This window comes from Meriones unguiculatus, chromosome 3, assembly GCF_030254825.1.
Source record: "Meriones unguiculatus strain TT.TT164.6M chromosome 3, Bangor_MerUng_6.1, whole genome shotgun sequence".
Lineage (NCBI taxonomy): Eukaryota > Metazoa > Chordata > Mammalia > Rodentia > Muridae > Meriones > Meriones unguiculatus.
The window spans coordinates 154,514,858-155,668,290 of NC_083351.1; the positions used below are offsets into that span (position 1 = coordinate 154,514,858).

Sequence of the window (1,153,433 nt, forward strand, 5' to 3'; positions counted from 1 at the left end):
GCAGGTATAAAAATGTGCACATGGCCGGGTATCTGCATTCAATAGAATCGCTGAGTTAAGTTAGACACCACTTTTATTTTTGTGTTTTGTGTTTCTTTAAATCAATTTTTTTTTGAGACTAGGTCTTCTATTACAGCATCATCTGGAAGTTACTATGTAGTTAAGGATGACCTGAAAATTCTGATTCTTCTGCCTCCATTTTCTAAGTGCTAGAATTACAGGCATGTGCTACCATGCCCAGTTTCTGCCATGCTGAGGACTGAAATCAAAGCTTTATACATGCTAGAAGGAAAGCAGCCTGCCAATTAAGATATATCAAACCCCTTACTACTTTCACGTTTACCTTAAAAATATTAAATTATACAAATAGAAGGCACTTGAGACTATCTAAAGGCGTTTAAGCATTTCCACAGTTTGATTTGGCATTTGACTTACACAGTTTGATTTCTGGATAATTGTTGAAAATTTCAACAATCTTACTCTCTTCATTTTCTCATTGGCATTCTTTGATGTTACAAACCATGTCAGATTTTGCACTTCGGTCCAGACTACTTCTTGTCACACACAAGTGTTTGAATAAACATTCTTCAAGTAAAAAACTGGGGAAGGAAGAATTCACAGACAAAAATAACTCAGTACCAGAAAGCATCAAACGGCATGTGTTTTCTGTATTACTAGAGAATGACAGACATGGAAAGCATTACAAATATCTATCTTTGTGAGGCAAGGGTTTGCCTTCCTCCAACATGGTAGACTGTAGATAACAGATAACACTGCTTCTGGATTTTGTTTTATTTTAAGGCATCTTTTTGATAGCCAGGAGTGAAGTCAACTGTATTTTCATAATTATGTGTTTCTGTAAGAACTGTCTAAGATGCTCTTTATCTTGCGAGTTGTTGTACTTTACAATAAACGAATTATAATGAAGGAGCTCTGAGCAGCACCCTAGGAAAGTGCATTTGAAAAATCACCAGTGAGTCCCATGATATTCTAAGACCACATTAGATGAAACTTCTAGCTATTGGTCTAGTCCTTTTATTGACATTTCTGTACATTTTAGTGTTGTTCAGTAGCATACTTTTCCATAATTTCTCAAAAATATATTCATTTTATGGCTCGTTTCTGATATATTATTTGTTTAACAGTCCGTAAACATTTATGTTTCCCCTTAGTAAAACAGAAAATCATATTTTAATTGGGCTAAGACCTTGGATGCAAACCTTCTAGAACTCACGGGGAAAAGTGTTTCTCTGTTTTATTTTTCTTTTTATTAGTTTAGAGCCACTGATTCCTAATTTATTTCTACATTTTATAGTTGAACCAATTTGATCATATATTCTCAAGGTATTCATAAAAACAGAAGGATTAAGCAAAGCAAAAGACAAGCAAATGCGCCAATCTGCTAAAATTTAAAGTAACACTGTTCAAGCTCATGGTACACCTCCAATGTTGAAAAAACATATTTTATTGATGAGAACTATACAAATAAAAACATCCTGCTCTCTTGTAGTCACCATTAGCACTTCTAAAGCAATTAAAAAATGGTCCATTAAAGACTCCGGGTGATTTGTAATGTGAGTTGGACATTGTGTCATTGGGGTCAGTCAAGATAGATTTTCATTCAATTACCTACACATCCTTCCTCCCCAAGGATACTTGAAGGAGTTATCAGTACCAAGTTCCTCAGTGATTTTTAACTTGAAGTTCATTAGCTCAATGGCAGATTGATGCATTGCACTTAAAATACACTCAAATGTCATCTTTTTAAAAAATCTACTAGCATAGCTTCACACTATGGAGTTAAATTCAGTCATTCAATTTAGCTTTTGGTTCTTTGGAGAAATTACATTCCTTTATCAAATTCAAGCTGCAAGGCTGCCAGAAAAAGTGTTAATCATGTCATTTTCTACCATTAATGTAAGCTTTGTTTTTATCCAGTTCTCTGCTCAACTTCTCTCTGCATTTATTCTTGTCTAGACAGAATTCCCCCACTGTATAATTATTTCCTAAGAGTAACATATGCATTAGAAGCATATTAAGCCATTGATAAATAAATATTTATTGAATAGTTACCATATGCCTAAAAGACCTATGTTCTTCACTCGAAGGACTTATCTTACTGCCAAAACATGATTTACACACATCAACTAATGCTAGAGAGTCATAGAATAAAATGCTCACTTCTGTGATTCAATTATAGTAGCTATCCCAATTCACAGTTTGACTTTCTTTTTTTTGTTTGTTTGTTTTTCTTTTTTTATTTTATTATTATTTTTTTTATCAGTTACATTTTATTAACTCTGTATCCTAGCCGTGTCCCGATCCCTCAGTCCCTCCCAGTCCCTCCCTCCCTCCCTCATCTCCACCTTTCCAAGTCCACTGATAGGGGGGACCTCCTCCCCATTCATCTGATCCTGTTTTATCAGGTATCTTCAGGACTGGCTGCAAAGCCCTCCTCTGTGGCCTAACAGGACTGCTCCTCCCTTTGGGGGTGGGGGGACCAAAGAGCCAGTCATTGAGTTCCTGTTAGAAATAGTCCTTGTTCCCCTCACTTTGGGAAACCAATTGGTTACTGAGCTACCACAGGCTACATCTGAGCGGAGGTTCTAGGTTATATCCATACATGGTCCTTGGTTGAATGTCAGTCTCAGAAAAGACCCTGTGCCCAGATATATTTGGTCCTTGTGGCAAAGACTCATGACCAAACCTTTGGCAGAGTACAGTTTGACTTTCTAAGGCTTCAGTGATCTGCAGGCAAGCACTACCTTAAGATATTGATGGAAAACTCCCAAGAACAAACTGTTAACAGGTTTGAACTTGTCATTCTGACTAACTTGAAGAAAGGTCATGCCATTTTTTTTTTAAATCCAGATTTGTCCCACCTGAGATGCAAATCATTCTTTGGTTCCATGTTTCTATTTATGTCGTGGCAGTTGAGAGAAAGACCACATTTCATGTAACTTTGTTTACAGTGCATTGTTATAATTGTGGGATTTTTTTCATTATTTAAAATTTCTTGCTGTGCTTAAACTTTCATCATAGTTATACACACACAAGAACATGTGGGCTTTGGGACTCTGCTCTGTTTCAGACATTCATGGGCATCTTTGATAATACTCCCTAACAGGGAGGGAAGGCTACTTTATCTGAGCAATGTTTGAGCAGAAAATAGCAAAAGAGGATCATTACAAAAAGACAAAAAATGCCAGGATATAGAATGGATGCTGAGAATCAAGTCCAGTATAATACAGCAAAGTGAATGGCCAGACTGCCTGGACTGGAAGCTGCATGTCAGGACATACAGTAAAAGGTGACATAGGCTGCATAGGGCAGGAATAGCATTCATGAGACTGCCCTGCCATAAAGCAAACAAAAGATCAAAAGCTGTCTCTGGCTTTTTAAATTTCCATTCCTTAGAAAAAGATAACATTTTAAAAACAGTACCACCTCTTTGTCTCTTAACTTGCTCATGTACAGACATTTTCTATACCTAAACTTGATTCGTTTTCCACTGTTCCTTCCTTTGCGGGTTACAGAGAAGAATTTAAAATCTTCTGTGAATGTTCAAAGCTGACATTCCACTCCGCTTTTTATAGGGCAGCAAGTGATACAAATGGATTCAACTCAGCATAATTAATCACTGACTGGACATGATTATCACATCCACACACAGAAAAGGACTCAGATTCTGTGTTGTGTTTTAATATGGAATACCTCCCTGCAAAAATTTCTAATCAAGAACAGTAACAAGTTTCAATCTTGACTTAACATGAATTTACCATGTAAGTGGAACAATACCTTTTCAGGTTTATATGTGAATATGGTCATTAAATCCTTCTTTCTTAAGCAGAAAAATCTTTCTCTCTAGTCTCTCCAAATACTGCTAAAAAGGGAACTGCTTTACTGTTCTTTGCTTTTGTTCTTCTACTCTCTTCCTTGGCACCATGAAAGAGGTGGAGTTAAAGAGACCTTTGAGAGTGATGCACAGCCTGGTTTATCTAACCTTTGGATTTTTTGGCCTCTCAGTCACCCTTTGTCACTTCATGTCGCACTTTCTCTGTGCCCCTCTTATCATGTCTACCTGCTTGGTGGAAAAAGCATTGCTGCCACTTTAAACTATTTACTGCCTTCATTGCTACAGCTGCTGTTACATTCTGAACTCGGTCTGCCAATAACCTCCCCGCGGCACATGCTCTGTGCATACTCAAGATTCCTCGTGTTACCCCTTAGAGTTCTGCCTGGCATCTGCTGTGACTGCTGGTTTAGGAGTCTGGGGAGGTTCAGCAATTCTCTCAACAAACTCTCTGCCCCGTGGGAAGTGCTGTAATATTAGTTTATTTGGAGAAATTGGCAGTTCCTCAGGAAATCAAAGAAAACCTGTGGGGGGGAGGGGTCTGTGTGTGTGTGTTCATTCTTCCTTGTCTTCTCCCATTGATTACAGTCAAAAGTTACTTCACCTAGCAGCTATGAGAATGTCAAGACTTCTGCTCTTTTTTCTTTAAATTTAAGTCAGTCTTTCTACGAAATGTGAACATAAAATTCAGCCTCACAAGTTTAAAAACTATCTAATTGCTAAAGTTGCTGAAAAGCGCCTATAGACTGATTAATATGCTAAGTATTTTACATGATTTTTTCAATTAATTTTCAAACAAGTAATGATATATATATATTAATAGCTCCTAATTTAATTAATGAAATACAATTCAAAAAAAATTTCCCAGTACAGGAAATTCTGGGGTAAAAGCATTACAGAAACTAGCAGTTGGCAATTTGTTTTTGTTATACTGCTCTTCAGGCCACCAATGAAGAAAATAATCAGTTTAGAGTGAAATCAAAACCCCTGTGCAAGACCATTAGTTTTTAAAGGAATAAAGCATCGTGAGAGCTTAGGATGAGAAGGGGAAAAAAGACTTTACATTATACAGAAGTATCAGTTAAAGAGAGTACGGTCAGTAGCCATTGCTGCACACAGAACCTTCCCTAGCTGGAGTTCCAATGCAGCAAACATCCACTACTCACCTAACAGTTCTTGAGGAAAAGCAGTTGTCCCTTGCAGCTGTTGAACAGCATCCCAAATTAACAGGGACTGGTCATTTATAACATGTGGCTTCTAGTAGCCCTCAAATCACCATTCCACACCAAAAAATCCTGTGCATGTGGAGAGGATCTGGATCCCCTGCTCAGATGTAGCCCATTGGCAGCTCAGTCTCCATGTGGATCTCTGAGTGAGGGGAGCAGAGGCTGCCTCTATCAATGACTCAGTTGACTGCTCTCTGATTACTTGCCCCTGATGATGCAGCCTTGCCAGGCAAAGGAGGAAGCAGATCCAAGCAGTCCTGATGAGACCTTACAAGCTATGGGCAGATGGAAAAAGACTTACACCTTTCATTGGACTATGGGAAGGGGATGAGGGAAGAGGAAGGAAGGGTGGGACTGGGGGAAGGTGAGAGAGGAGGCTTCAACCGAGATATATAATGAATAAATTGTGAAGAAAAAAATAAAAATTTTTCCACATCCCCTCCAGCATGTATTGTCACTTGAGTTTTTGATCTTAGCCATTCTGATGGGTATAAGGTGAAATCCCAGGGTCATTTAATTTTCATTTCCATGATGACTAAGGAAGTTGAGCATTTGAGTGTTTCTCTGCCATTTGATATTCTTCTATTGAGAATTCTCTGTTTAGCTCTGTACCCCATTTTTTAATTCGAGATTGTTGCTTTTTATCTTCTTTATTCTTTATATATTCTGGATATTAGCCTTCTGTCAGATAGAAGGTTGGTAAAGATCCTTTCCCAGTCTGTAGACTGTTGTTTTGGTCTGATGATACTGTCCTTTGCTTTACAGAAGGTTTTCAGTAAACATGAGGTCCCATTTATTGATTGTTGTTATTAGAGCCTATGCTGTTGTCAAAGACTTTGAGAGGACAGGAGCTCCACAGGAGAGCAACAGATCCAAAAAGTCTGCACAGGGATCTGTTCTGAGATATATACTCCAACCAAGGATCACGCATGGACATAACCTAGAACCCCTGCTCATATGTGGCCCGTGGCATCTCAGTATCCAAGTAGGTTCCCTAGTAAGGGGAATAGAACCTGTCTCTGACATGGACTCAGTGGCTGGCTCTTTGATCACCTCCCCTGGAGGGAGGAGCAGCCTTACCAGGCCACAGAGGAAGACAGTGCAGCCAGTGCTGATGAGACCTGATAGGCTAGGGTCAGAGGGAAGGGGAGGAGGACCTCCCTTAGCAGTGGACTTGGGGAGACCATGGGAGGAGATGAGGGAAGGATGAAGGGATTAGGAGGGGATGAGGGAGGGGGCTACAGCTGGGATACAAAGTGAATAAACTGTAATTAATAAAAATGAATAAATTTTACTAGCATTCCAGCATTGGGCAAAAAAGCAAGTATCATTACCACAATTACTTGGCTCTATCTGGCTAATAATGAATAAAAATGGGGGATATAGACAAACAGGTGTGGGCTTATAGGAAATATTATGAGAAGCCTTAACCCCTCGTTGGAACATCCTGCGTCAGTTCTAGAACTAGCAGTGGTGGTGTCCGAGGTCTGAGTAGGTTCAGGAGACCATTGCCCCCAGGGGCGAGACGTGCTCCATGCCAATTGACTAACTCCATGTTTTCCTCCAATTTTGAAAGTCATTTAAGGTTCTTAAATTATTTTTTCCCTTTTTTCTTAAATTTTTCATCAATTACACTTTATTCATTCTGCATCCCCCCATAAGCCCCTCCCTCCTCCCCTCCCAATCCCACCCTCCCTCCTCCCTCTGCTTGCATGCCACTCCCCAAGTCCACTAATAGGGGAGGTTCTCCTCTCCTTTCTGATCTTAGTCTGTCAGTTCACATCAAAAGTGGCTGTATTGTCCTCTACTGTGGCCTGGTAAGGCTGCTCCCCGCCCCCAGAGGGAGGTGATCAAAGAGCAGGCCAATCAGATTATGTCAGAGGCAGTCCCTCTTCACATTACTATGTAACTCAATTGGACTCTGAACTGCCCTGGACTACATCTGTGCAGGGGTTCTAGGTTATCTCCATGAATAGTCCTTGGTTGGAGTATGAGTCTCTGGGAAGTTCCCTATGTTCAAATTTTCTTGTTCTGTTGCTGTTAATGAAAGTATGCTGGACTTTGTGTCACTAGCATACAACATGAGAATTTTTCCTGCGCTGCAAATCTGTCTAAACAATTGTCGAGCTATATTTTAGGTAATTGGACTGGAGAATTCGATACTACGATGGAGCAGCTGAGAGTGACCATTGTCACAGTAAATTCTACCGGAGTGGACGCAGGACTAGCCACAGGATTATCAACATGGATTGCTGCAGCCATGAATCATCTGAAGGAATGGGCGGGCATGGGAGTGTTAGCAGGCCTTCTGGTGTTGGTCTCCTTGGTTTGCCTGTGGTATATATGCAAGATTAGAGTCTCACAACAGTGTGATGCAGCCATGATCATTCAGGCCTTTACAGCCATTGAAGCAGGACATTCTCCCCAAGCATGGTTGGATACCATAAAAAGCTAAAATGATATGCTCAGGATGCGAGGCTAAGCACTGCACTCAGGGTCAGCCGCTTTGGACCCAGAGAAGAGCATGTCTGATTGCATGCGGGTTGATGCCCCAGGTCCCGCCTCTGAGAAAAAGGTATCGGACTGGTCTGATGCTCTTTGGGTGGATGACACCTAAATGAACATCAGTACAAAGTCCCAATTTATTTCTAATATCAGAGATCAGACCTCTACTCTTGCTTGATGCGTCTAAAACAAAAAGGGGGAACTGTAGAGAGCTGCGGAATGCTATGCCTGAAAGATGGAGCTGGTTTCCGCCTTCCACCTTCCCGATGGTGAGTGCTCTCTGTCACGAACAACTCCACATTTGGCTAAGGCCGAGAATCTGGCTTGCTTCCATGTATGTGGACCTATCTGCATTGCCCCCGTGGCACGCCTGGGTTGGCTACCCAGAGGCTATTTAAGCTGTGGGCTGGCTTTCCCCGGGGTCCGAGGATTGTTCAATGTTCCTGAATAAACTGCATTGAAAAAAAAAATGAATAAATTTAAAATAAAAAAGAAAAAATAAATAAATATAAGTTAAAAAGAAAATAATCCAAGCATGAATTTATAAGAACATGGCTTATTCTTATAAATGGCAGGGAGAAATGATCAAAAAACAACAGAGTCCATGTCAGAGACAGCCCCTGCTCCCCTTACTAACAGACCCACATGAAGCCAGATCTGCTCATCTGTTACATATATATATATATACATTTATATATGCATATACATATATACATTTATATATACATATATATGTACATATACATAAGACCTAGGTCCAGTCCATGCATGGTCCTTGGTTGGTGCATCTGACTCCAGAGAATCCTCTGGACCCTAGTCCAGATTAGTTGGCTCTGTTGGTCTTCTTGTGGAGCTCTTGTCACCTGTAAGCCCTTTTTATCCTTCCCCCCACACTTTTCCACTAAACTCCCAATGCTTCAACCAATATTTGGCTGTGAGTCTCAGCATCTGCTCCTAATCATTGCTAGATGGGGCCTCTCAGAGGACAATACTGATAGCATCCTATCTGCAAGTATAGCAGAGTATCTTTAATAATGTCATGGATTGTTTCTCTTCCATGGGTGGGTTTTGGGTTTGGCCAGGCATTGGTTGAACATTCCCTCAATCACTGCTCTATCTGTTTTATCTTTGTCTCAGGAGGTGATCTGGGCAGGGTAAGATTTGAATCGAAGTTTTTGTGGGTAGCTAGTGTTTGCCTCCCTCCACTTGGCATCTTAGTTGGAGGGTGTCCTCTTCAGGGTCCATGGACCCTGCTACAAGAGTATCAGCTAAACACTCATGTCTTCCCAGAGGCCTATTCTGACTTAGGTCTGCAGCTTGTCTCAGAGATGATCTCATCACAGTTTCTCTTTCCTCTGCAAGCCTTCTGTCCTACCACCCCTACTCTCCCCAAGGCTGATCTCCACCCTTATTTCTCTCTGTGTTTCCTCTCCTACCTCTCTTTTCAGCCACCACCACTGTCTATTCTATTTCCCCTTCTGAGGGAGACTTAATCATGCCCCTGCCATTCTGTGCATGCCGCAACATTCTCCATTTTTTATGCGCTAATTTTGTGTTCTGCTACTTTGCTGAATATGTTAATCAGATAGAGGAGTTGCAGTGGAATTTATAGGGTCACTAAACTCTACAATAATGTCATCTTCATATAAACATATGTTGACTTCATCCCTTCCTATTTGTATCTCCATGATCTCCTTCAGTTGTCTTATTGCTCTAAGACTTCAAATACTATATTGACTAGGTATGGAGAGACTGGACAATCGTGTCTTGTCCCTGGTTTTAGTAGAAATGTTTTGAGTTTCTACCCATTTAAGCCGATGTTGGCTATGGGCTTGCTGTAAACTGTCTTTATTATATTTAACTATGTGCCTTATATCCCTAATAATCCCAGGATTTTTATTATTAAGCAGTGTTAGATTTTGTAGAAGGCCTTTTGTCTATCTATTGAGATGGTGATGGTTTTTCTTTTATTTATACAATGGAATACATTTATTGTTTTTTTTTTAATATATTGAACTATCCCTGCTTCTCTGGGGTGAAGCCTACTTGATTTTTTTAAAATTTATTTATATTAATTACAGTTTATTCACTTTGTATCCCCACTGTACTTCCCTTCATCATCCCTTCCCAAACCCGCCCTCTATCCCCCAAATTCTCCCATGACCCTCCACAGGTCCACTGATAGGGGAGGACCTCCTCACCTTCTATCTGACCTTAAGGTATCAGGTTTCATCAGGACTGTCTTCATTGTCTTCCTCTGTGGCCTTGTAAGGCTGATCCCCATTCAAAGAGCAGGCCACTGAACTCATGTCAGAGATAGTCCCTGTACCGCTTATTAGGGAACCCACTTGGACACTGAGTTGCCATGGGCTACATTTGTGCAGGGGTTCTAGGTTATGTTCATGCATGGACCTTGGTTGGAGTATCAGTCTCAGAAAAGACCCATTTGCTCAGATTTTTTGGTTCTGTTGCTCTCCTTGTGGGCCTCCTGTCCCCTCCATTCTTTCTATTTCCCCCTTTTTTCATAAGATTCTCTGCACTCTGCCCAAAGTTTGGCTATGAGTCTCAGCATCTGCTTTGATACTCTGCTGGGTGGAGTCTTTCAGAGGTCCTCTGTGTTAGGCTCCTGTCCTTTTCCCTGTTTTCTCCCTCTTCCAAAGTCAGTCCCTTTTGCTTTTCTGAGGGAGGATTTATTATCTTGCCCAGGGTCTTCCTTCTTGCTAAGCTTCTTTAGGTATGCAGATTTTTGTATGTTTATCCCATTTTATGTATAAAATCCACAAGAGTGAGTATATACCATGTGTGTCTTTCTGCTTTTGGGATAGCTCACTCAGGATGTTCTTTTCTAGATCCTACCATTTGCCTACAAATTTCATGATTTCCTTGTTTTCAATTCCTGAGTAATATTCCATTGTGTAAATGTACCACAATTTCCATATCCATACCTCTGTTGAGAGACATCTATGTTGTTTCCAGCTTCTGGCTATTATGAATAAAGCTACATGGTTAGGCAAATATCCTTGCTGTGTACTTCAGCATACTTTGGTATAGCTGGATCTTGAGGAAGCAGTATTCCTAATAGTCTGAGAAAGCACCAGATTGATTTCCAAACTGGTTGTACAAGTTTACATTCTCACCAGCAATGGAGGAGGGTTCCCCTTTCTCCACATCCTCTCGAGCATGTGTTGTTACTTGAGTTCTTGATTTTAGCCATTCTGATGGGTGTAAGGTGAAATCTCAGAATTGTTTTAATTTATTTTCCTGATGACTAAGAATGTTGTGCATTTCTTTAAGTGTTTCTCTGCCATTAGTTTTTCCTCTATTGATAATTCTGTTTAGCTGTGTACCCCATTTTTTAATTGGATTACTTGATTTCTTGCTTTTTAGCTTCTTGAGTTCTTTATATATTCTGGATATTAGCCCTCTGCCAGATATAGGGTTGGTGAAGATCCTTTCCCTATTTGTAGGCTGTCGTTTTGTTCTGATGACAGTACCCTTTGCTTTAAAGAAGTGTTTCAGTTTCATGAGATCCCATTTATTGATTGTTGCTCTTAGAGCCTGTGCTGTTGGTGTTCTGTTCAGGAAGTTGTCTCCTGTGCCAATAAGTTCCAGGTTCTTCCGCACTTTTTCTTCTAACAGGTTTAGTGTGTCTGGTTTCATGTTGAGGTCCTTGATCCACTTGAACTATAGTTTTGTGCAGGGTGCTAAATATGGATATATTTGCATTTTTCTATATGTATGCATTCAGTTAGAATAGCACCATTTGTTGAAGATGCTCTTTTTTTCCACTGTATGGTTTTGGCTTCTTTAAAATCAATTATTCGTAGATGTGTGTGTTTATTTCTGGCTCTTATATTCTAGTCCATTGATCCACTATTTTAATTCTATGCCAGTGCCATGCAGTTTTTACTACTATTGCTCTTTAGTACAGTTTGGATTCAGTTCACAAGAATTTAGTAGTTTTGCAGGTACATGTATAAAGAAAATTTGTCTATAATTTTCTTTCCTTATTGTGGCTCTAGGTAATCTGGGCATCATGGTAACTGTAGCCTCATAAAATGAATTAGCAATGTTCCTTCTGTCTATTTTGTGGAATTATTGGATGAATGTTGATGTTAAGTCTTCTTTGAAAGTCTGGTTGAATTCTGCCCAAGAACTATCAAGCCATGGGTTTTGTTATTTTGTTTATTTTGCTCTGATTTGTTTTTGTTTTTGTTTGTTTGCTTGCTTGACTATTTTATTTATCCTATACATACTAAAGTTTACAGATCTGCAGAAGCTAAAAGACAAGAAAGATCCTACTGAAGATGCTTAATTCTCATTCAGAAGGAAAAACAAGATAGACACCAGAAGTGGTAGAAGAGAGGAAAGAGGACTGGAGCCTACCATAGATGTCCTCAGAAAGACTCTAACCAGCAGTGGATCAAAGCAGATGCAGAGACCTACAGCCAAACTTTGGACAGACCTCAGGGAGTCTTATGGAAGAAAAGGGATATTAAAGGACCCAGAAGGGATAGGATCCACGTAAGGACACCAACAAAGCCAAAAACAGCAGGGACCAGGGGGGATTGCAAAGATTGATGCATCAACCAAAGACCATACTTAGAGAGGACCTAGAATCCCTGCAGATGTAGCCCATAGACAGCTCAGTCTCCATGCAGATTCCCTAGTAAATAAGTCTCTGACATGAACTAGGTTGGCTGTTCCTTGATCACTTCTCCCTGGTGGGCGAGCCAGCCAGCCTCAGAGGAAGAGGCTCCAGGCAATTCTGATGGGACCTGATAGGGTCAGAGAGTATAGGGAAGGAGAACTTCACCTATCAGTGGAAAAAGGAAGAGGGATGAGGGAGAAAGAGGGAGGAAGGGTGGGACAAGGATGATATGGGGGAGGGAGCTACAACTGGGATACAAAGTGAATAAATTGTAAAAAATAACAAAAGAAAACTAGGTAAGGTGGCACACACACATGCCCAGCCCTGAGGTATCCTGAGTTCAAAGTCAGCCCACACTGTATAGTGGGACAAAGTAAAAACAAAACAAGTAAAACAACAAACAACAACAAGAAGAACCTTTCCAAGTCACATAGAAATGTGGAACTACCATCACATGACATTCCAGGGAAAGGAAAGCTATGGTCAGAGGAGGAGGGAGGTAGGACAGTAGTTGCCAAGGAAGTGAGAGAAAGAGGAAAAGAAGGATACGTTTGAATACAGAGAATTGTTTAGGACAGGGATACACTTCTGTATGATCCTGTCTCTCATAATGGTGACATGCCACTGCTTGTTTCCTAAAAGAAAAAAGAGAGAAAGAAGGTATGGCGTTGGATAGGTGGGAAGGTAGGAAGAATCCGGGAGGGTACGGGGGAAGAGAAACCATAATCAGATTATTTTGTATGAAAAAAAAGTCATTAAAAATTCCGAATGTCTAACATATAAAAATCAAACTTGAATGGATACTATGCAATATTCTCAATAAACAGCATATTACTGAGTTGTCAGTAATACACTAGAGTCATGAAAGATAATATTAACAAGAAAATGTAGTGAGAGACAAGAGGATGATTGAATGTACAGACTTTCTATATTTTCTGTTCACTGTTGCATGAACATTCTGTTCAGAGCCTAAGGTATACAACCTTCAAATGGGAGGGAGTGGCATTTAGAAGCAGGCAACATCCATTGAACTAGGACAGATTAGTCTGCCAGCTGAGTGAGAACCAGGCCTGACAGAGGACAAGATCCCAACATGAAGTGTGACTTCGCTCCCTACCTCCCACTCCCTTGTTTACGATCCTTAGAGGGCCCAGGATCTGTCTTCTGAGAGGCTGTTCTCTGGAATCCTTGCTGCTGCCTTTGCAATGCTGTGAGTATATGCTCTTCATCTGGGCTGGTGGTTTCCACAAACCATTTCTTGTTTGTGGAAGTTGGAGAGTGACAGGAATGTGCCACAGGCCAAAGAAGTACAAAAGGTCGAAGTACAGCTCGTGGTCTCCTTAGCAGCTTGTTTCCCTCAAAGACTAAGTGAGGGCACACAGAACAGCATCTTAGCATCTTGGATAGGGCCTTTTGAGTCTCCTGGTTTTATCTTAACTCCTCTGCACAATGTGTGCATACATGAATTGTACAGGAAGAAAAGAATACAGGGAGCACACCTACATTGAAGCCAGGAAAAACAGCTGATTAGGGAGATCTCACAGGTCATCAGGTTGATCTGAAACATCTCTGGAAAGCCCATGTGCTAAAGAGCTTAGCTGTCAGCGGACTCTGGGGAGGAAGTTAAAAAATGATGGTTTGCAATGCCCACGTTTCCAACACTTACAAGAAAATGCCTGAAAGAGAAACTTCAGTTTTAACTTCCTTGCCTCCTTGGGGCAGCAGCTTTCGTTGTGCCTTTCCTTCATGGTGTTTCTGCCCAGGCACAGAACTAAAAGCAATGAAGCCATCTGGCTTTAGGCTACAAACCCTAAATGGAAAAGCCAATATATACCTTCCTCCTAACTGTTTTTTTTTCCCAAATAGAATTTTATTACTATTTAATTTTTTTCTCACTTTTTTTTTGTTTTGTTTGAAGGATACATGCTTTAGTTCACATGTAAGGTCAGAGAACCACTGCAGGGCTTAATTCCTCCATTCTGCCGTGTAGAATCCTAAGACAAAACTTAGCCCACTGGGTGCATCTCCCTGCTGAGCCACCTCACTGACCATTCCTCGGATATTTTGCTGTAGCAATAACAAGTTAACTAATAAACCCAATTAGTTTAACAGAGAAATGCTATCGTGTCTTTGCCTTTGAAAGCCTTTTAAATCTTTATTTGTTCAAGTTCTAGAAGCAGTTAATGCTTCCTACCCTGTGGGGCCCTTGCTCTCTAAAACCTCTCTCTATCCTTCAATCCTTGTGCCCAGACCTGCCAACTTCTGTAATTCCATACTTGAAGTATGGAATAGCAGCCGACACACACAACCCCTCAGCTTGTTCCAATCGCTGTCACTAAACGGTATGAGCATGTGCTCTGCATGTCAAGTTACAGTTGATTCTTAATAAATGGCAGTGTGTTACTATGATATAACATATTTATCCAGCTTCTCAGCCTGTGACTTCAAGCATCAAATTATGTGCTAGTAGCTAAAGGTAACTTAACTAAGACAAATACCAAAAATGTAATGGTTCAGTGTATGGCTTTCTTACACAAAATGATAGAGAGGGAGCTCTAGAGCAAGTCTAATATTTCTCCCTGTAGCATTCTGAGTGCAATGGATCCTCTGTCATTTTCAAGTCAAGAGATTCACCTACTGTCATGTTAATTAAGTGAAGGAGAACTAGGTAAATCACTCTGGAGGCTGAGTGAAGCTGTCGGTTCCGCTCACACTTCCTCAGTGACCAGGCAGTACTCACCTTCAGAGAATGCTGACAAGCAGAGGCAGAACAACGTGTCATGAGTTAAGATGCCGAGTGGCATGAGTTCAGTCTTGGGACTGTACATGATAGAAGGAAAGAACTAACTCCTGCAGATGTCCGCTGACCCTCCACACGGCAAATGCATGTTAGGATACTAACATCATCAAAATCACACCATCAAAGTAGTCCCAGCCTACATTGCCCAACAGTGACTGACTTCACCCCATGGTCACCCATGGCGATGCCAACCTAACTGTAATACCAGAGTTGTCATTTGATCAGAAACCCTGAAGGACAGCTCCCTCCTTACTTGCCACCTTCTCATTTTCTATGTCAGAATCTTCTCCCGTTCAAGGTAATGAAGTAAGAACATTATTCCCTCCCAGAAACAGCATTCATGCTAAATCATAACAGAGTGCATTACTATAGCAATCTGAGTTAGTCCTGAGGGGACTCAGAGTCTCTTTCATGTCACACTTCTACAAGGATCATACTTGCAGTTCTTCTGCGGGCATTGTCTAAGCAAAGTACCACTCTCAGAAGTACCACTACCAGAAGAGTGAAAGCCAGCTTACAGGTACTGAGCAGTTTCATCCAGATGGAGAACTGGACTGTTTATTTTAGAAAGCAGAAACATCCCTAGAAACAACATTATCACTAATACTAAGCTATGTAATAGAAATGAAGCATTATCTCGGAGTCCTCCCTGTTTAATCTTCACAGGCATTATGAACATTTTACTGAGGAGAAAATTGATGCTAGGAACAATTCACTAGCTCACATAGCCACGTCCCCCATTGGCAAACCACAGACGGAGCTTCCCAGTTCAGAATGCTTCATTCACTTTAATCGTTACATTTTCTTCTCTGGGAACAATGCGTAATTCACAGACAGTTCTTTCATGACTCGTGCACTGCCGATGCTCCATTCAGAAGTTTTTCCTGGAGTAAAGGGACGATTCAGCTCCAAAGAATAGTCAAGTCAAGACAGAAACGGCCTTTGGATTTTATAGACAGTTTTTATGGCTTCTACCTACCGAAATCGCAGATCACAGTAGTAGATATCCTTGCAGGTGTGCAGTTACTCAGAAGCAGTCTTAGCCTTAGACCATTAAATACTTGAGTCATCTGAAGCTCTGTTTCCACATTTACCGTAAAAACTCTGGATCATGACTGACTTCATTCAAACATGTTCATCCAAAAGGCTGGAAGTCTTTATGGCTCTGTAGCACATTTTCTTATAAAAAATCTCACAAGTGGCTTAGATTACAATGTGATTTCTCATCCAAATTTCCAAGAGTAGAGAAGATTGGGCTAACTGCAGCATTCCAGGTGTTCTTGCTGTATATATAATTTTCAGTGATGTTGTGTTCTGAAACCTACCAAGATAGTTCAAAGCAGAAAACCAAAAGCCTTCTTGGTAGGTTTCTTGGTTTAAAGATACTAAGATTGTAATAAAGTATCAAAAGATGGAAAGAAAAAGAGCATTAACTGGGAGTTAAATTGTACAAAATTTAGTGTAAAATTTGATACAAGAACTGATAAGTGAAAATTAGATATTGTAAGGTGAAGATGTGGTGAAACCAAGAGAATCTATTTCATATTTTTGTAATTAAAAATGAAACCACTGGAGAAAAAGACGAACATCGAATAAAAAATATTTGAAATTTATGAAACCCTTTTTAAATTTATTTATTACTTATTACAATTTATTCACATTGAATCCTGGCTCCCTTCCTTGTCTCCTCCCAACCTCACCCACCCTTCCTCCTCTCCTCCCATGCCCTTTTACTGATTGACTGATAGGGAAGACCTTCTCCCCTTCCATCCGACCCTATCCTATCAAGTCTTATCAGGACTGGCTGCATCATCTTCCTCTGTGGCGTGTCAAGGTTGCACCCCCGAGTCAAGGGGGTAATCAAAGAGCCAGCCACTGAGTTTATGTCAGAGATAGCCCCTGCTTCTTTTACCTGGGTACCCCCCTGGAAACTGAGCAGCCTATGGGCTTCCTCTGAACAGGGGTTCTAGGTCCTCTCCATGGATGGTCCTTAGTTGAAGTATCAGTCTCTGTAGGCTCTGATGGTCTCCTGTGGTTTATAAGAAATGGCAAGTCTTCATCAAATCATTCCATTCAAGGCCTGTGATCTATCTACACAGTAGAGGATTCAGATAGATTTAAAAAGCTGTTAGATGGTGCCTCCCAGACACAATAATAATAACTGATGGATTTATGAACTTCAAGAGACAATGTCAGCATTCATATGGACTGCTCACCTTCAAGCCAGACAAATCCTAACACTGATAAGGAGAAGTGTGCAAAGTCCCACCCCTAAACAAGAAGCTGCTTGCATTTGATCCTTATTGGAAAAAAGCAAATGAGTTTTCTCTCTCAGAATGTCACTGGGTATATCAACCACACTCAGGCAGGTCTTAGACCAGGAACATTTGGTCAAAAAAGAATAGATTTTATGGCTTTTTGTTTTGTTGTTTTGGATTGCTTAGTTCTTTTTGTTTGTTTGGTTGTTTTTTTTTTTCTTTTTCTTTTTTTTGTTTTGTTTTGGTATTCCTTGATTTTCTGGGGTTTTGCTTGTTTATTTTAAATTTCTTTGTTTTTCTTTTTTTATGGGTACATGTTTATTTATTATAAACCTTCAAAACCAGTCTCAATCTTTGAGACCCATAGAAGTGGGAGAGAACCAATCTCCACAATGTTGTATCTTTTTTTTTTTTCAATGCAGTTTATTCAGGAACCTTGAACAATCATCTGACCCTGGGGAAAGCCAGCCCACAGCTTAAATAGCCTCTGGGTAGCCAACCCCAAGAGAGAGAATAAAGCTGGGTGAGTAGGGGAGGATCAGAGAGGAGGTGAGTTACAAAACACGATCAAAATATAAGAAAAAATTTTCTCAATTTTTAAAAATTTATCTTCTAAGTAAAATGAACAAATTAAAATAAATGAGCATAGGTTGGAAACACTGAAGAAGCAAAAAAAAAAGGACATAATAGTTCATGCTTGAGAAAAAAATGAAAAAGGGTGTGCCGCCAACACTGATAAAAAAAAATCAAGTGGAAAAAATGCCTTTTGTCTGGGGATAAAAATGTGCCTTCTTGTATTGAGGTATTAAAGTAATTCATGTTGACAGTCTGTTATATACCTCCACGAGCCCAGTGTTATATGAAGAGAAAAAGCAAAAGAGAAATGATTCCAATCTTTATGAAGCTCAAAATAGCATTCAATACTAAAGATGAATACACATAAAATAGCTGTATAACAAAAGATTATCTTTTTTAAAGAGTAAGGTAAAATTGCAAGCTCACTAGAAAAGAGAGATAGTAAGGCAAACCAGAGGTAAGAGAATATTTCCAGCAGGAAAAACATTGGCTATGAATACATCATGAGAGAAATCTGGCGCAAATATAAAAGAACAGAGAGTGATGTCATGTTGTCACTACAAAGAGGCTTTGAAAACATTATAGCCAGCCCACTTCAAACCCAAAATTCTATATTCTCTCCAAACTTACTTTAAATTAAAAAGCATGTTAGGAGTTTGATTTTATGAACATAGTTGAGCAAATGATCTTTCTATATGATTGAGCATCTTTCAGATGTATGTGTCGGAGTGGTATAGAAGGATCTTGAGGTAGCAGTATTTCTAATTTTCTGAAAAAGCACCAAATTAATTTCTAAAGTGGTTGTACAAGTTCCCCAGCAATGCATTCCCCTTTCTCCACAACCTCTCCAGCATTCATGATCCCTTGAGTTTTTTTTATCTCAGTGTTCTGATGGGTGTAAGGTGGAATCTCAGGGTCGTTTTGATTTGCATTTCCCAGATAACTAAGGATGTTGAGCATTTCTTTAAGTGTTTCTCTGCCATTAGATATTCCTCTGTTGAGAATTGTCTGTTTAACTCTGTAACTCATTTTTTAATTGAATTACTTGGTTTGTAGGTGTTTAACTTCTTGACTTCTTTATATATTCTGGATATTAGCCTTCTGTCATACAGGAGGTTGGTGAAGATCTTTTCCCAGTCTGTAGGATGTTGTTTTACTCTGTTGACAGTGTCCTTTGCTTTACAGAAGCTTTTCAGTTTCATGAGATCCCATTTATTGATTGTTGATCTTAGAGCTTGTGCTGTTGGTGTTCTGTTCAAGAAGTTGTCTCCAATGCTCTTCCAGGCTCTTCCCCACTTTTTCTTCTAATAGATTTAGTGTGTCTGGTTTTATGTTGAAGTCTTTGATCCACTTGGACTTTAGTTTTGTGCAGGGAGATAAGTATGGATCTATTTGCATTTTACTACATGTAGACATCCAGTTAGACCAACACCATTAGTTGGAGATGCTATCTTTTTTCCATTGCATGGTTTTGGCTTCTTTGTCAAAAATCAAATATCCATAGGTATGTGGGTTTATTTCTGGGTGTTCTATTTCATTCCATTGATGCACTAGTCTATTTGTATGCCAGTACCATAGCATTTTTTACTGTTTCTCTATAGCTTGAGATCAGGGCAACTATGTTCATAGCAGCTTTATTCATAATAGCCAGAATCTGGAAACAACCTAGATGTCTATCAGCCAAAGAATGGATAAAGAAATTGTTGTCCATTTACACAATGAATACTACTCAGCAATTAAAAACAAGAAAATCATGAAATTTGCAGGTAAATGAATGGAGCTAGAAAACATTATCCTGATTAAGGTAAACCAGAAGCAGAAAGACACATATGGTATATATTCACTTATAAGAGGATATTATCCATAATATAGGATAAACATACTAAAATCAATAGTCCTAAAGGAGTTAAACAACAAAGAGTACCCTAGTGAAGAGACTGAAACCTCACTCAGAAGGGCAAACAGGATAGACCTTGGAAGCATGAGAAAACAGGGAACATGACACGAACCTTCCACAGAGGACCTGGGAAAGACTCTACCCATCAGGGTATCTAAGGAGATGCTGAGACTCATCACCAAACTTTGGGCAGAATGCAGGGAATCTTATAGAAGAAGCGAGAGACAGAAAGACCTGGAGAAACAAGAGCTTCACAAGGAGAGCAACAGAACCAAAAGATCTGGCCCAAAGGGGCTTCAGAGACTGATGAATTAACCAAGGGTCATGCATGGAAGGGACCTAGATGCCCTGCTCAGATGTTGCCCCTGGCAGCTCGGTCTCCATGTAGGTTCCCTGAAGTAAGGGGAACAGGGGCTCTCTATGACATGGACTCAGTGGCAGGCTCTTTAATCACCTCCCTTTAGCAAGCTGGCCTAAATGGGCCACACAGAAAGAAGATGCAGACAGTCCTGATGAGAACTGAAAGGCTATGGTCAGAGAGTAGGAGCGAACACTCCCCCATCAATGGACTAGAGAAGTGACATGGTGGTGGGGGGGGGAAAGACTGGAAGAATATGAGGGAGGGGCCTATAGCCGGGATACAAAGTGAATAAATTGTTATATATAATAAATAATAATAATAATAAAGAAAAAAAATTTAAAAGAATACATCAGCAAAAGAAAGTTTTATTTTAGTCATTAGATGGTCTGCCAGGCTCTGAGTTGCTCTCAGTGGTAAGTTTAGGGATGGCTATTACATTTACTCTCTCACACATTCAGACACACGTACACACATACTGAAGCATACAGTCATATGGTTACTAGACCATTAGAAAACAGGATTTAAAAAAAAAACAACCTATAGAAAGAGAAGAGACACTGGGTTTCTCCTGGTACATTTTTATTGTCTCTCATAATAAGCTGCAGAATCATTAAACATTTATTACCAGATTCCAACATATAGTAATGAAAAATTATCTGTTTAAACTTTATATTCATATGTCACATTTTTATAGAGAATATAACTATCAGAGAGTACCTCATCTGAAATTCCACAGGTAACAAATCTACGTTATCATTCGGTGAATAACACGGCCAGGCATTGTACTAGATATTACAAACATGGAGAAAATGACAGCGAGGTTGAAAGAAGGAGGTAGGAAGGTAAAATGGGAAGATGTAGAGGAAAAATATTCATGCTTTCATGATTCTTTGAAGGGAAACTACCGAAGCAATTTATTCCTTAAAACAGACAGTCTCTGGGACCCAACACTCAGTTTCTGCTTTTGTTGAAGATAGATGCAGACTTGAGAGAAAAGTTGGTAAATTACTTGTACTCATCCCTTCCACACCCCACTTCTATTCAGCCTTTCTTGTTATCTTTAATTCATGTTATGCTGTACACTTATGCACATTTGTTTACACACACACATATGTCATTGGCTAGATTCCATATATGTGTTCTCTCTCATATGTGGAATCTGGCAATAAATGTTTAGTGATTCTGCAGCTCATTTTGAGAGACAATAAAAATGTACCAGAGGACGCCCCGTGTCCCTTCTCTTTCTACAGGTATTTTTAAACTGATTTCTGAGAATATACGTCTTTATAAATAATTCCAAATATTTTTCTAGTTCTAATTCTGCCATAATTTTTTTCTTTATCTTTTTTTTGGTTTTGGTGCTGGATACATGAATACAATATATTTGATACTGGAAGTAGAAAATCAACATTTGAATGCCAAAGTATATGTCCATTAAGTTGTGTAGTCATTAGGTCTGGTTACTCTGAAGTGCAATGCTTTCATTTATTTGTAAGATTTTTTTTATAATAAAGTATTTTTATATAACTAAGTATCCCTAATAAGAAAATACTGAGATCTAATTTTTAGTAATCTGATTCACATTCTCATTAAGTAATGAGAATGTCCAAGTTTACAATTTATGGAATTTGTTGACTACAGTCAAGTTCTAATGCATGACAAAAATCTGGCCAAATTCTGAACCAAACTCAATTAGTTTAATTGATAAGGTTTTATATCCTTCTGAAGAATGCATTTCCTGTTCTGTTGCTCTCCTTGTGGAGACCCTGTCCACTCCAGCTCTTACTATTTCCCAGTTCTTACCTAAAATTCCGTTCACCTGCCCAACAGTTGCCCATCCGGCTCAGCATCTGCTTTGATAGTCTGAAGGGCAGAGGCTTTCAGAGGCCCTCTGTGGTAGGTTCCTAGGTTGTTTCCTGTTTTCTTCTTCTTCTGATGTCCATCCTCTTTGCCTTTCCGGATGGGGATTGGACATTTTAGTTAGGGTCCTCTCTCTTGCTTAGTTTCTTTAGATGCACAGGTTTTAGTGGGTTTGTCCTATGTTGTATGTCTATATGAGTGAGTATATACCATGTGTGTCTTTTTGCTTCTGGGACAACTCACTCAGGATGATCCTTTCCAGAACACAGGGAACTTCCCAGAGACTCATACTCCAACCAAGGACTATTCATGGAGCTAACCCAGAACCCCTGCACAGATGTAGCCCAGGGCAGTTCAGAGTCCAATTGGGTTACATAGTAATGTGAAGAGGGACTGCCTCTGACATAATCTGATTGGCCTGCTCTTTGATCACCTCCCTCTGGGGGTGAGTAGCCTTACCAGGCCATAGTAGAGGACAATACAGCCACTTTTGATGTGAACTGACAGACTAAGATCAGAAAGGAGAGGAGAACCTCCCCTATTAGTGGACTTGGGGAGTGGCATGCAAGCAGAGGGAGGAGGGAGGGTGGAATTGGGAGGGGAGGAGGGAGGGGCTTATGAGGGGATGCAGAATGAATAAAGTGTAATTGATGAAAAATTAAAAAAAAAAAGAATGCATTTCCTACAACTTCCTTTGTTATGTTCATCTGTCTCCAGCATGAAGGCTCAATCTACTTCTCTGAGATACCCTGGAAAAAAATATTATCTCCATATATTTCCACTTATCATCCACTGTTAAGCACAACATACTATCAGCAGGCTCTGCTCAAGATTTGAGAGAGGCGGTGGACAAGGGGTACAGGGCTCTCCAAACCCTGGCAGACAGCACTTTGCCCTACTACCCAGAGCACTACCAAAAAACAATGGCTGAGTGGAAAGCAGACAAAGTCAGCTCTAATCTGAAACAGAATGTTGAGAACCCTTCCATTGTCCGTGTCCTACAATGGAATGTTCAGAAATGTGTTACCATGTCTAGACATCTGGAACTTCAGGACAGTTACAGAACACATGTGCCATTTAGAGCCTTTCCCCTCCTTACCTCTTTACTTTTTCATGGTTCATTAAAATGGCTTCTCTGCAAACACAATCATTCAAGTGTATGTCTCAGGGCCATATGCTTACAGATTTTGTCCTTTTCCCTCTCCAGTTTGCTGCAGTTGTTGAAGAAGCAAAGATACAGCAAAGACTGGAGAGAAACAGAGGCTATATGACTTTGCAGTAACCCACTGAACATCTTTTCTTCTCCCTGTCTCTCCTGTGCCTTCTCCAAAGGCAACAATTAAATGTTTCATTCTTAATTTCAAGAATAATTTTATTTATTCCCTACATACACTATTCCATGTCAACAATAACACTATTTGTATTTTTATAAAAACAAATGCTGTTTTTTTTCCTTAGAGGGCTTTGGATAGCCATTGTTAAATGACCATTTTCTCATGTTACTGCAGAGGGTAATCACATAGAAATAGAAATAAACATGATTTAAGAACTACTGGGGGAGGGGCACGTGAGGAGAAAAGCTAGAAGGGATGAGATTGGGAGGGGACTAGAGAAGGAGCTAAAGCTGAGATACATAGTGAATAAATTGTAATAAATAAAAAATAAAATAAAAAAAGAAGCAGAAAAATTACAGCTTAAAACTCGAACCAAAAACTAAAATTTTACAAGACCAAAGTTTTCTACTTGAAAATATCAACTACTTCGATTTCAAATGCTGTTTCTATTAGAATGGCCTCTAAATGAAAGTGAGGTGGGGTAGAATTAGGACCTGCATTTAGAAAGAAAGAAAGAAAGAAAGAAAGAAAGAAAGAAAGAAAGAAAGAAAGAAAGAAAGAAAGAAAGAAATCCTACTTGAATATTGGCCACAAAGTAGAAAATAAATTAGCTCAGCCTTTTACTAGACAGAAATGAAACAAAAATTATTGCATGGTTCCTATTACTGAATAAACTATCACTTCTGTGGAGAAAAATAAAAGGGGGTTTATAAGAACCTGAAAAACGCTGGCCTGAGCTCACTGAATGAAGTCAGATGGTATAAGCTTAATTCACCCATTCCTCTCTATTCAACAATTGTGACTGGACCTTGAGATTCCTCTTATTGGGGTGAAAATAGCAGTTTTCTCATTTTCAATAGCTTGCTAGAAATGTTAAATTGCAGAGATTACTGAAAGGGAACAAATTCCTGCGAGGAAAAAAAAAAGGTAGAAAGGACCTCTTCATCCTACAACATCCCTGGAATTGCCAGGCCCTACTCTTCCTTTCTGGGGAGGAAGAATAAAAGTGCTTAAACACAGGCTGGCTGAAGGATCTCTGCACTGATGTCTGGAAAGAGACCATGTCTATCACAGCTGAAGGAGGAAGGAGCAGGCTGTATACTAGGCAAATGCAGGGAGCTGCTTTCAAAAATAAGAACAGCACACCAGTGTCAAGATAATTAGAAAAGAAAACGATTTAAAGCAAAATTTGTTTCCTGGCTCTGAAAAGACCTAATAACTATTTGACAAGTAATAATTATCTAACTATATCTGAGAATCTGAAATACATGTTGGGCATTAAGAATTCAATATCAAAGCACATATGTGGTTTATTTGTCATTTCCATAAAGATAACCAAGTCTCAGTGAAGAAAACGTTGAAAAAATTATTCTTGTTGTCTGTGGATGGATATAGTCAACTTAACATAAAGCAGAAACTGCATAAAAATAGCCCATAGATTTTCAGTACATAACTCAATGACTGGCTCTTTGGTCTCCCCACCCCTGAAGGAAGGAGCAGTCCTGTTAGGCCACAGAGGAGGGCTTTGCAGCCAGTCCTGAAGATACCTGATAAAACAGGATCAGATGAATGGGGAGGAGGTCCCCCCATCAGTGGACTTGGAAAGGGGCACGGTGGAGATGAGGGAGGGAGGGAGGGACTGGGAGGGAATGAGGGATCGGGACACGGCTGGGATACAGAGTTAATAAAATGTAACTGATAAATAAAAAATAAAAAAATAAAAAATAAAAAAAAAGATTTTCAGTACATTCGTCTACTAACTCAAGATTGATTCACACTCTCAGACAGACAGCATAAATTTTAATTTATTTTATTTAATATGTATAGATGTTTTGCCTGCGTGTTTGTATGAGCACCCCATGTATACCCGGTACCCACAGAAATCGGAAGAACTTTTAAGGACCTCTGGACTTGGAGTTTCAGATGATTGTGAGCTGCCCTGTGGGTGCTGGGAATCACATTCAGGCTCTTAGAGAGAGGGGTGAGTGTTCATAACCCCAGAAAAAAAGAATTTTTAAAGCTATTTCAACTTTTCTTGGGGAGGGCCTTCCCAAGTCTTTCCAGTGGAAAATAAAGGAATGCCATTGTTTGATGGGGATCTCAAGCTCATACCTTAATCCTATGGCACAGATGTTGTTTCAATATGGCCAATAACCTCTTGTGGAAGGCAAAATGTGTGGAGGCAATATGAACGTCTCTCTCTTTCTCTCTCTTTCTCATATAAAGTCCCTCCCCAAGCATTGTCCATCTTAGATGCTTATGAGCATATTTACCTTTCTCCACATCGACCCACATCACCCGATACACATTTCCTTCCTACCAAAAAGACAATCGTCTTATGTGAATCCTTCATCCACACACATACCCTTGCATTTAAGAGGTTCTTCCACACACCTTCAGAGAAGACCCTGTAAAATATCCACCTGAGTCTGCACAAGATTAACACAGAAGGACTGCTTATTCCTCCACAAGGCTCTGCACCCTGAGGAGCACATTTTGTCTCCAAGTGCACTGAGGGGAACTCTCAAATGAAGAATGCTCCATGTCAACTCTAGGTTAGTTTAAAAGGTGCTCACTATCAAATATGCATTTTAATTATGAATGAATTTCTCATAATTGAGGATGCAGAAAATATTCAAGTTGTAAGAGTTCCATATTGGATGATAATTCTGGAATTAACTGTGTACCAGCTTTTTAACTAAGGTAGATTTAAATAACACTGGGGAAAATACACCTTTTAAAATAAAAAGTAAATTAATAAAAGCTTTAAAGATCATATTCAAACAAAAAGTACACCATTTCAGAATTCTACTCTTCCTGATATGTTAAACCATTACACATGGTGAATAATTCATTATGATAATATGCTACTATTGGTAATCAGGAAAAAATATTGTTATGTAGGACACATTTTTAACATCTTTAAGTAGCCATTTTCTTAATTAAAGAGAAATGCCTCTATGCTTTATTTCTAATAAAAGTATAAATATTATAGATAGATAGATAGATAGATAGATAGATAGATAGATAGATAGATAGATAGAACCAGAGTCCTCTTAGCCATAGTGTCATGGCCTGAAACTGCTAATAGAGTTACTAAAAACAGAGAGAAAAACAGAACCTGAATAATCCTGACAGAAAATAAAATGTCTTTTGGCTTTTAAATTTGTACATTAAGGCATACAATCATATGAAATATTGAAAGAATTAAAGTCATCAGGTGAGAAAAAGACTTTTCCGCTTAGAAATGATACTACCGAATGTAATATAAAATAACAGCTTCAAGGTTGTTAGGTCATTTTTGTGTATCCTCCAAAGAGTTGTTTTATTGTGAATCTCTCACAAAGAAATATAGGTGTTTTATTCCCAATGTATCAATCCTAAAGTAGGAAAAGAACAGAGTGGAAGGAAAAGTCATACAGCTCTGTAGTTTCCCCTCTCAGTAACACACAATTACACCTGAACCGTGCCTTCTCTTAACAACAGAGAAATCCAGCAAAAAGACTTCTGTGCTATTTTAATCTGAAAGCATGATGTATGGTAGATTCTTTCAGCAATATTGAATTAGACGGAGAAGATATTGACTGGAGGATAGAATAATTGGTGTCCTCACAAAACTTCAAGTAATATATATGTCTGTATTTGTTGGTATTCGTTGTCAATGAAAGCAATAATAGCACACATTTCTAAATACTATGGATAAATTTTAAACAAGAAATAAAGGGAAAGATCTATTAAGAAGTAGTACTTAACAATATAAACTCCATACATACGTAATATAAATTTTGTACGTAATGATTCAATTCATTATGACTTTCTCCACTCTTGGTTATCCTAAATACCTGTATATAAGTCAAGGGTTGAATTTGACTACAGGAACGAGAAAAGATATAGTATACCCTAACAAAAGAGATTTGCTCAGGAAGCATTTTTTTTTCTAGTGCTATTATGAAACTGTTAATCACCAAGGTTTGTCCGTTCCGTTCTTGTACACTTGTTTGTGTGTCACATGATACTCAATAAATATATAACAATATATTATTTGTTGGTTAGAAATTAAGTACAAATCTAAAATAAGCATTTATTCTTCTCTGGTAGCCTGCAAGACAGCCGCTTAGCATTTCCAGTTTTCATAGTTTTGTATAGCATGATCCATACTGTACTGTCACTGAGGATAATGAATAGAACCTCCAAGCATATGTGATCAGAGATTGCTGATTGGTTTTTTTGTTGTTGTTGTTCTTTTGTGTCTAAGATTTCTTTAGCATTATACATGGATCAACTGGAGAATCCTGTCAGCATTCCACGAGGATAGCAATCCACCTGAATGAGCATCTTGGAATTGGAATATTGAGCCACATATTATCCTAGCACTCAGGAAGTTGGAGAAGGGGGATCATGAGCTTGAGGACAGCCAGGACACTTTCAAAACTAAAATTATTTTTATACCTTCGGAAACTACAATTCTATTTGACACATAGATTGTAAAGTTTTGAGAGACTTCTTGCCAGGACCTCAAGATTTTTTACCCTAAGAACTCTGTGTTATGATAAATGTACATTATTTAATTACTTAATTGAAATAATTGTTTATACATCAATAGATAACTAGCAAACATAACCAGAAACGTTCATTTTTATTTTTTTAAAGTAACATGCGGCGATCCCCCAACCAAACAAACTTAAGTGAACAATACCCATGCATTTTCACACACAATTATAAGAGTGTACAAGTGAAAAGTGTATTCTCAAAGGTATGTTTCTATCCCAAATGCACCCCTTTAGATAACATATACTGTATGTAAATAAATTTCTCATTAGTGCTGTGAATAGATACAAAGTTACATCTGCCAAGAGGGATGTGTTGGAAGCTTGGTTACCAGTGTAACTATATGTAAGAATGGTAGAAACCTTAAAAGGTTGAGCTGGTCAGAAGTAGTAAGGTCATTAACATCAAGCTTCACAATCACAAGCTCATTGATTTTGTGGGACTCTGAATTCATTCTTTTGGGAAGACTGTCATAAAAATAATGGAGCCCTGGTACTCTCTTACTCTGACCCCTGTCCTTTGTTCTCCCCCTTTTGCAGGTGCCATACTGTGATGTAATCCACAAGGACGCTATTACATAAATCAAATTAATGATGGCATCAGGTCCCGAACCTCCAGAATGTTGATCTAAAACAAACAAACAACGACAACAAAAAACTTTTTTCTATAATGCTCCATCCCAAGGATTTCATTACAAGAAATAAATTAACACAGTTACTTTCAAATTTAAAGACTGCCATAATTTCAATGCATCCTGAAAGTATTCTACCAAAAAAATCAGAAATCAATTTTACTTTAAAAAAATAATTGTATAAACAATTCTATTAAATTCTATTATAATAATATACATTGTATATAATATAATGATAGAATAGAATATACTAACTCTAATAAGATCTAAGCTATTACTTAGGACAGTAAGTTTGAATTCCATTATACGGCATACCATTACAAATAAGCCACTCTCTCAAACATTTGGTGTTTTTATGATGAAAAGTTTATGCTATCAACAGAAACGTTCTCGTTTCAACACATACAAAATTAGTCTTGGGAACTATAAAAAAAGAAAGAAAAAAAGAAAGTGTACCCCAAAACAAATCACAAAGTAAGTTTGCTATCAATGAACAATGACAATTCTGTGGACTGAGGCCTTTGCTGTAACATATAAACAAACCTATAAAGGTTGATTGTTATACCACTTCAGCCGACTTGTCTGCTTCCCACAAAGGCTTTTAATAGTGATGCCTTAAAGTCAGTCATTACACTTACACAACAAGGAGATGCTTTTCCTCTGCTAATTTAGTGTGTGTGTGTTTGCTTTTTTGGTGCATTGTTTTGTTTTTTTTTTTTTTAAGTAGGGGCACTACAGTTTGGAAAGCCATGCAAGGGTTATTTGTTTCACACAGATAAGCCATCTTGCTGTGAGCAAAGGGAAGCTCCCATCTCAAGCTCCTGCAGAAATGCACTGATTGGCACTCTGCTGACTTGTTGAGCTTAAGCACAACCAGCAGAAGCCTGATTGTAATTATTCTTTTTCCTGCTCTTTCTGTATGTATCAGGTGCATCAGGGCTCTCAGGGATGTGCTGTTTAATATCAAGACCCAATAGCAGTGGAGAGTTCTCCTTGCTCACTCTCTAGTAGGCAAAGAAACACACTTAACATGGCTAAGTTGTTTCAAAGCCAACTCAAACATAGCAGGACTCAGGATCGGAGCCCAGCCAAGTATTCTTAGTGGGTGGTCAATGCACATTTGTCTGTTTTAATTGAATGATCACAGAGAGCTCTAAACCCAACCGGAGTTTTAACATTTTTCCATTTTAAGTGCCAGCTTTTTACACCAAGACTGGCTGGTAGATTCAACTCTTAAAAGCTCGCTACCAGAATATTTCTGGAAACTTTCTGTGGTGATATCTAAGATTACTCTATGTGACCAATTGAAGTTCCCTATAACAGTTTTCTACTCCCAACTGGGAGACTTAATGAACTCTCTAGTATCTTTTGGATTAATTTGTTCTCTTCTCATTTATCCGGAGTTACTTTTTTTTTTTTCCACACAGAATCATGTTTGATACAAAGGTCCTTTAAAGAACAGATTCTATTTGACCCTAGCTTATCGGATATCATAAAGGCTGGCTGCATCATCTTACTCTGTAGCCTGTCAAGGCTGCACCGCCGCCCCCCTGGGGGGGGGAAGGTGATCAAAGAGCCAGCCACTACTCCTACCAGAGAGTACCCCTACTCCTTTTACTAGGGAACCCAATTGGAGACTGAGTCTATGGGCTACATCTGAGCAGGGGTTTTAGGTCCTCTCCTATTAGTGGACTAGGGGAGAGGAATAGAGGGAGAAGAGGGAGGAAGGTTGGAATTGGGGGTAGATGAGGGAAGGGGACACAGCAGGGATACAAAGTGAATAAATTATAATAAATAATAATAATAAATAAAAAGAAGGAAAAACAGATTCTAGGGATTGATATTTTTACGTCATTTAACAGAGAAACAAAATGTATTAAACCTGTATAGAGATAATAAACACATCCTAAAATTAAATTGTACCTTGTCAAATGATGTTTATAAATTAGACCACAAGACCAGAAAAATATGAAGAATGGAATTTACAAATGAATAAAAAGTTCTTTTAGATTGACCATGTATAGATACCTGGCAAAACAGCTAAGAAAATTTCACAGTGAAAGCCCTGACACACACAACCATTTTGGAGCCATTGATCTAGAGCAGTTGGCAGAAAGGACCTTCCTAGCCATTCTTCATAAGCTGATACTTTATTTTACTATTTACTATTTTACTAATATTTACAATAATTACTATTGTATTCATCTCCCTTCATTCATACAAAAAATGTTGCAATGAACTCGGTGGCTAGCTCATTGATCATTTCCCCATGAGGGAGGGAGGGGCAGCCCTACCAGACCACAGAGGAAGACAATGCAGACAGTCCTAAGGAGATTTGATAGGCTAGGGTCAGATGGAAGGAGAGGAGGACCTCCCATATCAGTGGACTAGGGGAAGGGCATGGGAGGAGAAGAGGGAGGGAGGGCAGAATTGAGAGGGGATGGGGATGAAAGAAGGGGTTAACAGCCGGGATACAAACTGAATAAATTGTAATAAATAAAAGTATATTAAAAATAAAAATAAATAAATGAAACTAATCCATTAAAAATGCTTCAATGAATTGTAACAATCTGTATATGAGTTGGGATGGCAAGACATGAAAAAGAAAAATATCATGCAATGGAAGATTTGGTTTCTTTGTGTGTTATGTAAATATGTTTTTGTTTTAATCCTAGGTGTGAGATTTTAGTTGGGCTATAATTTGTCCACACCCATTAATTGTCACGTGCAGGGCAAGATCTTTGCCACCTGGTAATGGCCTTCCACGTGCAGCAGAGAGGAGGGCATGGTCTAGAACTCTGAGTATATAAATGCGAGGTTGAGAAAGGAATTCTCTGTGACATTCAGTGTTGGTGTGTGGCATGTAGTAGTTGGGAGAGACCAGAGATAAGACGGCTTGGCAGTTTGGAGCAGACAGACAGAGAGAAAAGCATTGGGATACAGCGGCATGGAACAGATCGCTAACTGTGTTTGTGGTTGACAGATACCAGTGTAGAGCCCTAAAAGAACTCATTAACCATAAATAGCTAAAAAAAGTAAAGGGGTCTACCCCCCCACCCAATAATCTTTTCTCTTTCACACATCAAATAAAGGAGAGTTTTTTTAAAAAGACCACAATAGGTGGCTTTCCACTACAATATTACAAATGGACAAATTAGATTAACAGGATCAATGTCACAAAATTTTTATAAAAGCTGGTCTTAAATTTCATGAGATTTGCTCAAGTACACAACAAGGACATTTGCTCAATCATGTTTTTAGCAGCTTTATTTGTAATATCCAGAACCTGGAAACAACCCAGATGTCCATCAGCGGAGGAATGGATACAGAAATTGTGGTATTTTTACACAATGGAATACTACTCAGTAATCAAAAAGGAGGAAATCATGAAATTTGCAGGCAAATGGTAGGATCTAGAAAAGATCATTCTGAGTGAGGTATCCCAGAAGGAGAAAGACAAACATGGTATATACTTGTTTATATAGACCTACAAGATATAATAAACATAATGAAGTCTATACACCTAAAGGAGATAAACAAGAGAGTGGACATGGGGTAAGATGATCAATCCTCATTTAGAAAGACAGATGGGATGTGCATTGGAAATATGACAGGAGTCTACCGCAGAAGGCATTTGGAAGATCCTACCAAGCAGCGTTTCAAAACAGATACTAAGACTCATAACCAAACCTTCAACAGAAGGGGAGTTAGTATGACAGGGAAAGAATAGGAGCCCCACAAGGACCAAATATATCTGGCACAGGGTTTTTTTCTGAAACTGTTTCTCCAATCAAGGACCATGTATGGATATAACCTAGAACATTTACTCAGACAAAGCTCGTGGGTAGCTCAATAACCAATTGGTTTCCCGTAGTAGGGGGAACAGGGACTATCGCTGACAGGAACTCAATGGCAGGCTCTTTGACTCCCCACCCCTCAAGGGAGGAGCAGTTCTCCTAGGCCACAGAGGATGACTTCGCAGCAAGCCCTGAAGATACCTGATAAAACAGGGCCAGACAAAAGGGGAGGAGGTCCTCCCCAGTCCGTGGACTTGGAAAGGGGCAGGGAGAAGCTGAGGGAGGGAGGGTAGGATTGGGAGGAAATGGGGGAGCAGGATGCAGCTGGGATGCAGAGTTGATAAAATGGAAATAATAATAACAAACAATAAAAAAAAGAAAAAAAAGAGGGGAGATCCTGACATGGTCTCAAAAATACAAAAATACAAAGAACAAGGTTAGAATGTTACAGGCCTGAAACAATACCCAACAGTGATAAACTGCACCCCAAAGCTGTACTCCATTTCCTGTCCCAGAACCTTGCCTGCCTTCTTGGAGGCCTTCTGGCACCAGGGACAAGCAGGTAAGACCCTGCCCCAAGCCCTTACCTGCCATATTCCCATAAAACACCCAACAGTCATAAACTGCATGATGGATTTCTTTGGACTTTTTTTGATTGGACTTCTTTTTCCAGCCCACAACCCTGCCTGTATACCAGTACCAGGCATGCTAGGTGGCCATGGTATTACAGACTCCAGAGGCAGGGTGAGCACCCAAAAGCCAGTGGCCATGCAGGCAACATCAGTTGTCAACCACGGAAGACAAGCTATTGGACCTAAAGACTCAATAGTGACCAGAACTCCAGGCCACTCAGGCCAAGTGACAGAGAGAAAGAAAAAAAGAAAACCAAAGAGAAAACATCAAAACAAACAGACAAACAAACAAACACAAAAAAAACATCCATCCAACAAGGATAAACTCAGAAATCAGCATCTAAACCAATAACCTCAAAACAAGATGGCTAAAAGCCATCATAAAAACACAATCAATGACAAATAGGACAATATGATATCACCAAGGTCCAACTATCCTACTAAAGCAAGCCATGATCTACTAACAGAGCTGAAGAAAATGACTTTAAATCCAATCTTATAAAGATGATAGAGGCCCTTAAAGAAGAAATGAATAAATTTCTTAAAGAAACACAGGAAAATACACTCAAAGAGGTGAAGGAAATGAACAAAACTGTTCAAAATGTGAAGTGTAAATAGATGTAATAAAGAAAAACAAACTGAGGAAATGCTGGAGATGGAAATCCTAGGGAAGAGAACAGGAATTACAAATGCAAGCATCACCAACAGAGTACAAGATATGAAAGAGAGAATCTCAGACATAGAAGATATGATAGAAGAAATTAACACGTTAGTCAAAGAAAATGTTAAATCTAAAAAGTTCACGACACAAAACATCCAGAATACCATGAAAAGAACAAACCTATGAATAATTGGAATAGAAGAATTCCCAGATCAAAGGTCCAGAAAATATTTTCAATAAAATCATAGAGAAAAATATTCCTAATGTAAAGAAAGAGACCCTTATAAACACACAAGAAGCTCACAGAACTCCAGATTGGACCATAAAAGAAAATCCTCCTGCCACATAATAATCAAAACACGAAATGTACAAAACAAAGGTATTTATTAAAAGCTGCAAGGGAAAAATACCAAGTAGCACATAAAGGCAGACCTATCAGAATTAAACTTGACTTCTCAACAGAGACTCTAAAAGCTAGAGGGCCTACATTTCTTGCAGTCTCTAAGAAATCACAGATGCCAGCCAAGACTACTATAGCCAGCAAAAGTTTCAATCACCATAGAGGAAGAAAACAAGATTTTTCCATGACAAATTTAAGCAATATCTATCCACAAATCGATCACTACAAAAGATACTACAAGGAAAACCCTAACAAAAGGACCTTCTTATATATATATATGTATATACAAATAATTATATATTAATTTATTATAGGAGTGATATAGCTAGATCTTGAGGTAGCACTATTCCTAATTGTCTGAGAAAACACCAGATTGATTTCCAAAGTGGTTGTACAAGTATACATTCCCACCATCAATGAAGTAGGGTTCCTCTTTCTCCACAACCTCTCCAACATGTGTTGTCACTTGAATTTTTTATCTTAGCCATTCTGAGGGGTATAAGGTGAAATCTCGGTCATTTTGATTTGCATTTCCCTGATGAGTAAGGATGTTGAGTATTTCTTTAAGTGTTTCTCTGCCATTCAGTATTCCTCAATTGTGAATTCTGTGTTCAGGTCTGTACCCCATTTTTAATTGGATGACTTGATTTGTTGCTTTTTAACTTACTGAGTTCTTTATATATTCTGGATATTAACCCTCTGTCAGATATAAGGTTGGTGAAGATCCTTTCCCATTCTGTAGGCTGTCGTTTTGTTCTGATGAAAGTTTCCTTCACTTTACAGAAGCTTTTCAGTTTCACGAGGTCCCATTTACTGATTGTTGATCTTAGAACCTGTGTTGTTGGTGTTCTGTTCAGGAAGATGTCTCCTGTGCCCATGAGTTCAAGGCTTTTCCCCACTTTTTCTTCTAACAGGTTTATTGTGTCTGGTTTTATATTGAGGTCTTTGGTCTACTTAGACTTTAGTTTTGTGCAGGGAAATAAGTATAGAACAATTTGCATTTTCTGCATGTAGACATCCAGTTAGACCAACACCATTTGCTGAAGATGTTATCTTTTTTCCATTGTATGGTTTTGGCATCTTTGTCAAAAATCAGGTGTTCATAAGTATATGGATTTATTTATGGTTCTTCTATTTGATTCCATTAATCCACCATTCTATTTCTATGCCAGTACCATGCAGTTTTTACTACTGTTGCTCTATAGTACAGCTTGAGATCAGGGATGGAGATATCTCCAGAAGATCTTTTATTGTAGTAGATTGTTTTAGTGACTCTGGGTTTCTTGCTATGAAGTTGAGAATTTTTCTTTCAAGGTCTATAATACTTGAGTTGGTAATTTGTTGGGAATTGCATTGAATCTGTAGATTGCTTTTGGTACAATGGCCAGTTTTACTATGTTAATCCTGCCAAGGCACGAGCATGGGAGATCTTTCCATCTTCTAATATATTCTTCTATTTCTTTCTTCAGAGACTTGAATTTTTTTTCATATAAGTCTTTGACTTGCTTGCTTAGAGTCACACCAAGGTACTTTATGTCCTTTGTGGCTATTGTGAATGGTGTTATTTCCCTAATTTCTTCTCAGTCCATTTGTCTTTTATATACAGGAGGGCTACTGATTTTTTTTTAGTTAATTTTGTATCCAGCCACTTTGCTGAAGGTGTTTATCAGCTGTAGGCATTCTCTGGTAGAATTTTTGGGGTCACTCAGGTATACTATCATATCATCTGCAAATAGTGACACTTTGGGTTCTTCCTTTCCAATTTGTTTCCCCTTGATCTCTTTTACTTGTCTTATTGCTCTAGCAAGGACTTCAACATATGCTGGAGAGGATGTGAAAAAAGGGGAACCATCCTCTATTGATGGTTGGAATGTAAACTTGTACAACCACTTTGGAAATAAATCTGGTGCTTTCTCAGACAATTAGGTATAGTGCTACCTCAAGATCCAGCTATACCACTACTGGGTATATATCCAAAAGATGCTCAAGTATACAAAAACATTTGTTCAACCATGTTTGTAATAGCTTTATTTGTAATAGTCAGAAGCTAGAAACAACCCAAATGTCCCTTAGTTGAGGAATAGATACAGAAATTGTGGTACATTTACACAATGGAATACTACTCAGCAATTGAAAACAAGGAAATCATGAAACTTGTAGGCAAATGGTGGGAACTAGAGAAGATCATCCTAAGTGAAGTATCCCAGAAGGAGAAAGACACACATGATATATACTCACTTAGAAGTGGATGTTAGGATAATCATACTAAAATCTGTACAGAAAAGAAGCTAATCAAGAAGGAGGACCCTGGGTAAGATACTCAATTCTCATTCAGAAAGGCAAATGGGAGAGGCATTGGAAGAGGAAAAAAAAAAAAAAAAAAACAAAACAAAACAAAAAAAAACAAAGTACAGGACAAGAACCTGACAGAGAGGGCTTCTGAAAGATTCTACCAAGCAGGGTATCAAAGCAGATGCTGAGATTTTAGCCAAAAACTTTGAGCAGAGTGCAGGGAATCTTATGAAGGGGGGGGAGGTTAGTTAGAAAGGAGGGGAAAGGAGCTCCACAAGGAGAGCAAAAGAACCAAAAAATCTGGGCACAGGGATCTTTTCTGAGACTGATACTCCAAACAAGGACCATTCATGGAGATAACCTACAGCCCCTGCACAAAAAAAAGAGAGAGAAAGAAAGAAAGAAAGAAAGAAAGAAAGAAAGAAAGAAAGAAAGAAAGAAAGAAAGAAAATGGGCACAGGGGTCTTTTCTGAAACTGATACTCCAAACAAAGACCATTCGTGGAGATAACCTAGAACCCCTGCACAGATATAGCCCATTGCAGCTCAGTTTCTAAGTTTGTTCCCTAGTAATGGAAACAGGGACTGTCTCTAACATGAACTCAAGGTTGGCTTTTTGATCACCTCCCCCCTTAGGGGGGAGCAGCCTTACCAGGCCACAGAGAAAGTCCAGATGTTCCAGTCCTAATGACACCTGATAGACTAGGGTCAGATGGAAGGAGAGGAGGACCTCCTTTATAAGTGGAATAGGGGACGGGCATAAGAGAAGAACAGGGAGGGAGGGTGGGAGAGGATAAGAGAGGGGGCTAGAGCTGAGATACAAAAGGAATAAAGTATAGTTAATAAAAATAAATACATTTTAAAAAAGAATGGGGAAATGTAAGAGCTATAACTATGCCATCTTCATTACCTTTATTTCCTAATATATTTTAAATCAACTACTGTGTCAATTGTCAAAAACAATTATTTTCCCTTCCTTTCTTATCTGTATTTTATGACTCACCCTACAGAGGAACACCGAAAAATTTTAGTTGAGACTTTAGAAGTTATTTTAACATCACAGAAATACCTATTCACTAAGTTTCTTTTCCTTTCTCAACTGAAGATTTGAAAATTAAACAAAAATTCAATAACATTGTGATGATCATTTTGGTTTAATCTCAGTTATTTTACTGGCTCCAAATAAATGCAGGATTTTAACAAATTCATAAAATCAGAAACTTTGAAAGATAGTAGGTTGAAAGATAACTTCACGGCATAAAAACTGCCAGAATCTCACAATCTTTCCTCATGGTTTCTATAAATAAAGACATCAGGCTGTAATATAAGCACTAGGGAGACACGTAATAAAACTTGAGTGAGCAATATATTAAAAAGAAATATGCCCTTTAGAGATAATGGATGTTCTCTCCACTCTACGCATGAATGCAGCACTCATTAACACTAATGGAAGCCACATACAAGCATCAAGAAAATACACGTGGAGGAACAGACTTCCAGAACTGGGAAAGACATCTGATCTGTCACTGAGTACGAAAGAACTCCTGCAATCTGGACGTAGAATTTAAACAAAGCATGTAAAGTACTGAAGTACTCAAAGAACAGGCCAATCCTTTGCCAATTTTCTTTCTTCTTCAGAGATCACTTACAGTCATTTCCACATGGCTGTGTCCCTCAAATGAATGGATTTTAAGACACTTACTTCAAAGTAATGAAGCTAATGAATTAATTAAGCAGCATAAGCCTTATCAACTACCACATCATAAATTGGTGGTTCGGTAAAGTTTAGCTGCTTTTACAATATCACTTAGATTTTCTGCATAGAAATTTCTCTTGATATCGGCTATCAATAAATGCTTCTGATCTCAAGGAATCTTTATTGTTGCTGAATTCAAAGGCTCTTGATCACAGATTTCCTGCTGGTATTTCTGGAGGCTTAGGATAGCTGCCTGAAGCTTTGTGATACTTGAAAGGCTGTATTTCAAGTATTGACAGCATTTAATGAGAATTTAATTAAGCAAAATATAAATATAATTTATTTCAAATATCTGATTGTTATATTAAAATTCATGTTGAAAACCAGGGCAATTTTATTATTTTTTTAACTTAAATATCTTTGGTGACACTTCTTAGGAGATACAAAGACTGTTTTCAGTTCCAGCAATGCAGTTCAGAAATGTTATGAAATAGTCTCTGTCCTGCAGTCTGTGTTCAACCACATGAGAACTCTTCTGAATTCCTCCCAGGTGAGAATGTTTGGATTTCTTTAAGCCATTCTTTACTCTGTTTAAGTGCACCATTATTTTAGAAGTTTTCTAAACTCATTTATCTGCATTTTTCTACTAAAATTAAATCTCAGAAGATTCTAATTCTCTATCTCCCCTCGCTATTTTCCCTTTCCTTCCTTCTTTTTCTTGTTCACTTTCCTCTCCAAATATAGAGCATTATCATTTCTCTTTCCCATGTAATAATATCAAACCAGTAGACTGTATTGAGTTGTCCAGGGTCACTTAAGACACAAACTGAAAAGACTTAGAGATAATTAAATAACATTGTAGTTTCCATAATTATCAAATAAATAAGCATGCTCCTGAAGTATTTAGAGAAAAATAGAATTCATACATTTTAAGATCCAATATTGGATAGGGGAGTGAAAAAGAAAGATTTTGACTGACAGAAAGCCTACAAACAAAATCCAACAAATCCTGGTAGGAGCAGGCAAGAGCAAAACTTATGAAGTAGGAAATCACCTATATCCCTGGCATTATAATTTTAGGTGTTATTATAACACACTGTGCATAACTCAACAAGATTGATATCTTGAAATATTTAGTAATTTTAGTGAGTTGCCACTTCTTGTATCTGGTATATTTCAAAACTACTACACTCCCCAGCAACAGATCTTTTCTGCAGGAAAACCAGGAAAAACCATTACTAAAAACTGTCAGTGAGGCAGCCTTCCTTGGCTATTGAGTTGTCATGAGAATCATCAAATTAAGAAATGTGTTCTCCTATAAATGTCCCAAATGTAAATATTACAAACCATAGGACATATACACTGTAAAATATCTTCCCATTTTTAGAGCCAAATTGTATCAGAGCCAAATTGTTTCACATGTTCAAAGATGTGAGACAATTTCAGAGTGCTATAATAAGACTATGGCATATTGGAACTATAATATCAATAATCTCCAAAATATATCTTAAAGCATATAATTTTCTATTCTTATTCAAAAGAAACCTTTTTCAATTCCAATTTTCAAAGGACCTATGAATTCTCTGTTTGAAATGATGAATGAATGATGAATGAGAATTCTAGAAACCACTACCTATTATTCTAGTACCATTAAAATAATCAATCTTTTGAATTATAAAATCACTATGTTCCCAAGCTGAGTTGGCTCATCCTTTAATCATAGCACTTAGGAGGCAGAGGCAGGTGACTATCGCTGAGTTTGAGACCAGCTTGATCTACAGAGCTTCTTCCAACACAGCCAAGCTACACAGAGAAACCCTGTCTTGAAACACACACAGGCAAACACACACACACACAATTAATCAATTAATCAATCAATTAATTAATTAATTAATACAAGAAACAAACAAAAAAGCAGTATGTGGAGCTAGGGACATGGTTCAGTGCATAAAAGTGTTTGAAGCTCAAGCTGATAGCCATAGTTGGCTTCTTAGAACCCGTGTAAAGGTGGAGGAATAAATATACTCCACCAGTCATTTTCTGACTCCTACAAGGCTACCATCGCACATGTAGACCAACACTTAATAAATAAATAGTTTTAATGAACTGTTATTTTTCAGGCTAGGATATAAGTATATCATTTCCCCTTCCCTTTCCTCAGTCAGTTTTATCTTCTCCCCAAATCAGTTCTTAGATTTGTTAATTCTTTGTATTGTTTTCATTGTTTCTCTCTCAATTTTTTTTTTTAAAATGTTACTCTTAATTTTATTGTTTCTTGATGTAGAATGGGTTAGGATTTGGTTTGTTCCTGTTTTTGAGTTACATCATTAAGCCATTTATGTGTGCTCCTCCTGATTTTTTAATGTAGTCACTTAGAGCTATAAATTTCCCTTGTAGAACTGTTCTAAATTTGTCCCAGATGTTTTGTTGTGTGGGTTTAATTTTTACTTAGTCCCAGGAATATTTTCATTTCTTGATTTCTTCTTTGATCCATTCATCATTCAGTAATGAGTTGTTTAATCTCTGTGGGTTTGTGTATTTACTAGAAACTTGTATATTGTCAGTTTTAAAATTTATTCCATTTTGGTCAGATAGAATACAGAGTTATTCCAGTCCTTTGAAACTGTAAAACTGTGTTTTGTATCCCAGAGTGTCGTCTATCTTAAAGAAGATTCTATGTGCTCCAGAGTGGAATGTGTATCCTTTGATATTTGAATGGAACATTCTGTGTTCATCTGTTAAATTTATGTGTTGTATGATGTTCTTTAATTCTGATTTTTTTTTCATTTTTGTTCATATGACCTGTCTACTAGAGAAAATGAGGTATAGAAATTGCCTACCATTAGTGGGGTGATGTTAACCTGAGTCTTTAAATCTAATAATAGTTTGTTTGTTTTTTCAATGAAATTATTGCTTCATAGGTTTGCTACATATATCATTAAGTTGGTAACATCTACTTACTCAGCTATTCCTTTGGCTGGAATGAAGTATCACTCTTCATATCTTTTGATTAGCATAAACTTGCAGTCATTTTTCTAATATTAATCCCTGCTTATTTCTTTTTCTTATTTGGTTAGGCTACTTATGTCCATCTTTTTGTTCTAAAGCATCATCTATCTTTGATGCTAAGACATGTTTCTTGGAGACAACAGAAGGATTTTGTTTCTTGATTCATTCAACCAATCTGTGTCTTTTTTTTTTCTTGGTATTGTGATTTTTATTTATAGGCTTGTAAACTTTGTTCTCTAACTGTGTTATGCTATAGTAGCAAGAGTGAAGAGACAATTGAGCTGTTTTTGATGACTTGGCACTGAAAGACTATCCTAAGGGAATATCTTGAAAAACACAAAAACATTGTATTCACAAGATTGACCACAGCATTATTTGTAAGACCGAAAATTTGGAAATAACTTAAATTTCCAACAACAGGAAATTTAATTGGGTAAATAAATAATATTTTCATTTTAAAAAATAAGCTTTTCAGGGGTAGAGAGATGGCTCTGGTGTTAAGACCACAAACTGTTCTTACAGAACACCCTAGTTCAATATCCAGCACCCACATCAGACAGCTCACAGCCAAACTTATAACTCGAGCTTGAGAAGATCTGATGCCTCTTGTCTCTGCAGGTAGCAGCATACATGTGCACATATGCACATACATACGCAATAATTAAAGTGTCAAAATGACCCTGTTAAGCCTATGCTTTTCCTAGCCTTTGAACCACTGCCTTTTCCTTTTTCTTTAATTAAAATAGCTACTTTTTCTTTTCTACAGAAGATGACTGAACATGACAAAAAATATCAAAACAAACTGGCCCTATGTAACGCAAATTATTTCTCATTGTATCTACAATCTTCATGAGAGTTTAAATAACATTTCTGTAACATGGACATAATAGGCACATTTTTAATCTTAACTCTTGAACAATTTCAAAGCCAATATTGGGTGAATAATGAGTTCAATGCTAACCCATGCTATATAAGAAGACCAAAAACAAAAACAAAACAAACAAACAACAGATCATTTTGTACTTCACTCTGCAACAGCAAAGAAAAACTGGGCTAAGTTGAAAGGATATTATACCTGCTATATATCGTGAATAAAATGAACTTTCAACATTTCATTGTTTTAACCGTTAACAGTAGTCAAGTCAGTACAATGAGGCTAGCAAGAACTGTTTTATAACCTCACATTTATATGCACAATTTACTGAAATTTTCTTTTTAGGATGAGAACAATACCTGCTAATTGATGGGCATTAAGTTAATTAGGGAACACAAAGCACTAATTGCAGAGAACAGAAGACACACTAACACACATGCCTCACAAAATAGCAAGTGGCCAAGATAACGTCTTTCACAGTATATGACCTCAGTAAGCACAGCTCTCCATGGCTTTCTGCAAAAGCTAATTTTGTATGATGAAAACATGTCCTTGGAAGCTTAGAATGATGACATACAACTTCTCATTATTTCTTCTTCCTTTGTTTTTAAATTATTTTCTTACATACATTTTATTAACATTCGTGTGCATGTGGGTGATAAATGTGTGCATGCCCCACATCTCTCTCTCTCTCTCTCTTTCTCTCTCTCTTTCTCTATGTGTGTGTGTGTATGTGAGTGTGTGTGTGTGTGTGTGTACATGTGTGCAGACAAATTCTCCAGATTACATGTTATGTGTGTGAAGACCACAGACCATTTTTGTAAGTCATTTCTTTTCAACTATCATGTAAATAATAGAGATTGACCTCAGGTCATCAAACATGGTGGCAAGTGACTTTACTCAATGATCCATCTCATTGGCCCACTCTGCTTTTTCCCTTTAAAACACACTCAATAGTCAAAAAGTAAGAAATAAAGCAATTTATTGACTTTTCCCAAACATGATTTTTTGTTGTTGTTGTTTCAGCTTTCACCAATTTAGTTCAGTCCCTCTTCTTTTTTCTGTTCCAAAGCTAATTACTGTAAGAATATGAAGATGTGGAATTGAAATTTAAATTATAAAATGATTTGAGGTAAAAAGGAAAAGTGTTACTTTGCATTTAATTTAAATAATGATGCTAAATCAACTATCCAGTGCTTCCCTTTACAAAACTTGAGACCTCTCTTACAGTCAGCTCTGTGAAAACTGACATCCCTCTTATGTACTTTTAAGAAGACCCTAAACATTCACTCCACAATTATAGGAAAATATTTAACAAATATTTTAAATTATAAATATTTTATAACTTGCAGAATCAAACTAGAAGTTTACTTGCATGAGAAATAAACTTGCAAAGCACATATTTAAAAGCTTATCCCGAATGTCTTATCAAAAGCATTTGATATGAATAACAGAAAAAAACAGTATAAACAGATTCTTAATGAAAGATTTAATGACCCATACTTCTTACATCCACTTTCCAGTGCTTCCTTCTTGTCCATTTATATCTATGTTACTCCCAGTACAAATACTAGACCTATACGATAGTATAAACGCAATAAAATCTGTATACCTAAAGAAGCTAAACAAGAAGGAGGACCCTGGGTAAGATGATTAACCCTCACTTAGAAAGACAAATGGGATGGACATTGGAAGAAGGAGAAAACAAGGAACAGGAGAAGAGCCTACCACAGAGGGCCTCTGAAAGACTCTACCTATCAGTGTATCAACGCAGATACTGAGACTCATAACCAAACCTTGGGCAGAGTGCAGGGAATCATATGAAAGAAGGGGGAGATAATAAGACCTGGAAAGGAAAGGAACGCCACAAGGACCAAATATATCTGGGCACAGGCGTCTTTTCTGAGACTGATTCTCCAACCAAGGACCATGAATGGATATAACCTAGAACCCCTGCTCAGATGTAGCCCATGACAGCTTAGCATCCAAGGGGGTTTCCCTAATAAAGGGAACAGGGACTGTCTCTGACATGCATGAACTCAGTGGCTGGCTGTCTGCCTCCCCACCCCCAAGGGAGGAGCAGCTTTGCTAGGCCACAGAGTAAGACATTGTAGCCAGTCGTGATGAGACCTGATAAACTAGGATTAGATGGAAGGGGAGGAGGGCCTCCCCTATCAGTGGACTTAGAGAGGGGTAGGGAGGAGATGTGGGAAGGAAGGTGGGGTTGAAAAGGAATGAGGGAGGAGACTACAGCTGGGATACAAAGTAAATAAACTGCGATTAATATAAAAAAAACTCTAAAAAATAAAAAATAACACTAGCTCTTGTTCCTGTTTATCAATATACTACATTTTCCTATGTACTTTTCAAACAAGGTTTTCAAGTCCATGCACAGGTTTTTGGCTGTTTAATGGAGGCCCAGATTTGTGTTACAGAATTCTTACCAGGTCTACTCTAAACTCAAAATTTACTATGCCTCTTTTTAGGACTTAATAGCTAATCCAAATTTAATGTGTAAAAGCATTTTTTTATTAAAAAAGTGAGAAAAATAAACTAAAAAAAGAATAAAGATAGACTGTGGTAATTGGAACACAATAAGCTCAAAACACAAAAGGCAATGGAGTTACATTAAAATAAGTATAATTTAAAAGTCAAATTTAAATGCAAGCAAAAAGCACATGAAATCAAGTTTCTTTTAGCCATCAGGAACAGACAATATTATTTGCCACAAAGCTCTTAAGTTTCAGTAATGAAATAATGTAATGTTTAAAATATGGAGAAAGCCACTGTAAAAGCTAAATAGTGTTACTATGGCAACTGAAAACCCTTCAACTAGTCTTAGGCACTAAGAAAAGTGGAAATGAAGTCTTGCTCCATGGGAAATATTACAGAAGGATTTGCAACAGATTTGTAATACTTTGACTTCATAAATAACCCAGTAATATTTAAAAAGCTTATATATCTTACATTAAATTACGTTCTATGTGTTAGAAAATAAACCAAAACATAACTTTGAAAAACATAACTCTAATATATCAAAACTATAAAGAATACATATGATGTCTCAAGATAAAGATGGCACAGTTTTACTTCCTTCCATTGCTTTTTTTTTTCCTGGAATGTGCCAGAACTGCTCATAGATACTGTGGATAAACTAATATAGAAGCACAATTACTCTTATGTGTAGGAAAAAAAGTGAACAGGGAAATAACATGCTAATTGTACATAGAACTGCACACAACATCTTTGCATGCTTTATGGCAACTGTCAGAGGGTAGCTAAAAGGGAGCATAGGAAACAGTTTCTGACATACAAAGAACATTAGATGAATTCTAGAAATTGTAAGAAGGAGAAAATAATAATTATATAATCGAGACCTAAACATATAGTAACTTATACAAAAATTAAGACTTTGGCTTGCAGCCTTTTTATTGAAATACTAATAAAAAATGAAATGTTTTCATTTCAAAGAAAAATTTAATTTGTGATATTATTGCTTAACTATCTTTTGGGAACAAACATCAAAGAATCTTGAAAAAAGTGTTTTTTCTTTTTTAATAATTTTATTTATTTTTTGTAATTTATTCACTTCATATCCTGATTGTAGCCCTCTCCCTTGACTATCATGCTCTCTCCCTATTTTGGTCTATTCCCTTCTGCTAGTCCACATAAAGCCTTCCTCTCCTACTGCATAACCTCAGTGTATCAAGTCTTTTTTATTTTCTTTCTTTTATTATTCCAATTTTTTATTTTTTATATTAATCACAGGTTATTTACTTTGTGTCCCAGCCATAGTCCCCTCCCTCATGCCCTCCCAATCCCATCTTTTCCCAATCCCTTATCTCCTCCCTGCCCTTTCCAAGTCCACTGATAGGAGAGGTTCTCTTCCTCTTCCATCTGACCCTAGTTTATCAGGTATCTTCAGGATTGGCTGTAATGCCCTCTTCTGTGGCCTAACCAGGCTGCTCCTCCATCAGAGGGGGAGGGGAGGTCAAAGAGCCAGCCATTGAGTTCATGTCAGAAATAGTCCCTGTTCCCCTTACTAGGGAACCCACTTGTATAGTGTATCAATTCTTATGATAACTGCCTGTATCCTCTTCCTCTGTGGCCTGTCAAGATCCCACCATCACCACCAGGGGGATCAAACAGCTGGCATCAGAGTCCTCAGAGACAGGCCCTGTTCCCTTTACTAAGAAACCCACATGGACACTGAGATGCCTATTGGCTACATCTGAGCAGGGAGTCTAGGTCCTCTTCATGCATGGTTCTTGGTCGATGCATCAGTCTCACAGCCCCTACCCCCAGGCCCATATTTGTTGGCTTTGTTGGTCTCCTTGTGGAGGTCCTGTCCCCACCATGTCCTTCTATCCTCTCCGCTCTTTCTTAAGACTCTCTGCACTCAGCTGAAAGTTTGACTGTCAGTTTTAGCATCTACTTTGATCCCCAACTGGATGTAGTCTTTCAGAACAAATCTATGGTAGGCTCCCATCCTGTTCTCTCTCTTCAATGGTTTCCAATGTCTATTCTATTTGACCTTCTGAATGAGAATTAAGCATCTTCCTTAGAGTGTTCTTTGTTTCTTTAGGTCTATGGATTTTAGTATGGTTATCCTGTACTATACGCTAATGTCTGCTTATAATTGTGTATATACCAAGCATGTCTTTCTGGTTCTGGATTAACAACAGCTAAGGCTCTAAGATCAACAATTAATTAATGGAACCTCATGAAACTGAAAAGCTTCTGTAAAACAAAGGACACTATCAATAGAAGAAAACAACAGCCCATACACTGGAAAAAGATCTCCACCAGCCCTATATCTGAAGAAGGCTAATATCCAAAATATATAAAGAACTCAAGAAATTAAACACCAACAAACTAAATAATCTAATTAAAAATGAGGGTCACAGCTAAACAGAATTCTCAATGGAGGAACATCAAATGGCAGAAAAACACTTAAAGAAATGCTCAATATTCTTAGTCATCAAGGAAATGCAAATCAAATACAAATGCAAACCCTGATATTCTATCTTAGTCAGAATGGCTAAGATCAGAAACTCAAGTGACAATACATGCTGGAGAGAATGTGGAGAAAGGGGAACCCTCCTCCATTGCTGGTGGTTGTGCAGACTAGTACAGCCACATTGGAAATCAATCTGGTGCTTTCTCAGAAAACTGAGAATAGTCTTACTTCAAGATCCAGCTATCTTCAGGACTAGCTCAGATGAATGAGGAGGAGGTCACCCCCTATCAGTGGACTTGGAAAGGGGCAGGGTGGAGAGGAGGGAGGGAGGTGGGAGTGGGATGGAATGAGGGAGCAGGATACAGCTGGGATACAGAGTTAATAAAATGTAACTGATAAGAAAAAAATAAAAATTTAAAAAAAATGATTAAAAACAAAAAAAAAAAGATCCAGCTATTCCATTCCTGGGTATATACCAGAAACAGTTTCCACCATACAACAAAAAAACATTTGCTCAGTTGTGTTCACGGCAGTTTTATTCATAATAGCCAGAAACTGGAAACAACCTAGATGTCCCTCAACCAAAGAATGGATAAAAAAATTGTGGTACAGTTACACAATGGAATATCACTCAGCTATTAACAACAAGGAAATCGTGAAATTTGTAGGCAAGCAGATGGAACCAGAAAAGAACAAAAGGCTTTTACATAAGTCGGTGCTCATTTCCAGCTATTTCCAGCTCAGTTCTGCCTCCACAACTACATTTCTACTCTTGAAAACTGTCTTGTTCTCTTATGAGGCTGAAGGAACAGTTCAATAATTGAACACTGTCTTCTTACAGTATATTTAAAGAAGCAAAATCATCAGAACCTCAATGTTGAAGACTTCAAGCTTTGAATCAAATTCTTTTGATTCCTCAAAATCACTAGAGTCAGAACATGTGCTCAACTAATGAGGTAAGTTACATTGAAAAGCATAGTAGTGAGTGAGGAGGCACTCAAAGTTTTGGCTAACATGGAAAAGAATCACTCAGAAGGTTGAGACACCTATCACAGAAAATTCTAACTTGCCTGCCTTTAAATTTGTTTTTGTTACTAATAAATATATAACATTGCACACCAAGGTCATATAATTCTTAAGACCGCCTGTTTGTTACTTTGATATGAGAAGACAGGCAATACTCTCATCATGAATAAAACATTTAGAGGAGGTATTCAAGGATGACTACTTCAAGCAATAATTTGAAGGGACATTACAACTTCATAAAATATGCACACTCCAATAAAAATGGAAAGCAAAATTAATAACCATCTCAGCTGATATATTTCAAAGACCCTATTTGGGATTCATGTGTATTTATTGTTTTATTTTACCCTCTGTTATCAAATAATTTAATTTGGAAGTAGTTATAATCAGAATATTAAAGCTTTACACTGGTTATTTGTGTTTATCTACATCGGAAATATATATAGCATTATGTTGTGTAAATAAGTAAAACTTAACCAACCACTTCCCTATAAAATAACTAGTTAGTTCATGGACATAACAAAATATGATGACCAGATATTTAAAATGAGTTCATATTATATTTTATAATTGATTGTTTAACTTCATCAGAGTTATATAACCATGTTCTTCATTTGTAATGTTAACTGATGGGCTAGTTTCTATAACCATGAACAATTATCCCTCACCATTGGAAAAAAAAATCTTTCCTGTGTTTTGATTCCTGGGAATTTCATCATTATATACAAGCAGTATGCACACTGCTTTTCTCACCAGTTTCATCAAGACAGGAATTTTAGTGTTCCTTGGGAAGTGTCTTGACTAGCAAGGCTGAGGAGAACACTTGGTGGGTAAGTGCTTGTCACAGAAGCAACAGATCCTGAGTTCAGACCCTCAGGATCACATAAAGTTCACCTAATGGAAGTATCTGTCATGTCCTCCCTGTGGCAAAGTGGATAAGCAGATTCCTGGGGTCTACTAATTCCTGAATAGCCAGTTCTTTGAAATCAATGAGCTCTGTGTTCATCATGTCTCAAATAAGATAAATGGTGAGTTGCTCTCACAAGTAGATGGCTTCATATGCAACTGGATTGGTTTAAAATCAGTGGGCCACAAAGTCAAACAAAATAAAACCAAAAATGCATGAAAGCAGGATGGGAAGTTGTTGAAAGGAAGAGGAATGGGGATGGAGGAGAATAAACGAGGGTAGAGGGATGAATGTGAGCAAAATGTATATACATGTACGAAGTTGTCAAATACAAAATGCATGTGCATGTATGAAACTTTCAAATACAAGATAATTTTTTAAATTATAGATGCAGAGACCCACAGCCAAATATTAGATTACGCTCAGGAAATCTTGTGGAAAAGGAAGATGAAGGATTGATGAGTCCAGAGAGGTCAAGGACACCACAAGAAAACTTACAGAATCAACTAACCTCGGTTCATAGGGACTCAACAGAAACTATAGCAACTAACCAAAGACTATGAATGGGGCTGAAATAGTTTCCCTACATACATACAATAGATGTGCACCCTGGTTTTCATGTGTGTCATCTAAAAATGGAGCAGGGGCTGTATCTGACACTGTTGCCTGCCTTTGGTTCCCTTCCTTCTAACTGGGCTGCCTTGTCTACCCTCAGTGGAAGAAGTGTTCATTCCTACTGCAATTTGATATGCCAAGGGGAGTTGTTGTCCATGGAAGGCCTCCACTCTTCTGAGAAGAGAGGGAGGGAGGTTGGGAGAAGAAAGAGAGGGACTGGGAAAAGAGGAGAGAGGGGAAGCTGTGATTGGGATGTAAAGTAAATGATAAAATAAGGAAGGAAAATAATTACTCAATTAAAAAATAAGAGGTCTAAGTGGGTTTAAGACTTGGGTCTGCCTTGGGGCTTTCTGTCCTGTGGTTGTTTTGTTTTGTTTGTTTGTTTGTTTTGATGGTACTGTATTGAATAAACAGATCTTGCTCATCCTGGACACACACTGCACTACTAAAAAAATTAAAATTAATTAAAGGTAATTTGAAAAATAAAAAAATAAGATAGAGAGTGATAGAGGAAGATAGTTGATGTCAACCTCTAGCTTCCATGTCTGTACACATGAGCAAATAAACCCACACACAAGGTCCAAACACATACATATACAACACATCCACACAAAGTATTTTGTTTTTATTAATAAATGGCATATTCATAAATATAACCCCATTATCATTTGTTACTATGACGATTGCCACTTTAAAATGAACTTTTTTTTTTCAGCATCTAATCAAATGCCCTACATATCCTATAAACAGTCAAGGACATGGCTATTAGATTCTGATAGACAATGAGAAAATCTCTCTCTTTTCATTAACTCAAGGTCAAGTGATTAGCAATCTACAGAATCTCTTATTTTTAATTTATACTAATGTATTTTATTCTTTTTTAAAAATGTATTCTTCTGTCATATATTACATGCTGACTGCAGTTTTCCCTCCTTCCCTTCCCCAGCCTCTTCCCCCAACCTCTACTCTCCCAACTCCATTGCTGCTCAGAGAGGAGCAGGCCTCCCAGGGTCATCAACCAAACTCGGCATAAGATGTTACAAAAAGAACAGGTATATACCCTCACACCATGGCTGGACAAGACAACCTAGTAGGCAGACACCGGTCCCAAAAGCAGGCAAAAGACTCAGAGACATCTCCCACTCCCACTCAACACCAAACTACACAACCATAACATGTATGCAGAGGACTTGGATCTGACCCAACACAAATCTGATAAACACCATTATCACAAGAAGTATATCCCTTCACAGTCATAGGTCCAAGCACCATTAGGAGGTGAGGAGAACTTTAGTCATCTTAGGGTAAGTCAGCCAGGAGCACCTTCTTTGACTGTTTTGATCACTCTATATCTTTCCAGGTTACTCTAAGCAGTACACTCTGCCTGGAATTGGTGTAGTTCAATACTTGAGATTACACGTTATATCGTGGCCTTGTGATTGGTAGAAATGAAAACTATGAACCTTCAAGTCTATGATTGGTAGAATTACCATCGTTTGAGATTAGTCTAGGTTTGTCGAAATTTACCTTCATACTAGCTTCTCTAGGGTTGAACCACTAATTCCCAGAAAAAGCTTCTGGCAAATGGTCTCATCACATAAACATTATGTGATTGCCTCAGATGTAGAGTAAAAGACAAGGTTCCTGGCGGAGACCATGTAGGAAAGGACACTGCTGAGGAATTCTAGTGAGTCCCTGAGAGCTGAAGGCCTCTACTGCTGAAGCTCTGAAATTTTAATCCTTATAGATGGTTGAAGCATTCTAGAGAACCACCAAGTGCCAGATCTACAATAGGGTATGCATAAGTTAGCAGAGGAGCTTAAACCAGAGGAGGTGGGATGTTATTAAGAACCAACAATAGAGGGGCATGGGAGGAGATGAGGAAGGGAGGGTGGGATTGGGAGAGAATAAGAGAGGTGGTTATAGCTGGGATACAAAGGAAATAATATGTAATTAATGTAAAAAAATTAATTAAAAATGAACCAACAATGGGAGACAAACAACCAAGTAATAGGAGCTCTGAATACCAGAAGGATTCAAAAAACTCAAGAAGAAATAAAGATGGGAACCTGACCCCATGGTGCAAGAGCTATGTATATAGATATTGGGTACTGGCTTCTAAGCCCTTTACAATAATCCTCTCGCTTCATTGTCAAGAGCTGTGAGCCTCTGGTTTTGAAAGTTAGAGTCAAATACTTGTGATTCTCTGGGCTTAATCTAAAAGAAGCTACCATGTTTAAAAACTGGTTTAGAACTCAGAGCAACCAATGCGAAGGAAGCTGTCACTCTATCTATTTGTGATTTCTATGTGAATAGAACAAACCTGCAGAGAGCCATTTGTAACATAAATATAAAATGTAATTACTTGTTTCCTGAAACTGTGCTGACTGAACACACCCAATTTTTATAGGTCCAACCTGTTACACCTAGAAGATGCTTATTAAAAGGGGACATTTGGCAATACCATGTTGGGTAACCTATAGTTGAAAAGTCTGATTATATATATATACATACATACATACATACATACACACACAAACAATGAGCAGACTAGGGCAATCTCAAAAAAACTAAGTTAGATTCTTTAACCTTACTAAGACTCCAGTATACTTCAACGAAAATTTCTTCGTAATTTTTGTCTTTTGTACTCCCTTTGCTTTTGTTGCTTCCATCATGAACTTGGACACAAACAGCATTTACCCATCACCTAAAGAATTGTGGATAAACAAAACCTGTCATATTAGAATATCCTGGGTTGTCCAGTCTTTTCTTTTTTCTTTATTTTGTTCTTTTCTACGTGTGGTGGGCATGACTGTCTACAAACAATCAAAAAAATCACTTTGAGAGAGAAAAAAATCTAAACATTGGCAATCAACCCTTAACTTACTTCAAACAATAAATCTATAGACACTCTAAAATTTGTATTATTAAACTGGATTTTCACCAAACTCCTTTTTAAAAAGTTTTGTAGTCTCACTATATTCAATAGACATCTCTTTGCTTGACCAGGTTTTGCTTTTCATTGTGATTTTGTACTAACCTGAATACTGAGGGTGAAAACTGATAAATGTTAAATGATGGAGGAAATCATTACCTTTTAGTATAAATAGAAAAGTTCTAAGGCTAATAAGGGATAAAAAGAGACACCATTAGTGAGGCAGTTTGTTTCTTAAAATCTCCTCATTTCGGCGTGTTCTAAAATGCAGTATAAATATTTAATTGTTTATCAAAACTATTCAAGGCAAAGATGAGGTTTTAGGTGCTTTCTGAAGGCAGACATTAGAAACCTGCTGACTTACACAATTTAGTTAGAACCCAAAGACTACAGATGTTGAGTTTCCTAGCTAATGTGAATTCATAGATATTTGGTTAATTCATTTCCTGTGATATACTTGATTGTTTGTAAATTTCACTTATAGCCAATTATTTTCCTGCCTCTGCTTCTCTGTGGAAGGGATTATATGTTCATTTTTGCATTGTTTTGATTCTAGGAAATACGTGATTCAGATCTGAAAACATGAAAGTCAAACCAGAGACTATTTTTGTACCACTAAGATGGATTAAAACTTGGAAACTTGAAACAAAGTATTCAAGCATAATGATATTGAGACAGTTCTACATTCTCCCCTCTGAAAAACAGGAAAATTAACAAGGAACTGTACTCGGAATTGTCTTTTGTTAATTACAGTTTATTCACTTTGTGTCCCACCTTAGTCCCCTTCTTCATCCCCTCCCAATCCCACCCTCCATCCATCAACTCCTGCCATGCCCCTCCCGAAGTCCACTGATAGGAAGGTCCTCCTCCTCTTCCCTCTGACCCTAGCCTATCATATCCCATCAGGACTGGCTACATTGTTTTCCTCTGTGGCTTGGTAAGGCTGCTCCCCCATCAGGAGGAGGTGGTCAAAGAGCAAGCCACTGAGTTCATGTCAAAGACAGTCCCTGTTCCCCTTACTAGGGTACCCACTTGGATACTGAGCTGCCATGGACTACATCTGTGCAGGGGTTAAAGGTTATCTCCATGCATGGTCCTTAGTGGGAATAACAGTCTCAGAAAATATTCCTTTGCCCAGATTTTTGTCGTTGTTGTTGTTTTGTTGCTCTCCTTGTGAAGGACCTGTCCCCTCCAGGTCTTTCTATCTCCGCCTCCTTTCATAAGATTCCCTGAACTCTGCCCAAAGCTTGGCTATGATTCTCAGTATCTGCTTGCTGGGTAGAGTCTTTCAGAGGCCCTCTGTAATAGGCTTCTGTCAGAATGGAAGACTCAGAAATAAACCCACATACCTACGGATACTTGATTTTTGACAAAGAACCCAAAACCACACAATGGAAAAAAGACAAGATCTTCAAACAATGGTTGCTGGTCTAACTGGATGTCTACATATAGAAAAATGCAAATAGATCCATATTCATCACCCTGCACAAAACTATAATCCAAGGGGATCAAAGACCTCAATATAAAACCAGATACACGAAACTTCTTAGAAAAAAAAAAAGTGGGGATGAGCCTTGATCTCATTGGCATAGGAAACAACCTCCTAAACACAACACCAACAGCACAGGCTCTAAAATCAACAATTAATAAATGGGACTTCATGAAACTGAAAAACTTCTGTAAAACAAAGGACACTGTCATCAGAACAAAACGACAGCCTACAGATTGGGAAGCGATCTTTACCAATTCTGTATCTGACAGAGGACTAATATCCAAAATATATAAAGAACTAAAATGTTAAACACCAACAAGCCAAGTATTCCAATTAAATAAATAGGGTACAGAACTAAACAGAGAATTCTCAGTAGAGGGATACTGAATGGCAGAGAAACACTTAAAGAAATGTTCAATGTCCTTATCCATCAGGGAAATGTAAATAAAAACAACCCCATGATTTCACCTTACACCCATCAGTATGGTTAAGATAAAAAACTCAAGTGACAACACATGCTGGAGAGGATGTGGAGAAAGGGGAACCATCCTCCATTGATGGCAGGAATGTAAACTTGTACAACCACTTTGGAAATCAATCTGGTGCTTTCTCAGACAATTAGGAATAGTGTTTCCTCAAGATCCAGCTTTAGCACTCCTAGGCATATATCCAAAATATGGTCAAGTATGCAAGAATGACATTTGCTCATCCATGTTTGTAGCAGCTTTATTTTTAATAGCCAGAAGCTGGAAATAACCCAGATGTCCCTCAGTTGAGGAATGGATACAGAAATTGTGGTACTTTTACACAATGGAATATTACTCAGCAATTAAAAACAAGGAAATCATGAAATTTACAGGCAAATGGTGGGATCTAGAAAAGATCATCCTGAGTTAAGTATCCAAGAAGCAGAAAGGCACACATGGTATATACTTACTTAAAGTGGGGATTAGACATATAATATAGGACAAACATACTAAAGTCTGCACACCTAAAGAAGCTAAGCAAGAAGAAGGACCCTGGGTAAGATGATCAATCCTCACTCAGAAAGGCAAATGGGATGCACATTGGAAGAGGGAGAAAACTGGGATTTTTCTGTAACACTTCCTTTAAGTGGGAAGAATCTAAAAACTTACTTTTTGTTTTATTGCAATAGTTTGGAGGGTGAATGTATTGAACGGATTCCAAGTTTGTCTTGATCTCTTGCTCAGAACTTTCCAAGGCTGTATTATAGGAATATTTCACTGGATGCCACTGTCATCAACAAAATGAACACATATTTAATGATACAAGAATTTACAATTAATCACGGAAACTATGCCTACAAACCATTTAACAATGTTCTACCACTAAAGAGCAAAACTCATAGTATTCTTAAAAATCAAATCATTGTTTCTATTTTGTTTAATTATAAGTTTTCTTTTGTAAAGTTGACCTTTCATAAGGATAGTTCTAATAGTTGTCTGTCATACATACATAGAATCATATAATCACCAGAAGAATCTGAGATTTCAAATTAATTCCATCACTTGTAAAGTCTTCCTAAAGTTACCCTTCATCCTCACAGCATGATCTATCCCTGGCAAGCACTGAGTCTCACTGTACCTTTATCTCTTCCAAAATGTCACATAAGTGAAATTATACACAGTAACCTTTCCTCCTTCAATGTTATATGTAAGAACAAACAAGATTCATAAAAAAAAAATTCTTAATACAATCCTGTAGGGCTCATTACAGTAACTTTGTGGGAATAGAGCTTTGACATCTGTCCAGAGGGACTTGAAACAGGAGACAAAACTATTTCTATCATATATGAAGTCAAAATGAAAGGATGGAAATGGTGCCTTCTGTTTCCAGTCAAGGGTAGGAACAGCAAAGAGGTCCCTAAATACACCTTTCAAGCCTGCTTTTCTTGTTCACTCTCAGACACATTCTACAACCTTTGAATTTATTTTAAGCTGGCTATCTATCCTCTTTCTCACTTTGGAACATGGGGCTATACTTCCACAATCCAGCGAGGTCAATTAATTTATGAAATTTATGACTGCCTTGAGCAAACCTATTTTCCATGTACTTAAGCATCAGAGAACCTTTTATGTTAATTGTAAACCCATTTCTCACTTAGAATACTGAGACAACAAAAAGCTTTATGTACCTAGGATATTAAAGTAGTGTTTCTTAACATGGAATTTCCATAACAATGAAGGTATGCTTTTCTCTTAATTCCTCATTTGTGAATTTATTTTCTCTCCTCCAGTTATTGCAGAAAAGAAAATTATATAGGAAAAAGATGTTTTTCAAATAGGTTTTGATTAGTCCTTGGAAATGAATTGAATATCATTTTGGTAAGAACAGCCCCATAAATATTAGTTTATGATGGTGAATGCATAACTTTATATCAATTAAGAAATTGTCTTGATACATAGCTCTTTCAAGTAATAAATGGATGAAGTGGACCCTCAAAAATTATTGCAACTTCCTGAGGCTGTCATTGTCTAGAAAGTGATAAAGGAGCTCTTATATTCTCATTTGAATTTGTGGTATTTTATTGGATGTTGGATGATTTAAATTATCCCTTTTTAGCTCTCACTGCAAGAAAGGTTTAAAAGATTATAGAACTGTTTGTTAGAGAGAAGGATCCTCATTCATCATATATTAGACTTTTTAAAAACTGAGGGGCTAGAGGAGAGTAAATATTTATTCCAATTCCTGTTCTCTGTCATCTATCAGTTTGTCTCTGTAAATATAACAATACAGAACTTTGACATCTACCACTTCATCACTGTGGCACCACAAGCAAGAATATACTGATTTTCTCTAAAACGTCTCAAATACAAACCATGGCCATTGCTTTCATGACTAATAAAATAGCAAATATATGTTCTGAAATACTGTGCTTCTGCCACCACAGATAACAGAGCTTTCCAACAGAAATACACATGGTTAAAGTCTTGCCTGTGATCTACAAGGATTTGGGAAATAGTAGTTTCCCAAATGAACCTTACAGTAATATTTTTTTTATTTTGTCCTCATATATCAGACGCATGCTACAATTCCATCATTTATTTTATAAACTACTTGAGAAGTCATTTGCTATGATGAACAAGAATAAACACCTGCCAATTCTTACTGAGGTTTCAAACATTCCATAGTGGCATTACTCAAATAACAAAGTCACTCCAAAGCAAACCCACCCACTTAGATTCCTCACTTCAAATCTCCAAGGACAACTCAAAGCATAATTTCACAAGAAATAACATGTACCCATGGAGTTAATGACTCTTTGTGAGCCTAGAATTAGGATACAGAAGGAGCTGGGGAGCAGCTGAGGATTAGAGCTTGTCAGGTAAGGGGGTCTCAGCAGATGTCAAGCAGAAAAGCAAACCACAAAAAGATGAGAATGAAAACTCAGCTCAGATCAACTTCATCAACCTTGATCAAAACTACGAAAAAGTATTTTGGTTGTTGGTGTTTAATTTTTGCGTTCTTAATATATTTTAGATATTAGCCCCTCTGTCAGATGTATGTTGGTGAAGATCTTTACCCAGTCTGTAGCCTGTCATTTCATTCTATTAACAGTGTCCTTTGTCTTACAGGAGCTTTTCAGTTTAAAGAGGTCCCATTTATTAATTGTTGATCTTAGAGCCTGAGCCAGCTGTGTTCTGTTCAAGAAGTTGTCTCCTGTGCCAATGAGTTCAAGGCTGACTCTTACTTTCTCTTCTAATAGGTTTAGCATATCTGCTTTTATGTTGAGGACTTTGATCCACTTGGACATGAGTTTTATGCACGCTGATAAATATAGATCTTTTAGATCCATATAGACTAGCATCATTTGTTGAAGATGCTATCTTTTCTCCACTGTATGGTTTTGGCTGATTTGTTAAAAATCCAGTGTCCATGGCTGTGTGGGTTTATTTCTCCATCTTTGATTTGAATCCATTGATCAGGCTTTCTCTGACATAGGTTCTGTTTCCTGTATTTTGATCAGTTTCCTTCCCCCTGGCCTGTCTGCCTCAATAGACCACATTGGAGTCCTAATAGAACTTGTTGTGCTGCAGTGGATTTTGGGGGAGGAGGCTCGTTTTCTAAGGAAAAGGGGAGGAGGGATAAGGGAAAGAAGGAGGGAGAGTGGGACCAGGCAGAGAAAAGGGATAGAGCAATGATTGGGATGTAAAGTTAATAAATTAATAATTAAAAAAATAACTTCTAAAAAGTCTGATATCAAGTAGTTTATTCCCAACAAATTTACACACAGTACAATTTGGGGGGGGGGGGGAAGTTCCCTGGTGTAATACAATCCCCAGTGCACAAGAAAGCATAATTACATAGAAACTGGACTCAGAGTCATTTCCCCCAGGAAGATGGGTTTTGGACATAGGCTCTGGTATTAGCTTAAAGGCCTAAGGGTACTGCCTGGTCTCAGTTTTACAAATAACATAGATGCCATTTTGGCTATTTGCTACCTCTGGTGCTGGTTGTTCAAGCTTGGGGGCCCCTGGCTGTGACTGTCATTCAGATTACTAGCTATATCCCTTCATGGTGGTAAAAGCTTGATATGGCCTGGGCCAACAGATAACGCAGATCACCAGGCTACTAATCTCTTCTAATTCTCAGATTTCTGGATCTAAGAACAGGTTTTTTACATTTTCCTACTGGAAAGACAAGCCTGCCTGATTAACTAAGTTCCTGATTCCTCTGTAGATCTGTGGGCCCAAGGGCAAATATGTAATGCTCCCACTAGTCAGGCAGGTCAGGAAAGGTCAGGATCAGGACTCTGGGGAGGACCTTTTAAACCAAGAAGAAGGCATTAGAGTGAGATGAGGATGTAACAAAGACTATTAGGATCTGATCTGGTAAAGAGAACTACAGACAGATCCTATGCAAAGCATGAAAATGGTGTATGGTCAGTGCCTGCTTCTCTGCTTTGCATCCTTTTTGACTCCATGGAAACAGTGGTGAATTCTTATTTACCTCAGGTAACTAATGTTGCTTTATTGACCAGCAAAGTCCTTCTTGAAAAGAGGAATAATTTTATTAACTCTAAAAAAGCAAAGTATTTATATTCAACTTCTACCTTATTTGTGCAGCACTTGCAAAAAGGCAACGTGTGTGGTAAGGATCAGTATAATAACACTGATCCTGATAACTAACTACACTCTGGCGTTTCTATCCACCTGCTTTGGAGACCAGCCAGACATCCTCAGCTGCATAAATATAATAGATGTCTCAGTCTTATTGCTGAACATTTGCATGGTAGACATGAAAACACTATAACCACACAAAAACCTATACATAGATATCCATTCTAGTATTATATTTAATAGGCAAAGATAGAAGGAAACTGAATACCTACCAAATGAAGAATGGATTGGTAAATAAATACATCATTATCTTATTAGGAATATTATTTAGGCATAAGCAAGAATAGAACACTGGTCACATTGTGACACAGATGAATCTTGAGACACAGTAAGTGAAAAAAAAAGGCAGTTTAGGAGAGAAGATATTGTTACTCATTTCCTTAAAAGGACATGTTCAGCCCAGGCTTCGGATGGGTCAGAGAAAGGGAGCTATTACTTCAAATGGCAATATGATTTATTTTAGGAATGTAGAGAATGTTTCAAGTTATTAATGATGCTTTTTTTATTTTTAACTTTTTCTTCACAATTTATTCATAATATATCCAGATTGGAGCCTCCTCTCTGAACTCCCCCAGTCCCACCCTCCTTCCTTGTTCCCCTCATCCCCTTCCCCTAGTCCACTGAAAGGGGGAGTTTTCCACCTTTGCCATCTGCCCATAGCTTTTTAAGTCTCATCAGACTGCCTGGATCTTCTTCCTCCATGGCCTGCCAAGTCTAGATCATCAGGGGAGAGAGATCAAAGAACAGTCAACTGAGTTCATGACAGAGGCAACACTTGCTCCCCTCACTCAGAGATCCACATGTAGACTGAGCTGCCAATCAGCTACATCTGAACAGGGGTCGAGGTCCTCTCCATTCGTGGTCCTTTGTGGGTGCATCAGTCTCTGCAAGATCCCCGGGGTTCAGATCTTTTAGTTCTGTTGGTATTCTTGTGAAGCCCCTGTCCCCTCCATGTCCCTGTAAGGCTGTTCCCCCTCAGGGTTCAAAAGATAACATTTGGTAATGTATAAATTGCCTACTTTAAATGATCATTTCTATGGAAGTGTTAATGACAAAAGAGTTAGAACAAATGCAGTTAAAGACATAATGAGTGCTGGGTGTAGTAATGACTGCCATTCTCAGGTTTCTGCCAAGTCTCAGGATTTGAGAGACAGAAGCAGGAGATGTCTGTGAGTTTGAAACTAGCTTCCTCTAACCAGTGAGTCCTAGACCAACCAGGCTATGTAGCAATGATATTATACGTCAACCTGTGTGTGTGTGCATATGCACATGTGTGTTTAGAAGTATTTATAAAACCAAATAAGAAATGTAGATGGAAAATAAGTATAAGAAATTATATAAATATCCTGTATCTATTCTTAAACTCACACTGATAAAGAAGATCTGACATACACAAAGTCACCATAGCAATATTTATTAAGCATGTGCACGCAAAGGACCGTGCAATAGAAGTACTGTGATGGAGAGATGACATGTAGGTTAAGAACAGCAAATTCTCTTGCAGAGGACCCAGGTTCAAGTCTTGGCATCCACATGACAGTTAATAAATATTTGTAATTTAATTCCAGCCCTAGAAGATGTGAAGTCTTCTGGCTTCCACTGGCACGAGGGAGACACATTGTGCACAGATATGCATGCAGGCAAAACCCTTTAGATAGATAGATAGATAGATAGATAGATAGATAGATAGATAGGTGGGTAGATAAAAAATTTTAGAAAATAAAAACAAAACATAACATTAGAACTACCCATGTATGATCTAAAATCCTCTGGATGTAAATGAATCTCACTGGGGTCTCATGCTTCTGATACACATATAGGGTTTGCATAACATTTCATTCAGAGTTTATAAGAACTTGAAAAGTAAAGTTAAAGAAATAATGTTAGAATTAAAATATAAGAATAAAGATGTTTTCCTTACAAAAAGAAAGGAAAAGAAAAAAGAAAAGAAAGATGAAAGAAAGAGACAGAAAGAAAGAAAGAAAGAAAGAAAGAAAGAAAGAAAGAAAGAAAGAAAGAAAGGAAGGAAGGAAGGAAGGAAGGAAGGAAGGAAGGAAGGAAAGAAGGAAGGAAAGTTCTAAATGAATAGTTGTTGTTATTCATGTCACATAGATAAGGAATTGGAAAGCTTAAAAAAAAAAAAAAAAAAAAAAAAAAAAGACCTGCAACTGTATCTTGGTAGCTGTGTGTCCTGGTGGTCAAAATGCCCTTTGTGATTAAATATCTTTGAGGCTGCAATTAATTTGCTCTTGTACTATCAGACACTAAGTCATAAGGACATTTCCCACATATGTACACTGATTAAGAGTCTACATCCTCAAAAGGCTGGTGCTATTATACTATCATTTAGAGTGGTTCTAATGCTCCCTGCACTCTTGTGTGATTTTTCTAAATGGTGATTATGGGAAGAAATATCTTAAAATGTAGATCTGGTAAAAGAAATCAGCACTTTTAACCTATGGATATGTCATCTGCATAGTAAAAGTTCATTAAAATAGTGCGGCAAAGAACCCATTTTACTGCTCCTTGATTTGAGAATAGCCCATTCCAGTCTCTGTAGCATTTGCTTTGTTTTGCATTCTAAATAAACTTCTGCTTAAACTACTTGTGTCTTCTGACTGGATACTTCTCTTCGAGAACACAAAAGTCTAGAGACACACATACTATCATAAATGTGTGTGTGCACATCTACCTTTAGCTAAGTCCTAATGCATATATATATATATATTTATCTACAATTTACTAATTGCATACTAGAAAAACAAAGTGCACAATTCATGACACACAGCATAACTGGATCAGTGTTAGAGCTGTGTTTCAAACCCAAGTCGTCTGATGACAAAGTGTGATTTTTCTCCCAAGACAGTGGTTCTCAATCTTCCTAATGCTGTGAGTCTTTAATAAGGTCCCTCAAACATATAATTATTTTCATTACTACTTCATAACTGTAATTTTGCTACTATCTGGGGTCTTCGATAACCCCTGTGAAAGGGTCATTCAACACTCCTAAAGGGGTCACAATGTACAGGTTGGGATACCTTGTTCTGAGATTATTAACTATCTCTTGATTCCAGGAAATCCCATCATGCAAATGTGCCTGAAGCAAAAGCAGAATCATAGACGGACACAGCCAATACACCTTGCCAAACATTTTCTAAAAATTGAAATTCCTTTCCTCTAAGAAAGTGGAACATAAAAATCAAGGTAGTCAAACAAGTAAATGTTAAGGATTTCATCACCATCCCAAAGAAAGAAACTGAGTAATTAAAGGATACTAGAAAGAAAAAATTTAAATTAAGAAGAAAATTGATATAATATTCTACAGGTCTAAATAGAGATAATTATTTGTGTGTTATGTTATGATATGTTATTTACTTGAATTGTATAATGAATTTTGAGGAGAGTTCCCCATTCAGTTTTAATGTTTTTTACTGGATTTGCAACCTTGCATTGTACTTTATATTCACAAGTGAGAAGCAAATTTAAGTATTTATTCTATACAACACTCTGCTTCTCATATTTCCTATATTCCTGATGATGATAGGCTAAATGTCACAACCAGCAGATATCAAAAGTCTGATAGCTTAAAAGAGTGAACAATTATTTCTAATTCAATAATGTCTGAAATGGATTTCTACTATGTGGCTGCCTCTTCTTTAATGGCTGATTCCTGTATATAATGAGTACACACTATAACATTTTCATTTAAGATTCATGAATCATCCGCAACAAAGGGAAAATATCAGAAACACAGCCAGCCCATGAGGCTTTATAGTTATAACCTTAAGTCTATGTAAATTATACTATTTTACTTACATATATTGCACATAATATGCAGTATGGTGTCTGAAATATATGTTGCTCAACAACTTGAGATGCAAGTACAGAATGTGAAATCCATCATGACCTAGATAGTGTCTTAGTCAGACATGCATTTAGTATACATAGCCTACCTAGCAACAAAGCCAGGCGAGACAGTACACTATAGAGTATCCATCATTCATCCTCCTAGTTATGTGGCTGACTGGCAGCTCTGGTGAATATACAGCATGGGATCACGATCACATATTGTAAGTTGTGGAAAAGATTAAAATCCAAACTTTTGTTTCTACTCAAGATATTTCACTAGGGGGAAATTTTAAGTCAAATCATCTACACATTAAAAAAAAAAAAAAAACCTCAGTCATGTTGTCATGTTATGTCCTCTACCTACATGAGAGGATGGCAAGAGGTACTCCATCTCCATGAACAAGGTCTATTAAGAGTTTCCCTATCCATGAACAAGATGAGGAAAGAGATAATGAATACTTCAGTCTAGATTTCTGCATATTTTCATCTCTCTAGGATCCAGCATCAAAATGTCCCTCCCCCTAAAAAAAACTTCCTGGACTCCCTAATGAAATGCAGTTTCTATCATGAGTGAGATATTCAACAGTTGTAGTGATTTCATTTAAATTAGTTTTTACATTGTTATGAAGAAATTTAACATAAGGATAATATAAAGAAAGGGTAGACTTTACCATAAAAGGTAAAAAAGGGTTAATTCAGGAAGCACCATCATCATAACAATGACCATACATCATGCTTTGCCCTCTCTAACATTTAATATCCTTTTCCTATTCCAATACTTAACTCAAAACAGGTAAAAGTTTTAGCATTCATTACATTTATATATATATATATATATATGTGTGTGTGTGTGTGTGTTTTACATATATATATACATATGTATATATATATACACACATATATATAAGTGGTTGAAACAAATGAAACCTCTGTAAATGCTTTCTAATACCTTGCATCTATTACTAGTTATATATTGACTTAGCTGATTCCCTAAGCCATATTTCTGGAAGCCACGATCTTAACTTATTCATTAGGAGGGCATATATTTTCCTTATATGATACTTGGGAATATTAGGTAATCAAATAATTGCTAGGTCAGTACTTTCTCCATTCTTAATACATATGTATATTCATTGTCTTATATAACGACAAAATAATCTATCAAAGCAAATTCATAGTAATACTTCACACCCAGTTGCAAAATGCTAAAACCTTTTCATAATTCTCCCTGTTTTACTTCATACAGTTTAGTACATAAACGTCTACCCAAATGTACAGGGTGGTATTTATGGTTGAGTTTTAACCCTGTGTGCCCTTTATATTAATGTAAACTCTTGAACAGTGACCAAAAAATCATTACACTTTGATTTCTGTTCAGTGGCCAGAATGAAATGAATTGGTCTCTATCCAATTCCTGGTGGACAAGTGTCTAAATCAAAAAAGAAAAAAAAATTAGCATTACTTTAGTTAATAGTTTCAACCACTGGGGTCAAGGATAAAAATGAATAATACAATGTCAACTAACCTTGCAATGAATTCTGTAACTCATTCCAAAATCATGGTGGGATTAAAATGAAAGTAGCATCCTCTGGTGAGTACATTCACAAAACAAAGGAAAGAAATTCTATTGAAGTTGACTGGGAAGTTGTACAATTACATGAAACGACAGTTTTAACAATGGTCATTTCTTTTCACAAACAAATACCTCAAATGTTTCATCATAAGATATGAATTTCTGGTTTTGTTGCTCTCCTTGTAGAGCTCATGTTCCCTCCAGGTCTTTCCATCTCCTCCTTCTTTCATAAGATTCCCTGCACTCTGTCCTAAGTTTGTTTATGAGTATCAGCATCTGCTTTGACTCTGCTGGGTAGAGTCTTTCAGAGGCCCTCTGCGGTAGGCTCCTGTCCTGTTTCCTGTTTTCTCCTTCTTCCAAGGTCCATCTTGTTTGCCTTTCTGAGTGAGGATTGACCATCTTACCCAGGGTCCTCCTTCTAGCTCAGCTTCTTTTGGTGTACATATTTTTGTAGGTTTATCCTATATTGTATGTCTAGTATCCACATATAAGTGAGTATATACTCTGTGTGTCTTTCTGTTTCTGGGATACCTCACTCAGGATGATCTTTTCTAGTTCCCAGTCTGGACACAGGGATCTTTTCTGAGACTGATATTATAACCAAGGACCATGCATGGAGATAACCTAGAACCCCTGCTCAGATGTAGCCCATGGCAGCTCAATATCCAAGTGGGTGTCCTACTAAGGGGAACAGGGACTGTCTCTGACATGAACTCAGTAGCTTGCTCTTTGACCACCTCCCCCCTGATAGGGGAACAGCCTTACCAGGCCTCAGAGAGGAAGACAATGCAGCCAGTTCTGACCCAGACCTGATAGGCTAGGGTCAGATGGAAGGGGAGGAGGACTCCCCTATCAGTGGATTTGGGGAGTAGATGAGGGAGGAAAGGTAGGGTTGAGAGGAGATGAGAGAGGGGACTACAGCTGGAATACAAAGTGAATCAAATGTAACTAATAAAATAAATTAATTATTTTTTTTTTAAAAGAAGAAAACCGAAGTCTGGTTATAGCTCCAGGGAATCTGATGCCTTCTCCACAGGTACTGCACTCATGGGCACATACCTATCTACAGATAGTCACCTGTATACGTAGTTAAAAATAAACTATCTCAAAAATAAAACAAAAGACTAATCTCACTAATTTACTCATTGTACCCTTGAAATCACTCTGTAGCCCTAATAGGCATTGAATTTATTGATCCTCTTGTCATGGCCTTCCAAGCTGTTTGGATTCTAGGCCTGAAGCATCAAGTCTGGTTTTCCAGGAGAACAAAAAACAAAATTCACTAAGAACATAAAATCAAAAAGCTAAATGCTTCTCTAGTAGGAAAAAAAAAGGAAATCTGAACCCCAACATATTCATAAGCATATTTGTTAATTTCTTCTTTTGGGCTAAGCTCTTGATAAGTCAAAACATTCAAACACACAAGCAGAATTTATACAATGTATAGTTTAGAACTTGTTGTTATTTATTTAAAATTCTAATGTGACTTATAAGAGTCCATGCTTATTAAACTGGGTAGCAAAGTGCTTTCCTGAAGGGGAAACAGATGGCTGTGGCTCACGCTCAGCTGGTGGAATACTTGACTACTGTGCATGAAGCTCTCCCTGCATTTGATCCATAGCACCACATAAAACCAGACATAGTGGCACATGCCAGAAATCTCAGCAATCAAGATGGACTATCAGAATACCAAGGTCATCCTTGGCCAGCCTGGGATACTAGAGAAGACACTGTCTCAAAAATGAAAGGGTTGCAAAGACAAGAAGGAAAATACAGAGGAGAAGGAAGGAGAGAGAAGGAGAGGAATAAGACAAAAGAGGAGGTAGAGGGATAAAGACAGGCAGAAAATTAAAAAAAAAAAAGAAACCATAAATTTCTAAAAAAGGAAAATTGGACCTTCTTGCTTAGTCAGGTTTTCACATATTTTGAAAAGAATCTTTTGTAGATTCTGGAATTTTAAATAAATAAATAAATAAATAAATGAACCCAGCCACTTACTGAATTCCCTTGTGGTATTTTCATGCATGAGCTCTTTTTATTTTTATTTTTTCCATGAGTTCTTATATATTGTTCTCATTGTCCTCCACCAGCCCTTCCTTCTCCCTTTTTCCAACCTTTTTCACATCTAGAAGCTACACTTTAGGATGGAGATTCACATCGGATGGCTTTGAATGGTTGTTCTATGACAGGTCGGTGAGGGATAACTTGAAGTGAAGAAGAGACTGTGAAACAAATGTGCTTTGTTTTTCACAAACTGTTCATGAGAGGGAATGTTTTTGGTCTTTGGTGTTCAGTCTTCTGTTTCTTCTGGGTAGATTACCGAACATTCTCGTGATAATGGTTTCATTTTATTTTCCATCTAATTTCATACTCCTACGTCAACACTCATTTTTTTCCAACTATGAGCAATCCACAAACAGCTATACCACTTAGGGCTATTAATTAGAATAATGTTGGCCATTTGACTACAGAGTTCAGTCTCTTCTCTTGTGAGTCTTTAATGCACTGACTGCCTGCAGCCGTTTAAATAATTCCCTTGCCACTTGTCTATGTATTTGAGCAAATAGACTATTACAAGAACAAAGACCTACTTGGTTTTTCTAATTTGACAGAGGATAAAAGAAGGCTTCTGCAGCTTTGTTTTATTTCTAAACTCATTCAGCACTGAGTGCATACCCACACTGACTTTTTTTTTTTTTTTTGGAATAGGTTCATTATGAAAATGGTCTAATAATGAGTATTTGGACCTAGAGTTTAGATCCATCCCCAAATGAGCCCAGGCTCACTTCTCATCATTTCTTTGTTTCATAATTGTGTTCTTTTTCAGGCCATTCTATGTTCCCTTCCTGCACATAATCTCTTTTGTACATAATTTTCCTTGATTATAAATACCTAATTACATCAAGCAATTTAAATAATAAAATTGTATTATACATATGTCAACTGGTTTCTAATTTTCTTAGTAACAAATGCATTTGATGAGACTCTATATACATTTTTATGGGAAATAATATTATGTATGTACATGTATAAACATATAGTTCTGAAACTGTAAGAAAGCCATTAGATTAAAAAATTACTAAAGTTTAAATATTCTTTAACCTTTAATAGAGAGCTACACCTATGCCAAATGGTTACACGTAGGCAAATTTTAGGAATCTGACTCCAGGAGAGATAGGGACAGAAAATCGTGAAGGAATGAAACATGAAGGCTGTCGAATCGTAAGACATAGTCCAACTCAGCAGACTCTTTGAGCTGGAACATTTTTTGTAGGTTCTCACAACCATCGTGTATGTGCCCATCAGTGTGGGTTATTACATCTTCAGAAGTTGACAGGAAGATTTTTAAAGCATGGGTAATTCATAATAGGCCACAATGCTGGTATCCGCGGCTATGGATCTTCACGTCTGATTTTTTGGAAGTAAAAATGCACACACCTGTGTACATACCCATACATGTAAATATATATGTATCTTATTATAAGTGTTTTGACTTGGATCCTTTAAATCATATAAATTACTTGCATTGTACAATGTGAAACTTTTTTTATGAACCAAATAGATTATATTCCAGAACAAAAAAATACTACCCATTAGAACATTTATATTTTTATATTCTGTATCATGATTAATAAGTACGTTATCTGCTATATTATATAGGTCCGCAAACTGCACTTAAAATTTTCTACAAAATGATTTATTAGAACACAATCACAGCAACTTATAGTTTACCTATGCCTAGGGCACAGATGACATATGTCTCTTTTCAAATGCTACAAAACTTACTAAATGGGCCCTTTAGAAGGTCTTTTGTCTATGTTAAATTATTAGTACATTCTCAGCGTTGGTAATGATCCTAATGAAAGATGATTATTTTTGCATAATTACTTATAATCACCAAAGTAAGAAGCCTTCCATCTATTTTCCCTATGTAACAAACAGTCTTATAAATTTCCTAAGCCTTGTGTTAGGCTGCTCCTATGTGGGTATATTAGTTGGATCCTTAAATTGATCCATTAATTTTAGTAAATCTGAACAATAGAAGATTTTACATTCTAGGATATTAAGATCAGAGAAAATATTTAACAAAACCATCCCAGGATTTTTATCTCATTACTAAACTGATTTTTTTTTTTAGCATCATATATAGTTTTTTTTTGGATGGTTGGTGGTTTATTTAACATTTTATTTTGGCCTGGAGTTATACAACTCCCAAAGTCAGTAACTGTTTTGGCAAATCAATTGAAGAAAGATGGCTTTCCCAGAAAATCTAGTGACAAGGTTTCTGTCCACAACACTAACGTTGTCTTTTTGATTTTTGAGTTATTTTCTAGTTCTCATTGAGTTTCAGTTTCCTCTATCAGTTCTCATTTTCACCACCTTACCATTAAATGAAATGAGCTTTTTTGTTATTCTCGTTGTTTGTTTGTTTTGTTTGTTTGTTTGTTTCTCTGTGTATCCTTGGCTATCCTGGGACTTACTCTGTAGACCAGCTTGCACCAGCACAGCTCATGTAGAACTAAAGCAGTGTTAAAATTTCTTGATTCTCAGGATTTCCCTACTTTTCATTATTCCCAACAAAGCTTTTGAAGTGATATTTTACTCAATACTTACATAACTATATTTACTTATAAAGCACAGCTATTCTTTTATATTTGACTCTTTTACTTATTAATTTCTAATTCTAGTGCTAATTATAATGGCTGAGAAGAAGTTAATAAAATCCAAAAATATGGAAAACCCTTACAGAATTAAATGTCAAATATAATACATACTTTGATTAAAATTCACTATATTTTATTCCAATTTAAGTTGACTTTGTCTTGATCAAAATTTAGTCATAGACTAAATTTTTTAATATATTACATTTGTTTTTTTCTAATAATTTAAATATCTATACAATGCTACCCTTTCAAATACTAAGAAAAGAAAAAAAAAGATGTGTTAATTTCATTATTAAAATAAATATTAGGAGTTACATTTGTAAAGAACCTTGCAAGAAATTATAGTTTCAATTAAACTGTAGTTTAAATTATTATGAAAGTAAAATAGGAATGATGGTGAAAGCTAGATGCAGCCTCTCTCTCTCTCTCTCTTTCTGTGTGTGTGTGTGTGTGTCTCTCTCTCTCTCTTGCTCTCTTGATTATTCTCAAAGACAAAAATTGATTGTCTCAGCCAGTGGAAGTGTACTTGTCACTTGTCTTTTTAGGGATCAGAGATGCAATCGGAAATGATTTATTTTCATGGGTCAGGGCAAGGTCACGACCTCATATGAGTTATTTAAGAGAAGAGTAAATATAAACATCAATTAATAATGGATTATTTTAATATGAAAATCACAAACATCAAGAGAAAGGATGCAAGAGTCACTGTGTCTACTAATAACTTCTATTTGGGCTATTAAGAACTGTTTGGCCCTAATATGAAAGTTTTCTCTGCAATGAAGATGTGCAATGACATGAAAAATAACTAAAAAGTATTGCTCTTCTCTAAGAGGGCTTGCTCCATTCAGTAGAAAAATTAAGAAACAAGTTAGTAAATGCAAAATGAGTGTTTAACTATTGAACTTTTTTTGGTGAGGGTGATGACCATGATCAAGAACTTCAAGGTCAAACTGACCATTTGTCAACTCCTGAAAGAGGTGTAATCAATTGGGGGTTGATGTAACCATCTGTCCAGTTCAACTGGAAAAAGGCTCAGAGCCAGAAAAGCCAAAAGAGACAGCTTAGTCCTGGGGAAGGGGCCAACTTTATCTTCACTACCAAGTTCTCTGGAATGTGAACTCAAAGCCTTTTTTCAAACAGCCTTTGAGAAACAAAGTATCATAGGATGGCTTACTCGAGATTTCTGAATCCCTAATGTGATCACATTTTTTTTCCAGCTACCTAAAATGCCAATCCAATCAAACCTTTATTTTCTATATATAAAGTTGAATTTCTGATTAAGTAATTAAAATGCACAGCACATTGGCAATGCTGCTTTGAACAAATGACAAATCATCTCTGTTTGAAATGGTTTCTGCCCTTCTTTCTAATGTATCCACTCTCTCTTTCAGTTCCCTTTCCCATTCCCTCCTGACTGACAGTCTGTTTGGTTACCTCAATGATTGACTTTAACAGTCATGAATTGATAAATATGAATGTGTGTCTAGAGAATATGGGTTTGTTGATAAGTGCATCCCCAGTAATAACTCCAGTGGAAGATAACATTACAGTAAAATAATACTATTTATTTCAAGATTTTAAGTTGAAAATGTCTGCAAGGGATAGTTGGTATGAAATCATCTTTACTTTTGAGAGAATAAGAAGCCATCCTGAGGATTCTGAGAGAGATTTTTTTGACATTTTAAACAGCTCTAGACATTATATGCTGTGACGAATTAAAATTCAAAATGTGAAGATTCTTTTCCTTTGTCTATGAGAAACCATTTTTCTCTGCCTTTAAGACAAAGTGCAGTGGTGTATTCTGCACACAAAATCCAAATATAGGAGTTTACATATTATAGTTGAGCCACACGTTGGTCCTGTGCAAAAGGAAAAGGAATGACATGAGTTGTGGTTGCAGCTACTTTGCTTATAAAATCTGAACTGGGGGACATGTGGGATGGCTCAGTGAGTGAGAGCACTTACTTCCGAGTCTGACAACCTAATTTCAATCCCCTGACTCTTCTAAGCTGTTTTCTGACCTGTACACTCATGTCAGGGTCTTTGGGTGACCAAACACACACACACACACACACACAAACACACACACACACACACACAGATAAGTAAAGAGATGACAGATTGATAAACTAATTAATTAATTAGTAAAATGGAGCAAAAAGGTAAATTAGAACTGAAAACAATTAGTAGGGTTCGGAACTGAGCCAATCACATAAATCAAATGACAAGTGAGCCCAGATGACACCAGGAAATAGGGTTGCAATTGTAGCGAAGTTTTCCATCTCCCTTCCTTCTTTATTTATACGTAGCAGACTTGATCAGACACATCGCTCAGTGTGCTTCTTCGTTGTAAAGATTACCACATATGTAAGCCCTAGCAAGGAGAAAGCATAGGACCAGGGAAAGCAGCGCTCAACGGAAAGTGTATGCTGTGCTGACACTCTGAGAGCTCTCTCTTCTTCCTTCTCAGTTGCCCTCTGTCACTCTCTCATTTCCCTCTGACAACCTGTTGCTTTTATGGAAAGATAGAATATTTTATGTAAATATAGAATAAAATTTAAAGCCATCTTATATTCTAGCTTGCTGAGAGATAAGGGCTAAAGTGCTAAAGAAAAACAAAATATTTGATGAATCCTTCTGTAACCAAAAGGAAGTGTTACTGTTTAAGAATGCACTTGCAATCTTGCATGAAAAGTCCAATGACTCAAGAGAGTGAAAGTGCCCAGCTATGACAAGGAGTAAGAAAATGCATGAATATTGAATTCCACTTCCCCATAAGATATTTGCTGGGAGATAATTGACAACTACCCTGGATTTTGAAAATTAGCCTGGTCTTAAAATATAGAAAAACAGAACCAAAAAATCTGGGCACAGGGCTCATTTCTGAGACTGATACTCTAACCAAGGTCCATGCATAGAGATAACCTAGAACCTCTGCTTGGAAAGGGGCAGGGATGGGGGTAGTGTTGGGAAGGAATAAGGGAGCCAGATACAGCTGGGATACAGAATTAATAAAATGTAACTAATAATAATATTAATAATAAAAAAAGAATCTCTGCACAAATGTAGCCAATGGCAGCTCAGTCTCCAACTGGGTGCCCTAGCAAGGGGAACAGGGACTGTCTTTGACATGAACTCAGTGGCTGGCTCTTTGATCACCTCCCCTGATGGGGGAGCAGCCTTACCAGGCCACAGAGGAAGACAATGCAGCCAGTCCTGTTGAGACCTGATAGGTTAGGGTTAGATGGAAGGGAAAGAAGACCTCTCCTATCAGTGGACTTGGAGAGGGGCATAGGAGGAGATGAGGGAAGGAAGGTAGGATTGGGAGGGAATGAAGAAGGGAGCTACAACTGGGATACAAAGTGAATAAACTGTAATTAATATAAAAAATGAAAATAAAAAATGAAAAAATGCAATAGTAATTAAAGTACAAAAGTAATTGTTATAGTCTCATACCATTGTCTATGTTGAAATGCTAGTTTTTAGGACAAGGACTATAAAAAATACATTACTTTTTGTGATTTAACCATTTTTAATTTAAGATTAAACATAAAAACAAAAATTAAAATTATTGTTTGCTTTAAAATGGTGTGAAATTGTTGTGCATTTACTAGAAACTGTACTTTTAATTTCAAATTTTGATTTTTTTTTTCTTGAACTACTAATAACATAGTACAGTTCTCTTCCATCTTGTCATGTTTTGCAGGACCAGTAAGCTTCCAGGCAGACAGGACATCATGGAGATTAATAGCCAAAAGTCTAAACAGTGCTCTGTGGGCCTGAGCTATGATGTTAAGAAGGAGAGTGCAGTTTCAATTTATGGCATTTCAATATTCCACAGCTCTATCAGAGTGTGAGCTTATCATAATTTCAGGACTAAGTCACTTAATTTTACACTATGCAGTTCTGGAGATGTTGCTGGTTGTAACTCATCGTGTATACGTTGCCTCGTAATCAATCACACTTCCTTAAAATTTGAAACCAAAAGCTAGTTGAGGAAATTAGAATTAAGCATCTGAAGAAATAGGGAGAATTAAGAGTTATAAGGCTGGGGTTGGCAAGTCGGAGAATGTCACAGATTCCTTCCACAGCCCTAAGTGATACAACCTATTTCATTTAATACTCAGTGAAATGGATAGACACTTACAGTGCACAATCTTTTCCATGTTGTTCTTACGTCCTTACCTTTGTTCAACATTTTAAATTCTAAAGAGAAGAAGCATCTAAATAATTAAAATGTTAAATACCGAATCATCTTTTTTTTCTAGATTTACAGGGCCCAAAACATCTAGTGATCTTCAGATAAAATCAGAATGAGCAATGCCTGTCCTTGTTCTCTAGTTCTGTGGATCAAATTCATAAAGCATTCTGAGCCCGATAGGTTTGACTTGTATAAAAGCACTGTTTCTCTTTTAAAAACTAACATAGTTAGTCTTACATGTTGAGGTAATGCTATTCTATACAGAAAAAAAAAATGATGCACACATTTGGTGATGAAGAAAAAGTAGAGAGACATTGCCATCAGTACACAACTTGACACAAGCTAGAATCATTTAGAAAGACAGAACATCAAGTAAAAAAAAAAAATACCCCCAGCAGACTAGCCCATGGGCAAGTGTGTGGTATGTTTTCTTGCTTGATGATAGATGTATGAGAGCCCAGCTCACTGTGGGTCTTGCCGCGTCTGGACTTGTGGTCTTGGGTTCTACATGAAAGCAAGCTAATTAAGCTATGATGAGCAACCCAGTAAGCAATACTTCTCAATGGCTTCTGCATCAATTCCTTCCTGGAAGTTCCTGCCACATTGGAGTTCACCCTCTGACTTGCCTCAGATTATATGGGGAAACTGTAAGTTAAAATAAACTCCCAAAGTTGCTTTTGTACTGATGTGTTATCACAGCAACAGAAATCCAAACTGTAAGACACTTTCACGGCATACTCCTACTTTGCTTACCTTCAAAGGTGCATCCTTATTGCCCAAGGATGGAGCTTTGAGGATGATGCCTGGTCCCCTTTCAGGACTGAAGCCTGAATAAAAGTTATTCCTGTCCTAGCAACTATTGGACCCAAACTACTGACTTTTGAGAGGTAAGCAGTTTAAATCTGGACGAGGCAACATTAATATATTCTTGGATTTGTGTTTTGATAAAAACTATATCAGTTCCCTGAAGCTCTCTAGATATACTTTCCAAGAGTAAAAACATTTATAGTCAAGGTCAGTTGAAAAGTATTAAGTGAAAAATTGTGCTATTCAGAATAATGGAATTAAATCTTATGACACCTTGATCTATACTACCTAGAATGTGAACCACCCAAATGGCATTATATCCACACTGTATACACTATGTACCTTTTAGTTCCTTTGTAATAGTGTAGGTTATCAGGCCAAATTTTGTGCTGTGGCATTGCTTAAGCGTAGGACTTAAAATGCATTGTGATTTCAGGTGCCTGTTTACTGAAGGTCTCCTTCTAGACATAAAGGGGGGAATGCTATAATCAAATGACTTATTTACTTACTAGAGAAGGAAATATATCTGAAATAAGAATTAATTCTTAAAGATATTTCCTAAAACCAAGGACATTTTGAAGAATATGCAGTAAGTGAAATCTTTATTAATAACATTGTTATTAATAATAATAAAAACTTTATTTCTTAGGATTTAACAAAGTCTGTTACTAATAATGTATAAATGCTCAAATCTCATTGCACTTATCAAAGTTTCAGCTCTTATAAATAATACTAGTTTTTTTGTTTTCTTTTGTTTTTTGTTTTTCAGATAAGTCTTTCACTTGTTTGGTTAGAGTTATTTAGAGTTACACCAAGGTACTTTATGTCATTTGTGGCTATTGTAAAGGAGGGCTTCAGAATTCTGTAAGCTAATTTTGTAGCCAACTACTTTGCTAGAGATGTTTATCCACAAAGTGGATGGATACAAAATTAACTCAAAAAAATCAGGAACCCTCCTGTATACAAAAGACAAAAGGACTGAGAAAGAAATTAGGGAAAGAACATCCCTCGCAATAGCCACAAATAGCATAAATTTCCTTGTTGTGACTCTAACCAAGCAAGTGAAATATCTGTATAATAAAAACTTCAAGTCTCTGAAGAAAGAAATTAAAGAAGATATCAGAAGATGGAAAGATCTCCGTGCTCACGGATCGGTAAGATTAACATAGTGAAAATGGCCATCCTAGCAAAAGCAATCTACAGATTCAATCCAATTCCCATCAAAATACCAACACAGTTCTTTACAAACCTTGAAATAACTATTCTCAATGTCATATAGAAAAAGAAAAAAAAAAACAAAATATAGTGTGCACAATAAAAGATCATCCAGAGGTAACTCTATCCCTCATCTCAAGCTGTACTATAGAGCAACAGTAATACAAACTACATGGTATTGGCATAGAAAAAGAATGGTGAATCAATGGAATCAAATAGAAGGCCCAGATATAAACCCGCACACCTATGGACACTTGATTTTTAACAAAGAAGCCAAAACCATTCAATGGGAAAAATCGTCTTCAACAAATGGTGCTGGTCTAACTGGATGTCTACATGTAGAAAAAAATGCATATAGATCCATATTTATCACCCTGCACAAATCTAAAGTCCAAGTGGATCAAAGACCTCAACATAAAACCAGACATACTAAATCTATTAAAAGAAAATGTGGAGAAGAGCCTTGACTTCATTGGCACAGGAGACAACTTTCTAAACAGAACACCAACAACACAGGCTCTAAGATCACCAATTAATAAATGGGACCTCATGAAACTGAAAAGCTTTTGTAAAGCAAAGGACACTGTCATCAGAACAAAATGTTAGCCTACAGACTGGGAAAAGATCTTCACCAACCCTACATCAGACAGAAGGCAATTATCAAGAATATATAAACAACTGAAGAACTTGAACACTAACAAATCAAATGATCCAATTAAAAAATGGGGTACAGAGCTAAACAGAGAATTCATGTAGAGGGATAGAGAATGGCAGAGGAACACTTAAAGAAATGAAGGAGAGAGGAGTTCCACAAGGAGAGCAACAGAACTAAAAAAAAAAAAAACTGGCCACAGGGGTCTTTTCTGAGACTGGTTTAACCAAGGACCATGCATGGAGATAACCTAGAACCCCTGCACAGATATAGCCTATGGCAGCTCAATCTCCAAGTGGAGTCCCTAGTAATAGGAACAGGGGCTGTCTCTGACATGAACTCAGTGGCTGGCTCTTTGACCAGAGGGGGAAGTAGCCTTACCAGGCCACAGAGGAAGACAATGCAGCCAGTCTTAATGCAACTTGATAGGCTAGGGTCAGAGGGAAGGGGAGGAGGACCTCCCTTATTAGCGGACTGTGGGAGCGGCACAAGAGGAGAAGATGGAGGGAGGGCAGGATTGCGAGGGTACAAGGAAGGGGGCTACAGCTGGGATACAAAATGAATAAGTTGTAATAAATAAAAACGAAGAAAGAAAAGGAAAGAAAAAAAGAAGAAATGTTCAACATCCTTAGTTATTTGATAAATGCAAATCAAATTGACCCTGAGATTTCACCTCATACTTGTCAGAATCCCTAAGATCAAAAACTCAAGTAACAGTATATGTTGGAGAGGATGTAGAGAAAGGGGACCCTTCTCCATTGCTGGTGGGAATGTAAACGTGTACAGCCAATTTGGAAATCAATCTGGTGCTTCCTCTGAAAATTAGGAGTAGCGCTTCCTCAAGATCCAGCTATCCCACTCCTAGGCATATACCCAAAAGACCCAAGAGATTGCCACCATTCACTGCATTATTCATTGGGGGGGGGGGGGTGTTGGTCTCCTTGTGGAGCTCCTGTCCTCTTCTTGTCCTTCTAGATCTTCATTCGTTGATAACACTCCCTGCGCTCTGTCCAAAGGTTGGCTGTGAGTCTCTGCATCTGCTCTTATCTCCTGCTGGGTAGAGTGTTTTAAAGAATGTTTGAGGTAGACTCCCATCCTGTTCCCTTTCTTCCACCCAGCAGCAGAAAGACAAGCTTGGTATACACTCACTTATAAGCGGATGTGAACCAAATAATATAGGATAGCCATACTACAACCTACAGACCTAAAGAAGTGAAACAACAAGGAGGTCGCGAAGAGGGATGCTTAAATCTCGTTCAGAATGGCAGACAGGATGGACACCAGAAGCAGTGGCATGAGGGATTCTTACAGAGCTCTTTATCAAAATGGAAGAAGGTTTTGTATTAATCCTATGTCAGCCCAAATAGGATTCAATGTTGCGAATAAATGTAATCAACTTATTTCTACATCTGCAACATTTGTGGCAGATATTTTTTCCATGACTGATTCCAATCTGTCGGCTGCTTTCAGTAAATGACTACCTTCACACTTGCACACACACACACACACACATTGTTTGGGTTAAGGATATGGAAAAGTATGTAATTTAGGAGTATGTAAGCAGGAGCTTAGGTTGTGAAAGCTGATTGCATTGGAAATCCAAGAAAAGTAAGGTTGGTTACATTTTTTTTCTCTCAAAGGTGGTTTAAATGTAAACAGGCTGAGTACACAGTAGGATGGTTTTCTAAGTGCATACATAGCCTTAAATCATCTCAGTGGGTCAGTGGGTATTATTACTTCTCTGTGAGGACTTCCAGAGGTTCATTCTGTTGGGGTGTCAGGGGAGATTTTTATATGCAAACAAAAGTGCCACCGCGAAAGAACGAGAAGGTATTGCTGATATCTGAATAGTGAAAGTAATTTAAATACATCTGGGTATTTTATTAGAGGAGGTTTTAATTACCCAACCCCTGAAATTTCATAGATACACGGATCTAGAAGTTAAAAGATACATTTTGAGGGATCCATCAAGATTTTGAAAACAATACTGTATTTAAAGAGTCAAAACAGAGACTAAGTGAGTAAAAGCACTTGCTGAGAAGACTGATGGCCTGAGTTCTATAGTCTGCATCTACATGATGGAAGGAGAGAACCAATGGAGAGAACCAATTTTGGCAAGTACTTTGACCTCCACAAGTACACTGTGAACACATGCGCACACACAGACATAAGCGAAATTTAATGTAAAAACTGAGAAAGAGTACAAATTTAGAACGATAACACAAGATCTGTAAACTTGAAACGAAGGAACTCTGGTGGATGATAATACAGTAAAGTCAGAAGTGCAAAGCGGAGCAAAATGCTCCACGTATAAGATACGATACGCATGCTATCACAAAACCAAACAAATGCAGCACTTCTCAACCCTACTACATAAAGGAAAGTTAAAGAATTTACTTAACAAGTGTTAAAATAGAAAACAGTCTTCCCCACTAACACATTCTCACATACCCACTCCCGGTTACTTAACAAAATGTAGTTTTGGATCAAGCTAAAGGTCTGAGCCCACTGTCTGTGATCTCTTACGGCTTGTTTCTACCTCTCGGTAGTCAAAACCAAATGCTTGGCATGCCATCCAGGACTTAGAACTGGTCACCTATCTGACTGGTTTTTGGCAAAGAAGTAGAGTTCCTCATGGTGAACAGTATTTAAGAATGTTGTAAAATAAATATACAAAGCTCTTTTCTTGGGCTACTGTACCCAGACTGGTGTAAAGCAATGAAAGTAAAAGGTTATCCCATTCTTACAGCCTCTACTCAGTGAGCCAGAGCTGACATGAATCCCACTCTCAGCAGCTTGGCAGTGCTTCCTGAGCGTCTCCAGATAAATTGCAATATACTTGCCAAGCTTCCTCTCCCCTCTTGCCCCCAGTAAAAGAACACAAATAAAAGGGTCAGAGTCTGATGGATTGTCAATAAAAGGATCACCTGCAAGTCCTATTAAGCATTGGATTTACCTTGGAAGAGATCTATGACAACTAGACAGCATAAATGTTTAAAGTGGTAAATGTTTTAACTCATGATGATTTGAAAAACTCATTCCATGAAATAGAATGTCCTCCTTCCTTATTCAGTTCCTCCCCAACACCCACACTTTCAAGAAAGTCTTTGTTTTAATTTTATGATACACAATTATAGAGCAAGTACACAGAAACAATCAAATGAATGGAAGGGATAGGAATGGGTTTTATATGAGGTGTGCTTAATTTTATTTTAAAAGTTTTCGAATTGGAAAATGAAGAAAAGAGTGACAGAAAGACCCTTATTGACTAGTTTATTTATTTGATACACAGCTATTTTCTCCATGTTGAAACATCCCTCCTGAAAAGATAAGGGATGCATGTTCAAACTCAAGGTAGGACTCAGGAAGCAATCAAAACTTGCCAAATTCAGGAAGCTTCCTTAGCTAACAAGATGCACAAGGCCTCTCCACAGGCTTATATCAATAGCAGACATCTTTGGGGGAGGTAAGACTGACAGGGATGCAGTTTTCATGAGTTATCACCATGGAGTGAGCTTGTTTGAGTCACCCATGTGATTGTATACATCTCCTCACCGGCTCTGTGAGTGTTTGGCCTATATGGAAGTCAGGGTACCGTGCTCAGAAGGTAGCTGCGAAGCTATAAGAAGATGCTGGCACTTCTGTAATGGGAGTTACAGATGGCTGTGAGCTGCTCTGTGGACACTGGGAATCAAGCCTGGGTCTTCTAGAAGAGGAGTCAATGCTCTTAAATTACTGAGCAGTTTTACCACCTCTACCAGGTTAAATTATAATGCATTAATGCAGCAAACTAACAAAAGTCTCTAATTAGACTCTCAGAAGCAAAAATAATAATAATTTACCCCATTGTACGCAGCCCTGACAATCTGTAAAATACTGCATTAACGTTTGTTTATTTATTTATTTTATTTTATTTTTAGAAATATCCTGCTACTGAAATGTAAGCTCGGCATAAGTGTGAAGAAAATAAGGGGGCTTTCATCTTTTCTTACTGTATATTGTTTTAATTTCACTACTGTCTCCTGAAGGCCTACTCTTTTCCACAGAGTAAATGGGTGAGGGTAGATCTAGGGGAAAGGGGAGATGAAAGATGCTGGAAGGAATAAGGCAAGGGGAAACTGTGGTCTAAATGTATTGTATGAGGGAAAATTTATTTTCAATCAAGAAATGGACATAGCAATGAGAAATATCCCTCCATTAAAGTAAGAATTACTCCTCCACTAACGAGATTTTTTTTGTTGTTCCAAAGGATTAGTACATAGTACAACAGGATGCATGCATGGCAATCCAACAATCCTTCACTGAATGTCTTCCATAGGAAGACAGCACACATTGTGTTTGCATGCAAAAATGAGAAAAATCATAAGATAATTTAAAATAAACCTGTCATTTCTCCAAACGGGCTATCCAGCTCTGTAAAGTCTTCAGCTAGAAAGAGAACGAGCTACATTTATGGTGTTTGTGGGATGAATAACACTGCATAAACACATGAACTCAGAGACTCAGAGTAGCGTGTCCAAAACCTGAGCAAGCTCAAGACAGACAAAGTCCTAGAAGGAGGAGGGGAAGAAGAAACCAATTGATTATCCAATGCTAAATGATTGGCCCTGAAAACAGGCATAAAATTAACATTATTCAGACTGGTCAGGTTATATTAGATATATATGTATATATATTCACATATATATTTTCATGTTACAACAATTAATGGAAAAAGAGGCCATGAACTGAACAGAGTGCAAAGTGGGGTTCATTAGAGGTTTTGAAGGGAGGAAAAGGAAGGGGACAGAGTTTATTATATTACAATATAAAAAATAAAAATAATCTCTCCCTTGCAATGGGCAAAAAGACACCTATCTATCTATCTATCTACCTGTCTGTCTATCTATCTATCTGTGTATGTGCTGTTCTTCTAAATCCTCTCTCTTTTCATGAGAGTTGACCATATCCTATTCTATCAAATACTTCCCTGATTCTTTACTTTGTCTGCCTCTCAATTTGAAGTCACTTTGAAACATGGGAACTTCCCTGTACAAACTAATTTTACCTTTAAATTGTCTGGGATTAAAGGTGTGTACTAAGAGTGTGTCTCTACTCCAGCTGGATTACACAGAGACCTAGAAGATCTTTGGATGTAATCAGAGCATCCATGTTGCTGGATTAAAATTTCTCTACATCAGATCCAGGAAGTGCATCACAGGAGGAGGGAGACAGGCAGAGACATGCAGACTGCTGTGCCACACAGAGATCTGTCCTTGGGCCCATGGCACAGGCACCTGCCTACCAGTGGATGTCACACAGAGGCTGCCAACCTCGCAGCCAGCCTAAAGCAGGAGCCACCACAATGTGCATGTACGTGGTTAACAGATGGAAGAGAAAGAGAAGGGAAGCAGCTTGATCATTATGAACAGAGATGGAACAGGACACTCGAGGGTGGAGAGAGGTAGCTTGTTGGGAGTAGCCTGAGGCCATGGTGAGGTCCCAGCCCAAGTTTCCTCTGAGGGCAATGTCTGGATTTGTGGCTGCAGAGTGTCAGGGGTCAGTGTCAATGTGTGTGGCTCATGTTACCATTAGAGAACATGAGGATGTCCCTGGTGGGGGCAGCCCCCAGGGAACACATGGACCTGTAGGGGTGTGCAGAACTGACCTCTGCCCGCACTGGCTGTGGCACTCTGGAGAGGAGAGTGCCCCACTTCTCACATGCGGTGGCAACACTCAAAAGAGTGGACCCTGTACCTCACCCAGCTGGCACAGTGGAGCTGGCCCTGGTAGTGAGGTGTGGGTGAGCCAGACCCTGAGGGTTTGAGTGCGGGAGAGCTGACCTCACCACTCATCTGATGTGGGATGGCATGAGTACAGAGGTGATGAGCCACCCCCAAGTAGGACAGCAGGGAATGCAGCCCACAAGGTCATGAGCAAGCGAGAGCTCTCTCTGTCCCTCACTAGCTGTGGCACTTTGGAAAGCAGGCCCTGCATCTTGCCTGAGCAGCACAGTAGAACCGGCCCTGGTGGAGGGGGTGCACACTGGCCCTGCCACTTATATGACATGAAGTGTGGGTGCCAGGGGTGATGTCCTGGCCTCTGCCTCACCACTCATTATCTGTGGTAGTCCTGAGAGCTGGCCCCAATGACTAAGAGCAGTAGAGTTGTCCCTGCCCCTATCAGGACAGCAGCACTTGGAAGATCAGGCTCTGCACCTCGCCTGAGTTGCACAGTGGACCTGGCCCTGGTGGTAGGGGTGCAGGTCAGCTGGCCTGAGGGCATGTGTGAAAGAGAGCTGCCCCTTGAGCTGGCCTGGGCTGTGAGGGAGATGCTCTACCCCCTCCTTGCCAACTGTAGTATATGGGAGAGCTGGCCCCAAAGGCATAAGAGCAGGAAAGCTAGCCCTGCCCCTTCACTGGTTGTAGCTGGTAAGGGGGTCCTTCACCCACCCTCGGCAGCACAGTCGAAGTGGCCCTGATCAAGGGGGTTCAGGTGAGGCAGCCCATGGAGTACAAGAATGGAAGAGCTAGACCAGCTGCTTGTAGGCTATGAGGGTGGGCTTGTGAGAGTGGGCAGCATGCCTCGACTGGGCAGCAGTAGAATGGGATCTAGAGGTGTGGGTGAGGACTCCTGACCCTGACTGATGGCTGCCTGGGTAGGCTAGCAGGAAGAGTGCTGGAGAGCTTGGCCGGGTGGTTGGTGCAGGCTGGCTGGCTGACCAACTCAGCTACCACCAGGGCCAGATACAGAGCTTTGAGTTGGTCTACCCCAAAATCCATTCCATCTAGAAACTACTGGAGCATGTGAAAAGACCTGTCCTGCAGATGCAAACCTTAAGGATCTCCATATCACAAGGCAATAACCAAGAGTAGACCCAGTCAGGATCCAATATTGATAATGTCACAGAAGCCAGAGTTCGGGAACCAACAAACACTTGCAAGTGAACATGTATAGACAGAGAAATCTACTGTGGGACACACTGACATACTACAGCTTCCATGATGAGGTATTTTCTATGTTTGTGTGTGTGTGTGTGTGTGTGTGTGTGTGTGTGTGTGTGTTTTACTTTTCAAGGGGAGGTTGCAAGGGTGAAGGGAAGATATGAAAAGATGGGGAGATCAGCAAGATTGGGATATATGATGTGAAACCCACAAAGAACCAATAAAAGTTTAATAATAATGATGATGATGATAGTATGAAATTCAGCAAAGTGGCAGGATACAAAATCAACTCAAAAAAATCAGAAGCCCTCCTGTATACCAAAGACAAATGGGCCAAGAAAGAAATTGGGGAAACAACACCCTTCACAATAGCTACTAATAACAAAAAGTACCTTGGGGTGACACTAACCAAGCAAGTGAAAGACCTGTTTGAGAAAAACTTCAAGTCTCTGAAGAAAGAAATTGAAGAAGATCTCAGAAGATGGAAAGATCTCCCCTGCTCATGGATTAGTAGGATTAACATTGTGAAAATGGCCATACTGCCAAAAGCAATCTACAGATTCAATGCAATTCCCATCAAAATACCAACTCAATTCTTTACAGAATCTTTTTCTTGAAAAAAAGATTCTCAGCTTCATATGGAGAAACAAAGAACCCAGAATCTCCAAAACAATCCTGTACAACAACAGATCATCTGGAGGAATCTCCATCCTCGATCTCAAGTTGTACTACAGAGCAATAGTAATAAAAAACTGCATAGTATTGGCATAAAAAACAGAAAGGAGGATCAATGGAACCACATAGAAGACCCAGAAATAAACCCACACACCTATGAATACTCAATTTTTGACAAAGAAGCCAAAACCATTCAATGGAAAAAAGACAGCATCTTCAACAAATGGTGCTGGTCCAACTGGATGTCCACATGCAGAAAAATGAAAATAGATCTATATCTATCACCCTGCACAAAACTAAAGTCCAAGTGGATCAAAGACCTCAACATAAAACCAGATACTCTAAATCTGTTAGAAGAAAAAGTGGGGAACAGCCTAGAACTCATTGGCACAGGAGACAACTTCCTGAACAGAACACCAACTGCACAGGCTCTAAGAGCAACAATCAAAAAATGGGACCTCATGAAACTGAAAAGCTTCTGTAAAGCAAAGGACACTGCCATCAAAACAAAACGACTGCCTACAGATTGGGAAAGAATCTTCACTAACCCTTTATCTGACAGAGGACTAATATTCAGTATATACAAAGAACTAAAAAAGCTGAAAATCAGCAAACCAAGTAATCCAATTAAAAAATGGGGAACAGAGTTAAACAGAGAATTCTCGACAGAGGAATATCGAATGGCAGAGAAACACTTAAAGAAATGCTCAACCTCATTAGCCATCAGGGAAATGCAAATCAAAACAACCCTGAGGTATCACCTTACACCCAGCAGAATGGCCAAGATGAAAAACTCAAGCGATAACACATGCTGGAGAGGTTGTGGAGAAAGGGGAACCCTCCTCCACTGCTGGTGGGAATGTAAACTGGTACAACCACTCTGGAATTCTATCTGGCGCTTTCTAAGACAATTAGGAATAGTGCTTCCTCAAGACCCAGCTATACCACTGCTAGGTATATACCCAAAGTTTGCTCAAGCACACAAAAGGGATACTTGCTCAACCATGTTAATAGCAGCTTTATTCATAATAGCCAGAACCTGGAAACAACCCAGATGTCCATCAACGGAGGAATGGGCACAGAAATTGTGGTATTTTTACACAATGGAATACTACTCAGCAATCAAAAAGGAGGAAATCATGAAATTTGCAGGCAAATGGTGGGATCTAGAAAAGATCATTCTGAGTGAAATATCCCAGAAGGAGAAAGACAAACACGGTATATACTCACTTATATAGACCTATAAGATATTATAAATATAATGAAATTTATACACCTAAAAAAGATAATCGTCCACAAGGACCAAATATATCTGGGCACAGGGTCTTTTCTGAGACTGACATTCAACCAAGGACCATGTATGGATATAACCTAGAACCTCCACTCAGATGTAGCCTGTGGTAGCTCAGTAACCAATTGGTTTCCCAAAGTGAGGGGAACAAGGACTATTTCTAACAGGAACTCGATGACTGGCTCTTTGGTCTCCCCACCCCCGAAGGGAGGAGCAGTCCTGTTAGGCCACAGAGGAGGGCTTTGCAGCCAGTCCTGAAGATACCTGATAAAACAGGATCAGATGAATGGGGAGGAGGTCCCCCCCATCAGTGGACTTGGAAAGGGGCACGGTGGAGATGAGGGAGGGAGGGAGGGAGGGACTGGGAGGGAATGAGGGATCGGGACACGGCTGGGATACAGAGTTAATAAAATGTAACTGATAAAAAAAAATAAAATAAAAAAAATGAAAAAAAAAAAAAGATAATCAAGAGAGTGGACATGGGGTAAGATGATCAATCCTCATTTAGAAAGACAGATGGGATGTGCATTGAACGTATGACAGGAGTCTACTGAGCACATCTGAAAGACTCTAACTAGCAGTGTTTTCAAAGCAAAGACTCATGACCAAACCTTTGGCAGAGTACAGGGAAGTTTAACAAAGGCATAGAAATCAAAGGTAAGGAGAGGGAAAGGCAGAGAAGAAAGAAGGAAGAAATACTGAAGCAGGAAAAGACATTTAAAATGAAAAGCAAAAAAAAAGTTTAAACAACAGCAACAACAACAACAAAAAATGGGTTTGTAGATTCAGAGACTCAGTGGCATTTGAAAATATAGTTACAGAAACAGAAAAGAACAAAAGTTGGAAGGGGAAGAGGCAGTAGAAAGAAAGAACAGAGGGAAGGGGAAGCAAATGGAGGCAAGGGGGATGGATGGGAACAGAGGGGACAGAAGGGGAGGAAAGAAAAAGAAAGGAGAAGGGAAGGGAAGGTAGGGGCAGGGAGGGAAAGGAAAGGAAAAGAAGAAAAGGGAAAGGAAGGGAAGGGAACAAAGCTGATAAACTTTATGGAACACTATCAATAGAAGCAGAGAGTGTATTATGAAAATCCAAAAGACAGAGGAAAACGGAATTGATGTTTATTTACATATACAGTAACAGTCAATTCTGAATCTGGAGGGAAAAGTAAATATTACACTTCCCAATATTTAAATAGCTCCAAATAAGTTGAGCATGGAGATTTCTTCACCGAAAAATGCTATAATCAAACAGTGCTCAGAGGGAAAATGTTGAAAGCATAATGAGAAAAGCAACTCGACTCCTATAAGATTATAAGTTGATTTCCATATTAGTTAGCTTCCTATTATCATAACAAAATACAGGATGCTGGCTACTTATGAAAGCAAGAGACATACATTTTGGCTCATGGCTCCAAAAGCCCACAATCAAATTATCACAGCTCCTTTCTTTTGGGGCTTCTGGAAAGAGCAGCACATCGCAACACATGTATCAAACTACTTTTCATGCCAGCGGGGAGAGAGAGAAAGGACGGGGCTGAGGTCCAACCACCCTTTGGATGTCATGCCGCCAACTCACCATGAGGACAGCACAATTGGTCTCACCTCTTAAAATGGTATAGCAACTCCTAGTAAGCTCATCCTGCGGACTGAAACTACATATGAGTCTTTGGAGGGATCGCATGCAAATATCTGCTGTTGTTACTGAGGAAAATTAAAGGCAGGTAGAACAAAGCTCGTTACACATAAATGGTTATGACAAACATGCCCCAATCAACAGTAACATGCCCCAGGATATTGCCTTTAAAAATAAAAATTTAAAGACCTTCCTAGACAAATGAGCTCATCACCTCACAAAGAGCCTTACAGTAAAAGATGAAGAGAAATCTGCAGGTTGAACTAAAAGGCTATTGATCAACATGAAAACATCTATGGGCATGATAAAACATGATAACTGATAAGGATAAGCATGTAATGAAATACAGAGTGCTCTAATGCTGGAATGATGGTAAATAAGTCACTTTTAACTCCAATATTGAAGCTAAAAATATCAAAGATAACTACAGATGCCGTAACGTGTTAATGAATACACAACATGAAAATGTAAATGATGACAGCAGTAACATCAAATGCTGATAGTGGAGAGCTAAAGATACAGAGTACTGCACAGGATGGAAATTATATATATATTTGTAGCTTAACATTGAAAGTTGTAATGATACATGTGGTTATCACAAAAAAATATAAATTTGCATTAAAAATAAAGGGAAAGGAATTAAATATGCCCCCTTGTAAAAGAAATAAGCAAAAGAGGAAGACAATTAAAAGGAAATGCAATATTGACAATGGAGCTTTCCAGATCATCAGCCTTGTAGGTTGCCTTCAGCCTACATTTAAATTCAATAGTATTCATCTGGAAGCTGAGTCTTAATGGCTACAGGAAATCTGTGACTTTCCACTGAGCTTCTGATGTTTAACCCTGATCAGTCCAAACCTCTTACACCAAGTGATAGGCCGCCTTTGTTCTCTTGCACTATCAAAAATACATATCAACATGTCTATTTCACAAATTATCTGTCATATGAGACTTTGAAGTTGAATATTCAAAGGGTTTTCTTAATGACATTACAAAGTAATGACAACAACAATCAACAAAATTGACCATGAAGTCGGAAAAGTCTTCCCTATTCTTCCATAACATCCTTTTCTTATATCTGAATTCATTACCAGCATCCTGAATAGACATTAATTACCCTAACATCTCATCTTAGCACTCTGTCTTTTCCAAGTTCCTAGACAACATATGAGTTTCCTGAAACCTCAGTAACATTATAATTATCAACATAAACATCTGCCTACCTAGAATGAATAAATTATGAAAATGTTTCAACATTCTTCTTCAAGGTATCTGTTCTTTATTTAATTCCAACTGTGCCCATATAGAAAATAGAATTTTGGTTTTCTTTAATTTGCATGTATCTAAATACAAAGACTCTTTATAGGATCAGTTTCTACATGTAAGAGAGCAAGCCATCAACTTATCTTCTTGAGCTATTCAGAACTCAGAAGCACTATCCAACTTCAAAATAATATACTGGATTAGTAAAATAGTGACAATGAAATTAAATCATGCCATCATGAAACTGAAAAGTTTTTGTAAAGCAAAGAACACTGTCATCAGAACAAAACAACAGCCTACAGACTGGGAAAAGATCTTCACAAACCCTCTATCTGGCAGATGGCTAATATCCAGTATATATAAAGAACTAAAGAAGTTAAAAAGCAACAAATCAAGTAGTCCAATTAGAAAATAGGGTACTGAGCTAAACAGAGAATTCTCTGTATAGGAATATCAAATGGCAGAGAAACACTTAAAGAAATGCTAAACATCCTTATTCATCAAAGAAATGTAAATCAAAATGACCCTGAGATTTCACCTTATCCCATCAGAATGGCTAAGATCAAAAACTCAACTGACAATACATGTTGGAGAGGTTGTGGAGAAAGAGGAACCCTCCTCCATTACTGGTGGGAATGTAAACTTGTACAACCCCTTTGGAAGTCAATCTGGCGCTTTCTCAGACAATTAGAAATAGCACTTCCTCAAGATCCAGCTATACCTGGATATACTCCTGGGCATATATCCAAAAGATGCTCAAGTCACAGCAAGGACATTTGCTCAACAAGTACATTTGTTTTAAACTACGTTTAAAACATTTGTTTTAAACTACTACTATGTTTGTAGTAGTTTTATTTGTAATAGCCAAAAGCTGGAAACAACTCAGATATCCCTCAACAGAGGAACACATGCAGAAATTGTGGTACATTTACACAATGGAATACTACTCAGCAATTGAAAACAAGGACATCATGAAATTTGAGGGCAAATGGTCGAATCTAGAAAAGATCATTCTGAGTGAGATGTCTCAGAAGCAGAAAGACACAGAGTATATACTCACTTATAAGTGGATACTAGACCTAAAAGATTGGATTAACATACTAAAATTTGTACAGCTAAAGAAGCTAAGCAAGAAGGAATACTCTCATTAAAATGATCAATCCTCACTCAGAAAGGCAAATATAATGGACATTGGAAGAAGGAGAAAACAGACAACAGGACAGGAGCCTACCACAGAGAGCCTCTGAAAGACTCTACTTTGCAGTGTATCAAAACAGATGCTAAGATCATAACCAAACTTTGGGCAGAGTGCAGGGAATCTTATGAAAGAAGGGAGAGATAGTAAGACCTGGAGAGGACAAGAGTTCCACAAGGAGAGCAACAGAACCAAAATATATGGGCACAGGGGTCTTTTCTGAGACTGATACTCCAACAAAAGACCGTCCATGCATATAACCTAGAACCCCTGCTCAGATGTAGCCCACAGCAGCTCAGTATCCAAGTGGGTACCCTAGTAAGGGGAATAGGGACTGTCTCTGACATGAACTCAGTAGCTGGTTCTTTGATCACCTCCCCCCCAGGGGGGAGCAACCTTCCCAGGCCACAAAGGATGACAATGCACCCAATTCTGAAGAGACCTGATAAGCTAGGGTCAGATGGAAGGGGAGGAGGACCTCTCCTATTAGTGGACTTGGAGAGGGGCATGAGAGGAGATGAGGGAGGGTGGGATTGCAGAAGAATGAGGAGGGCTACAGCTTGGATACAAAGTGAATAAACTGTAATTTTATTTTATAGTTATGTTTATTTTTGGTTTCTTTCTTAACCCAACTATTGCACAAATAATTGAGTCTCTTTTATATTTAGTAGTAAGCATCACAGCACAAGAACTGTTTTGGCTTCCTTCCAGCATACACCCCAGTGATACTTGTGCTCTCTACACCTTCACACCAACAGTAGACAAACCCTCAGGGTGGAAGGATGAAAAATGTTATCCAAAGAAAATGGAACTAAGAAATAACCTCATTTAGATATTTCAATACCTGACAAAAACCACTTCAAACCAAAACCTAAAGAAGATATAGGGAAGGACAGTACATACCCATCAAAGGAAAAATTCATCAGGAGGATGTCGCAATTCATAACGTGTATGCACCAAATACAACGGCACACAGGAGTTCATAAAGAAACACCGCTACAGCTTAAACCACATGTTGGCCCTCACACACGAATAGTGGGAGATGTCAGTAAACCATTCTTGCCAGGTCACCTAGACAAAAAGTACACTCAGAAATGCTGGAATAAACTGACATAAAAAGCCAAATGGATGAACAGAATGTTTCACCCAAATAAAATAAAATCTACCCTCTTCTTAAAAGCTCATGCAAATTTCTCCAAAACTGACTACATATTTGGACAAAAAATAAATAAGATGCAACAGAATTAAAAGAATACCCTACATCTTACCTAACTACCATTAAAGCTGAATAGCAACAACAAAAACAACATTATTTAAAATAAAATAAAATAAAATAAAGTAAAATAAAATGTCACACTAGCAAGGGGTAATTGCATTCGTAGTTTAAAACAAATTAAAAGAATTCTAGATTCATAGTGTACTTTGTAGAAGTGGCAAAACATTTTAAATTTTTCACGAGATACAGGAATAAAAAGAATTATATTCAGGGCTGGAGAGATGGCTCAGAGGTTGAGAGCCCTGGTTGTTCTTCCAAAGGTCCTGAATTCAGTTCCCAGTGACCACATTGTGGCACACAACTGTCTGTGATGAGATCTGGTGCTCTCTTCTGGCATGCAGGAACACATGCAGGCAGAATGCTGTACATGATAAATACATCTTTAAAAAAAAAGAAATATATAAAAATAACCAAATTTTGTTTTAATTTCCTAAAATAAATTAATTAGTTTATTCACTGTGTTGAGTAAACACATTTCCCTTATGAATTCACACTTTAAAAAAATAATTGTTTGATTTAAAAATACAATTAGTAATATTTGTACATAATAAAAACCTGTATATTAATTTGTTAAAATAGAAAAAAGATATATTATTTCAGTCTCAAAATCATTTACATGTACATATTTTAATTAAGATATTCATTTAAACATATTTCCTTCATATAAAGCAATCAATTAACATCACATACAACTATATCTAATGAAATTAAGATTTAATATAATAAATTACACAAAGCAATTTACCAAGCTAATCAAACAATGTGTTTATAAAATCATTTCTTCATTGATTAAATGAAGAATTAAATAAATTTTAAAACTGTTGCAATTTTTAAAGACATACACCAAAATTAATCCACTTCTTTAAATAATGTTTAAAAGTGAGCAAATATGACTACTTGCAGATGATTGTTCAAGTTGACTGCAATAGACCAGCCTTTATTCTGAAGAATCAATCTGGATAAAAAGAAAAACCTTGTGGACTTGGAAAGGGGCACGGTGGAGATGAGGGAGGGAGGGAGGGACTGGGAGGGAATGAGGGATCGGGACATGGCTGGGATACAGAGTTAATAAAATGTAACTGATAAAAAAAATAAAAAATAAAAAAAAAGAAAAACCTTAGGAAAAGAGTTTAAAAAGGCAAATTGGGAGAGTGAGAATTCAAAAAATGAATGAATAAATGTGTGAATGACTGAGTAAGTGAAAGAATGAATGAACTTACAGCTTGATAATACTGGTTTTGACCTTTAGCAATTTCTACTTATAGCATCTACCAAGAGTAGAATGGAAAATTCTAAGATGATTTTTAGAATTGACTCGTTGGGGTGCAGGGGCTTTGAGTGTGATAAATGATTCTGTGATTATTTTCAGTTATATGGCACAGGTAAGAAAGAAAGAGAAAGAAATAAAGAGAGAGAGAGAAAGAAAGAAAGAAAGAAAGAAAGAAAGAAAGAAAGAAAGAAAGAAAGAAAGAAAGAAAGAAAGAACTGGACAATTCCTGTGTTCCTGGTGAAGATCTCAGGTGAGAAAGGGAATGGGAGAAATTCTTCATTTCTTGCTTTGACAAAAGATGCAGGAGGGGGCACAAGACAAGGGGGAGGGACTGAAGAGATGGCTCAGTGGTTAAGAGCAAGCGTTGCTCTTACAAAGGAGGCAGGTTCAATTCTCAGCACCCACCTGGGCAGCTCACAAACATCTATAACTCAAGTTCCCAGGGAGAGCTTCTAGGAGGTAATTGTGATCCATGGACAACAAATAGCAAAAATATTTGTTCTACAATCCTGAAAAACTATATTGTTCCAATAAACCAAGTAAATCTGAAATCAATTCTTCCTTACAATGACCTATAAATTAACACATAATGATATCTGCCTAAAATTAAGATTTTAGTCTTGTGACGCCATGAGCCAATTCAGCCCACAAAGTTGCAAAAACTTTGTAATTTTAAGTCAATGAGCAAGATAGATCAAAGTCCCAAGAGAATTTAAAATGTTTACCATGGAATGGCCAGACAGATGCCAGTGGACTAACTGTTTAGCTGTATCACCAGAGATGCACTAGCCTCTGATGAATGGAATCCTTGATGTGGTTTCATTCCCTCTGAGACTGGATTGCACACCTTCATGATGACATGGCTGCAAACAACCACTCTCTTTGGGCAGACAGAAAGTGCATTCCCTCTCCAAATGCAGCATTGTATGGAATTCTTAAAAATATTTAATACAGAGTATTCAACATACACAAAACATGACCAGTTATGCCAAAAGTCAGCAAGGTTGGATGGAAAACAGCCGAAGAAAAATGGGCAGTAAGAACACATCTGAAGTGGAAGTTTCTGGTTTCTTTGAATACTCAGTTTTGTCATGTGATGTTTTGCTGGAGGTTGGCTTCTGAGAGGGTACGTGACGTTTTGCTGTGAGCTCTCCCGTACAAAGGCAGTGACTTTGGCCAGCTGAGAACATCCATGGTGGACTCTGAGGAGAGGAGATATACAGAGGCCCACACACAGTAAGATAGCACTTTTTGGATCAACATCACTGCACTGATCTTTGTGCTTCTACACTTGACTTTGCAGAGAGAAATGTTCCAGGGAACTTCTTGGGGCAATTCAACTGAATCAGGTGGCTTTCACTGATTTCATGTTGCTGCTTGGTATTGGCCTTTGGCCTGGACTTCCGGTATCCTGACAACAGAGTTTGGTAATCCCCTAATGACCCATTGACCCAAATGAGCAGGAAGTAGATAAAAAAGATCTACAGCCCTTTTCTCCACTAATCTCCTATCTAAGTTTGGAGGGGTTGGAAGGGAGGTAAAGGTTTTTAAGAACCATAGATAAAATGTGTTTGGTGAAAACTCTTAGCCACACACATCCACAAATAAACAAGTAGACAGAAGCTTTAACATAATTGTAGTTAATATGTTCTATAAAATATATCAAAATAATGAAAGGAAAAGACAAATCAAACCATTTCTGCATAGATAAGAAGAGAATTGTATTATGAAAATATAATACAATTTTATATAATATATAATACTATTTTATATAAAATATAATACTATTTTCAGTTCTGAACTGAAAATAGTTGTTACTCAGCTTAAGGTACAATTTTATTTATTTATTTATTTTTTTTTTTAGTTGCAAACTATACCATAATTTTCAAGATTCAGGTAAAAACAAATACAAAAGCTTTGATGGCAAGAGACTCAGCAGGGTTGTTACATAGATGAATTTATATCTAGCTATGCTCTTGTTTCCAAGAGTTTGCATTTTTATTCTTCAAACCTGGAAAATATAGTATTAGGTGAGCAAAGTAATAACATGTTAAACCTGAGTTATCTGAATATGTACAAATTCACATTTGCTGATGCTCTGAAAATCCCTAAGTCAAAAGGACAATTCTTCAAGAACTTCACTGTTGGAAACAAACACACACACACACAACCCTCAAATGTTATTTGCAAAGACACTCCCAAAATACTGCCTTCCGACTTTATAAAACATTGTCACATGTGTCTGACTACAAAATGTCGTTAATCTATTTTGACTCCCATATAAAAAACGAGAAACCGAAAAGAAATAAGACTAAAGCTCAATCTGTGTCAGAGGTTCTCAACCTGTGGGGAATAATCCCCTTGGGAGTCAACCAACCCATTCACAGGGGCACTCTCAGACCATCAGAAAGCACAGATATTACATTATGATTCAGCAGGAGCAAATATGCAGTTATCAAGAAACAAAAATAGTTTTATGGTTTAGGGTCACCACAACATGAGGGACTGTATTAAAAGACAGAAGCATTAGGAAGTTTGAGAAGCACCGCTCTATATCTTAATTCACTGTTGTGATCTGGTCTTAAAGGAATTTAGAAAGTGTTTAATAATAACTAACCAGCCCCATGCAAACCACTTCACATTGATTTGTTATAGGGTAGATTCCACTCAATTGTTTTTATCTTGTTCTTAAATAGAATAGTGAAAATTTCACATACAACTAGCTGAATGTATGATTTTAAATTAATATAATAACTATTCATTAAGCTACTTTTTGTTATTTAGCCTTTAGAAAACACGACTCTCAGAAAATCTGCTTCTTTGGAAGCATAATTTTTATAACTAAATATGTAATTTTTACTGTAATCTTAGGTAGCAGTTCAATAACAGTAATTAAGTAGCAACATTATTGTAGGTAAAAAAAAAAGTTAGTAATGCTCAATTAAGAAAAATACTAGCCAGAAGTCCATACCTAGCTAAGAGATATTTATTTATTTTAGTGGTCAGATGAACATAATTTTAAGTTGTATAAAAGAAAATGTTTCATGAGTTCACAGTGAACTATATAATAAAGGATTTAAATTTTTATACACAATAATACAATAAGTAAATTTAAAATCAAATATAACAAGAGTTCATAATAGGAAATTTTAGTAATGTGTGGCTCTCTCAGGAATATTTATAAAATATTATGCAAACAGATTTGTTTATATATGTGACTACAAGTCCTCATCCTCTATAGAAATCACTATTCTCACATCTTAATCCTATTATTAAATATTATAGAAAAACTATTGAAGTGCGGTAACATGAATTCTTTCTATTAAACATCCTTTTGAATTAACTATTAAAAATGAAACTGACCTATAAAATATTTGTTATTAATTTTCCTATTTGTAATGTGAGAATTTCTATAATTCAACACTTGTATTTATTTCAAGGCTGGTCACTACAGAATGTCACATTGCTACATAAATTTCTGGGTCAGATCCTGTGCTGTACACTGTAAAAGTCTGCAAAAAATGTCTTACAAATGCATGCACTGTTAAGACTTTTTGCTCCCCTGTTCTGTAACAGAAAAGAATGGCCAATGAACAGCAAATAAATGAGACAATATGTGGGAAATATATTACCCATATTTATCACGATTAAATATGGTTTATAGTGCTCTGAGATGCTTGAGGCTTGCTCTGTTTAATAGTGGTAAAGGTGATAAAAGAAGTGATATTTGGTTCAGCCCATGGTCATTTTCTCTACTTATCTGCAAAGCACTTCCATTGAAAGGGGTATACATTAAGCATTTAACAATTCCCATGCATACAACAGATGCTAACTATTACTGGATCAGCTGTCTCTCCAAAGGCGTGTGATCAGTATAGCGAGTTAGAACAGTTAACAGAAAACATTAGCCAAAGATAAATCTGACTTAGGTATGCAAATGATATCTAAAATTAAGATTCATATCATACTATATGTCTTGGAATAGAATACCACAATAGTTATTTCTCAAAGTGTTGTGATGGATTTCACAGCATTTGCTCTCAGTGAGCTGGGCAAGCTTTTCTTCCAAATACACTAGCTTGGACTCCTGCCTGAGGTGTTTCAATAGAAGGCAGGTAAAGGATCACTCTTCCTACCAATACCTTTATTTCCTCTTCTGTAAGCAGCCTTGATCGTGAAAACTGGAAAATCTTATTGGATGGATAATTTTGCTATCCATATTGCTATCCCCAAATGCCAGTCTTCCCATCCGCTTTAAAGGGAATCGTCACTTTCTTGGAACATTTTGAAGTGTATGTGCTTTTATCTCTTTCTGGGTTTTATCTCCTATTCAGAATTCATTTTTTCACTCAGAAGTTTCCCATAAACACACACACACACACACACACACACACACACACACACACACACACACAAATAAACCATGGAATTTAGTGGGAATATCAAAAGATAATCAGAGTTCCTACTGAACTATGTATTCTTAAATCAGATTCACCCTGTGAGATTCGGCCATTGGGACAACTCCATGATTAATTTTCCTAATAAGCCCAGCCTTTCCATTAGTTTCTATAGTCACTTATAGTTCATTTGGTGTCATTTTACTACTGTGTTAGCCAAACATACACACATATACATTCCTTCCTTTTTCCTCCCTCCCTCTCTCCTTCCTTCCTTCCTTTCCCTTCCTTCCTTCCTTCCTCCCTCCCTCTCCCTCTCCCCTTCCTTCCTTCCTTCCTTCCTCCTTCCTTCCTTCCTTCGTTCCTTCCTTCCTTCCTTCGTTCCTTCCTTCCTTCCTTCCTTCCTTCCTTCCTTCCTTCCTTCCTTCCTTCCATAGTTGGGAGCATCCTGAGGGATGAATGAGCACAGACTTTGGATGCTAAACAATGCCAGACTGAAACTCCAACTTCACGGTTGCTGGCTAGTTGCCTTGAATAGTTGCCTCAAGCACGGCCCAATTGCTGTGAATAATTCTGTCTGTGGTCTCCTCAAACCATGGAGATAAGAGTGGTTTGCTGATATAAAAGTATTGGGATAAATAAGCTATTTCAAGTATTTTAGAAAGGTTTTCATACAGCTCTTGGGACACGGCAGGAATATAAAAATATTTACCTTTACAATAAATACAGTCTTTTAGACAGTCATAGTGGTGAATGCCTTTAATTCCAGCACATGAGAGGTAGAAGCAGACAGATTTCTGTGAATTTAAAACTAGCTTGATCTGCATAGTGAGGTCCAGGGCAGTCAGAGTTAAATAGTGAGAACTTACAAATAAAAGGGGGGGGGGTTAATAAATAAACAATTGAATTATTAAATCATTATTAAACATTAAGGTATTTTACATATTATAACAATACTGAACTTCAACTCTCTGATGTTTACCATTCATCATATATAACCATGCATACTTTTCAAGGATGTTGTATAAGTATGCTATTTTATAAAATTAAGATCTAGAATAATTTTTAACACGTAAATATGTGTTTTCTAGAGACTGGCCTAGATTCTACTCTAAAATACTTTTTTTTTTCCATAGTCAAGCAGGTAATTTATTTATTTCTTCCACAGATTTTATTTTTTTAATTTGTTATTTATTACCATTTATTCACTTTGTATCCCAGCTGTAGCCCCTCCCTCATCCCCTATCAAACCCTCCTCCCTACCTCCTCTACTCCCATGACAAAAGGGATAGACCTCAGAAGATAGAGAAAACAGGGAATAGGACAGGAGCCTACCACAGAGGGCCTCTGAAAGACTCTACCCAGCAGGGTATCAAAGCAGATACTGAGACTCATAGACAAACTTTGGGCAGAATGCAGGTAATCATATGAAAAAAGGGGGAGATAGAATGACCTGGAGGGGTCAGGAGTTCCACAAGGAGAGCAACAGAACCAAAACATCTGGGCCCAGGGGTCTTTTCTGAGACTGATACTGCAACAAGGGACCATACAGAGACATAACCTAGAACCCCTGCACAGAGGTAGCCCATGGCAGCTCAGTGTCCAAGTGGGTACCCTAGTAAAGAGAACAGGGACTATCTCTGACATAAACTCAGTGGCTGGCTCTTTAATTACCTCCCCCTGAGGGAGGAGTATCCTTACCAGGCCACAGAGGAGGACAATGCAGCCAGTCCTGATGAGACCTGATAGGCTAGGGTCAGATGGAAGGGTAGGAGGACCTCCCCTATCAGTGGACTTTGTGAGGTGCATGGGAGGAGAAGAGGGAGGAAAGGTGAAAATGGGAGGGGATGAGAGAGGGAGCTACAGCTGTGATACAAAGCAAATAAATGTAATTAATAAAAAATAAATTAACTAAAATATAATTTTAATATTTTGTTTCATTTGAAACAAATAGAATGCTTTATACATCTTTGAAATTACAACACAATTTTGTAGTTGTGTTTTCCATTTTTCTGTGCACATGTTTATGAAGATTGTGTGTGTGTGTGTGTGTGTGTGTGTGTGTGTGTGGTGAATGTGCAGGTGCACGTATGATGTACATGTCTGTATGCGCACACATGGAAGCTGAAGCAGGACTTTAGGGGTCTTCCTCAATTGCTCTCTGCCCTACTTTTTGAGACAGGCTTTCTTACTTAATCTGAAGCTCGCCAATTTAACTTGGATACATGCCAGCGGGCTCCCATTCCTGAACATCTTAGCTCCCTTATTCTGGTTTCACAGGCAAGTAGAGCTCTACCAGACTTTTAAGTGGGTACTGGGGATTAGAACTCAAATCCTATTATTTTCAAATCAAGGCTTTTGAACAGTGAGCCATCTGCACAGCCCTATATGTTCATGAGAATGTATTGAATTAAACTAAATGCCCACAAACACCAGAAGCAAAGAAGCAGTAAGAACTCTTCCCGAGAACCTGCAAGGCAGGTACGTCCCTTCTGACTTGTTGATCCCAGACTTTGGAAAATCAAATTTTCTTTTTCAAATAAACAATCTATAAGATATATTGCTAGTTTTTTTTTTAGAGATGTAAATGAAATGCCTGATTCTGAGCATTGTATTTGATCGGTATTAATATTCAGGTAATGTGATTACATAAAGAAGTGCAGTGTTATATAATATTGGATCAGCAAAATATTGGTATTATACTACACACCAAATAGTATTCAATAGTGATGAATTCATGTTTCCAAACACAGGTTTGTAATTTGAGAAATCACAAGGACACTGATTTGATAATTTTCGATGAACAGTAAATTTAAAATGTCGTGTTCTTGTTCTACTCTTGTTTAGATGCGTGTACAGGTACGAAACAGTATGCAGAATCTCCCTGGCAACTCCACAGGATAAACAGGGTTAGTATTTCTAAAGTTTCAATTTTAAGAAGGGTTAAAGTAAGGAATTAAATGTATAATGTTAAAATAAGCAGAGCAAGAAACAAACAATTGACAGCACAAAGCCTAAGTCCAAGCCTCAGTTTACATATCTGTTTGCTTTCATTTTGGTGAACTTGGCCTCCTTAACTTCCTGAACCTCTTCAGTATGACAGCATATACTTCTTAATTGATTAACATGGTTACTAACACAGTTTAACCACAAAGGACATGCTACCTGAACCCCAGCTGTATTTACTCTGAAGTTGTAAACTTAAATGTTAAGATTGTTCCTTTGCAAACCCCCTTGCCTTGATCTGTTTTTCTAAATATGTATAATACGTATCATTGAACGAAGCTGCCTCTTTCTATTCCGAGTTCCCACTTATCCTTCTACCGTATATTTGCAGTTTAATTCTGCCTCACAAGGAAAAAGAAATAAATTGAAATACAATCTCATAAATTCTTTTCCTTTCTTCTCCCCAAGCACACCCACCTACAAAACTCTGCTTCCTCTCACTTGTTGGCCTTCTTCTTTAATAAAAAACATTATGTCTAATAAACTTGAATTCGCAGATTCTTCTAAAGTTAAGCTAAATTTGCTCACACAGTTATAATCTTACTACCGTAGCAAGGAGAAGTTTCCAGGATTCTTCCTGCTGTGTTTGTTCATCTGATACCATGGCACAAAGGTAAAGAAGAGACACTGGCTTCTTGAGGTATGAGAACCGGCCCACAAAACCCATCGCTGAGGAACTAAGGAACGGCAGAAACATAGGATGCCATGGGTGCCATCAGCAGCCAGCCTCCAAGCCGCCCGTCCAAGACTTACAGAGCTGATACATGAAATAAGATGACAAAGCCTTCTGCATTTCAAAAGAACTCACAATTTTTCTTGATATATTGCCTAATGAGCTGTTGGTTGGGGAAAAAAATGTTTAACTAATAATAGTAACGATTCAAAATTTAAGCCCAGTTTTAAAGGCACAGTATATTTTTTTCCTTACAGAAAATAATAATGTATAATACTTGCGCTATAAAGAAATAAACAAGGAGTGTGAATGCAAAAGGAAAGAGAAAAGAAATGCAGTCATGTGCACTTGCACATATTTAACACAGGTTCTGTTTTTCTAGCTGTTGTGATAAAGGTAGAATTAGCTATGATTTTTTGCCTCGTTCTAAGTAAATGTTCACTTATATGTTTAATTTTATGTACAGGATTTGTATTTATTTTGTTAATGAGCCAACAAAAATTTTACAATCTTCAGCATCTATAAAACCGGATGCTCTTTCGCCTGGTTCAATTTAAGTATTAAGTGATAGCCCACAAAGCCGTTAAAATATGTACACATTAATACATATTAGCGTATATACATAAATAGATGGAAAAGTTAGATGTCTAAATATAAACCTGGGAGTTTGAGAACTTTACAGCTTACATAAAGACCAGACTCCTCACCATTACCATTCATCGTTTCCATAACAAGCAGATGTGGGCTGAGCTCCTACTCAGTCTTCACTAGACAGCAATCAAACATACAATACGTTAATCTTCAAATAGCCATTGCTATAAGACAAATAAAGGATAATGATATGAAGAAAACTAAATAAGGAAGGGTGATAACATAACAGTTTTTGCTATGGTTAAGACTTTTATTTTGAGAAAGCCTCTGTTGTTTCTGAATTCTTGCTTTCACAACATCCTTGAGGAAAATCAAGATCATAGTCTAGTGTAAGTGAAAGTCTTGTGAGTCAAAAATAACTAGACTGAAAAATACTCCCCCATATTAGCAAGTCAAATCAGAATTTTGATAATAAGATATGGAAGATAAAGAATGATCCAGAAGAAAAAAAAAGTGAAATGAAAAAGTGAACATATGTATTTTTCCTTTCATATAATTGGATTTATCTTGGAAATTCAGCATTAAGATTCATACAACTGCCTGTAAAGATACTCTTCTACATAATGCAAAAAAATTCCTTCCTAAATGAAAATTTACTTTTCTTGTCTTTGTATGTTTGCATATATTTCATGACTTTCAAAGAATCAAATATCTATAGAAAAATATTCAGAGCAGAGTGATGATAAGAATAAGTAAGGTATGTTAAGAGAGATAAGACTTTTTCAAAGAAAACTAATATGCATGAAAGTAGGTTAAGGGCTGATATTCTTTCACTGTTTAAAAAGGGGAAATGATCTAATAATAAGCTAACTTAATGTTTTACATTCTTCACAAAAAATGTTCTCAATAAATATTTTATTGATAAAATAGTGACTTACACAGACCTGAAAACAAAAAATAAACTCGTGAAATAAATTTACAAAAATAAAACAAATCATAAAAATTTTAAATATTATTTGGATTTAGGACAAAATTTCCACCACTTAATTATGAGTGTACAATGGTGCAATGAGTAGCTACCAGCACTGGAATAGAAGAAAAGCAAATACTGAAAGATCTTATAAAAATCCCATGCAGAATTAAAAGTAATATTTTGGAAGTTACAGTGAAATAGTATTTAGCTTCAAATTTTTATGTAAATTTATAAGTGTTTTGCATATTTATTTTCTGAGTTTCAAAAGAACACTCAGTAATCTAATGTATATATATATATATATAGAGAGAGAGAGAGAGAGAGAAGTGTGCATGCATGCACATGAAAAGGTATGTGTGTCACTTATTAGATAATACAGGACTAATAAAAAAGAACATGAAGACGTTTATTTTCTTTTGATCCTAAGTCAAATCTATCAAGAGAAATCAAATATGATGATGGACATGTCTAGGTTTGCAGTTTAAGTAAATGTTGTCAATTTTTATATCATGTGTCAATATGCAGAAAAGACATTGAGAAAAAGTTCATTCAAAAATAGAAATGCCTTATTGCTCTAGGTAGGACTTCAAGTACTATGTTGAAGAGATATGGAGAGAGTGGGCAGCCTTGTCTTGTCCCTGATTTCAGTGGGTTTGATTTAAGTTTCTCTCTGTTTAGTTTAATGTTGGCGATAGGCTTACTGTATATTATCTTTACTATGTGTAGGCATGTCCCTTGTATCCCTGTTCTCTCTAAGACTTTAATGGGTGTTGGATTTTGTCAAATGCTTTTTCGGCATCTAAGGAGCTGATCATGTAGCTTTTCTTTTCTTTTCTTTTTGACTGAAAGTGAATATTTATAAAAACAAAATACAACATGTGGAGTTTTGTACTTTGTCAAATGCCATGAACATCATGAAATCAAGGCAAATAACACACTTATATTAATAACTGTCTAACATACTTCTGGTAGTTTCCCTACATCCTTAGCTGCTTTTTTATTTTTTATTTTATTTTTCTTATTAGTTACATTTTGTTAACTCAGCTGTATGCCACTCCCTCATTCCCTCCCAATCCCACCTTCCCTCCCTCATCTCCTCCCTGCCCCTTTCCAAGTCCACTGAAAGGGGAGGACCTCCTCCCCTTTCATCTGAACCTCTATTATCAGGTATCTTTCATGTAGCTTTTCTACTTCAGTTTGTTTATATGGTGGATGAAGGAGATCAAGGTGATACAAATAGGAAAGGAAGAAGTCAAAGTATCACAATTTACAGATGATATGATAGTATATCTGGGTGACCCCAAAAATTCTACCAGGTAGCTCCTACATCTGATTAACACCTTCAGCAAAGTGGCTGGATACAAAATTAACTCAAAAAAAAAAAAAAATCAGTAGCCTTCCTGTATACAAAGGACAAAAGGACTGAGAAAGAAATTAGGGAAGCAACATCCTTCACAATAGCCATAAAAGACATGAAGTACCGTGGTGTGACTCTAATCAAGCAAGTGAAAGACCTGTTTCAAAGAAACTTCAAGACTCTGAAAAAAGAAATAGAAGAAGATATCAGAAGATGCAAAGATCTACCATTTTCATGGATCGGTAGGATTAACATAGTGAAAATGGCCATCTTTCCAAAAGCAATCTACAGATTCAATGCAATTCCCATAAAACAAAAAACCAATATGATTTTTTAGAGACCTTAAAAGAAAAATTCTCAGCTACATATAGAAAACAAAAAACCCAGAATTGCCAAAATTATCCTGTACAACAACAGATCATCTGGAGGCATCTCCATCCTTGATCTCAAGCTGTACTACAAGGCAATAGTAATAAAAACTGCATGGTATTGGCATGGAAATAGAATGGTGAATCAATGGAATCAAATAGAAGACCCAAAAATAAACCTACACACCTATGGATACTTGATTTTTGACAAAAAAAAGCCAAAACCATGCAATGGAAAAAAGACAGCATCTATAACCAATGGTGCTGGTCTAATTGGATATCTACAAGGAGAAAAATGCAAATAGATCCATATTTTTCACCCTGCACAAAACTAAAGTCTAAGTGGATCAAAGACCTCAACATAAAACCAGACACACTAAATCTGTTAGAAGAAAAAGTGGGGAAGAGGCTTGAACTCATTGGCCCAGGAGACAACTTCCTGAACAGAACACCAACAGCACAGGCTCTAAGCTCAACAATAAATAAATGGGACTCATGAAACAGAAAAGCTTCTGTAAAGCAAAAGACACTCTCATCAGAACAAAACAACAGCCTACAGACTGGGAAAGGATCTTCACCAACCCTATATATGAGAGAGGTCTAATATGCAGAATATATAAAGAACTAAAAAAATTAAAAAGCAACAAATCAAGTTATCCAATTAAAACTGGGGTACAGAACTAAACAGAGAATTCCCTGTAGAGGAATATCAAATGGCAGAGAAACACTTAAAAGAAATGTTCAACATCCTTACTCATTAGGGAACTGCAAATCAAAATGACCATTTTACACCTATCAGAATGGCTAAAATCAAAACCTCAAGTCACAACACATGCTGGTGAGGATATGGAGAAAGGGGGACCCTCCTCCGTTGCTGATGGGAATGTAAACTTGTACAACCACTTTGGAAATCATTCTGTTGCTTCCTCAGACAATTAGGAACAATGCTTTCTCAAGATCTAGCTATACTACTCCTAGGCATATATCCAAAATATGCTCAAGTATACAACAAGGACATTTGCTCAAAAAGCCATGTTCATAGCAGCTTTATTTGTAATAGCCAGAACCTGGAATCAACGCAGATGTCCCTCAGTGGATGAAGGGATACAGAAACTGTGGTACATTTACATAGTGGAATACTACTCAGCAATTAAAAACAAGGAAATCATGAAATTTGTATGCAAATGGTGAGATCTAGACAAGATCATCCTGAGTCAGGTATCCCAGGAACAGAAAGACACACATGGTATATACTCACTTATAAGTGGATATTATAACATAATATAAGATAAACATACTAAACTCTGTACACCTAAAGAAGCTAAGCAAGAAGGAGGACCCTGGGCAAGATGATCAATCCTCACTCAGAAAGGCAAATGGGATGGACATTGGAAGAAGAAGCAAACAGGAAACAGGACAGGAACCTACCAGAGAGGGCCCCTAAAAGACCCTACCCAGCAGTGTATCAAAGCAGATGCTGAGGCTCATCGCCAAACTTTGGGTAGCATGCAGGAAATCATATGAAAAAAGAGGGAGATAGAAAGACCTGGAGGATACAGGAGTTCCACAAAGAGAGTAACAGAACCACAAAAGCTGGGCCTAGGTGTCTTTTCTGAGGCTGATACTCCAACAAAGACCATGCATGGAGATAACCTAGAACACTTGCACAGATGTAGCCCATGGCAGCTCAGGGTCCAAGTGGGTGTCCTCCTGAGAACAGTTACTGTATCTTACATGAACTCAGTGGCTGGCTCTTTGGTGACCTCCCCTTGAGTGGGGAGCATTCTTACCAGGCCACAGAGGAAGACAATGTAGCCAGTCCTGATGAGACCTGATAGGCTAAGGTCAGCTGGAAGGGGAAGAGAAACTCTCCTATCAGTGGACTTGGAGAGGGGCACAGGAGGAGGAGAAGGAGCGAGGGAGGGGTAGGAAGGGAATGAAGGAGGGACGTGCAGTTGGGATACAAAGTGAATAAACTGTAATTAATATAAAAATAGAAGTATAAAAAACAAAAACAGAAAAGCAAAAATGAAACTAGAGATGAATTGACTTAGATTACAACCCATAGACTGTTAATTGGATCATTTTCAACTATGTAACAACTCTGAGTTTCAATGTCAACCATCATAAATAACAATAATAATAAAAATGCATAAAAATAAACACCAAAAATACTTAAACAAGAAGAGATCTAGAATGTCATCATTAAACAACAGTTCATGACTTTGGAACATAGTAAAATGCAGAGACTATAAGGATAAGGTAGGACTCAAGGCCTCTTCACTAATTGCATTGAAGTGACTTTGCAGGTGTGATCACAGCAGGTGACAATGCTCTCAATTTAGAGGTACTGCTCTGATGAGGTAGAGCATAGCAGAGGGAAGCTCAAATGCTGAACTCGGGGTATAAAATAAAATATTCCCTGGATATTTTATTTATATATATATATATATATATATATATATATATATATATCCAAGGAATATTATATATATTATATATATATTTATAAATAAGATATATATATTCATCAGTTTATCAAAGATATGTATGTGTGTGTATATGTGTATATATCAGTAAATTATGAAACTGGTATTAAGAATAGCACAGGAATAAGTTATAATATTTTATAAGTCCTTCATCATTTAATGAGTTAAATAAAATCTTTGACACCTATTCAATATTTATTTCATCACAATTATAAAGCTGCCTTCTTAAAATGATCTTTTAGAAATATTGGCGATGGTCCACCAAGATACCATTTGAATTAAGATGACAATGGACAGGCAAAATATATCGTCATAACATTGTGACTAATATACGGGTGGCGTAAACCCAGAGCATCATTTCCAAGGCTCCTGGAAGTTGGTCACAGTACCAGTGGAACTTTAACCTTTACAACTGCCAGTGTAGCTCATCTTGTGTCTCATTTTTTGTTTTATTTTAGTTTTTATTTTGCACCACAGCATATTAGTCATTGGTATTGGGGCCAACAGTGAATGAGAATTTAGTTTTGTGGTTTAACCTCTTAGTGATTTCTGTAACTAGATTAATAGATTATGAAAGTTATTACTAGGTGAGTGAGAGCTGAGAGATAATATGCTTCACTTGCCTTTTTTAAATTTTGAGTTCAGTGAATAAAGATGAGCATGCCCACAATAAAAGAGTGCTTCTAACATATCTGAACATGCAAGGCCCAGGCATCCTGTGTCTCCTCAGCTGCGCTTACTGCTCTCAGTTGCAGGCTGTAAACTCTATGTGAATATGTATGTCATTTGTCGATGACTCAGAAAGGGCTTTGCTTATTCTGTCCATCTGAGATATTTTACTAATTCCAGGGAACATTAGCAATTAGATTGAAATTCAATTAAGAGAATTATGTTCTAATTGGTGAATAGGAACAAAAGAATGTAAAAATTATTTACTCAATATATATATATATTCTTCAAGTTATCAGAAAGTAATTTCACTTCAAATAGTGTGTTTATGATGGAATATTAAAAATTATTCCAGAAATTTAGATATATTTTTAGAATGGAAACACATTTTAAAGAATTAATCTTTGCTAGATTTACAGTAAATTTCTGGAAAAGATCAGTTTAGTAATTTTGATTTAATAATAATTGTTTCCTGTCACAGAGGTTTTTATACTATTCCTCTTAGTATAACATGAGCACATGTTTTCCATTTGGGTTTCCATTTCCTAATGAAACTTTACTTTTTAATAATCAAATAAGAGACATTTACTACAACACGATAGTTGAGATTGTGGAAATTAAAATTTGTGTTTCAGTAAATTGAGTCATTTTAACAATTTCACTTTAGCTAGTAATTACATTCTGTAAAATATCAGCTTGAAGATAATTTCCAAACTCTTTTTGGGTACCTTGGAGCTAAGAGTGATGTTAACTTTTATTGATGAAAAATCATGGGAATCTGGCAGATTCTAAATGAGATTGAGTCTTTAAACAACCAAACCATTACTTGATGCTCACGACTTAAATTGTGTATTTCCCTTGTTTTTCTATGGCTAGAAAAGCCGTGACTAGATGACATAGATTCATTCTCAATTAATGATACTTTTCCTCAATTAATGATAGATATAGGGTTTAGCCTCTTCCCTAGGGTCCTCCCTGTTGTTTAGCTTCTTAGGACTATAGATTTTAGTATGTTTATCCTATATTATACAGCTAATATCCACTTATAAGTGTATATATGCCACATATGTCTTTCTGCTTCTGGGATACCTCACTCAGGATGATCTTTTCTGGTTCCCACCATTTGGCCTGCAGAGACTGATACTCCAACCAAGGACTATGCATGGAGAAGACCTAGACTCCCCTGCTCAGTTTCCAAATGGGTTGCTTAACAAGAGGGGCTGGAGCTGCCTCTGATATGAACTCAGTGGCTGGATCTTTGATCAACTCCCTGTGGGGGCCGAGCAGCATTGCCAGGCCACAGAGGAAGACAATGCAGCCAGTCCTGATGAGACCTGATAGGTTAGGATCAGATGGAAGGGGAGAAGGTAATCACCTATCAGTAGACTAGGGAAGGAGCATAGGGGGAGAAGAGAGAGGATGGGTTGGAATGGAAGGTGATGGAAAGGCCTACAGCCGGGGTACAAAATTAATAAATTGTAATAAATAATTTCTTTCGAAAGGAAATTACAGTGCAAATAATGTCTTCAACTCTGAAAATGAAAATAAAATAAAATAAAAATTTTGGCACAAAAAAAGAAGAGTTAAAGTATCTTGTTTTCCTTTAAAAAGTTTAATGGCTTATCATCATTTTAATTAATTAATTCAAATATTGTTTTCTTAGTACCCACAATTCTATTTTAATCAGGTATACAAATCTCTCTTATTTCCTTTTTCTTATTTGCTCTCCAAAGTCAAATCCTAAGTATAAAAACATACAACAAATATTTCAGGACTTTCTATACGTAAAAATGAGCTTTAAGAGAACTTCTGGATAATTACACATTTGTTCTTTCAGGTCCTAAGGGAACCTCACTAGTTAGGTTTGTTTGTTGAGTTACAACAATAGAATTGTCAGAAGAATCATTTAGTCTCTCCTGGATTATACTAATATTGAATATTTTTATTAATGTAAATATTTCAGAAATTCCATGGCTTGTAATACTTCTTTGGGAATACATTAATATACTTGCTTTCAGTAATATACTTTAACCATAAGGGAAATATGAATCAAAATTCTTATGAAATAGTTTTGTGAGTTTCCTTCTGTCATAGCCCTGTGAAAGCTTTATTTCATATTAGTCAACACTATATAGTGTTATCAGTAATAGTGTAATGTTACTTCAAAACAATCTCAAGACTTAACCTTCATTCTTTAATTCAACTCAGGCAACTGCCAGGTCAGTGATTGCTGACCTAGGGGAAAATATATCTTATTTACCAGCCAAATTTATAAAAACAAAGTTATGGAGGGCCTATAAGAAACAATACTTGGATATACTCATGACATGTATGTTACATCACAGTACTGTTATTTGTTGTATCTCAAGACATTTTTCCTCCCATAAAAGCTCAAGTCACTTTATAAAAAAGTAGGGTAGACTATTAACCAACCTCTTTCAAAACAAAATCAAACTTTTTTTTTACACATACACACAAATGATAAGAATGGTAGTAGTAATGATAATTTCCTCCATAATATGGAAGGTGCCTATGCTGATATCAAAGTGTTGTTCCTTGAAAGACTAGAAAGTTGGGCATACTTATGACCTGACAGTACGTAGATAACACTAGACTGTACAAGTAAGGTGTGGTGGAGTCCACTGAAAAATCTGAGAGGAAGTGAAGGAATGGAATAGCAATTAATTACATAGAACCAGATGAAATGTTGAGAAATGTATTCAACTATTCTTAACCCTGAACAGTAGACTAAACTCTGCTTTGGTTGTTGAAATGAAGCATTTAAATGGCAGCTCTCACTGCTCAGCCAAGTCAAGAACCTTTACTACATTTTTTTCATGTTTTATGTCAATATAATTTTCAGCAAAATCTCAATAGGACCTTTTGTACTAAAGAATAATAAATAGGTCATAGAACCATTGCTTTATCTTGAGTGTCATACTTGAAAACAATGCTCCTATTGGTAAGTCTTTTCAGAAACAAGGATTTGCTTCAATGTGTACCTGACAGCCAGAAACATGCTAGTGTCTGGACACAGGGTCCTGTCCCACAGGAGGCAAGGAAACCTACAGCCTGCTAACTTTAGGACTTATTTTGTAGCTCTTCAATAAAAGAGAAAAATACAAATTTAATACAAGGTTGAGATATGGCTTCGTTTTCTTCTTTGGAATAGATAATAAAGGATTTCTAGGGCATACCCAAGATATATCATAAAGATTTCTAAGTAACAGCTAACGATGTAGAATATAAAACTGTCCCATTCCATATGACTTTTGATTTGGAAGCTGGGAGAGAGAGCTTATACAGAAATTAATATACTTACTGCTTCTAATACAGCCAAAACCTGGTAAAACCTGAACTAACATGTAATACAAATTTGAGATGAGCTACAAAATGAATAGATCACAAAACTGATTGTGAAGAACTCTGAAATGCACCATGTCATCAGTGGGAAATATGTATACCCCTGGGGTTGTCTAATTTTCTGGGTGTGTGCTTTTCATTTTATTAGCCTATTTCATTACCCTATAAATGGCAGGAAACCAATAATAATGTGAATGATTCTTTACCATAGATGAGCAAATAAATTGTATTCAGTAGAATAAAATGCATGACTGTGATGTGGCCATTGAAAAGTTCCACCGGTTTTGCATCAATTAAAGAAGACATATTCAAACATTTAAGACAGGCCTCTGTAGATCTCCCTGCCTCCTTGGATGTAGCAACTTTTAGGTTCCTTCATTATTTAACATATGACTAAATCTTTTGGTATCTTAGCACTTAAAATATAAGTTTATAAGATTTATACAAAATGACCACTAAATAGTAGCAGAAACTAAAAGAAAAATAAAAACTTCAACAGCTTCTAAATGAATCCTCTTGAAGAAATTGAAAACGTTAGCACATACTTCAACCTGTATTTTTATACCTTGTAAGCTCTGACATGAAATAAAGAACCATTAAAGCAGAAGCCAGCATCAGTACTTTTTATATGACTTTGTTTTCTGTGACACAGGTAGACTTGTTCTGTAGTGCTAGTTTCATTTATTTAAATTGGTCAAAAGGTTCAATGTCTTATCTCTAAGGTAGTATGAAAGATCAGCAACCTGAAAAAAAAAAGAGAAATACCAAACTATATGTAGACTAACATACTCTTTTTTATTATTTTTTAAAATTATTATTATTTATTACAATTTATTCACTTTGAATCCCAGCTGTGGACCCAACCCTCTTCTCTTCCCAATCCCACCCTCCTTCCCTCTTCTTCTTCTATCCCTCTTCCCTAGGCCACTGATAGGGGAGGACCTCTTCCCCTTCTATCTGACGATAGCCTATCAGGTCTCACCAAGGCTGGCTTCATCCTCTTCCTCTGTGGCAAGGCTGCACCCCGAGGAAGGTGATCAGAGAGCCTACCACTGAGTTCATGCCAGAGACAGCCCTTGCTCCTCTTAGTAGGGAACCCACTTAGAATCTGAGTCTATGGGCTATATCTGAGCAGGAGTTTTAGGTCCTCTCCATGCATGGTCCTTGGTTGGGAAATCAGTATCTAAAGGGCCCCCAGGGCCAGTTTTTTGTTTTGTTTTGTTTTGTTTTGTTTTGTTTTGTTTTGTTTTTTTGGCTATGTTGGTCTTCTGTTGGAGCTCCTGTCCCCCCCAGGTCTTTCTATCTCCCCCTTCTTTCATAAAATTCCATGAATTCTGCCAAAATTTTCATTATGAGACTCAGCCTCTGCTTCAACACTTTGATCAGTGCTATTTCAAAGGCCTGTGGTAGGCTCCTGTACTGTTCTGTGTCTTTTCCTGTTTCCAACATCTATCACATTGTTGGCCCTTCTGAATGAGGATTGAGCATCTTCTCTAGGGTCTTCCTTGTTCTTAACTTCTTTAGGACTATAGATTTTAGAATGTTTATCTTATATGTCTAATAACTACTTATGAGAGAGTTTATACCATGTGTGTCTTTCTGCTTCTGGGTTACCTCACTCAAGATATTTTCTAGTTCCCACCATTTGCCTGCAAATTTCATGATTTCCTTGTTTTTTAATAGCTGAGTAGTACTACATTGTGAAAATGGATACAAAATGTATCCTGTTGAGGGACATCTAGGTTGTTTCCAGATTCTGGCTATTATGAATAGAGCTACTAAGAAATGTTGAGCAAATGTCCTTATAGTATAGTTAGTTGAGTATATTTCGGGTATATATGCCTAAGAGTGGTTCCCCTTTTTCCACATTCTCCCCAGCAAGCATCACCCCTTAAGTTTTGTTTTGTTTTTTTTTTTTTTATCTCAGCAAGTCTAATGACTAAGGATGTTGAGCATTTCTTTAAGTGTTTCCCTGACATTTGATATTCCTCTAATGAAAATTTTCTGTTTAGCTCTGTACCCCATTTTTAATTGGATTAATTGGTTTGTTGGTGTTTACTTTCTTAACTTCTTTATATATTCTGAAAATTATCCCTCTGTCACAAATAGGTTTGGTAAAATCCAAAGAAATGCTCAACGTCCTTAGCCATCAGACAGATCAAAACTACCCTGAGATTTCACCTGACACCCACCAGAATGGCTAAGATCAAAAACTCAAGTGACAACACATGTTGGAAAGGTTGTGGAGAAAGGGGAACCCTCCTCCATTGCTGGTGGGAATGAAAACTTGTACAACCACTTTGGAAATCAATCTGGCATTTTCTCAGACAATTAGGAATAGTGCTTCCTTAAGATCCAGCTATACCACTCCTGGGCATATATCCAAAAGAGGCTCAGGTACACAACAAGGACGTTTGCTCAGCCATGATTGTAGCAGGTTTATTCGTAATAGCCAGAACCTGGAAACAACCCAAATATCCCTCAGTTGAGGAATGGATGCAGAAATTGTTGTACTTTTACACAATGAAATACTACTCAGCAATTAAAAATGAGGAAATCATGAAATTTTCAGGCAAATGGCGGGACCTAGAAGCGATCATACTGAGTGAGGTATCATCCCAAAAGCAGAAAGACACACATGGTATATACTCACTTATATAGACCTATACGATAGGGTAAATATACTGAAATCTATCCAAATAAAGAAGATAAACAAGAAAGAGGACCCTGGGTACAATGATCAATCCTCACTTAGAAAAACAAATGGGATGGACATTGGATGTAGGAGCAAACAAGTAACAGGACAGGAGCCTACAGCCGAGGGCCTCTGAAAGACTCTACCTAGCAGGATATCAAAACAGATATTAAGTCTCATAACCAAACCTCCAGCAGAATGCAGTGAATAAAAAAAAAATAATAACGGGGGGGGGTGGTTAATACAACCTGGAGAGGACAGGAATTCTACAAGGACCAAATATATCTGGGCACAGGCATCAAGACTGTTTCTCTAAACAAGGACCATGTCTGGATACAACCTAGAGCCCCTGCTCAGATGTAGCCGTTGGTAGCTTTGTATCCAAGTGGGTACCCTAACAAGGGGAACAGGGACTGTTTCTGACATGAACTCGATGGCGGGCTCTTTGACCTCCTCCCCCTCCCCCCAGGGAGGAGCAGCCTTGCTAGGCCACAGAGGAGGACTTTGCAGCCAGTCCTGAAGACACCTGATAAACCAGTGTCAGATGTAAGGGGAGGAGGTTCTCCCTTATCAGTGGACTTGGAAAGGGGCAGGGAGGAGATGAAGGTGGGAGGGTGGGATTGGGAGGGAAAGAGTGAGTGGGATACAGCAGGGATACAAAGTTAACAAACTGTAACTAATATTAAAAAAAAAATTAAAATAAAAGATCCTTTCCCAAACTGTAGGCTGTTGTTTTTTTCTGATGAAAGTGTCCTTTGCTTTGCTGAAGCTTTTCAGTTTCATGAGGTCCTGTTTTTATTGGACTAACATACTCTTAAACAAGATTTCTAAAATATGGAAATTTTTTTATCAGCTCATAAAAGATGTCTCCTTGCTAATGCTTATCCATGTCACGTCAGGAAAGTAGTCAATGACAATGTGGATCCACAGCTGTGGGGAATCTTTGGCTAACATATGTCTGCTTCTAGGCTTTGAAAATTCTTAATGTCAGCAAATTTCATGATTTCCTTCTTTTTCATAGCTGAGTAGTATTCCATTTTGTAAATGTACCACATTTTCTGTATCCATTCCTCCATTGATGGATATCTAGGTTGTTTCCAGATTCTGGCTATTACAAATAAAGCTGCTATGAACATAGTTGAGCAAGTGTCCTTATTGAATGGTGGGGCATCATTGGCATATGTGCCTAGGATATATCTGGATCTTGAGGTAGCCCTATTCCTAATTTTCTGAGAAAGTGCCAGATTGATTTCCAAAGTGCTTGTAACAGGTTACAGTCCAACCAGCAATGGAGGAGGGGTCCCCCTTTCTTCATCTCTCCAGTATGTGTTGTTACTTGAGGTTTTTTATATTAGCCATTCTGATGGGTGTAAGGTGAAAGCTCAGGGTTGTAATGCTTTGCATCTCCCTGATGACTAAAGACATTAAACATTTAATTAAGGGTTTCTCTGCCATTCAATATTCCTCTACAGAGAATTCTCTGTTTAGCTCCGTACCCCATTTTTAACTGGATTATTTAGTTTGTTGGGGTTTAACTTCTTAAGTTCTTTATATGTTCTGGACATTAGTCCTCTGTCAGATATAGGGTTGGTGAAGATCTTTTCCCAGTCTGTAGGCTGTTGTTTTGTTCTGATGACAGTGCCCTTTGCTTTAAAGAAGTGTTTCAGTTTCATGAGGTCCAATTTATTAATTGTTGATCTTAGAGCCTGTGCTGTTGATGTTCTGTTCAGGAAGTTGTATCCTGTGCCAGTGAGGTCAAGGCTCTTTCCCATTTTCTCTTCTAACTGATTTACTGTGTCTGGTTTTATCTTGAGTTTTTTGATCCCCTTGGACTTTAACTTTGTGCAAGGTGATAAAAATGGGCCTATTTGAATTTTTCTACATGTATACATACAAGCACCATTTTTGGTGGGTTCTAGAAATGATCATCCTGAGTGAGGTAACCCAGAAGCAGAAAGACACTTATGGCATATACTCACTTATAAGTGGATATTAAGCACATAATACAGGATAAATAGACTAAAATCTATAGTCCTAAAGAAGCTAAACAACAAAGAGGACCCTAGGGAAGATACTTAATCGTCATTCAAGAGGTCAAACAGGGTAGATATCAGAAGTAGGAGACGACAAGGAACCAGACAGGAACATTCCACAGAGGACCTCTGAAACACTCTATTCACCAGGGTATCGAAGGAGATACTGAGTTCATAGCAAAACTTTGGGCAGAGAACCTTATGGAAGAGTGGGGAGATAGAAAGACCTGGAGGGGACAGGAACTCTACTAGGAGAACTACAAAGCCAAAATACCTGGGTCCAGGGGCCATTGTAGAGATGTATACTCCAAGGACCATGGAGGTCCTCCCCTATCAGGGGACTAGGGAATGGGCAGAGGGAATGAAGAGAGAAGGTGGTTGAGACAGGGAGAATACCAGGCAGGGGACTGCAGTGGGGATACAAAGTTAATAAATCATAAAAATATATATATAAATAAAATTAAATTTAAAAATAGTACTGTAGATACACAGTGACAATGTTTATGACATGAAGTAGAGTAAAGTTAAGTTGTTTTTAGGAAAATGGATGTAAATGGAAACTGTTGTATTAAAAGTGAGTTAAGCTGATTTCAGAAAGAATAAATAAATAAATAAATAAATAAATAAATAGATAGAAAATGAAAATACTTAACGTCATTCATTGAAGGCTTTCACTGCATTTCGTCCTAGTCAACTAGCCTTATATCCTCAAAAGAGAAGCCAAAAATTCTACAGTATAAAAGACATATGTTGCTTACTTCTCCATTTTTTGGTAATGATGGGGGTCAAACACAGTTCCTCACCACACAAGCACTCCAGCACTAACCCATGATTCTCTCCTCAGGATGGGTTTCCTTACTAACTACTCCCTGTGCTGCCTTCACTGATGTTAAAATGTTGATCCTTCTCCTAAGTGCAAGATCCCATCTCCCCAGGTTTCTGTGAAGGCTTGTAAGACCACTTGCTAAAGGTTTTCTAGTATCTACTGGCATAATTTAAATACAGCTTTACTCACTCCAACTATCCTGCCTCCTCACTCTCTTCTGAATGATTCTGCTTCTATTCGGGTTTTCATTTCCTCATCTCTTCCCACCTGAAAGCTAACCCTCCGCAGCAGTCTCTACCTCTTGAACTACTCCAGTTTCCTACTTTCACTAGCAACTTTAGTGAGAGCATGTCTTCCCCTACCGACTTTCTTTGTTCTCTTGTAATGTTAGATTCTCTTTGAGCTGTTCATTTTTCCTAGGCTGACAAAACACGTGCTACTATTCCTCCTCTGCTTCCAACTCCAGAATCACTCTCAGCCAAGAACCTCTCTCACACACATTTTAACTTGTCTTTTTTGGTAAATCCCACAGTGGGCCCTTTCCTTGCCTGCTCACATATATATATATATATATATATATATATATATATATATATATATTCTTCCCATACCACTTATTTCCCTTCCAAATGTCATACTCAGGGCTTCAAACACATCTCTACGTCATTTTCTGGCTCTAAGTACATGGCAGTTTCTAGGCGCCTGCTTCAGCATCCACCTATGTTATGTCATCCATGGACTTCTTATCTATAAAGCACGGATGAAGATTATATCTCCTTCTCTGCTTGCTGTAAAGCATGAGTGAGACAGTTTAAACATTTTACTGCAGTTGGTAGCAGAAAGCAAGTGCTTAACTGTTATTAGTTCTAATCTACAGTGTATTAAACAGCGGACAAACCCACCAAAGTATGCCAGTTAGAATTTCAGCCGTGTTGCTTAGAGGCCGTTTAAAATACATCACATTCGTTTAATATTGTCCTCCACTTTTCATTGTTTTACTTCAAAATCCTTAATAATTTCACACGAGTGATATATTTACATAGTTCATTATTACACACGCATCTCCTGCAACTCCATCCTCATCCATTCGACCCCCTCTCAAATTCATGACTTCTTCTTAATTATTGCTTTGTGTTTGTGTGTGTGTGTGTGTGTGTTTGTAGGTTGGTCTGATGCTAATTACTGCCCTTCTGTGTAAACCTGCTTAAGTCATCATGTCTGACTGGTTGATTAAATAGCCTATTCCTGGGCAAGGCAGAATAGGGTAGGCGTGGTTAAGGTTCCAGGGCTTTGGATGACAGAGAGGATCACGAAACATGGAAGGTAGGGAAAGAGGAAGGAGGACACCCTGATGGGTTAGTGTGGAGAAAAAGCCGTGTGGGCTGAGTGAATGGACTCCAATGACGGCGTGAAGAGCCCCAGATGAAGAAAACAAGTAAGTACCATGAGATTATAAATGAAAGGTAGTCCTGCTGAGGAGGATTAAAGTGGATGGCACTGGATGGGGGCTGGGAGCTGGGTGTTGAGGATATTGAGACAGTGTGAGTGAAATAACTGCCTGGCCCAAGGTAAATAAGGCAATTATAAAATTTAACAGGTGTTTGTGTCTTATTATTTGTGATAAAAGTTTAAGTAATACTGCTGTGATAAGGCTAATCATCAACACTATACAGCCCAACACTCATTTTTTATTTACAACAATACATAAATATGGACTGATAAACATATTTAACATTTCTCAGGAATGGACCATGTAGATAGAGTAGGGCCTTCATCTCTATAGTGCTATCTCTCTAAAATGATTTCTATCACTGCTGGAAGGAACATTGTATAGTTTCTAATGCCCTTTGTATCTAGGCACATTCCACAATCATAGTTAAGTCCTCCTCATGGCTCAGACCTTTAATCCCAGAACTTGAAGGCAGAGGCAGGCGAATTTCTTAGTTTAAGAGGAGCCTGGTCTACATAGTTTGTTCCAGGACAGACAAAGCTACACAGAGAACTCTGGCTTGACAGCAAACAAACAATTAGAACTGTCCATGGTCAAACACTTCCTGGTTGTGTACATAAATATGTACATAAATATTAACATAAATGTGTATAGAAGAAACCAGACTTTTAAAATGTAACTCTTTGGGGGGTGGCATCAACCTAAATAACAAAATAAAAGACTAAATAACAAAAATATATATATATAACATTTCTAGTATATATATATATATATATATATATATATATATATACATATATTTAGGCTGACCAATTAGCATTGTGTGACCCATCAGTGGTCTTTCTGTAACCACTTTCTTGAGACTGAAACATTTCATCCTACAGGGCAGCTTCTTTTTATATTTTTTTAACTAGTCATTTTTTTATATTAATTACAGTTTATTTACTTTGTATCCCAGCTGTAGCTCCCTCCCTCATCCTCATCTCCTCCCTGACCTTCTGTAAGTCCACTGATAGGGAAGGTCTGCCTCCGCTTCCATCTGACCCTAGCTTTTTTTTTTTAATTTTATTTTTTCTTATCAGTTACATTTTATTAACTCTGTATCCGAGCTGTATCCCAATCCCTCATTCCCTCCCAACCCCACCCTCCCTCCCTCATCTCCACCGTGCCCCTTTCCAAGTCCACTGATAGGGGGAGACCTCCTCCCCATTCATCTGATCCTGTTTTATCAGGTATCTTCAGGACTGGCTGCAAAGCCCTCCTCTGTGGTCTAACAGGACTGCTCCTCCCTTGGGGGGTTGGGAGGTCAAAGAGCCAGTCATTGAGTTCCTGTTAGAAATAGTCCTTGTTCCCCTCACTATGGGAAACCAATTGGTTACTGAGCTACCACAGGCTACATCTGAGCAGAGGTTAATAGCTCAAGAGCCCAGGAAGTCTATGAAACTGACCAGATTCCCTGAACTTTGCCAGAATATGTAACAAAACTGTAAAGAAGACTCCTGAGTCCAGACCAGCTGTCTGGAAGATGCAAAAAACAACCAAGCTGACTGGAAGAAATTTAGAACAACTGAGGCACTTGGAAAGAACAGTCTCCAGTCCGCTGAGCTGCCTGCAGGCTGTTCAGTGTGTTCCAGGTTTCCAAACTGTCACCCATGCTGGAATGGGCTTTAATGATGAAGCTGTCATTGAGTCATTTATGCTCCTATAAGCAACCCCAATAAAACTTATTGGTTTACCAAGTTGGACTTTGCTGGTATTCATACTTTGGTCTGCCACGGGCTCCCTTTCTAGGGTGACTGCATGTGTATGTGCTGCATATGGGCATTTGTGTGTGTATGTTTGTATATGGGGAAAGAGAGAGACAGAGAAAGGGAGATCTCAGCAGAGAAATTTTGTTACACAACAGGGCCTCATCACTTGTCCCTGGAGAAGACTGATTTGCCCTCTCTCAGCAGCCATTAAAAGCCTATAGTTCTTTATTTGGGGGAATGACCTCAATTTCTTAATAACTTGAAAGTTAGGATACCTATATTAGCTCCACTACTGTAATTAGTAACCACTTGTATGACTTCAGGGAAGTCAGTTACTTACTCTTTTCTGTATCAAATTTTGTACTTGCAAAGCACAGGGAAAGGTTGTAAAATAAGTGTTGTATAAAGTTCTTTGAAATGTGTATTCAGTTACCTTCATATTATACTGAGATATCCGTGACTGTCACAGAACCCAACAGGATGTGAAGAATGTGTATGTGTCTAGAAACATCCATGTAAAACATTTGTACAAGCATCTACAAATAAAATAATGATGAGTTAGCTACAATAAAGATACTCTAGCCAACATCCTCAGGACATTTATGGTAGTTAAGTCTTAAAATGACATCAATGATATAACCTGTTGATGCTCAGAAACATTTGTAATCCCTCTGAATTTAAAACCAGATACAGTGACTTCACTTAATAAATTGTGTGACAAATTGAGACATAACACTGCTGACATGGGTTTGTTTTGTATGTCTGTGATCTGTTTCTCCCTAGTTTTCCTTTCTGGCCTCTCCCTACCCTCCTCTTCTCTTTCCTCCCTTCTCCATTCATTTCTCTCCTCTTCTCTTCTCACCCTTCTCCTCACTTCTCTTCTCTCCCCCAGTTTTTCCCCCCTTGCTCCTTTCCCCTCAGCATTCTTTTCTGCCCCTCTTTTTCCTATGTCTTCTCACCCACCCCCTCTTTGTAGGCATAAGTGACAAATAAGTGATTCTCTCGGCCAACAGTCAATAAAGATTTGTGATGTGACAAGCGGTGACTGGTTTGGGAATGAGTCCTGAGTTGACTTCAGTCCTAAATAAATCCTTATAAGGTAGGCTGAATCAGAGAACCCAGGTAAACTGAGACCAAACTTCCAATCCAGTCATTGTAAGATAATAGCTATGTCACCCTAAGACTGTTGTGCAACTAGTTTGTTAAAGAGCAACAGATGAATAAAACAGTACTTGATTGGGAGACATCAAAGATACTATTCTTTCAAAGGCTGGTAGTTTTATATACAGGATGGGAAATGGGGGGGGAGCCATACTTAAATTCTTTCTTGTATCTCCTTTCAGATAGGTTCAACTCTTTCCCACAAGTACTAGACTGCTAAATCAGGAATTTTTCTTTGATAGTCTGTCCTTTTAACTTTTAGAGTAGTTAAATTGTGCCTGGCTGTCCCTTATTCCCTGTCATGATAATACATTTAATGCTTCCTAATGGATTCTCTTTTCCATTAGCTTTTAAAAATACTCCTTACTGATAGACACATTATGTAGGTAAAACTCCCATTGATCAGAGAAAGTTTAGAAAATTTTGATGGATTACAAAGGCACACAAAGCTGCCTGAGATTTTACAACACAAGTATCCATTAGCATGTAGGAGTATGTCTTGGTTTCTTTTTTCTTTTTTTTTTCTGGGGCAACACACCCTAACAAAGGCAACTTATGGTGAAACGGGTTTATTATTGCTCATTGTGGTGGAGAAGCCAAAGTGGCAAGAGATTGGAACACCTGACCCCAAGAAGGGGTCATAGTCCCTGCTCCCCTTACTAGGGAACCCACTTGGATACTGAGCTGCATGGGCTACATCCACGCAGCGGTTTTAGATTATATCCATGCATGGTCCCTGGTTAAAGAATCAGTCTCAGACAAGCCCCTATGTCCAGATATATTTGGTCCTTGTGGAGCTCCTGTTCTCTCCAGATCTTACTAACTCTCTTTTCTTTCATATGATTCTCTGCACTCTGCCCAAAGTTTGGCCATGAGTCTCAGCATCTGCTGTCTCTGGCATGAACTCTGTGGCTAGCTCTTTGACCTCCCTACGCCCTGTGGGAGGAGCAGCATAGCTAGGCCACATTGCAGCCAGTCCTGGTGAAACCTGATAAGCTAGGGTCAGATGGAAGGGGAGGAGGACCTCCCCTATCAGTGGACTTAGATAGGGGCAGGGAGGAGATGAAGGAGGGAGGGTGAGATTGGGAGGGAATGAGAGAGGGGGCTACAGCTCGGCTACAAAGTAAATAAACTGTAATTATAAAAAAGAAGGGATCACAGAGAGGCACATGGCAGCTTATGCTCAGCAATTTTCTACTTCTTGTATACACTTTAACACCCAAACCCAGGAAATGGGGCCATCTGCATTTAGTGTGGGGCTTTTTGGTTTTTTTGGGAGATTTTTATGGTAGTATGGGGCTTTTCACCTCAATTCACCTATTTAACAAATAGGATGTCCCTCAAGGACATCCCAAGAGACATATCTCATGGGTTTTCCACGAGGCATGTCTACTAGGACCTCACTTCCTCTCAAGTTGACCATTAACCTTAACCATCACAGAAAAGTATCCTTCAGGTAGCTATTTTGCAATTATTTAGACACTTTAGTTTTAAGGAAGTTAGCAAGAATCGCACATATGTGTCGTGCCTTCTACATACAAGGCACTTTTCTAACGAATCCCCATAGATTAACCTGACTTTCACCAAGACATTATGTTCATTGCCGGTATGTTCCAGGTAACTGAAATAATGCTGATATATGTCTGCTTATACCCATTGTTTTTCTTACATGATCCTTAGATTGCAATCCCTAAATACGTCATTAAGCATACCTCCCTCGTTCTCGTTTTAATAAGACATCTAGTGAATCACATTTCCTCACACTTTTATTTGTATAAATAATGAAAGAATATTAGAAAAAAGACATATCTTTAATAACTGAAACCCACACACATTCTTTCCTCTATTTTCTGTACATAAGGTCGGTACAGAGGTCAGCATTTATCATAGGTTCCCCCAGGGTTCCACTGTTGGAAACAGCATAGATATGCAAAGGTACCATGTGGTGTGATGAGGATGAAAGAGACATTTCCAGGTGTCTGCTGACTCTTTCCCCTACACCTTAAGTTACCTTTCTTCACTCCTTAGGAGATATGCAAAATACATGATCATAATGTCCTTATTAGGAACAGAAAATAGTAGGGGGCAAAAGGTGATTTAAAACCTGCAACGCAGAATATTTAGAGATTTCGTGTTCATCTCAATTGCTAGACTCAAGAATAACTGAAATGTCAAACCACGGTGAATTTTAAAATAACTGCTATAAATGCATCAAATAAAAGCTGAAAATTCTAGTGAATCTACTGTGTTCCATACCTTCTAATAAAACATTAGATACTTTTGATATACCCAGTAATTTTTAATAATAATATCATAGCTACCTTCTGTTAGGAATACGATGAGAAAAAGCTCTCTAGGTATTATAAATAAATGCATGAAATATTTTAAATATGCTATTCTAGAAGGCATGTACTATCTGCCTTGCAAGTATGAGGATCTGACTTGCCTCCTTAGCACAGTAGGCACGTATGAAGGGCTGAGTTTGCATCCTCAGTACATGAAAGCGAGCTGTTTTGCATATGCTTGTAATACCAACATGGGGGGGGGGTTAGGATGGGGAGATTCTTACAGCTCATTGGCTGGCCACTCTAGCTAAATCAGTTAGCTTCAGGTATAATGACAGACCCTGTCTCAAAACATAAGGTAGAGAACAATAGAGGAAGCCACATGATTCTACTTCTCTCATGCACACACAAACTCACACGTACCACCACAACCACCACCACTACCACCACCACCACCATTATCAACACCACCACCATCATTCCTCCTCCTCTTCCTCATTATCATCCTATGTCCATGCACACACCATGTGAATATATAATATAGCACAGATACAAACAAAATTTTTAATTTTTGTGTGTATTAACCATACTTTGTTTCATATTATTATGTATGAAACTAGATTGTTATAACTTTTGTAAAAATAATTCTGGACTGAACTTTTTTAATTAAATTTTTATTTTTTATATTAATTACAGTTTATTCACTTTTATCCCAGCCTTAGCCCCCTCCCTCATTCCTTCCCAATTCTACTCTCCCTCCCTCATCTCCTCCCATTCCCCTTTCCAAGTCCACTGATAGGGAGGTCCTCCTCCCCTTCCATTTGACCCTGGTCTATTAGGTTCCATCAGGACTGGCTTCATTGTCTTCCTCTGTGGTCTGACAAGGCTGATCCCTCCTCAGGGGCAGGATGGTCAAAGAGCCAGCCACTTAGTTCATGTCAGAGACTGGACTGAACTTATTAATTATTCTACATCAACTATGCAAAGCAGTGTGTTTGTTATGACATTTTATTATATATGATATTTTACATTTCCTTTCATCACTCCTATTCTCCATTCTTACTACTTTAGTATTTATCCTCCTCTTAATTCCTAAGTCCTACTTTATTTTTCCTAATAAGAATACAAAATAATGTTTCAGCATGCCATCAACATACACATATATCATGTACTTTGTTCATATTCAAATTGCTCTTTCTCTTATATTCCCCACCACCCCTGCAGCTTGCTACCTTTCTTCCTCCATCCCCTTACTACTGTCATACCATAAAACTATTCTAACAAGATAAAACTGCAAGCATTTGATATTTTTTGTCAGTCTCTCTCATTTTGCTTAGCATAAAATGTCCAGGCCTATCCATTTTCTTCCAAATGGTGTAATTTCTTATTTACAGATAACTAGAATTCCACTGTATATGTATATGTCACATTTTCTTTATGATTTCACCTGTTTATGGGCAACTGTACTGATTACATAAATTGACAGTTGTGAATCACACTTCCATAAACACAGATTTGCAGCTGTCTTTGTCGTGTGCTGACTTAGATCCCTTTTAATATATGCCAAGGTGTTGTGTAGCCAGATCATATGTCATTTCTATTTTTAATTATATGATAAGGTTCACACTGATTTGGATGGAGACTGAGTTAATTTAAATTCTGGACAGTAGTGTATAAGGTTTATTTTCCTTGTATCCTCACCAGCATTTGTGATCCTTCACTTGCTTGTTGATGGCTGGTTTCACTGGGGTGAGATAGATTTGAAACATAATTTTGCATTTTCCTGAAGTCCAAGGCAGCTAAACATTACTCAGTAAACTTATTGGTCATTTCTACTTTGTCTTTTGAGAACTTTCTGTTTAATTCATTTGATCACTTAGAGATTAGATTATTTGGGGTTTGCATATTAAATTCTGAAGTTATTTTTTATATTCTGTATACTAAATCACTGCCTTTCAATCATATGATATATGTATGTATAGATAGACAGATAGATGATAGATAGATAGATAGATAGATAGATAGATAGACAGACAGATAGATAGATGATAGATAGATGGTAGATAGATAGATAGATAGATAGATGATAGATATCTTACAAAGGTCTTTCTTTTTTCTGTTGATAGATCCCTTTATGATGTGAAAGTTGTTTAACTTCATGCACCCCAATTTGTCAATTCTTGTAGTTACTTTCTGAACTAGTGGTGTCCTTTTCAGCAAGAAATGGCCTATGTATTTAAACTCAGTCATCGTCCATATGTATTCCTTTAACATTTTCAGATATTGTATTAAAATCTTTGATCTTCATTGAATTGAAATTTTCATGGGATAAAAAATGACAGTCTATTTTAATTCTTCAACAAATAGATATCATTTTTTGGAGCACTATTTGTTGGAAAAGCTGTCATTTCTCTAATATTTGTTTGGGGCACCTTGTCAAAAACCAGATGGTAGTAATATGATGGATTTACTTCTCTGTACTCTGTTTTATTACACTGGCTTATGTGCCTGTTTTGTCATAACACCACGCTATTTGTGTGACTATGGCTCTGTAGTATAATTCGAAACCAAGTATAATGATACCTCCAACATTGTCCTATGATACTGGCTCAGCAGTTATTTGAATATTTGCAATGTTTTGTGCATATGAAATTTACAAATTTTATTATTTCTATGAAGAATATAATTTAATTTGATTGAGGTTGTACTGAGTCTGTAGAGTGCATTTGGTAATATTTGCAATAGTAATTCCATCAGTTCATTGAAAGTTAGGTCTGTTTCTCATTGTCCTTGTTTCTTTCAAGTTTTAAAGTTCTCATTTTAGAAGCCTTTCAACTCCAAGCTTTTTAAGATATTTCTGTTAATCTTCCTTACATATTTACTTATTGATATACATATATTAAAGCTCTGGATATTTTGTATTAATTTTTTGTAGCTTACCACTTTTATGAACATGTTTTCAAATCTAAAAGTTTTCTAGTGAACAATTTTGGGCCTTTTAAGTATAGACTCACAACAAAAAGGGAAATTTTGACTTCTTTCTTACTTATTTTAATACCTTTGTTTAGTTGTTTTGCATTAGGACACTGAATAAGAATTCAAGTACTATACTGAATAAGAGTCAAAGACTGTTTCATCCCTTATGGTAGAAGGAATGCTTTCAGCCTCTTTTTTTTATTTTAACTTTTATTAATTACACTTTATTCACTTTGTATCCCCCCCATAAACCCCCACCTCCTACCCTCCTAATCCCACCTTTCCTCTCCCTTCTCCACACATGCCCCTCCCCAAGTCCACTGATAGGGGAGGTCTTCCTCTCCTTCCTTCTGATCCTATTCTATCAGATCTCATCAGGAGTGGCTGCATTGTCATCTTCTGTGGCCTAGTAAGGTTGCTTCCCCCTCAGGGGGAGGTGATCAAAGAACAGGCCAATCAGTTCATGTCAGAGGCATTCCCTGTTCCCATAACTATGAAACTCACTTGGACACTGAACTGCCATGGGCTACATCTGTGCAGGGATTCTAGGTTATCTCCATGCATGGTACTTGGTTGGAGTATGAGTCTCAGGAAAGACCCCTGCGTTCAAATTTTTTGATTCTGTTGCTCTCCTTGTGGACCTCCTGTCCTCTCCAGATCTTACTATTTGCCATTTCTTTCACAAGATTCCATGCACTCTGCCCAACAGTTGGCCATAAGTCTCAGCATCTGCTTTGATTGTCTGCAGGGCAGAGCCTTTCAGAGGCCCTCGGTGGCAGGTTCCTAACTTATTTCCTGTTTTCTTCTTCTTCTGATGTCCCTCTTTCAGCCTCTTTATTCAGTGTAATGTTGGCTAAAGATATATCATATAAGTCCTTGATTATTTTGAGGAAGAAACTTTCAATTCCAAGTTTCTTTAACACTTTTAGAATTAGAGAATCGTGAACACTATCAAAGGCCTTTTCTACATCTATCAATATGATCATATGATTTCTGTTCCTGAGTCTATTTCTGCACTCTGTTCCATCTATTGATTTGCATATGTTGAATCATCCTTGGATCCCTTGATGCAGTTTGTTTATGCTATATGAACTTACTTAATGTGCTGATGAATTCAGTTCTAAAGGGTTTTACTGAGAATTTTGCATATATGCTCATCAGGGTAATTGTTCTATGGTTTTTTTGTGACTCTGTTGAGTCCTTCTTGTGCTTTGCTGTCAGGGTAACAGTTGCTTACAAGATGAGTTTGGTTATATGACTATAATATGTGCAATATGACTATATACTAAATGTTCCATATACTAAGTGTACTTTCAGTTTTAGAATTCATGGTACATAAAATTCTCAAATATCCTAGCACAGTATATTCTACCCACATATATTATAAATTATGTATACATACATATATATGAATGTTCATTACTATATACTATTACCAAGAAAATGAGTTTCAGAGAGAGGCTTATTAACTTACTCTGATTTGTTTTATTAGCATCCAACGGTTTTACTTGAGGAAATAAGTCACCACCTCATCAGCCAGCAGCAAGTAGAAAACAAAAGATCAGGGAGAACATTTTTTATAATTTTTATTTTTTTATATTAATGACAGGTTATTCACTTTGTATCCCAGCCATAGCTCCCTCCTTCATTCCCTCCCAATCCCGCCCTCCCTCCCTCATCTTCTCCCTGCTCCTTTACAAGTCCACTGATAGGAGAGGTCCTCCTTCCCTTCCATCTGATCCTAGCTTATCAAGTTTCTTCGGGACTGGCTTCAATGTCCTCCTCTGTGCCCTAGCAAGGCTGCTTCTCCCTCAGGGGGAAGTCAAAGAGCCAGCCATTGAATTCATCCTCTGTGCCCTAGCAAGGCTGCTTCTCCCTCAGGGGGAGGTCAAAGAGCCAGCCATTGAATTCATGTCAGAAATAGTCCCTCTTCCCCTTACTAAAGAACCCACTTGGATACTGAGCTACCATGGGCTACATCCGTGTTCTAGGTTATATCCATACCTGGTCATTGGCTGGAGAAACAGTCATTGGCTGGAGAAACAATCTCATAGAAGACTCCTGTGTCCTGATATATTTGGTCCTTATGGGGCTCCTGTCCTGTCCTGGTCATACTAACTCCCCCTTCTTTCATATGATTCCCTGCACCCTGCTGAAGGTTTCGTTATGAGTCTCAGCATCTACTTTGATATCAAAGCAGGGAGAATACTTGATCTTTGTAAATACACACACACACAATCACACCAGGAACTTTCCTGGAAACAGGCCATTAGGAAATGTGTTGAGTCATAAACTCTGCCAAATGCTTCTGTGATCAGCACATCTAGCTAGTGGCTTTGTGGGTATGTATATGGAAGTGCATCATCTATGATTCTGTGAAGTATAGACTTCATGTTCTTTTCCCATTCATTGCTTTAGAGGGAGTATGGAGCTGTGAGTATATCAGAAATCCATTAAGCCTCTAAAGAGTTGGATTAGAGAATGCCAATATATGAGTCGTGAAACTAATACAAATGAATATCCTTCTCACTAGGCAAAGCAGAATAAAAATATCTACATATAAATCTCTATACATAGATTGGTACAGATTGATCCTATCTCCCACAACTAGAACATCCAACTCCAAATAAAATAAAATCAAAAGTTAAGAACTTGTAACAAACCGCATTATCTCACAACAACAGTTATATATGAATTACTGGAATTTTAGGAAGTATAAAGTTCAACTACAAAGATAGCTAATACAGGCAAAGTTAGTCAACAAAAATATAAACAAGTCTGGAATCAATTGGATAAGTACTTAGCAGTTACATAATTTCACACTTTGTGATGAAATTTTCTACTTTCTAATATTCTTGCATGTGTATGTGCATGAGTGCATGCATACAAGAGTATTTGCACACATATACATTGTGTATGTGTATGCAAATGGACATAGATGCTTCTGTGTATAACTTAGCATACTAACTGAGCTAATGTTTTCTTTTATGACTGCACTGATAATATTCTTTCATGTGTCTTCGATAAGCACAAGAACAGTTCCAGTCCTGGAAATTTTGCACATGTTTATCAGGGTAATTGTTCTATAGTTTTTGTTGTTGTTGTTGTCTTTTTTGGGTTTTCGTGTCAAGGTAGCAGCAGCTTACAGGATGAGTCTGGTTATACTGCTACAATATGTTCAATGTGACTAAATACTAAATGTTCTTTCAAGTTTAGAATGCATAGACTTTGGCGCTATTAAATAAAATGTTCTAATCTAGAATGATCTGAAATGGCAAGTATGTTAGAGCAAAGCAGACATCCCAGGATCTCCTAATTGGGTGAAGATGAAGCCTGTAGTCAAAGAATTAAGGTAGAACTATGAAACAAGCTGAAAAACATGGGGCAAAACCAGACTTCAGGCAAATAGATGCAATATTTTATCCCCACTCTTCTTCTTCCTACTTTCAGTCTCTTTCTCATAAGTTCCCTCTTTATTTCTAATATCCATAGGAAAGTGAACTATTATTCAAATTATGGTTTAAAATACATGTTGCTACAATGACAATGGACAACAAATGATAGGAACAATCATCATCCCTGAAAATGAAGGCAAAGGAAACTACTTTTTTGTTGTTGTTGTTCTTTTTTTTTTTTTTTTTTTTTTCATGCAAAAGCACATGCTTATCCTTTAGGCATTCAGAGCAAAGAAAAACACAATAGAATGTAACACTCGACATAGCTAATAAGGCAGAAAACCACATCATCAAGAGAGATTTCACCAGGTAAGGAAAATTAAAAGGCAGTATTTCATGACACTACTTTGATGATGCTTCTGATTCCTATACAGTATTGTAACGAGGTATTTAGGAAAGAAAAAGGAAAGCCTAAAGAAAATTTGGAGAAATATGAAACCATAGAAAACAAATGAGCAGTTCAAGTGAAGACAAGATTTTAAAAACTAAGGGAGACAGCCAGAAGTAGATGATTACAAAAGGTAAGGGAGCATGAAGAATAGGAAAGTGCTAGAATCATTTCCAAAATTGACCAGGATGTGACAAAATGCAGTTGTAAGAGTGTTACAAAGTTGCATGGAATTGGCAGCTAAATGTGTTCATTTTCCCTAGGAATGTATATAGATATTTGCATAGTTCTCTCTGACAAGAAAAATTATGACTCAGAGGGGATTTTATTTTTTTTAATTTTATTTTATTATTATTATTTTTTTATCAGTTACATTTTATTAACTCTGTATCCCAGCCGTGTCCCGATCCCTCATTCCCTCCCAGTCCCTCCCTCCCTCCCTCATCTCCACTGTGCCCCTTTCCAAGTCCACAGATAGGGGGGACCTCCTCCCCATTCATCTGATCCTGTTTTATCAGGTATCTTCAGGACTGGCTGCAAAGCCCTCCTCTGTGGCCTAACAGGACTGCTCCTCCCTTTGGGGGTGGGGAGACCAAAGAGCCAGTCATTGAGTTCCTGTTAGAAATAGTCCTTGTTCCCCTCACTTTGGGAAACCAATTGGTTACTGAGCTACCACAGGCTACATCTGAGTGGAGGTTCTAGGTTATAACCATACATGGTCCTTGGTTGAATGTCAGTCTCAGAAAAGACCCTGTGCCCAGATATATTTGGTCCTTGTGGAGCTCCTGTCCTTTCCCCATCAGACTAACTCCCCTTCTTTCTTATGATTCCCTGTACTCTGCCAAAGGTTTGGTCATGAGTCTTTGCTTTGAAAACACTGCTAGTTAGAGTCTTTCAGATGCGCTCAGTAGACTCCTGTCATACGTTCAATGCACATCCCATCTGTCTTTCTAAACGAGGATTGATCATCTTACCCCATGTCCTCTCAATTGATTATCTTTTTTAGGTGTATAGATTTCATTATGTTTATCATATCTTATAGGTCTATAAGTGAGTATATCCCGTGTTTGTCTTTCTCCTTCTGGGATATTTCACTCAGAATGATCTTTTCTAGGTCCCACCATTTGCCTGCAAATTTCATGATTTCCTCCTTTTTGATTGCTGAATAGTATTCCATTGTGTAAAAATACCACAATTTCTGTACCCATTCCACCGTTGATGGACATCTGGGTTGTTTCCAGGTTCTGGCTATTACAAATAAAGCTGCTATAAACATGGTTGAGCAAGTATCCCTTTTGTGTACTTGAACGAACTTTGGGTATATACCTAGCAGTGGTATAGCTGGGTCTTGAGGAAGCACTATTCCTAACTGTCTTAGAAAGCGCCAGATAGCTTTCCAGAGTGGTTGTACCAGTTTACATTCCCACCAGCAATGGAAGAGAGTTCCCCTTTCTCCACAACCTCTCCAGCATGTGTTATCGCTTGAGTTTTTCATCTTGGCCATTCTGATGGGTGTAAGCTGATATCTCAGTGTCATTTTGATTTGCATTTCCCTGATGGCTAATGAGGATGAGCATTTCTTTAAGTGTTTTTCTGCCATTCGATATTCCTCTGTCAAGAATTCTCTGTTTAGCTCTGTTCCCTTTTTTTAATTGGGTTACTTGGTTTGCTGCTTTTTCGCTTCTTTAGTTCTTTGTATATACTGGATATTAGTCCTCTGTCAGATAAAGGGTTAGTGAAGATTCTTTCCCAATCTGTAGGCAGTCATTTTGTTTTGATGACGGTGTCCTTTGCTTTACAGAAGCTTTTCAGTTTCATGAGGTCCCATTTATTGATTGTTGCTCTTAGAGCCTGTGCTGTTGGTGTTCTGTTCAGAGGGGATTTTAAAGAAGGTTTTTTTTTTCCAATAAGAACTGTACATACCCCTCCCTTCTCCCTCAATATTTCTCTTTCTATCCAGTCTCTCTCAAAATTCATAACCTCTTCTATAATTATTATTAACACACATGCATATGTATACACATTGTACATATATACATATACATGTGTATATATAATACACAATTTAGTGAGTTCACTTAGTGTTGCTCCTGTGAATGTGTGCTTAGAGCTGGCCACTAGGGACTGATAAGCTATTATTAGGTAACTTTTTTATTTTTTTAATTTTATTTTTTAAATATTAGTTACAGTTTATTAACTTTATATCCCAGCTATAGCCCCCTTCCTCATTCCCTTCCAATCCAATGCTCCCTCCCTCATCTCCTCCCTGCCCCTCTCCATGTCCACTGATAAGGGAGGTTTCCTTCCCTTCCATCTGACCCCAGTCTTCAGGACTGGCTGCAAAGTCCTCTTTTGTGGCTTAGCAAGGCTGCTCCCCCCTAGGGGGGAAGAGCGAGGTCAAAGAGCCAGCCATTGAGTTCATGTCAGAAATAGTCCCTGTTCCCCTTACTAGAGTACCCACTTGGATACTGAGCTACCATGGGCTCCATCTGAGCAGAGGTTCTAGGTTATATCCATACATGGTCCTTGGTTGGAGTATCAGTCTGTTAGGTGACTTGATGCAGGAGAAAACTGATGCCTCTTCCCTCAGTAGACATTCATTGCTTGTAGCTATTTAGGTGTGGAGCTTTGTAATTTCCACAAGCCTTACTGGCATACTGAATGGTGTTGTCATTATGCAGAGTTTGGCAAGCAGCTATAGCATTGAAATTTTATGGGTGTAGCTTTCCTCTCATGTCTAGAAGATACTTTCTAGTAGTCCATGGCCCCAAGTCTCTTATAATCTCTTTGCCTCTTCAATGTTATTTGAGTCACAGCTGCAAGGTTTGTGTTGGGGGTGGACACTTTATGGTCATTTAGTCTCAGCATTTTGATAAAGTAGGAATCTTCCTTCTACTGCAAAAAGAAGCTTCTTTGATAAGAGATGAGAGACACATTTGTTTGTGGGTGTAAAGTTATGCATTTAGAATGCATTTAGAAACTAAAATTGATTTAGAAAAAACATGGCAATAGTAGGATTTCCTTTAGGTCCATGACCTCTATTGCAGTAAGTTCCTGGGTAGTATGATATACCAGGCATGAATTCCCTCCTATTAAGTGTGTCTTAATGCTAATTACACTGTTACTGGTTACCCCAAATGTAAGTGCGATTATGATTACTACGTCACTAGGGTATCTTGCTAGGCTGGTCATTGTTGTCCTTTACAGGCTTAGCAGCTGAGTGTGACAATTGAATTCTTTTCTCTCTTGTCAGGTTTCAAAGCACCTTTTAAGACAATTAGTGATATCCCTAAACTCGGAGTCTTCTAGGTCAGCCCCAGCTCCAACTCTTTTAAAATCCTTGTGTGATAATTCTCTTGATTTCCTTCGAAAACTCCAAGTTCTGGAAGACAACCAAGGGCAGTAGCAAAAGATTATACTGTTGGGAGTGTCTGTTGGACATTTTGAACCGTAACCAACAACTTAAAGGGAAGTTTTCCTTGAATAGTCCTGGGTTTTTGTTAAACAGTGTATGGGTTATAGGGGGAACATTATTATTCCATTTGTCTTAACTCCATTTAAAATACGTAAATATACATATATACATGTATATGCACACATAAATTATATGCATATTTTATGTAAGCTTTAAAATAGCATGACTCCTTATGGGTCATCAAACAGCTTTAGTGTTGTCTCTGCTTCCTCTCCTTCCCTTTATATTCTCCCATCACAGCACCTGTGTCCTGCTGGCTTGCTTTCTAGAACTCCTTCTATTTTCCTCTACCAGGGTCCCTCTCCAATTTCTTAACATCATTGTTTACTGCAGGTTATATAATCATATCTAAAGATTCAGAGCTAGGATCCACAAATAAGAGAGAGCACCTAGCATTTGTCTTTCTGAACCTGGGTCACTGCACTCAGTAGATTTTCAGCCCTATCTGCTTACCTGAAAGTTCCATATTTTCATGGTGTATATGTACCGCATTTTCATCATCCATTTGCCAGTTGATAGACATTTTCGCATTGTCTCTTTAGAGCCTATTTAAAAGGCTCCCTTCATTTCTAAATGTCATTTTGCTATGCAGACTTGATGTTTGCCTAAGTGAGGATATACTGAAAATAAGGCAAGTTTTGTAATGGTATAGTTTTATGCAGGAATTTACCTTTGCAACGTGCTCACTGTTTAACCTTGCGCAAGTTAGCCAGATGGCACTTAGAATTTTCATTATTTATCATGTGGAGTACAGTTATGAGCCACATGGCAATTTGGTACTGTGAGCATGATAAGATGATATTACCTTTTGGCATGGTAGGCATCCATAACCTCTACACAATGAAAAAACTTACCCAACGCCACACAGCTTACACCCCCTTAAGTGACCGAGGTTAAAATAATTTATATATCTCTGAGTAGTAAGTGACACTTAGGTTAGATTGTGAGTATAATGTGTCCATGTTGCTAAGGCAGTTATTTGCTTAAAAAAGTATCTATCCACGGTTGTCATGGACTTAAGGCACTGTCACTTAAAATGGTAAATGAAACATACCCATGTCGAGTAATGAAAAAGAAAACTTCAAACTAAAGAATTTTCTAAAACTTAAGGAACATAACCCTGTATCAAAACAAGGAAATTGTTTCTGTTTAACCTTTTATTCGCTGAGTCTTTTTAATCTTTGAAATATGAAGAGCATTGAGTCTGAGCAATAAGAAAGAGTGAAAAGTTGCAGATAGAAAAATGAGAATCCCACAGTATTTTTCATAATGCGTGTTTCAGCTGAAATACGGCGTCTTGCCCTGGAAGTGGTACTATCAAGTAGTGTTTGGATCATGGCAGTTGTATTAATCCGTTGATGAAGTCGGAGCTGAAGAGCCGTGGTTAGAAGAGGCAGGTCACTGTGAAGAGAATGTGAGTAAGTAAGTGGCTTCGAAATATACCTCTTGCCCACAGACCATTTTCCTGTTCTGTTTCCCAACTGCCATGAAGTGGACAGTGTGCTTACTATGCCCCCTAAACCGTGACTCTGTGCCTCACCACTGTCCCAGAGACAAGAATAAACCTACAGAGACAACACCTCTGAAACCGTGAGTCAAAATAGATCTTTCCACATTTTCTGTTTTTTTTTTTTTTTTAATCTCAGACATTTTTTTTTTGTCACAGCAACAAAAGGATGACCAACACAAAGGATAAAGTAATGAAGGTTCTTGACCAGTTGCTTACTGAAATGTTGAGAGTATTGCTGAACATAAGCAGTGTAGTGTTAATTCTGTGTAATAATATTTTCTTGCAGAAATATATATTTGGCCATACCACATTCTAAACATTTCGTAAACATGCAGATTGATTTTTCAGGACAAACAAAGTACGAGTTATACTCTTACAAGCTAACTTTGCCTCTCCCAAATCAAATTGAAAGTTTCATCTCTGTTTCTAATAATTAGAAATAGAATTTTGTCACTTTCTGATCCTTGCACTACTACCTAAGACCCACCAGCTTTCAAGTACTTGTTATTGTTGTTTCATTAAAATAAATATATGCAATATGAAAGCCTTAATACTTCAGTTCTTTAAGAATATTTTATGATCTTTCTTACTCGTTTTGTTAAATACATGGCACTTCAATATTACTGTTTAGGTCAAGCTACTAGTGAATTGTTTACTTCTATTTGTTTAAGGAAGTTATTTTTAAAATTCAAAAATTCGTATCTCAACATTCAAATTAGTTTCCTGATAGCTATTTGAAAATATTTAAAATAAAAGCTCTAGCTTAATTGCTATGGGTTTCTCATAGTTCTGGATAGTTATCCATGGCTGGATTTTAGTTGATGGTGCTGAAGTTGTATGGTTTGTTACAGAAGTGTCTATGATGTTAGTGAGTCAAAGGCTGAAGTGTAAATAGCAGTTCATTCTAGGTTTGGTTATGTAACCCAGCTTAACTGGAGAAATTAAGACACACTTCTAATGGAACACAAAGGGTTTTTAGAAGTCCATCACTATACAACACGCCCTATTTTATTTGCTGAGGAAATAGCAATGAGCAAGGTATCCAAGTAATTTATATTCTTGGAAGAAGGATTATTATAGTCCAGAACCAATTTAGGTAGGATGGGTACAGTTTCTAAGACTGATAACACCCCTAATTGTCCCCACAAACTCTCAACTGGTTATCTAGTATCAAGAGGTCAGTCCTGAAATCATACACCTACAAGTAAAATTATACAGATGGAGCAGGTTGTATTTACGCATTTGTGTGTGTGTGGGGGGGGTAAAACTAAATAAAAAGAGTCCATGGACTTGGAAGAGAGCACAGGAAGAAAGAAAAGGGAAGGAGATATTGTAATTATGTTTGATTTCAAAAAGTAAAAATTATTTATTAAAAATTTCAAACATTAAAAAATTATGACTGTACATCTACCTCACTTAAATTTCTGTTTTTACAAATGTATCTATAAAATATAATTTTAAAACATATTTCATAATGGCTCCACGGAAGTCGTATTATGGATCTATACAAAGCACAATGAACAAATGATTTACACACATGTTAGAAAGGGAGTTTTGTAAAGACAAAAAAAAAAGTTGTGTGATAGACTGTTTAGATTGTTTACTTTAACTAGTATATAAGTAAGTATTACTGAAAAAAATTTTTTTAAAAGAAACATCTTTCTGTTGTTGTTGTTGGTGGTGGTGGTTCTCTATCTCTAAAAAAAAATTTTTTAACAAGGTGCAAGAATGGTAGGAAAAGAGCTATGTAGGTTTGGAGAAATGAGCATGCAAGACACAATCAAGTCTAGGAGGAAGCAAATCCTCAGGATAGCAATATACTTGTGCAGCAGTTAATACTGATTACCAGCTTAGCAGGATCTAGAATCACAAAGGACACACATTTAGATTAGCTTGAGTTGGAAAGACCCACTCTAGAGACAGCACCATTCCACGGGTGATGGTCCAGAACCGGTGAAAAGGACAAAGTCTTCTGAGCACCAGCATTCATCTCTTTCTGCTTTCTGACTTCAGACACAGTAGAACCAGCTGCTTTAAGCTCTTGCGACCATAATTTCCCTGCCAGGAAGGACTGAATCCTCTGTGAGCAGAAACAAGCCTTCCCTTCTTGAGGTTGCTTTTGTTTAGTATTCTGTTACTGCAACAAGACATGTGACTAAATATAGAAAGGCCTAGGAAAGGTGGAGTATGTAGGCCATCATGGCTACCTCAGTGAAGGCAGAGGCTGATGTCTGTGTCATAGAGGTGTCTGGGGTCAGATACTATAGTATTTTGTCAGTAGGCCTCTTCAGCTTTGTTCCAGTGAGATAGGAAGGCACTGGTGAATGTGACACATCACTGTTTACATTTGTATTGAGCATCCAAGAAAGTCTTGATTTTATCCCAACTCCTGATACCAAAAAAAAAAAACAAAAAAACAACAACAACAACAACAAAAAAAAGAACAAATAAACCAAAACAGAATAAAACAAAAAACACCTGATTTTTCTGGAAGCGGGTTCTTTACGGATACTTTCAAGTTAAGGAAATGGGATGGGTCCTAATCCAATGTGACTGGTTCTTTGAAGAAAAGGACCAAGTAAACACAGGCACATACAGGAAGAAATCACGTGGGATGAGGACAAAGAATTGTTTGAGAAAGGTACAAACCAAGGGACACCAAAGGGTTATCGCACTCCACTAGACACTGGAGCAGACAAGATTCTCGTAGTGGAATGTTGCAAGAAATATGAGTCTGCTCACGCCTTAGTTTTGGGGCTTCCTGCCTCCATACTTTGAGAAACAAATTTCTGTTGTTTTCAAAACTTGTAACACCAAGTCACAAGGCTAAGGAACCGGACACACTGATTTCATTTTAACGTGGTTTTGTCAGCTGGGTGATGTGGGTAAACTGTGGAAATGGCAGAAAGTAGCAAACTGTCCTTGTTCAAGTGCTGTGGAAAGTAGATTCTCTGAGTTACTAGCAGGAGGTTTTGTAAAGGAATGATGGAGGAATAATGTGTGTGGATGTTCTACTGCAGAGAGAATGAAGTATTTAGTATTGGACAAAGGAAAAGGAGGAGCAGCCAAGTAGTTATTTAAAAAAAAAAAAAAAGAAAGAAAGAAAACCTTTCAGGAAAAGCCCAAAAGAAAGGGACACTGGATACTGGATTCTGGGGGGGTCCCATCAAAGCAACATTGAAATAAAGAAGTCAGCCCATTTTTAGCTTCCTGGTAAAGAGCTGCCTGTGGAGGGACATAACTTTTATAAAGGAAAAAATGTATGCAATTCATCTGTGAGCAGACTATATTCATCAGGTGCAGAACTAAATGCTTTGGTCCTGACGAAAGGGACTATTCCCGGTTTTAATAGCAATGTTGAAAGATGGTATAGCATTTTTGAAGAAGAGAAGCAACGTGAACAATGAGAGGACATGGGATTCTTTCTGTATGAATGGTGTAAATGTATGTACATATGTCCTGGTAAGAATCATCGATCTGTATGACACTCTGAATTTACCACACAACTGTTTGGTGGCCATAATGCCATAGGATATTAGCAAAGACGACAATATTTTAACACATTAATTTTACAAAAGAAGATAATATATCAGAGGTGGAGAGATGAGTCCGTGGTTAAGAGAGGTTACTGAGCTTCCCGGCACCCACCGGGCAGCCCACAACCCTCTGCAACTCTAGTTCCAGGGGTTCCAAAAACCTCTTAAGTCTTTCAGGAGAACCAGACATGTAATTGGTACACATAGATATACACACACGTGGGCAAACTCATACACATCAAATGAAAAGTAAATGAATGTTTTCATAAAAGAAATACCAAGGGGTGGTAAGACAGTCAGTGCCAAAGAGCAGGCAGGAAAAACTCCACATCTTGAACTCTCGACTCCATGTTCTTTGATTAACTATTGTTTGAATTACTCGGCAGTAGCCAGGCTGAACACTTCTTCGTGGTCTCCTACCTTTCACCAAGTCTGTGTGCAGTGAGAAGGGGATCCATGTTTGTCAAACCCACACCTCTTTCTTATAGACTCACTGGCATACCGTATTTTCCAACGTAACTAGCATGTAGGTATAGCGACATGACTATATTTCTGTACTGCCATCTGAGGCCATGTTGATGTCTGTGGGCCATGCGGCCTCTGGAGCACATGTACTGACGCTGAAGGCCAGGTGGATGTCCTCCATCCGGGCTTCTGCTCAGTAGAGGACAAGGAAGCTTCCTGGGCAACAGTATTGATGACGGCAGACTCACAGTGAGAAAGAGAAACGTAGAAGACTTCTGGGACAATGCCCCAAGCCCCTTCTCCAAAAAGGTAACAACCTCAACAAGAAGCCATCTAAGAGGACTCTTAAAAACTGTGATAAAGTAGTGTGAAGTGTAGCTCTCAACAATAGATGGCTCCTGGTGGGGAAGGAGTCACTTTTCTATAAACAGCTGGCCATGGGGAGTTTGCCCATGCCCCAGTGACTATACGGACAACGTAAATTGGGCTTGTGTCATTCTTCACTAGTTGGGAGTCTGGGACATAGGTGTTGGCTGACAGAGAATGGAGCAACCTCGAATACTAGGCTGGAGCATGGAAAGAGTTTTCCATGGAGTGTTACGGTTAGTTAGCTTCTTTAGAACGAGATTGCTGGTGGCAGTGGAAGTCGGGCATTCCAAAGCCTATGGCGATAGCAAAGTGATAACGCCCCTTGGTTAAGCTGCTCTGCAAAACAAGGCAGAGGCCAGAGACCGGCCAGGAGGCAGTTCTGGTGAGTCACAGGTCAGTGGCTGCAGTGCCACATGCCAGTGAAAGGTGAACACTTTGCAGCCAGCAGCACTGGCCAGCTGACCAGCAATCAGGCCCCAGACAGTCCAGAAGCTCTCAGTTGTTGGGCAGGCTCCAGCCAGCCTAGCTAGTGACCAAGCCCTGGAGCTGAGCAGCAAATCTCCAGGGAGGAGGGGAGCCCTTCCTCTCTAGAATAAATGATGAGTCTTGGTGGAAAGCTGATAGCAGCATACAGCACACAGCACACATGTTTATTTTGTGTGAAATCAGGGATTTATAAACCTTGGGCAAGAGTGGATGTGTTTGACTCGCTGGGGCTAGAAGTGCTAGGGATACTTGATCTACACGTATCAAAACAGTCCTATCATAAGAAGGGAAAGGCAGTGCTTTATCCTGTGGATGGGGTGAAGAGCTCCAGGTAAAGTCAAAGGTCATTGGTGGAATTTCAAGACATCTTATTAGCATAGGGTGGGTATCATGCGGTATCCCCAGGTGTTTGCTTATCAGAAAAAGTTCAGGCCTGTGATCTTTCTGTGAGAGCTACATGACACTCTTGACAAGATCTTGAGTACTGAGATCAGGCAAAGAGAGAACCCCACTGAAAAAGGGAATCTGTTGTCATGGACTGAGCTCAGAGACTATCGGGAAAATGCCATACTTCAACCTTAAAAGCAGAGTTTCACAAACTTGTATATTTTGTGTTTTTTTTTTTTTTAATTTTTTTTGAATGGAAGTAATGGAGATGGGGTGCATTATGTGAAATTCCCAAATAATCAATAAACATATTAAATTAAAAATGTATGACATTGTTGGCATGAATATATTTTGACCATGCAGAGGGACAAATATTATTATGCTAATTGCTAAGTTATGATGGTATTGAATTGAATTATATAAATAACTAATCACTTCAAGTTAAAGTAATTCCCACTTCAAACATGTCATGGAAGGAGAGAAGACTCCTTCATATTACCTGTAACCTATTAACAGAAAAAATATTCCAAGGAAGGATTCCAGATGGTCTGGCTTAAGTCAAGTGACCGCTTCGAAACAGCTTACTGTGGTGGAGATGATTTACAGTATTTGATGTGAGCTGAATCTTTTATCCTCCCTATGTGGCTGGTAGCCTGAGGGACATCACAAACACATAAAGCAGAGGACACCCAACAAAGAAGCATACTATCTGAAGAAGTGGAGAAAGAAATATCCAGACAAAATTCATTGATAACTGTAACAAATGTATGCTGGATGCAGTTGTTACAGGATCAAGAGGAAAACATTACAGAGTTTGTTTTCTAGAAAGTGTGTTTGTGGACTTTTCTCTGCAAAGACAGCAAGCATCCAAAGGCCATTCAAATCTCTTTTCAGCAGCATAGGTGTGCACTTTGCCACATGGCTCAATGAAGGTCAGAACATGGCCTTTCAGAGCTGGTTCTCTCCTTCTTCTGTGAGATCTTGGTATCAAACTCAGGCAGTCAGGCTTGGGCAGCCAGCACTTTTCCCTGCTGAGCTATCCTTCCAGCCTCCAAATCTTTCTTCATTTAATCTAGGCTCCTGTCATTACATGGGTTTCATGCTTCCCTCTGCAGATTCGTATCATTTTAAATCTGCTTACTGGTCCAAAGCAGATTCAATTGGTAATATAATAATAGCTCATGCCTCCAATCAAAAGCAAGTCACTTCTGATTCATGAATCAAAATGCCAGGGAACCGTGAGCCACAACTCTGCATTTTGATTGGATGTTGTTTTCTTTAGTGGTCTCTTTCTGTTCGGTTGCCAGGTGTCATTGATAAGAGTGAGGACTATAATTATCTGTGGTTAAAAAAAGCAAATATTTAGAAAGTAGTTAGAGATTATGCTGGTTGAGTAAAGTGATGGTTGCAGGTTATTCTCCATAATCAATGATTTCACTAACCTGAGGAGACGGCTAGATTTCAGTACCAGGCATAATTTTCCTCTTGTTGAGTGGGTCTTAAATCCAATAGGAGAGTTGTTGCAGAGGTATTGATCCCAGTCCCAGTGCCACACCTAAAGCTTTGGGAACATTGCAAAAGAAACAGCAGAAAGATAGCAAGAACCAAAGGATCAGAGAGTTTTCTTAAAATTGTATCTCTTAGTAATGTCAGAAGGTGATACTATATCCATAAAGTATCACCTGGGCAAACATGAGTTAAGGACAACAACAATACATATGCTAATGTGTGCCAGGAAAACACATTAGTATTCAATCCTACACAAAGAACTACACACAACTAAATAATGCTGAGAGCAGGATAATAGACTTCTCCAGGAAGACACACCAATTGGTTATCCAATATCAAATGGTCAGCCCTGAAAATGTACAGACTAGTAACATTGTACAAACTGAGCAAGTTATGTTTAGAAATATATATGTATATGTGTGTTTGTGTGCAATATAGCATAATATACACACAAATATTATGAAATATAAAATATTATGTTAATATAATTTTTATTACATAAGTATAAATATATTATAATGACAATGATAAAAGAGGACATGAATTTGAAGAGGAGAAGGTTAGATGGGAGGGTTTGGAAAGAGAAAAGGGAAGGGAAAAAGAAATAACAAGGAAAAGATGGCCACAAAATGTATTGGCTTATGTAGCATATGTCAGTATATTTAGAAAACAAGGACCATCTCAGACTCAATCCAGTTTGCCTTGGAAGATTTGATCATCTTCCTAATCAAAATGTTTATTTTGTTTCTTCCTGTTTTACCCATGCAACCAGAGAAAAAGGATTATAAACATGCCTGAATCATATAGGTACCTGTGCAAACTAGTTTCTTGGTAGGATAAACTTCCACAATGCATGAGAAAAGTTTGAGGTCATAGAAGGTCATAGTCTCTTATTTAAGCAATGTTAGAGCTGAAATTAAGAAAAAGTAAAATTGGCCACTTTATATTTTCAATGTATTGCCCTTTACTTGATAATGAGAGTGCTTCCAAGTTCTGCTCCTCATTCTTAGTGCTAGGAAAATTTTTCTAATTGATTCCAGATTCAGAACAATACCAACCAAAAGTCAAAAGCACTTAAAAACTATATTTGTTACTTAAAAATGTTCCAATTCATGTCAAAATTCAAAGTGATTTCAAAAGGCTAAATGTGTTTTTAGTAACAGTGACATTATTTAGGCAAAGTGACTAATTTGGATTTGATAGCACTTTTTAACTGCATAAATCCTATTAGCCAACATTGTTTATAGACTGATAGATATATTACTTATAGTTCAATATGTATGTTAATTATAGTTCAATAGATATTCTACTAGCTTAATGTTATAGGTTATGTAACATTTGGCTTTAGTTATTTTACTGGCTAACATTTTGTGACGGTCTACCATGGGCTAGATCACTATAATTTTATGTAGAGAATTAAAAAAAAATATTTTCTTTCTAGTCCTAATTGTGTTAATGAGAAGAAGTGACACATGTAATTGAAGACGAGGAAAGGCAAAGTCATTTGACTGGCGCTGCTGGAGAAATGACGTGACTGACATGCTCTGGAGAGTACTGCTGCACGCATTTTCCAAACTCACATTTAAGGAATTTTCAGTACACAATATGAAAGAAACCTAATTTCCTAGATATCACCGAGACACAGATTGCATGCCAGCAGCATTACTGCACGGCTACACAGAATTTTCCCCTAGTGGGTATCTGATTTGGGAGTTTAAATATAGATGCAAAAAAAGGCAGGCATTTCTGAAGGAGTTTAGCGGTGTTTATTTTATTCAGTTGTATCCTTCAAAAAAAATGTTGCACTAAGTCATGTTTTGATACTCTCCATGTAGCAGACAATGTGGTCATGAGTAATGGTTTAGTTTAGGGTGCTACAATAAAGAATCATAGCTCAAGTGGCTGTTGTACATAACAACCATCATTCTCAATAGAGAAGCTATAACTATCAAGAGACTTTTTAAAAAATAGATTCTTCTCTCATACAATACATCCACACCACAGTTTTCTCTCCCTGCACTCCTCAAGGCTAACCCTCCCTTCCCTCTCCCCTAGATCCACTCCATTTCTATTTTCCTTCAAAGAGGAACAGGCCTCCAAAAGACATCAACCAAACAGGACAAAACAAGCTGCAATAAGACAAGGCAAAAGCCCTCATATTGACGCTGGACAAAGCAACCCAAAAGGAGAAAAAGAGGACCTGGTGCAGAGCTATGAAGGTCCTCTGCTTGCTGCTTCCGTCTTTGTTGCCCCATATGAGCCCTGCTTAGATGATTCAGTGAAATATGTTCTTCTGGTATTCTTTATCCCCCTCTGACTCCAAAATCTACACCCCCTCCTCTTCTGTGGGGTACCCTAATCACAAGATAAGGGACCCAATGGAGACCTCCAAAATTTAGACTCTCTCTGCATAACGTCTGACTGTGAGTATCTCCTCTGGCTCTCATCTGCTGCTGGAAGATAACTCTCTGATGACAACTGGACAAGGCAGTGATGTGGGTGTAGCAGATTATTATTAAAAATCATTTTCATTGATTGGTTTTTTGTTTGTTTGTTTATTTGTTTGTTTGTTTTAGGCCAGTTCCTACCCTAGGTTTCTGGTATATCCAGTCTCTGGTTCTTGGCCATTCAGGCATTACATGGCATGGACTTTCTCTCAAGGCATAGGCCTCAAGTTAAACCAGACATTGTTTGGCCACTCACATAAGTTCTGCAGCATAGTTGGCTTAGAAATCCTGCTGGCAGGACAGATTGTAGGATCAAAGCTTTTGTGGATGGGTTGCTGTCTGGGTTTCTCTTTCAGTAGACAACAGAATACCTGTCCACACCAAAGAGACTAGAATGCAGTGATGGAAGCTCATTCAAGGCACCAGATCAACCTCCCTACATTCAGTGAGCTCTGGGGATGTTCTCTGCTTCTCTTAGGCAGTACGGCCCCGTTGTAGGCTTTCACGGGGACAACTTCCAAGAGCTATGATTCTTTATTGTAGCACCCTAAACTAAACCATTACTTATTAGCATCAATCTGGGTTGTTTGGGGATCTCCATGAAATCTTCTTGGCCAACAACTCAACCCAATGCAACCCTGACCACCACTGGAAGCCTTGTCTGGCTACCAAAGATGGGTAGTTCAGATTCCATATCCTCTTTACCTAAGACTCCTCAGTAGGGTCACCCTCAATGAGTCGAGGAAATGTCCACTGTGCTAGCTTTCAACACTGTCCTCTAAGTGCTCCCCCCCACACACACACACAAATTCCAGCTAGCTCTCCCTGTACTCTCTCCTTCCATTATTTACCCCCTTTGCATACCTGTTCCCATTCCCACCCACCCCCACTCCAGGGAGATTCAGGTGTCCTCTCCCCAAAGCGTGTGACATTCAGTTAGTTACAGGAGAGTGCGGAGGATAGGTGGACCCTTCCTAGACATTCTAGCTACTCCCCTCTGTATTTGTCAACTGGGAGTCTCCCATGCAAATGGCTTCCAGAGGCACTAGAGTCTATAAGCTGTAGAAGGTTAATGGAAGGAGGAGCTCTGCCTACGCAGCTCTTTGGGAAGTCTTCATCCATGCTTCCATGGACTTTTGGGTCATGCTTCTGCTTTGTGGTTATCCAGAATCTGATGCAACCTTCCTTGGTCTGTTATTGACACTTTACCGCAATAGAAGGCATTTTTTTTTCATGTAGCTCAGGAAAATTTTCATGCAACACTGTCTTCTGTATTACAGAAATTTGTTTCTGTACATTTCTACATGTTAGAAGTCTGAAATCACAGTATCAGCATGCTATACTTCTAAAAAAAGGGTATTTTTCTCATTTAAAATACTTATTTTAAGTATATACATACATATATATATATATATATATATATATATATATATATATATATAGAGAGAGAGAGAGAGAGAGAGAGAGAGAGAGAGAGAGGAGAAGGAAGGGGTACATTTGTGCATATTAGTGAAGGTACCTACCCACAGAGGCCATAGGCACTGAATCCCTTGGAGCAAGAGTTACAGGCAGTTGATAATTGCCTGGTATCAGATTCCTAGAACTGAACTTGGGTCATTTGTAAGAGCAGTAAGCACTCTTACCTGTTTAACTATCTCTTCTGCCTAAGGATCCTTCTCTGTCTTGCTCACTATCTTCTTATGTATCCTCTTGAATGAAAGAGAGCTAAGTAACTTCTGGTATCCAGTTTTTAAAAGTAATAATCCCATGTTTGAGCAATCCACTTTCATTATCTAATTATCTCTTAAAGTCTTACAATATTGTCAGATAGGATGTTAGGATGCATTATATGGATTTTTAGGGAACAGCTTTAGTGCACTGGAAATAGCTACTGAGCTTCTTCATATTGGTGTTGTACTGAGACGCTCTTCACTGCATAAGAGGAATTGTGGGATGAGAGTCTGATTAACTAAACATGGTTTAGTTGCCCAGGACTGGAATTAATATCCATGGCCAAAGAAGAGGGCCAAGAGTTTGACAGAATTTATTTCATAAAATTCTTCTAACCATGTATAGGAACCATTCTCAGAGAAGTAGAAGTAATTAGTGTTGTGGTCTAATGTTGGTGTATGTTATAGTTGCAAAGAGGGAGATGGGAAATATGAGGACAGAAGAATGAGTGTTTTATAAAGAAGGAAATAATCTATCTCCTTTCTTTTTAGGCCAGGAATACTTAGTATGCGCTCTTTCCAGTTGGCCAAACATATTTATTAGCAGAAGGCAAGTTAGCTTGTCTTGGCCAGTCTAGGATGTTCTAAGCATGTCAGCTTGAGGAAATGTTTTCATTTTTCTAGACTCTTGACTCTAGACTCTGTGGTATGACATTTGTAAGTGTGAAGGTTACTGTTGTCCACTAAAGGGGATCCAGGGTCATTCAGGAAGCAAGCTTTGGACATGTATGTTAGAAAGGTTCTAGTCTCAATTAGTTGAGCTGGGAAAAACCTACAGGAGGTGTGAGAGTGGCACTGTTTCAGCAACTGACATTAGCATCAATTTCCCCTGAGGAGTTGCTTTTTCTTTCTGCTGTTGTGCCTTTCCAGCCACTATGAACGCCAGCCTCAAACTAAGAACCAAACTGTGTTCATAGCAGCTTTATTCATAATAGCCAGAAACTGGAAACAACCCAGCTGTCCCTCAGTGGAGGAATGGATACAGAAATTGTGGTACATTTACACAATGGAATAGCATTCAGCAATTAAAAACAAGGAAATCATGAAATTTGCAGGCAAACGGTGGGACCTAGAAAAGATCATCCTGAATGAAGCAGAGAGATCACCCAAGAAACAGAGAGACACACATGGTATATACTCACTTATAAGTGGATATTAGACATATAATATAGGATAAACATACTAAAAGCTGTACACTTAAAGAAGATAAGCAAGAAGGAGGACCCTGGGTAAGATGATTAATCCTTACTCAGAAAGGCAAATGGGATGGACATCAGAAGAGGGAGAAAACAGGATAGGAGCCTACCACAGAGGGCCTCTGAAAGACTCTACCCAGCAGGGTATCAAAGCAGATGCTGAGGCTCATAGCTAAACTTTGGGCAGGGAATCTTATGAAAGAAGAGGAAGATAAAAAGACATGGAGGAAACAGGAGCTCCACAAGAAGGCAACAAAACCAAAAAATCTGGGTACAGGGGTCTTTTCTTAGACTTATACTCTAACCAAGGACCATGCATGGAGATAACCTAGAATCCCTGAACAGATGTAGTCCATGGCAACTCAGTGAGTTGCTTCCCTAGTAAGGGGAACAGGGACTGTCTCTGACATGAACTCACCTCCCCTGATGGGGGAGCAGCCTTACCAGGCTACAGAGGAGGACAATGCAGCCACTCCTGATGAGACCTGATAGGCTAGGGTCAGATGGAAGGGGAGGAGGACTTCCTCTATCAGTGGATTTGGAGAAGGGCATGGGAGGAGATGAGGGAGGGAGGGTGGTATTGGGAGGAAATGAGGGAGGGGCTACAGATGTCATACAAAGTGACTAAACTGTAATTAATATAAATTTTTTTTAAATAAAAAAGAAAAGAACCAAACCCTACTTCCCTCCCTTCCTTTCTCAAGTTGCTTTTGTCAGATATTTTATTGTAGCAATGAGAAAGTAACTAATGCCTTAAGGTGTATGTGTGAGCCCCGAATACTACAGAACAATGTTCTGTCTCAAACATGTATACTCAGTGACTGTATGCATGCTGTATTGAATTTAATATAAAGTTATGAAAAGTAATTCAATTGCGGGATCTAAAACAAAGTAGCTGGGAAAGTTATACAGAGAATACAAAGTTTGCTGGTGCTTCCTCAGCCCACTAGGGTTGGCATGAGTGTATGCAAACATTTAAAAAAATCATGGTAAAAAATGTAGAGGGATATATTCATTGGGAAGGAGAAAAGTTTTTATGTGAAAAAAAATTACCACTTAATCAAGAGAGATTAAGTGTCTTAAAATATAGAGATCTGAAAAGCAACCTATAATGTCACATGCCTGTAATCCTAGTACTTGGTACACTGAGGCTGAATTATCATGTGTTCAAGGCCAGTTTTTTAATAACAAGAAACATGTAGAGCTTGATATATAGATAAGTTCCCAGGTTTTTAAAACTTCTGAATACACTGGTCTTCTTTTGAATTGTGAAAGGAGTGACTTAACTTGAGGAAAGGATGGAGTCGAGGATACCATGGGAGCATGGCGATATGGTCTAAGTAAGGTTTTAAAATCTCATCATCTAAAATGATCCTACTTACTTGCTGCTGATCACCTGCCTCCATGCTTGTGCTCCCACTGACTAACAGAAGCGATGTTTTCCCTCCCCACAGTCCTTCACCAGATGAGTCGGCATCCTGATCTCATCTGAATTTTGGCTCATTCTAAATAATGTAAAATTTGGTTCAGATGCCTTCAAGATGTAGGATTGTTAGCTGATATCATGGCTGTTAAGAGAGGTCAAAGAGAAGAACAGTGATTACTGAACAAGAGATGAGGGAGCCCCAAGGCAAGAGAGGATGGGGTGACAGTTGCAAAATTAATTGAGTTAAAGGCCAACTTTTAAAATATTGGAGCTACACTTGTTCAAAATATTGTCAATAACAAAAATACAGAGACACAATGATGCCATGCTAATCCAGAGGAAATCAAGAGAGGTGTGATGGTGGCTTCTGGTAATGAAACTGCAGGATTTAGAAAGCAGTCAAAACTTGTGACAACCCCTGAAGAGACTGCTCAGGTTGCTACAGTTTCTGCCCATGGAAAAAAAAAGACATTGGCAACATCATTTCTGATGCAGTGGAAAAGGCTGGAAAAAAGATCCTCATCATAGGAAGGATGAAATAACAGAGTGATAAATTAGAAATTATTGAAGACATGAAGTTTGATAGTAGATATATCTCCTTATATTTTATTCACACATCCAAAGGTCAAAATTATGAATTCTTAGATGCCTATATTCTTTTGAGTGAAAAAAATTCAAAAGCGTTGCCCCTGCTTTTAAAATTGCCAGTGCTCATTAGAAGCCCTTGGCTGTACTTGCTGAAGAAACTGATGGAGAAGCTCTAAGTACAATGGTTTTCAACACACTGAAGGTGGTCTTCAGGTCGTAGCAGTCAAAGCTCAGAGTGTGGGCAATAGAGAGATTCTGCTTGAAGATATTGTTGTTGCCACCAGTGGTAGGGTATTTGGACTAGGAACCTTGAATCTAAATCTTGAAGATGTTCAGGCTCATGACTTGGGAAAGGTTGGAGAGGCCATTGACTCTAAAGGAAAAAAATGTGACAAAACTCAAATTGGAAAACATATTCAAGAGATCACTGAGCAGTTAGACACCACCATCAGTGAATATGAAAAGGAAAAAGCTGAATCAGTGGTTGGATAAACCATCAGAAGCAGGTGGCTGTGCTGAAGGCTGGAGGAACCAGTGATGATGAAGCCAGTAAGAAGAGTTGGAGATGCCCCCAACACTACAAGAGCAGCGATTTCCTTCTTTTTCTGTGCATCTCAGCCTTGAAATTGTTAGTTCCTCTTTATGAGGATCGGAAAGCTGGCACACAAAATATTCAAGGAGTACTGAAAGTTACTGCGCTGCCCTTTGAAAGGAATGCATGTGTTGAAAGATCTTGATTGCTGAGGAAATTCTACATTTCTCATTGTTGTTTATGATGCTATACTCAGAGATTTTGTGAACACGGTGGAAAAGGGAATCACTGGTCCAACAAAGGTTGTAAAAACTGCTTCACCAGATGCTGATGGGCTGGCTCCTACATTAAGTACAACAGAAGCTGCAGTGACAGAAATTCCTGGAGAAGAGAAGGACACTAGGATGGACACGATGGTGGAATGGGAGGCGGTATGTGATGTGGCATGCTATAACTCCAGGAATAATTCTTAGCCCTTATCAATGCACTGTGACAGGAAGCTCAAGGCAGGTTCATCACCAGTAACTTTAGAGATGTCACTCGAAATAAATGACTAAAGTAAAGGCTGGCTGATCGCTATACACACCAGTTACTGGTATCAATCAGTGTATATATATATATATATATATATATATATATATATACATATATATAATGTATATATGTATATTATATATATAATGGTTTACTGATGCATTTATTTTCCATTTTTGAATAAAGACGTCTGTACGTTCTTGATACTTGGTGCAAGAGTCACATACCAGTGTTCTGCCGTCAACTTAAATCACCGAAGCATTTCTGTTATTCTGCAATAGTCAGGACTGCCATCAGATGAGTTCAAAAGGAGCCAATCTGTGGCAAGTATGAATAATTGCATACAAAGTAAAGATGTCTCCAATTATGTGACAACTTTTATGTAATAACATTTTGTTGAAAGTTTATTTTAAAGGGGGGACTACTGTAAGGAAGCTCTTAGGAAGTGGTCACTGAATAGCTTCTTGGGTTAGTCAATTTGTCCCACCGGACAATAAACTGTGTCATGCTAGGCCCTGTGGTGTGCTCTGTCTCTTATTCTTGCACCCCCTGAAACCTTAGCATTCTCATCGTTCAGCGCAGACTAGCAGTCTGAGTGCTGTGCTTCACTGGCAAGCCCTGCAGATGTGCTCCTACCCTGATTACCTTGATTTCTCAGCGTATTCAGCACTCACGGGTTTAAATGTAGCTGTCTGCAGACACTTGATTGGGCAGTAGAGGACTGTCCCTGATGGGGAAAACTCGGTAATTTGAAATCTAGCAAGCGCTTACATAGTTTTGAAGAAGGTCATTTTATGTGAAGGAGGCATTGTCTCCTCTCTACATTACCTAGTTACTTGGCTACTAAAAGATTAAAATACGTGGAGTCTGGCCAAAGGTGGTGAACAGTGTTAACTCATGGGCTGAAAAAGAACTAAGAAATGAAAGAATCCTGAGTTTTCAGCTGGACACAGGATTGCCTGGAATACTTAACATCGCCCATCTGAGGAGGGGATGAACAGGAAAAGATGTGCACAATTTTAGGGAAGTGTTCTGCAAGCCAGATATGCTCTTTTCCTCTCTTCCTTCTTTCCTTCCTTCCTTCCTTCTCTTTGTGTTTACATTGTAGGCCTAATGGCTGTAACTAGTTGGAAATAAAGGCTACGAAAGCTGTAAGACATTGCTGCTTTTGCAAGGCTTTTATGAGCAAAAGTGAAACATGGGGAACCTTCATAGCTTGGCATTTTCCTCCAAACAGAAACATTTGCTCTAGCCGGAGGCTCTTCAACTGCGGTTGATAACTGAAGGAGTAAACATGAGGTCACATATCTCAGATCAAAAATTTGAAAGATTTTTAGATATTTAGGGGGCCCTACCAATAGTAAAAATAGCTAGGGTGGAGACAGACCAGACACAGTTCAGAAAGCAAAGGAGAATGACAGAAAGAAAGGGTAAAGAAGGAAGGGAGGGGTTCCTGAATAAGGACCCGCTTGGGAGCTGCTTAGAGAGCCCCAGGGTCTAGGTGGGCTTTCCAGTGAGATATTTTCTTTAGACTCATCCATTCTCCTTCTGTAACTAAACCCCTCATTCACGCTCCTATCATAAACCCCAAATCAAAACTCACAGCGTCACCAAATTGGACATTAGTGCAGTTCTTTCTTTGGTCTGTCGGTGGGCTCGTTTTCTGAGCTGAGTGTTGTCTCCCCAGGAAAAGGCCATCACAGAACAATTTCCTCATGGTGTGCACTCTTGTATGCTGCGTTTTCATTGGCAGAAACTACTTCCTAGTGTTTACTGACTATTTGTATCTATTTTGTACACCCGATTTTTTTTATGTTTTTAATAACATTTCGTGATGTTCGAAGACGTTATTGTACTTATAGCTTTGAAAAGGCCTTTGGTCAGGAAAGTTTAATAGTTACTAAGACATTTAAAATTATTCTTTTCCTAATTAATTAGATATTCTGATTTTTAAATTTTTGAGTTTCTCTTCTTTTGGTTAATATTGATTTTCCTCAGATTAAGTAACACTAGAGAACATTCCTTATAGTGTACTAGAGTAAACTACTCAAAAGCACCATCCCAATGTGCCTTGAGCTGCTTTGTATAAAGCGTTTGTCCTACTAAATAATCCACTTTTTGAAAATAATTTTTATTTTTTATATTAATCACAGGTTATTTACTTTGTATCCGAGCTGTAGCCCCCTCATTCAGCCCCTCCCAATCCCACCCTCTCTCCTTCATCTCCTCCCTATCCTTTCTAAGTCTACTGATAGGGGAGGTCCTCCTCTCCTTCCATCTGACCCTAGCTTATCAGGTATCTTCAGAACTGGCTACATTGTTCTCCTCTGTGGCCTGGCAAGGCTACACCTCCCTCTGGGTAAGATGATCAGTTCTCACTTAGAAAGACAAATGGGATGGACATGGGAAGTAGGAGAAAACAGGAAACAGGACAGAAGCCTACCACAGAGGGCCTCTGAAAGCCTCTACCTAGCAGTGGATCAAAGCAGATGCTGAGACTCATAACCAAACCTTGGGCAGAGTACAGGGAATCATGTGAAAGAAGGGGGAGATAGTAAGACCTGAAGAGGACAGGAGCTCTACAAGGACCAAATATATCAGGACACAGGCGTCTTTTCTGAGACTGTTTCTCCAACCAAGGACCATGTATGGATATAACCTAGAACCCCTGCTCGGATGTAGCCTATGGTAGCTCAGTATCCAAGTGGGTACCCTAGTAAGGGGAACAGGGACTATTTTTGACATGAACTCAATGGCTGGCCCCTTTTTTTATCAAACAAAAAGGAGTTCAATGAAGTTGTGTAGGGAAAAAAGGTACAGGGCTTACTTTGCTTTCATAGAAGACTCACCTGAGAAAATATTGTCAAGAACCATGGATTTTGTAACTGGAGTGGGAGGTTTAGGTCCTTCCTGCTGGCTAGGGTGATTAGGTTCCTTGGGGCAAGTCCCATGGGATAAAGCAACATGGAAGAGCAGGGGGGATGAACCAGCCGCCTTGTTCTTTCTTGGAACCCCCTCAACTTCCTCAACCACTCTCTGGGCTCTGGCTCTTCTTCCCTCTCCAGAGTCCTCAGATTTAAACTATCCGAAGCTGGCAAAAAGCCCCTCTCAGAGCTTGCATGATGCAAATAGTTTGCTGCTATGGACTATCTGAATCAGTCCCACATCCCACACCTGGGATTAAAACAAAAACATATTTACATATTATAAACCAAAATGTTCACAACAGGGAGGTTTAATCAAACATGAAAGACTTATGCTCATCATATCAAAAGTGGCTCAGAAAATGAAGTTTGGACTCAAAATATGAATAACTGGTGTGAAACACTGCAAGGTTGACACACAAGTTAAACTACATAAAAAAAAACAGTTCTTGTCTTCTCTGCTTTTTTAAACCATCAATTGTTCTTACTCAACTTTTCCCCTCTCACCGTCATGCTCTTTCAAATTGTTTCTTATATTTGGTCAACGTTCAACTACGTGTTTAAGGGGCTATCCCTAGTTTTCAGCTGAGATTTTCCATACTTCGTAAACACAATACTTACAAACTTCTCAGTTATATCTATGAGTTATTTATATTTATCTTTCTACTGCCCTCACTAACAATATTTAATATCTTTTGATTTATTTTATATCCCATACATTTAAAAATAACCTATTATTTTTCTAACTATGCCCATCAAGCATACTGTAAATAGGAAATCAGTTGTTCCATATTACTTCCTTTACAATTAACAGTCTCTTATCACAATTTGCTAGTCCATTCTTTGTGAAGCTGTTTGTTTAAGTTACAAGTGAGTCCAGATTTCAGTTTATATTCAGATACCCATGTGAGTTCTTAGCTGTCCTGTATTAAGGAAATTCAAGCAGCCACACTTGAGCCAATAAAAAATCTACTTGGTCAGAATTCAGCCATTAAATCTCTTTAACGTTCTGTTCCCCACTCCTAAATGAATTACTAGGTATTCAAAGAACTATGGATATAGTATGATCTTTCCTAATACAGAATGTTAAACCTGGAATTTATCTTTAAAATAGCTCTTATAATCTGAGAAGATATATGGACCAGCAGCTAATTATTTTAAAAAAGAGAGCCAGAAATAAGCAGCAGGGAATGGGTGCTGCGGTGGACGTACTATCAAACTGCTTTGAGGGCTAGTTAGCTGCTTAGTAGTATTTTCGTTCCAGTGACAACATAGCTAGAGGAAGCAGCCTCATGGGAGGGAAGGTTTATTTTGGCTCACAGTTTCAGAGGCCTCAGACCATGCTTAATTTGCTCTGCTGTTTTGGTAGTTATGGTACAGAACAATGCCTGTGATTGTATGGCAAGGCAAAGCTGTTCACCTCGGTGACTGGGCAGCTGAGCGCAAGGAGGGTGTCGCTATATCCTTCACAAAGCTGCATCCTCAAGGTCCTAACATCCTTACAGCAGGCCCAACCTCTTAAAAGTTCTGCTACGCCCCAATATCATCAGGTCTTTAACATAAAGACCTTTGGTGAGCGCTTAGGATCCAAAGTATAACAGAGAAGATAATGGATATGGTGAGGATATCACATATCATATGTTACAAGAACATATTTCCTCACCTTGGGATTGGCAGGAAATGGCTTCTTGGGGAATGTGACCTGTGAGTTGAGCTTTGAAGGATAAATTCAATTCTAATAGTCACTTGTGGTGGGGATGATGGGCTTATTATGACAATGGTTAGGTTTACAGGTCTGCTGGGGTTGAAGTTAGCTCGTTAGAAATTCCCACAGGGCATTGGATCATTATGATGCTCTTCAACGTTATGCAACGTGGGGGACTTGAATAGGAATGTGACATACATGTTTGGTTCATACAATAAATCTTAGTCACTGGAGTATGCTGATATAGGAACTACCTCCTTAGTCATCTGAAGTGATGAAATTTTATAGGAGGAGAAAATAAACAGTTACATGCTTAACAATTTCATTTACAAAAGAATCGCAAGGAGGTGCAATAATTGACAAAGGTCACTTGAGCAAACTTCACAGTGACAGAAGGCATGGAGTTAGAATCAAGACTCTTCTGTATCCTTTATGGTAATTTTTATTGATGTGAAATCAAAGTCATTGAATCTCTATGCCCCATTTTATTCGGAGAAAGACGTACTTTTGCCATGAACTTATACATTGAGGTAAGTTTCAAGGAACATGAAATGGACCAAAAGGCAGGGAATGCTTTAGAAGTCTGCACCCGCAGAAAGAACGCGTGGAGTAATCTGCACCTGCAAAAAAGACACTGGCAGAACTCCCAGCCTGGTACCTCATTCACCTACCTGGGGGGTAGGGAGGGGAGAACAGGAGGGAGGCAGGGAGAGTGAAGAGGTAGCGAGTGGAGAGGGGGTGGTGGTGGAGGAGAGTGGAAAGGGGGAGCGGAGAAAGAGGGGAGGAAAAGAGAAGAGAGAGAGACATAGGCATGCTCCTAGTCAGGAGAGAGGTACCCTTTGTCTGAGGAACCCTGCAAGGGAAGCCTCCCTTAGCAGCCCCGCGGTTCCCACCTCCAAGCTTCCACGGAGCGGCTAGGTGGAGCCCGCGCCCGGGAAGCCCTCGCGGACTCCAGATCCGGGTTTTGGCGGCCGCCCCTTTCCCTGGCTGGAGCCCCCCTCCCCGGGTCCGGGGAGCTCTCTCTCGCCCGTCGCCCCGCCGGTGGCTCACTCCGGCCTCGGCTGCGTTGGCCGCCGCCGCCGCCGCCGCGAGCACGCTGCCTGTCCGCGGGCGCGTCGGTCGCCTCCGCCCGCTCAGCCCGCAGCGCTCGCTCCAGTTCCCAGGAGCGGGGATGCAGATGGCACGGCCGGGCCGGGAGGGAGCCGCCGCCGCCACCGCCGCCGCTGCCGCTGGCATCTCGCGGACCGCGCGCTGCCTCCGCTCCCGCAGCTGCCGCCGCCGCCACCGCCTGTGACTCGCCCCCCTCCCCTTCCTTTCTTCTCTCGCTCGCTCTCTTTTATTTATTTATTTATTTATTCCCTTGGCACCGCTCCTCTTCCTCCGGCTGTGCGAGCGCGGGGGCTGCGCGGTGTGCCGGGGCCGGAGCCCGCCCGTGTGTGTGTGTGTGTGTGTGTGTGTGTGTGTGTGTGTGTGTGTGTGTGCCTGTGCCTGTGTGTGTGTGCGCGCGCGCGGGGAAGAGCGTGTGCGTGTCCGGAGGGCGCCCCGAGCCTCAGTGGCTCCGGGGAGGGAGTCCAGAAGAAGAAGAAGGGACCCCGAGCCGGCGGACGAGGCGCTTGGCGGGGACGGCGGCGGCGGCGGCTCGGAGCCCGGGCTGCGCAATGAAGCTCCCGCATGCCCGCAGCCACCCGGCCCCGCCGGCGAGCTGATCCGGGCAGCACCGGAGCTCGGGGGCCCGCCAACCCCCCGGCCGGCCCGGCGCCCGCTCTGCCCGCGCGCGTCCGCGCCGTGCAACCCCGGGGAAGGAGTTTGCTCGGCTCGCGCCTCCTCGGTCGTCCTCGGAGAGGGTTGCGGGCGGCGGAGCGGACCCTCGACTGCCGGAGCACCTCGGGGGCAGCAGGGGGAGGACGGCGAGGAGGGCTGGGCGGAGAAGCCACCGCTGGCCCTCGCCGCTGCCCCTACCTATCCCCTCCCTCCCGCTCGGAGGCGGAAAGGGGAGGACGAGGAAGAAGAAGAAAAAGAAAGAGAAGGGGGGTGGGGTGGGAGAACTGGATATAAAGATCGGCTGCGGCGGGGGGGATGGTGGAAGATTTTTGGTCTCCTCAGCAGCGGCTTTTCTTGCGGCGGCGGCGGCGGCGGCGGCTGCAAGAGGAAGAGAAGCAGCCCCGGTTATGACTGCCGCATGTTAATAGCTCCCGCTCGGGTCCGCGGGCTGCAGCCGGAGACACAGCCTGACTCCGAAGTTGTGCAACTGTGCCCTGGGAGAGACATTTGAACCCTCCTTCTCTTTGCTCCGCTCCGGCCCCCCCTGGGGCGTGTGAAGCGAGGAAACCTAAAGGAAGACTAGCTTTTGGCTTTTCCCGGCGTCCCCCCTTTCTCCATGGCCGTGTAGAAGAAGAAAGGAAAAGAGACACTTTTTGTTGTTTCTTTGACTGGGGTCTCCGCCCTCCTGCCGTCTCTGCGTTTTGATTACGGTTCTTCGCTCGGTGTGGCTGGCTGGGGTGTCTACACTGGGGCCGGTCCATCTTTTTTTGTTGTTGTTTTGTTTTTGGTTTTTTTTCTTTTTTCTTTTTTTTTTTTTCTCTTTTGCCCCGGGGCTCAATGGATGGATTGTGGAGAACTGTACCGGGTTGCAGGTTGTTGAGCAACTGATGGGACCATCTCAGGGACCGGCGGTTACGGAAGGTAATTTATTCTTTGCGCTCTTCGTAACAGTGCTCGCCCTGGTCGGGCGCAGGCGGTGGCACCCTCTGGGCGGGCAACCCGAGAGGGTGCGCGGTTCACGTACACTCACCCTTCCACTCACACATTCGCCTTCGCACACTCGCCCTCACGCGCACACTCATCTAGTCGTGATGCGGGGCGGGAATGGAGCCTCCTGGCTGGTGGGCGCCGGGGTTTGGCATGGGTTCGAGGTTTTACCAGCTACTGGGCGATGTGGTGACAGAGGGAGGTGTAGGGGAGAGGAGAACCCGCGCACTGTCACTCGCACACGCCGGGTGACAGGAACGAATCCCAACCCGCGCGTTTCCCCTCCCCTGTCACCCCAATGCCGTCCTTTGGTAGGGGCAGAAAGCAGCCGAGGGGGCGCCTTTTCTCCGCTAGGCTGGAGCAACATTGGAAGTGGGAACGGGTTAGAGGACGAACAGGGACCCGGTGAGGAACTCAGCTCTGGGGTGATGGCGAACGTGGGGTGGTGAACCTGGTGTGTCCCTCCCTGGAGCATTTAAGGTGTCTGAGACTGCCCAGGTCGCGCCCCTGAGAAGTGGAACCGCGTTGCCTCCGGGCATCCCTCATGCGTGTCCCCTTCAAGGCAGTTTGGTTTAGACCTGTGTGCCTAGGCTTTGTTGGGCGATTACAGCTGGAGAAGGCTGCCACTTTCATGGGTGGGAAGGGTTGAGCCGTGCTGGGAGCCAGCACCCAGGGTACAGAGGGTGTTCAATGGGTCGGGGCGGCCGCGGCGCCAGGGTGCGGTGGGCAGAGCAGAGGTGGCCGTGGTGGCGGGTTACAGGTAGGAGAGCAGGCACCTAGGTGCTTTTCGTGGGAGAGGGACAGTCTCTCTGAAGGGGCGCTCAGGGACTACCGCTACCCAGCCTCTGGTTCTACCTCGGTGGCGGCAGCTGAGCATGCCAGATGTCCAGCAGTGCAGCCAGTGTTTGTAGGGGTAGTTGGCCAGGGGTAGGCGTGCGTGTTGTATGTGTGTATAGGATCCTGCGCGCTTGGGGTGGCAGGAAGGCTGTGCAGGCAGAGGAGACCTGAAGCTACTTGAGTAGAGCTTGTTTGTTGAAACCGCTTGGGATCTGCTTAGCTGGAAAATCTGGTTTGAGGAGGCCCGGAGGGGTTGCAAGGAAGCCTGGCGGCAGGTTCCCTCTCCCCTGGAGATGCGTGCAGGGCTTGGAGTCGCTGGTGCAGAGCTCCAGGTACCCCAGACTGGCCTTGATGAGGAGCTGCTAGGGCAGACACCCCTCTCACATTTGCAGTAATCAAGTCTAGCCTGCAGAAATCCCTGATCTCTGGAATGATCTGGCCACTTTCCTCGCCCGAATAGAAACGTGTGTTGCTTTTATTGATGGCCAGTGATAGAGCAGCTGGGCGAACTGGAGCCTTGGAAGCCGCCTCCCGAGTGTCTCCTCCCCAAGGCTCCCGTGGTCCCTGACTGCAGTAGTTTAGAGAACATTGGAAACAACAGTGTAAGCATCTTTGCCACTGCCTCCCTCAGAGCCGAACCTGCTCCTGTCTGTTGTGTTTACTTTCCTGGGTGGATTACTCATTAGGAAGTGTAAGGCTGCTTGCACCTCTGATTTTACATCTTTGCAGCCAGCTGCTGGGGAAATGAGGAGACACAGACTCTGGCAGGAAGGGGGAAAAATGCCTTCTGTGTTTTGCTCTGAAGTAAATAGGTCTGTTAATTTTAGTGTCATATGGCTGTCATCGCTAGTTCAAGAATGCCACCGTCGAATCTGAAAAAAAAAAAAAAGACTTTAGTGATTTTGCATTTGGAAAGTCAGCTACATTTGCCTATGAGATAACAGGGGTTAGCCAGCTCCCTAATTCATTTTCCAATCTATAATGGTACTAAGTGGTCAGCAGTTCTTGAGCCCAATTTATCTGTATGCGGATTACAAGTAGAATTGTCGGTCTTTTTCCTGTGTCACCCAAAGAGGATATCAAGTAATTTGTGTAGAAATCAAGGGGATGTTTATGCTGAAATCCCTCTCAGCTTTGTTTTTCTCCTTTAACTAATGAAGGAATGGGTAACAGATGTGCAGGGATAAACACTTCTTAATAAAGTTATGCTTCCAAAGAGAAGTACTTTTAAAATGCAATGAGTAAAATATATTGCATTACTTTGTTGTATATTACTTCTGACTACTTTGATGTTTATTGAAGATGGCTAAGTTGTAGTTTACTTTTAAAAAATACATCTTTATAAATGGGCATTTTATTTTCTAAGTATACTTTTATTAAGTTTCTGACCAGTTCAGTAAAGCATAGGTTACAAAGGACAAGTACAAAATCATCCACTGTTGCCTAATTTGAGTAAGTTATATTTTATAAGGTATTTGTAAGATATATTGTAAGTGACCATGTCCATAATGATAAGAAATCCTTACAGTTATGACTTTTAAACCCCTAGAACCTTGCTTCCTATGCTTTTTTTCTCCCTTTTTAGGGGGTTTGTGTGAAAGTCTCTGTACTTGCAAACATTTCTGAGGACTGAAGAATACTTTCCCTCTCCTTCCCGAGGCTCTCACCACGGTGATTTGCAGTCTTCATGCTGGGAGATCCCGTCAGATCTGCTCTGTTTCCTAGCAGCATGTGCTTCCTAGCAGTCATACATTCCACAGGTCCTTATGTCGTTAGGACTAAGTCTGTCAACCTATTGCGCTGTCTTGAGCCAAAGGTGAATATGTCAAGAGTATTTGATTGCCATTCTTCAGCACTTGCTTCTCACTAAACATTCAGTAATCTGCTCCTCTGGAGTCTGTGGTTGAGTGGACCACCGCCTACCCAGAGAAGGAGGCGTGATGAGTACCAGGGTTTGTGTTAGCTATTTCTTAAGGTGGTGATGTTGGGCTGCATCAGGCATCCCTAGCTGGAAGAGTGGTAAGCCACCCTGCGATTTGCCAGCTGGGGAAATGCTTTCGATGTCTCCGTTGAGGTTGCGTCGTGTGATTATGCTTCAGATGGAGAGCCCTGCTAAAAATTATGAATGGGAGGTCTTTATGACACAATTCTCTTCATAATATTCTCGTTGCAGTTTGCAGGTCATCCCCCCATGCACCCCTAACCCCAGCCCATTAGGCAGGTGTGGGATGTACTGGCTCCAGCTGCTATGCCTGACATTGTTTCTAGTATTCAGCAACAGGCAACATTTTTTTTTATGGACTTGATTTACCTTTGATTCAGAAGAGCTATAGGCAGGAATCGTAAGTAACAGATTAAACATGATTATGAGATCTCTGATACTGAAGTTACTAAAATCATAATGGAAAACTGAAATTGTTTCTCAGATTTGATCTGGGCCACTTTACAGTTTGCTGGAAACTCCTTCGAAAGGGCTGCCAAATGAAAAGGGCATTTTGCTCCATAAACCAGCAAGGAAACCTGAGCGTGATTTTTGCATTTAGGATCCTGCACTGGTTTTGAGAAATGCTTGAGATGCTTAGTTTTGCCTGGTGTGAACTATCCTGAGAGTGGTTGGGAGGAGAGGCAGCTCAGCTTTCCCTAAGTTTCACAAATGGCTCTTTTGCCTGTGACTCCTTAGATTTGCATTACATTCAAACTATGCCTTTGCTCACTTAGGGTGGGTCTAGGCTACATTGTAACTTAACCTTTGTTTCCTTCAGTAGGGCATGTGTATGCTTAGATTATTGTTGCTTTTTAGATTATCCCTGGCTTTTTATTCTGTGCAAATGCTTTTGCTGAAAGAATGCCTTCGTTAATAAGAAAACAAAAGCCGTCAAATGTAAGGGCATTGGGGTACTTTTTCTTTGTTATCTCACTCAAACACACATGAGCACAGTCACTGTGTGTGAGTGCAAGTGGTTATGGAGATTTTTAATTCCTGCAGAGAAAACTCCAGTTGTTCATTCACTGTGAACTTGATACCGATGCTTACATACATTCGAAACCCTAGTAAGAACTTGTCCATAGATAACATTAATGATTTCTATGCTGTGCATTCCCCCTCCCTTTGCAAAATGTGTTTAATGATTTTCCTGGTCTGTGTATTAATGAAATTAATTCTACTTCACAAATAACCAAGTGTAATGTTTCTTTTAGAATTCTGAATTTTATATTCATTCATTGACAAACACAAAATGTAAAAACACGTCACTAGTTGACCGGTTGTCTTACTCCAAAGGAACTGCCTCCATTTATTTTAGGGTTGGTGGAGTTCTGCCTCTATTTCAGCATGGAGGAGTACTTTAAGCCTTTTTTTTTCTTTTTCTCCCTCTGTAGTAGAACTTGAACCTAGTACTTCAAGGGTGTTAGACAGGCAAGTGCTTTACCACTGTGTTATATTTCCAGCCCCCAGATTCAATAAATATTAGTAGATAATGAAATTATTCATGTCCTAGTATGTCCTCCTGACATTATAAAAAGAGACTTAATGTTAATGAATGTCTTTATAAGAGTAAATGCAGACCAATGAAGTTAAAATTTTGGCCTATATTACTCAGAAGTTTAAATGGAATCGTGTTAATGTGCAATCCATTTCATACTGAGAATTGTGTTTGGGATGGAGAAATAAATCACCTGACCGACAGCCATCTGTCTTGTCAAATTTACAGCTCAGTTGTTGTGTCGAACCAAGAATGTTCTTAGACCAGGACTCTCTAAGTATGTTTCTGGGAACTTGAGGGTTGTGAGACCCCATCAAAGATCTGCAAAGAAAAAAAAAAGTTTTCATAATCACCTTTCAATATTGTTTGCCTTTTGCTCTCCCTTTCATTCATGTACAGTTGAGATTTCCAGAAGGTGTGTGGATCATGATGACATCATTGTTCTGCTGGCATATGACATGTGCACTGTGCTTTCCTGCCTTTTATGGAACTTCCGGTTTACTATATATATATATATATATATATATATATATATATATCAGTGACAATTTCCCATAGCACTCTCAAAGGACACTTTATAAATCTTGTCTTAAAGAGTATAAGGGAATCCTGTGACCAAAGCAACTGAGACCCAGTGAAACTTTTCCCCACATCTTCCTCCTCATAATGTCATCACGTGACCATAAAAGGGAACATCTAGGAGGAGTGATCAAGTATAATTCAAGCTTCAAAAGCACGGGCAGGCTGTAGATGTTGTGTTTACTAGTTCCCCGGTAGTACTGTTCCTGTGTTCCTCAACGTTCTGTGGAAAGCTTGATGGTAAGCGTTTTGGCCATCCCACGGGTATCCAGTAAGAGCTGCTGACTGGCACTTGGATGAGTGTAGAGGAGCCAAGAGAAAAGAAATTTAAAGCTATTCATGAGGCATAGCTCATTTATCTAGAAAGGAAGAATGCTGTAGCGGTAAAGAAAAGCACATGGTTGCCTAGGTTTTTGAGAATCTATTTGACTTGGGGCCGGACATTTGATCTCACTGTACCTCAGTTTCCTCCTTTACTCTGATGGGGTTGGCAGTTGTATTACATTCACAGACTGTTGTGAAAATACAATAGGCAAATATACTAAGAGGTTTGGAAACAGTTTCTGGAACACGATAATAATAAATAGTCAGTGACTGCTGCCTTTATTGCTATCATCATGATTATCATTGTCATTAATACTGATCTCTCAAGAGTCCTAGGAAACATTAATCAATTCCCTATGTGATCCAGATATGCTGTTACGTTTCACATCACTACTTCATAGTGTACATTAAAATCTTTCTAAATTTAAAAGTTTCATGTAAAAGATCCTTATTTTATTCTTAGACCTTGCAATTCATGGAGAGTTGATAGCATTTTTTTAAATAGGAGAAATTAATAGAACACCTTTGTCAGTTTGTGCTAAGGTTGAAGTTGGGTAGTGTGAATGCTCAATTAAAACTAGTTTCAAAGACCCTAATTGAATATTTATGCATCTTGGGAATTATTAGGGAGGAAATCACTTTTCTGAAGTGATATCAAGATGACTCACTACACACTTAATCTGTTAATCACTACCTAAGCACCACAACAGGCCATTTCAGTGAAAAGGATCCTTGGGGTAATTATATCCTGTGGTTCAGTCTGTATATGAGTGGTTGAAATGCCTAACTAATGGTGAAGGAAGCTTTGCATACAAATTAGCTTGACTAGGTGCTAAAGTTTAACTAGAGAACTCTAGTCCTTGGGAATCAAGTTTTCGGACAGCTATTGAGAGCCCTGTACAGACTCTACACATTTTTACATATTTTCCATGGATATATGTAAGTTTGGAATCAGGCCTGTCACTGTGATTAACCCCAGCACTTGGATTGATGCTTTCACAGTTTTGGAGAATCTAAATCCTACTGTGTAGATAGGCAGAGTGAAAAACTGTTTAAAGTATGAGTTTTTCAGAAATGGCCCCTGGATTAGAGACATCTGAATATACTCTCCAACATCCACAGGTCTGCATCCAAGGTGTCATCTGAGAAAAAAAGAGAGTAAACCCACATTGCTGCTTAGGGAAGAAGAATAAGATTCAGGGAGCGTTTGACTTATGTTACCTGACATTACCAGTCATAGTGTTATTAGAAATGGCCTTGAGTACAATCATTAAGAAAGCTTAGCTAAATCAAATTTCATCTTCTTAATTGAAGAGTTCTTCATGAGCTACGAAAATCAATAGTGTTTTTACTAAGCTGTTAAGAAATGTTTGGGGTCTGTTGTTTGTTTCTCTTACTGGTCTTTCTTTTATCTCTCCTTTTTAACCATTGAAATCCTCATTTCTGAATGCCTTCTCTTCAACTAAAATAATGTTAAGTTCTGCTACTAATTCCTTGCCAAAAATAATCCTGACAGGAAAAAAAAGGTCTTTTGACATCCACCTCACTATGCCTGAAGATTGACTTTAAGTCATGAAAATAACCATTTAACTTAAGACATTTCAAGTTAAACAGCAGAGCTTCTTTTCGCGGGGTGTCAACAGCTCTTTAAGCATTAACTGCCTCAATGTTGTAACCAAATCAAGTCATCATCCACTTCCAAGATTTACAGATTTCCATGCTTTTGAAAGATTTATAACTTCAAAGTACAAGTACTCATAAGATTGCTATACATGAATTATGCAAAGGAAATCTTACAATTCAGAACCCAAAAAATTGCCTTAAAGACTAGAAGTATTGAAAGGCTCATAAATAAGTTTAAAGTTGAGCATGAACATCTGTATTTCAGTGACTGTTGCCAATAAGAGTACTCTTTGTCTGTCTTTCTTTCTTTCTTTCTTTCTTTCTTTCTTTCTTTCTTTCTTTCTTTCTTTCTTTCTTTTTTCCTTCCTTCCTTCCTTCCTTCCTTCCTTCCTTCCTTCCTTCCTTCCCTCCTTCCTTCCTTTTTGTCTTCCTTTTCTTTTTAATGTGTGACTCTTCTAATTATCTAGTTTTTACATGGAGAAGAAAAATCTATAACATAGCAGTTGAGAAGAATCGAATGGGGGTAAACATCACCAACAACAAAAAAAAGCCTGCCATGTTATACAACTGACTGGCTAAGATGCAGCACACTTAAGAGTTTGAAAGTATGACTCAAGAAAATGAAAGCCAAGTGAAAAAAAATTAACAAAACAACCCCCACCCCCACCAGCTCCCTCTGTTTGATCAGGCTGTGTTGGTGTTTATGCATCCCGCAGAGACAGAGTGTGTTACTATTCAAGACAGCCCCCAGTGGCTCACAGTAGCCTGAGCCTATGAGAATAAGGGTGAGACTCAGCCCGGTTTTTGATGTTCTGCTCCGGTGGGTAACTTGAATACTAAAATGCATTCCATTGACAGCTGACCCTGTGAGAGGGTTTTCAACAGTCTCCTGTTTTGTTTTGGTTTGGTTTCCTTCTCCCTTCCTTTGCTCAAAGCTCTTACAAATAGAGACTTTTGGGTGAGAGGAAATGGGCCTGACTGATGGCCATCTTTCTGCATGAGATTTGATTTCTGGTAGTCAAGGGAGGGCTTAGCTGATTTACATGAGCATTTTCTTTCCTTCAAGTTTTCTGTGTTCTTGATTTGTCAGAAGCTAATGTGTGTTGTTTGAAAATTGACTCAGAATACTGATCATGACTTCAAGGAATGGACAAAGAACCTATTGAGAAATAATTTTGATTAATACAACACATTTGTGTATCCATTTTCTTCTTTGTAGTGGCTTTAGACTTCAGTAGAAGTTTTCCAGGGACATTAAATTTTATTAAATATAGTTGTCTATGGATGGAGAACTGAGGCACCTATTTCCTTTAACAATAATACACGTTTGTTTCAGTTTAGGAAAATTTCAGTTAAATGTCGGTCTCATTTTCAACAACTTTGAAGTTGTTGAAAGTGAGACAGTCAAGCATTCCACAATAATTCTGAAATGATGAACACTTTATAATAATATTGCAGTTGTCATGTTCACTTATATTCAACTTAAAAACTTTAGATGAGATGTTATTTGTATCGCCTTTTATTTTAATTGCAAAGCTAGCTTTAGGTTGAAATGGTTCATTTATTGGGAGTTTACTGTGTTTTTTAGATGAAACATTTGGGGGGAAGGATGGAGGTTTACCTAAATCAGTACAGTTTTTCATGTTCTCTTCCACTGGGCTCCTGTTTCAGTTGTAAGCCCCCACCCATATTACCACTTTGCCTTCTCCAAAATGCTTAGAAGGTATGTTTGGTTTTTTTTGTAGTTAAAATTAGATACTTAGCTTTTACAGCTGTCTGATATAGCTTGAGTATCTCAAAACAGAAATCCCTCATGTCTGAACCACTCTCTTCTTAAAATTCAAAACTTACCTGACCTTAAATGCAAGGTCATGTATTAAAAATGCACATGCAGACAAGGTATACATGCTGCCTAGAAATGATGAGTGAATTTCATGGGTATCATTTCAGGATAGCTCACTATATACATATAGATGTTAAACAAGCAACAAATAAATATTCAAACCGCAGAGCAGTTCTGTCCAAGCAGTTTGGATAAGGAATTCGACCTCTGTATACTGGCAAATCAGAGTCTGTAAGGATGTTGCGCTTCCTCTGTGGATAGAAAGATAATGAACTCAGAGGGAAGGCTCAATGGACACCAGACGATTTTCCACAGAATACAGAAGAGCAGTTTATATCATCTGAATGTCCAATATAGTAAACGTTTGTTAACTGATAACAAACCAGCATTGAAAAACTGGCTCTGAAAACCATTCATTGAAAATAGTCAAGAGTCATCTTGTAGATACATACCATACTCAAAAACCCAACAAAATCATGCAAAATCATGGTTTAAAAATTTTCAGCTTTTGTTCGGAAACACCCACTGTGGCCGAAACGCTGTCACAAGTCACCAGTACTCTGCATAGTGTGGAAACCTACTAAACCCTGGAAGATGCCATTTACAGAATAAATGACGTGTTTTGTTTTTGTTTTTGTTTTTGTCTTTTCCATTCTGTGGTAGAGTTACTGTGGAGTCCAAAGGCCTAACTGAACTCGGGTTTGGCCAGAATGCTGTCTTCTTCTTGTATATGAACACTGCAGAGAACAGTGCCCTTCTTATAGGCTTTAAGTAGATTACACAGGCACCCATGTGAACAGGGCTTCCCCGATGTCTCATCAGACAGCACTCAGGATAGAACTAACTCATGTTTGCGTGTCACCAGCGAAGTCAGAATATCTTTACAGAAAGGAGTCACGCAGTGAACGCTGAGGGAAGGGGGCATAGGAAAAATAGTTATCTTAACAGAAACTGGAAAAACACGATTATGGAATGGGAATAAACACAGCACAAAACAAATGTAAACAGAAGTAAAAGAAGGACCAGTGTGCATTTACGGATATGCATCCATCCATCTGTTTGAGCATTTACACTGGCTAGTGTACTCATTATGTCATGCTTCAGATGGAGATACATGTTTATTCAAGTAAACCTTCTGTTTAGAGACAGACTCTTCAAATGTACAGCACGTGGGATGTTTCCAATAATTGAGGCTGAGTAACTTCATCTGTATGCAATGACTCCAAGGCAACTTTACCTAAGTATATCTAATACTAATGTTTTCAAATGACAGGTATCTAATCTCTTTCCATTATGTCAACATCAAAGCCCCAATGACCCACCAAGGTAAAGTGGTGCTCTAAAGTATTACTTATGTGAGCGCAGGATGGTAAATCTGTTGACATTTTGTATCTGTATGTGAATATGTGTGTGTGTGTGCGTGCCTATGCATGTGTGAATGTAATCTGTGACGATAGGTGAGCTTATGTGCATTACATATATGTAGGATCACACACAGGACATAAGAGAACATCAGATTCCCTGGAACTGAAGTTGTAGGTAGTTGTGAACCACCATGTGGGTCCTGGGACCAAATCCAGATCCTAGGAGAGCAATAATCTTAACTACTTTCTGAACTATTGAGTCGTTTCTCTAGCCTCCAATTTATCATTATCATTATCATTATTATTATTATTTGAGATGCCGTCTCCTTATGAATCTGGAGCTTGCCAATTTGGTTAGACTAGCTGACCAGTGAGCTTTCAGTATCCCCTGTCGCTGCCTTCTCAGTGGTGATACCACAGGCTCATAGCCACCTTAGGGGAAGCACTTTAATGCCTGAGACACCTCTACAGATCTTTGTGCTTTTTTTTTTTTAACTTCAATAGTTCAGGCTGGCATTGAACTCTTCATTCTCCTGCCTCAGCATCACTGTTCTAGGCATTTACTGCCATGCAAAGCTTGTTTTTATTTTTATTTTTATTTTTAATTTCTTTTATTTAAATTGGAAAGTCATGTTATTTTAAAAATTTTAGTACCAGCTCAGTATAAGTAGTAACATATGAAGATAATTTAGGAGAAATCTTACAGGTTAATAGAAGTTTAATTAGAAGAACTGCCTTGAATAGTGATCTTCCTTATTGCAGGTCCCTAAAGAAGAAAGAGCATTAGAAATCACTATGCTATCAACACTGTGTTTTGGTGATTTGATGGTATTAAGCAAACTTTGCAAGCATTTCCCTTTTTTGGTGCGTTTGATTAAATGTGTGATCTTATCTCTGTGAAACAGCCTGCTGGGCTGCAGACAGTAGCGTTCAGAAATGAAATTTGCTCAGAGCCCCTGAGCAGACATTTATTCAATGAGACCTTTCTTGAATAATAGATGGCAGTGAGATAGCAGTAGTGTGCCTGTGTGTCTTGTGTGTGTTTCCTTCCTTGAGTTTAGGGAGTGCCGAGACAGAGCGACAGCAACACAAAAGGTAAACAAAGGAAAGCATCAGGTTTATAAATGAGCGACTAGTCTGCTTTATTGTAAAATGACATCATTCTGTGTGATGTGTAATGAAGTTTTCACTGTTAATTCAGAGGAATTTCATTAATGCTTTCTCAGGGTCTCCTTGAGTCCCAGCAATTTTGAGTCACTCATTTTGAGTGACTCAATTTGACTCAATTTTGAGTCATTCATCCTTCTGTAGCTTATTGCATATTTTGAAGACCATATCTAAATTGTATTTTATGGTTACAGAACGTACTCAACGCTAAGCATTGGTAACAAAAAGTTGAGGCAGAAACCATTTATGTGTTGATACTCCTTATCTTACTTAGGATCGTTATTGTACTGATAAAACAGCAAGACCAAAATAAATCTGGGAGGAAAGGGTTCACACTTTCACAACACTGTTCATCACTGGATGAAGTCAGGACTGTAACTCAAGCAGGGCAGGAACCAAAGGCAGGAGCTAATGCAGGGGCCGTGGAGGTATGCTGATTACTAACTTACTCCACCTGGCTTGTTTATCCAGCTTTCTTATGAAATCAGAGACCACCAGCACAAGGCTGGTCCAACCTAAGATACGCTGAACCCTCTCTCATCATCCACTAATTAAGAAAATGCCCTAGTCTGTTGCCCAGTTGAGGCTCCCTTATCTCAGATGACTCCAGCTGTGTCAAGTTGGCATAAAACTAGCCAGGCAGTACACTCCTTGTTTCACAGTACTCACACAGAGTTATTTTGAACTTGAAAATTCATATCAATTGCCCATTTTGTATTCGTTATGTACTTCAGTGAAACTGAGATTATATACACAATTGTAAAATTTTCTTGAACTCCTCCAAGTGGCATTAATTTTTTGAGAGCATCGTTTTAATACTACACAATATTCTCTAGTTATTATTCTCTATTTATATACTAAGAATATATTTATATATCCATATTGCCTGTCAGTTCTTATGCTAGGATAAATGATGTCACAGTGAATATATTAACTTTTAAACCTGGGTTGATTCTCTAGTTCCACAGCTCAGATTCCTTGCATTAGGTCAGAGGGCACATTACTGTTCTTGACTTCTCCCTTCTGTGAGTGTGCCTTCTGGGTCAGTGGTCCTTTGGAAGTCCTCTCTTTAGAATTTCTTTCTCTTAATTGTATTTAGCAATTATCACTTCTTTGTAATGTAACAGTAATTTTTATTTTTATTTTTGTAATTTTTAGCATTTCCTGAGTTACGTATTTACCAGGATATAAAAGCCAGGGTCAGTTCCTCTTTAATAAAGAAGGGGATTCCCTGTATATTTTAAAATTTGAGTAGGATGGTGGATTATATCTTTAAGTACTGGGACTTTCCTGAATAGGCCCCTTAGTTCTTTGAAGCTGTTATTTTACAAAACTCAAGTTTTATCAAACTCTTAGTGGTACACCAAACTGATCATTGGATGCATCTTTGAAAATTTAAGTATGAAGAATCAGAGTAAATGACCAATAAACACATTCAGAGTAAACGAGATCTGTGTCTGAAGAAGCAGAGTGCAGTGGGGCAGAAGAATATAACATGGCTTACAGAGAGTAAACACAAATATGAGTATCGTTAGGTGTGGTTGGAGGTGTGTTCGTAGAAATGCACTAGGAACGAAATTTGAGGTGTTTCACAGTGATGACGCACATTTCTAAGATTTGTATACCGAATCTGGGACTGCCTAATTTTGATTTTGTTAATTCTGTGTGAGTGTGAGTATGTGTATGTGGGCACAGGAAAAGGAGGGAGAAAGACCACTATTTTATGTATCACTGTTGCGACTTGTGTTTCCTTTTGTAACATTTTAGGTACAGTTGCAGGAGACAGAACAGAATTTGGTTTACTCTCCCTCTCTGTGTTTTTATGTAACTCTGCATCAGAATATATTTATGAGACAGATTACAATGCTTGATAAATAAATGATTGTATAACTGCATGGCTACGCTCTGTGGACCTACATGAATCAAGTGAATATGCAAATGGTTATTAAAGTTTCTGTGGCAAGAGAAATTTAAATGACATTGAAAATTGCTGTTTTGTGCACTTTAGTTTCTTTAAAATACGACTCTGTGAAGAGCTGATGGGACTGTCCCAACATGGCAGGTATGCAGCTTGTCTGCTCTGCAGCAGTATTACTGCTTGAACTTCTCGGATTTAAGGCACTGTATTGGCACCATAGAGTTATGTTCCAGTGGTCATAGAACCCTCTGTCTGTCTTTCTTTAAATAGTGCATGAGATAGCGGTGACTTCCTTTAAAATGTCTGGAATATAAAGGGAAGTGGTGAAGCTATTTTGAACAGAATTCCCCCCGGGTTTGGGTACAGAGCTTGCCTCAGAAGTGGGAGGACTTGGATTCTAATTGTAGCAGGCATACATGCAGGCCCGTGAACACACACACACACACACACACACACAAACACACAATGAAAAAATTAGACTATCCTTGCTTGAAAGTTACATTTAAAAAAAAAAGCAACCAACCGCTTTTACTCAACAGCATTTATTACTGAGTCGATCTTACAAAAAAATTTCATGATATCCTCCTTGAAGAATAATATTTCATGTGTTAATTGGATATTGAAAAACGATGAAATGGGTTACATATTTTATAATAGTTTATATATTAAATGTGATATAATGAAGCTATTATGTAAAAATACTAAGGATTCTAGTAAGTTTCTCTCCTAGTCTTCAGATTTCTTTCTTTGTACTTGTAACTGAATGTTATGAGTCACACATGTAATTCCAGAACTCACAAAGCAGAGGCAGAATCAGGAGTTCAAGGTCAGCCTTGGCTAGTAGAAATACATTATCTCAATATTTCCCTTATGATTTTTTTTCTCAGTAAATCACTTCAGCATTTGGCATTGCTTCTTATGTCAGTTTTCTTTATCTTATGTTAAGTTATTAAATACATTTAATATCCAGCGGTTTGTGTCCACAGACCAGTCTTTCAATTTTAACACTTCTTCTTTTAGAAAAGTGAGTGTGCACGCTGAATACTGAATACTTAATGCTATTCCTTTTTTCACATGACTGAATTTATTTACATAAAATTTTAAGTTATCATAAATTTTCAGTATTAAATTGTATTAAGCTCTAGAGAAGTTGAACAATTATTTTGAAAATGAACATATACATCTAGGAAAATATAAAATACCGTGATTAAAATGTCTTTCTGAATGAATATCGAAAAGAACAGAGCAAGAGTTTTAGAGATTGGAAAAAACACAGTTTAAAACTTTACACTGTGAGAAATTACTGTCAATGGCTTAATTTTCTCAACGGTTAAGACAGGTGTAAAATGTACTTACTTTCATAGGTATACCAAATATTAAGTGAGCTAGTGCACATACTATGAGCGCATGAATAGAAAATTATTTGAATTTTTATTTTATTTTATTTTTTGTTTTTTAGAGTGTCCTCGATTTTATTTTTTAAATTAATTTATTTTTATTAATTACAGTTTATTCACTTTGTATGCCAGCTGTAGCCCCCCTCGTCCCCTCCCAATCTCACCCTCCCTTATCTACTCCCATACCCCTCTGAAAGTCCACTGATAGGGGAGGTTCTCCTCCCCTTCCATTTAACTCTAGCCTATCAGGTATCATCAGGACTGGCTGCATTGTCTTCTTCTGTGGCCTGGTAAGGCTGCTCCCTGCTCAGGGGGAGGTGATCAAAGAACCAGCCATTGAGTTAATTTCAGAGAAAGTTGCTGTTCGCCTTACTAGGAAATCCCACTTGGCTACTGAGCTGCCATGGTTTATATCTGTGCAAGAGTTCTAGGTTATTTCCATGCATGGTCCTTGGTTGGTGTATCAGTCTCAGAAAAGACTCCTGTGCCTTTTGGTGTTTTGGTTCTGTTGCTCTCCTTGTGGAGCTCCTGTCTCCTCTAGGTCTTTCTATCTCCCCCTTCTTTTATAAGATTTCCTGCACTCAACCCAGAGTTTGGCTATGAGTCTCAGCATCTGCTTTGGTACCCTGATGTGTAGAGTCTTTCAGAGGTCCTCTGTGGTAGGCTCCTGTCCTATTGCCTGTTTTCTCCCTCTTCCTATGTCCACCCCTTTTGCCTTTCTGAGTGAGGATTTTTCATCTTACCCAGGGTCCTCCTTCTTGCTTATCTTCTTTAGGTGCACAGATTTTAGTATGTTTATCCTATATTATATATCTAATATCCTCTTATAAGTGAGTATATACCATGTCTGTCTTTCTGATTCTGGGATCTCTAACTCAGGATGATCTTTTCTAGTTCCCAATATTTGCCTGCAAATTTCATGACGTCCTTGTTTTTAATTGTATAAATGTACCACAACTTCTGTATCCATACCTCTGTTGTGGGACATCTGGGTTGTTTCAAGGTTATGGCTATTACAAATAAAGCTGCTACAAAAATGGTTGAACAAATGTCCTTGTTGTATACTTGAACATATTTTGGATATATGCCTAGGAGTGGTATAGCTGGATCTTGAGGTAGAACTATTCCTAATAGTTTGAGAAAGTGCCAGATTGATTTCCAAAGTGGTTGTACCAGTTTACATTCCCATCAGCAATGGAGGAGGGTTCCCCTTTCTCCACATCCTCTCCAGCATATACTGTCATTTGAGCTTTTGATCTTGACCATTCTGATAGGTGTAAGGTGAAATCTCAGGGTCGTTTTGATTTGCATTTCCCTGATGACTAAGGCTGTTGGGCATTTCCTTAGGTGTTTCCTTGCCATTTTATATTCTACAATGAATTCTCTGTTTAGCTCTGTACCACATTTTTTAATTGGATTACTGGATTTGTTGCTGTTTCACTTCTTGAGTTCTTTATATATTCTGGATATCAGCCCTTCTTTCAGATATAGGGTTGGTAAAGATCCTTTCTCAGTCTGTAGGCTGTCATTTTGTTCTAATGACAGTGTCCTTTGATTTAGAGAAGCTTTTCAGTTTCATGAGGTGTCATTTATTGATTGTTATTGTCCTGTTCTGCCGAAGTTGTTACTTTTCTAAGTATACTTCTATGTTTTTCTGTCATTCCCTAATGAAAATCTTTACTTATATCAACTTTGCCATCAATTCCTCTCTATTTAATCCAGATGTATGCAGGGTGCTCAGAATGCGGAACATAATATCCAAAATATCTTCTGATTTTATGAGACTTGCAAACTTATGGAAATGAGACATTAAATAGTGTATCTGATATTTTTGTTTGTTTGTTTCTTGTGTTTTTTGTTTGTTTGTTTGCTGTTAAAGTGGTTGGCACTGGAAGTACAGCATGCCATGAGAATTCAGCTGCAGTGTTAGAGTGTTAGTCCCTGTCTAAAGTCGGGGAGTGGGGGGATTTCTCAAGGCAAGTAGGAAGATCAGCTCAGGGAGCATGTTTTATAAACGATGTTATCAAAAAGACACACCACAAAGCTTGTACCTGGGCAGGAGTGTGGTTAGGCAGAATGAAGGGGAGAAGGCAGTAGCATTTGGATTTGGCTGTATGTACATCACATCTGAAATGTTCATCTGACAAAGTATGCTGGCTAGTTTTTGTCAGACCCTCAATTGAAGAATTGTCTTACTCAGATTGGCTTGTGAGCATGTGTGTGGTAGCATTTTGCTTGATGCTGATTGAGGTGGGAGGGCCCAGCCCAAAGAGGAAAGTACCTCCTCTAAGCCTCTGGTCCTGGATTTCATAATGATCCAGTAAGCAGCCTTGCCTCCTGGTTCTTGCCTATGATGCCGCTTGAATTCCTGTCCAGATTCTCTTTAACATTCTAAGATGAAATTGACCCTTTTACTCCCCAAGTTGATTTTGCTCAGTAGTTCATCACAGCAACAGTAAGCATATTAGAATGCCGAGGAAGCAAGTATAGAGAATGTTTCAGTATGCATTGATGTTGAATTTTAGGATGTCATAAAAAGTACTTGCTCTAACCAGTCGCCAGACACTCTATTTGAGAATAGAGCTTACAAATACTAAAAGCAAGGTGTCATAGTTTAACGTTAGGGATATACACTCAATCATCTCTGTGACTCATGGTTGGAAGAGAGTGCTTTGCTCCAGAAGCTTGCTGAGTATTCACCCTTCCCCTAACTTCCTGTTTTAGTATCATCTACCTTTTAGCTTGGAGGAATCTGTGCACAATGAAGAAGTTGATGTAACAGTAGTGTGCTAAAGTTTAGCCAGAACAGCAGGAAATTAGTAATGTGGAAAGAATTGAGAGATCTGTAATGCTGTCACTCATTTACACAGGACAGACTTCATCTCTCCTTTATCAAGATTAAGGCTGTTATTAAATCTTAGGGCAGGCTTTTGGTGGGCGGTTATATAATTAATTTTAAAATCGTTTTGAGCAAATAACTTAATGCTAATGAGAAGTGATGCATGTTCTTGAAAAATAAAGCTACTGTCGGGGGTCATTGGGCAAAATAAAAATAATTATGGTTTAGGAAAACTATCCATGTGGAGTAAAATTATTACTGGAGGAAGTGTACTGTTATAAATATGGCTCAAGTCTTAATTCATTTTTGAGTATGTATTTACGGAGTGACTTATGTGAGAGATTTGAACTCTACTGTGATAAAGATCAAAAAGGAAAAAGAAAAAGAACGTGCAGCGTTTCTTGAGAACTTTAACCCAGGGAGCTCAGACAGGCTAGATAAGGCAAGGTTTTTCTGAATCACCGCTAAAGACTGCCCAGAAACTGGTGAGGCAGCTGGAAACCACTGACACAAAACACTTTAGCTTAAGGGCAAGGGAAGAAAGGGTTTGTTGAGTATCCCAGGAGAGCAGCTGGAACAGAGGTTTGGGAAAACAGGTATAAAATCTGGCCTAGGAAGTAGGCAGAAGTGCAAAGGGGACAGCAAGGAACACTGTGGAAGGCCAAATGGCAGGAGATTTGAAGCCTCCCCCGCCACTGCTCAGCTGGATCGGCCTTCCTGGGGCCCCTTCATGGACTTCGCTAGTTTTGGCTCATGTACATGTATGTTACAGTGTTCCAATTAGAATGCCTATGCAACTGTTTAATTTGTTGTTGTTGTTGTTGTTGTTGTTGGAAGTTAAATCCCATTGTCTGGAGTTGTGTTATACAGTTATACACACACACACACCCATATACATATTTATATGTCTCTTTTATATGCTGCATAAAAGTTGAAGAGTCAGATGTTGGAACTACATTCAATTTAGAGTGTTTAAAACACAAAGGCCATTTGCTCTAAATGATTTACTTATAAAATATATTATCGAGGACAGTAAAAGGGGTTCTTATTTAAGTGATACCTAAAACAAGAGTACTTCATTTGTCTCTCAGTACCACAGTGGCTGGAAACTGAGTGACAGATGTAAACAGGTTGGCTATATTATTTTAGAAATTCTAAGATAGTTTAAGTTTCCTGCTTGTTATTAATAATTTAAAGTCTTTCTTTTCTCCTTGTATTCGTCCTCAGATTCTTCATTACTTTTCATCTTTTATAATAACTAAATATTCTTTTCTATGTCTTTTGTAGAGAGAATTTTTTTAGTTTTAGATAGGGTCTCACATGTAGTTGAGACTAGATTTGAAATGTCAGTCCTCCTCATTCAGCCTTCTGAATTGAGATAGCAAATGCCTAATAGGAAGCCTAACTCTCATATAGCTTTTAGATTATTTCTTTCATTTTATACCTTTATGAAAATGTAAATTCATTAATGACTGTGACTGGAATTGTTTTTCATAAACTAAATGCTTACGTAAATGTGATTTTGCCTAGTTTTAAAAGATGAAGGTGTGATATGTTATATAAACATCATATAAGATACGGTTTCAATGACTTAAAATTAATAGTAGATATTCCTAAAAGTGGCGATGTCATAATTTTCTATTTGGAAAAAAAAATGAGCTGTAGAATGAAATAACCCCAAACCACAAGACTGCCATGTGACCACTGTGCAGCTTTGGATAAGTCCCCAAGACTCGGTTTATTACTTCATCCTAGGGAAGAGTATGTCTATTTAATAGAAGCTTAAGAGTTAATTTAGTTCATGTAATATAATTTCATCTAAAGTGTTTTATTATTATATTAAAAGTCAGATGAAAAAGTAAGTTTCGCTATGTTTACATTATGCACAAGGGAGCAAAACAGTGGTTCAAGTTTCCTTCCACCCCTTGCCTATTGCTTCAAGTCTGTGCAAAATTGACCTTGCATTTTATAGCTGTTGCTTTCTGTCTCCATGGCCTTTCTTTCATTCTGTCATGTTACTTCATGTACATCATACTATCATTTTTATCTCAGCCCTATTCTGAAAGGAATGATTATCTAGCAATTTGTGAGATACAAATGGAAGCCGAGTCTTTACAGGCACTGTCAAATAGGAATCCTAGAAAGGCTTTTATTACTTATTTTGATTTTGAATACCTACATCCTATAGGCATGCATACGTAATATGTATGAACCATGAAAACAGTTTTGTGATTAGGCTTTCAAATCTTTCAGAGCAGAGACAGTCTTCCTTCAGCCCTAAGACATAGCTGCCTCTAAATTTTATTTTAAGGAGCTAGAAAAAAAAAGCATCATCATAGTAAAGAAATATGAGATGGAAGATGAAGATGAGTTCAGACACCTTCATCCCAATGAATGTCTTTCCTTGAATGAAACAGTTTCACAAATATGTGAAAGACTATAGGAGTTAGTATGTGTGAACTCTCATATGTGTCAACTCGGAGTTAGTACCCTATGCAATAGGTGTGTGAAAACTTGTCTTTGAAAAAGAGAGATATGATATGATGTCAATATTTTTGTTCCCTCAGAGAACTGCTGTTTCTTTTTTTCAATTAATTTATAATTTATTACAACTTCTTCACTTTGTATCTCAGCTGTAGCCATCTCCTTTGTCTCCTTCCAGTCCCATGCACCTTCTCTCTTCTCCTTGTATGCTCTTTCACTAGTGCCCTAATAGGGGAGGACCTTCTCCTCTTCTATCTGTCCCTAGCCTATCAGGTCTCATCAGGACTAGCTGTATTGTCTTCTTCTGTGGCCTGGCAAGGCTGCACTCCCCCAGGAGGAGGTGATCAAAGACCTGGACACTGAGTTCATGTCAGAGACAACCCCTGCTTCCCTTACTAGGGAAAACCACTTGGAAGCCGCTTCTGAGCTACAGTTGAGCAGGGGGTTCTAGGTTATCTCCATGCATGGTCCTTGGTTGGAGTATCAGTCTCTGCAGGGACCCCTGAGCCCAGAATTTTTGGCTCTGTTAGTCTCCTCCATTTCTAGAGGGAATGTAAACTTGTACAACCACTTTAGAAATCAATCTGGTGCTTTCTCAGAAAATTAGAAATAGTGCTACCTCAAGATGCAGCTATACCACTCCTAGGCATATATCCAAAACATGCTCAACTATAGAACAAGGACATCTGCTCAACCATGTTCATAGCAGCTTCATTTGTAATAGCCAGAATCTGGAAACAACCCTGATGTCCCTCAACTGAGGAATGGATACAGAAATTGTGGTAATTGAAAACAAGGAAATGATGAAATTTGAAGGCAAATGGTGGGAACTAGAAAAGATCATCCTGAGTGAGGTATCCCAGAAGCAGAAAGACACACATGGTATATCCTCACTCTGCAGGAGAATACAGAGAGGTCCAACTACAGAGGACCTCTGAAACACTACTGATCAGGGTATTGAAGCAGATGCTGAGACTCATAGCCAAACTTTAGGCAGAGTGCAGGGAATCTTTTTTTTTAATTTTTATTAATTAGACTTTATTCACCTTGTATCCCAACTGTAGCCCTCTCCCTCATTCCCTCCAAACCCCACTCTCCCTCTCTCATCTCCTCCCATGCCCTTCTCCATGTCCACTGATAGGGGAGGTCCTCCTCCCCTTCCATCTGAACCTAGCCTATCAGGTCTCATCAGGACTGGCTGCATGGTCTGCAGACTCTGTGGCCTAGCCAGGCTGCTCCCCCTCAGGAGGAGGAGTTCAGGGAATCTTATGGAAGAAGAGGGGGAGACAGAGAACTGCTGTTTCAATAGGAGACTTTCTCTGTTCTCTACTTGTAACATGTAAAAGAGATACAAATTGTAACCTCTTCTGACAATTGAGAATACTGGTTTATAGAAGAGGAAAAGCTTTCAAGTTCTTGTTCTAGAGGGCTAAGTAACTGATTTTATTTATAATCCCGACTGCGCTAAAAATGAGTTAGTGATTTTTCATTTTAGTCTCCTTTTAGAATTGCTATGTATACAACTAAATTGTTGAATAATTAAATTTATGTTTATATGAATTGTGTATAAAAAGGACTATTATATAGAGTGGCATATTTAAACACACTTTAAATTTTTATTCTGAATATTTTGGGGGAATTGTTATGGCAAACCAGATGTTGCCAAATTCTTATTTAATCAGAGATAAAGAATATCTGTAATATCATTTTGTCTTGCTGTCAGCTAAATAAATGATACCATTTCAATCAGCATGCTCCAGGAGGAAGAAGGAGGGTGAACATTTTTCTACTTGCGTTTGCTGAGAATAAATATTAATCTTTTCTGTGGTAAAGGCCATGCTGTGTCTTCTGAATCAAGACCAGAAACTCAGGATGCCTTTACAGTTATTACCTTTAATGAATTTCACTCATTGTTTGCTTCTGGAGTATTAGAGTTCGCTTTTCATTCACATTATGCACTTCTAATGGCACATACCCATCTTGTCTGGAGGCTTCTTTTTGGGAAACTCTTGTGACGTTTATCTCTAAATGTTATCTTTAGGACCTGGTAAAGGTATGTTCTCAGCCCCAAACATTAACCCTATTCCTGAATTCCTTAAAAACACTGTGGTGCACAGAAAAAGAGCTTAAATGGCCATATAGCATTTTTTTCTGTTTCCCCTGTTTGTTTCTGTAACATTGGTTACATCAAAGTGCTCTTGTGTTTGTGCTGACAATCTCAGAAATCTTGCCTCAAGTAAGACATTAAAGTGATACAAAATCCAGAAGAACTAGACCAAACAATAGAAGACATAGGCCGCAGAAGTTAATTTCAGGCTCTGTTGGCAGTGCCAGTGAGAAGCATGACAGGAACCAGGAAGGGACACAGGGCACATACAGCGATGGACTCAGTGAAGAACAAATACAATGTACCGGTCAGTTTACTGCTCAGGAAAATACAACTCAGACCACAGAATGAATAGTCACAGCCCTGGAGAACAGCAACCATAGTGCATTCTCATATCAGAGTTTGAATTCCAAAGCAAAATGTCTAATGGTCATCCACTGTTCTTGCATTCAGGAGTTGTGATCAGGGGTTCAAGACTTGATTTTTCTACAGCATTTGGGACATATGTGGACAGTATTAAACTATGTTAAACTATAGGGGACCATTCTCAGACATAATAATTACACGATTTGACTAGTCGTTGTATATTATGTGGCTGTTTGCTTAAATCAGTTATCAAATGAATAAGAAAGTGAACCATGGAGGTAGAACTCTGCTTGAACTGGGGTAATTCTTTGGGATGAGGCTTAGGGTTTTAAATGAAGTTATTGTTCTTCCCTCTGTTTTACTCGTATCTGATTTCTAACATGCGATGTGAAAGGGTCATTCTTGAAGAGCAGTTGAAAGCACTTCACAAAACTGTCTTTGGAGTGACAGACATTGGAATGCAAAGGAGGAGGGAGAAAGAAACGTAAGGCTATATTTCACATTCCTTTTATTACAACATTTGGGGGAAGAACAGAAAGTACGTGTCATGTAAGTCGTCCGTTTCGGATGCAGCCTGCAGTATGTGCGGGGTGAGGGGGAGGGAGGGGTGCAGTGGTTGCCCCGTAGGCCTTCTTGCCTCCGTGGCTTGATAAATGAGAAAGAAAAACGTCTGCAGCACAGAGGTTTTGAACGTGGGTGTAGAACCAGATCGGTGAGTGGCAGTGCTGGTCAAATGCCTCCCCTTGTACTTGAGATTTATTTCGTGTGTCAGCATCGTGGGTGTGTGGCCCACGCACTATGGGGTAACAACCTGTATTTGATGTTTCCCCTCTAGTGCCCAGGGTGGTGTCTGAGTGTTTGCCACTTGGTGAATGGGCGTTTTCAATTCCCTTGTCATTCTTACATTGGCGAGTTTCTGTCTGCCTCAGTAGACCTGGGGATCAGAGTGCCTGAGAGTAGAATTCTAATGTATCCCAGGCTTAAAGGGGCAGGGTTGCTTTGTGGAGTTACCAAGTATAAACCTCACAGGTGTGAGTGTACAAAGAACTAGGGTAAGTGTCTTTATGTTTGTTGGTCTCTCATCTGAAGTCTTGGTGCCTTGTCTGAGCTACTATGTTTTGTTCTTAATAATCTCTAAATTGGTATTTTAGAACTTAGTTTGAAATACATTTAAATTTTTGACCTTTGTTATTTTTCCCAAAGTATTTTTATGTGTATATTAGTGGTGACTGAGAATCAGATTTGGAAGTATTTTCTACCTAATGACCAGCTTTCTTACTACTTGTTCATAGTACTCTGGGGCTTTAAGAGCATTTATTTTGCATTTCTATAATTTGTTAAATGTGCTTTATAGCTGTAGTACTTTAAGTACCTTATTTGGGATCTTATCATCTTTTGAAATAAACAATGTGCCATAGGAAATAGGAACAGTCCTTTAAATCTTCCAGACTTATTGCAGTTTTGATATATTAATGACTTTAAAGCATGGAATTATTTTGCTCAAAAACAAAAAACAAACAAAAAAAACAACCAAATTTCAGATTTTAATTTTATTTGAAGGAAAACCAGCATGAATTGGGTATATTAGATTTTTTATGGAAAATATGTTTTGTTATATTTAATTTAAAAATATTGTACAGATTCACTGGGTAAAGTGTAGTAAATAGAGGCACACTATGTGTTGACCAAATCAGAATAAATAACATTTCCATCTCCCTAAACATTCATCATTTCTTGTGCTGGGAACCTTCTAACTTCTGCCTTTGAATGCTTTATATAGCATAAACAACCTCCTGTGAACTCTAGCTACTTTGTAGCACTACAAAACAGAATTTACTCTTTCTACAAAACTTTAATTTGATATTCCTTATCCGAGCTTACTTTATTTTTGACTCCCACCACCATCAAGAATGGTCAGTATTTTCTCATTACTCCTATGAAGTTAACCTTTTTGGCTTCCACAAATGAGTAAGGTTATGCAGTATTTGTCATTTTGTGCTTAGCTTGTTTCACTTGACATACATACTCCACTTTCAAGCACCCTGATGCCAAGAAAAGGTTTCATTCTTAGTTTTTAATGACAATATTCCATTGTATGTTTCAATCACATTTATTCATTGACTTTTCAATAGATAACATGATTGCCTTTGTATCTTGGTTAATATACGCAATATAAAATAAACAGGAAAAGGCAAGTGCCTCTTTTGAATGCTGATTATAGTTTTTGGATTTATATCCTATAGTGGCATAAGTGGACCATTATATCTCTGTTTTAATTTTTGAGAGTCTTCTGCAGTGGCTGTAGTAATTTATATTTTCACCATGTATGAAAGTTGCCTTTTGTATCTTTGCCAGCCTTTGTCATATTTTGTCTTTTGATTATGACTCTCCTAGCTGGAGTGATAGGATATCTCCCTGTGGCTTCGGTTAGCTTTCTTCTTATAAAAAGCAATATTGTGCCTGTTTTCGTTTTTAGTGCTATTTGTGTGGCCTCTTTTGAGAAATGTCAATTTGGATCATTTCATAGGAGTATTTGGTTTGAGTTCCTCAAATACTCTAGGTATTTTTTTTATGTCTTCTCAAATATATTCTCCCCTTTTTCAAATTGCCTTTGCACAGTTGATTGTTTTCCTGGCTGTGAAGAAACTTCTGAGCTTGACATACCCTGTTTTTCTACTTTTGCTTTTACTGGTGGTATTTTGAGGGCCTTATTTAATACACATCTTTGCTTCCGGCAATGTGTTGAGGTTATTTTTCTTATATTTTTCCTAGTATATTTTATAGTTTTGGGTTTTTGATGCATTTTTTAGTTGATTGTGTGTGTGTGTGTGTGTGTGTGTGTGTGTGTGTATCTGCTGTGGGATTCAGAAGTCTGATTTTATTTTTTTCTCCTTAAGTAGATAAAAATTTTCTACTAGTGATCAAAATGACTCTTAAACAGATTTTTTTAACACATTGGACAAAGATCATTTAGAGTTAGATGCATAGACTCATTTCTGTCCCAGGGGTCTGAGTATAGATTTTTATGCTATTGTGTTCTTTGGTCGCTATGGCCTTGTTCTGCTTTAGCATTAGGTGTTGTGATATCTCTAACCTTGTTCATTCTTCTTATGGTTGCTGAGCTGCTTAGAATTTGTTGTGGTTTCAGATGGATTTTTAGCATAACATTTTCTTTGAAGAATGTCATTGGTATTTTGCTGGGAATTGCTTTGTGCACTATAGATATTGTACTTTGGTAATCTTCCCAATATATTGTAATCAAATTTGTTTCTTCCATTGGTATTTGCCAGTGTTGTGTTATTTTCAAAACAGAGATCGTTCATGTCTTTAACATATTCCTAGAGATTTATTTTTACAAATATTCTTGGTAGATAATGTGAATAAAATTGCTGTCTTGATTTCTTTTGAGCATTTGATATTGGTATGTAAAAATGCTGATTTTGCTTCTACATGTGTGTTCTGCCACATCACTGAATCTTTTGATAAGCTCTAATGCTTTTGTTTGCTGATGCTTTTAGGATTTTCTGTGCAAGAAATGCTTTTATCTGCAAAAAGGTAGACCGATTTCTCCCTTTACTATTTGAACACCCCTTTTTTATTCTTCTTATTAATTACTATTATTATTCCTAATGCTATGATGAATAGTAGTGTAAACATTTTGTTTTCGTAAGAGCGGAGAAGTCCACCTATCCGTCAAGGTGTTTAATCTAAAATGCATGTGTAAAGGCAGGCATCAGTAGTCCCATTGAGGTACAGAGAGAATTTCATTGTTACTTGCTTCAATATCTTCTCTTCTCACATCTTCTCTCGACTTGTTCTAGGCCCATATATGTTCTATTCTTCCCTAGGCTCCTGACATCCTGGGATCCTTGGCAGGACCTGTGGGTGGAAAATGGTGGCCTCCAGTGGTGTGCAGTTCCTCTTCCAGTACCTTCTCTGTCTGATTAGTGACACGTTTTACTCTTGTTTCTTTTGCAAGGTTGATGGACACCAGAAACAGCCTGCATGCAAAGAGGGTGGGGGAGCTCCTTGTTTATTAAACTTCTCCTCTGGAAGGTGACTACTGCTTGCAAGAAGTCTCAAATACTGTGGCCAAGAGGAAGGCAAAACCCTGTTCTTCAGCTCTCCTGGAACACTCATCTTCAGAATATGATTTTTAGTTCATCTGTTATAAAAAGGATAGTTAAAAACATCACATCATTTTATGGTAATGTTCTTCATGGAATTGTGGAACTTGCAGTCTGTGTTGTCAGAGTAGGTACCTGTGTAGTGACACAGCAATTTGTGTTGCCAGCACTGGAACAATACGGTCTGTTGGTATTATATTCTTTCTTATGCCCCTTTTTGGATGGCCCAGTGGTATCTTTGATCATCGGCACAATGTTCTTCAAGAATATCTGGCTGCCTATTATCTAAGGGCCACTTAAAATCAAAAATTAAAGAAAAATGTTCGGTTGATGTCATTACAATGTAAATATCTGCTATTCCTATTAGTCTATGTCCTATCTCTGTTCTGATATGGTCACCACCCTTTCTTTCCTTATCTTTGTCTAGCTCAGTGCTGCAGACACAGTATTGTGTATCTATTGATAAATCTGGTTCACTCTGATAGGTAAATACAAATCAACCTAAATCCATAGTATTGATACATGTATCTGTGCAGGTGATTGTATCACCTTGTTGCTCTCTTTAGCAAAAATAGCTCTGTCATTTCCTGAGATGGTACATCTCCTTCTATTTCCTCCTAGTCATTTAGTGATATGAAGTGATCTTCTTAACCATCCTTCCCTTGTGCCTGAATGCTCAGCATCCTCTGCAAACATCTCACCTTCATCATTACACTCCTCAGTAGCACAACCACAATGACCAAGGTCATTGAATTCTGTTCCATGACTGTTTTCTCTCCTGGGTCACAGAAAAGACCACAAATGTTTCCAGAGAAACATTTCCATTACCTCTCTCTGTCTTCCCTCTCAGGCTCTGATTTTCTGTAACAGTTCCCCTTATGTTTTAAACTCTGACTTTTCAAGAATTCCCATCTATAACTTAAGATAAGTTATCTTGAGTTACATGGGAGACCCTGTGTCAACATGAGTTTTGTTCTCCATTGTTCCTTTCCAGCTCAAGTTTTAGCAGTATTAACATACCTGAATTCAGTATTAACATACCTGAATTCAGTCTTGCTTGCTTCCCATTAGACATAGGCTCAATCCTCCCCTCAGAGCTTTATGAAGGGTTCTTAGAATCAGTAATGTAACTGGCAGAAACAATTGGTGATTTCTTAAAAGAAGATATCACAGCTTTGTTTCAGCTTTAAATACCTAATGACTCAGGTTACTAACACATGTGATTATCATGTGTAGAGACTAAAATGTAAATTTTAATTAACATATTTAAATAATATATTTAAAGTAATATTTAAATAACATTTATATTATTTTCTCTCTTTCCCCCATTCTCTCTCCTACCTCCATCTAAACTCATGCCCTTTTTTCTTTAATTGTTGCACACATATTAATGAAACTTGCTGAGACCATTTAGTGTTGCATGTCTGTCTATGTTTTTATGGTTGACTGCTTGGTATTGGACAACGTGGTAACGGCCTTATTCTTTGGGAAGACTAATTCTCCCTTTCTCAGAAGTTGTTTGTTGCCTGCAGTTCTTCATCCAGGACTGGGGCCATGTGAACTCTCCCACAGCCAAATTTTTAATGATTTTTCATTAAAATTCTATGTTGAGATGTCCCTTTACTTTCCATGATGTCATAAATGTCTTGTTTTTTTTTTTCTGTAAGTATGACTCTTTCCTTGATTTCTGGTTGACATGTAAGTACCCAGCACACTATGGGTAGATTGCACCCTGGGGATTTGGGTTTGACATATCAGAAAGATAGCTTAGTGAGCCAGTAAATACTGTTCCTCCATGGCCTCTGCTTTACTTCCTGCATCCAGTTTCCTGCTTGAATTCCTAACTCTGCTTAACTTGAAGGTGGGCTCCATCCAGTTATCTGTAATAAACCCTTTCTTCTCCAAGTTGCTTGCAGTCATGGTTTTATCATAGCAATGGAGAAGCCAACTGTAATAGTCATAAATAAAACCGAGGTTCCAGTGTGAAGTGTCTAGTAAGGTTAGTCCATTTTATGACCTTGTTAAGGGTTTCAGATGAAACTCAAAGAGTATCCACTCAGGTGAATAAGCTCAAAATTGTACAATAAAAATGGTACTTTGTTTATTTGACAGTGTAAAACATGACTTTTCTTTATACTCCAAGTGCCCAGCAATCACTCAAGGGAGATCTGGAGGGAATGTTACATGAAGCTAGAATCTTACTTCCTTTGGAGATGGCTGGATGGTAGTAGGCAGAAAAAAAAAAAACAAACAAATATAAAGTGGCTACTATATAAAGTTTCTTTGCTACTGTCACCTCGAAAATAAACTAAAATTAATGGCAGTTATTATCTTCTCAAGTTAGGATATTTGAGTTTTCATGAAGGAGAAATAGAAAAATGGAAATGTATAACCTTATAGGGTGTCTCAGCTCTCCAGAGTCAAGTGTTTTAATAATTTGTGATTTTTACATGTTATTTGTCTAAAGAATCACAAAATCCTTTTTCTTTAAGACGTATTGCCTGAAGTTACATTAGTATTTAGCACATAACGGGCATTTCATAAGTGCATATTGTTAAGAATAAAGGGACAATGCTTTGTCTTGGCCTTGGTTGCTGGCGACTAGGGAGGCATCCTTTTTATCCCCAGAAATTCCTTTTATCAGAAAGCGTTTCATATCTCTTGGAACTGTAATCATAAAATGGAAAAGAATGATCCTTTTAGAACTTCTTTTCTCAACTGAATTGAGCTCTAGAGTTTTATAACTAATGAAATACAATGTTTTTCTTCCCACATTCCAACGAAGCATTTAGCTATTCATTTCTTGCTCATGGACCCGTCTACACAGATATTTTTTTTTCTTAGCAATTAAAGTTTAGTAACTCTTAGCTGTTAAGCAGTCAGTAGCCTCTGTGAAATGCTGCTATGGAGAAGCTTTGGCTGTTTGATATGTGTGTTATTTGATGTGCTCTTACATCTAGGCTATGCAGCCAGTCACTGTAAAATTTTATGTTTCTATAGCTAGGGACTGTTTTAAAGTTTTTTTTGTTTTTTTTTTTTTGTTTTTTTTTATTTTAAGTCAGCTTTTAGCCTAGAGAAAAGTTGTAAAAACAGTACAAAGAGTTCCCACATACCCTTTAATCTTTTGCTCTGGATGTTACTATTTCAGTAACCATAGTCAGTTATTAAAATCTGAACATTAGCATCAGTACAGTACCATTAGGTGGATTCCAGTTCCTGTTCAATGTCACCAGCTTTCCCCTACTAATGTAGTAGGAATGTTTTTAAGATGTAGAATGGGGTAACTTATACTTAAAGTTATTTAAGACTGATCATTTTGCTGCTATTTACCTTTAAAAGTGTCCGTGATAGAATTTTGACAAGTTCCTTAATATACCTGATGATAGCACAATCCTCTTTCTTTATTTTCCTTCCATTCCCCCCTTTTTTCATGTTCTGAATTTTTTTTAATTGGCAGCATGTGCAAAAAGGAATATCATTAATATTTTAGGAAATCATTAAATGTCACTGATGTTAACATTTTGTATATAGGCTCATTTCAGTGACCTTTTCTGTTTCGTGAAAAGTTCTGCAGTTATAAGAGATTCTGTGGTTGCAGAATCAAGGCGAATATTCTAGTTGATGCTCTGATACTTAATCTTATGGACATGACACAACTCATTCATTAGCATTTATAACTATTATTTACATAGTGAAGGGGAGGAAGGAAGTATGGCAGGCCAGTATTCCAGGTCAAAATAGGACTGAGAGGACCATTAAGAGCCTCACACCCTGCAGGACAGAAATATGCATTATTCACAAAAGACCTCCCTTGCTTTTTAACATGTCCAGCCCATTATATTACAATATTTGCATTTCTGTTTGATCTTGTGCTGTACCATAAATTAAGTCCCTCTTATTGTCTACTTCATGAGGGCAGGTTCATTTCTTATGAATCTCCATAGGCTTCAGTGAAGCATGCTATGTGGCATGGGTAGGAATCCAGTTAATGCCTCTTTAGGAAACAGTGTAACGTGGAGAAAAAGCAAAGGTCAAAGAGGTAAGCCTGCGATCCGATGGCCTGACTGTTAGGCCCTGAACACCTGAAGGAGATCACCAATGTGGTCTCCTTTACTGCCATCCCAGGCACCACCTGTTTGTAAAACTAAAATTAGGATTCCAGGTGTCTTGGTTTACTTATATGCCCACTTAATTCTTGTTTATCTGTTTATGAATAATGAATGTTTATATAAAATGTCCTCTGCCAAATGAGATACATGCAGAGATGATTTCTGAAATAAATCTTTAAAAGAGTTATGTGTTAGTACATGAAAATAATTACTCCAGTAACCTTATCTAGACATTATTAGTTTTATAATATGATTTTGAGAGAACGGTCATTTTGAGTTAGCAAGGATTGTATTAGATTTGAATTTTAATGTTTTCTATTTCTTGATCTTCAGATCAACACTGGAAAACTTGCCTCTTTTATTTAATTCTTTTCAACCTAATGCATGGTCAGTTAAATTCAGCACAAATATCAAAGGAAACCAAGCTAACATTAAGTGATTCTATGGATCAAAAATGTCGACTGTGTTTCATTTTAAAAATGTATTTCATCGTCTGATCCTTTAAGTGTTTCTGCCCAGAAGGGCTTAGAAATAGTTAGAAGTCAGAGTGGGCAGAATTTGGGTTGACTCAACCAATCATTAACCCTGTAAAATCAGCTTGTTCCTGAGCCTCTGAAAAATCGTGAGTTTTGACAAGGCTAAAATAACAAGGCACAGTAAGAATATTTAGTAGTTTTTGAAACAAATACATTTGGCTCATAATAAGGAGTTTGTAGAAACCAGTTATTGTAATTCTTTTCAGATACCATTGTCTTCAGATTATGCATTGCTGTATATTACAACATAATATTTTGAGAACTTATTAAGGATATATTAATTACATATCATTATCGAGAGTTTGAAGTTACATTATTCAAAATGCCATTTAATTTTTATTATTTATGTTGAGATTATAATTTAATTATAACATTTCTTTTTTTTTTCCTTTCCTCCTTCCAAGTACTCTCATATATTCATCCCCACTGTTTTTCAAATTCATGGCCTTTTTTCTTCATCAGTTGTTAGCATAAGGAAATACCTATTTGTATATAAGTATATAGTCCAAAATATAACCATTTCAGTCTGTATAATGTTACTTGTACCTATATTGTCAGGACTGACTGGTTTGCACAAAAAACCAATGGGTGCACTCTTCCCCGAGGAAGGCGGCCTCTCCTGCTCCCAGTTTTACTTAATTGCCTATAATTCTTTATATCCTGTTTGGCAAACTCATTGCTGTCCTTGTTCAACTCACATTGGACAGTCATGTTGGTGAAGGTTTATGGGTATAGCTTTTGATGTTCCTGGGAGGCACAGTCTCCCAGCAAGGTCCCTGACCTTCTGGCTCTTAAAATCCTTCTGCCCCATCTTCATCAGTGTTTTCTGAGCCTTAGTTGAGGGCATATTTTGTGGATGTATCGATTGGGACTGAGTTCCACAATTCCGTAATTTGATTTGTTATTCTTTTCTGTAGTTGTCTCAGTTGCAAAGAGAAATTCTATTGATGGGAGTGTGTGCATGAAAACTACTCTCATCAATTAATTTAGATTTATTTATTGGCTTTGCTTAAAGGCGAGAGATTTTTGTTTATTTGCTTATGGATAAATTTAAAGTCTATCATGCCATATAAATGCTTTATCAAATTATAGACAGTACAAGGCCCTGAATTCAAAGTCTAGCATTGAAAAAGTAGTGTAGGAAATACAAAATTCAGTAGCAGAATTATTTAAGACTTAGCATGAGTGAGGTCTGTATTTGATCCCAGCATCACAAAGCAATAACAACAACAACTTAAGCCAATAGGTAGATAATGAAGTACTCATGCCAATGACGGGAGAATGTGAAGAAATGAGGTTAGGAACAGTAGGAATGAGAAAGCTACCAGTAACATTCATGCTAATAAACACACCTTTTGTTTCCATGGTGGTAAAAATACTGTTATGAGGGCATTTTCATTTTATTAGACTTTAGAATAAAAATACTGTTCAATTCTTCACAGTCAAAATTTAAATGAGATAGTACCTGTCAATATGCCTAAGAAAGTTAACCACTTGGAACTTCAGTTATAAATTTATTTATTTATTTCATGTGAAATGAAATCCAGAAATGAGTAGACCTAACTGGCAGAGTAAAACCACAGGCCACTTGTGCTTTCTGGCCCACTAGTCTTTCTGTGACCCTCTTTTATCACATTTTTTTTCTCCTTGCTGGCATAAAAGGGAGGCTTCGTTTGCAAACTTTCACTTTGCAGGTGTTTAGATCAGCTGCATAAGGCAGGAAGCAGAGTTGTTGGAAGTTGGTGAAATCAGTATTGGGAGAGGAAAGCGATCCCGGAAAACATTCCACTTTATCAGCATTTTTAAACATGGACACTTGTACATAGCACAGTGCCTGGGGAGGAAATAGTTTTTAAGGATGTAAAAGTTTTTGTTTTTGTTTTTTAAAATGAGGCCTACAAGTCATTACTAGAACCAGACCACATGGCCCTTAACCCACCACATGACCTCTGTGCCTAGCAAATATTCTACCATTATCGCTGTTGAGTGTGCTGTATTTGCATTCTTGAGCATCATCAAGGTCACCCTGAGTTTGAATAAAGTGAAACAGTAACGTTTAGAGCTATCAAATATTGCTAATACTATAAATTCTGTAGCAGCCCCCTCTTAGGCAGAGTGGCCATGCTTCTACATAGCCAGTAGGTGCCAGAGACTGTAGATAATACAGATTTCTAGCAATTTTGTATTATCTTTTTAAATTTTTAAAAATTTCTTTATTACTTATTACAATTTATTCACTTTGTATACTGGTTGTAGCCCTTTCCCTCCTCTCTTTCCAGTCCCATCCTACCTCTCTCTTATTCCCTTATGCCCCTTTCCTAGTCCACTGATAGGGAGGTCCTCCTCCCCTACTGTCTGACCCTAGTCTCTCAGGTCACATCAGGACTGGTTGTAGGCTGGCCAGGCTGCATCCCCAGGAGTACCCTAGAGAAGATGCTTAATCCTCATTCAGAAGGGCAAACATGATAGACATCAGAAGTGGGAGCAGAAACAGGACAGAAGCCTACCACAGAAGGTATTGAAGCAGATGCTGAGACTCATAGCCAAATTTTGGTCAGAATGCAGGGAATGTTTTTTTATATTTTATTATTATTATTTTTTTATCAGTTACATTTTATTAACTCTGTATCCCAGCCGTGTCCCGATCCCTCATTCCCTCCCAGTCCCTCCCTCCCTCCCTCCCTCATCTCCACCGTGCCCCTTTCCAAGTCCACTGATAGGGGGGACCTCCTCCCCATTCATCTGATCCTGTTTTATCAGGTATCTTCAGGACTGGCTGCAAAGCCCTCCTCTGTGGCCTAACAGGACTGCTCCTCCCTTTGGGGGTGGGGAGACCAAAGAGCCAGTCATTGAGTTCCTGTTAGAAATAGTCCTTGTTCCCCTCACTTTGGGAAACCAATTGGTTGCTGAGCTACCGCAGGCTACATCTGAATGGAGGTTCTAGGTTATATCCATACATGGTCCTTGGTTGAATGTCAGTCTCAGAAAAGACCCTGTGCCCAGATATATTTGGTCCTTGTGGAGCTCCTATCCTTTCCCCAACTGACTAACTCCCCTTCTTTCTTATGATTCCCTGTACTCTGCCAAAGGTTTGGTCATGAGTCTTTGCTTTGAAAACACTGCTAGTTAGAGTCTTTCAGATGCGCTCAGTAGACTCCTGTCATATGTTCAATGCACATCCCATCTGTCTTTCTAAATGAGGATCTTACCCTATGTCCGCTCAATTGGTTATCTTTTTTAGGTGTATAGATATCATTATGTTTATCATATCTTATAGGTCTATATAAGTGAGTATATCCCGTGTTTGTCTTTCTCCTTCTGGGATATTTCACTCAGAATGATCGTTTCTAGATCCCACCATTTGCCTGCAAATTTCATGATTTCCTCCTTTTTGATTGCTGAGTATTCCATTGTGTAAAAATACCACAATTTCTGTGCCCATTCCTCCGTTGATGGACATCTGGGTTGTTTCCAGGTTCTGGCTATTACAAATAAAGCTGCTATAAACATGGTTGAGCAAGTGTCCTTTTTGTGTATTTGAACAAACTTTGGGTATATACCTAGCAGTGGTATAGCTGGGTCTTGAGGAAGCACTATTCCTAATTGTCTTAGAAAGCGCCAGATAGCTTTCCAGAGTGGTTGTACCAGTTTACATTCCCACCAGCAGTGGAGGAGGGTTCCCCTTTCTCCACAACCTCTCCAGCATGTGTTATCGCTTGAGTTTTTCATCTTAGCCATTCTGATGGGTGTAAGGTGATATCTCACGGTCGTTTTGATTTGCATTTCCCTGATGGCTAATGAGGACGAGCATTTCTTTAAGTGTTTTTCTGCCATTCGATATTCCTCTGTCAAGAATTCTCTGTTTAGCTCCGTTCCCCACTTTTTAACTGGATTACTTGTTTTGCTGCTTTTCAGCTTCTTTAGTTCTTTGTATATACTGGCTATTAGTCCTCTGTCAGATAAAGGGTTAGTGAAGATTCTTTCCCAATCTGTAGGCAGTCGTTTTGTTTTGATGTCGGTATCCTTTGCTTTACAGAAACTTTTCAGTTTCATGAGGTCCCATTTATTGATTGTTGCTCTTAGAGCCTGTGCTGTTGGTGTTCTGTTCAGGAAGTTGTCTCCTGTGCCAATGAGTTCTAGGCTGTTCCCCACTTTTTTTTCCAATTGATTTAGGCTATCTGGTTTTATGTTGAGGTCCTTGATCCACTTTGACTTTAGTTTTGTGCAGGGTGATAAATATGGATCTATTTTCATTTTTCTGCATGTAGACATCCAGTTGGTCCAGCACCATTTGTTGAAGATGCTGTCTTTTTTCCATTGAATGGATTTGGCTTCTTTGTCGAATATCGAGTATTTATAGGTGTGTGGATTTATTTCTGGGTCTTCTATGCGGTTCCATTGATCCTCCTTTCTCTTTCTATGCCAATACCATGCAGTTTTTATTACTGTTGCCCTGTAGTACAGCTTGAGATCAGCGATGGAGATACCTCCAGATGATCTGTTGTTGTACAGGATCGTTTTGGAGATTCTGGTTTTTTTGTTTCTCCATATGAAGCTGAGAATCTTTTTTTCAAGGTCTGTAAAGAATTGAGTTGGTATTTTGATGGGAATTGCATTGAATCTGTAGATTGCTTTTGGCAGGATGGCCATTTTCACAATGTTAATCCTACCAATCCATGAGCACGGGAGATCTTTCCATCTTCTGATATCTTCTTCGATTTCTTTCTTCAGAGACTTGAAGTTTTTCTCAAACAGGTCTTTCACTTGCTTGGTTAGAGTCACACCAAGGTACTTTATGTTATTAGTGGCTATTGTGAAGGGTGTTGTTTCCTTAATTTCTTTCTCAGCCTTTTTGTCTTTGGTATATAGGAGGGCTTCTGATTTTTTTGAGTTGATTTTGTATCCTGCCACTTTGCTGAAGGCGTTTATCAGCTGAAGGAGTTCTCTGGTTGAATTTTTGGGGTCGCTCATGTATACTATCATATCATCTGCAAATAGTGACACTTTGACCTCTTCCTTTCCGATTTGTATCCCCTTGATCTCCTTTAGTTGTCTTATTGCTCTGGCTAGGACTTCAAGTACTAAGTTGAAGAGATATGGGGACAATGGACAGCCTTGACTTGTCCCTGATTTCAGTGGGATTGATTTAAGTTTCTCTCCATTGAGTTTGATGTTAGCTATAGGCTTGCTGTATATTGCCTTTACTATCTTTAGGTATGTGCCTTGTATCCCTGATCTCTCCAAGACTTTAAACATGAATGGGTGTTGGACTTTGTCAAATGCTTTTTTGGCATCTAAGGAGATGATCATGTGGTTTTTCTCCTTCAGTTTGTTTATGTAGTGGATTACATTGATGGATTTCCGTATGTTGAACCACCCTTGCATGAGTGCAGGGAATCTTATGGAGAAAGGCAGAGGTAGAAAGACCTGGAGGGACAGGAGCTCCACAAGGAGACCAACAGAGCCAAAAATCCTGGGTCCAACCAAGTTCCATGCATGGAGACCTATAATCCCTGCCCAGATATAGCCCATAGGTAGCTTAGTCTCCAAGTGGGTTCCCCAATAAGGGGAACAAGGACTGTTTCTGACATGGATTCAGTGGCCAGTAATTTTGTATTTTCTGCTATGTACACTGTCCTAGTATAAACCTGAATATATGTATGTTTAGTAGAATATGAGATTAACAGCTATAACTAATGTTATGATTGAATGGTTATATGAATAGGACCTTTTCTCTCATAAATCTTACTGTGATGGATTCATCTGTTGCATAGATAGTGTGAGATGGTCCTGCAGTAGACTCTGCAAAATAAACCTTTGAAAGTAAACCATAGTTGGATGGGAACAGCTCTGTTTTTGTATCTGTAAGGTGTGATCAATTTCATAAGCAGCTAAGCAAATGTACTTAGAGATCATGTCTAAAGTGTTTCTTCAGTTTTCAACTTGTTTGAAAAAAGTTGGCAAGTTGCTATTTCTTGCAACAACCTATGGCATAGGAGTTTCATAACAGTCTTTGTTTACAGAGCCATTCGGCAAAATTGTTATAGTTCAGTAGTTGCGAGTTTGTTTGCTGATAAGTAGAATAATGCCTTGAAACTTATCAGAGTTGGAGATCATTCCCTGAAGTTTAGAGAAGACAAACTCTCAGGGAGAATGATGATTAAAAATAAGCGATGTGGCCTGGGCCCAGTTAGACAGGTTTGGGTCCAGTGTTGGTACCCAGTCTAAACAGGTGTTTACTGTGTTAGATAAGTAAATGAGGTAAAAAAAAAAAAATCTTGTTTAACCAGTAGTAAAAATTGAGAGAAATAAAATCCCAAAAATATTGCATCAGTATGCAGCCCAGACCAAGGCATGCCCAGTTACCAGTACATGGCAATAAAACTAAATCTATATGACCTTAGTGGGTAGACTTTCATGGCTGCTATTCTTCTAGTCTTGACTGGCAACTGGGTGGGGCAGAACAATGAAAATTGAAAGAGTTGCTCTATCACTGGTGAGAAGGTTTCACGAATGAAGCGGCCAAGAACTGACTAGTGATTCACACAGGGAAATAATTTATGAATGCTGTGGGAGGTGAGGTGGTGGGACACAAGGCAAACAGGCTTCTAGGGCTGGGCTAGCCTGCTGTTGAGTGCTGTGTTTTGCTTCTGCCTTGCTTCCCTTCTCTATTCTCTTGGTTACTTAAAGCTCATCCTTTAAATTTCAGAGTTAAGTTGCATTTTCTTGCAGGTAGTACTTTGGCAGTTCCCTTCGTAACCATGATCCTACTCCATGTCTCACAAAAATATACCCCTCTAAGGGTAGAAAGAGGGTTCTCTATTTCATCCTCTGAATCTAACCTGTTGCTTCACACATGGAAAATGATATATTTAAGTTGATAAGATGTACTCATGGTCTCGGGATACACCAGCATTATAAGTTATAGTATTTTGAGAGAAGTTCATTGACACATAGTGCTGAGAAAGTCATGAATCTGCATTTCTACAATCCCAAAATAAGACCACTGAATGAAGCCCCATTTCGGGGAAGCCTTGTTTTAGGCACATTGGGACCTACATCATTTTCTACAGATGATTTCTATCCCAGAGCTCCAGTTCTTTAACCCAAGTACAGTGGCTATCTCTTTTCTGACACTGGCATCAAGCTCAAATTGCTGTTGGGTATGCAACTTTTGGAATCATATTTATTGCAGGATCAGCGGTGACTTTTTGAATGCTCATATTAGATATATTATATTAAATTATATATCATATCATATCATATGCTTGTCTGGATAATCGCAAACTAGGAACTCTGAAGAGACAGAACACCAGCTCTGGAGTCTGCTTGCTTAGGTATGAATTCGAGCTTAACCAGTTTTTGGCAAACTCATTTTTGAAAAGCAAGCTTATTTTTTTTGGAGTGTGGTAATAATGTTACTGTTTTATTATTATTTATTATTAAGCTGAAAACATGAAAAACTTAGAATGCTTAGAACCAAATTGTCACCTAAACAGTGTATTCTAAAGTAATTATATTGTCGTTAAGAATACTCATAATGTGTGATGGGCAGACAGGACCTAGGCCAATATCCCAGACTATTGTCCAAGAAGAAGACCACTCTACTGTGGAACTGTCTGTAGGTCTGCAGCTTACCCAACTGTATAAGGTTGATTTTTGCGCTTGTCTTCTTGAATGTTTAATAGTAATGACTTGATTTTAATGGTTTTATCATATAACTCAGGAGGATTGTGTCCTTAGGTGTTTATATAGACTTTAAGGGAGGGTTACTCATTCTATAATCAGTACTTAGATTCATCATGAAAAAGGTATTATCTATTTACTTTGGTTACCTCACTACAAATGGGTAACTCCCCCAATACTAATGCAAATATCATGTCCTGTTTAAGCTCTTGAACTCAGGTCTTGTGTAAATGCTTCATCACTCGTTTTTCACTTAAATTCATCCTATGTAAGAACTGGAGTGACCAAAGTTCAGTTAGGTAAATTCTCTGTCTGTCTCTCTGTTTCTCTCTGTGTGTCTCTCTCTGTCTCTCTGTCTCTGTCTCTTTGTCTCTCTGTCTCTGTCTCTCTCTCTCTCTCTCTCTCTCTCTCTCTCTCTCTGTGTTTGCTGGCGGAGCTGATTTTAATCTTACTAGATATGTAGCTGAAATGGGTTTAAAGTTCTGATTGCCGAGCAACAGCAACAGCCTCACTCCTACATGCTCCCTCTTGTAAAATCTCCTTTTTTTTTTGCCTTCTTACAGCTTACATGCCTGTACTGCATTTTCTTTCTTTCTTTCTTTCTTTCTTTCTTTCTTTCTTTCTTTCTTTCTTTCTTTCTTTCTTTCTTTCTTTCTTTCTTTCTTTCTTTCTTCCTTCCTTCCTTCCTTCCTTCCTTCCTTCCTTCCTTCCTTCCTTTCTTTCTTTCTTTCTTTCTTCACCATGGACCATCTGAACTTTCGACAGTTGATTGTGTCTAATATACTTTTCTTCCTTTGCATTAGTAGGTTAATAGAGAAGGTAGTAAGTGCTAAGAAAAAACAATTAGAGCAGGTTGAGAACATTGTAGGGTGATTAGCTGGGGGAGGGGGATGGAAGACAGCTGCCACATTAAATATCTCTGGGTAGGTGTAATGGAGAAGCTGAGGTGTAAGCAAAGGCTTTAGGTGTATCAGGATACATAAAGAAGTTTAATTCAACACATATTAGGCCAATTGTAACCTTTAATTATGCAGAACTAGAGGAATGATTGCACGAAAGAATAGATACATTTTAAAAGGTATGAATAAGGTAGTGTATGTGTGTGTGCATTCTACTTGTTTTTAAAAAGAGTCAGTAAAGTATAGATGAAAATAGTTCAGGCCATTTAACGGACATATAGTAAGAATCTAAGCAAGCCATAGCCCCATTGACAGTCAGGAGTATACTAATAAAGTTACGAGATGGTGCAGTCCGAAATAATTGGTTCCGAAACTAAGATGAACAATAAAAGAGAAATAGACTTGCCTTACTTACCTCTTGTTTATTTGAGGGGTGAGAGTTTGTATGATTTACAGTTTTAAAAGATTGTTAACAAGTGGAAAGGAAGAAGTACTTTCAGTATAGGCCACCTCTATCTTTCCTGCTTATAGACTAGATACTGTGTTCTTGAGCTAAGAGGTGGACTTGAGATATGATTTGGAGTATGTGTTATTGCGGTAAAGGTGAAGGGATCCATATGCATTAAATTTCAAAAGGCAGCGTGATTTGCAGGCATGGAATATGTTCAATGATGATGCCTTTGGGAATATTGAGATTGAGGGGGTAGGGACTAGAAAATGAAGCCAAAAGGAATAATCAAAGACCTGGGGCTGAAGAGAGTACTTCAGAAACTCTTGTACGGTGCAACTAATGGCCTTTTCCAGAGCACTCTAAGTGAAGCTGCTGCTGCCTGGAAGATGATTATGGTGGGAGGAAACTGAGGGGCAGCAGCAGCAGCAGCAGCAACAACAACAACAACAAATATTGGGTGTGAATTCTTTCCACAGTACGAAACTTTTTCATGATGAATTTTTGTAACAACTGTAAGAGGAGTATGTCTTTTAAAAACAAACTCTATTGGGCTGGCAAGATTGGTCAGTGAGTCAAGGAACTTTGCCATAAATCCTGACAACGTGGGTTTTGTCCCTGGAGCATAAAAAATGGTGGAAGGTGTCCTCTGACCTCTACACTGCTGCCTATGATGTATATACCTGCCCTTCCCACAGCTAAACCAATCAGTAAAAAGAAAATATACCTAAGCTGTGTGTAAATACTCAACCCCATGGTTTTTTTTTTTTTTTTTAGTTGTATTGTAGAACCAAGGAGCCTATTATCACTAGCCACATTCAAGCAAGCCACTATTAGTGTCTCAGTGTTTAAAGATGGGTTGCAGATACTTGTGAGTATCAGTTTGCATTTCTACCTCTTTCCCATCTGTTTCAAGACATGAGGAACACAGGCAGGAGGGAAATCCCAAGCAAAGGCCTATAGCTACACCATGGTGAGACAGGAGTCTCAATTTCCCTTTCTATAGGTGTTGACACAAAATAATCTACCATATGGCTATGTGAATGAGAAAATATGGTCTAATTTATGTAGTGGCATGAGTCACTGTAAATTCTTAAGAGAATGTTAGATGCTTTCAGACTCTAGATTTCCACTCCAAACATGGGCCTTGAACACCTCCAGTTGCTGTTCTGGAGATATATACTAAATGAACATTCTACTTTGTACTGTTTACCTGTATTTATGATAAGCACAAAAGAGTTAAATTAGTTGACCTCCAGTTTTTTAAATAATTAATTTATTTACTTTGCATATCGATTGGATCGCAGGTTTTCCTCCATCCTCTCTTCCCTATCTCTCTCTCCCCCCTCCTCTTCTACCCCCCTCCCTTTCTCCTCAGAAAATGGGTGACTTCACATGGATATCAACTCACCTTGGCATATCAAGTTGACCTCTATTTTTTATTTTAGTGTAAACAATGTTTTTGTTTTTGTTTTTAGATAGCACAGTTTTTCTGGTTATGCTACTGATTGTATGAAGCATTGTAGTTTATGATGTATTCTGCTCAGAATGATATTCCTGGACCTTGTACAGTTAAGGGCTTTGAGAGTGAGAGCAAATGAAAATCCTGTCAACCGTGGGTTGTGTACAGAATGGGTGAATGGTAGAAGGCATAGGTGTTTTAAGTTATCCCAAAAAAACCTCATGTGCCCACTCAGAATGAGACCTGCTTAGCTTGGGTAATACAAAACAAATTCTAATCTGTTGTGAGACCAGTTACCTGACTCTAGAAGCTATTAGACATTTGATCCAGTTGATTATTATCTAATCCCTTGTCTGTTTGACTTCCCTGATGTCATCCTTTAGTGATCAGTAGATGAGACTTGGAGACGAGACCTCTGTTATTTTGGTACTGTGGTCATGGCTTCTTTATTTTTTAATTTTTTTTATTAATTACAGTTTATTCACTTTGTATCCCAGCTGTAGCCCCTCCCCCACCCCCTCCCATTCCCACCCTCCCTCCATCTTCTCCTCCTATGCCCCTCCCCAAGTCCACTCATAGGGGAAGTCCTCCTCCCCTTCCCTCTGACCCTAGCCTATCAGGTCTCATGGTTTCTTATTGGGAATTAATAAGTTCACTTTCTATGCAAGTATTCTGTTCTATGTGAGCTTGTGAATAATGAGCTTGTGACTGAGTGATTCTTCTTTCTCTTAATATGATTCTTTGATTAGTATCTCTAAGCATGTGAAAATAAGCCTTTTCCCCCTGGAATGTGAGCATGAGGCACTTTGTGTCTTTTTCTTTGGTGATGCATAAGATGAAAATTTATAACTATCAAGACTTTTCTTGTTTTTTTGGTATTATATGAAAATATTTTTTATACTAATAATTGTTATCCTAATGAAAATTTCCAGTGTTTGACTGAATGGAATAAAATTTTTATGAGTGTGCATCAATGTTATGAAAGCAAACTATCTTTAATGATTTCCAGTCCTCATAAGTAGATGTCATTGTAAGATGTATAGACTCATGTTCTCATCCTTATTAACTTTAAGGAATGCAAGATGAATTTTACTAATAATTTTTAGAAATATAAATTCTGCTCAGAAGTTGTTGTTCATTTCTTAATTCAATAAATTGTATTGAAGTTAGGTTTCTTAACTATCCTATGTATCAGAACTACTTATCTTCATGAAAGCATTATTATAAATCACTGTAGATCTGATTTTTCTATTTCAGATAAAGAAGAACATGAATTTGACTTTATATTTTAAATATTATATTGATGTAACATTTGGTATATGAATTCATATATAATTTTCCCCATTTTAAATGAAATCTTATTTACTTATTTATGGTTGTATTTTAATATCTATTTAGTTTATTATTTTTAATTTTTGTAGACTTATTTGTTTTATTTTGCCTGTATGTCTGATATCCACAGCGGTCAGAAGGAGGCAATCCCTTGGAACTGGAATTGCAAGTTAAGCATGGCTGTGAGCCACACTGTTGGTGTTGGGAACCAAACAGGTTATCTGATGAAGCCACAAGTGCTCTTAATAGCGGAGCCATCTGTGTAACTCTTAATCCTTTATGTATCAATGGCTTTGTATCAAGAATTAAATTTACCTTCCATATAGTGTTTTTTTTGAGTACATAAATCATTAGCAGCTTTCTAAAATGAGAATGATCTTTCTATTTTCTTTATCTCTGTATATGTGTGTGTGATTGCAAGAAAAGTTAGGTATTCATTTCCTTTCAATTTTAAAGTAATTTAAGTAGTAAAATATTCTTATATTTTTATATTTTAATTTTTATATAGTTTTCCTTTTTTGACGTGACTAAACTTTAGAGTAACTGAAGAGAGAAATCCGTATTTCACTACAGAGAGAGGAGGTTGTATTTAGATTTTAGTTCGTACTTTGAATGATCTGCATATTGGTAAAGATCATTAAAAAAGAACTATCAGCTTAAAGAAGCAAAAAAAAAAAAAAAACCCAGATGGAAAATAGTTAATACAACTGAGCTTTTCTGCAGTTATTAGTATTCTAGAAAGCGCTCACCAAGTTACATTATCTGTATGAAAACTCTGCAGTATCTATTTTTAAAATCCGGTCAGTAATCACATCTCTAGTTCATCAAATGTTAAACAAGCCCTCTTCAGGAGCCAGACGGTGTTGTAATTTTTGTATATAAAGCCCAGGTGTCGTCAATGGTCATGGCACCATACTGGATCAAAGAAAAACTGCTTTTCAGAGTGACATTTGGAACAGTGAATGTGGGTGGCTGAGATGAGTAACTTAATGCTTGGTCTTTTGCCGTCCTCGGCTTATGCCATTGCCCATTCATTGGAGGCCTACACTTCTTCCTCACAGCTGATTGATTTTGAATTTTTCAAACTGATTAATGTTTTCATTTGACTGGTAATGCTGACTCCGCAGAAGATGTGATCTCTTAATTAACAGATGCTGAGATTAGCATTGGGGCTGAGCAGTAATTAGCATTTGTTCTTATAGTGAGGAGCGCAAACCTAGTACTGTAGCAAATAGAGCTACTATGCCTCATTTTTTTTTAAAAATTTATTACAACTTATTCACATTGTATCCCAGCTGTAGCACCCTCTGTTGTCTGTCCACTCCCAGTTCTCCCCTCCCCTTTTTCCCTCTATGCCTCTCTCCTAGTCCAATAATAGGGGAGGTCCTCTTCCCCTTCTACTTTACCCTAGCCTATCAAGTCTCATGCGGACCTGCTGCATTGTCTTCCTCTGTGGCCTGGTAAGGCTGCTCCCCCATCAGGGAAAGGTGATCAAAGAGCCAGCCACTGAATCCTCCTCAGAGACAACTCCTGCTCTCCTTACTAGGAAACTCACTTGGAGACTGAGTCTATGGGCTACATCTGATCTGGAGTATTAGATCCTCTCCATGCATGGTCCTTGGTTGGAGCATCAGTCTCGGTAGGCCTCCTGGGCCCAAGGTTTTTGCTTTGTTGGTCTCCTTGTGGAGCTCCTGGCCCCTGCAGGTCTTTCTATCTCTCCCTTCTATAAGAGTCCCTGCACTCTGCCCAAAGTTTGGCTATGGGTTTCAGCATCTGCTTTGATACCCTGCTGGATAGAGTCTTTCAGAGGCCCTCTGTGGTAGGTTCCTGTCCTCTTCGCTATCTTTTCCAGCTTCTGATGTCTATCCTGTTTACCCTTCTGAATGAGGATTCGGCATCTTTCCTAAGATCCTCCTTCTTGTTTAGCTTCTTTAGGAGTACAGATTTTAGTAATGTTTATGCTGTTAGCTACTATGCCTCTTTGACAGTGGCTCTTCAGTATGTCCTCCAGAGACAAGTTAGAAATTACCGGCATGCTAATCACTTTGGGACTCAACATTTTAACAAATGATGGATCCTCACCAAAGAGAAAAGAAATTAAATTTTTCTCATGTTACCTTTATTTATGAGCAGAGTTTCATTTTCAGTATTTATCTAAATATCTCATAACAGAATTAAACAATGTTTTATGAAAGTATGATTTCTAATCTTTATGTGTCTTAATCTATGTCTTATAGAGTAAACATGTGAATGTGTCTTAGGAAAATTCAAAGCCTTGACAGTTTTCTTTTGTTAGCAACACCCATTCCATTTCCATAGTTATTTTGAGGATCAACTTAAAATAGATGGTTCCCAGTTAGAGGTAGTAAGGGAAAGAGTTAAGAGTTGGAGGTTGGTTTCAAGTAAACCTGGATGCCAAATGTCAAATTCTTTCAATGTCACACTCCAGAGAAAATTACCTAACAACTCAGTTTCAATAAACTCATCTTCAGAAGAAAGCTGGAACAGAATTACTGATAAGAATAAAACATATATTTAACTGGAAGCATGCACTCCATATTTACAGTGAGCAATGGTCATTGATAAAAGTACTACATACCATCATCAGTTCTCATTGGCATAAATGGCCTACAAAAGCTACAGAAAGTCATGTCATATGTTCATTTCTCAAACAAAATGATTGTTGAACACCCACCACTTATGGAAGTCCGATGTTTTGAATGGGCCACGTTTTGTACGCTTTTGAATGTATAATGTACACACCAGCTTCCTCCATAGAATGTCGTTGGTTCTACTTACTGATAGAAAGTCCTTCAAGAAGTCCCTTGGAGAGGTTGGGTGTCTGCTCCTGGGGTGTGTCTGCTATTGTTTCAGTTTTGTTTTCAGTGGTTTATGCAACAATTGGTAGGGGAGCAAAGTCAAGGAACGATGAAATATTCATACAGACCCAAGGCATTTTGTCCACACACAGAATGCAGCATGTATTTTTAGGGCCCTTGATGTAGGCAGAGGGGTGCTGCATAGATACTGAACATGTGGTTTACTGCTTAATGTGTATCAAACTACAACCTATGACGCTTTAGTTATTATTATTTAAAGAGTAAATTATTGCTGATCCCAGGAGCCTGGAGAGACTTCGTTTTACACATAACTCCCCTCCCCGTTCCATTGATGGCTATTAAAATAGCCCTAAAGTAAATGCATTTGCGTTTGTTACTATGGATGCTTTCTCTCCCAGGAGACAACAGGCAGAACACTTAAAACTCCTGAGTGAGCAGGATGATTGACTGCCTAAGTCTCCGTCTCCCTAGCTTTCTGCCTGCCCGTTTACATACAAACAGAGAAGGAGAAACTAAACAAGTCAAAGTACACTTCCAGGGAAGAAAAGAAAAAACAGGAAAACCACAAAAAAATACACTTTTTCTTTTCTTTTTTTTTAAGTATAAGTGCTATTTGAATGTAAGGAATTTTTAGCATCAAAAGGAAATATGATCCCCACCACCACCACCACCAGGGGACCACTTAATTCTTAATAGAATAAAGCAAAACTAAACTGAAATGGAAGTTTTGTTAGTCTGGAATTAGGCAACATTTAGGAAATAGAGACAGAGCTGCCTATTTAGTTTACACTCATCAGTCAGAGTATTTGTTTGCTTGAGTACATCCTAGGAGAGCACTTCAGCTTTTAGACCTAGCTAGTTAGGTTTGTTTTAGTCCATTTGTGGTTCCGGAGCCAAAATATTTGCGACTAGCTCATTTATAAGTAATAGAAATTCCCTTTTCACAGTTCTGGAAGCTGGGAAGATTAGGGAGTATGTCTTTAGTGATGGCTCCTCCTAGATTCTATGATGATGAGTTACCACTGGTGTTCTCCTATGGCAGGTTCTGGCTAGAAAGCAGAAAAGTCTTGCTACTTCCTTAGACTCTTTCTAACATGCTTCTTCACACAGTTCCAGAGGGTTCAGCTTTCATATCTTGGCCAACACTAAAGATGGCCCCTCGGTATTACCGCACTGGTCTTAGGCTCTGATGCAGGAATTGAAGATTGTCATATATGTAAATTAAACCATAAAAGGAGTGGTTTTTGTAATTGATCTTGCAAGATTTGTGTTCTCATTTGTGTGTTTGCTTATCCTTTATTTGGTGATGCTATGAACAGAAACCAAAGCCTCATTCATAGCTAGCAAGCACTCTGCCACTGAGTTACACCTGTAACCATCCACAACTCTAGTAGAGAATGTCACCTTGTCAAAGTAAAGTTTTCTGGGACATATGTAAAACGAAAGGACAAATGTTTAACATTTTTCATTTACACTATTAATGTCAAAATAAGCTCTGCTTGCCTAGTTATATTTTTTTGTGTTAATACACTTTATGTTTCAAAGCAGAATTTAAGGAAGTTTAAGTGACATCCAGAGCTAGGCACAAATGTTTCCATAGGACCAGTCTGTGTGTGTGTGTGTATGTATGTATGTATTTATCTCTATATTGCTTTATCTACATATCTGTTTATCATCTAGCTATCTTTCTATCTAGCTATCATTATTTCTATCTTCATTCCTCCATCCATCCAGCCCTCTTTCATGATTTTCCATTGATGTGTCCATTTGTTCTTTTTTTTTCTTTGTGTGTATGTATGGTATATGCGCATGTGTCCATACGTATGCATGTGTGTATGTGTAGGTCAGAGGTCAATATAAGGTGTCTTCTTTTATCACTCTTCAAAACATTATTTGGAACCAGAAGCTCATCAATTTGGCCAGACAAGCTGGAGAGAAAATCTTTGGGATCACTCTATCCTTACTCTAAAACACTGAGGTTCACTAAAGAAGATTGCTTCTGGGAGAAGGGGGGCCATGGCTCCCATATGTCAACCATGTTCCAGTGATTGGATTCACACTTGTAAAAGGACTTAACATAAATTTGACGTGTTCGGTTGACTGAGAAAGAGGAAAAAGAGGCCGTGTAGGTGAGATGGATTGGAGAGATGGGAGTGGATCTGGGAATTGTTGGAGGAGGAGTGGGGGTGAATATGATTACAGTCAATTGTATGAAATTTTCAGTTAATAAAATTTCATAAAGCAAAGACGATTGTTTTAGTTTCTATGAACATCTAGGGTTGATGTTTTTGAGGCAATCAGGTGGTCCATTAGAGATTCTAGAAGATCTTGAGTGATAAGCAAATACTGTTTAAAACTGTATTAGGAAATTGAATACCTTGTAGACTTTTGAATTAGGCTTCAATATATTGAACTACTTTCATCAGTTCTCTGCTTGCACTGATTAAGGTATAATTGGCTTAGAATTGCTTTTTAAATATTTCTTATTTTTATGCCTAATGTTGGAAAGAACATGCTTTTAAACTGTGCTTTCCATATTTAGGTCTTATTGAATTTGTAATTTATTTAGAAACTCAGAATATGAACTTTGAATTGGTGGTGATTTCTCACACATCTTTCCTTTAAATCTGAATCTTCTGATGTTTTAGTAAAATTGCTATCTATTATTTGGAGTGTCTTCTGAAGATTCTAGTGAGTACCAATATATAGGCAGATCGTCTATGAATTCTTGCAGTTTGGTTGTTATATTACATTGCTTTGCTTACTGGTGTATTATTTGGTAAAAATATGCTACACATTGCACAGTATATCTTGGAAATCAATACATTATTTTGGTATTTGGCACGGTTTGTTTGATGCAGTATTATTGGTCATGTCATTCCTTTCATGCTATTGTTCTTTGAGTACAATTCCAAATGGTCCAAGCACTGGCTTCTGTCTCTCTGTTTTTCTGCTTATTTATACATTACTTATTTCATTGCAAACTGTAGTTGAGGCCTCCTGGTGTTCCTTCTCTTGTGATTCATTATACTCAGAATCTACACAGATTCTTGTCTTTACCCAGGACACCCTCTCTCACCCCACCCTGTTTCCCAGGCAGCACTTATTCATCATGTTATTTGCTTCATTATCTGTTTAATATTTGACTCCCCATGCCCATTGTAAGCTCAGTAAGGAGATGATTGTATCTATTATGTGGCACTGTTGTATATCCATTGCCCACAGAGGACTAAGCATGTAGTTGGTGTTCAGTAAGTATGTGTTAAATGAGCTGAACGGATGTCTTTCAGACTGATTAAGTTGTGCTCCAGTGTTTCTTAAACACACAAGTGTTAATTACCATAAAGGAGCCTGTTTGAGAGTTTCTACATTTTTAAAGAATTATTTTATTTTTCTTATATATTGATTTATATTTGAAACAAAAGGACACATATTATATTTTACACAGTGACTATTGACCTTTCTGTATGCTTGGCCTTTAGATTAATGTCAGAAATGCCCCCCCACCTCCCCCCATAAGGTCTGGTTTTGTCACTATGGAGTTTTCCATTGAAGCAATTGTATAAATTTTCATGAACATTAGACTAACAGTGCAGACAGTAAGACAGAAATTCCCAGCATACAAGTTATCATTGCCTGAAGGCTGTTGGCAAACAGTTATCTACTGAACTGCTTAGAAATGTGTTTTTTATTTCTTGGGTGAAAGAAAATAATAAATGGGGGGGTTCATTTTCACAAAATGTCATGCTCCTAATACCTCATTAATACATTCTTAAATTTTAATATTTATTTTAATATTAAGTAGATATCAATTTTCTGATTGAATTTGAAAACAAATTTTTGATTGCGTTATTGAAGAGTTTATGTATGTAATACTCTGTAGGCATATTAGTTAGTGCATTGTTCTGGGTTTAAGGAGTTTGTTGGAAAATGGACAGTGGTCTAAGACATTTGCAAATAGCGTTAGGAACACTGAGGGAAAACAGGTTCAGTATGGTGATCCGTTGAATAGTCATCAAAAGAGGTGAGACTAAATGTGGGATAAGCAAAATGTCAGTAGGTGAATTGGAGAGATGCACAAGTCCCTGCTTTGTATTGGTAGAAAGGCTTGACTTTCAAAACAAACGAGAAATAAATAAAAGTATCAGTTAATGACAGAACTAGTTGATCTGTTACTGGTGTACCTCAGTCACAAATCCAGTCTAAACCTGGAGTCAAGTGGCTTTCTATATGCTCTCCTTCAGGAATTAAATTTATCCAGGCCAAAACAATCACATATCCAAGCATGTATGAACTGACATTTTATCCCATTCTTTTGCTGGCTGAAGAATATTGACATCAGTGACAGTCTTTCAAGGTCTGTCCACAAAGTAATTTCTCCTCTCATGGGCATTACTAACTAATGAATGAAGAGATCATCTACTGTTTTATTTCTCCTGGGAGAAGTTTGTGCATGAGAGAAGAATGTAGTCCTTCTAGCAGGCTCTATGAATACAAGTGGCTTATATTTTAAATGAAACTTAATTTCAATAGTTGAGTTAGAAATTTTTATTTCTAAAACTGACATTTCATTAAAGCCTTTATTTTATTTTGAAGGCAAACTATTTAATAATCCAGTTTTGTTCCTCATCCTTCATAAGCATTTGTGTCCATGGAAACTTTGATGAGTAATATTAAAAGGCTATTGTGCCTAATTTTTGAATGAAACTCAGGTGGATTTTAGCACTGTCGTTATAAAATCAGTTACAGATATTGTTTCCTTATGCAATCTAATAAAACTAACCACATTATTAGGACTGATTTTATTCCGCTTAACTTTACTATTGAAATATCGTGGCGAATTACTGTCCTTGGATTCATTAACTTTTTCTCTATAGTAAGCTAAATTTGTATTGCATTTTAAACAAACCATTAATTGACAGACTGTGAAGGCCAGGATCATTCATTACCATCAGATCTGCTTAACTTTCCCAGCCTGTCATATTTTATAGAATGAAAGTTTGCAGGTTATAGAGTTCAGTTTGAGACCTTTATTTGTGAAAGTTTAATAGCTGACTCCAGTAAACAGTGATTTATATAGTAGTAGGTTTGATTAAAGGGGAGGGAATGTTTTCTATTGATCTAACAGTAGAGTGCTGGGGATTAAGCTTGTATATCAGGTCCTCCTCTACTCTGTGTGCATATTTTACTTCTAAAAATGTTTTGTTGATGTAAATACACATTTGATAGAATCTTAGTAAAAGTCATTTGAACAAAATTGTGTGCAAGATGCAGATTCTTTTTCTACAAGGTCTGTATTGCTCTAAAACAAGCATTAAATAGACATTCTAATTTCTCTTTCTTCACAGATGTATGCATGTGTAAATATGTAGATTTATGCTCTTATGTGAGTTTTAATTTCTGGTAATGAGAAAATTAAACTATCATCTAATAATGTTGTTGTGTAATGAAAAGACAAGTTTATAAAACACAACCAATTCTCACTTTATCAGGATGGCTATGTCCTGAGCTGCGTGACTGGAGACATACAGACGGAGAAAAGACTTTCTTTAGTAAAAGGCGAAAGATATATATGACCTGAAGAGAAACCAGAGTTGGTCTCCTCCCCTTGAGGAGAACTTGGTGGGGCAAGCAGTCTTGCCAGGCCACAGAAGAAGACAATGCAGCCCGTCTTGATGAGACCTGATAGGCTAGGGCCAGATGGAAGAAGAGGAGCATGGGAGGAGATGAGGGAGGAAAGAAGGGTGGGATTGGGAGGGAATGACCAAGTGGACTACAGCTGGGATACAAAGTGAATAAATTGTAATAAATTAAAAAAAATAATAAAGTAGCTCACCTCATGGCAGAGAAGTATCAGAGGGCCAGAGAGAGGAGCAGAGAGAAGTGGTTGGGGATACTTGCAGATCCTAGCATCCATAGCTCATGTTACTGTTGGTTGCAGTAAGACCCTGGCATCTGACCACCTGCATAGGCAGCCGCACCCCACATGTGTTTTTACTGTTCAGCCTATTCAGTTGCTGTTCCCAGTGTAAATGCTGTATTCCAGATTTATTTACTGCTAGATTAATTTATCTTTTACCTCAAAAAAACCATCTACCCCCCCAAAAAAAAGAAGAAAAACTTTCTTCCTCTCTCTGCTTTTTGCTCTTGTGAACTCTAAACTGTTTTATGTAATGTCTCTGTGAAATAATTTGCTTAGATATAAGTAAACAGTTTAATAAAATAGGGCATTCTCCACATAATCCTCTCCTTTTCCTTGCTCTTCCACAGATGCTGATGTGAAGAACTGCTCAGAAAACTGGTGAGTTGGTTGGTGCCTGGTGAAGAGGGGGCATCTTGGGCATTGTATTTCTCCCTCTTTGCTTCTTAGCCTCTTCTCTCTGAAGCACATTCGGTTTTGCTCTTTCCTTTGGCTTTCTTTCACAAATTGTCAAGGGCAGTGGAAGAAAAATCAGGTAGACATTTGGATCAGTGCTATTACACATGTAAGAGTTTTAGCCTTTGCTGAACCTTTGAGTGCTACTCAGCAAAACCTCCCTGTCTCCTTGTCTACTCCCATTCTCATCTATCATGTTCTCTGTGTTTTCATGTGCTGTTCTTTTCCTAAAGTGCTCTTTTCAAAGGTTTCTTTATAGATGAAGCCTCATCTCCCTTAAGTCAGGGCTGGTTGCTACCTCAGTTTACTGAGTTTTGTAGTCTGTCTCTTGACTCCTGCACATGAGTTGCTTTCTCCGAGCTGGCCTGGTGTTGTCATTAGGTTGGGTGTTATATGAAATTACCAAAGCCCATGCCCATGCTTCTCAAATTGTTTCCTTGAACATTGTGTGGCGCATGGTCAACAGTAGTCTGGGTTGTTTAAATCCACCAGTGCCTGTAAAAATGTCACCCACATAATGCTTCCTGCTAGAGAAGCAAGTGCCCTCATGGTAAAGTTTGTCACAATGCCTTTCTATTTACAATTATCATACTTTACTTTGAATACAGCCTCAAAGAGCAATAGCATTAGGTGGCCAACAGATGGGAGAATGAGGAAGTAGTTCAAATGATAATTTTGCTTCCTTTTTTTTTATCTGATAGGGTAGTAAAACGCTTTCTAGAACATATCTTCATTTTTTTAAGAAGAGATTTCAGGTTATAGGATTCCATAATATCTGCAAGTAGTTCTGGCCACAGTTTGTTAGCATCTGTATCTTATCATTCATTAGCTTCCTTTGTGTTTCTTTCCCATTCTTATCACATCTTCTAATGTTACTGTCTTTGCCTCCCGACTGTGGATAGCCTCTACATTAAATCGACAGTTCTTATAATGCCTCATTTTCCTCAGCTACTTGCCACCTGTTAAAAAAAACAGCTGACTTTTTTTTTTCTGTAGGAAAAGGGTGGGGCACTTAAGCTTGGTTCACAGCTGCCAAGAGCTGATTCTGCTCCCTCATTGCCTTGAAAACCCAAGTCCCTTATTTGAAAAGTAGCCAAGATGCTCTCTGTTTTTTACAGGTGATAAGAAAGAAGAGTCCTTGATAGAATAGTGAATACCAGTAAATAATCAGACCGATTATAGGGGATGCTTACAACTTATATCAGATGTCAGCAGTGAGTTTAACCATTGCAATGTTTCCACTTATTAAGGACGATTAATTGGTGTGCTTTATTTAAAATAAAACCCACAAACTCAAAGAGCTGCTTGTTGGTATGTGGCCATGATTGCTTGATTTCATCGTACATTTCTATTTACATACATATTTAATATGGGACTTGACATCATTTACTTTAAGACATCTCAGTCTAATGCAGGTTTTTATTTTGTTTTATACAATGTGAAGGAGACTGCTCCCTAACTAGGAATTTTATAGCTATCATTTAACCCATTTTATAACCCATTTTACAGTGCAGCATTACTTCTTCCTAAATGAGATTTCGGTGTATGATTGTATGACTGCTAATGATTCAAAATAGAAATTAGTTCTTTTTGCTATTAATAAAATTACTAGTTGTGCAGCACCACCATTCATCATATGCTTATGGGAAAAATACATTTCATAGTACATAACCCAAAACAAATTCAAAATGCTTACAACACTAATATATTGCTTTCCAAATAAATAATATATGTGCTAATGTTAACAGTATGAGATTTCCATTATACAGGGAAGACACTTGACTTATTTACCTATGGTTAAGCAAAGTTCTCATGAAAATACATGTTTCCAGTGTGGATGAAACAACCAGCTTTTATAGCCAAATTGTTGTAGCCATCACTTTGGTGCCTGTTTTTGAATTCTGTACATGTCAGGTACTGAGGATGCAATAGTGACCACAGCCCATGAAGAGATATTCTGTGGCAGCCCAGCGATGCTTTCATTGGTAGCCATCTTGAGTGCTCTCTTAAGTGCACACCAAGATGTGTTTGTGTGGCAATATGTGCAGCACAGATTCTATAAATATGTTTCATTCCTTTCTGAAAGTTCAAGTTGCTTTTGAACAAAGCAACTGTGAAGCTTGGGTAAGTAAATGTGTCAGTCTGGAAGGGAGTTAACATTACTCAAATGGTGATTCTCATTGTTATAGTTTGGAGTTATTGACTTTTTTTTTCTCAAAATTATCTTGAATCTGCTCTTAGGACATTTGAATCTGTTGTACAGTCCTCTAAGTATATTAGAGAAGATCGTTTTGTATCATTTTATTTATGTTAGCATTTTATATTTTTGATGTATAAAAATATCTAAATGCATTCTCCTAACACCCACATACTTTGGATTTACCAGTTATCATTGTGTCTTTTCTTAGATAATAAAATGATAGCAAAACTCTGAATAAACAGTAATATTCATCAAGTTAGAAACAGTGGCAGGACGGTGCATTATAGTATCCTTTGAAACTAGGTATTACTTCTTATAGCTGAGGAAATCTAAATTTAATGCATGGTAAAGGGTCCCACAACATCTGACCTTCTCACCACGACATGACTATGCGGCTTTATGTGTGCACCTACATATACCTTGCACAGATAACTAGAAAATAAATATAATTTTAAAATGAAAATAAAACATACAGGAAACACTGGATTCAAACTTGCCATTGGTTCCTTATTCATAGAGTTAATAAGAAAGGACCAATGGCAGCAATCTTTAAATTAACGGCATTTTAAAGGAGTGTGAAACAGTTCTTTACAAAACAGCCTGGACTGTGTTTTGGAGAGGTTTAAACTACAGACAGACTTCAACATGGACACTGTGGCCCCGCGGTCCAGAGCCCTTTGAATGGTTTGGTGCATGGGTTCTGTGTATTCATTGCAGGATGGCTCACCGAGCTGAATCCTTATTTGTGCATCTCTGTGCCTTAGCAGTTTAAGCAAGTGCTGTTACAGAGTACATTTTTTTTGTCACTCTCATAGGTTTTCAGATTACCTTCTGAAGCAGACTCATCCTGAGTTGTTGAAATGCTTCATTTCAGAGAGTGGCATGTGACCAGGCATGCCATAAATTGAAAAGTTAAATTAAATTACTGCTTATGTAACATTTCTTGCCAACTCTGAATGTAATGTCTATTACTTACTAAGCACTCATCAGTGATTTTATTTCCACTCTCTTCCTCCATTTATTGTTTCTTGAAGGTAGTTTAAGAAACAAATTTCACTACTGCTTTGTAATCAGTTAGACTTAACAGAAAATGCTGAGTTAACATTAAACTATCAATTGTCTTTGGGTGTAATTTGATAATGTATCAAAACTTGATATGGCCTGATTTGTTTGTGGGCCCGCCATACAAGGTGTTTATAATGGCTCTTGGCTACAGTATGAAGTCAAAAATCTTAAGTACTCTCTTTATTTGGACTACTTAAATTAGCTATTTTATATTTGTCCAAAAATACTCTTTCTTCTTTGAGACACCAAGCAGTTTTTCATCTGAAAGTACACCTAATCAATTTCAAAGGGAAGAAAAAGAAAGCCGGCACCCGTTTTGAACATTATTCCTCTTCGAAATGTTCTGAGGGCTGGAATTTATTTCACAGTTGCAGCTAAGCGGGCTTCTGGCCTGAAAGGAAGGGGATGAATAGTGTCTAAATCTACTTTGGAAGAGAGCTTGTTTATCGAGCTCCACCTCATTTTCTTTTATCTGTCACTGTGTAAATAATAGGTAGAATTTCTCGGTTCATTGTACTGTACGTGCGCAGCATACAGCTTAGCACCAGCTCACTGTAGCAATTTTCAGTCTTCCTCAGCTTTTCTATTTTTTCTGAATCCCCTTGCCCGCCTCCCCTTGCCTGCAGTATGATCCAAGCAGCACTGTACACTTTTATCAATTAGGTTCCCCATGCCTGTCTTCATATTTACACATTTGTCCTGGAAATGAAGTATGGGTTTCTTTTAGGATTAGATTAGGTGAAGTTTGCTATTAGATAGAAATTGAACTTTTTAGAGCTTTGAAGACTTCGGGCAGCAATTTTTTTTCCCCTACAAAATCCATTCATAGGGCCTATTTGTGTCTCATGACATTTACCAATAATACAAACACATTAAGGGATTAAAGAGCATGGAAATGTATTCCTGTCTTTTTGAAAAGGAAGTTCAGTAGTGGGCAGTTTGTGTCTCTGGACTGTCACCATGATCTTAAGAGACTATAACTCCTGTCCTCTCCTTTTTCTTCATCATGTTTTCTGTGCGTTTACTTGTCAGCATCATATGGCAGCTTCTACAGTAGCTATGTATCCCATATTGCAGGAAGGAAGCTCAACAGAGAAGAAAAAGGGATGTGTTTTCTAGCTGAATCAGCACCGCCCAGGAAATTCTGTGCGATGCTTAAGATGATTAGCTTGAACTTCCTAGCACAGCTTCACCTGCCAAATGGGAGAGTGGAAGCTGTCTAATATAAATATTAGACATATAAAATATATGTCTATTATATAAAATATAAAGACAATATTTTTTTGCCGAGGGTATTGACCATTAAACAGCAGTTGTGGTTCTTGCTTCCGTACGTGGTGAGTTTCTTGGGAAAAGTTCCGGTTCAGCAAGCAGTCATGGCCATCGCTCCTGCCCTTGATGAATACTAATCTGATCTCAGTTTCCTTGTCTTTCAAATGGACAAAACAATGTCATCCTCATGGTTAGTGTATGAGGGTTTAGAAAGACAATAATGGTTGCTTTAAAATATTTTGTTTATTGTTAGCACATGACAACCTCAGAAGTCTCAAGTCTTTGTGTTCTGGTGATGACCCCTATTATCTTATGAACTTCTGCTTTAGGGTCTAAGAGGGGCTTTGTTTTGCAAGTGGTATCTGTGCCTTTCCTCTGTTCTGCAATGCCTTACATTACAGTGTAGACATTTTTTTTTCTACCGGTCATATGTACTGAGAACTGAGAATGGGGTATTCATCACTCTTTGATCTGGAGAAAGATTTGACAAAGGGATGATTAATGTCACTGAAACAATCACTGTAACTAACGGAGCAGAATGCTCTTTCAGGAAGTGTGTCTGGACCTCAGACAGGTGTCACTACTGTGTCATTGTTAAAGAAGCAGTTCTGTTGGCTGATCTGGGCTCATCCTTCTTAAGGTAGCAAGATTATAGTCTGCTTCATTCCAGCACTTTCCCACTCATTGCTTCTTTTATCAACTGATAGGAGGTAACATTGTGGCTTTGAAGGTGCTGTTACAATTTGCACCATCTGTTTCTGCTGCCTGAGATTTTCATTTGTCTTTCTTGAGGTCTACAGATAACAGGTTATTCAGGTGTAACCACTTCCAGTAGATGATCCGGACGCAAGAGAGTTCAGTGACACATTGCACAGTTGAGCATACACATTTATTTGTTTCTTTCACATAGGCAGTGTGTTATTAGTATTGAAGTTCCCCAATGTAATCCCAACATATTCTGATTCTGATATTTGTTAGCTCTATCCCCTAGGATAGTTGCCACATACTCTTACAAGGGCTTAGTGTTCCTATTTATGAGATAGGAACATTAATGCCTGTGTTATACAATATAGAGAGAATATTAAGCATGTGAAGTGTTAGTAGTATGTCTGGCAGATCATTAAGCATGTCATTCTACTACTGCTGCTGTTACTATTACAGAAATGGACTTAGGAAAGATCATGTTTTTACCAGTTGCTTCATAAGAAAAAAAATCCCAATTCTCATGGGTGACACAGAACACATGTTAATATGTTCTTATAGCATGTGTATAAAATTACAACAGGGTGTGACTATGAGAGGCTTGCTGCTCTGCAGTGATGCATTGTACAGTGTTAGATGTCTCGGGTAGAGAGTCATCTGGAGGTTCCTTTATTCACATGCTTCTTTCTGCAACATGTTGATGTAAGGGCTGTGCTCAGGCTGAGCTGAATAGAGTACAGACATGACATTTCTCCATGTGGTTTGGAGTTCTACCAGCTTGACAGCTGTGCTTGGAAGAGGAACCATTTAGAGAGCTTTCATTCCAGGTTAGCACACACATACAAAAGCATGATATATGATGACTTCCCTTCAGAGGACACATAGCATTATTTCTGCCATATTTTCTTTATTGGACCATTCAGGGTCCTACTTATGGAAGCAAAGGAGAATACAAAGTTAGAGTTCATGAGGAGACTCCTGTGTCAGACACCTTTGAGAGTAACCAAGGTCCTCCTTCTGCTCATTGTACAAGAATGAATGGAATAAGCACCACTTAATTTTTCCCATAAATTACTTTGAAAAAAATATCATATCCACTATCCAGTGTTCATCTAACATAGCCAGGAAGTTAAAGTCCTTAGTGAAAAGTATAATATCAATGTAACTTTTAATCACGTTAATCTTGGAACTGTACACACTCAGATCTAGGCTTATTAGCATTATCTTTAACTTTAAAAGTTATTGTAGGTCTCATGGGGGCTGGTTTACTTTTCATGTATGGAAGTTTATTTTCCTAAGGTTTTAATAAAGAATAGATTGCCTGTTTTTAAGTACAGTATTAAGTATTCAAGTTCATTATAAGTGCTCACTAACTTGAAGAAGCTGTGAACATTTCAGTTGTCTCAAAACTTCAAGTTAACTGCCTTCTTGGATGGAATTTTTAATAGTTTTGAGAGGTATTTTTTTAAACAACACTGATCCTAAACAGAAAGGTTTATTTAAAAAAAACTTATTTAAAAAAAAGAAAAAACTTATTTAAAATAAAAGCAAAGGGAAATATGTTCATATTTAGATGATACTCTCTTTTGTTCACTAAGTCTGTTGTCTTCTTTTCTCCTTTTAATCAGTCTTAAAAGACATTTGTTTGAATAACATGCTGAATTCTGTTTCTTATTAACCACCAATGGAATCAAGTGACCTCAGACGTAAGCATCTTGCGTGAATAGGTAGTTAAAAGGATCTGAATAGACAGGGTAATTTGCCTTCTCTCTCTGCACCCCGACTCAGAGGGAGATAAGGACATTGATGCTGAAGCACTTCACACATATTTCTTTTGTTACCCATTTCAGACTAAAATTTCTGTGAACTAGCTTTGTAAATCTTTGGAGAATCTCACTGATTTCTCAAAACCTAGCTGGACCTTTAAACAGGGGGAGGGGGTCTAACAGGTAATTGTTTCTGGATGCTTGCCTAAAGATGACTGGCAAGAATTTTGTTCTTCCTCAGCAATTAAAAGTTAGCCTGTCAGAATTTTGCAGATGTAGAAAAATCATGTTAATGATTGTGACATATGCACAAGATCTTATTTTTCTTGTTTCATGGAGCTGAGTATTCCAAACTGTAGAGATTCGGTGTTTGGTTCTCACTTTTTTATTTGTACTATGAATAGCACATTCATTATGTGGCTCCCTGGCTGTCTCAAACCTCATGGGTCTTTACCCAGTCTACTCATTGGTGGTAAGTAACTGGTGTTGTCTCTCCAGTCCTGAACATGATACTCATTTGCTGGGAGAAAAAGACAGGAAAATCTTTGCACCAAAGACTTAATTCCAAGAGGGACTATTGTCTCATTTCCAAATAGGCCAGGGAATATTTTGTGCTGTAGGTTCCTCTTGGGTATTCATTAAAGCTTCCTGACTGGGTTACAGGGTTGCAAGCCAGCAGAATGAAGAAGAGCCTAGTTTTTGATGGCAGAACGGTGTTTGTATGCTCAGTTCACTCATACGTGTGTGCATTTAGATCGAATATGTGCATCTGGCCTCCCCAACGAATACCGCTTGGCTTACAGAGTGCTCAGTTTATTTCATAATATCACAGAATCATTTTTTAAATCTTAATTAAGGTGAGGTTTGAAATTTTATCTTTAAATTTATAAATTCATATATATCTTAGAGGTGAACCAGTTGGTTTCCAAGGGCTTTTGTAGCTCTAAATCACTACGATTTTGTGACAAAATACTTTTCTAAAGTTAAGGTTCTAAATCTGTTTTTAATCCAGTGTAATTCAAAATCTAATCAGTGTTTGTCAAAGTGAAAAATAAACCATTGCGAGGTAGCATTAATATTACTGGTTCCAAAAAGGGAAGTTTTCCTCCTTGTCAGCCCTTACTGTCGCAGCCACTGCTCAACCCCACGGTACCCTTTCTTCCTAGCTGTAGGAAACCGCTCATGTTCAGAATCTTTGCAGGAAGGCTCAGTGAAGAGTGTTGATGGCAGAGGTTACCTTTCACTCCCATTCCTAGAGGAGGGTCAGTCCGACTGTAGATGTTGGTGAAACCAGAATCTTACATGCTCAAGCCTCAAGTATGTGCCGTTAATGAGTGAGGTAGATACTGTGCTTCTGTCTCCAGATGCACACATCGCATTTTATAAACACAGTTTATAATGCACATTTTATAATGCACAGTTTTTTTTTAAATGAACTATTCCATCTATTTTAGGCTATTTATCAACGTTTTAAAATTTGAATAAGAGAGAAAGGAAAAGGGAGGAAAAAAAAGAAAAGTGAGAAAGGGAGGGAGGAGAGACAGAAAGGGAAAGCACAAACCACATACGCATGCACAGAAAGAGAGAGTATCAGCCGACCTTTTTGCTGGACAGAATAGATATTCAGTTTTGAATCACTGGATTGTTCCCTGATACAGGTCCCACCCCTTAGGGATTTCCACTTACTCTGAACTGCAGAGTTGTACAAGTGTGAACATGCCTGGAAACTATAATTATTCTTGGATTTTGAAAAAAAGGCCCCTTAGTAGTTAAGCAGCCACTGCCATGCTTTTTTTTAAGTTCATGAGCTAATTCTTATCTCCTCGGTCAACATCAGATTGGCAGACATGCAGAATTAATTCGATCTCCTGGACATCTGCCCTTTGAACTCTGCACACCTGCTGTTCACCCACGACGCAGAGTTTTGCTGTGAAGCTCAATGTGTCCTGAAATTCATGATTTTACTCTCTTATTGTCTTGAGTGATGGGATTGTAGCAATGTGCCATCACTATCACATCTAACAAACTTCTGTTTTACCATCCAATCACACTTCATCCATGTAAATCCTTTAATATGTTTTTTCAGTTTGTTTGTTTTTTTGGTTTGTTTGTTTATTTTTAAGCATTGTTCCTGCTTTTGATGGAACCCAAAGTATGCCTGAGCACTGCTGGATTCTGTTAATATCTTTTAATCTCTGGAGCTTCTTACTGCCTCTTAAGAAAGAATGTGATGTATGGAAAGTAGCTTCAATTATACCAAAACTGCAGTGACCCACACATTAAAGGATGAAGCTGTGGGCTGTCAGAATGACAGTCTGCCTTCTAATTCGTTTGCCACTCTTAGAAGACTGGGTTGATATCCAGTTGTTTTTCACTCCAGTAAAATTCTTGAGTTAGAATGTTCTCAAGTTAACAGACTCTATCATGATGGAGCTTTTAGAATTAATATTTACAGCCTAGTACATTAGAGTTTCTGGAATGATTCATCTCCTATTTCTGGAGGGGCATGGTTAGAAACAGGGTTTCCCTGTATAGCCTTGGCTGTCCTGGACTAACTTTATAGACCAGGCTGGCCTTGAACTCACAGAGATCTGCCTACCTCTGCCTTCCTGAGTGCTGGGATTAAAGGCGTGCACCATCATGCCCTGCTGATACAACTCATTCATCCATTAATCTGACGATGAAACATCTGAGATAAAAGAACAAGTGAGAAAAACAAAAGGTTGTTTGTGTGATTGCTCGTTTATTTTGCTTATAATCTGTCATTAGCTTCATTCATTGCCTTTGGTCCTGTTGCAAGGCAGCACATCCTTGTAGCCAGAGCAGGTGTAAAATGCTTACCTTGGTGGGAGGATGCAAGGTAGGAAGAGGAAGGGTCTGGGTTCCATATCCCTTTGAGGCCATACCGAACACCATAAACTCAGTACCTTCCATACCTTTATTCTCCTCAAGAGGCCTAAGATCCAATAAATGGACTTTGGCAAATGCTCCATATAAAACTCTAGCACATCTGTTTGATTTGATTTCTGTGTCTTTTATTTCACAGGCCACGTTGTCATAAATGAGCCTGCCAACTACCCTGTTGAAACTAGGTGGAATTTATCTTCCTCATTTTCCTGTTACATGTGTCTGATAGGTTTGGAAAAGTTGGAATTATAATGGCTGATGGCATTCTTTTAATTCTATATTCTGAGGGAGAGATGAAAATTGTTTTATTGTTTTTTCACCAATGTCTGTTAAGCACGTTCACTTTTACCCCAGCATTACTGTTAGATGGAGGATCAAGGAAGGGGAAGGTGCATGTGTTGAGTCATCTGATCACATGCGTGGTAGACTAGCCTTTCAACTTTAACTCAGGACTGTCACCTATTAACCCAGTGCTATTCATTACCTACTGCTTCATTTGAGTTAACCTGTGATTTATGTAACCAAGATAGCACAGAACAAGTTGAAATTTCTTTCCTTGAACAGTGCAAATCACTGCCTCGTTAGGAAGGTGTTATAGAAGTTTTTAAGAATGGAATTTAAACCCTTCTATTGGTAATTTGAAGACACTGCCACTCTTTCTTTTTGCAAGTTGAGAACGCAGTTGTCTGAGTCACCCTGCATTCATTCATTGTGCTCTTCCTCAATGTTTTAGAACCTTCATGGTTTAACTTTTATTCTTGGGTATATTTTGTAAGTCATTCAATAAAACACGGTCTTTAGAATGTTGTCCAGTGGATAGGAATGATTTTTCCTCTTTACTAACCTTTTTTTTTTTTTTTTTTTCATTTTGTTCCTGTGGTCATTGTCTTCCCATGAGACAGCATAACCATTAATTTTGAATTTGAGCTGCCTTTTTATGCTTTGCATAATCTTAAGCTGTTAAGTCATTACTCATAATGTGTGCATCTTCTTTATTATGGATAAGTTTGACTACTATATTAATCTACAATATTGTTGTTGATTTTTAATTTAGCTGGTAGAGAATTTAGTAGTAAACCCAGAACTAGCTTCATTTTCAGAAAAGTATGAGAGTTTTCCTTTTTTGCACTAGGGCTAAAAATTACGATATTTATTTATTTATTTATTTATTTTTTCATGAGCTAATAAAAATGTTTGGCATTTTATGAGTATTGTTTAAATCTTTCATGACAAATTTTCAAGGAATATCTTTTTCCTTTGTTTATTCATTTTGTGTCAAATATTACGTGTAAATAAATTACAAATTAACATAAAAAGCCCCATTTTACTTTTTATAGCCATAGATTCATTTTGTGCTAATATTTCAAATCCATTATATACAGTCTTGAAATAAATTTATAGTTTATAAAATTCTGAGGAACACGGGATTAAAATTTCACTTTAAACATGCAAAGCCAGTGAAAGTGTAAGTGTATTTGGCTGTCTGTAGTCTCATATTGTCATTTTTGTTTACAGATAAAGAATTTGTCTTTGAAAATTAAAAAAAAAGATTTTTGCCTTTGAAACGTTAAACTCAATATTGCTATTGCAAAGGGTCTAAGATTGTGGTGATTTCTCATTTCTTGTGCTTAAGGTCTCTTCCACATATAATACACACACACACACACACACACACACACACACACACACACACCCCACAACGTTTAGCATCAGTCAACACATGAAAATTTATAGTGCGATACTTTCTAGCTGAGCACAAAAGTGTTCTGAAAAATCTTAATGTGTATGCCATAAAACCAACAACAAATTTTCCTGATGGTTCTTAGAAGCACGTTCATTGTCAAATGCATCCATTGCTTTTCTTTCCTTTTCCAATATCTGGAATTCCTGAGGATTGAGATGTGGTATTTTTATTAAATCCATATTCCATAGTCGATCACAGACACATTTTTCCTCCTGTGACTAATATCCTTGTAGTTCATGATAGATCACAATGTCAAGAAACTGATCTTATTCCAACACTCAACTCTATAGGGCAAACATCCTGTTGCTGTTGACTTTGAAGGAGAAGAAACAAGATGATTTAAAACAGTAACTTGAATGTTTATGTTTCTTAACTAATGCTGTGGTATATTGTGCGTTTCACACCATCATTTGGTAACAAGTGCGTGTTGTATGGACAGAAGAGCCTAGTAAGTTCATGAAACAGGCATCTGTTTTAAAATGATTAGGATTTTCTAGGCAATAGAAATATTAAACAGGGCGGTACCAGAAAATTGTGCTATGGATGGCACTTTTGGAGAAAAAAAAAAAAGACAAGTATTAAAATTTAATATCCTCCAAATTTTACTATGTCTTTTAACCTTGATGTAAAGGCCAACCAAAGCATGGTAATATTATTACATGATCATCACTTTATATGAACTTTAAAATTAATGATTATTTCATCTATTTTTCCAAAAAATTAAAACAGTTTAATTAGCCTTGTTATCTTTTTAATTTTAATTTTTAACATTAATTACAGTTTATTAACTTTTTATCCCAGCTGTTGCCCTCTCCCTCATTTCATCCCCATCCCACCCTCCCTCTCACATCTCCTCCCATTCCCCTCTCCAAGTCCACTGATATTTGAGGTCCACGTCTCCTTCCATCTGACCCTAGCCTATCAGGTCTCATCAGGACTGGCTGCATTGTCTTCCTCTGTGGTCTAGAAAGGCTGATCTCCCCTCTGGGGAAGGTGATCAAAGAGCCAGTCACTGGGGTTCATGTCAGAGGCAGTCCCTGTTCCCATAATTAGGGAACCCACTTAGATACTGAGTTGCCATGGGCTACGTCCAAGCAGGGGTTCTAGGTTATATCCATGTATGGTCCCTGCTTGGAGAATCAGTCACAGAAAAGACCCCTGTGCCCAGATATATTAGGTCCTTGTGGAGTTCCTGTCCTCTCCAGGTCTTACTATCTCTCCCTTCTTTCATAAGATTCCCTGCACTCTGCCCAAAGTTTGGCTATGAGCCTCAGCATCTGCTTTGATACCCTGCTGGGTAGCGTCTTTCAGAGGCCCTCTGTGGTAAGCTCCTGACCTGTTTCCCATTTTCTCCCTCTTCCCACGTCTGTCTGGTTTGCCTTTTGGAGAGAGGATCTTACCCAAGGTCCTCCTTCTTGCTTAGCTTCTTTAGGTGTACAGGTTTTAGTATGTTTATCCTATATTATATGTCTAATAGCCACTAATAAGTGAGCATATACCATGTGTGTCACATCTTATTAATATGGCTAATCACATGTCTCACATCAGTTGAGATTATCTAAAAATGATTCATGCCTCATATATTCCACCACCAGTACCCTGTCACTGTCATAATATCATTTAAGAAGTCAAAATGATAGCACTAAAGAAAATCATTACTACTCAGAATTGATTAGACTTCTTCCTGGTTCCAAGCAAACTAAACACAGCCTGTTTTCCCTCTGGTTAGTTTTGCACTGTCCTCACAGTATTTGTGTACCTTGAAGCCTCATGGACCTGAGAGACAGTTTCACTTTCAACTCTGAAATCCCTACAAAATGCCAGACTGAAATGAGAAAGTCAGGACTGTTTGCCCTGCATCTTTCTCTAAGACCTGTACATTTTTTTCCTTTGAACTTGTTCATATGCTAAAAACTACATTTAGTTGGAAATTCTGTTATCCAGTGATTCAAATCAATGCAGACTCAAGTAGGCTTCCTAGGCACAGCCGTGGGACATATTAGATTTCCTTTTCCTACAGTTTCAAAAATCATTACTTATGACTCAATTTAGAAAACATTTGAATAAATATTTGATATCTAAGACTATACTAGTGGCTTCAGAGACTTGCAGAGAAGTATAAAATGAAATTTCAAATTTTGCTTCTATCTGTGAGACTTTAGGACTGTGTCAAAATATATGATAAACATACCATACACATTACCATGCAGAGAGCAGCATGTTTCAGAGTATCTGAAGGGTTGTGGCTTGGTGATTTTATGAGTGAGAGACAGAAGAGATAAAGGCTAGGATGAACTGTGCATACTTTTCTGTCTTCCTGTATTAAAACATTTAATCGTGACATTTTAAGATGTAGAAAAATGTGTAAATAGCCATTTTCTTTTTCAGCGGGCATTGTTTGAGTCACATGTTCATAAATAATAGTATACACTCAGCCTGAAGAGAGTAGTTTGTGTTAGAAGTGGAGTGTAATAGAGAGGTCAAAGTCTGGCATTACAGTGTGGCCCTGAACATGATTTTGGAAGCTTTGTGTCTTTCTGACCTTGGAAAACATATTTAATGTTTCTTTACTTTCATATCCGTTTATGAGAACATCATAATGATTATACAGAGTTTTTATAAGTTGCAGGAAATGTGCTTTGCAGAAGGACTTGACTAGAATATACTTCAGCACATACACATTTGACTGACTTAAATTCATGAGTCTGTTTAGTAGCTTTCTAATGTTAAACAATTAAACTATATATTTACGCATATTCAAAAATATATAAAGGCATTTTATTATTCGAATAGTTTAAGGACTCAAACTATTGAGAATTTGTATTTGTTTGAGTGCGTATACTGTGGTCCCAAAGGAAATGCAAATAATTAAGGAATTATGATCGAATAGAACACATAACATGGTGTTACAGTATAGTGTTTGCGAAGACATCTAAACCCACCAGAGGGAAACGACAACATATCCGTTCAGCAGAATTAATGCCTTATAATTAGTTCTGAAAGACCGTATGGTTTGCCATACAAAGAATAAAAAGTGTTGGAGGCAGAAGGGAACCCGCGTGAAGACTGAAAGCTTAGGATACTATTCTTTTAAACAGCTAGTTCAGCCAGTCTGGACATCAGACTTCAAGAGATGCTAGAGATGTTAGGCAAAGAAGACGCTAGATTAGTAAAACAGAGATCAGAGAAGGACTGTCTATGACATGTTTGGAAATTTGATTTTCAGCATCATCCTATGTCGGGAGTGGAGCCTGGAATCAAGACTTAACTATGAAGGGCATATTTAATACACAACAGCTAAAGCTCAAGTCATGTTTTAATCAGTGTCACACCATGTGGGATGACTGGTTGTCTTTGACTACAGCATTATATTATTCTTTCTCATACATTATGCATACATAGTACATCTATAATGTAGTTTATGTGCCTTAATGTATTTTGTGTGAAACTCAGTATGCTCAGTGTCTGAAATTCTTTTCTAGAAATCTGTTTCTCGGTAAGTGTTACTTTTATCTCATGTATATTTTAGTTTCATCAGGAACAAGTACTAAATTGGTACCATGTTATTCTCTCGTCCAGTCATTTTTTTTTTGTAATGGGTGACATTTACTTTTACATTCTCTGAAGGATGCCTTAGTCATCACCCTTGTTAGGTCTTATGCTAAACTGAGCTTGTGTAGGATGGCAGCCAGAACTTCTCTGTGTTCTCAGCATCATCTTCCCTATTCTGGGCTCTGACCTGTACATACATTTATTCTATAACGATCAGTGGTAAGAGAATTTACCTTTAATAAAGAAAATAGGGTTGAGGACTTTCATTTCCTCCCTCTACTTTCATTTTAAATTATATAGTTCTACCATTTGACTTTGAATAATCAGTTTTGTGTAGATTTTCTCATTTCTTCCAGGTTAATTAGCTAATTGTGACAGTCTCTAAATAAGTGAAAGTCAGATTTACTAGGTTGTTCACATACATAATTTGTGTGTTGTCTTTTTGCCAGGAAAAAAAAAACCCTAGATTTTTAGGAAATTTTCACAGTATTCACAGACACACTAAATCTGGCCAGAATTAAGAACTAAACGGATCCATAAATAATTGTGGTTGGTTTCACCTTTATTTTATTCAGCCTAATAACAAGTATTGCTCTGTAGATAATTGTTGATGGTTGCAGACTCTGCTTTCATTCAATTAAGCTGGTAACCTTTTCAAGAAACTGCCTGGGAGAAAGCCAAGAATTCCAGTCAACTGATTTTTTTTTTTTTTTCAGGGAGCTGAACTGAGATCATCTTAGCCTAGAAAATGTTCCATGTAGGCCACAGCTGTGTTAATTAACCTTTTATTAAACTACTGTTCCTACAGTCAGAACCACAGATAGGCAAATGTAATAAAGAACCAAAATCTAGATTTATATTTTGTGAGAAGTAATTATAGTGTTGGAAAGATGTAATGAAAAAAGGCCTGTGAGACACATGAATTCTGAAGGATGCTCTGTGTATAACATGAAAATTCAGATTCTGCTCTTCTTGTTTTCCCTCTACAGCTATGCCCATGTATATACAATAAAATTATATCCAGTGTGTTTTAGATAAAGTTTTGCTTTCTGTGTCAAGTTTTTAAATCATGAGGGCAGCTATTATGCGTGGAAAGCACTAGGAAATCTGATCAAGTTCACTTCTCCTAATGAAATGGAGAATTGTCATCTAGAGTTGTGTGTTTGACCTATGACAAACGGCACGAGTATAGAAATTCCGTGTTTACCTTCTGCATTCTCCAGAATGTGGAAGCAGAGAAAGGAGACATTGTGTTGCAAGTATAGGGTAGGACTGGAAACAATAAGTGATTGTGTGTAAAGCCTCTGGAGTAAATACTAGGATAAGCCAGAATGGGCACGGCGGTAGGTTAATCATGCAGTTAGTGAAGATATCTCACCTTTCATGGCTGTAGGCACTCATCTGTACAGCCATACATGTCACTATAGACACATGGCAGAAAAGCATTTGAATAGCAGGATATTCCTATCTAAATGTGGAATGATTGAGAGAAATCTTAAAGGCCCAATACATACTCACTTGGGAGACAGGAACATAGCTCAGTTTTCCCGTTTGTGTGGCACACATGAGGTCCTGCTGTGGATTCATAGCACCAGAGAAAGAACAAACAAGGAAACAAACTCATTCGTTTAGAGGGCTGGTAGCAACTCCATGCTTGCACAAACTACTTGAGCTGGCTTTATTATTTGTGTCAACCTGATTAATATTTCTGGATCTCTGAGAAATTAGAGAAACGAGTACTGAAAATTAGTTGTGAATACTGGGTTTTGATAAATCTGAAAATTAAGAGAAACTTAATTTTCTTAATGATGGCCTGTATCATCTTATGCACAATTCAAATCCTTGCCCACATGTTTTTGATTCACAGACTTTTTTCCCGCATTGTGGCAGTATTTACATCACCTGATGCTTCTGGCTTTGTAATTCTCTCTCTCTCTCTCTCTCTCTCTCTCTATATATATATATATATATATTTAACTCCATGCTGTAATAACAGGAGTTACATTTTATCTCTTTGGTCCAATTAACAGGAGGAGAGTAGTTAGATACATGGGGCTTGGAACTCCAGGAGAAGAATGCAGTGGGTTTATTTTGTGTTGTAAACAATCTCTAATCTCCATGGGCAAAAAGCTGTATATAATAAAAGATTAAAGAGTCTAAAGTCTTAAGTAGTTTTCTTAGGGCATAAAAAAATGAGATAACTGGCTAACATATGCTAGTTTTAAAATTTATGGCCTTGTAAAATGAAGAATAACTGAAAGCCTTGAACTGAGCTGGGGTTTTTGGGACGAAAGCATTACAACATGTTGTGGAGGTCAGTTACTTCCAGAAAGTGGAAGACCCTGGCACAAAGAATAAGATAATGTGCAACATTAGTTTCAATTGATGACTTTCTGACCTTACATCCAATTTTAACATTAAAAATTACAGTCTTTAAAATTTGAATTTTAGAATATGTCTCTCCCTTCAACCTTGCAAAATGCATATGTCAATGTGTATTGATATGTTAGAAAAATTCCCCAAGGTAATATAAATTTAATATGAAATCCTGATATGGTAACTTTTTAAATTTAAGTAAAGCCTTACATGTCTCCTGAATTTTTATTCAGGTAGATACAACTTGATAACAAACCCAGTGGTAACGTTTTCTGCTTTAGATAATACATCTATCATGATTCTAACAGTGATTCCATTCTTGGAGGCTATTTGGCTTTCTTGCCTTCTCTAGCCATCTACACCATTACACAATAAGGTTTTAATCTTAGGGTTTTCCTAAACTTGGATTTGGGTCTTCATTTTGTAGTCTTTTTTTGGCTTTGGGATTCTTTCAGCTCCAGCCTGATCATCCAAGCTTTTCTAAGATTTACCACTTCACTAATTTTTAAAATAATGGGGCTAGAGAGATGGCTCAGAGGTTACAGCACTTGCTCTTGCAGAAGAACTAAGTTCTCTTCCCAGAACCCACATGGTGGCTCACAACCATCCATAACTCTAGTTCCAGGGGAACTGATGTCTTATAACATTAATGTGCGATACATAAGTGCTCACATTGCACGTAAGGACAGTGGTGCTTGTGCTAGGTCTGAGCATCCGAGTTTGTCCCTGGGAGCAATATGGAGGAAGGATAAAACTGGCTCCTGAACGTTGATCTCTGCAGGTAAGATATTCATATGCACAAAATTAAATCTAAAAAATGCATTTAGTTAAACATGTTCACACATGCTCATAAGATAGAGGCAGCATGGCTTATTTAGATGTGGTGAATAGGGAGCAGTTCTTGTCTTTAAAAAACGAGCTATTTGTGAGTCCCTGGGTAAGGGGAGCAGTGGTTGTCTCTGACAAGAACTCATTTGCCTACTCTTTGATCACTTCCTCCTTGTGAACTTTGCTAGCTCACAGAGGAAGAGGATCCAGGCAGTCCTGATAAGACTTGATAGGCTAGGATCAGATGGTAGGGGAGGGGGACTTGCCCTTTCAGTGTACTAGGGGAGGAGGATGGGGAAAAGACACACAGAGAGAGAGAGAGAGAGAGAGAGAGAGAGAGAGAGAGAGAGAGACTAGGAGGAGATGAGGGAGGGGCTGCAATTGGAATATAAAGTGAAACAAATTAAAAAAGAAAAGAAAAGAAAAGAAAAAGGCATTCAACTGAATATCATTTCTGTTGAAGATAGATGTATTGCACTGATTCAGTACACCATTAATTGATGTTTCTGAGCAGCATTTGTGGGTACCCAATAGTCTTCTGTGCTCCTCCCTCCAGGTTTGTGAATTTCCATAGAGATTTCAGACAAACACACATGCACGCACGCACGCACGCGCACACACAGAGTAGGAATTTGGAGTGATTTTCTAAGTTTAATAATTTAGAGTTTAATATTATTTTTCGTTCTTCCAAATGAGTTTTGCACCAGAGACAAACATCTTTTTGATCTAAATTAGAGTAGCTCAATAACTGCAGTAACCCATAGATAAACCTCGCATGTCATTGTTCTATAAGAGTAAAATCGTGGGAAGCTTATTGAAGAGTTAATGTTCATAATTACAATTTTGATAATAAAAATGTGGTGGGATACTAATGAATTCATTTCATTTTAATTTTGAACTAATGTTTTTTGTTTTTTGTTTTTTTTTTTGTTTTTTTTCTAGAGTTTTATAATGTGGTTCACATTGCTCATAAAGACAGTGTTATTTGTGTTAGGTCTGAACATATGAGTTTGTTCCTGGGACCAATAAAGTGAAAGGAGAGAACCAGCTCCTGAAAGTTGGTCTCTGAACTCTGCTTGCACATCATGACGTATGGGTACCTCCCAAACAAACAAACAAACAAACAAATAAAAAGAAGTTTATGATAGGGAGTCTTAAACAAGTTCTGTAAATGAAATAATTTATAGTCCTGGGTGGAAAATTAAACTTTACTGGAATGTATTAGTAATAATCTCTCCCATAAACAGCAAATTTTTAGACAGCGCTACATTACGCCATCACTCAACATTTAGTTTCTTTTTCTAAGGAAGGTGACAGATACAGTTTAGCAGGACTAAAAGCCTCTCTTTCTAACGTGTACCCTTAGAGCAAGTCACAAATGTATCCACTTGCCACGCATACACCTTCACGGACTGAAAGACTCAAATGCTGCCACAGGTAGCTTAAGGTGATGAGTAGATGTTACAAACTGGGTCAGCAAGGGTGCTACAATTTTCATAATGTCAGAATCAGAAAGATGAAAGTAACAGCTTTCTCTAGATTCAAATTTCCATATATATAAAATAGCAGAATACAGCATTTCTAATTAGAAGTGTGCTCTCTTATCTTGCTAATTCATATAGCTAAATAAATGCTTTCCCATGCTCCTTTTTGCCTAGGGCCTTATAAAGTTTAAGAATTTCTGGACCTGAGCTGTTCAACTGACACTTTTTTTTTAAATTATGAATCTAACTTAATTTTTTCTTTTAATACTGTATGTGAAATTTATTCAATACCTCCTTGCTGGCATAACTTCATTGCTTTAAACAATGGAAAATAAATTACCAAATTTTGCAGAAGATAAAACTGCTTTGTTTTTTAGCTAGTAAGTTGTGTTCTGAGAGTGCTTTTGAAAATGTGTAATGTTGTTAATTCATTCATTATTTGCCCTTTAAACTTAGAGCTTTAAGGAGAGAAGGGAAAGGGATAGTGTATCCAGTCTTCTGTGAGCATTCAGACAGTATCTTGTTCAATTAAAAATTCTTGTTAGGTCAGACATAATGGATTCTTGTTGTTACTTTAGTATTTATTCAATGAAAGAGATCGATACTTCTGTCCCCAAGGGAGCTGCAATGATAAGAGACTGCAGTAAGTCTCTCTGTTCATTACAAACTTTAGTCTGGCAGCTGGAGAGTATCTGCTCCATATGTAATTTTAATTAGAGCACCAAGGTGGAATGGAAATTCAGACATTCTTTTGTCATCTGTAATAGCACACATGCTTTGTTAGTAGCATTTTACATTATCTTTCCTTTTTCGCATACACCTTTGTATACCTTTTCTTTCTCTCTCTCTCTCTCTGTCTTTCTCTTCTCTGATCTCTTCCCTCTTTCCCTCCCTTCCTTCTTTCTTTTGTAAGAAATGATGTCTAAAAATGACAGAATAATCTAATTTTGATTTTGCAATGATTGGCCACCATGCACTTGAACCGCCTTTTTTCAGGGTTGAATAAGTTAAATCTTCTTATAGAACATTGCCGACTGCCAGTACCAGATAGGTAGAGAAATGATCATTCTTCATTATCATTTTTGCCAAGTTTTAAATGTGTCTGTGTTTAAATTTAATGAAACTGATTTGTGATTTTTCTGAAGCACAGTATTGAATAAAGCCATTATAAAATTTACTTTGCTTTGCCGCTTCAGATACTTTCCAAATATGGCCTAATGCTTGCTTCAAGTAATACTGTCATTTTCAGAACAAGCTGTCATATTCAACTAACTCTAGATTTAGTTAGAGCTATTTTTTTTTAAATTAAGCCAAGATGCAGGTCCCTGCCTCCCTTCCAGCAGAACCTTACATGAACCATCACATCAAATCTCAAAGATGATTTATGAACTTGCCACTTTAATTCATCTGGATAAAAAATTCAAATCAGATGGTAGACTTGAAAGGTGACATTAACCTTTGTAAATCATTTAATTTTCTTTCTTGTTATACAGATGAAGAATCTGAGACAAAGAAAAATTAAGTGGCATGTCCAAAGTTACACATCAAACTGATGCTAGAAAACCCTGCTCTTCCAAGTTCTAGTTTTTCTTCTAAATACCATGTCAGAGAGACTGTTCTGTGTATAAGAAATAACCACTATTTTAAATTTATTTACATAAGCAGAGTCACTTTCATATCCTAGTTTACTTAGGCATTACCACAAGGCAAATAATTTAGAACTGTGTAATTTGTTTTTTTTTAAAAAAAATCACTTTAAAGGTTATAATATCCAGAAGTAAGAGTTAAAACTCTTAAGACTAAATTTTGGACTGTATACTCATGAGTTCAAGGACACTCTCTACTTCTGTGTTTTATGTGAAAGAAATTACTGGTTCAAATACAGGCTATTATTGCTGGAATAATTACATTCTATTGCGGCTAAGTTTTTTTTTTTTCTTTTGGGGGGTGCGGAGAGTACTGTTGTAAGGAACATAAATATTTTTAACACAATTAATAGTATTTGTACTGCTTTGCAGTTAATACACTGTTTATTTGAAATCAGACATTCCTAAGAAGTGTTCTAGCCATATTAGGAGAGGAGTGATTATGACGTTTCAGACTGCATGAGAGGGAAAAGGTGGAAGATGAGGAAGTAATTGCAGGTGTCATCAGGAAATTAATACTACCGAGAGTGTGCTTACACCACTGCTGCCCTAGGCAGGCCAGATATAAGTGCAATGAGCTAACGGAAAATGTCCCACCACCCACCTTCTGTGGACGCTGATGCAGTAAGTAAGCATCCCCTTAGAAACGGGAGCCCTATGGTTACCTTGCCTCAAGGATCTGATTCTTCATCCTTTCCATCATTGCCTTTTGTCCTGTCAAAGGGTGAGGCCTGAAACTCATTGCTAGAGTTGTTGCCTGGGCTTCTCTGATGCCATTGGATCAAATAGCTGTACTGGAAAGAGAGAGAGAGAAGGAAAGAAAACTATAATCATGTTAATGTTTAGTATTTTTGGAGGACATGTCCAAAACCTAGTTTCCACTTTTCACATCAGACGTTTATAAAATGATATATTTTGTGACACACACATTCTTGTACAAAACAGACCTGATTGTAAACTAAGTGATGATGGTTCCTGCATGATTTTTATACTGTTTAAAAAAATGGGTTTTAGAGTTATATTTTATGTCTTATTAAATCTGCAGTGAAACCTACCTGAAGTGGTGTACATAGAATTCAAATTTAGGTCTTCAGAGTCCTGATCAGACTAGAAACACTAATAAGCTAAAATGAGACTGTGAAATTTACATGAACTCTATAAACACCTCTGCTCTTCACAGTCCTAAGGCATTGCTCTTCCCATTTGGATGGAAATGAATGTTAACAATTTTAAAAAATATATATTGATATTTAAGAATTTTTTAAATTTAAAAATATTGTGTTTTTTGTTTTTTGTTTTGTTTGTTTGTTTTTTTAATGTTATTAGCAGTGTATCTACCCTAGGACTCTTCTAATGAAAATTAACAGTATTGTGATCCCTGAGTACTTAGTTTTTAAAGTAACTGAAAAATAAAACTATAAAATAAAATCTGTCCTATGGCATACCCATGAGAATTAGTCCTTTATAAGACCCAATGTCATACCTTTTAACAACAAACATAAATTTTACTAACACAGGCTGAAATGGATAGGGAACAGTTCTCTTCGGAACTCTGAGGTAGTACCTCAGGCATTCCAGAAATTGTTAGCCTAAGGCAAAATACACACTGCCTTACTGCTCTCTCTGTCTCTGTCTCTGTCTCTGTCTCTGTCTCTGTCTCTCTCTCTCTCTCTCTCTCTCTCTCTCTCTCTCTCTCTGTGTGTGTGTGTGAGTGAGTGTGTGTGTGTGATTATCAGAAGCAGGATTCTTGGCCATCTCAGAGTTAACATTTAAGTGAGTTTCCTCAGAACAGGTATGGAGAGCTATAATTCATCATCGGAAGAGGTAGATTTTTTTTTCCATGTCTTGAAATACCTTAGTGTTCTCTTTAGCTGGAATCGTGAAGGGATTTGTATTTGTGAAGGTCCATGTCGTCAGAGACATGAACCTCCCAGTTCTACAGGCTTGATGTGCACCTGTGTGATGGCTTAGGACAAAGCAGAAGCAACAGAACTTTACAAACACATTAAATTTTAGTTCCAACTGGCAGTGCTCTGTTTGATATGTCTTTGAAACTTCCAGTGATGGGGAAATAATTCCTTGAGTGGAATGAGGCAGTGTACGCCACACACAGACCAGGGCAGGTGCCATGCTCTGCAGTAGTTTGTCAACATGAATCCCATTCCATTTCTTTTAGTGGCCTTTTTTCTTTTCCTTCATTTTGTTTGTCTGAAGAGAGAAAAGGCACGGTATTAGGTGAGTAATGAGGGGAGGATCTAGAAGGAGTTGGGGATGAGAAAGATTATAATAAAAATATACTGTGTGAAAATTTCCAAAGAATAAATTCAACTTGCAAATATAAAGGATATTTGGGGATTATTCAAAATACCTGATTTCTCCTAACTTTTAGGGAAGTTACAGTTACCAACCATGCCAATTAACTCATATTAAAACAGTGCTCCTAAAGAATTGTTTTTTAAGGTAGCGTTTATGATTCTAGGTTTAAAATTTAATGTATCCATATTTGGAATTAAATAGAAATCTGAAATTTTTTAATGAGAAAATCAGAATGTTCAGATGTTGAAAGTTGAAAAGAAAGTGAATCAATATCTCACATTTTTAGAGAAATTAAAGAACTTGTAAATTAAAATTGCATCATTTATAACACAAATCCTTGTATCTTTGTGTGCCCTACAGTCTATGTAAAGAAAATTATATGACCAGCTTTATTTTTTGAGCATCATTTCAAGTGAAAAAAAAAGCAGTTGTGGCTTTTATTAATAAGCAATGCCTTATTCTAACATTTCCATATACAGGATTAGATTTACACTTCTCTGACCTCTACAGAGATTCTGCATTTTGAGACTAACACAAGCCAACAGTAATTTTGCTGTTGCACTGGCAGAAGTTAAATTTAGAATTGAAAGCTAGGTTTTGAATAACTGACTGGATATTGTATTGTGTGTTTTTCTCGCTGCTGCAATAAAATATATGAAAGATGGGTGTTTGTGACAGATTTGATTTAGCTCACAGTTTGAGAAAGTATAGCCCATGTTGTCTCTAAAGTCTTGGCATTGAGAATGGCTGGGGCATCAGGAACCTGAGGTTACTGGTTAAGAGAGAGCTTCAATCAAAAGTGGAGAGCTTCCGTAGCTAGCTGATAGTTTACAGTTCATAAGCACTGCTAGGACCCTTGTCTTAAAGCTCCCTAATCCCCACCCCCAAGCATGGACACCAGGAATGGAAAACATGTAAACCTACGAGGGACATTTCACATTCGAACATTCCGTTCACATTCATGTTGCCTCACCTTCAATTACCTTGATGTTTTCAAGGGGGAAAAAATCTTTATTTAACATAAAGTTAACCGAGATTATGTAGGATCGTGTCCTGTTAAAGTGTTCAGGTTTCTGTGATGCATGATGGTAAATTGGACATACATGAAATGTGCTTCAGTGTTCGGGAAGGTTCTCTGGAATGGCACGGCGTGTGATAATGTGGATTAGAGGTCCAGCTCCTGGATTTCGCAGGGTCTTACCGACTGTGGGTGACTTCGAGTAAGTTATTTACACGGTCTTCTCCTTTGTAAGTGAACGAGGACAAAGCCATCTGAGAAATATTCTAGAGACTGAGTGAAGACATGCAGATAGATGCGCTATATGCTTTCAGCCCACGTATTAGTACATCTCAGTTCCTTAGCTACTGTTGTTTCTGACGGAGTGTGTACACATGTTGATCCATTTGGGACCGGATTTAATTTACTGCTGTGGAATTTAAGTGGTTTTGCCACAGAGAATAAATATTTAAGCAGGACTTTTGGTTTTCCTCCGAGGCCCTTTTTCCCAAGGATTCTGTTTGGAAGAATCCTTTCCCAGATGGCAGGAGCAAGCCACTGCTCTGGCTTTGGAGAAAGTCTGAGTTTGGAGAAAGCAGGTCTCAGAGTGAATGCCAGAGTCAGTGTTGCCCACAGCCTGAATGTGACCTGCCACCCAACCCCTTCTTCAGAATACAGAGATGGCTACTTGCTGGGAAATCCACTTCTGGGGGGAGGGCGGGTGCTGAATTTTGTGGCATTGAATTACTTCCATCTGCTCCTTACTCAATATTAAAAGACAAAGAGAAAAGAGAGGTGGCATTAGAAAACAGAGGTGCAGTTTTATAAAGTCTGTGGTTAAAATTTTGGTTTACACCTCATCCTCTGCCCTCTCACATGTGGCCCAGAAGGAGAGAATGGCTTCAATTACCAGTGCTGCCCAAAATGAAAACATTAAGAATTTCTACCTGGCGCTTCCAGTTAACTGCATTTACCCTCTCTCAGAGGAATTTTCAATGCAAACCTTATTTGTAGTTTATGTTCCTAATTTATATCTTAGTATACATTTTACAGATATTTCTTCCCACAGTATATTTTATTCTGACCTTCTAAGAGAAGGACCTTTCTAAAAGAAAGGAGCACAGTAATTATTGGTGAAAATCCTTTTTCAATAAATAGCCTACTGCTTTCATTATCCCAGATACAATAAAAGAAGCTCAAGTGACCTTCTTGATTAAACAGTGTACATGCAATGTATAAATGAGCAGCGGTTAAGAAGCCTTGGAGCGTGTGGGTACCAACAGTAGGGGATGAAGGTGCAGGACTTGGAGTGGCTTTGGCAATAAAACGTAAGCTCAAGTGTGGAAGCCTGAGAATTATCTGATGACAGAATCCTGGCATGGGGAGCTTTTCCCTACCTTTCATCGTGAAGTACCTCTAAGAGTTTAATGAGCAAATATAAAAGTGATAAATGTTAACATTATGATATAACCAAGGAAGAGACTGCCATCTCCAGCATGCAGTTCAGGAGTTAGTTCCAAATTGTATCCCATTAATGGAAGACAAAAAAGAGAAGGATATGTTATGAGTTTTAAACTATGTTGGCTCCATGTTGAAAACATCAAATTTCTTATAACAGAGAATTTCCAAAAGGGCTGGACGCTGTGCTGTTCTCAGCAATTTTAGTCCCCTCATTACTAGCCAAGATTTCTTCAGAAACTGTGCTGAATAATGCTTGGATGATGATTGGCCAGTGTGTTGGCAAGAAACAAAACATTAGGAAAAAAAAAAAAAAACTTAAGCCACTGAGGATGGGTAGATGGTCTGGCCCATTACTTATTGTCTTGTTAGAGTGAGGGCTTGACTTTGTCCTCAGAACTCACTTTCAAACCTGGGGTGCTGGCAGCACCTTTTAATTCTAACTTGAGGTGGGAGTGGGTTGGTAGGGGCTGTAGTGTAGGGTCCAGAGACCACTTGGTTAGCCAGGCAGGCCTACTTAGGGAGCTAAGTAGCTCCCAGTCCTATCTCAAATGGAAATGTGGATGTTACCTGAGGCTTGCAAATGCGTGCTTAAACATGTAGACCCTCATACATAGGTGCACTTCTCCACATGCATAGCACGTTCGACTTGTTTCTGGCATTACTGCTAAATGCTGTGAGACCTGAAAGAAGGCACTGGTTAACTTTTCTGTACTTTGTATCATTTTGTTAGGTAGCCAACTAATCTGTCCTTCAGCCATCAGACTAGGTTCAGTGGAGAAAGACAGCATGTTGCACTAACCCAGACTGTATACTGTCCCTGCAGCTGGGTGGGTGTTGTGTAACAGTCTCTTCTGAGATTGACACATTCTATCCTGCAGGAGACCCTTAAACAGGAAGGTAAACAACATACAATAGCTCCAGGAAGTCCCTGAAACTGACTATATTCAGTAGGCCCTCTCTGCCAGAGTAAGCAGTAAAAGCTGAAAGCCACTCTAAGGCAAGCCACACAGGTTTAAAAAAAAAATCTGGAAGAAAGCAGAAACTTGAAGACTTGTGTGGAAGAGGTTTTGACCAACTGTGTCACTTAAAAGGGACACGCTCCAGGCTGTTGAATTTTTCTTAGGCTGTGCAGTGTGCTCCAGGTTCCCACCTTTTGTGCATCTCACCCGTAGCAAGGCTAATAAAACTCATGGTTCAGCAAGTTGGACTTAGGTGGTATCAGTATGTTGGTTCATCATTGGTTCCTTTTCTGGGGGAAGTAGACATGAGTTCCATGTCCCCAGGAAGTTTTGACACACAACAATTGGGGTGATTATTCTTTGTCAGAGGCCTTACCCACCATGCTGTTTACACCCTCATTGGATTACCGTTTACTGTCAGAACAACTCTGCTCCTCTTTACACTGTGAGCTTATTTGAAGGTAGGATCCATACCTTTATCAAATTTGAACCAGGAGTGTCATAGTATATATGAATTACCCAATAAAATGCCTTCCTCAGTAACAACAAACAGCTATCTCTCAGTGATAGCGAAGCATGTGACGTGACAGGTGTGGGAGCTGAAGGCTGTCTCTATTCTAGTGGGCTGTATATGGATGCATCAATATTGATTAAGACTAGGCTGTATTGCACATATGATAATGAAGGTAAACCTGCGATCTCACTTACTCGACCTACTGTTTTTCTGTGTTCTTTAAACATCTGAAATCGTCTGCTGGAGAAGGAGCGTGCACATTTTATTTGACTGCAGAGGATACCACTTTCCCATTGCTTCTACTCTACGCACTTGACTTATTTATAAAACTTACCTGGTCCCTGTAGTCCCTTGAGTGGGAACACTGTCTAGACAGTTCAAGACTGGGCACTCAGTTACTTTTTTATCTGAAACAAAAGTGATGTCTGTTGGCCTAAGGGGAGATCTTGTTGAATCTATTTATTGTCTTAAAAAATAAAAAAAAAGAGAAAACCAAATAAGGATTAAAGAAGTAGACATTTCTGACTCAACTTTTATGGTTAGCTGTCTAAGCAGCAGGTCTGAGACTGCCCTAAAAGCTAGAGACAGACATTAACCAAAAGACAAGCGAGTGGTCTCTGGAGTTCATGGTACGGCTTGCAGGTGAAAAGCTGAGGATGAGTGGAATGAGAAGTAGCTCCCTCGGGGCAGAGAGTGTCGGGCAGAAGTAGATTATCCTAGTCTGAAAACCAATCCATTTAAATAGAGGCTGTGCTGCTGTAGAGAAGGGAGTATATTATACTGTGCCTTTCTCAGCATCTGTATTGATGTCCTCAATGAAAAGGGCTCTTTCCCAGCATAGCTAAACTCCAGAGCTTTCTTGACAAACCTCATTAGAGGTACATCATCCATAAGATGAGACATTCTCAAGCTATCTGTACAACTTCTTCCTTTTGCCTGTATAACACTCTCAAAAAAGGTGCTATCTTTTTATTTGGGTCCTGTTTATCACCTTCAAACTTAAATGAATACCATCAGATTCTCTGTATGGATCTAGCAAATTTCTGTTAGTTGTTGCTTTACAGATCTTGATCACATTTATTTTTTGTTCTTTGTCAGGGCTGCAGAGTGCTTTGTTCTTCAGTTAGAATTTCCACAGGTTTATGTAAGGAAGCATTTTTGCATTATGGATTTTAGAATCCAAGCTCTTCATTTGTGATTCATTTCAGTCAACTTAGTTGGGGATACATAACTGGATTTCGTCTTGTGGGGGATTCTTGATTTCTTCACTAATAACGTCTTGCCATTTTAACTAAGAAAAAAAATTTAACTGTTCTAATTTTAACCATATTAGGTCTTTTTGACATCTATAAATGGTCTTCTACAAAATATAAATTGTATCTTAGGAGATTCTGGTGTGATAATCAAACAGTTTATGATTTTGAGAGATAAGAAGTTTAAGTTTTTTGTTTGTTTGTTTGTTTGTTTTATATTTATGTTGTTTTTGTTTTTGTTTTGAGACAGGGTTGTTCTGTGAGGCCTTGGCTGATCTAGACTCGCCTTATAGACCCAACTGGCCTCAAACTCACAGTGATCAGCCTGTTTCTGCCTCCGGAGTGCTGGGATTACAGGCATGTGCTATTGCACATGGCTAAATTTTTATTTATTGATATAGGTATTGGAATATAAATATTCATGTGCTGTTCATTAAGATCTCTGCACAAATTTTAGGGTGTATTTTGTTACTTTCTGGCTACGTCTGGGTGAAGTTTATGATTTATACATATTTACACGAATTGTTTTAGGGCCAGCCACCTGAGTTCATGCTCTGATTCTGCCATAGAGTGTGTGTATGATTTCTTAGACAATGAAGGCATTTGCATTTTTGAGCCCCGGGTGTTACCTTTGTGCTATAACCTCGACAATTGTGGGGGCCAGAGTTAGGTTAGTGAGCAGTGGAACAGTTAAACTGTTGAAGGACACACCGAATTTCTGAGGCCGCCTGGCCTTGCTGCAGGCACATAACTTGCACGGTGCCTAGCACAGTGCACGGTACAATCAGGCGTGAATAACCATTATCTCTGCGCTTTCTTTATCACTACTTTATTTGTTCATTGCGTAAGTATATGCGTAAGTAATTCCACCCTTTTTTTTTTGGGGGGAGGGAGTTTAAATTGTTTGAGTCACTGGAGACAGTATGTTGGCATTGAAGTGACGAGCATCACGGGGATGTAACGATAAGAATGTGAAAATAGGAGTCTAGAGATCCTGTCCTACCCCAGAGTTACACCTTGCCAGCCATGCTAGTCCACAGTCTTCACCTGTAAAACTGGGATGCTCGTATCTCTCCTCTGTATAAAATATACTGCCGTGAGGATCAAACAAATGACCGCATGCCGGAATGTTCAGTGTGATCTATAGCTTTCAATAGATTACCAAAGTTAATGACACTGCTGTTTATATCAGGCTAGACAATGTAAACACTAGGAGTGGTGGCTACTTGAGGAGAATGCACATATTTCCTCAGACCTGTAGAAGCAGCAGAAATATGCTAATCCCCTGAGCGAAATGATCCAAGGATATATAACTTCTGGGAATATTCTCAGTTGTAAGGCTTTGTGACTAAGTGTTAGGGGTTTTTATAGGGCTACTAGGAAATTATGAGGATTGATCAAAGCAAAATCAGGTGATGCTTCCTCTGGGTCTGAACACAGCACTTGAAATCATCTATGACACATCTGATTCTTTCATTTTTAAACTATTATAGCTGTGTTTGGCTGGGTATAGTCATGGCAGGAGTCATGCTAATATTCTGAAAGAAGCAATTTTTCATCTGCCCCTTTTCTTGCTTTCCAACATTCAGCTAAGGTATAAAGTTCTCTCTCCATTCCCCGACCCCAGCCTCTCTCTGTCTTTGTCTCTGTCTGTCCCCACCCCAGAGGAATTTTTTCCTTCAGATCAATACTCTGGAGCCCTGAACAAAGAATATTAATAAGCTAGTAACAAATAGAATTTTAGTTTTCTAAGAGGACTAAGACATTTATTATGATACTTCTGGTAGTCTTCAGTGTTTCAAATAAGAAACATGACACTAAATTACAAAATGTCTTAAGAACGATTGCAACAGTTTTTTTTTTTTCTTTTGGATGGAAAAGAAACACTGCAGTATTAAAAATTGTTGTTTTTTTTTAAAACTTTAGAGTACATATATAAAACAAAGAGAACAGGAGTAGGGTATCGTAAAGACCATACTGCGAGTTTTGTAGGTTTTGCATACAGACGTGACAACGTAGAGTTCACAGAGAATGAAACTCCTTTAGAAATAAAATCCTTGTGTGGATATAATTTAATGCTTTAAGTATGTTGTTGCTCTGTGTCTGTTCATAATCATAAAAGAAAAATATTTCAGACTTCAGCAGATTGGTTCTGTCTAGACTGGTTTTAGGAGGAATATTGCATTATGTGATAATGGAAGCTGGACTTAAGCTTTGGGGCAGATGTATTATAGTTTAGAGCTGTTTCGACTGTTTTGAAGACAAAAGGTATCACCCCCGAAACTTCCCTCCCCTGTGTATAACTCAATTGCTGCATCTATAACTAAGCATTCATTCCATTTCGGAATGCAGTCTGTGTTGTGCCTATTAGATGGAAATTCAGGCCCTTACACGAGGGTTCATCCAGCTGCCTTTCTTTTCATCCGGTTGAAAGTACATTGAGTGAACAACTTATCCATGTGAGAAACAGAGAGGATTTTAGTGCTACCTGCATCCGAAAGGTAAAGTAGGACTTTATGATATCTAAGACTCTTGTCTGTGGTTTTGTCTGTTTTTGAGTAACAGGGTCACCTGTAGCTGGTAGCTGGATTGTCATGCTTGTTCACAGACTTTTCAGTTTGAGAACTTTGAATGTTTGTGCTAATGATTTTTTTCATTATTCTCCCACTACAATTCTTTATTTTAAAATTTTCTAGTTCCTCATCCTCTCATTTCTTACCTATGGAAAATGACAAAATCACTTTGACTTAGGGAATTAATGGGAATTATGTTGTTTGTATACACATCTGCCAATAAATGACTGTGGTTCTGCCATTTTAACACCTTGAGCTACTTTCCTTCTCTGTAGCATAAGAATAGGGCTGTGTTCTGACTACTTCATATATAGAGAAAGTGAGTAATATTTCAGTGATCTATGTACTAATTCACGTGGATAGGTTCTGAGCACAAACTATACCTTGGATATTAGGAGTGTCACATTTAGCCTTTAATCTTGATATAAGTAGCAAAATAATGAATTCAGATAGTTTATGTCTCTCTCAAGTGAACTTAAAGTATTTTAGCTTTTTTTTTTTAGTATAACTTGATGGAAGTAAAAGAGGTTTTTGTACATGTGCTATATTGAGTGTCCTTTATTAGCCTTGTTTTGTAGTTTCTTTGTGTGTGTGTGTGTGTGTGTGTGTGTGTGTGTGTCACTACTTAGACTAGACTGTCATTCAGCTGTGTGGTCTGTTCTGACTTGAGCTCACTCATCTCTTGCCTCAGCCTCCAGAGTGCTAGGGTCAGCCACTTGGCCTTCTTGAGTGCCTTTTAATAACATATGCTATTTAAGCAGTTACTGATATGGATTAAATATTTGATACTGTTCTTTTAAAATTTCCCTTAGAAAGTGTTCGCTTTTTATTATCAGGTACTGATTTTTTTCATGAGAAATTCACTTCAAAGAAGATTCACATTCTAAATTTGAGAACTGTTAATATTTAATGGCTTCGAGTGTATCATGCAGCTTTTTAAAAGGGAACAAAAAATTAGCCACAGAAATTCAAATAAAGATGCATTTTTTTAATGACATTTTAGCATTAACTTCTGTGTCTAACAATAAATACATATGAATTCAGTCTGCTGTAATAGATATATCTACTAGCCTTCTTTGTAGCAGTTAAAGCTGTGGTGCAAAACTTGTGGGTGTCTAGCTGTAAAATAACTATCATCTTATATAGACCAACAAGGTATAGCACCAAAGTTATAACGTACTTTTTAAATGAAACATGTTCATAAGAAATAGAAAACTCTCAAATATTTTATATTAAATATCATTTAGATTTATAGCTTCAAGTAAATGCTGATGTAAATAATCTTATAAATCAATGTGTATAAATATATAAAGTCAGAAATTAGCACACAGTTTATTTTAAGGTAAAATGATACTATTTTATGTTTTTTTCTTAGTTTAATTCTTTGAATTATATTGCCTATGAGTATGCTGTTCTGATACTGAAAAACTATATTTCAAAGGTTTTTAGCTTTGTCCATTGGTACTGTTTTCTTCTTTACTTTTCAATTTACATTTATTGTAAATATGACAGTATTTCTCAGATCTAACCTGATGAGTAAACCTCTCTCACATATAAAATCCTATTCTTTTCTGAGTGATTAAGAATTTATATTCTCTAGGATAGCCCTATTTTCATAGACTAAAAATTGTAAACCATCAAGAATGACATTGAAGAAGGTTCCTGTACTGTCTTCTCCTACTTGCGATGTCTGCCCTATTTACCCTTCTGAATGAGGTTTCAGCCTCTTCCCTTGGATCCTTCTTGTTATTTAGGTTCTTTAGGACTACAGATTTTAGTATGTTTATCCTATATTATTTGGCTAATATCTACTTATATATACCACATGTGTCTTTCTGCTTCTGGGTTATCTCACTCAGGATGAATTTTTTTCTTTCTAGTATTGAAGCAGATACTGACACCCATAGCCAAACTTTGGCAGAGTGTAGGGACTCTTACAGAATAAGGGGGAGACAGAAAGACCTAGAGAAGACAGGCATGCCACAAGAAGACCAAAAGAGCCAAAACAACAACAACAAGAACAATAAAAACGACAACAACAACAAAACCTGGGCCCAAGGGCCCCTGCAGAGACAAGTACTCCAACCAAGGACCATACATGGAGATAACCTAGACCCCCTGCTCAGATGAAGACCATAGGGTGTTTACTCTCCAAGTGGGTTCCCTAGTAAGGAGGGCAGGGACTGTCTCTGACATGGACTCAATGGCTGGCTCTTTGATCACCTCTCACTGGGGTTGCAGACTTACCAGATTACAAAGGAAGATGATACAGCCAGTCTTGATGAGACCTGATAAAGCAGGGTCAGATAGAAGGGTAGGTGTTCCTCCCCTATCAGTAGACTAAGGGAGGGGCATAAAATTAATTAATTAAAAAAAAAAAAAGAGAATGGCCTTAAGGACTTGACTCCTGAATGGCATTTAATGTGTATAAACAGTATAAAACAGGAAAATTTGAAGTTTGAGTCTTTTGGCTTAGATATTTCTTTTCTTTAATTCGTTCTTAATGTCATAAGGCCATGGAAGCAAACTCAAAAGAGAATAAGGCGAAATCAATCGGTAGATCTCTGTTTCTAAATTCTGGTATGTTAGCTGAACTTAACTGTACATTTCTCACTTGCTTCTCTGCACAGGGTGGTGTTATTAGACACAGCCGTGACATTGACTCGAGCAAATAATTTATTTTCATTTGGCTGCATTACATAAGAACAGCAGGTATTGTTAAGGTTTAAAAGGTCTTCTCACTGCATTCAGCCTTGATTACTGCACTCGCCAATGAGTATCTTCCATAGTATACATTGTTTTTCTGATCAGGTCAAGAACTTGTCTCTTAGCCTCTGGATTACTTAGCTCCAAGATTTATATCGAACCCCATTTTCATTTTGTCATTCCAAGTTTAAATGCAATGCTTGTTGCTTTTCTATAAGGAAATATACAATATAATAACAAATAATAAAAATAATTATCACTTCTGATATATCAAGATGCTAGAGAATTCTGTCTTGAAGATCCAAAGCAGTGTTTCTCAACCTTCCTAATGCTGCAAACCTTTAATACAGTTCCCCATGTTGGGGTGATCCCCAACCATAAAATTATTTTGTTACTACTTCGTAACTGTAATTTTGTTACCATTATGAATTATACATCTGATTTTTATGATGTTCTTAGCCAATCCCTGTGAAAGGGTTGTGACCCACAGGTTTAGAACCACTTCTCTGGATAAAATTCTTCATGGATAATATATTAGTTACTTCATAGGTGCTATGACGAAATGTCTGACAGTGGCAACTTAAGCAAGGAGGGCGCTTTGGGGGGGTCAGAGTCTTTGGGGAAGCATGTCTTGGGAAGCTTTGAGCGCGGCTGATTAGGCAGTTTGTCATACTGCACCTGCAGTTAGGAAACAGGGAGATAAATAGAGGTGAGTGTGGACATTCACTTGGTTTCTCCATTTTGTTCAGCCTGGGAACTCAGCCCAGGGCACATTGCTACCACATTCGTGGTGGATCTTAACTGTTCACTTTGGCCCTGGGAACACCCTCATAAACACAAGGGTAAAGCTTCTGGGAGACTCTAAGTCCAATCTAATTGAAAATTATTATTAACCACTTTGTTCCTCTGTAAAGAACACCAGTATGTGAATAGAGATTTCTCCCTAAAGTACTGGAAGTGGATATAGCATTTTCCGTTAAAACATCTTCAAAAATAGTAAGCTTGAAAACTATATTGAATGGATGCTTTCACAAGATCAAATTTAGAACTCCATAGTTAGGTTTTCACAGTATACTTTAAATCCACAATTGAGTATTTTGTAATTATTTTTTAACTATATCTATCTATCTATTTATATATCATCTATTTCTATTTATCTATCATTTTCTATCATCTCTCTCTCTCTCTCTCTCTCTCTCTGTTATAGTTGGAAGTTGGCTTCAAAGGTCTGAAAATTAGATTGGGATTCTGATAACTGTCAATATTTTCTACTTTGAGTTACTTTAATTTATTTTTTGTTTTTGGGTGATTTGTGATTTCATGAAAGAGACCTCAGCAGAATTTATGTTTAATATAGTAAATGTCTCTTATGTACCAATTTTTATACATTCTCATATTATAGGATGCCTATGCCTATGACTGTTTGTTGAAGTCACTAGATTAAAATGATACAAATTCAAATCCCAGATAGAAGTTAAAATAGAAATTCTACAATAACTGAGACTCGGCCTTGGTCCCAGAACCCATAATGTATATTAAATGGGGGAGATCTGTTCCTGGTGAGTGGTCGTTGGCAGTTTGTTGATTCATTGTTGCTTGACAGACTCAGAGTTTTGTTTTTTTAATAAAAAACTTCAAATGTGAAAATGTTCTTCCCCTGTTAAGAAACTTCAAAATCTTAAATTGCCCATGAAATCTTTTTGGTTTAGTCACATCACAGTTCTTTATTTTTGTTGTGTCTCTACAACCCCTCCACTTTTTTGAAAATGTTCTATGGCACATGGACTATTAAGGAACAAACACGGGTACATTTGACACTATAGCAAACCGCACTTTGTAGGTATGACCATGAAACCATGACTATTTATGTCACTCATGGCCTTCTCACATATCTTTGCAAATAAACCAACACGTTTCTGTGTTTTACTTGAATATCACAAAATCCATTAGTTTTCTAGTTCATGGTATCAAAGAATTGATGATTAGAAATGGGTTTCCATTAAAGCTGACCCTAAAGAACTGAACATTTTGCTTATTTTGGTTTGGTTATTATTGTTTTTGTCTTGTTTTGTTTTTTGGTAGAGACTGTCTCACAGAAGACATCCTATCCCTCTGGCTCTCACCGTGTTTCTATTCTCTGTTCTAAGATATTCCCTGAACCTTAAATACAGAGATAAGTTGTCAGTGTTTTTATTGGTACCAGGCAAACTCCCCCTACAGTCAGTTGTTGTCCAAATTCTAACTTGTTGTGGCTTTCTACAGTGATATTTGCTACAAGAAAGGTTCTTTACTAAAGGGTTAGATCTACATTTGCCCAAGGGTTTAAGGATAAGCAATTAGGATGTAGGTAGAAATTTTACTAGTTTAGGAAACAGGAAGTAGTGGGTTCTCCTCAAGGGTGCATGGCCTCACCAGCAATGAGTAGTTGGTTAAGTTTACAGTGCCAGCTCTTACTTCAGAAGGTCATAAATCTAATTAGGTAGCTCTTGGTTGACCTCAGGTTATAGGTGCTACTATTCTGCCTTCCAGAATTTCTTTCTACTGTGGCCATTTTTGTTGTTCATAGGCCTTACACACAAATAGAACTACTGATTACTTTTCTCTCTTGGCAGCTTACATGATGGGTGCTTTTGATTTTATAAGAGACCATTCTCACAGAGCAGCTCCTCTATCTGATCCAGACCAATTTCTATAAGTCCTGTGTCTAACACATGTGATTTCATCAGCCTATATGGGGGGTCTCTTGGAATCCCTTTCTAAGAAATTTCTGAAAAGGAGGTTTTTCATGCCTGACATGGAGGCTTGTATTAAATAGTCTGTGGTTTGGGGGGAGGAGTGTTGTCACATCAAGCAGTGTAACTTCAAGTAAAATGTTTAGAGACTTGGGTGTTTATATGTAACTTTAAGTAAATATAAAATAATTTGATTCCTCCTCATTTTAAGAAAATCCTCAGGAAGGAAGTGGTGGATTTGGGAGTAGCTAGAGGGAGATGTTGGTAGGAAAATGATCAAAATACGTTGCATAAAACTTCCATAGAATTAATAAAAAATGTTATTGATTAAAGAACTGAACTTTTCCAGGGATTTAGCTCAATAATACTCATTTCTGATTCTTTTCTGTTTTCCTTTGCTGCCGGGGTTCCTTACTAAGTAGTCACTCCCCATGTTGGCTGCGTTGGTGAGATCTGCTCTCAGGCCTGATGAGTACAATACCTTAATGTCTTTGCTCTGCATAAAAGAGGGACACTGGCCTGTGTACCTGCAGCTAATTTTTTTTTAATGGCAGAGCATAGAGTTTTTAATTCTCCAAAATACAGTTGAGATTGTTCCTCAGTATTTCAGCCTTGACTGAATATTCAAGGATAAAAGAAAGAAAACCACAATATTTTACAATTTATAGGGTTTTTTTTTTTTATGAGATTAAAGACCTTTCAGAAGCCAAAGCCTTAAGGTGGTTCTCAGGGTTCTTCTAATTTCTTACTGGCCTCCAAAGGTTTGGAGTATTTTACTTGCTACCAAAAGGATTACTATAATTACATCATTGCCTCTTTGGTTTGGTCCAAATTTGGGAGGACTATACCATGTCCTAATCTCTCTTTACCTTGAAATGATCCATTTCAAGGTCTACATAGGTCTACATTCCAGGGCATTTATTTCTCAATCCTGTAGGTATGTAACCTTACCAGTTTGTGTATGCAGTCACAAGGTTGTATCCCTGTCCTGGGACCTCAGAATATAATTGAGCCAGTGTATTCTGAATGTTTATCCTTGCAGAAATAGCCTGTCCAGAACAATTTCTTTCGTATCCTCTTAACTAATGTGAAAGGATACTTTTGGACTTAACTTCAAGAATCATACAAACAGCTGCTCAAATGTGCAATAATTTTCTGTCCTAAGACATCTCCAGAAATTCTCATCACATTACAGTTCAATCAAAGAAGTAGATTTTTAAAGCAAACAGCCAACTTACTTAACCAACAAGACCACTAACTTCCCTTTTGAAATGTTATTATCAGGTTATTCTACGGCTTTAGGTCTATTTCTACGAGAACCAAAAGCTAGTTGCCTGCCTTAGACTTACTTAACCACTGATAAAGGTTTGCACTGCTAGGTACATAACAGTAACCAACCTTAGTAAGAGCTTGGTGCCTAGTCAGTACTGAAATGTGTGGTGACACATTATCACAAGCTTTGTGTGAATGAACAACGAATCCAGAAATATGTCTTTTTCTTTTGTTTCTTTGTCTAAAGGTATGCATTAGTTTTATAATCAGTTTTTTTAACCACTCGAAAAATTTCTGTATTATAACTCAAAAATACATTTTGGTTTAAATTTTTGTCATAGAAAATTTGTTGGACGTTGCTAAGCTATATTTATCTAGCTATTAGTGCATTTTTGTCATATAGTGAAATGGAAGAATTTGCCTCAAGGTATTGCATACTTTCCTTAAGATACCTAAATGTTTGAAAGGTAAAGTTGAATGCTGTTGAAGGATAGAGGATACATTATAAAATTGCCGAAAACGGAAGAAACAAAGAAGTCATGTTATTGTGAGCTGTTAAATACACTGTTTCTATTCTTGACTTCCTTGCTTTCATTTCCCTTCTTCTGTTTTTTTTCTCTTCATCTCATTCAAATTCTTTTGCACTTAAATCCATCTCTATGTATTGTGCTAATGGCATTGATTTATCTTTTTGTAATAGCAATCATTATAAAAATGTGGCTGGCCATAGATTTTTTAGGATGATTTGGGGAAACAAAAAGATGACTTACTCATTACAAAAAAAAAAAAAAAAAAAAAAAGATCATGGACTTATTTAGTTAAGGTTTTATTACAAATTTACCGACTGGTATATATAGACTTATATTTATTTATAGATGTATGAATGAGAGGAAAAAATGATATACATACGTTTTATGATTTGTAGATAAGTAGACATACTTCATGATTTTTCTTATGTTAAACTAGAGAAAATAATGTCTCTCTCAACTGTTTTGTTGTTTGTTTGTTTGTTTTCATTTCTGAGACTTGAAACTTAGGTTAAGGAAGAAATGATAGGATTGCTTTCCATGAGTTTAAACCCTGACAGATCTACTTTGCAATCCCCACTGTCTGTATTGCTCAGAGCTCTTTGTGCCTCCTTCTAAACTCTGTGTCACCTGCTAATTGTCCTGCATAGAGAAATAGCTTTTGAATGCTATTTGTTTTATCCTGTTCTTGGAGGCTAAATGGCCAGGGTTTTCTCCCCAACCCCATAGGCATTATGCTAGAGAGCCTCATTTTTTTTTTCAAGATTTTGTCTTAAGGCATGCTTCTTGTATTTCTGTGACTGTGACTGCATGGTACTAAATAAGAGAGAGGACTAGGCCTCTTAAAATAACAATCTGTAAAAAAAAATCACTTCCCTATACCTGTTACCTGGGATATAGGCTTTTAATTTTCCTCTTCCTCCTCCACCTCCTTCCTCCCTTCACTCACCCCCTCTCTCTCTTCCCCGTCCTTGCTTCCTTTGTCTTCTGTAGCTCATTCAGAAGAGAACAATAGAATAATGCTTACTTTGCTCAGAGTCCCTTAAATCCCAAATCTAGAACGTAAACATATTAAATACTTTGTCTACAGAGTTGATCCCTTTGGTCACTTCTTTATGTTACCTTGGCATTGGAATGTAGTGTAGTTTTTAGATGTGATAATTTGGAACTTGATTTATCTTTTTGGCTCAGTTGTTAGAACCCATAGAATATTGTACATAGTTTACAATGACAAATTTTTGTCAATCTTGTCTTGGGTGGAGAGTTCTTTTCTCATATATGGTAGCAAGTCTTTCTGATATCATGGTCTGAGGTCATGATTGGACATCATTCACTGGAAAGAATATGATAGAGTGTATGATTGTTTTCTAAGTTACCCAGTAAAAGCCCTTCATGAATCATTGGTTAGAGCTAGCTCATATAATAATGCTTCGCCCTGATAGACGGTAATAAACATATCTGGCTTCTTCATTGTTGAGAGTAGGAACTGTGTGCAAGGTATAAAGTGAGAATATCCGTAAGGCCAAATAGTGTCCTGCACACTGCATAAAGTAGGTGAGAATCAGCTCCCGTTGTTTTGTGTAGAGACATGTAAGTAAGAAGGTGCATTTTGAATTTTTTTTTTGTTTTGTTTTCTGAAATATACTTCTTCTGGCTTAGTGTTTTTCCTATTTTTTTAAGATAGTGCCTACTGTAATGAGATTTTTTTTTCATGTATGAGAAGTGGCTACTCAAAATTTATCATTTGGGGATACTTCTTTATCCAAAGCACTGGTGAACAGGAGGGTTGAAAAGTAATGCAATAGTTAAGGAAAATTATGTACATGTACATATACATATATATATATGTATATATACAAAAAACTTTTTGATACCATATATATACATATATACATGTATATATATGCATGTATACATATATGTATACATGTATACATATTTATACATATATATACCATATATATGTATATATATATGCTATTGTTTTATACAGAAGTGTAGACTTCAGCATGTACCATAATAGAGGAATCATACTAATTTAAAACAGCCATATTTTCCATTCAGCTGCTAATTCTTGAGCTTTGTCCTTTCATAGACTCAAATGTATTGTTACTGAACATCTTCAATGAAAATGATGAACTCAGCATAGGCTTTGTAAAACATATATAAATTCTCCCATGAGAAATATTAACATCTCAGAAATGTTTGCTTATTATGTTTCATACATCTTTCTCTTTTTTCCAATTTATGTTTAATAAGATAATTATAATTGTACCAGACTTTTAAAATGACATAAATAATTTTCTTTGATTGGTCATTTGCAAAATTTATACAATTATATTCTACACAGTAGATTATAAGGATATACATTACAGTAAAATTTTTCTTTACAGCATAGTTGTAATTTATTCTGTAGTACTGAAGTCATTTAAAGTTAAACTATGTGACTTTTTCTCATCAGAATGAGAAATTCTGAATCAGTTTTTTAAAAAAAAAAACAAAACTTTTAACTAGGAAAATCTTTGAATGTCGACATACAAGTGATTTTCGACTTGGCTGTTGTCTGTCTAGAGGTTGCGCCAATGCTAAAATTAAAGACAAATTGGCGATTTTATTACTGTGCTGTAGTAGCCATGTTTGGGATAATGCTACTAGAGCCAGTAACACTTAAGAACTGTGTGGACTGTGGGGTCACATTTTTCTTCCAGTTTTGTTTTGTTTTTTTTTTTTTTTTTTTTTTGGATAACTTTCTATAAAGCAACTAAGGAATGTTGCGTGGAATTATACAGGCTTTGAAAGTATGGTAAGATCTCACAATTTTAGCAGTTGTTATGATTTGGTATGTCAGCCATGTGGGGGAAATACTTAACAACACGTTTATTTTTCCTTTCACTGTTTAGTTCCGACTTGTCTTTAGCCTCTGGCTTTAGCCTCTTGGGTTCTGGAGTTACAAGCGTGCACCACCATATCCAGCTAATGATGGGTATTGACTACCTTCACTCTGAAAGAAGTGTGGTGCATCTCCATGTGCCCGTTAATTATCCTATGATATGCATAAGCAGGTTTGAGCGTTCACACATTGTCAGTACATCCAGTTTACTGGTTTAATAAGAATTAAACTGAATATTGTGTGAAATATAGTGGGTTTTCCTTGTAAAACTTAGCATTCAAAATTTTTAATACAGTCAGTAGCCTGAGTTTAAGTATGTGGATTTGTGTTTTGTCTTCTCCCATGACTCTCCATTTGGTCACACATGCATGTCCAGTGATAAAGAATATAATCTTTAGAGCTACATTATTTTAGGTCTCAAATACATATTATTTATAATAGCTTAATTTACCATCATAGTAGCCAATTGACTATGCTTCATTTCTCCAGTAAATCTATAGAACATAAATACTTTAATCTCTTACATTTCTAAATGTAATTAAATATATCAAAAACTAATATGATTTTACATGAATGCGCTCTTGCATTTTCTATTTTAAGTTTAATTAAAACACAGTTATTTCACTTCCACTTGCTTTTCCTCCCTCTGTATGTACCAGTTTCCCTTCCCTCCATCCCTTGTCATCTCCTCTCTTACTCTCAAGTTGATAACCTTTTTTCCTTCAATTGTTATTGTTGTACACACGCATATACATGCGCACACACAGATCCGTTTGCACGAGTATGTAAATACCACCTGGAAGTCTTATTGTGTTGTTTGTTTCTGAATCGTTAGGCCACGAAACAATCAGGGGACTCATCCCTAAGACAGGCTAATTTTATCTCTCTCAGCATTTTCTTAGTTCTTTGCCTACAGGTGGGACCCCATGATATCCCTGACCGCTTTACTGTCATTGATCAGGTCTTATTTTTGTAGCCACTTCTAAGAAAGACTGTCTCTCAGGAGACTGCCTGGTATTCTGGTTCTTAGCATATGTCTGCCCCTATTCTGAGATGTTCCTTGAGCCAGAGGAGCAGGATCTGTGCTGAAGATACATTCATTGGGTCAGGGCTAACCACAATCCATTAATTTATGCAACGTGTTAGTTGTGGCTTTCTATAATGATCTCCATTTGCTTCTTTGATGGTGGATAAGAGCTACACTTTCCTTTAAACATGGCTCAGGAATCTGAACAAAGCTTTAACATGTGCATTTCTTTTATACCCTTCCTATGCTTTTTTAGTTTTAATCTTATTTTATATTTTTAAGCATGTTTTTAACTTATCACTTTCTCTTTTCCCTTTACTCATTCCAGATTCTCCCAGCTACCTTTTTTTTTACTTCCTCCTCTATTTTCCTAATCTCAAATTGATGGCCTCTTTTTATCTATTATTATGGCATATATGTGTATGTATATGTAGTGTGTGTATGTATGTGTGTGCAGGCCTCCAAGAGACAAAACCAAACATGAAAAATCAAGATGCAAAAGGACAAGGCGAAAGTCCTCATATCAAGGCTGGACAAGGCAACCCAATAGGAGGAAAAGAGTTCCAAGAGCAGGCAAAGGAGTCAGAGATGAGCTTGTTCCCACTCCCACGAACACACCAAGCGAACAGTCAGAACATTTATGCAGAGGACCTGGTACAGACACATGTAGGCCCCTACTTGCTGCTTCAGTCTCTGTGGCCTCTATGAGCCTTGTTGGGTTGATTCAGTGGGCCATGATCTCCTAGTGTTTTCCATACTCTCTGTCTCCTACAATCTTTCTTCTCCCTCTTCTGTGGAGTTCCCCAAGCTCCAAGAGGAGGGACCTGATGGAGAACTCCAATTCCAACTCTATCTCTGCTTGATGTGTGGCTGTGAGTCTCTACCCCTGCTCCCATATGCTGCCAGAGAAAGCCTCTCTGATGACTGGGCAAGGCACCAATCTATGGGCATAACAGGATGTTATTAGGAGATATTTTAGTGATTTTTTTTGCCAGTCCTGTTTGGTTCTTTCCTAGGTCTCTGGGTCCTGTGTCAGGCATTGGCTCCCTCTTATGGCATGGGTCACAAGTTGGACCACTCACTGGTTGGCCATTCATACAAGTTCTGTGCCATGATTTCCCAGCACGTCTTGCAGGCAGGACAAATTATATATCAAAGAATTTATGTTGGGTTGGTGTCCCAGTTTATCACGTAAAAAATAACTTGGGATAATTTAAATAATATAGGAATACTGTTTTTCGGGGGTTATTGGTTAGCCAAAAGTTTAATGGGTGTGAAAATATATAGTCTCAAATACTGAATGTACGTGAAGTTCAATAGAGAAAATAGATTTAACTTACAGAGAGCCTAGAATTATTTCACAGTTAAAACCACTTGAAGCTGTAATGAAACATACTCACTTTAAAAATAATGTCTGGAGTATAAAATACACCAGGAAAGCCAGTAAATTAAATCATGTTTGTTTACCTCATTGATAAAGCATTCTAAATTTGACTACAAAAGGAAATATAATAACACTAAACAAACGGGAAGTCTTGAAGCTATACTTTTAAGACTAGTAACATTAATTACAGCTTATGGAGTAGATACTGACAGTGTCTGGAAATCAGAACGTTATTCAAATAGCTAGCTAGCTTGCACATGTATGTAATTATCTTGTTTATATAGAAGCATGTTGATGTGTGCATGTAGTCATAATTTTATCTTTTTTAATTCTCGTTTTAAGACTGTCTACAATACAATCCATTCATGACTGTGCTACATGACCAGCTTATGGTTTTTTTGGAGCGAATAGTATAAATGGTAACGAGAATGCCTGGGGCCTTTTCTTTGTCAATACTAAAGTTACAGACCTAGAATCAAAGGAAGAAAATCTCCAAAGCCATGAGGTAGCTGGAAGGCAGGAACTAATCTAGTTTATGCAAGTAGAGTTCTTAGGTATTTTTTATATTTTCTTTGATGCCTGTTCTCAGAAAGCTCCTGTATCTTCAGATTGCACAGATGAGGTAACAAATAAACCTTCTTGACCAATTAATCAAGAGTCATTTTAACAAAATATATGCTTGAATGACTTCATGTTCAGACCTGTAATTTCTTTCTAAGATTGCAGGTCCTACTTGAAGCCCAAAAAAACCAAAGTAAAGAGAGATTTTAGGTGGTTAACTGTCTCCTTTGCTTTCTCTGTCTCAATCCCACCTACTGCTAGTCATAAAACACAGAACACTTGCCTTAGGTGAACCTAGCTGAGTAGGAGCAGTGCTGGTGAGCTTCTGAGACACGTTACATAGCTGCAAGGGGTCCTATAAAATGGAAGAAATGAAAGGCAAACTCCAGCGATGATGGTAGGAAGAGACTTGAGCTAAACAGCCAAGGGAGGGGTACAGATACCAGAGTGGGCAAGATGGTTGCATTTCCCTTCCTCCTTTCATTTCAAACCAGTCTTCCTTGGAATGTTTACAGGGACTCGCATGAGACATGATTTCTGAATAGTTGTTTTTTAATTAAATGTTATTGTCAGGGCAAGCTTCTTAGAATTTCACCTAAAAAGCTTTATAATTTCAAAGAATTCACATGGATAATTTTGAAGTTTGTTTATTTATCTGTCCACAGAATGGTATTAAAAGCGTTTCCTTTCCTGTAAATGGAAATATACAAACATTGGAGGCATTTCCAGTGCAGATTTATGATTCATTTTAGTTATTATATCTATAATTATTCCAGATATATAATAAGTAAGTGCTTTTCCAACATGCTTCACATCAGAGCTAGATTTGTTGGTGAGAAATTAATGATTTCAGATGCAAATGTTCTGATTTATGATGCATTTGTTGAAAACACAGATGGGAGTGAATAGATTCATATATTCCAACATGTTTATAAGCCCACTTTTTAATAAACTCACCAAATAAGAAATCTGCTGATAAAAGTTCATGTCTTTTAAGAATTAGGCGTTGATGAAGGCACAGTCAACAATGAATTAATTTTATTTTACTTATTTGATGTGTGTGTGTGTGTGTGTGTGTGTGTGTGTGTATTGTATGCATGTACCCATTTCTATGTTTGTATGGGCATGGATGACTTGGATATGAAGGCTTAAGGTTGTTGTCTGGATTCTCCCTTAGTCAACTTTCCCCACTTTATATTAACATAATGTCTGATCCCAGAGCTTATGATTTAGAAGTATAGTTAACCGTTTTTGTTCCTGGGACCAGTGTCTCTGCCTTAGGCTCCTCTCCTCTCCCGACCCACACTGTAATTATAAACAGCCTCTGTGCCTTCCATCTTTAATCTGTGTGCTGCATGTTAATGTTACATCCGTTGAGTCATCACCCCAGCCCCACTATTAATTTAAAACTCTAGCCTTAACTTTCTTAGTTGTACTATTCCGAAGCAGGTATTTGCATCTCTGCCAATTTTCCCACTTTAGAGTTGGAGGAAATGCTTATCCGTTTTTAGATAAGCAGGGAAATAATTTAAGAGCTTCTACACAATGCCTAGAACATACACATTATCCATTTCAAGGTCAACCCTATATTCCTATGTTAGCATATCTGTACTTAGATATAGTATGAGAATCAGTAGCGTATAAATCCAGCCAACATTGTTTCCCTTAACGTTAAGTAAAATAATGTTGCAGTGCCATCAAAAATGGGTTGAGATGTGCTTCATAGACACATGCACAGTTCCTTTTGTTACAGGTTTCTTTATGTTTGCTGAGCAAGAAGGTGGACACAGTTTTGCTTTGTTTCTGTAGAACTATTATTTGGATTTTTCAGTCACTGCTCCATGTTAACAGCTGTCTAGACCTTGCTCTAAGATGCATTGTAGTTTTCAAATCCAATTTTATGCATAATTAATGAAAAACAAATACCAAATATAAAACAAACATGAAAGTACTGAGCTTGCTAACTCGGTTAGTAATTTCTATTTTTTGAAAGACATTAAGACATTTCATACTTTACTATACAAGCATATAGAGCTCCTCTTCCCAGTCTGTATACTACCTAAAGGAGCTTGAGATAAATAAGAACTCTAGTATAGATGTACTGGCATTGCCTTTTGGCATATGTGTATCTTTAAACGTTTGGGTAGATCTTACATTTTTAAGTATAAGTGTCTGTGATTTGATACATCAGCAAAGCTAGCTGAACTTGTTTGTTTGTTTGTTTTGTTTTGTTTTATTTGTTTTTGTCTCTTTTACCCCTGTTGTAGTTAACTGGATGTTGAGAAAGACTCTTGCTGGAGTTCAATGGTGAAACCAGAACCAGAGAATGACAGGTTGAGAGTCACAGGAAGTAAAACAGAAGGCCAAGGCCGGGTAAATTCTTACTCAGAGAAAATCTCTAGACTAGCTGAAAGATTGCAGTTGGGAGCAAAGATAAATTCATTGCATTTTCAAGGGTTGCATGTGTAAGCCAAGGCTTGGGGGGAGGGGGGCTCAGACACCACACTGCGCCTTTCAGCAGGTTTGTGAATTCAATAGATATTTGAAGGACCAACGAATCAGCCTTTGGGTCTTGAGGCCCCTTGTATTTAGATATATAAATTGAATCAGGATTTAAAATATATCTACTGTAAGGATGAGATATAATGGATTAGAATTAAGGGTTTTACATTGCTTCTTTTCCCACAAAACCAACATTACTTCATGTCAAAACACGGTTTGTTTCCAAAGTGTAAATAGCAAAAAGCTTTACTTGAAATTTAATTTGGAAATAAAGACTCATATTTCTAAAATATATTATTATTGTAAGAAACAACTTTGTCAAAAGGTATCGGACGGGTCTGATGCTCTTTGGGTGGATGACACCTAAATGAACATCTGTACAAAGTCCCAATTTATTTCTAATATCAGAGATCAGACCTCTACTCTTGCCTGATGCATCTAAAACAAAAAGGGGGAACTGTAGAGAGCTGCGGAATGCTATGCCTTAAAGATGGAGCTGGTTTCTGCCTTCCACCTTCCCGATGGTGAGTGCTCTCTGTCACGAACAACTCCACATTTGGCTAAGGCCGAGGATCTGGCTTGCTTCCATGTATGTGGACCTATCTGCATTGCCCCCGTGGCACGCCTGGGTTGGCTACCGAGAGGCTATTTAAGCTGTGGGCTGGCTTTCCCCGGGGTCCGAGGATTGTTCAATGTTCCTGAATAAACTGCATTGAAAAAAAAATAATGTAAATATAAATAATGTAAAAAAAAAAAAAAGAAACAACTTTGTGTACATTTACTTTCAGAATTTAGTATTTCTTAGTACTGTGAGAAACGTGTCCAGCCATGTTTTTAAAGTATTTCTCTTCCAAAGTACTCATAATTTATATTTCTGTTTTTGACTCATTCTTTTAAACTTATATCTGTGTGAAAATTTATACTATATAAAATTTATACTGTGATGAGTATAGATATATATCACAATCATGTGATTTGAAATCTGTTGTTATATAATCTAAAAAATGTGAGATCACTTTTATATTACTTGATAATCTCCTGACTTCAAGACAATATAAATAGCATGAAAATTATAGATCAGCATTTAGCACATTAATTTATAAAGACAATTTCTTAATAAACAATGAGAAATTACCATGTTTTATATGATCTATTATCCATTTTGAGAGCACAGTTTATTTTAAAACTGTTCTGTTACTTGGGTTGACTTAGTCTTACTGGATTTACTAACTGAACAGATCTCAAAAATATTTCGAGGTGAAAACTTTCTTATTTTATGTTATCCATAGACTCAGGTTTTATGCCTTCACTTACCTGTAGTCATCATGTTCTGAAAATAAGAATGAAAATTCTAAAGATAAGCCACTTATATATTCAAAAATTTTAATTATTTTAAATTTACAAATCTGCTGAAACAGACACACCAGCTATCCAAGGCTGCCTCAGACTTGGATTTGCAAACATTCTCTATGAAAAGTCAATGGATTTTTTCTTGTTGTTGTTTAATTCATATATTTTAAGTCTTTTTTTCTTTATCTACCTGTAGGTAACCATGTTCTGAAAATGCAAATGAAAATTAATCTATTTTTACATCATTTTATTTTTCAAGATTTATTTTCATTTTCACTTACTAGTAGGTATGTGTGACTGTGTCTTCCACTGTATGCTCATGCCTAAGCTGATCAGAAGAGTACACTGGATCCCCTGAAGCTGGAATTAGAGGCAGTTATAAACCACCCAAAGTGGATGCTGTGGAAAAGCAGTGATCTCTCTTATCCAAGGAACCATCTCTCTTGTTTAACTCATGTTTTAGTTTGTACACCGTTCTGGGTAGCATAGGATAGTTGAATGGTCTGTCTCATCGAACAACTGATTCATCTCTCTGCCCTGCATTTACATACTAAATTTGCTCCCTGCCCGTCAGGGGCAGCCAAGCCTTCTGGGTCATCTAACAGGGGTGGTGATACTGCAGTGCGCATATTCCACTTCATATTATTTAATGATGCCCCAATGATAAACATGTTTATAATTTGGGTACATTAAAGCGAATCCATAAAATGTTTTCTTACAGCAAATTGGTGAATGAGTTATGCTTCATGAGGAAGGAAAAATGTATACTGAGGTTGTTAAAATAGATGGAAAGAATCGTTCCACTGTCCATGAGATTGTGAAGGAGGAAAATTAATTGAAGTGTATGGCACAGTTACGTTGTAGCCCCTAGGAGCAAAAGTTGACTCAGTGCCTCAGTGCCGTGTGGTGATTAATTACCTGAAAGAGGCATTAAAGTTTTGGGTTGAACAGTTGAATAAAACATATGTCTGATCAATGTACTAGAAAACATTGTATCTACATAAAGACTTCATGAAGGATCTCAAATAAGTGATACCAAGTCACTACAGCAAGTAAGGGATCATTTCACAAGTTCAAGAATGGACTTGGATGTAAAATGTAAAATGTACTAAAGAGGCTGAGTCTTTTAATGAAGAACCTAAATTAAAAATAAAATGATATACAGGAAAAATCTGATTGAGGTCACATCAAAGATACATATGGTATATACGCACTTATAAGTAGGTATTAGCCATATGATATTGGGTAAAAAAATCTATAGTTCCAAAGAAGCTAAACAACAAGGAGGATGCTAGGGAAGAGGCTGAAACCTCTTAGAAGGACAAACAGAATGGACATCGGAAGTAGGAGAAGACAAGGAACAGGACAGGAGCCTTCCACAGAGGGCCTTTGAAAGACTATACCCATCAGGGTATCAAAGGAGATACTGAGACTCATAGCCAAATTTTGGGCAGAGTTCAGGAAACTTATGGAAGAAAAGGGAGATATAAAGACCTAGACAGGACAGGAAGTCCACAAGAAGACTAACAGAGCCAAAAAATCTGGGCCCAGGGGCCCTGCAGAGACTGATACTCTAATCAAGAACCATGCATGGAGAGGACCTAGACCCCCGTCAAGAGAAAGCCAATAGGCTGCTGAGATTCCAAGTGGGTTCAGGAGTAAGTAGAACAGGGGCTATCTCTGACATGAACTCAGTGCTTGGCTCTTTGATCACTTTGCCCTGATGGGGGAGCAGCCTTACCAGGCCACAGAGGAAGACAGTGCAGCCAGTTCTGATGAGACCTAATAGGCTAGAGTCGGATGGAAGAGGAGGAGGACCTCCCCTATCAGAGACTGGGGAAGGGTCATAGGGAGAGAAGAGGGAGGGTGGGTTTGGGAGGAGATGAGAGAGGGGTCCACAGGTGGGATACAAATTGAATAGATGATGATAATAATAATAAATAAGAAAAAAAAAAGTATGACCCAGAGGAAACTTTTAACTGCCATGGAACTGAGCCTTTATGGCAGAACGTGCCAAACAGAAATCTAAAATACATCAAGTACAAGGTAGGTAGCAGGACATAACCATGGAAGGCAAGTTTCACCCAGGCAGTGTGTGTGTGTGTGTGTGTGCATTTCAGGACATTTGACAAAGTCAGGCATGTGTTAATATGCAGGCCCACACACTGAAAAGTAAAACAGAACAAATGCAAAATAATTGCTTTCCTGGGCTCAGGCAACATGATGTTTTGGCGTGCTTTCATCCAGTATTCTATCTTACTTTGCACTTCTCTCTTCACTCTTAAAAATAGCCAGTTTACATATAAGGAAACAGCGGTGTCAGAAGTATTGGTCCCTTGGCACTGTGCAACTTGTCTACATTGTAGTCAGAGAATATAATTACTTTTATTTCTTCAATTATTTGGGGCAATTTTGATACAATTTCATTTGAGTAATATTTTAATGAATGAATATTTCAAAATAACGATTAACTTGTCTATGAAAAAATTATTTGAGATTTTTTTTCTTATTTTTGTACACCTGAAAAAATGAAGATATTAGTGCCATGAGAATATAATAGTATTGAAAGAGGTTTTTAAGATCAGATTAATTCCATTTTTTCCATGTTAACTAGTCGGCATTTGTGATCCTTCTAGTTGGGCACACAAGCTGCTTGCTCAACTATGCTTGTAGAGATAACCCTTAATTCATCTGTATCCTGATTTTGAGTCATTTCGTTAAACAAAAGCTTTTGAGTCTTCTTTTGTTGCTGAGAACAAATGGTTAGATTTTAGAAACTGTAGCTACTTTTGTTATTCACAAATTCCAGAGCCTTTCAAAATTTATCATTCACATTCTCTGCTCTGCACACAATCAGTCATTATGTCAGCAGCTGTCCAGGGAGCCTCGCTGCTATCCATTCAGCCAAATAATAACCACCAGGGCAACCATTTCTACATTAAAAATAATAAGAAAATCAAGTCTTTAAATTGCAGTCTTTTATTTCTGTAGTTAAAAATTAATTACCCATATTTAGTAAAAGTCCCATTATGTGCTTTGGCAGGTAGGAAAAGCAATATCTGAGTTGGAAATTAAGTCGATTCAATTGATATGTTTTAATAATAGGGAAGGTTATAAAAGGTCCCATTCTCAAGTAAATGACTACAAGTGATTTATTAGAGGCCACCACAACTTAATCATATGTCACTATTTTTGTAGTTTGGTGACTGATTGCAATCCTTTAAATAACCATAAATATTGGAAGACTATTATTAATGTATAGAGGTAATCAGAACTTTACTTTTGTATATTCAACATAATAAGAAGACTTAGTATTAATTTTTCATTATGATACGTATCTGGGAGGACAATGGGACACAACTGTCTTAGTTTGCATCTTGTCTTGCCCAATTTTCTGGCAGGAGACTGTTCCCTACCTTAACTTTCTCTCTTCTGTGATGTTTTAGTTCTTTCAGTCTAGGGCACACCATCATATATTACAATCAGTACATAAATTTTATTAGTTTTCCCTTGTGTATTTCATTGTGAAGCTGGGTCATGGGTCCACGTTCATGGATGTTCACTGTGGGATGCCAGGGTCTCCCTGTTCCATTTCTCTAAACTTCCTACGCTCTATTAATAGCTCAGGTAAAAGCCCGAGCTTCTGGCAGCACACCCAATGGCCTTATGTCTTACTCTACAAACAGAGTTAATGACCCCAATGGTGAGTTCTCTTGCAGTCTGCTTGTATCTGACCAATGGAATTGGTGGTGTCGAGCTACAAAGAACGTTGCCACCTTCTGCTTAGCACTTGACATTTATTTATTTATTTATTTATCTATTTATTTATTTATTTATTTTTACTGATTTTCCTTTGCAGAATTGGTATCAACTTGAACAAATGAACAATGTACATGAATTTTAATTCAGTTTGGGTTATATGAAAAATACATTTTCTTTTTAGTTTGGAGATTTGACAACTTATTGAACATCAATAAATGCATATCACTGTCTATGCATACTTTATCATTTATCTACCAACTATCTACATATCCATCTGTCATCTATCTTCTATCATTTATCATCATCAATCAGTCTGTCTAACTAGCTATCAGTCTAGTTGCTCTAAGAACCTAAGTAACATCTAAGAAGTAATGTCCTATTTCCTTAATTATTGGTAAAACTCAATTACAATTTCATGGTTTACTAGTAATTTCAAAGCAATGGAAAATATTTCTTAAAACATTACTGTGAAAAGAATTTTTTATGGTGGAATAATGGTAGGCTACCCTTTATTCTTATCTGTCAAGTACTCATTATTGTCTTCTTTATCATCAGATATTAAGATCTGCTTTTTTGATAGATAAGCAATCATAGAATGCGGAAGAGAGGATATTTTATAGGTTCATAAATACTGTCAGATAACATTACTAGTAGATAATTCTTATCATTTTATATTTATTGTACTAAAATAACTTGAAATGTGACTATTATAAATTAATTGTTCACTGCATTGCTCACATACAGACACACACACACACATATATAATATATATTAAACACACATACATGGAGATATATACATAATGCCAGCTTTTATCTTCATGTAACTTCAAGTTGCTAATGCTAACGGCTTTCATCCAATGTTTTAGCACAAATATTTCTGAAGAGCCACTTGGATTTTTTCAAGTACTTCAAAATCTGCCAAACAATTACCTATACCAGAAATGCATAAATCTTCTAAACAAACGTGATACAGGATTACTATGAAACTGGAGCAGGCTTCACTAATGAATGCCAAGCCTGATGTACACTCTATTTTTTTTAATAAATCATACGGGAAAATTGCAGAGTGTGTAAATTACATAGCCATCATCAATCAATATCCTTTAGATTGCTCTGCCTCAGATAAGGGGTAGTACCACAAAGGCCATGACTTCCTTGCAAGTGAATGAGGAGAAGCAGTTAAAGTCAGAGGGGAGCACCCATTAACGGAAGGAAATGCTCAGAAAATTACTATAAAAGTTGAGTATACAAATTACAGGTCCCTGGGTAGTGGTTATTTTATGGTCTTACGCAGAGGTCGTGAGTGAATGAGATGGCTTTGTGCTGGTTTATACCATATGACTGTTGAAGGACTAAGTTAAGAGGCTTGAACTATGCCTGTAAATGTCAGTAATGCTTAAGAATGAGTTCTCAAAAAAAAAATTCCAGCACAGCTAAATTGATTTCTTAATGAAGATTTCAAATCTATCAGTGTAGCGGGGGACCATGGTCTCTGTCATAATTTTTCTGTTAAAAATGCCTCTGAAAATATTTATCATCTCTTTAAAAAAGAAAGTTTAGGAAGAATAATTTCATTAAAAAATACTAATATTGCATGCAATCCAATCTCCATTTATACGATATATCCAGTAATAAGAAGACTGTATAAATCACAAATTTTGAAAATATTATCTATACTGGCAATATAAGTTTTATGAAGAGATGTGAACACATTAAAAGATTTTTTTTTACAGGATCTTATTAACTGCCAGGAAGTTTTGCCAAACAGATTTTAGGGGGGGAAATCAGGCTATCCTAACTGTCCAAATGTTTTCTCACGTTTCCAACAAGCAGCTGCTGGGAGTCCCTGCCAGTAGTAAACCTTTCAGGCAGAATGTGAGCAGCTGCCAATCTTGTGTCAATATTTTAAATACACTTACAGCCATCCTCACTGGTGTCAAAATTTCCAGCTTCACAAAAAAGGGCTAGCAGTTATCTTTTCTTGGTGCTTGCCTCCATTTGTTCTCCTGGTGGGAAAAGAGCCAAGTCAGCAGTTGTGATAAGGATTTCCTTTAATAACGTAAGAACAAATATCAGTTGTTTCAATGAAGACTGTTCTGAAGTAATAATCATAAAATAATTATCAATATTTAGAGCACAGAAATAGTTCAGTAAGTATTTAATGGCAGATATTTTAGACACTTAATAATTGGCTTTAAATGACCATTTAAAGGGGCTGGAGACATGGCTCAGGGTATGTCTCTTCTAAAGGTCCCGAGTATCTGTTACATATACATTAAATTTACCCAGAAAATAATATTTATGTCATTTCCTGATTATAATTTAAAAATTATAGCATCATCTCTGGTCTTAAGGTGAATCCTAGAAGCAGAAAAGACTGATAGGTATGAAGTATTAATGAAAACATGAACCAAAGGTCAGAAACTGATATAAAGTTATGTTTGAAAGCAAGTTCCATGAGATATTTGTTCACATCTTGGCTTTTATTGCCAGTGTGAAGATAAGAAGTAGTAAGGTGAAGGTACAGAGCGAAGAGATTGGAGGGTGAGTGATTGTACGGCCACCGGAGGTCACTGATTTGAGAAGAGAATTTGAGAATTTGCAGAGCCTAAGATGGTGAACTATAGTCTACTAATGGGAGATGGGGGGAGAGGTATAGTCTAATGTATTAACTAAAAACCTGGCATTGGAATTTTTCTCTTTTACAAAAAAAAAAATGATTATATACATGTATGTATATTTACTGTGTAACTGTCTATGTATATATTTATGTGTGTGTGAGAGTGTGTTCTCTCTTTCAACCCTGGGGGTTGAAGTCAGGTCCTGGGGGTTGTTGGCAATTCCCTTTACCCAAAGAGTCATCTCTCTATCCTGCTATTAAGAATTTTGTCACCAAAAGTTGGAGAGTTGGTGAAACCGAGGATTCACTTCTTTAACAGAATTTCATTTTATGTAAAATCCTTTTGAAAATTTGGTTGTTCACATTCAAACAATTCCTGCAAAATGTATCATTATACATATTGCTAATTTAAAAAATACACATACATAACAAAGCTAAGACTCATTCATTAGATCACAAGGCACAACTACAAAAGTTATTTGATTTAAAAAAAATCTCTAGTAGAAATTAAGCAAGTAATAATGTCATATTTACCACAGTCGTCCTAGAAAACTGTACACTCTGGGTGAGTGCATTTTGGATCAATGCCTCACTGCAACCACAGGTAGGATGTCCCTTCATTCATCAAGCTGTCTCAAAACATATTTTTTTTCCAATAACTGAGATCTCAAAGACAACAGTGTATGATTAAACATGATATCTATCTCATTGCTATGCTGGAAGATTAGGGAATCAATGAATGCAAATATCAACACGTGTGACTAGCTCAGTTGATTCCCACTGTTAAGGAATTAACGTATCACCTTTGTTTCTTGCTAGGAAGAGTAGCTTGAGGCCATCTGCTTCTTCAGTAGTTCTGTCTTTAGAGGTGTCAGCCCTTTCTAGCTACATAACCTTCCTGTGCAATCACTGTTCTCTGGTAACAGACCCCCCCTCCATCCTCCCACACTGAAGTAAGCATTACTCAAAGAGTGAATGCTACTTGCTTAGCATATATCTCTGGCCCAGGAAAATCCTACGCAAGTGTTGAACTTTTATGATGTTACTGATGAGCTTTGCTCATCACTCTGTCCCTCAGCCTTTTCTAGCAAATGTAGTGTTAAGGCGTCACATACCATGTGGGGTCTTTTGAAAACTCAGGAATAGATATGGCACAAACACTTTGTGTAAAATACTGTTGTATGACTCAATGTGTAATTTCTTTGATTGTTTGGGGTCATATGTTTTTATTAGAAACACTGGTTATTTATATATTTCATAGTTCAAGTGACATTTAACTTGTGGGAAAGGTGAGTTTTCTTTTTCTCTTAGGTTAACTAAGGTTTCTTTTGAGTTTCTTTTTCTTTTTTTAATTTTATAAGTAAATATTGTGAATTACATAAATCGTTTTAGCATTGTATTTTTTGAGCACTTGTGGTTCCATAAAGCATATATTTGGCCGGGAAATAAATGTGCACTAAACCTTCCCCAGCTACAATGCAAATGTATACACTTAACTAGGACTCGTTCCCCAGGCGTTGTGTTCCCTGTGAGGAGATGCTAGGCACTTGTTTTTCTAAGAGTGAACACGATCATTGCCTGACTTGGGTCGCAGCTGCAACCGCTGTGCACAGATGTGACAGACACTCCAGGTAAACGAATGATACGAGGTTGTTTATGTAGCAGCTGGTGACAACTGTAGAGTATTTGCGCAGTAACCCTTCTAGCCAGCTCTGCTGAAACATTCACAGAGGCAGGGGATTCCTCGTGGGTACTGGTTTTCCCTTCAGGTGACTGAGTCAGTCTCTGTTTCTCCTGTTGTAGTGAAATGGCGTTTGATTTTAATTCAATAGCTGCGCTGTTCTCCAGGGAATAGTACTGTTTTCGATGATTGTCCCTGTGTACGTCAGGCAATGAGGCTTCTGGCTTTTTTGTTTATATTATTGAGTACACCTATTACATGGCCCAGAGCACCCACCCGTTTAGGTTATACTCATGAATAACAAACTCCTGAAGGCCAACAGGGATCCACATTTGTTTAAAAAAAAAAAGAAAGAAAAAGAAAAAAAAAAGTTGTTTTAAGCTTATGCCTGAAGTTGTATTTTGTATCTTGTCACAATTTAATAATAATATGCACATTTTTTTTAAAGTCTGATTTGCTGGTCCTTTTCTGTTCTCATGTTTCTTTTTTTTCTTTTCCTTTCTTTCTTTCTTTCTTTCTTTCTTTCTTTCTTTCTTTCTTTCTTTCTTTCTTTCTTTCTTTCTTTCTCCTTCCTTCCTTCCTTCCTTCCTTCCTTCCTTCCTTCCTTCCTTCCTTCCTTCCTTCCTTTCTTTCTTTCTTTCTTTCTTTCTTTTTTTTGTGATAGCACCTTTTGGTGTTCAGTTTCATACCTTTCAATAAGCCCTTCAGGGCTTTAATGGTAAAATCTCTGTTGCATGTCCACTCATTGGTCGGGGTCTAGGAAATGAGCAAGGCTAATACTGTGGACGCTTACTGACCTCACGGACCACTGGTGGGAAGTTCTTCCCATCTGAAGCAACGCTTGAAGAGCGTCTGAAATTCCTGAAGTGAAGCCGTTTAAAAGCGCAGTCCTGGTGCTGCTTCCCATGCTTTACCTTTGAACTCTGTTCCTCAAGATGTGAGTGAGGATGGCCTCATCCTATATCATACCTAAATTGGCAGCTAAATATCGTTCTATTCAAATTCAGTAACTTACATTTTATTATCCCCCTTTGTGCCTTATGTATTTACTGGAAAATTCGGAGCACTTAATCCTATTGAAAAAACAACAACAACAACAACAAAAAAAAAAAAACAACAAGATTTTACAGAATAATTTTCAATGATTTTATATTAATTTCCTGATGTGTAAGCTGTACTATTGTTACAGCACTTAATCAGTGACTGTCTGTCTTGGAAAAATAATTGTAGATTAGGTTTAGGTTGCAAGATGGCAACCTGGTAGTTAAATTTCTATATTGTAACAGCTCACTGTTGTGAAACCATGTGGCTTCTTCTACCTTCCAAAGGATGTTCAAGCTTAAAGTGTGAAATGGGTTCTGCTGCACAGGTTATTGTAGAGAGGGTGGCAGGGTTGGTGAGGCTTGCATTACAAGTTGGCAGGGTCTATGTCTTTAAAAAGTAAGGGATTTATATTCAGCCTCAGAAATAAATTGTTACCTTGAGGAAATGTGGGTTAACTCTTCCTAGAGATTCTGGATTTTAAAATGAAACACTGTTTCTAGATTTTTTATCCAAGCTTTTCATTTAAAAATATAATAACAAATATATATATATATATAAATATAGTAAAATTATTTTTCTATAAAAATATAGAAATGGTTTTGGTTCAGAGGAGAATGGAGGTGGAAAGGATCTTGGAGAAGTTGGGGGAGGAGAAACCATAATCAGAACACATTACATGAGAAATAAACCTATTTTCAATAAACTAAAAATTAAGAATAATTTTAAAATAAAAATGTATTAGTAACTGTACTTTTCTGCAGTTGTGTTTAAAAAACATCGATAAACAAAACAACTTATATAAGGATGGTATATTTGGGTTTATAGTTCCAGAGCTCTGGAAGTCGGCCATGGCAGGCTGCTGGAGTAGCATACTGAGAGCTCACCATCTTGAACCACAAACAGAGAACACAGAAAATGAACTGGGAGTGGGGTGGGTCTTTGAAACCCCAAAGTCTAGCCTAGTGCCATACTTCCTCCAGTAAGGCCACACCTCTTAACAGTGACACCTGGGGAACAAGTATTTAAACATCGGAGTATATGGGGACCATTCTCATTTAATTCAGAACAGAAACAAAAATTGATTTTTTTTTTCTGTGATTGTTGAATAATACCTGATTCAAATGGAAATTAACTGCATGACTTTACAAAGAGCTTTCTTAGTTTACTGCCTGAAGGATTTCCCCTCACTTTTTTAAGACTATCTCTGTAATTTTATTATTTATTTTTTAAATTTAATTTTATTTATATATTTATTTAGTACAATTTATTCACTTTGTATCTCCTCCCTCATCTCCTTCCAGTCCCACTCACCCTCCCTCTTGCCCCCTATGCCCTTTCACTTCTTAAAAATTGAGACAGTGTTACTGCAAAATAATATACTGCTCTGAAGTGTTCTTGACAGTAACAATCAGCTAAACAACAACCATCCTACTTTAGATTTAGAACTTCCCTATCATCACAGAAAGTTCTCTGCTTCTCCCCTTTCTCAATTGTTCTCCATAGTCTCACTAATATGACAGCTTTCTATAAATTTTATGAATCAAAAGAGTAGGTCGTTGGAATCAGTGGAGCTCAGGACCGCTGGCACAGTTAGAGCTTTCTTGCTAAACAGTCAAATAAAATGTACTCCGTTCTTCAGTTAAAGAACTAAGGAAAGTAATAATACAATTATTCAATGCATGTGGCGTGTGTAATACTTTAGATCCATACTGAATCTTTGTACAAAAGTTGTGTTTTCAATGTAATATCCTCTAGATGCAAGAACACATGCTGACAGTCCATACAGGCCATGTTCAATAGTGGCTAATTACTTGTTAAGGGGAGATTTGCAAACGTGCTCATAGTGTTCACGATGATTTGTCTATACAGTAAGCCTTGAGATTATGTTTCTGAAAATTAATAAAGAATAAAATGTATGGCCACGTGGTTTTAAGAATTTATAAATGGTTCTTGTCATTTTTTAGTTGCCTAACATCATGTAAGATGGTATGTCCAATCTCAATTCAAATTATGAGGTTGCATTTTTTTGCTGATTTACATGTTGGGGAAGTAAGAAATATTGAGTATAAATGCCTTGAACAAATCCACATGTCAAGTGAATCATGTGGATGGAATTTAAATCTGGGATCTTTAACATTGATGACAGTTTTTTCAGGTCTTATTATTACATTTTACTGCTGCAAAATTAGTCATTTTTTTTCTAAGAAAACTATTCTTTATCTGTTATACTTTCCGTGACAAATATGCTCATGAATTGTAACTGTCAATTAAGGAGCAGAAACATGCTTTTAAACTAGAAAAAACTGTGAATTAAGGAGTCTGTGTGTATAAAATGTAATTTAACTTTTTAAGAAGAAAACCAATTTAAGGTATAGTTATAGTACCTAATACATACCTGGAGAGAAGTCTGTGTCTAATCAATGGATAGTTGACAAGAGTTCTTATCAATTTGGTTGAAGGCTGAATAGTGAAAATACTTTTTTCTGTTCTCCTTTTTCCTTTCTGAAACATTTGGGGAATTACAATCAAACTGGTACTTTTTTTTTTTTTTTTTTTTAGAATTGTTAATATTGTTCTAGAAAATGTAGGTTATCTTAAAAAGTGGTTTCTGATTCCACACTCCTAAAATGATCTCACACACTCATCTGGGAAGGAGAAGCCGGGGAATTCAGATGTCTTAGAAAGCAGCAGCAAGGCTTGCTCTGGGCACTTGTTTCTTGGACAGAGAGGTGAGACAGAGCACACAGGACCACAAGAAGCCCAATGGCTCACAGCAGAGTGAAGGCATGAACTCTATCGAAATGAGGATGGCTGAAAGTCATCCTTGTTAACTAACATTCTCCCTCTTCTTCACGGGGAACAAAGCAGCTCAGCGTCTCACCTTGCACTCTGGGAAAGCCTGAGAGGGCTCAGCACACCAGAATGTCCACACTCAGGTGGACCGGAGGAGAGGGCCGCCGAGGCTCTTGTCATGTTAATTGTTGCTCATTCTTTCTTTACACTTGAAAGAACTGTTTGAGTTGAAGCAGCGTGTTTTTTCTTCCTAAGTCAGGGTATGCTTATTATTCTTAACCTGTTTGTTATATCCAGCTTATTACTAATATGTTAATTGAACTTGGCAGCTTAATGGGATCTGAAATTCAGAAAAAAATCAGACCATTAGTGAGGTAACAGTTAGTTACAAAAATAAATCCTGCAAGGCCTGTATATTAATTAATAATGGGAACTATTTATAATGAGAGATTAATGGAAACACAAAATAGGAAATATTAAAATGCACGTTTACAAGCCTTACAAAAGACAGAAGGCTTGAGAGGGCCAGGAGAACACGCACCCAGCTGTTCGAGGCCCTTCACTTACTGTTGTGTTTGAACAGCTTGTCCTAAGAAATGATACAGTGCTACTGTGTCATTCTGTTTTATTGTTCTTTTACTTAAACTGAGGGAAAAACAAATTAGCAAAAATGTTTTCTTACATTTGCTTTAGCATGTTGGTACAAGACTAGTCACTGAAATTAAATGGCTCTCAAGAAATTATAAAAATACTAAAAAAAATATAATAAGGAAAGTATAAAGCTTTAAATATTTCTTATTTTTGATTGATTTTCAAAATGGGTGAGAATGCCAGGAGGGAAGGATATTTCATCTGCCCGTTACCTTGTTTAAATGGATTGGGAAATGCTGTATTAAAAGCTGGCTCTGTCCACTGCATGGTTCAGGATAACTAACCCCTTATCCCAAGGAAGATTTCAGTGATTTTTTTTTTAAGCACCACCCTCCTATGGCGCCTCAATAGATTAAAAAGCAGCCGTTACCACAGTGGTGATGCTAGCGTATCATCATGTCATTCACTCATTGCTTATGTATAATCACTAGCCAAAGTTTTGATACTTCTACCAAAACATTGCCCTATTGATCTTTAGCAGTAATGGTTTTTATCACACTCAGAATTTGTTTACGCAAATGCCTTTCTTGATAAATCATTTATAGTGTAAATAGTGATCTCACATCAGACTAAGAGTGTTAGATCGATTGGCAGAATGGGAAGGAAAGATGCTGGTAATCCATTGGTTCAGTATTGGATTTTAGGTAATTTCACTAGTGCTCCAACAATAGAGTTCATGGACATTCTAAACAATAATTTTTTTTTAAAAAATGGAAGATCGCTTTGGTTGTCCCATAAATCATCTTTCCAAGAAAACGAACTGTTCTTGCAGTAGAATGGCAGATGGAGCAGCTTTGCACCAGTGGGGGTTTGCTCTTTCCTGCCAAGGATATTGAGGAAAGAAGGAATTATGCTAATCCGTCTATTTTTCTCTGTTGCAAGCAGCTATATATATATCCATATATATCCATATATAGATAGATAGATAGATATGGATGCACACACATACACATACAATATGCACTTATAGGGGTATAATTTTATGACTTTTGGCACTTGGCACATGGTTCAATCTGCACAGAATGTGAATGCACTGTTTAACATTTAAATACTATACTTGTAATATATTATTAAAAGGTCTTCTGCTTGTTGAATCTCATAAAAATCAAGGGAAAGTTAAGGTCTAGAAAATATTCCGGGTATACTTTCAGACTGCCCATTTTCTGAGATCATGCATAGATTATGAGGGCACTCACAAAAGTGGGGATGTTTTAAGCCTTTGTAAAGCCAATAGTGAAAGAAAGAAAATGAACCAACTTAATATGATTCACGAAGCAAAGATCATTTATTAAATGATCATATTTGAGGATGAGTAGAGATTAGTCTGTTCCCAGTATTGGCTTCTGACTGCTTTTGTTCTATTTCTTGACACAAACACACACGTGTGTGTATGTGCATATGTGTATGATATGGATGTGGATATGTATATGTTTCTGTATATGTGTATGTAGGGTGCTGCTTAGTTACATCCTTTCATTGTGATAAAACACTGATTAAAAGCAGCTTGTGGAAGTAAAGAGTTTATTTCAGCTTATACATCAAAGTTGTAGTCAGTCATTGAGGGAAGTCAGAGCAGGAAGTCAAGAAGAGGATGTGGGGGGAACTCTGCTTCCTGATTTCTCATTGACTCATGCTTAGTAACTTTCTTATAGATCCCAGCTCCCCCTGTTTGGGAGGATGGTACAGCCACACAGTGGACAGTACTGTGCAGCCATGCCCGCACGCCTGTCTGACCTTGGCAATTGCTTGAGATCCCCCAAATTGGGTTGGAATGCTTAAAGGCAAGTCTGAGATGAGCATCACAGCAGCCACCTGCAAACTCAGCCCTTGAGAGGCAGAAGCAGGAGAATCACCTGAAATTTAAGGCCAGCCTGGTCTATAGCAGCTTCAAGGATAGCCAAGCCACAGAGCGAGACTCTGTAAAACAACACAAACAAGCAAGCAAGCAAAAAACCTACACAACCACAGAAGCAGGACTTATTTTAGTCCTGTCAAGAACAATAAGCAATACGGATCTTCCATCTTTACCTAGGACCTGGCTTTTTCTTGGGTGTGTTCAAGTAATCTCTGGACACACAACTGTAAAAGAGGGTATTTTATGAAAATTATTTGGCTTAAGTAGTCACATGGGTATTGAAAGGGCAAATTCAAGTTAAATCTTAACTCCTTTGTGCTTTTTTTTTTTTCTAAAGAAAGTGTGAAACTATGAGCCAGCTCTTTACAGTTACAGCTTTCTAGGAAACCCGTTATCATGATCTCCAAGCTTATGATTGATATATACAGATAGAAATAAAATTTCATATGTATATGAATAATTTTTCATATATATATGAATAAAAATTCATTTGCTTCCATTGCTTGTCCCACTTCAGGGGACAGTAGTGGAATCTAATCTCCTCATTGCAAATGTTTCTGGACCCTATAAATTTCATGCCTCTAAATATGCTAGGAATAATAAAAAAATAAGCTTGAAAAGAGAAAATGTGTGTCTTCTTGACGAGGCCATTGTTTCAGGTGGATCCTCAGTGTCTGAGCTGTGTTGTGTTACTGCAGTAGAGAGGCAATTAATAGAACATACAGAAATAGGTAGACAGGGTTTCTCTGTGTAGCCTTAGCTGTCTTAGAACTTACTTTGCAGAGCAGGATGGCCTCAAACTCACAGAGATCCTCCTGAGAAGTCTTGATATGTGTAGAAATGGTTTTTGGCAGTCACAACTGGGAGAACATTTTCAAGCTATGTGAGGTCACAGGTAAATGGATTGGCCCTCCTCTCACAGCGAAGCTATGTCCACTTCTGAGTGCCAAAAGCACTGTGGTCAGGCAAAATGCAATTTTTCTCATTCTCCATGCAGTGTTTATTTGTTTGTTTGTTTGTTTTTGTATGGATCTGTGCTCTTTATTAGTTTGCTCACTGGGTACCTTTTACCTAATTACTACAATTTTTAATGTAATTGATATTTTAAAGTGTGGCTATGTGTAAACCACACATGTGTGGATATGTGTACTTGGTGTAACTTGGTCTTCGAAAGAGAGATAAGCAAGGAAAGGGCATATAAGACAAAATCTGAAGAAGAGTTTGGTGACGTTTTAAGAGTAGCATGTGACAGGGTGTGGTAAGGAACATAGCTTTCAGCAAAGGGAACACTTCCAGAGATAGGTCTAGCTCAAATTCTCAGAAACTTTTTAGCTTCTTCCTGATTTTTTTTTAATTTTAAATTGAAAATTTTTTTTTATAAAATATATTCTGATCATGCTTTGCTTTTCTGTTCCTCCTCCCCAATTCTCCCCATGTTCCCAATAATCCAACTCTGGTTTCTCTCTCTCTCCCAGAATCAAACAGGCAAATGAAAACAAACAAACAACAAAAACCTAACGCATGAGAAAGGTACACAGACACACATACAAACAAAACTCCTAAAAAAACACAGTAGCAGAAACTATGATACACAATCAAAAGATCTGTAAGGGAAAAACAAAACAAACATGTGAAACAGAACAACAACAACAACAACAAAAGCCTAATGAGACAAAGCAACATGTGACAAAAAATAAAATAAAAAATCTCCAAGAATAAAACTTGATTTTGTTTTATGACGGCCATGTAAAGCTGGATGAGGTGGCCTGTCCTTAAATTGTTATTTGTAGACTCTGTTGGAGAAAGCTAAGTTCTTTATCCACATATCTTTGTCACTACAACTCCTCATTGCTTCTTGTTGAATACCTCACACCACAGGTGATGCTTGTTTCTCGAAGCATTTCTATGACACAGGATTAATGATCAGCTTATAGCTCCTCAGGAGCTGCATGGGCCAGTCAGCATTCAACTTAAAATGGCTGCAGATTCTGTGGTTCTAGGACCAGGAGGAAACCCTGTCAGTGGCCATGATAAAAAGCGCAGGACCTGTGTTCTCTGTGAAGAAGGACTACAGAGGAGTGACCCACGCTGGCTTGCTTTTAAGTTCTGGAAACAAAGACTTAATCCTACCTTTCATTTTACAATAAAGCCCTTGAAACAACGAGAGAATGTAAGAGATCTAGAGATGGAGCAATTAGCCACACTTAGGTAAGGGCTTTTAAAAGTAGTTTTTCAGCCCCCCAATAATATATAATTTTCTGTTTTGGTAATAATTAGACTTCAAGACGATACTGTTTCTTAGGAATGCATTTAATGGTGAATGAATTCATAGATTGTTTCTGCTTTCTACTTTCTGGATAAACGTTCAGCCGTAATCCCCAGACCGAGCGGAGGATACACGAGATCACTTTGGGAGAGCTTGGAATGATAAAGCAGTGCAGTAGCAGAGTTTCCAGCATTGGAGGTAGCATTCCTCCCCAGAACCAGTCAACTCACCTCACGCACTGTGTGTGCGGAGGGCCTGCCACTGTACTGTACGGTCAGGCATTAGGCGAGGAGTCATCAGAGTTCTTCAACAGGATGAAGGCTCTGCAGTACACAGTTCCCTGCTAGCTGAAGTGCAGGGTGCGGTTTTGTCAAACAGAGGAACTGCTTATGTGAAAATTCTGTAGCATATTTTATTTTAATTGTATGATTTTTCCATTGGGAAATTTAATATTCGAAGGATGTTTAAAATATTTCAAATAGTGTAATTTCATGGTGGTGCTTAGAATAGCAACTACAGTTCATATTTATTTTAGTCCATATTTTCTTTGTAGCAGCCCCAGGTTAATTCTACTAATTTTGTTGAAGCAAACCTGAAACTGAGATGTATTCACCCAAAGTTACAACTGGTAAAAGGTGTCTTTAGGAGCCACTAAATGCAACTTCCTTAGGGTCGATTTTGGTGAAAATAATAACAAAAAAAATGTTAGAAATGTAGTGTCTTACATTCATTACAGGAACAGTAAAATTAAAGAGTCTGTGGGGGAAATGTGGGGAAATTCATAACTGTCTTTACTATTGTGGGAAAAAAAATCCTAATTTTCCCTACAGTCACTGGGAATAAATTGATAAATGAACTTATGTTCTCAGTCTCTATGTGCTATTCTATTGAACATGCAATGGCAACAGAAACATCTCTTTAACAATGTCTTTATGAATTGAGAATTTCATATAATGAATTTTGAATATAGACACCTTCCTAAGCCAACTCCTCCAATTATTACTATCTCCATGTTGCCAATCCTTCCTCCCAACTTTGAGAGCTTTTCTTAACTGTTTTTGTTTGTTCGTTTTTGTTATGTTTAGTTTTTGTCTTGTCTCACCAGGTCATATGTGTTGTCTTAATGCCTTTGGGGGCTGGGGGATTACACAGGAAAGAAAACCGATCTACCCTCTCTCAAGAGGTATCAGAGGCGAATAGCTCCTCACCTAGTCATAGTGTTTCCTGCCTGCCTTTCCCCTCGTGCTGGAATGTTGTCAGTCTGCATCGTGCTCAGATGTTGTGCACGCTGTAACACTCCTCCTGAGTTCACCAGTGCCACCGCTCTGTGATGTCTGATAAATGTAGTTTCTTTCAAGTTATGAACCATTCTGGCTCTTAATACCTACCTACCCTCTCTTTCTCTGTTACCTCTAAGCCCTTAGGGGAGGCTGCGGTCTGTCTGGGTGCGGTCTGTCTGTTCCATTCAGGGCTGAGCATCTCACAGTCACTGTTCTCTGCATGTTGGGCGTCTCAGTTGATGGGCTTCCTGTTAAGGATATGTTATGTCACAGTTTCGATACAGAAAAATATTTATAATTATGACTAGTCACTTAATTCGATCTCTTTCAAACATTATACCCTATAGAAATTAAAATATTTGGTAGCTACCCAATGTTACCTCCCAGAGTAAGTAAAATTACTCATATAATGTGGTTTAATCCACAGTCTCTTTTTATGTAGATTTTATTTATCATGAATTATCTTTTTGATCATCCAGCTTTCAGAGTTAAATGAATAATTTGAAAAAAATGGTTTCAGAATTTTTCAATAATTACCTGTTATGTTTTTATATTGTCAGTAAATTATATCTTTTGCAAATTTTTTATTTCACAGATTAAAATTCAAACATAATTTTACAGTTATGCAAGCCAAAACTTTCAAAGTATATACAAAAAAAATGAATATACAAGATTCAAAATCAATTACTGAATTTTTTAAAAACTAAAGGTTATCTAGTCACCAAAACGCCATATGACATAGTTTGGTAGGACACTGGGTAAAGACTTTGGTAACTATAGGGCTATTAAACAATTCTCCAGAAGAAAATTTTAGTGAAATATTCAATTAAAGTATTTTCTAGACTAGATCTGTCAGGTTAACATTAATGCATTTACTCTAATTAAAACTTACAGCAAAATTATTGATTTTGCTTATAAGATGAAATAAATTATATAGAATAACAATAACACACAGTAATATGAATTTAATATGGATCGGTATTTACACAGAAAAACTGGGGTTTTTTTTCCCAAGTTTTAGGATTCTCCACTGGGGCAGTTCTTTCTCATGTGCTTTTGGGTAGCTGCATCACAGTGTGTGTTAAGACCGAACCATACAGCTCATATTGACGTTAATGGGAATCTCTCAGCTAAATCTCCTCATGCTGTGCTAAAAATGTACCTCCTGATGTTTCAGTAGTTTTTCGACTCTCATTGATGCTAAAATGGAGTTATTATGGTCTACAGTATAAATATATACTTAGATAGTTTAAAATATTTGCTTGATTTAGGGTTCCGTGGATTGTTACGCGGAGCTCAGATCCCGTACTTCGCCTTTCAGTAATGAGAGTCACAGTGTTCAATGGGCAAAGCTGTATATTTTGCTTCAAACAAGACAGAGACGCTGTGTTTCGCTTTGACTTCATTTTCCTCCCTGCTTCGACTCTGAAAGGGAGCCACCAAGGGATACAGTGAGAGCACCCAGAGGAGTACTTCATACAAAGCTGTAAGGTAGACATGTGCTGGGAGCCGACTTTCCCCACTGTCTCTATTTTCATTCTATGCACTACCCAAGGCTTCAGAAGCGTTCTGTGTAGCGTGTAAGGTACACAGTGAGTTTCACTAAGGGCTTTCCCTTCAGGTGTACTGGTTATCTTACATATATGCAATCTGAAAAGTGTACCTTGCCTGCATTTATTCCTTTCCTCTCAGTCACTGATCCTGGAAACTCTTTTGTTTGCATACTGTTCAAAATTTTAGTGTAATGAGCTAAAACATTCTGCAAGTCTACACAATCAGATATTTGCCCTATCAGATGTTGGTTTGGGGTGATATCATTCATTTACGCAACTTGGCAACTTTGTTCTTCCCAAAACCTGGTTGAATTCATCACTGATGAATAATAGTAGAGCATTTCCTATTTAATACTTTCTGGCTAGGGAGACACATTATAGTATCATTATAGTTTTTGTTATGTTTGTTTACCATCGTCATTTCTTTCATATAGCTTTAATGTTGAAAGCTTCTGAAGAACATTAGGAAGGATGGATAAGGCAGTCTTAAAATCTAACCACACTAGCTGAAATAGAACACTGAAGTTTGATAGCATGTCTAAATCATGAGGACCGAAATGGATGTTGTTGACAGTATCTTCTGATCTTGGTAGAAGAATGACAGAATAATTTCAGTACAAGCCTAATAAGGCTTAGACTTGGTACTGATGCTGCTGTTTGGATGTGACTGAAAAGGAGGAAACTAACATAGATAACATCTAAAGGGAGAAGATAGCTGAAGTGGAGCAGAGGAGACGGCTAAGCCAGTGAGGTGCATGCTACAGAAGCAGAAGGATCCATGTGCGATCCCCAGCACCCACAGAGATAGCCAGGGGTGCAGGCACTCTGAGCAGGTAGACAGGAGACCCTGGGCATTGCCTACCAACCAGCATAGCTGAATCATTGAATCTGAGGTTCAGTGAGAGACCCTGACTCATAAAACATGGTGTAGGAAGAGTAGAAGAAACTGGATGTATCTGCTGTCTTCTACATTTACACACACACACACACACACACACACACACACACACACACACACACAGAGAGAGAGAGAGAGAGAGAGAGACAGAGACAGAGACAGAGACAGAGACAGAGACAGAGACAGAGAGACAGAGAGAAAGGGAAAGAAGAATGGCTAATGGCTAAAGTTATTGAAAAAAATCAAGTATTTAAGAATGACTAAATATCTGGGGTCTGCTTGGAGGAGGAGGTCTGAAGATGCGTTAAAGCACATGACTGAATTTGGAGGTGAAGTACAGTATTGTAGCTGCATTGAGAATGCTTTTGTGGGTTAACCTAACTTTGAATATTTCCTGAGATATGAACAGTGAACCTAACAGCTTGTTGAATTTATAAAGTATTAGATTTCAGTATTAAAGTATTAAAGTCTCCTTAAACATGAATGAATAAAAGTCTCCTAAAAATGAATGATTAAAAAACTATTTAAATATCCTTGTTTTTGTATGAGATGGTGGCTTATTCTGTTGTCCCGACTGGCCTTAAACTCATGACCCAATTGATCCACACAAGTGAATCTACAAAGTAGCTTAGATTTCTGGTGCCGTTAGACTGGAGAAGAATTACTGTGTTGAAATGTAGATACCATAAGACCAGCCCATTAATTAGCTTAAAATTAGGGGTCTGCAGATGAGACTCTAGCCAAGTCAAGGTATTCGTACTGGGTTCAAAACCACTGAGGTGACACTTGAAACTCTAGGTTTAGATGAGATGACTAAAGAAATCCAGGTAGAGCAACAGGCAGAGTAAAAGAAAACAAAGGGGTAACAGAGTGGATTTTTTAGTGTAGGAAGAGATTGAAGAAATGATATAAAATAGAGCCAATTTTAAGAAAGATGAATTCATAAATACTATAATGTTTCATCAAATTATACACATATAGGCTGAGCAATGATGTCTTAATTGTTAATCTGTGAGCCTGTCCAATATTTTTGGAGATAATTTGGACAATAAAATATTGAAATGTGAATGAGAAATGAAGAAGTAGAAGTGGCTGCTGTGACTGTCAAAATATATTTTAAGAAATTAGCATGAAGAGAAATCAAATACAATGGCAATGTAAGATGGAATAGTTGGGAACATGTTTTATTATTGATTTGTTTCATTGAATTGTTAAAATTTTGCATACGTTAATCGTTAGGAAATTCATTTAATAGTTAGAGCATACTGGATCACTTCTGATAGTTAAATGGGCTATTAGTATTCAGTGGGGGATAACAGGCACAATTGTGTCTGTTAAATAGGGGCCCATTAAATGTTGAGGAAATCAAGCTTAGTAATATTAAATGTAACCCCTTGGGAAAACAACCTAGGGCAGTATCAAAATCTTTTATGTTATTCATGGTCCACCAGATTGACTATCATATTTATGCCTCATGTAATTGGATCCATATTTTGTAAAGATTTGGTCACATGCACAGGTAAAAGTTGATAGGTCTATGCCAGTGGTTTCATTATATGTAAAGGGACATTTTTACAGCAATGAGGAAAAGACAGAAGGATAACATATGACCTAAATAATTTTTAAATGGAGTATGTCCAGCATATAAAAGAATATAACAGCAAGAACAGTGACAATCAGTAAATATCACAAACTTCAGGATTTTCAAAATTATTTATTTAGTTGTTCAGGATAGCTTTTTATCATTTCAGATATGCCAATCAAGACTGCATAAGACTTTGATGAAACTTCATTTGCGTATTTCAAGCTATTGTATTTCAAAATCTGTTATTTTCCAAACAGTTTGTTAGGAATGTTAGTCAGTATTAATTTTCTCCTTTCATACTAATTATCTCAGTTGTTATGGATCGTTAAACCATTGAATTTCCCCACTACTTCCCCTACCTCATGTAGTATGCTGCATGGTCCCTCAAGTCGAGCAGTGACTCCAGTCAACGCACGAACTGAATAGGCCTGTTCTGGGTCCAGTTGTGCTCTGGGCAAGAACTCCAACTTGGACACTTGATTGTCATCTCTATTAGGACTTGACCTGCTTCCATTGACTGGAATTTGGATGACTTGAATGTTTGCCATAAAGACATTTTTGCTCACCTAAGGAGCTGACTCGTAAGAAATGGATTGATTCTTATTAACGTTCCTCTATTTCTTCTGTACAGCTAGAGAATATGATCCATACTTCAAGCACTTTCCTTAGTGCTGGAGTAAAATACTCTATTCCTGACAGTCTTACTGAAATAGTTTTAAATGCCTTTATAAAGTAAAAGAAGCTTTGCAGCAGGAGGAAAATAGGCAAATTTAGATGGCTAATATAAACTCAGTTACACTGGACACACTTACATATTTTTTAATACTTTTCTCTACATGATAAACAACTTTGGGGAGCAAACCTTTAAACACAGATCTCTTGGTGGTTGTTAAGGTCCACACAGAAGGATAACTTGAGTATATCCCCTTTCCTTCTTTGATTCTATGTGGCATCTTCTTCATTCGTTTCTAAGTGAGAATCAGAATTCTTGGCCTCTTGCAAATTTCGGAAAATAGGTTTTTCATGATATTACAGGTTCTCTCTTATTAAAAGTTTTGTTTTATTTACAAATTTTAAGTAATACTTATTATGTAGTCAGTGTGTCATCTAATATTATTTGGTACCTTGACTGACGTAAGCATATCTACATAGCTGCACAACTTATCAATGGAATTGGTAACATGTGCCTGGGATGAGCACATAAATTGTTACTCCAGTCATATAACAACTGAGCACTGACTAGGGTCAGCATTTACCCTACTGGCTCTCCTGTTTTCAAGTCTTTTATTTGGACTGAAAATAAGCCACTACATTTCCGGCTTTTAAATGACAAATTGTGGGATTCTTAGGCTCTGGAATGATGTGAAGTGTGCATGTATGTATGAGTTTCTGCTCTATTTCTCTGAAGAACCTAGATGCAATTAGCATTGATGAACTCTGCCATTTAAAATCTGCTAGATTAATTGGGCAAAAGTTGTGTTGGCAGTGTCATCAGCAGCAAATGTGGCAATGATAATATGAAGATTCTGAAGAGAACAGATGATGAAAGGCATTTGCATACATGTTTTGTAATACGTGTGTTATAATCTTAGGATAGTTACAAATAAATTTCTCTCTATATACTGTAATCTCATTATTCTCAACATTATATTCCAACATTCCTTAAAATATTCCTTGATGCTTACCACTAATAATGGGTTGTAATCTTTCACTTTGATTTAAATTACAAAATTTATAACTGATGTTAGTGCCTCAAAAAGACGATGCAGCCAGTTCTGATGAGACCTGATAGGCTAGGGTCAAATGGAAGGGGAGGAGGATCTCTCCTATCAGTGGACTAGGGGAGGGGCATAGTGGAAGAAGAGCAAGGGAAGGAAAGATTGGGAGGAGATGAGGGAGGGTGCTACAGCTGGGATACAAAGTAAATAAATTGTAATAAATAATAAACAAATAAATTTGTTTTAAAGTTAATATTAAAATACTTTTTATATTTTTAATAGTATTTCTCCTGTTTCAAATTTTATGACAGAACTGTCCTTTTATATCCTTTATCTCAGTTTGTAGGATGTTTTCTTAATCTCAGGATTATTAATATTTCATTGATTATAAATTATTTTCAAAAGTAGACTTACTTGTGTTGATTTTTGCCATATAAATAGGTAATTTTTTTAACAGAGTGAATTTATGAGCCTAATGGAATGTTCAGTTGGAGAAATACGCATTTTAAATTAGAGTAGCTTTATCTATAAAATAAGACTTTAAATATTTCATTGGCACCTGTAAGATTTTACTGGAAATATAAAGATAAAGTTACCTGTAACATTCAGTCATGTCTCTAGCCCCATTAAATTTCATGTCAGTCTTTTTTATTTCTTGAGTTTGGGCAACAGGAAGGCAATTTCTGAGACATTTTATCAATACTGCTAATTAAGGCACCATGCTGTAGCAGTCCGCCATGGGCTAAGAAGGGTAATGTTTTTTGGCAGAATATTACAGTCAAAATTCTTTGTTTTAAAAACGTTTAAACAATTTCCAAGGTAATCAGTTGATACAAATGCAGAAGGTAAATACACACACTTTTTAGGTTAAGTGAGAACAGGAATTATTATCCATGAATATACAAATATTTGGAGATTGATTATTAACTTGTATATTTCCTTCCCATGGGAAGTTAGTTTAAACATGAACCATTTCTTGGTGAAATGTGAGAAGAAAACTTTAGTGGCCTTTAACTTCCATTAAGAATATAAATATTTGAATTCAACCCAAAAACATCACTGATAACATTGGTGATTTTGAGGGTCAAGCACTGTGATTGGAAGGGCTAAAACTTTTATGAAATGTGAACTCCTTAACTCTACTCATTCATTTTTGTCACCCACTTTGAAAATGTTTCCACGCGTTAATTTGTAAGAAGTGTATAATAAAAGTGAAGTAGTCTGTTTGCAAGATGACTAAGTGAGAAAAGGTACTTGCTACCACACCTGAAGACCTGAGTTTGATTCCCTAAGTCATAAAAAGTTCAAAAGAAAGAACTGATTCCAAAAGTTTTCTTCTGAAGGCATACCTTTGCATACATACAACTACCCAGATACATACCCAAACAGACAAACCACAACACATCACACACACACACAAACACATCATATACACTCTTGGATTTATGAAGCTTCACCTTAAGAATTCTGCTGGCTGTCCCCTGAGGTCCAAGCCTGCTTTGGCGCTCATGTTGAAAGAATACTGACGTATACTATGTTTGTTTGTTCCTTTTTCCTTTGCCTTTTCTTTTTTTCTTGGAAACCTAAGTCAGTGGAGTGAAGAGAGTTAGTTGGAATTCTGTTGATAATTAAGGTTTGATTTGTGTCTGAAATAAAAGTGCAAAGGCTGGTGGCTGCTAATGACTAAAATGAATTATGGGAACATTTGTTCAAATACGTTGTTATAGGTTGACACAAAAAATGAAAAGTATTACTTAAATTAGCAGTGATTTTTGTGATATATTTGGGTTAGCTTTTAGATTGTATCTAAGCATCTTTACTTTGTAAAGTGGAAAGGCAGCCCATTCCACCTATCCCATAATCTCAGTTTCAATAGCACATTTTTTGCTCTTTTTGTATAATTACTATTAATTAGAAAATGCAGATAAACTAAACCATAATAAAAAGAAAGCTGTCACCTCTAGTTTTGCAGAACCAGGCTTACAGAAGCATGCTTGTGAGTGAGATCAAGGTTAAAGAATTTATGGTTGCTGAACGCTCCAATGATTGGGTTGTTGGCAGGGTGAAAGAATCTGTGTTCCATTAATGGGTGAACTTCTCACCCAGATGATAAATAGTATACTTTACAGAGAAGTAAAATGATGAGATTTATTTGCCATCTTCAGAGAAATGAAGCAAGGTGCATTTTGCCATCCTGACTTAAAAGGCTTCCATTTTCCCAATGTACATGCATAGAACCGGCTTATTTTAGTCTAAGTTTGTTGTAGGCACATGAAAAGGCTTACTTTATATTTTCTGTCACCACTTTTGCTAAAAAAAATGAAAAGGAATGCAGAGGATTGTTTTAGCTCTGGCAAATACAGCACTAGTATTGCTGATAGTCCTAGTATTTTCAACATAAAATAGTCCATTACGTAAACCTTGGGGGATAAGGTTTGAGTTCTGATATTTTGAATTCAAACAAAGAAATGCGATTTTGCCTTAATTTTGTGCGCTGCTGCTTAAAACACATATAAGTCATCCCAAGGCATATAGTACAATATAAAAGCCATCTTAGTTGTATTGAGCAAAATCATTTATATTGTGGTGTCTTTTTTTTTTTTAATGGTTTTGCTCTTTTGGTCTTTCTCAACTCTATAATTTCATTGAGTTTCATGATCTTTGTAACACTCAAATATTTTTCAACATATGGTTTTATTTGCAAATATGTTTTTAAAACACTTTCTATAATATATCTTAGTTTTGTATGCAGTAATTTGAATAAATATTATCCAAGGTCATTTCCAGAGATGTGGGTCTGTCCTGGGAATTTGCCATGAATTATTTCTCCATTCTAGAATGAGCAGGACAGAACCTCTGGAAAAGATACTATGTGGAATAGAGCTGCTAATTGGATATATTAATTCCTTACAGCGAAGCTTAAAGGAGTATATTTCACATGAAAGGAAAAATATTAAAGTTTAATTAGGAAGAAAGAGTTAGAATCTTGGCTATGAAAATAGCCCCTTGATGAATGTTGTCAAGGGGAAACTTCCTTTCTGATGCAAGCAGAAGTCCACTTCACAAGTCTAGGGGAAAAAAAATACCTTCAAAATTAAGATTCTCTTTTGTATCTTGGGATACTGAGAATGACCTCAGAGGATGTTTCCAGGTGAATTGCTTTTCCCTTAAAAAAAATGCCCGTGAGCAACCATGAAAAACTATATAATATGTAATTAAACATTCCTAAAGAAGATTATATTTCTAGATCTTGTTAAAAGTGAGGTTAGAATGCTACAACAGGTCTGTTCTAGTCATCATGTTGATCTTAGAAAGATTTTTTTATTTTTTTTTTGTCCTAATGGATTAAAAGGTGATGAAATCTCATTTTGTGTTATATCCTACCTCAGAATTGATTGCAGGTTTTTTTGGGAAGTTTTTTTTTAAGTTCTTGTGTTACATTATTGGCTTTCTCATTTCAGAAGTAAATGACCACAACCCCAAATAAATGTAATTCAAACCTTTCCCTCTTAAAACATATTTAGAAATGACGCGTAAGTTAGAAAGAAAGACTAGTCTCTGCTTTCCTTTGGCAGAGAAGTTTCTTAAGATAGTAGAGCTGGGTTATTAGGAATAAAGCTGTTAATATAATGTTAGATTATTAGGAATAAAGCTGACTTAATAGAATGTTGGGTTAAGAGATATCTGTTTGGTGTTATTTAGCAAAAGAATCTAAGATATCTTTATTAGATAAACCATTTTTACTAAATTTTTTTATTTTTTTATATTAATTACAGTTTATTCACTTTGTATCCCAGCTGTAGGCCCCTCCTTCATTCCCTCCCAATTCTACTCTCCATCCATCATCTCCTCTCATGCCCCTCTCTAAGTCCACTGACATAGGAGGTCCTCTTCCCCTTCCATCTGATCCTAGTCTATCAGGTCTCATCAGGACTGGCTGCATTGTCCTTTTCTGTGGCCTGGCAAGGTTGCTCCCCCCTCGGGAGGAGGTGATCAAAGATCCAGCCACTGAGTTCATGTCAGAGATAGTCCCTGTTCCCCTTAGTATGGAGCCCGTTTGGATACTGAACTGCCATGGGCTACATCTGAGAATCTGGGCACAGGGGTCTTTTCTGAGACTGAGTCTCCAACCAAGAACCATTCATGGATAGAACATAGTCAAGCCATTTTATCTGTGGATAATTTGCAGCTGGGTCATGAAGTTGAGGTTTCATCACTTGGGAGGATATCACCCCAAATAGCTAGATTTAATGCATTGATTTTATTTACTTCTGTTATATACTTTTGATTATTCAGTTTTTTTAAGGAAATTTCATTCAGGATCTAATATTGTCACTTAAAGGAGCAGACTCAGCATGCACCTTGAAATATGGTTCATCTTTCTTCATTCATCACCCGGTATAATTATAAATGCATGAGTATGGCACACAGCTATTCAGGTCAAATTCTCTTAAAGGACGAATATGCCTGTAATACAGTTTATCCATCTATTAACATCCTGAAATGTCAAAAGCTTCATTTTTTAAAAAAAGTAGAATGTCAGTTTCTTTTCTACTTAGAGCAATTTAACCAGCACAAAAAAGGAAGAGCTTTGACAGTTATATCTGTCAGCAAAAGACTGGCTGATTTGAGGAAATCGGAATAAATGCTCAGATACATGCCAAGGAGTCTAGCTTACCTCTCTAGGACAGGTCAAGAGGGTAGATGGCACCAAGTGGTCAGTGCATGCAAGGAAACACAGCTGCATTGTTTCCAGATTGCAGGCTTGGGGAAGTATTTGTTAATTGCTACAAACTCTTCCTATAAGTTCTCACATAGTGACTCTCATCCCTACTGCTCTTTCTCTACCATGTTTTGAGACAGGGTATCACCCGTGTCGTAAACCCAAGGAAGCCATAAACTCATGGTCCATGGGGTGCTGGGATTGGAGGAATGTGATACGCCTAGTTCTTAAGTGTGAATTGCAACCTGGTGTATCATAGTTTTTACTTGGGCAATGAAGTTTTCAGTTAATGTTACACGCACGTACTGGAAATTGTGATCTCATGACTTCCAATTTTATTGATAAGTAAAAGTTTTATCCGTTGTAAAATTTGTTTTAAACTGTGTGTTATGAATACATGTATGTATGTGCATATGTGTAAATTTTGGGTAGAGAACAATAAAACAACACATATATATATTTGTGTGTGTGTGTGTGTGTGTATAATATAGGATGCATATAACAACGTCCTATATGTAGTTAAAATGTAGTGTCAGCAGATCAGATCTCACCCGAAGGAAAAAAGAAACAGTGTATTTTTGAGCTAAATATGACTGACTGTGGCCCTGGAACGTGGATTTCAGGTATCTTTAAATAACATGTTCCGATGAAGAAATTGTTTTTATACAAAGGAAGTCAGGGTTGTATTTCAGATTTCTTAATTTTGTTAAGAATAAGCTCAAATGGACACTTGCGGACAGTTTTATTAGAGTTAAACAAAAAACAAAAACCAACCAAACAAACAAAAACCCACCAACAAGACAGGCAACCTGTAAATCTCAGCTGCTGACCAGGGGAGGAGACTAGAGGAGAAAAGAGATCTCACTCCATTAAACCACATGGAGGTCATACAAAGGACAAGCAGCCACATGACAGCTTGCTTTAGAGAAAGAGTAAGGCAGCCCCGAAAGTTGGAAAAACCCAAAGTTCTTGGGAAAGCGCACATAGAAAAGAGAGGGAAAGAAGAAAAGGAGGATTCATGCTTCACTGAGTAATGTAGAGAACTGCAAACATGACTCTGAATGGCTGCGTTCCTGTAAACCACTGTTCTAAGTGCAGGAATTCTGGGGTGGAAAACTACAGGATCTCATTAAACAACTGATGATTCTGCCCACTTTTTTAGCATGGCTTAGGGTGAACCTGATTCCAAGTGGTGGTCCTTTGGTTTGATGATTGACATGGCACAACCAGAATGTTAGGTCTTCATCAAGGATTAAGACTGTGTGCTCTTGACTAGATTTTTTTCTTAATTTTCATTTAATAACATTGATATTCTAACAGTTTTATGAAATTTTTATAATTAAAGAGGAAAGACATAATCAATACATTCTTTCTTTTTGGAGACATGTGTTGAAAGATAATGTAGATAGGCTACAACAAAGAGAAGGAATCTTAGATATTGTGCTATGACTTATTAGCTTTTATGTTGTTGGAAACTGGTTGTGTGCTAGTTCATGTGTCACAAAGATTTTACTTAAGGCAGGGAATAGATAGCTTTAAGGGAACTAAAGATATGCCAAGATTACTTGGCTGTGAATATGTAACTTTTAAACTGGCCACCTCTCCACAGTTAAGAAGTTCTCCTTTAGGAGATGATGGAGGGAGGATGGGATTGGGAAGGAATGAGGGAGAGAGCTACAGCTGGGAAACAAAGTGAGTAAACTGTAATTAATATAAAATAATTTTTTTAAAAAAGAAGGAAAAAAAAAAGAAGTTCTCCTCTTAGGAGAAATGCAGGAGAGCTGTTCCTGTCCCTCATGGGCGATAGCACTTTGGAGAGTGGGCCCAGCCCCTCACCTGAACAGCAGTTATTTTGTTTTTGTTATTTATTATTTTGTTACTGTTCTTTGCTTCCTTTTTTGACTTGAGTTCTCATTAGTCAGTCAGCCTTGTAGAATCCTCAGCATGGATGTAGCTTTTTATTCCTCTGGGTATTTCATTTCTCAGTGTCAAATATATAAAATACAGAAAGTGCTTCCAAACACCTTACTAATATTCAGATGATTGAGAGGCTACACAGCTGTACATAGCCCAGTTTTCAAGTAGGTACTGGGATGCAAACAACTGTCCATTAAATAAATTCCCCCAAAGTGCTTTGGTTTTATAGGAGAATGAGTTGGAATGGCTGGGTTTCTTTTTCATTTCAAACAAGAGTCGGTTCTGAGCAATGGATTGGGTCTTACTCATACTTTATAGACAGATAGGGATAGAAAATGGCTCCTGTGTGCCCATGTCATGGGGTCCATGCAGTCATGGAAGGCTTATGGAGCTGAACCTCTCTTGGGCTCTCATTCTTCCAGGAGTACTGGCCAGAGAAGTCTGTTCATCCTTTCCCTCCCTTGGGCAGAGGGAAGGGCGCAGGTTATTATGGTAGCTTGTTTGCCTCAGATTCAGGGCTGGGAGGCGGGAGGGAGAAACTAGACTCATTATGTCTTTCAGTTTATTCGTTTGTTGGTCCTCTGTCAAGCTGCCAGCCCTCTCAGTGGGATAACTGCCCTTTGTATAATAATCTACCAACATTCAGGGTGGTTGCATTCACTGTCCCCATTCTGCTGTGGAACTCCATTACGACTGGGTTTTCAATGCAAAGCTTCATGATATCTGGGTATAAACAGTGTGCTGAGCAACAAAGGCATCTTTTGTGTTTCTTAATCTTCTTATAATCCTTGTCTTTTTTCTTTTTTCACGAGCTTTGAAGAGGGGATTTTCTGAAAATAGAAGGGGAAATGCGCAGAGTCACTACTCTGTTTTGTACTTTCATAAGGCGTAGTTCGGGCTGCTTTGGGGGCCTGTGTGGTTCTTCTGATTTAAATACCTGATTTGTTCCTAAGGCGAACTGGGTGAAATTCCTGGCTTCTTTTCCACCTGTGGAGGTGTGAATGAATCAGCCTTTGTTTTCTTGGGTTACGCTGCCTGGCAGGTTGCTTTATTCCTGGCGAGAGCTGTTGAAGTGTCTGATCCTTGCAAGATCCTCCTGTCTTGTTCACCTGAGCTCAGGCCGTCTTATCCCAGCTCTCTCTTCTCCAGGGAAGTTGCCTGTGGCCTATTGGTAACTACCTTCTTTGGCTGCCTTGTGTTTATTCCCTCTTTCTTCAGGGGAGACGAGGTGTCTTTAGAATAAAGTTCACTGACAAAAATCTCCAGGCAGCAGGCAAATGGGAGTTACAAATTAAGCAGGGAAAATTTGTTTGCTTTTTCTCCAAGGCCCTGCCTGGTACTACAGAGAGGAAGCGGGCTGGGTGAGGAAGAAAAGCATGAATATGGGGATGCTGCAACACTGCTAGAGAAGCCTTTGTTTTTGTTCATTTCTGTCATTGCCTACCTTTCTGGATGATGTCTCTCAGGCTTGTGAAGGTCAAGAAACCCCCTCCTTCCTTCCTATTTTGGAAGTGAACTGGGTGTTCACTCTTTTTACAGGGATCAGTGTAAATGGCTATTTAAATGATCTCATGAGAATTCATGGAACACTTGCTGTGTTCTGTCTGTCAGATGCAGCTTCTTGTTTAACAGATGAACAGATGAGCACACACATGACTTTGGAGATTATTTGGCTTTAAGACACTTTAAGAGTCTTTAGTATTACATTTCTTGGCTATTTGGGCAGAACACTGACCTGCATAAATTCTCACATGCAGTCTTATGCTTTTTCATGTGCACATCTACACATGCACACATTCTAAATATAGCAATGTCTAGTAACAACTTAAGTACATAGGAGTATGAGTCTTTTTTTAAGTTTTTTTTTTTTTAAAGTTTTTTTTTTTTTTTTTTTTTTTTTTTTTCGGAGCTTCTCTGTATAACAGTCCTGGCTGTCCTGGAACTTGCTTTGTAGATCAAGCTGGTCTTGAACTCACAGATCTCTGCCTTCCTCTGACTTTCTAAGTGCTGGGACTAAAGGTGTGTGCCACCAGGCCTGGATGAGTATGAAAGAGACTCAAGTCTTTTACACACCTTACTTACAGGGAAAAGTCCTTGTATTTTTCACTCTAATATTTTTAGAATAGTATTTAAGATCTTTCATGCCAATATAGAATTGAGGAAACATCTTGGTTTTAGGTGGTTTTATTTTTTTACAGTATATATATATATATATATATATATATATATATATATACACTCATACACACACACACACACACACACATGAGTAGAAAAAAGGAAAGGAAGAAGAGAGATCAGCCTGGGTAACAAGTTGTATTCACCTAGGGATCTACATATTATAGAAATATACTAAGCCTCTGTTTAAGGATCAAACGCAAAAAAAGGAAATCTGTGTGAGAGTATGCACATCTATTGAAGTGATTTAATTATGAAGTTTTTCTTTCTTTCAACAGAAGGGTTAGAAATCTATTTTGTATATAGATACTTCTGTATTTTATATGTCTGTAAATGATGAGGGCCCTCAACTTGTGATTGACTTTTATGTTGGTAAATTCATCAAAAGTTGTAAGTATAATTCAAAACCATTTAATTCATCAAATATCCTGAATACCAAAGCTTAGACTACCCTGCCTTAAGCATGCTCTGACTGTATTCATTATCTTACAGCTAAGCAGAGTCATATAGTACAAATGCCTCCTTCTATGATTGCACTGAGTATCTTGCATAACTTAGTAAATGGTGTGCTGAAGGTGAAAATAGACAAGAATAATTGTAGGAAAACATTTTTCCACCATCATGAGGTGGGAAGACCATGAATTGAACCATTTTTACATGGAGGGGAGTATGCATATAAATTTTGTACAGATCATGCTATATTGTAATTTTCTACATCAATTCAAAAACAATAAAATATTGAAGAACATTAAACTCATTCAACTCGAAACAAATATATTTATGAATGTGTTACTTAAGCCTTTTGAGAATTTGTACTAAAACAGAAAATAAATCGGAATTATGAATGTATGCCCTAGTATATAGAGCTCAGAAATGACATCTTTGTCTTTTAATTCCACATTTCATACAGAATGGCACATGTAATCAATACCACAGGTATTTGTTTTTGAGTCCTGGTGCTACTTTTGGGAGTTTTATAAAAATTATTATAGACCCAGTAAGTCCTAATCAGATTTATTTAATGGATGAGTGAGTGAGCTTTCACAAGAATACATAGGCTCTCAGTTCTTCCCAATTACAAGAATATTTATAGCACATATTATAACAATAAAATGGATAAGTGATCAGAAAAGCCTACCTTTTCCAAGTAACCAGTCAGTTTATATTAAATTAATAAGAAGGGGCTTATGAGGTTGGCTCATGGGGCTTTTGTTCCTAAAGCTGACAACCTGAGTCCAATCCCTGGAGCCCAGATAGTGGAGATAATCTACTCACACATAGTCCTCTGATCTCTCCATGTGAACTATAGAACACACACACACACACACACACACAAACACAAACTAAGGACAAAAGATCACTGGTAACTCACAGCCTCATTTTTCATGCTCAAAAAAAGCATGAATATGCAAATGTTGAACATACTCCTTCATTCATATACCACATTTCCATATGTTTATTGAGATGATGGGATCCGTAGTCAACCAGTCTGTAGATCAGAGTTACTGAATATATGATAAGCATCTATTTATTTTATTGAGAATTAGTTAACAATTTAATTAGAATGATCTTATACTAGAAGAAATCTTGGAACTTTAAGTCGATAGTATGACTTAGTATTATGCCCACCACTCTTCATTATCAGAAATTGAAACACAGAATAATGAGTATGCTGGTTGGGTTTGGTTTGCTAGGCCACTGAGTAGAATATTTTACAGTCTCATTGTATCTTGACTATTCAAGGATTGTGTATAACTCATGGGAGTTGGATTTATTACTTCCATCAGCCACTCAGTAGGTAATCATTTGAACCATGTTGAATTTTCATGTATATTTACATGCTTGTAACAATGTCAACTTTCTCAAAGCAAATTTTCAAATTTTGTTTCCTTTTGATTTTTGTTCTAGTCAAAACATACAGCTGTAAAGATCCATTTAGAGGCTTATTATAAAATAGTCTGCCTTTTTTACATTGCTCTGATTTGGCAAGGTTGGTTCTGCTGTTTGGCATCAGCGCTGAGTGATAATGGACCCAGGGGACAATCTCAGGTCTTTTGGTCCTTGGGATTTGAAGCTCAGGTGTTTTGAAGCCAGTCTTCTGCCATCTGGCTTAATCTCCAAGGAGGGGTTCTGGCAGGAATTCATCAGGCAGGAAGGAGGAGCCAGTTTGATCAAAATAACTGAAAAACATTATTGGATATCCTGTTTAGGATAAACCCTTCAACTCTTTCTGGCTGCCTTGGGGAGAGGAGAGTGCAGGCAGGTCAGAGTATCTAGCAAGCCATCACCTTTGAGGGGCACTTGTTTCCTTTTGGATGCTTTTCAGCGATGACAATGCTCCCACCTTAGAGAGGAGACGCAGCAAAGCATCTACCCTCAGATTCTAACTGAATGTATCTTCTGTTTGAAGGCATAGTTTAGTATTAACCACACCTGACTGCAGTGCTACCAGAGGGTGGCCACTCTGGTTCCCTGATTTTTCATTTTCTACTTCAGTCTAAATTAATGCCTTTTTTCATGGAATCCTTTTCTGGATCTTCTCTTTGGCACCAAAATTTTATTTTTATTTTCTCTACTAGAGAAATAGGAGAGTTATGATTTGGCTCGCTTTTGGAGAGCAGAAACACTGAAACAAACATTCTGATATACTTGCCTTCTCCAAAGCTCTGTTGTTTTAAGAATAGTATAACCCAGACACCCTGAGCACTTAGTTAAAGGGATGAAGGGAAGTGCTATATCCCCACCTCTTTTTAAGGCAGAATGGAATCTATTGTTACTGCTGTTAACTAACTTCCACAAATAACAGTGCTGTTCTCTGAATAGATTTTATTGTATTGTGGTACACTTGTTCATCTGGGAGATTTGGGTCCAATTTATTCTTTACAAATTCTTTTTTGAAGCTGTTTTTTTTTTTTTTTTCACTATGCTTTAGTAACAATGCTTATATTACTAATAGTGATGCATCAAGAGCCAAAAGATTTTTCTCTGAGTTTTATTCTTTCTATTCTTCTCTTCATTCTTCTTTCTTCCTCTTCATTCCTTATTTTCTATCTCCTTACCCACATCCCCATTAAAATGTGTGATTGGAGGTCCAGGATAAGTCCATGGTTATCCTGTTGTCTTATCTTGATCAATCCTGTAACTGAAGTGAATGGAGACTTTAATAGCAATTATTTTAAATGATTTGATTTAAGGTTAACTTCATAAATGCAAGTGTGGAAAAATAGCACTCAGGTTTCAATATATATGTGTCTTTAATTTGTCCTCTTATTTATTTGCTTCTGACATAATTTGGTTTGTATTTTCATTGAAAAACAATATTATTACATGCATAAACTATCAAATTAATATAATTAATATAATATAAAATTAATATAATTTGCAAAACTAATTTTTGTGAAATTGTTGGGTAATGAAAATATTAGATCATATTTTTCTTTGCAAGGTTTTAATGTATTATTATAATATTAGATCACGACTTCCAAGAATAAGTATCAAAGTAGAAATTATAAATATCCAATCCTATTGTCTATAAGTAAATGCTCACATTATTTCATGTTTATTTTCCTGAGGTTTCTTTTTTTAGTCTCTTCATACCCACTCTAATGTAAATGTATTCATATATTCAATATATATACATACATATGAATAGATTTTCTGTGTGTATGAAATGTACCTAAGCTATCTATTCATTTAAAAATAAGAATCTAGCTTTTTACAAAATGTTCTCTAGTTTGTACATACTTTCAAAATTTAACTTTAAGCTTTTTCCTGTTAGTTAGTATATATGTAATTATTTTATACCATAATAGACATAGGCATATATATGTTCTAATTTGTATACTTTATATAATTTCTATAACTATATATAATATATATGATATAATTTAGTTATTCTCCTTTTTTTGGGCTTTTTGCATTGGTTTCTCATTTAACTTCTTTGAAGACAACTGAAACTATTACCATGACACAGTTATTGGCGCCTCAGTGAAAATAGCTTTGGTGAATATATATTTATAAATACTAAATTACTGGGGTAGTTATGAAATTCATAATGGCTGTTTTGTCAGATGTCACCAAAACACTTATAAAAGAGTATACATGAAGAATAATAATACAGTTGTTTTAAATGAACATCTTGATAGGCTTAGTTCTTTGCCCATATAGTACACAGTAATTCTAGATGTTTGTAAAATTTAAAAATGAAAATAAAATCAATGCTCCATTTGCTATTATCCATTCCACTGCCTGGGGATGACACTGTCACTATTAGTTACTAATGCTCTTATTTAGAGTTCCCAATTTACTGGTCTTAAGTTTTGTAATGTTGGTTCCTCATAGTTGTTATTCTGATTTTGTTATACCCAGTTCGCGAGTCCCTCAAAGACCTACAGGAATCGACTCCATTGCAAAACACACGAGGGTCTTTTTATTACAAGCTCTAGCCAGGTTGATGCCCTTTACTAAGACATACGGGCAAGCAACGCCCGGCTCTGGGAGATCAAGGTTTTTAAAGGAACAAAAACGCCAGTGGGGTAGTGCAAGCCTGGGCATTACAGGATTGGGTAAGAGGAACAAAACGCAAGCGGGGTGGTCACTAGGGAAGCTGACCTTTAAAATGATTGGTCTATTTCAAGAATGGGCAAGCCTAGCTACCTGGGAGACATCTGACCTCTAGTTCTTAGGGGCCATGTGACTCCAGTCATACCCTGAGGTTTATCTGGGTGGGGACAGCTGCTGGACCATTATCTGAAAGGAATGTGGTCTTGTGATTCTGCCCTAGCCTCTGGGCTAGCCCTCTGCTCTGAAAGGAATGTGATCTTGTGATTCTGCCCCAGCCCCAGGAATTAACTCTAACCTTTCAATTTTTAGTTTCTTGTTAGAGCATAGACATTCACACTGCATCATGGGAGATGTTAATACAACAATGTACTAGTCACATGATAGCCATTATAGCTCACCGACATGACATATTTATTATTTTTGGCAAATTGTGTCACTCTGGTTTTGAGTTTCTGAAACCCATGAATGAGAAAGAAGGCATCTTTTAGACATGGTCTTTTTTGTATTTTACAGTGTTCTCTCAGAGCAGGCAGTGCTTTATAAACCATGACTTCCATGTTAGCGGTATTAGTGCCGATTTTTATGCTCTTTTTAAAAAATTGTTCCTGGGGACTTTTGTTATGATCTGGCCAATGGGATGGAAGCAGGTCCATCTCAGCATTCCCTTGAGCTACTTGGGAGTTTTTATGGCTACTGGTATTGCAGAGGACCCAAAGGCAAGTAGAGTTCTTGAATTATGTAGCAGTATTATTAATTTTGCATCTGTTTATAATTTGGGTTTAAATTCGCAACTTATCCTAATCATCTTAAGTCTGAAAGTTGATCAGAATAGCGAGACAATTTACCAGCAGTTAGTTATTACAGTTTCACAAGCTTATGAGGGTAATTAATAGTAGAGTTTTAAAATTTGCAAACATTTAACAATGCCAGTGGTAACTTCAGGACCTTTGTCCATAGAAATTTTATACGTGTTAAGTTTGCTTCATAATCTTCATGTATCTGGATGATGCCCAAGGAGACTTCTTCTAGACTTATTCCTCACAAGTCCTTAATGCCTCCATCTTGTAGTGATAAGGTATATGCTTCGGAGACAAGTGATGCCTGCTGGCTTTTTGCCTCTTTTATTGCTGGTATCATTGATCTCCTTGTGACTTTAATCAGTTGATAATAGCCTACCATGACCTGTTTCAAAACTCTCTTCTCACAGAAATGAACTGTGCTTCAGTAAGTTGAAACATGTGTTTAACCCATCTTAGCTCTTAGCTAGTTAACCATTTCCAGGGAATCATCTAATTGCTGTGATCATTTGGTGCCTCATTATGACTCAAGTATTTTAATTTCAAACAACAAAAATTGTATGTACACTTCTGACTATAGTAACTTTTTGTTACCATTTATTCTTTCAGTAGCCTTCTAAAATATAATTAATAATGTAACTTCCCCCTTTATTTGTATTATGCTACTGAAGTGTGCTCTTCCTTAAATCCTTTCAAGTGCTACAGTCCCTTGTGTTTCCAGAGTTCACAATGAAATACAATCAATGACTAATATCCACTTATAAGTGAGCATATACCATGTGCGTCTTTCTGCTTCTGGGATACCTCACTCAGGATGATCTTTTCTAGTTGCCACCATTTGCCTGCAAATTTCATGATATCCTTGTTTTTCATTGCTGAGTAGTATTCCATTGTGTAAATGTACCACAATTTCTATATCCATTCCTCAGTTGAGGGACATATGGGTTGTTTCCAGATTCTGGCTATTAAGAATAAAGCTGCTATGAAAATGGTTGAACAAATGTCCTTGTTGTATAATTGAGCATATTTTGTATATATGCGTAGGAGTGGTATAGCTGGATCTTGAGGAAGTGCTATTCCTAAATAATATAGGAAAACATACTAAAATCTATACACCTAAAGAAGCTAAGCAAGAAGGAGGACCCTGGGTAAGATGATCAATCCTCACTCATAAAAGCAAATGGATGGATATCAGAAGAGGAAGAAAACAGGGAACAGAACAGGAACTTACCACAGAAGGCCTCTGAAAGACTGTCCAGCAGGGTATCAAAGCAGATGTTGAGACTCATAGGCAAACCTTGGACAGAGTGCAGGGAATCTTATGAAAAAAGAAGGAGATAGAAAGACTTGGAGGTGACAGGAGTTCCACAAAGAGAGCAACAGAGCCAAAATATGTGGGTACAGGGGTCTTTTCTGAAACTGATACTCAAATCAGGAACCATGCATGAATATAACCTAGAACCCCTGCACAGATGTAGCCCATGGCAGCTCAGGCTCTAAGTGGGTTTCCAAGTAAGGGAACAGGGACTGTCTCTGACATGAACTCAGTGGCTGGCTCTTTGATCACCTCCCCTGAGGGGGGAAGAGCCTTACCAGGCCACAGAGGAAGACAATGCAGCCAGTCCTGATGAGACCTGATAGACTAGGGTCAGATGGAAGGGAGGAAGACCTCACCTATCAATTGACTTGGAGAAGGGCATGGGAGGAAATGAGGGAGGGAGGGTGGGATTGGGAGGGAATAAGGGAGGGGCCTGCAGCTGGGATACAAAGTGAATAAACTGTAATTAATAAAAAAAGAAAAGAAAGAAAGAAATACAATCAGTGAGCCAGTCATGATAGCACAAACCTTTAGTCCCAGCACTTAGAAGGCAGAGGCAAGTAAATCTTTGGGTTCAAGGGGAGAACCCAAAGATTCTACAGAATGAGTTCCAGGATGAGTACGGCTCTACAGAAAATCCTTGTTTCACAAAATAAAAGCAAAACCAAATACAATCAGTGAATTATTTACCTATAGTATATATATTATTATTTTCTCCCCCTATGAACATGATAAATCTTAATGTATAAACAACCATAACATAACTTCCTTACTACTAATAAAATAGAACAACTACAAGAAGATTTTGGAACTCAGATGAATATGATCAGGTCCTTTCTGGCTAACCTATGGAATAGTAGTAGTCGCAGCTTTTCATGTGATGATGTAACATTTTCCAATATGTATATGATGAGGTGAAGTGAGGGGAATGATGTAGGCATTGTGATTCAGTTAGCATAGCCTGTGGGGCTTCTTAAAGACACAATCATTGCCATACAGTGACAGTTTACTTCAAAGTGGATATTAAGGGGACAGAAGTATATACCCTAGTATATCAGGTTTCATCAGGACTGGCTGCATTGTCCTCTGTGATATACTAGGGTCAGATGAAAGGGGAGGAGGACCTTCCCTACCAGTGGACTTGGAGAGTGGGAATGGGAAGAGATGGAGGAAGGAGGGTGGGATTGGGAGGGAATCAGGGAGGGAGCTACAACTGGGATACAAAGGGAATAAACATTAATTAATATAAAAAATAAAATTTAATTTAAAAAAAGTATATACCATACAGATATTCTGGAAAAAGAAATGATCTTCATCCCAAGCAAGACACTAAATTGGACACTTGAGATTTCATTCTATTCAGAGCATCACATGTTTTCAAACATACCTATTGTTTAATTCTGGAATTTTTGATTTGCCATTTTCAAATTGTGGTTGACTAATCATAACTGAAACCAGAGAGTGAATATGTGGGTAAGGATGCTACTATATTATCTGAAGGCTTGCTTCCTTTCCTTAAATCATATCAGTCTGGAAGGATGCCTTATCCCAAATCAAAAGTGATGAATTGTAGCTATGGTCTTTGTTTTTATGCTGATGTACATGGTAACTATGGCAATCCACTTCACTTATCTAGTATGTATAATTATGGTATTTGGACTAGGTCATCATTTTCTAAAACTAAACTCAGATGGTACATTTAAACAAAGATTTCTTCAGCCAGGTGAATTTTGCAAGAAAAACTATTTCTTTTTCCTTTCTAAATTCACAGGGTATCATAACACCCTAAAACCTGTAAGAACTCATATTAGAAGAAAATGACTTATTATCATTTAATCCTTCATTTATAACCCATTTAGAGTCCTATATGCTTATTTTTCTTTTCTCCGTAGAACATGGATTTAAATAAAGAGTTTGAGAAAGGCTGGCCCAGATTTTCTTTTGTATTATTTATTTTTGATCCATTATTTTATGACTCTATAACTTTACTTTATGTATTTGTTTAGTTGCTGGGAATATTTAGGACAGGCACATTTCAACATTTCCACAATTCACCAAGATGTATTTGTGCTCTCTATCATCCATAAATAAAATAATCCAACAGTTTGGTGACAGTAGATCTTCTTTAAGAAGTATTGTTTTGAAATCAGCAGTATTTTGTATGTTATATGAGAGATATAGGAATAGAGAAGGCCCTCCCCCTACAGTTGTTATGATTTGTGATCTACATTGTAGTAATTCCTTATTCTGTAGTCATCATTCAGTAAGAATGTAGATTTATTTTAGAACTTCCTTCAAAGTCACTTGAATGAAAGAAGGTACGGTTTTTTCCCCATGTGCATGTATGTGTAAAAATTGCCAACAGTTAATTTGCATAATTTAGTGATTCTGGTGTGTTGCCTGAGCTAGTATGAGTTAAACAGATTCACGAAAGTACAGGATTGTAAAGTTCAAAGAAATGCAAACTTGATTAACAAAAGTCACTGTCAGAGACTAATTGTAATTCTGCAGCTTAAGAATCCTTGAATAATGTCCCCGAAAAGGTCATCCAAAAGTCCCAGTTCTTGCTACTATTCCCTTCAAGAGAATGTTTAAATTTAGGTATTTCCTGGCATCAGGAAAGTCAAGAGAGGCATAAGGATTTTTTTTTCCTTTTTCTTTGGAAGTTTATTACATGAGTTAAAAGATGGGTGAAAACAGTGCTTGAGCTTTTTGTGGTCAATAAGAAAGGAATTTATCTTGAGTTATGCTAATTAAGTTTATCATATATCAATCAGAGCTATGTATATTGTATACTTTTTCAGAGCTATGTAAATTATACACTTCACTTTGGTCCTTTACTGTTTCATTGTGTCATTTATTTTTTTCAGAAACAAATTTCTAAATTTTACCTTTTTCATACACTGTTAGTGTATTAAAGATTCAGGGCAATGTAATTAGTTATGCATCTTAAAATAATTATGTTGGTTTTATTATAAATATGGTATGTAATTTCCCAAGACCATAGCCGAAATAATGAATTAGTATTTAGACATTTTTTTGTAGCTCTAATGATTAAATGATTGCTTCAATAATGTAATTTTTCAACTCTACATAATTAATGACTTTGAATAAGCAATTAAATTATGCTTAATTTTGATAACTGTTATGATTAAATAATTACATATTTTGTTATTTCTAAAAATTAATTGTTTTGTTGGTTGTGATGTTGATTGAATTCCCACACATTTAATTTATTGATTTTTGTTTTATAAAAAAATGTTTTCTAAGGCAAACAGAAAGCTCATGCTGACTTCATGGCAAAAACTCTACATTTATTATTAGACAAGAATAAAGCCAGTGATTCATTGATAAAAAATTATATATATATATATATTATTTAATTTTCTATAAGTATATTATAGAAACTATTAGAAAAAAATTTTCTGGTATACTGCATATTTGGATTATTTTCTGCCTTTTATAAATGTTCATCATTTTATTAATGATTTGAACAAAGACGCTAAAGAGTACGGTTCCACATCTGTAGATTTTGGTTGATAGCAAGGTGTTACATTTCTGAAAGAAATTCCTATATTGGTTTGGGAAGTCTATAAACTTCTTATGAGTTAACAAAGAAACTTAAGTCATCTTACTTTTTTCTATTTAAGAAACCCTGGAATGGATTATGCTGCTGAAGGATAGTGGCTTAGGAACAGCTCATGTGGCTGTAAATGCAGGGTTTTAGCTCATCCATCAAACATGATTGAGAACTCAGGACATTTTAAATGAAGCAGGCCCTGCCTCAGGGAATATGTACTCACCGCAGACATACACAAACAAGCAGAGTTCAGGGGTCCTGAGGCACAGAGAGAGGCAGAGATGTATAGGGATTGAAGTCACTTTAACCACAGGCTTTAGTTTCAGGGTTTGATTATCTGTAGTCCTAATGAATTTTGACAGATGTGATCATGTCATAAAACATATAAGAATAATCTCAATTGTGTTAGTGACAGTATTATTCAGAATGAAAGATTATAGGTAGGGTTGTGCAGAAAAACAAAACAAAAGAAACAAACAAACAAAAAACCCACACAAAATAAAACCCAGGATTTGGACCTCTCTTGGAGGACCTACTTAGGATAATTATGGATTAAAATAGTTCCAAATCATATCACATAAAGGAAAATTTTTCTAATAGCAAATTATTGAGGGGCATGATAGCATTTTGTAGATGTTTTGGGGTACCATGGTTCATATTCTTACTAATCTGTGGTTTGATGTAAGTGACTGACATATTTATGGGTGCTTATTCAACTCTTCTTCTAGCACCTGAATAAAACAAGCATGTTAAAAACATCAGACATCCCCAATGGTATGTGCACTGTCCCTGTGATTGCAAATGAAGGTAGTTATTTAAAGGGTTGTATGTGTCATCATTTTACCCAAGTGAAAATGTCTTGCTTCAGGGAAAAAAAGTAGGTGTAGTTACTTTTTTCCCCTGTTACCAGGTAGGGACATATATTAAATCTGATGATCCTTTCTCAGTGACAGCCTAACTTTGTAGGCCTATGAGGAGCTGCCTTATTGTGTTAGGATAGTAGGTATCATACAATGTATTACTGAAATATCAGAGCAGACTGAGTTATAATTGTGTTATGTTTGTTTTGAGTATCTACCTCACAAGTGCAGTTTTGAACTATAAGCTTGTGATAATATCAAAATCCATACAGTTCTAGACAACAAATACAGCCCTGGAGAAGTAATGAGCCCTTCCAGTGAAAATGCACATCACAGTGCTTCACATTTTGATTAGCTGAGGATTAGAAAACTTCGCACATTCCATGAGCAAAACTGTTAAAATCTTCTGATTTACCGGAATTTGGATTCAAAAGCAAAAGGCTGGCCACTTTGGGTTATGGAATCTTTCCTCCTTGACCTATTATTTATGAGCCTGTGTCTAGAGAATTTGTTTTTATCATAATAAAAAGAGAACTTGCTGTAATTGTTTTAAGAAAAATGGGTAGGTGATATGAATCTTTATTACATTTGTTTCCATGTAAGCAGGCTACATTCAGAGCACCTTCGCTTTTCTCCAGACAGGCTGTTAGAACCCCAATAAGTAATTTCTTTGAATATGAGTGAGGTTGAAGAGAGACTGGGTTTGTCTGTGCATGTGAAAGCCAAGGATTGAGGTCACATATTCTTATTTTATGTGATGGGTCCCTTACTGAATGTGGGATTATAATTTCACTAGGCTTGCTGGCCAGTGAATCCCTCAGACTCCCTATCTCCACCCCTCAAACCACACTCCTCTTTCACCTGGGTGCTAGGGTACTCTCAGCTCCTAATGCCAGAGTCAGCAGCGCTGTATCCACAGGACCTTCTTCCAGACCCCTAAGGATTTCATTTCTTTACCATTTATTAAAAGCGAATATCTTGATGGTGTCTTAGTGTGTCTCTGTTTGTAATTATGGAGAACATCCTTGATTATTTTTTTAAACTTAGAATGGAAGCATAAAAGAAAATGAAAACTAAGAATGCAAATAAAGAAAATAAGAAGCCAATATAGAAGGACCTAAGTGTGGGTCCCTAGAAATCTCTCAGTGCTTGGCAGAGAAATGGCACCTGTGATGCTGATACTCCTAATGCTGAGTCAGATCCAGGAGAATCTCTGGAAACTCCATGGCCACCAAGCTTTCTGTAAACAGCGGGGAAGAATAAGAAAATATTCTCAAATAAGGTAGATGACAATGTCTGACAGCCATGTGCCTCTAACCCAAATACCCATGTGCCGCATATATATAACATTATATGCAGAGACACCAACAGACATACACAGAGAGAAGTAAAATAATAGAGGGAAAGACCTCATCAAATCAAACATAGCCCAGAGGGAAATACAACTTCTTTTTGTATGCACATGTTTCTAATAAAAATAGTTAAACTGTGATTTTTTTCTAAGAGGTAATCAGTTCTATCTTGTAAACTATATTCTTTGTTAGCAGAAAGTAGAGTTGTTGTGGAGGGGGAAAAATGTGACTTATTCAGAAAAGCACCCTGGAAGCACTACAGACAACTGTGTGTTTCTAAACTACATTGGCAGAGCTTGCATTCTTGTGGACATGGAAGTATAATTCTCAAATTTTACAAAGCAGAATTAAGGTTACTTAATGGATAAAAACAAATTGCTGTAATGTACAAGAAAGAATGTGAGAAAGGCCTAGTCACAAGTGTAAAATGTGGAAGATATAATGATTTTTAAATGGTTAAGTAAATTATGACTGTATCATTTTAGTAGATAGTGTTCCATAAACGGCAAGGCCTGATAAGCTGATAAATCTACCTTATAATACTCAGTCATTAATTTTTCAGTATATATTTCTGTGTCTATTACTGTAGCAGTTAGCTAAATCTGTTTTAAGAGAAATATGCCCCGAGTGTCAAAGTAATTATACAAATGAAGTTTAAAAACAACTGGGCTTCCAACTCTCTTCATCCATGTGTTTCATGTTTTTTAAGAATTTTGTATTTGTAAGTAAAGGTGTTAAGAGAATGATTATTGAGACAGAGATCTTTATTTAGCGATGTCAGTTATCCCAGTTCATACACTTAAGGACACATTCTGATTGGTGAAGTAATGGTTTTTTTGACAAGTTGCTGGGTTCTTTTTTCAATGTGTACAGCACTATTCTTAAAAATGTAACAGCACAGACTGAAGGCAAAGAAGTAGCAAAGCTTAATGAGGGACTCCTCAGAAGTGGCAGCCATGAATTCCTGTCCTCCACGGAAATTATGTAAAAATGTTGAGTAGAAAATAGAAATGGCTATTTTAAGTACATCCGTTGGACGACACGACCATGTCATAGCACTTTAAACCGATTAGTTAATTAATTGAGTAATTATTTTGTAGTGCAGATGGTTTAATTGAGGACCTTGTACATGACAGCAAATACTGTACCAAGTTGCATTCCTGTACACTGTCTTTTCCCTTTCAGGAAGATCCTCACTAAATTTCTTAATTCGGGATGGAACTTCCCCTTATTGGTCCAAGCAGGCTTTAACTGATAATCTTCCTGTGAGTTGCTGGGATTATTGTGAGTCTTGGTACTTCAAGACTGGACAATTTTAAATAATTAAGCTTTTACTGATTTTTTTTATTTTATTTTTTTAGATTATTATAGAATACAATTAAAAGACCATGCACATTTAATTTAACTTAATAATTTAACTAAAATTCATGGAACAGCTTCTCAGTAGGTAGTCTAGCTTGCTTGGGCATTCCTGAGTCTCCTGCCCCATCCTCCAGGGCACGGAGATTAAACCTGTGCCACCATGCCCAGCTTATGATCACTGTAACCTACTGTAACCTCTCCATCCAGAAGTGTTAGCCAAGATTCTCTGTGTAAAGGCAACCATCTTACAGTTCCTGTAAAACTTTAAGCAGGTTCACATTTGCGAGGGTTCCATCTTAGGACAGAACTGCTCATTCCTTTGCTCTTGTTAAATGGCATACATTAGTGCCAGCCTTTCAGGTTACAGTGAGGATCAAGCAGAATAATGGCTAAGTTTCATATAAAGTAGAAAAAGCTGAAGCTGTACTTCATTATTGCCATTAAAGTCTGGGATTCACAGGGCTTTGTTCTGTGTAATGTGCCTTTCTGGCTCCTATAATTGTGCATTGTCAATAGCACATATCTGTTTAATGAATCAAAACAGGAGCGAATTACTCCTGTGAATGGTTTTTCACCCCACACCGTGTGCCTCCACAGTCCTGAGTTAGCCAATGAATACTTAAATATGTCTGAGTTTGTTCTCTTATCCTGTGTACACCTACATTTAGGACCTTGACTAAAGTGTCAGTCAGTAATGTTCATTAAATTCACAAATATATATATATATATATATATATAGAGAGAGAGAGAGAGAGAGACAGACAGACAGACAGACAGACTTCTCACACAGGAGTTAAGTGGTACAGACAGAATCTCAGATTGGCAGCACAGAAAAAAAAATTAAACATGATGTTAATATCACAACCAAGGACCATGCATGGATATAACCTAGAACCCCTGCTCAGATGTAGCCTATGGCAGCTCAATTTCCAAGTGGGTTCCCTAGTAAGGGAAATAGGGACTGTCTGTGACATGAACTCAATGGCTGGCTCTTTGACCTCCCCCACCACAAGGGAGGAGCAGCCTTGTTAGGCCACAGAGGAAGACATTACAGCCAGTCCTGATGAGACCTGATAAGCTAGAGTCAGATGGAAGGGGAGGAGGACCTCCCCTATCAGTGGACTTAGAGAGGAGCAGGGAAGAGATGAGGGAGGGAGGGTGGGATTGGGAGGGAATGAGGGAGGGGGCTACAGCTGGGATACAAAGTAAACAAATTGTAACTAATTTTTTATATTTAAAAAATAAAATAAACAAAAATTTAATTAAAAAATAATAATTGACCATTTTAATAAAGTGGGCATAAACCTTACATGTAATGTTTGTAGTTAATTCTGCCATTTTTGTCCATTTTGTGCTTTGAGTGGTATACAGAATAAAAAGTTTAATTTCTGTGAAAAGGTGTATCTTCCCTAATAATATCCTGATGGAATCTTTTTTATGTTAAGGTAACTCTAGACTTTCATAATAATTACGTTGGCAGGAGTCTAACACTGAATACAGTAACGCAGTATCCCTTCTGTTACTGCTAATTACTACCTTGTACATACAGGCTTCTAATGATCTCAGTGAAAAGTTACGTATTGAAAATATTCACAGCCTTTAGGACCCAGCCTTGCAGCGCAACATGACTTAACAGGAACTTATTTTTTCCATGTGTTTGGCCGGAGGTTAAAATTGTGTAGGGATCTTTTATGGTCTGGCTTCTCCAGCTTAGGGAACCAGGCCCTGGCACTCCCCAGAAAGTTGTTTCCTGCTACGTTGGCCAAAGTAACTCAGGTGGTTCACTTTCTCATTTAAATATTGTTTTGAGTGAGACATATATGTACATCTTATATGTTAACATATGATAAATGTCATAAAGCTCTGTATGTGTGTATATCACACACACAAATATATGTGTGTGTGTGTGTGTATATATATATATATATATATTGTTTTGTTTGATTTTTAATTGTAGCAAAAGGGTTCCATATTATAGCCTATATTGTTTTTTTAATTATTTTTTTATTTTTTGTAGTTTAGCCAATGTATGCCCTGATTGTAGCCCACTTCCTGTTCTTCTTCCTGTCTCAGCATCTCTCCCTCTTCCCTCCATTCCCCTCCCATAGAGCACAGAAAGGAGGAGCCTTCTTCCCCTACCATCTAACCCTAGCCTCTCGGGTCTCATCAGTCCTGCCTGCATCCTCTTCCTCTGTGGCCTCCCTAGGCTGCCCTGCTAGAGGTGGGGGGAGGTGTGATCAAAGAGTAGGAAACAGAGTCTATATCAGAGACAGCCTCTGCTCCCCTCAGCTGCCTATTGGCTACATCTGAGCAGGGGGTCTAGGTCCTCTCCATGCATGGTCCTTGATTGGTGCATTCCCAGACTGACTTTGAATTCAGTAGGTAACCAAGGGTAGCCTCAAACTCAAGACAATGCTTCTGTCTCAGCTTTCCCAGTATTGACAGGCTAGGCCCCAATTTTTGCCTTTACAAAAGGCCATGGCATCATTTTTCAAAATCAGTATGTAAAGCAGCCAAGGATATATTAATAAACAGGCCTCGAGTGCCTTCATATTTCTGTAGGCAGTTTCGGATTTGTTATTTGCTATGTAAATCACTTACAACCTTAGAACAAAAGGGAACCAGCTTATACTGATTTCTCCCATCTTTATTTCAACGTTTAAACTGAATTTTCATTTTGAGTTTGTTGAGACTCCATTAAGCAAGGAGGGAATTTGGTATGCTATGTTAATAAATATAAAGATGTTGCAAAAGTTTTTGATAAAATGTTGGATTTTGTGATACTAACTGGGAAAGGCTGTGTTGATTGATTGATTGATTGATTTTAGAAAGGAAAGTGTGTTGGGATTTTTTAAAAAGTATTGTGACTGCAAGAGAAAAACAAATATATTCAGTTCAGAAATGCTGAATTTGCAAGTGGTGTGGAAGGAATAAATGGGAGCAGTTGAAGAAAGGGAAAGAAAGGAGAAAATGGTGTGATTATAAATCAACTTAAAAAGTTAAGATAAAAATAAATAAAAACTTGAAAAGTAATCTCCCATTTTCATGCACATAGGTAAAGTTGATTCTAGATTCTGTCGAGTTTATATTTAAAGTGAGTCATGATAGTATGGTACATGCATTTTTATTTGTATAAGAGCATACATGCAGCTATGGTTCATGTTTCTCATCTTCTCTCTCAAACGAGCATGTCTTCTATACTATACTGCCCTGTTCCGTATTAAACTATTCTAATAGTAGCCCTATGTATTTACTGTGTGTTATGTACCATGTGCATTGTAAGTAAGTAACCTGTATAAGTTCCTTAGTCTTCACAATTTAATTATGAGGCTGTTGAAATAACCACACTTCGTGGAGGTACAAGACAAACTGGAGTACATGAGAATTAATGGCACTCAGTTCACACTCACAGAGTTAGGGAAAACCAAGAAGGGTCCCCTCTTCCCCTTATCTACATTGGTCAGGCTGCTAACTGGTAATTTATGCTGCTTTGGTTTAATGGATTTGTGCTTATTTAGTTGTTTTAAAAACATCTTTAGGGGCTTTTAGGAATAGAGGAAGGGGATGAGTAAGGGGACATTTTGATGGTCAAGGATGGTAGTAAAGGAGCTTGCATTTTATATTTTATGTACACTCTTTTATTCCTACCTCATAAGGTGTGTGTGTGAAAAAGAGAGGTGGAGTGGGAAGGAGTTTGCGGTTTAGGGACCTGAATAGAACGTAACCTTTGAACCCTAGCTCAATAGGCTATTGTAAGAGATGTAAAAATTTTCAAAATTATTAATCAGGTGTGTGAATAATATGCCCATTACCTCTGGGTTCAGAGAGGCCAGGACAGTAGGTTCTGAAGAAATTAGCATGATTTATGACTAGTTCCAAGCCATATTCATTTCAATTTATCAGCATGACCTTGCTGTGACTCCTTTAAAAGCTCTGGAGTTCACCTTGCATCTCTGTCCTGCCTTGGTTTGAAAAGTTGCATAGTTCTTAGGCCTCTTTTCTCTTCTCAGTTTTATGTTTGCTGGAGCAGGTCAATCTCTAGTTTCAACTTCTCCATCACTCACAGTCTGAATTGATCAGAATGTTTAAGGTCAGTAGACCAGAATAATTTGTCCTTGGTTCCTTTATGAAGGTCTTTCAGAGTCAGAGTATAAAGACTAAATTCCTTTTTGTGAAAATAGGAGTATGTGAACCTCTTAATTTATAATGTGACTGCTGTACCGTCTGGGTGATGTTACATGAAGCATTTAACTAATGTTCAAAGTTTTCATCTGAAAACTTGGCCCTGTGAAAACTGATATGTTTGCTGTACATAAATTTTAAGGGTCACATAACGTAAAATCTATTTAAACAGATCTGCCTCTTTGAGCATGGCATTATCATTGAATTTTGATTATCTTATTTCAATTTTGATCTAAGCCTCTTCCAAAGCATCTTTCTCTCCACAACATATATTACATTCCTGGAATATATGAGTATCTTTGTCCATTGCCATTTGGTGATTTCTTCAGTCCTTAATAGTGATGCATTATTTGTTCCCCAAGAGATCGAATCCTTTCTTGTGTAAGCACAGATATGAGAGTTGGTATGAAAGCATTCTCTAACTCCTAAGGTGACGGTAAATATCAAAATATGGAAACCTGCACTTTATCTTTCTGAGAGTGGCAGTTCTAAAATTAAAATGGATGTGGAGGATATGCATTGAGTCCTCAGTGCCTGTTTCCATTTGCACATGCCTAGGGCGCCATAGTACTGGCTGATCACTCTTCCCTTAACATGTGTGGATAGTGCTTACCTGCTGAAGAAGCCACCTCTCTGCACAGCTGTGACAGTCCACAGAAGGAAGTTATGCCTAGCAGAGAATAAAAGAAAGAGTTCTTCAGCCAACATTAGAGAGTTGTTTGAAGGGTATAGTTTAGTCTTAGTCCTTTGACGTAAAAGGTAACATTCAATGCGATGGCACCAAATTTTGAAGTGCCATCCTAATGTTATTAGTCTGTTATTTTGATTCCACTGAATCATTTATTTTGTGTTAAAATTATAATCTAATATTTTTAAGTTGGTTAGCTTTCGCAGATGGCCAGGAGGATGTTACTTCTTCAAATGTGTGGCAGGTATGTTTCTTATGTGTACATTTTTACGTGCATAGCTATGGTGGTCAATGGTAGACATTTTTTTTTTATTCTTAAAAAAAAAACAAACTTTTCTCCTAATTATTAAACACAGTGAAGATGGAACATATTGATTTCTCTGGCTGGCTGGCCTTTCTTGAAGGACTCCTTCTGTTTCTGTCCCTCTTTCCCGAGCACTGTGCTTAGATAGATACGTGTCCTTGGGTTTCATGTGAGGACTGGGAACCCAGATCACCATGCTCATGCAGCAGCAACTGTCTCCCAAGCTCGAAATTATGCTGTTGTGGGAAAACATCGACAGTGGATGCTTAGACAGACACTGCAGAATCTGACTAGGTCAAAGGTTTATAAACATTAAAACAGCTTTGTTAGCTTTGTTTCTCTTATCTGTGATAAATACTATTTTATCCACTCCATTTCTTTGAAAATTGGAAGAAAATAGGAGGCTCGTGATTGTTTACTAATATTACAAACTGCATAGTGTTCTTATTGAGACCAGTGATGGTTAGAGATACCAGCCTCAAAAAAGTGTTTTTTTTTTTAAGTAAAGAATTCCCTTAAACCTCAAAATGTATGCTATACATAGAATTTTATTTGTTCTTTTTTGAAAAACACTTAAGAGTGCATCAAACACATTGATATTATTAGTGAAATGGAATACCATTTCAGCTAATGTGGTAAAAATGACTCCCCACATTAAGAAGAAAAACCCAATATTATTTTTAAACTCAGTTATGTAAGTAATGGCCATATGCACCGCCCCCTTTTCACATCCATTGTACTAATCCGAGTGTTTATTTCCTTTTACAAACTTTGTAGCGTGGTAGTGAAGCATAACTGTTCATTGCAGGGGATATTTGACAAAGTCATTGTCTTAAGCAGTTCTTCAAGCTTCTCCCTCTTCATTTTCTTTGCTTGGTTTCATGTTGAATTAAAGACAAACCAAAACAATTCTTCACAGTTTCTTACTTAAGAAATGCTTACAGAGACACTCTTCATTTCTTTTCTTTGTGGGGGAGGGAGTTAAGTGTAAAAACGTAACTGTGGAAGGTTCTGTGATAGGACATTCACATCAGGAGGCGTCCACTGAGTACCGTCTGGCTGTATCACAACGTGCTAATTAGTGTTTGGCAACTTGACAAGAAATACAAAGCTCTAGATATTTCTTAATGAAACAGTGGTCAGATTTTAAGTGCACAAATCAACTATCTAGTCAATCATAGTAACACTAATTTTGAATCTGACCAACATATACCCATGACCATTTGAAAATTTTAAGGCCATTTTCCATGTTGTCCTCCAGGAAGTAATGACCTTTCTCTTATTTTTTATAAAATAAATTGATAGTATCTTATAGCATCATCATACTAAATCATTAATATATTTTTACCTCACAAAAATATATGCAATTTTAACATAAATGGTAAAACGTTCTTAATGGCTTCATTCCCAAATAATTATTAAGTAATGCAATAGAATTTTTGAGGTATGTTGAATGATAGTATCTCATTCTTCTTTTCGTTTCCCATTGGTTCACATGTACACTAACATGTCTGCTAAGAAACACATGGAGTTAATAAAAAAAAAGCCAGTAATTTTACAAAATCTTTAAAGATTTTAAATACGTTACTTGTCCTATATTTATGTTTTAAAAAGCTTTGCTATTAAACCCATGTATCTTGTTTTCCTACTTCCTTCAGTTCTCTCATTCTTCACTAATACAATTCTTCCTTGTATTAAAAGCATGTTTGGGAACAAGCTATACTTTTTCTATTTCAGGTAGTTTTATTTAAGCTTTATTTATTTATTTATTTTATTTTTTTATTTAAGTTTTATTTTTTTATTTTTATTTTTTATTTAAGAGCCATGGATTTTAGTAACAATTTGTAACTAAGAGGTGGAAAATTTTGTATCATTTATAAAAATTTACTCCCATAACAATGTGTGTGTGTGTGTGTGTAAGAGAGAGACATATAGTGAGAGATAGAGAGGGGGGAGGCTTTCTCCATGTAGCCTTGGTTGTCCTGCACTCGCTGTGTACACCAGCTGGCCTTGAACTCACAGAGATCTGCTTACCTCTGCCTCCCTGAGGCTGGTATTACAGGTGTGCACCATTACTCCCAGCTACATAACAGCATTCTTACATGCATTAAGGATTTCTAAAACAATATACATTTTGATCTGATAGAAAGACAGCAAAGGGTGAGAAGCAAGTGGATAATATTTCAAATGTACAAGACTTCCATTTATATGAAAAAAAAATTACTCTGAACAAAGCAGAAATGGTTACATACGGGACAGAAACTTTAAGACCTAAGGAAATGGTGTGTATTTCAAATGGTAAGGTATAGACCATAGACATATATTTTATAAGTATGGGCAATTTTCTTTTTGTTTCAGCTTTCAGATGCACTTATATTTGTGAGGGTATAAGCTATTGTACTAGTAAGCTTTTTTCATCTCTGGGACAAGTACCTGAAGGAGTACCTTGGATGAAGGAGGTTTTATTTGGTTCACAGTTCCGTTCATGAAGTTCATGGTTGGCAGCTTCCATTGCTTGGTCCTTCATGGGAAGCTGAGTATCATGGCAATGGGAGGATAGTGGAGGAGAGACATTAACCACATGACAGCTAGTAAGTGCCATCACAGGGAGGAGAAGAGGGAGGAAGGGTGGAATTTGGAGGGGGTAAGAGAGGGGGCTACAGCTGGGATACAAAGTGAATAAACTGTAATTAATAAAAATAAATTAATTAATAAAAATAGAAAAAAAGTTGTTACAACCTCAAAAATAGTGCCTCTAGCAGGTATCACACCGTCAGTGTATGGGCCTGTGGAGACATTTCATTTTCAGAGTCTGCAGGTATTTTCCTCTATCCACCTGCTTCCAGAACCTTTGATGATTCCCATTAGACATTTTCTTTCCTGTTGTACACGAACTAATTTCTTCACTGTTTATGTTGTTAAATCCAAAGTTCGGCTGTGAGAACCCACTTTGCTGCAACTTTCAGTAATATGTGGTGGAGTTGGTCTCTGGTCTTGTGAGCAATATTTCTTGCCCCTCTTGCTAAATTCAAAAAAACCTTTCGTTTTGCTGGAATCTTTCTTTTTTTTCTATTTTTTTTATTTACATAAACCACAAGTTTATTTTTACATTTTACTTTAAAGTACATTTTTCTTTTTTTTTTTTTTTGAAGTAGAACTTAGATTTTTATTTATTTATTTTTTTAAATTTTTCATCAATTACACTTTATTCATTCTGCACATCCCCCCATAAGCCCCTCCCTCTTCCCCTCCCAATCCCACCCTCCCTCCTCCCTCTGCTTGCATGCCACTCCCCAAGTCCACTGATAAGGAAGGTTCTCCTCTCCTTTCTGATCTTAGTCTATCAGTTCACATCAAAAGTGGCTGCATTGTCCTCTACTATGGCCTGGTAAGGCTGCTCCCCCCCAGGGGGAGGTGATCAAAGAGCAGGCCAATCAGATTATGTCAGAGGCAGTCCCTCTTCCCATTACTATGTAACCCAATTGGACTCTGAACTGCCCTGGGCTACATCTGTGCAGGGGTTCTGGGTTATCTCCATGAATAGTCCTTGGTTGGAATATGAGTCTCTGGGAAGTTCCCTGTGTTCAAATTTTCTTTAATGTTTAGTAATTTTCAGTTGCCCCAAATTTCAGAGATTCTCAAAGGACAGCCTGTTTGTTTTTTTTTTTTTTTTTTCTCTGATGCCTATGACTGTTCGTCTAATTTAGTACTGTTATATAAATGCTTACCATTATTAATTTTTATCTGTACTGTACAGTAAATATATAACTCTAGTGTCATTTATGTAGCAACTTTCCCAAACAGCCCTGACTTTTTCAGTAGGTGATGGTATGTCCAAAACTAAACTTGTACTCTTTTCACACTGTTAATACTTTTTTCTGAAACATTGACATTTTTAATGAGATTGTTTTTAATTACAAAAATTAAGCACATCAATTTTTCTTTCTTTTACATACACTTACGTGCAGACATGCACATACACACATCTAGCTATCAATCATCTATCTGTCTATTTAACTTCTATCATCTGCCTACCCTTAATCCACTTGTAAGAATAAGTCAGTACTTTTCTACACATGTAATAAAATTAAATTTGAATGATAGTCTGCATACCTCTGCCAAAGTTAGCATCTGGCTATTTGCTAGGTGTCTGCTTCCTTCTGCAATTCTTTGCTCTCTAACCTTGGTGTAGCCCATTAACTTCCTTTTAGGTTTCAGTGTTCTTGTTGCTCTTTCTTTAGGCTGCATTAGTTTCTTTTTTCTGGAGTCGTCATGCTTATCCCCTTCTTTCAGATTTTTACTCATATTTTATTTGGTCCATGAAAGATTCTGTAGACATATTTATTCAAAACTGGTGTCTCTACACTTTATTATCATAATTTACATTTATGAAACATACTATATGTTCTATACTGATTTATCATTTCTAATTTTCTCTCTATTACAAAATTATAGGTATTGCTTTGGTTATTTCTTCATTTCCAGCACCTAGAAATATAATTCAATTGTTAGATGTGGTGACACATTCCCTAATCCTCATGCTTGAAAGGTGAAGGAAGGCTTGCAAGTTGCAGGTCAGCCTAGGCTAGGTCAAAGAACAATAGTGATAATAATAAAAGCCAGTGGAACAAATTGAACAAACAACAAAAAAGAAGCTCAGTCCATTTATCAACTCAATAGTCATTGAATGTCTGAAGTTGCACCACTTGTATTCAGTTGTTGTAAATGGAACATACTCTCTATGGTATTTTTGGTATTTATGGAGTACTAACTAACTTTTCTTTGTAATGTGTGTTTTGTTTTTAATGAGGAGGAGATGATACATCTCAGTCTCATTGCTATAGGGATTACCACCAAAAGCTACAAAATAGCTTCTCTTGCTACAAAATATAGGAGTCAGTACACAGCATTGAATTCTGTACATGACCTTGTAAGAACAGAAGCTATGCTCTGGTAGATCAAGGAGCTAGAGAATTTCACATCGTGAAGTTGAAACTCTTAGAGATAAAAGTAACTGTGACCATAGTTCAGAACACTCAGAGCACTGTGAAAGTGAGCAAGTTGTTATAGGTAACACTGACAGGGGAAATCCTTAATTGAGGCAATACATGCAAAAGATCTGTAGTGAAGTAGGTTATAGCACAGAGAAGGGAAATTACTTGAAGCCTGTGTCAGGGGGTACTATGAATAGTTTCTGTAGTCACTGAAATCATCACAGAAAAATTAAGAAGTGACCTTTGTTCTAATGTGTAAAGGAAAAGAAGGAAGAAAGAGAGAAAGAAATCCTAAGATAGAGTTGATCCATATAAGAATGTATCAATAACCTCTCCAGCGTGTGTCATCCCTTGAGTTTTTTTATCTTAGCCATTCTGATGGGTGTGAGGTGGAATCTCAGGGTTGTTTTGATTTGTATTTCTTTAAGTGTTTCTCTGCCATTCGATACTCCTCTGTTGAAAATTCTCTTTTTAGCTTTAAATTGGATTACTTTCTTTGTTAGAGTTTAACTTCTTGAGTTCTTTATATATTCTGTATATTATTCCTCTCTCAGATGTAGGGTTGGTGAAGATCCCTTCCCAGTCTGTAGGCCGCTGTTTTGTTCTGTTGATAGTGTCCTTTGCGTTACAGAAGCTTTTCAGTGTCATGAGGAGCCATTTATTGATTGTTGATCTTAGAGCTGTAATGTTGGTGTTTTGTTCAGGAAGTTGTCTCCTGTGCAAATGAGGTCAAGGCTCTTCCCCACTTTTTACCAACAGAGCTAAAAAAAAACCTGGGCCCAGGGGACCCTTCAGAGACCCATACTCCAACCAAGGACAATGCACGGAGAGGACCTAGACCCAAGTGGGTTCCTTAGTAAGGGGGGTAGGGGCCATCTGACATGAACTCAGTGACCAGGTCTTTGATCAGCTCCGCCTGGGGGGGTGTATCCTGGTCAGGCTGCAAAGGAAGATGATGCCACCAGCCATGATGAGACTTGATAGGCTAGGGTCAGATAGAAGGGGAGGAGGTCCTCCCCTATCAGTGGACTATGAACTATGGACTATGGACCATAGGAGGAGAAGAAGTAGGGTGGGAGGGACTTGAAGGAGATGCAGGGTGCTACAGTTGAGATATAAATTAAATAAATTATAATAAATAAATAAATATTAAAATAAAAAGAATGTATCAATAAAATGTTTCTCTTTACTTTTAATAAAACAATCTGTTTTGGTTCTTAAACTTTAAGTATAGCTCCTGGTTGGAAGATATTTCAGACAATTTTTTTTTCCTTAAGCAAATAGTGAACAAGTCTTCAGATATTTATTGAGCATCTATTAATCATGCATTTAATACTTGAACATTTTGGGTACTATACCATGCTGCCTGATCAGATTTCTAAAGGATGTCAGTTTTATGTAAACAGTAATACCATAGCATCTGAAGTGAATGTCACACTGAGGCAAGGTAAGCCATGTCAATTCATTTCACTTTCATAGAAATGCCGAATGCCAGCTGCTGCTGATACTTCTCTGATCATTAGCTGACTTCAGGCAGGAGCTAATGCAGCCACTGATGACCATGGATCTAACAGGCGTGGAGACCCACACAGATGTGGTGCAGTTACTTGTGGCTTTAACTCCTGGTAACTGTTCTGTTTGACAGATAAGGGCATTTTTCCTGATGTGCATGTTGTGAGAAGGGAAATCTTGCACTGGCCCTATAATTTTGTTTCCGTTTTTTAATTTTCTTATTTCATTTTTGTGGGTGTGTAAATATATGCGCACTCAAGAATTCTGGAGTAAACTGCAGGTTTAGTTTGAGCCAGTGCCTTTACATGCTGCACCATTTCACCAGCACTGCACTGTAATTGTTTCTCTATGACCCTTGTTTTGAAGTCAAGGTAAGCCTATGATAGCATCTTATGGGCGATGATTCAATGGCATCTTGCATGTGTCTAGTTGTCAACGGATAAGAGGTACCATAAAGGAGGACAGCCTGCTATCAGAGGAGAAGAAAGTTTTGTTGTGCAAATTTCATGATTGTAGAATGCTTATTTTTTAGTTAAATCTTGAAGACTAATAATAGACAAAGCAAAAAAAGGAAGAAAAGAGAAACGAAGCACTGTGAAGAGCTGGGTTAGGGGTTCTGTTTTGTTGATTGCCAGTCTAGAGCCTGCAGCGTCTTAGTTTTCATATCTGTCCCTGAATTTTAAAATCTAGGCCATAGCAGCCCAATCCCCCTGTCCCTTACTGCTCTGTAGAGTAATTTGACTACTTTATGAAAAAGACTTAGAGCATTTTTGAGCAAACAAGTTTGATACTGTGGTAGAAGTAGCTCTAATGGCAGGGAGACAATAGAAAATATTGAAGATGATAGATTGTCATTGAAAATTAGTAAAATCTGCTTAAAAGGATAAAAAGACTACAAACCAGTGTTCTTTTATAAATAAACATGAATTGTGAGACAGGAAATTGAAGAAACGGAAAGGGAGAGTCTATGAAGCTAACCACGAGCAATAATTGTCTGACCCAAGCATGTATTTAAAATCATATACGTATTTATAAGGAAAAACACATATTACCCATTTTACTTTAGCCGCTTCTCTGTGTCTTTTGCTAGTGTTGCTTTCCCAGGCTTTGTTTAGCAGTTTATCAGTGAAAGGCTCAGTTTCCTCTACTTGGGCTCAGGACACAGCCTATTGATACTAGTGTTCCATGAAGGAGTCCTAAGTGCATTTTCCTCCTGCTTCAACTGTTTTCCACACAGATGTATAGCATAAGGAACTGAAGCTAATCCTTGAAGAACAGTACGGCCAGCTTCTCGAAGCTATCCACCCGTGTGTGCAGAATTTGTCCCATCACGTGTTTTCAGCTGTGGTATATTTAAGGCAGGGTTATCTGTCTGCTTAGGAGTGTCCTTCCTTCCTTCCCCTATCTGAGAGGGGATGGTCTTTTCAACAATAACTTTTGTTTTTAAGTTGTACATGGTAGGGTTAAAAAGAATAAAGAAATATTTGGCTATTAAGCAGTTTGTTCTTTGTTTACTCTGATATAGTTCGGTCAGTTGTTGATACTCAACTTGTCTCTTTGGAAATACCTGCAGCTGTCTACACACATAGGTTGGGAGGCCTAGCATAATGAAAACATGCAACCTGTTTCTAGTCCTTCCGAGTAGATTAGCTATTAGTCGACTCGTGACTCCAGTTTTAAATTCCTTGTGCTGCAGATTTATCATGTTTTAAATGGGGATAATTTTATTCATTTTATAAGGTATAATAAAAATAATATGCATAAAAATAAAGTGTACTGCCTAAGGTCTTAATGGCTAAAAATGCTTTGTTCTTACCATGTGCCAAAGATAGTTTTGGATGTTTTACATGGGATTCTTCTTTTAGTCTTCTCAAGAACAGTTAAAAATAGCTACTGGTTTTAATTTTATAGATGAGCACATTGATGCATAACAAGTTAGTGTAATAGCATGCTGCTAGAATAAGAGTCGACTTCGTAAACCAGTCCCATGGCTCCGGAGCCATGTGTTGTTTATTGGTATTATTTAGCATGTTAGATGCTAAATTTACAATCTATGATAAAAAATTTGTCTGTACATGATTGTGCACTTCTGTAATCCCACCACTGGAAAGACTGAGGCAGCAGAAGAATCATAAGCTGGAGGGCAGCCTGGGCTACAGAGCAAAATTCTGTATTCCACCACCTTCAATAGGATAATGATGATGATGATGATGATTAGAGAGCTTGTTCAGTCACCCAGTAAATGATATATTCTGACCTCTTAGGTATTCTTCAATGGTAGAGAGCATATGGAGCATAAAATATTACTATATACATTAACATGTCATGATATGTTTATTGTTTTTAAGAATTTGGATGGTGCTGGGTCAAGTTTTTCTGTCTTCCATGGCCATTTTCTATATCTATCTATCTATCTATCTATCTATCTATCTATCTATCTATCTATTTATCTGTCTTTTGTCCATCTTTTGTATCTATCTACCCATTTACTTATCTGTTTATCTAACTTTATGTGTATCTATCTATCTTTCTAGCTATCTATGTATTATCTATCTATTTATATATATATATATATGTATATATATATATTTTTTTGAGACAGGATTTCTTTATGAGGCATTGGACATCCTGGAACTAGCTCTGTAAAACAAGTTGGCCTTGAAATCACAGAGATGACATCTCCTTCTGCCTCTGTCTCTGCCTCCCAAGTGCTGGAATTAAAGGAATATGCTAATGCCACCAGGCTCTTTTATTATTTTTTAGAGCATTATCTCATAAATTTTGTAGTTTTTCTTTATACATACCAATGGGCTAGCTATACATGGTTTTCATGTATAGCTATTATTTACTTTTCTTTCACAAAACATGATAGAATGTTTACAACACAATAGGTTTAAGGTAGGGATGCAGAATGTGTGAGTGACTAAGTAAATGATGGTGTGAGTGTGAGTGGAGAGTCGGAGGAGACCACTTTCAGTGGGTCACCAGATACACAAACAGATTAGAGAGCAGATCTTGGTATGCAAAAGACAGTTAATACCACAATTTCATAACTGCAGTGGTAGTTATTGACATGTAGCTTGTGTTAATGCTGAACTGTAGTCTCTCCTAAATGTCGGCCTCCAAACTTGGATGGCTGTGTACTATATTATATTATCATAACTATAATAAAGAACCATTCTGTATTCATGAAGTTTATCATATTTCCCTTTGGTTGGATTAATAGATGGGATGTTAAACATTGTGCCACCTTTCTCAGAAAATTTTTGAGTAAAAAAAATAAAGTAAAAAGTGAGATGTGTTATCCCCACACAATGGGCAGAGTATTTATGACAATATGACATTGCCTAGGCTTTCTGTGGTTGATGAGTTAGAAAAAGTGAATTGTTGTTGAGTTTACTTGAATTGGTGATCACAATGGTAAGAAAAATTCAACACTGTCCACCATGTTTGTGGTGATATATAAAATCTTAGTTTTAGTTCTTATGGGGCTTCTGAATGAAACAGTCCAATGGGAAATAGGAAAGGCGCTAAATCCACCCTGGGCAAATAGGCTATGTGGCAGTCTAGAGCAGCTAGGGTAGATCATCTCAACAAAAAGATAACAGCCCTCTACTTGAGGCCATCTGTCCTCCTGAGCACTGTACTAAAGTGATGGTCTTGTAGGCCAGGCTGCCTCAGCAGTAAGAGCGGCAGGGCCTGGTGCAGATGTTCCATGGGAGTTGGTAAGAGATTGCTTCTACTTCAAACCTGAAGCAATTCCTAGGCCTTGTGATTCTTTAAACAATTATTCCCTGTCCGAAGTGTGTAGGAAGATAGACCACCAGGACATTGTCCATACAACCTGCAAACATTAACCCTAAGCTAATCCTTTCAACTTTCTCTTAAATAACTAAAATAAGTATGTCTTTCATAAACCAGCAACATTTTCAACATATGCTTATAAATTAAGAATGATGGTGAAATAGAGGGAGACAATGCAACCAGTCCTGTTGAGACCTGATAGGCTAGAGTCAGAAGGGGAGGAGGACCTCCCCTATCAGTGGACTAGGGGAGGGCCATAGAGGGGAGAAGAGGGAAGGAGGGAGGGATTAGGAGGAGATGAGGGAGGGGGCTACAGCCGGGATACAAATTAAATAAATTGTAAGAAATGATAATTAAAAAAGAATGATGGCGAAAGGATGGCAATATTCATGCAATTTCCAGAACTGTGTCTTACGTGTCTTAATTCTTTTTGGAGACACATTTGCTTTCTCTGAAAGTTGATTCCTTATTCAACAGTTGGACCAAACTAGAGTTTTTAGTTTACCTAAAATTCAGTATTTTAAAGATATTTACATATTTCATAATATGGTAGATATTTTTTCTTGTCAGAATGTATTAATATTTTGAGGAAATATCTATAGTTGCTACAGATGATGACAGCATTCTAGATTTTTATTGTCATGTGTCTATAAAACGTTTAAGTAGTAATCTTCTGGCCAGCCTTACCCTCGGCCACATAAATATAAATTTCTATGGACATGATATAAAGTTCCAGTGGAACCACCTGCCACGTGGATGTCTGCACTGAGGTTTAATAGTACCCTGTATTTTTTTCTCAAAAGGAAATAGCAGGATGTTACCTTGTAATTTTTTTTTTACTACTGTGTAATAAAATGTAGATATAATAAATACCATCTAAGCAAATCAAAAAAATTTGGACAGAATCCATTTTGCCGTCAACACTTAGTATATAGTACAGGCTTTTAAATATTTTTGTCCTAAGTGGACTTAATTACATCAACTTGCATTCTACTCTCTTTGACTACACGGAAGCAGAAACCATTATTTTATTATTTGCCATTCAGCCTTAGATGGTATTTTAATACATTTGTCTTGGTTCTCCACTGGGCTTGTTAACATAGTCTTGAGTGTGATCCGAATTATTCTTTGATTAGGTAAGTTGACCTGCTAGGTTACTGTTTGATGTTGGTTGGTTATTTTTGCCATCATATTCATATTGATATTGCTGACAATAATACTGACACACCGCAACTTGTGCATTGTCAAGAATTCACACCCTTTTTTTTTTTACTATCCTGGCAGCAGCAACAAGATTCAGTGCAATTCAGCTTTGTAGGTCATGATGGCTTCAGAATTGCAGGTGGTCATTCAGTGTTTCTTATATTGACTATTGAATGAAATGGCTGAGAACAGTTTTCTTTTTATTTATATTTTCAAAATGTGTGTGTTTGTATATGTTGCCTGCCTTTATGGCTGTCCACCGTGTGCATGCCTGGTGTTTAGGGAGGCCGTAAAAGGACAAGTGTATCCTTGATGTGGAGTCACAGATAGATAGTGAATTAACATGTATATGCTGGGAATCAATTCTGGGTCTTCTGGCAGGACGAAGAACTACCAGAACTACCTTTCCAGGCCGTGTGAACTTGTGTGTGTGTGTGTGTGTGTGTGTGTGTGTGTGTGTGTGAAGGCTAAAAACACATATAGGACCTCTTAGTATATACTTTAATTTTCCATACACTTTCATAGACTATGAATTCAAGTTGAAGGCTTACTCATACTTTGTGGAATTCCTGCACATAGGGCTTGGGCTTTAGATCTGGTGTTATATAATGAGGCCTGGGCTATATACTGATGTTTTCTCTGAAGAAACTCCAAAATAAAACAAGAAAAAAAAATAAAACCAATACAGTAGTATTGGGAAGCTATTACTAATCATTTTGTTAAACCTTGACACAAAAGCTTTTTCTTGGTACAACTGCTGGTGGCACAGGATTTCAAACTTCTCTCTTTTAGAAACACTTCCTTTATTTTTGAGCTTGGTCTGACTCCAAAAACTATGGTGCACTGCTTTTATGGGTGGAATAAACATACAGCAGCCCTGTAAGAAGGGAAATGCATGCCTTGTGCCTGATTTCTTATAAACCACAACTAATACATTTCAAATACTATTGTTAATATGTGGTACAACAATTTCCACTTACAAATGCAAATACAGGTATTGTTATAGTTTGGATATCTAAATTTATATGAAGTGAATAAAGTGTGGTAAATATAGTAATAATAAATTAAAAATAAATTTTTTCAAACTTGAAACTTTAATTCCTGAGGGCAAAAAGAAAACTAAACAGTATTATAGGTATAAGCACCTTTTCTGTATTTCAATCTCTTTCTAAAACATCATTTATTTACTTATTTTTATGTGCAGTGGTGTTTTGCCTGCCTGTGTATCTATGTGAGAGTGTCGGGTCCCCTGGATCTGGAGTTACAGACAGTTTTGAGCTGCCATGTGGGTGCTGGGAATTGAACCAGGTCTTCTGGAACAGTTGCTAGTGTTCTTAAAGGCTGAGCCATCTTTCCAGTCCTAGCACATCCTCTGGATCTGTGGGAAGTTTTAATTTTTTGTTTGTTTTTGGTGTTTGTTTTGTGAGGTAGGTTTCATTTTGTACCCCAGACGTGCTCATAAGTCACCATAGAGCCCACACTCTCCTAAATTCCTAAATTCTCCTGCTCAGCCTTATCTGTCCTGAGAATGGAAGCATGTGCTACTAAACGAGGCTTAGAGTACATTCTTTGAAGAGGTTTAGTTAGATTTCGTGAAATGAAAACTGAATTCACTACTGGGTGGATTTTGAAATTTAATTCAGATACTTCATTTCCTTGGTTTGCTGTTCTTTGACTTTTATTTTTCTGGAAAGTACATTTCAGTATAATAAGTTTCTTTTCTCTCTCTCTTTCTTTTCTCTTTTTTATTTTTATTTAATTTTTTTTTTTTTTTACTTTGTAAGAGTTGTGTGGTTACCTGATAGGTAACATTAATCATTCTTGAAAAAAATATGTTCCTGTATATCTAAGCTTTCCCACCACAGAGCTAACATATTTTAGCTAAAATTGCTTGGGAATAAGGATATGAGATTTCCTTCATGTATATAGTAACTCAAAAACTTAAATATAGTTTTGTATGCAGTTCTTTTTATATACAAAAAATATGGAAGTAAAGTAGAAATATTTCAGAAATACGGTAGTTTGTTTGCATAATACAGCTCTGTTTACCTGAGGCTAACTGTGACATGAAGATATTAAATAGAAAATTCCGGGAATAAATAATTGATAGGCTTAAAATGTAATGCTCTGTGACTAGTGTGATGAAAGCTTACCTTCTCCTTTTTTTGTCCCAGATGAGATGTCAGTCATTCATACTTCAAATGCTGTTTGCTGGGCAGTCACTTGCTAGCTATGGTGGTTTCAGTTCCACCGGCATGGTGTTTCAATTTGTTCAAGAATGGTGAATTTATTTACTGATGACCACAAAGTGCAAAATTACTGTTGTAGATGCTTCAACCATTCTTAAGAGAAGCTATAAAATGGTTCTTTAATTGAAAGAACAAGTATTTTTATTGATAGGACTAAGCTGTGCTTACGTGTTTGTTGTCAGAGGCTATTTTTGTAGCTGTTTATCTTATGAGTAGTGTTGTTAATCCCTGCATGTGCTGGAATTTTAGGTTAAATTCTATCATATGTATGCATAGGAAAGGGCAGTATATAGAAGAACTGGTGTTCTCCACGGTTCCCGGCATCCATTGGTCTCTACTCATAATGGTGGACCCTTGTAACGTCCACGAAAAGGAAAAGATTAACAAATACAATTGTGTATATTCTTTAAACTTTTAAAAGGTGAGAGGCTTTATTATCCTTAATAGTAACACAATATTCATTATTTTTCTGTAATCATTTTGAGTGTCGTGTGTATGTGTGTGTGTGTTGCTGGTTTGTGTGTTATTGTACATGTGGGGAATTGACTCTCTCCTTCACCTCTGCATGTCCCTGGGATTGAACTCAGATCATTAGGCTTGGCACCAAGTGTCTTTATTTTATGAGCCATCTCACTGCCTCCAATATGGTTTCTTAGTTAATGGTCATTAGGATTCACACACAAGGAAAGCTTCAGTTGTTCATGGCTTTATTGTGTGTACTGGTGACCAAGTAAAGACAGGTTTTGAAAAATATTCACGAACAGTGTAGGCAAATACCCTTGTATGGCAGTTCCCAAATTCCAGTGATTGCTTCATTTGATAATAAAAACATTTGTAGATATTTGCCTGTTTTCCCTTTGAGCTCCAAATGTTTGTTAGTCTGTTAGTTTGTTAGTTTCTGATCTCTGCTTGACAGAAGTCTGTATAGGAAATAAAGCATAATCAGTTCTCTGGTGAAAGTTTCTCCATGGTTGAGCTCATCAAACTTTAGTGTACTGTGACCTTTTTTTTTTTATAAAATACATTCCTCGATTCCAGATTGTGAGCCACACTGGTCCAGATTTCCAGATGTTGGAGTCTCAGATAGGGGACTCATTACTGTGGCACAGAAAGCACACTATTTTAAAGACATCAGTAGAGAAGATTTTCTGCTCGAAATCCTAGACAAAGTGGAAAATAAAGCCTCGTGCAATGGACTGCAGTCAGTGTGGGATTGGGAGAGAAGAAAAAAGAATGCCAGGGAAGGCAGAGGAGCTGGGCTCTGGAAACCTGACCTCTGATGTGTAAGCTAATCACTTTTAGAACTCCAGCCAGGCTTTGTTTTTTTTTTTTTTTTCATCTGTGCAAAAACGTTTCATTATTTTGTACTTTCTGCATTTTGATCCCACCCCCACTACAGAGTTGGCACCTTCCCAAAATACTTTGGCAGAGGTCGCTTCCCAGAAGCCTTTTAAAGTTTAGTTAGAATACATTTATTGATTTTATTGAATGGCCAGAGGAATGAAGAGTTTTGGGAAAAGCGCATATAAGAATCAGTGTCTGGCCTGGCAACCCACGCTACTTTAAATGTCTGAGAACACTTCATTAAATGCAGGTTCTCATCGTCTGCAAAATAGTAAAGGTTTCTGCTGTTTTTTTTTTCTTGGTTGCACATTAACTGACCTAGGTAGCCTCATAGAACTATGGGGTAAAAACCATTCTTTTCTAGAACAGACATTTAGAGAACATAAGAATGCAAAAAAAAAGAAAATCAGAAACTCTCTAAAAATTCAATTGTAAACCTATAGAAAATCTTTGGTAGCATTACATGATAACCTTTTCTTAGTCTGTTTTCCTTTATAGACTTTGTAGTAGATAGAGAATAAACTATGCTGTCTAAATTTACCATAAAGGGGAAAATATACTTTGCAAAAACTTAACAAGTGATTTATTCAAATTAATACCCTTCTACTCCACGTACATGTTTTTTTTTTTTAATTTATAACTTATAATTTGGTTGCTAAGCAGGAAGGAAGTTCCTGTGTCCATAACTATGAGATAGTTCTCAAAGCAACACAAGTACTTCTTTAACAATCTGAAGTTCTAGAATTCTGATGCCAAAAAAAGGAAATATAATGATTATTGAGAATGTATAAAACATATACTCAAAGCCTTCCATTTTATCTTCCTTTTACCTTCCATTTCAAAACTATGTTGGCGATGTAAATGAGCATCTCTAATGTATTCAAGGGGGCTTAATGAATGGGCAACATTTCAAAGTTTATCTCTTATAAAAAAGAGGGTGAATGGTTTATATCTCTACTCTATATGAGTGTTGAAACCCGTTCAACAGAGTAGTAGCAATAAGTATAGTAGATTCTATTTTGCAAATTAATTCTATATACTTGTGGATTGTAGTTTCCTATTTGACAGGAATTCTGATGACAAAATTTCCTTCTTGATGTAAATGTAAAAGTTGAAAATATATTAAACATTAAAAGATCATTCCACTTTGATTCTCAGTATCTAAGTGGTTTCCCTAGTAAGGGGAACAGGGACCATCTATGACATGAACTCAGTGGCTGACTCTTTGATCACCTCCACCTGAGGGGGGCGGGGAGCAGCCTTGTCAGGCCAAAGAGGAAAACAATGCAGGCAAACAATGATAGGCTAGGGTCAGATGGAAGGGGAGGAGGACCTCCCCTAGCAGTGGACATGGAGAGGAGCATGTGAGGAAATGAGAGAGGGAGGGTGGGGTTGAGAGGGAATGAGGGAGGGGTCTACATCTGGGATACAAAGTGAATAAATTGTAATTAATATAGAAAAATAAAAATTTAAAAAAATCATTCCATTTCACTGAAGTTGAGACAAATCATAAGAGGCATGCAAAATCTCTTTTGTACAAAAACTTCTCCAATGCTAAATTATTGTGACTTAGTTGTTTGTGAAACAAAATTCAAAATCATTTTCATCAAGTTTTAAGTATATATATAGTTTTATAGTTATTTCATGATAAAAATAAGAGATTGATTACAGTATTTACTATTAGAAAATGGTCATTTAGAAATATAGAGGATATGCATTGTATTATAATTAAGTTTGATAAATCCCATTATTAGAGAAGTAGGAAACCATGATTAGTAGGCAAATATGTCATGTGTAATTACAGTCATAGCAGAGCCATTTTGAAAAGTAAAACCAGAAGATAAATTATATGATTGTTTTTACATTGATAATTTGAGAACCATTTCTCAAGCACAGAATTGAAACAGACATTGCTGAGTAAATCATCTTCCTGGATCCTTACCAAGTACTCTTTATGTGGTACACAAGGGCTTCTGATCATTGTAATGCCATTGTATTAAGTGGGGTAATGCGGAGGTCTCTTTCGCTGGTAGGGAGCATCCACTGAGAGTTGAGGTCCCTTGCATCATATATACACATGCGTCCCAGTGTACATACCTTGTACACTACACCATCTTCTCTCATCACTGCAAGCTGTCTTTTTTCTTTAAGCGATAATGTGTTAGAATTCCCAAGGGCGGAAGATTTGCACTGGTTTTTCCCTTTTATGAGTTACTAGATCAGTATGTAATTCACCATAGAAGCAATAAGCTCATGAGTATTTTTACCTGTGAGTCCCAAGGCAGCCAAACTCAAAGAATAAAGTGCCCATTGATGGCTTTGTGTACATTTACTTTCTTGATAAAGAATAACTACTTGTTTAGTTTTGTTTTGATACTTTTTTAAGGCTGAAAGAAAGCATATCCAAGAGAGACTCCTGGAGAAATTCCCATTCAAGTACAGTAGTCTAGACCAGGAGCTGCTGGGCTGAAAATGTTGTTCTTTTACAAATAGTCCCCAGTGGCTCAATTTATAAATTTTTGAGTTGTGATAGTACAGAATTGATAAACATTTAGTAAAAAACTGTATTTGAATTTGCGGATTTTGATCTTGTCCAAGACAGGTATATTTCACCATACTTTCTTGAAGTTTTAGGAAGCAATTATAACTTCCTGATCCCACATGAGCATAACATTAAAACACTCTAATAGTTTTTTTTTCTAGATTATATTGTTCAGTATTATTGTGTATATAATGTGTGCTTTTTCATGTAACATATGTTTAACTTATAATGGGAATTTGGGACATATCCCCATTGTAACTTGGAGGGTACCTGCTCACACATGGATTTCTCCTTAATCAAGATCTTGCCATGTCTATTTGGGTAGAAGAATCTCTGTCTTGTTAAGTGAAGCCTGAAGGAAAGAAAAGACCCAATCCTTTGGTTTTGATTATCTGTGAGAAGACAGAACTAACTGTGTGTGTATTTACGCTATCCTGTCTGAACCTCTTACTGCAGTGGCCTGGCATACAACAGGGACACGAGTATGAAAGAGAAGGGAGTTATGTGGTAACTTACCCTGTCTTACGAATGCAGACGGGCAAAGTGCCTGTCACTACAGTAAGTTCAGAGTAGTACAAGTAAGTATGTAGACTAATGAGTTAATTTTTGTTTGGATTTCCTGTAATCCTTTCCTTCCCAGTAAGGCTTGTGTGTTATCTCCTGTATGGGTCTATTAGGTTTTCAAACATTAGTTATATTTTATCAAAGGAGGAGAAATTTATCAGTAAGCATATTGAGTTGTTAACATTAATCATGAGCTTAATGGATAGCATGAATGATTTTTGTAGCATTAAGAAATTAGTGGAATTTTAAAAACTGACTCATAGGGTTTTTTAAAAAATCAGTAATCACTTTAACTAGGTCTGTGATAAACCATATGTATTCTTTTTGTTAGTGTTCCTTTTTTTATAACTCTGTATTAGTTTTTCCTTTTATAGATTAATGCGGAAGCCCTGCTAATTGATTCTATGTCAGCCTCTTTTTCTAATTAGAAATTTTAAGGCATAAGATTGTCTTTCAACACTGCTTTTGCTGCTTTCTATAAATTTTGATGTGCTATGTTTAATTTTCGTTCAACTCACAATATGTCTAGTTATTGTGTGTGGTTGATAAATATTTAGGGATTCCTAATTTTCATCACTAAATTAATTTTGTATCATTTAGATAACATTTTTATGACCAGTCTTTTTACCCTTACTAAGATTTGGTTTGTGGTCTAAATGAAAAGTGTAATGAGGGCTGTTTCAGAGCTTAAACAATTCACATGCAAACTGTTACAGGACACTTGTGCACAGAACTTCCATACTTTATCTTGCGTTGACAGTCTCAAACTTGTTAGATGAATGTTCATTTTCTCTTGACCTGAAACACCTGTAGTGGAAACTTTGTATGTTTTCCTCATTGATATTGGGAGAATATTTGCCACCCTACTCACATAGGCCTTCTCAAGTTCAAACTCCAGTCATTTGCATGACGTAATTTATGGTTCCCTGAATCCTGTAAGCTGGCATACAAAGCATTGCATTCACAGATTGCTCTGCCCAGCAGAATCTTCCGTGAGGAATCGGCCCAAGTAGATACCCAAGGTGACTGATGTAGGAAGTTCTGTGGTCACTTTTTTGTTCTTGTTTTTGCTGTTTTAAAATTATGTTTGTTTGTAATGGGAAAAGAAGAGAACATAATTCATTTAGTGAGTTTTAAAACCTAATTTCTATGTTAAGCATTATGGTACAGTTGTAGACTACTGAGAAGAAGCCCTCATTGGAGAAATGAGGTTTTACACAACTTCGGGTACTGTTTACAAGGCAAATTTGAGGACAAACTTAGAAACAAATCACCTCATGAAAAGTTCTCTTATTTGTACTACTTTTATTTTGGCTATCAATGAACAGTTTAAGGATAAGTGAATGGGCTGAGAGTGTAACTCCGAGGTACAATCCGTGCCCCAGAAACCACAGGCTCAACTCCCAACATCTCCAGCCACAAAGCTTCTCTTAACTGTCTACAGAATGATTAGAGATGCACATTCTTGACACTTCTTCACTGCCTCGTGGACCATTATGGGACACTTCAGCAGGTTGTATTATATAATTTTGGAATGAGTACATATAGGAAAAAATCACACTTTTTTTTTCCATTTTAATCTCACACTAATTTGTACTGGGTTATTTTGGGATACACCATTTAACTATCAAAGTGTGAAGGAATCTCTAACAGCAATCAGTGTCATGAATTTCTGAGATTATCTTCTAAATAATTGATTTATAAATGCTTATTTTATCTTCAATTTAAATATCTCAAAGAATGCTTTTTGAGAAGTTTGAACATGTAGAGTCAGAATTTAGAATTCATGGAATAAAGTTTTTCTGACTTTGTCACTTGGCATTTTCTTTGTAAAGATCTTTGAAAAGTTAAATGACTGTCTGAGATAACTAAAATAGAACTTGGCACACAGAGTTTTATTAAGTATAAAATATGTGTATGTCATACAGAAAAAAGGTACTATGTAGTTTATAAATATATACAAAGTGCAAATATGCATATAGACATGTCTTCTCCTGTGTGTCTTTGTCCCAGTCTGCTTCCTAGCTGGAATGTATATGAATTTTGTGAGTATTCTTTTAAGCTCTTCCATTCCCTCTGACTCTACACTGCCTTGAGCTATGCTTGAGACAGTAAATATATGGTGCACATGGACAAATTTTCTTTTAATTTTGCTCTCTCAGATCTGGAAAAATTAGCCATAGTTTTCATAATTACTGATTTAATAAATTGGCAATTCATTTTTTTTCAGCAGTATCTATTTTTGTTATCCTTTATATGTGATTAATTATAATACTTGGTCAAAAGCATAGGCTATTTTTACTTTTAACTAACATAAATCCAGTTTTTAGAACTGAAGTATTTCCATGTACTTCTCAAGCTTTCTGAAGAATTGAGTGATTTTTAAGGTATTGCTTTTATGCTATTTTTGAACCGTTTAACTCTAAAGTAATGAAAATATGAACAGATACTAAAAGACATTAATTGCACTAAAACATCGTCAACCATTAGATTTTGAGTTTTTTCTTTCTTTCTCAAAGTATTTACCACAGCTGTTTTTGAATATCCATCTTGGAATAAGTTTATCCTATAGAAAATAAGTTTATCCACATTATCTCATAATATAGATAGGTGTTCATTAACAAGATGCCTTTCTCTGCTGTTTTATCTACTCTTTGCTCTTCCCTTTGTTTCCACCTTTTCATGTCTAAGTTTTCTTGTTTATTTGTCCTTTCCATTGTGATGCTAAATGGCTTTCACAAGCTGGTCTTAGTCTGGTGCTCTCTACATGAAGTAAGTGATTCTCTAGAGTACAGCCCCGTGGGAGGCACCACCAATATCCATCCTCAGGAAACTCAGAAGTCCAGGTAACCAGCAAACAGCAAATGCAGGAGCAGGAAAAACCAGCAGCAAATCGTCCCCCTCCTACTCTTCCAGGCCACCACTCTTTTTTCCTCTGGATTGTCTTATTTATACCCCTCAAACTCTCAGAAGCTAATTAATTTTACCTAGCAAAGACCATGCTCTGCACAAGACAGTTTACAAGTGTTAACTATAGACTCTCCCAGTTGGGATTATAACAAAAACGTGTTTACATATCATAAACCAAAATGTACATACCACTTGATCATTTACATTTGGGGGAAATTGAAGTTTGAAGAATTAGCCATCTCTAAATATCAAAATTTCCAAGGTGATGCAAAATATCTGAAGGGAGATAATAATTGTGAGCAGGCCTGTGCTGTGACCCAGGACAGTTACATAAAATATTTTCACGATGATAAATACCCATTTTTAAAAAACAAGGGGACAGTAATCTATCAAGTCGTTAGTTACTGGAAGAATACTAGATTTGTTGAAGGAAGGTTATTCATGATAGTTCAAGCAATCGACTTTTATAAAAGAGTTGCTTGTTTGAGAACTCAAATGATTCACATGTGGAGTTGGCTTAATCTTGACAAAAAAAATATCACTAAGTATTCAAATACTATGGAACATTTATTAAAATAGAGCAAATCCTGCTACCTTTATAATTTAAAATCACCAAGTCAGAAGAAATATTTACATTAGAGGATGGTTTCTATGAATTTATACTCGATTTAATTTCAGTCAATAGTGATTTGTATAAGAGAACTCAGTTTAATTTCATGGTATTCGTTTTTGTTTTCTTTATATCTAATTCCTTTTGGGACAAGATAGTAGAAGATAATGGTTTTTGTTATTATTTTGGATTGTGTATAAAGTTGCTCACTCTTTAGGAGAAACAAAAATATTCCTATTGCAATTGCATACAAATAATAAATTTCAGAATAATTACTAGGTGTGTTAATTATATAAATTCTTAATTATGCTCACTAGAAAGTTTTAAAATTGATGTAGCTAAAGAACTACAAGGATACATTAAATTGCCAAATAAAATATTTTGAAGAAAAACATTCTTTTAATATTTTTTGGCAACGAGTTTGGTATATGGATTCTTGGCTTAGTGATTTAAATATGGACTTGAGATAATTTTTAAGAAAATGAGCACAGTATCCTGAAAATTGTTTAAATAAATTTATTTTAATATAGCTTTTAAATTTTTTTTATAATTTTATTTTTCTCATTAGTTACATTTTTGTTAATTCTGTATCCCAGCTGTATCCCTCATTCCCTCCCCAATCCCACCCTCCCTCCCTCATCTCCTCCCTGCCCCTTTCCAAGTCCACTGATAGGGGAGGATCTCCTCCCCTTTCATATGACTCCTTTTTGTCAGGTATTTTCAGGACTGGCTGCAAAGTCCTCCTCTGTGGCCTAACAGTACTGCTCCTCCCTTGGGAGGTGGGGAGGTCAAAGAGCCAGTCATTGAGTTCCTGTTAGAAATAGTCCTTGTTCCCCTTACTATGGGAAACCAATTGATTGCTGAGCTATCACGGGTCACATCTGAGCATCGGTTCTAGGTTTTATCCTCTCATGGACTTTGGTTGAGTGTCCATCTCAGAAAAGACCCTGTGCCCATATACGTTTGTTCCTTGTAGAGCTCCTATCCTTTCCACATCAAACTCCCCTTCTTTCATATGATTCCCTGCACTCTGCTGAAGGTTTGGTTATGAGTCTTAGTATCTACTTTGGAGCACTGCTAGGTACAGTCTTTCAGATGCTTAATTTTTTTTTTATTATTATCATTTCTTGCAATTTATTCACTTTGTATTCCAGCTATGGCACACTCCCTCATCTCCTCCCATTCCCACCTTCCCTCCCTCTTCATTCCTTATGCCCCTCCCCCAGTGCACTGATAAGGGAGGTCTTTCTCCCCTTCTATCTGACCCTAGCCTAATGGGACTATTCAAAACTGGCTGCATTGTCTTCCTCTGTGGCCTGGCAAGGCTGCACTCCTAGGTGGGGGTGATCAGAGAGCCAACCACTGAGTTCATGTCAGAGACAGCCCCTGTTCCCCTTACTAGGGAACCCACTTGGAGACTGAGTCTATGGGCAACATCTGAGCCAGGGTTTTAGATCCTCTCCATACATTGTCCTTGGTTGGATATCAGTCTCTTCGGGGCTGTTTTTATGGCTCGGTTTGTCTCCTTTCGGAGCTCCTGTCCTTTCCATGTCTTTCTCTGTCATCCTTCTTTCATAAGATTACTTGCATTCTGCCCAAAGTTTGGCTATGAGTCTCATCCTCTGCTTCAATACCTTTATAAGTAGAGACTATATCTTAATTTTTTTTTACATTAGACTTGATTTAGATTTTTATAGCTTGGTCTCTTGCTATCACTCTCTCTACCTCAAACACTATCCATGTATATGTGCAGATAACTATACAGGAAGTGGGCTTACCTGTGTTTGTGTATATATTATAATATAACCAAAATGCAATAAGGTGTGTCTCCAGTATCTCTCTTAAGTGGTTTTCAGTTGGTAAATATCATTGAATTTGAACTTGCTTTAGGTCTTAGAAATATATGTTTGTTGTAAGAAACCATAGTTTCTTGGAAATACCAAAACCTATTTTGAAGTCATATGTGTTCTTTCAAGAAGAAAAAAAATATATATTTACGCTACATACTTCTACTTCACTTGCATTCCCAGTAGCATCTTATTTTAAAGATGCCTCCAGGTTTTACAGTTCTTCTCATTCTGCCATGACACTTTTAAGTGTTGTGGGTAAATAGACTTCTCCAGTAATAATAACATTTTATTAGTTCTATGGTTAAAATCCTAAAAGAAAATATTTTTTGTCATCTAATTGTGTCTTTTCTTTTTTTGCAGAAATGTTTAATTCAGTAAGTCAGAAGAAGAAAACATGGATTTTTAGCAATCAAAGAACAAATTAAGGTAATTCATAGAGTATTATTGTTGAATATGTTTCCTAATAATTTAAAATATATTAACAATATGTGTACTCAAGCTAGTGTATATTTTATGAGACTAAATCACATTGAATATGCAACATGTTTAAATGTTTTTTATATGTTTTGAAATGATATTTTCATTTCTTATATGTTTTTGGAAAATAGGTTCTGATATTTTCTGAACAATAACTAATGTAGTTGAGCATATTTGCTATCTATTGTGAAGAAATACATTCTATATTAAAAATAATTTAGATAAAAGAAGTAGTTTTTGTAGCTGCTGCTCTGGAAAGGCACTGATATTACTTTATCAACTATATGAAACAACTATGCCAAGATTTTGGTTTGCATTGATACATAGATTCCAAGACAATGCATTGATGCCATTCATGTATTGTTTGTTTTGTTTGCTGTCAATTTTATATCCAAACTAATATGAATATTAATAAATAAAATACACTAATTTTATACCCACAAGATGTTCCATATATAAAACAGATTATTTTCAAATCTGACTTATTTGGTACAAATTTATTTAGTTCCCGATGAAAATTTTCCAAGTATAAAATTAGGCGGTTGCATATTTCTCAAGCAAATCAGAAAATATAAAACAGGTCTTTATATTCCCAGCAGTGGTAACAACTGAGCATTAAAAACTTCAGTGATCTTCATTTTCTGATTATTTTTTTTGAATGATTAATATTTTTTACTTTTGATTCACTCAAATAATATCTACTATATATTACCATCAGTGTGTTTTCAAAGGTTTTATAGCTAACCTTAAGCACACTCTGTGACTTAAGATTTTAGAAACATTGCAAATGCCTTTTTGGGTAGAAATGTTTAAATTTATAAGGTGTTTTAAATGTTCTTTTCTTAATTTTTAGTCAATGATTTTTCTCTCCATATCATTTGCATATGCAAAGAACATTATCCCTTTGATAGTAGAAATGATTGAGTCATTCAGGATTGACTAGTTTATTATCTTAATATCTAAACGCTGTAGACATTCATCTACTAATTTAAAATGAGATCGGTTTAGTGATATATTGAAGTAAATTCATTTAACAGAAAGCTGGCTCATTTAAGAATTCCTTTAAAAATGTTTGAACCAAATATTACATACATGTGCCCACCAGAAGCTGTACAGGACTGAGAGTTGGTGGCCTACGCTTTAATCCTAGAATTCAAGGCAGAGGCAGGCAGATCTTTGAGATTGTTCCAGGTCAGCCAGAGTTACTCTGTGAGATATTTCTCTCAAGTATAAGACAAAGATATGAAGAGAGTTGCTTCTGTCAGAAATGAACAAAGTCTGTATTATGAAAAAAAACCTCAGTCTCCATGTGGACAAATGCAGCTGTGTCGTTTTAAATGATTCTGTCACTCTCTATTCGCTTCGTTGTGTTTTTATTTACATACATGTGTAATGTGTGCTATATTTTTAAGGCGGGCAGTCTGCTTTGGCAAGCACTGAAAGCTACCTAGATGCCACCCACATGGAACATATTCACCACACCAGATCCCACAGCTGCCCACCGCTTTGCCCCAGCTTAGTGCAGGGAGCCTCAAGGATCTATTTTAACTCAAGACACACAGTGAAGGCACCTGGGAGAAGCACGGGGAAGTGCTCCTGGTTTAGAGACAGTCTGGACACATGACCTTTCGTGTGTGACTTGCGATATCTATGCTTCTGTTTTGTCTTGAGTAGTAAGAGGTTATTTTTTTTTTTAACCACACCACATTTAGAATAGAGCTCAGCATGTCAGAACTAGTGTAGCAATGCTAGAGACTCAAGAAACATGCTGGAGAAGGCATCTTTGCTTTACTAAATGCCTTCTTTGAAATGTGCTTAACCATCACACCAAAGTTTTCAAAATAATAAAGCCTGTTTAGTAATACCCTTCTGACAAAAGTTTACTTGTTGGTCCCACTCTTTCAGTTTACAGGAACTAGGTATAAATACTTTGAGTAATGTTGAATTAACTTCCCACATGTGGTATAGCCATCAGTAGGTTTTGCCAGACTTCTTATCACTCCCTTGGCTACTGCCTTGGGCAAATCTCACTCATCTGCTCTGTAGAAAAGAAACAGTGTGAGGCCTTTTTCTTTGACCCATGTTTACCACCTTTGCCACAAATCACAGCTCAGTCTCAGCCTCTTGGGCACACCAGCTGTTTTGGCTGCACTGCACACTGAACCCCTCCTCCGCCAAGATCTTCAGCATTTGTTTCCCTTCTACCCACCTTCTCAGATACTCAGGACTCTCTATCTAGAACTCCTTTCTTTACTAGGCTTTTCTATACACTGCTGTTTAAAACGGAAAGTACATTCTTTAGGTCTATAGATTTTAGTATGTTTATTCTATATTATATGGCTAATATCCGCTTATAAGTGAGTATATTGCCTGTGTGTCTTTCTGCTTCTGGGATACCTCACTCAGGATGATCTTTTCTAGTTCCATGTATTTACCTGCAAATTTCATGACTTCCTTGTTTTTAATTGCTGAGTAGCATTCCATTGTGTAAATGTACCTCAATTTCTGTATCCATTCTTTGGTTGAGAGATATCTAAGTTGTTTCCAGATTATGGCTATTACGAATAAAGCTGCAGTGAACATACTTGAGCAAATAGCTAAAGAAGGAGGACTCTAGGGGAGATGCTTAATTCTCATTCAGAAGGAAAAAAAGGATAGACACTGGAAGCTGTAGAAGAGAGAGAACAGGATGGGAGCTTACCTCAGATCTCCATTAAAAGATCCCACCCAGCCAGGGGTCGAAGCAGATGCAGAGACTCACAGCCAAACTTTGGACAGAGCACACTGAGTCTTATGAAAGAAGGGAGAGCTAGAAGGACCTAGAGGGTACAGGGCCCCCACAAGGAGACTGACAAAGCCAAAATGTTGGGCCCAGGGGGTTTACTACAGAGACTGATGCATCAACCAAAGACCATGCATGGAGTGGACAGATCCTCTGCTCGGATGTAGCCCATAGACAGCTCAATATCCATTTGGGATTTCTAGTAAGGGGTGAAGAGACAGTCTGTGACAGGAACTGGGATGTTGCTGCTTGGTCATTTCTCCCTGGTGGGGTGACCTAGCTAACCCACAGAGGAGGTGGATCCAGGCAGTCCTGATGGGAGCTGATAGGCTAGGGTCAGAGAGTAGGGAGGGAGGATTTCCCCTATCAGTGGGCTAGGAGAGAGATAAGATTTTTTCCTTGTTTCTTCTATTTTTTTAACAATCTGTAGCTTTATTTATTTTTTTATTCTTATTAATTACAATTTATTCTCTTTGTATCCCTCCTCATCCCTCTTCCCCTCCCAATCCCACTCTTACTCCCCCTTCTTCACCCCTGCTCCTTCCCAGTCCACTGATAGGGGAGGTCTTCCTCCCCTTCCTTCTGATCCTAGTTCATCAGGTCTCATCAGGAGTGGCTGCATTGTCTTCCTCTGAGGCCTGGTAAGGCTGCTTTCCCCTCAGGGGGAGGTGATCAAAGAGCAGGCCAATCAGTTCATGTCAGAGACAGTCCCTGTTCCCATTACTATGACACTGAGCTGCCATGGGCTACATCTGTGCAGGGGTTCTAGGTTATCTCCATGCATAGTCCTTGCTTCTTTAAGTTGGTTCCCGTAGGCCTGGAGAGAGGTCTCAGTTAATGTAGGTTAAACAGTACATACTTTTGAGCCAGTACCGTGGAAGCAGAGATGGACAGTTTCTGAGAAGCTCCCTGTACAGCAAGCTTATTGAACCAGATACACTTCATGGTCCTGTCTAAAAACCATGACTATAGAAAGAAGTTGGAGAAGATGCCTAAGGCCTAGTTCTCATCTCCACACGGATATAAATATATACCTACACATGCACACGTCCACACGTCCATTAAAAGCCGCATATACTTCACCCACACCAAGCACAAGCATGTATATGCACACACACACACACACACACACACACACACACACAGAGAGAGAGAGAGAGAGAGAGAGAGAGAGAGAGAGAGAGAGAGAGAGAGAGAGTATATGTTTAGGAAACATTTCCTGTGTATGGCATACCTATTTCTGTTTCCATGCATCTTTTATAATGTATCTCTGTCTTCACTCATGAAATTGTACAGTATCTACCCGGAAATATCACAGATCACAATGTGAGTATAAGAAAATAGATTATGAGGGCTATCCTACAATATCGCAGTTGCTGTCAAATGAAAATTTAGTTTGAGACAATAGCTAGGATTGAGTGGTGGTTATACCTTTGAGAATATTTCCAAACAGAAGTTGTGAGATCTTCGTGACTGTATTTGAATGATGAGAGGAAAGGTCAAGTCAGGAATAGGTATCAGATTGGGAACTGCAACATTTGTGGTATATCACAGATGTTAAGGTTTCCTTAAATACAAATATATATGTGTGTGTTCGTGTGATATAAATATTTACATATTTATATAGATACGTATTTTATTCTTTATAATTATATAATTTCTATTTTGTAACAATATAACATTCATAAATATTCACATGTTTTATACATTATGTATATGAATATAAAGAAGTGATGTACTGTTTTATGGAACCAACATCCAGACTGATGCTAATTTTAATTTTTAGGTCAAAATAATTTCTAAAACTATGTAATGCATTATTAGACTTAAGGTCATTAGTACCTTTTACTTTTATTTATATGTTTATGGAAAATTAAAACAAAATATGATTTACTAGGAAATTTTATTTCTAATTACTTTAAAGGCCACATAGAGAGTGCAGGATTCTGAAGCTGTCCAGGGCCAGAGTGAAAGCTCATTGATTATTCATACTATCATTCCTACTTATTCCGTGCTTAGTGGTTGTCACAGGCTGTCAGCCACATAGTTAGAGCCCTTCAGAATCCACATCCATACACGACAGCCTTTGGAAATCTGCGTAATGATAAGTCTGACATTGGATAGATAGCTGCCCATCAGTCTAAGACAGCTGAAATTGTCAGCCAGTTTACACCACAGAGCAGGTCATGAAACAATGATCAGGAAAGGCAATATTGGCAGACAGCAAATCACTTACTAACCTAACCAAAAAAATAAACTGTTTTCACTAGTTTATTTCTATAAGCAAGCAAACGAACAAACAAAAAACAATGAAACCATATGCAATATTCAAGTATCCTGGCATCAGTACCTTCAGTGGCATCAGTGTGTTTGTATCTTTATGTAATTAGAATGAATTGATAATTCACTGAAGTACGAGGTATTGAATTCAGAGATTTGTAGATGATAACCAAGATCTCCATCACTGGAATATAAACCTAACCTTCTTTGAATTAGCTTTTTAATGTATAATTTTGAGAGAAGACTCCCAAGTTTGCCCTACCTTGCTTTGAATGTACTGTGTAACACATGCGTGCCTTAAACTCAGTTTCTTTCTACCATGCTTTTTCTGTCACGTGCCACCAGTCCTGGATTAACGTTTAGGGGAGACTGGGGAGCATGCCTTCGTGATCTCTTTGAGCACATACATTTGACTTTCATGTCCACTGCATGGTTGGAAATACACTTGAGATGTGTGAGAAATTTTAGCAAATGTGTGTTTAGTAAGAACCGTAACTAATGTTTATCTATCTTCACTGTAAACTGTTCGTTAGTGTGTTTACTCTTCTTTATGAAAGGGTGTGAAGTATAAGTAAGACCTGTGGAGAAGTCATGATTGCCAAATCAGGATGACAACCAATGTTATCCCCTAAAATTTTCTTCCTGTTTCTCCCAAGTAAACCTCATCTGTATATTCATTATCCTGACCCTTGTAGAAATCATAGGTTATTCTCTATCCCTATGCTTTTAATTTTTTTTTTTCACAATAATGTACAAACAAGCCATACAGTATTGAGATTCATTCTTCTTGGCTGCATCATTAATTCATTCCATTTTTATTGCTGAGTAATGTGATATCATAGTTCATTTATTCTTCTATTAGAAACATTTGGGCTTTAGGATTAGGAAGTGATGAAAATGAAGTCTTGTAAACCTTCATGTATTGTGTGTGAGTGCATCTCTGCATGTGACTGAGTGCGTAAGTTTTCAAGAGTTCTCTGAGGTAAAAACCCCAGAGGGTTTGTTGGGTAGTATAGTTAGAGGAAGTATTGAATTATTTTTTTGTGTTTTATTTTTATTCCATTTTTTATGGATGTCTATTTAAAGTTTTATCGTTACAAAAATAGATATTGTGAAAGCTATGCACTTAAAATTCTGGGTTTTGGCAACTCTCAACACTGGCTTAAATATTATGAGGCTTGAATGTTTTGTTATTCCCTAAATGAATGTGGAAAAATAAATCATTGTGGAAAATTTTGCATTTTTTTTAAATTTTCCATTCTTTTTGTGAGTGTGTCTTGTTGCTACAGTAAATGATGGCAGGTTAGTCACCCACAATAACAATTTAGTTATTTGATACAATTTGATACATTCACTTGCTTAATTATTTTGATTTCTTAAGTCTAGGGTCTTTTACATAGAAAAGACCTTAGAGAGAATATCTTGCATCATTTATAATGGATTTGACTTTATAAACCCACACAGATTTAAACAAAAATGAACTTTAGAAGAATAAATGTAGAATCTAAGCATGAAACTGGCATTGGATATTCATAGTGGGAATCAAAGTAACAAGGTGAAGCCATTATAAAAGCTTGGTTATATAGCAAGTTTTATCCTTTACCCATCAGGTAAATGTTTCTTTTGGTACCCCAGAGAGTGAGTTTTATTCAACTTACAAGTGTGGTCCTGATGGGAAGAATCCAAGGCTCAAGTTGTCTTCGCCACGATTCTGTCTGGCTGTTACCTTGCAGTGAGACTCAGGGAGTATCACATAATCTCTCTGGATTGTAGTATTCTCATTTGCCCAATTAGTAAGGCCAGCATTAGATTATCCATGAAGGACCTTCTTGCTCTAAAAAAATACATATGATGCTGCAATTCTATGATGACCTTACGTCATTGAATAAAGTTTGTGTTTGTATGGAAGTCGTTCTGTCGGAAGTGCATGGCAAGCACATTTTAAAAGGCTTGAGAAATACAAATAACGAAAAGACAACAGTGGTATTGGAGAGGAGTCTAAATGCCGGAGTCATATAGGATCACCAATTTATATAGTACTTTTCCAAATGTTCAAAACACTGAGCATAAATTATATATTACCTAGACATTTGGAAAATATGTGCTCATAGACCACTGCCATGCTTATGGGATCATACTGAGAAATGTGATTTTTAAATTTAACTGAATTTTCAAATTTATTGTTTTATTAATTACAGTTTATTCATTTTGCAGCCCAGCCATAGCCCCTTCTCTCATCTGCTAACAATCCTACCCGCCCTCCCTCTTCTTCTCCTATCCCTTCCCTCAGTTCTCTGATAGGGGAGGTCCTCCTACCCTTCCCTCTGAACCTAGTCTATCAGGTCTCATCAGAACTGGCAGCATTGTCTTCCTCTGTGACCTGGTAAGGCTGTACACCCTTCAGAGGGAGGTGATCAAAGAGCCAACCCCTGAGTTCATGTCAGAGACAGTCCCTGTTCCCCTTACTAGGAGCCTCCATGGACACTGAGCTGACATAGGCTACAACTGTGCAGGGGTTCTAGGTAATCTCCGTGCATGGTCTTTGTTTGGAGAATCATCTCAGAGAAGACCCCTTTGCCCATATTTTCTGATTCTGTTGTTCTGCTTGCAGAGCTAGTCCCCTCCAGGTCTTTCTATCTTCCCCTTCTTTCATATGATTCCCTGCACTCTGCCCAAAGTTTGGCGATGAGCCTGAGCATCTGCTTTGATACACTGCTGAGTAGTGTCTTTCAGAGTCACTTTGTGTTAGGCTCCTGTCCTGTTCCCTGTTTCTCCCTCTTCTAATGCCCATTCCATTTACCTTTCTGATTGAAGATTGAGCATCTTACCCAGGGTCCTCCTTCTTGATTAGCTTCTTTAGGTGTACAGATTTTAGTAAGATTTATATGTCTAATATCCACTTATAAATGAGCATATACCATGTGTGTCTTTATGCTCCTGGGATACCTCACTCAGGATGATCTTCTCTAGTTCCCACCATTTGCCTGCAAATTTCATGATTTGTTTTGAATTGCTGAGTAGTATTCCATTGTGTAAATGTACCACAATTTCTGTATCCACTCTTCAACTGAGGGGTATCGGGATTGTTTCCAGCTTCTGGCTATTACAAATAAAGCTGCTACAAACATGGTTGATCAAATGTCCTTGTTGTATACTTGAGCATCTTTTCGAGTTGGTAATTTGATCTTTTCGATGCCCAGGAGTGATATACCTGGATCTTGAGGTAGCACTATTCCTAATTTTCTGTGAAAGTACCAGTTTTATTTTCAAAGTGGTTTTAGAGGTTTACATTCCCACCAGCAATAAAGGAGGGTTCCCCTTTATCCAAATCTTCTTCAGCATGTGTTGTCATTGTCACTTGAGTTTCTCATCTTCACCATTCTGATGTGTGTAAGGTGAAATATCAGGGTAATTTTGATTTGTGTTTCCTGGATAGCTAAGGATGTTGAGCATTTCTTTTTTTAATTTTTATTTTTTATATTAATTGCACTTTTTTCACTTTGAATACCAGCTGTAGCCTCCTTCCCCATTCCCTCGTTATCCCTCTCTTCCTCATCTTTTCCCATGCCCTCTTCCCTCAAGTGTTTTTCTGCCATTTGATAGTCCTCTGTTGAGAATTCTCTGTTTAGCTCTGTTCCCCATTTTTTAAGTGGATTACTTGGTTTGCTGCTTTTCAGCTTCTTTTGTTCTTTATATATACTGGATAAAGGGTTGGTGAAGATCCTTTCCCAATCTGTAGGCTATCATTTTGTTCTGACACAATGTCCTTTGCTTTACAGAAGCTTTTCAGTTTCATGAAATACCATTTATTGATTGTTGATCTTAGAGCCTGTGCTGTTGGTGTTCTGTTCAGGAAGTTGTCTTCTGTGCCAATTAGTTGAAGGCTCTTGCCTAGTTTTTCTTCTAATGGGTTTAGTGTAGCTGGTTTTATATTTAGGTCTTTGATCACTTGGACTTTACTTTTGTGCAGAGTGATAGATATAGGTCGATTTGCATTTTTCTATATGTGGATATCCAGTTATACCAGCACCATTTGTTGAAGATGCTATCTTTTTTCCATTGTGGTATTTTTTTTTCCATTTTGGCATCTTTGCCAAAAATCAGGTGTCCATAAGTGCGTGGGTATATTTCTGGGTCTTCTATTCAATTCCATTGATCCACCAGTTGATTTCTATGCCAGTACCATGCAGTTTTTATTACTGTTGCTCTATAGTACAGCTTGAGATCAGGGATGGAGATACCTTTAGAAGATCTATTATTGTAGAGGATTGTTTTAGCGATTCTGGGTTCCTTGTTATTCTTTTGAAGTTGAGAACTTTTCTTTCAGGTTATGAAAATAATTGAGTTGGTAATTTGATGGGAATTGCATTGAATCTGTAGAATGCTTTTGGTAAGATATGTCAGTAATTTGTTTCTTTTAGTAGCATTCCATTAATTTTGAAGGCTAGTTTGGATAAAAGTTCACATTTTTGAAATGACTGTGCATTTTAAAATATTTATGTTTAATCATTTATATATATGGATCACATATATGTATTCACATCCTTGCTACCCATGGAGGTGAGGAGAGAGCATCTTATCCTCTGTAACTAGATTTATGGATAGTTGTTAACTTCCATGTGATTACAAGGACTAGAACACAGGTCCTCTGTAAGAGCAGCCAGTGCTTCTAACATCTGAGCTATAATTCTGGCCAGTGAGTATGCTTTTTCAAAAACACAATTATTTCAAACGTATATACTTTAGAGAGATTGATGAAAAGATTTGTTTTGGTTGTGTGTCATGCACAGTAACCACTGATTCTTTATGTATCATCTAAATTTTGAGGGGTATTATAAATTTTTAAAAATAACTTTGTTATTATTTATTTAGCTCCTCCTACATTATTGTTTATTTAGCTCCTGGCCTGTGTAAGATATCTGCAATATTGTGGAATAGTAATGCTCTGTTGACTTGAGAAAATTAAATGCACACTGGGTAGAAAATGTCTTTAGATAGTGATGTCCTAAGTACTCTGGTAGAAACTTTGACACAAGGAGTCGTTTTCAAAGATGGCCATAAAAACATGTAGTGCGTGCATAGATTTTCTTCCAGAAAACAAAATGCATATTCTAAGAAAATGGATGTGTCAGACCATCTTACTTTTCTAGTAACATTTAATGTCTTTTACAGAGACATTCATTTTCCTTTTGTGTGTGTGTGTGGATAATGATAATGATAAAACATTGATAAATAAGATTAATGTAAATATTATTAACTATATAAAATTACATACTTAAAAAGCTGTCTTCAAAAATAGTTAATTATGCTGGGTTGTGTTGGCACATATCTATAGTCTCAGTACTTGAGGGGCAGAAATAAGCGGATGTCTAAGTTTGAGGCTAGATTGTTCTACAGAGAAAGCTCTAGGACATCCAGCGCTAAACATAGAAAACGTGTTTCAAAAAACAAGCAAGCAAACAAACAAATGAACAAGCACATAAAAGAATAGTTAGAGTGATATTTATTTTTTAAAGGAAGATGTCTTAGAAATGTGAAAAACCCATTGAAAATGGGATTAATTGATCAATAAAAATGTGTCAAAAATACCAATAGTCTGTTTTGGTTTTATGCCTAGGAGTGCTATAGCTGCATCTTGAGTTAACACTATTCCTAATTGTCTGAGAAAGCACCAGATTGATTTCCAAAATGGTTGCACAAGTTTACATTCCTACCAGCAATGGAGGAGGGTTCTCCTTTCTTCACGTCCTCTCCAACATGGGTTGGCACTTGAGATTTTGATCTTAGCCATTCTGATGGGTGTGAGCTGAAATCTCAGAGTCAGTTTGATTTGCATCTTCCTGATGACTAAGGATGTGGAGCATTTATTTATTGTTTCTCTGCCATTCAGTAGTCCTCTACAGATAATTCTCTGTTTAGCTCTGCGTCTCATTTTCAGTTCAATTATTTGGGCATTTATCTAAAAAAAATACTGAAACATTCAACAAGGATATATGCTCAACTATGTTCTTAACAGCTAGAATCTGGAAATAACCTAGGTATCCCTCAATGGAGGAAAGGTTACAGAAATTGCTGTATATTTACACAATAAAATACTACTTAGCAAATAAAAACAAGGAAGTAATGAAATTTTCAGGCAAATGGATGGAAATAGAAAAGATCATTCTGAGTGAGGTAACCCAGAAGCAGAATGACACACATGGAATATACTCAATGGTAAGTTAATATTAGCCATAAAGTATAGGATAAACATATTAAAATGTATAGTCCTAAAAAAGCTAAACAACCAAGAGGACCCTAGGGAGATGTTTAATCCTCATTCAGAGGGGCAAACAGAATGGTCATTGGAAGAAGGAGAAAACAGGGGACAGGGCAGGAGCCTACCACAAAAGATCTCTGAAAGACTGTACCCATCAGGGTATTGAAGCATATGTTGAGACTCATAGCCAAACTTTGGACAGAGTGCAGGCAATTTTATAGAAAGACCTGGAGGGGACGGGAGCTCCACAAGGAGAGCAACAGAACCAAGAAATCTGGAGCTAGAGGATCCTGGAGGGACTGATGCACCATTCAAGGAGTATGCATGAATAGAACATAGACCCCCTGGTCATATGTAGCCCATGACAGCTCAGTCTCCAAGTAGGCACCCTAGTAAGGAGAACAGGGGCTGTCTCTGACATAGACTCTGTTGCCTACTCTTTGATCACCTCCCCCTGAATGGGGTGCAGCCTTGCCAGGCCACAGAGGAAGATAATGCAGCCAGTCCTGATGAGACCTGATAGGCTAGGGTTGGATAGTAGGGCAGGAGGAACTCCCCTGTCAATGGACTAGGTGAGGGCATAGAGATGAGGGAAGGGACTATGGCCAGGATACAACGTGAATACATTTATTATAAATAAATAATGAATTGGTAATAATAATAATTAAAGATGCCAGCAAGCCAGAAAACTTTAGCATTCAAAGAGAAAAAAGAATATACAAGTAGTCTCTGCTCTGATGCAGGTTTTTGGTTAACAACCCTCACCATACTTTCATTGAACACTTTGATGCCTCTGCCATTTATATGGCATATTTTAAGCATTTAAAAGTTTCCTTGAATAATTTTCTATATCTTTTCCACCTAACCAGTGCTCAACTTACATATTTTTACTCAATTCCTAACAACTATTAGGGAAATAGCGTTTACTTGTGTAGAAAGAAAAGGAATTAGTTTTCATGATTTGGCCTACTGCTGTCTTCAGGGTTTAAGAACAATAAGTAATTAGCTAAAATGTTTGTCTACAAAGTTTATTCATGGGAGTATCATCTCAAATTGCCTTTTAAAGTACAATAGAAGCAAGTGGTTATTTGTTGGCATTATTTCCAAAAAAAAAAAAAAAATGTGAATGGCTAGATTTTCCTTCAATTGGTGATGATGTTGCACTGAAATAGCAATACTTTTCTCATCAATATATGACTAATTTAGTGATAAACAGTTGAAAATGAAGGTTTGAGTATTCATCTGGTTATGTAATAAATATCTCGGAAAATTTGTGTCTTTGATAAGCAAAGATTTTCCAAACAAATTCTGTTAACTTTCCTTTTGTGACCTATATTATTTCTGTTTACTTCTCTTTCTGCTGAATTTTCTTCACCTCCATTTAACACACCATCTTATTGTTGATCCTTCACATTAAATATGGTGAAATTATATAAAAGGTTATGAGAGCCACTCACCTAAGTATCTCAACAAATGAAAGCTTCATTTAAAAGATAGATCTTGGAGAGGGACATGGGAGAAGATGAGGGAGGGGGCTGGGATACAAAGTGAATAAACTGTAATTAATATAAAAATAAAAATTTAATAAAATATTTAAAAAGAATAAAGTGTGCATAAAAAAAGATAGATGAGTATAACACACAAATGATAAAATCAGAGGATGATAATTTATTTGCAAATATTTTTTATTGCAATTAGATCCAACAGAACACCAGGGAATGAATTTAATAGAAAGCGGCTTTGAAAACACTACTGTGGGAGAAAAGACCTGACTGTGAGTGGAGAAAAGTTTCTCACAGTTTTTCCTTATCTTGTTCTTGAAGAGCAGGACCTAATGCTAACGCAGACATAAGGAATGATGAACTAATGGTTTGTCTACCCACAGCACCTGGTTCACTTACAAGAACACGTGTTAAACCCACATCCAGATTGAGACTTTTCTAGATTGTATTTATCAGCTATTTTCACATACAAAGGAAGAATTGGTTTGTTTGTGAAAAGTCTACATGCAGCATGCGATTTTCCATTCGAATGCATGACATTTTTCCTATGCACACAGATCATCCACCCACAAAATTCATTTAACTTAGCTGAAGCAGAAAGTGAACTTTGACAACATTCAGAGTACATTTAGGAAAAACTAAAATGTTAAAAATTGTCTTTTTAGCACATTCATGTTCAACAGATAATGATAAAAGTCTTTCAATTGAAGAAAAAGGAAATTGTTTTAAGTTTTTTGATATTTCCCTAAATCAGCCCAAACTAGATATTTATGAAAACTTAATGAGAGTACAAGTATCATGTTACCCAGTAAAATTTTCACATATTAACCTGGAAAGGAAAATATTTTTTGTATGCAAAAAGATATATATTGTACATGTGGGTTTGTTATCTGGCTTCCCAGAAGTTTATTTTCTCTTTCTGCCGTGTACGTTCCAGAAATTGAATTCAGATCTTAATGCTTGGTGGCAATCTTCATTACCACAGAGCTGTTTTTCAAGTCTAGAAAATGTCAGTTCGATTTGCACCACGTGTAATAATGCCCACTTGAATTACCTGAACCAAAGTCACAACAGTTTTGTCTCTTGAACAGTTTTCTCTACAACACATTGTGTAATATGGAAAAAAAAATTTAAGAAATTCAACTTTGCTTTCTAAGCAATGATTATTTATTTGTAGCTACCATACTGTCTTTATTGTATACTGTAGTCACTCAACTCTGAGTACTCTTAAAAGCAATTCCAGTAGAAAGAAAGCACCTTCTAACCTGAAGGATACAGGAGTCTTGTATCACTGACTTAAGCAAACACATCTCTTTTGTTCACTTTTGTTGTGTCTGTTAACACTTAAAACAGGAAACATATCCATGTTTAAACTTTCAGCCAGATTTTCTGGCAAGATGAATTTCTGATGACCCTACACAGGACCAGCCTTGAACAGCACCTGGTGAAGCAAGGCTTTCCTGTTTTCTAGGCTTCCCTAGGGTTTCTGTAGCTTGTCACCCCACCTTCCGGGCTTCCTGTGTTCTTTTATTTTTGTTTAACTTTATTTATGGAACATGTGATATAGAACACCATTTTGAAACTTTTGGTGCATCTGTGAAATAGGGAATCTCATCTTCAAAGGACCTTTTAAAATTAGCATTTATACCTGGGCCTGGAAGACCCTTAGAGACCAATATTCCAACCAAGGACCACGCATGGGGAGGACCTAGAACCCCCTCTTCAAAGGAAGCCCATAGGCTGCTCGGTTTCCAAGTGGGTTCCCTAGTAAGGGGCACAGAGGCTGTCTCTGCTATCCATGAACTCAGTGGCCAGCTCATTGATCTCCTCCCACTAGGAGATGCAGCCTTGCTAGGCCACTGAGGAGGACAATGCAGCCAGTCCTGATAAGACCTAATAAGCTAGGGTCAGAGGGAAGGGGAGGAGGTCCTCCCCTATCAGAGGACTAGGGAAAGGGCATACGGAGAGATGAGGGAGGGTGAGTGGGACAGGGAGGAGATGAGGGAGGGGGCTGCAGAGGTGATACAAAGTGAATAAATTGCAATAAATAGTAAATAAATAATATTTTAAAAATTAGCATTTATGTAAGAAGCCAGAACAGAACTGATATCAAGTATCTGTAAAAGATTTTATTAACTATTATTATTATTTTCTTTCACACTTCTTTTGCACATACTTTTACTATGGCTTTTACTTTTTCTATGGCTGTGCCTAACACGCTCTGTGCCTAATGTTACCTGCCACTTACATTCCCACGTGCCTTTTCCTAATTTCTCCTTTCTGAATGTACAGGAAACAATCCTTTACTCTAGGTTTGCTTGAATTTATTCACATGTTCCAACTAGAAATAAAAGTCCTGAATGGCCATTTGTAGTGCAGGACAATCCTGTGCTTGTAACTGGAGTGTAGTCGGAAGTTGGGATTGTCTGTTGTTCATTATAATATTATGTATTCAAATATCAAAGTAGTATTTGCAGCAAACTTTTTTTTTTCATTTAGCTAATACTCAGATCTTTTCTTAAAGATCTATGAAATTTAAATGAACCGTGTAACTTCCAGGATTAAGCATGATTTTTAAAATATTTCTCAGATAAGAAAATAGTTAACAATGAAGGTCACTGTAGATTAGCTTAATCTGACTGAAATTCTGTGTTATTGCTAAACACAAAGTATTTAGGGTAAAAACTAAAAAATTGAAATGATTAATAATATAAAAAAATTATTTCATAATGTAATGTTTTTTTTTTTCATTTTAGGTGAATTTTCTTAATTTTGTTGATCTGGTTCACAGGTGCTGCTATGTGTGGTTCATATCTACAGTTATTTAGAGTTGTGGATAAAGTGGAAAACGTTTTAACAAATAGTGAGGGAGTCATCATTTATCTGTAGTAAATGCTAGATGATCATGTGAAATGGCTCTGATGCCAGTTGTATCAAGATGCCTTTTAAAATTGGCCCACAGTTTCACCCCAAAATTGATTTCTGGGGTTAGTGTATCTTTTTGGACTGTAAATGTGTAATGTTTAAGACTTTTGTTCTAGAAACTTAAATTATTTTCTCCACGTTTCAGAAAAGAGAAAGAAAGCCATTAATGTGTTCTCTTATATATGGTAAACCAAACAAAAGGTACCAGCGGGCCAAGATAAAATTTCCTAATTTAAAATGTTGAATTGACTAAGGCATTTGTCCTTCGTAATGCAATGAGTACCAAGGCACACCATCTGTGCCAGTTTTTTTTTCCATAATATAATTGTTGGGAAATTAAAATGATGGTTAACAGAGAATATATTTCCTGAAGGTAGTGTCAATAGTTTATCAACTCCTGCTTGAGCACTTGTGAAAAGAAGGAGGGAAAGAGAAAGATGCTGTTAAATTTACAAACTTCGGATAAATATGTTGAACATAGTCATAACTTAAGGATGAAAATAAAAAGAGCAAATCCCATATGAAAAGGACAATGTAGCGACTATAAGGATGAACATAATAAGTATAATACTTGGGGAACTAAAACACATTTTCCTTTACTGCATTCGTAGGTCAGAGCATGGCAGAATTTCACTGTAATTGAACATGCATGTGAAATAGACATCAAACTAAAAACAAAATCTCAAGCTCATAGAGTATATAAAGAGAAGACAACTGTACGCGTTATTTTCACCAGGGGATAAGAGAGTCAACGAGAAGTAACTCCTCTGTTTGAACCAGGCCTTTGTAAGAGGCTCCGCACTGTATATTGTTCTTGCATTCCCTAGGAGGGGTGCAGTGTGAGGCTGGGGTAGCCACAGCTCTTTATTCCTTCCAAACCAGCTACTGTGCTCCTAATTAGAATTGGATATTGGTGGTCCTGGAAATGTGGGAGACCATCAATGTTACTTTGTGTTAAATTTTAATCACACAAGTCAGGACATTCAGAATTATGGTTTCCACGGTAACCACAACACTGAGCCCTGTGTGAAGGCATTACAGTGAGGGTCTTTGATTAAGAGAAAGTAAACCAGAAGTGAAACAAAATGCTCCATATGTGTAGCTAAAGTTACCGAAGGGGGCAGGAGCGGGAGGAAAGAAAAGGAAAAAGTACAGTTCCCTTTTCCTTAATTATATTTGCTTAATGGTTGGTCATGTGATCAAGCAATACACTGAACAGTCTGTTGGAATTCTCATGTGGATGCTCTGTTTTCATAGGATTTTAATGATTATTTTTCTATCACCTTCTGATTTCTTAAAATTCACCCTATTTATATACTCATTTTCATTTTAAAGTAACCGATAATGCTGCCTTTGGGGACCTTCTGACTGTTCCTGTGGAAGGAGGAGAGTTTATTATTATTTTTTTCTCTCTGAGAAATTTTCCTGTGAAATGTGGTGAAGCAGAATTACAGTGCTGGTTACTCTGCCTATGATCTGGAATAGTGACAATATGATCTTTGGCCATCAGGCACCTCCAAGGCCAGTATGGATTCCACTGTGTAGTCCACCAGTTAAATCCCCATAATGGTAGCTCTACGTAGTTTCATTTTATTATTTGTGTGCAGTCATCAACATGAAAGAAGTTTAATTCAAAACAGAAAGTAAGTAATTCAAAATGTACTGAATGTTAAACCTGGACAATACGTTAAGTAAGATCAATGGAGTCACTAGTGACAGAACACAAAACATATATAAAATGTTTCATTTTGAAGCATACATTTTGTCAAGAAGTACAGAATTATATTATAGCTTGTCTAATTTAAATTGAAATGAAGACAATTATGCATTAGCTATGCCAAAGCCATGTTTTTAGCCTAGAAATAGAGTGGTCTTCTTAAGTGGACATTTTCACCTATTGCAGTAACATTTTATTAAGCTACTCTTAGGGTTTAATTTTTCCTGAGATTGCCAGTATCTCACTTTATCTCTCAAGGAACAAATGGTCTAGTGAAACTTTGCTGAAGATAAATAAAAGGACAGGTTTCGCTCCATTCTTAATCTAGAAATACCAAAAATGCTAACCAGACTAATAATTCTTAGGATGCACTCCAACATTACATGAAATATGTTCACATTAGGTAATGCACATTCAGTATTCTTCCATGAGTATTTAGGCGGGGATGACTGCTTTTGTCCTACAGTATAATGGTACTTTACAGACCCTTGACCTATTGAAAGGGTCAGAAAGCTGTTTAGTAAGGACCTTGATAGGAGCCACTTTCTGCCTCACAGGAAGTGAGGACTACCCTAACTGCCCACCTCCACAGCACTAGCTCAGACATAGGGTAAATAAAGAGGAACCTCAATGTTGAGTGTGTGTAGTGTTTATACCACAACACATATATAAGTTACTTGATTTGTTCCAACGATTACAACAAGGGAAAACACATTCTTACTTCACAAGACAAAAGCAAGTGGTGGATATTCTTTTGCCATTCAGTAGCTGAATTTTTTTTTTACATTTTTTTGTGATAGCTTTCATTTTTTTTGTTTACATATAGCTTTTAGAATTTTCTACTTATATGACAAAAGTTTGTTCTTTATATATTTTACACTTTTCCATATGTTTTCCCTAAAGACTATATATTTTATGATCTATTCTCTTTAAAAACAATTATGATACCATCTCCATGGACTCAATATATACTATATTTTTGCCACATTTGAGTTTTAATCAAGATGACAGATAAACAAGAATTTGCATGGATTGAGATCAGAATGTTGATAAGTACTTGCAGAATGTGATTTACTCTGGTAGCTACAACGGGTTCTTTTTTTTTTTTTTTTTTTGCTTTTTGTTTTTTAAGTGATTTGTTTCTTTTTAATTTTTATTTTTTATATTAATTGCAGTTTATTCACTTTGTATCCCAGCTGTAGCCCTCTTTCTCCTTCCCTCCCAATCCCACCCTTCCTCCCTCATCTCCTTCCATGTCCTTACCCTAGTCCACTGATAGGAGAGGACCTCCTCACTTTCCATCTGACCCTAGCCTATCAGGTCTCATCAGGACTGGCTGCATTGTCTTCCTCTGTGGCCTGGCAAGGTTGCTCCCTGATCAGGAGGAGGTTGTCAAACAGTCAGTCACTGAGTTCACATCAGAGACAGCCCCTGATTCCCTTATTAGGGAACCCACTTGGATACTGAGCTGCCATGGTTTACATCTGAGCAAGGGTTCTAGGTTATATCCTTGGATGCAGTGTCAGTTCCAGAAAAGACCCCTAGGCCCAGATTTTTTGGTTCTGTTGTTCTGTGGAGCTCCTGTCTCCTCCAGTTCTTCTTTCCTCAGACTAAGTTACTGACATGGACAACTGATAGGAAGAAAACTGGAGATGATTTCTGTTCATATTCTTTGGCCCTGTTTGTTGATGCAGAATAGGATGGTGCCCCTGTGTGTGGCAAAAGCCACTCATCTCATTAGAAACAGGAAGCAAAAAATCAGGAAGTAATCCAGATTTAAGTGTAACCTTCTTAGTCTGGCAGCTGGTGAACGACTTCCTCTAGCTAGGCCCATCCTAAGCTGGTGAAGGAATGGCCAATAAAAGGGGATAGCTCAAACGAGTCCCATTCAAGGCGTACGCAGTTCAGATCCTACCATGATTATTACATCTCTAAGTAGTGTGATGCTATCATGAAATTTATAATATGGAATAATACACTGAACTTGGGTTTCTGTATTTGTGTGCAGTGATAGAGTGACAAGATAGGAGAAAAATGAAAAAAAAAAAAGATCTGGTCATGTCATTCTCTTAAACTCAATTGTTAGAAAAGTCAGTTCTCTTTACTGTGGCAGAACGAATAAAATTTGGCAAGGAATTCTATTAAAACATAAATTCAGCGGGAAGGTATTCCTGTCAATCATTATATTTTCATTCATTCAACCACATCACGAAGGTTTTAGTCGTCGCTTACATTAATTTATTTTTGGCGATGCCAAAATATCATATGGTGGCTATGTAATCTAAATTATTTTCTTATCTTTGTAGAAGATAGACTTCCCAAGTTTCAACTGATTTATCTCTTGGTGAGAACTCTCTTCTTGATGTGAAAGCAGCTGCAGTGTCTGTCCTCCCATGACCTTTACTCAATGAGTGTGTGCATTTTTAGAAAGTTGCCTTGTGTCTTTTTATATGAAAATGTCCATCCTATAAGCCTTTACTTGTGACAAGATAAACACTGTACATGTTTCTCTTCCAATTTACTGACACATGTTCTCAAAATGCTGGCAATCTTTGAAATGATAAGTATGAAGTTCACCTTTGGTTCTATGCCTGAGATACCTAATGGCATCAGCCCTCTGGAAACCCTCAGCATAGGCCCAGGTTGCCAGGACAACCAAATGTGTGATGGGGAGTCCTGGAGGCATTCTGTCTTACTTCTCAGTGTCCAAAGATGGAGGGTTGGAGGTTGACTTGATCACCCATCACCAATTACTTAATCAACCATTTCAGTAGAGTAAAGGTTCCATAAGAATCCAAAGGACATAGTGGAAAGGGCTTCCTTCTGATTTGTTATTATATGCTGCTGATGAGAGAGTAGCAACTGCAGATAACATAGGCTGCTTATGTCTTCTTTGCTTTGTGGATCTGTGTGTGTGTGTGCCTGCATGCTTGAAAGCATACATGTGTGTGTGTTTGAGCTGTATACTTTTATCATTCAACTGTAACTGTACCACTTTAAATAAAGGAAGTTTCTGACTTGTACCCAGTAAATCAGAAGCAGAGATGGCATCTTAGACCTTTGCCTGGTATCTGAAGTTGTCTGCTTCTAGGAGGGGGGTTATCCTGCAGCACGGAGGCCTTAACTTGTGGAATGTGTTGAAATGGTAGTGGATTTGTCATAATTTCACTGAACTGTAGCATACCCATATTTGTAGAATTGACTGATGTTAGTGTAAACTTTATGTTTTTGGTGATTAGAAGTATCCAAAAGAGAAGAAATAATGGAGAGAATGATTTTATTTGTAAAAACAGTAACATTGGTAAACCTTTGCTCTTCCCACGGAAGCTCTGTCTACACATTCAGCCACAGTGGGGATTGGAAGTTCAACATAGACATTTTGAGGGGAATTGATTGAATCCACACAAGCTACTCTATGCAAGATTTTATGCTCAAAGTGGACATAAAATAACAGTTAGTAGTTTCTGGTGTTAAGGTATTTACAGTCCATTCATGGTATAGACATTACGCAAGTTATAGCATTAATTAATGTGTAATTGTAAGCCAAAATAATGTTTCCAAGGAAAGAAATACTCCTTCTGAGACTACTGTTATATTAAGGAATATATAGTTATGTGCTATATAATTAACTAACTCTGCTGTATTGGTTCAGAAAAGAACTACCTGGATAATATTAAGGTTTATTCTATTGAAAGTAAAAAGTAAAAACAAAAGAACAAGATTTTTTTTGTTTTTTGTTTTTTGTTTTGTTAGTTTGTTTTTGAGAGAGCATGTTTCTGTAATTCTTCCAAGATAATACTTGAAGACGAGTGCCTTGTTTTGTTTTTTTTCTTTTCTCAGTGCCACTTAAATTTTGCCTGAACAAATCCAAAATAAGCCCGTGGTTCATAAACTTTATTCTTTTAGAATCATATCACATTACAGGTTTTTTATGGTTTAATGTTCATTATTACAAAAGATGTCTATGTAAATACGACTGCTGAGAGTGGAAAAGTCTTTTAATATATGAATGTTTTATCAGTGTTCTTAGTGAAAGCCAATCACCTAGATACCATGAGTAGTTTAGTTTAATCAATACTTTGGTCCTTTTGCAAAACATGCCCCATACTATCAGTCAGAAGAGAAAACTCCATTAATTGAAAGATCAAGAACATATTAGAATAATAATTAAATTATGGCCTGAGTTAAAAATGTTTTTCTTTGGGGTTTTTATTGGGTTGAAAGTGTACTTATATTTTTAATCTAATCAACATAAATGTAAGACTGTCATAGAAAATGGTAGAATAGATAACCGTAGTCAACTGTATATAAATAAATTTGGGATGAAGATAATTTTACTGGGCACCACATTCTAGAAATTCATTGGTAAACCTTTTCTAAGACCTGATCTTTAAAAGAATTTATAGTACCTGTTTACAGCCATCAAAAATACATGGAAATATTAATATCTGAAAAAATATTATTATTTGAGAATTTCATACATTGTGGGTCTCCACTGCTCAGCCCACCCAACTTTCATGTTCATTCTTAGTATCTGTCTTAGAAATCTTCACATCCAGACTTTCTGGAGTTTGCACTTCTTGCTCAGTCTGCAGAATAAAAAAAATTAATTAATTAGATAGGGTCATGATTTTTTATAGTGAATAAATGTTTCTGGCAACTAGGATCAATGAGGCCTTGTAGTTTTCCACATTATTTTCTTTTCAGTTTCCTTTGTGTGTCAGGAACTCAACCCTCAGTGTAATTAGTATTGGGGAAATTGTGTGCTTTTCTTCTGAATATCTATAGTGAGCATTATCATGTTAAAACATTTGTAAGTCCTCAAGGCTGTGAACCATGGCATATGAACTAGATGGTTCAGATACATATTTATAGTAATATGCAAATGGATTGTTTAGTCTGAGACTTATGATGACAATAAAAACCTTTCGAAGTCACTTTGCTTTTCTATAGCATGAAAGCTGTCCATTAAGCTACAGGCAATGCTAAATTACATTTCATTTATTTCCACTGATTTTAATCTCTTATGGACCTGAGATTAAAATTTTACAATGAAGATTATATACTAACTATTAAAACTATAGGATGTAGAATTAAAAATAAAAACTAACCAAACAAAAAAATAATAAATTAAAATTTGAAGTCACAGATACTAATCCTATTGTTGTCAGTCTTGTGTTAAAAGCATCTTTGCAGTAAATGCAAAACTTTTTCACATTGGCAATTGCTGATCTGAACAATTAACATTACTCCATGCAGTGGTCACCCACAGCAGAAAAAGCATGCAGTTTGATGTATGTAATTCAACATCTGGTTCCCACTAGAGCCCTAAGCAAACCTGATAGACACTTACCAGATGTGGCTTATGGTTGTTTTATATTTTGTGTTGTTAAGCCAAATGTGTTTGAAAGACGTCAGAAATATTTCCAGGAATAAGCACCCTTCAACAGTTTATGGAGTCATTCAATGAAATCGTAAAAACATTCATAATGAAAATAGTTAGCAACAGTTGAAAAGGCCCCGAACACCTGCTATTTACATATAAAATTACTGTATTTAATTTTCAAATGTATCAACTTTGAGAACATTTTGTGTGTTTCTTCTGAAGTAGGTAAGAAAAAAAAATCTATATTCAATGCAAACTCACACAGATGAAGTGGTAAAAACAATCTCTAACTCTATGCTGAGGTCAGGATGCTGTAGGTATTATGTTCCCTCAAGGAATTATGCTAAAGTTTTTAGTGTGACCTATGATCCCAACTCTGAAATAACCCAAATAGCTACCTTCCCTGGGTCAAACAAATTGATTCTTACTATATTCAGTTTGAAGTACATGCTGTTCTTATATTACTTAGCAATATTTTTAAAGATGAAATGTATTAATAAGGGAGAAAATATAGATGCCATTTCATCTATATATTTTCTTTGGTTTATATACAGATTTTGTTCGTGGTTTAAATTGTTTTTGCTTTGTATCTACTGATAGATGATAATGCACTTTTATTTTTTGAAAGAGAACATTTTTAAGATTGTATTTGTGTAGTTTCAACTATTTTGTTTTACTAGGATACAACACAGTTAATAATGAGATTGGATGCTTGGAAATACATTTATATAAAGAGAAACAAGTGATAGAAATATTATAACAATGTTGTACTTGTATAAAAGAAAATATTCAGCACAGCTTGTTCAACATGCCAGGTTAGCAAAAATATAAAACACTGTTAGTATTGTTCTTTAATAGGTGAACTTATCTGCTGTAATGGCCCAATGATGTCATTGGCATTTCCTTCTGCTAATAGCAGTGTGCCACAAGCCGCAAATCATTCTGTGGTTCCAACTGTCATAAAAGCAAGTGAAAGGTTTTATATTCCAAGTAGGGTTCAAAATATCTTAAAAATTAAATATTGTGATCATAATTACCTTAGCCTGACTCACATAGGCTTTATTGCATTCCTGTGGTAGTCTAAGAAAGATAAATAATTATATATGTAATTGAACAAGATTTCTGTGTTTTAGTTTCAGTGATACTATTTGGAGTCATTGCCTAATTAAGATACAATGAAACTTTCTGGGCTTTTATTATAATTTTGAAATATTGGGACTGCAGAGATGGTTAAGAGCACTAATTGTTCTCATCAAGGTCATAAGTTTAATCCAAAGCACCCACCTGGTGGCTCACAACCATCAATACTGGGATCTTATACTCTTTTCTGGCGTGCAGACGGACATGCAGACAAGGCATTCATATAAACAAACAAACAAATGTTTTTTAATGCCTGAGGAATTAGTAATATAGACCAATTAAGGTACTGTTTCCTAACTGGAAGCAAACATAACGCCACATCAAAAATGATATATTAAAAAATTATACTCAGGAAATAGCCTTCAGAAAATATATATTTTTTTATATTACAGAAGTATATAAGCCCTGAGTATATATAAACTTTTTTTCTTAAATAGCTATGAGAAAATCATCTGTGTTCTTTAAGATTTGAATAAAGTCTGAAATCATAGTAAATCTGTCAATTTCCTTTCCTCAAATCATTGAAGCTTCAAACCACAGAGTTCCCTCATCTTCTTAACTCAAAACATCTTGATGGTGTACACACAAGAAGAGAAAGCGGACCTGTGTGAATCAGGTTTTGGTTTACCTTGAATCTCATTTTTCCTTTCAACACTCCACAAAAATAGTTCTTTGTCATCATTATAGAGTCACTTGAAGAATTTGAAAGCAGCAATAGAAATTCAATCTCTAGAGATGGAAGAGGCTGGATTAGCTTATATGTAATGCACATACTTAACCATTAATTTTACAAATGCACACATTTGAAGCAACAAGCTTAAGCATATGAACTCCGTAAATGACGAAGTCAACTCATTGGAAAATGAATGAATAAATGAGGGAATGAGTAAATGAAAGGATTCTTTGTCTATCTAAAATTCAAAATTATAAATTAATGTTCTGTAGTAAACACTCTGGAGTGTACTTATGAGGTATGTTTGGAAGAATACACATCTGAATGTATGTGGTCATGCTCTTACAGTACTTCTGGGATGAAAAGGTAGCGTGATAGGGACAAGAGGGGAAAGAAAAGAAAATAGAAGAGTGAGTTAAAATGAAATAACTTACTAAAACTTAATTGGATCTCGGGAAATCCACCAAAATTCAACAGAGTAAAAGCTTTGTATGTTTTTTAATGTTTGATTAAATGGAAAAATTTAATATTATACTATTTTTGTAGAAAATTTTTCTTTTTCTCCAGTGTATCCATCCCAAAGTTGGTGAACTTATTAACTGGGACCTTGCCGGACCCCAGTTGGCAGATTAAGTCTATTTTTAACTACTGGCTCTACAGCAGGTATTTGTTGCTCATGAGGACATTAGATGCTCTACCCACGGCCCCTTTCTGATGGCTGCAAAGACTTGACTCAATTATGACTGAGCAAAGATTGATTTGATTGTTTTCTGTGTGAGAATTGGATATAAGAAACCCCACATCTATTTCTCTTCTTTTATTGGAAAATTGTTTGGACTCTGGCCATAAATGCTCTTTAAAGGCTTATGGAAAGGGTCTTTTCTCAACTGGTATTTAAGTTGAAAATGAATGTTTGACCCTAGATTGTTTATATAAGGCAAAATGAGCTAGTAATTGTACATGTAAAAACTTTTAGAGCTATAGGCTTTAGACAGAACCTCAAGTCTAAGTTTAATTTTAATTTTCTCCCTCAGAAATTCAGTGAAAATAAATATATTAAATTGTTTGATGAGAAAATATTTTTATTCCCTCTTGATAAGTCCAACGTGCCTTAAAGCTTCTCTGTAAAAGCCCCTGATTTATTCTTGTACATTAATTTCAAAGAACCTTTAGGAATAGGTAAAGATACTGGTTCTTCAAGCTGAAAGTACTTCTAAAGTCTTAATACCTGAGTTTATGAAATAGTTCCTCATGAACCTTAATCATTTATTTATTTACTTACTTACTTATCTATCTATTTGTTTATTTATTTATTTATTTATTTATTTTTGTCATGTCATTCCACTCTGATGTTTTTTGAATCTCTGTGGAGGGGGCAAGAATACACACACACATATACACAGATACACAGACATACACAGACACACACACACACACACACGGTACCCAGGTGGAAGTCAGTTGATTACATGATAAAACTTGTTTCTTTCCTTCCATTATGTGGTTTCTGGTCACAAAGCTTTATGGAAAACAGCACTTTTACACACTGGGCCATCTTGCAAGCCCTCATCTTGACTTTTAACATATCATTGATAACAATCATTTTGGTTGTGAAATCATATTACTGAAATAATTTGTTGTCACAGTCCCCAAGCAGTGAGTTCTGTGCTGAGGTATCCCAGGAGGAGAAAGACACACACAGTATATACTCACTTGTAAGTGGTCCTAGACCTATAAGATAGGATAAACATACTGAAATCTGCACACCTGAAGAAGATAAACAAGAAAGAGGACCCTGGGTAAGATGATCAACCTTCACTTAGAAAGACAAATTCGATAGACATTGGATGTAGGAGAAAACAAGTAACAGGACAGGAGCCTACCACTGAGGGGCTCTGAAAGTCTCTACCAAGCAGTGTATCAAAGCAGATACTGAAACTCATAACCAAACCTTTGGCAGAGTGCAGGGAATCCTGTGAAAGAAGAGGGAGTTAGTATGACCTGGAGAGGCCAAGAGCTCCACAAGGACCAAATATATCTGGGCACAGGGGTCTTTTGTGAGACTGTATCTCCAACCAAGAACCATGTATGGATATAACCTAAAACCTCTGTTCAGATGTAGCCCATGGTAGCTCAGTATCCAAATGGGAAACCAGGTAAGGGGAATAGGGACTATTTTTGAACATGAACTCAATGGCTGGCTCTTTGACCCCTGCCCCACAACACACACCTGAGGGAGGAACACTCCTGCTAGGCCACAGAGGAGGACTTTGCAGCCAGGCCTGAAGATACCTGATAAGCTAGGATCAGATTAAAGGGGAGGAGGTCCTTCCCTATCAGTGGACTTGGAAAGGGGCAGGGAGAAGAGAGAGAGGGTGGATGGGATTGGGAGGGAATGAGGGAGCAGGATACAGCTGGGATAAAAAGTTAATAAGCTGTAACTAATATTAAAAAAATAAAAATTTAATTAAAAAAGAAATAATTTGCATCAAAACTGGTATCGCTTTACTCATTATTTTGATCTTCTGGTTATAGTTTTAATCAAAATTAAGATATACATCACTTAAAAAACTATTTTGTTGTAAAATTACAAGCTATAGGTTTGTCTATCCTCAGCTTTTCCTTCTAGGAAGATTCATATCATTTAATTTTCAGAATGTAAACACAAAGCATTATTGTAGCCTTAATTAATTAATTAATAATTAATTTGCAGCCTCAAAGTGCTATTAGTGAACCAAATTAAAGAAATGCCTTCAGACACTCTTTATGAAGTAATCTGGTTACAGGCAAAGTCAACATACATTTTACATGCTTGTTTAGCAAAATTTTTAAAAAGGATATATTATGTATATTTTAAGTCTAAATTTGAGGGGACTAGAAAGATAGGTTTGTGCTGCTCTATCAGAGAACTCAGGTTCAATTCCAGCACCCACAGATGGAGTCACAACCATCTGTAACTCCAGTTCGTTGGATACTTGAAGGCAAAAAAATTATCATTCATGTAGAATAAAATATTAAAAATATAAACTTAAGCAAAAAAATCTACTTAAATAAAAAAATTCATTTGCTTCATAAGAAAGACTGAAAAGAGGAATGGGTCTTGGTATGCCTTTCTTACTTTAATGGCATAATATATCTTGACATTTTAAGCATGCTTTGAAATTAAAATCATTCTCACAAGAAAAAAATATTTCTGTACTTTAATTAGGAAATCACAGGGTAAGGACTTTCAGAGAAAAAAAAAATGTGCTACAGTTACATTTTTGTTTATGATGATGAACCTGCTAAGTTTTTATAAAAATTAATTTGAGGCCTTGAATGTGTGTTTTTAATTTCCCTTAAACTATAAAGGAAAATGAAAATCTGTACGGTTATTGGAATTTTTCCCTTATTTGCTTCTTTAAAAGAATTAATGTAACATTTTAATAGCTTGTGTTTTTTAACTTGATAAATCTGTAAACACAACTAGGATGAAAATCAGGATATAACTGTGCTCTATAGTGTTACCTAAACTATAAATAAAAGAGATAGCTTAATTAGCAGGACCCACTGCAAATGGTTACTGCAGGCCCTGGAAGAGCGATTAGTCTTTTAGAGTCTCTAGACCAGTCCACGGCAGAGGGAGCAATCTCCACGAGATCGCAACTCCTAACACTTTATTAGAGATTTTTAAAGTTAAATATTTTTCTGAGAAATTTACATGTGATTAGTGTAGTTACAACATTTCCACTCTTCTCTCTCCCCAGTCTTCCTACCATGGACCTCCCACTCATTCTCAAATTCACATACTCTTATTCTAACTTTTGGTGCTTGTGGATGTACTTTCTGATTGAGCTCTACGATGCTTTCTTCTTAGCCTTAATCCTCCTCGAACCTGCATCCAGGGATCATCTCTAAGCAAACCTGCTGATGCAATTTTGGAAGGAAGTAGGATGCCAGGCAGAAGTATGGATTCCTGGGGTTCTGCAGGAAGCAACTGAGACCTCCTCCATCTTCATGAGATAACAGGCAGTTAGGAGCAAAGGACGTAGGGATCACTAATGCTGCTGCTCTCTCGTCATGTGAGCATTTGCTTGCAACATACTAATGCAATGTTAAGAATTTCAGATGACTATCGAAAGCATTAGACACCGCAGGTCAGTGCCTTTGAGGGGGAGACCTTGTGTGCCAGTACTGGCACAGTGCCCCAGAGACAGCCCTGTGTGTAAACTTTATTCAGATGTCTTCAATTGTCCTAATGATAGTTATGACAGAAGAAATTTCCTGCTCTTGCATTACATTCAGTGACTACAAATATTGACTTTCCTTCCCCTGTGCAGTAGTTTATCTGCCTCTCCTTTTATTTCCTGTCACTGTTGTTGATGGGATGGATACACAGGATAATTGTATAGAATGACGGAATGCTTTTGATTTCTTCCCTTCGCATTATCTATTGAGATTTTAAGTCACACGTAATTAGTGATAGAGATACCACATAATGTGAAATTCTTCAGAGCATCATCGACATCTAGTGATGTCACTAATAGTAATTGTCGTTCCTACTTCCTCCGTAAAGATAATGTGACAGAGTATGCAAATTCTATAATTGGCTTGCCAAAATTTTATTTGCCTAAAATGAAACATATTACTTCCAATGTGCTAATATTTGCGCTTACATGAAAAAATAATTTCACATTTGTAATTTGAATCATTCATTGAACTTTTGTGGCTTAATATGCAATTTGTCCAAAAGCTCTGTATCTCCCTATCACTTGCCAGGAAAAAAAATCTATTTTCTTTACTTTATTAAATCTTTTTTAGCCATATTCACAACCTCTCAGAAATCTCAAGCACATCCTAAGCATAGCTGTAAAAAGAATGCTTATGTTTTATTTACTTAATGGAAGGAAATACTTGCATATTTCAAAGATTTCCCAAATACTTTCAGAAATTATATTACCGAGAAAGTCACTTAGAAAATTCAGGCAGTGGAAGTAGCAAATCTATTTAAAGTAAAGATTTCATTAAGCGTTTAAGACTTGTCTAGATTAAAGTTTTGGGCTATGTTAACCACCAGTCCATCTTGTCAATAAGTAAAATCCAAATTCTGAATACTATGCCACTTCTCACATCTCCACCTGAGTGGACTCACGACTTTCTTATCTCAGGATGTCCTCCATATGGCCAGTGTTCCAAGCTTTTCAGTCCATTCAGAGTGTCCCAAGAAAGTTACCAAGAAAGTTACCTGGGCCACACTCCAGGTGGAGAGTAGTTTCAAATTACAACTTTTGTGTCATTTTTCTCTCAGTTTTCTTCAACCTTTGTGGAGCCTATATTTAAATCAAGCAATTTTGTTGTTCTCTCGTAAATGTAACTGATTCTTCCCTTTGTCTTTTGCTGTTGGCTTTCAAAGCATGATGTAGCCCATAGACTCAGTATCCAAGTGGGGTCCCTAGTAAGGGGAACAGGACTTTCTCTGAAATGCATGAACTCAGTGACAGGCTCTCTGGTCACCTCCCTGGCAAGACAGCCTTGCCAGTCCACAGAGGAAGACAGTGCAACCAGTCCTGATGAGACCTGATAGGCTAGGGTCAGATGGAAGGGGAAGAGGACCTCCCATATCAGTGGACTAGGGGAAGGGGCATTGGGAAAGAAGAGGGAGAGAGGGTTGGTTTGGGAGGAGACAAAGGAGGGGCCACAGTCAGGATACAAATTTAATAAATTGTAATAAATAATAATAGCAAATAAATAATTTTTATTATTATTTGTTTTATTTTTTATTATTATTTGTTTTTATTTGTAAATTTATTTGTACAAATTTATTATTTGTATTATTATTACTTAAAATTTCATGTTTTAAATTTTCTATTAGGTTCTTCCTTGGCTTTCATTCTTTGCTAAGATTTCCTGTTGATTGTTAAGACTGTTTCCTGTTTCTTTTTATGGAGTTTTGTAATTGAGCACTGGAACATTAAAAAGATTACTGTAGAAATCTCTGTGGGATAACAAACTGTAAAAATATTTGAATCTTGACAATGGCAAGTTTGGGGTGTTCCTGCTTCTCCATATGGTTAATGTTCTTTTTCATTATATGTTGTGTGTTGAGCTATGTGTGTATGAATTTGTTTTAAATCTTCTGTTTTAGGTGGATTGCTTTTATTACAAAACAAACTATGGACATAGGTTTCTGTCTCATTACTAGTTTGAGTAAAGACATTTAAGTTTGTCTCTGACCCATCGAAGAGCCTGGAAGCTCCTTATTATCAGTGAATAGACTTGGAGTAAGGCTGAGTTCATGACTACGCTCTACTGTTGTCTTCCTAGCCGATGGGCCTGAGTGCCTTATTGCCATTGTGATTTTCATAGACACCAGGGAGAGTAACTTGGCCTTATTTATGGGCAATGGGAGAATTTCCTCCCTTTTTGATTCTTTTTACATCATCATCTTTGTGATGGGTGAGAGACTGTGTGCTTTGCTGTTGCCGTGTGGGGTGGGAATCCAAATTCTTTAATAATCAGGCTGGAGAGATGGCTCAGTGGTTAAGAGTTCTTATTGCTTTTCCATGGGACCCATGTTAAATTCCCAGCATCCACATGGTGGCCCATTACTCTCTGTAACTCTACTTGCAGGGGATCCAACACCCTTATAAAACTAAATAAATATAAAAAAGAAGATATTTAATTTAGGATATGGGGGGTGTCCTTGTTTTTTGGCTTAGTGATGTCTATACTCTCCTAAACTTCTCTAGTGTTATCCTTTTGAGGAGGGACATTGAGTTGTCATGTCATAAACTAGTGGGTATGTAATGAAAGTTTCCTTGGTCTTTACTGATATGGAAAGAGATGGCACCATCCATCATTCCATCATTTAAAAGCAAGGTGCTCTGTCTATAAAACTTTCCTAAAATATCATATTGCTGTCATCTTGGACCTTGGTCTCAAGAGAATTAACATTAATAGTTGGAGGCATTTTTTTTTTACTAACTTTCAAATTTTCTTTCCCTTTTAAAATAATTATTTTGTACTTACTTTTATTATTTTCTGTGTATGTGTTTTGCCAGCATATCTGTGTTCCACAGCACCACAGGCTTGCCTGATGCATGAAGATGTGGTGGGCCTCCATGTGGGTGCTTAGAGTCGAGCTTGGGTCCTTCGTAAAATCAACAAATGCTCTGAACCACTTGTCGATCCCTTAAGCCAACTCTGCAGCTGGGCTAGAGGCACCCCTGATTTATGTTTTCATCTGCTTGTTCTTCTTTTCTGAAAATATGAAAAAAGAAATCCCTGCAGGCTCAGTACAATATTTTCCCTGAATCAGAATATTCTGTCCATCTCTTAGAGTGTTCTTACACTGTTTGGTGGATAATATAGAAGAATCTAAGTTTTACGTAGCTGGGAGAACAGACAAAAATCTGGTTGTACTTCTCTTCCTGGAGACCAAGACCTCTTTAAGTTGCTTTTATGTAATCATGACAAGTTTTTTTTTTTTTTTATGATGTGGTTTATACTCACAAGCCAACTGTTTAACCAGATATTTCAATAAAATTCAAAATATTTTAACACTATATAAGTCTTTTTGGGTGTGATTTAAAGACGTTGGAAAAATCATTACTTTCATACAGCTTTCACCCCTGTTGTCCCCTGGGACTTACAAGATGTTACTGTCTACTTTTAGAGTGAAGTACTTGACTTAAAAATTCATTTTGTTGTTGTGTTTTATTTTTTTAAGGAAAAGTATTTTACTTTTCTTTTTCTTATTTACTTTACATCCCAAGGGTACCCCTCTCTCCTCTCCTCCCACTTCCTCCTTCCTCCTTTCCTTCTCCCTTTCCCCCTGAAAGGGGAACTCCCCCACCCATATCAACCTTCCCAACACAAGTCACAGCAGGACTAAGAATATCTTCATCCCCTGAGGCCAGGCAATGCAGCCCTGCCAAGGAGAAGTGATCCCAAAGCAGGCAAGAGAGTTGATGCTAGCAAAGCCCCGCTTCCACTCTTCATGCACCCCATATGAAGACTGAGCTACCCATCAGCTACATGTGTGCAGGTCCAGATCATGCCTGCTCCTTGGTTGATGTCTCAGTCTCTGAAAGCCCCCATGGGACAGGATTATTTGTCATTGTTGGTCTTCTTGTGAGGTTCCTGTAAAGAGAAATTCTAGATCATTATGTACCTTTTGGTATTAAAAAATATATCAATTTTGATTCCTTTTCTAATGTATTCTGACCATGGGTTGAGATGAATGAATAGGTTCTGGATGAGGTTCCATTATTAGTGAACAAATATTAAAGTGACATGATCTTCTGAAAAGAAATACCTTTGGGTATAAACCCAAGTTGGTACGAAGCTTACTGTGTAGTAGGTTGCCTGAATGCCAGTCCACAATTTTGTGACAGTATTTCTCATTTTTTTTACCATTTTGCTTCGACTCATGTGTCCCTACTGATACTGAAAGTATTTTGTCTTTAATGATCTAGGCACATTTATTCATTTCTCTTCCATATTATTCCAAGTGGAAAGAAAATATTTTCGGTTGTTATTTCCTCACAGTTTGATCATGATGAACTTACAGAGGAGCAAGAAATTGTTGTAATTTTTCCTCTGGGAGTAAAAGAAAAAGCCTTTCCTTTTCAGGAACATCTTCTTCAGTCCTTCCCAGTAAGTTGCCTGAGGATGAGGATGTTGCTCTTCTCTCAAAGCAACTTACATTCGGTCTGTAGAAATCCAGGCATAAGGCCATGTTCCAGAACACCTTCCTCTGTCAACCTTAAAATAACTTACCTAGAAGAGTTATCAGGTACTAACTAGGTAGTATGCCAAACATGTGACTTGCCTCTCTGGAATGGATTGGTAGAGAAACTTAGTTAAGTCATGAACTTTTCAAGTAGTTTCTGTGTATTTGGTAGTTTCTGTGTATTTGGTATTTTCTGGTAAACATTGCCAAACACCGTCATGTAAATTGTCAAACTAATAATCCACTTTCTGACTGCAATTCCACAAGTATGAAAGAGAATCAAGACAAGTCACACAGTCTGCCAATGAATATCCTAAGAGGCAGAAGGCATCACGTAGATAAAGGGAGATGGGAGCTAACTTACTTTCAGAAATTTGAATTCTTTTAACGTTCTCTTCATATCCAATTAGCATCTGTATGTTTTATAACCTCATTTATAAAAAAAAGTTACAAAATGTACAATATATGCTCCCTTTTGTGATATATTAATAGCAGCAGTAGGCTATATTAGTTAATATGACTAATCTACCTAGATTTTAGCAACTTTTTTTTTAAAAAAAGAATATGTAACTGTTATTCCTAGAGAGAATTTTTATTCTTCTATTTTCTTTTGGTAATGGGATCAAAACTTATTTCAGGTAACATGATCCAAATGACTACTTCCAACAATCAGATAATTATGCTTGCTGGTTTTCTTGACTCTGGTGGGTCATTGGTCAGTGAATGGTGTGGAAATTATATTAAAAACGGGAGACAAGAGGCAGAGACAATGAAAATATGATATTAGATTTATTTTTGCAATAGTAGATTGAATCAAAGCGTTCTGTTTCTAGGTATTTTTCTTCTTCATAATCCATAGCTGTAACAAGGGCTGATATTTTTCAAACATTACAAAAGCTGTTTCAACTAAAATAAAATGAGATTGCATTAGTTTATCACTCTAAAAAAATAGGTCAGTTTTCCAATATTTTCTACAAAATAATGAGAGCAGAGCATTTAATTTCTTATGTCACGGTGCTAAGAGTTCAGTTGAGCCTAATGGTGTTTATTTTGGTATTGTTAATTCACCTAATTTTCCAAACACCCTTGCTGATCTTTAAACAAATAACAACAAAACACTGAAACAATGTAAACAGCCTTTACGACTTTCTTGTGTCTCAATGGGAAGAATGTTATAGTCTTACTTACAGCTGTCCTTATTTTTTACACTAAACTTAGAAAATCATTTTAGGTATCTCTTCGTGATGACAGTCTTGAATAAAAAGACTAGCAACATCAGTAATAGGGGTATTAAAATACTAGTTCAAAAATAGATATATGGGCATATTGTTGTGTTTTGAACTATCTCAAACCTCATTTTAAAACACAAAATTTATTAAAACCAAACATGAATACATTAATACTTTTACAAGTTAAAAATTTGGCAGTTATTGAAATACAGTATTTATAATTATTTTCTTCATACTTCTAGAGAATTGTTTCAGATTTTTTTTTTCATAAAAACATTGAGGTGGTAAGAGAGGAAATTAACTTTAGTCTCACTGAATGTTAAAAAGGAATATAATGAAAATTGCTAATATAAAATTGTTTTACAGAAAGGTAACAACAGTGTTAAAATCGATATAACACATCATTGTTTGCCTAAGGTTGAAATATCGTCTTTAAAAGATAATGAGTTGCCAGGCACTGGTGGTGCACTCCTCTAATGCCAGCACTTCAGAGGCAGAGGCAGGCAGATATCCAAGTTTGAGGCCACTCTGCTCTACAGAGTGAGTTCCAGGACAGCCAGAGCTACATCGTGAATGCATGTCTTGAAAAACAAAACATAACATAACAAAAGATAATGAGTGTAGCTTGGCAGGAGTGTGCCTGCCTGTGATCCCAGCATTTGAGAGGTGGCCGCATGAGATTCAGCCATCCAAGGCCACCCTCAGCACATCATAAATTCTAAGCTAGTCTGGTCTTCGAGAAACATTGTCTTAGAAATAATGAACTTAACTTCTAAGTCATATCCAAACTTTGCTACTTCTTACATTTTTTACCGTTTTCTTTTACATTGTTTTTGTTCTTATTTCCTTTCTCTTCCTTTCCTTTTTTTTTCCTACTCAATTTTATAAATAGATATTTAAGTAATTCTTTTAAAAGATTTATTTAAGTTTAGGTATATGGATGTTTTTGCCTGCATGTGAGTATGTGCATTCAGTGTGCCTAATACACGTGGAGGAAGAGGGTGTTGGATGCCAGGGAACTAGAGTTACACATGGTTTTCACCTCCCATATGCATGCCAGGAATTGAACCCTGGTCCTCTGGAAGAGCAACCTGTGATCTTAAGCATGAAGTCGTCTACCGTTACCTAAAGTAAATTTCCAGTGTAACATATTTCTTCAGACTGTTGTGTCACTCGGTAGACTAGGAACATGGATTTCAATAAGCCAATGTAAGTTTTTCTAAGGCAGGACTCTACATGAGGGCCACCTTCCAAGGGTGATGCTGCTGTGCTCTCTGAACTGCTCTTCACTGGAGCCATGTAGTTTCATGGTCACCTTTCCCATTCATCATTCATCATATGTTTTTCAATCATTTATGGTTAAGGAGTTTAGGCTACTATATAATACTGTCTTCAGAAAACTAAAATATTATAATAATAATTGTTCCCAGTCATTTGCCATATGCTTGCTTCTAGGATGCCATTCCGTAAAAGACCATAACACAATCAATTTAAAGTTATGTTTCTAGTTTATTTTTGTGTGAACAAGGTTTTGAGTAAAATCTAAAAGCTTACTTTTATTATTTTTATACCAACTAAAAACTTTAACTTACAAAATTATTTTAAGAGGTAACTAAAATGATATTTTTAATATTTTTATAATATCAAACATGTATATAAGGTAATCTAGTTATTCCCCTCCCCTATTCTTATGCAAATCTCGCATGCCAACTTCTTCTCCTTACCTCTTCTTTTTCTAGATTTATGACTTTTCGTTTTGTTTTGAGATTCCTTTAGTTTAACCAAAGACATCTCTATAACCATTGATTTGGGACTGTCTATGGGTGTATAGTTGGGTCAACTGTAGGTACACAACCACAGGTAATGGCTCCTCTTTGCTCTGAGCCTACCAGTGGGCAATAGTGAGGAGCAGGGTCCCTTTAGCCTTTTTCCATCCAGGCCTGGATGTTGATGTTCCTATTCCACAGGAGGGGATGATAGCTGGCATCATAACCCTACTACAAAAAACAATGGCAGGAGAGGTCCCAGGCCCTAAGTGTATTCTGTTCCTTAACTAAGTTGGCATACTGTCAAAGCACTTCTAACTGTATGTGTTTGCAGCTGAAGACAACTGACATTCTCATCCTTAATCAAAGAACCCTCTGTCTGATGAAGTGTGTGGAGGACTGAGCTTAGTAACCGAACAAGGTGCTGAGAATAAGTGATTGTTTTGTGCTCACCAGGCCTTGACCTTGACCTCCGTAAGGCTCGGGGACCATTGCTGGAGAGAGAGTGGGGAGTAGGTAAGAATGAGAATATAGGAAGCAGGGCTGTGAAATGTCATCTTCTAAATAATTCAAAGCCATTGCAATTATGGACTCTCCATAACTGTGGATGCCTTCACTGGTACAGAAAAACAATGACTTCTTTCTTTTAAATTAAGATATAGTGATAACAAAACAGTCACAAATTCTATAAGCGATGTTATTTATTTCCATTCAGTATTTGATAAAGGAAGGAAAATGGTATCTGGGCACTTAATTGGATTAGCCCATAAGGAAATAAATTCAGAAAAGTCATTTTGTCTGAATAGTTGATTGGCACTTAAAAGGTAAACCGAGTAGGGACTGATACAGACATGATAATTACTCATTTCTATTTTACAATCAATTACACTGGTTTGGAAAAAAAATTCTTCTGGTAATGGTGTGATTTTGTGTGTGTGCCTACTGTGATGTGTGTGTGGTATTTTTAAGAAAGCTTAAAATTTTGATACTTACTTTTTGTTTATTTTGTGTACATTAGTTTAGATGTATGGGTGTCCATTTGCCAAGCATCATGTGGAGGTCAGGACAACTGTGGAAGTTGATTCTTTCCTTCTGCCATTTTGGGTCCCAGGAATTGAACTCAGGTTATCAGCCTTAGTGGCATTTGCCTTTACCTGCTGAACCATGTCCCTTTTCTAAAAAAAAAATTATAGACACTGAAATTGGTCTACATCTTCTCCTGAGAACAGTGTTTCAACTTTATTTCCCAAGCTCATATAAATCCGTATTTCCTACTTTTGAAGCACATCTGCCTTGACAATTTACAGCCTACTCTACTCTTCTTTCTTGGTGTTATGGTATGAAATGTTTTCCTGTATTTCTAAAGTTTCTGATTCTTTTGAATAGTTGTGACATATCCTATCAGGTACTGCCACCTAAATTTAAATGGCATAATCTCACTCTTCATGTATTTCTCATTATGATAGGTAGTCATAATCAGAACAAGTGACAGCTCTTTGCTACCACTCACTGACATTTCAGATGCGCTCATGGACAGAGGCCAAACCCCATCAGTTAATGAGTCTGGGAGTTTAAGTACATCTCCATCAAAGTGTCTTCTGTTTTACAAGAGGATTAAGTGGACTGCTGTGTGGGCTTGCTGCAGACAGCCCCCTTAAAAAAAATCAAACAGAGCAGAACAAAAAGCCAAACAAAAAAAACTTACTTTTGTTAATATCTACACAGATAAGCACGTGTAGAAAGTCAGCATGTTCCCTAAAGTAATAGCAGCACTGTCTTAATGCCATTTCATTCAACAAGACCAGGGAAATGTCCAGTTCCCCTCAATGTGGGAACACTGGGAGGCATTTTTCCCCTTTCTTCATCGGCTTCTGAGACGGGTAATTGCTGAGAATGGTGCACAAGTTCAAGGTGCTCTCCATCACAGTGGGAAACCACAGCACCAGGAACTTGAAGCAGTTGCTTACATTAGTTCTGAAGTCAGAAAAAAATGAATTAAAAAAAGACAGGCACCTGTTGCTCCTAATGTTAAAGAAAGTGTTAATAGATGTTTTAAACCAGATTAAGCTGAACTCCCAATTTTTACATTAGGTAATTCAAATGTAGGTATGATCACAGGTCTCATCTCGTTCCAAATTGAGCCCACTTTTCAAAGACACCTGGGAAATCATGTTGGAGTGAGAGATATTTTTGAGGGGAACCTCCTGAAAAATAATGGTTCAGGTATCTGATATAGCTCACAGGTGGGACTGTTGCCTAGCATGTTTGAGGCTTTAGATTAAATCTCCAGCCCTCTACACCAACAAATCAATTAAAGAAAAAATACTAAAGAAGCAGTAGGTTAAGTGGGATTGGGTTGTTTTATGTTGGTAATAGCTGGACTTTTTAAGCATCAATGATCAGTTTTAGGCAGATAGTTCATTTGAGGGTTAATGTTTTTCTAACTTGCTTAAAGATGAATTGAAAGTAAAATCCACTCTCATTGGCGAGGAGAGCCTGGTTTTTGTCCACCTGTGAGACCTTTGTTTTCATGCTTAAGATGGTGGCTTCAGTGTTAAGGAGAACAAGAAATGCTTTGGGTCTTTGGCTACTGCTCATCCTATAGATTTTCCAAATCATTGTGCTCATAAACTTCTCTTCTATTTCATTTGACCAAATGTCATATGTTCTCCCTCACTGAAAGAATAGAAATGCAATTTCTCATTGAGGTGAGAACTGAACTGCATCCAAGAGAATTGGAGTTTTGTTAATAAATAGAAAGTAGATTTCGGGCAGTCACCAGTCTGCTGTGTCAATCACCTGGTATTCTGAAATTAAGCATATTTTACTGAAATTGAGCATATTGTAAGCCATGAATGTCTAATGGGTTTTTGTATTCAAAGTGTTACTAAATGCACTGTGGATTTTTCTTAGAAATTTGAGCACGGTCCTCTATTGTGTTGCCTGGTAGCACACACACACACACACACACACATACATACACACACACAAGCTTTTATCTACACATGTGTATGGAGAGACAGATATTTGCTTGCACAACAGGGCCTTTTCTTTGTTAAGATGATGCAAACCAATCAATTCTGCAGAAGAAAATGACACTGTATGAAAGAGCACATGGATAGAAAAACTACATCCTGGCCAAACGATGAGGCTTGTTTTGCTTGTTTCCCTCGGCTGTGTTAACAGGAATAATGTGGGTGAGTTCCTAATGCTGCTTTTTTAGAAGGAGGCTATCGGCACATTTGCATATATAGGTGACACACAGAAGAACTTGTAGGAAAAAAAAATAAGTATTTTTTCAGATGCTTCTACTTCAGACACGATAGATATCGTATGCCACATATTTTAGTAGAACCTGATGTAGAGTGTACTGTGGCTTCAGGGGCATTATGCTATTGTTCTCAGACTCATAGCTGTTAAAGCAATAAGTTACATAATAAACGTAAGAAAATTCTGTGCATCATGTTTTCAGTAGATTTTTTTGCAACATTATGACTCTTTTTGGTTTTTATCCCCAGATTTTAAAATATACATAGATATTTTTAATGGTCTATTTTTAAAATAACGTTAAATGTGATTGTAAACTATTTGTGTATGTGCTTGTGCAGTGTGTGTGTGTGTGTGTGTGTGTGTGTGTAGAATATGTTTTTGGAAATCTGTGTGCAAGCACAGTGGTTACACTTGCAGAGGCAGAGCTTGACAAGACTAGGTCTCTCACTTAAAGAGAAGTCCATTGTTTTGGCTTGACTGTCATACCAGCACGCTTGCAAGATATGCCTGATTCTGCTCCCTGAGCTGCAGCTAAAGGCAGCAAAGTCATGTCCATTTTTTAAATTAAGTTCTGGGGATGCAAACTCACATCCTCATGTTTGCATAGCAGTCACTCTTAGACAATCAACTGTCTTCCCAGTCCCTAAATCTTTCTTCTCTGTGGTCTATCCTGCATATGTTTACATGCCATTTGACTAATCCCTTCCTATTTATCTCAAAGTGATATTGAAAGACCTATATTTAAACTATAGCTCTGTTTTACAATGACTACAGAACCCTTGGTAAAATACTTACTTGTTATCAGTTTTTTTTGAAACTGGCAAATGGCATCTTGCAAGCAAATTCACAAGGTTTCTGCGAGGATCAAATGAGATGCATGTAGATAGCAAAAGGCATCGCGTCGGCAGCAAAAATAAATTGTAACTTACTGTGGTGTTTCCAACATGCTTCTTGTTCCTGACTCATATGAGTTGTTTGTTTTTCTGACATTTATCCATGGAAAATAAATGAAAATATTTCTTAATTCTGCATTTCTAAATACATCATGATTCACATATGAGCAATATATTCAACAACAACAACAAAAATTGCCAATGTTTTCAGATAAGTAATGGCTAGAAGTCAAATGGTGACTAGTCCTATATGCCTAGTTCTTATGAGTTCTTATGAGTCAAAACAGCATAATAATACAGATCTTTTGTAGCTGTTTACTATGGGTATACGAGTTTAGCATTCATAATGTCATTTATATATAGGCATGGCAATTTATCATGGATCATTCATTTATTCTCTCATACTTTTTTGATCTTTAAAATACTCATTCGATCTTTGAGCACCCTACTAATTTAAATCAACTTTATAAATCTTTTTTTTTCTGATGATTTCAATCATATAATTGTTATACACAGGATTTCCTAACACAACTCTGTTCAGTCAAAGGCACCATCAAAACAGTTACTGTTTTGTCTGTCCCTGTTTGTCCAGGTCGACAAGGGGCTGCAACCTGTGCTGTTAGTGCATAGTGCTGACAATTAACTGCAGAGACTAAGAGTTCAAATGAGTACCTAATGTTTTTGATGTAGGAATTAATCTCGGTATATCTAGAAACGTAACCAACTAGAATATCTTTGTGAACACAGTTAGCTATTTGCCTTTTCCTATGAGTTCATGAAAACATTTCTCAGTATGTATGTTTATCCATGATAAATGCCAAACATGCTGACTCTATGTTTGTATGTCTGTGATAGGTAGTGGTATTTTGTTACAAATGTATCATGTTTACACAATCACGTAGATACGGCAAAATGGAAGTATCATGATGTATCTCATTTCGTGCTTTGTTATATTATTTAAGGTTTCCAAGATGTTTTTCTGCATACTTAATAAAAAGTTAAATGGGTCCAAAATACTTTTTCTGTAAACGTGCAGATAGGTCTGTGATGCTAATAGAATTTTTTTTCCAGAAATGTACAAAAATGTAATATATATTTTAAGGCTATACATAACTTGTAATTTGCTGTATTGGTTTGAAAAATAAAGGATTTTAAGCTTATGCAATAAAAAAGCAATTTTCACAGTGAGATTTTGATAGACATATGGGGTGATGAAAATAATTTTTATTCTTAAATTTATTCAGAAGCATAGCTGATACCCATTCTTTGTATTTTGTCAATTTTGACATCAGTTCCCTGGAGAAAAGAAGCATGCTTAAGATTTTCGATTATGAAGTGGGTCTTCTTTTGATATTAAATTCCAAAGACGCAAAATCCACAGTTGTATTTAATTGGTTTATATAATGTTTTTACTGCAGGAAGAGATCATTCCAAGAATATGGGATTGAGATTCAACTCCCCAAATCTAGAAATCAGAAAATATCAACCATTCGAGTAAATTTAAGATATTACTAAGATCCCAGTGGTGGGAAGGAGCCGTTAGAGACTGCACTCGGGGAATCACGTACTAACTAGAAAACATGAGCTTTTATACTTCATTGAAGACTGCATTCGTTAGTGTGAGAGTGACTAGGCAGAGGCCATTTCAAGCTTTGTATTATTGAAATAGGCTGAAATCACAGGAAGAGTAAAAGTTTCAGTCTGTAGGCAAAAGAAATTGCTGTAGAGCTCTCAGTGCTAGGAGACCTCTGAAAGTCGAGGCTGTGTTATACACAAGTAATTGTGCGAATATTTTTGAAGGATTAAAACTTCAGGCTAATTTCTGTCTTGTGAATGTTTTTCTGTTTTGTGAATGTAATTTCTGTCTTGTGAATATGAGAATTTTATTTACTTTCTTGTTCTTAAACAATAAAGTTTATAACATTAAAAGATCAAATGTGCTGAAAAGAGTTGAGTGCCATGCTTATATGGCCAACGTCAGCTATGGAAGGAATACAGAATGAGAACACATTAAAGTACTGGACTTCGGTGAACAGCTCTGCTCAAGAAGCAGAGGATGACGAGCAAGTAAAGGAGGATAAAAACTGGTTAATACTAGTGAGAAAGAAAGAAGCAACCTGGAAGATAAGGAGGATGCCACTGTCGGTAATATAGAAGTAAATTTTAAAAATAAAAACCAATCTCTAGTTTTAGATATTACTTATTTTATATCAGAAAGTCTTAGTGTCAGAAATTTACTTTATATTTAAATATTTACCGTCAGAACATTTTTATACAAGGTGGGAGTAGACTTGGGAGCATGTTAAGTTTTCTCTACCTAACAGCTATGCAAACAGGCAAATTTTGCTATGCCTTATTGCTCCAATTTTTTTTTATCTGCAAAACTGGAATGGTAATAGTGCCTACTTGTATATACCGATAGAATCCAGTGAATTTGTCCTTGTAAAATCTTTACCCAGTACATTTGACATTTGTCTGTGTATCTATTTTATCATTTTCTATCATCTCTCTGTCTCTTGTTTTTGTCTCTCTTTGTCTTTCTGTCTCTCTCTGACCCTCTCTCTCTCTCTCACACACACACATACCGAAAGAGAGAAATGTGTATTATAGTCCAAATTTTTCTCATGTTTCATGTTACATATGTAGATACACACACGTATCTCAAAGTCCACATATCTCTGGTGTAATGAAAGGAAGTATTTTTAGTGAAATAATCTATTTGAATTATAGCTCTTTCTATGTATTGGGAGTTCTAAGTTTAACTTGATCTTTAAGCATGTATTTACTTTTCCCTTCAGAGGATAGTGTCAAGGTTTGCTTAGCATTTTTATTAGTGCGGGTCACAATCATAGTATTGTTAGGTATCATAAACCAATGCAGATTAAGACATTGATATATCTGAGACTTGTAAACCACAACTTTATGAAAGAAACTATTTGGCTTGCTACCTATTAAATTATGAGACAAACATTCATACCTGAATCTAAAAACAAACAAACAAACAAAACTCTGCTTTCTTTCCATCATACCATGTTTTCCTCCTAAAAGTAAGAGTGAGTGGGCAAAAACTGAGGTGAAGAGGTAAAGGGGAAGGAGAATCAACCATATGTGAGGGAAAGGGGCACTTTGATTGTTGTCTAAAACAGCATTGAGATTTATGTGCATATGTATTTCTATAACCATCTATATCCATAGAAACTGCACATATTCATTTAAAGGGGATAGTATTTAATTTTATTTTAGCTTTGTTGCTATAGCTTTGAGTTTGTGAAAGGTCGGTAAATGGTTAATTTCTTTTTCTATCTAGTAGGCAGCATGATTTTCAGATTTAGGACTTCTTGCTTAAGTATTGGATATTCAGAGACTGTGAAGGCATTATAAATTGCACCTCAGAAATATGGATGGAAAATAGTCATTTTAATTAGGAAGATACACTTGAAAATGAAGTAATTTTTTTAAGGTAATATCCTTAGTGAGTGTTTTACAGATAGCCTGAATTTATTTACCACACATGCCATAATAAAATGGGTATTTATGGGGTAGTTTTTAATTAGGAATAATGGCTTGTAGAGTTGAAGGGATGAATCATTTTATCCATATATTGGCCTAAGTGGCCCTAATGAAAGATGGTACCATGGACATCTTTGCACTATCCTAACCAAATATTTTTTTCTTCTGATACACGGCAAGATTTGTCCTGGATTTCAGTTAATATTAAAACCCTCTGCACCAACAATGAGATACATAGATAATCAAAAGTAGTAACCTGTGCCCTGGAAACAAACCAGTCATTTTGCCTTTCATCATACCTAAAGCACTTTATAAATTAATGGGAAAATATCTACTATGGCTACATATTTCTAGATGTAAATGGGCTTGGAAGGGAATCAACCAGCCTTGTCAAATTTATGAGCGTGAGTGCAGCAGCCTAGCTGATGAGATGGCTTTGCAGGTATGACGGATATGTCTTTCAGAAGGACACACTGATTCCAGTTAGCTCTTTTCTGTTTGTTTGCATTTAATTATGTCCTAAAAGGATTGGTGTAGAGAATAAAATATACATGAACTAGCAGTTCTGATTTATAAAAGTATATCAATGACATTTCAATTTAGAGTACAACCTTTGAAGGAAAAATAAGGCTGTGTACATGCAACTTGCTTTAGCAATATTGAATTCAAATGAAAATTTATTTTTATTTCTCATTTGTCTTTAGCCAAGATATTTTATTCCTACTGAAATGTACATTTCATGTTGCTTGTACTTAAAACTGAGAATCAATAAAACTGAGATACAAATTCAAATAAAGTTTGATAAAGTATAATGTGCCTAATTTGTTTCTTACCTCATCTCTTAAAAACAGAATGTTCCCTTTTGCCTCTTAGATAATATGAAGTTAAGTAATTGACTCCCCTACTAACTAGCTGATTTTTTTTCCTTTTTCAATTTAGTGTATAGCTCATCTCCTAATATCAGAATATATTTTGATTTCTTTGGTATGGAATATAGCATAATCTAGTGAAGGCTTTTTATCAGGAATGCCTCAAGGTGACAATTGAAAGGGTAATTATCCCTCAGTAGTAGACACCGAGTCAGTGTCTTTGAGCTCAAATAGGCATTGATTAGTGATTCTCAATGTTCCCATATGTTTGGCCTTTTCCTCAGACTGTGAGCTAGAGTCATGTAAGATGCATCTTTGGTCCCATCGATTCTCAATTAATTATCTTTGTAACTCTTGCTATCATCACTTGAGGCCAACAAAAAAAGGAGAGAAAAAAAATCAGGTTGGAGATTACACTCTCTGAGTACAGATTCTGACATTTGAGTTGAAGCAGCCTGTCCTAGGGAGCAACCCAAGGTAAACTACACTGACGGCGAAACACAATCTTGAAGGTGCGTAAACAATCCCTCTATAAAACAAGACCAGTGGATGCGAGGGCCATCTGGCAGAGGCAGCTGCCATCCTGTGACTGCCCTGGTTGAACAGCAGATGCCTTTCTGTGTCAGGGAAAACTGTTGTCTTCCTCGGGCTGAACCTGCCATGGAAGATGACCGCCAGAGATAGAAGACAGCTTCTCTTTTGAGATACCTCTGTCTCTGGTAACTAAACCTGTTCGCTACCATCTCCAAAGGATGTACTGAGAGGGCCTCTTCTAAAATATACGTTTTTAATAGAATTCAGTCAGTTATGTATAAAAATGGAAAACAGAGAAAAACCTACACAACAGTGGAATGAATTAGAAGCAACTAAATTTCTTTTGTGGCATGACACTATCATAAGTGTTTGGAATAGAATGAAAACAGAGTTTGAAATTTAACATTAGGTCTCAGAAAAGAATCTCACATTGGTAATCACTCACTATATGTTTGCCTCATACAGTCCTTTAATACATTTCCTCAGTAATTTAATCCAATATAAAAGACAGGTGATAGCAGTAATAAAAGTACTGCCGTTGTAGGTGACCTTGGATAAATTTTTTTTAAGATTATAAAAATTGGTTTATTGTAAAAGATATTCAAGAATAACCAGTTAAATTCTTATCTGCATGCTACCTACTACAGCCAGGAAGCATTAAACACGTTGGACAGAACAATAGAGACTACATTGAGGCCGTGATTCAAATTCAGTGAGAGAAAGGGTGCTCAGGTTTCCCACAGTCAGGGAGCACTGACAGGCACCAGGGGCTGATGGACCTTGGATAAATTAATGAATCTCATTGTTTTAGTTTACTCAGGAATGAAAGGGTATAAAGGCAGGAATTTTATAGCTTTGTAGTGATGCTTGGGTGGACATATCTTCTGTTCCCAAGTTTTCTAACAGAGAAAAAAAAAATTCCACTCTGTTCATTAATAGTAAATGGAGGCCAGGAGTGTTTCTGTTAGCTTTTGCAGAATTGCTTGCTTTGTGTATGCAACTGACATTTTCTTAACTTGTGTGAAACCAATTACCGGAAACTGACTTAGTTCTTGATATTATTGTAATTATATTGTCATTTTACGACTCTGTAGATGTCATAAAGTTTTGTTGCTAATAATTATAAGACAAAAGTGTTGGAACTTTTAAGTCAAATTATTATGTTAGAAAGATTACGATTGTTCTCCTGTGAGATGCCTCTTCTACACTCATCAGCCTGAACCTTCTCTATCCACCATGAAACAAAATGCTAATAAAAGGTGGGCTTTTTAGTAACTTCTTTTCCTCCCATCCTTCCTTGCTCCCAGCTTCCTGCCTTCCACCCTCCATGACTTTCTCCTGCCTTCATGCCTTTCATTTTTCCCTCATTGTGCAAAGGGATTGACTCAGAGCCTAACATATGCTAAATGTAAACTCTCCAGCCAAACTGCAGCCCAGCCCAGGCTTGAATGTCTTAAATCAAGAGAGAACCCAACTTGGTAAAAACTGAGTTTTTCTCTTAATCTTAAATCAGTGTGCCAAGGAGCTCATTATAATATTTTTCCTCTTTTAGTCACAGCATGGCAAAGGCTTTTTTCATTTAGCAAGCCAACTCTCAACATTAAGCTTTAATATTTATATTGAAAAATGTGATAGATTTCTGAATCCTTTTAATAAAATACATAGGCTCTGTTTCCCCCAGTTTTATAAATTATTTTTACTTTTCTTTCTTCACTTGACCTCTGAGTGTTGACTTTCTTCAAGGTTTATCCTTCTAGTTTGAGGCTTTTATTATACTTGACCTCTCATCCTGCTGTTTTACAAAATTCAACTCTTTGTTGCAGACCCAGAATTTATATTAATATAGTTATTTCATAGGAGCTCCAGACTAATAAATCTTCCGAATAGCTCAATCTTATATCTTTTTTCTTTATTTTAAATTTGTCAGTATTTAAAAATAATTTTATAAATCTTTCTGCCTGCCTATCCTGCAAGTCTTTACTTTTCCATTATTCTTCACATCTGTAAATACTGCTTTCTTCTTTTCAGGGACTTCAGTAATGTTTTCAGCCATTAGTATCCGTTGCTCTTTAGCAATCCTTCATCAGCTTCTGAATATTGTATCCTCTAACATGTTCCAAATGACCCCACCTTTATTAAATTTCTGCCTTCCACATAATGCCAGGCATTTGATTTTCTGATTCTGTTTCTTTATACCGATTGTGCGCCTGTTCTTGGCAAGAATTTGACCTGTGATATTGTGCTTTTTTTCCCAAGTTCAAGTAACAATGCTTGAATCACTTTAGGTAAAAGATGTTCCTTGAATCAATGGATTGATTAGGCCCCCTGGAAGATATGGTTTCCTCATCATTGGTCTCTTGTGTTCTGATAGGGAAGTTTGCACTCATCTCAGGAGGAAGTCAGCAAGATCTGTGTTCCTTGAGATTTATTTTATTTGATGTGAATTCTTTATTATTATTATCATATATTACAATTTACTCAATTTGTATCCCAGCTGTGGCCCCATCTCGTCTCCTCCCAATCTCACCCTCTCTCCCTCTTCTTCCCCTATGTCCATCCCCTAGTCCACTGATAGGGGAGGACCTCCTCCCCTTCTATCTGACTCTAGCCTATCAGGTCTCATCAGGACTGGCTGCACTGTCTTCCCCTGTGGCTTGGCAAGGCTGCATATCCCCAGGGGCGGTGATCAGAGAGCCTTCCACTGAGTTCATGTCAGAGAAAGCCCCTGCTTTCCTTGCTAGGGGCCCCACTTGAAGATTGAACTTCCATGGTCTACATCTGAGCCGGAGTTTTATGTCCTCTCTATGCATTGTCCTTGATTAATGTGAATTCTAACGAACTTTCCATTAAGTTTCCCTAGAGCTTTGATACTCTAGTGTATTTTGACACACTGGTTCCTTTATAGGTGGTAACAGTAATGCAAATGCCATGTATACTTACAAATTTAAATCAAATTGTATGGCATTTGGCTATGAAATCCTATCTGTGCAAATGATGAATGTGAAATCATTGTTTTAGTTTTTAGTTTAAAGAAGAGGTAAAAAAAAATGCATAGCAAATGGCTTCTATCTTCATTTTTATTTATTAAAATGTTCTTAGTTCTTTGAGGCTTTATCGGTTTTGGTAGTATTTGCTCCAACTCCCAACTCTTCCCAGATCTACTTCCCATGCTGTGCGTTCATGTGTGCAGCTCTCCCCTGTGTCTAGAAGATGCTCTAGAGTCATCCATTGTGCCTAGTTCTTGCATTCTTTCCGCACCTTTATCTACAGTGATCTCTGAACTTTGGGAGAAGAGCTGTGGTGGGGGAGATATCTTCCATTTAAGGATGAATATCCTGCAGTCTTCTGTTCTCTCTACCTTGGCCAATTGTGGATCGTTGTGTTAATCACCATCTTCTGCAAATAGAACCTTCTCAGATGAGGGTTGAAAGATGCATTGATCTATGGGTGTAATGATAAGCCATTAGGAGTTGGTTTAAAACTCTGTCCATTTAACAGCATAATATCAGTGTCTTCCTGTTATTACCAGTGCATGTCTAATGAGTGCCATGAATCATGCTATTTTAAAACTCTTCTCAGCTTTGAGAGTTAATAATTTTGAATCCAGCAGAAGTCTTTTAGCAACTGTATTTAGTAGATCTTTGGTTTTTATCCACTGAAAAGTTCAAAATTAACTCAAGGTCTTCAGAAATTGTGAGTTTTTAATACTTTTTGAGTTTTTAATTAGAGTTGATTTTAAAGCATACTCATCTTGGTTTAACTGGTAAGACATGTAAAAAATAAGGTTTGTGAAATTGAAGAAATGAATGTCATCACTTTTGTTTTGTAACAAAAACGGACTTGCACATGCTTTAACTTACATTTATGAAATTTAACTGATTCATATGACAGCTGGATAACAAAATGTAAAAATATCCCTCAAGTTCTACGAGAGGAGGATTTTAGATGTTGATTTGCAGAATAAGAATTTTATAATTTCATCTTTGGAAGATAATATTGAACTAAAATTAAAGTAATAAACATTTTTGAATCCTGGAATAATCTTGCTCTACTGTGTCTATAGAAACCACCCTATTAATAACATATGCTGTCATATAAAATTATGATATTTTTGTTAGCTTTCATGTGATACAGCCATTCAAATTCAATATATTTTGTGCAAATAGAACTGTTACTTTTGAGAAAAAAAAAGTGGCTTCTAAAATTAACAATGATTCTTTGCCACTACCATTCATTTCACTATTGTACATGATAGAAGAATTTATTATTGCTTTCAAAGGAGTTCATGACTATGACTATAAATAATAATAATACAATAGCACATTTAGCCAGTGGAAAGTAATGATTTCTTTTTAAACCTTTGCTTTAGTTTCACCACCCACCAGGTATTTATGGGTTCATTTTAAATATCTCAAAGTTTCCCCAATAGTGCATTTCCTATAAATGCCCGTGTTCCTACTATCAGTATGGAGATGGAAAATTTGCTGTAGCTTTCTATCTACAGACTGAGCAAGTCAATTTGTCTTCAATATATTTCCCATATTTTATCTCACATTTTAAAAATATTCCGTAAGTGTGATGAGTTTTCATCATCTTTTAAATACATGCTCACAAGTGTTAAACATTACCTGGACCATTGCACTTACTTATTGTCTGTCATTTTCCTCTTTTCACATCCCTTGACAATGCATTCAGTTCTGCACGAAACAGCCAGTGAAATCATCCCAAAGGTGAACTGTGTCTCATTACTTTCCTTCTTAAATTTTCCCAGTTCAGCAGAGTTCTTTAGTTATTCTGCCGCATTCAAACTTACTATTAAAGGGAATTTCAGCTTCATTGGGTAGATTGTATTTTTAGTTAGTATGTCTAATAACCACTAATGAGTGGTTTTTTGATAGCAGTCATCTAATACAATTTTAAAATTTTCACTATGCGTGGAGATGACCTAGAACCCCTGCACAGATGTAGCCCATGGCAGTTCATTGTCCAAATGGGTTCCATAGCAATGGGTACAGGGACTGTCTCTAACATGAACTCAGTGGCTGGCTCTTTGGTCACCTCCCCCTGATGGGGGAGCAGCCTTACCAGGCCACAGAGGAAGACAATGCAGCCACTCCTGATGAGACTTGATAGACTAAGATCAGAAGGAAGGAGAGGGGGACCTCCCCTATCAGTGGATTTGGGGAGGGGCATGAATGAAGAAGGGGGAGAAAAGGTGGAATTAGGAGGCGAGGAGGGAGGGGTTTATGGGGGGATACAAAGTGAATAAAGTGTAATTAATAAAAAAATAAAAATTAAAAAAAATTAACATTAGGCTCAAGTATTACTAGGTACACTTAACAATTAAAAGCTATTTAAATACTCTACTTCTAGATATTCATTTATATATTTGGGCAACCAAACATTTAAATACAAATGCTTGTCCTATGCAGCAAGAACTTCTTAGAGCTGTCTTGTAGTGTTAAAACATCTACGTCATCAGAATGTTAACATTTTACTAATTTATTTCTCACGTGGTCATAAAATGATGCCTATAATGTCTAAAAATGCATTATTGCTACATTAGAATTCATTGTTTAGAAAATTGTGAGAAAAAACTATTTCATATGCCTCTTAAAATTAATACTTGCACATTTAAAAATCTATTTATCAGTTCAGGCATAGCTGTGGGTTTCTATTAAAAGCACTGTCTTCTTCCATGTGAGTTTCTCAGTTTTCACATAAGTACAAGGAAATTACTATATACACCCATTCTTATTATTTCATTATCTTTGGGTAATAATGTATGAAATTGAGGGATCGGGACACGGCTGGGATACAGAGTTAATAAAATGTAACTGATAAAAATAAAATAAAATAAAAAAAATTTAAAAAAAAAATAATGTATGAAATTTTATTCTCAGTTCTTTCTTGTACATTATTTGTTTTATTTTGAAGATACTTTTACTTTCATTTCTATGTATGTGTGGCTCACTGTGAGTGTATGCCATTTGTGTGTGTGTGTGTGTGTGTGTGTGTGTGTGTGTGTGTACCCATGTAGGCCAGAAGAGGGCTTCAGATCTCCAGAAACTACAATTACAAGTGTCAGTGAGCCACCAGACTCAGGTGATGATATCAATACTTGGTAATTTACAATAGCTGGAAACACTCTTAGCCACTGAACCATTTTTTTCTCTACCCTTAAAATATTTTATTTCTCCCACATGATCCTCCTTGCTTGCTTTCTTGGCCTGTTCTTCACTAAGTGTTGTTACCTACATGTATGTATATGTAATGTACATCTATAAGCATATATTTCTAAATACAACCTGCTAATTTTTACGTCATGGGTATGTACCATTTTCTTTCTTTCTTTTTTTAATATTGCTATATGTGAATTTAGAAGAATCCCATTCCTTGTGAACACTACTCAACTTGACTAAAACCAAAAGGGTGCTGTTAGTACTAAATTGAACTTTAATTATTGTTTAAAAGGTGAAACTTAAATGCACGTGAATAAGGCAGGGTGAAGATGGATAGTTCAAGGTGATCTGGCTACCACAACATGTTCATTGCAAGCATGGGTTACTTTCGAGTAACTACTCATGAGTTACTAGTCTTAAACAAAACAAAAGTCTAAAAAATATATTGAAGGTCCTCCCTCAATCGATGAATACTTTGAAAAAACAGTTTTAGGGGATTTACTAAAGTTTGAAAATATTCTGTGCATTTTGTGGTATCTGAGCTCATTCAGTATCAACCTGTCATAGACCTGGACATTGCTGGGAGTAAGACAGAGAGATACTGCATTGGATTGTTGGGATAGATGGTAAATTTGATACCTCAGTTTTCTCTACCTGTTCCATTAATTACCCACAATGTCTTATCTACATGATCCTAACAGTTGTGTGTATATTTTCTTACTGTTACTGCTGTGTGAGTTGTCATGGATGTTGTAACGTTCTAACTGAGGAAATTTTCTTTCATGTTCCATTCTTCTTATATACCTACTGGTCTCAAAATCTTCTTTACAAAATTGTTGCTTTTGCCATGATATTTGTCTAAAAAGATATTGAAGCACTTTCATTTGCATGGAATATACAAATGAAAACTGAGAGGTGAGATTCTAAAGAAAACTCTTTTGTACAAGCCTGTCCTATATACACATCACCTGGAGCAAACAGTGTTTCATGCGAAACTAATGCTCATTTCTCCCTTTCCCCCTCTTATTATGCTGTTTCTCTTCAGTGCAAATCAGAGCTCACTCTTGTCCAGGCATTAAGAGCACAGTTCTCCAAATTCTAAGGACAAACATGTCCACATTTTAAATTCAAATCAAAGGTAATTGTTGGTATTATTAAAAGGATTTTTTTCATAGATGACCCCTTAGGAATATTCACTTTGTTTTTGTTTTTTTATATTTATTTATTGGTTATGTATACAGTGTTCTGCCTGCATGTATGCCTGCACTCCAGAAAAAGGCCCCATATATCATTATAGATGGTTATGAGCCACCGTTTGGTTGTTGGGGATTGAACTCAGGACCTTTGGAAGAGCAGCCAGTGCACTTAACCCCTGAACCATCTCTCCAGCCCCCACTTTGTTTTTCTTAAGTACTCGAAAAAACTCATCAGCATCAGTAGTTTGTTTGCTCTTTAAACCTCTTCAAATTCTTAAATGCAACACTACATTAATTATGTTACAGAGTCTACAGGCCATACCTAACTTTCTTGTCTTAGACTGTGTCCTCATGTGCAAGACTGTGCAAGGCAAAATACCATGTGAATGAATTAATTAATATATTAGGAATTGAAAGAATACATAGATTTGGGAAAGTAATGCTACATATGACATATAATATGAGACATAAAAATTGTATGTTACTCTTACTGATGTGCAGAGCCCAAATCTATGGAAAAAGTTACTGAGCAAAATAAATTATACAACAAAATCATAAGCACTCATGAATATGCCGTTCTGTTTTAGTATTTTCTCAAATTAAAGCTTCCTAATAAAGGCACCATTTCTGTCCATCTGCCTGACATGTATTGAAGCAGAGGTCGTTAGACTTAGATCTTAGTGGCTTGAAGACAGTGTTTCATAAGAGCCAACTTCCAGCTTATTGTTCTTTCCATATCTGCTCTCCGGTGATGCCTGTGAGTGATTGTTTTATAAATAAGAGGTGACATTTTTCCTGCTAAGGAAACAGATATAAATATCAACTTGGCTGAATTTTTAAACAGATTTTTCTCTTTATTTTGAGAAGATGGCCCTTAAACAGAAATTCAGAAAATGTTTCATTTTTTTCCTCACTTTCCACCAAGCCTTTTCTTTCCATCTCAGTGTCTTTTACACGTGCACACATGTGGACACAGCACATGGAGACTCAGGGTGTGCAGCTGAGATGCATTAAAAGCATTACACTTTCAGTCAATGCCGTCATTGATGCACACTCTCTACTTGGTTCACGACTCAGTGTGCCTCTTCATTAAGAACCTTTTGGCTCCACAGTTCGGTTCAGAAATTATGACAGAGTTGAGAAGAATGAAGTAATTGGGCACCTCCAGTCAGATCGCAGGTGACTCAAGGCTGCTATTTTTAAATCACCATCTGTTGCCTGCAGTGACTTCTCAGACATCAGAGCCATAGCATAGATGCCGTTCAGCTTTTGCCTAGGGGAATGATTGAGAGTAATTATACAAGTGATTAGTCGAAGGTGAGTTGTTATTTTTTAAAAAAGTTGAGATCAAAACACCCATAAAGAACCCCAGTATGTGGCCTGATGATGGCGCTCTCATTGCTTTAGAGCGATTTCTGTTGTTTCTCCTTTGTGAATTCTTGTGCATCTGTAACCTCCTCCATTTTCCTGGTAGTATTGGAAAACCAGTGAGTATAGCCATCACCACCACAGCGTTAAAAGCGACAGGGTTACACTGGACTTACTGAGATCCTAACTGTCTTATTCAACATGTTCTACTACTGTGAAGAGACACAATGACCATGGCAACTTATAGAGGAAAGCATTACATTGGGGATTGCTTATTGGTTCAGAGGCTTAGTTCATTATCATCATGGCAGGAAACATGATGGCCTGTGTGAGGCCTGGCATGGTCCTGGTGAGGTAGCTGAGAGTTCTACATCTGGATCTGCAGGCAGCTTGAAGAGAGGAAACATTGGGCCTCGCTTGAGCACTGGAAATCCCAAAGCTCCCTGCCTATCCCCCGCCCCTGGTGAAAACTTTCTCCGACAAGGTCACACCTCCTAAAAATGTCACTCCCTGGTGTCCAAGCATTCAAATATATGAGCCTATGAGGGCCATTCTTATTCAAACCTCTGTCCTATTTCTCTTCATTCTTTCCTTTATCTAAATGATGTATTCTTGCACACATTTTTAAACCTATTTGTAGATAGTTCCTACGAAGGAATCTATAACCTTATCTTTTCTAACCAGTGACTGTAGCAAAAGCTTTCGAAGATATCACCGTCTTCATACAAATATATCTACTTCATATCTTTCTTTGCTGATCATATCATAATCATCTTATTACAATTCAAATTATAGTGTTAGCCTGTTTTAGTTGCTACTGGTTTAGGCATTATACTGTTGCTGTAGTCATGTCTTTTGTTTTTAACCTGAATCTATGTTATCTGTTAAATACTTAGGTTCTTTTATCCATTTAACCATTCAATATATTGCACAGCTTTAAAAACCCCTTTGCAAATTTCTCTTACCTGTTGCTATTGGATAAGCGTCCTAAAAATAATTATGAAGTTCATCTTCATATTCAGATTGTTTTCATTGTCTCCATATTTTACAAGTTCACAGAAGTCATTTCTGTCTGGTTTGGTAGTCACTACCTGCCATAGTGCATGCCAGCTGATGCTAGACCATCCAGAAACCTCATTCATAAATCATGACATTCTGTCAAGAGCGACTGCATCTCATGTCTTAGTGATGTCTTTGTGAATATGGCTTATATAACATCTTTTTAGAACTCTATTCTATACTATAACCTCTAACTGGTTTCCTTCTTAAATTCTACCATTTCTTTGTTCCAGTTAGGTGACTCCATAATAGGAACCAGTCCCTCTACTGATTCTGCTCATATGTTTGAATCCGTAATTCATTTTTCAGTGTAGATGTTTACCCAAATTAATTTTGTCCCCGTTTTAAGCCTCATTATTCTAATGGAGATAATTTAAAGCCTTCCTTGTATGTCGTGTCTTTCCGGTTAGAATCAGGATTTCAAACAGCATTAATTGTTAAGTAGAAACACCCCTTCTAATTAGGTAGTATGACTCAAGATGCAGCTTTTTATATTCTTCTTTAAATTGATATTTTGTATTACCTGGTGAAAATTATGAGTAATTGTATCAATTACAGTAATAATTAGAATTCCAGGATATATTTTTATCAAAATTGTCAAATATTTGTAATACATAATTTCACTCGATTCAGTAAAATTATATTAATTAAGTTAAATTTGAGCAACTGTTTATTTTATGTACTTTTCCTTGCTTTGAGAGGAAAGAAAGTGCTTAGAAAGTCACCTGAAACATAATTCCCTTCACCATCTTGTGCTTCAAATTGAGCTCCAGACTTTAGAAGAAAAACTGTTTCGTTGACAGCTATGTTAGTTTAAACAAAAATATCTTGGAAATGCATAGAGGAGTTAGTTACTTAGTATGTGAGAATTGTATACAAGTTTAAGGCTGTCATTCATGGTTAACTTGAAAAGTGGGTGGGTGCTAACGCCACCAATGCAAACCTCACAGCACAGTCATCGGAGAGAGTAAAGAATTTGTTTTGGGCCTGCAAATTGTTCAGCAGCTCAAAGTACTTACCACCCTGAATGAGGATATGGTAAGAGTTTGACCCCTGGGTTCCACATAATATAAGAAGCTGTAAAGTTCTCTGAGTGTGTCATGGCATGTTCACTTGCGCTTCCAGGTAAATAAAATCCAATAAACATTGTTTAAATAATTTGTGTTAATATTTTGTGAAGCGGACAGATACCTACATTCTCTCACTCATTTATAATTTAAAGGTTTGAAAATACAGTGTGCACATGCATGCACAAACACTTCTGCACACACACATACATGCATGTGTGTGAGTGTGCTCGCTCATGTATTTTGAGTTTTGATTTCCTAAACATGGAGATTTTTGTTATTGGTGTCGTTTTGGCCAGAAGTGAGTAGGGATGAAAAATACCACTTGTGCACGTCAGTCATTGCTGTGCAGAATTTTTCAATTTGAATTCATTCTTGTCCTAAATTATGTTTAATGGATTGTGTCTTGGGACCATGAAGTAAACCCTTCAGCATTTTAAACAGAAGCTAACGGAGTTAGATGCAAACCCATTCTGTCTAATTCTAGTTCACTAGTCTTTCCCTTTCTTGCCAAGTCCAGTCAGCTTCAAATGAATGAAGTCACGTAGTTTTCTCAACTAAAGCCACTTAGTCTTACCTTTGTGCAACATAGTCTGTTTACCAGCCACTGAGGTAATTTTTTCCGAATCTCACTGCATTCTCATTCTTCTGTTCTGTTCAGATACATTGCTCTATTTGTTTTCAAATGTTAGATGTGATTTACAGGAATTCGTGGCCTAGGAATATTTCAGTACTTGGTATTTAATTTTGCTTAAAAATTAAGTCATGATTATCTTTTCCAGCAACTGAACCTAAGAAATTTTATCATAAACAGTTATAATGTTTACTACCACATAATACCACTGTGTGCTAAAGGCTTTATCGGTGTTATCTGATCTAAGGGAAGCCTTTAAGGTATTTAAAAAACTTCACACATCTAACATTTTATTCTTTTTTCCACATATTTCCAAACATGAATATAGTAATATTGATCATGTGTTATATTGTTTTATGTGAATATTTTCACTTTATTCTTATCTCTGGTTTGGGAGCAATACACAGATCTGTAATATTTTATCTCCCCATAAATACTTCCTTCTTCAATGAAAAATTGCATAGCAATTTTTCAAAGACAAAACAGAATAGAGACAAGCCATAACTAACTTCAAGATTCAAAGCTTTGTTGTTATTCAGTGAGAGTTATGGTCCATCTAAGGACAACGTTCTCTATAAATTTTGTGAGATTCATATCAAAAGACATTGATTCACTTAAACTGGATTTAGATGGTTTCATTTTTGAGTAGTTGTCATTTTAAATACCTTGCAAAAATATTTGATTCTGATTTTAAAATCAGATGAAGAAGAATGACAAATGATTATTTAACATTTTATAGTACAGATAAAAAGATTACATTTGCTCAAATTTAAAAATATTTCATATTTACAATATCCAGATCTATCCTGTGCATTTAAAATGATAACATTTAGGAATGCAGTGTCAGTCCGTTCATGAAAGCATGTTGGTGTACCTCTCATTTGTATAGTTCTCACTTTAATATGATTGATTCCTTCAGAATGGGCAGCTTTTAGGAACATTGGAATTTTGCCTCTAGTTTAGATGCTGCTTTCATGGTCTTGAAACCTTAGTCTCATATCCATGTGGAGAGTCCACTGCACCTTCATCATCTGAGAAGCTAAACAGTGTCTCAGTTCATTTTGCCTCAACCAGGATTTTTATTTTTTTCTAGTGTTAATCCCACAGATTCAAAAAGAAAGACTACTGACCCAAATCATGGCCAAATTAATTAAATTCAGCTTTTTATTCATGAACACTTACTGTCTTTCTCAAAGGTGGAGTTCAAGAGAACAGCATTGGACATCGGGAAAATAAGGATTTTTATAGCTCAGGTATAGGGCGTTTCCAAATTGGAGATTTGTTAGGCAAATAGGCAGGGTTACAGCAGAACAGAAGCATTACAGGTTGGCTATAACAACCTCCTGAAACAAAGATACAGTTGCAAAGTAGTCATAACAACTTTTTGCAAAAAAAGGCGTGGTTGCCCTTTCCTTGAATATCCAGTATAAAATCATTTGTAGTTAAGGTAACATGTAGGGCATTGCTCAATCCTTCAGACACAAATTTAATCATAAGCAAGAATGAACATAGTTTATCTTTTCTATAAAATGGCTTTCAAGTGAAAAATTGAGGCAGGCTGGTTTAACATTAGACTTTTAGTTTTCCTGAAATAAGCTATGGCTTGCCTTCATTAGTATCTCTAAGTATTTGAAACCAAAATTCTTCTGGGACAACTGAAGTAGTTTCTCCTACTTTAAAATATCACTTTTCATATTTATTTTCATATCTCTGCAGCCTCAGAATCATTTTATATTTTCCGATTTCATTTTTATTTCTAAGACAAGATTTGTCTCAACATGCAATTCACTCTGAGACTAACTTCATTGTGTATCCTTTTTGTGCTCAAACTCAACATCCCCCTACCTCAGCTTCCCAAAGTTCTAGGATCATAAGTAAACATCACCACTTAGGTCTTTGATTTTATTTTGTCCAGTTGAAGTCTTGATATGATTATTTATTACTGTGAAGTGTTTTAGCATTGCTTGGGGTAGTGTGAAATCTCATTCCTTGCTGTTTGTTGAATCTCTACAGTCTGGAAAGGTTAAGGCAGACACTCTGTGTGTTTATATACATTTTCAGACAGATTTTAGGAGGTGAGTTTTTTCATCTTCATGTGTAGATGAGTAAGTGGATGTTCAGAGGCTGCTTGATCAATGTGCAAAATAAAAATGTGCTATCACAAGTGGAGCTAAGTTTATTCTTATGTTTCCCTCATTCAAATGACGTTCATTGTCATTCTGCTGCATTAACTTAGGGACTGGTTATTTCGATGATATATATTAAACTAAACATTCCATTCATGAGCAGAAGGCCTTGATTCATTCATGGAGTGGCACAAAGTACATAATTTTTCAACATTTATAAGTAAATGTTATCATTGTTTCATTTAGGTGCCAAAGTGCAAAGAAAAGTGGTGCTGACTTAGAGACAATTGCACAATGTTAGTGGCATGATAGAGCAGGCCATATTAAGGAGGCAGTAGCATCAAAGTACATTAACCATGTTTACTATAGTATAGAAGTATGATTGCCATGTTACAACGTAACTCATCATCCCCAATTCAGTGTAGCTTTTTCAGTTTTATGTTTCAGACACATTCCTCAAGCTTTTAGTCTAGGTTGGACTTTTTTGACACAAATGCTTTTATAATAATAATAAGTAATATTTCTGCTACAGATATGTGCCAACCTCACCCATCCAGTTCTCCTCTCTCTGATTATTTACACATGTGAAAAGGAAATCATGTTGAGCAATTATAGAGTATATAAACAGCAGCGCTAATGCATGCTCCCTTTACTCCTATTTCAAACCAGTCTGATCTACTTTTACCTCTGTTCTAGCAAACTTATTTATTTGTTTCCAGGCCAGTTCACCTGATCTTCACATTCATTCATATGTTATGGAAATTGAAGGAGCCTTGGTAGTAGTTAATGCTCTGGCTAGTGACTTTCACAGTTGATCAGATGGCTTTAGGCAAACCAAAGAAAATTGATTGTTGATTGGTCATGTTCTACAGACTAAAGACCCCATAATTTGTGAATAAAGGGTTTTAAGTCTACCTTTGCAGTGTGGGGGCCCTTACTATGAAAAAGAACAGGTTGGTGTGCTAAGTAGAATTAAATGTATATGTCTATTTCAGACCTCATAAAGTTTAAACTTTTTTGGGTTTTGTGCCCATATCTTTTAAAAGTGAGTCCAAAAAGTGTTATCTTACTATGGAACCCACTTGGACACTGAACTGCCATGGGCTACCTCTGTGCAAGGGTTCTAGGTTATCTCCATGCCTGGTACTTAGGTGGAGTATGAGTCTCTGGAAAGACCCTTGTGTTCAAATTTTCTGGTTCTGTTGCTCTGCTTGTGGAGTTCCTGTCCTCTCCAGATCTTACTATTTCCCATTTCTTCCATAAGATAGTAATGGGAACAGGGACTGCCTCTGACATAAATTGATTGGCCTGCTCTTTGATCATCTCCCCCTGAGGGGGGAGAGCAGCCTTACAAGGCTACAGAAGATGACAATGCAGCCACTCCTGATGAGACCTGATAGACTAGGATCAGAAGGAAGGAGAGGGGAACCTCCCCTATCAGTGGACTTGGGGAGGGGCATGCGGAAGGAAGGGGAAGGGAAAGTGGGATTAGGAGGGGATAAGGGAGGAGTTTATGGGGGGATACAAAGTGAATAAAGTGTAATTAATAAAAGTTAAAACAAAATAAAAAAGGAGTTATCTTTCTAATACCTCTGTTCCAACAATTGATGATGGATAATTTTTTATTGCCAGAACAATTGGATTAAGGGATACCTATGAGTTTGGTGAAGCCAACTTTTGAGTATGTAGTGATGACATCCCCAGACAGTGAGATCCTCAGAACTAGAAATGATTAACTGATTAACCCCTTGATGGGTTCATGATTTCATTATTGAGAAATGAAGAAAGATGGCAGGTGGGTCTTCTTGGAAGGATTAGGTTTCTGGGAAGTAGGGGCCACGTCTCTGGGGGCTATATCTTTCCCTGGCCAAGTATTCTGCCCTGAAGTGAAAAACAGATTTTACTTGCATACTCCTTTCACTGCTTCTTGGCCCGGAACATGGAGCCAAGCAACTATCAACCCTCTGAAACCTTCAGCTGAATAAACAATTCCTCTTTTGTTTCTGCCAAGTATTTGGCGACAGTTGAACAAAGTAACTGATACAGGTCCCTGACGCCAATCATCTTTCTGGACCTATGATAATTTCCTGGTTTCCTGACCTTAAAAGAAACAGGGGCCTCACTCAGGACATGGCTCATACCTTTCAGGGATTGGTGCATCCTGAATATCATTAACTTTTGTAATTTTATCCTTCATGTAAATATTCTTTTAAGTCACTGTTCTCAAGTTATCATCCTGCAATTAGTACTTTATACTTCAGTGCTGGCTTTAAATATGCTCATTGTGTCTTGTATTGAAATCAGCCTCTCGATTATCAGCTAACTGCCTTCCAACTTTGCAAATATTTTTCTCCTCTTTAGTAAGCCCTGTATTCTCAGAGCATAGGTTTTGGAATAAGTTTCGTGAGCCTGGGATACCAGACCGATAGCTGAAACATTATTAAATGTGACAATCAAACGAAGTCTGGTGGTGCTGGACTATACCTAGCTCCTCTGGGGCCTGAGACAGGAGGACTATAAAGTCAGGGTATACCTGAGCTACAGTGTGAGGATCAGGCCAGCCTGAGCGTGATTGTGAGACCCTGTCTCAATAGAATGAAAAGTAGAAAGACGGTTTCGGTGATGGGTTAGCAGGTAAGCACTGTGTATTAGTTGCTTTTCTGTGCTGTGATAAAATACCATGACTGAAAGCAATTTATGGAAGAAAGAGTTTAATTTGGCTTATAGTTCCAGAGGGATAAGTTTATCTCAGCATGAAGCATGGCAGCAAACAGCAGGCCTGGCAGCAAGAGAGGAAGCAAAGAGCTCTCATTCTCAACCTTAAGCAGGAAGCAGAGGGAAAAAACTGGAAGTGGCCTGAGAGTTTTACTCTTGAAGACTACCTCCAAGGATTCACTTTACCAAGGAGGTTCCACCACCTAAACCTCTCCACACACCACGTTCACATTTGAAACTATAGAGCGCATTTCCCATTCAAACCAGCACAATTGCCGCATAATGTGAGGACCACAATTTGCATCATATCATCCACATAAAAATCCAGTCGGTGTGACCTTTAATTCCACAGGTAATCTCCAGAAATGGGTTCCGTAATCTGGCAAAACTAGTACAACTGGAAGACCCTATATTCAGCAAGAGACACTCAGTTAGTAAATAAAGTAGACAGCCATTGGGGGAAAAACAAAAAACCTCTCAAGTTTAACGTCAGGCCTTTACTGCACATGCACCTGCATACATGTGTGAGAACACAGGGATATACAGATACATGTATACTACATGCAATATATATGGGCCAAAAATGGATTAATAGTTAATAGAAAGTTGAAAATGTAGTTCAGTGATAAAGCATTCACCTAGCATGGATAATGTTCTGAATTCAATCTTCAAAACACAGGCACACACATACATAAGGTTTCCTTGTATGAATTAGTTTAAGATATGGAAAACAATTTGGCCTCTATCTAGGTCAGTGGTTCTCAATCTTACATTGCCCTTTTAATATAGTTCCATATGTTGTGTTAACTCCAACTATAACATCCATCGCTACTTCCTAACAGTAATTTTGCGACTGTTATGAATTGTAATAGAAATATCTGATATATCATCCCAAAGGGGTTGCGACCCACAGGATGAAAACCACTGATCTAGGCAAATGCTGTCAGGATTGTCCATAAAACAAGATGTAGTCTCTGGGTCTGCCTACTGAACTGGAAGCAAGCACTCATGTTTACTGGAGGTTGTTGAAGGTTTCAATAATGGCATGCATGATTATGTTTTTGTTAGACCTGAGCATTTAGCTAATGGTGTGCACAGAACAGCAATGCAGGTGCTGCTATTACTATAAGTGCACAGATAAAAATCTTTTCTGTTTCACTCTCTCTTATAAGTAGTCAGGTGTGTATTTAGTTCATTTAACTGTCTGAAGGTCTAGGCTCATAAAGAAAATATATTTGGTGAAAAACATAATGGGAAATGAATACAGGGTCCATAATGAGAGATGAAAGACTTGGATAAATAATTCTAAACAGCTCAGTGAGCCTGTCTTGGCTTGAACCACAGCCAATTTACTTAAAGTCACATGACCTCTGAGTTAGGGGCTTTGCCTGTCTTGCTTTCACCTACTTTCTTCTTTGCATTAAGGATAATAAAAGGGTTTATTTCAGAGTTCCTGTGACGTTTCAATGACAAAAGAATATAATGAGTTTAGAATACTTCATACCATAGGCTTTATTTGACCAGTGTTATTTCCTAAAGCCCTGTGGTGTTAAAGTAATTAGATTTTAAGTGGATTCAAATGTATAGCATTAGCATCTTTAAAGGGCAAGAATGGCATGCAGGTTATGTATAAGGAATCTGAAAGTGGAAATAGATTCCTTTCTATCAGGGCAATTGATGTTTGTGAGCTAATTGATCACACAAAAAATTAAAGTGTTCACTTGACCTAAAGTTTGGATTATAACTAGAGCCTTAGCACATTTTTGTAGTTATAAAGTGAAACTCTTGATAAAATCACTTTTAGAAATTGAAGCATTGTTTTTACTTATTCTAGAGAATATATAAGCAGGAAGTGATTCAGTATTTTGGAGTCTTTTCCTGCAAATAATATTTTATCTGTCTCGTGTATAAATACTGAGGAAATGAAGTGAGATTGACAAATTAACTCTACTCTCCTAAAATTTCAACCAGAAGGGATTTGCAAGCATGTAGGATGATATCAATGTTTTGATCCTTCTGCTGATTTTTTTGTTGCTTTTGACCTTTCTCATGGCAGAATATTTGAAAGCACACAAGCAAATATTTAATCACGTGACAATTCTCAACAATTTGTCCATGTGCATTGCTATGCTGTGCTTACAGGTTTTGTGAAAGAGACATGTAGTTTGTTTACCATACAAACCAATGAGATGAATGGCCCCTTTCTACTGGATTTATTTTCACTTTCAACGTTATGTGCTTATAATGTGGTGCTGGATCAACACTAAGAGATCGTCCTTTGTAAGTGGCTTGACAAGAAGATATTCAACAGGCCTAACAGTAGCTCTGAGAATTTGGTTCTATTCTTTATCTTAGATATAGGTGACATTCGATATTAGGTTCTACAATTCACTTTTCTCTCATAGACGTGCTGTTCCCTTGAGCTCCTGGGGATACTTTAGCATTATTTTACAGAGCTACATACAAAAGAATACAGCAAAGCCCTGCACTCCTCATTAAATTCATAATGGAAAAAAATTCTTAAACATTTCATGATTATTCTCCTTTTGTTAGCTCATGCAAATGTAGGTAGGCTGTGCAATTCTTAATCATAAGTAGAATTCACTAATGTAACAGAGACAGAGTTGAAAGTTACAGCCTGCTAACTTATCTTTTTAGCTTTAGACTGCTTAGATATTCAAAGGAGAGTGCTGGTGCAAATCCTGATTACAAGGAGTCTGAGTCTGGAGTGATTGGCAATGCACTTGTGAGGCTGTGTGCCTGTAGTCCTAACACTTAGGAGGCAGGGATAGGAGGATCCGGTACTGAAAGACAGCCTTGGCTAGTTAGTGGGCAGATAAATATATGGACTGCATGAGATTCTATCAGAATAACAACCTCCTTTTAAAGAAGTTGCTTCTGACATGGAATCTGTTGCCTGCTTTTGGATCACTACCCCCTGGTGGGACTCCTTTGCCAGACCATGGAGGAAGAACTGTCTTGACGAGACTTGATGAGCTGGGGGGCGTGAGGAGTGTGGGAAGGTGCCCTTCTCTGAGGAATAGGGGTGGGTGGATAAGGGAAGAGGGAAGGAGGGTAAGACAGGAGAAGGGGAGAGAAGGGGGTATGATTGGGATATAACGTGAATAAATAAATTTAATAATTAGAAAAAATTATCTGTTTGTGAGAAGCCAGAAAAATTTCATGTATGGTTTCTTTATATATCCAGGAAATAATGTAGGTTTACTCATGTATGAAAATACGAAGGAACAAAGTTATGTATAAGCTTTCCAGAGAAACCAGAATCTTACAGCATCTTGAACCTTACTTTTTACCCTCTGAGATTTCTGGTAGTTGTATATACTTACGTGATTCAAAATATGCACCACTAATTGGTGTTTCTGCACTTGTTTTGAACTTGGCATCATGTCCTCTCCATTGTGAACACAGGTGATAACTGTCTGTATCAGAGACATTTTTGTGAGCCTTTACCTATCATAGCATACAAACAAATAACGACAAAACTGCTACAGTGTAAACAATGTGAAATTATAAGCCCTTATGTACTTATATTTTAGACTAACTCTCATAAGCTATTTATTCAGCCTTTTACTTACAAATATAATCTATATGCTCACAAAACATTTTTTTTCTATTTTCTTCTGGCCACCACATGATCTGATTTTCAAAAGATTTTATTTTATGTGTAAGAACAAGCTGTGTTGTTCTTAGCTGCCATGACATCTCTCCACCCTTTAGTAGCTTACTCTTTAAAGAATGGATTTGTTACAATAATAGTCCAAGTGTTTGAAAGAAAAGACTTTTGGAGAAGAGGACATAGCATAAATGAAAGCTGATTAAATGATAAAATCTGTGAATGCAATGTTTAACAGAGAGCTTGGCGTGTTTGAGAACCAGTCTTTAGAGGATTTGAAAGCAGTTTTTATACAAATGTACTGACCTTCATCCACAACACATACTTGATAACATATAGATGGCTTAAATACTTAATCTAAAATATGAAACATTTTAAAGGCAAAAAGGAACAAGTATAGCTTGCATGTGAGTGGTGGCAGACATTTTGTGAGATTATGGGTAATAAAAATTATCACTAAAGCTGTGCAATCACTGTATCGAGAGTTCATAGCCTCAACAATTTTCAGGTATTGAACAGGCTGGCTTAGATATCACTAACAGGGTAAACAATGAGTTTATTTACCTAACAGGTAAAAAGAAAAAAAAAAATCCTACAGTAGTCAGGGTGCATGGGAGAAAGGCAAATGATTTTTTTTAATACAAACAGAAGCTCAAATTTGAGCAAAAGTTATTAATAATCAAAGGATGCAGTGCCCCAAGAAAGGGTATCTGATATATTGGATTTATTTTATGTTTCAACAAGGTCAAAGGTAACCCCACAATCCAGCTTTCTCCCTGTTTGTTTTCAGGTGATCCTGCTAGCATGCCTTAGGGTCCTACAAACATTTTATGTCATCACGTGTAGCAGCCAGCTGTGTGCCAGATAAAAGGACACTCCCACTACCTCACCTCTCTCAAACTCTTCGTTCTCCCTGACCCCATGCTCTCTTTTCTCTAGCTCCCTCTCGTGGGTGCCCCTCTTTTGCTCTCTGCCCACATGGCCTACTCAATCCTTTCTCCAGATGCCCTCCCCCTTTCCCACAGTAGACCTCCTTTATGCCAGATCCGTAGCATGGCATGTAACTCTTCAGGAGGGTTTCCATCACACTCTCCACATCTGCATATATGGAGAATGCCAATAGATCTCCTAGTATGGCCGCCACTGCAGCAGACTGGCAGTCCTTGGTTCTTATTTCTAAGTTTAGTAGAATAAGGACAGAGGTCAGTTTCCCAGAAGTGACCGGAAGCCACTCTCAAAGGCAGACCTCTAGAAGAGGAAACACAGATAATTTTTGCTACAATAGACTGAAGTTAGTGGATCTGAACTGTGGTTTTATGACATTCTATTTTCAAAGCCCTTGTCTTCTGCTGACACACAGCAAAGGGAAAGGTTGTGAAGGATCCTTTTTTTCATTGTTGTTGTCCAGTGCCTCCTCAGGGCTGGCTTTCCCATGTTCCCAGTATTTTGACTTCTTTTTCTACTCAGCTGACATCTGCAAGAGATTTCCTCAGCAAAGAAGGTTGTCTCCATGCTTGAAGGCAGGGCTCTGCTCTAAGGATTTCTTTCTCCAATTAGCATCACTATTAGAAATGCCAAAACCTCCTGAAAGAAGTACCAAAAAGAACAACCCTCCTGAGGAGGCCTCAGCCTGTGTTCAAATCCCTGTTCAGCTTTCCCTTCTTCCCAATTCTCCTCCCCTACTTCTTCCTGGGTCCTTTGTCTTAACAGCCCTGCAAAGTTTATCTTCAATATCTTCAGATTAACCTGTTGCCCAAGAGCCTGACCTGAGCTGTTATATCCATGCTAATGCTAGAGATCTTGCAGATACTGTCTCTGTTTTCGCTGGTTTCTAAAGAGGAAGGCAAACTGTTGTTCTTTGTTGAACTTGTGTTGCTAAAGTGTGAGACTCTTTTAACTGATCCTTGCAGTGTGTTTAAAATCATCCAGAGCATCTGGTCAACGATTAAAAGAGGTTTAAGGCATAAAACACAGAAGTCTGATCATGTGTTTGCTTCATTCCACTAGCATTGTTGGCATAGCTCAGATGAATATGGCATGCCCACAATCTGTTATGAATTCTGAGCCTCTATGACTTGTGAAAGTGCTTTCACTTAAAAATCTAAGCAACCCAATTTGTAGCAGGATTTTTTTTATTTCTATTTTTTAGTTTTGTATATACAGTGCTCTATTTTCTAATTTGAATAGGAATTTAAAGTTATTGATGCTCAGAATTTTAATAAACTATTTTAAGTAACAGTTTTCTGAATCAAAATTAGTAAAGAATTCTTAGAAAAAAATTCAACTACTTAACATTTTTATTAATAGATACATATTTCTATTTGCAGTTTATGCGTCATTTTTAATGATATATATTTTAAACTGTTTTGAGACCCTATGATAGTTAAAAGAATCCATTTTCAATACATTTTTGATTGAAAGATGTGTGGATATCTAACAAGATAAAACCTATGCGTAGCATTAGCGGGCCAAATCTTAATTGGCTTTGAAGATTATTATGATAAAATAACATATTCTTCTAAAGGACACAAACATAAGAGACAATACAGAATTACATGATTGATTTAAAGGACCCTTTATAATGGAGAAATGAAATGTGATGAGAACGGATAAGCTAGGGTCAGATGGAAGGGGAGGAGGACCTCCCCTATCCGTGTACTTGGAGAGGGGCATAGGACGACATGAGGGAATGAGGAAAGAGGCTACAGCTGGGATACAAAGTGAATAAACTGTAATTAATATAAAAAGTAAAAATTTAATTAAAAACAAAAGAAATGTGATTAAAAATAGACTAGAGTAGTTTGTAGTCCTGGCTCTGGAAGCTTCATGGTGAATGGTCTTCAGCTAATGACTCCCAGTCTCTCTTACTCAGTTTTCTTTTCACAGGTTAGGAATAATGAGCATGTCTGTCTAAAGTTGTAAATCTTAAATGAGCTTGTTCTTGCAAAGTGTGAAACCCTATGGAAAACTTCTGCTCTCATTGGATGCCTACCTGGAACTGTGGCTTTCATGTAACTATGAATAGAATCCAATAGAATCACCCCTTACAGCTGAGGTTTCATGCACAGAGTATAAAATGTGAAGGGATCTGCCCCACTCTCTGAATTTGGGCACTGATAATGGAGAAAGACCTTTAAGAGAAAGTGCTCTTGGTCTTTTGTTGTCTTGCTGGAGTTGCTTTCATTTTTACTTCTTTAAAGAAAAAAAAAAAAAAACAATTCAAGTAACTTACAACAGGGCACAGACATTTGTACTTTAAAATTAAAACTAGACTGGCCTTGTTTTTTTTTTCTTTCTTTCTTTCTTTAAAAAAAAGAAACAAACAGTGGAGCTCTATGCAAATATGACTTTTTGGAGGAAACATAATGTATTATTACAGTTAACTGGAGTGTGAAGAACTTGATTTGAAACTTGAAAGTTGATATGAATAAATCAAAAACTGCAAAGCTGGGCTGCTTATGAGTATTAGAACACCTGATTTTGCTCATAGATTTGTGGTTATGTGTGAGTATACATAGAAATATTCTGTTATTTATCCTCTCTCGTTATATTTATCTATATATTTGTATATGTGTATATGCATTTATATCCATGTATAGTGCATTTACACTTTGTCTTTATACATAAACGTGTATAATCTATAACACAAACGAGTATGGTGTTAACATTTGTTTCTGTGAGCATCGTATAAAATACTTTTTCTCCTATGAACTGATACCTGCAAATATGTAATTGGAAGATAGCTTTTATCTTTTTTGGTTCTTTTGTTATAAGCAACAAGAGTGTCTGTCTTTGAAGTTTCTTTAGGTCTAAGTTCACTCCCAGAAACACTAAATATTCTATTTATTTATTTCCAAAATTTTCATCATTGACAATGATTATTACAGATTAAAAATGCAAAATTTCTTTATGAAGCATATGGTATATTTTTTTTTCTTGTCAGTTAAACAATAAACTAAACAGTAACAGCCAGCCCATTTTGCCATCTCAAACTAAACTGAAATTTGATTTTGCTTTTTGTATCTAAATTTATGGACTCTAAAGAAGCTGAAATACTTCAAAGAGGCAACTTCTTAAAACCACTTGACTCCTGAAGCATGAAAGCAGTCGCATGAATGATGAAGTAGTACAGACATTGGTGGGAACACCATCAAAGCATTGTTATTAAAAATGAAAAAGGGGGGGTAAATCACAAATTTGAAATATCTACAAAGTTGAAGATATTCTTGTAAGACCTGAGTCACTGCAACTAAGATAGGTAAATCTAAAATGAAAACCTTGACACTTCTGGAGGGGAGAGTCAAAGTCCACTTACTAAATGATGCACTCACTCAACAAATTTAAGAATTAACATTGTGTCAGACACTGAGACCTTGGGAGAAAACAAATCGGAAACCATGGAATTAATTTTCTCATTGGGAAAATCAGAAAACAGAAAAGTATTTGCACTAATTTTGTGGTGTTACATTCTGCAGCGACTCTTCCATTCTGTGACTCTACCTTATGCTATGCATAGTTAGTCTTTTTCTTAATTTGAAGGCATACTCTGTGCCTTGAAATTTATAATTCAGTCACCTAATCACTACTGGATTTATTATTATTTTTCTAGATTAAGTCGTTAGTACATTTGAAAGTTAATTCACAAGGTTGTGTTGTGGTGGTTAAGGGCCTGCCCTTGGGACTCCCAAGTGCTCAACTTTGAAGTTATGCAGAATTGATTATGAAATGTAAAGTAATCTAATAGAGGCTGGTTTTGTCCTTTCACCTGCCTTTTCGTATGTTAGGAAAAGATAGGTAGAAATTTAAGACTAAGAAAATTCTGTGTGTTGGTTGGTTCCTTGCTTCTTTGGCTACAGTTTTCTTACAAGCCCAACTTTCAGCCTTGATCACAGAACAGTTATGTTCTGCAGTGGTTTAGCCTGCAAAACTCCATCAAAATGCAAATTTCATACTGTTGAATAATGGGAATTTAATTAAATTAATGGGCCTTCAATTTACATTTCTAATCCCTTTTGACTTGTTTCATGTTCTTGGTGACTGTCAAATTCAGTGTGCTTTGCAGAATGAGACCTGGGCTGGCACTTCAGATTTCTTGCTTCCAGTTGGAAAGGCCACCACAGTGTGCTTGAGGTTTGGGAGCCATTTCTTACAGCTCTTCGCTTCCTGACTTCTAAAATGATTAGAACTGACAAGATCTGAGATGCTTAATCAGTTGTTGTGGTGGTGTGCTTCTCTCTATGATTTCTGGTCTCCCTTCCACCCTCCCCTTCTCTTTCTTCCTCTCCCTCCTTACTTTCCTTCTTCTGTTCCTCTCTCCCTCCTTTTTTCCTTCCCTCCTTTCCCTTCCTTCCTCCCTTCTTTCACTCCCTCCTCCCTGTGTATATGTGTGTGTGTGTGTGTGTGAATCTGAGTATGTTGTGGGTGTTTCTATTGCCTTTGGCATATGGTTTCTAATTTCAGAAGTTACATGGCCATTCTTTGAATATCAAAGTCTCTTCCAATTCCTAAACTCATGGTTTAGGAATTATCTGGATAATATGAAGTAACTTTTTTGCCACAGTGTTGTAGATTCTGTGTCATTGAATTAATGAAAGTGTAGGTATAATAGTGAGTATACAAATATAAATGATAAAGTAATTTTTGATCATAATTATTGGGGAATTTTTTGAACTATGGTTTTATATTATTCTTATTTTACTTATTTTTACTTATTTTATTTGTATTTATTTGGAAGTGGCCATTAATAAATTGAGAAAGTGAGTATATTCATGATGTAACTTTTAGTTTTTAATCCGATAAAATAATTGACATTTGGAAAATACATTATTTATTTATAATTTAAACTTTGTGAAACTTAATCAACTATTATTTTGAGCCTGGTTTTTGTGAAAATTTCTAAAAAGCAGTGCAATATTTATAATTGTCCACAAAACTCAAAATAATTTATAACAAGAAACATTTATTTAGTGGTACACCCTGAACATGTAATAATTTGATGCATTATTTAGATTGATTACAAATTTTTTCTTAGTTTCTAAACAGGGAATTACTTTTGAATAAACCAGTTTTAGAAAATAACACTGACAAAATTAGTAAGTTCTCAAAATTTGACTCTCAGATTTCCATTTATTTACACTTAAAAAATTTATTTACTTTTATTTAATGTACATTGGTGTTTTGGCTGTATGTATGTCTGTGTGAGGATGTCAGATCCTATGGAACAGGGGTTATAGACAGTTGTAAGTTCCCATGTGTGTGCTGGGAATTGAACCTGGGTTCTCTGGAAGAGCAGTTAGTGCTCTTAACCACAGAACCATCTCTACCGCCCTTATCTTCACTTTTTAATTAAAAAAAAAAAAAGTCTTTCACTGAATGTGGTCACACACACTGTTAATTTGAACACTCAAGCAGAGGCAGATGGATTTCTTTGAGGCCATCCTGTCTACAAAGCAAGTTCCAGGACAGCCAGAACTGTTTAACAAAGAGAAACCCTGTCTCAAACAAACAAATAAACAAACAAAACTTTTTCTTCCTAATACTCTAAATTTACTTCTTCAAATTAACTCAAATTGTTTCTAATATTTCTAACTAAGATTAATTTTAAATTGTATCAAAAACACATTTATGAAGAGCTTATTTCTTTTCCATTCTTTATCATATTTTTCTCTATATAATATTTAGATGCCTGATTTAAAGAAAACCTGAAATTAATGATTATTTCATACATATATGTATTTGTATATACATACTCACACATACACACATATATGCATATTTTTAAATATAAGCTGTTGAGTCCACATAAAGATTCTTGCCTGTGTTTGCTCCTGAACAAAACTAACTGCCATCCTTTTCCTTGAGGAGAACCACCTCTGCTGGGCCCAGCTTCTCTAAGTTACCTCCCATCCTTTTTGTAGGGTTGAGACCTCTAAGTCTTGACCGTCAAGTTTAGAATGTTCATTGATGTCTTCCTTTTGCAACTAACGTTTAGGCAGTCAGGCTGGTGAGTGTTGTTTCTGGGTGTACTAGGAGACACAATCTCAAAGCAAACTCCCTGATCCTCATGAGCCTAGAATCTTTCCACCCCTTTACCAATGTTTCCTGAACTTTGATAGGAGGAAAGAGAAGGGAAAAAGATTGTAACTAAATTACAATGTGAAAAATAGACAACTCAAAACTCAAACAACAACAAAGAATCTACAAAAAACCGAAAAATATTAAGTAAAAACTGTATTATAGAATTAGAAAAAAATGTAATATTCACATGACCCCAGGATCCCAGAATTTCATTGTCCTTTATGTTTGTATCTCCTGCACATTTAGTTTCTTTAAATAAATTAATGGATTTCAAATATCACCAATAAAATATTTGTTCAGCGAATATCTTGATGCTTTGTGGCATATGGCTGGTAATGTATACTCATTCTTTGTTTAATAATAAGCAAGTAACACCGGGATTTAAAGATCATATTGTTTCTTTTTCACTTTCTATTACATAATTACTAAGGAAAGGAGTACTTAAGTATTCAAAATTTATAGCAGAAGAAAAATTATAGCAGATATAGACAGTCCTTATATTCCTTATGTTATTTCTATATTATATTCTGTAAATGTCCTTACATTTATATTATATAAACATAAATATTACATTTACTGTTTGTTTGCAAATTATTATGTTCTGACAGTTATTTTCATTCTTTTTTAAATTTATTTTTTTATATTTTATGTTCATGGGTGTTTTTCTACATGTACATTTATTAATCATGTGTGCATTGTCCTCAGAGGCAGAAGAGGGTATTGGAACGTTTCAAACTAGAGTTATTGGGTGTTGCTAGCCACCACCTGGGTGCTGGGATCAAACCCAGGTCTTCTATAAAAGCAATAAATACCCGTAACCTCTGAACAATCTCTTGAGACCTTCAATAGTCATTCTTGGTTCTAAGTTTGTATATAATATGAAACAATTATCTCTGCCCTTGTGATATATATATTCTAATGAGGTAAACAGAAAACAAATCAATTAGGAATAAAATATGACATTTTATGAGAATTTATGGTGGAATAAAGTTACACTCTCACCTTTATTTATAGGTTAATAACAAAATATATTATAAGCAAGTGAACAAATTATAACTCAAGAATTGAAGCTTAGTTTATCTTACTGATTCATGTTAAAGGTGAAAGGCTATAGAACATTTTAGGTTATGAAGATAAATTCAGTAGTATATTATTTATTTATAAAGTTAAGCAAAAGTTTAACATTAAAGTTAATAATTAATGATAAATTTAAACTCCATTCCTGCTCATTTGATAGTGTACGTTTAAGTGACATTATTAAGAACCAGAAATGATTTTCCAAATCAATAGAATCTAAGCTGTTCTCTTTTTTTGTAAGCCAGTGCCACAAACCTTAACCATCACCACAATAGATGAAGCCATATAAACATATGCAGTCTTGTAATACATCCAAGTAATCAGTGAGATGGATATTTCAGGTCCAGTTTTACTTTTTAGCTGGGAAACTGAAATGTGTCCCTTGTTTTTCTCATTTACCTGCCCAGGCATAAAGCCTTTTCTTCGTTAAATAAAAGTGAAATTAAAGAATCGAACAGACGGAAGTACAGTCATGCCCGAAGAATTTACTATAAGCTGTATAAGAGATATAATAAAATTTATGTGGTAATTAAGTAACTTCTTCTTATAAAATTTAAACTTGACCTTTCGTTTTAATTGCCCTTTTAGGAGTGTGATTATCTCTGCTGAATGGTTACATGGACATAGGGACCGCCTAGAACCACTAATCTCTTTTCAGTACTGATGTGTGAAATCTGTAGTAGGCTTGAATTAAAATGCACATATGCAGTGGGGCAGGCTGACAGCTTCTGCCCCAGTGAGCTTCATACTTTCGTGGAAGAATTTACCAAAGGGTTCCTTAGGTATGGAAGGTAAGGAGTGAGAGAGTGTGAAAAACGACTTTGAAGAGCTGTGAATATTGGCTAAAAGCAGTAGATATGAATGAGGGGAAACTTCATGGCTATCTCCTTGAGAACGTTTTGTCTCTTTGAGCCTGTCCACGTGAATCACCAGAAAAACATGTTCCGTGCTGAAACATAATAAGCAAAGGATGTGGTGGTGTTTTTGTCCTTTGACACACTATTCTTTGTCCTTAAGAGTCATTTACAGAAGTTGGTATTTCAGGAAATAAGACCAGGAAAGAAGATTCGAAGTTACAATGAATGTTCTGCTTTCGACTTGGCCGAGCGTTTTGGGTCAGTCTGCCTGGACAGGTCTAGCAGTGTTGCGGAGGATAAACAGCTATTGTTCTGAAGATAGAATGGCTGTACAGTGCTTGGTTCTTGGCAAAAGGTGGAGAGACAGTACTAAATAACACAGTCCTGCACCAAAGTGATTGGAGATTAGTCACGTTTGGGTACAGTCAGAACCCTTTCCTCAGCTCACAGCACAAATCACTGCGTTTTCCCCTATTTGATTGTGTCTGCCAGAAAAAGCTGAAGCTCCAAGTAACAGAGGTAATAGTTGACCACAGCTGAAGTAGGATGTTAGCCACATTAGTGCTGAATAAAAGTAGAAAAAAAGAACAGCATAACTTCTTTTTCTTTTTCTTTTCTTTTTTTTTTTTTTAAGGAAGGAAGGAAGGGTTTATTTTGGTTCACACTTCTCTTAATTTTCTGAATTCCTGTGTACAGGTAAAGCTGTGTATACAAAAGTAGAACACCACCTTTCAGTTCTTGGATTACTCTTGCTGAAGTACGTTCTTTGTTGCTGTGTGAACTTCTCTGGTGCGATGTGAACAAAAGTCTGTTCACCCTGGGGCACCAGTAACAAAGTGAGCAATGCTGCCAGTCAAGTCTATCCTACGGAACCAATGTGTCCGTTTTTCTGACTCACAGGGGTAGGTAAGGCGTTACTTTCAGGAACTCAGTGACCACAAGCATACCCACTGTATAAAAGGACCCCTCCCATTTCGGCTCACTGTCCACACTCGGAATTTTCTATCACCTCCCAGGACCCCATTCTCAGATGTAGCTGGAGTAATAACACACAGCCAGGGAGGGAAGTGTGGCAGGGAGTGGCCGGAATCTCAGCCGAGTGTTTGAGGAGAAACAGAGATCACAGTATTAGAATAACAAGAGATAAATGAGGCAACAGATAATATATTAAAAACTGGTCATTGCTGTGTACCACACAAAGCCTCTTCATAATAGCCAGTCCCCTGAGAGGCACAGGTTTTTAGAGTAATGCTCCATGGTTCTTGACTATAGTAGGACAGTCACATTGGCAGATTCAGAAGTAGCATTGTGCTCATGGACTTTCTTAATCTGGAGCGGCAGTGGAACAGATTTTTCTTTCTCAAATCAGGGATTATTTGAGGACTGACTGCACTTTATTCTGCAGCTTGACACAGTATGTTTATAAGGTCATAATAAGGGGAGCAAACTTGAATAAGCTCATCAACTCTTAATCTGATAAATGAAGTCTTCGTAGTGGTTAGCTGGGTCGTGGTAAATTAGATTTACATTTGTGATATATTTGCTTCCTGTATTTCATGTCTTCCATACTACGTCTTAAAATTTGCCTTTTGTGTATGATGTTTTAAAATACTACTTTGCTACGTTGACACTTAATTCATACTTTGAGGGTAAAATTTAGTTATCGTCTCATGATCAGAGAATTTAAGTACATGTGCATTATTTTTAAAGAAGCACAATTAATATTGCTTTGCCTAAATAGTTCAGATTGTGTAACAGACAAGTTGTTATTATGACAAGCGCACATACTGCATTTATCTTAATATGAATATATTCTTTATCACATGATTTTAAGTTGCATTAAATTTTAGATAGACTATCTCAAAATAAAGTATATAATAAAGTGCATTGCTCAGTTTATCATGTTCCATAATTTATGAGCCACTTACATTTATAATATAGTAATTGGTGAATGCTTTGGGCACTGAAGTAGAAATGATGGTCAACAGATTATTGTAATGGTTCTGTGATGTCTGTATGTATGTTTCTGTCTCAAACTGGGTAAAACGATTTTGAGGTCTCCAAGAGTGATCTACTTTAAACAAATTGAAGCTCTTTAATTGACATTCATTACTTGACTCCTGATGATGAAATATATTTGGAAAAGTTAAAGTACATTAAAATACTGTTATGATTTCAAAGGACTCATAACAAAATGAAAAATACATTTCAAATGTTACATTTACTTTTTTAAATGCATGCATGTATCGTGTGTGTGTGTGTGTGTGTGTGTGTGTGTGTGTGTGTGTGTGTGTGTATGCATGTCAGGGGACTCTTGTGTAAGCCAGAGGAAAAGTTGAGAAAATTGGTTTTCTACTTTTTACCACATGCGTCCTGGGGATTGAACTCACGTTGTCTAGCTTGGTGCCACTTGGTGCCTTTCTTTGAACCCAATTTAAAATCTTGTTTTAAAAATTTATTTATTGATTCTCTTCACATTCCTAACCCACCCCCTCCCTTACCTCCTCTTGGTCCCACCCTCCCATCCTCATCCTGCTTGCCAGCCTCTCCACCTCAGAAAAGAGTTCTCCCTATCAACCCACCCAGGAACCATCAAGTCACATCAGGACTAAGCATACCCTCTTCGACTAAGACAAGACAAGGCAGCCTAGCTAGGGGGAAATGATCCAAAGCAGGCAACAGAATTCATGTCAGAGACAGCCCTCATTCCACTTATTAGTAGATCCACATGAAGTCCAAGCCGTCCATTAGCTACATATGTGTATGGGGCCTAGGTCCAGTACATGTATGCTCTTTGGTTGGTACTTTATGTAAGCTCCCACGGGCATAGGTTTGTTGCCTCTGTTGGTCTTCTTGTGGATTCTTGTCCCTCAGGGGCCCTGCATCCTTACCCCCAACTGTTCTACAACACTCACTGTGCTCCATCTAATGTTTGGCCATGGGCCTTGGCATCTATTTTTATTTGCTGCTTGTTGGAGCCTCTAAAATGACAGTTATGCTAGGCTCTTGTCTGCAAGCATAGCAGAGTATCATAAATAGTGTCAGGGGTTGATTTTCTCCCAGGGGGGTTGCTCCCCCTTCAGGGAGAGGTGTGAAATACAATTGTAATGATGTAATTGATTATGAAATTAGCCTAGAATTCTTTATATTATACTTTGTCTCAGATTCTCATACTATCTCTTGGAATGTAGAAGAATGTATCTTTGTTATATAAACACATTACAATGAAAATGAGTAAAATTTGTAAATGTGAAAAATGTCAAAAAGTGCTTTAAAGCTGATAATAACAGTCAAAAGAGTTCCCACTAAATATCCCCAATTTAGTTTTATTTCTGTATTATTTCGTACATTTGATACTATCCAAAAATAAAGCCTTGGGAAAAAGTTATCATTCCTAAACTGACTACAAAGTGTAGTTCAGCATACTATTTGAAAGTATAGTATTTTAATAGTTTTACATATTTGTCTCATTAGTATATTTTGGCTACCAAAAATAAATTCCATTATATCATTCATATTCTAAAGTTATAGTTTTTCTGGTTTAACACAGTAGGGGTAAATAAATCAGAGTGTGCATGAATATAATTTACATTGCCGTATTCATGCTACTTCATAACAAAACAGTGGCTGTAAACTGTAAAATTAAAAATACTTATGAAATTTTAGGTTGCATCAGATCATAGGCATTTCCTGTTTTGTTCCCACTGTGTCCTCAGACTTCATGTCTTGTGCAAAGTAGACACTCAATAAATATTTGTTGAATAAATGAACAGTAACTTCCTCTGTATATTTTAAACAAATGATACTTTGGGAAACATTATTATACACAAGTTAAGAGAATAATTTTTAGATCAAACAGGTCCTGCCTAGCATGTCATTTCTGGTAATTTTCTGTGAGCTCCTTGATAGTTTTTTTTTTTGTGTGTTTTGTTTTGTTTTGTGTTTTCAAAGACCTCACATTTGTTAGATGTGCATGGTTATATACAGATTGTAAAGATTTCATGACAAAGTATGCAACTTTGCTTGCATTTTCTTTTACATAAGCTTTGTTTCAATCTGTTGCCCATTAAGTGTCATTGCTTGATGACCTCTTAATAGATCTTTTAAGCACATGAGAATATTATTAATTTGCCTTCTTCCCTCTATTCTAATCTAACACAGATTTTGTGTTATAGATAATATAAAGAATTCTAATGCTTAGTGTATTTCCTAGTATTCTGTATCAAGTGAATGATGACTGCATTATTAACATATCAAGAATCTTGGCTGTATTTCAAGTGTTCAGACATTCTCTGATACAGGTTTGGGGATTCAATAGTTGAGAGTCTTGATGCACTTTCAAAGGACAAAGTTTTGGTTCCCAGCACCCACATCAAAGAGCTCAAATTGCCAATAGTTCCAGTTTCTTAGGCTCTGTCACCCTCTTCTGGTTACCATATGAAACAAACATACATATAGAGGCATACATGAACATACACAAACAAATAAAAATAAATCTTAAAAACGGAATTACATAGGGAATGGTATATTTTTAAAAGTGTTCTCATTTAATAGAGGGGATCAGCTCTGATTTTCTTGTCAAATTTTGTGATAAATGATTTCAATTTGCTATTTGTCTAAAACCTTTTTATCTTGTTTCTAATTTTTGCAGATTTTTATTTTTAACAATTTCGTTAGCTCATTAAAATTAATTTTGTTCTTATATATACTCTGTTCTTTCTCTTAGATACCTAAAACAATTGGGTTTACAAAAGAATCACTAAAATCTTGAGATGAATATCTTTTATTACAAAAAAAGGAAAGGAAAATATATTAAATTTTAGGCATTTACTTATGTGTTAGATACCACAATTACTAATCTTTTGTTTCTAACCTAATTACAGTGTTAGGAATTTGCTCTCAGGTGGCCGATGTGGATTATAAACAGTGTGGATTATGAACCTCTCTTTATTTTGTTTTGAAACATCAAGAGACTTTTGAATTCCCACATATATTCTCTTATCTCTTCTCATGTGTGACACGATATTAATTTGTCAAACTTTACCCTTTTACTTAATGAGTCGTTCTGAGCACCAGAGAAGAACAGGTCATTACAAAAACCCATGTCATTATTATGAATGTGTTCATCACGTAAAGATCAGACCCTGTGTATCTTTTCTCAGCTGCTACACCTGAGGAGACATAGGAAGGAACATAAGTATTCACAGTAAATAATATATCTGTTTCTCTGTATGCGAGGGAAGGAGGATTCTGTAGAGGCAGGAGGTGAAACTACCATGGATGTGATTTATTTTTATTTGTTTTTATTTATTTATTACAATTCATTCACTTTGCATACCTGCTACAGACCCTCCTTCATCTCCTCCCACCATCCCTCTTCTTCCTCTATGTCCTCTTCCTAGTCTTCTGATAGGGGAGGACCTCACCCTTTCTATCTGGCCCTAGCTTATCAGGTCTCATCAAGGCTGGCTACATCATCTTCCACTGTGGTCTGGCAAGGCTGTACCCCCCAAGAGGGAGGGGATCAAAGAGCCAGCCACTGAGTTCATGTCATAAACAGACCCTGTACCCTTTACTAGGGAACCCACTTAGAAATTGAGCAGCTAATGGGCTTCCTTTGAACAGAGGGTCTAGGTCCTCTCCATGCAAGGTCCTTGGTTGGAGAATCAGTCTCAGCTGCTCCCCCTCCCCCAGGCCCAGGTTTTTTTTGGCTCTGTTGTTCTTATGGAGTTCCTGTTCCCTCCATGTCATTCTATCTCCCTCTTTTTACATAAGGTTTCAGGCACTCTGCCCAAAGTTTGGCTATGAGTCTCAATATCTCCTTTGATACCCTGGTGGGTACAATATTTCAGAGGACTCCTGTGGAAGGCTCCTGTCCTCTTCCTTGTCTTTTACTACTTCTGATGTGTGTCCTGTTTGCCCATGTGAGCAAGGTTTCAGCCTTTTCCCTAGGATCCTCTTTGTTGTTTAGCTTCTTTAGGACTGTAGATTTTAGTATGTTGTTGTTGATTATTGATATTTATTATTGATTTATCTTTTAAACTGTGCTTACTCCTAAACCAGTTTTATATGCAAATAACCACACAGAGACTAGGATGTATGTAGTTAACCTAGAGCACAATGCTGAGCAATGATTAATCCATCCTAAACCTCCAATCTTACATAGCTTCCTCCCATTCAGTTTTCCCACATTATATTTACTTTAATTATATCATAGTTCTGGTTCATCTCTCCTGGTGGTTCCAAGTCCTCTCCTCTCATCTCTCCTTTCTGAATTCTCCCATTCATTTTATTCTTCTCCCCTCCAGACCAAATGTCCCACCCTATTCTCTTCATTGCTCAGCACTGGCTGGTTGTTTTATTTACAACAGAAAAAACAAATGGTGGCTTGTTTAGACAAACTTGAGACAGGTAATGCTTAGAATAAACACCACAATGCAATGTCCAGATTGAAATCAGATAGTGGGGTTGAGAAATCAGCATTTGAATGTACAAGGGTAAAGTGTGTACATTCCACAAGGACATTATACCAACAGTAGGTTTATCTTATATTATATTATATGGCTAATATCCACTTATAAATGAGCATATACCATATGTGTCTTTCTGCTTCTGGGTTACCTCACTCAGGATGATCTTTTCTAGTTCCATTTGCAGGCAAATTTCATGATTTCCTTGTTTTTAATTGCTGAGTAGTTTTCCATTGTGTAAATGTGCCACAATTTCTGTATCCGTTCCTCCGTTGAGGGACATCTGGGTTGTTTCCAGAGCTGGCAATTACAAATAAAGCTGCTATGAACGTGGTTGAACAAATGTCCTTATTGAATGTAGGGCATCTTTTCGGCATATGCTTAGGAGTGGCATAGCTGGATCTATAGCACTATTCCTAGTTTTTTGATAAAGCACCAGATTGATTTCCAAATGGGTTGTACAAAGTTACATTCCCACCATTAATGGAGGAGGGTTCCCCTTTTTCCACAACCTCTGCAGCATTCATCATCCCTTGAGTTTTTTGATCTTAGCCATTCTGATGGGTGTGAGGTGAAATGTCAGTGTCCTTTTGATTTGCATTTCACGAATGACTAAGGATATTGAGCATTTCTTTAGGTGTTTCTCGCCACTCGATAATCCTCTTTTGAAAATTCTCTGTTTATCTCTGTACCCCATTTTTAATTAGATTACTTGGTTTGTTGGTGTTTAACTTCTTCAGTTCTTTATATATTCTAGATATTAATCCTCTGTCAGATGTAGGGTTTGTGAAGACATTTTCCCAGTCTGTAGGCTGTCATTTTGTTCTGTTGACAGTATCTTTTGCTTTACCAAAGTTTTCAATTTCATGAGTTCCAATTTATTAATTATTGATCTTAGAGCCCATGCTGTTGGTGTTCTGTTCAGGAAGTTGTCTCCTGTGCCAATGAGATCAACGTTCTTCCCCAGTTTTTCTTCTAATAGGTTTAGTGTGTCTGGTTTTATGTTGAGGTCTTTTGATCCACCTGGACAGGATGATAAATATGGATCTATTTGCATTTTTCTACATGTAGTCATCCAGTTAGACCAGCAGGAATTATTTAATAACCTAAAGTTAAATGAATACTCACATTTGCAATTTTGAAATGATTTATGCTAGACTCTCATGATAGGAAGGAGTAAATTAGAGACATTCCAAAAACCATCATGGCGGTAGTCGAAAGACAGTCATCTCTGGATTCTGATTTCTAACTGTAGCAGTAGAAACTTAAAGTAACTACTGGATTCCTTTTATCAAAAAACAAAACAAACTAAACACACAAACAAACACACACTGGGCATGTTATAAACATTATAGTTATAAAACATATTCTTAAAATCCAGAAATGGTATGACATAATCTGGAATATTTTTTGCTGATGTGCAATGCTGTTGCTTTGCCTAAAATCATATTCTCTGATTTTAATAAATTCTGGTGAAATTTTATACATGTATTCATTTTAATTTGCAATCTCCTATGTATAGTTTGTGAACTGCATCTTTAAAATCAACTATTAAATTTCTAGAAATATCTTGAATTAATTCCTTTTCTAGCAATCAACAATTTTATCCCAAAGCCAAAATTGTATGCAATTCCTACTAAGAATTTTAAAAATGGAGTGAAAAAGTGGATAATTCTTACTATAAAATTACAAGTGAGGGACCCAGGAACATTTGGTAAAGTTTAAACTTTTATTAGAATTCTAATGCTGATCTAATTACCCATGCTTTTAATTTCTGAAATATCTAATTTGATATTCATATAAAATTTATTTCTGGGTGATTTATATATTTAACTATACCTAAACTTTGCCACTCCAAGGGAAACACTTTTTAATTGAATAGAAATACATCGCATCTTAAATGCAATTATGTATTTCTGGTAATCTGCTGTTGTGTCCATTGGAGATATTCATTTCTGAGAAATTTGTTTTTCAGTTTTAGAAATACATAATATAAACAATAAAGTTAGATAATAAAATAGAGCTAAACTCCCATTCTTGAAGAATAGTGGCTACTTTGAGTTTGATACTTCTAGTTAAATATGGAAACATTTCTAAATACAGTAATTCTTTTAAGAGAGCCAACAGAACTTGGAGATTTTGTTTATCCCAGTTTCCTTCTTGACAAGTCAATGTAATGATAACCACATAGATTTACGTCTCACTAATAAAATCTTTCAGTATTTTTCATGTTTGGCCTTCGTCCACATGGCCTCACAGGTTGAATACAATTCTATATGAGCATCAGGACCTTTCCAGATTTAACAGTGATTGATTCTATCTGAGTAATTTGATGCAAGAGACCAATTTATATAAAATTATTTGTCCTTTTTTGGCCATCTTTTTCCATCATCATAAAATGCTACTTTCTGCAATTCTACCTATTCATAGGTCTATGCTATGTACTATGTGCAGTAGTTTTACTTTAAGTGATTTAAAATATTTGAATATATGACATTTATTACATTCTGTTTTTCTTCACTTGCATGCATTATTGTCAGTTCATTGTGACGTTGTAACAGGCACTTTATTGTTATAAAAATTTCTTTAGAATGACAGTTCTTTAAATTATCATGGTACATATTGTAACAGGTGCTTCAGTGAAACTAAACATAAGTGGAAATAAAACAAAGTAAAAACCAAATGGTTGAAAACGCTTGCTACTAGCCTAATTTCCTCCATGACTTCTTAACTAATACTCTACTGCCGGCCAAGATTGTTCAAGCAATAGCCTATACTTTTTTTAAGCTTTAATTGCATTTTACCACTAGGTATATGCATACCTTGTAGCTGAGACCAGTAATTGTTTTCCTGACTTTGTGGCCTTGCTGAATCATTAGGAGGTGCAACTGAAAATCCAGATTTCACTGACTCCAGAGTGATTTTGGTTTTCAACAAATTTGCCTTTGTCAAATCTCTCTTGAAGGAAACGTTCTTCTCTAAAAAAAGTTTTATAGTGTCCCAAAGAATATGTAACATTCAGGATGGTTACAATTTAAACTTAAAAAACAAACAAAGAAACAAACAAAACTCACTGTATTGAGACCTCTGTTTCACTGAATTAGAAATGCCTTGTCCAAAATAAAAGTAGAGTCTTTCAGATTTGCATTCTGTAAATAGAGTTAGAACTATCAGGACTGGCTGGACTTGACACTGTGGTTATCACTAGCAGTTATGAGACATCCTCATTTCCTGTTTGATGGGCTTTACAAAAGACTCCTACAATAGCTGGCAAGCATAGATGAATGCTGCTTATCAGAGCCCACATTCCAAAATCAACAGATGTATCTCATGTGTCTATCAAACTTACCCCTATTTAGAGAGCTCTCCCTTTTAAATATTAGCTAAAACGAAAAATGCAATTAGTTAGGTTAATAAAAACTATGTGAACAGTCAGAGGTAAACATTTCCCTTCTGCTTGTAGCTGAATGAGACTCAACCAGTAGGTTGTTATCTTTGCTCTGCTTACACATGGGAAGGTCTCTGTCTCGATTCCAGGGAGCACTGGAATGCTCTACGATTTTATAGAAAAGCACAGCTTCCATTATAAGTAATTAACTGTCACTCAGCCTTTTGACCTCTTCAGGAAATTACTACATTTTTCTGAGGTCAGGCTCTGCAGCCCACCTACCTGGTGGGAATCAGTTCTCTGCCACCATAACTTGCCTACAGAATGCTTTCTTGGAAAACTATTTGTTATTTTGAGCTATTGTTCTGTGGTCTCTAAGATGGACTGTAATAACAGTATCTAATTTTAAAATGTTGACCATTAAGTGAAATGGCCTTTGGTACTAGGTATTGAACAGGGATTAACATGTGTATTCATTCATTAGATTTAAGACTTCACTGACACATGACGACATGGGTTTTTATACCTTCATGACCTGTGCGGTTCTGCTTTGATGCTTCGACGGGGGTTGCAGTTTGATCTGTCTCCCTGATGCAAGTCCGTGTCTCTAATAGGAGCTTATGACTCTCAGACATTTACAGATTTGTTTTATATTAAATGCACTAATCATGAATCTTCAACATTTTATATTTATGAGTGGCTTATTTCAGAAGTGTAGGATAATTCTAATTCCATCATTCAGTATATGTCAGAAAGCAAAACGTGTGTATCGAGGGAAAGAAAAAGTAACAGCTCAGGACCCCTATATCCAAGTTCTCAGCTCAGAAAATTTATTTACCCCAGAGGGACAGAGGGCAGGCAATAAGAGACAAAGACAAGAGATAGGGAATGAGGGAGAAGGGGAAGGGAAAAGGAGGGGCGTTATATGTCCTGATGTTAAGCAAAGAGCTGCTTTTGGGTAGACAGGAAACAGACATAGCACACAGGAAAATGGCAGTTTATAAAGGTACAAAGGGAAACCCCATCTTAGAATGTAGTGTTTGATTTTAATTGGGCATATTAATTAGGTTGGCCAAAAGGGGAATTTGATTATTGGGCTTCAATACTTTGATAGCTGGATCTTGGTAGTCAGCCTCAGGAGGAGGAAGTGGAAAAATAAGGGAATAGAAATTGGTGGCTAGCTTTAGGAATGTAATCTAATGGTTTATAGCAAGTGAGGAATTGGGAAAAAGGGTGAGGCTTGCCAGAGCCATTCTCACAATGCTCAAGCTGGCCAGAGAACCTTCATCATGATTATACAACAGTGAGATCTAATATTCTTACAACTTTCTATTTTATAAATAAAAATATGAACAAAACACTCTAAAGTATTAAGTGGGCTCTCTCCTACCGGCAGGGTTTTTAATTGTTGGTTTTATCTTCTACCCAGCACTAAGTGGAATGAATTAATGGCACACAGGTATGAAACTTGCAGATAGGAGACCTTGAAGTTCATCTTGAGGTTACTAACCAAAATTATAAGACCTAAAGGTATGGATGTAGCAGAGATAGTAAAGAGAGATCCGTTTTGAAGGACTAGACTTGTGAATGGAGACTTTTGATTAAAGAGTTCTTTCTTCATAAGAGACCTTGTCTGACCTCCTCAGGGCATAGCCCTCTCATTCATATAGATATTTGAAATGTTTATGCTAAGCTGTAGTTACTGGCATTTAACTTTCTTCCTTACATATGATTGCAATTTTTTTTTTGAAGTTAAGGAATCTGACTGAGCATTGTGGTTATGAGTACTACAAATAAACTAAGAAAATTTATGAAAGAAGCATTGAATTTAACAATAGGTTTTGAGTGAATTTTCAGGGAATAATGTAACCTGTACAGAATTAGAGATCAGAAGGTATAAGGTAATTTAGCTAGCGTTCATTTCTCGTGAAAGTGAGTCTATTGGCAGTGAAAGAAAAAAAAAACTTATCACTATGTATTTAAAGGTATACATATGATCATACACATGTGTATATGCTTATGTGTTTGGATATGTGTGCTAAAGGATAATTTTTTTTTCTGAAATTTGTTGATGTAGAAGATAGAGAACAGTGGTAAAAAGTTCCCCTTGTATTCAGCTATTATTGGTACTGTGCATGGTGACTGCAGCAAAGCAACCACAATCAAGGATTTGTTGTGTTGTAAAATACAGTTCTTCCTTCTACTAAAATTGGAGGCAGTGAATATACGATTAAGAGAACTTTCTAGACAGAAACTCAGTATAGCATCATGCCTCTAGCACTTCTTGAATGACTTCTATTCCAACACATTTCTTGAAATTGTTGTGACTCAGTGTGACTTATGTTTTCAGCCTACAGTAGGTAAATCAGAAGAAACAAAACAAAACAAAACAAATATATTGCATTCATAACAGGGCAGAGGCTATGCACTTAATAGATGACTACAGTTGTTATCTGTTTTTGTCTAACTTAAAAAAAAACACTTTAGTTTTTAAACTACTCTTAGTTTGGCTTTTTTTTTTTTTCCTTTAAGGTTTCTAGTTCCTTTTGTGGTGACTAAGAACCTTAATCACTGGTGGTTTTTACTTTGATTTACTGAAGCAGACATTTATTGACCGTATTAGATGTCAAGCCTTGTGCTGGCTGATGGTGACATAACCATGAATAAAACATGAACCTGATCTTTTGGGCCTTATTATCTAGAGTGTGAAGGAAGGAGAGCAATAAAGCAGGCTGGACCGAGGAAGGAATGTAGAATCTAAGATGATGTCTGGAAATTCTAGCAGTGAAGCCTATCCATGCATATGTCGGCTATGGATTATTTTTTTTTTTTTTTGATGGAGAGAAAATGGTACAGATTTGAAGTTGAGCCTCTATGCAATATAGCTAGCCTATCAAATATTTTAAAAGAATGACTTTGAGTTTTCAATGAGAACTGATCACTTTATGTGTAAAATTCTCCTGAATTTTCCAGAAGGTTGCCTGACATTTTCACAGACTCTTCTTTCTCTATTAGTTTCCACACAGGAAGATGAAAAGGAGGGAAAGATGCTGGTACATACCATCCTTTACCTCTTTCCCAGCTTACACACTTGCAGTAGCAGATCTCTTGGTGGTATGACAAACATCACTTTTCCATACTCAGATAATGTGTGTTTATGTACAGTATTTATTGAACGAAGTCCGCGTAACAGTTACAAGCAGGGAAAATTATAAGAGGAATTCTAATAGTACTGTGCTTGCAGCTTCTTTTCCTCCTTATGAAATGACATATAAAGAAACAGAAACGACTCTTCATCAGCATCCTGATAGACTTTACCAACATAAAAAGTCCGCTATCTGCATCCTAGCAAAGGGCATTCCCGATTCCTTATTCAAACATAACTGTACTTCAGTTTAGGAATATTGTGTTTCATCTGTTTATCTCAAAAGCATAGCATATCTCCTCCAAACAGAAACAGCCTTCTCCTGCAAGATTTGAGAGTTCATTGTTAAACTCATGTAAATAACTGACTCCTTTTCATTAAATCACTGCTTCCCAATCTGATCATTCCATTTTTAAATTTAAAATGATTAATCTTCCACCAAAACACGCATGTTCCTCATATGTGTTATGTTAGGCTGATTTAGCAAACTACTATAAAAACACAAAAGGAGAATGAAATAAATATATCCCTATGAGTTTTCTAAGTGGAAATTCTAAAAACTCCTACTAAAAAAAAATTTCCAGTTCAGTTTATTATTTATTTGTCCTATAATTATGCTATTTCCTCTCACTTCTCATAGATTCCTTAAATCTCTATAGAAATAATATTTATTAGACTCATGAAATAGTATCATAGATGGAATAAGTGGAGTATCATTAACACAGCTGCTGTATTATCTAAGCCATGAGAGGAGGGAAAATATTCCATCGTTCATGAATGAAGAGTTCTTCTCCAAAGGTCGGACAGAGATTTATGATTTATTTCCAGTCACTCCCTAGTGGTCCCCACGGTGCTACATCTTTCTTGAAGTAACAAGAAAGAAGTGCTATGACAAGGTGCTTGTTCCAGGCAGATTTGGGAAGCGTTAACAAAGACACTCTGATTTTCGAAAGAATGATGAATTATGACCGCCAAGTACAAGTCATGACGAGTATTTAAGAAATGTGCCTGAACTTTTCTTTGTTTTGTCAAAATTCCTGCCAAGGCCTGTGTAAAGTTCTATACCTATACAGTTTTCTTAGCAGTCATAGTATTATCTCAAGTACTTAAGTTTCAGTGGGGTAGCATTGCATCAAAGATAAATGAATCCTCTAAATTCGATGAACTCTGGAGGTTTGTAGGCTGCATGCATGTAGTGTAGAGAGATGTAAGCATGATCTCATTCACTGTGAAGCAAATCTGCAGACCGTGCTCTGATGGAAAAATGATTCACTTTAATCTCAGAAGAGCTGATCATGTGCATGCATGTTAGTTAATAATTTAGACATAATTCTGTAGGATAAATCAGTTTCTCAGTGAGTTCTGTAGGATAAATCAGGTTAGCAACATTGCTGTTTGTCTTCTCTCACGGGCAGGATTTTCATTTGTTGGTTTGTTTGCTTTTGTTTTTGTTTTTATTTTTTAGCTGTCCTCCTCTTAGATCATAAAATGTCTCATACTACTACTTAAATACGGTTAAACAATTACCACATGTACTGCTTCTTCTGACTGATGTGTTTAAGTAAAAACTTTGTATTTTTTCTTAATCCAATCAATCGTGCAACAGATACCCTTATGTACTGATACTTTTTAATAAGGAGAATGGTTCTGTTATACCTATTTCATCCCAGATTTTATTCTCATTTCTCATCCCTTCCACAAATGAATTTAACTAAATGAAGACTTTGAAATCTATTTCTACAAAACTTTGTATTTTAAAAATGAGAATTAGTGAATAAATTGTAATAAATAAATAAATTAAAATTAAAAAAGAAAATGCAAATCAAAAAAAGAAAAAAATAAATAAAAATGAAAATAGTAATATGAATATAGTAATAGTAAATAGTAAAATGTAAATAGTAAATAATAAAATGAATATAGTAATATATTCTTGATATAGTCTAATAATTCTTTTTGTGTTCCTTTTTTCATTTTAAACAGGGTCTCACTATGTAGTCTAGAACTTGCTATAAAAACCAGATTCACAGAGTTCCACCTGTGTCTGTCTTCTTAGTGCTAGAATTAAAGGCATGCACTAGCATGTCCAACTTATTTCTATTTTTACAAATTTCTATATTCATAGTTTCTCAAAAAGTTTCAGCTTCATTCAAGCTAAACTTTATTGCACCATACATGATCATGCATTCCAAAAGTCAATGATAGCAGAAGCAATTACTAAGACTTCCTGTTACTACTCCTAGCTCACTTTTTATTTGACAATGTGGTCAAGTGTTGTATGACAAGACTTTTCCTGGGGAAATGCAACACATGTTTACATAACCAAGGTAGGGATCCCATGACAGACCAAACTATGGATACCGCCAGAGTCCAATTTGATGAACCAGTGAATTTTTATTTTGGTTACTTACAGGAACAGACATTTCTCAAAGACAGCTGTATCACCAGAGCCCATGTAAGCATTGGTGACAGTTCACAAAGCTAGAAACCTGTAGTACTCTGCACAGCCTGCTGGACAGGTTGGAGGGTGTCCTTTCCAGGTGCTTCAATTAGTGGAAACTTCGAGGCAGCTTAGCTGATTTCTGCTTCTTCCAGCTAGCTCATCTGGTCTTAAGTTTTCTTTGCAACATTGCTTGTCTTAGAGTGACTCCGAAGCTTTTATTGTTTTATTCAAGAAAGAGACCTAGTTAATCTACTCAGTATCAGAGACTTCCTGATGCTATTTTGTTTACCTTATGGATTAAGGAGCTTCCCTAAAAGATACAATGCTACAGACTCAGAGGAGAATGCTCAAGACATCAAGCTATATTGCCTTACTATTTTGTTTCCATTATGTAGTAGTATTTAGATCTCAAAGACAGTAGCACTGTCTATACATTGTCAGTGATACCCACACACAAACATGACTGCAAGCAGTTGATAATTTATTTTCTATTATAATAATTCTAACCCTTTGTAAAATGAATCTCAGGGCATAGGTACTTCGTCCAGAATGTCATGGGATGAGGAACTTGAACTGTGTACCCCTTAGCTCAGAATAGCAGAAATCACTTTCCAGTTGTAGCTTTGCAGTTTTCATCAGATGATCTCAGTCTTTGACTAACATAGCCCAGGCTAGAAGTGTGTGTAGTACCCTGGAGCAGAAGCTTAGAGAGAAATCTCTTTTAACACAGTCCTCTCCTTACTGGAATTAGGGAATTTAACAAGCTGAACATAATTAAACTGTCTTTCAGTGTATCTTGTGGTTGATGGCATTATATCCACGTTTGTTTTGTTTTTAAGGACTTTATTCTGGCATAGTACATACTCATATTTTTTATTGAAGAAGTGATGAAAAACTAGTTACCGTCTAATGTTTAATATATTACATTACTTCTCTTATAAAAAGGCTTGAAGTAGATTTTAAGGGTTTTCACTACTGACAGACAATAATTATTCAAATATGGACTTTGTACTTTTTACATATATTAAGCTATTTTAGTTAATTTCTCCATAAAATGTCTGAAGTCACATGTTTCATTTTTATATCCTTGTAAATTTACTTGGAGAATAGAACATAAAATAATAATCACTTTCATTTGGAACAGTCTCTCATAGCCCGTAAAATGTTGATGTATGTCAGAGTAATTTTTATAGCCATTGAGGATAACTCTAGACCAGAAGGATTAATGCTACATTTGTTTTTAATTTTTAGATCTTTTGTTTAATTTGAAAGCTCATACCGATTATTATTTGTGTAAGTCTATCTCTAGTGATGTCAGCATGGCTCTTGTAGTAATGTTGGTACACCTCAGCTTTCTTACTGGATCACAGAGAAACAGCAAAGCCAAAGAGAAAGGGAGACCTAGAAATGGTGAGGTCGTATCTCTGTGAAGCTAATGGGTACTTTTGGTCTAATGAACTATAAAATGTGTATTTTAAAGCTCCTCAGAATTAAAGGAAATGTCTCCCTTATTTCAGGCATTTTACTCACAGGGAACCTTGATCTTTTCCTGACATCTTATCATTTTTCCTTTCGGCCTCCTTTTTGTGTTTTCTTCTGAGTCTCTTGGCATATTTTGGGAATTCAACATGGTGCTCTTTGACTCTGTTGCCTGGAACCAAACCAGTTACTCTGCAGGAACAACTGTTCTTACTTGCCGAAACAACACTTCAGCCCCATCTTATTTTATTTATCTACTCATCCTTGTCCAACCATATAAGTAACTCATGTAACTTACTGGCAAAAAAATGAACTGGTTAGATTGGTGTGGTGTGCACGTAATTCCACCACTTATGAAGCAGACGCAGGAGGACCAGAAGTGTCAGGCCATCACGGGTTATATAGTAAGTTCTAGACAAGCATGGATTACACAGAGCCCTGAAAAACAAAACAAACTAACAAACAGTCAAACAGGAAAATAAAGCAAGCTGGCTGTTAAAATAATCTACCTAGCAGTCAAAGCAGATACTGAGACTCATAACCAAACCTTTGGCAGAGCACAGGGAATCATATAAAAGAAAGGGGAGTTAGCATGACCTGGAAAGGACAGGAGCTCCAAAGGAACAAATATATCTGGGCACAGGAGTCTATTGTGAGAGTGTTTCTCCAACCAAGGACCATGTGTGGATATAACCTAGAACCCCTGCTTGGATGTAGCCCATGGGAGCACAGTATCCAAGTGGGTACCCTAGTAAGGGGAACAGGGACTATTTCTGACATGAACTCACCCCACCTCCTACCGAGGGAGGAGCAGCCCTGCTAGGCCACAGAGGAGGACTTTGCAGCCAGTCCTGAAGATGCCTGATAAGCTAGGGTCAGATGGAAGGGGAGGAGGTCCTCCCCTATCAGTGGACTTGGAAAGGGGCAGGGAGAAGATCAGAGAGGGAGGGTGGGGTTGGGAGGGAATTTGGGAGCATGATACAGCTGTGATACAAAGTTAATAAACTTAACTAATATTAAAAAAGTAAAAATTTAATTATGAAATGATCTCATACCCTACATAGATACTTCAGAAGACATATAGGCAAAAGAATATGAGAAGGTGTGTGATACCACTAAACATCAGAGAAATGCAAACACAACCTACAATTGCATTTTTCGTAAACTTCAAAATATTTTTATATTTTAAATATGTTTTTAGTTGCAATAAAATTGCATTACTTTCCCCTCTTCCTTCCTCCAGCCATTTCCTAATATCTCTCCTCCAGCCCCTTCCATGCTCCATCTCAATTGATAAATTCCTTTTTGCTACTGTAATCACACACACACACACACACACACACACACACACAGGCCTATGTAAATGCACAAATGTATAAATACAACCTGCTGAGTCCACTTTTGTGTAAGTTTTAATTATGTTAAGTGTAAAGGATTGCAGTTTACTAGCTGAGACATTTTTAATCATTAATAATAATCTATGTAATCATAAAATTCAAATAAATCCAACACACCTCTAGTAATTTAATGGCTGAAATAATAACCTTCATTGGTTTCTGGATTCCAGGGCCTCCTAGTGTATAATTGTCAATACCTTAATTAATACAATGACCTAATTAATTCAAAGGCAGGGCATATCTGAAACATTTCATGCATCTCTTCATCCTGAATAAAATTACCTATTGATTCCAAGTCGTGGTGAAATAGTGAACATACAAAAGTGTTTTCAAAAAGGAAAAGATTGGACCATACAGGTGATTGTACTCTAACAGCATTGTAGGGTATTTGAAAATGCATGGACTGGTCATCTGTTATGTAAGCTAACATGTAAAATAAGAGCTAGAAGAAAGCATCTCAAAACTGGCTGATTCTAAAACGCCAACACAAACTGTGTATGACTATCATGTGGGAAAAAGCACTATACTTTCTTGAGAAAAAGAAATGCTTGGGGCAATACATAGAGAATTCATTAAACAGAATAAATACATCTCATGGAGATGTTTATGTTTCAAAGAGATTGCAAATTTAAGCTAAAATAAATTTTCCTTACCAAGATCCTTCAAATGACCATATTTTACTATCAAGCAAGATATTATAATATCCACTTTCAATAATGGGAAAAAGATAGAACAAAAACGAATGCATGCCATTTTAAAAGTCACTGTTTGGTTTTATATATAAAATAATCATCCTGCTCTTTCATAGAACAAGGTTATCATCTTTAATTTATTATGTTAGTTTTAGAGGAGAAAAATTATAGGGCCTAGTGTTCATTATTAGACTTGGTCATGCTGCATGCATATCATTAAAATATAGTGTTATGGTAATTCATAAGCAAGAATATATTTTGTTTCAGAACACAGCTGTCTTGTGATAATTCAGAAAATATTTCACTCTAAAATGTCATTAAAATAATGTCTAATTGAAATGAGAAATGTATCTTTGGATCTATTTATATACTATTATCTTTTTTTTTTATGTTTGACATGTTAATAAAACCAAAACTGGAAACTATAAATGTTTATTTTAAAAGAGATAAAGAAATAAATTAACACACATATAATAACTATATTAAGGACATTTTTTCTAACATAAAGTCATTTCAGTACTTTCCAAGATTTTAATCTGTCATTCCTATAAAATACATTTTGAGGATAGTTCAGTATTAGCTTAAAACATCCAACTATCCTACTTATATTAATCTGCCAGGTGGGTTGTGTCTTATAGATCTTTCATGAGAGTCAGTCTATACTCCCTGGCTTTGTTTCTATCTTGGAGTCAAGCAATAAACAATGACAACATATATCTTTCTGTACAGGGTAGCAATTGGGGTGTCTTTGGAGGCAAGGTACTCCAGAACTGTCCTTACGATTCACAGATCTACTGAGAAAACTGAGCAAAGAAACGATGTACTTAGAGAAACACCAATGCATTAAAAAACAAACAAACAAACAAACAAAATTGTGTTTCGTAAAACAATCTTACCAAAGGATGAAAAGAAAGACTCTTGCAGTGATCACAACAGTGTCATTGAATAAACTGAGACAATTAAACCATTTTAGGAAATTAAGAGCATAAAATTTTATGAGAGAGTTTCCTGCAGTTTTTCTTAAGGATAATGTTTGTCAAAATGCTTAGGACAGCCTCTTTTCTCCAGATGCTTTACAAGTTTGATATCTTCATTTCACGTGCACATCTTTATTTAGAATGAGCTCACGCTTGGGCTGAGTTGGATCACATGTAACATGAGATAACCATGTAGCTTATCTTGTAATATGATGGAGGCTGATAGTAGCCTTCACTATTGTATCTCAACTAAGTGAGATGCGTTCCCTGCCGTTCCTACGTTTTGTATGTTCTGCATAGTATAGGTAGTTACAGTGGACGGCAAAGACCTGTAGGAGAGATGTGTGTGTGCACTTTTGTGCTCAGCTCTTCAAGTTCTTTCCCATAATTCTTATCAAGACTGCCTCATCTTTTTACTTCGTAGACTGTTCATTAACCACGACATCTTTTGTCTAAAATCAAATCACTGTACATAATTATTTGTCTACTATCTATAACACAAAGATTATAATAACAGTTATATGTCTCTTCAGGAATCATTCACTCTACTTCTGTAAATGAAATGGCAAATGTTTGATGTTAATTGATTTATTTTGATAATATAAAATACACTAACAGATACAGAAGGTATACCTTTAAGAAATGACACCCCTATGTTATAAAGAATTTATACATACATTTTTAACATTCAGAGTTTATTTGATAAAATATTTATGGTGTAGTAAATGGTTTTATGTCATCCTATGTTGTTATATGTCCATTTATATTAAGCATATATAGACATGTATATATGTATAACCTAGTGTTTTTATGGCAATCATGTGTTTTATTATAAAATGCTTTAATGATAAGCCTGATGTATTTTCCTTTACTAAATATTTCTTTTAATATATTTAATTATGCTGTCCTAACCAATATACAAAAATCTTTTCCATGCAGGAACTATCACTTAGAAATTGTCACACACTTTTTTCTTTTGATGCATTGTGGGGTTTTTTTATAATTTTTTTTTTTATCATTCAATTTTTTTTTTTCAATGCAGTTTATTCAGGAATATTGAACAATCCTCGGACCCCGGGGAAAGCCAGCCCACAGCTTAAATAGCCTCTGGGTAGCCAACCCAGGAGTGCCACGGGGGCAATGCAGATAGGTCCACATACATGGAAGCAAGCCAGATCCTCGGCCTTAGCCAAATGTGGAGTTGTTCGTGACAGAGAGCACACATTAGCAATTTTATTTTATTATTTATCACAGGTCATTCACTTGTATCCCAGCTGTAGCCCCCCTCCCTCTTTCCCTCTCATTCCCACCCTCCCTCCCTCATCTCCTCCTCCTCCTGCCCTCTTCCAAGTCCCCTGATAGGGAAGGTCCTCTTCCCTTTCCATCTGACCCTAGCCTATCAGGTATCTTCAGGACTGGCTGCAATGTCCTTATCTGTGGCCTAGCAAGGCTGCTTCTCCCTCAGGGGGAAGGGAGAGATCAATGAGCTTGTCACTGAGTTCATGTCTGAAATAATCCTTGTCCCTCATACTAGGGAACTCACTTGGATACTGAGCTTCCATGGGCTACATCTGAGCAGGGGTTCTAGGTTATATCCATGCATGGTCCTTTGTTGGATAAACAGTCTCATAGAAGACACCAGTGCCCAGATATATTTGGTCCTTGTGGAGCTCCTGTCCCCTCTAGATAATATTAACTTACCCCTTCTTTCATATGATTCCCTGCACTCTGCCGAAGGTTTGGTAATGAGTCTCAGCATCTGTTCTGATACACTGCTAGGTAGAGTCTTTCAGATGCCCTCTGCAGTAGGCTCCTGTCCTGTTACTTGTTTTCTCCAACTTTCAATGTCAGTCCCTTGTCTTTCTAGGTAAGGACTGATCATCATAGTGTTCTTGGGTCTTGGTTCTTTTGGTGTTTGTTTTAAAGTTTTTACTGGTCAAGTCTTTCAAGAGAGAAGTTAGATAAACAGAACAAGAATAGTCTCATTTGGAGATCTTTTTACACTGTCTTTTCTATTCTGCCTCTAAATTAACTCCTTAAGAGTCAAGGGAAAGTTTTGAACAATATAATTGAGTTCCTTCTCCTGGAATCTGTAATGCCAGTATCTCTTCTTCATGTTTTCTTTGAATTATTATCATGAATGAAATAAAACTAAGCAGGAACATACTTTCATGGCTTCCATGGTTGGTACTAAATTGTGTATATTTGATATGCAGCCTTATGAATTAAGAAAATATAATATGTAAGGACTTAAAATAATTACTTTGCTTTTAATATTGTTTTCTTATCTGAGTAATATTGATTAACACTTAGGTAGCTATCTTAAACACCATCTTTCGTAAAATGAGAACTTTCAGAATTTATTAGCTGTCTATAAATTCCAGTTATTATTATAAACATTTTCATGCAGTTGGTCGCAAACAGTAACCTCATAAGCTCTGCTATGTTAATTTTTTAGGAGTCAGACCATAGATATGCATTAAATGAACTCTACGTGAAGCCACAGTAAGCAGAAATATTGCATCATGTGGTACAGCCTTAGAAATTCTCTGTTGACAGTGAAGGTCCCTGGCTCCCTGTAGGTGTTTTAGGCATCGATAATCCATAATGGGCCATTAAGAAAGATGTTTAATTGAGACCTGTCTAGAGGCTCCCTGCTTAAATGAGATAATTTCCAAAGGTGTTTCTCACCTGCTCTGTTGCTACTGCATGCTAACTATAGTAAATTTTTTATAGTAAGATTGCCTGTACAGTTTTGTGAATCACAAAACATAACATTGTCTTCCTAGGCTGTAGAACTATCTTTGGACTTTGAAATATTTTCTTAAGAACAACCTAGAACACAGGGAAACCACGGCTTGAAAAAAAAAAATTACCTAGAAATTCAGTGTGACAGAGACCCATAATCCCAGCTAATTGAGACTGTGAGACAAGAAAAATCACAAGTTCAAGATCATAGTGAGAAAATTACTGGAAAAAATTGTAATATGCATATATATATATATATATACATGAAGATACACATTAGCAATAGAACACTTGTCCATCAAATACAAGACTTTAAGTTTATTCTGTAGTCATTCTCTCTCTCTCCCTCTTCCTCTCTCTCTTTCTCTCTCACACACACTCACACCAATCCATTTTAAAATAATCTAAGTGCTACAACATCAAAAAGAGCTGGAGAGGACAAGGTCTCCACAAGGAGAGCAACAGAACAAGAAAATTTGAACACAGGGAACTTCCCAGAGACTCATACTCCAACCAAGGACTATTCATGGAGATAACCTAGAACCCCTGCACAGATGTAGCCCATGGCAGTTCAGTGTCCAAGTGAGTTACATAGTAATGGGAAGAGGGACTGCCCAAGTGGGTTACATAGTAATGTGAAGAGGGACTGCCTTTGACATAATCTGATTGGCCTGCTCTTTGACCACCTCCCCCTGAGGGGGGAGCAGCCTTACCAGGCCACAGTAGAGGACAATTCAGCCACTTTTGATGAGAACTGATAGACTAAGATCAGAAAGGAGAGGAGAACCTCCTTTATCAGTGGACTTGGGGAGGAGCATGCATGCAGAAAGGGGAGGGAGGGTCGGATTGGGAGGGGAAGAGGGAGGGGCTTATGGGGGGATACAAAATGAATAAAGTGTAATTAATAAATTAAAAAAAGCAAAAAATAAAATAAAACACACACACAAAGAAAGAAAAGCAAATTATTGGAAATTTGTAAAATGTGAAGTCAATGTTTAAAAATCAAATTGCTTGTGTGAAGAGGATATTTAGGACTGACTGAAAATGAAAACTGAGATACGAAATACGGGGAAACTATGACATATTAATAATCTCGAGAGCTGTACCTTCCCTTCTATCCCTCTTTGCTTTGAAAGTGACTCTCTTGCCAGCTTTTTTTTTTGTGGATTTTTTTTTATTTAACTTTTATTAATTACACTTTATTCATTTTGTATCCCCCATAAGCCCCTCCCTCCTCCCCTCCCGGTCCCACCCTCCCCCCCCTTTCTGCATGTATGCCCCTCCCCAAATCCACTGATAGGGGAGGTCCTCCTCTCCTTCTTTCTGATCTGAGTCGATCAGTTCTCATCAGAAGTGTCTTGCCAGGTTTTTGATCACTTCGCCCTGACAGGACTGCCTTACCAGGCCACAGAGGAAGAGGGCACACTCAGTCCTGATGAGATTTGATGAGCTGGGGTAGATGGGAAAGGGGGCTCTCATTAATGAGGAGGGAGGGAAGGTGGATTGGGGAAGGGAGGAGGAATGGGGCAGCAATGAGGATAGAAAGTGAATTTAAAAAAAAAAAAGACAGTATATGTATTCTCCTTACCTAGGAGAAGTTGGAATAAAATGGATTTGAAAGCGACTTCTCCATTCTTGTGCCTTTTATCTTTTAGATTGTGATGCTAATTTTAGTACTTAGAACCACCATTGTTATTTGGAAATTTGTTTTAGAAATGATTTGCTTTTGTTTTTTAGTTCACAAAATGCAGTGTAGGTTGACGTGGTTCTTGCTGTCTGTTTCATTCCTAGCAAGATAGTTTTCCCCCATCTTGATCATGATTTCAGTTGCAGGGACCCTTATAGCATTTAGAAGTTCTCCAGAGGAAATATGGTTTTGTTGGTTTTAAATCAAACTCTGTAGTTGTGCTTATGGTACAAATCGTGTTTGGATATAATATCATTGCTGTTAATCATGAAGTAAGCGGGTAATTTGTTGCAAAATAGCCAAAAATGAAACTAACCCTTGAGCATAAACAGTCCTCCCTAACCATAAACAATCTTTACACACACGCACATGCACACACATGTACTCTCACAGTTAATGTTTAAAAATCTGAGGTTAATTTGGAGTATTTAACAATTTATATAGTGGTATTAAAATAAGTATGAGAAAGTCAGAATATTCTCCTTTGAATAGAATTTCCTTATCTTGCAAACACTTGAAATAATTTTAGTTCCCATTATAAGATGATTGATAACAGTTATAAAGTCATGGTCACTGAAATTATACTGATACACTTTAAAGTCCTTTCAAAACTTTTATTTAGGAATTATTGCTGCTGTTGTTATTTCTAACTTTTTCTATGACTTATGAGGCACTTTGCTTTGCTCCTGAGGGTTTCCAAGGTAATAGCTACTAGGTTCCTCTACCAATGAAGTCACTAGGAGCAAACATGAAGAAAACAGGTCACTTTTGGTATTTAGTATCTGCGAAAATGAACATGTACATGCCTAATGTGAGATGGGAATTATCCAGCAGAAAAATTATTGAGGCCTTCTACTTACGATATGATTCTAAGATACAGATTGTTTATCAACTTGTTTAGTTTTTTCTTTCATCTTTTCACATGCCAGCAATTAAATAGCAATTGCAACATGCTGGACCCTCCATCTTGGTGCCTACTTATGATGCTGAGTCCGTATTTAACTGGACTAATAAAAACCTTTAGATAGAACAAATATTGGGTCTGGACTATTCAGGCACAAATCTAGATACATTTTTTTTTAAAGCAGTGTGATCTCAGTAAGTACTCCAACACCTCCATTTCTCAGTTTCCCCATTTGCAGTTAGGAATAAAATGCCTTTGCCTAAGGGATCACCATAAGAGTAACAAGACATTTTATAATTCAAACCAGTGAGTTACCGTGTAAAGTATTCCTGGAACAGTGCCTGCAGAAGAAGGGCTTCACGTCGCTGTTTCTCATGTGTTTGTTTGGATCAGCTCTCTGTGATATTCTGTATGTCTCATTATTAGTTTACTTACTCTTCATCATTTGTATTTATCATGGAAACATAGTACTATAAATGACATAACAAAGGAATTGATAATTTTTGTCTGAGTTTTTAAATGATTATTTTTCTCATACAAGCTTCTCTCAAAATGCTGATAAAATTTTGCAATTTTTTTTCCTTTTGAACATTTAAAAAATTCTTTTTCTTTTTTGTATTAATTACAATTTATTCACTTTGTATCCTCGCTGTAGCCCCCTCCCTCATTCCCTCCCAATCCCACCCTCCCTCTCTCATCCCCTCCCTGCTCCTTTCCATGTCCACTGCTAGGGGAGGTCTTTCTCTTTCTCCATCTGACCCTAGCCTACCAGGTCTTATCAGGCTTTTATAAATTCATTTGGTGATATAAGAATTGAACCTCCTGGCCTCACACTACCACAGAGTGACCTCTTTCACCTCGTATCTTTATTTGTAAAAAGCAAAGGATTTATACTGGATATTGTGTATATAATGTGATGTCCATCCCTCTTTTAATTTTAAATTATCTGATTGTTGGTAATTGAGTTATTTTCCATAATATTTACACAGGTTATTTGTGTATCTTTAGCTTAAAACTAGTAGCTTTGATTTATGGTTAAACATATCAATGGCGACAGATCTTATCTTATTCAAATTCTCTTGGAAATAAGCTCCATCCTGGTGCTTTGTGGGATTTCAAGAAAGGTTAACTTAAGGGCACTTCCACAAGAAAGTGTTCCTGTAGAAAACATCAGTCTATTTTGTGGATGAAAGATGTACTGCCCTAAAGCCCCAAATAGCAATTTTCATTAAATTCACATTTGTTCCTAATATTGATAAACGTTTACTAGATCATAACACTGCCAGAAAGACAGTTAAATGGGGCGTTTCTTCAAGAAAAGTTCTCATAAAATTTACTATTCTAGAATATTTGTTTCTTAACAGAAATAAGTGCAGTTATTTAAAATGTAATTATATGTAATTAGTCATGTTCCTTAGCCAACCATACCACGACATTGTTTTTGAGCTATTTTTAAAAGTGGACTTTGTCATTTCTTTGCCCAACAGATGTTTAATGTAACTTTAAAATTAAGTGTAATATTAAAATCAATTGAAAATAATTTAAAAAGAGCGAACTTGAAAATTCACTGAATCTCACTATCATGTGACCTCTAGAGAGCTAATGAGGAGTTCCATGGGAGAATGAAAACACAACAAATGCCAGCTAAAATTCTATCATCATTTTTCCAACTTCCCCACTTCTTCCCAATTTTATGATTTTTTTTTCCTTTGTCTTTCTTATCCATCTTAAGTTTTTGGTTGTTTTTCTCTTCTGATTTTCTTCCGCTCTGACAAAATACTATCAATTTGTCTTGAATGTGTTATGAGTTATTTATCTATCAATATAAAACATCACTGCCAAATGTATAATAATACCGTCCTATCTAAAAGTTTTGTTATTCCTGATGAATCCGTTTTTTACCTTCAATAGCATAGTAACTGCAAATAAATATTAGATATTAAATAACATAATAACTGTACTAGAATCTTTTGGATATCTAACAAAATGTTATGAAAATGAGAAAAATGCATGAAAATTAGTGGTGTCATAATTGGATTTACTTGAATACAATTGGTTTACTAATTCAGTGACTCATTTATTATCTCGACATCTGCTGACACCCATAGTAACTGTATATACTTCCATATTAAGAACAAGTACGGGTACATAATCTTAAAAACAGTTTGAAAAGCTATGAGCAATATGCAGAACTATACTTCAAAAGGATGTGCTCCTGTTGAATACTTTGCCCTGGTCGAGAGACAGAGCTTCCATCAATTATATGTGTTGACATATTTCACATCATTAATTTAAATTTACTTTTCTTCGCACTACCTTCAAAATGCTTTCTATTCTCTTGTAGCAGAACTCGTACATCATGTTTTTGAGCCACATGGCTGCAGTTCAGCACTATGCTGCCATTTACCATCTCCAATTTTACAAACCCTTATTCCAGACCACTCTTTCCCCAACTACCATTTCTTTCTCTTTTAATGGGAACAAGTGTTTCAGTGCACACATGTAGCACACATAAATTTATTAACTGTTTTAATGCATTATAAAAGATGAGAGTTTGTTCCTTTGTGAGTCTTGAAGAAACCTGATAGGCTAGAGTCAAATGGAAGGGGAGGAGGTCCTCCTCTTTCAGTGGACTAGGGAAGGGGACTAAGATGAGAAGAGGGAGGAAGAGTGGGATTAGGAGGAGATGGGCGAGGGGGCCACAGCCAGGATACAAAGTAAATAAGGTGTAATAAATAATATAAAATAAAATAAATATGACTAAAGCACTCAAGTCCTTATAGTTTGTCAGTATTTGTTTCATGTAACATCCATTAACTTCAAACAAATACTTAAAAAAAAGAAAGTCTTTGACCCTTGTAGTAATTCTTTAGTTTTCAGGATCAATCTGTTGGGAAAATCTTTAGTGTTATAGAATCGATATGAGCAGCAAAAGGACACAAACTGCAGGCCCTTTCTATTCTACCCGCACATTTGAGAAATGCTGCAGGAAGTATTTGCATTGAGTATATGGATATTTATAAGCTTCAGATTTAAAAATTATAAGTTTCACTTTGAAGATATATATGTTTCACTAGGTCTTTACTCTTTTAAAATGCATTTTGCTTCAGCCCAGTGCTTTGCTCATCAAACTTACTAACATCATGTAAAATGGAGGTGGGAGGGACCTGTACTAGAGTCATCAAATTTTCACTTCGCTGCCCTGAAACCCTCGCCTTAAGCATGGAGAAAGCCAGTAGATAGTGACTCTTCACTGTACGTTTACGTTGGGGAAGACATTTGGGGGAAATAATGTTACCTATCTCTCTGTAGGGCATAGACTGTGATGCATTCTGGTGGATGCTGATGACTCTGGAATAGTCATTTGAAATTCATAGGCCTAGTGCACATTGTGGTGTATGACCTAAAACATCTTTAATCTCGTCATTTTTTCTGTTCCCGCTTTTGAACAGGATTGTTTTATTAAAGTTTCAAGGTCCCTTTTATATAAAAATTAGTCAGGGGCTATTTCTGACAGGAATTCAATGGCAGGCTCTTTGACCTCCCCACCCCCCAAGGGAGGAACAGTCCTGCTAGGCCACAGAGGAGGACTTTGCAGCCAGTCCTGAAGATACCTGATAAAACAGGGCCAGACGAAAGGGGAGGAGGACCCCCCCATCAGTGGACTTGGAAAGGGGCAGAGAGGAGATGAGGGAGGGAGGGTGGGATTGGGAGGGAATGAGGGAGAGGGATACAGCTGAGATACAGAGTTAATAAACTGCAACTAATAATAAAAATAAAATAAATAAATATATATAACAACTAAAAAATTAGTTTGTTTTGATAAGTTACTGATGACATGTAAATTACAAAAATCATAAAATTTTCCTTCTGGAGGAACAAATACTCAGAGAGTGGACAGAGATTTATGTTCACATAGATTAATATATATTAATTTCACAGTATTTTGAATAATTAAGGCATTATATATGTTATTACATGTGAGTCATATAGCACTTATGTCAATATTATTTTACTTATGCATTTTTGAAGGTTAATATTAAACTTAAGTTATATATACTCATAAAGACATATTAACTAATATTTTTTCTTCATCATATGGAAAACTGAGGCACTGAGATATTAAAGGTTAACTTAAGGTTACAGTGCCAGTCGGACAAGAAATTAAGCTGACTGCCAAATCTATGCTCATAAAATTTTTACTCAAATATTTTTAAAATATAAAAATTTGATTCTTGGTAAAGTATTTCAGAAAGAGTTTTATTTTGAATCTAGCAGAATGAAGGTTATTAAAAAGGTAAATATGTATCATGCAAAATTCTTGCAACTAAGTGTTCTGTATTTTAAATTTTATATTTATAGATTTAGGAATATTTGCATATGCTTAATGAGCCTTCTTGGAGATGGGTCCTAAGGTCTAACATAAAGTTTATTTATGCTTCACGTGTCTTTTGGAGTCATGAGGATTTAGGGCGCAAGATTATCCTCAACTACTTAGTGATTTTGACGTCTGCCTGAGCTATATAAGGACTTTTAAACAAACCAAACCAACCAACCAACCAGCCAAACAAACAAACAAACACCACAACCAAAAAGTGTTTACAATAATATGAAGACGATACAATTTTAGGAGTAGACCCATCAAAATTGTGATGTAGGCAGTACTTCAACTTGATTTTCAGTTTTGCAGTTTTAGAAAATGGATAAAGAATATCTTCTCATATGAACATAAATATTCAATCAGTGATCTCAGCTAATTATTTTAAAACAGTGTGTTTAATATTTAGAATTTAACATCATGAATTTCAAAACTTTTATTTTTTAAAATTTATTCACACAAACGGTGATAAGTGAAAATATTTATTCTAATACTAGGTTAACAATTTAGTTGGGGAAAATATTTATACAAGCCCCGTAAACCTTCATTTACATATTAACACCAGAATATTTAAATTAATTTGTCCAGTAGAGACAGGATGATTTCACACGAGCTTGAGGCGGGGATATAAACTCGTAATACATGCATTAATAATGTCTTTCAGATTGCTTATTAATTGTGTATTTCTGCTCATTAAAATGGAAACATGCTTTAGACACAAGAGTTATTCAAGAAACTAATATACAAATATCTTCATTGGATAACCTACCCTTTCTTTTTTATTCTTTTTTTTTTTTTTCTGTTTTGCAGGTGTCTGACTTGGGATACCAGTCTTTATTTTTTGAGGAATTTTTGTTTCTCTTTTTGTGTCTGTTTTTAATCATTGACATTGGAGAACAGAAGAGGAACCAGAAATACACTCATTTGGTTTCACTTCAGAACTCTCATTCCTGAGGCATCCTCGCCTGAGAACACAGCCATGTGGCCACCACAGCTCTTCATCCTCACGATGCTTTTAGCACCTATAGTTCATGGTAAGTTCTGCTGATTTTTCACAATACTGTAGTCACACTGACTCATGCAGACCCTGTCTTTGAAACCTTCTCTTTGAGATGAAGTAACTTTTTCTTAACTTTTATATTAATATCAGCAAGTACTATAATATATATTCTTAGCTACAAATTTACAACTTTCCATTCGGAATCTTTAATGTCCCCTCTTGATTTTGAAAGGAACCTAAAAGATTTGTCTACTTTTTTTTTTTTTTTAAATAGAGCTCCTGCATATTTCATGCTTTAACTTACCAACATATGTAAAAGTCACCTGGATCACTAATTACACAGTTTAGTATGAATTTAATTTGTTTTTTTTTTTGTGCTTAAAACATTTTTAATGTGGGAAAATGAGCATTTGAGGGGGAGAGCGGAGTTTACTTTCCCACAAAAAGGAATGTTTTGCTTTGGATTGGTGTTTATTACTACATACAACCTTTAATACACAAATACAACCTGTGATCTCTCACTAGAAACATGTTGTTCTCATTTTACATCCTTTTAAATACAAAGCAAACAAAATGCCAACATTGGAGAAAGATAATTTTACAAAAATACTGATTAAGCTCAGTATAGAAGACTAAATCCTGCTGTTTATGTAGACTTCCTGCTAATAACCTCACTAGGAGAGTTTACATAATATGTACCTATAATATTTTTTATAAATTGTGCATTTATTCAACAGGGAAACCTATATTTGCAACTTACAATTCCATATTCATTGAATTTCACTAAAAAAAATAGTAATTTGAAATTTTTATGTATGTTCCCTTTGACAGTTTAAAATTTTCTCTTAACTAACATGAGTTTTACATCAAAATGAAGGTGCTAATCTCTCCAAAGTCTCATGGCGCTTTTAGCAAAATAGGAGGACACAGCTTTATGTGTCACTGCTTAGGAGATTTCTGCATACTACAGTGAAAGCCCCTGGAAAGTATCTTTAGCGTCATTAGCTCCTTGGGGTTTTTAACTGGCCCAATGAAAACCAATGTAACTAAAAGTCTGTGAAACTAGGCAATGTTCCCAAAGTGCAGTATGGCTTTCATGAGTTTCATGCTGCTGTCAGTGTGAAAAGGGATAAACTACAGTTTTTGTGAAGTGCGCCTCTAAAGTTAATGCATTTGTTATGGTCAATTCTAACAAATATCTAAAAGGCAGAGATTGTTAACTTGAAAGTAAAATCTTCAGAGAAACACCTTGAAAATAAGGAGATTTATCAATCATTCATTAATGCTTTCTTAATTCAAGTATTGATCCAGTTCTTATATAGTCTTAACATTTTGTGATATGCAATAAAAAATAATAAGGTCATTTAAAAGCAGGTTCTTTTTCTAATTATAGATACATCTAAAGTCATTTAGGTTATACTCTTTACTTAAAAATGAAAAACAAAAAAATCACTTATTAGATTTATTTGAGGATTAAATAAACAACATATATAAAGAGTCCAACTTGTCCTTCGGAACAAGTCTTCAAACATTAGTCTCCTTTATCATGTGTTTGTCCCACAGTTTATTTTTGTTTTAGTAATTATATTAATGAGGAATTAGCTGATCATGAGAGGCATTTCTTTTAATGTTCATATTCAGAAAGACTTATAATAGTACACATAATAATATACATAAATTCATGTTTAGAAAGTCATTCTAGAAATACTCTGTCAGAAAAAGATCTGCTGAAAGAGCAGAAACAATGATGCAAGGGATGTCATTATTTCATAACCAATATTTCTGATTTTCTAAAACATATACCTTCTATAGACCAGTTAGCCATAAACATGGATAAGCCATAGGTCAAGGGTCTTTGCTTTGGGGCCGATAATCTGATTGAGCACTCAGGCAAACACACACACACACACACACACACACACACACACACACGAGAGAGAGAGAGAGAGAGAGAGACAGAGACAGAGACAGAGAGACAGAGAGAGACAGAGAGAGACAGAAATAGAGACAGAGGCAGAGAGAGAATAGAGACAGACAGGCAGACAGATAAAGACAAAGAGAGAGAAGCTCCAAGTAGTAAATACCTTTAATAATTGTTAGTATTCTCACTTTATATTTGTACTAAAAATCAAAATTATTTTGTTTCATATGGAGACCACCTGGATCATTTAAATGTTGTTTATCCTTAACAGTCCAAGTAATACTGAGGCTTTCTATGGATAAACTTTATCTTTCCTACTTTTTCATGTTTTAAAACTTTGAACCATAGAAAGTATGAGTGCATTATCCACCGTGTATGCAAAGCCTTCTCTCTAGTTTGTTTGATGCCCTTAACTTTGCAGAAAAGAAAGAGCTTTAATGATCAGTTTTGATGCCTAGACTGTTTTTCATCTTATCCATACGTAGAGAAATGTGCCACTGATTAGAGCTCAAATATAATAGGATAAAAAAAAATTATTAATGTGCCTGACAGTCCAGGCTGAAAAGAAATACTGCATAATTTGAACCATCAGCTAACATATATGTACAACTAACATATATTGTCACTTAATGGTGTCTTTTTCAAAGAAAAGTTCTTTAATAGTGTCTCTCCTGTACTCTTCTGAGTTCCCATGGCATTGCCCTTTAGACAAATGGATTGCACATATTTTCATAAGAGTGACTTGACTGGAAGTCCCTTCTTCAGAGCAAATAATCAGGTTTAATGCCTACCACATCTATGACCGCAAACACATTATCCGGTTCAGGTCTTCTTTACAACACTTTCACGGCTTTCACTTTTACGTTATCATCATCATTTTTAAAGTATGGAGGAGCTGAGTGGGAAAGCACCTTGGCTGGTGTTCCACAGCTACCAACAACACACAGGGCAATTCTCATCCAGGAACGGCCTCATTGGCACAGGTCCTACTGCCAGCCTAACCCAATTTCGACCAAGGCACTCCTCCTAGCATACAACGTCATCTCCATTATCTTGGAAATTCGAGAGCGAGTGAGGAAGACATTTCAATCACGGGCCAGCCTATAGTCTGAGGGCAGACTGGTTAGAAAGTCAGAAAGAATTGTTGAAAAAAAAGGGGGGGGCTATCACTTACTAGCTCTGTTACTATTACCTGCAAACTAGTTAATATCATTTACCACATAAAGAATGTGCTTGATGCCAGAGGTACAGTAATGTACAGAAGTTTTGTATGTCTGCCCTTCAGGAGCTTATAGTACCTTAAAAATCAGTCAACCTAAATTTCACCTGGAAGATGAAATTCTTGCAGGATTATATTTAGCAATGGATAACTCCTAACATAGTGATAGGCATTTTGTAAACTTTCCATCATTTTCCTATGTCTTGTTTACCTTGAAGTAGCTCTAAACTCCTAAGCCGTAGGCCAGCAAAGTACAGAATTGTCCCTGCCAATAACCTGAATCTTGGGGAAAGAAACAAACACAACGAACAAAATCTTTTTTACTTGAACTTTGCGATTCAAGGGTTGTAAGAAATTTAAAAATACTTACATGTACACAAAGCTATTATCAGTACTGCTATTATCTAGATAAAAGTATTTCCCATATGCAAAGATACTTAAATCATTTCTTGAATTAGTGACAAATAATTGTCAATTGTCAACTGATATACACATAGAAAAATTTAGGAACTAAGCTAATACTGTCCATGCTAATTGAATAATATTCACATTGCCCACATTGTCTAGCCAATGATTTCACAGAGAGAAAAAAATACTTAGTACATGCACATTATACATGCTTGTATATATGCAACTGTAAATAGGAACTGTCTCTGGTTTTATGTTTATCTGTCCACAGTCTGTGTCTCTGTGCACCTCTGTATTTCTTTTCTGTTTTCCATGATTGTCCTCTTACTCCAGAGCCATCGGGCCTATATCTATTGTGAAACAAGCCTGAAGAAGTTGAAAAGTGATGTCCAGTTCTTGGTCTTTCTAGGGTTGCGTCAAAATAAGATTATTTTGTGTCATTTTATAGATGTAATCCAGAGAAAGGAAAGTTGTTGAAATCAAAACTATGGTATTTGGGGTGGTGTGAGCTTTTTCCGAGTGAGAAATAGCCAGGGGATTGAGCATGCTAATCAATCATTCTAGTTCTTCGGTGATCTAGAAAAGCATTTCATAATTCTTTCATCTTTTTCCTATGCCTTATTTACCTTGAAGTAAATGATACATGCCAGCTCCCCACTGCTTTACAATCTGTTTTTCAACAGACTCTCTGAGTTGCCTGGGAATTTGCAATCCTTTTGTTTCAGTTTCCCAAGTAATGTAGATTACTGGATTGTACCACTACCCCTACCTCTTGGTACTCCTTCTGATTGACAGTAAAAGAACATCAAAGTCTAATGTGAAACCTTAAATTAGGAGATCTATTCCTGGTCTGTGTCTACTTTCAAGTGCCAAAGGTTTGAAGTTTGAAAAGGTAGCCATGATTCTAAGATATTTTAACTAGTCCTCAATTTATTCAGACTTTCCTTACAATTATATTAAGTCACAAGCACGATGATGGAAAACGTGATCAGTCAATATACCATGGTGAACAAGAAATTATATTTTCCTAGCATCTTCAAAGGGAGAGAAATAGGTTTTAAAAACTTAAAAGTACCTTATGCATGATTTTCTCCTGCAAGTCTGCTTACTGTTGCTAAAAGTAAATATCCAGTTACATATTTGTGGATTTTATAGGCTAATGTGTTACATTATGTTTGAGTTACTTATGATGAAAAGAATGATTCACTGTGTGTGCACTTATTTATGTTTCTATATATTTTATTTCATTTATATAAAAATAAATTTTATAGTTGTATGTCACTTAATATTAGAGTGCTTTGTTAATTAATACATTTTTAAGTTGCTATAATAGTGTAAGACTTGAGAAATCCAGAATTATATTTAACTATATATTCTGCCTGACATTTTTCTAGGAAGATGTGCCTTATTTTGCGAAGAGGTTGGGTTGACTTCTCGCTCTACTTCACTTTGCTATTTTTAGAAATTAATCATCATTCAACACTTGGGGAGGCAGAGGCAGAAGCAGAGGCAGGCAGATCTCTGTGAGTTTCAGGCCACCTTGGTCTACAATGCGAGTTAAAGACAGCCAAGGCTTCACAGAGAAACCCTGTCTCAAAACAAACAAACAAACAAACAAACACACACACACAAAAGTTAATCATCCTTGAAATATTTACGTTTGGCAACACAGGTAATTTGTAAGAGTAGCAATGTTCTACGTATTTTATAGTCAGATACACTATGCGTCATGATATTGGTATGTGACGTCAATACTAATGCATCTAATATAATTCATATTGGTAAATTTTTAAGTTACAAAATATATACACTGTAAGTCACTATACTTTCTATAATAACAAAATGTTAATTACCAGTATGATCCTAACGCCATGTTTTATTTATAGCAGCTTATTTAAAACTTCCTATGTGAAGTTTCACAACTGAAAAGGTTTTCATTTCCATTTATACCTAGGACTATTTTGTATGTGGTTTTTCTGTGGTGATAATCTGTTAGGAATGTGTACCTGTTAATAGTGCAATATCGCTTTCTTATATTCATATTTTATCTATCATGATTACTCTGGGAATTAAAATGTATCTTAGACTCTTTTAGGCTGGGTTGGAATGTGGCTGCAATTTGATAATTAATGTTGATTGAATTATAAAATATTTAAATATTTAATACTTGTTGTTTCCTTCTTCTTTAGGCTGCTGTTTTCTTCCTGTTTCAGTATTAGAACTCTGATCACATTTGCATTTTTAGCAGCCATAGTACATATTACATACATTTGTTTTCTTCATTCTGTCAAACTGTCTCTTAAGCAAATAGTTTATATTCAATAGCAACTGTGCTCAAGTTTGACATGAGAAACCATTTGCATAATTTTCCAATAATTTACAAGGAGGAAGCATTCTAAAGAAGAGGGAAATTGTCCTAATTTTTTCAGGTTTTTAATTGATAAACTGAGATTAAGCTTTATATTTCACTATCGCTTGCATTTTTATTTTCACTTACTCTGTTTTTACTGAAATATGTTAGTTACACTTTCAGAGTAATCAATGGTCTTCACAAAAAATATAGGAATAACAACTTTTGGTTAGCTTTCTGTTTTATCTACATATGTATATATTGTATAAATTTCAATGCCTTGACATTCTAGTTGGGTATGATCAGTAACATCCAACACCAAAATCATTTTTTTATTTATTTAATTACTTACTTACATTTATATGTCATTTTGTGGGAGGGCTGGGTAAGTGTGTGGGTGAATTCAAAATCCTACACCTAGACCTAGCAATAAGTAGTTTTAGTGATTTCACTATATGTGTGAAAATATTTTTAATTAGAATATTTACTCATTTTTGATTAACATAAAATCTACACTTTGGGTATTATTTTAAAAATTAAAGTAATTCTATGAATCAGCACCACTATGACTTTTCAGTTCATGTGATGGCTTAGTACTGAAGAGCATAGCTGTTTTATTACATGTAGCATTATAACAAAGCATTAAAGAGTATGCTTTAGACCAGATACAATTTGAGAAATTAAAATAGTTACTGTTTTATGGACTAATGATTGTCTTAGAAGACTAGCAATACATGAAAACTACAATTCTGCTCTGGTCACTGCAATCTGTGTAAAATGGTTCACAAGTTTGGCATGTGAATAAAATATAAGGAGTATAAAAAAGTAAATATTCAACATTGCAATATTATTTTTGGCAATATAGTGAAGTATTCAGAAAAGCCCAGATAGCGCATTTGGGCTGGGAAGAGTGTAGCTCAGAGGGAAGAGTGCTTTATGGGCATGCACAAGGTCCTAAGTTCAATGACCACACATATAACAGGACTTGGCAGAGCGAGCCTGAAATCTCAGCAGCTCAAAAGAAGAGACAGAACAACCAGAAGTTCAAGGATCAAGGTAACCCACAGCTACATAATGAACTTGAGGCCAACCTGTCCCCAGGAGACCATATGGGGAAAATGGTAATAATAATAATAATAATATAATAATAATAATAAAGTTTTCTCAGAATTAATGGGAGTCCTTCTTATTCTTATAACACACACAGTCTTAACCAACCGAAAAAAAATATGGAGAACTCTTAGGAAGGTCAAAATCAATAACCCAATAGAAGAAAATTCTTGAATTTTCTTGGAATTAGAAAAGAGACAGTTGAAGAAAAGCCTGAATATGAAAAAAATCATCAAATATTTTCCATATAATCTACCTGGAGTTTTTCATATACTATTGAAAGTCTTGTGTGAGCATTTCTCTGAGTAAGTAAAATACAAATTACCTCAGATATGTAAGATTTTAAAGAAAAAAATAAATTAATAAACATAAAAGACCAATAACAAGATCCTAGCCTGCCTGAATACAAAGTATCTTCATAAACAGAGAATATGGAGTATGTAAAATAGAATCTTCAGAGTCGGCACATTAATAAATTGTAAAAGTCAGACCCACAGAACTGAGCGACAGGTTACCTTTGACTCATAAAGTTATGAGCAGGCGTTCAGAAAACCATGTGCCTGAGAACAGAAGTGATTAAGTAGGGTTCAAATTGAGAGTGGCAGGGAGAACACTTTATAAAATTATAGAATATCAATTCCCTGTTAAAAAATATATTTTGGGTTATTTCACTTTATCTCCACCTTAAAAAAAAAAAAAGTTGGCTGAATCAAGCCATGGTTGTAGTTTACTTCAAAACAGCTTTTAAAGAATACCCTCAATAAAAAAAGAGAGAGAGAAAGAGAGAGAGAGGAATTGAAAAGTAGAGAGAAACAGAGAGGGAGGGAGAGAGGAGAAAGAGAGAATACCCTTATTTGTGTGTGTTCATGTGTGGGTGGTTGCCTGTGCCCTGGTGTGTTTTCCTGTTGTATTACTCACCTCACCAAGTAGATTAAGCTGACTCTCCAGTACAGTTTGAAGTCCCATTTGTCCCCACCTACCAGAGCTACACAGGTCACCACAGCCGTTCCCACATGGATTCTTAGAACCTGCTCAGGTCCTCATGCCTGCACTGAAGCATCTTCCCCCTTCCAAGCATTCCAGGTATTTTCTGGAGTGTCTTGAGGGGAAACTCTTCTCACTGTTATGGAAAGACCCCATTTGCTGTCACAGCACTTCCAAAACAGTGCTGACAGTTCTTCTTGAAGCAGTTTACAGGGAGGGTGAAGGGGTCTTATGAAAGAAAGGTCTAATGCACAATCTGAGTAGGTCCAAACTTCTACTGTCATTTCTGTGAAAGAAAACTTTGTCTCAGAGTCATGGCAATAATAATAATAATAATAATGAAAAAAACCTTAAAAATTTAGAACTGTCATGATAAAGGAGTAAGACATTGATTCATGAAAGATAATACACTTTTTAAAACCCGAACATATTTAATGTAATAATCCCTTTCAAAAACAAATAACAAAAGGCACGTTTTTATTCAGTGTATTTTATATACGATAGAACTAACAAAGTTCAATAAACTTAAATGATGTGCCAGTTGATTTTTATCTCATTATAGTAAGCACTCCAGAAGGAAAACCTATGTGCCTCTTATTTTGTGTCTAGTAACCCATGTGCCTCTTATTTTGACCCTTGGAAACCAGAAAATCTATTTTCTCTCCCTAGGGGTTAATGTTTCCGAAGCTTTTTATATAAATTGCTCATGTAATGCATGTCTTTTGTGATCGCCATTTTTCCCTCTGCCACTTAAAAGTTATTAATATGTAACATGTGTAATTACTCAATTATTTTTATTTCATAACAATATTCTGCTGTAGGCATACACTGCATTGCACTTGTCAGTTTTTGAAGATGTAAATTATTCCCATTCTTTGGCTGCTTGCAATCATGCTGCTTGAACATTCACACAGACTGTTTTATTTTGGGTGTCCTTTCATTTCTCTTTGGTGTATATGTAGGAGTGGAAATATTGAGCCACCAGATAATTCTCTCTAGCATTTTTAAGGACCACTGCTGAGCTCTTTAACAATGGAGAGTAACAGGTCCTTGTTTTCAGCGTTCTTGAGGGTTCTCCTGTCTGTAAGTCTTGCATAGTTCTAACTTAACCTATCTCATGGAGATAAAACAGCAGTTGTGATCTGCTTTTTTCTAATATCTATGATCTGCAACTGTTTCTCATATGCTCATTGCCATACTAATCACTGATTTCTTAATTTTAAGTTGTTTTTCTTTATTATTAAATTATAACTATTGTAATAGAATCATTTTTAGAAAAAAAAACATAATATTTCTACAACAGAAGATGCAAGTTTGATGTGCTTTTTCGTTTCCTTTTTAAATTTTTTTTAATTTTATTATTTTACAATTTACTGACTTTATAACCGGATTTTAGCACCTCCCTCATCTCCTTCCAGTCCCTCCTTCCCTTCCTCTTCCCTCCCCATCTTCTAGTCCACTGAAAAGGGGGAATCCTCTTCCCTTGCCATCTGACCCTAGCCTATCAAGTCTGGTAGGGACTATCTGATTCCTCTTCCTTTGTAGCCTGGCAAGGCTATACTACCAGGGGGAAGTTATCAAAGAGCAGGTAACCTAATTCATGTCAGAGACAGCGCCTGTTCCCCTTACTTGGGAACCCACATGGAGATTGAGCTGCCTACAATCTGAGCAGGGGGTCTAGGTCCTCTCCACACACGGTCCTTGGTATCAGTCTCTGCAGGTCCTCCTTGGCCCATAATTTTTTCTTTGTCATATTGTGGCTCTCCTGTCCCCTCCAGGTCCTTTTGTGCCCACCTTATTCCATAAGACTCCATGCCCTCTACCCAAAGTTTGCCTGTGAGTCTCTGCATCTGCTTTGATACCATGTTGGGTGAAGTCTTTCAGAGGACCTCTATGGTAGGCTCCCATCCTGTTCCCTCTCTTCCATTTCAGATATCTATCCTGTTTGCCATTCTGAATGAGAATTAAGCATTCTCCCTAGGGTTCTCCTTGTTGTTTAGCTTCTTTAAATCTGTAGATTGTAGTATGGTTATCCTGTATTATATGGCTAATATCCACTTCTAAGTGAATATATACCATGCTTGTCTTACTGGTTCTGGGTTACTTCACTCAGGGTGATTTTTCTAGTTCCAATCATTTGCCTGGAAATTTCATGATTTCCTCATTTTTAATAGCGGAGTAGTATTCCATTGTGCAAAAGTGCCACAAGAGATGGCTGAGCCATTAAATACTAGGCTCACAACCATAAATATAAGAGCTTGATCTTTAAAACTGATATCATTAAAACTGACTTCTCTGAAAGTTTTTGCTTAGATTGACTCAAGTCTTACAATTTTTTTGACCTTTAATTCTACATAATTTTTCTCTCCTCCCTTTTTATTTATACAGTTGATTAATAAGAGAATTTATCATTTCAGGGTTGTCCTATAATGACAAAACTTAAAATTGGCAGTAATTGAACTTTTATTCTAAGGAGTCCTGTACAGTGCATTAATATGTTGACTTTCCTAGTTTCCAATTCCCCTTTCCTAGGAAAATGTTGAATAATACTGAATGTTCATCTTACTGTCCCCCAAATTCTCTTTTTTTTGGCAGAGACCAAATTATTTTGCTTCCTGATTTTGAAAATCCTATTATTTGTTAATTAGAAACTTAATTATCTATAATTTTTAAGTTGTGCTATATCTATGAGGTTAATAATTTCTTTATCATAGCCTTTTTTCTTTGCCATGTCCTGAAACCTATTGAATTCTTTTATTTTTTGCAGCTGTGACTAGTACCTTAGACATAAACTATACAGAAGGAAAGATTTTGGCTCAAAGGATTCAATTTAAATTTCATTGGATCCATTGATTTGGGTAAAAGTGAGACAGATCCTGGCATAGTGGTGCATGCCTGTATCTCAGCACTAGGGTTCACAGAGGCAGGTGGAGCGCTGTGAGTTCTAGGCTAATCTGGTGTCCAGGACAGCCAAGACTACACAGAGAAACTGTCTCAAAAAAATAAGGAAAAAAAAGTGAGACAGAAAGAATAATATAGCAGAACAAGCCTACTGCTAGTTTCTCATCCAGGGTATTAATGAAGAAGAGGGAACAGAAGGGGCATCAAAGAAGAATATAGGGAGAAAGGAATAGAGGGAGAAAAGGATAGAGACAGAAACAGAGAGAGACATACAAGGAGAGAAAAGTAGAGATGTTCTAAAATATAGTACCACCGGCCTAAAGAAAACCAATCCTTTAACATATGAGCCTGCAGGTAATTACTGTGGGTAATATTGAAACTGTAACAATGTATCTTTTAATTTATCTCAAGAAAATTATGCAAATTCATAATTTCATGTTTTCTTGCCAAAGCTGTGTATTGAATATTAGTGTCCTTTTTTATCACCTTGCACCGGTCAATCTACAAACAAGCAAAGAGGAGATCCAGCAGAAGAGCTAAGATTTACACCTAAGATCTCATTACAGTGCACTCTTATGATTTCAGCCTGCTATGTTTAATATATACATTAATATATATATTAAATAACATATAAGTAAATATATAACTCATATAGATATAGATATATAATTACTATTTGGGAAGAAAGAATTGAGACCTAAAATAATAGGTGACTAATAAATGGCGGCTGGGATTAGCACTTATTTGTTAAGGAACTAATATGCTACTTGCATAAAGCCTCAAAGTAAAGCTTATACTATTGGCTAATCTAAGCGGGCTTCATGTTGCAATATGCAGCATTCTGTTGAATGATATGTGAAACTCTCTAGCTTTAGACTCTGGTTCCAATTCCGTTACATTGAAGATATATTACGCGAATCAGCTTAAATCACAGCACTCTTATTTGTTAAAGGGGTAATTAGGACAACTCTGTTATAGTCCGAGGACTACATAAAATGATGTATAGAAAGGATCTCACACAAAACCTTATGCATTTAATCCTCGGAGAATTAACTCATTAAAAAATACCTATAGGAATTAAATGAAAAACAAATGACCTGGAGAGGAAGCAAAATATAAAATACAACATCATCTTAGGGTCACTTGCTTTCAACAGTATTTTTCAAAGACCACATTGTATATTCTTAATCCCTGAATGTGACAGTTTCTCTAATTATGTGTCTACACATTTACACGCATTCATCCCATCATTATATTCAAGACTCACCCACTGGACTGTAGCTAAGACTTTAATGAGTTACTAATGAACATCTTAAGCTTAGGTCAGCATTCAGAACAATCCTAAAGAGTGTTGAAAAGCTATTCAGATTACAAAGCTGTGGCTTTTAATTAGACTGTAGGCCCAATAAAATTGCCTGTCTTCACCCGTCTTCCTGTTTTGAGAATATTGAACACCAACTGTCAGCTTTACCCTCCTTTTTTTTTTATCATTAGCCATTTTTGAAGTTAGTAGGGCTGAGTTCAGTCGACCAACTTTGACAAATCATTGAATTGATAATTTAAAAAAAATGAAAACATTACAATAGTATTCTTCAGTGTTTCATTCTTTTCTCTTGGACTTAGATGACTTTAAAACAGATTGATTTTGTTGTTGCATCAGAGAATAACAGATGACAGGAGGAAAAAAATCCAGATACAATTAAATCATGTAGGAAAAAAAAAACCTCCCTGTACTTATAAAAAGAACACACAGTCTGTTTCCACTCATTACCAGTTTTCTTCAAGCTGTTAGAGGTAGCACAGAAATAGTAGTTATAAATATTACCTGAATAAGATCAAGAGTACTCGTTACAGGAACGCTCCGGAAAAGTCACCAATGAGTGCTACTTAACAGTAATCTTTCTGCACCCTTTCCCCCCTACTTTTAAGAGTGAAGCTGGTGAAAACATGCAAAACAGAAGGGCATGTGCCTTCATGAAGAAGGCATGTAATAGGTAAAGTTTGAAGGAGCAGGCTGATTGTTGGTGGCACTCTGTCCAGGAATCCTCCACAAAAGCTTAAACGAGGCCTGTTAGAATAGTCACAATAGCTGGTAGTTGGAATCACTGTTGTATAGGTTACAGGCTGCTGTTGGCAGGCTTAGGTTGATCCCCTGCAACAGATTAAAATATCAATTTTTAGAAGTAGGCGTTTAATAATAATCACAGTATGAATGTATGACCGACACAACATAATCGATCACTGTGACATTTGAGCTTGTTAGTATATATGTTGTGTTGTTAACCAGCAGTGAGGCACTCGTTTTGTGTTTGTGTTGACAACGGGGATGAGATGCAGGTGGCAAAAACCTCTCCCTATAAGGTGAAAAGAAAAAAAAATAAGATAAAAAATGTTTGTATTCTTTTCAACTATTCTCAGAGATGCCAGTTTTGATTAACTTAGCAAAGAGAGACAGAATTCACTAACAAGCCTGAGCTCTGTGAATATATGCATCATTTTTTGCTCATTTTGCCCACACATCAAGGCTAAGTGGCAGTGTGATTGAAGAAGAGTATCCCATTGCCACAGCTGCACAGAATTTTAACGAAATGGTTTATAGCATTCTGAACACACAGCTTCCATGACATTAAGAATTAATATTCCTGAAGAGGTAGCAGATGAAAGAAGTAAAGAAGTCAGTACTCTATAGAAGAAGAAGAAGAAGAAGAAGAAGAAGAAGAAGAAGAAGAAGAAGAAGAAGAAGAAGAAGAAGAAAACATTCCCAAACTAGAGTTTTGTTACCATGAGATAGAATCTGTTTGTGTTTTGTTTGCAAAGAGCAGGTGTTTTTAGTCAGAAAAGAAACATTTACAGTTAGATGCCTCCCCTGTAATGAGTAAGATACGTAATAAGCATTTTGTTTGAATTGAATGAAAATAAATGTGTTTTGGTAAAAAGCCAAATTTATAAATGAAAATTATTAACAGACATTGCCTACTTGCTCATATTCATGAGTGTTTGAGATTTGTGTTGTAGCATTGCAATTTAAACCATCAATACAATAAGTCAGAGCACTCTCCTACTTACATACTTAAAGGATAAAAAATAATACTAGAAATTCCATTAAAAATAGTATCTAACAGTTGTCTTCCAGCACTGCAGAATAATTTCTACACACCGGGTCTATCTATACTGTATGGAATAATGCCACCTGCAGAAAGAGTCCAATATGTTAGATCAGCTTGTACTCAGATTAATCATAAAAGTTGCTTCATCATACAATGGAGGCCAAGTCATCATCGCGAAACTATTTTCACAAGTTCTATATTGTAATTTCCTCTCAGGACATCCTCAGTCAGGTGGCTGAGTTGGAGCTCCTGTAACTACTTTTAGATATTACTTTGAAGCCCGAAGAGAAATCATACAGCAATTACATGTACCTTAGGGAGACAGCGAGGAAAAGTTAATCTTTTGTATGGGCAACAATATGGTTCTGGGGGAACAAGTACCATTCAGGTTTACAAGAGAAGGCAGAAATGAAAAATAACCCTCCCCCCTTTTTTGCACAAAGGGAAATGAAAGCAATAGCCCATCCCCCACCACCCACTTCCTACCTCTGAGGTGAGGGAAAGGATCAAGTAGCCAGCCATTGCTCTTCCATCCTCTTCAACGTGCAATTTTTAATATTTAGGAAGAAATTTCAAGTTAGCTAAAGAGTTATCTCATAATAGTTAAGTGAATATTCTTTTTTTTTTTTCAATGCAGTTTATTCAGGAACATTGAACAATCCTCGGACCCTGGGGAAAGCCAGCCCACAGCTTAAATAGCCTCTGGGTAGCCAACCCAGGCGTGCCACGGGGCAATGCAGATAGGTCCACATACATGGAAGCAAGCCAGATCCTCGGCCTTAGCCAAATGTGGAGTTGTTCGTAACAGAGAGCACTCACCATCGGGAAGGTGGAAGGCGGAAACCAGCTCCATCTTTAAGGCATAGCATTCCGCAGCTCTCTACAGTTCCCCCTTTTTGTTTTAGACGCATCAGGCAAGAGTAGAGGTCTGATCTCTGATATTAGAAATAAATTGGGACTTTGTACAGATGTTCATTTAGGTGTCATCCACCCAAAGAGCATCAGACCGTCCGATACCTTTTTCTCAGAGGCGGGACCAGACATGCTCTTCTCTGGGTCCAAAGCGGCTGACCCTGAGTGCAGTGCTTAGCCTCGCATCCTGAGCGTATTATTTTGGCTTTTTATGGTATAGTTAAGTGAATATTCTTAACAAATAAAAAAAAAAAAACAAACACGATTGTTTTGTGCAATCTTAAGGTGAAAAAAAATTGGATCAAACTCGTTGTGCAGTGCAATGGTATAGATAAGGGAAATTCAAGTCAAGACCTCACAGTGCTTTCTCACAGGCTTCTTCTGTAGAAACTTTGATAATGTTGATACCTCCTTTTTTAATTTAATAGACATTTGAGCTAACCTAGGATGAAAACAGTGTGCTGAGGCAGAGCTAGGATGTGATGTAAATAGTAGAATTTACAGTCAGAAACTGACTCATTTAGTGGAGGGGGCCAGTGTTTTTGTTTTTGTTTTTGTTTTTTTCCTTGAAACTTGATGATCAAATTAAAATGTGCTGAGAGGAAATTTTAGAAGAGAGTAGAAGAGAAATAGGAGGTGCTTCTGATGATGCCTTCAGGTATGTAGTGAACAATCAGGAGGATTTGTGGGAAGACCAAAACTAAAAAAAAAAAAATCAGAGTGAACAGAGAAGCCTGAAGCTATGAGCCAATAGTTTGAGGAAAGGGTTACACTGGTATGAGAAATAACTCACACACGGTGCTTCCAAGAGCTGATGAGAGGCAAAGAGCACACAGGTGGCCAGATTAGCATACATTTCAAATTCTATATGGCTCAAACTTAAATAATAAACAGCACAGTAAAATATAATTTTAAAATGCAGAAACAAATGACTTGCATGAAGTAGTCTTAGTTTTGGAAAGCTAATTCTCTTTGAACCCTCATAGTGTCCTTGAACCCCTTTCAGAAGTATCATAAACCATTGCATTCCAGCCTAGAATTTTATTTAGGTTCCAAAATCATTGCAATGATTGATAATTTGTTTACAAGAAGCCACTAAATAGTTTAAATAAACTGAGGAGAAGGGAAAGCAGAAATAATAAACCTCCTTTGGAAACAATGGATGTATTTTTGAAATCATAATACAATTGTTATTGTCCCATCTCCTTTTCTCCCTGCACACCCTTCCTTTCAAACTCATGGCATCATTTTGCATTAATTGTTTTACATGTATATATGCTCATGTACATACATATTTTCCTACATATGAACTGCTCAGTGTGCATGTTACTTCTATGCATTTTACAAAGCAATGTTGATTTTTGAAATTATGTTACAATGAATTCTCATATTTTCTGTTTACCATTTACCATTCCCGTTGTCCATCTTTCCTTCCTTCTTTCATTCCCTGCTTTCTTATTATTTTGGAAAAGAATCTTTCCATGTAGTCTGTTGTGGTCATGAGCTCATGTCTTCCTGCTTCTTCCTCTCTCAACTGCTCATATTGCAGAACCATACCCCACATTTGGTTCTTTGCTTATTTCAATCATATGTTCTACACGTAATATAAAAAGGCTGGCTAACAGAAGCATTTTTATTTCTTTACACTTAAGAGTTTAATTCTTCTATTTCTTCTGGTTTCTGTCTGCATGCAAACAGCACCATGAACCTTTCATATAAAGATGTCCTCTGATAGAGAGGCCAAACACAGACATGGCATGAATCATAAATCTAGTAGGCTATAAACTAATAATTTTTAAATCTTCCCTATCCACTGCCAGGAGATTATCCACTAGGAAGGCAGAATCAAAGTCCTTAAGTGATGAAAGCCTCCGCCTAGGAAGTGCTAAATGACAGAGCTACAGCAAGAAATTGTTCATGACTGCAGCAATTGAGATTTGAAAACAGCAGATGCACCACTTTATACTAATGATTCCTTATCAGATATGTAATGGTTTAATAACTGGAATGAAATTCGCGTTTCTGTGAAAGTTATAAAGGAGCATGCTGCACTTTCTCTTTACTACCTCTTCAAGAAGCAACATTATCTGTAATCCTCTTGAAATTTTATGTGACAGCGTCAGAGACTATAGGCTCAAATGCCTTAGAAGAGGGAAGGTGAAAGGTGGTTTCTGAGAACCAAACCTGTTATTGCCACATGTTGCCAGTATTTTTCATCAAGACTTGGAAAAAAAATACTTGTTCTCTTTAAGAATGTAGAGAAGAAAATTACGACACCAAGAATGTGAAGCATGTCTCCAACTATCCAAAGTCATCTAGCTTCAAAAGGGAACTGAGGTTTTTGTTTTTTATGTTTGGTTTATTTATTTATTTATTTATTTATTTATTTATTTATTTTTACAGCCATGTGTAGAATTTACAAAAGTTGGGTACAAGTGGGTGGAGAGTGCAAGTACAGGGACCACCTTACTTGACAGGAACAATCTTGCTGCTTCAAATACAATTGTGCCTCAAGGACAGTGTAAGCTTCTAATTGCAGCTTCTTCCCAAGAATGGTGGTGGATCTTTTGGTAAGGGTTATTACTAGCATGTGAGTTGAGGAATTCTTCTATGTGTCAGATTCCAGAGGATTACCAGACATTTAACTGTGGTTGTTATTTTTGATTATTAAATCTTACAATAGTTCCAAGGAGAATAAATTGGGTGTCTGGTTATAGCTGAAGCAAATATATTCCTTGATTTTGTACATAGTATGTACAATATTTTTTTTAAAGATAGAGGTTCAATTTGGGGCTTTGCTGCCACTCTTAGGTGACTATGAAGAGTGGCATATTTAAGTGAGTGTGAACTATATTGCATCAGGCATGGCAGAGTCTCACTTCCTCCAACTTTTAAGAGTTATATTAATTCAACTTCCTTTTATTATTTTTTCTTTCTTCAGACTCTGTCCATGAAATCATTCTCTTTCCCCAGGCAAATGGGCTCTTGTGTTAGATCCTAGATTGCTTCCTTCTTAGCTCTGGAATATATTCTTTGTAGTTTATCTGGAGAAAATGTTTATGTAGATCCAGACATGATTGGTCAGCTGATGCTGAATCGACTGCATATGAGAATTGATCTGCTTGTGGTAGAATTGCTCCCTCTCCTTTTTTTGGCAAATATTTGATCTCCACTGCAGAGGAAATTCCTGTTGTTTGTTTGTCTGTTTGTTTGTATTGCCGTTTCCTGTCTTGTCATTCTCTTTCCTCCCAATAATTTATCCTAGACAAAAACTTTGAACATGACTGTTACATACACAATTCCCCATCCGGCTGTTGCTTACTCTCTGGCATTCCGAACTATTTTCCTTAACTTCTACAAATACTGAAACAGCTGTGCTAGCTCCTGAACAGTTCAAGGCTGTTCCACACAGAACTCTACCAGAGCCCCAAGTACTCTTCACTTCTGATTTATATGACTTTTGTCATACTTTGGCATGTTATTTTGTGGTTGTTGTAAATCGGATCTTACCAAAGGGGTTGGGGAAATAGACTGCGCTGACATTTAGCCCCATGAACGTCTTCCATAAAGCCCCCAATACAGCTTCTTAATGTTCACTGCATTTTTATTTTCTGAGGACTAGCCGTATCTCTATGGAATGTTTCTTTTTTATGTGTAAGTTTCAATAGCCACAGCTAGGTGGGTTGTTCATTTGTGTGACCTTGTAATCTGCTTCATCTACCACCCTCTCCTATACCCAAAAGAGGAGTCAACACTTGATGAGAACTCTACATTTATATGTTGAGTGAATACAATCAAACAAGTTCACCTCCCAGTATTCCAAATGAGCCTGTCTGTTTATTTCACAAAGAATAAAATCTTTAACTATCTTTTATAACAGATGCTTTCGGCATAAAGGCATATAACACATTCACTAGCGTCTTGATCAGAATGGTTGTGAAGACATTCAGAAACGTGTATTTGTAAATAATGCCATACACTACACACAGTTGTTTCATTATCACTAGGGGTATGGAGGAGAGGAACTTGAGAAGTCAAATGTAGAAAACTTCTCAATATAGTAAAACATCATAAGAAGCAATTACATACACACTTTTATTTTCATTGGTTCTTAAAATATTGAAACGTGTTTTTTGACACTTTCCATTTATGTAGCTGATCAGAATGCCGTTTGAACTCTCTTGGTATAGATAGATAGATAGATAGATAGATAGATAGATAGATAGATAGATAGATAATGCTGAGTTTAAATGTAAATCATAATTTTATATCTGTGTTATAGGCATTAACATTAGAGTTTTCCAGTAGGTGGACTTTCTGAATCTTAATATTTATTTTTGACTGTGTAAAGGTTGTATCATTTTATGTGAGGGAGCAATATGGTTGATTCTTAGTTTGCAAGTAACACATATTTCAATATATTGAAACACTCCTATATAGCCTTGTAGTAGATGGTTACCACAAAGTATTTTTTCTTCATTGATTTTCTTAGTTTTTCTTTATTGTTTAACGTCAGCAATATAGACTAACAATGTGTCTTTAAACATGAACCTGTAATGATTAAAAATGTATGTATACACTATAGTGCTTTCCTTTGTAACTCATTTGCTTTCTGTTGACAGGTAGATTTCATTATCTTTCTTATGGAGTAAACTAACCGCAGTTAGTGTAGGCAATTGTGTATCTTGTTTATCAATTCTCCATAAATCATGTACTTAGGTAGCTCTGTTTTTTCCATAGCATATAATATTGTTATGTCAATTTTTTAAATATCATATGTATATGATTTTATTTTATCATTGTTGTCTTGGTCTTCCATATTTATTCATTTATGTAATATGTAACATTTGTCAGTAAAATATCACTGTGTATATGAGTGGCAAAAAAATGTATGTATATCTTTTCACATTAAAGTACATCACAGGTCTTAATACAGTTTCTTTCAAAAATGTTGGCAAATGACCAGAAAACATATAAATAAATACTAAACATTTAACTCTGCACCAGAACAAAACAAACAACAACAAAGCAAAAAAACAACAACAAAATCCCTTTAACTGTTAAGCATTTCATGCAAAAACTGAGTTTGGTAGCCAATGCCCAACTTTCATTTGGGTAGATGAGTGTCCATAATTCGTATCCCAAAGCAGTGAGACTGTTAAAATATAGAGAACGTTTATATGTTATAGGAACTAGCTTCTTCAGTTTCTGTGATTATGTTTAATTATCTGATCGTGTGAGGAATGGGATGAGAAGGCTTTCTTTCCTTCCTTCCTTCCTTCCTTCCTTCCTTCCTTCCTTCCTTCCTTCTTTCCTTTCCTTTCCTTTCCTTTCCTTTCCTTTCCTTTCCTTTCCTTTCCTTTCCTTTCCTTTCCTTTCCTTTCCTTTCCTTTCCTTTCCTTTCCTTTCCTTTCCTTTTCTTTTCTTTTCTTTCTTTTCTTCCTAATAAGGATAATATTTATAATCTACAGGCCACAAGAATTCATTGCTCAGCCCTAGGTTTTTCTGAGTGGGGATTGGGGTGGCTGGTCCTGAGCCTGAGTCTGCAGTAGAGGCCCTGAGATGGCCTCTACTGGGCTCCTTGGAGGCCTGAGTACGCGGGGGTCTGATGGTACGCCCTGCGGTCCCCGCAGGTGGCAAGCACAATGAGAGACATCCAGCCCTTGCTGCTCCCCTGCGACACGCTGAGCGCAGCCCAGGAGGCGCTCTACCTCCCAGACATCTCCTTCAGCAGCCAGCTGCGGAGCGCGCCACTGCTCACCGAGGACAAGGGCCACGTGGAGCTGCCAGAGGAGTTCGTGGACCAGGTGCCCCGGGAGCGCAGATCGCAGCCCAAGGTGCGGCCGGCGGTGGGGAAGGGGCTGGGGTGGCAGGGCAGGGGCCGAGGAGAGGGTCAGGTCCAAGAACGCTCCAGAAGTCTTCTCAAGCTGCATTCTACATTTGCCAGTGGCCTGTGTTTTCACGCAGTGCTGACCTACCAAGCTGCTTCAGCAATGCGTGCCTGTTCAGCTCTAGAGCCACGCTCTCATCTTGAAACATTTTGTTTAAAATGCGTGGTTGTGTGGGAACCTGGTTTAGTGACACACATCAGTTATCCAGAACAGTGAGAGGTGGAGACTGTGTCCAAGGCAAGCCTAAGCCATGTAGCGAATTTTCAGGTCAGCCTGGGCTTCCTGAGACACTCTCTGTAAGAAAGACAAAAAACAAACCAAGGAAAGGGAGACAAACTAAGGCTGAGTCAGAAATATTATTTTGCATTACCGCTGGAAACTTCCAATTACCTTTTTAGTAAAACATTTAACTAACTAAAATTTCTAAGACTATAAGAGATGAGCAGGAATATTTCTAATCATCTAGTTTAGGGGGGAAAAAACTCATCAATAGAAACTAACAAGGTTTTGAAAAAAAAATATGATTAAAGCATCTTGGTAAGGAATTATGCACCGAGATTTAAAACATAAAACCCCACGAAAAGCTAATAATCTCATGAAAATGTTGGAACGTACTTAACGATCGTGCTTCGCAGCTGGCAACTCTATTGAGTGATGTCCAGCTACTGAAACGACGTTGAGGAACATTATATAATGTTTCCATAAAATTAAATACCCTTTTTCCCCATACTGTATACTGTAAATTTTCTCGCCGCCCCCCACAAAACTCCATAGGGTAGTCTTATCCCTGTAATTTCCCCCTGGGGAACGTGACATTCATATCGTTGTGTGCTACAATGTGAGAAACCCTGGGAAATATTTGGCTGAAAACCATGAATTTCAAGCTTACCCTGTCTATGCTATAATTTTTTTTGAAGGGGTAAACTGTAAGAAATGCAAAGGGGGGGGGAGTGAATATCACAGTATTGGCTGTGCTTATTGTTTCCGGCCCCATTGTGGCAAACAAATGAAAAGCAGAAGGCTTTGTTTCGATTGAGAGAGGTGCATCATACATCCGTTTCAGGTTTAAGAGACCGTTGAGAGGGAAACTCGTTTCTTCGGTCCTACAGAGCATACAGTGTGCCTCAATAGTCATGAAAATTTACTGATAATTTTGATTTTTATTTGCACTTTACAATAATACTTCAAACAAATAATATTTAAGCTACTCTACTTATCCATTATCATTGGTAATTTCTAGGAAGCATTAAGAATAAATCCAGAAATTATGTTTAATTTTTATTAGTAAAACTTATAAATATTTAAGTCAGCACATGATCACACTTGCTTGAAATTTTATCATCTGATAAAAATTCAGAACGTTGGGATTTTTTTTCTTAATATAGAACTCTTAGTAAGAGTTATTTATATTTAGACAGTCCCCAATATTTATTGTTTTTATCTGTTCCATAACATTTTTCTATACTATTAGTTTTTAACTCCTGACTCTTATAGTCATAATGCAAGGTGGTGGTTGGCTTTAAATCACAAATTTCTATAAAAAAGAAAAGGGGGATCATATTGTATTTTATTTTAAACAATGATGAAAGTGGAGGTGCTCTGCAGATTTCATGGAAGCTCCTAAATGGAGGATAAAGGCTGTGTATCGCCATGGGAACAGAAGGAACCGTAAAAATCTATTATGATTGGGATATGCTTAGAAAGTTGCTGTTCTGTGGAAGTAATTTTTCAGTGAGACAGCAAGACTGAAGGTCATTTGAGTGTGTTCCCCACAGAAAGAGGAGAGAGGAATAAGTAAATCTGACAGGACATAATCCTTCCCTGTAGTCAAGAGCGTACTCACAGCCCACATGCTTAGATTTGTCTTAGAAATGAAATTGAAGTAAGAGATCTTGAACTCTTTAAGTTGAAAAGACATGGCAGAATTCAAAAAAAAACAAAAAGTCCGGGAATTCAAGTTTCTTTTCTACCCCTTTGTGTTTCTCAAGGAAAAAGCAACAGACTCTTCTAGGATGAAGATGCTATAAAAATGTAACCCTCAGAAAACAGTTTAAATGATGGAGGCCAGTACTAATATGATCATTTTGGGGCTTAAAAAAATTCATAGTGCCTTAAAAACAACCCCAGTTTTACTCTATAAATATCCAAACAAATAAGTAAAGACACAACAAACCCAGCAATGCAGACAGAACAAAGTCCTTTTTCATCATTTTGACATTTTGATGTTGGTCCTTGATTTTATTTAAATTTTTCAGAATTAATAGAAATTAACAGCTAATGAGAAACCAGAAATTTAATGTACAGTAAGAAAGTGTGTGTGTGTGTGTGTGTGTGTGTGTGTGTGTACGTGCGTGCAGGATAATGCTTTAAGCCAATCCAAACCAAATTCCAGATATAAAAATATTCCCTGGAGGATAGAGAAAGGCTAACATGCTTTAAAATAATTTTATTAATTCCTTGGGAATTTCAGACAATATACTTTGATAATATTACTTCCCTAACTCCTTCCATATCAACTACTACTGTCATAATCCCCCAACTTTATTTCTTCTTATAGAAAAAGTTCATCCAGTCTTACTTATGCTGCCCATAAGCTCCTGGGTTTAGGCCATCCATCCACTTGGCTTGGTGTATGTACCAAGAACCCCCACCAGTTTTGGGAGAAAACTGACTGTCCTTCTCCTCCAAAACCCCATTAGATTGTTGTCGCCCCTACATTGGTAGTGGAGGAATGAACATCTTCCTATTGGACAGTGGACTGGCTTTATCTTAATCAGATCTTCTGCAGGCAGCCACAGGTACTGTGAGTTCATGAGTACAGTAGTCCTGTCATGTCCTGAAGTCACTTTACTCTGGTCTTTGCCAGCTACTGACTCCTACAATCTTTCTGTCCCTGAGACCCTCAGGAGTGGTACTATAGATGTCCCATCTGTGGCTGATCACTTTACTGACATTTATTATCTGCTGTTTGACTAGCTGTGAGTTTCTATGTTAACTATCAACCACTGCACAAATAGATGTCTCTGATGAGATCTGGGAACAGAACTAATATGTGGGCATAGATAAAATTAGAGGGTATTAATACTGTGTCCATTTAACAAAATGATAGTAGTAGATTGACTTTAAACCACTTTGTTGTTGTGGCTGATATAATAGTAATCTTCTTGCAGATACATAAGAAGGCCACTAAAGATTTCCCATATGTACCCACCCTTCCCCCTGAAGGCCACACAGATTGTACCAGATTCACACAGCTTTCTTTTGGAAAACATATAAAGCAATCCAGAAATGTTGAAAAAAAATCTTTTGAATTCTATCCTAAACTCATTTTAAGGCTCACTTTCCCTCCCACAGGAGCCAAAACTTTGTTGTATTAATTGTATTCATATATTCTTTCAAACTTCTTGAAGAATCACATAAAACTCTATCATAACTTTATTTATCCCTCATTCGTAGGTATGAATGTTTATAGATGGCAATGTTTATATTGTAGTTATAAACAAAGGTAAATCTCCACCTAATTATTAGACCACCAGCAACAAAATAAGACATAAACACTAGAGGCTTCAAGAAGAGATGTAGAGCTATCTACTCATAGGAAATACGAATTCGTTGTGTGGTGGTTGACTCCAGGAAGGAATGTCCAAGGAGAAAACATCTGTAGTAAAGGGGATGACAGTGTAGCTTAGTGCATAGCATCCAGGAAGCCCTAAGAGCTTTTGCACCGTAGGACCCCAAATAGTTACAATGAGGCCCAATCAATAAGATTGAAAGATTCATTGTGTGTGTAAGTCAGAGAAAACACAAGAAAGACCAAGACCACTTCTGGTTTCGACCATTAAACATAAGCAGTTTTCCATCTTATGTGATAAGGGAGACAAGTATAGATGGTAACATTAGCAAGGCATGATGAAGTTGCTGACCAAGCAAAGTCATTCTCATTAAAAAATATAAGAAAGACAGTATTATTCTTTAATAGCACTGCTTTGGCCAGGAATGATAAGATATGCTGAAACACAAGAACATCTGCTAGGATTTCACTCAGTCCTTTACTGCCCTGTAACACCTGGCCGGGATACAAGGGAGCCAAGATTAGATCTGAATTTTGAGCTTTTCTGTATTCACTTTGATATACTCAGTATCTGTTTTTGTTTTGGTTTGGTTTGGTTTGGTTTCGTGAAGAGTTCCGAGTCAAAATCTAGAGAGAAACAGGACACCCTTCTGCTCATATTTGCTCTCATTTAGCATGTAGCATACCACTTCAAAAGAATAATAACTAAAAGTAATCTCCACATGTCTTTTGAGAATTCCTCAGAAATGAACCTTGATTAATCTCTTGCCTAATTAAAACTGATTATTAAAATAGCTTATCCCTTGACGACAGAGTAAAGTGGTGCTTTATCTTAAGGAAATGGTTAATGTTCTTGCTGGTTAAGAAGTTTTGAAAATAAAACCTCTGCTCACAAAGGCCTCTGCTCTCAGAGTTTTTGGTCCATAGGTGTGCTTGGAAAGCTCCCATTATTTTGCATGGGAGGTGTTAAAATGACTGAAGTGAGCGTGTTATTAGAGACAGAAGTTCATTTGACGGGTTACATGTAACCTCATGATGTGGGAATCCCGCCAGTTCCTGTGTGTACCACAAAGTCACTCACTTGATAGGGCGAGTCATAGATACTGAGATGAATGAAGAACATAGTCAGTGCATGCAAAATGCTTTGAAACCTACCAAAACCAGAATGCTAAGGAGAAAAGGCTTAACATCAGACAGCACTATTGTTCTTAACAACTGCAAACTTTAGTCACATGTATGCATGGCATCGATGGTTTGGGGGTTATTCTTGATGATGAAATGACATCTATGTATAAAATCATAATTATCCAAGAACAAAGAAGGGAGAGTTTCATTAATTTGCTGTTGAGCCATAACCTTTTGACCCATACCTTTGAAGGACATTACCTTTCTTGTTGGAAGGCCCTTCGCCGAGTCTTTTAGGTCAGCAGCTAAACTTACAGACAATAGGATTGGCATACTTTCCTCTGTTTTCCATTATTCCTCCTGTTGCTCACTTTTTTGGGAGGATCCCAGAGAGGATCTTGCTAAGTGCCTCACGTTTCACTCTGTAACTTTGGCTGGTCTCAAACTTGTGCCAGTCTTATATCTTTAGTTTTTGAGTTTTAGTTTGGGGCAGGCATGTGCCACCAGTTCAAACTAAAACCTGGGCGTGGTGTTGTTTTCTTTTACTTCTGGTTGGAACAGAATCTGACCCATGCTAAGTCAGCATGGAGATGTGTCAACAGCCTGGCTGCTATTATTGACAAAACAGTTTCTGTGCTCCTGCATTTGAATTGAAGTGCTCTGAAAGTGTGTGTGTGTGTGTGTGTGTGTAGGGGTGGGATGGATGTTTGTGGAGGGCTGGAAAGATAGGGAGAGAGAAACATATCACATCTCTTGGGTATTCTATCTTTATTTTTTTCTAGCATTTAAATTTTCATCTGATACAATCATTGGAATAATTGAAACTTTGTTAGTCTAATTATGTTTTGATTACTGTTATTCATCATGACAGCAATGAGGTATCCTTCTGGCATGTTCTTACTCCCCATATTCCAAAATTTAAAAAAAAAAAAAAAAACGTTGTCAAAGTTTGTTATTATGTTATAGATGAAGTGACACATCTAGGTGAAGTCTAGGAATTCCTGGGGAGATAAGAAGGTGACAGAAATTGTGACAGAAGAACAGGGATGAATGTTGCCATGGCAATGGAAAACCTTCTGTTTTACCACCTCAGCCTTTTGGATGTAACTCCTGCTGTAGAAGAATAATAGAATGTGGCCTACAAAGCACTGTGTTAGCTTTCTTGTTTTATATGTGGCACTATAATATTATTTCAGTTAAAGCCCCTGTTCACATTTATATTTGTCTTCCAGAGAAGCTTTGTGATTTTAGAGGCTTCTACTGCAGAAGATATGCAAAATGTGTTCTTTGCACATTTTGCTCTCAGAATCCTCTTTTGTAGCTATCATGATATTGTTATGTGGGAAAAAGAGGAAAATGTCCCTAAAGAAACAGAAGAGGTGTTAAGATTTAAATAAAAGTGTTGTGACCTACACATGACTTGGAGGAATTTCTTTAGGATCTTGTTTCTTTTTAATATAGTCTAAATACCGAAGTGATATATCCTATTGAAAGTAAAGGTGTTAGTGAGCACAGACTTCAATATTTTTATTAAAATGCTAGAAACAATATTTTCTCTTTGTCTGAGACAAGTTTCAAAGTACTTTGACTTTTTTTTTCTGATTCAAAGTTTTTGTTACAAAAATTGAATAGTGGGATCTGGGCATGTAGCACATGCCTTTATTCCCACCACTTGTTGAGGAGAGGCAAGTGGATCACCGAATTTGCTGCCAGTCTGCTCTACAAAGTGAGTTCTAGGACAGTTACAGAGAGAAACCCTGTCTTGAAAAATGAAGTAGGAGAAAAGAAGAGGAAGTCGAAGAGGAGGAGGAGAAGTGGAAATTGGTGCTAACCTTTACTGTGCTGGTCTCAAAATGTTTGACATTTGAAACCTGCTCAGGTGTAGAGCTTTTCGTTATTTCATTAATTGGTTGAGTATTACCATGTTGTGAGAATTGTAGGTATGTTTCAAAGAAACAAATTTTATGCAAAAAAATGACTAGCTTTTGTCCTTGTTGTTTTAGGATCAGATTATCAGTTACTTCGAGATTTCTCTTAATGTTGTGTCACCTTAATTCAAACAATGTGTCATAGTATAGGAGATCTGAAATGTTTCTTACACAAGGGAAGTAAAACTATACTGTATTTATAGGACACATACTCAAAATGACAAGGAAGGGCAGGCAAGCCAGGACAGGGCAGGTAATATGATAAGGCAGAGAATTTTTTTCCTTGCTTTGTAAACATATCTTTTTGTCTCTGCATTTTTCTTCTGTAGAGTTCACTGGTACATCCAGGCAGAAATAATGACAATATTTATAATGTGTTATTTCATATACTGATTATTTCATAATCAGTTTGTTAAACTGATTATTTTTTGCCAATACCAAACATATATAATGGAAGACTCATGAAGAATATTCAAAGAAGTTATTTCTTTAGATATATTTTTGTGTGTGTTGAGGAGAAACAACAAAATAAATTCTAAAGGACTGATTTTGTCTGAGGTATGTCCATGCGTTGATAGCTAGAGTAACTGCACATTCAACACAACTGTTACTCAGTTCACTTATTTGTTGTGCCATGGTGTATGAAATATCTCTTTAGTTCTGTTCCTGTGCTTACTAACAACAGAGCTGGTGTTAAAAAAGAGGGTAGGTAAGCAAGGTGCACAGTTGCTTCCATGATTTGGTGGAATAGGGTGTCAATGAAATGAACTGATTCACTCATGCCATATTACAAAGCTTTATCTATCCTCTCTGCTCCTGTGTCCCTAGGACAATTTGTAAGCACAGCAGGAAAATGGTAGAGGAGGCTATTGTGGTGAAGTGGATGATGTGAACAAAGTTACAACAGGAGAAAATGAGCACATTTTTATGTAGCTGAGGATACTGTAGCAGAACAAAAGATCTGAGGAAAGAAATAATGGAGGGGCCATTTTTTCACAGCCCACCTGTGAAAGATGGGCTGAGGCCCTCTTGTAGGGTGGTCGCTTTACCTGCCAGGCTGGAATTTTCTGCATCATTTTGCCTGTAATGCAGATTCTTTAGAAGCTTCTAACGAGAGTTATAGTTTACAGTGAGCAGGGATTATGGGGAAAATTCCAAAAGAGAAGAACTTGCAAGTAAAAATCGATTATATTGTTGCGGTAGGAAAGAAGGTAATGATATTAGATAGAGCAGTATCAGTGGTAATGGAAAGCAGAGGAATGATATGAGAGGCTTAGGCTTTGAATTTGCAATGCTTGGCTACTAATTGGACCTAGCAGCGAAGGGTGAGGGAAAATCAAAACTGCCTAGGTGACTGGATGGTACCATTCATAGAGTTAGGTCTTCAAGGGGCACATTCGGCTTCCAGAACTGAATGAGGAGTTTGATCTTAGTGGCATTGAAATGGAGTTGCCAATATGAGACAGATAGAGAGCATGTGCATCTGGCTATCAGGAGGTAACTTAATCCTTGGTAATAAAAGTTGGGAATGTCTGACAGAAATCATTACTTCACTGACGTGGAGGCTGCCAAGACTGAGCACAAGCATGGACAGATCTTGTGGATCCATTATGTAAGGGAGAAAGCACTGAAGGCAGCAGTGCTGGAAACAATTGGTTAATTAAAGTGAAAGTCCAAATTTGCCAGAGGGCTGACTCCCCTGGCTGGCTCTGCTGATGCTAATCCAAAGAGAGATCATACATACGGACCAGATGATGATAGAGCCTGAGCTAGATGGATGAGGAAACAAGAGTCGTTTGGATACTTACTGATAGATTACTGACTTAATGACCTTTCTGAAATGTCCTGTATATAAGAAAAACAAACAATGGAGGAGTATGCTTGTACATCTAAGTGACAGCATGAGGATGTTTCACTACCGCTGGTGATTTTCTCCATTTTACAGTGTCCTGCTTCCTCTCAGTTTTGATCACTGATTAATGAGCAACTTTTCAGGACACAGCCGAAATGAATATATCTGAGAATAATTTAATGAAATATTAAATTTGTCATTCTGAGAATGTTTTAATATTAAAAAAATATAGGAAGAGATGCCGGGATTCTAATAATATATGGAAATCAGCAATTTAATGGCAGGCTATATAGTGCTATAAGTCATGAATGAATGACTAAAAATATTTTAGGTAGTCTGTGGCAGCATCTAAAGCAAAACGCACACACACACACACACACACACACACACACACAGGAAAAATCCGTAAAGGATAATCTCAAAGTTTCAGAATTATAGCATGGCAGAGTTATCTACAGCAGTGACTTAATCATAATGAGTTGAGGGAGCTTAGGGATTAGCACAGACGTAGAACATTCACAGAGCAAGCACAAGTGCCTCTAGCTCCAGAAATACTGCTACTTTCTTATACACAAAACATTTGCATCTACCTTTATTTCTGTATTGAATAGTATGTACACTAACCGTTTCATTCTCAAAAATTCTTAGGTATTTACAAATAACAACAATGAAAAGCACTGATTCTATTTTTTGTTTGTTTTGTTTGTGTTTTTGTTTGTTTTCTGCGCTCTGTAGCTCAAGCTGGTCTTAAACTTTTGATCTCTCTGCTTCTGCCTCTCTAGGGCCATGATTTCTAGTGGGAGCCATTATATTCAATTTAAGGTTTTGATCTTGTGAAAATGTTTTATTGTTTGTTTGTTTTTTTTAATTTCCATATGCTCTTCTATTTAGGGCAATCCACTGGAGCATGGTGGGCCTACCAGGGCCACATTCTTAAAAAAAGATGGATTTCAATCTCTTAGAAGCTATCAACTAATTATTGCATATTTATGTTGAAAGTCATTAGACAGTTGATCACTAGAACCATAAATAAGGCATAAATGCCACATAAATATATGTTGGTAGTTCAAGGGATCCTCCAGGTGAAATATTAAATTTTTTGTTTATTGATTTTTTTTTGCTTTGTTTAAACTTTGTACTCTTAAAGAACATTTTTTTGTTAATTTAAAATCCTAACAGTTGGAGTTAATCTTTGTTTTCCATCTTATAAAATGTATCCCTGTTATGAATCTGTGATACATTCATTTTCTATTGCACGTTTTCCTTTTTATGGCTTCAAAAAAATTGCATTGCATGTATCTGTCACGTTGTTCTTATCCAGTCCTCTGCTGAGGAGCTCCTATGTTGTTTCCATAATTTGGCTATTGTGTATAGTTTTGCAATAAGCTTTGGTTTGTAGGTATTTCTGTAATATGTTGACCTAGAGTGCTTGGAGTAGATACTCAGGAGGAATTTGTCTGGGAATGGTCCATCTATGTAGCTGTTTGAGAAACTTCCATAGTGAGCTTCACAGAGCCTGTACAAGTTCATATTCATATCAGCAGTATATTAGGTTTCACTATACTCCACATTTATGTCAGCTTTTGTTGTTGTTTGTTTGTTTTTTTCTTAATGACTGACATTCTAACTGAAGATGGAATGTCAATGTAGTTTTGACTTGAATTTCTCCGATGGTTAATTAGGTTTTTTTATGAATTTATTGGCCATTTGCTGTTCATCTTTTGTGAACTGTCTGTTGACTTCATTAGTCCATTCATTAATTGTGTTGTTTGTATTCTTTTTTTCTTAGTTTTATAAGTGTTCTGGATATTAGCTCTCTGTCTGAATAGCTGGCAAAGTATTTTTTTCCCCTATTCTGTAGGCTATCTCACAGACCTCTGTTCCATTCATTATATATTGTGTCTATGGATACTTAGCCCCTCCTCTTTCCCTTTTTACAGAGTGAGAGATCAAACTCAGGGCTTACTACATTATTGAAAAATGCCGTACCTTTATGCTCTCAGCCATTATTCTTTATTCTGAATACATCATATTTATTCTATGTATGTCTCCCAAACCACATGACTGTACAGTAAATAATTCAACACACATGCTTTGTCTACTGATTTTTCATCTTTTCTTCTGTCATACATTGAATATTCTCAATTACAACAGCAGCAACATACTGCATTTATCATAGGCTAACCACACGCCCAGGTTTGTGCACAGTGATTATAGTGACTTTAAGTATAATCTGCCATTTGATACCTACAAAATTACGAAGTAACACAGACAATAGAATATCTTATGTATAACATCAGTGGATAGGAGAGACTATACATAGTCTTTGCCCATTCTAATATTACTTGGAATTTGCAGAAACAATATAAAGCTTTTATTTGTTTGAGTTTAACCGTAGGACTCCTACACTTTAAAAAGGATTTTTTTTCTTGTTTGTTTAAAAAATCAGTTGTAAGTGCAAGTTTTATGTAAGTATATGCACCAACTGCATTTAAATGTACAAAGTTGAAATTTTTAGGCCAAGATATTTGAGAAATTATGAACATAAACTTTAAAATTTGAATCTAAAAACACATTTGTTAGTTTAATAGAGTATATCAAGTAAAAGAGTCAATTCATGAGACATGACTTTGAATTCAACCAATTTGTATTTTGTTTTGCTGTGCATTAATCAAATGGTTGGCAAAAAAAATGTTTATTTATGTAGAAATCAGTTTTCAATGTGATGTATTTCCTAGAGACTATAAGCCAATACTGTAGACATTTTGAAAATGATAGGAGTTAAGTTAATTCAGATTTTCAGACTCTGATTGAGATATCACCTGCAAATAAACAAACTTCACATGTTTGGGAATTGTCCTAAGAGCATAATTGTTGGCGCAGAAAGGTAGTAAAAATGTCATATGCATGTCCGCTGCTGTCTCCACTGGTCAGCTGTTCCCCGGGGTTCTGTCTAGGTTCATAAGGAAATAGTTACCATATGGCTGGGACATAGCTCTGTACTAAAATACTTGTGAGGATGCAGAAGGGCCTGTGGTTACACACACAAACACACACATGCACACACAAGCCCCTCCCCCACACATGTACACACCCAGAGGACAGAGAGACTGACACAAAGAGAGAGACATGGAGACAGAGACAGCAAATCAACATTTACTAATGGGGTTTACTCTTTTAACAAATTGCACTCCACGGATATTTAAATTATATATTTTTATGCAAGTTTTCTCATTTCAACTCTAATTCTAAAAAGTTCCCAACTCAGTAAAGGTTTAATGATCACAGACCGAGCAAAGAAAGATTCTGTCTTCAAGAAATCCATGCTCTTGTTCATGGGTGTGCATACATATAGTTTTTTTTTTAAGTATGCCACTTGAAACATGGATATATATTTGCAGATCCATAATTTATATAATTAAGCCCATAATTGTATTTATTATAATAAAGTAAATAACTATTTATGCTTTAGAGGTCACCACCTCTGAAAGCATAAAGGTGCATTGAAAAGATTGGTGTGATTATACTAAGGTACCACTCATGAAAGAATGTTAGTAAACTAGTTAGGTATTCTGCTACCTCCTGAAATAGACTGGTGTTCTGCTGGCCTGAGTTACACTGGAGTAAAGGGCTACAGCAGTTTTGATTTCAGTTGTTTGCTTCTGGGATTTGGGGGAGCTGTTTAGTAATCCTTTGGGATTACTAAGGGGGAGGGCGGGGGAGAGCCTTGCATCACGCTGTGGTGGCCTCGGGGGTTCATTCAAGTACCTTAGTGGCTTGCCGTGGTTGAACACCCATGAACAGCCTTCCAGTTCAAGTGACTTTGTAATTAAAGTGCTTGATTTCGGGCACACAGCGAGAACCCATTGCGAACAAAGTCTCTGTGTAAATAAGTGGCCATACCTAGATACATGAAAGAACATTTAAGATTAAACTCCTACTTGGGAAGAAATTACAAATCAAAAGAGGAACTATTAAAGGGTAAAGCAAACTGATTTACCTCACTGCTGGGGTGGGGGTGGGCAGGGGAATCTTAGGGTGATAGAATTTCCATGTTCAACGTGCCTCTAATTTTCAAATAACATAGTGTTTCTTATTGTCTGAGTTGTTTGCTATAGGAACTTCTCTACAAAAGCAAGTGCACCTTTGGAAATATTTCCTTGGAAATATTATTTTCACCTCCCACTGCGTGGCTTTAGAGTATGTAACAGAGTCTCTGTGTGTTGTGCCGTAGGTGTATAAAAGTATGCAAAGGATCTTTTTAGCCTAAAATAAATTATGTATTTGGGTTCATTCAGTCGCTTTTATAATAGAAGGCAGTCAAGAAGCCGAAACTCATATTTCGTAGGGTTGACGATGTCTTCCCTTAGGAGTGATCATGGAATCAGAAGGCCTAAATCAATTTAAATGAGGGTCATGGGTTTATACTGACAGTGTGGGGATGGGGCGGCCAGCTCTGCAGGACTGCACTTAGCCAACAGAAGTCTCACATTTGTAGCAGAACACTTTTTCCTTATCTTCAAAGTTAGAATAAAAGCTTGCGTGACTAGGAGTGAGGAGGGAAAAAGAAAAAAAAAACTTTATCAGCAAGATCATTAATAACTGGGGACTCAGCTTTTCAAGTTACAATTAGCTGCTCAACAGCTGTGACCTTCAAGAGCTACTCATTATTGTGGGCCCTGATTGTTCGCTCCCACTCCAGAGCTCTTTTCTGAAATAGTTTCTCTGACATCATTGACCCCAGGGGTCAGTGTGAGAGATGAGTCTTCAGGCACTCATTTGTAAGTCTTGTTTCTGCAGCATGCTGCGTGTGTGTGTGTGTGTGTGTGTGTGTGTGTGTGTGTGTGTGTGTGTGTGTGTGTGTTAAAGAATTCAGCTGGTGCTTAGTTAAAGCCTCATGGTAAATCCAGCTGTTTGGTCAGACCCAACTTAGAGTGCTGCCTGCCAGAGGAAGGGGCACTCTGGGGAGCAAGCAGCAAGGCGTTTTAGTGGCCTCGAGTGCAGAGTAGAGCCGATGGTAATAACACAGACTCTGCTTTATTTTGATGTGTTCCTAAAGGTCTCAACACACAGACTTGCCAAACCCTGTCACACACTGCACCGCCTCTCAATGGATCAACGGGGATTTTAAACCTGCTGTGAGTTTGGCATAGGCTGCAACCCAAGGAGAAAGTGGGGATTAGAAAACTGTAGTCAAGTATGAAATGAAAGCTCAGTTGGAAAAGGAGGACTGGATTATTTTCAACTTCTTGCCTCAGTTCCTTTCTGTCTGAAGAACATATGACTCTTAAGAGAAGGGAATTTGCTTTCTTGGGACAAGGTGTGACCCATAATCCCTCTGTTCAAAAAGTAGACTTAATTAGGGAAATGCTATCCATCACAGCACGAAAGCATAAACCCACTGGCAGGAGGAGCAATACATTATTATTTTTTCATTGATAACAACTTTACTGACCAATCCAAATCCAGAATTAAATCTTGTAGCCACCCCCCAGAGCATCTTGTCAGTAAAATGTACTTATGATAAAAGTTTTATAGTGAACTCTTGGCAATATCTGAAGTCATTAAAGCAAGGCAAAATGGGATCTCTAGGACAGAAAAGGTGGACTCTGCTCTTGCTGACGCACTTCCAAACCATGCAGGCCAGGATAATGCTTCTAGCTTGTGTGTCTCTGAGTTCTCATTTGTTACAGTGCATAGACCAGGTAGACCTGACAGTACAGAAAATTCCTGAGAATCTGCCTTATATTTCTGTCCCACTCCCATGATAACTTTTAAACTGGTTTCTTTTTTCCTTATCTCAGAAATAGAAACCTGAGGGAGGCAGAGCTACTGTGTGAGATATAATGTATCTTGATTGGGTAGCTCCAAAGCCCATGGTCACAGTCATCCCTAGTTAAACTGGGTGGGTCACAAAAACAAAAAGAAAAGACTTGAACACAGGAAGAAGCCTTTATAGGAATTGGCCAGCAGCTGGTGAGCTTGTTGAACTCTCTTGCATTATTATTACAAAGTAAGATTACACTTAAAGAATCATTTCAAGCACAATATTATTGAGGGAATGTTAGATAATACCAATTATCAATTATGTAAATAAAGAAATTGAAGAAATAAAGACTCAAGACACAGTTCCATAGTCTACTTGAGCTTGCATTCATTGTGTCAATGTATTAACATATTTTAAGGTCCAGGTTGATGAGAACTCTTTTAAGAGTCGAAATCTGGATGCACTGAGGATTTAGTGATTGCTGTAATTTCTTAGGTATAAAATGGGCGTATTTGTTAACTACCTAAAAATAATAAGCTAACATATGCATTAATCTTATCAGAAATATCACTAATATACATTAATCTTATCACTGCAGGAAATATTCAGCCACGGGGGAAAAAATGAAATAATGATGTGCTTGGGTTGTACTGACCCAGAAGCTTCATGAGCAGAAGCTCCAAGGGTGTCGTTGTTACTGGACAGGGTGAGATGGTGGTTCTGCTAGCAGTAGAGAGAATTACAGAAAATGAAAGATTCAGGGCAAGTCAGGTAAGGAGTTCATAGCCCCACAGAGGAAAAAAAAAAAGAATAAAAAAGAAAGTTTCTGAAACAGCTTTACACTGCCATTTTGGCTGTCTTTATTTGCTTCACCCCCAGTGAGAGTTCATCCTGAGAGAACATGGCCAGCAGGTGAGAGTAACAGAAAACAGCTGGCTCTTAGTGAGGGCAGCAGATGCTGTTTTCTGGTGTGTGTGTGTGTGTGTTTCTTTTTCCATTTTTACTGACAGCTGGGCAAGTCACATGTAGTTGAGTCTTCTGGCTAGACTCTGTAATGGTCCTTTCTATATCCCCATTCCTGTGTCCTTGAGGGCTTGTCTGTCAAGTAAATATAAAGAGAGAAGAGACTGGAGATGAAGACCTGACATTCCTCTGTAAAGATGATGTCTTCCCATCTCCTAGCTCATTTCCAAAGCTGCTCCCAAGGAGAGAGAAGAAAGAAATGTGAGCCCTGTGTCCCTGGCTTGCCCAGAGAGCAGATCCTTGTCTTTCCAAAGTAAGCTGTCTGTTAAAAGACAAACTCCTCAGTTATCCAAAGATCCCTTGTGGTACTAAGGGTGACCTCTGCCTTGTTAGAGCAAATCATCTCTAAGGAAGGACAGCCAAACAGGCAGGTGAGCACAGAGACTAAATGCCATGAAGAAGTATGTACTGCTCTTTGCTGAGCCGGCTGCAGCTTTGAAATTATCCCATATTGGGTTATATCCAGTATGCCAATGCTCTGAAACAGCCACATTTATGTGGGGTTGCAGGAAATTTATGTAAAGACTTAAACAGTGCATTGTTTGCACCTTTATAGTTTTTGACTGGAACAGTTGCATAGTGTTCCATGTGGGTGATAATAAATATTTAAAAGCCAGAGTATAACATCATTCTGTGTATTCTTATAAAATGTTTGATTTAAGTGGAACATTTGTGATCATATCTTCCCTGAAGAACAGACTGTGGCCACAGATTTTAAGACACTGCTCTGTAGCTAGTGGACTGTGTTCCAGTTCCAATTCCATTCATAATTTGTAGTATGTTATGAGCAAATATATATTTTAAATCAAATATTTATATTCTAATTTTTGGTGTTGAAATAAAAGGGTTGGGGAATATCCCAGTATTTCCCAACAATAACTGAAAAAAAATATTCAGTTCTAAAATTAATGGGGACTTAAAAAAAAACTTATAAGAAAACAAATGTCACACATCCAACTGCCAAAAACACCCACTGTAGAGGCTTTCATGCCATTTTTGGTATTTTTATCTATTCGTGTATTTTTTTAATATAGTTTTGAGAGGAATGCGTGAGTAGCTTTTATCTGCCTTTCTTTTTTCAGCTAAGATTCTGAACTCACCAGACTGAAAGTGTTTACACAGTTGTCTTTGCATGCTCTTCCATTAGGGAGGGAAGGGTTGACTTTAATGTGAATCTCTTGTCTGTGCCATTTCATTTCAACTAAACATCTTTGTACAGCAGAATTGCACATTGTTGAAGTGACATGATGTGTCTTTATTCTTCTCCTGAGAGCTTCTACTCAGCCTATTTTAATCACTACATTAACATTGCTTTTACTAAAATCACCATGTGTTTCTGTTTGTCCAAATTCGGTATTTGTTTCCTCTGCCCTTATCCTAATTTGCTTCTCAGCATCCTTTAACTCTCTCGACACTCATGTCGTACTCTCCTTCCCTTTTCCCTGTTTCTAATTTTGCACATTCACAGAATTGAATTGATTTTTATTTCTCATCCAATGGCACTCTATTACAATTCTTTGTGGATTTTTTTCTATTTGTTATTTTATATGTTTTCTTTCCTTATGGTAAGAAAACTAGTGGTGGTATCTCACAATGACACCCATACTAGAATCTCTGGAAGACAAGAACAAGCCATCATGTGAAAAAGAAAAGGAAAGGACCTTGAAGTATATATAGGTTACCATAGATTTGTCTGGTTGTGCTCATTGTAGTCTAAAGAATTATTTAAAGTGGAAATAGAAGTTAGAGAAAAACACAGAAATATAGTATTTATTGTTTGTGGGGCAGAAACAAGTGAGCACCCAGAAGTTGAAATTTATTCTGCCAGAGCAGAAAGGAACACAAATGCACTGCCCTATCGTAGCTCAGTGAGATCCAAGCCTGATTTGACCAACTTAACTGTAAGAGAAAAGTTGTACAATAGGGGTTGGGGATATGGCCTAGCAGTTAAGAGCATTGACTATTGCTCTTTGAGAGGACTTAGGTTCAATTCCCAGGACCCACATGGCAGCTCACAGCTGTCTATAACTCCTGTTCCAGGCGGTCTGAGAGACATACTTGCAGGAAAAACACCAATGCACATAAAATAAAAATAAAAATAAAAAAAAACTTTAAAAAAAAGAAAGGAAAATACAATTTCTTAGGGCTGGAGAGGTGGCTCAGAGGTTAAGAACACTGACTACTCTTCCAGAGGTCATGAGTTCAATTCCCAGCCACCACATGGTGGCTCACAACCATCTATAATAAGATCTAATGCCCTCTTCTGGCATGCAGGCAGAGCAGTGTATACGTAATAGATCTTTAAAAAATGTACAAGAATAACTACTTGTTTTAGGGGTAATTTATTAATTCATCCAGTAGATCAGGCTGAAGAAATAGGCTTCAGTTAGGAGCACATGCTACCCTTGTGGAGGACTGAAGTTTGATTCTTAGAACCCAAGTAAGGAATCTCAAAACTGCATTTAACTGATGCCTAAAGTGGCTTCTGGTGGTACCTATACTCACATATACTTATCACAGACACACACACACACACACAACACATACCATACATATGCACTATACACACTACTGCAGAGAGGAAGGATGGGCAGAGAAAGGCAGGTTCTCATTTGGATGTCTTTTTACTGCCCCTTTATTTCCTCCACTCCAACATACCATTCAGTTGTGCATCTAATATTCAGAATTGCTCTTCTCTCTCCAGTTAACCGTCTACAAACAACCACGTAAACATACATACAAAGTGTGTCTCACTCATGTTATAGGGGATTCTAAATACAGTAAATTTTTAATCATCACAAGTCTATCTTTGATCAACCTGACACTCAAACTACATTACTTTAAAGCATAATGTTCCATTCTTAACCCCCAGAAGACTTAAGCCCATCTTTTAGTGCAAAGTGGAATCAATTCTACTTCGAGAGTCCTCATAAACTTAAAAGTCTTTACACTGATCAAAATTCCAAGTTTAAAGTCTCTTCTGAGACTAACTTAGTGAGTTAACTGTTAGAGATGAACTTTTGAAAACTCATAATACTCCCGGGGTACAACATTACATAGTAAACATTCCCATTCCAAGAGGGAGTAATATAGAAGCACAGAAAAAAAAATTGTGGGGCCAAAACAAGACCAGGAAACAACAGGGCAAACATTAAATCTTGCAGGTCTGTGCCTAGTACGAGGAAGGGAGGGCACTTTGATATCATGATGTGAGTTGGGATGGCCTTAGCAGCCTTAATTTATGGTTGACTTTTGTACCTGTACTTTCCAGCTAACCAGTTCCCATGGCCTAAAAAATATCTGTGCAAGTTTAAGCCCTGTAACTGATTGTTTCTGCCCATTTTCTGTGTTAGTGAATACGATGTCACTACCACTGCAACTCCTGATGGAACCCGCCACTCACAGTAGTTGATTCAGAGGATTAGTTCTTCAGTTGCTTCATAATACTCCCCGGGAGTATTATGAGTTTTCAAAAGTTCATCTCTAACAGTTAACTCACTAAGTTAGTCTCAGAGGAGACTTTAAACTTGGATTTAGAGAAGGTAGATGCAGGGAGAGGGCCAAACAGAGGTAGCCTTAACATGCGCAGGAACCTATGTCTTCCATTTTGGCACCACCTCCTGCATTATACTACTTTTCAGTAATACTGTTGTTATGTATGAATTCAGCACACATTGATTGTGTAGCGTTCTCATGGGCTAAATGTGTCTAGTCATGCCAGCACAGCCACAGCCACAGCCGCAGTTGTACCTCATCTGTGCCCTGGGTGATTGTGAATCCAGTCAAGCTTACCTTTGAAGATTAATCACTATAGGTGACATTGTCACTTTCATTTTATTTATTGCTATTTTGGGGGGTATACCTGTGATTTTTATTTTATGTTTTGATTTAGGAATCATAGGCCTTACTTATACTAACAAGCTGATCTGCACTCCCCTCCTTTATATATGACACCAACGAGCTCTATCAGTATTTTTAAAGAGTGGTTTAGTTTAGCAAATTTAACTATGTCATATTCCATTATCTGACAGTTGCATTATTGAATCTTATTTTTCATCTCAGTTTTTTAACCCCCACCACCACCATTGTGCAGCACAGAAGGAGAGTCTGTGTGAAGCCTGAATATTTTAAATCATAGTTGCTTTGTAGTCAAGACGGCTGCTTAAGCAGCACTCTCTGAACACACACCCATCTCTCTTCCTCTGCCATCTTTTTACACTGACCTTCAGAAGTGTTCTTATGACCCAAAAACAGAATGGACAGGGATTTCTTTGTTGCCATGAATGTGGTATGTCGGACCCTGTCCTTGAACAAAGATGCTACTGCTCCACCTCAGTCCCCAGGCATCCAGGCACTCTACCTGCAAGTCATTTAGTCACTTATTTACTTCCTTATTTATTTATGTATTTATTTAATTTATTTCTATTTGGTGTTTCAAGACAGGTTTCTTTGTGTAATCCTGGCTGTCCTGGAACTAGCTCTGTAGACCATGCTTCCCTTGAACTCACAGAGATCCGCTTGCTTCTGCTCCCTGAGTGCTGAGTTTAAAGGCATGTGCCATCACTGTCCTGTGAGCCTGTCTATTTCTCCACCAGATATATAATATATATAATATAATAAGCCTGAAGCCTCACTTATATAATTTTACACTTAAATTAAGAAAGTGTGCCTACGAGAAACAAATTTGTATTCCAGTTGTTAAAACCCAACTATTATCGATACTATATAATCTTGCAATGCAAGAAGTGCATGTATAGTCTCACAGTGGAAAATAAAGGCAAGAGGTTTCATTGGAAGAATATATCGTAACTTTCATCTTGCCTCTTAAATAGAAATATCAACCAATATGTATTCAGAGCTCTGCCCTTTATCAAATACAACAGTATAGTTTGGATACAGACAAATGAGTTCCACAGAATTCAGTGAACACCTCCAGAGAGGACCAGTGAGTTTACAAAAGTATTCTATATTTTATTACTGTTTAAAGGGGTGGCCTGCAGATACTTTGTGTCAGTAAGTTCACAGTAAACCTAATGTTTGCTTCTTCATGCACCCCCCTGCCCCACCCCTTTTCTTTTCTTTTGGAATAGCCAGGTAGGGCTGCTTTGTTCTCACCCATTACATTTCCCTCAAGGTGAAGTGGCTGTTTTTAACAGAGCTCTCACATGGGAGCATTGTGTTCGTTATTCCTTCTGTTTAAATGGTTCTTCTTCACATTTATATTGGAAGTGCTTCTGTAATTCTCAGCTCAATTGACACCATTGAATAGAGACATTTTTCTCTGACAGAAGTATTCATCAACCCCTGTTTATTCTATTATTTTATTCTAAGTGTCAGTGGAAGATGAGATGCTATTTTTATGTTCTTTAAAATATTTACTCCTGAGTTGAACCAGGTGGTTCATGCTGTTAATCTCTGTATTCAGGAGGCTGAGACAGGAGGATGGTCATCAGTTCAGTTTCAGCTTTAACTATAAAGCAAATACCAGGCTCTCCCTCAAAAAACATTATATATATATATATGTAATATATATTATATAATTATATATTATATATACACTTTGTTTCCTCAGTTCTACTTCTATCACAGAAAAATATTAGATACCATCATATTTGAAACATTTTTCCTGGTTTAATGATTGCTATTCCTCAAAAGACTTTCAATGATATCTACAACTCATTAGTCATGCCCGTGCTTTATAATAATGTTCCTGATTAGAACTGTAAAGTTAATGAATCTAGTAATTTATAAACAACATGATCATATAATAGGTTGATAAAATTTTAGTTTCTGTGTAATTTATTGATAATCTTCACCTCAGCAATAAAGCTCGTTGGAAGACCAGTTCTATATTGAGTTTCATAGAGTATCTATTATATTTGTTGAAAGAAAATCTATTTTAAGTGTAGCAAATGTAGTTTTTAATTTGTCTTTGCAAAAATATTTTTATATTCATAATTTTACTTTTTCACACACTGAAATTACACAAACTCAAAGGTTACATGACATTGGGATTCAGTTGAGACTCCAAAGACAAGCAGAGACTCAAGACTGGATTTTTATTCTACTAATGATAAGACCATATTGAGGATGTTGAAGAAATATACAGCACTGTTAATAAAAGAACCAGCATTACAGATTACAATAATTTCCTTTTTTTTAGAAAAAAGGATTGTGAACTTGTGGGTTTGTTTCACGGCAACTCATGTCTGCATATAAGCCTATCCATCCATCTTGACATTGAACATGCAATACCATGTTAGGAATATTTGGATTACTTTGGTGTTCTTTGATCTTTACTAAATTATTTTGTGGTTCAATACAAAAAGTTTTCTAGGTACTTTAGGTGACTGGTGCTGGCTTGGTGCTATTGCTAGCTAAAGGGTGTTAAAGAAAGAATTTGTGTCAGTCCAGAAGTACTATTCTCTGTGAGACTAATTGATTTTAAGACATTGGTTAGGACTGAGCTTTAAAGCCATGATATAACTATTAATTCACGGGTCATTAATCTAGGGAGCTGGCCAACCAAGTTGTTATCCAGCTAAATAATTGCTCTGCAAATCCAGGTGATTCCTAAGTATCTCAGCATTGTAAGTCAAGGTTCTCTTGTTCTTTCGTGTCAGTGTGGCCTTGTGGTGTGTGAGTTAATGGTCAGATCTAGTGTGTGTGTTTGTGTGTATGTGTGTGTAGGGGGAGTCCATATGATTGTGTGTATATGAGTGCAGAGTTGCATTTATGTAAAACATTTGAAAAATTATCATTGAAGTATTATTTATGGTGTTACCATCTTTTCATATGAAAGCTTGTGTTTTATCACACTATATATAAACACCTGACCCAAGGTGACTGTCCATGGTCCTTTTTGTTTCGAAAGGATTCTAATGTTACTTCTCTGATTTCTGTTTTGCTACTATATTTAATATAATGTAAATTATTTCTATTATATTTTTATGTCTATAAGATTTATATTATCAAACCAGTGATATATATATAATTTTGAATCAGTTATGTGATCAAGGAAAAGATATCTCAAAACTTAAAATTCATCATTTTAGCCAGAGTTTTAAATATTTAATTACGTGTCCCTTGGCTGCTAGAGATCACTACCTTTTATTCATACAGGGCCATGCTGGGCTAACTATAAGCTGTGGCAGAATCTTTTGCATTAAAGAATGAGTTGGATGTGTCATATTTTGTTAAGACATTTTCTTACCTCTTGGGCTGCTTAATCTCTAATTGTACAGACTAGATATTGCATACATTAACTTCAAACAAATATAGTCATGCCTGGGCTACTACATGAATTTACAGAGAAAATATTGGAGAATAAATCAAGTCTTGGGGTGTTCACGAACTTCAAAAACAAGAACCCATTCTAGTAACTATAGAGTGAAAACGCAACTAGTACTCTGAAGAAGCTAAATTCGAAATTTTAAATCGATCTCCTTACTATGTATATTCTGTGCAGTATATATTTATGCATGTATAATATTATCACTTTTCTCCTTTACCCCATTCACAATGCTGTGCATTCACTAGAAACGATACTCCAGGTTATAAATTTTTATATTTTCCTCAGCCTAGCAATAAGAGTTGCCACTTCCTCTTCCAGTGTTGGGGTGCATTCAACGTGCAGTTTCCAAGTCAACCACTGCATCTCACCTGGAAACAGTCTTTACTTTTGTAGCACATTATGGTTTTGGTGTTTGAAAAGTTAGAATCATCAACTCTATTTTAAACTTATCAACCTCTCCAGTGAGTCATGACTTCATAATTAATCTAGACACATCTGTATACACATTAGCACGTTGAAATATGAAGGTTACCTCTCTACCAAATACAACATTTTATTAAATAAACTGAATTATTTTAACGATGTCAGTTCTACCAGTGAGTAACTAGTTATTTAAAGTATTTAAAGTATATCTTGAGTGAGCTAGAAGTATAGCTTGGTATTTGAGCTCTTTCCTGGCAGTTTTGAAGACCTGGCTTATTTATATACTCCACTCTAGGTAGGTACGTATACAGATAATTTCGCATTAGTTATAGGTGCGATTTATATTTTTAATATTTAATTTTTATTTTCATGTGCATGAATGTATCTGTGTAAATGCTTGTGATTGCAAGTTCCTGCACAGTAGACAGAGGGCGTATATTCCCCTGGAGTTACAGGTGCTTGTGAGCCACACACGGTGTGAGTCCACCCAGGGTGGGACTGAATGTAGGTCCTTGTAAGAATAGTGTTCCCTCTTGACTGCTGTGACATCTCCTGAGCCCCATGCACATATGTTTTGCCATGGAGTTCACTGGACAAAAATTGTAAGTGATGGCTCAATGACAATTACAGACTCACATGCTACTTAGTGGACTCATTCGGCTGCCAGGTACTGTTTTAATAAAATGTTCCTTCGCAGGGCCTGTTACCAATTGCTTTATTTCCTGTCTAAACTTAGCTCAAGTAACTACTTACAGACATTTTCTTCACAGTGCTAAGATAGAACCGAAGGCCATCTGTGTGCTAGACAAGATTAATACCACTGAGATACCCTTCACTCTGCATAGCATAAACATTTAATTTAGGCATTTATATCTATAGTCATTCTTTGTTATTTTATTATTTAGGAAATCTTCAACAGATCTCCTAGTTGTATCAGGAGGGTACAACGATCAAAAATAATCACAGTCTCCTCTGTATACATGGGAGAAGTTTTTGTCATTTGTCTTTTTTAATATCAAGGCTAAACATACTTTTAGCCATTGTAAGCTATCGATATAAAAAATTACCTTTGTCTAGCCCTTTTCCCTGCTTTTTAAAATTTGTTCCTCCTAATTTCCCCTCCATTCCAAACTTTATCTCATACTCTCCAGTTCCACTAATATTTCCAAAGACTCAGTAATGTTTCAGACAATGACAAGTACCGGGAAATAAAGGTGCATATTTTCAGTTCTGCCCAACTAGAGTGAAAATGATATGGGAATATTGGAGCGCTGTCGAGAGCTGTGTAGTCTGTCTGAACTCTTAGCTTGGCTTAGCTCGGGAGGTGGAGTAGGGCCCCTATTAGAAGGTCACCAAAGTAGCTTTTGTAGCTTTCAGGTCGTTAATTAGAAGAATGAAATTCATAGGCCACAGAGGCCGAGTTTCAGAAAGAAGAATTTTATTATAGGGAGTTTAAGAGCAAGTCCCTGCGCAGCAGGAGAGTCCTTGGGTGTGGGGCACAGCCTAGGATGTAGTCTGGAGGAGGGGCGAGAGGATTTAAGGTGGAGGCTGAGGTTAGGTATGCTGAGAGGGATAAGCTGGTTACTAGTTGTCCCAACCAGGTCTACAGGTAGTGCTGTTTAATGGGGCAGTGGTGGCACTATGGTAGGCTCCTGCCAAGGTGTGCCCCATAGGAATTACACCCCACCCCTAATGCAATAGCTCTGGAATAAAGGAGGTTTATTCTGGGAAAGGATGAGGGGGGCTGAGGAAGGGATAGAGTGAGTGGGTCACTCTATAGAGAGAGGAAGGGCAGGGAGAGAGAAAGGTATGCCCATGAGAGAGAAAGAGAGTGAAAGAGAGAAAGAGGATGTGGGGACAGAGGGAGAACAGGGAGATCCAGAGAGCTGGGTGCCAGATGATGTGCTAGGATACTGAAGGCAGGCCAGCTGAATCCCCTGTACAGTAAGAGTGCCACCTCTCAGTTTCTCTCATAAGTCACGTGCAGCTCTTAGACACAGGTGCCCATATGTCAGTAGATAACAAAGAAACAGGACCAGAGCTGCCTTCTGCACTTCTGCCTACTTCTGAAATTGCCAAAGAATTGCTGGCTGTGGGGGGTGTCTCGGCATGGTTTGACCAGTTTTTATCTCTTTTTTTGTATCAAAGCAATGCATAACATGTGATTTTGATCCATATAAAATACCTCTTCCTTGTTCCTTAATCACAGAAGTTAAATCTTAAAGCATAAATTTTAAGCTGACGCTTGTTACTTTTACAAATGGCGGAAATCCTAGACATGTATTTCACATGAGAAGATGTTAGTGACTAGCTAGCTAGACTCGAATCAAATTTTATATAGATGTGAAGGAAAGAAGGTGTCTTGAACATAAGTGTATCTGGACTTATAACTGAGATAAAAAGAAAATTGTAAAAACTGGGGAAAAGGACATGAAAAGGGTACATGAAAAATGGACATGTTGACAGGAGGTGGGGAGGTTACAGAAAGGGTAGGGTGTAGCAGGACATGGCAAGATGGAGGACAAGAGGTTCACTAAATATACTTTGCTAGAAAAAAAACCTCACAATGAATCTAACTCATTATATGCTAATTTTAAAACACAGAAGTGGGGAAGGAATTGTAAGGAAGAGGAGTTATAAGAGGGATGGGAAAGATAAAATGCACGTGTGACAGTCATCAGAATGCAGTACACAGATATGAAATTGTCAAAGAACAAATTTAGTAAAAATTAAAAAAAAACAAAATTAGTATAAACAAACTTTCAATACTCTATTCAAACTTGAACAATTATAATTTTTGTTAGAGGAGCAAAGGAGAAGCTTTCTTTAGCTGGGTTAAAAATGTAACAATTATTCTCCCACAAAGAAATAATATGTTCCTGAATACTAAGTAAAGCTAAACAACTTAAGCTATTTAGCATTAAAATACAGTAGGCCTCCCACACTGATTACACAACTGGCTGGATGAGCTATTTGACTCTCTTATTTTTTTTCCTCAACAACGTATTGATTACTGGCTAACCTCAACTTCCAGAGATAGGACTGATTATAATTTCTGCTACAGAAGTGCGGATGAAAAGAAATTTCAATTATCTAATTTCATTGTGCATGCTTCTCTCAAGTGCTTATCCTGTCCTCAATGCTTTGCCCAGAGTCAGTGCTATGCTAGTGAATGTCGAGGCAGCAGGATGTTGTGTAGACTTGGCCCAAGCTCTCTAAACTTCTCAATTAACTCCTAGGATTGACATCTTGGAGCTTCCATGTTGTGAAGCCAGAAGCAGAGTTAACAGCCCATTTTTAAATTAGCTTATGCAAATGAAGTGTAGTTGAGCTGAAGCAATCTAAATTTACATATCAATGTTATGTGGAATTCTCTTTAAATTACTACTTGAGCCCTGCTTCTTCAGGAACTGAGAGTTTTTGAGTGAAAGCTGTTTAAAGGGAAAAAAAACAATCCAATGGCCATTCTTTCCATCTTGTTTTGGGATAAAGTGTAACCCAGGTTAATTTGTAAGATAATGAAGAGCTATTTTTAGCTTTCTCAAGTTTGAAATTATAGCTCCTTAATGATAATTTATATTACATTAGCTACAGACATTTACTATGAAACAGACTTGGACTTTTCTAAAAATTCTGCTTAGTTAGCATTTTAAAGGACTACATTTGCTTATAAAAGCTTTCTCTGCCAAATGAGTGTTGGGTTCTTGCTTTTATTTATGTTTTCCCTTATTCATTTCTTTAGCTCTATGCATACACTACTAAGTTGAGGGGGACTGAGAGAGAGAGAGAGAGAGAAAGAGAATGAATTTAGTAACTATTGAAATAAATTCTTTTGTAGGGTCTGCTGGTATAGCATTTTAATCCTAGCACTCTGGAAGCCAAGGAAAGTGAGTTTGAGGCCAGCTTGGTCTTAAGGAGTTACAGGCCATCCTGTGCTACTTAGTAAGACCCTGAATTTTGCTTCTCAGAGGGTGAATCTCTTTGCCTTAATAGGAAGAAGGGGACACGTTCACATATGTGGATTTATTTCCTTTATGAAATGAAAAATTGGGCCTGGTTAAGAGCGCTGTTAGTTCTTCGAAAGGACCCGAGTTCAATTCTCAGCACCCACATGGCAGCTCACAACCAAGGGATTTGACACCTTGACACTAATGCACATAAAATGAAAATTAAAATAAATTATTTTTAAAAAATGAAGTGAAAAGTTATTCCCTACTTTTACACTAAAAGGAGGAAGTGGCTCTTACAAATTTTACTTTACATATTATTTACTTGGCCGTCTAAACTGTAGCAGAACTCTGGACTAATGAGTCTAACAGGCATGTGTATATATGTATGTTTTTATTTGACGGTTATACTTTCATATATATATATATATATATATATATATATATATATATTAATTTTCTTATTTTCAGTAAGCATCTGTACTCCAGATGCTGAGAATTATATAGTAGAGTGAGAGTAAGTGAGACAAGATACACTCTCGTGGAATGCACTCTAGTAGAAACAGAAATGTATAAAAATTTGGTTTGGAGCTGGAGATATGGTTCAGCAATTATGAGTACTTGCTTTTGCAGAAAATGTAGCTTCAGTTTTCAACACCCACATCCACCTGTACTTCCAGGTCCAAGGCAATCTGATGCTGTCTTCTGCCCTCTGGTGGCCCTTGCATTGACATGATGTACACGGAAAAGCAGGAACACACACATACATATAAATAAAAGTATGTTTCCAAATATGCAATAAAGCAATAAGGCAGGGCAGGGGAGTAGGATCCCTAGGAAACACACTCATAGAAGACCTCAAGGACAAAGTGACATTAGCACAATGTAATATCTGAGAGACAGGACTAAAATATCAAACTCTGTGAGACAGAGGTTAATTTGACAAGTGGGGAGGATTCGAGGTAACCAAGGCAAAATTTGCAAGGAGTGTAGGGAATGTGCATGATGTTGGTGGTAGCTAGGGGACAGTGTTATTTGGGGAAGAATAAAAACTTAGGGTCTCATGAAAACAACAGATCTTTAAACAGAGCAGCAAATACCTGTTCAAAGGCTGACTTGCCCTTAGCAGGATGTTGGTAGTCACTTTCATGAGGGAAGGCCTTCCTAATGATAAAACTTAGGAGCTAAGCACCCAAAACTGCGTGTAACCCTGTCAGATGCTTAAGGCCAAGAGATTAAGCTGAACAATTAAGATGACTGGATAAATGGTGTCAGAGACAGCAGTGATGATGGTCCCTGTAGGATTGGCTGAGGGCGCCCTTTGAGGGCCTTCTTCATCTCCAGTTTCACAATGTGATAACATGAGCTCAAGTGTTGCTGGGTCTTCAAGACCTTCGGCTGGAGAGATGGCTCAGTGGTTAAGAGCACCATCTGCTCTTGCGTAAACGACCTGGGTTCAATTCCCAGCACCCAGCTCCCAATGGTCTGTAATGCCAGTTCCAAAGGATCTGCCACCCTCACACTAATGCACATAAAGTAAAATAATTTTAAAAATAGACCAAAATAGTGTATTCTGTATTGTCTCCAGAGTTATAAAAATACAAGCAATAGATGTAAAATTGAATATAAATGAATAAATGTAAAATAGATGTAAGTCAAAAAAAAAAAAAAAAACCTTCAGTCTATATTCTCTGGCTCAAAGCAAAATAAGACAAAATATTTCACCACTGGTAAATATTAGGTGCGAGGTTAAAGGTGATGAAGTAGAGGGTAGTCTCAAATTTAGATCATTTCAGGTATATCAATATTTTCTTCTGAAAAATATTTATTCATATGCACATAATAATTTTGGCCTAAATTAAAGCATTAATGATTTTAATGTGCTCTTTGTTAAAAATGATTCTTAACACAGACACACATTAGACTACTTCATTCTTAAATAGCAGGAATACTCATACACATATATAATCTAAAACAAATTTCCATTACGGATTCTTAATGGATGCATGGGTCAGTTGCTTTTATTACAAATATGTCATTGATTCACAGACCTCAGGCACCAGGAATTGCTGGAGTCTATAGATTCACAATGTAGTTTTAGTGAAAATAAAACAGTAAAAGTCGATAACCCATTTATTATCAATGTATGCCACTATAGTACTGGGCATTTTAATGATGGCACTGCTGTTCCAGTGGATAAAGCTGCCTTTCAGTGGCATTTATAAGTCATTACTAATGTAAAATTATCCAGCAGCCTGACTGCTTGTCTTTCATTCTTTAATGCTAAAGTGCCTCAGGTCTCTAGAGTCACAATTAATAAGAGCACTCAAAAATAACCTCAGGAATCTCCCACAGGGTGTGGTTTCTTCATGATGGAAGTTTGCTCTTGGGCTCTTTGGCTCTGAATCATTTATCAAAGTTGGTATCCTGTACGTTTATTATTATTGTGTGTTTTTTTTTTTTTTTTACAAAGCGTGGTAGAGATCTCTGAAGGCTCCAGCAACTTTGTCAAAAAGAAAGTCAGATTATATGAATGAAAACATTTATTAAATTGGGGAGGAGCTATGTGAGGCCAACTCACAACCCAACAAGTAACTTACTGATGAAGACAGCTGTGTGTGAAGAGCGTGTCAAGGGCCACTGCTAAAGTGTTGCAGGTTTTGAGATTATTAAGACACATATTTCATATTTTATTGGATGTGTAGTGTTCTTCCAACATGAGTTATTTATTTCTCTATGACATTCATATATGTAGATAGCTACTTAACATTTTCCATACACTATCCCAAATTCTCTACTATAAAATTTGATAATACTCCTCTCAAACAGAGATTTGTAGAACTGTACTTTTAAGAGCATTGCCTGTTACGAAGCTGGGCAGTTTTGTGTAGTGAGAATTTTGTAATTTTGGCTTCTTTAAAAAACACAGAACTATTACGGGTATATATTTTTGTTTTTATACCAGGTGTGGGGATATGAGGCTGCTTCACAGCAGGTGACTATAATTTGTCTCATGCTCTAGCAGAGGCATGACTTTTCCAGCTGCAGATAGCTTTTCTGATTGTGATATTTGGAGTTCTGGGAATTTTTTTAATAGGGTATATAAGTGCTAGAGCCCCAAAGGTGTTGTTGTTGGTTGTGGTTCATTGAGTAGTCATGAATAAAGAAAAAACAACAAGAAGAAATTAGATATCCTGACCATGAAGAACAAACTGCCCCAAAGAGCTTGGCATCCCAATTAGCAGGAACTAGTCTAACAATAAAGCCACCCCTTTCCCTCTCTTCTTTCCTTCATGTCTAGTGGTATGGGGTTGAAAGTGTGGGAAAAGGTGGAAGAAAAAGGAACCTACAAAGTAGCAAAACAGTGTTACGGTGGTGGTGCACACATTTAATCCCAGCAGTCAAGAGGCAGGGGCAGGCACATCTCTGAGTTCTAGGCCAGCCTGGTCTACAGTGATTTCCAAGATAGTCAAGGCTACATAGAGGAAACCCTATCTTAAGAAAGCAAACAAGCAAACAAGCATATACAAAAATATGCCTGGCCTCTTACCTTATTTGATTTTTCTAATCTGCATCTTATGGGTGAGATAAATGACAAAAAGGGACATTTTGAAATTGCTATTTGGTAAAACACTGATGTAGAATTATTTTGCTTTTTGAGTTCACTGTCTTTTACTAAAAAGATAAAGTTATATAGGTCATTTTCCCTTTTTGAATATCTACCTGTCATTCTATCTCACTACTAATCACCTAACTTCTATCTGTCTGTACATGCCATCTGTTTATCATTTATCTATCTCTCTGAATATCTCTGTTATTTATCTTGATTTATATCTCTCCTCTTTAAAATAGCTGGGCATGCATCCTGGTTATTACTCAGTTGTTTTTCTCAGAATGCCTTAGGATTCCTACAATGAGGCTATTTTACTTTAAAGGGGGTTCTTGTTAAGCTTCTGGCAGAAATTGGCACCACTTCCTAGCCTCCCAAGCGTGTATCTATTGTATCCAAATCCATGTTAATGTTTCAAAGTGCTGTTGAACAGTGGTCATAGGACTTGAACTTTCTTTTTTTGCTTTATTGGTAAATGGGAGATTATACAACCATTGCCTTAAGAAGTAAAAGAGAACATTGTGTGTAAAATCATTTTAATGAGGATTAATGAGAATAATCCCTAGCAGAGGTATTGGTGCAGAACGAGAGCTTAGTCATACTTGAGGATTATGATTTTCATCACATATTGTTCTATGTAAGGGATAAAAGAGTGTTTATATAATACACCAAGCACTGTGCTTGGCCCAGAGTAAGCACTCAGCTAGAGTAGCTACTTAATTATTGCTGTCATCACCACCAGTATCCCCAAGCCTGGCTACCCGCTCACCACATCACATTCCAGCCTTTGTTGTCTGAGCAGTAAATGAACTGATTTATTTGCAGAGGGATGACTCAGTGCTTATGAACTGTATTTCCACTCCTGCTCATTTTTGTCTGGTGAGCTGGATATCTTCATTCAGTAGTCTGTCATCTGACAGTATGAGCTGCCTTTGTTTATGGCCTTGGTGGATCCTTAAATAAAAATTAGGAAATGGAAAAGTTTAAAAATAAAAGCTTGGATTGCACGACTGTGGCATTTAGTGTGATTAGGCTGAATTTGGCTATTACTTCTTCCCTAATAGTCAGTGAGTCTGACACACTGGCAGTCAGTATTCCCAGCACAAATGTTCATGCTTTATAATATCTTGTACTTAGGGTGTTGACATATTTGTTATGTGTTACTTTTTTCTTGCCAGTGCCATAAGGGGAGGAAAGTGTGACTCAAAATGTAGGAAACAACAGAAATCAAGAGTAAAATATTTGTGCTTCTTCGTCCTATTTGCTTGTGTCCCTATTAGTGTGTATAGCTTCCTACCTGAAAAGGAAATGATAGAGCATTTAAACGTCCTTATGTAAATTATTATCTGGGGTAATGTATACCTTATAAAACAAAACATTTACTTTGGAAGCTCGTGAGATAGCTCTGGAAGCAAAAAAAGAAAGAAAGAAAAAAAAGCTCTTCATGTTTAAATCGAGTTACCTGTGTTCCTGGTGACCCCACCCTGACTCTCATTTAGAAGGTAGAGGAGAACTGCTCAATAGACTTGTCATCTGATATCCACTCTCAGGTTGTGGTGGATGGGGGCACTCTCAACATGATACCATACTATAAATAAAATTCTGAAAGTGATTTTGAATAGTAGAAAATGATAGCTGATGATCCCTGACTTTCTTTTCTTTACTAACGCGTTTGTCCTCAACAAGACATTCTTTGCTTTCCCTTTGATCTGTGGACACCCTCTACTGACTAACAGGATGAGATCCCAGGAACACTTCCAGATGCAGTTTCCTGATCCGTTTCCTGTGAAGGAAGCCCTTCCTTTCCCTTAGGCAGAACTGAAAACTTTCCCTGCCCCTCGGTGTTCATGAGTCTGTCATGGTACCCAACTAGCACACTGCTGTTAATCACTTACCTGGAAACAAAGCAGAAAGAGAAACTGAGGAACAATGCTGGATGTGCCTTTTGTCAGTGTCTATACCCTTACTTGTTAACTTACTGGGTTTATGAATATAAGTCATTATTTATTTATTTATTTCAAAAGACAATTCACATTGGCCACAATAGTTAATGAGGCAGGCTTGATGTAAGCATTCAAGCATCTCTCCCCTTTTGGGAAGAAATGCTTGCATATTAAATACATTCTCTGATAGAAAAAAAAAGGTCAATTCTGTTCATCTGTCAACATTTTAAAGTGCTATTTTAAGATAATTTGAAAGACTGGATTCTATTTCTAATCCTATGGCATAAGAACATTGTTGAGAAAACAGCATGTGTTATGGAGGAGGAAGACATTTTATTCATCAAGATGTAACTATTCAAATTGTTTCTCATTCATGATCTCATTTAGCTCATCTAGTTTTACAAGTAACAGTTTTCCTGGTGTGTCTTATTTCCCACAAAAATAAATGTATGTAACGTCCTGATTTAAAAAAAAATGACTAGGGAAACAGATGAGGGAGGAGAGACTAAACATTTCTTGGAGCTATTGACCTACTGGCTTTGTCATTTTAGAAAAGCAGGGAATTTTTTTTTTCAAGCCTTCTCATGGGTGAATATTCATCAGCATTTTAGAAACCAAGTGTTCTCTGAACACTTTTCTCTTCATTATGAAACACAGCTTTTTATATCTACCTCATAAATATTTGTAAATTATAACCAACAAATCTTGGTGAAACACCCATATAAATTATTATTTTTTCATCTCAGTGAAGTTGACTTTAGAAGTTGTCTTTAGCTGAAACATCAGCCTCAGTCATACCCTCTCAATAAATGTTTTTGTTTTTGTTTTTTTTTTTCTGTATCATTTAACTCATTGTTGGTTAGTTTTGTGCAACTCAGATTTTCCATCCTTGTGCATAGTTAAATATAGTATCACAACAATGCAGAGGGTGCTTGAAAGCTGTCTTAAAATTTGTATTTAATGACGCATTGTTTTGGTACCACTGATTCTGATATAAGAAAATCTTGTTGAGAGGACGAAAAATGGAAAATGGAACTTGAATAGAAATACTAGTCAGTGGGACTTGGATGTATCAATTTATATTTAATGACTCTGATTCTTTGGTTTGGAGGATCTATTAATGCAGATTAACTGTGTTATTCTCTGAAATAGCCTTCCCCTGTAATTTGCTCGTGCTTCCATTGATTTCTAGACTATGAGTTATGAGGATTTATGATTTCAAGTTCGTGATTGTGAAAAGTCTAAAGCTATTTGATCCTAGGCCAGATCTATGAAGGAATTAGCTCAGAGCCCTGTATCATAGGAGATTATTAATTTGTTAGGGCTGCTGTATGACAGCTTAGACAGTTTAAACACAGAATTCATTTCCCTGCAGCTCTGAAGTGACGGTTTCTGCTTGGTTCCTGCTCAGCACTGTGAAGCTTACAACCTTTTGTCTTAGGTTGTAGATGACCATCACTTCTCGATGTTTATCCAACTTGTTCCTTTTGTGAGAACAAGTGGGACACTCTAATGTTATCATCCTATTATTCTCCTCAAAGACCTGTTTCTAAGGAAGAGGTCTGAGGGAATAGGACTCAGTATAAACCTTTGAGGAGTGAGGATTTAACTTGTGACAGGAAAGGTTGGATTTTAATAAATATCTGAAATATTCTTTTGCTATTTTCCTATCAAGAGTGTGCTTACATTTTTATTTGCCTGGCTATTAATTTTATTTTCTGTATAAATTTCTTTTTTTATATATGAGAAATTAAACCTGGCACTACTGCATGCTGAATGTAACTTTACTGCAGATCTATATGACTCCATTTATTTCTGGTTTTTGCTTTTATTTTCAGGTACTGGGTATTAAGGCCATGGCCTTGTGTGTACTGGACAAGTGGTCTAATTTTTAACCTTATTACCAGACCTAAGTTATTCTCAAGATAAGCCATGTATTGGTGTTTGTGTTATATATTAGAAGAACTTAAATCTTTTTTGTGGGATGGGGATGGCTTTTGCATAGTCTCGATAGTTCTCCAGATAGTGAGGAAAGTGAATAGTGTTAAAAACTAAAATTATGAATTGAATATGGCAGTTTACATGAGCAAGTTCTTTGCTATTTTATAACAGTTTTATACTATACTATATTATCATTAACAATATTACCAATAACAATTTATTGTCATTAACAATATATTTAATGTCATTAACAACAATAATATTATAATTAACAATAAAATTAGTTTATGTTATTATTCCCTGCATCTGTTTTGGAGGGAATGTTTCAGAGTTTTCTTTTTTCTTTCGATAGAAATTTAATCTATTTATTCTACTAAAATATAATGTCTCCACCGATGTGACATGGAGTAGCCCATATTGTCTCATCAATCACTTTCAACTTGGACTCTGAGCTTTAAGGATGTTATTAATCACTTCCTTCACTTTCCACACTTTTTGATAAGGAAATAGATGTCTATTACAAAACACTATGTAATTAGTTGAAATTGCAGGACAAAAACCTAGATGTCATAGAATAAGAAATGACTTTTGTAAGTATAAGGCACCCTGAAGCTGATCAGCCCTAATTTTCCTGATAAAAGAGTGTAGGCACTGTGAAGGCAATAGCTGAGGTCAGAAAGTTAGGCAAATAGGAAACATGCACAACTACGTTTGAAACAGATTTAAATCTGTTTGTGAACACGTGTGTGGATTTAAACATAGGGCGGAGGCATGTGGGGGTCAGAGGATAACTTGAAGAGTTCTTTCTCTCTTTGTACTGGTGTAGGCGATGTGGGGACTGAATTCAGTTCATCAAACTTAGCAGTAGGTGTCTTTATTTACTGAGCCAGTTCTCAGTCTTCCTACTTAGTGATGCATTCAGGTTAAAATCAGTTTAGTTAGAGTCAGCTCAAGGGATGTTTTAGGGACTCCAATGATCTGGATATTTGTGTCCCTCTAATGTCATACTTAACAATTAATCACCCAGAATGATAGTAGGAGGTAGAGTTTTTGAAAGGTGGTTAGATTCATGGGCTGAGACCTAACAGATGGAATGAATACTCTATTAACAAGCCACAAGGAGATGCCTTTTTCTTTCCAACTTGTGAGGACCAAGGTATAGTCTAAAAGCAAAGAATATGCTGTAGTGGCCATGATAGGCTCTGACTGTTCCAAAGCCACACCTCAGTTCTGTCACTATCACAATACTTGCTAGTGTTTTTTAATTAACAAAAACGTTGTAACAGTTAAAGAAAACCTTTGTCTTTCCATGGTCTAAGTATTCCTTCTGGATACAGTTCCTTAGCAATCCAGGTCTTCTACTGAATTCACCAATTTCCTTCTTACATCTATTTTCCTTCCTTCCTTCCTTCTTTCTTATTATTCTTATTTCTTTCTGTTTATTTATTCTGCATGCATGTATATTTGGTATACATGGTATGGCACACATGTTGAGGTTAAGGACAACTAGTGGAAGTTATTTCTCCTTTGGCAGGATTGGCAGCAAGCGCCTAATGTACAGGCTCAGTCATCTCACTGAGATGATGCCCCTTACATTTTTCTTGTCAGGGCAGAAAATAAAGTAATTCTGGTTATCTATTTGTTGGATAGTTATCTTTCCAGTTATTATGGTACCTTATAGTCCCTACATTCAATTTCGCCTTTTTTATATAATAATTATGTGATTATTATATTGCTTGATATATCAAGTATTTGTCTTTCTCACTGTCTAATCTTATCTCTTTTCATATTAATTTCTAGCCTCACATAGCCTCACATACGTTACCTTCATCTAGAGTCACATAGGTTACCTTTAAGCACTTGGAAGCCTACTCCAACTTAAATACTCTATTCTCTCCCCATTCTTTTCTAATCCTCTTACTTGCTATTGTACGAATACGTTAAGCCGGAATTTAATCTTTATCATTAATGGATCCAAATTCTTCTTTCCCTCTCTTACCTCTTGGCAGTTCAGAGTCTACTGAACAGTGCTACAGAAACAACCATTAGTAACTGAAAGCACCAGAAGGAAATATCTTAAGTACTTAAGCTCGCAGACAAAGCTCTGAAAGTTTGGGAAACATATGTTCTTCTACGTTTAATAGTTGTACACACGTGGAGGGATGGCCAGTCATCATAATATGGTGCCTTCCTCTATTACACTCCGTAGTATTTTTGAGCCAGGATCACCGAAGTGCCATTCACTCAATGGCTAGATTGGCTGTTCAACAAGGTCCCATGATTCTCCCGTCTCTGCCTCCCCAACATTTAAATGAGAGATAGATATGTGACACCACAACTAGATATTTACTTAGCTTCTAAAGATCAAAACCCAGGTCCTCATGCATGCATTGGGAGTTCTCACTGAGAGTTCTCTACAGCCCTATATAAATGTTTTATAGTCACTGAAAAGCCTAGCAGTATATAAATGGCCTAGATCTATGTTACTGGCTGACCACTATGTTTTGTTACTGTGCTTTAGAACTGATTTAATTCCTTGGAGGGAAGTTCAAATTAGTAGCCTCATTTAATCCGCCACTACTTGTATAAAGTTTGCAAAAGTTGCTTAAGAACTAATAGCTTTTGGACAGGAATCATAGCATTCATATTCATTACATTCATATTCATTTCCCAGAGAATAAAGCTCATTTCTTGGCATATAATAAAACTCAACAGCTGTTTTTCGAATGAATGGTTGAGATAGATAAATAAATTGTATTAGCTTACCAATAATAAGAGGTTCACATCAGATGATTTTTTCCCAAATGAACTGTTTATGTGTTTTTGAAGATTTTAATAACATTTGTTAAGAGAGTGTTTGAAAATTCTGTTGGCTTCTTTTAAATCCCTTTCTTGGCAAAACTTGCCTTAATAGATTTAGTGTTAAGGAAAACAAGCCCATAAACCACACAAAACACTATAATCATGTAATTTATCACTTCTAAACATGCGGATATTATTCCAGTATGTTTGCAATGCCTCTGCAGAAGCTTACAAGTAATCTTCAAGTACTGAACAAACTTTAACATGTGTAAATATTATGTGGGCACTTATTCCTTTTCTGCGTCATTTTGTGCTTCATTGAAAACCACAATTTGCTCAGTTTTCCACATCTTCTCTCTGGCTCTGTGAACTAGTTTATAGAAGGGTACATTATTAGATTTAAAAGTTAAAACACAGGGTACACACATGTAGTGAAAAAGTATTATATGTATGTAAATGTTATAAATAGAGTAATTTGCGAGACAGTTATAAATTAACAAAATGACTACGGTAGAATCTATTATCTAATCCATCTCGGTTGAAAAATATATTTTTTTCAATCCTTAATAAACTAAAAGTATATCTCTTTGATTAGTGGTTTTTGTAGCAGTGTAACATCTCAAAATACTATAAATTATTTAACAGCAACTCATGATTAAAATAAACCTCCATTATTTATGTAACAAATTGTTTTTCCCATGAATAATACTGCATTGTTTTGTGTCTTATGAAAGTAAACGCCACGGCGTTTTATAACTATTCCAGATGCAGAAGTTCCATGTGGTTGCAAGACTCCATTGTGTGATCTGGCCTCACTTGAGACCACCCAATAACAAATTTTGGTATGCTGGACTCCTAAGGCTCATCTTTTACAAAAATTCAAAAGTTTTTCATATCAAGTGTTTAGGGAATGTCTGAAATAAGTTACGTGGGTCAATTTAGCCACATCTTATGATCAAAATAACAATTATCAGTGCAGAAAATACAAGACATAGAGAAATGATGATGATGATGATGATGATGATGATGATGTGTGTGTGTGTGTGTGTGTGTGTGTGTGTGTTGTATTATGTATTTATTTTGGGGTTATATGCAGAGTTGCGTGTCAGTGCATCTGTACATGTGTCCATGTGGAAGCATGGGGTTGAGATCATGTGTCCTTCTAGTTCCCATTCAACCATATTGTATGAGACAAGTCTTTCTCCCTTTTTTTAAAAAAAAAAAAAAAATCTGGATTCTTTTTTAAATTATCGTTTTTACAATTTATTCAATTTGTTTCCTGACTGTGGCCCCCTCTGTTGTCTCATCCCAATCCCACCCTCCCTCCCTCTACTCCCCTTATGCCCCTCCCCTAGTCCGCTATAAGGGAAGTCCTGCTCCCCTTCCCTCTGACCCTAGCCTATCAGGTCTCATCAGAAGACCTGGTTGCATTGTCCTTCTCTGTGGCCAGGCAAGGCTCCACCCCCCTCCAGGGCAAGGTGTTTCTCTCATGTTGTCAGAGAACCATCATCAATGACTTTTCCCTCCAGGGCTGACTGCTCTTAGAGAAGACCTCTCCAGTCCTTTTTATCTGGGTTCTAAGGATCCAGACACAGGTCTACATGGTCATGCCATAAAGTGGGCCTTAAGGTTGTACTAAGTATAATTGGCTGTTCTGATATACAGCAGGATCTGTTTTGTATTTGGAAAACAACTTACCTAAGAGTATATATGTTGCTTAAAGAACACTTATCCAAAGTAAAGACAATATATGTGTTATTTAAAAAAAAAAAACAAAAACAACAACAACAAAAAAACTTCCTGAAGTAAAGGTGGGGCATGCATGCAGAAAGGGGGGGAGGGTGGGACTGGGAGGGGATGAGGGAGGTGCTTATGGGGGGATACAAAATGAATAAAGTGTAATTAATAAAAGTTAAATAAAAAATTTAAAAAAAGGTGGTGTGCATATTATTAAAAAGAAGATAATTGTACTGTATATAATTCTTAAAGAAAACATAGAAATTAAGGTGATAAATATTTCTTGTATTAGTACTAAAATTTTAATGTCTTGAATATTGTTGATTCCTATTTTTCTTCATGATTTATTTCCTCTCAATTAATAACCTTGAAGTAGTCAAATTGAATTTAAGTTTTACTCTATTGCAGTACACATATTTTAGATATATCTAGACATATCTTAGCTATGGTTCTCTGGAATGAAAAAAAAAAAAGAAAAAGAAAAGTTTTATGTGCAATTTTTTTGTCTCTAAAAGTTTCATTATGTAGTAAAAGATACAGAGAACCCTTAGAATACTCTCATGACTGAATGACCGTGTTTCTCAATTTTAGATTTTAATTCCACATCCTCTCCTATAGGAGAATGTTCTATACTTATAATTTCGTACAAGTTTTCACCCTGAAAATTAATACTTCTGCAATGTTAATAATTATATGTTAATAACTAGCTGTGAGATGGAAATCTATTAATTTGTATTATTTTCAACCCATGAAACTAGACTCTTTTGTTCAGAAATTCTTGAAAAAAAAAATCTGGTCAGGTAAAATTCATTTTAAGTATAGAGAGAAAAACTAAAGAAAAAATACTTCTACATAATAATATATTGTTGCTGCTGTTTTTTAAACTATTTTATTTACATTTCTAATGCCTCTTTCTCCCTACACTGCACCAATCCCTTCTAACACAAAGTACTGAATTTTATTCATTTTCCTATAGGCTTGGCTCTGTCATACAAGTAGAGAAAATATAGTAAACATGTCTCCATTTTATCATAAACAGTATTTGATTTCAGCAATGGCCAATCTCTTTTTTTCCCAGGAAACACACAACAATGTAAAATATAGATTGAAATAATGTACACATAAAGAAAAAATCTAAAGAATGTTGAAAAATGCATTAAAGCACCAGGTGGTGGTGGAGCATGCCTTTAATCCAGCACTTGGAAGGCAGAGACAGAAGTAGAAGCAGGCGGATCTCTGAGTTTGAGACCATTCTGGTCTATAGAGCAAGTTCCAGAATAGCCAAGCATACACAGAGAAATCTTGTCTTGAAAAACCTCAAAACAAATGAACAAACAAAATGCACTGGAGCATTTAAACAAAAACTGTTTAAAGAGATATAGTTTATCAAAATAATGGGTTTCTGTCACTCCCCTAAACCAGTCTATGTCTAGGACCTTTTTACATACTCAATTATCACGAAAATATATTTGAATATATCGTGAAAATATATACCAAGGGAAATGGTATAGTTTTATTACGAATTAAGGTAAACTTAAAATAAACCATCATTAGTAGAAAAATAACTTGAAAAGCACTTTCGATAAGATTTATAATCATATATACATTTTTGTGTGTTTATACGTGCATGTATAGCTTATATGCCGATCATTACCTTATATACAGTTAAAATGTCCGAATTATTGAAGAACACCTATAAAAGCATAAATAAGTATATAGATATAATTTCAAACTATTAACTTAATCATGTATAATATTCCAGATATTTAATTTTGACATACAATTTTGGCAGATGCCATCAGAACTTTTTGTTGTGAGGAATGAAATCTTCGAAAAAGCGTGTGTCGAGTAGTCAGACTTAAATCATAAAGCAGAGGGAAATTTATCATGATCAAATGAGGATCTTCAAAATACTGCAGGACAGCCAAATGTCAGCCAGAAAATAAGTGACAAGACTATGAAAAGTAAAGTTCAGTTCATAGAGCAGTGTAGGTCAGTAGCAAGGAGCATTAATGTAGAAGACCATCTATTATTTATTGATTTTGAATACTGGTTATATTTCTTTGAGCAGCAGTATGATTTGAGAAATAAAGATTTTGTTTTGTTTTATTAAAGAAAAAAGGAACTGTACGTTATTCTCCAGAGATAATAATCTGTAGTCTTACCATCATAGCTCAGTAAATTCATAATAAAACTACACACATTATTGTGTACTTCTATTGTAATGCGCCAGTGTTCTGTTATTACTCGGGTTTTGTGAGACTGGGCCACTTCATACAACATTCAACTCCCCTCCCCCTTGCCAGTCACTTTCCTATCCTGAGTCTTTTTTTTTTTTTCTTTTTTTTTGGAAATATGTTTTTTCTGTGTAGCTCTGGCTGTCCTAGAACTTGTTCTGTAGACAAGGCTGGCTCAAACTCATATAGAATTGCCTGCCTCTGTCTCCTGAGTGCTGGGATTAAAGTTTTGTGCCATGTCTACCTGGCTGCAGCTGTATATCTTTATTCTATACTCTCTTTTTTTGGCAATATTTCTTATACTTTATCTGGATTACATCACAGATCTCAAAATACTCCCAATAGCCAGTTGATACTTTTTAATACTTATGTTTGCATGTTCATATAACATGAAGTATTAACTTTGAAGTGGGCAAAGGAATTTCCCTTTGTATTTTTGATAGGAACCCCAGAAGGCTATTGTGAATTTAAGAATCCTTCCTACCCTGCCTGTTTTTAATGCTCTCAGTTTCCTGTGCTTTGAGATACAGAAAGACTTGCACTCTTTCACTTTGATTGACATAGTCAAAAGATGCTTTATCATATTAAAGAAAAAAAATCCTTCGGGCAACTCTGCCTTCGTGGGTAAGCGAGGGACATACGGAGTTCAGATCAGCAACTGCTGATATATAAACTGCTGGTTTTTCTTAGCATATTGCATTCTGCTGTCAGGCACTCAAGGAGAATCATTGCACTTTCCCCTCTCTCCCTCCCTGGAGTTCTCCCTTACTTCACTTTCTTACCTCCTCGGTGTAAGACGGTTTCCTGTTGTAACAAGTGAGAATGATAATACTGCAAATATTTATTGCTGAAGTTCACATTTAAGTGATACTTTCCTAGTGCTTGAAAGCCAAGTTATAAGCGTTTGGAATTTTTATTGTTTTATTCCTTATATGATGTGTTACAATAGATTTCTCATTAATTGTGATTATTCCTTATTCTAATAATCTAGTAAGTTATTGACTGGTGTTTCAAGAAATTGATTTCATTATTCTTTATAAGTTTATGTTATATTATTCCATAATCCGTGTCCTTAAATTTGAGTTGTGTTCTGACCCCGATTTTATGGCCCTCTTTGATTTCACTTTCCCATTTATATTTTATGCACTCTACCTGGAATATTGTATCATTCCTTCACCTGTGTCCATGTCTATGCTTTATTAGAAGTTTAGCATGTTAATTACTGTATTTCCCTTAACGATGCAGAGCTCACAGATCAAGCCTCTTGCCTTGTGTCAAGGACATGGAGCACTTCCTGTTTCTTCTGCTCTCAGTCACAGGAGCATCTCCTCTTTTCTGCTTAGAATTTTCCAGCATCCTATCATCCAATCCACTGTGGCTTTTCTTAACCATGGACACCTCCTCCTACCTTTAAGACCTAGTCGCACTCCCATGAAGTTTAATCACTTTCTTGACTTCATGCTCTAACTCTGGAGCTTCTGTAGATGGTTCAGGCCCTGTTCTATGCAAGACCAGCTGAGGACAGAGATGACACCCAAGTGGAGAGAGATTTTAGGCAACATCCATGGCCTAAGTGTGTGTGATAATTGTACATTTAGAACCAAAGTGGTACAGCTTTTAAAAAGTTTCCTTCTGAAATATGTAATCATTTTCATGAGTCCTTGTCTATCACAAAACTATAATTGTTATTATTAAGGACATGTTGAGCATCTACTTTGGATTTTTTGACATTTAGAATATTGGGGAACTCATTATAATGTGAAATTTGATACAATTTTGGAACATTTTTCTCATAGGAATTTAATTAGCAAAAAATGTAGAATAAAATTTAATAATTGTTGAAAAGATACAGCAACTACATGTGAGCTTACTATATCAGAGACATCCTCCATAAAACTATATCTGTTGAAGTCCACGGCTTTTATATATATTATATATATATATGTTATATATAATATATATATATAATTCCTAAGCCAAAAGATAACTGAAGATAGTTTCATAATGCTTTATTCATTAGAAATTTTTCATTTACATTTAATTTTTTACATTGTATTGTCTAAATTACATGCTTTTGTTTTTGACTATAGAACTTAATGTTCTTTTTCTCCTTTCTTACCTGTGAGTTTAAATTTTGGGGATATTGTGCTTAACTGAGTTCTGAAATTTCATTAAAATTATTCCTTGAAGTATTCTTGCTGAAATTCAGGCTATTAAAGTAGAGATAGAAGATGCACCTAATGTAGATGTGGAGTTGATATTTCTTTGGGTTTCCAATGATACTTTTTCTTTGATAACCATTTTGGACTGTATTCTCAGACATAGTTTTTAACGCTTAAATCAGTGTGTTGGCATCTACCAATGGCACAGAGAAAACATCCGTATTTAAGATAATTGTGTCAAAGTTTCCATTGAAGGATGAAAACAGGTAATACCTGTTTCATGGCCAAAATTTTAGTAATGAAATAGTTGCCAAAATCATTGCCCACAGAATAAAAACATATGCCTTTTAGCACCATATTTCCATCTGTAATTAAGAAACACATTAAATAGTCTTTAGTCTTCACATACAAGTAGTTAATTAACTTCTTCCTCAGAAATCACTGGATATGAATCATTTTTAGTTTTCAGAAGATCATTTTTCTTATAATCATTGGGATTCAAGGAAGAGATTTTTAACAACTATTAATAATCAATGATGTTTCCATATAGATTCTATGTAGTATATACAGTATCTATTGAACTAATTTTTTCTAATAAAAGAGATAGTAATATTAAATCATATGCATGGGATATTTGTAATAATTTTCTGACACTGGGGTAGTAATTATCCAGTATCCAATAGCTTCAATGTCAATTTTAAATATTCCTTCAAGCAGAGCTCTGAGTTTTATTCGGTAGCTTTAAACTCAGTTGATTAAAAACAAAACATTCATTCTTTGATAATCTCTGTGTATTAGGACTCTTGGGATAGTTGCATTATATGCATGTAGTGAAAAGACAGTGTTAAAGTGTTACAGTGAAGATAGGCAGGCGACTTCCACTCTGACACTTTTGTAATTACCTGTAGTTGTCAGCAGAGGCTCTCCATTTTCCTCAGGCTCTTCCTCCTCTGCTGGGCTGCCTGAGTGCTCTTTACATATACAGGTATTATTCTGACAGCCTGCATTAAGTGTGTATCATGCTGAATTATTTATATTACTTTGTATACTGTCCTCAACTAACTTATTTATTGCTGGCCTCTTAAACCATTTGCTTGTTACTTCGTATTGATGGTCTCCCACCACACAACAACTATGTCCTATATAAAGCATCATTATTTGAAAGTCCTCTGTTAGCACCCTAAGTTTAGCCTTGAAAGTTTCGAATCCCTGTACTTGGATTCCTGTCTCTTCGTATGTAGATATCAAACACACAGGTCATTCAAAGCATATACCAGCAGGCAGCATTGATCAGGCCTGATGACAATGGAGAGAGCCCAAGGAGGGAGGGTCTCACAAAACATAAAGACTTTTAAAAGGGAATGGCTGAAGGTCCTACATAATGAGAAAAGTTATGAAAAAGACAAATTCTCTCATCATTAACCATTATATAGAAGATATTTTTTAAGTCTACCTTTGACATGTAATTTGGGGCACATTTTGAGACTGTCTCTGATCTCTCCCTCTCTCTCTACACATACACACACAAAACACACACACACACAGGTGTGTCTAAGTTTGAAAGAGAAGGGAAATAGAATTTAAAAAAAAAAAAACAGCCCATGGAATTAGGAGCACAATGCAGCAGAAGTACTTTAAAAAAATTGTTTGTTCGTGATGGCATTTAACATTATACTAAACAGCTCTTTTAGGAGCTAACTAGGTAATATTGTAGTCTCCGGGAATGCATTCATTCAAACAATAAATGCTTCATTTGTGGAGTGGATTTTGTCAGTAGGTTTCCAAAATAGATAAATTATGTGTTAAAAGAAAGAAATGGAACTTGGTACTTTACATAAAATATCATTTGTGCGTGCACCAGAGAGATAGAGAGGAAGAGAGAGAGAGATTGAGGAGAGAGAGAGAGTCATCTTTATAGGCCCAAAGTAGATATGTGGAAAATTTGGTTCTCCACATTTTAGTTGACTTTGCCTCTACCTAGTGTTTGATTCGTAATGATGTTTTTGACAGTGACAACCCAGATTAAAGCTATGTCAATGTTTTGACAAAACTGACTGATGAGTTTAATCAGCCAAATTGTCCACTTAGTCCGACATCGGCTCTGTTGGTGTGGCATAGTTATGTGTTGGTTCTTAGTGAAATTAAGTTGATTTCAACCTAATTGTCTAAGTGAGCATAATATAGCCAGATAAACGCAGCATTCAGACTATTTACAAAGTAATTCTTCTTAAGTAACCAGGTTAAGAAATAGTTTGTTTTTTAACAAAACAAATGTTCAAATTTTATTTTAAGGCATTATAAAACTTATGTGTTTAAATATATTTTCTGAAAACTAAAGAATCGGTATGATTCCATTTTAGAGACAAAATTCATAAAACTGGATTCATGAGCTGGAACCTTCTTTTATCATTCAGTCTTTTTTTTTTTTACTTTCAAATTCAAATAAAAAAATATCTTTATTCATGAGGAGAGAATTTTAATATTAGAAAAGTATGAATGTTTAGAAAGCTGTGCAAATTTCTTTATGGTAAACAGGGATATTTTAATTTAGGGACAGCAGATATTGAATTTCTACTTTGTGGCAATATCCTGCCAAAATGTTGACACTAAACAAAGTAAGAAAATAACTTTTAGTCAGACTATCACAGTTGTAACATTATGATGATCATCATGTCAGTGGTCAGCCAGCGTTGTTACAAATGTTCTACATTCCTGTGTGTGTGTGTGTGTGTGTGTGTGTGTGTGTAATTCATTAATGTGTCCCTGTGTGACACTCAAGGTTTTATCCACACTATGGATATTTCCATTTTTCTAATGTGTAAACTGGGGTTGGATGCCCTAAAGTGTCCTCACCAGGGTGTGGAAGGTTAGACTGCATCAGGTTGTCCACTCAGTGGGACCCATCCTGAGTCCCCTTCCAACTGCTTCACATAATGGGGTGTGGCAACACCACGCATTTCCTTGTAGGGAATGAGAGCTAAACTATTTGGGAATAAAGTTGGGGCCAGCTTTTTGTAGTAAGGAGTAATCCAGATACTTGAAACAGGTGAGGTTTCCTCTGTGTGGTGTCTGTGTGTGTGTGTGTGTGTGTGTGTGTGTGTGTGTGTGTGTATAAAGAGAGGGGGAAGAAAATAGAACATAATCAAGATATATGGTATGTTGAAAGCCAGCCATCCTGGAACCAGATTACAGTGTATACAATGCAGCCAGAAGTGCTTTTTATTTTTATTTTTTGAAGATTTTTTACAATTTATTTTTTAATTACATGTCAACGTGTATGCCTGTGTCTGGGTATGCATGCCTAAGGCTAGATGCCCCAAGAGTTTATCAGATCCTCAGGATCTGGAGTGCCAGGATATTGAGAGCCCCCTGGTGTGCGTATTGGAAACTAAACTGTGATCTCTGGAAGAGTATCCGTACGACCTCTGTGGCATCCCTCCAGCCCCAAGCACAAGTACTTTAAGAAGTTATACAGGGTCTGACATAAAAACAAAAATAAGATAAAAGTTATGTCATTCTAAAATTTAAATAATGGATTTATTTTCAAAGAAATCATTATCTCTAAAGTCAAAATAGTTGTAATATTGACCTTGCTCGGATGCTTCTTTTCATATCTCTGCTTCTCCTTACAGCCCTTTCTTCCACATTTCATGCTTAGGAAAAGAACAAAAATTAATATACTGTAAATACTTATTGTTATGGATAGACACATTAGGGAATTAACCAGCTGTGCAAATTTAATTTGTCCCTTATGTTTACCTATGACCATGTTTGTTATTTAGAAATCTTCTTATTTCACAATTGGTAAATACTTCAAGTATAATTTCAATTATATGTTTTAAGGAAAACCTGGTTAGTTTATTTTTAATTAATTATTTTACTTTTTGTTTATTAAAGTTTATTCACTTTATAGCCCACCCAATCTTACCCTTTCTTTCTCTTCTCCTCCCATGCCTCTCCCCCAGTCCACTGATCGGGGAGGTACTCTTCCATCTGACCCTATATTATCAGGTCTCATCAGGACTGGCTAAATTGCCTTCCTCTGTGGCCTGGTACAGTTGTACTCCCCTAAGGGGGAGGTGATCAAAGAGCCAGCTGCTGAATTCATTTCAGATACAGCCCCTGTTCCCCTTAGAATTCATTTCAGAGACAACCCCTGTTACCCTTAGAATTCATTTCAGAGACAGCTCCTATTCCCCTTACTAGGTAATCCCCTTACTTGGAGGCTGAGCTGATATGGGCTACCTCTTTGCAGGGAGTGTAGGTTATATCCATGCATGGTCCTTGGTTGCAGTATTAGTCTCAGAAAATACCCCTTGGCCCAGATTTCTTGTTTCTGTTGCTCTCCTTGTGGAGCTCCTGTCCCCTCCAGGTCTTTCTGTCTCCTCCTATTTTCATAAAATTCCCTGCACTCTGCCCAAAGATTGGCTGTGTGTTTCTGCATCTGCTTAGATACCCTGTTGGGTAGCATCTTTCAGAGGCCCTCTGTGGTAGGCTCCTGTCCTGTTCCCTGTCCCCTCCCTGACTTCCCCCCACCCCCACTTCTGATATCTATTACTCTCTCAGTGAGGATTGAGCAACTTCCCTAGGGTCCTCTTTCTTTACCTTTTTTAGGAGTATAGATTTTAGTATGTTTATTCTATGTGATATGACTAATATCTGCTTGTAAGTGTGTATATACCATGTGTGTTTTTCTGCTTCTGAGTTACTACACTCAGGGTGATCTTTTCTATTTCCCATCATTTGCCCACAAATTTAATGATTTCCTTGTTTTTAATTGCTGAGTAGTATTCCATTGTGTAAACATACCACAATTTCTGTATCCATTCCTCCGTCGAGGGACATCTGGGTTGTTTCCAGATTCTGGCTATTACAAATAAAACTGCTATGAACATGGTTGAGTGAATTTTCTTGTTGTATACTTGTGCGTATTTTGGATATATGCCTAGGAGTGCTATAGCTGGATCTGGAGGTAGCACTAATCCTAATTTTCTGAGAAAGCGCCAGATTGATTTCCAAAGTGGTTGTACAAGGTTACATCCTAACAACAATGGAGGAGGGTTCCCCTTTCTCCACAACCTCTCCAGCATGTGTTGTCACTGGAGTTTTTGATCTTAGCCATTCTGATGGGTGTAAGGTGAAATCTCAGGACTGTTTTGATTTGCATTTCACTAATGAGTAAGAATGTTGATCATTTCTTTAAGTGTTTCTCTGCCATTTGATATTCCGTGATTGAGAATTCTCTGTTTAACTCTGATCCCCATTTTTTAATTTAGATTACTTGTTTTTTTTTTTTGTTTTGTTTTGTTTTTTTGTTTTTTTGTTTTTTTTTTTTGGTGTTTAACTTTTGAGTTCTTTATATGTTCTGGATATTAGTCCTCTGTCATATATACGCTTGGCAAATTTCCTTTCCCAATCAATAGGTTATCGTTTTGTTCTGATGACAGTGCCATTTGCTTTACAGAAGCTTTTCAGTTTCATAAGGTTCCATGTATTGATTGTTGATCTTAGAGCTGGTGCCATTGGTGTTCTCTTCAGGAAGTTGTCTCCTGTGCCAAGGAGTTCAAGGCTCTTCCCCACTTTTTCTTCTAACAGGTTTAGTGTGTCTGATTTTATGTTGAGGTCTTTGATCCACTTGGACTTAATTTTGTGTAGGGTGATAAATATAGATCTATTTGCATTTTTCTGCTTGTAGACATCCAGTTAGACCAGCACCATTTGTTGAAGATGCTGTCTTTTTTCCATTGGATGGTTTTGGCTTCTTTGTCAAAAATCAAGTATCTGTAGGTGTGTGGGTTTATTTCTGGGTCTTCTGTTCGGTTCTTTTGATCCGTCGTTCTCTTTCTGTGCCAATACCATGCAGTTTTTATTACTATTGCTCTGCAGTACAGCTTGAGATCAGGGATGGAGATACCTACAGAGGATCTTTTTATTGTACAGGATTGTTTTTAGCAATTCTGCATTGTTTTTCCAAATGAAATTGAGAATTGTTCTTTTAATCTCTGTAAAGAACTGTGTAGGTATTTTGATGGGAATTGCATTGAATATATAGATTGCTTTTGGTAAGATGGCCATTTTCACTATGTTAATCTTACTGCTCCATGAGCATGGGAGACCTTTCCATCTTCTGATATCTTCTTCAATTTCTTTCTTCAGAGACTAGAAGTTTTTTTCAAACAGGTGTTTCACTTGTTTGTTTAGAGTCACACCAAGGTACTTTATGTTATTTGTGGCTATTGTGAAGGGGCTTGTTTCCCTAATTTCTTTCTTAGCCTTTTCATCTTCCGTATACAGGAGGGCTACTGATTATTTCTAGTTAATTTTGATCCAATCACTTTGTTGAAGATGTTCATCAGCCTCAGGAGTTCTTTGGTAGAATTCTTGGAGTCACTCATAGATACTAGCATATCATCTGCGAACAGTGATACTTTGAATTTGGTTAGTTTTTAGGACAATTAAACATATGACTTTCAATGATGTACTGGCCAAAAGAGGAGAAAATATTAAACATTTTAAAGATTTATGTTAAAAATATTAACATGAACTGATAGAAATATTATGTAGCAAAATTAAGTATATATGTGTACCCATTATTTAAAATGTGAACCCTGAATATTCACTTATAGCAACTGTAGAGGGTAAATATGGAGTTTTCTTGATATTTTAAAAAGATATTTATAACAGTATACCTCACATAAACTTGGCAAAGTAATTCACAAAAAAGAAATATAGGCCAAAAATTTCAAATATTTTTTTTGTAGAAATAAGATATTAAATTAAAATAAAGACATGATGCCATTGTTTATCCATTTGACTAAATTTAAGTTAATTGATTACATTTAATTTTGAAAAGCAATATGATATTGGTGAAGTATGTTTTTTAGTGTTAAAAAATGATTATCTATACTTGACATTTGCCTCTCTTGAAATATTAATTTCATATAAAAATTAAAAATAATTTTTGCCACTGTAAAGAACAAACTTAGAGGTAGCTTAAGCATTCAAGAAGTTATTGCTATAGTTGTATTGGGGGAGGTTGTCATTGGTGTTGCTGTAATGAGAAATATCCTCCATTACTCAAAATTATGACTCCCAGCTGTTTTAGCCCTTGTTCTAGTCAACCCAGATACTGGAGAAGCAAATGTGTGTCATGTCCTTGGATGTGCAATGATGATGATGTCTTTCTACCTCCTCCCATAGCTTTCAGCCGTGCCCCAATTCCCATGGCAGTGGTTCGCCGAGAGCTCTCCTGTGAGAGCTACCCCATTGAGCTCCGCTGTCCCGGCACAGACGTCATCATGATTGAGAGTGCCAACTACGGGAGGACAGATGACAAGATCTGTGACTCTGACCCTGCTCAGATGGAGAATATCCGATGTTATCTGCCAGATGCCTATAAAATTATGTCTCAAAGGTATGGCGCCTCCAGACCTCTTTCTTCATTTTACGTGTATGTCAAAAACCATTGTAAGCCTGCTTGATAGACTGAGCATGTATATGAGCATAGGAGCATTAGGTGGTGTATGTATGTGTTGTTGTTGTTGTTTGTTTTTAAGAGAATTCGATAGTTTCCCGTGTAGATCATTCCCCATATCACCAGAACGGTGGTGCTACCATTCACCACGGTACTTGGACAATAGAAAAACTCATTAGCATTATGAGTAAGTTTAACGATGTCATCTGCCTAGCGTCGTATTCTGACGGTGTTCTCTAAAAATGGGTTGGTTATAAAAGAGACAAAATTCGTTTTTTGTTTTCGAAATTTTCTAAGTCAGAGTTTTCTCTAAAATGTCTAGTGTGGAAATCATCTCACTCATTTTTATTCCCTAATTTCATAAGGATAATAGAGAAAACAAAAAGCCTGGTCAATGATATCAGTGATTAAAGCAGTTGATGCTCTTATGGAGGACCCCGGTTTGATTTTTAGCACCCACATGGAAACAAAACACCAACTACTGCTTGTAAGGACACTTTCAGGGTCTCTGATCCCTTCTTCAGGCCTCATTGGCACCTGGACAGCTTTGGTGCACATGCAGAAAAGCCAACATAGGCACACACATAAATGAAATGAAATTAAATAACTCAATGTGTAATTTATATTATAATGAATCAAAACATAGTCAAAGGTAATTGAAAAAGGATTATATGAACTTTTGGAAAATGGAAAAAAAATACTAATTTGTATATACGATTTGAAGTGTATTTAATATGTGTGACTGTTTAAGCCATGTGAAAATGTATAAACTAATTATGTGTCACATAATTTCTGAGATAAGGTAAACTGTTTGAGTCTGAGAAGATAGGTCTATAGATATCTATAGCAAAGAAGATTTAAGAAGATTTGCTATAATAAATGTTTCTTGCAAGTTAATTATATAGATAATCTCTAGATGTATACATATATGTAAAGAGAAGGAACACATATGTAAACATTGTTCCCTACAATGATTTCTCAGAAATATTTACACACTTTATGTCTTCCTACTTTATCATTGTGATTAGTTACCAAGTAATTCACCAGTAAGTTATGAATTTACTGGATGCATTTTATAATTGAGTAGGCTCACTTTTTCATAAGAATTTTTACTTGGACATGATTGATTTTCTCATAAAGGAGCTATTAAATATGAGAAGAAATTACATCACAGAGAAAACTAAGCAGTTTGAGGATTAAGCACAAATACGATGCAGTGGCCCTGCTCTGTGCCTAAACTCCAGGGCTAACTAAGTAGCACATACAAAACAGAGTCTTCTCTATTTTGGCTCATGAGATCCATCCTTAGTTTTACTATTTATCTTCTTTTAAAAATATTTTATTGTGGGGGCTGGAGAGACGGCTGCTCTTCCAGAGGTCATGAGTTCAATTCCCAGCAACCACATGGTGGCTCACAACCATCTATAATGAGAACTGGTGCCCTCTGCTGTCCCACAGGTGTACATGCAGACAGAACATTGTATATATAATAAATAAATAAATCTTTAAAAATATTTTTTTATGACTTGTCTGTGTACAATGTGCAGGAAGCACAGACATGTCATGATGAATGCGTGGGGCCCAGAGGACCGTTTTTATGGAGTTGGTTGTCTTTCCAGCTTTACTTGGGTTCAGGGATTAAATTAAAATCTTTAGCCTTGCTCTGAGGCATGTGTCTATGCACTGAGCTGTCTCACTGGCCTCAATTTATTTCTTAATATTTTTTTATGTCTATGTGTGGTTAATAGGCTATTAGAGTAAATATTTTTAGGTTAAAGATAGATGTATATGTTATTAGTACATAACATATGTCTGATGAGCAGGTCATTTGAAGGATGCTGGAGGGAGAATCCACTTTGCACATGCTGTGGACTTTGGTCTGTCTGTAGATAAAAAGATGACTTATGCTAAAGCAGGTGTTGGAAAAACATATGAGTCTGCTCTTAAGGATCTGTTTGATAAAAGTTAGACAGCTTCTTTACTTGTGTGTTTTTTTTTATTAACATCGATAAAGTCCATCTAGTCTAGATGTCCTTATATACCTGAAAGGACTTTAGTCCTTTCTTTATCTCGCTGTAATATTTCCTCTGGAAAGGTTTGCAGAGTGGCTAAATATTTATTTCCGTTGGGTAATCACACATAAGACTGCATTGGTTCTGTAAGAGGTGTTTTGAGGTAGTCCTGATTTTCTGAGAATAGGGGTAAATGGGGCATAGAAAAATCCTGAACTTCATTAGTTTTGTTCTCTATGAGACTTTCCTTGAAATTGTTTTAGGCGTCCACTAATACCACTCCAAAATAATCCATTAGTCTTGTAACTATTACAAAAACTAGTAATGATGGACTGCCATTGACCGAAGTATATAGGCTGTGTACACATGGTGACAAATGTGCAGTGGGCGACTGCCTTCCGCACTAACTAAATCCTTGAGGAAATCCTCCTGATAAGATCTTAATGGAGATTTTTCAGGTTGGCTGAAATAACTGTGGCCGTTCACCTTTGGGCTGTTTAGTGTACTGCACTTTCAGTTTCCAAAATAATTGGTTTGATCTTTATAGAGAGACGTTTGGGTCCCTCTTGTCAGAAGACTAAGGCTACAACGCTTCTTTATAATTAACTATTACGATGTCATGTCAACCGTGGCATGTCAAATAATGGTAATAATTACCAACTATGACACAGGGATGCTATGCTGATAACATGAATATGCTAAGCAAAACAGCATATTAAAAATGAAATAAAAATTAAAAGTAACCTTTCTGAAGTGTATATTAGATAAATGGATTTTTGTTGTCAAATTTAAGCTTTTAGAAAAATATTTTTTGGGGGGTATAAATATTAAGTGTGTCTTGAGGGAGGATTATTACTAAGTACAAAATTATTGTTACTACATCCTTGTATAAGCTTGTGAAAGGCTTTCTAACTTGCTTAAATCTCATAGGTTAGACAGATGAGACAAAGAGACATATTTTATATTGAATTTGGACAAGTTACATAAGCTAAAATTTGAACTAAGTTTCTGATAATGAAGTACATCTGTTTATCCTTTTGAAAGTTCTTATCCCTCCTTATTGTGTGTGTACATCAGATAGTCCAAGTTACAACACAGCTGCTTGTCTTTATCGGGTTGTAGGTCTCTAGAATGCTGAATTGATGTTTTTACCTACAACCAACTTTAGTGTCTAAAGTTTGAGGCTAAATTTTAAGTATAAAAAGTTGTAAATTTAATTCAAATAAATATGATAGCAGACATACACATTGGTCTGCAGTAGAACCATCTACTCTGATATCCTATTGAGAGATGCTGCTTGGCTCACAGACCTCAGAATTGCTCGGATATAAGGCTGAATCTTTGGTCCGTTGGTTTGATCTGCAGTGCACATACACACACACCCAAACTGCAACCAGTTTTCCCAAATCTAAATGATCTCAGGCCATTGCTCCCATCTGCTCAGCCTCCTTAATATTTCATATGTATTGCATCTTTTGCATATTAAAGGATTGATTTAAATGGTGCAGTACTTTTATTTATCTTTCTGAAACTTCACACCTCCTTATTGTGTGTGTACATCAGGTAGTCCAAGTTACAACACAGCTGGTTCTCTTGGTCTAATTGTAGGTTTCGAGAATGCCGAATTAATGTTTTTACTTCCAACCAACTTTAGTGTCCAAATGAGTAAACACATAATGCTCTCTAATTTAGTCGTGTTCATTAACAACTCTCTCCACTTTGATATTTATATGGCTTCTCCTCTTCGCATGTTGTGTTTATATATTTCAGGGATGTTTTAGAAGGAATATCCCACATAGTTTTGGGATCTTAGTGTGAAAATAGCTTTTAGCATATGCACAACTTCAGGAAGTTTCCACGTAGACTCGAGCTAGAGTTTCATGTTGGTTTCAGCTATTAACTCTGATATGTGAGTCATTAACTCAGTCAGCTCTTGAAAGTACATAAATGGGGTTTATTGTGACAGTCAGGTTTGATGGATAAATAAGCCAGGCATGGTTCCTGCACATAAAATATCCTGGACAGATAAAATGCAGCCAACGGGATCATTTAACTCAGCATCTTATACTTTCCTCATTTACATGACTCGGAGCCCTTACTACATGTTGGCTATCGTTTCTCTTTAATTGTAAGAAATCCGTATGTCATGTACATTGACATTTAACCTTTTTTTGAATTATCATAGTGTCTGTAGCCTCATAGCCTTATTCTACATATGCCTACCTATAAATTTTACTGTAAAAGCATTTGCAGAGAGGTATGTGAACACACATTCTTGGGCATATTTATTTGGACATGTAGTTTCACTCACCTGTGCATACAGAAAATTGCATAAATCAAATGTATATAACTCAGGGGTTTTTCAAAAGTACACTCATCCATGTATCTAACAACCCGGTGAAGACATTGAACATTAGCCACACCTCTCTGTAAGGATGTCTCAATTCTGACTTTGAACAACCTAAATTAGTTTCTGATCATTTTACAATTAAAAAATGTTTGTCATTTTAAATATAATTATTTTTGTACCACTTTTATAGAGCAGGGAAATCTTTATAATGAATTGGTTTCAAAACATTTTTATTACTATTTTCTCAGACCGGTTGCCGTTCATATCCCTTTCTCCTCAAGAATGCCACAACTTAACCTATTTTTCAATGTGTTTATCCTTGATACATATTTTTAGGCTAAAAAGTAAGTATTTAAAATGAAGTTAACTTTACTTCTCAGTGGTGTTATGAGAGAGGCACAAAAATAAATCTGTCATTAACATTTGAATTAACTTAGGATCACAGGTCGTGAAGTGCATACAGTAGAAATATATGTTCTAATTAAATAAAATGCCTCATTTTTTATTATAGTTTCAGGAGTATTTTAACAGTATTATATTTTTGGATGTTATAATCACACAGGGGACGTGGAGGAAGAGAGGGAGCTCAGAGAAAGAGAGAATTGTTTCTCACCTTTTGAAAGTTACTCCACAGTTGATATCAGCAGCACTGCAGGGGATTTTACAGCTTCCTAAGAGTTGTTGGTTTCTGTTGTATTCATTTCCAGAATAGTTGAAAAAAGCCTTCTATTACAGTAGAAGAAGGATGCCAGTGGCAGATTTTGTGTGTACCTAGCCTACAAAGTGTTCTCAGTGATGGGGAGTTTACATCTCCTCCGTACTTTGATGGATCCATTGCAAGATATTTCATGATTCCCTTCAAAATTACAGAAAACAACCAAACCAAAAACAACAAAACAAAACAAAATTTTAAATGCTTGTATTTTTTCAAACTGAAGTAGAACCTATTTATGTTGCACATTGGATTGACATTTGTTTTTAAAAAAGAAATGAAAGACGGAGAGAAAAGCAGATGACCCATTCTCATAGCCCCAATATACACCGAATATAGGTATTCAACAAATGGTCTCATTTGAGAGTACTTACCTATGTTTTCCCACATTTTATTTTCATTTGTATCTGAGAACCTATTATTTTCCAAGTCCACTTCGCAACTAACTTAATTTTGAAAGAATTTTTGTGTTTAACAAAGTTTAAGGAAAAAAAGAAATCTGGTTCTTTCGTGATATTATTCTAAATGCAGAAGTATCAGAACAGCTAAATGTGTAAGTTTGTGCTGCTGGAGACTGCTTTTAATAAAGACTATTATTGATACCATTTTTTAAAGGCAAGTCTGTCATATAGTGACCAAACATTAAAATCCTTTTTCTATTTTGAATTATAATATAATTACATAATTTTTCCCCTTCCTTTTTCTCCCTCTGAAGCCTCCCATGTACCTTCCTCACTCCAGTTCAAATTCACAGCCTTTGTTGTTGTTGTGTATTTATCGTGTATGTACACATGTCTGCGCATGTCATTTTTTCCCTCTAAATACATAAATACAATCTGCTCAGTTTGTGTAATGTGCGTAGGTACATGTTTTCAAGGCTGAACCCTTGGTATCGGATAAGAAATTAGCGTGCTCTTCCCTGCGGAAGATTCCTTCCCCCTGTCTCAGCGTTCCTTACTCGCCTGTAATTCTTAGGCGCGAGCTTTCCGTCTTCCGCATTAGTGTATCTTTTGTTGCTTTCCTTGTTCAGTTCCTGTTTAGATTGGCGTGTTTGTGAGATTTCGTGAGCGCAGATTCTGCCGTTTCTAAGAAACACAACACGAAACTCCCTGTTACTCAGGCCCTTACAGTCCCTCCACTCCAGCTTCCCCAGTGTTCACTGCGCCTTAGGTGTAATACGTTTCGATTGGTTGTAGTTTTCTGTACTGGGCTCTATCTGTTGCAACATTTCCCTTAAGAGGGATCCGGAGTACATTGCTTTGTGTGTATAAGCACACAGGTTTAAAATGCAGTTAGGGATTGTGCTGGTTTAGTAAAGTGGCGGTTGTAAATTCTCCTCCAAGATCCATCACTTCACTATCCCTGAACAGTTACATCTTCGGTACTAGCCATGCTCTCCTGCTTGTTGAGTGGATGGTAGAATTTCTAAAGGATGCTGAGGAGAGGTCTTCAGGTAGTTTCCTAAACTTCTGATAATTCCCTAAGAAGATAGCATGATCCAAACTCATTTAACCGTCTCTTGGCTCACTCAAGTGAAATGGAAAACACTACTGCTCTTCATGAGTGAGGCAACTAGCCAGGGTCGGTGGCCTGTAATCCCAGCACTCGGGAGGCAGAGGCCAGCTTGGTTTACAAAGCGAGTCCAGGACATCCAAGGCTACGCAGAGAAACACTGTCTTTACAAACAGACAAACAAACAAAAAAAAGAACAGACAAAAAAATGAGGCAACTAAAAAAATGGAAGCTTTAAATAAAATCTCAAATATTCACCAGTGCCTTGCTGCTGACAAAGAAATACTCATTTTCAGTGGACGGTCTTGTTTTTCTGATGCTGGGAGTATTTTGTGAAGCTAATTAAATTAAGGAGCATTTCCTCTTCACCTTTAGAGTTTCCAGCTGAAGACAGGCAAACGTTAAAATTACACGCTATGAGTTTGTTAATACTACCAACACTTTGTATTTCATAAGGACGCCATTAGGTAGAGTAATGCTTCAGTAAAAGCAAATTTACTAGTGATCTTGGCCAATAATTTGAAACATGAATAGTGTTGGTAATAAACAGAACATATAGCACTTTGTAAGTTTGGGAAGAGTGAGGTCTAATGAGTGGTAAGTTTTATGAGACCTTTCTAAGCAGAAATGAAAAGGTATACATTTTCTCAATGAAATAAACATAAATGAAATAATCTGTGGTGACTAATGTTTTACATAATGAAGTTTTAGAAAGATTAAATCTCCATCAGCAAGGCTTTAGCTCATACATGAAAAAAATGTATGTGTTCTATTTTTTTTAACTTTTTGTCCCTTATGCAGTAATTTTTCATTATAGTCATTTATTTTTATTTAGTATATTGATTTTATTATTGTTCCCATTCAAGTGCTCAGATTACATTTAAAAAAAAACTGTGCCTAAGCATGACTTGTTAAAGGGACAAAGGGACATAGTATTTCCTAAGGTGCAAAATAAATAAATAAATAAATAAATAAATAAATAAATAAATTCACTATCCACCAGATATTTGTTTATTTAAAAATAATGTGTTAGCTAGTAGTACTTTATGTAAAGTATTTATCTCTTGTGTAGGAGGAAGCTGTGTGGATCATATCTAATTGTAATTAGGATTAGCAAATGGCGAACAAAATCTGTTCTTCAGTCATTTGTGTTGACTTGGAGATATAAATATGTATGTTTGTTTAGGTTTAGGTAAAAAAGACTTGTAGGCTTTCCAAAACTGCCAGTAATCCTAATTACTGGTGCCATCAATCTCAGAAAATAAACATTTGGATCTACTTCTTGGACCTGTTAATATGGTGAGTAAATATTCCCTGGCTGAGAGTACAAGTCTACAGAGATGTTGTCATCCAAAAGTAGAAAATATACTGCGACATAAAGAAAGGACAAGAGATAATACTTGTGTCAAAAGTGAGACTGCGTAGCCGTTGGATCACGGGCTGTATTGCCAGAAGGAAGTGAAGGCATCCTTTCTCCCAAGAGGACTGCTGCTGCTGAGTTATCTAGAGGTACTTTGTCCCCAAGCATTCACTGCTGTTCTGAACAACTCTTTTCCTTTTTCACTCTTAGAGGTTAAATACTGAGCTGTGTAGGGATTTGATTTGACTTAGCAAACAGGGTCTTCGGTGTTAGGTGAAAGATCGGTGGTGCTCCCACCAACACAAGCACCTTAGTAAAAGTAATGTTATGGCTATTGTCTCATGATATATTACCACGGACGTTTCTGTTTGTTTCTTGGGAATAGTAGTGTCATGTTAGAATTGTTCTCAGAAGGTGCACATCTTTGGGACTGCCTGTTACGCATGGTACTGTTTTTCTAATAGACTATGCCTTTCTCTTTCTGATTTTATACAGATATTGTTTCATTTTTTAATATTTTGGTTTTCCTAATACCACATGTATTTGTAATTTTAGTACTGTACACTGTTACTGTTCAGTTTCATCAGCTAAAAGTCTTTCTGGGGCAAGGTATTTTAGAAATTATGGTTACAAAAGGCCCTCCTTTCCCACAAATTAGTATCATAAAAGGCTTTTCACCTTTCCAACAAATCCAAGTCGCTCATCCTCGCCTGAGGAAACTCGGCTCTGAACTCCTTTTCCTGTTCTGCTGGAAAACGTGGCGTTCTTCAAATGACACTGTAGCCAATTATTTCCTCCAGTTGTGATTCAGTGCTGTGACATTAACAAATAATGTATGGATTGCAATTTGTTAATTTATGTCTGAGGTGCGGGGAGCCATTAATTAATATGAACCATTAATTAATTAATGGTGTGGGACTTCAACATCCTACAGACTAAATGATCTGACCCAGTATGATTTGTCCAGCTCCAGTAAGTTACTCACAGTGCCTGCATGTACGTGAAAAGACAACCCGATGTAATGTTGTCTGATACACATCTGACACATACTTTACTAACTCATTTACATATTATAAGAAACAATTATAAAAGAAAATTTTTGCATGAGTCTTATCTAGATTGTTTTACTCTGTGTTGTCAGTTTTCCTTGTAACATTTTATTTATTTTTATTTGATGTGTAAGAGTGCTTTGCTGGTACATATGTATGCGATCCACATGCATGCATGGTGCCTGCATGGGCCAGAAGAGAGTGTTAGGTTCCATAGAACTGTTAGTACAGCTGTTTAAGTGCCACCATGTTGGTTCAGGGAACTGAACACAGGTTCTTTCCAATAGCAATTGCTAATAACTGCAGCCCATCTCTCCAGCTGTTACAGTATTTTTATGAGTGGGAAAATGAAGAAACATTTTGTTTTGCTCTTTGTGACATGATTTAAAATCTACTTCAAAGTAGTAGCTTTGCACACAATTTATTAGAATTGTTGTCATATATGAAAATACCCACAATAATCCAAACCTACATATAAAGGAGACCATGGCATTGAAGCTTATTGTATATTTATGATAAAAAGGGTAGAGATTAAAGAAAATGTACTATCAAATAGTTCAGGATTTCAGAAATCTGACTTTTCATTTATTAAAAACTGCATGAACATATTTTTTATGCAATCTAAATCTTTTCCTTAGTAATACTGGGCATTACACTTAGGACTTTAAGAATGCTAAGCAAGCATTGGTCTACATTCCCTACTCTTAATGTTATTTTCATTTGTTTGTTTGTTTGGTTACTTGTTTTGGATTCTGAAAAATACATTTTGAAGAATGCATTTTTATGGGAACTTTCACTTCTCTAAATTTTAGTTCTTTGGCACATATTTTATGGAGCATGCAATCTCTGTTTTACATCATTTTCTTCTCTGAAACTCTTTCTCCTTTCTTCCTCACTCTCTCTTTCTGTTTCTCTCCCCCCTCTCTCCTGGTGGTCATATGTAATGCCTTGTGTGTGTTTTTAAAAGCACTCTGCCACTGAGCCTCATCCTTACTTATTAGTCTCTAGATTTTTTCATTTCTAGATATATTAACAAGCATCAAGTAGCCCAGTCCAAGAATGATACTTTGCTCTTCTTTTAAGTTATATGAAGCAGTCCCCACCACACTCTTTGCTTATGTATTCAACAAGTCCTGCCAAAACTCTGCTCTTTCATTTTATACTAGCAGCCTTAGAAATCTGTAAAGCATGTTTTTATTTCTAATGACTACAAAATATTACAAAAGCATTTTTCTGTGCTTAATTTATGTCTATTAAACACATTTAAAAAATATGTACAAACACCGCCTCAATTAGCAATGCATTACCGCCAGAGTTTTGGGAACAGGATTTGAACACGTTATGCTCTGTTTATGAAACCTACATTCTTCAGTCTCTGAATAGAACAAGAAAAGCATCTACTTATATGCTAATATCTGTAACTGTTTGTAAATTCATTTTCCCATCATACATCACATCAGTGGTTGTACAGAAGGGTCTGTTAGTGCTACACTGTGGACTTATATCAAATTTAAAAAAATTGTTTTTGAAAACTTCTATGTACATTCAAAAGCAAAGATGGCTTTATATCTTCCTTCACAGGTGAGTGGAAATGCTGCCATTTCTACATGTTTCAGTTTTTCTTGTGCTTGCAAATAGTTTTTGTGTGTCATAATAAACAAATTGTGTGTTTATTTTTTTTAATTTTTTTTATTAAGTATACAATGTTCTATTTGCATGTACACTTCAGGCCAGAAGAAGACACCAGATCTTATTACAGATGGTTATGAGCCACCATGTCGTTTCTGGGAATTGAATTCAGGACCTCTGGAAGAGCAGCCAGTGCTCTTAACCTCTGAGCCATCTCTCCAGCCCTGTGTGTTTATTTTTATCAGGATGGTTATATGTAATTTGTTAGTCTATATATTGGTTAATTTTTTCAGGGGTAGCTAGAGATATGGCTCAGTGTTTAAGAGCCTTTGTTACAATGACAGAGAAGCCAGGTTCAGAATATAGGACACCTAGTGGCTTACATCTGTCCTTCACCCAGGTTCCAAGGGATCTGTAGGCTTCAGACATGCACACACAAACACACATGCACACACATTATAATTGTTTCATTGTTTTCCATTTATTTATTTATTTATTTATTTCATCACTTTACAGCCTGATCACAGCTTTCTCCCTCCACTCTTCCCAGTCCTGGCCTTATACCTACCTTCCCCCTTCTCCCATTCTGTTCTTCTAAGGGAAAGGGAGGACCACATGGGGATAGTCCCACCCTGACACATCAAATCACAGCAGGGCTAAGCTCATCTCCCACTGAGGCCAGACAAGGCAGCCCAGCTAGGGGAAAGGGATCTAAAGACAGTCAACAGAGTCAGAGATAGCCTCTTCTCCCATGGTTAGGGAGCCACATGATGACCAAGCTGCACATCTGCTACATATGTGTAGGGGGTCTTGGTCCAGCCATTTCATGCTCTTTGATTGGTGATTCAGTCTCTGTGAGCCCCCATGGGCCCAGGTTAGTTTATTCTGTAGTTCTTCTGTAGGACTTGACCCCTTTGTCTCTCTCCACTCTTCCACAGAACTCCTAAGCTTGGCCTATTGCTTGCCTATGGGTCTCTGCATCTGTTTCCATCAGCTTCTGGATGAGGCTTCTGTCTGCAATCGTAGGGGAATATCATTAATAATGTCAGGGGTTTGGTCTTTCCCATAGGGTGGGTCTCAAGTTGGTCTTGTCACTGGTTTGTCATTCCCTCAGTCTCTGCTCTCTCTTTGTCCCTGCACTTCTTGTAGGCAAGACAAATTTTGAGTCAAAGATTTTGTGGGTGGGTTGGTGTTGCCCTCAGTCCACTGGGAGTGTCCCCATCCGTTGGCTACAGGCTCCATATCTCCTCTGCCAAGAGTCTCAGCTAGGGACCTAATTTTTCTGTACATTTATTTTTTTAGTTTTATGTGAGATTAAAACCCCAAAATGTTCAAAATAGATATTTAAATACGTAAAGGGAAATGCAGTGACTCAGACCTCCTTGGGAAGGAAGGTCAGATGCATTGTTAATTCCTGCTGATGGGTTTGGCCTCCTCATCATCTCTGCTCACTCTCCTTTAACTGCCTCTTATGTGTATAAAGCATGACTTTGCTTAATCCCTGGTAACTGAGCCTCCTTCTTCAAATCTAGCATAGTTTGGGACTCAGTAAACCCAAAGGATTTTCTTCCATCCTCGCTTTACCAACAAAAGAGCAATTTATCCTCATAGGATCAGCTTGCTATCAAATCACTATGGCAATCATTTGGCTGGAAGATTGGGTACACAGGTTATCATAAGCCAGTAGTCCTTATCTCAAGGTGAAATTTTCTTCCATTCGACATATGTCAGTGCCTAAAAATGGATGTGGAAGGTCCTGATGACATGTGGTATGAGGGAACCAAAGGGGACTTCTACCCCAGGTGAAGCCAGTACTTTCAGATTTAGAAACAATGGCTCTTTTTCATTGCATAGTTCAAAGGCAAGTTAGTGTTATCTGTGGAATAATCACAAAATATTTTTATTAGAAACAATGCCAAGTTAAATGTCATATATTACAACTATAACCAGGAGCAGTATTTCTCTGAAGTTACCAGTTTGAGACTTATCTGTGTTTTTAAGATAGACTATCTTTTGAACTATGAAAATGTCACTATATTGATAAGAAATGTGGCTTTTTTTATCTCCAGAGTTGTTTCTTAAACTTGATATTAAACACCAGATTTTATAGTTATTTTTTTTCTTGGTTATATGTAAGATATTTCGAGCAATAATCTGTAGATTTTTAAAGAAAGAGGTCTTATCCTTACAAGTTCTGTCTAAGCAATGTCATTTAAGTCTGCCAGTACGTCTGAAAACATGGAATAGGCCCAAGGAACAGTCAACACACTCTCTTTACATTACTAATTAACAGAATTATAATTCAAGGAGCGATGGAGGGCAAGGCCATATCTCCAATGCTTAAATCTGTCGGGGAGGAGTGGGCACATGACCAATGTAGTGTTAGGTCCAGCATCCTTCCTAAACCAAGCAGACTGAATTGTGGAATAGAAGTCATTAAATCCAAGGTGCAAGGTTTGAATATAAAAGTTGCTTCTGGGAAAAAAAGATGTTATGAGTTACATTTTTTAAGGAAATGCCTCCCAGACAATCCATGCTAGGTGTTTAAGACACTTCAGGGTTATTTCCCAGTACGTTTTGATGCTAATTTTTCTGTGCAGCCTCTCTTCACTTCACAGGATAAAAGGTCACAAAACAGGATCAAAATTCTTCTTTGCTTAAGAGGCACCCCCTCCCTCAGAGTGGAACGGTGAATATTTAAGCAATCGTGTTAGGCACACCCTAGAGCTTGCAACTGAGGAATCCATTCTCTCAAAATGTTTTCAGAAAGAAAAAAAACTGAAGGAGGAACAATTGCCTCTCAAAACCACAAACAGCAGCGGCACCCCTTCATCACCCCCCACACTCCTTTTTACCCTTTCCCATTTTTATCTGTATGAGATTCTCATATTACATTGAATGACAATGTTCACCCAGGTCACAGAGACTAAGAGTCCCAGAATATTCAAAGTTTCTGCAGTAGTGGAACTCCTGAGCCAAACCCCAAAACAGATGAATCCAATCACCCTCTCCTTGTTAGTGGTTCTTCAATTAAGAAAGAAAACAATGCCACGGATCTTTAGTATTGGTCTTGAAGTGTTTTAAGCACTGGAGAACCTGTGATCTGATGGAAGAATTCAGTAGAAAAAGACACTTGTCACAAGATAATTTCCATGTTTTCTTTTTTCCTTTAATTTTGAGATTGTAACAAAATTATATCATTTCTCCCTTATTTAAAACTTCTGTGAAATTTATCTTTTGTCATCACTGGTCTGTTGCAAACACTGGGGAAGAACAGGCTTCTTCCCCTAAGGCTCAGCTGTTTGTTGCTTCAGGCTTGAGACCTGAAGACCTCCTCTAGGACAGCCCCTCTCTACATTTCTGGGGTGCCAAGGCCAAGGTAATTAAATTTTAAACTATTTGTATAAATGGGGCTTGAGAGATGGCTCAGCCACTGTTTAATAGTGCATACTACTCTTAACAGAGACCCAAGTTGAGTTCCCAGCACCCAGCAGCTCCCAACCACTTACAACTCTAGCTCTGAGGGAACTGACCTCTCCTTCTGGCCTCTGCGGTTACCTGCATTCACGTGTACTCATCCTCACACACACACACACACAAACACACATACACATCACGCAATTTAAAAATATTATAAAACGTCCTATTTATGCTGAGAAATATAATGTCCACGGGGACAAACATAAATAAATACTGTTCCATTTTCATCTAGAAATGAAATAGCTATTGGATTCCATGATGCCATTATTTCAATGTTTAGAATTCTATACTTTGACTTGGCCAAATGGGTTTTGAAACAAGGTGAAAACTCAAATGATCCTTCCTTCTTTTGGATTGTGTGATATTAAGTGATAATACACAGGAGAAAGGTTCAGTGCATTCTGCTTTGAAAGCAATTGCTTGGAAACCAAGAGAGTGCTGTCCTCTCTCGATTACTAACACATAGCTGGAATGAAAAGGTTGTTTGCTACAACGTAGTATGTGAGTCAGTTGTATCAGAAAACAAATGTTCTTAGCAATAAACATGTACTTCAAAATTATTTCCTGACTCATTACAAATAAAAGATAAATAAAAAATGTCATAAACACTTAGGGTCGATCTTTTGAAAATTTATAAAGTATGATTATAGAAAAAATAAACTGCCTTACAATAAAATATTTTTCTGGGTTTCTTGGAAGACATTCGTACATTCACTTTTACTGTGAAACAACCATACAATTTTCACGGAACTTAGGATTTCAAAGAATAAAAAATCATTTTATCCTTTCTGTGCATGCATGGAATAGAGAAGATTTTCAGTTCCAGCTTCTGAAAGACTTCTTGGTATTTCACAATAAATGAAGATGGTTGATAAGTGTCCATGGCAACACTGAAAACCAGTGAGTGCTACTTCTCAGAAGTGTCTGCTGAGCCCACTTATGTCAGAAAAATAAAAGCAAGAATAAGCACTCTCATTTATCATCTATAGGCTCCATCACCAATGTGATGTGCACTTATATGGGGTCATAGCAGAGACATGGCTAAATTATGTATCATTCAAGATCACTGATTTCAAACGAACGGAAGAGATGGGAGCAGCATGGAGGGCTTTGAAGTCTGGTCAGAAAGAGCATGTCTGCATGGAAAGTGTCTGATTTGGGTGGCTTTGGACTGTATAACAAAGGAGGCTTAAGTGAGAGGGTACCATAAAAACCCAGTGTTCATGGTATATAGAACGCAAACACTGGAAAGGTACGAGGCAAATTCACAGATTCACCTTGGAAACAGCGTAAATGTGGTTAGGGCTCACAGGAGTAGGACATTAATATCTGTAAAGTCTGAGACGCTGCTTAGTCCTGCCTTGATGCTGGACTGCCAGCTATCCACATTTGCCCTCACAGCTTTGTCTCTTAAACCAGTCTCTTGATGCTCTTGGCCTTGCTGCTTTGATCTACCATCATGGTGTCCTCCAAACAGGGCAGATGCTAATATCTGTCAGAGCTAATTTTTTTCTCCTGGAGTTCAAGGTAACTGCAGGACCATTTTCCATGAGCTTATTAATGCTTAGAACTGTTTCACACTACATGTAAAGAAATAGATCCTTAAGAAAGAAATCTCTTAAATAAATAGAGTTGATGTATAAATAAACTTAGATAAATATAATTTTAAAATGAAAACTGGAGGCAAGTCTTACAACGCACAAGGAAATAGGATTCTCTTTGCTATAGTTTAGTTTTCTTTGCTGTCTGCTTATATATAAAAATAAATTCCTGTAGAATGGGGTGACTTTAAAAATTGTGCTAAAGTGCTAAAGTGATATGTATTCTCTAGATAGTCTGCTACATTGACATATTTTGCTAACCAGGTTACTAGTGTTTAGCATTAGGAGAAGTCACTTTGTAATATAAATCTAATTGTGTGTGTGTGTGTGTGTGTTTGTGTGTGTGTATGCCTTCACATGTCAGCTGGAGTTACAAGAGGTTGTGAGCACCCATAGTCTTTTATAAAAAAGAGATAATGAAAATAACATGGTTTAGATTTTTTTTTTAACTTTCAAAATAGCATCTGCTATACTTCTCAGGATGGTAGTAGGGGAATGAGGACTGAAAGGCAGTCAGGATCACGATGGAGTCAGGTCAAAACTACATCTTATAACTAACTTCAGTTAGAGCCATATGATCATACAAGATTTATTTTATGTGTGTACGTGTGTGCTCATGTTCATGTGTGTACTACACAGGTATGAATTCGTCTACATGTATATACATTGCAGTGGAGGCCAAAGATACATACCTGGTATCTTTCTCACTCTCCAACATTTTATTTTTTATAATTAGAAATGATTTTTTCCCACGGGATCCAGAGTTTATGGATCCAGAGCTACTGGCTAGATTGCAAACCCCAGGACTTTCATGTTTCTACCAGCTCTGTAATTACAAGCCTTATAGGTGGGGAGCACTGATGTCACGTCCTCATCCTTATACACGAAACAGTTTTATTGACTGAGCCCTCTCTCCAGCCACATTATACTAAATATTTATAGACTTAATTAGAAATCGTTTCTCTCAACACAATGTATTAGAATTGCCACTTACTTGGATTTGAGCAGATGCTGCCTAAGATTATCAGATCAAGTGGAGCAAATTATCTTTGATTTTTATACTTGAGAAATACAGAAATACAATTGGCAGAGCCATGATTATAACTCATTCTTTAGTCAAACCCTTCGGTTGTTACTTAACTGCGCTGCCATTTGTTTGCTGGTCTTTTTGCATGTTTTACTATGTGCACATGGAGATAAGTGTGAGGAAGTAAAATTTTCATTTCATGACTTTTCTCTTCTGCCATCATCCTTCTTTTATGGGGCCAAGTCTTTGATGACTTGACATATAAGGTCACAGAAACGTGGAACTATTGATACCTATTTATATGTACTATCAACCGAGAGCAATCTAAATCATTTATTCATCACCATCCTAAAGCCATGACTGAAAATACAGTTGCAAGCATTGCCATGCAGTCAGCTGAGTCAGATGGCAATATTCTAAAAGTAGATATTGGCCTTTTGCCATGTGAATTCATTTTCTTGCTTAAGACTAAGGAGAGGTTTCTCTCCTCCAATCTAATATGGTCCTACGTCTAGATGAAGTGTTACAAACATTTAATGGTGTAGTGAAGGAGATAATCAGTCTTTCCCAGGGGTGAGCCCCCTAAATGGTTATCCAGTTTAGGACTCTAAAGGCAAATAATGCCAAACATAATCAGCAGGTTGTATATGAGGTGGTGACATACAAGGGGTTAAAGGGAATAAGGGGAGAAGGGGAAATAACATAACTATATCTTAATAAAAATAAGGCTAAAATTTTAAAATATTAGTATTTTAAAAGGGTAGTATTTTTGTGTTACAGGCTAGCAAGTTGCTCAGTTTTAAAGGCATTTGTCAATCCCTAGAACCCACACAGTAGGAGAAAATGGATTTCTGCAGCTTATTCTCAGATCCTACACACAGACACACACATATACACATACACAGACATACAGACACATACATGGACACAAAAACACATAGAGATAAACACACACACACAATAATTCTAAAAAATGTGTTTTAAGAACATTGTTAGCGTTCTTTTGTACTAGAAGATAATACTTATTTGTTGGCGTTTATGTAGACGCACTATCAACTGACAGACTATTAACTGCAGAAAAAAAGCCACAGCAGGTTCAAGGAAGGAACATGATGGCCAGCAATGTTTTCATTGGTTTGTTTGTTTGTCAGCTTTTCATGGAGAATGGAGAATATATATCCAAGTTCTGGATTATTTCATGTTGATATTAATTAGAAATTACTTATCAGTAGTTCCAGAGAATTCCACGTTGTTTCCATTGTTCACCTTCTAAAATAATAAATTTTAACACCGCTGACACGTGCAAATACATAATTAATAAGCAAGGTGCAACGTGCAATATGTTCTATTTTTGACTATACACTAAAGGCTGTTCTAAAACATTGATGAGGTTTCATAACTCATTTGTGAGTAAGAAAGTGATGATTAATTTCTATGGCTGTTAATATTTTATAGTTCAACTCTTAAAATTAAGGAAGTAAACATGTGTAAAATGAAAATTTTTATGTATTTGAAATTTATTTTTAAATTATTTCCTATACAATATCATTTGTTTAGTTCAGTTTGGTTTGTATTTGAGAACTCTGGTATTCTCCCACCTGACTTCCCTTTCCTGAATTTATGCGTGTAGACAACCTTCCTTTTGCAACCCAGGTTCACCTGATACTCTTATGTCTTAATCTTTTCCCTTGGGCTTGTGCTATGTTATGTTCAAATGTGTGACATTGTGATAACACATATATTAAATTAAGACCCTCCAGCTTCTATCAGAACTTTAAAGTATTCTGTGAGAAGTCATTTTTAATATACCAAATAAATTGAGCACAAATTAGCCATGGTTTCTTTGGCTTCCTTTAATAAGATCCCTCCTCACAAGCATCAGAAATGATACAGCTTTATAATAGTTAAAGATGTATAGTATATAATGAGAGATATTTTCTCTAACTTGAACCAGTGATGAAAGTAAAATTGGGCAGTATTAACAAGTGTTTCAATATTATATGGGCCTACCTACCGGGCCAGAATACTAACTGAGATATTTGCTTAAAGTCAAGCTACAAGAATAGATTATATATTTGTGTGCCTTCCCTGCTGAAATGGGGAAGTGATATAAATACTTTTAAATAAAATTATCTAATTTTTATGCATATTCATATCTGCTATTTGAATAATTAATATATATAGATATCATTTTTGCTTTTGGATTTCTTTTATGAGATGGGTTTCATATACACTAGGGTGGCCTCAGATTTTTCATGTAGCCGAGATGGCCTTGAACTTCTATTCTTCTTGTCTCTATGTACTAAGTACATGGATTATAAATGGGCAATAAAGCCTTTAGTGTGCTGGGAGGCACTGTGCCACCTATGCTATACCCTCACACCATACTTTATAAATCTCTAAATTAGTGCCTTTCTTTCCGTCACTGTCACATGTCTATAGCCCATCCTCCAATTTAAACCTAGCTGAAAAATGCATTATTTTCTGTCTCCGATGAGGTCTTCTTTGAATCATTGCTGTGGGGATGTGTGAGCACGACTGTGTAGAAGTGCATGATTTCAAATTTAGACGTAGTAGGTCCCCTTAAATCAGGACTTATCTTGAAGGTATATGATGGATAGGGAAAAAAAAAGTCACTATGGAGAATCAAAATTTAACGTAAATGATGGGGCAGATTAAAATACTAACCTGAATCCAGAATTTTTTTGAGTGGTTTTCTCAAGAAGTAATTTCATACTGATTATTATGGATGATAGCTTTGAGTATGATGGAGTAACCTGAGAAGAACACATTTTCCTTGTTAGTAAGAATATAGAAAAAATATTCAAATGTTTAGTTGATTGTCTTGACCTCTTATCTTGTCAGTAAAAGGATGGAGGAAAAATGGATCTAACTATAGGGAACCCAAAATTTCATTAATTCATCTAAAGAAAAGGTATTTCATTTCTTTGAGATTTAAATTAATTTTGTAGAGATCAAAAGTAAATAGTGAAATGATGATGTGGAAGTGTTTACATAAGATGGCATTAGCAATTTTCTTGAAAAGTGGCAATTACTTATCACTCTTTTATATACTTAAGTGACAGAGAAAAACACTTATTATTATTATTTCCCATAAAATCCATTCTGTCAAAATTCCAGAATGTTCAGAACCAATCTGTCACAGACAGATTTAAACTCTCTCATAAATAAGCTCTAAATTTCAGGTGTTTAGTGCACAAATGATTATATTGGTGTCCAGGGTGATTTTCTTTGATATAAAACTTGGGATTTTGTAACTCCTAAGTCCTAGGGATCTCTTGTAACTATTCAGCAGGACAGACGTAGGGGACAGAGAAATGACACTAACCCTACTGTTCCTCCAAACCTCTGTCCTGGAGAGGTCATTGTGACATCCTATCAAAATCCAGCCCTGCTTACATAGCCTCACGATGTTGTCCGGCTCCTGTATAGACTTCAGTGCATGGCCAGTTTCTTCATTCAACAGTAAGTACCCAGGATTTTGTTGTAAGGATGGCGGATTTTACCATAGCACTCATGGTAAATTTCATTTCATAATGTGTATCTATTCAGTATGTGGTGCACTATGACAGTTCTCTGAGATAACAGATTTAAGAGGAAGACATCTCTAGTGAATATCATTCTTTCATCTTGCCTTACTGTCATATGCATCAATTTCCAGTGCCCTTGCATTAGTAAAATGGAAAGTTGGTCATTTGAGAACAATCAAGTTGAAGTGTGAAATAGGATCTGTATATTTCTGTTGGGAATGTTGCTGTTGATTCCATGATTGAAAAAAGAAAGTAATTTATCCTACTCAGATTGAAATGTGGCCAACTTAAGCTTATGATAAATAAGTTTGTAGAAGGATAGTGAGTATAATATAATCATGGCATGAATTGGATACCATTCTATCAGCTATGAGGTCTCTGTGGATTTTATTCACTGTACTGTCAGAAGACTAGCTTTCCCGGCACTGATGGATCTCCAGGAGATTCAGTCTTTCATAAGGCTCTTTAGAAATCATACTCAACATTGAACACTAAACCTATACTAGGCTGTGGAAATATTGATGACTATTCATATTTTATTTGTTGGAGCAATGGATATCCTTTGCTTTTACAGGATGGTTCTTACCTATAGTACATTCAGGGACACACCATGAGAAAAATCTTGAAACAAAATTTCTTAAACACCTTAAATGGAAAAATATTTTCATGAACCCTCCTCAAAGATTGCAATATATGTATAGGATTTTCAATTGTTAAATAATTATTAATATTTTACTAAATTAAAATGTTAATGAAGTCAATTGGGTCTGAAAACCATACAGTCATACTTATTGTGTTGCATGACTTCTTTGTATGTTCCCCATGACCACTAAACTCCACTTACATGGTATGCACTTTGAATAGGTTCGTTACTTATTCATTCTTTTAGTGTTTATTTAATAAACAAAAAGATTGGATTTATTTTAAAATTTTCATACTTGTGTCATATGTAAGGTATTTCAATGGGATTTACTGTCCTTGGATTTCTTCTTTAGAATGGGTTGAGAGAGGCTTAGGTACAGACCTGCACAAAACATACTTTCCATCTCCTCTATTTGTCTTACTTTGATTTTTTATACTAAAATGATGAATATCATCTTATAATTCTCATAATATAGGCAATATGAATTTCGTTGCTGTAGACATTTTTTACTAAAGCATTCTAAGGATTGTTATGTACTAAAACATTTTAGCTGAATGTTGCAGCCATAGAGTTAAATGTAATATTAGTATCTAGAGGGATGAAATACATCATCTGAGAATGAAAGTCAGGAGTATATCATTCCAGGAAAAATTATGATAGGAGAACAAAGTTGTACTTGATGCTACAGAGTGTCAGGACTCCAACTGTGACGAAAGGGGCAGCATAACAGTCTGTAAACAGCATGCACCAAAATCAGCAGGAGCACTTTATCTGAAATATGTTGGCAAGGATGCTTGATGAATAATGAATTTATTCCTCACTTGTTAATATTTAACAAAAGTGGAAAATCATATTTTTACAATGGAAACAAAAAAAAAGAATGCTGCTATCAAGAGTTCAGGAATGTATTAGCAAGTAAAACAATCTGTTCCTAAATATATTTGCAAATTCTCAGTCAGGAGCCATCTTATGGGTAAAATTCATCTGTAAAGCCGAAGGTTCAAAGACTGGCAGACACAGTTCTATCTCTAATAGTATAATACATGCTTACATTGAGAATTGTCTTAAAAAAATGAATTCATCCCAAGTGGCAAACTAGCAAGGGATATCATTCTTAACTTTGTAGCATGCAGTTCGGAGAGTGATTGATCTTATTTAGCAGTTGCTGTTATCTGCTATGAAGGAGTCAAAGTCACTACTTATCCTATCCATATGCCATCCGTTCCTGCAGCAAATGCTCTAGCTGCAGGGTGTGACTAATCAGCTGGGATCTGTACAACTGAAATGTAAAGAACAAGCCCCACTAGGATTAAAGCTCTATTTATTTATTTATTTATTTATTTATTTATGTTTTATAATTTATTCACCTTATGTGCTGATTGTAGCCCCCTCGCTTGTCTGCTTCCATTCCTACTCCTTCTATCTTTCTTTCTTCCCTCTCCCCTCATCCAGGAAAGGGGGAGACCTCCTTCCCTATCATTTGACCCTAGCCTATTAAGTCTCATCGAACTGCTTGGTTCCTCTTCCTCTGTGGCCAGGGGGAAGTGATAAAAGAACAGGCAACAGAGTCAATGTCAGAGACGGCCCCTGCTCCTTTTATATGGGACCCACATTGAGACTGAGCTGTCTATTGGCTACATCTGAGCAGGGAGTCTGGGTCCTCTTCATGCATGATTCTTGGTTATGCATCAGTCTCTGCAACGACCCTAAGCCCATATTTGTTGGCTTTGTTGGTCTCCTTGAGGGGCTCCTGTCTCCTCTGCGTCCTTCTATCTTCCCACTCTTCCACAAGATTCCCTGCAATCTGCCCAATATTTGGCCACCAGTCTCAGACTCTGTTTCAGTCCCCTGCTGGGTGGAGTCATGTTCCCTCTCTTCAACTGCTTCCTGTGTCTATTTTATTTGCCCTTCTGAATGAGAATTAAACATCCTTCCTAGTGTCCTCCTTGTTATTTATTGTTTTTTAGGTCTATGGATTTGAGTACAGTTATCCTGTATTATAGGACTAATATCCACTTATAAGTGAATATATACCATGCATGTCTTTCTGCTTCTGGGTTACCCCATTCAGGATGATCTTTTCTACTTCCCACTGTTTGCCTGAAATTTCATGATTTCCCTATTTTTAATAGCTGGATAGTAGTCCATCGTGTAAATGTACCACAATTTCTTTATCCATTCTTTGGTTGGCCTCAACAATCTAAGTTGTTTCCATAAAGTTGATATGAACATAGCTGAGCAAATGTCCTTGTTGTATGGTGAAGCATATTTTGGTTCTATGTCCAGAAGAAAAAATGGGGTAGGGAAGAACCTTGAACTCACTGGCATAGGAGACAAGTTACTGAACAGAACACCAACAGCATAGACTCAAAGATTAACAACTAATAAATGAGACCTCACGAAACTGAAAAGTTTCTGTAAAGCAAAGGACACTGTCAACAGAAAAAGACAGTCTACAGACTGGGAAAAGATATTCACCAATCCCACATCTGACAGAGGATTAATATGCAAAAGATGTAAAGGACTCAAGAAATTAAGCATCAAGAAACCAAACAATCCAATTAAAAATGGGGTACACAGCTAAACAGAAAACTTTTTTGTGCATTTTTTTTAATTTTATTTTTCTTTTTTGTTACATTTTGTTAACTCTGTGTCCCAGCTGTATCCCACTCCCTCATTCCCTCCCCAACCCCACACTCCCTCCCTGGTCTCCTCCCTGCCCCTTTCCAAGTCCACTGATAGGGAAGGACCTCCTCCCCTTTCATTTGACCCTGTTTTATCCGGTATCTTCAGGGCTGGCTGTAGAGTCCTCCTCTGTGACCTAGCAGGACTGCTCCTCCCCTGGGGGAGGGGGGTAAACAGAGAATTTTCAACAGAGGCATATAGAATGGCAGAGAAACACTTAAAGAAATGCCCACTGTCTTTAGTCATCAGTGAAATGCAAATAAAAATGACTCCAAGATTCCTCCTTAAATCCATCAGAATGGCTAAGATCAATACCCGTGTGACAGACAGGCTGGCAAGGATGTGGAGAAAGGAGAACACTCCTCCATTGCTCATGGGAGTGTAAACTTGTACAGGCTCTATGGAAATCAATCTGGTGGTTTTTCAGGAAATTGGGAATAGCACTATGTCAAGACCCGACTATTCTACTCCTGGGCATGTACCCAAAAGATGCTCCAACATACAACAAGGATATTTGCTCAGCTGTGTTCATAGCAGGATGATGTTCTCTTTAGCTTAATCTCTTCTTAAAGGTTACTTTATTAAAGGAGCCTATCGCGAGGGGGTAGGGAGAGAAGGTGACACGTACCTGTAATCCCAGCACTAGAGGAAGCAAAGGCAGGATCATCTCCTTGAGTTTGAGACCAGTGGGTCTACCAAGCAAGTTCAGGACAGCAAAGACTACCCAAGAGAAACCTGGCCTATCCTCACCTGACTCTAAAATGGGGCTCGCCCATGTCACATAACATTTCCCAAATATGATACCTGTGGAACTGTCCACTTTCCTCCACTTGCTCCCTACCTGGTACCAAACATTATACCACATGTCACTGTGCCAAGCGGTCACTAGAGCTTGTGTTTAGTCAGGCTTTGCACTCCCTTCTCTGGAAGGAAACATAAACATTTATTTTGTTTGATCCAACATGGTCTCTGAAGGGAGAAGGCCATTTCCTACATGGAGTAAATTCCCTCCACGGTGTGGCTGTTAGTTGTTCATTATTTATGGATACCTTAACTGGGAGGAAAATATATTGGGAAATGCTCATTGAAAAATTATGAAGTCTTAAGATGAATCAACATCAATGAATAAAACAAAGAGGCAAATGAACAAGAAAAACTGCAATTCAGTGGGCCATTTTACTCTTTTGGAGGAATTAATAACTTGTATTGAAAACTGCTATTGCTTTTTCCTTATCTAAGAAACATAAGTTATGTTAGAAAGGATTACAAATGCTTCTGTATTTGAACTTCCAAGGATAGTAGATGAAATCATGATTATATGAAATTAAGTTCAAGTTCTGTGCCCCATCTTAACTATGAGGAAGACATTTATTCTATTGAAAATAATAGATGAGGAAAATGTGTGTCTCTAAGACTAGGCACATAGAAGACAAATACATAACAATCATATTGAAAGCTTGGAGGAATCAATGAGGTAAACTGATCCAAAGTTTCTTTTTTTAAACTAATGACAAGTAAAAAGTAAATAAACTATTAACTTGATTAAGTAATGTGGTTAGAGACACATAATAATGTTATATCTTTGATGTAGGATTATATTTTACTAAAATATTATTAGAAGTAAAAGTTTTAAGAGCAATTAAATATGAAATACATGTAGTAAGATGTGCTGTTTGTATTTAAAGGTTTAAAGGATCATTTGAAAAACGTTGAGAGTGAAAAAAAAATTGAGAGTGAAAGTTACGGAGCAGTTCAGTGGACAAGACAGTGTAATCTTTGATAAAGATTAATGTTCATTTTTGTATTCAGAGAAGGAAATTTAAATTTTGTTGCCCTAAATATTGGGGAGAATTTTAAGCGATCTGAGGAGCACAGAGAAGCAATTGTCCTTTGAATGTTGGTTGTTGTTGATATTTCTGTTTTCAGAAGTGCTGTCCTTTTAGTGGGATACTGAGTGTCTGTCCAGCCATTGACTAAAACCACCCACATTGAACAAGAAGTCCTTTATGGTTTTGATCCATATTTGGAATATTAATACTGCTTTTTTAGTACAAACTTTGGCTTTCAATTCTATTTGCTATACAGTGTGATTAACTTTAAAAAAAAAAATGAAGATAGGTGCTGATGAGGTAAGGCTTCTGCTGCCAAGACTGAGGATCTGAATTTGATCCTCAGGCCTCGCATGGTGGAAGGAAATACCAGTTTACCACAAGTTGTCTATTGACCTACACGTACAGGGCTGTGTCATGTATATGTGCACACACATACACACACACATTAATAAATAAATAATTGTAAGAAGAAATGTTCCTGGCTCAGTCAAGGAGACAAAATAAATAAATAAAGATATATTTTAAAGATATTTTACGTAATGTCTTATTTCGATTTCCAAGTGAGACGCATTTTCAATTGAATGAATACTTCATATTTCTACTTTAGCCTGTATTTTCCCTTTTCCTTAAATGTTTACATTTATTCTTTTGTCAATATTCCTTCTGTTTATTACATTTTATATAAAAACCCTAGAATAAACTTATTGGATTAGTCTTCTATTTTTTTTTCAATTTTATTAGCATATACTAATTGTATAAAAACCTTCACTATGGCATTTTCGTACATCTAATTTGGTCATAATCATTGCCTTTCACCTTCTCTTGCTTGTCACCTTTTCTTTTGCTTACTGATCTTCTTATTCTTTCTCCAAAGTCCCCTTTTTATTTTTGTCCTCTTTATTTCTATAATCTGACTTCTAGCTAGTCAAGTTGGCATAGGCTTAGAATGCCAACCTTTTCAAGGGTGATCAGAAGTTCAACGGCATTCTATACTATCGAGCAATTTTGAGACCATCTAGGGCTATGTGAGACCCTCTCTCTATGCAGAAATAATAATGCTGCTGCTGACAATAATTATGTACATCCTGCATCTGAGAGAAAATATACAGTACTTGTCTTTCTGAGTCTGGCATATTTGCCTAAAATGATGATCTCTCTCTCTCTCTCTCTCTCTCTCTCTCTATATATATATATATATATATATATATATATATATGGTGATGGTTTCTTGAGAACACCTTGTTATGCTTTCCATAAGGGCTGGACTAGTGTACATCCTATCAGCAGTATGTGAGCTTCAGCGTCGTTCGAAAATGATGAAAATTTTTAGTGTAGTTTGGTTTCTGTTTCTACAACAGTATTTTAATAGTCACCAGATTGGTTAATTTTGATCCCTAAGAGACTGAATTATAAAACACAGGCCAATGTCCTCATTGTGTACTTGAGCAAATTTGGGGTATATGCCTAGGAGTGGTATAGCTGGGTCTTGAGGAAGCACTATTCCTAGTTGTCTGAGAAAGCCCCAGATTGATTTCCAAAGTGGTTGTACCAGTTTACATTCCCACCAGCAATGGAGGAGGGTTCCCCTTTCTCCACAATCTCTCCAGCATGTGTTGTCATTTGAATTTTTGATTTCCAGTTTCTTGCTATTATGAATGAACATGTTTGTGAAAGTGTCTCTGTAGCAGAGAGTAGAGCTTTTTTAGACATATGCTAAGAGTGGTATGGCTGGATTATGAGGTATATCTGTTTCCACTTTCCTGAGGAATTGCCTCACTGATTTTTACAGTTAGATTTGGTTTATTTAATGATACTGGGCTGTTTAGTGGAAGAATAATAGTGTTAGGTTCTCCCTTACAGTTCATGATATATCTAGCCACACAGGTTTCTGGCCCAAATATCAGTGCCAGGCATAGATTTCATCTTGTGGAGTGAACCTTAAATCCCATCAAAAAGTGATTGCTCAGTTATATAGCATTTGAGATACTATTACACCAGTGGGCATATTTGCCAGAGTGAACATTGTTATAGTTCTCAGGGTACATAGTTAGGTGAGATTGGTGATTGTTTTCCCTATTGTAGAGTGAATAACAATTCCAGGACTATGAAAACCAGCCAATGGGAGTGAAGTTTCTAGGTTGGTATCAGCTTTATTTCTCCATGTTCTATTACTCAAGAAAGTTTTCTTCTGCAAGTCCTAAAAGCTGATCAAAGACCACAGCAATAACCTGTAATGTCTGGGAGTCTATGGTACGCCGCTGAAAAATAGCTCCCCAAAAGTTAAACCATTCCTGGCACTGAGGTTTTTTATTTGACAGACAGTTATGTTTAGGAGGAGTATTTCTCCTGTAATAAGAATAACCCCATTTAAACTATTTTATATACTCACACCCTTACATTTTAGAAGATTCTTCAGTAATACTCAGTTTACATTTGACTTTTAAGTGGTCATTGGGATTACCTATCCCTTCTCATAATCCCTTTTCTACTGCCCCTTACCACCCCCACCTTATTTAATCTTTCTTGCTCCGTATTCCTCATTTCTGCTCTGTAGCACCTGTGGTCTTGCTAACTGTACAACTTGTTCCCGAAGTTAGAAAATGAATAGTATATCTTGGATTTCTTTCCTGAGAAAAGTCCTTTCGTAAGCAAAAAAAAAAAAAAAAAAAACATTTAACTAGGCTCTTAACGTTTGTCATAAATTCTCCTTTAATATTTTTCCACTTCTTTTACGTACAAGTATCTCTGATAATGCTCTCTGTAGCACTGAGATCAGTGTGCCTACGGTAATAAATTCAGCTCAGTAAACATTGGTGATGCCTAATATTTAACATTTTAAATACAGAACTGAGTTTTAAGGTTTCAATGGCAATATGACTTCTAGGCTTTAAAGTTGACAGCCTAGTGGACAGCAAAATCCCACTGATACTTTTAGCCTAATTTTTTAAGCTGTATGGGTAAGCAGTAATTTTTAGCTTGATGTTGACATTTAGGAACATTTATCTAAAAATATGTTACCTTGTTAAGTAAGGGCAGCAGGCAAGTATTTAAAAAATTCCCCTAAATCCAGAGATATGGAATAGGATGGAAATAATAAGGAACCTGTTTTATGTTTCTATGAAATACAACTTGTATTTTAATGCTTTAATACCTTTTTAATTAACATTTTAACTACAAATAATAGTTATTGTATTATACTTACAAGGTCTACCGTTACATAGGATTGCTGTCGAAATCAGTTTCTCCAGTTTCTCCATTGTTGGCTTTGGTGTTTGTTTGTTTGTTTGTTTTAAATTATCATATCACATTAAAACTTAACCTACTTCAGCAACAGGTCCACACTCATGCCTGTAAGCTGTGTCTTTTGTTTGATCTGATCTTGACCTGCAGGACTGAAGCTTGCTGGACCACATGGCCAGAGTCAACATTTGTAATGATGAGCATTTGTCATGATGGGCAGTGATTTCGCTAGCTGGGGAGGAGGGAGGTGAACCACCTTCCCTGACCTGGGGTTCCCATTGGGGATTGTGCATCTACTCTATGTTTCCAAAGAACGGCTAGCAAGAGTGAGACAAGCTGATGTGCAACGACTTTTAAGGAGGCTTTGGTTATATTTTAAAGAGTAAAACAAAACTTCATTACATTTATGGATTTATTTTGGCCCAGGGGTAGCTTGCACATGTTTGGAGAAAGGTTAAGTTGTGGGTATTTGCTCTCTACATCTCGGAGACAGGATTCGGGGACGAAGCTCGGGAGACCTGGCAGCACTCACCTGCATCCAGAGAGCCATCTCCCTCAACCTTAAGTCACATTTTTTCATGATTTTTTTAGCCAAAATGTGCCAAAGGCCAAACTGTGAGGAAAGTAAGTTGCCTAGACAATTTGTGCAAAAACAAATCCTTTCAACTCAAAACCCTGCCCACTTACATCACAAATAGAGTATTGGTATGAGTATTAACAATCTTTGTGACATTCTTCCCAGCAGCCATTTTACCCTGTAGACTTCAGTACATCATTATTTCATACCATTTTATTCCTTTCCTTCACTATGTTTTTTTCTTTTTATTTATTTTTTTTCTGAAATGCACCTTCAAATATACTATGAGTCTGGTGGTTACCTGTACATTTTAAGAAAAGTCAACTTATATATGTATTATTGTTGCTCTTAACTGTATACATTAACTACTTCTAAATCTTGTTCGTTCTTTTTAGTTGATTTTTTATTGTAGTCTTCAGGAAACAACTTCCTCTAGCACTTTTTTTTTTTAGTTTTACCTTAATAACTCTTAGGAAATTAAAACCAATAAAAGTGTAGAGTTATCTGTATTATCACTAAAAAAATTAGACCACGATACATTATCTATATGTAATAAAGATAGTGTCTAGGCCCCTGCAGAATGTGTTCTAGACAGATACGTCTTGAATCAAACCTATTATAATATCATAAGTTACAGCGCATTTATTACACATAAACTAGCAACACACGGTGATGGTATGAATTGCAACAATTATCACTAACTGAGGAAAATAAATAAAATTTTAGAATGGAGACCATGGTTTTTAGTGAGTGTATGTCACTGTTGCATTACTGTAAAGCTACAGAATCACAAGTGTCATAAACCTTAGTCAGAAAAAGATGTATGCATGCATAATTGTCTTGCATTTTATGTGTTAGATCCATGTTTCCCATAGATAGTAATTGACACTCAGAAGATGACTCACTTCCTGCCACCAGGGTGCGTTCAGATCATCGGGGCTACTTAAGCTTCCTGTTAAAAATCCTAGGGCATAAACATGTATTTCTGTTTCTTTCTTCATTGGAATTGTACCAGATGCTTCAAAAGAAAAATGTAAAAGAGCATATGCCAGTAAAGAGGTTTGCATTCCAGAGGAAGGTAACTGCTGAGTGAGAACAAGCACACAGTGGAAATATCTGAAATATTTCACTTTGTTACTGACATACAGATCCATCTAAAATTTATATCAGGGTTTTAAGGGTGTAATTGTATCAGATGCTTCAGGAAGTGAAAACTAACAGTAGGAGAGATGTAGTACTGGAGTTTTCATCAAAGTCTCATGGATGCTTCTCATTCTCTCTTTAATTTTTTTCTGAACTAAATTTATTTATTTACTTATCTGTTTATCAATTGGTTTCCATTTATTCACTCTGTATCCCAGCTATAGCCCCTTCCTTCATCTCCTCCCAGTCCCACCACCCTCCCTCATCTCCCCCTATGCCCCTTCTCTAGTCCACTGATAGGAGAGGACCTCCTCCCCTTTTATCTGACCCTAACCTATCAGGTCTCATCAGGGATAGCTGCATCACCTTCCTCTGTGGCCTGGCAACTCCAAACAAGGACCATGCATGGAAAGGATCTAGACCACTTGCTTAGAGGAAGCCCATAGGCTGCTCAATTTCCAAGTGAGTTTCATAGTAAGGGTTACAGGGGCTGTCTCTGACATGGAATCAATGGCCAGCTCATTCTCTTTTTATCGCTTTTGTAGGAGTAGAAAAAGTTTATCTTGTTTTCTTCCCTGTATAGAATACATTTCTTGTAAATTTTAACTTCTATTAAGATAGTTTCTATATTATGGCCTGAGTTTTGCATTGGTGAGTTTTTAAGGTAAAATCTGAAAGGACAAAAATGTTATATATTTATAAAAGTCTGTGTGTGTGTGTGTGTATGTGTGTGTGTATGTATGTGTGTGATAAAAGTAGAGAGCAGAAAAGGAACAAAGAAGGAGAAGAAAAAGAGAGCCTCAGGGAGATAATAAAGAAATTCACCTGACCTGACTGCAGAATGGAGGATATTGTGGAAGGATGGGACCTACAAGGAGATAAAAAGAGAGATGAGAGAGGGGAATAAATAAGTGAAAGATGAATTTTAAAAATGTGAATAACATAGGGTAAGAAAATGCTATAAGAAAAATAGTCATCATTGAATGTTGTCATATGTTAAGGTTTTGTTTTCTTTATCCTTTTTGTGTAGCATTAATGTGAATGTAAATCTATCAGCTATTTTTACTATTACTAACACAACATTTTTAAATTAATTTATTCTTCACCGATTACAGTTTATTCACTTTACATTCCAGCTATAGCCCCCTTCCTCATCCCCTCTCAATTCCACCATCCCTCTCTCATCCTCTCCCATACCCCTCCCCTAGTCCACTGATAGGGGATGTCCTCCTCCACTTCCATCTGACCATAGCCTGTCAGGTCTCATCAGGACTGGCTGCATTGTCCTCCTCTGTGGCCTGGCAAGGCTGCTCCCCCTTCATGGGGTGGTGATCAAAGAACCAGCCACTGAGTTCATGTCAGAGACAGCACCTGATCCCCTTCCTAAAGAACTTACTTGGATACTGAGCTGCCATGGGTTACATCCATGCAGGAGCTCTAGCTTATCTCCCTGCATGGTCCTTGTAACATAACATTTTTGATTACTGAGAATAATTTAATTCTTCTGGATAGCTAATTTTCTTTTTGCTTGCCATCACTAAGGTAGTAATTAATTAATTTGGATAAAATTTGGCAACTTCTAATTTTTCTTTCCTTTTTGCTTTTAGTTTTTTTCCTGAAATTTAAAATTTAAAAAAAGAGAGTATAAATAGCTATGCCTTTCCTGACTTAAAAAAGAAAAGAAAATTTAAAAGATTATTTGCTTAAAATGTATTCAAGGGAAGGCTGAAAGCAGAAGAAATTACTGTTTTCATCCATGTCTCCACTTACAAGTGAGTTTTCAATCTGAAAATTAACCCCCAGGAATTATTCATCAAGAGCCTACATGCAGGCTTGTGGCTAGATTGGTATATTTGTATCAAGTCAGTTTGATTACAGAATTTCTTCAGGGTTTTTGACAGCTAAATCTAGGGCACATATATGAATAAAATAAAACAACAAAACAAAAGAAGCCGAAGCTTTCAAATATGTTGCAACCAAATTCCCACTAACCCCTTCAAAATAGGGAATCAATAAGATGAAATTAGGCATCGCTAGAGACTTGGCATCAGTGAACTGAACTCCTCACTTTTATTTTTATTTAAATACATACTACAGAGTTGTTGTTTTTTTTAAATTCAGGCATTACATTAATCTGTTAAAATAAGAGGTTGTGGACTCAGAAGGTAGCTCAGTTGGTAAAAAGATTGCTGTGTAAACCTGAGGTGCTGATTTTGTTCCCCAGAACCAATTTCTTTTTAAACAAACAAAAGAGTCTTGGGGCTATACACTTGTTATTGTTGTCCTGGGGAGATGGGGATAAGGAACTCCCTGAGGCTTGCTGGCCAGCTGCCCAAGCAAAACTAGAAAGCCATATGTCTTAAAGAGTGACCCCGTGTCACAAAACAAGGTGAGTAGCAACTGAAGAAAACATCTGAGATTGCCCTCTAGCCTCAACATAACTGTGCACACGTGTGCATCTGTGCACACATATATATGTATGTGCCCATGAAACGACTGAAGGCTAATTCATAACAATAGTGTCCTTGTGAACATTGAATTAAGGAAAGATTTTGCTATAATTTTCTCACTTGTTTTTTAAATTCACTTTTTAAATTAATTACAATTTATTCACTTTGTATCCTACTTGTAGTCCTCTTCCTTGTTTCCTCCCAAACCCACCCTCTTCTCCTCCCATGACCCTTCCCAAGTCCACTGATAGGGAAAGATTCCTCTGACCCTAGCCTATCAAATCTCATCAAGACTGGCTTCATTGTATTCCTCTGTGGCCTGGTAAAGCTACTTCTCTCTCAGGGGAGGTGATCAAAGAGCCAGCCACTGAGTTCATGTCAGAGACAGCTCCTGTTTCTCTTAGTAGGGAACCCACTTGGACACTGAGCTGCCATGGGCTGCATCTGTGCAGGGGCTCTAGGTTATCTCCATACATGGTCCTTGGTTGGAGTATCAGTCTCAGAAAAGGGCCCTGTGCCCAGAATTTTGGTTCTGTTCCTCTCCTTTTGGAGCTCCTGTCCCCTCCATGTCTTTCCTCCTTCTTGCTTAGCTTCTTTAGGTGTACAGATTTTAGTATGATTATCCTATATTATATGTCTAATATCCACTTATAAGTGAGTATATACCATGTGTGTCTTTCTGCTTCTGGGATACCTCACTCAGGATGACTTTTTCTGGTTTCCACCATTTGCATACAAATTCATAATTTCCTTGTTTTTAATTGCTGAGTAATATTCCATTGTGTGAATGTACCACAGTTTCCTTATCCATTCCCAGTTGGCGGACATCTGGGTTGTTTCCAGATTTTGGCTATTATGAGCAAAGCTGCTACAAACATTGTTGAGGAAATATCCTTGTTATATATTTGAGCATATTTTGGATATATGCCTAGGAGTATTATAGCTGGATCTTGAGGTAGCACTATTCCTAATTTTCTGAGAAAGGGCCAGATTGATATCACTGATTTTTTTTTTTTTTTTTTACCTTAGGATTTATATCCGGACCAAAGAGTATGAACATGTTGAAAAAAATATCACTTAAATTGTTGTTACTATTTCCTACCAGTTTTTCCCTAGCTTTTCTAGTACTTTCCAGTCAAGTTTCTTTTATACACAAGGCAGGCTAAAATTAATGTTTAAAATTATGAGAATACATCGATCATGAGACAGAAAAAGGATAGACGCTTATCAAATACACTGTATTTAAGGGATTCTTGTGCCTCCTGTGTGTTGGCTGTATCATTTTAATATTCATAACAGAAAAGTAGATAAAATTTTTGTTTCCACCTTAACACTTTGATGCACTACATTCAGAGTAGCCTAACAGGTAAGCTGTGGATCTCAGAATAATAATAATGATAATAATAATAATAATAATAATAATAATAAGGCAGACCTGTTTTTATATTTTCATTTCTCAATGGCAACTCTTTTCAGAAAGAGTTGAATAAAAATAATTAAAACAAAACAAAAAAAAAACACAAAATTATAGGTTAAACCCATTTTTCACCCCAGTGTTTTTACTCATAAGGGAAACTATATTGGAAAAATTTATAGATGATGTTAACAGAACAATTGAGTAAGAAATAGTTTTAAATCCATCTAACTCACAGCTATTTACATGTTTTATTTTAGTTTTTATCAATTCTTTGTGAGTTTCTCATCATGCACCCCAGTCCCACTCATCTTCCTCTCCCTTTGTATCTGTTCTCTGCCCTTGTAACCTCCCCAACAGAAGAAAATAAAATCAAAGATAAAAAAGTTAACAAAGTAAAAATTGAAATCATTTTATTGTGGAATCTATACATGTCACCGTGTGTCACATAGTGCACCCTTTTATCTATACAGCTTTACTTGCAAATGTCCATTGGAATGAGACATTGTTCTGGTCTGAGGCCTTTGGCTTCTGCTACACCATCAGAACTGGAATCTCACCGGGACTCCTTCTGGTTATCCTGTAGCTATTCTGTGTCATGGAGAGCCTGCAGCATTGGATCTGTCGGACTGGCTCCTTCACATGCTCTAACGTGTCATAGATGTTGGGGTGGGCCAACTTAAAGCGCTGGATCTGGGCCTGGGTGGTAGCTGTGTCGTTCATCTTGCCAGCTCTGCTGCACTGCCCTGGCTCGCTCATCCAGTGCCCAATGACACAAGTGGCAAAGGGCAGGGCCAGCTCTCCAGCCCCTATGCCCTCTGCGCAGACTCAACCTGAGCACTTGCCACCAGAGCCAGTTCTGCTGTGCTGCCCAGTCAAGGTGCAGAGCGCTCTCTCTCTCTCTCTCTCTCTCTCTCTCTCTCTCTCTCTCTCTCTCTCTCTCTCTCTCTCTCTCTCAAGTGTTGCAGCCAGCAAGGGGCTGGGAGCAGCTCTCCCACCCAGGGTGGTTGGTAAGAAGGGGAGGGTATCTCTTCTTTGCCCACACAGCTGCATGGCAGATAGGAAGCGGGGTCTGCTCGCCTGCACCCTCACCACCAGAGTCAGCTAACCGTTTACACTTTTAACAACTATTAACCCTCACACAGTTGGATGGAATAAATTGTGAAGTTTGAGGAAACAGTGCCAGGCTCATCTACCTCAATCCTAATTCTGTGCCTCTGCCCAGACTCTTTTTCACACCTCTTCTTCCTTAGCTTAATGTTTTCATTTGCCCTTTCTGATTCAGTTTATGCATTCATGTTTCTTTCAACAAGTCATGGTTTTCGATACAGGCCATGTTGCTCTCATGGAACAAAAATGCATAGCTCTAAGAAAACAGACAAGTCAAGACAGGATTTTAAAAGACAGCATCATGTTTTAATAGATTTTGTTGTCACTGCTTCTCTACGGTAGTTTCAAGAAGACTTTGGTACAAACGAGTTTGCAACACAAAATAGGATGACCATCTTTCTTTTCTTTTCTTTTTTTCGTTTTCTTTTTAGTTTTTCTAGACAGGGTTTCTCTGTGTTGCCTTGGCTGTCCTGTACACACTTTGTAGACCAGGCTGTCATTGAACTCAGAGATCTGCCTGCCTCTGCCTCCCTGAGTCCTGGGATTACAGGCATGTGCTACTGTGCCCGGCTTGCCCATCTTTAGTGTTGAGGTTAAAGTTTAGGATGCAATCTTTCTAGAGATAGTTATTTGTAATGCATCAGTCTTTGAGGAACTTGTGCCTCTTCTATCTTTATATATCAGTTCTTCCTCAAATCTGAATCTTGAAGTAAATGCTTACTAGTTACTTAAGCCGTTATTGATCTGAGTTACATGAGTGATCTCAGCCTTATGTGGTTTTCTAAGTAGGTAATGAACCACTTCGTTTTGGCACTTCTAAAATTATATCTGTCTTGAAACCTTGTAAGGTTTGTGAAGATAACCAAGTCATCTTATGAATGCTTCATTATGTAGAACCCAGTTGAGGAAAGCGGGCCTCCTCTACTTTATTTGAATCTGAAGATACAAAATATCTGACGAAATTTGAAATGAAGAAATAATAGTATCAAAACAAGTTTATCTATAAAATATAATTTAATTTAGTAATTAAGGGACAGAAAACATGGCTTTGTATTTTGTTATCTACAGTCAGGAAATAGCATTTCAGAATTGATTTAACATTTTTTTTTCAAATTATTTTTTCTTTGTAAGTATGCATCACAAATATGCTGTTTCTTAGAAATTTAAAGAAAACGTGTACAACTTATTAAGAAATGCAAATAATGCTTCCTTAAATAATTTCTGATTTATGTATAGATTTAAAAAAATAAATCCAGAAATTATGAAAAATTTCCTATACAGATTTATGGCCAGAGTTTTAAATGTAACAAAATGAAATGTAGAAAATGGAACACTGCCATATGAACTTTGAACTTGGTGTATAATTACATTAAGGCAGCGTATTGTTTGCCATGCAGTCAAGTCATCCAGCAATTATTTATTTAATGCTTGGTATGTGCCAAATTGTAGTCTCAGGATGGGAATAAAGCACTGAGCACAGTAGATAAAGTGCATTTAACTCTGGGCTAAGGACGCCAAATAGCTGTGTATATAGTATTTTGAGAAAAGAACAGTCATGCAAGAGTTTTTACTGTTGATTTTAAAAATTACTTGAACCTAGCTTATGAACATTAAATTTTCTATGTTAATTTTTTCTTAGGGCAATATTTATCAGTATTAGAATAAAGTATAAATATATGTTTTACATAAATATATATGTTAATTGGTGTTACACACCAACATTAAATGGTATTTTTATATTTGTGTGCATATGTTTATCAGTGTATAAATTGGCTAAGGTATTTAAAATTTCTCTCTATACACTCAGGCCCTTTCTGCTTGTTAATTTAAATTCTTTGGGATTTCAATATACATGATTTGTCCTTTCAGAGAGATTATAATTTTTTCATGTTGAAAACTTTATTTTTAAAGTATGGTCTTGTGATGAGGGATAGTAGCCATTACAAAAATTCTGTATACTTAATTTAAATTACTTATTGAGAAATAATTTTTAATATAAAAGTAAAGCTAATAATGTTGTGCTTTTGCTGAAGTTAAGTTCTTTATGCCCTGTTTTCTTGGGTGAATTTGTTTTCATTGGATTGGAGTTTTCCTTCTAGTATCTTCTGTAGGGATGGTTTGCTGTGTAGATATTGTATAAATTTAGTTTTGTCATGGAATATTTTGTTTTCTCCATCTATGTTGATTGAAAGCTTTGCAGGGTATAGTAGTCTGGGTTGACATTTGTGATCTCTTAGAGTCTCCATGATACTTGCCCAGGCCCTTCTGGCTTTCATAGTTTCTGATGAGAAGTCTGGCGTGATTCTGATAGGTCTACCTTCATATGTTACTTGGCCTTTTTCCCTTGCTGCTTTTAATATCTTTTCTTTGTTCTGTAGATTTAGTGTTTTGACTATGATGTGACGTGATGTGTTTCTTTTCTGGTCTAGTCTATTTGGAGTTCTGTAGGCCTCTTGTATATTTATGGACATCTCTTTCTTTAAGTTGGGAAAATTTTCTTCTATGATTTTCTTAAAAATATTTTCTGGACCTTGGAGTCTGGAGTTTTCTTTTTCATGAATTCCTATTATTCTTAGATTTTGTCTTTTCATAGCATCCTTGATTTCTTGGATATTTTGTGATTGGAACTTTTCTGATTTTACTTTTTCTTTGAGAGAAGTATCCATTTCTGCAAGTGTGTCTTCAGCTCCAGAGATTCTCTCTTCCATCTCTTGTATTCTGTTGGTGATGCTTACTTTTGTGGTTCCTGATCTTTTCTCCAAGTTCTCCAGCTCAAGGGTTTTCTCATTTTGTGTTTTCTTTATTGATTCTAATTCTGTTTTCATGCCTTGCACCATTTCTTTCATGTGTTTGAATTTGGATTCCTGTCTCTCTACGATGGCCTCTATTTCTTTTTTCATTTCCTTCTTATATGCCACTAATTTTTCCTCTACTTGTGCATCTATTTGTTTGGCTATGTTTGCCTGTGTTTCTTTAAGGATATTGTCTATTTCTTCTTTCTTTGCCTCCAATTGACTGGCCATCTCTTTGAAAGACTTGTTCATTTCCTCCTTATGAGCCTCAAATAATTGGGCAAGCATGGCTTTAAAATCATTTTCCTGTGCTTCTGCTGAATTGGTATATCCATCGGTTTTGGGGTTTGCTGGTGAAGTCATGATGTCCTGATTTATGTTGGAAGTGTTCTTTCGCCTACCTCTGGCCATTGGCTTATCTGAAACCTTCCCTGTTTGTTTTTGGATTCTGCAGATCAGACTGGTGCTGTCTCTCTCTGGTGTCTGGAGAGTTCTTCAGGAAGCTGAGCACTCTCAGCATGTGCTGAGGACTAGCTGTACCTGTGGGAGGAAAGTACGCAGGCGCAAACGGGGCAAATGCAAGCGTGTGTGCGTGCGCGCGCGTGTGTGTCTGTGTGTGTAAGTGTGTGTGGATGAGTTTCTCGAGGGACAGAGTGATGGCTAATGTTGAACCCTTGAGTGTGTGGGAGGGGCTCTGCACTGTATATGTCGCAGGCGCTAATGATGATCGCAGCGCAATTTCTGGCATTAACTGTCTTAGCTCCTCAATCAGGCCCTCAGGGCAGGAACTTCAATGTCCCTAGTGCCCCTCTGTTTCCCAAAGTGGGTATGTGGGTGGGAGGGGGGTTCGATGCCTGGCTTCTGATTTAGAAGGATCCAGGATCTGGGGAACTGCAGATTCTCAAGGGTGCACTCACTTACAGGCAGGTCTCTTGGCCGAGATCGTGGTATCCGGGGCTCTCTGCTCTCTGGTTTGGCCCTGCTTCTTTGATGTGTTCCGCCAGTTCTGTGCTGCTGTCACTGCCAGGTTCTGAGGTCTTGCTGCAGCTGGAGATTTCAGGGTGGTCACTTCAGCAGGGATGGGGTAACCAGGCTCTCTGTTCTCTGGTTTGGCCCTGGTTAGTCTTCAACTGGAGGGCTGTGGTGCCCCGCCAGTTCAGTACTGCTCCGCTGCCACGTCCCGCTGTAACTGGAGACTGGCTTGCTAGTCCCAATGCTTTCTGGGATCTCTTCGTTGTGCTCTCCAAGCTTGGGAAGCCCAGTGCCTGGTGTGTCCAGGTTGTATGACGTTTCTGCCTGGTTTCGGTGAGTATATAGGGTATTCTCGGTCACTGTGGGATTGGGCGGGCCGCTCCTTCAGTGATGGCGATCCTGCGGAGCTAGTATGGTGTCTAGCAGATTCGCGCCCTGGGAGGATGGTGCAGCCGCTGTGTGAATCTGGGACTCCGGGGCACGTACTGCTGGCTTTTGTCTGCCGCTAAAGTGCTTGGGGCTCCGTCTCAGTGGTTGTATACCCCAGGCATTTAGGTCTGCGCTGAGAAAGATGAGTCCGCTGTGCCGCTGTGCAGAGGAGGAAGGAGGTCTGGGGGAAGGGAGTGCCGCAAGAACAAAGATCTTTTCTCTCCTTCCCCAAGCAAGTCTCCGGGTGACCGGAGGCCAAAGTTTTCACCTCCTGCGATGTTCTCTGGTGTTCAGAAAGCCTCGCTGTGGTTTTCCTGGGTTGGGGGTCCTTCCATTTTCCAACTCAGAAGATCAGGTATCCCACCGCTCAGAAACTGTGTGTGCTAGTCGCCATCTTGGCTCCGCCCCCTGAAGTTAAGTTCTTTTTTTTTTTTTTTTTTTTTTTTTTTTGTCCATGGCCAAATTAACCACAACTCAATATAAGCACTGTGCTTGCTAACTAAAACACAAAACTGTTTTTAGATTCAAAATGCATACAGTAGAAATCATTAATTAGTATGTACTTATCCATCTACTAATGACTTAAATAAAATGGTTTTCTGGTAGAACAGAATAAACAATTACATAGTTTTATTAAATTGTAATTTTTGTAATATTTGATTTTGAATAAGACTGCATTATGATCCTTTCATTGAAGTTTTTCAGTGTCTAATCTTTGGTTTTGTTTTTTGACATTGTTATTTAAAATAGTTTTTATTCAAATAAAATATCCTGATTCTGGTTTCCCCTTCCTTTACTCCTTTCATTCTAACTCACTTCCCCTCTCATCCTGAACTACCTCTTTTCTGTCTCTCATTAGAAAACAAACAAGCTACTAATGCATAGTAATAAAATAAATATAAGATAAAAAAATATCAGACATTTCATAATATGACCACACAAAGAAACAGAAGGAAAAAAAGAGCCCAAGAAAAGGCGCAAGAAAAACACTCATAAAAACACAAAACTAGAAGCCATAATATATTTTCAAAGAACATATAGGAGTAGAAAGAAGAGGGAGAGAGAGAAAGAGAATTAAAAAAAAATTCAAAAAGAAAACCTTGACACAACATTTTTAGACAAGGAACGTCCAAAAATACCATTGAGTTCTAATTCTGTTGGCCATGTACTTCTGGGAAGTGGACTATGGACAGTTCGTTTCCCCCTTGGAGAAAACCAAATTTTCACCTGCAAGTGGTTATCAGTTGGAGATTGCTTCTGCTTCCTGGATGGAGGCGTGTGTCTGCTTCTTTCAGCTCTAGGACCTCATGTGGTGCAGACACATGCAAGCGCTGGGGATGCTGCCTCAGTCTCTGAGTTCACATGTGCATCCGTATCACTGTGTTTAGAAGGCCCTGTTTCCTTGGTTTCCTCCATTCCATTTGGCTACTCCACGCTGTCTGCTCCTGAGTCCTGAGGGGAGGGATTTACTGGAGACTTCTCACTCAGGGCTGAGTGTGTCAAGGTCTCTCAGTCTCCGCATTTTGGTTAGCTGTGAGTCTCTGTATTTGTTCCCATCTGCTGAAGGAGGAAACTGAAGAGCGATTATCAATAAGAATTCAGACAAATATGCAGAAACACAAAACACAAAGCTGTGAATATACAAGAGACTTTATCATGCTATTTTGAAGAAGGCTTCTTGGAGAAGATAGGTCAGCAACTTGGAGAACAAGTTGATTGGAGTCTGGGTGGGTGAATTCCAGGTAGATCTTTAAAGCTAATTTTTAACCATAAATAATGGAAAATGCATCTTCTGACAGTATAATTTTTGCTATATTTTCTAAATTTCTGTGTCAACAATGATGAAACAGTTCTCCAAATGTGTAACTTCTATGTAGAACCCTAGAACCTCTGCTCGGATGTAGCCCATGGTAGCCCAGTAACCAATTGGTTTCCCATAGTAAAGGAACAGGGACTATTTCTGACAGGAACTCAATGACTGGCTCTTTGACTTCCCCATCCCCCAAGGGAGGACCAGCCATGCTAGGCCACAGAGGAGGACTTTGCAGCCAGTCCTGAAGATACCTGATAACACAGGGTCAGATGAAAAGGGATGAGGTTCTCCCCAATCAGTGGACTTAGAAGGGGGCAGGGAGGAGGTGAGGGAGGGAGGGTGGGATTGGGAGGGAATGAGGGAGCAGGATACAGCTGGGATACAGAGTTAATAAAATGTAACTAATAATAATAAAAAAAATATTGGGCCAGTATAGACTAACCATTTACTTTTTTCTTACACCATGTGAGAAAGCCAGTTAAAGGTGTTCAATAATATATCACTTACAGTCTATCAGAATCAACGAGATGATTCTTCAATATGATTTAGTGATTTTATTCGTTACTGATTAAATAAACTTTCATAGATAATAATTTTACTTGCTATGTGTATACATCTCCATCTCTTTTTTTTCTCCAAGTATTTATTTATGAGGATTTGCATATTATCATCAGTATTTGTATTTTGATACAATTCACAATTTAGTATTTTTCTTCAAACACTGGTCTAATTAGAACTCATTGGAGCTACTCATATCCGATGCTTGTGTTCTCAAGTATTTTAAATACTATTTTTTTTTCTTTAGAACTCTGGCACAATATGCTGCTAATATTGTCTACACTCTGGCAAGACTAAAGTGAAATTTCTTTTCAGTCAAAAGGTATCAAGAACTACAAATCAGCGATCCCGACGTAGTCTTAGAACTATTAACATGTATGGGTGTTAGAGTGATGATTTAGTGTATATATGGCCTTCTTAAAAAATATATATGAGGACTGGAATTCAGATAGCCACAATCCACACATAAAGCCGGTAATGCCAAAACACCAGGACAGAGACAGGCTTCACTGGGGGATTCTCACTAGCTGAACTAGACAGCTTCAAGGAGTGAATGGCTTAATCGGAGAGCTCACCTCAATTAGAGGTGGACACTGAAGAAGACACCAGATGTCAGTTTTGCCTCCACACACAGGCATATGCACTTGTGCACATGTATCCACTCACATAGAAACACGAACATACATTCAGAAAAAAAACATGGAATAAGAATATTTCTTAATTTATGCTTATCATTCCCCTACTTTCTGTTAGCAATTCTGTTTTCTTCTGTGTATTTATTAAGGAAAACTCTTGAAGTAGTGGATACTGATGGAAAAAAAAAATCTTTCAAAGTGACCTGGACCTCAATAAATAACTCCTCATTCATCACTGAGACTACCATTACATAAACTTCCTGATTTTTACTATTGTAATATTTGGAAGGAAATAACATCAAAGGCATAATTTTCAAGTAAATCAAATTAAATGACATTATGAATCATAAAACAATGTGTCTGACATGGTAATACAGTTATATATTCTTTTGGCTTCTTATCCTCATTTTAAATGAAAGATTTTGTCATGATATTTTACCACCTAATATAAAACTATGCCTCATCAGGTCATGAACTTCCTCCTTTTCAAGTACATTACAATAAAACTTTGTTTCCTCTAAATAATATTTTATTACCAGTTACTGTTTTTTTTTTCTTTTCTCATTTTAGGGGCATTACTACTCTTCTGCTAAAATTTACCTTACTATATCTTTTTTTTAAATTACTTACTCTTTAATATTCTAACTATAGACTCATGAATAGAAGCCATTTGTCCTGGAAATACTCATATATTTTCTACCCTAAATGGTTTAGTGGTGATTGTTGACAAGTGTACCTTCTTAAAATGATCACAATCGTATTAATAAACTACATCAAAAACATTACAAGTGGTAAGGTTTAGATGCACCAGGAAAATACCATCCTAGCCTGTTGTGTATAATGCTTGATATTGTGATAATTAAAAATTGTGCTCAGTTTGAATATTTCTTTCAAATCGTGAGAATGTTTTGAATAGATAAAGAGGGTCAAGAGAAGAAATAAGGTTGTAAGTGTAAGGAGCAATCTTAAATAGCTGGGGTCTAAGACCTATTTGATAACCTATTACTTTTTGGAGTTAAAAGTTAATTTTAGTAAGCATGATGAATGCAAGAAGTATGCAGTATAATTAGATAACATAGCTATGTGCATGTTTATCTAATTTTGTAATAATCCGTCACTACACTCCAAATAATTTTCCCATATACTCTTGTGGAAAGTGCTTTCAGACCAGAGAGGTTAGATAAGCTGGTCAATAACAGGACAGCTACTTAAAGAAGCTACATGTTGACATCGGGGTCTGTCTGCTCTCAAGACCACCCAGTCTCTGATGTATCCCCACCCACTGCAAACTGCTAAGGTCACTGAGTAATCAGCAAGCCAAAATCAAAGCACATTTTTGACAAGTTTGCTCTAAGACAAAAACTTTCTAGGAGAATGATGAGTATTTTTAATGAGGCTTATGCATGCCTGAACTCCTTAAGCAATCTCACCTTTTTATTCATCTTTTTGCTGAGTATAATCAAGTTAAAAAATGAAGGCTATAAATCTAAGTATCAGTTGGACATCTTAACCTCCCAAAGAGGAAGTCTTGGTATGGCTCCCTATTACATAAAATATAGTTCTTTCATTTTCCCACAGATTTTTCATGATATTTTTGTTTATTTGTTCTCATTTAAGTCTGGAGGGAAAAGCCACTCGTTTCTCAATGAGATGGCTGCGAAAAGATTGAGAATTACTTTTCCAACACTCAACTAATTTACTTCATAATACAGCTCAAGAAAAATCCTTTTGTGAATCTTAATGCCATCAGCCATGGTGATGTAGCACTTGGGAAGTGGAGGCAAAGGATTGAGAGTTCAAGTTCATCTTCAGTAACATAATAAGTTCAAGTTCAGCCGATAAAGGTCCTTATATAGGCAAAATAAAACACAAGAGAGAATCTTAATATTAAGAAAAAGACTTGGGGTGTTGTTATCTTTGATAGTATAGAAAACTCTCAAATAATAAGTGCTATTTTGGTGTGGTATTGGGTCCTGGTCAGTTCTGTTTACATAGCACTTATTTATATGAAACAGAACATAATGTCTGTCATGTAAAATCCTCAGAGTCATTCTGAAATGTGAGGTGAAGCCACAGCAATGAGCTAACACATCAACGCTGAGACCAGGAGTGAGACTCAAGTGAGAATGATTTGCTTTGCAGATCAGCAGGGTGGGAATTACTGAAATTTACTGTCCAAAAGTGGAGACTCTGAAAATTCCTTTGACTTAAAACAACTGTAGGGATGAAAGGCGTTTTCACTTTCTGAAAGGATAGCTTGTAACATCTGCAAATGGAAGGTGCTGGTAATCTTAGAAGTTGTAGGAGAAATGCTTGTCTTCCCAAGGACACAGTAGGGTTGGGCCGCGCACTCACAGTCACTTACTTTGTGAACTAGTATTTGCGGTTTAGTGACACAAGTTTCATGTTTATTCAGAGCCATCGGCTGTTAGTGTCTGAAGCCGTATTTTGTTTTATTCCTCCATTTTAACAAGGCCACGTTATTTGGACTCATTTACTAATGAGAAAACAGACCTCCAGGAGCAGAGTTTTCTGCACTGGACATGTGTTAATTGTGTCCATGTGGGCAGGCACCACATGCTGTTGCAACTACTTCAAGTCAGTTCTGTCTTTCTGCTCTGGATTTCCATCAATTACTATGCGAAGTCGTTGATAAAATTTCTGCCAACCTTTGGCATTTTTCCCCCAGTACTGCCATTTTAACACCCCAGGGAAAGAGCGGTGTGACAGATCTGAACATTTACATGTTCTGCACCCCAACCTTGTTAAAAGGTAAAAGACTCCTCCAAAGAAATCACAACGTCAAGGTCATTATGCTCCACATGGAATTTAATGTTCTGCTCTAAGGTATGAATTGATCTGAATAGATTGAAACATTATGTTGTCCCAAGAATTTTTTAACTGTATTAAGCATTAAATCCTTCTAGTGTTTATGCACAGGTAATATTTCAGACACACGTTAATGTTTCTACCTAATAAATACAATGTTTCTTAAAGGTGAAGTCATTTTACTCCTTGGCATTATATGATATATATATACATACATATATATATATATATATATAATTATTCATGACATTTCTGTTTTATCATCAGTCTTTTACTGCAAGTAATGGTAACTCAGTAAAGAATATCTTAACTGAAAAAGAAAAAAAATGAAATAACATGTTATTCACTGACATCACGTTATCCTAGGACAAAGAGTGGAGGATGCATCAGAAACCTACTTCTTTCTCTCGTTGACTTTTCTTTTTTCATTTATACTTTTATGATTCATATCCATATCTTTTCCTGTTTTTTTTCTGTCAAATACATCTTATTTCTATGGTATGAAAATAAACCCCCCAAAGTCTCAAAGAAATTACATGTACATGTCTGATGCTTGCTTGTACCTCCACAAATATGTAGCCAGACATGAAAGAACATTTGGATTAGGTGGTGAATCTTGACCTCAGAGCTGACACTGAAATGTACAGGACATGCAAATGGGGCTGTCTCTGGGGCGGGAAGGTTGAGGACACTTTTCAAAGGAAATCAGAGCAGATACCATGTTGGTACCTGTTTGAAATTCCTTTTAGTGGATTTTGTAGTTGAGCTGCAGAACTGTTTTTGTTGAAACAGGATCATCACTCTCTCCTCAGGAGACACCTTATGAGTCTCAATAATACTTACGAGTCTCAATAGTACTCAATAATACTGTGTACCACAATATCGAGTGAATGAAACAATGGATATCAGGATGAAATAGCCCAACTCATCTTAATAATTATATTAATTTATTGTTTTCCAGGCTGTAAACCATAGCATAACCTTTTGTTCTTGTCTTGTGTACTCTTATTGTGCTTTAAGGGTTTTTTTTTTAAGATTTTTTTTTTATTATTTCTAAGTTTGCATCTTTGTCTTTATATCAGGAGCCACCTCCCAAAGTCTTAATCTTTGGATCTGGAAATAAAATATGGAATAACATTTAAGGTCCAATAATTCTAAATTCCATGTTTTGTTGTTGAGGCTTAAAGTCCACATTACTGCTTTCAAATGTTCTTTCGTAGTTAATGAAGGAAGCAGCAGTTATCATCAAAGCATATATTGTTTAAAAAAAAATCAGTGAGGATTCTGCCCTCTTTGTTTCTTCCTCCACTGTAATATTTTTCTTCTCCTTTCTAGAATCATAGAGGTCTTTGTTCAGCATTCCCGTGAACAGTGTGATGTTATGCCTTTTAAGTCCATGATAGAATTGAGCCTGAGTCACACCTAGATCCTGTTCCTCCGTGTTCAGTGTCAAGAAGCTAATCTCTCCCTTACCAAAGCCTTGTTGCAACTTTCTATTTGCTTGGTTATTTTTGTCTTGCTAAGAAGAGCTACAGATAATTCTTGTTGCTTTTTAAATTTTGACTCAAGTGTAAATTATAAACATATGTGCCTCAGCAGTTGACAAAACAACCGTTTGAATTTCCAGAGTAACTTCTCTTTACTTAGTATAAGATGCATGGAAACACTGACATATAATATACCAGTCCAAGTTATTGACATTTTAAAAGAATCATCACCTACAGCTTTTAGGAAATAACATTGATAACATTTAAATGTGGAGCTTCTTGACTGTGATGCTAATGTTTAATAGGCATTTTATTGTGACTATAGATACCTTATTGTACCCCCAGCATCTCTGCAAAGATTATAGATGTTAATATTACATGTTAGGAAAGAATGGGTCAAATGCATGCTAAAGAGAGAGAGGGAAGGAAGGAAGCAGGGAAGCCAAGAAGGGAAGAAGGGAAGGACAGAAGAGAGAGAGGGATAGAAACAGAGAGGGACAGTGAGGGCAGGAAGAGACAGGGGGAGAAAAAGAGGGGGAAGGAAGGAAGTGGAAGGTAACATTGAACCCTCATTACCACAGTTAGTGTGGAGGCAGAGACTCCAACCCCATCTTTCTTGCTTCTTTATTCCTAAAGGTAGAACTTGATAGAAGTGTTTCTGTGGTGCAAACTTTTGTTTGTTTTCCTAAAAGTAAAAATATCTTGATATCAATATGTAATCCAGGCTTACTTGCACTTCCGTGTGTTTCCCCTGTCAGGGAGAAATAAAGGAGACAGAATCTAAAGGTTAATAGTGATTGTAAATCAACTCTGACCATAGGTCAGAGCTGAGGTCATATAAATACAGATACCATACAGACTGAGCAAGTCGCACTCATGCACTTAAGAACATGTTTTTGCACGTGCGTGTGCATGTGTGTGAACACTTAGAGAAAAAGAGGCCTTGAACTCTAAAGAAAGCAGAGTGAGGTACATGGGAGGTATTGGAGGGAGGAAAGGGAAGTGAGGGGAAATGATGTAATTATATTATAGTTTCAAAAATATTATAAAATTAAAATAATCAGACTCATATAAGTCTATAGGTATGTTATTTCATATATTTGAAGGGTCTGGGAATGAAGCTAGGGTTGATATACTAGGATTAAAAGTACTGTAACAGCTAAGAACTCTTTACAAAGTCAATTTACGTGGGCTCACATTCAGCCATTTTCAGCCCTATGGCCTTGTCCAAGTTACTTGAGACACAAATATCTTACCTGTAAAGGAAAGGTCATTACAGTCATTTTCTTTTTAAGGTTAGGTCTTCGTTACTTTTCTATTGCTGTGATACCGCTACATGACCAAGGTGATGTATAAAAGACCGTGTTTAACTGGCATGCAGTTTCAGAGGGTTAGGGGCTGCTGGAGAGAAGGCATGCTGGCAGAAACAGCTGAGAGCTCACGTCCTGATCTGCAAACAGTAAGCATAGAAAGAGAGGGGAGAGGGAAAGGCAGCTCAAGCTAACTGTTGCTCCCCAACCCCCAGGGCATCTTCCTCTTCAAAGGTAATACCTGATCCTTCCCAGACAGTTCCATCAACTGGAACTACCACTGACTGTTTTAAAATCAAATAAGTTGTATAAATTGTGCAGTATCTGCAATATGGAAATATTCTTAGTATACATTGGTTAGGAGAGTGCTTCCCTAGCATGCAAGAAGACCTGCGTTTGATCCCCAGCACCACATAGAATAGGTGTGGTGATAGAAGCCTGTAATCCCATCACTCGGAAAGCGATGCAGGAAGCGAAGGTGATTAAATTTATCTTTGGCTATACAGAGTTTGAGTCTGGCCTAGGCTATAAGAGACCCTGGCATTAAAAAGTTCACTGTATATTGATACATTGATAATAGAAGAGAACAAATTATAAATATGTACTAATGGGATAGTGGATACACAAAAATCTAATATATTCCTACAATAGAATTACCAATTGGAAGGAGCGAGAGTACTGGGTAAGTGCTTTATCTCCAAACAGCTCCTCCAGACCCAAACGAGCTTAAACAGCCATGCTTTATCTCTGGTGGCTGAAGCCCATGAAAGTTAGTTGCTCCACTTTTCAATAGGTACTTGCTCTTGGTTTTCATTTGTATGAAGTAGCTCCTTCTCCTTCCTGATGTCTTAGCTGTCTGTTGAATTGTTTATATATTCAAAGCCTGTCATAGTGTATTATCAAGTCTCCGAAAGAGGTGCCATTACTTAAAGTAGCCAGATTACTGGTTATCGTGAGATTTTTTTTCCTATGTGAGAAAAAAAAAATACATGGAATGGAGGAAATGGAAATTCAAAGCATCTTTAACTCTAAAGTGGAAAGCCTATTTTAAGTATAAATGTTTTATTAGTTCGTTGAAAATTCCATTCATGCCTTAATGTATTTTAATCATGTTCTCATGCACTTCTCCCCTAACTTGGTCATGACCTACTCCATACTTCCTTCCAACTCTGTCCCCTCTTAATTGTTCTGTTCTTAAACTAATCGCCTACAGAGAGCTAATTCTTCATTCCCCGGAAGTGATGAGCTCCTCAGCTAGGGCTGAGACCCATTCTCCCTCCTGTGTGGGAATGATGACTGACTAGATCTTGGGTAGGCAGCCACAACTGCAGTGAGTTCCTGACAGCGCAGCGATCATCCTGTTATGTCCAGAGGACGCTGTTCCAGTCCTCCCTGAATTCTGGCTCTTACCCTCTTTCACTTTCTCTTCCACTGTGATAACTGAGCCAGCCATCAGAGGGACAGGGTGGATGGAATACAGGTGTTTCATTTGTGGCTATCTTCCAGAGCTAAAACCACCTTTAAAGATAGAAGACTGTTTATACATGGAAGGAAGGGTTCTTTTAAAATTTAACCCAGAATTCTATTGAGTAGCTTTTAATAGTCAGAGAATGAAGTCTGCTTTCTCTTATTGTTGTTTTTGAAGAAGAACAGCCTAGTGAGTACTTTTCTGGTTTGACTAAATTGAAGTGAAATGCATTCCATTCTGGGTCACTAAGTTAATCAAGTTTAGGGTTTTTTTCTTCATTGTCATTCTTATCAGTCACTGATATAATTTGCATTAAAAAGGTTTGGGATTTTGTTGTAAAACAGTCTTTTTCTATGACATGTGATCATCTTTCAAGGAAAGCTCCATGTTTAATAAGTTGCATCTCTATTCTCTAACCCGGGGAGAAGGAACAATTTAGAATATGAAACCTTATTGCCACCTTTAACTAATGAATGAAGGAAAATGAGAATCCCCTTAGTAGCCGTTGTGTGCCAGGCACTATTGAGAACCTCACATGAGACCTTTCATCAAGGTATTGGTCCACTTTTATTGATGTGAAAAATGAAGCCTGGTGGATGTGGTAATTTTTTTTTTAACGTTCGTTTCCTCCTTTTAAAAATATGATATTAGGTGATTCTTGAGAAACATATTTCCCTGAGAAATTGGGAGTAGTTGTGGAGGGTCACAAAAGGAGTTAGGAGGAAAGGAGGGGTAGGAACTATGTAAATACAATACTTATATATTAAATTCTTAAAAATACATTTTTTATAGAGAACTGAAATTTATTTTGTATCTGAATTGATTATAATCTCTAAATAAGTAAACAACACTTGACATATAACATTTTCTTTTTTAATTTTTAATTTTTTATTATTACAATTTATTCACTTTGTGTCCCAGTTGTAGCACCTCCCTCATTCCCTCCCAGCTCTACCCTCCCTCCTTCTTCACCTCCCATGCCCCTCTCCAAGTCCAATGATAGGGGAGGTCCTCCTCCCCTTCCTTCTGAACCTAGCCTATCAGGACTGGCTGCATTGTCTTCCTCTGTGGCCTGGTAAAGTTGCTACCCCCTCAGGGGGAGGTGACCAAAGAGCCAGCCACTGAGTTCATGTCAGAGACAGTCCCTGTTCCCCTTACTAGGAAACCTACTTGCAGACTGAGCTGCCATGGGCTACATCTGAGCAAGAGGTCTAGGTTATTTCCATACATGGTCCTTGGTTAGATTATCAATCTCAGAAAAGACCTCTACCACAGAGGGCCTCTGAAAGACTACACAGCAGGGTATCAAAGCAGATGCTGAGACTCATCGCCAAACTTTGGGCAGAGTGCAGGGAATTTATGAAAGAAGGGAAAAATAGAAAGACCTGGAGGGGACAGGAATTCCACAAGAAGAGCAACAGAACTAAAAAAAAAAAAAGAAAAAAAAATTAAAGTTAAAAATAGGAGCACAGATAGGGGCGTGTGAGATGGATCTGAGAGGAAAGAGTCATGGTGAATATGATCAAAATGCATCCACTCCGATACCAATTTCACATTCCCATTTTCTTTTTGAGACAAGGTTTAACTGTGTAGTCCTGACAGGCCAGGAACTCTCTGTGTAGAACAGGCTGGTCTTGAACTCAGTGACCTGCCTGTCTCAGCATCTGTCTTCCCAGTGCTAGGAACAAATCTCACCTGGCCACCTGGCCACAACACCTGGCCTCTTTTATTTTTGGCAGTCTTGTTGTCTGAAATGATAAAGGGCATGATGAAAACATGTGTTCTATGAATGCAAATCCATCCCTTGAGGTTATTTATATACTATCTAACTTTTTAAGTTTTCTATGAATTATTATATGTTCTCAGAGTATGAAACTCTGGTTTCTAGAATCACATGTCATCACTTTTAACAATGTGAATATATGTGATTGCTACTCATATTGACTACACATAAGAAAACGAAGTCTTATTCTTAATGCAATACATAATTTGCACTTACAATTTACTTTGGAAATGCATAGTTTTAAATATAATGCTATGCCTAGTCCTGCTGCAACTTGATATGCCGGGGCGGGTTAGTACCTATGGGGGAGCCGCCCCTTTTCTGAGGAGAAGGGAAGAGAGTTATGGGATAAGGGAGGAATGAGGATAGAACTGGGGAGAGGAAGCAGAGGTGGCTGTGGTTGGGGTGTAAAGTGAATAAATAAATAAATAAATGAAAAATAGTACTACCTGGTTCTTTGTGATAGTTAATGTCAGGATATGCTATCATTAATGTATTAATAAAAATTAGGACACAAGTTTTATTGTAATATCATAACCACTTAGGTATATTTCCATGATTTGATAATGTAATAATAATGTGCATATCCATAGTTAGTTAATCCTTGAGGGTAGCAATAGCTTTAGCACATTAAAATTATTGAAGATAAAAAAATTTTGAGCCTTAACTCCTTTTTTGTTCTTAGGCTGTATTTTCCTCTTGTACGCCTTCAGGCACCAGGAATTGTTATTTCCTTTGTACTTTATTCCTTGCTCCTCAATATGTTTTATTTTCTTTGGATAAATTAATAATGTATTTATATTCTTTGTAGAGTAGGTTAGATTTTTTTACTCCATTTTAATGGTCTATGCTTTCAATCTTTTTGTGCTGAGAAAATTACAAAACCTCTTCTGGGACAATTTGAGTGATTGCTATTTTATCATTTTATCCTTGTTGCTTAAGAGGTATATCGACATTCCAATTCCTTCTTTGTAGATGAGCAAATAATTGGGTCAAATTGAAAATTATACAACTAGTCAAAATAAAATAGAATCTGATACTATGATAGTGTATTTTTTTGTATCACTGATTACTGCTATAAGATATTAATAAACTATTCAACTGAAAATGGTTGAGTATTCATATATGCTTGTGTTAGAGGAGCACAAACATATATGAATACGTTTTCTAGTATCTCTGTCTCTTGAGTGCTGCAGTCAGCTAACAGTATAAAAGTAGAGGAACAGCGTAGGACAAGGAAATCTACAAAGACAAATAACAGCTTTTAATTTTTGTATTAAAAATCAGTGTGTCTCTCTATCATAGGCTTTAAAGACTGTAAAATGTATATATTAAGCAAGAAAACTATAATGCAATAAAATTCTTACAAACATTAATCAAAAGTAGGCATAAGTTTCCTTAGTCTGTAACAAATTAATTTTTAAAACAATTATTTGTGAAAATAACACATACTCAGAAATAGGGGGGAAAGGCCGTGAACTTGGGGTATAGTTGTGGGAGCACAGAATGAGTTAGGAGGAGCAGAGGAGGGTGGAAATTATATAAACACAATGCTCATATATTAAATTATTCAAAAGAAGAAGTTAAAATGGCACAAGGATGTGGCTGTGTGAGGTGGATCTGAGAGCAGAGACGAAGTGGTGAGTTTGATCAAAGCACGTGGGTATTGCTGTGGAAAACTCTCAAAAATCAAAGAAATATTATGCTAACAAACAGATCAAATGAAAGCACACATTTTACCATTTCATATACAGCCATATTATCCATAAACTTATCTTTTGTGAAGTTTCTCCATTGAATATTTTGTGCAATGACATATTACTAAAATTTCCAAAGAGCAGAGGTGTGAATAAAGCCTTTGTGTTTTATTGTTGTTGTTTTTTTGTTTTTTGTTTTTTTTTTTTTTTTTTTTGCATCTTTATTTCAGTTTTTTTGTTTTGTCTTATTTGGTTTCCCCCTTTTTTGGTGTCAGGGGCTACCTGAGGGACTCACAAAATTGACTACCAAATATACTAATGAGTGCTGATAATTTGACTTTGGTTCTTAAAAACTAGAGAGGGCGATTTGACCATTATCCTGGATGCAGCTGGGAAAGCCCATGAGCATTTAGGGCACAGAGTCGCTAATCACTTTATGAGGCCTTTTTTCTCAGTGACTTCTGCTGTCTGCGCAGTCCAATAATGAAGCGAAAGTGAAAACAAAATAGGTATCCAATAATTGTGGCAGATCACATCACTCACTTATTATTCATGCTCTGCTCTCATCCTTTATGTCCTTGAAAGGAAATTATTTTTGCTTGTAGTTTTAAAACATTGAGAGCAAAGGTCTAGCTTGCAAAGGCTGTGTCTGTATGAGAAGAGGATAGAAATTTTTATCAAATCATTAACTGTCCATTAGAGTGCAGAAATGATTTTTTACATCATATTGTCAGGATATTTGAAAGCCCTACACAAAGAAATTAGAATTAAAAAGAGATAAATGTGGCTGCGAGTACAAACATTTAGTATTTTATTTCCTGATTCACTAAAATACCACAGAATACATTGCATCTTTTCTGTGAGACTATCAAAAATTGCTAATATTTCTGATCCAACAGTTAAATATGAGACCATTTCTAGTGTACAAGGTGCTCATTTATCAAAAGCTGGAAAAATGCTTTTGATATTTGTAATAGAAACTCCTAATCAAGAGGCCTATGTCCTGGAGGGTGAGAACATACCCTATTTATTGAGACTTGTTAGTAGAAAAAGGGATTTTAAAGATGACTTTAATCATGTTTAAAAGGAGTCTTACTGGTATCTTACTCACATTTAAGTGTAGGTCCCATTGTTGGAGATTGCCAACAAAGATAAACTGAATGCTATTTTTGTAGACTTTTGGTATCATACCGCTTTGTTTGGGCATATAATGTCTTGCTGATCGTGCGTATGTGGTTTCTTTTTTCTTGTAGAAAAACAATTACAGTTTATTTTTGATTAGTTTGTTTTCTAAAGAAAGAAAGAGGTATGAAGTTGGGTAGGTAGGGCAGTAAGGAAGGTCTGGAGAAATAAAGGGAGGGAAAACATGATCAAATAGTAATTTTTTAAAAAATAAAAAAGAAAGAAAAATAATGTTTCAAAATAAGTTTCTATTGAGACTATTTATAAATACAAAAATAAAACACCTTATATGAAGTATTATGTTGACTGATATTTATTACAAAATTATATGTCCACATTTTAAAAATACTTCAGGCCACCGTGTATCACTTAGTTTTGTAGTTGTGAAATAGCTTTTCTTTCTGAAACCAAATCTCACTGCTTAGCCCTGGGTGAGCTTGAACACTGTATGCAGTCCTGCCAGTCTCAAAAGCATGATCCTCCTGCCTCAGCCTCCTGTGTGCTAAGATTACAAGTATATTCCTCCATGCATGCAGAAAACAGAATTTTAGTAATTACTTTTGGGGATCAGCTCTCTCCTTCCAAAGTCCACTTAGAACTTTGTGGAATTTTTTTTTCTTTTATGTTCTATGCCATTCTAATGCGTGGTTTAAAAATGTACCATGTTGTCATGTGATCTGAGTATGCTCTGAAAAAAACCTGTCAGTTAATTATTGTGTATCTAGAAATACAGAGGAAAGCAAGAAAGTAATAGTGATTTAAGAACGTAGTTCTTGGCTTTAATCCCAGCACTTGGAAGGCAGAGGCAGGAGTATCTCTGTGAGTTTGAAGCCAGCTTCGTCTGCATAGCGAACTCCGTAACACCTAGGACTACATGGAGAGACACTGTCTTAAAACTAAACTAAACTAAAATAAAAACTTGTTAAAAAAAAGTTTAAAAAGAAGAAAAAGGAAAAAAAATCAGTTTTCTCTGTGTCAATTGCTTTTTCTAAATGAGTCCTGAGTCTGTCCATTCTTCTGTTTAGTTTTCCACATGCCATCCTACTCTTTCCTCCCCCTCCTTTTGTTCCTGCTCCTCCTCCTCCATTTTTTTCCATCCCTCCTCTTCTGCATTTTCCAACAACAGCGTTCTGTGACTACCAGTATGTGAATACATAATGTATGATTTTCCATCCATTCATAAAGTCTGAAATGCAGGATCTGTCCTGTCTGTGTTATGGAAATGAGCAGTTTGGGGCTCAGACGAGAGTAAATAACTCACAATTCTGTAATAGTTGGTAATGACCTATGATTGATTCTCATGTTTGTCTAATTTCAAAGCTAATGTTCTTACTTTATGCTAAACTGCTTCCCAATCTCTGTGTGTATTTCAAAAACCATATGTGTGAAAAGCACCTTTTTTAAGGAGCTACAGTGGGTACAATCTGATAGTCTTCATTAGCAATTTCTTTGTGATTTCACTCAGTAGTAAAATGCTTATATGAGCAGACTCGTAAGTCATACAACAGCAAATAAAATGTATACAGTTTAGAAAACACCCTAAGAAGAAAACAAAAAAAAACTTTCACATTTAAAAATATTAACATAAACAATAGATTGTTTTTGAGCAAATGTCTCTCTTTTTTATTTATTATTTTGAATAAGAGTGCCATGGTGGTCAGGAGCAGCCAAGACCTTTGTATTTCTCTGTACTGGAAGAATTATTAAAAAAATAATCCACTGGTTTCTACATTGCCAACACTATGTTAAGCTTTGAAATGACAAATTCACTTCTTTTGATAGATTGTTAGCTCATAACTCTGGCTCTTGGGGAACTTTCTCTCTGTGTAGCTTACACAAGCTGTGAACTCACAGGGATCCTCCTCCTTCTGCCTCCTTGTCTTTTGAACTACCTGAAATACTTTATGCTTTATCCCTTCGAAATTCACCAAAGTGATTAACATCCATTCTATAGCAGTCAGTTTTGGTGTCAATTCTGCCAACAAACATGCCCCAATATTCTTTATTCTCGACAGAGAGTGTGTTTTAGACCCTGCGACAACCATGAGAAAGTGCTATGAACTAGGCGTTAAAAAGCAGCCACTTTCTCTTGTACAGCTATGGGGCCAGAAGAGCTGAAGTGCCAGACAAGAAGTACTCAGGGAAGTATCATCATCGGCTCGCAGCTACTTCATTCCATTGTTTGCCTCTGCCACCACATGCCAATCTCCACGTGTGGATCTGTTTCTGTCTGTCTTAGTTGTCCTCTTCTTTGAGGGTTTCATCATATTAGGCTGAGGGACCATCCTACTTCAGTAAGTTCTGATCTCAATTTGTTCACAACTGCAACAAGCCTATCACCAAACAAGGTGGCCTTCTGAGGTCTCAAACGCTAATAATTAAACATGCCTTTTGCAAAATATGGCTAAACACTTACATGTTATGTATATTTTCACATCACCTGGGCGTGTGTGTGTGTGTGTTTGTGTGTGTGTGGTTGTGGGTGTGTGTATGTATGTATGTATACCCATTCTTGTTCACAATCCATTATGTACAAATTACCAGGTTCATGTGAATCTATCTTCTAGGTTTTGAGCTCCTATGTTTTCTGCAACCGTACATGGGTAGACTTTCAACTTATGCTGATTAAATGTAAAAGTCTTTATTCACTACTAAAAAAAAATCTGTGTTATCAAAGATTACAAGGGCCAATGATGCTACATAACATCTAATAGAATGTATTTTTAATTCAATCAGCATTCTAAAGAAAGAAAATTGAAATACTGTGAATTGGGAATAAAGAGAATTTAGTTCTTTTCCCACGGTCCTCATTGTTTCAGAGCCTTGGGGAAATTACTTAATTTCTCCATGCTTTCCTATAACACATAAATGAAATAAATTATAGCTTTACAGATTCACTTTCAAATATTTATGTTTTGCATTTTTCATTCTAGAACCCCCAGAGACTAATTTAATCAGAAAGTCCAGGCTACATGGGAAGAGTATGGCATACCATGCTAACGAGTTCATTTTTCATTTGGAAAATTTAAAAGGAAAGTGGAGCATCATGAAGGTGAAGGCAAGCTGACAGGAAGAGCAGTAGGGAGAGCTGACTGAGAAGTCACACACGGCGGACTGGGTGGACTCACAGGAGAGGGAGCTGCCTGGATGGTGTGAGGAAGGGAACAGGAGGGGACAGGAAGTAGTGGTGGAGGAAGGTGTAGAGCACGTTACCAGAAACGTGATACCAGAAACACGCCGGAATGTTATATCCTGTAACGATAACTTCCCTGCCTTTCTCCGTAGCATAGTACAATACAGGGAGATAAAACATGATTGTGGGTAGTTTGCACAGTGGTTACATTTTCCGAATGTCTTTTGATTAGAAAGATCTTTTCTTAATGTAAAGCATATATAACAATAATACTTTCTTTGAATACACCTACTTATTCCCCGTTATCTTAGCTTCAAATAGTGAACAGATAATTTACCATTTCTATCTGCAGGGAGCTCTTTTGGCAAAGCTAGGAATAAAACATTGGTTCAAAAATAGAGATGGTTTTGAATTGCAGCGTAACTTAGTGTATGTAATTATTTCTTAATATTATTTGAATTAACCAAGAGAATTTTAATTAAAACTCTTCAGGTATAAAATGTATTGACATGATGGTTCAGTGTGAGGGAGGGAAATGAATTTTCCTAAACTACATATCTGCTTTCTTCTTTACATTTTTACGTTGAACCCAGAAGTAAAAATCTGAAATTTGGATTTTGAATGTTTTATTTAAATACCTACAAAGTTATTTAAAATAGTTATAATTTCTAATTAAATATTTTTATCAGATTTAATTTTTGGATCAGCCATTTTATGCTGTATAATAAAGCAAATTTGCTTGCTCATAGTTTAAATAATAAATATCATATAGCTTAAACTCAGGCATTTACGAATTGTGTACATCTTCTGTATTAAATTTTCATTGGGTTACCCATTGCTTTTAAGCACCAAAATAATCACAATATATATATATATATATATGTAATCAGAACATGGCATCACCGTTTTCATATTTTACTTGTTTCTCAAAATGCTACCAATTAAATGGAAACTGCACTTTTGAAAATACTGCAAGCTTGTTTCTACCTCAGACATTCTCCTAATTAAGCGACATAATTAAGTGAATAGTAAGGTCTACTTAGGAATTTATAAACGCATTCGACTTGTAATGTTTGGATGCTAATTATCAGGAAGTTTTGAAATGTTGTTCCTTTTAATTAAACAATCGGCAAACAAAGGCACACTATGGCTGGAGACAAGGCTCAGTCAATAGGTGCTTGCCTTGTGCAAGCATAGGGATCTGAGTTTGGACCCTGGGACTTTTGTGGGAGCACTCCTGTCGTCCAAGTGAGGCTGGGAGGCAGAGACAGTCCTGGAAGCTCATGGGCCAGGGAGGCTCTTCCACGTGGTGCAGTTCCAGCTCGAAGACAAACCCTGTCTCCGGCAAACGTGGAAGGTGCCTGAGATGGTACGGTACCTGAGGTTTCCTTTGACCTCTGCATATATGCCAAGAACACTTGTACCCGGACCGCTCCCACAGAAACACAGCACACACACGCACACACACATTTTTAAAATAACGTAGAAACTATTTATGCAAAATAACATGGTTATATAGGATTTTTCCATTTCTTTTTGATGCCTCCCAGAAGTTCAGGGTGAGATCCTATTGCTGAACACATCATACATTTTGGACACAAAAATCACTCCAGAACAGACTTGGAAACCTCTTCCCCGAGGATTACATCCCATTGTACATTGAGGACTTATGCAAGCTGCCAAGGGAGAAAAGCAATCGGTTGTCCTACATAGCTGTAAAGCTTACAAACCACAGCAATGACCAGCATGGCAACCTACTCCCAGTGCTACAGTAGGGACACCTGTATTTTGGGAGCAATCGACGATTGTCTAATTGGACTTTCAGCTTTCTCAATATGAAAAGAAAAATGTATCACCGGTGCTCTAATCCTAGCCAACTAAGTGCATCTTGTGGGATCCTGGAGTCTAGCAGAGAACCTGCTACAAACCCTTATCTAAACTAACATTCTTTCTATGTGCAATCTAATATGTATTTGAATACCCATGAATAAGAGTAGTTCTCACGCTTGCCAAATAAGTTTCTTTTTGTAATAGAAAGAACACTTCAGAACCTACCCCTGGCTGAAATGAAGAAAACAATTGACTGAGTATGACCAAAGCTACTTGATAGATATGCAACAGAATGCCTTAACCTAAGAATAAGGAAACATGGTGGAAGAGAGCTGGAAATATTCCAATAGCCACAGGACAATGATGTCTGAACATATGGTAGCTAGATTGACATTGTGCCAGATACCTTAAGTAACTAGCGCCCGCTAATTTTATATAGAAATGGAATCAGTACTCGAAATAAATGTATGTGTATCTTTAAATGCAAAGAAAATATCTATTTAAAAGCCAGATGGAAGGAGAGGAGGACACCCCCTCTCAGTGGACTCGGAAGGGGGCAGGGAGGAGATGAGGGAGGGAGGGGAGGATTGAGAGGGAAAGCAGGAGAGGGCTATAGCTGGGATACAAGTGAATATATAAAATTATTTAAGAATAAAAAATATAAAAAACTTATAAAGTCATCAATTCAGAGAAAATCATCCTTTAAATAATTTAAACATGGGTTCCACTGAACGTGAAATAATGTAAGCAGGTGCTCTTCCTCAGAGGAAGAAACATAAAAATATAATTCAGACACTGTCTCCTGCTGCAAACCCATTTTATATTCATCTCCTTCATAGCTATCAGACCCTCAGTTGGCCAATGTTTGGTAGCTATCGGATCTTAGAGAGAAAAGTGGCTCTAATGTGATATGCAGGCTGTGGATGTCATTCCCAGGTGCAGTTATTTTAGCAATGAGTATGTTGACAAGCCCAGCTGAGGCATGCTGAATACCATATAGAACAAGGATGTCAAACTATCCATTGGATCACAGTAAGCTCTTTAGTGGCTAAACAACTGAAGATTATTTAACCAATGGTCAATGGTTCACCAGGGCTTCTGGGAGCCTCCCCCCATCCATGGCTGACTTTTGAGAGGCTCAGTCTTATGTAAACGGAAACGGAGATGAGTGCAACAGCTGTGAGTTCATTATTACCTACATCATGACCAGAGGAGAGTTTCACAGCCCTGCTTCCTGTCGTTCTGCTTTTGTATCCTTTCTGCTTCCTCTTCCCGTGTGTCCTGAGACTTAAGGGGGTGGTACATATGTTCTTGACTGAGCGTTCAGTTGTCTATTTATCTCCAGCACTTACAGAGCAGCCATGAGGTTCTACATTCACAGCTGTTCACTGCAAGAGTATACTTCTCTGATCAAGGCTGAAAACACTTGTGTATTGATACAACCGAAAATAGAGAAACCTCTACACTTCATAGTTACTTTTGAATTATGCTTAGGAGATATTTTTCATCATTTTAGTTGTGTATATGTAGGAGGCAGAGTATATATGGGCATCAATGTAGGTGCTTAAGAAGTTCAGAAGCATCAGATCTTGGACGTAGAGTTCCAGGCAGTGTGAGCCATCCATCCAGCTTTAGCAATGGAAACCAACCCAGGTCACGTGGAGAGCAGCAAATGCTCTTGACTGCAGAGCCATCTTTCCATTTCCTTTCAATTATTTATAATATCATTAAAGTGTGTGTGTGTATGTGTGTGTGCTATTTAATCCGTTTTTAGCATTTTATTAAATATCAGTGTGTAAAAGCTGAATAATCTTTTCCTCATACACCATGAATTGTCTTTTGAGGGTTTTAATAATTTTCTTAATATACAAATTAAATGTATTTTTTTATTCTCAAGGTGCTACTCTGCCTATATTAGCTATCTTGTTTATAAAGTTTAGTTTGGAAACACAAAAATTTTTTTTTCTAAAGTAAATGACTCTATGACACCCTTCACCTTTTTTTAATAGCTCAGAGAGCAGAGGAATGATTTTCATCAATCTCATGAAATACCATGAAAATTGCAAACAATATAATAAGATAGCACAAGGAATTCCAGAAAATAGATTCACTTACTAATGTCCTTCTTAGCTAACACTTGGAAAAAGGGACACGCCATTTAGGAAAAATATAGGCATATAAAATGTGTATTAACTTATCTTTTTGTAGGTTTGTATTTTTTAACCAAACCTACTTTATTTATGGTTCTTAAACATGTATACCTCCCTTCCCACTGAACAGAAGTAGGGGAAGAAAGAAGATTAATAGATAAAGAGGGTCATAGACCTTTTAGAAGTAGTTTCTTGGGATGAGTCCACTCTTTGCTGTCCAGATACCACCAGTCCAGTCCAAAGGTCAACACCAAGCAGCAACATGAACCAGGATGATTCAGCAGGTCAGAACAAGTCCGTGAAAACCACAAGACCCAGTTGGATTGCCCTGAGAAGTTCTCTGGAACAGTTCTTTCTGAAAAGTCAAGTGTCAAAACAAGATAAGCTCAGTGATGTCGATCCAAACAGTGAAGTTGCACTGTCCGTAGGTTTCTATGTATTTCCTCTCCTCAGAGTCCAACCATGGATGTTATCAGCTGGCCAAAGTCATGCCCCTTGCATGAGAGAGCTCACAGCAAAACAACACAAGACAGATTCTAGCAAACATCACCTGGCTCAACTGAGTCTTCAAAGAAACCTGAAACTTTCACTTCACCTGAATATTCAGGTTTCCTCAATCTGTTTATTAAGACACATATGGTATATAAGAAGCATTATATGATACCTACTCTACATTATAGGAAGGTTACATAAAATAAATTAGTATACTTTATAATATAGGAGGATTAAAAGGTCCATATATTAGCATTCTATAGAATATGAGTGTCCTGTGGATGATTGCCCTTTACACTTAGAGAAAAGCCAGGATTGCTATTCACTACACTTGCAGATATGAATTCAAGTAGACACTTCAATTTGTTTGGCTCACTTTACATACAAGTGAAGGAGATTCAGCTTCCAAATGATGGCATATGCAGATGGTTATAAAATAATGTAGATTCAATTCCATTTATTTTTAATTGAAAACATTCATAATTCTAGCCAGCCACTGTTAGAGAGTTTAGTGATGGAGAGATTATAGCTTACACTGCATACACTATTATAGGACTGAAATTGTTTTCTGTGTGAATTTGTTTAAATTCCCATTCCAGGAATATAAACCCATGAATGTTACAGAAACAGCACAGAATGGAGGTTGCCTATGTTGAGGTGTGGTAGAAACAGACAGATTCTGATCAAAGGATGAAATGTTTTAGAAATACAGAATGCTGGAGATCAAGTCTGCAGAATGGTGGCCTCAGTTATTTGTTCTGAAGTTTATAATGATAGTAGATCACAATTTCTTACAACAAAGAGGTGACTCTGTTAGATGATCATATATTAATAAGCTTGCTTTATGAGAGTAATTTTATTAATTATATGTACATTAAAAGATCACAGAACATATCTTAAATATATAAAATTTCATTTCTTCATAAACAGGAAAAATGAGATCAACTAAAAGTAATGCAATATAGGATATATGTGAACACTTTTAAGTTTACATTACTAGAAGAAATGCTTTTTCCAAAAATCTTGAATTTATCCTAGAATATATAAAGGAAAATAGTTTGCATGTGAGAAAGAACTTGTCATATGGTTGGAAGTTTTGTTTTGCTTTTTGTTTGTTTTTTTATTGTTCATCCTTACATGGTTAATTTTTTCTATATTTTCTTTTAAATTTACATTTGTGCTTCATTATTTTAATTAATATGTAATTGCATTATTCCCCTATCTCTTTCTTCCTTCAGGAGTCTCTTATGCACCTTGTCTGCTGTCTCTCAAATTCATGACTTTTTTATTTAATTGTTGTTGTTGTATACATACACACAAATATGTATACAAACACAACATGATCTCTTTAGTAATGCTTGTGTATGTATGACTACAGAGCTGACATCTTTGTATTGAACAATCAGTTGGTCTGCTCAACCTTGAAGAAGAATATTTCTCCTGTACTTTGCTTTTCTTGCTTGCCTGGAGTTAATAAACCTCACCAATATATTTGTTAAAACTCCAATTTTAGGAGTTTTGAGTTTGTTTTTTTTTTTTTTGTTTGTTTGGTTGGTTGTTTGGTTGATTGGTTGGTTTGTTTTTGGTGGAGTTTTATTTTATTTTTATATTTTAGAATTTTTATATATATATATAACAGTGCCAGACAAAAGGGGAGGAGGTCCTTCCCAATCTGTGGACTTGGAAAAGGATAGGGAGAAGCTGAGGGAGAAGGTGGGATTGGGAGGGAATAAGGGAGCAGGATCCAGCTGGGATACAGTTAATAAAATGTAACTAATAATAATATTTTAGAATTCTACTTGACATTTTTCAGTGTCAGCTTTTAATGACATTGATATTAGAGTAGAGATGATTTTCACATAAATTATCTAATGAAAACAATACTGCAGATGATAATAATGTAAATAATCCCTCAAACATTTTATGATTAAGGTGTTTTCTTTTTATTAGTGGATTAAAGTTTATTTGAGCAGTCTTTCATTCAAAAGTTTATTGCAATCTTTTATTCTTTATTGTGAATTTGAAAGTATCTGTAGTATAAGCTTTAAAAGATATTTGAAATCATTTTAATTTGTTTATATTAAAAATAAACAATGACTCATCAAAGCTTAGCACATAAGAATGCTGAATTATTATATTTCCCTCTATTAAAAAGACTTTATTTTTTATTTTGAAATTACTGTAAAAGTAGGAATTGTTCAAAAACTTTTGACTTGACTTGACATTAATTTCTTTTGATTCAAAGTAGCTGAAGAACTAGCAGAAAACTAAGAGGAAATATTTCTTTCAATTTTGTTTTCCAAATCTAGCATGTCTTCAAAAAATTTAAGCACCTAGTACTATGATTACATTATGTTTTCTACAAAGATTAAAATGTAACCTTAGATAAAGAGAACATTCCACAGATTTCAACATGCTTTTCTTCCTTTGATATTCACAGCACTTTGTACTGAAGTAGTAAATTATTCTAAGAATAGAAATTACAATATTTGGTCCTGTTTTACATAACACATAGTGCATATATCATCACGTGGTAGTTTTAGATTTTGTACCTCTTCACATGGCATCTCTCATTAGCTTCGAGGTCATCATAGTTGTTCATGAAGTAAGACGCAGAGGTAACTAAAACTGTAAGCGAAGGCCGTCTGTTTAAGTGTTCATTAGTATAGATCAGGAATCTACCTGTAATTTGTGAAATATGGGAGCGCTGTATTGTTTTAGGTACAAATACCCTGTAATTTAATGTGATGCGTGTTCTGTAATAAGGAGGCAGTGTTGTTTTCCATGAGGATACTACAGCACACTGCTCAGTGGTCCTGTGTGTTAAATGACAGTCCCGTTGACCTTGCTGTTAAGATACAGCACCCTGGCTAAGAGAGCGGGTGGCACAGCCAGAGCGGAGAACACTGCTGTGTGTTAACTCTTTGGGTTAAGCGCTGAATATGATTTTTTTATTTGAATTAATCTCTGACTCATAACATAAAAAATGTTTTTAAGCTTCAGACATTCAATAAATTCCTCCATTTTAATTTGAGACTAAATAAAATTCTCATTCAGCCTGAGAAATATTAACTTCAAGTAGATACTTTTTTTTTTTTTTTTTGGTCTAAATCAAACTGAGCTCTGTGCCTGAATATTCATATTATGTCAAGGTCCTACGAGTCTTCTAAGGCATGGATTTCATCAAGGATTGAAACATTTCAGAAGGTGACAGGAGCTGGTAGTGTTGGCACACACCGTTGTTCCCTGTACTCAGGGAGGCAGAGCCAGTCGATTGCTGTGAGTTCAAGGCCAGCCTGGTCTACAAAGTGAGCACAGGACAGCCAAGGCTACACAGAAAAAGCCTGTCTTGAAAAACAAAAACAAACAAACAAACCCAAAAAAACAAACAAACAAAAAAGTAAGGTTGAAGTTGTCTTCCATACCTGAAATGGATAAGCAAGAACATAAAACAGAATAGTCAGTGTGGGCCATACACACTGACTATCCCATACACACCATGCCAATATTATGGGTTTGTGGAAACCATTAACCATAGTTAACTAATGTATAAATTACTGAACCCAGAAAGTTTCTGAGTTAAATGTATGGTAACAAGGCCTCTATCAGCTAGATTCTTTTTCAGAGGTGATTGAATTTAATTATATATATATATATATATATATATATATATATGTATGTATCTTTTTGCTCAAGGCTGAATCAGCCAAAATTGGCTTAATCCATTTACCATGCAAGTGCCCAAGTTTGTATTTCTGCTATAATTGTAGTATATCTACAGAAATGTATAGAAATATTATTGAATTGCATAATATTGACGTACATGACATATACTCTGTGATGTTGGTGTCATTATTAGATGAACTGAAAAAACACGGAGAATCAGTTATTTAAAATGGTGTTACTATGCAGTTATAGCAAATATGCAAAATAAGTAGGTTTCTGTACTTAATTGGTGAGTTTAAGATGGTTTTAAACATATTTGTGTGTATGTCCTTATTTGTGTGTCAATGCACATTCCAACATGTCACAGGAATTAATTTTTTTCCCCTTTACCTGATTAGTGTTGGGGATGAAAATCAGTTTATCAGGCTTGATTGACATCCAACAACTTAACCAGTTGAACCATCTCATTGAACCTTAAATACTAAGTTTTTACTGTTTGTTTGTTTGCTTGTTTTTAAGTGTGGACAAAGGTTTTAAGAATAATTTTTCACTCATTTAGAATGAATTTTTATCATTCATTGAGATTTTACAACTTGTCTAAGAAAATATTTGGGTCTATTCTGTTAAGTGTAGTTTTTTTGAAACGGGAGTGGGTCTTTCCTCTTAAATAGTCCTTCCCTATTTCACATTGCCAGTGTCCTATGGATGTCATTCTATTTCTTCAGCAATACTTTAGTGCTACCTCAGAATTATACCCCTTTTAAGAAAACATGAGTTACTCTGAGCAGAGTACACAGATGGATATATTAGTGTTTGAATTTTTAAAGCAAACCCTCCGTTCATAAGTCCGAAGCCCTAAGTCAGCAAACCTTTAATTCTACGTAACTGAAGCAAAATAACATCAGTGTTGGTGTTCATGATGATTTAAGCCTGCATAAATTTACTATTTCTTTGTTTCTTTTGATTTCAGATGCAATAACAGAACCCAGTGTGCAGTGGTGGCAGGCCCTGATGTTTTTCCAGACCCATGTCCAGGAACTTACAAATACCTGGAAGTGCAGTATGAATGTGTCCCTTATAGTATGTATACTCCTATCCTTTTCTTTTAAAAGATATTATTATTTAATTTGCATGTATTGACAAAGTTCTCTGTGATGCCATAAAAAAATATGTAAATGTAAAGAAGGTAACAGACCTGACATTTACAAATTCAGACTTTCTTTGATTGCATGTCCCTAGAGCATCTAATTTCGATGATATATAACACTGATGATAATGTATATGAATGCCTATGTTAACAGTGTTTTTATTGCAAGAACATGCAATTCATAAAAAAGCAAAGAGTGGGTAGTAAGTCCACTGTGACTCTCTCCAAGACTGAGCAAGTGGAATTTGGAAGTAAATTTTATACACGTATATGCAAAATAACATCAAAATTGATCTTTTTTTTCCAGTGTGATTAAAGTAATTATATCTAAGTTTTATGTACTATCAACCTTTTGAAAATCAGATGCATATCCATTCACAGGGTTCAGACTGGAAAGTAAAAGGAGGCCATGAATTAAGTAACACTTCAGAGAATGTTTTATACAGTCCCAAGGAGTATGTCTACAGCCTTTAGATCAGCCATGATATAGAACAGTAATGTGTTGTGGTTTGTTTTTTTTTTTTTTTTTCTTCAGGAATAATGAAGAATGAAATAACCTAAAATGGAACATTTTTCTGACTTTTTATCCTAAAGGAAGATTCACCATCACAAAAGATTTTTTTTTTGTCTTACTAGTTAATTATTCATGGGATTTTGTGGTGAAAATCACACAGGAAATCCTGTAGTCTCGTGTTAGATATTCAGCTCATGCCAGAGATAGAGAACACCTGGGATCATAAACAAATCCCAGGTTCCAACTTCCTTTGATGTCTCAGAAGGAGAAAAATATCTGGGGATCAGCAGGTTTACTGTGCCAAGAGACAGCTCTGAGCTTGCTCATCCATGCTTATTTCAAGAAACAGCACATTACTCATGAGCTGGAAGTGCGCACACTTCCAAAATAGAGAGAACTTTGGCCAGCAAGAAATGAATTTTAATTTAAAAATAATAAAGAGGCAGGATAAAATTTCATTTTGAGTCATTATAGCATGACTGAGTGGTGAGAATTCAGTGAATTTTATGTACTTACATTCTTTGTTTTGAAAAATGAATTTAAGTATATAGGTTTAATTGAACTCTCAGTTGTGTTTCATAAGTTATTATCTCCACAGGGGCCTCTGTGAAAAGTATAAAGCTCCTACTGACCATTTTTTGTTGACCAGTGATATTTTAGGAAATGAAATGCATAAACCATGTTTGAACTGAGACAGCTCTACGTTGCTTGCATAATGAGATCTTTGTGAAGTATGCAGAATGCTCTAGCAGAATGACGTTTTATGAAAAATACACAATAGGCAAGATTTCATTTCTAAAATAGTTCTGGAAAATCTACATTAATATTCTAAATTTTAGATTTCAAAGCATGAAAGCAAAGAGAAAACATCAGATTGCAGATTTATATATATATATAATTTATATATATATATACACATATATATGTATATATATATAATTTGTTAATGCAATGAAACAGTTCAGAGCTGTCTCTCCTGTATTTCATCAGCTTTCTTTTAGGATTACAACTCTAAAAGCTTCTGCCAGATTTATTCTGAAATGTCCACTGCAGAAATCACTTCAGTATAAATACGAAGTTGTTCACACACTTTTGCATAAAAGGATGTGCTTTACCACCTATGTCTTTTTTCTCATAAATTTTCAACGATGGAAACATGATTCTTTAATATCTATATTTGGAGGTTTCTGGTAATCATACAAATTTTTGGCTGCTTTAAAAATATTTCTTAGTACATTATTCATCGGGTTGTTTTCATAATGAAAAATTACATAGTTCAGCATACCTACTAGCTACCCTATATTATACGAATGTGTAATGTATATTAGAATCATGTTTAAATTATCTTGAATATATTTGTTTTAAAGGGTTGTGCAGAGTTGAAATGCATTGAGCATGCTTACTATGATTTTAGGAAGAAATCACCCCCAGAATGTCTAAACTGGGCCTGGGATGCTGCTCGGTAGATAGACTGCTCACAGAGAATGCACAGAGCCATGGGTTTGCTCCCTAGAACACCATCCGACATGCGTGGTGGTCCCTCTATTTAATACAAATGCTAAGGAGATGGAGACAAGAGGATCCGAAGTTCAAGGTGATCCTTAAGTATATAGCAAGTTCAGGGCCAGCCTTGGATGCATAAACCCTCTCTCCTGAGAAGAGTTCTCAAATATCAAAACTTGTTGGAAAGTCACATTTCCTTAACAGGACAATGATGTAAAGACAACATGGATTTAGAACACGGTCTGGTTGCTTCTAAAATAGCTGATTTCTCAGTCCATGTAAGCATTAACATGTTTTAGCATTCCCCTTGGAGACCTTCCATGATCTATCAGTAAGTCCTGATTTAGATCAATACCCAACTCTCTCTCTCTCTCTCTCTCTCTCTCTCTCTCTCTCTCTCTCTCTCTCTCTCTTTCTGAAACACAAAATGCATGCTTTTCCTAATGCTGGAGTCACTTCCTTAGCATCACTAAGATTTATTGATGCCACCACATGCCATTAATCCCATGGGTTGAAGGTTAACGTACATTAGTGTATTCACTCTCAGAAGAGCCTCCCTAGGAATTATGAAGATTGCCTTTTGCTGCAGAAGAACCTTGGGCTTAGCATGCTAGATACACGCCCTGTGTGCAATGTAACTAGAGAAATTGACAGCTAAGAAATTATCTGCCCTCGATGCCCTTTCTTAAAGAGCTGTGATACTTCGCCATGTAGATTTGTTGATAGCCATGTTGATAGTCTTACAAGTTATTGATAATTATTTCTCATCTTCCAACTCAGTTTTGCCATATAATGAAACCACGTGTTTCACAGATCTGATCCTGTCTTCTTAACCTCTCAGCTATTCATTAAAGAGTTTGCATTCCTCAGAGTAGTAATGAAATCACTGCAAGCTTGTTTCTCCAAACACTTCATGAAACTACAGACTTTAAACTAGTTTGTGTCTCATTAAAAATGCTACCTGTAACTTATAATGAATTTCGTATCTATAGTGAATTAAGAAATTGATTTTAGTTGTTTTTCTTAGGGAAGACTTTGAGGCATGCTGAAGCTAGTGTTAGGGTAACTTGAGATTTATGGTTTAATCTTTATGTTGGAAATTTTCATTCAACAGTTGAGCAGACAATCCACGTAAGGACATAGCTTGTTTGCCAAACAAATCAATATTTCCTGTTCCATTTCAAACTTAAGACCATAAGCTGAGGGCTGTGAGAACAGCTCCACCTGAAAACTGCTTCATTTCTAAGCCAAAGGAACTGAGTTTTTTGCAACCCAGAGCTGTCCAGGCAGATGAAGATAGCCAAATCCCTAGCATTCCTGGGTCAACCAGCATGGACAGCCAAGTAATATTCCTCTGGAATATAAACACATCTATATGCACACAACTACTCACACCACACATACACAACTACTCACAGACACATGAGTGACAGTGCACCACATATACACGCTCACATGTATGCACCCATGAAGACCACAAACTACGTAATGTAAAATCCACATCTGTGCTGCGTCACGGAGTTCTGTGCATGGTAAGGTTACATATATGACTGCGGTCCTGTATCACTAAAATGAACCTCTAAAGTTCCTCTGGCCCAGTATGCTTACTGTACCTTTTGTGTGAATAGATGTGTTCAGATCCACAAAGGTCATTCTACTACAATCGCAAACCTTGCTTAGCACAAGCTACCTGTATGTAGTCTAAGATGGACAGTGTATGGCAAATGGGGCATGGTAGGTTCTACTGTATAGGTTTCTGTAAGCTTATTAAATGACATTCGCACAATCACAGAATAAATAATTGTTTTTTTCAGGAAGTGTCACCATTAAGTGACAAACACAGTACCTTTGTATCTATAAAGGCTTTCTTCTTAGTGGTTGATAGAGTGAAGGAATATTATCGCTGGTTTTTTTTTTTCCATTGGGCATATTAATGATATATTATTTAGTTTTATCTTGTCGTGATGAGCGCCATTGCTAAAAGCAGCTTGTAGGGGAAAGGTTTTATTTCATTTTGCAACTTGCAGCCCGTCATGAAGGGCAATCAGGGCAGGATCCTGGAGGTAAGAACTAAGGAAGAAGCCATGTTGAAAGGCTGCTACCTGCCTTATTAAGACTAGCTCAGCCTGCTTTCCAACAACACTCAGGACCAATTGCTCAGGGGCAGAATTGTTCATAGTGGTCTGGAGCCTCCCTCATCCCACCCTTAATTTAAAAAGTGCCCTGCAGACTTGCCAACGCAAAATCTGATAGAGACACTTTGTCCATTGAGGTTCCTGTATCTTGTGTCAAACTGACCAAAAACTAACCAGGAAACTGTGTGTAATTCACAAGTAAATATTGTATCTCTTAACATTTACTTATTTGCGTGTCACAAGTAAATATTGCATCTCTTAACATTTACTTATTTGTATGTGTGTGTGTCCTGTGTGTACTCACATGGCACACAACAGGGCGTGTGCAGAGATCAAAGGGTAATTTGTGTGAGGCTGTTTTTGTCTTCCCCCCTGTGGGTCCTAGGAGTGAAACTCAGGTTGTCAGGCATGGCAGCAGGGCAACCGCAACTCATTACGCTATTTTGCTAGTGCAAAAAGATTTGTTTTTATTCACGTCTATGTGTGTAACTCTCTATGTGCATGTCACATGTGTGGCTGTGCCTGTGGAGACCAGAAGCTGTTAGGTGCCTTAAAGCTGAGGTTACGGGCAATTGTGAGCCAACTGGTATGGGAACTGACATCAGATCTTCTTCAAGAGTGACAACTGAACCGATACTTTACAGCCCCCAGTATTGATTTTTATAGTAAGATAATTTTCGTGGTTAGCAGAAACATAAAGGAAAGCTTATTAACGATAATGAAACACATCCGAGCTAATGTAGATTCAAGTTCAGCTTTGTCTATTGTGTTAGTTAAGAAAAATAAACTAACCGGGGAATGCCTACCAAACTAATGCTCAAGCCCAGCCACCTGACCATGATCAGTGCTCCAACAGGGAACTCCATTCCCAGCACAACTTAGAATATTTTTCACAGAATTCAAGGACTCAACAAGATGCTGTAGTTGAACAATAATTTTACATAAAATCTTAACCTAATTAATCAAATAATATCACTCACTTTTGAAGATGTCATTAGGGGTTAAAAAGAGAGAGGAAAGAAAGAAAGAAAGAAAGAAAGAAAGAAAGAAAGGAAGGAAGGAAGGAAGGAAGGAAGGAAGGAAGGAAGGAAGGAAGGAAGGAAGAAAGAAAGAAAGAAAGAAAGAAAGAAAGAAAGAAAGAAAGAAAGAAAGAAAGAAAGAAGAAAACAGTGATGGCAATGACCTAGTAAGTTTGTTTCTTTGAGTGCTTTGTACTCAGTTTTTTTTTTCCACGTTCACTAAAGTTATATTTAACTTTACTAAGTCATCTTAACTTCTGTCTTTTCTTGTCTGTGTTCACAGGTACTGTTTCTAATGATATTTGGGGCAAGTGAATCAATACATTTCTCTGTTCTTGTCACACCTTAGTTCCATTGTGTCTTTTATAGTGTCTGTGCTTTCTTTTAAGGTCTGATTTTCCTCCTTATCAGGTATCTTCTTCCTAGGAAATGACCCATATATTCAGGGGGTTAAACCTGGCCATTTACCAACACCTCAATTTTTATCCTGTCTCCCTTCCTCTCCAGCTCCCACCCCTTCTGACCTGAATTGAGGTTGGAATTGTGGCATCTTCAAGCACAGCTGCCTTCGTTTAGCCCAGTTACAGGGACCACTTGTGTAAGGGAGAGAACAATAAAACAATGAACCTCCTACTCCAAGTATTCTGAGGAGGCAGTCTTCCTGTGTCTCCTGCTGACAAATCGAGTTTCTTCCGAAGCATACAATTTCATGCACATTTCCCACCATGAGTGCCTGTCTCCTCTCACGATCCCGCTTTTCTCCACAGATCTTTGTTTCTTCCTTTTAGAAACATAAAGCACACATAAAATTTCCTTGCAATCTCTCACGGTGTTTGTGTTAAGAAATTAAAGGAGGAAATACATAATTTGGAGAACTCCTACACATGAGCGTTTGATTAAAGCAATCTGTACTATGTAAGACTTTCCCACTTTTCACAATAGCCATCCTCACAGGGATCTGAGTCTTGTCTTTATGAAAAGGAATGAATAATGAGTATTATTGGAAAATTAATATTTAAAATGATTATATGATTTTAGTTGTATCTCTTTTAACAGTAAGGAAAATGCATCATGCTTTTAGCATTAAAGTTCCAACTTTTTATAAAGTAATGGAATATTTTTAAGCAATTAAATAATGTTGTGAGTAATGTTCAAATTGATGCATATTTTAATATATACATACTTTAGTTTTTAATATGTTAATAAGTGATTGTATATTTTTTAACTTATTGTACTACTTCTGCTGAAATTAGTCAATACTGTTCATTTTTGAGAGACTAAGAAATACTAAAAGCTACTATACTTCAGTTCCTTTTCAGACATATAGTAGACATTTAATAAATATGCATTGACTAATTGAAAAGGTAATTAGGTCAAATGGCTCCTCAAAATGTGTTATCGTCCATCACTATAAGAATAAATACAAGAAACCCTTGTCTGCCACTAAGATGTTATTAACTTAAATGAAAGATTTTTTTAAATTTTTATTTTTTATATTAATACAGTTTATTCACTTTGTAGCCCAGTAGTAGCCTCTTCCCTCATTTCCTCCCAATCCCACCCTCCCTCTCTCATCTCCTCCCATGTCCCTCACCAAGTCCACTGATAGGGGAGGAAAGGAAGATTTTTAATAAAAATAAGTATCATTTAAATACTAGTGTCTCAAAAGTAGATTGTTATGTAACAAATTGTCCTCTTTTCCTCCCATCCTTTTCTCACTAGCTGTAGCCTTTTTTCCTCTCGCAAAGAATTTCTCTTCCTTATCAGTTTCTTATACTTAACAATAATCTGTAAATATTTTGAATTATTATATTTAAAGTCAGTGATTATAATTAAAGTTTATGTGTCGAAATTATAAAGTATCTCTATAAATTCAGGCACCTTTTTTTAAAAAAAGGAGTTGCCAGTGGGAATACTGTCTTCTATGTCCTTATTTTAAGTTGCCTCTCTTACCTGGTCTGGTTGCTTTGAATGTGCATGGAAATTGTCTGCAGTAGATTCTATTATTGGCTTGGGAGGTGTCCTGTTTTTGCCATCTTTTTCCCGTTCTTGAATATTTACCACATACCAGATACGTAGAAAAACACTGGCAATGTTTAACTCAGAAAACAAAATAAAGTGTTTGTCTTCACAAAGGGCTCCTACCAAAAAAAAAAAAAAAAAAAAAAAAAGGAAAGCAGAAAAAAATTTGTCCTTGAGAAGTTAGTCCAATGAAGTCAAGCTGCCCAAGGAGAGTTAAGTTAGTTCAGTAAAGAAATTAAGCACTAAAACACAATCTTATTAAAATTCTTAATTATTGTGTATATAATAATGCATGTTGTTGCCCACACTTGGAGGTCAGAGGAGTCGGAGGACACCCTTTGAAAACAGTTTTCTTTTCCTAGTTGTGGATCCCAGGAATCAACCTCATGTCGTCAGGCTTTGTAATAGACACTTTACCTGCTGAGCTGTCTTGCCCAAATCTCAGATCAAATATTTAGTGTTATGCTGAAAGGGGATGATGCTTTGCTGGGCCAGCATAGGCATCTTCAGGCTAGCTTTTTTTTTTTTTTTTTTTTGAGACGACTTCACGAGGTAAGTCTAAGAGAATCACTGTGTATGCTAGATATAATGTTTAGGAACAACATAGCATATATAGAAGGAGATGAAGCTAGAGGTAGACAAAGTAAAATCATAGATATTTGCTATGGTTACACTGTGTGTGTGTGTGTGTGTGTGTGTGTGTGTGTGTGTATCCTTAAACTTTACCTTCCACGCAATGAGTGGAATAGTCTACATGTTCTTGTAGATATGTCGAGATAATTCATTCTCTTTAAGATTATTAATAATAAATCCAGCAAAAAAGGGCCAAGTTAAATTAGTAGTTACTGAAACCAGCATTACTCTATCATGTACATTGTATTTACAAAAGACACTAAAATAGCAAGTTGACTGTGAATATATAAGTTAGATTAATGCATAAATATAGATAGTGGGTTTACATTCAAGTATTTGTCTTTAAGCAGACAGATACTCCTGACAGTAACTACTTAAGCATTTGAATTAAATCCATGCTTACAGACATCTAATTGTTCTGTATGTGTCTTAATTTAATTTAAGTTCTTTCACATTTAAGGCTTAGTTATTTTGAAATGTTGTCCGAAGTCCAAATGTTGCCAATAATGTGAATGCAGCCAGTCTCTAGCTTCCAAGAAGAACCCAGAAATCTAGCCATCATCCTTTCATCCTCCACGTAATCATATCAATTTAGAATCAAATACTGGGAGGGAAACTCCACACGACTTAGTCCTTAATACGACACTTTATGAATGTATTTGTTCTTCACTGAGCTTATTGCTTTCCTCCTTCAACTAGAAAAGAAAGTAATGCATAATAGAACAGTAAGTGATATGGAGGGCTGCTTTTAAGTAAGTATCTATGGCAAATGCATATTGATAATTTTAGATTCCCCCCACAATTTTTTTCTGACAATGCTTTACCAGGCTCTCCCATACATTGGGAGGGATAACTTAGTGGTTATGTGGAGTCCAATGAAGTTGATTTTACATTCTGGCTTCAGTAGATGCCATCTGAGTTCTAGTGAAGCTATTTTACTACTACTAGGTATGAAGTTGACTGGAGGGCTAAACAGAAAAGGGAGGGAGTGACTTAAAGACAGGCCAGGCTTTCTTTCAGAGAAAAAAAAAAGTGCATAGAGGGGTCTCTGGTGCCAGAACTTACAGACTGGGCTAAATATAAGGCAGAAAGGGAGGTGGTAGGGAGGAGTTTGAAAGGTTTCTTTTTGTCTCTCTTCTCAGTAGGCCATTGCCAGAGGTAAACCAATGAGTTGTCAGAGAATGCTAGGAATTTGATAAGTAGCTCTCACAGCAGCTATTACTGGGAGTCCATAGGGTTGGAAAAGATGAGAATCAAGAGAATCAAGTTGCTTTTGTTCAAGAGACAAAATTACTCCATTTGGGGGGAATTTTATTAGCTCAGTCAAAATAGAAAAGCTTTACAAAATGCTACTGCTCTGGCTAACAGTAGGAAATAAGGATTATAACCAACTCATCATATGTCTGTCAAACCAAGTGGAATATATGCCAAATACTTTGTAGAGTGACCATCACACTCTACAGAGGTTCGCATATGTGGACCTAAGAATAATACATAATCACGTAATCAAAAACTCATAATCAGTCAAGTTAATATGCTAATTGCAACAAGATTATTTTCACTGTCTTTAGAAAGTCAGTGTTGCCCCGCCCTACAGCCTAGAATTCCTTAATGCTGACTGCCAAGTTATCCCCACAATGTGGGAAGCCCCAAGCATAAACAATTCTTCTATTGTGGTATACATAACGTCACAAACAAACTACTGTATGCTTTAAGTAAGTGTTCACTTTTTCAAACGTGAGATTACCAATGACCTTTGAGTTTGACCCTGAACCTCGCAGAGGTTGTCTTTAGGGACATATTCTATATGATGTCACTCTTAAATCAGCTTTTTCTTACAGAATTACTATCTTTAACTTCAGAGAGTCAGTCAAATTTCGCCTCAGCTCACTTGACTTCTGTTTTTCTTCATTACCTGAAAGCCCTGATCTGTATTCCCTCTGGACTTAACTACTGGCACTGGCTGTTACTCAAAGCAAAGCTTAGCTTGGTAGTCTATGGACACTGCTGTTTGTTTCCCTTCTTCCTCCACTGTGCTTGGTACAGTCACATTTACTGTCAGCCCCATCATCCCCATGTTTAGTAATCTCCCTTCTCTTTGACAGTTGTTAATGTTCTCAAATGTGTCCATGTTCTCAATGTGTCCAGGTACCCTCCAGCCACCTTCATTCATTTCGTTCAGCAGGTACTGAGCACCTCTTTAAATGGGTCTGTGTACCCAGCCTTTATATTTCAACTGTGGAGGGCAAGAACGGAGCAAAGTAAGTCTATCTTTTAATGATTATTTTATGGGTAAAAACTGTTTTAAATCACAAAGCAGTGAAATTCTGATCTTTCAGTTAGAACCCACTGACTCTGTTGCCATCTGAGGATTCTTTTATTTCTTGAAACAGTGTTTACATTTCCAAAATAATCTCTTTATGAGTAGACCTGCAAGGGAGATTAAGACTTACTTTCGAAAGCCTAAAAGATGAAAACATATTCTCTCTAATTGAAATTTGGCACTGTACACAGTATCTCATTTGAATTCAGTTTCTCTCAGAGAAGTTTCAGAATACAAAATGGTCTTAATGTGACTGCATGATATTTTGGTGCTCATTTGCCTTCAGTATGGCCTATAATTAAGACAATTAATGATGACATATGGCAATATCAAGAATTCAACTTTCTCAATATTATGAAAGTGCAATCCTTCTGTGCATATGGTTGAACCCTGAGCATCATGGCCTTTCTCATAAATTTAGTTCAAATTGCCTGAAAAAAGACAGCAAGTGAACATTTTTAGGGACGGTGGGTGTGCAGTTTTCTTTGATGTGCCCAACATTATAAATCACTGTAGTCTAACCATTTGCTTCTTGGAAGCCTTAGGACATGCATCCAAATTCCTGTAGGAAAACTTTGTCAGTTCTAGTATTTAGATCTGCTTGAAATGAGTTCAGTGCTCAGTTAGCAGGGAGAGTTCAGACATGCCAAAATTGTCTTCAAACAAAGTAAAAAAAAAAAAAAAAAGAAGAAGAAGAAGAAGAAGTAATGGAATTACATAGTGAAGGGGGAATAAATCTCTCTCCACTCTGCCCTCAACTGTTTTCCTTTATTCTGGTTTTCCTTGACTCCCTTTCTCTCTTGCTGTTCATATCTTTTAGACAGCTCATTTACTGTTGTTTACTCAAGATAACAGAAAAATTTCAAAAGTGAGATCATAGTCACAATTCTTGGAGGTGAAATATGACATATGTTTGTTTTGACAATAAGGCCTTTTTTCTTTTTTCCCCCCTATTTTACAGAAAACTAATAAAGTCTTAGCTGGCTAATTGTGTTAGAATCTAAGAGGACTTTGGTATGGTAGAATTCTATCTCTCTAGCTCTGTTATGAGCTATGTTCCCAAACCAAGCAACATAACTTCAAGAGAAAGTTCCATGCCTAAAAGAGAAGAGCATTTCCCTTAGTATTAAGACAAACCTGTAGATCCTCATTTTGCCATATCAGGTACAACCTGATGTTTACATTAAATGGATTAAAATACCAAGCTTCAAACACATTAATTACGAACAACAGCCCCATCTGCAGCAGAGGTCATGTGGTACTCTTTTAAGACTGAATGATAAGTTAGGATGAGAAACTGTCCGTCCACGTCTTTAGGACATTTCTTCAGTCATTCATCAATATTGGCTCATATTTTTTAAAACTTTTTATTGATTTCTTGTGAGTTTCACATTATGCACCCCCTTCAAGCTCATCTCCCAGTCCGCTCATATCTGTCCTTTGCCCTTGCCACCTCCCACCCCCCAAAAAATAAAACAAATACAAATAAACAAACGATAATAAAAATATAGCATAAAAAAAAAACATCTCAGCGTGGAAGCTGTGACATGTCACAGTGAGTCGCTCTGCCCACATTTCTTCATTTGCATATGTTCTTTGCCGGAAGCCATCAGTCTGGCCCAGGATCTCTGTCCTCTGTGACACCATCAACACTGTATTTTCACTCGGGCTCCACCTGGTCATCCTGTTGCTGCCCTGTGTCATAGAGAGGATGGGACCCTTCACATGTTCCATCTGCTCGCAGATGATACAGGATTTGGAGCTGGTTGACTCAGAGCACTGGATCTGGGCCTGGATTTGGGCAACCATCTTTCCTGATCTCTAATCTGCACCACCAGGGCCAGCACTCCAGTACTGCTTCCGGCTTGGCCACCTATTACCACCATCAGCAACTCTCCTGCCCGCATTCCCTCAGAGCCGGCTAACTTGCATCCACATCTCCAGAACCAACTCCACTGCACTGCCCAGCCAAGGCACAAGGTCCACTCTCTAAGTAGTAATACCGATGAGGGGTTAGTTCAGCTCTCCTGCTCACTGGTGATTTCTAAACATCAGGGCCAGCTCTACTGCCAAGGCAAGGTGCAGGGACCCACTCTCCTGAGTGCTGTAACTGACAAGCTGCAGGACCAGCTCACCAGCTCTTGTCCTCAGGGTCAGTTTCCCTGATGGCCACATGGCCCATATTTTTTATTAGCACTGAATCTATCACATATTTCATGAGTTCATGATATATATCGCTTCCACTAGATGCACTTCCTTGAGTTATGAGATGATATTTTCCAGTGTTTAATCTTTATCCTCAGGCTGTAGAGTAAAAACCAATAGTGTCAATCACTTGAAAGTTCATTTATTATTAATTCTAAAAGGGTTGAACTTCCAACTCTAATTAGCATTAACCTATAATAAGTATGGCAGGGGTGTTGTAGAGATGGCTCAGCCGTTAAAGGCTAGGCTCACAACCAAAAAATATGAAAGTGTGGATTGAAGGCGTCCTTCCTTCCTTCCTTCCTTCCTTCCTTCCTTCCTTCCTTCCTTCCTTCCTTCCTTTCACCTTCCCATTGTTCCTTCCCTTCTTCTTTCTCCACCTAGCTTATAGGAAGCAGGACTTCCTCCCGTTCCGTTCATGAACATTATGAATCTCTGTTTACTGTAAATATTTCAAATAATTTGATTGTTTAGAAAAATGATTTATTTCAGAACACAAGCAATTACCCCAGTGTTGTACTGACTATTCAAATGAGTCATTTATGTAATAGAATTAAAAGTTTCCAGAACACAGTTAGTGTCCATGAAAGTTTTCTTTAATTATTTTCATTATGGTATTCAACTGACATTTAAAAACTGAATCATGAAATTTCCAATACCAAGTTATTTTTTAATAAAAAAAATGTAGTGTAATTTCTGATTTAAATTCTTAAAATGGTCTATGTGGATGTGTTTTTAAGAGCTAACATTTTGGCATTGACTAGTATTCCTCTGTCGTTGAACCATTTAATAAGACTGTAGCCTTCACAGAAAATCAGATCTAATTTTATATTAGGGATGGTTGCTAGGTAACTATTTGATGCAAATTAATCATTAAACATTTAGCAGCTTATTCTCTGATTGGAGTGGATGCCGGAGTGACTTCCAAGCTGACAGCTCAGCAAACAACTGATCGAGGAAGACTATTCTGAGATGCTTAATAAAAATAGCTGATGACTCTTCTTCTTGATTTTCTTCCTTTGTCATAGTCACAAAGGAAAACAAGAAATTGACAAGGATACTTAACAGCCTTTTCCTATTAGTAGATGCTGTTTAAGTGGAAGTTCTAGAACCAAAATTGCACTAAAATGCTTTATGGAGTATTTTCAGGGCAACTTGCACCATTAGAGGATTCTATCTTATAATTAATCAGCCTGAGAATATAAATTAAATAGATCATTCAAGTATGTTTTCCCAGTAGGAATTTGAACCCAAGTCCTTTTGAGTCTTGTGTTGATGTCATTTATTTATGATAGAACAAATATAAATATCTTCACATCAAAGAGCCATTAAAGCTTACAGGTTTCACAAAATGCACTAATTCTCAGGGATATGGTACGTAAAAGAAAAATCCTGTGATACAATTAGCTTGACTTCAAAGGATTTTTATCAGGACATAGGGATGAGTTCTTCATTATGATCTAGCGTCCACTAGGGAGAGGACACCTTGCAGGTGAATGTGAAGTGTCACTGTCAGATTCTGTGAACCCTTGCCAGGCACTGCATCTTATTTATTATGTTCTGTTGATGCTAAGGTTTGTTTAGGTTTGTTAGTATTTGTGTCCTGATGCTATGGTGTCCGAAGAACCAATAGTGGGGTGGCTAAAACACAGAATCCTGTTTTCTTAGAGTAATAAAAGTAATAAAAGTAAAAAAAAAAAATCTGAAACTGTAAAATAAAAGTAAAAAATATCTGAAACTGTAAAATAAAAAGTAAAATAAAACTGTAAAATAAAAGTAAAAAAAAACTGTAATCTGAAACTAAGATTTCAAAAGCAAGCTATTTATAGGCAAAAAGAAAAGTCCTTTTAAAAATCTGGCTACAGAGAGGATGGGGAGACGACCAAGTGTTTAAGGACTCGTATTATTTGTGCAGAGGACCCACTTTCAGTGCCCACTACATGGGGCATCTTACACTGTCTACAAGTCTAGCTCTAGGGTTAGGTAACCAACACCCATAGCTTCTGTTCAGAATTCCATTCGCATCAGCATAAACATAATTTCAAAAATACATTAAATTTAGAAAAAATGCAGTTACATACATAAGAAGGCAAATAAGCAGAGCCAGGTGAGGGGGTACACATCTTTGCTCCCAGCACCTGGGAGGCAGAGGCGGGGGAGGTGGATCTTTGAGTTCCAGGCGAGCCTAATCTGTAAGTCTCAGGCCACTGGCCAGTGTTACATACTGTTTCCTTGTCTCAAAAGTAAAAATAATGACAATGGCCACTCTCAGCTACTCCATCGTAGTATCGAATTCTCCAGTCCAATTACCTAAAATATAGCTCGACAATTGTTTAGACAGATTTACAGCACAGGAAAAATTCTCATGTTATATGCTAGTGACTCAAAGTCCAGCATATTTTCATTGACAGCCAAGTTGAGCGATTTGCCATAGGGTATCAATTTGCTCCTGCACGAGGTCAATCCTCTGATTGAACACCATCAAGCTTCCTTTTAGTTGAGCATTAATTCCTTTATGTACAACTAAGGCATGAGCTACATTGGCTAAATGATTGTTCAGGGTCTGAGCAGTCTGCCCAGTATGACTCATGGCTAATGCCCCGGTGGTAGCTCCAACAGCCGCCAATGAGATGGTAGTAACAATGGTGGCTGTAGTTCCAAGATCCCTTTTCTGTCTGAAGAGAGTCATAGCGTGAGGGGCATCAACGGGCACAGGCACGCAGTGAGGCATGCGAGTAACCAGGGCATACCTAAATTTACTAGCATTCCAGCATTGGGCAAAAAAGCAAGTATCATCACCACAATTACTTGGCTCTATCTGGCTAATAATGAATAAAAATGGGGGATATAGACAAACAGGTGTGGGCTTATAGGAAATATTATGAGAAGCCTTAACCCCCTCGTTGGAACATCCTGCGTCAGTTCTAGAACTAGCAGTGGTGGTGTCCGAGGTCTGAGTAGGTTCAGGTCTGAGTAGGTTCACGTGTCCCCAGGGGCGAGACGTGCTCCATGCCAATTGACTAACTCCATGTTTTCCTCCACTTTTGAAAGTCATCTAAGGTTCTTAAATTATTTTTTTCCCTTTTTTTTAAATTTTTCATCAATTACACTTTATTCATTCTGCATCCCCCCATAAGCCCCTCCCTCCTCCCCTCCCAATCCCACCCTCCCTCCTCCCTCTGCTTGCATGCCACTCCCCAAGTCCACTAATAGGGGAGGTTCTCCTCTCCTTTCTGATCTTAGTCTGTCAGTTCACATCAAAAGTGGCTGCATTGTCCTCTACTATGGCCTGGTAAGGCTGCTCCTCCACAGAGGGAGGTGATCAAAGAGCAGGCCAATCAGATTATGTCAGAGGCAGTCCCTCTTCACATTACTATGTAACCCAATTGGACTCTGAACTGCCCTGGGCTACATCTGTGCAGGGGTTCTGGGTTATCTCCATGAATAGTCCTTGGTTGGAGTATGAGTCTCTGGGAAGTTCCCTGTGTTCAAATTTTCCTGTTCTGTTGCTCTGCTTGTGGAGACCCTGTCCTCTCCAGCTCTTACTATTTCACAGTTCTTACCTAAAATTCCATTCACTCTGCCCAACAGTTGCCCATCAGGCTCAGCATCTGCTTTGATAGTCTGAAGGGCAGAGGCTTTCAGAGGCCCTCTGTGGTAGGTTCCTAGGTTGTTTCCTGTTTTCTTCTTCTGATGTCCATCCTCTTTGCCTTTCCGGATGGGGATTGGACATTTTAGTTAGGGTCCTCTCTCTTGCTTAGTTTCTTTAGATGCACAGGTTTTAGTGGGTTTGGGACGCAGGACTAGCCACAGGATTATCGTCATGGATTGCTGCAGCCATGAATCATCTGAAGGAATGGGCGGGCATGGGAGCATTAGCAGGCCTTCTGGTGTTGGTCTCCTTGGTTTGCCTGTGGTATATATGCAAGATTAGAGTCTCACAACAGTGTGATGCAGCCTTGATCATTCAGGCCTTTACAGCCATTGAAGCAGGACATTCTCCCCAAGCATGGTTGGATACCATAAAAAGCTAAAATGTTACGCTCAGGATGCGAGGCTAAGCACTGCACTTAGGGTCAGCCGCTTTGGACCCAGAGAAGAGCGTGTCTGGTTGCATGCGGGTTGATGACCCAGGTCCCGCCTCTGAGAAAAAGGTATGGGACGGGTCTGATGCTCTTTGGGTGGATGACACCTAAACGAACATCGGTACAAAGTCCCAATTTATTTCTAATATCAGAGATCAGACCTCTACTCTTGCCTGATGCGTCTAAAACAAAAAGGGGGAACTGTAGAGAGCTGCGGAATGCTATGCCTTAAAGATGGAGCTGGTTTCCGCCTTCCACCTTCCCGATGGTGAGTGCTCTCTGTCACGAACAATTCCACATTTGGCTAAGGCTGAGGATCTGGCTTGCTTCCATGTATGTGGACCTATCTGCATTGCCCACGTGGCACGCCTGGGTTGGCTACCCAGAGGCTATTTAAGCTGTGGGCTGGCTTTCCCCAGGGTCTGAGGATTGTTCAAGGTTTCTGAATAAACTGCATTGAAAAAAAAAAATAATGGGAAAGATACTATAAATGAATAAAAAAATGAAACTCAAGTTTCTTTAAGTTAGTGACATTAATCTCACTGACATTTCTGTGCTTTACTTGTATGTATATCACACATTATATGATTTTACAGGGATACGAATAGTCAGATATATTAAATGTCTTATTAAATATAATTATATCATATATGAAATACATATTATTAGATATATTTATATATGAGAATGTTAAGTTCTTCGCATTTCATTCTATGTTTATATTTATTTTGGAGAGTTACACATGAAAATGTTTTGTTACAAATACACGTTCAGATTATACATACATCTTGTTTTTCTTCCTCTATAATTATCTAGTGAAATTTCCTTTGAGTCAGCTAGTATAAAAATATTGGCATGTTCTTTTAGTTTTTCAAGTCCATAGCTTAATGTGTAAAGGATTCAGTAATTTACCTAATGTTAAAATTTAATTTTGTGTTTCTACATAAGTGATAAAATGCATGATATCAAAGAATTCATTTCTAGGAGTTTCTTTTTTGGTTACTTTTCAAACAGATGGGAGGCACTTGTTCATTTAGCATCTGGTAATCCATTTGCTAAAACAGTTACTTAACTGCTCAAGCTATAGGGTAAAAGCAAATTGGATTGAAACTCTGATTGTTAACTCAAATCTCTGACGAAGTGTCTGACCCCATCAAATTGGTGGGGTTAGCCTTTGCCAACACTTGAGGCGTATGTTTTATTGGTCTCTGTTCTGATTCAACTAGGAATCATTTATATTAATAAACTTTGGGGTGGCCCATAACATCTGTCTCTGTCAGGGAGCTTACTCAACCAAAAATGCCTAAATGGTAGAAAACAGGTATCTTTGCCCTACTTAGAAAAAGAGTGATTCATACACATGAACTAATGTCTATGTGGCAGCAATGCTGTAGGAAATTTGATTATTTAATGCAGTTACATGTACTTTAAATGTTTAGAATTCATCTTTCCGCAAAAGTTTCCACCAACTTAATAACGATATTATTTTTTTAAAAAAATCACTGGAAGCTCAGTTTTAATTTAAACTTTGTTTCAGAACCCTGTGTCTGCAGCTGTTGTCCATGCTCATTTGCAAAGTTCTTCCTACTGGTATCTTCTACATAATCTCTAAATGTTCTTCTCGGTCTTTAAACATTTCATTCAAAATTTCAGGCTTATATAACCAGAAACAATCTTTTAAGGTATATTTAGCAATCTTGTCTTACTCTTTTCTATATGTTCTTCTATCGTTTTCTGTTTTTCATAAATCATATAAAGAATTACATAGGTTCAATACAATCTTCCATGGAAATTCCAATGCAATTCATCATAGAAATTGAGGTTCTGCATTTTATTTCATATGGATATATGAAAGACCCAAGAGAGCCAAAACAAACCTGAACAACAACAACAACAAAACAAACAAAAATACCTCGGGAGATATCACTATTCCAAGTTTCAAGTTATAATCAAAAGCTATAATGATAAAATGATAGTTTACTAATATCATAAAAAAAGAGATATTGAGAACCTATGTATAAAACCACCCCTTTTTTGGTGTTTAATTTCTTTCTTTCTATCTATCATCTATCTATCTATTTATTTTTTATTTATTTATTATATTAATTACAGTTTATTCACTATGTATCCTAGCTGTAGGCCCCTTCCTCATTACCTCCCAATCCCACCTTCCCTCCTCATCTCCTCCGATGCCCCTCTCCAAGTCCGCTGATGTGGTAGCATGCCCATTTAAAAGTATTAATCTTTCCAATTTATGCATGTTATTTTTTTTTTCATCTTCTGGTGTTGTCTTCACTATCTCTTTTGAGTGTCTCAAAGGTATGTAGCAAAAAGATGTAATGTGTCTTCTAATTCAATCTCTTACCATGAGTCTCTTTATTGGAGAGCTGAAACATTAATATTAAAATTCATTATTGATATTGTATATTTAAAAAATGATTAACAAAACATGAATTTAAAATTGATCTTTCTTCCCCATGATCTGTAGGCTACCCTCTCCCTGTCTTTCCCTCTTTCTGTCTCTCTTCTTTCCTCTCTCCCTCACTTCCCTACTGTCTTCTTTTCCACCTTCCTACTCTTTTCCTTTTTCTTTCTCTCTTCAGCTTTGTCATTTGTAGTATAAATAATTACTTAAAAGTTGAACAACTTCTCCCAAACTCAACCTCTTGCTCTAAGTTGTAGTTTGTTTGTGGAATATCTTTATTTTTCATTTTTTAGTAATTACAATTTATTCACTTTGTATCTCTCCCTGTACCTTCCTCCCTCCTCCCCTCTCAATCACACCCTCCCTCTTCCCCACCTGTGTCCCTCTCCCAGTCCACTGATAAGGGAGGTCCTCCTCCCCTTCCCTCTGATCCTAGTCAATTAGGTCCCATCAGGACTGGCTGCATTGTCTTCTTCTGTGGCCTAGTAAGGCTGTAACCCCCTGAGGGGGAGGTGATCAAAGAGCAGGCCAATCAGTCTATGTCAGAGACAGTACCTGTCCCCATTACTATGGAGGTCACTTGGATACTGAACTGCCATAGGCCACCTCTGTACAGGGTTCCAGGCCATCTCCATGAGTGGTCCTTGGCTGGAGTATCAGTTTCAGAAAAGACCCCTGTGCCAGACATTTTGAACCAATCGTGGACAGATGTGACTTTTGTTGGGAATTACTGTGATCAGACCCTCATAAAACGTGCCTAGAGCTTCTAAGGAGCTGTAAAATTCTTTTGTTATCATGATTCCCTAAATGAAAATAACTTATAACTTAGATTAAAATGTCAGAAGTTCCATTACAGAGATGTTATTTGTCTTTCTAGGAATGGGCTGCCATAGTTAATATAATGTCTTCTAGTTCTAGCCATTTGCCAAAGAAAGAAAGAAAGAAAGAAAGAAAGAAAGAAAGAAAGAAAGAAAGAAAGAAAGATTTGCATGACCTCATGTTTCTTTACAGCCTCATAGTATTTCATTGTGTACATGTATCGCTTCCCCAACCCCCAATTTGGGTATCCAATGGCAAGTAGTAATTTCTGGAATCATATACATACAATATATACAAATAACATTATGCAGACTGAGCAGAGTGTGTGTGTGTGTGTGTGTGTTTGTAAGAAAGAGATATCAGAAAGAACAAGGGATACATAAAAAGAGTCAAAAGGAGGACAGAGAAATGTTATAGTGGTGCAATTATTACTTTATTTTCAAAAGATTTTTTTTGTACACCAGGCTGGTCTTGAACTCACAGAGATCCCCCTGTCTCTGCCTCTCAAGTGCTGGAATTGAAGGCATGCACCACCACACTCTGCTCAAAAGAATTTTCAAAGTTAATCCAAAAGTAAATAAAACTGTGAAGTCTATGAAGAAAATTCTTTAAACTTAAGAACGATTTTCATTCTTAAAATTTTAAAGCTTAGTGATCTTCTATACGGTAACATGAAATAATAATAATAATAATAGGAGTAAAAATAGAATCAATATCATTTTGTTGTATCCTATTCTCTTATACATAATATATAATTTGTAAGTTATGACTACACTTTATCTCACTACAAAATTTCTTTTGCCCCATAAGATAAAGTATCCAATGGCTTTGGGAATTTAGTGTGAGAGACTAATATTATTGCTGTTTTTTTTTCTTTAAACTGTTTTAATTAAGCATAAACCTGCTTCCCAGACAGAATACATTCGATATGGAATACATATGAAGGGCTTTAAAACATCCTAATTAACCTTTAAACTATCATGCTCACTTTTCTGGAGAATCAGAGAAAATGCTAACTCGAAACCTACACAAATTTTACTTTACTTCTCTTTGCATACAATAAACAAACCAGTGTTTAATATGCCCTAGCTGTAACCTGCATACTTGAGTCCTATAATGCTAGAACCCTTAAAATCAATATCATCAAATAAACAAGATGTTTCAGAGTGCTAGGATGAAAATTATGTGAAGTCTTAAGATGAAGCTGTTGCATCAGAATAATTTGATTTGTAGTCTGGCTCCGCCACCTCCATTAGTGATCGCGTCCTCAACAGACACAGAGTTCATCCAATTTCACTTCTCATTGTACAGAGGTATTGATGTTTCCATGTGCTCCGGTCAGTCAATAAGGTTAAAAGGATAAAGTTTATTTAGTTTTCAACATTGCCTTCTTGAAGTCAAATGTCTATTTAATTAAATTTTCCAATATTTGGCAAGACAAGAATGGTAGTGTCAGCTTTCCTTAGCTTAATATTAAATAGCATCTTATGCAATCTGGTAAAGACCATCTGCAGTAATATGAAACAGACACACTGGGTAGCCACGGACGGCAGTGGTGGGCAGGCCAAATGCTTCACCAGAGAAGTCAGTGATTTCCCAGAGTTTCCTGATAGGAAACGTATATTATGTCTTATCTCTGGATTATGATGATATGTAAAACACTTTTGCTTCTTATATTGAACGCACGTACACATGTGGACACGTTAAACAATTCTCTAAATTATTCCAAGCCAAAGTTAGTGATAATGACTTCAAAATACAATGTCTTCTAAATTTAGCTCTGACTCTTGATCTGGGAATGCATATAACAATGTTATATTCTGCCTTCCTATGTGGAATTTAATTTCTTTTTAAGTATGTTCATTATGTGTATCAGAAATCCAAGTTATGAAATTTTTTCTTACTTAGCGGATGTTGAATAATTTGCTATTAATATAAGTAGCATGTTAGATGCTTACCATATCACAGCTACCAGGATGGGTAAAAAGAGGTTTTGCTCGCAATGTATTTTCTTTCTAGTAAAACAAGTAGTAATTACATTCAAGTAGTGATTGGGCACATTTTTTCAGAAAAAAAATTAAATTAGAATTAAAAAATGTGATATGTGTGGTTCTAGTAATAATCTGCATTATAGCATGTTACATTCCGGGATGTATTTTGCTTCTTTGGAAAGGTTATTGCCTTTCCAAGAACCGTACCAGTTATCTGCAAGTGATAGTGTATCTTGATGGCAAGTCCGCCTCTATGAAAATTGTGTATTAACTGTGAATTTAATTACTTCTCTCTCTACTAGTATTCTCATGGAGTAAGTTATGATTTATTAATTTAATTACTTGGTAGAATTAATGTACACCTAGCTTACATTTTAAATTCTGTGGATTTAGATGCTATCCTTTAAAATTATATATATATATATACATATATATATACCGCAAATATTTTTTCATTTACAATCTAAATATTTACTTAACCCCTTTATCTGAGTAATAGATTATGCAGTTCTGTGATGCCTGTTTAATCAATACTGATATATCTTTCTTATTTATATTCATAAGCCAATATGTCCAATTACCCAGGATAATAGAAACCTGTTAGTGTTAATAAACCAACACAGTATCTTGAAAAAAAAAAAAAAAACCTTAGTACTTATCATTAATAAGTGAGATAGCACAAATGAACAAGTAACTACTGTAATGCTGGATGTAAAAAACAAGATTATCACCAAGTTTTATAATAGTGCTACCTAGGAAAAAAAATCAGGATAAATTTTCTTTCCTTTCTTTCTTTCTTTCTTTCTTTCTTTCTTTCTTTCTTTCTTTCTTTCTTTCTTCCTTTTTTCTTTCTCTCTCTTTCTCTCTCTCTCTTTTTTTTTCTTTTCTTTTGTTTGATTGTTTGGTGGTTTCTTGTTTGTTTGGTTTGGCTATGCTGGATTCTCTTTGTAGACCAGGCTGCCTTGGAACTCACAGATATCCAGCTGCCTCTGCCTCCCCAAGCGCTGGCCTGTACCATTGTGCCCAGCTTGAAAATCAGGATAGATTTTAATAAAGAAATAACATGTATGATGAGATAATTTTGAAATGGACCTCAGGTTTTATATTGTTGAGTAACTGAAAAAAATAGGTACAACCAAAAAGACTAAATAAAATACCAGAAGTTTAAGCAGCAAAGGTGTACTATCCACACAAACAAACAAAACCAAAAACAGAACAGATAAATACTTGTCCCTATTTCTCTATGTCCTGAGTTATCTGGGTGGCCCAGGAGTTGTAGCATACTTTCATTATGCTTGGTGGCCATGATTATATCTTTGAACTTTAGCCTGTACTACCTTAGACAAATCCATAGGCGTTCTCATTTACAAATATAGGGCAGCAGACCTTTGTCAGAGGGGCTGTGTTACCAGTATGATTCTGTCTAGGATCTGATGTTAGCCTCTGTTTACAACTTACCCATTGTTTGTGGCAACTTTCCGTGTTACAATTACCCGAAATAATCAATTTATATGAGGAAATACATATTTTGTATTGCAGTTGTAGAGATTCCAAGCCACAAGTGGTTGCCCCTATTGCTCTTTTTGTTCTGAACATCATGATGGTAGTATGTGGTACAATAAAACTGATCACTATGTGGAAAATCAGGAGCAAAAGATCAGAAGGAATACATCAGCCCCACAAATATCTGCTGTTGTGGTAAATAAATGATGAGTGTTGGGGTATATAATGTTATTTATTAGCCCTGTGATTGTCTCAGCAGTATTATCTAACCTACTATCTAACCTACAAATAATAAGACACAGACACCTGTTAGATTTTATAATTGCCTTATTTACCTTGGGCCTGGCAGATATTTCACCTATGCTATCTCAGTAACCTCACCATCCATCTCCAATCTAGTGTTAGTTGCCTTACTCATACTCATCTGGTCTACCTTCCATACATAATCCCAACATACTTGCTTTTATTCTTCATCTGGACCTTTCCACGCCATTATTGGAGTCCTTCCTCCAGGCCCACGTGATTCCTTCTCCATGCTAACCCATCATGGTGTCCTTCTCTCTTCCTGTCTGTCTGTTAAAAGCCCAGGAACCTTAGCCATGCCTACCTTATTCTGCTCTACACAGGTATAGGCCATTTAAATCAGCCAATCAGTTAGGTTTACACAATAAAGATAGGTATATCCAGGCAACAATATACAAGCATCAGACAGACCCCAACACTATCCAATGGTACAACAATCTCCTTTTAGATTCTATATCTTTAATTTTTACCTTTTCCCAAATGGCTTACTCAAGGATGAGGCTTTAGTACATAGACTTAAGAGGAAAACAATTGTCATCCCTAAGCTCCAAGAACCATCTCACTAAGAAAAGTGCACTCAGTCTATTGCCAAGAGTCTCTGAAATCTTAACTTAAAAGTTTTGAGCTCGTATTTTAACAGAAAAAAAGAGAAACAGGAGGAGGGGATCAAGAAGGAGGAGTGGGATGGGGTCAAAAGAAAGTTGCATACTTCCAAAATATAATGGTAGACAAGCATTGATATAAATTCCTAGTCCTAAGTTGGGTAATCAAGAAACAACCCCCCCAAAAAAGCAGGAAGAAAGAAAGAAGGAAAGAAAGAAAGAAAGAAAGAAAGAAAGAAAGAAAGAAAGAAAGAAAGAAAAGCAAGAAAGGAAACTGAACCAAAAGAAGACTAAAACCTAGCAAGGAAACATTAAATTATAAAGCTACTGTCTAGCATTTAAGGCATTCTCTAATGCAAAATAGGCTCCCACAGCATAAGTCCACTCTGTTCTATTACTCTGCTGCTGTTACTTATATGCCTAGTCTCTAGACTAGGTTTGCATGCTTCGTATATCTTCTGTTAGCAAATTTTACATGTTTGTGATGTCTGTTCCTTTCTGGAGTCTGTATGTAGCATTGAGTTTATTCGGATGGCTCCACAACATTTTACCAAGAGATTCTTTCAGGTAGACCAGCCACACAATGCACTACCTGGTCCTTCAGGTTTTATTTTGAAATCTTGGTAGAAATCTCCGTGAAACTTTAACTCTTGCATTCTGTATTCTTGCAAAGATGAACAACACAAAAGTCAACCAGTAATGTGTACTTGGCCCAGTTTTGAACCATGGTTACAGTGGTTTCTAAAAGCATTATTTGCTAAACCTAAGGAGAAATCCATAATAACTCTGAACATAGAAGGGCTCTCTACTGTTCTCTTTAGAAATGTCTTTTGGAAAAAAAAAAATATTACACTTCTCCATATCTGAGACTGTGATATCAATTGCCTCTGATTCTTGAGGTGTTCTTGTAGCACCTTTCTTATGGTCTTGGTAGACAGGACAAGACTTAGGTTTTTTTGTTTGTTTGTTTGTTTGTTTTTTTGTTTTTGTTTTTTTTTGTAAATTAGTCACTCATAACTTCCTTCCTTTACACATGTAACTTTTCTTCCCAAACTGAACAGCTTTCACATTTCTGTTTCTTTTTATTCTCAATTCTGATGGCAAACTTTGCTTAAAAAAAGCCAGTAGTATCTGTACAATAACTTGAGTGTTTTGCTGCCTTGAAGTTTCCATTGTTTTATTAAGCAGTCCACCAACTTTAGATTCAACTCTTGAGCCACAAGTTCTGTGCCACAATGTAGCAATGGCCAATTCTAGCATAGTATCTCATAAAATCCAATTTCCATTTGAAATACCATCACTGTTACTTGTTTCTACTCTCACTCCCATTAGCATTTTGATCATCTCAGCTCTTGTAGAAGTGCCCAGCAAGTTCCATAACTTTCTGCACATTAGCCTAATCCTCCAGGTTTTTGCCATTAACCAATTTCAAAAGTTCACAGTCTCAGGTCAAGAATCCCTATCCTTAAGTGTCAAACTTCGTGAAGTCAATTTCCCTTACTAAAAAAAAAAAAAAGAAGTTATAAAAATCAGCTTTGAGAAAGAAGAGACTAAGCATTTCATAGTCCCCTCTCCATCCAGGCATGAACTATTTATAGCCTTGTGCAAGACCACACACTTGGGGAGGGTTTGGGTGGGTAAAAAGTATTTGACAGAGCAAAACTAGACCATCACTAAGATGTAAAAAGAATGGTGAGGAAGAAAGAACAAGGGTGCTACTTTCCACATGGAGACATGGAGCACATACCTACAGGGACAGAGACCTCCCACTAGACCTCAACACTCCAAGGCTACTAACAGTATCTCAGAGAGTCATGTTGAAAACAAAGCTTTAACAAGTGACCCTATTTGGAACATTTAAGACACAAAGTATAGCAACCACAAAGAAGCTTCTGACACATGAAAACCACAAATGGTCATTAAACCAGATCTGATCATCCTTATCAATCAAGTACTGAATAAAATTTAGAATCAGGAAATACTGCTGAAGGTTCTTTGTACCTTAAGGAAGTATGACTCATAGAAGAAAATGCAGCTCATTCTTAATTTTCTTTCTAGGGTTTCCAACTCTTTATTTGTGGCAGCAATTGCAAACTAGCTTGGCTAGGTGAAACTGCCCACATTTAATGATTGTGGTTTACTGAATCATTCTGAAACATTTATCAAGCTCTAGGGATTTCAGCTGGGTCCTGGGTTAACAACTACGACCTGTAGTGGCATTGTAAGATGACAAAGAGGTAAAAAACAATTGAGTTATTCTGATATTCTAACGTAGTTCCATTTCACAGTCCATGCTAATATTTGGGTGAAAAGGTTATTTACAGAAATTTAGGTACTTGTGAATTCATTTCTATAATACATTTTAATTTCTGAAATGAGAATATAATTATATCATTTTGTTCCTCTTTCTTTCCCTCTAGGCCTTCCCATGAAATCCTTCTTGCCTTCTCATAAATTCATGGTCTCTCTATTTTTTTATTGATATTACATACATTTCTAAATACATAAATACAATCTGCTCCATTGGAATAATGTTACCTGTATATATGTGATACACATTATCACACATACACATATTGCCAAGGGCTGACCTCTTGCTATTAGATAACAAATTTGAGGATCTCTTCCCTGAGGAAGACCATTTCTCAAATCCTCTGTGAATTCTCCAGCAACCCATAGGTTGTTGACTAGTGTCATGGCCTACCAAGCTTTCCACCTCCTGTGTTAATAAGTATGTTAGTGTCTTCATTGTTGCAGTCCTGCTTAGACAGCATGTTGCTGTCTTCATGGATGTGGCATCTCTCACATTCCTAGATGATACACCTCATGACAAACTTCCCATTCATCTTGTTCTTACAATCTTTTAAAAGCCTTTTTCATGAACATCTCTGAGCCTAAAATGCAGGAATTGCATTTGTGAGTTAACCCTGGGCACCACACTATCTCGTTTCCTACATTCTGACTGGTTGTGGTTTTCTGTGATCTGTGATGATCTTTTCTTTTGTTACTGTTGTTGTTTTTTGGGTTTGTTGTTTTTTTTTTTTTTTTTTTTTTGATCCAAAGAGAAGCTCCCTTGATTAGGGCTGAGGACCACACTTATCTGTGATGATGAGTATAAGGAAAAATATTTCCATGGTAGTTAGGAATTGTGCTGCTTTAGTAAATTGGCAGTTTTACGTTCTCCAAGATGCTTGGCTTTTCTAGTCCTGAGTTTGTGGCTAGGTTTCCAGAACAGCATGGTTTCTTCCATATTGACAAGGCTTAGAGTCTAGTTAGTGAGGTTTGGGCTACCACCAAGGTATGAAAGTATCTCTTGCACTCTTACGATTATGGTGCTACCATGGTTGTTTGAGGGTATAGGCATTCTATGGATGCTTTCATGGCACCTTCGGATACTGTAAAAGCTAGTCTTCAGGGAGCAAGCTTTCAGGTTAAATTTAGCTTGGGTCCACTGGGTTCTGTCTCCAAATACATGGTGTCTTCATCAATAGGGATTTCTACCTTTAAGAGACTACCAGGGAAAACAACAGTAGCCTATAATATTTTGGAAGTATCTTGGACAATTCTTAATGGCTCAAAAGGCAACTTCTGTTTAGAGTTAAAGTTTTGTTAGATAATCTCTGGCTATTGGGGGGACACTGTGGGCTCTGATGGGAAGATTTCATTGAAATCATTAACTTATATATGAATATACCTTAATGGATTTATATGTAATTTTAGGTACATAGAAATGAAAACTTAAGACACTTTCAGACACCTTTAATGTTATTCTAACCTCCTTCCTCATTCTGTATTTAACACTCCCCCATCTCCCTAATCAAAGCCCCTCCCACTTTTCTATTTCCTCCTTCAAAACACTTTTTCTGTTTTATTTTTAAGAAATGTATGTGATGTGGTATATATTAAAGAACTGTTGCAACCTTTCACTTAAGACCCTGTTGTGATCTGAGATAATTATATATAGTACAGAGACTTCCAGGAAATCCACTTTGAAATTATATCTTATGTAAATGGAAGACTGTTCTTACACAATGGGTGGCATTATTAAATTCAGTTAAAACTACTTTCTTTCTAACTCTTCAGTTTTGATTTAAATTAGTTTATCTTTGGTCTTTAGCATCTCACTTAAAACATTAGTGTGCTTCTTCCTCTAGGGACGTTCATTTATACTTTCCCATACGAAATGTAATTCTATCAGAAATTGTAATATTTCTCAGTGCTCCATAGTACCCATCATCCAAAGACCTTGTGTGCACTTTGAAATATGAAATTGGTAGTATCTATAATATCTCTAACCTTGGGCCAGGCAACTGGAAAGGATTCTTTAGGATTAGAGATGGAAAAAAAAAAAAAAAAGGATTAGAGATGGAAAAGCTAAATGAATGAGAGCAGGAAGAGTTCTCTAAATGTGACTTTGAAGAAAGGCACTGGTGCAATATTGTGGGCATTTATAAATGACTGAACACCTGAGGGATTTGGTAAGCTGAGTATCTGCTACATTCTAAAATAACATAAAAGATGAATGAATTTGAATTTCTCATTAATCTGCATATCTGATCTTTCTCAGGAATTTCCGTTAATCAGTTACAAATTACTACCGCCCTTCACTGCAGTGAGTGGCAAGTTTAGCAGTTAAAATAATAATAATATTAGATAGCTAGAAGGTCAAAAATAGCATCAGATCCAACATGGCCTTGATAACCAAGTAAAGAATTATAAGCCTTGTCTAAAGTTATTAAGAAGATTAAAGTAAGGTTGAAGTTAAAAAGAAAATATCCTTGCTTGAAAGCAGAATGTAAATTTTATGATGGTATCCAGACCCATGAAGGTTTGTATTTATAACAATGCATATAGCCAGTCATTGTCATATCTCAGTGATTCCTAAACACATGATTGTGACTTCTAGAAACCCTATCTAGTAATATAAATTAAAAATTTTAGTGTGGTAGGGTAAAATCAGATTTGTGATCAAATATCAATATTTAGATAGAAAGATACTTAGATAGGTAGGCAGATAGATAGACAGACAGACAGACAGACAGATAGATAGATAGGATATATTGACATGGACACTATATATCTGTAAGTAGTTGTATATGTGGAAGGATAGGATAGATAAGATAGCCATTCAGAAAAGACACATAGAAAGAAGACTGACAGGAAGAAAAATTTGTATATTAATCAGTCCATAAAAATATGTGAAAATAAATTTAATAGAGTACTTGTTATTTTGTAAGTGCTATAAAGTAATAAAGAGGATATAGGTAAAAAAAAGAAATAGTACTCAAAATATATATAATTTCATTTTAAACTACATTGCTAAGTGAATTGCTATAATATCACAAAATGAAATTGTGAACAAAGAAATTCTTTTCAGCTGGGAAATCCAAATAGGCTTCACCTCATAAGACAACAGAAAATAAAATAGCTTTTATGTAGAAGAGAAAGGAGTTTTCACTTAACATTAGTTTAAAAGATAATGAACATATTACTAAAACACCTTTAAAAAGTACTATTGCATTTGTATTCAGGACACTTTTTATTACGGAAATAGATAAGGCTAACGATTTTAACAGCTAAATGCCACAATTAGGTGCCATGCAACTTTAAATGAACTGAGAAGTCAGTGTTGGTGCTAAGACAGATAAAGTTTCATCCAAGGTAGTGAGGAACTTTGATAGAAACTAAAAATTTATTTAGTGCACTAACGTTAAGTGTCTGAGTTTTGAGCCATAGTAATTATATATGCCTCATACAGTTGTGCGTCATAGGGAATAAACAAACATGTTGCTACGAGGTGTTTGTGAAATATGCAGTGGTTTGGGAATCAGCATAAGGCTGATACATAGTAATAATAAGTGCTTGAAGAATTATACTTGAAAACCTAATTTAATTTTCAATATATGTTAATAATATACTGCAGGTACCAGAGATCTCTAACTAGCAAATAGGGGTATTTTTGGTCTTTTCAAGGATAATCTGAAAACAAAACAAAAAAAAAGTAAAGACCAAGCATACGGAAAATCAGGAGAGACCTGCTATGGAAGACACCGCAGAGCTATACATGGAAAAATGTGTCTACACAGAAGCCTAGCTAATGCAGAATGTAGCAAAGAATATAATTTCACCAGAACTGAGAAAAGTTTGAAACAATTTAAACAAAACAAACAAACAAACAAAAAACTTTCCTAGCCTTAGAATCCTGCAAACTGAATTCAACAATTCTTCTAGTGAGTGTCAGTCACTTTGTGGAGCATTATAAACAGTTTATGGTCAACAACAACAACAAGAAAGCTTTAAGACACACAATAGTAAATTAATTGCATTATTCCCTATGACCTCATCTTCAAAATAGCATCAATGACACAGGGAAGTAACTGAGGAAGGGTGATGAGACTCTAGTAATGAATTCTTTTTTTTTTTTTTTATCATGAGAAGATGATTGTCACCTCCTTTTTAACAAAAGAAATGTATTTTAGGATATGGTGATGTTTCTACAGGCAATATCTCAAGCTATTAAGAGTCAAAATCTGTATTGAGATGATGCTAAGAGCTAGAGTCATTTGAACTCTAGCTTTAAGGATTAGAGTTTAAAAATCAAGAAAAATCACAAATCAGAAACTGAAGAAAATTTAAATAGAAAGATAGAACTACAGGATTAGTAACTGTGCATTAAATCTGATCTGGAAGCTAATCACATACAGGGCAGACTAAGGACATTGAGACTGTGTAAATAGTGATAATAATATAATTTCTGCCATTCTGAAGCCTTTTCTTCTAAGTACTGCGCTTTTTTTGGGTCTCGTGGTTACTACATAAACCTCATTCTCTTTCACCCTCTAGACTTGCTACCATGATCACCTAGGTTCAAAATATACAGCTCAGAACTAAAAACAGGGCTTCGCTCATTGTCCCAGTGCTCTCTGTAATTTCATTTTCTTGGCCACATAATCAGGGGTTTGACTCCTTCCATGTTTCTGTTAATTTTATTAAATGTTCAGAAATTTTTAAGATATCCCAGTAACTAACTATACAACCTTTTTATAAGATGAAAACATCTTTGAAAGTCATGTTATCAGTTTATAATTTCATTTATATTTATTATTATTTTTTTCTGTGTGAGTTTTGTTTTTGTTTTCTGTGTTTGAGACAGGGTTTTTCTGTGTGTGGCCCTCATTGTCCTGGGACTCGCTCTGTAGACCAGGGTGGCCTAGAACCAGAGATCAGCCTAACTCTACCTCCTGAGTCCTGGAATTAAATGCTGTACCATCACCACCTGGCTTAAATTTTATTTTATTACTCTTTAATCACTGCTTGGCATTTAAAGAGTTTTTAAGTTTTCATCAAACATTTTGTTAGAGATGTGTGAATTCCCGTCTTGCTTTTATGTTTTCCTTTGATGTCACTACTAATTAATATCTAGGTGATCAGACTTACAGATAATGTAAGTTGTTGGACATGAGCTACTAACCTAAGAATCTGTGTGTCCCCAAATCATTAGATACAAATTTGAGTCAGTCATATATTTATCATAGCATTTAGAGTCTAGTTATTTTTTCTGCTTGAATTTTCTAGATATTATTTTTGCCTAGAAAAAGAATTGTATTTGCCTGAAATAATCTGACTGGTTCTGTTTTCAGTTTCTAACATGCAGCAGCCAACTATTTCTTCATTTATTGCAAAATTTTGCCCATGTTTTAACTCAGTAACGCTGTATGTTTCTTTTCTTGCAGTTCTGGGGATTAAATGGAATGTCTTATGCATGCCACAAATGCCATTTATCTGTCTGCTGCTTACTTTTCCACGTTTCTTTTTATTTAATGAGTTTAGTTGTGAAGCCATTTGATCATTTTAATCATTGAGACTTAATAATTTGTTTGAATTCTCTGTGCCATGGTTTCTAAATCGGCAATATGAAGACATAGTCCTTACAAAGATGTGGTAATTAAATATATTTAAACATTTAGAATAGGGCCCAAAGCAAGAGATACATTCCACAAGTCTTGGTTATTTTTTTGGTATCTTAGTCTCTGTTAACATATGTTAACCATTCACAACTCTGTGAAAATGCTTTTTGAGAACTCTACTTTTTGAATAAATACAAGAGCTGTTTTCAGTTACTCAGCCAGAGTGCTGAAAGAGTTATTCTGGGAATTAGAGTTGAATGATTTCTTTGTATACAGTTTGAGGGAAACATCAATCTGATAAACATTAATATTTACATATCCACCCACATCTAAAAATACATAGTTTTCAATTAAAACATGGATGTCTGATAGCACCATATAATATTAAGGAAAGTAAGTCCAATTATAAAACAGCGATATCAGTACTTTCATTTCTATTGTTACAGATAACAAATTAGGACAGTCTTGCTGGGCAGTGATTCAGAGAAGCAATAAAAGCAAAGAAATGGGTGCTAAAAAGAGACCAAACTTTGTCATCAAGAATCTAGATTCCCTTCCTTCAACAGAATATGTGATTCTCCCTGTCTGATATTTTTTCTTCCATTGTTTGCTTTGATGTTTATTTTAAACATTTCCCGCTGTAAAATAAAAGTCTAATTTAGATGTCATATAAAGAAAGGTATCTTCACTTCAGTCCTGGCCAGTTGTCATCACAAACTTGAGATCCTTTGTGTACATAGTGTTCAGCGTCCTCTCTTTAAGGTGTGGCAACGTTGCCATTTTGAAGAGCTAATGTGAAACACTCTTGTGCTTTTGATTAGCTGCCTTCCTAGGAGAACAGCATTGCTTGCGGAAGGGTCTTAATTACAGTTTTATATAAACTGTAATTCCTGGAGAAAGTCACATGTGCTCAATTTTTGTTATTTGAGATGAGTGCATCTAAAATTGATAGGAAAAGCTTGAGTGTTCCCAATTACCACTCAGAACACACGTGCATGCTCTGTGTGCTTCTCGGTGTAATAACTCTCCCAAAGAAAGAAAGAAAGAAGAAAAGAACAATGCAGCAAAATCACTTAACAAGTTCTGACTTCATTTAGTGGATACTGTCATCTCCCCAATTTCTTTTTTTTTAATTTTGTCTTTATTATTATTATTATTAATTATAATTCATTCACTTTGTACCCAGCTGTAGCCACCTCCCTCATCTCCTTCTTGTCCCACTCTCTCACTCTTCTCCCCTATGTCCCTCACCTAGTCCACTGATATGGGAGGTCCTCCTCCCCTACCATCTGACCCTAGCCTATCACATCCCATCAGGGTGGTCTGGATCCTCTTTCTCTATGGCCTAATTAAGCCACCTCTCTAGGGGGAGGTAGTCAAAGAGCGGGCCACTGAGTCCCTGCTCCTCTTACTACAGCACACACATGGAGACCCGAGATGCCCATGGACTATATCACAGCAGGGGCTTCTAGGTTCTCTCCATGCATTTTCCCGACTTCAAAGGTATTTATCTTACCTTGATTTTCATCAGAATGGCCCTATGTAACATTTGTTTAAGCAAATGATTCTTTAATTTATATGATCAAATCTTTAAAATATTTTTCACTACTTACCAGTACACTCTGATTTTTCATTAAGTAAATGAACTTTCACTACCACTGATAATAATACAAAAACACAAAACTCTAGCATGTCCTGTGCATGTTTTTTTTTTTTTTTCCTGTACTCTAGCATGTCCTATGTTACAGCAGCTAGGCCTCTCCCATCTCCTAGATCACTGATGACATAGCCCTGAGTGCTTTGTATGCCTCTCAAGTGTTAAGAGGTCCCTGCCACTGGCCTTGGGGAGGGGCCTACCTCACCACCTACTCTTTGTACTGAGTGGATACAAATTTACTGCCAATCATCCTCTCTTGCATGCATTTATATCCCCCCATCCCAATTTTGGTAAAATGCATGATTTTTTTCCTAAATTGTATTCCAAATCCAACATTCAAATTTCACGTTCCCTTTTGATAGCCATGTTTCACAGGTCACCTGGCAGTTTTACAAGCTCACTTCTAAATCTGCCAGCTCACTATAGCCTGACATTGTTATGTGGATTTATTCTGGCCCTGAGAGAAATCGGCCGCTATGCCAACAATAAGTGCCATTTAGGATGCACAGGGGTTTAAGGCCATTTTCAGCTGTCCTACCCCAAGTATAGTAGTGTGCTACAGCCCTAAATCTGGCCTTTCAAATCCCTTTTTATCTTGTTTTCAAATTTTTCCATACTGTCTTCAAGAAATATTTGAGTATTCTAAGTTAATATTTTAAAATAATGTTTAAGTTATTTTTAAGGGTACTATTTCAACTATCACTATGACTTAAATTTTCAAGGCCTTTGGTCATTTTGTTTAAAAAGATTGTTGAAAATTTTAATTCATTAAATGTATGTTATTCTTTAAACTAGAAACAGGAAACTAAGTGACTCAAAAAAAGGGGAGTGATGTTTTATATTTATGTAGATATATTTAGTTAAAAATTAAAATTGAAAGTTTTAATTTCAACTGCCAAGTTGAAATGCAGGCTGTTTTAGCCCTGCTAAATTAAGCTTTAAGCTCTTGCACCTTGATCATTTCCTAATTGGTCATATTTCTCTTCTTACACTTCACTGAACATTTATGTAAAAATTTGCATTTGCTTCTTAAATTCCCTATTATTTTATTTTAGCCCAGTGTATATGTAATTTGGTACTCTATTGCTAATGTAGCCTACACACTTAATTTTGTAGTTATTACATAATATTCTTATCTCCTAGCAAAATTATAAACCCATGAAAAAAATACCATATTTTCTTGTGTTCAACCTTTAATCTGACATGCATGTGAATCATTTGTTAATAACAAAAACATCTGGGGTAGAAGTGGTCAATAAAATAACTCAGTAGTAAAGGAAAGAGAACTGATCCTCATAAATTACCCTCCGACTACATGCTCATCCAAATATGTATAAATACGAGAGACAGAGATGGGAATGGAGTGGAGAAGGAAAGGAAAAAATTTCTCTGTATTGGACACTGTTTAAACTTTACAAAATTCTAATGAGACATAAACTTTGTGCCTTTTTAACACGAAGAGAGCCAAATGAAGAAAGATTTTGTATAATTTACTCCACACTACATAGGTAATATGTAATTCTTTACAACTTTGTCTCTCAAACACTCTTGTATTAAAAAAATTAACATGGGCCTGGGAATGTGGCTCAGTTATTATTTTGCTTGTACTCTGTATACCAAAACCAAGGAAAATATTGTTGTTTCATGAAACTGAGAGAGGAAGATGTATTACCTGTGAACAGCTGTTCTCACTTCTCATGTTCGGTCAATCTGTTAGAAAAGCTCTACATGAATAGTTATGTAAGTGTTGTGGATAATCAGCACCTTTGTGAGGGAAGAGTAGAAGAGATAGCGAAGAAAGTTCTTCTTCAAGGTAATGGAAATTTGCCTCTACAGTAGTACTGACAAGAAGGCTACTAGCAATTCCTGTTATTTTTATCCCCTTAAGTATAAATTTAAAAATACCAAACAATGAACTATGAATATAGCTCCTTGGTAGAGTGCTTGCTTAAGTGTGTATGACACTTTAGCTTTAATCCCCAGGTTCATTGAGAAAGTGAATGAATGAATGAATGAATGAATGAATGAATGAATGAATGGACAGCATTCTTATAGGGCAACATAAGCCTTAACTTTTTGCTTTTATTTGTCAAAATGAAAGCCAAATAGGTTTACTAATCACTATTTTTCTAATGGTAGATGTAAGATGTCAGGAAAGCGTCTTATTTTTAAATTTTACTTCTTAATTTTTTATTTATTACAGTTTATCCACTTTGTATCCAAGCTGTAGCCCCCTCCCTCATCCTCTCCCTCATGCCCTCCCAACTTTGCCCTCACTGCCTCTTCTTTTCCCATGCCTCTCCCCTAGTCCACTGATAGCAGAGGTCCTCCTCCCCTTCCATCTGACCCTAGCCTATCAGGTCTCATCAGGACTGGCTGCATTGTCTTCCTCTGTGGCCTGGTAGGGCTGCTGCCACTTCAGGGAGAGGTGATCAAAGGGCCAGCCACTGAGTTCATATCAGAGACAGCTTATGTTCCCCTTACTAGGGAACCCACTTGGAAACTGAGCTGCCATGGGTTACATCTGAACAGGGTGTCTAGGTTATTTCCATGCATGTTTGGACTATCAGTCTCAGAAAAGACCCCTGTGCCAAGAATTTTTGGTTCTATTGCTATCCTTGCGGAGCTCCTGTCCCCTCCAGGTCTTTTATCTCTCCCTACTTTATAAGATTCTTTGCACTCTGCCCAAGGAATCTGCTTTGATATCCTGCTGGGTTGAGTCTTGGAGAGGTCTGTGGTAGGCTCCTGTCCTGTTTCAGGTTTTCTCCCTCTTCTGATGTCTATCCTCTTTGCCTTTCTGAATGAGGATTAATCATCTTACCCATGGTCCTCCTTGCTTAGCTTCTTTAGGTATACAGCTTTTAGTATGTTTATCCTATTTTGTATGTCTAATATGTACTTATAAGTGAGTATATAGCATGTGTGTCTTTCTGCTTCTGGGATACCTCACTCAAGATGATCTTTTCTAGTTCCTACCATTTGTCGGCAAATTTCATGATTTCCTTGTTTTTAATTGCTGAGTAGTATTCCATCGTGTAAATGTACCACAGTTTCTGTAGCCATTCCTCAGTTGAGGGACATTTGGATTATGTCCAGATTCTTGCTATTACAAATAAAGCTGCTGCATGGCTGAGCAAATGTCCTTGTTTTGTATTTCAGCATATTTTGGATATATGCCTAGGGGTGGTATAGACTCTAAGATCAACAATCAATAAATAGGACCTCATGAAACTGAAAAGCTTCTGTAAAGCAAAGGACACTGTCATCATAACAAAACAAGTGCCTACAGACTGGGAAAGGATCTTCACCAATCCTGTATCTGACAAAGGCCTAATATCCAGAATATATAAAGAACTCAAGAAGCTATAAATCAAGTAATCCAATTTAAAAATGCGGTATAGAGCTAAACAGAGAATTCTCGATAGAGGAATATCGAATGGTACAGAAACATTTAAAGAAATGTTCAAGGTCCTTATTCATAAGGTAAATGCAAATCAAAACAATCCTGAGATTTCACCCATTAGAATGGCCAAGATCAAAAATTCAAATGACAATACATTCTGGAGAAAATGTGGAGAAAGGGGAACCCTCCTCCATTGCTGGTGGGAATGTAAACTTGTACAACCACTTCAGAAATCAGTCTGGTGCTTTCTCAGAAAATTAGGAATAGTGCTACCTCAAGATCCAGCTATACCAAAAAAGCATCTTAACAGTTTAGTCAGTTAATCTCAGTTATCTAGCCTTTTTTTTTTCTAATTAAGAAATTGTGTGCCTATAAAAACAATAGATTTTTAATTTTTTTATTATTACCTTCACTGACCCTTTTTTATATATTTCCAAGTAAAAATCCTAAATCCTGTTCTATTTAACTGCCATTTATTAACATAAACAAGGAAGCATTGTTGCCAGGGAAAGAGAAAAAAGGAATTTAACCTCTCTTTTCTTTCTTCTCAAAGTCTGAAAGATAAATTGTACTGATTCTAAATGAAAGAAAACATCAGCAGACTGGACAGATTTATTGAGTTTGCTTGTAGCAAAATTAGTTTGTTCCATTTTCACATACTTTTTCTGGTAGTAAATGTTTTAATCTATTGATGTCATGAAGAAACGCTACATTAGCTATAAACTAGACAGAGTACTCTGTTCAGTGACAGGACCAGTAATATGTGTAGGGCAATAAACACTTTGCAAGACTTTAATGGCCCTGAATTCAAATAGATAATATATAGTTCACTAAACTGAAGGAGAAGATTCATAGAAGATGGACGAATCCTAAAAATGCATCAACTAACTTGCACATAATATTAACACATTAGCTTTACAATGTTAGAAGGAAACTATGTTTGGTGTTTAGATGACAACTTCACTTTCAAAACATTGAAGCACACCTGTGATTTAAACTGGTCTGTGTTATAGTGTGCAGTCATTCAGTTTCTAAGAAGTGAATATTTTCTGTCACAACTCTCTCTTCTTTAAAGTTAGCAGGCGTATTAGTAGAGAAAAAAGCTGGACCAGGCTCTGATCGATCCATGTAGAATACATACATAGACTGGTGGTGGGCTGCCATTGTTGGTGGCTACCATATATTAATTTGATAAATATAATAAGCCTAAAAACCTGTCCCCACACTCTGATTACAAATGTATACATCAGTCAGGCATGTGGTACACAGCTATAATCCTAGCACTCAGGGAGGCAGAGGCAGGCAGATCTCTGTGAGTTTGAGGCCACCCTGGTTTACAAAGCGAGTCCAGGTCAACCAAGGCTGCACAGAGAAATTGTCTCAAAACAACAAACATAACAACAACAACAAAGAAACACAAAATGAAACAAACAAACAAAAAAAATGTGTTTACTTGCAAGTAGAAGCTAGGTTCTCTAGGCCACATACTATTAGTATATAAATTAAAAACTAGATCAAATTTACAAATGAAGATGTTATTCAACAGATCCTATTTGTAATGCATTTTAACCCACTGACACTTAAAGAAAGAAATTCAATACTTGCTACTTTATTTTCTAGATGACAAAAGTATCTTGGTATAAATTGACTTGTAAACGTGTCTCCTGATAATGTAGAACATCATTTAGTTGAAGTCTAGGAGCCAAGTTACATCTTATAAGTCCCCAGTTCTGGCTCTTTCTGGAGCTGGGAACTTAATAAATATCTCAAAAGTTTCCTACCCTATTTTTCTTCATCTGTAAAACTGTATTATCAAATTCAGCTGGCAGCTCAGGGTGATAATGTTGAGCTCCAGGCATTGTTTTAATCTTTAGATGGGTCCATAGTAAGTGTTTCTACATAAGGCTTGCACAATGCTGCTAGCTCTGGTGATACATACCTCTAGTTTCAGGTATGCATATGTCCAACCATACTTTTAAAGCTCCCCAATGTAAACTCCTATGTCTTTAGTTGGCATTATATTTAAAAGTTCAGTGGATGGAAGAAAGCATAGTAGCTGTTTCCTCCACCTTTTTAAAAGTGTTTAGTAAATTAACAAAAAAACATAAAACGAAAACCAGTAAATCATGGTGCTGTTTAAACATTGGAAAATATAAACTTCAGCATAGCTTTGTAACCCACACCCGAAGCTACGTTTCCTTTAATTTCTCATTTGCTAATACAAATGAAAAAGTGTCGTAGTTCGAGAGCATGGGAAGTGGAGAAGTCTCGCATCCTAGAAAACCTAACACATCTTAAATGAAGTAACCTCTCTGCTTTAGGCACCCTTGTAGGTGCTGAGGCAGAGCACTGACTAATGTATAGAAACATTACTCTCTAGGAGATTAACAAAGCAAGTTCTGACATGTGGGTTCCTGAGAAAATATATTTTCCATCTGAAATGTATTTTTTTCTTTGAAGTTACATTTTCTAAAATGATCATGTGATATAGTAGATATGCAATGTTCACGAAGTACTGACATTATTATTAAATTGAAAAAGTTTTCACATATACATGAAATTAAAATTGCAATATGATTTTTTTTTTGCTTCTGTTTCATTGGATAATTCTAGAGCTGGAAAAAGAATGCCTATTGGTAACGGTGCAGACTGCTCATGCAGGGGTCCTGAATTCTGTTCCCAGAACACACATCAGGCAGCTCATAGCCACTTATAATTCCAGCTCCAGGGGCAACCAATGCCACTCACATGCACACACACACACACACACACACACACACACACACACATACACACATGCACACACACACATGCACATACACACATAATTAAAAACAAAATCTTTAAATAAATAATCTATCTTTTTTATTTTTCCAATCACCTTTTTCTTTTTAATTTTGGCTAAATAAGTAGAAGAAAAGGTTAAGAATGAAGGTTATAAATTGCAAATATCAGATCTACAAGTAGCTGGTTATATGATTTCTATACTCTGTTCATTATTTATTATAATGATAGCAATAATCTTAAATAATGTGAATGTGAGTATTGAACAAGATGATAGAGATAAGACATCTATAAATAGAATACTGTAATGTAACTGTCAACTGAACGATACTAAATTTAAGTGTGCTTAGAAATTCGCTTCTTTTCTAGCAGTTGACTTTAGAATATTTCTGCAATATTATGTAGAAAGTGAGAGGTTCAATTGATTTATAAAGTACCCACAGATGATTTCATATTCCTATTTATCAGAAGGAAACACATGCTTGTCCATCTTAAGTTTGTTTATACAACTGAAGAAACTACACCAACGTCACATTCACAACCACTTTTCTCATTGTTTGAAAGTTTGTCAGTGCAAAGATTGGCCACAGTTGGAATGGGACATTGAGTTAGCAAGTTATCGTGACAAAACACATAATACTGAATTCTCTGACTCCGGGAACCTCTGAGTATTTTCAGAAGAACAGAGAACAGTAATGAATGTGAAGTGTTCATATAGTAGCAAATGAGGGCTGGAGAGATGGCTCAGCTCTTAAGGTTAGGCTCACAACCAAAATAAAATAGTAAATGAGACTATATACATGAAATGAGTTGAAGTAGAGCTCAGACATTATGGCAATAAAAAATAATCCAATGAGTTCTTTTGTTTGGGTTGAGAAGCTCACAGTATCTTTCATGTTTTAAGGGTTGCTAAAGCAAGCAAACAAAAAAGAAGTGAATGCCCATGTGACCACGCTTATTTGTAGCCAAAGTATATCCCATCTGCCTCTTCTCAAAGATGCTTTGAAATCTCTGTATTCAATTACTGAATGCCTTTCTCCCTTGGAAATTGTGTTTAAATTTAATGAAACTTATTTGGGCTGTTAAAGGTCAAGAAGGATTTCTGAAAAATTAGAAGATGGTTTAAACTAAAATGGTTTAAAATCTAAAGACTGAACTTGTTCTATGAATTGACTTCTATATTTTATAAATCACATACATACATACATACATACATACATACATACATATGTAGATAGACCCCAATCAAAAGTGGATGTGGAGAGAGAGCTCAGTAGTTAAGAGGATTTGCAACCCTTGCTGAGGGCCCGAATTTAGATCTAAGTATTGAAACGGTAGCTAAATACTGTTAGTAACTCTAATTCCAAGGTATCTGATGCCTTCTTATACACTCATGATCACCAGGCATGTATTAGGTACACAGACAAAAATACAAGCAAAATATTCACACTCCTCAAATGTAATAAGTACATACATTTAAATGAATGATGATTGTAAATTCATAAAAAATTATATATTTTCTACTAAAATTTTTTTATAATTTTTTATTTTTTATTATTAGTTACATTTTATTAACTCTGTATCCCAGCTGTATCCCGCTCCCTCATTCCCTCCCAAACCTTCCCTCCCTCCCTCATCTCCTCCCTGCCCCTTTCCAAGATCATTGATTGGGGAGGACCTCCTCCCCTTTCATCTGACCCTGTTTTATCAGATATCTTCAGGACTGGCTACAAAGTCCTCCCCTGTGGCCTAGCAGGACTGTTCCTCCCTTGGAGGGTGGAGAGGTCAAAGAGCCAGCCATTGAGTTCATGTCAGAAATAGTCCCTGTTCCCCTTGCTATGGGAAACCAATTGGTTACTGAACTGCCACGGGCTTCATCCGAGTAGAGGTTCTAGGTTATATCCTTACATGGTCCTTGGTGGAGTGTCAGTCTCAGAAAAGACCCCTGTGCCCAGATATATTTGGCCCTTGTGGAGCTCCTGTCCTCTCCAGGTCATACTAACTCCCTCTTCTTTCATGATTCCCTGTACTCTGCTGAAGGTTTGGTCATGAGTCTTTGTATCTGCTTTGATACACTGCTAGGTAGAGTCTCTCAGGGGCCCTCTGCGGCAGGCTCCTGTCCTGTTACTTGTTTTCTCCTACATCCAATGCACATTCCATTTGTCTTTCTAAGTGAGGATTGATCATCTTATCCTGGGTCCTCTGTCTTGTTTATCTTCTTTAGGTGTATAGATTTCATTATGTTTATCATATCTTATAGGACTATACGAGTGAGTATATACCCTGTGTGTCTTTCTCCTTCTGAGATACCTCTCAGAATGATCTTTTCTCGATCCCACCATTTGGCTGCAAATTTCATAATTTCCTCCTTTTTGATTGCTGATCTACTAAAAATTTTAAGCTCCAAGTTAGTATTTGTTTCAGTTCTAGAAATCATATATGTAGTATTTGTTTTGATTACTAATCTTATAATTACCACATACAAATAGTGTTTTGTTCCTTTGTCTAATGAATGCAGTCCTAAGTTTGCTGAGGTTTCGTAAATAACCAGAATGTGTTCTACTTCCTCTATATTTTGAGGCTAGCTCCACAAATGTTGACTTTGTTGATATTAGTTGTTTTCCAACCTTCATGATTTGATTTTGTGTGGGTCTGTTTAAAATGCTTTTCCCCATGTTCCTGAAAAACTCTTATGAATAACTTGCCCTGAGTGAATGAACATCCTGAAACTCACCCATTGTTAGACTGTAAATTTCCCAAAGTAGGGACCTATTTGGTCATAACATCGATAAAAGTTCAGGGTTTTGTGAGGATGTGACTATACAGTAGTGTTCAAGGAGGACATAGTTAGAAACTGTGAGAGTTCTGAATCCCACCTCTTCCACTTGTATATTTTATTTATCTATTTTTTTTCATGTGAATACCAGCATTAGTTACCCAGAAAACACTGAGTGACAGTAATTATTCACACCACAGAAGGTTAATGAGAACTCTAAAAGTCAAAAGACATGGTTGACATTACTTATAGATATGCTATCAGAGAGAGGCAGCACAGGACGTACAAAAGAATACACATATGGTCTTGTCCACAGAAGTGACTGTCTTCATGTTTTGTTTAGCAACTGTAAGTCCCACATAGTTATTATACAGTACTGACAAATCATTGCAACAAGGGAGCTATACTACTAAATGTAGTATTGATTTTAAGTATTTCCAATAATAACTTTGAAAAATTATTATTTACACTAGAGCTGTTACAAATAGGTTCTCACAAGAGTCGGATAATAGCCATTTTCTTTTAAAAGATGAAATTAACAGTTTGAAAGGTTTTACTGATCCATCAATGAAATAGAACATTAGTACAAAATAAAGAGCCATCCCTTTGTCTGCAGCATCTATAGATACTATGTTTAAGTGTTTAAATTAGAATGTAGCTGGTGAAAGCATTTTATGAATTATTGACGTTTTCAATCTCCACACTCCAAGATGAAATTCATTAGGAGGGGTTAATTTTGGATTCGCATTGTATAAAGCCATTGTAATACAAGGTGCTTAAATGGCACTTTTATTCACTGGTGCATGGGTATTATTTGAAGAGCATAATTTAGAAGCTGAGCTGCAGAGATTACTCCTGTATCTCATTAAATAAAGAATTAGCACTTTGTTTACTGAAAGAGACAGATGTCTGTCAGAATTTTTGATATGCAACACACCAAAAATTTTAATGAACCTCACAGATCTTGTTTCTATTTACTAAGGAGATTTTGTGTTGCCTTGCAAATGAAAGAGACAATCATCTGTCTCAAAAAACTGAAAGAATAGACAGGAGGGCTGGAACAAAGGTTTCTAATAAAAAGACTAATCCGGTTTTTTGTTTTGTTTTGTTTTTGTTTGTTTGTTTGTTTGTTTATTTGTTTTGCCAAGAAATTTAGAACCCATTTCCTCCCTCTTATTCTTATTAGAGATGTTATGTATCTCTAACCCTGTGAGATAATATCCCAGAAAAGGAGGGTCATGGAATCCCTTTCTTTGAAAGTATCACTGAAGAATCGCAAGTGTTATTTGAGGTTTTTCTATGTGTTATGCCCTGGACATGAGTAGGCCATGTTTTATAAAAGGTCAGTAATGAGCAAGGTCAAAGAATACAATTGAGTCCCAAAGCTAACATTAACCATAGAATATGTGCCTCTTTGTGCCTCATATTCCTCATTGGAAAATGTAAAATGAGAATGACTTTCTTCAGGATCTCATATTAAATAAGTGATAGCTGTGTGTCAGCTTTTTTCGAGTCCTTTAACCTTTCATTTTTTTGTTAACTCTTTTCTGGTAGTAATAATAAGTACCACATGCCAGTGATGTTTGCTGACTTAAATCTGGTGACTCCAGAAAAGACATTTCTTTACAGTATGATGTGCTATTAAAATAGAAGCTGTTATGGTGGACTTAGACTATGCTCCTATAGAGACTTCGAGCATGATGTAATCAGCAAACTTTTCTCATAGATTGATGTTTGGGTGTTACTACTCAGGATGTTATAGGTTGCCCAAATGTATTTCAACATTCTAAGATGGATGTAACAAGAAAAATAGTTCTGTTTAAAACACTACTGCACTTCAGTAAAAATAGTTCATATTTTGTATTGGTATTACAAAATATGTAATTATGGTATTGTAAGTATATTTTTGTTTGTGCGTTACAGACATATAAAGACATCATGAGACTATAACTTTGAATCTTTATATTGTATATAGAAAAGTACACTCTAAAACTTACATTAGAAAAGACAATTTAACATTAGAATCAGATACAATTTCATAGATTTCAGTTATGGCAATAACAATATTTGGTATACAACAAATTTGCTTCTCTGTAATTTGCAGTGCAATATGATGAAACTTGGTAATGCATGGGTATGTTCTCTGATCCATACCTTTCTAGTTAGAGAATGTAATTCAAAAGTATTCCACATGGTACAGAAATGGCTTGAACTGATAATATCTTATTGTTCTAAACAAAATGCCTATAATGTATATTGGTTTTCTGAACACTTGAAAGCGGAAAGAAAATATGTATTAGTTGGCTTTTTTCAGTGTCTTCCCTCTGTAAAAAAATAAAGTTATCTTTTAGTTGTATCGGTCATTTACTGAAACCACAGGATATAGCTTATAACATTATGCTTGATGAACGACAATAATGAAATCACTTTAAGGAAATATACAAACATAGTTACCAAGGCTGAAATGACAACAAAACTACTTTCAGGATTAAAAGTGAAGAGAGTAGAGGCAGATATTTTTTTTCCAAGGAGATTGGAAATGAGAAATGACAGTTATAATGTCAGAATTCAGGATATTGAACTGGCTAAAAGGCAGGAGATTCTAAAGAAGGCTAAGCCACAGTTGTCACCATATAGTTCATTTATTTATGGTATCATTACACAGAAGAGAGAAGGGGACACTTTAGTCCTGTGTTTTAAAAGTGTTTTAGTCTGTTTTATGTGAATAAATTTTTTCTATCAGTTCAGCTGGACCTTCCACTTTTATGTTGTTTCTTCCCAGTTTTACGTTGAGAAAGTTGGAGATACCACTTCCTCATATATTTTATTTTCCTCTAATCCACTAAAATATTGACACATCTTACATAGATAATGACTTGGCTCTTATGACTTTACCTGGTTCACCACTTATTTCTCCAGCAAGCTCAAAATACCTAAACACAAAAATACCTTCATTTGAATTAAAAGCCTAATTCATGAACTTTTCATTAGGTGCTTATTAGGTGCCATCAACTGTTACTTCCAGAAGACACGTTCATATGCGTGTTTCTCATGTCCATTTTATTTGATTTTCCAGGGTAGCTTAGCTTCTAGCATTAGACTCAGAAATAAGCTAAGGCTGGCCAATGCTAAATGTTACCAAGCTTTTTACCAACAAATTATGTCATCTTGCCAGTTTTTGTTATGGAAATATGATTTGTGTGAGCTTGTTTCGACTTAAATTATAGGACTGCTTTACTTCAGTCTTGAAAATAGCAAATAAATGATGAATGAGCTACAGCCAGTCACGACATGGCAAGACCGTAGTAATTATTCTCCAAAGTAGAACTGCCTAATCGATCTTAATTCCGAGTAGCAGGAAATAGCAAAGCAACAGTGTGGCTCGTTCTACAGGGCATGCCAGGTTCCTAGAAACTAGACTAACACTAAAAGGTTAAAATAAAAACTTTATCAAGTAAGAGTTGAGGATAGAGAGGTCAAATATCTTTGAAAAATAAAAATTGAAGTGAAAGAAATTCACACAATGTAAGGACTGCATGCTTTTAATACTTTAAAAGTATACCGTAGTACCCTAATTTAAAAATAAGTATATTTTTTTGCATGTTTGTAAGACACTTATGGGGCTTGAGAGCCAGCTCAGCTGTTAGTAGGGCTTACTCTTCTTTCAGAGGACCCAGTGTTTGATTCGCAGCACCCACAGTAGGCAGCTCACTAACATTGGTATCTCCAGATCCAGGCACTCCAGTAGCCTCTGCCAGGACCAACATACACTTGCAGACAGACAGACAGACACTGACACAAACATACACATACACAACTAAACACGTGTAAATAAAATAAAAATTTGAAACACCTGAACTATCTCTGACAAACACATTAGGGTATTTGTCTTTTACGTGAAAGAAGGATGAAGTTTTGGTATTTTAAAATATAAATATTTTATGAGTAATTTTCAAAGTACTATGGGAAGTTAAAAAAAAACAAAAAACAAACAAGAAACTGATTAGTTGGAAATTCTTCTTTGACTGGGAATTGAAAATGTCAACTTTACCTTCCCAGGCTCAACCTTGATTGTAATGAACATCAAGTTCAAGCTTTTAGGTTCTCAATTGAGTCAATTTTAGGTTGCCAGTTGTACTTCCTTTGTATTTTTTGGTCAAATTTTGAAATGAATCTTTTAAGTTAAGCTATTTGATTCTAAGGCAAAATTAAAGGGTGTGTAATTTTAATGCTTGCTGTAATTAGCTGTAATAGAGACCCGCTGAACTGTTGCAGGCATAGGACAACCAGCCTGAGTTGGTAAACATATTTGCCCACTAACCAAAAGAACAACACTTCCTGGACTTAGGGCCACAAGAGTGTGGCGGCAGGAGTGGAGGCAGCCTGGCTACTGGCTTTTTGCTCTCTGTCTTCTCCCGTAGCTCAGGCCTCAGAGAATTTGGATTATCCAGAAACAGACACTGTGACCCAACTTGTAATTGTCATGTTTTTCTTGCCCTCATATCTCCTGTGGTAGCCATGGAAGAAGATTCCTCCAGCTCAGGCCCTATTTGCATCACAACAGAATGAGCTTACTTTGAGAGCTGGCAGGGTCTAGCCCTACCACCCTTTAACCCTCTCCTAGTTCTGGCTTTCCTTGGGCCCATAGTGACCCGCAGCCTAACACTCACTCAACAGAGAATAAATGATCTGATCGACAGTAGCAATACTGGAATAGTGGTTCTGAGAGAATTGTAGAAACGATGTTACAAATCAGGTGTGTAAATAAGTAAGATGCAACATTCCTGTACACACACACACACACATATGATGTGTATCTGTGCACATATGTGTATACTCATGTACATTCTATAGGTTGTGTTCGTACCATATCTTTCCAATGTAGGATACTACGCTTTCAAAGGAGTCTATAAGTTTTATTTTGAAAGGAACCAAAACCATGAGAATTATAAAAGCATAGAAATTGCACTCAAATATAATTATTCAAACCCAGTATTTATTGTTCGTTTTTTTTTTTTAACATCAGTGGCATTTTCAATTTATTTGCGTATGGTAAACATGATCACTTCATCCCTCTACTACAATTGCCTTAGTTTTCCAGCATTTGTACTGATTTTTCATGTTTGTATTAGGAACCCATTCTTTTCCCAATCTTTGCCTTTTTCAGGTTATCCCCTTTTCCTCATTAAGATGTAGGCGAATTGCTTCTACTTATACATGTTTTCAGGGTAACGAAGGTGCCAGTTAATGATTTATGGATACGTTACATTTTCTCATTTTTTATTGGAACCTTTAAAATCACAAGTCACACGTACACATAACATTTGAGAATCTCCTCTTCTTCCTACATGTTGACTCTGTTAAGAATCTCAGAAAAGGCCAAACAGAGGCAGTAGCTCATTATTTGCCTTAAAATTCTGGTTGAAGATTTTTTTTTTTAAACAGTATTTTTTCATCATAATGTCGGGTGTTGAGGGGTGCAGGCGAAGATTGTTTATAAAAATGCTGAGTGCATTCATTCATTTACTCAGGGTAGGTTCCACCTCCGTTTACTTGTAGCGTCACACGTTGGATTTCTTATAACTCTGACAAGGTATCCAAAGTCCTAGGAAATGAGTTGCAGAGGAGTCTCCTCTAAACGTGTCGTCTCTGTGAGATTCAAAACAAGCAGAGCTATTCTAGCTATTCTGTTAAATAGTGATAGCCACTATTCTATTTGTAAGTGAAACTAACCAAATCGTTTGAACGTTCCAGTGTATAAACTTGCTGATCTTTCTTTCAAATGTAACTACTGGTGTTCTTGTTATGATTGTTGCAATCCCCATATTAATTTTTACAGTAATTTTTGATGTTTATGCTGTATGCTAAAGCTTATAATTATTTTGAAAATATTTATTTTTGTGAAATGTTTTTTTTTAAAAAAAACATAGTATTCAATTAAGCAAGCATGATTACAATAAATAATTTACTTTCAGTTTGGAAAAGGTGAATAAAAACTGCTTGGCCAATACCGTACCATTAATCTATTCTCTTTTCTCCTTTCTCTCTTTACTTCTCTCTCTCCAATAGAAGTGGAACAAAAAGGTAATTAAATACCTTTCATAAATTATATACTATTTATAGGCTAAGTTATTTAACAGTTTAACATTTAGTTAAATAATTTTGTTATTAATTCTTATTTTATGCAAATTTATTGACTACTTCTGCTGCTCAACTTCACTTTAATCTGTTTTACTGACCAGTGATGGTTTGATCCTTTTGTCCTAACAGAGATTATTAATTTAACAAAAATCATCAACACTGCATTTTATTCCTCTTTATCTGAAACTAGTAATAAGAAATCCAGTGGGCATGGTTAATAATGATTGCTTTAGGTTTGTTCCTCGGTCTCTCTTAATTTCCCTTAGTTCTGCTGTGTTTTTCCTTCTGCATTAACCCTTAACTACTAGAGAAAGGGGAGAGGATATTCTTCTTAATTATCCTGAAAGACATTAGTGTCTGTGGCCACACCACTCTGAGCACACGCAGTCTCCTCTGCTGTTAGCAACCAAGGGCCCATTATTAACAATAACATAAAGCTTATGTACAGTTTTCAGTCAGAGAGTAACCTGTTTTTATAATAAAAGGTTCTATATTAAAACTCCTAAGTTTTATAAGCATCAATATTATTATTGACCAAAAATTTATAATGGCCCCATCTTTGCAGAGTTTGAAGGTCAACTTTCCCCACAAAACTTTTCATTTCTTTAAAATCAAAACTTTGAATATACCAGGAATGTCCTTTCATTTCAGCCATCTTTAATGCATAGCTGACATTCGTCCTAGACTGTTTTACAGGAGTTCTGTGTTTCTAGTTACTACTAAGGAGCTAATCACTAACACTGAAAGGATAATCCTTTATTCATTAAAAAACAGGTCAACATCCAATTCCTTGTGATTTCCTCATTTTTTTTTTTCACTCAGGAATATTCTAATAATCTCAAACCTAACTGCGGACTGCATGGTTATTTTTCAGTGTGTTTGCCTTGCAAATAGTTGCAAGCAACGCTTCCCAGAGCAGGTTCAGCAGGACACAGTCACCCAAAGTGACTCCATGGAAAGGCTTCCAGGATCAAATTGTGCAGCATGCTCACTCACCCAACTTCTGATTTAGAGATTCACCAATGTGCTTGAGCTAGTATAATCCCTGCCACGGCTTAATTTATTATCCGTGTCCTAATTGAATGTGGCTACGGGTCCCTTTTCTCTTTGTGTGCAGCATTCAACTGTGCCACATCTTCTTCAAGAACCACCCTTTGGGAAACGTTGCTTTGTAGCCCCTTCATTTCAGATGAACCTGCCAAGCTTCCTTACCACCATACTTAACAATGTTCTCCAGTGATTCATACTAAACAGCAAAAAGAATCAGACGATTCCTGCCCATTTTCCTTCTGAAGTATGAGCAGCAAAATAGAGCAAGTAATCTTGTTTTTCAATGCTTTTCTCATGTAACAGTAAAAGGTACATGTTTTTAAGTTCCAATAATACTGTACTTAACAGGACGTTTTTAACTGATTAAAATCTAGCTCCTGGGTTCTTTTCTGTAACCTTTCACCCTTTCTTCTTTTCTGCTTCCTCCTTTCCTTTCTTTCTCTCCCTTTCTCTTTTTCCTTCCAGTATCCATCCATCACTCATCTTTAATTGAATGGGTTGCATGCTCTGTGTGTGTTGCAGCAGCTTTGAGATTTTTTTTTTCTTTCTTTTTCTTTTTGGCTAGAAGATTCAGTGGCCTGTGTTGCAGATCTTTTCTTTTCCTTTATTTAAGTAATAATAATAATGTGAGCTATCGCTTTTTAGTGATAAATAGCTATTGAACAGCCAATTTCATCACAATGGAAACAGTGGATTATCATTTTCAAAAGAGATACAGTTCTTCAGTGAACTAAAGAAAGCATCATGTGTGAACTTGGTACTTTGTTATATGTCTATAGAACTCATAGACATATGCTACACTCCAGACATGCATCAAAATATGTGTTTGCAAAGGTAAAAATCAGAAAAGCAGAGCTTCTTCTATAAAGGCTAACATTTTTCAACAAATGATATCAAACTGTTTGAAGGCAAAAAAAAAATCCAAAATTATTGTGGACAAATGCTTTTTAATAACAGAAAGGGACGTCACAAAATAAGTGGTGGTGGGTATCGGCTATTAGAGTTGCATTCTGTTTGCTGAAAATGAGAACAGAAGAGAAAAGATGCAATTAATATATTTATTATTATAACTTTCCCTCCTGACAGTTTTTCTTTGTCCTGGACTGCTAAAAGGAGTGTACCAGAGTGAACACTTGTTTGAATCTGACCACCAGTCTGGGGCATGGTGCAAAGACCCTCTACAGGCTTCCGACAAGATTTACTATATGCCCTGGACCCCCTACAGAACAGATACCCTGACAGAGTACTCATCCAAAGACGACTTCATTGCTGGAAGGCCAACGACTACCTATAAGCTCCCTCACAGAGTGGACGGCACCGGATTTGTGGTGTACGATGGTGCCCTGTTCTTCAATAAGGAGCGTACCAGGAACATAGTAAAGTTTGATTTGAGGACTAGGATAAAAAGCGGAGAGGCGATCATAGCAAATGCCAATTACCATGACACCTCCCCATACCGATGGGGTGGCAAGTCTGACATAGACTTGGCAGTGGATGAAAATGGATTATGGGTAATCTATGCAACAGAACAGAACAATGGCAAAATTGTTATTAGCCAGTTGAACCCTTACACCCTAAGGATTGAGGGCACGTGGGACACTGCATATGACAAAAGGTCAGCTTCGAATGCATTCATGATTTGTGGGATTTTGTATGTGGTCAAATCTGTATATGAGGACGATGACAATGAGGCCACAGGTAATAAGATTGACTACATTTACAACACCGACCAAAGCAAGGATAGCCTGGTGGACGTACCCTTTCCGAATTCCTACCAGTACATAGCAGCTGTGGATTACAACCCCAGGGACAATCTGCTTTATGTGTGGAATAACTACCATGTTGTGAAATACTCTTTGGACTTCGGGCCTCTGGATAGTAGATCAGGTAAGTTTGATTTTTGGTAATTTTTTAAGGAAAGCTACTTTTTCTTTTTCTCCTCAATAAGATGACTTAAGTTTTTATTCAGTTTCCTATGCCATTTTCTGACCTGGGTATCTAAAAGAAAATATTCGTTGTCTTTTCATTTTAGAAAGGTTGGTTGCAGTTATTTCCTCTCCAAGAAAGTGGTTTTATGAGAAAGCGACTCTGTCCTTTGCATATAGTTTGTCTCATAACTCTTCCTGCTTCTTCAAAATATATTTATTTGCTATATCCCAGTCGCCTCTTTGTATAATGCAGTCTATAAAGCATCTGCTAAGATTGCATGCTGTCTTTTCACATTAGTTGTGGAATGTTCTCCAGTTTTTTAGCTAGAACATATGGGAAGGTTAGCTCAACAAGATGCTACTGGAGCTGGGTACCAACAACTTTACCCCACAAAGAGGATCACATAAGACTAAGGTTTAGGGAAGTATGGATGGCTTGAAAGTGCATGTGACTCAGCAAATCTACTCAATAACTCATAAGTACAATAATTCGCATATTTGAATAAATGAAAATAATTCAAAACACGGTAATGATTAAGTCTGAAATGATCTTTAATTTCAGTTATTTGAATATTTTTCCATTCTGGAACACACTATTAACTTTTAATATTATGTAAAGAGGACTATAAAGATCTTTAATGCTTTTTAAAAATGTTTTATTATTGTTATATATTTTTTTTGATGGGCATGGTGAAAAATAAAAGCAAAGGATGGAAAAAAGGATGGTTAAGGTACTGAGACAGCCAGCATAGGTAGGAATAGCTGCACAATCCGAGGTAAATAAGGCAATTATAAAATCTAGCAGATGTCTGTGTCTTAGTATTTGTGATAGCAGGTTAAACAACACTGCCTTGAAAACCTTGGGGCTAATAATAAATAATACATAGTCCAGCACCACTTTCTTTTTATTTATTACAACAAATGGTGCCCAACAAATTTAAGTATCACACCCTTTAAATCATACTTTATCATGGTTTGATGGGAGAAATAAGCTCCCAGCAAAACAACCCAAACTTGAAATCTACAAACTCCCAGGTCAAATACTGTCCCCTTAAGAGAGACTCTTAAACAGGCCCATAAGTCAAAGAAGGCCTACTGTGGCAGAGGACAAAGGGGATAAACTCAGCAAAACTGGCCACTTCCCAGGATACACAAACATTGCTGCTTACTGCTGCCTGCTGGCAAGTTGGAGAGGTAAAACGGAGGCCTACAGACCTCTAGACACAGCCTGAAACTGCATCTTGAAAAACAAACAAACAAACACCGCGGCAGAGGATGTTTGGATCCCTGTTGGCTTTATTTTGGTTGTCATAGTCATGGATCTGGTTTCGAAGTGTTTAATGGTGATGGCTCTTCTCCGAAAATGGGGAGAAAGCCAGGGGATGCGATGCCAAGTGTCAGACTATAGAAAGGACACCCTTCCAGATAAAAACTAGACTAACAGAGGGTGGAATTCCAAGCTCTCCTGCTGAAAGGTGCTTCTCAGCTCCTTCTGGGAAGGGCCCAGTGATTTACTATAGCATCAACTAAGTTCCAAAAAAATGATGAACTGGGCTTTGTGTGTTACAGCCTAAATGGGCACAACTGGCCCAAAATTTAAAATTTTCTTGTTTCCTTGCTTGATTTTCCTTCAAAGGCTCTGAGTTACAATGATACGAATTTGAGATAAAATATTTGAACAAGATGTTGACAGCACACGCCTTTAATCCCCAAACAAAGGAGACAAAAGAAGGCCGATCCCAGAGTTCCCTATCAACCTAATTTACATATTAAAAGCCAGTTTATGCCTGTAATCTCAGTGCTTAGGGGGCTGAGACAGGCAGACAATCTTGCCAACAGTTCAAGGCCAGGCTTAGAAATGTGCTCCAGGCCAGCCTAGGCCACAATATGAGACCTTATCTCAAAAGTAAATTAAAAACAAAACAAAACAGTAACAGTTCAACATGGTAACATACCACAATAATTTTGTCCAAGAAAACATAAGCTGGAAAATATTGATATGTGTCTGAATTTTGGTAGTAATATATAATTCAAAATAAATTATATCATTAAGAGTTTCATTGTTGCCTGTCCATGGTAGCACTTGCCTTTAATTCCAGAACTCCAGAGGGAGAGAAAGGTGGATCGCCATAGGACTGTGGCAAGCCTGGTTTACAAAAATGAGTTCCAGGACAGGCAAAGCTACATAGAGAAACCCTGTCTTGAGAAAGTAAAAAATAAAATAAAATTAAATTAAATTAAATTAAAAAGAGTTTAATTGTTACCATTTCTAATTTTCTGAATTATGTAGCTTACTCTTGTGAGCATGCCATTCTACTCTGTAATTTACCCCATTGGGCATATGTATTCATACAGAAACAGGTTAATTATGTCCAATAAGTATGCCTCACCCACCTTTTTATTCTGTGTCTGCTCATTATTTCCTTTCAGACATTAATATAATATATTGTGTATATAGAAAGAAGGCTCAATAGACTTTTGTTGAATAGACAAATGAATAATGGCTTTCTTCCTCTTCCTCAAAAAAACCTGACAAATTTGGTATCATTTTGTCTAATTTTTAAGAAGCTCAATCAGAGTGATATTATGTCTTTCCACATTTAGCAGTGCTGATATTTTGTTGAAGTAACTTTTCTACAAAAGTTACTTCAGCCCCTCCAGTAACAAGTTGTAGCAATTTTTCAAAGAATGAATGGTAACTCTCCTAGACGACATAGACAGCTGTGGTATGCACTTCTCAAGGGAGGACCTAAACCCTCAGTGATGTAGAGAATTGTCTGAAGTCCATGTCTCACAGCTGTGGGCTTCCTAAATGAAAACTTGGGATTTTTCTGTAATAACACTGTTTATGGATAATATGAAGTCTTTTTTTTTTATTCTACACAGGCATAAAGTAATTTATAGTAAAACAAACAAACAAATAACCTCCCCCCACACACACACTGAAGTATACCATGCTTCAAGTATACCATAGTTCAAGAATAAACACACCTCACATTTCGCTGAGCTAAGAAAGATTTTATTTTATTTTATTTTTTGACCTCTCTTTGTAGCCCTGGACCAGGATGACCTTGAACTCAAAGATCTGCCTACCTCTGCTTCCAGAGAGCTGGGATTAAATGTGTGTGCCACCACTGTCCAGCTAAGCTAAAATATCTAATCTTATTTTTTATCTGGAATAAGCCTAAAACTCATTAGAATTGCTACTTTGAATTTAATAAAGTAACACAGTTCTTCATCTAGACTTTATAAATTACCCTTTAAGAAGAATATTGTACTTTTGGTTTATGCATTTACACACTTGCCAAAAATATGTCTATTATGCACCCCAAAGCATATGTATTTAATTTCTCATATATAAGAGTATATGTATACATGTATACATATATAAATATAAATATACATATATAGAATGAGGAATAATGTTAATTGTTTACATAAGAAAAATTATACTACTCATTTAAATTTTTTGTTTTTTATGAAAGTTAAAATATGGAATATCTTGCTGACAAATATTAGTTCCTTATTCATTAAGATGCTGTTATTGCAGTGAAAATGTTAAGAAATTACAAATTTCATTTTAACTGAATTCTTTTCTAAAAAGAGATTTAGTTTTTATTGTTTTGAATGATCACACTTAAAAACTTTTTCCATTTTTCAAACAGTGGGGTTTCACCTGCATTGAATTTGTCAACATAATCACCAAAAAAGTACAATTTGCATGCATGGATGCTCAAATTAAAAAGCTAGTACTTTGGCATTGGACCTACTGCAATTTAGAAGTGTAGAGAATAACTGCAGAAGTAAATTTTATGCATGGTATGTGTGGATATGAGAATTTCAATTAGCATTAATAGAAGCTGTTCATCTTCTTCCACAGAAACAGCTTTAGCTGGGTGTTTTTCAGAGTAAGTTACACTGGCATTTTTCGGATTTTTCAAAGCAGCTGCCGTAGTGAATTCTTACTGCCATTTTGTTATGGGTCTGCTTATGTCTGTATACAGAGACTTCAGCTTAAAAGAAATATTTTATGGCCAAAAATGTAGAAAGGAAGGAAGAAAGGAAGAAAGGAAGGAAGGAAGGAAGGAAGGAAGGAAGGAAGGAAGGAAGGAGAGAGGAGGAAGAGGAAAAGGAGAATAGAGGAATGAAGAATGTAGAACAAAGTGTATTTGTCATTTGCTGGTATTCAGCTGAGTCATTTTTCTCTGATTTAAGTTCTGTTCTGTTAAAAAAAAAATAGGACCCAAACGTTCATGTACAGAGTTATGTTTGTTTTACTTCTGCTGTGTGTAACTATTCTGTACTCTTTGGGAAAATAAAATCTCTTTGACAGCTGAATGGATATATATGTATATGTATATGTATATATACACATGTATATATGTATGTATAACTATATATATGTATATATAGTTATATATAGATCCATCCATACATATACTACATATATGTATATATAATTATATATAGTTATAGTTATAGATACACATAGAGATATATAGATATATAGCCTTAGCTATGCTCACCTTATAAGAAACATCTGCCTTTGAACATGAACATGAGAGCTTAAGGCCCTGCGTTTGGATTCTACACTGGTTCCTTGGCTGAATGTGCAGTTTTAGTCTTGGCTTTGACAACTATGGAATAGGAAAAATCATGCCCATCATACAACATTGTTAAACTTTAATTAGGTAATATGGTTACTAGAGACATTAGTAAGCTTAACCTAATGGCCACATGCTGTTGTGCCCGAACCGCGACACCCCAAAAGACCACCACCAGGAGCCGACTCCGTTGTAAACCACATGAGGATCTTTTTATTACAAATTACAAACTGAAGCTTAGTCCCACACCCCCACTGGCCGAAGTGGTGAGAGCTGAGAGCCCCATGCTCAGGTTAGTTGGGTGATTTAAAGATTCTGGTCCCTCCCCAGCATGCCCAAGGCAGGGGAGATTCCTGCCTGGCAAGCATCTATTGGTCAAAATGCTACATTTTGAATTGATTGGCTATAGAAAGGTCCTCAAACCATTAATGATCTGGTGTCCCTCCCTAGGGGGAATGGGCCAGTTTCCTAGCAACTGTATCTCTAGTGGGTGGGGAAAGAATGCAGTAAGGCAGTCCTTCCCCTCAGGGCATTCCTGGACTTCTCCATCCACCTAGTTCAGGCCTTAAATATCAATAATAGCTGCTGATTTTTAATCTTTTGGTCTCTCAATGCCAGTTATTATTCATGTTTTATAACTGAGAGATGCAAATTCTTGTAGCTGATACTACACTTTTTAAAGATCTTTCTTGAGGGTGGGCACGTAATGATAATATAATAATAATAACAATATAATCTTTTTAAATAGATCTTTCTTTGTGTTAAGTTTTTCTCTAAATCAAACACCATTGAGAGTTTTGCTGAATTAAAATAGCATAGACAGCTGGGATACAAAGTTAATAAACTGTAATTAATATAAAAAATAAAAATTAAAAAAAATCAAATATAAAAACAGCATAGACTTCAACTCTAAAACTTATATCTGTTCTTCCACTATGAAATCACGTTTTTGTTGTGTTTATTATATGCAACACTTTTAGGAGTAGTAGAAAGGCCATCTTTGCTCCTCAGAACTATTCTAAGAAGTGGTTTTGAAGCAATTTAATTCTAACTGCTTACTCATCTCCTGGCAGCAAATTAATTCCTAAGAGTTCAAATCAGCTCAGAGTGTGAAGAGGCTTTCACTTTGGTTCACTTTCATGACGATATTTGCTTTCTTTTCCAAAAAAGAACGTGTGTGAAACAGATTGCTTTCAACAACATGTACGTAAAGAAATTAATTTAATTCATTCACATTAAATCTTAATTCAGATGTTCTTTTTAGACTGTAAGTAACATTCCTTTTGGGAAGCTATTCAGGACTTATTCTTCTTAGAAAAGCTTAGAAGTTTAATGTTTGTTTCTTATTTTCCCCAGAAAACATTAGTTTCAGAACGTTAACCTCTCATCATTTATTAGGCATTTATCAAATACAAAATTGTCACTCTTCATATGGTTTTCAGCATGAAATTACTGTGAAAATAAATAGAAACTTACACTGATGATACAATTTCATATTCACATTTAGCATTCAGTTATAATCTGAAAATAATTTTCTTAAAAATGTTAATAATATGATATGCTTTACATTAAGGAACTCGGTGTGGAGAATCCCCAAATAAACCTCTTTTTGGAGGGATGCTAATAAGACTTGGATTCACGAGATATGTCTGTTGACAGTGTTTAGTCATTTTTCTCTGCAGCCTTTTTTGACTGCCTGATAAACAATAAGCATCTCACAATAATTTGTGCTGAATGATTTCCGAAACACATGCGTGAATGACATTTTCTAGACTTGCTTTTTAGGGTTGCTGACAGATGAAAATGTTATTCCTGTGCTCCCTGGGTGGTTGCCTCAGTGTTTGCCTAGACCATTTATTGCCTGGCACTTTTTTTTTTATAATTTTTATTTCTTATATTAATCACAAGTTATTTACTTTGTATCCCAGCTGTAGCCCCCTCCCTCATTCCCTCCCAATCCCACCATCCCTCCCTCATCTCCTCCCTGCCCCTTTCCAAGTCCACTGATAGGGGAAGGACCTCCTCCCCTTCCATCTAACCCTAGGTTACCAGGTCTCTTCAGGACTGACTGCAAAAGACTGCTTCTCCCTGTGAGGGGAGGGGGGGAGTGGGGGAGGAGGGGACGTGAAGAGCCAGCCATTGAGTTCATGTTAGAAATAGTCTCTGTTCGCCTTACTAGGGTACCCACTTGGATACTGAGCTACCATGGGCTATATCCGAGCAGGAGTTCTAGATTATTTCCTACATGATCCTTGGTTGGAGAAACAGTCTCATAAAAGACCCCTGTGCCCTGATATATTTGGTCCTTGCTCCTGTCTTCTCCAGGTCTTACTAACTTCCCCTTCTTTCATATGATTCCCTGTACTCTGCTGAAGGTTCGGTTATGAGTCTTAATATCTGCTTTGATACACTGCTAGGTAGAGTCTTTCAAAGGTCCTCTGGGGTAGGTTCCTGTCCTGTTACTTGTTTTCTCCTACATCCAATGTCCATCCCATTTGTCTTTCTAAGTGAGGGCTGATCATCTTACCCTAGGTCCTCTTTCTTGTTTATCTTCTTTAGGTGCCTGGCAGTTTTATGATGTTTGGCCATCTTCCCCATTCCCACCTCCTCATCTTCATCCTGTGTTGTCAGTTTTCTTGGTCCAAAAAAAGTTTAGGGTCAGGAGAGGTGGAAAGGTGCCTCCAAGGTTTGATTCCAGTGCTCACATGACCACTAACAACTATCTGTAATTTCATTTCTAAGGGATCAGACACCTTCTCTAGCCTCTGTGGGTGCCAAATATATATGTGCTATAAAGACATACATGCAGGCAAAATACCTAGTATTTATACACCTAGTAAATACATAAATAATTTTAAAAGAAGTTTAACATGTGTTAAAGAGACATGCTAAAGCACATTAACACCTAATATACATTTTTGTGTAAGCAATTAAGAGAAAGTAAAGTCAGTGGTTTTATAATATGGAAAAAAGTGGCCAGCTGTTCAAAGAATTTTTCTTTTTATTATGAACAAATTTCCAGTTCACAAGTTCCAAGGATTCCTTCAACTTAAAGAAAATAAAAATTGTCTCATGTTTTGAATGGGATGGTGGTTGTCCTCTACTGAAAATGTGCTTTGTGTTCAAACAAGAGACTCATTGTTGATTAACCAGGAAAAGAAACACTTATTAACAGCCACTGAAAAGTTTAAAGTAGGTGTGAAGGGCCTGTTTGTTTGGGCATGGCAGAGCGTCAGATCTATAGCTCTGAAATTTACCTAGAATGGAAGATCTATAACTATTTTATAGAATTTCCTTCAAAATGTATTTTAACTACGTCTACATCCTATCATATCAAACCAATGTGCGGCACACATTCATAATCACCTCACTTTCCTATATTTCGTAATTACCTCGCTTTCCTATATTTCCACCTTTTGCATTAACTATTTTCTAGGAACACTTGGTTATTAATAGATGATGTGGTGACCCTCATATGAGAATCATATTTCTGAAACAATACATGATGTCCTGATAGACCTATCATTGGGCAACCAGTTGTGTCACTGACTTTTGGTCACTGTTCTCGCTGTCTCTTTCTCCCAGCTGCTTTTCCTGCCAATCTGCTTTGTGCTAAAATCAATACTTATTACTGAAATGGCGTAAAGGCTAAGATATTTCCTTGGCCTCTCACAGTTTGCTTCTTATTCATATAAAAATCTAAGAATCAGTCTGGAGATATGGCTCAGTGTTTAAGAACACTGTCTGCTCTTCCAGAGGTCCTGAGTTCAATTTCCATAAACCACATGATGGCTCACAACCATCTATAGTGAGATCTGATGCTCTCTTCTGTCCTGCTGGTGTACATGCAGATAGAGTACTTATATACATAAAATAAATAAATCTCATTTATGGGGCTGGAGAGCTGGCTCAGAGGTTGAGAGCATTGGCTGTTCTTCCAAAGGTCCTGAGTTCAATTCCCAGCAACCACATGTTGGCTCATAACCATCTAAAATGACATCTGTTGCCCTCCTCTGGCATGCAGTTTTACATGCAGACAGAACATCTTTTACATAATAAATAAATCTGTTTAAAAAGAAAAGTCTAGGGATCCCTTTTCAAACTTACAAATATTTCCCAGCATTTTCCACAGAGGCAAAGTCAAGTTGGTTCTACAAGTAGGCAGAGAAGCCTGGCATCACAACTTCCTAAACTTATTATGTCTAAGATTAAAAAAAAAAAAAAAAAAAAAAAAGAGGCTATTTGTTCAGCATGAGTGGGAAATACATGAGACAGTAAGTACTAATGAAAGAATGCTGAGGACAGGCACTACAGGCCTGAGGTGTCCTTCTTCCCAAATACAATCCACATTTTCTCAGAAGGCCATTAAGATTATGTAAACGAACAGTTCTTCTACATGCTTGAAGAGAGCGGGTTCTAACACAACAACACACAGCCCATGCACAACAGTTGAACAATGCAGATTAGGTGAACCTTCTGTCCTCATAATATGCTAATTAGTGCATTTCTGTTTTCTGCAAAAGCTCTGGCAATGTCGTGATGAATAAGAACTTTAAACACACATGACACCTCGTTAAAATGTAATTTTCACATCATATATCTGAGCCCTTTACTTTGACAGCTGAGTAATGTGAGTGCTGGGCAGAGAATCCTGAGCATTTTGAGACTGCCACATGTTTGTTAGGTAGCTGAATCTGCTTGGCGAACGGCTTCCTTCTATGTGGTGCGCAGGAAATCATCCTCCGGCTGCAGGCTATGGTCACTTTGCAGTTCTGCTTGAGACACCATACTGTCTCCAAAGTTTGGTCCACTTCCATCCTTGTTGCTGAGTGAAACTTGCGAAAAGAAAAACACCCAACAACTTGTTGCTCATCTCAGTCCCAGCTGGAGTTTTTGTTCATCAGCTGTTTCCCTGTGTGGGAGGACTCCCTCCCATTCCCAGGCTTCTTCATTCCTGGGGTGACAGCTGCTGCTGATTGACATCGCTGATGCTGTATTTTCAGGAAGCACAAGGGAAAACTTCATGGAAAATTTCTACTGCACGTCAACCGAATTCTCTCCCACGATTTTTACCTTACCTGTATTTCTCTCTCATCACTAACGGCTAAACTTCCCAGAATGACACAATCTGACTTTCAGCTTCTGAATAGAAAAATGATAGTCCTGTATAAATCAAAACTGGACCTCCTTTTGCACAGCTGAGCCCAGTGTTTCTTATGAACCTGACATCTAAATGACCTTTCTAATAGATGTGCTAGTGATTAAAAAGGGGTCACAGATGCAGTATTCCTTTTTTTTTTTTAATCCTACAAAGTGATGTCTCCAATAAATGAATACTGATTAGAAGATGGTCAAAATTATTTCTACATATAACATTCAGGGCATAGAGAGCTGACTTCTTTGTGAGTGAAGCGCTCCAGCTGTTTCTTCAGGAGCACTGCTCATTGGCATGTCCACCAGAGGGCAGGCAGGTGGAACTGAAATGGTTTTGTAGCACCTTATGAGCTGTTTGGTAACAGCAGCAAAAAATGTGGTTACTGAATATGGGGGTGAGGAGGACGTTCCTTAGAATCTTATACTCTGGCCTTACGAACACCGAAAAAGGAGACTCAGCTGCATGATGGTATTAGCTGATAAAATAGCTAAGTCCAATTTATGTACTTAATGTCTAATTTTAAACATTTGAAGTAGGGACCCAGGTACCTTAGATAAGAGCTTGCGGGCATGATTTTTTAAGTACAAATCTATGTCTTTCTCAGTAACTACTTTTCTAGTAGAAATATGAAATCTCCAATAATTTTGAAAAATTATATAACTCAAGATACGTAAGTGATAGATAAAAATCTATAATGTTATGTAGACTAGAACTTTTATCAGATCCCTCTGAAAATAAGTGGAAAGTATTTCTTTATATTTGTTTTGGAAGAATACTGTTATCTTTTCCTGTTCTTTATGCAATGGTACAAATTCACAAATACTGTGAATCTATGACCGTTGCTGACGATACAAGTCAAAATTATTTTGTACTTTTTTCTGTAAAGTGCTTCATGAGTTAAATTATTATAGCTATAAAACTAAAGTTTAAAAACAATCTTACACAGAAAAAATCTTACCAACATGTAAATGTAAGAAAACAGTTAGCTGTGTTTACCCTCCTTTGTCCGTCTGGCCAACCTGATACTCAGCTTCATCATGGTGTCTCCACCCTTGCTTTAGGAGAACGAAGACATCATGACTAAAATGCAAGGGGAAAGGAGGGCAGACATTATGTGTGTGTGTGTGTGTGTTTGTATGTATGTGTGTGTACACTAGCCATTCAGTCAAAGTGAGTAGAGAGAGAGAGCCTGTGCAAGGATATACTAAACAGAGACAAGCAAGCTTGTCTACTGTTTTAGAACAGCCACCAACCTTTGCGAACTGTGCTAGATTTGCTCTTAAAAAATACTAGAAAGTCATGAGTCCCAAGAAACTCTACTTAAAAAAAAAATGTACATGTGAAATTCAAAGATGACCGATTTGGAATCATGAAGATACTTTTATACTCACATCTCAAAAAGCTCTCCATGGCACACAGCCTGAAAGAGAATGTGACAGTGTGTTTTTGAGAGATGCATGGAACATTGTTATGGCAACTTCTTGGAAGCACTTGAAGAAGCAGATTTAATTACCAAAGGATTAGAAAGATTAGGTGGAAACTTTGAAGAGATTCTGAGCAATCTTAAGGACTTTAGAGATTTGAGTACTTAGATCGTTATTAGATTTAAATCTACTTAGCATATTATATCCATTTTCTGAATTCAGACATATTGCTAACTATACTCATGCTCATTGTCTTTAAACAAAATTGGCAATATGATGAAAATTAAAGTGAAGAAAGGAAAAAAGGAAGAGAGAAGTATGGAGGAAATAAGTGCTTTTCCTTTGATAAGCATGTGGACATTAAATCAATGAACGTTGGGCGTTTCCTTTAAAAGGAATAATGAGCTATCATGTATTTTTCATTGTTAAAATATTACTTCCCAAGGTTGATTTAACTAGCCTTCAGAGGGTAACAATATGATTAAGAGCAGCATAAGGAATGCTTACACATTTATAATTGCAATGTTAAGTATGTAAACCATTTCTGAGCAACTTAACTGTAGTTTCATAGGAAAATGAAAAACAATTTTTTCAATCTTTCAAAATTACCTACTGAGACTTCATAACCAAAGACATATTAATGAGATAAAAGAATATAAATCTCTGCTCTTAGTTATTTTTTTTATGGAAAAAGAAAAAAAGAGCCTTGGCAAGGAATCAAATACCTAAAGCCAAACAAGACTATTTAAACTTGAGTGTTATCATATTACATTTGATAAAAATGGAAAGATATTCTAATAGATGATAGGGCAAAGTATCTTAGGAGTAATAAGTTCCTTCTTTGGATTTGAATGATCAAATTAAAAATTCCAAAATATTATTGAGGAAATAAATGTGAAAGAAATGGCCTTAGTATTTTCTTGTTTGAGCTAAACATAAAATAACTATGTAGCACTCCCTTCATCCATGATGGCTACGTTTAAGCAACCCATGAGGAAGCAGAATTCACCAAATATTACCAAATTCGACATGAACTTCTTCTTCCCTATGCCTTCATACCAGTTATAATATTTAATTTATTAATTTTTCCATTAGAAGTTAATAAATAATAATATAATAAAACATGCATTAATACAGTCTGTGTTTTGAAGACTTTGCTGGTCTCTTGGACACAGCACTGCAATGTTGTAGCAGCTGATCTGGTAAACTAGGCGAGTAGGAAGATGCAGAGGAGTACAGTATGGACCTGCAGGAGAATTTGGGATTCTTTTCATTCCAGGGATAAGAATGATTTGGACTACAACTCATGAATAATTTCTGGAATTTTCCATTTGCTAGTTTTGGAGAAGACTTGCCCATTGGTAACTAAAGTAAAATAATAATAATAATAATAATAACAAAACCATGACTAAGAGATGCTGTTGTGGATTTTAAAGTCCTGTGCATGCTAGAGTCTGTTTCTATCTCTTGGTTAAGGAGTTCTGAAGCAGTACTTAGCGTGTTCTTGAGACTACTCCCACAGAAAGAGTATGATGAAGTGGCTTATCTATTCTACCAGAGAACTCAGAAGTACATCCGATGCTCCATTCCAATACTTGGTGGAGGGATAATCCCCTGTCACAGTGGCTTTCGTTTAATTTCGTCAATTGAGGAAAGAGAAAAGGGAAAAAGATAAAAAGAGAATCGCAAGTATAAATACACCTTTATTGAATTTGAGTGAAAGGAAGACCAACCATTCTAATCAATGTGAAATTAAACTTTGTACTTTTGCTTTCATAGTAAATCAATTAAAATTGTTAGTTTAGGGCATTCATTTTTCATAGAAACATGTGACTATTGTAGGAAATAGTATGTTCACTAAAGACAATTCAGTGAGTGCTTTCGGTGAAGGAACCAGTACTGGCAGCCATAAGCATGTTATATTCAAACCAAAAACCATTTTTACAGAATCATTAATGTGATGGGTTGCAATTTTATTTAATCAGTTGGAGGAAAAAGAAAAATGTTTATTTTGGCAGTTGTTTTGAACGTGTTGGTAAAATAGAAGTATCATTTCATGTTTTGCAGCAAAAGTATTTAAGTGCATACAGAATAAATGTCAGCCCTGTGGTCAATTGAATTTAAAGTGTCACATTGTACCCTACATTGAATCAGAAATAGTGAGAGTAGATTCCCACATCGATCTTGAACACACAACTGAGATATTTAGTATTATTGTATAGGACATGATCCTTAGTAGGTTAATAAAGGAACAGGTACAATAATACCTTTGACTTTTTTTTTATTTTTGATGATTATATTTGCATTATCTATTTGGCAAGCTACAATCTAATGACTCACAGCAAGGAGGATATATATGTCACTGTGAGAGCTTGTTAAAATGCCCTTTTTCTACCTGTATCTTGCAGTCTGCATTATCTGAGTCCTAAGCCATGCATCCAGTGCTTGAAGTGAGTTCCAAAAACAGTAAGATTCTCTGTTAGATAAAGAATCGCTGCTCTAGGTACCTAACACTCAGGCAGAGCTTGTGTCTTAGCGTGAGTAATTGTCTGAGTGCATTAGAAGGCTGTGGAGCCCCGTGTATCCTAAGTCTCTGTGGGCTCAGGCTGTTCTGACAAGGAACTACATCACTTTGTTTCATTAAATGGCCCTGCTTTGTGTCCTCACAGAATTACAGTCTGGAGGGTTGTCAGAGAAGAGCAGCAGCCTGATCCAGGTTAGACATGTCCCTTTGTGAGCTTGTCCTGGCAAAGCAGGGGGCCATTTATCCTCACCTTGAATAGATGGGGGAAACTGGCACATGGAGAAGAGCTCTGAGCCTAGGCAACAGTCACGCAGATCTCTGCAAAATGATCTTGCTCTGTTCTCGTGTTGGAGAGGTGTTTTCATGGGTGGGCAGAAAGACAAATTAGAACTGTTACCGTAGTGGAAGGAATTTTGGAATGTAAGCAGCGGGGCTTCATTCTTACCGCAAGGAAATCCTCGCATCTCCATGTTTTAAGGCAAGGGTATATTTCATCCTGAAAAATGGAATTAAGTACAATTTGAATTTTTCATTTAGGCTGCTAATCTTTGCAGGTGTGCTAGCACATAATATGTCACACATGACGGGTGCTTTCTTCCAGCCCTTTTCACTGATTTCCCTAAGCATGGATAGGTAAGGAAATGTTCTGAAATGTTTGTCTCAGCCATGAGACCCAATGCTCTTGCTGGCTATGTTAATTTATTCTGCCTTCTCAGAACCAGCATGAATGACACCTTTCTTTGCCAGAGGAGGTCTCAATGGAGGCAGAGATCCACAGAAACCTAACCCCAATCAGGCTAATACATAAACTCTGGTCCAGCCTTAGTTTTCTCATTTTTCTCTTTGCAAACAGAAACATCTGGTGAGCATGACCCAAGTGAATGAAACATTCAGTTATATTTATGGGACTCTAATGCCACATGTATCTTTTTAGCATGAATTTATTTTTCATTTGTGTGGACATGGGCCCACGTGGACTTAGGCACCTATATGCAAGCAGGTACACTTGGAGGTGAAAGGGGGCCATGTTCTTTGCAGTTATTAGCAGCTGTGAGCCACCCACTGTGGGTGCTGGAAAGTCAGGCCCTCTGAAAGATCAGCATGCACTCTTAACTGCTGAGCCATATCTACAGGCTTCATGTGTGTCTGTGTGTGTCTGTATGTTATATATATATATATATATATATATATATATATATTTAAGTTTTAAAGTTGATTATGAAAGTACAAGTGGCTGTAATGAAATTACAGTTAATTCATTTATTCATTTTAGGCAGTTTCTCTATTGTAGCCCAAATAAAGCTAGCCTACAACTAACGATGTTCCTGCCTTAGCCTCTTGGCTGCTAGAATTCTAAGTATAACCCCACACTAGATAAAATGTTATATTTAAGTAAATATCTCTACTTTGACCTCTTTTGTTTTTTATCATTTGGTGGACATCTATGGTTATTTTACGAGGTGCAGTATGGGCTGCATCCTGAAAGTGTAAGCTCTCTAATTCTGATGTCAGCAGCTGTGTGAGACTCCTTTTCTTTTCTTTTTCTTTTTTTTTTTTTATTAATGAGTAGGAATAATATTCACTGATGATAGATGCAGCATCGGTCATTGTCTGTGGAGCTGTATGAACAATGGGCAGCTGTATCCTTGTTTATACTGCATGGTTTTGTTTATGCGTTTAAAAAATTTTGTGACAGTAGTATGGCTTTATAGCATGCTTATGGTAATGTAGAATTAACAATATTGAACAAACCTTGAAGACTTGAGTCTTAACAAGTAGTGCTAAAAACATTAATGGTAGTCATCTGTAGATAAACATAATAAGCCTAGGTCAAAGGGGAGGAAATGGTCAGGTTATTTTAATATGTCATTTGAGAATTCTGCTTTCAAAAGACTCATGCAGGCAAATACATATTCTTTAACACACCAAAAATGAAAACTGCTATTTCTCTGGTAATTTTCCTTCTCTTGACTAAAAATACCTCATGGTATAAAATGGATGTTTCTTCTAGCAGCAACAATGACAAAATCGTTTTTAATAATAAATTCAGTATGATAGAAAAAGACAACTCTGCCAGTAAAGAAAGCAGGCAGCTCACCGGGGATACTGGAATTCTAGGAGCCAAGTCAGACATATTGATAGCAACAGTCTGAGTGTTCCAAAGAAGTCTTAATTCAAGCACTAGGCAATCCATAATTGGAAGGAATCCCATAGTGACTGCTGATTTTCCCTCTAATTATAAGGGAGTTTGTTGTGTCATAAACCCACTTAAGAACTCCGGTTTCTGATAAGGAAAGTGTCCCCAGGCTCCTCTGCTAGACTGGGTGTTACCAGAAATTTACTTCAGTGGCCCAAGCATTAGACTGTCATGTAGTAATCAATACAGTGATGTGAAAACACTGTCAGAGTGCTTAAATGTGACATCCATTCTGCCCAAGGGCCCCACAGAGTTTGATCTTGAACTTTGCACGGGAAACCTACTCTCTTCTCTGACTCACTGGGGGTTTTGTTGTGACTGTAGAAGGTGATGTTTCGGCATTATTTTATGATATCATCATGAGCCGTGGCTCTGTGTGGGAGGCAAGTATATGCTGGATTGCCATAGAATAAGGAGGTGTTTTTTTAGTGAGAGAAGTATTTTTATTTGTGTGTAAGTATCAGAAATAGGAACATACTCTGAGTGAAACTTGCCAAAAGATACGAAAGCCAAGAAAAATAAGACAGACAAGGGATGTTTTGAAAAGGGGCAGATCTCAATTACATATTAAGTCTCTCCATAAATGTTCCACCTACATGAGTTATGACCACACTCCAAACACTTTATTTCATTTTTTCAACACTGGATAAGTGTGTATTATATACAAAACACATAACTAAGGGCTTTGGTATTAAAGTGTGAGTGCAATAGATTTTTTAAAAAAGGTTACTATTTAGTTATAAAGGCAACACAGTTCATAATCAAGTCATGCCAAGAAGACAAATCCTATGAACATTGTGTTTTACATGGGTTTATTGTTAGCTGAGTAAGATATTTAGCAAAATCTCATTTGATACTCAGAAGATGAGGAAGGTTGACTAGGTTACATTGTATTGAGATTCATGAGTTTTTCAATATTTGATAACTTTAATTAAAAAAAAAAACACCCAGTTCATGTATCTTTGCTCAATAGCACATAGCATCTTTATAAGTGGTTTGAATTACCTCACAAAAGTAAATCAGTATATTGATTCATAAGAGTTAGGCTAGAAAGCAGTCCCCTGTTTTTGGTTTTCTCCCCCACAGTATTGTTAATCACTGATGGTAGAGAAGATGTCAGTGTCATGGCAAACTTCGTTGATAGATGAGAGATTACTGAGCAGTAATATCCTAGCATACTGGGTGATAAAACCAGGAATCAAACGGGTCTGGACATCCACATGCAAATGATTTTAAGTAGAAAGATAAAATCAACTGCAAATGAGTGCTAAATCTTCTGTTTATTATTATTGCTTATTATTATTATTAATGTTATTATTATTACACAGTTCAGCATGAGAATCCTTTTTAGTTCGTTGTCCATCTCCATCTGCACAGGCTTCTAGTATTTGAGGGATCACAGGTTCAGTTTTTACCAGCAGTTTCCAGTTTGGGTTGGAAAAGATCAATGTAGTTTTCAACTATATTAATGAGCAGCAGCACAATAATAATATAGAATTCATGTGAGGATTATTTTTCTGTCCCATTTCTTCTGGCAGTTGCTTAGGATGGGTTCAGGATTTCTGGGCAGTAGCTTTTAAGAAGCAGGTGTGTGAGGGCCGGTGTAAAGAATGCTTGGAATGTACTGTAGGAACCCTGAGCCATCTGATGAAAGTTACCTAACAGTGTCGCATTCATTCTCTGGGCTCATAAACAGTCGTGCTAACCTACTGTGTGACATGATAATCTCCTGTGGGCTTCCTTCTCATCACCTGTGAAATTGTAACAGCTAGGGCATCTCAGGCTTGTTAGAGAAAAATAAGTTCATATGTGTAAAGTACTTCAAACAACTGGCATATGACCTCCAAGTTAGGAATAAAGACAAGGATATGCAGATGTAGATAGACAGATAAGTTGTAGGGAAACTGAGGAAGGCAGCAGATATCTTCCACTTTGTTATGAGACCTCTCTGGAAGAGAAAGCATTCAGCCTTCATTCTTTCAGTGGAGCCAGAAGATGTGACTAGAAAAAAATATATGAAGACAAATCTTATCCTTTGGTCGTCTGCAGTTAAATTTTTCTTCACTGTTGTTTAATTCTACTGTGCTTCCCAACTGGCCAAACCTTGGTCATTTCGAAAACGATTTAAAATTTGAAATTAACTTCCACAGCTCTGCTACTTGACAATTTTCATCTAAAATAGTTGTTTTTTTTTTTAAGTTCTGGGTGTGAAAAAAGGATATGGACATATTGTTATCTCCTAAAATGGAATGAAAATTATTATGAAAATAGTTTCTGAATACTAACATATCTTCTGAAGCTTTCTTGTACTAATGACTGAAGGTCCTTGAACCTCTGTTCTATGACTTCATCTATCAAAAAGGATTTTGATAAATTCATATAATTTTTACTGTTAGTCTTATTTTTTTAACTAAATAAAGGATCCCAAATGCAATGACATTTATAGCATTATCACATTTTTTGTAGGATCTAGCCATGATGCATGCAGCTCTTGATTATACTTAATGGTCTTGGTGAAATCTTTCTTGGAAACATTAAATCAATGTAGTATTTTCAGAGAATAATAAAAAAAATTTGGAAGAAACCGAGCAGCTTTTAAAATTGTTTCCTTAAAAGGCAATTGCTTTTCCCTGATATACAAACCATGTAATATTTGTAAGCTACCCAAAAAATAATCCAGAAAAAACAAAGTCAACACATTTTTTGACAATGGTTCAGTGATATTAGCAGTACTATATAACTGAACAAGAGAAGTTTCCCTCTTGTAACTTAAAAGATATAAACCTGAAAGAATTTTGACACTTCCTGGGTAATACACACAATTTAAAAGCAGAATGTTCATTTTGTGACAATACTAATATACTATCATCAGTCAAACTAGTAAGAAGGCATTCGGTATTTCTATGGTTGGTTTCAAACTGCCAATATCTTTAAATTCAAATGTTTAAGGTTTGAATATTTTTGGTAGGTGGTCAGTTTTTATCATTTAATAAGTATGTCTTTTGCTCTTAAGTATTCTCTCATTTACCCTGTCTTTCACTCATTGTCGTCAATGAAGGCTGTTCGCCAGGCATTGTATTTGGATATAATAGATATCTGTTTTGTTAAATAAAAATGAAACCAGAAGGAGTATGGATAGTACAAAACCATGCGGTTTGATATCAGGCTAAAGGAAGTCTCATGAAAACACTCTTACCTTATCTGCTCTAGCTGTTATCCAGCACGATGACATTTCTTGTTGCCTTTGCTTCTTTTTATTTTCTAACAGATCTTTCATGTAAATGGAATATAATGTTAAATTACATAGGCAACTATTTCACAATTATATATCCTTTCTCCACTGATGAGCTTATAAGTTAATATCATTTTATAATAAAGTAATTTTAATTTCCCTGCAAATTATACTTATCCACTTATTTTCTTGTACTATCTCATTTAGGGTTAATTTTGCTGTGGTGAAACATCTTGACCAAAAGGAACTTGGAAGAGAATGATGTGGCTTACATTTTGATATTGTAGTCTATCATTAATGGAAATCAGGACAGGAACCCAAGACAGGCAGGAACCTGGAGGCAGGAACTGATGCAGAGGTCATAGCAGGGTGCTATTATCTGGCTGTTTTCATGGATTTCTCTGTCTGCTTTCTAGTAGAACCCAGGACCATGAGCTCAGGTGAGGCACTATCCACAATGGGTTCTTTCCTTCTACATAAATTACTAATTACTACCCTACAGCCTTCCCTAAAGCCTGATCTTGTGCAGACAATTTCTCCACTGAGGTTCCCTTCTCTAAGATGATTTTAACTTGTTTCAAATTGATATAAAACTGTCCAGCACATCCATGTTTCTTAAAATATAATGTATCAGTTAATAGGAAGATATGGGTTTAAGAGCCTCTTAGCATTCTAGAAATCAGAATGGAATTTATCCAAGAATAACCACAGTATCTTTTTAATGTGATTGTAGACAAGGTAAATCAGGCATCTGAGAAATAATCATTAATTTCTTGAAAAAATAAAATGCTTTATATTCAAGATGGTTCCTTTAATAATCACAATAAAAAAATCCCAGAAAATCTTACATTAGTTGCTTAAAATATTCTCCAGTATTAACATAGGAGACAGAGTAAAGTCAATAAAACCACCTGTGCATAAAAAATAAACATCAGGAACAAAATATTTTAATTAAAATAAAGTTGTTTTGTATTTCTTAATTTATTCTAAGTTGGCCTTCAGAGGCTGTTAGAAGCAAGGAAAATTGTAGAGATTCCTCTTATATCCTCCAAATGATTAAATTTGTGAATAACACATTTGTGAATGAAAGACATCTCAATTCAAAGTATTGTAAAAATGAATCAGCTGATTATTACTTAATGCTATCCAAAGATCATCACATATCCTGAAAAATTAAGGTGCATCTGGAGACAGAGAAAAAAAGGGGAAAAGAGTTTGTCTTAGTCACTATTATTTTGCTATAAAGACACATCATAACCAGGGCAACTCCATTTTATTTTTAATTTTTTCTCATTTATTTATTTTATTCACTTCACATCCTTTTAACCCCTTCACTCCTCCTCTCCTAGTCAGACCCTGTCTCCCTAGTTGATCAAGGGAAATGAATTCAAGACCCCAAAATAAACCCATGTACCTATGGTCACTTTATTTTTGACAAAGGATCCAAAATCATACAATGGAAAAAAAGCAAACGGTGCTGGTCTAACTAGATGTCTACATGTAGAAAAATACAAATATTTCATATTTATCCCCTGCACAAAAATCAAATCCAAGTGGATCAAAGACTTCAATATAGCACCAGATACACCAGAAGAGACAGTGGGGAAGAGCCTTGAACTCATTGGCACAGGAGACAGGGAAACTCTTAGGAAAGAAAGCATTTAACTGGGGCTTGGCTTACAGTTTCAAAAGGTTTATCAATTATCATCATTGTGGGAGCATGGTAATAACACTAGTTATTCATCGAATTCGAATAACACTAGTCCTTCATCATGATCTTATGGAAAGTAGGTAGAGAGATGGGGTGGGGAAAAAAGAAGCAAGGAAGGAGAGAAAGAGAGAGACCATGACTACAGAAGAGGGAGGAGAAAGAGAGAGAGAAAGAAAGAGACTCAAGGCCTGGTGTGTGCTTTTGAAACCTAAAATCCACCCCAGTGTCACACATCCTCCAAGAAGGGACACCTCCTAAGCCTAATCAAACATTTCACCAAGGAACTAGACATTCAAAAAGATGTGCCTCTGCCTCTCCAACCCCCAAGGGAGGAGCAGTCCTGCTAGGCCACAGAGGAGGACTTTGCAGCCAGTCCTGAAGATACCTGATAAAACAGGGTCAGATGGAAGGGGAGGAGGACCTCCCCAAGCAGTGGACTTGAAAAGGGGCAGAGAGGAGATGAGGGAGGGAGGGTGGGATTGGGAGGGAATGAGGGAGCGGGATGTAGCTGGGATACAGAGTTAATAAAATGTAACTAATAATAAAATTTAAAATTAAAAAAGTTAAAAAAAAAAGATGTGCCTCTGGGGGCCATTCTCACTGACACCATCACAGAATTCAAGGTCATCCTTAAGGCCAGCTGACTGCCTGAGACCCTACCTATAAATAGATGATAGATAGATAGATAGATAGATAAATAGATAGATAGATAGATAGATAGATAGATAGATAGATAGATAGATAGATGAAGACAGATGATATATAAGATAGACAGGGAGAGAGAGAAAAAAGAAAGAGTGAGAGAGAGAGAGAGAGAGAGAGAGAGAGAGACTCAATTCCTAAACAACACTTAGGTTTCTGTCTAAGAGAAAAGGGCTCAAAGGATCTAAAAATTGAGCCTTCAGTAGTCTGTAAACAAGTCTACCCCTATACAATAATTCCTGTCCAGATACCCTGAGAAGTATCTGCACTGAGTTTCTCACCAGAACAAGACAAGCCTTATTGGCTTCTTCACCCTGGAGACCAATAATGTCATTGATCATTATGAAACTTCACCTCCCAATCCCACCCTCCCTCCTCCCTCTGCTTGCATGCCACTCCCCAAGTCCACTAATAGGGGAGGTTCTCCTCTCCTTTCTGATCTTAGTCTGTCAGTTCACATCAAAAGTGGCTGTATTGTCCTCTACTGTGGCCTGGTAAGGCTGCTCCCCACCCCCCAGAAGGAGGTGATCAAAGAGCAGGCCAATCAGATTATGTCAGAGGCAGTCCCTCTTCACATTACTATGTAACCCAATTGGACTCTGAACTGCCCTGGGCTACATCAGTGCAGGGGTTCTAGGTTATCTCCATGAATAGTCCTTGGTTGGAGTATGAGTCTCTGGGAAGTTCCCTATGTTCAAATTTTCTTGTTCTGTTGCTCTCCTTGTGGAGACCCTGTCCTCTCCAGCTCTTACTATTTCCCAGTTCTTACCTAAAATTCCGTTCTCCTGCTCAACAGTTGCCCATCCGGCTCAGCATCTGCTTTGATAGTTTGAAGGGCAGAGGCTTTCAGAGGCCCTCTGTGGTAGGTTCCTAGGTTGTTTCCTGTTTAGATTAGAGTCTCACAACAGTGTGATGCAGCCATGATCATTCAGGCCTTTACAGCCATTGAAGCAGGACATTCTCCCCAAGCATGGTTGGATACCATAAAAAGCTAAAATGATACGCTCAGGATGCGAGGCTAAGCACTGCACTCAGGGTCAGCCGCTCTGGACCCAGAGAAGAGCATGTCTGATTGCATGCGGGTTGATGCCCCAGGTCCCGTCTCTGAGAAAAAGGTATGGGACGGGTCTGATGCTCCTTGGGTGGATGACACCTAAATGAACATCTGTACAAAGTCCCAATTTATTTCTAATATCAGAGATCAGACCTCTACTCTTGCCTGATGCATCTAAAACAAAAAGGGGGAACTGTAGAGAGCTGCGGAATGCCTTAATGATGGAGCTGGTTTCCGCCTTCCACCTTCCCGATGGTGAGTGCTCTCTGTCAGGAACAACTCCACATTTGGCTAAGGCTGAGGATCTGGCTTGCTTCCATGTATGTGGACCTATCTGCATTGCCCACATGGCACGCTGGGGTTGGCTACCCAGAGGCTATTTAAGCTGTGGGCTGGCTTTCCCCGGGGTCCGAGGATTGTTCAATGTTCCTGAATAAACTGCATTGAAAAAAAAAAAAAAAAAGAAACTTCACAGGGTAGCATCTCACTCTATAGCTCCACCTAGGCAAGGTAACAGCGATTGAACATTACAGCAAACTTTTGACACCTACCTCCCATGATATGTTTCAAGGAAAAAATATGAATAAAGGCTAAATATGTCAATGCAATATTCTAAGTGTTGATAAAACTTGGGTAGAGAAATTTTGTTCCCCACTGTTTATTTTTTCATGCAACAGATGACACTGTAATGGATAATATTGAACCTCTAAAAGTCATTGAATTTAAATATAAAAATAAAAGTAGAAGAAATGACTCAGAGTTTAATATTATGTACTGTTTGTCTAGAGCAGTGGTTTTCAACCTGTGGGTTTTATCCCTTTGGTTGTCAAAAGACCCTTTAACCCACTGTCGCCTAAAACCAACAGGAAACACAGATACTTATATCACAATCCATAATAGTAGCAGCAAAATTACAGTGATGAAATCAGAACAAAAATGTCATGATTGGGGTTACCACTAATTGAGGAACCACGTTAAGGGGTTGCGATATTAGGAAGGGCGAGAACCACTGCTCTAGAGAATCCTAGTTCAGTTCTGAGAAGCCACCCCATGTTTTTCACAACTGCCTCTGACTCCAGCCTGAGAGGATCTAATGTGTTCTTCTAGCCTCTGGGGCACTTACACCAACGTTCACATACTCATAGACACATACATACACATCTTTTTTTTTTTCATTAAATAAAGCTTAAGATAAAATATTAAACAGTAGTAAATGTTTTAATCGAGTCCATGTAGTAGCTATTGTAGAAATTGATCATTTGTCTTTCACACCTGTTGATTAATGCTGTCCTCTTTAGAGCATCGTTACATTTGTTCAGCAGTTATTATGATAACTGGAGTGTAGGTTTTAAACCATGCTTACTTGTAGGATGAAAATCATTCATGTGTTTGAATTCTTCCACAAAATTATACAACTGAAGTTGCATAAAAGCTGGTCTCGATGAACACATAAAACCCAAAGTAAAGAAATAGCCTGAAAGTACCTTGCTGTAACAAGGTCTTCAAAGCAGACCAGTTAGCATTATCTCTTTGCAGAGGAGAGTGTAAAAGCCTAAAGACAGGTCTCAGGTTTCATCATAACTTCTGTATGTGTTATAAAGTACATTACAATTCCAAATAAGAATTATATTCATTTAATCTTCTCTTCCTACAAAAATTTGAATGTACTAATTTTTGTTTGAACTGTTCTAAGTATGCATAGGGATACATACTAATAGCACACAAAACTTTCTTTTAATTAGCATACTTCGACTCTAAGTAGTTAATTGGCACTTCACACAAAAAAATGTCTAACGGTCAACTTTCAAAAAATTCTCAAAGGAATGAAATATCTTCATTTTTACTAAAATGCAATTAAAATTTAATTATATTTTACTTTCCCCAAAAATATGTTAATATGGTAGAACAAACATTATATAACTTTAGTACTGAAGGTTCCAGAAGTCACTGACAAAGTGTTACATAATAGAACCAGATGTAAAATACAAAAAGTAGAGACACATAAATGAGCCATGCCCTTTCCTTAGCACGTTATTAAAAATAGAATAAAAGTCTTCCTATTTGAATCCCTTAGATATGAGTCATGCTAAGAGCTGAGCTTTCTACTAAAGTGAGCATTTTTAATCACTAAAACATCTAAGATATTTTATTCTTTTCATAGAAATGGTGCCTGTAACTTTTATACCCTACTTTTTTAACAACCAAATTAACTTTCACTTTTCTTGGATAGTGCAGATTATTATTCTGAGTTTTGATCTGTTTCACATAGTTCATATTTAAATTCTTAGTTTCAAAAAAATTGGTTACTCTACCATGACATTACTGGAAATTAATTTTCCATGATTTAAAACATATTGTAATTAAACACAAAGTCTAGGATTTGACTTTGGGGATATTATATAGCTCCTATCATTGTTATTGTCTATGTGTTTATTCATCTTATTATAGATCCCTTTTCTTACACTTAAAAATTGTTTTTTCTTACTTAAAATAAGTTATAGCCTAAAATTAAAAGAACAGTGTTGACAGAGTAATTCGTAATACAACACTCAAATTTATTCTCCTCAATTATCAGATAATAGATATGTGAAAGGAAGATATGTCTAAGGAAGAAAGTAGATGACATCACATGGAAATCTCCCTCTACAATTCACTTTCCCCCTTCAGTTTAATCCATCGATTCAGGTTTGGGGGAAGCAGGGAGAACTTGGCTTTAATTATTACACCAACGCAGATTTTATTCTGAAACCTCATTATCTTCCATAGTTGAGAACCTTTGCTACACGAGTGTCTAAGTGGGCCTTCCATTTACATGTTTGGAGGCTGGAAATCAGCTATGCTATTGATACAGCTATCTACACTACCTACCCATACTCTTTTTTCTTAATCTTAATGTTTTATTAATTACACTTTATTTACTTTGTATCCCCCCTGTAGTTCTCTCTCTCTCTTCCCCTCCCAATTCCTCCCTTCCTCCTCCTTCTCCATGCATGCCCCTCCCAAGTCCACTGGTAGGGAAGGTCTTCTTTTCTTACTTCTGATCCTACTCTGTTAGGTCTCATCAGGAGTGGCTGCATTATCTTCCTCTGTGGCCTGGTAAGGCTGCTCCCCAGCAACTAATTGCCTCCAGTCTCAGCACATTTCTCTTCTAGCCTCATTCCCATTCTCTATAAGATTGCCATATGGATAGTGGATACTTCCAAAACAGTAATTTAAATCTTGTAGTTTATTTTCTTAATTCCCCATTGCTCTTATAATACGATTTGTAAAATCTATCATAAGAAATAAAACCTTATCCTACAGTCTGACCCATAAATGACATGTAGTCATAATCTTACCTAATTCTATATGTGAATGAAATCTATACACATTTCGAAATAGAAGAATATTAAGGTTGAGTAAAAACTAAATTTCAAATCTCCAGAACATCTGTAGAAGGCAAAATAATGGCATAGAGTAGTGTATCATGACCAGCACAGTGAATTGTGGAAAAAGTACCTTTTATATGTGCCATCTTTATAAAGGCAGGACCAAAGATGCAGAGACATACATGACCATGACTGGTAATTATGTACTACCCTTGCGGAAAGGAGGTTCATTGTTACCCAGTGAGTCTGAAACATCCCGTATAGTTTAGTTGACAATACTCAGATGTGCTCTTCTATTTCTTCTGTTTACCAGTAAGTGAGGGGGGGAGTCGTTGTTCCCCGGATGTTAGCCAGGCAGTCACATTGTCCTTACAAGGTAGGAGCACAGTAGATGAGTTATTATAGCTCATTGTCTTCATACTTCTTCATAAACTCTTTAGGAGTTTACCCCTGTGATGTCCTCTGCTAACATAGTCAAAAGATAGAGGGGATTTGTGTTCTTAATCCCTTCTGAAAAGACAAAATTGGTTGGTTTTTCAGCCAATTAATCTAAGAAGAGAGCACCTGTCATTTCTTAAATAATGAGCCCGATGTTTTCCCATGAATACGTTTTTTAAAATAATGCTGATCAGTGGAGCCATAATTCATTTCTAGTCATCTATTTCTTCCAATTTGAAACAAATAAAAGCTTCCTGTTCTGGAAGCTCCTGGGAAGAAAAGACAAGTTGATTGTTCACTTGCCTGTGGAGATATTCTCAGTGAAGAGGAACTCAAATGTACTTGGCAGTGATTGGCTTGCTGAGAAGGGTAGCAGTGTTAGAAGAGGCACTTGTTCATTTGGAAGTTGTGGAGCCCAAACGAGGTAGACTGTTAGAAGGCTCCTTCAGTTTTCTGTCGTGTTTGCTTGTGAACTAATGACCATTTTGAGCATAGATATTAACTGCAAGTTATTCTAAAGAAATCCTCTCACTGCTGCTGCTTTCACATGAATGACTCCTTATCTCTCAACCTGCTTTCACGCTAAAGCAGCTCAGAAAATTCCTATGCAATAAATTCATTTTACATGAATAGTTTTATCTCAGCCTACAGATGAGAAATTGGAAGAACTATTCATAGGATCTCTCTGTACATCAAATAGAAAATAATAGCTATTTTTCTAAAAAAAAAAAAAGAAATAAAATAAGTTTTGTACCGAAAAGGTTTATAAAGAACACATCAAGAACAGTTAGAGACAAAGTGCTGATTAGAATTCCTGTGTTTCATTTCTTTTGGTTCAGAAATGACCTTGAGCAAATCATTTGCAATCATCTCCTTTTAACTGAATATGTTATGTGAATTTGAAAATGAAATATATATGCATGTGAATTGTCACTTTTCTAACTTATGAACTACCATCTGCAAATGAATTATTTTTGTATATACCAAGGATCTGCTTTTTTTTGCTAGAAGTAAGCTTCCTTCCTAGAGAAAACCAACAAAACTGCTGGTCTTTAGCAGAGGATCTTTTAGTGTTATTAATTGTTATCATTGGTATGATTATTATTATTACTAAATTTATTCTTCCAAACAGGTTACTATGTAACTATAAAATTAAAAATGCATGATAATGTTTATTAATAACTCATATTAATATATTTATATTACTACTTCTTATCATATATCCTATTTCTTATTACACCTTTTAGTTTGTTTCTCAACAAAAGCCATAAGACAGTGCAGCACTTGCCTTCTTTACTATTACTTATTGGATATGAACTTTTTTTCAGTAATGGGGCTCTTAAAAAAGATTCTAGAGCATAGTGCATATATACTTTCACAAAGAGATTCAGCCTTCTTCCCATCCCAACGTGTCTGGTGAAATCTTCTTACCTATGGAGCCTGTGCTCTATTATTATATTATTTGAAAAAAAAAAAGTGGAACTTGATATCATCTAGATTTAAATCCACAGATCTGACATGAAGTGAAAGGGGAATTATTATGGGACATAATAGACATGTATGGAAATGTCAGAAGGAAACTCATTACTTTCTCTTTATTAATTCATTTATTTTTTATAAATTACAATTTATTGACTTTGTATCCCAGCTGTGGCCTCTCCCTCCCTCATCTCCTCCCATGCTCCTTCCCCAGTCCACTGATAGAGGAAGTCTTCCTCCACTTCCATCTGACCGTAGCCTATTAGGCCTCATCAGGACTGGCTACATTGTCTTCCTCTGTGGCCTGGTGAGGTTGCTCTCATTACTTTCTATGTTAATTAAATAACCATATTAAAAATAAAAGAAGAAAGGGCCCCCCTTCCTCTCCTCTCTCTCTTTCTTTCCTCCTCTTACTCTCTTTCTCTCTTTCTCTCTCTGCAACCCCCCCTTTCCCTAATAAACCTCCCATGTGGAACTGAAAAAGAAGAAGAAGAAGAAGAAGAAAGGGGGTAAAAGGAACAGAGAGCAGCTCTGCAGAGTGTCATCTACTGCAGGAGAACTGAGACAGTTGGAATTAGATAGTGTGATTTGGTGGTAGTTTTAAATTCCCTGTAGCTCTTTTGAATTTCAGCACTTACTGCCCTCTCTTTTCTTAGGCTGGCTCTGCCCTGACTCCTCAACCACAGAAACCTGATATGCTTCTGCAAATAATTTAAAATATTTCTTAGAAGTGCTTGGTCTTATAAGACCAGTTCAATTCAAGTTAAATGAGCCTTTCCATCTTTCAGTTTTTTTGAGAGTTTGTGCCTCCTGAGACTTTCAGTAAGGCAAATTCGTGATGTAAGAGAAGTAGAAGTGGGAGCAATGGCACCTGCCTGCAGCCTTAGATACCCAAGAAGCTGAATCAGGGGGATCCCCCGACTCCAGTCGTTCCTTATCGATATGGTGAAAATCGATCTCTAAATTAAAAAAAAAATGTTATTAAAAAATCTTTTCGAATAAAACTAGTAAAATTTTGGTCAGAGCTCCAATGTCTAAGATAGGCGGACACCTAGTCCTCCCTGCACACAATGAGTTAAACTTCCGAACAGCAACTGTTCAGCTTTGGACAAGTATGGAATTTAAGTATTCCACCAAAGAGTGTGCCAAAAGCAAATTCTTCCTATTCATTCTGGAAGCTCATTTGCTCTGAAATCATCATAGTGCTAAGGCAAAGAGATAAAGGGAAAAAGAAAAATCAAACAAGCTTTGTACTGTGATGTGATTGCCCATTGGCAAATTGGGGGCAACGTTAGAAACTATTTGATTTTATTCCTTAGTTTGTGTGAGGATAAAAACTTGAGTTTTAAAAGCTCTTAAAACAGACCTTCACAGACAGTTAAATATATGACAAATATCCATACTATAATTATCGTCATTTTTTTTAATTAATTTATTTATTTTTTAATTTTTTATTTAACTTTTTTTTTTATCAGTTACATTTTATTAACTCTGTATCCCAGCCGTGTCCCGATCCCTCATTCCCTCCCAGTCCCTCCCTCCCTCCCTCCCTCATCTCCACCGTGCCCCTTTCCAATTGTACATTGCATTTTTTTATTTTTTATTAATTACAGTTTATTCACTTTGTATACCCCCAGAAGCCTCTCCTTCCTCCCCTTCCAGCCCCACTCTCCCTCCCCCTTCTTCTCGCTTGCCCCTCCCAAGTCCACTGATAGGGGAGGTCCTCCTCTCCTTCCTTCTGATCTTAGTCTATCAGATCCCATCAGGAATGGCTGCTTTGTCATCTTCTGTGGCCTGGTAGGGCTGTTCTCTCCTCAGGGGGAGGTGATCAAAGAACGGGCCTATCAGATTATGTCAAAGGCAGTCCGTCTTCCCATTACTGTGGAACCCACTTGGATACTACGCTGTCATGGACTACATCTGTGCAGGAGTTCTAGGTTATCTCCATGCATGTTCCTTGGTTGGAATATGAGTCCCTGGGGAGACCCCTGTGTTCAAATTTTCTGGTTCTTTTTCTCTCCTTAAGTAAGAAGTGGAAATAGTAAGATCTGGAGAGGACAGGAACCCCATACATTGCATTTTTATAGAAATAAAATTGATTAAAGAAGGAAAGTCTACATGGCCTGTTCAAAATGTCTATTTTGGGGAAAAAATCTTAACAAACATGTATTCTTTTCTGTATTTAATTTAGCATGTAAATAAATTCTCAGTTAATTACTAGGTTAATTTTTCTTTTGTGTTATAGTTCTATATCAGGAGCCAGGATATTATTAATGTTAATAATTAAATTATCACTTTTATTATCTGTTCAGTTTTAATCTCCCTCCTGGACTTGGGTTTGTAGCTTTGGGGAATTATTAGCTCTTATCCCATCTGTTAATGTGGAAAAGCATACTTCTAGTATAATTTTGCAAGCAAGTTAGATGCATAAGTATTACTTTCTTTTTCTGAAACAAATTCTACTAACTCAGACCCCAGGGTGCTATTTTGCAGTAGTGGAAGGCATGGTGGGTAGGAGTGTGAGGAAGACTTTCTCACACTCTCAAGAAGCAGAGAGAAATGATGTCATCATGAATGATGACACGTGTGTCACTTCCTCCTTTTTATTTACACTGGGATTCTTGACCATCGAATGGGGCTTCCTATATTGAGTATGGGTCTTCTCTCTTTAGTTAACTCAATGTAGAAACCTTCTCATTGATGTGCTCAGAGGCTTATGTCATAGATGATTATTGACTCTGTTATGGCGACAATCAATGTCTGCTACCATGTAGGGACATTTGAACATAAAAAAAAATATGGTGAAAACTGCCTTATAATTATTTTCATGGCGTTGTTTTAAGGGGCCATTCTTGTATCTACTATCATTTTGCCCAATTTCTGAATAAAAAACACAGTGGTTTTTAGATGAGGATGCCATCAGAAAATTTTCCAGCCACAACAGAGAAGAAAATCAAGTGCTGTCTGGAAAAATTAATGTAGAGTGAAAAAAAAAATCCCAAACATTAGAGATCTGAGATTGAAATGTAAAATCTTCAAGTTGTCAAGGAAAAGAGCCTGCCAAGTTTTGGAAAGCTGTCGAACCTTTAGCGATAGAACAAGGCTAAAGCAAGTAGGTTTCTTATTAAAGGGCATAACGGGTTCTACCTGTGCCACTTTATCACTTCCTGTGCTACTTCCTGTCCTTCTCGTGTGTGGACACACTGTATTCCTGCCCCACATCGATGAACTGTACCATCTATAACTGCAAGACAGAGTAAACTCTCTCTTCACCAGCAAATAGAGAAACGTAAATTCTCCTACAACTTTAATGGAAAAATAAAGAAACTTCACTACACTTTTAAAAATCTTAATTTCAAAGATATTTTCATGAATTGCTGTAATCAGAAAGATTTATGATAAATGCTCTCAGAACTTTCACTTTTTTTTTCAAAGTAATCATAAGCTATAAACTATAATGCTATGGGCTTAGTTACAATGCTTGGACATGGGTAATGTGACCAAATATTCAAGCAGGACATTCCACCAACTCTAGTTTGGCAAGCCGGTGAGTTTAGTGGAATTACTGAAAGGTATGTAAGTAAGAGAACCCAAACATGTGTATCATGTAGAGGTATACACCATCATGGACAATGCCCTCATGAGCCTGAATCATGATGTTCTGCTTTCAGTTTATCTTTCACCTTCTAGATACATCAGCATCTTCACACTATACCCAAACCTATGTACAGTTTGGGAAGCAGGATGATGTAGGAGGCAAAAATTCCATGAAGGGTCTGATAACTTCCCTTCTTCTAGGAAATGTCAATGGCCTCATTACTATTACCATATATCTATCACTTTATCACCCTCCTAATTTCATGGTCATGACTATAGGGTTAAAATTTGTTTCTACTCCATGACGGTAATGAGATGGTCATATTAGACACATAGAAAAGACAGCTATGATGCATAATGGTAAAGTTCTGAAAATGATCCACCTGTGTGACTAATATTGTCAGTATAATAAGGCAAAATAATTTGCATTAATCAGTTTTCTGTTGTTGTGACAGATGTTTGAGAGAAGTTGTGTCATTGGGGGCAGGGTTTCTTTTTGTGTTTTGGAGTTTTCCATCCATGCTCAGGGGTTCCATTTCTTTAGGTCTAAGGTGGCACAAAACATCATGGCAGGAAGAATATATAGATGAGGCTGTTCACTTCATGTCAGCCAGGAAGAGTTCGAAAGAAGGGATGAAGACAAATTATTTGCCCACAAGAACAAACCTCCAGTGACTTGCTTCCCCCAGCTAGAACAATGTCTTGTAGTATTCAGAGACTCATAAAATGGAAGGATAAGTTGAAAAAGAGTCTTAAGCATATTAGTTTACGGAATAAATTTCATACTCAAACCATAGCCGTTCTAAAAATAATTAATTAATTTTTTACTTTAAGATCATTTGTTATGGAAGAAAGCTCAGTGTTTTATTTTTATTTTATTTTATTTTATTGGCCAAGTCAGATGGCTAATTTTGTGGCAAGATATATTCCTCACTCCAGTTTCAGCACTGATCTTCTTCAGACTTGTTTTACATAGAGAGGTGTGCTGTCTTACACAATTAACTGCGCAAGTGGATCAGATTGAAAAGATAATTGAGGAGGTCTTCATTTTCTGCCTCCAAAATGTATAGTGACAGATAATTCAACAGACCAGTATTCAGTATTTCTTCTTTCTCTTTACACCTATGGGTAAAACCTCATGCTATTCTAGACCAATCTCTACCTGTGAACATCTTTACCATTAGAAGTCAAGTTAGTCATTGGAACTTGATAAAACTACCTTATTAAAGCTATCACAGGCTTATTTTTCATAAATGTATTCATAAATATATTTAATAAATTTATTTCATAAATTTATTTTATGTATTTCTGTGAGTCAGTAGCATTTCGTACACTGAGATTGCTCATGTGCTTGAACAATATTAATAATAGTAGTTATTATTTTAGAAGAATAATACTAAGAAAATTATACAGATTGTAACACTGGGTACCTTTTAATTAAAAGTTAACTATCTTACAGCCATCCTTTTTAAAAAATAGAATTTCACATTCATCTCAAGAAAGTTAAGGGGTGTGGGAGGGTGGGATCGGAAGGGGAGTAGGGAGGGCCTTATGGGGGATACAAAGTGAATAAAGTGTAATTAATAAAAATAAAAAATAAAAAGAAAGTTAAGATGTTGTATATTAAAATAAAATGTAGAAGTAAACCATTTCTTCTTTGAAATTATAGTTTCTCACTGTATATAAAACTTGACATTGATTTTGCAAATCCAAATAAGTTAAATACAAAAGGCAACATGTAAAAATACAACTATGATTCCTGAAGATATTGTAACTCCCTCTAAACAGTATGTGATAATAGGTCAACACTAGTACTTACTGGAACACTGCTCCAAAGGTTGTCAGTTTTAATAATTTATGCTGTCTGAATTTCAGAGGGATACAGTCTATCATGGTGCAGTAGGCAAGACAGCAGTTAGGAGAAGCATGGTCACAAGAGCAGAAAATAAACTGATCATATTCCATCCGGAGACTAGAATCCAGAAAGATAGAGAACAGAAATTGGGATCAGCCTATGGATCCCAGAGGCCATGGTCAGTGATGTGTACATCTGCCAGTAAGCCTTCACCTCCTGAAGGCTCCAAGAACTTCCCCAACAGCAAGGCCAGCTAGGCGGTTAAATAGATGAACCTGTGGGGGACAGTTTTCATTTAAACCACCAGAAACTGGTGTCTTTTTTCCATTGAATGGTTTTGGCATCTTTGACAAAAATCCGGTGTCCATAAGTGTGTGGATTTATGTCAGGGTCTTCTATTCGATTCCATTGATCCACCAGTCTGTTTCTATGCCAGTACCATGCAGTTTTTAGTATTGTTGCTCTATAGTACAGCTTGAGATCAGGGATGGAGATACCTCCTGAAGATCTTTTACTGTAGAGGATTGTTTTAGCAATTTTGGGTTTCTTGTTGTTCCATATGAAGGTGAGAATTTTTCTGTCAAGGTCTGTAAAGAATTGTGTTGGTAATTTGATGGGAATTGCATTGAATCTGTAGATTGCTTTTGAAAAGATGACCATTTTTACTATATTAATCCTGCCAAACTATGAGCACGAGAGATCTTTCCATCTTCTGATATCTTCTTCTAATTCTTTCTTTAGAGACTGGAATTTTTTTCATACAAGTCTTTGACTTGCTTGGTTAGGTTCACACCAAAGTACTTTATGTCCTTTGTGGCTATTGTGAAGGGTGTTGTTTCCCTAATTTCTTTCTTGGCCCTTTTGTCTTTTGTATACAGGAGGGCTACTGATTTTTTTTGTATCCAGCCACTTTGCTGAGGTGTTAGTCAGCTGTAGGAGTTCCCTGGTAGAATTTTTGGTGTCACTCAGGTATACTATCATATCATCTGCAAATACTGATACTTTGATTTCTTCCTTTCCAATTTGTATCCCCTTGATCTCCTTCAACTGTCTTATTGCTCTAGGATAAACCTACTAAAATCTGTACACCTAAAGAAACTAATCAAGAGGGAGGACTCTTGCTAAAATGCTCAATTCCTATCCAGAAAGGCAAAGAGGCTGGACATCAGAAGAAAGAGAAAAGAGGGAACAAGTCAGGAGCCTGACACAGAGGACCTCTGAAAGGCTCTGCCCTGCAGACTATCAATGCAGATGCTGAGACTTACGGGCAACCTTTGGGCAGAGTGCAGGGAATCTTAGAAAAGAAGTGGGAAACAGTAAGATCTGAAGAGGACAGGAACTCCACAAGGAGAGCAACAGAACCAAAAAATCTGAGCACAGGGGTCTTTCCTGAGACTGATTACTCTAACCAAGGACTATGCATGGAGATAACCTAAGACCCCTGCACAGATGTAGCCAATGGCAGTTCAGTATCCAAGTGGGTTCCATTGTAATTGGAACAGGGACTGTCTCTACATGAACTGATTGGCCTGCATAACCAGGCCACAGAAGAAGACAATGCAGCCACTCCTGATGAGACCTAATTAACTAGGATCAGAAGAAAGGAAAAGAAGACCTCCTCTATCAGTGGACTTGGGGAGGGGCATGCATGCAGAGGGTAGAGGTAGGGAGGGATTGGTATGGTAGGAGAGAGGGAACCACAGGGGGGATACAAAATGAATAAAGTGTAATTAATAAAGAATAAAAAAAAGAAACCACAATAGCTTTAAACTCAAGAGAGGAAATAATAAAATGGGTAAATGTAGTGAATGCTTATATTTTGCAAATCTTAAGTTATGTGTGATTCTTAAGACCAAAGACGTAATTTGCAGTGTTCATACGTCTTACTCATTAAATTCTTCTATAATTTAAAAAATAAAATAAAATAAACCACCAGAAACAGTAATTAGTAACTTTAAAGGGTTTGTGTATTGCACTTCCCCAAGTATTTTTATTCAAAAGCAGTGTAGCAAATTACATTCCTTGAGCTATATATATGACTGAATAATCATGTTTAAACCATGACAGTAGACTTTTCAGTGTCCAAAAATAAGAGCTGGAATAATTTCCTTTCAGTCTGCATACTTTTTTAAAGGAGAATAATGCTCTGGTTTCTTAGACGTACAAGCACATGTTTGCAAACATCCTGAGTCACATTGCTTTTGTTTTACTATGAGAAAAGTCCAACTCAAATTAACCAGAACTTAAGTGAGGAAATTAACCTCTACTTGAGTTCCAAAGAACAGAGCTGGCTTCTCAATTAAAATATTTATATTATGATATCAAAGCTACCCCAGTCTAGACCTAAATTCTGCTATTCTTCAGTGGCTGCTTTATTTAAAATTTAATTTTATTTATATATTTATTTATTACAATGTATTCACTTTGCATCCCTGCTGCAGCCCCCTTCCTTTAAGACAGAATTCTGTATATTGCTTCCAATTTTTTTTGTTGTGAATATACTGTGTAAAGAAATGTTCCTGTTCCCCAGTGAGCCACAGCAGGCTCTAGGAACATTCTGGCCACACCTCTAATCTGCAATATAAACCACTGAGTAACTAAATTTGGGAGATGGATTTACCTATTAGACCTTAGGCAGTACTAAAGAGTGAAATTGGGATGAAACCCAGGGCCTCCTGCATACAAGGCTAATGCTCTCAAATGAGATATACAGCTACAACCTCTTTTAAACTGTTAATTAATTCATTAGTGGTGTTAGGGTCCAAATTTAGAACACCACACAGCCTAGGCAAGCCTGTACCACTAAGGTGCATTTCCCCCTTTCTCCTAGTTATTTAAAAGGAGCAAGATTAACAATGAAGGCAAAGTTTATAACAATAAATTTTACAAATATATTCTAGGAGATATTTTTGTTTTGTCATTTCTTGTTTCGTCAAATATGATTTTTAAAACATTTTTATGTGTAAGAATTACCATTTTAAATCCCTCCAGAAGTAGTACGTGTGGCTTACTTGCTGCTTTAAATGAAAGAATGAGACTATAATATAATGAATTTTCTCCTTTACATTCCCATTTCTCTTCACTACTCTCAATGAAAATCTTTAAAGAGTTCGTTAAACAAAACTACAGAAATTATGCACAGTCCTTATCAAAGTATGCATTTGGTAAATATTAAATAATATTTGATAAGTATTAAATAATTTAATTATAGAACAAGTTATTTGAAATTGATTTTATTTTACTGATTTTTTTTCTCTGTGTGTGTTTAAATGTGTAAACAGGTGATTTTATAGAAAGGAAAGCCATTTTTTTTGCTAACATTGGGACTCTCAACTGTCAGTTCCACATTGTCTTCTCTAGATGTTTTCCTACCCCTTTCTAGATATTATTTATTTTAATGAACATCACATGGTATGTGTTACTTAGTTAATATTTCTTTCATTTGTAGATTTTTCAGTTTTTAAAACATTTTTATTTTTCCACAATTTATTCATTATATATCCTGACTGACGCTCCCTCCCTCAGCTCCTCCCATTCCCACCCTCCCTTCTTCTTTCCCTCATCCCCTTCCCCTAGTCTACTGAAAGGAGAAGCTCTCCACCATTGCTATCTGCCCGTAGCTTGTTAAGTCTCATAAGCACTGCCTGGATCCTCTTCCTCCACGGCCTGGGAAGGCTGCATCGTCAGGGGCAAGTGTTCAGAGAGCAGGCAACTGATTTCACGATGGAAGCAGCCCCTGCTCCCCTCACTCAGAAATGTACATAGAGACTGAGCTGACAATTGGCTACATCTGAGCTAGGTCATCTTCGTACATGGTCCTCACTTGGTGCATCAGTCTCTGCAGGACCCCCTTGGCTCAGATCCTTTGGCTTGCTGGTCTCCTTGTGGGCTCCTGTCCCTTCCACGTCCCTCTATCCCTACTCCCTCTTCTTCCATATGACTCTCTACACTCTGCCCAAAGTTTGGCTGTAAGTCTCAGCATCTGCTTCCATCCCTTGTTAGGTGGAACCTTTCAGAAGACCCTCTATAATAGGCTCCCATCTTGTTTCCTCTCTTCTACCGGTTCTAGTGTCTATTCTGTTTGCCATTCTGAATGAGATTTAAGCATCCTCCCTAGGATCCTCCTTAGTGTTTAGCTTCTTTAGGTCTGTAGATGTCTATCTTGTATTATATGGCTAATATCCACTTATAAGTGAGTGTAAACCATGCCTGTCTTTCTGTTTCTGATTTACCTTACTCAGGATGATCTTTCTAGTTCCATCCATTTGCTTGCATATTTCACGATTTCCTTGTTTTTAATAGCTGAGTAGTATTCCATTGTGTAAATTACCACAATTTCTGTATTCATTCCTCCACTGAGGGAGATCTAGGTTGTTTCCAGATTCTGGCTATTACGAATAAAGCTGCTTGCATCTTCAACAAATGGTGCTGGTCTAATTGGCTCTCCACATATAGAAAAATGCAAATAGATCCCTTCCTATCGCCCTGCACAAAATTAAAGTCCAAGTGGATCAAAGATCTCAACATAAAACCAAACACACTATATCTGTTGGAAGAAAATGTGGGGAAGAGCCTCGAACTCATTGGCACAGGAGACAATTTCCTGAACAGAACAACAGCTCAGGCTCTAAAATGTTCAGTTAGTAAATGGGACCCCAAGAAACTGAAAAGCTTGTGTAAAGCAAAGGACATTGTCAACAAAACAAAATGACAGCCTAGAGACTGGAAAAAGATCTTTACCAACCCTGTATCTGACAGAGGGCTAATATCCAGAATATATGAAGAATATATGAAGAAGTGAAACCCTAAGAAACCAAATAATCTGATTTAAAAAAGGGGTACAGAGCTAAACAGATAATTCTCAACAGAGGAATATTGAATGGCAGAGAATCACTTAAAAAATGCTCAATGTTTGTAGTCATCATGGAAATGCAAATCAAAATAACTCTGAGACTCCTTTACACAAATCAGAATGGCTAAGATAAAAAACTCAAGTGACAACACATGCTGGAGAGGTTGTAGAAAAAGGGGAAACTTCCTCCATTTCTGGTAGGAAATTCGATTTACACTTTGGAAATCAATCTGTCACTTTCTCAGAAAATTGGGAATAGCACTACCTCAAGATCCAGCTATACCACTCCTGAGAATATACCTAAAAGATGTCCACTATTCAACAAGGACATTTGCTCAACTATGTTCATAGCAGCTTTATTTGTAGTAGCCAGAATCTGGACTTTTCATTTTTTTTTAAGTTTTGTGTGTGTGTGTGTGTGTGTGTGTGTGTGTGTGTGCCTGTCTGTCTGTGTGTTTACGTGAATGTGTGACTTTATGTTGTATGCTGATGCCCAGAGGAGTCCTGAAGAGATGATTCAGGTGCTACGTGGCCAGAGTTACAAGATTTGAGCTTACCACTGTGGATATTGGGAACCAAACACAGATGTACTTTACTGAAATATCTAACGCTGGCTTTTTAAAACATTAAATCTTGCTTCTATTGAATAAAGGCAAGGTCTATTCATTCATTTCTTTGCTGTGGTGTCTCACACTTATTCATAAACTCTGTTTTAATTTTAATAACAAGTACTCTGAAGTGTGTTATTTCTCACATAGAAAAGAGAACCAAGGGCAAAGGATATACCTCAGTTGCAGAGTGTTTGCCTAAAATGTAGAAGGTTTTGGGGTTGGCCCTCAGCATGGTGGGGGACAGGGAGTAAAGAAAAAGGAAGGAGCAACGAAACTATTGTGATGCAATTAAATCCACACAATACATGTAATCATGTTTCCAATTCCGATAATAAAATTGCATAACATTTTCAAAAACACAAAGAAGCATCCATCTATGAAGACAGGAAACATCATGGAAGATCACATATGTCATAAAATAATGAAACTCCAGCAGTTTTCACTATTAGAGATAACTAATATCAAGATCTTGTGCCTCCACATTGTGCTAATGATCCTGTCCATTCTGTGTGTGTACAGCTAAGTTCTGAGTTTTCCTCTTTCCTTTGATTGAGACTGCCAAAGCTGAAGTAGGATAGGTCTGTCGTAAATGAACAATTTGCACGAAGTTCGTATTTTCAAGCTTATAGCTTTTTTTCTTGTGCAGAAGGGAGTTGTCAAAATTTCACTACATGCTACCTCATTCTAGGCAATATTTTAAAAAGACCTTGAAAAGAATACGATTGTAAAATTTACTGTTACTATCCTAGAAAAATACCTATATATTTTTTTATTTCTCTCTAGACTGTTGTGGTGTTATGCTTGGGTCATTCTGATCATGCTATTGTAAGTTCCCAAATACGGCGAGTTGGTATTGAGTTTTGGGATTGAAGTCTCTGCTGACATGTATTGATCTCAGTTAAGTAACATGCTGTCAGGTTCTGAGGTTTGTCACCCTGACTAATCGCCGCAGATCCAATGGATTGGTAAAAAGGAAAGAGGGGTTTTGGCCTGAATATAGGATGAGTAAAATCTCCTTGTGTCTCTTGTTTAAAACTAACATGTGCATGTGTATTTACTCTTATCAAAATAAACCAAAAAGATAAATCTCTTAATTCTTTCTTTCCTTTACTTGTGACTGTTTTGAACTCTGAAATCATGACAATATATTTTAAAAGTTCGTTTTTCTCTGAACTTAGTTGTTTCGCGTTTAGTTAACATGATCCTAGTACCCAAAGTTGTTTTTCCATTTCTGCAGAGAGTCTTCTCCAAAATCTGCAGGCTCAGTGGTTGATACTGAGTAGAGTAGCGCTTGACGGGCACCACGAAAGGGGAGTCCATTTTAAATAGTTTCTGACTTGAGATCGGTATATCGTTCTTCAGCGGTAGCGTCTGTTCAGTTAAACCTAGCCAGCTCCTTGCCGTTTTCAGGGGCCGGGGGAGCAGTTTGGGGGCACACTTCCCTGGGCTTGTGAAGAGGGGAAGGGATAACATTCTGTTGCTCTCTATTACCAATCCTTGTTTTGGGTGCCTCTAATCAGATTCCTTATTCAAATTTTGAGCTGGTGTTTTGAGGTCTTTTCTGATCAGCAGGACTGAAAATACAACGTAGCATGCTGTGCTTTTGCCGTATGCTAGGACAGCCTTTAAAGCAGAGCAGTGGGCCAGCACCATGGCCAGGTTGTCCAGGGAGAAAGCTCTCTTTTGGGACTCTGAGCTGTGCTTTTCTCCACACTTATTAGCTCCTGTGAGTCGGAAAGCAAGTAGTTTTCTTTGAAGTAATGCTATCACTTTCAAATACTGTGACCCTTTCCCCTAAACACATAGTTCCATTTTGTATGTGTGTGTGTGTGTGTGTGTGTGTGTATGTCATTGATTATTTTCAGTTCCATTAAATGGAGATGAATAACAAAACTACAGTGCCAATTTATGCAAGGTTTTCAGTTTCTTACCATGACAGAATTACAACCTATTTAACACCTCTAGCCTTTTAGGAAAAAAAAAAAAAAATCTGTGTTTATCAAACTGTTCTGTAGTTCAGTTGGTAAAGAAATATTTCAAGAGTCCCATGGACAGGCTCTGCTGTATAATGCACAGACTCAGTATATATATACACACATTGAGTTTTCAGTGTCTGAAGTATTCCAGTGAGTTTTAAGGTCAGAGGGATCAAACGTGAATTCTAACATATGCTTTCAAACCTTACCAGGGAGAGTCATAGCTAATGTAACTATGTATAGTGTTTATTAATGTGGCCTTTTCACTATTCCTGTGTAGACAGGGTCAAAGAAGTGAAAGAATAACTTAACGTTTATGAGTTTAAAATTCGAGCAATGTCACATAGTCTTCATTTAAGAAACTTTAAAATAGAGTTAGGAATTTATAGCTCAGTGGTAGAGCACTTACCTAGAACATCAAGGTCCTGGGTTCAGCCCTCAGCTCGCAGGAAATAAAAGAAAAGAAATCTTAAAATAATTGCTAACAATTTGTTGCTAAGAGGCATATGTAAATTCATATGTAAGTAGAAGTTCATATAGTCACATATTTGCTATTATCCTGTTTCATTTACAAAGGTTTTCTGAAAAACACATTAACAACAGTGTCCACATTATATACATCTTTATAACAAATGTAAATATAAAACCCGCTTTGCTTATATGTGTTCCTGAAATTTGATACCTGGGCTGCGTATTGGCATATTGATAAGAATTAAGTTTTCATAGGTGAACTGAATTAAATACAAATTGAAGAAGTCTATAAACTACGACCTTTATGTTGTTTTTGTTTTGTTTTAGGAAAAGTTCTTCATTCTTTTAGTCTTTCTCTTACATGGGAAGTACCGTGTGCTTGCCTAGCATGCAATCCGGGATCTTACCCCTAGCAAGAAAATTTAATTAAGTAAATAAGTAAATTAAATGAAGGGCCAGTCAGATGGTTCAGCAAGTGAAAGTGCCTGCTGCCAAGTCAGATGACCTGAAATTGATTCCCCAGAACTCACACGATGAAAGGAGAGAACTCATTCTCACAACTCACCCTCTGACCTCCAAATATTCACCATTGGATAGATGCACTAATATACACATACAAAAAAACTACAAAGAAAAAGAATAAAAAGTACCCTACAGTGTGATGGATTAAATTTCTAAATACTGCAAGAATATTAGGAGTAAGACAAACAGGCTTTACCCTGGAGCGGCAGTCACAGCTCGGGCCTCATGGTTCTTCTACCAACTTTCTCCCGTCACCTGCCTGCGATGTACTCCTCATTTGTCACTATGAAATTTGTTATTTTGTGTACAAAAATAGCGCAGAGCATTAATTGAATACTTCCTGGGATTTGTATTTACTGGGCTTCCGTTATTCTAGAAAATGCTCTTTTCAGCTAAAATCCATAATTTTATACATCCTGGATTGTGAGATTCAAGGATTGGGGTTTCAGTAATATCTTCCTGTACTTCTGTTAAGAACGTGGTAGCATGCATTAAGTATCCACATGAACAAAAGGGTAATGGAAAAATAATGAGACCTCATTTGTAATCCCTTTCTTTTTCATCATTATTGCCAAAGTACAAGTTTGCTCAATATTATAAGGTCCAGATTCAAATCAGTATAAAAACCACATTATACAATTTACACAGATAACTTACAATGTGAAAATGACTCATTCTTGAACAAAAATCAAGAATATAAAATACACTTAATTGTCACAGCCACAAGCAAAAATAACTGCTATCCTTTTAAATGTAGTATTTGATTATTACCTAGCAAAAGAAAATTACAAAATTTGAATCAGCAGCCAATTTTCCCTGTATTTTAGGATGCAACAGCACATAAGCAGGGCATTAGCAGAATCTAAAGAGAAAGATTCTGGCACACAAATTTTTCATGCCCCAATTTTCTCACTATAAAAGTTAGGTTGTCAAAATAACTTAAAATATTTACATTGTTTAATATTCCTTTATTTGTTTTATTATTGGTTTATTATTTGATTTATTACTGATATACCTTGTAATGAGTAAAACTTCACAAATGCACAAACACGCTGAAATAAAACTATAGGAAAGTATATGTTACAAGATTCGTAAAGGAGAAGACACACAAGTGTTGATACTTTCTTATTTTGCTGACAATTCTGTACTAAATTTATTTTAATGTGTGTTTTTTTAAAAAGTGTCAGTATCAGCAGGATATTGTAGGAGATTAAAAGAACTCCTATGTAGGGTTGACAAAGATTCAAATGATAAAAAAAAGGTGATATCATTTATGGTGTCTAGGAATTGTTTCAAAATATTCTCTGGTAGGAAAGGTACTGTCTAAAAAGGAGCTGTCTTACTCAATGTTCTATTGCTGTGAAGAGGCACCACGACCAAGGCAGCTCTGATAAAGGAAAGCATTTACCTGCAGCTTACTTAGAATTTATTCTGTTATCATCGTAGTAGGGAGAATGGCCCGTATAGGCAGACATGGTGCTAGAGGAAAAGCTGAGAGTTGTACATCTGGCTGTGCAGGCATCAGGACAAGAGACAGAAACAGTGGGCTTGGCTTAGATTTTTGAAACCTCAAAGCCCACCCTCAGTGACACGCCTCTTCAACAAGGCCACATCTATTCATCATTCTTAAGCAGTGCCACTCCCTAATGACTAACCATTCAAACACATGAGCCTCAGAGGGCCATTATTATTCAAGCCAGCACAGGAGATAAACCACTGAAGGCCTTGAATTGACCATTCTGGAAGCTGGATGTCAGGAATTCATTGTTGGCTGCATTTTCAATGAATTCGTGAAGGTTTCACTATTTGGCAATTATCTATTTATGACTGCCCCACACAGGCTCCCTGGCTTTTGTCCTGGCTAGCCCTGTGATTGTCATTTACAAGCTTCCTCTATACTGCCCCTGGCCTTGGCTCAGACCTCTGCTCTTCCCTCCTGTCTCCTGAGCTAGAGAGAGCTTCGGCTTTTTCTCTACCCGTGTGCCCTTCACATTTCCCAGGAATTGTTGCATCTTGACACAGCCTCTCAGTGGAGAGATGAGTCGTCTTGCTCGTATTGAATCCAGTGTGCTGGCTGCATAATAAAAGTTGGAGCCAAAGAAATGTTTCCACACCTTTGCTTTAGATAATACCACCTGTGCTTTCTGGGTCCAGAAAGACTGTACTGTCCTCCAGGAAGAAATCTATCCGTGACCTTTGTACTCCGTCGGTGACATATGCTCTGAGTAAATCAAGAATGTAGTTCTTCCTCTGCTTCCTCCTACTTGGCTAAATTCACAATTATATGTTTGATTAAAAGTTGAAGGGAGGGACTGGATAGACCCATCAGCCATCAAGTTCACTTACTGCTATTGCAAGTACATGGGTTTGATTCCAAGCACCTACATCAGGAACCTCCCAATTACCTGTAACTCCAGTTCTAGGAGATCTTAAGTCCCCTGGACTCTGCAAGCATGAGCACACACATAGAACACGTAAACTGGTACAGGGACAGCCTCATATATATTGATAAAAATATTAAATATGTTTTTTTAATGAGTTGAAAAAAATCAGAATCAGAAGGTTGGCATCTTTAAAAACATCTTTTAATAGTTGTTTTTGATTGATGCTAACCTTGTCTCCTGAAAGCTGATTTTAGTGATGCCTGAAGCTATGCTTGGAGTTGAATAAAATAAAATAATAAATTAAATAAATAAAAAGTTATAATGCTGAGCATGAGAAATTTTTCAGAAGCACAAAGAACTCATTGACCTTTAGTAGTTTTATCTGGAGTAAAGATTACTTTCAACAAGAATCAAACTTTTTAATGATAATGTTAAGCTGCTTTCAGAGTTGTTTGCAAACATGAACTTAAGAAAAATTACATATGCCATTCTTAAATACAATTTTTGTTCTAGTATCTTTTATTCTTACATGAAGTCTTTGTTGAAGAGCAAAGAAATGTGACTTATACTAATGCTAAAATTTCTCAAGGCAAAATAATAATATCACATTAGGAACAGAATATACCATACTTTATTGTCCTTTAAGGGGAAAATATTATATCTCTGGAGGGAACTAATGAAAATGATCAACTGAAAAATTAAAATTTTAAATAAAGAAAAAAAAGCACATGATCTACCTAGATGACAAACTATAAAAATTGGTTTTAACACTGTATAAAAAAAATGAAGAAAAACTGAGTTGAGAGGTAGCATAAACAGAGAAACCAGTGGGTGCTTTGTGGTAGTAAAATAATAGTTTTACTTTAGGAAAACAAACAAACAAACAAACAAACATTATGTTGCTTTCCCAAATTATTTATTTCCATATTTTATGTACGCTGTTTTTAATCACTGTTTTTAGTAGTGGTGACAGCATTATTTTTATCAGCGTATATGCATCTTGAAGTGAGACAGGAAAAAAGCCTTTCCATATTTGCTGGCTTAAACCTTAATCATTAAAAGCAGACTGAAGTCTGGTCTTAGTGCGAAGTACTAGAACCCTTCCTGTTCCTATCCTTTGCGTGTGATGCCATAACATAAGCCTGTCTGCTTAAAGTGTCACTCACCAACTCGAGGGTTTCCTAGGAGCTGGTGGAACCTTGATGATGTGTTGTGCAGTAGAAGAAAGTGAAGTGGTTGTGAGCCCCTCAGAGAAGTCGAGAACACTGAGTACCTTTGCCTCTTATCTCTCTTACATATCTAGGCACCATATATTCCTCTGCATTTCATATATTTCCTAACACCTACCATAAGCTGAAGCCTTGCAACAGGCCCGAATGCAAGGGGCCAAGTGGCATGGACTGATATTTTGGTGCGAAAATAAACATTTTTTTCCTCCTCGATGCTCTCGTCCCAGTTGCTTGTTTTAGCTATGAAAAGTGGTTAACACAGTTAGCAGTCCAGGCTCTGGGTTCAGTTTCCAACACACAAGCTAACTGATGACATTGAACGTGAACCTTGAATTTTCTTTTAATTTTTTTTTTTAAATATTACTGTCTGTATACATGTGCAGTCAGAGGACAGCTCTATTTTAAAATGGAAAGGAGTTCTCTCTTCGCACCTTTATCTGGGTTCCGGGATGGATGTAGGTTTTCAGGGAAGGGCATTTACCTGTCACCCATCCTGCTCACTCCCTTTTTATCTTTCCATATTTGTCCATTAAAGTCATCTCTCCAGTGCTTCAGAGGATGCAAGGATTAGGTCTTCTCCTAGCCTACTGTGAAAACTTGAAGCCTGACTCTCCCACCTGAACTCCCTGCACTTATTTTTAAGCCTTTTCTGTTGCCCTTAGCCTCTAGAACCCATAATATAGTTGATGTAATTATGTTTATTGCTTGCTTTTTCTCCATCTACTTAAGGATATGAATTAGTGCTTTCTTTATTGTGTGATAGATGCAAAACACTTTAAAAGGTACCTGTGGCTGATGAATTATTAATGAAAGAATGAATCTGTAATTAAAATAGCTAAACATTGCTAAATACTTAATTTTGTACCAAACACTGTTCTAATAACTTCGTGTTTACAGATTCATTTAATGTTCAGAATAACCTCTGAGGTCAGTGCTTTTATAAACCCATCATACAAATGAGGAGATTGAGGATCTGCTGCCTTATTTGTTGACCTGTGTGGCTAGGGAGTGGCAGAATTTGCATGCTAGCATAGGAAACCTGTGACCAGAAATATGATCTTATATGTACCTGCCTCTAATTGAAGAAATCAAATACATATTTCCATAGGCAAACAGCTCTCAACCTCTTAGCATCTCAACACTTTTGAAAGGTCATGCTACACACACCTGGAAGCAGTGCCTTATGTGCCTGCCATCCCCGGTAGCAGAGTAAAAATCCTACTAGATCCTTTCTCACTGTCTCTAACATCAAACCGACAACAGCCACTAGGACCTGCCATTTGAAAAACTCTTCAGCTTCTCAAGCTGTCAATCTTCTCATACTAAAATGTGGGTTTGGGCTATAAGCTATTAAATATCTTTCTGTCTCAAATTCTATGGTTCTGTAAAATGTCTTTCTTCTCTCAGATGTGCACATAAGGTATTGGGAAGGAGAGAGAGAGAAAAAAAAAAGCCTTTGCCCTACAGAAAGCTGGTCAAATCCTTTCTATATTTGAACGCTAGTAGAAATTGCATGGGGTTCTTCAATGAATAGAAATTAAATGAAAGTTGAAAAGACATTGAAAAGAGAAAAATAGTGCTTTTTCAGAATCCACAGCACCCTGAGGGTTTCGCTACAGCTTTGGGCTGTATTGACCAGACTCAAAAGTTTTTGCGTTTTGACATACTCAGCACAGAATATCTTAGATTTTTATTGTAAAGCACGAATCACTCTTTTTTCTTATTCCACCCCCCTCTCCTTTCTGTAAGAGTGTCTTCACCTTGTACCCTCTTAGTATGGATGAACTACACAACCCTAGGCCCGTATTCTCGGTTTTGTTTTCTGGTACTTCGTTGGAGAGACTGCTTATTTTCTAGATTTCAGCTGCCTTAACTGGGATTATTTCAACATCTGGACAACCTAGAATATTGTTCTGTTGTCTTAAAAGGAAACAAACCCGGGAAGAGCCCCATGGTGTTATGAATGCCACCTTGCTGTAGAAAGCAAAATGATAGTGTCTTTTGATATCAATCTAGCAGTTCTGCAAAAGTATGTGAGTATGGCAGGAATTTCCATAACATATAGTAATCTGCCTCCCAGGTGGCTATCCAAGAAAAATGCACAGAAAAAGATCAACTTGCAAAGTCCCAACAGCATTTTACATGATAGTCAGAGTATGAAAATTATCCGAAGTGCCCATCCCATCATTTAGAGGTTACATAAATAATAGATGGAAAGATTGTTAAATGAAAAATTATTTGTTAAGAAAAAGGAATGAGATAATGATTTGTACTACAACGTAAATGAGTTTTGAAAATTTATGTTGAGTGACAAAAGCTGATAACAAAGTAGGACATGAGTTCCATTTATATGAAAAGTCCAGAATAAGCAAACACATAGAGAAAGAAATTAGTTGAGTGATTGCCTAGAGCAGAGATAAATTAAGAGGAAATGTGGAGGAGGGCTAATGAAACTGGGGTTTGTCTTTGGTGAATATTTTGTCTACAATTAATTATAGGGGTGTGTTGTGCAATTCTGTTGATGTATTTGCCTAAAAACATTGAATTTTATACCTTGAGTGAATTTTATTGTACCTGAATTATATCACAGCATATATATGTATATGCCTATATATCCTAGTGTATTATTTGACCTCAAACATATTTGAATGAAAATTAATTTGGAAGTTAATCTCTAATTCTGTTCTTGTCAATCTTCTTTGCTAGGAAGAAAAACGTTTCTTTTTTTTTTTTTTTGACTTACTTTCTTTGAATTTGAGAAGTCACCCAACAGAAAACAGATTAGAAAGAGAAAACACAAAGTTTTTATTAATATTTAAATATTTGTAAAATAGCATTTAATTTCAGAGGCTTATCTATTCCTTTAACAAAGGACCAAGAATTTGAGCTTTAAGACATGATTTGCCTTGGGGAACAGATGATGCCATGCATGGGAGAATTAGCTGAACTTTTGGCTGTTTGCTACAGACATGTCACACTCCATGGTAGGGCCTATCTCCTCCCCTGGTATGCTAGAAGGAAATGCATACTTTGCATTGAGACAAATATGAAGATGAGCAAGGAACTATTCTGCATGATTTTATTCTCAGTTGTCTTTAGCTTAATACAATCCTCATGCCTAAACTGCACATTGTAGGGACGCACATGCTGACCCCGTTTGATTTGCTTGTTGTTGTTTCAAGAACTGATCTTTCTTTGTTGTTGTTGCTAATATTCCTGAAGATTTGTTTTTGGCTGGACTCCGAAGGGGAAGCTCACACTGAGGACAGTGTAGGTCTCTTGGAAATCTGTGCTATGTCGTTCCCCACCCCACGTACTTCATTCTCTTGGCCAAAAGTTTAGCATAGTCTGCAGCGTCCTTCCTATTTTTCTGAATTAATGTGATGGAGTTTGCTGTTGCAGGACTCAAGGAGTGGTTGTACAAGTTTACATTCCCACCAGCAATGGGGGAGGAGGGTTCCCCTTTCTCCACATCCTCTCCAGCATGCATCATCCCTTGGTTTTTGATCTTAAGCCATTCTGATGGGTGTAAGGTGAAATCTCAGAGTGGTTTTGATTTGCATTTCCCAAATGACTGAGGATGTGGAGAATTTCCTTAAGTGTTTCTCTGCCATTCGATATTCTTCTGTTGAGAACTCTCCGTTTAGTTCTGTACCCCGTTTTTTAATCGTATTGCCAGAGCCAAAATACCTGATGGCCTGCAGAGACCGATAGTTACTCCAACTATGGACCATGCATGGAGAGGACCTAGACTCCCTGTTGAAAGGAAGACCGTTGGCTGCTTAGTTTCCAAGAGGGTTCTCTAGTAAAGGGTACAGGGGTGTCGTTGACATGAACTCAGTGGCTGGCTCTTTGATCACCTCCCCCAGGGGAAGTGCAGCCTTGCCAGGCCACAAAGAAGATGGTAAAGACAGCCTTGATGAGAACTGATAAGATAGGATCAGACAGAAGGGGAGGAAGACCTCCCCTATCAGTGGACTAGGGAAAGGGCATAGGAGGAAAAGAGGGAGGATGGGTGGAACAGAGAGAAGACAAGGGAGGGGGCTACAGCAGGGATACAAAGTGAGTAAGTTGTAATAAATAAATATATAAATAAAATGAAAATTTTAAAAATGCAAGCTTACACATATATAAAAATGTAAAGTGTAAAAAAAAAAAGACTGAATGCTTTCAGGTTCTGCCAGCTCTTTGGATCTCCACCCACCTAGGCACACTAGTATCTGTCAATCAAGAAATCAGTCTCTGTCTCTCTGTCTCTCTATCTGTCTCTTTCTCTCTCTCTCTCCCTACCAAGTAAGAACATTCAGATTGGCATCCACAACGGAACCCAAACAGACCTGCACACCATCTTGCAGCTTCTCCTTGGTCTGTAAGAACAACCCTCACTCAACAGCAGTGCACACTGCTGTGGTCAAGACCCCGTATTCATAGGAAAACCGTGTTTGTCATTCTCACCACTGATTTAAACCACATAATCTTTCCACTCTTCACCAGCATGTCAGCAGCTCCATCTGTGGCCACACATTTCTTCTAAAAGAAAGAAGCTTATGTCCTATCCACTTCAATGGGTTCTGAAACCAGTCATTGGAAAAGACATACTCTGCTTCATCTTGACACAGCTGACCACCTAGGAGACAACACACACATGCAGCACACACACACCCACCTAAATGCAAAAACTAGTCATCAGCAAACAATAACAAATATATTTAATTAATGCATCCTCTTACCACTCTATGCACCAAGAAAATAGAGCTCCTGAGGTCCCTCACAAAAATAAAAGAGACAAAGTTATAAAGAAAACATCAAACTTCTACTTAGACTGGAAGAAGTAGAATAGTACATTTCAGTGGTATGCCTAATGAAATGTTCTAATGTTCTAGAAATAGTAACTTCATTCTATATAATAAATATTATTTAAATAAAGAAGAATCTCAGTTGGGCATATTCCATGCTTCCCAGCTTCAAAAAGGAGAGTCAAGTGTTCAAGATTATCCTGAACCATTTAAAAAGTTTGCATTTGAGGTAGTACAGTCTGCATGAGACTTCATCTTTTAAAAGCTCAAACAACAACAACAGTAATAATGCAATAATGAAGTAGTAATCTTTTAAACATGCAGTGGAAGAGTTTTAATATTTCTTCTCTAACTCAATATAATTTAAATCAAAATTTCAATAGTTTTTTTCCCGTAATTCAGGGGAAACAAACTAAAATTCAAAAGAATAATGGAAGAAAAGTATCTTTGATTTGGATAGCAGGAGTGGCAGTACTTGAAGATGTCTCACATTTGAGTGTGTACCTTAAGACTTCAAGGTAAAGTATGGGGAGAGCCACCTTGGTATATATGATTAAAGAACAGATGTATTTATCTAAGAAGACTTGTCAAATCTTTTTAAATAAGAAGTCTTTACTAAGGTTTGTTTTGTTGTTGTTTTTGTTTGTTTGTTTGTTTGAATTTGATAAGGTTTTCTTTAGCTGATTTTAGGGGATAAGAATAGTTATCTCTTGGTAGTTCTGGGAATTGAATGCAGGACCTTAAGTGCCATAGGCCAAACTATCTATCAACAAGAGCCTTCCCAGCGCTGAGCACGTATTTTATTGGAAATCATCTCTCTTAAATTCTAAGGAAAGTTATTGTGAAGCTTATTAATGGTTTTAACTTTATTTTAAAATAATTATTGAGTTTTACTTTTTTCAAAAATATTTTAGAGATTTTTAAAAAAATTTTTTTATGTGTGTGGGTGCCTTGGTTTCATGTAAGTCTATGCACTATATGTATATAGTGATTAGAGGACAAGAAGAGATTGTCACATCCCCTGGAACTGGAGTTACTAACTATTGGTAGCCACGATGGGGTGCTGAGAATCAAACCCAGATACTCTGGAGAAGCAGCCAGTCCTCTTAAATATTGGCCATCTCTCCAGCCCCTATTGAAATATTTCTTTTTATTTTTTCTCTTTTTTTAGCTTCTTTATTTATTTATTTATTTAAATTTTTATTTTTTATATTAATTACAATTTATTCACTTTGTATCCCAGCTGTAGCCCCCTCCCTCATTCCCTCCCAATCCCACCCTCGCTCCCTCAGGTCCTCCCATTTCCCTCTCCAAGTCCAATGATAGGGGAGGTCCTCCTCCCCTTCCATCTCCCCCTAGCTTATCAGGACTCATCAGGACTGGCTGCATTGTCCTCCTCTGTGGCCTGGCAAGGCTCCTCCCTGTCGCGGTGGGGGGCAAAGAGCCAGACACTGAGTTCATGTCAGACCTTTGCAGAGTCAGTTGTGAGTGACATTTTAATCTGCAGGTGGTTCTCCCCATGCTCTGGTGAATAATCTTAGTCAGCCTCACAGTAAGAAAGACATCATATTTTTCTGTATCTTTGAAGAGATGAATATATGACTACCACTGATGTAATGTGCATTAAAAATCATTTAAAATTATATGTTCAATGCTAGCAAGGCAGTCAGCAACAAGCTTCATAATTTCTAGTGTCCGTTCCCTAGGTCAGAACTCGCCATTGGCAAGGCAAGAATTCATTGTTTTTCCCCCTTTCTGTGATTCTCATTTCCAGCCAGTATAGTTTTTTCTGAGATACTCCATCTTGCAATTTACTAGATTTTTCTCAGGATAGAGAAATAACATGATGATAAAGCCGCTTCCATAGCCCTTGTCTTGGTACCCATAGTGTAATCTCTCTATTCTCTATGCTTGTGGGCCCTGAAGAGAAAAAAAAAAAATTATGAACTGCCTGTTTTCTGCAAACTGAATATAACAACAGTTATAACAGTTCTATATTTCTCTGTAAAATCTGTTCACGTTTTCCAAGGATTTAGTATACTGAGACTCTCTTTGAGGAAAAAAATACTTTGATAAATTAAAACCACATTTTGATCAAAACATTCCCAGCCTTGCAAGTGCTTGACAGAGTTGTCTGTTTCTTCATGTTTGTTTCTTTGCTTCATAGGTACCCACTCATGATGCACATAGACCTCATGGTGGCAGTTTTACAGTTGTAGATGTCTGGTAGCTATTATCATATATGGTAAAAAGCTATGGTCCAATACCAAATGTAGTTTTATAGGTAAGCTGATCTGTACTTTTTAATAAACAGTATTAAGCACGGACTGGTAACTGTGCAAAACTACTAACCTATTCCTTTTATACTTGAGCTTGAAGTATTCCACTGAAACATGGCCAGTGGACGTGCAATATTCTTAGTTACCATTCTGAGGGGCTGTGTATATTATATCAGCTCTGCCATCTCTACTGTTAGAGGGGAAGACGCTGCGAGCAGCAGCAGCTCTTATCAACAGGGAGCCATATTAATTATTTGGAATGTGCCTCGTAAGAGGAATCAACGGTGTTTATTACAAGTTGAATATTACTTGAAACGGCAAGGTTACTCTAACTGTTATCATAATCTATGTATCATTAACTTTCCTTGTTTAGGAAAAGAGATTAACAGCCCTGAAATTGCAATAGTAAATGTGTGAAGTATAAGTACATATTCCCATGCAGAGAGAAAGCGGAGGCTTCTCCGCTTCTGCCCAAGTCTTCTTTGTATGAAGCAGCTTCAGAAAATGAAATGACTTAGTAATTACTCTTTCTTGCTTCAGAATCCTAATTGCTTGCTATATCATCAGCACAAATGATAGCTACTCTGAATGTTAGAATTTTTTTCTTTTAATTCACATCAGTCTTTCTTCTTTTTCATGTTTGTTGTTGGGGAGGGGAGGACATAATTGCACTGTCTTGACAAGGCTAGGCAAAAAAGTGAACTTTGTGAAACTGATCCTTTTATTTTTCAAATCAACATTAGTATTTTTTTATTTATGAGACAAAATATATTACAAAGAAATATGTGAAGGGTTAGAATTCTCCCTTAGAATAAAAAATGAACCCATCTACGGGATGCTTGAATTTTGTCTAGTTCTTTCTTTTCCATCAAATTACAAGTAGGTTAGAATGGTTTTGTATTCAAACTGTGGAAGAAATGCCTTAAGGAAAAATATGCTTGTTAGGGTTTCAGCATCTCAGCCATCCAGTTACTACCTGTCCATCAAAAGCCAGTCTGAAAATTGTTTAGCACTTATGGGCAGTGAAATAAATACAGCTGGCAGTGCCGACAACACTGCAGCCAGAAGACAGCGTGCTGAATTCTAAATAACTTTACAATAATCAGATGATATATTTATGTTTCTGAGGGTTTTTTTTTTAATTTTTCTTAAAACTCAGTTTACCACTCCATAATATTTATAATACCATTGAAGGGAATACACACACGCAGGCACACACACATTTGTAGTTCCAGGACTTGGGAAATATAAGCGAGTTAATTTTCACTACATTGTAAGTTTAAAGTCAGCCTGGGCCCCACAAGAGCTTATAAAGAAAGGAAAGAAGGAAGGAAGGTAGAAAGGAAAGAAGGAAGGAAGGTAGAAAGGAAAGAAGGAAGGTAGAAAAGAAAGAAGGAAGGGCAACTCCTAAATAATTATATAAATCATTTAAAAGAAAAATCTATCTTGGGTAGAAAGAAATATCAACTAATTGGCTGGTGTTTTGGTTTATGCTCAAGAAGATTGTTTTATAATGTGCACTGTCTATTTTTTTCTGTGTGGAATAAAAATGTTAGAACACGGTAAAAATTTTAAAGTAAAATACACTGTTTATTTGTTGTGTGTGTGTGTGTGTGTGTGTGTGTGTGTTGTATGTGTGTGTGAACACTCAGTCCATGTGTATTCGATTAGAGGTTGAGTATAGCTTGTAGGAGTCATTCCTCTCCTACCACCATATTGGCACAGCGGCCTGACTTGGTAGCAGATATTTTTACCCACAGAGCCATTTCACGGTCCCTATGATGTCTTACATTTTCTTCTGTGTTCACAGGTCCAGTGCATCATGGACAGGTTTCCTACATCTCTCCACCAATTCACCTTGACTCTGACCTAGAAAGACCCCCTGTTAGAGGTGAGTTTTCTTGATCTAAGGAAAAAAGGAGCAGTGTTCGGCGCTGAGCAAGTGTAATTAATGAAACTAGGTGTGATTGTAATATGCATCTGCAGTGCAGTGCCGGTTTCCAAATGAAGAAGAAAAGTGAATAATGAAAAGTAAATAAAGAAAAGTAAATAATGTGAATAATGGGTCAGAAAAGTTTACCTGTAAACAGAAACATGAAATAATGTTCCAAGAAACAGATGAATCCATTGACTCAAAACCTAGGTATCCTGAGGCATCTAAATAGACAACTCTTTGAATCCCTGTTTAGAGTAACAGTTCACAAGACTATTGCTCAGATCTATTTTTCTGTTACTTAATTTTTTTTTTTAGAATAGGATGCTTATTTGTGATGTCATAATCAAAGTCGTAGTGAAAGAATTTTTCTTGGAAATTAGTATTTTATGAATAATTTTAAGTCTTTGTAATGTCAATATTATTTTTTATTTGTAAAATCATACAAATTAATATAATTTTACATGGCTAGCAACAAAATCCATTTGAAAATAATTTTTTTCTCATACACAGTAAAAATTAGAAGGTAATTAGTTACTCAAAAATGTAAACATAGAAGTCATTTAGAAAATTTGTAAAGAAATTCCAATCCCTAACCTACAAAATGTTTCATAGTGTTCAAATGTAATGTCCCACAGTCATGCCTTCCAAGTTTACAACTAACAACCATAAGAAAGTTAATCTTTTGGTTTTAGAATATGGCATAATTTCCAACAAAACCATCAGTGGTTTGACAAATGTCAGCAGGAGTAAGTTTTATGAGCATGCCTTCTGCTTGAGCAATTCCTTCTGGCAGAAGTCTCTTATCTCTTGTGTATCCTGTAAGGTTCCAATGGATTAGAAGACCTAGCTCTCCCACCTGTCTGGCAGTGTTCCTTGGCTTTCAAAGAGGCCTTGTAGGCTCAGTGCCTCCCTTGGTTATTTCCCCTAAGACATTGTATTTTGTTGGTGAGTGTGCATGCTTCCCTCCCTTATCTGTTTGCTCCTGGGATTTACTTTTTCCCAGCCACTGGTCTGAGCTGGGTGTGTAGTAGAAAGTCCTCCAGTGATTTCTGTCCAAATGACCAACAGAGAAAAGTGATAGAGTAAACACTGCTGAAATTTTTTTTTTTCTGTTTTACAAGAGAAAGGGATACAGGGAACATAAGGGAATCCCATGGAGAGAATACACAATGAACCAACAGAGAAAGCGCGAGTTTATTTTTGTTCTTCCTTAAGAACAAAATTTGTTCTTCTTTAAGAACAAAAATAAAGAGGTTGAGAAGGAAAGGCGACTCCCATAGCTGAGGTGAACGATGATGGGACACTTAACTGGAATTCTGTGAGCAGTGACAGAGGGATCTAAAAATATCATTGGAGGTGTGATATCTCACTGTATAGCATAGGGATGGGGCAGAAGTGCCTCTGTGGTGACTGTGTTCATTAGATTGACTGCTAATGTAGCTTGAGTGTTTGTATCCTTCTCAGGTTTTATGTTGAAGTTTAGCTTTCAAGGCAACAGGTGCAGGATAGGGCCTCTACCCTCTACCCTCCTGGATGCATTGATGCCAGACTAAAAGGAGAGGAGACTAGTCAGATGCTTTGTTGTACTCCTACCCTGCCACATAAAGGTCTTAGATCCGGAAAAGAGCCTTCTCCCACCCAACACTCCGTCTGACTGCCCCTTGCTCTTAGATTTTGGACCTTGCAAAACTGTGGAAATATATGTTCATCTTCTTTTAAAATTATCCAATACCAAATATTGGCAACACAAAGAGACTGATATACCTGCTGGTAACAACAGAATCCCTCACAGAGAATGTGAATTGTTACATTGACTTATACATGCTAATTATTAGAATATTGTTCTTACCAAGGATGAAAGACTAGTTACATGAGTGAGTATTTTCTCATAATCTCATTTTTTAGATGTGACCTCAGTATAATTTGAGAGTGAGTATGTAGAAGTTATGGCTGGAGTGGAAAAAGCATCTACTCCAAAATTTAATAAATCTACACAGCAAACATAGTGTCATGCTGAGAGCTGGTTGAAATGACTCTGTGCTGATGTAGCTAGATGCTTAGTCTGGCTGTTTTGTTTTTGTTTTTGTTTTTAAAGGAATAGGTCACATATTTTTGGCAATTGTCTTGCTGTCGTATAGGGTAGTGACCTCATGCCTCTGCTGCTGATCTTCAATCTGTTCCACTACCTACACTGTCTTGGCAGAAGAGGGTCCCCGTAATAGGAAGGCTAGCATGAGGGCGAGCCTCTGCTTGAGTCGTGCTTGCTAATGTCGAGTTTGTCACCGCAAGTCACGTAGCCAGCCTCAGACCTCGTAGAGCAGAAGTCAATTGTTTCTTGTCAAGGAAGAGCCATAGTTCAAGGAAACCTGGATACATGAAGAAGAGGAGTTTAAGACATTTTAAAGTCACGGATAAATAAAATCAATTCAGAATGGCTCTGAAATGTCTGATTTGGAAACTTTAGGTCCCTTTTGTTTTGAGTGTCTTTAACAAAGTCACAGACTTGAAGGTGGAATTTAATGTGTTTGTGAGAACTATGGAATGGTCCAGAGTCTGGCATTTGGCTGGTACTGCTATTTGAGTTCATTGCAATGGTGTATGGGAAAAGAATAGGGTTTCGAAGGAGGTTTATCTGCCATCTGTCCCAACCAAAACAATACCAGACCAGTCTGGCAGGCTTATTGGAATGAAACAATACCTGTTAAGTACCTGCCTCATACCATATCTTGAGAAAGTCACAGAAAGTTAGGTAGCCAGTGTTAAGAACCTGGATTTCAGATCGCATCTCCTTCATGCTGATGGGGGTTTTCACCTGATAAAGAATAAACAATCACAGTCAGTGATGCCTCAGACTGTATAGAGATTTTTATTTTTGTACAGCTTAAAAAAATTTAAAGTCAATGTAGCTAAGCCATGAATTCTCTTCAATGTGACTGTCTAAAGAGGACCCAATAAAGATGGCATCAGTAGACATGCAGCATGGATGGGAGATGCCCTCATACGTAGGATGTCTGTTTCCAGGGCTCCCCATGCTCAGACCATCCTCAACAGGAAATGAACCACAGATGTTCAACCCTACACATTTATAATCACTAACTCATGTAAATCAACCTTTTGTTTGTTTTACTAAGAAAGACCATTCAGGGGCTGCAGAGATGACTCAGTGCTTAAAGCGCCTGTCCCACAACTGGAAAGATGACTCCAATCTCCAGAACCTATATAAAAGCCGGAGAGACTTGGTGATTTGCTGGTAATTCCATTGCTAGACAGACAGTGATGGCAGCGCTACAGAGCAACCTGTGTAGTCAGACAAACCAGATGGTGGGCTCTGGATTCGGTTCAGAGACCCTGCTTCAGTGAAGAAGACAGAGTGGGATTGAGAAAGACCTCCAACATCTACCTCAGACCTCCATGCACGGATGCACTGCACGAATGCCTGCCCACACTCACCTGCATACATACATGTCACACCAAGAATTTAAGAGGCTGTTTAATTAGATAGGACTATGAGAAGTTATCAAAATCTAATTACGTAAAAAATTTCAAACATTTTCAAAGACCATCATTTCATTCAAAGGGGGATAGTAAAAACGACACTGAGGTGGCTTAACAGTGTCAGTAGTTTCCAGCTTCATTTTGTGGTTGTTTTTTGGTGGCTTTTTTCTTGGGGTGGGGGTAGGGGTCAGGTTTTGAGGCAGAGTTTCTCTGTGTAGCCCTGGCTGTCCTGGATCTACTTTGTAGACTAGACTGGCCTTGAACTCACAGATGTCTTTCTTCCTCTGCCTCCCTCAGGGCCGGGCTTACAGCCATGTGCCACTGTGCCCAGCTACTTTAAAGTATTTTAATTTAGCTATCGAGTGTTATATTTACCGACTATTTTTAAATAGACTGTGTACTAATACTGATTTTAAGTGTCATCAAATTATACTTGCAAACTATGCATCTCTCTCTACATTCATGTCCTTTTATTAGTGAGAAGGAGAAGGGAGAGGAGAAGAGGAGAGATTTTCTCTTGCATGTTGTAGATTTTTATTGGACCCTAGATGGCACATTAGGATTTTCAAATATGTGGAATTCTATTTACAATACTTTTGTGAGGTTAGGTAGCGATTCATATTGAACTATAGGTAAACTAAGAGGAGCTAACCAATTAGCTTTTTCTTTTCCTATGCTCAGTTGCAGTTTGATGTACATTGAAAATAGGAAAACTATCGATTGATGTTCCCTTTACTCAGCTGCCTGATTGCTTCATCCATTCTCTTTATTGCCCTTGCTGCATCATTTTCCCCATTTACCATACATTATAATGACTCAGAAACTACTTATTTATTTTTAAATATTAGTTTTTCTATTTTATGGAATTTAATATATTCTTAATAAAACTGTAATTAATTTCTGATTTTCACCATATAATAACAGAAATAAAAATATTTAAAATATGTTAATGTAACTTACAATATTACTCTAGGAAGCTTGTCTTTATCAAATATGAAGTAACATAAGAACAGGGAAGCTATCTCAGAATCTTTGTCATTTTACGTTAGTATAAGTAGAACTACTTTAGATTACTTTTAAATAGTAATTGTGCTTCGAGTGTTTGAGAAGATGAAGTAATTGGTGATATCTTTGGACTTATGTTTTAAAACTGGATGCTGGAGCTGGAGAGATGCCTCGGAGATTAAGAGCATTTGCTTCTATAGGATCAGAGTTCGGCACCCATATCAGACAGCTCACACAGGCCTGAGACACCGTCTCCAGGGGATCCGACAGACCTGTCCTGGCTTCTGCAGACCACAAACATACCCAGTACACAGTCACACAGACATATATATACATACTTAACTTACTTTTTTTTTTTGAAGTAGACCTTTCGAAGAAAAAGAACACCCCATGTTGCAAACTTTCCCTTGTACATGTTTACATAATGTAAACATGCATTCACAGCTACATCTGCTTCACATTGTCATGCCTCTCTACGTGCTGGCTTACCCGAGACTCACTTTGGGTTTGGTCCATAGGTCCAAAGCATCTGTCCTGTGCACAGCCACTCTTTGTGAGCATGTACTTTATCGTATTCCTCTGCTTGTTTTTCAGATGTTTCCTTTTGATTCTGTACAGCTGAGTTATGTCCAATACATTCTTAGGAACCCAAAGGAAAACAGTGTAACAACTCAAAAACACTCTTGAGTAAAATGTTTTACTCTCCATGGCTATAAAGTGGCCGTCAAATATAAATTCAGTGGCACTTACCCACTAATGAGTAAATTTGAGAGTTTCTATTTTTTAAGCCCAATGTGATCATACGTGGCACTTGGTCACATAATTTATGCCTGCAATGACTTTATGTGCATTCTTCAATTTACAGATTTTATTACTGAATAGGGGTGTAAATTCCAGTAGTTTACTAGTGCATTAATGTCACAATACATTACAAGGTAATTAACCAGAGATGCCACTATAAATAGAAAAAATAGTCACAGCCTTCACCATAAACTACTTAATAAAAGTAAGCTCCTGAATCAGCATTCGCCATTATAGTATTTTTTTCTTGACATATGTCTCATTAATCAGTACTTCTAAAAAGAAAAATAAACACTTGGTCTGGAAGCATTATTGTTTTCAAACCTTTCATTATTAAAACATTTGTTACAATTTGTAGTCAATGTAATGGAATTCATTGTTTATTTCTGCATAAAAAATAAGTGAGTGCCTTTGAGACACATTCCCCAATTTTGTGCATGTGAATACCAGTAACCTTGGCCATTTTGTGGCAGATTTGTAAATTGCATTTTCTAGGAGGGTTCATTAGGAGTTTCAGTTCTTGGGGCTGGAGAGATAGGTCAGCGATTAATTCACAGCACCCATATGGCAGAGAAAGTCTGTCTGCAGCATCAGTTCCAAGAAATAGCTTATCCTCTTCTGGAGTCTACAATCCCACTCTTTATTTTGCCTCCCAACTCCTTATTAGCAAATTGTCCTCCCTCTGAATCATGTCTTTGTGACAAACAGCATCATCCAGGGAAGGAGACTGTGTGAGAATTTGGGAAGCCTCCTGAGTCGGAATGCAGAGCAGAGCATATGTACGCTGAGATTCAGATGCACCAGTTAGGACATACTCTTCAGTTGACCCTTTCTTTTCAAGTTTTGTTCAGCTTTCGTTGTTTTTTCATCCAACGGATTATTCATACTGAATTATTGGATTGTTCATACTGAAATGAGTTAAAGGGGTTCACTGTGAACTCTTTGAGTGGGTAGAGACTTCCTCGTTTTATTAGGGCTTTAATTAAGGAGTTAGGGTGCCCAAGGAAGTGGAGCTCGCTGAGGCCATTTTGTAAAAGGGAAAAAAAAATGTAACAAGAAACTAGAGCAGGAAGCAGTACCTTATTCTGTCATTTTTGGGGTTTGGCCAGGACAGAGCCATGGATATGTCCGACGGACAAAAAATTGAGGAACTTATCCCTACACTTCCTGACCACTTTATGTCTTCTGTTCTCACCGACATCAACAGTAATTGTAGTTAGATGAATGTGCATCAAGTTCACACACCCCAAAAAACAAAACAAAACAAAAACAGGAGTTTCTGAGTCTTCCATTTGTACTATTAGTAATCACGATGTTTTGGTGAATATTTTTATCTATGAAAAAGTTGATAGCTACTGAGGCTAATGTGCCTTCCAGGACGGTAAGCCACTTATCACACTGTATTTGTCATATATATATATTTCATATATATATATATATATACATACATATGTATATATGAGGTCTAATGTGCATTAATGTTTGCTTTTTTAAAATTTGAGTTACAACTTGTATTCTGAGAAAGAGCTAAAAGGTTTACTTACATTTGAATGAAATGTTTATTTTTAAGCATTTTTTTCAGGAAATAAATTTGGTAATATAAATCATGGTTCAATGGGCACATAATCAATGAAGTAGAATAATGCTAAGCATTAAGTTTTGTGTGTGAATTGAATTACATTGAGCAAATCCACACACTGAAAATATTTTTTAAAGTTCAAAATAAACAGATGGTGCCAGCGTGATGCATCTACATTAAAAATAGTCTTTAGCCAACGATTTAGCATCACAAATTAGAGTCGTTAACACAAAGTATCATCCAGTAAAATGTAAAAACATTTTAGATTGATTAAAATAAAATTCGACCGTGACATCTGTCATTCTTTCTCAAGAGTTTCTAGGCCTGATCTCTGGTAGTCTATGATGGTGCTTTTTCTAGCCTATCAACTTGTACACATTATATGATGAGATATAAATTTCTTAGCTTTCCCCAATTTTTTTTTTTTCCTCAAGAGAATAAAATGAAACTTGCAAAATGAGTACTGCAGTCATAGTTAAGTGCTCTGGCCATGTGAACACAATTTCATACACTTCTAAATGCCACACAATAATTTTTGGAGAGGGGATGTAATGTAAAGTATCCTGTGAGGGTCTAGAGAGCTAGCTCAGTGGTTAAGAGCAGCTGTTCTTGCAGAAGACCTGGATTTGATTACCAGTTCCCACAGGACATCTCACAACCAGCTATAACTCCATATCCTGGGCATGTGACACTCTCTTGTGACTTCTCTGAGTACCAGACATGCACGTAGCACACAAACATATGCAAGGAAAACAACCATACACGTAAATAAATCTACAAAGACTGTAAAAAGCACACTATAAACATCTGTGAGATACAGGTGGTGAGCATAGCCTGCTGTTGGTCATAAACTAAGTGTGTTTTATTTAATTAGTATGGACCTTGGATCAAACAGAGGAAATAATAGTACACATTGTCTCATGTAGCCTCAAAAATATCCTATGACTTCTTTGTTCAGATTTACAGCACCATGGTATTTATAGTCTTTAGTGCACTGCCATCAGACTATATATTTTTAATTAAGTTTTGTTGACTTTAATTGAAATGAAAACCTAAACATAATGGTAAAATAAGTTTTTATTCAGTATTGTCAGAATGAGGATCTTGTAAGAATGTAACATGTTTTTAAACAAGTTGTATGAAACTTTATTGTTATCATTTTGGAAAAAAAAAACTTGTTACATCTTGTCTGGTCTTTTGTGGTGTATACAGTTCATAGGCAGAGAAAAATTTCTAAAGCAGGCAAAGTGATCTCGTAGTTTATTTGTTGTTGTTGTTGTTGTTGTTGTTGTTTCAAAATCGGGCTTTAGAGGGTTTCTGTTGTACTCAGCGTGTGAAGGAAAGAGGAGTTTGGCCAAAGGCGCCACAGATGTCGGTTTATGGAATGAGAGTTTTGGTCCTCATGGACCCTTAAATTGAGGCATGTGCTGTGACTCTGAGCATGCTCCTCCAGCTTTAGCAATAACGACCCTTGCTTTGGACGCGGTTTTCAGTGGAGCTGCTGCTCACGCAGGGAGTATCAGCAGGATGAAGCAGTCTCCAAGAAGCCGTTGCCAGGTCGTTTTCTGAGCTTTGCCTACCCCACAGCTCTGTGCCCACTCTCTGAAGACTGCTCCGGGCTTAGCTTTTCAGAGATTGCCACCGTCAGTTCTAGGCCATTTATCCAACTCCGTCTCATTTCACTATTACTTTCAGTCAGAAAAGTATTACTAAAGTTGCTTGCTCTCTGAGCGAAAATATTTTCCAGTCTCACAAGTCTTTGCAATGAGGCACTGTAGAAATGATAAACAGTTAAATTTTACTACATATTTGTGGGAAAGGCGCAAGGTATGGAAGCCAGGACCGCGGGAATGTGAGAAAACACATTGTGCCGCTGAAGAACACAGCCTAATCTATAAATCAAATTCAAACTGAGTGTTCAGACTAAAGCTAACCAACATATTTCTCACGTGCCTATTTCCAAATAAAGTCGTTCATAGCCATGTTTATGTTTATGTTTTGTTTATTTATTTATTTAGTTTTTGAAATGCCAACTTTCTGAGTGGACTTGGTGTGAGTACTCACTGTGTGTCCCTTCCTTGCTCTAGTGTGTGCGAGTTGGCACTGATTATTATTTCAGTTTTGTTGTGAATCCCATAAAGTGGATTATGTTACTGCTCTGTGTGTGTGTGAGAAAGAGAGAAAGAGAGAGAGAAAGAATATAGGGAGAATTTTACCTTCTTAAGGATAAAGAAAGTATGACAGCCAAGATTGGAACCTAAGCATGTACAAGAATGTACAAGGGCATACTGCCATGGATTCAGAATGAACTTTGGCTTAGCTTCACACAGTATGCATTAAAATGAGTATTTCTTGATGAAACATATTACCAGCAAGGTAATGAGAGAGTTTGACCATCCCTGTCCATCTCATTTTAAGAAAATCCTTTATCACTTCTAGTATTCTTCTTATGAACAAAATAGGATATGAACATTTGAAAACAGATGCAATACAATTTTGTCACAACTGTGTGTGAGGTAATGTGTTATCATTTATTTGTGAAAGTATATCATATTTTTCCATTTTACCATCCTCTCCTCAACCATGAATGTGGCACAATCGCCAGAAAATAATTGTATACCTGTACAGTGAAAATTAATTACCTCACTGCCTGGAGCAGACAGTTGGTTGGTGCTACCAAAGCCTGAGGGAATGCAGGAGGTCTGCTTTGACTTATCCCCCAAACTGAACTGTGTGCTTCTGGGGACATTCCTTTCTTTCTTTAATTGATTTTGTTTGAGTATGATGTAAATTCTCAAGATTAAATAGTAACAGAAAAGACTAGCACTGTGTCCTTAGATTTTGCTAAACACATATAAATGCATTTGGATCACCTAGTTTTCTTTTTTTTGTTAGTTACCTCATTCACTTTACTGTTATCTTAGCTACTTTTATATTGCTGTGATAAAACACCGTGACCAAAATAACTTGTTTAAAAAGTATTTTAAAATGGAACACTACTCAGCTAATAAAAACAAGGGAATCATTAAATTTTCAGGCAAATGGTGGGAAGAGATCATCCTGAGTGAGGTAACCAAGAAGCAGAAAGACACCCATGATATATGCACTTATAAGTGGATATTAGCCGTATAACATAGGATAAACATACGAAAATCTACAGACATGAAAAAGCTAAAGAACAAGGAGGACCCTCGGGAGGATGCTTAATTCTTATTCAGAATAGACACTGGAAACGGTGAAATACAGGGAACAGGACAGGAGTCTACCACAGATGTTTTTTGAAACCCAGCAGGGGATTGAAGCAGATGCAGAGACTTACAGCCAGACTTTGGGCAAAGCACAGGGACATTTATAGAAGAAGGGGAGAGGGGAAGATAGAAGGACCTGGAGGAGACAGAAGCTCCACAAGAAGAACAACAAAGACTGCAGAGACTGATGCATCAACCAAAGACTATGCATGGAGAGGACCTAGACCCCCTGCTCAGATGTAGCCCATTGGAAGCTCAGTCTCCATGTGAGTTCCCTAGTAAGGAGAGCAGGGAGTGTCTCTGACATGGACCCTATTGCCTGCTCTTTGATCATTTCCTGCAGAGAAAGAGGATCCAGACAGTCCTGATGAGACTTGATAGGCTAGGGTGAGATGATAGAGGAGGATTCCCCCTTTCTGTAGTAGTTGGGGAAGACGGAGAGAAACTGGGACTGGGAGGAGATACAGGAGGGGGTTACAATCAGAATACAAAATGAATAAATTGTAAACAAAATGATAAAATAAAAAAATTTGAAAACTAAGTTTTAGAGGGTTAGAATCCATTACCATCATGGCAGGCAGTATGGCAGCAACAGGCAAGCATGGCTGTGAAGAGTTGGAGGAAAGCAGAAGGCAGGGGAGTAAAGGTAAGAGTGAGGGAGGAAGGAAGCAAGGAAGGAAAGAGGCCAGCGAGGGAGGGTGGCGTGATTATAGAATGCGTCTTTTGAAACATCAAAGCCCATCCCCAGTGACACACCTCATCCAACTATGCTTTCTCATCCTTCAAAAAACAGTTCTTCCTAACAGAGGCCATGTATTCAAATTACAACCCTATGGGGGCAGTTCTGATTCAAACTATTCTATACCTGTAACCTCACTGTCCATGTTACCGTTATGTCTGAGTCTCAGACATATTATTAATTCTTCTCGCAAATCTTTTGTTGCTTTTTTCAATGTCACTTATATTCATATACTTATGTACTTTACCGCTTGAAGGGAGGCATCTTGCTGTACAAAATGTATATGTGGTTTTTTTGGTTCTAAGATAAATATGTAGTTTTATTGATCAATTCTTTGGCCCAGGATGTAGACTTTAAAGTGGTGTGTGAACCAAACCTTCCGCAGAGTGCAGGGAATCATATGAAAGAAGGGGAGTTTGATGTGGAAAGGATAGGAGCTCCACAAGGACCAAACGTATCTGGGCACAGGGTCTTTTCTGAGATGGACACTCAACCAAAGTCCATGAGAGGATAAAACCTAGAACCTCTGCTCGGATGTGACCTGTGATAGCTCAGTAATCAATTGGTTTCCCATAGTAAGGGGAACAAGGACTATTACTAACAGGAACTCAATGACTGGCTCTTTGACCTCCCCACCTCCCAAGGGAGGAGCAGTACTGTTAGGCCACAGAGGAGGACTTTGCAGCCAGTCCTGAAAATACCTGACAACAGGGAGTCATATGAAAGGGGAGGAGGTCCTCCCCTACTAGTGGACTTGGAAAGGGGCAGGGAGGAGATGAGGGAGGGAGGGTGGGATTGGGGAGGGAATGAGGGATACAGCTGGGATACAGAATTAACAAAATGTAACTAATGAGAAAAATAAAATTATGGAAAAGAAAGAAAAAAATAAATTTATAAAATTAAAAAAAATAAAGTGGTGTGTATGTGTGTGTGTGTGTGTGTGTGAGAGAGAGAGAGAGAGAGAGAGATCATTCTCAAATGCTTTCTCTATTCTCTGCGGATTCAATTTTTTATAATTTGGGGGAAAAGTTCTATGTCCTTAGAAGTTTTTACTAGTTTGCTGTACTGATGATTCAGGGTTTTTGTTGTTGTTGTTGTTATGTGTGTGTGTGTGTTTTATTTTGTTTCTATTTTTATAAGTTCACATTTAACCTACATTTTTTTTTCTTTGTGTGGAAAACAACACATCTTGGAAAACATAACTTAAATATTGTATATAAGATAGTAAAAGTTAGTAATGCCCATTATTTAAGAAAGTTTGCAAAGCGTAAAGTTTAAAAAAAGGAAGTCATATTTAGAGCTAGGGGCATGGGGATGTTTTTCTTCACAACTGTTAGAAGATACACATTTCTGTACAAGAAATAGTGGCTTTAACTTATATTTGTCCATTAATACTGAGTTAGCATACCTTCACACTAACAGGCACTTGGCTTTCTTAATAATAAGTATTTTTCTCTGTTAGCTCTCCCTCTGGGTCTAGTGACAATTTACAACTTTTAAGAGTCCATCAAAACATAGTATTCTTTGCTATTAATTTACCATCAGGATCTCATGGACAACATGAACTAAAGCAATTAATGTGGATACCCATGCATTCAGTTTTGATACCTTAATATGCTGACCATGTGACTGAAAGCCACAGTAGTTCACATTTTCCAACAATCATCTTTTCTCAAGATTGTATGACTTTCTGCCTTTGGAAGTAAATTACTCTATGGTCTGTTCAGTACGATCTGAATGCTGGTTAATTTACCTTAGTAATATTCTGTCACTGTAGCAGGAAGCCCATATGTCAGGGATGATTAAGATACAGGAAAGTATCCAACAGGACTCTCAGTGTTTTTCTCTTCCTCTGACACTACTGACATAATTATGATACAATTTCAGTTTTATGTAACAAACGGGTGTATTTCTTTCTGAACGATACACACTAGATTTATGAGCTCTGAGTTAGTTTATTAGACATATAGAAAACTGTATATCAGCTTTCCTCTGTGCTGCCTTTAAAAGACTTGACTCAGATTGAGTGATTATTTGTTTATACAGCTGAATGGATTAACTCTACTTATGAATGACTTAGAGTTAAGTTGCTGGGTAAGCAAATCACCAACTCACAGAAGGAAAAAACATCAGAACATACCTTCATTCATGTAAACTATGGTATGTCCAACAATAAAAACTCGGGAAGAATATCAGAAAGCCTAACTTTAAAATAACCTCAAATCTTTCTTTGGTGTGGAAATGTTTATGTGATAAGAGGTGTGGGAGACAGACATCACAGGAAGTACGATCAGTACCACCCCAGTCACTCTGTTGCTTACTTTTAATGATTTATAGGCAACTAGAATCTTACTGCTATAATTTTTTAGATATAGACAGTTTAATTTGAGTCTAATTAATTTTTATAAGACCATAGTAGCGCAAATACTAAGAACAAACAAGAAAATAGTAAACAAGAGAAAATAGATCTCATCTTCTTGGAAATGTAGTGAAGAAAGTAAGTGATGATGAATTATTGACTTAATCCATCAAGATTATAATTAATTATCATTATAGTTATAAAGAAATACATGGTTGATGTTCAAGAAAAGCTGCTCGGGAGATGAGATACCTGAACCAAAACAAGAATAATGAAAATCATTTGACTATGATCAAAGTCAAGAATAATGTATCAATAGTCCTCTAAAATGAGAAATCCATGGGATTCATTTGTCCTGTGTCAGGATGTCCTCTATTTGGGCATGGATAGAACTGGTCAGAATTTCACTATCTGGCAGCAAAGAAGCGAGGCATAACATCATTTTTCTTGAAATAAAAGCCCAATAAATGGATAAGATAATTTCTGGAACATAGAGAAGGGGCCGAATGCATAAGGTGACCATGCAGACCCTTCTAGACCGTGCAAGGAGTGGGGCTTTAATTTTAAGAGTGGTGAGTATCCCTGAAGGGTTTTTTCACAGAGTACTACATAATCTGATTTAGATTTTTAAAAGATGACTCTAGCTACAGGATGGAAACTGGCCCAGAGGGAAGTAAATCCAATCATACTGGTGTGGCCTTTCCTTAAAATTTCATTTACAGAGCTTCCTCTTTCCAGGCCAGTTCTCTGAAGATTCTCTTTCTTTCTTTCTCCTCCATTTTCCACATTAGCTACTGGCCCCTAGGTAATGTGTGACTTCTGTGATCCAGTTATAGCAGAAGGGCTGGGAAACAGCCAAATTTGACCCTCAGGACCAAGTCTGAGCCCTCAGCATTAGTGCCTGAGGAAACACATGCTCACTTCCCAATAAATGCCCCAGGGTTACGTTTCCTACAGAGAATCAGAGCATACGCTGCTAGAAGAGAACCAGCAAAAATCCCACATCTGCCAAGCCCTGAAGTCACTTTCTCTTGCTAGGCAGAACATTGAATCCTATTAGAGCAAAAGTGTTTTTAGATTCTTGGTTGGTAGATTTCAGGGATTTTATCTAGTATCAAGTTGGTCTCTATTGAGTCTAGCAGCTAGTAAGACTTCATTGTGAATAAATGATCTAGTGAACTAAGAACAGATTCACAAAGGAATTGTAGCTGAGACACTGTGTCACTGTGGCTGATGCTTGTCATTCTAAATGTCTTGGGCACAGTGAGAAAACACAGAGAACTTTCTTCATGGAAGACATTAATGATACTGTCTTTGCATAGGAAATATTTACACTTGTGCTAAGGTGAGGGTGGACTGAGGGCACAGAGCATTACTTGGTTGTTTCATGAAAGGTTAGCAAGAGTGCAATGTGATAAGACAGCAAGACAGCGGTAGTGAATAAAGAAAGCATGATAGATGCATGGACACTGCTGTTAAAGTGTGATAGGAGTTAATGACTGTTTGGATATATTGGCCATGTTGAGAGACAAATATAATTCCTTGATTTCTAATTTGGATAATTCTGGTTGATGCTGATGGGGTTCTGGAAGACAAGGGCAATGCGTGTCAGCGCTAATGATCGCCCATTTCTAATTCTGTGAAAGCATGTTCAACATGAAATATGATTGGAAAATGTTTCCTTTCAGACTTCAGGAGAAGTAAAAAAACAATTTCAAGAGTGTCTGGGACCTTTAGCCTTTCCTAAGTAATTGAATTGGCCCTTGGTTATCAGGTGGTTAGTTATCCCATGATGTAATTTATTTAGAAAAGTATGACCGCTAGATTGATGTGATATCGAGTCTGATAGAGATCTTTCCTGGGATGGAAGGGCACGCCTGCCAGGCTTTATTTGGCTTTTAATGAATGAATAAATGAAGCCAAAGCCCCAGAGTGAGCACCACCTCCACTCACCAAATGGCCCATGCAGTCTCCTTGTTTTAGCATTTTGAACAATTGTACTTATTTTTTTCAAATCCATGTGTTCATTTGAGAGAGCACCTCAGGGCACACTAGTTTGCTGCTAGCTAAAACCGCTCTGAAAGACACAAAGCAGAACTTAGAGGCTGAACCTCAAGCATGTCAGATCCCACTTACCAGGTGGAGAATGTCTTAGTCTTTTACTTCTGGTGTCCTCATAAAAATAAAAGTCAAAAAAGAGAGAAAAGAAAAAAGGAAGTAGATGTTCAAACATGGCTTCTGTTGTATTCTGCTGTTGTATTAAGAAGAGCAGTGAGTATCCTATAGAAAATGAGTTTCTAAGAGCAAACTCTCAGTTCAGAAAGTCTCCCAACCCTAAAAAAACCTATAGCAGCATTTTTTCATAAAGCATGTCATTAAAATATCTTCTGATGAGTTTAAAACACATATGAACCACTGCTCTGAAGTGCTGCTTAATTGAGTACCTCATTTTGCACTTTATGGAAATGTGTACTTTGAGAACATTGGTGACATTTGCGATTTCTCACCTGGTTTCACTACATCTGGAACCTACACTCCTGCAGCCCTCTTCCTAGGCAAATGGCATATGAAAAGGTCCTTCACGGGCCCTTCCTCCATGAGCATGCAGAGGATAAATGTAAAAGCAGAATGTTTATTCAAGCTCAAGCAGAAGTTTTTCTTCTTTTTTCTTCTTCTTCTTTTTCTCCCCTTTACATTCCTACTGCTCTTAAAACCATTGCTGTTGGTCACGCTCTTAACTGAAATATTTACGAAGAAAAGATTTGTTTTAACTGAGCAGATGGACCAGTCGTAAGACAAGCTGCCCTATTAATAAACATGTGTGGTACTTTATCAACAAAGGAGCCTATTTTGACATTTCTTGAAGATGATTTGTATAGGCTATCATGATCACACCTGGTGCAGGGACAATAAATGGGCACTTAATAGTCAAGCAGTGTGCAGACACCTTCCATTATAACTGCATTATGTCTGATATAATCATCTATTACTGAATGTCAGGCATTTAATTTATGATCACTTGCCCTCTGGAATTAGTGGCCATACAGATGAAGAGTCCATCCAGATCAGTTTTACTGTATTTCCTTCTCCCCTAAATAGTCCCTTATGCACATAAAATTGAATCGAGGTCCTTGCAGAATTCTTGAATATATAATGTTTTCTGTGTGTAAAATTTGAAACAAGGGTAGCGTGTGGATCACAGCTAATAAAGAATTCCATGTTCAGATATGCTAATGAACATGTATCTCTTTAAAGTAGTGCAGATAATTTATTTGTTTACTATTACACCGGTTTCATTATGGTTTAGCAACAATACTTTTGGAAAAAAATGCAACTAAATTTCTTAGCTATCTACTATCTATCAGTGGACATTTAACTAGTAATACTATGCAGTAGAGTTAATAGTTGGGTAAGGAGACAGGCCTGGAGAGATGTTTCATCAGTTCAGAGGTGAGGACCAGGGTTTAACCTTCATGAATATTCACAGCCATCTTTTTTTTTAATTTTTTTTATTTTTACTAATTACAGTTTATTCACTTTGTATCCCCTTTGTACCTCCCTCCTTCTTCACCTCCCAATCTCACCCTCCCTCTTCCCCACCCATGTCCCTTTCCCAGTCCACTGATAAGGGAGGTCCTCCTCCCCTTTCCTCTGATCCTAGTTTATCAGGTCTCATCAGGACTGGCTTCATTGTCTTCTTTTGTGGCTTGGTAAGGCTGCTGCCCCCACAGGGGAAAGTGATCAAAGAGCAGGCCAATCAGTTCATGTCAGAGACAGTCCCTGTCCCCATTACTATGGAACCCACTTGGACACTGAACTGCCATAGGCTATCTCCGTGCAGGGTTTCCAGGCTATCTCCATGAGTGGTCCTTGGCTGGAGTATCAGTTTCAGAAAAGACGCTTGTGCCCAGACTTTTTGGATCTGCTGCTGTCCTTGTGGAGCTCCTGTCCTCTCCAGGTCTTACTATTTCTCAGATTCCCTGCACTCTGCCCAAAGTTGAGCTATGAGTCTCAGCATCTGCCTTGATACCTTGTAGGGTAGAGTCTTTCAGAGGCCCTCTGTGGTAGGCTCCTGTCCTGTTCCCTGTTTTCTCCCTCTTCTGTTGTCCATCCTCTTCCCTTTCAGAATGGGAATTGAGCATCTTAGCCAGAGTCCTCCTTCCTGATTAGCTTCCTTAGGTGTACAGATTTCAGTATATTTATCCTGTATTATATGTCTAATATCCACTTATGAATGAGTATATACCCTGTGTGTCTTTTTGCTTCTGGGATACCTCACTCAGGATGATCATTTCCAGTTCCCACCATTTACCTGCAAATTTCATGATTTCCTTGTTTTTTTTTCACTGAGTAATATTCCATTGTGTAGATGTACCACAATTTCTATATCCATTCTTCAGTTGAGGGGCATCTGGGCTGTTTCCAGCTTCTGGCTATTACAAATAAAGCTGCTACAAACATGGTTAAGCAGATGTCCTTGTTGTATACTTGAGCATCTTTTGGATTTTTGCCTGGGAGTGGTATAGGTGGATCTTGAGGAAGCACTATTCCTAATTGTCTGAGATAGTGCCAGATTGATTTCCAAAGTGGTTGTACAAGTTTACATTCCCACCAGTAATGGAGCAGGGTTCCCCTTTCTCCACATCCTCTCCAGCATGTGCTGTCACTCGAGTTTTTCATCTTGGCCATTCTGATGGGTATAAGGTGAAATCTCAGGGTCGTTTTGATTTGCATTTCCCTCACAGCCATCCTTAATTATGCTTCCTTCCTTAACTACTCATCCAAAACACCAGACTTTCTCTGGCTTCCTTGGGCACTAGGCAGACACACGATGTAGATACATGCATGCACATAAAACTTTCATACACTTCAGAAATAAATCTTTTCAAAGATCATATAAGGGTTATTTCATATTATGTATTTCTCCCCATAGTTAAGAAGACAGCACTCTCAGCTGGACAGCATAAACAAGTATTCAGCTAACAGCGGCAACAACTATAGCACTATATAAAGGAGCCAGTGTGAAGCAAAGGTTGGGTTTGTGAAAGGGGAGCTGAGGGAAATAAAAGGAGGGGGACAAACCAGTGCTTTGTGGGTTTTAAAAATTACTGTTCCCTGCTGGTCTTTGAAGAACCTTCTAGTCCCTTTCTTGAGACTGAGGAAAATGCAGTCAGAAATGCATTCAAGGGATTATCAGTTCCTGTCAAGGCTTCTGTTTGAAGCTGCTTTCTATGGAGACCTTTCCAGGGATCTTTAAACTACTATCTACTAAGGATCCCAGGGATGGAGCAAGAAAACCAAACCCTTGGGAAAGGAAATCTCAAAGGTTGTGTAGCTGTAAGTTACATTATTGTCCAGCCTTATTATGGAAAACCCAATGTTACAAAACAGGAAAATATTAACTAAGTGATAACAAAAATGAGTTTTACTGAAATCAGTCTAAGTTGGATTCCAACACTAAGTTACAATTATCTTGTGTGTGTGAAAGGCTAGAGCTGCCAAAGAGATCACAGAATTTCTGACCTGGCTGTCCTCCATCAAGTATAGCCTGCATTCTGTCACTCTTGATGAAGCAAAGTGGCAGAAGACCATTAACCTCTTTGCCAGAGCTTTGAAAAGAAACTGTAATTTGGAAAGGACGTTTTACATATCTTCTCCTACCCTCTCATGGAGATTTGAGGGAAAGATGCTCAATTAGGGACAAAGAGGTTTACTATCCTAGAAAATGAGAAAGTGGGAAACTGTGAGGGAAGGCAATTATCAGTCTGTATTTAGCATGGTCATTCTGTCCGCAAACTCTTTTCTCTATAGATACTGGTGGTCACAGTTACACAAGAGACTCTGCAAGAACGCTGTCCCTTGAGTGACTGAGGAGCATCCTGAGGATAGGAGATCTTTTCATAATAAATCCAATAGTATATTGCTGAGAAGCCAGGTAACTCTGTCTGAGACTCTTAAGCCATATAGGCATCTCAGAAGAACTGACCCAGAAGACTGGGTTCACAAGTCTGAAGCCTTGGCAAGGAGCCAGGAGAGAAGGTGGCAGGACTCTCTACAGGCTGGCTACATGGACACACACACACCCCAAAACCAAAAAGTCCCAACCTTGCAAATTCAATTTCACGTTGGTGATCCCTGAGGCACCACACAATTCAGTAGGCCTGTCAGAGGTCTGAATTATGTTGTATAGTGTTTTATTTCCAGCTATTGTTAATCCTGAGATTCTCTGGAGAAAAACCAATCCCACCATGTTGGACTGAATTTAACTAAGCAAGTTTTATTAAATATTAAATTAATACTGACCAAGGGATAGACCAAGAGTCAGGACCACTGCTTGGAATTTCCCAGCTGGAATGGCCTCAAGCTATGAGTTTCAGGGGCTTATAATAAGAAACCTATAGGTCACTACCAGGTAATGTACATAAAATGCTCCGACCACCCCAGATTTCTCTGTGTCTCTCTCACGTTCTCTCTTTCCCTCCCCCTCTTTCTCTATGTCCCCACTCTGAGACACGCTTTTCTCCCCCTCCCCCAATAAACCTCTTACCCTAAATCTGTTGTGTGGCCTGATCTCTCACCAGCACACCTTGGCACAGGCCCACCAAAGCTCCCCCACCTCCTGTTTTATCCTAGCAATAGGTATATGCATTATTTAATACAAGACTTTAAATTACTGGGAATTTGGAAGGACTAATTAGATTTCTTTTCAGAAACTGATTGTAGAACTGGTGTTAGTGACACACACCTATACTCTGGGCAATTTTAAGTGAAGACAAAAATGATCAGAAGTTCCAGGCCATCCTCTGATACAGTGAGTTCAAGATCAGCCTGAGCCACAAGAGAGCCTTTCTCAAATAGCAAATCACAAAAGAACTGGATTAAAGAATATGTAATCAACAGAAAATGTAATTTTTAAGAGATGCCATTTCTAAGTTTTACTTTCTTTCTTGTTGTGCATAGATTAAATTAACATCTTAGTTTCTGAGCCGCCCAACACCATTCATTACGCTTAAGCTTCAAAATTCCACAATCACTGTAAAAAAAAAAAATTTTTTTTTCGTAAATACATTCTTCTTCAACTATATAAGCACATAATGCTGCGTACTGTGAAACAATATTTGTCATGGAAATTTTTGTTTTCTTTACAAAACCCACAACAGTTTTGTTTACTCTGAGTAGATTCTATTGACTGAAAGATGGGAGATTTTATAGACTCATTCAACTTTGTCAATAAAATTTGATTTGTGACATGGAGGACATTATGTAGTTCTAAAACTAGGAATTTAAAGTATGCATATTTTTAAGTCAAAGTCATGTAGAAGCCAAATGTCTGCCTTATGCTAATGTTTGTTCTTGAATAACAATGATATTCATGAATACTTATTATAGTTCTTATTAACATTTTGTTTTTAAATCACTGTTTATCAAGCAAAATTAGTTCTATGGAACTTTCTATTATGCTCTTGATAGAGAAAAATTGATGAGAGATTTCTATTTATTCGTCATGCAAAATTTTTACTTTTATAAACATGCAATTTAAAATGTGACTTTAATCTATATGCGGCTTCTCTACAGCTGTAATTGTCATATTGACTAGTAGAAAAAAAATTAAAATCCATGTTAAAGTTTTTATTTTAATCTTTATTATTTAAAAAGGTTTGCAAATAAGAAAAAAAATTACATATGGAAATTAACTAGCCCCAAAGATACACAACTCAATAACTCAAAGGTTAATTTATAGGTGTAATTCGCATGCGAACATAGCTGGCTCAGGAAAGGGTAACACTGAGCCAATGATTAGAATTTGATGGGTGTATGTCTAACCTAGTCACAGACCTTCTAAACACTTCTAAGTTAGAATGATGTTAGAGATTCTATTAACGAATAAAATGAAGACAAGTGCATGGCTGATTAGTGTCAGATCTAAGGCTGTTTTTCCAGTTTATTTCCAATTTTTATGAAAGCTTCCAAGATACATATTTTTATCCATTTTTTATGATTTATTTATTTGTTTGTTTATTATTTGTACAGTGTTCTTCCTGCACGTGTGACTGCATGCCAGAAGAGTGTAACAGATCTTATTATAAATGGGTGTGAGCCACCATGGGGTTGCTGGGAATTGAACTCAGGACCTTTGGAAGAACAGCTGGGGCTCTTAACCTGTGAGCCGTCTCCCCAGCTCGTTTTTATCCATTCTATGAAATAAAATGCCAAGATTGGAGCAGACCTGATAGCTCAAAGAATAAAGACACCACCACATTCCAGCAGTGGAAAGAGAGAATGTTCTTTTGCAGGTCACTTTATCCTCTGACCTCTGCCCAAGTTCTCTGGCAGGATACCTCCTGTATGTGCAAACACAAAAATGAATAAATAAAATGTAATAAAACATGACAAGACTTAGAGATATAAAAATTAGTTATCCAACTATTGTTGCTATAGGAAGGACTCTGGAAAAATAATAAACAGTAACTACTTATTGGTATGTTTGTGTGTGTGTGTGTGTGTGTGTGCAGTACAAGATATGACAGAGATAACTAAACTTGCTCTGAGGGTTAACTGCTGAGGTCTCTGAATTTAACTGACAAAAGACATTGTAGCCATTAGTAAGAATGGCTCAGATACTTGAGTGCTTAGTCATCAGGGAGTGGCACTACTTGAGAAGAATTAGTAGGTGGGGCCTTGCCGGAGTAGGCATGGCATTAGTAGAGGAAGTGTGTCACTAAAAGCAGGTGGCTTTGAGATTTAAAAAGCTCAAGCCAGGCCCACTGCTTCTGTTGTCCTGTTGTCTGCTGATACTGATGTAGAACTTACATCTACTTCTCCAGCACTATGATTGCCTGGTCCCTACAATGATGATAATGGCCTAAATCTCAGAAACTATAAGCCAGCCCCAATTAAATGCTTTCTTTTCTTTTATAAGAGTTGCCACTAGGTTCATGGTGTCTCGTCACAGCAATACAATGACCAAGCCAGACATCTTGACAAGAGGAAAAAGTTAATTTTCAGGTATAATTCACATGTAAATAATAGGATACATAGATATCTCAGATATGGGTAATTTTGTGTGGATGATTAGAATTTGATGGTTATATACCCTAGTCATAGAAGGGAGAGGAGGGTGAAAAGGAAAGAGAAAGGAAAACCCTCATACATACATTGAATGCCAAGAACCAAAATACAGCAGTAGTCCAAAGTGGGGCTATGGGCAAGTGAGTAGATCATGAAATCTTATTCCCTCTATAGATTAATCCTTGAATGGATTCAAAATTTGACCCAGTACTGGAAGCCATAGAAACTTAGAGAGTGATAACTGGGTGGAGGTCTTTTCCTTTGGAGGCTATATCTTGTTTCTGATCCCTCTCCCTTACCCTTTCCTCTCCTCCATCCTCCTTCTTTCTTCCTCCCTCCATCAGATTGGTAAGCTGCTTGCCCAGCCCATTTTTTTTCTGGCTAATGTCATCCTTCACCACAGGCCCAGAATTAATGGAAACAGGTGACTATTGATGAAAACACACCATAACCATCAGCCAGTTTTACCTCCAGAAATAACAGCTACTAGAGACACCCTGAGAAGGTTTCACTCAGCACCTGCTGAATCAAAAGATCTGGGGTAAAAGCAATGATCATGCTGGCTTGGCTTTTCCAAGTGGTCCCTACAAGTAATCACCTCTTATAAAACCACTGGAGGGTAGCAGCCATTACAGTCTTCAGGAAGATAGGATTGTACTGTTACCAATAAATAGTGTTTCTCTCGGGGTGGAGGTGGCCCTGCATTGTTCCAAAGTCAAATGAAGGCAATATTTCATTGGTGGGATTCAAGTGGAGAGTTGTTTATGCTATGCAGGAGCCTTAGACTTGTCTTAGTTGTTGTTATTGACAAAGTTTGTTATTTTCTCCACAAATCCTCCCCATCAAGAGCCACATTATCTATCCAGACCTCCAGCTGAGTGAAGTCCTCATTGTGATAATGACCACACTCACCGACCTCTATCATGAACACAAGAAAAATAAATTGGCATCAGCCACTCTGACACTGTCCTTATTTACAGAGGTAATCTAAAGCCAAGAAGCCTTATACTAGTTTCTGAAGCAATACAGAAAATGTTCCGAGAAGTTTAATATTATTTACCAGACTTAATGTGAAGTTGGGTCTATAAAAAGAAGCAGGAATAAACAGGAAATGTCTACAGACTGTCTTGTGGCCATAAAACCTTGATCTTAAGATTCTATTTAGTGTCAGATTGCCAAGTGGTTAAATTCAGGATTATTCTGTTCACTGGAACTGTATATGAGGGAAGTTGAACATACCTGTGAACATGTAAGGTTACATGAAATAAATGCATATGAACATGTACAGTTAAGCTACATTTGCTAATAAAGCTGGATATCTGACACATACACAGCGTATAAAATCTTCTATTGTAAAACTTAAAGATCGCCAACTCTGCTTTACCGCTGAATAAACTTCATCACACACACAGTTGTAAAAGGACAAGTGTTATTAGTTACTTTTCTGTTACTGTGATAAAACATCATGATCCAGCCTTACAGAAGGGTTCATTTCGGTTTATGGTTCCAGGAGGCTAACGTCCATAACGGCGGGCAGAACCAGCAGACAGACATAGTGGCTGGAGCAGGGTGCTCAGAGCTCACTTGTTCATCTGCAGACATGAGTTAGCAAGAGCAAACTGGAAGTAGGTTAGGCTTTTAAAACACCTGAATGTTCCCCAAGGGACATACTTCTTCCAGCAACGCTGTACCACCCAAACATCCCCAAGCCGCACCACCAACTGGAGACTAAGTGTTTTAATGTCTGAGATTCTCAGGAATAATTCTTAATCAAACCGCCACGGCCAATGTGATTAGTCACACCAATAATCCCGTCAATTTAGGAGGCCGAGGTAGGTAGGAGAATCATTTATGAGGTTAAGGCCAGCCTAGGCTAATAGTAAGTTCTAGTCCAGCCTGAGATATATAGTGACACTTTGCTTTTCAAAAACAAAACAAACAAATTGGTATGGGGGGCGGGGGTGTGCCACAAACAGACAACTATCATTTTCCTGTTTAGAAGCAAAAGGATATTTACTCCCTAAGATCTAAAGATGTTATATAAATTCTTGATGTATTATATGTGAGCAAAAGTGAAGAGGTTGTCTAAAGTTAATAAAAATGAGAGACGATTGTAACTTACCTTGCATTAACTTTTGAAATGCCTATAGGAAGCGATCTGTAATGAAATACAGGTTCAAGGCCAAGAACCTAGCATTCAGTTTGATACTGAGTATAAGCACCTGCTGTGTTGTGGGAGCTTTTCTGAGTAGGTAATTTGAAGGCAGGGTTGAGTGGTGTGAGGACAAGTTTAAACTGGTTGCACCTTAATTGATAGTTTTCTGTTGAGTGCTGTAACATTACTCAGAAATGTGGGAATTCGGTATTTTGGAATCTTAGTCACATTAATAAAGAGTTTTTAGAAACATATTGGGGAGGAGGCTTGAGGACAAATGTATTAGTGTTTGCTTGAGAGAAAAGCTTAAGTGCCCCCAGCTTCCAGGAGGAGAGATGTGGGGACCAAAAAACAGAAAGCCACCTATGCCTTTCATGTTACATTTTAAAAATCGAGTAGCGTGTTTAAGAGATGAACTTGGGAAACCATCATATGACTAAAGAGATGGTGATGGTGAAGTGTCAGGGAATGTAAACGATTAGGCTCAAAACCTCCAGCAAACTAAGGGGGAGAGGTGGTTTAGAGAATGAATGACAAAGGCTGAACTGCCAGAAAAGCCTGCCCAAGCTTTAGGCCTGTAGCTGAGAGACAAAGATGTGGGAAGAAGGAAAAGGAAGTGTGTGCTTTTCTGAGTGACTCAGGAAATTAAGCACCTTCATGGAGAAGGGGTTTCTGGGAAGAATAAATATATATTGTCTAATTAAAGGGACAAATGTTCATCGCCTCTCTTTAGCATGTCTGTTAACTCAGCTAGAGAGTCAGTGTAGGGGATTCCTAGCCAGGTGCTGAAACTCACTGCTGATCTTTGGGGCAGATCAGAATGTCATGTCTTTACCCAGGCCCAGAGCTATCCCATTCTTTTTTATTTCCTTTCTTTTTTTTATATTTTCTTTATTATTATTTATTTATTGTTTTTTTTAAATTCTTTATTTATTTTTATTTATTATAATTTATTCACTTTGTATCCCAGCTGTAGCCCCCTCCCTCATCCCCTCCCAATCCCACCACTTCTCCCTCCTCTCCTCCCATGCTCCTTCCCCAGTTCACTGATAGGGGAGGTCCCAGGAGTCTTTTCTGAGATTGATACTCCAACCAAGGACCATCCATGAATATATCCTGGAACCCCTACACAGATATAGCCCATGGCAGCTCATTGTCCAAGTAGGTTCACTACTAAGGGGAACAGAGACTGTCTCTGACATGAACTCAGTGACTGGCTCTTTGATCACCTCCCCCTGATGGGGGAGTAGCATTGCCAGGCCACAGAGGAAGACAATGAAGCCAGTCCTGATGAGACCTGATAGACTAGGTTCAGATGGAAGGGGAGGAGGACCACCCCTATCAGTGGATTTTGGGAGGGAAATGGGAAGAGAAGAGAGAGGGAGGGTATGACTGGGAGGAGACGAAGGAGGGCGCTTACAGCTGGGATACAAAGTGAATAAATTGTAATAAATAAAAAAATAAATAAATTTAAAATAGATAGATAGATAGATAGATAGATAGATAGATACATAGATACATAGATAGATACATAGATAGATACATAGATAGATACATAGATAGATAGACACACAAACCAATAAATAAATAAAATCCCATTCTTTTGACCAGGAGGCCTAAAGCTAACACTTAACCTTTCAGGGAACAGGAGGTGGGACCAAGAAGGAGAGGTTCATCCTCAGTGGCCTCTGTGCTTACTTTAACATTCCTTTCTCCAAAGATGAGACTCTAAGATCATTTAGAAGATGGGCTCATTCTGAGGAATATAACCATGTTTATCATCAAGACCCTGGCTGGGACCAGGTGTGGTGACACACAGCTGTCATCCCAGCACTCTGGGAGGCAGAGGCAGGTGGTTACTGTGAATTTGAGTCCAGCCTGGTCTACAAAGTGAGTTCAGGATAGCCAAGGAAACCCAGTCTTGAAAAAACAAAACAGAACAAAACAAAAATTTCTGGCTGGGCATGCTGGTACAGCACTCCTTTGATTTGTGCACCGGGGAGGCAGAATCAGGCAGATTTCTGTGAGCTTCCTCTACTTAGTGAGAGCCTGTCTCAGAAAACAAAGAAACAGGAGTCTTGAGAGATCCAATTACAAAGGGCTCACCAGAGGGATGAGTGTTTGGATGGAATTTCCATCACTTCCTCCTGTATAACTTCCACGCCAAGATGCCTGTTTAAAACAGAAGAGATTAAGAAACCAGAGCTGCCTTCTGGCATTCCAACCTGGGGCCAGAAGAAAATCAAAGGCATTCTTGGAACCAAATCTATCTGACCAGTTTTCATCCCCTGTTCTCATCAGTGAAGTGATCTGTGTGTTCTTTTTATTTTCCTTTTCTCTTGCTTTGTTTCGTTTTTTGAGATAGGGGCTAAGTTGCAACCACAGACATTATGTTTCTTGGATTAACAGACAGAAAGAAAAAAGGGAGTGGTGGTGAGGGTTGGGGATGAATGAATAGTTTCAGGATCATTTGCCTTTAAAACGGGCAAAATTTGTTAAGTTGTTCTTCTTTTCTAAATCGGTTAGTTGTTTTTGTTAAACTGAACAATTATGGAGAGGAACTTTTAAAATGAAAGGGTTTATTGACCCTAACAGAATCTAGAGAAATGATCAGTGTGGGGAACAGGTTCCTTCAACTAACAGGAGCGAAGAGAGATGGCAATTAGAAATGAATCTGAAAATGACAACTGTAACTGGGAGAGAGCTTGACTAGTAGACTCTAAGGCCTAGGTTTGGTGCCCAGGACAACAAGGAAGGGGGTGGGGTCAGGGGTGGGAAATTAAAGCCAATAGTATTGCTTTATCATGAAAATTTGGACTAAAATTTTACAAAGCTTTTCTTTCTCTTTGTTTCTTTTTTCTTTCTTTCTTTTCCTCCCTCATTCCTTCATTCCCAGTGCCTCTTAGTTTCTTTACATATTTTCAGTATCAGGGATTGAATACAGGGCCTTATGTTTCCTAGGCAATCCTCCCAGAACTTGGATATACCTCAACCCAAGGAAAGTATTTCTGGATTAAGTGAAATAAATTATTTATCCAAGAAGTAGTTTTTAGTGCTAAATGTCTATTAGAATATGGAACTCAGTTGCATATGCCCATGCTTTCTTGACTGCCTGGAGTTCCTCTTATTCTCATAGACAGTGCTGTAGCACATATGTCTTCTGGGAGATGGGGCATGAGCGGAGGCCAGGAACCATGAAGGCTGAGGACTGAATGTTGGCTTCAGCTGTCCTTTAGTAAGAGCCAGAGGGGTTGACACTGGATATATTTTGCAATCATTTGTTTAATTAGCTGAAACTCCTAAGGGAAAATTTGATGAAATGGCAAACTCTCAAAGCCTAATTTAAATCTGTTTTTCTATGTCTAACAGAATTTTATGATACGGAGTCTTTTAGAAGGCACTAGTGAATAAATTGTATGTAGCCAAACCTTTGAGTACTAAAAGCAACTATTACGGAGAAATGTGAAAATGATTATATACTTTAAAATACCACTCACATGAAAAAAAAAAGTAAATATTTGCATTTGGCTAAAAAGAATCACGTTTTGGGTAAATCTTTTTACATGGATATGTCACCTTTATTTTCAATGCTATACACATCAGTATATAACCAAGTTTACATTTGTCCCTGTCTAATACATTTTAATGCAAGTAATGTGTATTTCATTTCTTTTTAAGGAATTAAAAGGCTTTCTTTAAAAGCTGCACATTCTAGTCATTCTGCTTTGGTTCTTTCAGGGTATAGATCTAGGGGCCTGGCCGATTGAAAGGCCAGTGGGCTCTTCTTTCTTCTGTCCTTGAGAAGAAACACAAAGATAGCTGGAACTGTGAGGCATTTACTTTACAATGCCTCCCCTCCCCCAGCCAAGAGAACGCATCTGGGTAGAAAGCCATCTTCTCCGAAGCTTTTGCTTTAAAAAATAAAATAAAATATAAAATAAAAATCAACTATATTATTAAGAAAATCAAAATCTCATTAACGTATTGACTCCAGATGAATAAAGACCATTGGCTCTGTGACAATCCAAAGGCTGGAGGTTGAATGCCTTTTGTGTTTTGAATGAAGCTGCCTCATTTTCTGTTTCTAGTGGCAGGTGACTTTAATGCACTGTTACTGAAAAGATTGTCTCAATGGAGGCTCCAGCCGTGAATGCGCATAGTATATGCGGGAGATGATCATTCATGTATTGGAAACTGGAAACAGGTGTCCTGGCGTTGGTTCATGAAGGGCTGCTCCGAGTAGCAGACTAGAAGGATTTGCTCTCCCCACAGTTACACCCCTCCTCTCTCTAGGACAGAGACACTGATGGAAAAGCTTAGTAAAGAACACCCAGCGATTAAATCTTTCAAAATGTCAGCCTGGGCCCGGAAAGGTATAGGAGGAAGACAGCGGCAGGGACTGGTTCATTTTTCATTATCTGGAAGTTGGCTAATTTTCTTCACAGAGGTTGAGTAACTCGATGTTATATCAAAGCATGTGTATGAATTTTTTTTTTTTTATATTGAACACTGACGTAGCAGAAACAACTAACAGGAGTCTCAGATTGCTTCTCCTTCTGCTGTGTTTGAACTCTTTATTTTGAGGAGGCCAACTAGCTACTTCAAAGAAGAATGTGTTCTAGCTTTTCATTTCAGCGAGTATGTGTTAGCCAGCAGTGTGACAGACAGAGGTGCTAAGTGCTGTTCCCAGTACAAGTTCTTTTTGTTTGTTTCTTTAACTTTATTTATTTATTTATTTATTTATTACAATTTATTCACTTTGTATCCCTTCTACAGCCCTCTCCCTCATCTCCCCCTAAGCCCTTTCCCTAGTCCCCTGGTAGGGGAGGACCTCCTCCCCTTCTATCTGACCCTAGCCTATCAGGTCTCATCAAGGCTGGCTGTATCATCTTCCTCTGTGGCCTAGCAAAGCTGCTCCCCCAGGGAGAGGTGATCACAGAGCCAGCCACTGAGTTCATGTCAGAGACAGCCCCTGATCCCATTACTAGGGAACCCACTTGGACACTGAGCAGCGTGTGAGCTTTCTCTGAGCAGGGGATCTAGGTCTTCTCCTTGCATGATCCTTGGTTGTAGTATTGGTCTCTGCAGGTCCCTCTGCGTTAAGGTTTTTTGACTCTGTTCTGTTTGGTTCCTGTCCCCTGAGGTCTTTCTATCTCCCTCTTCATACAAATTCTTGAGTGAAGGTGTTCTTCTGTTTTCTGTTGTCTGGTTCCATGTGCTATAGGGATCATTGTGGATCAGTTCTCTCTCTCCTTGTGATAGAAATAAATATATCCTTTGTTTTGGTTTAATTTGTTTTGGCTCTTTTCAGGGTCTCTCTGTGAGGCTCGTGGATGTCCTGGAACTCTGTAGACCAGGCTGGCCTGGAATTCTGTAGACCAGGCTAGCCTGAAATTGAGGGATCCATCTGCCTCTGCTTCCAGAGTACTGGGATTAAAGGCACCACTCTCCTAAAATGTCACTTTAAAAATTTGCTTATTTTTATGTATGTGGTGTGCTAGGGGGAGTTTATGTTCAACCTATGAGGCCTGAGGACTTAGGATCTGCTGAAACTGCTTACAGATAGTTGTAGGCCACCTGATGTTGGCGCTGGGAACTGATCCCAGCTTCTCTGCAAGAGCAGGAAGTATTCTTAGAGGCTGAGCCATCTGGCCTTTTCTTAAAATGACCCTTTCAAGAACCCATTTTTCTTTGGACATTTACAATATTTACATTTAAATCTGACCTTGTCATGATCTGCAGAAGATCCTCCTAGACCAGATTTATTCACATTTACGAAGACCCACCGCTCTAAAAAAATACACAAACTTTTCAAAATTATACTTTTTGTGTGTTTTTAGTTTTATCTTCACAGTCTTACCTAAGGGCACATCACTAATTGAATTAAGGGTCTCTCTAGTCTCTAGAGAGATGGGCTTCTAAGGCATGGATACTGTACCTGGCCAAGGAATTTTTCTTTAAATGTTAGTTTGTTCATATTCAGTGTTAAGCTTTGATATGAATGACTGCAGCAATGTACACAATTTTAGTTTGATGAGCAAACATTTTTTTATTGTTGTAATTGCATGTCCTGAGAGTCTACTGTTTTGTACTTTGGTTCCCCAGGATGTACAATATCTCTTAGAATCACCCTTCACATCCTTTTTTTCTTTCTTTCTTTCTTTCTTTCTTTCTTTTAATGATTATTTTGCCCTTTTTAAAATTTCCTGTATGGAGAAATGACTCAAGTCTCCTGTCCTAATTTCTCTTACTTTTTTTTAAATAAACAATTATCATTATCTGTTGGATTCAGTTAAGTAGTCCAGAATTTAGTGAGGAATTTTCTTTTATTCCTTGACAATTTCATACGTTCTTGTCAAACTCCCCTGAATGCTCTCTTTTGTCTCCCTATACTCCACCAACCCCTTCTCTTACCAACAAGTCTTCCTCCCACTGTTACAGCTTTGTCCTGTTTTTGTTTTATTACTTACTGAAATGAACCATGGCTGCTTAAATGGGCATGGATGTAGAGCTATGCACTAGAGACAATAACACTCCCTCCTCCAGGAACCGTCAAGTACTCTTAGCTCTCCAGGAAGGGGCAAGGCCCCAAGACCTCTCTCACATCCATGACTGAATATTGTAGTGTGCTGTCTCAGACAGACACTTTCTAATAACCTGCTCAAAGCTCTGGAACTAGAGATCTCAAAAGCAGAACCCATCATTGCATCCTCGGTATCTGAGGGTCCCAAGAAATGTTTGCTTGCAGCAGCATGCCTCCAAGCACGCATAATCTGTGTCCCTCTCTCCTTTGTATGTCTGCTTCTCTATGTAAAGACACCAGCTATATTGGATTAATGACCCACACTACTCAAATAGGATGACAGCAACTTAATCACATTTGTATTAACTTTACTTCCAAATAATATTCAATTTGCAGGAACCTTGCAAGAAGTTGGGGTTTCAACATACCTTTTGTTCATAATTCAGCAGGAAACATCTGATTTCAAACTCTGTATAAATAAGCTGTTATTTGATTTGGGTAATGAGGTGACAGTTCTTAGTCCTCAACTAATAGCTTAGTATTATTTCATAAGGAAGTAATTAAAAATAATCAAAGTTTCGAAGGGCTTAACTTAGCATCCAATAACTATTCTTTACTCCAAAGATCATCCCGCACACAAATGATACCATAAATAAAATACAGTAAAGATTTAATGAAACAGCTACTAATGTTATGGGTGCCCAGATCATGAGAAAGACAATGGAGAAGACTCCAACTCTCCACTTCCAGCATTCTGTCTGTACTAATATATTCAGTGTATGCTTTATGAAGCTCCCTTAGTAGTTTATAACTGAGCCAACTCTCATAAAGAGGGAGTATATACATCTTAACAGCTTAGAAGTCGTACGTACGGTAGCTGTGATAGCAATAACTAATTTTCTCCTAATGAAATGTCTCAGCCACAGTTGTAAAAGAATTACTCTCCTTAAACTGGTCTGGCTTTCCTTTTGCTCTATTTCCTCTTAAGTTCTATTGATCTTCTTCTCTGTTTGAGGTTGTTCTTTTCTCACAGTAGCCTCCTTTGCAATGTCACTGTCTTTTATTACAACTCTTATTACTATTTGTAAAGTCCCAGTCTGCTTATAAAGATGCTCAAATTTCACTTTAAGTCCAATGATTTTTAGCAGCACATTACCCATGAAGTATTGCACCCTTGGGCAATCGCTTTTTTCCATACTCTCCATCTTCATTTAGCACTGAAAGTCTGACTCATTAGGAACGATGCCTATGTGTGTTCTCTTCCTTTCCTTGAAGAGAAGAATATTTCATTTGTTTTAGTCGGAGGTGATTCAAAACTGGATACCCTGTCTCCAATCAAGCAGAATTATGCCTGTCTTTACTCATTTTATAGGGCTCTACCATATCTTGTTCTGTCTGCAGCATTTTTGTGGGGAGTCTCATTTGGGAAGCACGGGAATTAGAAACAGAATTCTACTGTTCAGTCGGTCTACACTGCAACTCGTGTTCCACGCCACCACCCTCTCATTGCGGGGATAACAGGCACACACCCCCCCCCGCAAGCTCAGCTGTAGAGGTGTTTTTATTCATTTTATATAGAAGTTATGTTGTTTCATAACCCTTTTTAATCTTTTCATTCTAGTGCCTGCTTTTAATTGTCTTTAGGTAAGATTTCCAGCTCTCATATATATTATGCTCACTTAATATCTTAATGCCAGATGGGTTTTCACTTTTAGCAAGCAAAGAGAAACGCAACCCACATTCCCAAACACATGTAGTTTATTCTTATCTTGACAGCTGCTTAAAATATTTTCAAATTCTAGTAAACATTTTTGTATGTGTTTTAGGCATAAACACATTACATATAAACATAATGCTATTGCAGAACAAATTGACTTGAAGAATAGTCCCTTAAATTATGACATAATATAGAATTACCAGGGAGAACTTTTGGGAGAATTAAGACATTTTTTTTTTTCTAACGGATGTTGCTTTTTTAGTTCTATTCATCGCTTACGTCAGAATCTCCCCTCCTAAGAGATGTGCTCTGTCCTAGATGCTCAGGTGCATCTTGATGTAAACAATAACAGAAAGGAATTCCTTAGCTAAGAACATTGGCCATTTACCCACATCCCCCATCATGGTTCAACACATGCCACAAGATCACCGAAAGTATGCTAAAACTATGTGCTTCTTGTCTCCCGTCAGCCTCACAGTGGTTCTGAAGTAGTACTGGTTTTCCTTCAATTATGCCAGTAGACACCAAATTTTAGACAAATGAAACAACTGTGTTTCTTCTTCCAGTTTTGGATCTACTATTCATTAAATATTAAGTAAATTATAAATAATGGAATAGATTCTGGTATCAAAGTTTATCATTCTAATCATTCTTACTGAAATTATAAATTTAAGTCATAACTCAGTGAATAGTTATAGAGTATTTTTAGATCCTGTGTCTAATTTTGTCCTAGGGCAAAGAGTTCAAAACTATGAAGGGACATTTTACTGAAAATGACAACATAAAGACACAAGCTCTGTGGGAGATCTCTAGACAGCATTTTTCTTTGCCACATTTGAAGTAAAATAGACACTCTATTTGGTCAGGGAATTGCTTCTTTGTAAAACTGGTAAAAATCTTCTCAGTTCTATATAATGGGAGCTAAAGTAGAAATTTAAACATAAAGGGAAAATCTAAAATGTGTCCATATGCTACATAAGTAGTATCACCTGCCAAACAGGAAAACAGAAGAGAAAAAAAAACTATACGTAAAATTAAGTAATAAATCACCATCAAGAAAACACTGCTGTTAAAAATTTAATTCCCGAATGGAATCGCCTTCCTAGTGGTATTACCTTTCTGAAATAAAAAACCTCACTCCTAATAATGAAAATGAATAAAAACATGAACCAAAAGACATTTTTAATCATTCAACAGCTGAAATGGGAATTGAAGGCCTCCCATCTATTACTTTAGAACAGGTGAGATTTTTACCTACTTCATCTGTTTTACATCACATATTTTAATATCCGTGTACATATTATCTATTTTTTAAATATAATGATTTATATGAATGGCAGAAAAAATATGAAGAGCTTTAGGATCATCTTAGATTAGCACAAGTATAAAGCCCAGAAAGGGGTCCATTTAGTTGACGATTATTTTACCACGTATCTATAGCATTAATAGAAAATTTTTCTATATGTTTGTCATTTATTGTTAGAGGCTATTATTAAGGAACACTATCAGCAGATATTTTTTCAAGAATATAACTTTTGATTTATTGTTTCTGAAGCTACGTTTAAAAGTGTTTTCTCTGATAAATAAGTAACTTACCCTCCTTGGTGTGATATGGAATTGTTTTCCTGTGTTGGCATAATACAGTGAGTGAAGGGGGTTTCCTTTTTAATCTCCAAAAGCCCTGCTAAATAATAAAAATTATTTCAGGCTATCTTTTACTTATTTTATGACAATTTCATGGATACATACAATGCATCTTGATAACAGTTACCATCAGCTCATGGTCTCATTCCCTAAAACCCCCGTCAAAACATTCCACTCCCACCTTCCTGTCAAAGATTTATTTGTCACACACCAAGAAAAAAAAAAGTTAAATAGCATAGTCTTTAATTTGTGTGGAGATGATTATGTAGTAATAAACGTGTCTGAAGAAAAGAAATCTCATAGCTAAAATATATTGTTACTGCATAGTTGTTTTTTTTTTTCCCCAAGACAACTCAACATTTATGTCTCAAAGTTTACATAGTAGTCCTCTACTGGGATGAAAATGATAAAATTGGTTTATTTGCTAGTTAGAATTATTCCAAAGATTATCAAGAAAGTATATTTTTTTTCTTAAACTTTGCTTGTTTGGCATTAACATTGCATTAGTGCATTTGATTAGTAGGCAAAAACCAGTACTTGGACTGTATCAATTTTTTTTGGTTTATTGTATACAGTTAGAATATATACAATTAAATTTGGAAAAATATCAATTCTCAAAACAACTAAAAATTACACTGCAGTTTTTGTCCATGGAAGAATTTTGAACTCATACATATGTGTGTCTATGTGTGTCTATGTGTGTGTGTGAACATATAGGAATATGAGTGAATGTATCCAGATAGGGTCTCCTGGAGCCTACGTTGATCATCAGTTCAGTATGTACTCGGAAATTACCTTGAACTTCCTGCCTCTACCTCTCAGTGCTGGGTGTGGGTGACCACACACGCTTTCATGGAGTCCTGGGACCTAAGCCAGGACTTCCCTTAATTCTAGAAGAGCACTCTATGAAGTAAGCTACAGCTCCCGCCCCAGTTAAATATGTTAATAAGGTTGAAATGTTTTTTTTTATTTTATTTTTTTGAACACGTGTTAGTCCCACTTTGAGATTGTGAGCTATTTATAAAGAAGAAAGAAATGATAGCATGGAGATCTTCCCTTCAGAAGTTCACCTAACTTAAATTTTTAATCTGGACTCTCACAGACAAGATGTAATAGGACAACCTTTTCTGATTGCCTCAAGAATTAATAGCTTTTACGAACTTAAAATATACATAGATAGTATATAGGTAATCTAATATGCATTAAAGGCTTTCATATGACATCTGTAAATCTTGTCATAATTTAACATGACAGCAATTATTTAGATGCATAACCCCAGAGATGTAATTTAGAGGTTCTGGTGCTTTGGTTTTTTTTCCCCAGTGTTTAAGAGGAGAAATAATTTGCACTGTTAGCAAGCATGTCATAAAAATTAGATAATCGTGTCCTATTTATTCCTCTGAGCCTACCCCTAACGCTATTCTTACTGATACTGCTTCAATGATTCAATGTATGTGATTATCACATACATATTCACTAATATCATATGAATGTTTTTAATTACTGTACTCCTATAGCCTTATAATTTCATTTCACAGGCATTTATAAAATGGATTTCCTCCATTTTACAACAACCAAAACTTGATCAAAATTAACTACTGAATTAACGGAAATACATCAACTTAAAATTCTGTACATTTATTGCCTATTTTATAATGTTTCATGTAGTTGCTAAAAGATCTAAAACAGGCAAAAAAAGATCTAAAATAGTCTGAACTAGCATGTGCTGTACACTTGAGCTATGATAGACATTAACTAATGAATTAATTTCTCTCACGAGAATGACATGATGCTTAATGCAACTGAAATTAATTCATAAGATAATTAATTCAATCGTTCTTGTTATTTATTCCAGAAAACAAATTAGACACATCGATGGGTAACGCTTGATATTTTGTTGTTGTTTTGTTGTTGTTTAGGCATGGACTTGCTCTGTAGCCCAGGTTTTCCTGCAGCTGTCAGCAGGCATTTAGCTACAGCCTACAGAATGCTGAGGTTACAGGCTTATGACACTAGCTTCTTCTTGCTTTGTATTATTTATCCAGCTCTGGTCGCCAATGCTAGTGACCTAATGTGCTGACCTTGTTAGGCTTGCCCTACGGCTATAAAGGCAACTAAAATCGCATGCCCCAAAAGGTACTTTAGTACCAGTAAAACTTCCCAATTGCATAGACAAGGGTAGAGACACATATCCTTGGCAACCTTGTTTTGGGGCATTCTTTCAAGTTGTTTGCTTGCTTATTGTTGTTTTCTTGGTTCATGAATTCACATGAAATGGTTTTATGGGTTCTGGGTAGGTGCTTTATTTTTTGTTTTAATTGATACCAACTTTCCCTGTTGTCCTTGTTGCAAAGGCCAAATCCAATCATATATATTACAAAATTTAATATGAACATTAAATTTATAAATTTATAAAAGCCTACTAATGACACTGTTTCATTAAAAGAAAAGATACTTCGGAGCCTTTATCTGTGAAGAATAAAGGACACAAATATAGAATAAAGAATATTATCAGTTTCTGTAAAATATTGCATGATAAATGACTGTCTATCCCTGACATTTGTGTATCCCTGTGTTACACAGGTCTCTTCTGTCTTTCTTGATATTTTGAGTGACTCTTAACTGTTTTTATATTCACCCTGGAAGGCCTCTTTTCAAGTAGTCAAATAATTTCGAAGAGAAAAGTATCTTATCCTTCAACATCAAATGTAGACTTTTGTGGCATTGCAACTATGCTACCTCTTGTCTAATTGACAACAATATATACCTTAAAGTTGTGTGTTTTTAATTGAATTTCTTTTAAAACATGAATTCTTTATGTTCCTCTCTGAGTCTCCTATTTCTCTTTTTTTTTCTATCTCCCCCCCCCTTTTAAGCAAATAATTATGCATTTAAAATGCAGTGCTGTTTTAGTATTATCATTAAAGGATAAATATAATTGTTTAATTGCAATTTCAAGCAATAAGCAATCTTTTCTTTTTCACATTGCTTTCATTTGTTTTTCCTTCTACTGCACTGAAGACAGTTTAAAAAAAAGGCTTGGAATTAAAAACTTTTTAGTAACTAAGCATGTCCTTGACTTGTATTCATAGTGATTTACATTGTATTTCCATATTGTTTGTGTGTGGGATGTTTTTCTAACACTGCTGTTAAACCAACTATGTAGTCTTCTTGGCAACAAACAATTTTCCCCTCATAATTCTGACACTAATTGACACACCTCATGTAAACTCCAAGTTAATGTCTTTTTTCCACAAGACTATTTTCTCTTTAGACACCAAAAATTAACTAGATGAGTCCTAGACTTCTGCCAATACAGTACAAAATTGAGGGCCCCACAGCCCTACCCCACTGTAATAATTTGATAAAATGACTTATAGAGCTCTGGAAAGATAGTCAAGGAGCTTAGGGCACCACTCAATTCTGAAGAGCACACAGCGCTTCCAAGGCTACTCTGTGGCCACTAGCCTTGACCAAAGTGCCTAGCCATAGGGAAGCTCTCCTGTTCAACAGAAGCTTTTACCAAATATCCAGCTTCCCTCAATCCATTCCAGAAGTACAATTAAACATTTCTCTCTTCTATTCCTTTGTATAGGTTTTTAGGTAGTCAGACTGTGTCCTAAAACTATTAGGGATGCTGTCATTCCAGAGTTACCGTGTTAGCACAAACTCAGCTATACCTAAGAGAGACTGATGAAAAGCAAAAGACACCTCTTAGCTCTCCAAAATCCTGGAGTTTTTATGAACTCTGTACCACAAGCCAGGAAAATGATCAATTGTACTTTTTAGTACATAGCAGTTTATGTGAGAGTGAATGCTCTTCAGCATTTCCTCTCCCAAACCATCAGTTAGCTTTTGCTGTGTTATTTCAAATCATTGGCCATTTACTTTATGTTCTAGTCCTTCTCACTTTGGACTGCAAAAGCAAAAGCAAAATGTCTAAAATTACTAGGGAAAAGGTGCATTTTCTACCTAGAAAGTATTACTATTATTAAATTACATCGAAGAGCATCCCTTTATCTTAAAAAGCAAGAATGTGTCCTCAACCTCTTGCCTGCAATGCTACCTGAAGACCACCTCCTGAAACAGTTTCTCATACAGTACATGGTTTGCATTCCTTCAGTTGATGTTTTCATATAATTCTTAGTATTTGAGATTTGTCCTTATGTTCCATGTTTTCCATTCAAAATCCAAAAGGAATTGTTAAATCTGTAAAGCTCAAAAAAGGGAAGTCCTACTCACAACCAAACCTTCGGCAGAGCGCAGGGAATCATATGAAAGAAGGGGAGTTTGATGTGGAAAGGATAGGAGCTCCACAAGGACCAAACGTATCTGGGCACAGGGTCTTTTCTGAGATGGACACTCAACCAAAGACCATGAGAGGATAAAACCTAGAACCTCTGCTCAGATGTGACCCGTGATAGCTCAGTAATCAATTGGTTTCCCATAGTAAGGGGAACAAGGACTATTGCTAACAGGAACTCAATGACTGGCTCTTTGACCTCCCCACCCCCGAAGGGAGGAGCAGTACTGTTAGGCCACAGTGGAGGACTTTGCAGCCAGTCCTGAAGATACCTGACAAAAGGGAGTCATATGAAAGGGGGGGAGGTCCTCCCCTATTAGTGGACTTGGAAAGGGGCAGGGAGGAGATGAGGGAGGGAGGGTGGGACTGGGGAGGGAATGAGGGATACAACTGGGATACAGAATTAACAAAATGTAACTAATGAGAAAAATAAAATTATGGAAAAAAAAAGGGAAGTCCAGGTATGGAAATCACAGTGATTCCTGAGCATGAATGTTCTCACTCATAGCTGCTTTTCTGTATTCTGTACTGTGGAAATCTATCACTTCAAGGTATGTCTGTCTCTTTTTAGTAGTCATCAATATAGATGTATAGCCATGATCATTCCTAGATTGTTGCTGTTCAGTTTCCTGATATTATGATAAAGCACCATGACCAAAAGCAACTTGAGGAGGAAAAGGTTTATTTGGCTTATACCTTGGGGTCACAGTCAATCATTGAGGGACGTCAGGACAGAAACTCAAGCTAAAACTGAAGCAGAAACCATTGAGGAATACTGCTTACTGGTGCTCTCCCTCTGGCTCACTCTGCTAGTTCTCTTATAAAGCCTAAAGCTACATACCATGGTGATGTACACAGAAAGCTGGGCCCTCCCATATCAATCGCTTGTCAACACAATTCCCCCTAGACATGCCCATGGGACAGCCTGATAGAAGCAATTCTTCAACTGAGATTCTGTCTTCCCAGGTGACTTGAGTTTTTATCAAGTTGACAATATAAATGAGGAGTACACAGATGTAATATAATTTATGGCCTAAGAAATCCGCATTCTTTGCATATATATAAGTCAAAAAAAAAAACATCTGTGTTGGTACATTTTATGTTAAGTTGACATAAGCTAGAGTCATTGAGAAAGAGGAATTATCAACTGAAAAAAAATTGCCTCCATAAGCTTGACCTGTAGGCAAACCAGTGGGACACTTTTTTTCATTAGGAAAATTGATGTGAGAGCGCTCAGTCCATTCATTGTGGATAGTACCACCACTGGGAAAGTGGTCCTGAGTTGTATAAGAAAGCATGCTATGCAAGTCATGGGGAGCAAGCTAATAAATGGCACGTATCCATGGCCTCTATGTTGGCTCTTGCCTTCAGGTTCCTGACTTGTGTTCCTGCTCTGAATTCCCTGGCTGGTGGACTAAAACCTATAAGAAGAAATGAATCCTGCCCTCTCCAAGTTGCTATTGTTCATGTTGTTTTATCATAGCAGTGGATATCCCAACTAAGATGGCATCTGAGAATTTATTGCTTCTTTATTGGTAGAAGAGCATTTGTATACCAATGTGCTCCTTTTCATATTCTTTGAAAGAACTGCAAAAGTAATAATGAAAGACACTCAGAGAGTTGCTTGGATAATACCTTCCTGTTAACGTCGAAGCCAACGTAAAACTAAAAACCATGTGCACCTAAAGAATCGTATTAGAAAGAATATGATTCTTTAAATTCCTACCAACGAAACACTGGCAGATTCCTCCACTGTGATCAAACAGCATCTAAGAATGTTTCCATACTTAAAAGTGTTTCAACAGAGAGCATTGAAAAGCTTTGGCGGAGTACTAGATTGTAAGCATCTGGGAAATACACTATGACTGAGAAATGTACTGTATGACTCTCTCAGTTGTCCATATCACTAACCTTGAACCTTGGCAGGTATTAAGAGCACAGAAGAGGTTATAGTTAGCTTCTCACAATTAAGAGCCAAAATTAGCTTATATAAAGAAAAAGAAAACTTGGCTTTAGCAAGTTGATCTGAGATGCCTCTAGGATCCAGGAGTAAAGGATGCCCAAGTGGCAGTCAATAAGAGGATGTGGAATAGGAGTTGGCAATCCTTTACTATAAAAGACTACATAGTGAATATTTCATGCTTGGCAGGCTAGGGTCTCTACCACCCTTCGTTCTGTGGTTTTTGCTTCAAAACAGTAAAGAGAAATATGTGAAAAAAAAGAAAAAAAAAAAAAACAAACAAGCAAGACTATCCCCCAATATAACTTTGTGAACACTACAATTTGAATTTCTTGTATTTTTTACATGTCAGGAAGTATCATTTTCTTATTTGTTTTCTTCCAGTTGTTCTCTGTTCTTCTGAGAGAAAGTTCAGCATAGCCCAGGCTAGACCAGAATTTTGTATGTAGCTGAGTCTAGAGTTGAACTCCTGATCTTCCTATCTAGGAGTATAGGCATGTCTCACTATGCTTATGTTGTTTGTGCTTTGTTTTGTTTTTCCCAACTTGATAAACCTGGAGTCGTAAGGAAAGAAGGAGCCTAATTTGAGGAATGGTGTCCCTCAAACTGGCATGGGGGCAAGTCTTTTGGACCTTTTCTTGATTGATGATTGATGTGGAAAGTCTCAGCCCATTATGGGTGACGCCTTCCTTGGACCAGGAGTCCTTGGTACTTAAGAAAGCAAACTGACCAAAGCTACATACTCCCACAGCACTCTGCTTCATTCACTTCCTCCCTCCAGGTTCCTCTTGCCTTAACTTCCTGCCCTGGCTTCTCTTCATAATAGACTGTAAACAACAAAGATGGCATAAACTCTTTCCCCTCCAAAATAACTTTTTGTCATTGTGTTTATCACAGACAAAATCCAAACTAGAACAATTGTCTAGTTTTCCAGTTATTACAAAATGAAAAAAATTTAGATCTAGCCTGCAAAGAGCAATATTTTTAACAGTGCCCATGTAGCTGTTAAAAATGATGGCCTTTGAAACAACCACAACTCTGGATAGATGGATAAAGGAGTATGGTTAGGATATGGTGAAGGGAACGTTGGAATTTAAGAAAGATGAATTAGTAGAAGAAATGTCTTATTTTGATGAATAACCCTGTATCATTTAGAGTACTTGAAAAACATCACACAGACACACAAATGTGCTCACACTTTTAAGGAGCAAATATAAGAAATTCAACTGTCATGGTGTTAAAAAGCCCACTAGAACGGAATTGTAGCTCAGCTCTGCAGGCTTGGGAATAATTGATTATGAATGTACAACAATGATTACCTTCTATGACATCCAGTGTTAGGACAACATTATTCCTCCTGAAAGGAAGAGCACCAAGCAGCCACTAAACCCGCTGTTGGAGAAGAAACTGAAACCCCAGTTGTCTACTTTTAAGGAATGAATGACATTGCCCTTTTTTGATGTTTTTTCGGAGTTGTACACTTACACTCTTAATGACTTTTAGGTTAATAAGATAGCAAAATATTATAACCTCACAAATATTTTTCAAAGTAGAAATTCCTTAACTGAAAAAAGAACATAAATAAAGGCTCATACCTTTATTATTGTTCAGGGACAATGCTCCTAGCTACAAGCACACTCAAGAATTTCCTATGGAGAGATATTATTTGGTAGACATTGACTACCTGGGTATCCTCGAAAGTTCTCTGGTTCTTTCATGCATCTTATTAAGAAACACAATCGTGTTATGTGTGTACTCTGATTCATTCACGAAGGATAGTACATTCTGACCCATTCATTCTTCTTCTAATATTTCTTCTTAGCAGAGCAGAGGTAACCCTAAGCCTTTTGCTTACTAGCATTGTCCAAAATTAAATTATGATGGTTGGAATGAAATGTGAAATTATTTGCATTGCTGATTGGAAAATGAAAAAATTTGCCCCCAGGCAGAGATAGGATAGCAACAGCTGCCAGCTAATCCTTTTATCTCTCTGGATCTGGGTGGAGTGGAAGACTTTTATGATGTTGGCATCAGCATGCTGTGTTCATGCCAATATCTGGGCTACTCTGTTGTTGCCAGCATCATACAAATCCTCTCGTCCACTGCTCCATCTGTGGTACTTTCCTTGAGTGCTTCAGCTGAGCACTATCACTGACATGCCCCATTCCTGAGCAGTCATCCACCAGAACTCCATGTTATTAATAGCTGCCACAAGGGTGCCTGTCATTTGGCAATTACTTTTCTGGGTAATTTATATCTTTTCATTTAGTGATCATCGTAACATTTTGAGATAGTCATGATTATTATTATCCTCATCATGCTTCTATCACAAATAAGAAAACAGTCTCAATAACTATGAAGTCATTTAGCCAGCAATAGAAAGTGATGGAGCCAGGATAGGAACTTCGTGCTAATCCCTGTTTGTGTCGTTTTCCTGAGTTGTGATGCCAAATACTATTGTGTTAATTCACTTGTCATTTGGGGTCAGTTTGAAATATTTGTACATATGAAATATTAAAATCTGCTTCTAGTTGAGTGAGGGTGCAGGACAGCATAACAATTATGAACATAGTATTCCTATTGTATTGGGTTTTGTGAGGTAACTACAGACAATTTAAAGTATACAGGAAGCTATGGCCTAGCAACACAAAAAATATACAATTTTATCCAAGGGGCTTGAGCATCTACAAATTATGATATCTTTAGGAAATCCTGGAGCCAATCCCTTATGGAAACTCGAGGGACAACTGTCTATCATAATTGTCAAAAGCCGAGACTTTAGAATGATTGTGTATTTGAATTAGGATCTGTTGCTCTTGTGCGGTGAAGCTGGAGGCCTAGGGGTATAGCTCACTGGTAGAGAAGTTGTGTAAATAAACTGAGCTGGGCATGTGGGAAACTGGTGGCGTTGCTGTCACAGACCTTGTGAAGACTAAACTAAGCAACACAGGTCACTTAGACTAACGCCTGGTAAGTATTTGTTTATTTGTTTCACACTCAGTCAACCATGCAAGATTAGATTAGAGGGCTGCCATTCGCTAAACAGAGGAGCCCACGGGAGGAAAGATGAAATTCAACTGAGATGTACTAACTATTCAGAATAGAAACAACCCTGTTACCTTTGGTACTGCACAGGCTTCTGATTGGTCATCGGGTGTAACTGCCTCGTGTTAACGAATGTAATGATCACTCTGCTGGGCCTTTTCAATTCTACATCAGCGTTTTACCCTGAGTGTGGTGAGGTTGGTGGGCTGTTGCTCTCTCCTGTCTATGACTTAGCAGCAATTTGAAGATGAGGTATCAATGGACAAGACAGAACCAGCTGGAAGTTGTGGAAACTGTTCCATGTACATGTGACTCTTCCCTGTGAGACTAATGTACCTCAACACGTTTCGTACATTCTACATCCTGAAAGGGGAGTTTGCCAGCCAAAGCCAAGGACAGTAACTCATCCCATTGCATAGGCAAAGCCACACAAGACAGTCACCAGGGGTTTCCAGAAATTAAGAAGGGAACTTGACTCCTTTTGATTCAGGAAACTAGCAAAACAGGGTGATGAAACTTCTTAGTCTCCTGAGGTTGCGGGTCACTGTGTCATGGGGCTTCACTTTTGCTACTGGAAAAGAAGGGAAGAGAACCAGCCAAACAGGCTATCATTTGCAGTGGTCAGATCACTTTCAGAGCAGCCCCTGGAGGAAATTACTGTCGCTCAAAATTCAGCCTGCAGCCCAGATGGAAATGATGACGCAGAGCTTACCATGGTTAGCTAGAGTCTAAGTCAGGAAAAACACAGGCATCGGCTGACATCGGCTGCCCTGATCCGTTTTGGTTTAAACAGGAGGGTGCTGTTGATTGACTCTGTGGCCTTGCAATGCTAAGCGCATGTGTGTTACCGCTGAGCTGTGTCTGCAATCTCCTATCCACTTTTGAACTATAGTTATTTGTTATCATTGTGAAATGCAGGTAAAGAGAAGAGACTGTGATAGAATGTTGAAAGATCATGTGGTGGATGGAAAAAACACCTAAGGTTCTTCACACATATGTGTTCCCTGGTACTGTATATAAACAGTACCTCCACCTTGGTATTAGGTGTGTCTGCAGCCTGTCCCCACAGACTGGTGATATTGCTCTCTATTGGAAGCACTGCAGCTTATGCTGTTCCCTGGACCCACAGCATTGACCTCCTCTGGGGAACTTACTAGAACTGCAAATTCAAGAGTTCCGCTCAGACTGCTGCCTTTAGAGTCAACAAGTGATTTAGAAGTTTGCCAAAGTTTGAGCAGTATTATTCAACACCGTTGCTACTTCATTGGTCTCCAGTCCTACATGTGAAGCCAAGCTAAATGTTTTAGGTTTGGGGTTTTATTCGTTCTCCATGGTTTGGTTTGGAGGAGGGCCTTGTTTTTTAATCAAATTAAATTCACCTTCTTGGGTACGTCACCAATGTAATAAACAGATCTCAGATTTCAGAAACCGGCTCAGCAGCCCAACAGTGTGACCATGGGGGCCTGTTTCTACTCTGATCCTCTGAGATATGCATGAGTGTCTGAACTCACTGGTATGAAGCCATAGACTACTGACAAGGGGATGTTCTTCCTCTGCTGTGCCTGGACATCTTTCATTCTTAGTAATGACAATCCTTCAGTTTTACTGAACTGTGAAAAAAGGTAGAGTGGGTATTTTAGAAGTACTATAAACACAAACTGTAAATACAGTCAAAAAAAGAAAGAAAAATTCTTCTTAGACATTATTTAACAAAACTCTTGCTGTTAGTTGTAAGAGGAATTTAGGTATCTTGTCACTTCAGGGCAGTAATTTATTTCTGGCAGGAAAAGGCACAAAAGTTGCTGCCAACACGAGGGCACAGTTTGAAGAGATTGGAATCATGCAAGCATCTCTTCATAAGCATCAATTTTTCTCTGACATAGTTTTTTAAAATGGCTGTATTTTTTTAAAGATATTGTAATTATGCTCAAACAGTTGTTGGGAATGAAATCCTGCGCTGTGATTTCCCCTGTGGCGATTGGTCAGCACCGATTGGTCAGCACTGATTCTTCTGGATTATCTAGTTTAGTCAGAGAGTAAAAGAGAGGGAGTCTATAACACTTAGAGAGCTTGTCATCAGAGTCCTGAAAGTGTTCTTGGGAGACACAGCTCAGCAGAGGGCTGCTTACCTAGCACCCATGAAGCTTTGAGTCCAATAAACTGAACTGGAAAGAAAAATTTAAAAATAACATAGTGTATTTGATCGGAACTGCACCATATAGCTTATTCTTAGAAAGTCAGCAACTGATGAAAAACTTTACCTCTTTTGTTTACTTTTTTTTTTTTCCTGGACAGAGTTTCTCTGTATAGTCCAGTCTGTCTGGAATCTCTCTCTTGACCATGCTGACCTAAACTCCTAGAGAACCATCTACCTCTGCCTCTAGATCATTGGGATTAAAGGCATATACCACTGCCTTCCAGCTAAAAATTTCCTTTTAAAAGGTGGTAATCTATTTAGATAGTCTTTTCAGATAAACTTGCTCATTAATGATTGATTTGATTGGGTTATCACTTATAACATCCTGAAACAGTCATCTTTTATAAAAGTAACTTCCCTAAGTCAATACAGTTCCCTAATTGAATTCTAGCTTCATATCAGAACAGAAAAGTTAAGGACTGAGTTTCTCTTTTTAAAAATCCTCAGCCTCTTTCCTGGCTTGTGTTTGAGTCTGAGTATTTCAAGGCTGGAGAGTATCAGATCCCTACATTAAGTGGAACCCAGCAGAAAAGAACACTTTTGGATGTTATTTGGGCGGTTGCTTCCTGCTCCAAACATATGCAGGACCTATAGTAATGTTACCTTTAAGAAGGTCAGAATTTGATCTACAATTCCCTTTATTTGTGGTTAGAATGCTGTTATACTGCTGGGGCCACAAATAAAGCCAAGGTCACCATCAGAAACTGGAGCAAGTAATGGAATTGTCAAGCAAGATCTCTTTGAATCTGCTGCTGAACTGACCCAGGGAAAAAGCAAACATCACTTTTGCTGAACCAAGGGAGCTCTCTGAATACAGCTCCAAAGAAGCATGAAAGAAACAGATTGGGGAAACTGGTGATACTGTGAAGCTGTGCAACTGAAATGCAATGGAGAAAAGCTTAGTATCTGAGGTTTGTGCAGTTGTGCATCTTTGCTTAGTAATTCTAACGTGTTTATTGCTTTTACCCCAAATGTGCCAAATACCCAAGTAACGACGAATAAGCTGGTGCTTTCTAGCACGTTAGGATAAATATTAGGAGCCTGTAGTTATTTATAAATGTCTATAATCTGCTAAGTATATCACTGTTCTGCCACTTATTAGGAGTCACTTAAAATGTGAGATAATATTTTGGACTTCAGATAATAAATAAATAAATATTTGGTAAATTTCTCCAGAAAAAAAGAACTGTTTTGTATAGGTTTAGTGTTTAATAACTATGTCTGTTAGCAGTAATCTATCCTTTCCCTACATTTACTCAAAACCTCGTTAAAATAAAACACTTTAAGTTTCTATAGTTTCAAAAAAAATTATTATGCTTTTCATCTTTCTACAAACTTGAGTCCTGGGGGCTGTAACCCAGACAAGCTTTCTAAAATAGACATCAGTGTGAAAGGCTGCTGTTCAACACTAGACGTTCTGGAATGATTCATTACATCATAACCCTAAACAGGAAATAACAAAGACCCCGGCGTCTACGAATGCAGCAACTTCATTCCAGCCACACCTCTTGCCTTCTAGCCAAGTGGGCACCCTACAAACATCACACTGCATCCAAAAAATGTTCCATTATTTGAAATTCAATAAAAAAATATCTATTTGATAGTAAAAATAATTTAGGTTTCACTTAAAGCTAAAATTTTCCAAAATATCCCCTTCGCTTTGGTCTAGTAGATCCAAGCCATGACAAACGGGAAACACATGCTATAGACCTCTCCTCACAATTGCTCGCTCTGGTATTTCTCCTTTTTTTTTTTTTTTTTTTTTTTTTTTGGTAGAGTACTTCTGGCTCCTAGGTAATTAAGCATGAGGATGGAGGGAGAGGAAAGGTCAGGAAGAGCAGAGAAGGCTGAGTGGTAAGCTCCGAGAATGCCCAGCTTCCATCCTCCTCGTGGGATGAGCAAAGATCAGAGTCTGCTGTGGAACAGTCAGGAGGAAATACACAGCACTATTACGGGAGCACCCGCCTGTGACTGCTGTGAAAGCAAATCTTCAGGCTTCTCTCACAAGACGATTGGTCCCATATTCTCTTCAGACACTCCCTAGGCACCTCATTCTACACCGCTTTTTTTTTTTTTTCCAATGCAGTTTATTCAGGAACCTTGAACAATCATCTGACCCTGGGGAAAGCCAGCCAACAGCTTAAATAGCCTCTGGGTAGCCAACCCCAGCATGCCACGTGGGCAATGCAGATAGGTCCACATACATGGAAGCAAGCCAGATCCTCAGCCTTAGCCAAATGTGGAGTTGTTTGTGACAGAGAGCACTCACCATCGGGAAGGTGGAAGGCAGAAACCAGCTCCATCTTTAAGGCATAGCATTCCCCAGCTCTCTACAGTTCCCCCTTTTTGTTTTAGACGCATCAGGCAAGAGAAGAGGTCTGATCTCTGATATTAGAAATAAATTGGGACTTTGTACTGATGTTCATTTAGGTGTCATCCACCCAAAGAGCATCAGACCCGTCCCATACCTTTTTCTCAGAGGCGGGACCTGGGGCATCAACCCGCATGCAATCAGACATGCTCTTCTCTGGGTCCAAAGCGGCTGACCCTGAGTGCAGTGCTTAGCCTCGCATCCTGAGCGTAACATTTTAGCTTTTTATGGTAGCCAACCATGCTTGGGGAGAATGTCCTGCTTCAATGGCTGTAAAGCCTGAACGATCATGGCTGCATTAAGCTGTTGTGAGACTCTAATCTTGCATATATACCACAGGCAAACCAAGGAGACCAACACCAGAAGGCCTGCTAACACTCCCATGCCCGCCCATTCCTTCAGATGATTCATGGCTGCAGCAATCCATGATCTCCACTGCTTTTAAGAAAAGCAAACACATGTCCCAAACATTTTGCACACCAGACCAGCCAGCATTCTCCCAGACCTTGAGGGTTGTGCTAATTGCTTTTCACTCTCACAGTGAAGCTGTAGCTAGTTCCTTTCGCATATTTATCTCCTCTTCTGTGCTTTGTCTGTGGACTCTTGGGCTATCATTTTAAGTTCCCATGATTCCCTTCTCTCTGTGAAAGGGAAGCATCAAATCAACTACTGAGGAAGAGGAGAGAATAAATGCTAATTATTCACTATCGTAAATGGAGTAGCTGGTGGCATGGGACACATGCCAACTCGGTTCTGCTGGGTCACGTAGCTTGCACAGCCGCTGTGTTAGCGAGCTTCCTCGGGGAGGGCTGCAGTCATGATGGCAGATGAGTCTTCTGTGTTCTTAGTGAAGAGAGAAACTCAGCCATGGTCAGGGGTGTCTCCCAACATGTTCTTCATGTTCTTCTTCCTGCTCATTGCATAAGGAGTTAGCAAGGCTGGGCTCTCCCAGTGCCTCCAGTCCTTCCGACATCTCTGAATTAAGGAAGTCCTCATACAGTCTTCAGGGGAGGCACCTATTACCTCCTAAAACACAAGTCTCCTGAGAATGCTCTCAAGCCCTCTTGGAAGAAAGGTTATTTTTGCATATCTGTCATACTCTTATTTTAAGAATTAAACATGGTGCCACATCGCTCAACCCTAAACGTACTTGTTAAATAACAAAATTAAACAAGACAAAAGAAAAATCACTCTGCGCTCTGGAAGCTCAGGCAGTCAGCTGCACTCCGCCAGTCAAGTTAGGCTCAGAAAATGATTATATGTATGGTGTCAGGATTACAGTGACTTATGGTGCTACTCTTCCTTGATTACATCGTGGAAAATTCTTATAAATTTAACACTCAATTCTTTTTCTTATGAAAAGAAAGAGAAGAATTATTCTATTCCTCTTATCTAGCCATCTGGAGAGATGTGTATGTTAGATTAAGCTAAACAGACAGTTGCACTGGGGAATGTCCCCCGTAGGCTCATGACTGAATACTTGATCTTCTGTTGATGGTGCTGTTTGGGAAGACTGTTTGGGAAGACTGTTTGGGTGGGATGGATGTCCAGGAGAAGTGGGTCACAGGAGGCTGGCCTTTGCAGATGGTGATAGCCTTGTCCTGTTTCCAGTCCCAGCTCTCCCCTTCCTGTCTGATAACCACGATGTCACCACTCATCTTAGGCTTCGGCTGTCACAGACTGACACACTGTGATCACCACTCCTGGAGACACTCCGACTTTTCCTCTGTCAATGCCTTCTGCTGGTATCTCGTTTTAGCAATGAGGAGAGGAAGCCATACAACGTCTAAATGTAAATGAACTTTAGTATTTACTTGCTTTATGTGTGTGTGTGCCTTAGTGTACATACCAAGGAGGCAAGAAAATGGTAGGTACTTGCTGTTGCTTAGATTCTAAAGGAGAAAATATTTACCATCACAGGTTCATCCTCCCAGCAAAAACAACAACTTATTTACTTATTTGTTATTATTGGGAGAGAGGAAGAGTGGTGTGTGTGTGTGTGTGTGTGTGTGTGTGTAAACAGTAACTTTTGGGAGTCTGTTGTTTTCTTCCACCTTGTTGAGGCAGGGTCCTTTTTGTTTCTGCACATTGCATACTCCAGGCTAAGTGACCCTCGAGGCTCCTGACAATCCCCCTGTCTCAGCCTCTCACTCACAGTAGGATTTCTTCCACACTGCATCCTCCAGGCTTCCTGGTGCTTAAGCCTGGCTGGCGGTCCTTCTGTCTTGGTCTCTCGCTCACATAGGACTCTAATAGGGTTCCAGTAGATCTCTGTTGATAAGATAGTAGAAATTAGTTAAGCTCCATATTATATCTCATATGTCAATAAAATGTGTACTTACAAATTTTGTAGTCTTCCCTTATGGAGCTCATTTCTTGCTCTTCCAGGGTTCAGTGCTGACCTATCTGAAAATATTCAATAAAATTTTTCAGAAATTAAAAAATAAAAGAGTTGTTCAGAGTGCTTTTGACCTCCTGCACCATCTCTGCTCACTTCCAGCAAGAGCAGACTGACAAAGAAAAACAAATCCAAGTTTTAGGTGCTTCAGAAACCTTCAGATATAAAAGCCCAAAGTAAAAGTGAAAAGCCTAGGTTTGATCTGACAAAGACTGTGACAGTTTACAGAGATGTGACTGAACCGAATGTGGTGTGACCCAGTGTTAATGAGGCACTGGGAACTTAACAAGGCTAGTTTGACCAGATTCCTCAGGATGTTCCTCAATGACAGTCCCTTCCTGTGGACAAAGGGAACACTCCTGGAAAGAAGGTCTTTTGACCTATTATCAGAGTCAAGTTAAATAGATTGATCTCTGAGTTTTGAGAAAAGAGGCATTGGTTGTTTTTTTTTTGTTGTTTTTGTTTGTTTGTTTGTTTGTTTTTTGTTTGTTTGTTTTGTTTTTTTACTGCTTCTATTATCTGCTTCAGCTACCTCCTCAAATTCTGAGGAATTTGGAGATTTGGGGATAACTTGTCCTATATCCAACAGGTGGTCCTATGAGCAGACAATGGTATGACTGAAAAGTACAATGAGAAGTTCACGTTAGGGCTTGAGAGATGGCTGAGTTTAGGCTGCTCTTCCAGAGATCCCGCCTTCAATTCCCAGCACCCAGGTGGTGGCTCACACAGTCTATGAGGAGACCTGGTGCCCTCTGCTGGAGTTCAGGTGTACATGCAGATGGAACACTGTATGCACCACAAATAAGTAGATCTTTTAAAAAAAATATGCAAATTAAAAATTCAAGAAGAAAAGGAGTGTGCACCCAGAGACAGGACGTGGAAGGTAAACCTATCCGAAGATATCCTGGCAGGTAGAGCAGGAGTGGGGATTTAGAAAGACAATAAAGAAGGAAACAAAACAATATTTCACCCTGTTAAGTAGAGCTGATCCACTTCAGAGATTATACAGAACTGGCTCTGACTCTTGAGTCCCCAATACGGCTTTCTGCTTGTTTTTATCATCAGTAGAAATTTCCTTTTAAGATGATGCAGCAAATACCTCCCAAATAATTACAAGACAAATGAACTCACGTGAGGTACATGTGAAGAGTAGCTAGTGAAAACTAAGGTTAAATTATGTGTGTCTTTTAAGCTGAGAGCTAAGAGATTTTTTAACTTCACAATGCAGATGAATCTGTCTTTTCTTTTGTGTAAGAAATATCACTCAACCAAAATGTTGCAATTATGTGTATCTGATGACGCTAAATTACTTTGAGGAACATAGCTGACATGTCTTTCTATGAGTGTTCACCAAAATACCTTCAAATTAATTTTGCATTCTAGTATTTTATGACATAAATAACATGAATAATCTGCCTTTAAAACTGATTTTCTGTAAGTTTTTTTTATTATTATTATTCAGTACATATGGTACTGATGGCAAATTGCAAAAAGAAGTCAATACTGGAATGGCAAGTGAAATATTATTCTTTACAACATTTTTTTTAATGTAAAGGCCTATCTACAAATACATGTTTATTTAATTTTCCAGAGAATTAATGAGTTTAGGATAAAAATTTTAAGGTTTAAAAATAAGCCATATTGAACCATGGTGGGAAAGCAGAGCTTTTCTTGTTAGTATCGTGAAAATCTAGACATTTCAGTTCTAAAATTAGATCCATACCTATAGTCACACAAATTATTTGTGCTCTTTTCCAGGACTGTGCTTGTTATTCAAGTTTTATATGACTGTAAGGTTGCATCCATTTTTAGGTCTCATGCATTTTTGGTGTTCTGCTGAGGCTCTGTATAAGCTCTTGCTTATATCTGTCTCTATATGTCATATAGGTATGCATGTTGCTCATTTTCGAAGGCAGTAATGTATCAGACACTGAGTCCACCCTCTAGTGATGCATATTTGTGTTTTTTCAGTTTGCTTCTCTGTCAGTGCACACCATCTTATATAAATACATGAATATCTAGTGTGTTTCTTCATTACTATGTTTTCTTTTAAATAAGAAATATAAGAAAATGACTTCACCTTTCCCATTCTGTATATTTTGCCATTTATTTTATAGGCCTGATTTCAAATTTTAATAAAACCTTCTTTTATCTTGGTTTGTTAAAAAAAATATTTTATCCAATAGTTTACATATGCAAAAATTAGTATAATAATACACAATGAATTATAATTTTACACTAATATGTGTATGGTTTTGCTTTATTTGCTCACAAGTAAAATGTGTGATTCTGAAGGATACTAGAACTCCATAGTTAGACTTTCACTAGGATTCTGGTGTTTTCTTCAGTTTTCCATCTTGTTCTAGATCTCAAGAATTCTTAAATTTTATTTCTGCTTCTTGAAAAAAAGAAAAATTCTGCCCTCTCCCTTTTTTTTCCATCATTACCCAGGTCTACCATACTTCACCTGTCCCTAGCATCACTGAAGAAATATATGTATGTAATACAACCTTTCCTGAACCTCCGTTTTCATTTTCCAGTCTCCTGTTAGTCTTCATACGGAGCACATCAACTTCCCTTTTACTTCATGACTCTGTAGTTTTTAAGTCCCCTTTTAATTATAACTTATATGTAAATGCATATGTATATATAACCATAACCTTGACTATCGAAATCACTTTCTTTTTATTATCTATTTACCCACCTCTTGTATTTTACATTCTTTCACTAGATTAATATTGCTAAGACCATTGCTATGTTCACCTTCTTGGGAAAAAAAAAAAAAAAAAAAAACACAACCAAAGAAACCTATCGACCAGTAAGGAAATGACAGTCCTTGCTTATGTGTCTTTGTTTGAGATGGACCCCAGTGCAGTATGATTTGCGTGTTGTTGATGTGAATCCAACTGGATAAAAGGTGGGAAAAGGAAAATGTAAATGTGCTTCAGAGAGAAAGGTGGTCTGTGTTTCCTGGGTTCCTTTCTTGTATGTTAAGCGTGTGAACACATCTTTGAGGTGAGCATGCGTGAAAGCCAATGTCTTGTGATCATCTCCTGGAGTGGCAGTGAGGTGGGAAGTCTCATTTCAGAGTCCTCACTCAGGACGCATCTGGACACTAGAGGCATGTGAACATGTTGGAAGGCTGATCCAACGGAGGTAGTAAGCAAGAGACCGGCAGAATCATTGTGTGCTGCCGTAGCTAAAGTCGGAGAGCATGAAGCCATTATGGGCTTTCCCTTCCTCACCAGCTCCTCCAAGGCCCAACCCAGCTCAGAGAAGCAGCTGACAAGATTTGTGTTTTGCACTTTTCACTCTTTCTCATATCTTGCTATTCACATTCTTCTTTAGAAAACAGCAAAATAAAACCATTTTTCACTATTAACGCGTGATTAGTGGAAGTTTGTGTTAGAAATACCAAATCACTGGAGAATGGGGAAAAACATAATCTGTTTTTGAAAGCTATCCAATTTCATTTTATTTGTCGCCTTTGAGCTATCTCACAAATTACAGAGCAACCATCCATCCATTTCAGGTAAAGATTGTTATACTACTGAAAGATCCCAATCCTGTTATGAACATGCACTGGCCAATTTGTTGGCAAACATAGATTAGGAGTAAATGGGAAAAAAATGCCTATAGGTCTGAGATTTCTAAACTATGTTGGTTTTGCCCTCAAAAAGGCATATCACAGTTTTTAGTGGCATTATGGGATGGTGACTGTACTGGCATCTAGGGATATAGCACACAGATGTTACTAAGCATCCTGAAACATGCAGGACACGTCCTCAAGCCCACATACATGCATAAGAGTTAGTGCCAAGGTTGAGAATTTCTGTTCAGATAAGAACGTGAACACAAAAATCATGTCCTGAATTTTAAATTCTAACTTTCAAACAACAACAACTACTACAGCACGACAAACAAATACATCCAGATTAGGTTTACATTACCGGTATTTAATAGTTGGAGGCTTACAATGATTTATCATCTCCAAGGTTCTGGTGGTCAGGACTTTGGGCACAGTTTAGCTGGGTCCTCTGCACGGTTTTAGTTATTGTGCACTGTAGGTATATTTCTTAACCGAATCTTTACTGGGGAGAACCTGTCCGCAAGTCCGTGTGTCTGACCATATTAACTTGTTTATTGATGCTTAAAACATGGTCTGCAGTTGCTTCATTGCTGTGGGTCTCAGCTGCTTGTCTCACAGCTGCCTCTGTTAGCATAAAACGTGGCAGTTTAATTATTTAAAATCCTTGTTAGAAGTCTCTTTGGAAGATCTGTTAAAATACTGTAAAATAAAATTATGTTGCGTCAGACAATATCTTTACCTCTTTGGGGCACAGCCTCCTGAAAAGAGACCTTTCCATTTGATGCTCTGAAACCAGACAGTGAAATCAGAGCTACATTCAAATCCCACACCTTTATGCTCCAAATGGAGATTAAGCAATCAGGATCAACTGCTTACAAATTTCCTTACCCCATTAGAGTTTAGGAAGGCACAGAGGGAAAAAAATGGGAAGGACAGGAAAATAAATGCTGACTAGAAGCTCCACAAGACATGAGTTAGCCAGGACAGCCTACATGGCCAGGAGCTGAAACACTCAGGTACAGGGTAAGACCATGAATTAGGAGCTAGACAAATATTAGCACAGAACGGCTTCTTAACTCTTTGGCTAAAGGGCAGAACAGCACGGGTGTAGCATGATTTCTTCGAGGATATGGCCTCTTTGAGTTATCAGCATCTAAAAGGGACAGAGCTTTTATCTAACAATATTTAGGTATGGCATTTTCCTATCATCCGTTAAAATTTATTACAATACATTTTATTCACTAAAGATTTTCTAAGAAACTCTGTCCATATACTTAAGTATACACAGACTATTTATTTTTTTATATTGAATTATTTAGCCTTGCCTATAATTAAGTGAGTGTAATTTTTGCTCCTTATTGGAAACCAGTTTCAAAGTAGAAAGGGATCCCTAGAGAGTCATTGTTAGCAAAGTGGTACAAATACTGCTAGGCAAAATTTATGGCTACATGGAATCTTTTATCATTTGTGTTCTCTGATAGTCTATAAGCAGTCCATGATTTCTCTTTAGATACTATATCAAAATCTTTCATTCTTGTACTGTAAAACATACTTTGCAGTGTTTATACATAATAACTGATATTATCATGTGTCAGATTGCAAGTGTACTTTACAATTTCACAGGAGAGATTCATATTTCTGTTTTATATAAGTCGCACTCAAGGTGCATGATTTGGGGGATAAAGGTGGAAATTATATAGTCAAATAGCTTTTCCTTAAATAACTTCTATGTGTTCTTGTACTATTTGCATCTCTTATATGTTCACAGTATATAACTTAAAATATTTGAATATTATGTGCCAGGATAAAATTGTGTTACCCATTATAAGTCTTTTACTTAATTTTTTTCCAAGCCTGGTTTATATATCTATTCAAGTTTCAAGGCTGAAAAGTACAAGAGCCACTTCACAGTTTTGTTTTTTTATTTCTTTACCTGGACCTACCTGGCTAGCAATAACATGATTAGCCTCCAGCAATGAATCTTACATAATTTCCCTAAATCAACATCCCCAAAATCACAATATACCGAATACAAGCATGAGTTATTAAAAATGAAAATTCTGATCACCTTTTTCCATTTTTTTACAATCACAGTATGTCAGTATCAATGATTTAGCAAAATAAAGGCAAGGGACCCAGGAGGAAGAAGGGTTAAGACTGAGAAGGGAGGGCATATCAGAGACAGAAACAACCTAGAAGATGAGAAGGCGGTTTAGGAAATGCAGGAACTCAAGACCTAGTGTCTATTAGGAAAGGAGTCAACTAGGAAGGGCATGGATTGTATGGGTTTGAAAACCGTTTAAGGATTATGAGTTCGTAGGTCAGGAGCTTTTAAACAGAGACATCTGATTTTCACTTTCCAAGAATGACCTCAGCTTCAAGGTGAAAGGTAGATTGTGGGTACCTACAGAGTGATGCAAAGAGATGATTTCACTGCTGACACGAGTAATAGCCTGAGGGACTTGAAGAGCCTCCTGCTCAGTGGGGAAAAGTCGGTTGTAAGGGTTCCATGCTGTGTGACTCCATTTATAGTGCATCTTTGAGACAATGAAACTACAGAGATGGACAGCAGGTTAGTGGCTGCCTGGAGATAGGGGGAGAGGTAATTGGCTATGAATGTGAAGAGCTGGCATAATGGAATCCTGTTCTTGTTGCCGAACAGTTTTACATCTTGCAAATGGTGGCAGCCACACAAATCTGCATATGAGGCAACATTACAGAGAACGAACACACACAAATAGGGATAATTTTATTTCATCTAAAAAATGGCAAGATATTACCTTGGGTAGGCCAATTGTAACAAAATGTCAGAACAGTGAGTGGCTTAAAGGAAGAAATGTATTTTCTCACAAATATCACCGTTAACAGTCCAAGATCAAGGTGTCTAAAGTTTAGTTTTAGGTGACACCTCCTGCTCAGTTCACAGAGGAACCTCTTCTTGCCTTCTCCCCACATAGTCATGCCTCCATCTGTACTGTCAGAGTACTTACCTGTTATTAGGAGGGTTGCCATTTTGGGTTAAGGACCACTTCTATAAACACAATTGACCTTAGTCTTGCTAAAGGGCTTTGTCTCCAATACAGTGACATTCTTGAGATACCTGAGGCTGGAATTTCAACACTTATGTGGGCAGTGGGCACAACTGTGTCCGTAAGACGTGAAAAGGGGTTAATGCATTGCCTTTGGCAAGTTAAGAATCCTGGGCCAGTGTCTTTTCCTAGCTCTGGCATGTCTATAGAGGTTGTCACCATCCGGGGACTCTGGTAGAAATAATTCTAGGTTTTATAATTTCCTGTAAGTCTCGTTAAAAATAAAAAGGTTTTCAAATAGAAGCAGCTCAGGTTAGAGTGGGAAGTGACCTAAAGACCTAGGGTGAAATGTGAGTCTCAGTGACACTGTGTATGGGTTAATCTCTCATATCAAAGTTGTTGATGTCAGAGTACACCTTTCCAACAGTTATTCACTGAGCACCCACCCTCACCATGTCATACAAAACTGAAACAAGTGTACACTTGCTGCAAGGCAGAACAACAGTCCATGTGGGACTGTTTTGTTTTCTTCTGCTTCGATATGAGCAATGGGACCCAGGGACCTCACAGGTATTAGGCAAGGGCTGTGTGACTGGGCTACAGCAGCACTCCCAATAGTCTTTATATTTATGGAGCTCTGTGAGAAGAACTTGGTGGGTAGAATCTTGTACAAATTGAGAACACTCTCTCATGTGAAGATCAGGCTTTGTTTCCAGGACGGTGTGCTCTGCGTAGGTTTCTATCGTCTGTTATCGACTTTGGAATTAAGTGCTCAGTCTACAACTTTAATTTAACAATAAAAGACTGGCATACTTCCTATCGGATGTATCATTATTAGCTTTACATGACTGGCTAATTAGTTTTCTATTGCTGTGAGACATCATGACCTTAGCAAGTTAAAAAAATAAAATGTTCAATTGGGTGCTTTCTTAGAGTTTTAGAGGGTCGAATCCTTGACCATCATGATGAGGAAGATGAGGAAGCAGACTGGCATGGCGCTGGAACAGTAGCTGAGAGCTTACATGTTGAAACAGCAATGATGAAGCAGAGAGGGGGGAAGAGGAGGAAATGGGAGAGGGAGAGAGAGAGAGAGAGAGAGAGAGAGAGAGAGAGAGAGAAACTGGCAATGGCATGAGCTTTTGAATTCTTGAAGCCCACGCCCAGTGACACACCTTCTTCAACAGTGCTTTACCTCCTAGTCCTTCACAAACAGTTTGCCCAACTGGGAACCGAGACTCAAATATATTGACCTTTGGGAGCCATTTGCATTCACACTACTACAACAGCGTTTTCTTTCTCTCTCTCTCTCTCTCTCTCTCTCTCTCTCTCTCTCTCTCTCTCGTCTCATTTTACTGCCCAAACTAAATACTTAATATTTCTTAAAAAGATTGTTTGTGACCAAATAGCATATCACCTGAAATTTTGAAATATTTCATGCATTAATTGTTCTGTAAATATTTTTTTATTAATTTATATTCTTTTTGAATGCTGGAGATTAAACCTAAGGCCTTGTACATACTAAGCGCATGATCTACCAGTGAGTTATATTTCCAACCCACATTACTCTTTTTTGAAGAAAAAAATTGTTTCATATTAGAGACCAATGGTAATCTGATTATTTCCTGCAGGGGGCTTAGATAAAGGCAGACATAAAGCAGTATTGGGTCTTCAGAGGCTGCAGTGGAAAGATAAACTTTATAATTTGACTTTAGATAGCCTATCTTTTCCTGTTCTGTAATGCAGGAAGTAGTTCACCAGCCTAAGGTAGATGTTTCTTTTTAACTCTCCTGAAATACTTCTTGGTAAATTAAGATAATCTGAATTTGATTACACTATTATTTTCCCTGAATGCCTAATGCGTATCAGATACTGAAGTAAATACAAGGGTTGCAGTCACTGTAGTTGGCAGACTTCACCAGGCATTTTGATTTCATGACTTACACATTACTACCTGCACAGTGCAAAGTTCATCCTGCAAAAATGAAAACAGCTGGGAAAAAGGGAAGAGGGGGGGTTGCTATTACTTTATCAGTGTGGAAGGTGGTGGGTAGGAATTTGTGCCAATGATTGTACAAATAAAATTAATTGCTCTGCAAGTGAGTGAGTTTCTTAACCTGAAGACCAGTGGTAAATATGCCTTAGAAATGACCAAGAAGAATGCTGTTCCTAAATCCATAACAGAAAATGCTTTGGTCTGATTACTCAAGCACACAATCACAGACATTGCTGATCTGATTGTTATTAATGATGAAAGTAATTCTGGAATATTAATATTGCCCTTTAGTGCAACCAGAAGCACGTAAAACTGGTCCTGCTGTGGATGTCTGTGTATGCTTGTTTGTCTAGGTGTATACTTACATGTAGCTGGCGTAAATATTTAAGGGCAGAGGGCAACCAAAGCTTGAGAAACAATTCTAGGAGGCATTGGTCCTCAGCACATACAGGGTATCAGACGATGGGTCAGTATGGAGCCATGGTATCACAGTGTTAAGGATCTACCACTTTTTGGAGCCCAGCAGAGATAGATTTAGGTCATTTCCTTGGTTTGGTATGTCCAATAAGATCTTCAGCCTAGTTCCCCTGATATGATTTTAATATACTCTGTGTTCCCCTAGTCTCAGTTCGCCTCATTCATCTTATAGACTGAGTCTTTTTTTATGCCCAGTTCATCAGCTTCTCCGCTGGGTGAGTGGTACCTCACAGATGCTGCAGTTGCTGGGTCCACTTAGGTTCTACAGCCATCATCTTCCCTCAAAATGGAGTCAAATGCTGCTTGTAAGGTAGAACATTCAGGACAATGAACAGCCTGCCCCCACTACCCCCAAAGGCACTGTTTTAGACATTATAGAGTAATGGAGCGTAGCCTGATCTCAGTGTCTCCTTTGCAGTTTCTAAAATTAAACAAACAATTTTTAAAACCAACAAAGAACCTTAGCCCCCCTCCCCCATTATAGGAACTTGCTTTTTATCTGTTTCTTAGAAATGTAAATATGTGCATGGAAAAAGTAAATTCTCTACGCATTCACAATCAATCACATTATTTTGTAGGCATGCCACATACGCTATATTCTGATGCTTGAAAGATTACAGCAAATGTTTATCAGTTTATCAGAGAATATGGAGTCAAACTAGGCCTGGAAACTAGACATATTAATTCCTAGCTAAACTGGGTCACCCCTCCATCACCAAGCACAGTGAAAACTGGTGAATACAGAGACTCACGGATGCTCAAGAAGGTCTGAGTGCATGGCATTTGTGTGTTCATTCCTAAGCTGGACATTTATACTACCTCTCTAAGATGCAATGACCACCCTGGAAGAGGGGCCATTAAAAAAAGGAAGAACTGGGAGACAGGAAGAAGAGTTTGCAAAGCGCTGTCTGCAGAGGTAGGCACAGCCACTGCACTCATGGTCTCACAGCAAGCTGCTGTTGCTGCTGCTGGGCCTGGACAGGACCCAGCCAGTGAGCAGCCATTCCTGGATGAAGCGGAGGCTCATGAGCTTTTTCTGATAAATTACTGGCAACTGGTAGATTCAAAGCAACAGACCATCACTGCCTTTGTATACCAAATAGACTCCAAAGGACATTACCAAATTTCCAGCTAGGCAGACAGTCCTGGTCAAAATCTTTAGGTAACAAAACAAAAAGGCCTGTATGTGGGAAAGGGACCTGTAAGGATGAGGGGTAACAGGCAGGAGAGAAAAGGAAGCAGGTGATGAGAGTGAAGAGAGTGTACTAAAAACATGCACAAAGTTGTCCCAGCACAGGTTTACACCAGAAATACTCGTTGATTACTTTAAGTGCTTTAAGACTAGAAGACTTACCTTTTTGTGTCTAATTTCTGAACTAGAACACTCTTTGGTGCATAATAAATTAGAAAAATAGCAGAAACACAATGGTTCATTGCTCACTTGTATCTTGAACATTACTTAAGGCAGCAAGGGAATTCCCTTATGGAATAGGTCTGAGCCCACAAGAGAATGAGAAATGTCATCAACCAAATGGGTGAGCTGCATCCCCTACTTTCAGAGCGAGCAGCTCTGTCGTAGGTCATGTGCAGGCTCTCCACACACTGAGTGTGGCTGAGAGGAGGAACTCTTCAGCAATACCTGTGCTTCCCTCTTCTTATTTTGAATGTGTAACCCTAGAAGTCTACTGAGTCATTTGATGCCTTAGTTTTACCGTCTTCAAATGAAGATGAAGAATGGTCGCTTCCCCCAAGTTTCTCTTCAGAGTTAGCTGGAGCAGTCTTTGAGTTGCGCTCATTATATGGCTTAACCCATAATACATACTAGGGAAAATCTCACTATGTCTGTGTCATAAGATAACCTTTTACAAATATATGAGCAGCCTAGTGCAGTGGCGCAGCCTGTAATACCAACACTCAGGGAGGCAGAGGCAGGCAGGTACTGAGCCCAGCCTACAAAGCAAGTCCAGAACAGCCAAGGCTTCACAGAGAAACCCTGCCTCAAAAAAAAACATATATATATATATATATATATATACATATATATGATAGATAGATAGATAGATAGATAGATAGATAGATAGATAGATAGATATGAACAGTTCTTGGTACTAATTAATACCCAAATTCATTGTATAGTTGCTCAGGTATTAAATATACGTAAATATTCACTATATTTGCCACATCAGCATTGTCCTAGTAGACAGGAAGAGATTTTGATAGATCTGGATTTGAATCCAGGTCTTGTCAATCAACAATTATGTATAGTTGCCAGTAAAACTATATACAGTTTCTATAAACTTCAGGAATTAAACTTAGGAGAATTGATTGACTCTGTCATCTCCCTAATGGAGATGAGTATATCCACCCAGTCTATTTGGAACATAATTAAAGTATAGGTAAAATAAAAAAAAATAAGTATAGGTGCCCCAAAGTAATGGCAGCATTATTATAGCATAAAAAATTTAGTGGTTTCAGGCTTTGTGGGGTCTAACATATTTTTAAAGAAGAGTCTCTTAAAAATCTTATATTTTCACTTATTATCGTATATAATGAGGCCATTACAATTTCATGTTTATTAAAACACTTAATTTCTTCTATTTACAATAAAGATACTATCCTTAGGGAGAAACAGGAGATGTAAGTGGCTCAAATTACAGAAATAAATATGCCTCCACATGGCTGGTAGTCTGTGGTGTTCCACTCTCAAGAGGCCATGCAGCCACCTCCTACAAATGAATTCTGAAAGGAACTGGATAATTTTTTGATGGGTAATATCAATGTTTCACTTTTAAGACTGTGTCTAATCAAATACGCTGCCACCTATTGCTACCCATGGGGGTCAAAGAGAACATCTTTCTACCTTGAGCATTGCACACACAGCCAAAAGCCATGCTCAGCACTGAGATGGTTTTAGCTTTCTTGTTTCTTCTATTGGGCCCTTGGGAGGCTTGCTTTAGTAATGGACCTTGGATTCAAATGAACACTTGGCAAGTGCAGAGCACAAAGTGCTTTTGCAGTCAGCCAGAGTGTTGTCTATTGAAATGAGGGTAATACAAAAGAAACATTCGTAACAGGAAAACCATGAAGAGAGTAATGCCTTGAAGAGAAGGAAGAAGAAAATGGAGAACTGAAAAAAAAAAGCTGTAGGTTTTTTTCATGAGTAGAAGAAAACATTACATTAAGATTGCATAGCTTTCTTCTCTGTCTTAAATATTACATCTTTGAAAGGCTGTTTATCCCAGATGGGGAGTGTTGTATAATCAAGGATAGTAATGCCTTGCTAGAATCTTTTTATTCCTCCACTACAGTATTAAAAGCTTACATAAGATGGATAATTGTAAAAGCTATGGCAATTCATAATGGCAGACTTTTTTCTGTTCATTTGATGGTTTCTGGTATTAGGGTTTCTGGTGTTAGAAAAGCATTCTACTGCTGATGTGAACCAAAGGCTCTTGTTTGCTTCACACAGGCTCTCATTATGCAGTCCATGCTGGATTATATGATCATCTGGCCACTACCTCCCAGTACTAGAATATCAGATATGCACATAGCCAAAGGTCATTCTTCATAGCAAAGTATTATAAATATGAGATATGCAACAAGAGAACAATTAACTTCCCAATTATATGATAATGATTTGTTTACTGTTTGATGTCATGTTGTCTCATTTTAAAATTAATAATTCATAATATTAATTACTCTAATTTTGGCCATAATTATGTGAAATAACAAATGTACAAATGTATTGTAAAACATCAATCAGTATAAAAATTATCAGTTTCACGCTTTCTGTTTGTATATTTTACAAAACCTGCACTAACATTATAAGTAAGATTTTTAAGTAAGCAGGATAGAGGAAAAAAAATTAAAGAAAAAAAGTCAGTTTTTATTTTAGCTTAGTTTTATTTTAGTTTTGACTATAAAATTTGAGTATAGACAGTACATATCACAAGTCAGGAGAACTAAAGGGAGTTTTGTGTGTTTTTGTGTGGGGGGATTAAGACTATGAAGGGAAGCAATATGGTATTTTGTTAAGCTATTATATAACACATTGGGTAAAGTAATAATGGTAAAGGAGCAAAATATTCATCTAGAACCAAACGCTAAATGTTAAATAGTCACTCAGAATAACTTTTTCTTCACATAGTAACCTTTGTAAGATACACAGCACACAGACACTTACCACACTGATTAAGCTTGCTTTGTCTTCAGGTGAGAGGGTACCACAGCATCCACTGAGACCTTGTCATATCACACTCATGGACGATAAAGACTCTCTTGTAGCATGTGATGTGCCCTGGAAACCAACAAGCAACAGCATTTCTGAGGGCTCGCATTTTACTTTTGTCAGAATCTATCAATAAGACAAGTTCTTTTACAAGCTCAAGGGACATCATGTATCTCCCTAGTACATACTCTACCCAAAGCAGGCATCAAACAGAGCCCATGGGATCCTGGTATAACAGAAAGCAGAAAAAAGCTGGGAGGAGAGAGCATAGGTGGTGGATTTAAACACCTATGTTTAAATTCCAAACGAATTGGACAATCTCTGCTTTTAGGCAGTTCTCAGTGACACAGTTACGAGGAAAGAAATTCTGGATGTCTGAGCTGAGGGGGTTTTGAGTTTTGTTTTTTGTTTGTTTGTTTGGTTGGTTGGTTGATTGATTGGTTTGGTTTTGGTTTTGGTTTTGGTTCTTTACTCTTTGTGTTCTTCAATGGTTTTCTGTAGTGATTAGCATGCATTCGTTTATATGGTATATTTTCTAGACTGTTCATTAGGAGACATTTAGCTCTGTCATGTGTTATTTCATTTGCATAGTCTTCCCCATTGTCTGATCCTCTGTGCTGTACTACTTCCTCACCTGACCTTTCTCTGATGTTCAGCCTGCGAACTTAGAGCATAGTTACCTTTGGTAAGGCCAAATTCAGAAGAAATAATTTGAACAAAACATGTGCTAGATATAAGCCAGGCTTAGAGACTTTGGAAAAGCTCTTTGATGGAGTTGTATGCCCTGTAATCTGTGACTCAAAGCAGAGATAGGGGTGTGGTGAGATGGAAATAGATCAGGGACACTCTATAGCATGGACAAAGGAGACCAAAGTCGTGGTACTATGGATCTTATGTAGCTTACATAATGTGTGAAAAGATAAAAGGTATTCACAATGACCTGGAGAAGCTCCTGAAGGGCTTGGAGCATGAAGAAAAGATGGTCTTGTTTGGTTTAGAGAATATGCAGAAACCATGAAAGATGTTGAAAAAGAGAGGAAAACAGTTTAGTTTTTACTCTAAGAAATCTCTCTGGGGAAAGGTAGAAATGCTTTGAGTGAGTTAATTTTAGAAAAAAAGAGAAGAAAAACCTCTATTACACGGAGGTATTATTTCTAAAATGTTTTGCTCTGATAATGTAGTCCTCAAAACTCTGGATCACTTAACTAGAATACAGCGATGCACACACTTGATCTTTACTAAAAGATCTATTTGAAAAATTTAAGGCTGGGGTCACAAGTAAAACTTCTGCAGCAGTTTGCCATTGTCCTGTACATATATATGTACAGCTACTTACTTTTTATATAGAAAATTATTGCTGAACTAATCTCCCTCCTAGTTACATGCTAATTAAAATATCCAGTTTTTAAAAAGGAATTCATCTTGAAAGCATTCTGCATTACCTGTATTCTCCAGAAAGAAGACAACTGAAACAAACAGTTTCTATTTAAAAAGTATTTCCCCCTCTGGCTCAAAGAGGTTCGCAAACAAGTTAACTTGAGCATAAGATTATTTAGCTAGTAACTGGTAACTCTACAAGTCTCCATTTTTACGTGACCAAACTTAAGAAGACAAAGAATGAGAAAGGCTTTGTTTGAAATAAAAACTACAGCTCATTATCAATGAAAAGATTATAGTCCCTGTCAAAAAGCTTAACAGTTCCTCTAAGCGGTCCTGCACAAGCACAAATGAGAGCTGGTTTTATTTAAATTAAAGAGAGAACGCATGGGATTCGCTTTTAACTACTGCCTTAACATTCTCCCAGTAGCAAGAAGTCAAAAAAATAAATAAATATATATATATAACTTGGAAAAAATATTCTTGCATTCCAGTGAAAACACATTGACATGAAAATGAATGCTTAGTAGTGTTAAGTGTCTAATTTTCAATTTATTCTTCCCTCCCGATGTTTTGATGCATTTTTGCTGATTTCTAAATATGTGTTAGTCACGTTTTGTTGTTTCTAACCTAAAGCATTTTGAAACGGTTTATTAAAAGTTACTTAATCCATAGCACATATCAGGGTTAATTGTCATATTTTATGAGTGCTGATCTTTTATTTTGGAGCAATAAACACTGAAGAGCATGACCATTCTACTCTGTTGTAGCTGTGATCAGAAAAACAGTCAAAACCGTACTGTATCCATTCAACAGCAGTGATGGACTCCTGGCATATCAGTGACTGGGGAAAGAAAGGAAAACCTACAGGGGTTTCAGATAGAAAAAAAGAGACACAATCTGGAGCACATAATATACTTGGGAGATGAATAGAAAAGAGATACTTTGCCTTTTTGTCTCAACCTGAAGCCGTTGTAGTTATAGCTGCCTACACTACCATTCCCCCTGCCCATTTACTTTCATATACAAAGAAAACAGAGAGAAAGTGGAAAAGTGAGAAGGTAAGGCAAGCAAAACATGAAGTCAGAGAGCATCACAATAGGAATGCAACAATTACAGAGATCTGTTGTTTGGAAATCAGTACCCTGGGCCGTATCGGTCCTGTGCCATACGGGTTGAGAAGTTTTATGCACAGCAGATTCTCTCTGATGAGGTGGGATGTCCTCTCGGACAACTGAGTGTTGACAATCAGACTTTTGTCACCATGCAGTTAATTTATGTCAGGTAGACCATAAATGACAACAAGATTGTCATAGGACTTCCTGACCCTCTTAGGATGAGTCAGCCTGCACTAGGATAGGGCCAGTGTCCCCGTAGTGTCCTGTCAGTAAGCTAAGCAGGTAGTTTTGACTTCTAGTACTAGAATGTAATGTGTGTATGTGGTACACTTTGATAGTGCCACAGTAAAATCATGAATGTATCTTCCCAGAAATAGGATTTTGTTAATGAGTATTCCTTTATTGATAGTAGATAACTTTGATATACTTCACATTCATTGATCTGGTCAATGAACATGACCATCTTGGCACTTAGAGAGCATTTATTCATATGAAAAAATTCTTTAAAACTAATGTACTTACGAATGTACTTTCAAGTTACATTAATAATTCAAATTTGATTGTTTTTTAAAGTTAGGGCAGTTCTGAAAGTATGCAAGGAGGCCATTAGGTGCTCAAATAATACGTACTAAGAGATTTTTCTCATAATTGCTCATTTTGAGATTATAATATAATTACAATATTTTTCCTTCCCTCTCCTCTCTCCTAGCGCTCCCACATATACCTCCGCGGTCTCCTGAAAATTTGTGGCCTCTTTTTTATCGATTGTTTGATCCTCTAAGGATTTTTGTTTCCGTTCCCCTTCTTTTTATAATTTTGCCTTTGTTATACTTGGAAACTTCCATTATCTAATAAAGTAGTTATTGTAAGAGAGGATTTACCCTTGATTTGATCATGTAGTCTGTAATCTGTCTAATCTATCATGGCCAGTAAGCCATGACAAAAAGTAGCTCTGTACAAAGCAGTGGGAGTGTGAATCAGCTTGCTCCCATCTCTTTCCTTGAAGCAGAGAGCAGAGAGCACCGGGCACAGACAGAACCCATAGGTCTTCCTTCCCGCATACCCACCCTCACTGGCCCTACTCCCTCTAGCTAGCCATTACTTCCTACAAATTGAACAATTTCTCAAACCAGGGTCGCCATCCGTGGAGTAACTTTTCACAAATGAACTCGTGGTGAACCGTTCACATTCAAAACATAACATCTAATATGAATATAATATTTTTGCCTTGCTTTTCTCCCTACCAGGCTTAAACATTTTAAGTAGAAGGTTTAAGGTTTTAATTCTCTGTTGTGGGGAAGGCTCAGGGCATTAAGAAGCTTACAAAGAGTCTCACTGTGCTGTGACTTTGTCTTCTGTGATTAAAAGGAAAAGTATGATCGAAGAAAAACAAACAAACAAATAAATAAATAAATAAACCTTAAAAGCCTGTGCTTGGCAGACGTCAAACGGCTGTTTTGATACTTAAGAGGCATCGTGATGCTTTGGTACTGGCATGTTTTTGCCAGTGTTTAAAAGGAAAACGAGCTCACGGATTTCTAGCGCCCCAACATTCTTTTAGTTGTAAAATAAAAGTGATTTCTAATCTTCCTGAGGCCCTACCATGAGCAAGCAATGTAGGTGGTTTTGTTTTCGTTTTTGTTTTCCAACTGTGTTTCAGGAGTATCTACCACAGGACCTTTGGGAATGGGCAGCACGACCACCAGCACCACCCTCCGGACCACAACCTGGAACTTAGGGAGGAGTACCACCCCATCCTTGCCCGGCAGGAGGAATCGCAGTACCAGCACACCATCCCCTGCGGTGGAGGTGCTGGACGACGTGACCACGCATCTGCCGTCAGCAGCCTCCCAAATCCCAGCTATGGAAGAGAGCTGCGAGGCCGTGGAAGCCCGAGAAATCATGTGGTTTAAGACCCGTCAGGGGCAAGTAGCAAAGCAGCCATGCCCTGCAGGAACCATAGGTAAGCCTGCCCCAGCCAGGCTAGCCCAGGGGTTCCCTTGATTCCACGTTGATTCCCTCACATTATGTTCTTTTCTTTCCTTTCCTTTCCTTTTCATTTATTTGTTTCTCCTCTCTTGTTTACTCTTCTCTTCTTACTTCCCCTGCTTTTTGTTGTTACCATTTGTTTTACTTATTAAGATTTGATTAAATTATGAACTTAACCAAATGAGTGCTGCATTGTCAGCACTTGGTAACAGAACCCGCAGAAGTCATAGGTGAGAACTCAGTAGCCCTGAGTAATAGTTTTCCTTTTAATGTTAGTCCTCGGGATCAGGCGACGCTCCACACAGCCAGGTACTCCTAGCAACATCCCTGCACTGGCATTGGATTGCTTCCAGTTCGTCTTGTGTTTTTTGACAGTGGGTAGGATTGGTAGCAGAAACTGAGGAGTGTGGATTTCTACATAACCTGGTGACCATTGATCACATCTTACACTTTCAAAAGCGGAAAGCATGAATCTTTTTCACTAATTATGCAGTTCTTCTCTAGTGGCCAGAGGTACCTGACTTAGTCATGAACCGGCTGGGAGGAGCAATCTCCCACTCACAAACACCCATTAAGAACACTCTCCTCTGCTTCTTCCAGGAGATAATTAAGAAATAGATACCCCTGGATCTGTTTTATTTCTGCCATAATCCCTAATATTCCAAGGTGCCATCACAGTTACCATTTTAAGACAAATACTCTACTTTTCTTCTCCATTGCATTAAACTTCATAATACTTGACAAGCCAACAAATATTGCATATTCAAAACATATAAATAAAATAAATATAGAAATGCTGTATGTCCATGTATTCTTGTGGACTGTCTTCGGATATTATTCCCTTGGTTTCTTCAGATGCCATAATGCACAGAGTGCTGAGGACACCAGAGATTGTCCTAGTTTTTATAAGTGCCCATTTTTTAATGTTAGTAACATGCTTAAACATTCAGCACCCTCTGTCTCTTTCTGAAAAGGTGTGGGGATATTTGTTTGTAAAGCTTTCTGCTGTATAGGAACCAGAAAGCTACTTAAGACTTCTTTCTTACTGTCAAGTTCAGTTCCTTCTTCTCCAAAAGAGACGTGATAGCAACCTTGCTGCTCCAGATGGTTTCTGTGAGCATTCGTAAAAACCTTTATTTGAAAATACATTACACTACTGAAATAGCATTGTTCTGTTCTGGGAAACTTGGGGAAGAGTTTTAATGGAACATTTCTGAAGTTCTCCCAAGACTTAAAGGGTACTGCTAGTATAGCTGAACCCTAATTTCATAGCTCTCTGTATTCTTGTTAGACCCCAAGGCCAAGCCTTCACAGGTTTGCGTTGAATTTTACTCTTAGCTGCCTCACTTTAACCACAGCCCCATTCAGATCCATCCTCTATTCCATCAGGAACACTGAAACCTGAATCTAACCATTCTTTTCTTCTTAATAATCTTCACTAATTCCTAACATAGTAGAACAAGGGGCTTTATGGCCCAGCTTTCTTGCCTTTCCAAATTCATTAAATACAATTTCTTCAACCAGCAGAAACCCCATTCAAAATTTTTGACATCTCCCAAAGGCGACATATTCCCTCTACTTGAAATGGCCTTCCTGCCTTGTTTTCCTGACACCCTGCATTGCTAATATTATCTTACCCCTGCAAACAAAAGGTCCATGAAAGAAGGCTCCCCCTGGTCTTAGTTCATGAAATTCTCCCCCACACCCATCATAGTTGCCAAAAAAGAAAAAAATCTTTAAAACACTGCATTCCTTGAGTTAGTTCTTTGACACTTGCCCTAATGCCATTTACTTTCAAAGTTTTGTATCTCAATGCAATTATCTAAGTTTTGCCTGTGCTTAAGTGTGTGTATAGCAAAGTGATTTTACAACATATGATCTGAGTGTTTGACACAGGAGTGCCTCTTTCTTTCTGTAGGTGTGTCCACTTACCTATGCCTTGCTCCTGAAGGAACATGGGATCCCCAAGGACCAGATCTCAGCAACTGCTCTTCTCCTTGGGTCAATCACATAACACAGAAGGTAAATATGAAGCCCTCGAGGGAGGCTCAGCAGGCTGTGTCCCTTTGTTGTTGATTGCTAGTGCTGAAAACCAAATAGGATACTTTAAAAAAGTAATCTACAATAGTTCATTTTAATAGGATTTCAATTTAAAAGACAGCCTCTAATACATGATGTGCTAATTCCAGGATTCTCCTGTCTTTGAATTGCAAATCCATACTCTAAGCCAGGCATTATCATTTATAGTAAGTTTATTATTATTCAAATTTCTATCATACTGTGAGCTGCAGATACGAACATCGATGCATTAGCCATCAGGCAAGCAAGAAATTTAAGCTTACATACATATTAAGCTTTTCTCTGGAAATAATAAAATAATGTAGAAAATTCTACCTCTGGAATCCTAAACCACTAGCTGAATGTTGTGTAACCTAGTCATTTGTCAGTGCTAAAAGTACACACATGTGTGACGGATCTTCAGATTCAAATGTGGGCTTATTCAGTTGCAATATGTTGAACATTTTTATTATTAATGCACTGTGGGGCTTTGAATTGATTTCATTACAAACAGAGACCAGATGTGCATTTATGCCAAAGGGCTATGGGATGGATCCTTATTACAGCAATTTATGTGGATTTATACACTTTTAAAATGGAGAGTCCAGCAATAGCACATTAGCTATGCTGTGGAATTTCTGAAAGATGTTTTTTTTTTTTCTCAGAAATATTGCAAATGATGGCCTTCCTAAAAGCCTGCCTGTGCCATTTGCTCTTTTCTGTATTTGTTTTTAACCAGGCTTATCCTCCATAATATTCTGTACAATAATCCATAAATACATACCCACTAGATCATATAGCAAATGAGCTATAACTATGTGTGCACTGTCGATCAAGGGAGAATTGTGTTTTTTACTGACTCCGTGGCTCTCTAACATATGCATTTCCATACTTGTTGCTATTCATAATGACTTGCCTCCAATTTCAGCACTGTTCCTGCCACAGCTTTTATGTCCTTTGATTTTATTACAATGCAGTTCAGACCCCGGGGCAAATAACTCTCACTGGATGTGATCAGACTAAGAGATTAGCAGCATATCTTTTTACATTAAAAAATTAAAAGAAAAAAGTTCCCTAGATACTTAGCCGAGGGGTTAATATAAATTCAATAATAATTCACCTAGAAAACTGAGTGTTTTCATGATAATTTCTGAATATGGTTGGGCTATTTCATTGCAGAAATTACCGAGTGACTTGAACTGATAATGATAGTTAATTCCCTTTTTTCCTCCACAGCCCTGCTAATCTTAGGACAAAAGAGATAATTCCTTTTAAAGACCAGACAGCTGTTGCCCATTTGATTCATGGAGGAAATGTTTTGTTTTATAATAAATAGGTCTTGTTCTTCCAAAGCGATTTTTGCTTAATCCTGATGGGTCTATAAAGTTAGGATATATTATAATTGCATTCAAATTAAAGAATTGGGTAAACTGGAATTTATAACAATGATTTAAATTTATGAAGTTCTCAGATGAATCTTTGACGTCTCTCCATCAGCTTGAACCCTGGAGGCTCAAGAAGGCACAGGCCACTTCAAGTTATCTGCTCTATCTTTAAAATACACTGCTTCGGGGAGTTAGTCTGATGGGGAAAGGATAGGAGCTCCACAAGGACCAAATATATCTGGGCACAGGGTCTTTTCTGAGGCTGACATTCAACCAAGGACCATGTATGGATATAACCTAGAACCTCCACTCAGATGTAGCCTGTGGTAGCTCAGTAACCAATTGGTTTCCCAAAGTGAGGGGAACAGGGACTATTTCTAACAGGAACTCAATGACTGGCTCTTTGGTCTCCCCACCCCCGAAGGGAGGAGCAGTCCTGTTAGGCCACAGAGGAGGGCTTTGCAGCCAGTCCTGAAGATACCTGATAAAACAGGATCAGATGAATGGGGAGGAGGTCCCCCCTATCAGTGGACTTGGAAAGGGGCACGGTGGAGATGAGGGAGGGAGGGAGGGACTGGGAGGGAATGAGGGATCGGGACACGGCTGGGATACAGAGTTAATAAAATGTAACTGATAAAAAAAATAAAAAAAAAAGAAAACAGCATAATTAAATCTAAAAAAAAAAAATACACTGCTTCCTGGGCTGTCTCTGGCTTGAACTCAGTGCTGGTTCTTTGATCACCTCCCCCTGAGGGGGGTTGGAGTGGGGTGTATAGCCTTTTCAGGCCATCGAGGAAGACAAGGCAACCAGTCCTGATGAGACCTGATAGGCTAGGATCAGAGGGAAGGGGAGCAGGACCTCCCCTATCGGTGGACTTTGGGAGGGGAATGGGAGGAGATGAGGGAGGAAGACCCTGAGAAGGGTCTCTGTTATACACTTAAATCTTCCTGGACACACCCTCATATACTTTCCCTTAGGTATATTTGTTAGTTGATTCTAGATTCATTCAAGCTTGTGATCAAGAATAATCAACACTCTGATTATTTAAACTTTGGGCTTACTTACTTTACTTCTTCTTAGATGCTTATAATTTGTGCATAGACTCACTTGGCTCAGATACACAGTAGAATAGAGCAGATAAAATAGATACTCCTCAAAGAGTCCTATATAGTAATGCAGTAAGCAATTTCTACATATTTTTCTACTCCTTATTTTTTCTTTTATTAAATTTAAAATTTTTTCTTCTATATATTTTATTTTTTTAATTATTTTTACAATTTATTCATTTTATATCCTGATTGTAGCCTCCTTCCTCAGCTCTTCCCTGTCCCACCACTCTCCCTCTCTCTTCCCCCTATCCCTTCCTCTAGTCCACTGAAAGTGGGAGTTCTCTTCTCCTACTCTCTGCACCTAGCTTATCACATCTCATCAATACTACTGTGGCCTCTGTGGTCTAGCAAGACTGCATCTTCAGAGGGAAGTGATCAAAGAACAGGCAGCTGAGTTCATGCCAGAGGCAGCCTCTGCTCCCCTTACTCAGGAAGCATGTGGAGACTGAGATGCCTATGGACTACATCTGAGCAGGGAGTCTAGGTCTTCTCCATGCATGGTCCTTGGTTGGTACATCAGAACCCCCTCGGCTCAGATTTTTTAACTTTGTTGGTCTCCTTGTGGAGCTCCTGTCTGAGACAGGTCTTTCTACCTCCCCCTTCTTCCATAAGACTCCTTGCACTCTGCCCAAAGTTTGGCTATGAGTCTCAGCATCTGCTTTGATACCCTGTTGGGTGGAGCCTTTCAGAGGACTCTCTATAATAGGCTTCCCTCCTGTTCCCTCTCTTCCACTGCTTCTGGTGTCTATCCTGTTTGAATTTCTACTCCTTATTAATGGGTAATGAATACTTGTCATAAAAAATCTCAAAGCTGATAGAAACTTTTAGTTAAGACTGCTTTTGCTTGTGGCAACATTCAAGAGGGTACAGTATGTAAACATAGTATCTATTTACTCATCGCTATAATAGTAAACAACAGCTTTGCTCCTCTCCACTGATCAAGTCCCACGTATAAGCTTACCACATCCATGTAGGCATCCATTTACAATCCTTATAAAACTCATGAAATTTCTCTCTCTATATACATTATATGATATAACTGTAGTAACATTTAGTGACAACTATTTTAGAGGCATTTAATGACTTTTTTAAGCTTAAGGAAAGGTTTATTTCAAACACGCCTCTGCAAAAAGATAAAGCGGATTTTTAAAAAGTGTACATTTTAGTATAGAATTAAGTCATTGTAATACACAACTAAAGTAAAAATAAGGTTATCAGAGATCTTCCAGAAGCCAGTGAAGAGAATGTGAGCAGAAAAGGTCACCAGGAAATCCTACTCGGATTGTGGGAGCAGTGGAAAAACCCACTCAGTGGTGTCACCATCAAAGTATGTAAAGCAGAGCCTGGGAGGAGTACCTCTCTTACTTGCCACTCCACATGTGGTAGGTAGGAGACCTGGAAAGTGTCCATGAAAATTTCTCTTCAGCTCAGTGCACACTTCTCATACCCCCAGGCTTAACCTATACCTAAATCACCTCTAGCTCCCTTCTTTCACTTTTGATTCTGCTAATGCATCTTTTGAGCTATCATTTAAGTGCAAATCTGGATAGATCTTCCCATTCCTTCAACATTTTCATGAACAAGGGGACTGTTCCCTCTTCTCAGAGCTCACTTCCCCAGCTGCCTCAACTCCAGCTACTGTACCCTAGGTGCAGCTAGCCTTGGGCTTCATGCCCCTCCCTCCTATTGACTATTCCTTCTTTCTATCTCTAATCTCTTCTTTTTTATTGCATTTCAAATTAAACTGTCCGAAGAGAAGCATTCCCTAACTTATTTTGCACCCACACACATTCTAGGTAAGTCTTACTAACAATTCTACTTCACAGGATTTCTGTATTCCATCCAATAAAACTAAGTACGCGTAGGCACTTAAGATTATCTTTTTCACTATTATATTCACAATTCTTAACACAGTGGTACAGACATTTTAGTCATGGCGCAAAGGGTGAAGTTCATTTATTTTCAGTGTTTTACAGCTGTACATACTATAACCATAACCCTCTTTTGCATTTTATTCCCAAAACCAATGATATAAGAATATTAAAGAAATTTATGAACCTATTACATTATGCTTGATACACTCTATTTTTGTTTGTTTAATTTTTTTTTCAATAATTTCTGCAAAATACTGATTAACTATATTTTAACAATAATTTAATTCAACAGTAATAATACCTTAATATCTTTTATATAATGATAATGTTTTTTTTATTTAAACATTAGCAATAAGGATTTTTCTTTTATTTCTGAGTTGCCAAGCTTTGGTATGTTTAAGTATAATCATATAAATATATATAAGCATACACATATAAATATATATGCATATATTTGAAATGTTTTATAAGTGTTATGCTTCTAGCAGTGTATCTTAAAAACCAGTATCAACAGTATTAATCTCCTTCCTCCTTTTAAACTGTTGACATTGTACGTTTATAACTGAGCAATTCTATGAAGTCAGAGCCTCTTTTGATTCTAGCCGCAAGCTTGATTGGATGTCTTTTAATGTTCATTTTTTTGACATCTGGAGATTATTTCTTACATCCAGTGGCAACAAGTCTTAGCATCAATGGTTTTCCCTTTACAGGAGCTATGTAATTATACAATCTGGGCAGGAGTTGATGGGGCTGACATTCATTTTCATGAAGTTGACAGTGCTTGCTATTATTATACTTCACTTTAGGCTTTCCGTGTGTGTGTGTCTATGAATGTGATTCTAAATTACACAGATGTTCCAATCAGGCGCATATGAAGCACCCTTGAGTGGACCCTACTTCCCTAACTTCTCTAATCAGATTGTATGACCCTGAACAATCGTTGGGAGACAGTTTAAAAAGAAGATATTTTGTTTGTTTCTTTCTTTATAATCTAGACTAGTAGCCTTATATAACATAACAGAATGAGAAAACTAATCCTTAAATAGCGATACTCATATAGTGAAATGCCCATCAAATAGTGATGGGTAGGTTATAGTTTAGAGAGGTGCATGTTTAAGGCACTCCCTGGAAAATAAAATCTATAGGAAAAGTTTTTATTATATTCTTCTCCATTTGAATATATGCTGTACCATTGTTCTAGAAATTAAAAATATTATTTAAATATAATTCTATAAATTTAAGAAGGGATAATAAACATTAAGGAACTGGAAAGTGGCACTTATTTACCTCTTAAGGTATTTCCCACATCATTCTTTTTTTAATTTAATTTTAGCTATATATTTATTTATTACAATTTACTCACTTTGTATCCCAGCTGCAACCCCCTCCCTTGTCTCCTCCCAGTCCCACCCAACCTCTCTTTTCTCCCCCTATGTTTTTTCCCTAGTCCTCTGATAGGGGAGGATCTCCTCCCCTTTTATCTGACCCTAATCTATTAGGTCTCATTAAGGCTAGCTACATCATCTTTTTCTGTGGCCTGACCTGCTGCACACCCCCAGGAGGAGGTGATCAGAGAGCCTACCACTGAGAGTTCAAGTCAGAGGCAGTCCCTGTTCCCATTACTAGGGAACCCACAGAGAAACTGAGCAGCCAATGTGCTTCCTTTGAACAGGGGGTCTAGGTCCTCTCCATGCATGGTCCTTAGTTGGAGTATCTGTCTCTGCAGGTCCCCTGGGCCCAGGTATTTTGGCACTGTTGTTTTCCTTTCCTACATCATTCTTATGGGTGAATTTTCACATTTTCTCGTCTGTCAAGTATATTCAGGAAATCACAGAATATTGTCCTTAGTTCCCTTAACATCTTTAGATTTCATATTATTTTTAGAATGTATTTTAAAAATCAACATGTTTCAGAAAGGGAAAATATGGAAACCAAGCAATAATCTTCTACTTGATGTATTGGGAGAAAACTTCTTATGTATTTTGCAAAGAGGCTCAAGTTCACTTTGAAAGCAGGGATTTTATTGAGAGTAAATCTCACAGATCTTAGAAACTGGTGAGTTCACTCTGCAGTCACATTGTTCACTTAAGTGCTCATCCTGCCGTGAGGGAAGTGTGGACAGCCTCTGAGAGTATAGAATAGGGACCCAAAAGAAGCTCTCATCAAATTTCAGCGTAGAGATTGACAGAGAAAATAGTGGGACATACCTCAGGTTTAACCACCCAGACGACTGAGGTGAGAAATAAAACTTAGAAGGAATTTCTCTCAAAAAAAAAAAAAAAAAAAAAAAAGCCTCTTGAAGACATGACTTTAAAGTCAGGCTTTGAAGAGGAAGATGAGTTATCAGGAAACGTTGTGGAGGTAAGGGTGGTGTTTTAAGAACTGTTTGCCTCAGTAATTCTAACGCACAAAAGCAATTGTTAAGCGAGACCAATGAAAATACTTATGGAAAACATGTTTGCCTTTCTACTTAAAAATTATAGCTAAAATCTGGAGAAACAGCTGCCAATATTGCTAGAGAGCTGGCGGAACAGACTAGAAATCATTTGAATGCTGGGGACATCACCTACTCAGTTCGTGCCATGGACCAGCTGGTTGGCCTCCTGGATGTACAGCTCAGGAATTTGACGCCAGGAGGAAAAGACAGTGCGGCACGCAGCTTGAACAAGGTGAGAACTTCAGCCCTGTCTGTCTTTCAGTTTGAAGTAGTCAGTGAGACAGACATTCTTGCTTATGGGTTTGTTTGTTTTTTTTTTCTTCCTTCAAGTTGCATGGTTCAAAAAAGAAGCGATAATTACATTCAATTGACTTTACTATTTCATTGTAATCACAGCCTTATTTGACTCTTAATTTTAGGAAATATGGGCCACATATGTGGTTTATATTTGCTGTGCTATTTGCGGTAGTACGTTCTCAATTTCTCAAATGTTAAATTGTAAACTTAGTGTGGATGGATGAATGCAGCTGGTTATTGTTGTCTATAAACTCCTCTGTCAATACAATTGACAGTGTTATGAGTGTTCAGTCAGAAAGCAGAGATTGAAAAAGTATTAACAAAAGATATTAAAATTCATTAGATTTTTTTCCCCACTGGATTTTTTAACCTAGTTAATATTACTTTTAAATACTGCTAGGGCAAGAAATTGGATTTTAATATATACTTCATTTAATTTTTAAATGACTCAAATTTTTGTTTCATAGCCAATGAAATTTTTACTTTTATTTCTGTAAATTTTAATTTTAAATAAACAAATTTAAATGTTACATTTATGATTTTTTCATATTTTAGTAAACATTTTATTTGCATAAATATCTTATATAAATTATAAACAGAAAGTACATGCTACATATTAATAATTTATATATATCTAAATATTACATAATAGACTAACCTCATGGTGTCAAATACCATCAAATGAAGATGCTCCCAAAAAGTATGACTGAATTTCATGACCTGGACTATTAACATAGTCTTTCCAACTTTAAAAATAGAAGATTTTGACAGTGGAAGGCTAAATATTCCTCTAAGAAATTAATTTTGAAAATATTTCCCTTTTGAAAAAGGAAAAAAAAGACATTATAGATTTGTCTTTTACTGACTGTAGTTCTCTGTTTTAGTGGGGAAAAATTGCTATTCATTAAAAGGAAGAGATGTCTTTATATAGTAATCACTCAACATTAAAAAGCTAGATATTTTATCTGGCAGATAGCTCTTATTGCAGTTTCTTCTTTGGTAAGCACAATTTTGGTCTTTAGGTTTCCTTGTCATGATGAACAAGAAGGAATTACTGGTGGGTTTTATTTTCTGTTTTGTTTTTTCATTTGTATCCTGACAGAATCACAACCAAGCCCTTATGGTCTGGCATGCTGTGGTCTTAGTATTGTTACCCCAGTTGACTTGAGGCTACTAATGAATATGGCTGCTAGCTATTCTTATTTTAATGGGCTGGGAGTACTGATTTCTATTAATGTTACATATCCATAACATGACTTGTTATTGCAATACTTTGTATTTTTATTTAAAAGTGGTGTTGGTGTCTGAGGCTATCAGGTAAAGCCGGCAATTAATGTCACATTCTAACTGGCTACAGCTAATCAGCTTGCCTAGGCTGAATATCAAATAACTACATAATGGGCAGATTTCCATTCCTGAGGCTTTTTAATGTCCTCCTTTGTTTCTCATTTGGCTCTCTTCAATTGTTTATATAATGCAGTTTGTCATATGTTAATTTGCATGAAGGGGTAGGGAGATGGGAGGGCAAAGGTTACTCATGTGCTTGCTGGCTTGCTCTCATTTCCTGTGATTCCTACTCCCTCCCTACCCCCACCCCCAAGGAGTTCCAGCCCATCAGATTTGCAAAGTCAACTAGGTACAAATCAATTGCACTCCACATTGAAATTCTGGAGGGCTCAGAGCCCTACATTACTGTGATGTGAGTCAGTGATCTGAATGACAGTGCTGGTGATTCACTTGCACTCATTCCTGACTTCATTCTTCAGCAGTTACTGCTCCCTCATTGAAGAAAGCATGAATTAGAGTTGGTTCAGTATTAGCTACGCAAAAAGCTGCTCCCTAAAAATGAATAAATCAATTTTGCAACTTGAGGCTAATGACCAAGGGAACTGAAAAACACGGGGGAAAAAGGAGATGAAATCCCACAGTCTGATTTGTAAACATTTGGGTCACTCATTTAAACAGTGTGAATGAAGGGTTATTGATTATTCATTTTAGCACCAGGAGAAAATATTTAGGCCTGAATATAAACTTGTGTCAACAAAAAACAAATTAAATCAAGCTTCTTATGCCACCAGTTTCTGAAATGTTTTCCATTTTGGCCAAAGACTGTCAAACGGAATTCTTTAAGAAATAAAAGAAGCAGCAAGTCAGGAAATGAATCACACTCTGTTAATCTGAAGTTGTCTGATGCTTGGTATTTGTCCCCGTGGCTTAAGTAGTTACAATGAATGGGCATTTCTATCTTCTTTATAATAGAACTTTCGAAGGTATGAATGAACACATGATATGAACACACACGTCGACCATCTAGGCTCTCTTGAAAACCGTATATAATCTCTCTCTAAAATAATGGGGTTCCAAACTTTTTTGCTTAATTGACTTAACATCTTATATCTCCACTAGTGGCTCATGAATGAATAACTAATGGGAGCTGACCTGTATCATTTCACATGAATGTCTATTGATTTCTACTAATTTCTACTAAATGTATTCAAAGGTTTCTTTCTGCCAGCAGGTGTCCACCATCTGTAATTTTTTGGGTGGGCTGTTCTGAAAAAGGGTTTTGGCCACTATAATGCTGCATAGCCTTCATTTTCCTCTGTAAAAATAGTGAATCAAAAAGTAAGGTGTTTATGTAGATGTTTTCTTTTTTATTTTTTCTTCTGTCACTAACTTGTTTTTTCTATTCTGTGTTTAATCCGCTGTCTTAATGGATTCAGCTTCAGAAAAGAGAGCGCTCTTGCAGAGCCTATGTCCAGGTACTTTCTGTGTTTTTATCAATGTGTTAAGTTGTTGAATTGTCTCTGTTGGTGATCGCATGTATGGGCATCGGAGTGAAAATGATAATGTGACATATTGAGTGAAAGGAACTTGAGGGAGTATGTTCAGAATGGAAAGAATGGGACTGTGTTAAAAGGAGAGCTGATGATGCCAAGTTCTGTAAAACATGAGAAACGTAGACTAGAGAGAAGGTAAGATGCAGTGTGAGGCATTTTCACCTACGAGCTGAGTCTGATGTAACATACATCTCCATTTTCTTTCTTAGAGTCACTTTATAGATTTGATTTGTATGCTTAATTGTCAGTTCATTCGGAATCACCAGTCAGAGTCATGTAAAGAAAGACACAATATAGGCTGTTAGAAATAATCTTAGTTCTCTTCCAAATTGGAACTCAAAACTCCCAACCGGATTATGGCTAGGTTACTCTATCATCAAGATGATATCTAAATGTAAGTTTTATCCATATAATCTGTGAAAACTTAGTTTCCAAACAATGCAGTCCTTGTGGTCTTAGGGTTTAGTGTGAAAGAGAACAATATTACTCAAGCTGGCTATCTTCCTGGGATTTTTTTTTTCTTGTTTTGTTTGGGAAGGTTGGGTTTTTTTGTTTGTTTGTTTGTTTTTTGTTCTTTTTAAAAATCTATCTATCTATGTATATATATTATATATTATTTTTGTTTATTTTTTTTCCAAGACATAGTTTCTCTTTGTAACAGGGCCCTGGCTGTCTTGGAACTCCCTTTGTAGACCAGGCTGTCCTCAAACACACAGAACTCCACCTGCCTCTTCCTCCAGAGTGCTGGGGTTAAAGGTGTGTACCACAATGCCTAGCTGTTTTGGTTTGGTTTGGTTTGTTGTTTTAGTTCTTTTTTGCTTTGTTTTGATTTTTTCTTTAAGACTAAGGGGAGATCTTAGACTTGTGTTTGAACTTCATAGTCTCTGCATGCAAATCTTAGTGTTCTATATAAGCCAATCCATTTGTGTTCAGAGAAAAATCAACACAGCAGCTAAGTTGCTGATTGTGAAGATGGGAGTACAAGTTCAAAACTGTAATGGTTTATTGGCAATTACATATATTATGAGAACATTGGCTTTGTCCCTACAAGCTGTTAAGAGCTTTGGTTGATGTAAATATTAAATATCAGTTTGTCCATTTGTATTTTTCCAATGACCTGAGTATTCATATTTGCTAATTTTATGGGTAATATAAAGCTGGGATATTAAATAATAATTAGAAAGCCACATAGCTAATATCATATCAAAAGAAACTAGGTGACCTCAGGGGAGAATCACTCAGGTTATGAAAAGCACAGCATAGGTGATGAATGAACGTGACATCTGTCCCTGCTTAGTCAGTCAGTTCTTTGTCCAGTTTGACCACATTATTTTCCCTTGCTCCACTTTTAAAAGACACAAAATCCATCATTTCCTCAAAAGCGTAAAACAAAACAAATACAATCTCTGCCTTAGGGTTTTAGCATCTAGGAGGTAATATTGGTGTGTCAAAGTTGTGCTCATCTCTCTCTAGTTAGTATTATAATGGGGAACTAGAGAGCTCATCTTGAATAAATGTGGTGTCTACCATGTCTTCTCAGCCACTCAAGGATGTATTCCAAGTTTTTGCTGTAGGTCAGGAAATTTTCAGACATACAAACTTATCCAGCATGTTTCCATCTGTAAGGTGGGGGAAAGTTTTTTTTTTTCTCCATGTCTATCTCTAGCCTAATGGGCAAGACTCTTTTAACAAAAAATAAAAAAAAATGGATGGCATAACAAAATATGTGGCAGAATAATTTATTAAATATAACCTCTATGTGACATGGAAACTTTTGAAAAAGGAAACCCAGAGAGGCAGAGAAACCCAGGTATTTTTGTGTTAGGGGTGATGAGGAGCGTATTGATTGAGGAAGAGTGTGTTTGGACAAAGTGAGTGAAATGTAACCTCGGTAAACTGAGGGGAGCATAACGGGTCCTATTCACTCATATCTTTGACATCGCTGGGCCTTTGATTCTCTTCTTTGAAGATGAGCAGGTGTCTAAATGAAGGTGTGTAAATGCAATTTGCTTCAGAACAAGGTCATGAAATTTTCTTTCAATTTTGTGACCTGCTTTCTTGACGAAAGATTGGTGGGAAAAGTTCGATTAGCTTTCTGCATCTGTTGATTTCTCAAATGCCATGGTGCCATATTATGGGGTAGGATATTCTGGTCCTTAATCTTGTTGATTTCAAACTTGGATTTCTTTTTTAAAGAAAATCACAGAATAGAAAGAAATAGTATTCCTGTATTAGGAGTTAACATTGTGAGTCTGAAAGCTTTAGGATCGGAAAAATAACAGCACTTTGTGATAACCATTTAAAAGGAAAAAAAAAAAACTAATTTTCACATTGAAATTAGGAGGATTACTTTTGTATTTACATTCATTTTATGAAATAATGAATTTTGTGAGTAAGAAGATATTAAGGCTTTTCTAAGGTTTTAGAAAAACATCCTTTGGGGAAGCATAACATTCTTTGGGGAACATATGATAGGTAGGAGAAGGACCCCGTTGCAGAAAGGTGGAGAGCATGTTGCAGTCCTGGCAGGATTGTTTTCAATTGTAATCTACGCTATCCTTTTAATGGGGCTTTTGGGATAATTAGCCTTCAGGCATTTAAATCTATGAACTGCATGGTCATCCAAACATGAATCTCCAATGGAAAATTAATAGCGTAGTTTATTCAATGGCTGATTTCCTGGTGTTATAATCGACTAGCTGTGAATAAATGTTTCAGCTATTGACTAAATATCTGATGAGACACAATACAAACAGAGGCTACTGGTGATTCGGAAATGCTCTGCTCAATAATACAAGATGCTCCTTGTGATCATGTTAATGTACAGTGCCATTCCACAAAGTCCAACAGTCAAATGCTGTAAAAGCATCTGTGATGGACTCATAACGGGTATCTTATCTATTATTTGTATGTCCTGATCATGCTTGGTGCCATCTGTGAAATAGGTACTGATGTACTTGAAAGGCTTTTCACATTCAGTCTGACATGATTGCTTATCACTACAGATTCTTACAAAATGTGGCCTTCCCATATACATAAGAAAACATTCTTTTAGGGATGAGTTTGTCTACATGAATCCATTTAACTCTTAGTTCATCATTTTAAGAGTAGGAATCTATGAGCAAGAGTCTATTTATGAATTATAAAAAAATCATCTTTTGTTTTTCTTGTTTTATACCGTCTTAGTTGTGGTTTTATTGCTGTGAAGAGATGCCATGACCACACCAACTTTTATAAAGGAAAACCTTTACTTGGGCCTGGCTTACAGTTCAGGTTTAGTCCATTATCATCATGGTAAGAAGTATAGTGGCATAGAGGCAGTCATGGTGCTGGAGAAGGAGCTGAGAGTTCTACATATGGATAAGCAGGCAGCAGGAAGAGACAGTGAGACTTGGGCCTGGCTTGAGCTTCTGAAACCTCAAAGCTTACTCACCAGTGGCACACTTCTTCCAACAAGCCATACCTACACCAATAAGGCCACCCCTCCTAATAGTTCCACTCCCTATGAGCATAGGGGGCTATTTTCATTAAAACCACCACATATAGCTCTTAAAAATTTTTTTAATATTAATCACAGGTTATTTACTTTGTATCCCAGCCGTAGCCCCCTCCCTCATTCCTTCCCAATCCCACCCTATCTTCCTTATTTCCTCCCTGTTCCTTTCCAAGTCCATTACTCCCTGTCCATCTGACCCTAGCTTATCAGGTATCTTCAGGACTGGCTGCAATGTCCTCCTCTGTGGCCAAGCAAGGCTGTTCCTCCCTTGAGGGGTGGGGCACAGGGAGGTAAAAGAGCCAGTCATTGAGTTCATGGCAGAAATAGTTACTGTCCCCCTTACTAGAGAAACCCACTTGGATACTGACCTACCATGGGCTACATCCGAGCAGGGGTTCTAGCTTTTATTCTTTGCAAAAACAAAAGCATAACAAAATGAGACCTACCAACTTTCGATTATAAATGGCACATATGTGAACACTTTAAACTGGGATGAATCCTCAGAAATTGGAAACTAGCATTCTAAGATTTTGAAAAACGTTAAGTCCAATACAATTTACTTTTCTTTATATGTGACTTATAATAAAACTTTATCAATTACTGAAAGATAAAAATTGGTATTTTTCACAGTATAAAAGGACATTAATTTGTCCTGGGTATATTACTTTTTTGAAGTTGCTTGGTAATGCAGCCCTGTTGTTTAAGGGATTTAGATAGGAGAATAGCCTGGACCCCAAGATCAGCCTGGGCATTATTTAGTGAAACCTTGTCTTAAAATCAAAAGTAAAAGGCTGAGATATAGCTAGTGGTAGAGTATTTTTGTTTTATTTATGAAGAGAATTTTGAATGTTATAGCGGGAGAGATAAGACTGTCATAGGAATGCAATAAAACAACTACTATAATGTAGCATTACCAGAAGGGGACTTAGAGATAAAGCACTTGAGTGAGTAAAAAGGAGATGAAGAGCCTGGCCAAGGCCACAGAGCTAATACTGATAACATCAGGACAGCTCTCCTGATGTTCATCTTGGTTTTGTCCATGAAGGTGAAAAATAACGATAGCTTGTTATTATTAGTAAGGACATTTGGGCCAGAGAGATGGCTTAGAGGTTAAGAACAGAGGACCTGGGTTTGATCCCTAGCACAGACATGACAGCTCACAACTACAAATGCCCTCTTCTGACCTAGTCAAACATTCTATGCTTCTGGTGCACAGACATATATACATGCAGGCAAAACACTCATAAAATAAAAAGCAAAATAAAATTTTAAAAGAACATTCACTAGGTCAGCTAGGTGGCTAACATGCAGAACACTAAATATCTCTATTATTTATTTATATCTTACTTTGAGACAGGTTCTCTTTATGTAAAACTGTCTCCAGCTGAACTTTTCCTGTCTCACTTTGATGCATCCTAAGATCACAGGCAAGAAAGAAGTGTTCATACATATTATTCAATATTTATAAGAACATTATAATTCTTACATTTCGTTATTTTCAGAGTGAAAATGGAGGCCCATAAAGAGTTAATTAATTTCCATGGAATCATAGATCTACACTGTAATGACTGAAGAGAGGTAGAAATTTGAAGCTGATATGAAAGCTTATATACATTGACCCCTGCAATACTGAACATGCACTAGCCCCCATCCCAGAAGCAGGATCTGTCGTTTGTGTTATATGTCTTGGATTGTGTGTGTGTGTGTGTGTGTGTGTGTGTGTGTGTGTGTGTGTGGATTTCATAGGTTCGTGACTCTCTGTTCATTATGGGTCAGATGAGGTAACATTTGAGAATATGATCCATGAACCAGCAAAAGACCATGTGCTTCCAATCAGATTGGTGTGACTTTAATAATAATTTGGAGATGTGGTACAAATGTGTACATGTGAGCAGGACCAAGTGCTTAAGAACAAGTGTCCCTGTGTGTTTACACGAGCTTTTGCTTAGTTTTTTTCAGCTTTAAATGACTATCCTTCAATTAAAGCTCTTTGTTTGTAACATTGTTCTCTTCTTCAGAAGGAACTATTAAGAGTTACTGGTGTTCCTTTTCTACCCCTACTTTAAAATTAAAACATTTTCTTAGTGAGTATATTTTTTACCTTTTTGTTATTGCTCCTCAGCTCCCCAAGGTAATGTGTTCTTCCTAAAGTCTGTAGTCCTGCTTCACTGTAGGAGCGATATATAAGTATATATGCACATCATAGGGATTCCAGCCACCATCAAGACCCAGTGTGCCACTGCAAGTTGCTGAGTCTTTCACTCTAAGAAGTAAGGACTGAGCAATTTGAGTGACCAGGAATAGACAGTCAATTTTATGAGTGTGTCTGTGCTGGATGCTAAGGTAATAATTCAAGATTTTTAACATTAAAAAATTGGAAAAGAAAATTTGCTAAAAGATTAAAAGTGCCAGAGGAAAGAAGACATGAAATGAAATGACAGAAAGTTTTTCGGTCCAGCCACTGAAGTGGTGATGTCACCATTTTTTGAAATGAACCATTTGTGACTAGTTTTAGAAGAAGGGGTGAAGAGCCTACCGTGAGGCATGGTGAAATTTGGCTTTAATAGACATGTAGTACATGTGCTAAATATACAGGTTTGGATTTAGTTTGAGGAGATTATCACTCCATGCTGTTAACTAACAGTGGCATTTAAAGCCACTGTACTAGGTGCATGGTTTATTTTTAATAGAGTTTTAAAGGCCAAAGCATAGGTTTTGCTGGTACTGACTGACAGCTAGGCTTGTTCATGCATCCTTAACATGCCAGCTAAGGTGACAAATTATACTTAAAAGCAAAAATGGATTTATTTACAGTGGCCACATTTGAATGAGGAACAGTTCAGGGCATCCAGTGACTGTCAAATCTAGTTGCTTTATCTTGAATTTTAGGGTTAAATAAAGTATAGGAAACATGGACAGTTAAGTACTCTTTGTCAAGATGTGTTCCCACCCATTACTTACCCATCATGGACCCAGCTCTGGTTGTTCCTGCAAGGAGGCCTAATGAGTTCTCAGAACTAAGTGAAATCTCTTTCTCTTTTGGCTTATGCTGGGCTTTAGCTTTTTTTCACACTGGATTTAATTTTGTAGGGTCATCAATCTGATAAGTGTTTCTCTTTAGAAACATCTTTTTCCCTTCAAGAATTGCTACTGAATGAGGGCACAGGAAAGAAGAAGAAGAAGAAAAAGAAGAAGAAGAAGAAGAAGAAGAAGAAGAAGAAGAAGAAGAAGAAGAAGAAGAAGAAGAAGAAGAAGAAGAAGAAGAAGCTGGTGTTGAGTTCCAGCTCCCTATAATATGATGAGATCAAAGAGTGGAAGAAACTCCAACAACTGCTACTGAAGAGCACAGCAGTAAGGACAACAGTGCAAGCAAAAGCAAGAGAGCCTGCAATCTTGAAATCACCACAAGTGCTTTTTATTTTTACTATTTTAATTATGTGTATGGCTGTGTGAGATTGCACATATGAGTGCATGTTGGAGGCTAGAGGCATCCCTGTTCCTCATTCAAATGTGGCCACTGTAAATAAATCCATTTTTGCTTTTAAGTATAATTTGTCACCTTAGCTGGCATGTTAAGGATGCATGAACAAGCCTAGCTGAATGCTCTTGGAGCTTGAGTTACTGGTGGTTGTCCAGTAATTGACATGGGTACTGGGAACAGAGTTTGAGTCCTCTGTAAGTTGGCTCAGCTTCATTAACTGCTAAGCCAACTCTCCAGCCACACCCCAAGGAAGAAGAAATGATGTTCAGTGCTGCAGAACCTGCTCAAAAATGATGATCTAAAATTTTAAGCACAAAAGTACTACCAATGTCTGATGAGTGCGAAGAATTCCACACACAGTCCAGAAATCTGCACCTTGGCAAAATATCTGAAGACTTTTTGCCCATCCTTTTCATTTTTTTGTGTCACTAATGCAGGCTTTCTGTGAACCGAAGTTGCTACTTGCACCTTTGACAAAGTGCAAATTGAATTATGCCAGTTTTACTTGGGTGCCTTCGGTGCATGAGACAAGAAGGAGTCTATGTTCCATTTATATTGCTAGGAAGAAATTAATGAGTATTTTCAAGTTCCTTGTTTGGTCACTTAATTGGCTATGTGACAAAGAGCTCTGTGGTGCATGTCAAACAACTTTCTTAGCCCTCTAATGATTTGTGCTTTGCCTGACTTGTGATACTATCCTGTGTGGCCTGTCAGGCTGGATAGCCTTGTTAAAGTGGCTAGAATAAATTGGCTAGCACTATGCATACAACGTAGTATATTAACCACAGCAACAGGGAGTACTTTTAGCAGTTCTTTCAATAGATTTCCTTGTTTGCCCATAAGCATCAAAGCCACCCCAAACTTTCATTTAATATAATTAAAGGGACATCTGAAAGTAGTTTGAATCACAGCATGTTCTGGTTGTTTGGTAAGCCTTTGTTAAAGCCCTCTGAACTTAATATCTTTCACAGCTTGATAAATCTGTGCTTGGTTTGTGTCAGTAAGAGAAAAAAAAAAAATATATATATATATATATAAATCTGTACCCTGCATGTTTCTGTTGACCTAAACCTATTGTGAAGAGACTGTTGAGATTAAAGGAAGGAAGTTACTTCCATCTACAAAACCAGAGTAGTTCTCTGTTCATAAAGAATAGTTAGTTATTAGAACCGCTTCTGATGAGTTGGCGTCATTTAAGTGCTGCTTCAAAGCAATTGTTGAATCAAAAGACAGAAAAATTGTGTGTAATGGGAGTAAAGTACTTCTTACAGGTGTTACTGAAGGGTTGAACAAGCCAATTCATACACTGAAAAGACCTCCAGAAGACAATGATGGGTGTTGATGGAGATCCCATTTTGACACGCTGGGAATCTCTAGCGATTGACATGGTGGGCTTCCCTGACCTGGCAGAGATGATTACCTTATGAAAAGTCATTTCTGCCTCTTCCATTTTTGCGCATTTCCTATAAGGAGGCACATGCTTCAGCTGTCACTTGTGTAGACATGGCTTGTAAATGTTCCAGAGAGTAATTCTAATAAAGATCCAGGGAAGCACCATGCTAAGTAGAATATTTGTATCTAAAACAAAATTTAAAAACATTTCTCTCCTCTCTTCAACAACTGATATTCGCTTCACTCAATTTTTGGATCAAAGCCCAAGTCATTATTTAATTGTCAAGGTGTTTATTTAAGGTCCATTCTGTGCTGCATTGCTTTCTGAACATATATTTACCTTTGGGAAAAATATAAATGCATACACTATAAAGAGATACTATTTGTGTGCGAAGCAAGAGAACATACATCCATTTACTTTGTGATTTCTTTAATAGCTTTATACGTACATAGCTAACCAGAAGGAAAAAGTTGTAAAAACAGCATTACAGATTGAAGATCCTGCTTTTAGAAACTTTCATTAGTTATTCTGGTACAGGTCAGAAAAGAAATGGAAGTTTTAAAGTGTGATTTGCAATAAAGTAGCTGCCTGATGGCTTGGAACCAAACAAATGATTCTTTAGGCCAGCTCCCAACAGAGTTATAATTTTTATAATTTCTCTTATCTAATGCATAAATTTTATATAAGAGGTAACAGGCACAGCTATTGCAACTTGAACAAACCAGAGCTTCTTCCCACACTCACTTCAGGATAGACAGTACAGCTTCTCATGGCCACTCCTTGAGATCAGCCTTGTTTTCTTTGGTTTTACCCTATTGTCAACATGGCCTTTAGCCCAGCACTTGCAAACATGCCCATATAGGTTCCAGTCAACCTGCCCTGAAAATCTTACACAGGAAACAGGAAAATAAATGGTTAAAGTTTGTATCCAAAATTCTGTTCATTCAGCCCCTTCTGATCCAACCTCACAGACTGCTCTGTACATGCGGTGAAATTCCACAGTGAAAGAGCACAACATTTTAGCTGGATACAGTGCCCAGTGGTTGCCTAAAACAATGGGGATCTAGGAAGCTACGTTTTCAGATACTGGTGCTAGGAGCCTTGCCCAAAAATGTATATACATACACCTCCACATACATACACACACATACATATACATACACAGACACACATCTATACATACACATTCATACACATAAATACACATATTCATACATACCCATACACACAAATAAGCATACATACTCACTCATACCCATACACACAGACACATATTCATATCATACACACACACACACACACACACACACACACACACACGACAAAGAAAATAAAACATAGTTTTGCATATGTGCAAATATGTACAAGTTTGAAAACTGCCAAACTGATATTTTTGAAGGGGCAGATTCTATAACTGGATTTTCTGTTTTCACAAATTTCTGTATTTTCATTTTTTTGTTGCTTTTTAACAGTGGACAATATTTTTTGTAAGTGTGTGTCCATAGTGATTTTATTTTCATGTTGTCTTATATAACAAAGACATTTTTAATTTATTTTTATTTATTACAATTTATTCACTTTTTTTTGCAATGTTTTAGACTTATAGAATATTTGGCCAGGTGATACAGAGTCCCTCTTACCCCTGACAGCAAGAATTTTTTTTCTTACATAAACATCTTATATTACTGGGATGAAAGAGATAAAGTAGCATTCTCTAAACTTCTTAGTTCGCTTTAATATTACTTATTATTATATTTTTTTTACCTATCTTTTCTTTGTTCTGGACCCAATGTAAGTACCACACTGGAGTTAGGGCTGTGAAAGCTCCTTCAGCTTTCCTACCAGCGCTCCTTCTTAAATGCAGAAGTATATGCTCCCTTGAAAAATAATTAACATATTTCATTTTGTTCACTCAACTAGGCCAACTGTTAGTCTTTGTCCTAGGCCAGGATTCCAAAGGAAAGGCAGGAATTCTACTCTGTTAGAGCTCACATGCTAGTTCAACAGATGGAGTGTTAAAGTAACTTTTATTTACCTGGTGATATTGGCATCTCGGAGGCTTAATGCCTCCATCTGCTAACCTAGACCTAGTCCTGAAAGCTTTTAGCCTCTCTACAATCTAATCTAGGCCTAGCATATTTTCAGCCTCTGAGATTTGTTGCTGAATAAGCTCATCCTTTCTAGCTCTTTCTGAACTCTGGCTGGTTGGTTCAACTTAGCTGTTCTAGTTCTAATTCCTCTTCAAGCTGACTGGTTCAAATACTTCTGTCAGCTTCTGACTGAATTGCTCAAACTAACTCTAGAAATTTATTCTAATCTCCTAGTTCTTTTTCATTCTCTGGCTGTTTTGTCATCTGTCATCACCTGTGTCTTACCTTGTTCTCTCACTGAAACCTGTCTCTGTAAAATTGTTCCAGTAAAATTATTGCCTTCTTTCTCTCTCTCTCTCTCTCTCTCTCTCTCTCTCTCTCTCTCTCTCTCTCTCTTTCTCTCTCTCTGTGTGTGTGTGTGTGCACCCCCTGTCTTAAGTTGTCTTTCTTTCCTCTCTGTTCTCCTGTGAGTTGGGCATATCCTATTCCATCAAATCTTTCTCTGATTTGTGACTTTTCTGCCTCTCAAAAGACATCACTTTCAAATCAGTGCTTCCTTCAAACATCGCCTTCATTGTTTGGGATTAATAGTGTGGACTAAGAGCGTGTCTGCATTCCAGGTAGATCATACAGACTTAGAAGGTCTTTGGATGTGATCAGAGCAGCCATGTTGCTGGATTAAAATTCCTCTACACTGGAGTTTATAAACAAAATAGTGCTAACAGCAAATCAGAGTAGCGCAATTGACAGAAATTCTACCAAGAGGAAAAAGATCTAGTCATGACATTGACAGGAATGCCTCTTATTGTGTGTGGAATAAGGAAGACATGCTAGGGTAGTAAGATTAAGCTTGGTCCTGACATGTTGGAATAAGACATGTGCCCAGCTTGAGAAAACATTCCAAGGTACTGAGGGTAAAGGTAGCTGAGGGGGTGGGGGATTGTTAGAGAGTTCTGGAAATAAAAAGACCAAGATAGTCATGACAACTGGTTGAAGGACCATACAATAATAGGAAGGCAGTGCAAAGTGTTCAGATTTGGACATATTTGAAAGTGTTAGCTAAGATCATGAATTCAGCTATAAATTTTATTTTCTACTGATATCCATACATGGCAATCAACTGCTTTACACACACCTGAATTCTTCCATTATTGTATTTGCTTTACTGCTGAGTCATTTTTTTTCTTATTTTTTAATTAGTTGTTTGGGAATTTTCTACAGTGCATTTTAGTCATATTCTTACTTCCCATAGCTCCTCCTGGATCCACACACACCTTTTCCTACCCTTTTCAACTTTCTATCCTCTCTGCCCATCAAGTCCAATCTGTGCTGCCTTCATACTCCTGGATGCGTGGTCTCTAACTTGAGCCTAGTCAACCTACCAGGAGCCATAGCCTTCAGGAAAACTGGCTCTTCCTCTCTCAGTTGTCAAATTCCAACCACTCCCCACATCCCCTTTTCTAAGGCTCAGATGTCATTTATGAAAAAGGAGTAGAAAAAACTGACTATGAACAGTGGCTTCAAGACACAGAAAGGCAGTTGCACATATGAACTCAACACTCACAATACAAAAAAGACAGAATCTTTTTTGTCCCAGAGGAGATGGACATGAAGTGCCACCACTAACTGATTCATCTTTAAAAATACATATCTGATCTTGACCCTACTTAAAGACTGTCCATTGAGCTCATTTGTCATTTACAAAATAATTGAACTTGTGCTTTATAGTGTCTTTGTGTTTGACTTCTCTTGCCAATCACCTATACTTTTAATTGGCTCCACCTACATCTTTGGCTCTCTACTTCCAATACACCTTACTGTTGTAGTTGAGGTCTCAGAGCCTTTATTGTCTTAATACCCTTCTTGAATTAATGCTATTTTTCTCTCTTTTGTCCTTCCCATTGTCTGAATAACTTCTCGTTACTGTCAGCACCCACTTAGCATGTCAGTTACTATGAGGTAGCATTCTTTGTCCCATTTAATACGAATATCTTCTTCCACAAGTTTATGTAACACTCAGGTCCCTTTTCCCCCAGGGCAGCAATCATCGAGCGGGTTTTTTTTTTGTTTTTGTTTTTGTTTTACGATCATGCCCCTCTTCTGACACTGTCTATTTAAAAGAAGCAGTGCTACTTTATTGTACCCTTAGGCATTTAAATTCCATTTAGCTTCTCTTGGATCTCTGAAAACTTGCTTTTGAATCAAAGCAACCAGCCCACATATTTGTGGTTACCTGCTGGTATGTCCTTGGCAGCAGAAATCTTACTTCTGTGGACACTTTCTACCACTGGTCCCCTTTCCCTCATTCTGTCTTAAATCTGCTTCTCCAGACCTTCGTCCTCAGCTCTTCACCGAATGGGCTATTGTTAAAGTCATTATTAATTTAATGCTACTTTCTCAAGGCCATCAATGACATAATCATGCTAAACCAATGCTCAATAATCAATCTGTACCTTTTTATTTTATTTATTTATTTTTTTTAATATGGGTTTCACTGTTCATCCATTCTTCAGTTGAGGGATATCTGGGCTGTTTCCACTTTCTGGCTATTATGAATAAAGCCACTGAGAACAAAGCTGAGCAAGTGTTCTTGTTGTATGGTTGAGCATCTTTCGGGTATATGCCCAGGAGTGGTATGGTGGAGGCAGCACTATTCCCAATTTTCTAAAAAAATTGTCAGATTGATTTCCAAAGTGATTGTACAAGTTTGCATTCCTACCAGCAATATAGGAATGTTCCTCTTTCTCCACAACTTTGCTAGCATGTGCCGTCACTTGAGTTTTTGATCTTGGCCATTCTGATGGGTATAAGATGGAATCTCAGAGTTATTTTGATTTGTTTATTTCTCACGACTAAGAACATTGAGCATTTCTCTAAGTGCTTCTCGGCGATTTGATATTCCTCTATTGAGAATTCTCTGTTTAGATGTACACAATGGAATTCAGCTATTAAAAACAAGGACATCATGGAAAAGATTATGCAGGAAAAGATCATCCTGAGTGAGGTAACCCAGACCCAGAAAAACACCCATGGCATATACTCACTTATATGCAGATATTGTCACATGATATAGGATAACCAGACCTAAAGAAGATATAACAAGGAGGACCCTAGGGAGGGTGCTTAATTCTTATTCAAGGGGGCAAATAGACTAGCTACCAGAAGCTGTTGAAGAGAGGGAACAGGATGGAAGCTTACCATCAATGTCTTCTGAAAGATTCCACCCAGCAGGGAATCGAAGCAGATGCTGAGACTCACAGCCAAACTTTGTGCAGAGCTCAGTGTCTTATTGAACAGTGGGGGTGGGAGAATAGAAGGATCCAGAGGGGACAGGAGCTCAACATGACCAACAGAGCCAACAAATCTGTATCTAGGGGAACCTACAGAGACTGGTGCACCAACCAAGGAACATGCATAGAGAGGACTGGGACCCCCTGCTCAGATGTAGCCTGGCATCTCAGTCTCCATGTGGGTCCCTTAGTAAGGAAAGTAGGGGCTGTCTCTGATATGGATTCTGTTGCCTGCTCTTTGATCACTTCCTCCTGTCAGGGCCACCTTGCCAAGCTTTAGAAGGAGAAGATTCAGGCAGTCCTGATGAGACTTGATAGGCTGTTGGTAGGGGAGGAGTTCTTCCTTCTTTTTCTGATGGCTGGGGTGGGGTGGGGGACAGGGATGAAGGATGGGTATGGGAGGGGAGGAGGGAGAGGGCTAGAATCAGGATGTAAATTGAATAAATTAAAAAAAAATAAGTTAAAAAACATGGGTTTCTTTATTCTTTGAGACTATAGTATAATCATATCATTTTCTACTTCCCTTTTCTCCCTCCATATCTTTCATATACCACCACCCCATCCTCTTTCAAATTCATGATCTTTTTAATTGTTAGGCTATGTATCTGTTCACATGTGTATATGTCTTTCTGTATGTGTGTTTATGTATGTGTGCATACCCATAATATGTATTTTAATCTTACCAGACCAGTCAAAAATTTGGCACTCTTGATTTTTTCCTCCTTGATATACTCCCATAAGGACACCTCACTTCATTTTCTTTCCACCAAGTAACATTATTTCTGTGCTTCTCCAATACTTCCTCCATTTTTCCCAAAACTGTTAGGTTAGAGTACTCCGTAGCATAATACTTAGTGGCTTTTTCTTTGAGTTGTTCCCATGGTGTCCTCATTAATTTAGATCTATGTGATTCTGATGCCTGTGATCACAAATGTTATCCCCTGAACAGACTATTCTTTTAAACTCTAGAATCACGGTCTCTTTTAATGTTTCAGCAACCTTCCTTTGTAGCACAGTAGACAGCATGAACCTCCTATTCTATAACTGAATTTTCCATCTTTCTTTTTATGTTCAAGCTTCAGTATCTCAATTACTGAGTTTTGTCCTTGTATCTGTTGTTGGCGTCTCACTCCAAACAGCTTGTTGAAAGTTAGAAGAGCATGCCTTGATCTTTCCACTTGAAGGCATACATTCTAGTTGTTCATTCTGTTGGTGGTAGAATTTTTGTTTTGTTGTAAGACAATGTTTTATGTGTATCAGGCTGACTTTGAACTCACCGTGTAGCCAAGGATGACCTTTGTTCTTTTGAACATACTCGAACTATGGGATACATCCCAACTTCTAATGTTAAAATTGATACAGTCCTTAGGGCAGCTCTGGCAGTCTCAACAACTTATATTCAGTGGTATATCCCACTATATAGGTTAGAGACACTTAGGGATGAAAAGCAGATAAGTGAAGTTAAGCAACATGTGAGGAAAAGGAACACATAAAGAAGACCCAGCATCCTTGAGTTCATCTACCAGGTGCTGACATAAGCCTTAGGTTTAAATAAGGGTAGAATTTGGAACAATTCTACCCTTATTTAAATGTGTACATGTTGTTTTTATTTCTTCAGAGGAAGGGATTCAAGATGAGAGCCATACCCAAGCTGTAAGCTCAGCCCAGAGCATTTCTATCTATCACTAGGCCTAGGCCTGGAATATCTGAGTGTCTGTACAATCTAATTTTCTGTAAACCCGGACCTTGAAGGCTTCAGCGTCCTGCCTCCATCTGCTAATGTAGGCCTACAATATTTGCAGCCTCCGAGAATTACTGCTGAATACGTTCATCCTATTAAGCTCTTTCTGAACTCTGGCTGGCTTGTTTAAATCAGCTGTTTCTGTCTCAAACTTCTCTCCAAATTTATTGATTCAATCCAGCTACTCTCTGCTTCTGACTGAATTACTCTGCTTGGGAAAAATTGCCTCTGAACTATACAAACTCAACTGCACTGCTCCATAGACGGAATGGAAATAAACAGAACTGCGGGATCTCAAAGGAAATTCCAGTTCACTCAACTGAACTTTATTCCATTTCAGTTTACTCAACTGAACTCAACTTTCTCCCTGCACTGCTCTTAAGTACCTCTCTTTTCTGTCTGTTCTTGTGAGAGTTGTGAATATCCTATTCATGACTCGTTCTGCAAAATCTTTCTCTTATTCATCACTTTGTCTGCCCCTCAGTTAGATGTCACTTTCAAACATGTCTGCTTCCTTCTATAAACTAATCTTACTTTCATTGTTTGGGATTAAAGGCGTATACTAAGGATGTGTCTATGTTCCAGTCAGATCATATAGACCTAGAAAGTCTTTGAATGTGTTTCCTTATCACAGCAGCAATGACGCTGGATTAAATTTTCTCTAGAGGTAAGAAGTAAGCAAAGTAAGAAAATTAAGTTGTTTTTGTCAAGATGTGGCCCGACTTGCCCTTGTCTTGTTTTGGTTCCTGCAAAAGTGGCCCAATATATTATACTGTTAAATCACCATCATCCCTGGAAAGGACCATTTTGTTCCCTACAAGATGAGCCTTCCTGTTCTGGGGTGCAGCTTTGCAGTCATTCATAATTACCCTCATCTTCAGGGGAAGAAGGGTAAACTATGAGAATCAGTTTTTCCTGGTATCCAAGATAATTTCGGGGTTAGGATAATCACCTTCTCTTTGTGCCTGCAGTCTTGAAGGAAGATGACTTATGATAGGTAGGCAGACACTCCTGGAGTGCTCAACATTCTTATGCTCACTCAAGCAGGGCTCTGACTCAAAGAAGCGAGACACCGTGTGCTAGGAAGCTGCCAAGCTTTGGTCCTGCTTTTGTTCAAGTTGAATACTCAATAAGGAGTACATGTCTTTTTAGCAAAAGTGGCATATAAGTGCTTGCAACATTCTGCTGTTTGACTTGTTACCATAGTCTTTTTAATGAGAAATTATTGACTGCACCTCCCCAAATTTCCATCTTTTGCTAGTGATTGTGTGATATCAGTTCTTTCTCACGTACTCAATTATCCTATGTAGACCGTTAGATATTCCAATGGCTTATGGCTTATTCAATGTACTTCAATTTGTGATGTCAATAGTATAGAACACAATTTTTGTGCAAGATTCAGACTCTTAAAAATTTGTAATTGGTGTCATTCAAGTCCTTTGAAGGCAAACAAAATAGACAAATATGTATTTATCAAGTTAATTACAATCTCTTAATACACAAACACACATGCATACTACTTTTCAAACATAAAACCACGTCCCTCCCCTCTTTTTTCCCCCCATTTTGATTTAATGGCTGCTTGGTGCCTGCCACAAATCTTATGCATCGAGCTTTGTTCTTTCCCTTACCAACTGGCTTTAATTAATCTACAAATCATTTAGATGTGTTTAAAATCTCTGCCTTTCTTCATCCCCAGAGAAAGAATGCATGACTTTGAACCCCAGTTCTACCCCATGTTGTTAGCTAATTAGCTTTTAGCAAGTTACTTAACTTCTCTAGATCTCAGTTTTCTCACTGTAACATTCCAATGGTAATAATTTGTACGTTAGTGGCTTCTTGAGAAAATTAAAAGTTGGTGCATTTGCTTTAGAGACTGGATTACATGAACCATGATCATGCATCTGGCTTCCTGACTTGAAAGCGTTTTTTAGTGACTTCTTGTTGCCTGTGGAAGAATTGCAAATGTGTTGACATAGCTTTCAAGGGTCCTGAAATCTAGTCTTTGCTCATTGTTATTGCCATTGGAATCTTTGGACTTTTTAGTTTTTTAGGAATAATTGTTTTCATTTTCTCCAAGATCTTGCTCATATCTCTGTGCTAAAAGGGTCATGCTGCATGCCTCGCCTCTTTCACCAGTGTTGAACTGTAGTTAGGGAGTGCCTGACTTCTTGGAGCTTTTCTAATAGTCTGTTCCTATTGTTACAGTGTAAGTCATGTTGGATTTTAATTACCTGTTTAACTGTCTGCCCTCCCTCTATTATCTCATGGAGGGAAGGGAGAACAGCTGTCAGTTTTTGCTACATTCTAATCAGCTACCACAATTGAAAGTGCACAATTAATATTTTTTGAATGAATTTGAGTCTGCGACAAGGTGAGAGTCAAGTCCATAGCTGTATTTAATTTCTGTGATCTAACACAGATTACTTTGACAGCACTCAGTCATTTCACCTAAATTAAACTACATTTTAAAAGCAGTGCAATCAAATAGTTTTTTGAAAATAATACTTTTATTATCCAACAAGGCCTCTCATAAACTGTCTCTTCTACAGAATTTTATTTCATGTTCTGTTAAAGGCTCTTATTACTATATTAAGGTCAGTTGTGTTATACAATCTAATTTTAATTAAGACTTGAAAATGCCAATACTTCAATGTAATATAAAAGGGAGTTCAGGGATTAGTCATTTTTATACGCTTAATAATATTAAATGACAGTGGTTATAAAATGAACCTTTGGTTTATTGATCAGATGTGTAAATATCAGTCACTCAACTTGACTTCTAATAAAAACCTGCAAGTTATAAACTGTTTTGAAGACTTTTTGAACATTTGACCTTTAAAATTTTGATTTGAATCAATATCTAAATCCAGATTGAATCACAATGTGCCCTATTCAGTTATGATTTCAGTCTTTTGCTTTATTTTATTCTCAGCTGACAAACTTTACATCAAAAGTAAAAACAAAATCCTAAAGAAAATTACCTTTTAACTTCTAAAATTATAAATGTAAAACATATTTGTACATGAATTAACATACGCAGGGTTATACATCATCAATAACGTGGATATCATTTTAGAACTGTCACACAATAATTTAATCCTTGTGCAAATATCACAAAGTATGCTAAACCAGAGGTGGCCATGATGTCACTAGTGTGGCCAGTGTCACTGAGTGGGGTAACACTCAGTGGGCCACATTGTTTGTAGGATCTGACATTGACCACTATGCTGCAATACGGTACATAGCTACCCTTGTTACACAGATGCGTGGGCTGAGAGAACACACAGAAGTCCTGAGACTTTATCTCTCTTCTGCAGTGTACTCTGAGATTTAGACAGGAGAAACAGTTAAGCATGAGTGTCAATACTGTGAAGACCAGAGCATTATGCTTGGGCATGATTATGGTAAATATGGATAAGAGGCTCCACTGAGGAGGTTCTCACAAGCCAGAATTTGGAGCAAGGAGTTAAATACTGTTCTTGTTAATATATTTACTTTGTTTGTATGGCTGTTTTCTGTATGTCTGCCTGTACACCACCTGTGCATAGAGGACAAAAAAAAGGTATTGGATTCCCTGGAGTTGGAGTTACAGATGGTTGTGAGCTCCCATTTGGTTTCTGGTCCTCTGGAAGAGCAGCCAGTACTCTTAAATGTTATAGCCAGAGGAGTGAAATTTTCTGATCGCTAATCAGTTTTTCAAAGCAGGCCTGTGATTTCTTAGTTTCAATTTGTGTATCATTTGGAATACTTACTCTTGAATTTCTTGGTATTCTTGGGCTGAATACCAATAATCTGCCATGTCATCATCTTCCTTATTTTGTCTGGTAGCTACATAAGTCCTTTCTGTGTTAAAAACAAACAAACAAACAAACAAGCATATACAATACTTAGGTTCCACCTAAAAGCAATGCATTCTGGGTTTGTTTTTAAAACTTTCCAAGAAGAATCTGACTCACTGTCCCATTTGCTGTAGGTGTTTAGTTTTATTTTGTGCTGGTCTTTTGCTATGGAGCATAGTCAAAACCCAAAGGCAAAGGTCTTATTATCTTGTTCATATTCTTATTCAACAGCTTTCCTGAACTGTCACATTTGTTGCTACCTCACTGAATTACATAAAATCTGGTCTTTAAATTTTTTTTTTTTTTTTGAGATGAAGTTTCTCTTTGTAGTCTTGGTTGTCCTGTACTCTTTTCATAGACCAGACTGACCTCAAACTCACAGAGATCTGCTTGCCTCTGCCTCCTGAGTGTTGGGATTACAAGCATGCTCATGCTCCACCCTGCCCTGCTTGACCTTAAAAAAAAAACATCCCTGGTGAGACTTGATAGGCTGTAGTCAGATAGAAGGGGAGGAGATCCTCCCCTATCGGTGAACTAGGGGAGGGGTATAGGGAGAGAAGAGGGAAAGTGGGTGGAAATGGGAGGAGATGGAAGGGGCTACAGCCAGGATACAAAGTAAATAAATTGTGATAGATAGATAGATAGATAGATAGATAGATAGATAGATAGATAGATAGATAGATAATTTTGGTTTAAATCAATATCTAAATCCAGATTGGAGCATAATTATTTCCTATTTAGTAATAATTTTAAACTTTTGCTTTATTTTGTTCTCAACTGATGTATTTTATATTAAAATGACAACTAAATAATAAACACAGGCATAATTGTATCAACCATAGTGGTCTGCATTCACCAAGGGAATGTGAGTTGTTTTCTTTCTGAACCCCAACACTCTCTTTAATTCTCTCCAACTCACTGTGATTTTCTTCAAAACTGTGGAGATATTTGTCCCTTTTTTCTCCCAGAAGACTTTGTGAGAAACAAATTACAAAAATCTATAGCTGTTTTCCTCAAAGTCTTTCACAGTAGTTTTAGCAAATAGATACAGCTCTCATTCAAAACACAGGAAGTAGAATTACAAAGTGTCCTTAGCGATGTACCGCAATTACATGCTGTGCTTAAAAATAGTCCAAGGAGACTGGGAGGGAATGAGGGATCGGGACACGGCTGGGATACAGAGTTAATAAAATGTAACTGATAAAAAAAATAAAATTAAAAAAAAAGACAAAAAAAAATAGTCCAAGGAATATATCTAAAGTCTATTAAAGTAAGAGTTCAAATAATGCTGTATAATGACAGAAAAGAAATCTGTCCGTGCACTCATGTCTCTAAATGAAGTGTGAATTATTTCATTTTATTTTATTTGGTAGAAATGGTCAAAATGGTCAAAATGTCTACAAAGTTCTCATATATATTTACATATATATGAGAAGGGCAAAATCCATCATTGTCTTCTCCCAAACTAAAATATAATGAGACTTACTTTCCTGAGTAGTTTTATTTTATTAATTTGATAGAAAATATTGTTTATCCTCAGGCACAGGGAAATTTATTGGTAGAGAAGAATGAAATTTTCTGGTGCCTATCTTCCAAGTACTTGTAAAAAGATAAATTATTATATATTTTGTTTCTGGCAAGGTCAGTGTTTATTATATTCAACTTCTTAAAATTTTAAAATACAATCATGTAATTTTCCCTTTCCAGCACCGATTATAGTGAATATAAAGTTCTATAAAATGGTGAGAATAGAAAGTTCGATAAGATAAAGCCAGAGTCAACCTTATTTTCTTACAAATTTTCACATCAAAAACAGTTAAGGAAGAATCAGTGAGTACTGTTGCTCTCCAACACTGAAGTCCAAGCATCTGCTCTAAATTTAAAGAAAGTCAGTGTATACTTATCATTCAGTTTGTACTTAAAGTACATATAAGCTTAATTTTATGGAGAATTGGAAGTGGAAATCAAGCTGATTTTAAAAAACAGTAGAAACCTTTTTGTGATTAGATGTTATCATTTATGAAGAAACAACATATACATAAACACTTCAGGAAAATCAAGTATCTATATTCTTTATTGCTACAGAATTGTGGTCATTTAGACTTTTGTTTAGATGCCAACAAATATTTTATCAACTTTAAAAAAAAAAACATCTAACCAGTGTAAACTAGAAAACTGCTACAATGGACCTCATCATTCCGTCTCACCTGTAAGAGAGGGGTCAACATGTCCGTGCTCCTGCTCCTCCAAGTTTGCATAGGCATCAAGTTTGCCTTGTTCCTGAAGGCATCATGTTATGTCTTGTAAGAGGTTAAATTATTAAGACTGCAGACCGTATTACAGAAGACGGAGTCCTTTCGGACCTCACTGTGGCTGTTACAGCAACTCTTTGAAAGCATGGTTAGGTGGTTGACTCTTTTCCCCATAATGGGGGTTGGTATCATACAAAAGTAAATATAAGATTAAAGTATAATTATCTCTAATTTTGACATACAGTACAAGAAATTACTTTCCTTTTCCAGGGCAAGCAATATGGTTTCAAGTTTCCTACATTGATATAAACTGCAGGAGACTCCATCTGTCTTTCAGTAATACTTCTTTGCAATTATGAGTAGATGGTTAATTCCCTTACTTTTAAAAAAAATGACAATCACACACACACACACACACACACACATCTTGATATTCCTTGCTTATCTCCTTCTCCTTCTCTAAGCCCTGCCATCTTTCCCTCATCTCCATTAACCCTGCCTCATGCCTAACATTCTCTTTTGAAGATTCTTGATTTTTGGGTTGTATGAAGCATGGAGTTTAACCAGGACCATCTGTGTGACCACTGGATTGATACAGTCTATAAGAGCACATGGCTACACAGCGGAAAGCAACGACTCACTTCTCTTTGAATTTTCTTGTTCCAAAACTATCAGCAGTGAGGGCTAAGGCCCACTAAGCCCCACCTCCACCCACGCCTATGTGTTGAGAGGCCCAGGAACAGATGTTTTTAAGACAAACTAAATCTTAAAGTTATTTTTTTATATATAACTCATCAAGAATATTTTTAATTTGTTGTTCTTTAGAAAATTTGCAAATTTATTTATGTTATTTATTTATATTGCTTTAATTTTAATTGAATGCTTCTCTAAAGACTGCTCACTGCTTGTGAAGATAAGATTGCCAAAATATATTCAAAATTTGTTCTTATGGAAATGTTCCATCTTAAGTCTATTTAGTTGCAAAACAAAGATTACTGAACAGTAATTGGTATTAATCAAAAGGCTCAGGCTTTAGTTAAAACATTCAGCTGGACACAGCTCTGGATTTACTGTTTTTCACAAACCTTATGTTGTTGATTTTTCTTAATGGTGTCTCTTGAGTGCCTGTATAGTCTTATAATCTGTAATAAGGTATAATTTTACCTTTCACTTTAAATTTAGATGGTTTTTATTTTCCTTTTCTTGTCTACTGGCGCTGGCTGCAGCCTCAAATAATTATGGTGGTATCATTACTGTAGTCTTGATCTTCAAAAGCAAAACTTCAAATTTATAGCATCATGTGTAATGTTAGTGGAGGGCTTTTCTTATATAGTCTTTATTATGTTGAGGTAATTTCCTTTTATTCTTGGTTAGTTGGTGGCTTTTAGTCATGAAAAGTGCTGAATACTGTTAAATGCTTTTTTTTTTCTCATCTATTGAGATAATCGGGTGACATTAGCCTCTATTCTGCTGAGAGTACATCACATCAATTTATTTTATGTGTTGAACTATCTTTTCATCCCAGAAATAAATTACATTCGGTCATAATAAATGGTTCCCTTAATGTGCTATTGAGTTTGGTGTGCTGGCCTTTGGTTGAAGAATTCTACATCCACATTCATTGGGGATATGACTGGTAGTTTTATTGTCTGTGGTGCTTGTGTCAGGCTTTTGTATCAGAATAGTAATGCTCACTCATAAAATGTATTTGGATGTTTTCCCTTCTCTTGAACCTTTGGAACAGCTCGAGAAGAATTGATAGTAATTCTTGCAATGTCTGGTTGAATTCACCAGGAAGCCATCTGTTCTTGGGCTTTCATTGTTGTGAGGTTTGGATTACTGTTCCTTTCTCTGTAGTCATCTGTGCACTATCTTTGCTTCATCATTTAATTCTGAAACTTGTTTTTAGAAGATTGCTGGTTTGCATTGTTAAAGAGGACCCTTCTGTTTATTTTACTCTCTTTATCATATAGCATTTCTCTCTCTCTCTCTCTCTCTCTCTCTCTCTCTCTCTCTCTTTCTCTCTCTCTCTCTCTCTCTGTGTGTGTGTGTGTGTGACAGAGTTTCTCTATGTAGCTTTGGCTTTTCTGGAATTGCTTTGTAAGATCAGGCTGGTCTCAAACTCATAGAGATCAACCTGCTTCTGCCTCCTCAAGTGGCATCCTGAGGTTACAGGCATGCGCCACCATGCACTGCTTTATTTAGGCATTGTTTTTAAATTAAATAACTAAAAAGAAAAAAAAAGGGCAGTAAATGAATACTGTATTATCCTCACTACCCATCCCTTGAGGTAAGATTAAAATAATCAACATCAGATTATTTTGTGATTCTTGAGGTCATTCCTAACTAAAATGGCTACACCATTTTCAAGATAAAGGGTAATGTCAAGTTTTGGTGGGATGTTTCAGAGCATGGCTGGTAGATTCTGCGAACCATCTAAATTTAGAATGAATGTTCATTCTATACAGTGGGCCCATATTAGCAGTTTGGCTTCAAAAAGAAAATACCTAAATTTTCATTTGTTGTTTTATCTACTGATGCCTGTTTTCTGGCATATCCTTTTGGCATTACTCCCACGACTGCTTCCTGGACAGCAGCTAAAGCTGTTGTGGTCTGAAAATGTTTTTTGTGACTTTCAGATCATACTTCAAACCTAGAAAGAACAACAGGGCTACACAAAGTCAATGTATTTATTTTTTAAATTCCCAACTGGTCGTTTTGGAGGTTTGTGGAGTATGCATGTATATGTATAATGATGCAAAGTGCAGGAGCTGTAAGACTATTTTACTTAAAAGTCTGATGATGTCAGTTTGGCCAGAAGTTGAGATAGCTTGGAAAATATCAAGAAAAAAAAAAAAAAAAAAAAAAACAACTTCATCAAGAGGCAAATTAGTGTTTGAAGCTGGTGTTAATTGGCAGCCAAGGTGTTTCATTATGAAGCTGAATTTTTAACAGTTGTTAGTTGGTTAGTATGAAAACATAAGCCAGAAGAAAACACAGAAGTATAGAGGATCTGTGTCCCATCTTACCCAATCCCTTTGTCAACGTGTCAATAATGTACATCCTGTTTTAAGCACTCATGTGCTACCTAGAGTCTGTGTCTATATTTGCTGTTTATTCCTCTTTCTATCTTCATTGGAGGCATACTTTGTAATGAATGGGTTCAGGGATCATCACTCTCAAACTGCAGGTGTTGTATTTTTCTATTTTGCTGTTTTCTGTGTTTGAATGAAACCCAAGACTTTCCTGAGAGAACTGTTTTCTCTTTGTAACCTACCACATAAAGGAAACCACAGGGAATACATAAATGGTAGCTACGGAGATTATTCTTCTGCATGCGGCAATGAGAAATGTGGTACTTTGTCTCTATGTGGGGATGTACCTACTGCTGACTTTGTAAAGAAAACAGAAACACCTCAGGGCCATAGGTACTGATGTCCAACTGTTTACTCTCTTCCCCAATGGTAAACAGTGCTGAGGTTTCACATCATACATCGTACTCAGAGTAACTGATGGTATGAATGTTTTGATTCTTTCTACATTTTGACATTTTTGTAGCTGCCTGGGGGTCGGGGGAAAGGTGAAAAGAAGAAAAAGGAAAAGAGATGTTTGCATTATGAGTCCACAACCTATAGGCAACAAATCTCAGTCATCTCCTTTCTGTAGTCACCCTTTTGGTCTTTGCTGTGGTCAGCCTCCGGTTTTATGGAGATGTACAGAACAAAAGCATTTTCTGTAGAGGATGCAGACATGTTGGTTTAAATCGTGTGCCACTATTTCCTCAGCCAAATCATTCAATTATGTGATCATAGTCTTACTGAAGCCTCTGCTGTTGACTCTGGGAAGCAAGCATGGTTCTATTTGTTGCCCTTCAAAAGAAGACAACAGTGGGCTTGCAAAGTCTCAGCGAGGGATTTACAGAAAAAATAATGAATACTTCTGCTGCAGCATGTCATAGGGGAGGCTGGGACAATGGCAGTCTTGTGCACACTGCTGCTCCTTGCTCGCTGGGCAGCATGTACACCTGGCTTTCTGACAGCTCTGTGAGCTCACTGGATGCTTCCACTGTTCTTCTCCTGTCCTCCTAGGCGATGGTGGAGACAGTTAACAACCTCCTTCAGCCGCAAGCCTTGAACGCATGGAGAGACCTGACGACAAGTGATCAACTACGTGCAGCCACCATGTTGCTTGACACTGTGGAGGAGAGCGCTTTCGTGTTAGCCGATAACCTTTTGAAGACTGACATTGTCAGGGAGAATACAGACAATATTCGTAAGTGACCTTTGTTAAGATAGAAGGTCTAGAGTCACTTGTGTAGCAGGAAAGGGGAAAAAAAATCCAATACCCCAGTCATGAGTAGTGATTTGGTTTGGGGGATGTATGTTATTCTATCTCAAAGTAGGATAGCTTTTAGTTTAACAAGATCAGAGTTCATGCATGTTAACCTCCACAGGACATTCAATATATTGGGTGTATTACAAAGAGAGCACTTCTGTGCAGTTTATTTATAGAATTTTTATGTAGGCATGTATTTATGTAGATTTTATTCTTTTGACTATTTTGACCTCCGAAGGTGAGGATTACCTGTCTTTTTAGCATGCTTGAGTTATATTCTCTAAGAAATAAGTCATTTGAGTCGTGATGTTAATGCTTGGAAATTGTATCATCCCTTCCAATAAGTATAAATGTGTTTCTCATTGTGTTTTAGGATGTAGCTGGCAATTTTATTTCAGGAGGTTTGATAAAGCTGTTTCAAATTTTATTAGATTGTAGATAGATCAATATTGATGCAACAGCTCATCTCCAGAATACAAAGGGTTTTTACATAATTCATGAAATCAGGAAAATATTCTGAAAATTAACTTAAAAGCAAAAACAAAATATAAAGGACTTGGAGTTGAACTTTAAGTATTAGGCTTGATTATTGTACATTTGAATTTTCTTTACACAATTTTTGCACATCTCTGCTTATTTTATTGTGTAAATAAAATACGAATACCAACTGTATGCTTTTGAGCAAACTGAACAACTTTAATGTGACAAATAGTCCAAGAAGTGTGAATTCTGAATATAGGGACAATTCAGAGGTTAAGGAAATCCTGGTAGCTTTGGCAGGTTTCGCACAGACCACTGACACCTGTGTGTTGTGAACAGAACTGGAAGTTGCACGGCTGAGCACGGAAGGAAACCTAGAAGACCTAAAATTCCCAGAAAACTTTGGCCACGGAAGCACTATCCAGCTTTCAGCCAACACTTTAAAGCAAAATGGTCGGAACGGTAAGTCGGAGTGTGTTCTTTCACGCTACCTATTTGTTGCTTTGTGGCTTGGAATTTTAAATCCATCACGAAAGAGTTCTTTTATTTTTTTTTATCAGTTACATTTTATTAACTCTGTATCCCAGCCGTGTCCCGATCCCTCATTCCCTCCCAGTCCCTCCCTCCCTCCCTCATCTCCACCGTGCCCCTTTCCAAGTCCACTGATAGGGGGGACCTCCTCCCCATTCATCTGATCCTGTTTTATCAGGTATCTTCAGGACTGGCTGCAAAGCCCTCCTCTGTGGCCTAACAGGACTGCTCCTCCCTTGGGGGTGAGGAGACCAAAGAGCCAGTCATTAAGTTCCTGTTAGAAATAGTCCTTGTTCCCCTCACTTTGGGAAACCAATTGGTTACTGAGCTACCACAGGCTACATCTGAATAGAGGTTCTAGGTTATATCCATACATGGTCCTTGGTTGAATGTCAGTCTCAGAAAAGACCCTGTGCCCAGATATATTTGGTCCTTGTGGAGCTCCTATCCTTTCCCCAACAGACTAACTCCCCTTCTTTCTTATGATTCCCTGTACTCTGCCAAAGGTTTGGTCATGAGTCTTTGCTTTGAAAACACTGCTAGTGTATAGATTTCATTATGTTTATCATATCTTATAGGTCTATATAAGCGAGTATATCCCATGTTTGTCTTTCTCCTTCTGGGATATACGAAAGAGTTCTTTACTCCTGCTTTCACGCACCACGATCTCCTTTCTCTTCTCTTCCTCTACTGAACCATCGCTCTAACAGTGGTGCTCAGTGTACAGATTGGGAGCTTGTTTTGCTACTTCTCAGTTGCCAGAAACTTGAACATGAGGAAAATTCTAAATGCCAAAACTCAAATATTCTGCTAACCCCCACCTCCGCCTCCCCATCAGAAGTCACGGTCATTGATTTTGTAGATTGAACTGATGAAAATTCTGGTGGGACCTTTGCTTGTCATTTCTTTCTTTAGGATTTTACAAGCGCATATGTATTTTTCCTTTGAAAAAATGTATAGAGAGGTTGACTGCTTATAGAGAAATTGGAGAGGATGGAACTCAGGTATGCAGGTCAGCTTAACTGGATGACTAAATTGAATTCACTGGAAAAAGAATGTAAATGTGTAAGGAGCTACATGGAGAAATCATATTTGTAGCTTCCCAAATCTTGAAAACAGGTTAAAATCTGATTTTTCTCAAAGACAGAACAAACTCTGAGCCTGTTAGGTGAGGAGAGATGACCTGAGATTGTAGTAGCCCAATCAGAACTGATGCTTTATATGGAGAAAATAGCTTTGAAAAAGGATCCCCTTAATATAATCAACAATTTAAATTTGCTGTCATCAAAATAAAATGCTGTCAGTGGACTTGGGGAGGGGCATGCGTGAAGAAGGGGGAGGGAGGGTCGGACTGGGAGGGGAGGAGGGAGGGACTTATGGGGGGATACAAAGTGAATAAAGTGTAATTAGTAAAATAAAATAAAATTTAAAAAAATTTAAAAAAATAAAATGCTGTCAAGGCATTATAAATCATTTACGAGGAAGCTTAGAAATCATTGTGCTGCCAATTGGACTAATAAACTGTTTGGGTCAGCGCTTACACTGTGTACAGTAAAAGCAGATTCTTGTATCCTCGTTCTGCAACTCCTGTTCTTCCCTTGACGTTTTTTCCTCTGGAAAAGCGTCCTTCTGAGACAGAAATCTCACCAGTTCTTTTTTAGTAACACTTGGCATAAAACCAGGGGAGGCCTGCCCCTGGCTGTCTTATGCATCCCAACTTGTTCGCCCGACTTCACACCTTTTCTCCAGCATGACCTGTGATGCATGCTAAATACATTTATTTATGTTCATCATACAAAGCATGCATGCTCCTACAGCACGGTTTTCTTTCCATGACAGCTTCTCTATCATTTGATTTTATTTTTCTTTCCTTGTAAATAGCTTTTTCTTTCACACAAAATATGCTGATTATAGCATCTTCTCCCTCTCCTCTTCCCAGGGCCTACCTTCCTCTCCTCCCATCCAGAACCATCCCCTTTCTATCCATCATTACAAAGCAAACAGGCTTCTAAGGGGTAATAATAAAACACAAAGATAAAACAAATAACGTAAAACATAAACTAACACATCAAAATAGAGCTAAATAAACAAACAGAAGGATAAAAGCCTAAGAAAAGGCACAAGAGAACTACTAGTTCTCACACTCAAGAATCTTTTTTTTATTACTTTATTTTTTTATTTTTTATTTTTATCAGTTACATTTTATTAACTCTGTATCCCAGCCGTGTCCCAATCCCTCATTCCCTCCCAGTCCCTCCCTCCCTCCCTCATCTCCACCGTGCCCCTTTCCAAGTCCACCGATAGGGGGCACCTCCTCCCCATTCATCTGATCCTGTTTTATCAGGTATCTTCAGGACTGGCTGCAAAGCCCTCCTCTGTGGCCTAACAGGACTCAAGAATCTTATAAAGAACACTAAACTGGAAACCATACTATGTATGCAAAGAACCTGTAAGGAAAAAAGAGAAATATATATAAATAAAATAAATTTAAAAATAAGATTAAATGAACAGCGACAACAGAAAAGCCTCTGGTATGACATTTTGAGATAAGGGAACTCCCATGATGCTGCTGGGTTTGTTTTTTGTTGGCCATCGACTGCTAGGTTGCAACCTGCCCTCAAGAGTGGTTTGTTTCCCTAGTGAAACTCCCTTGGGAAAAACTGAATTTTCATTTGCAGGTGGTTATGAACTGGAGATAGCTTCTGGCATAGGGACGGAGGTGTGGTCCTCTTCTCCTCTCAGCTCCAGGACCCATCTGGTACATGTAGATCCTTGCAGGCCCTGTGCATGCTGTCTCAGTCTCTTTGAGTCCCTGTGACCTTTGCTCATATTGGTTCAGAAGACCGTATTTTGTTGGTCTTCTCCATTTCCTCTTGCTCTTATAAGATGGAATGACAGCATGCCACTGAGCATTAAGTGGAATTATTATGACTTATTAGCTGACTATGAGCCAGTTATAATTAAAATCACTAATATCAACATGAATAGTGTTTAGATAATACTAACTGTGGCCTTCAAGCATCATAAATTTTATCCTAAATCTAGAAGGAAGTTTGTTTCTCTATTGTAACAAAAAATATTTAATGAGCTGCTATTATTTAGATTTGTTCTGTTATGAGAGATAGGTGAATATAGGAATCTTGTCTTCCTCTACCCTGCAGGGTGTCAAAGCAGATGCTGAGACTTATAGACAAACTTTGGGCAGAGTGCAGGGAATCTTATGAAAGAAATGGGAGACAGAAAGACCTGGAGAGGACAGGAGCTCCACAAGGAGAGCAACAGAACCAAAATATCTGGGCCTAGGGGTTTTTTTCTGAGACTGATACTCCAACCGAGCAGCATTCATGGAGATTACCTAGAACCCCTGCTCAGATGTAGCCCATGGTCGTTCAGTGTCCAAATGGGGTCCCTAGTAATGGGAACATGGACTGTCTCTAACATGAACTGATTGGTGTGTTCTTTGATCACCTCCCTCTCAGGGGGGTACAGCCTTACTAGGCCACAGAGGAAGACAGTGCAGCCGTTCCTGATGAGACCTGATAGCCTAGGATCAGAAGAAAGGGGAGAAAAACCTCCCCTCTCAGTGGACTGGGGGGGGGGTCATGGGTGGAGAAGAGGGAGGGGGCGGGAATGAGAGAGAAAGTGAATAAACTGTAAATAGTAATAATAATAATAATAATAAAGAAAACAATTAAAAAATTATAGCATCTCCAGAATAGAGTCGAAGAGCATGGACCTAAAATTCTAATATACACCACTGGATAGATGTTAAAACACAATAATATATTTTTCCTTTTCAGAATATCTTTTTCCCATGTCCTTACCAGCTAAATTTCATCAACTTTATTCATTTGCCAATTAGAAATGTACCATGTAAATACAAAGACTATTACCCAAGGCTGTTTTTCTGATTATTACATTAATTATACTTTTTCTGATTACTTATAAAAGAGTTTTTGTATATTCAAAAAAGAGTCTCGTCTTCCTTCATGTAGCCTTTATTATAGTCTCTTTGTTAGATTATTAAGAAGACAATTGGTGCAATGAAACAGCAGCCTACCACATAGCATAAAAACTTCTGGAATGCCTCTGGGTACAGGAACCTGCTGCTGCAGCTGCTGGTATCTCTACCTTTTGCATCATGGGGTCGCTGCTCCCTGCCTGACTCTTGAGATCATTGCATTTGATTGGATGTGTCTAAGTAGAGTGCCCATAGAAATTGTTTGCAAGGTTAGTTGAAAAACAAGCCTCTGTACATGTTGTGTATATAAATTCCTAGAATATGGAATTTCATACACATGTAAATATAGGTATAGGGCTGTCATGGGCACTTCTTTAACCCCACCCCAAATACACACACACACACACACACACACACACACACACACACACACACACACAGAAACTCATACTTCTCATTTGACCCTGAGATTCAAAGACAGAGACTTTGGCTATCTGATCTTTGTAAATATAGTCTTCAGGGTAGCAGCTATTTCTTGGCAAACTATAACTTCATAGTGGAAATAAGACAAAAGGTTTGACTTTTACCATGAAAGAAATGATAAAGATGAAAGCAGGTCAAAAGTTAAAAATAAAAAAGTGGTTAGCTTTGAAAATTATAATTTACTCAAAGACCCTCTATGCTTTTTGAAAGATTATAGTAGTGGGAAAGTGGGAGGACCTGGAGGTTCCAGGAGCTCCACAAGAACAACAGATCCAACTGAGCAGAACCCAGAGGTGCTTGCACAGACTGAGCTCCAAACAAGGAACATGCAGCGAATGGGCCTAGGCCCCAATACAGATGCAGCCCATGGGTTTCAGGCTTCATGTGGGTTCCCTAGCAGGAGGAGCTGGGGCTCTCTTTGACATGGACTCTGTAACCTGCTTTCTGATGACTCCCTCCTGGCAGAGCGGCCTGGCTAGGCCATAGAGAAAGAGTCCCTAAAGAGCTGAGGTGGAGGGTGGAGCTACCTGGTAGACCTACCTTATCTGAGGAATAGGGGAGAGGAGAGGGGGAAAAATTAGGATGAAAGGTGGGAGCGGAAGGAGAGGAGGGATGGGGCTACTATTGGGATATAGAGTGAATAAATAAATAAGTTAATTAAAAAATAAAAATGTGAAAAAAACCCTACTAAAATTAGGAAATAACACAAAGGAAAGTAAGGTAGAGGGAGTTTGTGACTTTATGGAAATAGTAACCTGAAAAAAAAAATTAGTATTGAGTTCATAGACAAATAAAAAGATCCTAGTGTCCTTACTTCAAAAGAATCCATTGCAGTATAATTAAAATACAATGAAATGTATGTACTGTGTTTAGTTTAAGATATCAGACAGTTATATTTACCTCTTTAAATAAAACATAAAACAGAAGAAAAACCACCTGGAAACTAAGTGTTTCCTAATACCTATAAATTTCTGTGGTGTTCCTTACTGCTCCTTTTTTTTCTTTTCCTAATAAATTATCGTCATTATCACTCTGTTCTTAGATTTCACATTACTAGAATCACTCAGTATGAACTATTTTTTGTCTAGATTAAGTAATACAAAAATCATTTTGAGATTCAGTGGTGATTTGCCATTGAATAATATTTTGTGCTGTATTGACAGATAGTATATTCTATTGTTGTGATGGATATAGTCTTTTATTTCTTTCTTTCAAGATGGAGTCTGTGATCAATAAGGATTCTGTAAAAAGCCTCATGTAAATTGTCTTCTTTGTGGTAAATGTTCTCACTTACCCAGGAAGGGTCAATATGTATGCAGATTTATAAAAAATGTCAAAACGTTTCCACTGAAAGAAATTATATTCCCATAAGTAGGGTACAAGGGTTTGATTGCTTCAAGTCCATATAAGTATTAGGATTGAATAGATATAAAATAGTATTGCAAATGCAGTTTTGACTTTTTGTTCCTTTAATTGGTAATGATCCCAGCTATCTTTTCATATAGAAAATGGTTTTCTTTTATTCTTCTCTAAAGTGTCCATTATTTTTTGGGGGTAATTTTAGTTATTTTCTGTTAACATTCTATTGACCATCATGCATGTTCTGTATATTCAAGAGTCCTATTGATGGGGCTGGAGAGATGACTCAGAGGTTAAGAGCACTGGCTGTTCTCCCAAAGATCCCGAGTTTAATTCCCAGCAACCACATGGTGGTTCACAACCATTTATAATGAGAACTGGTGCCCTCTTCTGGGCTGCAGGTTTACATGAAGACAGAACATTGTATACATAACAAATAAATAGATAAATCTTTAAAAAAAAAAAAAAGAGTACTATTGTTCCCTAGTCTTTTAGTTTGCATATTTCTTTTTCTTAATGATATATTTCAATAGGTACAAACTTTTAACTTTGATAAAGTTCAGTTTCCCATTTTTATGGATAGTATTCTTGAAGCTATGTACATTATTATTTTTTCTTCTTCAGAGTATAAGGAAATTATTTTGTATTTTGTTCTAGAACTTTTAAGGATTCTGGTTCTGGGTATATGAAGCATCTCAAGCATATAGTGAGACAGGGCACCAGAGTCAGTGTTTAAAGAAGTCACATATAGTGATCTCAACAGAATTCAACTTCCCTTTCCTCATCAGAGACTAGGCACTTATGTACCAAACAGATAAATGTTTTTATGCCTGTGAATGTGTATTATACAAGCCTGACTACTGCCTAACTTGAATTACAAACTCCAGCCAACTATAGAAACTATTTCTTTTTCTGTTCTTTGCAATTTCTAACTCACTTTTGCATTTATTTTAGGAGAGATTAGAGTAGCCTTTGTCCTATATAACAACCTTGGTCCTTATTTGTCTACGGAGAATGCCAGTATGAAGCTGGGAACAGAAGCTATGTCCACAAATCATTCTGTTATCGTCAATTCCCCTGTTATTACAGCAGCAATAAATAAGGAGTTCAGTAATAAAGTTTATTTGGCTGATCCCGTCGTATTTACTGTTAAACATATCAAGGTAAGAAAATGGCTTGTCATGTTTTAACATCTATATTATTTATATTTGTTATAGATGAATATTAAGTGTATTAATTTTTTAAATAATTTTCAACTATGTGATATAGTACATCATTAAAGAATGTAGTCATCATTGTTTTCAGAAATATTTATAAATATTTCAGAAAAATAAGTAAAACTTGCCTTTATATGAAATGATGATGTGTTAGTTTTTCTAATTACAACTAGATGTAATACCTAATACCACATTTTATAATCTAAATATGCACCACACAGTTATTTAAGGAGCTTGTTCACTAAATTGACCTGGACAGCATGTCATATGGATAAGCAGTCCATTGTGTGTCTGAAGATATATTTTTGTACATATACAAATCTGGAAGTTGCAAATGTAAGGTAAAGGCCATCCCTTCAGAAGTTTTTTTTTTTTTTTTTCCCTGAAATTTAAAAGCCCATACAATTCTAAAACATTGCTTGTAGCATCATTTTGGTAAGAACAGTTTTGAAAAATAGTAATCTCACTTCTAATCAGACAGAACAAATGCCAGGTATTCAATTTCACTTTAAATTGATGAGGGCCGCTTAATATGAAACACCGAACACACCTCTGCAAGGTTTTCGACAGAGCATGAGGCTGTGGGGTGGGTAAGGAAATTGCCTGCTTCATTTATCCTATCATAAAACAGTGATTGCCTTTATTGATCTTTCTCCACCATAGCAGTCAGAGGAAAATTTCAACCCTAACTGTTCATTCTGGAGCTATTCCAAGCGCACAATGACAGGTTACTGGTCAACACAAGGCTGTCGGCTCCTGACAACGAACAAGACACATACCACATGTTCCTGTAACCACCTCACCAACTTTGCAGTACTGATGGCACATGTGGAAGTCAAGGTAAGATATGCCGTAAAGGAGGAACTCTGCAGCATGCAACCAGGCTTCCAACTCTTAATATTTCTGACTTGTACAATTAAATTCTTTCCTAGTAATTCTAGACAGGAACTCTGTCATTTGGGGCATACCTTTTTAAATGATTTCGATAACTGCTTCTTTCTTTTCACTTTGTCAATGTAAAACATAAAATTGAAGTTTGCTCAGTAAGCTTCCTGGTAACCTCCTTGCTTTCAATTTGGGTAAATAAATATTATACCATAACCTCATGAAAAGGGTAAATGGGACAGGATTAATGGGAGCTGAGATTGGATACGTTGAAGACTAAAAAGCTGTAGATTAAACACAGTCAAACTGATTCCTGGAAAAACAACAGATGAGTGTGTGCTATAGAATCCAGTGGCACAGAAGGTAGCCATACTGTAAGACAGTGAATGGATATCCCATTCTAATCAAGAACTCAGTTGTCGACCATTTTCACAGTTAGAGATTGGTAAGTTGGCTGCTTCTGCTTCTTTCTTGCATGACAGGATATTAGACATAGAGGTCTGTGAAAAGAGAAATACTGGTTTTCAGTGGAAGAGAAGGCTGAGTGGATATTAGTATCTCCTCTAACACAGGATAACTGTCAAAGGTTGAGCTATAGTATAGTCTGTATCCAGAAGTCCTAGGACAAAAATTTCAGACGTTGAAGATCTCTACTTTTGTTGTTGTTAGTAGTGGTTTTGTTTTGTTTTGCTTTTGTCATAAAATACTTTGAGAATGACGAGTAATCCTAGCATCTTGCTTCTCTCTCAAAACAGTTGAACCAGGATCAATATCTGAGTTGATTTCTCCCTCTTGATTATAATCAATAATTATAGGGGGAGGAGAGCTAGCTTATGTTATTTATGTGACTGAAAAAATAATAAAAAAAAAACAGAGAGTTTTCTAACAAAATATCCAGTGAAAAGAATATATTTTTTCTATATATTTATAGTCATAAAGTAAATGAATATTTAATGTCTTACTTTATAACCTCCTATAATTTTCTTCAAATATTTTATGCATTAAATATAATACACCTGTATGTTTCTTACAATTAAAGTATATATATATGATTAGCATATAATCTTATATAATAATCTTATATAGTAACATAATATAATTTTCTTAGGGTGAGATACACATTATGTCAACATTTAATCCTTTGTTTTCCTAGCATGTCACATTATAGAACTCAAGTCATAATTTTTTAATAGACACTGAATTTTTAAAAACATGACTACTTAAAACATAAATTGGCTTTGACAATGACTGAATGTTCCTTCATAAATTTTCATATAATTTTCCTATTATAAAAATGTTACTTAGCTATGCACCTGTAAGAATTGATAGATAGTATATTTAAAGGCAAATTACTTTATAGGTTTAATACAATTTGAAATATTATGTATTTTAACCAGTTTAACTGTTCAAGAGAGACTTTGTTGATATATAATAAAGAAAAACATAAATGCTGCTATCAAGAATATACAGTTTTTCATAGAGGAAGTAGAAGCACATAGTTATAATCATAGTAAAGAGGAGATTAGAATGAGATTTTTTGCAGTGTTCTATGAGAAAAAATGAACATATAAAGTCAGGAACATTTTCTAGATTAGAGTTGTTAGGTTCTAAGATTTCTATTAAGAAATTAATGAATTAACAGGGAAAGTTGTAAGAATTTCTCAATTAGAAAGGAGCATTCCATAGAGGGCCTTTGAAAGACTCTACCCAGCAGGGTATCAAAGCAAATGCTGAGACTCATAGCTAAACTTTGGGCAGAATACAGGAAATCTTATGAAAGAAGGGGGAGAGAAAAGACCTGGAAGGGACAGAAGATCCACAAGGAGAGCAACAGAACCAAGAAATCTGGGCTCAGGAGGTCCTGCAGAGACTGCTGAATCAACCAAGGACCATGCATGGAAAGGACCTAGGCACCCTGCTCAGGTGTAGCCCTTGGGCAGCTCATTCTCAATGTGGGTTCCCTAGTAACGGGAGCAATGACAGTCACTGGCATGAACTCTGTTGCCTGCTCTTTGATACCTCCCCCTGCTGAGGTGGCCTTACTTGACCAGAGAGGAAGAGGATGCTGCCAGTCCTGATAAGACTTGATAGGCTACGGGCAAATAGTGGGGGTGGAGGACCTTCCCTACGGTGGACTAGGAGAGGGACATAGGGGGGATTTAGAAAGAAGAAGAGAGGAGATGAGGGAGGAGGCTATAGCTGGGATACAAAGTGAATAAATTGTAATAAATAATTAATAATAATAAAGAAGCACAAAAAAAAGTATGAGACCTCAATTAGAATTCTCTTTCCAGGGTTACAGAGTATACATGTAGAAAAAGTCCACAAGCAATTTCAGCACTACTACCTTTCTAGAAAGTAATGGCAATGGAATGCTTTGCATTTTGGATAGATGATTCCTGATTGCAGATGTGGCCCCTGTTAGACTGTCTACGAGCAGTACCTAGTCCAGGAGTGCTAGTAAAGAAAGTCCGTCTCCATGGCAGGTGCGAGGAAAACTTATATTTCAGCTAGACATAGCACTTAAAAAACACATAAAGCTTATTACCTGAGTTATGTCAGCTGATAGATGAATTAGCAACAAGAATTGATATACTTGTGAATTTTTACCTCTGTGACGTCAGTAAGAGTGGAACAGCTACTAATGTTCAACACATTTTAGACATTAAAAACTGACAGAGGGTTTGCATACCATATACAAGTGATGCAAGTAATTTCATGATGCACAGATTTTTGTTGTTGTTGTTGTTAGAGTTTAGAAAAAAGATGGTACGGATATCGTAGGAGAAGACTGCATCTCTGTCCAGCTGACAACATTAAAAGGAAATTATTCTTGCTGTTTCAACACAGTTCAGTCCCTTGGTCTTCAAGGGACTGTAGGGCCTATTTTGTCAAAGCATTTCAAACTGATTGAGTTCAGCAAGACCGGCCAAGTTGACAAATGATAGATTTAATTCTGGAATGTGTTAGTCAGGGTCTTGGATCCTACATTTCAAGTAGCCAAGGCATTAAACTCTGAAAAATGGATCAAATTTAAGCAACAACCAAATATCATTGTGGGGGGCTCAGTTCATTTCTTCACAGCCCTTCTCCAATCTATTTTAAAAGGATCATGACTGTCAACACTATTGTGTATCAACAAGAGAGAAAATAAACGGGAATCGATACTTTCCCTTAGCAAACACTCACACAGAATGCTCACATGTGTCTTATATCAGAATCTCTTGTGATTACCGCAGTCAGTTCTTTTTTGATCCAGAACCTGAGCTTGGCACTTTAATGATTAAAGTAGAACTGAAGATACTGGGCCTAGTCATCACTAGAATCCTAAACTGATATATTTTAACAAATTTGCATTAAGCTTTTATTGTAATAGAACAATACTTCATTTGCACGCAATGAGAGATAGAGCAACCAGTTAGATATATTTCTATATGCTAGAAATATATACATCCCTTTTAACTCTTCGGTAAAGCTTAGAACATTATATTAGATAATTTGTTCAAAATTTTTAGAAAGAAAGGAAGAATTGACAGGATAATCTTGATGCCTGTTGATATCAAATCTTGGCATCTGTTTTCATTCTGGGATTCTACTGAGCAGTGAACTGCCTTTATCCATGTCTGTCTGCTTATGATCTATCAGAGTTCTGTCTATTGCTTTCATCTATGAGTTCTCTATACTCTTAGCAACACTTGTTTTCTTCTTTTGTTTGTTTCTTTGCCACATTTTGATGACCTTAGTAAGATAACCATCATAAAGTTTTTGATGTACCTTCTAACATACAGCAGGTTCTCTATAAATGTTTCTGATTCCTTTTTGTTCCATTTGTTACCGAACTCCAGTGATTATGCTTCAAGGCCTTACTCTTTTTTGAGGAAAACAAGGATGAGGAGAATGGAAAGCAAGTGAAGCTGTGGTGAGGGTAGTAATCCTGGTGATTACTGAGACCTTCCCTTTGATTCAGAGGAAGATGGTGGGTCTGAGCCTACTTGCTCATAGGGGGCTTTATCAAAGAAATGCCCTGACACATAGGAGGAATATAATGTGTTTAGCCAAGTGATATGTGGAGAATCACTTAGCCATACTCCTGAAACACTTTCTTCACTTGCCCTGAGTATAATACTTTTTTTGTTGTTGTTGGCATCTGGATTTACTTAGCTTCCTTTGCTGGTTGATCCTCACCTGCGTGCCATCTCATCATTACTTGTGCCAAAAGAATTATACCAAATCATCACTTTTCTCCCTACCTCATCTCATGTATTCACATGGTTTTAAACATCAGTTAACAATTGCTGGGTTTCAATCTTCGTTTTGAAACTCATATAATTGAAAGATATTCCTTGACTTGTGTTGTAATCAAATCCCAATGCTGTCAATGTCAATTGAAGTGCCATAAGTCATAAATGGATTCAGTACATGGAGCATGCCAAATTTTCAGTGTCAGCCTAGTTTAATTTAAATGTTCTTACTACATATACTATGCTGAAAATGTGCAAAACCACCTCTACAAAGCTTATTTTAGAGTAATGTGTAGAGTGTCATATTAAATATTGTAAAGAAAGCGTAAAATAGAATGGTTACATGTGTCCAGAAGACAGAGTTGGTTATTTTGAAGATATGATGGGATACGAGTACAAAACATGATGTACAAAAACAGCTGACAATACAGTGCGTGGTGAAGTACAAGTTGATTTCTCTTGTGAAGGCAGGGCTGACAATGATATGCAGCTTACTTAGCACCCAGCACCCTTATACTATGTGTTAGACCAGGGAAGCACTGAAGTTCTAATGTGAAGGGTGTTTTTTTTTTTTTTTTAACCAATGAAATTCTAGCTTTGCACCACTGTAGTCAAAATATTTTAGGTCAAGCCATTATCAGTTAAACTATCATAAATTGAGTACAATCTGTATTTAGCCTTATGTAGTAAGTATCACAATTCACCCACAGAGTTCTCTCCCTCCACATCTTATTAAATGACTATGCTGCCTTGCCAGGTACTGCACAGCACACACCCACTTTAAATTGCTCGTTTATACTGATGCTGCATATTAGCCCCGTATTAGCCCCATATTAACACAACAGAGAGCCTGATCTCAGCATTTTCATTGTTATCCTCTACTTTCAAGTCCCTGGTATCTCCTCACTGAGTTTTTGCTAAGGACCCATTAGCTAGTCTCTCATCTACTTGTCCCTACCAAATCTCTTAGAATAGTTGCCAAAGAAATACTTCAATGCTGTTAGTTAGATGACATCATTGCTCAGATTTTATACTCAAAAAGCAATTATGTTAATCTGTTAAAATGCAGCTTAGGTCAATCTCCAAAGACCCCTTATCTTAGTGAAAACAAATTCACAAACGCTGAGCCCCGTTAGCCCTCTGTAACCCTCTCCTCCTGATTGCCCTTCCTATGGCTCACATTGTGTGACTGGAGTCACCGTGGAAAGCCTAGCTCCTTCCACCGTGCACAATCATCGGGCTTAGGTTTGCACAAAGTTACCTTCCCAGTTAGGCCTCCTTGTTCTCTTTGTTTAAAATTTCACATTATCTCTTGTGTACAAAATACAACGGGGAAGACAAACCAAGCCCCCTTGCCTCATGTAATTTATTTTTTATCAAGGGTGATGTGATAAGGTCTTGTTGACTCTGAGGCTGAGAAAGATTTTAGTTGTGCCTACGTAGGCAGACAATAGAAGGACTCAAGTACTTCTAACTCAGTAGTTTAATTTTAGTAAGAAAATTACACGTGAGTATTGAACATGTTGTTTGTTCTCACTACCATTTCTTTTAACTATAAAGTAAAAGGTAATGGACCAAAGTATATTTTGTTTTATCTAATATTTTAATTTGTCCTATTTTTTTATTGTTTGTTCTAAATTCATGATCCAGTTACCAACAATCTAAATAAATGTGAGCAACCATTATTCAATTAGCTAGTCTTTAAATATGAAATTAGGTAGTAGAAAAAGTAAATAGATCTTAAATTAGATTTATCCATTAGGTACTACTCACTGAATTCTTCTTTCAAGAACAACTTTAATGGGTAATATCTATCATGAATGCTTACTAGTAGGTTGATTAGATACATAGAAATTGCAAACCATGGGACTTGAACTACTTATATTTCTGCTGGGGAACTTTTTAATGAAAAAATAACTTTTTTTTCTTAGATTTATATGTGCTATAACACCAGTGACCCTGACATTTGATAGTTTATAAATATCACCATGCTTACAAAACATAGTTCTTTGTTCCCCCATCATAAGTAGTCATAATCTTAAAGCAATTTTTAAGAGTCTTTCTTTCTTATGTTTTTCACAAGTTTATCATTTGACATTGCAAAGGCATTAAAAAAACACTACCTTTTTGCATAAAAATCATCTTTACTACAGGGAAAACAAATTTAAGGTTTGCCTTAACTATTTCTGAACTGCTGAAACATAAAAATCAGAAATAATATTTATTTGAAAAAAGTTAAAGCTTCAAGAAAAATGTGAGGAGTAAATATAACTTTAAATCTTTTAGTTTCATACATTCTTCTGATAGATTAACCATGCTCTTTGCCTCTTTATATAATTTGGAAATCATTATTGTTTTAATAGTTGAAAATTATTTAAAAATAATTCTTTGAGTATTAATGCATGCATATAATGTATTTTGACCACATTCACCCCACATTCCTTTTCCTAACTCCTCTCAGACCTCCATGCCCCACTCCTGAACTTCATATCCTGTTTTTTATTATGAAATTTATATATTTATTCATTTTACATCCTGCTCCCACCCTCCACTCCACCCAGTCTTACTCATCTACCTGCTTCCCCCATCCCCTCTTCCATCCTTTTTATAAAAGGGGATTCTCTCCACCCCTCCGCCCCCACCACTCCATGTACAAACTCACTCCACCATGTTGAACTGCATCAGGACTAAGTAAATCCTTTTCCACTGAGGCCAGACAAGGCAGCCCAGCTAGGGAAAAGTGATCCAAAATCAGGCAACAAAGTTCATGTCAGAGACAATACCCCTCCAGTTGCAAGGGGACCCACATAAAGACCATGCTTGCCCATCAGTTACATATGTGATGGAGGCCTAGGTCCAGTCTATGCATGCTCTTTGGTTGGTGCTTCAGTATCTGTAAGCCTGTATGGGCCTAGGTTAGGTTTGAGGAGTTCTTGTCTCCTCTGGAACCTTCTATTATTCCCCCTCCCCCACCCTCCCATAATACTTCTTGAGCTTGGCCTAATGTTTGGCTATGGGTCTTATTGTCTGTTTCCATCTGCTTATATGTGGAGCCTGTCAGAGGACAGTTATCCTTGGCTCCTGTCTGTAAGCATAGCAGAGTATCATCAATTGTGTCAGGAGTTGACTCTTTCCTATGGGGTGGGTCTCGGGTTTGGCCAGTCATTTGGTTGTCCATTCCTTCGATCTCTGCTCCATCTTTATTCCTGAATGTCTTGTAGACAGGGTAAATTTTGGGCTTTGTGGGTGGGTTGATGACCCCTTCCTCCACTGGAAGTCCTGTCTGGCTAGGAGGTGGTCTCTTCAGTATCCAAGTCCTCTGCAGGTAGGAGTCTCAGCTAGAGTCACTCCCACATCCCCCTAGGAGCCTACCCAGTCACAGATCTACAGCTTGTCTCAGAGATGACCTATTCCCTCAGTTTCCCTTCTCTCTCTCAGCCCTTTGCCCAGATCTGATCCTCATCCTTGTTTCCCTCCCCAAACCCTCTCCCTACATTTCCCTCTCCTCATCGACTTCCCATGTCTATTCTATTTCCCCTTCTGAGTGGGTTTCAGGGATCCTCCCTTGGGCCTTTGTTACTTAGCTTCTTTGGGTCTGTCTATTGCAGATTGTAGTATGGTTATCCTGTACTATATGGCTAATATCCATTTACAAGTGAGTCTATAATGTGTGTGTGTTTCTGGGTCTGTGTTACCTCACTCAGGATGATATTTTCTAGTTCTGTTTTCTCATGTACTTGCAAATTGCATGATTTCTTATTTTTAATAGTTGAGTAGTATTCCATTGTGTGAATGTACCACATTTTCTTTTTCTGTTCTTTGGTTCAGGGACATCTGGGTTGTTTCCAATTTCTGGCTCTCACAAAAAAGCTGCTATGAACATAGCTGAGCAAGTGTCCTGTGGTATGGTGGAACATTTTTTGCATGTATGCCCAGGAGTGGTATAGCTGGGTCTTGAGTTATATCTAGTCCCAATTTCCTGAGAAACCTCCAGATTGGTTTCCAAACTGGTTGAACAAGTTTGCACTCCCACCAACAAGGAAAGAGTGCCCCCCTTGCTCTATATCCTCTCCAGCATGTATTATTACTTGAGTTTTTTATCTTATCTATTCTGACAGGTATAAGGTGAAATCTCAGAGTCAATTTGATCAGATTTCTCTGTTGACTAAGATGTTAAGGATTTCTTTAAGTGCTTCTCGGCTATTAAGAGATTTTTCGGTTGAGAATTCTGTTTAGCTCTGTATGTTTTTTTTTTTTTTAATTGGATTATTTTCTTTGATGGTGTTTAGCTTCTTGAGTTCTTTATATATTTTGGATATTAGCCTTTTGTCAGATGTAGGGTTGTGAAGATTTTTTTCCCAGTTTGTGGACTGCTGTTTTACTTTATTAACAATGTCCTTTGCCTTACAGAAGCTTTTCAGTTTCAAAAAGTCCCATTTATTAATTGTTGATCTTAGTGCCAGAGCTGTTGATGTTCTGTTCAGGAAGTTGTCTCCTGTGCCAATGAGTTCAGGACTCTTCCCCACGTTTTCTTCTATTAGATTTAGTGTATCAAGTTTTATGTTTGATCTACTTGGACTTGAGTTTTGTGCAGGGTGATAAATATATCACCAGTTTTTTATAAAGCCCACTGAGTACAATATTCTGTCCATATATTCATGTGTACAAGGCCATTAACTAGAACATGGTCAACCTACCAGAGGTCAAAATCTTTAAAAAAGTAATGTTCTTCCCAAGAAGCCATCAGCTACCAATGACTCCTCAACTGTGACTGGGAGCCTGTAAACCTCTTCCCTTTCCATGCTGAAATTTTCACTGGCTTTATGGTCTTCATGTCTTAGGCATGCAAACTTAAGCATAATAAGCTCATGGGTCCAGTGGTCCTACATGTCCAGAAGGTGTTGTTTCTGATAGTCCTTCCAAACCTCTAGCTCTTAAAGTCTGTGATGGTTCCTGAGCCTTAGGAGGACATGGTGTGATATAAACATACACTCTTTGTGGCTAAGTACTCCACATTATTCTCTCTCTCTCTTTTTTTTTTTGAAATCAGTTACAAATTTCCGCATCAACGACCATCCTCTTCACAAAGATTCTATTATGATGATGTCTGAGAGATTCAATAATCTGTGTGTAGACAGACACAAATTTAGAGGAAAGTTTGACACTATGTCCATTTATGAAAACATTAGCCTTAGGTTCACCCTTGGGTCACATGAGCTTTCCAATCACGGGTTACTGACAAGACTTATAGTGCCAGGCATGCGTTTCCTCCTGTGAACCAGGCTTTAAATCCAGCCATAAAGCGGTTGGTTGTCTGCATAAAATTTGTGTCCTTATTGTACCTCAGGGTATAAATTTCCACTCTAGTTGGTTCTGTAGTTCACAGAGTTCACAGCTGACTAAGAGTTAGTGACTTTTCCTCCAAGAAGTCTGCATAGTAACTTTCAGTACTATCTAAGCTAGCCAGCAGCGAGAAGACTTTCTTATCAGTACCAAATTGGTTTCTCCATGTTCTGTGACCAAAATATGAGGTGTCTTTGTAATAAGGTCTTACCATAAAGTTCTGGTGGCTAAACAAATTATTATTTTTTTTTCTAATGTTTCACTAATGTTACCATTTTCTTGCCTATAATTCCAGAAATCTCTGCAGTCATTCAAATTTAAAGACCCTGTATTTGGCATGTAATTAGTACTTACTAAGTTATCTCTATTTTCAGGTGTTTTCAAAATACTTTATACATAACTTCTACTACGTAGCCCTAGATCTTGTCATGACTGTCTTTTGGGGGCTGAGGATCCTTCTGTTGTCTTTTTTGCAGTCTGTTTTCTTGTACACATATAAAGCAATCTTTGACTAAATGTGAAAGCCATACTAGCTGCTGTATCATCTGGGGATGAGCCTGAAGACTTCCTGTTTGATTTTTGTCTTCATGTCTGTTTTTAGGATGGCTTGTTAGATTAATAACACTAGTGTTATGAGGAACTTTCTTTTGATTAGGGACCAAAAGTTATCAACTGCTGCTCATAATTTTCTTTCATTAGTCAATTACAGCTGCATCTAAACAGTCTCTCATCTACTTGTAACTTGCACAAATTGCTACCCTACACCCCAAGTTGGCAACACAGCTGCAGCTGGTTAACTGCTCTTGAATCTCTCTGCTTCTGTTGTCTACAGAAATATTTCATTGTCTCTTGTTAAGACACAAAAATAATCGTTATACAAACTTAGAGACTATAATTTTATACAGAACAGAAATAGCATTTCTAGTATATTAAGACTTCTCCACTAAGCTTAAAAGTGAAAAAAAAATAAAAAAATCAAGTTGAATGTAGAATCATGATTAGTGGAGGTTAGAAAGGATGTAAACTAAATCCAATATGTTTCTAGCTAATTGAATTAACATTTATGCTCTGCTTTTGTATAAAAACATAACAAATGCCCTAGAATAGATTACGATAATTTATGTTTCTAGTTACTTTCTTTACCCAGTTTTTAACTTTTTAAAGATTTATCAATAAAATAGTTTGTATGCTTTCCTACCAGTCAAACTTGACATTTATTTTTAGGGGAGGGGCATAGGGGGAATAAGGGGTGAAGAGGGAGGGAGCGTGAGATTGGGAGGAGATGAGGGAGGAGGCCACAGTCAAGATACAAATTGAATAAATTGTAATAAATGATAATGATAAAAAATAAGAAAAATAAAAATTATGTTCTTTAATTAGATTATTGTGTATTTTCCATAAGTTTATGGTGTTGTATCACCCCAATTCTAATGTCTGTCTCCATGCCATAGCCTAAAAACAAAAAGACAAAAAACAACCACTGTATATTTCACTTTTAATGTAGTAATAAACCATTTAAAGCAATCACAGCCTAGAAGCTTTTATTTATGTATTTATTTTAAAATTATACCTTATTTTATTGTGTATGTACAACCACTGTGTATTTCACTCTTTTTTTTAGCTTGATTTTGTCTTTATACCCTTTTTCCAATAACAAGTAATATATACAAAGTAATGAGTTTTTTATTATATTAAAATCAAATGAATTACACTTTATTCACTTTGTATCCCCCCATAAACTCTTCCCTCCTCCCCTCCTGGGAAGAGGGACTGCCTCTGACATAAAATGATAGGCCTGTTCTTTGATCACCTCCTCCTGAGGGGGGGGAATAGCCTTACCAGGCCACAGAAGATGACAATGCAGCCACTCCTGATGAGACCTAACAGACTAAGATCAGAAGGAAGGAGAGGAGGACCTCCCCTATCAGTGGACTTGGGGAAGGGCATGCATGAAGAAGGGGGAGGAAAGGTATTTCACTCTTAATTGGTAATAATCCATTTAAAGCAATCACAACCTAGAAGATTTTATTCATGTATATATTTTAAAATTATACCTTATTTTATTATTACATTGTGTCATTGTCTATGTGCATGGGACTATGTGCATGCACATACTTCAACATGTGTGCAAGCTACAGGTCACCACACTGCACTAGGTTTACTCCTTTCCCATGTAGGTTATGGGGATGGAACTCAGGTCATCATGCTTGTAAGCAGCAGCTTAACCATATCACCTGCCTAAATTTTTAAGTCCTGTGCCGTAGCATCTGTGTGGTAAGCATTAGAAATGGACAGTTTTTCTGAGGTGCAAGGAAACATGAGGTAATTTTATACTGTAAAGCTCTGCTGACAAATGAGACTCCATATTTTCTAAAAGGACTATTTTTCTTCTTTAAAGTGCAAATAGAAAAGTTACTTTATTACCTTAGTAAGTGTGTTGCATTAGAGGAAAAAAGCATATTTAGTGTGTAGTTCTCAAAGTTGCACACTCGTAGTTCCCAAATTATTTTCCTCACTTAAAGATCTAACTATAGGATGGCAAGATGGAGGTGGATGTAGAGACTGAAAATCATACTTTCTATGTAGTAATTTTTTTTAATTTTATTTTTTTCTTATCAGTTACATTTTATTAACTCTGTATCCCAGCCGTGTCCCAATCCCTCATTCCCTCCCAGTCCCTCCCTCCTTCCCTCATCTCCACCATGCCCTTTTCCAAGTCCACTGATAGGGGGGACCTCCTCCCCATTCATCTGATCCTGTTTTATCAGGTATCTTCAGGACTGGCTGCAAAGCCCTCTATGTAGTAATTAAGTATACTTATTTAAATCAAAATACTAGATAACTTACAAGTTTGATGTTTATTAAATATAAAAAGTTTCATGAAGAAAGTTTCAAAATGTGAAATTTTAGTTTTCAGCTATGATAGTAACTATATCCTAAGAAATCTGCAGTCTTTTATAACAAAGAATTATGCTTGATTGTTCTTATTGAACGTAATTTTGGACTGTTTCCTTTTTAGCTTTGTTACACTGCTTGTACATTGCTGTTTTGTGAACACTCTCTGTCTTACCTATATATCAGATTAGTTAAGGACAAGGTGTTTAAGAAACATTGTTCCGTACCCTTCTGCCTTAGCAGAGGGGAGCCAATATCTGAGGAGATATCCTGTGGAGGCAGTAAAGAAAAGATGCACAGTTTATTGGCATCCATGGAGCATGCAGAAGCTGCATCTTTCTGAAATAATTTCTTTAGAGATGGTTGTCCAGGGCTCTTTTTTTATGTAACTCAGGACTCATTCTCATGTTTAGGATTAGGAGGAAAAAAAAAAAACCATTAAAATTTAATTTTTAAATTATTTTTACTCTAACATTTTATAGACTTTTTATTTAAACGTTCATAAATAGTCAACCATTTTTCCTATCTAAATTTAAAATTTGTCACATATCTACCATTTTATATATGCATGCGTATTTTTGCTCTGTTAGTAGATTTTTGTAAGAAACTGGCTTACATTGTAATACTCCATCCCTAATTTCTTTGGCAAATATGTTAAATGTTTTTTGTTTTGTTTTTTTTTTTCTGCCAAAAAGATACTTATGTTAGAGCAATTCTATTATCTACTGTATGATTCATGTATAAAATCTCCCCATTCTTCCGGTAGAACTTTTGGGTTTTGCTCTGGTTTTCCTAAGGAGGAACTACTCAAGAGTCACACTTCACCTTAACCTGCTCTTGCTCTTTAGTTTACTTTAGTCTTCATCCTCTTTTTTTTCATGCCTAAGAAAATCACTTGATAGAGTCTAGGCACTGGCTTTGGTTGATTGATTCAAGGCCGAAATTGCTCAGGATCCTGACTCATGGCAAGACTTCAACGTAGTAGATACTAAAGCACGGTAGACGGTTGTGCGTCCAGATGGTTCCCCCTTCGTATTACTATGTTTAGTCACTTGATCGAAGTTACGGTGTACGAGACTATTGAACTCATACAGTGTATGAGAATATTGAACTTTTTTGTAATTAAGAGGAATATATGGAAATGTATTTGAAAACGTTCTTTGTCACTTCCTTCGAAGATGAATTTCTTTCTTTTCTTTGCTCTTCAAATACCTGATCTCAGTCTCTGTAACCAAAAAAAAAGCTTCGAATCTGTATCATAATTTGGATAAGTAATCGTTAAAGTCAGCGTTCTGTAAGAAACATTTTAAAGCGGCGATAGAAGGTGCTATGTGAATGTAGGAGGGAGGCTCAGCCAGTTGCTGCTGATGCCTTCCAAAAAGGGACATGATTTCCAAGGATCTTTGTTTAACCAGACTGAGACTGATGGTGTATAAGTAATGTAAGATAAAGTTGTATTAGTTTTGGAGTGTTTTTGCTCCAGTAAATTATATATATATATATGTATATATATATATGTATGTAATGTATGTATATATTATATGTAACAACTGCATAATATATATAGAGATTTTTTTTAATAACACACTCTACTTGATCTGCATCCCTGGATTACAGAAAAAAAATTAATTAGATATGATTGTGCTCTTCTTATACACAGGGAATATGAGTCTAGACCCTCACGCAACAACTTTCAGTCTTTATCATATTGCATTCACAAGCATAGCTTAAGTAGCTGCTAGTGGTGCCCTTACAATTCTATTGAGAACCATTTTATTAAAAAACATAAAAAGTAATTAACCATGCATATTCCAGGAGGTAGGGGGCTCCAACTACCAGAAGTGTCCACAGTATGATTCTGATTACAGTAAGGAGGAAACGTAGGCCTTCTCTAGTGTAGACTTTGCTTTAATTATTCCATTGCCTTTACAGTTAGTTTTTTTTTTTTGTTTTTTGTTTTTGTCTTTGTTTTTTGTTTTGTTTTTTTTTAATTTATAGTCAAAGAAAATAGGAATAGGAATGAAAGTTAAGAAGGTATATTGTCAGGATTCTTGGTCTTTAGGTAAATGGCTCTTGTCATCTGAGGCAAGTCATCATGAGCATTCTTCTTCACATTATCAACTGATTCTGTGATGCTAATAAAATTTTCTTCTAAAACTCCCTTAGGAAAGTTTTTAATCTATCAAGTAACAAAATATACAAAGACTTTGTTGACATTAATCATTATGTTTTCTGAAAATATCAGTTTTTATTTGCTATTCACCAATTCCTTTTCATTCTAATCACCATAAGTTTTTTGTTGCTGAAAATTATATTAGACTCTTGGGGGCTTCTCTACCCAGACAGATCCCAACTAATCTTGGATCTATGAAAACTTTAAAGCACGGTAACTGGGTAGATGTCAACCCTCTAAGCTACTTTGCCATTTCCCTACTATACACCCAAGTTCCTTGACATAGATCTTCCTATCTGGACTGCTTCTGTTGCATCTGGCCAAGCATAATGGCCCCTTCCTGTTGGCCTAGTGCTCCAGGTTCCTTCTCCTAGCCTGCGGTTCCTGTCAGACCCCAAGACTAGGAACCTAATCTCGGACTACTTCTCTTCTGCCCAGTCACAGGCTTAAGTTATTAACCAATTAACTTTAAATTAAGTAGAGAAAGGTTTATACAGTAAAGACTGGGTGGGTGAAGTGAGGATGTGTTTGCCTGGGGGACAGCTATATCTTGGGGGCCAGTAATTTGCATTAGAATAGATGAGTAGACCAACCCCCAACATTCTTTATTCTGGAAGGGGTTACTTATCAAGGCTTAGGTACTTAACTGATTTTCTAAGTAAACAGATTTCTAGCTCTTTTCAGGTAGCTTTTTCAGGAAGAGAAGTTTAGACCAGAAGTTTGATTTGGCTTGAAAAGAAAATATTTTTTTTCCACAATGAAATTATCAAAGTATATACTTGAGGCAAGATGTCATCACAACCGGCAATAGCTTTCAAACTCACCAAAATATCTGGCACATGAACACTGTGAATCCTTTTCAAGTCAGCACCCATGAAATTTAAGTGTACTTATAAATCAATACTTAGAATAAGTAAACTTTTTTAAATGCTTCTCTGTTGCCCATCCTATTTTTAGTAGGAACTAGTTGAAGTGTTTTCTAACTGCACTCAATTTGTTCCAGATCACAGAAGGCTGCTTGATTTAGCATGGAGACCACTCACTGATGAATTTCTTGCTTCTTCTGACCTGTTTCATTCTGCTGTGTCTAGAAAATACAAGATAAAATTAGAGCACTGCTGGACTCTAGAGGATTGGACAAGCTTCTCCAGAATAGTTGCTCATATAGCTTTCTAACAGATACTTAAGACACCTTGAGTAAATTAGCTTTTAAAAGCATTTGAACAGAACAGCTCTGCATTAAGCCACTTTGTCTAGCCTGTGCCATATAGAACGAGGCATTGTCAGTTTATTCTGCGTATCATTAAAGTGTGAGTGTTGTCATGTCTTTACTGCCTGGAAAATCCATGGAACCTCTAAGATTATTATTATTGTTATTATTTTTAATGACTGCTATCTCACTTATTGCCTCTAAGCTTTGGGGATAATTGTCCTAAAAATTTGTATCTGGTAGACCCTATTCTGCATAAAATATGAGCTTATTTATGAGAATAGGAAAAAAGGAAGCCTGGCAATTATTATTTTTCTTTTTATCCGAAGTTGCTAAAGCTAAAGAAACCAGATAAATAATGTGTGTGTGCACATGCTTATACTTATGTTGTTTCAATCCATACCTGACACGTGGCATCCATGCAAAATATATTCTTATAGGGCATTTACCGATATTAGATGGATAGTATTTTGGACGTTCACAGGCTTCTACCACCTAAACTGAAAACTTACTAATTTTTCATTCTTAGTTCAGTTTGTTTTCAATTTAAATATTTTCTTCTCTTTGATAATGTTTATGAGCACAAAGTAATTGGCTCTGTTAGTCACATAATGATAGTAATAATTAGTCTTTTTTTGTGTTGGCCAGTGGTTCCAGGTAGCATGAGGCTATGCAGGTGTGTGGCTGATATACCTAGTGCATTCCACTAAAGAAAACTGGTGTTTCCCAGGAGCTACCACTCACAAATGGTTTTTTGTATTGGGACAAAACTTTATGTTCCCTTTCCCTTTTCCTCAGTGAAATCATGTTTGTATGTTTTGGGTGCTTGTTTTGTTTTTGATAGGAAAAGAATATGAAGTTAATTAGATTGGGTGAGGGAGAGGCTATGGGGGAGTTTGGGGATGATAAATATGACTAAAACTGAAAGTCTGAAAGTCTAAAAACCTCTATGGTTTCAACACTGCCATGCACACTGAATAGCAACGCACGTTAAACTGCTATTAGGGGTAATATTTTTAAGGTTCCATTGATTTACGCAATCTTGGGCATCACAGTCAAACTTTGTGAAATTCGTTTCTGTAAGGGCATTAATTCTCTAATATTCTGCCCCAACTCAGTGCCATGTTCATTTTGTGTGTTATACATTATGCTCAGCCTTTGATGTTCTTCTTTTTGGGGGTTTCCTTATGTCCTTCCATTCACCTTTAAAGTACCGTGTGCTCATTCTTCTTTTACAATATGGTCATGTGAGCTTTGGTAATTTGATCACTCATTTTCATAATGCAGCTGTTGGAAAAAAAAAAAACCTTTCCTAATATTCACAAAAGGAAACTAAGACAGTACAATTTTGAGAGAAAACCCAGCATCTGATTCTCAGGTAAAGGAAAGGAGGAGGTTAGGATCACCCCATACTACATTGGTCCTCTGATATCCCTCACTCAGGATGATGCAGATGGCTTGAGCTAGTATATGAACTTTGTCCGTGATCACCTGAACCAATTTTCAGGGGAAAACCAACCTGAGCATCTACAAAAGAAAAAAAAAAAAAAGGTTGCCAATGTTTCATCCATGAAGCTCTAAAATGAGCCTGATATTCTGGGCTGTTACAATGACTTTATACTTTGTAATCTTCTGCCCTCTTCTAAAATCTGAGGCTCTTCATGATCTGATGAAGAACTTATCAGGATGCAAAATGTAGTGGTAGAACTAGGGCGTGCTGAGCAAAATTAGGAAGCTGCTCACTGCTGTGAGTCCTCTCCTGCACACAGTAAGACAATCGTGAGAGAAATGACGTATCAACTTCTTTTTAAAAAAATGAATTTTCTTTTTCTTTCTTCCTTTGATATGGTAGCTGTGAATCTGGTTTGCTAACTATGATGAGCTTTCTTTTTTTATTTTTTTTTAATTTACAGTAAAAAAAAATCTCAAATATAATAAAACATGGAGTTATATTCCTTTTTAAAAAATCAATTAATTATTTTATTCATTTTACATGCCAATCACAGCCCCTCCTTCGTTTCCCTCTGGCCCTCCAACCTCCCTCTTCCTCCTATCTCCCATCCTGTCCCCTGTTTCTTAGAAAAGGGGACCCCCCCCACCAACAACTCATCCAAGCACATGAAGTTGTGTCAAGAGAATTTGCTGAGATTTTCTAAATCTGAAGGGCAGCTGGACGTGTCTCTTTGACCTCTGACTAACTAGTGTTTCGCTTTTAAGATGAAAGCTCGAAAATACTGATGTTGATTTGTATTTGATAAAAATATAAAGGTTTGGAGTGAATTTATTTGGTTAATTTGCTATAAAGAAGTAGGAGAGAATACCCTATTGCCCTTCTCACTAGATTACTCAACTGTGAGTTTTGTCTTGTTCTACAGAAGAAACCATTGCTTCAGACCACTGAACCCGTTACCTCCCGTAAGCCTGTGAGGTGACCTTCGTGCTTGGTGACCTGTTTCCCAAGATGTAGAGAAACTCCAGGAACTTATTTAACAGTCTCCAAACCACATTTATCAGAACATAGACTTTTTTGAATTCTGTGAGCTTCAGTGATGCCAACATTTGTCACCCATGTTTTATTTCATGGCACAGACATTGTAAAACACATGTCCTTGTTTATGGGGAGGAAAATGACATTTTAGCAGTATTACAAATATTTGAGGACAAAATAGTTTTAAAAGACAGTTTTATAATACTAAAATGCAATTGTATGCGGAAAGTAAAATGATTTCTTAATACTTACTGTCCTACACTTCGTAGTTATGATAAAATGATCCAGGAACTACAATTCTCAAAGATGTTTCTTTAAAAAAGAAATTGGAGAGAATCAAAACTAATTAATTCGGTGTCTTATTCATCTGGGAACAGTTGTATAGCCCCAGTGAAGAGTATTTTAAAAATCTATAGATTGTGGTGTTAACTGGCTTTTTAAATAATGCTGGTAAGAATGTCTTGGATGTTACTGCACTCCAGACTGAGTTATTTTTTAAAACAATGAGGCAAAGGTCTCATTTCCCTGCTTCATAAATACGAGTTGACGTTCTTTAGATGTTTGCGTGTGTTGACATGTTTGCGGTTTACATGGTCAGTCAGAGTGCCGTACATAGGCAATGCCTGAGCTATCTTTCTTCCTTACATCGTTCTCCCTGAGCTTTCTTTAGTGACATGTAGAAGCAGATTGGGTGAGAGCAAGTTAAAAGAAAAAATCAGAAATTATCTGTTGCTCTTAGAAAAATAAATACCCATCACTTCACACATTAATAGAACCTTCAGAGAAAGGGGAAAAATTATGTTTGTGTAAACATTTCAAAAATGTGGAAAAAGAATCATTAAAGTTCCTGATATCTTGTCGACTATCTATCACACTGTTCTGAGATTGTCCACCCATCGTTTTGTAGGAAGATGATTTCCTTCATGTATTTTCTCTGTCTTGTTTCTATGTTTTCTATAAGTCTACTGAGCAGTCTTTGCAGTAAAACGCACTGAGTTATGATAGTGAAAGCAAGACTCCCATCTAAGTCTTTTTCTTCTTGCTTATTTTTTTATAAGGAAGGATCTATACATGAAATTGTGGTTTTTTTTTTTCTGTACTTTGTTCAAAAGTAATAAATAAATAGAAAATAGTTAGAAAAGGAATTCACGATTTAATGTGGAAATATACTACTTTCCACATTATATAGTAAAATATACTTTTACTATTTGGGGATGTATATATTTTTTTTTCTTTTTGAGATTAGAATATAATTACATTTCTCCATTTCCCCTTTTCTCTCCAACCTCTGACATTTCACAGAACAGGCCAAAAGAGGTAGAACAGAGTAATAGAGTAAGAAGTTGACTGCTCCTCCTCCTCCTTTTCCACTTCATTGTATTTTATGTATTGATGTTTGCTTGTCTGTATGTCGGTGTACTCCATGCATTTCTAGTGCCCACAGAAGCCAGAACCGTGTGTCAGATCCCCTGGAACTGAAGTTTCGCTATTTAACTCAGGCTTTGCATCTTGAAATTCCTTCTGCTTCTAAGTCTTAGATATTTAGTCTCAAAAGAATGGGAATAAAATGGCTCGAAACCAAATATTTACAGAGCATTTTGTGTATCATATTATTTATGGCCACACTTGTAAGTTGGGATATGATGTTACAGGTTAGATGCCACCTTCATTGTCCAGGTACCCTAAGGATTTGAAATCTATGTTACAAATAATTGAGTATTAACAGACCGCAAATTTCATAAATCTTATGTTTGTTTATCACATTGCAATATTACACTATCTTTTGAGGATTTGAAATCTTTGTTACAAATAACTCAGTATTCACAAGCTCCAAACTTCACGACTCTAAAGTTTATCACGTTATAATATTAAACTATCTCTTTTATTTCAATGGTCACTCTTTTGAAGGGAATAATTTTAATTATACATATTATTTATATACATATATATATATGTATGTATGAGTACTGACCTTCTTGAAATTCTGTTATGACAAACTGTTAAAAAAAAGGTCTTATTTATGGTTGCATCTCTTATAAGTATTTATTGTTTGTTTTCTCTTTTCTTTTTATCATATGGATAATATTTAAATTTTGAGTTGACTCACAAGGGTGTTTTACCCTGGTATCATATACATATTGGTGATGGCTGTTGATGTTTCGTAGACAGACAACACTAAGGGTGAGTTAGTCACCAGGCTTTATTGTTCTGTGTTTGAGTCTTATGTACTTTTGCTGCTGACATTTTGAAATCTGGTATTCTTTTCTCAACAACTCTGCATGGGGCTTGTGAGGGGTCTGCGGAGGCACCAAGTAAATACATTTCTAATAATACAACCACCCAGGCAAACAAAAGTGGGAGGTTTTCAGTTTCCGCCTCTATTTTTCTTTAGTGCTTTAGGTCTTTGGGATACATTTGAGAAGGTATTGTACCAGCCATTTTCCCATCACAGGAGACTGCCGTGCTGAACACTGGGGCTTGGTACTCCAGCAGTTTCTTTCCTTTGAGGAAAAGCTGAGAGCAAATAGCTCTCTGTTTAGGGAGCTAACTCACAAACTACAAAGTCATTTAACTATCAGAGACCAGGGCAATTTTAGTAATATCCTTAGGAGAACAAAGCAGCTAAAACAAAGCTTCACCTAGTTTTCTTCATGATTTGTGCTTTTCTTGAGAAATAGAGCCGACTTATGCAGGAATATTTCAAAGCTATTTCACAGCCATTTCTAGGAAAGGACTTCATGAAATAACAAGCGTGTAACTGCATCTGGCAGGAGGAAAACGCTCTGATTCATATGATTCAGATTCTGGGATAATGACTTGCTTCTAGAAGGTTTCATATTCATGCTTTTCACACGATCAAGTTCTTCAACTAAAATAAAAGAGAAAGAGAATAAAATAAAAGAGAAAGGATGGAAACTAATATTAATGTTTGTGACCTTGCTATTTTAATGTAGAAGGTACTGTGGGATTTTCATCATAAAACATGTTTATGAGAGGCTGGAGAGATGGCTCAGTGGTTAAGAACACATACTGCTCTTGCAGGGTTCAACTCAAACAGCTGTCTAACGCTCCAGTTATAGTGGGATCTGATGCCTCTGCCCTCATCTGGCATTGGTATTCACATGTACTAGCAAGACTGTGTGTGTGATCTTCACAGACAAAAATGGTGTTGGCTTAAATTTTAACTGATCTCTGGCTTCTCAGAATGTACCGTGTCCCTGTTCAGCCCTAAGTCCATGATTTGTCCTTTACAATTTTCCATAAGTGATACACTGTTATATATGTGATGTGTGTGTGTGTGTGTGTGTGTGTGTGTGTGATATATCTATCTGGTTGCCTTATTGAAAAAAAGTTACATTTTTGAGAATTATCTTTAGGTCATTCTAAAAATTTTCGCTTGTTAAAAATTACAGAAATTGAAATTAATTAAAATTAAAATTCCTTTACCAGCAGAAGTTAGGTTTTTATGTCTTTGTACAAATGCAAGAAATAAAAGTGGAATGGCCATGTACAGACTGTTTTTGACTTTGCCTCTCAACTCAGGTTACTGTTTTGAGAAGTTACTATGAAGTCTAAAGCAATGCAATATGAATGTAAATACTGTGGAGATCCGCATTACTTGAGAACTTTCCACTAAATATGTGGTGTATGAGTTGCTACTCCTCAGAATTAACTAAAGGCTTTTATTAAAATTAAAAGTCATGAAGTAAATTTGAAAATCATGATGACTCGTTTATAGTACAAGGAGTTATAAGTTTCATATACATATAGACATCTGTTGATTCAAAAATCAGTTGAGGCACTAATTTTCTAAACATGTATCTTATAGTTTTGATTAGCATATTCTAGTACAGGAGTTTTTTTTTTTTTTTTTTTTTTTTTAGCTTAAAAAAATTAAAGCAATGATAGAGTAGCAGAAGCCAAATGCCTTGTATCAGACTAACAAGTCATTGCAATGAACATTTACAAAGAAGTGTGGAGAAAAGGGTACACTGTGGTACACATTGTGATACATTACAGCTTTCACAATGAGGTTTTCTTTTTCCTTTGTTTGGGAGGAGGTTGTAAGGGAGCTGGGTGGGAAGGAGGGGAGGAAGAGATGAGTGGGATTGGGGTAGATGTTATGAAATTCAAAAAGAACCAATAAAAATTTTAAAAATTAAAAATATGATTCCTTGAACCCCTGCTTGGATGTAGCCCATAAGTACCCAAATGGGTTCCCTAGTAAGGGGAACAGGGACTATTTCTGACATGAAATCAGTGGCTGGCTCTTTGACCTCCCCCGACTCCCCTATCCCCCCCACCCCATCGAGGGGGAACAGTCCTGCTAGACCACAGAGGAGGATTTTGCAGCCAAGCCTGAAGATACCTGATAAGCTAGGATCAAATGAAAGGGGAGAAGGTCCTCCCCCTGTCAGTGGACTTGGAAAAGGGTAGGGAGAAGATGAGGAAGGGAGGGTGAGATTGTGAGGGAATGAGGGAGTGGTATACAGCTGGGTTACAAAGTTAATAAACTGTAAATAATATTAAAAAATAAAATTTTAATTAAAAAAAGTTAAAAATAAAAAAGCAATATAGGGTAAATCCTACAGTTTTACCTTGAAGTCTTTGGCCACAGACACATTGATCTTGTTCAGTTATTTATATCCTGGAAATATATATACTAAGAATGTAGCCATTGAATTGCCAAGTGTTTTACTTCTTAGCAAAAGCAGACAAAATGTTTTAACTATGGAATAGAAAGCCCAAAGGCAACTCACAGTCTCTTTTGTGTCTCCAGCACAGTGATGCAGTCCATGATCTTCTTCTGGATGTGATCACGTGGGTTGGAATCTTGCTGTCTCTTGTTTGTCTCCTGATCTGCATCTTCACATTCTGCTTCTTCCGTGGGCTCCAGAGTGACCGGAACACCATTCACAAGAACCTCTGCATCAGCCTATTTGTGGCAGAGCTGCTCTTCCTGATCGGAATCAACAGAACCGACCAACCAGTAAGCTTCCTATGTTGCCTTTAGCAAAGGTTACCTCTGGTTTTAGCTTTGCAGGACTGTCAGCAATGGGAAAAGGCATGCTCGAAATTGTCTCTTCCTTTTGTTCAGTTCACAGACAGTGATGTACACATCTTATGCTGCTTTTCGTTTTTCAAGTCCATTGCCACAAAGAAACAGTGAACATTACAGATGAGGTGTATGTATCATTTTATTTCTTTATTACAAAAGGCTCTGGTGTTTCATACAGTGCAGTGACTGTCCATAACTCATGCTTGCGTGTGTGCCTAGCTGCCTTTGTCATCCAAACTTCTACCTGAGTGATGCGTTTGTGACTGCTCATGAAAGTTTAGTGACGCTTTCTTATTACTGGAAGTCCATGGTTCATAATTTACATTAGAATTCATTTAAGTGTTCATGTCAGAGACAGTCCCTGCTCCGCTTACTAGGATACCCATTTGGATGCTGAGCTGCCATGGGCTACTTCTGAGCAGGGGTTCTAGGTTATCTCTATGAATGCTTCTTGGTTGGAGTATCAATCTCAGAAAAGACCCCTGTGTTCATATATTTTGGTTCTGTTGCTCCTGTCCTCTCCAGGTTTTACTATCTCCCCCTTCTTTCATAAGATTCCCTGCACTCTTCTGGAGTATTATGTATTCTGTGGACACACACGTATACAGATATGTAATATGTTTCATTGTCTTGAAAACTCTCTGTATTTTTTTTCTTTATCACTCTGTCAGCTCTGAGCCATGGCATTTGTTTTTTCTTTTTATGTTCTCCAGTAGTCTTGCCTTTCCCCAATATTATTGGAATCATATACCATTTAACTTTATTGCATTGGTTCTTTTCTTTTTCTAATAAACATTTAGGTTTCTCACATATCATTTTATGACCTGATAGCCCTTTTCTTTTTAACACTGAATAACATTCCTTTGTAAATATACTATAGTTTATATATCTGTTAAACCACTGAAGTGCATTTTGTTTATTTCTGTCTCTTGACAATTTTGAATAAAGCTGCTATCAACATTTTAGTGCATTGTAGCTTGTTTGTTTGTTGTTTTATTTTTGGTATATATATATATATATAATCTTTTAACTTCTTTAAGTACATACTATAAACATAGTTAATGCGTTTTGTGATAAGCTACGTTTTTTTGAGGATAACATTGCCAATCTCTTTCCAAAGTGACCATGTGATTTTACATTCACACCATCAATAAACAAGCCATAAATTTGTTCAGGAATTTGGAAGTTCGAATGACTAGAACTGCAAAGGAAAGGAAAACTTTACTTTGTAGTTTTCCAAAGACTTGTGGGTATAATAAATAATTTACTCACTTAATGTTGCTCTCCAGTATGCGTTCATATGCATGCTGCATAAAATGCAGTTTCATTCAAGTCTGTGATTATGCATTCATGATTAATGACTGCAAAGGATACAATTATGGTGAATATATTTTTAATTGGTTAGCATATACTTAATGTAATAGCTTTTCTCATAAATGCATGTATATGAATAAGCAATCAAAGTACACATTTTCTCCTCAAACTAAAGCCTTATGATTATAAAAATTTATAGATGAAATTCTAACCTTAAAATCCTCAAATGAATAATTGTGTGAGTTTTTTTTTAATACTCTATTCTTTAGTTAACCTCTAATTAAAATACTGTTAGTTCCTTTCATGTAGAATAATATTTGAGTTTTAATTCCCCGACGTAGTACGTTGCAATAAACTTCACCGGGCAGTGGGTACTGCACAAAAACCAGTCAGTGCTGAACGACATGAAGATGGAGACTGATAGAGAACTCTCTGATGTAGGCAGAGAGTTACTCAGTAAACCGTCTTCCTCTTTTTACTAGTTACCTGACTTCCCTTTTCATTCCCCCTCATATTTGGAACCTGATTTGTTGTTTCTCCTTCATTTCTATGTGAAGATACTGAGGCAAGCATAAGCTCAGTGACAGGACCTTCAGTTGTTCGCATTGCAAACAAGAAATAAGAAAGCAAAACTCGACATATTAGCCTGTGTTCAGAAGAAACACAACATCGATTTTAGAATCATTTTATTTTTTTTATATCTTTATCTTTCTTCCTTTCTTATTTCCTTCCTTTTTCCGTTAATTTTAATTTTATTTATTTATTTATTTTTCTTGAAGCAGAGTCTCACTTTCTAATTCAGGCTACTCTCGATTCTATTGCCTCAGCCTAGCCAACCCTCGAGTTACGGTTATATACACAATCGCTTTTGGATTTCAAGATTAAAAATCTTCAATTTTTAACAATAAGGATCTAAAAATTTGAGACTAATCTCAGTAGTAATTATTCCTGGGCTCCTAACAGATTTTTTTTTCCCCATAAATGTTACGATTTCCTTTACTTTAATGTGGTGTCAGCCATAAGCTGTAATTAAGATAAAAGGCAGTTTTCAAGTAGGTTATGTTTAATTCATTTCAGTGTTTGTAGTCCATGAGTCTTATCCAGATTATGCGGTTGTCGACTTATTTTGTAATTGCTGGGCTGAAGCCGCTAGTGTTAGTTTTGTGTTGGACGGCAGATCTGAGACTGAAGCTGGCTTTCCTTTTCCTAGATCGCCTGCGCTGTGTTCGCAGCCCTCTTACATTTCTTCTTCTTGGCGGCCTTCACCTGGATGTTTCTAGAAGGGGTGCAGCTGTACATCATGCTGGTGGAAGTCTTTGAGAGTGAGCATTCCCGCAGGAAGTACTTTTATCTCGTCGGCTACGGGATGCCTGCGCTCATAGTGGCAGTGTCTGCCGCCGTCGACTACAGAAGCTATGGCACAGACAAAGTGTGAGTTCAGTGTTTGTTTGCTGGCTTTATTCTTTCCCTCTTCTCAGATCCACTCAAGGTAAAAGCTTGGAGTCCCCTGGTGTGGGTTTGCCCTCACAGCATCCACTAAAGGAATCGTGGAAGCAACTCGGGGCATAATTCAATGTATGGCTGTGTATTTGCTGTGAGGTGAAAAAAATAAAAAAAGAGAGAGAGATTTTTCTTTTTGAAACAAAGATGCCATTTTAGAATTGCATAATGTTTGTAGATTACAACTTTAAGTAATTGTAAGAATGATAACTTTATATTATTTTCCAGAGCATTTAGACATGTGCATGAAAACTGTTTTCAGACCACAGAGTAACTTCTGATACTGTTGCCCTCTATTTGTTTGATGTCAGTGCTAATCCTGGATTGTGTGTGTGTGTGTGTGTGTGTGTGTGTGTCACACACACACACACACACATCATATATATATATATATGATATATATATACAGAAAAATTGAAAGAGTGGGAACAGTTTCAATCTTTTCCTCTTTTTTTCTAGATTATTATTGGAGTATAGTAATATAATTTGTTTTCAATATACCTTTAAATTGTTAAAGTGTGTTTGTAAAGATGTGCAGCACATAAGAAAGACATACAGGCAGGATATGGTGGTCCATGGCATCTGGGCGGCAGAGGTGGCAAATTTCTGAGTAGGGGGGCCAGATAGGTCTATAGGGTGTGTTTCAGGACGGCTGAAGCCACACAGAGAAACCTTGTCTAGAGAGAGAGAGAGAAAGAGGGGGAGAGAAAAGGAAGAAGGAAGGAAGGAAGGAAGGAAGAAAGGAGGGAGGGAGGGAGGAAGGAAGGAAGGAAGGAAGGAAGGAAGGAAGGAAGGAAGGGAAAATAATGGAGCTGGAGACATGGCTCAACACTTAGGAGCACTGGCTGCTTTTCTAGAGGAAGCAGCTATAATTCCCAGCACCCATAGGTTCACAACTGCCAATATCTCCAGTTCCAGGGGAACTGGCACACTCACACATACGGACAAAACACAACATAAAAATAAATAAATTATTTTTTAAAAAATAAGAAATGTGTTCAGTTCCAAAGGCTTTCCTGACAACTGAGATCCCAAACAGTGAATGGAAGATTTGCCTGAAGAAGTAGAAAGAACTCCCGGGGTAGATGAGTACTTACATTTTAGGTGTATACTAAGGATGGGAGAATAAATGCAGAGAAAAGTGAGTAAGCTGGGCCGGAGAAAAAGAGCATTGGAACAAGAGAACGTTTCATGTCAGCTTTTCAGGACCAGTGGTGATTGATGTCAGAGATAATTCAAGTAGGATAAGCACCACATCTCAAGGCGGTGCTAGAAGCACAAGCCAGACTGGAAGGTGTGAAAACAACAAGTTAGTAGAGGGTGCAGATATTATCTATACCCTGCAGTAATTTCACTGAAAACATTGGTTTGTGTTATGGAATCATTGAAGGAATTTTGAAAACAGTGTCACATGATCTGGGGAGGCTTCAGTTCTGTGTCAGAGTGCCTGCCCGGCATAAAACAAAACAATATATAGAAGGGCTTTGTGAAAGATGAAGTCTGAAGACTGGACCTAGACCCCCTACACAGATGTACCATTGAGTAACTTGGTCTTCATATGGGTTACCTAGTAAGGGGAGCAAGGGCTGTCTCTGACATAGACTCTGTTACCTGATTTTCCATCACATTTCCCTGGCATGGCTGCCCTTGCCAGCCAACAAGTGATGCTACTTCATGAACTGGGGTGGGTTGTTGAGGGGAAAGTATCCCCTCTTTGAATAACAGGGGAGGAGGTGGGGGGAAATGGAGGGAGGGTGGGACCAGGAAAAGAAGAGGAAGGGGGCTGTGATAGGAAATAAATAAATAAATAAATAAATAAATAAATATTTTAAAAAGGAACATATAGTCTGACAGGAATTAGATTGACAGGAAATTAATGCAGAGAAAACGGGTTATTTTTTCATTTGTATTTCGTGCACATAGGCTATTCAGCAAAGGTAAGAGCCCAGGATGATTAAAAATTAAAAAAAAAGGTATAAAACTAAACACAACATTAGAATGAGCTTAATTGAATGCTTTGAAAATAACTTTAGCATTCACCATGCCTGTGGTATAAGTTGTATAGAAGAGGAAAATCAGGTACATCCATTCTGACTTATCTACTATTACAGAGACAGGTGTGAAACGGACATTTGATAAACCGTCAGGTTTACTTCAAATGCAGTTGGATTTATTTTTGTGATGGTGTAATAACTTTTCTCTTTGGAGGCAAATGAAGGAAAGAATGAGTAAGGTCCACTTATAAGCATGGAACAGTTTCACCAAGCAAAAGATGCTGACTTCTGTAGAGTGAAGTGGCAAGGTCATGTTAAGAAGACAAGAGATTTGAAAGGTTCTGAGATGAGCACCATGGAAAATGTGTTAAAGAGCCAATTAGACATTAATAAAAAGATTTCAAGGCAGCAGAGAAGTCTCAGATGAGGTTAGATAACACCAGTTTGTACAGAGGTTAATAAGCCAGATTTCATGACTTTCAACCAGCCGTCAGCAGCCCGAACATGCCAGTAATAAAGCAGCTTGCTTCCCAGAAATGGGGATTCATAAAGAGCGAATGACACAAAGAAGACACCAGGATTAGTGAGAGTGTAGTTAAAATAGAGCATGCAGTGCCCAGACACTAACAACACAATTAAAAGACTATCACATTTCTGGTGTGTTCTTTTTTAATGACAGGATATGTTATGTGTCTCAATGTGACAATTATTTTCAAATCTGATGTTATTTCAGTCAAATCTAAATTTATTCTGTCAGTCCCCATAACAACTCTGGGACCAGACTAAAGATTAGCAAAATGTTTTATCCAACTTTGCTTCTGAAGATGTCTTAGGAGAGAGGCATTACGCTCATCATAGGCTCTCTTTTTCTTTCTTGTCAAAAATCGTCTTTCTTGATGTAACTCACGAGCCATAAAGCTACTCCTTTGAACTATATACTTCACGTGTTTTAATATGTTCTCACTCTAGTGCACTTATCACCACTGATTTTTGAATATTTTCATCAACCTATAAAGAAGCCCATTAGCAGTCACTCCCCGGACTACAGGATTTTGCATTTTAATTAATGCATTCTCCCCCTAAGAAGTTAAGCTGAGTTATATCATGTGTGACCTTAAACTATGTCCAAAATTGTTCATGAGCAGTCCCGTCTTGCCTGCTAGATGTTCCTGATATCCTTTTTGTTTTTAGTTCAATGTTTATCTTTTCTCCCTAGTTGTTTGCAAAAATTTCTATTACCTACTGAGTCAACTTGCTTTGTGTCTTAGTCATTTATTTTGATATGGCTGTCATTCTTTGCATAGTAGAAATCTGTCTTATAATCAGTGACACACAGTCCCTAGTGACTTTGTTAAAGCTTTGGCCATCATTGCTTTAATTTCCTGTCCCACAACTGGTAGGTCTCATTTACTGACATTATTACTCTGTGGGAATAAAGGGTAATTTATTTCCCAGGCATGATTCTAAACAATCCTTAATTGCTCAGTTATACAATTATGATTTTTTTCCAACCAAAAGCAAAGCAAAATAGAGATAAATGACAGAAGACATGTGAAAGAGGGAGCAAAAGAATAGAGAAAGTTTTGGTAATATTTTATTATAAACGGGCATGAAGTACTTTGTTGTTTTATACATTTAAAAATCAAATGTTCACAAAGTTGAATCCAGGATCTATGGAGAGAGTATAGTTAAATTCTACTTTGAGGGTCTTCATTGAACCCAGTATCTGCCTAAAAATGTTATGCTCATTAAAGAAGAAAGTGTTGAAAAGAGAGCTATTGTTTGGTGATAAGTATTTACCCCCCAAAGCTGACATGAATATGTCATATTTCCATTTGGGCTTAATCAAGATATCATCTTAAATAAAATTATGACCAATGGATGGAATTAATTAATTAACTTTGTGTGGTGCTGAAGTTGAATTTGGAGTGCTGCATATAAAGCAACCACTCTCTCACTGAGCTACATCCCCCATTCAAGATACTGAATTTTTACTCAATTTGTAGGATTTCTGCATTCTGTAACTTGGTATCTATTATCTTTTGTCTTTGTCTTTTCAGTTCCTGTAATTGCTGTTGGTTGCTTTTATTTCATTCCTGATAAATTTAATTTCTTCTGTCTGACTTTCCACAGACTTGCTAACTATATAACTTTTTGTTTTCTCATGAAATGTTGCAGCAAAGCAAAATTTTGGAAGTTAAGAAATGCTTATAACCATAGAACTGGCAGAAGACATTAAAAAGACTTTTTCACATGTACCTCTTAAGTTTCATGCTACACTGATTTAAAAACAATAAAAATGTGGATAGTTTAGTCTAACATGAACTACAATGATCCAGAAATCAAAAATATTGCTAGCTGTTTTCTGAAATGTTTATTAATCTCTGTAAAGTAAATGCTTATGCCTTGAAATTTTTTATTATAATTTTTATTCTAGTTTAGTGCTTTGAGTATATCCAGGAAAATTCTAATTAATATAGTATATTGCAATGTAATCTAAATAATTGACTTCTCTTTCTCCTCTTTTTAGTGTATTTATTCATTTCATTATAGTGGTAATGAGGTATTACATCTGAAACCTTTAATAAAAACAGCTTACATTTCTAAGAAAAGACTGATAGCAATGGTAGGTGATGAATTTAGAGAGAAAATTGTTTTGTAGGCTAAATAAGTATTATTTTGATACAGATAGAGATAGCTATCATATTCCATCTGGCTGATGGATTTTGATGTGTTTTTCTATGAAAGCTATTAGGCTGTTGAATTTATTATGTACAGAACACATGCTCATGAGCAAAGCATACATAATTTCATCTTAAGATGTTGTTTAGTTTTCCATCAATTTGCAGTGCTTATGAAAGAGTCATTATCTTCTGATGTGTGTATAACAAATTTTTTAAATCTAATTGACATATACTCAAAAAACATACTTACAATAACATTTGAACACAATATCATGGCATTTAAAAAATCCATTTAAACAACTTTAAAAACTTTAAAAAATAACCTTTGGCAAGTGGTTTACAAATCTGAATTGCAGTGTTAATAATGAACATTATTCCTTTTTATCTCTGATTTCTCATGCTTTTATTTTTCTGGACAATCAGTGAAGCCATTCCCTGGGATATTGTCAGTGCATGATTATAATGAAGATTCATTATAATTCAAACAGGACAGTTCTGAAATTCAGTTCTAAATACTGTGATTTTATGACCTGAACCAAATCATTTTTTTAAATGTTAACAAAATATTTAAAAAAAACATGAATAGTTGAAACAGTTAAAAGCCTAGATAGCTCCAATAGTTTTCTTATGATCTTATCATCTCTTGTGTACAACCAAAGGGACAATAGATCACATGCTGACTGGGTTGGAGGAAGGAACAAGAAAATGAGGGCCAGGAAGAGGAAGTGCACTGGAAATGGGTAGCTTAGGGTAATCTAAGAGATAAATTATGGGCTGGAAAATTGATACAGGACTTCTAAGTACATGGATTAAGTCAAGGACATTCATAACCAATCAGAAATCCATGGATAGCAGAAGAAGCGCCAAGGTCTTAGAAATAACTGATATCATATTACAATCTGGAAATCCCTGTAAAGCTATCCACCAATCTCTGCATTTGTTTTCATAGCTCACCGGCATGAGAATAATTATAAAGGTCTTATCTGTGTTACTGAAATACCCCAAATTTCTTCATTTCAGTTTATCAAATAACTTGTATAAGCATTAAGTTTGAAAAGTGACCAATAATTGTAAAAACAGTACATTATGATATTATCCAAGCACATTACAGTGTTATCAAAGAGGAATTGAGGAACATTGAGCTTGACATTATCCGATAGTTTTGTTCACAGGTTTAATTTATAAATTTGTTCACAATTTCTACTTGGCTAAATCTTCTCAGAAAATTATTTTTAATCAGTAGTATTCCACGGCGATTTTTATAGCATATCACAAAGCATTTTTATTTTAAGTGACACAAAATATGTTCTCATCGAATATGCCATCAGCTCATGTGTCTGTCTATCGATTGGACATGTGAAACAGTATAGTCAATGAGGAAGTACCTTTCAATGTCATAACAAGATAGTACTCATTCAGTGTGTATATGGAGAATATATGTTTAAGCTTAAATGTTATTTTAAGTGCATTTGAGCATGCTTTCTGTGATTTGAAGATTGAGGTTTTATTGTGCCATCGTATTTTCACCCAAAATACGATGAATGAAACTATTTCATCGAATGAAACTATTACCATATGAAATAATACTAGGTTGAACATACAATTTTCTGTGGAGGAGTTATCTATTCCAGAACTTATCAGAAATGAACAGGACCACTGTCCTGTTATTTTTAGAATGCAATGAACTTTGCCAAAAGTAATACACTGTGCTTGAGTACAGGGATAAAAGGAAGTTTAAAATATGCCCACAGCTGTCATTTCACACCTAGCGATCACTATGTAATTTAGAATGTTTATATCCTCTAAGGTGGTAGTAATAAAAGAAGTACTAATAAAGGTTAATGTCATAGAAGTTATAACCATTCAAAATTTTAAACATTGTTCCTACAGAGGCAGGGTTAGTAGTCCCAATGTTTGGAGGCAGGATGGCTAATTTGAGGCCAGGGATTTGGGATTAGCCTTAGCATAACAAGTTCCTCTCAGAATACCAACCAAATCGTAGTTACCTAATGACCCAGAAAAAAACATAGGTCCAGGTAAAAACCTGTATCATTGTTTTGGTTAGCTAAATAATAGATGTCTACCATATCTATCAGCAAATAAAAAGACACAATGTCTTTTTAGCTATATGACTGAATGTTATTCAGGATAAAATAAAGTAGTACTGTTAAAGAACAGATACACTTTTAAAATGTTTTGTTTCAGAGAAGTCTACCTCAAAAGACTACATAAACTATATAGTACTGTTTATATGAAATGTATAGAAGGCACTAACTGCTACATAGTAAAGAAGAATTGGGATATTGTAAGGCAAGAAAAAAGAACCAGACAAATTGTGAGTTTTGATGGATTGAAAAAAAAAAGACTGCATCAGACTAACTCCCCTTCTTTCTTATGATTCCCTGTACTCTGCCAAAGGTTTGGTCATGAGTCTTTGCTTTGAAAACACTGCTAGTTAGAGTCTTTCAGATGCTTTCTGCAGTAGACTCTTGTCATATGTTCAATGCACATCCCATCTGTCTTTCTAAACGAGGATTGATCATCTTACCCCATGTCCGCTCAATTGATTATCTTTTTTAGCTGTATAGATTTCATTATGTTTATCATATCTTATAGGTCTATATAAGTGAGTATATCCCATGTTTGTCTTTCTCCTTCTGGGATATTTCACTCAGAATGATCTTTTCTAGATCCCACCATTTGCCTGCAAATTTCATGATTTCCTCCTTTTTGACTTAGTCTGATGGGGAAAGGATAGGAGCTCTACAAGGACCAAATATATCTGGGCACAGGGTCTTTTCTGAGACTGACATTCAACCAAGGACCATGTATGCATATAACCTAGAACCTCCACTCAGATGTAGCCTGTGGTAGCTCAGTAACCAATTGGTTTCCCAAAGTGAGGGGAACAAGGACTATTTCTGACAGGAACTCAATGACTGGCTCTTTGGTCTCCCCACCCCCGAAGGGAGGAGCAGTCCTGTTAGGCCACAGAGGAGGGCTTTGCAGCCAGTCCTGAAGATACCTGATAAAACAGGATCAGATGAATGGGGAGGAGGTCCCCCCTATCAGGGGACTTGGAAAGGGGCACGGTGGAGATGAGGGAGGGAGGGAGGGACTGGGAGGGAATGAGGGATCCGGACATGGCTGGGATACAGAGTTAATAAAATGTAACTGATAAAAAAAATAAAAAATAAAAAATAAAAAAATAAAAAAAAGCTGATAGGCCCACAGTTTTGGAATAAAAATGTCCTGATCTAACAAAAAAAAAAAAAAGAAAAAGAAAAAAGAAAAAAAAAAGACTGCTTATTTTGATAATTTTATAATTCTTAAATATATCTAAAATAATCAAATGTGTGAATTATTTATAAAAATCATTACAGTAAAGTCATTCGATAATATAAAAGAATTCATTTTCAAGAGATGACATATTTAAAAAATTTTGATATATTTCCAAAGATAAGTTTCAATATGAATGTGTTATATATCGCATGTAGATATCTTATCACTTCATTGAGATGTTTATCAAGTAATTTACAACTTTTATTTTATTTAGTACATATCCTTTTCCTTTTGTAAAGACCTTGAAATTAGGTAGACTAGAACAGAATTCAGACTCTACTACTATGTAAAGTACATACTATATGATGTATGACCTGTGCATTGATATTTGCATATATATGTATGTATATAAATACATATAAAATTTTGTATTACATAAAATTGCAAAATAAATATGCATTTACTAAATTGTATCTTTTACTAATGGTTCTATTATTTGGCTCTTAGAAATAGACAAACAGAAATCTTGTGATAAACAACATTTTTTTCCATAATTTTATTTTTCTCATTAGTTACATTTTGCTAATTCTGTATCCCAGCTGTATCCCTCATTCCCTCCCCAATCCCACCCTCCCTCCCTCATCTCCTCCCTGCCCCTTTCCAAGTCCACTAATAGGGGAGGACCTCCTCCCTTTTCATATGACTCCCTTTTGTCAGGTATTTTCAGGACTGGCTGCAAAGTCCTCCTCTGTGGCCTAACAGTATTGCTCCTCCCTTGGGAGGTGGGGAGGTCAAAGAGGCAGTCATTGAGGTCCTGTTAGTAATAGTCCTTGTTCCCCTTACTATGGGAAACCAATTGATTACTGAGCTATCACGGGTCACATCCGAGCAGAGGTTCTAGGTTTTATCCTCTCATGGACTTTGGTTGAGTGTCCATCTCAGAAAAGACCCTGTGCCCATATACGTTTGGTCCTTGTAGAGCTCCTATCCTTTCCACATCAAACTCCCCTTCTTTCATATGATTCCCTGCACTCTGCCGAAGGTTTGGTTGTGAGTCTTAGTATCTATTTTGGAGCACTGCTAGGTAGAGTCTTTCAGATGCTTTCTGCGGTAGACTCCTGTCATACGTTCAATGCATATCCCATTTGTCTTTCTAAATGAGGATAGATCATCAGACCCCGTGTCCGCTTTCTTGATTATCTTCTTTAGGTGTATAGATTTCATTATGTTTATCCTATCTTTTAGGTCTATATAAGCGAGTATATTCCATGTTTGTCTTTGTCCTTCTGGGATACTTCACTCAGAATGATCTTTTCTAGATCCCACCATTTGCCTGCAAATTTCATGATTTCCTCATTTTTGATTGCTGAGTAGTATTCATTGTGTAAAATTACCACAATTTCTGTATCCATTCCTTCGTTGATGGACATCTGGGTTGTTTCCAGGTTCTGGCTATTACAAATAAAGCTGCTACAAACATGGTTGAGCAAATGTCCTTATTGTGTACTTGAGCAAATTTTGGGTATATGCCTAGCAGTGGTATAGCTGGGTCTTGAGGAAGCGCTATTCCTAATTGTCTGAGAAAGCGCCAGATTGACTTCCAAAGTGGTTGTACCAGTTTACATTCCCACCAGCAATGGAGGAGGGTTCCCCTTTCTCCATAACCTCTCCAACATGTGGATAAACAACATTTTTAAATATAAATTAAGTTGTAAAAACTGTCCACTTTTATTAAAATAGTGATTACAATTCTCATATTACTATTTTGATCTATTCAAGAAGGACCCATAATTCCAGTCATCTCTCCCAATACTCTCTTTCTCTACTCTACCCCTGCCTGAACCATCTTGTTCCCACCTCCTTGCCCAGTCCACCTGTGAAATCTATTTCTCCTTTTCAGAGAGATTCGCCATGCCCACCTTAGACCCTGTTTGTTACTTAACCTTTGTGGTTTTGTGGATTGTATCATGATTCAAGGACTATTACTTTTTAAAAGTCATTGGCAAGTGCATTTTGCAGTAAGTTTAGGACTACATTCATTTTGTTTACAGTTTGTCTAACTCTTTTCTTTCTTTGTTTCTTGCCCCATTTCTTGTTATCTTTTTTCTTAATCATTTGACCTTACATAGACAGACAGAAGGATGATAGAAAGATGGGTTGTTTGGTAATAAATAATAAATGTAATAGAAATATAGTGATATAGGCACAATATACCACAAAATGAGTACAAATATAGAGATGTAGGCACAGGACCTAGAAAAATGATATTATGGTATTGACAAACTCACAAACAACTTTATATAAAAATATCATGAATTTCACTATCTAATGGCACCTAAAAATCTGTTTCTATTTACATTTACTATTTCCCATCGACTGATTAGTCTATGATTTTCCATCCTTTGAAGCAAATAGCATTAGCAATTTATTCTTCTTAAGAAAACTTTGGAAAATAGTCAGATGTATGTTTGATTGATAAATTATACTAGTTATAAAATACAACCCCTCAAAACATCTTAACCCAAAATTCTGGGCCCAAGTGTCTTTTCTGAGACTGATACCCTAATCAAGAACCATTCATGGAGATAACCTAGACCTCCTGCACAGATGTAGTCCATGGCAGCTCAGTGTCCAAGTGGGTGTCCTAGTAAGCGGAACAGGGCCTTTCTCTGGCATGAACTCAGTATCTGGCTCTTTGATCACTTCCCCTGATGGGGAAGCATCTTTACCAGGCCACAGAGGAGTACAATCTGATGAGTCCTGATGAGACCTGATAGGCTAGAGTCAGATGGAAGGGGAGGAAGGGACGGAGGAACTTCCCTATCAGTGGACTGGAGGAGGGGCATGGGAAAAGACAAGGGAGGGACGGCGGGACTGGGAAGAGATGAGGGAGGAGCCTATAGCTGAGATACAAAGTGAGTAAATTGTAATAAATGAAAATATAAATTTTAAAAAATCTTACTGACAATACACTTCAAGTCCTGGATGAGAAGCTATAATCTAGTCGTGGGACTGGTTCTAAACATTGTGAAGCATACTCTAAGTGATGGTTGTATCTCTAGGTTGCAGGACTTGCTGTTTTTCTAAACACACAACCTTACCTTTTCAATAGGAGGTGTAAGAATAAAATGATAAACTGTAGTTTAGTATGTAAAGAGGATACATGTTAGCAGTACATTTTCTCTGTTATGTTATTTTATGAAATTAATTTTCCTGTTGTAAGAAAATAATTTGTTCATTTTCGTATTGTCTGAGTTTACACGAAGGTAGCTCTTGTTGAATAGGTAATTGACTTTAAGAGAACACGATATCAATTTCTGTATTATTAATTTTAATGATGTGTCCTACATTTTGGAGAATAGTTGTTGGAGAAAATAATTTATATTTGTGGCTTAGCACTGATTCTTTGGAGTGTTGAAACCAATAAAATTGTATCAGTGCAGTAAGGCTTCATCGTGTAAATAGAAGTATGCTATTGCCGTTTGAAAAGTACTACAACAAGAGAATGTTAATGACACGTTTGTGTTTCATTAACGAAACAAAAGACAAGGGCATTTGGCACATGAAAAGCACTCCTTTGTATCTTTGAATGTATTTAGTATTGAACAAGAAAGAGGTAGTATGGCCAAGATGAGTTTCTTTTCAGCCCTGGGTCATGTCTTTAGTACTTCTAAAACCAGAGTACTTCTAAATTCAGAGATTATACACAAAGGACTGAATATACTTTGAAAATATAAATTTGAGGTATCTTGAAAATTACACAAGAATAACCTATCAAAATTATCAGCTCTGTTAGATTACCACCTTTTTCAGATTAACTATTTTATTTACAAATAGATTTAACCATTTGTAAACTAAAGTTTTTTTTGTGTTTAGTATGATGAATTGTTCCTTTAACATTTGTCTCACTGATCTGATCTGGTCTCCTTTTAGGCAGTGGTTTTGGATTAAATCCCAGTAGCAAGGAAGGGCCAGAGTTTAGAATACTGTCGGGGTAGTACATAGATATGGTCAAGTGTGACTATATAAATACTATTTTCCGCATTCAAGTCAAGGATAATTTTTTTCTTTTAAATATTGTCACAGTGAGTAGAGGGGGAAGAACCATGCAAATTTTGAATGTGGGTAATGAGAAAGAGATGAAATGCAGAAAGCTTTGCAAAAAGTCAGCATGCGGCCAAAAACAACAGCAGGTATGGCCATATGGCAATCAAATTAGAAAAGGCGCTCTTACCACCCAGATTCCAGAGGATAGTGAAGTGCAGACAGCATGCACAGAGGGGTGATTTACTCAGTGCATGTGGAGCTCCACTCTGCCTCTTCCACTCTTCACTTACGAAGGGAATTTAAATCACTTTAAACAAACAGATTCTTTGCAGCCAGCCCTGAAGATACCTGATAAAACAGGGTCAAATGAAAGGGGAGGAGGTCCTCCCCTATCAGTGGATTTGGAAAGGGGCAGGGAGGAGACCAGGGAGGGAGTGTGGGGTTGGGGAGGGAATGAGGGAGCGGGATACAGCTGGGACACAGAGTTAACAAAATGTAACTAAAAAGAAAAATAAAATTAAAAAAAAAAACATTCTGAAGAACTTTATTACAGGCTAAAGTAACATCTCACTTCTTTTTCACATCTGAAGAAGAGGGTTAGTGGAATGAATATTTGAAGATAAAGCATTTGCTAAGCTGATTTTTCTAATGAAATCAAGCTTGGTAAGGATAAAGTTAATGTCATTATGTGGGTTAAACAAAATAAGTGAAGATATTAAAGTTTTATGTCAACCTTAATCCAACAAAATCACTGATAATATTATTAAAGTCCATTACCTGAAAAATAGTATTTTTAGGAGGCACATTTTTTTCCTATAATAAAAATTATTTGCTAAAAATGTGCTTTAGTTCTTAAGTACCTCTCTAAAACTTTCTGAGCTATGAATAGACTATCCTTTATCAGTTATTGTTAAATACATTATTAATGTTGTATTGTTTTGCTATAACTTGAACAGTTGGGGAGGAGGTGCTATATCTGATTTAATGTTGAAAAATATACTTGCTTTGTCCTTCATTGCTTTTAAGTTGAAGGAAAACCTAGTCTTTGTAAATAACCTGTAGGTACTGATGGCAACCTCCCTACACATTCATGACACTCAAACACATGTTACTTTCAGGGGTAAGCAGCTAGCCTACAGTATGAATGAAGACTGTGATCCTTTGTGAAACTAGATCTCTCTGACATATGTCTGTTCATAGGCAACACTTTACCCTTCTTTTCTATGGCAGATATTCACCTACAATAGAAAATGCTCAACTAACTCTTAGCAATTTAAGCTCTCGTTGCTTCCACATTAATATTTTTCAAACAGAATTTTACATGAATTTGAACAATAATAAACCGTCTTGTCTAGTTAGAAATTATGGACTAGTAGGTCAGTCTCTTACTGGAGTGCACCTCACTGCTACTGAAATGAGCTTATGTGGACTGAAGGTAAAAGAAGATAGCCAGATGCTTTGATGACAATTAGTTTTTGGCCCAAAAATATAGTTATCAACCATTTTAGAAAAATCTAAAATGTAGAAATCATAATCACTACCTCTACCAGACAAGTGAAACCTATTAGTATTTTGGCATACTTTCCATAGTTATTAAAGTACACGGCTAAAGCCTTTGGATCATACACTCTGCGGTCTTTACTCTCCTGTACAGGACAATCCCTAACATGCATTCATGGGTTTTTCTTTTCCACTTAAACAAATGTATACATGAATCCATGAAAATAATGACGTGTATTTGTCATATATATGTATGTATATATATATAAAACATTTCTCATTTTATTTAATACATAAATATACATTTATTAAATTGATGATAACGTTTTACATGACTTTCACTGAATGACTATTCCTCCTTTCTTCCTCTTCTTCTTCTTCTTCCTTCCTTTCCCTTCTTCTTTATGATTCTGGGAACTGAACTCAGAGCCTCGTGGGTCATTGAGCTCGATCCTCAGACCTCAGTATATTTTAGCAAACAGATCTACTCTATTTTCAACTTTCATTCTGTTTTATCAGATAACAGACAGTATTTTACTCATCACGTCAATGTTGATAATTTGTGTGAAATCCTTTCATGAAAACTTTCTGCTGTTCTATTACTTAACTTTAGGACAATAAACAGCATATTCAAATCATGTGAATACAAGCTTAGAGCATATAACAAAATGCTATTGAGTATTTACCAGTGGGAGTGCTCCTGTTTTAATTATGCCTCAAATACTGCAAAATGGCAAATTATTCAAGATATTATTCTTAAAATCAAATAATTTGTTCAATATTTGCATTAATCTTTCTCATAACTAGTCACTTTTGCTTTGTCTTCCTGTCACTGTGAAGAATGGAAATGTAATTTCCCAGAGGCTCTAAGAATTGGGAGAGTACTAAATGTGGCTGAAATTAAGTGATTAATAATTTACTTCTTAGGTCATGAATCAACTTCCTCAGATGCGAAGGACCACTTGCAACCCCAGAAGCGTGGGCAGTAACAATGCTCTTTTTAAGTCTTCAGAACTCTCAAAGGTTGGCTGCCCAACCTAATTAAACTTCAATCTTCTGATACCAAATTTATTTCTTCCTGGTCAGATCTTCTTGACAGGAAAATGTCACTTTGCTTGACAGCTGATAGACAGGTTATGTAGCACTGTAATTGGAGAGAGAAGGATAGCTTAAAGCTACTGGGTTTAATGGCTGTGTGTATGGCTTTTTCTTCTTTTCCCTCTAAGGTTTCAATGACAAACACAAAAGGCCTTAGGAAATAAGCCTGATGCCATTTTCCCCTGCTTTCTCCAGGGGTAATTATCTTACTCCATCAATAGTGCTGTCAGAAATTGGGCACATAATTCAGCATTTAAATGAACAAGCAATGTAATATTTCCTGTCTCCCAGTGGAATGCTGTGCTGCTCACATTCTTCTCTGTCACCTGCTCACTCTTGATATATGTCCTGTACCCAATCTTTGAATGGCTTCTCTCCTTCATGTTTCACTACAGATGTTGGCTTCGCCTTGACACCTACTTCATTTGGAGTTTTATAGGACCGGCGACCTTGATAATTATGGTAAGAATTCCTAATTAGCTATGCACTTCTGAGGTCAAGAAATAAAACTTCCACTATACATATACTGAGTATCTTAATTTTACATAGGTTAATTTGGGGAAAGCATGTACTTATTTGACCCTACATAACGCAAGCAATTAGACGCTCATCGTAGTCTGCTTTTATATTGTAAAATAGTTCATCAAAACCGTTGGAAAAGGAAAGTAAGCATTTGCAGGAGTGAATGGCTAGTCAAAAATCCAGCCCAACATAGTTCCTACAGATGTCTAGACAACTGAACTATGACGACTTTAACTTTGACAACAGTATGTTTTCATTCCTTTTTTTTTGGGGGGGGAGGGATAATTGGAATCGAAAGTAAATAGGAATTAGAAAAACGGGTGAACACCTGCCTGCTCCTCACAGTTTATGTGTGTATGTATGTATGTATGCATGTATTTACCGTCAAGAGTTTAAAATTAAAAAAACAAACAAACGGATTTTACTTGAAAATGGGACAAGTAAATTAGGTATGTGTTCTCGAATCATGACTCCTTTTACATTTTATCTTAATAATTGTCTTTATTTACCATACCATTAAATGAATCTGTTAGTTATCATTGTAAACCTAGGGCCCAAAGACAGCTCAGCAGGTAGAGGTACTGGTCACTCAGCCTGAGGAACTGAGTTGGATCCCTGGGACCCACAGATGGAAAGGAAAAGGGCGCTCTGCAAGCTGTCCACTGACCTCTACACACACACTGTGCCATACACTGCCCACGCCCACTCACCCACAGATAAAGAAATACAATAAAAAGATACAAAGCCAATGCTCACTTTTGGAAAGAAGTGGAAAGTGTTGGCTTTGAATAAAATACTGGACTAAGGTTTCTTACCTGAAAATTATTGGCCCAGATATATTTTGAAATTAGAAAACATTTGAGATTTAAAATGACATTATGGCACATCTGCTACATTTTTATATGTGTGTATGCATATATTTATATATGTACCTACATGTGTATATACACATACAAACAATAGGAAAAGCCTATTGTCTAAAATAAATCATATTGACCATTACTTATATATGTTAGATACTAGGAGTCATTCTGTAACCAAATAGCATTTCAAGAAGTAAAAGAAAGAAAAGAAAGTCAAAGAAAGCAGAATAATGACTCTGGACAGACTCATGTCCGCACAGACCAGGCATTCTCACTAATTGCACTCAGTTCACATTAAGCTTTTTAGCCACTCAGTGTCCTTTGTTTTGTTTAATTTTTTTTTTCCTTTTTGATTTTTACTTTTGAGTTTTGAGTTTTGAGGATCATTGATAAATAACTGTGAAGCCTGCATCGTAGGGAGAATGTCAATGGAGCAGTTCATTGAACATTTCTGGTCTTCATCATTGCTCAGTTGTAGACTGAGGAAGTTATTCACCTGGTCCAAGGGCAGTTCAACCTATGGCTTGGTTTATAACAGAGCTTCTCAACATGAAGGGGTCGTGACCCCTTTAGAAAACTTTTATCTCCAAAAATCTTTACATTACACTTCACAACAGTAGCAAAATTACAGTTATGAACTAGCAATGAAATGTTTATGGTTGGGGTTCACATAACATGGGAAACTATATTGTAGGGTCACAGAACTGGGAAGTTTGAGAACCATTGCTTCATATGTTCATGCAAGGCATATAGGTAATTTTTACTAGACTATGTTCTTTTAAATTATAGACATTTTTTCCTGGGTTTTGTAGCGTAACCAGACCAAGAGAGACCCTCCCTTATAATTTGGTTTGTTGTAGCATTAGAATTCAACCAGCCTCTTCTAACCCATTTTACTTATGTATTCAAATTGTACAGAGCTTAGTATTTGTATTTGTAACCAAGTATGGCAGTACATATCTGTAATCTCAGAACTGGGTAGCCGGAGGAGGAGGATGACCATAAAAGTGCAAGGCCAGTCAGGTATACATAGTGAATTACAGGTCAGCTGGAGCTATAGACTGAGACTGTTTCAAAAAAAAATAAAGAATAGAATAAAAATGTAAGTATATGTTAATAATTGAGCATCTGAAAAAAGTGCATCTCTATAAACTGAAATGAAAAGTGTCTATAATTAATTAGACTAGAGACACTTTAATAAAATGCCAATGTAGTAGCGCTCTTAAAATAATTCCTGGATTTGGCAGTTTGGTTTTCTTGCACTGGGTTTTACATTACTCCTGAATTTCAACAGCATACTTCCAAATTACCGCCGACTTTACCTTTTGTGTGTATTTGGCACAGCCACATTTTGTAACTCAGTGGTTTCACAATTCCCTCCCCTGGCTTCCTGCCTTCGGTAAGGCATTAGACAGTCATCCGCAATCCAAGTCCCTTAGGAGTCTACTGAGAACTAATCTCCCAGAACAATTCATGTGTTACAGGGAATGGACTTGCTTTTTCTCTGCTGTCGTTATCTACAAAGCGTTACGTTTTTTCCTTTCAGCTGAATGTAATCTTCCTTGGGATTGCTCTATACAAAATGTTTCATCATACTGCTATACTGAAACCCGAGTCAGGCTGTCTAGATAATATCAGGTAAGTGACACTTAGTTTTATTTTCATAGATTGTACTTTAAAATTATTTTTAGTTTATACTGTAAAAAGTTATATGACAAAATGATGTCAGAGTTCAATGTAATGATTTTGTTGAGGTAACTTGGACAGCCTATAATCAATGTAACGAAACTCTTTCCTAAAACCTACTTTTCCCTGTAAACTACATTTTATAAATGTGCTTTAAATACCTTTATTCACCCTGTCCTTTAAAGAAGTGCAGCATGTTTCAATGAGGACGGACTTTGTAGTGCAGTGACTGTGTGAAATCTCTCACGCTGTCCTCAACCACTCAAAACAGTGGTGCCTGCAAAGACACCTGCCGTGATGGGTCTTGCCACAATGGCTCCTACGGTCATGGTGCATGCAAATATGGTAGCTGCGATGATGGTATTTGCAATGATGGTTCATACAGTGCTGGTACCTGAAACGGTGCTACCTGCCGTGATGATATTTCCACTGAAGGCTTCTGTGGCAATGTTACCTGTGATTGCATCTGTTAGTGGATGGGGACTGATAGTACTTGCACATACCGAAGGGGGATTTCGCGCTACTGGAAAACAATCCTAAAATATCGAGTCTAAGTCTTCATGTAGCAGTTCACTCATAGTTGTCCTGACATCCCGAGACGGGACCTGCACTTTCCCTACTGTCCGTAGGCACAGGTTGAGTATGTCTTATCCACAAATGCCCAGATCCAAAAGAACATTTCAGATGCTTAAGTATTTCGGATCTGAGATTGTTTATATAGCATTTGTATAGAGTGTGATAGTTGAGAATTCCCAATTTGAAAATCAAAACCTGAAGTTGTTTGTCCAAAGATCAAATAATCTAAAACTTTTGATGATTATGTTTGGATTTCATAGCATACTTGACTGGACTTTCCTCTCACCCCCCCCCTTTTTGAAATTTAAATATAAGTTCAAACTTACTACCTTTGAAACACACACTGTCCGAGGAGGTAAATCTCTCCAGAACATTTTCTAGTCAATTATCCTTTCACTTTCAAAATCTGTGCTTTACTACAAATTTTTTACATTTTTATCCACAGACAAGTGTAAATATGCAGAAATATAAAAATATTCATTTTTCCTGTGAATGTACAATGAAAATATACATAAAGCTAAATCACATTTTCTGAAAACTTTCTGAATTCCTTGTTATAAGCAAAATGGTATTTTAATTTACCTAATGGTCTTGATATTTGAAAACGATAACAGCATTGAGAAGCACGTAGTCTCTCTTTCTCTCTCCCTCCCTCTCTCTGTCTCTCACTCACTAACACACATACATACACCTAGGCAAACTTGCATTTTTATGTGCTTTTTCCTATGTAATGTGTCAACTGGATGACCAGTTCTATTAAAATGGATGCACAATCAGGAAGCTCAAGGGGCTTCTATACCTCCCATGTGCTGCAGGCACCCTCCTTGAACTACGGCAAACAACAGTCATGGCACTCACTTCCCACCTTTCTAGATCTGGTGCCTGACACAGTAGCCATGGCTAGTGTTTCAGAAGATGACAGTATGCTGAGGTGTTATTGAAAAAGACTATTGATATTAAATAGTTTTTGGTAGATGAATAATTTTTCTAAGTTAATTTAAAAGAATAACTAATGAGTTAGGAAAATAAGAATGTTATAGGACTAACCAATGCAATGAAGTACTGTCTTTGTATTCTTAATTTTATTTTTTGTTACAATATTATTATGTTACTTAATTGTGTACAATTAAGTTGTCATTCTAAAATATACTATGAGTTCAGTACTGTTCCTGATGAAAGTGAATTTTGATAAGTTAAATAGACACATAAAACACATTTTTATTATCACAACATACTTTACTCAAGTCAGTGTAAGTTATGTCTCCATACTTATTTTATACTGTAAACATTGTCTAGGAATTTTTTTAATGTACAATTCAGCAGATAGAAATAAAACTTGGTCTTTATTTCAATATCTACAAAGTAAAAAAACTAACAAAAACTTGCAATCTTTGTCTTATCCCCAAGTATAATTTTATATTTTATATTTTTTTCTAGGGGGCTTTGATAAAAAAAAAAACTCATTGAAGCCAATAATTATATTTAATGGCATTGACCTCATTAAGTTATAGTTCAATACAAAATGAAGTCATAAGTCAGAATATTTTGATTTGCATTCTATTTAAACTGCTTACATGCTTGTTGCCTTGGAAGAGTATTTAACTTTGCTGAGCCATGATTCCCTTTCTACAAGCATACAATGAATGATGAAAGCAAACCTGACCATCAGCTGTGCCCAGGAATGTAAAGCCTTTGATGACGCTTTCTGAAAACTCAATAAGGAAAGACTAGTTGTTAAAATGATGTGGTGGTTGCCTTTGAAATAGAACAAGGCTACAGCTATGCAATAGTTTGAAAATGCAGCAAGAAAGGAAATAGGAGGCATTGTCAGGTAGGGAACTGAGGAATTCCTGGATTCATTCCAGAGCATTGATGAAACATTCATTCCCCCACCCTATGGTTCAGGAAGATCATTCTCCTGCTGTGCTCATAGAAGCCAGGGAGGCTAAGCTTTACCCGCTGGGACAGAGTGGAGGAATTAATGTCATGTGCTGACGGAAACAATATGGACTAATAAATTGAGGGATTTCTACCCATACTTCTCTACAAAAAAGATGAACTTTTACAGATCAGGAGAGTAATGGGAGAAAAATAAATCCATCTAAAGAAAAAAAAATAGCAATTTTCAAAATCTGGAGGAAAATAATTTTCTTTAAATTTCATTGTATGAAGTAGGAAGTGTTTGTAAAGATTTGACAAGTTTGAAAATACAAGTGTGGGGCTGGAGAGATGACTTAGAGGTTAAGAGGACTGGTTGTTCTTCCAAAGGTCCTGAGTTCAATTCCCAGCAACCACATGGTGGCTCACAGCCATCTATAATGGGATCTAATGCCATCTTCTGGTATATCATACACGCAGGCAGAACACTGTATACATAACCAATAAATAAAACATTTTTTTAAGAAAATATAAGTGTGGAGTACATTGGCTTTCAAACAATAAATATAACACTAAATAAACACTACTGCCACACAAGAAACAGGAAAGTCTATTTTGTGACAAAATAAACAGTCCATCAAGAAAAATGTCTCAAGCATGCATGCACTTAATCAGATCAAAGCTTCAAAATACATTAATGAAATTTTTATTTTTATTTAATTAATTTACTTATTACAATTTATACACTTTGCATCCCCACTGTAGCCTGCCCCCTTCTCTCTTCCCAGTCTCACCCTCCCTCGCTCTTCTCTCCCTATTCCCTTTCCCTAGTCCCCTGATAGGGGAGGACCTCCTGCCCTTCTATCTGACCCTAGCCTATTAGGTCTCATCAAGGCTGGCAGCATCATCTTCCTCTGTGGCCTGACAAGGCTGCACCCTCCAGGGGGAGGTGATGAAAGAGTCAGCCACTGAGTTCATGTCAGAGACAGCCCCTGTACTCCTTACTAAAGAACCCACTTGGAAACTGAGCATTGTATCACCTGAAGAGGGGATCTAGGTCCTATCCAAGCATGGTCCTTGGTTGGAGTATTGGTCTCTTCAGGCCTCCCTGGGCCCAGATTTTTTGTAAAAATTTAATAATAAAACAGTATTGATCATTTTTCAATTGTCCCTTGTATTGTTTTGCATGTTTCATTGCTCCTCATAAACCCTTTTTTAATTCACTTCTTTTCTCAATAAAGTTTGTTTCCGGTATGTTTATGCACAAACTTAGATGTCTTTTCTTATTTGATGTACTAATCTAAATCTCTCAGTTAGAATATTTATACCATATAAATTTAATGTGACTATTAATTCTATCTTTCTGTTGTTTGTGTACTTTCCCTCTGTTTTTCCTTTATTCCTTCCTTTGATCAATAACACTTTTGTATCCCATTTTATATTTCATATTGGCTTTTTTCTCATATTGGCTTTTTAGCTAATCACTGCACTTTTTATTACTTTTTCTAGAAATTACAACAGAAATAACCTAATTAATATAACTTTGTTTGAAACAGAAATGTTCGTTCACATTCATGCACTTTACATACATGAACACACAGGCACACATAGATGTATTTTGTTGAATATGTTTTTCTTCCTCATTCTATTTCACTGCCACCATTTTTTTTAATCACTATTATCCTTTGTAGGCTCTCAGTGATAGTTCTATTAACTTGTTTCTTCTTTATCATGTTGTTTTTGGATCCTTCTGCCACCAACTAGAGAGAGAAAGTGAGAGATCTTGAAAGTGTTGGTTCAATAATGGAATGTAACAGTTGTAATAAAACTCCTCAAAGGACCCAGCTATTTTTAACTTAAGTCCAAACTCCTAATCCAAGCAAGTTGAGCCGTGATGATTTTGCCCAACTCCTCTGCCTCCTTTCCTTCTTGACTTGAGCCATCAGTTCACCTCAGAGATGCTTTCTTTTCCCTCAGGTCTTAAATCTACTCTCTTTTCCTTTCACCATGCCTGGTTGACTCCTATTACTGCATTTAATCTAAATATTGTTTTCTTACTTTAAAATATATTATATTATTCTTCAATTTGAAAGTAACCTTAGGGTCCTCATAATAAGCCTCTTTAGTATTGACAAAAACAGTTACTTGTCTAGTTTATTATTGTATTAATGCTATATTGTGAAAAAAAAACAATAGCATGAAATAATGTTGTTTACCTAATAACAGAGAAAATGAAGGGGATGCTAATTCTCAGGCTTGCTTGGGAAGTAATTAAATTAAATGAAATCTACTAGCTTATTGCTTTTCATTTGTCTCTTCATCAAAATAGGTGATTACAAGAAAAAAGCATTTCCAATCATGTGAATTTTCTGGTTGATTTCTTACTATGTTTGGCGCATACTATAATCATAACAAAAGTCTAATACAATTAAAAGTAATTTCATATATAGGCTATTATTGAATTTTTGTCAACCAAAATTAACTTACAATGTGGTTGATAAGTACAAAATTTTAATTTGTGAGGAGTCTTCAGACCACTTAACAAATACCTTCTAAATAAAGAGTGACAGTTTCTCTAGTCACCCATTTTCCATTAAAAAAAGAAAAGCTTTAAAATAATTTTTAATTAACATCATAAGTTATTTTGAAGAATAAGTGAAAATAATAAAAGTTTTTTTGTCCATTTGGAAGAAATGAAGAATTTAGCCTTTCTGTGTATTTCCTATAGCTATTGCTTTCCCTTTGTCTGTTGACAGGTTTCTGTACACAAGCTTCTGACTTTGTCCATTAATTATTTCTCTAATTCATCCAACTGGTTGTTAAGGGGATTCACGTAGGTTTCCTTTCTTCCTAGTTGTCAGTGTGGGTACTGATAAACTGCACTAACCACTCAACTGTCAGTCTTGTTTGTATCTGAGTATGTGTTCAGTGATGGGATGGTTGGATATATGTCCTTGTCAAGTTACTCCAAGGGTGTCCAATCAGTTTTTTTTCTTCTGATAAAGAAACAAGTACATCTATTATATAGTGCTTTGCACAATTAATGGTAGCAAAATGTGCAAAACCCACATCATATATTTGATGCACATGACAGAGTAGTATTTTAAAAAAAATTGGAGGTATGGTCTCATCTGCGTTGGATGAGAATTGGTGGACTCCAGTGATCCTTCTGACAGTCTCCTGAGACGATCAGCTGTAGACTGCCATGCCTGTCATGCTTTGATTATTTAATTTAGCCCACTTTGTGGAAATCCTCTGCTGCCTTTGGGTCTTTGTATCCACAGTGAAGCTGTGCTCAGTTTCTATCAAAATCTCATTAGAATTTGTGTGGCTTTATTTACCATATGGTGTCATTCAGATTATGCATTGTGTGATCCTCTTTTTAAAAGACAAACAGACTTTTATGAAAAAAAATGACTCTGGGGTGAAATGCTCATTTGATTAATAAATAGAAAGTTCTGTAGTTCTAGAGGGAGAAGATAATGTATCCTCAGTGAGATTTCACACCTGCCATGTGTAAAGGAGCCTGCGAAAACTTCTGAAAACTACAGGGCAAACATAAAAAGGCTAACAATGCCTGAAATAACTGTGCCTTTTAAATAGGTAAATTGTATCTGAGTAATATGTTTCTAAATGTTGATAGAAACAATTAAGTCATAATTATATTCAGCTGGATCAGTAGTCTATGAATACTTTATGGAGTCAAGAGCGATTGGATTCTATAAAAGGGAGGGGAAATTGCCATAAACTTGAAAAATAAAACAATATCACAGGAAGATTTTAATGCTTATACTTCCCTTCATATTAATATATCAATATATATATAGCCTGTATATAAATATACAGCCTACTTTTCAAAATTATCTCATTTTTTATACTTCTGTCACAGCAATAATATGAAAAGAGTCTGAACTTTATGAGAACATAAATCTGGTACAGAGTCAAAGTGAATAAAAATGTTCATAAATTTCAAAGTTTTCTAGTTGAGTAGTAGGAAAACATTTTGGGACATTTTTCTTTTTTTGTTTTGAGACAGGGTCTCACTATGTAACCCTGACTAGCCTCAAACTCTCTATGTAGACCAGGCTTTCCTCAAATTTACAAAGAACCACGTCCCTCTTTCTCCAGTGCTGAGACTGTAGGCAGGAGCAAAATTATACCTGGCAAAATTCCTCATTTTTATTCATTTGGTTAAAAAGCAAAGATGCAGAAAGGAAAGAAGGAAGAAAGGAAGGGAGGAAGAGTGTGAGGGAGGAAGGGAGGGAGGGAGGGAGGGAGGGAAGGAGAAAAACAGGAAGACCAAGAGAGATAGGAGAGAGAGATTTAGGGTTTCAAGAGGGAAGCTCAAACTATTATCTGTAAACTGAGAGATAATTTACAACACCATCTGTGTTTTCACCATCAAAATTATTAAATTATTTGAAAATTTAAAATACTGTATTTTAAATATTTAGAAATATTGTTTTAGAATAGGTTATATGTTACAAGATGATTATGAGTACCATAAGCTGAAGATATGCTGTCTTAGTTACTTTTCTATTGCTGTATTATAAAACACCATTGCAAAGGCAATATATTCTTAAAACTATTTCTTTTAAGAAATGCTTTAATTTCATGCATACAGATTCAGAGGTTTAGAATCCATGATCCTGGAGCAAAGGAACATCTCAATCCACCACCAGGAGACAAAGAGACAGAGAGAGACAGAGGTTTGAATCATCAAAGCCCACCCCCAGTGACATACTCCTTCCAACAAGACCGTACCTCCTAATCCTTCCCAAACAGTCCCACCAACTAAAGATCAAGTATTCAAACATGAGCCTATTAAGGGGCATTCTTATCCAAATCACTGCATATGTTCTTACCTTTTTAAACAAAAATTTTCTAATACATATCATTAATGCATTCATGCTTAGCATTAGAATCAATAATAGTTTTTATTATTCATTTTATGAAAAACACTCTTTAAAACAATTCTGTACATACATATGTTTTGTCTTTCCCCATCCCCAAGCTGTCCTCTACTTTCTTGATATAGCACGCCTTTCTAATAACTGAAATGAAGAGTAATACAGTCCAAACAGTTCCTGACCTCCTCAGATTCACAAACCCGTGCACTCAGGCAGTGATATTGACAATCTCTTCACATCCTGCATTGTAATTTTGAGTGCTCTAAAGTATTAAAAGGATGGTCTCTTTGTAGAGGCATTTTGTTTAAAATGCATTAAAATTCCCATATCTTCCTGAGAACCATGTTTTATGAATAAATGCATTTAGCATACTCCATACGCTGGGAGCTGACATTTGAGAAAACCAGTTTGAAGGATGATAGTTGTAAGCACACTATTATGTACTTTCCTTGAGATTAAATTATTTTTCTCATTCTTTTCTCCAAATAATTAGGTTTGTATCAGATATGGGAGCCGCAGTGGCTATCTAAGGATGTATGGGAAATAACCCGAACAACTTCCTAAGGGGAAAATTTCTTCTTAATAATGAAAATGTAAAAATTAGCATCTCCTTTGTTCTTTACATAGACCTTGGACTCAGATTGCTTTCATATTTCACAGGAAGTGTGCCACCAGACTTGAAAGCTTTATAGTCTGAATCTAAATTAGCTACACATAGAACCGTGATTTTTCTCCCCCAGAAGACTAAAGTGTAGGGCTTTAAGAAAATGGAAAATGTCTGCAAATAATTGCAATTAAACACCATTTGTACACCAGATCAATCCAAACTTTACATGCCTCAATGTATGAATTTAGATTTTATTTATGTTCTTAATTGTTCATTAATTTATTCAGCACACAGGTGTGTGCACTAAGGGTTGAATTCAGGTGCCTGTACATACAGAACGCACCCCAGGCCCCATACCTGACTTGTAGGGGACCTTTCAGTTTACAGACTCCGCAGGTAATTTTATAGAATGCTTAGGAGAAAAGGGCGTGGCTCTTTTTTTTTTTTTTTAAACTCATATACTAAATAAGTGGGCTGTTACTGTTGACATGTGGAAAACTGGCGATAACGCATTTTGTGGTAGGACAAATATTTTCTCCAAGTAACTTACAAGGTATTCCAGTTGTAAAGGTTGCATAAACCCATGGAGGGGTGAGAGCCAAAATGTTACCTTGGGATCCACCATGTGTAAAACCAGCAACCTTTCTATGTTTGTATTTAGTGTTATGTCTATTTGACTTGTTTGCAGTATTGGTTTAATATTACGTATCCACTGATTGGCAAATTAATCATCTCAAGTGGCTTTCTAGACTACCGTATCAGCCTGTCTGTATTTGGAGTAAATACCTTCCTTTAAGCAAAAATAACAGGCAGACATCAACACTTTGTTTTCCTTTTCTTTTTTTTCTTATTCTTCCATTTTTTTTCAGAGTAGCTTACAAAAGCAACGTTACTTTGTTTTCAAATCATGTATTTTTTTTTCTACCGGTGCTTGAAAAGTGCTGAATGTCTATGTCAGCAGCAGCCCAAAAGGAAAGGCTATTTATAAAACCATTCTATTTGTAATTAAATGTGTGGACAGTACAGCGGAGTGGCAGGCATCTTGAGCTGCTCAGTCCACACTTGGACATTTCTTAACCTAATTTCACTTGGCTAACGCCCAGTGGTTGTTGAGTTTTTCCACTGCACATTTATGTGTCTTTTTAAGGGTCTGTCATCAAAGTCCCTGGCGCTTTTTCTGTCCATGTGCTGTTAGATGGGCATGCTAGAGTATTCTACACATCTGCCCATGGAAGCTGGGTTTTAAGCCAGCAACTTTGAAATGCTGGCACGAAGTCTTCTCTATAAAAGAAGTGAGGTTGACCTTTGCTTAAAGCTAAGCCATTTAATTATGACATTAGGAAAAGTAAACCAGGAAGAAAAATAAAAACCGTTTGTTGGCAAAATCATTGGTATTACTAGGCATTAATTTATCACTTATAACAAAATATAACTTGAAAACTGATACATTTTCTTTGTAAAAGTGATTGACACTGCTTTTATTCAATTTTTAGTTGCTTTATGAATGGTTTGTTTTCACTTTCATTGAATTCACTGCATATTGCTTGTTTAACTGTAGAAAAATGTATAAAAGATTGCTCCTTTTATCATTATATGCTCAAGGAAAAAACCTCACTAGTATTCATCAGAAGTCTATATATTTAAATTATTAAGAACATTTTCTTTCCTGCTGGACTCCTTTTTTACTACTAAGAATGACTTGACCTAGCGAATATTTTCTTCTTGTGTTTTCTTCATCATACGTGTGTACATATATGTGTACATTTGTATCAGCATTTTTCTCTATTGTGTATGTTTTTAAAAATTTCAAGAGAAATTCAAACCATTCTGTAGACCAGGCTGGTCTTGAACTCACAGAAATCTGCCTGCCTCTGCCTCCCAAGTGCTGGGCTTAAAGGCCTGTTTCACTGCTGCTCAAAGGGTGAGTAATATTCTTTTAAACCAGGAACTAAAACCATTTCTCCGCTTCCTTTTATTTTAAATAGTCTATTATATTTATCTTAGAGTTTTGTAATTCACATTTTATGCTGATTCTTTTGGACGTCACACTGTGGTCCCAGTTTCCCAATGCTTTACTGAATATCTCCTTTTTCTGCTGAATTCCACTGGCACTCTCCTGCATGGAGCCTCGGCCATGTGCTCACTTTGCTTCTCCAGACAGCATCCCATCACAAGTAGACTTGTGAACACTGAGCCACAATATATTCTATAAACTAATTGCTGGGTCTCTCTTTGAGTGTTCATCGGCAACTTCAATATGCCTATATTTCAATTTAAGAAAGCAAACCCATAACATTTCCTAAGCCTAAAACATTTTAGTGCCTAAAAGAAAACTGAAATTTTCTATGAAGTTTTCCTCTTTCCATGTAAATACTTTAAAAAAAAATCAACTCAGAAATAAGTAGTACAGTGGATATGCTGTCTTCCTTGGAATTCCATTTAATTCTCAGAAGAGAATTAAGGGAGACCGAGGGAAGCATTATATGTGTGTTCAATTACTTTCAGCTTCTTTAGAGCCCATTGGGTCACAAAATAATGACACAAAAGTATGACTAAAAGCAAGTATTATATTGTACTTTCATCTTTAATTTTGTGTCTTTTCAGATGTTTAAATATTCACATGTGCAAATGTGCTAGGATCTTATATTCATCCGACACAACAGCACCATGAAAAAACTCTATACTTAGCTGTATTTCCAGAGCTAAAGGGCTGTTTGCTTTTGGGAATTTCTATTAGCCCAAGCTTGTAGTTGGCAACATACTTAGAAGGCTCAAGCAGGCTGATTTATAAGTTCTTGCTTTCAGCTTTTCATGTACCAACAACAATAAAAAAAAATAACATCAAGGAATAATTGATGTCATTAAATTCCATCAAAAAACCCCCAAATTTCATATTCTATTTTACTGTCACCTGCCAATTGATTTGGTTATGTATTTGACAGATGAAAATACTAACTGCTAATAAGGAAGAGGTACCCATGTATCATTTCCTTTTTTATTATTTATTCTACTTAGCAGTACTCATAGGCTTTTACATATTATTTTTGATCAGGTGATATTGAGTTATTAAACTTTAAATAACATTTTATTTCATGGGTGTAGGTGTTTTTGTGTGCATGAATGTCTGTGTGAGGGCATCGCATCCCCTGAAACTGAAATTACTGACAATATAATGGTGTGAATGATGTGGATGCTGGGAATTGAACCTGGGTCCTGTGGAAGAGCAGCCAATGCTTTTAACCACTGAGCCTTCTCTCCAGCCCTCAACTATAGAAATATTATAATCAAACTTTTAAGGCATTGATTTGACACTTATTGATTCTGAAGTATTAAATTCTTAATTGTAGATTGAGGATTTAGTTTTGGTGTGTTTACTTCTAACTCTTCAGTTTTATTGAGGTCACTTAGAGCCAAAGGAATTATCAAGTTTATATTATATTTTAAATTATTTGTTTTATTGATCTAGGTTATTTTGTTTTCATCTTGGTAAATTTCATTGGAATATAGCTTTTTGACAGTAATACTTTAATATCAATGCAATCTGTAGATAAATATTTTGTTACTAATAGTTTCTGTGTTTATATTATCCACAATACTTTCTAGGAATTTTTCATATTTTTAAGGCTTAGTGATTTAAATATATGGATATACATCCTTATTTTACTCAGACTCCTGGATAAAACTATAAATATATTTTCCTATTATCCTTCCTGTAGTAATATACAAAGAGATAAAGGAGTATAGTAGTATAAATTCAGGTGGGGCTGTCCCACTAACATAAAATACATTTGAAAAAGAAGTACAGGGAAGCTCAGGTTTCTGTCGTAGCTAATCAGTTGATTAAGCATTTTCAATGCTACTGTGGCATAAATATAAGAATTCAAAAGGTTTGCTCATCTGTTATTATTATTACAATCACGCAAATGGATGTAAGTGAAGAAGAATTTTTTATTTCTTTGTTGAAGTTAGTCTTTTACCAAGAAAGTGAATCCACTGTATTCTAAAGCTGGAAATGTCAACAGACTAGTCAGGATGGTAACAGCTTTCTTGCTCTGTTAAACATACTTTTTCACTCAACAAACACAAAAGCTAACTAGAGGATTGGTGCATTCTAAAATGTGCTGGCCTCAAAGTTGATGGAATTATCAGTTTGGCCTGCATCCTTTTCCATTATTTACTGTAACTTATCAATGACCAGATCTTTGGCATTGAGGCTTAAACTCTCTTACATATTTCTCATCACTCCATCTTCCTCCACCCTTCATCTTACCTAGCATAAAAAAATATTTAGTACTTTCTAAAAGGAAACTATAATGAAAGAGGATATTTTTTAACTCTTTAAATAATGTATTACCTTTATATCTTTAATTTCTGAATAGAAATATTTTGCAAAAAGCACATGCCCCAAATAATTTTCTTCATAGTTCAATAATTCGTAAAGAAAGAAAAAGATTACCTCGGAACTAACTCAATTTGCTCGTCTCTTCTATTCGTCATCTCTATTGATCCTATGACTTATTACCTCATCCTGGTAGTTTACAAGTTAATGTTTTGATTAAGAAACTTCTTTTAAAGATTCACAGTGAGATAAGTGTTTATTGTTTTATAATTTAAAACTTTTTATATGGCTTGTGTTTTTTTCAATTATATACATAATTGTTAAATGTCAGAGACAAGCAAATATCCTCATCTTAACTATAATGCCAACTTCTGAATAAATTTTATGATAATATTTAAATAAAAATTTTAAGTACACTGAGAATAAATAAAAATTTTTCCCAAAGAAAGACTTTTACAAACATGGCCATCTTCCCATTTGGTTTTAAAGTTATATGTAAATTTTACTTTACTTTCAACAAATTAAGGTAACCCATAAGGATCTGTTAATTTCCACCAAGTAATGCCATAAAATCTTAATATAATGGCAATGAAATTACAGACTAGTGTTTATCAAATGACAGAAAACCTCCATAAAAATTTCTCAGTTATAAATCTATTTTATAAATGTGCTTTAAAAACCACACACACACACACACACACACACACACATATATATATATATATATATATATATATACACACACACATACTGTGGTAAGTGATGACAACCTTGTCACCCATTTAATTCAGATTTAGAGAGAGGGAATAATCCTAAATTCTATAAGCTAATGTAATATTTGGCAAAAAATAAATGTTATAACTTATTGACATAGGCATTCTACAGAGGTCTACAGATTTAAAATCATTATATGCTAATTATGTTCTGCTATAGTTAAATTCACAAATGTTTCTTTTTGCCTATAAGTATGAATTTATATGTTGAATATAACCTTAGAATTATAAAAGATTTAGGCAGAGTGCAGGTAATCTTATGAGAGAAGGGGGAGAGAGGAAGACCTGGAGGGGCAAGAGCTCCAAAAGGAGAGCAACAGAGCCAAAACAACTTAGTCCTAGGGGCCCTGCGGAAACCGATACCCCAACTAAGGACAATGCATGGAGAGGGCCTAAAACCCTGGCCCAGGTGTAGCCCTTAGACGTAATATCTAAGTGGTTTCCCTAGTGAGGGAAGTAGGGGCTTTCTCTAGCATGAACTAACATGAACTAACATGGAGGCATGTTCTATGATCACTTTCCCTGGGGGGGGGGGGGTGCTGCCTTGCCAGGCCTGAGAGAAAGACAATGCAGCCAGTCCTGATGAGACCTAATAGGCTAGGGTCAAATAGAAGGGGAAGAAGACCTCATCTATCAGTGGACTAGGGGAGAGGCCTAGTGGGAGAAAAGGGAGGGAGGAATTGTGAGGAGATTAGGGAGGGGCACAGAGCTGGCATACAGATTGAATAAATTGTAATAAATAATGATAAAAATTTAAATTATCAAAAAACAAACCAAAAAGAATTGCATTGATGGTAAGGTACTGTAAAAATACACCAAAATCCAGTTTTCCATGAGTGTCTCGGGACAGGTGGCCTACGTCTCATGCATCAACTCAACATTACTAAGCATTTTCTATTTTGGCATCTGAGGCTCTGTTGTCTTTCTTCAAGCCAAAGGTTAGAATAAACGGCAGAGCAAGCCCCAGTGCAATTCTTTAATTGGTAAGACCTAGAAATGTCACACTCACTTCTGTTCACATCCCAGTGAACATTGCTCAACACACATCTGCAGTGACTGAGGGAAGCTGGTTTCAGCAGACTCCGCTTGCTGGAGCAGCTGATATTCCTCACATTTCTGTGGAAACTGCTGAATCCCGCTTTGATTTCTCCCTTGTGACATTTCACACTCAAAGTAAAATGTGATACTTCAGCCATCATACTGCAACATGGCTATTTTAATTTTTTAAACATTTGTTAAACTTGATACTATTTTGTAGCATACTTTTACCTGCATGTCTAGAGGCTAATTTCTGCATCTATCTACTTGACACTAGTCTAGGTTAATTAGTGTAGAATGTGTTTCTAATCCTGAATTTGGCACCTTAGATAAAATATACTGATACAGTGGAACAATTATAACAACAAGTATTACTCTGTGCTTTGTAACTTATAATAATTACATGATTTTCTATCTGGGTACATTATAGCTAACACACAATTGTTAAAAATTCTATCTTTTCATGGTGTAATTTAAACATCTCTTGCAATTATATTTATTGGCCTAAAATGTTTTTAAACTGTCCTAGTTCAGCATTATCCAATAGAACTTTTCTTTGATGATGGAATATTCTAGAACTGTTTCATCTAATGTCATTTGTTCCACCTATGTGAGGTTTTGGATCATTTGCATTATGACTGATATGACTTACAAATGGAATTTTGAAATTTATTCTGTTTGATGATTTTAAATATCTAGTTGTTATTAGCAGTCACCACGTGGATTACACAGATCCATTCACTCCCTGTTCCATCGACTGATTTATTTCAGCCACATCTCTTTTCTCCCATCATGTTACTTCCTAAACATCTTATTAGGTATTTAACTACTCAATAAATAAGTATAGTTCTCTCTTCTTGGTAAGAAATTTATATTTTGCTTGAGTTTAGCTTTAGACAGTCTAGTAATGGTGAACATATTTTATTGCTCAATCCAAAAAAAAAAAAAACCACTTGCTTTTATTTTTACAAGCATAATATAGAGTATCCTTAGATTCCAATTATGACTACTTTATAGATGCATGAAATGACACAACCTCCAGTTAGTTAGCTTCTGCCTGATATCAAATATCCAGTAAATGATTGAGCTGCTATGTATGTAAACCCGAGGCAAGCAGGCTTCGCATACCAGGCTCTCATTCCAATATTTACTGTCTCATCATTCTGGAGAGTTTTTACAGTGTCTCTTTATTCAGAATTCATCACAGATGGGCCTTTCTGAGAGCATTATTTGTGTATTCATAATGTAGGAAAATATATTGCTTCTGGCAAGAAGAAAGGGAAAATAAGGGCTGTAGTGATCAGATTTAACTCAGGTTAATCATCATCTCTGTGTTAAAATTACTTAGAGCCATATTGTCCATAATTAAGTCATCTTACCCACTAATATTACAGAATAAGAGATACCTTCAAGTGACATGACATCCATCATTTTAAGCATGCCCCCAAGCCTTTTTTTCAGATTGCTCATAAAATTTCTCATTCTCTAGAGAAATGTGATCTCTAAGAAATAAATGTCTCTGTCAAGTCACAAGTAATATGAGCACATGATGAAAAAATGGAATTGCTGAGTCTCATATGGGATATTGCAGTATTGTAAAACGGATTTTATTCCCTGGTATTTAAGTTCTCATGGTCCTTTTAGGATTTACCTTCTGGATATAAAGGGAGGTTATGATACCTTTAGGGAGGTGGGAAATAAAGATCTTCGGTGAGGAAACAGGAAGATATTTTTTCCACAGGAAATTCTTTATCATAAAATGCTAATGTTGGTGTTCTTGTCTTTATGTCTATGCATTCTTTAGCTATGAGGATAACAGACCCTTCATCAAGTAAGAATGACCTGAATGGCTGATAAATTGCATTTATCAGTGTGGTCCCATGAAACAGCTGTCAGATCAGTACTGAAAAATCACTGGAGCTTCTGTCATTCATATCGAGGCAGAAGAGCAAACTGTGCAGGAAACACTGGCATACAACATACATGCAGAATCCCGCAGGCGTATTGCCAGAAAGGAGAAAGAATCCCACCTCACTTCTGTTGATGGGATATCTATCACTTTATCACAGTGCCTCAGTAAAAGCACTTCCCTGTGGTACAGACTTGTCTCTCATTAACATCTCCTCCAGTCATGATGTGTTCTTCCATGCTGCGTATATCCAAATTCCTACTGTGTTCTTGGGTATCATTCATGTTAAATTATTTTGTGACTTCGTAGTGTATCTTTAGAACAATTTTTACAGATATGGAACTACCCAGTCACAATTAGTGTTATTGGTTTCTTATACTAACTATATCTGTAAAAGAGGGAAGGGCCGTTTAAAAATACAATCTTACATATGCAAACTTTCTCTGTGAAATTTTACACCTGTATTGTATCATGATGGGTGTTCTAATTTTTTTTTATGAACATACTGAAATTTCTGAAACAAAGTTGCAAGTCTGTACCACTCTAACAAATGGAGACGTGATTGTAACAATTGGGAATTTGCCTCTAGGAATTTTAAAACCTACTTGTCCTGCATGAATCCACTAATACTGGCCACTGTGGGCTCTATTGCTGTAGACTTTCAGTTTGTTCTTCTGGTGAAGAGTCCTTGGTTTCCATCCCCTGCTCCCATCGCACCTACTTCTTCATGCTTCCGCTTAGTCTCTTCGCTGGGCATTAGAGCTCCTTGCAGTTCTAGACCATTTAACCCTGGATCCATTGTGTGTTTTCTACTGGATAATGGCTGACTTCAGTATTTTGTTCCATCATTTGGTTTCTAAATCTAAGAAGATACTTTTTCTTTATTTAATGATGATTCTTTCCATTTTTCCTTTTTTTCTGGTATCTGTAAGAACACAAGAGCTATCGTTTGTATGTTTCCATATTTTGGAATTGAGTTGTGAAATAAGTATTAACATTTAAGATGTTTTCTAATTCATATAAGCAAATGTGCCAAATGTAAGAGCAAATCTCCTTTATGCAACAACCTTGATGTTTTACAGCAAACCATATACATTTACTGGACATTTACATCTGATATGCAGTGCCTGATTGTGTGGAAGTAAAATAAACATATTTCTAAACTGTTTTAATAAACCGCTGGTACAATATCTTAAAATCCTTAAAAAAAAACCAAAATATTTGATTTCAGATTATGGTGAATTATATAGTTTTTTTTTCTCTTCAGTGTGCAAATAATCACCCCCCAGTATTTCCTTCTTGTATAACAAAAAATGAAAGATAAGAAAGTACTAAGAAGAAATGTTAAATTATTGTGCTCGAGGAAGGGATTCTGGGACAGTAAGGGATGGACCTATGAATGTGTAGAGATCATGGATGTTTTGAGTCCTATTGTTCCTTCTACTTCCAAGTTGAGAAGGATTCCATTTCTGGTTACTAGAGGCCCATCTGCTGGAATAGTTCATCTTATATTCCTTGTAAATGGGTAGCATGACCACAAATATATGAACTCCTGTCACCAACTTACTACCATTAAACATGGCATCTTGGAGGAAATGATGCAAATGGAGTAAAAGTGACTGCTTACCTTTCCTGCTATATTACTCCATTCATACCACTCCATCCCCATTCTCAGTTTCATCCTCTTGCCTGAGTGTGTAGACTAAGGCATTCTAAGCCTAAAAAGATGCTAAAAGCCTGATTATGAAAAACCTAGTTTAATATAATCTACGAGATAGTACATGGAGGCTAAAAGGTTTTACCAAAGAGAGGAATTTCTTTCTTAACCTACTCTATCCTGTTCTTGCTTGCTCTACATATCTATAGAAATAAACCAGGCTGCTCAGCTTTAAGTATGTGCTTCAGCTGGATAGTCATGGTGCATACATATAATCCTAGCACTCAGGAGACAGAAGCAGGCAGAACTCAGAGTTCAAGGACAGACTGGTCTACAGAGTGAGGTCCAGAACAATTATGGCTATACAGAGAATCCCTGTCTTAGAAAACAAAACAAAACAAAACAAAAAACAAAAACTAAAAAAAATGCTTCAAGTACTGGGTCAAAATGAGTTTTTTCCAACAAATATAATATATATATATATATATATATATATATATATTTTTTTTTTAGAAAAAAAGGAAGCTTTGGGAAAATGGTATACAAATGTATTCAATGAAGGGCTAAAAGACTGAGTTCACTCAAACAAATCTACCAAGAAGTCTGATGAAGACTAACATAACTTTAAAGACATTTCTCTTTTCCCATTCACCATAATTACATATCCATACCATTTGCATATGTGTTGCAAACACATGAATAATTTATGGCACAAATCTGCTTTTGCTTAAATGAATTTCTGTGTTCATAACATTTTCATCCATGTCTATTCCCTCAAGCTTGATAACTTGTAGTTCCCATTAATATCTTAAATCCACTTATACCACTTGTCTCACATTTTCTGTCAGTAAAACTTACCATAATTTTTCTTCAACGTCAGCATCATTCATAGGACATGGTTTCATTAACTGAGGACTAGTTATTTGATAACTCTGATTTTTTTCTTCTCTCCGCAGGTCATGGGTTATAGGTGCAATAGCTCTCCTCTGCCTGTTAGGATTGACCTGGGCCTTTGGACTCATGTATATTAATGAAAGCACAGTCATCATGGCGTATCTCTTCACCATTTTCAATTCTCTACAGGGGATGTTTATATTCATTTTCCACTGTGTTCTACAGAAGAAGGTAAGCTACAGTTTTCAAGATCAGATGGCGTACATTTCATGTTGGTAAAAGATGCCACTCATATTCACATGTAGCATTCTTATGTTTTTATTTTTAATAAAATATATTGCTCTGCTTTCTCAAAAACCTAACATATTATTTCATTTATTTTTTTCCTAATAATGACAACATAATACACAAAGTAAAATATAATAGTTGAAAAGGGTGTTCAACAGGATAGACACCGGAATTTGTAGAAGAGAGAACAGGACAGGAGCCCATCTCTGGTCTTCTCCAAAAGACTCCACCCAGCAGGGTATTGAAGCAGATGCAGACACACACAGCTAAACTTTGGACAGAGCACAGAGAGTCTTATGGAAGAACGGAGGTGGGGGCGGGAAGATAGAAAGACCTAGAGGGGACAGGAGTGCCACAAGGAGACTAATAAAGCCAAAAAAGCTGGGCCCAGGTGGGACTGCACAAATTAATGTATCAACCAAAGACCATGCATAGCGAGGACATGGACCCTCTCCCCATATGTAGCCCACAGACAGACAACTCAGTATCCATGTGGATTCCCTAATAAGAGTAGAAGAAGTTTATGTCTCTAACATAAACTGGGTTGCCTGCTCCTTAATCACTTCTCCTTGGTGGGGCAACCTGGCCAGCCCACAGAGGAAGAGGATCCAGGCAGTCCTGATGGGACATGATAGGCTAGGGTCAGACAGTAAGAGAGGATGACTTCCTGTCAGTGGACTAGGGGAGAGATTAGGGGAGGAAGAGGGAGGGACGGAGGATGGAACCAGGAGGAGATGAGGAAGTGGGCTACAGATGAGATATAAGGTGAAAAAATTGTAAAAGAAAATAATAATAAAAATTAAAGAAAATAAAAGAAAAAAGTGTTCAAGTTTAACAAAACACATTTTGTTATTTGTGTAATGCTCAAAAAGCTAATTTCTTATAGACTTGTTCATATATCAGCAGTGAGAAAAATGGAAGGTGTATTTAGAAACCAGCTTCTCAAAGTAAATCAAAGAATAGGCTAATTTTCTGATTTTATATACTGATAAAGAAAATAATTCAGTTAGCAAGCTAGTTTTAGTAATTAAATATTTTTTCATATTTTTAAAACCATAATAATGACTTTCCGAGTCCAGTATTTTTCAACTCTATCAAACATGTGTCTGTACAGTTTTAGAACACGTTCGGAACCTTAGTCAGATTGCCAAGGTTTCAGTCTTAGGACCTCCATTTAAAGATTGCTTCTGATTATTAGTAAGTTAATTAACCTCTTCATTATTCAGTTTCCTCATGTGATATGGAGGTGATACAATAGTTATGAAATATTTAAAAGGGTAGCTCTAAAAATGTGTGGCAAGTATTTTTGTAATCTCAGAAAATAATAAGACTTTAATTTTGTTTTGGAAAACAGCAAAAGTGAAGACTAATATTCTCTATCACTAAGATTTTTTTAATCAAGGCTAAAAGTCAAAGTACTGTGTAAACCAGACATTAAGATTCATGTCTACTTTTTAGAAAGAGCAAGAATAAACCAGAATTTTATTGTATTTCAATTTTAGCTGGTAGTTAATATCTGTAATTTTTTTTTTATGGTCACAAATACAGCATAGAATAATAATGATCAGATATTCCCCTCAATCTAGGTTTACATATTAGAAAAGATGAGTTTTATGTTGATGAGTGGAATTCACCCCAAAGATAGGCTAGGATTGAATGAATGAAGTCTGTCAAATGATATTCCCAAAACTTCAATAGCTCAACTCACTTTATGTCATTTTTACTCATTGACCCATTTGATGAAATGCCCCAGAAGGCATAAAGCTTGATAAAGGCTTAGCCAGCCCTCAAACACACCTTTGTAATGAGCATGGTTGATGATATAAAGCAGATAATCTGGGAATGAAAGAGAACTTTGCAGAAACCATCCGTATGTGGCTTATGTCACTTCTATCCACTTGTTGTTTTTTATTATTATTATTATAAGACAGGACTCCATAGATGGGTGCCAATTAAACTTCTAGGGACACTGAGAAAGACAGGTTAGCTTTTAGCTTGTAAACCCTAAAGTAGAGCAACTGGATATGGTCACCAGATAGAAATTAGCTGCACTTGATGGGTTTAAAGAGGAAGAGACAGCAAACGGTAAGGAAAAAGATGGAACGAATAAAGAGTTGTAGGAATAGAATGAGAATCAAGAACCACATATTAAGTTAAAGACAAGAAGCCTGAAAGCGTGGTAATTTGCATTTAATGGACATTAGAGAAGTTAGGGAGACTAAGTGCTCTAAAAGACAGGTAGACTTCAAAAGAAGAAAATCATAACTATTGGTAAGAGGAACAGAAAGATGGTGGTCAAATCAGGAGATTAATTCCTTAGTGATAAGGGACCATGCTAAATAGTGATAAGATCTTGATGCATAGCAAATTGCAGATTATACTTACCTGTCATCTTTACTTTATACATTAGAAAATTTGAAGTGATGTAAATTTTAATATACACATCAGTATAGTAACTACCTATTAATAAGTAAAACTTTTTATATATTATCAATTAATTGATTTGACTGTATCTTATTAGCTAATACTTAGAGCATACTTATTCCTTTCATTTTTCTTTCTTTACATAAAGACCTGATTACAAGAAATAAAAATTGTTTTTCACACTAATGTGCCTGAGAACCTATAGCCAAGTCTACAATTTTAATTCTAGTTATCATATTTAACAAATCAGATTTTAAAACATATGCATCAAGCTAATGTGCTATTGTTTAGATAGAGCTCAGGAAATTAGGGCTCATGGGACAAATTGACTCAGCTGCCTTTTTTCCAATAAACCATTTGTGATTATTACATTTTAAATGCATATGTTTAAAATTTTAAATGTATGCATAGATGTGAGTCTTGCCTCAAAATTTTAGAAATACTGACTTAGTCCGTTTTCTGTTGCTGTAACTGAATATCCAGACTAGGTAATTATAAAGGATTGATCTTTCTTTCTGTCGCCCTTCCGGAGACTGAGAAGCCCTAATTGAGGTGTTGGACTTGTGTGGTCTTCTTGTTTCTTTGTGACATGGTAGAAAGCCAATCCAAGGCAAGCCAGAACAAGCAGCTAGCAGCATTGCCTTTCTCTTCCCAGAGATCCTCAATCGCCACCCCAGGACCTCATCTAATATTACTTACCTCCCTCCAATACCATTAACATGTTAATTTGGGGATTAAGTTTCCAACAGATGAACTTTGCAGGCGACAAATTCACACTAAACTATGGACTACAGGGTACTTAATAGATCTATTTACTAAGCCATGATTGGAAACATATCTTTATGTTTATAAAAAAATAATCATTTTTTCTTTCAATTAAAAAAAAGATTGATGGCGTTTTTATTTTGTATCAAGAGCACTTCTCAGCATCAACAAGTATAGAAATTTTCTTACAAAAATAGTCAAGTATTTAGCTTTATTGTCCCAGAAGTATCTTTAAAAACTTTTGGACTATACTTCATTAATATAACTTTGCCCTTGAAATTGCTTTTATATTTTGATTAAATATATAACATTCAGTTTTGAGATTTTATGTTTCATAAATGTACTTGTTGATAGAACTCTTGATTGAACTCTTCCATATAAACTTTTTGAAATGAAATTTATTTTGCAATATGGATTGTATGATGTATCAACAATATTTCCACTGGCTACAGCAAAATTGGTCACTGTTGCTTTTGAATTCAGTTATCCAGGAAACCCTCAGAGCTTCCAGGATTATTTATCCTGATTTGAGTGAATGAAAATGTTATTCCATTTTTGAGGTCTGCTTTCCTTTCCGTCTTCTGTGTTCTAGACAGCATCACACTGAAATAAGCTAAGCTAGCATCATCACATGACATGACATCACATGCCATGTTTAGGAGATTAATACTCCATGGACATGTCCCAGTTTCATTTTTTTTTTTTTTTCATTAGGGCGTAGGCTGAACGTTTTAAATGATATCAGAGCAAAACAGAACTGGCCTATTGAAGGCTGTAGCAGTACAACTGGCATGAAACATGGCATCACTATAGCTCTAGATTTGCTGGTTGTTTATAAAAAATCAGTGCAGAATGTTCAGTCTTCTTTATAAAATGCAAACAGTTCACAATACTCTCCTATAGCTTGTACAGCACTGCTTTTTTTTTTTTTTTTGTCACTACAAGAAGGCTGCTTCTCCAAATTTCTCTCCTTGCTTTTTTTCTTCCTACTGCAATACTTGCTCCAATCAAATAATCACTCAATATTAAGGGAAAGCAGTCAGTGGCTGAGGGCAAGGAAGGTGAGAAGAGAGGACATCAGAGTTCTTGAAGATGCATCGGGATTTTCATGCAAATTTCTAAACTATTCAGTAACATCTATCTTTGTTTAAGGATTCTTTTTTTTTTTTTTTACCATGTGATTTGAAGTTTATTGTAAATTCTTTTTTTTTTTTTACTGGCCTGATGATCTTTTATTTTTTTTTTTTCATTTTTAAAAATTTTTTTTACTGAAGTGACATAGACATAAAAAAAAAACATATCAACTTACATCATTTTACTTGTATATGTCAATGATCTAAAATATGCTCACAATGTTGTACAACCATCACCACCATCCATATGCAGAATTCTTTTCCCCTTCCCAGACTACAACTCTTTTTTTTTTTTTTTAAATTTTTCATCAATTACATAAGGATTCTTTTTAGTCTTCACATATTGTAAAAAAATTATTGCCAAATTATTATAAGAATAATCAATACCAAGCAGATATTCTGTTGATGACTTAATAACTATCCCAAAATGTTTCTTCGATTTGTCACATACTGTTAGAACAGAATGTCACATTCTCTTATATTTTCTCAGTCTTCTCCTGTTAACAAAACATTTCTAAACTATCTTGTTAGGGCTTCCTCATAACTCTCTTTGTTAAGCCTCACTTGGTTTCTGCCGCCCATGCGCAGCCGTTGTGCTTCTCCGATGTTTGGTTTCTATTTCTCTGCCATCGTTCTTTTTTTCCCCCTTTTTATTTTTTATTAATTAGAGTTTATTCACTTTGCATCCCCCTCTTCTTTATGTGAAGTTGGAAATGCTGAGTTCACACTAAGTAAGTGTTCTGCTTCTAAGCTGTGTCCTCTCCTTCTATGACTATTTGTACTAAATATTTTTTTTCCTCTTTACTGTGACAAAACACCTGAGGAAAGCTGCTTAAGGACGATGACCATATTTTGGCTCACAGTTTGAGATGACACAGCACTTCAAGGAAGTGAAGGCATGATGCTAGGTTGTGGGAGTGTAAAACACCTGGCCACACCAGGTCCTCAGTCTAGAACCAGAAAGTGATATATGCTGATTTTGCATGCCATTTTTTCTTGTGGTTTTACTCAGTCCTGGTCCTCAGCCTGTGGTATGCGACTGTCTGCCATCCGGGTGGTTCATCCCTCCTCATTTGAACCCCTCGGGAAAGGACTTCACAGAAACACCTCTCAGTGTTTTCACATAATTTTAAATCCAATCACACTGACAATGAAGATTAACCATCATACCTTTCCTACCACATATAAACATTCAAGCAATGTGATTCCTTCCAGGACACTGGAATATGTTGTGAAGCAATAATGTTCACAATATCACATCATTGAAAAGTTTGTGTACTAAGTATGATAAGGTGTCCCTTTGTTGTGTTGGTTCTTGATAGCTGGGGATATGGCTTATACTCATATGCTTTGTTCAGTTAAATCTGCTGTAATAAAAAATTTTTTAGTATGACACAAGTTTGCCCCCCAAAAAAATACTGGTATGTTCCCAACTTTGAAAATACAAATTATAGATGTTTATCTATATTTTCCAAATACTTTGATATTATATTATAGATTAAGAATTTACTTATCCTGGCGGTGGTGGCACACACCTTTAAATTCCAGCACTTGGGAGGCAGAAGCAGGAAGACTTCTGAGTCCAAAGCCAGCGTAGACTACAAAATGAATTCCAGGAGTAGATGCATATAATTATTGAGAACAATTTTTTTAAAGTATATAAAGATATTTTGAAATTTTTTACTCTAAATCTTCAAATTTTAACTTTAAAAGAAAAACGCATAAGAAATGTACATTTAAACAAAATGCTTAGCCCAGCACAGTTCCTTTTTTCTGTCTTTAAATGTTAAATTATGTCCCTTCCCCTTTTTTTTTCTCCTCTCAACTTTCTCACAGTTTTCTGTCTAAAGAACAATAGTTAAAATACTATGGAACCAGTGGGTCAGTGTATAAAATTAATAAAGCTAAAAACAGTGTCTTGACAGCGTCAAGTGTGTGGTCTTCGAATTACGCTGTGTTAGAAGTGTCTGTATTTACTGAGGTTCCAGTACTATGAAATTTAAGCGCGGCACCACGAATCTGTTTTGTATGGAAAATAGATAATCAACAGTTTTGTCTCTGTGGAGCTGGGAAATAATGATGTCCTTGAAAACCAAAGCTCATATAAAGTCATAACTTAGTCCCTAGCTGAACTGGACGAAGCTATAAAGAATGTTAACGTTTCGTTGGCTAGGTACGGAAAGAGTACGGGAAATGCCTGCGCACGCACTGCTGTAGTGGGAAAAGCACCGAGAGTTCCATTGGCTCAGGGAAAACATCCGGTTCTAGAACTCCAGGACGGTATTCTACAGGCTCCCAGGTAAACGCAGCGGGCGGGCGCGCTGAGCTGACCTACGCGTTCCTGTGGTCAGTGTGAAGTCTCTGCTCACTGTGATCACCCCTACCCCAAGTGGTCGCCACATCAAGGGTTTGGCTTGAGTATGACTGGCAAGGAAAGGGAGGAACAAAAATTATATGAAAATTATGCAAATGCAGCATGTAGGTGGGGCTTTATAAGGCTCCTTTCTGGCTTGAGAGCTATTCGTAAGGGAAACAAAAACTCTGAGAATATGAGATTGGGAGAAAAGCATGCCGGGAAGTCTGTGAGAAGCTGGAGCAGGGATTAGAGACTAGATCTAATCAAAATATGTTGTATGCCTGCACAGAATTCTCAAAGGAAATATTAAATTCAACAGGGTTAGATTACAAAATGTATAGTCTAAATTCAAATCATTATTGATGACATAGAACGGCTAGAGGATATGATAATTCTCAGTTACATACTGAATATATATATATATATATATATATATATAATATATAAATGACATGTCAGAGTAGAAAGACAGCTTAGCAGTTACTAGCACTCTCTGCTTTTCCAGAGGACCCAGGAGGGATTCCCAGCACCCACATGTGGTTCACAGTCCCAAGAGATGTAAACAATCATGTGGGCCTTGTAGCCACTTGTGCATATCTGGTGCATAGACACACACAACCAAAACACTCAAATACATGAGGTAAAAAATGTAAAAGATAAGAGTTAGCAAAATAAGATATTTAGGAAAAAAATTAGTCAGGATGTTACATGTTTGAAAATGGAATGATCCAGGGCAATGAAGAACCCCACCAGACCCTCAGTGGTATCAGTGTTCTATGCTGGACTCCTTAATCCCGTAGGAAATATTGCTAAATTGTTGTCAACTGAGGAAACTTTATAAACTTTTTGGTAAAGTGTTTGGCATTACCCCAGACCACAGTGTAGTACTGTATGAGTAATAAGTGAATTTGTGTTGAGACTGGTAATCTTCCATGGTAGAAAATATGATAATATATATCTAGATTGTTCTGAGGAAGGTTTAAATAAAGTAGATAATTTCAGTTTAAACAAAGAGTTCACTTTTCATTCATTCATTCTTGCTTTTCTTCCTTCCTTCCTTCCTTCCTTCCTTCCTTCCTCTCTTTCTTTTTCCTTCCTTCCTTCCTTCCTTCCCTCCCTCCCCCTCCCTCCCTGTCTTTCCTTCCTTCCTTCCTTCCTTCCTTCCTTCCTTCTTTCTTTCGTTCTTTCTTTCTTTGCTATGTGTCAATCTAAGGCCCTTGCACATACTGGGCAAGCAGTCTACTTGCCAAGCTGCACAGCAATCCCAGCAAATGTTGTTTATCATTGGATTTGTTTACAAAGCCTAATAAATTAAGTTTACACAAACAATTCTTTTTATATCTTAACAAAATCAATTCCTTTTACTTTTAAAATTCATGTGCAAGAGAAACATATTTGGTTATTTTAACCACATCAATTGATTATAGATCCACAGCCCTAGCTAGCACGGGAACTCATAAATCAATGTTGGCCATAAACACCATCTTTAAACTTAACATACTTTTTAAAATTTTTGAAAATAAAAATATAGACAGAATATCAATCTAATATAATACCTACTAAATTTTAACAAGTATCTTGTAACTTTCAAAATGTATCCAACTATCTTAAATATCTTAATAACCACAGATCATAAAACTTAATCCAAACCACACTAGCACTTTAATCTGTCACGGTCATAACTTTGTGTGCTTTCAGAGTCACAAATTAGGGATGGAAGGTGTCCTCACTCAGGTGGGGATCTGTGGGTTTGGACTCTTCAGTATGTGCCGCTGACACATGATTTTGAACACGAGAATAAGGACAAATTGGATTGATGCTTCAAGCAATGTCCCCATCTTGTGAATAGTGGCTTTATTCCTATCTGATAAAGTCTGCCCCTTCCCTTTCTGTAATAAACATTTCAACAGCTGAGAGCCTGCACATTTTCCAGCTTGACTAGACCTTGCCGGCTTTCCACATTTTTTAGACAAATATTATTAGGGAAAGTACAATGTTTGAGAATTTCAGTTGAGTTATACCAGACTCATGTGGTATTTAGCAACACCTCTGAAGAATGAGAAGTGCAGACAATGCAGCTCAATAAAATGATTATGATGAGCTTCATATAAGACAACACTATGATTTGGACCCTCATCTTATCATTTACCAGCTGTGATTTCTTTTAAAGTGAGTTTTTCTTTCTCTTTCCCTTTTATTAGATAGAGTCTCATTATGTGGTCTACAAATTGAGACCCTATTTCCTTATTTCCTCAACTTTCCAGGAACTAGGATTGCAAGTATTCAACTTTTCTTTTAGTCCAAACAAGGTTTTAATGTGGATGACTTACCCATGTGTAAAATAGGATAAATAGTAGTAATTTCTTACTTTGTCACGATTAAGCTAATGTATCCAAAACACTTAGAATAATTGTAGGTGTTCAATAAATCAGTGGCTGCTGTCATTTATTAGTGTTTTTATTACAGGGTAAAATATCAGTAACATATTTAAAGCTGTACATTTTCTTCAACTTTGCAGTTTAGTGGTTCTATATTATTTTCATATACAATGTTACACTACTTTTTATTAATTGTGACAATAAAACCCTACATAAGTGATATGTACTTGCATCATGTCTGATTAAAACAAACAAACAAACAAACAAACAAACAAACAAACAGAAACAGTGGGCAGAGAGATGGCTCAGCAGTTAAGAGTACTCACTGCTCTTCCCGAGGACACAAGTTTGGTTCCCAGCACACACCTGACCTCTGACAGCCACCTGTAATTCTAGCTCTAGGGTCTCTGATTCCCTCTACTGAGCAATAGAGACACCCCATGCATGTGAGACATTCATGCAGGCAAAACACCAATACAATAAAAATTAATCAGAAAAATTCATTTAAAAACAAATAAATTTGTTTCAAAATTAATTGTGACTTTTTGTATTAAATTGTTAGATTTTTTTCTCCATTATAAAGAAAAACCTTCTGGCATATAAACACAAATTTTATATCAGAGAACCTCTAAAATAATAATTTCTATTATTTTACCTTTGGATTTAGAAATATCAAGGACGCCTTATATAGTGCCATAAATTTTTCAAAATTGGGGGATAGAATGGCTAAAAGACGACTTCCCTTATGTTCTAGAACTTTAATTCTCATGTTGATAAATAAGGCTTTTTAAACAAACAGACAAAAACTAAAATCAGCTTTCAAAGCTGCTGGAAAATAAAGTGAAGAGATAATGTGAAATCCCCAGGTACACCCAGAGAGTCAGTCCTGAAGAAAGGTGTTGTTTGTTTATTGAGGTTGATACTTGTGTCACCATCTGAACAGCATTCTCAATCAGAGAAGTAATTTCAGGAAAGCACAGTTCAGGGTGAGAGTAGGTTAGTATGAGGCACTTGAGGCCAAGAACACTGGCAAGTTCAGGAATAGAACGAACAGCCTTAGATAGCTAACAAAGTTCTCTGAGAGACTAAGAAAACTTGACATTCTGAGGAAGGATGGGAGACGAAGCGATGGGAAGGGACAAGAGATGGATCCCAAAGTATTGGTGAGAGTATGCATGTGTAGATTTTATTTTTATTATTTAAGAAAGCTGAAGGGTTGGCTTAGAAAAACAAGAGAAGGGGTAGTATCCACATGTAACAAGTGTTCTGGAATATTTATTATGGAACAGCAAAGTGTTTTCACATTGAACAACCTATGATAGTTCTGGCATTTATCTTTCATCATTTATTTTATTGTATTTTAGATATATTCACCTTTCAGTATATAGCACTTTAACAGTGAGAATGTAGGCAATGACTATGGAATTATGAACCATATGAAATGAATGAACACCTGTCAGTTCTACATTCAGATTGGAAAGCAAAATGTCTCCAGTGTGTTTTCTCCTTTGTGTGACATCTCCCTGCACCGTCTGTATTACGAATTTTATTTTTTCATTGACTTATGCTCATTGTTCCTTCTATTTCAGCAAAATGTCTTTATTCTTTATGAATCTTTCCATAAAGTGGTACGTTATTGTATGGATATGTTTATTTCACCTCTGTGTTCTAAGATATATCATATGGTTGATTATAAGTTTTGCTATATATACATATGTGTATGTATCTGTGCTCCATTCTGGGGAGAGTATGTTATATGCCAATATGGCTGACTGCTTCTTAATGTATTTTAAACTTACATGATTGTCAGATAGTCTAAAATTAACTACTCATAGTTTTCCAGAACGACCAGCTTGTGAGTTTGGATTCACTGTTAGAATCAGCAAAGTTTTTTATTGAACCTTTGATTTCTGAAACAATATCTGTTGTTTCCTGCTCAGAATATTAATATTTTTTAATTCCTAATTTAATAAAGTTGTAAAACACAATAAAACAAACAAACAAAAATTCCCCTGGACTAAACTTTAGTTGTGAGTGATCTGCCATTTGGATTTTTGAATTTATAAATAGAAATTATAATGAAGGACTTTCCAGATATCTGTAAAGCTTCCTATCATAAAAGGATGAATACAGTTGCAGTATCTACTTTAACCCCTCATAGGGAGAAAAGAGGGAGGGAGGATGGGATTAGGAGGAGGCGAGGGGGGGACCACAGCCGGGATACAAACTGAATAAATTGTAATAAATGATAATAAAAACTGTAATAAATAATAATAAACTTTACCTCCCCTATCAGTGGAATTAGGGAGGGGCATGCGTGAAGAAGGTGGAGGAAGGTGGGATTGGGAGGGGAGGAGGGAGGGATTTATGAGGGATACAAAGTGAATAAAGTATAATTAATAAAAGTTAAAAAAGAATTCTAATAAGAATGTAAAAAAAGAATAAACTTTAAAAAATAAAAATATTTTAAAAATTAAAAAAAGAAAGAAAAGTCAGGAAGTATGTAACCTCTGAAAATGTCATTGGTCTCCTAGAAAAACTTATAGAAAATGTAACTTCAGTATGATTTCAATAGTATTCTATGTTCCTTTGTTACCAGATTCTTGTGAGAGCCTGAACTCTTATTTTACTTTACTTGTGAAACTAAAGTTTTCTGGACTATACATCTCTCTCTGTTTAAAAGTATTATTGGTATAGTACTTCACCTTTTTCAGTATCCATAGTTTTAATAATTATGGCATGGACGTCTATGAAAATACACAATGACAGGAAATAGTATCACTAATTTTATTTCTTTTTTAAAAAATTTAATTAATTAATTTTTAATTAATTACAATTTATTCATTTTGTATCCCAGGTGTAGCCCTTCCCTCATCCCCTCTCAATCCCACCTGTCCTCCCTCTTCTCCCATGCTTCTCCCTTAGTTCATTAATTTTATTTCTGATGTTCTCATGCCACTGTGTTGCAAGTGTATGCAAATACTAGGAACAAGTCTCATACAGCTTTGAAAGAAACCTTAAAATGTGTGTGCAAAGTCACTTTTTCATTGTTTTGTCTCCTTTTTCCTTCTCAATTCAGAGCCGAATTCGGAGAATGTGGAATGACACTGTCCGAAAACAGTCAGAATCGTCCTTCATTACTGGAGACATAAACAGCTCAGCATCACTCAACAGAGGTAGTTAAGAATGATGTTTCATAGTTATTGCTTTTCTGAAGAGTGTAGGAAGTTCTTAAGTGCATTGCTACTTATGCGTGTTCTGACCCCTGTTCCATGTAAAATGAAATATTGCAGGGCTTGAACCCTGGTGAGTGCAGCACTGTGTTCCATTATTCATAGATTTTTTAATACTAAATTTCAAGAAATCTTTCTCTGAGAGGAATTATAAAATGGCAAACTTCTTTTCTTAATTATCTGTTATAAACTGGTAGGACATTAGGCCTCATTGAAAGCAGTGAAAACAGGCAATTACATGGCTATATAGTCTGCTAAGCATCATAGAGTGCCAATTGTCCCAGGTATAAGGCCATTCCATCATCTTTGTGGATGTAAAAATATACTGTCTAATACATAGTTAAGGCAAGATAAAAAGTCAAAATTACTTTCAGTCTTAGCATCAAAAAATATATCCAGACAATTTTGGGTATTTAAAGATCTAGGAGTGAAAATAATGTTTATAATGTTTTGTGATGGGAGAGGGGACTTTCATGTAACACTTGTAGATAAGATGCTCCAATATCACCATTTAGACTTTGAAATGAAGTTATTATAATCCACCATTTTGCTTGTTAGGGAAGCAGTCAATCAATGTGCATCACTCTTTTTTCTCTCTCTCTATCTCTTGTGCTTATGTGTGCATGTGGGTATGTGAGCATATGTGTGTGACAGAGAGAAAGAGAGAGAGACAGAGAGACATAGAAAGAAGGAGGAGGGAGAAGAAAGAGGGAAGGAGAGGAGAGTGAGAAGAGAGGAGGGATCAGAAATAACTTGGCTGCCATGGAAACACATGAATACACTTTGATGTAAGTGTTGGATAGCACTTACTTTACAGTTTTATCTGGGAAGCTGTCATTTTTGTGAAGTAAATTATTTTTGCTACTAACGTTGTTGTTCTTGTCTTAAAGTCAAACAAATTGATCAGCTGTTTTAAGCCTGTTCCCAGGAGAGTTTTGTAATGCTATTGAGAAAGAAATTGTACAGCTATTCTGCTCTATGATTAAAAACTGTGATGTTGGAGCTCCGGGTGCCCTCACACAAAGGGCAGCTCATTTATGCAGTTACCAGTGCGGTGCCAGGACAACTGGTATGCAGGCTGAGTCTGATGCAGGCATTCATGGTTTACTCTAACCACTTTGAGGTTGGTTTTATTTGAGTCACTGAGATAGTAAATGATCTGTACTACTTTATGATAAGTAAAAATAGTGAATGGGAATTTGCATTCAAATACAAGAAATGCATTGAGATGAAACATCTACAATCCTATTTCCTACATTACTAATTTTTTTTATTCACTAGATTATGCTCATTTTGAAAGTTCCGCTCACAAAGTTTTGTTTTCAATATCATGCTCATGTTTTCTTCATGAAAAGTTACAGAAACGTCAGTATTTTTCACTTTACACTCTAAATCATCACTCATGCCTCAATGCCCTTGAAAGTAATTTGCTTTTTGTGTGACTGATATTCTTTGTTATTAAAGAGTGCCATCTGTAGAGGTTTTGCAGTTTGATCCTACAGAGGAAACTAGCCTTCTCAGTAAGATGCTGCCAAAGTATCTTGATTCCAGAGATCCCAGGAGCCATGGAGGAGTTGTTGCTTAGAAAGAGTGAGACAATGAAATTTGAATGATATGCTAGTCTTTAGACCTATTGTGAGAATGGGTACACTATATGAATTAAGTTTTCTCTAGTATTGAGATCAGATTTAATGTAAAGACACTGTGCTGTGCAAGATCAGAAATAAATGCTTTAGTGAGCTATTTTTCTGACCTTAAGGTCAAGCACATGACACACTAGCTATTGTTTATTTTCTGCTAATCCCCTTAAATTTCATTAACTTTGAGTATAGTGTTACGAAAATGACTATTTGGGCCAATTTGAAGTAAATTTAAAGGAAATGAACCAATTTTGTATTGACTGATTTTACATGTTAGTCTGTTCAGTAAGATTCCTACTCTTTGAAAATATATTTAATGAAGCTCTTAATTGCAGGGTCTTAAAATTCTTATGACATGTAATAAGTTATTTTAGTAATGACCTAGGGGAAGGGTGAAAATGAGTGTTTGATATGACATGTGTTCAGGTTGTGATCTTTTTCAAGATACATATTCTTCCTTTTACTCAGCAAGTTAGTGGTGCTGGAAATCATACTCTTCTTCATTTCTTGTGTTAATTTTCCCATGACACCCTTTCCCTCCCCAAATGTCCCAAATGAGAAACTAGTTTATTTTTATCTACTTTTTCTTTGAAAAATTCATACATTTATGCAGTGCATTTCAATCATATCCCTCACCATCTCCCTCCCACCCTTCTCTAGGACCGCCTATCACCTCTCTTTCAAGTTCACGTCTTCTGTTTATTTATTTATTTTTAATGTTTTAACTTACAGAATCCAATTAATGCTGACCAAATATAATCATGGGGTCATCAACTGGGGCATGGATAACTCAAGTGATCACACTCTTAAAGAGAAGTGTCTCTTCCTCACTCCCCAACCCCAGGCCATCAACTGTCAAATAGAATCTGAACTAGGAATAAAGCCTCAGAAGACCCTGCCCGATTCATCTCATTATTTTTTTTAATCTCATATTATTAGAACACTTTGAGAATTGATTTCTTCAGATCATATCTCTAAAGATAGTCTTTAACCTCCTTCTTTAATCTTGTCTTATTCCCCAGGGCCATATCTTCCCTGCATTCAGGCGTGTGTAACATATTTAGGTATGTGACATCCAAGATTCATATTTCCAGATAAACACGTCAGTCACCTCAACCACATGATTAATCACATCTGTGTACTCAAAAGATTATATCCTCTATTAGTAAATAAACATCTTAGATACTGCATCTTTGCATCTTCATATATTCTAACCTCCCATTCATGTTTAGGTTCAGCTATAAAATTTAGAAGTAGTGAGTCCATATCTAAGTTAGATATGCATATCTTTTTTTTTTTCACTGTAAAAGTGTTGACCCTTGGAAACTGCAAGCTATGGTTTAAGAAACTTTTATTTTTAACTTAGGTTTCCTTTCTAATTCGTGTTACTGCTAAGTATTTCATAGGAGTATCATTTTAAATTTTGTATGTCTTAATCTAGTTTTTTTTTTTTCAAACCATCTCAGGATATATTAAAAATGAAGAGTCTGTCATACAGGAAAGAAATTTTTTATTTTTTGGGTTCTTTTTGTTTGTTTGTTTGTTTTTCCATCTCAGATATTCTTTACCTAATCAACTTGTTGCATCATATACATTGAATATATTAGATTATCTTTCTAGATATCCCAGTATAACAAACTTAATTGCTATTTCCATAGTGTTATATAAAACCTTGGATAATTCATTGCTAATTTTCTTTCTTTTTTCCTTTTTTTTTTTTTTTTTTTTTTTTTTTTTGAGGCAGGGTTTCTCTGTGGAGCCTTGGCTGTCCTGGACTGACTCTCATTTTATAGACCAGGCTGGCCTTCAACTCAAAGAGATCTGGTTGCCTGTGCCTCCCCAAGTGCTGGTATTAAAGACATGAGCCGCCACACCCAGCTCATTGCTGATTTTCAATATAAAGTTTTATTCTTTATAGTCTCTTTGCAAGTCTGTTGTTTGGCTACTTGTCTTTTTTAAATGTTCATTTAGGTATTACTTTGACTATCTGTATATATGAAATTGTTTCTGTAAATATACCCGAGACATTTTCAAAGGCTTTTTATTTTTCCCATGTGCTTGGCAAGTGTTGCACATCTGGAAAATCTGCAGTTCTTGCTACCAGAACCACTACCAAAGTACCATTTCTGATGGCACTCTACAAACTGGGAAGGAGACCTTTAGATCAGCTGTGTGGAGAATGCAGTGTTTCAGCAAAGTGTTCCTCTGAGAGGTGCCGGCATTTCCACAAGCTTGATTGTCAGCAAGGGGATTTATTCAGTGGTTTACTTAAACATTTACTATTTTGTTGGAAGGCTATGGCTGTGTTCAACCCCAACTCCTCCCAGGGCTGTATACAAATAAATCGAATTTTCTCTTCACTCCTGTATGCTGGCACTAGTGGGAAGGTAGTGCAGTCATTTTTCCACTCAGACCTCCTCCCCATCTCTGCTCAGGAAATCTCATCTTGAACAATTATAAGATAATATGATCAACAGTAACTGAAAATTGAGTTTAATCCAAATTTTTTTCTATATCTAAATAGAAATTAAGATTCTGAAATTAGATTTTATTATGCTTTTGTTACCACAAGTATTATAATTACATTTCGTTTTCCTTTTATTTAATTAATTAAATTGAGTTCGGACATTTTTGTTTATAATCAAGGTTTCCAAGCCAGCTCCTCCAGTGTGCTGGGTGCTTCAACCCTAAACTTAGCCTGCAATAATTTCAAAAACATGCTTCTTTTGAATTGGAAAAAAAAAAAAAAAAAACAACTTTTTTTCTTCACGCGAAATGGCTCGGCTAATGTCATAGGCTTTTATTTCTTCCTTACTTCCCTACCTTTGTTTTGTCACATAAGTTAATGTGACCTATATGTTACATATGTCGATCTGACCAGAAAGGCTCTAGTTCTTTAAGACACATTGAATCTTTTCATGCTTTAAGAGTGATCTTTACATGTGTAACATTTATTTGTTCATGCAGATAGTTTCATTTCATGGTTCCGAATTACATCAATCTGCATAAACATTCTTAATGCATGTTTGTAGTCAGTAAAATTGTGATGGCCTGTGACCGTCTATTTATTTTCACAGATTTGTAAGGACACAGATACTTACCTTTTAAAGGCTGACCTGACCTAGCAGCACTGGTGAAATGGGGAAAGATTGCCGCCAGGGAGACATTTGCGAGTGCTGACTTGATTCTGTAGCCTCACACAGGAGTTCTAAGAATTACACAGTTTAATTCAGTGACTTCTGGCAAAGGGCTTAGTCTCTCAGAGCCCTTGGAATAAGAATGTAAATGGAATGAGAGCTGATTCTTGTCAGTGTCTCAAGGAAACAGACATTAAAATTCACTGTTCACTGCTCAGCATTTCCTCTCCTTTTTATTATCCAGAAAAAGGTGAAATGAATGAGTTGTTTCCCTAAATGCCAAGTAAAACAAATGGTGATAATTTACCTAAGATGATGCTAGCTTGGAGATAGCCAAAAGAGAGAAAGAAAAAGAAGAAAGAAAGAAAGAAAGAAAGAAAGAAAGAAAGAAAGAAAGAGAAATTAATAACTGAATTGTCCCTTATAAATTAGAAAAATGTAAATGTAAATTAATTCTATTTTTTCCTGTTTTCCATTTTGATTTGAAATTATATTTTAGTGTCAACCAAGTAAAGATAATGTATTTCTTCCTTCCTTATATTGTGATATAAGCAAACACTGTCTCCTGTTTACTTCCAAACCCATGCTACCCTCCAGAAGCTTAGAGAACACTGGTTCAATTCAGACCGCCCTGCTAAATGACCATTGTGTAGAGAGCAGGGATGTGACTAGACCTGTTTTTAACACATGTCTTCTCAGGGCCCCCCTTGTCCTACTCAGGAGGCTGGTCACCGAAGCAGAAGCAACTTCACAATAAATCACCTGCTACCTCATCAACATTCAGGCTTCTAAACATATTTTGTTTTTATGTTCTTAAAGTGAATGCAAATGAACAAATGTAAAGGGCTTTTGACTGCGATTAATGATTTATATAATTTAAAGTTACTGGGGCTAAAACAGCACACACATTCAGTGCACTTTATTAATATCAGTAAATATGATTTGATTTATGTGCATAAAATAAGTGATATTGCCCCAAAGCCTTGCTGTTCTGAAGGATTATAAAATCACTCACTGTAAATATTAAGCAGCTCCTAATACAATCTGACATCTACTTCTGAAGTTTGCAAAACGATTTAATAATCTGCTTATGGTGGTTGCAGGACTTCATAAATCAGAACAGCATGCTTAACATACGTTTGTTGTGAGCAAGCACTATGAGGTGCAAATGAGCATTCTGGGGCATAGCTCAGCTTTTCCATTATTCAATTTATTCTAGTATCTTTGTCATTTCTATTACTACTATGGCGGTGAAGACTCTCTATGTCACTTCTTCCTTTGTAGATGTCATCAATAAAAACCTAAAAGAATTCTCTGTCAGAAATCAGGTTTAATAACCAGGTGCAGCATAAGTACTGATTTTAAAAATGAGAAACTGACTCTAATAAAGGAGTCATAGTATTAATAGGATTCTTGGTTCAAGGAAGCCAAATGCATTCAGAATGAATGCCACATCCACTGGCAAAAGGAAGTATGTTGCATATCACTTTCAGCCCATCAGGGCAAAGCTGTTTGTTTTAACGTCTTGGTTGAAGCAAGGGAGAAAGTTGACTCAGAAGCCCCTTCCTCTCTGCTCTGACCTCTGCCCTGTGACATAGTTCTGTCATATAATTTAGTCTCACAGAAAAGTGTACAATATTGAGCATTGAATGGACTTGTTCTTTTTACTGTGTTTACTTTAAGCTTTTATAGAGAGAGTTCTCTACCAGTGGCTAATCAGCTTACTGTATTGTCTATCTCTCCTGAAGTGAAATCAGGCTAAAGTGAGATACCTTGGTAAATTGTTAATGCAAGTGCTGCATAGCCTTTTTATTTACCTTTTAAATCTTAATGTGGGGGGCTGGAGAGATGGCTCAGAGGTTAGGAGCACAGACTGCTCTTCCAAATGGTCCTGAGTTCAATTCCCAGCAAGTACATGGTGGCTCACTGCCATCTATAATGAGATCTGGTGCCCTTTTTTAGTATGCATATATGCAGGCATAATGCTATATACATAATAAATAAATCATTTTTTAAAGAAATCTTATTGCATTTAATTTAATTTTCGGAAGGTATAATTTGGATTTTTGTTTTAGGCATTGCCTTTTTAATTTTTTATTATTTATTTTTTTAGAGCTATGTTGCAAATGCACACATAAGAAATGTGTGACAGTCTTTTCTTTAAAGAAACAATTTGTGTATTTGAAGTTCTGTGTTAGCCTTTCAGTTTTGTGGTGGCCCAGTCCTGCACATTGGAGACTAATGTTAGTTTATCACCTAATATGACAACTAGACATAATTTTGGAGTACACAGGAATTAATTCTATTACATCATAAATTAATATGTGAAGGGTGACAGATGATTAGGAAAAATACTTATTAGAAAAAGGTATAACTTGTAATACCTCTAATTATACCATATCCAATTAAAATAGTATTTATTAGATCATAAACAAAGGCTTATACTTCACTCGCGCAGTCTAACTTTCGGTATACCAAGGTTATGTTTGATAGATTTTCTGATGACTTTAATTTTGTTTTCTTCATAATTCATCATGTTAACGATGTGGTTACTTTATTACACAAGCTACCCAGTATTATAGAAGGCAAGATAGGACCCAGAAGGTCATTTGTGAATTAAGAAAGATTGGAGAGGATTTCAAGACAGAAGGAAGAGAATCAGTCTTGATTTAAAGAAGTAGGAACAATATCTCTTGCAAGATACTCCTTCTAAACATAAATGTGGTGGTTTATGCTACTATGTAAACTATGTCTCCTGAAAAGGAGGATATTCAAAATTCCCCCATTCTTGAACACTCTCTTCAATTCATATTCCAGGGATACTTTTGAAAATTGCCATGCACTGTATCATATTTCATTACCCCATTTTCAAAAATAATTGTTTTTGTCGATTTTTCTATCCCTCATCTTCCCCACATCCTGTGCCTCCCTAATGGCATCCCGTCCCTGAGTTCATGTCACCCATGTCCCTTTGACAGTCACATTCCCAACTCTTTCCTTTCTTCATGGTGTCTTCTTTAGTTTGATAACTTGGTCTACACTGATACAGGATCCACATACAAGAGAGAACATTGATTTTTTTTTTTAGACATATGTTTTAGGTATTGCTTTCAGTTTTGTTCAGAGAAGGCCTTTTGAAGATAATTTTATATAAGTTATGTAATACAAAAATATCAAAAGTAGATCATGAATTATATGAAGAGCTTTATGTTCTTGACTTGGATGACAATTTTATATTGTAAGCAGTCATACTTTTATTGGTTCAGGAGTTTTAGTTGGCAAAAATGTCCAAAAATATGAAATTTCAAGTTATTCTTTGTGAATAACTATATACCATTTTCAGATTATCAAGAATTTGATGACCAGAAAATGAAGTGGTTAATTATGTATGAATGCTGGAATCAAAAAATTTTTTATTAAGTTGTCTTTATTAAAAAGGAATAGACTTACTGCTATTTTCTGTAGTTAAGGAAAGTCAGCCCGTTACCTTCGGTTCAGTGTGCTCTTTTGTAAGTGCTTAGCCCTAATTTGCAGGTAAATAGAATATATAAATACATGCTTTGACCACATAACATCAGGTTTAGAAATGAGTGACTGGCAGGGCATGGTAAGAGACATCTCTTATCTCATCAATGTGGTGTCCAAGAGCAGAGAATTAGGAGTAGCAGATCATTTCAGCAGTAATGAAATTACCTGAAACAAAACAAAAGGAACATATTTTCGTCACACCTAAGAGCAGCTGCTTCTTCTGTTGTGAAAACGCTTCATTGAGAATTCTGAGTTACCTCTGTTGGATTAAGTCACCAGACTCCATGCTGTAATTTTTTTCTGATTAATTTTTGAAACAATCCCTAAATTCTAGTAAATATCAGTTCCTTTATCCGCAGCCTGTCTAATGTTTTGCTGCCTACAATATCGAGCAGACAGCAAATGAAAGTAGAACTTAATCTTTAAAGCTTTACAAGAAAGCATAGGTTGTCTTAGAATTAAAAACAAAGCAAAACAAAATACACAAGTGAGAAGACATAAATAATGTATATAAAAGGGCTTAGTGCTCAGATTATATAACAGATACCCACATACCAATAAATACAATTCAGTAATTCAGAAGCAAAAACAAAAATACCAAACCCAAAGCAAACAAGGAACAAACCCAAGCAGTCTCGGAAAACAAAGTCTGTGGTCAGAGCATATCTACTGATGTGGATTGCAGAGGACAGCAGTGACAGGAGGTAACAAAATGCAAATCTGACACCATGAAGTCTCAGCAAAAATTTGACAAACTGCTGCCCTGGGGGATGTGAGCTGCTAAGAACACATCGGACTACATTCTAGAGATGTGATGGAGTATAGAAATAATACACACATTGACCCATGAAGTTGACATCTAAGCATCAGTTACAGAAAACCTGGCTTGTCTGGACATAAGCCAGTTAGGACCAAATGAAAGGGCTGAGACTGGCGATTCCTCATGCACCCACCCAAAGCTATGAAGTGCAACAGAAGAGGCTACAACTCAGCATGCAGACTCCTTCATTTTATGTCGGACTAACAATAAGCCATTCTGTACTTCAGAGGACATGTGCCATTGAAGTCCATCTTAATAGATTCCCAGCAAATGAATTAGCTATTAAAAGAAGCCGAAGTATCTCCAAACCGTTTGACTGAAATTTAATAGGCAGGTTGATTAAAATTTAATAGCAAACTTGTTGGCTATTAAAAGTGCACAGTGTGATAAATCAAGATGTCAGGTTTTCAATTTATGATTTTAGAAAAAAAAATTGACAAATGAGCTCTTGACTTTCAACAAAATATTGCTTGACACTTTGTAACTTCATTGTTTGAAATAAAACATTAAAAATAGGAACTTATTTTGTGAGTTAATATTTTACATAACATAAGGAGCCAGACAAATTGTATTAGTTGTTTTTTTTTTCATAAATGACTTCCTCTTGAATAAAAGAGAGAATCTGTTCCATAGCATAACCCTACAAAATGGAAATGGGTATTGATCCCATTGTCTTTTTGTAGGTGGAAGAGAAGGGCACAGTTATTACTTTCTTATAGAGAAAAAGTAATGGGGAGGAAACCAAATACTTAAAATACTTAATGTCTTTGAATTGTTTCTCTGCGGTTTTAGAAGGTTCTTTGTAAAAAATCTACCTACTTTTACTTTATTAGCCTATTTTACATAGCTTAATATTAAAACAACTAATATTATTGACAAGTATATGGAAGAATATTGCTAACTTCTAGAAGTATAAAAATAAAATTCTCCTAAAACCGTTTATTTTTTGTTGTTGTTGCAGAGGTCCTAAAAATGTTTGAAAACCACTGTTTTTTTCCTTTTTTTTTATTTTATTATTATTTTTTTTATCAGTTACATTTTATTAACTCTGTATCCCAGCCGTGTCCTGATCCCTCATTCCCTCCCAGTCCCTCCCTCCCTCCCTCATCTCCACTGTGCCCCTTTCCAAGTCCACTGATAGGGGGGACCTCCTCCCCATTCATCTGATCCTGTTTTATCAGGTATCTTCAGGACTGGCTGCAAAGCCCTCCTCTGTGGCCTAACAGGACTGCTCCTCCCTTCGGGGGTGGGGAGACCAAAGAGCCAGTCATTGAGTTCCTGTTAGAAATAGTCCCTGTTCCCCTCACTTTGGGAAACCAATTGGTTACTGAGCTACCACAGGCTACATCTGAGTGGAGGTTCTAGGTTATATCCATACATGGTCCTTGGTTGAATGTCAGTCTCAGAAAAGACCCTGTGCTCAGATATATTTGGAAAACCACTGTTTTAAATATAAATCAGTGAGATTACCAATGTCATATACGACCTTTGAATCCAAAAACTTCATGTTCAAACAAGATAGAATGACAAAGAACAGAGTGGAGGATGAGTTAAAGAAAATAATTCTCATGGTCAAACTGATTAGGAAAAGCAGAATATCCATCATCTTCTCTGTAAATAATAAGAGGTTGAACAGTGAGGCTTATTGCTCTGTGGTTCCTAAGGAACAGTTGTATTCTCTTATTTTATTGAATCATTAATACTTGAAATCATAAAAAAAATTGGCCATCTAAATTTGGTGATCAAATGAAAATACAAGCACACTATTTGGCAGGTACAGTGCAGAGCAGCAATCAAGTTATTTCAAGAGCTTATCGGTGTCCTTTTGTTAGCTTTCTGTCGAGAATAAATGCTGTTTGAAATATTTCTGCAAATGATAAAAACAGACATTCAAGTGAGATGGAGACTTTCACCCTGTCTCAGATCTGTCTCCTGCTTCACAGTTTGAGAGCATACTGGTCCGTCTTAGATTTCCAGTTGGTGTTATAATCGTCACACTGAACAAACACAGGTAACACTGCCATCCAGGTGTCCATTGCTAGAAGGAAAGAGGTAGTGTGTTTTGTGGCAAAACACCCAGCCGAACCGATGGAGACTGCTGTTCTACCATTTGACTTTCACTTATTCAAAAGCCATTGTTACTACTCTAAATCTTCATAAAGAATAAAAATAAAGTACGGTTTTTACGTGACTGTCTTTCCCAGGGCTTTAGGTCCTGATTGTTTCAATAATCATAAGGGCAGCTTCTCTGAGCTGTTCAACATAGAACGTGAGAATCCTATTTGCTGTGCATCTTTCCTGCATCAGAAACAAAAGGCTGATGGACTGGCTTCTTCTAGATAGCTATATATATATATATATATATATATATATATATGATGAAATTCAGTCTTAAATCCTTTTCATATTTTCCTACCTTATTCAGTAAGTATACAGTATGAGGAGGTAATGACCAGGATTCAGATTAAGAAATGAGCATCTTTACATTGCTACCTCATTTTTAGCCTAATTTAGCTGTTTTTTCTTCCCCCTTTGAATTGTGGCAGCTGCTTTGGTTTTGTTTGTTTGCCGACATTGCTGTGACTACCAAAAACTAGCATTTGAGGAACATTTTTATCACTACAAATAAATCTGTAATTTCTATAATTGTTTATACTTCTGCCTGAACAATTTCAGTAGCAAGTGTATCCAGTATTGTTTTAGAAGCAAACAAGAAAATACTATCAGCAACTGGCCAATGAGCACACTTTAAAATTTATTTCAGATTGTTCCTAAGGAGATGATTCCGTGGTTGAGGGCACTTGCTGATCTTGCAGAGGACCTGATTTCAGTTCCTGGCACCCACACTGCAGCTCACACCTACCTGTCAGTGCAGTTTCAGGATGTCTAGTAGCCTCCTTTGGCTTCTGCACCAACCTAGTATGGATGTTATATGTGTATGACGGGCATGTAAACTCATACCATAAAATAAAAATAAATCATTCTTTGAAAAAAAAAACTATTCAGAACTGATTTCACCATTCTGCGACAGCATTCGTCTCCTGTAACTTCTTCACTAATTAAGCAGAGGGCGTTTTCCTTGTTTTATTGAGCTCTACAAACGAGATGTGCAGTGTTAAGGTAACCTCTGCATTTAGTGCCCCTGGAGTCTATATTCCAATGTAAAAACAGGACAACTTAAACACCTTTTCACACAGTTAGCTCTTTCGTGTCCCCACAAAGACCAACTTATTTGTGTGTCCAAACTAACTAACCAGTAAGCTCAACTTTCAGCTAAAAAACAGTGACAGATGGTCTATAAACACTGAGCTTCTTGGACGTCTTCAGTGATTTCACAGCTGCTCGAAGGGAAGTTTACAAATCAGAAGTAAGTTCCAGGAAAGAGGAAGAGACAAGGTAGACAGATTCCTGGAGAACAGTTTCAGAATTCAAAGTGACCTCCATCATTTGGGGAAACAGCCAGAAGCAAACAGTACAGGCTGCATCAGAGACTAGTGCATTGCAAGACAGCCACAGAGAAGAGACAGAGGTTCCTCTGAACACAGAAGATGGAGGGCGACAGGTTCTGTGCAGGTTTTCAGCTAAAAGATTGAAGCATTGGTAATTTAGTTTTCATGTCTGTTTCTCTCTGCATAGTGCAACCACTGAAAAGTATAATTGCCTACTCCTATGTGAGTGCAGGCTGTAGAGGAATGAGGCACTCATACTCCCTAAAAGATTTCTCTCTTTACGAAATGCAGATTAATAAGCAACCAGAGAGGTTGCTCTAAGCACCAAACGGCTTTGAAAAGGTGATTTCTTACATCAGGGTTGTACCGAGAATAGTGACACTTTGATTACTAACATTTTCCATCTCTTCTGTAACAACACGTTCCCAGAGTAACCTCTGTCTTTATGCTGTCTGTGAAATAGCAGGCCATCATGTGCTATTACCCACTTTTGTCCTTATGGCTGAAGCCCTCACTTGAAGTACTGCTCAACATGTGTATAACTAATGTGGGGCTCAAATGGCGCATCAGCTATAAAAGGCCAAGGACAGTAAAGAAAGCTGAATTTTGACAGTAATTCTTTTTTTATTTTATCAGAATAAAGGCTCATTATACTCTGAATAAAGAATAATACACGTTTTTCTTCCAGAGTATTGAATTATTTTCACACGTATTTGTGATTACAAAGAGTAGATGACTCTCCTCTGATGCGTGTCATTTCTCGTGATATGTGATCAGTAACTGACTGACTCTGACAGGCTTCAAAGGTTGAGGAAGTGCTCTTCTGAAAAGTCAGGTGGCCGAGACTGGATTTTGTCTTTTGCATTGGATACTTATCTTAATACCTACAAGGCATTTCAGCCACTGTGACCAGCCTTTCCCCCTTAGCAGCATTTGAGTAAAAATAGATATAAAAGAAATGAAATAAAAATCAACTTTAGGGATAGAGAGATGGCTTAGTGTTTAATAGCACTGTATGCTCTTCCAAAGGACCCGGGTTCAATTCTCAGCACCCACATGGCAGCTCACAACTGTCTGCAATGCTGATTTCAAGGGATCTGACACCTTCACACTAACGCACATAAAATAAAATTAAATAAATTTTAAAAGATTAAAAAAAAAGAAAATCAACTTTAGGAATCAGCTTGTTGGAGCTGGAGAGTTGGTTCAGTGGTTAAGAGCACTGTCTGCTCTTCTAGATGACCTGGGTTAAATTCCCAGCAACCACATGGCAGCTCACAAGTGTAAGTCCAAAATCTGTCACCCCTATACAGACATAAATGTAAATAAAATACCAATGCAGTAAAATAAAAATAATTAAAAAATAAAAATAGTAGTTTTTTTTTTTAAAGAAAACAGCTTATCGTCCTATATTCATAGTCATACTGTTTGAAGTACTTTCAAAGTACACTTCAGAATTTTAAAAAAATAAAATGAAATACTTGGAGTACTGAAACGGAATGTTTTTCTGGTAAAGACACAATCAGAAAGATTATGTGTAAAACCTTTAATAGCGTCACTAGAATTCATTCTGAAGTTGTTTATTTTCCAGTAGTTATGATTTTCCCCTTATATGCTAGGATTTCTTGTAAAATGAACAATAATAAAAAAAAACTAAAATTCTGAGCCATCAACTTCTTGTTTATACAGAAAGTTTTGAAATTTTTTTTGGTTATTTATTTCATAGTATTTATTTATTTATTTATTTAGTTTTTTTTTTTTTGAGACGTGCTTTCTCTGTGTATCCTTAGCTGTCTTTGAACTTGCTCCATAGACCAGGCTGCCTTCAAACTCACAAAGATATACCTGCCTCTGCCTCCTAAGGGTGGGGTTAAAAGTGTGCGCCACCACCAACAGACCATACTTTAAAATTTTTAATATAGAAAATATTTTTATTTTATAGGACAAAGAAATAGTTGACATTTGATATTTATTTGAGCTGTGTGTGTGTGTGTGTGTGTGTGTGTGTGTGTGTGTAAAGGCAGGCCAGAGCAACTGGTTACGAAATGTCTTCCTCTTTTATTTTCCATCTTTTTTTGGGGGAAGGGGTGTGTATGTGCAGAAAAACAGTGATTGTTTTTACAGAATCTTTGTAATTAGAAAATTTTAAATTTAAAGAAGAATTACATTATTTTCTCCCTTTAACCCCTCCTCTATACCTCACCTTGCTACTCTTTAAATTCTTGGTTTCTATTTCTTTAATTTTTATTATATATGCATATACATTCACATATATTTTTAAATGTATAACTACACTGTGCTGAGTCTATTTAATATTATGTGTAAGCATGTGATTTCAGGGCTGGTTTTAAGAGCAGGTTTATCAATGATCCTAGAGCTTACTAATCTAGCAGGAAAAAACAGTAAGCTGCAGAGAAAAGTTCCTGTCCCCTTCCCCAGTGCTATGATTGCATGCACTTAGCCTTTCACTGGGGTGGTTGAGGGTCACGTTCAGGTCCTTGTGCTTTCATGGCTAATTCTTTACCAACTGAACCAACTCTAAGCCCGCCTTTTACATCTTAAGTTACATAAAGCAAATAAAGAAAATGCATAAAAACTTTCCCGCTTGGTTTGTTTATCAGTTAATTCCTGTTAGATAATGTGTGGTAATTAAGAAAAAGTCAGAGAAGCAGGAATAAAACCTTACTCTTTATTATATTTGAATAAATATATTTTTTAGTATTTTCTATTTTTAAGGTTTGACCTTAGTCGTAGTTCCTTAGAGTAATCATAAAGGGTAATTATTTGATTTAGAATATCAACTTTCTGTAGTAGACATGATTTACATAGAATTTATTCTTAAATGTTTTATAGATTAAATCTTGTGTCAGTCATAAACAAGTTAAAAATATAAAAATCAATGTATAAGCTTTTCGGTGTTGGATTTTTGTCTTAAAGACACTATAATAAACTGTTTTTAACCTTACATAAGTAATGCCTCATATGTATAATTCTTCATTAAAAATTAAAGTCCTGACAGAGCTGTGGTGTGACCAATAGCAGGCGTCATATTGCCCAATGAGGGACTACTTAAATGAATATACAGCATAACTTCAGCCAGCAAATGCAGAGTACTTCCTAGGGATACATTTGTTGAGTTCTCTGAAAATTCGACAGGAAATATAGAAGGCAAACAATGACTTGCTTACTGTAAGATGTGATAGTTTTGGTCTTTAGTGCACTGACAGGCTACATGGTGCTTCAAATTAATTTTTTAGTTTCTTGCTTTAGTGTTTAAGATATTTGTCAGCTGACCTGCATCTTAACAGATGAAGATTTATAACTTAAAAAACGTTAACACTGTTACAGTCTAACTTCCCTTATTGATTTTTAAAACATTTCCTATGAGTGGAAAAAGTTTTGTGTTGCTAATCCAATCTAGTTTACTTTTATTATGAGGTAATTACAGGTCTGTATGTAATTGTTTAAAGCAACATGGAGCTATCATACATGCCAGCATCTTGTGAAACTGACTGTAGCAACCAGGATACTGACCTGTAACCCTCCACCAATCTTACTCAGATTTCATCAGCTGTGTTTGAGCTGTGTTTGTATGTTTATTTCTTGAGGGCAGTTTCATCTTAAAGAAGAGTCATGCTTCCATTTTCACAGTTAATATGTAGAATACTTTCACCTTTCTTTTACTGCAATATAAGGGCAATTATTTTTGACCACATCTACTTTTATCTTTAGCAACCACTCATCTGTTCTCCTTTTATATGTTTTCCATTTAATGTATATGTATATTCTGTTTAATATATATGTAATGTATGTGAATATACATTCTATATAAATGGAATTACATAGCATTATGTAAATTTGGGATTTGGCATTTCTCTCCTGGTGCAATCGTTAGAGATTTGGCTAGTTTTTGAAGCGTAGGATGTCTGGTGGCAGAGTTTGAAAGAAGTACAGGCTCCTTCCTGTTTGGGGCTATTAGAAATACAGCTGCTGTGAATTTCCCTTTACAAATTATAACATGAACATGAATTTCAATTACTCTGGAATCAGTGTCCAAGAATGAAATTGCTGGATGACATAGTGAGTTTTTCCTTTAATGAGAAACCACCAAACTGTTTCCTCGAGTAACTGTTATTTTTACATTCCCTCCAGTAACATTTGATCGATCAGGTTGCTCTGCTTCCTATCCCTGCATTCACTGTGGCAGCCATTTTTATTTTATACTTATAATGCTATCTAACGGTGATTTTAAGCTGTTCCCTATTGATAATCACAGTTCTTTCATGAGCTTATTTGACACTTGGGCATCTTTTCTGTGAAAAGTCCGTTTACAGCTGGATTTTGTTTAATATTGACTTTTTGCTTTTTTCATATTGACCTCCCGAAAGGCGTTCTCCATGGTTTAGATCAATATTGAATGACAAGTTCTCACAGATATATGACAAATGTTCTTCCAGTCTGTAGCTTGTATGTTTATTCTCACATTTAAATTACGTATGCCTGTGCACTAAACCTGCCTCATGATAAGATTTGTGTTCATGTTTCCTCACTCACATTACCCCCTTCATTTGACATAAAGTGCAGTCTGACATATCATTTTCATATATGGCCTAAGTATATTTAATGTAATTATTTCTCTTATCTCTCCATCTGTTTCGTTGGTTTTTGCAGGCAGCATGTTGTCATAACTGTGCTAATACACTAAACACTAAGAATATCTTTTGAAAACATATAAAACTTTGGTACTTTAGCATGCCAACGTTTGAACAACTAGTTGGAAAATGGAAAATATGTGTTATGTATGTGTGTGTATTGCTTACTACCATGAAGTTAATACTTTGTTTATAATTAATAACCACATGATTTTATAACATTTGTTAGGTCACCTGATTAGTATGCTTCCTCGGTGTACTAATGAATAATCATACCTTTCAATTTTATTTCAATTTTACTAGTTTTCATAGAATTTTAAGAAATATCAAATTCTTCTGTTGTGTCAACAATTGCTCTCCAAATGAGTGTTCAATCATACTTGTTGCATTTTATTCTTTTTTTTAACTTTTGTGAAAAAAGAAAAATAATCAATGGTCTCTGTGAATGAGGAAATGTCTTTGTTTAATTTTAGCTTTTTTTTCCTGCATTTTAACTTTTTCTTTTTCTGGCTTTAGCTTTGTGTTTTGTTTGTATGGATGGCAAGATTTAATTTATTTTCTTTAATTTTTGGTTTCAATTGTTACCAAGCATGGGAGTATATTCTTGCATACCCTTTGGGAAAGAGAGTACCCTAAATGTGGTTTAATCAGTACTGTAAATTCTTTCTTTCCCATTTACTCAAGTGTGTGCATTGTTGAAATGTGCCAGCGGCATATTTTTTTGGTCTATTTATCTGCCTGCCTGTAATCAGGACTATGTCAACTGTTGTCATTCTAAATGTTTCCTTTCTTTTTTTCAAGCACATTTGCCTGATTGACCTTTTTTTTTTTTCTCTGTCTTTCTATGGGGCTGCTCCAGGAGCCATGGCTAATCATCTTATAAGCAATGCTCTGCTTCGTCCGCATGGTACTAACAATCCCTATAACTCATTGCTTGGGGAACCGGCGGTCTGTAACAGTCCTTCTGTCAGCATGTACAACGCACAAGGTGTGCTGGAGTTTACCTTAATTATCTCAAGTGAGAGTCCCACCTTACATAGCTTTTATGAGCACATCCCGTTCGCTTTTCTCCTGCCTTTTTGTTTGTTTGTTTGTTTGTTTGTTTGTTTTGGAAGCAGACACACAGAGTCCGTTTACATCCTATCCCTCTCTGTGCTTTTATTTTCCATTTTCCTTAGGTTTCCTTAGTGAGAAGTAGCTCCCTTCTGAATAAGCAAATGCCTGATTCACCAGTACATGTTTGTTTTCCCCTGCTGTTATGAAATGTATTGTGGTTTGTCAGTACTTCCCTGTTACTCATTTATTCCTATATTAAATACCTGTGTGCTTATTGTGAGACATGAGAATATTTGTCTAAGGTAAGTAAGATAAAGGCAGACTTGATTCAGTAGTCTTAATGTTGTCAGATTGAGGAAATCAATCTTCCTTTGCTGTATCATAAAGTTCACTCTAGGCACAAGGCATTAGTATTGATGAAAGCATTAGATTAACTCCAGGGGAAAGTACACTGACCTAAAGCATGGAAGACAGAACACCAGGCTGGAAAGCAGCAGCCGCCTCACTTCTCCCTCAGCTCCCAAGAGCCGTATAGGAGTTGGTCCAGGCAAGCCACGCACTTTCCTGTGAAGATGGTTTCTCTGTGCATTGTCTTGCTTGAAAAGTATGTAAAAGTCATCTCTCAAAAATATAGTAAGCATGTATCTCTTTAAAAAAATCTTACAGTATAAGCTCGGGTTTTGCCTTTCACAAGTACAAATATTTGTTATGGGCATAAAGTGTTTTTTAAGTATCCTATTTCTGTGCATGTAGTAAAAAGACCACAGAAAATATTCCAGTAAAAGTTGCACAAAATAAAAATTCTACCTAGTGATCTCCGTATTGAAAATAATGCTTTCTAGAAAATTCACCACGATAGAGAACTCTTTGGTTCCTTTCAACTGAATGTGATAGATTAGCAATCAATTTCTGTTACACTAGGAAGATTGGGTGGTCTGCTTGTTTGCATTTCACTTAATCTGAGGTGAAGGATTAGTGGTGCGATTGTGTAAATTTGTGCCCCATTCTAAAAAGTCTAAAAAGGGCTGCTCAGTGCAATGTGCCAGCCTCATCTCACACCATCTAAGTTTGCCCAGGTGGCTTCTTCCCACTTGCAAAGAATTATCTGGAAACTATTTTCAGAGCACCAGTGTTTGCCATTAAATGGTGACTTTAAGATGTTCGCAAAAAAAGTAATTGAGCAATCTCTGAGTCCCATCCAGTTTCTTAAAGGCTGGTATGTCTTAACATTGACAGAGTTTGAGACTCAAAAGGAGAGGCAGAGAGTATTAAATATTTGTTTCCTGGTGTCTGTAAGGCTCAATGATCCCTCTACCAGTGGCCTCCACACTTCAGGATCCATATATTTATCGGTGAAGTGCTCATTTTGTTTTTCATATGTGTGTATCTCCCCTTGGTTATGATACTTAGATTAGTCTGTGGAGCAGAGAAGAGCCCGGTACTGTTTTGGTGATCCTTTAAATATTAAAGGCAATTTTCTATTTTTCTTCCATTCCCTAATCAAACAAAACTATTAAGGTGAGACAGTTTCTGGGCCCTTTTTATAGTCACCTTTTCTATACTGTCTCTTGTCTATCAGGGTCCCCATTCCATTGTGATGCTCTGTGAATTGTGCCTTGCACATTATACCAGATGTGGTGTGGCAGAAGAGTCTGGTAGAAAAAACATTTTACTTTGTTGGTTCTTGTTTTTGAATTAGCCAAGTAACAAGTAAATATGTCATTATAAACTATTTAAAACATGCTGAGACATTAGCACATCTAACACTACCTGAGGTTACTATTTGCACCATAGTTAATAATTAAGTGTACTCATTATTACATTTACACAAGATGTTGGCAATTGTTTTAAATACTAAATTTAGATTACATTTGTTTTGCTTTTATCTTTTTTATATATAATTTACAATTTCTTATAGAAGGAAAACTGACAATTTATTAATTGAAATGTTTTTCTTATTTAATATTTACCTTTCTATCTTCATCCATATTTCAAGGAGTCTTTAAAATATGGAACTCATGTAAAAATGTTTAAATAGGGGAGTTCCAGTGATATACCTCTATTTGTAATCTCAACATTCAGGTTTAAAGTCATCCTGGGTTACATTCCTAGGAAAAAAATGCACATAAAGACATAAAATGGAAACATTTACAAAGTGAAATTTAAAATAATAATATATGCACACAGTGTTATTCCTGTGCAATTGATTGCTAGACATTGTTATTTAAAAATTATCAATAAATATACAAAGACTTCATCCAGAGAAATATGTCTCTTATTTTAGTAAATTTGATAAATATTTGTGACTATTTATATATGTGTGTCTATATATATATATATATATATATATATATATATATGACTGAAGTAATTTTGTTTTCAAAGTCGAAGTTGAAATTGTGTACCTCTCTTGAAGAGATAAAGGAACTCTAGTAGTGCTAGAAGTAAGCTTTGAAAAACTAGCCAAGAAAGAAATCTTGGTGACTGTCATATTACTGCTAATCTTATGCTTTCAGATGAATGCACTTATATTTTTACTGGCAAGGTGAAATCGTTCATGAAATGTAGGTTTCTCGGTATGTACTGGAGTAGTTCATATTGAATTGCTGCTTGATTTTGTTCTGTGGATCTTCTAATTTAGTTGTACCAGGGCTTTTCAGGCACTGGAACATTCAGACTGAAAGTACTCATCCTTGCTTGCAAATGCCTTTACTTAAAATTTGTAAAAAAAAATGTATTTATAGTGTTACTGAAGTATATAGAGTTAGAAATAAAAATGAATATGCATTTGTTATACTGAATTTAGATACTATGTATAGAAATATTTAAAATATCATGTAGAGTATTTCTTATTTTCAGTATTAGAAATTCAACTTTTATAAAACTAAGTCTCATTGGAAAACCTGTCAAAACAACATTATAAAAAGATAAAGTCTTTACTTTAAGAAAATAAATGTACTTTTCAAACTAACTGGATTCAAATTCAAAATTTAAAGAAAGACATAAACTCACAGGACAGGATGAAGGGAAAAATTCATTATATATGGGTAGGAATGCAAAGTTGTATAGTATATAAATTAATATTTCCTACGGCTTTCAAACCCTGTGGCAGCTGACAACAGGAGACTACAGCAGAGCTGGGAGAAGTTTCAGGTCCCCTTTCTGATTCTCCCTCGTCTAGATTGGCAGTGTGATATCAGATCAGGCCTGGGCTCCTTTGATTTTAGTTCCCTCATTTATTGAGCAAAAAATGATCCTAGTAGCATTTGGATGTGTTAGTAAACAGTTTAGCTGTTGATTCTGAATTCTTCTTCTAAAGTTAATTCAAAGTTTTACCTGGGATTTCCCCTGCCTTTTACAATGTGACACATTTCTTTTATAAGATATAAATCAAAACTTAAAATATAAAACTAAAGTGTGCCAGAGAATATAACTAAAGTGTGCATATATGAAAACATCAACTCATAAGTTCGTACAATTAGTAAATACTAACAAAAATATTTGTGTTAAAAATAAGACTGTTGAATTACAACCCAGAATCCTCTGAAATGATATGGTCCAGTAATTGTCTCGGTTTTTATTTTCAGCTATTTAACCTTCCTATAACAACAACAACAAAGACACCTGTTTTTCTCTGGTTACAGCTAGGGTTTTCTTAAAAAAAACATTTCTTGGGATTGTCTTTTAGATCATCTAAACTCTTTGTAAAGTATGATGATGCCATAATCTAAAGTAAAACTTCCAATTGAGTATGCAAGTTTTTCTTCCACATTTTGGGAGGCAGAATAATAAATGCATTTAATATTTTCCCTGTCATTAAACACCTACTTAATGTGAGCTTCAAAAAATGACAGGCTTGATCCTCTTGTTTTAAACAACACAGCATTGTCTGGGGTCAATGGAGGAACAATAACCCTTGTGCAGGGAAAGCGAAGAAACACAAGTGACAAAAGAGCACAGTTATGATAACTTCAAGTCCAGTCTTCTTTCTGTACTTTATTTTTAATTTCACTAATAATTTCTAAAAGTATATTACATTCCTTAAAAGCTTGTACTTTCCAATATCACATACGTATCATATCAAAATGCAGCATTAGAAATAATCATGGCTCACCCCCTTTTTTTAAAATCTGGTTTGTGTGACAATGTCAAGTGTGATATAAGTGTATAAGAAATTTGTGAGCTACGGAAACACTTACTAAATCCTCATTATATTGATGTGTGTCAAGGGGGGAGGGCTTTTATTTTCTGACTAACATTTCAGTATTTGAACTATGATAAACCATGTAACACAGACTTGCGAATTTGGGGGCAGTGAAAATGATTTATTTCCTGTGACTCCTTTTCTGCATATCATCAATTTGCTTTTGACTCATGTTTCTCTTACTGTCACTGTAAGCTTACTTGTTGTTTTTTCTTTCCTTTTCTTCATGCTGTCGTTTAGAGCCCTACAGAGAGACAAGTATGGGAGTAAAGCTAAACATTGCATATCAAATGTAATTTTTTTCAGTTCACTTTTATTGCATCACATATAGATGATGTAGTTATTAAAAACAGTTCATCTCACAATTTCAAAACTGAAAAAGAACCTATAAACCAACTTCTATAAATATATGCTAATAGAGATTAGACGCTTTCGTTGTCTGATTCTTTTATTCTGTCACATAATCAACATAATTGTTAAGTCTCATGTAGTGTTTGTGTGAGTTAAATTGTTTTTAAATTAAGCATTTATTGTTTTTTTTTTTGCAAAGTAGCCCATAAATTTTAATTTTTATTAGTGCATTCCATCATTACAAATGTGTCCCATTGCAACATGCCCACCTTATTTTCTATGGCTGTTTTAAGCACAATACCAAATGCATTGACAACAAAATATTAAAAAAGAACGTTTCAATGCATCAGCCACAACATCAAAACCACTAAGCATATCATACCAACCTCTCCAACAGCAATCACCTGTCGTATGCAGCCCTTTTAAAAACATTTACTTTTTTTTTCTTAACATTGTGAATTTGTGTACCAGATATATTACGACATGAAAATAAATGGCTTCAACCTATTTCTGTGGTGGCTGCTTATTAATGGGTTTTATGAGCTGCTATTTTTGAAAAGTGTTTTCCTTGAATGTAAAGTATGCAAGAAATGCATATAAAATTGGCATTTATACGATAAGTCCTTTCAATTGGAACTGGGTTTTCACTGAACTGGGTTTTCATAAATACAACTCCATCACAGATATAGAATGAGTGCTATATTTTCACAATTTAAAAAATGTCTTAAGAGGTTTAAGAAAATTCTTCACATAAAAAAATTTTTGGAAATACCCTTCCTTATTACCAGCATTGGTTAAATGTGTAGGTTTTTCTTTTTTCTTTTGTGGATGTACTCAAAGTGATTTATGAAACTATTATAGATTCTTGAACTTCTTATTCAAGTGACTACAAAAACCATGAAGTTTGTGGTTAAATTTATTTTTCTTGCATCTGTTTCTTACCATAATAAATGTTTGTCTTCTTTGAAACTAAATTTTAATATGTCCCAAGCCATCAGTCATTATAAGATGATAACTTTAATACTAATACTGTGTATTTAGGACTCAAACCCTGTACACATTGTTATGTAGTATCTGCCAGGGACCCTAAAGAACTATCGGGTTAATATATAGTAATAACTACAGAGATAACAGAAGAAGAATACAGAAAAAAATCCAAATATTTTGAAAGCATGTATAAATTATCTTGATGTGCCATTTATTTGGCTGGGCATTATTTCATGACTCACAAATTTAACATAATTCTTTTGTGGTTTTGTATGCAACAGTAATTTTAATCTACCTAAACTATATTTACATATCAAATTACCAAATATTGTTTCTCTTACTTTTGAACTATGTAGTCAAAGTGCCACACATGAATTATGTTATAGTTATTTCAGAGCTATGTAAAGTTAGAGGTGATGATTTCACTGACTTTGAAGTGTATAAATTGAAAGCAATGAATGGCTATATGAAATTTTGTATTAATTTGCCAGTAACAACTAAGTACACTTCATATATCAGATTCGGTTTATGTTAAATTGGAAATTAGTAACATATATATAACATTTCTGTTAGTTTTTTTGACTTTATGTATATATACATGCTAACATGTATAGATTTAATAATGCTTTTTGTTTTTTTTCCATTTTATATTTAAGATGCTAGCAATTTATACATATTTTAGAGTCCATGAATGTCTCTACTTTTCGTGTCTGTGTGTGTTATGTGCGTGTGTGTGTTCGATGGCTCATTGGATATAAATGTCATAGTGTCTTGTAATCTTTTTCAGAGGGGCTTCTGAACAATGCCAGGGATACAAGTGTCATGGATACTCTACCACTGAATGGTAACCATGGCAACAGTTACAGCATTGCTGGCGGCGAATACTTGAGCAACTGTGTGCAAATTATAGACCGTGGCTATAACCACAACGAGACCGCCCTAGAGAAAAAGATCCTAAAGGAACTCACTTCCAACTATATCCCTTCGTACCTGAACAACCACGAGCGCTGCAGTGAACAGAACAGGAATATGATGAACAAACTGGTCAACAACTTGGGCAGTGGGAGCGAGGACGACGCCATAGTCCTGGATGACGCAGCGTCCTTTAACCACGAGGAGAGCCTGGGCCTGGAACTCATCCACGAGGAATCCGATGCTCCCTTGCTGCCCCCGAGGGTTTACTCCACGGAGAACCACCAGCCACACCATTACAGCAGGAGGCGGCTCCCCCAGGACCACAGCGAGAGCTTCTTCCCTCTGCTAACGGACGAGCACACAGAAGACCTCCCGTCACCGCACAGGGACTCTCTGTACACCAGCATGCCGGCCCTGGCTGGCGTGCCAGCTGCAGACAGCGTGACCACCAGCACCCAGACCGAAGCCGCGGCGGCCAAGGGCGGGGACGCCGAAGACGTCTACTACAAAAGCATGCCAAACCTGGGCTCCAGAAACCACGCGCACCCGCTGCACGCCTACTACCAGCTGGGGCGGGGCAGCAGCGACGGGTTCATAGTTCCTCCCAACAAAGACGGGGCCTCTCCGGAGGGGACTTCCAAAGGACCCGCGCACTTGGTCACTAGTCTATAGAGGATGACGCGGAGATGGCAACCAGCAGGGCTGCCAACACCTAGCGGACCATCCTGAGCCATAGACGCAGTGGTCATCGTGTGTACCCCGACATCTGATGCTGTTCTCAAAAGAGAGACTCTCTGACTTTTTTTTTTTTAACTTGAATTTTTAGGTCAGCCCAGGGGATGAAGCTAACGGCCGAGATCCTCCTGTGCCCCATTCTTTCCCGTCCTTTTCCCACCGATGGAGACTTCATTATGTTAATGAACGAGATATGAAGAAATCGGCGCTCACGGTGGCCTTCTTGGATTACGTTGCGTCTGTTTGACATCTCTGATGCTCTGTTACTAGAGTCACAAGGACCTGGTTTTCCTTTTTCTTTTTCTTTTTTCTTTTTTTTCTTAAGGCCAGAACAACTGTTTGAAATTAGTAACAGTGCCGCATCTAGATGGGGGTGCTGCCCAGCCATAGGAGCGGAGCAGAACTGTACCACGTAGCGGTTCACGGTCACTCGCAAACTGAGCTCACCACAGCGGGAGAAGCTGTGACAAAGAAAAGCAAAACGGCAAGGTTAATAATCTGACCGAGGGGAATTCTAGAATTATATGCTAAATGCATATTTTATGATTTGCTGTATTAACTGATGATAAAACTAATGGCAGAAAAAAAAATTGAACAATTTCTATGTAATGTACAGATACTAGCATTGCGCCTATAGTCTGCTTTCTGTTCCTCCAGAATTTGAGTCCTGTTAATGTAGTGGCAAAAAAGAAATTTTCTTTTTCTTTTGTGCTAGTCTTGCAAGTTTGTCTACCAGTAAAACAGCAAAGTTTCCTTCCTTTCTTGTTTTCTTTCTTTTCATTTTTTTGTCCCCTCTCCCCACCTTTTTTTTTCCTTTAAAAATTCACCTGGCAAAATAATAAAAAAATAAATAAATGAAGCTATCACTTTATAAGAATCATTTTCTAGTAATGCAAACAAATTATTTTTTAACAAAAAAATAAATAAAATAAAATAAATAAAATTAGACTTCCTTCCCTCACTATATATCTTTATCCAGCCCGAGTATTTCCAACATCATTTTGCAAAATAGAGCAGGACAAAATTTTGTGTGTCCAGGGCACATCTGTTGTAATGCAAAGCATATTTGGCAAGCACTTCATCACCAAGGCAGTAGCTGTGATTCTAGAAGCTAAGAGGTGTCTCTAGAGGTAGAGGGGCTTCTGCATGTGAAGAGCCGTACTGTGCATTCCGACCCCCACACCGGCCGCCTGCACTACCAATTGTTAGAGGAGATTCCCTCCCTCATAGTAAAAGGTCAATTTATTTTTAAGTGATTTTTTTTAAAGTTTTCTGTTAACAGGAAAATTTATTTATTTGACAGGATTTTAAGTAATGTAGGAATACAAATGGTAAATTAGCAGCACATATAATTTTTTTTTTAAAAATTTATGATCCATTTTGTATGGTCTCAAGTTGGATGACCTCATTACTAATATTTGTTGTAAAAGTGAAACTTGTTTGCCAACCAATAAACAACTGATTGAGATTTAGAAGAGATTGTTTTGACGTATGTACTATATTTCAAGTACTCTCCATTTTTCTTGCCTTTCCTTTTCTCTGTTTTCAGAATATAAACTTTCCTCATCCTTTGTGACCCAAGTGAGCCACACAAAAGGAATAGTTATGACTTAAATATCCAAACACAACATGGTGTAGTTTTTTGCAGACAAAATCAACCAGGGAAATGGGATGGTTTAAAGCAGAATGTCTAATTCACACTCAAGAGGGTTAACAAAGGGTGCTTATTTATAATCCAGCTCTCCTCACCAGGCTTATGTCTAAAGACAGAGTCATTCACTGGTTTTAATATCACATGTGATAGCCATGTCCCACCCCTTCTCCTCTGCGTAAGCTCCATCTTGATAGAGGAGATATTTCGACATTTAAATTTACTCAGTTGGCTCAGAAATGTGACGTAATAGCATTGAGCATATGCATTGTACAAGAATAGTCTAAGACCTTTAAAATCAACACACACCATTCAGGTTTCTTTACGGCAATCTCAAACAAAATTCACTGTTGATTCTTGTCCTCCATCCCTCCAACTTTCCCTTTGGAGGCTTCCAACACCCCACCCCACCCCCACTGCATCCTTTCCTCCTTCATGCCACATATGTAAGACAGTTTTATGCTATTTCTGTCTTCTTCAACTTATGGGAGCGGGGGGGGGGGAGGGAGAAGGACAAAAATAATTCAAAGAACTTTCTAGATTTTGCAGCTCCATTACTAGCAGTGTCTGAGCAAGGAGCCAGACTTAGAATAAAGCTCAAATGAACTTGCCAAATTATATTTTCTCCCGTAGTTCCCTTGGGTTCACTTTACAAAAGTCTGTACGCTAGCTATCTATAAATGCTATCTTAAATCCAAGAAACGAGTTGAGAGAGTGAATGGCCAGTTATCCTTCGACAACATAAAATCTGAACCAGAAGGAAGTTGTGCTGGGCTGGAGAATGTATTAATCTGAAAGCTGCTTTGAAAGAATCCATGGATCATTCGAATTTGGTCAGGTGATGGCAATATTTTCTTTAAGTCTATAGACATTTTGATTGGGAGGAGATGCAAGCATTAGAAGTAGTTAGTTCTATTAAAAAAAAAAAACCCTTTGTGGGCCTATCTAAAGGCAGCCTTGGAAATATGCATATTGTTATGAAATACAAATAGTCATGCTTGATTTGAAGATTAGTACTCTTGATGCAAACAAATCAGTAAAATGCTGGTTTCATGGAACAATGGGAAAATTACTTCAGCTGTTGACACTCTGATATTATTTCATTCCTGTATGTGATACTTTGTGTTTCTTACATGGAAGCTGAAACAGGTGCCTGCCCATTTCTACAGGGAACGACCTGAAGAAATATCACTTTAATCTGGTATAGAAGGCCTTCGCATGCTATGGGTTAACTTTGCTCTTGAATCAAGATGAAAGGGTCATGGCTGACTTCTCATACATCATAACTGGTGTACTTCAGAAAGAATTGATCCCCAAGTTCTTTGCTATGTGACTCTAAGTAAACAAAAGAAAAAGTAGGTAAGGAACTTGACTGCATCATTTCATTAGAAATTTGTACATTCCTTTAGTCCTGTTGATATAAGCTAGCTTAATTCCTGAACCTCTGGTCCTCCCACCTGTCCTTTCATGTAACCCATTAATAACCCATTAATGTTATTAATTTTTCTTCATTCTGTAACCTTTTGTTGATTCTAGCTTTTCAGTACCCCAAGACACTCATTGATAGGCTTATTTGCATATTTCCATGAAGTAAATTTCTATCCAATAGACTCAGTGTACATACATCGCACATTATTTAGACAGTTGAAAGAGAAAGTCATGGAAATTAAACAAACTAATTATTGCTTCCTAGTAAATAATATTTTTGTAATATTTTACGCTTGAAGTTTTTACCTCTTTGAGGTCTGAAGCAACATGACACTTTGTCAGGGCACTATGGAATGGACCTCAGGTTTAATCAATTCTTATATTAGTGGCTTGTTGCATGGCCAGTGTTGCTAATTAATAATATTTATAAGAATATAAGAATTCAGAGAAGAATTGGTTGGAATTCACTTAAATTTTGTGAACATCCCTCTTTGTTTTTAATACAGTAAATTTTTAACATGTGGGAAACAAATTTCCAAGTCCTGTGATAGAATAATCTTAATGAGTCAAATGAATTGGCATGAGAACAATTATATTAAAATAAAAAATAAGCAGGAAATTATATTAAAGGCAGCTAATTATATTAATTATAATTTCCTGTAAAAAACATTCATTGTGGTTCTAAGTTAAAACATAGTTTACGGTCTAAACTGTTTTTAAGACTGCCAGTATAATTTAAAAAGTTCTTACACTAAAACGAACCCAATCTTTAAAGAATTGGTTTTTTAATTGTCAGTGTTAACAATATGATGAATCCCCTGACTTTAACTAGAACATTAAAACCTTTTGTCAGTGACAGACTGCAGTTTTGCGGGAAAAAGAAATAAATATAGCTTTTGTCTAAAGATCAACTCTGAACTGCATTGTATCCACTCCATATCAATGAAAGTAGTTTTTGAAGTTGCTTATTAGCACTGTATCAAACTTCTAGTACTTCCAATATTTTGGGGGAGAAAACACACCACTGATAAAACAAGCAAATAAACAAAAGCCACCTTAACTATAAATAAACATCAATGTAAATTTTCAAAGGCAAAAATTAACAATGATAAACTCTAATCTGATTTTAATTGAGGCATTGGCATTAATATTTTACTCCAACAGAATAACTGACATAAAATACTATATACAAACTTCCCAGTATATTATAAACCAGAATGTAAAGATTTAACTGGTCAGTTTTAGTATCTCATAATATCACATAAGCAATTACTATGCATTTCTATTTAAAAAAAAAATATATATATATATATAAGATTTCTCCATGCAAAGTTTAGGAAGTTGAAGACATAGAAGGAACACAAATACATAGAAAAACGGGTTTTGGAAGCATTTTTGTAGAAATGAATTCTATGTAAGAATTTTCATGGAGTTTATAAAATAGACCCCAAAGAGTAAACTCAGTTTTGTAATCAGAAAATCTGACAACTCAAACCACCTGAAATATGTGTTAAAAATCCAAGCTTTCATTTGTAATTCAAAGTGTCGATAATTGCTATAATTGTGTGTGTCCTGGTTAAGCCACTGCAGTCATTTACCATGATGACATCATGTTTGCTTTAAAAAGGGAAACAGTCTTTTAATTTTCACCTGTGCATGTGTTTACACAGTCTAATTCTTTTTTATAAGCTTTCAGAGAACGTGACTTTTTTTTTACAATTATTAACTGTATTGGTACTTTTTTTTTCAACTAGCCAGGTAGTAGTTACTATAGTTTTGTATATTCTCATTTTAAGTAATTATCCTAGTCTCTTTTTTTCAAATAAATAAATAAATAAAAGCATCAGTTCGCCTCTAGCACGCTTAAGTTATTATTAAAATGTCTTAATTACACTTACGTTTTTTGATCCTCTACCTGTCCTAATATTATGTCGACTGTGCTTTTCCTCATTTATAACTTCCCTCCCCCTGTAGAGCATGGTAAGGTAAGCGGGAAACTGATTTATGTAAAGATGTCAAGGAACAGCACAGGACACCAATCTCTTTCAGTAAGGTAGTTTGAACAGAGGAAATCAGAATCTTCTGGGCAAAGTTTTGCCAACTACACAACACAGAGAAAAGGTTTCCAGGGGCAACAGTGAAATCACTTGTAATGATAAAAAGTGTTTCTACCTAATACTACTGATGTGTTAAGAAAAACAACTTTTAAAGTCCCATATTTACATCACTCTAATACCACAGAAAATGCAACATGCTTTTAGGACTTTTTAGGTATTTCTCAAATGGTTAGATCTTGTTGCAAAAAAAGTGTCAGTACTTCTTAAATGTTTCTAAAATGTAAGTATGTTGTCTCAGGTCACCTGCTGACTATTGTACACCAAAACACTTAATGCTATTAGTAGATTTGTGATATTTTACAGCCTTATTATTAGTCTCTCTAGTAAACATTGAATTGGTATTAGAAGTATATACGTTGTGCAACATAATAAGCAACAAATATTCTTATTACAAAATAATTTGTTATATTACTGACTTTGAAAATTACTACCATGATGAAAGTTTTACCCTCAAGTTCTGTCTTCAATTACTGTAGTCAGTCCACACAGTTTGGCAGAGAATTGTACATATGTTGGACTGTTAAAAATTCTTGGAAATCCAAAGCATCAGAACAGATTCCCAGTGCTTCTTTGACTGGAAAAGGGAAGGGAAGATCTTGAAAGAAGAAGTAAACTGGGCTTCTAGAGATCTGAGTTAGACACTCTTCTTGACACCCAGTAGTTTTACATTGAAGTGCTACTATCTTTGATCTAGGGAGGAGACTGCAAAGAATCCACTTAACCCAGAATCAGAGTATTTTACAATCAAAGGATTTAGATTTGTTTCACTGGCCCAACACTGCAACAAGTCATACTACCTCAAACAGAAATAACTTAAAATAACTTTAAAAAAAAAAAAACAGATACAAAGTAACTTTGTAAAACTTAAAAATTACTTCGTTTTTTTCTGATATTTGAAATGGGCAAGATGCACCTGACAACCTTATTGATTGACTTCAAAACATGTCTCACAAAATTAGTGTATCCTTAACACTTGAGAGTAGTAGGGTTCTTCAGAATTGGAACACAGTGGCTAGGGCAGTGCTAAAAGCTGATTATCATTCTACGGTATTGCTTTCAATTTCTCGAATTTCAACTCTCCCAACTGCTGATGATTTGACTGACATTTTGACTCACAGACGACAAGTCACTGAATGTTGGTTTTATACCCCAGTGGAGAGTAAAAATTTTTGCTTACCATCCTGAATAATAAAAGATGCTGTGTCTTGCAGACCTGTAGATGGCTGGATCTGTCTGTGTGCTTTGTAGATTTCTCCACTGTCTGTGTTAATATTCTAACAGCTAGCATTTCCTGTAAACTATAAAGGCAAAACCAGTAAAACCAGGTTTCTCTCCCATGGCTTAGGCAAACACATTGGAATAGGATAGATAATTGGGAAAGTTTTTTATATAGTATTTCTTCTTGACAATATCTAAATTTAATTCATGCTATACGTCTCTTAAAAATATTTTATTTCCAAGACTAACGACTAATAGAGCTATTCGTCACTGATATGAAAAATTAGAAGCAAATATATAGCTATTGCAACTTTGTTCTCATAGAATTCTCCTATATTTGCTTATGACATTATTCTGGCCATACACACCAATACAATTTCAAGCTATTGGATCCCCACTACCCTCTTGTATAATCTTTTCATCCTCTTTTTTTTTAAAGCTTTGTACAATCACATGTAATCACATCATAAGCTTCTAAACTAAATAAAATGTCAGTAAACAATCAGTGATGTAGTTACTGTTGTCATATGGGACCTCCAGAGCTCTGGTTTTGAGGTAGTGTTTCAAGCTATAGGATACTAACTAATAATGTGTTTCTCCTGTGCCTCACATGTGTAAACCCTACCAGCCTCTCCTCACATACTGGACATAAAATTGGAGGACTTACTTATCCTTCACTGGGAAAGAACTGTTATTGCATGATGTATCTGTCAGGCATTTGTTACCTACAGGAAGAGAAGTTTAACTCATTTACTTTCTGACCTTGAAGCTTGCCGTTTAAAAAATATGCATAATGAAATTTAGCCCTATACCTTCTGTTTAAGACTAATTTACCTCATGCAAATAGAATTATGATAGTCAGCCATGGACCTCTAGCCCAAAGGAGATATTGCTAGCTCTGTTCTGTTACATGCTGTTCTTCTTTAAAATAAGCGTACCTTATAGGTTTATAAATACTTTGGATTACATGACATATATTAAGATTATCATTCTGTGGCGTCAAGGATTTTGATTTTTAAATTATTATACTACAACATATAAATGATCAAGTGCAAAGCAATCAACCTACCCCTTTTTATTTTAATGAGAGGAACAAACACTTAAAGGAAATATTGAATAATAAGAGTCTCTAGGATTTTGCAAAAACCTATTTTACTGGGCAGTAAAGTATGTACAGGGAAGACTGCCGAAAGCAAGCTAATCTAAAGGGAAAAAAGCAAGTGAGATCAAGAGGTGAGCAAGGCATACTTCCATCTTCCTATATCTGTGATCTTTGATTCTGTCACTTACCAATTCCATGCCTTTGAACACATATTAAAGAATATGGTTTCCCGTCTTTAAGTATTGGGATGTAATTTTTATGTTATATGAATTTCTAGATAAAAAATCAACTAATTAAATGAATTCTAAGGAGAACATTTGTGTCTACTGATTCTGTTAGCTTCTTCCTCCTAATGGTTAGATAATAGCAATCGGAATCTAAGTCAGACAGAAGCTCTACTCTGATGGGTACAACAGGCCAGTCCCCTCATTAAACCGTGTAGCATCATACTGCATGATTCTTCGTGTCTGTATGTGCAGTTTTTCAGAATCCTGTCCTTCCCGGATAACCTTGCAAACTGTTATTTTCAGTGCCATAGTGCGACATTTAATCTTCACTCAGTAGGAGTCATCCAAAGCTAAACAATGGTTCTTTATTAAAAAATATCTGGAAGATATGAAACTAAACAGAGTTTTCTTTACTATAAGATATCAGAGACTATGCTACCTGTATATCATGCTGCTTCCTAAGGTTATTTGACCCAGAAATCCTCAAGGGCACTAAAGAATGATGCATAGATAATTGAATGATTCACAGAGCTCATTGTAAACTACTTAATATTTTTGTATCAAAGCAGTGTGTGTCAGTGAAAGGCTGGGAAGTGACTCCTCTTTCTAACGTGTGCAAAACAATGCTAAAAAATGTCTCTCAAGTGTTAGCTTCCAGTTGCTAAGTAAAGATAGAAAAAAATTGATATGAACATTTCTAACCACAGCTTTGAGTAGAGCTTCCTAATTTCTAATATCAAATCCCCATTTATTTTCCAGAAACTGATGACAGAAAAAAAGCAATCTATTCCCCATTCAAGTGTCTGTCCTGTATAAGTACATAAAAACCACATGGTGATTTTTTTTTTCAAAATGCATGTATGGTACTACTTTTCTGTCTTCTTTATGTTACAGATCTCCACCACCCTCAAAAGTAGCTCCTTTTATATACTTTGAAATGTATTACACTTAATGTTTCTAGGTGTTGCTCAATTTTACCTAAAGGTCAATTGTTAACGTGGTCGGAAATAAATACAGGTTATATCACTGTAATAGCACCAAAGATAAAATGCTCACTTTGCCACTGTAATAATTTAGGCTAAAAATAGCATTGGAACGTGAGAGAGTATATGCGATTAAAAGTGCATAGATCATATATATGCATTTATATATGTATTATATATATGTTTGGTTATGCATGTATATGTACATATATATGTACATATATATGATGAAATATATAACATATACGTGTGTGTTTATGTAATTGCAAATAGAGGTAGCCATCAACTGCATGCAGGCTGTGTATACTGCAGATCAAACCAACTACAGATGGAAAATATTTGAGAAACAGTATATCTGCCCTGAGCTACATGTTTTCCCTAAACAGCATCGCACAATGATTTATATAATATTTACAAATGCCAGATACCCAAAATAACTTAGAATATAAATATCTATAGCTATCTTAGGTTTACTGAAGGATATGTTTATGTTATATGCAAATATTTCACCATTTTATATTAAGGATTTATGCAGCTCCTGATCTTTACATCTACTGTAACATCTTAGAAACATCCGAGCATATACTAAGATGAGAATCATACTGCACATATAATTATATATATCTATATATCTATATATCTATATATCTATATATAATGTGTAGTAATTACTCATTGTAAAAAAAGTCTTAGCTAAATGTCATTCCTATTAATGTTTATCTAAGACACATGAAATATAACTAATAAAGATAAACTAGTTTGACTATAAGTAAGAGAATCATTTGATGTTGATGTGCAACCAAAGAGACTTGTAGGACTTTTCTTTATTTGTAAACTGCAGAATGATCAGACAGAACAAGAATTAAAAAAAAAATCAAAGAATGCCTTGAAATTAAGAGAATTTAAATTTCTATTAATAAAGATTGTAAAATCTTTATTTATATTAATATTGATTTTATCCTATTAATAAAATGCTAAATATTTATTATGAAGAAGATCATCTATGAGTAAAACAGTCTAATACAGTAAGTATTAACAGCTTTTCTCTAACTCTGAGAGAATTTTACACAGGTTTTATTCCCAGACAAAATTTTTTTTCCACTTTACATCCTTGTTGTAGCCCCATCCCTCCTCCCCGCCCAGTCCTACCCTCCATCCCTTTCTCTTCCACCCTCAGAAAAGGAGAGTAGCCTTTCCCATCCACCCCAGCTCATCAAGTTGCATCAGACACAAATGTTTCATCAACGGATTTCAAAGACATCAATTGCTTTTCCGCTCTTAGACAAAAATAAATATTATCTCCACAGTGGTAAAGACTCCTTAAGAGTATTAAACCCCAAAAGATAGCATGGTACTAAGGAAAACCTGAGTAACTGAAGTATCCAACCTACACAATGAAAGTGTTCCTTGGAATAACTCACTCCTTAAATGTAAGACTCCTGTGTAAATTCTCTTTATATTTTGAATGGAAAACGTTACTTTAAACTCCTATTTTCATTCTTATGCTTTTGCTGATAGGAACAGAAAAGATTGTGTGTGTGTGTGTATTGTTTATATGCAGCCTAAAATAGCAATTAGGTCAGATCCCCACAAAGTAACAAATTTTCAAGTGCTGGGTAATACATTGTATGTGTACTAAATATCCTAATGTACTAAAATACACATTCCTTTTCTTGCATGTTGCACTTCTTAAAAACAAGGCACTTTGGCACCCTTGAGGGTGTAGTACAATATTAATTTCCATAATTCCATTGTAACTGATGAAAATAAAATGTTTTAACTTCCTATGATATAGAAAAATACAACAAGAAGAGATAGACTTATAGAAAAAAAACACTTTGCTTCTAAGGGTACTCGTATACTTTTTTCAAATTTTTAATTTACGCTTTCTCTATAATCTCATAAAGTAGTAAGTGTGTCTTCCAGTTGTGACTGGTGCATAGGTGAACCGACAAAGTTTCAAAAGTAAATACTACTATTTGATACTTAAAATTCAAATACAAATAATATGCCTATTATTACATCATATATGAAATAGTAATTAAACATAATAAAATAGATTATAATATACTGCCAAAACTAATACAGGAACCTGTGAAGATTCCTTTGCCCTGGTCCTCGGTCCACCTTTGCCTCCATTCTCAACTGCATTCTTTTTTCAGGTCATTTTAATCATCTCTCTGGTCCTCTCAACCATCACCTTATACCACCTATCTATCTGTTTTACTGTGTGTGCCCAGTAAAAATTTCACAGAATTGCAGACACCAGAATAACGATTTTAATCATTCAATCCTGTCCCTTTACATCTCTAAGCCCACAGAGGACAGGAGTCTATTCGAGTTATAATTCAAGAGGAGTTAATTTTTTTTAATCAGGATTTCCTAATTATAGTGTTCCCCCGCCCCCATTTTTGTTGTTGTTGGTATTTTACTGTATTATTTTACTTGTATTTTGTTTCAGATATAAAATAGTTGCTTCCAAAAGGCTTACGCGGTGGAGTCTTTGCAGGGTGAGAGGCCTAGAACTAAGAAATGATAAAAACAAGGACTCTGACCGAATCAGTGAGTTAATCCACTCACTGTCAGGTTCACAACTGGGTGTCATTTTTAGGTGAGGCTGGAAACTTTTGAAAATGTGGTTTTCGTGGCAGAAACACTAGGGGCATGTGATTGGGATCTATACCTTGTCCTCAGCCCCTCTTCCTTGTACTCTGCTTCTTAAAAATACCAGGACGTTAGTGGTCTCTGCCACACATCCCTGGCATGATAATGCCGGGCGCCTTGTCCGACTCAAAACCATGGATCTGTCTACCTGAACTTGGACTGAATCCTGTGCAACCATGTCACAAAACAATTCCCTTAGACTTTTGTTTCAGCAACACAGTAAAGGTTGTCTCTCTTTTTTATTTTTGTGTTTCCCCTGTGATAACCTTTTTTTTTTTACCTTACTGAGAGGCGGTGTTTTGTGGCAGCGAAGTGTACAGATGAGTCTGGACTGCTTGAATGAAAATCCTGCTTTCCCCATTTTCCAATTGCTAGATTTTGACTAAGTTTCTTACTGTATTTTGGTTCCCTTGTTCATAAAGTTGGAGTGGCAATAAAATTTACTGGGTAGAGTTACTGAAGAGAGTCTGAGAAGCATTAACTTTTCATAAGATGTAGCAAAGCATCTTGCACTTGTTGACATTCGTACTTTGAAGCAGATTCAGATTCTCAATCAAATAGCTTTGTGAGACTACGAAAGGAGTCTTGCCTATAGCCTTTGTTTGAACAAATTATAAGAAAAAATTCAAATCCATCATGCTTGGTTCTTGTATCTTTCTCTTGACCAGTTTCCTTGGGGGACTGTAAAATCACAATCAGCTTTTTCTAGCTTTTGATAATTTCTCCCATCAAAGCAGTTATGATTTATCAGTCTGAGAGGGAGCCTGGACAAAGAGTTCTTGTAACCGGATAACTGCTGAGTCCATCTCAAACATGAGAATGGGTATCCCTTTCATACATGAGCCCTATTACATCAGAATTTAACTCTTTGTTCACCTTTACTCAAATGTATTACTCTTCTCAGCAGAGAAAGGTTCACCTGCAACAATTAAATTCAGATTGCAATTCACGTTCTAAAGCTATACACTTCCTCTGTTTACGATTCTTTCTCTTTCTTTTTTCTTAACGAGTCTGAATGGAAAGCAGCTGAAACTCAGAACCGAGTATTCGGGTATATTGCTTACAGTTCTCTTATTCCAAATGACTGGGTTCATTCATGCTGTAACTTTAAAATTTTCAAAAGCAGAAATGCTATCCTTATGTGTCCTTGAAAAGATAATTTAATTGGCTTTGATGAAAACCCTTTTGGACAAGAAAAGGTAGAGATGAAAATGCTGGTAGGATTAATCCAGGATTAGTGAGGGATTCCAGAAAAACCCTTTTTCTCACCAAGCCTCAGGGCATGCAGCTAAGGGTTACACCATACCAAAATATACTCTGCTAAGTTAAAGAGCAGTGGAATAGACGAGGATGGTGCCTTCCAGTAAAACCATAAACTTGCAAAATTTCCCCCAGGTGTGCTGCACTTCGCACCCAAGCACCTCACACACACAACTACACCCCCCCACACACACATACACTCATGGGTACCTGTTTATACATGAGCATGTGAACAAATACTCACACATAGAATCCTAGCATTTCCCCCAATTTTAACAAAAATCTCAGGAGAATTAGGGAGGCACCATACTCCAGAGTCCCCACATACGCGAGTCCAGAAAAGGATGCATTTCCTAATACAATGCCACATGATGAGCAGAGGAGTCACAAAAGAGAGGGGCAATCAGAGGTCTGTCCCTCCTCCCAAATCCCACAGGCAGTCTGAGATGTGTTGTGTACATTAGCCTTCTCAGTGTTGTCCAAAGTAGAAACAGTGACTGAGATTTTGTCTATCAGTAAATGAGCTGAGCTGCTACCTCATTCTGATTTTTCTCTTCTTAAATTTATTTTTGTCTTTTATTTTTGAGATAATAGTACATGTACAATACTTTCCTCTTCCCTAGTCCCCCTACAAATCTTTCTATATTCACCCTTACTCTCTTTCATAGTCATTGCATCTTCTTTTCAATAATTGCTGTTACATGCACACACACACACACACACACACACACACACACACTCCTAAGTGTAACCTGCTCAGTTTGTATGTTTCTCATCTATATGTTTTCAGTGCTGACCATTTGGATTTGGATCACCAATTGTGGTGCCCCTCACTGGAGAAGACTATTTCTTCCTTTCTCAGCATTTCTTAGTTGTCTGTAGTTCTTTTTGTAATGTTGACAGCCCATGAGTTTCTCCTGTCCACTTTGGCATGTTTACTGATTATCATCCTTGTTCAGCTCACATTTGGCCAGTTATGTTGATGAGACTTTGTGCGTGTAGATTTGACATTATTACTAGGAGACGTCCTTTAACAGCACACTTCCTAGTTCTCTGGCTCTTATAACCTTTTGAGAACTTCTTCTGCTATAGTCCTTGGGTCTTACGGGTGGGAGTATTTTCTATATAAGTACACATTAGGACTTGGCTCCACAACTGTTTTTGATTGGTTATGATTTTCTATAATTATTTTTTTTGTCTGGTGCAAAGAGGAGTTTCCTTGATGAAGGGTAGGTTTTGATTTTTCTTTTGAAGCTATTTCCAGTAATACTACAAGCCATACACAAATAAACATTGAATTGAGTGTTATCATTAAAAATATTAGAAATCTTCAAATATGAGACTCAGTGACTTGGGACATATACCAGGAGAAATTACTTCTTATTTCTGACAGATTTAATATAAAACAAGCTACAGGGGTGAACATAATACGAAAATCATACTGATCTTCCATTAGAATAATTAAAGGCTGTGATTTAATCACAAATAAGACAAATTTTCTGATGTAAAAATGCAGTTGAAAATTATTGTTTGATTGAAGGCATGTTATATTTAGACATTTGCTCTTAGACATATGAAGCTAAAATGAGATGGGAGTATCAATGTGTACAGGCTTATATTAAAGAAGGTGCATAATTTTTTGTATTCTAAAGTTTTGAAAATGATGGAGTGACCGACCCTGCAAGCAAAGCACAAAATCAACTTACATTTTGACCCTTCTCAAAAAAAATACATCTTTAAGTACAACCTAAAATACTGAAGGATAAGTCACACTTGGAGCTTCCATAGTTGCTTGTCCAGAGTGTTTGAAAACGCTCTCAGAAACAGAGTGCTTAAAAGGATTATAACTCTCAAGGCTATTGTAACAAAGCACAGTGTGCTACAAATAAGTCCTGATGTGGCTGTAACAGAAAATAGGCGCTGTAAAGAGCGAGCTTTTGAGAGAGACTACACACTGTGTATGCACAGAGCAAGGTTCTTTTAATTAAATGTGTGGCAGCTCAGATGTCTCCAGAGTTTTAGAATGCTACTCAGCAATTATGTCCCCGTTGAGATTTAATTATCCCATTAGATACTTATTTACTACTACATATTAACTTACAGTGCACCATTTAGAGTGGATGTACTAATAAACATATAACCATTGCTAGATGAGAATAGCTTAACCAAATAATTACTAACATTTATTTTACAACCATTTAATAAAAAGCCTGAAACAATGCTTTGCTAGTTGTAGATATACTTATATATACTTATTTATGTATATATACTTATATATACATACATAGTGTATATATATATTTATTTTTAAATGCAAAAGATGAAATGATCTACATTTTGTTTTGACTTCTATTATATCATCTAATCTCTTTTGTTATGAACTTTACACAGATCACTTAGAAGTTTCACTTGATCCTTATGCTACATGAAGAAATCTTGGAACAGAGATACAGAGAATTCCAACTGTCTCTTATTAAAAAAGAGAGAGAGAGCAAAATTATTTTATTGAATTTGTCCTTTGATAATTTCATAATTTGTATAATGAATTTGGATTACTCTCATCTTTTCCTACATACCCTGAAAGAGTTATTTTCTCTGCCATTTTAAAGAATGCCATGTTTTAACATGTTTTATTCCTCGGTGGTTTCTTTGCTCTCCAAAAAATGCACACTGGATTGGCTGCTTCTCCCACATGAGCTGTGATTCCTTGCAAATGAAGGTTTTCCTGGGTGTCATCCTTTCTCTTTCATAAACTTTTTCAACTCTGCCAGAATGACAGCCTGCTTCCTCACTCATAGAAGTTTCTAGTAACAGTTCTATTTTTCAGTCCAAATCGACTCTGGTTGTATAACCATCTCTTACTTTCAATCAACTCTGTGGTTCCACTCGTTTCAGTCTGATGTTTGCATGTACACTCAGTGTTTTCTGATGCAACAAGTAGCTGGTAATAAAAACATGTTTATATCTTCTACCCCGCAAATTATGCTTTTTCATCTCATTTCCTTTATATTGAACCTTGAAGTAAGAGAACATTATCTTCTTCTTCTTCTTCTTCTTCTTCTTCTTCTTCTTCTTCTTCTTCTTCTTCTTCTTCTTCTTCTTCTTCTTCTTCTTCTTCTTCTTCTGCTTCTTCTGCTTCTTCTTCTGCTTCTTCTTCTGCTTCTTCTTCTGCTTCTTCTTCTGCTTCTTCTTCTGCTTCTTCTTCTGCTTCTTCTTCTGCTTCTTCTTCTGCTTCTTCTTCCTGGCTACACTTTGACTTGTATGAACTTACAGCCTCATTACCCTAGTGCTGCCGGGTCATTATTAAGTAAAATGAAGGTACCTTGAACATAATCACTGCAATAATGTGGCAGACAATCTGAAGGCTGATATGAGTACTAAAGTGAGTAATTGCAATGAGAAAATATTGTGTGGCAGGGAGGAGGAAAAAGTGAGGGTTCAACTCCAGGATGGAAGGCCTTCAGATTTTATCATGTTACTCAGATATATGCAAAATTTTAAATTAAAAAAATTACTTACTTCAAGATTTTTCCATTTAATAACCTTTGTCTGCAGTTGACTGCCTATGACTCACGTTGCAGCAAGTAAAAGCAAATTAGGTGTGACTCCAAAAGCACTTGGAGGATAGCTCCTTAAAGGAGCTACTTCAGCAGCTGGTAGGGTCATTACCCATCTTTCCCTTCCTTTTTTCATGCTATTAAATAATCATTAACTTCAGTAAGGAACCTTGGAAACAAAAATAGTAACAAACAAATAAACACATAGATAGCTGTGTACTTGATCTATCACAATAGACAGACCAGAGAAACAGTAATCCTGCCTGACAGTCACAATTCTGCAAAACTGAATCATCCACCTGTATCTTCTTCAAGCTAAAAGTGAGTTAAAAGTGAATGTTAGTTAAGTATGCTAGTGCACACTGAAAATTCTATGGAGGTGGAGACATGAGAAGGGTAAGTTCTTTTTTTATTTTATTATTATTTTTTTTATCAGTTACATTTTATTAACTCTGTATCCCAGCCATGTCCCGATCCCTCATTCCCTCCCAGTCCCTCCCTCCCTCCCTCCCTCATCTCCACCGTGCCCCTTTCCAAGTCCACTGATAGGGGGGACCTCCTCCCCATTCATCTGATCCTGTTTTATCAGGTATCTTCAGGACTGGCTGCAAAGCCCTCCTCTGTGGCCTAGAAGGACTGCTCCTCCCTTCAGGGGTGGGGAGACCAAAGAGCCAGTCATTGAGTTCCTGTTAGAAATAGTCCTTGTTCCCCTCACTTTGGGAAACCAATTGGTTACTGAGCTACCACAGGCTACATCTGAGTGGAGGTTCTAGGTTATATCCATACATGGTCCTTGGTTGAATGTCAGTCTCAGAAAAGACCCTGTGCCTGGATATATTTGGTCCTTGTGGAGCTCCTATCCTTTCCCCATCAGACTAACTCCCCCTCTTTCTTATGATTCCCTGTACTCTGCCAAAGGTTTGGTCATGAGTCTTTGCTTTGACAACACTGCTAGTTAGAGTCTTTCAGATGCTCTCAGTAGACTCCTGTCATACATTCAATGCACATCCCATCTGTCTTTCTAAACGAGGATTGATCATCTTACCCCATGTCCGCTCAATTGATTATCTTTTTTAGGTGTATAGATTTCATTATGTTTATCATATCTTATAGGTCTATATAAGTGAGTATATCCCGTGTTTGTCTTTCTCCTTCTGGGATATTTCACTCAGAATGATCTTTTCTAGATCCCACCATTTGCCTGCAAATTTCATGATTTCCTCCTTTTTGATTGCTGAGTAGTATTCCATTGTATAAAAATACCACAATTTCTGTACCCATTCCACCGTTGATGGACATCTGGGTTGTTTCCAGGTTCTGGCTATTACAAATAAAGCTGTTATAAACATGGTTGAGCAAGTATCCCTTTTGTGTACTTGCACGAACTTTGGGTATATACCTAGCAGTGGTATAGCTGGGTCTGGAGGAAGCACTATTCCTAATTGTCTTAGAAAGCGCCAGATAGCTTTCCAGAGTTGTTGTACCAGTTTACATTCCCACCAGCAGTGGAGGAGGGTCCCCTTTCTCCACAACCTCTCCAGCATGTGTTATCACTTGAGTTTTTCATCTTGGCCATTCTGATGGGTGTAAGGTGATATCTCAGGGTTGTTTTGATTTGCATTTCCCTGATGGCTAATGAGGATGAGCATTTCTTTAAGTGTTTTTCTGCCATTCGATATTCCTCTGTCGAGAATTCTCTGTTTAGCTCTGTTCCCCATTTTTTAATTGGATTACTTAGTTTGCTGCTTTTCAGCTTCTTTAGTTCTTTGTATATACTGGATATTAGTCCTCTGTCAGATAAAGGGTTAGTGAAGATTCTTTCCCAATCTGTAGGCAGTCGTTTTGTTTTGATGACGGTATCCTTTGCTTTACAGAAGCTTTTCAGTTTCATGAGGTCCCATTTATTGATTGTTGCTCTTAGAGTCTGTGCTGTTGGTGTTCTGTTCAGGAAGTTGTCTCCTGTGCTGATGAAGTCTAGGCTGTTCCCCACTTTTTTTCCAATTGATTTAGGGTATCTGGTTTTATGTTAAGGTCCTTGATCCACTTTGACTTTAGTTTTGTGCAGGGTGATAAATATGGATCTATTTTCATTTTTCTGCATGTAGACATCCAGTTGGTCCAGCACCATTTGTTGAAGATGCTGTCTTTTTTCCATTGAATGGATTTGGCTTCTTTGTCAAATATCGAGTATTCATAGGTGTGTGGATTTATTTCTGGGTCTTCTATGCGGTTCCATTGATCTCCCGAGAAGGGTAAGTTCAAGGCCAGCTTGTGTTACCTAGCAAGACTATGTGTCCTATAATAGGAAAGAAATGTAAAGCAAAATTAAAACAAAAGCAAACTCTGAAATGAAACAAACACAATCTTAGTCTGTTTTATTATTATTATTATTTAAGCTTTTCTGTCATATGCAAATGCACATTCTCCTAGAGGGAGAATAAGGTGAATCTGTTAAAATTATCATTTCCTTTTTATTTTTTATTTTTTTTGCAAATCTAGTGATTACACTACTTTTTTTCCAGTTATTTTTATTTTATGTAGTTGGTATTTTGCCCTCATGTATGTCTCTGTGAGGGTGTCAGAAGCCCTGAAACTGGAGTTACAGACAGGTGTGAGCTGTTGTGTGAGTGCTAGGAATTGAACCTGGGTCTTCTGGATGAGCAGCCTGTGCTCTTAACTGCTGAGCCGTGTGTCCAGCTCCAGCACTACTTCTTTAAACTTGACAGGGCTTTCCATTTCAGCATTCAATGGCAGCTTCACTTCAAGGTATTCCCCCAGACTGTGAAACAGGACAATTGTATTTGTGTCTTCTCTCTTCTTGGATTACATTTCTGTGTAGGAGAAATCTCAGCATCCTTCAGTGCCAGCACAGCGTGTCTTCTCATTACCACCCTGCAGCTAGCCGAGGAGCTTCCTCTCAAGTTTGTAATCATGTGAAAATGGCAGCCAAGTACTTAGTCAAAGATAGTAAGTGTGCTTCAATTAAAGCCTGGCCACAACACAAAACTTTCCTTTCTTGACTCATGTATTAAAACTGTCCTGACTGACATTTCACTACACAATTAGAAACCAGTACCACAGTGTATTCAAGTATCTTTCAATTAAAAGTGAAATAAGAGGAATTTATATATATATAAAAAGATGAGGCATAAGTAACAGTAAGAGGGAGGAAGGGAATTTAGAAAGGAGGGAGAGAGAGAAAAAAGGGCAAAAGAAATCACAGCAAGATAACATTTATCACAGGCCATAGTAGTAAACAAACAAATCATTAAAAAGCCATCGAAAACTGGGTACCATCATACTATTAGTGGGAGATGTCCATATGAGTGAATTTATCAAACCATGCCATCTTAGCGACAAACTTCAGGACAGATAACTCTTAGTTCAGGTGTCAAAGACAGCAAATGGCTACCACGATAATTCCTCTGTTAGAACTCCAAAACACCTGCACTAGTTTTTGTGTTTGGTTTAGTTTTGGAGACAGTTTCCTGCTGCAGCACAAGATGACCTGCAAGTCAGACATCTGTCTCCTTAGAGCTAAGATTATAGGCGTGGCCCACCATACCCAACTTTCACAAACCATTTAGTGAGTAACTGTATATGAAACAAGTACAAAACGAAAACAAAACTCTTCAAAACCTGCATTGCAAAACAATAAGCATTTCTGATTGTCTCTTCCACGATGCTAGCTGTAAAACATGTTTGCCAAGACCTTCCAGGAATGATCCCAGCTTCTTCTCCAAATTCTTCCTCCCCTGCTAAACTTTTCATTCTCTTTAGCATTCAGACTCCTGGTAAAGGACCTTCTGAGTGCTGGATCTGTGCTTTAGAGCTCTTCCCAACCAACCACATCCTAAATTCAGTTGTTCCTAAAAGGACACCACCTCCTGGCTCCTCTTAGTAATTATATCAAAAATTTTAGGAGACTCCATCCTCAGTTGTGTTCCTTGTTTTCCTCCTGACACTGTAAATATTTATCATGCGTATTTTCTGCCTCCTGAGGTTACATTTCACAAAGATGGTACAAACTCAATATCTCCCGGTATACGCTGCACATTGTAGAGACAAAGTCAAATGAAAGAGTGAATGGATGGATGGGGTAATAGAAACCAAACCACACAGAACTCAAAGATTTTAATTGGCATAGAATTGATTCATATATTTTCACAAACTTTCTAGGATGTGACAATTTATGCAGATGTCTGAGAATGTACAATATAGATATTTATATATTTACTTGCTTCATTAAATTGCACTTTTTTTTCACTGAACTATGCATCTATGTGTAGGTTTTTTGACATTTGGAGGAAAATTACTTTTTTTTTGAAACTAGATAGTTGTTCATTTTAAATAGTCTACAGAGCTTTTACTCTGAAAAGCTCATAAAAGTTTATATAATTTCTCATAATTGTCATATTTTCATCTAGGTTCAGTCTCCTTAATGTAGTTCTACATTTTTTTTTACTTTTTTGTTTTTTTTTAATTTTTCATCAATTACACTTTATTCATTCTGCATCCCACATAAGCCCCTCCCTCCTCCCCTCCCAATCCCACCCTCCCTCCTCCCTCTGCTTGCATGCCACTCTCCAAGTCCACTAATAGGGGAGGTTCTCCTCTCCTTTCTGATCTTAGTCTATCAGTTCAAATCAAAAGTGGCTGCATTGTCCTCTACTATGGCCTGGTAAGGCTGCTCTCCCCCAGAGGGAGGTGATCAAAGAGCAGGCCAATCAGATTATGTCAGAGGCAGTCCCTCTTCACATTACTATGTAACCCAACTGGACTCTGAACTGCCCTGGGCTACATCTGTGCAGGGGTTCTGGGTTATCTCCATGAATAGTCCTTGGTTGGAGTATGAGTCTCTGGGAAGTTCCCTGTGTTCAAATTTTCTTGTTCTGTTGCTCTCCTTGTGGAGACCCTGTCCTCTCCAGCTCTTACTATTTCCCAGTTCTTACCTAAAATTCCATTCATTCTGCCCAACAGTTGCCCATCAGGCTCAGCATCTGCTTTGATAGTCTGTAGGGCAGAGGCTTTCAGAGGCCCTCTGTGGTAGGTTCCTAGGTTGTTTCCTGTTTTCTTCTTCTTCTGATGTCCATCCTCTTTGCCTTTCCGGATGGGGATTGGACATTTTAGTTAGGGTCCTCTCTCTTGCTTAGTTTCTCTAGATGCACAGGTTTTAGTGGGTTTGTCCTATGTTGTATGTCTATATGAGTGAGTATATACCGTGTGTGTCTTTTTGCTTCTGGGACAACTCACTCAGGATGATCCTTTCCAGATCCCACCATTACCTGCAAATTTCATGATTTCCTTATTTTTCATTGCTGAGTAATATTCTATTGTGTAGATGTACCACAATTTCTGCATCCATTCTTCAGTTGAGGGGCATCTGGGTTGTTTTCAGCTTCTGGCTATTACAAATAAAGCTGCTACAAACATGGTTGAGCAAATGTCCTTTTTGTGTACTTGAGCCTCTTTTGGATATATGCCCAGTAGTGGTATGGCTGGATCTTGAGGAAGCGCTATTCCTAGTTGTCTGAGAAAGCGCCAGATTGCTTTCCAGAGTGGTTGTACAAGTTTACATTCCCATCAGCAGTGGAGAAGGGTTCCCCTTTCTCCACAACCTCTCCAGCATGTGTTGTCACTTGAGTTTTTGATCTTGGACATTCTCATGGGTGTAAGGTGAAATCTCAGGGTTGTTTTGATTTGCATTTCCCTAATGGCTAGTAAGGATGAACATTTCTTCAAGTGCTTCTCTGCCATTCGATATTCCTCTACAGAGAATTCTCTGTTTAGCTCTGTTCCCCATTTTTTAAGTGGATTACTTGGTTTGCTGCTTTTCAGCTTCTTTAGTTCTTTATATATACTGGATATGAGTCCTCTGTCAGATAAAGGGTTGGTCAAGATTCTTTCCCAATCTGTAGGTGGTCGCTTTGTTTTGATGACGGTGTCCTTTGCTTTGCAGAAGCTCTTCAGTTTCATGAGGTCCCATTTATTGATTGTTGCTCTTAGAACCTGTGCTGTTGGTGTTCTGTTCAAGAAGTTTTCTCCTGTACCAATGAGTTCTAGGGTATTTCCCACTTTTTTTCTAACCGATTTAATGTGTCTGGTTTTATGTTGAGGTCTTTGATCCACTTGGACTTCAGTTTTGTGCAGGGTGATGAGTATGGATCTATTTTCATTTTTCTACATGTAGACATCCAGCTGGACCAGCACCATTTGTTGAAGATGCTATCTTTTTTCCATTGTATGGTTTTGGCATCTTTGTCAAAGATCAGGTGTCCATAAGTGTGTGGGTTTATTTCTGGGTCCTCTGTTCGGTTCCATTGATCCACCATTCTGTTTCTATGCCAGTACCATGCAGTTTTTAAAACTGTTGCTCTATAGTACAGCTTAAGATCAGGGATGGAGATACCTCCAGAAGATCTTTTATTGTAGAGGATTTAGGTCTACATTTTTTATATATAAAATATAATTTATATTATATCACATTATATACATATGTGTTTTTTTATTTATGTTAGTATGACTGTAAAAAAACTTGGAAAAAGAAAATCATCAGATCAAAAGTGTATGCCTTTTTATTTAGTGTAGAAACGTTTAACCATACATCAAAAACTGCTATTTCAAAAGTCATGCGTATTTTATAGTTCTTTGGATGCCACTTAAAACATCACTGTGGCTTCTGGAGCTTATTTCTTTAAGTCCTCATCTCAGTACCCGGTATTTCTGGCAAGAGTCTGGCAAGAGTTTTGGGTTCTCCCCATTTTTCATCTGTTGGATTCTATTTGGTGCATCCTAACCCCTCTTATACAGAGTATACAATGGTTTCTGTAGGTATCAGTAGTTCCTACTTCCTTGTACTTAGGATTCCATTCCATGGAGATACTTTGTTATTTTGTTATTTTTCTGGTTTTGAATAATGAGGCTTTACACTGTTCTTAGTTTCTTTATCTTTTCTTTTTATATACTTTTTATTTATTTTTTTATATTAATCACAGGTTATTTACTTTGTATCCCAGTCATAGCCTCCTCCCTCATTCCCTCCCAATCCCACCCTCCTTCCTTCATCTCCTCCCTTCCCCTTTCCAAGTGCACTGATGGGGAGGTCCTCCTCCCCTTCCATCTGACCCTAACTTATCCTGTATCTTCAGGACTGGCTGCAATGTCCTCTTCTGTGGCCTAGCAAGACTGATCCTCCCTGGGGGGTGGGAGGAGTCAAAAACCCAGCCATTGAGCCATTCATGTCAGAAACAGTCCTTGTTCCCCTTACTAGGGTACCCACTTGGATATCTCTATCTTTTTTTTTTTTTTCAATGCAGTTTATTCAGGAACCTTGAACAATCATCTGACCCTGGGGAAAGCCAGCCCACAGCGTAAATAGCCTCTGGGTAGCCAACCCAGGCATGCCACGTGGGCAATGCAGATAGGTCCACATACATGGAAGCGAGCCAGATCCTCAGCCTTAGCCAAATGTGGAATTGTTCGTGACAGAGAGCACTCAACATCGGGAAGGTGGAAGGTGGAAACCAGCTCCATCTTTAAGGCACAGCATTCCGCAGCTCTCTACAGTTCCCCCTTTTTGTTTTGGACGCATCAGGCAAGAGTAGAGGTCTGATCTCTGATATTAGAAATAAATTGGGACTTTGTACTGATGTTCATTTAGGTGTCATCCACCCAAAGAGCATCAGACCCGTCCGATACCTTTTTCTCAGAGGCGGGACCTGGGGTATCAACCAGCATGCAATCAGACTATCTTTTCTTAAGGATATTATTTTAAGAAATTCAATATTGTGCCTACAAGAGTTTCCTAGAAGGTAAATATGTACTGTCTTAAATTGGGTAGTTTCAACTATATCCTTAGCTAATAAAGCTTATTCATTATAGTGAAGTTTATGAGTAAACATTTTTAAGAAATTGTTTCTTATACCATGGCTACAATATTTTTCTGCTTTGGCAGTCTAACAACTACACAAGTGTATATCACTTTTTTGTTGTTGTTATAAATGCAACTTAAGAAGGAAGATATCGTTTGTCTATTTCATATCTATACTGGACAATCATGATTTCCCATAAATGAATATTCATATTTTAAAACATATATCTAACAGAGTAGTGATCTTTTGCATTGACATTTATATATATCTATATATCTATATATAGATATATATATGTATATATATATATACAAATTGGTGAAATGTATTTAGTGAATATTAATATAGTAATTTGTGTGAATCACAAATGTTCTAATCCCTTTGGAAATTTTTGCAAACATTTAAATATTAAATAATCCAAAGTTATTTTTTATTTTTTGAGACTAATTAAAATTCCATCCTTCACAATTTTAAATTACCAAACTATATTAGGACTGACCAGTAGACTTTTGATTCTGATTCATCAAATTATCTTCCTTTGGTTTTCACATTTACATCTGTTAAAATTGGGACCAGTCAGTGCTATAGTGTAGAAGTAACATCTTTATTTACTTCAGCATGTTTTCTTATTTTTTTTTTTACTCAAAAAATTTAGCTATAATTTTCATTTCCTTGCAGAAATAAGTAGTTTTCTTGAGGTCACAATGGTAGGTGGAGGTTCAAATTAAAATAAAATCTGCTTGGATCTAAAATCTGTCTTCTGTTTACAAAGTTTCTTTTCAAAATCCACTTGTTTTAGTTCAGAAAGAAAAACAAATCTGGGGTATGTACTGCATGCTGGGATTCTGTGCTGATTGCTAAGACTACAGTGATATGAGGCCTTATTTCTGACTTCAGAGGTTATTGCACAATATCCTATTGTGTTTTTTCCATAATTCCATCCAGAGAAGCATATACAATTTTTTAATAAAAATTTTAAAACCATAAAAGTATTTATTTTAATATGATACATATAGTAATTGGACACAATGACTATTTCTAAGGTAATTCTTGTTTACATTCATCTTTTTTTTAACTTTTTAAATTTTTTATTAATTACACTTTATTCATTTTGTATCCCCCCATAAGCCCCTCTGTCCTCCCCTCCTGATCCCACCCTCCCTCCCCTTTCTGCATGCATGCCCCTCCCCAGGTCTACTGATAGGGGAGGTTCTCCTCTCCTTTCTGATCTTAGTCTATCAGTTCTCATCAAAAGTGGCTGCATTGTCCTCTACTGTGGCCTGGTAAGGCTGCTCCCCCCCCAGGGGGAGGTTATCAAAGAGCAGGCCAATTAGATTATGTCAGAGGCAGTCCCTCTTCCCATTACTAGGTAACCCACTTGGACACTGACCTGCCATGGGCTACATCTGTGCAGGGGTTCTAGGTTATCTCCATGAATAGTCCTTGGTTGGAGTATGAGTCTCTGGGAAGTTCCCTGTGTTCAAATTATCTTGTTCTCTTGCTCTCCTTGTGGAGTTCCTGTCCTCTCCATCTCTTACTATTTCCCACTTCTTACATAACATTCCATTCACTCTGCCGAACAGTTGACCATAAGGCTCATCTGCTTTGATAGTCAGCAGGGCAGAGTCTTTCAGAGGCCCTCTGTGGTAGGTTCCTAGTTTGTTTCCTGCTTTCTTTTTCTAGCTTTCAGAGGCCCTCTGTAGCAGGTTTCTAGATTGTTTCCTGTTTTCTTCTTCTTCTGATGTCCATCCTTTTTGCCTTTCAGGTGGGGATTGAACATTTTAGTTAGGGTCCTCTCTCTTGCTTGGTTTCTTTAGATGCATAGATTTTAGTGGTTTTGTCCGACGTTGTATGTCTATATGAGTGAGTATATACCATCTGTGTCTCTTTGCCTTTGCAGGTCCCACCGTTTACCTGCAAATTTCATGATTTCCTTATTTTTCATTGCGGAGTAATACTCCATTGTATAGATGTACCACAATTTCTGCATCCATTCTTCAGTTGAGGGGCATCTGGGTTGTTTCCAGATTCTGGCTATTACAAATAAAGCTGTTACAAACATGGTTGAGCAAATGTCCTTTTTGTGTACTTGAGCCTCTTTTGGATATATGCCCAGTAGTGGTATGGCTGGATCTTGAGGAAGCGCTATTCCTAGCTGTCTGAGAAAGTGCCAGATTGCTTTCCAGAGTGGTTGTACAAGTTTACATTCCCATCAGCAGTGGAGAAGGGTTCCCCTTTCTCCACAACCTCTCCAGCATGTGTTGTCACTTGAGTTTTTGATCTTGGACATTCTCATGGGTGTAAGGTGAAATCTCAGGGTTGTTTTGATTTGCATTTCCCTAATGGCTAGTGAGGTTGAGCATTTCTTTAAGTGCTTCTCTGCCATTCGATATTCCTCTACAGAGAATTCTCTGTTTAGCTCTGTTCCCCATTTTTTAAGTGGATTACTTGGTTTGCTGCTTTTCAGCTTCTTTAGTTCTTTATATATACTGGATATGAGTCCTCTGTCAGATAAAGGGTTGGTGAAGATTCTTTCCCAATCTGTAGGCAGTCGCTTTGTTTTGATGAGGGTGTCCTTTGCTTTACAGAAGCTTTTCAGTTTCATGAGGTCCCATTTATTGATTGTTGCTCTTACAGCCTGTGCTGTTGGTGTTCTGTTCAGTAAGTTTTCTCCTGTACCAATGAGTTCTAGGGTATTTCCCACTTTTTTTTCTAACCGATTTAATGTGTCTGGCTTTTGTTGAGGTCTTTGATCCACTTGGACTTCAGTTTTGTGCAGGGTGATAAGTATGGATCTATTTTCATTTTTCTACATGTAGACATCCAGTTGGACCAGCACCATTTGTTGAAGATGCTATCTTTTTTCCATTGTATGGTTTTGGCGTCTTTGTCAAAGATCAGGTGTCTGTAAGTGTGTGGGTTTATTTCTGTGTCCTCTGTTCGGTTCCATTGATCCACCATTCTGTTTCTATGCCAGTACCATGCAGTTTTTAAAACTGTTGCTCTATAGTACAACTTAAGATCAGGAATGGAGATACCTCCGGAAGATCTTTTATTGTAGAGGATTGTTTTAGCAATTCTGGGTTTCTTGTTTTTCCAAATGAAGTTGAGAATTTTTCTTTCCAGGTCTGTAAAGAATTGTGTTGGTATTTTGATGGGAATTGCATTGAATCTGTAGATTGCTTTTGGTAAGATGGCCATTTTTTTTAATTGTTTTTTTTTTTGTTGTTGTTGTTTTTTTTTTTTTATTTTTTTTTCAATGCAGTTTATTCAGGAACCTTGAACAATCATCTGACCCTGGGGAAAGCCAGCCCACAGCTTAAATAGCCTCTGGGTAGCCAATCCCAGTGTGCCACATGGGCAATGCAGATAGGTCCACATATATGGAAGCAAGCCAGATCCTCAGCCTTAGCCAAATGTGGAATTGTTTGTGACAGAGAGCACTCACCATCGGGAAGGTGGAAGGAAGAAACCAGCTCCAAGATGGCCATTTTTACTATGTTAATCCTGCCAAGCCATGAGCATGGGAGATCTTTCCATCTCCTCATATCTTCTTCTAATTCTTTCTTCAGAGACTTGAAATTTTTTTCATACAAGTCTTTGACTTCCTTGGTTAGGGTTACTCCGAGGTACCTTATGTCATTTGTGGCTATTGTGAAGGTTGTTGTTTCCCTAATTTCTTTCTCAGCCCTTTTGTCTTTTGTATACAGGAGGACTACTGATTTTTTTGAGTTAATGTTGTATCTGGCCACTTTGCTGAAGGTGTTTCTCAGCTGTAGGAGTTCCCTGGTGGAGTTTTTGGGGTCACTCACGTATACTATCATATCATCTGCAAATAGTGATAATTTTACTTCTTCTTTTCCAATCTGTATCCTCTTGATCTCCTTCAACTGTCTTATTGCTCTAGCAAGGACTTCCAGCACTATGTTGAAGAGATATGGGGAGAGTGGGCAGCCTTGTCTTTTCCCTGATTTTACTGGGATTGCTTTAAGTTTCTCTCTGTTCAGTTTGATGTTGGCTATAGGCTTGCTGTATATCGCCTTTACTATGTTTAGATATGTGCCTTGTATCCCTGATCTCTCCAATACTTTAAACATGAATGGAAGTTGGATTTTGTCAAATGCTTTTTCAGCATCTAGGGAGATTATCATGTGTTTTTTTTTTCTTTCAGTTTGTTAATATGGTGGATCACATTGATGGATTTCCGTATATTGAACCACCCCTGCATACCTGGATGAAGCCTACTTGGTCATAGTGGATAATATCTTTGATGTGTTCTTGGATTCGGTTTGCAAGTATTTTGTTAAGTATTTTTGTATCAATGTTCATGAGGGAGATTGGCCTGAAATTCTCTTTCTTTGTTGAGTGTTTGTGAGGTTTAGGTACCAAGGTGACTGTGGCTTCATAGAATGAGTTTGGTAATGTTCCTTCTGTTTCTATTTTGTGGAATAGTTTGACGATTATTGGTGTTAGCTCTTCTTTAGGTCTGGTAGAATTCTGCACTGAAGCCATCTGGTCCTGGGCTTTTTTTGGATGGGAGACTTTTGATGACTGCTTCTATTTCTTTGGGGGATATAGGACTATTTAGTTGATTTACCTGGTCCTGGTTCAGCTTTGGTAAGTCAAATTGATCAAGAAAATTGTCCATTTCATTTAGATTTTCAAATTTTGTGGCATATAGACTTTTGAAGTAAATCCTAATGATTGTTTGGATTTCCTCAGTGTCTGTAGTTATGTCCCCCTTTTCATTTCTGATTTTGTTGATTTGGGGTGGTGTCTCTCTGCCTTTTAGTTAGCTTGGCTAAGGGTTTGTTGATCTTTTTGATTTTCTCAAAGAACCAGCTCTTGGTTTCGTTGATTCTTTGAATTGTTTTATTTGTTTCCAATTGATTGATTTCAGCCCTGAGTTTGATTATTTCCACCCATCTACTCCTTCTTGGTGTGTCTGCTTCTTCTTTTTCTAGGGTTTTTAAGTGAGCCATTAAGTTACTTGAATGAGCTATCTCGAATTTCTTCTTGAAGGCACTTAATGCTATGAACTTTCCTCTTAGCACTGCTTTCATTGTGTCCCACAAGTTTGGGTATGTTGTGTCTTCATTTTCATTGATTTCTAGAAAGACTTTAATTTCTTTCTTTATTTCTTCCCTGACACAGCTGTCATTTAGTAACAAGTTGTTCAGTTGCCATGTGTGTGTAGGCTTTTTGCTATTTCTGCTATTGTTGAGGTCCAGCTTTATTCCATGGTGATCAGACAAGATGCAAGGGATTATTTAAATCTTCTTGTATCTGTTGAGGCTTGCTTTGTGACCAACTATATGGTCTATTTTGGAGAAGGTTCCATGAGGTGCTGAGAAGAAGGTAAATTCTTTTGTGTTTGGGTGTAAAGTTCTGTAAATGTCTGTTAGGTCCATTTGATTCATGACCTCTGTCAGAGACATTGTTTCTCTGTTTAATTTCTGTTTTGTTGACCTGTCCTTTGTTGAGAGTGGGGTGTTGAAGTCTCCCACTATTAATGTGTGGTGATCTATATGTGGTTTAATTTTTATCAATGTTTCTTTAACAAATGTGGGTGCTCTTCTATTTGGGGCATAGATGTTCAGGATTGTGATGTCTTCTTGGTGGAATTTTCCTTTGATGAGTATGAAGTGTCCTTCCCCATCTCTTTTTATTAATTTTGGTTGAAAGTCTATTTTATCAGACATTAATTAGAATGTCTACTCCTGCTTGCTTCTTGGGTCTGTTTGCTTGGAAAGTCGTCTTCTAATCCTTTACCCTCAGGTAATGTCTATCTTTGTGTCTTAGGTGTGTTTCTTGTATGCAACAGATTGCTGGGTTTTGTTTACGTATCCATTCTGTTAATCTGTGTCTTTTTATTGGAGAGTTGAGTCCATTGATGTTGAGAGAGATTAATGACCAGTGGCTGTTAGATCCCTTGATTTTGATGTTGGCTGTGGTCATCAGGTTGTGTGCTTAGTTGCTTTTTTTTTTACTGTAGTAAGGTTAATTATTTTTTGTGTTTTCTTGAAAGAAGCTAATTTTGGGGGGTTGTATTTTCCCTTCCAGTGTCTTCTGTAATGCTGGATTTGTTTGTAGGTATTGTTGAAATTTGTTTTTGTCATTGAATATCTTGTTTTTTCCGTCTATGAGGACTGAGAGTTTTGCAGGGTATAGTAGCCTGGGCTGACATCTGTGTTTTCTTAGGGTCTGCATGATATTTGTCCAGGCCCTTCTGGCTTTCATAGTGTCTGTTGAAAAGTCAGGTGTGATTCTAAAGGGTTTGCCATTATATGTTACTTGGCCTTTTTCCCTTGCAGCTTTTAGTATTTTTTCTTTGTTCTGTATACTTACTGTTTTGATTATTATGTGGCGGGAGGATTTTCTTTTCTGGTCAAATTTGTTGGGTGTTCTGTAGGCCTCATGTATTCTTATTGGCCTCTCCTTTAACTTGGGGAAATTTTCTTCAATGATTTTATTAAAAATATTTTCTGGGCCTTGGTGCAGGGAGTCTTCTTTTTCCTCTATTCCTATTATTCTTAGGTTTTGTCTTTTCATATTGTCTTGGATTTCTTGGACGGTCTGTGTCAGGAATTGTTTGGATTTAACATTTTCTTTGACAGATACATTGATTTCTTCCATTGTATCTTCTACACCTAAGATTCTTTCTTCCATCTCTTGTAGTCTGTTGGCTATGCTTACTTCTGTAGTTCCTGTTTTCTTCCCTAGGTTCTTCCTCTCCATTATTTCCTCCTTTTGTGTTTTCTTTAATTTTTACAATTCTATCTTCAGGTCTTGAGTTGTTTTGTTTACTTCCTTCACCTGTCTGATTGTACTTTCCTGTTTTTCTTTTAGTTCCTTCAAATCTGTTTCTTTAATTTCATTCAGTGCTTTAAGCATTTCCTTTCTAAAGGCCATAAACTGTTTGGCTGCAGCTTCCTCTATTTCTTTACGCATGGCAATGTTCTGTTTGAGTTTATCTTCCTCTATGTCTTTACGAATCTTATTTGTTTCCTCTGTTATCATCTTCTTGAGCATAGTTGTTAGGTCATCTTCTTGGATTTCAGTTATGCTGGGGTGTCCAGGACTACTTGCCCCTGGGTAACTTGGTTCTGGAGATGCCATATTGCTCTGTCTTTTGTTGCTTGAGCTTTTACTCTGGCCTCTACCCATTGTGCTATCTTAGGTGTTTGGGGTTATTTTCTGGTGGTTCCTGGGGATCCTGTGGTGGAAAGAATCCCCTTTGCAGAAAGCTGTTTTTTCCTGAAGGATGTCTTCTCAGCTTTTTGGGTATAGTCCCTGGATGGCTGGCATTTTTTCAGGAATTGCTGCTGCTCACCTCAGGGATAGAGACCTGAGTGGTAACTGTGGTCTTTTTTAGTCGAGAGGGTTCTCCTCTCACCCAGGGAAGTCCTGAGGACAGCTGCCCTGTTTCTGGGTTTCTTGCTGTAAATTTAATGATCAGCTGCTGTGACCCAGTTGGACATCTGGCGTGTAGCCACTGTTTGTGCCTGTGTCTGGAGCACAGCTGAGTGATGGCGGCTCGGCCCCGCCGGTCTGCTAGGCTTTTTCCAGGGAAGGATTGGGTGATTTAAATCAGTACAGTTTCCTTCCTTCCTTGTTTTTTTTTTTTTTTTTTTTTTTTTTTGTAGACCACATCTTATTTTATTTTTATATATTTATTTATTTATTTTTTAATTTTTCATCAATTACACTTTATTCATTCTGCATCCCACTCCCCAAGTCCACTAATAGGGGAGGTTCTCCTCTCCTTTCTGATCTTAGTCTGTCAGTTCACATCAAAAGTGGCTGCATTGTCCTCTACTATGGACTGGTAAGGCTGCTCCCCCCCAGAGGGAGGTGATCAAAGAGCAGGCCAATCAGATTATGTCAGAGGCAGTCCCTCTTCACATTACTATGTAACCCAATTGGACTCTGAACTGCCCTGGGCTACATCTGTGCAGGGGTTCTGGGTTATCTCCATGAATAGTCCTTGGTTGGAGTATGAGTCTCTGGGAAGTTCCCTGTGTTCAAATTTTCTTGTTCTGTTGCTCTCCTTGTGGAGACCCTGTCCTCTCCAGCTCTTACTATTTCCCAGTTCTTACCTAAAATTCCGTTCACCTGCCCAACAGTTGCCCATCAGGCTCAGATTCTTTTTTTTTGCCCTGGTGCACACTGCTCAGTCTCTGCCAGCTGGCTGGCCGCAGAAACTGCCTGTGTCTGGAGCACAGCTCAGTGATGGTGGCTCAGACTCGGCCAGCTGTCTGGTGTGCAGAAACTGCCTTTGTCCGCCTTTCCAGCCTTTGGGAGCCTGGGTGTCTGCCTAAACTGCGTAATTTTCCCGAGACCTTTTCGAAGTGGGGGTGTCGGCTGAGTGCTCTGAGATCAGACCAGCTGTTTCCCTCCCTGGGTGTTTGCACTGGACAGTGAAACTCATTCGCTGGTGCCCTGGTGCCCACAGTTCTATCTCTGGGACGAATCAGGCAGGCAGGCAGGCAGGCAGGCAGGCAGGCAGGCAGGCAGGGCTCTGAGATCAGACCCGCCGTTTCTATCTCTGGCGGTGAATCAGGCGCGCAGGCAGGCAGGGCTCTGTGCCCGAACCTGGGTCCCCGGCTCTGGCTCCGGGCTGGCTCCTGGGGTGCCCGTGGAACCCGCCTGAGTCTTTTCCAGGGGATGTCTGGGTGACCTAAGGCCGGTCCCAATCGTTTCCTGTACCCTGGGGTTATCTCTTGACTGAAAATTCCAGTCTCTGATAGTGTGGTGCCCAAGGTTCAGTCTGGGACCCTGACCAGAGACACTGGCTTGTGGCTCTGTGCTGGGGCTGGGGCTGGGGGCCGGCAGCCAAGCGTCTGGCGGAACCGGGATCTCTTCCGCGGTTTAGCCGGGTGAGTTAAAAGCTGATTGAATCCCCCACCGTGGGGTATCCTCTCACCTGGGAAACACAAGGACTGTGTTTTATGGCCACGAGTTCTAATTACTGGTCACTGTGCTGATCCTGCTGCTGCTGCTCAGAATGAGAGTCCTCCCGGCGCTGCCATCTTGACCCCCCCCCACTCCTACATTCATCTTAATGAAAGAAGAATACTTTTATAAGAATGAACTAAAGGTTTTTTAAATTTATTTATTTATTTATTTATTTTTATAAATTACTGTTTATTCACTTTGTAGCCCCCTTGCAGTCAAGGTTTATACTTTAAAAAAAAAATAAGAAGTATCTTCTTTTCTAAAACAGTTATCTTTGAAGTTCATTCATAAAGGTCTTAAAAACTGGTATTCTCTAATTTATCTTAAAATATTTGCATACAGGGAAATATGACAATTATTTTGAGATTTTTCTTATGTAAGTATTTATTAATGTATATCAAATTAATCCCAAAGTTACTTTCCTAGAGCAAGAATGATTATTCCTTTCAACCTAGTGAGATGGGCTGAGCACTCTGCTTCTGGGAAATGTCAGTGTTCATGAGACCACAGTCAGGGCGAGTTTCTGCGGCTATGTTCCCAAGTTTGCCCATATCGCTGCAGCTGAGATTTGGTTATTCCTGACTGTGTGCGGAGCCATCAGCTTCTCTGTTTTTTTCCCCTTCTATCATGGATGTTCACCACAGGCATCTCACCCAGGGTTGGGCTCACCCAACATGCAAGGGGCAGGAAGGAAAACAGGCACAAAAAGCATGAGATGAGAAGCATTGCAGGCAGCTTTCCATCTGTGTGACCCTGTAACATCAGTTGACGCGGAAAGCAAAGGCCGCAGGAATAAATCAGCATGATGCAATACAAATCTGTTCATGACAGCCGTTAAAGACTTACTCTATGCAGTTGGGCAGGATATTGCTCAGCTTTGACTTCACTTAGTACTCTCACAGGACCGCTAGAAGGATATTAAGTGCTAATTTACACGGCCTGCGAAGAGATCTCAGTTGGTAGAGCATTTACCCTTCAAGCATGGCAACGTGCTTTTGGATTCCCACATCCCACGTAAAGCCGATTGTGGCACTGTGTATCTCTAATCTCAGTGTGTCCATGATGAAATGGGAGTCAGGGACAGTACAATTCCTGTTAAACAACCGGTCAGCTTAGTGACTGAAGCAGCAAATAAGAGACATTAGTTCAAACAAGGTGAAAGTCAGGGCTAACATCCAAGGTCCCCTCCCTCCAATACAAGTATCATGACACACATGCTGTCTGTCTCTTTCTGACATAGGCATAGTACACATGAACAAAGATTTTTAAAGAATGTAAGAAGTTAAATGGTTTCATCTCATTCTATTAGAAGAAGCTGGGGCACAGAGGATAATACAACTAGCAAGAACTGGCCATCCTATCTCTAAATTCATGATTGGTGTTACCATAACTGCAGCTAAAGCATGTTTATATACATATAAGAAAAATATATACAATCTTTTGTCTAAACGTTGTGAACCAGCCATTCTCTAATTAATGTGTTTATACCTGAATTTCAAGACCAAACAATCTTCTAAATAGGCCTTTAAAAATCTCTGGGAAAGAATTCCAGCTATGAGTTAATGTCCCTTAAACCCCACACTGCTGGGCTCTCCTGCACAGAGCTTTTATAAGCCCCCACCAGTTCTTACCATGAACTGTGAAAAGGCCTGAGTGGACGTTTGCGGATAAGTATCCTGACATCCCTACTTCATTACTTTTAATAGAATTGAGTTTGCAGTACTCGGGCCTGTGTATATGAACACTACCTTCCTCCAGAAGGAACATGTGTCATATGTCCTTATTTTCAGCTGGATGGGCAGCTTTTGGCAGGAAGGACACTTTATAGCATGAAAGACATCCTCACAGCTAAGGGTTGAGCTTTAATTAAAATAAGATAAACCTTAAAATGGTTTCAGACAATCCTCTCCATCTAGCTTAACTGTAAGTGAAAACAGTCAGATGATAGAAAGTAGTTACAAATTGCAGTTGCGTGCGCAAGTTGGTCATTTGTATCAACTAATATCTATCATTTCCTTCTTAACTGATTCATCTAAAAGGAAGAGTAAAACTTTAATGTGTACAGACAGATAATAAACATAGGGTAAACAGATCGTAACTATTTTATAAAAGACTGCTGTTGTATTTGTTGAGTAATAATATTAAGAAATATTAAAAGTATTTTATTAGAGGCAAAATTCAGTTTTTTAAACTATATAGTACCACAACTTGCAAGGATAAGTCAGGAGTATCAGTTGAGTTTATAAGTTCAAGATCAGCCAGGGTAACGTAATGAGACCCTGTGGGAGGAAAAGAAAAAGTCAAAAGAAAACAACAACAACAACAAAAAAATGGTAAAGCCAAACATTTAAGGGTAACCTTCAGCACCTTCATTTATTGATTCATTCCTTCATGGCCCTCAAGCCAGTCTGTTTTCTGTTCCACAGATTCCAATCAGTCATTTAAATCACTTCTTTAGATGGCTGTAAATAAAGGTTAGGTACCAATGTTATTCTCTATTCATTCAACTCAGAGATTGCGTATGTTCCTCTCAGAGAAACTTCCCTAAATATTGATCCTCACATATTATTTCTGTATTTAGCATTACAAAATCGATCATACTTCACAAAACTCTCTAAGATCTACCATTTAAAGAATCATTATACAACAAGCCCACATTTAAACAAGTTAAGGTTTAGAGACTTGCCAGTGACTCAATGCCTTTTGTGTCCTTCTTGCTTTTATCTCTTCCTTGCAACATTAATCTGTTTTGTGGCTGATAAGTGATAATAAATCACTTAAATGTATTTTATGCCCAATTTTGATTCATTTTTGGTTTTGTGACTTCCTTTTGGGAGAGAGTGAGTTCAATGTTTTTGAATGCACATGATACACGTATCAATACTTAAATTATTGTAGAGGATATTTTCTATCAATCAGAATATTATAATTTGTCCAATGAAATATCCAATGATCATCATTTGGATAATTTCCAGTTTGGGACTGGGACATCAGTTATCCATCTTATTCTATGCATTCTTTATATATGTTTGTAAGAATATTTAAACTTCTTAACATTTTGCCATGTAAGCTCAAATTAATTTCAATTTTACTTAATCTATCCTATTTTCAAGAATAGGATAAGTTTCTGTATTTCTTTTTCTCACTAACATTAAGATGTTGTTACTGTGTTTTCTTTTTAAGATTGGGGTGAGGTCTCACCATAATTCTATTTTGGTCCTAAATCCTAAAACTGTATGTCCCAGTAATATCCCACTTCAGCTTCCAAAATAGTTTTGACTATAGAAACATGGTACCACATAAGAATTGTGGTGGGGCAATCTAGACAGCCCCCAGAGGAAGAGGAACCAAACAGTCCTGATGGGATCTGATAGGCTAGGGTCAGATAGTAGGGTAGGAGGTCTTCCCCTATCAGTGGAAGAAGATAGAGGATCAGGGGAGAGGGATAGAGGAGGAAAAAGGAAGGAGGTGGGAATGGGAGGAAAGGAGGAAGGGTCTACAACTAGGATACAGTGTGAATAAATTGTAAATAATCATAAAAATAATTCTTATTTCTCTTTTTTCTTTATATCCTTTTCTGTTTCTCTCATTTCTCTTATTATTATCTTTCTCATTCTAATAAAGTTTAGTTAGGGTGGCAATTATATCCTATTCATGTTAATTTTAGTTTGTGTGGTGTTTTTATTGTCAAATTGGCCATATTTTAGAATATCTATTGGTGATTTGGTCAGCAGTTTACATAAAATATAAAATAAAGTAAGGATCTGGCCCTTGTTACTTTCTCTAACTTACTACCTCATATTTTCAGGACCTGAATTCATTCTTATCTATGCTGAAACTGTCATTTTCATATTATTGCAGATTCATTTAACTTACAGTGAATTAGTGAATATACTCTCTGTATTTTAAAATGCTCACTTGACTTATTTTGGTTCAGGGATGCCTTCCAGAAGCCCTCCCTCGGTGCACGGTGCAGACCCACCTAACACCAGGACACAGAACTTATGGACCTGAGGCTGACCCACCACACACGTTATCAGTGGTATCTGGCAACAAAAATATGCATACGTGATGGAGAAGTCACCATTAAAACATTTGAATGCAGAAATGTAATCGTCGACATTTTTCCAATTAAAATAAATAATTGTAAAAAGAGTAGAGTTCATTCTTTTAATTCTCTATTTTTAAATCATCTTATTTGTTCTCTCAGAATTTTGTACAATGTGGTTTTTTTTTTAATTGTTTTTGTGCAATGTGTTTTGATCATAGTCATTACTCACCCAGCTCCTCCCAGCTCTTTCCTACCCATCCCACTTTGCACTCTCTTTTTATTTGTTCCTATCATGTCCAATTTGTGCAGCTCCTATACTCCTGGATATGTGGCCTTCTACTGGAGTTTGGTGGACCCACAAGTGATGATTCTCTTAAGAAAACTAGCTCTGCCCCTCCCAGCAGCTTTTAAGTGCCAATAGCCCCTCAGCTAGGTTTGGGACTTCTTCTCCTCCCCAGAGTTGGACTGGCTTTGGTTCTTCTTGAGACTTAGTGAGAATACAGCTCTCTCCACGGAGTTCCATCGTCGGTGACTCACAGAGAATAGTATGAATTTTAAAACCACCTTAAACAAGAGGATCGGATCATCTGTGTGTTGCTGGTTATAAGCCCATGAATATTATTCAAAGAGGCGTATCAGTATGTTTGAGTATCCTGTTTCATGTGTTTCCAAAAGTAAGGATACATTTCAGCATATCTGATGTCCCTTGTCCTCTAACTCCCTGCTTATACTAAATATACATATATATATGTGTATATATGTACATATATTTGTACTGATGTAATCTCAAGCATTAATATTAATCAACGTAACGCAAGTTCACAACGACAGTGGCAGCAATAACAGTCAAAGTAATAACTTCATCATTCTTGACTATTTTCCCTGCAAGGAAAAAACTTTAGTGTTTCCAAATCGCATACCACACTTATGAAATATTTTATGGTTTCTCTAAATTAGACAGAAAATATTTATTAAAAACTTTATGGTATTGCTACTGACAAATCACATAGCTGATGCTTTTCTGGCTTATTAATAATGGAAAACAATTTCAGTCATGCTGAAAAATTGAATTATATTTCCATCTATTTGTCAAAAATTTCTAAATTTGTTATACAGAAAACATTAAGAAGTTTACAGAGAGAAATATTTATAGAAATAGGGTTTTTTGATGTTATGGTCAAATGGCAACTTTAAAGCATGTTTATCTTTTGTTCTTAGGACAATTTTCAGGTTTTGAGAACTCATTTATTGTGATTTTTTCACTATAAATAAATATTGACTACTTCACCATTTTTAATTGATTTATTTTTGGTATTTAATTTTTTGATAAAGAATCCCAAATTAAATCAATTCTAGGTACCATATAAATACTAATTTTTCTTTTGAGTTTTACCATTGGAAAGATTATTCATTATGATTTTGCTATTAAATATGCCTAAAATGAGTTCCACTCTGAAAATGCTCTTCACTTTTAGAGTCCCAATTTTTTTTTATTATTACTCATATAATTGTTTTAATCTGTAAAGAGTCTTCTCCTGCCATTTGACCATTTAAGCTATGTTTTAAACATTTTTATTAATTTGCTGAAAAGTTAAAAATAACATTTTAGCATTTAGTTGACTACGTGTGTTACAGAATTTTCCTCACATTTTATAACATGTTTGCTCCACCTATTTTTGTGTTTTAAAAATTATTATTACTATTATTTATAATTTATTCACTTTGTATCCCAGTTTTAGTCCCCTCTTCATCTCCTCCCGGTCTCATCCTCCCTCCGTCTCCCTCCCTTTTCCTTCTTCCCTAGTCCGCTGATAAGGGAAGCCTTCCTCCTGTATCATCTGACCCTAGCCTATCAGGTCCATGAAGACTGCCTGGCTCTTCCTCCTCTATGGGTTAGCTAGGTCACCCCACCGGTGAGAAGTGATCAAGGAGCAGGCAACGGAGTTCATGTCAGAGACTGCCTCTTACTAGAGAATTCACACGGAGACTGAGCTGTCTATGGGGTACGCCTTATCAGGGCGTCCAAGGCCACTCTATGTATGGCCTTTGGTTGATGCAACAGTCTCCGCAGTCTCATCCGGGCCCTGCTTCTTTTGACCTTACTGGTCTCCCTGTGTGGCTCCTGTCCACAGTGAAGGATTCTATGATGGCATTTGTGGACATTTTTCTATATAAAACAAAACCGGCAATATTTGTCTTTCCCACCACTAATGTCTCTCTCTTCCTCCTTCAGACACCTTCTTCTCTTCACTTAGTGCTCCTTCTGATTTCATATCATGAGTGTGAATATGTGTCTGTGTTCTCACCTGTTTTTTCAAGTAAAGAATGGCAATTTTAACAACTCTTTTCTTATGAGAACTATTACTTTTGTCATATGTCTACATGCATGACATGTTTTTGGATTTTTGGTTTTAACTATCACTTTGCTCACTTTTACAACTGCTGTTTATTAATTTCCTGTACTATTATGTTTATTATGGCTTTATAATTATTCTCTGTCCTTTGCTGAGCAATTCCTTTTTGCTTTATTTTCTTTCCAGTACTCTTTACTTTTGTATAAAGAATTTTAAAATACCTTATCATGAATTATGAGAAAACCTCCTTTACATTTGAAACTACAATGGATGTGAATCTAAAAAAACATTCTACTTTCAAATACATTCCTTGTACCCATAAGCATGGTTTAACATTCCAAATATTCGTGTAAAGGTCAGCTCATAGTTATTATTCCTTAAACTCAATTTCAAATGATGTATTTGCTCTTGGAGTTTAATACTGGAAATTCATTCAAACAGCATAATTGTTTAGGATAAAGACTTATTAATGTACTTGAAGTTTGTACTGAAGTTACTCTGAATACTTATGTGATACGATGTCTGATATTTTGTTGATATAATAACTTCTGTGGTAGCTTTACAGCGCCCATGTTACTGAAAAGATCTGTGTGATCTAATATACAGATTCTGTTTAAGAACTAAGGTAGATGGATTTATTACCTACTTAATTACAGATTTCATTATTGGATGTTTACAGGAAGCATTTGTTGGCTAGAGTCCAAAACCTGGAGATGTTTTCATGGCAGAGCTTATTTGTAAATATTGTGCTTAATCAGGATAAAGTTTTAAGTAGTTAAAAATAAAATGATATCTTGAATAATAATTAAGACACCAAAGTAATTTGTTTTTTTCATTTTGGGGAATCAAGTTCAGGGCCTCATGCATGCCAAGGTAGTGTTCTAACCATGCAGACACATGGCCAGCCCAAATAACATCAATTCCTTCACCTAAGGAAAACCATTCTAGCACCTTTGTCACTAGCCAGCGTATTCATGCAAGCACGTGGGCATGTGTGTTCACTTGTGCGTGTGTATGTGTGTTTGTGTGTGTTTGTGGCACACGTTTCTGTGAATGTGTAAGGGAGCACCGTCAGCTATGTGCGCACATGGCGAGGATAGTGGTGTCACCTCTGGATATTTTCCTCTACAAGTCCTCAACTCGTGTTTAGAGACAAGGTCTTTAAGTTATCCTGGAGTTTGTCATTTGGGTTTTACACAGTCACCATCGAGTTCCCCAGATCTAGCTGCTCCCCTGCCCCCCAGTGCTGGGTATGGAAACACACTACCATGCCTTTAACATGTGGTTGGAAATGCAAACATAGATAGAGCGTGTGGCAGACATTTTACCTGTTGAACCATCTCCGAAGGCCCTAAACACACATTTAGTGTAAAAAATTTCATCTTTATAATCAACTCATGAGAATCTCAAAGACAAAAGCCATCTATATATTTCTAAAAGGCAGCTTAGCTTATGGGGGGACTATATTCATACAGTATGACATTTTATTGATTTTTCAGATCTCTGTATATATCTCTCTAAGGTTAAGTGTTGTTATCTTCACTTATTTAGAGCCAAATTAAAATGTAACCAATGTACCACAACTACATTTGAGGTAACATGTTTGCAGCGATGCACACACATGTTATAACATTATTATATAAACTCTCGTGAATGCTTAGTGCAGATTCTTGACGCTTCATTTAAATAGCCTGTTATTACGGGTCTCACTCTTGCGTGCTTTTAGCTATACAGAGATAAAGTACATTATACTTCAGAATATAAACTCTTTAGGTTGTATGAAAGAAATCCACTCAGCTTGAACAAAAAGGTAGTTTATAAGGGTACCAATATTCCCATGCCTGGAGAACTGGATTGGAATCTCTCTACAACAGGAGCTACTTTTCCCTTTATTGCAGAAAGTTTTTTTTTTTTTTCCTCGATCCCAGTGGTAAAAATTTACTGTGTATGCTCTACGATTCATGTAAAGTTATGTGGTAACTGGGAAATACTGAACTAACTCTACCTGGTTGCTAGTTCCCAGTATTTGGTAAAGTTGGTTGCTCAAGGCTCAGACTTGCAGTATAAATGATGGTCAGCTGTGAATGTGGTGGCTGGAACATTGCCAGTGTTGATGGAGAAGAGGAGAATGTTTTTCAGGAAAAAGATGCTATGAGACAGCTTAGCAAATACGAGCTGGACTGACAGCTGCTATGTGTTTTAAACATTTGCCATCCAAACTTTGGTCAATGGAACAACACATGTGTTACTCAAAAGCCCTTTAGAGACTTAGAATCTCAGATTAATTCCTTATGCATCATGATCTGTATTTTTCAAGATTCTCAAGTGATTTGTATCACATCAAACTATAAAAACATGGTTCTCGTCTAAAGAATTATGGTCCTCCCTGGTGCATGGTACATTTTGCTTTCAAATAGAATGAACCTTTTAACTATCTGATTTAATCTTTTACATTTGGACAGACTGCCCATTAAGTGTCTTAAGAACATATATTACCCGAACAAGGGACAAATGGGATGGACACTGGAATTAGGAGAAAACAGGTAACAGGACAGGAGCCAACCACAGAGAGCCTCTGACAGACTCTTCCTAGCAATGCATCAAAGCAGATGCTGAGACTCATAACCAAACCTTTGGCAGAGTGCAGGTAATCATATGAAAGAGTGGGGAGTTAGTATGACCTGGAGAGGAGAGGAGCTACACAAGGACCAAATATATCAGGGCATGGTGACCATCTATGAGACTGTTTCTCCAATTACCATGTATGGATATAACCTAGAACCCCTGCTCGGATGTAGCGCATGGGAGCTCAGTATCCAAGTGGGTACCCTAGTAATGGGAACAAGGGCTATTTTTAACCTGAACTCAATGGCTGGCTCTTTGGCCTCTGTCAACCCCAAGGGAGGAGCAGCCTTGCTAGGCCACAGAGGAGGGCATTGCAGCCAATCCTGATGAGACCTGATAAGCTAGGGTCAGATGGAAGGGGAGGAGGACCTCCCCTATCAGTGGACTTGGAAAGGGGCAGGGAGGAGATGATGGAGGGAGGGTAGGAATGAGGGAGTTGGCTACAGCTGGGATACAAAGTAAATAACCTGTGATTAATATAAAAAATAAAAATTATAAAAAAAAGAACATATATCACAACTTTTCAATAAAAATGGAGTCTTGGAGATAAATGTCCTTTAATGAAAAATAAAATAATTCAGCTTAGAATTCCTGATAACTGTTTTAATTGATTTCAATTTTATGTATAAAAGTTAGCATATGTACCCTGACTGTGTATTTATAACATTTTTGAGTTTACTACTAGGATATGTTTGAATTATCCCAAATAATTGGATGGCTGTGATTGAATCAAGTAATGTAGGTAACCTTGATGATAGTTTTTAAAACAGGGGACTCCTTGTCTTTTTAATTTCTGATGTAATAACATCTAAGTTAACTATTATAGGTGAATATTACATTATCTTTCCAATTTGTATTTTGTCCCACGCAAATTGCAACCTACCGTAACTTAACTTTTACTGGCTGAGTTGTTTTCAAGCAGGTTAACTTACTGCTGTTTGTTTTAAGCACTGAGGTATATATGTTGAGCCTAAAAATGGTGCTACATTGTGGTCAACTTCTGATGAAATCTCTCACAAGCTTGAAATACATATGAAAAATCTATAAGAGTTGGTTACTTGTCTATATGGAGAAAATAATAATAATTAACTACATTCTTATATAGAATAGTGATGGTTAAAAAAAGAACATATGGATCCTGGGGTAGAAAAAAATATCAAAGGGGATTAGTTTTATACAACTATTTACCTGGTCAAATGTTCATTTTTAATAAATTTATTTGGCCTATGATAGTTTGTTTGTTCATGTTGTTTTGGAAGCAGTTTTACCCTATGAACTTCATAAAAAAAAAAAAAACACAGAAGTTTTACTTTTGTTTACATGGAGTCAAACTAGCTGAGCTAATGTAGCTGTTTCACATTGGGTCTTTACTGCTATTATGCCTCTCTTTAAATATCATCATAAAATGTGTGTGTTGCCTTGTTTGAGTCCTAAAACCATTTGACGTTTTTTCCATGGTCCTGTGAGTGACTTCATCTAATCCTATGCCATTATACTTATACAATGTCAGAAACAGGGAAGCAGATCAAAGTCAGCACGAAAGATGCTGTCCATTATATTTATGAGTGTTTTGCTGAACTTCTTTCCTTAAAACGAATTCTGGATTCCTGATTCAATATTAGATTTCTTACAGATAATCCATGAAAGAGCATGGAGGCCAGATGCTATAGGTTAGAAGGTTTTGTGGTAAATTTATGTTTCCTTATAATCACAAAGATGCTTCTTGATCTCATAAAAATTGATTCCAAAGAACTTTGTGAATATTTTTTTTAATGTGGTCATGTTGTACAGAGTTCTTTTCAGTAGTGTAATATTATTCTGATTTAATATTTTATGTTTTAAAATTAACTATCGTGTATTACCTAGGATAAAAAATATCTAGTTGTGGTACAGTTCATAAAACACACACACACACACACACATATTGAATTTTTTTAAATTAAATTATTATTTTTGTATTAATTACAGTTTATTCACTTTGGATCCCAGTTGTAGCCTTCTCCCTCATTCCCTCCCAATCCTGCTCCCCTCTCTCATCTCCTCCCATGCCCCTCTTCAAGTCCACTGATAGGGGAGGTCCTCTTCCCCTTTCAGCTGATCCTAGCTTATCAGGTCTCAGCAGGATTGGCTGCATTGTCTTCCTCTGTACCCTGGTAAGGCAGCTACACCTTCAGGGGAGGTGGTCAAAGAGCCAGCCACTGATTTCATGTCAGAGACAGTTCCTGTTCCCTTACTAAAGAACACACTTGGATAAGAGATTTGCAGGGCATACATAAATTTAGTCTCCTTTTGTCAAGTTTAGATTCAAATGAAAATAAGTACCTTGGTCAAGCAATATTCCCATATGTTTCTCTCATGTGTGGTTGAAGTTAGTCAGAAGGCTAGGAGTGATTTAATCATAACCTCTCTTGTTTTTCTCTGATGGATCCCATGAGTAGGAGACCTGAGCAATTCCAGAGAGAAAACAGCAAAGCTCTTCTCCAGCATCCCAAATGGACAGAGAACAACTCAGGTAGGTCTAAGCCTCCTTTGACAGACAGAGGAAAGCAGAGACCAAGAGACATACATACAGTGTTTTGCCTCTAGAAACATCAGAAAAATTCTTCCCCCTATTATCAAAGTACTTGAGCTTCCTTTTATGTTTAAGTTAATTCTAAGAAGTATCACCTAATTTAAAAATTACTGGAAGACACAAGTCATGCTAAGACCAAGTAAGTATGTCATTCAAATGATCCATGAAGGTTTAAACCTAAGGACAGATTTGTTCAACTGAAATGTCTTAAATATAATTTTTTTATTTAATGTGACTTTATGTAGGGATTTACAAAACCTTCAACATTAAAATTTACTTCACTCCTTTGAAATGCAAATTATGACATATTTTTGTTTTTATTAGATCTTTGATAATTTTATACAATGTGTTTTGGTCATATCTACCCCTTTCCAAACTTTCCAGATCAACTCCCCATTGCTTGCTCATCCAACCTTTTCTGTTTCTTTTTTACTTTAAATGTGTAATTGAAGTGTTGGAAATTTCTCCTTAACCTCTCACAACAAAAAAATAGCATTTCTTTCTCAAGCCTCTAACTTCGCTTTTTTTTTTTTTTTTTTTCGTTCTACTTTCCAATTTCTTAATAATTTCAGGGAGGCAGGAAGCTCACTGGGCAGGTTCCAGAGCAAACTGTTGATCATAATGCAATTACATAGATAAAAATCTATAGTATCAAATTGAGAATATGTTTATAGACTTTTTCCCTTGGACCAACTCAATTTATTTTGATTCCTGCAGTTTCAACCTCAATTAGACTGATGACGTCAGCATAAGAAGCTAATCACTTCCCATGACAGGATGTGTATGGAATGCACAGGAAGCCATGGTTTCAGGATGTATTTGACAGAGCATTAGGCTCTTAAGGATTTATGTGTTGGCAAAGAAACTAGAGTTTTGTGTCTCTTTTCCTCCTGTTCTGTTCACTACTTTCGTGTTTATTTGATTCTAACTTCTGAACTTCTTTTGAACCTTTTTTTGTTTTTTAAACATAAAGAGTAAGTTGTAGCTGCTGGTTTGTACCCTCATAGCATAATACCATTGATTTGCAGCATGGTACAAATTTTAGGACTATTGATTCTGTGCTATGGAAATAAAATCATGAGCCATGCATGAAACTCTTTACATCGTAACTGTAATTTTCAAGATTGTTATTTGCTTTTTAAAAATTTGATAATGTTTACTACTTACTTTAAATAAAAAGTGCCTGAGACAGATTTTGGGACATGAGTTTTTCAATGTGATTACGTATTTGAAAATACACATGTTGGGTATTAGTGAGATTCTTAAAGATGATTAAACTATTCTCTCTGGACAGTTTAACAAAATTCTTACTGCATAGGCACTTGGCCATCTGGTTCACCTAAAGAGAGCTTGAGAAGTGACATCACCACAGTTCCTTGTCTGCACTGAAAGTGCTGTTGTGGCATATACAAGTGTTATTACAAACACATGCTGGCTTAAAATGCCTGCAATTTCATTCACTGTGAGCCAGATTCTATTACTAACAAACATTTTTCAGGAAGTTGGCTGGTACATTTTGAGTTTATTATATTACTGCGAAAAGGCAGTTTTAAAACTTCTAAAAAGTTGTATAGCATGTATCTATTGCATCAATCACAATACTTCATTTACTTTTAAGGAAAAAGTTCCTGTGTATGAGATTCCATATATTATGGTTGGGTAGGCAAAGCAATAATGCTCCATTTTGACCAGCATTTAACTAGTTTTGCACTAAATGAAAGGAAGGTCAGCACTTGATCATGCTGAATAATCACAGATTTAATCCTACTAAGAGTTAAAAACTACTGGAGGATTTGCTTATTTTAGTGAAGAAATAGAAACAATATGTCATGAGAAAATTTGACACTCGACAAAGTATTTTTGGGGCTTTACTTTGTGTCAGTGGCTTCATTTTTAAAAAGGAAGAGATGCTTGCAATAAACTGCTGAAGTAATGGATGAAAGACAAGGATTTGGATGAAAGACAAAGAGCCCGAGGAAGACTACAGCTCAGCAGTAGACTGCTTGCCTGATGGATGCGGCCTCGAGTTAGATCTCTAATGCTTCATAAATATTAAAACAAAAACAAGAAATTGAAATAAAAGTCAAAGGCCTGTTTTTAGTAATTACAAAGCAAGATAATATAAGCTATAGATTTTATAAAGTACATTTTAAGTTTTGCTTAAAAATATTACTTAAGAGGTGCCACTTCAAGCTTTTCATAGAGGATCCTCCTTCAGGCTCCACTGAGTAAAAGTCAGGACTATTCCTCAATGCCTATCTGTGTCCATTTCATAAAATGATGAAGTGCTTGCATGCAATTCTGCTTCCTTTAGATCAACTCTAGATCACTTCTCACACATAATATTTTGTAAATGAAATGTAAACCATCGTTATCCTGCATTGTGTGGAGAAGTGGAGACAAGAGAGGCGCTCTGTATACTTTCTATAGAATTAAAAGGAAATCTGTGTTTGTCTGAGTCCATGAAGGCAGAACCCACTCAGGAAGAGTTGACTGTAGTTCCTTAAAAAACAAACAAACAACAACAACAAAACTATTTTCCTAGGAGATGAAGTCCTTTAAATTAGTAAAAGTTTGCTTTACTTTTAGAAGTAATCACCCCTGAACATGTAAAGGGGAAGTGGTACAGAATCATCATATAAATTAATGTTTCTTAACCATTAATTAAAGATGGAACTGACAGGGTCATATGAATCTGCTTTGAGTAATTCTGCTGCTAATGGTAGGCAAACCAGAGTCTTGAGCTAAGTCAGAGAGCTGTCAAGGAGATGAAGTAGCTGATACAGGTTCAAAGAGAACAGCTTCTGTGTAGAACAGTGTGTTTAAGGCATAAAGCAAAAGGTAACATTTAACATGGAAATAAATGGCAAAATCCTCATTTGTTAGGTGAGAGAATTAACACACCTTAGTCTGCTGCTCACAGTAAGACCCGTGGCTCGGTTCTTGTCTGCTAGGTGAACATCTAGTCTTGGCTGTTCCGCTGAAAACGTTATACATTTTCTTCACAGAGTCTTTGTTCGTTAAATACTATGTGTTAATTACACTTGAATATTTTGTTTGTGAGGATACAGTAAGAAAGTGATTACCTTCAATAACAAGTCTATATCTAAATGATTTTTTTGTTTTTTGTTTTATTTATTTATTTTTTGTTAATTTCACTTTGTATCCCCCCATAAGCTCCTCCCTCCTCCCCTCCTGATCCCACCCTCCCTCCCCCTTCTTCATGCATGCCCCTCCCCAAGTCCACTGATAGGAGAGGTCCTCCTCTCCTTCCTTCTGATCTTAGTCTATCAGATCTCATCAGGAGTGGCTGCATTGTCATCTTCTTTGGCCTGGTAAGGCTGTTCCCCCCTCAGAGGGAGGTGACCAAAGAGCAGGCCAATCAGATTATGTCAGAGGCCGTCCCTCTTCCCATTACTATAGAACCCACTTGGACACTAAACTGCTCTGGGCTACATCTGTGCAGGGGTTCTAGGTTATCTCCATGCAAGGTACTTGGTTGGAGTATGAGTCTCTGGGAAGATTCCTTTGTTCAAATTTCTGGTTCTGTTGCTCTCCTTGTGGAGTTCCTGTCCTCCTCATCTCTTACTATTTCCCACTCCTTACATAAGATTCCATGCACTCTGTCCAACAGTTGGCCATAAGTCTCAGCATCTGCTTTGATATTCCGCAGAGCAGAGTCTTTCAGAGGCCCTCTGTGGGAGGTTCCTAGCTTGTTTTCTGTTTTCTTCTTCTTCTGATGTCCTTCCTCTTTGCCTTTCGGGATGGGGATTGAGCGTTTTAGTCAGGGTCCTCTCTCTTGATTAGTTTCTTTAGATATACAGATTTTAGTAGGTTTATCCTATATTACATGTCTATATGAGTGAGTATATACTGTGTGTGTCTTTCTGCTTCTGGGACAGCTCACTCAGGATGATCCTTTCCAGGTCCTACCATTTACCTGCAAATTTCATGATTTCCTTGTTTTTCATTGTTGAGTAATATTCCATGGTGTAGATTGGGGAACAGAGCTAAACAGAGAATTCTCTGTAGAGAAATATCGAATGGCAGAGAAACAAAGAAATGCTCATCCTCATTAGCCATTAGGGAAATGCAAATGAATATGACCCTGAGATTTCACCTTACACCCATCAGAATGGCCAAGATGAAAAATTCAAGTGACAACACATGCTGGAGAGGCTGTGGAGAAAGAGGAACCCTCCTCCACTGCTGGTGTGAATGTAAACTTGTACAACCACTCTGGAAATCAATCTGTTGTGTTCTCAGACAACTAGGAATAGCAATTCCTCAAGATCCAGCCATACCACTCCTAGGTATATACCCAAAAGAGGCTCAAGTACACACTAAGGACATTTGCTCAACCATGTTTGTAGCAGCTTTATTTGTAATAGCCAGAAGCTGGAAACAGCCCAGATTCCCCTCAACTGAAGAAGGGATGCAGAAATTGTGGTACATCTAAATGATTTTTTGGAAAATGTAAAACATTGAAGGCATAATTATCCCGATTATGGAAGATAATGAAGAAACTGAAGAGAGAAGTAACTAAAAATATTAACAAAAAAAAACTTCCCAAACTACATTCCAGCTTTTGCATCATTATTTGTTCACAAAAAACCCATGTTGAGAGAAGGCAGATCATACATAAATACTTCTTAGGTTATTCTGCTGTCATGGAGGAGCTCACTATAGAGAAGCTTAGACAGTTTGGATTCAGATTGTAGACTGGGTCCTCCTTCTGACAACTCATTTACTTGTCCTTGCCTCCAATTTTTTTATTTGTAAGAAAGAAAATAGTTTTTACATTGAGTGGGTGCAATGACTAGGTAGCTTATTGCTTTTCTATTGCTACTGTAACAAATCGCAACACATTCTGTGCAACAAAAGAACACAAACAACAGGTTCAGAGTTCAGAAATCCAAACCCAATTTTCTCTAGGTTGAACAAAATGTCAGTAAAGCCGGCTCCTTTTGCAGGCTCTGAGGGACAGTCTCTTTTCTCATTTTGTTTTTCAGCTCTTTGGGAGCAGCTTGCATGCTGTGTGCTTCTATGCAGTGCCTTAGGGATCTCAGGATCATATTTTCCTATCAATACAATTTAGTTTTGGACCAACTCTCTTCTAACATATAAGGAAATATTTCTGGGTGCCTGGGATTAACATTGGGGTAATGATAGGGAGCTATTATTAACTCGGTCACAAATAGAATGTTACATGAGAATAATTTATGTCTTTGTTAGATCTGAGTTGCTCAATAAATACTAAATTCATTATTTTATTCATCATGTTTCTATATCCAGAGATTGCTCACTTCCTTCAAAAAAGGCCAAATTAGTGTTATGTTCCTCATGAATATGAACAAAACACAATAAAAGAAAGCATCCACCTCCCCTGCATCTTCATCATCTGGAACCACTGTGACCCAAGGCAAATTCTCTCTTTATCTAAGATAACCTTGGAAAGTATAAACTAACAGACTGCTATACTCTGAAGCTGAAAGGAAACAGAAACCCATGTCCAGAGACAAGGAAGACAAGGAAAGGGTGCATTTCAAGATTTCCCATCTCACTGAAAAAGAAAAAAGAGAGGGAGAGAGAGAGAGAGAGAGAGAGAGAGAGAGAGAGAGAGAGAGAAAGAGAGAGAGAGACATGTATTGTGGGATTATAGTAGACCTCATACAGTACTCAGCATGCTATAGCCAGGGCCATTCCTATGGAATTATATGCAAAGTCTAAGTTAAAGGACTCAGGAAATTTGATCCCTTTGACCTTAAAACACCTGTGTTACCTTTGAGTCTTCTTTTCTACCTCTTTCCTGGTTCTCACTGTCCCTTGGTTTGCAATGAAATACACTTGCTTGTTGAACATTCTTAATACATTGTAGCTCTCCTTGTATGTATTGGAAGTGCCATCTTTGATATCTAGCTTCTGTTCTTACCATGAATCCTCAAGCATGGTTGATGAATGTCCAGTTCCTTTCTCCTTGCCTCAGTCTCACGGTCTGTCCCAGTTTATGCCTCACAACCTAATTGTTCATTTTATTCGTGATTCTTAAACTCTGACACATGCATTCTATTATTAATTTGCATCTGTAGGTGTCTCAGAGTCTTCTCTTGCTTTATGCTTCTGGTAGATTTTTCTAGGACTGAAATATGAATTGTGTTATTGATCAAATATATTTAAGATTAAAAAATCTTTACCCTTTGTCATATTTGAATTTTCCATTGAGGTAAGGCATATGTTATAATTGAGTGTTAACAATTATCATGTATAAAATAATAGCCATAATCATAGTATGTAATACACTTTAGACCTGTGTTGATTACCAAGGAAGATGTTATCATAGTTCAATAAGATTTTCCTTTTAAAGTAACCATTCCAGAAAGGGAGACACTGAAGGTGTCAGTGTCAGGAGGGGCCACCCACTTTGATTTTGATGATCTGAGGAAAATTCTGCTCTGGTCTACGTAGATGAGTGAAGTACAAGTAAGGAAAAAGTTGATGTCCAAGAGTGGAGGTTGCAGTGGCTCGCCAGAGCCTTAGGACTTGAACAGCCATCATTTTAAAATGTTTCATTATATAAAATGTTTCATATACTGGTTGTCTATATCCCCCATTTTTATTCATTATTAGCCAGATAGAGCCAAGTAATTGTGGTGATGATACTTGCTTTTTTGCCCAATGCTGGAATGCTAGTAAATTTAGGTATGCCCTGGTTACTCGCATGCCTCACTGCGTGCCTGTGCCCGTTGATGCCCCTCACGCTATGACTCTCTTCAGACAGAAAAGGGATCTTGGAACTACAGCCACCATTGTTACTACCATCTCATTGGCGGCTGTTGGAGCTACCACCAGGGCATTAGCCATGAGTCATACTGGGCAGACTGCTCAGACCCTGAACAATCATTTAGCCAATGTAGCTCATGCCTTAGTTGTACATAAAGGAATTAATGCTCAACTAAAAGGAAGCTTGATGGTGTTCACTCAGAGGATTGACCTCGTGCAGGAGCAAATTGATACCCTATGGCAAATCGCTCAACTTGGCTGTCAATGAAAATATGCTGGACTTTGAGTCACTAGCATATAACATGAGAATTTTTCCTGTGCTGCAAATCTGTCTAAACAATTGTCGAGCTATATTTCAGGTAATTGGGCTGGAGAATTCGATACTACGATGGAGCAGCTGAGAGTGGCCATTGTCACAGTAAATTCTACCAGAGTGGACGCAGGACTAGCCACAGGATTACATCATGGATTGCTGCAGCCATGAATCATCTGAAGGAATGGGCGGGCATGGGAGTGTTAGCAGGCCTTCTGGTGTTGGTCTTCTTGGTTTGCCTGTGGTATATATGCAAGATTAGAGTCTCACAACAGTGTGATGCAGCCTTGATCATTCAGGCCTTTACAGCCATTGAAGCAGGACATTCTCCCCAAGCATGGTTGGATACCATAAAAAGCTAAAATGTTACGCTCAGGATGCGAGGCTAAGCACTGCACTCAGGGTCAGCCGCTTTGGACCCAGAGAAGAGCATGTCTGGTTGCATGCGGGTTGATGCCCCAGGTCCCGCCTCTGAGAAAAAGGTATCGGACGGGTCTGATGCTCTTTGGGTGGATGACACCTAAACGAACATCGGTACAAAGTCCCAATTTTATTCTAATATCAGAGATCAGACCTCTACTCTTGCCTGATGCGTCTAAAACAAAAAGGGGGAACTGTAGAGAGCTGCGGAATGCTATGCCTTAAAGATGGAGCTGGTTTCTGCCTTCCACCTTCCCGATGGTGAGTGCTCTCTGTCACGAACAATTCCACATTTGGCTAAGGCTGAGGATCTGGCTTGCTTCCATGTATGTGGACCTATCTGCATTGCCCACGTGGCACGCCTGTGTTGGCTACCCAGAGGCTATTTAAGCTGTGGGCTGGCTTTCCCCAGGGTCCGAGGATTGTTCAAGGTTTCTGAATAAACTGCATTGAAAAAAAGAAATAAAAAAAAATGTTTCATTTTATAACGATAATTAAGAGGAGTCCATGAAGTGGGGATGCTTCTGTTCTGGAAGATAATTGTTCCACTCCTTGCCTAAAAAATGGGGAGAGGGATGGCGAAACAGAGATACATTGGCTATGATGGCCTGAGGCCTGCTGCAGTAGTTCAGTCAAGACATGCCGGCGGCTTTGGCCTGAAAGTGGCAATTGGGACAGAGGGTCACATTATGAATTACAGATGCACCAGTTTTCATGTTATTTGATTCTTGTTTCAGTATGAATTGTGTCAAAATGAGAAAAAAGAGGAATTTCTGATGTATATATTTTTGGTTGGTTCTGAATTTAGGGTCTTTTCACAGTTTTCCTGAGAAGTTCTCCCCCCCCCATTTTCTGCCCTTAAAAAAAAATCCAGTTAATTCAGCCATTATTAACATTCAATACTTGCATGGATATATTTAACAATTTCTGCTGTGGGGTTCAGTGGTGCAAGTTTGCACAGTCCCTACCAAAAGCAAAAAAAGAAAAAGAAAGCATAAAAAAGACCCAAAACAAGAATGGTAACAAATCAGACAAAATTCTTCATATTTAGGAGGTTCTTCAGAAGCCCCTATTTTTTGTTTTCTTGGTTTTTTGTTTTCAGTTGAGAGGCCTTTGACACCTTCCATCTGCTATTTCAGAACTGTCAGAGGCAATGGTCTTCTTATTAAAGACAATGAGGCTCCATTTTCTGCTCTGCACCTTATCTTCATCTATTTGCAGGTTTACTTCCTGGTGTGATATCAGAGAGTTGTAAGGTGTTGAACGGTGAGTAAATCCAAACAAGAAAAAAGTAAGACTAAAAGCTTTTATAAGTAGGAGATGAAAGAAAATCTTTATCCTTTGGGCTATTTCTTGTCTCTTCAGAGGAATCACCTGGACCCATCAAATCGTCCAACACAACCAGACCACACGGCACTGAGTCGTTAGGAATGCATCCTCTGTTACTGATGATATTGGTGAGGTCTGTGGTTGCCAAGCTCTGTGGATGGCTACACATTGCAGACAATGTCAGGGAAGCATAATACTTGGGTTTCTCAAGTGTGACAGATTTTTTCCTTCTTTCTTTCTTTCTTTTTTTTTTTTTAACTATAAGATACAGGCAATTTAGAACTTTCACAGAAAAGCATTGACTCACTGAGATATTTCTCCAGGACCATCAATACCCCATTTTATTTTATTTTATTATTATTTTATTTTATTATGTTTTATATGTCAGCCATAAATAGGTTTGAAATTAGCATTTACAATGAACACAAAACCAAAACAAAGAGAAAAGAAAATAAATAACAGAAGAATAATCAGAATATTTTAATTGTATTTTGAAGATGATTTTTAAAATAAAAATGACTGAAGTAACAATGGATAGACAGTCTTAGTCTCTTGGAAAAACACTTCTCAAAATAAAAGTTGTATTTTATAAAAACTAGAATGAATGAAATGGTGAGACAATTAATGAGTTTGACAGACACATGTTTTTTTTTTTCAGTTTAAATTTAATTTATGCTTGGAACAAATCTACAAAAAATATTGTATTGCTCTAGAAGGAAAGTTTGGAAATAGAAAACATGTCAAAATGCTGGTAGCCTATACATATAGAGTGAACACTTGTGTTTTTACTCATTAATAATTATTTCTTCATCATCTCAAAGTAAGTGCTAAGTTATCCATAGAGACTTCATTTCATACCCCAGCAGCAAAGTATGTCATCTGGGCTCACAGATGAACATGTGTCTGAAGCATATGCATCAGCTCATATCATCTCTCCAGATGTTAATAAATAATAAATTAATTAGTATGCCAATTAATAAATAGGCTTTTCCACAAGACCTCAGAATATGCAAATTGAAGGATGGAAGAACTAAGCAGAACACGGTGGTATACCCTTTAATCCCAATTTAGGGGCAACAAGTCATACTTCCACAAAAGGCTGAGGCAAAGAGGTTGATCGAAGTCACAGACAGTCTTTACACTCTAAGAAAAGCCTGCCCCCACCAAACAAACAAACAAACAAACAAAAAACCTAAAATCAACAAGTAAGACAAAATAGCAGATAACTAATTTTAAAAGAACAAAGTATAGGTATGAGACTGAAAAGCTAATGATCTTGTTTTTTTGTTGGATTTTTTTTTTTGTATTTTGTTTTTTGTTGTTGTTGTTCAGGACTTCAGCTGTACCTGAAAATTAGCTACACTTTTCTGTAGAACAATGCAGTAAAAACAATTTCATAATTCAGTTACACGTGACCCAGGATGTACAAATTAATATACTAGAGAGTTAACATTCTCACCGTGCTTCTACCTGGATTGTTGATTACTGGTGATTTTAGGATTGTCTTTATATTCTGTTTTATTCTCTGTTTGTCTCGGACTATGAGACACTCTTGCTATACAATATAACCCTGTTTGGTCTAGTCTTCACTATTCACCTTAGGTTAGACCCTCAAATCTGCTATACCCAATCTACCTTAACCTCCTGAAGACAGTGATAATTGTCCTGTGCCACAAATCCCAAATGCTCACCTTCCATTTTTCACAAATGGCATGTTTCACTCTGGATTATAAATTTCTATCTTATTGATCTGTCCATAGTAGGGTTTATCTACAACCGTAGCACTTGGGAAGTGGAGGCAAGAGGGTAAGGAGTTCAAGGTCACTTTCTTTTAACATAGCTAAACTGAATCTAGACTGACCTATATGAGACTATGTCTTAAAAATAATACATACATTGTCTTTTTTCATTTTATAAGTGTGTAAAACATACAGCATTAATTCATACACTTCCCCCTTAATAGAACATGGGAATTAGTTAAAAATTTATTGAATTAGAATTTATAAATCATTAATTCACAAAGGTTCAATGGAAGATTTGACAAAACGATGCTCTAAAAATTCCAACAGCAAAGCAAGTTCAGGGGGTTATCGAAACTACCCTCGCCTGTAACGATTTTTCCAGAGGAAGCTAATAGAAGCTCCTGGACATCAGTGCTCAAGGTTGTGAATTACAGGGAGGAAATTAATGATTTTAGCTGTGAATTATAAGGAGGAATGGTGCACATAAGAATTAGTCCTGGAAAGATCGTGTGTGGAACATGTGGGAGGGTTCCTAGCATGATTCTCTCTTTGTCTTCTGGATAACGTGTTCTCCTGGCCGTGAGAATAATGACACAGTACAGACGGCAGGAAAAATTGACTCCATCTTAGTTTTAGAGTCTAGAGTTTTTAATGAATCTTCATAACACTCCACACTTAATTGATTTGTTTGCCTTTGTGTCTTATTTAATTTGTGGTGTGTTAATCAGCTAAGGCACCAGCGAGAAGTATCTTAGACTTGAGGCTTTAGCAACAGAAAAATCATTTCATACAGTTCTAGAATCAAAGTCATTTAAGATCGAATAGATTTCAGTCTTATGACTCTTCTTACTTGAAACAGCCCTCATCTCACATTTTCACTGTGAGTATATGCATATATAAGTAGAAAGAGAGAAAGAAAAAGTTTCTCATAGATATTACTTCTACCAGGTCAAGGTTCTATGCCTTGTAGATTCATTTATACCCTAATAAGCTCCATAAGTACTCATCTGTAAATCTAATATGTCAAGAGTTAGAAATTTAACCTATTTATTTTCTTTTTGAGTTCACACAAATATAGCATGAATCCAGCTGAGACCTTTTGATATAAGTCCCCCACCCTAAATTATGATTGGTCTTCACTGACTAGGCCATTCTTTTTTTTTTAATTTTTATTTTTTTAATATTAGTTACAGTTTGTTAAATTTGTATCCCCGCTGTATCCTGCTCCCTCTTTCCCTCCCAAACCAACCCTCCCTCCCTCATCTCCTCCCTGCCCCTTTCCAAGTCCACTGATAGGGGAGAACCTCCTCCCCTTTTATCTGATACTGGATTATCAGGTATCTTCAGGACTGGCTGCAAATTCTTCCTCTGTGGTCTAGCAGGGCTTCTCTTCCCAGGGGGGTGGGGAAAGATCAAAGAGCCCGCCATTGAGTTCCTGTCAGAAACAATCCCTCTTCCCCTTATTAGGGTAACCCCCTTGGATACTGAGCTACCAAGGGCTACATCTGAGCAGAGACTCTAGGTTGTATCCATACATGGTCCTTGTTTGGAGACCACCGCCTTTTTTTTTTTTTTTTTATTCCCTGCACTCTGCCGAAGATTTGGTTATGAGTCTTAATATCTGCTTTGATACACTGCCAGGTAGAACCTTTCAGAGGTGACTAGGCCATTCTTATCTTAACATATATTTTATGACTAATGGCAAATATTTCTTTTCAGATGTTAGGGGTAAAGGCCAGAATGTTCTTATTCTAGGCAAAACTAAATTCTTCAACACACACACACACACACACACACACACACACACACACACACACCTGTTTTTTTCTTCATCACTTGTCTTCTAATACAGGTTCTTATATGTTTGCATCCTATCAGGCAGCTTTTTACACTCATATTCAACTATAAAAAGGTCTCATTTTAAATAGTAAGGTCTATAAATAGAATTTGAAAACTAGCATAATTTAAGCCAATGTATCTATCTTTTGTTTTCATTTCTAAAACTTTATTTATTTATTATTACAACTTATTAACTTTGTATCACAGCTCTAGCCTCTCCCTTATCTCCTCCCATTCCCACCCACCCTCTCTCTTTTCCTCCCATGCCACTCCATTTCATTTTATTTTATGTTTTCTATGTCAGCCATAAACAGGTGTGAAATTAGCATTTACAACGAAAAAAAAAAACCCACGTCAGAGACAGGACTCTCAACAACAAACAGCAATAAGTACATTCTATTAAGTACATTATGTAGAGAAATAAGATTTCTCAACATAAATATGTAGTAAGCACACCAGTTAAAAGATACACAGTGGCCGTGCAGATTAAGAAAATCCAAGGTCCACAACAAAGAGATGATTCAGCAAGGAAAGGTGCTTGCCACCAAGACTGATTGAGTTTATGGGACCCACACAATGAAGGGGAGAACCTATTACGCATAGTTTTCCTCTCATCTCCACATACACACCATGGCATGCCAATTCTCTGCATACAAGTAAAAAATAATTGTATTAAAATATTTAAACATTAATATCCAGCACATGCTGCCTATGAGAGCAGGACATTACAGAACAGAAATAGCTGTGCAAAAAAATCCAATAACTTAAACTTTACTGTCAACAAAAGTCTTAACAAACATATGTAGAATAGTCTACAAAAGAGTATTAGATTACACATTCTTTTCAAACCATGTAAAACATAGTCTCTAGGATAGCTCAAATGCAGGTTCACACAACAAATATTGACAAATTTCAGACTTAAATACCTCTAAATATTTATTCTCACTACAAGGTAATACAGCTAGATCACTCTAAAAAATAAAGTAGTAAAAATTAATGTGTGGACATTAAAACTCTATTAGACAAACGGGGCAGGAAATATTTCAGAAAGGGAATAAATATCATCCATGACAAAAGATAACTAGAATACAACATATTGAAACATGATAAACTGCAAAATCAAAGAACTTTGTAGCAATGAATAACTATGCTCAATAGAATAAAAGTAATCTTAAATAACTTATCAATAATTTGCCAGGATTGATAAAAGTTTAACTAAGATCAAAGAAGAAAAAAAAAACATTAATTAAATCAGAAAAAGATGAAATAACTCATAATAAACAATGGAAAAATTAAATAGTGGGTTTTAAATGGATGAAAATAATTGCTAAAATTTTAGTCAGATTAAGAAAAGGAAAAAGAAAATATAATCATAAATGAAAATAAAACATTACAAATTTTTCTGTAAAAATATCAAGGATAAAAATGATACCATGTAGAAGAAATGCATCCATTTTGACAGCCTGCAGCATGCCAAGGCTGAATCAGAAAAGTGGAAAGCAGCATATGACATACCAAAACATAACCAAAGAAAAAGCAGCTTGAAGTGGAAGTGGAAGTGAGCAGAGTGAGGCAGTCACTGACCATTCCAACATGGAAAATCCCATGATTTGAAGCTATGCAGGTGGAGCCTGGCTCATATTTAAAGGAAAATTCAGAATAAAGCCTTTAAAACTGTTCTTCATAACATATGAAGGCACACCATTTCCAAGTTAAAATTTAAATTTATTTATCTCCTGAAAATAGATCTTTTTACATAGCATATATTCTGAGTATAGTTTCTTTCCATCATTTCATCAAAGACCCTTCTCACCCCCTAACTGATAGAAAGCAATCAGAGGAAGAAGAGGAAGGAATAGGAAGAGGAGCAGGAGGACGAGGAGAAGGAAGGTGAGGAGTAGGAGGTGGAGGAAGAGAATACAAAGAAAGTATGAGAAGCACATATATACTCAGAGATATGTGCACACACACAGAAACCAAATCAAAATACAACATTGGAAAGTGAAATACAAACAAAATACCAGTTAGGTTAAAAAATGGCTAGACTTTCAAAATATTTTTATGAGTGTTATCTTTGGACACATTCCAAAAACAATACAAAAAAACAAAACAAAACAAACCCCATGGTCAATATCCTGGCTAAACATAGATACAAAAATTCTCAATGCTAATTAGCATACTAATTTTAACTACACATAAAAGGATCATAAACTAAGATAAATTTATCTTGATATACAAGAATGGCTCAGGGCATGCAAATCAATGCTTGTATTGTAACAAATTAATAGAGTGAATGATGAAAATCACGTTTCTCTCAATGAATACACAAAATATATTTGGCAAGAGAATAAACAAATCAACAACAAGAACAACAAAAGGCAAAAAGGAAGTTTTGAGTCAATTTGACTTAGGAGTATCCTATGTCAATATAATGAAGACTATGGATGAAAAACTTATGTTAACAGCATCTTCAGTGCAGACAATAATAGGCATCTTGCTTCTAAGATCTGGAAGAAAGCAATGAATATTTCTATTTCTGTTCAACATGATCTTGACAATCCTAGCCAATATAGTGAGATAGGGAAAAGACAGAAACTACATACACATTTGAAGGAAGATGTAAAATTGCTTTTGTCTCCTAGCTATACAGAAATCCCTTAGGCTCCCAAAGGTGATGTCAAGACTCACAGATCTTACCTTTATATCATACTATATTGTCACAGAAAAGCTGGTTGTCTTTTATATAGCAATAAGGGATTATCTGAAAAAGGGATTAGAAAAATTATCATAATCATAGTAACATCAATAATAAAATACAAAGAAAAACATTTAACAGAGGAAGCAAAAAACATAACCTTGAAAAATAGGAAACTCAGAGTAAAAGAATTAAAAATAAAAATTAATGGAAACACATTTTGTGTTCCTAGGGGAAAATTATTAAAGCGTCCATATCACTACTAATATTGATCAAAAGATTCAACATATTTCTTATCAAAATTTAATGCCATTTTTTACTGAAGTAGAAATAATTATCTTAAAATTACTGAATTTTAGGATACTGAACCCAGAATACCAAAGCACTTTGAAAAAGAAGGAAAAAGCTTAAGGCACTCTCCTTCTTGATTTAGTAATCTGTTACATAGTTACAGTAATTAAAATGTATACTATTGGCACAAAATAGTTTTATAAGCATCAGAAGAGAGTTCAGAAATCTAGAGACAAATTACAATACTGCATATGACTGTTTGCTTAACAGAAAGTACACAGTCCTTGTAGATAAATTTATGATCATGGCTGTGAGAAAGGTTTTTACAGTGGGTTAATTAAGACTAGAACTTTCCAGTCTAACTGTGGGAAGTACCATTCTGTGGTATGGGTTCCCAGACTAAATAAAAAAAGGTAAAGGTGAGCTGAGCTGAGCTTTTCTTGACTGTAGATTCAACATAGTAAGTGTTTTCAAGCATCTGATGTTATGATGGACTGCTCCTTTGAGTTGCAATCTAAATAAGCCTTTCCTTCCTTGATTCTGTGTCATAGCAATGAGGAAAGCAGTCATTCTACAGACCCACACTAATTAAAGGCAACACTTCTATGAATACACAGTCAAAAGAACAGTCTCTTGAAAATGGGAAAAAAAAGTGTAAACTTGCCGAAAAATAAAGCTGACTTTCTATCTTATACAATAAATATGAGTAAACTGAAATTTAAACTGACTTTAAAAACTTCCAAAATTCTAAGACAAAGCAGAGAAAACATAGGTGAATAGCTTCTTTAACATTGGTCTGCAATGGTGACTTCTTGGGTCAAAACTCAAAGCATGGACAAAAAAAACAGTCTAGACAAATAAAATAAAACATAAAAGCTTTTCTCAAACTCAACATCAATGGCATATGAAAAGACAGAGGTTAATAGAATGGATATGAAAACAGGACCTGTCTTTCTGCTGTATACAAGAAACACACCTCAGCAATAAAAATAGACATTACCTCAGAGTAAAGGCCTGGAAAGAAGGTTTTCTAAGCAAACAGCCCAAAGAAAGAGCTGGAGTACCGATTCTAGTATCTAATAAAATAGGCTTTCAAATAAAATTAATCAAAAGAGATTGGTAAAGAAACTTTATACTCATCAAAGGAAAAGTCCTCCAAGACGATATCTCAATTTTGAACATTTATGCTCCAAATGCAAAGGCCCCCAAATTCATAAAAGAAACATTACTAAATCTTAAATCACACATTGAATCCCACACATTAATAGAGGGAGACTTCAACATCCCACTACTAACAGATATATACAGAGCATTTCAGCAAACACAAGAAAATATACCTTCTTCTCAGCATGTCACAGAATCTTCTCAAAAACTGAGCATATACTCAGTCACAAAGCAAGACTCAACAGATATAAGAGGTTAAAAATAACCCCTTGAATCTTATCAGTCCACCATGGATTAAAGGTGGACCTCAACAGCAACAGAAACAACAGAAAGCCTGAAAATTCATGGAAACTGAACAACTCCCTACTCAATGACTACTGGGTCAAAGAAGAAACAAGAAAGACATTAAAAACTTACTAGCACTCACTACAGTGCTAAACACATCCTCTCACACCAGGGAGTGATAAGGCAAGGGAAAAGTGACCCAGTATTAGGTAGCAGATTCAGAGACAGCACCTACTCCTATTGTTAGGGGACCCACATAATGACTAAACTGCACATTTGTTACATATGTAAAAGGGGTCTAGGTTGACCCACAAACCAAAGAGCTTACACACCCAGAACCATATGATCTCTTCATACAAAAAACTTAAAACTAAAAAGGAGAGTAGAATAGTTGTTCCTAGGGAGAAAATCAAGAGCTATTAGTCAAAGAGTAAATAGTTTTATTCACAAAGAGTGAATAACCTCTGGAGATTTACTGTATAGACCAGTGCACATCATCATTTACATCGTTTATATAATTTATGTAATTTATATCATTGTAATTGTGCTATGCGGCTCACACCAATTCAGCTAGCACTCAGGAAATAGAGAAAGAGCAGTCACAATAAGCCCAAGATGATCTTGGTTTTCATGGTGAGCTGCTGATCAGACATGCCTGTACAACAAGACCTCATCTACAAACAAAAAATAACACTGTACCCTATTTCCAAAAAAAAATTTGCTATTAAGATAAATCTGATAATATTGATTCTTGATAGAGACTATTAATAATATGAGCTGAAGAATTTTGGAGGTGATGTGTAAAATTTCTCACGTGTGTCAGTAATGAGAGGGGGTGCTTTTGTCAATACCCCCTCTTTTATTACTGTTCTACATCATCTTTTAATCCCTCACCTTCAAAATTTTTATCTCAATACAGAGCCCTAAACCTACCCAGTTTCAAGCCTAGAGAGCCCCAGCTTCCATATATCCCAAGGGCTTCCCTGTCAAGTTAAAGAAACACTGATTTACATGAATGGATGAAGTCTTCACAGTTTCGGATTCCTGTTCTAATTAGTTTCAGAAGAACAGATTCATGTTATGTCTATTTCTATTCCTTTCCTCATCTGTGACAGGGGAATGAGTCATTAGAATTTTAATGTCTGCATTAAATGCCAGCAGTGATCTGTTGTTATGCCCTAACTACTGGAAAACCCTGGATTCAGAATGGCTAATCCATTCCACCTTTCATTGTAAAAGAACAGGGAATGGCCACTAATCAAACAGTAGAGCCTGGAAAAGGTCAACAGCGTATAAAATCATATGCCTATCACTAAATGGTGACAAAAATAGAAGGCTTGCTTTTGTGACTAAGATTGAAATTGGAACAGAGAAGGTCACCACGTGACTCCTCTGGATTGACAGCAAACGTAGCTGGAACCAAAGTGGGGAAGGGTTAACTATTTTTAAACAAGTTTTGTTGTTGTTGTTGTTGTTGTTGTTTGTTTATAACATTGTTTGTTTGTTCTAACAGACATGTTTTAGCCCAAGACATGTTTCCAACAATAATGGATAGCTCAAGTAATGATGCTGTAGGGATGGAGTGCTGGAATAAGCTCATTTATTTGTCTGGATGTTAATCTTGATACTCAATTCTTTTTTGTGATCCACTCGGAATGCCTGCCAAACAGCAATACTTTAGATTTTTAAAGTGCAATGTTTTTAAAGAGATGTTAGAATAAGTCATTTGCTGTGGTGTTGCCTCCTTTGCTATTATTTAATATTATTTTTAAAAACAGAACACTAGTTCTAGGTTATTACTTCAGTACTAATGCTCTGTGCCGGCTATCAACTACGATAGCTTTTTAAAGTCACTTCTTTAGACTATTAAGAAGCATTGACTTTTCTTTGATGATTTCCCGACTCTTCCTCATGTCTGTTATACTAATCTGGAGCTTCTGGAGGCAGGATTAGGGGTGTAAAATTAAAGGTAAATCTGGAAGACTGTAGTATTGTTATGCCCAGATCTTAGAGTCTCCAAAGACCACCCAGGGCTGGACCATGTGTACAAGAGCAAAGAGCTTTATTTGGGCTTAAGCTCAGTTTCTCCACAGTCACCCAACAGGAGAGCCCTGAGCAACTGCATGGCAGGGTTTTTACTGGGGTTTGAGAAAGCACGGGGAACTTCCAGCTTAGAAGTTACATGATTGGGTGACATTCAGCAAGGGAAAACTTGTTACAAAGTGATTGGTTAACTAACGTAGCTAACACTGAGAGAGCTATCTACAGACCTTGGGAATGTTAGGTATTTTCTGTGACATGAATGTTCTACAAGGTCGGTAGGCTGCCGAGAACAAATGTCTCACTTTGAGATAAGATACCTTCCCATTTTTGTGGTTACCTCCTGGCTATTCCTTGAGTAAGGAATTTTATGATCTTGTTCCTGGAATTGGTGACCAATGGTCTAGTTCCTGGGACTGATGACTTTGGGATGGTGTCAGGTCTGGTCCTCTCAGTATATCAGTCTAATGGTGAGATTAATTTTGAGGTATGACATGTAAAGATTAATATTCTTTGTCCCCTTTATCTTCATTAATTGGATCTTTGGCAATCAAAATTTATTTATTTGTTTGTTTGTTTGTTTACCAGGTGTTGAGATTCCTACAAGATCACTGAAAATGTCATTTGTTTTACCCAGAGAATAACATGAGAGCAAATAACCATTTATCATAAGTTAGAATCTTTGGCCTAGTGACCTCCTTGTAGGCTGTCAAGCTTTGAGAAAAGTTTTTGAGTTTATCAGTGAAATAGGCATGCAGTCATTTGTAACAGCAATAGGAATCTTAGATTGAAGTAGCAGTGTACAGAAGCACAAAAATAAATTATTGTTGTTCATGACAAAAACAAAGGACTAGATTAGCTGATCCAGAAGAAAATCATAACACAATGCTTAAGGATATAATTCCAAGACTCATGGTAGCTGAGGGGTGGACAACAACCTTATATACAAGCTAATAGAAAAATAGAGCAGCCCAGAAAAATGTATTAAAGCATGTGATATACAGGTCTGCCAGCGGGGATTCTAAAGTCCTGATTCTGGTGAAATTATTTGGAAAATCTCTTCACAGATGTGCAGTGTAGAGGGCATGAGAAAAAAAAAATAGAAGAGAATTGATATAAGCCTTTACCTTCACACATTCAATGTCTGACCAAAGGCCCAGCAGTGAGCACTATTTTAGGCTCATGCATCTATTGAAACCAACTGAAGGTTATCTTTTGATTGTTATTAATCTTGCTCAATTTACTTCATTAAAACTTTTTTATGCAAACTTTTGGACCAATTGCTTCCAACATCTTCACACTGAGATATATATATATATATATATATATATATATATATATATATATATATACAGGCAAAACCCCAGTGCACATAATGAAATAAAATCATAAAAACATAAATGACAAATGTTTCGATTGTATTTTCCCTCCAACCCTTCCCTGTAAAGTTAAGGGCTTTCCACTCCCATCTTTGCTCCCAAATAATGACAAAGAGACCTACATGTTTATTCATGATAGATTTTATATACTATAGCGGGTCAGGTTCTCAGTTAGTTCAATCTAAATTGACCTGACTAATCCTGACACTGGCTTTCTTCTCAGCCGTGTGGCCCATTACCTACTATATTAGTCTCACCCTGGCTGCTCCTGTGCCATCTTTGTCCTCATGGCGGCCCTCTCATGGTGACTCTTTTCTCGCTGCTTCCATGTGCGACCCCCTCACTAGGATCAAAAATCAACAGCTATTGGCTGTTCAGCTCTTTCTTAACCAATAAGAGGTGGTGGAGAACAATTTTTACACAACATTGAGACAGGAGATACTTCAATAATAATGATACTTCAATGCCCAGACTGCAACCAGATCTCTAGGAACAAAAATCAGCCTTTGAATACACAGTACAGAAGAACATCCTCCAGCACCTCCCAGGTCTTCTTCATCTCCCTCCCTCCCCACTCAATTTCATTCTCTCTCTCTTTCTCTCTTACCAAAACAAAAGAACAAACAAAAATGAATGTCAAAACAAACAAATAAGCAAAGAAAAAGAAAGGAAGAAAGAAAACAAAACAAACAAAGAAATGAAACTGAAACAAAAAGTGCACAAACTAACCGTGGTGTTCAGTATGTGGTGGACAACTAATCCAGCCCTGGTCACGAGGGCTGCCCTAGAGTGTAGCTGATATACGCAATGACACTCCTTTGAAGAACACTGATTTTCTCTTTCCCTTTAGGTATCAACTACAATTTAGCTTCTTGGCTAGGAGTAGGACTTGTGTCTACTTCCTTTTTCCCATGCTGAAATTTTGTCTGGTTTGAACCTGTGTTGGTCTTGTGCATGCTCTTAATGTGTCGGTGAGTTCATATGTGTATGAACACATACCTTGTTATGTCTGGAAGATGCTGGTTCCAGGGAATCATCTACCACCTTTGGCTCTTAGAGTATTTCCATCTCCTCTTTCTAATAGATTCCTGAGCCTTGAGGAGAGGGCACACTTGAAGGAGGTTTGTGATGTCCTTGTGTTGTCTTTCTTTTATATTTCAACCATGAGCTGAGTGGTTTTGTTCCTCCATTTGCTTCTTCCAGAATGGACTGTCTGGCCACAGTTCCAAAATGAATGAGTCCAAATGATCATGTTCTATAACCACTGAAGCTGTGAGCCAAAGTCACCTGTAATTCGATTATCTCAGGTATATTATAATAACAGAAAGCCGATGCAACCACTTTTGTTGGTGTAGTTCTTTCACGGTAAATTTATTAGTTCACTAAGAACAAAAATTAATCATGAAGTTAACTATTTATCCTTCGTTTGACTGTCTCTTAGTTGAGGAACCTTGAAGAAATAATTTTCCTAGAGAACTGAGCACCCACTATGTGCATAGCTCTGATCATTATACTTGAGAAACAATAACAGAAGTAACAGAAAGGAAGAAGTCATTGTTTTGAAGTTCATTCTAACAGTGCTTCTAATATGTGGTCACAAATGCATGTATTAATTTGTTTGTTGGAGAGGGAGACAACCATGGACCACGTCCATGAGAGCAGGACCCCTTTCCTCAGCATCTCCTAAGATGACCAATCACTCCTAGGTATTGGAATGTGGATGGTGATAGGAGAAAAAAAAACATATTTTACTGATATAGGGAAATATGGCCTTTTAATATTTTGCAATTTAATTGTGCTTTAATATATTATTATACAAAAAAAACCCAACAAGACTACAGAGAAACAACAACGACAATACAAAACAAGAATAGCATTATCGGCAGGAGATTGAGAGTGAGAAGGTGAAATGAGCTGTAACACTTTTAAGTGTCTGCAATTCATCCATGTGTTGTCTATGGTTATTATTAATCCATATAATTGCCTGTTTGTTTTTTTTTATTTGGTGTGAAAGCTGAGTGGAAATAAACGGTCGTCAATACTGTTTGGTCTGGAGAAGGCACATCAATAGAACTTACACACGTTGTTGTGGCAGAAATGTGGGATTTATCATGAAATCAATACATCTTTAATTTTCAGGCATCTTCCCTACACAGGCACCTTCTAAAATTTACAAAGGAACTGTTGCAAAAATATTTACAAGGGGATGTAAAAAACTTAAAACTAAAACTCAGCTACATTTAATCCTGAAGTTCCCTTTGTCTCACTTCGATGATTACCGGGTGGCACTGGAATGTTTAGCAGAGGTGATATGAAGTGAAGGGAATATTTGGTTGTATTTCTTATGGCGAGTATTTACGAAAATCCCATCTTTCCTTTATTTTTTATTTTTTATCTTTTTTTTATTAATTACACTTTATTCACTTTGTTTCCCCCATTAAGCCTCTCCTTCCTCCCCTGCTGACCCCACTCTCCCTTCCCCTTCTTCATGCATGCCCCTCCCCAAATCCACTGATAGGGAAGGTCCTCTTCTCCTTCTTTCTGATCTTAGTCTATCAGATCACATCAGAAGTGGCTGCACTGTCATCTTCTGTGGCCTGGTAAGGCTGCTTCCCCCTCAGGGGAAGGTGATCAAAGAGCGGGCCAATCAGATTATGTCAGAGGCAGTCCCTCTTTCCATTACTATGTAACCCACGTGGACACTAAACTGCCATGGGCTACATCCATGCAGGGAGGGATTCTAGGTTATCTCCATGCATGGTACTTGGTTGGAGTATGAATCTCTGGGAAGACCACTGTGTTAAAATTTTCTGATTCTGTTGCTCTCCTTGTGGGGTTCCTGTCCTCTCCAGATCTTACTATTTCCCACTTCTTTTTTTTTAATTTTATTTTTTTCTTATCAGTTACATTTTATTAACTCTGTATCCCAGCCGTGTCCTGCTCCTTCATTCCCTCCCAGTCACTCCCTCCCTCCCTCATCTCCACCGTGCCCCTTTCCAAGTCCACTGATGGGGGGGACCTCCTCCCAATTCATCTGATCCTGTTTTATCAGGTATCTTCAGGACTGGCTGCAAAGCCCTCCTCTGTGGCCTAACAGGACTGCTCCTCCCTTGGGGGGTGGGGAGGTCAAAGAGCCAGTCATTGAGTTCCTGTTAGAAATAGTCCTTGTTCCCCTCAGTATGGGAAACCAACTGGTTACTGAGCTACCACAGGCTACATCTGAGCAGAGGTTCTAGGTTATATCCATACGTGGTCCTTGGTTGAATGTCAGTCTCAGAAAAGACCCTGTGCCCAGATATATTTGGTCCTTGTGGAGCTCCTCTCCTTTCCCTATCATACTAACTCCCCTTCTTTCCTATGATTTCCTGTACTCTGCCGAAGGTTTGGTCATGAGTCTTTGTATCTGCTTTGAAAACACTGCTAGTTAGAGTCTTTCAGATGCGCTCAGTAGACTCCTGTCATACGTTCAATGCACATCCCATCTGTCTTTCTAAACGAGGATTGATCATCTTACCCCATGTCCGCTCAATTGATTATCTTTTTTAGGTTTATAGATTTCATTATGTTTATCATATCTTATAGGTCTATATAAGTGAGTATATATCGTGTTTGTCTTTCTCCTTCTGGGATATTTCACTCAGAATGATCTTTTCTAGATCCCACCATTTGCCTGCAAATTTCATGATTTCCTCCTTTTTGATTGCTGAATAGTATTCCATTGTGTAAAAATACCACAATTTCTGTACCCATTCCTCTGTTGATGGACATCTGGGTTGTTTCCAGGTTCTGGCTATTACAAATAAAGCTTCTATAAACATGGTTGAGCAAGTATCCCTTTTGTGTACTTGAGCAAAGTTTGGGTATCTACCTAGCACTGGTATAGCTGGGTCTTGAGGAAGCACTATTCCTAATTGTCTTAGAAAGCGCCAGATAGCTTTCCAGAGTGGTTGTACCAGTTTACATTCCCACCAGCAGTGGAGGAGGGTTCCCCTTTCTCCACAACCTCTCTAGCATGTGTTGTCACTTGAGTTTTTCATCTTGGCCATTCTGATGGGTGTAAGGTGATATCTCAGGGTCATTTTGATTTCCATTTCCCTGATGGCTAATGAGGTTGAGCATTTCTTTAAGTGTTTCTCTGCCATTTGATATTCCTCTATCGAGAATTCTCTGTTTAGCTCTGTTCCCCATTTTTTAATTGGATTACTTGGTTTGCTGCTTTTCAGCTTCTTTAGTTCTTTCCATGCACATTACCCAACAGTTGGCCATAAGTCTCAGCATCTGCTTTGATAGTCTGCAGGGCAGAGCCTTTCAGAGGTCCTCTGTGGCGGATTTCTAGCTTGTTTCCTGTTTTCTTCTTCTTCTCCTGTCTTTCATCTTTGCCTTTCGGGATGGGGATTGAGCATTTTAGTCAGGGTCCTCTCTCTTGATTAGTTTCTTTAGATGTACAGATTTTAGTAGGTTTATCCTATATTACATGTCTATATGAGTGAGTATATACCTTGTGTGTCTTTCTGCTTCTGGGAAAGCTCACTCAGATGATCCTTCCTTATGAAACTGAAAAGCTTCTGTAAAGCAAAAGACACCATCAGTAAAACAAAACGACTGCCTACAGATTGGGAAAGAATCTTCATCAACCCTTTATCTGACAGAGGGCTGATATCCAGTATATATAAAGAACTAAAGAAGCCGAAAAGCAGCAAACCAAGTAATCCAATTAAAAAATGAGGAACAGAGCTAAACAGAGAATTCTCTGTAGAGAAATATAGAATGGCAGAGAAACACTTAAAGAAATGTTCAATGTCCTTAGTCATAAGGGAAATGCAAATCAAAACAACCCTGAGATTTCACCTTACACCCATCAGAATGGCCAAGATGAAAAACTCGAGTGACAACACATGCTGGAGAGGCTGTGGAGAAAGGGGAACCCTCCTCCACTGCTGGTGGGAATGTAAACTTGGACAACCACTCTGGAATGGATGCAGAAATTGTGGTACATCTACACAATGGAATATTACTCAGCAATGAAAAATAAGGAAATCATGAAATTTGCAGGTAAATGGTGGGACCCATCGTTCCTTAAATGGAAATAGTTTGGGCATTGCTAGTCACCAAAGAAAGAAAATGACTCCCAGGTGCCATCCTACTGACTTCTCCATTTTTAACTTAATTTTTTATAATTTATTCACTTTATATCACAATGGTCGCCCTCTACCTCATCTCCTCCGGGTCCCAACCTCCCTCCCTTTTCCCCCCTATTTATCTCCCTTATTTCTCTGAAAGAGAGAGCGCTCCTCCCCAAGCATCTGACCCTAGCCTGTCAAGTCTCATTAGGACTGCTTGCATCTTCCCCTGTGACCTGGCAATGTCCCCTCACCAGAGGAAAGTGATCAAAGAGGAGGCAACAGAGTCCATGTCAAAGACAGTCCCTGCTTTCCTTAATAGAGACCCCACATGAAGACTGAGCTGCCTATTGGCTACATCTGAGCAGGGGTTCTAGGTCCTCTTCATGCATGGTCCTTGGTTGCTGCATCAGTCTCTACAACAAATCTGGACCCATGTTTGTCTTCTTATGGAGCTCCTGTCCACTCTGGGTTCTTCTACTCCCTACTCTTTCCTATGACTCCCTGTGCTCTGCCCAAAACTTTGGCTGTGAGTCTTAGGGTCTGCTGCCCTGTGGGGTGGACTCTTTCAGAGGACATTTATGGTAGGCTCTCATCCTGTTTCCTGTATGCAGCTGCTACCAGTGTATAATCTATTAGCCCTTCTGAATGAGAATTAAACATCCTTCCTAGAGTTCTTCTTGTTATTTTATGGTATTATGGTTATCCAGTACCTGGCTGGCGTCTTCAGTGTTAACTGGTGCCTCTTGCCTTAAGGGGCTTGGCAGTTCCCATCAAAATGTCCTGGAAAACAGCCACAAATGTTGCAATACACACAGAAAGAGCAAGTGGTTTAAGAACAAAACTTCTACTCATGCTTAACTTTTACAGACATATGTATTAGGAAAATTTAATAATTTATCCATGTAAGCCAATATACTCTAAAATAAAACTTATTATAAATTATACTATTTCCTGAAATCATACATACTCTTGATAAAAATTACAATTATTTCTGAGAAAGAGTCAGCAATAATAATTTTTATAAATCTAGGTGGTTATATAGGCATGAACTTCTCGTCTTTCAAGCATAAATGAGTTATAATGATGTTTTTGGCACAATTTCTGTCACGATTTTTCCTGGTAATGAGCCTGAGAGTAGTAAATGGTTTCTAAAAAGGTCACTTATGGGATTGAGAAATCTAGTTACCCGAGTCCTGAACGGAGAGCCCTAATCAGTAGCAACAACAGTGAGAACAATAATGTTATAAATACCATATGGGAAATAATAATATTTATGTAATAATTATTTGATCTTAGTTATACTTCATGGTATTGGAAAAATGACTTTCATATTCTTTATAAGGTTCATCAATATTCAAAGGTCAGCGCCTTTGAGACAGCTCCAGGGATTTGTTAATGAAATCTCTAGTGTACTTTTAACAGTTTTTCAATAGAGTATTTCAAAAATGAAAAATTTGCAGGAAATTGGTCAATAATCATCACTCCCTAGGTAGAACACAGTAGCTCTGAGTATATTTTATTACAGTAGTCTTTGTGTCTGATTCTAAAATGAAGAAAATATAATGTCAGGTATTTATTTTAATTATTTGCATTTTAAAATACTAACATAAATACTCTACGTGGTGTTTGGAACAATGAGCCTGCACATAACAAATATTTCTGTAGTGATCCACAGTGTCTTTGAAGCTGGGGCAGTCCTGTCTTTCGAATTGCATTGTTCTGAGGAAAGCTTTCTAACTGGATCTCTTTTTAACACTCTCTCTGCTGAACTCTTAGATTACACTTAGATTACAAAACTCTCTTTGCCAATTATTTCATACTGCTATGTAAATTTGTTCCTTCTCCAAGCCTGATCTCGCCAATTAGCTTTTAATCTCCATCAGGACAGGATCCTGTCTTTTGACTTTTTGCTACTGCTCAAAGAAATATGTAAGTAATTAAGATTTAATGAAATTGAGTTTAATTTAATTTGAGGTAGATTCCAATGGGCTTTTTCAATTACATGTATAATACTCTTAACCAGTGAAATATGCAGTTATATTAATATAAAGTTTTTTTATTAGATAAAAGGTGAGTTAAGATTTGTTATAGTTTATAATCTTGAAATATATTTCAAAAACATCTACCTTAGCTTATTGATGTTTTATTTATCTTCAAATTCCAAGTATAAGACATAATATTTAAGTGTCTCAGTTTCTCTATAAGAAAGATACCATGCATTTTTATATTCATGTGAAAAAAATTATCAAATCAAGAAGAAAGAATAAATCAATAATTTTAACAGCATAACATTGAAGAAATACATGATACTCTTAGGTCAGATTGAGTTAATAAAAATAATGTATGTATCCAAGCTTACAATTATTTTTTATTAAAAATGTATTTTTAATTTATAATACATGAAAATACTATATTAAAAATGAGAACAGGTTTTACTTGATGTTTCAAAGAACTACCATCCACACCTCATTCTTCAGGTAGGCCAGATAGTAAAATACTTTTCATTGTCAAAGACAGCAAGCTAAAAATACAGGAAGATTATTGTAAGAAATTATTTAAGAAAAGAAAATCCTGAAAATATGTTATCATTTTACCCAAACAAGTTAGTGTTATCGTATGTAAAAACCTCTCCTTTTGTTTCTGATTCTTAAGCTTTTTTTTTTTTGAAGTGGAGAGCCAGCTGTCTTTCCAAACAATTTCGAAAATATTAATTCTAAGAACCTGTCTTCTAGTTCCCTGTTGCCGTGATAAAATGACAAAAAAAAAAAAAAATCTGTGTGTGTTGGAGAGAAATAATAAAAAGTTTACGTTAGCTCATAGTTCCAGGTTCCGGGGCATCATTGTGAAAAGGCAATGTAGGAACTTCAAATAGCTAGTTCAGATCACCCATAGTCACAGCCACAAGTAGAGAAAAAAATGAATGCATGCGTGCTTACATTGTTGATTGATTTCCCACTTTTTCATAGTTCAAGGACCCAACACAGAGAATGGTACTGCCCAAAATAGGCTAGGTTCTTACATTAATTATCTCAGTTAAAACAATCTCCTGTACACAGAGACAAAAGCCAACCCAATGTAGGTAATTCCTCAATGAGATCTTTCCAGGCGGTGCTGTGCTATGTATAAGGTTGTCAGTTCCAGCTAGCCATCCCAATCTTAAAAGCCGGGAGAAATACGATATCTTATGAGGTTGCTAGATATGGTTGTAATGCTGTGAATTTAAGATGGGGTTGGATTTATCTGAGTCATAATTTTTATAGGGCAGTAAAACAAAGGTACAGCTAAAAGTCTCTGTGTATGTTTCTAACTTCTATTCTCCATGTAGTTGTATCCTAGCTTAAATATTTTATAATTAAGTATTTTTACTTTAATAGTTTGTTATTCTCTTTTTTTCCCCTAAAATTTTATTTCCCCCTCCCCCTTTAATACCTTTATATAGCAACTTCTCTTACTAATGTGTCTTTGGTTCTTTTGTTAAGATTTTATGGAATTCAATCTCCATTATTTTTCTTTAACATTTAACTTTATTTTCTTCAAAGTAAAATTTGAAAAACATAACTAAAACTTTCTGGTCAGGGAGTCTCTTGGTTCAGCTTGCTCCTTCTCTCCATCATAATTCAACTCTTCGCTTAAACACACACACACACACACACACACACACACACACACCACATACATAAATACATTTATGTTTTCTGTAGCCAGTTGCTTTAGTTATCTAAAGTCAATTGTCTAAAAATACCAGCGCCTCTCATTTTTCCTCTCATATCTGCCATCCACGACGCAGTACCACTTCTGAACCTTTGAACAATGTCTGGAGGAACAATATCCTAGTCACTGTGCTTATTAATACCAGTCTGGCTAGAAAATTTGACGGCATATCTCTTTCTCTTTACCAAAAGGTGTCAGAATCATGCCTTTTATGAGCAAGAAGAGAACATGAAAGGAATACCTGAATCTGGTGTCTATATTATATTTCTTTCTCTTATTCCTGAGATTTTTTTTTCCCTGTCAAGAACTGCAAGTAGAGATTGAGGGACAAGGGTAGTGAGATTATTTACATGTCAATCTGTGAAATTAACCTCTTTGGAGTTAGATCAGCAGCTGATTAATTAAAGGCCCCTGATCCTCGTACCTACAGAAATTAAGCCCTGATATTTGTGAACATAACCCTGATTAAAAGTAGAGTTTTGAAGGTGAAAAACTGAGAAATTTAGGATGAACTGTCCTGAACTTAGGTCAGTGAAGAGAATTCATTGCTGCTTATCCTTTTAAAGAACAGAAAGGCGAAATCCCAAGGATATGCAGAAAGGAAGGCTGTGTGAAAGGGAAACAAAATAAAGCATCGAGATATATTTTTGTTGCTTTGTACCACTTTGTTTGTAGTGATTTGTTTTGCCAAGCCTAGGATATGGTCATTTTTATGTCTCCGTAAGGCTGATGTTCAAATATTTGCTCTCTTGTGCTGCATGTATGGGGTCATTTTCTATCCACATAATTTTTATAATTATCTGGGAATTTCATACAATGTAACCTGACCACACTTGCTTCCTTTTCCTCCCACTTTCACCACTCTGCCATTGGCGACAGCCATTATGTTTGCAGCCCAGGGATGGCACCCGTGCCCTGTGCTCTCTTCTGCCTGAGCCTCCGCGGTACCTGAGAACCAGCCCTATCCAGCAATGATCTGTTCCTTTGTCACAGGGAGCTGCTGGCATTGCTCTGATATGCCATGCTTTTCTTTTTCTTTTATTTCCACTCCCATGAAATCACTCCGTGCAAAGCATCTGTGGATCTCTCAGGCTCCTTGGAGCCATGCTGTGCCCCTTTCCACCCCTGTAGATGCTGGCAGCCACGACCATTTTGAATCTCCCACCACACGTATGATGTCTTAAGAGAATCATAGGGTGCTTCTACACTTCAGTTCCCTCGTCAGCAAAGTCATGCTTAGGCCCACCCCCGTGTTAAAAATTCTAGTGGTAGTATATTTAAGAGTTGATGCTGAGTCGAAGGGTAATTCATGCAGTTACGCCTCGTCCCACAAGACTGTCTTACAGCACTTAGGGTAATCATGCAGGAATAATTTATAGTTTTGGAGAATCAGTTAAATTCTGTGGATATACAACAGACAGATATGCAGGTTAGTAAATAAATGGATGTAGTATTTGCTCATATATTCCAGAAATACAACAGCTGCGTATTTAGGGATTACCATATGCTGCTCTGCTTAGAGTTTTACCCAGTATTTTTACTATTAGCCCTCCTCTCAGAAAACCATTTCTGCAAGAGCAAGTGCTTCTAAGGTTTATGTCCTCATTGCCTCGTACCCGAGCCAGGCAGCACCGGTAGTTCTATATTGAAATGATTATACAGATCAGCATCTGCACGCTTCATGCAATCTTTTCCTGCGTTCCGTACATACCCAGCCACAGCTTTTCTTCTCAACAATTGATTTCTTATTAAATTGAAAGTAAAGCATTACATATTGTTAAAAACAGAGTCGTTATCATTGTTTCTGGGTGGTAAATCATTCACTGTAAAGTATTTGTGATAGGAAGGGAAATGGGAGTGACAGCACTCTGATCTTCATTCACTACAAGAATTGTAGAATATTTTGAATGTCATCTTTATTTAAAAGGCCACATTTATGAATCTTACCATTATCTTGTCAGGTGTTTTAACATACCATTGCCCCCAAATCATGTCATTCTTTTCTGAGGAGCATAAATCACATTGGTCTTATTTTTAGCCCAGAAAAACTTTCAATCTTAGACTGTCCTGGTTAAGCACAGCGGATCACAAAACCCACAAAAACTTAGGGATGTGGGAAAAGGATCTTAAGAAGGAAATGGGATTGACAGGGGTGAGAGGTGAAAAAGAGAGAATAAGAGTAATCAGAATACATTATAAATATATGAAATTATCTAAGGACACTTTAATTTTAAGTTTTAAAAATAAACTGCAAGAGGCTCATCCCTGGAAACTGATTCTCCATGATTTTTCTCATCCGTGCTAGGATGTGAGCTGATGATGTTTAGACGATCACATTTACTAGATTTCACTGACACAATTCCCTGTCACACACAGAAGATATCTCACAGTAGTCCTTCTGGTCTTCTGGCTCTGGCAACCTTCTGACCTGTCCTCCAGGCTGTTCCCCAAGCCGTGAGTGTAGAGGTTGTTGATAGATCACTTAGGGTTGGGTACCTCATGGCCATTTGTTTTCTTCACTTTGACCAGTTGTGGATTTCTCTGATAGTTTCTGTCTGCAGCAAAATGAGGCTTCTTTGCTTAGGGGTGAAGGCCACACTTATCCGTGGATGTAAATATATGTACATAGGTTGGGTAATTCCAAGTGGTCAGCCCCAAACACAAACATTTATGAACAATCCTGAATAAACTCAGGTTGTATTTATGTATTAATGTGTATATATTGGTGAGCTGGAAATGATGTAAATATGCATCCCATGTATATAACTCTATATAGGAAACTCTATGTATGAAGCTCTAAAAGAAAAATAAATGTAAAAAAGACAGTGAAAATTAAAAACTTCAACATGCCTTAAGATTTCCCTGGTGTATTGTTGCCTGTTCTGCCATGTTTGATTGATGTCCTTGGGAGACCTGCTCTTTTCTGTGGGGAGGCAAGGGTTGTGGAGTTGATCTAGGGAGGTGAGGGAAGGAGCGAACTAAGGGTGAACTAAGAGTTGATCTAAGGGGTGGAACTGGGAGGAGTGGAGGTAAGTTGCATGGTCATGTATTGAATGAGAGAAGAATAAAATTAAATATATATACACATATATTAACAAGATGCAATTAGAAAAAAAAAAAACCTTCAACCTGAGATCAATTGACAGTGAATCTTTTAATTTGATGAGTTTCTCTGTAGGTTGAGTTTGCAATTTTAGAGTTAATCTGAAATCTATAACACAGGGATGGATTGAATAGGAAGGCCCATGTGTTAGAATGCTTAGTCCATTGGGAGTGGCACTGTTAGGAGGTGTGGCTTTCTTGAAGTAGGTGTGGCCTTGTTGGAGAAAGCACTTTACTAGGAAGTTGGCTTTGAGGTCTCAAGCTCAAACCAGAGCTAGTGGCTCACAGTGATTCTTCCTGCTGCCTGACTATCTGGATGTAGAACTCTCAGCTACTTCTTCAGCATCATGTCTGCCTGCTGGCCACCATGTTTCCTGCCATGACAATAATTGACTAAACTTCTAAACTGTAAGCCAGCCTCAAGCACACATTTCCTTTTGTAAGAGTTGCTGTGGTCATAGTGTCTCTTTACAGCAATACAAAGCCCAACTAAGACACTACCATATACATACCTATCTATCTATCTATTTATCTATCATCATCATCATCATATTCATATAGTGAGATTTAAAAATTCAAACAAATTGCATAAACTCAATGTTAACTGGCAATATACTTTTCAGCATTATAATGAGAATATTCTATTTAATTTTAAAACTATCTTCTAAACTGGATTTATAATTAATGAGTACATGCTGTAAATGTATTAATGAAATAGTCTTACATTTTTTTTTTGTAGAAAGAGGTCAAATGCTACAATATGTGTGTGTACATATATACATGTATGTATTTATATAGCTATGCTTATGCATGTTATAGAGAAAATTCTGATTTTACACAATAATTAAATGTCACCTGTACTAAAAATTTCCCAAAGAGGTTACAGGCATAAAACTGCAGAAAGCCAATTATTTGATAACCTTATTCAGCTATTTTCTCCCTTCTGTCCATAGATGGATTTTATAATTTACTCATTTCTTTAATTCATTTTATTGCCATTGAAAGATAATAATTTCTACTGAAATTTTTATGTTCTTTCTGTACCTATGTTACAAGTAGTAGATAGATCCAACATTGACATTGTGAGCCATAGAGGAATTTACGCTCCTCATTGTTCCTGTCATTTTGCAATTTCAAGATGTAATTTACATCTTCATTATTTTTTTTTAACTAGGTTGGTCTCCAAATGTTAAGGAAACATTTTTGTATCATTTGTCTCTATTTTTTTTCGTTCATTATATATTATTTCAATTTTTGTATACTGTTATATATCTTTGAAATAAAGTCTAACTTTGATAATTAAAATCCAGATTTTCACAATATTTAAACAGGAATATAATGCAGAAGAAAAACCTTTGCATTACGGATCACGGGCCAAATTTTTCATTTTTTAACTTTAATCGTTATAAGGCTTGCCCGGCCAAGTGTGTAGCACAGTCTATGTGCCGTGTGAATTGCTTCTTAAGGTAGCAACACGGCTTGAAAGAACTGTCATGCCCCTGCGAGATGGCCTGGCTAGAATCCAAGGCTTTGGCCTATGGATGAAGCATTAAAATTATATGCCGTGATCCAATGCTTTCTCTGTGTGCAGGGACAGGGGATGTGTAGACCGTGGCTTAGGGAAAGGTGCCATATTCTATAATCAGGTTGAAAAACCTGATGTTCCATCATGTCATCTCCTGAAATATCAGCTTCCTGATTATATATAATTCTTCCAGAAAAAAAAATGTGTTTCTCTTCTCATTTAATTGTTCCATGAACTAAATACATTTTTGACTTTTAAAATGATAGAGACAATTCATTACTTTCAACATTAAAATTCAGGGACCTTAACTGCTCTGCTCAAATAAAGAATATTTTTATTTATTTCCATCCAGAGGACAGTCTGGAAGACTACGTGTAAATTCTTGTGTTCTAATAACTTTTTTTTTTTTTTTTTTTTTTTTTTTTAGTAAGCTTGGTAAGCTTTTCTGTAGTCACAGGAATTATGACATTGATGACATTTGGATATATGAAAGGATGGCACTCTTTCTGATAAGGAGATAAGGAGAGTTGATAAGGAGAGTTACCAAAGTAAGTGTGAGTCAAATCTTCACTTGGAAATTGCATAAGAAATGGGTAGAATTTTTTTTAATTTTTATTGAAAATAGATATTTTCTCATACGTTGTGTCCTGTTATAATTTCTGATCCCTCTACTTCTTCCATTTCTTCCCCACTTCCTCTCATCCAGATCCACTCACTTTCTGGCTCTCATTAGAAAAATAAAACAATCTTTTAAGAGATAAAAACAAAATATAATAAAATAAAATGTAAGCTAAAAGAAAAACGATCATATTGAAGTTGAACAAGGGAAAACTAACAGAAGAAAGAGAGCACAAAAGAAGAAGGCACAAGAATCAGAGACCCACTTGTTCACATACTCAGCAGTCCCATTTCTGTTACATTAAAGCTGTAATATATATGCAGAACACCTGGGGCAGAACTTTCAGGGCCAGCGCTTGTTGCTTCAGTCTCTGTGAGTTCTTATGAATGTTGCTCAGTTGATTCCGAGAGCCTTTTCCCCCTGGTGTCCTTTATCTCCTCTGGCTCTTACTGTCTTTCTGCTTCCTCTTCCTCAGGATTCACCGAACTCTGAGGGAGAAATCGGTTGAAACTCTTAATTATTGAACTATTTCATGCACTCAGAAATATGCAGGATAGTAGGCTCAAGACACAGTTTTAACATAAAGGATTAGAAAATATCTTTTCTGGAGTGAGCTGTGGTCAGGCCACTGGTTCCATGTATCCCTGTGGGAGAGGCACAGGGAAAGGTTTATTTTCCAACAACACTCCTCACCGGGACAGACTTTTAGGATCTCAGTAGATCCTCAGTTAGTTGGAAAATACCAGGAAGTAGTGCTTGATTACAACACGGGAAGCACAGCTATACCACTGCTAGGTATATACCCAAAGTTTGTTCAAGTACACAAAAAGGACACTTGCTCAACCATGTTTATAGCAGCTCTATTTGTAATAGCCAGAACCTGGAAACAACACAGATGTCCATCAACGGTGGAATGGGTACAGAAATTGTGGTATTTTATACAATGGAATACTACTCAGCAATCAAAAAGGAGGAAATCATGAAATTTGCAGGCAAATGGTGGGATCTAGAAAAGATCATTCTGAGTGAAATATCCCAGAAGGAGAAAGACAAACATGGGATATACTCATTTATATAGACCTATAAGATATGATAAACATAATGAAATCTATACACCTAAAAAAGATAATCAATTGAGCGGACATGGGGTAAGATGATCAATCCTCGTTTAGAAAGACAGATGGGATGTGCATTGAACGTATGACAGGAGTCTACTGAGCGCATCTGAAAGACTCTAACTAGCAGTGTTTTCAAAGCAAAGACTCATGACCAAACCTTTGGCAGAGTACAGGGAATCATGAGAAAGAAGGGGAGTTAGTCTGATGGGGAAAGGATAGGAGCTCCACAAGGACCAAATATATCTGGGCACAGGGTCTTTTCTGAGACTGACATTCAACCAAGGACCACGTATGGATATAACCTAGAACCTCCACTCAGATGTAGCCTGTGGTAGCTCAGTAACCAATTAGTTTCCCAAAGTGAGGGGAACAAGGACCATTTCTAACAGGAACTCAATGACTGGCTCTTTGGTCTCCCCACCCCTGAAGGGAGGAGCAGTCCTTTTAGGCCACAGAGGAGGGCTTTGCAGCCAGTCCTGAAGATACCTGATAAAACAGGATCAGATGAATGGGGACTAGGTCCCCCCTATCAGTGGACTTGGAAAGGGGCACGGTGGAGATGAGGGAGGGAGGGAGGGACTGGGAGGGAATGAGGGATCGGGACACGGCTGGGATACAGAGTTAATAAAATGTAACTGATAAAAAAAAAAAAAAAGAAAATGAAAAAAAAAAAAAAAAAAACAACACGGGAAGCAAACTTCCCTTTTTCTGTGGTAGGATTAATGGACTTGGTGGTTGAGTCTGGAGGTGCTGCTGGGTTGGAACTAGTCCAACATCCTTAGGCTTGTTGGTATCCTTTGTCAAAGGAGGATCTTTTGATTGTTATGGAAAACCAGGTGGTGTCATGCAGTGAGATGGCACAGGCCAGACCTTGAAGATTTTAGAAGAGCTAAGGTTTGGTGGTGTATTGCTGAATGTTCTTAGACCAGCAAAACATCCTAAGAGTCCGGGGCTCATTTGTCTCCATGGAATAGCAACTCAGCTGAGAATCATTCAGTCATCTACCCAACAACTCATGAATCAAGATCATGAGAAAAAGACTGATATAATCTTTGGAGTTTCAGGAGGACACCCCTCTCACAATTTCTTCTAGTCCCAGATAGCACAAAGTTGCTCAAATCAGGACAGGAATAGATATAAGAAGAATAGAGCCAGTAGAGAAGGGACAGGAAGCAGCAGGCACCTCCCTAGAACTGCAAGCCTCTAGTTAAGGATAGCGGCATTTAAAGCTGCTAAAGATGCGTGTTTTTAATACTCTAGTTGTAGATATCCTAATTCCCGTGTTTTAATGGTGTTTCTAGACTAACGTAATGATATTTGAAGTCATTTCCTAAGAATGGGGGGAAGGAGAGATACTCAAGACCTAAATATTCATGGGAGTCCCAGGACAATGATACATATTTCTTTTCCAGTTGGAGAAGAGAGGAAAGAAGGGTTTTATTCAGGTCTCAATTCCCACCTATTCCTTATTGTGGTAATGCTGCTAAAATACAGCACTTGCACTTAGTCATGCTTACTGATAACTGTTTCATTTCTCTTGCAAGATATTATTTTACAATGCCATATATGAATAGATGAACAGAATCTAATAAAGTTTAGCTTTCATTGGAGACATTTTAGTTTCCACCATTTCCACTATTAGAAATGGTAAATCGTGCATGTATAATGCTTCAGGTACACGCATACTACTTCACAGTATGAAGTTTCAGTTTTATCCTGAATGTATGGCTTTGTGTTTTTAGAAGGATATAGACACTGCCTATGTACTCAAGAGTTTGTTGTAGTGAGCCTACTGTAACAATGTTCCCACAACTTTAACTGCACATGAGAATATTGCATTTTATTTTCATTAACGTTTGCAAAGCATTTATTTTTTTCTTTTATTATGTGTATGTGACTTAGTGTGTGTATGTTGCCACATACATGAAGGTGCACACAAAGGCCAGGAGGGGAGAGTAGTTCTGCTGGAAATGGAGTTATAATGGTATTGAGTTAGCAGGTAGGTGTTGGTAACTGAAACCGGTAATCTGCAAGACATCAATGTTCTTCACCAATGAGCCATGTCTCCAGTCACCCCCCAAAACAAACAAACAAACAAACAAACAAACAAAAACTAAGCTTTGGAGATAGACTGTCTGCAAGTCACAATGTGAACTTGACTTCTAAACTGATTCAGTTAAGTCACCCTTCATGTCATATTTTAGTGATTTTCTCAAGACTGTTTGTCAGCCCCTTCAACACCCAAGTAACTTTTTAATTAGCTGTTCTTCCTTCCACGACTCTGTTTCTGTCAAATCCCTTTCCTTAGAGTACTGTTTTATCCCTGCATGTCAGAGAGGCTGAGTTGTGCTGTTATTGAATGTGGTTTCATATAATTTAAGTGTGTTACCTTGATGATGGTGATGTCACTCAGGTAGTTGGCCTACAAGGAACTAGCACAGTTTCACTTATTTCATTTTAACGGGTCCCTTGACTTTAGGGCTATAAACTAAAATACCATTGCAGTATCCGCCAGCAATCTCAAACTTAATTATTCCACTCCAGGAAGCCGTCTGATGGCCGTGCAGAGACTTGCTTTTGCACTAAAATGCAATCCTTTACTGCGTGACAAAATTACCTTTGTTTCATGTTCTTTTTAAAAAAATATTTATAAACACTATGGAGAATTACTTCTTAGCACAACTTAATAGGTGATTACAACAAATTTGATTTTGAGATTTAAATTGGATTTTTGTTAGGCTTTTTTTAATTTTTATTTTTTTCTTTCGTAATCACGACAATGTCTTAACCACTATTCCAAGCACTGAGCATTGTGGGTAATGTGGTATGAATTTCCAGGATAGCTGACTCAAATCTTTTCCTCTACTGAGTTTTGATGTTATTTATTAAGTTTCATAATTCGGATGACACATCATATGTGACCATCTCTACCAATAACTTTTCTACTTCTTTGAGGAAATTTGGTTTTCTAAGATGAATTTTGTAGATAGCAAGAGAGAAAAGGGGGGAGAAGGGAGACAGAGAGAAAATCAGAGAGTACAGCAAACCCTTTCTGCATGATTGTCGTATCTGTAAATGGTGAGTAATCAGAAGTTTTCCTTTGTGATCGCAGAATATTTTCACAATTGATTAATAAGCAAGAAACACCGAGTCCTTTTACTAGTCACAAAGAAGCTTGCAGTGAGATTAGGGATCTCGATTACAAAAGACATAACTGGATGTTATTTATCATGTTCCATGGGGAGTAATAGAGAACTACTTATTCACATTCTGTGAAGATGAGGAATAGTTCATCAAATGCCATGTTTCCTATAGTGTTTCCTTGTGTTTTGGAGTTCGGAAAAAAAAAAAGATGAAATGGCGGGGAAAAAAATGCAAGGGGCTGTCATATTTATACTTGATGTGCACAGAAGGTTTTTAAGTTTGTTCTTTTCAGATTAATGTTTTCATTTGTGCAAGAAATTAAATGCATCAATATTAATAAATTCAAGACAATAGGTGAAGCAGTTAAATATAACTGAAGAAACAGGACCGCCATCATGCACCGACTTTATGGACATTTATATCCCTTTGTGGATGGAATGTTTACTTGTCCGAACCAAAGCTTCACACAAAACGAATTAGATTTTCTTTATCTTGAACTTCCAATCCTACTTCATCTAACAGCCATGGAATTGAGAAAGGAAAATAGACTCAGGAACAGACAATATTTGGAGAAAGCACAACAGTGAAGTTGAATTCTGCCTATTTATTTTGGGTTAGGGAAAATGAAGAGAAAAAAGAGATTGACCTTACCCGGATAAACCACAAACACCCTTTGCCACCTGACACCCATTTTAGCTTTTTCTTCTTGAACAAACTGAATGATATTTACTGAAGCACTAGCCTGGTCCTGGGGACCACCTTAAAAAAAAATTTATTAATTATTTATTACAATTTATTCACTTTGTATCCCGGCTGTGGCCCCCTCCCTCTACTTCTCCCAATTCCTCCCTTCCTCCCTCTTCTCCTCCTATGCCCTAGGGTCAGAGGATTGGTGAGCATCCCCAAGATTGATTAGTTACTGTATCATAACCATATGCAAGTTCAACAAACTCTTTTGTCTCAAAACAAAAGGATATTTGCAAAATGAGTTACTGCATTACCACAAACCGATTGGTTTTTGTAACTTGTTTTCACTAAGAAGTAATCCAAAACTAATATTAAGATCAGGTTAAAAGAAACACTAATCTATATTGTCTCACTGAGATCTGGTACCAAAGAGTCTACGATTACAGGTCAATCTAACAAATTACAGAGCTCACATAGATTGTTGCCACATAACAAAAGTAGATTGTCCCTTAGTCAGAAGGAGCTATTATATTATTTTTTAAATGGTTGAAAGAATTTTTAAAATGTTTAAAAAATAATATTACGCTCAGCAAAACTGTTTATTTTGATGGCGGTAGATTTTACTTACTCGCGATCTTTCTGAGATGGTTAATGCTGTCTGCTTTATAGGCTCTGAAATCACCCAGAAGCTTATCTTCTAGTCATGTCTAGGAGGGACCACCTAGATGACGTTAGCAGAGGTGAAAGAGCTCACTCTGAATTTGGGCAGAATTATTCTGTGGGCTGGGGCCTGCGACCGAATGAAAAAGCAGCAGCTGGCCATACACTGGTGTCCTTCCCTCTGCTTTGTGAGTGGACATGAGCTCAGCAGCTGCTTCCTGCCCCTGTCCACCGAGCTTTTGCTAACGTGACAGACTGCAACCTCAAACTGTAGCCCAGATAAACTCTTCCTTCCCTACATGTTTGTTGTTGGCTGATCTGTCACAACAGTGAAGAAGGCAACTATTATCCCTCCTAAAGGTAATGCCATCCATTTTCAACCTAGGAAAAATGGATGTATTTTTCAAAAGTAACTTTCTGTTATCAGGCTTGGTGTGTGCAAAATGAACAGTAACTGATGGCTCTTACTACCGTGTAATTAGATTTGTTTCACTGCACACCTACGATAAAGAAGAGTTTTGTGTAGCAGGCACACACACTTTGTGGTACTCAATGTTATAAATGATGGAGAGCTCTTTTTAAGAAATAAAACTCAAAAGTACAAACTAGGAGATGGAATTTAGTGTGGACATGAACTTTAGCCTTCATTACCACTAAAATTCATCTCACTCAATCTCATAAATTTCACAAAAAAATCATGATTTTTAGTCATTTGAATCAGTGACAAAGGGCATCAACCTTAGAAACAAAGAGAAAAGTGCTTTCTCTTTTGGTTTTCAACACAGTACTGAAAAAGGGGTTGATAAAAGTTTTAGAACTAATGGTGACCAATTACAGTTAGTTCTTTTAGGGTTCTCTGTGTTTTGTTATGAAACAATGTTTGAGGAGTAACAGATTTAAATGACAGAGTATATAAAAATGAATCTACTAAATTATTTTTTTTCATCAATTACACTTTATTCATTCTACATCCCCCCATAAGCCCCTCCCTCCTCTCCTCCCAATCCCACCCTCCCTCCTCCCTCTGCTTGCATGCCACTCCCCAAGTCCACTAATAGGGGAGGTTCTCCTCTCCTTTCTGATCTTAGTCTGTCAGTTCACATCAAAAGTGGCTGTATTGTCCTCTACTGTGGCCTGGTAAGGCTGTTCCCCCCCCCCCAGAGGTAGGTGATCAAAGAGCAGGCCAATCAGATTATGTCAGAGGCAGTCCCTCTTCACATTACTATGTAACCCAATTGGACTCTGAACTGCCCTGGGCTACATCTGTGCAGGGGTTCTAGGTTATCTCCATGAATAGTCCTTGGTTGGAGTATGAGTCTCTGGGAAGTTCCCTATGTTCAAATTTTCTTGTTCTGTTGCTCTCCTTGTGGAGACCCTGTCCTCTCCAGCTCTTACTATTTCCCAGTTCTTACCTAAAATTCCATTCACTCTGCCCAACAGTTGCCCATCCGGCTCAGCATCTGCTTTGATAGTCTGAAGGGCAGAGGCTTTCAGAGGCCCTCTGTGGTAGGTTCCTAGGTTGTTTCCTGTTTTCTTCTTCTTCTGATGTCCATCCTCTTTGCCTTTCTGGATGGGGATTGGACGTTTTAGTTAGGGTCCTCTCTCTTGCTTAGTTTCTTTAGATGCACAGGTTTTAGTGGGTTTGTCCTATGTTGTATGTCTATATGAGTGAGTATATACCATGTGTGTCTTTTTGCTTCTGGGACAACTCACTCAGGATGATCCTTTCCAGATCCCACCATTTACCTGCAAATTTCATGATTTCCTTATTTTTCATTGCTGAGTAATATTCCATTGTGTAGATGTACCACAATTTCTGCATCCATTCTTCAGTTGAGGGGCATCTGGGTTGTTTCCAGCTTCTAGCTATTACAAATAAAGCTGCTACAAACATGGTTGAGCAAATGTCCTTTTTGTGTACTTGAGCCTCTTTTGGATATATACCCAGTAGTGGTATGGCTGGATCTTGAGGAAGCGCTATTCCTAGTTGTCTGAGAAAGCGCCAGATTGATTTCCAAAGTGGTTGTACAAGTTTACATTCCCACCAGCAGTGGAGAAGGGTTCCCCTTTCTCCACAACCTCTCCAGCATGTGTTGTCACTTGAGTTTTTGATCTTGGCCATTCTCATGGGTGTAAGGTGAAATCTCAGGGTTGTTTTGATTTGCATTTCCCTAATGGCTAGTGAGGTTGAGCATTTCTTTAAGTGCTTCTCTGCCATTCGGTATTCCTCTACAGAGAATTCTCTGTTTAGCTCTGTTCCCCATTTTTTAAGTGGATTACTTGGTTTGCTGCTTTTCAGCTTCTTTAGTTCTTTATATATACTGGATATGAGTCCTCTGTCAGATAAAGGGTTGGTGAAGATTCTTTCCCAATCTGTAGGTGGTCGCTTTGTTTTGATGACGGTGTCCTTTGCTTTACAGAAGCTTTTCAGTTTCATGAGGTCCCATTTATTGGTTGTTGCTCTTAGAGCCTGTGCTGTTGGTGTTCTGTTCAGGAAGGTTCCCCCTGTACCAATGAGTTCTAGGGTATTTCCCACTTTTTTTTCAAGCCGATTTAATGTGTCTGGTTTTATGTTGAGGTCTTTGATCCACTTGGACTTCAGTTTTGTGCAGGGTGACAAGTATGGATCTATTTTCATTTTTCTACATGTAGACATCCAGTTAGACCAGCACCATTTGTTGAAGATGCTATCTTTTTTCCATTGTATGGTTTTGGCGTCTTTGTCAAAGATCAGGTGTCCATAAGTGTGTGGGTTTATTTCTGGGTCCTCTGTTTGGTTCCATTGATCCACCATTCTGTTTCTATGCCAGTACCATGCAGTTTTTAAAACTGTTGCTCTATAGTACAACTTAAGATTAGGGATGGAGATACCTCCAGAAGATCTTTTATTGTAGAGGATTGTTTTAGCAATTCTGGGTTTCTTGTTATTCCATATGAAGTTGAGAATTTTCCTTTCCAGGTCTGTAAAGAATTGTGTTGGTAATTTGATGGGCATTGCATTGAATCTGTAGATTGCTTTTGGTAAGATGGCCATTTTTACTATGTTAATCCTACCAAGCCATGAGCATGGGAGATCTTTCCATCTTCTCATATCTTCTTCTAATTCTTTCTTCAGAGATTTGAAATTTTTTTCATACAAGTCTTTGACTTCCTTGGTTAGGGTTACTCCGAGGTACCTTATGTCATTTGTGGCTATTGTGAAGGGTGTTGTTTCCTTAATTTCTTTCTCAGCCCTTTTGTCTTTTGTATACAGGAGGGCTACTGATTTTTTTGAGTTAATTTTGTATCCTGCCACTTTGCTGAAGGTGTTTATCAGCTGTAGGAGTTCCCTGGTAGAGTTTTTGGGGTCACTCACGTATACTATCATATCATCTGCAAATAGTGATAATTTGACTTCTTCCTTTCCAATTTGTATCCCCTTGATCTCCTTCAACTGTCTTATTGCTCTAGCAAGGACTTCCAACACTATGTTGAAGAGATATGGAGAGAGTGGGCAGCCTTGTCTTGTCCCTGATTTCAGTGGGATTGCTTTAAGTTTCTCTCCATTCAGTTTGATGTTGGCTATAGGCTTGCTGTATATCGCCTTTACTATGTTTAGATATGTGCCTTGTATCCCTGATCTCTCCAATACTTTGAACATGAATGGATGTTGGATTTTGTCAAAGGCTTTTTCAGCATCTAGGGAGATTATCATGTGGTTTTTTTCTTTCAGTTTGTTAATATGATGGATCACATTGATGGATTTCCGTATATTGAACCACCCCTGCATACCTGGGATGAAGCCTACTTGGTCATAGTGGATAATATCTTTGATGTGTTCTTGGATTCGGTTTGCAAGTATTTTATTAAGTATTTTTGCATCAATGTTCATAAGGGAGATTGGCCGGAAATTCTCTTTCTTTGTTGAGTCTTTGTGAGGTTTAGGTACCAAGGTGACTGTGGCTTCATAGAATGAATTTGGTAATATTCCTTCTGTTTCTATTTTGTGGAATAGTTTGAAGAGAATTGGTGTTAGCTCCTCTTTGAAGGTCTGGTAGAATTCTGCGCTGAAGCCATCTGGTCCTGGGCTTTTTTTGGATGGGAGATTTTGATGACCGCTTCTATTTCTTTGGGGGATATAGGTCTATTTAGTTGATTTACCTGGTCCTGGTTCAGCTTTGGTAAGTCAAATCGATCAAGAAAATTGTCCATTTCATTTAGATTTTCAAATTTTGTGGCATATAGACTTTTGAAGTAAGTCCTAATGATTGTTTGGATTTCCTCAGTGTCTGTAGTTATATCCCCGTTTTCATTTCTGATTTTGTTGATTTGGGTGGTGTCTCTCTGCCTTTTAGTTAGCCTGGCTAAGGGTTTGTCGATCTTGCTGATTTTCTCAAAGAACCAGCTCTTGGTTTCATTGATTCTTTGAATTGTTTTATTTCTTTCCAATTGATTGATTTCAGCCCTGAGTTTGATTATTTCCAGCCGTCTACTCCTTCTTGGTGTGTCTGCTTCTTCTTTTTCTAGGGTTTTTAAGTGAGCCATTAGGGTGCTTGAATGAGCTGTCTCGAATTTCTTCTTGAAGGCACTTAGTGCTATGAACTTTCCTCTTAGCACTGCTTTCATTGTGTCCCACAAGTTCGGGTATGTTGTGTCTTCATTTTCATTGATTTCTAGAAAGACTTTAATTTCTTTCTTTATTTCTTCCCTGACCCAGCTGTCATTTAGTAACAAGTTTTTCAGTTTCCATGTGTGTGTAGGCTTTTTTTATTTCTGTTATTGTTGAGGTCCAGCTTTATTCCATGGTGATCAGACAAGATACATGGGATTATTTCAATCTTCTTGTATCTGTTGAGGCTCGCTTTGTGACCCACTATGTGGTCTATTTTGGAGAAGGTTCCATGAGGTGCTGAGAAGAAGGTAAATTCTTTTGTGTTTGGGTGTAAAGTTCTGTAAATGTCTGTTAGGTCAATTTGATTCATGACTTCTGTCAGAGACATTGTTTCTTTGTTTAATTTCTGTTTGGTTGACCTGTCCTTTGTTGAGAGTGGGGTGTTGATGTCTCCCACTATTAATGTGTGTGGATCTATATGTGCTTTAAATTTTATCAATGTTTCTTTCACAAATGTGGGTGCCCTTGTATTTGGGGCATAGATGTTCAGGATTGTGATGTCTTCCTGGTGGAATTTTCCCTTGGTGAGTATGAAGTTTCCTTCCCCATCTCTTTTGATTAATTTTGGTTGAAAGTCTATTTTATCAGATATTAGAATGGCTACTCCTGCTTGCTTCTTGGGTCCGTTTGCTTGGAAAGTCGTCTTCCAACCCTTTACCCTCAGGTAATGTCTATCTTTGTGTCTTAGGTGTGTTTCTTGTATGCAACAGATTGCTGGGTTTTGTTTACGTATCCATTCTGTTAATCTGTGTCTTTTTATTGGAGAGTTGAGTCCATTGATGTTGAGAGAGATTAATGACCAGTGGCTGTTAGATCTCTTGATTTTGATGTTGGCTGTGGTCATCAGGTTGTGTGCTTGGTTGCTTTTTGTTTTACTGAAGTGAGGTTATTTATTTCCTGTGTTTTCTTGAATGTAGCTAGCTTTCTTGGGTTGTATTTTCCCTTCCAGTGTCTTCTGTAATGCTGGATTTGTTTGTAGGTATTGTTGAATTTTGTTTTTGTCATTGAATATCTTGTTTTCTCCATCTATGAGGACTGAGAGTTTTGCTGGGTATAGTAGCCTGGGCTGACATCTGTGTTCTCTTAGGGTCTGCATGATATCCGTCCAGGCCCTTCTGGCTTTCATAGTCTCTGTTGAAAAGTCAGGTGTGATTCTAATGGGTTTGCCATTATATGTTACTTGGCCTTTTTCCCTTGCAGCTTTTAGTATTCTTTCTTTGTTCTGTATACTTACTGTTTTGATTATTATGTGGCAGGAGGATTTTCTTTTCTGGTCAAATTTGTTGGGTGTTCTGTAGGCCTCATGTATTCTAATTGGCCTCTCCTTTAGCTTGGGGAAATTTTCTTCAATGATTTTGTTGAGAATATTTTCTGGGCCGTGGAGAAGGGAGTCTTCTTTTTCCTCTATACCTATTATTCTTAGGTTTTGTCTTTTCATATTGTCTTGCATTTCTTGTACAGTCTGTGTCAGGAATTTTTCGGATTTAACATTTTCTTTGACAGATACATCGATTTCTTCCATTGTATCTTCTACACCTGAGATTCTTTCTTCCATCTCTTTTAGTCTGTTGGTTATGCTTACCTCTGTAGTTCCTGTTTTCTTCCCTAGATTCTTCCTTTCCATTATTTCTTCCATTTGTGTTTTCTTTAATTTTTCCAATTCTATCTTCAGGTCTTGAGTTGTTTTGTTTACTTCCTTCACCTGTCTGATTGTACTTTCCTGTTTTTCTTTTAGTTCCTTCAACTCTGTTTCTATCTTTTCATTCAGTGTTTTAAGCATTTCCTTTCTAAAGGCCATAAACTGTTTGGCTGCAGCTTCTTCTTTTTCTTTACTGATGGCAATATTCTGTTTGAGTTTATCTTCCTCTATGTCTTTACGAATCTTATTTGTTTCCTCTGTTATCATCTTCATGAGCATACTTGTTAGGTCATCTTCTTGGATTTCAGTTATGGTGGGGTGTCCAGGGCTACTTGCCCCTGGGTAACTGGGTTCTGGAGATGTCATATTGCTCTGTCTTTTGTTGCTTGAGCTTTTACGCTGGCCTCTACCCATTGTGTTATCTTAGGAGTTTGGGGTTATTTTCTGGTGGTTCCTGGGGATCCTGTGGTGGAGAGAATCCCCTTTGTAGAAAGCTGGTTTTTCCTTAAGGATGTCTTCTCAGCTTTTTGGGTATAGTCCCTGGATGGCTGGTGTTTTTTCAGGAGTTGCTCACCTCAGGGATATAGACCTGAGTGGTAACTGTGGTCTTTGTTAGTCGAGAGGGTTCTCCTCTCACTCAGGGAAGTCCTGAGGGCAGCTGCCCTGTTTCTGGGTTTCTTGTTGCAAATTTAATGATCAGCTGCTGTGACCCAGTTGGACACCAGGCGCGCCTCAACTGTTTGTGCTTGTGTCTGGAGCACAGCTGGGTGCTGGCGCCTTGGCCCCACTAGACTGCTAGACTTTTTCTAGGGAAGGATTGGGTGATTTAGATCAGTACAGTTTCCTTCCTTCCCCGTGGATTCTCTGGAGACAAGGACTCCCAGTGTCTTTTTGTGCCCTGGTGCACACTGCTCAGTGTCCGCCAGCTGGCTGGCCACAGAAATTTGCCTGTGCCTGGAGCACAGCTGTGTGATGGCAGCTCAGTCTCTGCCAGCTGTCTGGTGCGCAGAAACTGCCTGTGTCTGCCTTTGCGGCTTTTGGGAGCCTGAGTGGCTCCCTAAGCTGGGTAATTTTCCGGGGACCTTTTCAGGTTGGGGGTGAGCTGAGTGCTCTGAGATCAGACCCGCCGTTTCTATCTCCGGCGGCGAATCAGGCGCGCAGGCAGGCAGGGCTCTGTGCCGGAACCTGGGTCCCAGGCTCTGGCTCCGGGCTGGCTCCTGGGGTGCCCGTGGAACCCGCCCGAGTCTTTTCCAGGGGATATCTGGGTGACCTAAGGCCGGTCCCAATCGCTTCCTGTACCCTGGGGTTATCTCTCGACTGAAAATTCCAGTCTCTGATAGTGTGGTGCCCAAGGTTCAGTCTGGGACCATGACCAGAGACACTGGCTTGTGGCTCTGGGCTGGGGCTGGGGCTGGCGGCCAGCAGCCAAGCGTCTGGCGGAACCGGGATCTCTTCCGCGGTTTAGCCGGGTGAGTTAAAAGCTGATTGAATCCCCCACCGTGGGGTATCCTCTCACCTGGGAAACACAATGACTGTGTTTTATGGCCGAGAGTTCTGATTGCTGTTCACTGTGCTGATCCTGCTGTGCTGCTGCTCAGAATGAGAGTCCTCCTGGCGCCGCCATCTTGCCCCTCCGAATCTACTAAATTATGAAGTGGATTTTTTAAAATAGCGTCAATACAAGTGAAAAAAAAATCTTGTCCCTGGAAATAGTGAAAGATCATATGGAACCGACACCTATAAATCTAGGAATGGACCACAATGTGCCAGAGAGAGACTCATGCTCAGGAAGTACTGTAAGGCAACTTTCCAAATATTGAATCGGGCTCGATTTGGTTAACTTAGTGCATACAACATTTTTCAGCAGGGCTTAGAAAAATATATATGTGGATGAAACCTCAGGAAATTGAAAATCTTATGGAATAGCAGACTTGACATCAGGTATCAAAAAAAGTCAATGTTTTTCAAAATTGTAAGAGGCCTTTGAAAAGGAGGAGGACATCCCCTATCAGTGGACTTGGAAAAGGGCAGGGAGGAGATGAGGGAGGGAGGATGGGATTGGGAGGGGATGAGGGAGGGGGCTACAGCTGGGATACAAAGTAAGTAACCTGTGATTAATATAAAAAATAAAAATTATAAAAAAAAACTTACCTGGCAATAAATAAATAATCTTTAGAACAGTAAAAACAAAAGAATAATGAGTAAATACAATTTCTCAAATAATCAGAAACTACAGCATTCTTCTATACTATTGCTTCTTGATTTTTGCCTTGCTCAACATCTTCTTTGTGTCATTAGAATTTAGTCTCATCATGCAGCAGAGTTCTTTTTACTATGTCAGATTGTCTCAGTCCCCTATAAAATCTCTTTGTGGCTGCCCATGCCCAAAAAACTAAAAGGAAAATCCTTCCTAAACCCAATGATCTGGTTTCTTTGGTCTCTTTTTCACCCTCTGTGCCAGGCTTTCATCAGCAAACATTCCCCTATTGAGAATGTCTTTATTCAGCTTGCCTTTTTGAGGCTTATCTCAACAAGAATAATATATATATATATATATATATATATATATATATTATTGCATGCTTATAGTTGATATACTTTCTGTTGCTCTCCTAAGGAAAATCATTTCTTTCTTTTTCTTTTTTTAGTCATGACACCTTCATCCATCACAATGTCTGAGATAATTATGCTTTTTCTCTACTCCCCTTTTTCCTCCAGAGAATGTCTCTTTCTTGCACATACATGGTTCCCAGTCTCTTTAAGCCCACCACTAACCTTTGTCTTCTGCTGTGGGAAAGAAATGGAGTAGAGATTATTTATGAGTTTAGTCACAAAATGTCAGCCTTGATATTTCTCCATCCACATTATAGCCCAGTAAAGGCCACCATCATCTCTTTCTTAAACAATTTTTAGCCTGCAGCTTATCTTGACCCACCATAATACACATTCCCAAAGTCACAGTGACCTTTATAATAATTAACAAAAAATTACAAGAGATTCTTCATTGGGCCTCATCAAATGATATTAAGTTTCAAAATGAAGTTATTCATACTAAAATTTCTTGCTACCAAGTTGGAACTTAGCTGTTTAATCTGACCATCTGAGAATCTAGGATGAAGGGCATAAAACTAAATATCCTAAACATCCAGTTTAATGGACACGAGAATGACTACACTACCATCTCAATGTTTATAGACACTAGAGTTCACTTGAAAAAAACGGATATAAATTAAAAGCTGATATACATTATTCATATTTCTGTATTTGTGTATGTCCTTATTCCACTTTCATATGGAAAGTACTTTGACATGACCAATCCTTTCTGTTCTTGTTTTTAATTTGTTCATGTCTTCTCTCTATTAATAGAAGCATCTTCAGCTGATTGGTTTATTCTATTTTACAGAACTAAGTATCGTATGCTTTGACAAGAAAAATAATGCTATTTAATATTTTAAAACTATTTAAACTATGAAACTGTTATTTTTTATCAGTTTGCGATTACTGGTACTAGTTCACCTAGGGGTAGCGCCTACATCTATCTTCTTGTAGAAAAGCCTGTATTTCCTGTCTTTTATTTATTATTGATCTTCTTTTTTATTGTTTCTGATTTATCACCCTATGTTTCTTAAATTAAAAAAAAATATATACCAAGGTAATTCTGTAGGCTTTGATGTTTCATCAAACCTACATAATTTAGGGTTCTTAAGCACCTTTACCTCCTTTTCAACCCCACCACCCCACAACAATCTTAGGTAAGAGATTAGTAGGTAAAAAGGCTGTAGTCTTTTTTGTTTATCTACTTCCTGCTGATTAGGGTCAATGGGTCCTTAGGGGATTACCAGACTCAGTTGTTCAGATACCAGCAGTCCAGTCTCAAGGCCAACATAGGGCAGTGAAAGCCAAAAAACTCAGTTTGATTGCCCAAAGAAGCTCTCCAGAACGTTTCTCTCTGCAAAGATAAGTGTTGAAACAAAAAGATCAGTGCAGCCCTGTCGATCCAAAAAGTGACGTCTCCTTCTTCCTCAGGACCCAGCTATACCACTCCTAGGCATATACTCAAAATTTGCTCCAGTACACAACAAGGACATTTGCTCAACCATGTTTGTAGCAGCTTTATTTGTAATAGCCAGAACCTGGAAACAACCCAGCTGTCCATCAACGGAGGAATGGGTACAGAAATTGTGGTATTTTTACACAAAGGAATACTACTCAGCAATCAAAAACGAGGAAATCATGAAATTTGTAGGCAAATGGTAGGATCTAGAAAAGATCATTCTGAGTGAGGTATCCCAGAAGAAGAAAGACACACACGGTATATACTCACTTTTATAGACCTATAAGATATGATAAACATAATGAAATCTGTACTCCTAAAGAAGATAAATAAGAAAGAGGACTTGGGGTAAGATGATCAATCCTCACTTAGAAAGACAAATGGGATGTGCATTGGATGTAGGAGAAAACAAGTAACAAGACAGGAGCCTACTGTAGAGGGCCTCAGAAAGACTCTACCTAGTAGTGTATCAAAGCAGATACTGAGACTCATAACCAAACCTTCTACAGAGTGCAGGGAATCATATGAAAGAAGGGGGAGTTAGTATGACATGGAAAGTATAGGAGCTCCACAAGGACCAAATATATCTGGGCACAGGGGTCTTTTGTGAGACTGATAATCCACCAAGGACCATGTATGGATATAACCTAGAACCTCTGCTTGGATGTAGCCCATGGTATCTCAGTAACCAATTAGTTTCCCATTGTAAGAGGAACAGAGACTATTTCTGACAGTAACTCAATGGCAGGCTCTTTGCCCTCCCCACCCTCCAAGGGAGGAGCAGTCCTGCTAGGCCACAGAGGAGGACTTTGCAGCCAGTCCTGAAGATACCTGATAAAACAGGGCCAGACAAAAGGGGGTCCTCCCCATGTGGTGGACTTGGTAAGGGGCAGGGAGGAGATGAGGGAGGGAGGGTGGGATTGGGAGGGAATGAGGGAGCAGGATACAGCTGAGATACAGAGTTAATAAAATGTAACTAATAATAAAAATTAAAAAAAAAGTGATGTCTCACTCTGCCTGAGCTTCTATATATGTCCTCTCCTCAAAGTACACCCAAGGATATTCTCAGCTGGCCAAAGTCACATCCTCACACATGAGGGGTAACAGCAAAACATCATCTGTCCTCTCACAAGCCAACCTGGGCAAAACCTCACATGCTCCGCTTGCAGGAAAACATCACAAGATAAAATTCAGTCTTCAAAGAAACCAGAAATTTCACTTCACATCTCTTGTTTGTTTGGCCCAGATTGTCTTTTCCTCTGCTCTCCTTCTGTTCAGATCACTCTATGCTGGTTTGTGTGATTCCTCCTCAGAATCACACAAAAGTTTTTCTGAACTATCTGAAACTATTCACCATTCATTGATTATTCTCATTTTTTATCTGTAGTTTAAAAAAGGTGATATTTGCTGTTCTAGTGAATGTCTGCTATGCATCACTCTAAGTATCATAGGTTTCCTCTTCTCTACCAAAAGAGTCATCAGTAAATAAATGTAAAATGAATAAGGAGTGTACTAATGTATTAAACAAATCATAACACTTTCAGCATAAAGTAATGGACTTACATGTCTACATTTATTTCTGGATTCTATTTTTTTCCATTAATCTCCTCCTCCATCTTTATAATGGTATATTTTGTACCGATTACCCTTCCTTTTAAGGTCCATTTAAGGTCCATTTCCTTCCTTTTGTGCAAATTTTAAAATCAGGTGTTATAAGCTCTATAGTTATCCAGTGTATTTTTGGATATTCTATCTCATTGTGCAAACTTTATTTTATCAATTTTTAAAACAAGGCATCTTAGTTATAATTTTATTGCTGTGAAGAGATACCATAACAATAAAGACTCTTATAAAGTAAAATATTTATTGGAGGCTAGCTTACAAGCTCAGAGTTTAGTCTGTTATTGGCATTGGAGGGAGGCATGGTACTGCACAGGCAGACATGGTGCTGGAGAAGGGGCCGAGAGTTCTACATCTGGATTGGCAGGCAGCAGGAAGAGAAAGAGACAATGGGCTTGGCTTAGGGCTCTGAAACCTCAAGGCCCACCTTCAGTGACACACTTCCTCCAACAAGGCTGCACCTACTCCAAAAGTACCACTTCTTGATGACCTAGCATTGAAGCTATGAGAACCATTCTTACTTTAAGCCACCACACAGAAATTTATTTTAAGGGCCATAGAGATGATTCATCAGTTAATAGCATTTGCTGCTCCTGAAGAGACCTGGTTTGGGGTCCTGGTACTCACACTGTGACTCACAACCACCTACAACTTCATTCAGTGTACTGACAGCCTTTTCTGGCTACTGTGTAAAGTAAATAAACAGACATGGACACACACATACACATATAATAAAAAACAACAAATCTTTCTAGATTTTTTTAAGATTTATTTATTATTTATACTGTATTCTGCCAGCATGTGTGCATGTGAATCAGAAGAGGGCAACAGATCTCACTATAGATGGTTGTGAGCCTCCATGTGGTTGCTGGGAATTGAACTCAGAACCTCTAGAAGAGCAGCCGGTGCTCTTAACCTCTGAGCCATCTCTCCAGACTCTTTCTAAGTTTTAAGCAGACATGTAGTCATCATTGCAAATTTATTCAACATTTATGAAAAGTATAGAGCTGAGTGACTCAGAGAAAAAGAAATAAACTCCAATAATACTGGTGCTTTTAATAACAATTTTGTATATCTAGTCTGGAAGGCAATGTTATAAACATCTCTAAGTGACCTCTGACTGAAGGAGCACAATGCCATCAATTCTCCATCTTTTCAAGATCTAAATAACACAATAAACAGATGCATATTAGAAATACTTTGAAAATCAGATAAGAAGTATTTTACCACGTGTGAACTATCTTATGCAATTATTACAGGTAAGACTGTAAATGGAATTTTAAATATACAGACTTCTCTGCATCAGTCCAGACCAAAGTTTTAGAAATCAACAAAGAAACAATATCCATAAAAACTTTAATGGTCAATCATTCTCCAAGTATAAACATTATAAGATAATCCCAAGTTAGAAGACAGTATTAAAACTTCTTGAGATGGAAAATAATGAATATAATTTTACAGTGATGCTTCAATTCTTTAAATCATGTTTCACTAGCTATTCCACAGACAGAAGTTTTTAAAATGGTAACTCAGTACCTAACTTTAACCTTTTCAGTGGATTTTTTTCCTTAACGAGATAAGATACCAGTTGTAAAACAGAATTCTTATCAATATCAATCCAATGTCTATCTTTCATTTCAAGCTACAATGGGAAAGTTAATAATGCCACAGTACTTTTGGCATTCATATTTGTGCTAGAGCTCATATTTATACACCAAGTAGGAAAACCACTGTGCCCATAGTACACTCTTGGTACACCTGTTATAGGGGTAACAAAGCACTCTCCTATTGGATTTAAGGTCCATTTCACAAGCGTGAATTCATATTTGGTGCTGTAAACCTGTTTGAAAAAAAAAAATGGATGAGAAGGCTTTGGTCCCAGAGGTGAACTTGTTACTCTTGTGTGATCAAATTGTCATGCTGCAAGCTAACCTTCTAAACATTTATGCTTTTATCAACAGAGATGCTACTCTAAGCTTTAATCATAGAGACCTTATTTTACAGAAAACTGTGAATGCAGAGATACCTGACTGCTTAAGATGGTGAGAACGGCTACTATGCCCTCGGCCCTAAACAATGACATTTATATCCCCTCCCCAAAGGCTCAGAGAACATTATGGAAGAGTGAGCATAAACAATGAAGAACACAGTGAGAAGGGTTATCAGCTGCTGTCTTCTGTACATTAATACATCACTCTGCAGTCATGATGTTACATCGCCTATTGCTGTCTGCAATGGAGGTACATCCCTGCACAAGAATGGAACAAGCAGTCAACTATTATTTGGGAAAAGGGTTTATACGGTTCTACCCCTTCCTGCTGATGGATCCTGGTGGATGAGCAATCATTGTCATTTATTGTGTACCCACTGAGGAAGCACCAGGTTCTCATGACTCATTCCAAAGCTGCTATTGGTGGCCGATGATCCTGGTTAGCATTTCAAGAAAATAATACAGACAAAAACATCAGCAGCAAAATCATAAATGAGACTTACATGGAAGAGTGAGAGTTATAAGGATGAAAGGAAGGTTAGAGAGGGTGGTGGTTTAATAATTAGATGGATGCAATAGATGTGTGAAATTGTCAAGGACAAACTCCCTAAAAGTTATGCAAAACAAAAAATTATAATTTTGATATCAGTTAATTGGCATTACACCAAAAATTTTATTCCATCTAACATTGAATAACCCTTAGCTATAATTCATCATATCTTATACAAACTACAGGGCATATTAGGGAAAAGGGTGAATCAGGATTTTTAATTAAGTGATAGTTACCATACAAAAGTAGATAAAGTAACAGGTGGCATTGCAGGTCCCACATATTATTTATTCCTTAGTATGAGATTATTAATGACATATTCTTTTTATGATTTATTCAAATTTACTTGATTGTAGATCCCTCTCTCATTTCCTCCCAGTCCTTCTCTCCCTTCCTCTTAGCCCATCCCCATCCCATAGACCACAGAAAAGGAGAGCACTCCTTTCCTGCCATCTGACTCTAGCCTATCAAGTCTAATTAGGACTGCCTGGATACCTTTCCTATGTGGCCTGGCAAGGCTATCCCTCCATGGGGAAGTGATCAAAGAGCTGATAAGAAAGTCCATGTCAGAGATAACCCCTGCTCCTTTTACTAGGGGACCCACATGAAGACTGAGCTGCCTATTAGCTACATCTGAGCAAAGGATCTAGGTCACCTCCATGCATGGTCCTTGGCTGGTACATCAGTCACTGCAAGACACTCTGGGCCCGGATGTATTGGCTCTGTTGGTCTTCTTATAGAGTTCCTGTTCCCTCTGGTTCCTTCTGTTCCTTCACTCTTTCCTACAACTCCCTGTGCTCTGCCCAGAATTTGTCTATGAGTCTCTGCATCTGCTGGGTGGAGTCTTTCAGAAGACATCTATGGTAGGCTCCCATCTTATTCCCTCTCTTCAACCGCTTCTGGTATTCACTCTATTTGCCCTTCAGAAGAAGAATTAAGCAAGTTCCCTAGGGTACTTCTTGTTATTTATTTTCTTTAAGTCTGTGGATTTTAGTATGGTTATTCTGTATTATGTGGCTAATATCTGCTCATAAGTGACTATACCATGTGTATCTTTCTGGTTCTGGGTTACCTTACTCAAAATGATCTTTTCTAGTTCCATCCACTTGCCTGCAAAGTTCATGATTTCTTTTTTTAATATCTGAGTAGTATTCCATTATGTAAATGTACCACAATTTCTTTATCTATGCTTCAGTTGAGGGAAACCTAGGTTGTTTCCAGATTCTGGCTTTCATGGAAAAAGCTGCCATGAACATAATTGAGCAAATGTCTTTGTTGTATGGTGGAGCATCTTTTGGGTATATGCCTAGGAATGGTATAGCTGGGTGTTGGGGTGGTGCTATTCCCAGTTTTCAGAGAAAGTGCCAGATTGATTTCCAAAGTTTGTGCTACCTCCAGCAACAAACAGGGTTTCCATTTCTCTACAACCTCACCAACAAACACTGTCACTTGAGTTTTTTATCTTAGCCCATTATGATTGGTGTAAAACGGAATCTTAGAGTCATTTTGATTTGCATTTCTCTGATGACAAAGGATGTTGAACATTTCTTATGTGTTTCTCTGCCATTCAGTATTCCTATATTGAAAATTCAGTTCAGATCACTACCCCATTTCTAATTGGATTATTTGGTTTATTGGAGTTTATTTATTGAGTTTTTTATATATACTGGATATTAGCCCTCTGTCAGATGTGGAGATGGTGAAGATCTTTTCCATCTGTAGGCTGTCCTTTTGTTCTGATGACAATGTCCTTTGCTTTACAGCAGATTTTCAGTTTTACTAAGTGTTGATCTTAGAGCCTTAGCTTTTGATATTCTGTACAGGAAGTTTTCTCCTGTGCCAATGAGTTCAAGACTCTTCTGCACTTTTTCTTCTAACAGATTTAGTGTGTCTGGTTGTATGTTGAGGACTTTGATCCACTTGGACTTTAGCTTTGTGCAGAGTAATAAGTATGGATCTATTTGTGTTTTCCCAATAAACACACACACACACAAACCATAAAGTATCTTGGTGTAACTTTAACCAAGCAAGTGAAAACTTGTGAAAAAAAAAAACTTCAAGTGTCTAAAGAAAGAAATTGAAGAAGATATCAGAAGATGGAAAGATCTCCCTTGCTCATGGATCGGTAGGATTAACATAGTAAAAATGGCCATCCTGTTGAAAGCAATCTACAGATTCAATGCAATTTCCATCAAAATACCAACACAATTCTTTATAGACCTTGAAAGAACAATTCTCAACTTCATATGGAAAACAAAACCCAGAATGGCTAAAACAACCCTGTACAATCAAAGATCTTCTGGAGGTATATCCACCCCTGATCTTAAGCTATACTATAGAGCATCAGTAATGAAAACTGCATGGTACTAGCCTAGAAACCAACTGGTGGATCAATCGAACTGAATAGAAGATCCAGAAATGAACCCACATAATATGGACACTTGATTTTTGACAAAGAAGCCAAAAACCATACAATGAAAAAAGATAGCATCTTCAACAAATGGTGCTGGCCTAACTGGATATCCACATGTAGAAAAATGCAAATAGATCCTTATTTATCATGATCATAAGAGAATTTGGTCATGATTTGGTGAAAGAGGGAATATAACACTCTCATATAAACTAAGTGTTTTGATTTAGATATATTTCTAGGAAAAGATTTCTAAAATATATCTAAAAATGAGGAAATTTTCGTGTGAATGAATGACAACAAGACTCAGATATTTCTGATTGTACCTTCATAGTGTGCTCAAAGAGAAAGGAGGGTAAATAGGAATGGATTCAGTGTTATTTGGGAATATGTTTATTTTTTAACTGAAACATATTTTATTTCAATGGATATCTTGCTTTCACTTTCATGTGATGATGCATTTCATTTTAACATGCTCAGGATGTTTCAGTTAGAAGGTGCCAAGACTTCCAACATCTATGAGGTTTCTGCCCTTTGTGTTGACTGTGCTTCACGCTGAGGTCAGTGAATATTCTTTTTGCAATCTCATACTCCTGTATGGGAGGCGTCTGTCTTACGGCTTTCAGGGATGGGCTTAATCTGGGAGGACCTGAAGGCTTGGTTTCTTCTCCGGGGCCTTCAGCAACATGTGAACATGTGACATCAAGGACCATCTTTTTTAAGAAGTGTGAAAAATTGCAAGTGTATCTAAAGTTTTGGAGAATACAATCTGTGAAAACAGTTTTATTAGTCAACACTTCTGAAATGTGAAAATGAAATAAACAAAACCAAACTGAAATCACCATGGGAATGAATAGGTTTTAAAAAGAGGAAGAAGAATTAACTACAACTGAAATATTTGTGGTGGGTTGGTTACTGAATAATAGTCAACTGGGAACTGGTTGTTAGCTAAAGACTGTATGTTTTATATCCAGGAAAACAACCTTGCAAAGATTTGTGTGAAAAACTGATAATCAAAATATAAACATTTATTGCCAAGGAACATCTGTAGAATAATTGTAGGGCTTCATTAACTTTTAATTCTTGTTTCAATAAATTTTTTCATGGCTTGATAGGGTTGAGAGGCAATACAATTATGCTTTCTGATGACAAAATATTTCAGTAGAGGAAATGCCAACTCTAAAGTTCAGAAAGATTATAAACAGTTACAAATTTTTAAAAGGTCTCTGTCAAGAAGTAAAGATTAAGATCAATTTATTACATCAAAATCCTAATTGTAGATAACTCTATGCCTGTGACCTTATATTTTAATAATCTTATCACATGCATATTAATCTTTTTAAATAGCTTAAGTACCTTTCTCAAAATTTTAGTTTTCTTCCCTGTAATTTATGTTAAATATTAGTTAGAGGTGATAAGATGATCAGCTCTTTAAGGAAAATATATTAATTCCATGTTTCCAGTTTCCCAAAATACTATCAAGTTCACATATATTTGAAATATAATTTGGTAGTATTTGTCATATCATCTGGCATGTAATAATTATATAAGTCTGGCTTCACAGTTGCAAGCTACATAGGAAATTTTTGGCTAGTTAGTTAGAAAACGAATATAAAACCAGGTATGGTTGTGCATGCTTGCAATTCTAGCACCTCAGAGGCTGAGGTAGAAGAGTTTTAGGTTAGTCTTAGATATGTATAATGAGTTGAAGGCCAGCTGGGGCTGTATAGTGAGACTTGTCTCAATACCAACCAAACCAAACTATACAACAACAAAAGAATTGATTGCAAGGATAAAATATCTCAAAATTGTTATGAAAACTGTGGAGTGCTGGTTCATGAAACAGAAGAGATCTTGGGAACTAACATCAAGATTTCTAAACATATGTAAAGATGTTTAGTCAAATCTCTATGATCAAACAAAACTGCAGCTGAAAACTCTCAGTTGGGATAAGAAGAAAGTCCTTGTCTTCATATGTCAAGCTTAATCTTTTGTATCCTGGAGAGCAGCACTCAACTGGAAACCCAGGTCAGTGGCCTGTATCCTAACATGCAGGAGTTCTGAGAGAGTGTTAGCTCTTCAGCTTGCCTTTCAAGGTTTAAATGATGCATGAATTGTCTTTTTCAGTAAGGCGAGGCATAGGGTAAAGGACAGATAAAGAGAAATAGATGATCACAATAGATGCACGGAGATGATGCATAATATACATGCAGTTGTTTATTGTTTTTCAGTGTTATATTCTATAAACTCTCAGCAAACATTGAATTAGCTGATACCAAACAGTTGTTATTAGAGAAAAGAGACCATTATGTCTCTGTAAGCATCTTGTCACAATGTCCTTACTAACTGAAAATACATTACTTGGGTTTCTATAAGTTTCTGTATAAAGATGCCATAGTAAATGTATATTATAATACATTAACTAAAAAAAAAAAGACAGACAAGACAAATTATACATGATTTTTCTGAACCTTCTGGTTTCACCTCTCAAACCAAGTCAGCAAGTGTTCCTTTTGTAGTCTTAGTCTTATATTGTTCTTGTACCCTTGTTTGTGATTCTACTCTTTAAGAGGGCATAGTGATAACATGCTGTCTAATTAAAGAAGCTCAAGGAAGCTGTAAAGTGCATTACAAAAATATGTTTAAGTGTCATTCACATATAATGCTGAATAACAACATTGAGTAGTCAAAAGGGCTAACTTTAGCTGTCTACTATCTGTCACCATCTATCATCTATCTGTCTGTCTATCTATCTACCTATCATCAGTCTATCTAATCTATTTATTCTGAGTTAGAGATCATGCATAGGGATTTCCCATTCTGAGCAAAAAAGTACTATCACTGAACTATACTCCAGATCAGTCAGTTGTTTGACTTTTGATAGGGGGAAAATGGTGGATAAGCTAGTATAGTAAAAATTTTATAATTTTGGTTACTTTAAAACACATAGAAATATTATGGGAATACATTTTCATTTTAATCCCAGGTGTGTGGAGAATATGGGGCTACTTTGCAGCAGCTGACCATGATTTGCCTCGTGCCCCGCCAGGGTTGTTTGTTAAGTAGTTATGCACAAAGAAGAAATAAGAAGGAGAAAGAAAGAAAGAAAGAAAGAAAGAAAGAAAGAAAGAAAGGAAAAAAAGAAAGAAAAGAAAGAAAGGAAAGGAAGGAAGGAAGGAAGGAAGGAAGGAAAGAAAGAAAGAAAGAAAGGAAGGAAGGAAGGAAGGAAGGAAGGAAGGAAGAAAGAAAGAAAGAAAGAAAGAAAGAAAGAAAGAAAGAAAGAAAGAAATCCTCCAAAGATCAAAGGAACACGACCCCCTAATTATCAGGAAGTAGTGTAATGATAATGCTCCCCCCCTTCCTCCTCTATTCTTTTCTCCTTTCTAGTGTTAGAGGTTGAAAAGATGGAAGAAAGGAGGTGGAGAAGGGTGGAATAAAAAGGAACCCACAAAGTAGCAAATGCCAGCTAAAATGAAGTAAGTTTGCAATTACATACATGAACATGTGAATGACAGTGCTTCTAGGATTGATTTGGGGTTACAAATAAATTTTAGTGATCATGTAAATTGACTAATGTGAAATCTGTCAATAGTGAAGGCAGATTGATTACACATACATGTCATGTATTTAGAATTAACAAGTACTACTTTGATTTTGCAAACTGCTTTGTATAGCAATGCACACAGAAAAATCTGGGACCATAATAACTCTGATCTAATATATACTTCAAAACATTGTATTTGCTTTGATAGCACTCAAGATCATCATCATCATATCTGTTATAAATACAGTTATATAGAAAGTTATATATGTTCTTCTATTTGCTAAGTTAAGTTGGCCATTAATCCTTTGGAAACTGTGTCTATTAATATGCTAAATATTGTTGGTTTTAGTTTTGCTTAAAGATGTCCACTTTCTCAGCCATTATTTAGCTATTCCCTACAAAAAACCTAATGCCCAAGAGATGTGCAATATTTTTCAGTTTATAAATTCACTCAAAGGCATTTACTTAGCCAATTAATCATATGTTTTGTTTTATTTTTTTGGTCAAAATTGAAAAATCTTTATTCAAGATTGAAATAAAATTTTGTGCTTTATTAGCACATATGATGAGTTGGATAGTCTTCATCAGTCAAATGACTTCCGTAGGTATTTGGCAGATTAAAGACTTTACAACACAAATAAGCTAACTGATCTCAATATTTCCATCTGTGTTTTGTTTTATTTTATTTTATTGTGTGGACACAAGCAAAAGTTAGTATGGCCTAGTGTTTCCAATACCTTAATGTTTTCAGTCTTTCATAGCCTTCTCTTGGCTCACTCCCTTTTGACATTTGGTTTCTGTCAACAGAGATGATCATATGAAATATATCTTAGGAGGAAATGAGGAGGAAAAACTATTTGATCCAAAAACTGTGTTCCAGATGGAAAGCTTTACCAGCACTATACTCCTTCATTGGCTTTGTTGAAGCCTCTGATGGAGGTGGATCAGAAGGATAGTATTCATTCAGGTTCAAACCAGGGCCAAAGTCTAGGTCAAAATCACAACAGGCTTTCACATACACATATGGTTGACTAAGGGAGTTGGAACCTTAAAATATATAGTTGACAGGATTGGTGGATCAGGCATTTCTGTTGTGGACCCTGGAGATCCACATGGAATGTATTAGAAAGACTCCATATACATGAATAGCAAAGAACCAGAGAAGTGTGACAGAATCTAAAAATTGCAGAATGCTTAAACTGTGCTCTGCTCCTTATTACTTTCTAGAGTAGGCACACTCAGCTTTAGAGGTACAATTTTAAGCATGGAAGATGTTGAGATCAGCTTTAGAGGCACAATTTTAAGCATGGAAGATCTTGATTTTTGCAAGATAAAGTTAGAAATGTTTGGAAAACAACAGTGCTTTCTTAAGATAAATATTATTTTATTAAGAAGAGAGAATTTAGATTTTGGAAAGTAGTGGAGAAAAATAGCCCAGATTAAAAGGCCTAATATTTCACATATTCATTTAAATGGAGTAAAAATAATTCTTCATGTCCAAAACAGAATAAATGCCTTAAATTGTTGCTTCAAAGATGTACTACTCTGATTTTAACATGTCTAAAACCCAAAGGTATATTGCAGTTAAAATGGGATGATGATATTCCATTACGAAACACAAAATAATGGATTATCTTATAATCAGAAAGAATTTAAATTAGATTATACATGATAATTAACAAAAGAGTTAAGGTTAAAAAAGTAGCTAGGACACCATTAGAAAAAGTTTTTCAGTGCTGATGGTCCATATGTGAGCATACCAAAGTCCATCTCAATGTAAGAGTAAAATGAAACACAAACTTCCTTATCAAATGCTGTCTAACAAATCTCAAACTAGATTTCTACTTTCATCAACCAAAGTAAAGTATGTGTGTGTGTTTATGTGTATATTTGTGTTTTTTATATGTGTGTGCATGTATGCACATGCATATGTGTATACATATGTATGTATACATGTAGATAACCTACAACCCCTGCAAAGATGTAGCCTATGGCAGCTCAGTCTCCAAATGGGTTCCCTAGTAATGGAAACAGGGGCTGTCTCTGACATGAACTCTGTGGCTGGCTCTTTGATCACCTCCCCCTTAGGGAGGAAAGCAGTCTTACCATGCCACAAAGGAAGACAATGCAGGCAGTCCTGATGAGACCTGATAGGCCAGGGTCAGATGGAAGGGGAGAAGGACCTCTTCTATCAGTGGACTTGGAGAGGGGCATGGGAGGAGAAAAAGGAGGGAGGGTGGGATTGGAAGGGAATGAGGGAGGGGGCTACAGCTGGGATACAAAGTGTATAAACCATAATTAATATATATAAAAAGAAACAGGAATAAGTTATTTTGTAGGAAGCTGGCCACAGTGTTTCAAAATGGTAAGAGATTTTGAATGTTTTCATAATAAACACTGAATTTTTGATTAGATAAATATGCTTACCCATATTTAAACTTTATGCAATAGATACATGTGTTAAAATGTCACTTGGTATGAATGGGGAGGAGGTCCCCCCTATCAGTGGACTTGGAAAGGGGCATGGTGGAGATGAGGGAGGGAGGGAGGGACTGGGAGGGAATGAGGGATCGGGACATGGCTGGGATACAGAGTTAATAAAATGTAACTGATAAAAAATAAATAAATAAAAAAAATGTCACTTGGTAGCCTGTAAATATGAACAATTCTTTAAAAATACCTGCTAAATAATTAAAACTCCAGAAAATTTTGATAGTTATTTTGTTTATTAAAGATCCAGTAGCAAAGAGTTTTGGCTTGTCATAGAGATTCTTGTAAAGAAGGGTTACAGAAAAACACACACACACACACACACACACACAAAATAAAAACCCAAAAAACAAAAACTATCTGAGCTTGGAGCAACATTATGAAAAACTGGGGAACAAAGCAAGGAAAGAGAGTCTTTGTAGCATAGGTTGCTAAGTATTTAGAACAATAGTGCTGTCCTTCAAAAATTTATCTTGTATGTTTACTCTGTTGTAATTGTGCTTTAATGTCCCTTGGACTGTTAAAGTATTCCCATCAATAAACTTGTATTATTTTGGAGCATGAAAGAAAGCCAGTTCAGACATGTTTGAGAGCATAACTGCTACAGCCAAGTTTACTTTGTTCAAATACTGGCTTTAGCACAAAGTCAGCACTACCAAATGCTTCATTTTTCTTAACTGCAAAAACACAAATAATATGTATGTTTTTTTCCCCTATAGCATTATGGACTCTATTCTTATACTACCGCTAGGAGTTACACAAAAAAATTAATGCCTGGGGATAAAAGGACACATGTAAAACCAGAGAAGCTGGTGGGTTTGACTTGAGGCTTTAGAAATTGAATCAGAGCTGAGATTTGGAGAAACATATCCTGAAAAGTCTGAGTATAGCACTGCAAATTCTGAACTGTTTTGTATCTCTGGAAGGCTCACAAATTGGGATTCATCTGCACAAATTTCATGAAAAGAAGTCCAGAGATGACATATTAGGATATTGATAGTAATGTTGCATTCAGGAAATCTGGAAGGCTGCATGTTTTGGGATATTCTGATTATATGCATTATGCACAATGTGAAAGATCTCAGTCATCAAATTACTTTAGAAATATTCTCTGTGGATAACTACTTTTATAAAGTACATTTTTTTGTCATAGCTAATAAAACTAACCCATTTTTTAAAGGAATAAAAATATGTATCCAGTCATCATTTTCATTTGCCAGGATTCATTAGTGTGAAAGCCACCATCAATTTCACTGTTATCAAGTAAAGACAATGGATGACATTTGGGTGTGTGCATCCTGACCTTAGAATGTGCTTTCTTGTGATTTATGTATTAAAGAACCTTTTTTCCATATTTTAAACAAAAGTATTTATGTAAATCTTCTATAAAGTGCCTTTTGACTCTGCAATCATGTAATTTTGAGCATCAATAACCATTTAAATTATTGCATTACAATAAGATTGCTTGTTATTACCCAAAACTCCCTATTTTTTCCTATTATTCTTCATGGACAACAGTATTTAATAACCTACTTTTAACTCTTCATAAGTTTTACCAAATAAATCACATATATAAATGGTTATAAATGAAAATGTAGTTCTTACTCTATTTTTCAATGTTTGATAGCTTTACATTTTAGTTGTGTTTATTTGCAAGTCTCTTGGCTGTAATTGTGAAAGATTTGATGATAAACCAAGTTACTCATCTAGTGATTGTACCTGGCTAAAGGGACTCAACACAATCTCCATAGTAGGGGCATTTGACAGGAATAGACTGACCTATCCCGTCTAATTTTGAGAAGATTTGAGTAAGGGGAACACAGTATATAACTGAGAGCTATAACTAATGGACAGATTGGGACAAGAAGTATGTTCTAGAGATGACAGAGAAAGAGGAAGTGTTGGCCAAATGCACTGTCATGTTCTTAGACTTGGCATCCAGAAACTATATATTATGTAATGGTCTGATTATTAAATGTTTTTCCTCCAACTTTCTAAAGACCTTGTTTCCACTGATCTTTACTATCTCATCTGCCATTGTAATATCATTTTGACGTAAGTATAAAGACATTATCACAAAAGCACATTATCCATTTACTTATTCAGAAGGAAGTTGTCATATTTATATCTAACTCAAAGCCCTAGTAAGCTTGAGCCTTTGGGGGGGAGCTGTTTGGGAAACAGAAATGGGAAGGCACATGATAAGTGACTACACAGAGACTTATAGCCATACTAGCAAATAGAAAGATAGGTAGAATGAGGGATATACATTAAAAAAGAGGATGCATAAGGAAAGAGAAAAGAGATGTTGAGAAAGAAGTCTCATACAATATAGTCTTCATATTCAATGGAAGAAACAGAATCAAGGAATTCTTGGAGTGATAAAGCTGATGTGATGTGTATTATGGTCTTGGCCATATGCTTGAATACATTTGTGAACTCAGAAAACTTCCTCTTCACCAGATATTCAGATCACTAAAGCAAACTGGGTTCATTCAAAATGTAGGCACTCTGGCCTTGGATGCTTTGACTGCATTAATTCAGCTCAAGGCAGTTACTCTCTATGTATATTATTTTAGGATTATGATGCCAGATGTTTCTTGTGAAGGATGTTGGCAATGAAATTCTTCATATATTTACCTTGTGATTCCTATCTGGGAGGTTTTGACTGAAGCCTACATGTGCAGAATACTCAACTAACATCTTCAGTTAAGATCTAATCACGTCGCCCACATCCATATACTTATCAAACTTAGGATCGTTGATGTTAGGTAGTTGTCTCAGATTTGTTGATTCTATCTAGTCCACAATTGTATCCTGTGAAACAAAATTAAAAATATATAATTACAGTCTGCTTGATAGGCTGTTGACCATTGTGAGTGAAAGGCATGCTGTGCTGGCTGCAGAATCACGGCCACAGTGGGCCAATTTCCTCTAATCCACTAGGTGCCCGCTTAATTACAGCCTTCCATTCACTGCCTCTCTGGCTGTATTCCATCTCAGCTTGTATATTTTTTTCATTCGGTTTATTGTCTATTTCATCGAGCAGCATAGAATACAAACTATGCCATTTTGTTCCTTGGCTTTCAACACCCTCAGTTGAGCCATTTCTATATTTTATTACAGTATGAAATTTAACTCTTTTCTGAAATGCAGAGAACTAAGACATCTTAATAAAGTCTAATCTTTAAAAGGTTTTGTCTACTTCGGGTGTCAGAATAATATGAGAAATAACGGAATAAAAGAATCATTTCAGCTGCCAATTTGATGAGTAAGGTGGTAGATATAGGGGAAAATGAGAGATATTGAGAAAGGAGTCTCCTAAAGTGTAGCCTTCATATTTAATGGGAGAAAGGGAATCGAAGGATCCTTGGAGTGATAAAGATGTGATATCCATTGTTGTCCTGGCCATATGCACAAATACATTTGTCAATGCTTAGAATTCTGTACTTTTACCTGCTGGAAATTTGTAAGTTGACACATAAAAGTGTTCCCAAGCTAGGAATATAAATAAATAAAAATAAAGACGACAGTAGATAGTATGCCTTTTAAATAGCTCTAGCCAGAAAACGTTTTGTAAGGTTAAGAGAAAACCTGAAGAGGAAACTACTTGTCAACTTAAAATTTGTTAAGTCACAGAGCAATCAATGACTGTCATTTTTGTTTTATCATTTCGCCTTTTCTGCCTATTAGCTGTTGGAGAAGCAACAATGCATTTAAAAATTAGAAATCAGAGAAAAAGAAAACCAGGAGATTTTTAAGTTATTTGGTTGCTGTTAGAGAAAGAAACAGAAAGCAGACTCATTCAAAACTCACTGCCATTCTTCACAGGCAATACTTTAATTATGACAAAAAAATTCATGATCTTTATACACAATTGCTTATCAACTTAGCATGAGGTTATGTCAATTGTAAAATCATTGTAAAATGAAAATACTGTAATTTAAAAATACTTGTAGTTCATCCAGCCTATCAAGCATTGGAGCTTACTGACATAGGATAAGTGTTATATTATGGCTTTGTGTTTGTGATCTCGTGGTTGAATGGGAGATATGACACACTGTGTCTGACTGTCATGGTGTGACAACCTATTCCAACAATGAAGAAACACGGCACACTTCTGAAACAAAATTGTGGTTTCTCCCTACTGTGTGTCATTGTCATACAGTCTTAAAGTTGAAAAATGCATTAGGTTGAGTCATGGTAACTTGCCAACTATCTATTTTGCTTAGGTTTTGTCTTCAGCTTGAAACCTAGGCTCTGTGCAGGAGAAGTATGCACTGAAGAATATGATTTAAAGAGACTATCAGGTACTGAGTTTTGCTTGATATTCTAAGCCATAAATCAGGGCATATACGTAACTCATGTGAATTTACCCTTTCACTAATTCATACCTGTGATCTGAGAAAAAATTCCCAAAGACTAATAAACAAAGGGTAAAAGAAGGCTTGGGTTGGCTTTCAGACATTATCACATAATATATCAAAACCATGAATTTTTGCAGTGTTGCAATGACATTAAATCAGTTCAGTATTCTCTGCTGAATGAGTATGCAGAAGAATAGTTATATTAATGAGAAGAGTGTTGAACACTAATTTTCACTATGCGCTTATCTTGGAAAGCAATGAGACCCAAGAATGCTGTTTTGTGTACATTCATGGTCATTGATAGTTTAGCTGGGTTGGTAGGGACTGGCATGGAGTAAGAATGGGGACTTGCTGACCAGGAATTATGGAGAAGTACATCAAAAAGATTTTAAAATGTTCGAGAATATTCACTTCCCATGTGAATTATCAAGTGCATATTCTAACTTTAGATAGAATCAATAGTTATCTGATAGCATAATTTGGCCAATAAGTAGCACAAATCATGCCAATATTGAATGAGTTCTTTCCTACGTACAAGACGAGATTGTGTGCTGGCTCAGCATATTCTTTGCATAACCCCAGCCAAGCAGTTACTGGTTATATTAAACATTCAATACACACTAAGAAAAAAACTCATAATACTGATATTAAATTATATGGTGGGAGACACACTACAATCTAATCATAGTAGGATAGACACCTTATTTCTTGAAAGGTTAATTAGCATTAACATATTCAACAACGAATTTCTCTGATATCGCCTCATTGGATGAAACTATCTCTTTAAATTTAGATGCTTAGATTGGCTTTTGTCTTTGTTGGGAGAAATATTTATGTTCTAAATTTAATGGCATGTCTATTATTATGATATCCCTTTTTCCAATGCTTCTAGTCGTGGAACTGATTTTATAGACACAGAACTAATAGACACAATCACACCATTCACTGAATTAAGAGGATTGGCTATGTATTTATTCAGCAACACAAATTTCTCTACTATTGTCAAGTTTTTTTCTAAGACTATTGAGGCTTGTTTAAGATCACAGACAGTCTTATATATCAGACCCACGAATCTGCAGTGTTTAATGATTATCAAAGACACATAAGGCTATAAAATTTATGTGACTGCAATGCTGCCCTCCAGATTGTGACATTTGTTCTTTCTTTCCTTTGTTTTGTTATTGTAAAGAGAAGGGAACAAACAAGTAGAAAATTAGAATATCGCCTGTACTTTTACATATTAAGATCCCTTAACAAAAATGTAAGGTTCAAGATCTATGATTGGTTTTTGTAGGCATGGAAATAATAAAGCTCAAGTGAAAAAATGTGTCTATTATGACATTCAATGATTCTTCCATAGAACGCAGAGCTGAGACTGACATCGGAACAATTCAAGCTTCTCAAACCACTAAATGAACAAAATTGAGAGCTGTGTAGTTGTTGGGTGACTGGCCCTGTTAAAGATAAAAAGTACCTACCTAATCTGCTTATAAAAGACAAGTGTGTAGAGGGATTTTAATTCAGAACATGGCTTCTCTGGCAAGAGATCATATCTAAAGACCTTCTAAGTCTGTATGATCCCGCTAGAATATAATCACAACTTCAATCCAGGAGACAGAAACAAGCAGATCAGAGTACAAGGCCACCCTGGTATAGAGCAAGTTTCAGGTTAAAAAAAACAAAACAAAACAAAAACAAGAACATAGGTCCAGGCATGGTGCTACATGTCTCTAATCTCAAAAAAATAAAGGTAAAGATGGTTTGTAGAAGGAAACACCCTTGTTTGAATATGTTGTCTAATTGAGTGGCAGAAATCAGAGAGGATTTGACAAAATGGGGTAAACCCAACTATCATGACAAGAGAGAGGAAAGGGAAGCTACTTAATGGGCAATGCAGAAGAGAGAGGAGGCAGTTTTACTGGGACAGTAATAGAGAAACAGGTTGCAGAGAGAGAACTCAAGTGAAGACCAAATGAGCCAAAGAATGAGAAAGAGTCAGATCAGAAAAGATTGCTGGAGTTATTTTGAGCCCAAGCAGGCCAAGCAATTTATAGGCTGAGAGAAAAACCAGATTGAATAAGTGAGTTGGGAGAGGAGTTTGAGCCAGAAGAGCTGAGTTGAACTAGCCAACCCAGAGCTCAGAAAGAACAAGGAAGGGTGAGCTTATTCACCAGTAATTGTCAGAGGCTGAAAACATTCTAGGTCCAGGTAAGATTGTATGGAGGCTAGAAGCTTCCAGGACTAAGCCTAGGCTAGCAGAGCGATGCAGTAAGTCTCTGAGACAACAGCTGAAAGAACAAATAAAAGTTCCTGTTACTCAAGTGATATTCCATTGACATTGAAATTAATGATAAAGTTAATCACAGGCAAGCACAATCCAAGGTTTTCATATTTAATGTAAAATAAAATTTGTCATATTATTAAGGACCCTGATCTTGCTGAGGTTAAAGAAAACCCTTAAAAACATGGAGTAGGTACAAAGAGATTGTTCAACAGGTGTCACCAGGCCTAACACCCTGAGTTCAATATCTGGGACCCATAGGGTAGGAGAAAACAGCTGACCCCTAATCTTCACAGGTGTGCTAAAGCGTTCCCCTATGGATAAATAAGTGAATGAAACTTTTTTTTTAAAGGCTGCATTTAAAGATTTTTAAGAAAAAAAAAGATATTAGAGAAAAAATTCCAGTCTTGAACTACTGAGTTTTTTTTAATAAATGAGGAATATAGTGTTTATTTATAACCATACAATATTGTATGTCTATCTACCTATCTATCTATCTATAGGCTTGCACACTGTCCCTCTCTCCCTTAGTCCTATTATTTTATATTTACATATTCTTATTTATCCCTTAGTCCACAAATTACATGTTATGAAAATGACAGCAGGAAGAACTTAGAAAAACAAAGGCTGTCACCTTGGCGTCTTAGGTTTATGAGGTTTGGGCTTGACACTTTTGCAGATGTAGGACATTTTCATTTTTCAGAAGTATACTTAGAACATGCTACACTGAGACTTTTTTATTGTTTGACGTTTAAATGCAGAAGAAAAATATCTGGTGCTGTGGGAAGGTCAGGAATAGATAATCACGAGCACTTGCTACCTTTTGTGGCATCAGCTTATCTTATAATATCCACACACTGTGACTTTTCAGTGCTGTGAATCTTATCTCTTCCAGATAGAAGTTCTTCATCACAGCTCTCCCCTGATAAGAACACAGTAGATACGTCATCAAATCTATACGTGTCAGGCACGTCGCTCAAGGATTCTGTTTGCAAAGGAGTGACATAAAGAACTCAGAATCTCTCTTCCTTTGTGGTAGAATCTAATGAAGCTATCTCAACTCATAGAAACATACTTATCACATGTTAGGAATATGCTTATCACACATGGGCCTCTGCTCCACAGCAGGTCTAGTATTTCCTGAGAACTTTTTCTAGGTCCGTAGAATTTAAGTAGTCACATGACCATCAAAAGCTGTGTTTCTGTCTGACCTGATAAAATAAATTCCATACACATGCAAGGGATATGTACATACATGAACAAGCCAAGGTAGACATACAATATAATTTTTTTCATATCTGTCCCTCAATTGTAATATCCCCATATATATATATATTTATATATATATATATATTCAAAAAAATAATTTGGGAGAGTACTTGATTTGCATATACATACACCAAAAATGAATGAGAGAACATATGTATACGTGGCATAAAACTAATTCATGTTAAACATGTATTCACTTTTAACCCCTAGCGTGTCATTTTTCAGACTGCCTTTCATTCTTTTGCTTACTTGGAAACATTTTGTAAATATCTTATTATAACAAATTTGATTACATTGTCAACATCAACCAATGACGTTTTTTTAAAAAAAATAATAGTATATCACAACATTATTCAAATTATTTTTACTTCTTTAATTAGTGTGTGTCTGTGTGTGTGTGTGTGTGTGTGTGTGTGTGTATGTATGTGCCCATGGAGACCAGAAAGGGCATCAGATCCCTTGCAGCTGGAGTTACCGGAAGCTATGAACACCTGATGTGAATGATGCTGGGAACCAAAATTTAGTCCTCTGAAACAGCAGCAAATGCTCTAAACCCTTGAACCCCTGAGCCGTCTCTACAATCCTAGTTTACACATATGTACATATGAAATGTTCTTGCAAATGTTTGAAGTGCTTTGTTTTTATCATGAATCATGGACAAATTATTCAGCTGAAGAAAACACATTTTGAGTTATTTTCGAAGCAGCTAGAATTATCCATTTATGTAACTTGATCGTGCTGAAGACAATCTTTTCACACTTTCAGATTACTCCAGTTAATAAACTTACTTTCTAGGATACCACTTTCCTTTGAATGGTTAAGGCCTTCCTTGTTCAGGGTAATTTTTAAAAAAGCTTCTACTTGTCTCTTACCTCTGAGTTAGGAATTAAAATGACAGAAAATGTGTAAACATTGACTTAATTCTGAGGTTTGCCGAAGAAAAACCAGTTCCACAATTTTGAGCCAAATTTGAAACAAAGTTTAGTAAAATACTGACTAGGATCCCTTTGGTGAGGACAACTCTCTGGAATTCCCAGCTAAGTGGCCCTGAGGCAAGTGTTGCAGAGTTGTTGTTTTTTTTTATTTTTTATTTATTATTTATTACAATTTATTCACTTTGTACTCAGGCTGTGACGCCCTCCCTCGGCTCCTCCCAATCCCATCCTCCCTCTTCTTCTGCTATGCCTCTCCCCTAGTCCACTGATAGAGGAGGTTCTCCTCTATCAGAAAGGTCTGTCCAGCAATCCTCTTGCCATTATGTAAGTTCTTCAGTGCTTTCTGCGCTGATTTCTGCTAGATTCTCATTCAAACTTTTGAAGAGGAGGTTCTTGAAACAAGTAGGCCCAATGAATCCTGCCCTTGCTGTACATACCAGAGCTCACTTCTGATGTCTTTAGGACACAAAGAAAAAAGCAACAGTAGAGCCTCTGGAGCTTCAGGACATTGTAAAGAGTATGGAAGCGAGCCAGTATTTTCCCTAGTGTTTATGTACATGCCTGTTACCAGCATAGATTGTATGGGACAGAAAAAAGAAATCTTCTAAAACACTAATTCTTCTTTCTACTCATGGCTTTTCATTGATAGGGATGGCACACAGTTTAAAGCCATTTGAGCACCAATGACATGTGTTGGCATTAAACAAGAGCAATTTTAGTTTGTAGCTTCATTCCAAATTGGAAAGACTAAATAAATAAATAACTGCATATTCTTAAACAAAGGGGTTTTAAACTCCATTTACAGCAATAGAGCAACAACAAAAAATAGTAATAATAATTAAAACAAAACTTGTCTATCCCCTTTAAAGTGCCTGCCTTGCAAGCTTTGGCTCACAATTTCAATATGGAATTTCCCTAGCTACTCCATTTATGAGAGCAGCTTCATTTAGTGATGGCATTTTATGTGCCTGCTCTACATTTGTAAACCCAGCCCTGCTCTTTAGGACCAGGAATGGACACAGTTTAATTCTGTTTATTGTAGAAATCAAGAGCTTTTGGAAGGAGATTGTGAGCAGCTGTTTAATATTGTCTTTCTGCTAATATAGAGGTTCATTTCTCATGCCCTCTGAGGACAAGGCAGTTGAGGAGATTTCCAGAAGCTCTTTCCGCAAAGCTGCAGGTCCGTGCCAGAATCAGCCACAGAGAAGCTTTGCTGCTAATTGCTGGGGCTGGCTGTTGCTGGCAGGTGTCAATTTAACACCCGTGCTCCAGTAGGCTTTCTGGGGGTTCTACCTAGAACACATCCCTAATCAAAAGAGAAGATGAAAACATCATTTTTGTTACACAACTCCCCAGCAATATTTCATCTTCCGTAGCTGGGTTCACTATAAGGAGAGGTTTTGGAATGAAGACAGGCAAAGATTATCTCTGCCTCTTTCGGACGACTGTATTTAATAGCTAAGGAAATTAAAAACGTCTTTTTAAAAGCAATCCAGTTAAAATCATCTTGCCAACTTTAACGTGAAATAATGTTATTAGTCACTTCGTTTGCAATAGTAACAGAATGAAATAACATTTACATGAAATAATCCCTTGACTGTGGTATTTGACACTTCCCACAGTGACATAAAGGGACCTACTTGATTTGGTGGTAAAATAAACTAGCACATATCCCCTGTTAGTTTTCGAGGCAAAGTCTTAGGATCCCATGTAACTCAGCCACATCTTCATCTCACTATATAGCTGAGGATGACCTTGAACTTCTGATATTTTCTGCTTCCACCTCCCAAGTTCTAGGATGATAGGCATGCACTGCCATACTTGGCTTTTCCATCTTAAGAACTAGCAAGGCTGTGTGGTCAGTGTCTTAAACAGTAAAGGTCTCTTTCTATCAGAACCAAGAGGACGGCAGCCAATTATATTTCACAGTTGCATCAATATTATGGGTTAAAGAATGACATGTTGCCAGACATAGTGGCATGCATTTGCAGTCCTGTACTTGGGACTCTGAGACACAGTAGGACTCATGTGAGTTGTAGATTGAACAGAGAGTCCTGGCAGCTCAGTGTCCAAGAGAGTTCCCCAATAATAGGAACAGGGACGATCTCTGACATGAACTCATGGGCTGGCTCTTTGATCACCTATACCTGTGGGGGGAGCAGCCTTACCAGTCCACAGAGGAAGACAAAGAATCCAGTCCTGATGAGACCTGATAGACTATGGTCAGATGGAAGGGGAGGAGGACCTCCCCTATCACTGGGGGAGAGGCATGGGAGAAGAAGAGGAAGGGAGGGTGGGATTGGGAGGAGAATGGTAGGGGGCTACAGCTTGGATACAAAGTGAATAAATTGTAATTAATAAAAATAAAATAAAAACTAAAATTAATAAATAAATATACAATGAAGGAGTATAACTAAAAAGGCACTTTATATTCAATTAAAAAACCAAAATAGAATATAAACAACAATGACAAAGAACAGCACTAATCAGATGATTTTCTAACTCTTTAATGAAACATGGATATAAAGAATACTGAATTTCTTTGACAGTATGACACTGAAAAATTAATAAAAGGAGTAGCATTGTGCTATATCTAAATTCTGGCCTCAGCCTCCATTTTAAAAAATGCTGCACACACCAGTGGACTTTTATCCTGAAGGTAGAGTCTGTTCTCTGCATTGAGACTAGATGAAATTGCTTTAGAGTATCTTTATTTTCTTTTAACATGGTTTTTGAAATTATATTTTATTTATTCATTGGTTTATTTTCCTGCTTAAAAAACAATTTCTGATATTTATTAGGAAAAATTTCATTTGCGAAATGTATAGACGACAAACTGTTGTCATCTGTCTCAAGCTAGTCCCTATTTCCAAATCTTCCTGTTGCAGATTTGACAAATTTTCATGACTAAGTCAGGCTAGAAATCTCACTTTTTGCATTGAGTTTTATAAAATGCTACAGAAGCAAATGTGTAAGCGTAAGACAAAAGCTGGAACGCTAATTCAGTCAGCAGTAAAATGCCTACTGCATGACTTGAATTTGTTCCCTAGAACCTATGTAAAATTGAAAAAAAAAATGTGGCCAACCAATTTATTTTAGTTTTTACAATTTATTCATTATAAAAATACAAGTAAACCTATATCTATCACCCTGCACAAAATTAAAGTTCAAGTAGGTCCCAGACCTCAACATAAAACCAGAGACACTAAATCTGCTAGAAGAAAAAGTAAGAAAGAGCCTTGAACTCATTGGCACAGGAGACAACTTCCTGAACAGAATACCAACAGCACAGGCTCTGAGATCAATAATCAATAAATGGGACTGTTGGTATAATATTCTTTTGGAGTGTATACACTTTACCATTGTTCATTCAAATGCTGATTTCTCTACCCCACTATCTGGTTTCAATCCAGACATTACAATGTGATGCTTCTTCTAAGCATCACCTGTCTTAAACATGCCACCATTTCTTTTCTGTGTTGTCAATTAAAACAGCCAGCTGTACAATGGAGAGAATGGGGTGGGACATCCTGGTTGGAGGAAGTAAAGGGAGGAGAGTAGGAGAGAATCTGGAGGAGAGGTCTTGGAACCACATGGAGAGATGAGCCAGACCTAAGATATGACTAAAAGCAAGTATAATGGGTGAAATCTATGAGGGCTTGGAGGTTTAGGATGGAGTAACTATTGCCCAGCATTGTGCTCTAAGTTAAATAAATAAATCCTATTCTCTGTGTAGTGATTTGGGTATACAGCTAGTTTAGGAATAACTGTTGATTAATTAAAAGGTAAATCGATAATAAATATTAATAACCCACAACATGGGATCTCATGAAATTGAAAAGCTTCTATAAAGCAAAGGACACTTTCAATAGAACAAAATGACAGCCTACATATTAGGAAAGGATCTTCACCAACCCTAGATCTGACAGCGGGCTTATATCCAGAATATATAAAAACTAAAGAAGTTAAACAGCAACAAATCAAGTAATCCAATTAAAAAACGGATACAGAGCTAAACAAAATTCTCAACAAAGATATCCTGCCAAACAAGATTGCATTTTGTTTGGTAGCTATTAGCCTTTTCATTATGGTGGCAAATAACTAATAGAACAACTTAATCAAAAGAGTGGTTATTTTAGTTCATGATTTTAAAAATTTCTGTTCATAGTTTTTGGCTCCCTTGATTTTGGTCCAGAGGTGAGACAGAACATCGTCACAGCTGTGGTAGCAGTGGCAGGGGCTACTTGGCAAATAGTAAGCAGAGAGGAGAGAGAGACAGAGATAGAGACAGAGACAGAGAGACACACAGACAGAGAGGTGGGAGACAGAGAGATAGAAACAGAGAGACAGAGAGACACACACAGAGACATAGAGAGAGAGAGACAGACATACAGAGAAAGAGAGACAGAGAGAGACATACACAGACAGACAGAGAGAACGAAAGAGACAGAGAGGCAGAGAGACGAAGCAAAAGAGACCTAGACTCAGACACATAGATACAGGGAGAGAGATACCCCATTAGAAAGGAGATTTCTATTTTTCCATTTGGTTCCATCTAGGCCTACAGCCTATGGTATGGAACCACCCACATTTGCACCCAGTGATGCATCTCTACCCTTATAGAGACATCCTCCTACACACCCACAGGTGTGTTTTACTGATATGGGCGATTCTCAGTCCAATCACGGTGGAAGGCATAGCTTACCACTTCTTGAAGCTGGATATCAAGGCAATGCACTTCAGCTGTCATCTCACAGGAGTCATTACGCAAGTGGTGATTGGAGTGAGACACTGGAAACAGTCTGTAAAGAAAAGTTGTAGAACAAGTTAATAGTTACATATGAACCTAATTGTTAGTAGAAAGGAAAATGCTTAATATGAAATATTAGGAGTTGAGGATTTTTGAGATTCTGCATTCATGCATCCTCCAGATCCCAGGGGAAGTGTCCTGGAGGAATGAACAGAAAAGATGTGGAGATGGATATTAGGTACTGCAAGAGAGAATTGTACTCTTTTGTTTAAACCCTTTTCACCCATTTGTGTCTGCCACCATTTAAAGTTGAGTCTAATGTCAGGAGACATATTCGCCCAAGCAAGTGAAGCAGGACAAGTGCTTGATGCTCTCCACCTCATTCTTCCTCCATTACTTACCTGATCTGTAGTTAGGAAGTGCACCATCATACAGACATGTACATATAGAAACAAAATAAGGATGGACATACCAGTGTACACACTGGACAAAAACAAACAAAACAACTGCAAGTTTCAGCCTCTGTCACACTTGTTTTCTTTGAGGCAGTTATGTAGCTATTTCCCACAAACTGAAACACACTTTCCTGGATGGAAGAAGGGTGCTTATTTACACTCAGCAGGTAAGAAACTCAGACTCAAGATGTTCAGAAGGATGCAAGATTCCCATCCGGGAAGTTAAATCAGAGGTAAAGATTGCCTAGGAGAGAGGTCTCTCCTGCTGGCAGTTACCTATGTTGTTCAGGATACTTGCAGGATACAACTTTCCCTCCTCGTCCCCCACGCTGCAGTGGTGTGGAAACACCAAAGAATGACTCAACGGTAAACTTTGCCTTGTGTGATTGTGTGAGAGGCTATGACGATATCAACAACAAAAGGAAGAGTGTACTTCACCTCGGGTTTATTTTGTTCACTGGATTGTCCCTGAATGCAATTTTGTGTCTCGGTTGACAAACATTTGCATTCAATTTATAAGACATGTTTATTCTTGTTGGATTTCAGATCGTAGCTCTAGAACCCAACCTGGTCAGTGTACCCTAAATTTGGATAGGGCCTTCTGCCTTGCTTTTCCAAATTTAATCTACAGTACCCTGTCAGGCAATATTTTTTTTTTTCAATGCAGTTTATTCAGGAACATTGAACAATCCTCGGACCCCGGGGAAAGCCAGCCCACAGCTTAAATAGCCTCTGGGTAGCCAACCCAGGCGTGCCACGGGGGCAATGCAGATAGGTCCACATACATGGAAGCAAGCCAGATCCTCAGCCTTAGCCAAATGTGGAATTGTTCATGACAGAGAGCACTCACCATCGGGAAGGTGGAAGGCGGAAACCAGCTCCATCTTTAAGGCATAGCATTCCGCAGCTCTCTACAGTTCCCCCTTTTTGTTTTAGACGCATCAGGCAAGAGTAGAGGTCTGATCTCTGATATTAGAAATAAATTGGGACTTTGTACAGATGTTCATTTAGGTGTCATCCACCCAAAGAGCATCAGACCCGTCCGATACCTTTTTCTCAGAGGCGGGACCTGGGGCATCAACCCGCATGCAATCAGACATGCTCTTCTCTGGGTCGAAAGTGGCTGACCCTGAGTGCAGTGCTTAGCCTCGCATCCTGAGCGTATCATTTTAGCTTTTTATGGTATCCAACCATGCTTGGGGAGAATGTCCTGTAGATTCCAAATGTAATCTACAGTACCCTGTCAGGCAATATTTAAGTTTGGTCTGTCCTGAGAAAGTTCTGGGAAAGGACTGCTATGTTAAGGTTTGTATGTGCTTACAGACATTTATTTGTTTACATGTTTTTCTGATCATGTTTTTTTCTGAACTCACAAAACCTTCCTTAAGCCATTGCTTTCTTTGTTACATTCATTAGTGAGGGCTGTGTGTGTGTGTGTGTGTGTGTGCGTGTGATGTCTTTCAGTCATCATGTTCCTGTAAATACCACCACAGCTATGCTCCTATAAGCAATACCAACAAGTCACTGGTTCACCAAGCTAGACCTGGATAGAACCATTTCTTTGGTCTGTCAGTAGTGCCATATTTGAGAAACAAAACAAAACAAACAAACAAACAAAGAAACAAAAAATCCAAAGAACAAAATCATTTATGTCTCCTCAGGAAAAGTCACAGAACAAAGAAAATGACGTATTAGCTGTGTCTGTCCTTAAAGTTAACAATTCTCCAACCCTTTAAAAATTAACACAGACATAAAATCAGACAGCGTACACATATACATAAAATAAAATTTAAATTAAAAAAATTTAAAACAACAACAAAAATATTAATCCATGACTACACTGATCATGAACAAACTAAGACATTTGCTAACAAACCTGCTAGCAAAGTTCAGCCAAAAGATGATTTGAGCAAGGGGTGATGGCTCAGTGGATAAAAGCACTTGCCATGGAAATGGTGGACAAGAGTTTGGATTCCTGGAACCCACGTAGAAAACCTGGCAGGTGTGATGGCCACTTGTAATTCCAGCCAGCACCCAGAAGGTGGAGGCAGAGGAACCGGGGGTAACCTGGCTAAGTAAGATAGATAGAACTGGCAAGCTGCACATTCAACAAAAGCCTCTGACTTGGTAAGTGAGTTGGACATTGACTGTAGAAGGCACCCAATGTCAACTTCAAGCCTCCCCACACACAACCACGTGCATATGTATGAAAGTGTCCCCTGCAATGCCCCACACAAAACGACAGGCGTAATTACATTCACACACTGTACATACATATACATATGTGTATACACATGTACACATACACACAAATGTATTTTCTTTCTCCTTTCCTTAGAGGAATGATAATATGGTTTAATCACATGGGGAGAACCTTTAAGGTTTCAAGGGTGTTCAATGTTTATATACATTTAAAATGAAGTGGCTGATAGGAGCATCTAGTTATGCTACTAGGAAAGGAAGAAAAATTGATTGTTTCTAATACAGCTGCCAGTCTTTAGTCTGAACCTAAGTGAAGATAATGATCAAATGAGCTGATATCTTTTAAATGTAGTATAACTGTTTTCTTTAAAAGCTTTATATTATTGTCTGTCTACAAGGATATCACACACCACTCACACCAGTATCTTATAGGTAGAATAACTCTTCTCACTTTCTATATGATGAAATTGATGTCTTCCTTTCTTGGTTGTGTTACTTTGCACCTGTAGGTTAGCTTAGGAGAAAATCATCACCTGAAACCTTTCCGCTTTACCTCCTTGAGCTGATACATGGGAACACAGTTGTAAATAGATTAAATGTTATACACGAACATGATCCAACATTGGTCCCGTCTTATATTTAAAAAATGATGTATGTAACTATCATAAATTACTTTTACATGTGTTTCTGACCATCTGTTATGGTTATCAAGAGACAAAATTAGTAGAAATGGTAATAAACAGTAATTCTGCTTTAATAAGATTTCAGTCTAATACGTGCTCTAAAGTTTCAAATAGTATTTGAGGTCAAAAGCCAATTTTTTCATGTGTTTAGTTGAACAGAACTTTTGGAATTTTAAATTTTCTTTTCAGTGATTGAAATATTGTTTTAGAGAAGTAATTTGCTTGGCCTGGTCAAGTTGTTTTTTTGTTTTGTTTTTTTAATAGTGTAATCTGTTACATCTGATTTGCATGCACCTTTACATTCATCTAATAAGAAGTGTAGCCATTGTTTTTATAAAAGGATTATTTTTCTTAGGTAAAGAATGTTCTGCTTTTTAGATGAGTTTATTTACCTAAAGATAAGCTTAGGAGATGACGTGAACTTTGAATGTGAAAGTAAAAGCTTCTGTATAATAAATCTGCTTTATAATGACTGTGCTATTTTTCACAATACACTCATTTCCTGATAACTTCTTATGAAAGTTTTATCAACCTCATTTTATGGGAAAGAAAAATGAGTCAAATGTTTCAGGACTGGCTGACTCCTCAAGTTAGCTCTTCACCTGAGATCTTTTGTTAGGTTGTAGTCTTGCTGAGACCTAATAGGCTAGAGACAGATAGTAGGGGAGAAGAGCCTCCCTGATCAGTGGACTAGAGAAAGGGCATAGTGGGAGAAGAAGGAGAAAAGGTGGGACCTGGAGGAGATGAGGCAGGGTGTTATAACTGGGGTACAAAGTGAATAAATTGTAATAAATAATAACAACAATCGTAATAAAGAAAAAACAATTATGCTTTTGTGTAGCATGCGTGCATATGTATGTATATGACATAAAGGCACATGTATGCGTTCATACATGTGGATGCCAATGGTCAGCATTGGTGTCTTCCTGGATCATTCTCCAGCTTAATTTTTGAGACAGGATTTCTCTCTACTTGGAGCTCATAGCTAATCGGCCATGAGCCAAGCTCCAGTATCCACTTTTTTCAGGGCCCCTCAGGCCTAGGGTTAGAGATGTGCACCACCACATCTAGCTTTTAGGCAGGGGTTGAGGACTAGAACATGGGTCCTCATGCTTGGGTGGCAGACACGTTACCTCTAAACCATCGCCCAGCCTTAACTGATAACTTCTGTGGAAGCACAACAATCATCACGTGCCAGGACTACTTCCGATCTCAGGATCAGGAAAGTAAAATGAGTAACACTGAAACAACGGGATTGTGTTTACATGATATCAATGACAAGTTTAAGAAGCAGTGGGGCATGAACTAGATTTAGGAGTAGAGAAGTCAGGACCTAGAGAAACTGTTTCCTGAGAGACAAGTGTGTGGCCCCATTTCCTGTTCTCCAGAACCCACTCTAGCCTATCTGAATCAGCAGCCTCCTCCTTCTAACTTTATTTACATATACTTGGAAAGAGACAAAACAAATGAAGATATAAAAATCAGTTCTTGTTCTGTAGTGATAGAGTGCTTGCCTAGCTTATGCAAAGCCTTAGGGTTTGATCTTCAGAGCCACAAAACAAGCAAACAAACAAACAAAAGAAAAATATTAAAATTATAACCCTTAATCCAGACTGATAATAAAAAAAAAACTAAGAGATTTAAAAGGCATTATAAATTTTGCTCTGATTCTTCAATGTTGGCGGGATAATTCTGTTTCATGTCAGTACTCTGTATCAAAATCAAAAAATTCAAAAATTTGTTTAGAAACAAAAAGTACATTTTCTGACCCTCAGTCTTACAAAGAGTGACACTGGTTCGCCACTTTGAAAGTCTCTTCATTGTCTGGCTTAACAGCAGATGGGATTCTCAGAGATGCTCCTGTGCCCACATTATTGTAATAACACACAGCTTAGATTCTGAGAATACTACACTCATGTGAAATAACGAGAGTCAAGGCAAATAACATTTGGCCATTCTTTTGAAAGTAGTTTTGCCCTCATGAACTCTTCTTATTGGATTGTGGGAACACTCCCAAGCATCTCTAACCATGTTTGAGAATATTTCGCCCCAGGCTGCTCTATACTCTGAACTTGCCTGCCCACCTCTCAGAGTCAGGGAGAACAGCTATGCTGTTTTGCTGAAAAGACCATTGTCACATCCCTGATTCTTCTGAGTTTAGCTTCTGAGAGCCTTGGGAGCCATGGCTTGTCCTTGAGCTGAAAAGGGGTTGTTTAGAGAGCTCTTTTCTCAAGGACATCTAAAAGCTTTAAACTATTTAAATTATTTAAGCCAAATGTAGAAAGTAATCATTAAATTCAGTGGTAGATCCAGTTACGATACTATTATGAATTACCACATTTGTTGTGTGAAAAATATCTAGGGTTAATCTCTAAAAACTAATTTCACGTCTTGCTTTCTCTGGGCATTCTATGGAAATTATAGAAAATAACACCCTAATAGAAAAAACACAGGAACAATAACCTCATCAGTCATCAAGAGCAGATTTCTTCAGCAGAGTAAGTTAAAGGAGTTTCTAGAGAACAGAAACCAAAACAAGATTAAGGGAGAAAGAAAAGAGAAAACTTTGGCCCCGGGCAATAGATGTGTTAGTGAGCGTAGATCTTCTGAAGTCCAAGGTCAGAATCAGCGCGTAGGAGAAATGAGTGTGGGCCAGGGAGCAATCAGCGCAGTGATTCATTAAGCAGCTGCCTGGGAACTGCCTCTTTCTTTCTTTAGTAAATAAATAGTCTGACAGCAAGGATTTTTACCTCTAGGCTCAAGTCAGAGAGCTGTTCCAGAAAGGGTCTGTAACTGGCCTTGGGGGTGAGAGTCAGGCTGTCAGAAAATGAAGCACAGAGGAATTAGTATAAAATAGAATTGTACAACAAACACAGGAGAAAATTTTTGAATTTTTCATTTGCTATTGGAGGAAATGACAGTCCCCAGCTGCCTGCTAGTTCATTATCCACAAAGTCTATTCATATGACTGTCACTAGTCACTTTCCATTGACTTCAAATCACCATGAAGAGATATGGCCCACTGACGGGGTGAAGTCTATCTAGTTTATGTTTGATGATATCTGTATCTGTTCTGGCATTAGCGTACATAGACAAAATGCATATGAGCCAAATACAGTAAATAATCCAATAGTCTGTAAAAACAGAAATGGATTTCATGTGCTGTGGGTCCAATGAGCAAAGAAAACCTGTGGGGTGTAATCACAAAAGCTGGGGATAGGAGCAATCTTAATGACTTTAATGAAAAGTTAGGTAACACTCCTGCCTTTTCTATATGCTTTTTTCTTTGTTGCTTTTGTTTGTTTGTTTTTCTTCCAGTTTATTGGAGACAGGGTTTCTCTTTGTAGCTTTGGCTATCCTGGACACCACACTGGTTTTGAATTCACAGAGATCCTCCTGCCTCTGGGTCCCAGTGCTGGTTTTAAAGGTGTGTGCTACCACAGCCACCACCATTCAGCTTCTATATGTTCGACTATAGAAGGTTTTCTGGTTCTATAAGTAACACAGTGAGCCTTACCTTATGACCTTCAACCTCTGGTTCCAGTATGTTAACAGATAATTTGACTTTTCCTTAAAACCTGGGTGTTCTTGGCTTTGTCACCTTATATAGATGTTCCCTCATGAATAGGTAAATTTTCTGAGTTATTGTGTTTTGGTCTACTCATATACTTATTTATTTGATTTGAAAAGATTTAGGAGGAGACACAATAGTAAACTGTTCTTTATTTCATAAGGTTATAGTAACATATAATTTTACAGCATGCTAAACTGAATCTAAGATGCGAATGACTATAAACCACATTATTTTATTATCACTAAGAAACAAAAAATAATGCATTGTCAATGGTACTATGACCAAATTCCTTATTTTTATTAATTGTAATGGTTAACTATTAATATAATGCTTCTTGATTTTTTCCTTTTTTGTTTCTCTTTCTTCTTTCTTTTCTTTTCTTTCTTTGATTTTGTTTTTCAAGACAGGGTTTCTTTGTGTAGCCTTGGCTATCTTGGACTGGCTTTGTAGACCAGGCTGGCCCTGAACTCATAGCAATTCTCTTCCCTTTGCCTTTTTGAGTGCTGGGATCAAAGGTGTGCATCATTTCACCCAGTTTCTTAATTTATTTCTACATTAGGTTTTTATCATTGTACATAAAATAAAAGCTGGTAAAAAAAAACTGATTTTTTTAATTTGTGTGTGTATATGACATGTGTATGTACACACGTTCCTGAGTGTGTATGCCACAGTGCACGTTTCAACGTCAAAAGACAACCTTGTGTGTCTGTTCTTCCCCTCCATCTTCCTGGAGGCAGGGTCTCTTCTTCACTACTGAGGAGCCAGACTAACCAGCTGATGGTCTTCTAGAGATTCCCTGATCCTGGACTGTAGCTGTACACCATGATGCCCGACTTTCCCGTGGCTTTTTCCCACTCGCCAGCTGTCTACCAATATTGTTTCTTTCTCACCAGCTTCCAGCATAGTCTTTATGTGCCCCTGGACAGAATTTGAAGCATTTCTTTTGTCCACAACATCATTTTGTCCATAGGAAATAGCTAGGAATCCCACGTTCTGGCACAGCTTGACTTTCACACAGTATCGGCTCACCTCTCACTTCTCCTTATTCCAACACTGCCAGTTGTGTGTGCAGTCCATTTCTGTGTGTGCAGATTAGAAGGGTGCCTTCTCACACTTCCCCACCCAAGAAGCGTGTCATCCTAAAGCTGGCAAAGTTGAGCTGAGAGCAATGTAATGTAATTGTCTAAAATTTGACATGAAAAAAATGCTTAGCTGGGCTCAGTGATGCATGCCTGTAATCCCAGCACTCAGGGAAATAGAGGCAAGCAGATCTCTGTTAGTTTGAGGCTAGCCTGGTCTACATTGCAAGTCTAGGATAGCCAAGGCCACACAGAGAAAGAGCCTGTCTTGAAAAAACAAAAACAAAACAAAATGAACCCCCTCAAACTGCTTAAATTGGCAACTTTTTGTGGATTGGGACTCAAGATATGTAGAATATGAAGGAAAACCTAGATAGATTATTTTAAACCATTTTTACAAGTTGGAAGAAAAGAAAATTGATAGAAAAAGATACGTTAAGAAAAATTTTTCCATGGCCATGCATTTTGAATCATTTTGCCAACAACTCGGTAAAGGGAAAAATTGCCTACAGATATAATTGTGACCATTCAGATCTAGATCTCAGTTGCGTAATATGTAAGCTACCTGTCTCTCTCATCATAACTCTTCGTGTTTTTCCCACATCTATAGCTTCTTAATGCTTTTCTTTGTCCTGGGGCATAATCATTGTTTCACCTCCATTTCCCCCATAGATGTCTCGCTTTTCATCATGAATAAATTAAAACTAAATCAAATTTACTTTTCGAATGTTTTGTGGTTATGTGGCTTAGATTGCTCATTTTGTGGTGTGTGTGTGTATGTGTAGGTCAGAGGATAACCTTGTGTGTTGTTCCTTGGACCCTGTCTACTTTTCTCTTTCCAAACGGTCTCTTTCTGGCACTCTGTAAGTGAGCTAGATTAGCTGGCTGTGAGTCACATGGACCTGCATACAGTTTTAGCATTACAAATCTGCTCTTCCACCTGCTTATATGGTGGTTCTAGGGATAGAACTCAGGGTCTCATGTTTGTAAAACAAGCCCTTTACCGACAAAACAATGTATACAACTGTAGACAGTTCTCCCATAAAGAAAAACAAAACAAAACAATTTTACTACACAATGTATTTTTATCATATCTGCAAACCCTTTCTCCGACTAACTTATGCCTGCCCCCCCCAATATATCTCCCCTCCTTTTTGTAATAGTCCACTGAGTCCAATTAGTGCCAGATGCTAAATGCATTTGGTTGCAAGGCGATCTATGGGCTCATGGACCGTCTACCAGTGTCCCCACTCCTAAAGAAAAACAGTTAATTATTCCTAACCCAACAGCAATCAACTGCCAATAGCTTCTCAGCTACAGTTGTTGGAGCCCTGTGAGTACCTTTCCTATCTATAACGGAGATTTGACTGTTTTTCTGAGGGCAATTTTTAACTCTTAACATCATCAGCTCTGTAAGACAAAACCAGAGCAAGTTTATTTACATTAGCGACAATTTTCTAAACCTGGTGTAGAATAAATACCAAAATGTTTAAATAATTCTTTATATAATATTATATTTACTTGGTCATTCCTCACAGGATCAAGCTGTTATTTTATTTGCTTTGTTCGCATTGCCAGGGCCTTTGCAAGTACTCTTGTTACTGAGCTGGCCTCTCTGTTTCTTTCTGTTTTTTGTCATTGCGTTTGCTACCATAGTTGACCTATTATTTACTATTATTATTCCAAGAAATACCTTTTCTTTCTTTCTTTTTTTTTTTTTAAGTTAATGTGATGTTCCTGAGGCTTCTGGTTAAATTTCCTTTCTACCAAGAAGTCTTCTCATTCTGGGAAGAACAGGGTTTTCATCCCTCATTCCTACCTGTCTCCTTGGTCCACATGAAAAGTGACACACATTCATTCATTGACCCATCAGGGAAACTATTATCTGATATGTCTCCGAGAATGACAAAGACCTATACCTATTTTTAAAAGTTATGTTTTAAGTTTCATATTGAAAATCTTGTAGAAACGTCTTTGTCACATCACCATATATCAGAGGAATAAATAATTAAGAACCTCAGGGCACTGGGTAAGATTATCTGCATGCACATTCAGTATTTAGGTTCTTCTTACTGTCACACTATATTCTGATGCTGACAGACTAGCCATAGCCAACATTATAAATTTCTTCTCCAAGGTTACAATTATTTGTTATTTTTCATTCTGTGGTGTACTTTTTATTTGGTAATTTAAATGGCATAGTTTAACTTCCATTTAAAATGATACGGCAAAAAGTATCAAATGTAAATACTGTGACTAATGTATGAATTTGAATTTTTCTTTCTCATTCTCTCACTTTTGTTTTTTACAAAGAATGCTTTATCTCTTTAGCATTAAACTTGGAGTTTTGGTGAGTCACCAAGATGTTACATTCAAAAACAAACCGAATCTCCCAAATAAAACATTCTCTCTTTTATACTGACATTGAGCGACAAATATTCTGGCTTTCAAATTCTAGAGGTGCTATTGTCAGAGATGGTTCCTCTAGACAGTGTTAGAGCATTCAACCAAACAGACATGTCTCTGTGCTCACGGAAGTCTTTTTTGAAAGGTTTTAGGGTAACAGATAGGGTAGTACTGCTATAACCCTCTCAGTATAACTTGGAAATGTCAGTTTTCCTTGGACTTGTCCCAGGATTTGTGTGAGTGTAAGGTGCAGAAAGGTGATACAATCTTGACCTTCAGGCAGAGCTCACATTGTAAATGAGCTGTTTTTTTAAATGGGGTTCATGTGAGGTCAGTTTCAGAGACAGGATTGTGGAGTGAGCTCAGCACCTCATGGCTAGCGCTAATACCACATTTAGGAGATTTTGCTGTGGCAGCTGAATCAACAGCTGGGATTCTAAAATCCCTAACTTGCACATAGGATTTATCTTTCTCACCCAAAAAATTATGCTCCTATATTTACCATCTGTGTGTCACTTTTTATTTATGAAATTATAAAAAATGATTTATTGGGAAAGTAAAGAAACATTTTTGGAGACAATTTAAAAGCGTAAATCAGTGGCATAGAAATGCAGTTCATAAGACACGATCCATTAGGCAGAACAACAGCTCATTAACAAAGAACTAGTATTAGCCAATAACTTTTGAAAGTTATTAGTAATTTGAAAACGTATCAGCTACCAAAAAAGGCTATCCTCCTTGCAAATAATAGCCGAAAGCCTTTGACACTGGTGAACTATCAGCAATTGTTTATTTTCTTTGACTCTAACAATTTTCATCGGCAGTAGGTAAGTTAACCTTATTTCATCTTTGCATGTCTTTGCCATTGTCTCCAATTCAGAGGACTTTTGCTTTTGCTAGAGGGTTTCCGATGAAAAAAAAGGCTGCCAAGAGTAGGTCACTTTGTTGGGAAATAGGAGTGTCTGAGATGCAGGGAAACCAGACTCTGCAGAGACAAGAATAAGCAGGTGAGATGCAAATCTCCCATTGATGGCTCCCCTTGGTGCCATTAACCCTTCTCTCCATAAATAAATGCCTCCCTGAGAAAGGGCTGCAGATATTGTGCTGCTACCTCTCAGGAATACCAGTCTCAAAAAGTAGGGAGTAATCCAAAACTTTCCCCCAGACAGCCTGTCACTACAGTCTGGGGGATTGTGCTGGTCTGGGTACAGGAGAAATCTTGACCTCTGTGTGCTTCTGTGGAGTAGCATGTATGTTCTCCTGGACACTTCTCTCGGTGAACAATTAGAACTAATTTTAAGTCTCTGCAGTATGATCCTGTGATGTTCACTGTTGATAGTATTTCATCTTGGAAATGAGACAAACATTTTCATGTCTGCCTCTTTCCAAAGGCCTATACTAATCTTGAAGTTCAAGTGGAAGAAGAGGATTTGCTTAAAATTTGAACATCCATCCAAATAAACTAATTGATTTAAAGAAGAGAGATATATATGAAAGACCAAAGATAAGCAGCGATTGTTATGTAGAGTAGGCGCAGTATAGCGGTAAGTTCCCTGAGGGGATAGCTACCTCCGCTGCATTCTTTCCCGCCTTCCGGTTCCGGGTGGGTACGTGACCCTGCTCACAATCTGCCTTCCCGCCTTCCCTGTTCTGGGTACGTGACTTAACTACGGCTTTGTTCAAACCACCCAATCAGAACCCTGTAACTGCTTCTCGCTTCTGTAACCGCGCCTCCTGCTCCCGAGCCCTATAAAAACCCGTCACCCTAACCGAGAGGCGCGCAAGTCCTCCGATAGGCTTGGTCGCCCCGGGTACCCGTGTATCAAAATAAACCTCTTGCGGCTTGCATCCGAAGGCTGGTCTCGCTGTTCCTTGGGAAGCGGGGTCTCCCCGTCTAGATAGGCTCCTGGCAGTCTTTCATTTGGAGGTCCCACCGAGATCTGAGACCCCCGCCCAGGGACCACCGACCCAGCGTCGGGAGGTAAGACCTGCCGGCTTTTTGTTCTGTGAGTCTTGTGTATCGTTGTGTTAAACGGTCTGTCTTTGTGTGAGTTTGTTTCCAGGGGGTTCGAGTCCCCCTGTGGTCTGGACTTGGCCAGGTCATCTGTATCAGACGGAAACTAGAAGGAGCCGACGGGCTCGTACTTCTATTCCGTGCCTCCTGGGAGACGTCTCAGGAGTGCCTGGTAAGGGTAACCCTTCTTGGGTTCCCTTCTGTCTGGAAACACGAGCCGAGTGGGACTCTTTGGGGCGACGCCCCTGAGAGAAGGCTACGTGCTTCATCTGGGAGACGGAGGAACCGGACCTCCGACAAGGTCTCCATCTGAATGTTTGTGTTCGCTTTGGCACCGATCTCGTACCGCGCGGTTTGTGTTGTCTGCTGTCTGCTTGATTTTTGTCATAAGTGTAGTGAGTGTTGTTTGTCTGTCTACCTTTTGTTTTCTGTTCTGAAAGGCCTCACGAAATTTATTTAAAATGTGTGCCTATGCGCCTTATTAGATCCATAAGCGCATATTGTATAGGCTGCCACGTGGTCTAAAGTGTCTCAGTGTCTCGCCGCCATCTTGACTTCACCATGTGATTTTATAATGTAACCGCCATCTTGGTATGGATAAAAAAAGAAAAAGAAAAACCTTGGTCAAATAATTCTCATTTCCTTCTAGGTTAAAAGGATAGCTTATTTTAAATTGGTATTGGTTTTAAAAATTAAATTGCTTGCACTGGTAAATTCTGGTTTTAAAATCTGGTTTTAATTTTAAAGATTATGTTTATGTCTTGTGACTTCTACAAAAGGGGTACTTTGTTTTAATATCGCAAAAACGGGTTTTAAAAATTGTTTAAAGTTTATCAGACATTTGGGTATGACTATGACTGAGAAAATTGCAGTTTTTGAAATGTATCTTATGGAGAGCTGTTTGTTTGATAAGCTGCTTTGTTTATAAAAACATGTTTACACCCTGTTCTTTATCTTGAGACAAAGAAAAGGGGAAGTTTCACCAAGTTCCTTAAAGCTTGTTCTAAGTTCCTTAGAGTTTGGTTGTTACCTTTATGTTATCAGATGCAGGAAAGTTATTAAAAAAATTTTGGCAGTTTCAGAACTCCTCTTTATAGTAATGTAACTTGCTTTTGCTTTGCCTATAAAAAGCAAATCGTACGTAGACTCTGGGCTTCAGCAGGATCATGTCAGAATGGAAAGGATTTTAGTGAGAGTTTTTATGTCGTCTGAAAAGCAAGAAAGAGAGCGAGAGCAAAAAAGTAAGCATGTCTGGTTAAGCCAGAAAAGAAAAGCTAGAAATCTGAATGTATATAGCATGTCGCAGAAGGTTAGTGGATGTGTTATAAAAAGCCAGAGAGTTAATATGATTTAAAGAAAAACTGTATTTTAAAATGTTATACTTCATTTAAAAGGCTGGTGATTCCTCATTACAAACTGTTTTTTTATGCTCTTTTAAGAAAAAAATTCTAGCTGATAGATTTGGTATGGCTAAAATAATTACAGTTTAAAATTGTTCTGTTATGCAGTTGGTTCTAAAGCTTGTTCGATTACTGGGAACTTTTGGTTGTGGGGGATTATGGAAGCTCCGAAGTGTTTGCTGTATCATCAGCACCTAATGGCCATGTATGGTATTGTCAGTCACAGCCTGTGCTAATGCTAGCACATGGCCAGCTGCCATGATGGTTCAGCAATGGAGAGCTCGTAAAGCTGTAGTTTGGCTGCCATATTTGTTTGAGACTTCCAGCTCAGTTCGGTTACACGTGGCCAGCCGCCATGATGGTTCAGCAATAGAGAACGCGTGAAGCTGTAGTTTGGCTGCCATGTTTGTTTAGGGATTCCAGCTCAGTTCGGTTACACATGGCCAGCCGCCATGCTGGTCCGGAGATATGTTTAGTCATTAGTGCTAAATGCAAAGCTTTTTAATGTTCAATTTTAATGCAAGTGGTAGGAGCAGAAAGATTAGCTAGCCTCTCTATAAACTTTATCCGATTAAAAGGTTTGCTTTGATTTTAGTTCAGAAAGAACAGATTTAAAGTCATGCTAAATACTGCAGTTGAGCCTTACCTAGTCTCTTGTCTATTTGTCTTAAAATATATACTTCTAGAACATGTATCTCGAAAATATGCTAGAATCAGAGATCATAGCATTCTGTTTTATAGGACACAGTTTAGAGCAGATGATAAAAACAGAGTAACTCGGATATGCTGGCCCTCAAGCTTGTCAGAAATCTGAATTAGGCATTTTAACATGTGTAAGCTTATTGTGACAGGAAGTCCCGCAATCCTGGCAGTAGCTCCCCCAAGGTCTCCGAGAAGATTTGGGCACAACGACAGATGAATGCTACTCTGGATTGTGGTATGCTAACCACTGGGCAATATTGCCTCAACTGGCCCACCGCTAAGGCCCAGCCAAAACTGTGGACACCTGGAGTCAATGTTTCACGTTGCTAAGGGCGAGGTGAGGCCATTCTCTCGTTTCTTTCTCCACAGAAACAGTCTCTCATCTTATGTGCCTGGCAGAACTGCGTCTGTTCAGGATGCTGAAACACAGGAGCCAGGGACACTGCCTAGGTAATGGGCTAACTAGTCATCCCTGTCATTTTGATTGGCACATGGATTGGAATTTATTTAGCTTATAATTTATCCTTCTCAGGTCTCTGAACACCTTGACGGCTATGCTAAGCTTACGGTAGCTTTGCAGCTAGAGAAAAGACAATTAGATCGACTGTTAGCTCATTGATCAGCTCATTAGCTAGAACCACAGAGTACTAGATACCTTATTTAGAAAAAAAAAGACAGGTTTGCCTCGCTCACAGGACTCATATCTTAAGATAAATAAGTGGAGCTTATATAGGGTCTGAGAATACAGGAGTTTAGGTTGTAAAAATCTAGAGTGTTATTATTTAGTTTAAAAAAATGTTTCAGGGTTGATAAATACAAAAGATTGGAGAGTCTAAGTAGTTTTTTTTTAGGTATATAATTATAAATTATAAAGAGATAAAAATATTTTAAAGCAGATTAAAAATGGGAAATATTATAAATTTCTCCCCCCTTTGCTACTGTTGTGCTTATTTTATAAAATTTTAAAAGTTCAGAGTGTTGACATTGATCAATAGAGTTCTGATAAGTTGATGGAGCAATAACTGCTTATTATTCAGTCACCAGGTTAAGATTTTAATTTCCTTTGTTGCCTTCTAAAGATAGACTAAAGGTGCTTCTCGTTATTTTAAAAAACATCTGTTTAATGTGTGTATCTGACCCAAAAGTCATAGCTTTTAGTATGGTATTCTTAATATCTGCCATTTCTGGGGTAGATTTTGACACAGAAATATCCTAAACCTATTCCTTCTAGTTGCTTTGTTAAGGAAAGTCCAAGCATCCAGGGTTTAGCACTAAAAGCCAGTAATGTATTTCTGCCTAACTTTCCAGTGTAAACATAAAGTAAAAGTGAAAACTAAAAGTATATGCTGAGTGTATAAAAATAGCCAAGCTTTATTCGTGACTAATTACAAACAGCTATGCCCACAGAAGAAAAAAAATGTTACTGTGGACACACTTAGGTTGTGTATAAAGGTTATAAAACAAACAGCTAACTGATACTCATTCAGTGGGATGCAGTTTTACCTGTTACTCTCAAAATGTTTGATTTGCTGATATGTTACTTTTCTGAGTATTTAAAATTATGTATATTTCCTTTTGTGTACTAAAATTTCACATGAGTTTCAGGGATGTGACCTTGATCTGGCATAGCTCAAAAGGATCGCAGATGAGATTTTCCCTGATCTTTCCCATTTAATAGACAAATTTTAACTCCTGTCTCCAGTCTGAATTTGTCTCAGCAGATCTTCACCTGTTTAACTCTGTCCGGGATCAGCTGTGGACTGCAAGCTGAGATCTGGACTTCCTGGAAACTGACATGATTGCTCCCTGCCTCTTCGGGTGGATCAACGAACCAGATGCTTGGGACTTCCCCATTGCCCAGCCTTTGACTGGCATTTCAGCCTTCCTAGCCCCTGATGCCTACGGTCCAATGGTCAGCTCGAAGAAGCTCCAGAAGACGGATCTACGCCCAAATCCCCCCTAGCAGGCTGAAATGCTAAGTCAAAAGGGGCTCCCTGGCATTAGCTATTGTCTTGGACATCTGCTTAGCTGAAATGGACACTAATATTGCAGCAACTGGGCTAAAAGCCTCGAGAGATCCTGTAATCTCCTTGGCTTACTACCCCTATATCCACCCTGAAGGGACCCCAGATCCCATTATAAAAAATAATCTATAAGATACAAGGGGTCATATCTGGAAGACCCAAGATTGGGTCTTCAAATGATCATAGGAAAGGGGGAAATGAAAGACCAAAGATAAGCAGCGATTGTTATGTAGAGTAGGCGCAGTATAGCGGTAAGTTCCCTGAGGGGATAGCTACCTCCGCTGCATTCTTTCCCGCCTTCCGGTTCCGGGTGGGTACGTGACCCTGCTCACAATCTGCCTTCCCGCCTTCCCTGTTCTGGGTACGTGACTTAACTACGGCTTTGTTCAAACCACCCAATCAGAACCCTGTAACTGCTTCTCGCTTCTGTAACCGCGCCTCCTGCTCCCGAGCCCTATAAAAACCCGTCACCCTAACCGAGAGGCGCGCAAGTCCTCCGATAGGCTTGGTCGCCCCGGGTACCCGTGTATCAAAATAAACCTCTTGCGGCTTGCATCCGAAGGCTGGTCTCGCTGTTCCTTGGGAAGCGGGGTCTCCCCGTCTAGATAGGCTCCTGGCAGTCTTTCATATAGAATCCTGCTGTAAATATTTAACTATTCTCCTCTCTAGATTTTGAATAGAAGTGGATGTTAGTTTTTACAAGAAGACATTTTCTTTCTTTCAAAACAACTTGGGTTATTAATCTGCTGTTATCTGAAGTTTGATAATCTGAGATGATTTTGTTTGTTTTTCATAAAAGATTTCCAGTGTCACTAATCTCATAAATGTATGGTTCTAATTTAAAATAATTGTCCTGAAGTAAAAATAAGCAAGTCTGTCATGAGGAGGCTTTGAAGGAAAGGGCAGTCTTCCAAGACAATTATAAACAAATTGACCCTCTTAAGATTGTTTTCTTTCTTTTAAGATTTCAGTCACTGCCAGTGAGCTTCAGTATTTTTTTTTTTTTTTGGTTGAAAAGCATAATGCTGAATGAACCACTCTCCTAAACTTTCTAGATCCAGACAAATAAATGCAAGTCCGGGCCTCCTGAATGGAATTACCTGGGCATAATTGTTCTAGTAGGAAGAAGGAGTTTAGGGAAATGAGTTTGAGGTGAGCCTGGCTGGACTTCTGTTGATGTGGAAACGAGGGAGCACGGAGAAATCAACTGACATTTATTTAATGCTCTCTGGTGCATGAAAACTTTTTCAAGACATTAACTTTCTTTTCCTTTTTTTTTCTTTCCTTCTCAAATAAAAAGAATCAAATACCCAATTAAAATATGACTCTAGCTGAGACTCTTAACGGGTGGGGGGGAGGACATGAACACCAGAGTGACCACCTCCTAGCCATGCAAGACTAGTGGAAAGAGGGAACAACAACCCACCGACAAAATCTGTGATTCAAAAATTACTCTGTCTACAAGAAGTGCAGGGATTAGGAGGGAAAAAAGATTGAGGAAAAGTCCAACCAATGATTGGCCCAACCTGAGACCCTCCCCACTGTAAGGAGCCAGCCCCTGATACTAATAATGATATTCTGCTGTGCTTACAGACAGGAGCCTAACTAGACTGTATTCTGGGAGGCTCCAGAGAGCATGGGATCAAGACAGATGCTGGGACTTGCAGCCAAGCATGGGGCGGAGCTCTAGTCCTGTGGAAGCGTTGGTGGAAAGATGGAAGGACTGGGAGGAGACAGGGACCTCATAAGAAGACCAACAGAGACAACTAACCCAGTCCCATGGGGGCTTTCTGAGACTGATACATCAACTAAGGAGCATGCATGGTCTGTACCTAAGCCCCCTGCACGTATGTGGCTGATGGGTGGCTTAGTCTTCGTATAGGGCACCTGATGAATGGAAGAGGGAGTGTTTCTACCATGGACTCTATTACCTGTTTTTGGATTACTTCCCCCTGGCGGGGCTGCCTTGCTTGTCCTCAGGGCATGAAGATATGTTCAGTATTGTTGTGTTTGATAAGGGGAAAGGGAGAGCGGAAGAGGAGGGAGGACTACGAGGAGAAGAGAAAGGGGGCGCCCTTGGGATGTGAAGTAAATAAAATTTAAAAAATTAAAATGTACATTTCACTTACATAGGGACAACACGTAATATAAAAGTATGTAAAGCTTCCTTAGAAACAGATTTTTATTCTGGTAAATTTTATAAACATTGTCAACAAACTTTTTTTTGTTTTTTGTTTTTTTTAAACAAGACTGATTTAATAATCTTTTCCAAAGGACAAAACAGTGTTTCTCTCTCTTCCTTTCTCTCTCTCACACACATCCATATACCTACTGACAGATCTTCCTGTTATTAATCACCTGTTTATCTGGTGTTATTTGGGCAATGTGAAACACCACAGGTAAAGCCATAGGGGTCATAACAATTCAATAATAATAAATCAAATTAGTTTGAGTTTTTACTTTTGCAAGAATTCAATTTTTCAGATACTGTGTTTTCTCTGCTTGTAAAAACTGAGACTCCGCGTCGCTTTCATAGCTGCTAATCATCCTGACCCTGGTTGAGATGTCATAAACCTTACTACAAAGGTACAGGGAATGGGGACAGTGGGGGCAGATGACAGGAAGGATGCTTCCTCAATACATTATGGGTCAAACCAGCAAAAGACCTTACCATATTCCTGAATGTATGCTGAAGCGTTGATTTGATACCCTTCCCGCAAGCCCTGTTCCTACCACTTTCTGTTCTCCTGAAGATTCTGTCAGTTTACCCATTATAGGAGCAACAACTGCTTAAAGATTGTCCTCAACCCCACACTTTTTTCACTTTGCATCACCCCATCTCTGGATAACATACATAATGTAAGTTACACGTAAACTATTTAAACTTTTCATCCCCAAATTTTTATTTTAAAAATGCCATTGGTTGTTGGCTATTTATGAGAACAGGAGATAGACACCAGCCGGGAGGTTCATGAGCAGGGACCTCAATGGAATCTTATCCAAGGCCAGAAATGAAAATTTCTTTGACTCTGTTCTAGTTGGAGACAAGAAACCTCAGAGGTGTTTGGAGGGGGTGTGTTCCTGTTCTAATTTCTTACTGCCTTCCTTCTCCTTTCACACAGCTGCTGAGAAGCTATCCATGAAGCATGGCTAGATCTAGAGTCCAGATGCTGGAAAGAGAGGTGCATGGACACTTGTGGGTAGCCAACTTGACTGACTTTGCTTCTTTTAATTCAGAAAGGCCCACCTAACCAAGAGACCGATCAGCAGAGGGTATGCAGGACATTGAAGACTTTCTATTTCTTTATCTCTCACTTATAAACCTTTAATAAGCTTTCAAGACTTACATTCACAGTGGTCTTTATTTTTTAAGTTCTTAAGACCTGGAAGCTAATAGCCAGAGCTGGCTTTGAAGGCTATTGATTTTTGAAGGGGCCCCCAGTCCACTGAATTATTGCCCACTTGGGGTGAGAAAAGTTCGTTGTTCTAAAGGATTCACTCTTTCTCCTACATCGCTATGGAAGACATATTTCCATGTGCTCTCTTGCCTTCTTGTTGATAGTTTAGTTGCGCAGTTTATCTTGCCTTCTTGTTAATATATGCAAGGATTCAATCAACTCCTTTATACCAATTGATTGTATACCAATAGATAACAAAATTAAAAATTGGAGATAGTTGACTTGTTCAACATTATAACCTTAATCAGCTTATTGAGATGAAAATGATTGAATTAGAGAGATTTCACAAGTAAATACCTCGTGATAAGAAACTGAAGCCACGCAGATGTAAAAGTTAAACAGAATGTCTCCTCTCACGTTTATTCACAATAACCTTTCCTAACCTGTTCTATAGATTTAAAAACAAATGAACGTACACACAAAGACACCCGATCTCACATGCACTGAATGAGTCATACATTTATATAAATAGAATGATGAAATGAATTGTTTCTTCTTTTTTACCCCAACCTTATCTTTAATGTTAAAAATGTGTTCAGAGAAGTTCTTGTGTTTAGAATAATTATCTTATTCTTTTAAATTACTAGTTTTATTTTATGCAGAAAAGGTATAATTATTGTGACTAGTTCCATATTTTCCTACACATTGATATACTCTGTAATTTATTTTCCTTACCACAAGTGGATAGCATGTATATTTATCTTTGTAAATATACAGGCGGGTCTTTGGAGAATATGTTTCCAGACATAAACACTGGGAAACTGGCTAACATTAAGGGTTTACCAGATTGTGCTCAAGAAATCTATCAGTTTACTATGTCACAATATATTTAAAAGCTTTACTTGTCTGTTAAATGCAAAGTAGATTTCAATTAAAAATTATTGAAATATCAGCAAATTTTTAACCTGTTAAGGGTCCCCTTTTATTTTATTTTTGTAGTGAAACATCTATGAACAATTTAGCTCATGATTTAGTTTAGTTCAATATTTTTATTGGATTATGTATATTTTCGTTTTCTTTTCAGAAATATTTTATATATATGGAGAACATTAAGCCACTGCTTACCATCTAAATTAAAGACATTGTCTATTTTTGACAGTGTAGCTTTTACTTTTTAATGAAATCTATTATATTTCAGAAGTTATAATCTTCTGTGAACTTCACAAAACAATTGCTTTTTCCCTGGCTTCAGAGTTTTGCAAAAGCATGAAAATTCTTGGAAAGTAGACACACTTGCTTGCCTGTTCTACAAAGGGAAATCAGAATTTCAATGATTATGGAGAAAGTTCAGAATGCTGGAGGTCCACAGCCTAATTAAAAGTTATCTCTTTTATCTTCACCCTTGAGTTGCTATTGTCTCTATACTAGCTTCTGTCAAACCAAAAGCTCAGAAAATCCTGAGTTAGCATGTGAGGCCTCTAGCAGGATCCTTAAACTTTGTCATCCTCCTGTCCTCCTAGCTGATGTAACCACCACTGTCTGAGAAAAATGTGTTGATTCATGACTTCCTTTGTTTCTATGAAATTATCACCAAACTACTACTTTATTGGAGTATTTTTTTATGGAAACCTTAATCTTTTCCCAGGCCATGATCGCTCATATTTGGTGGCAAAATCAACCATATTTTGTTTTCTTTCAGTGTGAGAACTTTACTCTTTCATCAAAATGTTTTATGTTTAAGAAGAATCTGTTACCTCTAAGAAACGCAAACACATCATTTGAATCTTTCATACCTTCATCTCTTTGAAGTACTCAGTTTTTTTTTTTTTTTTTTTTTTAGGTACAATATGAGGCACAGATTTCAATGCACTGTTGATAAATACTTCTAAACAATTATATACATAAAGTGTTGACTACACTGTCCCTTCTATAGTAATGTCAAAATCCATTTTAATGTGACTCTAAATTCTCCTTAACAGTATCAGTCCTTTGTTGAATCTCCTTTGATTACATTTTTGATCTAAATTTCCTATATTTTATCTCAATATTTCACTAAATACCTTTTTTCTTCTCAAATTATATATTTTTGTGCTTGTCTTTTCCTGGAGCTCAAACCATTAGAATAAGCTTGGGGATTTTAATAAGGATTGTATTTCATTTATAAAATAGAGTAGAAACAATTGGCACTTGTTTTGCTAATTCACACATGAAAACACTTATTTAATTAATATTAATTTTGGAGTTTCTTTCAATGTATTTCTTTTTAGTGCATATTTATTACAGCATAAATAATCAATTATCACTTAAACAATTTCTTTAAATTTTTTTTATTAATTACAATTTATTTACTTTGTATCCCAGCTGTAGCCACCTCTTTTATTATCTCCACCTAATCATACCCTCCCTCCCTCTTCTCCCATTCCTCTCCACCAGTCCACTGATAGGGGAGGTCTTCCTCCCCTTCCATCTGACCCTAGCCTATCAGGTCTCATCAGGACTGGCTGCATTGTCTTCCTCTGTGGCCTGGTAAGACTGCTATCCCCTCAGGGGGAGGTGACCAAAGATCCAGCCACTGAGCTCATATCAGAGACAGCCAGCCCCTGTTCCCCTTAATAGTGAACCCACTTGGATACTGAGCTGCCATGGGCTACATCTATGCAAGGATTTTAGGTTATCTCTATGCATTGTCCTTGGTTGGAGTATAAGTGCTCAGAAAAGAGCACTGGGCCCAGGTTTTTTGGTTCTGTTGCTCTCCTTGTGGAGCTCCTGTACCCTCCAGGTCTTTCTAGCTCCCCCTTCTTTTCTAAGATTCCTTGCACTCTGCCAAAAGTTTAGTTAAGAGTCTCAGCATCTGCTTTGATACCCTGCTGGATAGAGTCTTTTAGAGGCCCTCTGTGGTAGGCCACTGTCCTGTTGCCTGTTTTCTCCCTCTTCCAATGTCCATCCTGTTTGTCTTTCTGAATGGGGATTGAACATCTTACCCAGGGTCCTTCTTCATGCTTAGCTTCTTCAGGTGTACAGATTTTAGTATGTGTAGCCTATATTATATGCCTAATATCCTCTTATATGTGAGTATATATCCTGTGTGTCTTTCTACCTCTGGGATACCTCACTCAGGATGATCTTTTCTAGATCTATGCCTGCAAGTTGCATGATTTTCTTGTTTATAATTGTTGAATAGTATTCCATTGTATAAATATACCACAATTTCTGTATCCATTCCTCAGTTGAGAGACATCTGGGTTGTTTCCAGATTCTGGCTATTACAAATAAAGCTTCTACGAATATGGTTGAGCAAATATTCTTGTTGTATACTTGAGCATCTTTTGGATGCCTGGAGTGGTATAACTGGATCTTAAGGAAGCACTATTCCTAATTCTCTGAGAGATGGCCAGCTGTACAAGTTTCCATTCCTACCAGCAGTGGAGGAGGGTTCCCCTTTCTCCACAGCCTCTCCAGCATGTGTTGTCACTTGAGTTTTTCGACTTTGAGAGTTTCTTTAAGTGTTTCTCTGCCATTCGATATTCCTCTGTTGAGAATTCTCTGTTTAGCTCTGTACCCCATTTTTATTTGTATTATTTGATTATTGCTTTTTTTGCTCTTTTTGGTATTTTTATTTATTTTTAGTAATGTTTTTATTTTCATGTCATATAGTCATACATTAATTTATGTATCCATGCAAAAGTCGATGATTCGCAAATGAGAGAAAACATGATTATTGCTTTTTAATTTCTTGAGTTCTTTACATAGTCTGGATATTAGCCCTCTGTCAGATGTAGGGTTGGTGAAGTTCCTTTCCCAGTCTGTAGGCTGTTGTTTTGTTCTGAAGACAGTGTCCTTCGTTTTACAGAAGTTTTCAGTGTCGTGAGGTCCCACTTATTGGTTGTTGATCTTAGAGCCTGTGCTGTTGGTGTTCTGTTCAGGAAGTTATCTCCTGTGCCAATGAGTTCAAGGCTCTTCCTCACTTTTTCTTCTAAAAGATTTAATGTGTCTGGTTATAGGTTGAGGTCTTTGATTCACTTGGACTTTAGTTTTGTGCAGGGTGGTAAATATGGATCTATTTGCATTTTTTTACATGTAGACATCCAGTTAGATCAGCACCATTTGTTGAAGATGCAGTCTTTTTTCCCGTTGTATGGTTTTGGCTTCTTTGTAAAAAATCAAGTATCCATATGTCTGTGGGTTTATTTCTGGGTCTTTTATTCAATTACATTGATCTACCATTCTGTTTTTATGCCAGTACCATGCAGTTTTTATTACTATTGCTCTGTATTACAGTTTGAGATCACGGATGGAGATACCTCCAGATGATCTGTTGTTGTACAAGATTGTTTTAGCATTTCTGTTTTGTTTTTCCATATGAAATTGAGAATTGTTTTCCAAGTTCTGTAAAGAATTGTGGGGTTTTTTTGTCTTTTTTTTGATGAGAATCTATAGATTGCTTTTGAAAGGATGACCATTTTCATTTTCTTAATCTTACTGAGCTGTGAGTATGGAAGATCTTTCCATCTTCTGATATCTTCTTCAATGTCTTTCTTCAGAGACTTGAAGATTTTTTTCAAACAGGTCTTTCACTTGGTTGGTTACAGTCTGACCAAGGTTTTTTTTTTTTTTTTTTTTTTTTTTTTGTCATTAGTGTCTACTATAAAGGGTCTAGTTTTCCTAATTTCTCTCTCAGTCCTTTTGTCTTTGGTATACAGGAAGGTTACCGAATTTTTTTTTTTTTTTTTAGTTAATTTTGTATTCAGACACTATGCTGAAGGTGTTTATCAGCTGAAGGAGTTCACTGGTTGAATTTTTGGGGTCACTTATATATACTATCTTATCATCTGCAAACAGTGATATTTTGATTTCTTCCTTTCTGATTTGTATCGCTTGATCTACTTTAGTTGTCTTATTGCTCTAGCTAGGATTTTAGGGACTATGTTGAAGAGATATGGAGAGAGTGGGCAGCCTTGCCTTGTCCCTGATTTCAGTGGAATTTATTAAGTTCCTCTATGTTTAGTTTGATGTTTGCTATAGGCTTGCTGTATATTGTCTTTACTATGTTTAGGTATGTGCCTTGTATCACTGACTTCTCTAAGACTTTAAATATAAATTGGTGATGAATTTTGTCAAATGCTTTTTCAGCATCTAAAGAAATGGTCATGTTGATTTTCTCCTTCAGTTAGTTTATATGGTGGGTTGCATTGATGGAATTCCATGTATTGAACCACCTCTGCATGCCTGAGATGAAGCCTACCTGGTCATAGTGGATGATATCTTTTTTGTGTTTCTTTGATTTGGTTTACAAGTATTTTATTGAATATTTTTACATCAATGTTCATAAGAAAGATAGGTGTGAAGTTTTCTTTTTTTTGTTGGGTCTTTGTGTGGTTTAGGTATCAAGGTGACTGTGTCCTCATATGAGTTTGGTAATATTCCTTCTATTTCTATTTTGTGGAATAGTTTGAAGAAAATTGGAGTTAGATCTTCTTTGAAGGTCTGGTAGAATTCTGCGTAGAAATGATCTGGCCCTGGGCCTTTTTTGGAAGGGAGACTTTTGATGACTGTTTCTATCTCCTTGGGGGGATATAGGACTTTTTAATCTACTTACCTGATCGTGATTTAATTTTGGTAAATGGAATCTCTCAAGAAAATTGTCCATTTCATTTAGGTTTTCAAATTTTGTGGCATATAGACTTTTGTAGTACTACCTAATGATTGTTTGGATTTCTTCAGTGTCTGTTGTTATGTCTCTCTTTTCTTTTCTGAATTTTGCTTTTTAGATAGTTTCTCTCTGCCTTCCAGTTAGTTTGGCTAAGGGTTTGTCTATCTTGATGATTTTCTCAGAGAACTAGCTCTTGGTCTCATTGATTATTTGAATTGTTTTCTTTGTTTCTAATTTATTGATTTCAGCTCTGAGTTTGATTATTTCCAATCATCTACTCCTCTTGGTGTTTCTGCTTCTTTTTTCTAATTCTTTTAGGTGTGCTGTTAAGCTGTTTGTATGAGATGTCTCACACTTCTTTATGAAGGCTCTTATGCTATGAACTTTCCCCTTAGCACTGCTTTCATTGTGTCCCAAAAGTTTGGGGAAGTTGTGCCTTCATATTCATTGAATTTTAGTCTCTAATTTCTTTTTTCATTTCTTCCCTGGCCCAGCTGTCATTGAGTAGAGAGTTGTTTAGTTTCCATGTGAACATAGGCTTTTTGTTATTTCTGTTGTTGTTGAGGTTTAGTTTAGACTATAGTGGTCTGATGGGATACAAGGGATTATTTCAATCTTCTTATATCTGTTGAGGCTTGTTTTGTGCCTGACACTTTAGTCAATTTTGGATAAGGTTCCATGTGATGCTGAGAAGAAGGTATACTCTTCTGAGTTTGGGCGAAATGTTCTTTAGACAGATGTTAGGTCCACTTGATTTAGTACCTCTGTAATTGTTATTGTTTCCCTATTTTGTGTCTGTCTAGATAGTCTATCCCTTGGTGTGAGTGGAGTGTTAAAGTCTCCCACTATTAAGCTGTTGAGACTATAGTGTGATTTAAGCTTTAGTAATGTTTTGTTACAATTGCAGGTGCTCTTGTGTTTGGGGCTCTTGTGTTCAAGATTGTGATGTACTCCTGGTAGATTTTTCTTTTGTTTTGAATGAAGTGTCCCTCCTAATCTTCCTTGATTAATTTGGTTGATAGTCTATTTTATTAGATATTAGGATAGCTACTCTAGCTTGTTTTCTGAGCCTGTTTGTTTGAAAAACCTTTTTACAGCCCTTTACTCTTTGATAGTATCTTTCTTTGTTGCAGAAATGTGTTTCTTAGATGCAGCAGAATTTTGGATCCTGTTTCCACAACCATTCTGTTAATCTGTGTCTTTTTATTGAGAGTTGAATCCATTGATGTTGATAGGTAATAGTGTCCAATGAATGTCAGTTCCTTTTATTGTGGAGTTGGTGGTGTTACTGTGTTTCAATGCTTGTTTTCTTTTAAGTTTTTTTGTCATGAATTTATCTGTATCCTGTGATTTCTTGGGTGTAGTTGATTTCATTAGATTGGGATTTTCCTTCTACTATCTTCTGTAGGTCTGGTTTGCTGTGTAGATATTGTTTAAGGTTAGTTTTCTCACGGAATATTTTGTTCACTTCATCTTTGTCGATTGAAAGCTTTGCTGGGTATAGTAATCTGGGTTGTCATCTGTGGTCTCTTAGTGTCTCCATGACATCTAGCCAGGCCCTTCTGGCTTTCATAGTCTCTGTTGAAAAGTCTGATGTGATTCTAATAGGTCTACCTTTATATCTTACTTGGCCTTTTTCCCATGCTGCTTTTAATATTTTTTTCTTTTTTCTGTAGATTTAGTGTTTTGACTGTTATGTGTTGTGAAGAGTTTCTTTTCTGGGTCTAGTCTTTTTGGTGTTTTGTAAGCCTCTTGTATGTTTACAGACATCTCTTTCTTTAAGTTGGAAAATTTTTCTTCTGTGATTTTCTTGAAAACATTTTCTGGACCTTGGAGCCTGGAATCTTCTTTTTCGTTTACTTCTGTTATTCTGAGATTTTGTCTTTTTACGGAGTCCTTGATTTCTTGGATATTTTGTGTTTGGACCTTTTCTGATTTTATTTTTTTCTTTAAGAGATGTATCAATTTCTTCATTGGTGTCTTCAGCACCTGAGTTTCTCTCTTCCATCTCTTGTATTCTGTTGGTAATACTTGCCTTTGTGATTACAGATCTTTTCTCTAAGTTCTCCAGCTCCAGGGTTTCCTCTGCTTGTGTTTTATTTATTGATTTTAATTCTGTTTTTATGTCTTGCATCATTTCCTTTATCTGTTTGAATGTGGATTCCGGTCTTTCCATGATGGCCTCTATTTATTTATTTGTTTTCTCTATTTGTGTGGCTATTTCTTTGGGAGATTTGTTCATTTTCCTCTTTATCTGCCTCTAATAACTGGATAAGCATAACTTTAAAATAATTTTGCTGTGTTTGCAATGAATTAAAATATCCATTGATTTTGGGTGTTGCTGGTGAAGCCATAATATCCTGATTTTTGTTGGATGTGTTCTTACACCGACCTCTAGGGATCTGCTTATTTGTGACCTTCGCTGTTTATTCCTGGAGTCTGTATTTCAGACTGGGTCTGTCTTTCTCTGGTGTCTGGAATAGTCTTCAGGAACATGAGAGAGGTCCACTAGTTCGAGAGTAGATGTTAGTGTTTTAGCTGTAGCTAAGGGAGGAAGGTTTTGAGCTCCTGTGAGCAAGTGCAGGTGTGTGCATGGAAGTGTGGCATGGAGCATGGGGTGCTAGAATATGTAGAGGCCTGTAAGTGTGGAGCATAAGCACAGGTATGGTTGCTGGTTGCCCTTTCCAGGTGCAATATGCATGCACGGGTGCTCTCAATGCCTCCGTGTCCTTCAGGTCTGTGGTACTGTTCTACAGGTATTAAGATCTATTTGAGTTGCACCATCTTGGTCCCAGGAATTATTTGCCTGGACTCCACTGGTTGACCCACAGAACAGGGGCTTCATTGTTGAGAACACTGTCCTAAGGATCCCTATGTTGCCCACAGTGTGGGAGTGTGGATGAGAGGGATCCGATGTCTGGCTGCTAGCACAGAGGACTCTGGATCAGGGCTCTGCACACACTCAGTTGAAGGAGCACTCAATTGAAGGCCTAATTGGAAAGCACAGGGGATCCCCTGTTTTCTACTGTCAGATTTGGGTGTGCAGTGGCAACTGAAAGTGTAGAAGATCCTTCAGCTCAGTGGTGTCTGCTTTTTGGCCACTGGGCTGAGATACCTATACTTGGAGCAGCACCCTCTGCAATCTCCGTCATCGAGCTGGGGGGATCCTGTTTGGGGCAACCACTGTAGCCTCTGCTGAGCAGGGTGGCCCATACTTAGGGAAAGGTGAGTGCTGTGAGGTTGAATGTTTGCCATTCTTAGGCCCCGGAGATGTTCATGGGTGACCTGGATCTAAACTGGCACAGCTCACAGGTTGTCCCCTCTCACCCAGGAAGCCTCAATGTTTATGTTCTGGATTCAGCTTCCCCTCAACTATCCTATTTCAGAGTTTTGGATTCTGTGCTCCACAGATATGGTGTGTGCTGGTCACCACCATCTTGAATTCCAACAATTTCTTTAAATATAATTCATCTTTATGTTTTTACTTTGACCAACATTAAACTATGCATCTTAATTAATTATACATCTTAATTAAAAATTAATATTTATTTTAAAATATTTCATATAAATAGAAATATGTCACTTTTGATTCTGGTCCCTTGTACTGATTCTTTTAGGTTATTATTAAATGTTTTCATTTGTTTTATTTGAGGGTTTTTCTATGAAGCCAGGGATGTCTGGAAACACTCCTTCTTAGCTCCATCTATGTGCTGAATTTATAGCTATATAACACTATATGTACTTTATCTGTAAGTATAAACACACACATTTCCGTTTGTCTAGGTTAAGTTTATGATAGGATTCTATACTTAATTTTATGTGTGTTTCCAATTTACTGTGAAGATTATGGATTTACAATCCAGTGTTAGAGCAATGAAAGCAAACAAATTTATAGATTATCTCTTAAGGTTGAAGTACACTATTTTGTTTTAGTGTTTGAGAAAATGGTAAAGTAAATTTTATCTTAAACATGCTTTTATAGATATTTTTCTGCTGTATGTTATGTAGCCCTCTTTCACAACCTTTTTTTTTTTACTTTTGGTTTTTTGAGACAAGGTTTCTCTTTCTCTGTGTAGCCATTGCAGTCTTGGCTAATCACTTTGTAGATTAGGCTGGCCTCAAACTCATAGTGATCTGCCTGTCTCTGCCTCTTGAGTGTTGGGATTAAAAGCATGTGCCACTATGCCTGGCTCTCTTTCTTCAGCTTAGTTTACAGTTACAAATTGCACTTTTATTAATTTGTGTATATTAAATAGAGGATGTAGGAGAAAACAAGTAACAGGACAGAAGCCTACCACTGAAGGCCTCTGAAAGTCTCTGCCTAGCAATGTATCAAAGCAGATACTGAGACTCATAACCAAACCTTCGGCAGAGTACAGGGAATCATATGAAAGAAGGGGGAGTTAGTGTGACCTGGAGAGGACAGGAGCTACACAAGGACCAAATATATCTGGACACAGGGGTCTTTTATAAAACTGATACTCCAACCAAGGACCATGTACGGTTATAACCAAAACCCCTGCTTGGATATAGCCCATGGTAGCTCAGTATCCAAGTGGGTATCCTAGTAAGGGGAACAGGGACTACTTCTGACATGAACTCAATGGTTGGCTCTTTGATCTCCCCCACCACCACCCGAGGGAAGAACAGCTCTGCTAGGCCACAGAGGAAGACTTTGCAACCAGGCCTGAAGATACCTGATAAGCTAGGGTCAGATGAAACGGGAGGAGGTCCTTCCCTATTAGTGGACTTGGAAAGGGGTAGGGAGAAGATGAAGGAGGGAGTGTGGGATTGGGAGGGAATGATAAATAAACTGTAATTAATATTAAAAAAATAAAAATTTAATTAAAAAAATTCAAAAGATAGTATCAATATAATTTGCTAATACCAACAAATTAAGAAAATAGATTAGGTTATTTCAGAAATAAATGTTTTATTTTAAAATTTTATGAACAGTGAAATAAGTAACCTTATCATCTTTAACAATGAATAATATTTGTGGTGTGTGTGTCTGTGTGTCTGTGTGTGTATGATTGATTGACAGACAAAGCATAGGCACAAGAGTAAGTGCAACAACTTTGATTGCCAACTTAGCTCATTTTCCTGATTAACTTAGATATGTATTAACAGTAAAGTAATTTTTCTCATTAATATATTATATAATTTATTTACTTACTCTTAATGAGACATTAGATTTATGGAAACTTCCCAAGGTGAAGTCAGTATGCATTCTTATAATTATAAATGTGAGCCTATCTAATTGGACTGTTAATAAGCTAAGTTAATGACTTACAAAAATTTTTTCTCACTATTCTCTGAGATAATTTACTTTTAAAAGTCTATATAGATAGAGTTTACTTAAAAAGTTCTAAGGCTGATCTTTGCTCACATTCTCAAATATTAATAAGTTGTTGATAGATACAAATGCCTTCAGAATTTTTTTTTTCTGGAACATAAAGATAAGTTGAACAGAGGGTTGAAGTTAGGTTGATACTCTTTTAACTCCAGATAAATGAATTTATCTCTAATATATATTAACATTGTTGTATTAATTCTGCCTTTACTAACGTACAAAGCTCTAATGTTTATTAGCAACTTCCAAACTTATTTCACCTCCTTTGCTAACCACAGTCTTCATCTGAAGCATCAATGCCTGTGTCAACTTCTCCTAAACTGAGTACAGGTGAATCCAGAAAGCTTGTCTCTCTATCTTCCATTGATGGTATCACCTCTTACAGGATTTGCATGAATTGATAAATGTCAAATCTATGACATATTTTCTTTTAAAGACGTTATTTTCTGGGATTCTGGGCAAACTTTGCTCTTCAAGAAACGCAGGCAATGGGTGATGGATGACACTTTTAAAGTGACGTTGAGATTGGCAATGTGTCAAAACGCAGAGGAGGTGTTTGACAGGTGAGCAGTGCGGATGTGTGGTAGTGCTAGAATGAAGCAGGAGTCAAGAGAGGTTCTTCTGAGACTGACAAACCCTGAAGAGAGTTGTATTAAATCCTTACCAGTTTGCCGGCGCGGCTGTGTGATAGTCATTGGTCACATTTTCATGAACACTGGCATTCAGACAAGTCTCACGATTGAGCTCACGAACGAGCAAACTGAACCATTTCAGTTGTGTGAGTTGTATATTATACCTGGAACATTCATGCCCTTTTTTACTAACTGTGTCAAATACTTGATCTCTCTTCTTACTTGAATTCATTGTCATCCTCTTAGCCACAGTCCAAACCTATTCATCCTACTTTCTGCATTAGTGTACAGAAATAGCCTCCAATATATAACTTGAGACAGAAATAAGAAAGCCATCCTCACTAATTATCTGTTCCTCGGTTTCTACAATTATTCATTTGGTTGACACAGCCTCATCTCCTAAGTTAATTAATCTATTTAACTTTATTATTTTTCAGGGAAACAGATTTGATGTTGGTCTAAAGAAATTGAGAGAAAATTGTTATTACTCTGTGTCTCTTCAACTACTGGGCAGCGTTTTTTCCCTTTTATGACAGGAGAATCAATGAGAGAGACAGCATGTATATTAAACGAAATACTTAAACTCATGGTCAAGGAGAAAGAATGTAAGAGGCGACAAATCTAGGAAGTGTTTCTTAGTTTCCTTGATCATTCAGTTGCTCATTTTCTATTTTTGTAAAATAGAAAATTTCAGTTGCTGTATATCTATTTGTCTAAAGGGAAAACATTCATAGCCAATGAAAGCAGTTGTATTGTTGGGGAAAAGTTAACATAATTTTAGGAAATACTAGATGAGAATTATAGTTTTATTAAAATGCTGTTCACTGTTAAATACTTGAGGAGTGACATAGTTTTTGAAGTTTGTTACCTACAGAGAGCTAGTTATATATTTTTGTGACACTGAATAATAAAATTCAATAAACTTGTCACAGGACAGTAGCACAGTGCTTCTTCTAGCACTCAACTTCAGTTTATTTGAAATTTAACTTCTTGACATTAGCTCAGGAAAGACTTTTTGTCTGCAGGCATTACTGGACTTGTTATTACAATGGGAGGTATTTTTTTTTTTTTTAGCCAGATGTAAAGTGGAGATAACTGTGTCCTGTCCTCAACCTTTACATCTCCTACTCATGACTGCAAATTAGTCTCCCTAAAAAAAATGTCAAGAAAATAGCATTAGGCTTCTTTGCAGTATCAAGACTATATAACACCGAACATTGAAAATAAATAGGCTGTGAGTAATTTTTTGTATCCCTCCCCCACCAAAGACAAATAGAAAACATGCTTACTGTTTCCCCACTCTTATACAACCCTTAATCACGAAGCATATCTTATGTAGGGTCTAGACTGTATTGATAGCTGATGTAAATGTGTAATCAATCACTTGAGAAAGGTTATTTAATTTCTGTTCTAGGGTTGTAGTTCAGTGATAGTGCTATTGTATAGAATGGATGAGACCATGGATTCAACTCTTTGTGCTACAAACAAACAAAAAGAAAGCTATCCTTTACTACCTGAAAAAAAAGAGAAGCCCTGTTCAAAATCTGAGAATAAGGATTGTGATGTCATAGAATTTTGCATGAAATGGGGACTTCTTTGAATAAGGGTGTCAGCAAAGAACGCATGAAAGATACCAGTTGGCCTGACATCTGCATGATAAGAACAAAAGATCAAGCTGAACACTCACAGAAAGAGCACAGTACCCAAAGAAGTACAGGACAGACTGGGAAGAGGGAATGCATCTGAGGTAGAAGAAGGGAAACAAACAGAACAGAATAGTTTTTCATTTTGAATGTAGCTTCAAGATTAAGCAGACCATAGCATTGTAAGCCATATGGTCTATTTCAGTTTTCAAATGTTAATGTACCTGTGTGTTCTCTACAGATTAAAAGCAAACCCAGTTATTACAATGAATTCCAAATTAAAAATGATCCTTAGATATCATAAATCATGGCATCTGTCTTAAGTAAAGACTAAGGCATTGTTTACATGAGAAATATCTTCAGTTATAAAGATGAGAACCCTAAAATGTTACATACAGTTCTATCAGGATCACAGGGAATTTTTTTTAGCTAATAGCATATTTTTTTTATTGAAATCAACTCTTCCTGTCAGTTCTCTTAAATAGTATGAACTTAATCTCATATTGGGAATTTATTGGAGAACATTCTGTTTTATGTCAGACCTTGAATCTTCTTACCTGTCTGTGGAAACTGGCAAACATACAGTATTTGACCTACTGCACAACTTTCAAGGTCATCACTTGGAGCAGATCTTCACTCGGAGATGTTCAGAAGCCTATCAGTAGCTAATGGAGTACACTGGCAATTAAATCAATCAGTGACTTGCAGGATGTTATTGTAAGTCAATATGTAAGGTTCATCAGTGCAGTGTTGAAAGCAACAGAAATTGACTTACAAGCTCAGGTGCACTTCAGCATTGTGCTCCCAGCCCCATTGTCAATATGAAGAAATGAAAGCTAAGAAACATTAATTGGCTTTGCCAAGACTACAAAACACCGGAATGACAGAACTAGGATAAAAACCCATGTTGTCTCATATCCCAAACTCTTCTCAGAGTCCTACATAGTATTATCTCTGTCTGAAAACTCCCTGTGTGGTGGGTAGCAGGCTCAATCCAATGCATTCTGTTGTGATTCTTGGGTAATTAATGGCTGAGAATGCCATTTCCGCTCTTTCTAGGATGTTAAACTGTTTCTCTGTGCGTTCTTAGCCATGAATCTCTGTCCTGTACTTGCCTATATTTCTCACCCCATTGACTTCACGGTGAGATGGACTACGGGAAAGATGTAAAGCCTCTGCCCTTTTTTCCATTAGTGACAATATTTTTCCAGTTCACTTACAGATTTAAGCATAGGCTCTTTGTTAGCCAATTCATCTAACACTTCACTCACACAGAGCCCCAGACATACAAATGCCTCCTAAATCTTCACCTTCTTATTCTATTAGTTTCAGAGAAAAAGGAATGTGATATTTTGCCTGCTATATCTTTTTGCCATAAAAGACATATAAGTTCTGTAAAACTCATTGATACAATAGTCTACCAAGGATTATAGGTTAAACCCTACCCTACTCATTTATGAGTAACTACTTTTTAACACCATTTCTCATGAACTGGGCTTTATTTTATAAAACAGGATCACCTTGGTGCTATAGAGTAATATTTTGAAAAATGTGAATAATGACATGGAAGTTTTCCAGTCAACAGTCTAGTATGATATAATTTAATTTTAGTATGACATGATATATTTAATTTTCCTACTTCATTCTGAAGGCAATTGGAAACTGAAGTTTTTCAACTTTAGTACAAGTCCAGCATTCTTGTTATAATGTATCTTGATATTTTAAAAAATGTGTATGGTAGTGCACAAAGGAAAGAAGATGCATTTGCACATCTGGTTACTCTAGAAGCAAATGTCTTTGGCTCATTATTTACCAGACAACTGAGATTTCATTACAGACAGCTAAGTAAGTGTACTAGCTAACACTAAATATGGTGAAAAGATCCTGAATGATGTATTTCTACAGGGTGTGATTTTTAAAACATTTGTGTGATCTATCACAATATTTTTCATTTAAATATGCATGAAAAACTCAGTTTCCATTAAAAATAATAGAGCAGTCTAGATGAGTTTATTTTCAAGCCTTTTATTCATTTCTAATTCTTTAAACAATACACTTTAGAACCAGAGTCAACATTTAACTTTCCCTATGGCTTCATTTTATTCGTGTAACTTAGTTAATAGACTTCTACAGGATGCGTGAAGTTGATGAGGATTTTCAGAAAATGCCCTTGTGATTATTAATGTCCTTCAGCTGATCTTATCGGGGAATACTTGGCATGACCATATCCATATACTAAAAGAAGCAACCTGTAATCTAAAGGCGTGTTTTTTTCCCTCTATTGATTGATGGACTATTTTTGAAGAAGGCAGTTTATCAAGAAGCCCTTTCTCTCTATTTCCAGAAATCCCTGTTTCAAATCAGTATAATTTCCTGTGTGCGATGTCATCTAGGACTTGAAATACCCTTGTCTATGACAGTAGAGGACATTTGGGTGAGATTTACTGTTATCCTTGACAGCAAAGAAACTATCATGTTTGCTCTATCTATAAGAATCTTTGTGCAAGTCAGCACCAACACATATGTTTTCTTAACCAGTAGAACAAACAGCTAGAGTTAAATAAACTGTGTATTGGATAGCAGAACATGGAATAATTAGAAGTAAGGAATCAGGGGGATTTTTTTCTTTAATAAGGAATAGAATAGAATGAGACATTTGCCAAATGACCAACAAGCAATAAAAGTGAGTATAATAACAAATACTGGGTAAACACAAACTCAACAAAGGTGTAAGGATAAACACCAGCATTGTCTTGAAATAAAAAAGAAATGTAATAAAATTTATAAATATTTGTGATTATTTAGGAAAAAACCTTCCTATTAATTAGAAAGACTTTTTTTTTCCCCATTAAATCTTTCATTCACCCATGTTGGTTACGTGATATTTTCTTTTAACTTTTTTTTATTAGTTAATTCAATTTACATCTTGGTCATAGGCCACTCCTTCTTATCCTCCCAGTCCCACCCTTCCTCCCACATCCCCTCTCCCATATTTCTCAGCATATGGCCTACCCAGACACTCAAGCTCTTCAATTTACATAAGGAATGAGTTTGTCTTACTTCCCATGGCATGGTAGGTAAGTCCCATCTGGGGGAAGTGGTCAAAAACCAGGCAACATAGTCCATGTCAGAGATAACTTTTACTCCCCCTAACTAGTGGGTTGACCTGAAGCCAAAGATACCCATTGGACTTATCTTCTTGACATCTGTGCATTGTAGAATGTCTATCCTGTATTATATGACTAAAATCTACTTATAAGTGAGTATATAACATATGTGTCTTTCTGTGTCTCTCTTACCTCACTCAAGATGATTATTTCTAGTTCCATCCATTTGCTTGCAAATTTTATGAGTTCCTTGTTTTTAATGGCTGAGTAGTATTCCATTGTGTAAATGTACCACAGTTTCTTTGTTCTTTCTTCTGTTGAGGGACATCTTGGATGTTTCCAGTTTCTGGATATTATGAGTTAAGCTGCTATGAACCTGGTTGTCCTTGTTGTATGGTGGAGCATCTTTCTTGTGTATTGCCAGGAGTGGTATATATGTCTGGGCCTTGAGGTATGGCTATACCCAGTTTTCTGAGAAAACAGCAGATTGATTTCCAAAGTGGCTGTACAAGTTTGCATTCTTACCAGCAATGGAGGAGTGTTCCCTATTTTCCACATCCTTGCTAATATTTTTTGTCACTTGAGTTTTTGATCTTAGCCATCTGACAGGTATAAGATGGAATCTCAGAGTTGTTTTGATTTGCATTTCCCTGATAACTAATGACATTGATCATTTCTTTAACTGCTTCTCCAGCACTCTGTTCAGAATTCTCTGTTCAGAATTCTCTGTTGAGCTCTGTACCACATTTTTTTTTTAAATTGGATTATTTGGTTTGTTAGTGTTTAATTTCTTGAGTTCTTTATATATTCTGGACATTAACTCTTTGTCAGATGTAGGATTGGTGAAGCTCTTTGTCCAGTCTGTAGACTGCCATTTCATTCTGGTGATAGTGTCCTTTGCTTTACAGAAGCTTTTCAGTTTCCAGACATTCCATTTATTATTTGTAGATCTTAGAGCCTGAGCTGTTAGTGTTCTGTTCAGGAAATTGTCTTCTGTGCTAAGGAGTTTGAGGCTCTTACCCACTTTCTTCTCTAGCAGATTTGGTGTGTTTGGTTTTGTGTTGAATTCTTTGATCCAGTTGGACTTTAGTACAGAGTGATAAAGATGAATCTATTTGCATTTTTCTACTTGTAGAAATCCAGTTAGACCAGCACCGTTTGTCGAAGATGCTGTATTTTTTTTTCGTTGTATGGTTTTTGTCTCCTTTGTCAAAAATTAGGTGTGTGGGTTTATTTTTGGGTCTTCGATTTGATTCCATTGATCAACGAGCCAATTTTCATATCAATTTCATGCAGTTTTTAGTAGTATTGCTCTGAAGTATAGCTTGAGGTCAGGAATGGAGATTGTGCCAGAAGTTCTATTATTGTATAGGATTGTAGTAGCTATTCTGAATTTTTTTTCCCTATGAAGTTTAGTATTGCTTTTTCAAGGTCTGTGAAAAATTGGGTTGGTATTTTGATGGCGATTGCACTGAATTTGTAGATTGCCTTTGGTAAGATGTCCCTTATTCGTCCAGCTTAATTGATTCTGTGGACTGTGTTCTTGTGGTATCCTCCACCCCTCTGGCTCCAACAATTCTTCTGAGCTCCAAGGTTCTCTCTCTCTCTGCCTAATATTCACCTGCAGGCCACTAGGATCTTACACACATTCCTACACTAGGATCTTACATGCATTCTTGCATGCATACACTAGCCCTTTAGGATGCCTTGTACCACGTTAAGTTAATTCAGCCATTACAGTAGAATTATGTGTAAATTATTATGCAGGTTTGATACTACGGTGGAAGTACACTAATTGACTGGGGTAGAGTAGACAGTAATATAATGCCATCAGGTTAGAGATGACTGTCAAGTTGCACAAATTATTTGAGACAATGTCTCACAGTTTAGCTCTGTCTGGCTTGGAACTCTCTATGTAGACAACACTGACCTTGAACTCACAGAAATCTGATTGCCTCTGCCTTCTGGTGCTTTGATTAAAGGTGCTTTGATTTGGTTGATATAACTTATTTTAGAAAGATTTGACATATAACATACATATGTGTTGGAACACCACAATAGTGTACATTAATGCTTAAAATGCCCTGCGAGCTTCACTGTTGTTTGAAATGAAAGAAAAGAAAGCAAGATGCTTGGTTCTGTTAGTACTAATCTTTCCTGTTTTTATTTCTTCACTGTTGTGCACCCCAGACACTTGCTAATTTCTGCATAATACCTGGTCACATATTACTCAGACTGAAGGTCAAGAGTAGATCTAGATTTGGTGTGGCATTGAATTTGTTTTCTTGAACCCAAGGAGGTAAAGGGATCCTGACTATTTAAGCATTTGGGGAGTAATCATTTTCATTTTAGTTTTTATAGTTGTTTATGAAAGCATTAGGTGTGAGTCACAACATTGAAGAGGTTAAAGTTAACAGAGGGACACATATACTTAGTGTTCTATACAGCATTTAGATTCTTTCAAGCAAAAGAATTTTAAATTTGTCAAATGCACCAAAATGGAAACAAGATTTGAGCAAATGTATTCTTTTAAAATTTTGAACATTTGCTGAAATGTGTATACTGTTCAAACTAATAATCTAGGAATCAATTATGGCCTTTCCTTGAAGTGAACATTGTGTGGCTGCACATTGTTCATAGTATTTTACACCAGACTAGCATATTTTACAATTCTGGCAATCTCTAGGCAAGACGTAGACATCTCTTATCATCACTGTTTATCATATCCAGAGGCTATCTGGATGCAGAATAAAGAATGCTGCTCTCGACTCTGCTCAAAGTTTACAGGTTGGTCTTCACTTTGTAATATTATACTTCTTCTTAAAAAACGATTTCTTAAAAATTATGTGTATTTGTTTGTGCACTTGTATGCAGGCAACCATGATATCAGATGCCCTGGAAGTGCAGTTACAGAAAATGAAAGGTTACCTGACATGGGTACCGGAATCCGAATTCGGGTTCTCTGGAAGAACCAACTATGCTCTTAACTGCTGAACCATCTCTCCATCCCTTTCCTAAATCTTCCTTCCTTCAGGCTGCTATGGCTGCTATTGCTGTTCATAACTGCTTCAATCTAGTCTTGTGCACACAGCTGGCATTTCAGTTCCCTATAGGAATCTCTGAGAACAGGCTGTAATGTTTAACAAGATTTTACTGAAGTCTTGGGGAAAATAGAAGAGAAATATAACATCAAGAACATTCAAAAGGATGCTCAACAGAGCTACTGCATACAAGCCAGTATCAACATTACTCTCCTGGACCTAGTGAATAATCTGACACATAAAAGTACACAGTAAGTATTTTGTGGTCTTGATTAATGGAATTAAATGTTTATCGACTCTGCAGATTCATGTTTTTCCAGAGTTTGGAGGATGAAATTCTCTCTGCAACTATCCACAAACTTGCATGAGAGTTCTCTTTTGTTTTCTATGATAATACTGACCAAACACAACTTGAGGAAATGGAGTATTTAGCTACACTTTAACTGTCCTTTATTGAAGGAAGTGGGGGCAGGACTTAAAACCAGGAGCTTGACTGCCTTACATTACACTAGGTAGAGTCAAATATTGCAAGGGGATTTAGGGCCCAGTTCACTGCCTTGAGAAAAGTAGCACTGAGAATCATTCCTAATGAAGATGTCCCAAAACTATCCCTTCAAAGTTAGCAAAATAAAAGCATTCCTCCTTCTCATCCAAAGAAATTGTTCCAGGAGTAATGATTGTTACAATATTACTTTTATTATGGTGTCTATTATGCCTGGTTACTTTTGAGCACAAGACAATGCCTTAATTTAGGCAGGAATTAGAGACCCTTCCTGGTTTTCTTTCTTCCCTATTTCCTTTTTCTGACCTAACCTACTCCGGCAGCCTATAGATGCGTTAAGCTTCCTGTAAACCAAATGCTACACTTGTAGGTGGAGGGTTTTCAGGATCTGATCTTGCGATTCTTGATTCTTCTCCTGCTTACCCCATCACTCCATAAATCCCCTCGGATCTGTCAACTCCACATTCTTCACTGTGGTCTTTCATATGAAGAAGAGAAAATGTTAATTTAAATGGGTGTGTACATTCTGCAATCATCTCATAGGCAAATTGTTCTCAGGATAGTTCTTGAGGACTTCTCTCTGGATGAACAAGTAGGGCAAAATATCCAGGAGCCTAAAGAGCTGAGCTCCCCCTGGGTTAAGAGCTCTCATTCTGAGGTTGCCTTGGGTGTACTGGACAGCTGAGCCCAGAGCAGCTGGCAATTTAAACTGGAATGATAATGACTGAGACCCAAGATCACACATGTGTCCGTTATTTTATATTATGGTTTGTTGTAAAGCAAGGTTATTTGAGGTTTCAAACTATCCAGCACAGTATTAGTATACAGTAAAATGCTAATAATTCTCCTTAATGAGTTATGTGTTTATGGGCTTCAAACTTACGTAAGACTTTATCCACTAAATTTTTCTTACTTTAATTATGTAGCATAAAGAAGATGATTTGAATATATATCTTCAATATTGTTTTCTGACTTCCTTATAATTCATGACATTTTATCATTTATATGTGTCGGTTGTCTAAGCAGTGATGTTTTAGCACTAGAAGAAGGTTAGCTAATACCTTCTCAAAGGGAAGAACACTGGTTGAAGTCAGCAGTGCATGAAAACTATAGAGAAAGCAAGATAAACAGCCTGGGCAAGTCAGCAGTGGCTGTTGAAGAGTAATAGTGAGTGTACCAGCTTCCTATTACTGTGATAATGATCTGAGAGACACAATTTAAAAGGAGGAAGCGTACATTTTGTTTCATAGTTTCAGACATTTTATTTGTAGGCTGCTGGCAACAGGCTTATAAACCTTTGATATTATGATGGAAGAGAAAATGGGGCCACGTTGCTCATTTTATGATGGGTGGAGAGCAGAATAGAGAAAGGAAGGGCTAGGAAAGATAAATATACTTCAGATCACACCCCAGTGTCCTGCATATTCAGACTCACATTGTTAATAATTAATTTTTATTAATTACCGTTTATTCACCTTGTATCCCAGCTGTAGCCCCCTCCTTCCTCCCTTCCCAATCCCACCCTCCCTCCCTCTTCTCTTCCCATGCCCTTCCCTAAGTCCACTGATAGCGGAGGTCCTGATCAATGAAGTAAACCACTGACCAGATCACTACCACTGAGTTCTGATTATCCGTGGAAATACCCTGAGGAATAACACATTTGTGCTTTGCTTTAAGAATAAACCACATTGAATACCAAGCTCCAAAGCATGTTTCTATTGATGAAAAAATTGTTATTTCTTACTCTTGTGTTGGGATCCTTGGTGGGGGGTGAGCGTGGTTCTGTGTATGCGTGAGGTTCGTGCTTGTGTGACTGGATGTGCACGGGTTGTAACAACTCAAGGTTAAAGCCCTGAGATCACTTTCTAGATCACTTTTGCTTTTTTTTTAAGATAAGTTCTCTCACTCCTACACAGATGTAGCCCATGGCAGTCTAGTGTCCGAGTGGGTTCTATAATAATGTGAAGAGGGACTGCCTCTGACATAATCTGATTGGCCTGCTCTTTGATCACTGCCCCCTGAGAAGGGAGCAGCCTTACCAGGCCACAGAAGATGACAATGCAACCACCTTTGATGAGAACTGATAGACTAAGATCAGAAGGAAGGAGAGGGGGACCTTCCCTATCAGTGGACTTGGGGAGGGGCAAGCTATAAGAAAGGGGAGGGAGGGTGGGACCAGGAGGGATCTTATGGGGGGATACAAAGTGAATAAAGTGTAATTAATAAAATAAAATAAAATAAAATAAAAAGATAAGTTCTCTCACTGACCATGAAACTTAGTTGCTTGGCTAAAATGACTGTGCAATAAATTTCATAGATTGCCTGGTTCTGACCTCTCCAGCACAGGCTGGAGCTATAAGTTTATTTCTTCATCTTTGGCTTTTTAGTGAATTTTTTGGAACTGCATACAAGTTCTTACACTTGCCAACAAACATTTCACCTCATGACCCATCTTCCTACCCTATTTTCATATATGTTAATGGCATTTTGCACTAGATAAAGATAGAAATAGCAAAATTTGAAAATTGCTAAAGAATATAGAAATTTTAAACCTTTTCAAAAATTTGTGTGTTGATTTGATAGCTGAACAGATTAACTAATAATTCAATGGCATTTTATTCTGTCATGCCAGAAGCATAAAAATGCATGCCTTTTCGAATGACTGTTACAGTGTAAATGTCTGTTACAAAGAATTCATTAGTTCTATTTTAGAAAGGAAAGGAGAAAAAAAAGAAATGTCTGAAATAAAACTCAAGTGACAATCACTCAGGAAAGATTCAGACCATAGACTTTTCCTGTGGAGAGGGGTGTTCTAAGTTCTTTTCAAACATTCGATAGAAGCTCTGAATGACCTTTGAGATTCATTGAGGAAAATCTCATCAGTGAGAGAAAGTGACATTCAGTACCTATGCAAGCAAACAAAACCAGTCCTACCTATGTGTTGTGTGTGTACGTGTGAACATACATCTTGTATTGATGTTGTTATCAGTGTAGGGGTGACACAAGCATAAGCACATTTTGTAAGCCAGCTGCAGAAGGGGAGCCTACTGTTATTTAAACTTTGCTGACAAACATTGTTGCAGGTGCAAGATAAGGTGCAAATTTTTCAAATTATCACCTGGTTTGTTTGCAAGGAGGAACAGTCATGCTTGCCTGGCAGAGATGTTGTGGCGGTGAGATTCTAGCACCTGCTGTCTGCGCAAGACAAGCTTTGAACTCTTCCATCTGTGAGGGTACCACCTTTCATGGAGAAGAATTGGTACCAGTTTTACAGGATGCAACAGTAGACAAAAATACAAAGGGGCCCTGCGGTGTAAAGGTGACACTTTATTAAATATTTATAATTTCACCAAGTACACATGCATTTCCCAGTCCAGTCATGTTTCACAGATTCTTTACCATTGCACCACTGAGTCTATGAGAAGGGCCCTGTTAGTTTCTCCAGTCCTGAATTGTTCCTGTGTGCTACATAAGGGTAACACCGACATGTCAGTTTGGTTCCATGTTTCCATGAAAGAAAGCAGCCTTTCCCTAAATACTGACATCATGGTTAATTAATTAGGTGCCTCTCCAACTATTCTAGCAACCTTTTGGTTCATGTGCAGTGTCATCTATGGTCGTTTTCTTTTGTGGTACTGTTTTTGTGAGTTATTCATCCTCATATAACACAGAGGAGTATAGTACATTTAGATGTCAGAAGACCTTATGCATTATGTAATATCCAATTGTATCAAGTTAATAGCACCCAGAGGCTCATGTGTACTGGTGCTTTTATTAGAGACAAAATTGAAAATTTATTGTATCAGTAAAAAACACTGAATTGCTACAAGGAATGCTTTCTAGGTCAAAGTGATATATATTCAGTATGGAAACTGTCCATCTAAATTGCTGAGAACAGGAGGGATTTTGTATTGGGGATCCTTGTAATGTACATAGTGGCTCACTGCCCTGACCAGGCAGTCTCCTAGGGCCTATGACCTTGATTTCGCTTTCCATCTCCTGACCTCTGCTAGTACTACTTCACACATTCCCCAGTAATGGCCAGCTCAGGGGTCATCAGAGTTGCTTTTCTGTCCCACATAAGCCTGGCTATGTTCTCTCAGGCTTGGGTCTGTGGCTTGTCCTCATATTTCCTCATTTAAGAAAAGAACTTTATCTATCTATCTATCTATCTATCTATCTATCTATCTATCTGTCTGTCTGTCTATCTATCATCTGTCTGTCTGTCTGTCTGTCTGTCTGTCTGTCTATCACCTATCTATATCTATTAAGTGCTCCATTTCTAAATCTCCATACTTTGCTCTACTTTAGGATTTTTTTTTTCTGTTGTTTTGCTTTGTTTTTGGTTTCTATTGACAGTGATGACCAGTTAAATGGCCCAGCAGCATCTTTAAAGGACAACATTTGAAAACTCTAATCTAAAGCTTAAGAGATGAGACCTGATAAAACAGGGTCAGATGGAAGGGGAGGAGGACCTCCCCTAACCGTGGACTTGGAAAGGGGCAGGGAGGAGATGAGAGAGGGAGGGTGGGATTGGGAGGGAATGAGAGAGGGGGCTACAGCTGGGACACAAAATGAATAAACTGTAATTAATATAAAAATATAAAAATTTAATTAAAAAAAATCACAATTCTATCAACCAGAATGCTCTTGAACTCCCAGTTTGCTTGGCAAACTGTTTATATTACAGTTTGCATAGAAATACCTATACATTCTTTATTTTGAAGGTATTATTATAGAACTGCCACATTAGAAGTCAAATACAATTCTCTAATTTGAGTGCTCATGCGTGTGCATGTGTGTGTGTGCATGTGTATGTGTGTGTGTATGTGTTGCTGGTGATGGGACCCAGGATTTCTTGCATGATAAACAAGGGTGGTAGCTCTGACCTTCCTCCCAAAGCTCTTTTTTACATTTTTCTCTGCACCCCTTTTCATTTCCATTTACTACACACACACACACACACATAACTCAATAGGTAAGAGAGCAGCTCATATGATGCAGTGTGGAAGAGAGCTGAAGTTTTCTCCACAGCCAAACAGAACTCTGGAGACCAGAATTGGCTGTGTCTCAGCCTCTGAAACACTAATTTGTAAAGAAGAGAAAAGGACTGCATTACTTGACACCAGTAGATTTCAACTGCTTTTCCTTTAGTGCTCTTGAATGCTATTATGTTTTCAGCTACATTGGTATTATAAATTGATCCCCGTGGATCTGTCTTTTTCAAAGATAGCATCATCCTTTTCAAGTCTGGATTAATGCCATGGAATTTGCTCTTTGATGTTAATAATTAAAAAAGAACAAACGTTCCTTCTGTATCTCCCTTTGGTGTAATTTCAACTTAGTTTCTTTGTCAGTTGTAGATCACTGGTAATTTTTGTGTCGAAGGTGGATCTTTCTAAAATGTGTGACTCATTTCTGAACTGACAGGAATCATGGTTACTGTGTGTCTGCTGAGTCTCTGGAGTCAGCAGTCTTTCTACAGGGATGTTTTGATGTGAGTAATGAGCTACATGCTGGTATATTCAATTTCATTCCGTCTTGAAATATATATTACACAGAACTGCTTTGAATAATACTGTATAGAATCAAAGCAAATAACCTAAGGTTTTCTGTTCTTTGTTTTGATATAGCTTTGTTTCTGGAGATAAAAACCAGTTCTTGTGCATGCTATTCACAGGCTCTGCCTCTAAGCTACACCATAGCACCCAACATAAGGTATTTAAAATGTTTCTGTAAAATATTAGAAGCTATAGAATAATTGCAAATACAACGCTGAAAGTAAAATATAGAAAATCCTCTAGAAACTGTCAAATGTGTGGGTATAAACAGGACAATTTTTTGTTGTTGGATATTTTATTTAGACATAATAATAGATACACAGCTCTAAATTTTGGTAATTTATTTCAAAGACATGCTCTTCAAATTTGATGCAGTAACAAAGAATTTTCAAGAGGAAAGGGTGTTTATGAATTTAGTACTTATGGTTTGAGATAAAAAAATTTTAGGGTTATTTTGGAAAAAAAATTTAGATAATTAAAAATTCCTAGACTCAGTTTTTTTTTCCTTTGAAAGAGTATGTGTAAGTTCTCATCTGTAAATGTTAGCAATTATTTTATCCCATTGAAAAATAGTGTGATTGTTATTAATATAATTCAGAATAATTTTTTTATTATATTTCAGAAACCTAATACTACAAAACTGCTACAGCTGTATGAAAACGTGAACAGCAGCAGCAGGTCTTCAGGAGTAGCAAAAGTTTAAAAAACAGGACTTTAAGCACAGCAATCTGGTTGAAGAAACAGTCAGTCTTTTATAACAGACTTTCGGTGTGAATTCCATTATTTTTCCTTTGAATATAGGTGCTTTGAAGCTGGCTGTGATCAAGGCTGTTATCCTTAAGCTAACCCATGCCACAACCACTACTTGAAATTATTAGATGGATTATTATTTTTTAATTTTAAATTATATTTATTTTAATCACAGATTATTTACTTTGTATCCCAGCCGTAGCTCCCTCCCTCATTTCCTCCCAATCCCACCCTCCCTCTCTCATCTCCTCCCTGACCCTTTCCGAGTCCACTGCTAGGGGAGGTTCTCCTCCCCTTCCATCTGACCCTAGCTTATCAGGTATCTTCAGGACTGGCTGCCATGTCCTCCTCTGTGGCCTAGCAAGGATGTTCCTCCCTCAGCAGGGGGAGGTAAAGGAGCCAGTCATTGAGTTCATGTCAGAAATAGTTCCCCTTACTGGAGAAACCCACTTTTTTACTGAGCTACCATGGGCTACATCTGAACAGGGGTTCTAGGTTATATCCATACATGGTCCTTGGTTGGAGAAACAGTCTCATAGAGGGTCCCCGTGCCCTGATATATTTTGTCCTTGTGGAGCTCCTGTCCTCTCTAGGTGATACTAACTCCTCTTTCTTTAATAGGATTCTCTGCACTCTGCCCAAGGTTTGGTTATGAATCTCCACATCTGCTTATTTCTTTTCACTTCTAGAGACATTTCTTTATTGGTTGGAACCAATGGGGATTTTTTTTTTTTTTTTTTGCTATGATATTAACCAAGAAACTTGATTCATCACTACACATTAGCAACTTTTAACTCTTTAACTGACCTTTACTTTTTCTTTGTCTTTTTGTTTGTTTTTTCTTTTGTTCAAGGTCTCACTATGTAGCCCTCTTTGTCTTAGAACTTACTATGTGAGCAGGCTGGCTTCAAATTCAAAGAGATTCATTTGCTTCTGCATGCTGAGTGCTGAGATTAAAGTCATTCCTCACCACTTCTGGTGCCTCTTTTTATTTTTTAATGTTTTTTTTTTTCTAATTTGCTGAGAATACCATATAATAGATTTTGACCAGTTTCATCACACTCCCCCAACTCCTCCAAGATCCTTACCACCTCTCTACCCACCCAGCATCATAACTTTCTTTCTTTTTAAAACCTATTGAGTTCAGTTTGTGTTAGCTAATTATTCTTGGCATATTCCCTGAATTGTGGTTTATATACAAACGTACTGCACCATTAAAAAACCTGACTTTCACTCTCCCATCAGCAATCAAATACCAATGCTTCCTCAACTGTGGGTGGGTTCTTCTCTTCACCTCCTCCATCTTGGCACATTGTCTGGCCTGGATTTCCACAGACTTGTGCCTTCTGTCTCAATTGTTGTGAGTTCATATGTGCATCTACCCAGTTAGGTCCAGAAAACATTGTTTCTTTAAAATTATCCTCCACCCCTCACTCTGACAATTTTTGTGCCTGATCCTTGAGGGTAAGGGCATAAGACAGATACCACAGATAGGACAGACTATTTCAAAGTCTCCTATTCTCTGCAAGTTGGCCAAATGTGGATCTCAGGGCTAACTGGAGTCTATGGCAAGAAAAAGCTTCTTGCACTCATCTATCTGTATAGAAACAAGTCATAAGGAGTCATCCTAACTGTATGTTCATTTAGCAGAATAACAGTAGGCTTCCCCAAGGGCCCATGATTTTCTAGCCACAAATTTTTGGACTTTTCACAGAAGGGTGGGATTCATGATTACTTTTTCTCTGGTAATATGATTAGCATAATTTAGTACTATGAATGCTATAGAGTTAGGACGAAGCTTCTAGATGCTTACCAATGTGATTTCTCCTCTTGCTGTCACTAAGGTATGTGGTGTTCACAGAAATAGAATTTTTAGCATCAAGTTATGGAGAATAGCCAAAAGCATTGGCCATAGCCTGTAATGTGTAGGGGATCTATGGGAACCCATTGTCCAACAAGGTAAAAAGAGGCAACTCATTCCTGGTGTTGAGGTTTCCCTTTGGTAATGTATGGTGTTTAGTAGGGGTATTATCCTGTCATCATGGGGTAACTCCATTTCAGCTCTTTTTATATGCACATATATACATACTTTAAGACACTTTCACAGTATAAGGTTTTAAAATGAGTTTTCCCAAAGGCCTTGGTTGCTAGTTTTCCCTTCCCATACACTATCCTCTACCTAGTTCATCATTCCTCAAAATCCATTTAGTCCTCACTGTTCCATTTTTTTCTCTTTTCATACTTTAAATACTACATTTTATTTCTCTTCCTTGAAAGATTCCCCTCTTTCCTGCTTTGGCCCCTTACTAGATAATCTCTATGCTTATTCTAAATGAAACACGTATCTAAATCATGTAAGCTAGCATCCACATATGAACAAAAACAGGCAATATTCATTTTATGTGTCTGGGGTACCTCATTCATGATAATTATTTCCAATTTTATGAAGATGATGTGATGAAAGATGCTAATGAAAACTGTGAAGAAGGGAACATTTATTCACTTCTGTTAGAAATTTGAACTGGTCCAGTATATACCCTAAAGCCTCTGTAGTTTGCTAACAGAGATACTTGCTCATCCATGTTCATTGCTTCTCTTTACACAATAAAAAGAAAATGGAAACTGCCTATATATGTCCATAAATTGATAAATAAAAAAAGAATATGTGAACCATTTACACAATAGAGTATTATTCAGCTGTTAAGAGATTACGAAATTTGAAGGAGGTAAATACACAGGGTTGAATTACCACTTTATAGGCCTTATTTTGAATTACAAGTACATTGGGCGAGTACTTTATTCTCTTGGGGGAAATAGCAGAATCAAAACAGCGAGTTTTGGGGTGTTTAAATATATTAAACAACTCGAAGTTCTCAAAAGTCCTCCGACTAATTGGGAAGAGTAGATATGCTATGAACAGTTTCTGCTGAACAACGCTGACATTGCTGTTACATTCTGGGAGGTTAAGCCACTCTAGAGTTTGGAATCTGGGAGTCATTTTCCTTCTCTACTCTCTCAGTATCTCATGGCTTATCTAAAAATAAAAGCTTGCTAGCTCTCCTACAATACCTGTCTCATCTGTTGCCTTTTCTGCAGTCTCAAGTTGTGTTAACTTTTCACTTGGTTAGATTTTCATAGAAATGTTTTATATATTTGTGCCATTCTCCCACTGTAACGACGACTAAGTCATTCCTTATTGAACATCCAGAGTGATGTTGCATAAATAATTCATATCTTCCTATTGGTCACCAAACTGAGTCAAATTTTTTGTATCTTGCTTATTGATTCTTCTGTATCACTGTCCTTAACTTTGCTGCATTTCTGTCTTCTCACTCATCTCTAAACCTCTTATTATTTAGCCAGAATAAAATCACATCATCTGGTTTGGTTTTGTTCTCTCTTGGATCTGGTACACTGTACATGCTGAAATTGTAGCCAGGATTTTTTTTTCTGTTAAATTTATGTACATTTCAAGTCTCAGTTTTACTATCACATTAGACAGGAAGAGATTATTCAACTCTAAATCACAGAGAGAGTTGGGGAGAGGAGGGTGAGAAGGATTCCTTCAAGGAACCATAGAAAACTTTTAAACCAAAGTATAGATAACCTCTATCTCTCCTCCGATATTTCTCTCATCATGCTGGAGTTAGATTTTTATCAGACTCTGTTGACTGCTAAGATGCAAACTCTGTAAGAAAAAAGAATGTGTCAGTTTTACCCACTCCTTTAATCTCATCACACGAGTCCTAAGCCTGACACACAGCACGCATTCAGAGGCACTGAGTGTCTCAATTGTAGGATCTCTTCTAACATCAATTTCTATTAGACCAAGGATAAATGACAAGTCAATCCCCACCACCCCCATACAAGCTTTCCTTCATTGTATTATAGTTCCTCTGCTATCTTTTATTTTCATCTTCTGTTTCTATAATTTTCTACACACAAGAGTTTTCTGCATTTCTGTCACAGAATCAGGTCACCCCTTGTATTTTATTCACTTTGCGCGACACAAAAAGACACTTGAAAGATGCTGATGTGTTGTTTAAACTGACTACTGGGATGAATTGAAGCTGAAACACACTGGCCAAATTAACAGAAAGGAAGGGCTTAAAGGGCAGAGCTCTGACACAGTGACTGCTTCAGGGCAGTGGTGGCTGCTGCCATCAAGTTCCTGACAGATAACGAAGCTGGTAGCTATCTTTCCTGTACATCTTTACAAAGATGGCTGACTCTCAACCAGTGTGTTTGTGTGTATATTTTATGGGAAGAAATGTCCGCTCATACATCAGTGCAGTAACTAGCGGGTGCCGGAGAAGTAGAGCTTATTTTCTGAACAATAGATGTGAAATGTGATTGAAAATAAGTGAAGCGTGAAAAGGGGGGTGTACATATAAAATATTCTCAGAAGAAAGTACCTCTGCTGTGACTAAGCTAAGATGCATCATGTCTAGATATATGTGATCCTTTTATGCCTAGGAGTTAGGCCCCAAATTTTAAAAACATCAGTCATAAATTTCAAAATAGTATCGCCTTTAAATTTAGAAAAGAGCTTTTGTGGACGAAACGTGTGTAGTATGTATGTAGTCTGTATTCATCTCGCTTACATTATAAAATGTTATAGTAGATTCATCTTGTATTTCTTTCGTATTCCTTTGACTAAAGTATATATTGGACACCTAACGCCTTCTTTAGGTTGTGTATGAAACTCTGGAAAATGATATTGAAAAGCCATGATGTTGTGGTTAGTGCCAAGAAGATCCTTTGTTGCCCCAAGGGATTTTGAAACTCTGCACATAGACTATAGGCAGACCTAACATCTATGGTGGAATATTCTACCAGATTTGGAAGGTTTTGGTAAACCAAATAAAGATGACTGAAATATGTACTTTCCAGTTTTAAATAACAGAACAGTAAATATTTTTTCAAAGAACTAGAACATTCCATGGTGTAAGACTAAGATCACTTTCTGACCTATAGGTAGTAGGGATATAAAAAAAAAAAAGATTCCATAAATTATTCCTGCCTTAAACATTATGCTGACTTGAATAAGAATTACCTCAATAGTTTCATAGACTTGAATACTCCATCCCCAGCTGGTTGAACTGTTTGGGATTAAGACATATGGCCTTTTAGGAGGTGTGTCACTTGGGGTGGGCTTTGAGGTTTCAAAGGGCCCATACCATTCCAGTTGACACTCTTTTCTCTCTCTTTTAAAAAATTAATATTTTATTATTTTTTTTACAGTTTATTCACTTTGTATGCTGATTGTAGCCTCCTCCCTCACCAACTCCTGCTTCCACCCTCCCTCCCTCCTTTTCCTTATTCCTCTCTCCTAACGCACTGAAGAAGCTGAACAACAAGGAGGACCTTAGGGAGAATGCTTAATTCTCGTACAGAAGGGCAAACAGGATAGACACAGAAGCAGTTGAAGAGAGGGAATGGGACTGAAGCTTAACACAGATGTCCTCTGAAAGATCCAGCAGAGGACTGAAGCAGATGCAGACTCACAGCCGAACTTTGGCAGAGCACAGAAGTCTGATGGAAGACGAGGGGATTGAAGGAGTCTGAGGGGCCAGTTGACTCTCTTTTGGCTTGTGCTTGTGGATAAAGATGTAAGCTCTGGGCTACTGCTCATCCACCATGCCTACCTTCATGCTCCTATGCTGCCCATGGATTATCCCCATGATAATCATGGACTCTAACTCTCCAGCACATTGTGCCCCAGTTAATTGATTTATCTTATCAGTTGCATCCGCCATAGAGTTTTGTTACAGCAGCTGAAAGGTAGCCCACACAAACTTGTTAGTGGTTTGTTGGAATGCTTCTGGTTTTTCTCTTTGATGCTGCAATGTTCTGAAATGTTATAGATTAGCATATTTATTTATGTAAATATTTTAATGTTTTTTTTTATACCCTGAATAAACTAAAACTAGAAACTATGTTTTGTAAGTTTCTGACTGAAGTCCTCTGAGTTTCTGGTCCTATGTAAGGTTTTATTTTTCTTTCACCTAATCAGTCCTTCTTTTGGATCATTCTCATGATGTCAGTCTTATGTTTCTCCCTTAGTATTGCTTCCTTTGATCATAACACTAAAACCTTTTCCCACCCAGCAATCCTGTCAGCCTCTGTTTACATACTCTACTTACTATCCCCTGAATAAACTAAAACTAGAAACTATGTTTTGTAAGTTTCTGACTGAAGTCCTCTGAGTTTCTGGTCCTATGTAAGGTTTTATTTTTCTTTCACCTAATCAGTCCTTCTTTTGGATCATTCTCATGATGTCAGTCTTATGTTTCTCCCTTAGTATTGCTTCCTTTGATCATAACACTAAAACCTTTTCCCACCCAGCAATCCTGTCAGCCTCTGTTTACATACTCTACTTACTATCCTTTGAGGTACTTAGCACTGTCTGAAATATTGCTAATACAAAATTACACGAATAGGAATTTTGATGGAATGAAGATGATTGCTTTTGGAAAGTGACACATACTCGTTACTTAAAATAACTTTGAGTCCACAGTGGAGTTTAGTGAGCATATGTCACAGGCATGGAGAGCAGCATCTGAAATCATCTTCTCTAAACAGCAGTCCTCAGTACACAATTTGATTGGTAGAAAAGGATCAGAAAGTGAATCCAATGCTTCCTTAACATAATTTGTTTTAGCTTCATTAGAGCCTGCTCACTGCATCTTCTTTAACACTTAGATGTAGAAAGAAATGAAGAATTTTCCCTTAAAGCAGACCTGAATATTGAAAATTCTGTGTGATATTCTAATTTTTCTATGAACATACAGGTACACTCTTAAACATTTGTTTTTCTAAAAAAAACCAGATAGATTATGCCTAAAAATGATTATAAAACTAATTTGCATAAACCCACTAACTCCTAAAATAATAGATAGCATTGCTGAATAGAGCCTCCGTAGTATTCTTCTTTAATGCATACATATATTCAGAAAAAATGTTTTGAGAGAAGGATTTCTTAAAATAAACAACATCTGTAATAGGTATACATGTTATACAAGAAACGTATCACTCCTAGTTATATTAAAACCATGGCTATGTTTCAGCCCTTACAAAGCTTTGATACAGTATGCCAGGAAAATAAGCCAATTAAAAAAATCACTTTGAACTAAATGCGCATACGTTAGGTACTGCATCATATACTATTTAAATGGATCCAATTGCATCTGTCTTATTTTAAAGACTGAAGTTGCAAATAGTAAGGGTACATTGAGAATGTTTATTACCTACCAATTTCCTTTTTATCTTGAGAGACAGTACTCGATATGATAAATTATCTTCCTGGTAAAAAAATCCATTCCAGAAAGCCCTCTGAAATGAGCACTTGTTAAACTAGAAGATCTTTAAAATGAATACATTTTATAATGAGAAAAAGAAATTGAAAGGTGAAGCATTGGAATAAAATGTCTAATGCTTATAGAAAAAAAAAGCTGGAGTCTGGTAATACATAAGGTTGTAAAAATTCTATATTTATCCAATATATTACAAGTAACTTGAAATGTTATTCTCAGAAAATACTGTTCTGTATGTAACCATAGTATTTTCATTCATATGATTAATCTCTATTTTTGTTGATTGCTTTTAAGTAACTGTAAAATCTGATACTGCAAATGAGTTTACAGAAAGACTTGATTCATGGATGAGACTTTGTAAATTGATCATGTGCAGGTTGAAAGCTCATTTCTGAGTGGAACAAAGAGGCCTTTAATCCAGCATTTGAGAAGCAGAGATAGGCAGATTTCTATGATTTTTGAGACAAGCCTGGTCTCAAGTGTTTACTGCATTCCAGAAAAGCCATAAATATGTTGAGAAATCCTCTCTCCAAAACAAAACAACCAACAACAAACAAGCAAACAAAAAAGAATAATTGAAAGAAAGCTCATTTTCTACCTGCCCATGGAACTAATATGCAGGAACATGCCTTTGTGAAATTTCCTTCAGTACAGATTTCTTGCAGGAAACACAGCACCCTACATATGGCACATGCAAAAACCAAGGGGTGTCCTTCCTTTTCCCCTTCCTGCTTCTGTCTCTTTTCTTCTACCCTCTCTTTTTCCTGTAAGGAACATGTTCCTCCTGGCAAAGTTACCTTTAAAGAGATTCAGGGACTGTGTCTCCTTCTTTTTGAGTCCTTTGCATAGGAATTTCTTTGGAGGAAGGAGCTCCTAGGGGACTGTATTATGAGGAGCTCCTCTGACTTCAAGGCTTAATCTTAACAGCTCTGTAGGAAAGGCTAGTCAGCAAGTGGGAGCACTACCAGCCCTGGCAGCAATCTAGCAGCTGTTAGTGGACTGCACGCCTCATATAGATGTTCATGTGATTTTCTCAGCTAGGGACACATCTGCAGGACATTATGAATCTGCCAGAAGATTAGGAACTTCATTTGCACTTAGCGAAATGTCTGAGGAAACTATCTGAAGTGTGATAGTCCTTTGTAGGCTTTACAAGGAGGCATTTTCAGAAGCAGGGAAAGTCATGCACTGGGAAGACTAGCTGTATGTTTAAACTAACAAAAAGAGAGGAATTTATTTTAGGACCAAAATAGAATTAACTATTAAAAAGTAAGATCAGTAACATTTTTAGATGAACTAATAACATGAATTTTGAGCAGAGAATTTTGAAGCCATATTCTTTCCAAATTACAAGTCATGGTACCATTTGTAGATTCTTTGTGTATGTGAATGAATACAGATACTTTCATACTTATATATGCCTAAAGTTTCTTAGTGATATATCCTTGAAAGAAAAAATTGAAAAAAAAAATATTGTGGTTTATTTAGTTTTAGGGATTTCAGATCACAATTGACAGGAGGGATATAAAGCCCATAGCTTACTTCATGATGGAAAAGGGAAGAGAAGGGAGAGAGGTGAGAGAAAATAAGGAAGGGTAAATATGTCTGCAATGATGGATTTTACTGTACCCTTCTTTTATTCCTCCCAGGCTCCCATACTATGGGTTGACTCTCTTTATACACAGGGCAGGACATCTCCTTCTCAATTCATTTCCTTAGAAATGCCCACACACATCACCCAAAGATAAGGCAACAATGGAATTTCCTAATTTCGTATGCAATTCCCAATCCAACGTACCTGACGATTACACACGGCTGTGTTCTAAAATAACAACACGCTTGATATATTCTCTACATGTAAGCGATTAATGTTAAGGATGTTTACATAAAGATTTTACTTTAAAAATACTGAAGTGGTTAAGGTGACTGGCTGATCTTCCACAGGGCCAGAATTCAATTCCCTGACTGCACATGATGGCAAACAACCATGTGTAATTAGCACTCTGACACACTCCCCAGGCTTCCTTCGATACTAAGGATGCATGCTGAACATAGACATACATGCAGGCAAGACATCTCCATACATAAAATAAACATAAAAGTAATAACACATATTTAAGGTAATAAACTTTCATGGAGAGAAAATACTGAGACTTAAACGGCTTATCTTTGGTTCTCCATATTGCCATAGCAACTGAATTTAGTAATTAGTTAACAAAGTATTCATTTAATTGTTGTTTATGTGTATATGTAGGTGTTCTTGTGAATGTGCGTGTCCATCTACACATGTGCACCTAGACCAGATATTAGTGTCAGACATTTTTTCAGAGTTGTTCTACATCTTGAACCTTTTCAGTCATGGTGTCTCACTGATTGGCTAGTCACTCTGGTCAGCAAGTTACAGAGATATGCCTCATCTGTGCCCCAGTGCCGAGGTTACATAGACAAACACATGCTACCCCAACCATAGACTCTAATATAACATAAGAGTACAATTTCCAACACATGTTATTTTTTGTATCCTAAAAATATTTTACATGTTAAAAACTTAAAGCAGAATGGTCAACTGCAATTATAACACGAAGAATGTACTATCATAACTGATTTTTGTAGACATAGTAAAACATACACAATGCCTTTATTTAATTTACATGCAGCTTGTGATAATGTAAGTGAGAATGAATGTCTTAAGGGAAGATAAAGCAGCAACTGAGAGGTTACTGCCTAGTATCTATATATTAGAAATTTAAACTAGGTTAAAAATGTACGTCTGTAATCTCAGCATATTGGAGACTGAGACAGGAAGATTCAGAGGCAAGCCTGGGCTACATAATAAAACCTTCTCTCTTAGGTGGAACACATGGAGGAGAAGGCAGAGGAGGAGGAAGAGCAGGAGGAGGAAGAAGAAGAGGGAGAGAAGGAAGGAATAGCAATAAAATGTCATGAAAAATGAATGAAAAAGAAATAAAGGCCATTAACCTGAATGGGAAGTCATGACTGCCTGCTTAATTTCTAAATGAAAACTAAATATAAGACTCCATTCTCAGAAAACAGGGATTGAGCAGCAGCTATCTGTTGACTCTTTCTGCAGGAGGTTCGAGGACCTTCAGTTTGGATAAACACACGCAGAGAAAATAGAGATACTAGATTTTCAGTGACCTTTTGGATACAGAATTTGAGGTAAAATTGGTATTTGAATGTATGAGATCAGACAATAAACAGAACATAAGCCCTTCCTCAAGTGGGTTCACTGAATCCATGTTGGCCTGGTTTGGGCTCATTTCTCTGATTCATTAATTAGTAAGTTTAGAAGCTGGAAGAATTAACAATTCTTTTTATTTGAACTATATTTTATTTTTTGAGATTATACTATAATAACAGTATTTATCTCCCTTCCTTTTTCTCCCTCCAGTACCTCCCATATTTCCTTTCCTATTCTCCTTCAAAGTCCTTTTCTCTTTAAAAATTATTATTATTATATTATTATTTACAGTTTATTCATTTTGTATCCCAGGTGTAGTCCACTCCCTCATCTCCTTTCTATCCCACTCTTTCTCCATCTTCATCCCCTATCTCTCATCCCTTCCACTGAAAGGGGAAGTCCTCCTCCCCTATTGCCTGACCCTAGCCTATCAGGTCCCAACAGGACTGCCTGAATTCTCTTCCTCATTTCTTAGTTTAATACACAAACACACATATATAGGCTCATGCAGAAACATACATGTTCTGATCACGTTGTATATGTAGATTTAAATAAAATTATGAAAGCCTGCGCAGAACCTTGAGGTAGGCCTTTTGGAGGCCCGTAGGGAATGGTTAGGGAAGCGTTAGCCACTCCTACGACTCCTCAAATGGTCCTGATCCACTGCACACTGTGTTGTTCTACAAGAGACTCCTAGCACTCTAGTGAAGTCTCAAAACGGATCGGAGTCTAGGACCATGATTGCTTCCCCCTTCTTTACGGAAGTCTCCTACATTGACCTTACCCCCCCCTCCACCGCTCCCACCCCAAATCTCCCACATTTCCTCATAGTCTCACCAACCTGATTGATTGTTATTGGTGCTTGAGGCTAGCGTGGGATGATCTGATTGGCCTTTCAATCATTTAAAGGCTGTTACACCGGAAAATAAAGTTAGATTTGCACCCTTGAGTCTGATCTCGAGAGGCTGATTCCCGGGATTCTGAGTGGGCTCCGTCACCACTCACCTCCCTTCCCCTCAGCTCCTGATCCCCACAAAAGCGCTTTAAATTAACTTCTAACTCAAAAGTACGGATTTGTACATTTATATAAATAAAAAAATAAGTCTTATAATAGATGTTTTCATATTTACAAGATGATTTCTTTTTGTTTTTGTTGACAACCTATGCCTTGAGAATTCTTGCCTACATGGTACAATTTGCCTCTTCTTTGAAATACGATATGTTCTCAATTGTTCCCTACTGGTTAGCAGTCATTATAGAGTGAAACAGTATGTTTAAATATTGCAAGTTGCCATAAATCTGAAGATTTTCAATCTTTTGCACATGGAAGCTTTTGAAACTCGGTGTAAGATTGAGGGTACATTTTAATACACCCAGTAAATCACAAGAACTTTATAATTTTAGATTTTTTTTGAAATCATTATAGTTTTATAGCAATATTATATTCTATAAAGATCTTCCTTTTCACTTAAACTAATTGATTGAATTATTTCACTACATATTTTATAGGAATCTTTATAATAAAGCAAGATTACCTTAAAATTTCACATGTTAAATCAAAGAGTTGACATACACACTGAGATAAGTCTGAGTCTGAGTTTATCTTGGGCTGTCATGCATATTGTAAAGCTTAAAAAATTAAAAACCAGGATGCATTTTTTTGATCACAGTGTGGTGGCAAAGACAGTAAGAACAACACCAAAATGCACTTTTTTAAAAGTAGCATTCAGTTCAACACAAGAACCATCAGACAAGCTGATTTATCATCCTCACTTTCTTCTTCTTTGCCATTAGCAACCCATGTAAGCTGGGATATAACTCATCTTGTCTATAAAAGATTTCATTTGATACTTGGTGTGAATGACAGTATAAATTACTGTGGTGTTTTTGCTTACATACTCTTCAGTATGGCCCTAAATGTGTGCCTCTCTGAGCTGCATGTCACAAATAGCATAATATTTTAACTTTAATATTTCAAAAAGTATATTTTGACCATATTAAGTGCCAAGTCTCTTCTTGTACTCATTGCTTCCAAATACCCTCTGTATGACCTATTTGTGTAAGTATACTTTAGGGCAGTTTTTTTGTCACGACAAAAAATTATTATTTGGAAATGTTAAGCTTCTAATGATGTTCCTAGCTATACATGGTGCTTTCAATGAGAATGGCCCCTGCAGACTCATATATTTCCATGATTATTCCCCAGTTGAGCTGTTGAAAGTTTTGTGACCTTGTCGGAGGAGGTATGTCACTGGGAATAGGCTTTGGGCTTTCAAAAGCCCATGCCAGGCCCAGTTTTGTTTTCTCTGCCTCTCTGACTGTGGACCAGGGTGTAGCTTTTGCATATTTCTCCAACACTATGTCTTCCTGCCTACTGCCAAGCTTTCCACCAGCATTGTAATGGACTGACCTACTGACACTGTAAGAAATCCTCCAATTAATTCTTTTTTTTTTCAAAAGAAGAGTTAAAAAATTATCTTGGACATGGTATGTCTTTACAACAATATAACAGTGACTAAGAAAGTAGGGATTCCGTAATTAAAGCTTGCCAAGAGACTTGCTTTCTAATGATAAAGTGACTTTTGGGAGGACTGAACTACTCTACTTTCCTCATGTAGGTAGCTTCTGGGATAAACACAAATTTCCTACTTCTCCAGGCTGTAATGTTGTGTAACATCTTCCCCTTGACTTAGATAATGACTCTAGTTGAATCATTACTGATGAACAGACTGTAAGGAGCAGCAATAGATAGCCCCTTTAGTCACGGTTAAGACATTATAGAATGTTCTGATTCATTCTCCTGCTGTTGATTATACTGATTACATAGGAAGTTGTGTTTTGTTTTTTAATTAAAGTTTTATTTTTTAATATTAGTTACAGTTTATTAACTTTGCATCCCAGCTGTAGCCAGCTTCCTCACTCCCTCCAATCCCACCCTCTTTCCCTCATTTCCTTCCTGCCCCTCTCTAAGTCCACTGATAGGGGAGGTCCTCCTCCCATTCCATCTGACCCTAGCTTATCAGGTTTAAGGGCTGGCTCTTTGACCTCCCCCCTCTCCCTGAGGGAGGAGCAGTCTTTCTAGGCCATCGAGGAGGACATTGCAGCCAGTGCTGAAGGAAGTTGTGTTTTGTATTCTGAAGGAGACCTGTGGAGAGTCTCACATGTCAGCTCTTTGAGTAGAACAAGCCCTGAAAACTGAAATGCTGTGATTTTGGAGACAGAACTGAGAGACACATGTGAAAGGAGCTAGAAGTAGATGAAATGACAACAACTTCCCTACTCTGTTCAAGCTGCTCAATTAAAATATGATCCGAGTATCTTATGATTATCGAGAATTTTCTTCTATTTTTTGGCAGCTTGAAGTATAAGACAAGGATGCTACCATAGGTGATTCCCATTGGAGTCAACTTCCTACTGCTTTCTGTATCCTCATCGGGAGGATTTTTACAAAAGAATTTACAACTTATATGAAGGCAATTCCTTATGACCTCAGGTAATCCTTATTACCTCCCAAAGACCTCACTTATTAAAGCCATCTGTCTTAGTCACTTAGTCACTGTTCTATTTATGTAAAAAAAAAAAGAAAAGAAAAAAACCCACCATGATGAAGGCAACTTTTATAAAGGAAAGCATTTAATTGAGAGCTAGCTTAGATTTTCAGATACTTAGTATATTATCATCATGGTGGTGAGCACCGTGGCAGGCACAGTCCTGAGATGGTAGATGATAGCTCCATCCTTATCCATAGTCATAGAGTGACAGCTGTGACTAGTATGGGCATTTGAACTTCAAGACAAATGCGTATGTCACACTTCTTCCAACAAGGTCACACATATTTGCAACAAGGCCACACTTCCTAATCTTTTAATCCTTTCAAATAGTGCCACTTCCTGGTAACTAGGCATTAAATAATCAGCTTATCAGGGCCACGCTTATTCAAAACACCACATCATCAAATTGTAGAGCAGATTTTATATATGAAGCTATTTGGAGGCTATAAACATTCAGTCTCTAACAGTATAGACTGGATAGAACACTGTTTGCCGATTCATGAGAAACATGAGAATAAACATCAAGTAAAGACATTCTTGCTTCTCCAGCCATCAGAAATAAAGAAGAGATGGTTGCTCTATCATCTATGGACATCATGTATAGGTACATGACCTAGAACTAACAACATTGATGAAGGCTTTTCTATGCCTTTTAAATTTCTCCTTCCTTTCTAAATGTAACCAAACTAGCTGATGGGATTGCCATCCAAATCAGTCAGAGAGAGAGAGAGAGAGAGAGAGAGAGAGAGAGAGAGAGAGAGAGAGAGAGAAAGGGATCTGAAGAAGAAATATGATTTTACAATGTGACAAAAAATGTTAAATAGTCAGTTTAGGATATGAAGTATATTTAAGATATGCTAATTTTTCCAAAAATATCCATTCTTGTAAAAAAAGAAAGAGTCATTTCCTCAGTCATTTGCTAAACTTAAATGATACAATTAAGTTGAGCAAGTCAGAGTGACCACTCTGGCCTCTTGAACAAAGGTGACCTAGAGGAGACTCATCAAAAGGACAGCAGTAGACAGGCTGGTCAGAAGGCAGCAGCCTTGATCTTCATGATGGCTGTCCTTCTGTCCCCATCTCATACCAGTGTCCTTAGAAATAACATATTTTGATCTGTCTGGTCCATCCGCATTGCTGTTGATTTAATTGGTTAGAGTCCATTGATATCCCTCCTTATTCATGGTCCTTGCTGTATGATGCTTCTGTTGGTGTGAACTTTCAGCATCAATGGTCCTTTTATTTGTATAAGAGGAAAACTCTTTCAACGTTATTTATATATCTATCTCCTCCCTGCCTCAAAGCACAGTCTGTAGCCAAAGCCCTCCTCCAATCGTTACAGCCTTCATGTGAGCATAGGAGCTTCAGAGTTTTCATCTCTCCCACTGTTCACAGCTCCACATCAGGGTACATTTTTATATAGATTTATAAACAGACAAACGTGCTCACCCACTTATACATAAATTCATGAATATTCTTTTCTCTCATGGGTGTGATAATTATTGAAAAATAATAATGACGATAGTTTTTTCTTTTTTTTAACAGAAGCAATTTAATCATCATACAAAAAGAAAAAAGAAAATACAACAAATATTTTTTGCTTTCAAAATTAGTGTTTCAAATTTTATACAGAATAAAATGAATATGCAATAACAACTTGAAATATATCATAAAAATCTAAAACAGCAATGGGTATATGAATTAACTTTACAAATTACGTGAACTGTGTCTGCTCTTAAAATATCCACAAGCCAAACAAGCTGAAATCTGCTACATATGACCATGAACATGATTACTAGTTAATAAAAGTAGTTTCATATTCATAAAGTAAAGATAGCATCCTTGTTAAGGTAGTATGAGGATATTTTCATTAGAAAATTTAGCAGAAGTCCTCTAGGATTTTAGTGTGAAAAAAATCCTGCAACAAAGCAGTCTGTATAGACTGTTGACTGAATCAAACTCAAGGATGTAAAGAAGTTGGGTTTCCCAGAGGCTGATTCCAAATTATCTCCAGTGCCATTTTTTTTAAGTGGGCTAAAAAAAAAAAAATGACGATAGTTTTTTCTACCTAGATGATGTTTTGTATATATATATATATATATATATATATATATATATATATATATATATCAATTACCTTAGCACTAGATTAGTCAATTCTGGTTTCTGTTTGTGAGAAAATCCCAAGAGAGAAAAAATACATTTTACCCTTTAAAAAATATTTAGTAACAATAGTCTTCTATCCAAGCAGTTTCAGAAGCAAATAATTTTTAGAGTTCTTCAGTAAAAGTTACCAAAGTGTGTTTTTTCGGAACGTTGATTTGTTAGCACTTGACATACTATTTCATGATGAATCGCAGGCCATGGATGTCTGGAAAAATGCTGGATTAAACAAAGTCACCTTGGTAAATACTAAACTTTACTTTGCTTATGTCAAATGGACATTGAAAGTTACAATTCACAGAAACCTGCTGTCATTAAATTTTAAGTATGCAGTAATAAACATAGGATATATAACATTATTAAAAAACACAACTCCCCCTTTTTTTTCAGATAACAAGTCATGATTGGACAAGGAAATGAAAAGAAGAAAGAAAGGAGGGGTGGAAAGATAGACAGAAGGAAAGAAGGCATATGGGAGCATATGCGGCTTTGTAATGATGTTTAAACAATGGAAAATATTCTCTGAATAGAATCTTCTCAGCATTTTCTTTTCTGTTTTCATACCTACGTATTACATACTTACATCTGTTGATGGTGATGTGGGAGAGACAAGGACATTTAGGAAGTGGAAAGGCCCTGGTTGGGAGTGACATTTACATTAGACTGTCATCCCAGAAGAGATACGGGAGGCCAAAGAAAATGGTGGGCGATTGATATTTGTTAACTATGGGACAGTTAGAGGTCTGACCTGGGTCAGGTTAGTCAACGGTAGTCTTAGGATAAGGAGCTTTAGTTAAGCACTTCAAAACAGAGTAATGGCATGTACAACACTGAAAAGTGAGATACTGATGACTTGGATTAATTATTATAACAAAAATCAGTACGATTATTTGATGTAAGAGCCCTTGAATAATTACATGTTCCTTGTAGATGAATGTGACTGGGCACATAGACATGATCAGCAAGTAGTTTGGGACAGAATCAACCACAACCCAACAATCTTCTTTCCTCTTATTGATTTTATTTCTTAAATACTCTTCATTTGTGGTATCATCTCCTTTGGCCAAGTTACTTTTGGTTTCCCATCTTTTATATTTCTTTTTATTTCCAATCTAGAAGTTGGAATCTGTGGGCTCCCTCCTTTAGCCTATTCAGTTGTTTCCTTGTAAATTGTAACTCCGATCCTGTTGCTCCAGGGTTCATCTGTGATTCGTCTGTGTAAGCTACAGAGTGAAGGCTAAACTCCTGTGCTGAGTGATATTTTTATACTTCATCTACTTCATGACTCTATGCATTCACATTTGCTCTTCCTTCCCCTGTGCATCTGTCCTCAAGACAGACTGCTAAAGCTGCCAGGTTTTATGGAAATGAAATGGAGTAAAGGATCTATAACATGTAATTTTAACCTCCCAGCACACTTGTTTTCAATTAAATACTTATTTAAAGTCTTAAGGACATTTTTAGGTTCCTTTGTGTTCTTTGGAAAAAAAAAAACTTCACAAAATTCTCAATAAATTTAAATTAAAATAGTTTTCTTACTTCTAGGATATAAAATGAAAATATCATTAACAAGTTATTGTACCTAACAGACTTGGAGAATTTAAAAACAGCAAGGACTTTAAGTGTTTAATGAGGACTATGAAATGTGAAATACCAAGTTAAGTGATTCTTAATAATAATTATGACTAACACAGTATGCTTGCAATTGATATTTTATTGTGCTATAAATCTTGCAACCACTTTACTGCATAAATATTAAAGCATGGATTAAAGTACTTGCTGAAAGAAATTACATTTAAACTCTTTTTTGAGAGGATTTTACTGAGTTGAAGTCACACAAAGGAGTTACTCTCATTAATCAGAATCAAAACAACAAGAAACCTACAAAATCCAAAGGCCAATCACATCTGAAAACCAGGTTTTACAGGAGAATCAACTCCTTCTGACTCTTCCATTTTCCTATGAAGTTGGCGAACAATAGATCCATTGGTCCTGAGCTGATTATAATATATGAGTATGTAATTGTAAATTAATTACAATTATTCAAGAGCACTAGAGAATGTTAAATGGATGATAATCCTCAGTTATATCAAAACAGGGTGGAAGGAGTGGACACTTTCATGGTCTCTGTGAAGACAACCCAGGGAGATTCCTGTTCATTTGCGGCATCTTGGCTCAGCCTGTCTCCTGTCTTGTTGGTTAACACAGAACAGTCTTCCCAGAAAAGTTACAGCAGAAGAACAGGAGCCGACTTATAAGCCCTCAGGAGGTTCAGTTTCTTTTGCTGGAGCTGCCGTCTTTCAGGGTTGCTCCAGAATGACTAAGGCAAAGGAAAATGTCTTCCAAACATTTCAGAAAATGTGGAATTGCTTTTTTTGGCCACATCCACCTGAACACATAGGAAAGGGAGAATGCACACATGAATGGAACAGGCAATGCTCTGAAAACAAAGACAATTGCAGGAGTCCACAACAGTACTCATCATGCTCGTAGCATCACTGTCAACAGAACCGGAAAGGGCAAGTTCTTGCCAAGAGAGTGAACACTGACATTGAAATGACTCCATTTTCTAACAGAAGGAGGTCTCAGGAAAAAGCCCAAGAGCAAAGTTCCCTGACTTTCCTGAAGAGGGAGATTGTTCCACTCAGAGACACACATTGTGAGAATGAGTGGAAAGTAGTCGGAATTGTGGCCCTCTATTCCTATGCATTTTTGCTATTATTTAAATTGTCTAAAAAAGTATGAGTTCAGCACAGGGAGGAGCACAGACTTGATACTGTAACTGTGGTTGAAATCTTATGACTGGGAGATCGTGGTCCCAAGGGATAATACATTGCCATTGTTCCTGTAGATGGACTTGTCAACCTGACTTCGAAATATTAACGTTCATAAACATAGGCTAGCGCTGCTCTCATCCTGGAGCAGAGAAGCTCCTTTTGCGGAATGTGTGGTTATTACCTACTTCTCTTGAGGAGGTAGTGATTGTCACTTTTAGAAGAGGTGTCGTTTTCTTTAATGGTGTAGTCCTTGAGAGACTAGTTGAAATGAAGGAGCCTGAAGGAAAGTAAGGAAAAAAAAAACAAAACAAAACAAAACACAATAATGGGGAAAGGTGTATATAAGCGCAAGGCCGTATACAGATGTATAAAGTTGTTAAGAAGCAGGAAAGAAAACAACATTGTTAAATTTAATGCTTTGATCCTAACTGAACATGGAGAACCTTCCCCAAAAGGGTGTTTAAAACAAAGTTTGTACCCTAAGTTGTTGGATGATATCTTTAGTAGTAAAATTTCACATTATTCTTGTTGAAAATGTTTGTGCTGACATTGGCTTTTATAGAAAAGCATGACTCAAACATTTAGGTCTATTTCTGTTAAACTCATCACCATGAGAGCAGTGTTGATTGGATGGGGAGTCCTGACTTCAGAACACACGATGTGCATGGATAATTTCCTTATTTCCTTTGCTTATCTGATTAGTTTATTTTTCTTCCCCAGTTTTTTTCATTGGGATAAAAACAAAACAAAACAAACAAACAAAAAAACAACACGTATTTCTCTCACTAATCACTGCCAAGTTTTCCATAGATTGGTCTAACTTCTTTTTTTTTTTTTTATCTCCCGTTGTTCAGGAGGCAAGAGAAATGTTAAGGGAAGATGGACAGATTAAAAAGATAAACTCTAGAGCAAGGGGCAGGACTGAAGTTGCAAAAGGTATAACAGAGATGGAAGTAAAGAGATTAGCTAAATTGTCTTATCCTTTGATAGAAAAACAAAAACAGAAGCAAAAAAACTAGCTCACGGGTTATTTCTTCACTAAACTGTCCACCTGATACACACTATCAGATGGATGTCCTTATCTGTAGCTTTCCCTTTATCTTGTTGGAACATAGATTATGCATTGCTTTATTCCACATACCTTTTCAGTCCCTGGAAATGAGACACTGCCTCATGCCCCCATCACTTAAATCACACCAGCAATTATCATTCATGGATGTCTCCTGATATTACTGGAATTTACTTTATCTCATCTCATGTTAGATATTGGTCTTCTTCAAATCAGAGGGAACCTCAGTGTGGGCAGGCTTTCTACACGTACCTGTTCTCAGGTCCTGTGCCCTTATATCTAAGGTATATTCAAACAAAAAATACCTCCATAACTCTAGGGTTTTTTTCTTCATAGAAAATTATGATACTGAGACTCATAGTTACACTTTGGGCAGAGTGCCAGATTCCTTATGGAAAAAGAGAGAGATAGAAAGACCTAGAAGGGACAGGAACTCTACAAGGAGAACCACAGAGCCAAAATACCTGGGTCTAGGGCCTCCCCCTTTGGTTGGACTGACACTTCAACCAAGGACCATGCATGGAGAGGACCTAGACCCTTTGTTCAAAGGAAGCCCATAGGTTGCTCAGTTCCCAAGTGAGGTTCCCAGTAAGGGGCACAGGGGCTGTCTCTGACATGAACTCAGTGGCGCAGATCCTTTGATCACCTCCCTCTGGGGGTTGCATCCTTACCAGGCCACAGAGGAAGATAATGCAGCCAGTCCTGATAAGACCTGGTAAGCTAGGGTCAGCTGGAAGGGGAGGAGGACCTCCCTTATCAGTGGACTGGGAGAGGGGCATAGGAGGAGAAGAGGGAAGGAGGGAGTGATAGGGGGGATGAGAGAGGGGACTACCGCTGGATACAAACTGAATAAATTGTAATAATCAAAAAAGTAAAAATGAAAGCAAAAAAAAAAAAAAAAGAAAATTATGATTCAGACAGCAAGTGGAATAACTAGGAAACGACCGAAGCTGTCTAAACCCTGTAAACCATAAGTGACACACTAGCTGACAGTTGAGAGAACTGAGATCACTAAGAGGATTTGGGGAATATTTCATAAAGAATATATGAGTCTCAACCTGGCCTCTAAACAGCACGCAAAGAGAAGAAAGTGCTTTAGCGAGGAGGGAAGTAGCAGAGGCAGAACACAGGGGTAATGATCAGCTTTAAAGATATTAAAAGTTTAATGCGCTGTTGTCCCACCGCTCATTTCTAGTTTCTAGAAAACAAGAAGGTCATTTAAAGTTGTAGTCGTAACTATATTTTTCTACCTTTATTTGTTGTGTATGTGCCACAGCATGTGTTTGTGTGTTTATGTGAAGGTCAGAGGGTAGCTCCCCTCCGCCCCTCACCCCATGTAGGCTCTGGAGACTGAACTCAGGTTGTAGGCTTGGCAGTTAGTTGCAGTCTGAGCAGTCTCACCTGGTCCTCCTCCTAAGTTTTTATAGGTAGGCCCAAACCCAGGCTTTGCAGCACAGCCTCCTGGAGGAACTGTACTTGAAGGCATCACTTGCCTCTGTGCTGAAGTGTGGCACTCGATAAGCCTGTGTTCAATGAAGTGCTGTCTGTCTGACAGGTCAGATGAGGCAGCGACAACATGAGCAGCGGTGAGGTCTGTGCAAGCTGTGACTTTCACAGCAGGGGTTTCTCAGGCTAGGCTGGATTTTGTTTGAGAAACCTTAAGCACATTTTCACGAGGGTGTCTACATGGCCAGGCCGAAGTGTTTCTCACAGCATATACACATTGCCACCTCCCACCTTTTGATTTAGAAGTCAACTGTCAGTTCATCACTGTCTTAATCAGCTTTGCAACAAAACAACAAAACAAAAACAACACTGGAGTCAGTGGTCTTCCACTGGGTGTTTGCAGGAAGAAAGACAGGCAAATGGATATCAAGTTTTAGAAGTAGCACCATGCTTTTCTTGCTGGTCGGTTTGACAATGTCCTGGATGTCTGCTAGTCTGTGTGCTTGGGTGCTCAAGTGTTTTTTTTGTTTTTGTCTATTCTCAATTCTTTTCCTGTCATATGGAGGGGAGCCTGGGCCCTTCTAGACTGCACAATGTTGGTACAGAGTTGGATGTTGTGAAAGAGCTAACGGAAAGAACAATTGACAGATGGACAGATCCCCTAGTAGGAACTCAAGAACATCTGATAGTAAGTCAATAGAGACCCAACCGAGCATTACTAACATAAGAAAATCAAGACATGCTAAGGACGAGAGGTCTTTGGTTTACTAAGCAATCAGAATCTAAACTGAAGACAGGATGTTTTGGGTTTCCTGTGAGATGTTAAGAACATATCTATATGGTTTGAGATTCTGTAACCAGGAATAAATATGACAGAAGTTGCAGACATCACTTACATTGAGAGTACATAATCTAACTTGAAGTTCAGAACGCCACTTCTTAATGAATATTCATGACTTCCTGAAAATGATAAGATATTTAAATAATAAAAGTCCATTAAAATTACACAAATAAGGGAGGGGCAAGATGGCGGCGCCGGGAGGACTCTCATTCTGAGCAGCAGCACAGCAGGATCAGCACAGTGAACAGCAATCAGAACTCTCGGCCATAAAACACAGTCATTGTGTTTCCCAGGTGAGAGGATACCCCACGGTGGGGATTCAATCAGCTTTTAACTCACCCTGCTAAAACACGGAAGAGATCCTGGTTCCGCCAGAGGCTTGGGTGCCGGCCCCCAGCCCCAGCCCCAGCACAGAGCCACAAGCCAGTGTCTCTGGTCAGGGTCCCAGACTGAACCTTGGGCACCACACTATCAGAGACTGGAATTTTCAGTCGAGAGATAACCCCAGGGTACAGGAAACGATTGGGACCGGCCTTAGGTCACCCAGACATCCCCTGGAAAAGACTCGGGCGGGTTCCACGGGCACCCCAGGAGCCAGCCCAGAGCCAGAGCCGGGGACCCAGGTTCCGGCACAGAGCCCTGCCTGCCTGCGCACCTGATTCACCGCCAGAGATAGAAACGGCGGGTCTGATCTCAGAGCACTCAGCTCACCCCCAACCTGAAAAGGTCCCCGGAAAATTACCCAGCTTAGGGAGCCACTCAGGCTCCCAAAAGCCGCAAAGGCAGACACAGGCAGTTTCTGCACACCAGACAGCTGGCAGAGACTGAGCCGCCATCACACAGCTGTGCTCCAGGCACAGGCAAATTTCTGTGGCCAGCCAGCTGGCGGACACTGAGCAGTGTGCACCAGAGCAAAAAAAGACACTAGGAGTCCTTGTCTCCAGAGAATCCATGAGGAAGGAAGGTAACTGTACTGATCTAAATCACCCAATCCTTCCCTAGAAAAAGTCTAGCAGTCTAGTGGGGCCGACGCGCCAGCACTCAGCTGTGCTCCAGACACAAGCACAAACAGTTGAGGCGCGCCTGATGTCCAACTGGGTCACAGCAGCTGATCATTAAATTTGCAACAAGAAACCCAGAAACAGGGCAGCTGCCCTCAGGACTTCCCTGGGTGAGAGGAGAACCCTCTCGACTAACAAAGACCACAGTTACCACTCAGGTCTATATCGCTGAGGTGAGCAACTCCTGAAAAAACACCAGCCATCCTGGGACTATACCCAAAAAGCTGAGAATACATCCTTCAGGAAAAACCAGCTTTCTGCAAAGGGATTCTCTCCACCACAGGATCCCCAGGAACCACCAGAAAATAACCCCAAACTCCTAAGGTAACACAATGGGTAGAGGCCAGCGTAAAAGCTCAAGCAACAAAAGACAGAGCAATATGACATCTCCAGAACCCAGTTACCCAGGGGCAAGTAGCCCTGGACACCCCACCATAACTGAAATCCAAGAAGATGACCTAACAAGTATGCTCATGAAGATGATAACAGAGGAAACAAATAAGATTCGTAAAGACATAGAGGAAGATAAACTCAAACAGAATATTGCCATCCGTAAAGAAATAGAGGAAGCTGCAGCCAAACAGTTTATGGCCTTTAGAAAGGAAATGCTTAAAACACTGAATGAAATGATAGAAACAGAGTTGAAGGAACTAAAAGAAAAACAGGAAAGTACAATCAGACAGGTGAAGGAAGTAAACAAAACAACTCAAGACCTGAAGATAGAATTGGAAAAATTAAAGAAAACACAAATGGAAGAAATAATGGAAAGGAAGAATCTAGGGAAGAAAACAGGAACTGCAGAGGTAAGCATAACCAACAGACTAAAAGAGATGGAAGAAAGAATCTCAGGTGTAGAAGATACAATGGAAGAAATCGATGTAGCTGTCAAAGAAAATGTTAAATCCGAAAAATTCCTGACACAGACCGTCCAAGAAATGCAAGACAATATGAAAAGACAAAACCTAAGAATAATAGGTATAGAGGAAAAAGAAGACTCCCTTCTCCAAGGCCCAGAAAATATTTTCAACAAAATCATTGAAGAAAATTTCCCCAAGCTAAAGGAGAGGCCAATTAGAATACATGAGGCCTACAGAACACCAAACAAATTTGACCAGAAAAGAAAATCCTCCTGCCACATAATAATCAAAACAGTAAGTATACAGAACAAAGAAAAAATACTAAAAGCTGCAAGGGAAAAAGGCCAAGTAACATATAATGGCAAACCCATTAGAATTACACCTGACTTTTCAACAGAGACTATGAAAGCCAGAAGGGCCTAGACGGATATCATGCAGACCCTAAGAGAACACAGATGTCAGCCCAGGCTACTATACCCAGCAAAACTCTCAGTCCTCATAGATGGAGAAAACAAGATATTCAATGACAAAAACAAATTTCAACAATACCTACAAACAAATCCAGCATTACAGAAGACACTGGAAGGGAAAATACAACCCAAGAAAGCTAGCTACATTCAAGAAAACACAGGAAATAAATAACCTCACTTCAGTAAAACAAAAAGCAACCAAGCACACAACCTGATGACCACAGCCAACATCAAAATCAAGAGATCTAACAGCCACTGGTCATTAATCTCTCTCAACATCAATGGACTCAACTCTCCAATAAAAAGACACAGATTAACAGAATGGATACGTAAACAAAACCCAGCAATCTGTTGCATACAAGAAACACACCTAAGACACAAAGATAGACATTACCTAAGGGTAAAGGGTTGGAAGACGACTTTCCAAGCAAACGGACCCAAGAAGCAAGCAGGAGTAGCCATTCTAATATCTGATAAAATAGACTTTCAACCAAAATTAATCAAAAGAAATGGGGAAGGACACTTCATACTCATCAAGGGAAAATTCCACCAGTAAGACATCACAATCCTGAACATCTATGCCCCAAATACAAGGGCACCCACATTTGTGAAAGAAACATTGATAAAATTTAAAGCACATATAGATCCCCACACATTAATAGTGGGAGACTTCAACACCCCACTCTCAACAAAGGACAGGTCAACCAAACAGAAATTAAACAAAGAAACTATGTCTCTGACAGAGGTCATGAATCAAATAGACCTAACAGACATTTACAGAACTTTACATCCAAACACAAAAGAATTTACCTTCTTCTCAGCACCTCATGGAACCTTCTCCAAAATAGACCACATAGTGGGTCACAAAGCAAGCCTCAACAGATACAAGAAGATTGAAATAATCCCATGTATCTTGTCTGATCACCATGGAATAAAGCTGGACCTCAACAATAACAGAAATAACAAAAAGCCTACACACACATGGAAACTGAAAAACTTGTTACTAAATGACAGCTGGGTCAGGGAAGAAATAAAGAAAGAAATTAAAGTCTTTCTAGAAATCAATGAAAATGAAGACACAACATACCCGAACTTGTGGGACACAATGAAAGCAGTGCTAAGAGGAAAGTTCATAGCACTAAGTGCCTTCAAGAAGAAATTCGAGACAGCTCATTCAAGCACCCTAATGGCTCACTTAAAAACCCTAGAAAAAGAAGAAGCAGACACACCAAGAAGGAGTAGACGGCTGGAAATAATCAAACTCAGGGCTGAAATCAATCAATTGGAAACAAAACAATTCAAAGAATCAATGAAACCAAGAGCTGGTTCTTTGAGAAAATCAACAAGATCGACAAACCCTTAGCCAGGCTAACTAAAAGGCAGAGAGACACCACCCAAATCAACAAAATCAGAAATGAAAAGGGGGATATAACTACAGACACTGAGGAAATCCAAACAATCATTAGGACTTACTTCAAAAGTCTATATGCCACAAAATTTGAAAATCTAAATGAAATGGACAATTTTCTTGATCGATTTGACTTACCAAAGCTGAACCAGGACCAGGTAAATCAACTAAATAGACCTATATCCTCCAAAGAAATAGAAGCGGTCATCAAAAGTCTCCCATCCAAAAAAAGCCCAGGACCAGATGGCTTCAGTGCAGAATTCTACCAGACCTTCAAAGAAGAGCTAACACCAATTCTCTTCAAACTATTCCACAAAATAGAAACAGAAGGAATATTACCAAATTCATTCTATGAAGCCACAGTCACCTTGGTACCTAAACCTCACAAAGACTCAAGAAAGAAAGAGAATTTCCGGCCAATCTCCCTTATGAACATTGACGCAAAAAAACTTAATAAAATACTTGCAAACCGAATCCAAGAACACATCAAAGATATTATCCACTATGACAAAGTAGGCTTCATCCCAGGTATGCAGGGGTGGTTCAATATACGGAAATCCATCAATGTGATCCACCATATTAACAAACTGAAAGAAAAAAAACACATGATCATCTCCCTAGATGCTGAAAAAGCCTTTGACAAAATCCAACATCCATTCATGTTCAAAGTATTGGAGAGATCAGGGATACAAGGCACATATCTAAACATAGTAAAGGCGATATACAGCAAGCCTATAGCCAACATCAAACTGAATGGAGAGAAACTTAAAGCAATCCCACTGAAATCAGGGACAAGACAAGGCTGCCCACTCTCTCCATATCTCTTCAACATAGTGCTGGAAGTCCTTGCTAGAGCAATAAGACAGTTGAAGGAGATCAAGGGGATACAAATTGGAAAGGAAGAAGTCAAATTATCACTATTTGCAGATGATATGATAGTATACATGAGTGACCCCAAAAACTCTACCAGGGAACTCCTACAGCTGATAAACACCTTCAGCAAAGTGGCAGGATACAAAATTATCTCAAAAAAATCAGTAGCCCTCCTGTATACAAAAGACAAAAGGGCTGAGAAAGAAATTAAGGAAACAACACCCTTCACAATAGCCACAAATGACATGAGGTATACCTCGGAGTAACCCTATCCAAGGAAGTCAAAGACTTGTATGAAAAAAATTTCAAATCTCTGAAGAAAGAATTAGAAGAAGATATGAGAAGATGGAAAGATCTCCCATGCTCATGGCTTGGTAGGATTAACATAGTAAAAATGGCCATCTTACCAAAAGCAATCTACAGATTCAATGCAATGCCCATCAAATTACCAACACAATTCTTTACAGACCTGGAAAGGAAAATTCTCAACTTCATATGGAATAACAAGAAACCCAGAATTGCTAAAACAATCCTCTACAATAAAAGATCTTCTGGAGGTATCTCCATCCCTGATCTTAAGTTGTACTATAGAGCAACAGTTTTAAAAACTGCATGGTACTGGCATAGAAACAGAATGGTGGATCAATGGAACCGAACAGAGGACCCAGAAATAAACCCACACACTTATGGACACCTGATCTTTGACAAAGACGCCAAAACCATACAATGGAAAAAAGATAGCATCTTCAACAAATGGTGCTGGTCCAACTGGATGTCTACATGTAGAAAAATGAAAATAGATCCATACTTGTCACCCTGCACAAAATTGAAGTCCAAGTGGATCAAAGACCTCAACATAAAACCAGACACATTAAATCGGCTTGAAAAAAAAGGGGGAAATACCCTAGAACTCATTGGTACAGGGGAAAACTTCCTGAACAGAACACCAACAGCACAGGCTCTAAGAGCAACAACCAATAAATGGGACCTCATGAAACTGAAAAGCTTCTGTAAAGCAAAGGACACCGTCATCAAAACAAAGCGACCACCTACAGATTGGGAAAGAATCTTCACCAACCCTTTATCTGACAGAGGACTCATATCCAGTATATATAAAGAACTAAAGAAGTTGAAAAGCAGCAAACCAAGTAATCCACTTAAAAAATGGGGAACAGAGCTAAACAGAGAATTCTCTGTAGAGGAATACCGAATGGCAGAGAAGCACTTAAAGAAATGCTCAACCTCACTAGCCATTAGGGAAATGCAAATCAAAACAACCCTGAGATTTCACCTTACACCCATGAGAATGGCCAAGATCAAAAACTCAAGTGACAACACATGCGGGAGAGGGTGTGGAGAAAGGGGAACCCTTCTCCACTGCTGGTGGGAATGTAAACTTGTACAACCACTCTGGAAATCAATCTGGCGCTTTCTCAGACAGCTAGGAATAGCGCTTTCTCAAGATCCAGCCATACCACTACTGGGCATATATCCAAAAGAGGCTCAAGTACACAAAAAGGACATTTGCTCAACCATGTTTGTAGCAGCTTTGTTTGTAATAGTCAGAAGCTGGAAACAACCCAGATGCCCCTCAACTGAAGAATGGATGCAGAAATTGTGGTACATCTACACAATGGAATATTACTCAGCAATGAAAAATAAGGAAATCATGAAATTTGCAGGTAAATGGTGGGATCTGGAAAGGATCATCCTGAGTGAGTTGTCCCAGAAGCAAAAAGACACACATGGTATATACTCACTCATATAGACATACAACATAGGACAAACCCACTAAAACCTGTGCATCTAAAGAAACTAAGCAAGAGAGAGGACCCTAACTAAAACGTCCAATCCCCATCCGGAAAGGCAAAGAGGATGGACATCAGAAGAAGAAGAAAACAGGAAACAACCTAGGAACCTACCACAGAGGGCCTCTGAAAGCCTCAGCCCTTCAGACTATCAAAACAGATGCTGAGCCGAATGGGCAACTGTTGGGCAGGTGAACGGAATTTTAGGTAATAACTGGGAAATAGTAAGAGCTGGAGAGGACAGGGTCTCCAGAAGGAGAGCAACAGAACAAGAAAATTTGAACATAGAGAACTTCCCAGAGACTCATACTCCAACCAAGGACTATTCATGGAGATAACCTAGAACCCCTGCACAGATGTAGCCCAGGGCAGTTCAGAGTCCAATTGGGTTACATAGTAATGTGAAGAGGGACTGCCTCTGACATAATCTGATTGGCCTGCTCTTTGATCACCTCCCTCTGGGGCGGGGGGGAGCAGCCTTACCAGGCCACAGTAGAGGACAATACAGCCACTTTTGATGTGAACTGACAGACTAAGATCAGAAAGGAGAGGAGAATCCCCCCATTAGTGGACTTGGGGAGTGGCATGCAAGCAGAGGGAGGAGGGAGGGTGGGATTGGGAGGAGAGGAGGAAGTGTAATTGATGAAAAATTTAAGAAAAAAGGGAAAAAATAATTTAAGAACCTTAAATGACTTTCAAAATTGGAGGAAAACATGGAGTTAGTCAATTGGCATGGAGCACGTCTCGCCCCTGGGGGCAATGGTCTCCTGAACCTACTCAGACCTCGGACACCACCACTGCTAGTTCTAGAACTGACGCAGGATGTTCCAACGAGGGGTTAAGGCTTCTCATAATATTTCCTATAAGCCCACACCTGTTTGTCTATATCCCCCATTTTTATTCATTATTAGCCAGATAGAGCCAAGTAATTGTGGTAATGATACTTGCTTTTTTGCCCAATGCTGGAATGCTAGCAAATTTAGGTATGCCCTGGTTACTCGCATGCCTCACTGGGTGCCTGTGCCCATTGATGCCCCTCACGCTATGACTCTCTTCAGACAGAAAAGGGATCTTGGAACTACAGCCACCATTGTTACTACCATCTCATTGACGGCTGTTGGAGCTACCACCAGGGCATTAGCCATGAGTCATACTGGGCAGACTGCTCAGACCCTGAATAATCATTTAGCCAATGTAGCTCATGCCTTAGTTGTACATAAAGGAATTAATGCTCAACTAAAAGGAAGCTTGATGGTGTTCAATCAGAGGATTGACCTCTTGCAGGAGCAAATTGATACCCTATGGCAAATCGCTCAACCTGGCTGTCAATAAAAGTATGCTGGACTTTGTGTCACTAGCATACAACATGAGAATTTTTCCTGTGCTGCAAATCTGTCTAAACAATTGTCGAGCTATATTTTAGGTAATTGGACTGGAGAATTCGATACTACGATGGAGCAGCTGAGAGTGGCCATTGTCACAGTAAATTCTACCAGAGTGGATGCAGGACTAGCACAGGATTATCAACATGGATTGCTGCAGCCATGAATCATCTGAAGGAATGGGCGGGCATGGGAGTGTTAGCAGGCCTTCTGGTGTTGGTCTCCTTGGTTTGCCTGTGGTATATATGCAAGATTAGAGTCTCACAACAGTGTGATGCAGCCATGATCATTCAGGCCTTTATAGCCATTGAATCAGGACATTCTCCCCAAGCATGGTTGGATACCATAAAATGCTAAAATGATACGCTCAGGATGCGAGGCTAAGCACTGCACTCAGGGTCAGCCGCTTTGGACCCAGAGAAGAGCATGTCTGATTGCATGCGGGTTGATGCCCCAGATCCCGCCTCTGAGAAAAAGGTATCGGACGGGTCTGATGCTCTTTGGGTGGATGACACCTAAATGAACATCTGTACAAAGTCCCAATTTATTTCTAATATCAGAGATCAGACCTCTACTCTTGCCTGATGCGTCTAAAACAAAAAGGGGGAACTGTAGAGAGCTGCGGAATGCTATGCTGGAGATGGAGCTGGTTTCTGCCTTCCACCTTCCCGATGGCGAGTGCTCTGTGTCACGAACAATTCCACATTTGGCTAAGGCCGAGGATCTGGCTTGCTTCCATGTATGTGGACCTATCTGCATTGCCCCCGTGGCACGCCTGGGTTGGCTACCCAGAGGCTATTTAAGCTGTGGGCTGGCTTTCCCCGGGGTCCGAGGATTGTTCAATGTTCCTGAATAAACTGAATTGAAAAAAAAAAGAAAAAAAAATTACACAAATAAAAATGTATTTACAATTTAATTCACAGTTTCGTTCAAATCTATCCTCAATGAAAGTGTGATTTCACACATAATTTAGGTGCCAATATTTGGGATATATTTCCACAAATGTAGCTACAATTTAATATTAAAATTTGCTTTGTCTTATGCAGGTTTTGTAAATGAGTATGAAAAAGAAAATGACAGTATTTTGTAAGATTTCAAAATTAATGTAGATTTTTTTGGGGGGTGTTTAATAAAGTAGCTTGGACAATAATTGTTTCTGCTTGTATTATAAGTACATGATAAAGCTGTGTCCAATAAGTAGCTAGACTTTCTTTCTTGGTTTTATAAGATTAGAACTTAGAACAAAGCCAATTTTATATCCTGTTTGGGGTCAATCAAACCTTAAAAATATAGAATAACTGCTTTATTATAAATTTTAAAGGATTCAATCCTAAGCAATCTACATTTTTATTGAATGTTAGACAATTCACAAACTTTGCATCTGATAACTAAGAGAGAAGAAATAGAATGATTTCTAGAATTCAGAAGAAATTTTCAATTTGTGAAAAAAATGGCTTAGGGAAATTATAGAAGTGTATTTAACTGTACATTTGTTTATTTATATGATGAAGCCTTTATTCATTCACAATTTCATTGTGCTTGTTAACAGGACATTTGGTTACATTATTCAGTCTTTTAGGAATAGCTAATTGCTTCAGTATGAATTTAGACCATAACACTCCATTTCTTACTTTATAAAAAAGATAATATAGAAGAAAATGTATTGGAATAAAGTGTTACGAGGTTTACTGGCCAGGGGTTCACCCCAACTGTAAAACACGTTTCATTGACCTTTAATTCGAACTTCATTTTCTGAATATTTTTCTCTCTTCATAGTTCATTCATTTCCTGAGAATGTATTCCCTCACACTTACCTGTTTTACTTTTCTTCTGTCACTTCATACAGAGGAATTATTTAACTTACTAGCTGTATATAATTTGAAATCTAACACCATTATTAAGAGAAAGTCAAGCATTAAGGAGGCACTGTGTGCAGCATTTGGGGCCTAGGATGTGACGTTGTGAAATAGCTGTCTCATACTGCTGTAATGCCCCACTTATCTGGAAAATAAGTTTGTGCATTTTATCTTATCTAATGTTCAAACTGATGCCATGAGCTGCAAACAATTTTTTATATTACAAAGTTCAGGTTTTTTTTCCATTTTTTTGTTCTTTATTAATTACACTTTATTCACTTTGTATCCCCCCCCTGTGGTTCCCTCTCTCCTCCTGTTCCAATCCCTCCCTTCCTCCCCCCTCTGCTCGCCTGCCCCTCCCCAAGTCCACTGATAGGGGGGGACTTCTTTTCCTTCCTTCTGATCCTAGTCAATTAGGTCTCAGCAGGAGTGGCTGCATTGTCTTCTTCTGTGGCCTGGTAATGCTGCTTCCCCCTCAGGGGGAGGTAATTAAGGAGCAGGCCAATCAGTTCATGTCAGAGACAGTCTCTGTTCCTATTACAATGGAACCCACTTGGACCCTGAACTGCCATGGGCTACATCTGTGCAGGGGTCTGAGGTTATCAGTTTTAAAATTCAGCTAACGAGGCGTATATCTCAGCTGCCCGAGAAGGCCACATTGTCCATATGGTCAACACATGCTGCACAGACTAGATCCTTCCCGGGAATTCTGTTTGGTATAGGGAAAAGCTGTCACCGGAGTCTCTTCACTTCCCCGAGGTTGGTCCTTGTGGAGTTGCTCAAGTGCATTGCTGGTATTACTTGCAATGTTGCTGTAATGGCGAACAAACGGTTTTCACTCTTGATCCTGAAATCTAACCCCTTTGTCAGCATCCATGATACTGTTGAATGATAATTTGTTAGATTGCAGATACAGCAAAAGCTTAGACCGTTTACAGTTCTTGAACATTGCATAATCAACAGATGTCAGTTCTGCCTCTCTGTGCTCAGCAGATCATCTCTCTGAGCTCACACTTTGTGGTTTCTTTCTGTCTTTTGTTCTGAGGCAGAAGCTGAATGGGAGGGTGGGATGTAGTAATATCTCTGGTTTCAGCAGAGATATTAATGCTGCATGGTCCTTCAACTCATTTCCTGACATGGCTCTTTTCATAGATTTTCAGCTTTATTTAAACTTTGTGCAGATGAGAGAAATCAGCGTTTCTCATCAATGTGTAATTATGAGTCTTTTAGAAATCTGAAACCAGGGATATGTTATTTAAAAGTATTTGTTATCTATACCGTGTGTGTGTATTCGTGCAAGAGAGAGACAGAGAGACAGAGACAGACACACACACACACACAGAATCAGAATGCAGGCATGTGCATACTGTGGCACATGTGTAAAATTAAAGAACTATATCATAGAGTTAATTTTTTTTCTTTCTATCTTTTTATGGGTACAAAAATTGAAACTCAGGTGGCCAGTCTTGCGTGACAAGTGCCTTTACCTGCTGAGTCATCTTACAGGCTCTAGATTTATTTTAATATTATAAATTTCAATGTAATGTTATTTTCCCCCAAGTCCTTATGAGACAATGGGAATCAATAAAAATTAGCACCCAGTGAAAACAAAGTTAACCGATCTTTAATGTCAGACAATTTTAACAACTAGATAGCTCTACATACATAGTCACTATGCTTTCTTGTTATTTTATTCTCATTTAATCACCACTTCTCTAAGCAGATTGTGTATTCATACATTGCGCTGATTGAAGTAATTTCTGTTAGATTTTAGCCTGCTTCCCTACACTCTTCAGAGACAGTGTTACTGTACTCTCAGAATGGTCTTGAAACTCTGAATGTTTCTGCTTCTCAGTCTCATGGATTTTGGAGTTGCCATGTATGTTATCACACCTACCACTTTACTTCTAATGAATTTATTCCTGTATTTCTCTTACAATAGTCAATTTTATGCGTTATAATTTCTTATTCTTTGGACCATCATTCCTAAAAACATGAAGGAATTTCTTTGCCATTTTGTTCTTTAATATTTGCTTTTATTGAGTTTTATAGAAGCATTCTATGTAAAAAAAAATAATTTCCTCACTTTTTCCATGCCAGGCATACTGTCTGTTGTGTAGGAAATAATTCTTTTATAATCATAAAAGCATCCCTGAAGTTTTTGATACTATTTCTTTGAAAGAGTCTTTTGAAATACAATGTTTCCGTGACCACATATAATTTCCTGAAGCCTTTTTCTGAAAGGCTGTTATCTCCTATCTCGCTCACTTAGTATGATGTTTCACATTTACGTCATAGTTTTTAATTTTCTTATTAAACTTCACATAGTTCTGTGTAGCACCAAAACCATTGATGAAAGTAGCATTAAGCAAAACTCATTTTTTTTGTCAGTCTCTGTTATTTTCCTTTGCACTCAGTTGCAAATGGAAAAAGAGTCAGAGTAAGATCATAATTACTTTGAGCATGAATCCAGGCTTGTTTCCTCAAGATAGCCTTAAAGCCCAGACAGCACATTGGTTCTAGAGATTGCAACCAGAATTAAATCAGAATATTGGGAGGTAAATATTGGGCCTCTCTCTACAAGAGAGGCAAGACTCCAGGAAGCTTAGAAAAATGTTTGAGCCTAGTTTGGGATCCAAGAAGCTGTCATTATTATCATTTAACATGGATGTAATGTCCTGCCAATGCAACAGGAACTCTGCCTAATAAATGCCAAAACTATAAATGGAACCAAAGAGAACACAAAAAAGTAATTATTTTCAATAATATAGTGATATTTGTGAAAATGCATCTGAGCTAAAAGTCTTAAAAATAGCTTCTACAAATGGGACTGCAATTATTATTATTATTATTATTATTATTATTATTATTATTATTCTGAATGATAATGGACGAAGCTCACTCACTACTGATATGAGTTTCCATGTTACTATTAGGGAGCTGGACTCATAACTCTTAATTTTGCTGCATATTACATAGCATGAGTTAGTATTTTTGTTTTTTCCTTTTGGATTTATGAGACAAAATTTCATGTAACACAGGGTGGCCTCAGTTTCACTATGCAGCCAAAGTTGGACTTGAATTCCCAGTTGTTCTGACTCCACAGCAAGATTGTTCATGGTTCCAAGATACTTCCTGGACCCCAACTATCTACCTAGGCAGTAAAGCTGAGGATATATTTATAATAAGAAGAAACAGAAAGAAGAAAAGAAGGCAGAAGAGGGGGAGAGAATGAGAAATCACAGCCAGGCATATCTGTTCTAATTTCTATTTAAAGGCATTTCCGCCCAAAGGTTACCCATAAGTCTCAGTATCTACATTGATAGTCTGCAGGGCAGAGCTTTTCAGGCAGAGTCTGTGTCAGGCTCCTGACTTGTTCCCTCTTTTCTCCTTCTTCTGATGTTCAGCCTCTTTGCCTTTCTGAATAGGAATTGAGCACTTTAACAAGAGTCCTCTCACTTGATTAGTTTCTTTCGGTGTACAGAGTTTATCCTATATTATATGTCTATATGAGTGAGTATATACCGTGTGCATTTTTCTGCTTCTGGGATAGCTCACTCAAGATGATCTTTTCCAGATCCCACCATTTACCTGCAAATTTCATGATTTCCTTGTTTTTTTATTGCTGAGTAATATTCCATTGTGTAGATATACCACAATTTGTGCATCCTTTCCTCCACTGAGGGGCATCTGGGCTGTTTCCAGCTTCTGGCTATTACAAATAAGGCTGCTACAAACATGGTTGAGCAAATGTCCTTTGGGCAGAGTGCAGGGAATCTTAGGAAAGAAGTGGGAAACAGTAAGACCTGGAGAGGACAGGAACTCCACAAGGAGAGCAACAGAAGCAAAAAATCTGAGCACAGGGGTCTTTCCTGAGACTGATATTCCAACCAAGGACTATGCATGGAGAGAACCTAAGACCCCTGCACAGATGTAGCCCATGGCAGTTCAGGGTCCAAGTGGGTTCCATTGTAATAAGAACAGGGACTGTCTCTGACATGAACTGATTGGCCTGCTCTTTAATTACCTTCCCCTGAGGGGGAAGCAGCATTACCAGGCCACAGAAAAAGAGAATGCAGCCACTCCTCCTGAGACCTAATTGACTAGAATCAGAAGAAAGGAAAAGAAGTCCTCCCCTATCAGTGGACTTGCGAGGGGCATGCATTCAGAGGGTGGAGGAAGGGAGGGATTGGGACGGGAGGAGGGAGGGAACCACAGGGGGGATAGAAAGTGAATAAAGTGTAATGAATAAAGAAAAAATAATAATAAAAAAACAAAAATAAGCAAACAAAAAAGGTGTTTCCTGGGAAAAATCCACCTTCAAATGCTATGAACTCGCATTAATGCAGACTATGATTTTTTTACTCTCTCGTGACTACATGAGACTGAGACGTTGTCTGAGTTACTATGTTGATGCATCAAATAGAGTAAAGAATGTGTTTAGGAAGATGAGGAAGGCTGTAGGCTGCATAGTTTCTGCCGCAGTTTTATATTTGAAAACTCAAGCGAATTGACTGAAATCCTTAGAAATAACAGAGATATCTATATTTTTAAAAAGTACACAGAATTCAAATATGTACTAGACATCATCCATACTAAGGAAGTTGCGATATAGAAATAACACCAGGCACAACTGAAATAAACATGAATTTTTCTGAAAAGAATTATATGGCATTTAATTTTCTTCACACAAGTCTCTTCAACAATGTGAGGTTATAATGATCACATGTACACATTATATTCTCGTCTAAAAAGTGAAATCTTATTAAAAAGTTAATTATTTTCAAATTAACTAGTTTAATAGAGAAATAATAAAATGTTAATATTTTCCCTCTTAGATCGATTCATGAAATTATCTACACAATAATAGCAGCAAAATATGAATATATCTTTAAAGTGGTAAAGTGAATAGGTATTTTTCTACCAGGGAGAACATCTGGTAATATTAAAGTAATATAATTATGAAATAACAAAGCTCTATGGATTAGAGGTCAGATCAATAACAGATAACAGACAGGAATAAACCAAAGCATATGTATTTTGTGCATATATTAGTTTTCCAGAGAGGGAGGAATAATGTACGTATGTGCATATGCATGCACAGATGCACAAACACACACTCAGTCACACACACACACACACAAACACATAGTCATCACTCCTTAGGCATTAGTTTACATGATTATGAAACCACATAATCTGCAGCCTAGAGACACAGAAAGCTGACTGTGTATTTCAAAAACTTAACAGGCACGGAACTAATTGTATAGACCACTGATTATTCTAAACAGACAGAAGGTAGATGTGCTAGATCCAGTAATGATGCAGAGAACAAATTAAAGCTTCATCCTTTTCTTTGTTCTATTCAGACCAGTGAATGTCTTACCATGGTATAAAGGTGCCTTTGTCAGGAAGCTGGTCAGTTATAATGGCCATTTCTTTGGAAATAACGTCACAGACACACAGGCAATTTTTAAATAGATAGCTGGACAATTCATTACACCAGACAACTTGGCACATAAAATTAATAATTGCAAATCTTACTGTATTTCTTACACATGACAGTTAATATTGAATGTCAATTTGATGGGTTTTAGATTCATCATGGAAGCAAGCCTCTGTGCATGTCTGTGAGAGGTCTTTCACATTAGATAAGGAGGTGGAAAGACGTACCCTCACTGTAAGCAGCATAAAATCCTAGACTACGGTAGAAGATGAACACTACCTGAACACGAACTATTATTTCTCTGCTTCCCGAATGACCGTGCACTGGGACCAACTGCCTCAAGCCCTGCCACCCTGACTTCCCAAGCACAATGGACTGCACCCTGGTACAGTGAACCAAGAGATGCTTTCTCCATTAAGTTACTCCTGTCGGGGTGGATTGACACAGCTACAGGAAAAGCAACTAACAGAGAATTGGAATGAAGAAGTAGCCATGTTGTTCTAACAAACTTAACGCTGTGGTTACTTGCCTAGTAGAACTGGCCTCTAAGAAGAATGTGGAGGAGTTTAGAACTTGTAGCTTGAGGCACCCTCAGATGCTGGGACCAGAGGTTAATGGATCACTCCTTTGGAAATTTAAGGCCATAAAAAACAATTGTGGGCAGTTAGAAGCCCAGCTCAAAAGGTTTAGAAGGAAACAAACACTTCATTAGTAACCAAAGTAGTGGCTATTTGTGTACTATTCTGGTAAGGAATCCGTCTGCATCTGCCTGTGTCCTAAGAGCTTGAGTGAGACTGAATACAAAGAAATGGGCTTTAATTCCTTTGGTAGAAGAAACTTCAGAAGACACCGTTCAGGTGATGGATGCTCTGATACACATCTCCAGTGAGAAAGAGCAAAGATATGATAAACGTGAATTTTAGAGAGGAAAAACATATCAGGAAGTCTAAAGTTGCCAAGAAAGAGAGGGCAGATAAAGTATCTGTAATTGTTAAAGAGAAGAAGAAAGAAAAGCCTCTTTTTCTTCTCTAGAACAATAGAAAAGGTTCCCAGAATGTATGATTGCTCTCATCAAAGGCTTCACTTTAAGAAGAAATTGTTTGTGAGGGGAGACTCTGAACTGAGAATACTGTAGAGGGGCTTTACATACTTGAGTAGGAGCTCTGGTCCACCTTCAACTCCATTCCTACCTCTGGCAGCTCATGCAATCTCTGTCTTGTGTTGCTAGTATTCTGAACCTGCCTGCAGCTTGGTGTTTCCTGTGGTCTTAGCATTCATAACACCTTGAGATCTTCATTGCAATTTGAGCTTCACCTTCACGTTGATATTATAGTGTCATAGGACTTCCTCGAAGAGAATACAGCCTTTCCACGCGTTGTCTGGTATGTTGCCCAATGGAACTAAGTGTCACAGGAAAAGAATCAGAACTCTCTTTGATTCCTGAAATCTTTCAAATAGTTACACTTTCTCTGTACCTGCCTTATTTGCATCTCACTCTCATTTATTTCCTTAACAAATTGCACATTTTAAAGTATCTTTCTGCTCTCTTCCAAGAAGAGTGATTTGGAGTAGTAAGCAGTGAGCATGCCTTAGATGGGATGGTAGACTGTGCTGAAATTACTTCCATCAAACAACTTAGTCCATGATTCTTAAATTCAGCACTCAAATATAGAGGATGTGGGCATAATGCAGCCTGTTTGCCTGCCGGAATAAAACAGGAATACCTTATAATGTGATTGCTAACAGAGTTCTTGCTTGGCTCTGACATTTTGTTTACCAAAACTTTAGTGTCCATATTTGTCCTGGCATTTTGGCCTCCCAAATAGTCTCCTAACAGTGAATCTGTAAAATATGTTATTACTTTGCTCGTATCTATAAGACTTCAGTTCCTATTACTTTTCATGTGTCTCCTGTATGCATACTTACCTTCAACGATGTAATATGTCTTAGTCTTGAGAATCACTACATTTTGGAAAAGAAGATCACCTTTAAAACCAATTGCATATGCATGGATCTTTAAAAGGTCTGACCTTACTTAAACAAATGTTACCTTACTGGAGCTATTGATCTGAAGAAGGATCAATTATGATAAAACTACTGTGTCCAAAAGAGATATCTTGTCTTTGGAAATGAATATGGAAGGATTCTTTTGAATTCTAATAATATGTATGTGCCATTAGAGAGATGAAATATCTGCTCTCTGCCCCAGAACCAATACTGAGATGTATATGAGGAAATTGATTTGGTGGTAATTAGTTTCCTGCTTCTTTACTTTGTTATGATTACTCATGCTATAAATAGACATTATATCACAGAAGCATTTCTTTCTCTTTTAGAAGCCATTTTTAAAGAGATACCTGTTTATCTTTTAGGGAGCTTTGATAAGAATTTTCTTGACTCCAACAAATAATTGCTTGTTCTAGCTAAGGGTGCTTCAAGGCCTGTGTTGATCACTGCGCTGGATACATTCTCTTTGAACATGTACAGGAATGGATACTCCTTCTAGCTAGGGAAATTATTTGTTGCTTGAAGTGAGAATTATTTATTTGAGGTCTGTCTTCTCTATTATTAAAGCATGGAAAAACTCCTGATGTTTTCCCCATCTTTCTGCTGAAAGTAAACTTGAGCAGTGCACACACAAAACCAACTCTATTTAAACATCCACCAAAGAATGGGAGTATTCCTTTGCTTCTTCCATATTTTAGTTTAAAAATACAATTTAGTTAAGACATATGGAGGTGAAGGTACAACACGTGTGCTAAATGTATGTATAAATTTTATTTATAAACAAAACAGCTCTGGCCATTGTACCTCGATTATAATTTCTACATTTAAAGGAAAGATAACAATGTTCTTCTCTAATGGTCGTTGAGCAGTGATTTCTTTCCTGTATATTTGAAGCATCAGTAATCAGAGTTTAGTTTTGTAATGAGCCTTGGAAAAGATCCCATGTGAGCACTCATTTTGCAAACACGCAACAGTGAGTGGAGAGATTTACCAACCTCCCCACATTGCAGAGCCAGGATGCTTCAGAGGAGACTAGGCCTCAGGTCGCCTTATTTTGCATCCAGTCTTCATTCCCAGTGCTTCTTGCCTTTTTTTTAAATCATTTATGACAATTTATTCAATTTGTATCTCGGCTATGGCCCCATCCCTCATCTCCTCCCAATCCAACCCTCCTTCCCCCTATGCCCCTCCCCTCCTCCGCTGATGCTTCTTGCCTTTTGAAAGATCCTATTTTTCTTGCTTCAATCCAGCTCATTTTCCCCATCTTTACAGTCCTATGCATAATTCTTTCCATGACATATCATCTCTGATGAATTTACAATGGGGCATCTTTATGGTTTATAGCCAGTCACAAATATTTAAGGCGAATGAACTTGGCAATGCTTTGTCGGTTTTCCAATAAAAGAAAAGACAGCTGCGGAGGTATGTACCTGTTCTATTAAAAACGGGGCAGAAGAACTAACAAGTTTTAAATGCTTTTGATGGCTAATATTAAGAAGCCTTGTCAGAACAAAGGAAATTCAAACTCTGAGTGATTCATGTTGTCTGCTACCTCATCGTCTACTGCAATGGACCAAGGGTCTCCTAGTAATGCTGTTTGTGTTACCACAGTCTGTCAAAATGCCATCACAGGCTGCCATTCTGCTGCCCTATCACAGAAACAAAGTGCTGATATTGCTACGAGCACCTCAGAGCACAGCATTTTTATAATAAAGAAAAAAAATCATGTTACAATGGAATACAATTCGCTTCCTGAACTTTTTCTGCTTGCCTAATTCTTTTTTAGAAAGACATTGTATTCTAATTTCTTTCCATTTCACCCACTTATTCAATTAATTTCTCTAATCCTGAGTATAAAATGTAAGGAAGGTTGAGATCTGGTAAATTTTTTCTATTGGTTCATTCATAATTTTGCTTCTGGAAAGTATATGATAAAAAGGAACACAGAACCATACATGTCTCTCTGTTCTAAAGTTTTACATTTTTCCCCCTTAACAACTTATGGAAATTTAAATAAACAAAATCCCATTGTACAGACAGTGCTCAAGCTAAAGGCGAGGTACATCAGTCTTAATACTTACTTTCTAGAGTTGCATATATTTGTGTCTACTTCATTTTTTTTTCTTGTATGTTTCTGTTGGATTTATATGAGAACGCAAGCGTCAAAGGAGCTAATCTTTTTGAGGACGTTATTTAGCACAATAGATTGCACAACAGTACTGGACCTCACTTCTCAAATGAATTCTATCAGTGACAAATATCATTGTGTTCAATCAAATCAAATTGGTCGTACTGCAAATTCATCTTGCCTTCCAGTGTTTAATATTCATGAAATATGATGCAGAGTAAGATAGCTAGCTTCCTACCCTCCCCAGAACTTGAATATGTCTACAAATACACTAGCTTCAGGCAGCTTCACATGCAATTGCTCTCACAATCTTAAAAAGTGAGTTTAATCAAACCCCTTACATACGCGGCCCTATAATACTCCCTGTTCACCTGGTTTGAGCTTCTTGAGATGCAGTATTTTCATTCTGAGAAAGAATGAAATAAAACAAGAGGTTTGTTTTGTTTTTAACGCGTGATCCCATGTAACCTAGGCTCATCTGTATTTTGTTGTGTAACCTAAGTTGATCTAGAACTCCTGATTGTCCTGCCTCCACGTCCCAAATTTGGGACCAGAGGAATGTGCTTATATGTGTTTCATTTCCACTGAAGCAGGTATTTAAGTTGGTAGAATGAATCTTGATGGCAAATTCTGGTATAAAAATATGATTGTTCTATGTGATAAAAATTTTGAACCAATATATTAGATGGTGGAATATATCTATCTAATATATCCAATGTCTAATATATCTAAGTTGTTGAGTGGGTGGATTGATATTATGTTATATTTTTTCTTTAAAAATAAGTGTAATAGAGAAAAAAGTAGAAAAAGTGGCATTTTTACTTATTTTTAAATTTATATTTTTAAATTAATTACAGTTTTTTCACTTTATATCCCAGCTGTAGCCTCCTCCCTCATTCCCTCCCAATCCTACCCTCCCTCCCTCATCTCCTCCCAAGCCCCACTCCAAGTCCACTGATAGTAGAGGTCCTCCTCCCTTTCCATCTGACACTAGCTTATCAGGTCTCCTCAGGACTGGCTGAATTGCCCTCTTTTGTGGCCTGGCAAGGCTGCTACCTCCTCAGGGGGAGGTGGTCAAAAAGCCAGCCATTATACCATGTGAGTTTTTCTGCTTCTGTGATAGCTCACTCAGGATGATCTTTTCCAGATCCCACCATTTACCTGCAAATTTCATGATTTCCTTGTTTTTTTGTTGCTGAATAATATTCCATTGTATAGATATACCTCAATTTGTGCATCCATTCCTCCACTGAGGGGCATCTGGGCTGTTTCCAGATTCTGGCTATTACAAATAAGGCTGCTACAAACATGGTTGAGCAAATGTCCTTATTGTGTACTTGAGACTCTTTTGGACATATGCCTAGGAGTGGCATAGCTGGATTTTGAGGAACTGCTATTCCTAATTTATTGAGAAAGCGCCAGATTGATTTTCAGAGTGGTTGCACACGTTTACATTCTCACCAGCAGTGGAGGAGGTTTCCCCTTTCTCCACAACCTCTCCAGCATGTGTTGTCTCTTGAGTTTTTGATCTACTCACTCATATAGACATATAATATAGGATAAACCTACTAAAATCTGTACACCTAAAGAAACTAATCAAGAGGGAGGACTCTTGCTAAAGTGCTCAATTCCTATCCAGAAAGGCAAAGAGGATGGACATCAGAAGAAGGAGAAAAGAGGGAAAAAGTCAGGAGCCTGACACAGAGGACCTCTGAAAGGCTCTGCCCTGCAGACTATCGATGCAGATGCTGAGAATTATGGGCAACCTTTGAGCAGAGTGCAGGGAATCTTTTGAAGGGAGTGGGAAACAGTAAGATCTGGAGAGGACAAGAACTCCACAAGGAGAGCAACAGAACCAAAAAATCTGAGCACAGGGGTCTTTCCTGAGACTGATACTCCAACCAAGGACTATGCATGAAGATAACCTAAGAACCCTGCACAGATGTAGCCCATGGCAGTTCAGGGTCCAAGTGGGTTCCATTGTAATAGGAACAGGGACTGTCTCTGACATGAACTGATTGGCCTGCTCTTTAATTACCTCCCCCTGAGGGGGAAGCAGCATTACCAGGCCACAGAAGAAGACAATGCAGCCACTCTTGATGAGACCTAATTGACTAGGATCAGAAGGAAAGAATAGAAGACCTCCCCTATGAGTGGACTTGGGGAGGGACATGCATGCAGAGGGTGGAGGAAGGAAGGGATTGGGAACGGGAAGAGGGAAGGAACCATGGGGGGGATACAAAGTAAATAAAGTGTAATTAATAAAGAATTAAAAAAAAAAAAGCCAGCCATTGAGTTCATGTCAGAGACATTCCCTGTTCCCATTAATAGGAAACTCACTTGGATACTGAGCTGCCATGGGCTACATCTGAGCAGGGGTTCTAGGTTATCTCCATGCATGGTCCTTGGTAGGAGTAACAGTTTCAGGAAAGACCCCTGTGCACACATATTTTGGTTCTGTTGCTCTCCTTCTGGAGCTCCTGTCCTCTCAAGGGCTTACTATCTCCCCTCCTTTCATAAGATTCCCTGCACACTGCCCAAAGTTTTTTCATGACTCTCAGCATCTGCTTTGATACACAGTCTTTCAGAGGCCCTCTGTGGTAGGCTCCTGACTTGTTTCCTGTTTTTTTCCTTCTTCCAATGTCCATCCTGTCTGTCTTTCTGAGTGAGGATTGATCATCTTACCCAGGGTCCTCCTTCTTGTTTGGTTTCTTTAGATGTGCAGATTTGTGTATCCTATATTATATGTCTAGTATCCACTTTTGAATTGTTTTAAAAATATAGTTACACAGAAAGGGAGAACTGTTGAGTAAATGACTAGCTAGATACAGTTCTGTAGAGGCCACTGAAGAGCTTTTGCTTTTGTCCCTGATAGTTGCTCCAACACTAATAGAGAGTCTTAAGCCATTTGCAATTTCTTTGTTAGAATGGGGATGATGGGCTCTTCCAGAGAGCACATCCTTGTAATCTTCTGCTTTATGGTAGACTCCAAAATTTCCAGATTCTTCTTGAAAAACTGTGTATAGCTGCCTAAGATAAACATGCTGCCTAAATACGTAGTCTACTTTGAGTTCTATCGCTGTAATAAACACTATGACTGAAAGCTGAGAAAGAATGGGTTTATTTCAGTTTTTACTTCCTCGTCACAATTCAATAGAGAGAGAAGTCTGGGCAGGAATTTAAATAACGGAAACAAAAATGATGCTGACTGGCCCACTCCTTTTGGCTTATGCTCTGCCAGCTTTCTTAAACAAGCAAGGATCATTTTTATGAAGTTTTGCCTAGGGATAGAACTGCTCAATATGGGCTACACCCTTCCACATCAATCACTAATCAAGGCAGGAACCCACAGACCCAGTCACATGTCAATCTAGCCTGGGTGATCCATACACAAGACCCTCATTCCCCAGGTAATGCTTGATTATATCGAGTTGACAATAAAAAAATAAACTAGGACACCACATTTATTCTTGGACAGGTATTCTTTTGTGTTATACCTCTAGCTTCAAGAAAAATTAGCAACTTCAACTACATGGCAGAATGATAATTATCAGTGACTAGACTATGAATAGGATCTCAATTTCAAGCAGCTATCATACTATCATAATAAAAAAATGACAGTCATAAAAATACTAGCTGGTTTTAATGGAATATAGAGTAATGTAAAAATGCCACACAATTCTCTTTCAATTAATATTTTCAATAACTTATAGAGACAATTATTGTTATTCATACACAGTAAATAACTTGCTCACATGTTGAGCTGTCATTTAAAATTAGCTTTTAGACTTAACTTCTCTGGTTTCACTTTGTGATAATATGTATGCCAGTTAGTTTATCATAGTGATAGATTCAATTTCTTTAGCAAAATAGTGAAGGTTTTCTCTCCCTGCACACATGTAAATTATGCTTATTTATATACATGTCCCTTTGTCACCATCTCTGTCTGAAGTGTAATTTGGATCTCAATTGTCCTATAAGCATCAAGCCTATGGTGTTCTTGGGAGTGTCATGGAATCTCTAACCAGAGGGGACTTGTAGAAGTCAGGTTGTTGGTGGAATGTCCTAGAGTAGATTCTAAGTCCCTTCCATCTCCATCTCTCTTTGCTTCCCAGAAGCCACAAAGGAAGCAGTTTCTTCAACTGAATGCTCCTGCTCCACCAAGGGCAGAAAAGCGATGAGGCTAAGTGACTCCATTGAAACCACAAGTCAAAACAAACCCTTTGCTCTTACAAGGTAATTTTCTGGATATTTTTGCTTCTATATTAATTAATTCAATTTACATCTTGGTCACAGGTTTCTTCCTGCTCTCCTCCCAGTCTCACTTACCCTCCCGCATCCTTTCTCTCCTTATTTCCTCAGAATAGAGGAGCCCCCTATCCAGACACCCCAGTTCATCTATGCACATGAGGATTGAGTTTGCTTTCCTCTCCTGGTGGCCTTGTAGGCAATCTCATCAGGGGGAAGAGATAAAAAACTGGGTCAAATAGTCCATGTCACAGATATCCCCCACTCCCTTGACTATTGGGCATATATGAAGCCTAAGATTCCCATGTTTTTGTTTTTTTGTTTTTTTTGTTTTTGTTTTTTTATATAAGTAGAGATCCTATGTTCAGACCACACATTGCTCTTAGTTGATGTTTCAGACTCAATAGGCTCTTCTGGGCCCTGCTTGAGTGCCTCTTGTACCCATTCTTCCACCATTACCTCTGTCTATTCGCTCAACCACTTTCATAGTCATTTTATTTGTAATATCCAAAAACTGGAAACAACCTAGATGTCCCTCAAACAAAGAATGGATAAAGAAACGGTGGTACATTTACATGATTGAATACTACTCAGCCATTAAAAACACAGAAATGAAATTTACATGCAAATGGATAGAACTAGAAATGATCATCCTGAATGAGGTAACACAGACCCAGAAAGACACACATGGTATGTGCTCACTTATAAGTGGATTTTAGTCACAAAGTACAGGAAAGACATACTACAATGCACAGACACCACGAAGATAAGTAACAAGAAGGACTGAAGGGAGGACACATAGTAATTTGGATATTTTTGTCAAAGAAGTTTGAACTCTGTAACACAATAAGCGTTGAAACAAGAGTGCAAGAAGTCAACATCTCTTTTGACTTTATTGATATTTTACTGTATTTTCTATCTGACGAACTCAACCAAATAGATCAAGATGAAGCCTAATCTTTTCCTGATTTCTTATAAAATGGCTGAATTATAAAGATGCTATCATTACCAAGTTACGAATCCTTATATAATCATAATGTTTCATTCATATCTATAATAATGCACACCAGTTCAAGGATAAGGAGGGTAAGTGACTTAAGATATGACTGGTGACAGAATTGATATGTTCATTGAACTTCAGAGTTCATGCTTTCTTAATAATCAGGTCTTTTCTGCATCAGAACCCTGGTGTGGTAGTTCCAGGGTTCCTGCCCCTAACTTTTACATCCCTTGCGTATGAGTGGGATATTTGCTTCTAGTTATGCAGCACTGCTTATGAGCTTCTTGGAGATGTATTTAAGGCTCCCACTGATTGATTGTGAGTTAGTCACATGACAGAGCTGTGTCCTATAACACAGGTCTATAATTGTAGCTTCTTGGGAAGTTGATACAGAAGGATTGTCAGTTCTAAACCAATTTGGGGAACGTAGTAACACTCCATCTCAAAATCCAAAATGAAAAAGATGGTGTGTGGCATAGCTCAGTTGCAAAGCACTTTCTGGTTATGCTCAGGGTCCTAGTTGCAAACCCCAACAGTTTTGTTTTTTTTTTAAATCTTGAGTGAGGTAATAGAATATTACAAAAGCCTTTCACACTGGGTGCGTCCTAGGCCAATTGTTCTCCTGGCTTAATAGCTAAGCAGCCATGACAGAAAGTAACATGGCAAGGACTATGTGCAGGGACGATAGGCTGAGACTGGTCCTTAGTCAAAGGCTGTAAAAAGTGAGACACTCAGTTAAACATCTGCAAGGGTATCAACCTTAGACACAGCTTCAAAGAGAATAAAAGCAGTTTTTGCTCAGCTCAGCAAACAGAGCAGAACACGATGTGCTTAAGGACTGATTGCAGCCACGTGAGACCCTGCATATACAACATAACCCAGCTAAGCTGTGCACATGATTCTCATAAGCCATGAGACAATCAACGCGTGTTGCTTCTGGTGGTTAGGTTTGTAGGGTAGTCCATGTTTATCCACAAAGGCCATCGTTGCCTGAATCCTAGCAGACGCTCAGAACAGGAGACAGCAGCAGACGCAATGTATGTGAATGACAGCTAGCAAGGGGTTGGAGTGAGGGGAGGAGGAGAGGAAGACCGAAAATAATTGTATTACAAATGTGCATCTACAGATAAAAGCATGGTGGTGAATATGTATAACATGGATTTATTTATATTTGACACATCGGTATAAAGTATGATTTACTTTGCCAGATTTTTGTTTGTTTGTTTTTATTTTTTTAAATAATTAAACTTTTAACATACTGGAAGCTCGAAGATGACTCAGCATCAGAACACCTGCTGATTTTCCAGAGGAGCTGGGTTCAACTCCTAACAGCCACATGGTAGCTATAACCATCAGAAACTACAGTCCCAGACATCCAATGCCCTTTCTGGCTTTCATGGTCAGTGTGTACATGTGGTGCATAGACACATAGATAGGCAAAACATCCATACACATGAAATGAGAAGCAAAGAAAAAATTTACATTGGCATATAAAATAATGTTTCATAATGACATGATCACCTACGTGTTTAAGACTAGATTCCTGTGACATTTGTCATCCTCAGGTCTGCTTATAATATCTTATGTGGTGTTGCCCAGTTCCTTTTTCCTGAAAATGACATAATTCTAATCTTGTTTATGGCTGCAGAGGACTCCCTTTGCATGTAATCATGTACATATCTTATTTCCTTTATATCATTATTGGTTGATGGATGTCTAACATGACCCCATACCCTGTCTATTATGAATAGTTCTGCATTAAATGTGGATGAGCAAGCATGTCTGGGTTACGTTACCTTAAATTTTTTGGCTATAAAATTAGGAGTGCTTCTCATCTATTCTAGATAGTAATCCTTTCTCAGATGTTGGTTGGAAAAGATACTCTGACAATACTCTTTTTCGGGCTGTCTCTTCACTATGCTCATTGTTTCAACTGCCATGTAAAAGTTTTTTTTTTTTTTAATTTCATGCAATACCATTTATTGATTATTTACATTATTTATTGAGACTTTTATGATCATATTTAAAAAAGTGTTTGGCTGTACTTACATTTTTTTGTAGCCTTTTAAATTCTATTTTATGTAGATGTATATTTTTGTCTAAATACTTGTCTGTGTGCTGCTTTCATGTTTAGTGTCCTTGGAGATCGAAATCTCCAAGGAGGTGTCAGATCCTATGGATCTGGAGTTACAGATGGTTGTGAGACACCATAAAAACACTAAGTTAGAAGACATAATGTATATGCAAGGGACCTGGTGTAGACCTGTGCATGCTGCTTCAGTCTCCGTGAGTTCACATGAGCTTTGCTTGGGTTGATTTAGAGGCCCTTGTTTTCTTGCTGTTCTTCATCCTCTGTGGCTCATACAATCTTTTAGTTGATAAAACTTACCTCTGTGGTTCCTGTTCTAGTTCTTAAATTTCATTTTCAGATTTTCTTCAGCTTGGATTTTCTGTATTCAGCCTATTTCCACTTTCAAATTTTGGACAGTTTTATGCAGTTTTTTTTCCCACTGTTTGTGTTTTTATAGATTTTTAAGGGATTCTTTAATATTAAATTCTTAGGAAAGAAAAACAAAGCAAGCAAGCAAGCAAACAAACAAACAAAAAACAAGATTTCTGCAACTGTTTTTTATTTGATTGACACTAAAAATTCAAAGCAAAGTAGAGTATATGAAATTATTTTGCTCTAGAAAACTCTGGGAGATCTTTGGAATAACATGCAATTTTGTTTATTGTGTCAGGACAACAATCTTAAAACAAAACAAATTTTATCTCAATATGATTCACTCTTTCTTCCTTAAAGATGTTTCTCTCATACCCATTTGTGTGTTTTTTGTTGGTTTGTTTGGTTGTTTTTTACCTAGCATCTAACAACAATGCAAAGTTCTCAGTAATTCTTGTGAAGAACTTTGATTCAATATATTCAAGTTTTAAAATGTTAGGGTTACAATCCATATTTATAAGCATTTTATAGAGGAGAAATTTCTTTTAGCAATCACCTCCTATAAGTAGGGTTAGAAGTCTCTGAGTACAACATAACTAAGCTACAACTAAAGTGAACATTCTGTCTCTTCCAAATCATTCTTTGCAGGGATAAATCCTGCTTGCAGGGAGAATCCTGCTTCCTGTTTCTGAGTACATAGGAAATAACTTGGATGATCTGCATTTTATCATTTAATGGATTTTCATTCCTTTCTTCCTTGCCTTTCTTATCAAGGTGCAAGTTTTCCCATGGACTCCTGAGTTAAAATGTTTGCTGGCTAAATCAATAAAGCCCCTTATTTGAAAAAACGAATAGCATTCTAACATTGTCAGTAATGAATGGTTATTACAAGAAGGGGCTCCAAGAAACCAATGAAAAGGTGGAATTCTCATAAGCAACTTTTGCAAACCAGTTGTAGATGCAATCTAGTTGAACGTACATTGTGCAGCACCCTTCATCCAAATAGATTACTGGACACTTAACTAATGTAACTATTGTGCTCGGGAATTTATAGATTGTTCTTTCTTTCTCTGAAGTTGTTTCCATGATAAAAATGCTATGTCTGCTTAATAAACCTAAGCATAGATTATTCAGACAAGGAATACAAAGGGGAGTATGATTCACTTGAGACAATTAAGTGACAGTGGTTTCTTAACATCACCAAAATGTTGGCATCTGCAGAAACTGGAGCTAGGTTTAGTGCACAAAGGGAATTGCTTCTCTCAGAGTCCATTGTCCCTCTTGTAACCGTGAGTTGACAACGTTGCCTACTATCTCTATATCAAAATTTCCCTTATTCAAACATTCTCAATCAGAAGCATATGGAATTTTCATTAGTACGCCTATTATAATTTTTCAGCTTTTCTAACATCCTGTCTGTCTTTGCATCCTTGCTTTCAGTCACATCTCTTCTTTATATCCATTCACATTAAAAATTTCATTATGATTCCTTTATCTGGGTTAAATGTAATATTTTTTCATAGTGGGCACACACTTAAGTCACTGAGTTTGTATTAAAAATAATCTATAAGAAAGTGTGTTCCAACTGTGTGAATATCTGTTGGTCACAAATGGAATTAGGAGAATAAACTGAAAATGTATAAGGGATGTAGAATATTCAGAAGACATTGGTTTGCTAAGGGTAGTAGAAGAAAACACTAAGGAATGAGTGGCACTTATTTGACAAGAGAATAAAGCCAATAGAAGTTAATGAAATGAGCTTTGTGATATTAGTCTATGTGGTGCATTTACATTGCATTCACAAAATGACCTCAAGAGTCTTCCTGTTTGAGTATCAATCAAGTTATACAGAAGCCATGTCACAAAAGACTGTTCCTTGTGGTTCTAAAAGGAAGATGGTGTAGCCTTTCCTTAGACTCATTAACTGGTTTGTTTGAGTTTTTAAACAGATGTTCATGACCCACAATAAAGTTAGGAAGGCAGACTTTATTGAAAGGTAGCCTTGGTGGGGAAAATAGGAGCCCCTGCTATTGACTCTTCAGTAGGAAAATGAAACTGAATTCAGTATACCTTCTAACAGGGACATGTGGAGACAGATAATCCAGGGACAGGATGGAGATTGCCTCAGACAGAAATCACCAGAAAGAAGCATCAACAATGATTTATCTCTAGCTATAAATTTTGTACGGATTATGCAGAGCAATAAATAGTGAAGATGGAAAATTCAGTAAAATTTAAGACACTTGGTATTCCTGCTCAAATGAGATTCTTCATGGACAGAAATGGACGCTAAAGTGAGGTCTAGTTAAATAAAAGATACAGAAACTTACCAGAGTTGGAGTTCAAGGACAGTGTCTTTGTCGGAGTTCCCATGACTAATTGCAATGACAAACAATAGGAAGAAAAGTCCTTTTGAATTTACAGTTACACACACACAAAAAAAGCCTATAGTGGGATTAGACTAGGAGATGCAAATAATATTATTGTCATTTTCCAGGCTACTTTACAGTATGATTTAAGATGTAATTTGGAAACTTTTATAAAGCATAATAATAAGTTAAATTCTCTCAGGACATATCCTTTCCAATTTTATACTTTTCTGACTTTAAAATTAATTAATTGGCTGTTAATTCATTAAGCATGCCACTGGATACAGCTCCTAACAAGAGTGGCTGAAAAGTATGATATAAGAATACCTTGAAATTACAGAGACTTTCACAAATTTGGTTAATTCCCAACAGCAATAGTTTTTTTTTTTTTTTTTAGGTAGAAAAATATTGTTCTCTTATAAATAGCAATTAAAATTGGTATGTGGTTAAAATAAATAAGTTACCACAGAGGGAAAATAGCCAGATAATTCATCTTATTTTAGGCTTGAGCATGTTAAAAACCTCCCCTTTCCTGTAGTAGTTATTTTCTTTAGAGTGTGGCTTTCTTAGGGGATACATCTTTTCCTTATTCATGATTCTTATCATAATCATCACCATGGCCATTATCGCCATCGTTCATGCTGTCAACATTTGAATAAGCACCAGCCTTTCATGTCGACATACTGCTCACCACACCCCTCAGATGTTGACAGCTTATGCTCCTTTGGCTACTTCTACACAGGTGTGAAAATGATTTTTTTCTCCTCTGGAATCTGTGTAAAAATACTTAAAAATAGAGAGGTCAGAAACAAGGAGCTGGCTATTAATTTGACAGTTCTTTTTAGATGCTTAGCCTAAGAACTAGGAATAAAGAAAAAAAAAACCTCATTGATCAACTTTATACTTCATTTTTTTCCCTCATTAGAATTTTATGTAACTTTCCTGGCAGCAGTAGAAATATTCTAAAGAGACTCTTCTGCCTATCTCTTTGACTATCAAACTATTGAAACTATGAACCTATGACATTAGAACTTCCCTGGAGTCTCATGCTGAAAGAAGAAAACCCCCGAGAACTTGGTTGCCAACCAGAGGGGTATTTGTGACCCTGAAAGAGATTTCACACAGTTCTGACAACTTTGTAGAAGAGACAGGATGTAATGCCACTTTGTAGAAGAGGCAGGAACCAAGGCAATGATGGTTTAGCTATACCTGCCTCTCGCTTCTATTGAAAGCAAAATCTCATGTGAGGGCCCTGAAGTGCCCCCTGTTCCTTCCTCAACATAGCCACATTGAATGAATCTCCTTTTCTTACCCATTACTTGTCTGCTTAATTAATCTGCAGAGGACAGGGACTGAATCTAGTTTATTTTGAATGCCTGAGCCTGGGATATGACCCTAAACACTCTGGTTATGTTGGGTGGGTGTTCTGGGTGGGATCTGAGAAAACTCACTTCAGAGACAGAAGCTTAAAAAGCTTTATTTTCTGCGTGCTCAGTGAAGCGGCCAGTTCGAGATCTGAACTGGGAGTTTGTACATCATTTTTCTTTTTAAGGATGGTAGCGGAAAGGAAGGAGAGCGGGGTGGGCCCTTGCGTTGACCAATCTTATTTTGACAGAATGGTTGAGCAAGGAAGTAAACATGGGTGACTGGGCCTTTCTGGGTCATTTGTTTCAGGACCCTCTACTCAGCTTTTTGCAGTCACATCCTCTCTTGGACTTTGGCCCAGAGAAATGGTAAGAGAACAAAGGAGTGGGCAAGCTGCATGTAGTTTGTTAAGTCAAGACAAACACCACATTTATGACTTGTTTTCTTGTATAATGGGAGAACAGCAAGGAGAAAAGCAATTTCCCTCTTAACATCCTTTGCTGGTTAACAAACAAACATGAAACACCTGAAGAAGTAAAATAGGAGCTGGTTCTGGTGCCTGAGAACATGAACGCAGTTTTGACCCTGCCAGCAAGATGGAGCTTGTTTCTGAGATGGCTGGACTCAGGAAACTGTCTCCTAACAGTTAAATTTGCAGAGGTCTGTTTTCCTGAGTTCTAAGCACCATACCATGCTTTTACCCATAGCCCTTTAAGGTAAGATCTAATACAAGTTGATGTTTTAATATGAAAGACTTGCTACACAATTTTGTATTAGTTTTTTATTTATTGCTTATGATTTTTAAAAAAATGTAAAATCCAAGTATTTCTAAAGGATCTTTTTATGTTTAATTTTAAGAATTTCACCTGTCAGCTGGTTTCCGCCTTCCACCTTCCCGATGGTGAGTGCTCTCTGTCACGAACAACTCCACATTTGGCTAAGGCCGAGGATCTGGCTTGCTTCCATGTATGTGGACCTATCTGCATTGCCCCCGTGGCACGCCTGAGTTGGCTACCCAGAGGCTATTTAAGATGTGGGCTGGCTTTCCCCGGGGTCCGAGGATTGTTCAATGTTCCTGAATAAACTGCATTGAAAAAAAAAAAAGAATTTCACCTGTCTTACTAGGAATAGTTAGGAGGGCAACTTATTTACCAACCGTGTGTGCTTTTCATTGCTGTATCAAAAAATCCCTTTAATAACATGAAAGGAAGAAAGGCTTATTTTGTTCATGGCTTCAGTAATTTCAAGGCCTGTTTTTTTTTTTGGTCCTTGTACTTTGGGCTTGAGGAAAGCAAAATGGTCCACATGGGGTGTAAAGTTATTTACCTTATAGCTTCTAAAAAGCGAAAGACAAAGAAAGAGCTGAAGACCCAACATATCCTACAAGATAACCTCAATGGCATGCCTGTTCCAACAAGCTCTTCTCTCTCTTAACGTTTCTATCATTTCTCAACAGTCCCAGCACCCCACACTAGTTGCATCCAACACTGAACAGCCTTCCAGAACTCTACATCCAGCTTCAGTTGCTACTGAATTTACAAACCTTAAGCTTTGCTTTGCTTATTATGGAATCAGTCTTGAAAGAGACAGTACTTGTATTTAAATGAATCAAAAGTGATATTGATGCTTTTAACTTGAGCCTTATGAGCTCCTACAGTAAAGGTCCAGGAAATTCCTGAACCCATATATATTTTGGAAATAGTTTATTGAGAATCATTCCTTTCTTTATATAACATATGGAGGCCTTCTTTACCTCCAAGTTCAAAAAGACCTTCCAAATCCCTGCCTTCCTTTTGTCCCTCATACGTGCTTAATTGAAGTACTTGTTCCTTCAGACTAACAGGAGCAAAATGCTTGTAAGCCACACTTTGGTTAAAATACTCTTCTTCCTCTAGGTGCTTAAATGTGATGGAACCTCAGCCTGAGCCCTGAAGCAGTCTCTCCTTAACTGAATCTCTCACATATAGACAGGCTGGCCTTAAGGCAAACCTTTTCAGATTCATTGTCTTCCTTTCACCCGACTTTCACACCCATTTTAGTTTTATTTACTCCATCTTGATAATAGAAACACCCTTCTCTGTCTAATTCCAGAGTGGTCAACAGGTCAACAGTCAGTTCCCTCCCTATTCTAGTAGTCATTACACATTTCTCTTACCAAGATCCATCTCCTTGCATGTAGTTATATTTTTTTTGTTTTGTTTTGTTTGTTTGTTTTTTTGTTTTTTGTTTTTTGTTTTTTTTCAATGCAGTTTATTCAGAAACCTTGAACAATCCTCGGACCCTGGGGAAAGCCAGCCCACAGCTTAAATAGCCTCTGGGTAGCCAACCCAGGCGTGCCACGTGGGCAATGCAGATAGGGCCACATACATGGAAGCAAGCCAGATCCTCAGCCTTAGCCAAATGTGGAATTGTTCGTGACAGAGAGCACTCACCATCAGGAAGGTGGAAGGCGGGAAACCAGCTCCATCTTCAAGGCATAGCATTCCGCAGCTCTCTACAGTTCCCCCTTTTTGTTTTAGATGCATCAGGCAAGAGTAGAGGTCTGATCTCTGATATTAGAAATAAAATGGAACTTTGTACCGATGTTCGTTTAGGTGTCATCCACCCAAAGAGCATCAAACCCGTCCGATACCTTTTTCTCAGAGGCGGGACCTGGGGCATCAACCCGCATGCAACCAGACATGCTCTTCTCTGGGTCCAAAGCAACTGACCCTGAGTGCAGTGCTTAGCCTCGCATCCTGAACGTAACATTTTAGCTTTTTATGGTAGCCAACCATGCTTGGGGAGAATGTCCTGCTTCAATGGCTATAAAGGCCTGAATGATCAAGGCTGCATCACACTGTTGTGAGACTCTAATCTTGCATATATACCACAGGCAAATCAAGGAGACCAACACCAGAAGGCCTGCTAACGCTCCCATGCCCGCCCATTCCTTCAGATGATTCATGGCTGCAGCAATCCATGATGATAATCCTGTGGCTAGTCCTGCGTCCACTCTGGTAGAATTTACTGTGACAATGGCCACTCTCAGCTGCTCCATCGTAGTATCGAATTCTCCAGTCCAATTACCTGAAATATAGCTCGACAATTGTTTAGACAGATTTGCAGCACAGGAAAAATTCTCATGTTATATGCTAGTGACTCAAAGTCCAGTATATTTTCATTGACAGCCAAGTTGAGCGATTTGCCATAGGGTATCAATTTGCTCCTGCACAAGGTCAATCCTCTGATTGAACACCATCAAGCTTCCTTTTAGTTGAGCATTAATTCCTTTATGTACAACTAAGGCATGAGCTACATTGGTAAATGATTGTTCAGGGTCTGAGCAGTCTGCCCAGTATGACTCATGGCTAATGCCCCGGTGGTAGCTACAACAGCCGCCAATGAGATGGTAGTAACAATGGTGGCTGTAGTTCCAAGATCCCTTTTCTATCTGAAGAGAGTCATAGCGTGAGGGGCATCAACGGGCACAGGCACGCAGTGAGGCATGCGAGTAACCAGGGCATACCTAAATTTGCTAGCATTCCAGCATTGGGCAAAAAAGCAAGTATCATCACCACAATTACTTGGCTCTATCTGGCTAATAATGAATAAAAATGGGGGATATAGACAAACAGGTGTGGGCTTATAGGAAATATTATGAGAAGCCTTAACCCCCTCGTTGGAACATCCTGCATCAGTTCTAGAACTAGCAGTGGTGGTGTCCGAGGTCTGAGTAGGTTCAGGAGACCATTGCCCCCAGGGGCGAGACGTGCTCCATGCCAATTGACTAACTCCATGTTTTCCTCCACTTTTGAAAGTCATTTAAGGTTCTTAAATTATTTTTCCCTTTTTTTTAAATTTTTCATCAATTACACTTTATTCATTCTGCATCCCCCCAGAAGCCCCTCCCTCCTCCCCTCCCAATCCCACCCTCCTTCCTCCCTCTGCATGCATGCCACTCCCCAAGTCCACTAATAGGGGAAGTTCTCCTCTCCTTTCTGATCTTAGTCTGTCAGTTCACATCAAAAGTGGCTGCATTGTCCTCTACTATGGCCTGGTAAGGCTGCTCCCCCCCCCCAGGGGGAGGTGATCAAAGAGTAGGCCAATCAGATTATGTCAGAGGCAGTCCCTCTTCACATTACTATGTAACCCAATTGGACTCTGAACTGCCCTGGGCTACATCTGTGCAGGGGTTCTAGGTTATCTCCATGAATAGTCCTTGGTTGGAGTATGAGTCTCTGGGAAGTTCCCTGTGTTCAAATTTTCCTGTTCTGTTGCTCTCCTTGTGGAGACCCTGTCCTCTCCAGCTCTTACTATTTCCCAGTTCTTACCTAAAATTCCATTCACTCTGCCCAACAGTTGCCCATCAGGCTCAGCATCTGCTTTGATAGTCTGAAGGGCAGAGGGTTTCAGAGGCCCTCTGTGGTAGGTTCCTAGGTTGTTTCCTGTTTTCTTCTTCTTCTGATGTCCATCCTCTTTGCCTTTCCGGATGGGGATTGGACATTTTAGTTAGGGTCCTCTCTCTTGCTTAGTTTCTTTAGATGCACAGGTTTTAGTGGGTTTGTCCTATGTTGTATGTCTATATGAGTGAGTATATACCATGTGTGTCTTTTTGCTTCTGGGACAACTCACTCAGGATGATCCTTTCCAGATCCCACCATTTACCTGCAAATTTCATGATTTCCTTATTTTTCATTGCTGAGTAATATTCCATTGTGTAGATGTACCACAATTTCTGCATCCATTCTTCAGTTGAGGGGCATCTGGGTTGTTTCCAGCTTCTGGCTATTACAAATAAAGCTGCTACAAACATGGTTGAGCAAATGTCGTTTTTGTATACTTGAGCCTCTTTTGGATATATGCCCAGTAGTGGTATGGCTGGATCTTGAGAAAGCGCTATTCCTAGTTGTCTGAGAAAGCGCCAGATTGATTTCCAGAGTGGTTGTACAAGTTTACATTCCCACCAGCAGTGGAGAAGGGTTCCCCTTTCTCCACAACCTCTCCAGCATGTGTTGTCACTTGAGTTTTTGATCTTGGCCATTCTCATGGGTATAAGGTGAAATCTCAGGGTTGTTTTGATTTGCATTTCCCTAATGGCTAGTGAGGTTGAGCATTTCTTTAAGTGCTTCTCTGCCATTCGGTATTCCTCTCCAGAGAATTCTCTGTTTAGCTCTGTTCCCCATTTTTTAAGTGGATTACTTGGTTTGCTGCTTTTCAGCTTCTTTAGTTCTTTATATATACTGGATATGAGTCCTCTGTCAGATAAAGGGTTGGTAAAAATTCTTTCCCAATCTGTAGGTGGTCGCTTTGTTTTGATGACGGTGTCCTTTGCTTTGCAGAAGCTTTTCAGTTTCATGAGGTCCCATTTATTGACTGTTGCTCTTAGAGCCTGTGCTGTTGGTGTTCTGTTCAGGAAGTTTTCCCCTGTACCAATGAGTTCTAGGGTATTTCCCACTTTTTTTTCAAGCCGATTTAATGTGTCTGGTTTTATGTTGAGGTCTTTGATCCACTTGGACTTCAGTTTTGTGCAGGGTGATAAGTATGGATCTATTTGCATTTTTCTACATGTAGACATCCAGTTAGACCAGCACCATTTGTTGAAGATGCTATCTTTTTTCCATTGTATGGTTTTGGCATCTTTGTCAAAGATCAGGTGTCCATAAGTGTGTGGGTTTATTTCTGGGTCCTCTGTTCGGTTCCATTGATCCACCATTCTGTTTCTATGCCAGTACCATGCAGTTTTTAAAACTGTTGCTCTATAGTACAACTTAAGATCAGGGATGGAGATACCTCCGGAAGATCTTTTATGGTAGAGGATTGTTTTAGCAATTCTGGGTTTCTTGTTATTCCAGATGAAGTTGAGAATTTTTCTTTCCAGGTCTGTAAAGAATTGTATTGGTAATTTGATGAGCATTGCATTGAATCTATAGATTGCTTTTGGTAAGATGGCCATTTTTACTATGTTAATCTTGCCAAGCCATGAGCATGGGAGATCTTTCCATCTTCTCATATCTTCTTCTAATTCTTTCTTCAGAGATTTGAATTTTTTTTCATACAAGTCTTTGACTTCCTTGGTTAGGGTTACTCCGAGGTATACCTCATGTCATTTGTGGCTATTGTGAAGGGTGTTGTTTCCCTAATTTCTTTCTCAGCCCTTTTGTCTTTTGTATACAGGAGGGCTACTGATTTTTTTGAGTTAATTTTGTATCCGGCCACTTTGCTGAAGGTGTTTATCAGCTGTAGGAGTTCCCTGGTAGAGTTTTTGGGGTCACTCACGTATACTATCATATCATCTGCAAATAGTGATAATTTGACTTCTTCCTTTCCAATTTGTATCCCCTTGATCTCCTTCAACTGTCTTATTGCTCTAGCAAGGACTTCCAGCACTATGTTGAAGAGATATGGAGAGAGTGGGCAGCCTTGTCTTGTCCCTGATTTCAGTGGGATTGCTTTAAGTTTCTCTCCGTTCAGTTTGATGTTGGCTATAGGCTTGCTGTATATCGCCTTTACTATGTTTAGATATGTGCCTTGTATCCCTGATCTCTCCAATACTTTGAACATGAATGGATGTTGGATTTTGTCAAAGGCTTTTTCAGCATCTAGGGAGATGATCATGTGGTTTTTTTCTTTCAGTTTGTTAATATGGTGGATCACATTGATGGATTTCCGTATATTGAACCACCCCTGCATACCTGGGATGAAGCATACTTGGTCATAGTGGATAATGTCTTTGATGTGTTCTTGGATTCGGTTTGCAAGTATTTTATTAAGTATTTTTGCATCAATGTTCATAAGGGAGATTGGCCAGAAATTCTCTTTCTTTGTTGAGTCTTTGTGAGGTTTAGGTACCAAGGTGACTATGGCTTCATAGAATGAATTTGGTAATATTCGTTCTGTTTCTATTTAGTGGAATAGTTTGAAGAGAATTGGTGTTAGCTCTTCTTTGAAGGTCTGGTAGAATTCTGCGCTGAAGCCATCTGGTCCTGGGCTTTTTTTGGATGGGAGACTTTTGATGACCGCTTCTATTTCTTTGGGGGATATAGGACTATTTAGTTGATTTACCTGGTCCTGATTCAGCTTTGGTAAGTCAAATCGATCAAGAAAATTATCCATTTCATTTAGATTTTCAAATTTTGTGGCATATAGACTTTTGAAGTAAGTCCTAATGATTGTTTGGATTTCCTCAGTGTCTGTAGTTATATCCCCCTTTTCATTTCTGATTTTGTTGATTTGGGTGGTGTCTCTCTGCCTTTTAGTTAGCCTGGCTAAGGGTTTGTCGATCTTGTTGATTTTCTCAAAGAACCAACTCTTGGTTTCATTGATTCTTTGAATTGTTTTATTTGTTTCCAATTGATTGATTTCAGCCCTGAGTTTGATTATTTCCAGCCGTCTACTCCTTCTTGGTGTGTCTGCTTCTTCTTTTTCTAGGGTTTTTAAGTGAGCCATTAGGGTGCTTGAATGAGCTGTCTCGAATTTCTTCTTGAAGGCACTTAGTGCTATGAACTTTCCTCTTAGCACTGCTTTCATTGTGTCCCACAAGTTCGGGTATGTTGTGTCTTCATTTTCATTGATTTCTAGAAAGACTTTAATTTCTTTCTTTATTTCTTCCCTGACCCAGCTGTCATTTAGTAACAAGTTTTTCAGTTTCCATGTGTGTGTAGGCTTTTTGTTATTTCTGTTATTGTTGAGGTCCAGCTTTATTCCATGATGATCAGCCAAGATACATGGGATTATTTCAATCTTCTTGTATCTGTTGAGGCTTGCTTTGTTACCCACTATATGGTCTGTTTTGGAGAAGGTTCCATGAGGTGCTGAGAAGAAGGTAAATTCTTTTGTGTTTGGGTGTAAAGTTCTGTAAATGTCTGTTAGGTTCATTTGATTCATGACCTCTGTCAGAGACATTGTTTCTTTGTTTAATTTCTGTTTGGTTGACCTGTCCTTTGTTGAGAGTGGGGTGTTGAAGTCTCCCACTATTAATGTGTGGGGATCTATATGTGCTTTAAATTTTATCAATGTTTCTTTCACAAATGTGGGTGCCCTTGTATTTGGGGCGTAGATGTTCAGGATTGTGATGTCTTCCTGGTGGAATTTTCCCTTGATGAGTATGAAGTGTCCTTCCCCATCTCTTTTGATTATTTTTGGTTGAAAGTCTATTTTATCAGATATTAGAATGGCTACTCCTGCTTGCTTCTTGGGTCCGTTTGCTTGGAAAGTCGTCTTCCAACCCTTTACCCTCAGGTAATGTCTATCTTTGTGTCTTAGGTGTGTTTCTTGTATGCAACAGATTGCTGGGTTTAGTTTATATATCCATTCTGTTAATCTGTGTCTTTTTATTGGAGAGTTGAGTCCATTGATGTTGAGAGAGATTAATGACCAGTGGCTGTTAGATCTCTTGATTTTGATGATGGCTGTGGTCATACTGTTGTGTGCTTGGTTGCTTTTTGTTTTACTGAAGTGAGGTTATTTATTTCCTGTGTTTTCTTGAATGTAGCTAGCTTTCTTGGGTTGTATTTTCCCTTCCAGTGTCTTCTGTAATGCTGGATTTGTTTGTAGGTATTGTTGAAATTTGTTTTTGTCATTGAATATCTTGTTTTCTCCATCTATGAGGACTGAGAGTTTTGCAGGGTATAGTAGCCTTGGCTGACATCTGTGTTCTCTTAGGGTCTGCATGATATCTGTCCAGGCCCTTCTGGCTCTCATAGTCTCTGTTGAAAAGTCAGGTGTAATTCTAATGGGTTTGCCATTATATGTTACTTGGCCTTTTTCCCTTGCAGCTTTTAGTATTTTTTCTTTGTTCTGTATACTTACTGTTTTGATTATTATGTGGCGGGAGGATTTTCTTTTCTGGTCAAATTTGTTGGGTGTTCTGTAGGCCCCATGTATTCTAATTGGCCTCTCCTTTAGCTTGGGGAAATTTTCTTCAATGATTTTGTTGAAAATATTTTCTGGGCCTTGGAGAAGGGAGTCTTCTTTTTCCTCTATACCTATTATTCTTAGGTTTTGTCTTTTCATATTGTCTTGCATTTCTTGGACGGTCTGTGTCAGGAATTTTTCGGATTTAACATTTTCTTTGACAGATACATCGATTTCTTCCATTGTATCTTCTACACCTGAGATTCTTTCTTCCATCTCTTTTAGTCTGTTGGTTATGCTTACCTCTGTAGTTCCTGTTTTCTTCCCTAGATTCTTCCTTTCCATTATTTCTTCCATTTCTGTTTTCTTTAATTTTTCCAATTCTATCTTCAGGTCTTGAGTTGTTTTGTTTACTTCCTTCACCTGTCTGATTGTACTTTCCTGTTTTTCTTTTAGTTCCTTCAACTCTGTTTCTATCATTTCATTCAGTGTTTTAAGCATTTCCTTTCTAAAGGCCATAAACTGTTTGGCTGCAGCTTCCTCTATTTCTTTACGGATGGCAATATTCTGTTTGAGTTTATCTTCCTCTATGTCTTTACGAATCTTATTTGTTTCCTCTGTTATCATCTTCATGAGCATACTTGTTAGGTCATCTTCTTGGATTTCAGTTATGGTGGGGTATCCAGGGCTACTTGCCCCTGTGTAACTGGGTTCTGGAGATGCCATATTGCTCTGTCTTTTGTTGCTTGAGCTTTTACGGTGGCCTCTACCCATTGTGTTATCTTAGGTGTTTGGGGTTATTTTCTGGTGGTTCCTGGGGATCCTGTGGTGGAGAGAATCCCCTTTGCAGAAAGCTGGTTTTTCCTGAAGGATGTCTTCTCAGCTTTTTGGGTATAGTCCCTGGATGGCTGGTGTTTTTTTAGGAGTTGCTCACCTCAGGGATATAGACTTGAGTGGTAACTGTGGTCTTTGTTAGTCGAGAGGGTTCTCCTCTCACCCAGGGAAGTCCTGAGGGCAGCTGCCCTGTTTCTGGGTTTCTTGTTGTAAATTTAATGATCAGCTGCTGTGACCCAGTTGGACATCAGGCGCGCCTCAACTGTTTGTGCCTGTGTCTGGAGCATAGCTGAGTGCTGGTGCCTCGGCCCCACTAGACTGCTAGACTTTTTCTAGGGAAGGATTGGGTGATTTATGTCAGTAGTTTCCTTCCTTCCCCGCAGATTCTCTGGAGACATGGACTCCCAGTGTCTTTTTTTGCCCTGGTGCACACTGCTCAGTGTCTGCCAGCTGGCTGGCTGCAGTAACTGCCTGTGCCTGGAGCACAGCTGTGTGATGGCGGCTCAGTCTCTGCCAGCTGTCTGGTGCGCAGAAACTGCCTGTGTCTGCCTTTGCAGCTTTTGGGAGCCTGAGTGCCTCCCTCAGATGGGTAATTTTCCGGGGACCTTTTCAGGTTGGGGGTGAGCTGAGTGCTCTGAGATCAGACCCGCCGTTTCTATGTCCGGCGGCGAATCAGGCGCGCAGGCAGGCAGGGCTCTGTGCCCGAACCTGGGTCCCCGGCTCTGGCTCTGGGCTGGCTCCTGGGGTGCCCATGGAACCCGCCCGAGTCTTTTCCAGGGGATGTCTGGGTGACCTAAGGCCGGTCCCAATCGTTTCCTGTACCCTGGGGTTATCTCTTGACTGAAAATTCCAGTCTCTGATAGTGTGGTGCCCAAGGTTCAGTCTGGGACCCTGACCAGAGACACTGGCTTGTGGCTCTGTGCTGGGGCTGGGGCTGGGGGCCGGCAGCCAAGCGTCTGGCGGAACCGGGATCTCTTCCGCGGTTTAGCCAGGTGAGTTAAAAGCTGATTGAATCCCCCACCGTGGGGTATCCTCTCACCTGGGAAACACAATGACTGTGTTTTATGGCCGAGAGTTTTGATTGCTGGTCACTGTGCTGATCCTGCTGTGCTGCTGCTCAGAATGAGAGTCCTCCTGGCGCCGCCATCTTGCCCCTCTCATGTAGTTATATTTCTAAAAAAACTTTCCTTATCTTTATCAAGACACTGTAGAAATAGTAATACTATTCATAGCTAGAACCTTCTTTTTTATTAAGTTTTTTTCTTTATCAGCTATTGTCTTATCTGCAGGAAATTATATATATATATGTATATATACATATATATATGTATATATACTCTATATGTTACAGGACAGAGAAGAGCATTGAGGAAAGAAAGCTATTTTCTGGATGTGGCAGGAATGGGGTACTCATGAACTCATCATGAGCTTTGGTTCCCTGTACAGAGCCTTTAAACTATTAAATGTCATGAATAGAGAAGGGAATTTTGAGCCATTTATCAGCCACGGAGACGATTGTCCTTTGGTGGGGGTGGGCATATATTTTCTTCAGTTGTATAACTATTGCCTTGTCTACAGTCTGGCAAATAAGCTCTACCTGTGCTCATGTAAGCAACTCCAATTAAATGCAGTGGGACAAACGCACATCCACATGTTAAAGACATGAAGTAGAAGGAGGACTAATAAAAAAGAGGAGGTGAAGGAGTTTGTTCAGTGGGGGTGATGCAGAGAACAATGTAAGGCAGTGGTGGTAAGTATGATGAAAATACAATAAACACGTTACAAAATGTCATAAAGTGAATTATTTAATAAAAATGACTGAAAACAATGCTAGTGGCCCAAATCGTTTTACCATCCAACTGTAACAAACATACTCAATTTACTTTGGTTAGGACATGGGCTCTACGAAGCCCTTTCTTTAGCACTAGAGTATTAAACATGACTGAAAGAAGAGAATACTAAGATATAGTAAAGCCAGAGAGTGGTAGCAGAGCAATCTCTTCCATAATTATGATTTGATCAGTAACAGCCTTCATATATGATAGGGGCTCTATAAAATTTAAATTTTTCTTTGAATTCAATTTAAAGTAGAAAATTCTTATTGTCTAAAGATATCTTAGCTTTCATGACATTACAAAGCATTGTGAGTGTGTGTACTAATGCTGGTGTAAGAAAATTTGCACTGTGGCCAAACAAAAGTATAAGGCAAAATATTGCATATAAAGTATATATTTATTAAACAACAATAATAGATATCTACAGGCTATATGTTTACTATGTGTTAATTGTTACTTTTGGAGCAAATGCTAAAAGAAAATGCAGAGAAAAGTTTCCTATGAACAGCATGTCTAGTTTTGTGGTAACAGCCTCATATTTATCACATACTTACTTAATTTCTTGACTGCCATTTTCTCTTCTGTCTAATTTTATTTTATTTTTTCTGAACTTTTGCTCTGAGATTGTAGGCAGTATAGTGTGTGCGTTAGTTTCCTGTTTTACCTATTTAATTTTAATTAAACATTACATCATTTTCTCTTTGCCTTTGCTCCCTCTACTGACACCATCTGTAATTCCCCTGTTCCTCTTGAAACTCATGAGTCAAGCAGGCAACATTCTTTTCAGATTTAGGGAACACCATTGCTTAGTAACCAGACCAGATGGTCAGCAGTCCCTCATGCAGATAAACCTCAGGGTGTGACTAGAGTCATGTAGACTTGCCTCTAAAAAACCCTTGCTACAGCCTAATCTGCACACAGCAGGACACTCCAGGTATTTCTCAACATCAGATGTCCCCCAAGTAACCAGGCCTGACCACTAGAAGTCTTGGCGCCTGAAACAGACCAATCATTTTAAAGGTCAGCTTCCCTAGAGACCCTCTTACCTAATCCTGTAAGGCCAAGGCTTATACTTCCCCACTTGTGGTTTTTCCCTTAAAAACCCTGCTCTCCCACAGCAAGGGGTCACTTGCCTCTTTGTTCCCAAAGGTGCCTAATGGCCTAGGCTCAAGCTTGTAATAAAACCCTCATGGAGTCAATTCCTGGTGGTCTTTTGGGTGTCTCATGAACTGGGTATTGCAATCTCATCAGGACTGGTTGCATTGTGTTCCTCTGTGGACTGGCAAGGTTGCACCCACAAGAGAGAGGTGATCAGAGTGCTTGCCACTGCGTTCATGCCAGAGAAAGTCCCTGCTACCCTTACTAGAGAACCCACTTAAAGACTGAGTCTAATGGCTACATCTGAGCCAGGGTTTTAGACCTTCTCCATGCATTATCTTTGTTTGGGTATCATTCTCTTCAGGGCCCCCAGGGCTCAGTTTTTATGTCTCTGTTGGTCTCCTTTTGAAGCTCTTGTTCTCTCCAAGTCTTTCATCTCCCCCTTCTTTCATAAGATTCCCTGCACTCTTCCTAAAGTTTGACTATGAGTCTCAGCCTTCAAAGGTGGAATGGATGCAGAAATTGTGGTAGATTTACACAGTGGAATACTACTCAGCTATTAAAAATAAGAAAAACATGAAATTTGCAGGTGAATGGTGGGAACTAGAGAAGATCATCTTGAGTGAGATAACCCAGAAGCAGAAAGACACACATAGTATATTTTCACTCATAAGTTGATATTAGCCATGTAATGTAGGATAAACATAGTAAAATTTATACTTATAAAGAAGCTAAACAACAAGGAAGACCCTAGGGAAGATGTTCAATCCTCATTCTGAAGGACAAATAGGATGACATTGGAAGCAGGCGAAGACAGGGAACAGGAAAGGAGCCTATGACAGAGGACTTTTGAAAGACTCTACTGATTGAAGTATTGAAGCAGAGGCTCAGAATCATAGCCAAACTTTAGGTAGAAGGCATGTAATTTTATGAAAGAAGGAAGATATAGAAAGACCTGGAAAGGACAGGAGCTCTAAAAGGAGACCAACAGAGCCAACAAAACTGAGCCCTAGGAGCCCTGATGAGACCAATACCCCAACCAAGGACAATGTATGGAGAGGACCTACAACCCAGACTCACATGTAGCCCATAGACTCAGTATCAAAGTGGGGACCCTAGTAAGGGGAGCAGGGACTGTGTCTGGCATGATCTCAGTGGCAAGCTTTCTGATCACCTCCCCCTGGGGTCTGCAGCCTTGCCAGGTCACAGAGGAAGACAATGCATCCAGTCCTGATGAGACCTGAAAGACCAGAGTCAGATAGAAGGGGACTAGAGAAGGGGCATAGAGGGAGAAGAAGGAGAGAGGGATTGGGAAGAGGCTAGGATGGGGGTCACAGCTGGGATACAAATTGAATAAATTTTAATAAATTGAAATAAAAAAATTAAGATCTATTAAATAATAAAACAGTTTAAGAAATTTCGTAACATGTATGCTAGTGGGTCTTATCCTTATATTATTCAACTTTACCAAATATACTGTTTGCTTTGATTATGACCTGAGCTCTGCAAAGCCCTTTCTTAATCAGCATAGTATTAAATATCACTGTCAGAAAAGAAAAAGAAGAGCATAGTAAAATATAGTAAAGCAGAGTGTGGTAGCAGCGCAATTACTTCCATAATTATGCTTTGATCAATAACAGTCCCCATAAAAGACAGTGGCTTCATAAAATTTAATATTTTCTTTGAATTTGTTTCATTGCCTCAAATTCTGTTTTCACCCATGTTCTAAAAAAACCTCACTTCCAAATCTGTATATGTCAACTTTTGTCCACATAGTCCCCAAATAGATTTCAAACTCATTCAGTTTCTGGGATTACTTTTCAGTCAGAGTATAACATCATTTAGAGAGCAAATGTTTATTGCCAGTCTAGAAGATTTTAGCAGCTTTCCATGCCCTTCAGATTGAAGTTATCTACTGTAGTGATGACCCTGATATGGCTACTGAGTGTTGCGGTTCAGCCACAAAGTGATTACTGGGACACCAGACTCAGACTGATGGAAGTTTATTAAATACTTAGCGAAGTCTGACTAGTCAGGGACCCAGTCTGGATTCGGGAACCAAGCCTGTGACTATGAGCTATTCCCAGTGAGTTTTTAAAGGTAACAACCCATAGCCAAGCAGGAAAAAAAGCAATTCTATTTCAGGTATAATGTGCCTAGGAAGCTAGACAAAGCATTGTAAGCTGATTGGCTGAGATTTAGGGTAGGGAAGCTTGAGGGCTTTCCAATTCCATACTTTTTCTGTTAGAATGGAACGCAGCAGGGTATTGTGGCTCAACTCCAACAGAACATATACTTATCTTATATTTATCATATATTTAACTAAAGCAGAACATCCAACAAGTATTGAATTGGAAGTAAAAAGCTGGTATTATGTCAGGCAGGCAGAGCTGAGAACTTGAACTCATTTTTACTTTATGATCAAAATGGAGACTAAAGGCAAAATGGCTTCAGTTATACTAAAGATGAAAGCAGGTGTCAACAGAGGAGCCACAGTTGTTATGCTAAAAACTAAATCAGGTCTCAATGTGGGGGGTGGGATATAATTAAGCAAAAAAAAAAAAAAAAAAAAAAAAAAAATAAAGCAAGCCTCAACACTGAGGCTTCTCTAGTTTTGTATGTGTGCTACCCTTCCCATTTCTTGTCCTTTTTACATAAAAGAGAAAAAAAAATCAAGAAAAATCATATCAAGATTTTTCTGAGATATTTTCCTGGTTTTCAGAGAAGGCATTCACCATTGACTGTAAGACAATATGCACTGATAATATCTAATAAATATTGCAAAAGTATCTTTTATTTGCCTGATGTAATTGTCATCTCGGAATCTTACTGCCTCTCTGTTTGCTAACCTAGGCCTAGATCTGGAAGCTTCCAGCCTCCATAGAATTAATCTATGCCTAGAATGTTTTCAGCCTCTGAGACTTACTGCTGAACAAGCTCACCCTTTTTAACTCTTTCTGAACTATGGCTGGCTGGTTCAACTCAGCTATTCTGGCTCAAATTCTTCTCCAAGCTGATTGAATCAAACTGGCTTCTCTTAGCTTCTGACTGAATTGCTTTGTTTGGCCTCAAACTAACTCCAGCAATCTGTTTTACTTCTGGCTCCAACTCATCCTCTAGCATGTTCTGTCTTCACCTGTGTCTAGCTTGTTCTCTTTTCAACCTCTCTCTATAATACTCTGTGGATAAAAATTGCCTCTGAATTCCAGAATGGGCACAAAATCAACTCCACTGCATTGCCTCTCGACTCACTTTCAAATAAACTGCCTGAACAGAAATCAGAGATCTGCAATGCTCTGTCTCCTAAATGCTGGTATTAAAGGTGTGTACCAACACATCATGACCTAAATGTTTCTTTACCTGAAATTTGATCTAAACTAGGCTGGCCTTGAAATCAGAGATCTGTTGCCTTTGTTTCCTATGATTAAAGGCATGTCTGTAAATCTAGGCAGACTAGTATGCTCCTGGATTAAAATTTCAAATGATGTTAAAACTGAAGAAATATTATGCATAACTGTTCTGTATTTGTGCATTTGTTATCCAATGTTTATCTTTTATCTAGGCCGAAAGCCTGGTAGCTTTTGTGTTATCTTTGATTCTCCATGCTTACTGAACTTTCAGGCATGTATGATTTGTTTAATTAATGCCAGTTGATAAATTCATGAGTTCAGAGCTTTTCAGTACTTAGTGTTAAGATTCAAGATTGTTTTTCAAAGAGAAAAGAAACAGTGGTTGTTTTAAAAGGCCTCAGTATTCACGCCTCAGTGACTGACCTTGAATAATAGAAAGTACTGCTGAGCCAGGAATTAAAGAACCGAGAAAACAAGTCTTTTAGTCTGGACAGAGTATTCTTTTTCCTAAGTGGTTAGAATGTAAGCTCTGTGTTGCTTATGTACTTATGAAAGCCTTCCAGTGATGTATTTTCTCAACAAAGCCTCCAGGCTGTGACTTTAAATCTGAAAGGAACGCTATGTGTAACACAGTGTGCAAGCATTAAAGAATGGGGGTTAAGAATTATAATTTTTGTTGGGAACATTAGTTGTCATATTAAATCAATAGCTGAAATTATTGTATTACTTTATCTTTTTATTAGCTGTATTTATGACTAAAGAAAAATAGTCATTGCAGATAATTTGCTATGTTTATTTGTCTGGTCTAAGCGTTTCATGGGCTACTTCTGCTTCTCTTCTAATGCAAGGTTTCTAATCATGTTGAGTTAGTAATTATATAAGCCATTTTGGTGGGTATTGACTTTGGGAATTAGTTGACATATTGAATTAGAAAGAAATGAAAGGTATTTACTTCTGATAAATACAAAGAATGGGAGGTTTAATTTACGTAGAAATATTGCTTCCACTTGGCCAAGAAAGAAATGTTGAATGCTGTTGCCACACACTTCAAGATCAAAGTTGGTAAAGAACACTTGTACCGAGGGTGCTTTACTGCAGGGCTTGGTTGGCACTAAACAAATGTAAGAAGTTGGGACATCAGAGAAACTTCAAGACATTAGATGAATGAGCTCAGGAAATGGTTTGTGTTCTGATAATAGCTGCAGACCTACTGGAGCAGCATCAAGTAATACAGAAGAGACATGATTCCAAGTTGCAAGGTCACTGAGGTAGAAATAGACCTATGTAACAGACTAAGAATGTAGCTTTTCTTATTCACTTTTAAAAAAAGGCTTTCTCGGGCACTTACAATACCTTACCACATCCAAACCAAACCAAACAACAAAACAAAACAAATCATGCCAGAAGTTAGAATGTTCTTCCTTCTGCTTATAGAACTCAAACTGTGGTAAATTTTCTTGTTTGAGGCAGGGTCTTGCTATATAGCCCAAATTATCCTTACACCTGTCATCTTCCTGAGGGTCTAGGAGTTAGACGCCTTCATAGGCAGACAGATAGGAAGAAGGTCAAAAATTAGGTAATAAAAATGGGGAAAACTTTCAAACTGGCTGTTTTTTCCCTCAACCTCCTGACCTGAAACAAAAGCTTGATACAAAGGTCTGACTGGCCTTTCTCCTGTCAGTAGGGCTCTTGTTGATGGACTGGCTCAGTACATTCAAGGTTGAATCAGGATATTTTTGCAACAGTTGCCGTCCAATCAGCCACCCTGTCTTTCTTCAAACTGGCACAAAATTTGGAGAGGAAGGCTCTTCAAAGACTTAAAAATACCAGCCATCAAGGAGAAGCTGGGATTCTCCTTCCTTAGTCCCCTGTGTACTTTGTGGAAAGGCCTTAGACATTCTCTCTCTCTCTCTCTCTCTCTCTCTCTCTCTCTCTCTCTCTCTCTCTCTCTCTCTCCCCGTGTGTTCTCACTTGCAATAAAAGTCTTTCATCAACTGCTGGCTCAGTTTGCTCCCATTTGCTATGTTCAAAAATTTTGCCCTGTTACTTGTTGCAATTAGTGATAATTTTCCTGTCCTTTAATTGTTTAACTAGCAGATGAAATAAAGCCAGTTAAAACAACTACATGGCAACACTTCTGCCTCAGCCCCTGATAGCTGGGATTTAAAGGTACACCACTTTGTTCACTGCTTACCATTTTTGAAATTATATTTAAAAAGGTCAGTTACTTGTTAATATTATTAATCTATGTGGTGAGAATTTTGTCCCTTTAAAAACCCAGTTATGGTGTGTGAGTGTGTTTTTGTTTTAATCCCAGTTGTGGGATATAGAGCTGCTTCAAGTTCAACCACAGCCCTTAACCATAAGATTCTCATGCATGAGCAGGGGCATGATTTGTGCCAGATGCAGATTAATTCTGAGAGCCTGTGAGAGGGTGTAAATGCCAGAACCATGAGAGGGCCAGGGGCAGCTGTGCTCTCCCTGCTGTTGCCTCATTGCTGCTGGTGGTTCTTCCTGCTGCTGTGTTTGCTATTGCTGGTATGCTGGACGGCTGGATATCCTGATTATGAAGAATGGACTTACCCCAAGGAACCCAACGACCCTAACAGCAGGAAGTAGTCTAAAGAGAAATACTCTGCCAGTTTCCCTCTAACGTTCTTTCTCTCCCACCTAGTTTTGGGGGATTGGAAAGAATTAGGGTGGATAAGGGTAGAAAAGGAGGTAGAGGCAAAAGAATTTTTTTAAAATTAAAAAAAAATTACACCTACAGATTGATTTAGTTAAACTAAAGCTTTTGGAAGAAGGAAGGAAGGAAGGAAGGAAAGAAAGGAAGAAAGAAAGAAAGAAAGAAAGAAAGAAAGAAAGAAAGAAAGAAAGGAAGGAAGGAAGGAAGAAAGGAAGAAAAAAGAAAAGAAAAGATGGTGTTAGGACAGAGGTTTTGGAACAAAGGCCAGAATGGCATGGACTGGGGTTCCCATGTCCATGGGACTTCTCTTCCCAGCAGGAATCCATGCTTGTGAAAGCCTGCACAAAACACTGGACAAAGCCAACACCTATTTTTGGATTCTAAAGTGACCACCTATAGGCTCCTAAACTCAGGCAATACCCAGCTTTCTACCCTGTACATTCCAGCCCAGGATCTGGGCTTCCTCACCCCCAGAGGGTGAGGAATTATATATATATAACATATAACGCAGACATTTTAATCACTGCCGCCTTTTTCTTACCCTCTTTCTTTCATTTGGTCTCTGTCTCTGTCTCTCTGCATTTCTTCTTTCCACTCCCACTTCTCTCCCCTCCCCAACCCCCCAGATCTGCCTGTCTGCATGACTACTTCTGTGACCTCTTCCAATGAGAGATCAGTGAATCTGATGGGAGTTATCAATTCCCATTAAAGCCAGATTTTATACTTTTAATTTGGCTTAATTGGATTTATTGCAGTGCAGAAGCCTTTGAGAAAAGCAAAAAAAGAAACAGAGAGGAAGAAAGAGAAAAAAGAAGAAGAAGAAGAAGAAGGAGGAGGAGGAGGAGGAGGAGGAGGAGGAGGAGGAGGAGGAGGAGGAGGAGGAGGAGGAGGAGGAGGCATATGGTGTGATACACAGGGAGAACTTGGATCCAAGGGGGAAGCTTCATAAACTTCAGATACAAAGTGCTGTAGCTAATCACTCACTGAGGAGTGAGACCCTCATTACAAGTGGTTAAAACAACACATAAATCTGAAAGGAACCTGAGGAAATAATCATGATCCATCTCTTCATTTGCTTAGGTTGGTTTCAGTGTGGCATATATCCTCAGACAGCATAACAAAGAAACATGCACATAGTATACTAAGGGCAGGCCTTGAGAATGTGCTAAGGGAATTCAGGCACTAAGTTCACAATTGGAGTCTTATTCTTGGAGCACTTGATGCAAATAGTATTTAAAAACAGACAAATAACATCCCAAATTTAATATCTTAATGAAAACCCAAGAGGAAAAACAAAAGCAAAGAGAAAACAAAACAAAAAAAAAATGAAAAGATAAAATATGGAAACAATGTATACTTGGGAGAGAAGCAAAGGGACGATTTAGGAAATTTAAAATGATAAAAACTGCTGATTCTGCTTTAAAAGTCAGGAAACAGCAGCCAAAGAACACAAAGGGGAAAGGAATCAAAAGTTAGAAGAAAAGAAAGAATTGTTGATCTTGTTTCTGCTTCTGTTGAACATCAAAAATAAGTTATTGGAAATAAAATTATAGGTTTCTAGGTTGTTTTCTGTTTTCTTCTTCTTCTGATGTCCATCCTCTGCCTTTCGGGATGGGATTGAGCATTTTAGTCGGGGTCCTCTCTCTTGATTAGTTTCTTTAGATGTACAGATTTTAGTAGGTTTATCCTATGTTATATGTCTATATGAGTGAGTATATACTTTGTGTGTCTTTCTGCTTCTGGGACAGCTCACTCAGGATGATCCTCTCCAGGTCCCACCATTTACCTGCAAATTTCATGATTTCCTTATTTTTCATTGCAGAGTAATACTCCATTGTGTAGATGTACCACAATTTCTGCATCCATTCTTCAGTTGAGGAGCATCTGGGCTGTTTCCAGCTTCTGGCTATTACAAATAAAGCTGCTACAAACATGGTTGAGCAAATGTCCTTATTGTGTACTTGAGCCTCTTTTGGATATATGCCTAGGAGTGGTATGGCTGGATCTTGAGGGCCTCTGAAAGGCTCTGCCCTGCAAAGCAGACGCTGAGACTTATGGCCAACTGTTGGACAGAGTACATGGAATCTTATGTAAGAAGTGGGAAATAGTAAGATCTGGAGAGGACAGGAACTCCACAAGGAGAGCAACAGAACCAGAAAATTTGAACACAGGGGTCTTCCCAGAGACTCATACTCCAACGAAGTACCAGGCATGGAGAGAACCTAGAACCCCTGCACAGATGTAGCCCATGGCAGTTTAGTGTCCAAGTGGGTTACCTAGTAATGGGAAGAGGGACTGCCTCTGACATAATCTGATTGGCCTGCTCTTTGATCACCTCCCCCTGAGGGGGGAGCACCCTTACCAGGCCACAGAAGATGATAATGCAGCCATTCCTGATGTGATCTGATAGACTAAGATCAGAAGGGAAGAGAGGGGGACCTGCCCTATCAGTGGACTTGGGGCCTGCGTGAAGAAGGGGGAGGGAGGTTGGGATCGGGAGGGGAGGAGGGAGGGGCTTATGGGGGGATACAAAGTGAATAAAGTGTAATTAATAAAATAAAATTAAATTAAAAAAGGAAATAAAATTGTAAACATTTTTGAAGGGTCGTTTTTTTTGAAATGGAAGCTCACAGCCAGCTGAGAAAGGAAGAGCTCTGGAAACCAGGACTTTTGGGCTGGCAACATGAGTCTGTCTCTTGGAGGGAAAGACAGAGAAAGCGACAGAGTTACAGAGGTGATGTGTAGTCCTCCTCCTTGCTAGATTTTTCAGTCATGTTTCAGAAGATCAAATCAAACATATTTTGACTCAAGATTCTATCTAGGATAATTTTCTGGCTCATAGACAAAAGTAGGTGAGAAACAATTTTTCTTTTATATGTGGGTCTGAAGGTAGTAAGCAATTTGCCAAACAGATAACTTGTGGTTTATATGGTTAAAATACCAGATAATGAAGCTAGGAAGTTCATGTAGACCTGGGTACTGGCCATCTCAAATATAGACCTGAATAAAGATGGTTCATCACAAATGTCACTTTCTTGAAGCAGGAAAGCAGCTGACCCTCTTCTACTAATCCTGCCAATATTGTATTACCACAGATAGGGGTTTGCAATTAACCACTTTTGTATCAACTGATCTTTACATCACAGAGTGAGCTCCTTCATCCCGTGTCTGAACACCTAATTGGCACCCTGCTAACATTTCATCTTGGAGACATTTTGTTTTTCCCCTTTCACCACAGCATCTTGGTAACCTAAAATTTTCTTCAAATAACAGGAATTTGTGGCCACCTGGATATGCAGAAAGGTGAACACTGGGGAGCCTTGTATTTTTCAAGCTTTATGGGGGTAGGGCTGGCATTATGACGGCATTGTTATTGGTCCTCTTAATACAATAACATTTACATTAATGGTAAGTATGATTAGAATTCCACTGGTGATTCTTGGCTGATGTCAGATACTGTTATTTATGACTTCCCATTTCTTAAAATAGAAATAGACAATTAATTCAACTTTGAAGTTTTAAAGTATCCTGTTCAGTCCAGTAGAAATAAGTTCAGTACCTCATTTCCAAGGGATGCTTTTTGAGCCTGTTGGGAAATTGAGAATGTTTTTGGATTTTCTTCAAATTTTAAAAAATTTTGGGATGAAATTAAATTGTGAACTTTGCTTTTTCCTAGCCTTTCATAAAATAGAAATTAGTTCCCTTTAAATCTGCAATGTTTATTTACCTCTTTTCTTCATATGCCTTTCCTTCATCATTCAACAAACTTCCAAATTGCTGCTAAGTTGTCTATTCTATTAATATGATGTAGGAAGCAATTTTATCTTACTTTATTTCCCTATGAAGTGATACAGACTTGGAAATAATTTTATGCGATAGTTTGATTTAATCTAATACTTTGTTGAGACAAAAGCTAACCTTACACCTAGTATGTCCAGAATCACATTTAGAAAAGACTTTGATATCAGGCAATTGCATTAGGCACAGGGGAAGGACTCTCTTGATAGACTACCGTCTTCGTTACCAGTGGTGTGGTTTTAATTAAAAAGGGTTAATTGTTAAGAACTAAGGTTAAAAAGATAAAATCTGTGAAGCAACAGAGTTCACTTATTTTGCTATGTGTCTATTTCTCTCAGACATTATTCTTTCTAGCCCCTGGGAAAGAAAAGTATGATGAAATTCACTTTTCTTTTTCCTCTAACATCCAAACTTTTTCCCTTGGTAATTGCCTAAAGCTACATGAGAGAAAACAATTTAATCAACATAATAATGTTGAAATTGAGCTTCAGTTCCAGCTATTTTGAGCACTCACAAATTAAATACATCATTTTCCCAGTTTTTGTAAAATTATTAAGGCTTTCTACTTATTCTGTATGCAGTTTTTTAATTTTTTTTCATTTTCTAATCAATATCAAACCAATTATACATGTACATGATAGTTTTGTTTTCCTTCTGACAGAGTCCTGACTGGTCTGGAACTCTCTGTGTAGACCAGGCTAGCCTTGTGCTCACAGAGATCTGCTTCTACCTGTTTTCTGAGTGTTGGGATTAAAGGTGTGTATCATCATGCCTGGCTAATTACTATTTTTAATATTAAGAACGTGGGGAAATCTTTCTGTAAAACAATTGGTCATTAGTGCTAAGCCCTGAATTCCGCACTCTGGTTGGCTGGGATGACACTTTGACAAATGGAGTGTTTGTGTGGATACGGTAAGGGTTTTTACACTGATTAAAATGCTTTCAAGATATGATGGTTTATCAAAGAATAAAATATATTTAGCATAGAGTTTGTAACTGTGGACATCAAGGATTTTCCAAGGCCAACGTATGGGTGCTCATGCTTGTACCTTCTCATACAGATCATACTGTGGTTAGGTATTAAAATCCTAATAAAAAAAAAAGATTTAAAAATGAAAGATAGTAAAAAAAGGAAGTGGATTTGAGGCGTTTGAGCGGCTTATACAAAAACAAAACAAACCCAGTCATTAGACAACAATTATTCCTGTCGTGCTGGGTTGACAGTTTCTGTTTGATGTTAAATTAAATATGAAAAATAGTTTGTTACATTTTTGACGGACATTTAAACGTGCTCACCAGATACATGCCACTATCCTGAAAACCTGGTGACCTAAGTTTCATGCCTGGTGCCCACCTAGAGAGAGAAGAAGAAGAAGCCGACCGCACAAAGCTGTGGCCATCAAGTTTGCCCAGAGACACACAGCACGTGTACAGGTGCGCACTCACGCGCACACAGCAATGTCAAACAGTCGAATGCGCTCACTGTTTAAGCTCATGCTACTGCGTGTTGAGGTTAACCTGCTCGGCAGCTGCACTGCTGCCTTACTTTCTAACAATTTTAATTAAAAAACAAGGCAGTAGCGCTTAAAAATCTAGTTATGCTTTTACCTTAGACATGGAAGTGCATTTGTGTGTGTTATGAGGGGGAGTGTGTGTGCGTGTGTGTGTGTGTGTGTGTGTAGGCCAGAGGACTTTGGCTATCTTCGTCTATTATTCTGGCCATATTTATTGAGACTTGATTTCTCAGTGAACCTGGAGTTCTGTGATTGGTTAGGCTGATTGCTCGGTGACCTCTCGGGTTCCACGTGCTCTGCCCTCCGCAGTACTGATATATATACTGATGCCAGACGGGACCCTTTGGGTGGCTTCTGGGATTCCACACTCAAGGTCTAATGCTTGCACATCAAGCCTTTTACCCACTGAGCCATCTCTTTAGTGCTAAAAAAAATGTAACATTTATATGTGCATATAAATATATATTATACATATATAATTTTTGACAGTGGAATTTATGTGTATATATGTGTATATAAATATATGTGTATATAAATTTATATGTGTATATAAATATATATTATACATATATATTTTTTGACAGAGTAGGAATTTATGTCATAAGACATCAATAATACAAAATATATGTAGGAATAATCACTATAAAGTTTGTGTTCAAATCAGTTGGTGTTTTCTTTTTTTTTTTTCTTTTTTATCAGTTACATTTTATTAACTCTGTATCCCAGCCGTGTCCCGATCCCTCATTCCCTCCCAGTCCTTCCCTCCCTCCCTCCCTCATCTCCACCGTGCCCCTTTCCAAGTCCACTGATGGGGGGGACCTCCTCCCCATTCATCTGATCCTGTTTTATCAGGTATCTTCAGGACTGGCTGCAAAGCCCTCCTCTGTGGCCTAACAGGACTGCTCCTCCCTTCGGGGGTGGGGAGGCCAAAGAGCCAGTCATTGAGTTCCTTTTAGAAATAGTCCTTGTTCCCCTCAGTTTGGGAAACCAATTGGTTAATGAGCTACCACAGGCTATATCTGAGTGGAGGTTCTAGGTTATATCCATACATGGTCCTTGTATGTTACATGGTTGAATGTCAGTCTCAGAAAAGACCCTGTGCCCAGATATATTTGGTCCTTGTGGAGCTCCTATCCTTTCCCCATCAGACTAACTCCCCTTCTTTCTTATGATTCCCTGTACTCTGCCAAAGGTTTGGTCATGAGTCTTTGCTTTGAAAACACTGCTAGTTAGAGTCTTTCAGATGCGCTCAGTAGACTCCTGTCATACGTTCAATGCACATCCCATCTGTCTTTCTAAATGAGGATTGATCATCTTACCCCATGTCCGCTCAATTGATTATCTTTTTTAGGTGTATAGATTTCATTATGTTTATCATATCTTATAGGTCTATATAAGTGAGTATATCCCATGTTTGTCTTTCTCCTTCTGGGATATTTCACTCAGAATGATCTTTTCTAGATCCCACCATTTGCCTGCAAATTTCATGATTTCCTCCTTTTTGATTGCTGAGTAGTATTCCATTGTATAAAAATACCACAATTTCTGTACCCATTCCACCGTTGATGGACATCTGGGTTGTTTCCAGGTTCTGGCTATTACAAATAGAGCTGCTATAAACATGGTTGAGCAAGTGTCCTTTTTGTGTACTTGAACAAACTTTGGGTATATACCTAGCAGTGGTATAGCTGGGTCTGGAGGAAGCACTATTCCTATTTGTCTTAGAAAGCGCCAGATAGCTTTCCAGAGTGGTTGTACCAGTTTACATTCCCACCAGCAGTGGAGGAGGGTTCCCCTTTCTCCACAACCTCTCCAGCATGTGTTATCGCTTGAGTTTTTCTAAAAGTGTTTTCTAAAAGCACTTATATCTCTTCCTACAACTGTAATTTAGTCCTAAAATATACTTATTTAATTAAAAAATATCTTATTCAATTATTATCTTATGTTCTGTCTACCATTCACCTTTTTAAATTCCTTATTTCTTTTTTTTCTCAGTTGTGATTTTTCTCCTCTCATTCTTTTTATCATTTACTATCCCCTTTTAAAAAATCTGCCTTATCCCTGTACATTTTCTGTTCCTTTTTCTGTCCTCTTCTCTTTTTATCCCCAGTCTCTATCTTTCTATCTGTCTTTTCTTATTTCCCCCTGCTTTGGTTCCTTCTAAAATAATACAGTTCTTCTATTTTGAATTTTCCAAATTTATTTAGGTATCTTTTGGCTTGTTTTCGTTTTTCTTCAGTTTTAGATTTCAGTGTAGTATGATAACATCTAAGAAACCCTTTATCTAATATGTACACATTTTTTTTGTGATTTCTCTGCCTATACCTCAGCCAAAGCAGACAGAAATAAATTGAATGTACTCTATTTGTGCAGCTCCTTACCACCTATGTCAGGAACATGTTCCTTTAGATGGCCAAATTCTTATATGGGTGACTAAGTTAAAGATTTGAGGTCAGATGATTGTTCAAGGTTCCTGAATAAACTGCATTGAAAAAAATAAATAAATAAACAAAAAAAAAAAAAAAGAAAACTTGACATGCACAATAGAGATAGAAACCGTGAACTAGCACAGCCAGAAGGAAATCCATCCAACAAAGAAACTGAATCTGGTAGATGGTCCACTACAGGTTGGCAACACTGGGGACTATGTTCAAATCTCAGTTCCTCTATTAGCCAGGTCGTTTAACTTCTCTGAACCCCAATTTCATACTCTAAAGTGAAACAAACAGTTGGGCACTGTTTCCTCTGGGCTATTGTGATTAGTATCTGAAAATTTGATTAACTTTGGATTGAAATCATTTCAATAAAATAATAAATGAATAAAAAAAAGATTTGAGGAGATCATCCTGGTGTTCCCAAGGGCATCATAAGTTTGTAGTGATGTAAGGAGGTTATAGTTACAGAGGAGTTTAAGATGCATCATGAGACAGAGTGCTGTTCCCAGAAGTCAAGGAATGTGAGTTCTGTGATTGGTTAGGCTGATTGCTCAGTGACCTCTCGGGTTCCACGTGCTCTGTCCTCCTCAGTACTGGGATATATATACTGATGCCAGACAGGACCTTTTGGGTGGCTTCTGGGATTCCATCAGCCATTAGATAAAAGATTTCTGACCACCAATATGATAGACTAGCAAGACTGCAATGCTTTTAGCTACTAAGTAGGTAGTAATTTGTTTTAACAGCAAAAGGGAGGTAAAACATGTTCTCTGTTGGATGGCTATCTCAGGATGATGGCTGAGGAAATTAAAAATAGTGGATTCCCATTTTCCACCTCCAGTGAGCTAGAACTGACAAGTTTGATGGAGAAATAAAAGTATTTTGGAAGAATTCCAACCAAAAAAGACCAGGGTCAGGTGGTTTTAGCTCAGAATTCTACCAGACTTTCACAGAAGAACTAATACTAATACTCATCAAACTATTCCTCAAAAGGAAACAGAAGAAGTATTGCCAAATTCAATCCATGAAGCCATATTAATCTGGATGCCTAAACCACACAAAGATTCAACAAAGAAAGAATTTCAGATGAATCTCCATCATGAACATTGATGGGAAATAATAAAATGCTTGCAAACCAAAACCAAGAACACATCAAAAATATCCACCACAATCAAGTAGGGTTCATCCCAGGAATGCAGGGATGGTTCAATAAACAAAAACCCAACAATGCAATCCACCATATAAACAAATTGGAAGAAAAAAAATCACATGATCGTCTTGTTAGATGTAGAAAAAGCCTTCGACAAAATTCAACACTCCACAATAAAAGTCTTGGAGTGATCAGAGATACAAAGCCCATACCTAAACATAATAAAAACAATATAGAGTAAGCCAATAGCCAACATCAAATTAAATGGAATGAAACTCAAAGCAATTCCCCAAAAATCAGGGACAAGGCAAGGCTGCTGTATCTCTTCAATATAGTACTTGAAGTCCTAGCTATAGCAATAAACAACTAAAGGAGATCAAAGGGATGCAAATTGGAAAGGAAGAAGTCAAAGTATCCCTATTCACTGATGGTATGATAGTATAAAAAAGTGACTCCAAAAAAAATTCTGCCAAGAAAACCCTACAGGTGATAAACACCTTCAGCAAAGTAGCTGGATACAAAATTGACAGGGAAAAAAAAAAAAAAAAAAAAAAAAAAGCAGTAGCCTTCCTGTATACAAGTAGCAAAAGGGCTTAGAAAGACATTAAGGAAAAATCACCCTTCACAATAAACACACACACACAAAAATAAAATAAAATAAAATAAAATAAAATAAAATAAAATAAAATAAAATAAAATAAAATAAAATAAAATAAAATAAAATATCTTGGTGTAACTCTAACCAAACAAGTGAAAGACCTATATGATAAGAATTTCAAGTCTCTGAAGAAAGAAACTGAAGAGATATCAGAATATGGAAAGATGTCACATGCTCATAAATAGGTAGGATTAGCATAGTAAAAATGGCCATCTAACCAAAAGCATTCTACAGATTCAATGCAGTTCTCATCAAAATACCAACACAGTTCTTTGAAAGACACTGCTGCAGAAGCCTGGCAACCTGAGTTGAAGCTCTGAAGCTCTGGAAGCCATGAAGAGATAGAAGGAGAGAGCCAACTCCACAAAGTTGTCCTGGCTACCACATGGTGTAGTAGAACCAGCCTTTGCCCTCCCATCCACTTCCCATGGCCTCACATCACACACACACACACACACACACACACACACACACACACACACACACACACACACGCGCGCGCGCGCCCGCGCGCGCATGCACACACACTAACCTAAAGTAAATTTTTAATTTAATTAATTAATTTTTTATTTATTCATATAACCCCCTACCTCATCTCCCCCGGGGTCCCATCCTCTCTCCCTCTTACTCCCCCAACCCCCTCCCCTAGTCTGCAAACAGGGGTAGCCCTCCTATCCCACTAACTAACCCTAGCCTATCAAGTCTAATCATGGCTGCCTGCATCCTCTTCCTCTGTGGTCTGGCATGTCTGCCTTGCCAGGGGGAATTGATCAAAGAGCAGGTAATAGAGTCCATGTAACAGACAGCCCTCATGGTGTCAGAAGTAGAGAGGGTGTGGTTAGGGGGAGGGCTATGTCCTCTCCATGCATGGTATTCTGAAGAATTAATATCCAAAAGAGAAATGAATCTAAAAAAAAAATGACTTCAGTGATTTCAGGAAAAGCAAATTCATGACTCCACTGATGTTGGAATGAAGGGAGACGGAAACAGTTTAAAGAACAGGGAACGGGATTCAGTGACCTTTATATCTTCTCTAAGAAATGCATAGATTGCCTATGCAGAAGTATGATGGTTACAAAGTGTCTTAGAGATTTATAAAGCAAATCCTATTACTGTAAAAAAGGAAAAGAACAAATATTCTCTCAACTTTTTTTGGATTTTTGAAAATTGGGGCATTGTTAGTGAAATGAAACAATAACAATGTTTACTTTGTGTTTTGAGAATTAAAACAGACTACAAACACTGATTTGCTTTATGTTATTAAGCAAAGTAGAATAAAAAAGTCCTGGATTATATGTCACCCAGTTTGGATAAGGATCGAGATATCTGTCACCTTGTCTAATGTAAATTAAACTCCTATGTGGATAATTTGAAGTTACTCCCTGAGGTTATATCAGCCAACATGTACATATTTATATATGATGTTTAAATATAAATCTTATTAAAAACATGACTATTTTGAATATTATATCCAGGTAACAAAGTAATTTTTAAAATAAGCCAGATAAGTCATTAATTAATAATCTTATCTATTTTTAGCATGATTTGTTTAAATTGGGTTAAAAATGAGCTCCTACAGACAAAGTCAAATGGTTGGTATGTTTTTAATCAGTAATTCTGCGATTTAGATGATTTCCTTAGAGTTTCATGTTGGTGAATCCAGGCACTTTGACAGAATAATGCCACAAGGAGTTTGTTATATTATGGGTGAAACCATAATATAACACTATTTTACCCAACACTTTTGTCACACAAATAATTTTAAGTGGTTTACACTCATTCTATAATGACCATACTGCAAATTACAGTCTTGTAAATTTTATATTCATATATTTGTATGTAGTTTAGGTACACTCCCACGTAAGAGATTGAAGAGTCAAGGGGTCATGCAAGTCTTTTTTTTTTTTTAGACACGTTCATTCCTACACACACAGAAAATGAAGAGTGAAGAGGTGATGCATATTTTTTCCATTGCATTTTCATTTTGTATTCTCACCACAGGCGCTTTAAGAAGAAAGAGTACATTGATAAGTTTTTTAAAATTTTGCCTAAAAGTTAATATGCCGCCTCAGCATAGCCTTTTTTTGTACCTACCCCTTTCTAAAGCTGTGTTGAATATGAAGTAACTTAACCATTATGGAAGCTTTTTTTATTAAATAATCTATAGACATAAATTATCAGTGGGCAGCTTGATAAGCTCCTTTTATGACTGATGGTCTTTTTTTAATATTATACACTGAAAAGATTCTGATAAGCAAAATATTATTGAGAGACTGCTTTATTTATTGAAACTGTGTTCTGTGTTCACCTGGTCAACTTTATTATATCTGAAAGCATTTTGTAGAATTATTTTCATCACTAAAAGTAACAAATTTGTTAAGAGATGCTCTTGCAGATGCTATTAGATACTGTCACACTTAAAAAAAAAAAAAACTAGCCTTTATTCTTCATTTTGTCCCTCATATTTTAATTTGGTTCAAGGAGTCTTTAGTTTTCAAGATATACTGAGTATTACTATTAGCGAACGATCTTTCAAATCTAGAATATGATTAAAGAAAATATAAAGATAGCTCCTTTCTTCTTTGTTCCGACTCAGAGATAAAAAGGCTAAGGACACAATGGAATGGTTAACTCACACAATGAGCCAGAACATGGAGAGGGCCAAAGCAGATGAGGGGATGGCAAGGGTAAAAGCTTTCTTTTCAAATAAAAAAATGTCTTTTTGCTATTTCTTTATAGGTTTGAAAGATTTCTTGTTTTGTCACATTAGATTTCTTCCTCTTTCCTTTGTGTGTTTTCTGTACTGGGTTTTCTTTTCATTTGGAGAGTCTCCTGAAAGCCCAGAGGAAGCAGGGCAAGCAGAGGTGGAAATCAAGACAGAATTGGCATTTCAAGACACTTTTGTTCTCTTTACAATGAATGTCATTTATTAGTTTAGAGTAGGAGATTCCAGCATCTCAGAATAGGAGTTGGAAAAAGTGGTCAAAGCTACGCCTTGATTTTCTTTAATTTAAATAAGTTGGCAGGGAAAAATCATCCCTGAGCCTCAGGAATCTAGGAGGTCATATGTCTTTCTAGGCAAAAAGAGAACTTCTCTGACTCCCTTGAGGACTCACGTGTTGCCAGTGTCCAGGCTCTCAAACATTGTTTTTCAATGTGAACAATTAATTCCTAGGGCTGACGAAATGACCCAGTGATAAAGAGCACTGGCTGCTCATCCAAAGAATCTAAGGGAAAAACTGCAGCAACTACATAATGACTCACAACTCTATGTAGGCACAGTTACAGGGAATCCAAGCTTGTTTCTGACCTCTTCAGGCATCAGGCATGTTCGTGATGCACAGACATCCATTCAGACAGAACACTCCCCCATATGGAATAATAAAATAAAAAGTTAATTTATTCCACCTGATGATCATGTGATCTGCCATGACCCCTTTCCTGAGGAGATGAAAGAGAAGCTGGTGGGATGAAGATTGTAAAAGTCCTGATGAAACACCAGAAGGGAGTTGTAAGAGGTGGGAATTATGGACCAAGACTTTGGGCAAGATATTTAAGCTCACTAAAAATTAGCTATTTTGCTTAAAGTTGTTAATATTAATTGACAACAACTGTATGTTAAATGTAAAATATCATCACATATATTTTAAATACTTAATATTAGTTAAGACTATTTCTTTTCATCAGACCTTACTCTGGGTTTATCTTTGTATGTTCTTCAGTCTGTTATTATATCCAATATATCCCTGTAGTCAGGTGTAGAAACTCTTCCTAATCATTCTGCTGTAGGGCCACATTCATCTCTATTTTTCTTGGTAAATGAAGAAAGTATTAAAACAATGACAGTTTTTAGCTACCCAGTCTCTTTGTTTGCAAGTAAACAGTTGAGTATTGCAGACAATTGTTTTAATTTCTGAATGTCGTAGTTCATCTTCTTGTAGAATACCAAAGTGTATTATATCCACAAAATGTCATCAAAATGCTCTTTGGGTGGATGACACCTAAATGAACATAAGTACAAAGTCCCAATTTATTTCTAATATCAGAGATCAGACCTCTACTCTTGCCTGATGTGTCTAAAACAAAAAGGGGGAACTATAGAGAGCTGAGTAATGCCGCGCCTTAAAGATGGAGCTGGTTTCCGCCTTCCACCTTCCGGATGGTGAGTGCTCTCTATCACAAACAACTGCATAATTGGCTAAGGCTGAGGATCTGGCTTGCTTCCATGTATGTGGACCTATCTGCATTGCCCACGAGGCACGCTGGGGTTGGCAACCCAGAGGCTATTTAAGCTGTGGGCTGGCTTTCCCCAGGGTCCGATGATTGTTCAAGGTTCCTGAATAAACTGCATTGAGAAGAAAAAAAAAAAAAAGAAAGAAAAGAATTGATGAAATTTGTTTTTCCTCAGATTTAATTATAATTTTAATTACTCAAAAAATGTCATAAAAATCAATAGCTATGACACAAAATATGCTTTATTAAGCAGATATGAGAAATTAGAAATCTTCCCATATACTTAGAAAAAATTTGCTATCCGAAAATTTGTAATTGGTTGCAGCTATGTCTTAGATTTGGAGAAAGTTTTAGAATTCCAGTTTATAGTCCATTGAGCTTGAAGTTAATCACAGAGTATTTAAGAGTAAATGCTGTTTTAGAGGAACTAACAATTTACTTCAGTAAACATGTCCCTATTGAGTTTGCTGTTTCTGCCAATCACCTCAAGCTGGAGAGCATATGGGTGTGAAAATGGTTCAAATCTATTGAACTTCATTAATGCATTTGAATACGTAATAGAAAAAGACATTTGATGATGAATATAAAATAAATAAAAGGAATGATTGTACAGTAGACATTTATCATAACCTTAGAAGATGTGTGACCATTGATACTATTTCATACATTGTGCTGGGCATATATATATATATATGTATATATAATGCACTTATAGACACATACATGGAATATGTGTTGAGGTAGACACAAGAATAACAAAGCTGTATGTGTGTGTTTATGTATGCAATACGTGCTTTATTTAGAATTGTGAAACATTTTTAAATCATTGAAAATTTGTAGTTTATAGTTCTTAGACTGAAGTGACAGTTTGAACCTTACAAACAAAGACATTGAGTCATATGACATTTTGTAGTTATTTACAAGATAAATAATTTCAAATTAATTTTAGTAGTTTCTTTATAAAGAGTATTTGACATTGGCACCAACAAACTTTGTGACAATAACCAGAAGTTTAAATTTTCTGCTATGAATTAGTTCACACAGCATACCGAAAAACAGCATGGTGGCTACCATACATCATACAGAGGTCATAGAGTCCTTTTGTCATGTAGGTCTCTTTTCTTTTTAATTTGTTAAAATCTGTGCATCTTTTGTGAATAAACCCAGGATGAAGTGTGTAAAAAACAAGAATAAAGTCTCAGATTTGGGACTTGTCTCTTCACTCTTCTTATAGAGAGTTAATTACACAAATATTTGTAAAGCTTATCAAATAAAAAATCTACTGACTCGCTATGAGTTAATACAAAGCTGCATTACTAACGTATATATAAAGCATGAGTTATTTTCTTAAGATATTTTCATCTTTTGTGTCAGAATTAGAAATATAAATTAAAACAATATCTCTAATTATTATCAAGTCACTTTGATACTTTTGCAAGTCGCTTTGACCTGTAGAAAATTCTGTTGCATCTCTAATCCATTATTTAACAATATAAGTGCATATAATTTAAAGTTCTAGAGTAGACTACAGAAAAAGCTGGTGTCTTTCTCCAGAGAAATGCAGTTAAATTGTCTTATGTTGAACATCAGTGAAATAATTTCTATTTCTTCAGTACATTCTGAAAACAGAATTAAATGGGCAACATTAAGTTTCAGATAATTTTCACATGGCCAAATGCTTCTGGCAAATGTATGAAGACTGTAAAGAATTGTGTAAGTTAAGATTATTTATTTAGGAAATTTCTCAACTCAAGAATATATCATTTTTAGCAATAAGTTACATTAAGTTCCAAATGATATGCCATTTCAGTATAATATAGAAGACATCTCAGTCATTTTTTAGTATTTTGACTAATTACATAACAGTACTTTGTGCTGTGAATTATAATCTTATGATATAAGATGATTTCTATTTTATTATTCAGATATAGATGGTAGAATTCTTACAAAAAAAATAAAATATGTAGTTCTCCTTTAATCTGGGGTTAATTGTCCACAGGTCCCCAGGAACAAGGGAGCAGAGGCAATGAATTGGATTCAGTGGCCATGAGCATGAATGGGAATAACCTTCTGGGACCAGCTTCAGGGAGGCAGATCAATTTTATTCAGGGTGAATGAGAATTATATGGAAAACTGGGGAGTGGGTAGGGAATTCCATGATGGATAAACATCATTGGCTTGAGCGCTAAGGTACTGAGATTCCTCATTTTCATGGAGAAGCATTTCAGGAATCCCAGGTGCTTGCTGAATCGGTTCTTATCAAGAGAAAGGGAATTGGACCTGTAATTTACCCAAGGACTAAGTGACAATCTTCAGGTAGAGGGTGTGGAGATCTGGGATCCTTTAACAGAGAAGAGGAAGCTGACAGAAGGAATCCTCCATTTTAGATAAAGCTCAGGACTTTCCAGTCATGCTGGACTATGACCTTAGCAAAAGGTTTTCCAAACTAAAATATACACTTTAAATAATTTCAAATGTACTTTTAAAAATTAAGCTGAATCTGGTCATATTAAAACATCCTGACATCATCTGCAACTTTACTAGTCCTTATGTATTGTTAGAATAAAATAGAGATACTTAAAATGAATGGTAAAATAATAAAAAAGTGGAAAATTTAATTCTATTATTTTAACATATTAATTTAAGCACATCTTTGTATTTCTGAGTGTGTGCATGTGCTCCATGTGTGCAGGTGAATACTCAAAGGTAAGAAAAGGGCATATGATACACTGAGCAGGAAGAGTTGAGTCTTCCTGTTGGTATGAAAACCAAAGTCAGGTCCCCCAGAAGAGCAGTAGGTGTTCTTAACCTCTGTCTCATCTCTCTAGCAGCTTCATTCTAATAGTGTATAAGTACTTAAGATACAACTCTCTCAGAATAGCAACTGAACACAAAAATAAACCACCTGATTTTCAAGGGCTAAAACACATTCAATGAAGAAAGAGTATTCTCTTTAACAGAA

General features: G+C 37.2%; 1 protein-coding gene and 1 pseudogene across 22 annotated transcripts; both read left to right on the forward strand.

Annotated features, from left to right (window-relative positions):
- The first annotated feature begins 139,096 nt into the window (after positions 1-139,096).
- On the forward strand, positions 139,097-147,941 carry LOC110561089 (60 kDa heat shock protein, mitochondrial-like; annotated as a pseudogene).
- A 7,748-nt stretch (positions 147,942-155,689) lies between these two features.
- Adgrl3 (adhesion G protein-coupled receptor L3) lies at positions 155,690-936,212 on the forward strand. Of its 22 annotated transcripts, XM_060380806.1 has the most exons (30): positions 155,690-155,826; positions 207,932-207,962; positions 332,079-332,144; positions 437,151-437,374; positions 457,886-458,089; positions 508,706-508,919; positions 575,553-575,662; positions 624,408-624,422; positions 626,616-627,416; positions 681,728-681,808; positions 749,933-750,235; positions 752,180-752,283; positions 759,172-759,357; positions 762,146-762,184; positions 787,936-788,119; positions 789,002-789,124; positions 795,951-796,159; positions 796,877-797,053; positions 820,229-820,438; positions 823,032-823,252; positions 838,322-838,388; positions 840,858-840,949; positions 856,923-856,949; positions 859,641-859,809; positions 866,362-866,487; positions 872,002-872,098; positions 874,818-874,859; positions 890,241-890,369; positions 894,882-894,899; positions 896,767-902,565. In XM_060380806.1, exons 4-30 carry the CDS (start codon positions 437,320-437,322, stop codon positions 897,564-897,566), a joined length of 4,803 nt encoding a protein of 1,600 aa, XP_060236789.1. In that variant the 5' UTR covers positions 155,690-155,826; positions 207,932-207,962; positions 332,079-332,144; positions 437,151-437,319; the 3' UTR covers positions 897,567-902,565. The 22 variants fall into 22 exon arrangements, with proteins under 22 accessions (XP_060236789.1, XP_060236791.1, XP_060236790.1 ...); XM_060380808.1 differs by lacking the exon at positions 874,818-874,859; XM_060380807.1 differs by lacking the exon at positions 624,408-624,422.
- The last annotated feature ends 217,221 nt before the right edge of the window (positions 936,213-1,153,433 follow it).

What these genes read in the sequence shown, in the direction of transcription:
- Adgrl3 (XM_060380806.1), top strand. Translation starts at nt 437,320, where the DNA reads ATGTGGCCACCACAGCTCTTCATCCTCACGATGCTTTTAGCACCTATA. An exon ending in AGCTATGGCACAGACAAAGT is followed by an intron (nt 823,253 to 838,321) that starts GTGAGTTCAGTG and finishes GTTTCACTACAG; the next exon opens with ATGTTGGCTTCGCCTTGACA. An exon ending in GATAACAGACCCTTCATCAA is followed by an intron (nt 856,950 to 859,640) that starts GTAAGAATGACC and finishes TTCTCTCCGCAG; the next exon opens with GTCATGGGTTATAGGTGCAA.